We start from the raw sequence: 948,332 nt of genomic DNA, 5'->3' as shown, positions 1-948,332 counted from the left end.
TGGAAGGAAGGACATTGATGAAGCAGCTGAAGATGGTTGGGCCTAGGACACTACCCTGAGGAACTCCTACAGTGATGTCCTGGAACTGAGATGATTGATCGCAAACAACCACAACCATCTTCCTTTGTGCTAGGTATCACTCCAACTAGTGGAGAGTTTCCCCTGATTCCCATTGACTCCAGTTTTGCTGGGGCTCCCCGATGCCACACTTGGTCAAATGCAACCATGATCTCAAGGGCAGTCACTCTCACCTCACCCCTGGAGTTCAGCTCTTTTGTCCATGATTGGACCAAGGCTATAATGAAATCAGGAGCTGAGCGACCCTGACGGAACCCAAACTGAGCACCAGATAGCAGGGCCCATACTTTGTATACTCTGCCATCTCTGAATGGATACCAATTCACCAAAATACCTAAAAAAAACAAGCCACAATACTCTCACAAACTTTGTGAGAGCAGAAGCAAGTAAAATGCACCTCACTGGCAAGCTGGATGCCTGTCCCTTTAAATATTGCTCGAGGGGGGTCAGTTGTGTAGCTGAAGGCATGTTCAGCTGAGAATAATTAGTAAACGTGTGCACTCGACCTGCGTGACCCAAGTTTCCCCAATGTGCATCAAATCAGTTGGAACGGCTGTTTAACATCACGATCCATCCACTCCTGGTGCTTCTGGTTCATGCACAGCACACCAGCGCTGGAACCTTCTGTAGCTTGGGACACCATGCAGGCTGTGCTGGGAAGAGAAGCACGGCTCACGCCATTTATAGACTTTGGTGCTTCTGTAGCGCTGGTACAACTGGTGCTATGGAACCCAATCTCACAACCACCTGTGGCTTTTCCACATTTGAATCCTTACTGGTCAACTGAGGTAAGATTATACAAATTTGAACAGCTTATAAAATCAAAATTTATAACTTAGAAAACAAATTTCTCAATCTTGTCCACTTCTTTCTGACTCATGCTTGGACATAAACCCATGAGTTCTACCTATTTTCCAGTGTCTTACATAAGTGGCCATCTTTCATGTGTAAATTTAGACATTGGACATTAAAATATTATTGGATTGTGATCATCGTCAGAGAGAAGCATAATTCCATCAATACCCAACACTGATTTTACTATTGCTATATGTGGATTATTGGATTGCTGTTCTATGTTATAGGATATATTTTCTACACCTCCTTTGGCTGAATGTACCTCTGCTCCACAGGGAGCCTTTGAATAAAGGTTGACAATAAAAGACTCATTCAATTTTTTTCATGTGTTCCTTGTGTATTTTTTTTACATTTTGAGGCCTTTTCTTAAAGTCCACATTTAAGTACATGCTACTGGATTAGTAATCCAGAGGTTACCGTAGCAATTTGAGAATTTGAATTCAGGTTAAGAAAGCTAGAAATGCAAAAAAGTCATGACAAAGCATTAAACATAAAAGAGCACCACACACTAAAACAGTGTAACAATTTTTTTCCATTTCCCACACCAGTCATCCTGTTCCCCCCCTCCATTTTACAATACATTTTCATTCTCCTGCAGATACCTTGAACTGCAGATGAAGGGGATTTCCTTTGCTGTTTGATTTCCTGTTTCTGTTTATCCAGCAAGAACTTTGAAACAGATTTAGAATTGTGCATTGGTTTCCATACAGTGCACTTTGTCAATATTTGGGCACATTCCCAAATGGAAGCAGGAAAAGGATAAGGACAAGTAATGTGAGTTTAAGAATTCTATCGCCTTGGCCCTTCAGATGCTGTTGTTCACTTTATGATTTCCACGAGTATCTGAAACCAAATCATTTTGTGTCTTGGAATCACCTTACACAAACTATTAACGGAGAAAGGCACTGTTTAGGAACTTTGTCACCTGAAAGTGTTTTAAGATTATGGAAGAGGTGACTGCTACTGAGCAGATTCTACCTCAAATTATAGGACTGAATTTTGCACTAGGGCAGAGTACCCACCCCGTGGTGCAAAAGTCAGGGGCGGGCTTGGCTGTCTCACCCAGCAGCCATTTTACAGCTGTTGGGCCATTAATTGGATTGAGATGTGACTTCCACCCCATCAGGGAAGAAGTCCCTCCTCTGAGACCTACCAGCCAATCAAATGGCTGGCAGGTCTCTGGTCCCAGCAGTTCCACCAGGAGTGGTGACCTGTGCTGGACTGCAGCAATCCCTGAGAGAAACCTGATGCAATGGAGCCAGGATTCAAGGTAAGTCCAAGGTCTCACCGGGCACAGGCTGACAGACTCCAGTGAGAGGCAGGGATAGGCAGGGCAGAGTGGGTGGGGGGGTGGGAGAGGAGAAATATAGCGGGGAATACCTTGGGGGTATCTCTGATTGGCACAGGTGGTTGGGGGGGACAGGCTACAGCCCACCACATTTCACTGGGAGGGATGGATAGTTGGCACTGGTCTCCCCACCATCTACCAATCTGCCCCCAGAGGGGGCCGAAAATTCAGCTCATGGTTTTATTCAACCTAGGATAAAATCTTTGAATAGGCTGGCATTTTCTCAAATCATCAAAAATGCCTAGGCTCTTTGTTTCTCTCTCTTTGCTATGTGTTCATATCTGCTGGTTGGGTGAACATTGACTTAATGATTTTGCACATTTTCCTTCTCTTCCTCTTTACTGCTTTTTGTCTTTCTTTGCCATCCACTTTGTGCTTGCATCTTCTTTTACTGCTTTCAATGCTATTACTCTTTTTTCAAATAAATCCATTCCTGCCTTATTAAATTCTACTATCCCTGTGATAACTACATTCTCTACTAAAATTCTGGTGAATTCATTATTTTATTGGATACAATTTTTCTTTCTATCGCCTGTTTGTAAGATGATTTATTCTGAGAAATTTACTTCATGTTTTGTATTCGGAAATTGACATATCATTACAAAATTAAAAACTGCACAAAAATTTGAACCAGTGTTTGACATAAAACAAATGTTTCAAACATATGAATTAGGAGCAGGAGTAGGCCATTCAACCCCTTGTGCCTGCTCTGCCAATTGATATGACCATGGTTGACTGTGGCTTTTACTTTCCTATCTACCCCCCCATACCCTTTGACTCGCTTGTCAGTCAAGAATCTATCTAATTCAGCCTTAAAAATATTCCATGACCCAGCCTCCACTGCTCTCTGGGGAACAGGATGCCACAGACTAATGACCCATGGATAGAAACAATTTCTCCTCATCTATGTCTTAAATGGGAGACCCCTTATTTTTACACAGTATCCCCTAGCTCTAGTCTCTCCCACAAAAGAACCAAAGACTGAATATAATAATGTATGATTCAAAGGAAATTTATTTTTCACCCACAGAAACAATAAAAGAATAAAAAAATAATGGCCTTAATTTTCAGCTCGGTGGGTGGGCGCAATAGCAGGCCTGGGATTGGCCAGGAAACGGACCACCGACGGCGAACGGCTCACGACCGTTATTTCATGCTGGCTGGCCAATTAATGGCCAGCCAGCATGAAATGCGTGCTGAAAAGCTCAGCGCTACCAGTGTTGGGGCGGGAAGAGGGCAGGTGATGACCTCAGCACGGGCGCAGGCCAGCACTGACAGAAAGCTCCCTGAAGGCAAAGAGCCGCCTCAGGGTGATGAAGACCTGAAAAAGCAAAAATAAAGGTTTCAAAATCTGAAAAAAAGTGTCCATGCATCATAATCAGTCACCTGAAAATTTAGCTAATGAAGATGCTGTCCACAGAAATTTGTTTATATTTCATTTCATCACGGAAATCTCATCCCACCGGTGGATCAGGTTTGATGAAAAATGCAAAGGCCACCTGGCCAATTCGCCTGTCCACCAATCGTAAGGTTGGACGGGCTACATAAAATGACAGACAATTGCGCCGTTAATGGGCTTAATTGCCCTCTTAATTGTTGGTAGGCTTCCGACTTTTGTGCGTGCCCACCGACTGAAATATCGCACGAGCATGGGATAATGTTGGGACGCTCGCTCGATGTCACCTCATGTGATTTCACGCCCGATCGGGTCAGGCGTGCGCCCGCCTTATCAGCGTAAAATTCAGCCCAATGTGAAGGTCAGATTTACTACCTGCACTAACTTTTCAGCAAGCTGCCATATTATAAGCATATGTAAATGAGCAAAATCCCTCCTGTCCTTTATTGATGCTATGTAAAAGAATAGTATCTTTTCACATCTGTATAAATGACCCTTCATGAATGATTATATAGATTTACTGGATTTAAATAAGTGCTCCTCCTGGCCCTACAAAAGAATGGAAACATGGCCTCTATCTTCAGGCATGTTGCTATGAACTTGGTTAAAACTGTTTAAGGATCCTCCTTGGGGTCCAATTTGCTCCTAAACTTAGATGGGTGCTTCACCTGCCTGAAACACCTGGCAAATTAAAACAAAAATAGTTAGGATCTGAGCAGGTATAACCTGTTCATTTTAAACAGACCACCCACCTGCTTTCCCCTTTTTCTGTTCAGGTAGTTTGATTCTTAAGCAAAATTTACACAAGTCAAGAATATATTTTTTATGCAATAATATTTTCACCATGTTAAATTTAAGCTACAAAACACAATGCAGCATATCAAAGACGTTCTTAAAGCTTTGTTTACAACATTGTTGGTGCATGACACAAAATAATGTTTCCACATTATCCCAAGTTTCCAACGTTTTCAAATAAGATGAAAAGAAAAATGGGCAATGTAGAAGCCCTGCAAAAGTAAATTTACAAATTTTAACAAGTAGAGAAAAATTATTTTCCCATATCAACCCATCATTGAAACCTTTTTTAAAAAAAAATCTAACTTGCCTATCATAAAAAGTGCAAAATTAAACAGTCTTTACAAAAAAAACTATGTACATCACACATCAGTTAAATACATCCATTCAATTTTCAGGGTTAACATTTCTTTCGCTAAAATGCATATTACAGTCCTAACATTTTGTACGCTCAGAGTACCACTACACATTCTCTTCTGCTAGTTGCAAATAATCACTGTTTGCAAGTGGTCATCAAGCAAGAATACTATATTCCTGAGTTGATGTCACACAGTACAAGCTTTTTAATACTGACCAAAATGTTATATGGATAATTACAGGCAAAGCAAGTGTCAGGGAATGACTTCAATTTCTTTCCCCCTCATTAAAAAAAACTAATCACAAGCATAGTTTCAGCGTTACTGTGCCAAATTTTTGTTCTAAAATTTACCGTAAACATCAACAACTACATTTCCGGTCCTTAGGTATTACATCACAGCTATTTAAATGATTTTTTTTACATCCTTAAAAACTGTAAAAATAGGAAACTCAAAACATCATGTCAGAAACTCCTACTGTTTTAATATTTACTAAACAGCTTCAAAGATGTTGTAAAGAATGCACATTCTGTAACTTCTTTTCTTCAAAGTACAATTGTACAATATTCCGGAAGCTAAAAAATTTCATCTGTGCATGATGTTACCATTTCCAGCCAAAGCATTATATTGTTTCAGTGTAATTCCTGTGGACCAGTATGCATCAAAATCAAGCAAGGTAGAAATAACTCGTAAGAAATTCAATCTGCATTGCCTGTTTACCATACATCTTACGATGTGAATGAAAAAATCAGTCCACTTGGGAAAACCATGTAAAAGCTACTTGTGTGACAGACTGTGCTTCAATGTGTCATATAGTGAGCCTGCTCACTCCCTTTCAAATTTTCAAAGCATTTTGATGGTGGCCATGCATCAGCTTAAACAAAGTTTAGTCTGCTCCAAGACAGGTATTTACGTAGGCCAAAAATAATCATAAAAGATTTTACACAATGTTAAAATATATTTACCTGGCATTCATATTTTCTGAGAGATGTGAAGAATGATGTACAAAATGATGTTTTAACATTTTGAAGTTATGAAATGATATAGTTTGCATAGATTTCTGTAATGACTCAATATCCATGTTGCCCTCAATAAAGCATAATTAACCAATTAGTTGAATAACTGGAAAATGTATGGCTGCTATTGTGAAATGAAATGCTTGTAGTATTTTGGAACTTTTGATCTTTGTAATTGGTGAAATGTTGTACATGTGTGTTATGGTTAAAATGGAATGACTGCTGTCATAATGTAGCAGATTCACAATCTTGGGACTCTGCAGGTATTGCCAAACAAATTTCTGTGCCTAAATTTTCTGTTGCAACTGTGACATGTTCTTGTTGCATATTTGTATCAGTAGGAGGGGAATATACAATAGGATGAGTTGGTATTTTTATTAGGCTTACAGTTTTATCTAAGATCACATTTGTAACTGGAATATTAACTTCAGGTGAGTCAGTCTCTCTTATTGTACAGATCCCTTTTTCATCACAGGTTGCAACCAACTGTGAGTTATCCTGTATAGGCAATGCCATGTGCTTGAAGTTCAGAAGATTTTGTTCAGCTCCATGTGCCACATGAACTGAAGTCATGGACCTGACTATTTTACAGGGGCTATTTGAACACTGCCTGACAGGCGAGGTCTGCGTGATTGCAACCAGATGCTCAGGGCCCTGGAAATTTACATTTCTTATAGGGTCCTGTTTGCGCGCAGTTGGTGAACATTTGGAAGGCATGGCATGGTTTTCAGGGCTGTAAATGTCCCAGGCCTGTTGATACAAAGTTGAATCCTGTTCAGCTGGTTGTGGTTTATTTGATAATTCTAATGCCAAAAATGATTTAGGTGCACTGGCAGCAGGTTCTACTGGTTCTGCACACACAAGCTCTTTCTGAACAAGTGTATCGTTTTCATCATTTGGAATCTCAGTCATTGGTTCTGAAATAATCTGATCATACCTATACTCAGTATCTGATAAATTGTCATACTGAGAAACATTTGAAACCCGTCTTTCACTTTGGAACTCATCCACACCTTTTAGTTCTGTGCTGTTCAAATCAATTGAAGTTTCTTGCACGAAATCACCGAAGGATGAGTTCTCCTTTTCTGGGTATGAGAGCTTCACTGGGAGCATAGATAGTAGTTGAGGAACAGGAGAATGTGCTTCCAACTGTTGAGGGACACTGGGGCCAGAATATATATGCAATGTTTCCTCTGGATCTGGCATCAAAAAATGCATTTCCTCAGAGAACGCCATTGCAGGTGGAGGCTCTGGAAAAGGTAATGGTGTATTCTCACCGTTTTCCATATCTATCAGTTCATCACTTCTCCATGGAGGAGGTTTATCACTGTTATATTCTTCATCTAGCGACTGTTCATCCACTGATTCCGAAGCAAGTGCCTGGTATTTCTGTGGAGACTTTGTAGCCGTATTTTTAAGTACCGAAACTTGATTATTTTCTGAATAGCATAAGGATTGTTCTTGTGGAGTTTGAGTTTCAGCTATTTCAGTTCTTTCTGTATACTCAAATTTTCTCTTGTCTTGACAATTGATCATGCTTTCTTCTGGAGAGTTGGTGCTTTCTTTTTCTGGAACTACATAGTTAACTTCTTTTAAATTTGGCATTGTGTCATTTTCTGCAATACAATTCTCACTATATTGAGCAGGCGGGATATCTTCCTTCTTAAGAGGCTGCTTTGAATCTTTTTTTGGGCTAGGAGGTGGGCTCATTTCGGAAAGCACTGCTTCATCTTCTTTTGGTAACTGGGATTGGTCTTTTACAGGAGACCTGGAGTTTTCATCGATTGGGGCTTGAGCTTCACAAATTTCCACCAAATGAGTGCAGTTTTCCTGTGGGCATGGTATCTTATCCTTTTCTGGAGAAGAAGCCTCACTCTTTCCCACAGGCTCAGGGACAGAAGGCTGGATATAGCCTTTTTCTGCTGTTTTTCTGTCTATCTCATTATCAGGTTCAAAGTCATTTGAAAGAGAATTAACCTTTTCATTCTTGCCATTGGCCATGACGTTATTCTTCTCTGGTATTAAGGTGACAGAAATTTCCTGGCCTAATGGTTTGTTGGGAAATTCATCAGGTTTTGCTAAAATGGATCAAAAAGAAAAAAATGCCATTTAATCTGAAGATTGCAATATATAAAGTAAAAGCAGCAGTTACTGTGTCTACAAATTCTGCATACAATCTAGAATTATGTTCCTGCAGAAGATAAAACATCAGTTCTATAGCGTATAGGTTCAGTTCATTTAATTATTTTCTGTATTTGATTTGGATTTCTTTACATATATTTGTGCCTATTTATAAGACTCAGACTCTGGAAAAAACAATAAACAACACATCTACTATGAGCAGAATGAAGAATAAGAGGAAAGGACAAAGTGGCTTCTCTAACCCTGCAACAAGTACTCCTCCTGGTGGCCAATGAGTTCCATTAGCAATTTCCATGGTGGAATTTGCACGTGAAGGAGCAATAGTGAAGGTGGCAACTTTACGCTGAAAAATAATCTAGAAAAGTCAGAAAATTACAAACTGCTGCATTGTCAGGACAGTCATTGTCACTGTAGAATGGCAGGAGATAGGGTTATTCCTCAGGGCACCTGGTGTAATCTAAGTCTCTACTGGGGGTGGGGTGATGATGGCGAGCTCAAAGCAATGGAGGCTGCCTTCCCAGATGGCTAAGCAGAAATTGTGGAGCAACTTTGGTCCATCCATCGCCTGTCAGCTGGTTTCAGAGTGACACCATCAGTGGCTTGGCCACAGGATGTTTGAGTGCAACTTTCAAACAGAAAATTGTACTTGGAGTAGGATAACCTAAAAGAGGGGGGAGAGGAGAACTATTCATCTCAACAGCAGCTAGCATTTTATTCTGGCTGAGTTGTTCAAATATTGACTTTACTATAAACTTTTCAAAAGGGAAAATACTATATCTAAAGAACTTAAATCCTAATGTAAGTTATGAACACATCTTGAAATGGAGCATGTATTTGTTACTGTTTTCTCAACAGATGTTGAACTATATGGGTTTTTTGTCAGGTACAATGGGCTATCAGACTACTCAAAACATTTAAAAACATGGGTACATAAAATCTACTGACATTCTTTTAACATGCCAGTGAATAATACATAAATACAATTATAGAGCTCATATTTAATCACTTAATCATCACACTTTAGTTGCCAATGAAAGATGTCCTTTAAAAAAGACATATCAAATCAAGACTCTGTGCAGTAAAAGCTATGCAACAAGACCAAAACATTACTTGTCACACTGAAATGAATCCGGGTTGGATCCTGCTTAATTTTAAGTATGCGACAGTGTAATGTCACTAGCCAGATCACCAAAGGTATATTCTGAGCTTGTCTCAGGCAGCAGGAATCATTAAAGCACATGCACCAGAAGCACACTATAAACTCATTAATGTTATTATTTGCTAGACAACATCCTACAAAATGCAAAAGGAAAACAGACATTTAAACATAAGTTAATTTGCAATAGTTAACTAAAACACATAGAAACAAACAAATTTGGTGCAAGTACAATAATAAAGCCCACCATACTTCAATGTAGAGATGTGCATGTGAACACAGGCAGACACTATGAAACTGAAAAAAAGAACAAGGTGGATGATAAGAACAAAAATGAAAAAATGCAAAAGTGAAGAAGAGGCCTTAAAAACGGTCAGCATGATCGGCTATGTCAAGTGAAATGAATCTAAAAACCACAATTTAAGTAAATGAAACCACATCTATCTGTTGGTAAATTGGCATGTATGAAGAACATCCAATTTGAAATGAATTTTAAAGTGAAGGAATAACTAATTAAAGCACTTCAGCAATAGATCAATTATTACTAATTTTGAATAACTGGGCAGAGTTCTTTGAACATACATCAATATTGCAAGTAGAATTAATTTGCACTCTGCAAAAATCAAGCCAGAGACCACCCTGTAAGATTTTTCCTCTTCTCTGTGTAACAAGGTAAGCTAAAATGAGATATAATTTCTGACAAAACTGATTGAACAGAGTTCAGTATAATACTCTGAATGCTTAAGCTCTGAATATGCAGCAGACACACATGTTTTGAAAACATCTATCTCAAGAGAGTGCTGAGTTCAGACGTGAAAGGATTGGGTAATCAATTATATAAATCAAGGATGGGCTGGGTGACTCATTAGTTCTGAAAATTTATGAGATTAACTACTAAATAGGATCAAAAATCAAAGTACAATTTAGCAAATAAAGGAGAATTAATAAGATCTGACACTGCTGAGGCAGTTAAAATTAAAACATGGCTAGACGCCTACAAGCTTTTCACCAACTATCTGGTACAACTGATAGAAGTACTACCTGAAAATCCATTACCAGGCTTTTTCCTGCCTTTGGCCATTGGGATTAACATAGCTAATTATTTATGCAACTTTTTATCCAGCTGCAATACAGGGCAGAATTTTCTGCCTACCGGGTGGGTGGGCCCGATCCAATCTCTGGCGGGCAGGGTGCCGATCTCCGCCGGAGAAGCGGGCCCCGCCGCCATTATATGTGGGCGGGCCAATTAAGGCCTGCCTAGCGTGATGTCTGTCGGAAAGCGCTATGCGCTTCCTGTGCAGGCGGGGGGGGGATTCCAAATGCGAGAGTGCGCTCTTTCGCACATGCGCACGAAAGAGCAACATCTCCCTGAGGCTAAGTGCTGCCTCAGGGAGATCGTTGACAGCTGTATAAACTTTAAAAATAGAAAAATAATAAAATCCTTAACATGTCCCCCTCATGTGACAATGTCATGAGATGGGACATGTTCATAAATTTCACTTAAACTTTATTAAACTTTTTAAAACCCTGCATGAAACCTCATCCTGCCGGTGGATGAGGTTTTATGTTTTTTCTATTCCCTGCCGGGGCTCCTGGCTGACCTGCCAGCCTTAAGGTTGGACGGACAGGTCCTTTAATTGTTTTAATGATCCTGTCAATGGCCTCAATTGGCCATTGGCAGGTCGGCAGGCCCACAGCTGATTTTGCTGTACCCCTGCCTTCCTGAAGATTTAAATGGGGCGGGATGAGGTCGGGGGTTACCCCCGATGTTATTCCGTGTCATTTTACGCGTCGGTGAGCGGGCCCCGCCCCCTGCTCGCCGACGGCAAAATTCAGCCCATAGTTTTCCCCTTTACCAATGAAGGACAATATAAATTACTAAGTAAACTAACTACTGCTGACATATTAATTATGTAAATACTAAGAGATTCTAGAAAATGGGTCCGGTAGTCATCTTTTCATGGTGCTAATATTGACAATAACCTTTGGGAAAAATAAACACACTGCTTGGCCTAGCTTCTCTGGCTAGGTGTAAACATCCTACCATCTCTTTGAAATTCAAACTGCCCTGATTTATCCAAAAATGCAAATTCTCCTCACCTTACATTCTAAGACTTCAACCATGTTTACGTATTTAGCATTTCAAACCGAGCTTCTTTTGATGAATCAAAGCCTCCAGACCAGCTGTCTCCAATTCAATTAAATACCGCATACACACACACACAAAATCTATCCAAACCCCACTATTAACCTACTTTTACAATAAATCACAATAATATTAGGAGAATTATTATACTTTCATGACATCACATAGATCTTTTCATTGTGGCTGTGCCTTCATGGGAGGAAATATTAAAAGTTCAGGCCTAGTCTGGCTGCCTTCGCACAATGTCAACCATCTGGCACAAAGAAGCAGTTTTAGGATTTGGAGTAGGCTGTCAGTCTGGTCTATCAGTTGGAGAATAGTATGTTGCCAGGAAAGAGGAGGTTACAAATGAAAGTGGGAGTGAGTATGTGTAAGTCAAATTCATCATTGTCAGGGCAAGATGTAATTTTCATTTCCCCTTGTGCTCTTGTTTATAAATGAGAAGATGCATGATAATGTACTGCAGAATAATGCACCATTATGTTTGTTCATAGGTTTCTACCATTTCTTAACAAAGTCCTTGTTACTTTGACTGTCCCTGCCTGCAGCCTTTGACAGCTGTTGACTGCATCATCCTCCTCCATCACCTCCCCACTGTCATCTAGCTGGGAGGTACTGCAGCACCTGGTTCCATTTTCTTATGTATATAATTGCAGCCAGAGAAACCCTTGCACTGGCTTCTCTTCCTGCTCCTGTGCCATGACCTCTGGTGACCCCCAACGATCTATTCTTGGCCCTTTCCTATTTCGCATCTACATGCTGCCCCTCAATGACATAATCCGAAAGTAAGGAGTTAGTTTTCGCATGTGCACTGATTAGACCCAGCTCTACCAAACCACCACCTTTCTTGATTCCTTCACTGTTGCTAAATTATCAGATTGTTTAACCGATATTCAGTACTGGATGAGCAGAAATTTCCTCCAATTAAATATTGGTAAGACTGAAGCCATTGTTTTCGGCTCCTGCTTCAAACTTCATTCTCTAGTTACTGATTCCACTAAGATAAAAGCAAAATACTGTGGATGCTGGAAATCTGAAAGAAAAAAAGGGAATACTGGAAAAACTCAGCAGGTCTAACAGCATCTGTGGAGAGAAAACAGAGTTAACATTTCGAGTCCATATCATTCTTCTTCAGAAGTCACACGGATTTGAAACGTTAAGTTTGTTTCTCTCTCCACAGATGCTGTTAGACCTACTGAGTTTTTCCAGCATTTTCTGTTTCTGTTACTGATTCAACTGCTCTCCCTGGCAATAATCTGAGATTAAACCAGTCAGTTCAGAACCTTAGTGCCACATTAGACCCTGAGGTGAACTTCCAACCTCATATCCACTAAGGCCGCCTGTTTCTACCTTTGTAACATTGCCTGGCTTCACACCTGTCTTAGCTCATCTGCTGCTGAAACCCTCATTCATGGCTTTGTTAACTCTATACTTGACTATTCCAATGCAGTCCTCACAGGATCTTATGAAATAGGAGCAGGTGTTAGCCATTTGGCCTCTCGAGCCTGCTCCGCCATTCAATAAGATCATGGCTGACCTGATTGAGGCTGCCTGCACCCCATAACCCTTGACTCTCTTGTATATCAAAAATTTGTCTAAGTCAGTTTTGAATATACTCAATGACCCTGCGGGAAGGGAATTCCAAAGATTAATGACCCACTGAGAGAAGAAATCTCTCCTCATCCCTGTCTTAAATGGGAGACCCCTTATTTTTAAACTGTGCCCCCTAGTTCCAGGTTGCCCTATGAGGAAAAAAATCCTCTCTACTGTCAAGCCACCTCAGAATTTTATATGTTTCAATAAGATCACCTCTCATTCTTTTAAACTTCAATGAATACAGGCCCAACCTGCTCAACCTTTCCTCATAAGACAACTCCTTCGCCCCAAATATCAGTCTGGTGAACTTCTTCTGAACAGCTTCCAATGCGAGTATATCATTCTTAAGTAAGGAGACCTGCACTGTATACAGTACTCTAGATGCAGCCTCATCAACGCCTTGTACAGTTGCAGCAAGACTTTCCAACTTTTATACTCTATCTCCCTTGCAATAAAAGCCAACATTCAATTTGTCTTCCAATTATTTATTGTACCTGCATGCGATTTTTGTGATTCATGTACAAAGACACCCGGATCCCTCTGTACCACCGCATTCTGCAGTCTCTCTCCATTTAAATAGTATTCTGCTTTTCTAATCTTCCTACCAAAGTGAACAACCTCACATTTTGCCACGTTATACTGCATCTACCAAATTTTTGCTTACTCACTTATCTATGGGCAGAATTTTCTGCCTGTTGGGCGGGCGGAGCGGGAGTGGGGAGCAGGCGGGTGTGGACCTGATTGGCGCCCCCGATCGGGTCTGCACCGCCATTTTATGTGGGCGGGCCAATTAAGGCCCGACCAGCATGACTCGCACCAGGAAGCGCTGTGCGCTCCCTGTGCGAGTGGGGTGGGGGTTGCCTGAGTTCGGAGTGTGCTCTTTCGTGCATGCACGCGAAAGAGCGCAGAGATTAGTTTTAAGTCCAAAAAGTTTAATAAAGTGGCGAGAAAATTTTTATAACATGTCCCCTCATGTGAAACTGTCATATGAGCTGGGACATGTGCATTAATTTCAATAAAAACTTTTGTCAAAATTTAAAATCATTCATGTAACCTCATTCCGCCTGTGGATGAGGCTCCATGAAAAATGCGAAGGCTGCCTGGGCTCTTGGCCTGCCCACCAACCTTAAGGTTGGACGGGTAGCTCCGTTAATTATTTTAATTGAGAGTTAAATGGCCTTAATAGGCCTTTGACAGTTTGGTGGGCACGCAGCCAACTTGGGTGTGCACCCGCTGAACTAAAAGCCTGAATGACGCGCCATGACGTTGGGGATCACGCCTGATGTCACCACACGTTATTGTACGCCTCTGCTCGCCGAGCCGAAGATTCAGCCCTATATCCCTTTGCAGACTCTTAGTGTTCCCTTCACAAATTGCTTGTATCATCAGCAAATTTGGCTATAATACATTCGCTCCCCTCATCCACGTCATTAATATATATTGTAAATAGTTGAGGCCCAGCACTGATTCTTGTGGCACCTCATTAGTTCCATTTTGTCAACCTCAAAATGACCTATTTATCCTGACTCTGTTTCCTGTTAGTTAGCCATCTTCTATTCATGCTAATATATTACTCCCAATATCATGAGCTCTTATCCTGTACATCAACCTTTATATGACACCTTACTGAATGCCTTTTGGAAATTCAAATACACCACATATACTCATCCACCTTATCCACCCGGTTTGTTACATCTTCAAAGAATAGTAGTAAATTTGTCGAACGCAATTTCCCTTTCACAAAGCCATGTTGACTCTGCCTGATTCTTTTCTGATTTTCTAAGTGTCATGCGACTAACTTCCTTAGTCAGCTGTGGACAGTCCATCTCGTAGAGTCTTTTTTTCTCAATGAAAAATATCTTTGTTCAGAGTTTTGAAATATCTCCTTAAATGTCTGCCACTGCTTCTCTGCTGTCTTACCTTTTAACTTATTTTCCCAGTCTACTTTAGCGAATTGTGTCTTCATACCCTTTATATAAATTTAAGACTCTAGTTTCAGACCCAAATTTCTCACCCTCAAATTGAATGTGAAATTCTATCATGTTATGGTCACTCTTGCCTAGAGGATCCTTTAAAATGGGGTCTACAAATAGTTGCTTGGTAGTACAGGACTTGAGTATTGCTGAAAAAAGAGACATGATGTTGAAGCTTTATGGCTGAAATTTTCCGTTGGCGTCGGGTACGTTTGGTGGCACGAGCAGGCAATATGACGAGAAGGCCAAAGATCAGTTTCACGAGGTCGTGAAACCAGCTTGCGATCGTCCACTCTGCCCACTGCGTTCCTCAACATCAGATGTCGGGAACCTCATTGTAATACATCAGCATATCATTATCAGGCCAGCCCGCCAGACTCATCCCCCCCGCCGCTGGCAGGAGAACACGCCAACGTGTTTCACAATGGCATAAAAAAGGTGTGCACTTGGCAGACTGCGCTTTGCTCGTGACTTCAAGTTTTGTTTGCCTATCTTGCTTCGGTCAGCACTCACAGTCATCAGTGCCAGGCTTCACAGGCAGCACCACATCACTTTTAGCAGGGGCTCAAGGGTATGTCTTTACCTACCAGATCAGCTGCACATAGGTAGTTTTTCAACAGCTGCAGGGCAAGGTCTTGCTTGGGGAAGGGGGAGAAGTGTCCTCAGGCAGGGGAAGAACTGCAGGACAAGTGCTGTACTGGGGAAGGAGGGTATCCCAGAGTGTGTGTGGGAGCACATGTTGATCTGTGCAAGTGGGCTGGTAAGGGCTGAAGAGGCAGTCTCCAGAGGAGACAAGGTCAGATGGATATATGAGGGTGTGTGTGTGAGAATGAGTGGTGATGTCCCTTGAGCTGGCAGTGATTGAGATACCAGTGAATGTGTGATGGGCTTGAGTGTGTGAGTTTAGAGTGATGAGATGGTTGCCATGTCCTGGCTGCACAGATGAGATCATTTATCCTCTATCTGCATTGGATAGCCAACCTCTTCTGTGTAACATTGGCACTGATCACCACTGCCATCGCTTACTAAGACGGAGTGGTAATGTAGCTGCCCCACCTGCGGCCAGAGTGGGGGTAGAGGACATCACAGCGAGCCTCCATGGTGTCCAAAAGGTGCTCGAGGGCTGCAGTCTTCTTGCCTTTCGGAACCATGTCTTCTTTGCTGCAGTCCTGGGCTGGAAGCAGAGTGCGGCTGTACTTTAAGTGTGGTGCCTGGCATGATGAAACGGCGAGGTGATGACGTGCCGGGGAATGAGAACCCGCCATGGAAACAGTGTGTTTCCCAGGAATGCATAAGTAATGCGGTGGGTTTGGGACAATATGGTGTGAAAACCCGCCATCGTTTTACCTGCCCGCTATTGCACTTAATGCAAATCTGGGATGATTCTGCCCTATGTCTTGCATGCATCAGGCCAGGTGCGAGAATGCCAAATTCCAAAGGGAGCAACAATTTATACTGCATGAAAAAAGGGTGCTGATTGGTTGGCAAGTTGGCTCCAATTGGTCACCTCTCACCCCTGAGCTCCCTAATGTACAATGGCTCCCAGCCAAGCAATGTCTTGATTTTAAAGTTCTTATCCTTGTTTCCAAATCTCTTCATGGCCTTGACCCTCCCTATCTCTGTAATTTCCCCAGTGCTATCTTCGCTCCTCTAATTCTGGCCTCTTGAGCATCCCTAATTTTAATTGCTCCACTATTGGTGGCCGTGCCTTAGTTGTTTTGGCCCTAAGCACTGGAATACCCTCTATCTTTGCCTCTCTACCTCACTTTCCTCCTTTAAGACACTCTTTAAAACTTACCTCTTTGACCAAGCCTTTGGTCATCTGACCTCATATCTCCTTTTGTGGCTTATAATGCTCCTGTGAAGGGTCCTGGGATGTTCTATAACATTAAAGATGCTATATAAATATAAGTTGTTGTTGCTGAAGTTGTTGTTGCAAGTTGATTCTAATGATTTATGCAAGAACTCCACAAAATTTAGTATTCACTTTTGATAATCAGTATAGATTTAAAATTAAACTCCTTCAGACACCATAACTTATCTATTCCTCTGCCAGATAATCAGAAGAATTTCATTTTCATTTCAGAGGAATTTGTTGAACATTCCAAATATTACAAAGAAATGAAATTCCACAATGACACATACATTCTGTATTGAATGACACTAATAAATGACACTGCAGCAATAGAATTATGCCAACAAATAGGTCAGGTCAATTTAAATGAAACTGCAAAAATCACTTTTTTTGAGTTACGATCTTATGTTGAAAGTAATTCATACAGTATGTTGTGAGCTGGCTCACAACATTAGTGTCTTGTTTTCTACATAAAGGACATGTTAGGTTACTAGATTTATGGAAAAATAAACTATTGATTGACACCAAATAATGAGAATGACCATATTTCTTGCCCTATGCATAAAGTACTTCCATAAGTCACTATTTAGTTCAGGTGAGATATTTGAAATATTTTCTCTTCCCATTACATGCACCCGCTAGCCCAATGTAGATAGTATTGGGTTAGCAGTGATTTGCTCCTAGTCTTCTGTAATGAAGCTCTGAAATTGGCTGCTAGTAGGTCTCTGATGTACTTGAAATCTCTCCTTCATAATGTCCTTCCTTCCCATGAAGAAAAAATCCTGACTTCTCCTCATGATCTCCAAACAGTGACATGATTGAAATCCACTACTGTCCTAGTGATGTCTTAAATTTGTTGGCTTCATTTTTCTCTTCACAATTTGCGAAGTTGGAATGCTTAACACGATTAGTACTGAAGCTGCAACTGTGCATCCTACTTCTTATGGTGGGTAGGTGAGATGAAGTGCAATTATACCGGATAATGGTGAGAAAGGGATGGACTCAGGAAAGATAAACAGAAGATAGTGAGGGAGACATAGAGTCAAGGAAAAAGCTGATTCTTCGAAGATGAAGAGCCACTGGGAAGAAAATAACAGTCACCAAGCAAATGAGAAAGAGAGAGGAAAGAAAGGCTTACATTTATATAGTGCCTTTCATGACCTCTGGATATCCCAAAGCACTTTATAGCCAATTAAGTACTTTTGTAATGCAGTCATTGTAGTAATATAGGAAGGCAACAAGTGGCATGTGCAATAATGTTGCAAATAGTCACATCAAGTCAAAGCCATAAAAGAGCCACAAGTTGATTGTAAAACTCGCTGCAGCCCCTTGATGGTTAAGTGTTTAAAATCTACAGACTGGTATGGTACAGGGCTAGACAGTCCAGATAGGCTTTGGGTTCAATTTCACATCTGTGCAGTCAGCTATCTCTAAAAGAGCAGCAGTGGGGGCTATAATTAACCTCAATATGCTTAGGCTACAGGGCTTCCAATCCTAATCTATATTCAGTGAACCCTGTTGAAAAGTGCATGCATGGAGGCCCTGACCATGATGCCTCAAAGCCAAAAGGCCTGTCAACACTTGTTAAATGGGCACACATATACAGAATGATTAGTGTTGTGAACTAGCAGAGCGCTGTCAGTGCCTGAAGTGCAACTCAGCATGAATTATCTGTTCCAGGTGATAGGAGGAAAACACTGGGGGTAAGCGAAAGAGAAAAATCCTGGCTGTATATGTATTTTCAGCAAATATCTAATGGGACTTTTGGAATGAATTTACAAAAAAATGATTCAGACTGCAAGCTGTGTGAAAACAATTGATTTTTGTTCCATGATTATATTATCGTTATTGTCAAGGACACTTAGCATTTGATATTGAAACATACGGAGAAGAGAAAAACAGTCAGGAACAACAATAGAAATGCTACTCCTCACAGAGTGACAGGAATAGAAAATTCTTCACATCTCATTTTTCTTGTGTTCGGCACAATGCCCTTGTATTTCCTCAGATTAAAAAAAAAATACTCAAGTACTTAGGATCAAAATCTCATAACTGTATATTATTTTCATACTTGCTCTGTTATGTCCACAGTTGGTGCCAAGTATACAATCAACTAGAAAGAAAAATGCAAGACTGGGTGGAGGCAGCAATCACAGGCTGCAGTAGAAAGTCCAACTATGATCGAGGATCACTGCTAATCGTCGGGCAAGACCAAAACTGGTTGCAACTTCTTCCTTTAATGTCGGAGTGGGTGAATGTTGGTCTGAATGTTGTAATGAATTTAAAGATTATGAATGTTTTGTTTGGCCTTTGTCCCCACCAACTAGGCTGACCTTGGCTTTGGTACCAGTAAGAACATTCAATGGGAGTAATTCTGACTTTGTGAATAGTGTAGAATGGGTGATAATAAATTGTTTCACAGCCTTCCTGATTTTGATTTCCACAATGGAAATAAACATCGGGAAAGATATAAAACTGGCTTCTGATTCACTATCACCCATTTTACACTATCACACAAAGTCAAAATTATCACAAGGGTATCTAGGCCAGGAAGGATGAAAAATAAAATCAGCCAGGCTTTCTGCTCCTGATTGCTATTTAGCGACCTTAGATGGAAAGGCCATGTGTGTATGGCAGGTCAGGAACCAGTTCCACTGTGATGTTCTCCAGTCCATTGCCAAATAACGTGCCAGCACTCACAAGGCTCCAATATTAAGCATGCCACTTGGCTGAGGTATGTAAGGGTTAATGACACTCATGAAAACCTAAGAATGAGTCAGCACCTTCATGTGGAGGAGGGAGAAAATTAGTTGTATAACAGGAGGCATCTAGTTCTGAAAAGCAAAATGTGTATACACAGGACTCTATCAAGTGTTCTGAAGTGCAACTTTTTGCTTCTAGAAAAAAGACAAAAATGTCAAAGTGCAGTACATATCATTACTGCACATTTAAAGCAAGCATTCCATAACAGGTCAAATTCTTTCTCCTGGGCACCAATGTGTCAGTGTGTTTTCAGAGCTGTTTTTATGGGTCTGTTTCCCTTCTCGTTCCCATTTCTATCCTTGTTCTTTGCTATTCAATTTACACTGTAGGAGGTCTAAACGCAGGAACTGAAGCTAGGTGTTTCATTTATTATTCATATTCTAATTTTAAGTATAAAACCTATATAAATAATAGAATAATCAGTGTAGTTAAATAGATCTAAGAATATAAAATAAACTATGTAGAGGATACAATATTAAAAGGATCCGAATTGCATTAAATATCAGGTGTACACAAGTAGTAAATAACTAAATAAGAAATGTGCTGTTGAATGGTGAGCCATAATTGTGGGTTTCCTCCATCCACAAATACTCTTGTGATGTGGTTGATATCAGCTGCAGCTTGGAATTACTTCAATTTATTCAAAGAATGGGGGAGTGGAGTCACAGCTTTAGATATGCCTGTGAGTCAATTCAAAGCTTTGCATCATTGAGTGTGTAATGGGCAGTAAATTTGAACAGAAAATATTTTCCCTAGGCTTTCCTTCCCTTTTATGGTCAGTTTTCTCCAGGTACAATTCATTATTATGTCATTTACTACTGTTAAGATGACCTGTAGAAGGCCAAATTGCACTGAAGATGCCATTTTTGGTTTTAATCTAGGGTATTATTTAAAATAATTTTCCTTCCCTCCTAATTCCAGAGGCGATTGTTAATGGCTGCGCAGTCTGAGATTCTATTTATGGGCACTTTTATCCCATTTTACTATTGTTTGATGATTTTGGCTCCTGTTATAAATATGGCCCAGTGTAACATTAATGAAACTATTAATTGGAAAATATCTGTGGTGTGCATATCTCATTCTGTTGACAGTATTAAGGTATTTAACCATTATTTTCCTTCACTAACTGAAAGTAGCCTTAAAAGGGCTACAATGGAACAAATGTGATTAACTTAGATAAGAATAAAAAGGGAATAACAGTTTGGAATAGTTTATTTCTCTTAGGTTCCTTATTTAATTGTCTAGCAAGCAACTTAATTAAGGGCAGTTCGGGATGGTCAGCAAAGCTCACATTCCACGAATGAGTAAAACAAAATATTGGTTTCAAACAATCTTGACACTTTGCCATCTGCTTGTACTTCATGGATTATTGCATCATCTATTTTCTTTCTACTATTTTAGGAACAGTCAATATAACTTTTATTGATGAATGGGTAAAAAGGGACAAAACAAATTTGGTGGAAGGAGCAAATCAGAACTCTGGTTATCAGTACGGGATACAGCTGAACAGTTTTATACACCAAGGATAACTCAATAGCAATGAATAACTTTCCTTTCTGCATAATGCAGTCCTCAATCACTGAGTGTCTCCTTATTTTTCCTCAAGGTAATTAAGATAAATTAGTGTTTCAAATGGAAGTAATCCTTTTACTTCAGACTTTCATACATTTCAAAATCTATGTAACATAATGAATTCCCTCTAATTTACTGTTAAAAATAGCTTGATAATACTGTAATTTGTGTCAGGTGATTTATCCTCAGATTCCACAACTTAAAAAGTCAGTTAATTCCTTTGTGACATTGTTGTCCTCTTGAAAGAGAAACTTTACATCAATCAGCCTCAACAGTAAAAAAAAACATCTGCCAAAGCAAATTGCAATCTTCCTGTAAAATATATTTCTTGTTGAATTTAAAGGTCTAATCCAATCCAGTGTTTCAGATTGGATAATAGCACCATTTATTAGGAATTCTCTCATCAGAAAAAGGGAAAATAATCAGTGATGTGAGTAGGAGTCAGATGGCACTCTCTTTTACACAAACTAGAGCTCAGATCAAAGTCTAATTGTTTTCTCAGATTTATGACAAAGCATTAGACTGAAAATATACAGCAGGGGCATCCCAGCCATAGAATAGGATGCCCCTGCCTGTGACCTCCACCACTGACCTCCCACTAGTTTGCGGAGTCAAGAGGATGATTCTTAATTAAGATGTGAATGGCAGGTGTCAGCAGGACTAGGGGTGTATGTAAGGCACCTGCATTAGCCTAAAGGGAGCATAAACACTGGCATGGACCATTTGGACCAAATGGCTTTTTCCATCCTGTACGTTCAATGTAATATTTTTAAGCAGCACAAGTTTACTGTTGCAGTGGTGGGTTCCCCTTCTCCCACATGGGCCCATTCCCAAATGAATCAAATTCAGAACTGGGGAGCTTTTATTCAGATTATTTCCTTAAGAGATTAATTTGGAGGGGCAGTCTCCATTTTAAGGTAGATTGTGCATAACTTTAGGACAGACTGGACCTGGTGCTGCCAAAGGTATTGGCACCTATATTTGTGGATTGGGAATGGTGACATGTGTTTGTTGGTGGAGGGAATTCCCAGAAACCCAGGGAACATGTAGGTCCTGTTGAGTTTGATGGTAAGGGCATATTATCACTTTTTTCGAAGCTAGTAGTAGAAGACCCATCCGGGGATGGTCCCCAGCAACGGAAAGATTGAGGATGGGTGACAGGGTATCAAACAGGTGACAGAGCAATTGAAGTTAGGCAGGTTTCCAGGTACATGGGGCATGGGAATTACTGGGGGATTTCACAAAGCCTTGTAAGAGGCAGAGCTTCCCTTCAAGGTCAACAGCACAGAGAGAGACAAGACTGTGGACAGAGGCTCCCAAGCTCTGAGTTCCAGTGTCGTCGCCTTCATTGGGATCGGTTTTGTCATCAGCAGAAGTACTCCCAGAGAGTCAAGATTGGCAGTTGTGGAGCCCATGTGGGAGGAGAGGAACCCACCACTGCAACAGTAAACTTGTGCTGCTTAAAAAAATTACATAGAACAAACAGGGTGTAAAAAGTCCATTTGGTCCAACTGATCCATGTTTGTGTTTTTACTCCCATCCTTTAGGCCAAGGCAGGTGCCTTAAATACACCCCTAGTCCTGCTGACACCTTCCATTTACATATTAATTAAGATTCGTCCCTCTGACTCCATAAACTATTCGGAGGTCAGTGGTGGAGGTCACAGGCAGGGGCATCGTATCCTATAGCTGGGAAGCCCCTCCAGCTGTGAATTTTCTGTCCCATACTTTTGTCATAAATCTGAGAAAACAATTTGCGGAATATACTAATAACTGCATTGAAGTCAACGAATTAAGATCAGAATGTGAGTTTATTAAAAATTAAAACATTTCTTGAATTTCATAAATTGATGCTGCTGAATTTGAAACAAAATTGAAATTCAAGAAATGTTTTAACCTTTAATAAATTTTAATACTAAGAAGTCAGCAGCAACATTGGCATTAGCTGGTATTGTGATGGAATCTGTGCTTTCAAAGCTTGTATTTTTTACGTCAGACACTAACTGAAAATAGAAGCTAAAAGGGGAAACAAAAATGGGGAACTGACCCTCTCAGTTTCTAAGGAAATGAAAACTGACTGAGATTTGGAAAGCAAAACTTCTGGGTAATCTGAAACTGTTTAAAGCTATATAAAAGCACATAGATCAAACCAAGTTCAGCAGCAATTGATGAGTCCAGTGGTGTAGTACAGGAAAGCCGAAGAAGACAGGGTCCAGATCCAGAAGCTGAGAATAAGTTGTTGCACCTGTCTCTATTATTTGTAGAGAACATTGGTGGATCTACCCCACCCAGAGTTGAGGAGGTTCTGCAGATGCATGCCAGTTTTGATGAAGACTATGCCCGTGGAACTTGGGTTGGTTGTGCCCTGCTCTCGGCTGTGGATCAGGATAGCTGCTAGGAGGAGCTGAAATTCTTCATGAGGAAGACAGAGGTTTCAAGGATTTTGTGACTGAGTTTGATGACTTATATGCTGTGTAGACTGGTGAGCCAATTCATAAGATCTGTCTTAGTTGTATCTGCCATTTAATGTGTAACTTATACTTTATAATCAACTGCAAGTTACCTGCGAAATCATATTAAGTTATGTTTATTCTGGATGTTACAGTATAGGAGGTTATCTAAAATAATATTTAGTGTTTGCTTTGTTACTCTTGTATAGTAAATTTCTTCTGTTTCAAATTGTGGAATCTTGTGGCTTCATTCTTTAAGTAAATAAGTGGGATTTTGGATTTCTGCTTTTTGAAAAAAAGTTACTGGTCTCTATTGAGATCGTAAGAGTTTTGACAGCAGAATGGGGTTGGCTGCTGCAGGTCCCTTGATACCCAGATGGCAGACTAACAACCAACATAACAAACATTCCATTAACATCAGGAGTAATACTACTATATCAATGATAAAAGAGAATTGGAAAATTATATGGAAGCACAGAATCACTTGACTACTAGTACTCTTGGCATAGGCTAAAACAATGCAATGTCACTGTGTTTTCAATTCTGTGTAGAAATTCTATTCTCAAGGGGTTAACCACCTGTGCTCATTATTCCCATAAAAATAGTGCCACTATTCCTGATGTTATTGGAATGTTTGTCATGTTGTTATGTCAGTCTGGCGTCTGGATATCATGGGACCTGCAGCAGTCAATCCCATTTTACTGTCAATACCTGCTAAAGACAATGTTGCTGCTGACTTTTTAGTATTAAAATTTATTTAAAGTTTCATTTTATGAAATTCACACTTGAGTCTAATTCGTTGACTTCAATGCAATTTTCAGGCAGTCCAATATGAGCTACTGCATGTGATCAACAGGTGGTAGCCTACTTTAATCAGAAAATACAATATAATCATATTGTATACCATTGTACGTTTCAAAAACTGCTGCACAAAAGTTTGGATGATTGTGGACCTTCAATAGCTGTTTGGGCAGAAGGCGTAACAATAAAAATTCTTAATGTCAACCTAGAGCAATCCTGTTGATGCATACAAGAAGATGGCTATTGTAAAGAAACTTTCACTGTTGTGAGGCTTTCTTTCTTCCAAAGGAGTAGGTGTTAGGAAATAAGAGACAGTTTAAGTCAGTTATATTTGTATTTGTGGATATTAGAAATGAGTTTTAGCTTTAAAGTTTAAGTTTGATTTGTTAAGAAAAGGTCAAGTTGAGTTTTAGCTTCACTTTAAAAGGTACCTGCATTTCTAATGAGTTTTAGAACTCTAAGAGAAGTTAAGCAAACACAAGAGTAGAAAAAACTGCTGTTGCCTAGCAACATGGGTCCAGTGAGGCAGGCCCCACCCACACACACAAAAAACAGCAGGTTAAGTTCAGTTTGAAAACAGCTGCAGGAGAGACTGAACACTGGGAGGGGGAACTATAGAGAGAGTAGATTTCCCAAAAGAAGCAAAAGGTTCCATGGCCAAAGAAGTGAGACAGAAACAGGAGAAAGTCACTAACAGACTTTCTAGTCAAAGGAAGGACAGGGACCTGGAAAAAGGTCCTGTTAAGTGAAATTAAGAGTGAGGAGCAGAGATAAAGGCTCCAAATTTCAAGTTTAAAGAGATAAAAGCTGCAGGAAGCAGAGTCAAAGTGATTAAGGCTTGTGAGAAGCCAGAAGGTCCAAAGGGATGGCTGAAGGTCTGTAACTCTTTGCTATGGGCATGTGAAGCAGTGGTGTACTGTTGAAGGCTGAGTCTGTGTGAGAGAGAGCATAGAAGAAGGCTTAAATGCATATGGTGACCCAGGGAAGAGGAACATTGGAAGGAGAGTTCGAAACCCTGGAGGTGAACCCTTGTGAAAGGCATCTGAGAGAAAGCGTTGGTTTGGGAGAAGATTCCAAAGTGAGTTCTTGGAGAGTGGAGATTGGAAACCCTCATGTGAAAGACGGAGTTCAGTGAGGCTGGTTGGTTCATGGCGTGACAAACGTCTGGAGGGAGTGGGGAGAGATCCATAGCATCTGTTTGGGGTGGCATCTGTCACTTGGTTTCAGAGTGTGGTGTGCCCGACCACAGGTCACCTATTGGTTTACATGGACTGTACTTACCGTGAACATTAGAGTATAAGATAGCTTTTGTAACTTATGTTATCCTTACAAATGTGTATATATCTGTAAAGGTATAGTTGTGGGTGAAGGAGTATTGTAATATAGTTCATCTTTTCTTGTTGAATAAATGTTTTATTCTTTTGTTAACAGTTCATCAGCTGACTCCTGTGACTCTATTCAAAGGCTACTCTCCACGTATCTAAACAAACAAACAAAAATTAGGATCTGGGTTCCACCCTAGGATCAGGCTTGTCTAGTAGTAACATCAGCTGGAATCATAACATGGCAAAAACAGGATCTTTCGGAAATGGGGACTTCCATATCTGGGTCCCACATGCCATTTTAATCTGGCCCTAGGTTACTTATAAACAAGTGAAAAGTAATAGACCCAAAACTGACACTTGATGAAGACCACAGAAAACCACCTCCCAGTCTGAGAAAAAATTCACTTCCCACAAGACTCTGTGCAGAATCGTCCATACCCGCTAGCGTTGGGCATGTTCGGAGGCGTGAGCATACAATATGGCGAGAAGGCCAAAATCGATTTCACGATGTCGTGAAACCAGTTTGTGATCATCTGTTCCGCCCGTAGATGCCAGGCTGTGTTTCCCGCCGTCGGATGTCAGGAGCCTCATTGTAACATATCTGCATATCATTATAAGCCCAGCCTGCTGGAATCGTCCTCCCCGCTGGATCGTCTGCTCACGCTCAATCACGCCGATGTGTTTCACAACAGCATTATAAAAGGCATGCACTTGGCGGGTTGCACTTTGAGGGGAACTCAGAGGTGAGTACACAGTAATGTTGTGGAGCGCTTGCCCAGGATGCATCGGAGGGGTTGCAAGTGCTGCCCTGCGGTTGAGGGGTGTTGGGGGGCAAGTGCTGCTCTGCGTTTTAGGCATGTTGGGGGAGGGGGTGGTGACATGACTGCTCTGTGGTTGAAGATAGCGCACAACCATGTGGAGGTTCGGTGGGGGGTGGGCTAGGGAAGGGGCCACGCATTAGGGAAACCATGTATGAAGTGATCATTCCTCTGCAGCTTAGCCAGTTCTGGCGCAGCCACATTGATATGATTGGAGTCGGGCCTCTTGCTTCTGTGCCCACTCAAGCAGCACAGAGACACTAAAGTGCCACCAAATGCTCCAGAGCTTTTCACCCCTTGGGCACAGACTGCAAAATAATAAGCATTTTCGTAGACTGCAGAACAGTTGGACGACTGGGCACATTGTACCATCTCCTTGCTGAAGCTGGCTGTGGAGCAGTCACTGGTGGAGGCTCTCACAGCCCCTTGCAATGTCATCATCCCAATTTGGGGATCTGGCTCTAGGTTATTTATAAATTCCCCCATGGTTCAAGCTAACAGTGCAGCCTTGCAGTGCGGGTTAGGAGAATGCCTGCGCCTGAGCTCAGAGCAGAGCATGCAGTCCAATGGGAAAAGCTTCTGCCAATCGGTTAGGTGGAGTAGGGTGGAGGTGGTTGGGGTTTCGGGCAGCCATGCAGCACACTAAACTCTGGCCATCCAAATGGTGGCCAGCACTCTCCGGGATGCGTTAAGGGGCCTTCAGACTTAACCAAGAGAGGTTTTTAGAACACCCAAGCTAATCAACACGTCTCTCTCTTTCATCCTGCAGGAGGAATACATCAGGATCATGGAGCCTGGTGACCTAGTTGTATGCCTCATGGTTTACAGAGAGTGAAGACGGCGGAGAAGAGAGCGACTGAGGCACCTGGCTGCACAGAGAGAGGAGCACCTCTGGAAGAAAGGACAGCTGAGGCTCCTGCACATGCCGCTGAAGAGCCACAGTGAGCCGTTGCTGGTCAGCGTCTAGCTAGACTTAGGGACTATAGACCCACATTTCATTCCTGCAGATGACCGAGAACCAGTGTCGTTGAAGACTGGTCGGTCACATCTGCCAACTGCTGCAGGATTTGGCGCCATGGGGACATGGAGGGCAACCACAGTCATGAAAGTAACCGTGGTGCTCAATTTTTACGCCAGTGGCTCCTTTCAGGGCTCCACAGGTGACCTCTGTGGGATATCACAAGCCTCCGCCCTCAAATGCATCCATGAGGTCACAGATACTACCTTTGCGAGGGCACACAACTTTGTGCATTTCACCCGGGGCCAGGAGAGCCAGGATGTAAGAGCGATTGGATTTGCCCAGATCTCGGGTTTCCCACAGGTACAGGTTGCCATCGACTGCACTCACATGGCGCTCAGATCTCCGTCACAACACACTGTTAACTACGTGAACCACAATGCATTCCATTCGCTGAATGTGCAGCTGGTGTGCGACCACCACAAATACATCCTGCAGGTCTGCGCATGGTTTCAAGGGACTGTGCACGACTCCTACATTCTCAGTAGGTCACAGATCCCTGAAGTCTTCCAAGGTCCACAGAAGCTGTAGCGATGGCTCCTCAGGGACAAGGGCTACCCGCAGAGGATGTGGCTGATGACACCCGTGCGGCGGCCTCAGACTGCAGCAGAGCGAAGGTATAACGAGGCTCATGCTGCAACTCGCAACTTGGTGGAGCAGACCACCAGGATGGTGAAAATGAGGTTCCAGTGCCTGGACTGGTCTGGTGGAGCCTTGCAATATAGTCCACAGGGGGTGTCATGCATCGTCGACATCTGCTGCATCCTTTACAACCTGGTGCTGCAACGGGAGAGGAGCTGGCTGAGGAGGAGATGGAGGAGCTGGAGGTCTCCTCCAATGAGGAGGACGCTGATGGGAATGAGGGTGAGGAGGTCCTCGAAGGCTTGGTGCTCCCTGGCCATCCACAGCGGAGGTGGATGCTCCTTCTACTGCTACATTTGTCTGTGATGGCCTTGGCAAGCGTCCTCTGGAGGGCCAAGACCTGGAGGGCCCCAGCCTGCTTTCGGGGTCCTGCTGCTTGGCAGTGGCTCCCTTCTCAGCCGGTGGAGCTGGAGTTCACAGGAAGAGGGGGTCTGGATGGGCCGGACATTCCCAGAGTCACCTGGATGGATGGCCCTGGGGAGTACACCTGCTGATCCTCCTCCCTGTGGGTGCCCTAGGGCCCCTGGCTGACTCCTTGAGGGGAAGGGGTAGCTGGAGTGAGATCGAGCTGCCCTGCACCGTCTAGCTGTTGGAGGCCAACTGTGGTATCAGTGATGAAGTTGAGCCCATGCAGCAGTGCAGGAGCGATGTCCTGGCCCAAGGTCTCCATGGCGGCCACCATTCTACCAGTGTTTACCTCGGTGTGTTGGCATACTGGCGCTATCACCTCAGCCTGAAGGAGGACACACTCCTCTATTGTGCTTTGCAATCTGAGAAGTGCAGTGGACATTCCTTCCTGAAGTTCCTGAGCTTTCCTTTGCAGCTCCAGCAACTGTGACATGACCGAGTCCAGAGGCTCCAGCAGTCGAGTGCTGGACACCTGGGAAGTCCCTGCCTTTGCCTGCTGCGGATCAGACAGTACGATGAGCTCACCAGATTGTGATCCCGAGGCTACTGTAAAGCTAGGTCCCACCGAGGTGTGTGTCTCTGCGATGGTGGAGGGTGTGGGTGAGCGCTGTGAAAGGTCTTCAGGGAGAGTGCTTTCAGGTGCCTCTTCAGAGGTTCTTTCAGGGCTTGACTGGAGGCCCTGGGTTGTGGAGCCCATCGGCTGTTTCCCAGGTGTGCCTGCGAAAGCAAGGGGAGATAATTAGTGATGGCAGTGGCCTGTGAAACTGGACATGTCACTCACAGCATGATTGTCTGATGGATGTTGCACTGCTGGACCACTTGATAGTGCTGACCTCACTATCAGCACAGGACTGGTCCAGATCACCGCTGGCCAGCTGGATGGCTCTATTTTCGAAGTCTGTGAGGACCTTGATTTCAGGCATTCCTCCACCAGTCTGCAATCTCTCCCTCTTGTTGTTTGCCAGCTTGTCCTGCATGAATAGAGATGGAGAGAGTGTAAGCAGGATGCCTGCCAGACCAGATGATAAGTACAAAAAGCTGCCGAAGGGTCATGAGGACTCGAAACGTCAACTGTTTTCTTCTCCACCGATGCTGCCAGGCCTGCTGAGTTTTTCCAGGTAATTCTGTTTTTGTGTTGCAGATGATAAGTACGCCTGGCATGTGTGGGTGGCGAGTGGTCCCATGGACTGGATGAAGACAATGAAGGTGTGTGTGAGAGAATGAATGATGATGTCCTTTGAACTGGCAGTGAGTGAGGGCCCTGTGGATGTGCGATGGGTTTGTTCTAGTCATGTTCTAGTCATGTGAATAATTTCAATATTTGTTTTAATAATGGAGAAATAGGTTTGATGGGCTAAACTATTAAATATAGTGAGGAGAAGAGTGACTTACCCTGTCAGAACGGAGATCATCATTCATCCTCTTGCTGCACTGGGTGGCTGTCTTCTTTTGAAAGGCGTTGGCGCTGACCACCGCTGCTACTACCTCCCGAGCCGGATTATTGAGGTTGCTGCTCATCCTGGGGCCAGAGCGAGGGTAGAGGACATCACCCTGGGCCCCCACTGCGTCCAAAAGGCGCTCAAGGGACGTGTCATTGAACCTGGGGGCTGCAGTCTTTTTGCCTTTCAGGGCTGTGTCTTCTTTGCAGCAGCCGTGGGCTGGAAGCACTGAGGGTGTGCACATGGCTGGAGTTTAAATATGGCGTCCGGCGTGCTGAAGCAGCGAGGTGATGGCCTGGTGGATAAATGAGAGCCTGCCCACCATGGAAACGGTGGGTTTCCCGGGAATGCATAGTTAATGCAGCGGGTTTGGGATGATACAGTGTGAAAAGCCGCCATTGCGGCCGGCAAGTAAAATGTCGCACTTGGTGCAAACCTGGGACGATTCCACCCTCTGTGTGGATTTTGTCAAACTTCCAAATTGACTTGATCAATGTTTTTTGTTACCTCATCAAATAATTGAATCATTAATCAAACTCTATTTGCCTTTAAAAAAAATCCGAGCTGGCTCTTCGTGATTAACCCATGTTTTTCCTAATGAAAGTTTATTTTGTCCTTGATAATGGTTTCCACTAACTACCCCACCAACTGACTGGTCTGTAGTTTCCTGGTTTATCTTTCTCTCCCTTTTTTAATAGTGGTACAGTAAGTCCTCACTTAAAGTTATGGTTGCGTTCCTAAAAGTCATGACTTTAAGTGAAACAACTTTACATGAATTATAACTTCCCATAGGAATCAATATTAAAACCAGAGTTAGGTTCCTTCAGACATTTCTGTACTTGCCTGGATGAGTGTAACTCCCAACAACACTCAAGAAGCTCAATCATAAAGGGCAAAGCAGCTGCTTGGTTGGCACCCCATACACCGCCTTAAACCTTCACTCTCGCCATCACGGTGGCAGCAGTGTGTACCATCTACAAGATGCACTGCAGCAACATGCCAAGGCTCTTTTGACAGCACCTTCCAATCACATGACCTCTACCATCTAGAAGAACAAGGGCAACATTTGGAACACCATCACATGCATGTTCCCCTCCAAGTCACATCATGCTGACTTGGGAACTATATCACCGTTCTTTCAATGCAGCTGGGTCAAAGTCTTAGAACTCCCTCCCTAACAGCAGTGTGGGTGTACCTGCACCAGGTTGACTGCAGCGGTTCAAGAAGGCGACTCACCACCATCTTCTCAAGGACAATTAGGGATGCCGATAAATGTTGGCCCAGCCGCAGTCCGTGAAAGGAATATTTTAAAAAAAGCTCTTGCCCGGAAATACCAATGTACAAGTTGAAATACTATACCATACATGCGTAGCACTGTGCATTCCTAGCTGAAATAACTTGCAAAACAAAATACATCACTAAATATGAAAGAAACACAAAGTACAATGCAATTAAATTCTTTAAAAAAATGATAGTACTCACCTCAGTGCAATATTTTTAGTTTGACCAGGTTCCATCTAGTGGCAGAGGTTTGTCAGTGCAGGTAGTCCTCAGACCAGCTGTACCTGCACTGACCAACCTCTGTCACTAGATGGAGCCCAAGACTGGAGCGCAAGTTTAGAAGTGAAGCCAGCAGGGTAGCCAGAAGTCAGGGGTTACTGAAGAACAGACCCCGAGGACTAAGAAAAGATCAGAGGCCTGGAGGCAAGGACAGGAGTAGGCAAGGGTGGGAGAGGCAAGAGCATGAGAGGGCGGGAGAGGTAAGGGTGGGAGCGGGAGGAAGAGGCAGAGGGCGAGGGTGGAAATACTGCGGGAAAAGTCATGTGAGCAGACAGGCCACTGAAGAGGACGTCTGTGGCAAAAACGTTAAAATGAAAATGGCAATGTTAAATGTTAACACTACTTTATTAGCAATGTTAAAGTGAAATAATGTTAGGTGAGTTGATGTTAAGCAGAGATTTACTAACATTAGCAACCCTACAGTCCTTCCACACTACTTCAGTCCAATAAAGACTGAAAGATCGTGACCATCGTCTCTGCTATTTCTAACTTTGCTTCTTTCAGCAACTTATGATGCATTTCATTTAGACCAGGTGACTTAACAACTTTCGGAAATGTTAATCCTTTCAGTATATCTCAATCTATTACTTCCTGTCCATAGCTTCCTATCCTCTTTTAGTTTAACCTGCACATTGTCTGCTTCCTTTGTGAAGACAGATACAAAGTATTCATTTAATACTTATAGCCATATCCTCTGAAGATTCCACTTTTGATCCTTAATAGGCCCAACATTTTTCTTGGTTAACCTTTTGTACTTTATGGGGATCATTTACACCAAATACTTCAGGCACTAAAAAGCCTCTAACAATCAAGGATATTCTGGAAATTCTCTGAGGACTTCACCTAAAAAGAGGAAGTGGTGTACTGCTCCTGCTGATTGGACACCAGAAAGGAATAACGATGAGAAATTGAGTGCTTGGTAATGGGTAATGTTCCTTTTAAAATTTGATAATTGTGCATGGTCCATTTTTTTAGTATATGGTCCCTTTATTTTTTTATATGGCTGTGCACATGCATTATTTATCATAGAACAAGGCTGCAGTACAGTTGCACACCACGCAGCTTAGCAGGAACATTGGTCATGGGTGTCTTGCTAGGGGTCTCTCTTGAGGACATAAGGTTCCAGTGGATTGGAAAAATGCTAATTTAACGCCCTTATTCAAAAAGGGGGGGAGGCAGAAGGTAGGAAACTATAGACCAGTTAGTTTAACGTCTGTCGTTGGGAAATTGTTGGAATCCATTATTAAGGAAGTAGTAATGGGACACTTGGAAAGTCAAAATGCAATCCATCAGAGTCAGCATGGTTTTATGAAGAGTAAATTGTGTTTGACTAATTTGCTAGAGTTCTTTGAAGATGTGACAAGCAAAGTGGATAATGGGGATCCTGTAGATGTAGTATATCTGGACTTCCAGAAGGCCTTTGATAAGGTGCTGCACAAAAGATTAATACACAAGATAAGATCACACGGAGTTAGGGGTAATATATTAGCTTGGATAGAGGATTGGCTAATCAACAGAAAGCAGAGAGTCGGAATAAATGGGTCTTTTTCTGGATGGCAAGCTGCAACTATTGGGGTGCCACAGGGTTCGGTCCTTGGGCCCCAACTATTTACAATCTATATTAATGACTTGGATTCAGGGGTAAAAGGTAGTATAGCTAAATTTGCAGATGACACCAAAATAGGTGGGAAAGTATGTAGCAAGGAAGAAATAAGAAATTTACAAATGGATATGGACAGGCTAGGTGAATGGGCCAAAATTTGGCAGATGGAGTTTAACGTGGATAAGTGTGAGGTTATCCATTTTGGTCGGAAGAATAAAAAAGCGACTTATTATTTAAATGGAGAGAAACTTCAGAATGCTTCAGTGCAGAGGGATCTGGGTGTCCTCGTGCAAGAATCGCTGAAAGCTAGTATGCAGTTACAGCAGGTAATAAGGAAGGCAAATGGAATTTTGGCATTTATTGCTAAAGGAATAGAGTATAAAAATAGGGAAGTATTGTTGCAACTGTACAAGGCATTGGTGAGACCGCATATGGAGTACTGTGCACAGTTTTGGTCCCCTTACTTGAGGAAGGTTGTAGTTGAACTGGAGGCGGTTCAGAGGAGGTTCACTAGATTGATTCCAGAGATGCAAAGATGTCTTATGAGGAGAGATTGAGCAGTTTAGGCCTATGCTCGTTAGAGTTTAGAAGGATGAGAGGAGATCTAATTGAGGTATATAAGATGCTAAAGGGGATAGACAAAGTAGACGTGGAGCGGATATTTCCCCTTGTGGGCAATTCTAGAATGAGAGGCCATAGTTTTAGGCTAAGGGGTGGTAGATTTAAATCAGAGATGAGGAGGAATTACTTTTCTCAAAGGGTCGTGGAATTCACTACCTCAGAGTGCAGTGGATGCCAGGACGCTGAATAAATTTGGGGAGATAGACAGGTTTTTAATTAGTAATGGGTTGAAAGGTTATGGGGAGAGGGCGGGAAATTGGAGTTGAGGCCAAAATAAGATCAGCCATGATTGTAATGGCGGGGCAGGCTCGAGGGGCTGAATTGCCTACTCCTGCTCCTAGTTCTTAAGTTATGTAGAGCAGCATCAGCTGCTGCAGGATAGGAAGGCGAGATGGAGGTATACTCCAAACACCTCAACCCCCCCCCACACAGGTACAGGATTTTCCTGTCTATATTAGGGTAATTTAAATCTCCTTTATCACTCTCTTTTTGTTACATACCTTTGTAATTTTCCAACGAATTTGCTCTTCTATTTTTCTCACTGTTTGGAGCTCTAAAGGAAACTCCAAATGAAGTAACAGCTCTTTCTAAGTTCTTTAACTAGAGCCAAACAGATTCAGTTCTAGTGTATCAATTCCATTTAGAACTGTGGCATCATCCTTAAACCCCCTCCTCTTTTCCTTTCTCTATCATTCCTGAATACTTAGTAACCAGGAAAATTAAGAACCCGTTGCTGGCCTTGTTTGAATCATGTTTATGTCAAAGCAACTACGTCGTACTCCATCATAACCCCTGATTTGTGCCTCCAGTTCATCAACCTTATTACTTGCGCTATAAGACATTGATGTATATACAATTTAGTAACTCCTCAGTTTGGTCCCTACAATTTTTGGGATATTTCTAATTTTACTGCTGTTTACACCTCTCTGTCCTTTAATCTCATTGCTCCTCCTTTCTGGAATCCTTCCCCTTTTTAAACATTCCCCAACATTTCAAGACATCTCTCAGTGAGAACATTGGTCCCAGCTCTGTTCAGGCACAACACACCTATCTTGTATAGGTGCCCCTTACCCCAGAGCAGGCCCCAATGCCTAGGAATCTGAAACTCTCCCTCCTGTACCACTTCTCCAATCATACATTTACCTACACTACCTTCTTGTTTCTATATTAATGTGGCACTGGAAGTAATCTTGAGACTACCTTTGAGGTCCTGTTTTTAAACATTTTACAAGCTCCTGAAACTTTGTCTGAATGACCTCAACACTTTTTCTACCCATGTCATTTTCAAAAAAGATATTTGCTCATGGGATGTGAACATTGCTTGTAAGGCCAATATTTATTGCTCATCCCTAATTGCGCTTGAGAAGGTGGTGGTGAGTTGCCTTCTTGAACCACTGCAGTCCACGTAGTGTAGGTACACCCATGGTGCTGTTATGAAGGGAGTTCCAGGATTCTGATTCAGAGACAATGAAGGAACAGTGATATATTTCAAAGTCAGGATGGTGTGTGACTTGCAGGGGAACTTGAAGGTGGTGGTGTTCCAATACATCTGCTGCCCTTGTGCTTCTAGGTAGTAGAGGTGGAGGATTTGGAAGGTGCTATTGAAGGTGAGTTGCTGCATTGCATCGTGTAGATGCTGCCACTGTGCGACAGTGGTGGAGGAAGTGAAGGTTTAAGGTGGTGGATGGGGCGCCGATCAAGTGGGCTGCTTTGTCCTGGATGGTGTTGAGTTTCATAAGTGTTCGAGCTGCACACATCCAGGCAAGTGGGGAGTACTCCAACATACTCCTGATTTGTGACATGGCTGCAATTAGTTCACAAATTATTGTTGTTAAACTACTTAACAGATGCCAAAGGACAGCTGTGATGATTAGTTTCTTTGGGTGGAATTTAATGAGTGTGGCAAGGGGCCTGATGCCTGCAACCAAAACTGATGGTACCTCTGTTGACCCCACCTCCAGGAGCCCTGAGGGAGTTAAGTCCCTAACTGGCAGCGAAAGCCCTGTTGCTGGTGCCCTGGGAGTATGGAGGACATTTAGTTGCTGCACTTTCCCCATTGAGGTGGAAGCCCTTTCCCCAAGAGCTGCCAGCCCATCACAGGCCAGCAGTTCTCCATTACCAGCAGCGCCATCAGGGGCATTGCCTGCTGCTGGTAATGCACTTGCGCCTTCATCAGGATTCATCATTAGATGCCTGGTGAAAGGCAAGTGACAGCGGATGGAGTTGTGGGGAGGAGATCGTTGGTGAGGAGGTAAGTGGGGTCAGAGGAAAGGGCAAGGTAGGAGCTCTCAGTGGGACCCCTCTTTCCCAATGCTGGGTTCCTTGATCAGGCACAGAGTGCCTGTGAAGGAGGGATCCCCCTGAAAGGTTGCAAACAATTTGTCACTCTCCCTTCATGGTTAGACCCCCCCCCAACTGCCGCCACCTGCTGGACTTAATTGGGGACTGGCGATGGGGTCCCCACCCTACAACCTCCTGTCTGATTAAACGGCAACTTCCTTTGGAATTCACCTCAGGGGAGGGCATTAAATTCCATCCTTTATTTCTGCTAATATAAATGGTTTGGGGAGTCAATACATAGCTCGGTGAAGTGCTTGGGCTGCATCAGTCTTGTTGGCTGGTGCCAATTACATTACTGAGATGTTGGCCCTAAAGGTTTTTCCATATTTCTAAAGGTTCTTTGTTCTTACATAAAAGGTATGCAGTTGCCAATTCTCCAGTGTTGCCCTGGAGTCTTCTGGAATGGGATATCAGTGTCCTGGGCACTGCTGCTAGCAGCCCAGGAGAACTTCATCCTTTCAACTTCACTTTGAACCAGCAGCCCAATCCAGCTCTGTGATATCACTGGCTACAGCCGCAGAGAATCCTCAGGCACCAGGATGTCAACCCTTACTGCCACAGAGAACTGGCTCTTGCTTTGGAGTGACTAGAAATGGGACAAACTAGCTGTTGGGAGACTGGGAGGATGGAGAAGGACAGATAAACAGATGGGGAGAGGTACAGAGTGAACAAGAGCTAGGAGTCAGGAGATTGGAATCAAGAGACATGGGCAAGACTGGGTGACTCGTGGAGTTTGGGGAAAGGGATACAGGAGATTGGGAATAAGGGTGGGGGAAGCAGGGGTCAGGAAGACTAGAGAATGGAGATGGGGAGATTGGGGTCCAGACTAGGGGCAAGAAAGAGAATGAATAGGATATCAGGGTTGGAATTTTGTGGGGAGGATTTTCCCTCTGGGTGTAGGAAACGGGTTGCAATTGTTTCCAGGTGCCAAGTCCTCCCCCAAGGGGAAACAGTCACATATAGTGACTTTCATGCTCCCTTAATTGGCCTGAAGACTGGCTCAATGTCCAATTAAGGACAGTGGGCGGGCTCTCGAAGCTGGCGGGCTAATCAGAGGCCCTCAGCTTGAAAGGAGCAGCAGGCTGCAATGGAAGGTAAAGGAGAGGGTGCTTCCAGATGGAGGCACCCTCTCTCCAACTTTTTAAAATCTTAAATTAAAAAATGGATCTTGCAGCCAGGTCACCAGTTTTTGGGGTTACCCCTCTGCAGGGCAGCCTGTGACTGCTCCTGCAGCCAGGCAGGCAAGGAAAACCTCTAGGCCTGCCACTGGGAGGCCACCTCCATGCACCTCCGCCAGCGGGAACCTGGAGGAAGACTGAAAAATCCCAGTCGGCCTCCTTTAATTGGTCTTGATGGGCTCTTAGTGAGCAGTGTTGGCCACCTGCCATATGCAGGTGAGTAGTCCTGCTGCTCCCCATCTTGCTTCAGCAAAAATGGCCTGGAGGAGGGGTGGAGCTGGGAACTGGTACGCTGGCCAGCAAGGCTATTTTAGCTCCAGCCTGCCTCTGCTCTCGGTCCCAGCAAGACCTCAAAATCCTGCCCTGGGGCTTGGGCTGGGGGAAAGAAGGAGACAGGGTGGTTGGGCAGATTGGGGCTTGGAGAGAAGGATGAATGGGGTGAGTGTGTGGCTAAGCATTTCCTGAAGACCCATGAGCAGCAGTAGTAGCAGTAATGTGGTGAGTGGGGACTACATTGAGAGGAGCATCCCGTAAAAGGATAAGTGAGCCTGGAATCTTTACTCTGGGTAAACAGTAAAAGATATTATGTTCTAACTGTTCATGGGATGTGAACGTCACTTGCAAGACCGGAACTTGTTTCCCATCCCTAATTGCCCTTGAAAAGTGGGGCCTTTTTCTTGAACTGCTGCATTTCAAGTGCTGTAGGTACATCCACAATGCTGTTGCGGAGGGTGTTCCAGAACTTTGGCCCAGTGACAGTGAAGGAACAGCGATATACAATTTCAAGTCACGATGGTGTGAAGCTTGGAGGGGAACTTGCAGGTGGTGGTATTGCCATTCTTTTGCTGCCTTTGTCCTTCTAGGTGGTAGAGATCGTGATTGTAGAAGACGCCATTGAAGGAGCCTTGGCAAGTTGCTACATCTTGTTGATGGGACATAATCCTGCCAGTGTGCGCAGGTGGTGGAGGGAGTGAATGTTTAAGGTGATGGATGGGCTGCTTTGTACTGGATGGTATTGAGCTTCTTCAAATGTTATTGGAGCTGCATTCATCCAGGCAAGTGGAGAGCATTCCATCACACTCCTGACTTGTGCCTTGTAGATGGTGGATTGGCTTTGGGGAGTCAGGAGGTGAATCACTCTCTGCAGAATTCCCAGGATCTGGCCTGCTCTTGTAGCCACAGTATTTATATGGCTGGTCCAGTTAAGTTTCTGATCAATGGTAACCTTGGCCAGGCCGTGCATGTGTAGTAGTAAATGCAACAGCGGCAGTGCAGCTGATATTTGTCTGCTTTTAAGGCCGTTTATGCACATTTGGTAGTGTGTTACTAGTGCTGGAGATGAACAGAAACCCTTGAAGGAGTAGGTAAGACAAGTGAAGCAGGCCTCAGCAAGGCTTCAGTGAAATGGTTCAGCGCGATGCTTAAGTTTGGGATGGGAAGATTCTGGATCCTTCATACACAGTATCTGGTTCTTTGATCCACAGGCAACTGGACCACGATGTGAGTGGTTTGAAAAAATTCAGGGCAATGGTAGGTGTTAGATTTATCATCAAACAGTGAGATAGATTGCAGCCCTTCACAATACACAAAGTGGTGTTTAATCATCAGTGGTATGAGTGACTCACTCTAAGTGCATGAGTTTCACAGGGGTCTCAGTTTCACTTTATAACCTTATCCCCCTTCTACAATGTAAATATTTTGTGATTTCCACCTGTAAAGTGCACATGTCCCACTCCAGTGATGGAATTTAATGCTCTCCCATGTGCCGAGTTTGGTGGAAGGGGAGACATTTAATCAGATGGGTGGGGACCTGGCTGCTTTTCTACCTCCACCCTGATTAAGTCTGTGGCGTGAAGGCCCATGGATGGCCTTTATTATTAATAAGTGGCCAATTTAATAAGGGCCATGTCCCATCGTTGTTGGTATTAACCCAGCAGCTGGCAGGGAGATCGCCATGCAGGAACCATGACAAGGAAACCCATGTGGAGTTTCTTGTGGGCTCCCAGTGGGGTCCCTCATTAAAATGCACTTAGTGCCTGATTGAGGGACTCGGTATTGCGAAGAGAGGGGATCCACCGAGAGCCACCCCCTGCCCTTGACGCTGACCCCACCTCCCACCATCACACACCTGTGGCTGGGATCCAGCAACGATAAGCCTTGGGTGGGTGTTGTACTGGCAGCAGTCATCGCCTCCCCAATGGTGCTTCCGTTTAATAGAGCTGCCAGCCTGTTTGGTGGCTGAATGGCACTTAATACGGCGGGCCTTCCCTAAAAGCGGTGACACAGGGCTCTCATCAGCTCTCCAACCAGCGAGCAAAACCCCAGTCGCCTCCATTAAATACCGCCCCAGGACTTGAGCACAAAAATCAAGGTTGACACTCCAACAGTACTGCACTGTTGGAATTGCCAGCCTTTGGATGAGGTATTCGGCCATGTCTTGCCCTCTCAGGGTGAATGTGAAAGATCCTATGACACTAGTTTGAAGTAGAAACTAAGTTTGAAAGCAGGAGTGTTATCCTGGTGTCCTGGCCAATATTTATCTCTCAATCAAAATCAGAAAGACAGATTATCAGGTTATTATCATATTGATGTTTGTGAAAGCTTGCTGTCTGCAAATTAGCTGCCATGTTTCCTATATTGCAATAGTGGCCACATTTTAAAAGTACTTCATTGGCTGCAAAGCACTTTGGGACGTTCAGTAGTCATGAAAGGTCCTATATAAATGCAAGTCTATCTTTAACCTTTCTTTGGGAGGGATTATAGTGCTTTCAAGATCCAACACAAAGTCAGATACATACAAGTAAGCAAAATAAAATTAAAAACATAGGATGTCAGAAACACTCGGCAGATGGAGAAAAGAACAGTTATTTGTTTTAGGTTGATGACCATTTCTAATTAAAGGTCAATATGGAACATTAACCCCATACGCATGTGTTGTGTTACAAGCGGTCTGTGAAATTTTTATAACACAGGTGGTGGGGGGGGGGGGGGGGTGAGTCAGAAGAAGAAAAGTTGAGAGCTTCTGATATGAGCTATGTGACTTGATTGGTAACATTTCAGATACAATATCTGAAACTGACCACAAGGTGGTAGAAGAAAGCTAAAAGTCTGCAAACATCCAAACATAGGAATAAGAGCAATAAGCTAAAAGCTACTGCGGATGCTGGAAATCCAAAACAAAATAAAAACAGAATTACCTGGAAAAACTCAGCAAGTCTGGCAGCATCGGCGGAGAAGAAATCAGTCAACGTTTCGAGCCCTCATGGCCCTTCAGCAGAACTGAAGCATAGTTTCAACAAGGGAGAAATATAAATTGGTTTAAGGTGGGTGGGGGGGAAGAGACACATTGAGGGTGTGGTGTGAGCAGATAATCAAAAGATGTCAGAGACAAAAGGGTCAAAGAGGTGTTGAAGGTGGTGGTCTTCCTGTCTTGCATTCTTAATTAGCACTTTTCTCAGACAAAGACCACCACCTTCAACACCTCTTTGACCCTTTTGTCTCTGACATCTTTTGATTATCTGCTCACACCACACCCTCAATGTGTCTCTTCCCCCCCACCCACCTTAAACCAATTTATATTTCTCCCTTGTTGAAACTATGCTTCAGTTCTGCTGAAGGGCCATGAGGGCTCGAAACGTTGACTGATTTCTTCTCCGCCGATGCTGCCAGACTTGCTGAGTTTTTCCGGGTAATTCTGTTTTTATTTTGTTTTGGAATAAGAGCAATGTTCCCTCTGAGCTGTGCTCAGCAGCTGAAAGTCCCTGTGCAGGCTAAGCACAAGTTGGCCTCTTAGATTACTGTGCATGCACAGCCGCACAAAAAAATTTAAAGGGGCCACATACTTAAATAAACCATGCAATCCAAAAAATTAGAGAGAATGGTGAACAGGAATAGGTAATTTCACCTCTCAAGCCTGTTCTGTCATTCAATGAGATCATGGCTGGTCTGTGACCTAACTTTACACACTCGCCTGTTCCCCGTTTCCCTTAATATCTTTGGTCAACAGGAATCTATCAATATCAGATTTAAAATTAAGATTTCATCCAGCATCAACTGCTGTTTGTGGGAGAGTGTTTCAAACTTCTACCCTTCCTTGGGTGAAATTTAATCCAGCCCATTGCAGTGGGAAGCATGGCAGCCAGGCCCCTAAAATACCCGGAGACTGCGCGTCAGTCTGCAGGCAGTTGGAAAACTTCTCACGATTAAGTTGGAGGCGGGAAGGGGCCGATGCACGCAACTCACATGTCCGCAGTGGGATGTCAATTAGGCTCAATAATGAGCCATTTGACACCAATTATTCCTGAGCCATTGGAATTTAGTGGTGGTTCAGGAATTAAAAGGAAGTCGCATGGCTCTCCTGTATTTCTTGAAGGCCGCCCAGCAAACCCTGTCGGCTTTGTCTATGTCTTGTGCGGTGGTGGCAGGGGCTCTCTCATTTACAGGCACTCAGTGCCCGACCGAGGGACGCAACATCAGGAAAGCCATGTCCCCACCCTCGTTTCTGACCCTCCTCTCAATTAAATCCCTCCTCGTGACCCCCATTCCACCTAACTCACTCACCTACGGTCCCTGGTTAAGTCCTTACAGCATTACCAGCAGGAGTCATTTCTCCTGATGACACTGTTGGCAATGGAGAGCTGCTGCCTCTGATTGGCATGCAGCTCTCAGGGATGAGCTTTCCACCCTCAGGTTCCTAAATCCCAAGGCAGGCCTGATGATGGCCAGTTAAGTGCCTCATTTCGTCAGGTCAACCCTCCCCCCCCCACCCCCTATGGAAAAGACACAGGGTTCCCACCAGTTTTCCAACCCGTGCATGTGACCCCTGTTGCCCACATTATATCCTGGCTTTTGTGTGTAGAAATATTTCATAGTTTCACTCAGAATCACACAGTGCAGAAAAGGCCCTTCAGCCCATCGAGTCTGCACCGACACGTGAGAAACATCTGACCTACCTACCTAATACCATTTACCAGCATTTGGCCTATATCCTTGAATGTTATGACATGCCAAGTGCTCATCCAGGTACTTTTTAAAGGATGTGAGGCAACCCACCTCCACCACCCTCCCAGGCCGTGCATTCCAGACCGTCACCACCCTCTGGGTAAAAAAGTTTTTCCTCACATCCCCCCTAAACCTCCTGCCCCTCACCTTTAACTTGTGTCCCCTCGTGACTGACCCTTCAACTAAGGGGAACAGCTGCTCCCTATCCACCCTGTCCATGCCCCTCATAATCTTGTACACCTCGATCAGGTCGCCCCTCCGTCTTCTCTGCTCCAACAAAAACAACCCAAGTCTATCCAACCTCTCTTCATAACTTAAATGTTTCATCCCAGGCAACATCCTGGTGAACCACCTCTGCACCCCCTCCAGTGCAATCACATCTTTCCTATAATGTGGTGACCAGAACTGCACACAGTACTCCAGCTGTGGCCTCACCAATGTTCTATACAACTCCAATATGACCTCCCTACTTTTGAAATCAGTGCCTCGATTGATAAAGGCAAGTGTCCCAAATGCCTTTTTCACCACTCCACTAACATGCCCCTCTGCCTTCAGAGATCTATGGACACACATGCCTAATCAGCCCTACTCCTCCTATTACCACCCTCTTAGTATTTCTGTGCCTATAGAAGACTTTGGAATTCCCTTTTCTGTTAGCTGCCAGTCTCTTTTCATACTCCCTCTTTGATTCTCTCATTTGCTTCTTCACATCTCCTCTGAACCTTCTATATTCAGCTTGGTTCTCAATTGTATTTTCTACCTGATATCTATCATAAGCACACTTTTTCTTCTTTATCTTAATTTCTACCTCCTTTTTCATCCAGGGAGCTCTGGATTTGTTTGCCCTATCTTTCCCTTTCAAGGCAATATACCTTGAGCATGCCTGAACCATTTTTTCTTTGAAGGTAGACCATTGTTCAGGTTTCCAGGTTTTCCCGCCATGCTTTGGTTCCAGTCTATCCGGCCCAGCTCCATTCTTGTCCCATTGAAGTCGGCTCTCCCCCAGTTATTCATTCTGGGTTGCACATTGCCCTTTTCTACCGTCATCCTGAATCTTATGATACAATGATCACTCTCCCCTAAATGTTCTCCTACTGACGCTTGGTCTACTTGGCCCACCTCATTCCCAAGAACCAGGTCTAGCAGCGACTCCTTTCTCATTGGGCTAGACGCATACTGCTGTCGAAAATTCCCCTGAACACCCTCTGGGAATGCTTTCCCCCTCCCTGCCTTTTACACTACTACTGCCCCAGTCAATACTCGGATAATTAAAGTCCCCCAGTATAAGTACTCTATTAACTTTGCACCTCTCTGTAATTTTGAAACTTTGTTCTTCTACACCCTTCCCATTAGTTGGCGGTCTATAGACCACACCAAGCAATGTAATTGCACCCTTTTTGTTCCTGAGCTCTAGCTAAATAGATTCTGCCCTTGATTCCTGTGGGATGTCCTCTTTCTCCAGCACTGCAATGCTCTCCTTTTTCAATACCGCCACCCCTCCTCCTTTTCTTCTTTTCCTTTCTTTCCTGAACACTTGTATCCAGGAATATTTAACACCCAGTTCTGCCCTTCTTTGAGTCAGGTCTCTTATAGTCACAACATCATATTTCCACAAGGCAATGTGCGCCTGTAACTCACCAATCTTATTTACCACACTCCGGGCATTAACATAGATGAACAGTAGCCCTGATTTAGACTTAATCACTTTCTCCCTTATTCTGACACCACCTAATAACATAATATTCCTTATTCTGGAACTGCCTTTATTTATTTAAAAATGGACACTGATTAACTGTCAAGATGGCTACCAAGGGGACAGGTGACTTTTTCAACTTCAACCCTGGCTATCAAGCTTCAGCAAGTTCCAAACTGAATCATACTGGGTGGGGATGTCCCCCTTCAATGGACATGACTGACAGCACTCCTTTGTGGAATTCATGTTTGCTATTGTTCAAAGCTCACTCCAAACACAGAGTCAATGGACTTCTAGACTCTATGTCTCCAGGTTTGCAAGTAACAAACAAACGCTGATGCGACCAGTTTCCCACAAGTTAAGTGTGAAAGATGGCAAAATGCCTTCTATGGTATCTCAATGGCCATTGACCATGTGACTGAAACTGGTTCTCTGATACTGAAATCTTTTTGTCCCAAATCTCACAAGAGACCTGGGGCAGTTTTCAGAATAACACCAACAAGACAACACCTGCAGAGAAAGGCTCTGCCACCTTTGCCTTTTTAAAAGACTCCCATCTTGATTCCAAAGCTCAGAGTTCACCTGTAAAGAAGCTGGACCTCCTGATACCACAGCCATGAGTGCTTGACTCAGGACCTGCTGAACACTCTTCATATTGAAGGAATCCTACAGTAATCCTGATATCCAACCCCTGACTCTCACAACTTATCACAACAACTCAAGAGTGGGAAAAAGCTTTCTTCTTCACTGGACTCACAAAGACAATTAAACTGTTAATTATTCTTTCAGTTTATATTTGTAATAGGGGGCCATCTTCTTTAATTGCATCTTTCTTAAGTGTGTGGTGTCTGACTGATGTAGCGTTTAGACTTTCAGGGTGAGTGTTTGAATAAATGATTCTCTGTGTTTAAACTCACAAAAGTCTGCTGCTGGTAATTTTAAATTGACTGCACATTAATGAAGTTTTAGAAAGGCACACATCTACTTTTTCCAAAGTAAGACAACACTGATTACAGGCAGAAGGGAAGGGAATTTAGGGGTTTCAGTTTGCCTCTCCTCCCATGTCCAGAATAGCTTTCTTCACCTTACTTTGCTACAGGGGAAGGAGCTAGTTGTTTGGGGAGTATCTGCTAAGTGGTTAAGGTCTATTCCATTCCTAAGATTTAAAATAGTATACAAACTGGTGGTAAGGTTAGTAAAATAGACAAAAAAGGGAAATAATTAATTGAATAAAATAATTAATCGTTAAAACTCATTTAGGATGGCAGGACAGGTGATGTATCATGGCTGTAGCATGTGGGAGCTCCTGGATGCCATTGTGATCCAGGGCAAACATACCTGCATTAAGTGTTTGCAGCTCAAGGAGTTTCAGCTCAGAGTCATTGAGCTGGAGGCTGAGCTGCAGGCAATGTGACACATCAGGGAGGGGGAAAGTTATCTGGATGCTTTGTACCAGGAGGAGGTCACACCCCTTAGGGTAAGGTCATCTGATTTGGTCAGTGGTCAGGGATAGGAGAGTGTGACTGCCAGTGAGGCAGGTAAGGGGACCCAGAGGACAGGAGTGCAGGAGCCTCAGCTTTTGCAATTGTCCAACAGGTTTGAGGCTCTTCCAGCTTGTTTGGATGAGAGTGGGAGCTGCAGGGTGGATGAGCTGACTGATCATGGTACACAAAGCCATTCAAGTGGAGGGAGCAAAAAGGAATGTAGTGGTAGGAGTGGACAGTACAGTCAGAGGGATTGACTCTGTTCTCTGCAGCAAAGGGCAAGAGTCTGAATGGCTGTATTACCTGTCCAGTGCCAGGTTTCAGGACATCTGCTCAGGGCTGGAGAGGAACTTGCAGTGGGAGGGGGAGGATCCAGTTGTCAAGGTCCATGTAAGTACCAGTGACATAGGCAAGATGAGAAAGGAGGCTCTGCATAGCCAGTATGATGAGCTAGGCACCAGATTAAGAAACAGAACCTGAAAGGTAATGATTTCTGGATTATTACCTGAGCCACGTGCAAATCGGTAAAGGACAAATAAGATTAGAGAAATGAATGCGTGGCTCAAAGACTGGTGTGGATGAAGTGGGTTCCGGTTCATGGGCATTGGCACCAGAACAGGGGAGAGTGGGCACTCTACTGTTGAGATGGTACTGGGACCAGAGAGCTGCATAACCAGGGAAGTAGAGAAGATTTAAAACTAAATAGTGGGGGAAGGGGATCAAATTTTGGAAGACATGGTAAATCAAAGAGTAGAGACAAAGCAAGAAAGAAAGGTACTAATACGGGACCATGACAGGAAGTGATAGAGAGCACAAATCAAAGAGTAAATCAACAGATAAGGCTAGAGGTTACAAAAATAATAAAAAGACAAAATTAAAGGCTCTGTATCTATACACGTGTAGCATTCAAAACAAAACAGATGAACTTATAGCTCTAACAGAAATAAATAAGTATGATCTGATAGCTATTACAGAGACATGACTGCAGAATGCCTGAATGTTGACAGGTACATGACATTAAGGAAGGACAGGAAGCTAGGAAAAGGTGGAGGGGTGGCTTTGTTAATTAATGATGGTATTAGCACATTAGCGAGGGATGACCTAAGTTCAGGAAACCAGGATGTAGGAGCAATTTGGGTAGAGAAGAGAAATGATAAAGGCAAGAAGTCACTTGTGGGAATGGTGTACAGCCCCCCTAATTGTAACTATGAGGTAGGATGGGTTAAAAAGGAAGAGATAATGGGAGCTTGTCAGAAAGGTATGGTGATAATTATGGGAGGATTTCAATCTACATATAGACTGGAAAAATCAATTGGGCAAAGATAGCCTAGATGAGTTCATAGAGTGTTTTAGAGATAGTTTCTTAGAACCGCATGTTTTGGAGCCAACTAGAGAGCAGGCTATACTAGACCTGGTATTGTGCAACGAGATAGGATTAATTAATAACCTCATAGTGAAGGTATCCCGAAGTAGCAGCGATCATAGTACAATCAAATTTTACATTCAGTTTGAGGGAGAGAAGAATGTGTCCAAGGCTAGTATTTTAAACTTAAATAAGGGCAATTATGAGGCCATGAAAGCAGAGCTAGCTAAAGTCAAGTGGTAAAGGAGATTAAGGGATATGTCAATAGAAATTCAGGGGCAGACATTTAAAGAGGTATTTAAGAATACAAAGAATAGATACATTCCAACGAGAAAGAAAAACCAAGGGGAGGACCCACCTTCCATGGTTAAAAAAGTTAAAGATAGCATCAAACTTAAAGAAAAAGCATGTAATTGCACAAGGTTGGGTGGCAGAAGCATAGAAACATAGAGCTGAATTTTCTGGCTGACGTGCGGGTGGCGGAGCCCGCAATTCAGCGTTTAAAATGTCGCACGCTGACGTCACGCGAGTGTCCCGACGTCAGCGCGTGGCATCGCGATGTTTAGGTCGGCGGGCGCGCTATGCAGCGCGATGCACACTCGCCATTAATTAAAGGCCTTGTTAAGGCCATTAAGTCACCAACTGACGAGGATTTTGAGGAGCCCGTGTGAACTTCGGCTTGGCGCACGAGCCCAACGGGCAGGCTCCTGATAGGTCTGACTCTAATTTTTAGCCTCTATCTTCTTTCTCATCCTAGATTCCCCAAAAGTTTGTGTAATCTCTCCTAGAAATTTAACCTTTGGAGTCCAAGTAACAGACTGATAAATCTTCGCTGCACTCCCTCCAAGGCCAATATATCCTTCCTAAGACATGGGGTCTTGAAGTAAACATAATACTCCAGGTGTGGTTTAATCAGGGCTTTGTGTAAGACTTCGTATTCTAGTCCTCTAGATATAAAGGCCATCATTCCATTCACCTTTTTGACTTTTGTTTGCACCTATCCTTGACATTTAATGATCTATGTACCAGGATCCTCAAGCCTCTTTGGAACTCCACTACTTTTGCTTTACACCATTTGGAAAGTAATATCTATTCTTTTTGGGTCCAAACTTGTCTACATTGAAATCCATTTACCATAGTTTGATCAATCACTTATCAATTTGTCTTTTTAATTTTATATTTCCATCTATACTGCCCTGCAATGCCAATCTTGGTACCTTTGACAAACTTGCATATGTGGTTCTCTATTCCATCATCTATGTTGTTAATAAATACATTGAATAGCTCATTCATGATTCTGTTGAATGGTGAAACAGGCTCGAGCGGCTAAATGGCTAGACCTGTTCCTATGCTCACATGTTGAGGCCTCAACGTAGATCGCTGTGGGATGCCACTAATCATATTCTGCCAATTAGGAAATGCAAGTTTAAAATGTCACACTACCTGGATATCTCAACTCACCAGTACTGTCTTGAATTTCCAGGAATTAAAAATTATTGCCTGGTGAGCAACCCAGGAGTAAAATCCTGGGGACATTCGAAAAAGTGCGATTTTTCCATTTTTGTTGAGCACTAAATTATCACTGAGAAAAAGAGACATTTTGTCAAAGTTTCTCATCTCGCACTCATCAGGACAATTCACAAGAATACCAAATGTAAAGGGAACCACAACTTATACTGTATGAAAAGAGATTGGTTGGCAAGTGGACTCTGATTGGTAGAGGCATTGCAATGGAGAATGCACCAGTTTATGGTGACTGACAGTTAACTGCCAAGCATTGTTTGAAATTTAAACCAGGCAGCTTGACTCTGATTGGTCAAGACATTACCCTGAGGGATGAACCAGTGAATGGCTGTCACTTATTTTGTTTAGCTGAAACAAGCGCAAGGTGTGTACTTGTTCTTTCCATCTGCAAAGTACAGGGCCCTGTGTATTAATATACGTAGCTTCCAGTAAACGCAAATGCATTACATTGAGGAGCCTGACTGACAATCTTAAATGGTTGTCAGTGTAGTTCTTAGCACACTGATGATTATTTAGCAAATGTTATCCAATCACGGAATCACTTCTAATGTTGGACACTGTTTTGAATTTTGCAAGCACGGGCTGATTGGATATGGTCTGTACCTTGCCCATTGCAAACAGCTGAAGGGACATGCTGTTTGACATGATCCACCAGTCTTTGGGACATATAGCCTACAAACCTAGCATCACACTTGCACTTAAGTTCATATACCACATTACTCATTTGTATGATAGGCTGAATGTATTTTTGGCTTGATGGTAGTATCCTGTTAGTGGCGAATACCACTCTGCTACTGCATAGTAGCAGCGTGAAACAGCTAGCTACACCTGTTGCTCAAATTTTTGAGATACCTTGCCCTTCCAGGGTACTCTGAGGTAGACTGGGCACTTTTCAGGGCTGAAAGTGACGGCCATAGGCCGGTTCATGAGTTTGCGTGATATACATCGTGAAATGATATCAGGGTAGCCATTATCCTGCAGTATGCCTTTGATGCATCCTATTTCGGCATCAAGCTTGCATGGTGAGCAAATGGCTCGGGGTCTTTTTACGAGGTTGCCGATCAGGCCATAAGACACAGGAGCAGAAATTAGGCCATTCGGCCCATCGAGTCTGCTCTGCCATTTAATCATGGCTGATAAGTTTCTCAACCCCATTCTTCCGCCTTCTCCCCGTAACCTTTGATCCCCTTACCAATCAAGAACCTATCTATCTCGGTCTTAAATACACTCAATGACCTGGCCTCCACAGCCTTCTGTGGCAATGAATTCCATAGATTCACCACTCTCTGGCTAAAGAAGTTTCTCCTCATCTCTGTTCTAAAAGGTCTTCCCTTTACTCTGAGGCTGTGCCCTCGAGTCCTAGTCTCGCCTACTAATGGAAACATCTTCCCCACGTCCATTCTATCCAGGCCTTTCAGTATTCTGTAAGTTTCAATCAGATCCCCCCTCATCCTTCTAAACTCCATCGAGTATAGACCCAGAGTCCTCAAATGTTCCTCATATGTTAAGCCTTTTATTCCTGGGATCGTTCTCATGAACCTCCTCTGGACCCTCTCCAGGGCCAGCACATCCTTCCTGAGATGTGGGGCCCAATTTTATAGTGTGTGGAACTGTAAGAATCCCAATGCGTATATTGACCAGTGAAGGTAGGCTTGTGGTTGACCAATGGTAATGAACCTCCTGGCAGATTTCTCAGCTAGTGTGTCAAGCAAAAGGCATTCATTTGACTGCTCCATTTCAAAGGTTGAATTTGAGTGCAGGATGGAGCTCTTTACGATATATAAGGAAATTATTACATGCAGCTGCAGATTTAAATATAACAAATGTATCATCCTAGATATTGGAAATATGCGAGGGGTAGGAGGTTAGGTGTCATTCCATCGAAGACACTTTTTTCATGGAACCCAACAAAGATGTATGTGAGAGCTGGGCCTACAGGGGATCCCATGGCAACAATATCTATTTGGGCACACATAATGTCATTAAAACAGAACTCAACTGTGCGAGTTGCCGAGTTCATAAATTCGATGAATACTGATTCTTGGTGGCGGGTGTAGATCGTCATGGTGTAGTGCTGCAGCACAAATATCTGTGGCTTCTTTAAGTGGAACATTGGTGATTAGGCTAGCAATGTCAAATCAGCACATGGATACAGCATTGCTATCGATATGCAAGCCCTGTATGGTCTTCGCAAATGTGAAGGAATCCTTCACCGTGTATCTGGAAAACTTGCCCAAAACTGGTTGTAACAATTCACCCAACTATTTAGCCAATTCATGTTGTGTAGAACTAGTCATAGTTAAGATAGCATGTAAATGGACATCATTTTTGCGTGTCTTGGACAGCCCATACATATGCAGACACAGTGAGCTGTGAGGACGAACCCTGTCACATATATCACATTAGATGTGATTCCATGATTGGACAACATTTGCTAAATAATCCTCAGTGTGCTAAAAATTACGCTGACAACCAATTTAAGATCGTCAGTCGGGTTCGCAGTTGGTGCATTTGCGTGTATGGAAGCTACATATATTAATACACAGGGCCCTGTTCTTTGCAGACAGAAAGACCATGTACAGACCTTGTGCCTGTTTCAGCTAAACAAAATAAGCGGCAGCCATTTGCTGATTCATTCCTCAAGGGAATGCCTTGACCAATCAGAGTCCAGCTGCCTGGTTTAAGTTTCAAACAATGCTTGGCAGTTAAACTGGTGCATTCTCCATGGCAATGCCTCTGCCAATCAGAGTCCACTGGCAAACCAATCAGCATTCTCTTCTCATCCAGTATTAAATTGCTGTTCCCTTTACATTTGGTATTCTTGCAAATTGTCCTGATGAGTGGAAGATGAAAAGCTTCTACAAAAAAGTCTCTTTTTTCAGCAATACTAAAGTTCTATACTACCAAACAACTAAATTATTAATTAAAAACTGTTGGAAATGAGGAAAAAAAATGTTTGACCGCGCAGGGCAGTTAGGCAGGGAGGTCGTGCAATTAAATTTCAAGAGATCTTCCAGTAGCAGGCACCATTTTAAAATAAACTATAAAATTTACATTAAAGGCGACATATTGGTAGTTATCATAGAAAAATGTACTAATGCATGATCCCCAAAACACCAGTCAAAATTTCAGAGAATCTTTTGTAACATAATCAGAATACAACTTACAGTTATCATGAATTGGAGACTCTAACTATAAACTGACAGCTTTTAGAAAGTGATAAACTCAAAAATTCTGAGATCCTGGGAAGAAAGTTATTTCACAGTTGCCTGTTGTGTATCTGAAAACCAGAGGCCAGCAGGGTGAAAACTGAAAGTGGGGCGAAGGGGAGGGAACATCAGCTGCAGATTTAACAGGTGTAAAGCTGCTTAAATAAGCAGATTTGGTGCAGTATTTATTAATATTAGCAAATTCAGGTACAAATGGGCAGAATATGCCCCATTGATGTAATTCACAATGAAGTGCAGATTTACTGCAGTTATTATTCTGTATATCTGTACATGGATTCCCCACATTGCTGGTACTGGTTTTGGCAGCCATTTTTGCAATAGTTTACTGATAATTTTGCAATCAAGTTCTCACTTTCACATATTGTCTAAATCCATATTAAACTTGAAAGGGGAAGATCCATCAACTGCACATTTTAGTATATCTATTCACAGTGAGATTCTGACCCTATGTCACCTGCCTAGCTCAATTTCCATTATAACAGTCTTGACTTGCCTCAAAGTAGAAACAGAAAATAAACTTCTTTTGAAAACCATTGTAAAATAGGGGAGGTGGGGAGGTGGGGAGATGGGGGGGTGGGGGGTGGGAACATGTCAATGCCCCAGTTGCTAATATTGCAATCTCCATCTTGGTTACTTTCTGGGGAGATGTAAGATGGAGGCAATCCTTTAAATCAGAGCTGGGGAAGGAACACTGCCCGAAATTCATCACCCAGCCAGAAGCGTGGAATTCAGAACGTTAACTTTGCTCTTCAGTTAGGGAGTGATGTATGGCATAATGGGGCAGAAAGGAAGATAAGGGAAAAAAAAGCTCTTCAGTAGAAGAGTGGAGAAGAGTGGAGTAATTTAAAATAATTAAAACAAAGTATACAATTTATTTTTTAAAAATTGATTCTTCTGCATTTGACAGATGTTGCTTGAAACTTAAAATGGAAATGAATGTTAAAAGTTAAATAAGCTGGCCTGCTGTAGAATTGCTACATACCTGGTGGAGGAAGTTCAAGCTTCAATTTTCTGAGCTCGACCATGGACTTTTCCAGCTGTTCAATAACAACATCATCATCATAATGAAAGTTTTTAGACATAATTTCCTGAAGGAATTCTCGGAGATCTTCTAATGACATTTTCACCAGGCGCTCTGATTAAAGAAAATATTGCTGTTTTAGTTCTAACTTAACAAATATGAATGTCTAAATCAGATTGTGCAAAGGGAATTAAACGCCTAAATTAAACTTGTTTTGTATTGATAGCAGTAATTAATAATACCAGGCACATTATCAACATTCTAATAAAAGCAATTATGTGCATTTTTATTACTTCAAGGCCCATTCACAAAGTTAAGTGATCATTTGAATGACAGGCAAGCATCATGTGGGGATTTGGAATCATATTGTAACAGAAATGGATTTTATTGTCTCTCTCCTCCTACCCACCCCCACGAGTCCTGTTCTTTATGAGCATATACTTTCAAATATGCCACGGCAGAGTATAAGTGGGCATAGGTTCAGGATTATGCAAGCCAAGCTTAGGATAAAAATCAGGAAGTATTGCTTTATGCAGGGAGTTATGCTGAAATAGCTGAATGGTATAATGGAGAGACGGTATGGTAGGTTCTCTAGAATGCTAAAATCAAATGAACTGTAGGTTATTGCTTGCTTGAATCCATCTTCTGATCCTGTGAACAAGTGCAGAATACTTACATCAAGAATATTATCATCTAATTTTACTCAAACTGGATAACATAGCCACAAACCAATTCTGATCTCTTGTCAAATTAATCTCAAAGTACAGAGATTTTAGATGAGATTCTCTGTTTTTGCAGTTCTGGTGCATACCTTTCGAGAAATTACACACTCCCAAGCCTGTAATTTTCCATCATTAATTTTAACGGTAGGAAAATCAATAGGGCTGTTGGTGTGAAAGTTTTTGCTATAAATTTCTGCCAAGAATGATCAATTGGAAGAGTCTATTTTCTTACAACATTATTCTTACACTCTCTGAAATGTCCCATTAGGTGTCAGACTAATTTAGGTCTCCCAATGCTCTAAATACATCAGTAGTTAAAGAACCCAATCTGGTCATCACTCATTGGTTGCAGAGGGGAGCATGTGGGATGCAACACAATGTAAGTGCTAGTACTAGAGAGTAAAAGAACAAAGACCAATCATCTCTAGTGATTCCTTCTAAACTAAGTTTAGGATTCAAAAAGTTTCTAAAAATTGAACCAAACAAGACAATGTTTTTTCTTTCTCTAAATATTTTTGTAACTTTTTACAAAGTACTATACTCGATTTCACATAGCTTTTGGGACAAACAATTTTTATTATAGCTTTGGCAATTATAGAGTTCACTCCTGCAATTTATAATTTTTCTAAATGAATAAGCGTTAGCGAAGTTAAAAATAACTGCTTCAACAATCCTTGCCAACCTATTGTTTTATTCTTGATGGCCTTCGCTATAGTCAGGTATTATAAATAAAGTTGAGTGGGTTAGATGTTGGTCTTTCAGTTCTAAGATGTGGGCTTCAGTTCAGCTCAGGACTGATATGTTCAATGTTTCAACTGGCTGTTGGCTGTAAGAGTTCTGTACACGAGTTTTTGCTGTTTCAATCCAGTTTGTAGAGGACTTGAGCGCATAACAACATTTTCTTTAATTCAGTAATAAACTGCCAATCATTCATTAAATCCATATGACAACTGAGAGAGAGGATATAGAGAAACATCACATTGGATGTGGTGGGAGAGTTACTCTTCTGAGGCACACAAAAATATATTCAAAGGAATTGTTCTAGTTCCATCTTAATTTCCTTAACTGGATGACTTAAATGAATAGCATTTAATTTTGATCAATAATTTTGAAAACTCACAAGTCTTAAATATAGTTGGATGTATAGGGGAGCCAAGTGTTGGGGAAGGATTAGAGTAGGATACAGAGCAGCATCAGGGACTCTAAAAGAGCTATGCTACATAAAATTATACAAATTTATGGCACAGAAGGCTATTCAGCCCATCATGTCTGTGCTAGCCAAAAAAGGAGTGCACTTTATTTATTTCTCTAGGTTTTCAATAACAACAACTTTTATATAGCATCTTTAATGTAGTAGAATATCCCAGGTGCTTCACAGGAGTATTATAAAACAAAGTATGACACTGAGCCACAAAAGGAGATATTAGGATAGATGGCCAAAAGCTTGGTCAAAGGCTTAGGTTTTAAGAAGTGTCTTAAAGGAGCAAAGTGACGGGGGGGTGGGCGGAGAGATGTAGGGAGGGAATTTCAAAGCTTGGGACCGAGATAACTGAAGGCACAGCACCAGCAGTGGAGCAATTATGATTGGCAATACACAAGAGGCCAGAGTTAGAGGAGCACAGGTGTCCCCACAGGGGGGTTGTGGGGCTGGAAGACATGACAAAGATAAGGAGGGACAAGACCATTTCTGCAGTATTGCACTTTAGGTATTTGAATTAAGCTTCCCTTTTATTTTCCTAGCCTGTAAGCTCCTTGACATTCAAAGGGCTCTAGATTTGATAATCTTACTCATTTTCTTTGTGGGAACATATCTGTTTTGCGCTTTCACCCTCTCCTCTTTGACTGCCTCCTAATGTTCTGCTACTGATTTACCTTCAAATAGCTGTTTCCAGTCCATTTTTGCTAAATGACATCTCAACTTACTAAAATTGGCATTTCCCCAACAGAAAACTTTTACTTCTGGTCTAATTTTGTTCTTTTCTGTGACTACATTATATGTTCTCCCACTGATATCTCTTCTGCCTGCTGAAATTCAATTCCTAATTATAAGCCCAGAACTGTCCTTTCTCTTGTTGGGCTTGTACTAGCTAAAAAAGAAGGTTCTCCTGCATGCATTTTAAGAATTCTGCACACGCTACGCTGATTTTATGCCAGTTAATATTAGGGTAGTTGAAATCTCCAACTATTACTGCAATTCTTTTGCAGTTCTCAACAATTTGCCTAGATATTTGCTCTTCTATCTCCCTCTGATTGGGGCCTAAAGTATACCCACAACAATGTGATTGCATCTTTTTTGTTCCTTCTTGTTTGATGATCCTTCTAGCATATCACTCCTCCCACAGCTGTAATTGTTTATTTAACAAATATTGCAGCCACCCTCCTTTTTATGCCATTCTCTATCTTGTCTGAAAACTCTGTAACCAGGAATATTGAGTTCCCATTCTTCATTAAGTCACGATAGCTATGGTATCATACTCCTAAATGTCTACCAGTGTCCTCAGCTCAACTGCTTTGTTCACCAGACTCCTAGGGCAGGATCTTCCCCTTGTTGGACGGGCGGGCTCGGGAGTGGCCGCGAAACTGGCCGATGCCCGCGATTGGGCCCTGACCGCGATTTCACGCTGCCAGGCCAATTAAGGCCACCCAGCGTGAAACGCAGCTTCGCACTGGCTGGGAAGGGCCGAGCGGGGGTGGGAGCCTGTTGGCTGCCGAGTCCAATGGCGACCTGGCGGATGGTTTAAAAACAGCCCAGGCAGTCCCAGAAAGGCTGCCAGAGAAGGACTTCTGTCTGCCCTTCTAATGATGGATCCGAGCGCAGCTGCAAAAGCCAGGCGGGAGGGCAGGTCAGATGGGCACTCAGCCCCCGGCTTTTCTGATGAGTGCCTCGCTGTCCTCCTGGAGGAGGTGGCTGCCAGGAGGGGCACCCTTGTCCCCAGAGATGGGAAGAGGAGGCCACCGCACCTCACCAAGAAGGCATGGGAGGAAGTGGCAGCCCAGGTGAGCAGCCATGACGTGGTGTGGCGCACCCGGGTCCAGTGCCGGAAGCGCCTCAATGACCTGCTGCGTTCAGGAAGGGTGAATACCATGTTGGCATGGGTTAGTGTGCAGAAGTGTTAAGGTCTGACCATCCCCCTATGGACTTCATGGGTGCTAGAGTCTGAGTGCCACTGTCAATCGTGCTGGAGCTGGCCAAGGGGGCTCGAGGGCCACGACTCGGATGTGCCCTGCAAGGTGCTCCACAGCTGGAGTTGGCCAGGCTGCAATAGCGCTGCAGGTCGACAGTGGACTAATCAATGCTCCTCAGTCCTTTCAGGAGAAGACAAGCCATAATCAAGCCAAAAGGGCAAGTTCAGGCGGAGGCTCACCCAACCTGCTGCTGCTCCCCGGCTTTGAGTAGGGCGCCTCCGAGCTTGAGAGTCGGCACGCTCCCCGTGCTGTCTGTTGTCTCTGCAGGCTCCTCTTAAGCGCCCCAGATGACGGCAGCAGCAACTCCACCCTTCTGCCAGTGATCCTAGCATCTGATGAGGCTGCAGCAACTGGGGAGTTGCCAGCCATGGCACTGGCCGCTCCCTCCCAGGCGGGGCCAACACGGACTCCACTGGCCAGAGGACAACTGCCGAGGTCATCAAGGCCAACCAGACAGCACAGTCAGCAGGCTGTCTCCAATGCTGGTGCCATTGAGGGGGGAGCACCTAGACGTACCACTTGCAAATGTAAGTTAAAGCCACCATGAGCACAAGAGGGACAGGTCACAGGTGATTTTATGTTCATTTCTGTTTACTTTATCTATACTGGTCTGGGACTGAAGACCAGAAACGTTTATGTAAATAGTTTTGAAATGTCACAAGGAGATAAATTTTGTTTTTATCATCATGTCCTGTGTATGCTACACCTTTTTATTTTATTGGTGCAGGGTACGCCAGTATGTAATGCTGGCAAGTGGCTCTGAACTTTATTGCACAGGCACTGAGAGCTCTTTGTGTTCAAAAGAAAGGGTCCTTTCAGACATCCAAGATGGAGGAGACACCCCGGGCATGTGTTTGAAGCTGATTTTTGTTAGCCTAGCTGAAGGAGCTTTGGATCAAGACGTCACTGGTGTCCCTGCCTCCCTGGAAGTTACCGAAGTTTGGATCCATTCCCTCAGCGTTCTCCTCACTGTGCTCATCTTCAGACTCACTACTGGACTCATCATCTGTGGCCTGTGCACCTGTGTCAACAGCCCCTTCCTCCAATGGGTCCATCCTTGCCAGTGCCAGATTGTGAAGAGCGCAGCATGCAACCATGATCAATGGCACCCGCTCTGGGGGGGTATTGCAGTGCTCCCTCTGAACGGTCCAAGCAAATGGTCCACTATCTGCACGTTCATGGATTGGAATCCCTTCCTGTTGACGAAGGCAACTGGGTGACCCACTGGCGCCTTGATGGTCACATGTGTGCAGTCGATGGCATCCTGGACACGGGACAGCCCAGCAATCGCTGCAAAGCCTCTGGTTCACTCAGCCTGGCTGGCCTCATCCATATGGTAAAGAATAAAGGTCAGTACCTGCATGAAAAGAGCTTCTGTCACCAGCTTGACGCAACTGTGGACAGCTGATTGGGAGACCCCACAAAGATCCCCCACTGAGCTCTAGAAAGAGCCAAAGGCATAGAGGTTGAGGGCCACTGTGACTTTCAGAGCCACTGGTATGGGGTGTCCACCGACACAGTCGGAGCAAATCTAAGGCCCAATCATCTGACAAATAGATGTCATGTCTCCCTTGAGAGGTGGAGCCTCCTTTGACATTGCACCTCGGACAAATTGAGGTAGCTGCATTGCCGCCTGTAAACCCTGGTGTCTTCTGCAGCCTCTTCTGCCTTGGACTTCCTGCTGGCCCTGCACCCCGTATACCTGCGCCTCTCCTCGCACAGCTCCCTCCCCTGGAAGCTGCATTGGGACACATGGCCTCCTCCCCCGTCTGTCCCTCTCTTCCTCCTCAGAGGAGGTGCCTCCAGCAGAGACCACAATCCCCATACCAGGATAAGGGAAGGCTGTCTGATGCCTGGAAGGGTCCACACGGTCTGAATCCTCCGGGGGCCTGGCTGACAGCAATGAATCCTGAAATGAAGCCTGGAGATGCTAAGAATGAAGCCCTAAACAGAGATGAAGCTGCCAAGTACCAATAAGCAACCAGCTGCAAACTATCTCCAAAACTGCTCACGACTCACACTGGCAATGCTGCTGACACTTTTTATCCTGCCCTTGGATGATGTTTATGAAAATGTCGGCTGGCCATCTGCCCGTTTTGCCTGTGCGACGAGCAGAAAATCGCATGGGCAAGGTAAAATCACAGTCTATTGGACTGTTAAAGGTGTGATGATGTCGGGACGCTTGACATCGGGACGCTTGACGTCATCGTGCACTATTTTACTCCCGACTGGGTCGGGTGCGCACCCACCCGCGGGATGAAAAATTCTGTCCCTAGAGTGAATGTATACACCATTAAGCACTGTCAAGCTCCTTTGTTTTCTGAACTGCTGTTTGGCACCGAAAGAGGCCAATTTCCCCATCAGGTCAATGCTGGCTCTTGGTGAGAGCAATCCAAAACTAATCCTACTGCTTCGCTTCCTGCTCATAGACCTGTGTGTCCCCTACGTTAAATATTTATCAGATTTTCCCTTGATAGGTGCAATGTTCTCTCTCTCATTACTCCCTTTGGCTAAAAAGTCCATGCTGCAACAACGTCCGTGTAAATATTTTTTAAAATGTTCGTTCATGGGAGGTGGGCATTGCTGGCTAGGCCAGCCTTTATTACCCATTCCTCTGCCTTCTTGAACCACTGCAGTCCATGTGGTATAGGTACACCCACAGTGCTGTTGGGAAGGGAGTTCCAGGGTTTTGACCCAGCGACAGTGAAGGAATGGCGATATATTTCCAACTCAGGATGTTGAGTGGCTTGGAGGGGAACTTCCAGGTGGTGGTGTTTCCATGTGTCTGCTGCGCTGTCCTTCTAGATGGTAATGGTCCTGGGTTTGGAAGATGCTGTCTTCATACATTGAGTGTATTTAAGACCGAGATAGATAGGTTCTTGATTGATAAGGGGATCAAAGGTTACGGGGAGAAGGCGGGAGAATGGGGTTGAGAAACTTATCAGCCATGATTGAATGGTGGAGCAGACTCGATGGGCCGAATGGCCTAATTTCTGCTCCTATGTCTTATGGTCTAAGGAGGCTTGGTGAGTTCCTGGAGTGAATGTTTGTGGAAGGGGTGCCAATCAAGTGGGCTGCTTTGTCCTGGATGGTGTCTAGCTTCTTGAGTTTTGTTGGAGCTGCACTCAACCAGGCAAGTGGAGAGTATTCCATCACACTCCTGACTTGTGCCTTGTAGATGGTGGATAGGCTTTGGGGAGTCAGGAGGAGAGTTACTCACTGCAGGATTCCTAGCCTCTGACCTGCTCTTGTAGCCACAGTATTTATATGACTAGTCCAGTTGAGTTTCTGGTCAATGGTAACCCCCAGGATGTTGACAGTGGGGGATTCAGCGATGGTAATGCCAAGGAAAGTCAAGGGGCGATGGTTAGATTCTTTCTTGTTGGAAATGGTCATTGCCTGGCACTTGTGCGGTGCGAATGTTTCTTGCTACTTGTCAGCCCAAGCCTGGATGTTGTCCAGGTCTTGCAGCAGTTGGACGGCTTCAGTATCTGAGGAGTTGCGAATGGTGCTAAACATTGTGCAATCATCAGCAAACATCCCCACTGCTGACCTTATGATGGAAGGAAGGTCATTGGTGAAGCAGCTGAAGATGGTTTGGCCTAGGACACTACCCTGAGCAACTCTTGCAGTGATGTCCTGGAACTGAGGTAATTGACCTCCAACAGCCACAACCATCTTCCTTTGTCTTAGGTATGACTCCACTCAGCGGAGAGTTTTCCCCAAATTCCCACTGACCCCAGTTTTGATAGGGCTCCTTGATGGCACACTCAGTTAAATACTGCCTTGATGTCAAGGGCAGTAACTCTCATCTCACCTCTGGAGTACAACTGTTTAGTCCATGTTTGAACCAAGGTTGTAATGAGGTCAGGAGCTGAGTGGCCCTGGCAGAACCCAAACTGAACGTTGGGTTAGTTACTAAGAAAGTGCCACTTGATAGCACTGTGATGACCCTTCCTTCACTTTACTGGTGATCGAGACTAGACTGATGGGGCAGTAATAGCCAGGTTGAATTTGTCCTGCTTTGTGTGTAGAAGGCATACCTCGGCAATATGCCACAATGCTGGGTAGCTGCCAGTATTGTAGCTATACTGGAACAGCTTGGCTAGGGGGCACAGCCAGTTCTGGAGCACAAGTCTTCCGTACCATTGCTGGAATATTGTCAGGCCCCATAGCCTTTGCAGTATCCAGTGCCTTCAGCCATTTCTTGATATCACGTAGGGTTAATCGAATTGGATAAAGTCTGGCACCTGTGATGCTGGGGACCTCCAGATGAGGCTGAGGTGGATCATCCACTTGGCACTTCTGGCTGAAGACTGTTGCAGATACTTCAGCCTTATCTTTTGCACTGATGTGCGGGGCTCCCCCATCATTGAAGCTGGGGATATTTGTGGAGCCTCCCCCTCCAGTGAACTGTTTAATTATCCACCACTATTCACGACTGGATGTAGCAGGACTGCAGAGCTTAGATCTGATCCATTGGTTGTGGAATCACTTAGCTCTGTCCATTGTTTGCTGCTCATGCTGTTTGGCATGCAAGTAGTCCTGTGTTGCAGCTTCACCAGGTTGACACCTCATTTTTAAGTATGCCTGGTGCTGCTCCTGGCATGTTCTCCTGCACTTTTCATTGAACCAGGGTTGATCCCCTGGCTGGTGGTAATGGTAGAGTGGGGGATATGCCGGGCCATGAGGTTACAGATTGTGGTCGAGTACAATTCTGCTGCTGCTGATGGCCCACAGTGCCTCATGGGTGTCTAGTCTTGAATTGTTGGATGTTCGTAATCTATCCCATTTAGCACGCTGGTAGTGCCACACAACACGATGGGGTGTATCTTCAATGTGAAGATGGGACTTTGACTCCACAAGGACTGTGAGATGGTCACTCCTAATGATACTATCATGGACAGATGCATCTGTGACAGGTACATTGATGAGGATGAGGTCAAGTATGTTTTTCCCTTTGTTGGTTCTCTCACCACCTGCCGCAGTCGAGCAGCTATGTCTTTTGGGACTTGACCAGCTCGGTCTGCAGTCATGCTACTGTGCCACTCTTGGCGATAGACATTGAAGTCCCCAACCAAGAGTACATTCTGCGCCCTTGCCACCCTCAGCGCTTCCTCCAAGTGGTGTTCAACATGGAGGAGCACTGATTTGTCAGCTGAGTGGGGTGTTGAGGGCGGGGGTGGTGGGGTATGTGGTAATCAGCAGGAAGTTCCCTTGCTTATGTTTGACATGATGCCATGAGACTTCATGTGGTCTGGAGTCGATGTTGAGGACTCCCAGGGCAACCCTCTCCTGACTGTATACCGTTGTACCACCACCTCTGCTGGGTCTGTCCTGCCGGTGGCATAGGACATACCCAGGGATGGTGATGGCGGTGTCTGGGACATTATTTGTAAGGTATGATTCTGTGAGTATGACTATGTTAGTCTGTTGCTTGACTCGTCTGTGAGACAGATCTCCCAATTTTGGCACTTGGCCCCCAATGTTAGGAAGGAAGACTTTGCAGAGTCGACCGTCCTGAGTTGTTGTTGTTTCCGGTGCCTAGTCAATGCCAGGTGGTCCATCCAGTTTCATTCCTTTTAGACTTTTTAGTAGTTTGATACAACTGAATGGCTTGCTAGGCCATTTCAGGAGCCTTTTAAGAGTCAATCACATTGCTGTTGGTCTGGAGTCACTTGTGGGCCAGGCCAGATAAGGGCGGCAGATTTCCTTCCCTAAAAGGACACTAGTGAACCAGATGGGCTTTTCCAACAATCGATGCTGGTTTTTATGGTCATCATTTATTGAATTCAAATTCCACCATCTGTTGTAATGGGATTTGAACCTGGGTCCCCCAGAGCATTACGTTAGGTCTGTGGATTAGCAGTCCAGTGACAATACCACTATGCCACCGCCTTCCGACCAATGCCTTCACTTCTTCAAATTCTTGAATGCTTGTCACCAATTCCTTGACTAAAGGCAATTGCCATTCTCTATTCACCCTATAAAAATCCTTCATAATTAAGAAAAAAAACCGCTCCTCTTAGTCTTCCCTACCGTAATGCAAATAGTGTCAGCATTTTAAATGATTCCTCATAACCATAGCTTCTCATCTCTGGCACCACCTACATTATATTCTTATAGCTTTCAATAATGCAACACTCAAAATTGCAGATAACACTGTGGTATAACTAATGTTTAGTATAAATATATTACTACATCACAACAGTGACTACACTCAAAAGTAGTTCACTGGCTTTAAATCACTTTGAGATGTCCTGAGATTTTGAAATGTGGCATATGCTGTGGTATACTCTGCCAGTTGGAGTCATACCTAGCATGATGGAAGATGCTAATGGTTGTTGGAGATTAATCATCTCAGTCTCAGGATATTACTGCAGCAATTCCTCAGGGTAGTGTCCTAGGCCCAACCATCTTCAGCAGCTTCATCAATGACCTTCCCTCTTTCACAAGGTCAAAAGTGGGGATATTCATTTATTATATAGTAATATTGGTTATAGTAAACTGAACCAGGGCTACAATAACCAGATTCAACCAGTTAGCTAATTAACTACTCAGCTCCTACAGCTGAGAGTGAGTTTACCCTATCTAAACTGCATGAAAGAAAGAGCACAGCCTGCTTACACAGTACTTTCCAGTTACTGCTAATTACAGATTAGACTTGATTTTAAGAGCAAAATTTCAGAACAAAATTAACGCTTAAAACTCCCCCTCTCACCAAACTCCAAGTCTTCACACAGTTAGCTCAGCGGCACTCCATTTGCCTTGGTGGACTAAAGAACCCTGAATTTAAGGATGGGCAACAAATACTGGCCTAGCCAGCAATGACCACATCCTGTGAAAGAATGAAAAAAATGTAAATGCAAGATCATATAAATTTTAGCCTGCCCATTTTTGGGTGTGCAGAAAACATCCCCTCTAATTTTTTCCATTGTTCATTTCACTGTGTGATACCTATAAATTGTTTTGTATGGTATCTTCAAGGGGACAGCTTGTGAGCATCCTGTGTGGTACATTTTGGTTGCTGCTTGGCTGAGTCTTCATAGCTTACATGGAACATTCGGTGTAGGATGTGTACTCTGTACCTGAATGAGGAGGCCTGATGTACCTGTTACATTGGGCCTTGGTCCTAATTATAATGGAGTCTAAGATAAGATGTGCCCACATCAAAGAAGAATACAAGATCAGGCTACTGCTAGTGTTTTCTGATGGCCAGTGCAGGGGTGTAGGAGCCTTGAGCTGTTCAATGGTGCCTCATTACAGCCTTCATTTGGGGTTATGCTGAGGGTGTATCCTTGCTTCCATGGAAATTCCCATGCAATGCACATTCATTGCAAGGTCAGTGAAACTCACCTTTAAAAATTGGAGAGAGCAGTATTCCTGCAGCTACAAATAGCCACTTAGCATACTGTCCTAGTGGACTTGTTGCAGTGAATTAGCAGAGTTTGTTTGGATTTTTTTTTGCTTTCTTTATATCACACTTTGTGTTGGCTAATAGTGTTTTAGAAGTGAACCTTTACATAGTTGTCTTTGTTTTTGAATTTGGCATCCTGTTGCAAGCTTGGTTATTTCTTTGGAAATTTTCCATTCCTTCAGAAGGATGGAGGTTGATATCATGAAGATATTAATGTATATAATGTTATTGGAAATTATTTTAAATTGGAGGGTTTGTGTCTGTAAGTGTGAGTGTGAGTATGTGTGTCTTAATTGGATTAAAGCCAGCTAGTCTGGGTGCTTTGATGTATAGTAGTTTTGAGATCTTAAACAGTAAGGTAAAGAGTACATTTGCATTTTGTTGAATAAACCATTCAAAGACTGGGGGTAAAATCTTGCACCTAGTTAGCAGACACCAAGCAATATGTTTTATGACTAATTACTATTACTGATAAAATTGGTACTATGAAAGGAGTTTTATTGTTTGAAGAGGTGGTGCCTGGTGATACAATGAGAATTTACATTCAAAGGGAAGGCTAGGTATATACAAAAAAGTGTATTATGTGTGAATCAGAGGCATGCCGCCTGTAAGCCTACAAGTGCAAAGGAACCAAATTGAAAGAAACCTCATTTTGAGTTCGTAAGATAAAATGTGCTTTGCCTGGTATCTATTTAAAGTCTATGTGCTGTTGTTGCCTTGGTGAAGATATTTACCTGGGAGTGATTAATTTGGGGATTTATTTAATAGTTATTATGGTAGTAATTTGTAGACATAAGTATGTGCTTAAATTTGTTGTTAAATTAATAAATGTTTAATTTAATTTATATAAAAAACCTCTCGAGGCCTGGTGGTTTTTATTCCTGAATTTAGAGCTGCATCTCAAACATACCAATTGAAAATATAGGTTATGACAGTTGTTTAAAGTTTCCCTCTGGGATTTTAAATAACTCAGCCTTTACCAACTGCTGTGTCATAATAGTTGAAAAGAAATTTTACAACCAAGAGCAGAGGCAGGTGCACTATCTGCACACCCCTCTCCAATGGGAATCATAAAATGGCAGTCATTATTTTCAAGGTTAGCTTTTATGTTTCAGCTCTGGCTCAGTGGTAGCACTCTCATCCCGGAGTCACAAAGTTCTGGGTTCATGTCGAGGGCTTGAGCAGAAAAATCAGGGATGACACTCTGGTAGTGAGGGAGTGCTGCATTTTTGAAGGTGATTTCTTTTGGATGAAACGTTAAATCAAGGCCCCATCTGCCTACTCAAGCAGATGTAAAAGATGCCACAGCACTATTTCGAAGAAGAGGAGAGTTATCCCTGGTGGCCTGGCCAATATTTATCCCACAATCAACATCACAAAAACTGATTATCTAGTCATTATCATATTGCTGTTTGTGGGAGTTTTGCTGTGTGTAAATTGGCTACATTACAACAGTGACTACACTTCAAAAGTCCTTCATTGGCTGTAAAGCACTTCGAGATGTCTAGTGGTTGTATTTCAAAGGCTTTGTGTATTCACTCCAGTTTGTAAACATTTTGTGAGGTTAATTTATCGGCAATTGCAAAGATCAATGAAATGCTGATTGTTCCTGAAGTCTGCTATAGATACACAACTGGCCAGTGTATTTTTCAAAACAATTGTTCAAGAATGTGTGGCATCCAAAAGAGTATTGAGTTGGTCTTTAATGGTCTTAGCTACTAGCAATGAAAGGTTCCATCCAGATCTCCTTCGCCTAATCTTTATATATTAATCCTGCAACCGTACTTCAACAAGGTTTTCAATTCCTTCAAAAAGGGAAGGGAAAAACTAGATGAGGCAGATAAAAAGTCAAGCTTTGTTTGCACTGATTAAATAATTCAAAAGACAGCTTGTAAATCCAGTTTCTTTTAATTGTTTTTCTGTTTTTTTCTCACAATCAATTCCTTTGATCATTTTGATAAAGTCTACATTTGACAGAATCTTTTAATCAGGTTTTGTTTTGAGTACTGAGTTAACAATACTGCATTTAATTTATAAATTTCAAATGACATTAAAAGGGAAATGCAATTAAATGCATTCTCAGTGTTTGGGAGTCAGATTAAATTAGGACAGTAACAGACTGTAGACATTGTTATTGCAGCTTGAAACTCCTGACTTTATTGCTTTCTAACAGGGGTTTCCTGCTATTCAAATATCACAATTTAACTGTCAGATTTAGTTTCCCGCAGAAAGATTTTCACTATTCAGGTCAACTGAGGTACTGTGCCTAGTTTTGTCTAAACATGCACTAAACAAGACCTTAAATTACATAGTCACAAACTCACCAAGAAATATTAGAATGCAATCAAAAAAGATGGAAAATCTGAATGCTGAGTTAACTCAGTTATTTTGTGTTCATCAAGATGAAAGTAGTAGGATATGAAATATTGGGCAGGGTTTTCACACCCCATATGGGGTGGGGGGGGTGGTGGTGGTTGTGGTGCAAGTATGGAGGTGAGTGGTGGAGAATTATCACGCCGCTAGCCAGTACCATCCTGCCCCTGGGCCATTTTCCTGAAGGTGGGATCTGCAGCAGGCGAACTACTCAGCTGCCTTAAGTCACTTGCAAGCAAGTGTCCATTAAAGTCCAATTAACAGAAGCTAACTGTGTGGGGCCCTCTGAGGCATCTGGGATAGGCATCTGAATGGAAGCAGTCTTCTTGCAGCAGACCGGGGGTCAGCGCTCCAGGCAGGCTTTGAGGTACTCCCCACCTCACTGGTCATAACTGCGGTCACAGGCTGCCTTGTGGAAGGATTCCCCTGAATGATGGTCACCTGGCTGCTATGGCCATTTTCATTTTAAAACGTATAAAAATTGTAGAGTGGATGCCTGCAGATGGAGGCCCCCTCTCTTTCAATGAACTGCAGGCTGCTACTCCTTCTGAGCTGGATGGCCTCCTACTGGCCCTTCAGCTTCAGGAGTCTGCTGGCACCCTTAATTGGATAGGTGGTCTGCCCTCTGGCCACTAATTGGCCAATTCGGGAAAAATCTCTGCTGTTTCCCACACAGCGTGGGGTTGTGACTTCCATTTGAACCTGATATCGGAGTCTCGGCCTAAAAGATAAAATCCTGCCCACTATTTTTATTTTTGTCATCACTGACAATAACAATATACATTTATACCGAAGATATCTCAAGACATTCGCAGAGGAGAAATGGACAAAAATGAAAGGCACGAGTTTAACTCGTCCTATCACTCAAAAGTCTACTGATATATTAAGTTAGAGAATATTAATATGCGTAAAACTGCCTTAGTTTTTGGGACCAAGTACACACTGCAATCGTATTGTGTGGTAAGCTTGTAACCATATGCTTTAATTAGTTTTACTTATTCCTTTTTCTTCTGTTGAAGTAAGTCATAACAAGTCATAACTTCAAATCAATTCAATCCCATAACTGTTTATTCTATTAAAAAGGATAAAATGGCCTCAAAGCCACATTTCTAAACCTTTGAACCAGCTCATAAAATTCAGGACTCTAGCTTCCGACTACATTCCTAAGTTAACTTAAGCTCCGATTTAAACATCACTGTGCAGCATGGTGAACCTACCCTTTAAACCTAAAGCTCCTGCAATCTCATTCACATATTATTCAAATTATGATCTTCTGTCACAATACTTAAATTTTAAAAATAAGGTCAATGCATGTTGTTGGGAGGTTGTTGGTTACAGATTGGTATGTCTTAAAGAAGTCTCCATAGTCTTCAGTAGATTAACTGTAAGTCTTTATTAACTACTAAAACTACTTACACAGGTAGGGTAAAGGGTACAAGTTAGGAGCTTCTTAGGTCTATACACATCTCTGCTCAAATGAAAACAAGAAAGTAGCTAAGTGGAATTATTGTTTGTGGATTCAAGTCACACTGTGAATTCACAACATCAGAAGGATTAGAGGGAGTTTTCAAAGGATGATTTCCTAGAATCGAAGCACCAAAGGAAACAATGTCCCTGAGAGGGAAAGTGATCCTAGGCCAGCCCCACACACCTTCAATGGTTTGTCAGAAAGGAGGTTGGGTGAGAGAATGTGTAAGTCAATGAGAGGCTGAAAAGGACTGGTGGAGAGGAGAGGGGTGAACGTCTAATACCCATTCCTTTACCTCACCACGCACACACATTCTTGGTAATCCTCTCTTCAGCATCACCCAATGGAAGTAGAAATTATCAATGGGAAAAGAGCAGGAAAGCACAAGCCTCACTACTCGACTTATGGATGACTAGTTTTTGAATAAAATACACATGTTTATGAGAGCTACAAGGCTTTGACTTCATTACAACAATTCATCTGATATTGTTAGAAGCTACAACATGTGTCCCATGGCCACTTCCAATGGACCTTGAAGACCCTCTTGAAGAGAGATGTGCCGATGCAGGATTTTAGGTTGTTGTGGCGTCCTGCCAATTGGGGTTGATGAATGAAACAAAGCATTTCATTATTGCATGTGCCAATAGGCCTCCAAATGTTTCAGTGAAAATCCTCATAACTCTGCATCTCCCTGGCACCCACTCTCTGCTGCCCCTTGTTAGACCATCTCACTGACACATTTGTGTAATTAATTTGGCTTAAGTTATCAAATTGTACTGTACATAAGCTTAGTGATGAAATGTCTTAATTTGTATGCATTATGGAATGTTGTTAATAAGTATTTAAGGTGGTATCACTAAATGTCAAAATACTGTAATGTAGCTTTCAGAAAGAACATGTAGAGTTATAGCTAGGGCACATTTGGGCTCCAGAAAGTCTATAATTAGCAGTAAACAGGAGCCAAATTTGGGATGTTGATTGGCTGGAAGAATGGCCTGAGAGCTGGAATTGTCAGTAAAAGGTACAAGTTAAGGTTAGTTTCTTGAAGGGAAGCCAGAAGCATTCTTCCCATTGGTGAAGAATTGCAAATATTCGCGTAGAAATTATTAGTTGTGTTGACACACTTGCACAACTTGGGTTGAATGTTGCAAAAGCTACCTACGATGAGGGTATTAAAAATAGGGGAGCATCACTACGGTCTCTGCACTTGTCAGGGGATAGCAAGTGTCCTGAGACAAATGCTAAGAGGGCTCTTGCTAGGAGAGAAAACTAGGAGTTAATAGTAGGGCACCTGCTAAGAAGTTAGCATTTGCATAGGACATTTCCAGTCGATGGGTAATTGTTTTAGGCTGGAGATTGCTGTAAGAATCCAGGAGTAACTAAATTGTCATAGGCTAGAGGTGACTAATGTAATTGTCATAGGTTGGGGATTGTCATAAGAATCTGGATCAGTATTAGAATCCTGTATTAGGGCTAAAGTAATTGCCTTAAGAAAAAGTGAATAGTCTTTGTCATAAAGCTACTTTCAGCTTGAGTGAGAGAGAGAAAAGCACTCAGCAAATAGCTGTGAAATATGGAGCAACAGCAGTTAAGATAGACTGGGAAATTAGAGTTGAATTCTTAAAGCTGCAAAGCTGTATGTTAGGATTAGGTTGACTTAAGTTAAAACCTCAAAGAACATTGTGCGTCAAGAGACCAGGTTCAGGAACCAAGAAGAAGAGAAGATGCCAGAGGTCCTGAGATCCGAGAAAGGCAGTGTATTCTGCCATACCTTGACTAGTAGAATGTTAAGTATTAATCTTTGTTGTCCAACAAACTTGTTAGTTTGCATTCTAAATTACTGATTGCCCTTTTTACCATTAAGGTTATTCCCTACAAGAATTTTCTTACTCTGGGGTTTAGTATAGAGTCCAAATCCCAACACTCTGATGTGGCATGGCATCCTGGTCTGCATTGTTCGATTGCTCATCTGAGGCGGCTTAACAATAAAAGATGTCCCTATCTGCCAGTTCCCTCTGCAGAGCCAAATTGTGCAGTGCACTGCAAATGACAACAATGAGGGAGAAATGAGTTGCGCATAAGGAGCCAGCAGGTCCAGGCAATGGAATCTCATTTTCAGAAGATCAATGTTGCTTCTAATAGTCACCCTGGTGGAAGCATGGCTCGCATTGTATCGTTCCTCTGCATCAGTACATAGATGACTGACTGGCATCATGAGCCAACTCTTTAATGGACAGCCCTTGTTTCCAAGTAGCCAGTAATCCAGTTGCACAGGTGGTGCAAAGATCTGTGGCACCTGGAAGTGCCTAAGGATATAGACATCATGGTTACTCCCATGGTACTGCCCACACACACCTGCAGGATCCTCAGGTGGTGATCAGATACCAGCTGCACAGTAAGACAGTGAAATTCCTTTAGTTGACAAACACCTCCGGTTGTCCCGTGGGTGCCTTGATGGACACATGCATGCAATCGATCGTTCTTTGCTCTTTAGGAATCCCACAATGGCCTCAAAGTCTCTTGATCTCTCAGCTTGGCTGTCCTCATCAGTGGTGAACTTGATAACGTTGTCTAGCCTCCAGAACAATGCCTCAGTTACATGCCTGATGCGATGATGGGCAGCTGATTGTGATACTGCAGAGATCTTAGGCTGTTCCTTGAAAAGATCCCGAGGCATGGAAGTTCAACGTAATTGTCACCTTCAGTGTCACAAGCATTGGTTGACAACCCACACAATTGGAGCTTATTTCCCCTACAAGCATATCACAAATAGATGTGACTACCTCCCGAGAGAGATGCAGCCACCTCAGACACAGATATTCAGACATGTGGAGGTAATCTGAGTGCTGCCTGTACACCCTTCCTTCAGGGTAAGCTCTTCTCCTTGGGCAGAGCTGGCCATGACCCTCTCTGTGTCCTTCTGGCCCTTCAGCATCACCATGCCACTCAATTGGTTGGCCAGCAGGTTGCTGCTGTCCCTGGGCAGGAGCCCTTCTCTCCTTCCTTCTCCCTCTTTCATCCTCACTTGAGCAGCCTCCACTTGTGTGAACTATCCCCATGGGCCCTACTCCCTGTGACTCCTTTCTGTCAGCCTTCCCTGTAAGGGTGCCTCCATGGCTGCAGCTCCTTTTCTAAATCATCCCCTTCAAGATGAGTCCTTCGGTGGCTCCCCTTAAGAATTTTGCACAAAGTGAACTCAGACCAGCTCCTTCATCTCTCATGCAGTTTCAACTGCAGTCTCCAATTCTACACTGTCTTCTTCGCTTCAGCCCTTATATCCCACCTTTTGCTGCTGAGTTGATCCTGCCGCGATTCCCTTATGGAGCCTGTGCAATCAGCGTTAAATCACTTGGGTAACGAAAAATTGCAGGCCACTAGATTGTTAATTGCCTCAAATACTATTTTACTGGCCTTAATCGAAAGCTGGGTGGTCTTCTGGCTTTATGCCCTGCTTGCATTCTGTATTATTCCGATTGGACACTAGGATGTTTGTAACCGAACACAATGTCATGATGCCTAATTTTACGCTGCAGTGGGAAGGACAGCTGTCCAAATGGCAAGCATAAAATTCTGCCCATAGTTACAATGCTGCCCAGGCTGCTGTAGATATTTTTAGTCTTGCGAAAACATTGCACATATGTGGTAACCATATGCTTGATTGCTTCCACTACAGGCTTTCACCCATATCACTTTAGCTCCGTAAACCATATAGTTCTATGTTTAGAGTCTTTATATTTACATGCTTATTATGACTTTAATATACAACAATCTCAAACAAGCTTTCCGATTTTGTAAACCCACACTGCACATGGAATTACAAGCAAATGTGAATCTGTACATTAGTAGCCACTTCGCTTAACAACAAAGTATCGGGCTGTTCTGGTCAAACCTCAGAATGTGTACTGCTATGCTTAAACAGGATATGGTCATAATCAGTAAACACACAAACTTAATACAGGATATGTGATAAAAATGTTAGGTGAATTCTAACAGCTCAAATAAAACTGGTGCAAAATGAAATTAACAACACTCTATGCCAGATGTAATTTAGCTTCCCAGTATTGTGCAGCTTCCCTCTTGACATGGGAATTCTCATATAATTTAATCAGTACTCAACAGTGCAAAGTATTCCCAATGTGGATTATACCTTCACAGATACAAATACTAGAACATCTTTCATCACCCATGTCAGCTGAACAGAAAAAAATGCATCTTGGCTCTTCCATGTTTGTTGGATGAGCTTTTACCTCTGCCAGGAGGGATGCCAGACATGTTTCTTCTTTGAATTCCGATCAGGGAGGAATAGGTGCATAAGGAAAACATTACTTGGAGTTCTTGACTTATTTCAAAAGAAACAATCATTCACCTTTGGAATTTGAATCATCACCTCTACAATCTGACCCCAAATTGCAAGCCTGAGAATTGCTTCATTAATGGAGGTTTGAGCTCTTGGACCATTGCACTGCAAAAATTTACTGAAGATCCAATCTTCACAAGCATCAAAACAAAAGCAAAATACTGCAGATGCCAGAAATCTGAAAAAACATAAAATAATGGAAATGCTCAGCAGATCAGACAACACCTGTAGAGAGAGAAACAGAGTTAATGTATCGTCAACCTGAAACATTGGGCGGAATTCTGTTGCAGCGGTGACTGTCCTGATAGCTGGATGGAAGTGCATGGGGCTTCCACTTGGAGGGGAGATAGCTGGCTACAAACAATCAAGTTGTGGCCAGCCAATCAGATTTGCAGAGTCAAGAGGCCTGGCACCTGAGAATGTATGAATTTTGAGAGCTTCCTGTAACGTGAGCACATACCTGTAGGATTTGTTTTCAGTGGTCACAAACCAGCAGTACAATGATGGAATGAAACACCTTTTGGTTTATGAATGCTACTGGCTGGCGCCACATGTGTGCAATCAATTGCCCCTTGTACTTGGGAAAAACTAGTCATGGAGCTGAATCCAACAGATCTGACCACCTAGCTCTCGTGGTCTGTGGTGAATCGCATAAAATCATCGGCCCTTTTGAACTTGGTATCGATGAACTCCCTTATGCATGTGTGTGTAGCTGACTGGGAAATGCCACACGTGTACACCATGGAGCCCTAGAACGATCCAACGGCTTTGAAATTCAAGGCAGCTACTGGCATACATTGGCTCCCATCTACAGGACCATAGGTCTTCCTGTGGGAGCTGACATAGGTCAGTGACCGATTGCTGTGACATGGTCTGCCATCTTTGACATTGCCTTTCTGACATTTGTAGGTAGTTACTCTGTGTGTGGTATATTTGGTTATGTGTCATTGTTCGCTGTCGCACTGGCCCCTGGTGGTTAGCATTTTGAACTGCCTGACCCTCTGCTGCTGCCCCTTATTGTCCTTCTGGCCATTGTTGTGTCTGGCCCTGGGCCATCCTCTGCTGGTTCCTCTCCTTCTTTACCACAGCATCAAAAAGCACCAGGTGCAGGAGGCTCATCCTGTCTGCCTGAAGTGAACTGAGGATTGAAGGCCTGGCAAAGAACTGATCAACACTGTCTATTTGGCCCTCCTTCCTGACTTGATAACTGTGGATCTGTGGGAGCCCACTGCTATGCATCGACCACACCCTGGTCTCCACCCACTCCACCATGGACAGCTCCCTCCTCAACCTGATCTCCAGCCGCCTCTTCTAGCTGTCGCAGCTATATCCCTGAACACTCCACTCTGACGCAAAGACTGCAAGTCATCACTCTGCACCCTCATGGAAAATAAGTCATCTGGGTCATTTACCTCACTGCTGTTTGTGGGAGCTTGCTGTGCGTAAATTGGCTGCCATGTTTCCTACATCGCCACAGTGACTACATTTCGAAAGTACTTCATTGGCTGTTGATTGCTTTGGGATGTCCTGAGGTCATGAAGGGCACTATGCAATGTCATTTTTTCACCTTTGATCTTCCATCCATCATACTTGCCCTGCCTTCTGCACGTTTTGAGCCGCCCATCATCACCCTTGATCAATTGACTGTCAACCTAGAGCTGCCCCCCGCACCTCCCACCACACCCATCACCAACAAGCTGGCCCCTGGCACCCTGGACCTGATTCCCAAGACCCTTGACCTGCCAACTGTTATCCTTTGACTCTTCCTCTATGACCCTTGATCTGCTGCAGTTACCCTCAACTCTCCCAACCTCTTGATTGATCTGTCTTCAATCACCCTTGATTTCCTCTATATCATGCTTGATCTGCCTTTGACAGAGATTGATTTTCCTGGTATTGTTCAGCTCCCTCCCTCTGTTCCCCATGACTCAACCTCCCTCCCTTGGGCTGCCATGCACCACCCTGTTTAAGGCTGCCACACCCCAACCTCCAACCCCAACCTGCCTGCACAGCTGCCACCCTCCCTTCCAAGGTCAGCCATACTCCAACCTCGCTGGACAGCCACCACCCTCCCTTCCAAAGTCAGCCATATCCCGACCTGGCTGGACAGCTGCCACCCTCCCTTCCAAGGTCAGCCATACTCCAACCTCGTTGGACAGCCACCACCCTCCCTTCCAAGGCCAGCCATGCCCTGACCTGCCTGGACAGCTGCTGCCTGAGCTCAATACAACAGTTCAGCCTGCTCTCTTGCTCCAAATTCACCAGGACTACCACCTCCCCTGCTGCATGCCACCTTTAACCAGACATGAATCTGAAGGCACATGTTTCTCAATTGCTGCCAACTTAATCGCAAATATATAATTTAATCTGATGGCCATGTGTTTTAATGAGTTTGCATGACATGCTAATGCATTAAAAATAGATTCCTGCCATCAAGAACCACGATCTGTCCTTAACTTCACAACTTTCTTCCTGCATTTGGGAAGATGACATTTTGCTTTGCGCACAATTAAGTGCCCTAAATCACCTCGTTTCCTGCTTTCAGGAGCAGCATTAGATTCCGCCCATTAACTCTGCTTCTCTCGTCACAGATTCTGCCTGACTGGTTGAGTATTGTCAGCATTTTGTTATTTTCCCCACAGACATCAGACTCTAACTGTTTTAAGGGAATGTTGAAATTTATGTTCAGAATCTGATTTCAGCATCTTCCTCCTCCAATTTTCGCATCCCTCCACAAAACAAAGCTTTTTAGTCTTCTGTTGATCTACTCTATCCTGTGTTCTCACAGGACCTGAGCTCCTGGGGCACACAGATGGAGAGAAAGAACTGTGCCATTTTGGAGAAATGGCAGCAGATTGCACTGATTTTTGTAATAACTCCATTTTGCATTGCATTTACTAAGGAATATAGTGGGGTGAAACTGGACATGGGTGCGGACACAAACCAGGCAGAATTGCATTTGCTGACCTGATATTCAATTCTATTAAAGTCTATGGAACTGAACTGACTTTCACTCAGTTCAGACTATCAATGCAATACCAACTGTTCTACACCATGCCCAAGTCAAATTTATCCTCAGTGGCTTTTACCACCCTGAGAGTGCATTTGGATTTTTAACTCCTGGAACATTCAGGGCGGGCATGACATGCACCAGGTCCAGGGCATTTCCAGTCCTGGAACTCGCTGAAATTGTTCACAACAGTTTTCTGCCTGTAGATGGCAGGTGTTACATCAAGGCCAGCAGTGGGAGTGGGAATTTATACAGGTGTCAAATACCACCGTAGACCCAGAGGAGTGGTCCCTAGCATTAATCTTAAACTGTGTAGAACACAGATGCGGGTTCTGAGAGGGAAATTAAAGGTCAGGGCTGGGAAACCTAAAGATTCTGGATTCTGAGAAACCTGGAGCAGCACTCTTGTTCCTCCCAGCTGAGAAGGTGGCCTCACATTCACTGTAAAAAAAAATTACATTGATCTCTTCTGGCCATTCTGTTGCCTCCCACCGGCATTTTCCTCTGTTGATTGGGCTTCCCAATTTGTCTCGTTAAAATTGCATTGACGATGTCATTGTCTGTGAAGTAGGTTCCCACTAGCCTGGGAGGGGCTGGTCGCCTGAACAATGTTTTGCTGAGTTAAAATAGCACTGGGTGGGACATGTCTAGAAAGCAGCAGGAGCACCCAATAGGCATTTCAAATACCCACCACATTATTTGCGCTGTGCAGGCTGTACTAAAATCTTACTTACAGAAGCAGCACAAATGCAACAGGTGTTAATGACAACAGAAAATTTGCTATGTTTAGCTCATTGAAAGGGGAAATCATGTGTCTGTTGTGGTTCAATTTGTAGCACTCTTGACTCTGAATGAGAAGGTTCTGTGTTCAAGTCCAACTTCAGAGACTTGAGCACAAAAATTAGGCTGATAATCCAGGACTGCATTGAAGGAGTGCTGCACATTCAGTGGTACCATCTTTGAGGTTAGACCTCGTTTGCTCTCAGGCGGATGTAAAATAACCATGGCACTATTTCAAAGAAAAGTAGTGGAGTTAACCCTGGTGTCCTGGGTAATATTTATCCCTCAATCAAAAAAAAGATTATTTGATCATTATCACATTGCTGTCTGTGGGAATTTGCTGTGCATAAATTGGCAGCCACATTTCCCACATTACAGCAGTAACTACACCTCAAAAGTATTTCATTGGCTGTAAAGTGCTTTGGAATGTCCTGAGATTGTGAAAGGCGCTAAATAAATGCAATTCTATCTTTATTTTGGATCTGCTCCAAAAGAAAACTTGAAAGGACAGCTGCATTCTTGCCATTTCCTCTGCTGATATGAAACCAAATTGAATATTGTGCATATATAATAAATAGAGACTTTTCAAATGTCATTTCTGATAAGACTCTCCTAGCCTTTTTAATGAACTGCAGAACCTAAAGAAACATATGCATTTTGACAGCATTTCAGTTTTTTGCCCTGTTCATTGATAATGCTGGATTGTTTTTCTCACAACTGTCTTCAGCTGTCTGTTCCTGTAAATACTATAGATGCCACTTTGTTTATGTGATGCAAACAGTTCAGAAATGGATTCAAAGATATCAATAAAAGTATAATTTCATTTGTTGTTTTCCACAGTACTGCAGATGGTAATAGTACTCCACCTGGAGTTCCTTAATAGAATTTCCTTCCAGTACTAGAATTTTGATCATAAGAACATAAGATAAAAAATCGGAACAGGAGTAGGCCATATGGCCCCTTGAGCCTGCTCCAACATTAAGTAAGATCATGGCTGAGTTTTGATCTCAAATCCACCTTCCAGCTCAATTCCCATATCCTTTGGCTCCCTTAGAGTGAAAAAACCTATCAATTTCAGCCTTGAACATATTCAATGACTGAGCATCCATAACCCTCTGGGGTAGAAAATTCAAAAGGTTTACAATAGAAAAATTGATCTACCATCTATCAATGGTATCATAATGTATTAAGTATATATACTGTACACTTAACACAAAAGAGTTTGTTTACATGTAAAAATAAATATTTAACCTATGTTGAAGATGATTGCAGGCACTCCTCCTTCAGCATAATTAGCATCTCAAATAACTACTGTAGCTTCTCTAATACAATTCTTAATAATCAAGTGAAAAATCTGAAACTAAATTAAAAGCATTTTATGAACTATAAAATCCAAAACAGCCATTATTATGGAGCAAGAAAAGTGATGGATAAAGGTTATATCTTGTTTGTTTTTCCATCTGAAGACAGAATGTGTCTCCAAGCTATCGGAAGCAATAACAACTTATATTCATACAACGCCCTTAACGTAATAAAACATCCAGAGGTACTTCAGAGGAAATTATGACAAATATGACACCAAGACACACAAGGAGACATTAGATCAGACGGCCAAAAGCTTAATCGAAGAGCTAGGTTTTAAGGAGCGGCTTAAAGGAGAAAAAAGAGGTAGAAAGGCTGAGAGCTGTAGGGAGGGCATTCCAGAGCTTAGGGCCTAGGTAACAGAAGGCGCTGCAACTAATGATGGAGCGATTAAAAGTGGGGATGCTCAAGGGGCCAGAATTAGATGAGTGCAGGCATCTTGGAGGGCTGTGGAGTGGAGGAGATTGCAGAGATAGGGAAGTTCAAGGATGAGAATTTTAAAGTCAATATGCTGCTTGACCTGAAGCCAGTGCTGGTCAGCAAGCACAGGGGTGCAAGGGGAATGGGACTTGATGTGAATTAGGGGCAGAGTGTTGGATGACTTTAAAAAGACAGTTTGCAATAGCGAAAGGAAGCCAGGGTTAGCTTTGCATTCCAGGATGATCCTGGGATAGTGATCAGTTTTAGCTGATGACAGCAGGACCTGATAGTGCTTTATCTGGTTCAGCCAGATCTGGTGGTGGATAGCCAAATCAGTTGTTTACCATATCCTTTCAGGGTTGTGTCTCTCGGACTTAAGGAAGCAGAAATGAAGGTTGTACCAGGGGATCAACCAGTGTTACAGAGAGTAATGGTTTCATTCAGGAATAAGGCATCAAAAGCGGAGCTGAGGGTACAATTGAGCAAATCCATACCTGCAGAAATGTTGTGGCAAATGGAGGGCCAAGGCTAGACAGTTGGGATTTTGAAAGTGCAGTTCTAAGTGAATTGAGAGATAATATTTCTCCAGGGGCAGATGCGGAAGGAGGTAGGGTTGGGGCGTGGTAGGGAGATGTGGGTGGAGAGTGATACAAATAAGTTTTCAGAGATGGCCATATCTGTGATTGATACAATGAGACTAGCAAGGCCAGGCAAGATGGCAAGGTCAATGGTCGAGAACGTGGTTTGGGGAATTTTACATTAGAGGGAGAGATTTAGGGAGGTCAGTGAACTCAGAGGAGAGCGAGTATGAGGAGTTGAGATGGCGGTTGAAATCACCAAGGATGAGAAGTCATTCAGTGCAGAGGCTGAAAAGCAGTGAAGATATCTTGGTGAGAAAATTTTTATTGTACTTGGGAGGGAGGCAGAGAACAAAGATTTTGAGGGAGGGGTGGAACTTTTAACTTTTTGAGTTAATTTTAAAGCGTAGACATGGCAATTGGGGGCTGATATCTCTGGGTTTCCCATGGACTATGTGCAGTGTGTGTGTGTCAGTGGCTTTTAAATGCCGTCACTTCTTTAATATTTGATTTCTGGATTCCGCAACCAATTAGCGTCAGTAGGTGTCAAGACAACCCACATAAGATGATCTCAACTCCAGCAGTTAAAGGGCCACTCCAAACATACAAATTGAAACAGCTGAAGTTGCTGAAGGGAGAGCAAGAAATGTTGGAATGAAGTTGTGACGGGCAAAGGCTGTGTCCCGTTTCACCAATATCTCCTTGGATGCCTGTTAGGACTGGGCCCAGAGGGCAATGTTATTTACTAGCAATGTGAGGAAAAAGCCTGCTGCTGAGACAAAGAAGGTGTGGTTGCAGGCTGCCAAGAAAGTCAGCAGAAGGAGCTTGGTGCCACAATACAGGAAGTGCTTCGATGAGCCAAGCAGGGCAGGAAAACTGAGAGCAACGGCACATTGCCCTAAATCACGATACGCATATCAACCAAACTTACTCACTCTGCCTTCTCAAGCCTACACCAGCACATCACTCCTCACACCAACTTGACTTGCAAGTGCACCCATTTCTTTCATCTATTCACTTTCACATGTCCACACTTATTCATCCACTACTAATACTCACATTCATTCTTTTGTTATGAAAGTATAATCATTTTCATAATATTTTTCTGGTTTGTTGTAAAGTCGGTTTATGGGTGTGAGTGAGGATGGTTCTGTCTGTGTGATTTAATGACATTTGGAGTCAGGTAGATTGCAAGCTTGAAATTATCAAAAGAAGCTAGGTGTAGGAATGTACTTGAAATGCTAATGAGTAAACATGGATGCTGTTTCAGCGTGTAAGATGTGAAGGGAATTTGCATTTTTAGATGAGTGAAGGGGTTGTCTGGATTTCAAAGGGATGTTAGTCTGTTTACACCTAGCCAGATAAGCAAGGCTAAGCAATGTGTTTATTTTTCCCAAAGGTTACTGATAATAATGGCAACATGGAAGTTTTTAAATTATGGGAAAGACATATGGATCAATGAAATTTACATATTAAAGAGAGAGAAACATATGTAAAGGAGAATGAAAGGCTATGTGGGGGGGCGGGGGGGGGGGGGGGGGTGCGCATGTAAGATCTAACAGGAATGTGTGAAACAGCCTTGAAGAAGCCTCAGCCATTTGTGCTTAAGTCTATTGTGTCCAGTAACTAAAGTTGCAGAAAGCCATTTGGAATTCCAATGTCAAATGGGTACTGTGTTAACTTGCTAATTTTTAAAATAATCTAAAATCTATTTTGGACTGTTGGGGGTGTGTAACTGGGAGTCAGGTTAATTAGGAATTTTAGGATTTGTTATAGTATTAAGTGTAGTATTTTGTATGTGCTTGAAATCTTTTATTTTGTTAATAAATATTTTAATTTTTTAAAAAATCTGTAAAGGTCTTAGTGGACTCATCACTTCTGAATTCAGTGCACATTTCTCTTAATAAATACAAACTGCAAAACCGTTGTGGTACCGTGGCCAAGTTTTCCTTGAGGATTTGGTCTACCTGGCAAACATGATCTGCCACGCCATAACAAAATTGGGGGCTCTTTGCAAGAAATTTGAAATTCCTTGATTGGTTTGGAGTTGGTGAATTTTAAGGTTATGAGTACAAGAAGCACATTAAACTCAGGAGTTGGGGCGAGGGATTTTAAAGCGGTGAGACTGCAAAAATGGCTTTATCCATGGCTAAAACCTTTTGGAAGTAGAAGCTATAATTCTGATTAGGTTACAAAAAGTATCTAAGGGTAAGTTAACAGAATTAGTGGATAATTTGCAGTTGAGGTTACTTAAAGGGTTAAAGAAACCAGACATAGTTGAAGTGATAGCACAGCATTTGAAGTTGGGAGGGATACCCGAAACAGATTCACAGCTGGAGGTAGTGAGGCTTCAGTTACAAATGAAGCTTGAACTTGAACAAGCAACAGAAATGAAAAAAATTTAATTAGAGGCAGAGGAAAAGGAAAGAGAAAGGGCATTTCAAAGAGAGCAAGCAGAAAGGAAGGAGGGAGAAAGAAAACAGGGAAGAGAATTGGAACTGGAGAAATTAGCAAGGGAGGAAAGAGAAAAGAAGAGAGAGAATATCAGCTTAAAAAGCTGGAAGTTAAAAAAGAGATCTAACGCTGAGGGAGGGTGTAAATGACCACTTCCAATCTAAAGCCCAGTGGGGAGATGCTTAAATTTGTACAAGTTCTTCTGAAGTTTGAAGAAAGGGATGTAGAGGTGTTCTTTATCTCATTTAAGAAGACAGCTAAGCAGATGACATGGCCACAAGAAATCTGGACATTGCTTTTACAGTCTAGGTTAGTAGGTACAGCTCTTGAGGTTTATGTTTCACTGTCAGAAGAAGTATCAGTGGATTATGATGCAGTAAAAAAGGTTATTTTGAGTGCATATGAGTTGGTTCCTGAGCAATATAGGCAGATATTTAGGAATGTAAGCAAACAGCCATGGCAAACATATATTGAGTTTGAGAGAATAAAACAAAGTAATGTTGAATTGTGGATATGGGCATTAAAGGTAGAGACAACATATGCAGCTCTTAGAGAAGTAATTCTTTTGGAAGAATTTAAAGATTCATTTCCTTCGGTACTGAGAACTCATGTGGAGGAACAGAAGGTTAAAGCAGCAAGACAAGCAGTAGATATAGCTGATGATTATGAATTAGTTCATAGGTCTAAACCTTTTTCTTGTCACCCTTTTAAATCAGAGAAGGATAGAAAGTGGGAAGGTGAAAGGAAGGTATGTAGTCAGGGAAGAGAAGAGGTAGTTGGAAATTCTCAGGAAGTTTTTTTCTCAGACCAAAAAGGAAGGTGGTGAGGGTAGAAGTGACACTCGAAAATTGAGGTGTTTTCACTGTAATAAGGCTGGGCATACAAAGTCAATGTGTTGGAGGTTACAAGGAAAATCTGTTGTAGTAATTGGAACACAGAAAAGTTCTCGAAGTAAGAGTACTGTGGGTTCTGAGGTCCAGGCACAGGAAAAACCAGTGGTTTGTGTACAGGTAAAGCAGGAAGAATCAGTGATAGAATCAGTAAAGAAGTCGGAATGTGTTCACAATTTACCCAAGGGATTTCTGAAGGGCAGGTTGCAGAAATGCTTAAAGATTTTGTATGTGAAGGGGAAGTCTTTCCATGTGTACAGGGTGGAGCAGGTAAAGATATTAAGTTTTTAAGAGACACAGGGGCTAGTCAATCCTTAATGTTATGGGATAGTGATATTTGTTGTTCAGAAGGAGTATTGCAGGAAAAGGTGATAATAAGTTGGGTTCATGGATGTGCTAAACCTAATCCATTGTGGAAGGTAAATTTAAAGAGTAAGTGGAAAACAGGTGAGGTGATTGTTTGAGTAGTGGCAAAAATTCCCATTGCCGGGGTTCAATTTATTTTAGGTAACGATACAGCTGGGTCACAGATGTGGGTGATGCCTACAGTAGTCGAGCAGCCTATGGAGGTGCATTCAATAGCAGTGCTGCAGAAGGAGCATCCTCGATTGTTTCCAAATTTTGTAGTAAGAAGATCACAAACTCAGATTGAAACAGGAAGAGGAAGAAGTTAAAAGGCAGGGAAAAGGTGTTGAAGTTCAATTAGCTGATACTGCCTTTGATAGGATTGTTCAGGGAGAGAGAATGGAGGAGAATAAAGCTGAAGTGTTTTGCTCAAGGAAGTTGGTGGAGTTACAACAAAAGGATTCACAAACAAAGCAGTTATATCAGACAGCTTACTCAGAAACAGAGGCAGAATGTATTCCAGGATGTTATTACCTTAAAAGTAATGTGTTAATGAGGAAGTGGAGGCCGTATCATGTTTCAGTAGATGAAAAATGGATGGATGTGCATCAGATTGTTATACCATCTGGATACAGAAATGAGATAGAGAGTAGCTCATGAAATTCCAATAGGAGGACATTTATGAATTAGGAAGACTCAGGCGAAAATACAAAAACATTTCTATTGGCCTGGATTACACAAAGATATAGTCAAATTCTGTAGAATATATCACACATGTCAGGTGACAGGGAAACCACAAGCAGCGATTAAACAGGCACCTTTAATTCCAATTCAAGCATTTGAGGAACCTTTAATCAGGGTCCTGATTGAGTGTGTAGGACCCCTCCCAACGACTAAAAGTAGAAATCAGTACTTACTGACAATAATGGATGCGTCTACGAGGTTTCTGGAAGCGATACCTTTACAAAATATTACAGTAAAGAGAACTGTGGAAGAGTTGACTACATTTTTTTTTACAAAGATATGACTTGCCAAAAGAAATACAATCAGATCAGGGTTCAAATTCCATGTCATTGCTGTTTAAGGAAGTAATGAACAGCTTGGGGATAGAACAGTTTAAGTCAACAACTTATCATCCTGAATCACAAGGTGCTTTGGAAAGATGGCATCAAACTTTAAAAACCATGATGAGGGCTTATAGTCATGACTATCGACAAGATTGGGTTGGGGGAATTCCATTCTTGTTATTTGCTATTAGGGATGCTCCTAATACATCAACAGTATTTAGTCCTTTTGAATTAGACTATGATCATGAGGTAAGGGGACCATTGAAATTGTTTTGGGAGAAATTGGTGGGTCAAAATTCAGAAACTACTCTCCTGGATTATGTGACAAACTTCAGAGAAAGATTGAACAGAGCATGTGAGTTAGCTAGGGAACATTTAAAGACATCACAGTAGGTGATGAAAGCGAAGGCTCGTAGTTTTGTTGCTGGGGAAAAAGCATTATTTTTATTACCAGTACTGGGTGAATTATTAAAGGCAAGGTTTAGTGGGCCTTCCAAGATTGAAAAGAAACTGAGTGAAGCAAATTATTTAATAAATACTCCTGACAGAAGAAAGAAACGGAGGGTGTATCATGTGAGTCTGGGAAGAGTGTCCTGCAGTCAGCATTGCGGTGAAGCAGTCTGGGAAGAGTTTCCTGCAGTCAGTTCTTGTTGAAAATAACAAGAGTGACATCACAAGACAGTGCGAGCGAGCGGAGGAGAGATCAGAACCAGCGTGAGTGCGGGAAAGCTTCAAAAAAGGATGTCAGTACAAAGGTGAAAGCTGATTGGTGAGTAGTGGATAAGTGCTTTTCTCCAGTTTTTTCTCCAATTTAAAATAGATTAAGCTAAGGAAGGGTAAAATACATAAATAATTTAACTTTTTTTTTACTGTATTTAACTTAAAGTAAGGGTTTTTTTCAGCTAGAGGCATGGCAGGGCAGCTCAGTTCTGTGCCACCTGCAATATGTGGGAAGTCCTAGACGCTCCTTGCGCTCTGACCAACCACATGTGCAAGAAGTGCCACCAGCTGCAGCTACTTGAGCTCTTGAGTTTCGGAGCTTGAGTGGCAGCTGGAGGCACTGAGGTGCACCCACGAGGCTGAGAGTTTCATGGATAGCACGTTTTTAGACGTGGTCACCTCTCAGCTTACAGAAGTGCAGATAGAGAGGGAATGGGTGACCATCAGTCAGAAGAAAGGTGTCAGGCAGGTAGTCTGGAAATTCCCAGGGTGCATCTTGCTCCAGAGCCGTTTTTCTGTGTTGGAAAACGGTGAGAGTGACGGTTCCTCTGAGGAGTGCAGCCACACTCATGGCACTGTGAGTAGCTCAGCTGCACGGGGCAGGGGAGGAGGAGGAAAAAGGGAAGAGCAATAGTGGTAGGAGACTCGACAGTAAGGAGAACAGACAGGCGTATCTGCGGCTGTAGACGTGACTCCAGGGTAGTATGTTACCTCCCTGGTGCCAGGGTCAAGGATGTCACTGAACAGCTCCAGGGCATTCTAAAGGGGGAGGGCAAACAGACAGAGATCATGGTAAATATTTGTACCAATGACATAGGTAGAAAGAGGGATGAGGTCCTGCAAGCAGAATTTAGGGAGCTAGGAAGCAGATTAAAAAACAGGACTTCAAAAGGTAGTAATCTCTGGATTACTTCCGGTGCCAAGTGCTGTTGAGTATAGAAATAGGAGGTTAGTCCAGATGAATGCGTGGCTGTATAGATGGTGCAGGAGGGAGGATTTTAGATTTCTGGGGCATTGGGACCATTTCTGGGAGCGGTGGGACCAGTACAAGGCAGGCGGGTTGCACCTGAACCGGAATGGGACCAACATCCTTGCAGGGAGCTTTGCTAGTGCTGTTGGGGAGGGTTTAAACTAACTTGGCAGGGGGATGGGATCCTGAGAGGAGGTTCAGCAGGGGGAGATGCACAGCCAAAAGTAGAAGAGAGAGCAAGTGGGTCTGGAAGGCATTGATATTATAGGCCAGTTAAGGCACAAGGGAGTTTGGCAAGGTTGGATGGTATTTATTGTAATGCAAGGAGTCTGACGAATAAGGCAGATGAGTTGAGGGCACAAATTAACACATGGATGTATGATGTCATTGCTGTCACAGAGAAATGGTTGAGAGAGAGGCAGGATTGGCAGCTCAATATTCCAGGATATAGGGTCTTCAGGCGAGACATGAAAGGAGGTAAAAGAGGGGGCATCGCAATATTGATCAAGGAATCTATTACAGCAGTAAGGAAGGATGGCATCTTAGAAAGGCTCCTCAAATGAAGCCATATGGGTAGAGCTTAAAAACAAAAAAGGAGCAATCACATTGCTGGGAGTGTACTATAGACCCCCAAACAGTCAAAAAGAAATAGAAGAGCAGATATGCAGGCAAATTTCAGAAAGGTGTAAAAATAATAGGGTAGTAATAGCGGGGGATTTCAACTTCCCCAACATTAACTGGGTTAGTCATAGTGTGATAGGTTTAGAGGAAGTGGAATTCTTAAAATGCATCCAGGAGAGCCTTTTAAGCCAGTACTTAGAAGGTCCTACAAGAGAGGGGGCGGTCCTGGACTTAATTTTAGGGAATGAAGCTGGGCAAATGGTAGAGGTATCAGTGGAAGAGCATTTTGCATATAGTGATCATAACTATGTTAGATTCAAGGTTGATATGGAAAAGGACAAGGATGGGCCAGAAATCAGAGTTCTTATTAAAATCGGCCTTCCCCCAATTTAGATCAGATATGATTTCGCCAGAGTGGACTGGGAGCAGCTACTTTTAGGTAAAGCTGTGTCAGAGCAGTGGGGCTTGTTCAAGAAGGAAATAGAAAATGTACAGGGTCAACGTATTCCAGCAAAGATAAAGAGTGGGACCAACAAATCCAGGGAAATACAGGATTGGATAAAGAGAAAAAGGGAGGCTTATGGTAGATACCGAGGGCTCAAAACAGTGGAAGCCCTAGAGGAGTATAGAATGTGTAGGGGGGAACTTAAAAAAGGAAATTAGGAGAGCAAAAAGAGGGCATGAAAAAACATTGGCAGGTAAAATAAAAAAAAATCCAAAGTTATTTTACAACTACATTAAGAGTAAGAGGATAACTAGGGAAAGGGTAGGGCCCATTAAGGACCATAGTGGTAATTTGTGTATGGAGCTGAAAGACGTAGGTAGGCTTTAAATGAATGCTTTGTGTCGGTGTTCACAAATGAGAGGGACGACGTGGGTATGGAAATCAGGCAGAAGGACTGTGATATAATTAAAGAAATTAGCATAGAAAGAGAGGAGGTTCTAAGTGGTCTGGCAGGCTTTAAAGTAGATAAATCTCCAGGCCCAGATGAAATGTATCCCAGGCTGTTTGAGGCAAGGGAAGAGATAGCAGGGGCGCTGGCAATAATTTTCAATACCTCTCTGGCCACAGGAGAGGTACCAGAGGACTGGAGGACAGCCAATGTGGTACCGTTATTCAAGAAGGGAGGAAGGGATAAACCAGGGAACTACAGGCCAGTCAGTCTAACCTCAGTGGTGGGGAAACTATTGGAAGCAATTCCGAGGGACATAATTAATCTACACTTGGAGATGCAGGGATTAATGAAGGACAGTCAGCATGGTTTTGTTAAGGGGAGGTCATGTCTGACCAATTTGATCAAATTTTTCAAAGACCTGACCAGGTGTGTAGATGAGGGCAATGCATTTGACGTAGTCTACTTGGACTTCAGCAAGGTTTTTGATAAGGTCCCGCATGGGAGACTGATAATGAAGGTAAGAGCCCATAGGATCCAAGGCAATTTGGCAAATTGGATCCAGAATTGGCTGAGTGGCAGGAAGCAGAGGGTGATGGTCGAGGGGTGTTTTTGTGACTGGATGCCTGTGTTCAGTGGGGTCCCACTGGGATCGGTGTTGGGTCCCTTGCTGTTTGTGCTATATATAAATGATTTAGACTTGAATGTAGGAGGGTTGATCAGTAAGTTTGCGGATAACACAAAAATTTGTGGGGTGGTAAATAGTGAGGAGGATAGCCTTAGATTACAGGAGGATATAGACGGGCTGGTCAGATGGGCTGATCAGTGGCAAATGGAATTTAATCTGGATAAGTGTGAGGTGATGCACTTGGGCAGGATAAACAAGGCACGGGAATACATGATGAATGGTAGGACCCTGGGAAGTACCAAGGATCAGAGGGACCTTGGTGTGTATGTCCACGGGTCCTTTAAGGTAGCAGGACAGGTAGATAAGGTGGTTCAGAAGGCATATGGGATACTTGCCTTTATTAGCCGAGGCATAGAATATAAGAGCAGGAGGTTATGCTGGAACTGCATAAAACACTGGTTTGTCCACAGATAGAGTATTGTGTGCAGTTCTGGAATCCGCATTATAAGGAGGATGTGATTGCACTAGAGAGAGTGCAGAGGAGATTTACCACAATGTTGCTTGGACTGGAGAGCTTTAGTTATGAGGAGAGATTCGATAGACTGGGGTTATTTTCCCTGGAACAGAGGAGATTGAGGGGGAACATGATTGAAGTGTATAAAATTGAGGGGCATAGGTAGGGTAGACAGGAAGGAACTTTTCCCCTTGGTGGAGGGATCAATAACCAGGGGGCATAGATTTAAGGCAAGGGGCAGGAGGTTTAGAGGAGATGTGAGGAGGAATTTTTTCACCCAGAGGGTGGTGAGAATCTGGAACTCACTGCCTGAAAAAGGGTGGTAGAGGCAGAAACCCTCATGACATTTAAGAAGTATTTGGATGTGCACTTGCGATGCCATCGCATTCAAGGCTATGGGCCTAGTGCTGGAAAACGGGATTAGAATAGTTAGGTACTTGTTTGACCGGCGCAGACTCGATGGGCCGAAGAGCCTTTTTCTGTGCTGTGGACCTCTATGGCTCTATGCTTAAAAAAATACTTTGACAGAGAAGATGACGAAAAGGAGGTATTAGTGGTGGTAGATAAGGAGAAAGAGGTAAAAATGAAGGATTCTGAAATTGATTTTCCTCTAATCAAATTGGACAATGAGGGGCTATTTAAAAAATTTAAATGTGATATTAAGTTGCCTTCCAGGCAAGTGTAAATGTGATTTGGAGAAGCTATTGCAGTCACACAAAGGTTTTGTGGGAATAAGCTGGGCAGTACAAATTTAGCTACACACAATGTAAGTGTAGAGGATTCAGTTTCAATAAGGCAACATCCTTATAGATTTAGCCCAGCAAAATTATCACAAGTACAGGAAGAAATTGAATTCATGCTTCAAAACGACATCAAGTCTAGTTGCAGTAACTGGAGTTCGGCAATTGTGGTGGTACTGAAACCAGATGGAATAGAAAGACTGTGCGTGGGTTATCAGAAAGTGAATACAGTGACAAAAGCAGATTCGTATCCTATACCATGGTTGGAAGATGGCATTGAGAAAATGGGATAATCACATTTTATCACAAAGATTGACTTGCTGAGAGGATATTGGCAAGTACCGTTATCAGAGAGAACAAAGGAGATATCTGCTTTTGCAACGCCAGATGGACTATATCAGTTTAAAGTTATGCCATTTGGTATGAAAAATGCACCAGCAACATTTCAAACACTGACAAACAAAGTAATTGCAGGGCAGAGCAATTGTGCTGTTTATATTGACGACTTGTTCGTTTTCAGTTAAACGTGGGAGCAGCATTTACAACATCTGGAAGAATTATTTAATCAACTGCAAGAAGCTAATTTGGTGGTGAACTTGGCTAAGAGTGAGTGTGCAAAAGCACCAGTTACATATCTAGGCCATACCATTCGACATGGTATGATGGCTCTGAGAGATGTGAAAGTCAAAGCCATCATGAATCTCCTTGTGCTTACAACAAAATGAGAAGTTTTGAGATTTCTGGGCATGAATGGGTTTTACCGGAAGTTGGTGCCAAATTTTAGCAGTGTGGTGTTCCATTGACTGAACTATTAAAAAGGAACAAGAAGTTTCAATGGACACACGAGTGTCAGAAGACATTTGACATTTTAAAAATTATATATACTACGACACAGTTTTGGCAGTACCTAATTATGCCAAGCAGTTTAAGTTGGTCATTGACGCAAGTGGTGTAGGCATTGGTGCTGTACTGCTGCAAGAAGATGAAACTGGAATTGGGAAACCGATAGGGTATTTTTCACCAAAGCTGAATGTACAACAGAGAAAATATTCAATGATCGAAAAGGAGACTTTGGGTTTGGTATTAGCATCGCAGCATTTCGAGGCTTATGTTGCAAGCAATTCCTCAGAAATGATTGTTGATACAGACCACAATCCTTTAAAATTCTGGACAAATTTTGAGACCAAAGTGCAAGGCTGTTCAGATGGAGTTTATTACTGCAATCATTTAATTTACAGATTATACATGTGGCTGGACGAGAAAATCTAATTGCAGACGCACTGTCGAGAGTTTAAAGCTCAAAGGGAAATTAGACATTTAAAAGCTGGACACTGGACTGAAATGACCTCTGTTGATACCAAGGATCTGTAGTTATGTGAATGCATGTATCTGGTAATGTACCAGTGTGGGCATATAGATAAGTATAGTAGGTAGTGTAAGATGTGTTAAGAAAATAAAGCCTTCTTCTTAAATTATGATGGTTCATTTTCTCATAAGGAGGGAGATGTCATGAGTGTATAATAATTTTCATAATACTTTTCTGGTTTATTGTAAAGTAGGTTTATGGGGATAAGTAGTTGGGACTGTCTGTGTGAGATTTAATTACATTTGGGCCAGAATTTTACAGTTGGCATGCAGGCTCGGCGGGAGCGGATGGGGGCGGTCGCCGCCCGCGATCGACTCCACACCACCATTTTACGTGGGCTGGCTAATTAAGGCCCACCAGCGTAAGACATGACAGCGGCAACAGGGAAAAGGGGTGGGTGGGGGCTCGATTCAAAAGCAGCTGCGGCAGCCATGGGGAGGCTGCCAGTGAAGCATACGCACCTTGTCATGGAGCTAAGTGCTGAACACGGTAGGTGAGAGGGCAGGTCGGCGGGGCAGTCGGCCCTGTGTTTCTCTGATGAATGTATCACTGCCCTCCTGGAGGAGGTGGCAGCACGCAGAGAGATCCTTGTCCGGGGGAGGAAGCCCCTCCACCTCACCAAACATGCCTGGGAGGAGGTGGCATCAGGGTGAGCTCCCATGAAGTGGTGAGGCGCACATAGGTGCAGTGCCGTAAGCAGTTCAATGATCTCCTGCGATCGGGAAGGGTGAGTACCGTGTTGGCATAGGTCACTTAGTACAGCATTTAGGAGTGCCCCCCCCCCCCCCCCCCCCCCCAGACCTCAGAGTTCTTAAGAGTGTGAGTGGCAAATGTCAATGAGGCAGCATCTACGCAAGCAGGTGAGCCCTGGCTGCTTGGAATGAGTGTCTTGCAGCTCCAGGGTCACGAATTGGCTGAGCCCTGCAAGGTATTCCTCAGGTGGGGTTGGCCAGGCTACAACGGCAATGCAGGTACAGGGTGGACTATTCAACGCTCCTCTGTCCTTTCAGGAGAAGACATCCCAAAACAATGCAGAAAGGTTGCGGACTGGCAGAGGACCGCCCCACCTTCTAATCCAAAGTAGATATGAGCAGGAGGCCCTGGTGCTGGAGAGGCGCCATGCACCTAGGTCAGCTGGGCGTGGTGAGGTTGGGGTGCCACAGGGAGGTAAGAGTACAGTGCCCTGAGATCAGAATGTTGCTAAGAGCAACCATAGCACTGTTGTCTCAATATTGATGTGAGCCTCGAGCATGGAATCCCCATTGATAATGGAAAGATGAGGGCATCCTGATCCGGGTGCCAGGCATGCTCAGCAATAGTGTAATGATTTCAACTAATGACATGTCCTTGTTCTTCCTTTCAGACTCACTAGTGGCCCATTGGGTTGAGGAGCCTGAAGGCCCACCGCTGACCCCAGAGGACAGCAACCATGGAAACGCACCTGTGTTACACCCTATCAGCCAAGCAGGCACCAGCGGTGGGCATTAGATCAGCGGATAGTATCTCGGTGCACAGCGAAGAGGGCACTTCACATTTGCTTGAGGTGCAGGTGGAGGCAGAGAGTGCCCAGGGTGCCGCCAGTCGGAGGACTGCTGGGGACCAGGAACATGCTCAGTCGGTAGCTGATGATGTGTCACTGGAGTCGTCCCTGAGGCAGCACATGCTGGAAGTCCAGCAGGGTGTGTGGGAGGATCTGGCAGAGATACATGAGGGAATGCATGTCATGGTCTCCGTTGTAGAGGAGCCCTTGCGGAGCTTGACCAATGCAATGACCCTCATGGCTGAGCGCAATGCCTCTTCCATGGAGAGAGTAGCAACTCTCATGGAGGTTCCTCCAGGAGCTGAATCAGGGGTTCCTCGGGGACCTGCAAGCCCTCACATCAGCAATGACCTCAGGTGGTCACTGTCAGTGTGGGAGATGGATTGGGCACCCAGTGTCCCAGCTAGGTGCCCATCCATCAATGGTGAGCAGGAAGGTCCAAAGCAACCTGACGTTAGCTCACGAGCTGCTTGTCATCTCTGCGGGCTCCTCTCAGGGCTCTCCGGATGACGCCAGCAGCTCCCCCACCTCTCTGCTAGTGACCGTGGCATCCGAAGAGGCTGTGGCAACTGGGAGATTCCAGCTGTGGCACTGGCCACTCCCTCCCAGGCAGGGCCAGCACAGGCTCCATGGGCCAGAGGATGCCTGCCAAGGTCATCAAGGCCAACAGGCTGTCTCCAATGCCGGTGCCAGGGAGGTGGGAGCACCTAGATGAAGCACCCGCAAGCGAAAACTTAAAGCACCTTAAGCACAACGTGGGCTTATCACTGGTGATATTTTTTCCCCCCAGTTTAATGGTAAATATTATTTGGTGTGATGGATTACACCTTTCGATTTAATTTTTGTTATGTATGCCAGACACCACAGCATTAAATGTATTCAACAATTCTCTGGGTGCTTCATTTGTTCTGCAGGTGCAGGGTAACCCATGATGTTATGAGTGACTTGTCTGTCATTGAACTTTATTGAAATGGCACATAGTGCATGTTGTTCACTAAGCAAATGTTCTTGTCAGGTATCAAGTATGGGGCCTGCAGCTCTGGTATGTGGTGGTGGTTCTTATTTGGTAGGCTAGCTGAAGGAGCGTTGGATCAAAGCCTCCCTACCTCCCTGGGTTGCCCAGGTCAGTGTTCTCCTGAGCGTGCTCGTCCTTGGACTCACTACTGGATTCACCATCTGTTGCCAGAGCAGCTGCGTCTACATCTTCTTCCTCCACTGCAGCCCCACTTTCCAGCACCAGATTGTGGAGAGCGCAGCATGCAACCACTAACAGTGACACAGGATCTGTGGGGTAATGCAGACCTGAATGGTCCAGGCATCAGAAGCATATCTTGAGAAGACCTACGGCTCTCTCTACCACCACTCTTGTGGAGTCATGGCTCCTATTGTACCGCTGCTCGGCCTCTGTTCTTGGATGGTGGAAGGGCGTCGTGAGCCACCTTTTGAGGGGATAGCCCTTGTCACCCAGCAGCCATCCAACCAGCTGGGCTGGAGCACTGAAGAGCCTCGGCACCTGGGAGTATCTCAGGTTGTAAGTGTCATGGGAGCTGCCTGGGTACCTTGCAGACTTGCAGAATCTGCATCCTGTGGTCACACACTATTTGCACGTTCATGAAGTGGAATCACTTTCTGTTGTCTAAGGCATCTGGCTCATCTGCTGGCGCTTGATGGCCAAAAGTGTGTTGTCAATTGCACCCTGGATGTGGGGGAACCCAGCAATCACTGCAAAGCCTCTGGCTCGTTCTGCCTGGCTGGCCTCGTCCATGCCATAGTGAATGAAAGTCAATGCATGCCTGAACAGAGCGTCTGTCACCAGCTTGACACAACTGTGGACAGCTGATTGGGAGACTCCACAAAGATCACCCACCAACCTCTGGAAAGAGCCAGAGGCATAGAAGTTGAGGGCCACTGTGAACGTCAGCGCCACTGGCATGGGGTGTCCACCCACACAGTCGGAGCTGATCTCAGGGCTGATCATCTGACAAATGGAGGTCACTGTCTCCCTTGAGAGATGGAGCCTCCTTCGGCATTGCACCTCAGGCATATTGAGGTAGTTGCATCGCAGCCTGACAGCAGCATAGTGGCGTCTTCTGCGGCCCCTTCCATCTTGGACTTCCTGTTGGCCCTGCGCCCCTTATGCCTGCGCCTGTCCTCCCAAAGGTCGCTCCCCTGGAGGCTGAAAAGGAACACATTGCCTCCTCCCCCTTCTGGCCCTCTCTTCCTCCTCAGAGGAGGTGCCTCCAGCAGAGACCACAATCCGCATTCCCAGGGTGAGGGAAGACTGTCTGATACCTGGAAGGCCCCAAGTAGTATGACTCCTCCGGAGTCCTGAACTGAAGCCTCTTATTTCTGTCAAAGCAGCCCTGAAGCGAATTGAAGTTGTCCTGCTCACACTAGCTTATAAGTTGCTGCTGCTTGCTTAAGTACAAACAACTCGCATTAGCAAGCCCACTCACCCCTCTTATCCCGCCCGTGGATGAGGTTTTTGAAAATGTGGCCTACCCTCCTGCCCCATGTGTTGCACCCATGCGACACCCTGAAAATTGCACGGGCTGCATAAACTCCCAGAAAATTGGTGCCTCAAGGGCCTTAACTGACCAGTTAATCAATGGTGGGCACGCCTTCGTTTTCATCGTGCGCCTGCCTAGTGAAATGTCGCAGTGACGTCGGGACACATGCCCGACGTCATTGCACTTCATTTTACATTCTGGTGTTCAAGTGGACTGCAAGCTTTAACTCACCAAAAGAAGCTAGGTGTTTGGCATGCTAATGCGTAAACATGGATGCTAGCTTAGCATATAAGGTGTGAAGGAAATTTGCATTTTTAGATAGCTGAAGGGAGATTTGGATTTCAAAAGGATCACAGTCTGCTTTACAACTAGCCAGATAAGCAAGGCTAAGGAATGTGTTTATTTTTCCCAAGGGTTACTGACAATATATAGTGACAACATGAAAGTTTTTGTTATGAGGAAGATACAGTTTCAAAGACATGAAACAATAGAATTTAAATATTAAGAGAGAAACATATATAAAGGAGAATGAGGCTATGTGTCAGGAAAGGAATTGAGAGATCTAACAGAAGTGTTTGAAGTAGCCTTAATGAAGCCTCCAGTATTTGTGCATAAGTCTGCTGTCTACCGAAACTAAAGCTGGAGAAAAGCCATTGTCCAGGGTATTAATTTGCTGGATCTGTTTAAAATCTACAATCTATTTGTGGATCATTGCCTTAAAGAGGGTGTAACTAGGAGTCAGGTTAATTTGGAATTTTAGGAGTTATTGTAATAGTAAGTAATTTGTAATCTTATGTATGTGCTGGGAATCTTTTATTTTGGCTAATACATATTCTCATTTAATTTTTAAAAATCTCTAGAAGTCTTGGTGGACTTACTACTTCTGAATTCAGTGCACGAATCTCATAAATACAAATTGCAAAACCGTTGTGATAGCACAAACAAGTTTCCCGCGTGGATTTGGCAGACTTCATCTGCCAATGTCATAACACCCGCGGAGCAGGGAAGTTGCCCATTGGAAGGTCAAACTTCCCAGGTAATTTCCACAGAGCCACTAGGTAAAGGCCTCAAAGGAGTCCCAAAGCGCAAGTTGTGTCAAATACCAAAAAAAAGCCTTGAGCAAATCTATGCTAGCATTGTAAGCCTAAATACCACATTTCAGTTCTGAATAATTTTTCTATTTATCCAGAGAACTCTACTAAGGTACTGGCAAAACACTAAGGGCTTTAATGGCCTTCTGTGTCAAAGCAGACTATGATGCTTCGTGGTATCTTTTTTTGCACTCATCCAAACTTAAAACTTAAATCCTAAATTCTGAAGGTTTTTCACTGCTGATCTGCCAACCTATCTACTAAATTTTCTGCCAGTTATTTTGGGCTAGATCCTTCCTATCTCTGAACTTTGCCTTTCTCCAGTCCAACATCCTTATCTTTGGCTGTTCATTGAATTTTTATATTCCTCTGTTGAATTTAACTATGTAGTAGCTGTCATTTCCCAAAAGATTTTCTCTCTCCTACCCTGTTCAGTAGATTATTTCAAATATTTATCATTGTTTGAATGAAGATTTTCCTCCTGACAGATCTATTTTAAATTTACTTTCCACTAATTTAAATTGATTTGTTTCTTCCAGTGCTAACTCCTACACAATGTATCTTCCTTTGCATTTAAGGAGACTCTGAACTGAACTGCGAAGTTATACTCTGCTACTGCCTAATGTTTCTTTAGAATCACTGAACATGAGCTGTACTTTGTGAGATGGGAGTGATGTTGATAGCTTTCCTTCTCTTGGAGAAGGAGACATGGGGTGGTATGGGGTGGTATTTTATGCTCTTCCCCCATGGTGAGTCTGGAGGCAGGACAGCATTTAATCGGTTGGGGTGGTGGCTGGTGGGGACCCTGACATCTCCCTGTCTCCACCCTAATTTAGTCCGTGGCGGGAAGGCCCATGGACAGTCTTTTTCTTTATGCCTAATTTTTACCTTCATTTTATTTCAAAGGACATATAACCACTTCAATAAAAGGTTCATACATTAGTTAATTTATTGTAGCACAGATTACTGCTTTTAAGTGACTATGCTTGTAGCCAAATAAATGTATTAGTTCCTCCGCAGAGCCAGACTCTGGTTCTATTCAGCTTTTTATTGGAGTGGAGCTTCCTTTCACTGTTTTCTTCAGGTGATGATAATTAGGCAACGTCTTCAACAGAAACAAAAACAAAAACAGAATTACCTGGAAAAACTCAGCAGGTCTGGCAGCATCGGAGGAGAAGAAAACAGTTGACGTTTCGAGTCCAATGACCTGCTTTTGTTTTTGTTTTGGATTTCCAGCATCCGCAGTAGTTTTTTGTTTTTATCTCTGTCTTCAATAGAAAGTCTAGCTGCAGAGCTGTGGACGTTCTCCCTGTACTCATTGCATACAGTCTATCCTGTAGATAACTGTGTTCCCAGGAATAACTTCACAGGAGTTTACTTGACAACATGCTACAATAATGTAGCCACTGGTTAGGAGCACATTTCTATCTATAAATGCTTTAGATGTAATTACATTGTTATCTCCAATCTTCAAAATGACATCCAACTTCAAATACATTGTTTGTTCCAGTAGTCATAACTTTAGGTTCAATATCTTCCTTTTGAGACATGAGATTTTCTGAATAGCTGTTTGTAATCAGGGCTTGTTCTTCAATCAAGTTTCCTTCATCAATGATGATTGGTCCTGCTTCTGCAATAAAGCGAGCCTTGGGGTGTACTACTGTTCTTGGGCCAATTTTTACATCGTCCTTGATTTCACTTTCAACACAGACAACAGCTTCAGCTGCAATTTTAACACTTTTCTGGGTTGGTTTTCCTGTCACAATCTCCATCTTGTCAGTGTCAGTCTTCCTGCCTGTCAATTGAGGCCCTTAAGTGGGAAATTAATGCCAATTAAGGGCCTCAGCCTGCCATTACTGGTATTAAATCAGCAGCAGGTGGGCTTGTTACCACGTGGGGAGCATGACAAGCAAACCTGTGCGGGTTGCTGGTGGTCTCCCGGGCAGGGGGGGGGGGGGGGCGTTCCCTGGCTCAAAAGCACTTAGTGCCTGATTGAGGGACTCGACATTGGTAAGGGGGAGTGCTGGGAGCCATAACCCTGCCCTTGTTGACAATTCCCTTAAACCTCTCCCCCACAATCCCTTCATTCCGCAAAACCCCATCTACCATCACTCACTTGAGTCCAGGGATCCAAAAAAGATCCAGGCCCCGGTTGGGTGTCTTTCCTGCAGTAGCCATTGCCTCCCCACTTGCGCAGCTGAGCAAAAGAACTTGCCTCTAATTGGGCTCTTGGCGAGCTGGACTTCCTGCCCTGGGGTCCTGATCCTACGGAAGCCCTGCTGGTGACTTCTCAATTGCCTGGTTGGCATGTAATATCATTGGGCCTTCCCGGGGGAGGCAACAAGGGTCTCTTGCCGGTGGCTGAGACCCCCATTGCCTTCATAAAATTCCCCCCATCAAGTGCTGTACCATCCTCTTTTGCTTCCACTAGTGGTTATTAACAGATACATAGAGGTGTTTATTATTTTATTAAATATATTAAATATTGAACGTTTTCTTGTACTTATATGAACTCTACATTTAATCAATTATTTCCAATGACATAAGTCTTGTAATATCAGATCAATAGAATTATCCCTTTTTCCTGAAAGAACCATGAAAAGTACTTTCTTAAAAAAGGATTTGCAGCCAGGATTTGGGCATCAAATAAATGGTGCTCTTAATTTCTGGTATTCAGCAACTTTACTAATATTCAAAATAACTGCTTTACAGAAATTCAATATGTAGCAGAGATCATCTTACTTTTGTGCAGTTTCATGATGGTATATGCCATAGCAGCAAGGACTCTTTCTCCCTCCAGAATGTAGATATCCCATAACCGCAGTGTGAGTGTAAATGGTGTCTGTTTAAAAATTTTTAAAAATCAATATTTCCAGGAATATAACTGTCCCTTTACAAAAGGCATAATACAGAAAATACATGATACATAAAAAGTCAATGTAAATAGCTCTCAACCAGCAATCTCTGACATGCTACTCAGTTGAACACCACCATTACAATGACCAGGAAGGGAGGGAATGATATCACTATTTATAAAGCAGGTATGCATATGTAAGAAGAGAGCAAGTATTTTGTGCAATTTGATACGTTGTTACATCTAAACTTAAAATTCAATCCTTACACTTGAATTGGTTGGTTGTGACCTATTCTAACACAGTAGAGCAAATCTGCAAAATGAGCTTCTCCGAAGTTTTCCATTTGTTAAATTTTGTTGGATACACTGTTCCCAAAGAACAATTTACAGAGCAATTTACAGTTCTCAAAAAGAAATTTATGTAAATGATATCTTGCTATGCGTACTTTGATAAGGAATAATCTGAGTATATTTCAATATATAAAGTTAGGGAGTTCTGGAGGTCATTAAATTGTACCAAAATAAAACTTCAGTACACATGGAGCCCTATCAATTATTCATAAGCACAGGATATCCAAAAAGCACACAGCATCAACAGTAGCTAGATCTCTGACATGACCTTAACATAGATTATTTTAGGTGCCAATAAAATTTCCTGTCATTCCCACAAGGGATGGTTACATTTCTAAATTTCTTTTTCATCATGGATAGAAATGACGTTGAGTGGCTCAAAAAAAGTCATTGATGTTTACGTCTGATGACTGCATTAGAAAACTATGGTTCAGCTTTGCTAGAAATCATTCTCTGTCAGCTCATGTAAAAAGTCTCTGCAACAGTGACTGTAGAGATAAAATTCACCTGTGTTGAGGGCACAAAATGGACAACTGTATGCATCTTGTACACCCTGCCTGATTTTTCTTTCATTTGAAGTCAATAGAATGGAAAATCGGGCAGGGTGCATAATGGGTTACTGATCTACTACTGCTCATTTTGTGCCTCCACTGAAAGTGAATTTTGTCCCCTTTCTGTCTCTGCTTCATTTCAGTGAAAGGTATTGGGTATTAGTCATTCACCCATCCATGTCATAGAGTACATCTCTTGCTGCCATCAGGGCAACAGCCCAGCAACAACGGGTCACCTACAGCTGCTATTCTCTTGATGATAGTGAAACAGCAATTGGAGACCAATTGCAAGTCCAACTAAAGAATGCACAGGGCTGGAAAAGTGGAATAGTTAAATGTAAATGAAAACTATATCTATCTTCTTCCTCTCCTCCAGATTGGTCTCTACTTGATCACTGCCATGCAGTATGGTTTTGATTAGGACATCAGAAGTGTGTGCCGGATCAAATATGCATCCAGCTGCTCTATGGTACCAGGCATTGGTGCTCCAACACATAGTGGCACTATGCTGCTCCTCGATTAAAATGTTATTGACCTGAATCAGCTGCTTATGTTTTGCACTAATATGATCAGATCTCCTTTACAAAATAGTGGAGTAACACTTTAACGGAGGATAATAATCCTGAAAAAATATCAGTTCACATCTATATTTTCAACTATAACAGTCAAAATAATTTGCTGAAGATACAGGGTTGAATTATGCAGGGGTGTGAGGGAGCATACTGTTCGAGCACTTGGAAGGAAAGTCAGTTCCAAATTGACCAACTTTAAAAAAGGCTGTCCCGTAGCGATAACACTCTTGGCGGCATAAACAAACGGAGGGTTGGATTTCTGCCCTTCAGTCAAAGGAAGTCCTGCTCTTGAGAGCTGCTGACCAATCTGATTGGCTGGCAGCTCTAGCAGTCCTAGCAGTGTCAGAACTCAGTAGCGGTTGCTGCTGTGACTATAAGGTGGCCACGGGATGAAGAGGACATGGCCACCGGAGAGAGGCAAGTCTGGGGAGGGATTGGGGAGCCCAAGGAGGCGGAGGACAGGTTTTGGAGGCCAGGTGGGAAGAAGCAAAGTGGGGGGAAGTGATATCTTAGGGGCTGTCCCCATAGTGCACAGGGTATTCCCTGAATGATGTGACCCCCTTCCTTCCTGCCTTCTCAATAAAGTTAATTTAAAACGGTCTTCTCCGGTGAGAGGCTTAAAGAAATGCGAGAGGATAGCGAGGACAAGAGACCCAACAAGAAGCTTAAAAGAGCATGGGGAGCTCTGACTGTGGACTGTCCACGTTTGGCGAGAAATCAAAGTGTGGTGTCACAGGGAAACAGGTAAGTGATTGTTTGGTGAGTATCTTTCTCCTTCATCTTACAACTGATTAGTAATTATAAGGTTCTATTAGGAGTAGTAAGGTTTACTAGCAGTGGTAAAGCTTATTGGGAGTATTAGGGTTTATTAATTAAGGAAAATAATAAATGAATTAACACATAATAAAGATGGCAGGGCGGGCGATGTGCGCAACTGCAGAATGCGTGATCCAGGGCAAACATGTCTGCAGTAAGTGCCAGTGGCTTGAGAAACATTGGCTCAGAGTCACTGAGCTGCAGACACTGCGATGCATCAAGAAGGGGGAAAGTTACCTGGACACTTTGTTCCAGGAGGCGGTCACACTCCCTAGGTTAGGCAGAACTTTAGAGTTCGTCAAGGGTCGGGGACAGAAAGACTGTGTATCAGGCAGGTATGGGGAACCAGCATGTAATGATGGAGGAGCCTCAGCCCCTGACTCTGGCCAACAGGTATGAGATGCTTGCTACCTGTGTGGATGAAGAAAAGGATTTCAGGGTGGATGAGCAGATTGACCTGGCACCATGGTGAAGCATGCCATTCAAATGGGGGGAGCAAAGAGGAATGTGGCTGTGAAAGAAGACAGCATAGTTAGGGGGATGGATACTGTTCTCTGCAGCCATGACTGGGAGCTCCGAAGGTTGTGTGGCTTGCCCGGTGCCAGAGTTAAGGACATCTCCTCCCAAGTGAGAATTTGGAATGGGAGGGGGAGGATCCAGTTACCATAGTCCACATGGGAACCAATGGCATAGGTAAATCAGGAATAAGGTTCTGCTAAGAGAATGTGAGGAATCAGGGTCCAAATTAAAACACAGAACATCAAAGGTAATCATCTCTGGATTGCCAATTGACATAGGGTAAAATACATTAGGGAATTAAACGTGTGGCTCAAAGAGTGGTGCGGGAAGAAGGGCTTTTGATTCATGGGCCACTGGCATCAGTGCGCGGGGAAAAGTGAACAATTCTGTTGGGATGGGCTCCACTTGAATTGGACTGGGATCAGTTTCCTTGCTAAACATATAACTAGAGCCATGGACAGGGCTTCAAACTAATAGGGCGGGGCAGGGGGTGGGTGTTCAGGTGAAGGCAGATTTACAAGTCCAAAGACAAAGGCGAACATCAGAACAGTATAGCAATGTGTGGGCCTACAGCTGCAATCACTAATTTTTGTCATTTTATTTATGCTTCACTTATGATTTTTAAATCAACCTGTAATGAATCTTTGTAGACATTGATCTAAACCTAGATGGGATTGTGCTTTGATTAATTAATCAATAATAATCAGTAGTGATGTGTTTTCCCAAGACTTTGTTTTCCATATTGGCTATCCATAGCTGTTGTGTGGTCTACATCTCTGTTTTCCTGCTAGACTACTAAAACACAAGTTGCTTTTTTATTTATCAGAAATCTTTTCCTACTGCATCCGATGACTCTTGACTACAGGCCAAGACAATGAGCAGCCTTACATGGGGTGGTCATCAGGAGATGGAGTTTGATTGATGGACTATAACCTGACTAATGGCAGATGGGAAGACACCATTAAAAGATATGCAAACAACTTGGATTATGAAGTCTGCAACGCCTTGCAGTGCCTGTAAGGAAAATTGATAAGGATTTGTGTTTTTCCAGTCGTTGTTCTGAGAAAATTTGAACTAAACCTCAAGGCTGGAATGGAGCCAGAAATTTAGCTTAAACGGACCCTGCTTCCAGGATTCGCTGCTACAGCTGGAATGGAGCCAGAAATTTAGCTTAAACGGACCCTATTCGCTGCTGCAGCTGGAGTGGAAAAGTCAACCACTGAAGACTACGGAGGAAGGGATATTGGAGTGACTGCCCGAAGAGTCCAACCCCGTAAGGTTACTCAGAAACTTGGTAATGTATGCACCAAGGGGAATTTTTACCAATTTAGTGTCCTGTCGTGGAACAGGCTAAGTTGGGTTTATCCGTTTTGGGGAGCTAACATAGAACAGACCAATTTGGGGTTATTGTTCCTGTCTAAAAAAAATGTCTTTCTTCTTTTCCTCTGATATATATGAAGTGCTTTTTCCTTTCAATAAAGTTATATTTCTTTCTTTTAACTCCTTTCTCTTTTTATATTATCAATTATAATTGTCATATCATCATTATTATAATTATCATTATTCAATAAGATTATTGTTTTAACACATTACTTGGCATTGTCCCTCATTCCTGTTAGATCCAGAGTATGGCTCCGAACCTAAGTGAGACTCCAAGGGACTCTCATTCCACCTTACAAATGTGGGTAAGGGGAAGTAGAGTGGGATGGGAAAGGACAGAGTGTTTAACAAAAATTGTACATCAGTGAATAAGGTCTTTGCAGGGAATAGAAGAAGTGAAAGAATGAAATTAAAGGATCTTTGTCTGAATGCACAAAGTATCGGCAATAAGATAGGTGAACTAGTGGTACAAATAGAGGTAAATGATTTAGATCTAATTGCCATTGCAGAGACATGGGGCAGAATTTTACTCTTGGCAGGGGTGCTTGGCAGGGACGGTCGGGAAGCTGGCCGCTGCCTGCGATTGGCAGCGCACCGCGATTTTATGCCGGAGGACCAATTAAGGCCCGGCCAGCATGAGACGCGGCCTTTGAATGAGCCCAAAGGGGTGGGCGGGGGCTTGATGTCCGCCGGGTCCAATGGCAACCTGGCGGCTGATTCAAATGCGGCCTCGGCAGCCCCTGGAAGGCTGCCACCGAAGGATACGGAAGTGTGCATGGATGCCACAATGGGTGAATATGGCAGGCAGAAAGGCAGGTTGGCGGGGCAGCCGGCGTTTTTCGGACGAGTGCCTCGTTGTCCTCCTGGAGAAGGTGGCAGCCAGGAGAGAAACACTTGTCCCCAGCGTTGGGAGGAGGAGGCCCCCCCACCTCACTAAAAAGACCTGGGAGGAGATGGCATCCAGAGTCAGCAGCCGTGATGATGTGAGGTGCACATAGATCTAGTGCCGGCAGCACTTTAACAATCTCTGGGAAGGGTGAGTATCGTGTTGGCATGGGTCACTTTGCAGTACAGGCAAGAGCTGCCCATCCCCTCATGGACCTCAGAGGTGTTACAGTGTGAGTGACAAATGTCAATGAGGCAGGGTCTGGCCAAGGGGGTGAGCCCTGATTGCTTGGACTGAGTGCCTTGCAGCTCCAGGATCATGAATGTGCTGAGCCCTGCGAGTTGTTCCTCAGGTGGGATTGGCCAGGCTGCAATGGTGCTGCAGGATGAGGGTACACTAATCAATGCTCCTCTATCCTCCCAGGAGAAAACACCCCATAACAATGCACAGAGTCCTCAGTAGATACGAGCAGGAGGCCCTGAAGCTGAAGAGCCGCCATGCACCTCGGTCAAGCGGCTGCGGTATGGTTGGGGTGCCGGGGGAGGTAAGAGTGCAGTGCACTGAGGTGAGAATATGGCTTTTTGCAACTATTCCAGCGTAGTCTGTATATTGATGTGAACCTCGAACATGGAATGCCCATTGACAATGGAAAGGCTAGGGCACCACGATGCAGATCTCTGTCTCATCAGGGTGCCAGGCATGCACGTTGACAGTCTAATGACTTCAACTAATGACATGTCCTTCTTCTCCCTTTTAGGATCACCAGCAGCCCCTCATTGTGAGGAGACTGAAGGCCCAACCCTGACCCCTGAGGACCAGCATGCTGAGCACGCACCGTCACATCCTCTCTGTCAGGCAGGCACCAGTGCAGATACAAGCACCTTTGTGGGCATAAAATCGGCATCTAGTATCTTGTTGCACATTGATGAATGCAGCTCACACTCGCTTGAGGTGCAGGCAGAGGCAGAGAGCGCCCAGGGCACCAGCAGTCGGAGGACTGCTGGGGACCAGGACAATGCTCAGTCGATGGCTGATGATGGGCCTGTGGAGTCATCCCTGAGGCAGCAGCTGCTGGATGTCCAGCAGGGTGTCCGGGAAGATCTGGTAAAGATACATGAGGGAATCCGTGCCATGGTCTCCGTTGTGGAAGGGTTCTTGCAGAGCATAAGCACTGCGTTGACCCTCATGGCTGAGCGCAATGCCTCCTCCATGGAGAGAGTGGCAACTCTCATGGAAAGGCTCCTCCAGGGACTCAATCAAGGGTTCCTGGGGATGTGCTCAGACCTGCAAGCCCTCACACTGGCAATGACCTCAGCTGGTCAGTGTCAGTGTGGGAGATGGACTGGGCACCCAGTATCCCAGTTAGGTGCGCATCCATCAATGATGTGCAGGGAGGTCCAGGGTGACCTGACGTTGGCTCACGAGCTGCTTTTGTCTTTGGGGGCTCCTCTCAGGGTGCTCTGGATGACGGCAGCAGCTCCTCCACCCCTCTGTCAGTGACCGTGGCATCTGATGAGGCTGCGGCGACTGGGGAGCTGTCAGCTGTGGCACTGGTTGCTCCCTCCCAGGCGGGGCCAGCACAGGCTCCAGGGCCAGAGGACGCCTGCCAAGGTCATCAAGGCCAACAAGACAGCAAAGTGAGTCCGCTGTCTCCAATGCTGGCGCCAGCAAAGTGGGAGCACCTAGACGGAGCACTCGCAAGCGAAAACTTAAAGCACCTTAAACACACAGCCTGATCATGGGTGATATTTATTTCCCCCATTTTTCTGTTATTTTTTTAATGGTGTGATGTAAAACACTGGTTAATGTTAATTTCTGTTACATTTTTCACTCAGAAGTAAATGAGATTTTTTTTGCAACTGGCCTCTCGATGCTTTATTTGCTCTGTAGGTGCGGGGTAAGTCATGATGTTATGATGGACGTGTGACTCCTTAAACTTTATTGCACTGGCACATAGTGTATGTTGTCCTGTCAGGGATTGAATATGGAGCCTGCAGCCTTGGCATATGGTGGTGGTTCTTATTTGATAGGCGAGCTGAAGGAGCATTGAATCATAGCTTCCCAGGTGTCCCTGCCTCCCTGGAGGTTACCCAGGTCTGCATCTATACCCTCAGTGTTCACCTGAGCGTGCTCGTCCTCGGACTCATGACTGGACTCATCGCCTGTTGCCTATGCAGCTTCGTCAAGATCTTCTTCCACCACTGCATCCCCCCTTTCCAGTGCCAGATTGTGTAGAGTGCAGCATGCAACCACTATCAGTGACACACAATCTGGGGGCCATTGCAGTGCACCCCCTGAACAGTCCAGGAATCGGAAGCGCATCTGCAGAAGGCCTATGGTTTTCCCTACCACCACCCTTGTGGAGGGATGGCTCCTGTTGTACCGCTGCTCAGCCTCTGTTCTTGGATGGCGGAGAGGCGTCATGCGCCACCTTTTGAGCAGATAGCCCTTGTCACCCAGTAGCCAACCATCCAGTCGGGCTGGAGCACTGAAGAGCCTCGGCACCTGTGAGTATCTCAGGATGTAAGCGCATGAGAGCTGCCAGGGTACCTTGCACAGACTTGCAGAATCTGCATCCTGTGGTCACACACTATCTTCACGTTCATGGAATGGAATCCCTTCCTGTTGACAAAGGCACTGGGCTCAGCTGCTGGCGCCTCGATGGCCACGTGTGCAGTCGATTGCACCCTGGATACAGGGGAACTCAGCAATCGTTGCAAAGCTGCTGGCTTGCTCTGCCTGGCTGGCCTTGTCCGTACAGTAATGAATGAAAGTCAATGCACGCCTGAACAGAGCTTCTGCCACCAGTTTGACGCAACTATGGACAGCTGATTGGGAGGCTCCACACAGATCCCCCACTAAGCCCTAGAAAGAGCCAGAGGCATAGAAGTTTAGGGCCACCGTGATCTTCAGAGCCACTGGCATGGGGTGTCCACCCACACAGTCAGAGCTGATCTCGGGGCCGATCCTCTGACAGATGGAGGTCACTGTCTCCCTTGACAGACGGAGCCTCCTTCGGCATTGCACCACAGCCATATTGAGGTAGCTGCATCGCTGCCTGTACACCCTGGCAGCAGAATAGTGATGTCTTCTGTGCGCCTTCTGCCTTGGCCTTCCTGTTGGTCCTGTGCCTCTCCTCCCACAGGTCACTCCCCTGGAATCTGGATAGGGACACCTGGCCTCCTTCTCCATCTCCTTCTGGCCCTCTCTTCCTCCTCAGAGGAGGTGCCTCCAGCAGAGACCACAATCCCCATTACCAGGGTAGGCTGTCTGATACCTGGAAGGGTCCACATGGTCTGAACCCTCCAGGGGCCTGGAAGACAACACTAAGTCCTGAATGGAAGCTTCTAAATGCTCTGAATGCAGCGCTGAAGCAAAATGAAGCTGTCCTGTTCACAGAAGCAAGCAGTAGCAAGTGATATCCAAAACTACTCACTATTCGTTTTGTGAAGCCCACTGACTCCTCTTATCCTGCCCGTGGATGAGGTTTTGCAAATTGTGGCCTGCCTGTTTTGCCCGTGCGATGGCCTGAAAAATCGCAAGGGCTACATAAACTCGGAGTCAATTGGTCTCTTGCGGGCCTTAACTGGCCACTTAATTAATGGCGGGCACGCCTCCATCTTCATCGCGTGCCTGCCTAGTGAAATATTGCAAAATTGTGTGTTGATGTCAGGATGCTTGTTTCGCACTTTATTTCACACACAGGCGTGTTGGGTGCGCGCCCGCACACCAAGAGTAAAATTCTGCCCATGCTCACAAGGTGATCAAGGATGGGAAATAATTATTCCAGGGTACACAATATTTTGGAAAGACAGACAGAATGGCAAATGAGGAAGGGCAGCCCTGATAATAAAGGATGCCAAAAGGGCATTAGTGAGAAAGATCTGGTCTCAGAAGTTCATGAATTAGAATCAGCATGGGCGGAAATTAGGAATAGCATGGGTGGAAATTAGGAATAGCAAGAGTCAGAAAACACTGGTGGGAGTAGTTTATAGGTCCCAAACAGTAGTAATACCACTGGGCAGCGCATTAAACAAGAAATTATTGGAGCTTGTAACAAAGTAAATCTAATAATCATGATGGACTTTAATCTTCATATAAACTGGGACAATAAAATTGGTAAGAGTGGTCTAGAAGATGGATTTGTAGAATGTTTTCTTGGAGCAATACGTTGTGGAACGAACTAGGTTTAAAACCATCTTAGATCTAGTATTATTATTGAAACATTTAAAGAAGCAATTAAAAATATTCAAGAAAAATACATCATACAGAAAAACAAATGCTCAACTAGAAAGACCCATCCGTGGCTTACTCAGGAAGTTAAGGATAGTATTAGATTAAAAGAAGAGGCTTACAAATCTGAGGGGGTTTAAGAGTGTTTTAAAAACCAGCAAAGAGCCTCCAAAAAGTTGATAAAAAGGGAAAAAAAATAGAACATGAGACCAAATTAGCCTGAAATATAAAAACAAGTTGTAAGAGCTTTTATATGTATATAAAAAAGGAAGAGAGTAGCTAAAGTAGATGTGCATCTGTTAGAAGCAGAAACAGTGAAATTATCATAGGGAATGAGGAAATGGCAGAGATATCGAACAAACATTTTGTGTCTGTCTTCACAGTAGAAGACACAATACTCCAGAAATAGACAGTAACCAAAAGGCTACAAAGAGTGAGGAAATAAAGAAAATTAATTTCAACAAAAAGATATTGGAGAAACTTAAGGCACCAGCATCCAACAAATCCCCAGGACCTAAAAGGGATAGCTGCAGAGTTAGTGGATGCGCCAGCTATGATTTTCCAAAATTCCTTAGATTCAGGAACAATTATTAGATTGGAAGTTGGCAAATATTACACCGCTTTTCAAGAAAGGAGGAAGAGAGAAAACAGTGAACTACAGGCCAGTTAGCCTAAAATCAGTTGTTGGGAAAATACTGGAACCTATCATTAAGGAAGTCTTAACAATGCACTTAGCAAAGCATAGTATAATTACAAGTCAACTTGGTTTTACTAAGGGAAATCCTGTTTGACAAATTTATTAGACTTTTTTGAAGATATAATGAGTAGGGTAGATAAAGGGGAACCAGTAAATGTAATTTACCTGGATTTCCAAAAGGCAGTGAGTAGTGGAGTGCTACAAGGATCAGCGCTGGAGCCTCAGCTATTTACAATCTATATTAATGACTTGGATGAACAGACAGAGAGTAATGTAACTAAGTTTGCTGATGATACCAAGCCAGGTGGAAAGTAAGCTGTGGGGAGGACATAGAAAGGCCCCAAAAAGATATAGACGGGTTAAGTGAGTGGACAAGAGGATGGCAGAGTGTAATGTAGGGAGGTGCAAAGTTATTCACTTTGTTCATAAGAACAGAAAAGCAGAATATTTAAATTTGTGAAACTTCTAAGTGTTCATGTTCAAAGGTGCTTGGGTGCGCTCATAGAAGAAACAGAAAGTTAGCATGCAGGTGCAGCAAGCAATTAGGAAGGCAGATGGCATGTTGCAAGGGGACTGGAGTACAATAATAAAGAAACTCGTACCAAATGTACAGGTTTCTGGTGAGACCATATCTGGAACAGTGTGCGCAGTTTTGGTCTCCACATTTAAGAAAGGATATACCTGCATTGGAGGTGGTACAACCAAAGTTCAATAACTTAGTCCCTGGGATGAGGGGTTGTCGTAAGGTGAGAAACTGAGTAAATTGGGCTTTGAAGATTAGAATTTAGTTTTGGAGTTTAGAAGAATGAGAGGTGATTTCATTGAAGCCTACAAAATTCTGAAGGGGCTTGATAGGTAGACACAGAGATTGCTTCTGCTGGTCAGGAATCTAAAACATGGGGGCATAGTCTCAAGATAAGAGGCTATACAGTGAAGCATTAATTAGTTAGTCCCTGTGATGAGAGGGTTCTCCTATGATGAGAGGTTGAGTAAATTGGGTCCATATTCTTGGAGTTTAGAAGAATGAGAGGTGAACTCACTTTGCCCCCTATTCCCAATTCCTTTAATTAACAAAAAAAGGTTTAAAATTAATAATTCATCTCGAATTAATTGCCATTTGTAGAAAAGTGTTCCAAACTTTTAGCACCCTTTGTATGTAGAAATGTTTCCTAATTTTGCTCCTGAAAAGTCTGGCTCTAATTTTTAATTATGTCCCCCGGTCCTAGACTGCCTAACCAGCAGAAAAAGTTTCTCTCCATCTATTGATACCAAGAACTTCGATCAAATCACCCCTTAACCTTCTATAACTCCACTGCAAAACAATTTTAATCTGTTGCTACTCTATGCACCACCACACTTTATGGTCTACCTTCTAACTACACATCAATTCATCTTGCTACCTTACTACCTTATCTCATAGGCATGCACTTGGGTATTATGCAGGACAGTCTCAAATGCTTTTGGGAAATCCATGGAAATAATTTCTATTGCTATACCCTATCCACCATATTTGTAACCTCCTCAAATAATGCAATAAATTGGTCAAATAACATCTGAATTTATTAATCATGCTAAATTTCCCTGATTGACCCTTGTCCTTCCAGGTCACTCGTTATGTGTTATAGAAGCATAGAATGGTTACAGTACAGCAGGGAGGCCATTCAGCCTCTCCTGCCCATGTCAGCTCTCTACAAGAGCAACCTAGCTAGTCCCACTCCACTGCCTTTCCCCTGTAGCTCTACAAATGTTTTCCGTTCTGGTTTTTATCTAATTCTCTTTTGAGATCCTGGAACTCCCTCCCTAACAGCACTATGGGTGTACCCATGCCACAGGGACTGCAGCAGTTCAAGGAGGCAGCTCACCACCACCTTCTCAAGGGCAACTAGGGATGGGCAATAAATGATGGCCCAGCCAGCGAAGCCCACATCCTATGAATGAAAAAGAAAGCAATGATTGAATTGAATTTTCCTCCTCCACACACTCAGGCAGTCATTCCAGATCATAACTAACAAAAAAAAACTTTTCTTCATGTCATCTTTGGCTATTTTTCCATTCACCTTAAATTTGTGCCCTCTGGTTCTCGACTCTACTGTCAATGGGAACCGTTTCTTCCCATCTAATCTGTTCAGGCCTTTAATGATTTTGAACACCTCTATCAAATATCCTCTCAACCTGCTCTTCTCTAAGGAGAACAGCCTCAGCTTCTCTAACCTATCCTTTATCCTCGGAACTATTCTTGTAATTCTTCTCTGCATCCTCTCTCATGCCTTCACATCCTTCCTAAAGTGTCTTACCTACAACTGGACACAATACTCCAATTGAGACTGAACTAGTGTTTTATAAAGGTTCACCATAACGTCCTTGCTTTTACACTCTATGCCTCTATTTATAAAGCCCAGGATCCTGTATACATTTTGTTGTGACTGCGTGAGGAGGAATGAGCTGGCTCCTTTTCTTCGACCCACTCGGTTGGTCGCAACAAAGGCTTGTTTAAAATTCTCCCCCCATAGATAGCTTTTCCAGGCGGAATGTATTTACTTTTTAACAAGGACCCAATCAAACCAGGTTTGCATGAGTCAAAAAGAAAGAGTAAGTTTATCAGTTACTAAAACCTGAGGAAAATAATAAAAGACACTACACGCACAAAGGGCAAAATTGTCCCAGATTTGCACAAAGTGCAGTAACAGGCAGGAAAAAAAGTCGTTTCGCGCCGTATCGTCCCATTCCTGGCTCATTAATTATGCAGCCACAGGAAACATGCCTTCTCGCTGGCTGGCAGCCTCCGATTTTCCCACCACGCCGTTACCTCGCCGCTTCCTCACGCAGGGTGTCATGTTTAAACTGCAGCCATGCCCACAGTTCTCAATGCTTGCAGCCGAGGAGGGCACCAGTGAAGTCATGGCTCCAAAAGGCAAGAAGAGTGCAGCCCCCCGATTCAGTGACGCATCCCTGGGATGCTTTTTGAATATCATGGAAACCCACCGTGATGTTCACTACCCCTGCTCTGGCCACAGGAGGTCCATCAGTCTCACCACTTCGGCTTGGGTGGTGGTCAGTACCAATACTACACACAAGAGGCCGGCCATCCAATGCAGAAAACGTATGAATGATATCATTCATGCCGCCAGGGTAAAGCAACCATCTTAGTGTTACTCACAATAAGAGGTTGTGGTGGAAGAATTAATCCAGGCTGGTCTCTTGGTTAAAGCTGGTTTATTTCCAAGACAACTCTTCAGTGCTACTAACTCCCTAGTAGCTTCCACACAAAGTGTTCCAGCTGTACCTTCTTATTCTATTTATATTGGATAATTAATGCCCATCACCTGTTTGACTAGCAATTGGTTTTAACAAGATGATTGCCATATTAACACTTATCACTTTAAACTCACACACTCAAGGCCATCACATATTCACTGGCATCTCACTCACTGCCAGCTCAAGGGACATCACCACTCACTCTCTCACATAGACCCTCACATTTCCATCTGGCCTCATTTCCTCTGGAGACTGCCTCCTCAGCCCTCACCGTCTTGAGGCCACTTGTACAGATCAACTTGTGCCCGCACATACACCCTGGGATACCCCCCTTCCCCAGTATAGCCCTCGCCCTGCAGCCCCTTCCCTTCCCTGAGGCCACTTCTCCCCCTTCCCCAAGCAAGCCCTAGCCCTGCAGCCATTGAAAAGCTACCCTTGCCTTATAGATAGTCTGATAGCTGGAGACCTGCACGTGAGCCCCCCTAAAAGTGATGTGGTGCTGTCTGCGAAGCCTGGCACTGTTGACTGCGAGTGCTGCCCGAAGCTAGGTAGGCTAACAAACCTCGAAGTCCCAAGCAAAGTGCAGTTTGCCAGGTGCATGTCGCTTATGTACACTTGTGAAACACGTTGGCTCGGATGATCTGGCGTGGGAGGAATATTCCGGCGAGAAGGGCTTATAATTAGATGTAGATGTATTAAAATTACTTGACCGACGTGCGGCTGTGGGAAAGACAGCCCGTCACTGATGGGCGGTGTGGACGATCGCAAATTGGTTTCACGACGTCGTGACCCCGATTTTTGGCCTTCTAGCTATATTGTCCGCTCATGCCCACCTGACGTCCAATGCCAATAGGGATGGAAAATTCCGCCCACAGATCAGAACTAAGAAAGGTAAGAGTCCAAATAAAAGTTAAAAGAATAAATGAGTTAGTCCTTGGCTTGTCTGTGAGGTGTAGCTTGTGGCAGTTAAGTGAGGTGATTTGGTAGAACTCTGGAATTGGCTTTGTTCAGTTTTGCACATTATTGAAGACACCCTTTGATTGTTTCCAGAGAGAGAGATGACCTGCTTGTCTCTGCAGGAGTGACTGTCCTTTTCTTCCTGTTGTTTGTTTCTCCCTGTTAAAACACTTGTCTCCAGTGAGAGGGAGAGAGAGAAAGAGAGAGGGAGAAAGAGAAGAGAAACAAACAGACAGAGAGAGATGTCCTTCTTGTTTTTGTTCTTCTGCTCTGCCCAACATTGGTTTTCAGAGCCAGCTTTAAACTAATTTCTCTGTGTATTCCCAGAAGGGAAATAGGCATGTCTTGCATCCAAAGTCCATTTTGCTTTCATCTCAGAATTTTTTTTTTTAAAACACAATCTGAGATATAAATCAACAGAAGATGGTTTTTGGATGTCTGATGGGATATAGCTGGCTGGAGGGGGGTGGGTGGGGGTAGTTTCCATTGTTTTCACAGAAACACAGTGATTTAAAAGTCTAGCCTTTTGTATTTTATATGTCTCCCTTTCAAGTGTCTCTGTTTCAAGTGGGCCTTGACACCTCTTCAGGTGCAAAATTCCATGTCCTCTCAGGACAGGTTGGTTAGTATAATCCACATAGGAATTTTCCAGAAGGGTAGCTTCACAGTATCAGCCATCTTTTGAGCAGTGTTTTTTCTTGTGCTTTTTTTTAAAACAAGTCTTCTTTAAACAGATCAATATGTCTGTAGTTAGTTGCAGATTGTGGGTTGCTCTCACTCTGACATCATGATAGTTTCGTGACAGTTATTAACCACTTTTGCAATTTGCCCTGCCACTTCCAACAATTTCTGTACATATACCCTAGGTCCGTTTGCTCCTACGCTCCCTTTAGAATTGTATCCTTCATTTAATATTACTTCAAACGTCTTGGCATTAAATTTCATCAGTCACATATCTGTCCACTCCACCAACCTGTTTATGTTCTCTTGAAGTCTACCACTATCCTCATCACAGTTCACAATGCTTCCAAGTTTTGTGTAATCCACAAATTTTGAAATTGTGCCCTGCACATCCAAGTCAAAGTCGTTAATATAGATCAAGAAAAGCAGTGGTCCAAATGTTGATCCCTTTATAATTTCCTCTAGTCCGATAAACAACCGTTCACCATTTCTCTCTCTTTCTTGTCACTCAATCAACTTTCCTCAACAACTTCTCTAAATTTCCCCACAGTTGAGGTAAGTCACACAGATCTTTAGTTTAAGGGTTCATCATTTGCTCTTGCAGGCTTCAAATTTGCTCTGTTACACTGTTCACTCAATTGATACGTTGATACCTCTTCCATAATATCAAAGTTTTACTTACTCTTTCTATGAAACACTGCAAGAACCATTTTGTGGTGTATATTCCTGTAGACATTTGCTCTTTGTCCTGTAATGCAAAATCACAAATATAATTTCAAAAACTAGTAGATCTCATGATGTTACTCATTGTTGGGGCAATCAGAAAATACAAACAGTTTCTAATTCTACCAACAATGAAACCTTTTTATTCTTGAGTTAAGAGGAAAATATAAATAACCTTAACATTTGAAAAGGCCTTTTCTAATTTTTAAAAGGAAAACATCACTCTGAAGAATGGCCTACATAGACCCATAATAGTAAAATGCCACCCATTGATAAATGTACCATATGTCATAAATCGTTTTAACAGGTGTCTATTGTTATAAAACCGTGTTTTATATCAAAAATGACTTTAATTACTGTGGGCTGAATCCACAGGGTAAGATTTAAAAAGACTGACAAAAGCATTTTAAGTAAGCTAAACAGTAGTTCTTATGATGACAGAACATTTACATAACTTCACCTTGCAAATTACAAAGCTATTAGAAAGGAGTCATACTGTCTGAAAGTAGCTCACCAGGACAATCAGCTTAAATGAGTGTGAGTGGTCCATTCCCCGAACTATTCACTGACATCCACACATAATCTGTTTGTTCAGGTGGGTGCAGACCGAGCCATTAAACTCAATCGCTTTGGACAATGGTTGAGAAGAGGGCTCCATCTAATCACTTTAAACAATGCACCTGGAATGAGGGTTCCCAACCTGCTGTAACTGGCTAGTTTGTGATTGGAGATCATGTGATAGCGAGCTAACCTTTTGTGTTAAAAAATAAACTGCTTTCCCAGGGTCAGAGTCAAACAGACTATGAGAGGGTAACAGTGGACATACGAACATATGAATTAGGTGCAGGAATATGCCATATGGCCCCGCCATTCAATAGAATCATGGCTGATCTGACTGTGGCCTCATTCCGCCTATCTCCGGTAACCTTTGACTCCCTTGTTAGTCAATAATTTATCTACCTCAGCCTTAAAAATATTCAATGACCCTGCCTCTACTGCTATCCGAGGAAGAGCTTCTAAGACTCACGACCCTTAGAAAAAAATTTCTTCTCATCTCTGTCTTAAATAGGAGACCCCTTTTGTTAAACCACGTCCCTTAGTTCTAGTCTCTCCCACAAGAGGAAACATCCTTTCAGCAACCACAATGTCAAGTCCCCTCAGGATCTTATATGTTTTAGTAAGATCGCCTCTCATTCTAAACTCCAATGGATACCATAAGAGCATAAGACATAGGAGCAGAAATTAGGCCATTCGGCCCATTGAATCTGCTCCGCCATTCAATCATGGCTGATAAGTTTCTCAACCCCATTCTCCCGCCTTCTCCCCATAACATTTGATCCCCTTACCAATCAAGAACCTATCTATCTCGGTCTTAAATACTCTCAATGATCTGGCCTCCACCGCCTTCTGTGGCAATGAATTCCATAGATTCACCACTCTCTGGCTAAAGAAGTTTCTCCTCATCTCTGCTCTAAAAGTTGGGACCACAACTTTTCACTTTATACATTACTCTGAGGCGGTGCCCTCGGGTCCTAGTTTCTCCTACTAATGGAAACATCTTCCCCACGTCCACTCTATCCAGGCCTTTCAGTATTCTGTAAGTTTCAATCAGATCACCCCTTATCCTTCTAAACTCCATCAAGTATAGACCCAGAGTCCTCAAACGTACCTCAAAGGTTAAGCCTTTCTTTCCTGGGATCATTCTCGTGAACCTCCTCTGGACCCTCTCAAAGGGCCAGCACATCCATCCTGAGTTACGGGGCCCAAAATTGCTCACAATATTCTAAATGTGGTCTGACCAGAGCCTTATGAAGCCTCAGCAGCACATCCCTGCTTTTATATTCTAGTCCTCTCAAAATAAATGCCAACATTGCATTTGCCTTGCTAACTACCGACTCAACCTGCAAGTTAACCTTAAGAGAATCCTGGACTAGGACTCCCAAGTCCCTTTGCACTCCAGATTTCTGAATTCTCTCCCCATTTAGAAAATAGCCTATGCCTCTATTCTTCCTACCAAAGTGCATAACCTCACACTTCCCCGTGTTGTATTCCATCTGTCACTTCTTTACCCATTCTCCTAAACTGTCCAAATCCTTCTACAGACTCCCCGCCACCTCAATACTACCTGTCCCTCCACCTAACTTTGTATCATCTGCAAACTTAGCCAGGATGCCCTCAGTTCCTTCATCTAGATCATTAATGTATAAAGTGAAAAGTTGTGGTTCCAACACTGACCCCTGTGGAACTCCACTAGTCACCGGCCGCCATCCTGAGAAGGACCCCCTTATCCCCACTCTCTGCCTCCTGCCAGACAGCCAATCTTCTATCCATGCTAGTACCTTGCCTCTAACACCATGGGCTCTTATCTTACTGAGCAGCCTCCTGTGCGGCACCTCGTCAAAGGCATTCTGGAAGTCCAAGTTGATAACATCCATTGGCTCTCCTTTGTCTAACCCACTCGTTACCTCCTCAAAGAATTCTAACAGATTTGTCAGGCATGACCTCCCCTTGATGAAACCATGCTGACTTTGCCCTATTTTACCATGCACTTCCAAGTATTCTGAAATCTCATCCTTAATAATGGACTCTAAAATCTTACCAACGACCGAGGTCAGGCTAATTGGCCTGTAATTTCCCATCTTTTGCTTCACTCCCTTCTTAAACAGGGGGGTTATATTAGTGATTTTCCAGTCCTCTGGGACCCTCCCTGACTCCAGTGATTCCTGAAGGATCACCACTAACGCCTCCATTATCTCTTTAGCTATCTCCTTCAGAACTCTGGGGTGCAATCCATCTGGTCCAGGTGATTTATCCACCTTCAGAGCTTTCAGTATTCCTAGCACCTTCTCCTTGGTAATGGCCACCATACTCACCTCTGCCCCCCGATTCTCTTGCATTTTGGGGATGTTACTCGTATCTTCCAACATGAAGACTGACGCAAAGTACCTATTCAGTTCCTCCACCATTTCTTTGTTCCCCACTACTACCTCTCCAGCGTCATTTTCCAGCGGCCCAATGTCCACTTTTGCCTCTCTCTTACACTTTATATATCTAAAAAAACTCTTGAAATCTTCTTTTATATTACTGGCTAGTTTACCCTCATATTTAATCTTCTCCCTCCTTATTTCTTTTTCAGTTGTCCTCTGTTGGTCTTTGTAGGCTTCCCAATCCCCTGGTTTCCCACTGCTCTTCACCGCATTGTATGCTTTCTCTTTAGCTTTATACTGTCCCTGACTTCCCTTGTCAGCCATGGTTGCCTCGACCTCCCTTTAGTATGCTTCTTCTTCCTAGGGATGAATTTTTGCTGTGTCTCCAAAATTACTCCCAGAAACTCCTGCCATTGCCGTTCCACTGTCTTTCCTGCTAGGCTCATCTCCAGTCAATTCTGGCCAGCTCCTCCCTCTTGCCTCTGTAGTTGCCTTTATTCAACTATAATACTGTTACACCTGATTCTAGCTTTTTCCTTTCAAATTGCAGGGTAAATTCTATCATATTATGGTCACTTCCTCCTAAGGGTTCCTTCACCTTAAGCTCCCTTATCAAATCTGCCTCATTACACATCACTAAATCTAGAATTGCCTGTTTCCTAGTGGGCTCTACCACAAGCTGCTCCAAAACGCCATCTCGTAGACATTCCACAAATTCTTTTTCTTGGGATTCACTACCAACCTGATTTTCCCAGTCTACCTGCATATTGAAATCCCCCATGATCACTGAAACCTTGCCTTTCTTACATGCCTTTTCTATCTCCTGGTGTATCTTGTGCCCCACATCCTGACTACTGTTCGGAGGCCTGTACATAACTCCCATTATGGCTTTTTTACCATTTCGGTTCCTCAACTCTACCCACACAGTTTCTACATCATCTGACCCTACGTCGTTTCTTGCTATCGACTTAATTTCATTTCTTACCAACAAAGCAACCCCACCCCCTCTGCCAACCTGCTGATCTTTTCGATAGGATGTATATCCTTGGATATTTAGCTCCCAGTCCTGATCACCTTGCAGCCATGTCTCCGTGATGCCCACCACATCATACCTGCCAATTTCAATCAGTGACAAAAGCTCATTTACCTTATTTCGTATACTGCGTGCATTCAGATACAACACCTTCAGTCCTGTATTTCCCGTCCCCCTTCTCATTGTTGGCCCTTTATCTGGTGTGCTTGAAGTTAGATTCCTAGCCCTTTCCAAACACTCTGTCCTATTTTGTGTTCTGGAGACTTTAATAGCCTCTCCTGGGCTCTCCTTTCTTTTCAGTTTTTTCATAATTTTCCATGAAGTTGAATCCACCCCCCCGCACACGCTAATCTACTGCTTTGTTTCCCATTAGTCACATTTCTTGGAGTTTTACCCTTCCCTTCCCCCCCACTTTCTAGTTTAAAGTCCTGTTGACCATCCTACTTACCCTTTTCGCTAGAACATTGGTCCCAGATCGGTCAGGTGGAGACTGTCCCAACGGTACAGATCCCTCCTGTTCCAATACTGATGCCAGTGCCCCACGAAGTGGAACCCCTCTTTCCTGCACCATTCCTTTAGCCACCTGTTTACTTCCCTAATTCTCGTGTCCCTATGCCAATTTGCACGTGGCTCGAGTAGTAATCCGGAGAGTATAACCCTTGAGGACCTGTTCTTTAATTTCGTCCCTAGTTCCTGAAAATCCTCAAACAGGTCCTCTTTCCTAGTCTTACCTATGTTATTTGTCCCGACATGGACCACAACAACTGGAACCTCCCCCTCCCTCTCCAATGTCCTTTCAAGCCAGTCAGAGATGTCCCTCACCCTGGCACCAGGCAGGCAACATACCATGCTGGACTCTTGATCCTGTTTACAAAGGATGCTATCAATTCCCCTAATTATAGAATCCCCTACAACTACCACATGTCTTTTTGCTCCCCCCTCTTGAATGGCCTCCTGTGCTACGGTGCCGTGGTCAGCTGGCTCATCCTCCCTACAGCCCTGTTCCTCATCCACACAGGGAGCAAGTACCTCGTATCTGTTGGACAAGGTCATGAGCTGAGGCTCCTCTGTTCCTGAACACAGAATCCTTCTACCTGCTTCACTTGCAGTCACACCCTGCTGACCCTAACCACTGACCGAATTTGAGGTACTTAATCTACCGGGTGTGACCGCCTCCTGCAACAAATCGTCCAGGTAACTCTCCTCTTCCCAGATGTGCTGCAGCGTTCAGAACTCGGACTCCAACTCATCAATTCTGAGCCGGAGTTCCTCCAGCAACCAACACTTGCTGCAGATGTGGTCACTGCGGCTCGCAATGGGATCTGCCAGCTCTCACATCATACAGCTACAGCACATCACCTGCCCAGCCATCGCTACTTAGTTAATTAATTTGTTAATTAGCTTTGCAGTGTTTTTTTTTTCAAATTTGGTGAACATTTCCTACCAACCAATCAGGTCACAGCTTTCCTGTGATGTCATTTTTTCCAGTTTTGGCTTCAGATACAGGCCCTGCCTGTCCTGCCTATAGAAATAATGGATGCGTTGGTTATCATCTACCAAAATTCTGTAGATTCTGGAACAACCCCAGCAGATTTGAGGGTGGCAAATGTAACCCCACCATTTAAAAAAGGAGGGAGGGAGAAAACAATGAATTACAGACCGGCTAGCCTAACATCAGTAGAAGGGAAAATGCTAGAGTCTATTATAAAGCATGTGATAACAGGACACTTAGAAAATATCAATGGGATTACACAAAGTCAACATGGATACATGAAAGGGAAATCATGTTTGACAAGCCTAACTGGAGTTTTTTGAGGACGTATCTAGCAGAATAGATAAGGGAGAACCAGCGGATGTGGTGTATTTGGATTTTCAGAAAGCTTTGGATAAAGTCCCACATAAGAGATTAGTGTGTAAAATTAAAGCACATGGGATTGGGGGTAATATATCGGCATGGATTGAGAATTGGTTAGCAGACAGAAAACAGAGTAGTAGGGTCTTTTTTGGCGTGGCAGGCGGTGACTAGTGGGGTACTGCAGGGATCAGTGCTTGGGCCACAGCTATTCACAATATATATCAATAATTTGGATGACAGAACCAAATGTAATATTTCCAAGTTTGCTGACGACATGAAACTTGATGGGAATGTGAGCAGTGTGGAGGGTGTTAAGAGGTTTCAAGGTGATTTAGACAAGTTGAGTGAGTGGGCAAATACATGGCAGATACAGTATAACGTGGATAAGTGTGAAATTATCCGCTTCGGTAGGAAAAACAGGATGGCAGAGTATTATTTAAATGGTGATAGATTGCGAAATGTTGATGTACAAAGGGACCTGGATGTCCTTGTACACCAATCACTGAAAGCAAATATGTAGGTCCAGCAAGCAGTTGAGAAGGCAAATGTATTGTTGACCTTCATTGTAAGAGCTTTTGAGTACAGGAGCAAGGGTGTCTTACTGCAGCTGTACAGAGCCTTGGTGAGACCGCACCTGGAGTAGTGTGTGCAGTTTTGGTCTCCTCGCCTAAGAAATTATATACTTGCCATAAAGGGATTGCAGCGAAGGTTCACCAGACTGATTCCTGGGATGGTAGGATTGTTGTATGAGGAGAGATTGGACTGACTAGGCCTATATTCACTGGAGTTTAGAAGAATGAGAGGGGATCTCATTGAAACCTAAAAAATGCTGTCAGGGATGGACAAACTGGATGTAGGGGTGATATTTCCTCTGGCTGGGGGTCTAGAACAAGGGAGCACAGACTCAGGATACAGGGTAGAGCAGTTAGGACTGAGATGAGGAAAACTCTCTTCGCTCAGCAGGTGGTGAACCTGTGAAATTCTCTACCACAGAGGGCTGTGGAGGCCAAGCCACTGAATATACTTAAGAAGGAAATAGAAAGATTTCTGGGCTCTAAAACGTCAAGGGGTATGGGGAGAGAATGGGAGTATGGCATTGAGATAGGGGATCAGCCATGATCATATTGAATGGCAGAGCAGGCTCAAAGGCTGAATGACCTACTCCTGCTGCTATTTTCTACGTTTCTAAGATAACGCCCCCCAATCCCAGGAATCAGTTGAGTGAACCTTCTCTGAACTGCTTCTAAGACATTTATATTCTTTCTTAAATAATGAGACCAAAATTGGACACAGTACTCCAGATGTGGTCTCACCAATTGTAGCAAAACATTCCTACTTTGATATTCCATTCTCCTTGCAAAAACATTCCATTTGCCTTCCTAAACACTTGCTGCACACTAACTTTTTGTGATACATATACCAGGGCACCCAGATACCGCTGTACCAGAAGATAACTTGTGGCCTATCTTTCTCTCTCTATAGTCATTCTGCAAATGTGCCCTGCCTGTATCTGATCAGCCAATCACCATAGGCAGTGTCTTCAATGTAAACCAAACAGCTACTGACTTCAGAGGAAAAGATAGAAATTGTCCGTCAAGATTTTAAATCGTTCCTGCGCAGGAGCTGGAAAAATCACTGAACACAGCCTGAAACTATTCAACATATCAACCTTCAGGATCCATATATGAGTGTCTTTCTTATGGACTGTGTGTTTGTGTGTGTGTGTGTGTGTGTGTGTGTGTGTGCGTGTGATGATGTTGTGTGTGTGTGTGGTGTTGTTGTGTGTGTGGTGTTGTTGTGTGTGTGTGTGTGGTGTTGTTGTGTGTGTGTGTGTGTGGTGTTGTGTGTGTGTGTGTGGTGTTGTGTGTGTGTGGTGTTGTGTGTGTGTGTGGTGTTGTGTGTGTGTGTGTGGTGTGTGTGGTGTGTGTGTGTGTGATGCTGTTGTGTGTGTGTGGTGTGTGTGTGTGTGTGTGGTGCTGCTGTGTGTGTGTGTGGTGCTGCTGTGTGTGTGGGGTGATGTTGTGTGTGTGTGGTGTTGTGTGTGTGTGTGTGTGGTGTGTGTGTGTGGTGTTGTGTGTGTTTGTGTGTGATGCTGTTGTGTGTGTGTGTGTGGTGTGTGTGTGTGTGTGTGGTGCTGCTGTGTGTGTGTGTAGTGATGTGTGTGGTGTTGTGTGGGTGTGTGTGGGTGTGTGTGGGTGTGTGTGTGGTGTTTGTGCATGTGTGTGTGGTGTTCTTGTGTGTGTGTGTGTTGTGGTGTGTGTGGTGTTGTTGCGTGTGTGTGGTGGTGTGTGTGTGTGTGGTGTGTGTTGTTGTTATTGTGTGTGTGTGGTGTTGTGTGTGGTGTTGTGTGTGTGTGGTGTTGTGTGTGTGTGGTGTTGTGTGTGTGTGTCAGCAGGACTTTAAACTAGAAAGTGGGGGGGAAGGGAAGGGTAAAACTCCAAAAAGTATGACTGATGGGAAACAAAGCAGCAGGTTAGCATGTGGGGGGGTGGATTCAACTTCATGGAAAATTATGAAAAAATTGAAAAGGAGAGCCCAGGAGAGGCTATTAAAGTCTCCAGAACACAAAATAGGAAACGGTGTTTGGAAAGGGCTGGGAATCTAACTTCAAGCACATCAGATAAAGGGACGACAATGAGAAGGGGGGGACGGGAACTACAGGACTGAAGGTGTTGTATCTGAATGCACGCAGTATACGAAATAAGGTAAATGAGCTTGTGGCGCAGATTGAAATTGGCAGGTATGATGTGGTGGGCATCACGGAGACATGGCTGCAAGGGGATCAGGACTGGGAGCTAAATATCCAAGGATATACATCCTATCGAAAAGATCGGCAGGTTGGCAGAGGGGGTGGGGTTGCTTTGTTAGTAAGAAATGAAATTAAATCGATAGCAAGAAACGACGTAGGGTCAGATGAAGTTAGAATCTGTGTGGGTAGAATTGAGGAACCGCCAAGGTAAAAAAATCATAATGGAAGTTATAAACAGGCCTCCGAACAGTAGTCAGGATATGGGGCACAAGATACACCAGGAGATAGAAAAGGCATGCAAGAAAGGCAAGGTTTCAGTGATCATGGGGGATTTCAATATGCAGTAGACTGGGAAAATCAGGTAGTGGATCCCAAGAAAAGGAATTTGTGGAATGTCTACGAGATGGCGTTTTGGAGCAGCTTGTGGTGGAGCCCACTAGGAAACAGGCAATTCTAGATTTAGTGATGTGTAATAAGGCAGATTTGACAAGGGAGCTTAAGGTGAAGGAATCCTTAGGAGGAAGGGACCATAATATGATAGAATTTACCCTGCAATTTGAGAGGAAAAAGCTGGAATCAGATGCAACGGTATTACAGTTGAATAAAGGCAACTACAGAGGCATGATGGAGGAGCTGGCCAGAATTGACTGGGAGATGAGCCTAGCAGGAAAGACAGTGGAACAGCAATGGCAGGAGTTTCTGGGAGTAATTTGGGAGACACAGCAAAAATTCATCCCTAGGAAGAAAAAGCATACTAAAGGGAAGACGAGGCAACCATGGCTGACAAGGGAAGTCAGGGACAGCATAAAAGCTCAAGAGAAAGCATACAATGTGGCGAAGAGCAGTGGGAAACCAGGGGATTGGGAAGCCTACAAAGACCATCAGAGAACAACTAAAAAAGAAATAAGGAGGGAGAAGATTAAATATGAGGGTAAACTAGCCAGTAATATAAAAGAAGATTGCAAGAGTTTTTTTTAGATATATAAAGGGTAAAAGAGAGTCAAAAGTGGACATTGGGCCGCTGGATAACTAGTAGTGGGGAACAAAGAAATGGCGGAGGAACTGAATAGGTACTTTACATCAGTCTTCACGGTGGAAGACACGAGTAACATTCCCAAAGTTCAAGAGAGCCGGGGGTGAGAGGCGATTATGGTGGCCGTTACCAAGGAGAAGGTGCTAGGAAAACTGAAAGCTCTGAAGGTGGATAAATCACCTGGACCAGATGGATAACACCCCAGAGTTCTGAAGGAGATAGCTGAAGAGATAGTGGAGGCGTTAGCGGTGATCTTTCAGGAATCACTGGAGTCAGGGAGGGTCCCAGAGGACTGGAAAATCGCTAATGTAACCCCCCTGTTTAAGAAGGGAGTGAGGCAAAAGACGGAAAATTACAGGCCAATTAGCCTGACCTCGGTCGTTGGTAAGATTTTAGAGTCCATTATTAAGGATGAGATTTCAGAATACTTGGAAGTGCATGGTAAAATAGGGCAAAGTCAGCATGGTTTCATCAAGGGGAGGTCATGCCTGACAAATCTGTTAGAATTCTTTGAGGAGGTAACGAGTAGGGTAGACAAAGAAGAGCCAATGGATGTTATCTACCTGGACTTCCAGAAGGCCTTTGACAAGGTGCCGTACAGGAGGCTGCTCAGTAAGATAAGAGCCCATGGTGTTAGAGGCAAGGTACTAGCATGGATAGAAGATTGGCTGTCTGGCAGGAGGCAGAGAGTGGGGATAAGGGGGTCCTTCTCAGGATGGCGGCCGGTGACTAGTGGAGTTCCGCAGGGGTCAGTGTTGGGACCACAACTTTTCACTTTATACACTAATGATCTAGATGAAGGAACTGAGGGCATTCTGGCTAAGTTTGCAGATGATACAAAGAGAGGTGGAGGGACAGGTAATATTGAGGAGACGGGGAGTCTGCAGAAGGATTTAGACAGGTTAGGAGAATGGGTAAAGAAGTGGCAAATGGAACACAACATGGGGAAGTGTGAGGTTATGCACTTTGGTAGGAAGAAGAGGCTTAGACTATTTTCTAAATGGGGAGAGAATTCAGAAATCTGGAGTGCAAAGGGACTTGGGAATCCTAGTCCAGGATTCTCTTAAGGTTAACTTCAGGTTGAGTCGGTAGTTAGCAAGGCAAATGCAATGTTGGCATTTATTTTGAGAGGACTAGAATATAAAAGCAGGGATGTGCTACTGAGGCTTTATAAGGCTCTGGTCAGACCACATTTAGAATATTGTGAGCAATTTTGGGCCCCGTATCTCAGGAAGGATGTGCTGGACCTGGAGAGGGTCCAGAGGAGGTTCATGAGAATGATCCCAGGAAAGAAAGGCTTAACATATGAGGAACGTTTGAGGACTCTGGGTCTATACTCGATGGAGTTTAGTAGGATGAGGGAGGATCTGATTGAAACTTACAGAATACTGAAAAGCCTGGATAGAGTGAACGTGGGGAAGATGTTTCCATTAGTAGGAGAGACTAGGACCCAAGGGCACAGCCTCAGAGTAAAGGGAAGACCTTTTCGAACAGAGATGAGGAGAAACTTCTTTAGCCAGAGAGTGGTGAATCTATGGAATTCATTGCCACGGAAGGCAGTGGAGGCCAGGTCATTGAGTGTATTTAAGACCGAGATAGATAGGTTCATGATTGGTAAGAGGATCAAAGGTTACGAGGAGAAGGCGGGAGAATGGGGTTGAGAAACTTATCAGCCATGATTGAATGGCGGAGCAGACTCAATGGGCCGAATGGCCTAACTTCTGCTCCTATGTCTTATGGTCTAATGTATGTGTGTGTGTGTGTGTGGTGTTGTTGTGTGTGTCTGTGGTGTTGTTGTGTGTGTGTGTTGTTTTTGTGTGTATGTGGTGTTGTGTGTGTGTGTGTGGCGTTGCGTGTTTGTGTGTGTGGTGTTGTGCGTGTTGTTGTGTGTGTCTGTGTGTGTATGTGTGTTGTGTGTGCGTGTGTGATGTAGTTGTGTGTGTAGTGTTGTTCTGTGTGTAGTGTTGTTCTGTGTGTGGTGTTGTGTGTGTGTGGTGTTGTTGTGTGTGTGTGGTGTTGCTGTGTGTGTGTGGTGTTGCTGTGTGTGTGTGGTGTTGCTGTGTGTGTGTTATCGTGTATGTGTGGGGTTGTGTGTGTGTGTGTGTGTGTGTGTGTGTGTGTGTGTGGTATTGTGTGTGTTGTCCTGTGTGTGTGGTGTTGTTGTGTGTGTGTGTGCGTGTGTGTAGTGTTGTTGTGTTGTGTGTGAGGTGTTGAGTGTGTGTTGGTGTGAGTGTGTTGGTGGGTGTGTGTTGGTGAGTGTGTGGTGTTGAGGTGTGTGTGTGGTATTGGTGTGTGTGTATGGTGTTGTGTGTGTGTCTGTGGTGCGTGTGGTGTGTGTGTGTGGTGTTGTGTGTGTGTGTGTGTGTGTGTGTGTGGTATTGTGTGTGTTGTCCTGTGTGTGTGGTGTTGTTGTGTGTGTGTGTGCGTGTGTGTAGTGTTGTTGTGTTGTGTGTGAGGTGTTGAGTGTGTGTTGGTGTGAGTGTGTTGGTGGGTGTGTGTTGATGAGTGTGTGGTGTTGAGGTGTGTGTGTGGTATTGGTGTGTGTGTATGGTGTTGTGTGTGTGTCTGTGGTGCGTGTGGTGTGTGTGTGTGGTGTTGTGTGTGTGAGTGGGGGTGTGTGTGTGTGTGGGGTGTTGCGTGTGTGTAGTGTTGTGTGTGTGCGTGTGTGTGTGTTGTTGCGTGTGTGTGTGTGGATGTGGGTGTGTGTGTGTGGATGTGTGTGTGTGGTGTTGTGTGTGTGTGTGGTGTGTGTGTGGTGTTGTGTGAGTGTGTGTGCATGGTGTTGTGTGTGCGTGGTGTTGTGTGTGTTGTGTGTGTGTGGTGTTGTGTATGTGTGTTTGTGTGTTGTGTTTGTGTGGTGTTGTGTGTGTTGTTGAGTGTGTAGTAGTGTGTGTGTTGTGTGTGTGTGTGTGTTGTGTGTGTGTGTGGTGTGTGTGTGGTGTTGTGTGTGGTGTTGTGTGTATGTGTGTGTGGTGTTGCTGTTGTGTGCGTGTGTGTGTGGTGTGTGTGTGTGTGGGGTTGTTGTGTGAGTGTGTGTGTGGTGTGTGTATGGTACTGTGTGTGTGTGTTGGTGAGTGTGCGTTGGTGAGTGTGTGTGGTGTTGGTGAGTGTGTGTGGTGTTGAAGTGCTTGTCTGGTGGTTGTGTGTGTGTATGTGTGTGTGTGTGTGAGTGTGGTGTTGTATGTGGTGTTGTTGCTGTGTGTGTGTGCGGTGTTGGGTATTTGTGTGTGTGTGGTGTGTGTGTGTGATGTTGTTGTGTGTGTGTCTGTGTGTGGTGTTCAGTGTGTGTGTGTGGTGTTACATGTGTGTGGTGTTGTGTGTGTTGTGTGTGTGGTGTTGTGTGTGTGTGTTGGTGTGTGTGTGTTGGTGAGTGTGGTGTTGAGGTGTTTGTGTGGTGTAAGTATTTGTGTGTGTGGCGTTGGTTGTGTGTGTTGTGTGTGTGTTGTTGTTTTGTGTGTGTGTGTTGTGTGTGTGTGTTGTGTGTGTGTGTTGTTGTGTCTGTTGTGGTGTGTGTGTGTTATGTGTGTGTGATTGTGTGTGTGTTATTGTGTGAGTGGTGTTGTGTGTGTGTGGTGTTGTGTGTATGCTTTGTTGTGTGTTTGTGTGTGTATGGTGTGTGTGTGTGGTGTTTTGTGTGTGTTGTGTGTGTGGTGTTGTGTGTATGTGGTGTTGTGTGTGTGGTGTTGTTGTATGTGTGGTTGTGTGTGTGTCTGTGTGTGCGGTGTGTGTGTGTGGTGTTGTGTGTGTATGTCTGTGTTGTGTTGTTGTGTGTGTGTGTGTGTGTGTGTGGTGTTGTTGTGTGTGTGTTCTTGTATTTGTAGTTGTGTGTGTGGTGTTGCGTATGTAGTTGTGTGTGTGTGTGGTTTTGTGTGTATGGTGTTGTTGTTTGTGTGTGTGTGGTGTTGTTGTTTGTGTGTGTGGTGTTGTGTGTGTGTGGTGTTGTTGTATGTGTGTGGTGTTGTTGTTTGTGTGTGTGTGTGGTGTTGTTGTTTGTGTGTGTGTGTTGTTGTGTTTGTGTGGTGTTGTATGTGTGTTGTTGAGTGTGTAGTAGTATGTGTATGGTGCTGTGTGTGTGTTGTGCATGTAGTTGTGTGTGTGTGTAGTTGTGTGTGTGTGTGTGTGTGGTGTGTGTGATGTTGTGTGTATGTGTGGTGTTGCTGTTGTGTCCGTGTGTGTGGTGTTGTGTGTATGTGTGGTGTTGTGTGAGTGTGTGTGGTGTTGTTGTGTGTGTGGTATTGTGTGTGTGTGTGTTGGTGAATGTGCGTTGATGAGTGTGCATTGGTGAGTGTGTGTGGTGTTGGTGAGTGTGTGTGGTGTTGAAGTGCTTGTGTGGTGTTGTTGCCGTGTGTGTGGTGTTGGGTGTTTGTGTGTGTGTGTGGTGTTGTGTGTGTGTGATGTTGTTGTGTGTGTGTCTGTGTGTGGTGTTCAGTGAGTGTGTGTGGTCTTGTTACATGTGTGTGGTTGTGTGTGTAGTGTGTGTGTTGGTGTGTGTGTTGGTGTGAGTGTGTTGGTGTGAGTGTGTTGGTGAGTGTGTGTTGGTGCGTGTGTGTGGTGTTGGTGAGTGTCTGTGGTGTTGAGGTGCTTGTGTGGTGTTGGTGCTTGTGTGTGTGGCGTTGGGTGTGTGAGTGTGCGTGGTTGTGTGTATGTGTGTGTGTTGAGTGTGTGTGTGATGTTGTTGTGTGTGTGTGTTGTTGTGTGTGTGTGTTGTTGTGTGTGTGTGTTGTTGTGTGTGTGTCTGTTGTCGTGTGTGTGTTGTAGTTGTGTGTGTTGTAGTTGTGAGTGTGGTGTTGTGTGTGTGTGGTGTTGTGTGTGTGTGGTGTTGTGTGTGTGTTTTGTTGTGTGTGTATGGTGTTGTGTGTGTTGTGTGTGTGGGGTGTTGCTGTTGTGTGCGTGTGTGTGGTGTTGTGTGTATGTGTGGTGTTGTGTGAGTGTGTGTGGTGTTGTTGTGTGTGTGGTATTGTGTGTGTGTGTGTGTTGGTGAATGTGCGTTGATGAGTGTGCATTGGTGAGTGTGTGTGGTGTTGGTGAGTGTGTATGGTGTTGAAGTGCTTGTGTGGTGTTGTTGTCGTGTGTGTGTGGTGTTGGGTGTTTGTGTGTGTGTGTGGTGTTGTGTGTGTGTGATGTTGTTGTGTGTGTGTCTGTGTGTGGTGTTCAGTGAGTGTGTGTGGTCTTGTTAAATGTGTGTGGTGTTGTTGTGTGTGTTGTTGTGTGTGTTGGTGTGAGTGTGTTGGTGAGTGTGTGTTGGTGCGTGTGTGTGGTGTTGGTGAGTGTCTGTGGTGTTGAGGTGCTTGTGTGGTGTTGGTGCTTGTGTGTGTGGCGTTGGGTGTGTGAGTGTGCGTGGTTGTGTGTATGTGTGTGTGTTGAGTGTGTGTGTGATGTTGTTGTGTGTGTGTGTGTCTGTTGTCGTGTGTGTGTTGTTATGTGTGTGTTGTAGTGTGTGTGGTGTTGTGTGTGTGTGGTGTTGTGTGTGTGTTTTGTTGTGTGTGTATGGTGTTGTGTGTTGTGTGTGTGTTGTGTGTGTGTGTGTGTTGTGTGTGTGGTGTTGTTTGTATGGTGTTTTCTGTGTGTTGTGTTGTTGTGTGTGTGTGTTGTTGTGTGTGTGTCTGTTGTCGTGTGTGTGTTGTAGTTGTGTGTGTGATTGTGTGTGTGTGATTGTGTGTGTGGTGTTGTATGTGTATGGTGTTGTGTGTGTGTGGTGTGTGTGTGTTTTGTTGTGTGTGTATGGTGTTGTGTGTGTTGTGTGTGTGTGTTGTGTGTGTGGTGTTGTTTGTATGGTGTTTTCTGTGTGTTGTGTTGTGTGTGTGTGTTGTGTGTGTGGTGTTGTGTGTGCAGTGTTGTGTGTGTGTGTGTGTGGTGTTGTGTGTGTGTGGTGTTGTGTGTGGTGTTGTTGTGTCTGGTTTTGTGTGTGTGTGGTGTGTGTGTGTGGTGTGTGTGTTGTGTTGTGTGTGTTGTGTTGTGTGTGGTGTTGTGTGTGTGTGTGGTGTTGTGTGTGTGGTGTTGTGTGTGTGGTGTTGTGTGTGTGTGTGGTGTTGTGTGTGTGTGGTGTGTGTGTGTGGTGTTGTGTGTGTGGTGTTGTGTATGTGGTGTTGTTGTGTGTCTGCGTGTATGGTTGTGTGTGTGTGTGTTTGTGTGTGGTGTTGTGTGTGGTGTGTGTGTGTTGTGTGTGTGTGGCTGTGTGTGTGTGTGGTATGTGTGTGTTGGTGAGTGTGTATTGGTGAGTGTGTGTGTGGTGTTGGGGTGTGTGTGGTATTGTGTGTGTGTGTGTGTTGGTGAGTGCGTGTTGGTGAGTGTATATGGTGTTGGTGTGTGTGTGGTGTTGTGTATGGTGCTGTTGCCATGTGTGTGTGTGCGGTGTTGGGTGTTTGTGTGTGTGTGGTGTGTGTGTGTAATGTTGTGTGTGTGTGTCTGTGTGTGTGTGGTGTTCAGTTTGTGTGTAGTGTTGTTATATGTGTGTGGTGTTGTGTGTGTGTGGTGTTGTGTGTTTGTGGTGTGTGTGTGGTGTTGTGTGTGGTGTCGTTGTGTGTGTGGAGTTGTGTGTGTGAGTGTTGGTGGAGTGTGTGTTGGTGAATGTGTGTGGTGTTGGTGAGTGTGTGTGCATGGTGTTGTGTGTGCGTGGTGTTGTGTGTGTTGTTGTGTGTGTGTGGTGTTGTTGTGTATGTGTGTTTGTGTGTGTTGTGTTTGTGTGGTGTTGTGTGTGTTGTTGAGTGTGTAGTAGTGTGTGTGTTGTGTGTGTGTGTTGTGTGTGTGTGGTGTGTGTGTGGTGTTGTGTGTGGTGTTGTTGTGTATATGTGTGTGTGGTGTTGCTGTTGTGTGCGTGTGTGTGTGGTGTGTGTGTGTGTGGGGTTGTTGTGTGAGTGTGTGTGTGGTGTTGTGTGTATGGTACTGTGTGTGTGTGTTGGTGAGTGTGCGTTGGTGAGTGTGTGTGGTGTTGGTGAGTGTGTGTGGTGTTGAAGTGCTTGTCTGGTGGTTGTGTGTGTGTATGTGTGTTTGTGTGTGAGTGTGGTGTTGTATGTGGTGTTGTTGCTGTGTGTGTGTGCGGTGTTGGGTATTTGTGTGTGTGTGGTGTGTGTGTGTGGTGTTGTGTGTGTGGTGTTGTGTGTGTGTGTTGGTGTGAGTGTGTTGGTGAATGTGGTGTTGAGGTGTTTGTGTGGTGTAAGTTTTTGTGTGTGTGGCGTTGGTTGTGTGTGTTGTGTGTGTGTTGTTGTTTTGTGTGTGTGTGTTGTGTGTGTGTGCTGTGTGTGTGTGTGTTGTTGTGTCTGTTGTGGTGTGTGTGTGTGTGTTATGTGTGTGTTGTAGTTGTGTGTGTGATTGTGTGTGTGTTATTGTGTGCGTGGTGTTGTGTGTGTGTGGTGTTGTGTGTATGCTTTGTTGTGTGTTTGTGTGTGTATGGTGTGTGTGTGTGGTGTTTTGTGTGTGTTGTGTGTGTGGTGTTGTGTGTGTGTGGTGTTGTTGTGTGTGTGGTGTTGTGTGTGTGTGGTGTTGTTGTGTGTGTGGTGTTGTTGTATGTGTGGTTGTGTGTGTGTCTGTGTGTGTGGTGTGTGTGTGTGGTGTTGTGTGTGTATGTCTGTGTTGTGTTGTTGTGTGTGTGTGTGGTGTTGTTGTGTGTGTGTTCTTGTATTTGTAGTTGTGTGTGTGGTGTTGTGTGTGTGGTGTTGCGTATGTAGTTGTGTGTGTGTGTGGTTTTGTGTGTATGGTGTTGTTTATTTGTGTGTGTGTGGGGTTGTTGTTTGTGTGTGTGGTGTTGTGTGTGTGTGGTGTTGTTGTATGTGTGTGTGTGTTGTTGTTTGTGTGTGTGTGTGGTGTTGTTGTTTGTGTGTGTGTGTTGTGTTTGTGTGGTGTTGTGTGTGTGTTGTTGAGTGTGTAGTAGTATGTGTATGGTGCTGTGTGTGTGTTGTGCATGTAGTTGTGTGTGTGTGTAGTTGTGTGTGTGTGTGTGTGTGTGTGTGCTGTGTGTGGTGTTGCTGTTGTGTGCGTGTGTGTGGTGTTGTGTGTATGTGTGGTGTTGTTGTGTGAGTGTGTGTGGTGTTGTTGTGTGTGTGGTATTGTGTGTGTGTGTGTGTTGGTGAATGTGCGTTGATGAGTGTGCATTGGTGAGTGTGTGTGGTGTTGGTGAGTGTGTGTGGTGTTGAAGTGCTTGTGTGGTGTTGTTGCCGTGTGTGTGGTGTTGGGTGTTTGTGTGTGTGTGTGGTGTTGTGTGTGTGTGATGTTGTTGTGTGTGTGTCTGTGTGTGGTGTTCAGTGAGTGTGTGTGGTCTTGTTACATGTGTGTGGTTGTGTGTGTAGTGTTGTGTGTGTTGGTGTGTGTGTTGGTGTGAGTGTGTTGGTGTGAGTGTGTTGGTGTGAGTGTGTTGGTGTGAGTGTGTTGGTGAGTGTGTGTTGGTGCGTGTGTGTGGTGTTGGTGAGTGTCTGTGGTGTTGAGGTGCTTGTGTGGTGTTGGTGCTTGTGTGTGTGGCGTTGGGTGTGTGAGTGTGCGTGGTTGTGTGTATGTGTGTGTGTTGAGTGTGTGTGTGATGTTGTGTGTGTGATGTTGTTGTGTGTGTGTGTGTTGTTGTGTGTGTGTGTTGTTGTGTGTGTGTCTGTTGTCGTGTGTGTGTTGTTTTGTGTGTGTTGTAGTTGTGTGTGTGATTGTGTGTGTGGTGTTGTGTGTGTGTTTTGTTGTGTGTGTATGGTGTTGTGTGTGTGGGGTGTTGCTGTTGTGTGCGTGTGTGTGGTGTTGTTGTGTGTGTGGTATTGTGTGTGTGTGTGTGTTGGTGAATGTGCGTTGATGAGTGTGCATTGGTGAGTATGTGTGGTGTTGGTGAGTGTGTATGGTGTTGAAGTGCTTGTGTGGTGTTGTTGCCGTGTGTGTGTGGTGTTGGGTGTTTGTGTGTGTGTGTGGTGTTGTGTGTGTGTGATGTTGTGTGTGTGTCTGTGTGTGGTGTTCAGTGAGTGTGTGTGGTCTTGTTATATGTGTGTGGTGTTGTTGTGTGTGTTGTGTGTGTTGGTGTGAGTGTGTTGGTGAGTGTGTGTTGGTGCGTGTGTGTGGTGTTGGTGAGTGTCTGTGGTGTTGAGGTGCTTGTGTGGTGTTGGTGCTTGTGTGTGTGGCGTTGGGTGTGTGAGTGTGCGTGGTTGTGTGTATGTGTGTGTGTTGAGTGTGTGTGTGATGTTGTTGTGTGTGTGTGTGTCTGTTGTCGTGTGTGTGTTGTTATGTGTGTGTTGTAGTGTGTGTGGTGTTGTGTGTGTGTGGTGTTGTGTGTGTGGTGTTGTGTGTGTGTTTTGTTGTGTGTGTATGGTGTTGTGTGTTGTTGTGTGTGTGTGTTGTGTGTGTGGTGTTGTTTGTATGGTGTTTTCTGTGTGTTGTGTTGTTGTGTGTGTGTTGTTGTGTGTGTGTCTGTTGTCGTGTGTGTGTTGTTATGTGTGTGTTGTAGTTGTGTGTGTGATTGTGTGTGTGGTGTTGTATGTGTGTGGTGTTGTGTGTGTGTGGTGTTGTGTGTGTGTTTTGTTGTGTGTGTATGGTGTTGTGTGTGTGTTGTGTGTGTGTGTTGTGTGTGTGGTGTTGTTTGTATGGTGTTTTCTGTGTGTTGTGTTGTTGTGTGTGTGTGTTATGTGTGTGGTGTTGTGTGTGTGCAGTGTTGTGTGTGTGTGTGTGGTGTTGTGTATGTGTGGTGTTGTGTGTGTGTGGTGTTGTTGTGTGTGGTGTTGTGTGTGGTGTTGTTGTGTCTGGTTTTGTGTGTGTGTGGTGTGTGTGTGGTGTGTGTGTGTGTGGTGTGTGTGTGTGGTGTGTGTGTGTTGTGTTGTGTGTGTGGTGTTGTGTGTGTGTGTGGTGTTGTGTGTGTGGTGTTGTGTGTGTGTGTGGTGTTGTGTGTGTGTGTGGTGTTGTGTGTGTGTGGTGTGTGTGTGTGGTGTTGTGTGTGTGGTGTTGTGTATGTGGTGTTGTTGTGTGTCTGCGTGTATGGTTGTGTGTGTGTGTGTTTGTGTGTGGTGTTGTGTGTGGTGTGTGTGTGTTGTGTGTGTGTGTGTGGCTGTGTGTGTGTGTGTGTGTGGTATGTGTGTGTTGGTGAGTGTGTATTGGTGAGTGTGTGTGTGGTGTTGGGTTGTGTGTGGTATTGTGTGTGTGTGTGTGTTGGTGAGTGCGTGTTGGTGAGTGTATATGGTGTTGGTGTGTGTGTGGTGTTGTGTATGGTGTTGTTGCCATGTGTGTGTGTGCGGTGTTGGGTGTTTGTGTGTGTGTGGTGTGTGTGTGTAACGTTGTGTGTGTGTGTGTGTGTGTGTGTGGTGTTCAGTTTGTGTGTAGTGTTGTTATATGTGTGTGGTGTTGTGTGTGTGTGTGTGTGGTGTTGTGTGTTTGTGGTGTGTGTGTGGTGATGTTGTGTGTGGTGTTGTTGTGTGTGTGGAGTTGTGTGTGTGAGTGTTGGTGGAGTGTGTGTTGGTGAGTGTGTGTGGTGTTGGTGAGTGTGTGTGGTGTTGTGTGTGGTGTTGAGTGTATGTGGTGTGTGTGTGTGCGGTGTTGGGTTTTTGTGTGTGTGTCTTGTTGTGTGTGGTGTTGTTGAGTGTATGTGTGTGGTGTTGTGTGTGTGGTGTTATGTGTGTGTGTGGTGTTGTGTGTGTGTGTTGTTGTGTGTGTGTGTGGTGTTGTGTGTGTGTGTCGTGTGGTGTGTGTGTGATGCTGTTGTGCGACTGTGTGTGTGGTGTTGTGTGTGTCTCTGTGTTGTGTTGCGTGTGTGTGTGGTATTGTTGTGTGTGGTGTTGTGTGTATGTGTGGTGGTGTTGTCGTGTGTGCATGCGGTGTTGGGTTTTTGTGTGTGTCTTGTGTGTGTGGTGTTGTTGTATGTGTGTGGTGTTAAGTGTGTGTGTGTGTTGTGTGTGGTTTTGTGTGTGTGTTGTGTTGTGTGTATGTTTGTGTGTGGTGTTGTTGTGTGTGTGGTGTTGTGTGGTGCTGTGTCTATGGTGTGTGTGTGTGTGGTGTTGTGTGTGTGTGTTCTGTGTGTGGTGTTGTGTGTGTGTGGTGTTGTGTGTGGTGTTGTGTGTGTGGCGTTGTGTGTGTGTGGTGTTGTGTATCTGTGTGTGTGTTTGTGGTGTTGTGTGTGTGTTGTTGTGTATGTAGTTGAGTGCGTGTGGTGTTGTTGTGTGTGGTGTTGTTGTGTATGGTGTTGTGTGTATGTGTGTGTGTGTGTGGTGGTGCTGTCGTGTGTGCGTGCGGTGTTGGGTTTTTGTGTGTGTGTCTTGTGTGTGTGGTGTTGTTGTATGTGTGTGGTGTTAAGTGTGTGTGTGGTGTTGTGTGTGTGGTGTTGTTGTGTGTGTGGTGTGTGTACGTTGTGTTGTTGTGTGTTTGTGGTGGTGTTGTGTGTGTGGGGTTTTGTGTGTGTGTATGTTTGTGTGTGGTGTTGTGTGTATGGTGTGTGGTGTTGTGTCTGTGGTGTGTGTGTGTATGTGGTGTTGTGTGTGGTGTTGTGTGTGTGTGTGGTGTTGTGTATGTGTGGTGTTGGGTGTGTGTTGTTCTGTGTGTGGTGTTGTGTGTGTGTGGTGTTGTGTTGTGTGTGTGTATGCATGTGTGTGTGGTATTGTTGTGTGTGTGTGTATATGTGGTGCTGTTGTGTGTGTGTGGTGTTGTGTGTGGGTGTGGTGTGTGTGCCATGTTGTTGCATGTGTGGTGTTGTTGATGTGTGTGTTTGTGTATGTGTGTGTGTGTGCGGTGTGTGTGTGATGTTGTGTGTGTGTCTGTGTGTGTGTGTGATGTTCAGTTTGTGTGCGGTGTTGTTATATGTGTGTGGTGTGTGTGTGTGTGGGGTGTTGTGTGTGTGATGTGCTGTGTGTTTGTGGTGTGTGTGTGGTATTGTTGTGTGTGTGGTGTTGTTGTATGTGTGTGGTGTTGTTGTTTGTGTGTGTGTGTGGTGTTGTTGTTTGTGTGTGTGTGTTGTTGTGTTTGTGTGGTGTTGTGTGTGTGTTGTTGAGTGTGTAGTAGTATGTGTATGGTGCTGTGTGTGTGTTGTGCATGTAGTTGTGTGTGTGTGTGTAGTTGTGTGTGTGTGTAGTTGTGTGTGTGTGTGTGTGTGTGTGCTGTGTGTGGTGTTGCTGTTGTGTGCGTGTGTGTGGTGTTGTGTGTATGTGTGGTGTTGTTGTGTGAGTGTGTGTGGTGTTGTTGTGTGTGTGTGTGTTGGTGAATGTGCGTTGATGAGTGTGCATTGGTGAGTGTGTGTGGTGTTGGTGAGTGTGTGTGGTGTTGAAGTGCTTGTGTGGTGTTGTTGCCGTGTGTGTGGTGTTGGGTGTTTGTGTGTGTGTGTGGTGTTGTGTGTGTGTGATGTTGTTGTGTGTGTGTGTTGTTGTGTGTGTGTGTTGTTGTGTGTGTGTCTGTTGTCGTGTGTGTGTTGTTATGTGTGTGTTGTAGTTGTGTGTGTGATTGTGTGTGTGGTGTTGTGTGTGTGTGGTGTTGTGTGTGTGTTTTGTTGTGTGTGTATGGTGTTGTGTGTGTGGGGTGTTGCTGTTGTGTGCGTGTGTGTGGTGTTGTGTGTATGTGTGGTGTTGTGTGAGTGTGTGTGGTGTTGTTGTGTGTGTGGTATTGTGTGTGTGTGTGTGTTGGTGAATGTGCGTTGATGAGTGTGCATTGGTGAGTGTGTGTGGTGTTGGTGAGTGTGTATGGTGTTGAAGTGCTTGTGTGGTGTTGTTGCCGTGTGTGTGTGGTGTTGGGTGTTTGTGTGTGTGTGTGGTGTTGTGTGTGTGTGATGTTGTTGTGTGTGTGTCTGTGTTTGTGTGTGGTGTTCAGTGAGTGTGTGTGGTCTTGTTACATGTGTGTGGTGTTGTTGTGTGTGTTGTTGTGCGTGTAGTGTTGTGTGTGTTGGTGTGAGTGTGTTGGTGTGAGTGTGTTGGTGAGTGTGTGTTGGTGCGTGTGTGTGGTGTTGGTGAGTGTCTGTGGTGTTGAGGTGCTTGTGTGGTGTTGGTGCTTGTGTGTGTGGCGTTGGGTGTGTGAGTGTGCGTGGTTGTGTGTGTGTGTGTGTGATGTTGTTGTGTGTGTGTCTGTTGTCGTGTGTGTGTTGTTATGTGTGTGTTGTAGTGTGTGTGGTGTTGTGTGTGTGTGTTGTGTGTGTGTGGTGTTGTGTGTGTGGTGTTGTGTGTGTGTTTTGTTGTGTGTGTATGGTGTTGTGTGTTGTTGTGTGTGTGTTGTGTGTGTGTGTTGTGTGTGTGGTGTTGTTTGTATGGTGTTTTCTGTGTGTTGTGTTGTTGTGTGTGTGTGTTGTTGTGTGTGTGTGTTGTTGTGTGTGTGTCTGTTGTCGTGTGTGTGTTGTTATGTGTGTGTTGTAGTTGTGTGTGTGATTGTGTGTGTGGTGTTGTATGTGTGTGGTGTTGTGTGTGTGGTGTTGTGTGTGTGTGGTGTTGTGTGTGTGTTTTGTTGTGTGTGTATGGTGTTGTGTGTGTGTTGTGTGTGTGTGTTGTGTGTGTGGTGTTGTTTGTATGGTGTTTTCTGTGTGTTGTGTTGTTGTGTGTGTGTGTTGTGTGTGTGGTGTTGTGTGTGTGCAGTGTTTGTGTGTGTGTGTGGTGTTGTGTGTGTGTGGTGTTGTGTGTGTGTGGTGTTGTGTGTGTGTGGTGTTGTTGTGTGTGGTGTTGTGTGTGTGTGTGGTGTTGTGTGTGTGTGGTGTGTGTGTGTGGTGTTGTGTGTGTGGTGTTGTGTATGTGGTGTTGTTGTGTGTCTGCGTGTATGGTTGTGTGTGTGTGTGTTTGTGTGTGGTGTTGTGTGTGGTGTGTGTGTGTTGTGTGTGTGTGTGGCTGTGTGTGTGTGTGGTATGTGTGTGTTGGTGAGTGTGTATTGGTGAGTGTGTGTGTGGTGTTGGGTTGTGTGTGGTATTGTGTGTGTGTGTGTGTTGGTGAGTGCGTGTTGGTGAGTGTATATGGTGTTGGTGTGTGTGTGGTGTTGTGTATGGTGTTGTTGCCATGTGTGTGTGTGCGGTGTTGGGTGTTTGTGTGTGTGTGGTGTGTGTGTGTAACGTTGTGTGTGTGTGTGTGTGTGTGGTGTTCAGTTTGTGTGTAGTGTTGTTATATGTGTGTGGTGTTGTGTGTGTGTGTGTGGTGTTGTGTGTTTGTGGTGTGTGTGTGGTGATGTTGTGTGTGGTGTTGTTGTGTGTGTGGAGTTGTGTGTGTGAGTGTTGGTGGAGTGTGTGTTGGTGAGTGTGTGTGGTGTTGGTGAGTGTGTGTGGTGTTGTTGTGTGTGGTGTTGAGTGTATGTGGTGTGTGTGTGTGCGGTGTTGGGTTTTTGTGTGTGTGTCTTGTTGTGTGTGGTGTTGTTGAGTGTATGTGTGTGGTGTTGTGTGTGTGGTGTTGTGTGCGTGTGTGGTGTTGTGTGTGTGTGTGTTGTTGTGTGTGTGTGTGGTGTTGTGTGTGTGTGTCGTGTGGTGTGTGTGTGATGCTGTTGTGCGACTGTGTGTGTGTGGTGTTCTGTTTGTGTGTGTGTGGTATGTTGTGTGTGTGTGTGGTGTTGTGTGTGTCTCTGTGTTGTGTTGCGTGTGTGTGTGGTGTTGTGTGTGTTGTTGTGTATGTAGTTGAGTGCGTGTGGTATTGTTGTGTGTGGTGTTGTGTGTATGTGTGGTGGTGTTGTCGTGTGTGCATGCGGTGTTGGGTTTTTGTGTGTGTCTTGTGTGTGTGGTGTTGTTGTATGTGTGTGGTGTTAAGTGTGTGTGTGTGTTGTGTGTGGTTTTGTGTGTGTGTTGTGTTGTGTGTATGTTTGTGTGTGGTGTTGTGTGTATGTGTGTGTGGTGTTGTGTGGTGCTGTGTCTATGGTGTGTGTGTGTGTGGTGTTGTGTGTGTGTGTTCTGTGTGTGGTGTTGTGTGTGTGTGGTGTTGTGTGTGGTGTGTTTGTGTGTTGTGTTGTGTGTGTGTATGCATGTGTGTGAGATATTGTGTGTGTGTATGTGTGATGCGGTTGTGTGGGTGTGGTGTGTGTGTGTGTAAGGTGTGTGTGGTGTTGTTTGTATGTGGTGTTATTGTTTGTGTGTGTGGTGTGTGTGTGTGTGGGGTGTTGTGTGTGTGATGTGCTGTGTGTTTGTGGTGTGTGTGTGGTATTGTTGTGTGTGTGGTGTTGTGTGTGTGGTGTTGTGTGTGTGAGTGTGTTGGTGAGTGTGTGTGGTGTTGTGTGTGTGTTGTTGTGTATGTAGTTGTGTGTGTGTGTGGTGTTGTGTGTATGTGGTGTTGTGTGTGTGTGCGGTGTTGGGTTTTTGTGTGCGTGCCTTGTTGTTTGTGGTGTTGTGTGTGTGGTGTTGTTGTGTGTGTGGTGTTTTGTGTGTGTGTGGTGTGTGTGTGTGATGCTGTTGTGCGACTGTGTGTGTGTGGTGTTCTGTTTGTGTGTGGTGTGTGTGGTATGTTATGTGTGTGTGGTGTTGTGTGTGTCTGTGTGTTGTGTTGTGTGTATGTGATGTGTGTGTGGCGTTGTTGTGTGTGTGGTGTTGTTGTGTGTGTGTGGTGTTGTGTATCTGTGTGTGTATGTGTGGTGTGTGTGTGTTGTTGTGTAGGTAGTTGAGTGCGTGTGGTGTTGTGTGTGGTGTTGTTGTGTATGGTGTTGTGTGTATGTGTGTGTGTGTGGTGGTGCTGTCGTGTGTGCGTGCGGTGTTGGGTTTTTGTGTGTGTTGTGTGTGTGTGGTGTTGTGTGTGTGGTGTTGTGTGTATGTTGTGTTGTTGTGTGTTTGTGGTGTTGTTGTGTGTGTGTGGTTTTGTGTGTGTGTATGTTTGTGTGTGGTGTTGTGTGTATGTGTGTATGTGTGGTGCTGTTGTGTGTGTGTGGGTGTGGTGTTGTGTGTGTGCCGTGTTGTTGTGTGTGTTTGTGTGTGTGTGTGTGTGTGTGTGTGGTGTGGTGTGGTGTGGTGGGTGTGGTGCTGTTGTGTGACTGTGTGTGTGTGGTGTTCTGTGTGTGTGTGGTGTTGTTGTGTATGTTGTTTAGTGTGTGTGGTGTTGTGTGTGGTGTGTGTATGTGTGTTGTGTTGTTGTGTGTGTGTGTGATGTTGTGTATGGTGTTGTTGTGTGTATGTGTGATGTGCTGCGTGTTTGTGGTGTGAGCGTGTGTTGGTGAGTGTGTGTGGTGTTGGTGAGTGTGTGTGGTGTTGGTGAGTGTGTGTGGTGTTGAGGTGCTTGTCTGGTGTGGGTGTGTGTGTGTGGTGTTGTGTGTATGTGTGTGGTGTTAAGTGTGTGTGTGTGGTGTTGTTGTGTGTGTGGTGTGTGTATGTTGTGTTGTTGTGTGTTTGTGGTGTTGTATGTATGTTTGTGTGTGTGTCTTGTGTGTGTGTGGTGTTGTGTGTGTGTGGTGTTGTTGTGTCTGTGGTGTGTGTGTGTGTGTGTGTGGTGTTGTGTGTGTGGCGTTGTGTGTGGTGTTGTGTGTGTGTGGTGTTGGGTGTGTGTGTGTGTGTGTTGTTGTGTGTATGGTGTTGTGTGTGGTGTATTTATGTATTGTGTGTGTATGCGTGTGTGTGTGGTATTGTGTGTGTGTATGTGTGGTGCTGTTGTATGTGTGTGGTGTTGTGTGTGTGGGTGTGGTGTTGTTGTGTGTGTGTGTGGTTTTGTGTGTGAGTGTGTGGTGTTGTGTGTGTGTGTGTGGTGTTGTGTGTGTGTGTGTGGTGTTGTGTGTGTGTGTGGTGGTGTTGTGTGTGTGTGTGGTGTGTATGTGTGGTGTTGGGTGTGTGTTGTTCTGTGTGTGGTGTTGTGTGTGTGTGGTGTTGTGTGTGGTGTGTTGTGTTGTGTGTGTGTATGCATGTGTGTGTGGTATTGTTGTGTGTGTGTGTATATGTGGTGCTGTTGTGTGTGTGTGGTGTTGTGTGTGGGTGTGGTGTTGTGTGTGTGCCATGTTGTTGCGTGTGTGGTGTTGTTGATGTGTGTGTTTGTGTATGTGTGTGTGTGTGTGGTGTGGTGTGTGTGTGATGTTGTGTGTGTGTCTGTGTGTGTGTGTGATGTTCAGTTTGTGTGTGGTGTTGTTATATGTGTGTGGTGTGTGTGTGTGTGGGGTGTTGTGTGTGTGATGTGCTGTGTGTTTGTGGTGTGTGTGTGGTATTGTTGTGTGTGTGGTATTGTGTGTGTGGTATTGTTGTGTGTGTGGTGTTGTGTGTGTGGTGTTGTGTGTGTGAGTGTGTTGGTGAGTGTGTGTGGTGTGTGTGTGTTGTTGTGTATGTAGTTGTGTGTGTGTGTGTGGTGTTGTGTGTATGTGGTGTTGTGTGTGTGTGCGGTGTTGGGTTTTTGTGCGTGTGCCTTGTTGTTTGTGGTGTTGTGTGTGTGGTGTTGTTGTGTGTGTGGTGTTTTGTGTGTGTGTGGTGTGTGTGTGTGATGCTGTTGTGCGACTGTGTGTGTGTGGTGTTCTGTTTGTGTGTGGTATGTGTGGTATGTTATGTGTGTGTGTGGTGTGTGTGTGTCTGTGTGTTGTGTTGTGTGTATGTGATGTTGTGTGTGTGGCGTTGTTGTGTGTGTGGTGTTGTTGTGTGTGTGTGTGGTGTTGTGTATCTGTGTGTGTATGTGTGGTGTGTGTGTGTTGTGTAGGTAGTTGAGTGCGTGTGGTGTTGTGTGTGGTGTTGTTGTGTATGGTGTTGTGTGTATGTGTGTGTGTGTGGTGGTGCTGTCGTGTGTGCGTGCGGTGTTGGGTTTTTGTGTGTGTTGTGTGTGTGTGGTGTGTGTGTGGTGTTGTGTGTATGTTGTGTTGTTGTGTGTTTGTGGTGTTGTGTGTGTTGTGTGTGTGTGGTTTTGTGTGTGTGTATGTTTGTGTGTGGTGTGTGTATGTGTGTGTGGTGTTGTGTGTGTGGTGTGTGTGGCGTTGTGTGTGGTGTTGTGTGTGTGTATGCATGTGTGTGTGGTATTGTTGTGTGTGTGTGTATGTGTGGTGCTGTTGTGTGTGTGTGGGTGTGGTGTTGTGTGTGTGCCGTGTTGTTGTGTGTGTTTGTGTGTGTGTGTGTGTGTGTGTGGTGTGGTGTGGTGGGTGTGGTGCTGCTGTGTGACTGTGTGTGTGTGGTGTTCTGTGTGTGTGTGGTGTTGTTGTGTATGTTGTTTAGTGTGTGTGGTGTTGTGTGTGGTGTGTGTGTGTGTGTTGTGTTGTTGTGTGTGTGTGTGATGTTGTGTATGGTGTTGTTGTGTGTGTGTGTGATGTGCTGCGTGTTTGTGGTGTGAGCGTGTGTTGGTGAGTGTGTGTGGTGTTGGTGAGTGTGTGTGGTGTTGGTGAGTGTGTGTGGTGTTGAGGTGCTTGTCTGGTGTGGGTGTGTGTGTGTGGTGTTGTGTGTGTTGTTCTGTGTGTGGTGTTGTATGGGTGTGGTGTTGTGTGTGTGTGGTGTGTGTGTGGTGTTGTGTGTATGTGTGTGGTGTTAAGTGTGTGTGTGTGGTGTTGTTGTGTGTGTGGTGTGTGTATGTTGTGTGTTTGTGGTGTTGTGTGTATGTTTGTGTGTGTGTCTTGTGTGTGTGTGGTGTTGTGTATGTGTGGTGTGTGTGTGGTGTTGTGTCTGTGGTGTGTGTGTGGTGTTGTTGTGTGTGTGGTGTTGTTGTGTGTGTGGTGTTGGGTGTGTGTGTGTGTGTGGTGTTGTGTGTGTGTTATTGTGTGTGTGGTGTTGTGTGTGTGTGGTGTTGTGTGTGGTGTATTTATGTGTTGTGTGTGTATGCGTGTGTGTGTGGTATTGTGTGTGTATGTGTGGTGCTGTTGTATGTGTGTGGTGTTGTGTGTGTGGGTGTGGTGTTGTTGTGTGTGTGTGTGGTTTTGTGTGTGAGTGTGTGGTGTGTGTGTGTGGTGTTGTGTGTGTGTGTGTGTGGTGTGTGTGTGTGTGTGTGGTGGTGTTGTGTGTGTGTGGTGTTGTTGTGTGTGTGTGGTTTTGTTGTGTGTGTGTGTGTGGTTTTGTGTGTGTGTGTGTTGTCATGTGTGTGGTGCTGTTATTGTGTGTGTGGTGTTGTGTGTGTGGTGTTGTGTGTGTGTGTGTTGTTGAGTTTGTGTGGGTGTGTGGTGTGGTGTGCGTGTGGTGTGTGTGATGCTGTTGTGTTACTGTGTGTGTGTGGTGTTCTGTTTGTGTGTGTGTGTGTGTTGTGTGTGTGGCATTGTCATGTGTGTGGTGCTGTTGTGTGTGTGGTGTTGTGTATGTAGTTGTGTGTGTGTGGCGTTGTGCGTGTGTTGTTGTGTATGTAGTTGTGTGTGTGGTGTTGTGCGTGTAGTGTTGTTGTGTGCGGTGTTATGTGTATGTGTGGTGGTGTTGTCATGTGTGTGTGCGGTGTTGTGTGTATGTTTGTGGTGTTAAGTGTGTGTGTGTGGTGTGTGTGTGTGTGTGTGTGTGTGGTGTTCAGTTTGTGTGTGTGGTGTTGTTATATGTGTCTGGTGTTGTGTGTGTGGTGTTCAGTTTGTGTGTGTGGTGTTGTTATATGTGTGTGGTGTGTGTGTGTGTGGGGTGTTGTGTGTGGTGTTGTGTGTCTACGTGTGGTTGTGTGTGTGTTTGTGTGTGGTGTTGTTGTTGTGTGTGTGTGGCTGTGTGTGTGTGTGGTGTTGCTGTGTGTGTGGTGTGTGTGTGTTGGTGAGTGTGTATTGGTGAGTGTGTGTTGGTGTGCATGTGTGGTGTTGAAGTGCTTGTGTGGTGGTGTGCCTGTGTGTGGTGTTGTTGCCGTGTGTGTGTGCGGTGTTGTTGCCGTGTGTGTGTGTGTGTGTGTGATGTGGTGTGTGTGCGGTGTTGTGTGTGCGGTGTTGTGTGTGTGGTGTTGTGTGTGTGTGTGGTGTTGTATTTGTGGTTTTGTGTGTGTGGGTGTGTGTTTTGTGTGTGTGTGTGTGTGTGGCGTTGTTGTGTGTGTATGGTGTTGTGTGTGTGGTGTTGTGTGTGTGGTGTTGTGTGTGTGTGTGGTGTTGTGTGTGTGTGTTGGTGAGTGTGTGTGTGGTGTTGGGGTGTGTGACTGGTGTTGGGGTGTGTGTGTGTGATGTGTGTGTCGGATGCATGCATTTTAAATTGATTTTTATCTATCAGGTGTTAAGGACGAGAAACACTATTTCCTTTTTTTTAAAGTTTACAAGAAAATCTGTGTGTCTGTGAGAGAGTTTGGTGTGTGTTTGGTGCGTGTGTGTGTGGTGTGTGTGTAGGATGCATGCATTTTAAATTAATTTTTATCTATCAGGTATTAAGGACAATAAACACTATTTCCTTTTCTTTTAAAGTTTACAAGAAAATCTGTGTGTGTGTGTGTCTTTTACAGTCACAGCACTTAATGCTCACTACATTGACAAACAAATTATTTAAAAACACCTGTTGCATTTAACTGAGAGGCAGAAAGGTGGGAGCCATTTTACCATTTCTCACCTGATCAATACCATTGCCATGAAAGGTGTTGTTTCAATTACTGAACTTGACTTATCTATCTAAAGACATTACCTTTGAAAAACTTGAATTCATGTGTGCTTTTCTTTCAAAAAGGTAGATTTTGAATTGGAATGAAGTATGAGCTATAATGCACAGATATGAAACAATTCAACTTGCAACAAACCATCAAAACTTTAAGGCTAGTGATTACGGCACTCAACTAGTAACTGCAAGATTGTTGGGGTGTGGGGAAAGAAATTCGCTCACTAAGTGTGACACTAGGCAGCTGCATCTCAAGTATTCATGAGCAGCGCCACAGGCTGCCACATGCATGATTTATGCAGCATTCTTCAATGATATCATACTGCTGGAAACAAAGCTATGCAAACATATTTCTTACCCTGTAAGTTCAATACTGCCATGCAAATTGCAAAATTGAATTCAATAAAATTAGATTAGTTGTGGGCTAAAAATAACCATGAAAGCTGTCAGATTGTTGTAAAAACCAAACTGGTTCATTAATGCACTTCAGGGAAGGGAACTTGTCACTTCTACTCGAACTAGACTACATGTGACTCCAGTCCCACACTATTAGGTTGACTCAAAACCCTCACTATTCCCTTTTCAGTGTTGTCCACATTTCAGGAATTTAAAAAAATATATGATTTAACATTATAATAACATCTACTCTTGTCTGGAGAGGTCAAGAAGTCACACAGCTCTTCTGATCCTATGAGACAAATATAAATGCCTGAATGTCATTGAGTTGGCAATACCTACAGAATCAAGCCAACGGTCTATTTTTACTCTGGCCCTTCCAGCTGACCTATGATTTCTCCTGTGTTATCAAGTTTCAGATTAGCAACCAATACTTTCATATATATGTTTACAACCTATCCTTTACAAACTAGCACTCTACAGTTTAGTGAAGTACAGTTGGCAGCCTTCTACTTATCTAATATTCCAAATATAAAAATAATAAAATATAAATTGCATACAAAACACTGCAGGAGTTCCTCAGGCTAGTATTCTAGGCCCAGCCATTTTCAGTTGCTTTATCAATGGCCTTCCCTCCACCATAAGATCAGAAGTAGGATGTTCACTGATAAATGCACAATGTTCAGCACCATTCGTGACTCCTCAGGTACGGAAGCAGGCAAGTGGCAGGCAATGACCATCTCCAACAAGAGATAATCTAACCCTTTCTCCTTGACATTCAATGGCACTACCATTGCTAAATCTCCCACTTGATTAACAAGGGAGTGAAAGGTTATCAGGAGATAGGCAGGAATGTGAGGTTGAGGTTACATTCAGATTAGCCATGATCTTATTGAGTGGCGGAGCAGGCTCGAGGGGCCAAGTGGCCCACTCCTGCTCCTAATTCGTATATTCGTACTATCAACATCCAAGGGGTTACCATTGACGAGAAACTGAACTCGATCAGCCATAAAAATACTGTGGCTACAAGAGCAGGGCAGAGGCTGGGAATTCTGCAGTGAGTAACTCACCTCCTGACTCTCCAGAGCTTGTCCACCATCTATAAGATACAAGTCAGGAATGTGATGCAATGCTCTTCCGGATACTACTAGCCTGGATGAATGCAGCTCCAACAACACTTAAGAAAGCTTGACACCATCCAAGACAAAGTAGCCTGCATTGGGAACACAATTGGCACCCCTTTCATAAACATTCACACCCTCCACCACTGACATATAGTGGCAGCATTGTGTACCATCTACAAGAACACTGCAGCAATTCTGCAAAGCTCCTTTGACAGCATCTTCCAAACCTGTGGCCTCCACCACCTAGAAGGACAAGAGCAGCAGATGCATGGGAACACCACTATCTGCAAGTTCCACTCAAAGCCACACACTATTCTGATTTGGAACTATAATGCCATTCCTTTACTTTTGCTGGGTCAAAATCCTGGAACTCCCTCCTTAACAGCACTGTGGGTGTACCTACACAACATGGGCTGCAATGGTTCAAGAAGGTGACTCACCACTACCTTCTCAAGGGCAATTAGGGATAGGCAACAAATGCTGGCCTGGCCAGTGATGCCCATGCTCCATGAAAGGATAAATAAAATAAACAACCAGTTATTACTGTCAATAGCTTTTAATGCTAGCCTTTTAAACTCAGATCCATTGGAGCATCAGTTTGGAACTCAGCAAATCTGGTTTATCAGAAATAATATAAAATCTTCAAAATACTCTCTGCTTCAGCAATCTCATGCCAGTCTGCATTATTATTTTCAAGCTGTGTTTTAAAGTTAAAGTTAAAAGGATCATATTATTTCACAAGAAAAAGAAACAAAAATTAATTTAATGCAAAGGGGCATAAATGATTACTTTTGGCCTTACATGGCAGTCTTACGTTTGGCCACTAAATGGAAGCAAAGATGCAGGGGAGGATTTTGAGACCTCCTGTCCAGAAAAAAATAAAGTGATAACACCAAAGATTGGTGGGCATTGACTTTGTAGTCCTTTTCTGCTGATGGTGTGGTCATCCTTATCTTTCCCAAGTTCACTTCTGGGTGGCTAGAGAACCTGCCTGAGTCAGGTCGTAGCCTTTTGACATACAGATGACACTGACAGGCATTTTAAGTTGGTACTGAGTGTGCGCAGTCCATGCTCTGCCCAGCGTCAGCTGGCATCCCAGCTGAACAGAAGCCCAGATGGTAAGTTTTAATTTATTTTGTAAGGTTAGAAGGAGCATGAGCCCCTCTCCATCTCGTACCTACCTAATTCTGGGCCCGGAGAGAGGTCAGGTTGCCCACCATTGCAGCAGCTCAAAGCCACCAAGCTGCCCCAAGGCATTCATTTTCTGCCTGGCACCTGCTGGCTGTCTGTTAACCAGGCCTAGCCATCATAATGGACATCATGTTGCCTTGAAACTATCAGGTGGCCAACAGGCATACTTCACCAGTCGGCTTCCCAAACACATCGCCACCAGGGAAACTGCTCTCAGCTAATTCTCACCGAATACTTTGCTTTTATTTTGAACTTTGCCTTCAATGTTTTGACTATTCTTCAAAGTTATATCTTGTATCTCATTTAGTTTATAGCTACTCATGAAAAACACAGGATAGCACACTAAATGAACTAGGTTTCAAAGGATGTTTGACTACTTAGCCACAATAAATATACAAAGAAAACTAAAAGCCAATTTAAAATATAAATGTACATTACATAAACTACATATTATGCAAAGGTTGGTTGGTCTATTAATTTTCCCCTAACCTTCCTCCTACATTCCTAAAGGATGCTTGCCTCATGTTAAATGCGACCTCTCACCCACTTGTTAGGCCTGGATATTGCGCGCATGCACCTGGAGGAGGAGGTTGCGAAATTTGAAAGAAGGGGTTCCCAAATGTCCTGCAAAATTTAACTGTAGGGCAGCTGAATTTTTTCCTGTGGGGTTCCTGCTCACAGGCAGGCTGATTGACAGGCTGGAGGTCTCTCATATGGGAAGCCTGCTTCACAAGGTCAAAGCCTATAAGAGCAGGTAAATGTATGGGAAACAGGGGGAAGTGAAAGAGATTGGAGCTAGGAGGGTCTCCAATCGTGGTGAGTGGAGAAGGTATGGTTTTGGAACACGGGGTGGGGGGGGAGTGGTTCCCAGACGCAGGAGGGGGAGGGTGAGTTAGGAATCCAATGGTGGTCTCTTGGGGGAGGGGGGGATGGGTGGAGGGGTTTAACGGCCAATGCTGGTCTCGGGGAGAGGGGCACATGGTGGTTGGTGGGCTGTTGGGGATTCAGCTCTTTTCACCTTCTTTCAGCAGCTGAGTTTTCCAAGGCTTGGGAAACATGGTCCCTGTGGTTTAAATTAGAATGATTGTTAAAATGAAGGCAGGCAGCCTGATTATAATATTTAAATGATCAAACTGCTTCCCCTGGATTGGTCAGTCATTCTTCATCTTGCTTAGGTTAAAATCAGATGTGAGCAGGTTTGGTTCCTGTCCCAGATTTCTTGGCCTAGATTTTCGCGGAGTCGTGGAGATTCCGCAGCGTATCCAAAATGGTGCTGGGGACGTGGATCCGGAAGTCCTGCCTCTATTTCCGACAGATTCTACACTTGCCAGTAGGGGAATGGAGGCAGGACATGACTTACACATGGCGGAAACCTGAACTCAGCAGGGCCATTTGAACTCATTACCGAGTTCAAACAGACTCCATATTCGGTGGAGCGAGGGCCTTATCCCGCAGTGTGTGAGTTCTGACTTTTTAAAGTAGACATAAACGCTCATAAAGGGCTGATAAGATATGTTGCACTGTCTAGTTGTCAAGCTATTTAAATAGTTTGCCCTATGTAAAAAAAGAAAAAAAAGTTTGCTTGTGTCTGACAGTTGGAAACAAAATCAGTGCTTGCAGGTTCAATGGCTGTTTATTGACATAACCCTAAGTGCTATCATTATAGCATTATTGTTGCTTGATTGCTTCCGCAACCTATCATTATCACAGTGGTGGGGTGGGGAGGTGTGGTGGTGCTGCAAGTTCACAGTTTGATTGAGAGCTCCAAGAGGTTATTAAAGAATTAGCTTCTTTGATGTGGGGTTATAAATAGAAATGTTTGTTTTTATAAGGGATTAAGTACTTGACGGGTTATAATATATTAAATGGGCTTCAATGAATGAGAGTTTTTCATATAGTGAAGTCTGTAATAGATTTTTAGAACTTTATGTCATCCCTGCATGGCTCCTGAAGCTTGCCTATGGGTGGGTACTGGCTGAGTTGGCATAGAGGGTGTAAGGGGAAAAGGTGAAGGGTGAGGTGTACAGCTGACATGAATTGGCACTAAATTGGCATGGGCTATATGGGCCTTGGGGGTGGGTCCATAAATTAGCATGAGTTAGCATAGGGACTATAAGGGGCCATGGGGGTGTGTGGGGTTTATGAGTTGGCATGTATGGGCATGGAAAGTGGGTGGGGGAATTAGGGTTGAGGCCTAGAGGGCCTAATATTTGAAAGAACAAGTGCAATGAAGTTCCAGAGAACCAAGGCGACCTTTTAACCAGCCTGTCTCAGCACTTGGCAGCCCTATGGCCGCCTCCGATCTGCGTATGGGGGTGGCAGGCCCAATTCCATCCCATGCCCGCACACCTGCCCCCACCCAGAACTAAGATTTGGGGTACATTTCCTTGAGGCAGGTGTGGTGAGCCAGGAGATTTCCTGACTGCACACCCACCTTGGGAGTGAAATTCCAGGACCTTGTATTTTAATCTCTGATATGATCTCAACCCACCTTTTGGGAGTTGAGATTTAGCCCTTAGTTTCCAAAATTGAGGTTATCCATGTTGTTGTCTCTGTGCCTTCTCCTCAACCCTGGCTTCACCAATGCTACCCTTCATTGTTTCTTCATCTCCCACCAGCTGTCATTAAACTTATCTTCACAATGTCCTGTCTGATCCTTCAACCTTTTTCTGACACAGATACTAGCATCCATTTTCTCTCCTTTACCCTGCTCATGTTAACATAATTAATTTACCCGGAGAGAGGTAGAGAGCAAACCTGGTTAGAGAACGCACAGGAGACAGCGAGGATATAAAAAGAGAGTGGGGTTCAGGGCCTACATTTACCTGGGAGAGAGGCAGAGGGCGAACCTGGTTGCAGAACGTACAGGAGACAGCTGCTTCAGCTTCAGCTCTAGTACACCGGGTTTGAAGAAAGAAAACGAAGAGTGACATCCCAGGAAAATCGTAAGTTCATGGTTGGTGAGAAACTGCTGTTGGGGAGTGTCTTTAAATAGCTGTACATTAGAAAAGCATATTATCCTTAAAGAAGTAGCCACTTGGATTTAAGTAAGAACCACTTGGAATAGGGGAGTAAATTTAAGTCAGGGCCAGAAAAATAAAGTTAGATAAGTAAATCAAAGTACATTAAGGTTAACGTAAGCGAAATAAAGTTAAGACATGGCAGGGCAGATTGGTCATGTGGAATGCATGTCCTGTAATATGTGGGAAGTTGCTGGTGTCCTCGACGAAGACATGTGCAAGAAGTGCTGCCAGCTGCAGAAACTTGAACTCTGGTTTTCGGAGCTCGAGTGGCAGCTGGAGTCATTGTGGCGCATTCGTGAGGCTGAGAGCTACGTAGATAGCACATTCAGAGAAGAAGTCACACCGCAGGCTAGGAGCATGCAGGGAGAAAGGGAACGGGTGACTGCCAGGCAGTCCAAGAGAACCAGGCAGGTAGTGCAGGAGTCCCCTGGGATCCCGCCCGCAAATTGGTGTTCCATTTGAGATACTGTTGAGGGTGTTGGTTCCTCAGAGGAGTGCAATCAGAGCAAAATTTGTGGCACCATGAGCAGCTCTGCTGTACAGGATTGGAGGGGGCGGGGGGGGGGGAGGTGGAGAAGAGTGGAAGAGCAATAGTGATAGGGGATTTATTAATTAGAGGAATAGACAGGTGTTTCTGCAGCCATAGATGTGACTCCAGGATGGTATGTTCCCTCCCTGGTGCCAAGGTCAAGGATGTCATCGAGCGGCTACAGGACATTCTTCTGAGGGAGAGTGATCAGCCAGAGGTCATGGTCCACATTGGTACCAATGACTTAGGTAGGAAGGGGGATATGGTCCTGCAATCAGGATTTAGGGAGTTAGGACGAAAATTAGCAAGCAGGACCTCAAATGTAGTAATCTCTGGATTACTCCCAGTGCCACATGCAAGTGAGTACAGAAATAGGAGGATAAGGCAGGTGAATGTGTGGCTGTAAAGATGATGCAGGAGGGAGGGCTTTAGATTCTAGAGACACTGGGACTGGCTCTGGGGAAGATGGCACCTGTGCAAGCTGGGTGGTTGCACCTGAACAGAACTGGGGCTGAGTTCCTTGCAGGGCATTTTGCTAGTGCTGTTGCAGGGGCTTTAAACTAACGCGGCAGGGGTGTGGGAACCAAGAGAAAATATTAGAGAGGAATACCAGGGTGCACAAAATACTGGGGGGGACAGATAACACCAGTAAAGAGAATAGTAAGTTAATAGGTGGAGGTGGAGTAAGGGAGAAAGTCATGAAGACTAAATCAGGGTTACTGTGCATGTATATGAATGCATGGAGTATAGTAAATAAGATTGGAGAGTTACAGGCGCAGATTGCCATGAGGGAATATGATGTTGTGGCGATAGCAGAGACCTGGCTCAAGGAAGGGCAGGGTGTTAAATACTTCTGGGTACAAGGTGTTCAGGAAAGATAGGGAAGGAAGAAAAGGAGGGGTGGCAGTATTGGTTAAGGATAGCATTGCAGTTCTGGAGAAAGAGGATGTCCCAGAGGGTTTAAGGACAGAATCAATTTGGCTAGAGCTAAGGAACAAAAAGGGTGCAATTACATTGCTCGGTGTAGTCTATAGACCGCCAACTTGCGGGAAGTCTGTAGAGGAACAAATCTGCAGGGAAATTACAGAGAGATGCAAACATTTTAGAGTAGCTATAATGGGGGACTTTAATTACCTGAATGTAAACTGGGACCATAGTAGCGTAAAAGGTGGAGAGGGGCAAGAGTTCCTAGATTGTGTTCAGGAGAATTTTCTACAGCAGTATGTGTCTGGTCCAACAAGAAAGAATGCACTGTTGGACCTGGTTCTTGGAAATGAGGTGGGCCAAGTAGATCAAGTGTCAATGGGGGGAACATTTAGGAGACAGTGATCATTGTATCGTAAAATTTAGTATGATGGTAGAAAAGGACAATGTGCAATCCAGGGTAAGAATAATTAACGGGGGGAGAGCCGACTTCAATGGGGCAAGAAGGAGCTAGGCCATATAGACTAGAACCAAAGATCGGCAGGAAAAACTGTAGCTGAACAATGGGCTACCTTCAAAGAAGAAATGGTTTGGGCAGTCAAGGTATATTCCCTCAAAAGGGAAAGGCGGGGCAAACAAATCCAGGGCTCACTGGATGAAAAAGGAGATACAAATTAACATAAAGAAGAAAAAGTGTGCTTATGACAGGTGTCAGGTAGAAAATACAACTGGGAACCAAGCAGAATACAGAAGGTTCAGAGGAGAGGTGAAAAAGCAAATAAGAGATGCAAAGAGGGATCATGAGAAAAGACTGGCAACCAACATAAAGAGGAATGCTAAAGTCTTCTATCGGCACATAAATAGTAAGAGGGTGGTAATAGGAGGGGCAGGGCCAATTAGGGACCAAAAAGGGTATTTACACATGGAGGCAGTGGGCTGAGGTGTTAAATGATTTACCATGGTGACAGAGGAGGAAACTCTGTCACTAAGAGGGTTCAAAATTGATAAGTAGGAAGTATTGGATAAACTGTCATTACTTAAGGTTGACAAGGCACTGGGACCAGATGAGATGCATCCAAGGACATTGAAGGAAGTAAGAGTGGAAATTGCAGGGGCATTGGCCATAATCTTTTAGTCTTCCCTAGACTCAGGGGAGGTGCCAGAGGACTGCAGAATTGCAAACATTACGCCCATGTTCAAAAAAGATTGTAAGGATAAGCTCAGCAATTATAGGCCAGGCAATTTAACTTCAGTGGTGTGGAAGCTTACAGAGAAAATTATTCGGGATAGAATTAGTAGTCACATGGAAAAATGTGGGTTGATTAGAAAGAGCCAGCATGGATTTATAAAGGGGAAATCATGTTTAACTAACTTGGAGTTTCTTGATGAGGTAACAGAGAGGGTTGATGAGGGTAATGCTGTTGATACGGTGCACATAGACTTTCAAAAGTCATTCGATACACTGCCACACAACAGACTTGTGAAAAAAGTTATAGCTCATGGAATAAAAGGGACAGTAATAATTGGCTGAGTAATAGGAAACAGAGGATAATGGTCAATGGATATTTTTTGGGCTGGAGAAAGGTTTGTAGTGGAGTTCCCCAGGGGTTGGTATTGGGACCCTTGCTTTTCCTGATATATATTAATGATCTAGATATTGGTGTGCAGGGGGCAATTTCAAAGTTTGCGGATGATACAAAACTTGGAAGTATTGCAAACTGTGAGGAGGACAGTATAGACCTTCAAAAGGACATAGACAAGTTGGTGGAGTGGGCAGATAGGTGGCAGATGAAGTTCAATGTGGAGAAATGTGAGGTGATTCATTTTGGGTAGGAAGAACATGGAGAGACAATATAAAATAAGGGGTACAATTCTTACGGGTGTGTAGGAGCAGAGAGACCTGGGTGTATATGTGCACAGATCATTGAAGGTGTCAAGACAGGTGGAGAGAGCAGTTAATAAAGCATACAGTGACCCAGGCTTTATTAGTAGGGGCATAGAGTACAAAAGCAGGGAGGTTATGCTGAGCTTATACAAGACACTAGTTAGACCTCAGCTGGAGTAGTGTGTACAGTTCTGGGTGCCACACTACAGGAAGGCTGCGATCGCATTGGAGAGAGTGCAGAAGAGGTTTACAAGAATGGTTCCAGGGATGAGAAACTTGTGTTATGAAAATAGATGGGAGAGGTTGGGACTTTTCTCCTTGGAGCAGAGAAGGCTAAGAGGAGATTTGATAAAGGTGTTTAAAATTATGAGGGGGCTGGATAGAGGAAGAACATAGGAATAGGAGAGGCCATTCTGCCTATCGAGCCTGCTCTGCCATTCAATACGATCATGGCTGATTGAACACTTCAATGCCTTTCACCCACAATATCCCCATGTACCTTTACATTATTGTTAATCAGAAATCTATCAATCTCTATCTCAAACATACTCAATGACTGAGCTTCCACGGCCCTCTGGGGTAGAGTATTCCAAAGATTCACAACCCTCTGAGTAAAGAAATTTCCCCTCATCTCAGTCCTAAGTGGCTTCCCCCTTATTTTGAAATTGTGTCCCCTGGTTCTAGACTCCCCAACCAGGGGAAACATCTTACCTGCATCTACCCTGTTTACTCTTTTAATATTTTGTAGGTTTCAATGAGATCACCTCTCATTCTTTGAAACTCTAGAGGATACAGGCCCAGTTTCCCCAATCCCTCTTCATAAGACAGTCCCGCCATCCCCGGAACAAGGCTGGTGAACCTTCGTTGCACTCCCTCTATGGCAATAATGTCCTTTCTGAGGTAAGGGGACCAAAACTGCATACAGTATTCCAGATGTGGTCTAAACAAGCTTCAATACAATTGAAGCAAGACTTCACTACTCTTGTACTCAAATCCTCTTGCGATAAAGGCTAACATTCCATTAGCCTTCCTAATTGCCTGCTGCATCAGCATGTTAGCTTTCAGTGACTTATGGACAAGGACACCCAGGTCCCTTTGTACATTTACACTTTCTAATCTCTTACCATCTTGGAAATACTCTGCACATCTGTTCCTTCTATCAAAGTGGATAACCTCATATTTTTCCACATTATATTCCATCTGCCATGTTCTTGCCCACTCACTAAGTCTGTCCAAATCCTCCTGTAGCCGCTTCCCATCTTCCTCACAACACACATTCCCGCTTAGCTTTGTATCATCCGCGAACTTGGAAATGCTACATTTGGTCCACACATCCAAATCATTGATATTATATTGTGAACAGCTGGAACACAAGTATTGATCCTTGCGGTACCCCACTAGTCACAGCCTGCCAACGTGAGAATGACCCGTTTATTCCTACTCTCTGTTTTCTGCCTGTTAGCCAATCTTTAATCCATGCCAGTACATTGCCTCCTATCCCATGTGCTTTTATTTTGCTAATCAACCTCCTGTATCAAAAGCCTTCTGAAAATCCAGGTACACTAGATCTATTGACTCTCCTTTATCAATTTTGTTAATAACATCCTCAAAAAACTCAATCAAGTTCATCAAACATGATTTCCCATTCGCAAATCCATGCTGACTATGCCCAATCAGATCATGATATCCAAGTATCTGTTTATCACATACTTTATAATAGATTCTTGCGTTTTCCGTACTAATGATGTAAGGCTAAAAGGTCTGTAATTCCCCGTTTTCTCTCTCCCTCCCTTCTTAGATAGTGGGGTGACATTTGCTACCTTCCAGTCTTCAGGAACCATTCAAGAATCTGCAGAATTTTGGAAAATGATCACCAATGCATCCACTAGTAGAAAGGGAGAAACTGTTCCTGCTTGTCAAGAGAAGGAGAATGAGAGATTTAAAGTGGTTTGCAAAAGAAGCAAATGCGATGTGAGAAAAAACTTTTTCACACAGCGAGTGGTTCAAGTCTGGAATGCACTACCTAGAAATGTGGTGGAAGCAGGTTTAACCGAGGCATTCAAGAGAGCAATAAATGCTTATTCAAATAGAAACAATGTGCAAGGGTATGGGGAAAAAACAGGAAAATGGCACTAAGTCATGATGCTCATCTGGAAAGCTGGTGCAGACACGATGGTCTGAATGGCCTGCTTCTGCGCTGTAACAATTCTGTGATTCTGAACTTCATCTCATCCTCCAACATTCTCCCCATCCCCTTTCAAATCTACCATCATCTCACTTTTAGTATGTCCACCCTTTATTCTTGTACCCTCTCAAGGTACTACCTCACTATTTCTCTCCAAAATGCCACCTTAAGACTCAAGCTACTCTCTCTCTAAGGACTTCCTGCACTTTGGTTTCCAATCCATCCACACACATATAAACCAACCAGGTTAAAGCCATGGGGCTGAATTTCCCCCCCACCGCCGTTGGGGGAGTTGTGCAGAGGCGGGCGGGAGCAAGCACGAACCCGATCGGCACCCCCGATCGGGTACGCGCCACCATTTTGCGTGGGCGGGCCAATTAAGGCCTGCTCAGCGTGATGCTCGCTCGGAAGCGCTGAGCACTTTCTGTGTGGGCGGTGGCGGGGGGCATTCCCTGAATCGGGACCTGCGCATGTGCACGAAAGAGTGCAGAAATCTCCCTGAGGCACGGAGGTTTCATGCAAAATGAGGTTTCATGAAAAATGCGAAGGCGGTCTGGCCTCTTAGTAGGCCTTTGACAGTTCGGTAGGTGTGCAGCCGAGTTGGCTGTGTGCCTGCTGAACTGAAAATCCAAATGACGCACTGTGACACCGGCGGACAGTTTAAAAACGGCCCAGGCCCAGAAAGGCTTCCAGGGAAGGACTTCTGTCTGCCCTTCTGATGATGGATCCGAATGCGGCTGCAAATGCTAAGGATGCCTGCCAGATGTCACCGCGCGTCATTTTATGAGTCGGCGAGTGGGCCCTGCTGGTAACTGGCCGCGGTTCACTGTCCTTACTTGTTTTATATTCCATCTTTGATATTGTTGACTCTTCTGTTTTCCAACACTAATTCCTACCTGGAATCTGTCTCTATGACACTGTATTCCATTCATGCCTGTACCAATACAGTAGCTAACCTCCTCAAACATTTGTGCTCCATTGCCTGTGTGGTAACCTCTACTATGCCCAAAAGTAAATCATTGGTTCAATACTATTCATAATTCGCATACTATATGGCGATTTCATCCTTAAGCAAGTGGCAGACTTCTTTATGTACATCAACAACAAAGAACTCTACGGGGCAAGCTTTCAATTTTGATGAAGTTAGAACACTGATGGTACTGGACGGGTCAGCTTATCTGCACAGTGCTCCATTTTCGAATGAAAAGGAAACTTAGTGTGGTGTATAATAGCTCACTTTTGCAAAAATCAAAGCGATCATCTTTGGCTCTCGTCAGCACTTATACCAGCTCTGATGAGAAATTAGTACCCTGAAACATTGCTGGGAATTTTAATGTGGATAAGTGTGTGGGTTTGGGTGTGGGTGGGGTGTTAACACCTGCAAAAGGGCACCAATTCCCCAACTTCCACATTTAAGTCCAGCTCTTTAGACTGCATATGTACAATAGAGGCAGATTGTCAATTTCAATTTGTTAATTGCTCAATGATACTTTTACCTGAGCCTGACAGATTCCAAGGACTTCCTTGATGCTGGTGGCTTAGTATGGGGTGGGTGAAAATTCTGCCCAAACAAGGCTCCAGGGAAATTGGTAGAGGAGGCTGGACCCCAATGTACCCAGCGACGGTGAAGGAACAGCGATATTTTTCCAATTCAGAATAGTGAGTGGCTTGGAGGGGGACTTCCAGATGGCGATATTCCCATGTGTCTGCTGCCCTTGTCCTCCTAGATGGTAGCAGTCGTGGGTTTGGAAGTTGCTGTCAAAGGAGCCTTGGTGAGTTCCTGCAGTGTAGTGCCATTGTGCATCGGTGATGGAAGGAGTGAATGTTTGTGGATGGGGTGCCAATCAAATGGGTTCATTTGTCCTGGATGGTGTCAAGCTCCTTGAGTGTTGTTGGAGCTGCACTCATCCAGGCAATTGGATAGTAGTCCATCACACTCCTGACTTGTGCCTTGTAGATGGTGGACAGGCTTTGGGGAGTCAGGAGGTGAGTTACTCATCGCAGGATTCCTAGCCTCTGACCCGCTCTTGTAGCCACAGTATTTACATGGCTAGTCCAGTTCAGTTTCTGGTTTCAGTTTCCAGTCCAGTCTAAAGAAAATAGAATTCCTTACCATATGTTTCTTGAGCTTTGGCATGAGTTTACTTAAAATCTGATCATGGTGCGCCTGGAACCGTTGGAGCTTTGGAAATCCAGGAATAAAAAATCCTGAAAAGAAAATAATGAAATTATGCAATGAATATATGTGAAAGCATTACTTCAGCAAGATTGGAAGTACAGTAAAACAAGTTAACGCCTTGCTGCAGGTGATGGTGTAAAAATTGGACCTCACTGCATCCGTTTTACAGACTCCACTGCCCTCTGGCCAGTCTTGACCACAATCCCCACCTCAATTGTCTTACTGTCCCCTTATTGCTAACTTGAGGGCCAATGCAAGTGGCCTGAAATGGATGAACTACCTGTAGAGGTGCAACAGGTGCTGGCAGCTTATCCACATTACTTAGATGAGTCCCTCAGGCCATATTTTAGGCTGACCTTGGGCCTCCTGGTTTGGGCACATAGTCTGAGCGAAATAAATTTTTACCTCAATATGTTCTATTCTTATACACATATTCATGCTGTAAAAATGGTCAACCAACGCCTCAAAACTGAACTTAGTACCAGGAAAATTTCTAGCAATTGGCATATAACATAGAAATCCTTAGTTAATTTCTATTAGGGCAGGAGGAGCAAATAATTTGATGCAACAAGTTCAACCTCCATTGGTCACCCATAGGCTGCATTACGCTGATATAGAATACTTGAACAACGTGAAAAGTGTCAGGGCTTATGAAATGAACATAAACTTGACTACTTCTGAAAACAATCAGTAATAAATATTCCTCTGGGCAGTCACCCTTCTACAAGATATTCAACAGGAAACTACAAATTTACAATATTTTCAAGTGAAAAGTACAAGTTATGCAGATAAACGTGGTCAAGCATGTATACAATGTATTTCAAAAGTAATTATTTAGCTTTGAGAGAAGCCACACCTCATATGGAAAATTGGGAGGGGGAAGGAGACATGTATGTTTATATCTGTGAATCATTAAATGATCAACAGTAGTCTTTTCTAAAGATGGGAGGTGGGGAAGGAAGGGGAACTGATTTTTATTTTGTGCAGAAATAGTCAAATTTGAATGTGTAGAAAGGAAATGTATAGCATAATGGACCAGTATGTCTGGATAATGGCAGTCTTGTTATGAGTTTTAGTTTCTATACAGTCATTGTAATAACTGGTTGCAGGTGCCTTTATGGTCAAACAATAATGCATTGTAAGCTCACTCTTAAAAATATTTGTATTTTGTATGTATTTTGACAATAAAATTTCAAAATCACAAATTCATTTACAATTATTCAGAAGATGAGATTGTCCTAAAATATTAGTTTTTGAGACATTGAAGAAATTAATTAAACATTTAGATTAAATAGTTTAAAAAAAAACAGGTCTAGGAAAAACTGATACTCATTATGCAAAGAATGTCGTGTTTGTGCCTGGGTACAAGTTGAGATGGATGATAGAATTCTTGTTGCCAAAGATTGCATCTGGCATTTGGGGCAAAGATGAGTTGTTTAATGGTTTCAGTACCACTCCTGTTGACTGATGAATTATGATGATTCTGCTGAACTTCTATTAAACACTAAGTTTGGCTTCATCTGAAATATAGTGCCAATTCTTGGCACTGCTCTTTGAGGCGGCTTAGAGAAGGTGCAGAAATGATTTACAAGAATTTCAGGGCCGAGGGACTTCAGTTACACGGATACATTGGAGAAGCTGGGCTTGTTCTCCTTGCTAAGAAGAAAATCTGATAGTGTTCAAATCGTGAGAGGTCTAGTCCGGGTAGATAGAAAGTGTTCCCACTGGTGTAAGGGTTGAGAACCAGCGGATACAGATTTAAAGCGAATGGCAAAAGAATGAAAAAGGACATCAGAAAAAAATTCTACGCAGTGAGTGGTCACAATCTGCAAGGCATTGAGAATGTGGTGATAGCAGATTCAATCACGGCTTTCAAAATGGAATTGGATAAGCACCTGAAGGGAAAAAAAAACTGAAGGGCTATGGGGAAAGGACAGGGGAGTGGGGCCAGATAAAGGGCTCTTGCAAAGAGCTGGCACGGGTTCACTGGGCCAAATGGCCTCCTAGTGTGCTGTAACTATTCTATGATTCCATGACTGGATTAAGAAAAACTTACATTCACCTAGCGCCTTTCACAATCTTACAGCAGTTACTGCCACCTAACCACAAGAAACTTTTACAGTATCGATTTTATCGTTCAAGTTATCAATTAGAAATGTAAATGCTCAGACATTAAGTAGTGCAGAACAAAGTATTTTTCAGTTGATAAGGGTCCACCGTAAAATTAGCTTAGGATGTCTCAATGTAGTTCACCGATGGGCACAATTCAACAGGGGGGAATAAACACACTCTAAAATTATAAAAATTAACACAAAGTGACAAAGATGCAAAATATGGTGTTTGAGCAGGCTTTGAATCAGGGGGATGACCAGGTAGGCACCCCATTAAAATATTTTAATTGGAGTCATTTAAGACCCTGATGTAATTTTGTTCTATTGGGCAGAGTGCATGCCCTGCTCAGTGGAACTATGTCTAACCAGTGGTCTTCCCCACAAGGATTACCTGCCCCTTGTAGTAGAAGGATCCGGTACATTAAGGGTTAAGCTGGAACTGAGTACAATATCGCCCAGCAGTGATGTATGAAGGCACCTGACCTAGAGCTTAGGTCAGCAGTGTGGAGCTAGGTAGCAACATGTAAGAACATGCCATAGTCCTCTCCATGCTTGTACCCTCTACTGTAAGCACATAGTTCAGTAATATTAATGAGACTTCTTGGTAACTTCCACAAGACTGCTTAATGGTGCCTAAGAAGTACACAACACAGGTAGCGACAACCCAACAAAACATGGTGGCAGCTGGAGATCAAAATCCACATCCTATGTAAAAAGACTGAAAAAAATCAAGAAAAGGACACCAGCAACAAATTTCTGCTCTGAAAAAACCTCACTGAAGAAGCAAGAAGTTGAAAAAACTTTCCTGAAAAGCTCCAGAGACAAAAAATCCTGGCAGCAGAAAAAAAGGCAGAAGTTAAGCTCAAGCTAAAGTCTCCACTGGTTCCCTGTGGAAGTAGCTTCAAAAAAGCAGTGCCAGCAGCCAGCAGCGTGGGATACAACCTTTTTAAAGTTCCAGGGAAGCCAGCCCCATGAACTATTTGAAAAAAAAATCAGTCAGATAGAAAACTTAGTTGCATGTTCGTCGCTAGCCCGATCTCCAACTCAGCACCCCCTCCGTGTAGCCCCCAGTCCAGAGTGCAACAAAAGGAAAAAAGCACAAAACACCATTGAGCAAAGACTCCTGTTTAAACAAAAGCCTGAGTGCCTCACAAGAAAAGCCAGTCAACCGTGGCTAACAAAGGAAGTTAAGGATTGTACAAGGTTAAAAGAAAAAGCCTATGAAGTTGCCAGAAATAGTAGTAAACCTGAGCATTGAGAGCATTTTAGAACACAGCAAAGGAGGACCAAGAAACTGATAAAGAAAAGGAGAATAGAATATGAATGTAAACTAGCAAAACAACATAAAAACAGACTGTAAAAGCTTCTATAGTTATGTAAAAAGGAAACATTTGGCTTAGATAACTATGGGTCCATTACAGGCAGTCAGGAGAATTTATATGGCAGAGAAGCTAAATGAATTACTTTGTGTCTTCACTGAGGAAGATACAAGAAATCTCCCAGAACTAGAGATCCAAGGAACTAGGGAGAATGAAGAATTGAAGGAAATTTGTATTGGTAAGCAGGTTGTAATGGAGAAATTAATGGGACTGAAGGTTGGTAAGGCTCTGGGGCCTGATGATCTACATCCTATAGTGTTGAAAGAGGCAGCCATGGAGATAGTGGATGCACTGGTGATCACCTTCTAAAATTCTATAGATTCTGGAATGGTTCTTGCAGATTGGAAGGTAGCAAATATCACTCCACTATTTAAGAATGGAGGGAGAGTGAAAACAGGGAACTATAGGCTGTTAGCCTTACATCAGTAGTAGGGAAAGTGCTAGAACCTATTATAAAGGATGTGATAAATGGATACTTGGATAATAATGATCTGATTCGGCCTAATCAGCACGGATTTATGAATGGGAAATCATGTTTGACGAACACGTTTGAGTTTTTTGAGGATGTTAATAACAGAATTAATAAAGGGGATTCAGTGGACGTAGTATACTTGGATTTTCAGAAGGCTTTTGATAAAGTCCCCCACAGGAGGTTGGTTAGCAAAATTAAAGCACGTGGGATAGGAGGTAATATACTAGCATGGATTAAGGATTGGTTAACAGACAGAAAACAGAGAGTAGGAATAAATGGGTCATTCTCGTGTTGGCAGGCTGTGACTAGCGGGGTACCACAGGTATCAGTACTCGGGCCCCAGCTGTTCACAATAAATATCAATGATTTGGATGTGGGAACTAAATGTAATATTTCCAAGTTTGTGGATGACACAAAGCTAGGTGGGAATGTGTGTTGTGAGGAAGATGCAAAGCGGCTTCTTGAGGATTTGGACAGACTTAGTGAGTGGGCAAGAACATGGCAGATGGAATATGATATGGAAAAATGTGAGGTTATCCACTTTAGTAGGAGGAATGGATGCACAGAGTATTTCTTAAATGGTAAGAGATTAGAAAGTGTAGATGCACAAAAGGACCTAAACGACATTGTCAACAAGTCACGGAAAGCTAACATGCTGGTGCAGCAGGCAGTTAGGAAGGCTAACGTTATGTTGACCTTTATCTTAAGACTTGTTCCCGGGATGGCTGGACTATTCTATGAAGAGATGTTGTGGAAACTGGGCTTGTATTCTCTAGAATTTAGAAGAATGAGAGGTGATCTCATTGAAACCTACAAAATAAAGTGATAAAAGCCAAAATACTGCGGATGCTGGAAATCTGAAACAAAGACAAAAATATCTGGAAAAACTCAGGTCTGACAGCATCTGTGGAGAGGAAGACAGGGTTAACGTTTCGAGTCTGTATGACTCTTCATCATAAAGTGATAGAGTAGATGCAGGTAAGATGCTTACCTTGGTTGGGGAATCTAGAACCAGGGGACACAGTTTCAAAATAAAGGGGGAGCCATTTAGGACTGAGATGAGAAGATTTATTTTTTACTCAAAGGGTTTTGAATCTTTGTAATTCTCTACCCCTGGGATTTGCTGTGGAAGCTCAGTCATTGAGTCTGTTTAAAATAGAGATTGGCATTTATCAATCTGTCATTTTCTAAAAGATTCATTCATGGGATGTGGGGGTTGCTGGCTAAGCAAGCATTTATTGCTCATCCCTAATTGTCCTTGAGAAGGTGGCAGTGAGCTACCTTCTTGAACTGCTGCAATCCATGTGGTGTAGGTACACCCAGTGCTGTTTGGGAGGGAGTTCCAGGATTTTGACACAGAGACAGTGAAGGAACGGTGATATAGTTCCAAGTCAGGATGGTGAGTGGGTTGGTGGGGAACTTCCAGGTGCTGGTGTTCCCACGTGTCTGCTGCCCCTGTCCTTCAAGATGATAGTGGTCATGAGTATGGAAGGTGCTGCCTAAGGGGCCTTGGTGACTTTCTGCAGTACACTTTGCAGATGGTACACACCGCTGCCATTGTTTGTCAGTGGTGGAGAGATTGAATGTTTGTGGAAGGGGTGCCAATCAAGCGGGCTGCTTTGTCCTGGATGGTGTCAAGCTTCTTGAGTGTTGTTGGAAATGCAATCATCCAGCAAGAGGAGAGTATTCCATCACACTCCTGACCTGTGCCTTGTAGATGGTAGACAGGCTTTGGAGAGTCAGGAGGTAAATTACTTGCTGCAGGATTCCTAGCCTCTGACCTTCTCTTGTAGCCATAGTAATTACATGGCTAGTCCAGTTCAGTTTCTGGTCAATGGTAATCCCCAGGATGTTGATAGTGGGGGATTCAGCGATGTAATGCCATTGAACGTCAAGGGGCGATGGTTAGATTCTCTCTTGTTGCAGATGTCATTGCCTGGTACTTGTGTGACATGAATGTTACTTGCCACTTGTCAGTCCAATCCTGGATATTGTCCAGGTCTTGCTGCATTTGGACATAGACTGTTTCAGTATCTGAGGAGTCGCGAATGGTGTTAAACATTGTGCAATCATCAGCAAACATCCCCACTCCTGACGTTATAATGGAAGGAAGGTCATTGATGAAGCAGCTGAAGATGGTTGGACCTAGGGCACCACCCTGAGGAATTGCTGCAGTGGTGTCCTGGAATTGAAATGATTGACCTCCAACAAACACAACCATCTTTTTTTGTGCTAGGTATGACATAATGGATATGGGAATAGGGTGGAGAAAAAAATCATTGAAGTGGATGATCAGCCATGATCATACTGAATGGTGGAGCAGTTTCGATTGGCTCCTGCTCCTATGTTCCTATTTAAAGGGAGGAGCTGCAGGATTCTCTTCCCACCACCCCACAACAGTTAGCAAGCTGCCTGTAGGTGTTTGTTTAGCACTGGCAGTTTGCTAATCTTATATTAATGAGGCCTGACCAGTAACATGGATTGGGTTTCAAGATCAGGTGGATTTGAGATCTCTTTGTGAAACATGGGTGAATAATTGTTATGGCCGTTATAAAAACTGCAATACAACTGAAATTGGGAGTGGTTGCTGAAAGATTTTGTACCCTTATGATTGATTAAATGATGCTAGTTGAATCTAACCAAGCAGAAAAAAGATAGGCATGTACACCTTTCACCAAAGAGGGAGAAAAAAAGTGATATATGTTTACGACAGACACTACATTACGGTCTAAGAAATGTTCAGGTAAAAACAGACTACTCTATATACAAGCAAAAACAGAAATGGCATTAAAAAGCATCCTGCTCCGACCTTCTACAAAGCTGGAAGCAAAGAAATGCTGTCATTGACAGGAAATCACTCTGGGGGTTCATTAATAAGATTGATATTATACCAGGAAACCACTTTAGTATTTAGATGAGATCTTTTTCCACTCCTTCAAATACATTCTCAGTACTTAGGGATAACAGATGTTGGAGAATCTAAACCATACATTAAGATGTATCAGATTTGCCAAGTTCCTGGTAATATTAGCTAGGAATATTTTGGCAATGATCTCCACCTAATATGCTTGGATAAATTTAACTGTCACATTTTTAATACAAATCCACATGATATCATGTTGTTATTTAATATTGAGTTTCTAATACAGACTCGATCGTCTTTCAGCCAAGATTGTCACTCATTACAACTTGGATTTTAATTTTTTTTCACGAATACACAACGATGAACATTTTATAGCACTCCAAAGCAGTGGCATACCATAGACACGTCCAAAGTGGTTTATGTCTTTTTAAGACAAAACTATTAGCTTTTCAATATTTCCCAAATATAGATCTTTTCTGTGGATTCTCAATATCTACTATTTCAGGGGGTTAAATGATTATGTACTGTGGGTGATGCAAATAGTGGAAATTTTATTGGAGAACAGCCACTTCTGAACAGTAGTGTCAGTGTGATTAGTGGTCTTGTTTCCTACTTTAGCTTTTGCTAAAACAGCAAATACTTAGTGAAGAATGGAAAAAGAACAGGTTAACACCAGTGTTTGGAAATAGAAACACTTCAAAATAACCCGCTCGGCTTACGTCACCTCAATGTATTCGCCCAACTGTTTAATTCCCAGAAACATAGCAGCCTAATACAAAGTGGACCTTGCTCACAATGAACCAGAGGATCTCTTTTATATCAGCAGCAATATTATCAACAAAGTGTGAAGAGGAAATAGGAAGTAAGTGTGACAGAAAGCATGCATATAATGCAAGCATTTTATATTATGAGCATCTCAAGTAAGAAAAACATTATCTATTTCACCTGTCTGTGCTGTCTCATTATTCTCAGAATTTTTGTGTTATTTTTTGTTTTGTTTTCAAATGTTAGCTTCGTACCCATGAAGGAGGATGCTTCTCCTCAAGAGCTGCCACCAATCAAATGGCCAGCAACTCTCTTATCACATCAGTGCCACTGGGAGCATGGCCACTGCTGGGACTGCAGTCAGACCCCAACCAGGAGTGTTGCTAGAGGCTGGAGTTCAAGGTAAGTGGGATGGCCTCGCCAGGGCAAGTCAGGCAGACCCTTGCGTGGGGCTCAGGGAGCCAGAAAAAGGAGGAACCTTCCCCACCGAGCACCCAGCTGGGCCACTGGCGCGTGCATCCCTTACCATTGGTAAAGTAATAATGGAGGTGGGAGGAGGCCCTTAACTGGCCATTAATTGGTCACTTATGGGCCTCAATTGGCCCAAGGGCAGGTGAACGACCCAACATCTACCCTGCTGTTGGTAAATTACCAATGGAGGCAGGCAGATGATGGACATGACACATCCTGCCATCCAATCCAATTTTATACTCTCTGCCCTGCCTGATAGTCCACTTCTGGGTGGGGAGGGAAGTGCAACGTAAAATTCCGGTCCATGTCTGTCTTTCTTTCTGCTTCTATTTCTGCTATGTTGTTTACTCTCCATCATTTCCTTTACTGTGTTTTGTCTGTCTCATACCCTGCTGTACCTGTTTAGCACTGCTGTCTGCTGTTCTCTATTATATCTTAAATTCAACAGTCATTTTTTTTCAAATTCCTTGATTTCTTTGCCTTGGCCGTATTGTTGTCATGTCCTGCTTCACTCTTCCTTTGCCCTCCCGCTTCTCCAATCCTGGTCTCCCTTTCTGATAATTTTTCCCGATGCTTGCTGATGGCCCTCACCATTTCCTACATTGACATTCCCGCAGTGTTGCCTGTCCTGCCTCACTGCAACTTCATATGTTCCTCATTAACCTCTTATGTTTCTTTGCCCCTCTGCATTTTTCGGTCTGCTGTTCTGAAGTTATTGCTCTTCTGTAGTTCTGCTGTTTTGCAACGTCACCATTTCCCAACCATCTGTTCCTTCAACTTTCCTGCACCATGTGTCTCAATATTTTCCTTCCACTTATTGTTTTCCCTTTTCAGCTCTCAATTCCATTGTCTCTGTGCCAATCTCTCAAAAATTGCACCTTCTTTCTGTTCCTGTAACCCTTCATTTACGATTCCATGCCCCCTATCCTTCATGCTTTTCTTAGTTATCTTCGTTTGGCATGGTCTGTGAATGGAAATTATTTGGGAACTGGGGCCAACCACCAGCATTTAAAATTTGAGTAGGGCGCAGTCACCAAATGTATGTCCAAAGTTGAGCTGGAGGTGAAGGCTGACTAAAGACCTATTGTGGCTGAGAAGAATAAACAGTGGGCAAAATAAACTGTGGAGAGTGAGAGAAGTAAGAGTGGGCTGGAGAATGAGAATGGAGGTTGAGTGGATTTTAAAAGCATCGAGAATTGGTCTCAAACAGATTGCAATAGGGTGGAGGCTGAAGCAGCAGAAAGGAAAGCATGGCATGGGAGATCAAAGTGAGACTGGGTGCTTATGTTGCCAGCAGAGGGACAGAAATTGTGTTTCCATTCTTTCTGCCCTATTTATGCCCCTCATAATCTTATACACCTCTATCAGGTCCCCTCTCAGCCTTTGCTGCTCCAAGGAAAACAACCCCAACCTATTCAATCTTTCCTCATAGCTCAGACCCTCCAGCCCAGGCAGCATCCTGGTAAATCTCCTCTACACCCTCTCCAGTGCAATCACACCCTTCCTATAATGTGGTGACCAGAACTGCACGCAGTACTCCAGTTTTGGCCTAACCAGCGTTTTATAAAGTTCCAGCATAACCTCCCTGCTCTTGTATTCTATGCCTCGGCTAATAAAGGCAAGTATCCCATATTCCTTCTTAACCACCTTATCTACCTGCCCTGCAGGGATCTGCGTAAATGCACACCAAAGTCCCTCTGATCTTCAGTACTTTCCAGAGTCTTACCATTCACAATGTAATCGTTTGCCTTGTTAGCCCTCCCCAAGTGCATTACTTCACACTTTTTCGGGTTGAATTCCATTTGCCACTCCTCTGCCCGCCTGACCAATCCACTGACATCCTCCTGCAGTTTATGGATATTCTCCTCACTATTTACCAGTCTACTAATTTTTGTGTCATCTGCAAACTTCTTGATCATACCCCCTACATTTAAGTCCAAATCACTTATGTACACCACAAACAGCAAGTACTCCAGCACCGAGCCCTACGGAACCACTGGAGCAGACTTCCAGTCACAGAAACATCCCTCTACAATCACCCTCTGCTTCTTGCCTCTCAGCCAATTTTGGATCCTTAGATCCCATGGACTCTTACTTTTTTGACCAGTCTGCCATGAGGGACTTTTTCAAAAGCCTTACTAAAGTCCATGTAGACCACATCAAATGCATTACCCTCATCAACACTCCTGATTACCTCCTCAAAAAATTCGATCAAATTTGTCAAACACAATCTTCCCTTAACAAATCCATGCTGACTATCCCTGATTAATCCATGTCTCTCCAAGTGCAGATAAATTCTGCCCTCAGAATTCTTTCTAGTAACTTCCCCACCAATGAGGTTAGACTGACTGGCCTGTAATTTCCTGGTTTATCCCTTCATCCCTTTTTTAACAATGGGATAACGTTAGCAGTCCTCCAGCCCTCTTGGCACCTCACCTGTGGCCAGAGAGGATTTGAAAATTACTGCCAGGGCCCCTGATATCTTTTCTCTTGCCTCCCTCAACAGCCTGGGATACATCTCATCTGGGCCTGCGGATATATCCACTTTTAAGGCTGCTAAACCCGCTAGTACCTCCTCTCTTTCTCTCTATGTTAATTTCCTCTAATATTTCACAGTCCTCCTCCCTAATGCATTAACTGCGTCGTTCTTTTCCATTGCGAAGACTGACGCAAAATATTAACTGAGGACTGTGCCCACGTCTTCCAGGTCCACACACAGATTACCTCTATGGTCCCTAATTGTCCCTACTCTTTTCCCTAGTTATTCTCTTTCTCTTTATATATTTAAAAAACCTCTTTGGGTTCTCCTTTATTCTACCCACCAACGCTTTCTCATGCACTCTCTTAGCTTTCCTAATTTCCTTTTTAAGATCCCCCCTTGCGTTTTTATACTCCTCTAGGGACTCTGCCATATTGAGCCCTCGGTATCCGCCATAAGCTTCTCTTTTTTTCTTAATCCTAACCTTTATGTCCCTTGACATTCAGGGTTCTCCGGACTTGGTCCCCACCTTTGTCTTTATGGGAACATATTTGCCCTGTAATCTCGCTATTCCCTCCTTGAATGCGAAAATCCAGCACTTAAACAGATTTTACCAAGGTTCAAAGAGCCGACTGAAAACGCTTAAAGACCCAACTATGCCTGAACTCAGCAGAGATTTTTAAATAAGTAAGTACTGGGTAAACAAATATTGAAATGACACACACACATACACACACACACTTTCCTCATCTAACTCTTTCAGCATAACCCTCTATTTCTTTCTCCCTTATATACCTACCTTTAAATGTATCTATTTGCTTCAACCACTTCTGTGGTAGCCAGTTCCATATTTTCAATCACTCTCTACTATTCATTGCCCACATTTATTTTCACCTTTGAAGGCCAGAAAACAAAAAAGGAACACTTACTAGCATTCCATGCTGAAGGCTTCTAAAAAATTGCAATAATGTGAGAGGCAAATGTGAGCTTCCAAAATATTACATGTGGTCAGGAAGTTAAAAGTGCTGATAACATTCATCATCCTAGCAGACTGCAAGAGGTGCTTACCATGCATTGCATGTTTCTGATCAGTCAGTAACTGAGAAAGCGCCCAGAACGCATCCTCTTCATTCAAATACATTAGTAGAATGGCTGCGATCTGGCTCATTCCTTGACAGTAGCTCACCTCCTGTGAAGAGAAGCATGATTAATTTCTTTCTCACATATTCTTATTATGCTGTATCTGATGTTGCCCTAAGAAGCAAACAATGAACTATAAACTGGATGAGATAGAAAATTAAAAAAAGAATTCTATTGCTTACAGGAAAAAGGAATGTAAGTCTTAAACCTTATCAAAATAAATGATGGAGGAGATACAAATAGCATTTAATAAACTCTATATTGTGAAATCCTGGAAAAAAATGAACAACAGCTTTAACTTTTTATCATATATGTAACATGGAAAAGTGTCTGTCTCTCCAATCAAGTTTCTATCCTAATTTTAATCATTTCACTGATGGCAATTGACATTCAGCTGCCTTAGCCTCGAGTTCTAGAATTCCCTACCTAAACCGCTTCTCCATTTACCTCTCTTTGTCCTCCTTTAGATGTTCATTAAATCTACCTTTCTGACCAAGCTTTTGGTCTCTAATCCTAATTTCTCATGTGGCTTAGTGTCAAATTTTTATTGATAATGCTCTTGTGACGCACCTTGGGATGTATTGCTACTTTGGTTCACTCTTCTTCCTCATTTACATGCAGCCCTTGGCAGTATAATCCACAATAATGGAGTCAGCTTCCACATGTAAACTGACAGAACTCAGGTGCATCTCTCCATTGTCTCTCTTGACCTCTTTGCTGACTACTGCTTGTCTGATATCCAGTCTTGGATGAGCTGAATTTTCCTTACACTAAACATTGGGAGGGCTAAAGCCATCATCTTCAGCCCTAGCACAAGCTCTGTATCCTCACCACTGATTCTATTCTGTTTCCTGGTATTGTCTCAAGCTGAACCAGACCACACAGAAACTTGGTGTACTACTAGACTTTAAACTGAGATTCTAACCCTATTTTTTCTCAAAGACCGTTTATTTTCACCTTGTCCACTTTTGCTCCTGCCTCAGCCCATCTGCCACTGAATCCCTGATCCATGCCTTTGCCATCACCTCAATGACTATTTAAATGTTCCCTTTGCTGATCTCTCACCCTAGCCTCTCGTCCAAAATGCTGTTGCCCGTATCCTAATTTGCACCATATCCCACTTGCCTTTCATCCCAATTCTTGCTAAATTATACTGATTGTTAATGCTCCAATTTAAAATTATCCTCCTTTTAGGCTATTTACCCAATCAACCTTAGCCAGAACTCCCCTCTTACCTATGTAATTGACTTTGTGAAAGTTTAAGATCCTTGTTTGTGAAGCGAGTATGTCGCTTTCAAAATTAATATGGAATTCATACATTTAGTTGCAAGATAAATCCCACATCTTTAAGATTCAAATCTGCAAATTTGCAACATGAATGGCTTGAAACTGCAAGTTAATCCTTGTGTATTGGATTTTCTATAATATTTACTACATATACTATAACACCTCAGGATATAAAAACAATTCAATTTTCTTACCGTGTTATATACAGAATAGGCAGCGAGTACATGAAACAAAGCTTGCTGTCTGTTTAAAAGAAAATTTAACTATAATTAGGGATAATGCAATTCAAAACAGCACAGATAAAGAACATTTCCTACTTGTTATTTGCATATTCTACATTAGGAGACTGCTGGACAAGTATTTGTATCTGAGCACCATCCCATTAAACCCAGTTGCAATTATAAGTTCAATTAAGAACAAATAAAAATAAGGATGAGGAGACAATATGGTGGCAGTGGGTTAAGCCACTAGCTTTACACCTTTTACAAATGGGTTCAAGTCCAACGTAGATTGATGGAGTGAATGTTGACTGTGGGTTCGACATGTGTGAATTATTCCAGTTCTGGGTAGGCAGCAGGCCAAAGCAGAATCCTGCTTCTAATTTGGCATAAATAGCCAATATCACTGAGAAAGGGCGGTTGGTATGGGAAATAGAAAAAATGTAAACACTGGTACAGTATGAGTGTTGTTCTGAAGTGCTGAGGCATGCTGTTTGAGCATATTAAATATCAATTTCATGATCCAAATCTTGAAAACTGCAATAAACTTATATTTATGGCATGGGATTCCTGTAACATGGGCTGGGGTTTTAGAAACAAGGGTCAGTGCAGAACAATGTCCAGCTATTCTTGAGTTCTGTTCCAGTGTTCTACTCCTTATAAAATGCAACTAAAATTCATTCAGCACCAACTAGCACAACTCAACACCTTTGATAAATCCTCATACTATTGTGCTCTCTGTAGAGTACACATAAGTGTTTAAACCTACAGAACATTTCAAAAATCTCTAAGTCACAACACCCATGAAGCAAAAGACATCCTGTTCTGCTGAAATTCCCATCTGAAAACAAAGCATGATCTCAGTTATTGGTGGAATTTTAAAATAGATCTGTAATAGATCTGTTAATTCAGATTGTTTGCTAATACATGCAATCTTGGCTTGGTGGAAGTCTAACATATATACCTATCAAACATTTGTGTAAACAAACTAACTTCTTTACATGTCTGCAGAGTGAAATGTAGTAATATGTTGACCACTGTAGGTTCATACAAATTAAAAATAATGAGCTAAACATTTATAATGTTTGTTGAATGGTCTGCATCAAAGACTTGGATTGCTTTTACCCATTTAGGGATTGGTATTGAAAGCTTTAAGCAAGGCTTAATTTAGATACCTATAAGATTTCAAAAGAAAGGAAGTAGCAATCTGAACATTTCTTTTTAAATGCAGAGTATGTGCTGTCTTGCCAGAAAATTTGAAACCCATGACCTGAGTGGCCTGGAGAACTGTGACAATTGAACCACAGGGTTCCCCATACTGATCTTTGCCTTAGAAGCAAAGCTCAAGTTTCAGTCATTGCTGGAAATGAACACAATTTTGTAGATCCAGATTTCCAGATATTTCAGAGGAGAATCTATAACCAGGCAGCAAATGAACATCTCAAGGCACTAGTTTGTCTGGTCTGTTTTCAAAATGGCTGCTGAGATACTCCAAGAAACTCGAGAGCCACGGCCAGTCCTCATGTTTGGAATTAAGCCAGTGATGACATGTTACTGGTGTGAAGTATGTGGAGGCAGCAAGACAGTGACCAAGGCCAGCCAGAAAGAGATAGAGAGAGAGAGAGAACAAACTATCAGAGGAATAAAGATAAAAAATAGATAGAAAAAAATTAGCATAGGTGGCATAGACTGTGAGAGAGAAAAGCAAGAGTGCAAATGCAGAATGAGACAGAGACAAATATGAGACAAATTGTGAGAGAGAAGAAAAAGAGAGCATGATTGAGAAAAAACACACACAATGACAGAGATGTAAAATGAAAAAGAGGCATGCATAGGAATAGAAAAACCAAAGAGGAAAAATCAGAAATAAAAGCAATGCGATAGTTTAGAAAATCTAAGACAGGAGGGAGAAAGCAAAACAAGTTGAAACAACAATAACAACTTATATTTATATAGCACTTTTAAAGTAATAAACATTCCAAGACATTTCACATGAACATTATAAAATGGAATGGGCTGAATTTTCACTGATTTGGGATTACTCGGGAGCCCTTTAAAAATGGCAGGTGGATCCTGCTTCTGGGATTCCCTATCCCATTCCCAACTGTCCGATTTTTGGGAGTGCCTTTAAAGGATGTGGGCTGGTTCCTGTTAAAACCTTGCACTCGACACTCCCATCCTGACCAGCTCTGGTGCGAGGATAGGCATGTCCTACTCCTCTGCAATTTTCATGGACATGGGCCAGATTTCTAAAGAGTTAATGGCTCTCAGAAGAGTCGTGAACCCTAGTCTGCATGAGGGGACCTTTTAAGGGGCAAGTTCAAAAAGTCCTCCTCATGCCACCCATGCCAAGCTATGCCCCTCCACCCACCCCCATGGCCCCTCATAACCCCAATGCCAAGCTATGGCACCTCCATGCCATTGACACATTGCACACTGTATAGAACCATTGAACCTTATAGTAACAGTAGAAAGTGTAAAAAAAAAGCTTTAATAAAAGTAATTCATTCATAACTTTCTACTATGTTAAAAATGTCATTGCACTAGAAGGCAATAAAAGTTTCAATCATGCAGGCCCTTTAAAGCATCAATAACAAAATCCACAAGCCATTGAAACCACTTAACTTTGTGTAAATAAACATTGTGAAATTGACTGCAGAGATCAGGCAGCCTAAGCTGTCAATCAAGCAATGTTTTCTCTGGGGCATAGTTGTTTCAAGAAGAGTATTGTCTCAATGGGCATGAATGTGCCATAGCTTGACATAGGGGGTATGAGGGCCATTGAGTGGGTGGGGGGGAAAGAGGTGGCATTGAAGTGGTATGTAGTGTGGGGGATGAAGGGGTGTGAGGGGTGAGGGCTGGCGGGCCTGTGTGTTTTTATTTTAACTGGGATGAAGTCCCACAGCACCGAGGCGGGCCTTTTTAACAGCCCACCTTGGCATGTGGCAGCTCGTGAGGCTGCCGCTGAACTTTTTCCTGGTTCGGCTGGCCTGACTCCAGCTGGCATCTGCCCTCAGCGATGAAGAGTCTGGGCTGAATTTTATGTGCCCCTGCGGGCATGTTTCCCTTGGTGGGGAGGCACGTAAAATAGGGTGGGTGCCTAACCCACCACTTTCCTGCCCACTCCCGAGCTCTCCCCCAATATTAAAGGGTTTGGGGGGGGGTAGGAGGGCTGCTGAAATCAACAGCCCACCTGTCATATTTACATGACTAATTAAGAGTCAATTAGGCTTGTTTTCAAGCCAATTGACCCTGATAATACGCTGCCCATGCCATAAAACGTTTGGCGTGGGCAGTAAGAGTGGAAGCAGGAAGCTTGTTTTTTAAATTTAAATGTTTAAAGGATGGGAAGGAAGGGGGTGGTTGCTCTTTGGGGGGCTGCCCTTGGCCAATCGTGCAGTCGCCACCCCCCTTAGGTTGAACCCCCCCTTCCTTCCTACTTGCTCCCTCCCTTAAATGTCCCCCTCTAACTAATTTACCAAAATCCTCCCTGCTCCTGGGATCCATGGGCCTTGATCTTCTTTTTCTTCTGCAGCCCCAGAAGTGGCCACTGACACATTTCTAGTGCTGCTGGCCAATCGGATTGGCCCACAGCTCCAGAGGACAGGATTTCCATCCCAATGAGGGGTGGAAGTCCCACTAGGCCCTTGTTAGTCTGTCCCACAGCGTTTTATGGCTATGAGGCGGGTCGGCGTGGAGCATGTCAGCTCCACACCAACGTGGTTGCTGAGGGTGTGTCTGTCTGCCCACCTGTATTATTCTGCCCCCTGTATTTGTGGGCACTTTCTCCTGAGGTTGGCAGGCCGAGTTGGGAATTTTCCCAGCTCCCACTAACTGCCTTGAGGATGAAAATTCCAGCCATTCAGTTGAGGAGACATCAGGTTAGGTGACCAAAAAAAGCTTGGTTGAAGAGATAGATTTTAAGGACAAGTGTCTTAAAGGAGAAAAGTGAGATGGAGAGGTGAATGGAGGGAATTCCAAAGCATAGGGCCTGGGCAACTGAAGGTGCAGCTACCATGGTGGAACTATTAAAATCGGGGCTGCTCAAGAGGCCAGGATTAGATGAGCACAGATGTCTCGGAGGGTTGTGGGGCTGGAGGTTATAGAGATAGGGATGCAAGGCCATGACGTGATTTGAAATTAAGGATGAGAATTTTAAAATCTAGACATTGCTAACTGGGTGCTAATGTAGGTCAGCGAGCACAGGGGAGATGGGCGATTGGAGCTCGGTGAGAATAAGACATGGGCAGCAGAGTTTTGGACGACCTCAAGTTTATGGAGGGTGGAATGTGCAAAACCAGCCAGGGGTGCGTTGGAATAGTCAAGTGTAGTTGTAACAAAGGTATGATTGAGGGTTTCAACAGCAGATGAGTTGAGACAAAAGCAAAGTTGGGTGCTGTTACACAGGAGGAAATAGCTGGTTTTAGTGATAGTGCAAATATGTGGTTGGAAATTCATCTCGGGTTCAAATTTGACACCAAGGTCGTGAACAGGCTGGTTTAATCTCAGGCTGTTGCCAGGGAGCGGGATGAAGTTGGCCATTAGGGAGAGAAGCTTGGATTGGGAACTGAAAATAATAGGCTCAGACTTCCCAATATTTCATTGAAGGAAGTTTCTGCTTAACCACTTGTTGGATAAGGAGTCCGATAGTTTAGCAAGCTAAGGAGTTGAGAGGGGTGGCATTAAGATAGAGCTGGGTGTCATCAGCTATATTGAAAATTAATGCTGTGCTTTCAAATGTTGCCGCCAAAGGGTTGCAAGTAGATGAGAAATAGGATGGGACACTAGATGTAATGGTGTGGTAGCAGGAAACCATTGCAAGTGATACTCTGGATATGATTAGATAGATAAGGATGGAACCAGGGAAGAGCAGCCCCATCCAGCTGGACAACAGTGGAGAGGTGTTGGAGGAGGATAGTATGATCAACCGTGTCAAAGGCTGCAGACAGTTCGAGAAGGACGATTAGGGAAAATTTATATTTGTCACAATCACATAGGATACCATTCAAAACAATTGGATATGTCCACCTTCTTTTATAGTGTTGGAGTGAAACGGGTACAGGGAAGTTGGAAACCTGGGCAGAGATTCCTACCCATTCATCAGATTCCTACCCATTCTGAGGTCTAGCTTTAAGGTTCACCTCCAAAATCCTCATTGTAAACAGGTTGTTTAATTTTAATATTGAAATCTATTTTAATCTCATGGATGTTAACATGTATAAACTCATAAGGTTCTAACAGGAAATAGCGTTGCGGGCTAAGGTTGCCTCTAGAAAAAGGGCAATGGAGTCAGGAACATTAAACTGACAGAAAAAATTAACAGAGAACAGTATGCTGTTTTTTGAGAATAAATAGCTGAAAGTAAAATTTATCTTTAGCTTTTGCTAAATGTTACATTCACTGCCAATATTAAGTGAAATTCTGAGGTTTTGCCTAAGTGTTTCTGGCTGCCAGATTATTGTTGCGAAAATTTGAATTTTGAAAATATGTATTCCAAAGAACATTCTTGTCTTTTTGTATTAATTGATGGATACAGGGCGTTAAAGGCAATGTCAGAATGCACAAGATGCAGACTTTCCTAACCAACAAAGATGCTGTCTCCTAGAATTAGGGCTCCAGTCAGTTTCTAGTGTCGGAAGGCATTGCCAGTGGCTGTCAAGGCCACCAAATTCCGTAACCTTTATGCATCTGCCTCATTCTAAGCTATCATAGGTATGGATGTTCATAGCAACAGTGAAATTGCATTTCATTTATGTATCGGATAGTTGCTGAATTACAAACATACAAATTAGGGGCAGGAGTTGGCCATTTGGCCCATCAAGCTTGCTTCAACATTTAATAAGATTATGGCTGATCTGATTGCAGCCTCAACTCTACTTTCCTTTTCCCCCCATACTCTTTGACTCCCTTGTCAATCAAGAATCTAATTGCTCATTACATTCTCAATGAGCAACCTGTGGCATAATGAGAGGGTTGTACAGATTTCAAGATGGTGGCCTCCCCTAAGCCAAGGCACTTGTGTGCAATTAAGTGGGTTCATGAACCACAGCAGCATTTAGTCCAACAATATGTACTAATAAATAAACTCTTCAATATGGAAAAATAAATGCAATTAATCTGTGACCATAAAAACAAGAATTAGTAAAATGTCTTCATTAGCTGAGGTGTAGAATACAAGAGCAGGGAGGTATGCTGGAACTGTATAAAACACTGGTTAAGCCACAAATGGAGTACTACGTGCAGTTCTGGTCACCACAATATTGGAAAGATGTGATTGTACTGGAGAAGGTGCAGATGAGATTTACCAGGATGCTGCCTGGGCTGGAGGATCTGAGCTATGAGGAAAGATTGGATAGGCTGGGGTTGTTTTCCTTGGAACAGCAAAGGTTGAGAGGGGACTTGATAGAGGTGTATAAGATTATGAGGGGCATAGATAGGGTGGGTAGGAAGGTACCTTTTCCATTAGTAGAGGGATCAATAACCAGGGGGGCATAGATTTAAGGTATGAGGTAGAAGACTAAGAGGGGAGTTGAGGATAATTTTTTTCACCCAGAGGGTGGTGGGAGTCTGGAACTCACTGCCTGAAAAGGTGGTTGAGTCAGAAACTCTCGTCACATTTAAGAAGTATTTAGATATTCATTTGTGTTGCCATAGCCTCCAGGGCTATGGGCCAAGCGCTGGAAAATGGGATTAGTGTAGTCAGATCTTTGTTGATCAGCACAGACATGGTGAGCCGAATGGCCTCTTTCTGCGCTGTAAATGTCTATGAGTATCTGCTTCCCAGTCAACAATAACGATATCTTCATTTTATTGCTGAAAAAAGAGACATGTCAAAGCTTTTCATCTTGCACGCACTGGGAAGTGGTATTAGTGGTATTGTCACTGGACTGGTAATCCAGAGACCCAGGGTAATGCTCTGGGGACCCATGTTCGAATCGCACCACGGCAGATGGTGGAATTTGAATTCAATAAAAATCTGGAATTAAAAGTCTAATGATGAGCATGAAACCATCCACAGTAATGTGGTTGACTCTTTAATGCCTTTTGAAATGGCCTAGCAAGCCACTCAGTTGTATCAAACCGGTACAAAGTCAATAAAATGGAATGAAACCGGACGGACCACCCGGCATCCCCGGCATCGACCTAGGAACCAGAAAGAACAACAGCAAACCCAGCCCTGTCGATCCTGCAAATTCCTCCTTACTAACATCTATGGGGTTGTGCCAAAATTGGAAGAGCTTTCTCACAGACCAGTCAACCAACAACCTGACGTAGTCATACTCAAAAAGAATCATACCTTACAGATCATGTCCCAGACACCAGCATCATTCATCCCTGGGTATGTCCCACCAGCAGGACAGATCCAGCAGAGGTGGCAGCACAGTGGTATAGTGTCAGGAATGAGTTGTCCTGGGAGTCCTCAACATCAACTCCAAACCCCATGAAGTCTCATGGCATCAGGTCAAACAAGGAAACCTCCTGCTGATTAACATGTACTGCTCCCCCAGCTCTCAGCTGGTGAATCAGTACTCCTCCATGTTGAACACCACTTGGAGGAAGCACTGAGGGTGGCAGAAGTGCCGAATGTACTCTGGACGGGGGACTTCAATGTCCAAAATCAAGGGTGGCTCGGTAGCACCACTAAAGACCGAACTGGCCGAGTCCAAAAGGACATAGCTGCTAGACTGGGTCGGCGGCAGGTGGTGAGGGAATCAACAAGAAGGAAAAACATATTGACCTCATCCTCGCCATGGCAGTATTGGTAGGAGTGACCACTGCCCACTCTGTGGGGAGACAAAGTCCCGTCTTCATATTGAGAATACCCTCCATTGTGTGGTGTGGCACTACTACTGTGCTAAATGCGATAGTTTTTGAACAGATCTAGCAACTCAAGATGGGGCAACCATCAGGCACTACGGGCCAACAGCAGCAAAACTGTACTCAACTACAATCCGTAACCTCATGGCCCAGCACATGCCCCACTCTACCATTACCACCAAGCCAAGGATCAACCTTGATTCAACGAAGAATGCAGGAGGGCATGCCAGGAGCAGCACCAGGCATACCTAAAAATGTGTCAACCTGGTGAAGGTACAACACAGGACTACTTGCGTGCCAAACAGCATATGCAGCAAGACAATGACAGAGACAGAGCTAAGCGATTCCACAAGCAATAAGCTTTGCAGTCCTATCACATCCAGTCATGAGTGGTGGTGGGCAATTAAACAACTCACTGGTGGAGGAGGAGGCTCCACAAATATCCTCAGTGATGTAGGAGCCCAGCACATTAGTGCAAAAGATAAGGCTGAAACATTTGCAACAATCTTCAGCCAGAAGTGCCAAGTGGATGATCCATCTCGGCCTCCTCCAGAGGTCCCCAGCATCACAGATGCCAGTCTTCAGCCAATTCGATTCACTCCACGTGATATCAAGAAAAGGCTGAAGGCACTGGATGCTGAAAAGGCTTTGGGCCCTGACAATATTCCGGCAATAGAACTGTAGGCTTGTGCTCCAGAGCTTGCCGCACCCCTAGCCAAGCTGTTCCAGCACAGATACAACACAAACATTCAACCTGGCAATGTGGAAAAGTGCCCAAGTATGTCCTGTACATAAAAAGCAGGACAAATCCAACCCGGCCAATTGCCGTCCCATCAGTCTACTCGCCACGATCAGTAAAGTGATGGCAGGAGTCATCAACAGTGCTAGCAAGCGGCACATGCTTAGCAATAAACTACTCACTGATACTCAGTTTGGGTTTTGCCAGGGTCACTCAGCTTCTGACCTCATTACAGCCTTGGTTCAAACATGGACAAAAGAGCTGAACTCCAGAGGTGAGGTGAGAGCGACTGCCCTTGACATCAAGGCAGCATTTGACAGAGTGTGGCATCAAGGAGCCCTAGCAAAACTGGAGTCAATGGGAATCGGGGGGCGGACTCTCTGCTGGCTGGAGACATACCTAGCACATATGAAGTTGTTTGTGGTTGTTGGAGGTCAATCATCTGAGTTCCAGGATATCACTGCAAGAGTTCCTCAGGGTAGTATCCTAGGCCCAAACATCTTCAGCTGCTTCATCAGTGACCTTCCTTCCATCATAAGGTCAGAAATGGGGACGTTCATCGATGATCGCACAATTTTCAGCACCATTCACGATTCCTTGGATACTGAAGCAGTCCATGTCCAAATGCAGCAAAAACTGGACAAAAACCAGGCTTGGGCTGACAAGTGGCAAGTAACATTCATAACACACGAGTGCCAGGCAATGACCATCTCCAACAAAAGAGAATCTAACCATCGCCCCTTGACATTCAACGGCATTACTATCACTAAGTCCCCCACTATCAACACCCTGGGGGGGTTACCATTGACTAGAAACTGAGCTGCTCTAGGCATATAAATACCATGGCTACAAGAGCAGGTCAGAGGCTAAGAATCCTGCAGCAAATAACTCACCTCCTGACTCCCCAAAGCCTGTCCACCATCTGCGAGGCACAATTCAGGACTGTGATGCAATACCCTCCACTTGCCTGGATGAGTGCAGATCCAACAACACTCAAGAAGTTTAACACCATCCAGGGTAAAGCAGCCCATTTGATTGGCACCCCTTCCACAAACATTCACTCCCTCCACCACCTAAGAACAGTGGCAACAATGTGTACCATCTACAAGATTCACTGCAGAAACTCACCAAGGCTCATTAGGCAGCACCTTTCAAACCTATGACCATTACCATCTAGAAGGACAAGGACAGCAGATACATGGGAACACCATTAATTGGAAGTTCCCCTCCAAGCCACTCCTTCGCTGTCACTAGGTCAAAATCCTGGAACTCCCTCCCTAACAGCACCACAGGGACTGCAGTAGTTCAAGAAGGCAGCTCACCACACCTTCCCAAGGGTAACTTGGAATGGACACTAAATGCTGGCCTAGCCAGCGATGCCCACATCCTGTAAATGAATAAAAAAAGCACTTCACAAGAATACCAATATAAGGGGAAAACAACAACTTATACTGTATGAGAATGCTGATTCGTTGCCAAACCAATCTTCATTTTAGGTGTGCCAGGGTAATTTCATTGGAGAAAAGAGATAGGATGAGATAGCTGTAAGGATGAGATTGCTATAAACAACAGCAAAGCACAGATACAACAACTATAAGTGAATACACTATAGCATCAGGAGGCATCTTACAATCTAGGCCTATCAGGATTTCCAAGATCATTGCCGCTGTTCTATGTTATATAACTTTGCCATTCAAAGAAGCATAGAAACATGGAGGAGAGGGAATTAAGCAAAATTAAGTAGGGAGTCAAAAATTGTTCCTGTATAACTATGATTGCAAACAGCATGAACGAGATCCACATCCAATTACCCTATTCGCTCATTGTATGAGCAGCCTTCCAAATGTTCACAATCCAGTGGCCAAATGCCCCGTCATCAAAACTCAACAGCCATGAATCTTATTTATTTTACCTAATACTATTTTATTCTACACTATCCCAATAAAAGTCTTATCATAGTTAAGATCAAGTAGAACCAAATTTAATTCCCAATAATCAATTTGTCCACGTGTCTTCTGTTTCTTGCTTTGATGCTGACAGGTGTTTCATGTGCTGTACAACATTATCTTGTGTTCCTTTTAGGTGCTCCTCCATGACAGAACTAAGTGAGTGACTGGCAGGATGTCAATGTTACCCTCTTGGGCTGAGGTAGCCTCCTGCCTCTTTGTGCTGAGTCATAGCTGCTTGTGCTATATTGATGATGTGGTGGCTGCCCATTCCTGCACATCTTCTGATATATAAAGAAAAGAGGTGTGGGTATGCATGGGGTGTTACGAAGAGAGATAGCAGCCTTTACATATCTACTACATTAATGGCACTCCCCACCCCCCTGCTGCTGGGCACTCTCTCAGATGATCTGTGTGGGACCAAACCCTGCATTCTGACTCTTTTCATCTTATTATTGCCATACAGGAACTGGGGAAGGAAGCCTTTTCATGATTGGAACACTTCACAACATTTTGCTTTCCACTGACTTCAATGATATTAAACAGGTAGTCTCTCCAATCCAGTCAGTTTCCACCAGTTGGGTTGTTAAAATTATTCCCAAAGTCTCTGTAGCAGTCATCTCAAAATTTGTAAGAAGTATACAGACTTGAGCCTTCTGTAATAGAAACTCCACGATAGATGTGTTTGTTGTTGTCACACACCGAATGCTGGATTGCAGCTCTATATTAAATAGTTATGCACAACTCCAGAGATGAGGATGGGGGATTTCTCCAATTCTTTTCTGCTTCCTCCAGTTAGGCACCACTTTACGTACAAACATACAAATTAGGAGCAGGAGTAGGACATTCAGCTCCTTGAGCCTGCTCCGCCACTCAATAAGATCATGGCTGGTCTGATTGTGGCCTCAACTCCACATTCTACCTACCCGTGATAACGTTTGCCTCACTTGTTAGTCAAGAATCTATCTACCTCTGCCTTAAAAATATACAATAAACCTGCCTCACCGCTCACCAGGGAAGAGAGTTCCGAAGACTCACGACCATCAGAGAAAACATTTATTTTCATCTCTGTCTTAAGTGGGACACCCCTTATTTTTAAACTGTGTTCCCTAGTTCTAGTCTCTTCCACGAGGGGAAACATCCTTTCAGCATCTACCCTGTCAAGTCTGCTCAGGATCTTCTGTGTTTCAAAAGATCGCCTGTCATTCTTCTAAAGTCCAATGGATACAAGCCCAGCCTGTCCAACCTTTCCTTATATGATAACACCCCCACCCCTCCAACCCCCACCATTCCTGGTATCAGTCGAATGAGCCTTCCCTGAACTGTCCGAATGCATTTATATCTCTTCTTAAATAAGGAGACCAAAACTGTACACAGTACTCTTGACGTGGTCTCATCAATACCTGTATGACTGTAGCAAAACATCCCTACTTTTTATATTCCATTCCCCTTGCAATAAATGACAACATTCCAGTTGCCTTCCTAATCATTTGCTGTACCTGCATACTAACTTTTTGTGATTCATGTTCTGGATTCCTCTGTACCTCAGAGTTCTGCAATGTCTCCCATTTTAAATAATGTTTTTCTATTCTTCCTGCCAATGTGGACAAGTTCACATTTTCCCATCTCATACTCCACCTGCTAAATTTTTGCCCGCTTACTTAACCTATCTATGTACCTTTGCAGACTCCTTATGTCCTCTTCATAACTTACTTTCCTACCCACCTTTGTGTTATCAGCAAATTTACTAACCATATATTCGGTCCCTTTATCTAAGTCATTGATATAAATTGTAAATAGTTGAGGCTCCAAGCAATGATTCCTGTGGCACTCCACATGTCACATCTTCCCAGTCCAAAAATGATCCATTTATGCCTACTCTCTGTTTCCTGTTTGCTAACCTATCCTCTATCCATGTTAATGTGTTACCCCTACACCATGAACTCTTATTTTGCATAGTAGCCTTTGATGTGCCACCTTGTCGAATGCCTTCTGGAAATCTAAGTACTGCACATGCGCAGGTTCCCCTTTATCCATGTTGCTTGCTACTTCCTCAAAGAACTCCAACAAATTAGTCAAACATGGTTTCCCTTTCACAAAACCATGTTGACTCTGCCTGATTGCATTGAGATTTTCTAAGTGCCTTGCTATAACCTCCTTAATAATAGATTCCAGCAATAATATTGCAATATTATTGCAATAGCAAAAGCTAACTGGTCTGTAGTTTCCTGCTTTGTCTCCAACCTTCTTGAATAGAGGAGTCACATTTGCTAATTTCTAATCTGATGGGGCCTTTCCAGAATCTAGGAAATTTTGGAAAATTAAAACCACTTCAACTACTATCTCAGTAGCAGCTGCTTAGGATGAAGACCATCGGGATCTGGGCACTTGTCAGCTTTTAGTTTTAATAATTTTCTTAGTACCCTTTCCCTGGCATTGTCGTTGTTTTAAGTTTCTCCTTTCCTTTCACCTCCTGATTCATAATTATTTCTGGGCTGTTATTTGCATCTACTAAAGTGAAGACAGATGCAAAATATCTGTTCAATTCACTTTGTCTAGGAGGTATTGAACTTTTGGAAGTTTGAAGGGCACATAAATAAGTGACAGTCAAGTGGTTATCTTTGTATCTTTGTTACGTGTGAGTAAGCAAATATACAAAAAGAGAGTTAGTTGCATGCAAAACCTACATTGTGGAATCGCCTTTCCGAGTGATCATGTGGAAGCAGTTCCAATTTAAACTCTTTCGAGTTATCAACAGTCACAGATTGCAACTCTTTTGAGTACAATCATAGTTCTTGGTTTCCAGGAATGGGACATGAACCCACAACCCTCTGATTCAAAGGCGAGGGTGCTATGAACTGAGCCACAGCTGACACCTCCCAGTTCCAATTTAAAATGGCATAATAAAGCACAGCCTGTTAATATGGCAATCACCTTGTTAAAACCAATTGCTAGTTAAACAGGTGATGGGCATTGATGATCTCATCTAAATAGAATAAAAAGATACAGCTGGAACACTGCGTGGAAGCCAGCATCTTTGAGGAGTTGTCTTGAAAATAAATCAGCTTGAACCAAAAGACCAGCCTGGATTAATTCTTTCATCACAATCTCTTACTGTGAGTAACACGGTGGCATTGGATGAACTTTAAGCTTTGCTGATTGATTGCTGTATATGAATATTTCTGTCTCAATCCCCTGAAAGAAAAGAAGTGTACTGTTGCTGACAATTTAAGTTATGGAATGGTGGAAGGATGGTGCAAAATTGCAAGCTTTGACTATCCTCCAATTTTTTTCTGACTCTGAACCTTATCAGCAATGGAAGGCTGAAGTTGAAATATGGACCTGGGTTACTTCCATACCCTGGAAGAAACAAGGTCTGGCTTTGGTGTTATCATTACCAGCCAAAAGAAAGATAAGGAGTAAGGTATTTTCAGAGTGGAAAGTGGATGATTTGGATCATGAAGGATTGAACCTTCTGTTACAATTTTTGGATAAGTTTTACAAAAAGGATGAGTTGGAAATGTGTGAAGCTTGGATGATCTTTGATAGGTTTAGGAAAACAGATGATCAGTCCATGGAAGAATATGTCATGGATTTTAATAAATGGTATAGGAGATTAGAGATTTGAACTTGAAATTCTGGAATCGGCATTGACATTTAAATTACTGGACTCTGCTCATATTGATAGTCTTTTAGTACTAACAGGGTTTCAATTCTGGGGGAAAAGAACCTCTTCTAGATCAAATGGATGCTGCCCTGAAAAAATTTCTCGGAACAGTTGTTCCCTGCCACTTTCTTAGCAAATCCAAACAAATATGCTGTGAAACAAAGGATAGAGGATTCTATGGTGGCTGAATTTTGAGGTTGACCAAAATTAGATTAAGATTCCAATACAGAGATGGGATTAATGACAAGAAGTCTGAAAATTGTTGTAACCCTAGCCAATTTGAGAGTCGGGTCAAAGTGTTTGGGACGGTGATTGTAGGCATTTAAACCCAAAAACTGCATGGGGAATGGTTAATCGGTGTTTTTGGTGTGATTCCCAATATAATTGTGATGAGCTGCCCACAGTGAAGGAATTGTGTTTTTGAAGTGATCCATGAGATGGATTCATATAAAACTGAAAATGATGGTGACTGCCATGATGGAATTGTATTGATCACTCATCTGGTGATGAGTATCTTGATGGTAGAGTCCTTCAACTGTGCAGTTCTGGATAGTGGTTGCCCTTCTACGGTGTGTGGCATGGACTTGCTTGACTGCTATCTGGAATCTCTGAGGCAGACTGGTGGAAGGTCAAAGGCTATGAAAGCTCCACCTGCTTCAGGGTCGGAGATGACAATACATTAACATCCTCTGAATGGGTGGTCCTCCCTTGTAAGATAGCTGGGATCAATCTGTTTATCAGTTCTGATGTGGTTTCTAGCGAGATACTGCTATTGAGTCAATCTGTGACGAAGAAGGCTCAGATGACGCTAGATATGAAGAATTAGCAGTTGTGGGGGGAAAAAATGTGGATCTACGTTTTACTCAGTCAGGCCATTACTGCTTGCCACTAAGGAAGCCACAGATTTCTCATCAAAAAGTTCATGAAGTTTTGTTAGCTGCTGAAAATAAGAATTTGGTGGACAAAAATGATCATTTGGAAATTACATAGACAGTTTGCACATCCGGCGCCACAGAAATTGAAGAGACTACTTTTGAGATGTGGGAGTGGTTGATAAAAGATATGATGACCTTATTGAATAAATCACTGCTCAGTGTGAAATTTGTCTTAAATATTGCAAGACACCACCACGTCCTGTTGTGAGCTTGCCACTAGCCAGGGAATTTAATGATGCAGTGGCAATGGACTTGAAAGTTTGGGACAAGGATAGGGGTATGTTTTTGCTACACTTCATAGATATGGCAACAGGATTTGGCCTATCCACTGATGCATAGTAAAGACAAAAGGACCATTGTTGATAAAGTCATGGAGAAATGGGTAAGAACAAGATTAGGAATACCAATGAAGTTCCTCAACAGATAATGGTGGGGAATTCGCCAATGAGGAATTTCGATGTGCGACAATTTAAACATCATAGTTAAGCACACTGTAGCTGAGAGCCCGTTTAGTAATGGTCTTTGTGAAAGAAACCATGCAGTAATAGATGATATGTTACATAAAATAGCTGATCAACCAGTTTGTAAATCGCAAACAGCGCTAGCATAGGTGGTGCATGCAAAGAACTCTCTACAAATGGTTTGGGGGTAGTCCCTACCAGTTGGTGTACGGAAGAAATCCAAAATTACCTTTGGTGTTGTCAGATGGTCCCCCTGCTCTAGAAGGGACTAGCATTAGCTCCACCTTTTTCTGCTCATCTGAATGCTTTACATGTGGGCAGAAAGGCTTTCATTAAAGCTGAGGTTTTGGAGAAAATTAGTCAGGCCCTACAGCACTGCATAAGACCATCAGGAATACAGTTTAAACAAGGAGACATGGTATATTACAAAATGGAAAGCCAGAGAGTGGAAAGGACTTGGCAAGGTTATAGGGAGTGATGGGAAAGTAGTAATTGTGCAACAAGGCAATCAAACTGTTGGGGTACATTCTTCACGATTAATTGGTGGTTCTTCATGGTTAATTGGTACTGTGTACCTTTACAGGTTCTGAACAGGACATAGAACACGAGGAGGCACTATGTGTATGTGTGAGGGGCAGACAATGGCAGGGTTGACTGACTATGAACAAAGTAGTACTGAGGTACAGGACAATGCTATTTGTCCAAAAGGGCAACTATCCAAAGTAGAAACAAAGGTAACATACATGGCAGAAGGGGCCAGTGTGTGGAGGGGTGCCAATATCATAAGGAGAGCAGGAAAGGCCACTGGTAAATAGAACATTGGTTAAATGTGCAGGATGAAGGACGAGATGAGACCTATCTATTGGCAAACTGAGGTAAAGATGTGTGAACCCAGAAAGTGCAGTATGAGTTCTGACAGTGAACCAGAAAGTGGTTGTGACCCTAGAAAAAAAATCAGTTCTGTTCGCATGGGAGAACGATGATATAGTAGCAGTTCAGAAAGGGAATAGAAGCTGTAGCTTATGGAGGACTAGAGAGCAAGCTAGCAATCTCACTAGCAGTAGAGGTCCTTTATGACTAAGATTCTAGTAGCTGCTACTAAATTGGCTTCCTTTATCAGCTTACTTTCCAAACAGTTTAAAAAGTTGGAAGGGATTTGGGGTATATTCTGAAATACCTGACCAAGGACAGCCAGCTTTATATCACAGATGGATCTATACAGAGAAGGTACTCCAGATGGCAGGTATAAGGCCAAAGTGTGATTAGTAACCTGAGGCTTTGAAGAGAGACTGAGATCAGGATGTCAGAGTGGACTCGCCTATTGCAGGGAAAGTGAGTTTGAAGATTTTTTAGCTATTTTGGCATCCTATTCCTGGGAGTGCAAATCGACTGATATTAAGGCTGTGTGCGTTTTTTTTTAACAAGAGGGAGAGGTTTCAAAGGGAAGTTTTTTTTTTTAAACCACCCTAAGAAGCCAGGGATGTAGAAGGAAAGCTATGGAAATTGAACAAGTGTGTTTATGGGTTGAATGATGCATCACAAGTATGGTATTTTTCTGTGAGGCCTGTCCTGTTAAACAGGTTGCATTCAGTTAAAGGCAGATCCTGCAATGTTCTACTGGTACCATGAGGAGAAACTAGCTGGCATCTTTATCATGCATGTTGATGATTTCCTATGGGGAGGTTCTGTAGAATTTGAACAATGGGTAATGAAGATAAAGGAGTTGCAGGTCGGAAGTCAGACATTAAGACGAGCAAGTTAGGAGTGACACTGAATCAACAATCTTGTGTAGAAAATGTTCATATCCCAATAATTCGTGGTAGATCCTCAGAGGATCCTGCTACCAAGGAAGAAATTGAACAGTTGGATTGGGCAGTTGAACTGGTTGTGCACTCGGGCTAGGCCTGATGCTAGGATGCTAGTTGATGTGTTGGAGCTGAGTACCATGATGAACTGTGCTATTGTTGAGCATGTTCTGAGAGCAAATAAACACTTTAAAATTAAATTCTGAGATGTGTGTTCTGGTTTCCAGCCTTGGGTGATCCAGAAGATACGAGGTTGGCCATTTTTAGCAATGCTTCACATGCCAATCTTCCAGATGGATACTCTAGCACAGCAGGGTTTATCATATTCTTGGTGGGAAAGAAAGATAAATGTTGCCCACTGGCTTGGGAGGCCAAGAAAATAAAAAGGGTAGTGAAAAGCACTGTGGCTGTTGAAATGCTAGCCTTGGTAGATGCATTAGATATGGGGGTTTACTTATCCAATATACTGACAGAAATATTATATAATAAGGGGCAATGTGGGGAAACATTTTCTCATAGAATGTCATGTTGATAACTGGTCTCTTTGGGACAACGTTCATTCTACAAAGTGTCACGGAAGAAAGGCTAAGAATAGACCTAGCCAGCAGAGGGGAGAGCTCTAAGATAAAATGGGTTGACACAAGTCACCAACTATCAGATTGTTTTACGAAAAGAAGTGCCTGCTCTAAGAAATTAAATGTTGGAAGAGGGGTGTCTTATAATGATGCAATGAAAAAAAATGTTTTTTCTTTTATAACTGTTTATATTTGTGGTAAAAGAAATTCAGGAATTATAGATGTGGAAATTCATGACATTTCCTTCTGTTTTTAAAACCTCTTTTTAAGAAGAGGGGAATCTTTAATATGTCAATCACCTTGCTAAAACCAATGCCAGGTGATGGGCATTGATTATCCCATCTAAATAGAATAAAAAGATACAACTGGAACACTGTGGAAGCTACTTGGAAGTCAGTAGCAATGAGGAATTGTCTTGAAAATAAACCAACTTGAACCAAAATACCAGCCTGGATTAATTCTTCCACCATAACCTTTATTGAGAGTAACATAGCCTGCTGTAGTATCTGTATGTGAGGCCTGTTAAAGAACTGGTTTCTGAGCACTTAGCATGCAGTAATGATAACATGGTGAAAGGAAGTGGTTGTAGGCCTGCATACTTTGCCCATTGATTTGTTGTCATGGAATGATGGCTGGCATTACCTTGGCAGATTTCCTGAGGTTATTGACCTTTTCTTCATATTGATGTTTGAGACCGTGTTGACTCATGTAACCACTTCCTGCTGAGCAGCCTGACTGTTTTTGCTGTGTGAAAAATGCCCCAGGATGGCAAAACCATTTATTTTTCATTTCCTGTTGATAGAACATTTCTGCAGGCAAGTGTATTCCAGGCCAGGAGCTCACCATGAATAGGTAAAGATGCCAAACTCAAAAGTCCCACTATCTAAATAGGAAAAAAAGCCTACATTTTTCTGCTGTTTTTTCTTTAATATCCTCTCAACAGCTTTACTGATTCAGTGCACATGCTGGTGTACTTTCAGTTGCATTGAAGTACAGTACTAGAAAATTACTGAAAGAGAAAAAATAATTGATCTAGGAGGTACAATAGAGGGATTGGCATGATGCTGAAGGATAATGTTGGCACTGTTTCATCACTCCTTTTTTCCTACAGAGCAACTATTCCCAAACCATCAAAGTATCTTAAGTTTTACCATTAGCAACTGTAACATCTAAAGGTATTCTATTAATCTCAACTTTCATCTTCACATATAACTTGCACAGAAATTTAGAATAATTTTTGTTTGATGTAATTCATTCAATGGGTCATTATTTTCCCACATGCTGTGCAAATAATTATAACAATGTTCACCAGTTTTGTATTTAGTTTGCAATAATACATGTTTGACTGTCAATCTTTAACCAACACAGAATAACGGATGTTGTGGTGGGAGTTCAAAAGCTGTAACTCAATCAAGGGATACCAATGATATAGAAGTGCATACCAAATGGTTTATGAGCTCAGGGTTTAAGTGTGTTTGCATTCAGCCATTAACTATCTCCATACACTTGACAGTTATGATCACAGCTGTATAAAAATTATAGCTGCAAATCTAGTCTAGTCAGTCATTAAAAATTCTAGATTTTATCCAAAAAGTGAAAGGTTAAGAAAACAGATCTAAATACTGGATACTGTCATTTCAACGTTTAAATTAAAATATGAACAAGGAAGAGTAGGCCATTCAGCCCCCTGTGCCTGATCTGCCATTTAAGATCACAGCTGATCTGATAGTAACATGAAATCTGCATCCCACCTACCCCCAATAACCTATCACCCCCTTTCTTACCAAGAATCTATCCACCTTTTCCTTAAAAATATTCGAAGACTCTGCCACCACCACCTTTTTTTTTAGGGAGAGTTCCAAAGGCTCTTGACCCTCCTTGAGTGAAAAAACTTTGCCTCATCTGTTTTAAAAGGCGACCCCCTAGTTCTAGGTTTTTCCACAAGAGGAAACATCCTCTCCATATCCACCCTGTCAAGAGCCCTTAGGATCTTATGTTTCAATCAAGTCACTTCTTCTTACTCTTCTAAAGTCCAGTGGATACAAGCAATACATAAGGAAATTAACCAGTGACTTGTAATATTGTAAGAACGTGTCCATCTTCCATTAACTTGAGTTCATCCAGAACACTTGAACTCACACCAAGTCCTGTTCACCCCTGTGCTTGTTGACCTACTTCGGCTCTGTCTGGCAACATCTTGATTTTAAAATTCATCCTGTTTTCAAATCATTCCATGGTCTTGCACCCTTCCCACCTCACTAACTTCCTCCAGCCCTATGACCCTCCAAGTTAAATATGCTCCTTGAAATCTGGCCTCTTGCTAATCCTTTATTTTATTGCTCTACCACTAATAGTTGTTTCTTTAGCTTCTTGATCCCTAGAATTCGCTCCCTAGTTCTCTTTCCTATAAAATGCACCTTTAAAAATTACCTCTGACCAGGCTTTTGGACACGTCAGCAGACAAAATCAGCAACTCGCTCTGACCTGGCTCTCTGAACAGCCATCGAAAGCAGCTGGAAAATTAGTAGTAGCTGCCGGTTTGTTTTCATTTGAATTCTGAGATTGTGCTGGACTCAGCCGAATAGATCAAGAATTTAACAGAACAGCTTTGCCAATATCCTTGAATTTTTTTGATTTAAAGTGCTGCATCCTTCTCCCTGCAGCCTTGACAGCACTACCCTAGAGGTGGCCTCTGCTAAGGCTGCAGGGAGAAGGAAAGACTGCCTCCACGCTGAGGAGTCCATGGGCTGGTGGGAAATCTGTGCTGCGGTCAGGCAGGCTGGAGTGATTCCAGTCTTTGAGCTACAGGAGCAGCCATCGCCCTGGGGACGAACCCTTCATGGGAAATGGAGACTCTGGAAAGGATGGTCACCCCACTGGGAGGCTGCCTCCATATACATGGTGGTCGCTCCATGTGATTTGGAGGAGGGAGGGTTGTCATGTAGTCACTAGTAAAATTCCGGTTGGGGCATAAAATTGCCATTAATAGACTGGTTGGATTAATTGTTCCCCCCGCCTCAGGCTACTGCTCTCACCTTTTGAAATGTACTACAGTGGCAGGAAGATTTTGGGCTTCTTTTCTGACATCTTCTGCCAAACCTGCTGCCACCCAGATGGTTGGTAGAATCTCAGCTGATGTTTCTACAGGATGGGTAGGCCTAAAATCCACACCATGCTGGAACTTTCCTCTGATGACTGCATGCCTTGGCCTCTAGTTCCCAAAGCAAAAATTCCTAATCAGTTCAGAAATGCTAAACAAGACTGGGAGGGGCAGGCTTCAACTCCTATACGGCATGAAAAGTTAAGAGGCAAAGGCCACAAGGATCAAATGTGATACATGGACACCAAAAAATGGATAATGAGTAGGAAGAAGGTGAAGAGAATTTTCTCCAGGTCTCCACCGGAATCATGAATGTGTGGAACCCTAATAGCCAGACCCAATTGTACTCTATTACAACAATCTCAAACAAATAAAGTTCTTAGCACTTTGTTTGAGACTCAGACCCCCAAACACTTACATTCAAAGTCATGCTCATTTTTACTTTTTGCTGCACTTGTTCTACCCCATCTCAAAAATTTTCTTTTCATTTTTGCTTACTGTGTATGCTTTATAGCTTGAATGGCTTTAGCATAGCTACTGCCATTTTGATCCAAGCTTGTACAGCAGTCACAGTAGCAATGTGAAACCTCACTGCTCTGCAGTAATAAAAGCTCATAAGAATAACACCCCACACAGCATATTTTTAATAGCTTTTTTTGTTTATACCTACTTTCTTTTGCATGACCAGTGATGCAGAGCCTGGTGTGACATGTCATGGCACCACAAGAAGGCAGCTTTACTTATATAAAAAAAGTACATTTGAGAGCTTTCTTCTGGTGCACAATTGGCTGTTGAAAGGGCTGAAGATATGTTGTCATCACTATACAAACCACAAAGATTTTATTTATGCTTTAGCTCAGTCTCAGTGACACTGTTTAACATACCACATATCCAAGCCAGTGGAACCAAGTGGTCAGATCAAAAATAGAAAAATTCATTTCCTCTAAGCGTTACTGTTGCTTGTATTTGCTACAACAGCATGAAGAGTTCTCCACCTTTCATGCACGATCATGAATTAGTCAAGTTTGTTGATTGCTGAAACTCCAATGCTTTTTTGTTTCCCATTATGGAAACATTGGCAAGATCTTTGAGTTAATTACCATAGTTAAGAAATTCATACTCCAGGATAGCTCAACAACAGGAAAACCATGTAATGCCAAGTTAAAGCATTGGCGTATGCAAAGTTAGTTCATCACAATTAGTGCAAAGTCACACAACCGCCCATGGCCAGATCCAATATGATGAATCTTATGCCAGCAGCATATCCATTCCCTAAACCTTGGGAAACTTCTCTTGTGGAATGTTTCTCACGACAATGGAAGATCATCCATGCTACAGGTTTGCATCCAATAGTGGTCAATTTTAATCTTAGTGGCTAGTCAGACTACTTATCTAACATTTGAATTTAGATGAGCTACAATTCCCTCCAGCTGAAAATATGGGAAGATTAAAGCCATTGTCTCTGGTTCCACCACAAGGTCTGTAACCCTTACCACTGATTCCATCTCCCTCTTCAGACATCATCACAAACAGAACCAGACTGTTTGTAATCTGTGTCCTAATCAACTCGCAGCTGAACTTCCAGTTCTATATCCTTCCATCACAAAGACAGTCTACTTCTATCTCCATAACACCACCTTCCTCTACTGCTACCCATTTTATTGCTGAAAACCCCAGAGTTGATTATTCTAATGCTTCAGGTTGATGACCTTTCATCAGTGCCCAGAGTTCTGATGAAAGGTCAATGACCTGAAACTTAATTCTGTTTCCCTCCCCACAGATTCTGCTAGACCTGCTGAGCATTTCCAACATATTCTGTTTTTTTCAGATTTCCAGCAACTACCGTATTTTGCTTTTGCATTCCAATGCTTGCCTGACTGACTCTAATTTCCACCCTCAGCTCATCCAAAACACTGCTCACTGTATCCTCTCCCGCACCAAGTCCTACTTACCAATTACTCTACTGATTTACAGTAGATCCTGGTCCCCCTGCATCTCAAGTTGTAAGTTTTCACTCATGTTTAATTCCTCCGTGAAGCTGATGTTTTTCCTATTGTACATTAAAAGGTACAACATAGGCCCAACCATCTTCAGCTGCTTCACCAATAACCTTCCTTCCATCATAAAGTCAGAGTAGGGGTGTTTGCTGATGCTTGTACACTGTTCAGCATCATTCGTGATTCCTCGGATACCGAGGTAGTCCATGTCCAAATGCAGCAAGAACTGGACAATATCCAGGCTTGGACAGACAAGTGGCAAGTAACATTCATAAGTAACAGTCATGCCACACAAGTGCCAGGCAATGACCATTCCCAACAAGAGAATCTAACCATCACCCCATGACATTCAATGGCATTTATTGCTGAATTCCCCCACTATCAACATCCTGGTAGGGGCAGGGGGTTACCATTGACCAGAAACTGAACTGGACCAGCCATGTAAATACAGTGGCTACAAGAGCAGATCAGAGGCTAGGAATCCTATGGCGGGTAACTCACCAACTGACTTCCCAAAGCCTGTCCACAATCCACAAGGCACAAGTCAGGAGTGTTGATGGAATGCTCTCCACTTGCCTGGATGAGTGCAGCTCCAACAACACCAGAAGCTTGACACCATCCAGGACAAAGCAGCCCACTTGATTGGAATCCGTTCCACAACTCCCTCCACCACTGACAGTGGTAGCATTGTGTACCATCTACAAGATGCACTGAAGAAACTTCACCAAGGCTCTTTACGCAACACTTTCTAACCCCACAACCGCTACCATCTAGAAGGACAGGAGCAGCAGACACATGAGAACATCACCTGGAATTCCCATCCAAGTCACTCACCATCCTGACTCGGAAATATCTCGCCGTTCCTGTGAAGGGCCTTGGAATGTTCAATTGCACTGTAGGCACTATATAAATTGCTGTTAATGCGATCCTAAACACCTTTAGTTGTTCATGATCCTAATCAGTTAACAGCCTTTCATTCTATGGCTGTAACTAACAGCTTTGGATTTCCATCTTTCTCACTTCCTCTTGATAGGGCAAACCACCTGCTTGTCCAGCTGAAAACAGGCTGGCCTTGATTTTAACTGGGAAAATGTTCGGGATGGCCAGGTACCATTGGGATCTCTGCAAGGCTCAGGCCTTTTTAGCTCCAAAGTCTCATTTAAATAATTTGTGTCAATCTCCCTCTGGAAACCAGCAAGACTGATTGTCGGGGCCAGTGGGCAAGAATGGAAACGGGGCAGGAAGTGTTAGGATGCTGGAGATGCAAAGTAACAGCTTAGTGGTTGGTACGGGTTTAAGCAGCTGATACTCTTGCCAACTGCAAGAGACAAGGAGATCTCCAAGACTACTTATGAGATCTAAGGAGAATGCTCCTTAGATGTTTTCTGGACATGAGGACTTGTAATTTTGTTTTAAACTTACATGGCCTCCTCTGGCCAGGACTGGTGGGTGGCCTTCCCCAAGTCAGCGTGAAATGTCATTGCAGTGCCAATGGCATCATGTATTATATGTGAAGATGTTACCAGGTGTGAACTATATTTATTTCCATATAGATTATGCTCCTAGAATTATATCTGGCATACCAACATATGAATGCTTACCTTGTTGATGATAGGAAATTTATTGGAGGTGTCAACAATACCACTAAAATAGCAGAACACATCCATGTGTTTTTTGCACTAAATTCCCAGAAAATAATTCCAAAACTTATGCCATGAATTAGGCCTGGGTTCAAACCCTGTCATTTAATGACATTGTAAATACGCTTGCTCTTTTCTGAGCTGTCAAGTGCATGTCTGTAGCTCTTAGCAGTGGAACTGAAGTGGTAGTGACACAGCCATGGACATGGCCCTATATGCTAAATGCTGCTGAAAGTAGGAGGCAACACTGCAGCAGTTTCCATAATCTTTGTCACTCCACTAAAAATTAAACCACTTACTTCACTCCATATCGATCCCGGAACATGATATGGTTTCTAAAAGTGCGATTTACATCAAGGTCTATTTGTTTAATATCTTCCGAAACACACTGTGCTTGTATTTTCATTTTCTGTACATATAAAAAAAAAGACAATTTTAAAAGTCTCTTCCAGTTGAATAGTACACAATTTTGTCACGAGTACTTACAGTGCAGAAACAAAATTTGGCCCAACAGGTTCATGTTTGTGCTCCATGAGCCCTGTCCTACCCTTCACCTAACCTCGTTAGAGCCTTTGTTTAAATATGGCCAAAAAAGCTGAATTCCAGAGGTAAGATGAGAGTGACCACCTTTGACATCAAGGTAGCATTTGAGCAAGTATGGCATCAAGGAGCAAAAGTAAAATTCAATGGGAATCGGGGACAAACTCTCCACTGGTTGGAGCCATACCTAGCACAAAGGAAGATAGTTGTGGTTCTTGGAAGCCAATCATTTCAGCCCCACGACATCACTGCATAAGTTCTTTAGAGTAATATCCTTGCCCAATCATCTTCAGCTGCTTCATCAATAACCTTCTCTCTGTCATAAGGGGAGATGCTTGCTGATGATGGCAGACTGCTCAGACCCAATCTCAACTCCTCCGATACTGAAGCAGTTCATACCTGCATACAGCAAGACCTGGATAACACTCCGGCTTGGGTGGCAAGTAACATTCATGCCTTACAAGTGCTAGGTAAAGGTCATTTCCAACAAAGAATCTAACCATCTCCCCTTGAGTTCAACAGCACAATTATCACTCTATGCCCTATTAGCAATACCCCGCACATGGGTCACCATTGACCAGAAACTTAACTGAACCAGCCATATAAATACAGTGGCTACAAGAGTAAGTCAGAGCTAGGAATTCTGTGGTGGGTAACTCTGACTTCCCAAAGCCTGTCCACACAGTCTGCAAAGGGATATAGCTAGGTTAAGTGATTTGGCAGATGGAATATAATGTGGGAAAATGTGAAGTTGTCTACTTTAGTAGGAAGAAAGAAAAAACAATGTTATTTAAATGGAGAAAGGCTGCAGAATACTGTGGAACAGAAGAATTTGGGTGTCCTCGTACATGAATCACAAACTAGCATGCAGGTACCACAAGTAACTAGGAAGGTAAATGTAATGTTGGCTTTCATTGCAAAGGGATAGAACATACAAGTAGGGAAGTCTTGCTACAACTGTACAGGGTGTTGGTCAGACCACCCCTGGAATACTGTGTACAGTTTTGGTCTCCCTTTTTTTTAAAGGAGGGATATAGTTGCAGTGGAGGCAGTTCAGAGAAGATTCACTAGGTTGATTCCTGGGATGAAGGTGATGTCTTATGAGGAAAGGTTGAGCAGGTTGGGCCTATACTCATTGGAGTTCTTATTGAAACTTATGGTTGAGGGGCTTTGAGATGGTAGACGCTGAGGGGATGTTTACCCTTTTCAGACCATCTAGAACCAGGGGCACAGTTTCAGAATAAGGGGTCTCCCATTTAGGGTGGCAATGAAGAGGAATTTTCTGAGGGTCATTAATTTTTGGAACCCTATATTATTCAGAAAGCAGTGGAGGCTGGGTCATTCAAACTCTCCACTGGTTGGAATCATTCCTAGAACAAAGGAAGATGGTTGTTATTGCTGCAGGTCAATCATCTCAGTCCCAGGGCATCACTGCAGGAGTGCCTCAGGATAGGGTCCTAGGGCCAACTATCATCAGCTGCTTCATCAATTACCTCAAGGTCAGAAGTGCAGATTATGCAAACATGTTCAGCACCACTCGTGACAACTCAGATACTGAAGCAGTCCATGCGCAACTATACCTGGACAACATTCAGACTTGGGCTGATAGGTGGCATGTAAAGTTTGCGCCACAAGTACCAGGCAATAACCATCTCCAAACAAGGGAGAATCTAACCATTTCCCCCTTGACATTCAATGGCATTACCATCACTGAATCCCCCACTATCGACATCCTGGGGAGTTACCATTGACCAGAAACCTAACTGGACCAGCCATAAATACTGTGGTTACAAGAGCAGGTCTGAGGCTGGGAATTCTGCAGTGAGTAACTCTCCTCCTGACTCCCTCGAAGCCTGCCCACCATCTACAAGGTACAAGTCAGGTGTGTGATGGGATACTCTCCACTTACCTATGTGAGTGCAAATCTAACAACACTCAAGAAGCTTGACACTATCCAGGACAAATCAGAACTCCATCCTCCACCTTAAGCATTCATTTCCTCCACCACTTGCAACTATATTGCTGTTCCAGCACTCTTGCTGGGTTAAAATCCCAGAACTCCCTTCCTAATGTGGGTGTACCTCCACCACAAAGACTACAGTGATTCAAGAAGGTGGCTCACCAGCACAAGAGCAATTAAGGATGAGCAATAAATGTTGGCCTAGCCAGTGACACCCACATCCCATGAAAAGATAAATTTTAGAAAATTCAAGGTTGATTTCGGATATATTTGTGATCTACAAGGATTATGGAGGACACTAGGGAAAGTGTGGTTGAGGCCACGATCAGATCAGTCATGACCTTATTAAATGGCACAGCAGCCTCGAGGGGCCAAAAGACCTAGTCATACCTCTTATGTTCTTATGTCCACCATCTGCAAGGCACAAGTCAGGAGTGTGACAGAATGCTCCACACTTGCCTGGATAAATGCAGCTCCAACACACAAGAAGCTTGACACCAACCTGGACAAAGCAGCCCACTTTATCGGCATCCCATTCATCACCTTAAACATTCATTCGCTCCTTCCACCATTGTTGCACATTGGCAGCAGCATATGCCATCTACAAGGTGCATTGCAGCAACTCGGCAAGACTCCTTTAACAGCACCTTTTCAAACCCAGGACCTCTACCACCAGGAAACTATAGGCCAGTTATCTTTAACATCTGTCATAGGGAAGATGTTAGAAGCTATTATTAAAGGCGGTATAACAGGGCACTTAGATAAATTCAAGGTAATCAGGCAGGGTCAACAAAGGCTCTGTGAAAGGGAAATCGTGTTTAACCAATTTACTGGAGTTCTTTGAAGAAGTAACAGGTGCTGTGGATAAAGGGGATTTTTTGTACTTAGATTTTCAGAAGACATTTGATAAAGTGCCTCAAAGGTTATTGTGGAAAATAAAAGCTCATTGTGTAGGGGTAACATATTGGCATGGATAGAAGATTGGCTATTAACAGGAAACAGCAGGTAGACATAAATGCCTCATTTTCTGGTTGTCATGATGTGACGAATGGTGTACCACAGGGATCAGTGCTGGGGCCCCAACTCTTTACAATCTATATCAATTACTTGGATGAAGGGACCAATGGTATGGTTGCTAAATTTGCTGATGAGACAAAGGTGGGAAAGTAAGTTGTGAAGAGGATGTAAGGAAGCTACAAAAGGATATAGGCAGGTCAGGTGAGTGGGCAAAATTCTAGCAAATGAAGTATAATGTAGGAAAATGAGGTTGTCAATTTTGGCAGGATGAATAGAAAAAGGCATATTATCTAAACAGTGAGACTGCAGAGCTCAGATACTGAGGGATCTGGATGTCCTAGTGCATGAATTGCAAAAAGTTAGTATGCAGATGCAGCAAATAATTAGCAAAGCTAATAATGTTATCGTTTACTGCAAGGGGAATTGAATACAAGAGTAGAGGGGTTATGCTTCAGTTATACAGTGCATTGGTGAGACCACATCTGGAGTACTCTGTACAGTATTGGTCTCCTTATTTAAGGAAGGATGTAAATGCATTAGAAATAGTTCAGCGTTTACTAGACTAATACCTGGAATGGGTGGGTTGTCTTATGAGGAAAGGTTGGACAGGCTCGGCTTCTGGAGTTTAGAAGAGTAAGAGGCGACTTGATTGAAACGTAATATCCTGAGTGGACTTGAAGGTGAATGTGGAAAGGATATTTCCTTTTGTCGGAGAATCTAGAACTGTGGGTCACTGTCTAAAATGGGTGACCTCTTATTTTGAAACAAAGGTGAGGAAAAATGTTTGCTCTCAGGAAGTTGAGACTTTGGAATTTTCTTCCTCAAAAGATGGTTGAGGCAGAGTCCTTGAATATCTTTTAAGGCAGAGGTAAATAGATTCTTGATAAGCAAAGGTTATCAAGGGTAGGCAGAAATGAGGTTAAAATCAGATCAGCCATTATCTTATTGAATGGCAGAGCAGGCTTGAGGGGCTGAGTGGCCTACTCCTGCTCCTAATTCGTATGTTCATCTGAAGGACAAGGGCAGTAGACACATGGAACACCACTGCCTGAAAATTCCTCCAAGTCGCACACCATCCTGACTTGGAACTTTGGATGGAATTTTCCATTCAGGTGACTAAGTCTGGTGGCAGTGGGGGGATAGACAGCGTGATTCCCACTGGGCAGCAGGGTGGGTGAACATGCACGATCTTCCTTTCTTGAGCTCATCATTAATTATGCATCCATGAGGAGCTCGGTGAATTTCGTGTGGGGCAGGCAGGAAGTCGCCCACCCCGCAGTTACCTCCAGGGGCTGAAGGTCCTGGCACCATACTTAAATGGCATCCAGACAGATATACACTTACTGCAGGCCAGGAGTTGCGCAGAACTCCTCCTTGTGGCCGCAGCTCATACTGGAGAAGTTGGCGGATGTGAGCAACCACATCCCGGGACATACAAAGCTGACTCCGGTATTGCCTTTCGCTCATCTCTAGATAAGAGCACTGGTGGTGATACATCTGTGGTTCAGCCAATGCTCACTGTTGCAGTGATCCATGTTCGCCAGCCTCTTGACCTTTTTATAAAGGCCCTGCAGCTGCTTGCTGTTCAGGCCCTTGCTCCTCCTGGCTCCCTGCACCAACTGATGACAGACCCTCATTCTCATCTGAATGGCAGCCATTACCAAGGCAGGGTTGCCTGCAGCCTACATCATCGATGCCTCTGAGTGAATGAATTGAAGTGATACGTTAAGTGAGCATGTGTTTCACAGCTTTCCCATGACTTCAAAGCCAACAGGCCAGTGCTAAGCCCATTACCCTGGCCTCTGTCTAGAAATGGCATCCCCTCCCCACCCCTTCCAGGTAAAGGCTATCCTGGATGTCCAGAGTTGAGTATTCCTCCTGTTCATACACGCATATGGATACATTGTTCTCTGACCAGGGTGATGAGAGACATGTGCAAAAAGCTTCACTTGGACACTTTTTTTCCACTTGCCTCTACTACCCTCAACTTTAATGAGACACCATTGCCTTGGCAGCATAAAGTCTAACTGCATGATCCCTTGTCTGCCATGTCCATTCACCCAGGAGGATGCAGGTTTGGAGTCATGAGTTGGCTGCCCTCCACCAGCCCCTTGGAGGCATTCCACTTCCCTCCCTGCCTCTGACAGCTACCAATGACAAATGGCACAGGATGAATGGCAGCTCTACACCTTGCTAGGGTCTTGATGTTATGAGGCGCATGAGTCAGGAACAAACTTGCTACAATGCAGACTTCAATGAGAGGAGAACACAACTAAGCATCTTTGACATCCAGGTGCCTTAATTATTAAGATATCCCTTAATTCAATTCAAAATAATGGGTAGTAATAGTGGAGGATTTCAACTTCCCCACTAGTCAGTGTGATAGGTTTACAGGGAGTGGAATTTTTAAACTGCATCCAGGAGAGCTTTTTAAGCCAGTATGTAGAAGGTACTACAAGACAGGGGGTGGTCCTGGACTTAATTTTAGGGAATGAAGCCAGGCAGGTGGTAGAGGTATCAGTGGAGGAGCATTTTGCAGATAGTGATCATAATTCCATTAGTTTCAAGGTTGTTATGGAAAAGGACAAGGATGGGCCAGAAATCAGTTCTAAATTGGGGGAAGGCCGATTTTAATAAGATCAGATGTGATTTGGCCAGAGTGGACTGGGAGCAGCTACTTTTAAGTAAATCTGTGTCAGAGCAATGGAACTCATTCAAGAAGGAAATAAGGAGAGTACAGGGCTAACGTATTCCACCAAAGACGAAAGGTGGGACCAACCAATCCAAGGATGTCAAGGGATATACAGGATTGGATAAAGAGAAAAGGGGAGGCTTATGGCAGATACTGAGGGCTCAAAATAGCGGAAGCCCTAGAGGAGAATAGAATGTGTAGGGAGGAGCTTAAAAGGAAATTATGAGAGCAAAAAGGGGGCATGAGAAAACATTGGCAGGTAAAATAAAGGAAAATCCAAAGTTATTTTACAAGTACATTGAGTAAGAGGATAACTATGGAAAGAGTAAGGCCCATTAAGGACCATAGTGGTAATTTGTGTGTGGAGCCAGAAGACATAGGTAGGGTTCTAAATGAATACTTTGTGTTGGTGTTCACAAGTGAGGGATGATGTGGGTGTGGAAATCAGGCAGAAGGACTGTGATATAATTAAAGAAGTTAGCATAAAAAGAGAGGAGGTTCTATGTGGTCTGGCAGGCTTAAAAGTAGATAAATCTCCAGGCCCAGATGAAATGTATCCCAGGCTGTTGAGTGAAGCAAGGGAGGAGATAGCAGCGGCACTGGCAATAATTTTCAATACCCCTCTGGCCACAAGAGAGGTACTGGAGGACAGACAATGTGATGCCGTTATTCAAGAAGGGAGGAAGGGATAAACCACTAAGTCTAACCTCCGTGGTGGGGAAACTATTGGAAGCAACTGAGGGGCAGAATTAATCTACACTTGGAGAGGCAGGGATTAATCAAGGACAGTCAGCATGGTTTTGTTAAGAGGGGGTCATGTCTGACCAATTTGACTGAATTTTTCGAAGAGGTGACCTGGTGTGTAGATGAGGACAATGCATTTGACCTAGTCTACTTGGACTTCAGCAAGGCTTTTGATAAGGTCCCGCGTGGGAGACTGATAATGAAGGTAAGAGCCCATGGGATCCAAGGCAAATTGGCAAATTGGATCCAGAATTGGCTGAGTGGCAGGAAGCAGAGGGTGATGGCCGAGGGGTGTTTTTGTGTCTGGTTGCCTGTGTCCAGTGGGGTTCCACAGGGATCGGTGTTGGGTCCCTTGCTGTTTGTGCTTTTTATAAACGATTTAGACTTGAATGCAGGAGGGGTGATCAGTAAGTTCACGGATGACACAAAAATTGGTGGGGTGGTAAATAGTGAGGAGGATAGCCTTAGGTTACAGGGGGATATATACAGGCTGATCAGTGGCAAATGGAATTTAATCCAGATAAGTGTGAGGTGATGCACTTGGGCAGGACAGACAAGGCACGGGAATACATTATGAATGGTAGGACCCTGGGAAGTACTGCGGATCAGAGGAACCTTGGTGTGCATGTCCACCGGTCCTTTAAGGTAGCAGGACAAATAAATCAGGTGGTTAAGAAGGCATATGGGATACTTGCCTTTATTAGCTGAGGCACAAAATATAAAAGCAGGGAGGTTATGCTGGAACTGTATAAAACACTGGTTAGGCCACAGCTAGAGTATTGCGTGCAGTTCTGGGATCTGCATTATAGGAATGTGATTGCACTAGGGAGAGTGCAGAGGAGATTTACCAGGATGTTGCCTGGGCTGGAGAGTTTTAGTTATGAGGAGAGATTGGATAGACTGGGGTTATTTTCCCTGGAGCAGAGGAGATTGAGGGGGGACATGATTGAGGTGTATAAAATTATGAGGGGCATAGATAAGGTAGACAGGAAGGAACTTTTCCCCTTGGTGGAGGGATCAATAACCAGGGGGCATAGATTTAAGGTAAGGGGCAGGAGGTTTAGAGGAGGTGTGAGGAAGAATTTTTTTCACCCAGAGGATGGTGGGAATCTGGAACTCACTGCCTGAAAGGGTGGTAGAGGCAGAAACCCACATAACATTTAAGTATTTGGATGTGCACTTGCAATGCCATGGCATACAAGGTTAAGGGCCTAGTGCTGGAAAATGGGATTAGAATAGTTAGGTACTTGTTTGACCGGCGCAGACACGATGGGCTGAAGAGCCTTTTTTCTGTGCTGTAGACCTCTGACTGACTCTGACTTTACGAATTCAGCCACTTGCAGACCTTGAACGCACCCCCCCCCCTCCTCCCCCTACCCCCCTCTCCCCTCCGACACTCCTCTCCCTCCCAGGCACACCTTTTTTCCTCTTCTCTAATCCAGATACTCCCCCTCCACCCCAGACACAATTTCTCCCACCCCAGGTGCTCTTTCCCTCCCCTCCCGCCCACATACTTCCCCACTGCCCCCCAGGTACTCCCCACCTCCCCAGACACTTTATTTTTTTTCCCTCCCACATAGGCACTCCCCTCTCCCTAGACTTTTTTTGCTGCCTTCCTCCCTCCCCCACAGACGCTCCCCTCCTTCCCCGACACTTTTTTTACCTATCCCCTGCCCCATATTCTCCTGCTCACCCCTCCTCCCCCTTTCCCCACATGTTTCCCTCCCTTCCCAGGACACACTCCCCACCCTTCCCCAGTAAGCCTGCCTCCCTTGTCTGTGGGGCAGCAGGTATCGGAGGGGATGCATCCCGTCAACTCTTTGGGTGGCAGGGTGGGAAACCCCGCCATCTGAAAAATCCTGCCCATGGAAGATTCAACAATATAACCCATAATATGACAGGTTATGGGTGCTATTTAATGAAAGTGACTGGGGCCACAGGTGAGAGCCCCATGTCGTCTCTTCCAATCAGGCACTTAACTATGCAGCGGCAAGCCTTCCTTGAGGTCAAGGACTCCGGTGGTGAGGAGGTGTGGCTGCTGCCGGTACTATAATCATTCGCGGCTTATGATCGCTATGGACCCAAACATAGGTGAGTGTTGGTTGGGGGGTGGTGGGGAGGTGTTCAGCAGCAAAAGCTCTCAGCAGCTCCCCGCTCCTTCGCAATGCCAGATCTCTGGATCAGGCACTTTGTGCCTTTGAACAAGAGGCCTGCTCTGGAAGCCCACAAACAAATACACCAGGCAGGCAGGTGCATTTAATTTGACGAAAGGCAAAAAATCTGTTTCCCAATGGCGGATAAACTGTGAATTTTGTTCTCTTGATGTTAAAGGCAGGTCGAGATTCCTGATGAACAATGTCAAGAGCCCCATGTGCATTCATTAGCATCTCATGCATGCTAATTAAAAGGCCACCTCCCCAGAATTGAGCTCATCCTCCAAATTAAGCTTCCCACCAGCAAGAATTTGGAACATTCAGTGAATACCAGCAGTGACAGGATGAAGCCCCTAAATGGGCATTAAATGCCCATTTTAGGGCCTCCATTGGCAGCGGGATGGGAAGGCCATTCATGAGTCTTCCAGTCATGGACTTAATCAGGGCAGAGGTGGCAAGGCAGCAGGGTACTCACCTGTCACCCTCCCATCAGGTTAAGTGCCCACCTCACCAAACGTATTACCAAGATTATTTCCCTTGTGATAAAGGTTACGAAAGGACAGTTTAAAGCTGTGATTGATGGAATTACATGGATAGACATTCAACTGAATTGTACTTTCCTACATGTTTGCACTATTGTTTGAACCAATATTTTGGATTTAACATGTCAACACTATATAATGAAATTCGAAAAATCTAGTATGTTGGTCACCGAAGAAGATTGAAGGCAATAAAAAAATCACCTTGAGATGTTTAACCAAGTACTTAACACAAACAATTTCCTAAATAATTTACCTCATATTTCCCTTCATTCTCCGACTTCAATTTTTCCAAATCTAATAGCAGTGACCAAATCTGACCCCGAAGCTGTAGTGGGATTCCTTTGTAAATTCTACGGATCATCTGAAATAAAAATACAGGCCAGTGTTGCACTTGTCACATGATAATCATTTATGCTTAATTCTATGCTCGCATGGATAAATAAGTTTATAATGTTTAATTATCCATACATTTGTGATTGGAAACTTGTCTGTCAATGTAAAGTATATTTTACTCTATTTAACTAACTCATTATAAGTCTCTCTAATACAACAAAACAATTCTTCCTTAATCATAAATCAATGCAAAATATTTGTATATCAGCAAAGGCAAATCTAATCTTTGAGGGAAATGTATATTTTAATGTATGTTTACTGAGGATTACTTATTGCAATATAAAAGGTTTATTCATGAAGGTCAAGTTGATATTTATGTTTTTTTAAAATGAATTACATACTTTGTGAAATTTCACCTTTTGCAACAATTTTCCTTTTTCTTTATACTTTCATGGGATATGGGTGTTGCTGACAAGGCCACCATTTGTTCCCTAATTTCCCTTGAACCAAGCGGCTTGCCACACCATTTCAGAGGGCAGTAAGAGTCATTGCTGTGGGTCTGGAGTCACATGTAGGCCAGACCAAGTTTAGTACAGGTTTCCTTCTCTAAAGGGCATTAAGTGAATGACAATGGTTTTATGACTGAGACTAGCTTTTTAATTTCAGATTATTAATGGAATTTAAATTCCACCAGCTGCCATAGTACCACTATGTTACCATCTTCCCCCATGTTGTAATCTAGAGTTATGGATAGTGGTGGTAGAGGTGCCAACTTGCTGACCAGGAATCTCTCCTGTTCTTGCCACCTGACATTGGCATGTGTTGCAAGGATTTGCAGGTTGATACTCAACCTGTTTGGCCACGTTACAAACTCACTTTCCGTGGCCATCAAGTCCTGAGATGGGACTCGAACCCAGAACTTTTGGCTCAGAAGCAGGGATGCTCCTAACTGTGCCACAAGACCTCCTTTCCTCCTGAAGGAGTTAGCTTCATATTCATCATTCAAGTAATTGCCAGTGGACTCCAAGCACTGATAAACAGATCACTGTTTTCAAGGGTGGTGGGGGTAAGGTGGAATGGTGCAGCAAATCCACTGGGCCACCCACATAACTGCAGCAGAGGAAGGGCTAGGCCAATCAATGGTAGGAGTGGGGCTAAAGCTGTGACAGGGAGCATTATTGAAGGGGCAGAGCATTAGCAATGAGGCACAGAGTAATTATGCTCACCCTGCTGTCCAACAAATGCCAAATGATTCTGCCCAAGCACATTCCATGGTCAATTAAAACCAAATTGTTTCTCTGTAGATTAGTAACAGGTTGCAAATCTTCTGATCCCCAAATGATAGATAAGCCAACAGGAAATGATTGACTTCTTTCTTCAAAGCAGTCAATTTGCTTCATAGGAAAATGTGACATGTTGAAATGCCAAGTAAAAGCATATACATGTGTGTAGAAATCTCTCAATGTTCTTTTGCCTGAGAAGGCATGCCTGGGCAAGCAGGAGGCACTTAGTTGATATTCTAATTTGTATTTAGGAGGTGCAAATCTTGTAAAGGCTCAGCTAACTTATCTTCCAACTATGTCAAGGTGCTAAATGAACCTATAAGTAGAGGTGTAAAGAGACCTATCAATGGGCTTTGGCACTTTAGCTCTTTTTAGTTTTTCAACAATTAAGGTTTAGATCCTGCCCATTTAATTGAGAATAAACTTCCTATTATCTAAACTACACTAGATCAAGTAAATTATTCAAAATAAATTCATAATCCACACATCTGAAAAGTAATTACATGGTCAGGGATAATAACTCCTGCATGTTTCGTGCATTCAAGAGATATTAGGAGAAAAGATTACTGGTTCAATCATTTGGGGGCTAATCTCAGATCTCCGGTGTTTCCTGATAGCCACAGACATATCAACAGTCATTCAAATTGATTCCATTATTAGATCCCCGGGACGTCATCCTGTAAGGTATACCAGAACAGCACAAATCCCACAGGTGCAGAATTTCATCCACAGTTGGCTCTGTGTGCCCTATGCTTGTACATTTTATGCACCAACACAATCAACCAGACTAATTTATCAACTTAAATTAATAAAGTACTTTTTTCTACCATATCTCAAGTGTTATGGAAAGAACAGAAAAATAAACTCTGCATTTCAAGCATTGTTTGTTCTTATTCATTATAAGTTCACTAAGGTACTGCACATAAGGCTATTTAATAAGATAAGAGCCCATGGTGTTGGGATAGAATGGGTTAGCATGATAGAGGATTGGCTAACCATAAGAAAACAGTTGGGATAAGGGCGGCATTTTCAGGATGGCAACCTGTAATTAGTGGAGTGCCACAGGGATCAGTGCTGGGGCCTCTATTTGCAATATATATTAATGACTTAGATGAGGGAAGTGAATGTACTATCACCAAGTTTGTGGATGATCCAAAATTAGATGGGAAGGCAAATGGTACAGATGACATATGGAGTCGACAGTGGAATATAGACAGGTTAAGTGAGTGGACAAAAATTTGGCAGATGGAATATAATGTGGGAAAATGTGAGGTTACGCACTTTGGCAGGAATAATAGGAGCTGAATATTATTTAAATGGAGAAAGACTGCAGAAGGCTGTAGCACAGATGGATTCTAGAGTCTTTGTGCATAAATCCCAAAAAGCTAACATACAATTCAACAAGTAATAGGGAAGGCAAATGGAATGTTGGCCTTTATTTCACAGGGAATGGAGTATAAAAATAGGGAAGTCTTGCTAAAACTATACAAGGCACTAGTTAGACCACACCTAGAATACTGTGAACAGTTTTGGTCCCCTTATCTAAGGAAAGATATACTGGCATTGGAGGCAGTCCAGAGAAGGTTCACTAAATTGATCCCGGGTATGGAGGGATTTTCTTAGGAGCGGTTGTGTAGGTTGGGCCTGTACTCATTGGAATTTAGAAGAATGAGAGGCAACCTTATTGAAACACAAGATTCTTAGGGGGCTTGACAGGGTAGATGTTGAGAGGTTGTTTCCCCTTGGGAGAGTCTAGGACCAGAGGGCATAATCTGAATAAGGGTTCGCCCATTAAGACAGATGAGAAGGAATTTCTCCCCTCAGAGGGTAGTCAATCTGTGGAATTCTTTACTGCAGAGAGCTGGACAGGCTGAGTCATTAAGTATATTCAAGGCTGAGAAACAGGTTTTTAACCAGTAAGGGAATCGGGGTTATGGGGGGAAAAAGGCAGGAAAGTGGAGATGAGGATTATCAGATCAGTCATGGTCTCATTGAATGGCAGAGCAGAATTGTTGGGCCGAGTGGCCTACTTCTGCTCCTATGTCTTATCGTCTTATTATTCAGTTTATCTTACTATCTCATGAAATTATTTAAGCCTTTCATGAATGCATAATTTACTCTGAGCCATTTGAATGATTAAAATTACATTATTATACCTCCGCATACACACACAAAATAATGAATTTTCCTGAGTGGTCATCACTGAATGTGAGCTTTACATAAGTTTTAATAATTCTATATGTAGGATATAGCATCAATTTATTTCTGGCTGCTATTCAGAAATATGGAAAGAAGCCAAAAGCCGAAGGATCAGTGGTCTTTGTTTCTATTAATGTGATTTAGGCTGGCAAAAAAGAAAAATTTGTCTGGAAAATGAGGTCAGATATAGACATTTGGATATAACTATCCAGCTCTTTCAGATCAAACCATTTTATGTAAAGTTTCCTTATCAGAATTTACATTCCCTGAGTTTTTTTTCATGAAAAGCATCAGTTATTGATATCTCTAATCTCTCAAGCTTCCAATTATGCAAACATCTGTATCAAGCTAACATTAAAACAAACCAACTAGTATCAGTTTGTATTCATGCCAAAGACTCTGCTTAATAAATTTACAGAACATAACCAATTTTAGGAAGAAGATCTGGAGGACTTCATTCAAAGACTCAATTAGCAAATGCACTACCCAGAGTAGAACTGGATCATACAAACCAGAAGGCTCTTAAGTTTGATCCCTGTGAGTGCTAAGGTAGCCGATTTCAACCAGATCAGGGAGCTACACTTAATTCATTGCATCTGCATGCATACGAAGAGTTTTCAATAATGAAAATAACAGATTCCAAAAAAGATAATTCATAGATATATGCAATACTGAGAAGACCACATAGAAACTAGTAATGGAGAAAGATTCAATGCGACTGATGTCATTGGTTAAAGGGGTTTAAACATGAGAACCACCACAGATGCATATTAATTAATATCGACCAGCATATGAGTCCATGCAGTTAATACAGTCCACTCAGATACTGGGCAGAATCATCCCAGATTTGCGCTAAGTGCAGTAGTGGGCGTGAAAAAAGTAGTTTTACCCACTGGCACAATGGCAAGTTTTCACGCTGCATCATCCCATTCCCGGCGTGAATACCACCTCATTAATGCTTTCATGGGAAACACTCCAGACCGCTGGCAGGCAGGCTTGGATTTGCCCGCCACACCATGACCTCAGCACTTCCTCACTACAGGCACCATATTTAAAGTGTACCAGAGTGCAAGTCTACTTCATGTCTACAGACAAAGACTGCTCCAGGTGACAGATGGCCCCAAAAGCAAAGAAGTAGGCAGCCCCCAAATTTAGGGATGCCTCTCTGGGGCACCTGCTGGATGCAGTGGAAGGCCGCCGTGATGTTTCCTACCCCTGCTCTGGCCGCAGGAGTCACCAATCCAGCCTGGGAGGCACTGGCAGCGGCAGTCATGCCACCAGAGTACAGAGGAAGTCAGCCATCCAGTGCAGGAAGAGGATGAATGCTGTCATTCGTTCTGCCAGGGTAAGTCAAGCACCTCATCACTCAACACACACTCCCAATCCCATCACACATCCACATGGATCTTACACCTCAAGGGACAATACCACTAACTCTCTCTCTCTCTCTCTCTCTCATCCTCACATCTCCATCAGGCTCGTGTCCTCTCGAGCTCAAGTCCTCATCCCGTCCATGGCTCCACTCACCAAACACCCCATGCAGTGCCATGCATCCTGCTCACTCTGCATCTGTTTTCATGCAGGAGAAGCTGGCTCATAACAGCAGGGAGAGGTCCTCGATCCAGGGTGGAATGGCCCACATTAGACCTCTTGTTCAGAGGTGCGTGCCATTACGTTGATTGGTGAGGACGTGGACCATGCCTGCAGCAACAGTGAGGCTGGCAGTGAACACTTACGTGAGGGTCCTGCACCACATCAGCCCTCTCTCAATGCCACAGTGCTTTCTCTCCTGCTTTTGACTCTGCTGCGATGCACTAATTACCTCTACTTTACTTTGGTTCACAGGGAGCTCTGCCAAGTGACCAACACCCTCAGCCAGCCATTCCCTCAGCTCCATCCAGGTGACCTCTTTGCTGGAGGTGAGGACCTCCTCCATTGAAGAGCTGGAAATAAGCAGCCTGGAAGACTTGTCACAGTGCCAACCCACACCCACCACCAGAGCAGAGAGATACCTCGGTGGGACCTAGGCCCAGAGCAGGCTTGGGTTCACAATCGGGTGGTCACCGCACAGACATGTCCACAGCAGGAGGAGGCAGGTTCAGCTGAGGACTGCTGGGGAAGAGGCATCTGTGAGGTCCAAGTCAGATGATGAGCCTCTGGATTCGGCCTTCCAACTCATCATGGAGAGTTAGCAGAAGGCGGGGGAACATCACACAAAGCTCTCCAAGTTCTGAGAGACACGGGAGTTGGAGGAATGCATCCACCTGCTCTCTGATGTGTTGCCCACAAGTGGGCATATAGCGGTCTCCATGGGAAGGATGGTGGATGCAACGGGGACCCTGGTCCAGCAGAGATGTGCGCAGACCTGCACTCCATCGTGGTAGCCATGGGTGAGCTCCTGCAGTGGCAATGCAAGAGGGAAACGAGGCACCTCATTGTCCATCGAGGTGCTTCTTCCCATCAAAGTCAGGCTGTGGCCCCCAGGCATCTGAAGGGAGGAGTGGCGGCAGTTGGACACCCCTGGGTCATCCACTCAGGAAACTAAGAGATTGTCCGCTCCTTTTGAGTCCCCTTTGCTTGTGATCCCCCTCAACATCGCCCTCTGTCACCGCAGAGGGAGCAGCTGGCTCACAGGAGGACAACCAAAGCAAGCTGGGCCCTCAAGGCCTCGGCTGTCCAGAGGACACACGCCAAAGTCATCGGGGGCAACAGGGCCAACCATTTCACAGGCTACCTCCATCTCTGCTGTGATGTCAGGACAGCACCTCCAAAGTGGTAGGCCTAGGAAAGTTAAGAAATTCTGATCACAAGTGGTTGCACGGGTGAACACATTTTACCACTTTATAACCTGAAAATATTCATTTTCACTGAATAATGTGTAATGTTGTCTTTCAGCCTCATTGACAGACTTCGAGTCCTCCCAGTGCATACCGCCCTCCACTAGCAGTTCAGCTGCATGCACTGAAGCATGAGTGATGCTGGGGGGAGAAGTATGTGCGTGTCAGGGCCTTTCGGAGCCTCGTGCAAGCACTCTCCCATGCACATGGAGCCTTCGTCCATCACACTCATACTGTCCCCAACATTTTCAATGCTGCCTGTTGTTCAGTTGCCCATCAGAGCTGGCCTGCATCTTTGCCCACCTGCTAATTGCACTCCCATGCAACACCTGTGCCCATCTGACAAGACATTTCACTCACTTTGGATTTCAACAACAATGGTCATAGTCAAGTTTTTGATCAACTCCCCAATCTTTTCCCCTCCCTAACAATCCCCCTGGCATCACCTTCCACCTCCCCACCATCACCTACCAACCCAAACTCTTGTCTTTCCAGAATGTACAGGTGAACATGCACATTCCCTACCTTCCTGACAATCCTATCCCCTCCACATTGGCCTACTCCTTCCCAGCCCCATGGTCCGTGTCTGCCTCTGAGTCCCCACCAATCATCCTCGCTGTCCCTTCTACCGCTACTGACACTCTCACCCTCACAGTTCCCTCTGTCCCCTCTCATACTCACCATTCTCTCCTACCACACCGACCCTCAGTTCCATCCTCAGAGGCAGTCATTTGACACCACAGGCCCCTCCCTTGCACGTTCACCTGGACATCCCCCACCCTTACTCCCACCTCCACCATGACACCTTCTCCTCACAACTCCCTCCTCCCCACTGAACTCCTTCCTCCTTGCCCCCATCCATCCCAGACACCTTCCCACCTCTGAACTCCCTCCCTTACACCTACCTCCCCATCACCACATTCTCCCCCTTTAAACAATCCTCCCCACCCCACCCCCACTGACACCCTCCTCCTTCCTTTGCGCCCCCCACCCCCCGTACACCTTCCTCCTCCACTCATCTAGACCTTCCTCTCCCACCCCCTGCTCCCATACACCTTCTTCTTCTCCCTCTCACAGCTGGACATTCCTATCCTATCTCTCTCTCCTCTCTTTTCCCCCTCCACCCCACTCCTTGCCAATCATCCATAGCAGCTTATGGCCAAGACCGTGATGTTCTGAAGCAGACTGAAGACATCAATGGAGACTTCCTACTTCCATGAGCTGCTTTGCAGTGAAGCCATGTCCATGAGTCCACCAAACATGCGATGTCCGTGTTCCTTCAGGGTCCGGTAGCTGTAGAGTTCCAGCAGCTATGCTCCTCGGATGTCCACGATATGAACAAGGCCCTAGCGGTAAGTTCCAACATCTGCACATCATGCTTGTCCAGACATGTTTCTGGGCCAGAGCATTTCTCCACCAGCATAATGGTACATCTGGCATGGGGGGAAATTCTGGTCAGGCCTTACTTTTCATCCCATTACCAGGATGCAAACCGGGTTCAAGCTGGCCTCCAGCGGGATTGGCGTGCTGCCATAGCGAACGCCCTTGGATGATCCCATTGTGCTTTCACGTTGGCATGAAACCGATTCTTGGCTTTCTTGCCATATTGCTCCCCTGCACCCCACCCCGCCCATGACACCCAACGCCACTGGGGCCGGAAAATTCCGGCCTGTGAACTTGGGAGGTAGAAATGTTTGCATTGAGGCTGCTGGGAAACAGACAGGTTGCCCATGATACGAACGCCCCAAAGTAAGAAAATGGTAGAATGCTTCCTATACAAGCTAAACAAAGTGCCCTGAATGATTGAGTGCTAACACAGGTGAGGCATACATGAACTGGAAGCTGAGAGGGTTGTGATGTTAAACAGCCTCTAATGCCAATTTGGCACACAAACTGCCATTCTGGACTGTGCAGGTCCAGTTAACATCCCCTCAAACACTCCAAGACATGCGTGTGTTTAGCTGCATGAGGAACCCTCGCACCGCCACACCCCCACCCGACTAGCTTGATTTAAAGGGCTTCCAGACAAGGTGCCTTTTACTTACTTTTGCTAGTGCAGAATTTGTTCTTGCTTTTTGAGGAATTTTGCTAACTTTTTGGACTTAAGGAACTCAGGCTGGATCTTGACAAGGAGGTTAGAGGAAACATAGAAAATAGGAGTAGGTCATTCAGCCCTTTGAGCCTGCTCCGCCATTCAATATGATCATGACTGATCCTCTCTCGCAACACTGTATTCCCACGCTCTCTCCATGGCCCCTTGACGCCTTTAGAGCCCAGAAATCTATTTTCTTCATAAATATATTCAGTGACTTGGCCTCTGCAGCCTTCTGTGGTAGATAATTCCATAGGTTCACCACCCTCCGAGTGAAGAAGTTTCTCATCTCAATCCTAAATGGTCTACCCCATATCCTGAGACTGCGACCCCTTGTTTAAGAGCCCCCCAGCCAGAGGAAATATCATCCCTGCATCCAGCCCTGTCAGAATTTTATATGTTTCAATGAGATCCCCTCTCATTCTTGTAAACTCCAATGAATACAGGCATAGTCGACCCAATCTCTCCTCATACAACAAACCTACCATCCCAGGAATCAGTCTGGTGAACCTTCGCTGCATTCCTTCTATAGCAAGTATATCTTTACTTGGGTCAGGAGACCAAAACCACACAATACTCCAGGTGTGGTCTCACCAAGGCCCTGTACAGCTGCAGTAAGACATCCTTGCCCCTGTACTCAAGGCCGACATACCATTTGCCTTAACTGTTAGCCTGTCAGGAGAAAGTCTTCTTCAGTAATTGAGGCTATTCCTAAATGGAGGCTATAGTTCCAGTCATTCTTGGCATGCAGAATGATTTGGAAATTGAGTCATTCAGCAGAAAGGGGAAGCAGTAGAGAGGAGAAGGGCTCTCAAATGAAGGCACTACCCACCAAGAGTTTGGAGGGAGCACTTCTCCTACCTCCAACTCAGTCAAAAGCAGTGCCTTCCGTTTCATTAAGCAGGTGATCACTGAGATGTGCCACCTCCTACAACCCAACCTGCAGCCTCATAGTAGGGAGGAGATGGCACTGCCAATAGCCATCAAGGTTACCTGTGACCCAAATTTCTATGCCAGTGAATCCTTCCAGTGGGAGCAACATCTGCAGTTTATTGTTCAATGTATCAGGGAGGTGAGAGCTCCTATATTGAATGAGAGGGGATGTTATTGTCTTCTTTCTCCAGAGAGAAGCTGAGGAGAAGACGCATGGATTTTCCAGGTTGGCAGTATTCCCAAAGGTGCAGGGTGCAATCTAATGCACCCAGGTAGCTGTGTTCCCAACATGTTAACAGGAAAATGCTTCATAGCTGCAAGGGATTGCTTTTCAAAGGTTACGGGGAGAAGGCGGGAGAATGGGGTTGAGAAACTTATCAGCCATGATTGAATGGCGGGGCAGACTTGATGGGCCAAATGGCCTAATTTCTGCTCCTATGTCTTATGGTCTTCCTTAATGTCCAGTTGGTGTGCAATTATTCCCAGATGATCATCTCAGTGGATGCCTGGAAACAACCAGTAGGCATTCATCCTGTGCTAGTCAGCCATAGCCGCTACCTTTGGCCCACCATGAAGAACCAGAGGTTGGCTGCCAGAGGACAACAGTTGCTCTACACCTGGCTCATAACTCCCTGCTGTCACCAAACCATGCTTTGACAGATGTCAATGAGAGCCATGCAACCACCACAAAAGTCATGGAGCAGACTACTGGCATGCTGAAGCAATTCCTTTCATGGAGTTGCCCACCATTTATAATCTGGAAAGGATGGGCTCCAAACTCTGCATGAAACTCTATGCCAAGTTGGAGTCAGACTCTCTTGCTGCTTGACAGTAACAACAGGTTTTTGGCAGGCCTGCCAAAATACCAACATCTTGTTTTGCATGCAAATCAGCATTCTCCTGTACGATGCCCAAAGTACGATGCCTAAATGAGTCCCCTGCAGCAGAACTCTTAAGTATCTGAAAGAAATGCAGAAGTGGCAGGTTGCAGCGATAGAAGTAGGGTGAGGTGGAAAACAAGCAGTCTATGGTCACACATCTGCAGCCTGCACTCACGGCAGGATGAGGGCGAGGTGGGATTTGAGATGGCGATGCAGGCTCTGTTGCCAAGAAGATGTGTGGAAGTTTAAGACACGTCCACACCGAGCAGACCATGCCATGGTGACTGACAAATAGAAATGGGTCCTCTTGCACCAACCCTGGTGGTTCACATATATGCATTGTTATTGGACAAGTAATCCAGGGGCTCTGGAGACATGGGTTCAAATCCCACTGTTCAAACTTAAATTAATCTGGAATTGAAAGTTAGTGTCAATAATGGTGACCATGAAACCATCATCAATTATTGAAAAAAAAAATCTGGTTTACTAATGTCCTTTTTTAGCGAAGGAAATCTGTCATCCTTACCTGATCTGGCATACATGTGATTCCAGACCACAGCAATCTGGTTGACTCAAATGCCCTCTGAAATAGCCTAGCGAGCCACTGAGTTCAAGGGCAATTAGGATGGGCAACAAATACTAGCCTTGCCAGCATCACCAACATTTCATGAAAGAATAAAGAACATTTTATACTCGGCATATAAGTCAACCCCCATTCTTGAATAGATTTTTTTTGCAGCTTCAACGGTCAACTTATACGCCAAACCCTGATCCACAGTATTCAAACCAAGATGTTTTCCACAGGATTTTAAGAATAGATGTTTGAAGTCTGACAGTTCTTTTTGGCAGAAAGTGTAAAAAAAAAAAAATCAATTCTCCCACAGGTGATTTAGCTATACTTAAGTTAGTCTCTGTCAATTTGACAAATAAATCAGCTTTATATTCTCCAAACTGAAGAAACTTTTACACCACAGTACAACATACAGTATCAATCTGTCCATTTTTCAGAGCATATTCTATTTTCTGCCAGATCTCTCTGACTATGAGGACTGATTTTCCCCAGTCCACTGGAGGTGGGCTGGGACGCAGGATGGTTGTCAAATGGTGGGAGAAGGCTTCTGGAGGGGTTCCTGACATCTTCCTTCTGCTGGCAAGAACCTTAGTGGAGCCACTTAATGGGCCAATTTCTGCCTCCAAGGGCATTTGAGGGCCTGCTGCTGCATGGGGAGACCGCCAGGTAAACCCCTGGTGGCCTCCCTGAAGGTTCCTGTGGTATTATTTCCTGCCTTCGTTGTATTTTTAACTCCTCTCCCAGGAATAAACATTCACAAACTAAGATTCCTTTGTCATGCATTTATACATAGCACATTATGAAAGCACAGCCATCCTTTCATCCCACTGTCATTGCATATACAACTAACCACCTATTTTCAACATACTATGTGTATTACGCCATCCACAAAACAATTGCAGAACTTGTTACAATTTCATGCACCAAAACAGACTGCTTTAAGTTGCATGAGAATACCTGATCCAAGTGCTGAATGAAATGATTTCTGCTCTCAAACCTTTATACACCAAGGATGACAGAGGTCATATGACTATGGCAAGCCTATGGCCAGATTGCACAAAAGCACTTCTCCAAACATCCCCCTTTTCATTAAAAAAAACACCCAGCATACAATATCATTTGCAGTTGCAAGTCAGACACATACATATTCTACAATGAAAGTCATTGTGCAGGGTTACAGGGAAAAGGCAGGAGATTGGCACTAAGTTTAAAATGCTCAAAGCTGGTGCAGACACGATGGGCTGAATGGCCTCCTTCCACACTGTAACGATTCTGTAATCACACATGTACAGAAAACTGGTCATTCTAGTCTGACCCACTTTCGCCTGTCCTTATGCAAGCATTGCGCGCACATTCCTTAAAGTGTTCAGGTTTTCTAATGGTTGCGGTTTGCTATTGGCTATTCGTTTGGTGTCTACTTGTTCCTGGGGTGATGTTGCCTCTCCAAGGAATTTTGCTGCCATGGTGAGTGTTGCTGCTGTGGTAATTGTTGCTGCTGATCAGCCCCCTTTGTTGGGGAATGGTTGACCTCTGGGACTGATAACCGTTCAGCTCCTTGTGCGGTTGGTGAACTCGCATATTCCCCATCAGCTGTCTGCTGTGAAGGAGCAGCTTCTCCAGTTCTATGTATGTGCCTCCAGTTATAATATATTTGCTTATTAATTTTCACCATGTATGATCAAGGTGACAATTTCAGTGCACAGGCCCAAGCTGCCAATGGGCTAACTTCTGTTGAGAGCATTGAACGTTTGCAATCTGACTGACTCTCCAATTCTCAGCTCTGGCAATGATTTAGCAGTTGTATCAAAGTGAAATTTGGCTTTGTCGTTTCCCTTTGATTTTGCCACTCATATCTGTTACCATTTCCGGCTTCAGCAGTGTTTTAGCTATTGGAAGAGTAGTTTGGGTGCGGCGTGACATTAGTTGCTGAGTTGGACTACTTTCCATGCTCTCAGTAAGTGTTTCTCCATTCTAGGATTGTCTTGTACACGTATGCTAGATCTACTCGGTTTTTTTGATGATCCCTTTGGTAATTTTCATTTGCCTGGAGAGAGTGCAGCTTTCCCAATCATTTACGAAGCATCTCAATTCTTCATTCATGAACTAAGGGCCATTGTCGCTCATCACAATGTCAGGAATGCCATAATGACTTGGTGTGCTTTCAGGCATTCTATGATCTCACAGGTAGTTGTTAACATTAGCTTGTCTAATTCTCAGTAGTCTGAATAGTAGTCAATGGTGACGCGACAGTTCCAAAGAGAGTGAAGTGGCCTACTCCAAGCTTCATCCTGCCTAGGATATCATGAGTCATGAATGGCTCTTTAGTTTGTTTAGCTTGATGTTCATTACAAGCACTGCACTGACTGATGTGGTCCTTGATCTCATTGCTCATGTGCTGGTGGAGCACTTCTCTTGCTTTCCTCAGACTAGACTCAATTCCTTGATGACTTGCATGGATGTGCTTCAGCATCTCTCCCCTCCATCTCCTCCTTAGGGATGATGACTCTAGTTTCATTGTACAAGATGCCATCTTGGGCAATCACTTCATCCCTGCATGCCTAATACTCTTTTATAACAATAGGTGTGTCCTTGATAGTTTCTGGCTATCTTTTCATCACTACTTCCAGAAACACTTGGATAGTTGCATTGCGTAGTTTGCTTGATCTGACCAAGATGCTTAGCTGTCAGATTCAATGTTTCTGCCGGGTTGATGACTTCTAGAATACATTGTCTGTTGCTTCTTATCGAATCTGGAAGATTTAACACTGTGTACTAGCATCAGCAACTTTCTTCAAATGGAGTGCAGCTCTTGATAGCATGCCAGTGATATACACCCATTTCCCCTGCTTGTACTTTACTTCCAAATGTTATCTTTGCAAACAAAGTAACCATTTGCAGACACTTTGGAACAGATAGAGGTTTGAGAAAGATACTTTGAAGTGGTTTATGGTCAGGCCCTTATGTCTCTTTCTCAATCTGTGCAGTGTTGTTCAGTTTGTGTTAACGCTCTGAATGCAAAGGCAACTGGTTGTACTTGCTGCATAAGCGTTGCCCCAAATCCTGTCTTGATGGCATCACACTGCAGTGTGACCACATCGTTGACAATGCCAGTGCTGAGGTACTACAATGTTATCACTATCTGTTTGATGCAAGTGAAAGCTGCTGCTTGTTCTGTGCCCCAATATCACTGAACATCCTGGGCAGTGAGCTTGCATTGAGGTTCACCCTCCAATGCAAATTGGGCAACAACTTTGCTAGGTAGTTCACAAATCCAACAAATCATTGAACTGCCTTCACACTTGTTGGTTGCTGCATCTCTGCCACAGCTCTCACCTTATCAAGGTCAGGGCAAACACCTTTCACTGTCAGTACATGGCCTATGTACTTGACTTTAGTCATCTTCAGTTGCAGTTTCTCCTTACTTAGCTTCTGATTTCATCCGGCAAGCTTTCTCTAGCAATCTCATTAGATTCTGATCATGGTCTGCGATATTTTCTTCCATGGTATCACACATCCATAGACTAGCAGATTATCCACAATCACTTTCACTCCTGGAAGATCATTGACTATCTCGTGCTATCAGTGTTTATACTCTTCCTGAACAGTAATGCTAAATGGGATGCACAACCATCTGTACCTCCCAAGTGACATCCAGAATGTAGTCAGGAAACTGCTGCTTTCATCCAACTTCACTTGCCAGTATCCATCCTTTGCGTTTAAGGTAGTAAAGATGTTTTCCTTGGAAAGTTGTGGCAAAATTTCTTCAATGGTTGGCATAGGGTAATGAGATCTCTTCAAAGCTTTACTGAGGTCCTTTGGATCAATGCACAGTCTCAGTTTTCCAGGTGTTTTCATTGTTACCATGCTGCTAATGCAGTCTGTAGGAGCTGTCACTTTCTTGATTACTCCATCTTTTCAAGTTCCTCTATCTTGTCTTTCAGGCTAGACTTGAGAACAGCTGGAACTCTCCTTGGAAGATCTGAGTTGGTTGCACACTCTCATCTACTTCACCAGGAAGGCATCCAATACCTGTGAAAACATCTTTGTAATTTTTTTAGGATTTGTTCACTAGTCAATGGCTTTGTGTTGTGCGAAACACTGCAAACCTCTTCTGGTAGATGGAGGGTTACCAGTCCAAGCTTTTGACTTGTTTCAGCTGAGATGAGTAGAGTTTGCTTAGCGTTTTATTATTTGGAACAGCAAATCTTTTTCCTACCCATTGCATTGGGCTTTCAGCTTAGTTTGCCCTCTTTGGGTGAGCATTGTTCCACCATATAACCTCAACTTTACCTTTTTGATGGTTTCATTTTTGGGCTACTATCATGAGCAGGTTTGCAGAGCTTATAAAGTAGCCCATAACACCACTGTCTCCCTGACACTTCATATTTTCTTAATGCTCTCCTTCTGCCTGAGCTGCCTCTCAGCAGAGTGCAAAGCCTTGGTAGCTCTCCCATCAATACTCTTCAGCTGATGATTGACCACTTCAGAACTTCTGCACATATCAACAGCTTGCTTGAAGTAAGTTTCTCTTTGCTCAGCAGATGTGATCTCACAGCAGGATCTCTTGCTCCTAAAACAATCCCATCTCTGATCAGATTATCCTTCAACTGCTCAAACTCTCAAATTACAGCTAGGCATCTCAATGCAGTCACATACAGATCAATGTTCTCTTTCCCCCCCACCCCCCTCCTCCTTCTTCCTGTGCTCTGGTGTTGAACATGTAGTGTTCATATATAATAGGAGTAAAGGGCTCAAAGTGGGTCCTTAAGACCTCCCAAATTTCACAAGTTTGGCTGTTCTGCTCCTCTGTGCTCCCCCTATTGCACCCTCCACGGTGCAATAAAGTTTGTAGCACTCCTTCCACAACATTTGATAACAGAGTTGCTACTCTTATTTGTTCAGGTTTCTTGTCTAACTTTGTGCAAATTTCATAGTTTTGTCATTGAGGCTGGAAGAACCGCAAATTTATTTTCAAATCTGCCTGCATCTCCATAGGAGCAGGTACTGGAATATGCAAAGCCATACTGACTTACCCAGTGACCAATGTCCTGTACAAAGTTGCAGACTAGAGTTTTAATGATTCTTTGCTGTTTCTTACAGATGCTGGCACAGCTATCAAAATCCACTTAATTTCAGCTGTGCACTCCTGACACCACGTTTCAAGTAGTGGTGCTCTCGAGCCTTTATACACTAATGATGACATCAAAGGTCACATGACTATGGCAAGCCTATGGCCACATTGCATAAAAGCACTTCTCCAAACAATACCAGCTTCAACATGGAGCAAGATTATTTCTGTGTTGTTTGTACCAAATGCATAAACACTTATTATGAAGACATTTCTGAGTCAGCTTGAAATGTACATCTATATTTTTAACATTGGTAACGTAGCCTTACTATTTGTAATTAATCTGACATGGTTTACATTTTTATACCGCAAATATGGTTACAATCTGTAGCTAGCAACCAAAATGGTGTTGACTCTAATGTAGCTAAACAAAATCTGAATTTGTAATTTGGGCTGGTTATCCTGGCTCCACTTCAAAGAAGTATAAACCTTTAGGGCACTCATGCAGTTAACTTTGTTACTGTACCATATTAGAATGTGGAGAATGAACATATTGACAGATGCAAATGCATACATTGTTCAATTATCTGTTAATCATACTACCTCCTAGGAAAGGCAGTAAAAACCCAGAAAAAAAACTGACCAATTCAAGAATAAGTCAGGCAAATTCCTCTCCAGTTCCTTAAAACACTGAAGTTGCAGTAATTGTGAAAGCCATGTATGATCTAATCAAAATTATCTAAAAACTTACCCCTGTAAATAATGTTGCCAGCTCTAGTTGTATGTATCCCACGGGATTGTAATACTTCCTGCAGCTGGCAGGAATTAGAGAATCCGGGAGAAAATCACTAGGAAAAGCCACTGGGAAAATCTGCAATGGGGAACCTGGGGCATTAAGAACTTGATCCCGCGAGTCAACAAGCTGCAGGATTCATTCAGCTTCATCAGGCAGAGCTGCAAACTCAACCTGTAGAAGATCATGGCAGTGGGCAGAGCACTGATGAGGTCTTGGCTGATAAACTTTGTTAGCAGTGGCTTCCACTTCCATGGTCAGGGTCTTTAGGAGGCACCTGCTTATTCTGCAACTTATCACTGCAAAAATGGAACGTCAATTTTAAAAAATTCTTTCATGGGATGTCAGCATCATTGACTAGGCCAGCGTTTATTGCTCATCCCTAATTACCCTTGAAAGCAATCTCAAGAGCCATTGGTGAGCCACCTTCTTGTACTGCTGCAGTGCATGTGGTGTAGGTACACCACAGTGCTGTTAGGGAGGGAGTTCCAGGATTTTGACCAAGTGACAGTGAAGGAACGGCAACATATTTCCAAATCAGGATGGTGTGTGTCTTGGAGAGGAACTTGCAGGTGGTGGCGTTTCCATGCATTTGATGCCCTTGTCCTTTTATGTGGTAGAGGTCAGGGGTTTGGGAGGTGCAGTTGAAGGATCCTTCGAGAGTTTCTGCAGTGCATCTTGTAAATGGTATGCACAGCCACCACTGTGCATTAATGATAGAGAGAGTGAATGCTTAAGGTGGTGTATGGGGTGCCAATCAAGCGAGCTGCTTTGGTCTGGATGGTGTCGAGTTTCTTGCATGTTGTTGGAGCTGCACTCATCCAGGCAAATGGAAAGTACTCCATCTTACTCCTGACTTGTGCCTTGTAGCTGGTGGACAGGATTTGGGGAGTCAGGAGGTGAGTTACTCGCCACAGAATTTCCAGTCTCTGACCAGCTCATGTAGCCACAGTTTTTGTATGGCTCGTCCAGTTCAGTTTCTGGTCAATGGTAACCCGCAGGATGTTGATAACTAGATTGAGCGATGTTAATGCCATTGAATGTCATGGGGAGATAGTTAGTTAGATTCTCTCGTTGCCTTGCACTTGTGTGGCACAAATGTTACTTGCCATTTATCAGTCACGCTCGAATGTTGTCCAGGACTCGACACATATGGACATGGACTGCTTCAGAATCTGAGTCATCGCGAATAGTGCTGAACATTGTGCAATGATCAGCAAACATCCCCACTTCTGACCTATGAAGGAGAGAAAGTCATTGATGAAGCAGCTGAGGATAGTTGGGCCTAGAGCACTACCCTGAGGAGCTCCTGCAGCAATGTTCTAGGGCTGAGATGATTGACTTTCAACAATCACCTTATTTTGTGTAAAGTATGACTCCAACCAGTGCAGAGTTTTCCTACTGACTCCAGTTTTTCTAGGGCTCCTTGACGCCACACTCAGCCAAGCACTGCTTTAATGTCACTCTCATCTCACCACTAGAGTTTAGCTCCTTAGACCATGTTTAGACAGTCTGTAATGAGGTCAGGAGCTGAGTGGCCCTGGCAGAACCAAAACTGAGCATCAGTGAGCAGGTTTTTGCTGAATAAATGCCAGTTAATAGCACTGTTGACGACGCTTTCAAACACTCTGCTGATGATCGAGAGTAGACTGATGGGGCAGTAATTGTCCAGTTTGGATTTTTCCTGCTTTTTGTGGACAGAAAATACCTGGGCAATTTTCCATAATTGATACCAATGTTGTAGCTGTATTGGGACAGCTTGGCTAGGGGTGTGGTTAATTCTGGAGCCCAAGTCTTCAGTGCTATTGCCGGAATATCGTCAGGGCCCATAGCCTATGCAGTATCCAGTGCCTTCAGCCATTTCTTTATTAGGTGGAATGAATTGAATTGGCTGAATTCTGGCATCTGTGATATTGGGAATCTCGGGAGGAAGCTGAGATGAATCATCTATTTGGCACTTCTGGCTGAAGATGGCTATAAATGCTTCAGCCTTGTCTTTTTTCACTAATCTGTTGGGCTCCACCATCATTGAGGATGGGGATATTTGTGGAGCCTCCACCTCCAGTCAGTTGTTCAATTGTCCATCAGACTACAGAGCTTTGATCTGATCCATTAGTTGTGGGATCGCTTAGCTCTGTCTATCACAAGTTCTTTATGCTGTTTGGCATGCAAGTAGTCTTGTATTGTAGTTTCACTAAGTTGACACTTCATTTTCAGGCTTGCCTGGTGCTGCTCCTGGCATGCTCTCCTGCACTCTTCATTGAACCAAGGTTGATTCCCCCGGCTTGAGTAACGCTCCTTGTCTACGAGGGGAAATCCTCTAGGTTATGTTACATTCCCTTTTAAAGGGCTTAATCACTACATATTTTGGTGCTTTATCCCAGAGGCTGTAAAAATAAATACCTCCTTGTATTTAACCTAATTCTTTGCTCATATACTTTAGTGTAATTTCCAGCATTGCCCTCCCTATCCAATTCAAAAACATACCTAATCAGACTGCATCAATTCATTCATCACTTTAAAATTATTAATCATATCCCATCAAAGCCTGCATTTCTTACAAATAGATAACAGCAATTCTTTGAGTCTATTTTCACAACAATGTACTCTGAAATTTGGTATCATCCTGGTCATTATACTCTGCACCACTAAATCATGACATGGGGACCAAAAGCAAATACAACACCCCAAATACAGATGTACCAAAGCCTTATCTGGATCAAGTATAATCTTCATTTGGTACTTTCCTCTAATAGCAATACGACCCATATGATAGTTACTTCTCTGCTTGCGAACCTTTAAGTGATCAGCTTTTATCCCTGGTCTCTTTCTTGATCTTTTTGTTTTAAAAGATATCCCTTGCACGATACAAACATGTCCTGCATTTTCCAACTCCTTGTAATAATAAAATAAATGAAATAATTTGAAACACTTTTGAGGTGAACTTTGAAGCACATAATCTGGAATCCAAAATAGTTATACTGTTTACCCAGTTGTACTGGAGCTGCTCTGTGGCCAAATTATATTTGGCTGAATTAGTTTGCTTCGGTATAAACAGTTCTAGAATGAACCAAGAAGATAATTCTTGGAACTGAATTTTTGGTTCCAAAAATGGAGAATAACTCAAACATAAACATATAAATTCAGATTTATTGAGGTGACTTTTAAGTAATAAATGTTACCTTGTCACTGTTTCTGTACTTGTCCCATTTTTTAACCATTTTGACCCATTTGGGTATTCTTTCAATCTCCAAATGTTTAAGCTGCAAAATAAAAATAAAAGTGTCATATATAAAAAGCATATGCGTATTTTAGTAATGACTCAATTTTTAGTGCAGTGGCTATGTTTTTGCAGTTTTGGGCGCTTTTAATATGCAACCATGTCAAATACCAATGGCTTCAATTTTCTGGACAAGATAATTACTAATGAGGAAAGGAATTCATGCCACCTTACTTCATTCATTCAGGATGACACTTGAGTCCCTCTCATTACAGCTTCAAATGTTCATTAAATGATTCCAGAGCTTACACTTTCATTCACAAACAAGAACAAAAACAAAAAATGCTGGAAAAACTCAGCAGGTCTGACAGCACCTGTGGAGAGAAAGACAGAGTTAACGTTTCGAGTCTGTGTGACTAAAGTGTGTGAGCTAAAGGGAAGGAGAAATGTGGTGAAATATATATTGCTTAACGGGGTCGAACAGATGAAGCTGGATAGAAGGCCAGTGATAGGTGGAGGCAAAGGAGAGATTGCGAAGGATGTCATAAACAAAAGGTTGTTAATAGTGGTAGTACTGGCTAAAGGAGGTGCTAATGGTGACATTAAGAGTTGAAAGTAGAATGTGATAATGGCAGGACCAGGGTAAGCACTCTGGAAAGTGACAGATGGCCCTAGTGGGGGGTGGAGTGGGGGGAGGGAAAGGTGGTGGGGAATAAAGATTGAAAAGGCTAAAAGCTGGGGATAAAACAATGAATAAAAATGGAAATTTTTTAAAATAATGAAAATAAGTGGGGAAAAAGATAAATAAATATGAATATAGAAAAAAGTGGGGCGATCAAAGAGTCATACAGGTTCAAAATGTTAACTGTCTTTCTCCACAGATGCTGTCAGGCCTGCTGAGCTTTTCCAGCATTTTTTTGTTTCAGATTTCCAGCATCTGCAGTATTTTGCCTTTATCTGACACTTTCATTACTTGACCTGGAAGTCTATGCCACATCTTTATCAGTTTTTGCACAATTTTATCTTTTACTCTTCTAAGCACCTATCCACATTAGTCTTGCAAGTTGCATTCTAGATTAACCTTTTAGATTTACCTTTTCTACTTCCTTAACTATCTTATGTACCTCTAAGATTTCCTCTCCTATGTTTCCTTTACAGGTTGGAGATTCCCCCCAGGTGGGAGGTGGGGGGGAACTTCATTGTCAGGGAGGTGATGGCATAGTGACATTGTCACTGGGCTAGTAATCCAGAGACCGGATTCGAATCCCACCACAGCAGATGGTGGAATTTGAATTCAATCAATAAAAATCTGGAATTAGAAGTCTAATGACCATTAAACCATTGTTGATTGTCATAAAAACCCATCTGGCTTACTAATGCCATTTAAGGAAGGAAAGCTGCCTTAAATGGTCTGGCCTACATGTGACTCCAGACCCACAGCAATGTGGTTGACTCTTAAATGCCCTCTGAAATGGCCTAGCAAGCCAGTGAATTGTATCAAAACCGCTAGAAAGTCAATAAGGATACCTAGACCACATGGACTGCAGTGGTTCAAGAAGGCAGCTCACCACCATCTTCTCAAGGGCAAATATGGATGGGCAGTAAATGCTGGCCTAGCCAGTGACACCCATATCCCATAAAAGTAGCTTTACTGGAATAGTAAAAAAAAGTAGCGCCACTGGAGAGGCGGTGGCTGCTGCTGGTAGCAGACCCACCCAAAGCCCAAAATCGTCAATGGACCCAGGCACAGGTGAGTAATGGCAGGATGAGGGTCATGGGAAGGAGGGGGTGGGGGGGGGGGGGGTTTGGCAGCTAGAGAGGGTTGGCTCTCAGCAGGGCTCCCTCTTCCCAATGCCAGGGCCCTCGATTAGGCATTCCCTTTGAATAAGGCACCTCCCCAACCCTGTAAAAACCTGCAAGCAACCCCAACAGGGTTTACTTTTCAGGCTTCCTGCATAGCGAGACCGCCACCCACTGCTGGGTTAAAACCAGAGGTGCTGTGATGAGGCCCTTAAGAGGGCAATTGGAAGTGGGTGGGAAAGCCTTCCTGCCACAGTCTTAATCGAGCAGAGGTGGGAAGGTGCTGGGGTCCAAAACCGCCACCCTCCCGCCCGATTTTAAATGCTCAATCTTTCCCCATAAGATAACCCCTTCATTCCAGGAATCAACCCAGTGAGCCTTCTCTGAAATGGTTCCAATGCAAGTATATCCCTCCTTAAGCAAGGAGACCAAAACTGCACACACTACTCCAGGTGCAGTCTCACCATTGCCCTATACAGTTGTAGCAAGACTTTGCTACATTTATACTCAATTCCCCTTGCAATAAAGGCCAATATTCCATTTGCCTTCCCTGCATGTCAATTTTTATGATTCATGTACAGGGACACCTAGGTCCGTCTGCACTGCAGCACTCTGCAGTCTCTCCTTCAAAGAATATTCTGCTCTTCTATTCTTGCTGCCAAGGTGGACAAGTTCACACTTTCCCACATTATACTCCACATTGCCCACTCACTCAACCTATGTATATCACTTTACAATTCTTTATATCCTCCTCACTACTTGTTTTCCTACCTATCTTTCTATCATCAAAAAATGCTGGAAAAACTCAGCAGGTCTGACAGCTTCTGTGGAGAGAAAAATAGAGTTAACGTTTCGAGTCTGTATGACTCTTCAGGGCTCTGAAGAAGAGTCATACGGATTTGAAACGGTAACTGTCTTTCTCTCCATAGATGCTGTCAGACCTGAGTTTTTCTAGCATTTTTTTGTTTTTTGTTTCAGATTTCCAGCAAATGCAGTATTTTGCCCTTTTCTATCATCAGCAATGGCTACAATACACTTGGTCCCTTCATCCAAGTCATTACCGTATATTGTAAATAGTTGAGGCCCCAGCACTAGTCCCTGTGGCACTCCACTAGTTACAGTTTGCCATCCTGAAAATGACCCATTTATCCCACCTGTCTACTTCCTGTTAGTGAGCAAATCTCCTCTCCAAGTTACCACATCACCCCAACACTGAACTCTTATCTTGTGCAGTAACCTTTTATATGGCACCTTATCTGCTGCCTTCCGGAAATCCAAATACACTACATCTACTGGTACCCCTTTATCTACCCTGCTTGTTACAGCCTCAAAGACAGATGTTAGACTAACTGGCCTACAGTTTGCTGCCTTCTGTCTCCCTCCTTTCTTGAACAGTGGTATTACATTTGCAGTTTTCCAATCAACAGGGACCTTTCCAGAATCTAGGGAATTCTGGAAAGATTACAACTAATGCACCTACTATTTCTGCAGCTGCTTCCTTTAAGACCCTAGGATGCAGGCCATCAGGTCCAGGGGACTTGTCAGCCTTTAGACCCATTAGTTTGCCTAGTACTTTTCCTATAGTAATCATTAAGTTCCTTCCTCCATTTAAATTCCTTCCTCCATTTTGTCCCCTGCTTTTCTACTATTCTTGGGATGCTTTTTGTATCTTCTACTGTGAAGACAGATACAAAATGTGCTCAATCTCTGCCACTTCCTTGTTTCCCATTATTAATTCCCCAGTCTCTCCCTCTAAGAGACCAATGTTCACTTTAGCCATCTTTTTTCCTTTTTCTATAGTTATAGAAGTTTTTATTGTCTGCTTTTGTATTTCTTGCTAATTTTCTCTCATACTCCAATTTCTTCCTCTTATTTTTAGTCTTCCTTTGCTTGTTTCCAACCTTCCAGCCTAGCACTAATCTTTGCAGCATTTTGCATCGTTTCTTCCAATTCAAGATGATCCTTAACTTCTGTAATTAGCCACGGATGGTGCATCCTTCTCGAAGAGTCTTTCTTTCTCAATGGAATGTATCTTTGTTGACAGTTATGAAATATCTCCTTAAATATATGCCACTGCTTCTCTACCATCTTACCTTTTAACTCATATTTTCCCAGTCCACTTTAGCGAACTCTGTCTTCATAAACTTAGATAAAGAAAATTATAAGGATAAGGCACTAATTTCAGACCCAAATTCCTCACCCTCAAACTGAATGGGAAAAGTGTTATGATCACTCTTATCTGGAGGATCCTTTCCTATAAGGTCATTAATTAATCCTGTCTCATTACTTATTACTAGGTCTAAAATAGCCTGTTCCCTGGCTGGTTCCAAAATGTATTGTTCTAAGGAACTGTCCCAAATATGTTCTATGAACTCATCCTCCAGGTTACCTTTTTGCCAATTTGATTTGTCCAATCTATACAAAGATTAAAATCTCCCACGATTAGTGTAGTACTTTTCTTACAACCCCCTATTATTTCTTGATTTATACTCTATCCTTCAGTGTAGCTATTGTCAGGGGACCAAAAACCACTTCCACCAGTGACTTTTCTCCTTTGCTATTTCTTATCTCTGCCCAAACTGATTCTACATTTTGATCCTTTAAACCAGGTCATTTCTCATTATTCTACTGATCTATCCTTTATTAACAGAGCTATCCCACCTCCTTTTCCTTTCTTCTTGTCTTTCTGAAATGTCAAATACCCAAGAATATTCAAGTGGTCACTTTTCAATCATATCTCAGCAATGGCTATCATATGCTCATTTATTTCCATTTGTACCATCACTTCATCCATCTTGTTATGAATGCTGCATTCAAATAAAGAGCCTTTAATTCTGCCTTTTTACTATTATTCCCTATTCTGACCTTATTTGCTGGTGTATACATATGTTTTACGCTCTGTCTCTTCCTGTCACTCTAGTTATCATTACCCATACCATTACCCTGCACTATCACCTCGTTCCTTCTCTTTTTAACATCCCCTCATGTAAACCCTCCCCTCCACTATTTAGTATAAAACTTCTTTACAGCCCTAGTTATGTGATTTGACATACACTGGTCCCAGCGTGGTTCAGGTGAAAGCCATACCAACAGTATAGCTTCCTCTTTCCCCAGTCCTCGTGCCAGTGTCCCATGAATCGAAACTCGTTTTTTCCCACACTAATCTTTGAGCCACGCTTCAACTTTACCCTATGCCAATTTGCTTGTAGCTCAGGTAAACCAGTGATTATTACCTTTGTGGTTCTGCTTTTTAATTTAGCCCCAAGCTGCTCATACATCCTCAGCAGAACCACTTTCTCAGTCTTACCTATGTCCTTGGTACCCACGTGGACCTGATACCTGGATTCTTCCACTCCCACTCTAAGTTCTTCTCCAGCCCTGAGGTGATGTTCTTAACCCTGGCACCAGGCAGGCAACACAGCCTTCAAGACACACTCTCGGCTGCAGAGAACAGTGTCTATCTCCCTAACTCTACAGTGGCCTACAACAACTATATTCCTTTTTGCTCCCTCAACTTGAATGACCCCTTGCACCAAAGCACTGTAGTCAGTTTGCTCATCCATCCTGCGGACAACTCTCGCCCACACAAGCTGCAAGAACATCAAACCTGTTGGACAATTACAAGGGCTAAGTCTCTTCCATTGCTACCTTCTGGATTCCCATACTTGCCTCTCTTACAGTCACACCTTCCTGTCCCTGACCATGAAAAACATGGAGTCTTAAGCAAGTTTATTCATTTCTCTAATTGTAACTGGGATCGTGAAAGAACAGCAACATAGGGTATAATTTTGCCTTCCCCCACTGGTGGGTTTGCAACCGGGCTTTGGAGGGGTGGGAGGGGTCCATAAAATTCCTCGGATGGCCTTCCTAGCAGGCTCCCATCTGCCCCAACCCCCCCTCCAATTTTACGGTGGGACAGGTGAAGCCTAGGCCGGCCTGCCCACCCTTGTCTCGATTGAGGGCCTAGAGTGGCCAATTAATGACCATTTAAGGGCCGTTTCCCACCCAGCCTCAATTTTCAGACTGGCGGAAGTTGGTCAGGGGCCCAGGGAAAGCCCGGAAAGTGACCCTACTCAGGCCTTGGGCGGAAAGGGTTGCCTCCATAAACAGTCCCCTTTCAACGTTGGGTGCACCCCCTACAAGGCCTGCCCCCCCGTGGATGTTCCCTTCCCCCTGGCCTCCCCACCAATATCCCCTCTGCCCACCCGCCCGTGCTTCATCTCCATTCCCTGCCCTGAGAACCCTAGTTATCTGGTCCTGGCATTGGGGACTTAGACTCTGGGGGATTTTTGTAGTTCAGACCTGTCCGGTTCTCGTGCTACTAGGACTAGAGAACTGCTGGCCAAAAAGATTGCCTAGCAGCTCTCTGAGGTAGGACTTTCTCTTGACTAAGGTGCAGAAGTCTGATCTCCAGCCAATGAATGCTCCTTGGAGCGTTAAATGAGTATGGGGCAGCTAGTATTGTTGTCAGTATGTTCTCCACCAATTCTTTGGGTGGCAGGGTGGGAAACCCTGCCATCCTAAAAGTCCTGGCCATAGTGTAATGGAAACACTTCAGTATCTAATCTTTGGATTGCACAAAAGTATAGTGTAACAGAACTGGTTCAGATGTTGTTCAAGGCATACTAGAATTGTTTAATCTTTCCCTGTCTCGATATGGTCAAAGGCAGATGTCATTTAAATTCTGGGATTCTGTCAGTGTATTACAATTGGAATAGTATTTGGAGAATTATCTTCATTTGATCTTAGCAGTGTTTGTAAAATGCACTTTTACTTTCAATTTATATTGTATACACACTTTATATACTAAATAAAATCTTCATGCTTCATTATTCTACACTATCTTCCTATACATTAGCTGGTGCAACATTTTGTCTGTCCCATAGAAACTTTATAGACTTATACGTACTTGATGTTGAGCTTCTGACTTAACGTGTGCAGCAAACCTATTCCGGGCCTTTGCAAGTCCCGTTCTGGAGCCAGTTGTGAGATGGGTGTTTGGGAGTGGTTCAAGTTCACTCAACCTCTAATTTTCCCTTCCTTGCCTGGGGCAAGTTGCTTTATTCTTGTACAGGAAGTTTTGCAGTTGCCCAGCAGAGTGTGGAAATCCAGTGTATGGGAAAATTGAAGCACCAACGTTCATACTACTATTCCAATGTGTTGCAGCACTAGACTGACTGATCTAAACCTACTTTTAAATACAGTATTTTAGTTTTCATTTACTAAAAGCTGTGAGCTTGTTTTATATTAACACTGAGAGCAGCTTTGTCCATCCATTGTCATTTACAGACCAATGCAGAATTGTTCAACAATAAACGAGTATTTGTTATAATACACTTCTTACCCTTTCCTCCAATACAGTTGGCGTAGGCAGCTCATGTTCACTGAAAGTACATAATATTATTATTAATTTAGTAACACTGAGGGAAGGACATAGATTAATAACAAATAGAATATTAAACATGCCTGACAATTTCTAAAAAAAAAGTGCAAAATAGTCATCAAAATGTTCAGTATTTATTGAACTTACTGCAGAAAGCCAAATCTGTCCACAACTTTGTATAAATTGAAATCTTCCCATGGATCAACTGATGCCCCATCTTGCCTGCCCTGTTTAAAAAAAAAAAAGAAATTTCTTTATACATACCTCTATTTTTAAAGAATTCATTACACACTAGTTCAAATCCAGACCGTTGACAGAACGATATTCTCCTTCACCTGGTAGTATGAAGCTCCCAATTGAAACAATTTCACTCAATCAAGTACCTAGTCGGCATGCACCAAAACTCTCCTTAATCTAGCACCAAATTGGCGATTTCACTCTCAAACTAAAAGACCTGTACCGTAGCAAACACAAAACTGTCGTACTGCTGTAGTAGAGAGCTAATGTGTATTGCTGAGGTCCAAGGGTTCAGATTATAAAGTAAGAAAAGTTGTGCAAGTTCATTAATGCTCTGAACTTCTATAGAGTACAACAGCATAATATCACAAGTTATACGTTTTTATATTAACTTTGCAGTTGAGCAGTTTGCATTCAAGTTTCATGAAGCATTATATTTGAATTCATAAAATCACAGAATTATAATGGCGTAGGAGGCGGCCATTTGGCCCATCATGTCTGCACTGGCTCTCCAAATGAGCAACTCACCTAACGTCATTCCCCCGCCTTCTCCCCAAAACCCTGCACATTCTTCCTTTTCAGATAACAGTGTAATCCCCTTTTGAATGCTTCAATTAAACCTGCCTCCACCACACTTTCAGGCAGTGTATTCCAAACCCTAACCACTCACTGCGTAAAGAAGTTTCTCCTCATATCACTTTAGCTTCTTTTACTAATTACTTTAAAATCTGTGCCCTCTCGTTCTCGATCCTTTCATGAGTGGAAGTTTCTCCCTATCTACTCTGTCTAGATCCCTCATGATTTTGAATACCTCTATCAAATCTCCTCTCAACCTTCTTTTCTCTAAGGAAAAACATATATATGCTGCACCCTACAAAGAAAATACAAAAAATGATAGAGGAGACTGATTGTTAAATAAGTAGCTAAAGAAATATTGGATAGGGAGGTATAACTAAAATTGAGGGATAAGATCATGGCTAAATACCGGGACTGGCCAGAAGGAGGTAATGGTCTTTTCTGGCCCTATAGATTCCTATGTTAGGTTAAATCAGTGCATTATTAAATCACAATTACTTGATAAATCAGTGTAACAGAAGTGCAGAGAATCTACAAAAGGGAGAAAAGTCAGACATATCAACTCTCAGATTTTATGTCTCAAAGATTTGATGCCCATATCACAGTCTCACTTAAATGTGCTCTAAACTCTTGCAAAACAAACTACTTCAGTAATTTAGTGTTTCACCTGTTTTTAGGCTATAGTTTTTACTCGGGTATGACAACAGTGTTGATTACCCAGACTCACCCACCATGGTGCAGCAATTGCTGCATCTCCTGTATAGAAATACAATTGCTACGAAGTGAGGGCCTGGGTTGAGGGCAAATATCTCATATTGCAGTTAATGAATCACAGTGCTTGTCTCAAAAAGTTTGACTTGTAGTGAAATCAACACACAACTGGGGAGCCAACCAATCACGGGTCCTCTTTCATGAGTTTTCTGTTACCAAGCATGGCATCAAAAGATTACATTCACATTGACAGCTCTAATTCTAAGGAGAATCTAAATTCAACTTCAGCAAATGTTGGTACAATTGGATGATAACCTCTCATTTTGAATAAGGTGTGTGTATACTTGAAAGCCCCTGGCTGATGCTGCGCCATTTTGAGGAAAGATTTAAGTCAGAGTCACAGTCAATTATTTTACCTAAATTTTCAATTCCTAGATCTAGAAATTGCTCTACACCATTATCTTGGAAGAAAAGCCATTCTTTGGTCCCCAGAAATGCTTCAAATTCAAGGGCTGCCAACAGATTTTCTCTCTTGGTCCCCCTGCTGGAGATTTGCCACTGGCACTGGGTGGCCCAACCCCCATAAGTTTTAGAGAGGCTACATCACAGACTTCAACCCTTAACAGGTTAACAACTCTTATAAAATGGCAAAAACTTCTAAGTGCACACCTTCATTAAATGTTAAATGTTGTGTACTTTTAAGGTGCCTAACAAACAAATACATAAAACAGGGGTCAGGGAGTGCGTGCTCAAAACTATTCCACCCCAGCATTACAGACAGAAATTAACACATCATTGAAGCACACACAGATCACAGTTTCTATAGCTGATTTTTCATGTACAAAATTGAGCAATTCATAATGTCACTTTAAAAAAAACTCTACCATGATAATGCTGTATGAATATGGTTTTCGATTATTTCTGCAAAAACTAACCTTATAACTAGTCAGAATAGACAGACAGGATTTCTCTACTGCATTCATCAGTACATTATAATTAAGCGACATGGCGTTAATGCTTTTTGCCTATTATTTTGTTATTTGTGATTTGCAGCTGACCCTCTTACCTAGAACAGTTGGGTTTTACAGAAAACAGATGATTAGACCTGTCCAAAATTGGTCTTTCTTAGCACATACCTGAATACTGATATGCTGAAACAATAGCCCTCTGAATACACTTTCTAATAGCTTTTCAACTGCAGCGGTGCAATTATTTACTGAAACTGGCTTTAAGTTTAAAAAAAATACATTTTACTTTCACAATAAAGCCTGTCTAGAATTAAAAAATGACTAGGTTAAAGATGGAGGCCTCGAAATACAGCTCCATAATGCCTGGTTTTTTGACACTAGCAGTGCTATTTTGCCTCCAAAAAGGCATCTGCAGCACATGTAAACTCTTCTGTGGCGGATGCCATTTTGGTGCGCGTGCAGGTAGCATCCACTGGAAGTATGCAGACCACGATGCCAAATTTGGTTCCAATGCTCCCACTAACGCCCTCTCTTAACATAACACAGATGAACATGCATTCAGCAACAGGAAGGACCGCACCTTCCCACTAGTGCTATTTAAAGGGAGCATTTTAGGTTAGTTGCTGATTGATTTCTACTGGCTCTTGCTGCAATTGTAGCAGTGTTTTGTAGTTTCTGGAGTTGTTTAAAGTTGCTGAAGTCTACAGGGAGTGGTATGGCTCGTGCTGTACGACTTTGTCTAGCTTCAAGGATTCTGCACAAACCACTTGCTCCCAGACATGGGTGCAGTAGTCTATATCCCCCTTGAACTACAGCATGACAGAGAAAGTAAGTAGAGGCTACACAGAGCAGGACAAGCTGCTAGAAGAGGGAAGAGAAGAGGGAGAAGGGCTCTCAGTTGGTGGATATATTTGCCTTGAGCGCTCAGGGAGAAATTCTTATACTTCAGTGAGGAATAGTGGGTCTGACATCTCTTCTTCACCGTCTAACTGAAATCTGCCACCTTCTGCAGCCTCACTTCAGAGCAAGGATGGCAATGCTAGTGGTTGTGAAGGTGACCGTGGCCATGAACTTTTATGAGCCTGGCTCCTTCCAGGCTGCAGCAGGTGATATTTGCAGCATCTGCTAGTCCGCCATCCACTGTTGTATGAGAGAAGTTTATAAAGCTCTGTATCCCAAGGCAGCTGAATACATTTCATTTTCTTTTGCCAGAGAGAAACAGCTGGAGTGAACATGTGGCTTCAGGAGGATTGCAACATTCTCCATGGTTCAGGATGCCATAGACTACATGCACGTTGCTTTGTGAGTGCCACATGGCAACTCTGAGATGTACTACAACCTGAAGGGATCTACTCCCTCACTGTCCAACTGGGATGTAACCATACACAGCACATCCTGCAGGTCCATACCTAGTATCTTGGCAGAAGTCAGGATGCCTTCATTCTGTGGCAATCCACTGTACAACCTGCATTTGAGCAACCACAACAAACCAGAGAGTGGCACTGGGCTATCCGCTGACCACATAATTCATGACATTGGTGTGCAACCGATGCACATCTGGGCAGCATGCATATAATGAAAACCATGCTGCCACACAAAATATGATGAAGCAGACCATTGGGGTACTTAAACAACTGTACTGCTGCCTGGACCTCTCTGGAGGAGCCCCGCAATACTCTGAAGAGCATATGCCAAGATTTATGGTGGTTGGTGCATGCTGCACAACCTCACTATTAGGAGGACACAGTTAGAGGGCAACCACATGAGGAGGAGGAGGAGGAGAAGGGTAGGAAGAGGAGGTAGAGGGGAGGCAAGCAACACAGTCCATTTTGGCTTGCCAACCCGTGATCGCCTCATCTGACTGCGGTATCAGTGAACACAACCCCAATTCCCTGTTCCCCAACAGTCCCATGCCTAACCTTCCTTCTGTCACTGACTATCACAGAGTCCTCTTGGCCACAATACTGAAGTAAAAACCACCTCAAAACAACATTCCAAGTCAAATTTGTAAATCCAATAATGCCGCATTGCATACAAAAGTCAATTAATTACCATTGTCTATTCTCTTCGTGCCTGTCTTGTGTGTGCTTTCCTTTGCCCATCCTGGTACACCTACACAGTGCTAACCCAGTGTCGGTACTATGTTTGTTGAAATGCTGCTGATTTTCAATGGAGATGGCAGGTGTCTTTGCAGAATAGCCTTTAACAGCTCTGGGCTAAGAGGGGCCATCCTGAGAAAGGAAAACAGACTTGTGCCCTATGGTGCCAAAGCTACTCCCTAGGGTGGTATCTTAGCAATGTGTTGGAGGACAGTTTGCTGCACTACTGTGACACACACTGCTATCTACAGCTATGATGACAGCAGTCTTAGCAGGCACAATTCAGTCTGAGCTTCCATTGCACCTCCCAGACATCGTGTGGCTTCTGCTTGTGCTGCAATGGAAGCTGAGACATCGACCATTAGACGGTGCATCATGGATGGATATGTACATGTTCTCATGGAGTTGACCTCTACTTCCATGCTGGAGATGATGGACTCCAAGCTCTGTGCAAAGACCTGTGTCAAGTTGACACCAGACTCCTCCATACTCCTTGATACTGACTGCAGCCTTTCTGGCAGGCCTGTCAATGCACCAAGCATTTTGAGTGTGCATTCCAATCAATTTTCTTCTATAGGCCACTCAGCAAAGTCCTCATCTGAGTTCTCTGTCTCAGAACCTGCATACGATCTAGCTCTCTGCTGAACTGGTGCCTGTGCTACTCTTGTCCCTTGCATTGGCTGCAGTCCGCTCATACCCAGAGTCTCACCATATGCAGATCCTGCATCTATCTTCTAAAGGGCTATCTTCTAAAGTATGCAATGTCAGTATCTAAGCTCGGGGCTGTGATTGTGAGAGCAAGCGACTGTGTTTTGTCTTCATCACTAGCTTCCTGCTCCTCCTTACTGTGTAGTCAGGTTGCAGTTCTTGGGTATCTGAGTAAGGGGGGGCTGCTGGGGAGGAGGAAGAGGTGGAGAGGAAGCAAGAGGAGCATGCTACACCATGTGTAGCTTGTAAATCAGAAGAGACTATGGGATGAGAAGAAAATGGGATGTGAGAAAGAGGATTAGGTACCAGCATATGATTACTTTGATGGTTTCAGCCCTGACACCGGCCAAGGCTCAGTCATGGCCACTCCAATGATGGCGAGTGCTGTCCCCTCCAGGGAAGTGAGGCAGTGCTTCTTCCCCAACAGTTAGGACTTACTCTTTGCCCCCAGTTATGCATCATCATGTATTGTTAGTGAATATGGTACAATGCGTTTGAGAGATATAGCTATCATGGTTGAATAGCTGGCTGTGTGTAAGCTATGAGATTTGGGTGTGAGGCTTGCAGCAATGCTAAGAGCGTGAAGATGAAATTAAACAATCAATGTTAAGTATGAGAATGACCGATGGAGATTGTTGGCAGGTAAATGATGGAAATATGATGCATTGAGCAATGTGCATGTGTCATGGTGCAGTTTTCTGACGTTTACCCAATTTTGCAGCAGAAAATACCACTGGTATCCCTTTCCGAGTATTAAACAGTTAAAAAGAATAAATATTTTCCCCTCTGTAAATTTCTCGAGGTTACAAAACACTATGGACTGATGGACATCAGCTGGGATTTTCCCTACCTGCTGGTGCCAGGCGTATTCAGTAGCCTGAACGGACAATACGGCAAGGAGGCTAAAGTTCGGTTTCATGACATCGTGAAACCAGTTTACAATTGTCCGCTCTGCTCCGCCCGCCAATGGCGGGCTCCGTTCCCCACCATCGGATGTTGGGAACTTTATTGTAACACATCAGCATATCATTATAAGGCCAGCCCCCACTGGACTCAGCACCCCCGCTGCTGGATCATCCATCCACGTCGGCGGGAAAGCACACCGGTTAAATGTGATGTGCTAAAGTCAGGACTTACCACCAGGGCCTTGCTCACATCACAGACATCCGAGGAGCAGAAGATGCTGGAGCCTGACAGCAACAGAATCCTGGAGGAACATCCATGGCATTTTGGGTGGTTTCTCATGGACATGGCTCTGCTGCAAAGCAGCTCACCGTTGATGCTCACAACGGATGATGGCTGAGGGGGTAGGAGAGGAAGGTCAAGAATCAACTGGGAAAGGAAGAGGTGTCAGGGGAGTGAGGTTGGGAGGGGGGAATGAAGATGTCGGGGGGTTGAGGTTGGGAGTGGGGGAATGAAGGTGTCGGCAGTGTGAGGTGGGGGGGGCAAATGAAGGGGTGAGGTTGGGGGAGAGGGGGTAATGGGGGAGGTAGGTGTACAGGGGGTGGAAGGTGTAAGGGAAGGAGCTTGAAGGGGGGAAGGAGTGCGGAGAGTGAAAGGAGTCCAGGGAGAGGAAGGAGTTCGGAGGGAGTAAGGAGTTGGGAAAGGGGAAGGAGTAAAGCTGGTGGAAGAAGTGAGGGTGTCTGAGGGAGTCAGGAAGGTGGAAGGAGTAAAGCTGGAGGAAGAAGTGATACTGGAGGAAAAGGTAAGGTTGGAGGAAGGAGTCGGGAGAGGGGAAGGACTAAGGGTGGTGGAAGAAGTGAGGGTGTTAGGAAGGTGGATGGACTAAGTGGAGTCCGGAGGGGATGCCGGTAGGAGGACTAAGGATTGGGGAGGGGGTGGGGGGAGCAGGGCAGAGAGGGTGATGTCCAGGTGAATGTGTAAGGGAGGGGTCTGATGGGTCCATGACTGCCTCCTGGGGAGCGAATTGAGGGTGGGCATGGTATGAGAGAATGGTGAGAATGACCAAGGGCAGAGTGAGGCGGTAGGGTAAGAGTTCGACGGTAGTGATAGAAGGGATGGCAAGGGTGGTTGGTGGGGGCTCGGAGGCAGACATGGACCCTGGGAGTTGGAAGGAGGAGGTCGGGGAGGTGAATGTGGATGGGGGTGGGATTTTCGGAAAGGAATGGAACGTGCATGTTCACCTGGAGATCCCCAAAGGAAAAGGGTTGTGGCTGGTAGGTCATGGAGGGGAAGTGGAAGGGAGGGATGCCAGGGAGGTCAACTGTGATGGGGAAAAGGAAATAGGTGACTGGGGGAGAGGAAAACATGGAAGAATGCACAAAAAACTGAATCCAGACCATACTGTCCAAATCAAAAGTGAAACGAGAGTTGTGGTGGGCAATATCGGGTGCTGCATGGGAGTGTGATCATTGGGTGGGCGGAGATGCAGGTCAGCACAGATGGACAATTGAAAGCAAACACCAGCAGGCAGCAATCAAAATGCTCAGTACATTAAGGCAAGTATGATATGTGAAGGATCCGCATGCATGGGAGACTCTGAAAGGCACTGACACACACACACCTCCCTCCAGAATCACTCGTTGGCCGGTTGCTCCCTCTGCGGTGACAGAGGACGAGGTTGAGGAGCTCATAAGCAAAGGGGGCTCGGAGGGAGAGGATAGCCTCTGAGATTACTGAGCGGATGACCCAGGTGTTTCCATCTGCTGCTGCTCCTCCCTTCGGGTGCCCCAGCTTGACTCTTTGAGGGGAAAAAGCACCAGGAGGAACATCAAGGTGCCCTGTTTCCCTTTCAGGTTGCCACTGCAGGAACTCACCCATGGCTCCCGCAATGGAGTGCAGGTCCGCACACATCTCCGTGTTCTGCTGGACCAGGGTCTCCATGGCATCCGTCACCCTCCCTATGGAGACCTCCATATACGCACATGTGGACACCACTTCATCAGAGAGCAGACCGATGCACTCCTCCGACTCACATGCCACTCTGTTGAGGGCTTCCAACAGCTCCGCGTGATGTTCCCACGCCTTCTGCTGACTCTCCAGGATGAGTTGGAAGGCCAAACCTAGAGGCTCATCATCTGACTTGGACCTCACAGAAGCTTGATCCCCAGAAGTTCTCCCAGTGGCAGGGAACTCGCACGAACCTGTCTCCTGCTGCAACGGACATGTGTCCATGCTGTGACCACCAGATTGTGAATCCGAGCCTGCTTTAGATTTAGGTTCCACCGAGGTGCGTGTGTCTCTGCGCTGGTGCAGGGTGTGGGTAAGCGCTGTGACGGGTCTTCCAGGCTGCTTCTTTCCAGCTCTTCAATGGAGGAGGTGTCCTATTGGCTCAAGGTGAGGACGTGGATGGAGCTGAGGGAATGGCTGGCTGAGGGTGTCGGTCATTTGGTAGAGTTCCTTGTGAACCAAAGTAGAGATAATTAGTGCATGGCAGCAGAGTCAAAAGCAGGAGAGAGAGCACTCACATTTGCATCGAGGGAGGGATGATGTGGTGCAGGATCCTTACAAGGGTGTTCGCCGCCAACCTCACTGTCACCACAGGCACAGCCTACGTCCTCACCAGTTGGTGTGATGGCACACTCCTCAAAGTGAGTGAGGGGCCTAATGTGGGCCACTCCACCCCCGGTCTGGGACCTCTTCCTGCTGATGTGAGCAGGCTTCTCCTGCATGAAAACAGATGGAGAGAGTGTGAGCAGGACACATGGGACTGCGTGGAATGTTTGTACGGTGAGCGGAGCCATGGACAGGTTGAGGGCGCGAGCTCAAGAGGGTATGAGCCTGGTGGAGATGTGAGGGTGTGTGTGAGAGAGCTAGTGGTGTTGTCCCTTGAGGTGCGAGATCCCTGTGGATGTGTGATGGGTTTGAGAGTGTGTGAGTTGAGAATGATGAGAAGAGTGAATTACCTTGGTGGAACAGATGAGACCATTCATCCTTTTTTGGCACTGGGTGGCTGTCCTCTTTTGCCGGGCACTGGCACTGACCACCGCCTCCCAAGCCGGATTAGTAAAGTTACTGCCCATCCTGCAGCCAGAGCCGGGGTAGAGGACATCACGGCGAGCCTCCACTACATCCAAAAGGCACTGGGAAAGACACGTCATTGAACTTGGAGGTCGCAGTCTTTTTGCCTTTTGGGACCATCCTGTCTTCTTTGCAGCAGTCGTGGGTTGGAAGCACTGAGTGGTGCATGCACAGCTGCAATTTAAATATGGCGCCCTGTGTGATGAAGTGGCGAAGTGATGGCATGGCGGGTGAATGAGAGCCTGCCCGCCTTGGAAATGACATGTTTCCTAGGAATGCATAATTAATGCGGCCGGTTTGGGACGATATGGCATGAAAAGCCACCATTGCGGCCAGCGGGTAAAACGTCGTCTTACCCGCCCGCTACTGCGCTTAGTGCAAATCTGGGACGATTCCGCCCATCAAGTGAGTTGCTGAATAACATGAGGAAACTAAATTAGCACAACGCAGTTAAATTGGCAAGATCACAGCAACACCCTAAGTTAAATAACAACACAAGCAATACTGTCAAGTTCAATACTCCTCCAAGACCATGTTTGCCAATGTTTATCTTTTTTAAGTGAGTTGAGAAAATGTATTAAGCATAAGAAAGAGTATTCAGGAAATCTGAAATAAAAATTTTAAACATCACTGGAAAGATGCTGTTTCTGATACTATGGGCTGAATTTCAGGGCCCCCTGGAGCTGGGGACACAGGTGGTGGTGGGGGGGAGAAACGAAAAGACTGATGTTGGATGGCATTTCAGTTTCAGAATGTCATTTTCGATGCTGGAAGAATCACCAAGGAGGGAGTAAGAAGGTACAAGAATCCAGCTCTCCAACTGACTAAGGTCAATTAAAGCTGTTCAAATGTCCAAAGTTTGAAGTTTACATTTTAAAGAAACGCATGGGTTACCTGTGTTTTCAGAAACATATCAGCTGAAGCTGAAGGGAGATAGGTAAAGAGTGGGGACCTGTCATGGCTGACCCAGGGCATCACCCCAGCCCCATAAGGGTACTTGGCATTTAGTAAGGGGATGGCCTTGGCACTGCACAGGGAGAGTGGACACTCAGTGTTTGGGCTTTGAATGGGATAAAATAACCCCCTCGGCATTGTGGGGGCAGAAGGGCAGGGGGAAAGGACAATTTGGCAGCCACCTGCCCTGAAGAAAGACTCCAGCTGGCAATGGGGGCACAACTGTCAAACTTTGAGTACAGTGATGATGAAGGGCAACAACCTCTTCATGAAGGGCAGAACCCTGGGTATCCAAAGGTCACAGGAGAGAAGAGGGGCAGGAAGGCAATGGAGACCAAACCCTCAAATACCACTGAAGATGGAGCTACCTGGAGAAATCTAAAAACCAGTGCTGCAGGAAACTGCAACTCTCCAGGTAGATGGTCACAGACATCTATGCCCTCGTCACCGAAGACCTTGCCGCTTACAACACTGTTTGCCATGTCCTGCCAGTGGCCATCAAAGTCACGCTTGAAATGCTTTTCTTCTGGTTCCTTCCAAAGATCAGCTGTGGACCTTTAGTGGCATCTCAAAAGTGGCTACAAACCACTGCATCTCGCTGGTCACCGATGCCCTCTTTGCCAGAGCTGGACAGAACATTCATTTAATGACAGACACGGCCTCACAGGGACAGAGGGCACTGGGTTTTGCCTCCGCCACTGGATTCCCCCAGATGCAGGGTATCATTGATTTCATACATGAGGCCATCAAGGCACCCAGCAGCCAGCCAGTGAGATCCATTAACGACCAACTGGTGTGTGAACACAACAAAAGCTTCCTCCTTGTTTTTGTTCTCTTTTCTGGAAGCTGCGATGATTCCTTCATCTTCCACCAGTTCAGGGCCCTCAGATCTTCACTCCAACCCCTAAAGCATGTGGATGGAACCTAGGGGACAAGGGGTATCCCTTGAAGACATGGCTACTGATTCCTCTATAGGAGCTCTAAATAGAGGCACAGAGGCAATACAACCAATGTCACCTGCTCAGTAGGACAAACACTGAACAGGTCATCAGACCTCTGAAGATATAATTCTGATGCCTGGACCAGTCAGGTGCTGCCCTTCAATACCCTCCTGTAAGGACCTTGGTCAATGTGGTGTCCTATTGCACTCTCTATTACATGGCCCTCCAGAGAGGTGTACACCTTGAGGTCAATGAGGCCCTGGAAGGAGATAGCTCATTCAGGAAGGACCAGCAGGAAGTGAGAAACAAAGAGGAAGAGGAGGTGGAGGGAGATGACACTGAACAGAGATGATTCCTCCTATCATCCTCCGGGAAAAGGACCTCCCTCCTCTCTCTCTCATCCTCCAGCAGTAGATCCAGGTTGGCATCAATGAAGCGAAGTGCTGCCCTGCCCCTGTTGCCAGGTTTTTGGCTCCCCGTGACATCTCACTGCCCACTGATGCAGCGGAAAGCTTTGGAACAAACTGTAGATCTTTCTCTTGGGACAAATCAACAGGCTCAGTGATGGCTGATGTGGGAGTCTAAATGAGTCCCACACTTTATCTGACCCAGCTTCCTTTCTGCCCCCACTGGTGCTAATTGGACAGGAAACCTGTTTCCATACCAATTGGGGCTACTCCATGCAAGAATCTGAACTTTAATCAGTTTCACACCCGAAGTGACAGAGTTCAAATACATGGGGGCAGCATGTGGAATCACCCACAAAAACTTCCAAAAAGCCCTGGAAAACGCAAACACGGGGCAACCATTTAAAGAAAAGTTGCTTTGTGGGAGAGACAGAATCTGTGAGGAGCTGCTCCTCCAGAGACAGAATCTGTGATTGGAGGAGCAGTAAGAGCAGGAGATCTGGGGTAATTTTTTTCCCCAAAAAGTTGTCCCATTGAGCAACCATTTGGGGAAAAAAATTGCCTCCTGCCATTCCTGCTGATAAAACGTTCAAAACATTCTCTACATGGCAGTTAATGACTCCTGCCAAGTAAGTGAAAACTATTGCTAAGAAGCTGTTTTATCATCTAGATAAAATGATAAAATAAATGAGTGCTATTCACTAGGCACCAGAGGATATTGTGAGTACTGAATATAAATTGACAGGAGGTCTGGAATTGTCTATTAAAATTACATCATCTAAGCATGTATAGTTCTTTTAACGTGTCACTAGGAGTATATGAAGATTTGTTGCTGCAAACATGGCCTCATATATAACAAGGCTGTGAAAGTACCGCCAGAACAAATCTGATAGGTAAGCACTGTGAATTGCCAATGCTTTCAATCCCATAGTGCCTTTTATGTGACTATAAATGCTTTAGACATCAAGGAGGGTTTATGTATGTCTTGATGCTTCTTTGAACTTTTTGATGGTGACTTGTGAGTCTAGATTTTCTGCTATAAGTGTAGTTAAATCCACATGGATAATGGTGGGTCTTAAACAGACTCAAATAGACATTTCTGATGTAAGGTCGTTGACCTGAAACAGTCACTCCTTCTTTCCCACATTGCTGCCTGACCTGCCAAGTGTATCCAGCAGTTTGTTTTTATTTCAAATAGTCACCCAATTTTCTGATGTTGGATTTTTAAAAAAACATAGTTTCAGGCATAGATTTGGCTAGGAAGCACACTGGTGGAACAGGGTGAGGGATAGGGGTGGGGGTAGATCTAGACTTTCTTGGAAGAATGGAAAACAGGTGAGAATAATTCAGGAGAGGTGCAAAACAGGTTGCTGACTCAGCATCATCCATGTTACAATATCAGACAAGGTCGAGATCTACCCCAAATGGTGGGAGCTAAAAATTGCTTAAAAGTATCAGAGGGAAGCAGAGCGTATTCAAGACAGATAACTGAAAAGATAAGTGAATAGATCAGAAACAGGTCAGTCTGCCTTTACAATAACTCCAACTCTGCCTTCCACTGACAGGAACCAACCCTTTCACAGTTCTTGTGGGTGTCTCTAAATAGAGCCTTTGGATTTACATTTCACTCATTCTGTGCTGGACTAATGGTGCTCACAGTAAGAGAGGAGGCTTTATCTCTTTCAAGGTCTGAACTGGAACCCCTGCTATCACTTTGGCTGCCAATCTATCCCCTCTCCCTCTAGGAGTAAAACAAGGTGGGATTTCCCAAGATCTGCAACAATCCTCCACATCTATCCAAACTCGCCTCTCAGTACTGACTTCTGAGTCCTGAATGAGGGGATTGACAGTGGAAGCGATTACAACAGCTTTGCAAAGGGGCCCAGGCACTACAAGCGTCTACAGCAACTTTACACCCCAGAAGAACTCACACTTTCATCATCAGTATTAATAATGGTTGGAGCCAAAGTGAGCTACTTATAAAATAAATCCCCATTCTTTGACTGGTGCACTTCCAATAGGAAAAAAAATACTGCACAGGAACAAAACATTACACCACACAGGAAGCTGATTATTTTGTTCTTATTTATTATATTCAAAATAAGCAAGAGGCCACTGCCCTTTTGATACCTCAGGTCAAGCTTTGTAATGGTAGACCTGGCTAACCTAACTAAAAGGTAAAGTGGTAGAAGGTAAAAAGGGCTACCTCACAATGTGGGCTGAAGTGGCCCAAAAATTTATGCCAGAGCCTCCTGACCTACAAAAACAAACTGGACTGAGTTTTAGTACTAGCAAACTGTGTTTGAAGAAGGGGTAGCAGTAGGAGTCAGAAAACTCAAAGCAATAGATGGGAAACAAAGTGACATTTATGCCTGAGTAAATGAAGTCCAATACAGTAACTTAAATTTGTGTACAGCTACTGTGTCTCAAAACTGGCAATCTTGGGACTGAGACCGTGCTGGATTTCGGATTTTGCCAGATTTCAGCTCAGGCGGCTTGAGCCAAGCCGGATTGGGTGGGATCAAGGGTTGCTTGGAGCATGGGAATAGACTGGCGCGCACGCAACGAAGCAGATAACTAGCTTGGTACCACACTGCGCCAATGCAGCACCTAGCTGAATTGTCCAGGTAAATTAGTTTTTTTCTTACTTTACTCAATTAAATTTGATGCATGGCATATTCTAAAAAAGTCCAGCTTTCGGACAACTCCGGTTTTTGGACAGCCGGATTTTAGACATTGTACTTGTTGCATCTTTAACATAGTAGAGCATTATAAAACAGTTTGACACCAAGCCACATAAGGAGTTAAGGAGGCTAAAAGCTTGGTGAAAGAGGTAAGTTTTAATGAGCGTCTTAAAGGAGGAAAATAAGGTAGAGAAGTGGAGAGGTGTAGGGAGGATATTCTAGAATTTAGGGTCTAGACAACTGAAGGTGCCCACCAATGATGAAGCAATTAAAATTGGGGATGCACAGGAGGCCAGAATTAGATATCTTAGAGGGTTGCAGAGCTGGAGGAGATTGCAGAGAGGAGGAAGGGTGAGGCCTTGGAGGGATTTGAAAAACTGGATGAGAATTTTAAAATCAAGACATTGCTTGATTGGGAGCCAACATGATCAGTGGACACAGAGGTGATGGGGGAATGTAACTTGCTGCAAGTTAAGATCAGACAGCAGAGTTTTGGTTGACCACAAGATTCAGGAAGACCAACATATGCTATATGGACTACCTTATCTGTCTAAAGGAGGAAACCCTAAAAAAAAACACAAATACAGAAGGTAATGGTACTATGTGACTGCATTACTTAATAAAGGAGTTATGAAAAAGGGGCCCCGTAAAACCAAAATGAACCACCCGAAAATTAAAAACTAGCCCTGGAGAAACTCTCAAGAGCAGCCCTCCTGCAAGGTGGGTTTCTGACCTGATACGAACCGGATTCCTGCCCGTTGGCAAAAATTCAGCCCTATTTATTCCAACATTTTCTCCTTTGTAATCGCTCAAATGATTTTCAAAAAATATCAACAGCAAGCCTCTTCCATTACAACACTTCATCTTACATTATTCCTCAAACTGACAACCAAATATAATTTTATTTACACCTATTCTTGGTGATAATGAGTAAAATGCGTGTAGCTCCTGAAACCATCATGTCCATTTTTTAAGAATTCTGTTTCCATAGCATTTCTAAATACTTATCTTAATTCTTTATTTTACTTCTCAACAGTACTTTTGCTACAGTTTTAATTTTCTTTCTTTACCTCCAGTTTTATCTTTTTCTCTTTAAATCCTATTTTTAATGCTCACTTAATATAGTATGATCATATTTGTTAAAACATTTGCATTCCAATTGAGAATGAGGAAACACAAATAAAAACATGCTCCCAAGCATCCAACCTTTTCTGTTCTGTTTATACACTCCACACATAAGATGTTATAGAGCAGTAAGATGATCTCTAAGTTAATGGCCAAAGAATAAAATGTTACTTTGATCTACAAGCAAATCAACAGTGTCCTAGGAACAACTTCTGTGGCAGGGATCAAAGGCAATCTCTTTTTAAATTCATTCATGGGATGTGGGCTTTGTTGGCTGGGCCAGCATTTATTGCCCATCCCTAGTTACCCTTGAGAAGGTGGTGGTGAGCTGCCTTCTTGAACCGCTGCAGTCCATGTGGTGTAGGTACACCCACAGTGTTGTTAGGAAGGGAGTTCCAAGATTTTAGGATCTTCCTAATATTTAGTTGGGAGAAATTTCTGCTCATGTGCTAATACTGAACATAATAACAAAAGAAATGGGAACAGGGTAGACCATTCGGCCTCTTGAGCCTGCTCCGCCATTCAATAGGATCATGGCTGATCTTCTTGTGTTTCGATTTCTACATTGCCATCTAACCTTGATAACCTTTGATTCCCTTGCCTAACAAGAAGCCATCTACCTCTGCATTAAAAATATTCAATTGCCCCGCCTACACCACCATCTGAGGCAGAGTTCCAAAGTCCCTAATTTTAAAACAGTATCCCCTAATTCAGGACTCACCCACAAGAGGAAAATTTTCGATGTCCACCTTGTCAAAGACATTCAGGGTCTTGTATACTTCAATCAAATCCCCTCACTCTTCTCAACTCCAGTGGAAACAAGCCCAGTCTATCCAACCTTTCCAAATAGACAGCCCACTCATTCCAGGTATCAATCGAGTAAACCCCTTCTGAACAGCCTCCAATGCATTTACACACTTCCTTAAATAAGGAAACCAAAACTGCACATGGTATTCAAAGTGTGGTCTCACCAATGCCCTGTATAACTGAAGCATAACATCCTTACTTTTATGTGCAATCCCTCTCGTAATAAAGGATAGCATTCCATTAACCTTCTTAATTACTTGCTGTACCTGCATACTAACTTTTTGTGGCTTAGGTACTAGAACACCTAGATCCCTTTGCACCTCAAAATTATGCAGCCATTCTCCATTTAAGTAATACTCTGCTTTTTTGTCCTTCCTGCCAAAGTGAACAACTTCACATGTTCCCACATTAACTCCATTTGCCAGATCTTTGCCCACTCATTCAACCTATCTATATCCATCTGCAACCTCGTGTCCTCTTCACAACATACTTTCCTGCCTATCTTTGTGCCATCTGCAAATTTAGCTACCATGTCTTCACTCCCCTCATCTAAGTCATTGATGTAAATCGTAAAAAGTTGAGGCCCCAGCACAGACCCCTGTGGGACTCCACTCGTCACACCCTGCCAATCCGAAAAAGACCCATTTGTACATACTCTCTGCTTCCTGCCAGCCAGCCAATCTTCTATCCATGCTAATATGTTACCTCCTACGCCATGCGCTTTTATTTTCTGCAAAAACCTTTGATGTGGCACCTTATTAAATGCCTTTTGGAAATCCAAGTACATTACGTCTACAGGCTTCCCTTTATCCACTGCGCATGTTACTCCTTCAAAAGACTCCAATAAATTGGTTAAACATGATTTTCCTTTCACAAAACCATGCTGACTCTTTCCAATCACCTTGACCTCTTCTAAATGCTCAACTATAACCTCCTTAATGATCGATTCTAACAACTTCCCTATGACAGATGTCAAGCTAACTAGCCTATAGTTTCTTGCTTCTCTCCCCTCTTGAATAGAGGGGTTATATTTGCTACTTTCCTGTCTGATGGAACTTTTCCAGAATCTAGCGAATGTTAGTCCACGTAGACTACATCAACTGCACTATTCTCATCTACACACCTAGTCACCTCCTCGAAAAATTCAATCAAATTTGTTAGACGTGATCTCCCCCTGACAAAGCCATGCTGACTATCCTTGATTAGTCCTTGCCTCTCCAAGTGGAGATTAATTCTGTCCCTCAAGATTTTTTCTAAAAGTTTCCCTACCACTGATAGACTCACTGGCCTGTAGTTCCCTGGTTTATCCCTACAACTCTTCTTAAATAATGTCTGCCTATTACTCCTATCTCCATTTTGTTAAATCGTTGGATCAAAATGAGTTCCTTATTTCCTATCACCTCATGAGCAGCTTGCAAACCCATATACTCTCCGTCACAAAGACTGTTTATTTCCATGTGCTTCTGCTCCAACCTCAGCCCATATGACACTGGGGCCTAGATTTTCTCAGAGTTGTGGAGACTTCACAGCTTATCCAAAATGGCACTGGGAACCCAGATCTGGAAGTCCCACCCCCATTTCCAACAGATCCTATTTTCATTGCTGAGTTCAAACAGATCCCAGTTTCACTGAAGTGAGGGCCTCTTCCTGCAGTGTGTGAATTAGGATTTTTTTTTTAAAGAGTAGATGTAAATGCTCATAAAGGGCAGATAAGGTCCATGGAACTGTCAAGCTGTCAAGTTATTTAAATGGCTAGCCCTTTGAATTTTGAGAAAAAAAATCATCCTGTCTGTGTTTCAGTGTTGAAAAAAATCTGTGTTTGCAGTCTCAATAGATGTTTGTTGACATAAACCCAATTGCTATCATTCCAACATTATTGCTGCTTGGCTGCTTCCACAACCTGTCAGTATCACAGGGGGGCTGTAAATTCACAATTTGATTGATAACTCCAAGAGGTTATTAAGGGATTAGCTATCTTTGATGTGGGCTATGAATACAAATATGTTTTTATAAGGGATTAAATACTTGAGGGGATTTAAATGTATTGAATGGGCTTTTATGAATGAGTTTTTTTTTATATACAGTGAAGCCTGTAATAGATACTTGGAACTTTATTTTATTTCATCTCAGCATGGCTCCTGAGTGGTGGATAGGAGCATGGGTTGGCATAGGAACTATAAGGAGCCATGGGGATGAGTAGAGGTGTATGGGTTGGCACGGAAGGTATGGGGGGCCCTTGGGGATGCATGGGTTGACAAGAGTTCACATGGATGGGACATGGGGAGCGATTGTGGGTTGGTGAGGGGTTATAAGGGGTGAGAGCTAGAGGACCTAATATTTATAACATAGCTGGGATGAAGTTCCAGAGAACTGAGGTTGGCCTTTTAACCAGGCCGCCTCAGCACCCACCATGGACGCCTCCGGCCAGCGTTCTTGGCTGGTGGGCCCAACTCCAGTATGCATCCACCCACCCATGCCGCTCACAGACCCCCAACCACCACCACCCCCACCCCCCCACCCCACCCAGGAGCAGCTGTTCACAATTCAGCACTCACACCTTCTCCAGAAACATCTTTTGTCCCATTATCATTCCCTTTTTCCTTTGCACCATCATCCTTTTTGTCATTTAATTTCTCCTACCTTCCACCCTATCACTGACCTTTTCTTTTGTCCTTCTGCATCTATCCTGCCCTCTCCACTGCCTCTGTACTTGTTTAAAACCCATTACATTTCTATCTTTGCCCAGTTCTGACAAAAGGTCACCGACCTGAAACATTAATCCCATTCCTCTCTCCACAGATGCTACCAGAACTGATAAGTATTTCCAGTATTTCTGTTTTTATTTGTATTTTTGTTTTTTGCTTGATATTAATTTTCTATTTTATTGGAATATGCTGTGAGTAGACTGGAAACTAGGGTCTTGATTTTTTCCAAATGTTTCGGTAAGTACTGACAGTGTGCGCAGGGCTTGGAATCATTCATTAAGATTAACTGTCTTTCAAACCTTACATTCAAATGTAAAATTAGCGCAACATTTTTTTTTTTCTTATACAGACTGCAGGCATTGAAACAATCTATTGAGAGTGTCTTTTTGTCTGAACATATTTTGGGCAATATCCTCTCTTTGGTGGACAATGTGTAATTGCTGCGTATGCCAGCACACAACACATTTTATAATTTCCTCGTGTGTTTGTGCTAACAGTACTTAAATACATTTTTTTTTTATTTGTTAATGGTATGTGGGCATTGCTGGCTAGGCCAGCATTTATTGTCCATCCCATATTGCCCTTGAGAAGGTGGTGGTGAGCTGCCTTCTTGAACCGCTGAAGTTCACAGTGCTGTTAGGGAGGGAGTTCCAGGATTTTGACCCAGTGACAGTGAAATAACGGCAATATATTTCCAAGTCAGGATGCTTGGAGGGGAACTTCCAGATGGTGGTGTTCCCATCTGCCTGCTGCCCTTGTCCTTTTAGATGGTAGTGGTCGTGGGTTTGGAAGGTACTATCTAAAGAGTCTTGGTGAGTTCCTGCAGTGCATCTTGTAGATGGCACACAATGCTGCCACTGTGCATCAGTGGTGGAGGAAGTGAATGTTTATGGATGGGGTGCCAATCAAACAGCCTGTTTCGTCCTGAATGGTGTCAAGATTCTTGAGCGTTGTTGGAGCTGCATTCATCCAGGCCAGTGCAGAGTATTCTATCACATTCCTGACTTGTGCCTTGTAGATGGTGAACAGGATCTGGGAGTCAGGAGGCGAGTTACTTGCCACAGGAATCCTAGCCTCTGACCTACTCTTGTAGCGACAGTACTGGTATTCAGTTTCTGGTCTATGGCAATCCCCAGGATGTTGATAGTGGAGGATTCAGCGATGGTAAGAGGTGATGATTAGATTCTCTCTTGTTGGAGATGGTCATTGCCTGGCACTTGCATGGTACGAATGCTCCTTGCCACTTGTCAGCCCAAGCCTGAATATTGTCCAGGTCTTGTTGCATTTGGACATGGACTGCTTCAGTATCTGAGCAGTCACAAATGATGCTGAACTTTGTGCAGTCATCAGCAAACATCCCCACTTCTGACCTTATCATGGAAGGTCATTGATGAAGCAGCTGAAGATGTTTGGGCCTAGGACACTACCGTGAGGAACTTTTCCAGTGATGTCCTGGAACTGAGGTGATATTTAACCATGTGAACTCGTCCAAGCATAAACTCATTGATTGAGGAATTGATTTTGCATCAGAAATAGCTGTGAAGTGAGAGGCATGGTTGGAACAGACATCCGAAGACAACAGCCCAAAGATTGCTTCAAATTAGTATATGGGCTTCACTTCCACAAAATCAGAGCTGCGGGCAACAATTAAGCATCTAGTGCAGCTTGCCAGTCAGGCTTTCTCAAAATCAGCCACTTGGGCACTGAGTCCAACCACCCACAGGATGGTCCTTTTGGGGGAAGGGATGAATGGGAATGGAAGACCAGTTTGACTGCCATCTGGAGTATTCATGGAACTCCTGGTCCTCTTGCCTCCACATTAAGATAACCAAGAAAGAATTATTTATCTTTTTGTTCGTGGTGTCCAATGGTACCTCTAAGGACCACTAGTCAGCCTGCAGGATATTTGGAAAAACTGAGGGGAGTATAAACTGAGGTTATGCCGAATTTGGGATTGAGGTCCTAAAACAGGCAGTGGCCCTCTGATTAGCATATTCAAAGTTTCCAACACCTTTTTCAGGTAGAATTTTTAGACTTCTTTCACAAGATGTGGGCATCGTTGGCTCGGCCAGCATTTTTATTGCCCATCCATAACTGCCCTTGAGAAAGTGGTGGTGAGCTGCCTTCTTGAACCACTGCAGTTCATGTGGTGTAGGTACACCCACAGCACTCTTAGGGAGGGAGTTCCAGGATTTTGATCCAACGACAGTGAAGGAACGGCGATATAGTTCCAAGTCAGGATGGTATGTGGCTTGGAGGAGAACTTCCAGGTGGTGGTGTTCCCATGCATCTGCAGCTCTTGTCCTTTAAGGTGGTACAGGTTGTGGGTTTGGAAGGTGCTGGTGAAGGAGCCTTAGTGAGTTGTTGCAGTGTATCTTGTAGATTTTCACACTGCTGCCACTGTTTGTCGGTGGTGGAGGGAACGGATGTTGAAGGTGGTGAATGGGATGCCAATCAAGCAGCCTGCTTAGTCTTGGATGGTGAGTTACTCGCCACAGGGCTTCTTGAGTGTTGTTGGAGGTGCACTGATCTATCACACTTCTGACTTGTGCCTTGTAAATGGCGGATAGGCTTTGGGGAGTGAGGAGGTGAGTTACTCACCTCCCTGGGCTCTCAGAAATTGCTGGGTTCCAATTTGACAGCACTTCTGGGATTCCAATGTCCAAAATACATTTCTTGAATACTCATTTTGCAACCAGAAATAAAGTGAGAAGCAGGCCAATGTCTTCCCCATTGTACTTAACGTCTTAATTGATCAACGGATGTATTAATATTGGTATTGAGTTTTGTGCAATGCACAATAAATTTTTTACTGAAATTCTGAATTTTAATGTGTCCTAACTGAATATTAACTTTAACTTAAAAGCAAAATACTGCGGATGCTGGAAATCTGAAACAAAAACAGCTGGAAAAACTCAGCAGGTCTGACAGCATCTGTGGAGAAGAAGACAGAGTTAACGTTTTGAGTATGTATGACTCATCATCAGAACTCAATAATGAAGAGTCATACGGACTCAACGTTAACTCTGTCTTCCTCTCCACAGATGCTGTCAGGCCTGCTGAGTTTTTCCAGCTATTTTTGTTTTTGTATTAACTTAACTTTATGGGGTGCAATACATAAATAGAGAGTATCAATGAACAGAACAGGAAACTGCAGAGTTTTTTTTATTTTTCCAAATGATGGTGGGACAGGAAAGGCAAATGCATCAGAGGAGAAGACTAGCACAAATCACAGAACATTATTCTCTTTTCAAGAGAATAGCAACATTCTGCATAATTCTTTACTCATGTGTAGGTTGAGTTTCACACATTTGTTGTGCACTGCAAATGAGGTAGAAATCAAGTATTAAAAAATTTCAGCAAAAAAGTCTGCAGTTGGAAAAAAATGCATTTTCCTGCTTTCTGTTCAGAACAGCTTTCTATTTAGCTATGGTTATCAATGGCAAGAATTAGGTTACCTATCTTGCTAATAAACCCAAATATACATACAGGAACCAATTTACAGCACACCTATTGCAATTTGGAATGTATATTCAGCTACTTTTATACAACTGTTTACTCTAATATTTTAAAAGAGAAGCACTCTTGTAAATCATATCATCCCACTCCCACACCCTACATTACTCAGTACTTTAGATGCATCCACTGCTGTCCACATCAAGGTTCACAGTTCCCTATCCATCCTCTCCCCACATCCTGACTCACTGCAGCTACCCTATTCCATAGAGGGGCTCACTATTCTCATCTTCTACATTATAACTCTCTGTTTCTATCCTTTTCCTCTCTCCACATCTAGCAACCCAGGGTAATGCTCCAGGGGCCCGGGTTCGAATTCTGCCACAGCAGATGGTGGAATTTGAATTCAATAAAAATCTGGAATTCAAGGTCTAATGATGACCATGAAACCATTGTCGATTGTTGTAAAAACCCATCTGGTTCACTAACGACCTTTAGGGAAGGAAATCTGTCGTCCTTATCTGGTCTGTCCTACACATGACTCAGACCCACAGACCCACTTAAAATGCCCTCTGAAATGGCCTAGCAAGCCACTCAGTTTTAACAAACCGCTACAAAGTCACAAAAAAGGAATGAAACTGGACAGACCACCTGGCATCGACCTAGGCACCGGAAACGACAATGGCAATCTCAGCCCTGTTGACCCTACAAACATCCTCACTAACATCTGAGGATTAGTGCCAAAATTGGGAGAGCTGTCTCACAGACTAGTCAAGCAACAGCCTGACATAGTCATCTTCACGGAATCATGTCTTACAGATAATGTCCTAGCCACCGCCACCATCCCTGGTTATGTCCTGTCCCACCGGCAGGACAGGCCCAGCAGAGGTGGCAGCACAGTGGTATACAGTCAGAAGGAAGTTGCCCTGGGAGTCTTCAACGTCGACTCTGGACCCCATGAAGTCTCATGGCATCAGGTCAAACATGGGCAAGGAAACCTCCTGCTGATTACCACGTACCGCCCTCTCTCAGCTGATGAATCAGTGCTCCTCCATGTTGAACTCCACTTGGAGGAAGCACTGAGGGTGGCAAGGTGGCAGAATATACTCTGGGTGGGGGACTGCAATGGCCATCACCAAGGGTGGCTCAGTAGTGCCACTACTGACCGAGCTGGCCGAGTCCTAAATGACATAGCTGCTAGACTGGGTCTGCAGCTGATGGTGAAGAAACCAAGAGGGAAAAACATACTTGACCTCATCCTCACCAACCTGCCTGCCGCAGATGCATCTGTCCATGGCAGTATCGGTAGGAGTGACAACCACACAGTCATTATGGAGACAAAGTCCCGCCTTCACATTGAGGATACCCTCCATCATGTTGTGTGGCACTACCACCATGCTAAATGGGATAGATTTCGAACAGGTCTAGTAACTAGAGACTGGGCATCCATGAGGCGCTGTGGGCCATCACTCGAACACAATCTGTAACCTCATGGCCCGGCGTATACCCCACTCTGTCATTACCATCAAGCCAGGGGATCAACCCTAGTTCAATGTAGAGTGCAGGGGGGCATGCCAGGAGCAGCACCAGGCATACCTAAAAATAAGGTGTCAACCTGGTGAAGCTATAACACAGGACTACTTGCGTGCCAAACAGCATAAGCAGCAAGTGATAGACAGAGCCCACAACCAACAGATCAGATCTAAGCTCTGCAGTCCTGCCACATCCAGTCGTGAATGGTGGTGGACAATTAAACAATTCACTGGAGAAGGAGGCTCCACAAATATCCCCATCCTCAATGATGGAGGAGCTCAGCACATTAGTGCAAAAGATAAGGTTGAAGCATTTGCTACAATGTTCAGCCAGAAGTGCCAATTGGATGATCCATCTCGGCCTCCTCCGGAGGTTCACAACATCACAGATGCCAGTCTTCAGCCAATTCGATTCACTCCACGTGATATCAAGAAATGGCTGAAGGCACGGGGTACTGCAAAGGCTGTGGGCCCTGACAATATTCTGGCAACAGTACTGAAGACTTGTGCTCCAGAACTAGCCAAGCTGTTCCAGTACAGCTTCAACATTGGCATCTACCCGGCTATGTGGAAAATCACCCAGGTATGTCCTGTATACAAAAAACTGGACAAATCCAACCCGGCCAATTACTGCCCCATCAGTCTATGCTCCATCATCATAGACTCCATCATCAGCCTTGTTTCAAACATGGACAAAAGAGCTGAACTCCCGAAATGAGGTGAGAGTGACTACCCTTGACATCAAGGCCATATTTGACAGAGTGTGGCATCAAGGAGCCCTAGCAAAACTGGAGTCAATGGAAATCAGAGAAAACTCTCCGCTGGTTGGAGTCATACCTACCACTGAGGAAGATGGTTGTGGTTGTTGGAGGTCAGTCATCTCAGCTCCAGGACATCACTGCAGGAGTTCCTCAGGGTAGTATCCTAGGCGCAGCCATCTTCAGCTGCTTCATTAATGATCTTCCTTCCATCATAATGTCAGAAATGGGGGTGTTCGCTGATGATTGCACGATGTTAAGCACCATTCGCGATTCCTCGGATACTGAAGCAGTCCATGTCCAAATGCAGCAGGACCTGGACAATATCCAGGCTTGGGCTGACAAGCGGCAAGTAACATTTGCGCCACACAAGTGTCAGGCAATGACCATCTCCAACAAGAGGGAATCTAGCCATCTCCCCATGACAGTCAATGGCATTACCATTGCTGAGACAGTCAATGGCATTACCATTGCTGAGACAGTCAATGGCATTACCATTGCTGAGACAGTCAATGGCATTACCATTGCTGAGACAGTCAATGGCATTACCATTGCTGAGACAGTCAATGGCATTACCATTGCTGAGACAGTCAATGGCATTACCATTGCTGAGACAGTCAATGGCATTACCATTGCTGAATCCCCCACTATCAACATCCTGGGTGTTACCATTGACCATAAACTGAATTGGACCAGCTATATAAGTAACGTGGCTACAAGGGAAGGGAGTGAGTTACTGTCCACCATCTACAAGGCATAAGTCACAATTGTGATGGAATACTCTCCACCTGCCTGGATCAATCCAGCTCCAACAACACTCAAGAAGCTTGACACTCTCCAGGACAAAACAGCCTGCCTGATTGGCACTCCATCCACCACAATAAACATTCACTTCCTCCACCACTAGCACACAGTGGCAGCAGTGTGTACCACCTACAAGGCACAACAACTCACCAAGGTTCCTTCGGCAGCATCTTCCAAACCCGCAACCTCTACCATCTAGAAGAACAAGGGAGCAGATGCATGAGAATGCCACCACTTGCAAGTTCCCCTCCAAGTCACATACCATCCTGACTTGGGACTATATCCATGTTCCTTCACTGTCGCTGATCAAAATCCTGAGATTCCCTTCTTAACAGTACTGTGGGTGTTCCACAACACATGGACTGCAGCTGTACAAGAAGGCAGCACGCTACCACCTTCTCAAGGGCAATTAGGGATGGGCAATACATGCAATTAGGGATGGCCTACCAGCGACACCCACATGTCATGAACGAATATAAAAAAGAGTACATACATGTGGCATTAAGGACTAATGCACCAAGCATGCATTCACTTCATTAAGACGCAAGAAAACAAAAAAAAAGACAGTCAAATAATGCAGTCTCTGTACCTGAATAGCACCTACATAAAATTATTTTAAAAGATAATTGCTCCTTACACAACCACATCCCACATCAAACCTTTTCATACAACAGAAATAGTCTCAACCAATGATAGAAGATGACCTTGGTCACTAAATGGATCAGTTACATGCAAGTATCTCATGTTCACTGCATGCTTTGTACTTCTTCCTTTTTGGGTTTTCTTCATGAGCTATGGGAAAAACACATTGACATGGCAGTAACAGACTCCTCTGCTATAGCATGGACATGCCTGTGCTTTTGGAAAATTGGAGAACTGTTGCCAGAGCGCACACCTTCAGTGGTACTCCACCAACCTAACAGTGGTGTTAAGTTTGGTAGGCAAGGAAGGCATATTACTGTGGCAACTTTTTGCAAATCAGCATATTTTTCTCCAATTTAGTCATATGTCAGATAGCATTCCCTAATCTTTCTAGTACTTCCAAGGGACCTGCACTTGTGCTTTTCTTCACGCCACACAAGTGCCAGGCAATGACCATCTCCAACAAGAGAAAATCTAAACATTTCCCCTTGATATTCAATGGCATTACCATCACTGAATCCCCCACCATCAATTTCCTGCGGGGGGGGGGTTATCATTGACCAGAAACTTATCTGGAATAGCCACTTAATGCAGTGGCTACAACAGCAGGTCAGAGGGTGGGAATTCTACAACAAATAACTCATCTCCTGACTCCCCAAAGTCTGTTCACCATCTACAAGGCACAGGTCAGGAGTGTGATGGAATACTCTCCACGTGCCTGGATCAGTGCAGCTCTAAAACATTCCAGCTCGACACAATTCAGGACAAAGCAGCTCATTTGATTGGTGGCCCATCCACCACCTTAAACAGGCACTTCCTCTGCTACCAATGGGTAGTTGCAGCAAATGTACCATATACAACTGCAGCAACTCACCAAGGCTCCTTCAACAGCACTTTCCAAACCAGTGAGCTCCACCATCTAGGACAAGGTCAGCAGATACATGGGAACACCACTATCTGGAAGCTACACACCATCCTGACTTGGAACTATAATTGCTGTTCCTTCACTGTCACAGGGTCAAAATCCTGGAACTCCCTCCATAACAGTACTGTAGGTGTACCTACACCAGGTGGACTGTGGCAACTCAAGGAGGTGACATACCGCCACCTTCTCAATGGCAACTGGGGATGAGCAACCCCATGCTGGCTTTGCCAGTGACAGACATCCCATGAAAGAGTTTTAAAAATTCTTCTGAAGGGAATGCCTCTCCCTTAAAAAAGGACACTGCCCTGAAACTACACCCTGTAAGCTGCTGTTCATCTTGTTAAGAGTTATTTCTACCCCTCTTTATCAGGATGCCATATACTCCAAATACCAAATGTTTATTTAAATGAGCTGACCTTGCATTATGGTGTGAGATCAGCTCAAAGCTTTAATATGCTGTATAGAAATTGGCTGCTATGTTTACCTACTGAAACCATAGTGACTACAATACAGATCTGGAGGGCGTGAAAGGTGCTATGCAAATGAAAGTTTTTCTTTATTTACACACACATGCACGCACACACACGCACCTCAAAGAACATGACTGGCTTTCCCACTTCAGGATTCATTTATCTCTGCCTTATAAATTTTCCACATCAGGATCCAGTGCTCTCATTTGTCCCTATAACCATGCATCAGTATTCAGCTCCAATCTGTTTTCACTCCCTCACACCAAGACACAATGAGGGTAACTTTGACTTTGTGCAATGATGTAAAATGGGTGATAGTGAATCAGCAGCCCTTCCCTATTTTTATGAACTAAAATTGCAGAAGACCAGTCTGAAATAATGAAGATTTTTGTGATATAAAACAGGCTGCCAGTTTGGTATCACTTAGATTACATTATCCATATTTCCAGCCCAATCATTGCTGACCCTACTTGTCTCAGCACAGGTATGCTGAGCTTCATTGTTTCCCATGCTGTGATTTCTATGATTCCACTCTAATATTTCTTCTTATTCTTTTTAACTTGGTGTAGTAATTGTAAGTTGAACCATTTCTTACTGTTATGGGGGATCATGTGACTGTGCAGACAAATCAGCCCTAAGTGCGGAGAATCTTAGAGGTGGAGCTTTTTAGCCTTGGCCTTGGAACAAGCATGTAGCCTCACCAGGAGTCTGTAAATAAAGTTTACTGTTTCTTACAAGAAACCAGCCCAGCATTCCAAGCTTATTACACTTGGTATCTTTAATGACCTCTGGGCATTTTAAAATATTCATTCATGGATATGTGCATCCTTGGCAAGGCCAGCATTTATTGCCCATCCCTAACTGTCCTTGAGAAGGTGGTGGTGAGCTGTCTTCTCGAACCGCTACGGTCCATATGGTTCACCCACAATGCTGTTTGGGAGTGATTTCCAGAATTTTGACTCTGCAACAATGAAGAAATGGCGATATAGTTCCAAGTCACGATGGTATGTGGCTTGGAGGGGACCTTGCAGATAGTGGTGTTCCCATATGTCTTCTGTACTTGTTCTAAGTGGTACAGGTCGCGGGTTTGGAAGATGCTGTTAAGCAGCCTTGGCAAGATTCTGCAATACACCTTGTAGATTGTGCACGCTGCTATTACTGTGCCATAGTGGTGGAGGCAGTGAATGTTTAAAGTAGTGGATAGGATACCTGTCAAGCGGGCTGCTTTGCCTTGGCTCTTCACCCAAATGTTTTACTTTTAAATGAAACGATGGCAGCAGACTAATTTTGGATAATTAAAAGGGAATTATTTTAAAAGCAATAATGCTGGTTACACAAACAGATTCAGAAGCATGTTGTATGAAATGCACATAGACAGGAATATTTACATGCATCTCTCACCATTCTCAGCTTGTTGGAAAATTGTCACTGAGTTCATACAGTATCATGGAAACCAACTAAATCTTACGTCTTCCCTATTCCCAAAAAAGGGGAGCAGAAATACCGTCCAAGGTGAAACTGAAAGAAGCAGCTGAGAAACAATAATGCCAAATCAGTAAATATTTTTATATAGAGAGAACTATGTGTCATTAACACAGAACCTATTTAGACTGCATGAGGCCATTTTCAAGCTTCCGTTGCACAGATTGCATTTAAAAAACAGGGGCCAAAATAGCACACAAAATGAAAGCACTGACTTACTGCTGAGTTTTCATCTGGTCCACTAGTAAAGTGACACACAATCTAGGCGAACAAAATTCCCACCAAAAACTGAGGAAGCTTCATAAATTTAGCCGCATCAAGATTAAATGAAGTAGCTGCAACACCCAAAGCCATTTCAATCTCGTGCCTGCATTGATACTACTAATTCCTGCTCCCAATCACCAAACATAAACAATACAACTTGGGACAAGGCTATTTTTAGCTAACATTAGTGGCATACTCAATTGTAGTCAGTTAAAGCTGCGTGCAGATTTGGCACACATTTTTATTGTAGTCACTTATAGGTTTTGAGTCTTAAAGGCAATTGTTGGTTCTGTGAAAAATGTTGGTTACTGCTCTAAAGGTTACATCTTTTCACTCCTGACACATCCACCCCTCCGGTTCATGGTGCTGCTGCAGGCTCTTCTAAATCATCCAACGCTGCCAAATTTTGCCCTTACAGATCAGCAAGGTGCCAATTACATTTTCCACATTATGACAAGGGCTGCAAACCAAAATGGTTCAGATTCCCACACATTACCTGCCTGATTTACAATCCACACGATAATCATTCCCATATGTTTTAAAAGCACTGCAACAGGAAGGATTAATGTATAGTGCAAATATTAGGGTGAAAAATAAAAATATCCCTTCAGTTCTTAGTCACAATTTTCATACGGCACTGTAGTTAGTTCCTTTGTTCAATTTTGTAAATTACACAGTACCTTGTTATAATTGGAAATTATTTCAGCCCGTTCTTCTGCAATTAATGCCTCTAAATCTTTCTTCATGTCAAAGGCTGAAAAACAAATGAAAATTGTTTGTGAATAATTCATATGCATATCAAAATACAGCATGCACTTTTTTGTATACTACCTGGATTTCCAAAAGGCATTCAATAAGCTGTCACACAAAAGGTTGACAGGCAAGAAAAGAACTCATGGAGTTGGGGGTAATATCTTAACATGAGTAGAGGATTGATTAACTGACAGGAAGCAAAGAACAATACTCACCAAAATGATGGTTTTGGCAGGGTGACACACAAACTACAACTTTCTGGATTGGAACCCCTTGTGGTTCCTATGCTTTTTCCCATCGATATAGGGGAGCCTGAAGGGGCATGCAGTTAATGTATCTTTGGGGACTCCTACCATCCTGACAAATCCACGGGTCTGGTCATGAACTGTCCTCTGGAGCCAATGGCTTCTGAGATCTCCCAGGTGCTGCAATGGATGACATACTAGGAAATGTTACCGATGTCACCTGGAAAGGCCCTAAGGCATAGCTATTGAGGCGATGACTTTCTGGCCACTAGCAAGGAAATCCTCACTCCAAGTCAGGTTGAAGGAGGTAATACAGTTCAGTGACCATTTCCTTTTTGAATGTGTGTTGCCTCAGGCACTGTATGTTTCAAAAGCGGTCTCAAAAAGCCCTTGTGGGCAGGGCCTCTACGTACAGCCCTTCTCTCCCTCCCTCTTTGCAGAGCTCCCCCTCTCTGCATCAGTAGCTCCATTTCTTGGTCATGCTGCAGACCAAGCTGCATTACATACCTGAGTAAGGTATTCCTCTGTTCTCCCCGACTGTAAGCACCAGTATTCAAAAAGCAACCCAAAAAACCATAGCCCAGTAATTCCACAAATTCAGCCTAAGCAGAAGTTAAAAACAACCGTGCTGCAACTTATTGACTAGCCCTTTAAATAGCACTGGTGCAAAGCCCATCCTACAGCTGAACGTTAGGTTTTAGTTGAGTGACAAACGAACTCATTCATACATGGCCCAAACTTGGCAGTTGTGTGTCACATCAGCCAGTATTATGAGACATGGGCCTGAATTTTTCAGGCGGTGGGCGGGCGGGCTCGGCGGGAGGGGGCAGTCGCAGAACCGATCGCCGCCCGTGATCCACTCCGAGCCACCATTTTACACAGACGGGTTAATTAAGGCCCGCCCAGTGTAAGACGTGAACCATAGTGCTCAGTGCTACCTGTGTGGACAGGGGGTGGAGGAGGGAGAGTCGGGGCCAGCGCTCTTTCGCGCATGTGCACGAAAGAGCACTTCAATCTCCCTGAAGCACAGAGCTGCAGCAGGTAGATTGAAGGGCTTTTGAAATTATTCAATAAATGGGTTTAAAATTTAATTAAACATGTTCCCTCATGTGACTGTGTCACATCAGATGGGACATGTTTTTATATTCAGAAAAGTTTTAAAATTTATTTAATAAAAGCTTAAGGAAACCTCATCCCACTCGTGGATGAGGTTTCCTAAAAAACGCGAAGGTCACTTGGCTTATTCGCCTGCCCGCCAATCTTAAGGTTGGACGGGCACCTTTAATAATTACATTAATCACTTCCTTAATGGCCTTAATAGGCTGTTTAAATGTTGGCTGGCACGCAGCCGACTCTGGCGTGCTGAATAAACATCTGGTTCAGAACAGGTTTGGGAGTCAGAAGGATAAGTAAAAATGGAGCTCATTAAAGAGAGAAAAGTTTGGATATAAAATTTGTGTTAATCAACACACAATTAGCTGTAAGTCTTTTGTTCTCATGGATGACTTAATGGATGAAAGCACAAACCCCTTCCCATGCCTCAGGCTCGTCAATTTCATTTGTGTCCTGTTACGATATTGGTTTTTCTTAGAATCCGAAAACCAGATATTTGTTAAAAGCATGAAACCACAAGGTTCATGGTCTAAAACAGAAGAATTTTACAAAGCAAAATCAAAGAATATAAATGTTAATAACTACACACTATCTTAAAATGTCAGTTACGTTAAAGATATTAAAAGTACAATGAACACAGTTGCTTATACTTCAAACCAAACTCTTTAACTCAACTTTCCTTCTACACTCATTTGACTTACACCTCCAAAAAACTCAAGTCAGCTACTTATCAGAAATTGGAAGATTAACCATGGGCAGAATTTTCCTGTTGGCGTGCGGGGACGGGCCCCACACGCCGACGTGTAAAATGACGTGCAGTGACATCGGGCGAGTGTCCCGACGTCACCACATGCCATCGCGATATTTTAGTGGGCGGGTGAGCGATGATCTCCGATGCGCGCCCGCCATTAATTAACGGGCCACTTAAGGCACCAATTGACTGATTTTTCAGGGCCCGTGTGATTTTTAGGTCGTCACACAGGCGCAATGGACAGGCGGGTAGGACACATTTGTATAAACCTCATCCAAGGGCGGGATAAGAGGGGTCAGTGGGGTCTCGAATGTGCTCAGTCAGGTATTTAATTTGGAAAGTTACTGATACTTGCCTGTGTGAGCAGAAATACTTCAAAATTCATACCAGCTGCTTGGACAGGACTCACAACCTTCAGGTCAGCACTCTACAGTGAAGATCCTTTTTGGGAGGTTGCAGGAAGCCTTCCCTTAGCCTGGGGATGGGAGTTGTGCTCTCCACTGGCGGAGGAGGAGGAGGAGAAAGGGAGGGCCAGAAGTGGGAGGAGGCCAGGAGTCCGTATTCAGCCTCCAGGGGAGCCACCTTTGGGAGGAGAGGCACAGGCACAAGGGGCACAGGGCCAACTGGAAGTCCAAGGCAGAAGGTGCCACAGAAGACGCCACTATGCTGCTGCCAGGGTATATAGGCAGTGAAGCAGCTATCTCAATATTGAGGTGCAGTGCCAAAGGAGGCTCCGTCTCTCAAGGGAGACAGTCAACTCTATCTGTCAGATGATAGGCCTGGGCCATTCAGGGGGCACACTCCAGTACCCCCCAGATCATGTGTCACTGATAGTGGTTGCATGCTGTGCTCTCCACAATCTTGGACTTGGCTGGAAAGGGGCGATGCTGTGGATGAAGAAGATGTAGACGCAGTTGCTGCGGCTGCACATGATGAGTACAGCAGTGAGTCCAAGGATGAGCACACACCAGGAAATGCTGACCCAGGCATACTCCAGGGAAGCAGAGACACCCAGGAGGCTTTAATCCAATGAACCTTCAGCTAGAACACCATAGATGGACCTCCAACAAAAGCCTACGCTGCAGGCTCCATATCGATACCTGAGTGTTAAAGCTGCCTGGATAGGAACATTAATTAAGTGCCTTGTCAATAAAGCTCAATGTGACACAACTCACTCATAACATCGTGGGTAACCGTCCACCTGCAGAGGAAAAGAGGCACCCTCAGCCATGGTCACTTCTAAATTTAATGATACAACAAAATGAACATAAGGAAACAAAATGACGAAGGTGTTAAACACCACTACAACTAATCGTGACCTTATTGAGGCGCAACACAAAAGCACCAGTGAGAAACCCATGGTATGCCTAAGGTGCCTTAAATTTCCGCTTTTGGGTGCTACATCTAGGTGCTGTCCCCTCGCTGGCACTGGCATCTGAGACAGCCTGCTCACTCTGCTGTCCTGTTGGCCTCGATGACCTTGGCGGCTGTCCTTTGGCCCATGGAGCCTGTGCTGGCCCCGCCTGAGAGGGAGCAGCCAGATCCACAGCTGGCATCTCCCCAGCCGTCGCAGCCTCATCGGATGCAACGGTCACTGGCGGAGGGGTGGAGGAGCTGCTGCCCTCATCCAGAGCACCCTGAGAGGAGCCCACAGAGAGGACAGGCACCTGCTGCGCCAACTGTAGATGGATGGGCACCGAGCTGGGAAACTTGGTGCCCAGACCATCTCCCACACTGGCACTGACTAGCTAAGGTAAATGCTGATGTGAGGGCTTGCTGGTCTGAGCGCACCTCCAGGAAGCCCTGATTGGTCTCCTGGAGGAGCCTCTCCACAAGAGTCACCAATCTCTACATGGAGGAAGCATGGCGCTCAGCCATAGGGCTCATTGCATTGGTGATGGTCCGCATGGACTCCTCCATGTCTGCCTGCACCCATCCCGCACGGCCTGCCCAAAAGGCAGAAAATTCTGCCCCACGTTGTGAATATGATTTCAAATAGGTGTATTAAGGCTGAGGTTACTTGGGCCTTCCACTTGCTTCCAGTAAGGTTGTCCCTTCAAATCTCCTTCAATCATCCCACAGTTGTAGGCTTCCCATCTTAATCGTACCCACCTTGGGTTAGAATTCTCCTGGTTCTAATATTCTTTAACACTGGAGTCTTGCATCTAAAACTCATTCCTAGAGAAACCTAGCTGGTGAGTTGCCAGCGGGGGGTTGGAGGGAGGTGGTGGATTGTATGGAGCCTGTAAAAGCGGGAAGCGTGGTGTGCGATGTGACTTAATTAGGTGGGTTGCAAGATCTCAATTTCCCAGGTTGAGATGCAGAGATAAAGTCAGCGGCGTGTTGTGGCAAATTGACCCTCATGCTGGCCTGTGGCGGGTTAACACTTGTAACACATTTGCAATCCATGAATACTCATGAATATCAAATTTTTTGAAATGACATCCTATTTTCAAGATAAAAGTCATCTACGCACTAGAATCTCGTGGCACCCAGTTCACATTTTTCTAAAGGTGGTGTGCACCAATCGGTTTTGTGCAGTTGTGTGTAAGGTCAGCGGTGGCAGCAGAAGAATGGCAGCTTGCATGGTGACTCTGGACTGGCAAGGGTGAGTCAGTGGTGAGGGTGGGGTAGGGTTGGTGGCATGGAGGAGGAATCCAAGAGGGGACAGAGGGTGGGGTTGGGGCATGGAGAAGTGAAGTGGGAAGGCTCTACTGTCTGAGTCTTGTGGGAGGGTGGTGATTGTAACAGTCAGTCAAGGTAAGAAAATGAGGGGCCTAAAGGGCGGTGTCAGTACTGTCCAAGTGTGTGTACTTCTCAGGGTGTTGGCTGGCAAGTCCTTAAAGGGCTTTGAGTTACATTGCAATTAACCCCGCTAAGAGTGATCTCAGACAGTGTCCTTTACAAGTGCAGCCATAACCCACAGAGTGGCGAGTACAGCACTGGACACTAAAATGAACATTCAATAGTAAACAAAAAAACGACATTGCTTCTTCCACAATAAAGGAAATGTCCCCAACTCCCCATAATCATCAATAATGCCAATCATGAGGCATGCCAGTATATTTAGCTCTCTGACTAAGCTGATCTCAAGAAATAACGATGATGCACAGATGAATAAAGTGAAATCAATGTAATGTGAAATATTTACAAGTGAAATTTAAATTTGAAAAACACCTGTGCCACCTTTGTGCTTATGGTAATGGAGTTGGGCAGGAAAGTTTGGTCGTGATGCCAAGCCTCCCTGTTTGACCAGGAGGTTCTTTTATGGCCCACCCGTACCTGTAACATTATCTGCTGATAGTGGGTTTAACAATTGAAAAGCTTCTCCTACCACGTGACCACATGTGTCTCCCAGGCACACTGCCAGTGCTTTAAATTTTAATTGTAATCTCGTGGAAAATGGGAAAAAGCAAGACAGCAGAGTGATGCACACTTCCAGTTACGCTGTCGGGAACGGCATGCTGTTAACAAAATTCTCCCCACCCATTCCCAGTTCTTAAAGGACCAATCAACCCAACATAAAATATAAGTTTTTCACCAAAAGCACATGAGCCATCACAGTGTTTTAGTTCTACACACAGTGATCAAGTTAAATGACCTGCCTGTATCTATGGACAGAATTTAATGCCCAGCCTGTTTTGGTGGCAGGGCATTTAATCAGGCAGGAGGGTGGCAGGTAGGAACCCTGCCGCCTTCCTGCCTCCACCCCGATTAAGTGGATGGCCTTCCCACCCCGTCACCAACTGACGCTTTAAGTGGGAAATTGGGCCTCAAACTATTAACCCAGCAGCAGGCAGGATGCTCAACATGCGAGGAGCATGACGAGCAAACCTCTGCGGGATTGTTTGCAGACTTCTGGGCAATGGAGTGGGGGGGGCGGGGATCTCTCATTCAAAGGCACTCAGTGTCTCATCAAGGGACCTGGCATCGGGAAAGGGGGTGCCATGGACAGGCACTCCTCCCTTCCCTTGCTGCCAACCACCCTCCCCCAGAAGCCCCCTCCCAGCAACCCTCTTCTACTATTCCTCACCTGTGGCCTGGGATCCAGTGACGCTGCTATACCTCGGGTAGGTGTTGTACCGGCAGCAGCCACCACTACCTCCCTGCTGGTGTTGTCATTCAACAGAGCTGCCAGCTTCTGATTGGCCAGCATTTGACACAAGGATAAGATTTTTAAATTTTAAATAAGCGACAAAAACATAGGCGTGAATTTTCAGCTTGGTGGGCGTGTGTGAACAGTGGGCCCGGGTCGGCTGGGAAACAGACCGCCGACCACGATTTCACACTGGCTGACCAATTAACGGCCAGCCAGCATGAAACGAATACTGAAAAGCTCAGCGCTGCCGGGGTGGGGGCGGGAAGAGGACGTTTAATAACATCAATGTGGGCGCAGGCCAGCACTGACAAAGTTCCCTGAAGGCAGAGAGCTGCCTCCGGGAGTTGGAGACCTGAAACAGCAAAAATGAAGGTTTCAAAAGCTGAAAAAAGTGTCCATACATCATAATCAGTCACCTGAAAATTTAACTAATGAAAATGCTGTCCACAGAAATTTATTTATATTTTATTTCATCATGGAAATCTGATCCCGCCCGTGGATGAGGTTTGATGAAAAATGCAGCGGCCTCCTGGCCAATTCGACGGTCCACCAACCGTAAGATTGGACAGGCTACGTAAAATGACAGACAATTGCGCTGTTAATGGGCTTAAATGCCCCCTTAATTGTCGCTTCCGACTTTTGCAGTGCCCGCTGACCGAAATATCATGCGAGCGCAGGATGACATCGGGACGTTCGCCTGACATCATCTTCAGCGTTTTCACACCCAATCGAGTCAGGTCCGCACCTGCCCGATCAGCGTGAAATTCAGCCCATGGAATTCTCACCCTTAACTTACAGAGGTGGACATGAGAGTTGAGGAAACAAAAGTTAAAAGGAAAGAGAAAGGAAAAGTATTAAGATTCAGAAGGTTCCATAAAATTGTCAGAAAAATTTCAAGGAAATAGACAAAGCTAAATCGAATTCCTAAAGGGCTTTGAAGCAGTTTTGCAAAAAAGCAGAGAGATTGGCCAGGGCAAAATTGGAAAATTAACAAGTGTTAAAGAGTTTTACTGAGCAGAAGTAAAACTTCTGAAGTTTATCGCAATTATTATTTAATAGTTTAAGTCTCAAGGGCCAACTGAGGCCCTTGAATGGCCAATTAATGAAAAGTCAAGGGCCTCATCCTGCTGCCGCGAGTAGTTTACCTGTGGCGGGGGTAGGCCCACGCCTTGCAGGAAGCCGACAGCTTTAGCTGCACGAACCAGTGTGGCCAAGGGGGGGGGGGCAGGGAGGCCTCCTTTGCCTCTTGGAGGCAATACCAAGATCATCCCCACCTTTAACCCTCTCCTCTGGTCTCCTAAATCTGGTGGCCCGACCCACCCCCTTCACCGGGGACTGCCAGCTTGGCCCTGGTGATACCCTAACTTACCTTGGAGTCCAGGCTCCTCTTCATCGGGACTGGCTGCAGTCTCAGCAGTGGCCACCACTCCCAGCCATCCGATTGGCCTTAGGCCAATTATTGCAGCTCACAGCTTTAAAAAGCTGTGGGGCAGCTGCTGGACTCGGGGGCAAACTCCTCCAAGACATTTTAGCCTGCGGAGTGACAACCATGGCGCCCTGAAAACAGCACACTGAATTCCTTCAAGTGAGAGCTAGACCTGTTTCTGGCTGGGGCAGAAATCACCTCTTACTACAGAATTATCAGGGCCCAGGTGACCTCCTGGACTAGTTTCGGGGATCAGGCAGCAATTTTGTAGATCTTTTCAACCCGTAAATTGGCCTGAGTTTTCATCCTTCTTGCCTCTCCCAGAAGATGGTGTGGTTTTGGATGGGTTGGAAAGTGCACATATTGTGATGTGTGAGGTCTCACAGTTACATAGAACAAGCTGAATGGACTATTTTTCCTATCATTTTTTAAATGCACACTGAGTGTCCCAAGAAGGGCATTAAACCAAGTCCTGGAAGTAAATAGCTGGATTAGGATAAATAGCATCAAACAGACAACTCAGCTTTGAGGCACATGGGGCAGAATATTGCTGTCGGTGTGCGGGGACAGGCCTGACACGGCGACGCATAAAATGACACGCAATGACGTCGGGCGTGCGTCCCGACATCATCATGCGACATTTTGCTATTTCATTCGGCAGGCACGCAGCCGCCTCCGAACTGTCAATGGCCTATTGAGGCCATTAAAAAAAAATTGAAGTTGTTAACAATGTTGCCCGTCCAACCTTAAGGCTGGTGGGCAGGCAAAGTGCCCAAGTGGCCTTCGCGTTTTTCAGGAAACCTCATCCAGGGGCTGAGGTTTCCTGAAGCCTTTATTAAATAATTAAATAATTTTTGCGAAATGTACAAACATGTCCCAGCTCATAAGACACTGTCACATGAGGGGGCATGTTTAAATAATTTTTTACTTCATTTATTGCAAAGTTTTATCATCAACTTAATCTACCATGCCTCAGGGAGATTGCTGCGCTTCTGCACTGGTAGAGCTGAGCGCTACCGGCCGTGCGTTACGCTGGGCAGGCCTTAATTGGCCCACCCGCTTTATCTGGCGACGATCAGCTCCGCACCCACACCCGCCCGGCCTGCCCGCCATAGGAAAGCTTCTATCCACGGAGTTTCTGTGACAGTCTGTCCAATTTTCTGGCTTCATCAGGCAGGCGGCAGAGAAAATGTATATCTACACGCATCTTTGGGTTGCTGCATCCAAATGAGGCAGTAATGATATAACATCATTTATCCCATTTCCCAACTTTTCGCCTCATCTGTAGTAATCTGTAATAACACTAGTATAAAACTGGTTGCTAAACATTAGCATTTTTATAAAAGCATTCTTTTGTTTCTGTGCCTCAGAATACTCTCGTGCGTTAGCCTCCACTTCATTATGGGGGGATTTTCCAGTCTCGCCCACCCCCTTTTGACTGAGCCACTGAATCTCCCGTGGCAGGTCCCGCCATGATGGGACCAGAAAATCCCAGCCACATGAACCAGAAAATTCTTTCACTTGCCCAGATATTTAGGTGACTTTATCATGCAACCAGGGTCTGAACAGGAAACCCTTTTCATTTTGTTTTGACTAAACAGTTTCAATAGGTTCCCTCGTGTGTGCTTTGACGCCTTCTAAAAGTAAGAGCATAACATTAGGCTGGACTGCAACTTAGGCTTTAGCTGCCGAACAAATACATAAAACATTAAAAGAATGTGAATAGTAGCAGAGACAAAGCAAAGGTTTTAAAGTAACTCTTAGGCTTAGCTATATCCTTGACTTAAAGATATTTTAGCAAATAGTTTTAATCAGCACGATTCAAATTTGAATAACTGCCCATTAAAATCCAAAGAGACGCCAATCAGTTGCCAATCAAATAAACTCTTGAATCATCCCAGGTTTGTATTTGCATGGCTTGTCCCCTCCCTTGTGCACCTGGCTTAGAAAAATAACTGATTCTGCAACAACTATATCTAAGTAAGCCTCCTGCAGTACAAGAAGGAATTCAAGCACCTTCAAGTATTATATTGCACAGTGCAAGTTGCAGACAAGTGTTAGTCACACTGAGTGATGCATATTCTTAGAAGGTATGGCTAGTTCATCTTTCCTGGATGAACTGGTATGATTTCTACTGACTACTTCCTTATGCTGCCTCTGGGCAGCTCTCCCCAGGAACCTTCGTCAGCAATATGGTCGAGCAGCACTTTTATTGCTACATCAGAAAATTTTCAAACTTTCTACTCTCTTCCAGAACTCTCAGATATTTTCCAGAACTCTCATATATTTGTAACAAAGATTCCTTTTTTCAACTCATTTTGATGCATGATTTCCCCCTTTAAGTTCTGACAGTCCTTTAAATTCTGTAGCAGCACACTAGTTCCAGCCCACCTGCCAAGCTCCCAATGAATGGCATTCTAAAACCTGGAGCTCACTGAGAATATCCAAATTAGACTGACAATGGCAGGGTCAATTTGCTTTAGGTCAATTAGCACTCCATCCTATTTTTGCATGGTATTATTTCTAAATGAAAAATCTAGACTCTTAATCATTCATTGTGACACATGGTCATACCATATTTTGTTAGGTTTGGCTCCACAGAGCAATATTATCCTGAGTAAAGAGATAGGTATATAAAATAGCTGAAAACTAGAAAGCAACATTTTAAAATATTTCACTGAATGGCAAATAAAATGGGAATACGAAAGAAAAAGGGTTAGAAAGGGAAAGAAAAATCAACATTGAAAATGATATTGGAGACATTGCAACATTTTATGAAAGGCATTGAAAGTGACTGCATGCAAGGTTATACCTGGAAAAAAACATTCTAGACTGCAGTGAAAGCCAAAAATCGTAGTCTAAGGCAAACATGGTGAAAGCACAAAGAAATAAATTGCTTCTTCACAGAGCCAGCACAGACACAACAGGCCAAATGGCCGCCTTCCATGCTGTAACAATTCTATGATTCTATGAATCTTGCTGCTTAAGAACAAATAGTAAAATCTGGAACTCATTGCAGAAAACTCTTAATAAGATCATAAGAAATAGGAGCGGGAGTAGACCACTCAGCCCATTGAGCATGCTCCGCTATTCAATAAGGTCATGGCTGATCTGATTATGGCCTTAATGCCACTTTCTTGCCTGTCCCCCATAACCCTTGACTTTCTTGTCAATCAAAAATCTGCCTAACTCAGCCTTGAATATATTCAATGATCCAACCTCCACTGCTATCTGTGGAAGAGAATTCCAAAGACTAACAACTCATTGAGAGAAAAAAACTCCTCCTCATCTCCGTCTTAAATGAGAAACCACTTGTCTTTAAACTGTGCCCTCTAGTTCTAGATTCCTCCAGAAGAGGAAACATCCTTTCAGCACCTATCCTATCAAGCCCCCCTCTCAGAATCTTATATGCTTCAATAAGATCACCTTTCATTCTTCTAAACTCCAATAAACATAGGCTCAACTTGCTCAAGTTTTCCTAATAAGACAACCCTTTAATCCCAGGAATCAGCCAAGTGAACCTCAGCAGAATTGCGTCCAAAGCAAGTATATCCTTCCTTAAATATGGAGACCAAAACTGTACACAGTACTCCAGGTGTGGTCTCACCAATGCCCTGTACCATTGTAGCAAGACTTCCCTACTTTTATACTCCATCCCCTTTGCAATAAATGCCAACATTTCATCTGCCTTCCTAATTACTTGCTGTACCTGCATGCTAATTTTTTGTTATTCATGTACAAGGACACCCAAATCCCTCTGCATTCTGCAGATCTCTCCGTTTAAATAATATTCTGCTTTTTATTCTCCAGCAATTTAGACTTTGCAGAAGAAATTGTAAATGTATAAACAACTGAGGAATCCTCACCTGCATCACTTCAACAAAGCCTTAGTGGTTTCTTATTAAATAAGTGGGACAACAAAATTCAAAACAACTCCAGGATAATTCAGATTACAGCTCTTCCCATTTTATTTGAAGTTAATAGATTTAAACTTCTGATGAAAATGTTGAGAGAATTCAATTAGTTAAACTGTTTGAAGCTAGCAAATTAAAACATTCTTCTGAATGGTTGATGAGTTACAATAAAAGCTAACTATAAATGAAAATCTTTACCCAATATTTTCTTACACTTCATAAAGTGTATACCAACCAGCATGTTAGTAATAAACCAACTACCACATAACTACATCATGGAATAAAAGGGACAGTAGCAATGTGGATACAAAGTTGGCTGAAAAATAGGAAGCAGGGAGCAATAGTCAATGCATATTTTTTGGGCTGGAGGAAGGTTTGTAGTGGAGTTCCCCAGGGGTCAGTATTGGGTCAAAAAACAAAAACAGAATTATCTGCAAAAACTCAGCAGGTCTGGCAGCATCGGTGGAGAAGAAAAGAGCTGACGTTTCGAGTCCTCATGACCCTTCAACAGAACTGAAGTATAGTTAGGAGAGAGGTGAAATATTTCTAACTATACTTCAGTTCTGTTGAAGGGTCATGAGGACTTAAAACATCAGCTCTTTTCTTCTCCACCGATGCTGCCAGACCTGCTGAGTTTTTCCAGGTAATTCTGTTTTTGTTTTGGATTTCCAGCATCCGCAGTAGCTTTTAGCTTTTTGTCAGTATTGGGTCCTTTGCTTTTCCTGATATATATATTAATGATCTAGATCTTGGTGTGCAGGGGACAATTTCAAAGTTTGTGGATGATACGATGCTTGGGAGTGTTGTGAACTGCAAGGAGGACGATGTGGAACTTTAAGGGGACATAGATAAGTTGGCGGAGTGGGTAGACAGGTGGCACATGAAGTTCAATGCAGTGAACCGTGAGGTGATGCATTTTGGTAGGAAGAACATGGACAGACGATATAAAATAAGGGGTGAAATTTTGACGGAATTTCAGGAGCAGAAAGACTATGCATGGACCATTGAAGGTAGCAGAACAGGCGGAGAAAGCAGTTAATAAAGCATATAGTATCCTGGGCTTTATTAATAGGGGCATACAGCACAAAAGAAGGGAGGTTATGTGAATTAATATAAGACACTCAATAGACCTCAGCTGGAATATTGTGTACAGTTCTGGGTGCCACATTATAGGAAGGATGTGAACACATTGGAGAGAGTGCAAAAGTGGTTTACAAGAATGGTTCCAGGGATGAGAAACTTCAGCTATGAGGATAGATTGGAGAGGTTGGGACTGTTCTCCTTGGAGAGAAGGCAGCTAAGAGGAGATTTGATAGAGATGCTCAAAATCATGTGGGGGCTGGACAGAGTAGATAGGGAGATGCTGTTCCCGCTCGTAAAAGGATCAAGAATGAGAGGGCACAGATTTAAAGTGATTTGCAAATGAAGCAAATGTAACGTGAGAAAAAACTTTTTCACACAACAGATGGTTTGGATCTGGAATGCAATGCCTGGAAACGTGGTGGAGGCAGGTTCAATTGAGGCTTTCAAGACAGCATTAGATGATTATTTGAATAAAAACAATGTGCAAGGGTAGGGGGGAAAAGGCAGCGCAATGGCACTAGGTCATAGTGCTCATTTGGAGAGCTGGTGCAGAGCCAATGGGCTGAATGGCCTCCTTTTGTGCCATTAAAATACTGTAATTCATGTGGGAGAATTTTGTCCCCGTCGAGGGGGTTGTGCGGGGTCAGGCGCGCATCTGATCAGTGTCCCCAATCAGCTGGGCGCCGCCATTTTACGTGGGTGGGCCAACTTAAGACCCACCCAGAGTGACGCGCGCCCGGAAGAGCTGAGCGCTCCCTGTGCGGGCGGGTGAGGGATTGCCTGAGTCGGGGAGTGCGCTCTTTCGCGCATATGCACGAAACAGAGCAGAAATCTCCGAGGCACAGAGGTGTCTCAGGGAGATTACTTTCACTTATAAAACATTGAATAAAGGTTAAAAAAATTAAGGAAATGTCCCCTCATGTGAAACTGTCACATGAGCTGGGACATGTCCATTAATTTTATTAAAAATTTTTCAAACACTTAAAACGTTCATGAAACCTTATCCCGCCTGTGGATGAGGTTCCATGAAAAATGCAAAGGCTGCCTGGGCCCTTCGCCTGCCTGCCAACCTTAAGGTTGGATGGACAACTCAGCTAATTGCTTTATTGGCTTTTTAAATGGCCTTAATAGGCCTTTGACAGTTCGGCAGGTGCGCAGCCGAGTCAGCTGAACGCCCACCGAACTGAAAATCCAAATGATGCGCGGTGACGCACACCCGACATCACTGCGCATCACTTTACGCCTCGGCGAGCAAGCTCTGCCCCCGCTCATTGAGCCGAAGATTCTACACATGGCGTTTCAATGGTATCATCAAGCACGAAATAGCCGTCTGCTGCATTTAATTCAAATAACACAATTATGTTCTGTTACACTTTAAAGAACAAAATATTTTTTGAGTATTGCTGAAAAAAGAGATACGCTGTCGAAGCTTTTTGTCTTCCACTCTTCAGGACAGAAACACAAGAATACCAAATCTCAAAGGGAACAATTTATACTGATTGAGAAGAGGGTGCTTGACTGGTTGGCCAGTGGACTCTGATTGATTGAGGTGTCATCACGGAGAATGCACCAGGGAACACTTAACTGCCAAGCTTTTGTTTAATTTCAAACCAGGCAAGTCAACTCTGATTGGTCAAGGCATTGCCATGGGGAATGAACCAGGGAATGGCTGTCCCCCAAGCTTTTGTTTAGCTGTAAAAGGCACAACTCGTGGCCATGTTCTTTCTGTTTACAAAGATTGGGCCCTGTATTTGAATATATGTAGCTTCTAGCATGCATAAGTGAGCCACACAGAGCCCAAATGATAATCTTAAATCGGTTGTTGGTGTAATTCTTAGCATAATTGGGGTTCTTCAGTAAGTTGTCCAATCGTGAAGTCATATCTAATGTTGGACACTATGATCTGGACTTTCTCTGAGTCAGAATGATTCTGGAGTACCCTTAAAATGGCAGGCAGGTTCTGATACCAGCTCTCCTGACCCCATTCCTGGGCTGACTGATTTTCGAGAGTGCCTGCAAGGGCTGCAGGCTGGCTCCTTTCAAAAGCCTACATATGGCATTCCTGACCTGGCCAGCTCCATTGCGGAAATAGGCATGTTCTACTCCTCTGCAATTTTCTGGCGTCGGGCCAGCTTTTTAAGGAGTTGTGGCCCTTCAGAGGAGTCATGGATCCTAGTCTACATGAGGGGGTCTTTTAGAAGGTGAGTACAAAAAGTTGTCCTTATGCTCTCTTTGCCAAGGTATGCCCCTCAACCCATCCACTATGGCCCCTCATATCCCCTATGCCAAGCTCTGCCCTTCCACATGCCCCCATGCCAGGCTTTGCTTCTCCAATTATCCCCTAGGGCCCTCATGTGCCCTATCCCAAGCTCTGCTCTCCACCCACCTCTCCATGGCCCCTAATACCCCCAATGCCAAACTTTGCCCTTCCACCCATCCCATATAGCCCCTCATACTCCCAGTGCCATGTTCTGACCTTCCACCCACCCAACATGGCTCCTCATACATCCTATGCCAAGCTATGCACTTCCATGTGCATTGACCCAATATGCATCACATAGAATTAATTAACCCTACAATGACAGTAGGAAGTGTAAAAAAAGCTTTTTAAAATAGTGATTAATTCATAGATTTCCACTGTGTTAAAAAAAAATTTCACTACAAGCTAATAAAAGTATCATCCAGACCCTTTAAAGTATCAATAACAAAAACCACAAGCCCTTGAAACCACTTAACCTTGTGTAAATAAACATTGTGAAATTGATCACTGAGATCAGAGAGCTGAGCTGTCAATCAAGCAATATTTTCTCTGGGGTGCAACTGCTTCAACAAGAGTATATATATATATATATAATATATATATATATTATGTATACACATACATACACATATAACAGCTTTCACAATAATAAAAAGGCACATTCATGAAAAAACATTCAAAACTTCTTTAAAAACCCAAGAACATAATCCATTATTGAAACAAACAATTCATAACCCCACATCAAAGACATCTAATCCTTTAATAACCTCTTTGAGCTGTCAATCAAACTGTGGACTTACAACCTCCTGCTGGGATAATTGCAGGCTGTGGAATGCAAGCAAGCATGGATAATGATATAACAATAGCCCTCAGGGTAATGTCAACAAACAGCTGTTGTAACTGCTAGAACAGATTTTTTTTTCAACTTTTGCTGACATAGGCAGGCTAGTTCTTACCAAAATTTTAAGAGGTTGAGGATTTAATAATTTCATAGTTTGAATTTTTCAACTCTCACTGACACAGGAAAGCTAGTTAAAAGGGTTGGGTATTTAAATAACTTCACAGCTTGACAGTTCTACATACCGTATCGGCCCTTCATGAGCATTTACATTTTTTCCACAAATTTGTGACCCCCACACTGTGGGATAAGACCCTTGCTACAGTGAAATGGGGTCTGTTTGAACTCAACACTGAGTTTAAATGGCCCTGCTGAATTCGGGTTTCCCCCATGTGATTCACACCAAACGCCCTTTCTCCTACTGGCCAAAATGGGATCTGTTGGAAATGAGAACAGGATTTCCAGATCCGGGTCCTGTTCCCCATTTTTAAAAGTCCACAGACTAAAAGTCTGAGCTTTTGTCTCCAGGTCTCACAGGAAGGGGAGACCAGGTTAAGAATATAAGATTTTATAAGCAGTTATACTTTACACTGTCTATTTAATTCCAAGTTAGAATGGAGTTTGGTAATCTAGAGGATAGCTTATTAGCATTTTGTACCTGAAAACAAGGGCAATGTGACTTACATTGCCGATGGGCTTTAGGAGGGAAAAGTCAGTAGAAAGCCATTATGATATTGGTTGCAGGTTTCTAAAGATATCCCTGAACCTCACAGGCAGATTAGTCTGCAAGAATGAAAGGTGGTGGTTGGGTGGGGGAGGAGAGAGAGAGAGAGAGAAAGGGAGGAGAGAGACAGCCAGTTCTGCACCTAAAGTAGAGAAAATGTTGACTCCATGGGTGGAATCTTCTGCTCTTGCTGGTAGAAAGCTTGGAGACAGGAAGGGCATTTACTTAGGTGGGCGGTGTCGTTCCTGAGCCCCACTGCCTTTCTGCCTCCACCAGAATTAAGTTCTGGGCTGGAAAGCCCACGGTTGACCTTCCTGCCCTGCCGCCAATTGAGGCTCTTAAGTAACCCTCATAGTGAAAGTTAGTCCTGGGACTAGAAGTTACCCAGTTGGGAAAGGAAAAGGGAGCAAGCCCTTGGGAGTGGAACATAGTTTTGGACTGGTTCCAGGGGAATAAAGTGGCCACTTAAGGGGCAGAGTAATGTATAATGGTGGTATGGGGTTTTTAATCATTTTAAAAGTTAAACGGGAGAAACTTTCTGCAGTTTTCACCACCTTTCATTCTTGCAGACTGATCTGCCTGTGAGGTTCAGGGATATCTTTAGAAACCTGCAACCAATATCACAATGGCTTTCTACTGACTTTTCCCTCCTAAAGCCCATCCCCATGGCAATGTAAATCACATGGGCCTTGTTTTCAGGTATAACTTGTCTACGGAAGAGTGTTTAGATATTGTTGTTTTTAAGGTGTGTAAAAGTCTTGCAACTTGTCATGTAATCCTTCTAGTCAGACACTGGAAATTCAAATATAATTTTACAACTTATAGGTGTCTACCAGGATCGTAACGGAGGGAAAGAGTCTCCTGATCAGAAGAACTTTGCTTAAGAAGATCCGGTTAAACTGAGCAGAGCTATTTACAGTAGGGATCCTTAAGAGTATATCTGTCATTGAAGAAGTGCTGAAAGAGAGCAAAGAGTGGTCTTTGAGTAAGGAGGGCCAAATATTAAGATTAGGCATCACAAGGCTGACGTCAAGATGAAGGATAGTGCACAGCCTAAATTTTGCTAGGCTAGGGCAGTGCCTTATGCACAATTAGAAGCAGTAGCAAGAGCTATTTTCAGTGTCCAAAGGCAGACAGAGATATCAAGAGTTGGTGAAAAGTTGTGAAATGTGTCTCAGAATGAGAAATGATCCACACAAGGTTCTTTTCATTCCATGGTCAAACACAAGAAAACCATAGGAACAAGTAACATGTCAATTTTTTTGGAGGTGGCAGGGAAAGAACTTCTTGTTTTGGTTGGTAACTATAGCTACTAGATAAAACATACGTGCCAAAGCTATTGAGGTTTTGAGAAGTTGGGTTGCAATTTATGGGTTGTCAGAAGTGTTAGTGTTAGACAATGGCCTACAGTTTATGTCAGCTGAGTTTGAAATATTTCTGAGTAAGAATGGAGTCAAACACACTCTGGTACTACCATATCACCCAGAATTGAATGGTGCTGCAGAAAGTAGTGTACAGGTTGTCACTAGAACTTTGTAGAACTATTTGCTAGGTAACAAGCTGGGCGGTAATTCCCATTTTTCTCTTTGACACAGGCTAGACAATTTTCAGTTCTCTTACAGAATAACCCCACAGTCTACAAGAAGTTGCTCAATTTATGAGTTAATTTTTAAACATCTCCTAGGACAAGATTAAGTTTGCTAAAGACTGATATCGATAGAAAGCTAAGAGAAAAGCAAGACAAGGTGAAGATGACTCATGATATACCAAATATGAAACATACAGAGTTCAGTGCTGGTCAGAATGTTGTGCTGAAACACTACTGAGGTGATAAGGAGAAGTATGTAATTAGAGTCGTTGTAAAGAGATTAGGTGCATTTACATACAGAATCCAGTGAAAACTGGAAAGAGACTCTGTCAGTTCATGTATCATTTGCTTCAAAGAGGAAATCTGACAATAGGAGAGCATGATAACCTTCCTATAGCCCAAATTCCTCCAACAGTCCAAAGTGAAAGTCAGAAAGAAAGTGGCAGTCGCAAAGAAACTGAAAGCTTGCCAGCACCACAGAGTCCATTGGTAAAGCAAAATTTGCCAGAGTTTTTCATTAAGTCTAATCAAGCAATAGCATAGTACCAACCATTAAGTGGAATTGGTAGTCAAAGTCAAAGTTCAGGGTTGACACAGTCAGAGATGTTGAGAGAGCAGAGTCAAGCTAACGGAAATGGCAATGGACGAAGTTACCCAGACAGAAAGAGAAAGAAACCAGGTTAATTGGAAGTATGTAAGAAGGAAAAAGAAAGAAGTTGTTCTTCATTATTTCTTGTCCAATAAGGATATTTTTGTTAAAGCCATACTGGTGTTCAGGAAAAACATTTTTTTATTTACGTGTGTAAAATACTTTGGTAATTTCGATCATACATATGCTTTACTTGTGATTGCAATAAAAACAAAATCGCAAACCAAACTCTTAAATTTCAGGTATTGTTGATGTTGGCTTAGTCATCTTGTATTCTGGGAAATTATGTACATGTACCTTTTAACAGTTTAATGTATAAGTTGATTTTTTTTTTAAATGGGCAGGATATGTAGTATATTACAGCTGCCCCTCTGTCACCCTCTCTGTTGAGGAGATGTAAATATAGCTAGTTCAATAATGGTTGCTTACAGTGAATCCACAGGGTGAGTCTTTTCTTCACAACAGCACACTTATTTGATGCTTACTTAGTCAGTCAGCTGAAGATTAAAGGTATTGTGTTGCCATGTTCTAGGATATGTAATGAATTGAAGGATGGATCAGAAAGAAGGCAGGCTTTGGTATTAAAGACAAACTATGGACGGAGTCATTCCAGATTTGCACTAAGTGTGATAGCGGATGGGAAAAGAATGTTTTACCCACTGATCGCAATGGGGCTTTTCACACGGTATCGCCCCAATCCTGCCACATTAATCATGCATTCCTGAGAAACACAATGGTTCGATGGCAGGGGGGCCTCTGATTCGCCTGCCACGCCGTCACCTCACTGCTTCCTCACACCAGGCGCCAGAGTTAAAGTGCAGCCGCACACTCTCAGCGCTTCCAGCCCAGGGCTGCTGCACAGAAGACATGGCCCCAAAATGCAAGACGACTGCAGCCCTCCGATTCAGTGACCCATCCCTGGAATGCCTTTTGGACACCATGGAGGCCAGCCGTGATGTCCTCTACTCCCACACTGGCAGCTGGAGGACCGGCAATCTCACCACTCCAGCTTGGTAGGCATGGCAGGGGTGATCAGTGCCAATGCTGCACAGAAGAGGTTGGCCATCCAATGCAGAAAGAGGATGAATGATCTCATCCATGCCACCAGGGTAAGGCATCCATCTCATCACATTAAACCCACACACTCCAGCCCATGACACATTCACTGGCATCTCACCCACTGCCAGCTCAAGGAACATCACCACTCACTCTCTCACATAAACCCTCACATCGCCATCTGCCCTCATCTCCTCTGGAGACTGCCTCCTCAACCCTCACCATCTTGAGGCCACTTGTACAGATCAACTTGTGCCCCCACATACACCCTGGGATACCCCCCTTCCCCAGTATAGCCCTCACCCTGCAGCCCCTTCCCTTACCTGAGGCCACTTCTCCCCCTTCCCCAAGCAAGCCCTGGCCCTGCAGCCATTGAAAAGCTACCCCCGCCTTATAGATGGTCTGATAGCTGGAGACCTGCACATGAGCCCCCCTAAAAGTGATGTGGTGCTGTCTGTGAAGCCTGGCACTGATGACTGCGAGTGCTGCCCGAAGCAAGGTAGGCAAATGAACCTCGAAGTCCCAAACGAAGTGCAGCTCGCCAGGTGCACATCGCTTATGTACAGTTGTGAAACGTGTTGATATGATTCGTACTCAGATGATCCAGCATGGGGGGATGATTCCGGCAAGCTGGGCTTATAATGATATGCAGATGTGTTACAATGAAGTTCCCAACGTCCAGCAGTGGGAAATGCAGCCCGCCTTTGACTGGCAGAGTGGACGATTGCAAACTGGTTTCATGGCATTGTGAAACTGATTTTTGGCCTTTTCGCCATATTGTCCGCTCATGCCATCAAACACACCCGCCACCAATGGGCACAGAAAATTCCAACCTATGTAAAAGAAGATTCCAATGATGCGCAGCAATCACTGAAAATTGTCTTGTGATGGTTAACATAAGAAGCTATGGCCATATTGCCAGCAATGTCCAAGTCTACAGTAAGCCCAGGTGAAAGTTTGCAAGGCATGATAAACTACAAGAATTGGCCCAAATCCTGTTTCAGGCAGATGCCCTAACCAATACAACATGGAACGCACTTCTAATGAGGACTGAGCGCACACATATTTCAAACCACATTGGACCCTGCAGTGCTTGTTTCTCGCTAAAATCATGTCTGCTGTGCAATCATATTTTTGAGCCTCTATTTACAAAATATGTCTGATGCAAATCATGAAACTTAATGAGCTTATAGAATACATATCAAGTCTCAGAGGGCTTCACATATAATAAATTAAAGTGCAGTAACTTGTGTTGTGTGTCAAAAAGTGTTTGATGCAGAAATACTAAAGACCAGCTAATCTGTTTTTGGAGGTGTTGGTTGAGGGAAGCAGGCCAGTCAGATCACCAGCAGAACTCTCAGCTATTTTTTGGTTATTGTGCCTTGGGATTCTCAACCCTGGTCCAATGAACTGCCTCAGTTTAACATCTTATTGAAAGGCCAATGGGAGTCCACACATGCGCAGCTAAACAAAAGTCCAGAAGTTGCTGTCAGCGATTCTATGCTTCTCCAGAGGTTGTGCTGTTAAGGTCCCCCAGAATGCAATCAATTGGAAATCACTGAACTGATGGGAACTTACAGTCTGACACTCATGGTCTCACTGTAAAAACCCTTGAAAAAAATGACACTTTCTTGAATGAGATGGGTTTTTAGGTTTTTAGCTGCATGGTTTTTAGCTGCATACTAAGCACATAATTACTGCTAACAGTCTCACTGACTCTGAGTGTAATTTTATACTGCATTTGTTGAATGTAGGATTGATTGAGATAGATTTCAGGGGGATATGTTCAGGGTTGTTAGGATTTGTAGGAAGATTTTAAACATATTGCTGTGGAAAACAGAACAGAATACAGGCAGCAGGGCTTTGGAATCAATGGATGATGGATGGAGACTGGGAAGCCTATCAGAAGGTGGGTGACCAAGGGTTTCACTGATAATGGGACTGCAGTAGGAGCCATAGTAGTAAAAAGACAAGGTGGAAGAAAAAGCATGCACTGTGCAGAAATGAAAATACCCGCTCCTGGTGACAGATAGGATTGCGATCTGAATACCAAAAACAGGTCAATCTGCTTATGCAAACATGTTTTTATTACAAGCTGTAGTAATATACTGATTTGCTGTTTAATGCTCCTGGGGTTGAAATAATGGTAGATCATCACCGTAAATAACTAAATATTATTGATATCTGTCAACTGAATCAGCTTAAGATACAATATACTAAATTAATTAGTGAAATGCACAATGTCTATGTAGAATTGCTATTTGTATCTACTTGTTTACACCCTTTAAATAGTAGATCCTAAGCTTTCTTACAGTTACCTAAATGATGCTATAATTAATTAATTGATTTATACAAATAAATTACATGCTGCAGATTTAGGACATTGTAGACATACGAACAGTTTGCGACTACTGTATTTTTAAGGGGAAATAGTCTCATTTCTGAGTCAGAAGGTCATGGGTTCAAGCCTCATAGCAGAATGTGAACATATAATCTAGGCTGATGCTTCAGGGCAAAATGAAATGGTATTGCGTTGTCAGTGCATTGTCACCCTACTACACAAAACCTGAACTAATATGGTCACTTTTTATACTTATATTATTATTTATATTCCAAGATACATACAATGTATACACACACGTATATCAATAATATAGTTTAAGGCATTTTATATATGGATCTGTTTACAGAAGCTCAGTAAATATAAGTAAAATAAGTTGGGAGATAAACTTAAAGATAAATAAATATCACACTTAATGGGTATTAAGGGCTGGATTTTAATGCTTGAGGAGGGTAGTGGGAGTAGGAAAAATACCCAGCTCGGCCTGTCCACCTCAGGAGAAAGTGCCAGGATAGGCGGAATTTGCAATGTCGGGGGGCAGGTACAGGCTGCATTCGGGCAAGCTGACCCGGGAACGAGTTCAGGGGCAGCCACACTGGCAGCCGGGTGCTGAGGCAGGCTGTTTAAAAGGCCCTCCTGTGTGCTGTGGGACTTAGTCCCAGTTACATTGAAAAAGGTAAGATCCCATAGCTCTCGCCCCTCACTCCCTCTCAACCCCGACACACTCCATGCCCCACCCATGCCACCTCATTCCCCCCACACACCCCAATGACCTCTCATGAGTCCCATGCCAAGGTGTGCCCCCCCACCCAACCCATATGGCTCCTCATGCCCCCATGCCAAGGTATGCCCCCCATACACCCCCTATGGCCTCTCATGCCCTCCCATGCCAAGGTGTGGCACCTCCCATGCCCATTCACTCACAAAACACTGTTGTTATGATCCCAGCTGATGTTAATACTGGACAAGTCAGATCGCAAAGTGAAACCTGACTTGGTAGATCCTAACTTGTATTTTTTTTTAGAAACCATGGAAGTCAGTTACTGACCTGTATACTTTTAACACAATGAATAAGACTTTTATTAAACAAGAAAAATTAACTATATTACACTAGACAAAAAGGTTGGAAAGATTCCAATACAGATACCAAAAAATGATTCAAGCTCACACTATTCCTTTTATCCCAGCAACCCTCACACACACAAAACCCTAGTGAAGACTTACCACTGTACCAACACCGTCGCATCTGTTCCGATGATGCCGCTTTCCAAAACAGTGCTTCTAGACATGTCTTCCGTCTTCCTTAACCAAGGTTTCCTGCCCACGATGGTTGCCAGGGCCCTCAACCATGTCCAGCCCATCTCCCACGCCTCTGCCCTCACTCCTTCCTCTCTCTCCCAGAACCATGATAGGGTCCTCCTTGTCCTCACTTTTCACGCCACCAGCCTCCGCATTCAAAGGATCATCCTCCGCCATTTCTGCCAACTCCAGCAAAATGCCACCACCAAACACATCTTCCCTTCATCCCCCGTCGGCATTCTGTAGGGACCGTTCCCCCCGGGACACCCTGGTCCACTCCTCCATCACCCCCTACACCTCAACCCCCTCCCATGGCACCTTCCCATTCAATTGCAGAAGGTGCAACACCTGCCCCTTTACTTCCCCCCTCCTCACCGTCCAAGGACCCAAACACTCCTTTCAAGTGAAGCAGCACTTCACTTGCACTTCCCTCAATTTGGTCTACTGCATTCGCTGCTCTCAATGTGGTCTCCTCTACATTGGTGGTACAAATGTAGACTGGGTGACCGCTTTGCAAAACACCTTTGGTCTGTCCACAAGCCTGACCCAGACCTTCCTGTCGCTTGCCATTTCAACACATCACCCTGCTCTCAAGCCCACATGTCCATCCTTGGCTTGCTGCAATGTTCCAGTGAAGCTCAACGCAAACTGGAGGAACAGCACCTCATCTTCCGATTAGGCACTTTATAGCCTTTCAGACTTAACGTTGAGTTCAACAACTTCAGATCATGAACTCTCTCCTCCCTCCTCACCCCTTTTTGATCCCCTTTTTTCAAATATTTATTTTTTTATTTTTATATATATTTTCCCACCTATTTCTATTATTATTTAAAAAATTTATTTCCATTCATTTTTTTATCCACGCCTTTTAGCCTATTTCGATTTTTTCTCCCACACCATCCCCTCCCCCCACCCCACCCACACTAGGGCCATCTGTCACTTGCTCATCCTGCTTTCTACTCTTAATGTCACCATTAGCACTTCCTTTACCCAATATCACCACCATCAACACCCCACCCCTTCAACCTTTTGTTTATGACATCTTTTGCAATCTCTCCTTTGCCTCCACCTATCACTGGCCTTCTATCCAACTTCACCTGTCCCCCTTAAACAGTATATATTTCACCACATTTCTACTTCTCTTTAGTTCTGAAGAGTCATATGGACTCGAAATGTTAGCATCTGAGGCCCAGGGAGATTATTGTTTGATTGACAGCTCTGGCTATCTGATCTCTGCTGTCAATTGCATAATGTTTATTTACACAAGATAAAGAGGTTTGAAGTGCTTGAAGTCTCAGCTATTGATACTTTAAAGGGACTGGATGATTGATATTTTTATTGGTCTGTAGTAAAAAGGAGTTCTTTTTAAGGAACTGGGAAGTTATCAGTGAATGACTTTTTTTAAAGCTTGTTTTTAAACATATAATTGCCACCATAGGTTCATTGGTTTTATTCAGATATAGTGGGTGAGTGGGCATGGAAGTGCCATACCTCCAAATGGGGGCATAAGGTGCCATAGGGGGTTGGTGGGGGCACACCTTGGCAACAGGGCATGAGGGGCTATATGGGTGGGTGGGGGCATAACCTGGCATGGGAGGGCATGAGAGGGCATGGGGGTGAGTGAGGGGGTATACTTTGTCATGGGGGCCATGACGACGACCATTTGAACTTATCCTTCAAACAATTCTATCATGCAGACTATGGTTCACAACACTTCTGAGGCACCGTGAACCACGACTCTTTGAAAAGCTGGCCCGACTCCATGAAAATTGCAGAAGACTAGGGCATGTCAGTCCTGCAATGGAGCCGGCTAGGTCGGGAGTACATGGTGCAGTACTGCGATCCAAACCATCCCACATCCTTAAAAAGGCACTCCTGAAAACTGGAAACCCCACTCTGAAGAAGAGTCATACGGACTCGAAACATTGGCCAGGATTTTCCCATCGGCGATTTGGGGGCGGGCCCCACTCGCCGACGGGAAAATGACGTGGGATGACGTCGGGAGGAACCCCCAACATCATCCCGGTCCCTTTAAATTTTCAGGTAGGCGGGCAGACAGTGAAATCAGCTGTCCGCCTACCGACCTATCAATGGCCAATTAAGGCCATTGACAGGCTAATTAAGATTGTTAAAGACCTACCCGTCCAACCTTAAGGCTAGCGGGCAGGCCAGGAGCCCCAGCGGGCTCCTGATTATACATGAAACCTCATCCACTGGCGGGATGAGGTTTCATGTCCGTTTTTAAAAAGTTTCATAAAGTTAATGTGTTTCTTATTAACATATCCCATCTCGTGTGACATTGTCACATGAGGGGGACATGTTAATAATTTTAATATTTTTCTATTTTTGGTGTTTTTTTTACCTGTCAGTAATCTCCCTGAGACAGCACTTGGTCTCAGGGAGATGTGCCCTCTTTTGCGCGCATGCGCAAAAGAGCGCACTTTGACAGATGGGGAATCCCTCCCCACCGGAAACACATTGCACTTCATGTCGGGCAGGCCGCTGGGCAGGCTTTAATTGGCCCGCCCACTCAAAATGGTGGCAGGGGTCGGCTGTCCACTCGCCGCCGAGCCGGTGGGGCCCGCAAGCCCACCAAGGGCAAAATTCTGCCCATTAATTCTGTCTTTCTCTCCACAGATGCTGAGTTTTTCAAGCAATTTTTGTTTTTGTTTCAGATTTCCAACATCCGCAGTATTTTGCCTTTACCCCAGGGCGGGGTTGGGAATCCTGCATTCATGAATTTATTATAAATGTATTGGGTTCTGACCACTATTTTTACCCCTCCACGCAGTCTACCTGAGTCCATGAAAATCTATCCTTAAGTCTCTTAGGTTGTAGACACTCATGAATGTTTGCTGATAATTTTACAGAAGAAATTTCCTCTGAACTATCTCTAACAATAGCAATTTTAAGAATGAACAGTACAAAAATAGAGTAATGTATGTGCAATCTAGAAACAAAAATGTGAATTGTACAATAAATGTACAAGTCTGGGATCAACTTATTTCTTCTAGCTGTTCAGATATCTATTTATGACCTTTTTTAGCAATTCACAAGTTTGTCCACTCTGAAACCTTCAACAGCACTTGTGACTGCTGATACCAAATTGAAAGTTACAAGAGCAACATCCTTTGGAATACAGAATCATTTAGTAATTTGGACATCTAATCATAACAAGTTAGTGATTCAATTTCTGCTTTTTAAGCTACACAGAGCTTTCTTCATGTGTCTCTTTTTCTTTTTACAATTCTGAAACAGCTCTTTAGCACTTGGGATACATCTACACATGTAGCAGCTAAGTAATCATTGCACATTCACATGCCTTTTCGTATTTACACTATAATTATGGCATTGGAGTGGAATGGCTTTGCTTTACACTGCTGCCACAGTCACTGTGTAAATGCTGCTTAAATACAATTACAGCCTGACCTGATACCTCAGCAAAGCAGAGTGAAACACTGGCTTCTGCTTGGTGTCAATGTTGAACATGTGCACATGCATAATAATACTTATCAAAGCTAAATCCCATGATCAGGATATTAAAGGAAGTAGGTGAGAAAATTGCAGATGCATTAGTTACAATTTTCCAAAGATCTCTACATCCAAAAATTGTGCTTTTGGATTATAAAATTAAAAATGGCACTCTATTATTTAAGAATGGGGAAGGAGAAGCCAGTCAACTCAAAGCCTGTTAGTTTGATATCAGTTGAAGGGAAAATAACTGGAATCTATTATCAGGGAGGGTGTGACTGAGCACTTGGACAATTATCAGCTGATCAGTCAGCTTGGATTTGAGAAGGATAGGTTATGTCCGACTAAACTAGTTGAATTTTTTTGAGTAGGTCACTCACATAAGGTATTTCTATGGATGCTGTTTATATGGACTTCCTGAAAGCGTTTGATAAAGCTCTGTACAAGAGATTATTCACAAAAATGAGAGTGAACAGAATTAGAGGCAACCTTGTGACATGAGTCAGTAAGTGGTTGGGAGTTGGGAGACAGAAAGGCGGCATAAATGGTTCAATCTCTGAATGGCCGGATGTGACAAGTGGGACCGCAGCTTTTCACTATTTTATTAATAAGTAGGATGAAGGAATAGAGAGTTGTGTACTCAGGTTAGCTGGTGACGTTAATTGAGAAGGCATAATAAGTTATGTATATGGGAGCAGGAAGATACAGGTGGCCTAAGTGAATGGGAAAAAACTTGGCAGATGGAGTTCAATGTGTAGAAGTGTGAACTAAATCTACTTTGAATTTGGGAAAGACAAATTGGCATATTTGTTTAATGGCAGGAACTGTGAAGTAGCAAAATGATTTAGGTGTCCATGTACACAAATCACTAATAGCCAGTACACAGAAAGTTGGTCTTTATTGCAAGGGGGTTGGAATATAAAAATGAGGACATGATGTGTCACTTGTACAGGACCTTGGTGAAACTCCAATTAGAGTACTGTGTTCAGTTTTGAGCATGGAATGTCAGGAAAGATATATTGGTCTTGAAAGGAGCGCAGTGAAGATTAAGCAGAATGACAGAGCTGAAAGGGTTAAATTATGGCAACAGGTTGCATAAACTCACCTTGTATTTCCATGAACTTATAAAATTAAGAGGTAATCTCATAGAAGTGTTTAAAATAGTAAAGAGGTTAGCTAAGGTTGATATAGGGGAACTCTTTCACTGTTGGGAAATCCAGGGCAAGAAGACATAGGCCTGATCTTGCAGTCCCAATAGCAGCAATGCTGAGAAGTTTGCCACTCTTGAGGGCTGCAACAACACAGCAACGTCCAGCGATCTTGTTTACGTTGAAATCCAGAAGTTGCAGTGCACCTGAATGGGCTCCAGACTAGCCCACACTACTGGCTCCGCTGGTTTATAAAGGCACAGAGATCTGTCAATCGGAATCTTGGACTGACTATCCAGAAGTTACATTAGATTTTATGTAGTTTTTTTTAGGGCTTATGCTAGCAGGAGCAGATCCTGCTCAGGAGCGCATCCTTTTAAACCAACAAGAGTGCTAAAACACTCCTGCTCCTCTGGTTCCTCACCCCACAACCTCACTGCTCTGCCCCCTGATCCCTACCCCCCCACCACTGACCAGCTCCTCCAGCCTCCTGGATGGGGAAGCTGGGGGTGCCAGAGGGAAGCCGGGAGTTTGCTGGGAGAGATCTATGGGTCCTGAAGGGGAGTCAAAAGGAAGCCATGGGTGCTGTAATTAATACTTAAACACAGCTTCATTGTTGCCTAAAAATTACAAACTGTTCAGATATTCTGATTAATTTTCCTGACTTGTACCATATATTTATCTCCAGATATTACTTTTTTGTCAGATAAAAATATTTTTCAGAAGGAATAATTGTAAAATAATTACCTGTCATTAAGCTGAACACAGACCTCAAGGGGGCTTTCAGCTAATGACATTAAAAGGGGGCACGGCTTTGCCTGCAAAATGCCTTGCTACTCAGCCTCTGAATTGACTTCATTGTTGGACCCATGCTGAAGCCAAGAGAGCAAGTTCCTGATGCAGCTTACGGCTAAAGTAGAGCCATATTTCACACAGCCAGCAGCGAGTGTCTCCATGTAGACACTGACCACAAGATCCAGGCCATAATCTTAAAATTAGAGATTGGTAATTTAGGAATGAAATCAAGAAGCACTTTTTCGCACAAAAAGATATTGGAAATCTGGCACTCGCTCCCCAAAAAAGCTGTGGATTCAGGATTCATTGAAATTTTCAGAGTGAGATCGATAGATTTTTGCTGTTAGGTCTATGAAAGGAATTGGAGCAAAGCAGAATAAATGAAGCTGAGGTACAGATCAGCCATGATGATTTATTAACTGGTGGAACAAGTTTGATGGCCTCATCCTGTTTCTATGTTCTACAGGTTACATCGCAGATGACAGAACGGGGTAATTTTGCATATAGAACCACAACATGGGAGGCATGAAGTATATTAATCTGTCATTTGCCTTTCATTGAAAAAAATACTCTTTAGGCAGGAAGAAAAAGGATGTGCAAATGGTGCATCAAAATGGGGCTATAACACAAATTTGTCCCCCACGCTGTCATTTACCTCACCTACTTCCTAAATTGCTACAATTTATACTGATATTAGGCAGTCCTGAAAAGACACCAGATGGTATTCCTACTACAGCTCTGCAGTGCTCATTTACAGTTGTCACAAGCATTACCAAAATGGCAGAGTGCAACAAATAAATTAGTAAATTGAAAGATTTATATTTAAGGCTTTAATTAGAACCTGTTAACAATAACCTGTATTTGGACATAAAATAGAGCACACCAATTTTGATTGCCCAAATAAATTAAATTGTTAAGCACCTGACCATAAAATTTTGCATTGTCTTTCAGGAGTGGATAAAGATTGGCTTTTATTCATTTTAAAATCTGGTTTAAATATAATGAGTTTATAGGAGAAGGAACGCTCATCCTTTCAGGTTTCAGTATATGTTATTACCTACACTTAAATCTGAACAGAAAAATCACACCCTTTATAAAACATAAAATTCTGCCCAGTTTTAAATGTAACTGCCAAGGGAAGACACATCTGGGTGTGTGCAGGGTGTTAAATCCCCTAAAAGAGACTACAGGTTGGGGTCCTGACATTACCTTCAGGTTTCCCTTGGATAGGAGAGCAGCCCTTGGAGTTGTTGAGTAGGTAATTGTAATATGCAAATAGATAATTAAATGCTGTTTTTTCCAACAATTTTGGCTTTAAAAGCCAGCACACCCATTTCCAAGCTGTCAGCAACTCAGCAGAGCCAACCAGGCCAGTGGACAGTAAGAAGCACTTCTTCAGTAAAACTGACAGACTGGGAAGCCTTTCAAAGGCAAAACTGCTTCAGCCATGCCCAGGTGAGAGATCAAAATCCTGGAATTCCAGCTGGACTACAGCAGTTCAAGGAGGCAGCTCACTATCACCTTCTCAAAGGAAATTAGGGATGGATAACAAATGCTGGTCTTGCCAGCAACGCCCACCTTCCATAAAAGATTTTTTTTTAAATAGGCTGGTACTCACAGCACTTCTTCTGAGAGTGTACTTTCGCTACTCATCAGATGATTGCCAACTTCTAATAAGCTCTCCATGGCCTCACCCATCCTCATCTCTGCAATCTCCTCCAGCCCCATAATCCTCTGAGATATCTGTGCTTATCTAATTTTGGACTCCTGAGGATTACCAATTTTAATTCCTCCACCATTGGTGGCCATGCCTTCAACTGCCTAGGCCCGAAGCTCTGGAATACAAGAGCAGCTTAGAGGCTAGGAATCCTGCGGCGAGTAACTCACCTCCTGACTCCCCAAAGCCTGTCCACCATCTACAAGGCACAAGTCAGGGCTGTGATGGAATACTCTCTGCTTGCCTGGATGAGTGCAGCTCCAACAACACTCAAGAAGCTTGACACCATCCAGGACAAAGCAGCCCTTTTGATTGGCACCCCTTCCACAAACATTCACTGCCTCCACCACTGATGCACAGTGGCAGCATTGTGTACCATCTACAAGATGCAGTGCAGAAATTCATCAAGCCTCCTTAGGCAGCACCTTCAAAACCAACGACCACTACCATCTAGAAGGACAAGGGCAGCAGACACATAGGAACACCACCACCTGGTAGTTCCCCTCCAAGCCACTCACCATTCTGACTTGGAAATACATCGCCATTCTTTCATTGTCACTGGGTTAAAATCCTGGAACCTCCTAACAGCACTGTGGGTGTACCTACACCACAGGAACTAGAGCGGTTCAAGGTAGCTCACCGCCACCTTCTCAAGGGCAATTAGGGGTGGGCAATAAATGCTGGCCTAGCCAGCAATGCTGTCATGAGGCTATTAATGTATATAATATTTTGGAAAATATTTTTCTTTTAAAATAGAGGTTTAGTCTGTGGGTGTGTCTTAACTGGATTAAAGCCAGCTAGTCTGGGTGCTTTGATATGTACTAGTTTTGATATGTAAGAGAGAAAACGTGCATTTGCATTTTTTGAATAGAGCATTCAAGAAGTAGGGTGAAAACTGATGCCCATCTAGCAGCTACCAAGCAAAATGTTTATATTAATAATAAAATTGGTACTATGAAAGGGGTTTCATTGCTAAAAGGTGAAGTTCAAAGAGGCTGGTGAGACAATGAGAATTTGAATTCAATCAGTGGTGGTAGGTATAACTTCAGCAGTTTTTGGGTATGCAGAGCAGAGGCAATGTGAGATCAAAAGGCAGCTGCAAGCCTCCAACTGGCTCCACAGGAACCAAGTGAAAAGAACCTAATTTTGGATTCATAATGTGAAAGTGTTTTGCTTGGTGTTTGGTTTAGTGTATGGGTTGCTGTTGCCTTAATGGAGATTAGTTTGGGGATTTGTTAGATGTTATAATAGTAGTAATTTGTAGCCATGTGTATATATATTTTAACCTGTGTAAATTAATAAAATGTTTCCTTTAGTTAAATGTAAAACCTCAAGAACTGGTGGTCTGATTCTTGAATTTAGAGTCACATCTCAAACATAACACTTAAAATTATAGGTTATGACAGTTGTTTAAGTTTCCCTCTGGGAATTTTAAATAGCTCCTCTTTACCAACTGCATCAGTCATAACAATTGGGGGCTGTGCCAGGATAAATTATATTTCTAATTCTTTGATTGGTTAGGAATTGGTGAATCTTAAGCTTATGAGTACGAGAGGCACTTTGAATTCAGGAGTTGGTGAGGTATTTTAGTTGTGGTGAGACTGCAAGACGGCTTTGGCAATTGCTAAGACTTGTCTGGGAGTAGAAGAGATTACTCCTGATTGGGATGGAGACAATAACCTAAAGTAAGTTAACAGAGTTAAAGGCAGACAAGTTAAAATTGTGGTTACCTGCAGGGGCTAGGAAATCAGATAAAGTTAAAAGTATAGCACAGCATCTACAGTTGGAAGTGAAACCTGACACTAATTAGTCATAGTTGGAGGCAGTGAGACTTCAGTTGCAAATGAAGAAGCTTGAATTTGAACAAGCAAAGGAACTGAAAAAGCTTGAATTTGAACAAACTAGGGAATTAGAAATTGTGAAGGTGGAGAAGGAGGAAAGAGAAAGAGAGAGAGAGAAAGAGTAAGAGAATTCCAACTGAAAATGTTGGCAGTTAGAATAGAGATGTCAGTAGGTAAGGAAGGATTTAGCGCTAGAGTAGAACCCAGTGGGGATATGTTTAAATTTGTACAAGCTCTTCCAAAGTTGAAGGAAAAAAATATTGAAGCATTCTTTATTTCATTTGAGAAGCTAGCTAAACAGATGAATGGCAACAGGAAAACTGGACATTATTATTACTGTCTAAGTTGTCAGGTAGGGCACCTGAGGTAAGTGCTTCACTTTCAGAAGAAATGTCGGTGAATTATGATGTGGTAAAAAAAGCTATTTTGAGTGCATATGAGTTGGCTCCTGAAGCATACTGGCAGAAATTTAGGAATATGCGAAAACAGCCTGGGAAAACTTATATTGAGTTTGAAAGAGTAAAACAAAGTAATGTTGACTGGTGAATATGGGCGTTAAAAATAGAGACAACATATGCATCTCTTAGGGAAGTCATTCTTTTGGAAGAATTTAAAGATTCAATCTCTTCAGTAGTGAGAACTCACGTGGAGGAACAGAGGGTTGATTCTGTAAGAAACGCAGCTGAGATAGCTGATGATTATGAATTAGTTCATAGAACTAAACCTTTTTTCCGTCACCCTTTCAAATTGGAGAAGGATAAAAAGTGGGATGGTGAAAAGAAGGCAGGTAGTCAGGGAAGCGAAGGAGTAGCTGGAAGTTCCCAGGAAGTTTTTTCTCAGAACAAAAAGGAAGGTGCTGAAGGTAGAAGTGACATTCGAAAATTTCATTGTAATAAAATGGGGCACACAAAGTCAGTGTGTTGGTGGTTGCAGAAAAAACCCGTAGGAATTATTGGAGTACAGGAAAGCTCTGGATGTAAATCTGGATGTGGGTTCTGAGGTTCAGGCATAGGAAAAACCAGCGGTTTGTGTACAGATGAAACAGGGACAAATCAGTGAAAGGTAAAGAAGTGGGATTGTGTTCACAGTTTACTCAAGAGAATTCTGAGGAGCAGGTTGCAGAAATGTTTAAAGACTTTGAATGTGAATGGAAAGTATTTCCATGTGTACTGGGTGGAGTAGGTAAAGATGTTAAAATTTTAAGAGACACAGGGGCTAGTCAATCCTTAATGTTGTGGGATAGTGACATTTGTTGTTCAGAGGGAGGGTTACAGGAGAAGGTGCTAATAAGTGGGGTTCAAGGAGATGCTAAGTCTATTCTGTTGTGGAAGGTAAATTTAAAGAGCAGATGGAAGGAGGGTGAAGTTATAGTTGGGGTGGTGGAAAACCTGCCTATTGCAGGGGTCCAATTTATTATTGGTGATGATATAGCTGGATCACAAATGTGGGTGATGCCTGTGGTAGTTGAGCAGCCTGTAGAAGTGTTTTCAACAGAAGTACTACAGAAGGAACATCCTAGATTGTTTCCTGACTGTGTAATAATGAGCTCAAATGGCCATAGGGAAGAACAAAATAAACAAGATAAGCAGGCAGTTCAAAGGCAAGGAGGTGTCGAAATCCAATTGGCTGGCACTGTATTTGATAACATTGTTCAGGAGGAAGGAATGCAGGACAGTTCAGTTGAAGTGTTAACTCAAAGAAGTTAATGGAGTTACAGAAAAATGATTTGTAAATAAAACGGTTATATCAGAAAGCTTGTTCAGAAGCCAAAGCAAAATGTATTCCAGTGTGTTATCTTCAGGAAGGTATTTTAATGAGAAATTGGCAGTCGGATCATGCCTCAGCAAATGAAAGCTGGAGGGAGGTGCATCAGATTGTTATCCAATTAGGGTATAGAAATGAGATTCTGAGGATTGCTCATGAAATTCCAATGGGGGGACATTTAGGAGTTAGAAAAACACAGGAAAAGATACAGAGGTATTTATTTTGGCCAGGATTGCATAGGGGTGTAGTCAAATTCTGTAGAACCTGTCATATATGTCAAGTAACAGGAAAACCACAAGCAGTGATTAAGCCAGCGCCTTTAATCCCAATATCAGCATTTGAAGAACCTTTTACCAGGGTCATGATTGATTGTGTAGGACCCCTCCCTGAGACTAAAAGTGGAAATCAGTATTTATTGACAATAATGGGTGTGTCTACCAGGTTTCCTGAAGCAATACCTTTAAGAAATATTACAACTAAGAAGATTGTGGAGGAGTTAATAAAATTTTTTTACAAGATATGGTTTACCTAAGGAAATACAATCAGATCAGAGGTCAAATTTCACGTCACAGCTGTTTAAGGAAGTAATGAACAGTTTGGGAATAAAACACTTTAAGTCAACAGCTTATCATCCAGAGTCACAAAGAGCTTTGGAAAGATGGCATCAAAACTATGATAAGAGCATTCTGTCAGAATTATGCACAGGACTAGGATATAGGAATTCCATTTTTGTTATTTGCTATTAGAGACACTCCTAATGCATCGACTTGTTTTAGCCCTTTTTTAACTAATTTATGCTCCCTTATGCCTTAACTTGACTGTGTATGCTCTACCTTCCAGGCTGACTTGGTTTTTATTCTATATTGTCTGTACATCACCCCCTACTATACCTGCATGCCATATCCCATCCCCCTGCCAAATTAGTTTAAACCCCTACCAACAGCACGAACAAACCTCCCCGCAAGGATGTTGGTCCCGTTCCAGTTCAAGTGCAACCCGTCGGACTTGTACAGGTCCCACCTTCCCCAGGAACGGACTCAGTGATCCAGGAATCTATAGCAGCAACACCAATATCAAAAGCACCAGAAGCAACATCAGCAGCAACAACATCTGTCCTCTGTTCAGCCGCATCCCCCTCCAGGCCAAAGGGGATGGACTCAAGAAATGCAGTTTGAAGGAGGCATGCCCCAAACACAGGGTCTACAGGTTGAAGATCAGATCTCTCAGCATGTGTGAGCACCAGTGCCTCAGGAGGTTTAGCCTTTCATGAACAGGTTGTTGCTGACATCTACAGCCTCCTAGAACAAGAAATGTAAGAAATAGAGTGTGTGGAGGAGAGAGACCAATAACATTTGTGGAGGGTGACTGTAAGACATAAGTGTGAGAGAGTAATCGGATGAGGATGAGTGTGTGTTGGCTGTTGAGATGGAGATAGGAGGTGCTTGCAGAGAGAGAGAAGAATGAGTGAACCTGAAAGTGTTTGTTCTGAGGAATGCTGTGCAGGAGAATGCTGGGAAAGGCAGAGTATATGGGGCTTGTCACTTGAAAGTGTTGTGCCACTTGCCTTTCCCACCCTCATCAGGTCCTGGATCCTCTTGGTGGACTGTCTCCAGGTTGGAGACACCACAATTTTGCTGTTGACATCATTGGTCACTTTCACGCTTGCCTGGTTGGATTTAGAGACTGGCCTCTTCCTTCCATCCTTCCCAAACATCACCTCACTGCAGACTCTCACATCTCACACCAAAACTTCCAGCAAAAAGTGAGACCCCCATCCTTTCCAGTCATGTAGTTGCTGCAGCATCAGGAATCCAATTCAGTCATTCTGAACCATGCCAGGGTCCCTTTAATTAGAAATCCTTCCTTTGATAGATTTGACATAATACCCCACTTTCCCTCTCTGATCAAGAAACCTGGAAGTTTGATGCTAATACCGTAGCTCAGTTAAAAGAGCTATGACAAAGCTCACTGCAGATATTAATGGGTTTCTGACCCCCCTACTGGTCCCACCATTTTGGTTGGGATTATCATTTCAAAATTCTGTCTGATATGTTTGTACTTGTTCCAATCTAAGCAATGGCACAGAAGTTAAACATTATTCTGAATATAACTGTGACTGTGCATTCTGCAGATCATTGCAGTGGTCATCCATGGAAGTAAACCAGCCATTTCATCACACTGTTAGGCAGTGAGCTCCAAAGCAAAACTAATCAATGGATGTGTTTTATTTTTACATTTAAAATCCTGAAATGCATGATCTGCTTTGATTAAATGATTTGGCTACTGTGTAATATTTTATGTACAAACTGCAAGTAACAATCCAAAAATACGAAAAACAGAACAGCAAAACACAGAGCATTACATGTGTGAAAAATGCGAGAAAGTAGAGCAACCCTACAAACACTGAAGTTACCTAAACAAAAGTCACCTGCCACACAGAATTATGAAAGATTCCAGTAGTCAGATAATAAATAATAAAGTTGATGAAGGTAGTGCAATATATATTGTTTACATGAATTTTCAAAAGGCATTTGATAAAGTACCTCATAACCCATTCAGAAAATAGAAGCAAAGTGACAGTAGTAACTTCGGTACATATTTATCCTATTACACAGCTGTAGGAGGCATTGAATATTGGTGAATGGAAGTTTTTCTAACTGGACATAAGTATCTAATAGGTCGATATTGGAACCATTGCTTTTCTCGTTATATATAAATGATTAAGATTTGGGTAAAGGAAGTAGAAATTTGAAGTGTCTGTACATTAAAAGACTTGGTAACGTAATGTTTAGTAAACCTCATAGTAGCGGACTTCAGGAGGACATAGACAAACTGGTAAAATGGGAAGTCAAGTGACGATGCAATTTAATGTGATAAATTTGAAGTGATATACTTTGGGAGAAATAACATGGAGAGACAGTATAATCTAAATGGTACTATTTTGTGGAAGTATGAGAGAGTTAAGGAACCTGGAGGTGCACATTCACAAATGTTTAAAGTGGCAAGGCAAGTTGGAGAGGCGATTAAGAATGTGTATGGGATACTTAGAACTTTGTATGGAAGGGTACTGAATACATAAATAATGAAGGTATGCTAAAACTTTAAAAGTTCTGATTAGACCTCAATTGGAATACTGTGTATAATCCTTTAGGAAGGATGTCAAAGTCCTGGAGAGAGTACTGAAGAATCTTACCAGGATGATACCAGGGATGAGGGAGCTCAGTTATTTGGAGAGATTGGAGAAACAGATTGTTCTCCTTGGAGCAGCACAGGTTAAGGAGAGATCTAATCGAGCTATCCAAAATTATGAGGAGTTTTGATAAGTAGGAGGAAACTATTTCTCTTGGCAAATGAGTTGGTAACCAGAGGTCGTAAAAAATAATTGTTTAATTAAAATAATTTTTTAATTAAAATAATTGGCAAAATTAGTGGGAAAGTAAGGGGGAAGTCCTTTTCACAGAGGGCTGTTAAGATCTGGGATGTACTACCTGAAAGGGTGGTGGAATCAGATTTCACAAGAATTTTTAAAAGGCATGTACTTGAAGAGGTGTAATCTACCAGATTATAGGGAAAATGTGGGACTAGATTGGGCAGGGTTTTCAAAGAGCTGACATAGGTCTGACAGGCTGAAAGGCCTCCTTGTGTGCAATAAGAATCTACCTTTATTTCTTTCCTATGCCTAGTGACACATGAGGCAGACAAAGCACGTGCTATGTCTGTTCCATGACTAATTTTTCCTTGCCTGTTGCCAGAGATTAATAACTTGAGGGGCATCAGTCCGTGTCAAGCATGGCTGATCAGCAGGCTATAAGAGTCTATTATTTTATAATACTTCTAATTTTGATGAACCAATGAATTGTGGCAACTACATGTATCTGCTGCTGATCCAGAAAATGGTCAGCCCAGTCCTTGAGATTTCAGCAGAAGCCTGTTCCCAAAACATATTTTTAAAGAAACAATTTTAACATTAACGTGAAATTGGAATTGGCTACATGCCGCTCTAGTAATACGTGATTGACACAGGGCAACTAACTAATAAAATAGATTGTCTTGAGGAACTTTGTGATACACAAATTATCTGCCACTTCTCCCTACATGACAAAAGTGACTATACTTCAAAAATACTTCATTGGCTGCGAAACATTTTGGGATGTCCTGAGAGTGCAATATATGCTACATAAATGCAAATTTTCCTTCTTAATACCCTCTGAAGTGACTTAGTCAGCTGTAATAACAATTGCTGGGGCAACCAGACTGGGCAATAAATGCAACCTTGCCCGCAATTCTCACATCAGAAGACAAATACTTTTAAATGCTTCTTTAAAAAGCACATTCCAAATTTTAAGCATAATGTAGGTAACATAAAACAGATGCAAGGTATCATTAGCGTTCCTGTTCTATAAATATAAATGATTCAAGCTGGTATTTTAGATGTGGTGGAAAATGTTACACAGGAATAGAAGGGTACCAAGTTTCTCATAAATAAAAACCATACTGGATTGGATAGATTGTTATTAAGTTTTAACAAGATCAGGCATAAATCACACTAACGTTCTACATGTTTTCTTTTCCATGGTTGCACAAAAAATTACTGGGATAGAAATTTGGAACTGCCTATTTCTGGGACTGGAGATACGGTGATAGCATTGCAGTGGCCCTCAGTAAGCGAGGAAGGGTAGGTGGGGCAGGTGGGGTGTGGAGAGAGCAATCGGTGGCATCTGGCTGTGGTAGCATAGGCTGGGGGGAGAGAAAGCTCAACAATTAATACAGATGTAGATTATAGATACTGCACAAGGATTTAAAGATTTGCTTTTGAAGGTATTTCACAATGAAAACTGTAATCAAATTGCTGAAGAGAGACATTGGCAAAACTTTTCGTTTCGCACTTATCAGGACAAACAAAGAACGCCAAATTTCAAACAATCACAATAATTTATACTACAGGGGAAAGGGGTGCTGATTGGTTGGCAAGTCGACTCTGATTGGCTGAGGCATTGCCACTGCCAATGGAATTATAGGCTCCCCAAGCTCCCAGGTAACTCAAAAAAGGTGCAAGGCTTGAACATATTCCTTTTGTTTGCAGAAAAGGGGTCTCTGTGTATGAATGTACGTTGCTTATAGCATACGTCAATGAGTCACGTTACAAGATTGATTGATTATTAGACTATCTATTAGTGTATTCAAGATTGTTGAACAAGTGTAGCCCAATCGCAAAATCACATTTAACAGTAGACTTTTTGTTTTAGATTTTTCAAGTGCAGGCTGGTTGAGTATGGTCTGTATTCTGCCTATTACGAACAACCGAAGGAACAACCAAAGGCCATGCCCCAGCCAATCAGAGTCAACTTGCCAACCAATCTGCACCCTTTTCTCCTGTAGCATAAATTGCTGTGATCATTTGAAATTTGGCATTTTTGCATTTGCCTTGATGAGAGCAAGACGAAAAACTTCGGCAATATATTTCTCCTTTCATCAATGTTCAAGTTATGTATCACTTGTTTGTAATCAAATTCTACATCTAGTCATATTCGCTCAAGAGTTACAAATAGACATCAATAAAACAAAGGTTATGAAAAACTCAACGAATTAAATATCTATAATTCATCTAGACAAGGTCTTGCATAATGTAGAATCTTCAAGGAAATTACAATGTTGGCTGGTGTACATAAATTTCACTGCCAAATTATCTAATTGAATTGAAAACTAGCTCAACTGGAAGCAGATGATGGTCATAATAGGGAAAAGCTCTGTTGCTGCAGGGTATGATTTATGATTTTACAGAGGGTATGTACTACATATAGCTTATGCAAAATTTGGAAATGAGATACAAACAATGCTCAAAGTATTAAAGACCTATGCAATGGGGATTTTAAAGTAGAAAAATTTATGGAACAACAGAAACCAAACATGTGTATATTGAATGCACAATTAGTAGCAAATGTTGAGAAAGAAAAATACTTGTATTATTATTGATCATTCATTGATGGTTTCAAATAAATACAAAGCTTTGTAGATCAGCAAATACTGAGCAAATCAAACAATATGTTTCAGGGTAGTGTGTCTGTAAGTGAACACGTTATTCTAAATTTAACTTGACACCATTTTTAAAATTCATTCATGGGATGCAGGCATCATTAGCTAGGCCAGCATTTATTTCCCACCCCTAATTGCCCTTGAGAAGGTGTTGGTTAACTGTTCCAAGCAGTTTGGTACAACCAATTCAGAAGGCAGTTAAGAATCAACCAAATTGCTGTGGGTCCAAAGTCACATGCAGCCCAGATCAGGTGAGGAAACCAATTTCCTTCCCTAAAAGACAGTAATGAACCAGATGGGTTTTTATGACAATCTGATATTTTCATGGTCACCATTGCTGATATTAGTGTTTATTTTAAAATTCCAGATTTATTTAATTGACCAAACTGAAATTCCTGAGCTGCCCTGGTAGGATTTGAACACACGTCTTTATATCAGTAGGCCAGGCCTCTGGATTACAAGGCCAGTAACATAACCACTGTATTCGGTGCTGTAATTGGGATACTCTTTGCAATTTTGGGCGTTTTATTTTGAAAAAGATTTTGATGCATCAGCAACCTGGATGAACTCAGCACACAGAGCTCTAGATCATGAGGAGAGATTTACAGAGGTGAACTTGGAGAAAAAAAATTCTGAGGTAGAACATAATCAAGCTCTTCAAAATCTGGAATAAAAAATGTTCTTGTTGTAAATATGCTATCAGACTTGGACTTCAGCACAGAACTAGAAGAGAACCAAGGGCGGAATTTTGCCCTTGGAGTGCGGGCTCGTTGGGGGCGGTTGGGAAGCGCACCGGCACCCACGATCAGGCCCAGAAGGCAATTTCACACTAGTGGGCCAGCAATTAAGAGCTGCCTCAGGGAGATGAATTGATTTCGGAAAAAATATTAAAGATTTTATAAATGTCTGTTTTTATAAAACAGATTTTATAAATCTGATTTTATAAAACTCTGTCACATGAGCAGGGACATGTTATTTATGAAAAATTAAAGTTTTTATTTGCTTTTGGAAACCTCATCCCTCCTGTGGATGAATCTCCCAAAAAAGTGCAATGGCTTCTTCACCTTTTCGCCTACCCGCCAACCATTAGGCTATGTTTATTACCTTTTCAATGGCCTTAATAGGTCTTTTAATTGTCGGCGAGCACCCTAGTGCGCGCCCGCCAACCGAAATATCATGTGGGATGCACACCCTATGTCATCGCGCATCATTTTACACTCGGTCGGGTCGGGCGCACGCCTGCCGGCCGAGCTAAAAATTTTACCCGGAAGAGAACATGGGTTTAAATTTACACAAACCTCCTGAGAGGTTAGAAATTCGAAGAATTCTGCCCCCATCACTGATAGGAGTGAACAGACTTCCCAAGATACTGAATGAAGGCTGTGGTTCAAGAACATAACTGAAGGTGACAATACAGTGCAGAACTGAGGGAGGGTAGCACGATCAGAGATGCTAGGTGATAAATGGGGTTCATTAGTGGACAGTGTGCTTAGAATTCCAAATGGCCTCCATGCCACACGCACACACTTGTGCTGTAAATTGTGTCGGATGCCATATTGGTTAGGGCATCAGCAATTGTGCAGTGAAGAGTCACCGAAAGTATGCAGAGAGGCAAAGCATGCTGTCAATCAACTTGTGACACTAATTTGATGCCAGCAATGCCAATTTGGAGTTTAACTCACCAGCCAACACTTCCTCTCTTAACCTCGTACAGTCAAATTCATTCCGCAGCAGGAAGAATCCCATTCCCACCACCTCACACCGCCACCACTCAGCCATCAATGCAATTGAAAGGGATCATCAACTGCTTGGAGGTTAGTTACTGGTTGATTTCTTCTGGTTTGATGCTTTCATAAGTTGTTTCAAGTTGCAAAACTCTACAGGGACAGGTGTTGAAGGACCTTTTGCTAACTTCAAGGCTTCTGCACAAATCAGTTGCTCCCAGACATGGGAGGCAATCCCCTTGGATACAGCATGATTTAAGAGAATGAACATACACCATGCAGAACAGGTCAAGCTGCTGCAAAATGGAAAGAGGAGTTAAGAAAGGATCTCGGCACGAAAGGATTCAATAAGGATGTTTGGACGGAAATTTCCCACCTGCAGTAAGCACAACTGCAGCTTCAGAGCTGGACAAGAATCACATTCTTGTGGCTGTGAAAGTGACTGGTGATGAACCTTTACTCACCTGGCCCCTTCCAGATTGGAGCTGGAGATTTTGCAACATTTTCCAGTTTGCCATCCATTGATGTGTATAGAGAGGTGACTGAGGCCCTCTATGCAAAGAGAGCTGAATACGTTTCCTTCTCTCTTGCCAAAGATAAGCAGGTGGAGGAATTATGTGGCTTCAATAGGATTGCAGGCTTCCACATGGTACAGGGTGCAACGGACTGTGCACACATCACTTTGTGGCCAAATCACATCAAATCAACCCTATACCAGAACCAAATGGAATATCACTCCCTCAATGTCCAGATGGTGTTTGACCATGGGCAGCAAATCATGCAGGTTAATTCCCTGTTATCTTGGCAGAAGACATGATGCCTTCATTTTGCAGCAGTCTGCTGTGCCAGCTGTATTTCAGCCACCCACAGCAAACCAAAGATGGCTATGACATAAAGGCTATCTGCTGATGACGTGATTGATGACACTGGTGTCCGACCCATGCACAAAATGCATAAAATAAAAACCATACTGTCCACAAAATCTAATAGAGCAGACCATTAGCATACTGTAACTTTTCTGCTGATATCTTATCTTCTTTCTGCAGTCTTCGATTTTAACTTGTTCGTCCAACAGAGTCCTTCTTTAGGGATGTAAAATGAGCTTTGATGATGTTATTGAGCTGCAACTACTATGTTAACCATGAGCTTGAGCAAGCAAATTGTTGCAGCATTCCTATCAGATCAACCTAGCAGCAAGTGATCCAGAAGGTCAGAAGAGGACAAAAAAGGAAAAAAAAGTAATTTTTTAAGCTTTTCTTCAGGGGGCATGAGAGGCAGTAGTGCTTCTCTGGACTTCAGAAGGAAAATTTAGGTCCACCCTATCCCAGGCTCCACCTCGTTCTAATCACTACACCATCCTAAGCTCCTCACCTGGACTCATCCAAGTGCTAGGGACCATTCTTTCAATCCCCAGTGGTATCCTCCTGCCACCCAACATAGTATCCCTGCCTGACAGCCAGCTGGTGCTTCCTGCCAGCTTTGGATAGACAGGTGATCAAGGGCATGCAGATAAGGCTCATAGGTTAAAAATCACCAAGATTTCTAGCTGTTGCGGTGGAGATGGCTAATTCGGCTCCCATCCACCTGTTTCAGTTTAAAAATCTGGGCATATATGTGTGTCGACGACACTGAGCTAAATAAGTAGATATTAAGCAAGGAGGCCAAATACTTGCTCTAAAAGATGAGCTTTTAGCGAGGGAATTCCAGAGCATTGATCATGACTGCTGAAGGCATAGCTGCAAACAATGGGGTAACTGAAATGAAGGAAAAGGAGTTTGTACAAGAGGCTAGAGTCATTAGGAGAGAGAGTTTGGAGAGTAGTATAGAGATGGAGGAGATTATAGAGATACGGAGAAGTAAAGCAAAGAAAGGATCTGAACACAAAGGTGAAATGTTAAGCTTGAGATGTTGGGTATTGGGAGGTCAGCAAGGAAAGAGACAATGAGAGTGAGAGGGATTTAGAGTACAATAGGATTAGACAGCATATTTTGGAGGAGTTAGAATATAAGGGGGCATTGGAATAATCATGTCCAGAGCTGAAGAAAACATGGATGATGGTTTCAGTTGCAGACAGGTTGAGATGGGGTGGAGGTGAAAATAGACAGTTTGTAAAACCTCTAAAAGTGATTCATGGCAGATGCATACTTTCTGAGCTATCAACACCTAGGCTTAGTCATGCTACTTGCTTCTAACGACAATAATTTTGACATCATGCAAGTGTTTACATCACAAACTTTCATACTTCTGGGCTCTGATGAAAGGTAATCGATCTGATACATTAATTCTTGTCATGAAGATGTGCTTTAAACTAAATAATGATTTTTAACCCATTGGCTGGAAGTCTGAATTGAACTTTAAAAACAGATATTTAAAAAATATAGAGACTAAAGTGATTTGAACTCACAGCCCAAGATAGCTAACCCCAATTTGCATTACTAAATGTTCCACATTCTAATCCATTGGAGTGGAGTCAGTCTGCCTGCAAAACTCATCAAAGACAATGACATCAGGAGAGTGTGAGGGGCTCATATCTCCTACCTCACTAGCAAGACATCTATGGCAATCACCTGAGGTATTCAACTGTTGGAGATGGGCCATTAAGACTTGGACAATGGGACCCTGGCTAAGTTAGCTTCTAGACATGAGCTAATCAAATCAAGTTTGGAATACATAGATAATGTATTTTTTTGAATCCCCCTAGCAGTTGGAGAAGGAAGGCCACAAGACAAGTCAACCATCTGAATGCTTTAAGCACATGTTTTCTTAGCAAAACTGAAGGAATGCAGCTTAGGGAGAAGACCGAAGTAGGATCCCTCCTGCCTCCTTTTTGCTCCAACCACCTGGTAAGTGTCGAGCCCTGTTTGCTGACTATCAACTAGGGACACCCTCCTGCAGTCGGAGATTTCTTAAAAGAATCCAATCCAACCTAGCACTACTGTCTCCCAAAGAACAAGTAACTCAGTCAATTACATCTTTATATCGGAAACTTCAAGACCATTGAACTCAGCCTGAAGCCAGCCGAGTCACCAAACTACAGACTGTATACTCTTAGACCTTTTTTTCAAAAAATGGACTCTAATTTTGGCCAACTTCTCCTTCCCCACTCTGTAATTTGTATTTTTGTGTGTGTATGAACTTAAGAGTGTGCGCGTGTGTGCAAAAGTAAGGACAAATTTTATTATTTTACTTAGATCAGTTTAAGCATAATAAAGCTAACCTCTTTCTTTGTTAAACACAATAAAAAACTTGTCCTACTTATTTTATGATCACAGCATATAAACAATTAAGTACTCACTGAGTTGGAGAGCATATCCTTTTCATATGAAAGAAAACCTGTTGCGATCAAATGGGGGGACGGCAAGGAGGGGAGCCATTCAACTCTTCCTCACCTGGTCGCAACACTGGCCAGGATTTTCCATGCCTGCCGGCGTCGGGCGTGTTCAGTGATGTGAACAGACAATACGGCAACAAGCCAAAAATCGGTTTGGTGATGTCCTGAAACCAGTTTGTGATCATCCACTCCACCCACCAATAGTGGGCCACGTTTCACGCCATCGTACAGCAGGAACCTCATTGCAATACATCAGCATATCATTATAAGGCCAGAGTCACCCCCCCACCCCCCAATCGTCGGCAGGAAAACATGCTAACCTGTTTCACAACAGCCTAAAAAAGGCACGTATTTGGCGGGCTGCACTTCGCTTGGGACTTCATGGTTTGTTTGCCTACCTTGCTTCGGTCAGCACTCGTGGTCATCAGAGCCAGGCTTCACAGACAGCACCACATCACTTTCAGGGATCTCATGGTAGGTCTCTACCTACCAGGTCAGCCATCTGTAGGTGGCTTTTCAACGGCTGCAGGGTAAGGTCTTGCTTGGGGAAGGGGGAGAAGTGGCCTCAGGCAAGGGAAGAGGCTGCAGGACGAGAGCTGTACTGGGAAAGGAGGGTATCCCGGGGTGTGTTTGGGGGCACATGTTGATCTGTGCAAGTGGCCTCAAGATGGTGAGGACTGAGGAGGCAGTCTCCAGAGCAGATGAGGCCAGATGGACATGTGAGGGTATGTGTGAGAGAATGGGTAGTGATGTCCCTTGAGCTGGCAGTGAGTGAGATGACAGTGAGTGTGTGATGGGCTTGTATGTGTGAGTTTAGAGTGATGAGTTGGTTGCCATACCCTGGCTGCACAGATGAGATCATTCATCCTATATCTGCATTGGATGACCAACCTCTTCTGTGTAACATTGGCACTGATCACCACTGCCATCACCTACCAAGCCAAAGTAGTAATGTAGTTGCCCCTCCTGCAGCCAGAGCTGAGGTAGAAGACATCATGGCAGGCCTCCATGGCATCCAAAAGGTGCTCGAGGGCTGCAGTCTTCTTGCCTTTTGGGGCCATGGCTTCTTTGCTGCAGTCCTGGGCTGGAAGCACTGAGCACGGCTGTACTTTAAATGTGGTGCCTGGCGTGATGAAGCGGTGAGGAAATGGAGTGGCGGGTGAATGACAGCCCACCTGCCATGGAAACAGCATATTTCCCGGGAATGCTAGCTTGGGACGATGCAGCATGAAACTTGCCATTGTGGCCGGCCGGGAGTATGCCATTTTACCCGCCCGCTACCACACAGTGCAAATCTGGGATGATTCCGCCCACTGTTTCTCTCCACAGTTGCTGTCTGACCTGCTGAGTATTCCAAGCATTTTTTGTTTTTATTTAAAAACTTCTTCCTTCAAAATCAGTTTAAAAGAATTTTAATTTTCTTGATGTTAACAGCTTTCTTCCCCTTCAGGCAATTTTTACTAAATGCTACACACAGTTTCACTCTCCCTTTGTATTAAAAAATTTGGAGGCAGCTAAAAATAATACAGTTGGAAGAAAGTAAGATTTTTTTCTTAAGTTTAATAAAGCCTTTTATATAAATGATCCACTTCAAGAATCCCAGAGCAAAAAGACATTTTAGTTCAGCTTTACTAATGCCTTTGTGTCAATGTGTAGCACTGGCACAAAAGGAGAACCATGATTTAAGAGTCAGGTTGGCAGTTTAAATGCAGGCTGCCCTATCAGAAGAGTGAGAATACCCCAGAAAATAGCCTTGCAACATTCAGGCTTCATACTAATTGCAGTACAACAAGTGCCAATGCAAAATGAATTTTAACAAGTTCCTATGTGATCCATCCATGAATTGCCTGGCAACTTTTTAAACTTAATGTTAAATATTCTAAATTATAACAGAAAACTGACATCCTTGTCAACTCTCTCCACCATTGAAAATGTAAGTAGCATTCAAAAATTAAAGAATGAATCATACATGTGCAGAACTCTTGTCACTGGACAAAAGCGATAGAGGACCCAACAGCATAATTCAGATTAATGGTCCTGCATTGCACTCTACAAGTGCTGGTCAAAAACTGGTACCCGAGTTAAATGGGAATTCATGCACTGTTTATCTGTTGTGATTAGTATTGCTCTTTGCATAAATGTTGCACTATATTGTGGTTCAAATGGTATGCTCTACATATGCAGCTGAATTTAAAACGTAGCTGAAACACAAGTTTTCAATATATTCCACATTACAAACTTTTATTTGTAAACTTTGTTATAGATGCAATACATTGCTTACCCTATTTTCATTCATGTGAGCAGCCAGATTTTCTGAAATGGGTTTGTGCCTCTTGTCTGAATTCAACTAGTTGTGGCTTCAAATCTTAGTAGTTATCAGAACTGGCTTCCTGTATCTATGGAGTAATTCAGAATTACACTGCATTAATATTTATAGATTTCAAGGAACCATTTTTATGCATTTGCAATCAAGGCTATTTCATGTCTTGTCTCTTCTCATATGGTCACTAAAATATTATCCCATAATATTTGTGGTTATCAAAACAGGGAAAATATTTAAACAGTTGCATCTACTTCAGAGTTGGATGAGCAAATAGGCAAAAATTTTCACCTTTTTAAAACTTATTCGAAGGAAGAATCACCAACAATTTATCCGAGATGTAAAACTTTCAATGAAGTTGGAAAATTAACATTAAAATCAGCTCAACTTTATTGTACTTCATCTGTGTCAATGCAAACAAGGTAAAAAGTGCAAAATCTGATATCCTATGTAGCACAACAAATGAACTAAACTATTTAACTAAACTAATGAACAGAAGCCTAGCAGGATTAATATTTCATGTGAACTCTGGATCACAGTTTAGGAAGGGTGTGTAAGCTTTCGAGAGGGTGCAGAAAAGATTTAAGAGAATGGTTCCAGGGATGAAGGTCTTCAGTTACATGGATATATTTGAGAAGCTCGGGTTGTTTTCCTTAAAGAAGGTTGAGAGGATATTTGATAGAGCTGTTCAAAATCATGAAGGGTTTAGACATAGAAGATGGAGGGAATCTGGTCCCACTGGCAGAAGGGTTGAGAACAAAGGACACTGATTGAAGGTGAATGGCAAAAGAACCAATGGCAATATGGGGAAATACATTTTTAAACAGCAAGTGGTTAGGATCTGAAATTTACTCCAAGAGTATGGTGGAGGCCATACGTGGATCCAATTGTGGCTTTAAAAAGGGAATTGGACAAGCACCTGCAGGGAAAAAAATTGCAGGGCTATGAAGAAAGGGCAGGGGGAGGGGACTAGCTGAGTTGCTCTTGCAGAGAACAAGCATGGACATGATGGGCCAAAAAGCCTTCGTTTATGCTATTGCCATTCTATGATCTTATTAAACATATTAAATATTTCTTTTGCACAATGAAAGCTGCTGCTATGGCATATATAATGAATGTCCAAGCAACAATTCAACACAATGAAGTAAAATTGTAAAATTACTGCAGATATTATATTCTGGCAAGTATGAAAGGCAGATGCAAAGTATAGGTTACAGCAATGGGATTTAATGTGGTTTAATTACTGCCCTAAGGAAGGCAGAAACAGTGGGCCAGACTTACAGCATGTTATTTAAACTCTATGCTTGACAGTGTATTTGTAAGCCTGGTGCTGGAATAAATGGGTGGGGAAGGTTGCTTAACAACCAGCTGCTAGGAAGCTGTCACTTTCCAAGTAGCAGAAACAAAAGGAAAGCTAATGTTTTAATGCTCAATATTTGAGTCATATGATTGCATTTATTAAATTCTTCAAAAAATAAAGAAAGTCACATCCTGGGCATTTCATAGTTCATACTACATAAAAATTAAATGGCCTGTAAGTACTTTCCTCTTATTGGTGATTTAGTCTTTTCCAGACTCTTTCATTTCTTCACTTAATACAGTTACATCTTGAAATATATTGTCTTCATTACTTTCACTAGCTTTGTTACGATAAAAGCACTATAGAAACACATGTTGTTGTTACATGTTATGTATAAGGTGCCAGTATCTTTCTAACACTTATGCAATTTCCTTTACAATTTACCTTGTCTGTTAGGGAAATAATGTTGCTTTTCCACATACTCAAAAGGTCTGTGTTCTTACTTTGCCTGAATGCTAACTGATGCCAGGAATACAGATAAGCTCTGAATTTGGATATGCCTCAAGAGACACATCATCACACAATCCATGTGAGCTTTATATTGATGAAATTGTTAACAAATGAATGTTTATTTATTTCATCTTCCTGGAAACTGTCAGTAAACTCTTTTGACTCAACAATATCAGTTAAATTGGTACTTGCAACCTTCTTTTATTTAACATATAACTGGCATACAGAAATCCATTAAAATTGTAATGCCTCAATTTCTACATCAATTTTTCCAACACATAAGCAACAGCTAAAAGATATCTAGGGCCTTTCATTTTGAAGGAAGTTATGTTTATGCAATGCCAGTTAATTTCGGGAAGAATACCATTTGTGTTTCCATATCACTCTTTGGGTTGTGATTGTTAAGTACCCACTGACAAAAAACAGAGGTCTGCAATAAGAATGTACAAGTCACATATTCTTGAACTGTGACAATTCCCTTCCTAAATCTCTCCACCTCTCTACCTCTTCACCTCCTTAAAGATTTTCGTTAAAACCAACATCTTTGACCAAGCTTTTGGTCATCTAGTCTAATATTTCATTTTATAACATCCCTGTAAAACATCTTGTGAAATTTTACTATATTAACACTGCTATATAAATGCAAGTTGGCTGTTGTTATATTATATTATAACCACATGAATGCTATTCCATCCAGCTGGAGAATGGGTGAGAGGTGTTGGAGGAGGATAGTGTGATCAACCATGTCAAAGATTGCAGACAGGTTGAGAAGGATGAGGAAGGATAGTTTATCATGGTCACAGTAACTTAAGATATCATTTGTGATTTTGATAAGGGTGATTTCAATGCTGTAGTGGGGCAGACACGTGATTGGAGAGGTTCTAACAATGAATACTGCGAAAGATGGATACGAATTTAGGAGGCAATAACATGTGCAAAGACTTCAGAGAGAAAAGGGAGATTGGAAATGGGGCAGTAATATGCAAGGACAGAGGGATCAAGGGTGTTTTTCTGAGGAGGAGGAGGTGATGATAACAGGGTTGAAGGAGAAGGGGTATAATACCTGGGTAGAGGGAATCACTAACAATATCAGCTAACATGGGGGTCAGGAAGGGAAGCTGGTTACTTAATTGTTTCTTCAGTACAAAATTAAAACCTATTTCACCATCAAACCATTCCTACTGTACACGTGCACTAATAATCTCCACTTTCTGTCCTAGGCACATCTGATACGTCGCCTTCAGGCAACCTTGACCCTGACCCCAACGCCAAGAACACCTCAATTGAGGGCCCTGGGGGCAGCACTGAAGACGACCTATCATGGCGCTCACCCATACCTTCCACCAGCGCAGTGACACACACCTCAGTAGGACCTAGATGTAGGGTAGCCACGGGATCACAATCTGGTGAGCACAGCACACAATCTGTTCCACAGCAGCCAGAGGCAGGGGCATCCTTGGCTGCTGGCACTCAGAAAACTGCTGGGGGCAAGGAATCTGCTGAGTCTGAGTCAGATGAGGAGCCTCTGGACTCAATCCTCAATCATCAATCAGTTGGTGGAGCTGCAAAGACAATCACAGGAACATCAGGAAGGGATGTCTGGTGCACTCCTCAAATTGCAAGGCACGACAGAGAAGTCCCTCTACCTTCAGTCCAAGGTGATAGCACTGGTATGCCGATGCACCAAGGTCAACACTGGCAGGTTGGCGGCCACCAAGGAGACCTTGATCCAGGATATCGGCCCTGCACTGCTGCATGGGCTGAACTCCATCGCTGACGCCATTGTTGGCCTCCAACAGTGTCAACGCGAGAGGGGTGCGGGGCAGCTCAATCTCACTCCAGCTTTTCCTTCTCCTCAGGGAGTCAGCCAGGGGCCCTCGGGCACCCATAGAGAGGAGGACCAGCAGCTCAAGACCCCGGGGCCATCCACCCAGGTAACTCTGGGAATGTCCAGCCGATCCAAATCCCCTCTACCTGTGACCCCCACAACTCCAGCTCCACAGGCCGAGGAGGGTGCAGCTGGCCCACAGCAGGACACCCAAAGCAGGCCGGGGCCCTCCAGGTCTCGACCTTCCAGATGACACACGTCAAAGATATCACAGTCATCAACAGGCTGCCTCCACCTCCGCTATGTCGGGGGAGCACCAAAACAGGGCTGGGAAGGCTAAGAAGATGCAGTTGCACAGTGTGGGCACGGTTGTTAATCACTTGTACATAATGTTCACAATTGTAAATAAACTCTCAAGAATGTGCCCTTGCCTATAGCTCCTTGTTATGATGGGCTTTTTGGGTCACTAAACCTTGGTTCCCAGACAAGATAAAGGCAGGTGTCTGAGTCCAGGGCCTCTTCCCTGTGCAGTGGGTAACCTTCAGAGCAAAGTGACGGTCCAGGTTCATACTCACTGAGGCTGCATACCATTGAGGTCCAGGCATCACATTAGTGATGCCTGGGCCTCAATGGTGCTTGTCATTGCTACCAGAATGTCATGAGCAGGCGTCAGAGAGTTCCATCATTCTCTCTGTGTGCTCTCAGCACCTTTGAGGTGGGGCTGGTCCTCCATCTCTTCAGCATCTGTGTCCAGTGACGATGTGCTCCTGAAGAGAACAGGTGCTGAAGGCTGAAAAGGGTCAGGTGCATTTAAAGTTTCACGGCTGCACCTCCATGGGGACTGTGTTGCAGTGCTCCGCTGGACTGGTTGAGGCACTGGAACCGCATTTTCAAAATGCCCATCATTTGCTCCACCAAAGTCTGGGTCGTGGCATGAGCCTCGTTTTATCATTGCTCTGCTGCAGACCGAGCCCACCGCTCGGGCGTCATCAGCCACGCCCTCTGTGGGTAGCCCTGGTCCCCAAGGAGCCAACCCTGTAGCTTCTGTGGACGCTGGAAGATGTCAGGTATCTGAGATCTGCTAAGGATGTGGGAGTCGTAGGCGTCCCATGGGAATCATGCACGACCTGTAGGATGCATTTGTGGTGCCACAGACCAGCTGAACATTCAGCGAGTGGAAGCTCTTGCGGCTGACATGGTTGACTACTTAATGCAATGGAGATCTAAGTGCCACATGAGTGCAGTGGATGGCACCCTGCATCTGTGGAAAACCAGAGATCTATGCAAATCCCAGCGCTCATGCTTCCTGGCTTTTCTGATTCTGGGCAAAATGCACAAAGTTCTGTGCCTTTGTGAAGATGGCATCTGTGATCTCTTGTATACACTTGTGCATTGCGCCTTGCGAGATCCCGCACAGGTCACCATTGGAGCCCTGGAAGGAGTCACTGGTATAAAAATTGAGCCCCGCGGTCACTTTCATGGCCACTGGAAGTGGATGTTCTCCATGTCCCAGTGGCACCAAATCCTGCAGCAGGTGGTATGTGTGACAGACCAGTTCCCTAGACATGTGCAGTCTTCGGTGACAGTGGTTCTCAGTCATCTGCAGGAATGGCAAAAGCCATCTATAGCCCCTGGGTCTAGCGAAGCGCCTATAAGAGACGGCTCTCTATGGATCTTCAGCTGTGTGCACAGCAGGCCCTGGCACCCCTTCATCTGAGGGAGGTGCTCCTCCCTTTGCCGAGCCAGGTGCCTCCGCTGATCTCTTCTTCTTCTTCTCTGCTTCCTGTAAGCCATGAAGCACACCGCTCAATCACCAGGCTTCATGATCCTGATGTTTCCCTCCTGCAGGATCAAAGAGAGACACGTGGGTTTGCATATGTGTCCTCTCGATTAGCTATGAAGGCCCCCTCACGCATGATGGAGAGTGTTGGCCACCACATCGATGGGCAGTGTGTAGTGCATTTCATGGCTGTCCGAAACCACCCCCCATGTCCACCCCAATCCACTTGACCGATTTGTGGCAGCTTCGCCCACTTGACTACATGCTGTGCTTTCAGCTCAGGTATTCTCCTAACTCACACTGCAAGGCTGCACTGTTAGCTTGAACCATGAGGGATGCTGGCCCAAACTTTAATAAAGCCATTGCAAGGGGCTGTGAATGCCTCCACCAGTGACTGTGCTATGGCTACCTTTTACAAGGGGATTCTACAAATTGCCCAGTCGGCCAGCTGTTCTGCTGCTCCCTACAACGCATTAATTTGCAGTCTATGCCCGAGGGGTGAAAAGTTCTGGAGCATTTGGTGGCACATTCATGCTTTGTGTTGCTTGAGTGGGCAGAAAAGTTTCAGAGGCCCGGCACCAGGCATGTCAATGGAGCTGCTGCGGAACGGTCTTAGCTGTGGAAGAATGCTCACTTTTAACAAATATTTCCAATCGCGTGGCCACTTTCCTCACCCCACCCCTTCCTCCCCCACTCCAGCATGTGCTTACGTACTTCCTTCAGTTTGTGCTGCCTTGCAACCCCCCCACCACCCCCCTACCCCTGCACCCCCCACCCAACCCACACATCCCCCCCAAACCCCAGCCTCACCCGCACTGGAGCCCTTGCCTTGGCACTGCACTGAATGCCAGCCGGGAAAAACTGACTTGCTTGTGCCCCCCTGAATATGCGGCGCCTCTTCCTTCATGTCCTACAGGCGATGCTCACGAGCGCTGCACAAAGCTGAGTGCACTCACCTCTTGAGTTCCCCTCAAAGCTCAGCTTGTCAGGTGCATGCCTTTTAAAGGCATTCATGAGCACTCCATTCTGAAGTTATGCCAACATGGGCAGTAAATTTGACATGGGGAGATGATTCTGAAGTGAGTGCACAATAATGAGATACAAACATATTAAAAATAAGTTTCCAACGTTGGACGGTGGGAAACGTGGTCCGCATTGACAGGTGGAGCAGACAATCGCAAACTGGTTTCACAATGGCGTGAAACCAATTTTTGGCCTTCCCACCATATGGTCCGCTCACGTCCACTATGACACCTGCCACCAACAGGACAGGACAATTCCGCCCACAGAACTTAATTTTATAGAATATTGTATCTCATTTCTGGATGGGTCCTGAGGTGTGCCCATGGTGGATACTAGATGAGTTGGAATGGTAGGTGTAAGGACAAAGGTGAAGGGGCATGTGCTGGCATGAGTTGGCACTAAGTTGGTGTAGGGGCTATAAAGGGGATGGGTATAGGGGCACAGGTTGTCATGGAGGGTATGAAGGGTCATGGGAGGTGGGTACAGGAGCATAGGTTGGCATGGAAGGTATGTGGGGTCATGCAGGGTATATACAGGGGCATAGGTTGGCATATGGGTTATAAAGGGCTATGGGGGGTAGGTACAAGGCATGAGGTGGCATGGATGGGGCATGGGGGGGGGGGGGGGGGGGGGGGTGTGGCTGGGTGGGGAGGGCGGGTGAGGTTTCGGGGATGTTTTAATCTTTAATTTTGGGCACAGTGCTGAAGCCCCGAGGCAGTCCTTCCGCCCAGTCTGCCTCTGCATCCAGCAGCCTCCTCACTTCATCCTAGTCACCCGTCCCAACTCCTTTTCTAGCCTGCCCCCAAGACAAAAAACCTGACATCCAGGCAGCCCTTTTTAAAGGTCAGGTTCACTGAGCCTGGAATTCTCCCATCTCTGTGCACCCAACCCAGGAGCAAAATTTGGGTCAATATCTTTTCTTAACCAATGAGATCAATGATCGAAAAATAAAAAGGAAAAGAACAGAGATGCTGGGTGAAATCAGCATAAAATAAAAGGTACTGGAAGAGATGAATAGAATGATTAAGACAGAGATAAAAAAAAACAGAAAGGATGTTTTTACTTTGACATTTTTAAATTTTTCAACAAAAGTCTACAACCTGAAAGAAAGAGACTCTTGACTCTTAATTGTTCACTTTCTGGACAAGAGAGGTTGATTGTCAGCCATTAACAATTATCACCATTCACTTTCTGGACAAGAGGTTGATTGGCAGTCATTAACAATTATCACCATGTTAAAAGGATACTTACAATGTTAATTACTAGTTTAATTTTTCATGGCTAATTTAATGGGCTGCTAAAGTACAAATATAACAATTTCACGAATCTCAAGAGGAGGTTAAGTGCAGGATGCCGTTTTCACAAAGCAGAGCAGCACAAATTGGTCAGTAGCTTGGGGCAATTTGCACTTCACAGGCTAACGCCTTCAGCAGCCGAAACCCTAAACTTTGGAATTCCCTCACTAAATCTCTCCCTGCTTCTATCTCTTTTTCCCCCTTTAAGATGCTCCTTAAAACCTACCTCTTTGACCAAGCTTTTGGTCATCTCCCTGAATATCTCCAGAAGGTATTCGACAAGGTGCCACATCAAAGGTTACTTTTCAAAATAAGAGCTCATGACGTAGGGGGTAACATGTTAACATGGATAAGCAGAAAGTAGGAATTATTGGGTCATTTTCAGGTTAGCAAGCTGCAACTAGTGGAGAGCCAAAGGGATCTGTGCTGGGGCCTCAATTATTTACAATCTCTATCAATGAGTTGGATGAAGGGGCTGAAGGTATGGTAGCTAAATTTGCTGATGACACAAAGATAGGTAGTAGAGTAAGTTGTCAAGAGGACATAATGAATCTACAGAGGAATTTAGATAGGTAAAGTGAGGGCAAAAATTTAGTAGACAGAGTGTATTGTGGGAAAATGTGAACTCGTTCACTTTGGCAGGAAGAATAGAAAAGCATTATATTTAAATGGTGAGAGACTGCAGAACTCTACGGAACAGAGAGATCTGGGTGTCCTGGTACATGATTCACACAAAGTTAGTATGCGGGTACAGCAAGTGATTAGGAAAGCAAATGGAATGTTGGTGTTTATTCAAGGGGAATCGAGTATGAAAGTAGGGAAGTTATGCTGCAGTTGTACAGGGCCTTGGTGGGACCACACCTGAAAAACTGTGGACAGTTTTGGTCTTCTTACTTATGAAGCAATTCAGAGCAGGTTCACTTGACTGATACCTGGGATGAAGGGGTTATCTTATGAGGAAAGATTGGACAGGTTGGGCCTGTATCCATTGGAGTTTAGAATTAGAGATGATCTTATTGATGCTGAGGGGACTTGACAGGGTGGATGCTGAGAGGACGTTTCCCCGTTGTGGGGGGAGTTTACAGCCAGGGAACACAGTTAAAAAATTAAGCTTTTCCCACTTGAGACAAAGATGAGACTTTTTGTTCTCTCAGAGGGTCATTAGTCTGTGGAATTCTCTTCCCCACAAAGCTGTGGAAGCTGGGTCATTGTATATGTTCAAGGCTGAGTTAGATAGCTTTTTGATCAGCAAGCAAGTCAAGGGTTATGGGGACAGACAGGAAAGTGTTGTTGAGGCCACAATCAGATCAACTATGATCTTATTGAATGGTGGAGAAGGCTCGAGAGAATGAATGGCCTACTCCTGCACCTAATTTGTGTGTTATGTGTTCTTGATCAAATTTTGTTTGGTAAGGCTCCTGTGAAGAGCCATGGGGCATTTACTATGTTAAAAGCGCTTTATAATTGCAAGTTGTTGCTGATTAAATTCCACACAAAAGTCTATTAATTAACCTCAAAATTGTAGTTTTATAGGGTAACCCATGGAAATGGACAAGAAACTGGCAGGTAGGAAACTATTTAGAGATTTAAGTCCCAGTAGAAGGAAATACCAACTGGGGTGCTCAGGGCTCCATCCTGGAACGACTACTGTTTTTAATTTACATAAGTTACCTAAATTCAGAAACTCAATGCAAAGTAGTCAAATTTGCAGATGATACTAAACTAGCAGGGCAAGCAGAATTAAAAGAAGCAGCTCAGAAATTATAGGATCAGTTGAGCGAAATATGGAGGGCAATACAATGGTGGATGAAATGTAATGCAGTCAAATGTAAAATGCTACACATAAAAGTGCACAAAGCTATTTCAGGTTACACGTGTTTGTTGGAAGGAGTTCTGCAGTCTCTAGCACCTCCAAGGATCCCATGCCCCAAGACCATCTTTCTTTGATAAGGATAGTGGTGGCAAGCCGTGAATACCTTGCAATTGCTCCCAAGTAACTATTATTCTGTACAAGTCCTTACCAGGGTGGCCATTCATTCAACTTTGTACTGGACAGTCCGGCTTTCTGGCTCAGTTCAGGTACCAGACGCCCTTAGGTCCAGTATTTTGAAGTTTGAAATGTTGTAGCACAGCTTGAGGGAAAGGTCCATCATTCTCAGGTCGCCAACCAATGGTGATGTTTTAAGTGATTAATATCAAAATCCACATATTGAAGATTAATGGCTGAGCAGTTCCAAACAGACACCCTACTTAGCCTCATTGATTAATGGCAATTTCAGTCATATGAAATCATTTCCAGATCAGCAAGTACCCACAATAAAAGACCCTTTGCATTGTCCTCATCCACACCATTCACCAATTCAAAATGTCCAAGAGAAGGACATTGTTGAATCCGGAATGGTCAAAAAATATGATTTCATAGCAAAAAGCAGAAAGGAAGAGGATCATGTATCCGCACTTTGCACCGATGTGATATTGATGTTAGCCACCGAGGAAAAGGAGTTGTGCGTCAGCATGTTTTGTCAGAAAAGTTCAAATTTAACACTCAAAGTGCAGGAACATTATTGCGCATGTACATCAGCAGTGAGCTCGTTTTTAAATCACCTGTGTTGCCTCAAAACAATAAAGTGATGCTGATGAACTGTAAAGTCTATCACCAGTCTTATAGGACTACAGCTAAAGGTTGATTTAAAAAATCTACAGTGATTCCTTTGTGGCGTGCGAGCTGATGTGTGGGAAAACAAAGGTGAAAACACTGAGCGAGAATGTTCTTGTGTCATATTCTGTACAGAGCACTTGGAATACATTAAAGGAAATAATCTTTCATTTTCATTCGCAACTGATTCCTCAAACAAGGGTGAAACTGTGTTTCCTCCTTGTTTGGAGATATTTCAATTTTGAAAAAGGGATCTTGTATTTACTTTTTGATTTCCATAATTAAACTATAGTATAAGGGTGTTCGGACAGAACAACAGTTAATGCAGGACTGCAGAACAGCACCATCCATGGTATGATGGTAGACTGTGCATGGTAAAGTCTTGAAGAAGCCTGCATGGAGGCAGTACCCATGCAGGGCTGTACCTTGGAGATGTATATAGTTATGAGTTACCAACAAACAGCTTATATTCAACCACATAAGCCTCCAGATGTCTTAGTGAGACACCAAACAGCCTTACAACATGGTGACAGCGAAGCCCAAAAGCATGAAAGCGTAAAGAAACTGACACTTGAACTTAGTGAAGTGCGCCTAAATTAAATATACAGTTGAGGATCGCCTAAAATGAAGCTCCATTGCAGATGTGGAGGTTCACTGCCAGAGCTGATCGAATGCAGAGTCAGGGGACCTAGCTAGATCACAAAAGGCTGAGCAAATTTCAAAAAGAAAAAGGAAAAAAAGGCTGAAAGGCAGAAGGATCCACAGTGTAGGTGAAATGCATTGTGATTGTCGTAAAAACCCATCTGATTCACTAGTGTCCTTTAGGGGAGGAAATCTGCCGTACTTACGTGGTCTGGCCTATATGTGACTCCAGACCCACAGCAATGTGGTTGACTCTTAAATGCCCTCTGAACAAGGGCAATTAGGGATGTGCAATAAATGCTGGACAGTGATGCAAACATCCCATGAACGAATTAAAAGAAAGAAAAGCCAGACCTGATCGAATGCAGAGGCAGAAACATAGGACCTAGCTAGATCACAAAAGGCTGAGAAAAATTCAAAGGAAAAAAGGCTGAAAGTGTGAAGAATAATCCACTGTACAGATAAAAAGAAGAAGAACTTGAGTGGACTCAGAGTCCAGAGATCTAGCCAGATCACAAGAAGGGTGAGAAAAATAAAATACAAAGGTAGAAATCGCCTTTTAAAATAGGCAGCAATCAGGATCACCACTAGCATTCCAGAGTGCAGCTGGAAGAAAGCTATTGCAAGGGGTCCACAGCCGGCACCATAACACATAGCGAGCTTGACTGAATGAAAACAATAGTTTTCAAAACAGCAGAGCTGAAAATCATCTTCCATTTGATTCTTAGGCTTAAAAAAGCAAGTAGCTGGCCTAAAAGTCCTTATTTTAAAGGTTTCCTGGAGGGGAAGTTTAAAAAAACAGCCCCATCAGCACAACAAGAGCCTGTCGAAACCAAGAAAATGCAGGAAGAACAAAGAGAAAATAAATGGCAACTGCAAAGCCATCTTGAAGAGAAAAAGATATTTAAAGAGGCACTCATCTGTAATGAAAAATGGCCATGGAGAGTAATTAAAACTACCAGACCAACTTAGGCTAAGGCAAGAGCCAAATGCTGACACTTTACTCAAACTACAACAGCAGGTGGCAGTAAGGAGCTAGCAGATGGCTGTGAATGAAGGAAAGTTATCTGAGGTAACCCAAAAAAAACAAAACTTGCAAAACGAAAATGAAGCAATTCCACAGGAAAATGCTCGTATCAAAACTGAATTGAAAAAATTCAACCAGAAGTACAGCCAGGCACAGCATCAGGCAGGAAGGTACTCAAAGCAGTCCATGCCCTGAAAGACTCTTTGAACAATCAACACATTGCCCTGGAAAAAACATGAGGAGCTAAAAAAGATGTTGAATACTATTTAGCAAAAGCTACATTGGAACTATCAGTAGCAAAAAAGTAATGCACTAAAGCACAGCGTGAGTTGGTAACAGGTCAACAAGGAAATAAACAATTGAAAGAACAGCTGATTGTCCTTCAAGATCAAATACAAAAGGAATACATAACCCTTCAGCAGCAAGAAATGAAGCAGAATGGAAGAACAGCAGAACAAAGTCGAGGAGACTCTGTTTAATTACAAGAAAACTCAAGACAAAGCAATTGAGCTTCGCAAAGAAAAGGAAAACTTGTTGAATTACCTTCACACACTACAGTGCTCCCTCAGGTCAAAGTTTGTTCATCTGGAAAATTACGAAGAGAAGCAAAATGAATTTAATGTTACTCTGAGCGAACTGATGAACCAATTAGCAGAGAAGACTCAGCAATGTTCAATATTCCAGGAGGAAGCCAAGAGGTACAAAAAAAGAGACTGAAGAACTGAAGAAGCAGCTGATGGAAAAGAGGCATTGAAAGGAAAAGCTGTAGAACTTTCCAAGCTGCCAGCAGATAATGAAGCCATTGATAGCACAAATATAGAACTGAAACAAGTTAAGACTTCGCCAGAGAGAGACATGGCCAACCAACAGTGAAGCCAAGATGAAGGACAAGGACAAAGCTCTGCTGCAGGCGGAGAAAGAAAAGAAAGAAGATCGGAAAATGTAAATCTGATGCTGAAGCTCAAGGAACTAGAAGAAAAAGCACTGGATACCTCAAACTTACTGAGAACCGTTGAGTTGTTGAAAAATGAAATGGTTGAAATGAAAATCAAGAGCCTAGGATGTGAAGAAAAAGTTGAACAGTTGCAAAAGAAAGTAGAAGTTCTCACAAAGAAGCATGAAGAGTCTCAGAAACAACAAGCAGAAGTAAAATTAAGGAATGTGAGCTTGAAAAATAACACAAAGGAATTAGGCTCTGCTAAGGAAAAACCGTTCAGTGTACAGCACCAACTTTCACAAACAGAAGATGAGTTTGATGAAATGTTGGAACTTCATCATAAAAAGCGCAATGAAATTCTTGAACTTCGATTCAATCTGAAAAACACGAAAGATGAGATGTGCAGGAGGGAAGAGCAAATCTAGACTTTGAATGCAGAAAAGGAAAAATTCTAATAAACAGATTTAGGATCTAACGAGTGAATTGAACAAGTCTAAGGAGCAGTCAGTGACCATGGAAGAAAGATTCCGAAAGGAACTGAATGCCTAAGTGAAGCTGTTAAGCTTGTATAATGATTTTGCAGACAACTCTGAAACAAAGACAACTGTTATTGCTGAGCTGAATGAGAAGATTCATAAGCTTGAAAAGGGATTGAAAAATAAGAGAGTAAACAAATATTTGGCTAAAATTGTGAAACAAGTAGAAACAAAGGTTCCGTCTTTGAAATGTCAACTTCCAGGAAGAACATGGCAGACCCCATGAAAAAAGAAAATCCGAGTCCACTTTAGGAACGAACGGAGTGAATGTTCCCTACAGAAGTAACAGGATAAACCCACGGTGTCTGAAGAAAGCAGGTGGGCTGTCAATGAGGAGAAGCACAACTTGAAGGAGCATAAAAAGCGAATCAAGTGGAGACATCCAAGTATTGGAATCATCAAGTACTACAATTTCAACGCCAAACCAACAAAGTCAACCCAAAACAACTGAGACTACCATTCCTCAAAACGTGACAAGAACTGAGATTTTGACGAATTATCAAGTCTCCAGACGATCTGAACATATAATGAGAGAGATGGGGTAGCAAGTAAAGAAGGTTTTATTGTAAATATACTTGATAATGACTTAGGGCTGGTGTAGTATAAGCGCAAATGAAAAATACTGCGAATGCTAGAAATCTGAAATAAAAACAGAAAATGCTGGGGGGGGGGGGGGGGGGGGGGGGGGTGGTTTGTGGGAAAAATAAATAAATAAATGAATAAATAAATAAAAATAAAAATAAATAAAAAATACATATAAATAAAAATTAAAAATTAGATTTAAAAAGGGGTAAAGATGGAGGAGAGAGTTCATGGTCTGAAATTGTTGAACTCAACGTTAAGTCCAGAAGGCTGTAAAGTGCCTAATCGGAAGCTGAGGTGCAGTTCCTCCAGTTTACATTGGGCTTCAGTGGAACATTGTAGCAGGCTAAGGATAGATATGCGAGCATGAGTGTGTGTTGAAATGGCAAACAATAAGAACGTCTGTGTCATGCTTGTGGACTGAGTGAAGGTGTCCTGCAAAGTGGTCACCCAGTCTGCGTTAGTCTCCCCAATGTAGAGGAAACCACATTGGGAGCAGTGAATATCGTAAAGTATTTTATATTTTTATTTATCCTTTTTCCCCCAAACCCTGCCCTCCCACCACCCCTCCACCCACCCAGGGCCATCTGTCACTTGTACTTGTTTCTAAGTTGTGCCTTCACAGAGCGCTGACCCTTGTTCTGCTATTGACACATCCTGCTATCTTACCTTTATGCCACTATCAGCACCTTCTTTAGTCTTTAACACTACCATTAACGCTCCCTCTGTCTTGTGTCCACGTCCTTTTAGTTGATCTCTCCTGAACTCCCACCTATCCCTGGCCTTCTATTTTGCTCCACCTGCTCCACCCCCTCTTAAACAGTACAAAATCCAACACATTTCTATTCTCTTTAGCTCTGAAGAAGAGTCATACGGACTTGAAATGTTAATTCTGTTTCTCTCTCCAAAGATGTAGTATAAGGGTGTTCGGACAGAGCAAGTGGAACTGGAAAACAATGCTGCCCATTGTATGATGTAGAGAGTCACATGATCGTAGATTGTGTGTAGTAGAGTCGAAAGAAGCTGGCATGGAGATAGCACCCATACAGGGCTGTACATTGGAGAAGTATATGGTTATGAGTTACCAATAAACAGTTTATGTTCAACCATAATCTGTGGAATTCTTTACCGCAGAGAGCTGTAGAGGCTGTGTCGTTAAGTATATTCAAGATTGAGATAGACAGGTTTTTAATCAGTAAGGGAATTAAGGGCTATGGGGAAAAGGCAAGGAAGTGGAGTTGAGGATTATCAGATCAGCCGTGATTTCACTGAATGGCGGAGCAGACTTGATGGGCCGAATGGCCTACTTCTGCTCCTACATCTTATAGTCATACAAGACTCTAGATCTCTTAGTGAGACACCAAACAACTTCACAACAGAGACCTCAGAAGCAATCACAACAGAAAGATTATCAAAGCTCAACGTCATCAATCTCAGCCTAGGGAGACTTTCCTTATATTCAGCTGAAAATGCAAGTGTTAATTATGAAAAGCACAGCATTTAGCAAAAACTGAAAGGTGCTGAAAAGGATAATGTTGCAGCCAATTGTTTGGCTCATACTTTTCACAACGCAACAAGGTATATCAGAAACATTGATGTTGATGCAGAAAACCTTATTTTCAGGGTATATGCTCATTTAATATTTCTGCAAACAGAACACGGCAACTGAGGGAGTTCTGAGACTTTGCTGAAGTGGAGGAGTGCAATCTATTGTGGCATGTTGTGACCTGGTGGCTTTCTCTATTGCCAGCTATTGACAGATTGCAGAAATGCAGGAAACCTGTTACAAGCTACTTTATGAGTTTAGATGAGGAAGAGTGCCCCCACAATACTATGGAGAAGCTTTGGGGATGGGGAGTTGCCAATCAAGTGGCTAAGTTTTACTTTCTCTTTCTCAGCAATGCTCTGAAACTATTCGCAGTCTATATTGAAGCTTTAGAGGTTAAGTCGTTCAGCATCCTCTTGGTGTATCAACTGATGAGTAACATGAATAGGAACCTGGAGAGAAGGATTCAGGACAAGTTTTTTTGGGTTACCAGTGAATAGCAGACTGGAGCAATAAACACCAGTGTGGAAGGAAATTTTTTTTAATCTTTCTTACAAAAGAGTCAACAAGTACTTGAGTGACTTGTCTGAAAACAGCATTCACAACAAAACATCCTTGTAAATGCTGCCTCCTTTAAAGAATTTTGTGACGGTGTTCAAGTGTGCAATCTTAAAGTGTTAAGTGTTTGACATGGATGCACTGCACAATCCTCCCCCGAGATGAAGCATTGCCAGACCATGAGGAGAGCTACCTGAAACCTTTTGGCAAATCCCAGGGGGAAAAATGCACAAACATGTAGAAAATCACCTCCTATACATTCTCTAGATCATGCAACAATACTCATACAGAACATGTTTTCTCCATGTTGATAACTGTTTGGAGAAACAAGAGGAACAAGCTGGAAGTGGACAGCGTGAAAGCAGAGTTCCAGACCTACATTAATTTCTCATAAGAATGCAAAGATATGTAACTCTGAGTTCCCCTGAGAACAAAAACATGAGCGGTTCCCATGGTAGGTTCATTGGCTTTAAATTGATGATATTGTTATTAGTTATTATGCTATATACATTAGTTATATTAGTACATACATAGTGATGACTACAATTATTAGTGATTATTACTTAAACTTAATAAAGTGATTCAGTACGCAAATGCAATTGCGGTGCTTGTTTTAATTTATTACATTGGCAGGATTTAAGCTCATGTGTGTGCACGCACAAGGGTTGGCTGTCCAGAGTGGGGAGGGGTCTGTGTCCTGTATTCCTAGTGACCAGTGGCAATCTTACTCCTTATGTAGGTAAAATAAGGGTCAATTGATCAAAAAGCAAAATACTGTGGATGCTAGAAATTTGAAATAAAAACAGAAAATGTTGGAAATACTCAGCAGGCTAAGGCAGCAGCTGTGGAGAGCTACAGAGCAACATTTCAGGTCTGTGACCTTTCATCAGAACTGGGAAATGTTAGCGATGTAATAGGTTTTGAGCAAGGTGTGGGTGGGACAAGGACAAATGGAATGTCTGTGATAGGGTGAAAGTCAGGAGAGATTGAATAACAGAATATTTAGTCTTTCAGGGCCAAAGAGGATGGTGATGGGGCAAGAAAGAAACAAAGGAACTTTCTACCTCCATTGGCATTGGACGTCATGGCAGTGTAAGTGGGCAATATGGCGGGAAGGCCAAAAGTCAGTTTCATGCCGTCGTGAAACTAGTTTGCGATCATCCACTCCGCCCATCAATGGCAGGCTGTGTTTCCCGCCACCAGACATTGGGAACGTCACCTGCATATCATTATAAGCCCTGCTCACCGGAATTATACCCCCATGCTGGATCATCTGGGCATGTTACACACCGACATGTTTCAAAATAGCATTTAAAAGGCTTGCATCAGGCGAACTAAACCTCAAGGCGAACTTCGAGGTGAATGCACACGAAGGTTGCGCAGCGAGGGTTGCCCATTGGACTTCAAGGTTGAGGCTGTGCACATTTAGGCAAGGGCACAGGCAAGTCGCTTTTTCCCAGTTGGCTCACAGTGTGGTGCCAGGGGCACAGGCTGAGCTGCAGTTGGTGGTGGGGGGGGGTGGTGTACAAGGGCTGCATTGCGTCTGAGGTGAGTTTTGGAGAGGTGGGGAGAGAGTGGCAAGGCAGTCCAGTCTGATGGTACTGCACAGCCACATGTGGGGTGGGAAGAGGAGGGAAGCAGCCACACATTAGGGAACCCTTGTAAAAAGTGATCATTCCTCCACAGCTGAGACAGTTCAGGCACAGCCAAACTGACATGCTTATCTGCCCACTCAAGCAACACAGAGGCAGGGAAGTGCCACCAAATGCCCCAGAGCTTTTCACCCCTCAGGCACAGATTGCAAACTAATGAGCCTTTTAGTGGGCTGCAGAACAGTTGGATGACTGGGCACGTTGTACAATCTCCTGGCCATGGAGCAGTCACTGGTGGAGCTACTCACAGACCCTTGCAATGTCATCATTCAGCTTTGGACCAGTCTCCCCCATGGTTCAAGCTAACAGTGCAGCCTTGCAGTGCGGGTTAGGAGAATGCCTGCACCTGAGCTGAGAGCACAGCATGCATTCCAATGGGAAAAGCTGTCACCAATCAGTCAGGTGGAGTGGGGCAGAGGTGAGTGGAGTTTCGGGCAGCCATGCAGTGCACTAAACTCTGGCCATCCAAGTAGTGGCCAGCACTCTCCGGGATGTGTTAAGAGGCCTTCAGACTTAACCAAGGGAAGTTCTTAGTACACCCAAGCTAACCCACACATCTCTCTTACATCCTGCAGGAGTACAACATCAGGAACATGGAGCCTGGTGAACTAGCTGTATGCCTCATGGCTTACAGGGAGCGGAGATGAAGGAGAAGAGAGCGACGGAGGCGCCTGGCTGGACAGAGGGAGGAACAGCAGCCTCCAGAAGAAGGGGCAGCTGGGGCTCCTGGACATGCCGAAGAGCCACAGCGCGCCGTCACTGGTCGGCACCTAGCTAGACCCAGGATCTATAGACGGTGCTTGTCATTTCTGCAGATGACTGAGAACCAGTGTCACTGAAGACTGCACATATTTAGGGAATTGGTCAGTCACATCTGCCACCTGTTGCAGGAATTGGCACCACAGGGACATGTGGGGGGGGCATCCACTACCTGTGGCCGTGAAAGTGACAGTGGCCCTCAATTTTTACACCAGTGGCTCCTTCCAGGGCACTACAGATGACCTCTGTAGGATACTGCAAGCCTAAATGCATCCAGGAGGTTATGGAGTCATATTAGCGAAGACACGCAACTTTGTGCATTTCGCCCGGGATCAAGAAAACCAGGAAAGAAGAGCACTGGGATTTGCTCAGGTCACAAATTTCACCAAGAGGTGTAGGGTGCCATCAACTGCACTCAGATCTCCCTGACAACAAGTGGTCTACTATCTCAACCGCAAGTGCTTCCACTCGCTGAATGTTCAGCTGGTATGCGACCACCACAAATGGTCCTACAGGTCTGAGCACGGTTCCTAGAGTGTGTCCACGACTACTACATTCTCAGTTGGTCACAGATCCCTGATGTCTTCCAGGGTCCAGAGAGGCTGCAGGGTTGGCTCCTCAGGGACAAGGGCTAGCCGCAGAAGACATGGCTCACGACGCCCATGCGGCAGCCTCAGAGTGCAGCAGAGAGAAGGGACAATGAAGCTCATGCTGCAGCTTGCATTTTGATGGAGCAAATCATCGGAATGTTGAAAATGAGCTTCCAGTGCCTGGAGCAGTCTGGTGGAGCCCCGCAATACAGTCCACAGATGGTGTCACATATCGTCATCGCCTGCTGCACCCTTCACAACCTGGCGCTGCAATAGGGGGAGGAGCTGGCTGAGGAGGAGATGGAGGAGCTGCATGTCTCCTCCGATGAACAGGGCGTCGACGGGGATGAGGGTGAGGAGGTCCTCGAAGACTAGGATGATGAGATCGCACTGGCCAGATGAGGCAGGTGCGCTCAGAAGGCCCTCAGAGCTGCTAGATTCGTGGAGGATGATGATGACGACATGCAGTGAGGAGAGATCATTGATCCTCGCATTGCATCGGTGAACATTTGACTCCTGTCTGGCTGATGGCAGCACACATACCCCCTGTGATAAGGCTCCTGTCATGGAGACACAATGCCAGGAGGATGATGATGGCATGCAGTGGGGACAATCCATAGATCCTCATACATCTTATGTGAATGTCTGACTCCTGTCTGGCTGTTGGAAGATCACTTGCATTCTGTGAACAGGGTCATATCTTGGAGATGCAGTGTGGAAACTTTAACTTCTCCTGATCCTTTGGCATCCTTCATGAGCTGAACTCTTCAGGACCACACTGTCACTGGACACAGATGCTGATGAGATAGGGGGCCAGCTACACCTCAAAAGGTGCTGACAGCGCACAAAGAGAATGACGGAACTCTGTGCCGCTGGCCCAGGACATTCTGGCAGCAATGTTATGCTCTATCAAGGTGCAAGCGTGACTGATGTGTCCAGTGACTGTGAAGGTGTAATATCAATATGCTGGGAGGGTTGCACAAAGCACAGGGAAAGACTGAGACACCTATCTTTATCTCGTGCAGGAGCCAAGACCTCAAATCTGTATGACACAAACACTGCTCATCAGAACACGGAGCCATAGGCAAGGAGACATTCTTGGGAGTTAATTTACCATAGTGAACATTATTGAAAGTGATTAACACCCGTGCCCAGGCAGTGCAACTAGATCTTCTTAACCTTCCTAATCCTGCCACTATGTCTTGGTGCTCCCCCGACATCCACAGTGGAAGTGGAGGCAGCCTGTTGACTGCGATGCCCTCGCTGTGATGACCCTGTTGGGTGTCCTCTGGAGGGCCAAGACCAGGAGGACCCTGACCTGCTTTCAGGGTCCTGCTGTGTGGCAGTGGCACCCTCCTCGGCCTGTGGAGCTGAAGCTGCTGGGTTCGCAGGAAGAGGGGATTTGGATGGGCCGGACACTCCCAAAGTCACCTGGGTGAATGGCCCCGGGGTGTGCATCTGCTGATCGTTCTCCCTGTGGGTGCCCGAGGGCTCATGTCTGACTCCTTGGGGAGAAGGGGTAGCCAGAGTGAGAGCGAGCTGCCCCACACCTCTCTCGCATTGACACTGTTGGAGGCCAACTATGGCATCAGCAATGGAGTTCAGCCTGCACAGCAATGCAGGACCGATGTCCTGGACCAAGGTCTCCTTGGCAGCCGCCATCCTACCAGTGTTGACCTCGGTGCGTTGGCATGCCGGCGCTATCACCTCAGACTGAAAGCAGATGGACTCTTCCACCGTGCCTTGCAATCTGAGAAGTGCAGCAAATATCCCTTCCTGATGTCCCTGAGCTTGCCTTTGCAGCTCTAGCAACTCAGGAATGGCCGACTCCAGAAGCTCGTCATCTGACTCGGACTCAGCAGATTTCTGGCCTCCAGCAGTACTCTGAGTGCTGGATACCTGGGAAGTCCCTGCCACCGCCTGCTGTGGATCAGACAGTATGATGTGCTCACCAGATTGTGACCCAGAGGCTACTGTAGAGCTAGGTCCCACTGACGCGTGTGTCCCTGCACTGGTGGAGGGTGTGGGTGAGCGCTGTGAGTGGCCTTCAATAAAGGTGTCATCAGATTCTTCTTCTGAAGTTTCTTTGGGGCTTGAGGCGAGGTCATGGACCCTCTCAGCTGTTTCTCAGATGTGTCTGCGAAAGCAAGGAGGGATAATTAGTGCATGGCAGGGGACTGCGGAACAGGGGAACTCACTCACAGCATGGTAGTCTGATTGGTGTTGCACTGCTGGACCCTCACTTGGGTGAGCACCACCGACCTCACCGTCATGCCAGAAATGGAACAGATTGAGAAACAGAGTCATCCAGCTGGCCAGTGACATAGTCCGTGAAGACCTTGATTTCAGGTATTCCTCCACCAGTTTGCAACCTCTCCCTTTTGTTGTGTGCCAGCTTGTCCTGCATGAAGACAGATGGAAAGAGCGTATGGAGGACGCCTGCCAGGGCAGATGAGAAGGATACCTGGCATGTGTGTGGGTGATGAGTGATGCTATGGACGAGATGAGGACACGATCCGCAGGGCTGATGAAGATGTGAGAGAGAGAGTGAATGGTGATGTCCCTTGAACTGGCAGTGAGATCCCTGCGGATGTGTGATAGCTTTGAGAGTGTGTGAGTTGAGAGTGATGAGAAGAGTGACATATCATGGTAGAACAGAGGAGATCATTCATCCTCTTTCAGCATTGGATAGCTGTCCTCTTGGCGCTGACCACCACTGCCACCGCCTCCTGTGCAGAATTGTCAGCTTGCTTGTTGCCTTCACCCAGAGCAGTGGTAGAGGGCATCACAGTGGACCTCCACTGCACCCAGGCGCCCAAGGGAGTCGTAGCTAAATCTGGGGGCGGCATGTTTCCTCCCTTTGACAGCTATCAGTTCCCAGCAGTTTCCTATCCCTTGAAGGCTGGTAGCTCCATGCAAGAGCAGCCTTTTAATATGGCGCCTGATTTACTGAAGGCCGGAGGTGGCGGTGGGGTGGGCAAATCAAAGGACGCCCCACCAGCAACCCAGCGTGTTTCCTGGGAATGCATAATGAATGAGGTGGGAATGCAACGATACACCGCGAAAACCTGCCACTGTGGCCGGTTAGTAAAACATCCTTTTTCCCGCCCACTACCGCACTTAGTACAAATCTGGGACGATTCTAGCCAAAAGAACAGTAGATGTGCCTAAAGCAGGTGTGCTGCTGAATGAAAGGAGAAAAAACTGTAACAAGCAAAGAAAAAGAAAACAAAATGGAGCAGAGATTATGGTCTGAAATTTTTGAACTCAATGTTGAGTACGGAAGGCTGTAAAGTGCCTAATCGAAAGATACGGTACTATTCCTCAAGTCTACTTTATGCTTCACTGGAACAATGCACTAGGCTGAGGACAATGTTGCTCATTTCTGTTTTTTTCTTTCAGTCAGCAGCGTACCTGCTCAAGGCACATCTTTTGTTTCTTTGTTTCTTTTCTTGCCCCATCTCCATTTACTTTGGCCCTGGAAGACTAATCCTTCAGTTATTCAATCTTTCCTGTCTTCCATCCTATCACAGGCATTCCTTTTGACCTTGTCCCACCCACCCTTTGCTCAAAACCTATTACATCCATCATCCCCAGCGAAGGCATGTCCTATTTATAACGTTAAATGTTGAGTGCACTCAGTTTATAATTTTCTGGAACTGTCTTTTATTTGAAAATGGACACTAACAAGGCTGTTAAGATGGCTGCCAAGGGTCAGGTTTCTTCTGCAATTTCTGCACAAAGGATTAACTCATGTCTGAAAATTCCTCTGGCAAGTTCTCAAACGCAAATGGGTTTCTCAGGTACAAAGGGACCATCCTTACCAGCTCAATGGAAGGGATCTAAAAAACAATGACTGCCAGACGTGTCAGAGCCATGAGGATGGACTATCAAATAAAGTACACAACAAAAACAGAATTACCTCAAATAAAGTATTCCAGTGAGCAAATCATAGCTGCTATGTTAATGGGTGACCAATCATCCCCACATTGTGTATCAATCACCCTGGCTCCAACCCATTATGTGGACAATGGAAGGCACTGAAACTTGCCAGCACATGACTGAAACCATCTGGAGTTAACACATCTATTATCCCATAAACCAGAGAAAACTCAAACCGTCTACATAACACCAGCTGCAAGACATCAGCAGCTGAAAAGGCAGTAGACAAGTGCCCTTTTAAACCTGGAGTCTGTTACATCTAAAAAGTTTCCCTGATTCCTATTCCAAGTCCATCTGTGAAGAAACTTGACCTCCTGGTAAGAAGAAAGTATAAGTGACTAACTGTGTTACCTGCTGAACATCCATCTTTTCAAGGGAATCATATAATAGTCCTTGATATAGGACTACAATTATCGAAACCACCTAAACTACCCTTTTGGAGTGAAAACGCCGCCATTGCTGAGACCGCAATGACCATTTTTGCTATGACGAGCCAAACATGTGAAACTGAGTTATTCTTTTGTTTACAACCTGTAAAAGTGCTACATTCTCTTGAACTGTAACTTTTTTGTACACGTGAGTGATGTAGCATTTATACTGAGTGTGAGGTGACTACCTGCCCTTGACATCAAGGCTGCATTTGACCAAGTATGGCATCAAGGAGCCCTAGGAAAACTGGAGTCAATGGGAATTAGGGGGAAAATTCTCCGCTGGTTGGAGTCATACCTAGCACAAAGGAAGATGATTGTGGTTTTGGAGGTCAGCCATCTCAGCTCCAGGACATCGCTGCAGGAGTTCCTCAGGGTAGTGTCTTAGGCCCATCTTCAGCTGCTTCATCAATGACCTTCCTTCCGCCATAAGGTCAGAAGTCAGGATATTCGCTGACGATTGCACAATGTTCAGCACCATTCACGACTCCTCAGATACTGAAGCAGTCCATGTCCAAATGCAGCAAGACCTGGACAATATCCAGGCTTAGGCTGACAAGTGGCAAGTAACATTCACGCCACACAATTGTCAGGCAATGACCATCTCCAACAAGAGAGAATCGAACCATCGCCCCATGATATTCAATGGCATTACCATCATTGAATCCCCCACTATCAACATCCTGGAGGTTGCCATTGACCAGAAACTGAACTGGACTAGCCATATAAATACTGTGGCTACAAGGGCAGGTCAGCGGCTAGGAATAGTGTGACAAATAACTCACCTCCTGACTCCCCAAAGACTGTCCACCATCTACAAGGCATAAATCAGGAGTGTGATGGAATACTCCCCACTTGCCTGGATGAGTGCAGCTTCCTCAACACTCAAGAGGCTTGACACCATCCAGGATAAAGCAGCCTGCTTGATTGGCACCACATCCACAAACATTCACTCCCTCCACCACTGATGCAAAGCAGCAGCAGCGTGTGCCATCTACAAGATGAAATGCAGGAATTCACCAAGACTCCTTCAACAGCACCTTCCAACCCCACAACCACTACCATTTAGAGGGACAAGGGCAGCAGGTAGATGGGAACGCCACCACCTGGAAGTTCCCCTCCAATCCACTCATCATCCTGACTTGGAAATATATCACCGTTCCTTCACTGTTGCTTGGTCAAAATCCTGGAACTCCTTTCCTAACACATGGACTGCAGCGGTTCAAGGTGGTAGCTCACCACCACCCTTTCAAGGGCAACTAGGGATGTGCAATAAATGTCGGCACAGCCAGCGAAGCCCACATCCCGTGAGTGAATAAAAAACCTTTGGGATGAATGTGTGAATAAATAATCCTCTTTATTTAAACCGTCAAAAGTTTGCTGCTGTTATTTAAATTGACCACACAGTCCAGGCTAAGAAACACACACATCTTCCTCTTCAAAACCACACTGATTATGGACAGCAAAGAAAACGGTTTTAGTTCCCTGCCAATCCTGTGTGTAACACATATCTAATCTTTCCCAGTTCTGATGAAAAGTCACACACCTGAAATAGTAACTCTGTTTCTCTAGTCATCCATTACATTTGTTAAACACTGCACCCATGTAAAACGTTGTTTGATTGACAGCTCAGACTCTCTGATCTCTGCTGTCAATTTCACAATGTTTGTTACACAACGTTGTGGTTTCAAGGGTTTGTGTTTTTTGATACTGATGCTTTAAAGGGTCTGGATGAGTCACACTTCTATTGCCTTCTAAGTGAAATGATTTTTTTCACATAGAAAAAAAGTTATGAATGAATTACTTTTTTAAAAGCTTTTTTTTTTACATATTCTATTGTCACTATAGGGTTCATTGGTTCTATAGTGTATAGTGAATCAATGGGCATGGAAGTGTCAGAGTTTGGCATAATTAGGGCATGAGGGCCATGAGGGATGGGTGAGGGGCATGGGGCATAGGGAGTTGTTGGAGGCTGAGGGTGAAGGCTGGATGGCCTGTTTTTATTATAACTGGGTCAAAATACCACTGCAATGAGGTGGGCCTTTTAAACAGCCTGCCTCCACACCTGGCAGCCCATGGTTGCCTCCAAACTTTTTCTCAGGACAGCTGCCCAAATCCAGCCCGCACCCATCCCCCAGCAATGAAGGTCCCATTTTTGCAGGCACTTACTCCCAAGGCTGGCAGGCCAAGCCGGGAATTTTCTCGACTCTCGCTACCTGCCCCAAGGATGAAAACCCAGGCCTCAATATTCAAATATAAAAACTGGAGGTCAAAATGAAAACTACTGTCTATGAAGCTCCACTTCCACTCCTGCAACTGCCGATGAGTAGTACTAATCTATAGGAGTTAAAGCAATATGACATTAGTGCCAGTTGCAGTCTCCCCTGTTCTTTGCATATTTACGTACTCAAAAAGCTTCAAAGCCAAATTCAATTTCTTAACAAACATGGGCAGCAGCACCACATGATAAATAGCTGTTATCTCACATACAAGTGAAATGGAATTCATTCTATGCATGTGGGATAGCAAAACCAAGGCACTAGCAATTGAAAAAGATAAAAAAATAAAGATATCCAAATAGCAATTCACTCACAGTCAGTAGTAAGAAACACCCGCTAAGACCAAAACAATTTATGGCTACCAATTATAACTTTCTGTATTCACTCCATATAGCTGAGAGTAACAAATGATCAAGCATTGGTTCTCAATGTCCCAAATCTTCAAACAGTTGCACCAATGTCCCTTTATTCTTCGCTGCGTCATGAAAAAAAGAAATTTTACTGCCAAAAATTTATTTTAATATTTTAATACAAAAACATGAATCTTGAATGCTTGTGCAAATAGAATACTGCATCAGAAGTTGTTAATCATTCATGGATGTGAAAAATATGAAGCACCTTTGTTCTATTTATAGAAATTATGACACTGGTTTCTTTTATTGCCACAAAACACATAGGATGAAAACATGTCTCAGTTTATTTTAATACATATGTTGCAGATTTTAGTTGCTTTGTCTCAGCCAAGTATCTGTTAGCAAATCCAAGCCATTCAATTCAAATTAAAACAACTTGTGGGATGTTTTTCGATACGTGCTTGATTTGTTTGGTCCAGTTAGATTCTGCAAAATATTTTTCAGTCTGGCTGCTTCAAATTGGGAAAACCTTTGGAGAGTGAGTCAGGCCAGCTAGTTTCCAAGTATGAACACACAATTTAATGCAGCTGTCATGACTATTTGTTATTTTCAATTTACTTAGGGAAATTGTTAAGTTATTCTAAAATCCTAAATTCTAAAATGCTTTTATCATTGATGCAGAGTTAGAGAGTCATTTACAACAGAGAAAGAGTCCATGCCAGCTCTCCACAGAGCAATCTATTCAGTCCCACTCTCCAGCTCAATCCCTGTAGCCCTGCAGGTTTATTTGCTTCAAGTGCCCATCCAATTTCTTTTTGAAATCAATGACTGTTTCCACTCCCGCCACCCTCGTGGGCAGCGAGTTCCATGTCATTACCACTCGCTGCATAAAAAAGTTTCCCCTCACATTCCCCCTGCATCTCATACCAAAACCTTATATTTTTGCCCTCTAGTCCCTGTACAATCAGTTAATAGGAACAGTTTTTCCTTGTCTACTTTATCCAAACTGGTCATAACCATAAGGAGAAGAACCCCAGCGTTTCAATTTTTGCTTGTAACTAAAATCCCCCATTCCTGGAACCACTCTTCTGCACTCTCTCAAGGGCCCTCACATCCTTCCTGAAGTGTGGTGACCAGAACTGGATGCAATATTCTAGTTGGGGCCTAACCAGTGCTTGATAAAGATTCAGGATACCCTCTCTGCTTTTGTACTCAATGTCTCTATTTATGAAGCACAAGATCCCATATGTTTTGCTAACCATCTTTCAAAATGTCCCGTCACCTTCAATGATTGATGCACATGTACCCCCAGGTCCCTATGTTCCTGCACATTCTTTAGAACTGTGCCATTAGTGCCACTATATTGCCTCTTCCCATCTCTTCTGCCAACATGCATCACCTCACACTTCTCTTTATTAAATTCCACTTGTCACTTATCTTCCCATTCTGTATTGTTTAATAAAATCTTTTTGCAGTTAAAACCCAAGCCAAGATAACATCTTCCAAAGTCAAAGTCAAGGAAGATAATGTTACAAGCCAAAATGAAGTAAAGAAGGCGAAGATCATTCGATCCCTGTGCATGTTACAAGTTAATTTAGAAATCTGAAATTCTCTCAAACTTAAGGCTTACAGAGGTGGTTGATATCACTGAACCAAGCACCTAAGAGTAAAATACCCAAAACTATTAATGGTTAATCCTGAGTGAAGGGATCTGTTCAACTCACTTTTGGTTCATGTAGCATCCCTTGCCCATAAAAGAGAATTTTCTGAGTGCACATTGGTGGCAGGCAACTTTGCTCATCACCAGCACATATAGGAAAATCATGGGAGTGCACACATACTGGAAAAATGATCTCAACAGAATAAACCTGATATTCAATATCTCTAAGCAGCATCATCCATACAACCCAAGAATACAACATCTTGTATGTGATCTTCAGATGTTTTGATATAGGGTAAAGTACAACTACTACCAAAAAAACTATATTGTATACAATCAAATAAGGAAAGGGTAGATTCAAAATGAAAGGAAGAAATTGTTTTTTTAAACATAAAAACTGGCATGTACCTGCAAAGCATTTGAGGCAAAATTAATATATTTAAATCAATTCCACCATCATGCAACCCTCTCATGCTATCCTTCCCATACCATCCTCTCAATTTCATACCATCCCCACCCTAAGCAATTCCACCTTCCCCATGCCACACCCTCCCTCCTACTCTTCCTATGTCATCTGCATCCCATTTCTTCCTATGCCACCCCCTCTGTTACCATCCTCTCACTTGCACTCTTCCCATATCATCCTCATCTCATGCCATTTCATCCTTTCCACATCACCCCACTGACGCCATCCCTTTTCTTGCACTAATTTGACATCTTGTTTATTTATTACAATTAAAGTTGAAGAAATACAAGATAAAAATTACATAATTGTTTATACTACAAGTTAACCTTACAGCACTATGTATGCAATATGTTAATACAATTTCACATACTAAATTTTACATTCTCAATTCTATCCCCTCTATTTCCATCCAGAAAATGCTCATCAGTGAAGCTAATGAGTTATCATTCAGATTTCCCCAGAGATTAGAATTTGTGCTGCCTCAGTCTTTTTGTACAGAAATGTGGTATTTAGGCAGCAAACTACACTCCATGTGGTAAACGTAGAAATTTGAGAGATGTTGCTGTTGGAGGTTATGCTATGCCAAATCATTTATCCTTGTTATCATTACAGGATCTCCTGGAACTGTTATAATAGAACAATCTGGGCAGTAAGCATGACTGACCACTCTCCATGAAGTTCTGTGAATGGCAGACTGGAAGGACACAGAAGAGTGCCAAACCTGGTGTTCACTGCTAACAACATATGCCTTCTTGTATTACATTTAGAAAGCTGAATTCCTTCTTTTTCTCCCCCACCCCAAAAAAAAACATCTACTAAGCTAAATTGCTCACTGTTTAAAAGCGAGGGGTGTTATATAACTCAGGACCTCAAAAGCTCAGGAACAGGGGCACCACACTGTAAAATTGTCTTGTAACAACTGACTAATTACATCAACATAACCAAAGCATATTTCACATTCTCAGAATGTTCCAAAGTGTTTGATAGCCAATGAATTATTTGAAGTATAGAACTATAGTTTTAAAGGCAAGTTGGCAGCTTATCTGGACACAGCAGTGAGATAAATTACCAGTTAATCTGTCTTTGGTCGAACAAAAGCAAAAATAGCTGGAAAAACCCAGCAGGTTTGACAGCATCTGTGGAGAGGAACCCAGTTGACGTTTCGAGTCCGTATGACTCTTCATCAGAACTAAAGAAATAGAGAAATGAGGTGAAATATAAGCTGGTAGAGGGGGTGGGACAGGTAGAGCTGGATAGAGGGCCAGTCCACCTCTTGGCCCTCTAGAGGACACCCAGCAAAGTAATCAAAGGCAACAGGGCATACCAGTCAGCAGACTGCCTCCACTTCTGCTGCAGATGTCGGGGATGCATCTAGACATAGAGGTAGGGTTAGAAAAATTAAGAAGGTTTGAAATCACTTCTGTGTCACAGGTGTTCAAACACTGTCAATATCATGCACCTTTATGAATACATTTTATGTTCATGAGAATGGTCTCGTCATTTGAAAGCTTTGTGCATATGCATCTATGTATTTTCTTATTGCAAGGGTGAGCCACGCTCTGACTCAGTGTTCACCTCGCTTTGTGAGCCTCGCATTTATGTGAAGTGTGGCTGAATCGTGATAGTTACTCGACCCTTGTGTTATGTCAGGGGGATGTGTCAAACTCTTTACTAAAGTGTCTGCATAATACATTAGCAACCATACTCCTTACAACACAGCATGGAGTTAGGTATCCTCAGTAGACTTGGAGTGGTAGCTGTAATTGTCTCTCCAATGGAGAAGACTACCTTCATTGGTAGTGCCAAAGCACAAGAACTGCAGCCATGATGCTCTCTCCAACCATGTGCGCATCTGTGTCCACAAGAAGCTTCTCATAAAAGGTGGACTCTACTGCATCAAGGGCAGAATTTTACGTCCCATGGGCGGGCATGCACCTGACCCGATCAGCCGTAAAATCACGCGAGAAGACGTCAGGCAAGCGTCCCTACATCAACCCGTGCTCACGCGATATTTCACTTGGCAGGCTCAGGCAAAAGTCAGAAGCACGTCTGCCGACAACTAAGAGGGCAATTAAGCCCATTAATGGCACAACTGTCTCCGAGCTTTCATGGCCTGTCCAACCTTACGGCTGGCGGACAGGCGAATCAGCCAGGTGAATTTTGCATTTTTCATCAAACCTCATCCAAGGGCGGGATGAGGTTTCCGTTATTAAATAAAATTAAAATTAAAATCTGTGGACAGCCTTTTTATTATCTATATGTTCAGGTGCCTAATTGTGATGCTTGGACATTTATTTTCTGACTTTCAAAACTTTATTCATGACTTTCAGGTCTGCTCTCTGCCCTCAGTGAGCTTCCTTTCAGCTCTAACCCCTAACCTCTAGCGCCCACATTAACGTCATCACCTGCCCGCCTCCTGCCACCACCCTGGCAGCGCTGGGTTTTTCAGCATGCCCTTCACGCTGACTAGCCGTTAATTGGACAGCCAGCGTGAAATCGTGGTCAGGGGCCGATCGTGGTCAGCAGTTTGTTTCCTGGCCAATCCTGGGCCCACCAATCCAGCCCACCCACAGAGCTGAAAATTCAGGCCCAAGTCTTTTGACGTAGCATCTGCGCTGTTGTGGTGAATATCACTTCCCAGAGTGCTCCGTTGGAGGGTTCGCCGCTTACCTTTCCAATAATTAGGGCCGAGTGACTTATGAGGATAGAAAATGCAAGTCTGAATGCTGAACTTCCTTTCGCCACTAGTTGTAAAGACTTTTCAGTCCAATGGCATGGCACTAAGGGACAGAAGGAATGTGGCTGTGTCCCGTTGCCTGTATCTTAATCATCCTGGAATCGTGTGGTTATCAGTGCAGCACAGGCACGTCTTCCACGTAGTGCTTCTTCAATGGCATCCTCATGCGGAAACAGACCCTCATCTCCCAATTCCTGCCCTTCCTGCTCTTTATTGTTCAAGGAGCTCTCAGCCTCCTCCAAGTCTCAGGGCCACTGGCAGGGGATATCCTTCCAGCCCAGGAGGCGTTAGATCCTCCCGCAGAATGTGGCAGATATCATTCACCGCCTCTCTTGACAAGCGCGAACATGCACAGCATGGTCTGTCATCCATCTCCAGATAGGAAAGTCTTCTTCGATAGACCCTTGGTCACATGAGTCACCTCGGTGGGATGGGTCTAACCTCCTCATCGTTTCGGCATTGCTGGGGCTCCCCTGGACCATGGGCCTGAGACCAGGCCTCCTCTTGAAGCTGCTCCTCCTCCTCCATAATCAGATCACTGCCATCAAAAAGACAGCAATGAGCACAGACTCCATTACTCAATCCTCCTCCTCCCCCCTCGGGACTGATAGATGCAAGAGTTTAATGAACACTGGGCAAATATAACAGACCTCCCACTCGCATGCACAAAAACAATATCATGTGCTACATCTGCATCTGTGCTACTAGCTATTCGCTGATACAGCTTTGCATCTGAGGCTCACACATATCTAGGTGACCACAATGCCAACCCTGATACTTAACATCTCAATCCCACAGAGCTTGGGAAGGGTTTGGGCACTCCTGCAATCTATGACCGCATATGATCAAGCTCAAACTCTTTCGAGTTATCAACAGTCACAGATTGCAACTCTTTCGAGTACAATCACAGTTCTTGGTTTTCCGGGAGTGGGACATGAACCCACAACCCTCTGATTCAAAGGCGAGGGTGCTATGAACTGAGCCACAGCTGACACCTCCCTTTGCACTTCAGCAATGAATGGATGCCCTTTGGCTCGTCATCTATGCCAATTGAAGAAAGCACATTATAGGCTTTCATTAATGATCTGGCAGATATGCAGCAGCTGTGCTTCCTTCATGGTTGCTTGCATTTTCTATTTTCACATACCTTTCTGTTAAATCTCAAATGGAGCAACTGTATTGTGAAGTAATGACCCCTGCAGTCTCTCGTTAAAGCGCAAAAGGCAATTGCTCCAATTGCACCTTCTCAAAGAAGTCTTCCTCTTTTATCAGCTCTGACTCCATTTCAACGTTTAGAGTCCGAGCAGTTTGAGGATGCCGCATGAAAGAGCCCCTGAGTGCAGCCCTTGCCTCCTACCCACAAATACTCTGACCCTCCTGTACAGGTTCTAGTCCAGTTTCGATTTCAAACTGTGCAACAACTTCAGGTTTGCAAGATAGTGGTGATGGGCTTTTATTTTGAGACCGGCTTTAACCCTCCCCCTGTCAGTGTTCAGGTCCTTCCAATCTTCCTGGAACCCCATCGTGTGCAGGTGGAGCTCCCTCCCGTTATTCTCCAGCCTCCCCCAGTAATCCTGGATCCCATTACAATTGTGGTCAACATTCCAACCCTCCCACCTGAACCCATCACTGTTGATGTTCCTATGCCCACTGTGGACCTCAACCCTCCCCATATCGAGGTTGTGCGCAGGGTCACGTATAGAGGAGACCACCCACCCCTCCGCCCCAGGAGAGTTTCAAATACAGCCCTCTGTATTCTGTCTTCCCTCTTGACAGGCTGCAGATGCCTCTCCTAACCCTGACCATCCCATCTGCAGCCCAGTACCAAGCCAGACAAGACAATGACCACGTCCTGCACACCAAACTATGCCTTTATCAAAATTGAGCAGATGCCTTGTCCCTCCCTGAAGCTAGACTACAGCATGCATTGCCCCGTGACATGGCTACTAAGCCCCAGGACTGCCTTTAATCTCTTACCCTATGAGGTCCACTAAGCCCCAGGACTGCCTTTAATCCCTCACCCTGACTACGAGGTCCACTAAGCCCCAGGACTGCCTTTAATCCCTCACCCTGACTATGAGGTCCACGAAGCCCCAGGACTGCCTTTAATCCCTCACCCTGACTATGAGGTCCACTAAGCCCCAGGACTGCCTTTAATCTCTCACCCTGACTATGAGGTCCACTAAACCCCAGGACTGCCTTTAATCTCTTATCCCGACCTTGGACTATGACTGTCTTTCAATGCACTCTCCCGTTCCTTCTTTACTATTGACAACATAGTCTCCCTCTTCCACAAGTCTCTGTGCAATCCCCCTTGTGCCACAACAACACAACCTCCACCCTCCACATATTCTGGGGTATGTATGCAACCCTTCCATTCATACAGTTCAAGTCTCATCCACCCACTTATGAATCTGCATTCCAGTCTTCCATGTCGGGCTCCAGCTTCCCCACCCTCCCTCTCCCCTCTGCCTGCCATCAACTCCCCCCTGCCTGCCATCATCTCCCCCCTGCCTGCCATCATCTCCCCCCTCTCCATTGCCCCGCGTGTCTCCTTCCCCCTCCCCCACCTCCCCCACACTAATGCCCATTGGCCTCAGTCTGCTTCCTCCTTCCATTCCCCTCCACCCAACCCCAACATTGTCCATTGTCACCCGTGTCTCAGTCTTCCTTGCCCACTCCCCATGCCCCACAACCCCAGTCGCAATGCTCATCTCCATCTCACGTGCAGCCCCATCTGAGCCCCACTGGAGACACCCACCCGGACAACAGAGGGTGAGCAGACCAACGCTACACCCCCACCAGTGTAGCATCTCACTGGCATTGATGAGAACCCAGAGCAGCACTGTTGCAGGTAGGCTTTGAATGTTGCACTCACCTCGAAGTCACGAGCAAAGTGAGGGCTGACAGCTGCACGCCTTCTCACCGATATGACGCTAATTGGGAGGGGCTATGTGATTCCAGGAGTAGTATTTTTAAGGAGCATTCATGACATGGTAATACATGTAAATGGCATTGCTGCTATGGATCAGCAGGAAACCCGACCCGCCATCAGCCTGCCATTAAAGTGGTGAGGGGAAAATTCCACACTGATTTCACATAGGCAGGAATCCGATTTATGGCGTTTCTCCAAATTTTCCGGTCCCACCCACCACGAAACTCACTGCAAGAGGGGAAAATTCCATCCTCAGTTTCTACATTTACCTTACAACTACAATGACAATCATAATTAGTGCTGAGTTCCAATTAGCATTGAGTTTCACCCATGTTACAAAGCTGTGTTTTGAGAACCTTTACTTGAATACCATGTTTACTATGCATTTACTTATCCTTCCCTTTCATTCCCAGTTTCTGTTCAATGAAGCAGATATAAAGGGTTCTCTTTCAGGGTTGCAAAGATAGATTTCTCCTTTCAAAAGCATTGCCAATGGATAGAATCGTCCCAGGTTTACACTAAGTGCGGCAGTGGACAGGTAAAACAACGTTTTACCCGCTGGCCGCAGTGGCAGCTTTTCATGCCATATCGTCCTAAACCTGCCGCATTAATTATGCCTACACGGGATACACGCCGTTTCCACGGTGGGTGAGCTCTGATGCCAATGCCATGCCGTCACCTCACTGCTTCATCACGCCAGGCACCACATTTAAAGTACAGCCGCGCTCAGGGCTTCCAGCCCAGGACTGCAGCAAAGAAGACACGGCCCTGAAAGGCACAAAGATTGCAGCCCTCGAGCGCCTTTTGGATGTCATGGAGGCCTACTGTGATGTCATCTACCCCCACTCTGGCTGCAGGAAGGGCAGCTATATTACAACTCCGGCTTGGTAGGCGATGGCAGTGGTGATCAGTGCCAATGCTGCACAGAAGAGTTGGCCATCCAATACGGATAGAGGATGAATGATCTCATCTGTGCAGCATTCGTGAAACCGGATAGACCACCGAGCATCGACCTAGGCACCAGAAAAGACAACGGATGTGGTGCCAATCAAGGGGGTATAGGGAGTGCTGGAGTCCAGAGCCACTGGAGACTGTATGATTTGACAGCACAGAGTGACTGAGGTTTGTCAATAAAGGAGTTAGGAAGTACTTAATTTCAAAGGGCCCAAACTGGAACAGTGCTGGAGCATCAGCAGAACATGGCCATGGCCTAGCAGGGCTCAAAATATGGCCAAGATCACAGAGGAGGCACAAAGTATTTGCAGAAAGCACTCAGAATATGGTCAAAGCAAGGGCAGCATGAGATAGCAACTGCAGCTGTAGCAAGGACTTAAAGTGGCTGTAACAATATGACCAAGAGGTCAAAAAGCAATCACAACCTTGCCAGGAGTGAAAAAAATAGTGGCTGCATAATTTATTTGGTACAAAATATTGCTAATATAGCTAATGGAGGATTGAAAAAAATTAATTGCTCAATTTTCTGCTGTTTTTTTGTGTCTGTCATTGGAATTTACCAACCAAACTGAACTGCTTTGGATTTGATTAGGTATTTATTTCATTTATTCCAATTTAGCTAATCACAATTTTTGTCAGTTGGCATGTGATGTTTTATGGTGTGATATCTGAATTGTGATACTTTCGAAGTTTAATGTCTCTTGGACAACACTTTCATTTTGTCACAATATGACAGAATCACGCTAGATGTAAGATTTAATTGTACGGATATTAAGAGTTTGATCGCAATAACTAAAATCATGGTCTCAGAAAAATAATGCTACAAGCATTTTCTTCATTCAAGGCCAGAGGATCAATAACCGCCCATCTAGCTCCAAAGTGAAAACATCATAAATTTAGTCGAGAGAGAACGCAGCTTTTGCTATGTTCTGAAAGCGACAAAGGAAATGCAACATATCAGAGGTTAGACCGAAGAGCTGAAGTGGTGTCAGGCATTTTTAACCACTATTAATGATCTGCCATTCACCCAGCAGCATGTTATGTATTGCAGCACCAGGCAGCATTTAAGTTTCATAATGGAGCTTCCATTTCCCGCAAGTAAAACATACTGAGTGGTGCAAAAATATGCTTCTACTTCATAGTTACGATACTTTAATAACAGAATGAAACATGTTCATTGCTATCACTTTTGAGACCGAATTCAGTGCATGCAATTTCCTTCATGATGGATGATAGCTGATTTACCATCCGTCTTGCTGGCAACAAATCTTTAAGAGCAATAAACAAATAAGTCCATCCAATAAACTTTGGACATTACAATGCACTAGCTAATCCCTCAGTGATAAATGGCAACTTTCGTTACTATTCATCAGCTATTCACTGATATTTTCTCAAGCAGGTTCCTTCTCAGCTCATTACAACATGAAGCTGGAGTATCCACTTCCATAGCTTTGACAATCAACCTGCAGTCAGTGATTCCAACAATGGGTCATTCACATACTGTATGGAAGTTTATCCCTTGTTGGCTGACATAAATAATAGGAACAAACTGTTTTTTTAAATCAAGTTACTGGTAGAAGGGGAGAAGGAGCAGTTTTCAAATGCAACTTCAATCCAAGTTATTCCACTACTAATTTGACAGGTTAACCAATATCTTCATTGAGGATATTTTTTTTGCCATTAATAGCTCCAAAAGTCCTGCCCTCACAAATGAAACCATTTTGGCATTAGCTCCATACCTTGAGCTAGAGACAGCAAAACAATCAGAAATCCTATTGTATATTGATTGCTGTTGCTGTTATTATGCAGAAGCTGTTTTATCAGGAAATTAAACCCAATTAATTCTCTCAAAATAGAAAAAAGTTAAAGTTATGGAAAATGCATATGCAAAAAAATGGGGATCCAACAGCAACTAGAATGGATTGGAAGATTAACATTGACCCCGCGCCGGTCAAACAAGTACCGAACTATTCTAATCCCATTTTCCAGCACTAGGCCCATAGCCTTGTATGCCATGGCATCGCAAGTGCACATCCAAATACTTCTTAAATGTTGTGAGGGTTTCTGCCTCTACCACCCTTTCAGGCAGTGAGTTCCAGATTCCCACCACCCTCTGGGTGAAAAAATTCTTCCTCACATCCCCTCTAAACCTCATGCCCCTTACCTTAAATCTATGCCCCCTGGTTATTGATCCCTCCACCAAGCGGAAATGTTCCTTCCTGTCTACCCTATCTATGCCCCTCATAATTTTATACACCTCAATCATGTCCCCCCTCAATCTCCTCTGCTCCAGGGAAAATAACCCCAGTCTATCCAATCTCTCCTCATAACTAAAACTCTCCAGCCCAGGCAACATTCTGGTAAATCTCCTCTGCACTCTCTCTAGTGCAATCACATCCTTCCTATTAAGCGGATTCCAGAACTGCACGCAATACTCTAGCTGTGGCCTAACCAGCGTTTTATACAGTTCCAGCATAACCTCCCTGCTCCTATATTCTATGCCTCGGCTAATAAAGGCAAGTATCCCATATGCCTTCTTAACCACCTTATCTATCTGTCCAGCTACCTTAAGGGACCGGTGGACATGCTAAGGTCCCTCTGATCCTCGGTACTTCCCAGGGTCCTACCATTCATCGTGTATTGCTGTGCCTTGTTTGTCCTGCCCAAGTGCATCACCTCACACTTATCCGGATTAAATTCCATTTGCCACTGATCAACCCATCTGGCCAGCCCGTCTATATCCTCCTGTAATCTAAGGCTATCCTCCTCACTATTTACCACCCCACCAATTTTCGTGTCATCTGCGAACTTACTGATCAACCCTCCTACATTCAAGTCTAAATCGTTTATATATACCACAAACAGCAAGGGACCCAACACCGATCCCTGTGGAACCCCACTGGGCACAGGCATCCAGTCATAAAAACACCCCTCGACCATCTCCCTCTGCTTCCTGCCACTCAGCCAATTCTGGATCCAATTTGCCAAATTGCCTTGGATCCCATGGGCTCTTACCTTCGTTATCAGTCTCCCACGCGGGACCTTATCAAAAGCCTTGCTGAAGTCCAAGTAGACTACGTCAAAAGCATTGCCCTCGTCTACACACCTGGTCACCTCTTCGAAAAATTCAATCAAATTGGTCAGACTTGACCTCCCCTTAACAAAACTATGCTGACTGTCCTTGCTTTATATCATACAGCATCTCATTATAAGGGCAGCCCGCCAGATTCATCCAACTGGGGACATAAGTGTATGCGGGGATGGGGTGGAAAGTGTAAGGGAAGGAGCTTTGTTTCATTAGAAAGATTTGCATTTATGTGTTATCACATCTCAAAACATTTTACAAACTGTGAATTACTTGAGCTGCATTGACTGTGCTGGACACAAACATACAACCATTTTGCATATACTATGATCACAAACAGTAATGAATGACTTCCATTTTTATAATGCTTTTTAAGACATGAGGACATCCCAAAGTGCTTTACAATCAATGAAATACTTTGGAAGTGTAGTCATTGTTGCAATGAAGGGAATGTAAAGATGCTAGATCAATTGTTAAATTTAAATATGAGATGCAGTAAAAAGAGTCGCGACCACCTGGTTAAAATCTTCCAGCTTTGTGCATATGTGATGAAAATACATGCCGGGATTTTCCATGCCCGCTGGCGTCAGGCATGTTCAGCGGCATGAGCAGGTAATATGGCAAAGCCAAAAATCAGTTACATGACGTTGTGAAACCAGTTTGCGACCGTCCACGCCATCTGCCGATGACGGGGAATGCGGGCCACCATCGGACATCGGGAACCTCATTGTAATATATCAGCAGATCATTATAAGGGCAGCCGCCAGATTCATCCATCTGGGGACATAAGTATATGCGGGGAGTGGGCGGAATGCATAAGGGAAGGAGTGCCGAGAGGAGGAAGGAGTCCAGGGAGGCCGAAGGAGTGCCGAGAGGAGGGGGGGTGGGTGGTGCAGAAGGAGTGCCGAGAGGAGGATGGGGGCGGAAGGAGTGCTGAGAGGGGAAGGAGTCCAGGGGGAGGAAGGAGTGAGGAGAGGGGAGGGTGTGAAGGTGGATGAAGAAAGGAGTCGGGAAGGAGGAGGGAGTAAGGCTGAAGGAAGAAGTTGGACTGGAGGAAAAGGTAAGGCTGGAGGAAGGAGTCAGGAGGAGAGAAGGACGAATGGTGGCTGTAGAAGTAAGGGCGTCTAAGAGAGTCAGGAAGGAGAGACTAATAGGGGGTGTGAATGTCCAGGTGAATATGCGAGGGAGGGATCTGATGGGTCCATGACTGCTTCCTGGGGAGTGAACTTGAGGGTGGGTGCAGTATGAGGGAATGGTGAGAGTGACCGAGGGCAGAGTGAAGCAGGGTGGGATGGTGAGGGTTCAACGGTGGCAGTAGAAGGGAGGGTGAGGGTGGTTGGTGGGGACTCGGAGGCAGTCATGGACCCTGGGGGGTGGGAAGGAGGATGCCGGGGAGGTGAATATGGATGGGGGTGGGATTTTTGGGAAGGAAAGGAACGTGCAGATTCATCTGGAGATCCCCAAAGGAAAAAAAAGAGTTGTAACTGGTAGGTCATGGAGGGGAGGTGGAAGGTGATGCCAGTGGGGAGGGTCAACTGTGATGGGGGGGAAAGGAAACGGTGGAGGAGCGTATGAAAAACTGAATCCAGACCATGCTGTCCAAATTGAAAGTGAAACAGTCATGGTGGGCAAGATCAGGTGCTGCATGGGAGTATGATCAGTGGGTGGGCAGAGATGCAGATCAGCTCAGGTGGACAACTGAAAGCAAACCCTAACGGGCAGCGTTGAAAATGCTTGGTACAATGGAGATGAGTATGATATGTGAAGGATCCGCGTGTGTGGGAGAGTGCTTGCACGAAGCTCCAGAATCACTCGTTGGCCAGTTGCTCCCTCTACGGTGACAGAAAACGAGGTTGAGGGGCTCACAGGCAAAAGGGACTCGAAGGGAGAGGACAGCCTCTGAGATTCCTGAGTAGATGACCCAGGGGTGTCGAGTTGCCGCTCCCCCTCCCTTCAGCTGGCGGCCACGGCCTGACTCCTTGAGGGGAAGGGGCACCTGGAGGGATGTCAAGTTGCCCAGTTACCCCCTCATGTTGCCACTGCAGGAATTCACCTATGGCTCCCATGATGGACTGCAGGTCTGCACACATCTCCACATTCTGCTGGACCAGGGTCTCCATAGAGTCTGCCATCCTCCCCACGGAGACCTCCATACACGCACACATGGGCACTACTTCATCAGAGAGCAGGCCGACACACTCCTCTGACTCACGTGCCACTCTGCTGAGGGACTCCAACAGCTCTGCGTGATGTTCCCATGCCTTCTGCTGACTCTCCAGGATAAATCTAGAGGCTTGTCATCTGACTCAGACCTTGCAAATGCCTGACCCCCAGCAGTCCTCCAAGTGCCAGGGAGCTTGCACAGACCTGCATCCTGCTGCTGCAGACATGTACCTGTGTGGTGAACAACAGATTGTGAAACCAAGCCTGCTCTAGATCTAGATTCCACTGAGGTGTGTCTCTCTGTGCTGGTGCAGGGTGTGTGTAAGCGCTGTGATGATGCTTCCAGGCTGCTTATTTCCAGCTCTGGAGGAGGGATCCTCTTGGCTGGAGGTGAGGATGTGGACGGAGCTGAGGGAATGGCTGGCTGATGGTGTCGGTCGCTTGGCAGAACTCCTTGTGAACCAAAGTAGAGCTAAGTAGTGCATGGCAGCAGAGTCAAAAGCAGGAGAGAGAGCACTCACATTTGCATTGAGGGGGATGATGTGGTGCAGGATCCTTAGAAGGGTGTTTGCTGACGACCTCACCATTGCCGGACCACGTCTTCACCTGTCAGTGCGATGGCACACTCCTCAGAGTGAATGAAGGGCCTAATGTGGGCCATTCCACTCCTGGTCTAGCACCTCTTCCTGCTGATGTGAGCAGGCTTCTTTTTTTTCATTCACGGGATATGGGCCAGCATTTATTGCCCATCCCTAGTTGCCCTTGAGAAGGCAGTGGTGAGCTGCCTTCTTGAACCGCTGCAGTCCATGTGGTGTAGGTACACCCACAGTGCTGTTAAGGAAGGGAGTTCCAGGGTTTTAACCCAGCGACAGTGAAGGAACAGCGATATATTTCCAAGTCAGGATGGTGAGTGACTTGTAGGGGAACTTCCAGGTGGTATTCCCATCTACCTGCTGCCCTTGTCTTTCTAGGTGGTAGTGGTCATGGGTTTGGAAGGTGCTGTCTAAGGAGCCTTGGTGAATTCCTGCAGTGCATCTTGTAGATGGTACACACTGCTGCCACTATGCCTCGGTGGTGGAGGGAGTGAATGTTTGTGGATGTGGTGCCAATCAAGCAGACTGCTTTGTCCTGGATGGTGTCCAGCTCCTTCAGTGTTGTAGCAGCTGCACTCATCCAGGCAAGTGGGGAGTATTCCATCACACTCCTGACTTGCGCCTTGTAGATGGCGGACAAGCTTAGGGGAGTCAGGAGGTGAGTTACACGTCGCACAATTCCTAGCCTCTGACCTGCTCTTGTAGCCACAGTATTTATATGGCTAGTCCAGTTCAGTTTCTGGTCAATGGTAATCCCCAGGATGTTGATAGTGGGGGATGCAGTGATGTTAATGCCATTGAACATCAAGGGGCGATGGACTGATTCTCTCTTGTTGGAGATGGTCATTGCCTGACACTTGTGTGGCATGAATGTTACTTGCCACTTGTCAGCCAAAGCCTGGACATTGTCCAGATCTTGCTGTATTTGGACATGGACTGCTTCAGTATCTGAGGAGTCGCAGTTGTTGCTGAATATTATGCAGTCATCAGCGAGCATCCCCATCTGATCTTATGATGGAAGGAAGGTCATTGATGAAGCAGCTGAAGATGATTAGGCCTAGGACACTACTCTGAGGAACTCCTGCAGTGATGTCCTGGAGCTGAGATGACTGATCGCCAAAAACCACGACCATCTTCCTTTGTGCTAGGTATGACTCCAACCAGCAGATTGTTTTCCCCCTGATAACCATTGACTTCAGTTTTGCTAGGGCTCCTTGATGCCACACCTGGTCAAATGCTGCCTTGATGTCAAGGGCAGTCACACTCACTTCACCTCAGGAGTTTCACTCTTTTGTCCATGTTTGAACCAAGGCTGAAATGAGGTCAGGGGCTGAGTGGCCCTGGCGGAACCCAAACTGTGCATCAGTGAGCAGGTTATTGCTAAGCAAGTGCTGCTTGATAGCACTGTTGATGACCCCTTCCATTACTTTACTGATGACAGAGCGTAGACTGATGGGGCGGTAATTGGCTGGGTTGGATTTGTCCTGGTTTGTGTGTGCAGGACATACCTGGGCAATTTTCCACATAGCCAGGTAGATGCCAGTGTTGTAGCTGTACTGGAACAGCTTGGCTAGGGGTGCGGCAAGTTCTGGGGCACAAGTCTTCAGCACTATTGCCAGAATGTTGTCAGGGCCCACAGCCTTTGCAGTATCCTGTGCCTTCAGCTGTTTCTTGATATCACGTGGAGTGAATCCAATTGGCTGAAGATTGGCATCTGTGATACTGGGGACCTCCAGAGGAGGCCGAGATGGATCATCCATTCGGCACTTCTGGCTGAAGATTGTTGCGAATGCTGTGCTGGGCTCCTCCATCATTGAGGATGGGGATATTTGTGGAGCCACCTCCTCCAGTCAGTTGTTTAATTGTCCACCACCATTCACGACTGGATGTGGCAGGACTGCAGAGCTTAGATCTGATCTGCTGGTTGTAGGATCGCTTGGCTTTGTCTATCACTTGCTGCTTATGCTGTTTGGCACGCAAGTAGTCCTGTTTTCATAGCTTCACCAGATTGACACCTTATTTTTAGGTATGCATGAAAACAGATGGAGTGTGAGAGAGCAGGACACATGGTTGCGTGGAACGTTTGTGTGGTGAGCTGAGTAATGGACAGGATGAGGACACAATGAGGGTGTGTGTGAGAATTAGTGGTGTTGTCTCTTGAAGGGAGAGATCCGGTGGATGTGTGATGGGTTTATGAGTGTCTGAGTTGAGAGTGACGAGAAGAGTGAATTACCTTGGTGGAATGGATGAGAACATTCATCCTTTTTCAGCACTGGGTGGCTATCCTCTTTTGCAGGGCATTGGTGCTGACCACCACTGCAATGTCTCCCAAGCCAGACTAGTGAGGTTGCTGCCCATCCTGCGGCCAGAGCAGGGCTACAGGAGATCACGGCTAGCCTCCACTGCATCCAAGAGCAAAATTGAAAGAGACTGAGTAATGTTTGATTTGTTGTTCAACATGTGCGGAGCAACAATAAATAAAGCAAAAAGGATGGATCATTGAATTTGAATGCCAAGAAATAATTCCAAAACCACAGAAAACTCCGGTTAGGCAACAGCATTGATGACATAAGGCTCAAGAAGTGCTGCAGGATAGAGTAATGAGGCTGATTTGTGGCATTTACCATGAAAAGTAGACAACATCTTCAAACTTGAACCAAAACACTTAATGAAATCAAAGAAGTGAACCTGAAACAATATATATAGATCACAGGAAAGCAGGACAAAGGGGCACACTTCAAGCTAGTGATGGGCAAGTTTAGGCTGAATGCCTGGAAGCATTTATCAAAAGCTGGATATAATTGCTAAGAATAGTGGTTCAAACCAAGGAACCAAGATCGTTGTAATGGGTATACAGTAGAGTTATCCAACATAGATAAATGAGCCCATCCGTATTACACTTACCACAAGACAAGCAGCTTACAAGTAAATAAATAAACTTTAATTAACCTTCTAAGATTTTTTAAAAATCTGAATAAACTAGATGAAATCAACTGGACTAAAAGGGACTTCTTAATCTAAACAAAACATCTACTAAGAAATTTCTTCTAAAACATTCCAATAAAAATGAATTGGAATTATTTATCCACCATCTAAGTATGCAACAGAGATGGGCTTGCTTATCCATGTTGCTTTTTTTGTTCCAGGAACAGGAAACTTGACGTAAGACAAAACCTGAACAGAACAGAAAATGCATTTCAGACTGAAATTTTAAAACAGAATAGGATAGAAAAATAGTTGAGAAGTGTGTGTGTCTAACTTCTGGTTAACATTAAAAATTGTCTAGCTAGACCAAGTGGATTATTCTTGTTACTAACTTCTTTACCTCTTATTCAACACTGAAGACAGTGATAAACTACTTGCTGATTAACAAAATGTTACAGAAATGTTTTTCACTCTTTCCAGCTTTTGCTTCAAGGAAGCCACCCATTTTATGATCTATTGACCTTGACAACACTATGTTTATATAGCTTCACAGGAGACTTCCCAATGAAATTATGCCCTGTAGTCAATATTGAAAATATTACTTCAGTAGCATTTAATTTACATCCGTCAGATGAGACCCAAGCACAGCATTTTTGGCTCATTACATTTAGTCAATTCAGGATGTACAAATTTTCCAGGCCAGGTGGTCATTCTTGCAACTCATCTGCATTGGTGTTTCGCAAAGGTAAGGCAATTACTGTATCCTGTATGGACTGCAATATCACCTCAACTAACAACTTGAAAAGAAATTATGTACAGGATGTGGCTTGAATGTAATGATTCTACTAAAAAAAACTCCTTGCAATTTAGCTAGTTTTACATGTTGAAAATGATTACTGCAGTACCAAATGTGGTTTACAAGTGTGACTTCCTAAACTGAACAGTTTTAACTGACTTTATGTCCACTGTATAGTTATCTTTTGACCTTCTGAGCATCAACTATGCTTTGCCATTTTCAAAATATGCATTTTACATAAAATATCAAAAAAAATTACTACACAAGTTTTTCAATAATTGTTAGTAATTGCATACAATAGAAAGAATCAGAGAACCTTAAAGGCAGGAGTAGGCTATTCACTCCCTCAAGCCTGTTCTACCATTCAATTAAATCATGGCTGATCTGTACTTCAATTCTATTTACCCACCTTTGTTCCACATCCTTACCAAACAAAAATCTATCGATTGCAATCTTGAAAACTCCCTGCATCCACAGGTTTGAAGGAGCAAGTTCCAGATTTCCACAACCCTTTTGTGTGGAAACAGTATATTTCTTGAGGTTCAGCAGCTAAAATTATTACTAATTCAATTATTATACTATTATCCAAATGGAATCGGAACAATGGAAGTATAACTTCCTCATTTTGAACTCCAATTCCCTTGAGATAAGGACCAACATTCCATTAGCCTTATTAATTACTTTTTGTACACGTGCACGGGCTTTTCATGATCGTGTACTCAGATATCTCAGGCCGGATTTTGCGATCCCATTTCAGGATTGCACGGTATTGGTAATTAGAATAAAATGGCCATTGGGCAACAAAGGTAGGTAAAAGTGAGGGGAGGGCTTGACACTGATCTAAAGAACTGAGCTGCTGTTTCTGTGAGCTGAGGCGAGCCTTTCAACCTAATCGTTTCGGCATTGCCCGCCCTCATCTTGGACCTGCTGCCAGAGGCAACAGGCCTGATTCCAGGCTGTCTCGCCCTCCAAGAGATGGAAATCCCTCCTCCTGGCACTGCCAGGAAGGAGGTCTGTTTGCAAAATCTGGAAAATTCCTTCCTCCTGATTCCTGTCTCCATGATGAAAATGCAGCTCCTAACCTTTGCTCCTCCACAGCTCTTAGTCTCTCAACCTTAAGAAAATATTCCAATTTGTATTTCTCGGATCCGAAGAAGATGACCTCACAATTCCTAACTTTGCACGCCATCTGCCATAGATTTTCCCACTCAATTAGTATGTCTGCATATCTTCTTCCTCCCATCCACAAAACTTACTGTAATCTTCAAACTTTGAGGTGACAGGAAGGAAGGAAAGAATTTCCATTTAGGAAGTACCTGCATGCGAGAAACACCTCAATACACCTAGAGAAATCTAGGCACAAACAAACACAAATGTGTGGCCAAATATATACATAATTGGATATTTACCAAAATAGATTAGGTTCAAATTAAGCTAGCAAACTGACTAAAAAGAATTATTTGCTTTTACAAAAATCCTCTCCTTTATCAACACTTATCTTTGTGTTTTGTTTCTTGGTACTACAGTGAAACTTCCTTCCACTCACAGACTCTGAGCTACACAACTTCAAAAATATAAAAATATAACAAACCAAGCCAAATTTTAGCATGTTTCTCCTTGACTTAATTTATTTTTTTCTGTCAACACTGGTCTGAATATTGAAATACCAAAATACCATGCAAAAATGTTCAGCTAACCGTCGCTATTTTAGAGCAAAGGAGCCCTTCATTGCAGCGTCATCACTCAGAAATGTTGGTGTACTCAGTTCAATTAACTAATTGTATCAACAAAACAAAACAATACAATAGTTTTCTGTGAAGATGCTAGTTCTTTAAAAGGAACAAATGTCTGTGACAAAACAGATTTTGTTTTACAAGCTCAGCATTCACTTCAAATTCAGATTCAGGATAAATAGGCCTCTCTACACCAGAGTAAAACTAATTAAACCATTTTGTTCATGATGGATCTAATGGTAAAGCAATCCAAGGCTGGCTCTTTACAGGGAATGTATGGAAAAAGTTATACTGTTATATGTCATCTCTAAGGGAGGCAAATGGCGAGTACATTCAAATGCATTTGTCTTACACAAATGAGAGACAAACCTCTGGCTTTGAATAACCTACAATAGGATATTAAATATCACAAAGGTAATGCCTCTGGAGTTAAAAGTACTAGGGCAGCACCTAAATTTTCATTGCACTTTGTGGGCTAACTAGGGATGAGTAATACAAAGAGTTTTGAGAATGACAGCCATATAATTTCCACTTAACCACTATTTCATTCAAACTTAATTTGAAGTGCAACGTTTCAATGGAAAAATGTTTTGGAGCTGAGTTGTAAGACAAACCAAGACAGTTTAAGTTTGGATACTGTTTGTTTCCATTGTTATAAGATGGTATAGAACAACAAGCACATATGCACAATAACCAGGGTTCAAATTGTTGGCTAGGTAATTAGTAAGATGCAAGCTAATTTTCAGTTTTGCTAATCAATGTTCCAATTACTGCACTTAGAAAACTGTGCCAGCAAGTTGCACAGCCTTTGCATTCTTGAACATCCACTTTGCAATTATTCCATAGTCATAGAGTCATAGAGGTCTACAGCACAGGAAAAGGCCCTTCGGCCCATCAAGTCTGCGCCAGTCAAACAAGTACCTAACTATTCTAATCCCATTTTCCAGCACTAGGCCCTTGGCCTTGTGTGGCATGGCATCGCAAGTGCATATCCAAATACTTCTTAAATGTTATGAGGGTTTCTGCCTCTACCACCCTTTCAGGCAGTGAGTTCCAGATTCCCACCACCCTTTGGGTGAAAAAATTCTGCCTCACTTCCCCTCTAAACCTCCTTAAATCTATGCCCCCTGGTTCTTGATCCCTCCACCAAGGGGAAAAGTTCCTTCCTATCTACCCTATCTATGCCCCTCATAATTTTATACACCTCAATCATGTCCCCCCTCAATCTCCTCTGCTCCAGGGAAAATAACCCCAGTCTATCCAATCTCTCCTCAAAACTAAAACTCTCCAGCCCAGGCAACATCCTGGTAAATCTCCTCTGCACTCTCTCTCTAGTGCAATCACATCCTTCCTATAATGTGGATTCCAGAACTGCACACAATACTCTAGCTGTGGCCTAACCAGCGTTTTATACAGTTCCAGCATAACCTCCCTGCACTTATATTCTATGCCTCGGCTAATAAAAGCAAGTATCCCATATGCCTTCTTAACCACCTTATCTACTGTCCCACTGCCTTAAGGGACCGGTGGACATGCACACCAAGGTTCCTCTGATCCTCAGTACTTCCCAGGGTCCTACCATTCATCATGTATTCCCGTGCCTTGTTTGTCCTGCCCAAGCGCATCACCTCACACTTATCCGGATTGAATTCCATTTGCCACTGATCAGCCCATCTGACCAGCCCATCCATATCCTCCTGTGATCTAAGGCTATCCTCATTATTTACCGCCACACCAATTTTTGTGTCATCCGTGAACTTACTGATCAACCCTCCTACATTCAGATCTAAATCGTTTATATATATACACCACAAACAGCAAAGGACCCAACACCGATCCCTGTGGAACCCCACTGGACACAGGCATCCAGTTACAAAAACACCCTTCGACCATCACCCTCTGCTTCCTGCCACTCAGCCAATTCTGGATCCAATTTGCCAAATTGCCTTGGGTCGCATGGGCTCTTAACTTCGTTATCATGCGGGACCTTATCAAAAGCCAAATAGACTACGTCAAATGCATTGCCCTCATCTACACACCTGGTCACCTCTTCGAAAAATTCAATCAAATTGATCAGACATGACCTCCCCTTAACAAAACCATGCCGACTGTCCTTGATTAATCCCTGCCTCTCCAAGTGTAGATTAATTCTGTCCCTCAGAATTGCTTCCAATAGTTTCCCCACCACTGAGGTTGGATTGACTGGCCTGTAGTTCCCTGGTTTATTCCTTCCTCCCTTCTTGAATAACGGTGCCACATTGGCTGTCCTCTAATCATCTGGCACCTCTCCTCTGGCCAGAGAGGTATTGAAAATTGCCAGCGCCTCGGCTATCTCCTCCCTTGCCTCACTCAACAGCCTGGGATACATTTCATCCGTTCACACATTCCAATCAGTTTGGCCAGCACAAAAGTGACTAGGTGAAGTGTGAGCAGTTGTTAAAGTAATCTATGTTTGGAATTACTTAAATCTAACTGTATAAAGTAATTTTTTTTTAAAAAAAGGAAGCAAAACAAATCATCCACTCAATGGGATAAGCACTTATGCACTGCAGAGAGGAAGGATGCTGGTGCTCATCTACAATTTTGCACACTGCGTATTTGACCACTGTCAAATTAAAAGGATGAAAATACACTGAGGAAGTAAGGGAGGAAATAGAATAGCAAAGAGTGAACCCGACCTGTGCTCACAAACATACTAGTGGGCAGCTAAGTACAGGCGAGCCTTGAAGCAAGCTCTAGGCTGCGGCTAACTTGGAGAAGAAGAATAATTCTAAAGAAGCATCAGTAAAGAATGTGGAGCCGTTAATCAGGTCACTTGTCTAGATAATGGCATTCAACAAATGACATTATCAGGGATAACCCTACAATTAGAGATGATACACTACGAAGATCCCATAAACACCTTCTGTTTGTTTGGGTTCAACTGGTCGCATTGCTTATATTCTGTCATAAAATTTGCAACTGTGGTGCTGCTGTATTGGTCATAATTTTGCCAAAGCCTGTTGGCATTTCATAACACTCCAATGTTACATCAACTGGTGTAGGCCTACCCTCACCACAGTGGGGGGAGGTGCATCATTATGCAGAACATTTCTTGCTTCTAGGATGACAGTGATGAGGTAATAGTCTTTCAGCCTTAATTTTGAACTACTGCTGTTGGAACTAACCTGTATGTCTCATTAGGGTTGGAATAAATTTTCTGGTGTCCTTTTAAAAATACTTAATTTGGAGTGCATACTTGGTTTGTGTCATACTTGGTAATTAAACTAAATATCAGTAAGCAAGAATGGGAAATAACTACAAACAATTTCAAAAATACCTGGAAAAACTCAGCAGGTCTGACAGCATCTGCGGAGAGGAATACAGTTAACGTTTCGAGTCCGTATGACTCTTCACCAGAACTAAGGATACGGACATACGGACTCGAAAGATTAACTGTATTCCTCTCCGCAGATGCTGTCAGACCTGCTGAGTTTTTCCAGGTATTTTTGTTTTTGTTTCGGATTTCCAGCATCCGCAGTTTTTTGCTTTTAACTATAAATAATTTCATGGTTTGCTTCCTTAACAACTACATCTCAATTCCTTTCCCTGCACTTATATTTTAATGGTCAAAACAAATGGCTTTATAAAGTGGCATTAGAGCTATATAATGGTGTTCAGTACCCAGGTTAGCTCAATAAATTTCAATTAATTTTCACAGTTAATTTCACATCTAGATTTCACTAGTTGCTAGCAAATGCTGCATTGGCAAATGCAAACAAGTCTCTTAACATGAAAGATATTCCAGAAGTAAAGGTGATAGTATCAATGGTTTAGTGCAACATTTAAAATAAACTCTGCTTTTTCATAGCAGCAATTTCCTTCCAGGATTAAAAAGCAACAGTTGATCTGAAAATATTCTCAAACACATGTTCACCACTTTTTAAGATTTAATTTTACATGATTTTAAATCACATTAAATACATGCAACATAATCTGAAAACAAAGAGTCAGGTTCCACTTGTACACTTACAACACTCTGCTCCAGTTCACCATTACCTCTCTCGACCCCTCTACAGCCTCTAATTTGTCATGCCACTTGTAAAAATTCAGTGTTGGCTGAGCAGAAATTTCCTCGAATTAAGTGTTGGGAAGAAGAAGGCCTTTGTCTTTGGGCCCCACCACAAACTCTGCTCCCTAGCTACCAATACCATTCCTTCGCTTGGCCATTGTCTGGGGCTTAACCAGACTGTTCACAATGTTCATCCCATATTCTCTCAGAGTTGAGTGTTGTACCTTGAAATCCGCAGTGTATTATTCTATGAAAGTAGAATTGTGTGTCTTTCATGCCACATTGTCTGTTATCAAAAGGTAGATAATGTTATATTATTATACTATTTGTAAAGAGCTAGGAACTATTTGTCGTGTGAATATATATATCCCAGGGTGCCACATTCATTGTTAAACTGCAATCATGTGTCAAGTAATAATGTATTAGTCTACCAGCCACATGGAGAGATGCAAGAAATAAAATGCTGGAACTCCATTGAGTGCCAGTCTAAAATGTGATTATTTCTATGGAAACCAGAACACACAAAACAGACAATGCAGGATTGTGCCACAAAATAGAACATTTGTTCTTCTTGATGGTCCTCCACTTACTGAACTTAGTCCTGTTGCTTTGGATGAACATTAAGCAGACCAAAGCATCATAAGGGGCAGAATTTTCCATGCCCATTAGTGGCGGGTGTTTGGCGGCATTAACAGACAATATGGTGAGAAGGCCAAAAATCGGTTTCATGATGTTGTGAAACCATTTTGCAATCATCCGCTCAGCTCGTCAATGGCGGGACGCGTTTCCCACCATCAGACATTGTAAACTTCATTGTAATACATCTGCACATCATTATAAGCCCAGCTTGCCGGTATCATCCCCCACGCTGGTTCATCCAAGTATGCTCGTGTTTCACAACTGTACATAAGCGACGTATACCTGGCGAGCTGCACTCGGCTCAGGACTTGAGGTTTGTTTGCCTGCCTTGCTTCAGACAGCACTCACAGTCATCAGTGCCAGGCTTTGCAGACAGCACCACATGACTTTCAGTGGGGGCTCATGGGCAGGTCTCTACCTACCAGACCAGCCATAAGGTAGAGGTGGCTTTTCAACAGCTGCAGGGCTAGGGCTTGTTTGTGTGAGGGGGAGATGCGGCCTCAGGCAAGGGATGAGGCTGCAGGACGAGGGCTGTACTGGGCAAGGGCTGTACTGGGCAAGGGGGGGTATCCCAGGTGTGTGTGGGAGCACAAGTTGATCTGTGCAAGTGGCCTCAAGATGGTGAGGGCCGAGAAGGCAGTCTCCAGAGATGAGGCCAGATGGCGATGTGAGGGTGTGTATGAGAGAGTGAGTGGTGATGTCCCTTGAGCTGGCAGTGAGTGAGATGCCAGTGAATGTGTGATGGGCTTGAGTGTGAGAGTTTAGAGTGATGAGATAGTTGCCTTACCCTGGCTGCACGGATGAGATCATTCATCCGCTTTCTGCATTGGATGGCCAACCTCTTCTGTGCAGAATTGGCACTGATCAATGTAAAGCCGGGACTTCATCTCCACAAAGACTTTGCGGTGGTCACTCCTACCGATACTGTCATGGACAGATGCACCTGCAGCAGGGTTGGTGAGTATGTTTTTCCCTCTTGTTGGTTCCCTCACTATCTGCCGCAGACCCAGTCTAGCAGCTATGTCCTTTAGGACTCGGCCAACTTGGTCAGTAGTGGTGCGGCCAAGCCAATCTTGGTAGTGGACATTGAAGACAAGAGCAAATTCTGCGCCCTTGCCACCCTCAGTGCTTCCTCCAAGTGGTGTTCAACATGGAGGAGCACTGATTCATCAGCTGAGAGAAGGCGGTACCTGGTAATCAGCAGGTTTCCTTGCCCATGTTTGGCCTGATGCCATGAGACTTCATTGGATCTGGAATTGATGTTGAGGATTCCCAGGGCAACTCCCTCCCAATTGTATACAACTGTGCTGCCACCTCTGCTGGTGAGGGTGGTGTCTGGGACATTATCTGTAAGATGTGATTCTGTGAGAATGACTATGTCATGACTGTTGCCTGACTTGTCTGTGAGACAGTTCTCCCCCGTTAGCCCCCCAGATGTTAGTAAGGAGGACTTTACAGGGTCAACAGAGCTGAGATTGCCATTGCCATTGTTGTTTCCAGTGCCTAGGTCAATACCAGGTGGTCCATCCGGTTTCATTCCTTTGTGATTTTGTAGCAGTTTACAACTGAGTGGCTTGCTAGGGCATTTAAGAGTTAACCACATTGCTGTGGGAGTCACGTATAGGCTCACGACAGATTTTCTTCTTCTCTAAAGGGCATTAGTGAACCAGATGGGTTTTTAACAACAATCGACAATGGTTTCACAGTCATCATAAGACTTTTAATTCCAGATTTTTATTGAATTCAAATTCCACCATCTGCCGTGGCAGGATTCAAACCTGGGTCCCCGGAGCATTACCCTGGGTCTTTGGATCACTAGTCCAGTGACAATACCACTACACCATCGCCTCTCCCTCCCCCTCAGATTACGGCGTGAAAAGCCGCCACTGCAGCTAGCGGGTAAATTTCTTTTTCCTGCCCACTACCGCACTTAGTGCAAATCTGGGACGATTCTGCCCAAGGAGTGCTGAGTAAAAAATCAAAGTCATGCCCAAAAGTGCCCTTCTATTCATTGCCAAAATTGGCTTGACCGTGACATTGATCGGGGTCTAAGCCCTCACTGAAATAAAAACTAGGTATTTTTGTTTAGTTTTGGTTTGATAGCTGCTCTTTTAAATCTAATCATAGTACACAATTAAAAAATGTTTTTTCTTGTACAGAGCTTAATCTAATAGTGTTGCAGTTTTGGCTGTTACAGGCTTAAGAGGAGTAATTGAGACTGAATAAAGTGTGAGATTGGTTTAACGTGTACATACATCACAATTCACCTCGAGTGGTCAATTATTCAAAATCTGGGAAGTCCCAGTAACTATTTTCTAGGCTACACAATGTGATATTCTCCTTGTATCGCAGAGTGAATTTGAAAACTTTAGAAAGAACTGGCTGCATTGAAATTTCCAACATATAGTTTAGAATGAATTCCCACAGTGACATTCAATTTAAGAAAAATAATGAGTGTTAGTACTTATTTAGAAAGAATCAGTTAAGTACTTAGTGTTGTGATCCACCCCCCACCACCACAAGTTAGGTAGTAAGATTTTTATTGGTGTTACCATCTTAGACCAGATCCCCAGGTTTTTGGTAGGATCCAGTTAACAGCCTATAACATTTTGTTTAAAGTAGACAAAGTTTGAGATTCAAGACATTTGCTAAGACGATAAAGCCATAATATTCCATGGGTTTTGAACAAACAAAATTAAACTTTAGTATAAAAGCTCAAAAACATAAAACAATTGACAATATCTTTCTAATACTCGAACAATCAGGGTTAATATGAGGTACATGTGAATTAACAGGCATACTGTGGTCAAATGTACCACACTGCACAATAAATAGCAAATGCGACCAAGACTGACCACACGAGGTTTCTCAGCAACCCATCCAGATGTCAGTAAACACTGAGTCAATCAATCTCACTGAAACTCTGTCTCCCTCACAAGGGACTCCAAACTTTTCACTTTTGAAGATCAAGCCTCTGAATTCCCTCAAAGCCGCTCCAACTCAGACTATCTCAACGCACACCTCCCAGGGTTTCAGTCTCATCTCCTGAGATTCCGTTCCCTTAGATTTCAGAGTCTGCACTTCAGCCTCTGCTTACTCACGCAATTTCAGCTCTTTAATAGCCGACCAGTTTCTCTGGGCTGGCACTGTCCCTGGATTTCACCAAACTCCAATCTCCCCAGCTACATCAAGCTATAAATGGCTCCCAGGGCTTCTTCTGAACCCTAACCCTTTCCAGCACAGAGCCAGTGACCTTCTGCCACCTTCTCAACTCCCAGGACTTCTCTTGAGCCCCAACTGCACAAAACTATCAAACAGCTCCTGGGATTTCTCCCGAGTCCCAACTACACAGAGCCAGCCAACAGCAACACTTTTGCTGCCTGGAGTCTGCCAAGTGTATCAACTTTTCTCTTGCTGCAGAACACTCATTTCCCCAGCAAACACACAGATAAATTGAAATCCTCAAACGTTCTTAAGCTCCACCCATGACCACATAGCCCTCCAAGGCTCACTGAATGTTTTTAAATTAATAGTAGTTTTAGCTCCCAAAATAAAACAACTCTCTGGACTGCATTTCTTTGCCAGCACTGCAGACCCCCCATCTCCAATTCTCCAGCTAAGTAAGCCCACCGGCTGTTTATAATCTTACCTTTCTAGCTGTTAACCCCTTAAGTCAACACAGCCCCAACGTTTTAAGTGTACTAGTCTTCAAGCTGCTTTAGGTGCATTTATCTTGAATTTTCTACAGTTAACTTTAACCTTCCTAGAACTAAAAATTACATCTAAAATATTACTACAATGAACAATGAGCTAGCTATTTATAACATTGCAAACATGCATCTATATAGCCGATGCTGCCAGACCTGCTGAATTTTTCCAGGTAATTCTGTTTTTGTTTTGCATCTATATTATATAGCTTACTTATTTGCTTTCTCATATCAGGTTAGACAAATTTGTTTAATCATTTTAAACCTAACCACTATGTCGCTATTGCTTCTTTTGCCAATTACCTTAAATCTGTACCCTCTGGTTCCCAATCCTTCCACCAATGGGAACAGTTTTCCCCTAACTACTCTGTCTGTACCCCTTCATGATTTTGAATACCTCTATCAGATCTCCGCTCAGCCTTCTCCAAGGAAAATAGTCCCAACTTCTCCAATCTATCTACATAACTGAAGTTACTTGTCCCTGGTACCATTCTGTTTTTTGCACCCTCTCTAATGCCTTCATGTCCTTCCTAAAGTGCAGTGCTCAGAACTGGACATAGTACTCCTGTTGAGGTCAAACCAGTGTTTTATACAGATTAAACATCAACTTCCTGGCTTTTGTACTCCATGCCCCAATTGATAAATCCCAGGATGCCATATGTTTTATTGTCACCTCTCAACCTGTCCTGCTGCTTTCAATGATTTTTGCACATATACACCTAGGTCCCTCTGCTCCTGCACCTCCTCTAGAATTGTATGTTTTATTTTGTACTACCTCTACATGTTCTTCTGACCAAAATGAATCACTTCACAATTCACTGTATTAAATTTCCTCTGCCACTCGCTCCCTCATTCCACCAACCTGCCTATGTCCTTTTGAAGTTCTACATACGAACATACGAACTAGGAGCAGGAGTAGGCCACTCAGGCCCTTGAGCCTGTTCTGCCATTCAATAAGATCATGGTTGATCCTATTGTAACCTCAGCCCCACTTTCCTGCCTATCCCCGATAACCTTTTACTCCCTTGTTAATCAAGAATCTATCTAGCTCTGCCTAAAAATATTTGAAGACTCTGCTTCCACCGCCTTTTGTGGAAGAGAGTACATTATCCTTCTCACAGTTCACAATACTTCCAAGTTTTGTATCATCCCCAAAATGACTTAATTAATTTTGAGAAAGAAGGATAGAAAAGATCCCAAAACGTAATACAGGCTATTCATCGATACATATTTCTCTGTACTAAGTGCCATTCAACAGAGGATATTTGTTTTTAAATTGCCAGAGGAGGAAGCCTTATTCTTGATAATTAAAACAGAAACAAGAAAATTAGGAACATTTTATAATTGCTCCAGATAAGTGCAACAATTACATATGTTCTATTGTTACAGTGGCATACACCCAAACCATTTTTAAAATCCTACTTGTAAGCAAGATAAAACCACAAACTTCAGGGGACTCATTCTTTACTGTGAAGTTTCTTCAAGATTGTCCATATGATGTCACGGGAACAAACACTGAATTTTCCCCATGCGGGCGGGGGGGATTCCCTGAGTCGGGGCCTGAGCTGTTTTGCGCATGCGTGCGAAAGAGTGCAGAAATCTCCCTGAGGCATGGAGGTGCTTCAGGGAGATCAGTTTAAGGTTTTAAAATTTAAATAAAAGGGAAAAAAAACTTTTAAAACATGTCCCCTCATGTGAGAGTGTCACATGAACTGGGCCAGGTCAATTAATTTTTAAAATAATTTTAATTGAATTTTAAAACACTTCATGAAACCTCATCGTGGATGAGGTTTCATGAAAAATGCGAATGCCGCCTGGGCTCTTCACCTGCCCGCCAACCTTAAGGTTGGACGGGCAGCTCATTTAACTGTTTTAATTAGTTTTTAAACAGGCCTTAATAGGCCTTTGACAGTTCAGCGGGCGCGCAGCCGACTCGGCTGCGTGCCCGCCAAACTGAAAATCTAAATGACGCGCAGTGACATCGGGACACCTGCCCGACATCACCACGCGTTGGCGAGCAGGCCCCGCCCCCACTTGCCAACCAGAAAATTCTTCCCTTGACTATATATATATATTTATATATATATATAGAAGGGACCTATGATCCTTGAAAATGTTAATACTGTATAAGTAAATAATTGAAGTGTCCTTTGCAAACTTCTGACCTACAAAAAAACAATCCAATTTCTAGGTACATGTGTTTAAATCCAATCACAGCACTTTAAAAAAATAATAATAATAATTTGTGGACTACCATGAAAGTTGCTGGATTGTAGGTGGTGTAATGTGTGTGAGTAGGATTAGAGTGAGGTGAAGTGAAGTGTTGTGTAATGATTGTAGGAAAGCAGAGGAGGAGAGGGTTGTGAGTAGTGGGGGTGCAGGTATGAGCAGAGTAATTGCGGTGGGAGAGAGAAAAGGCTTTAGAGAGGGTGCACAGAAGTGATGAAAGACTTCAGGTAGGCTGCTAGATTGGAGAGCTAGGGGTTCTTCTCCTTAGAGAACAAAAAGTTGGGGGGAAATTTAATAGAGGTATTCAAAATCATCAGGGGTTTTGACAGGGTAGATAGAGAAATTGTTCCCAGTGGCAGGAGAGTCAACAACTAGAGGACACAATATAAGGTAATTGGCATAAGAACCAAAGGTGCCATGAGAAAAAACTTCTTTACGCAGTGAGTAGTTAGAATTTGGAATGCACTGTCTAAAAAGGTGATGGGTCTTGTCTAAATGTCACTCCATGTCCTACAGAAAGTAGTTGACCTCTTGCTGTCCTCAAGGCACTTGCTGGACAATAAACACAACATTGCCAGTGTCATCCATTTACAAAAATCTTTTGAAAAATTATTTTTTTGATATAAACCCAGACTTATAACCAAAAATGAAAGGAATAATGATAATACTGATGACTGCTACAAAATAATAAAAAAAACTTTAGACCACATATTTTCAATGTTACTATTGAATTTTAATAAAAGTTTGTTTGGATTGATCTCCAGCACTTCTGCAGCTCCAGTGATTCCTGCAGATTTTCGGATAACTTCTTTATAGGTTTTTGAGCCAAAAGCGGGTCTACCAAAGGAGAACTGTCTGATCCACACTTACCATGTGCTCCCAATGTCACAGCTTACCGATGTAACAAAGATTATGGATTGTATTTCTAGTTTACTCCCTTCTCTTCCAAAATAATAAAGGTAAAGCAGATAGGTTCCCTTTTACATTTTCAAGTACAAAAATGACACTCTGTGAAAAAGCAGAATATACCACCAAGGTCATCTTTTTCAGAGATATAATTTAGGAATAATAAATGTTTGCTGAAAAGGTTCAAACAAACAGCTGTTTTATGGTCAGTAACTATGAAAATCGCCATTTGGCAACAAATCCCTCTGAAACTTATGGTCCTAGAAAAATAGCAGATGGGATTATAGCTGCAGCTAGACAGAGTGGATGTGAGCTAGGCTGAAGAAGCTATATTTTAACATCACTATGTAGTTAAAATATTTAATTTCTGCTACTTAACATATCATGTTAATATTCCTTCTTGTATTGCACTACAAGGTAAAAAAAATAATAATCAGCCAACATTAAAACATCAATAGAAGTTTATTATATATAATATAAAGAGGTATAATATATATTAGAGCTCTGAAGAAGAGTCATACAGACTTGAGACGTTAACTCTGTTTCTCTTTCCACAGGTGCTGCCAGACCTGCTGAGTTTTCCAGCATTTTCTGTTTTTATTTATTATAATAGAAGTTTAGTACCATAAATCTTTTTGCCAATGATTAGTTGCATACTTTCAAATAAATTAAATTTAAATTCAAACACCTCCTGCCCTTCAGCTGGACAAATATCAATAAACAGATTATTAGCATAACCTTCAATAACTGCTTGGAATATGTTTACAGATCAGAGGCAATCTAAGTTTATTTTTAAAAATTGATGACGGTGACTAGTATAGGATGAGATAACAACCAACATTACCATCTGGCTGTTCAATATGGAATACCAACTTAAATGAATATTAGCTCAATTAATGGCAAGTGCCTTAGCCAATCTGACAGTATTTTGATTAATTCATGAGCTAGTTTATAATATTCAGTACTAAGAAATTATGGATGCAGATGACACACTGCAAATGAAACAGAATTCTATGAAGTTACAGAATTTAATTTAGAACTGAAAAAAGCTGTGATTGAGATTTAGTCTTCAACTCAATTGGTGGTATTAATACTAGTTTTACAACAGCAACTTGCATTTATATGCACCTATATATGGTTTAGCTGTGGATTGTTTTTTTAATCCATAAAAAAAAGCAACTCACTAAACTATGCAATCTGCTGGCGATCTCACTTTTAAAAAGTGTGACTATCATCTTGAACATCACCTGAACTACAACAACTGGCATTTATAAAACATTTATAAAACAAAATTTGACACTAAGCCACATAAGGATGCATTAAGACAGATGACCAAAAGTTTGGTTAAAGAGATAGGCTTGATGAAGCATATTAAAGGAGGAGGGGGAGAAGACAGAGAGACTTAGTGGGGAAATTCTAAAATGCAAGTCCAAGGCAGCAGAAGGCATGGCTGACAATGGTGGAATGATTAAAAGAGAGGATGGTCAAGAGTCCAGAATTGACCAGGACAGCAATGAAATAAATCAAATCCAGAGCTAACAAATATGCAGATGAACTGCAGCGGTTCTAAAAGGTGGCTTAACACCACCTTCTCAAAGACAATTAGGGATGGGCAACAAATGCTGGCCTTGCCAGTAATGCACACATCCCATGAAAGAATAGAAAAGGCATGGATAAGGGTTTCAGCAGGAAATGAGCTGAGGCAGAGACAAAAATGAGCAATGTGTCAGAGGTCTAAGTAGGAGGTTTTGGTGATGGAGCACAGATGTGGACAAAAGCACATCTCAGGGTGAAACAGGATGCAAAGATTACAAGCAGTCTTGTTCAGCCTCACACAGAGGCCAGGGAGAGGGATGGAGTCAACAGCTAGGGAACAGAGTTTGAGACAGTGACTTAATGCAATGGCTTCAGTCTTCCCAATATTTCTGCTTATCCTGTTGGACAAGCAGTATGAGAAATCCGAGGCAATGGAAGGGTCGAGAGAGATGGTGGTGCAGCTGGGTGTTGTCAACATATCTAGGGAACCTGATGTCTTTTTTCAGATAATAGCAGAGAGGCAACAGGTAGAAATGGGAAGGATAGGTTCTTGGGAGGCACCAAAGTGATGGTCCAGGAGCAGGAAGAGAAGTCATTGCAGGTGAATCCCTGACTGGATAGATAGGAATGGAACCAGGAGGGGGCAGTTTCATCCAGCTGAATGACAACAGAGGGGCACTAGAAAAGGATGGTGTGTTCCACCATGTCAAAGGCTACAGACTGGTCAAGAAGGAATAGTTTATCATGATTACAATCACATAGTATGTCATATGTGACTTTGAAAAGGGCTATTTCAGTGCTGTTGTGGGGCAGAAACCTGACTGGAGGGGTACAAACATGGAGATGCGGGAAAGATGGGCATGGGTTTGAGAGGCAACAGAGACAAGAAATTTGGAGAGGAAAGCGAGATTGCAGATTGGGTGGTAGTTTCAAAGCTAAATGAGTCAAGAGTGGGGTTTTTTGAGGAAGGGGTTGATGATGGCAAACTTGAAGAGAAGGGAAGCAGTACCCGAGGAGAGAGAACCATTAACAATATCATGGGGACCAGGAAGGGACATTGGGTGGAAAGAGGGTTAAGGGAGGAGGTAGGTCTCATGGACAAGATAAGCTCAGAGAGGGCCAGAACAAAGGAAGGAGAGAAATCAGAGATAAATGAGAGTCCAGGGTGAGGGCAGGACATAACCTTATGGGATGTTTGGTTTGCTGGGCTAGGAGAAGCATTGAAACAGCTGAAAAGATGGTCTCAATCTTAGTGACAAAGAAATCCATGAACTTCACACATTTGTTGTTGGATGTAGGGGAGAGGGGTTTAAGTAGACAGTTTGCAGTGAAGAGAAGTTTTTATTCCAGAATGATCCTGGAATAGTGCGCAGTTTTGTGAAGGGAAAGCAGGATCTTTAGTGCTTTATGTGGTCCAACTAGATCTGTCAATGAATGGCTAAACCAGGTGCCCACAATAAACGTTCAAAACTGCATCCCTTGGATTTAAGGGAATGGAGATAAGGCCATACCAAGGGGAACAATCAGGGTGAGGGGGAGTAATGGTTTTAGTGAGGACAAGGGCATCAAAGATTGAGGTGAGGGTGTGACTGATTAGATTGGTAGCTGCAGGAATATGGTGAATGGAGGACCAAAGGCCAGACAATTGTGAATTTGAAATATAAACAGAAAATGCTAGAAATGCTCAGCAATTCAGGCAGTATCTGTGGAGAAAGAAACAGTTAACGTTTCAGGTCCCTGACCTTTAATTAGAAATGGAAACTGGTACAGATGTAACAAGTTTTAAGCAAGCACAGAGATAATGCATGAGGTGGAGTGGCATGGAGGAAAGAGAAAAAGGGCAAATCTCTGAGAGTGAAATCTTTGAAACTTTCCATATTAGGATGCAATATTGGGGATGGTGCAAGGTACAAAGGGGTGATATAGGACAAGTAAAGAAATAAGTGATAGGTCCAGTGAAGCTGTGAACAACAACACCGGAATCATCAACACCATCTTCTGTCTGAAAATTGGAAGCTGTTAGAAAGCGCCACTGTAAGCAATTTTTTCTGGGGCAGTTCCAGAAGGAAGTGGGGTTGGTAAACAAAAGGGGATGTAACTGATGAAGGAAAGTAGTGATCCACATGAGGTGGCAAAGTCGAGGGAATGACTGTGAATGCACGCAGTGGAGTCTATCTGGAGGGAGATAGTGAGGGAAGATAGGAAGGCAATGAACTCTGAGGAGAGAGTTGGGTTGAGACGGAGCTTGAAGTAACAAGGATGAGATGTTGCTGATGGAAGTAAAAACAACGAGAATATCTCAGTGAGAAACTTGGCATTAGAAAATGAAGATTTGAGGAATGGAGAGAGGGTTGGAACAGAGTGAGATGCTCAAAGGAGGGGAAGATGCCAGAGGAGTAGGGGAACACAGACCAAGGTGTGATTGTGGGTAATGTCCACACAACCTGTGTGGACATCACTGCAACATTCTGGGTGGGGCAAATGGTGGAACACAAAGGCATCTCGAAACTAAATAGCAAACAGTTGAGTTAAAGCTAGGAATAAATGTTAGATATAGATCCAACATAAAGATAGTCCACATAATATTTCTTTAAAACGATTCAGTCACATTTTAAGTACGAAAGCATTTTAATTTCAGACAGTTTGCAACTCTATATCAAATGACAAAGTTTAAACTTGATTCTTACTTTGTGACTAACTGATCTATCAAGTTCTACACCAGAGGTTAATTTGATTCTTCATTCCAGATAAGGGTATATTATGACAGTGGCAAAAAGGAATTTGGTATGGGGAAAGGGATATGATCAAGTTGATTGTACCACAGACCAAAGAAGAATACAGACAATGCATGCATTTTAACAGGAGATATTTTGTGTTCAGTTAAATGAACAAACTCATTATCATTTGCCATCTTTACTTTTGCTTATGCATTTGTAAAACAATTCCCCAAACAATCGGTGAACTATAAAACAAATACTGTAATGTTAAGCATGGTACCAATGTTTTCACTTTGTGCAGAACAAGACAGAATGCTCCATTGTATGGTGGGGTTAACTTCTACACAAATCTATGGAGGGAAACTAATAGCTGTAACAATGACAACATCAAAATCTATTGTTTTGAGGGAGTTACTAGTAACACAACACTTAATGCTAAGTTTAGATAAGGAAACGCTGGCATGCACTATCACAATTTATCAGGTTTATTTCACACTTCAATTGGACTAAATTAATCAGATACAAAAGCAATTGGATACACACTCAAACTGGAACAAAAGCAAACTGAATCACTACACAGGCAATGAAAGACCACAAAGAGCATTAGAGTTGAAAAAAGCTCATTCACAACATAAGATCAGAAAAGTATCAGCACGTTCTGCATTGAGATAATATTACTCAGTAGCAGTTCAAAGCAATGCTGAAGAATGAAATGCTCCATCTTTAAACCTAACCCTCCATAAATATACAAACTCGTTAGTTGGATACACATTATAATATTCTGAAGTAGCCACATTCTGAACCTCAGGCTCCTCTCAGAAATTCCTAATAAGGAAGTAATTCTGCATCCTAATATGGAAAGCTTCAAAGATAGTTATTTTGCAGTTCTGGGGTTTCAAACATTTGGGAAAAGAAAAGTACTCAATGGAATATAATACCAGTACAAAGAGAATTAATGGCATGATAAATTTTATAAGTACTAAGAAAAGGTAATATATACAGATTTCCAGTAACCTTAACATAGCCCTGCTAATCACGACTCTCAGGTCTTATAGGGTCACGTCAGCCACCCCTCGGGGCTCCACATTCTCAGAGGGCATAGCACTGAAGGTGAGAGTATGGGCTTGATGATGTACCAGCACTGAGAGGATGCAACCATCAGGGAAGATTCTAAAGAAAAGACGAGGGGGACACCTGATAGAGGTCTTTAAAATTATGAAGGGGATCGATGGAGTGGATATGGAGAAATTGTTTCCACTTACATGTTTCCATCTACATGGAAAAGATGGAGCAGATAGCACTGATACATTTAGGGGATGTTTGAACCATACATGAGGGAGAAGGGAATGAAGGGATATGGGGGCAGAGTTATCAGAGTGATAGGAGGTTCAGGTGGTGGAGAATAAACATAGGCATGGGCCAGTTAGCCTGTTTCTGAGCTGTATATTCCATGCAAGGTACTTATATTTTAAGATACTGGGAAGTGAAGGAGCAGGGAGGAGGAGCGGAGGAAGTATGGCGAGTGGAGAGATAATGAGTGTAAATGGTGGGAGGTGTCTTTTTTTAGGCCCTCTTGTGGTGCTCGTGTTTCTTTTAATTTTACTCCTGCTTTACATTTTAACCCGCACCCCTACCTGCTACCCATATACTCCAAAACTCCAAGAGTTTCTTACAAATATTTGTTTGCCTCATCAGTCTTCACCGTATCTATTATATTATTATAACCTGCATTTTCTCACTTAGATCTCAATCCATTTATCTCTTCCATGTTCATAAATAACCATTACCAAATTCTCTGGGGCCCCTAGTTTTACTTTTCCTTTGTTTCTTCACAAGACTTTCGCTAGACCCTGCCACTCGGCATTCTCATTCACTACTCAATTTTTCTGTAGCCCCAAAGTTTCCTCCTATAACATTTCGTACTTCCCAACCAATCAACCCAAAATTGCCTACAAACCTCCATTCACCATCACATATCCCAAATTGACTAGGACCAAAGGAAGAAATGCATGAGGTGAGAGTGGAAGTCCGAGGGGTCCAAATTTGCAGATGACATTAAAAATAGGAGGCATGTATAAATCCGAACACATAACTCAATGAAACAGAGGCACCAAATCAACCTCTGTAGCCAATTTTCCATGTAACTTTCAAAATTATGTACCTATTTTTAATCATACAACAGCTGGTATATTTGTAAGAACATAAGTCGTCGAGCTGGAGTAGAACATTAAGCTTACTCCACTGTTCATGATGATCATAGCTGATCTTGTGCCTCATCTCCACTCATTCCCCATATCCCTTGATTCCCCGAGAGACCAAAAAATCTCTATCTCAGCCATATGGCCATGATAAACCATTCACAAGCCTTTGGGGTAGACAATTCCAAAGATTCACAACCCTCTGGGTGAAGAAATTTCACCTCATCACAGTCCTAAATGATCCACCCCTTAGCCTGAGACCTCACCTCCATGTTCTAGCTTCCCCAGTGAGGGGAAACAACCTCAGTGTCTATCCTGTCAAGCCCCTTCTGAATCTTGTATGTTCTAATGAGATCACCTCTCATCCTTCTAAACTCCAGAGAGTACAGGCCCAATTTACTCTGTTACTCAACATAGGACAAGCCTCTCATCCAAGGAGCCAATTTAGTGAACTTTCACTATACCACTTCCAATACAAGTACAACCTTCCTTAGATATGAAGACCAAGATGACACATTGATCTAGATGTGGTCTCATCAAAGCCCTGAACAATTAGAGCAAGACTTCCTTATTCTTGTACTCCAATCCCTTTGCAATAAAGGGCAACATGCCATTTGACTTCCTAATTGCTTGCTGTACCTGCACACTAACTTTGTGTTCCTTGTACAAGAACACCAAAATCTCTCTGAACATCAACATTTAGAAGTTGCACGTCGTTTTAAAAATATCCTGCTTTTCTATTCTTACTACCAAAATGAATAACCTCGTACTTCCCCTTGTTGCCCACTTATTTAACCTGTCTACATCTTTTTGCAGCCTCTTGGTGTCCGCCTTAAGGTCTTTTAAGATGCAATAATTGTGTACACTCCATCGCTGTAATATTGCTACTGTATTCCTCAAAGCTTTATTATCATAACCAAGAAATGTCACAATACACACACACGATGTATTATTAGATTGGGTGCTCTCCTTCGGAACAAGAGATATTGAAATATTTAGTCTGCAAATTAAAACGTGTTTGACAGCATTCACCATAGAGAAGGGCAGCGCTGTAAAATATATTTCTGCTGTAAATTATTTATAAATTGGCGTGAAATAAAATATGGTTTCAAGAGACGTAATATCTGATTTCCATTTCATTAGTACAGCAGTTCCCCCGGGGGGTACTGTTGGTGATACAAGTTCTCAGATATTGTGAGAGTTTAGTTTTAAGCAGTGTTGGACGCATGGTTCTTGCTGTAGCACTAACACTGTCAACTCGTTTCGCGCTGTGCGTCCTCCTCTTACTCCGAACAGCTTTGAAATGTGTACCACCAACAGTTTATAGATATCATGGCAGGGCGGTCCGACCTCGCAACCGAACCCATTTCATTATTACTGACATCCCCCGCCCCATAAATCCAGTGTCCAACAATATCCAGAATGGAGAGATGCAACATTATAAATCCACACAATCGAGGATTCCTCCCTTGATGGAATAAATGACAGCGGCAGAGCGTCGGAGCCCTGTCAGAACAAAAACAACCACCGCCAATGGCTGGAAGCGGGGCCACGAACGGACACACACGGTTACCAATTCCTTCAACATTACCAACCCCGGCTCGATGAATAGGCAGCTACCCCCGCTAGCCGGTTAGACAGATGGACAGACAGACAGGCAGGCAGAGGGAACGAGGGTGGGACAAGCCCGGCCGGCGCCTTACCTTCCCCTAAGAGTTGTGCTGCTCGCTGCTGTCACTGAGCCGCGGCGGCTCTGTCTTCATTCTTCCTGCCTGACACCGAGATGCTGCGCTGCCTCTGCTCGCGCGTCCCCGCGCACCCGGCGCCGCCCCCCCCCCCCATCCCCCTTTGCTCACGCCCTGGCTCTCTGCGCCTCGCGCCCTCTGCCGCCCCCTGGCTCTCTGCGCCTCGCGCCCTGTCACTCAGTGGGCGGGCGGGCGCGCGCGCGCAGGCTGTTCAGCAGCAGCAGTACCATCTGCTCTGGATCTTTCATGTGTAGTGGGAGGGAGGAAGTGCTCTTGCTCTATATTTACTATGCATTTTGATTTAAGAGCCTCAGAGGCACTCGTTGTCCAATGTCGTTCCTTTATTGTCTTTCTGCATTCAGCGAAAAGACGTGTGAATTCAGGCAGCCAGAGAAAAGCACCTTGCAGTGATCTTTATCTTGGATGCCGTGTATATAAAAAAAATCACTCCACCCAGTTCATTGCATTGTCTTTGGCTATTGGAAGTACTTTGACCACATTGCTGGGAGGTTTGATTCGGCAATATTTTAAAGACTGCAAAAAGTAATGAGTGGAAACCTCGACTTTTAATTCCTCTTACCATTGCAATGATGATAAAGCAGTAAAAGGCAAATACTTGCAAAGAACATAGTTTTTTTTACCAACAACAAATGAATGCAATCATCTATAAAAAAATTCCAAAATATACAGGAAATAAAGTGGAGAACTCTATGTAACACATGATTCTTCGTAGGGGGAATTAGCTCAAATGGTAGAGCGCTCGCTTAGCATGTGAGAGGTAGCGGGATCGATGCCCGCATTCTCCAATATGTTTTCTTCCATTTCTTGCTGCCATGAATATTTCAACTATTTATATTTTCGAAAGCTATAAATAATATTAAAAATAATTGCTGGATTTCAAACCCATATGTATATGTGTCTTTGTTTCCAACAAACTAACAAAAATAAAATCCTTAGATATTTATATTTCATGGGCAGTGTATACTAACCAGGGGGGCATTGCTTAAGCAATTGACAGAAGGATTACAGAGCATTAAAATAAACACCATCCAACCTTGCCAAACTCCTAAACTAGAGGAACAGCACCTCATCTTCCGACTAGGCACTTTACAGCCTTCCGGACTGAATATTGAATTCAACAACTTTAGATCTTGAACACCCCCCCTCCTCCATCCCCACCCCCTTTCCGTTTCTTCCCCCTCCCTTTTGTGTTTTCCAATAATTTATATAGATTTTTCTTTTCCCACCTATTTCCATTATTTTTAAATTTATACCTTTTATGCCCTGTTAGTCTTATTTCACCCCAGCCCCCACTAGAGCTGTACCTTGTGTGTCCTGCCATCCATTCTTAATTAGCACATTCTCTTAGATAATATCACCATCTTCAACACCTCTTTGTTCTTTTGTCTGTGACATCTTTTGATTATCTGCTCCTATCACTACTGCTTGTCCCTACAAACCGCCCCCCACACCCACTTCTCTCCCCCCACCCCACCCCCACCTTAAACCAGCTTATATTTCACCCCTCTCCTAATTTTACTCAGTTCTGTTGAAGGGTCATGAGGACTCGAAACGTCAACTTTATTCTTCTCCGCCGATGCTGCCAGACCTGCTGAGTTTTTCCAGGTAATTCTGTTTTTGTTTTGGATTTCCAGCATCCGCAGTTTTTTGTTTTTATCCCTTGTGCCTTAACTGGCCTATAATTAGCCATAGGTCTTCCAGACTCATTTGCTCTCTCTATTAATTTTGGCTGTGCATCTCCCCCTGCTGAACCTCCTCTCAGGATCCCATCCCCCACCAAGTTAGTTTAAACCCTCCCCAACAGCACTAGCAAACCTTCCCACAAGGATGTTGATCCCATTCCGGTTCAGGTGCAACCCGTCTGCCTTGTACAGGTCCCACCGCCCCAGAAACGGTCCCAATGTCCCAGAAGTCTAAAGCCTTCCCTCCTGCACCATCTCTCCAGCCACGCATTCATCTGGACTAACCTCCTATTTCTATACTCACTAGCGTGTGGCACCATAAGTAATCCAGAGATTACTGCCTTTGAGGTCCTGTTTTTTAATCTGCTTCCTAGCTCCCTAAATTCTGCTTGCAGGACCTCATCCATCTTTCTACCTAAGTTGTTGGTACCAATATGTACCTTGATTTCTGCCTGTTTGCCCTGCAGCCATTCAGTGACATCCTTGACCCTGGCACCAGGGAGGCAACATACCATCCTGGAGTCACGTCTATGGCCGCAGAAACGCCTGTCTGTTCTGCTTACTATCGAGTCTACTACCACAATTGCTCTTCCCCTCTTTTTCCTCCCCCACTGTGCAGCTGAGCCACTCACAGTGCCATGAGCGTGGCTGCATTCCCCAGAGGAACCATCACTCCCAGCATTTTCCAACTCAGAAAAATGGCTTTGGAGTGAGATGCACCCTGGGGATTTCCTGACTACCTATTGGACACCCTTTCTTCTGACTGATGGTCACCCATTCCCTCTCTGTCTGCACTTCCGTAAGCTGTGGGGCGACCGCATCTAAAAACATGCTATCCATGAAACTCTCAGCCTCGCGGATGCACCTCAGTGCCTCCAGCTGCTGCTCAAGCTCCGAAACTTCCTGCACACATGGTCGATCAGAGCTCAAGAAGCGTCTAGGACTTCCCACATGTTGCAGGCGGTACTTAACACGGGACTGAGCTGCCCTGCCACGACTCTAGTTAAAAAAAAAGCTCTTTAAGTTAAATACAGTAAAAAAAATTAAATTATTTATGTGCTTTAAATAAATACTAGAACTCTTACCTTTCCTTAGCTTAATCTATTTTAAACTGGAGAAAAGCTGGAGAAAAAACTGGAGAAAAACATTTACTCACTAATCACCGATCAGCTCTCACCAAAAACTATTTTATACTCTAATGTTCACAGTAAGTACACAGTCATGTAAACCAATAGGCAACTTGTGGTCAGACACACCACACCCTGAAACCAAGGGAAGAATTTTCGGGTCGGCGAGCAGGGTTGGGGCCCACTCGCTGATGCATAAAATGATGCGCAGTGACGTTGGGCAGGCATTCTGACATCACCGCGCGTTATTTAGAACTGTCAAAGGCCTATTAAGGCCATTTAAACAGTAATTAGGACAATTAACAGGGCTGTCTGTCCAACCTTAAGGTTGGCGGGCAGGCAAAGAGCCCAGGGGCCTTCGCATTTTTTGTGGAACCTCGTCCACGGGCGGGGTGAGGTTTCATGAAGGTTTCATTAATTAAATAAAATTTTTTATCAAAATTCATGAACCTGTCCCAGCTCACGTGACACTGTCACATGAAGGGACATGTCTTAAAATATTTCCTTTTCTTTATTTAAATTTTTAAACCTTAAACTAATCTTCCTGAGGCACTTCTGTGCCTCAGGGAGATTTCTGTGCCCTTTTGTGCACATCCGTGAAAGAGTGCAGGCCCCGACTCAAGGAATCCCCCCATCCCCCACCCGCACACAGAGCACTCAGCATTTCCGGGCGCGCGTCACACTGGGTTGTTTCACATGCCCATAGCAAAGAGTTACAGACCTTCAGCTGTCTCTTTGGACCTTCTGGGCTCTCACAAGCCTTTATCTCTTTAAGTTTGAAGCTTGGAACCTTTCTCTGCCCCTCTCTCTTAACTTCACTTAACAGGACGTTTTCCAAGTTCCTGTCCTTCCTTCCTAGAAGGTCTGCTTGGGACTTTCTCCTGTTTCAGTCCCACTCCTTTGGCCTTGGGACCTTTTGGCTCTTTTGGGCAAGCTACTATCTCTGTAGTTCCCTCTCCCAGTGCCCAGTCTCTCCTGGCAGCTGTCTTCAAACCAACTTTGGCTTGGGAATGACTATCTGTACCTTCTAGGCTGCTTCTGACTGGGAGCTGTCTTCAAAACTGAATTCAAACCACTTTTTCTTTAGTTTTTCCGTGTGTGTGTGTGTGTGTGTGGCCTGCGTCTCTGGACCTCTGTTGTTAGGCGACAGGACAGTTTTCTCGATTCTTGTGTTTGCTTAAATTCTCTTTCGGAGTCGTAAAACTCAATAGAAATGCAGGCACCATTTTAAGTGAAACTACAACTCAATTTGACCTTTTCTTAACACGAAAATATAGAAATACAAATCAAACTTAAACTTTAAAACTAAAACTCATTCCTAACACGAACAAATACAAATATAACTTACTTAAGCTGTCTCTATTTCCTAACACCACAGACACAGCCCTTCTCCCTCCACAGACACAGTAATCAGCCCTTCTCCCCCTCACAGACAGAGTAATCAGCCCTTCTCTCCCCACAGACACAGTAATCAGCCCTTCTCCCCCCACAGACACAGTAATCAGCCCTTCTGCCCCCACAGACACACTATTCAGCCCTTCTCCCTCCACAGACACAGTAATCAGCCCTTCTCCCCCCACAGATACAGTAATCAGCCCTTCTCCCCCCCACAGACACAGTATTCAGCCCTTCTCCCCCCACAGACACACTATTCAGCCCGTCTCCCTCCACAGACACAGTAATCAGCCCTTCTCCCCCTCACAGACAGAGTAATCAGCCCTTCTCTCCCCACAGACACAGTAATCAGCCCTTCTCCCCCCACAGACACACTATTCAGCCCTTCTCCCCCCCAACAGACACAGTAATCAGCCCTTCTCCCCCCACAGACACAGTAATCAGCCCTTCTCCCCCACAGACACACTATTCAGCCCTTCTCCCTCCACAGACACAGTAATCAGCCCTTCTCCCCCCCACAGACACAGTATTCAGCCCTTCTCCCCCCCACAGACACAGTAATCAGCCCTTCTCCCCCCACAGACACACTATTCAGCCCGTCTCCCTCCACAGACACAGTAATCAGCCCTTCTCCCCCTCACAGACAGAGTAATCAGCCCTTCTCTCCCCACAGACACAGTAATCAGCCCTTCTCCCCCCACAGACACAGTAATCAGCCCTTCTACCCCCACAGACACACTATTCAGCCCTTCTCCCTCCACAGACACAGTATTCAGCCCTTCTCCCTCCACAGACACAGTATTCAGCCCTTCTCCCCCCAACAGACACAGTATTCAGCCCTTCTCCCTCCACAGACACAGTAATCAGCCCTTCTCCCCCCCAACAGACACAGTAATCAGCCCTTCTCCCCCCACAGACACAGTAATCAGCCCTTCTCCCCCCACATACACAGTATTCAGCCCTTATCCCTCCACAGACACAGTAATCAGCCCTTCTCCCCCGACAAACACAGTAATCAGCCCTTCTCCCCCGACAAACACAGTAATCAGCCCTTCTTCCTCCACAGACATAGTAATCAGCCCTTCTCCCCCCACAGACACAGTATTCACCCCTTCTCCCTCCCCCAGACACAGTAATCAGCCCTTCTCCACCCCCCCGACACAATAATCAGCCCTTCTCCCTCCACAGACACAGTAATAAGCCCTTCTCCCCTGACACCCAGTAATTATCCCTTCTCCTCTCCCCTCTTTTCACACCCCCAGCCAACCCCCCCCACCCCCACACTAATCAGCCCCTCATCCATCACCACCCAATCACCTCTTTTGGTATAGTTGCCAGTGACTGCAAAGCTGAGTCCCCAGCCCAGGGTAAGGAACATGTACAATGGGTTTGAAGTTCCCACTCACCTTCCCGGCTCAGCCGCAAGACCTCTCTGTTTCTCAATCAGTCACTGAGTTACACTTGCCTATTCTGCCTGTACCAAGTCGGTGCACAAATCGCTCGGAGCTCACTGCTCAAGGTATTTTCTGAGGTTAAAGAGTGCTTTGGGCTCACAGTCCACCACATGTTGTTTGGCGGCAGACAGCGTGTCAAGGGCTGTCCTGCCAGAGTCACCATTGATGTCCTGGAGGAGGAGGAGCCCGCGACCCAAAACGCTATCTCTGTGACTCCAATGGGAGCTGCGACCCGAGTTTGGGAACCCACGCATGAAGAAGTCAGGAAATATTCAATGCAAATTCATCTTTGTAGAAATGTTGCAAATAAGCATTATATCTCTGGTATACTTTCTGGGGATTTTATTTTGGTCTGAACCTTAATGGTGAACACTTTAAAATAGAATGACAGAAATATACATGACATATCTCATGAAATCTAAAAAAAAATTATTTATTTTGGCTGCAGATATATTGCTTCTTTCTTGAAAGGATTAAAGTAGCGGGGATTTTAATTTAGGTACTTGCAGGAAGTGACAGGATAGCAGTGTATTTTGGTACTCCAATATGCTGTAAGGGAGAATACCTATGAGGGATGAACTTTCTTGAAGCAAGCTTGAGTTTCAGTGCAATGTGCCACTACTGGTGGAAGAAGTGTTTACTTTCCTGTTTTCAAAATCCCTTTTTAGTGCAGCACTGTTTCCATGAAGAAATGTTTGGCAAACACTTGTTCATTTGTTTAAAGATGCATGAAGCAGTAATATTAATCATATCAGCACACATTATTGTATCAGTTGCAAGTGACAAAAAGAATACATAGCTTGCCTCTCCTCCCAAACAGAAGCACTGCGATACATTTTCCCACGAACAATTTTCCTTTATAAATGCAATGCTTTAAAAACATATGACTCCTAAAAAATATATAATCCTGACAAAATGAGAGACGTATGCATCCAAATTCAGTGTGCCCATGTCAGCAGCACAAGGGGGTTGGCATAGTTATAAAAACAAAAAACTACTGCAGATGCTGGAAATCCAAAACAAAAACAGAATTACCTGGAAAAACTCAGCAGGTCTGGCAGCATCGGTGGAGAAGAAAAGAGTCGACGTTTCGAGTCCACATGACCCTTCAACAGAACTGAGTATAGTTAGGAGAGGGGTGAAATAAGGTTGGCATAGTCACTATTCTAAATTAGGCTCCTTGTCTTAATTTGAATAGGCCCTCAGAATATATTTTTCATGCAGAGGTAATCAGGATTGGAAGATGCACGTTGGAAAAATGTGCTAGTCAACTGCTCTGAAAGAGCTACTACTAACTCTTAATGGATTGAAAGTACTACAACTTGTGAAGGCACAGCAACAGGCTCTTTTAAGATGTGTTTAATTTTAATCATAGTCAAGGAGGAGCCCCTTTCAGTAATATGCCTTAGAGGTATTTTTGCTGAGGGTTGTGGAGAAGGTGCACAGTTATCTTTCGAGCAGAAGGCCACTTACTTCTCAAAGCAGGGTACCAAGTCATCTGTGGGACAAATGAGCACAATCTCCCAGATCTGCTGTGTCTGGGAACAAATGAGGAAGAAGTTCAGTGGCATCAAAATAAAGTCAAGTAACTGTGGCATACATGAATGCAAGGAGTAACCCCGTTACCAGCAATCCTGGGGAGATCACCTGCCAAGCTAGAATGGAGCATTATTCCCATTAGGTTTAACACTTTGAGAAGTTGCTTTATACATTCTTAATGAGGACCAATGCACAACCACAGCAGTAGGAGGTGTCCATCATTAGAGGTACTTGTCGATAAGTACGTTTTGCTAGATTCTGAGTTCTGCATTCCAACTGCTATGCGTCTCTCTCCTGTTCCTGTGGGACTGCAGATCCCTGATCCCTACTGAAAGGCCTGCATGTCATTCTGATGGATATGCACACAGAGATGACCATGCTCACCTCAGCTACATTGTACAGCAGTGCCATGCCTGAGCAACATAAATATTACTGGAGCAGATTACTTGTCAAATAAATTAAAAATAGAAAAAACCTCCACACTCTAATTAGCAATACTACGAGTAAGGGTTCAAAAAATTAAACAAAGTTGCAGTTTAAGCCGTATTGTTCCAGGATAGCTTCTGAAAAGAAAGCAAATCTGAAAATAATAGAAAATACTGGGATATATTTCTATTTGTACATTTGAACATATACATTTAAGAATACCATGTAAGTGTGGCTGATTAACAGGGTCATTTCTTTTTGCATCTAGGTGTTAGCACATATAGAAGATCACCATTAGGCACCGTGCTAAATGGGTTAGACTTTGAACTCAAGAGTGGGCATCCATGAGGTGCTGTGGTCCATCAGCAGCAGCAGAATTGTACTCATCCACAATTTGTAAAATCATAGTCCACCGTATTCCCCACTCTACCATCACCGCCAAACCAAACCCTGGTTCAATGAAGAGTGCAGGAGGGCATGCCAGGAACAAGCCCCAGGCATACCTAAAAATGAGTTGTCAATCTGGTGAAGCTACAACACAGGACTACTTGCACGCCAAGCAGCATAGGCAGCAAGTGATAGACAGAGCTAAGCAATTCCACAACCAACAGATCAGATCTAAGCTCTGCAGTCCTGCCACATACAGTTGTGAATTGTTGTGGACAATTAAGCAACTCACTGGAAGGGATGAACCACAAATATCCCCAACCTCAATGATGGAGTGGCCCAGCAGAGCAGTGCAAAAGATAAGGTTGAAGCATTTGCAACAATCTTCAGCCAGAAGTGCCAAGTGGATGATCCATCTTGGCTTCCTCCGGAGGTCCCCAGCACCACAGATGCCATGTGATGCCACTCCACGTGATAGCAAGAAATGGCTGATAGCACTGGATACTGGAAAGGCTATGGACCCTGACAATATTTCGACAATATTACTGAAGACGTGTGCTCCAGAACTTGCCGCATCTCTAGCCCAAGCTGTTCCAGTACGGCTACAACACTGACATCTACCCAGCAATGTGGAAAATTGCCCAGATATGTCCTGTACACAAAAAGCAGGACAAATGCAACCCGACCAATTACCGCCTCACCAGTCAATTCTCAATCATCAGTAAAGTGATGGAAGGGGTCATCAACAGTGCTATGAAATGGCACTTGCTTAGCAATAACCTGCTCACTGACACTCAGTTTGGGTTCCCCTAGGGTCACTCAGCTCCTGACCTCGTTACAGCATTGGTTCAAACATAGACAAAACAGCTTAACTTCAGAGGTGAGGTGAGAGTGATTGCCCTTGACATCAAGGTCGCATTTGACTCAGTGAGGCAACAAGGAGCCCTAGCAAAACTGGAGTCAATGGGGATCAGTGGGAAAGCTCTCCACTGTTTGGAGGCAAATCAATCCCAGAGAAAGGTGGTTGTGGTTGTTGAAGGTCAATCATCTCAGCTCCAGGACACCATTGCAGGAGTGCCTGAGGGTAGTGTCCTAGCCCCAACCATCTTCAGCTGCTTCATCAATGACCTTCCTTCCATTATAAGGTCAGAAGTGGGGATGTTCGCTGATGATTGCACAATGTTCAGCACCATTCACGACTCCTCAGACACTGAAGCAGTCCATGTCCAAATGCAGCAAGACCTGGGCAATATCCAGGCTTGGGCTGACAAGTAGCAAGTAACATTTGCGCCACACAAGTGCCAGACAATGTCCATCTCCAACAAGCGAGAATTTAACTATCGCCCCTTGAGATTCAATGGCATTACCATCACTGAATCCCCCACTATCAATGTCCTGGGGTTTACCATTGACCAGAAACTGAACTGGGCTAGCCCTTTCAATACTGTGGTTACAAGAGCATGTCAGAAGCTAGGAATAGTGTGATGAGTAACTCACCCCCTGACTCCCCAAAGTCTGCCTACCATCTACAAGTCACAAGTCAGGAGTGTGATGGAATAATCTGCACTTGCGTGGATGAGAGTAGCTCCAACAACACTGAAGAAGCTTGACAGGCATCATATCCAGAGCAAAGTAGCCCACTTGATTGACACCCCTTCCACAAATATTTTCTCCCTCCACTACCAATGAACAACGGCAGCAGTGTGTACCATCTAGAAGATTTACTGCAGAAACTCACCAAAGCTCCTTCGACAGCGCCTTCCAAACTCATGGCTGCTACTATCTTGAAGGACAAGTGCAGTAGACACATGGGAACACCACCACATGGAAATCCCCCTCCAAAGCACCCACCATCCTGACTTGGAAATATATCACTGTTCCTTCACTGTCGCTAGGCCAAAATCCTGGAACTCCCTCCCTAACAGCACTGTAGGTGTACCTACACCACATGGACTGCAGCAGTTCAAGAAGGCAGCTCACCGCCACCTTCTCAAGGGCAATTGGGGGTGGGCAATAAATGCTGGCCGAGCCAGCAAAGCCCACACCCCGTAAATGAATAAGAAAAAAGAATTTTTGTACAAGAGATAAACAAACTGACAAGTTAAAAAGTGACAGGGTTGCTTATATATTAAAACATTGACTCATGAGTAGAATAAACTGAAAACTGGATTATTTTGTTTCAGTAATGTTTCTGGTCAGGTGAAACAAACTGTTTTGCAGTGCAAGACAGAACTGTCAATCATGGAAATGTTAGTTATGAGGAAGAAGTGTGACTCAAGTTGCAAACTGAAAGTGAAAAACATTACAATTCAAAGAAAGAAAAAAACAACATAAGCTAAAATTAATACAGAAAATCCTGGAAATGCACAGCAGGTCTGCCAGTATCTGTAAGGGGGGAAAAATAATTTTTCAGGAATGGAAATTTCTCAGAAATTCAAATAGATGGAAAGAAATTCTTTACTGCAAGATATTTACAGAAGAATCAGAGCTGTTGGCAGATTTGGAGGGGTGAGGTTGAGAAAAATCCTTTAAAAATGAGGGTATAAAAGGGAATATATTGCACTTTGTAAAAGTGTATTTTCCTAGGTTCATATTTCATGGTGTTTGGCTGTCCTTTCTTTACCCCCTCCCCCAACCACAGCATCCTTTACAGCCATGCAACTTGCACACCCCAAGACTGTCTCTGTGGATGGCTTAATTATAAGTGGTCCCATAAAATAATATAGTCACCAGCATCAGAGGCCAATATCATGTTTTATACAGACCCAGCATAGTCATTTCACTATGGTAATGTATTGAAGCTGCATCTTCATGTTTAAACCTTTTATTTTAGTTATTATTCTAACGGCTTGTGGGAGGCCAACATTTATAACAGAATTTGTTAGCGAGCAAAGAGGAAGCATTTTAACCTTGTAACAAATTAATGTGACAGTAAATTGGATAGCTTGACATTTTAATTTTCATTATTCGGTTTACATTAGTCATGCTGTGTCTTTTGGGATGACCAACTGATATGGATAGTTGTGGGGGAAGGGACACAAAATCTGCAACTTGCAGAGGGCTTTGTGCGAAAGAAAATGGTAGATTTACTGACTTGTTGAATCAGTTTGGGAAAGGGCACACTCTAAATACGTTCTGTACAACCGTAAGAAAAAAACATGATAGCAACAGTTCTATTTTTTATTTTTATTATCAACCTATATTACCTACTTTTTGAAATTTATCAAAACAGCCAATAATTGACTATTGGTTACCTGACCCTATTTTCTGATGAACTCATTCAGGAACCAATGCAGAAGGCTTATTAATATATCCACCATCATTAATATTGATTCCCAGACCTAGATGACACTGGATTATCAGTCTTGCTTTCCTTTAATAGTTTCAAATGGATAACCTCTGGGGACAATTGAACTACTATCTTAAAGCTAGATTAATTAGTAAGTTGCATTTGCTAGAACTCCACCATTTATTTCTCTCATGACTGTTTTTATTCATTTATTCATTTTATTCATATATACACTGAAATAAAACAAGAACAAAACCATTTGGCCAATTTTTTCACAGGTTGTCAGGTATCCTGGAAAATGCATATGCACCATAATTTTTTCCAAAAGGAATTCCTTCCTTCTTTTCTGATTAAATAATATTAATTTATTATCAAAAACAAAGTTGGTAGAAAAGTTGGAAATTTTGGATTTTTAAGCTGACTCTCCACTTCCTGTCCTATGTACAGCAGAGAATACAGTGACTAAATTATTCTTCATTGATGTTTTAACAGGAAGAGTGCTATTTTTATTTAAAGGCCAGGGAAGATTGTAATAATGAAGATATTCGTCCACAAGCATATCATGTTTTAAACTAATAAAAATAATTTCCAATAAAAGTTAGCTTTTTCAATGCTTAATAAGCATATGTTAACTCCTATTTGTGGTTTTAAAGGAGAATGCTTCCTTTATAAGAGAAGGGAAAAAACACACTGGGCTAGATTTTGAAATTGCGCAATAGAGTAGAACAACGAAATAAAAATCAGGAGAGAGGTAAAACGGGCTGTTGACTCACTATCATCCATTCCATACAATCGCACAAAGACAACATTATCCCACTGCATGCCCAATGTAGTTTTGACAACAACACTATACAGATAGCATAGAATCATAAAATAGTTACAGCATTGAAAGACCATTCAGCCTATTTTGTCTGTGCCAGCTCTCTGGAGCAACTCACTTAGTGCCACTCCCCTGACTTTTCCTGATAGCCCTTCAGATAATGATCCAATTCTCTTTTGAAAGCCATGATTACGTCTGCCTCCATCACACTTTCAGGCAGTGCATTCCAGATCTCAACCAGTCGCTGCGCAAACAAGTCTTTCCTCATAGGGCCTTGCTTCTTTTTCCAGTCATCTTAAATTATTGTCCTCTAGTTCTTGATCCTTCCACAAATGGAAACAGTTTCTCCCTATAGAATCTGTACAGGACTCTCATGATCTTGAACACCTCTTTCAAATCTCCCTCTCAGCCTTCTCTTCTCCAAGGAGAACAGCCATACCTTCTCCAAACTGTCTACATAACTGAAGTTCCTCATCGCTGGAACCATTCTTGTGAATCTTTCCTGCACCTTCTCTAATGCCTTCACATCTTTCCTAAAGTATGGTGCCTAGAAAAGGACACAATACTCCAGCTGAGGCTGAACCAATGTTTTATACAGGTTTATGATAACTTCCTTGCTTTTGTACTCTATATCCCTATTTATAAAATCCAGGATCTCATATGCTTAGTTAACCATGCTCTCAATCTGCTCTGCAGCCTTTGGTGATCAGCTGTGGCTCAGTTCATAGCACCCTTACCTTTGAATCAGAAGGTTATGGGTTCATATCCCACTCCCGGAAACCAAGAACTGTGAATGTACTCGAAAGAGTTACAATCTGTGACTGTTGATAACTCGAAAGAGTTACACCCCCAGGTCCTTCTGCCCCTGCACCCACCCTTCTGCAAAATGCCCTGGAAAATTCAATCATGGAGGCAGCCAATCAGAGAAAAGTCACCCCCTACATGGAACTGACAGAATGTGAGGAGCTACTCCTCCAATCTCAGGCTTGTTCTCTCCCATATTTGCTGCTGATAGGCTCGCTAGTGAAACAGCCTGTGATTGGAGGAGCAATGAGCAGTGGAAAGGTGAGTGGTGGTGTGAGTAAGGCTGCCGAGGCATGAGGGGGGTGAGGTGGGGTGGATGTGAGGTGGGGTGGGGGGGAAACTAGTTTGCTGAAGCCAGGGGGGAAGTGAGTCTGCCAAGGCCATGGAGTAGAGGCTGGGTGGGGCGGTGGGGGGAGTGAGGCTGCCAAAACCGTGGGGCAGTGAGGCTGCAAAGAGGGGGAGAGGCTACAAACAGGAGAAGGAAGCTGCAAAGAGGGAGAAAGACTGTGAGGGAGGGGGAACAGTTTCAACCTGTCAACAAAGGAATAATCAGCTATCTGGAACCAGGAAAACTTGAAGTCACTGAGGTAATGAATTCCTTGCAAATGAATATGGAGTTTCTCGCTTAAGGTTGCATATGTGCAGAAGCTACTATATGGGGAAAAAATGTAGTGGATGCTGTTGTAATGAACACGGTGTTAATTGAATAATTTAATACTGAACAGTTTTATTTCATAAGAGAGATTTGCATTTACGTATTATCACATTTCAAAGCATTTCACATAGTGCAAATTACTTGACCTGCAATGACTGTGTTAGAGACAAGCATGCAACCATTTTGCATATACTAAGATCACAAATTGTAATAAACGATTTGCATTTTTATAGTGCTTTACAGTCAATGAAATATTTTGGAAGTGTAGTCTCTGTTGTAATGAAGGGAATGTAATGAGGTAAATGATCAATTAATTTAGGGTAGTCTAGACCAGGAAGCATAATCTAAAAATTAGAACCAGATCTTTCAGGAGTGAAATTAGGAAACACGAAGCATGGTAGAAGTTTGGAACTCTTTCCACAAACAGCAATTGATGCTAGATCAATACCAATGCTAGATCAATTGTTAAATTATATCTGAAATGGAAATCTGAAATGCAGTAAAAAGGGTAGTAACTGCATGGTTAAAATCTTCCAGCTTTGTACATATGTGATGAAAGCACATTAACTGTGACCTCAGCAGTCTGCAGAAGGCATGTTTAGGTGATGACTTTTTGTGTGTAAAAGTGCGTGTCGGTTATTTTGAAAAAAAATTGTTGCTAACTTGTGCCTGTTGTCTTGTGCCACTTTAAATACTGTGTTCTCTAGGGAATTAATGCTTTCCTTCTGTGTTCCTTCTTTAAGTTAATGGAGGAGCGATGATTATTGAGGATATTGATGAATTCTTCTACTTCTACTTCTTGTTGTGTCCAGTTACCCCATATGTTACTACGTGGAGCCCTTGAAAACTAAAAAGTAGCCCTCAAAAATAAAAAAAGTAGCTTTCAAGAAAAACTCAAGAAAAGCCCTCGAAAAAAAATTATTTTGACCCCTGAGGGGAAGATAGCCCATAGCAAACTTGAGGGATCAAAAACATGCAGCCAATCTCATACTTGCTAACCCTGGTTGATGAAGACCTTTAAGAGACAGTATAGAGGGTGGTGGAGATGGGAAGTAGGACAGCCTCAGCTTAAAGTTCAGAACCAACTTTGACTGCTCTTTCTTCCTAAGTGGTCAGTGAAGCTTATATTGGTATCATAAGGCTGTTGGACCCCACCTTTTTTTAATTCAGAGCAGAGATAAGGCAGATTTCCAGTGGAAAACATGACTTTTGCATTCTGGCCGTGGGAGTACAAAAAAGGTAAAACACATCTATTTCCATAAAGCCTCTTCAATATGTGACAATGGCCTGGATTTTTGTCCGCGAGTCGGCTGCAAAGTCAGGATAAGTCCTGTCCCTGTGAACCAGACTTTTAAAGATGGATGCTCGTATGTCAGATTTTTGGTCTTTGGGCGAGGTTGGGGGGTGGGAGGGGGATGGGGGGAGGGGGGGGTGGGGGGTGGGGGGTGGGGGCGAGGTGGCAGGCTATATTAGAAGTTGGAGCAGGCGACCCCGAAAGTAGTGAGGAGGTTGCCAGGTGCAGAGGCGGGCTGGGCAGGAGGCCTACCTCAGGGCCCTAGCACTGTGTACAAATTTTTAAAAAAGGAATAAAACATGAAAATCCATCCATCCATCACTCCTCCACCTCCCCCATACACTTCCATGTCCTGTACCCACCCCCATGGTCCTTTATAGCCCCCATGCCAACTTAAAGCCAATTCATGCCAACCCATGCCCCCTACCCACCGCCCTTTGCCCTTTCACCTACTATGCCAACTCACACAGTATCTACCATGGACAGAACTCAGGACCCGTGCAGAGATAACATAAAATAAAGTTCTATAAAATTAAGTTTGAAGTTTGTATTGCAGACTTGCTATATTGAAAGAACACTCTCATTCATAAAAACCCATTTACTACATTTACATTCCTTCAACTACATAATACCTTATAACAACAAGCATTGGAATTCATGGTCCCATTTCAAAGAGTCCATAACCACTTGTAGCTGCCAATCAAACAGTGAAATGGCAAGCACCCTACTGTGATTATGGATGGTTGTAAAACTAGTCATGCAGCACTAATCCAATAATGGAAACCCTCAGGCTTATGTCAACAGACAGAGTGAAATAACAAGCAATGGTTTATTTTAACAATGAAGACACTTTTTTCAAAGATTTAAAGGGCAGGCTTTTAAATGCCTTGACAGCTTGACAGCTCGCTTTGACAATTGCTTTTTCCAGGTTCTCTTGGCACTTTTGACAGGTTGTCTTTACATTTGCTTTTGGTACTTCTGACAGTTGATTTTGACAGGTCTGTTGACAGTTTCAATGAGCTTGACAGTAAAGGGCTGAATTTTCCCCCCATCGGGGGCGAAGTTGAAGGGCGCGCGCGCGCAGGCACGCTTCCGATCGGCACCCCCAACTGGGGGCGCGGCGCCATTTTACGTGGGCGGACAAATTAAGGCCCGCCCAGCGTGATGTCCGCAGGGAAGCGCTATGCACTTCCTGTGCGGGCAGGGGGATTCCCAAAATCGAGAGTGCGCTCTTTCGCGCATGCACATGAAAAAGCACACTCATCTCCCTGAGGCTCAGTGCAGCCTTAGGGAAATTGGCTCTTAATGTAAAAAACCTAAAAATAGAAAAGTAAAATTTCCATAACACGTCCTCTCATGTGACAATGTCACATGAGTTGGGACATGTCCATAATTTTCCCGCTTTATTAAAATTTTTAAAAACCTACATGAAACCTCATCCCGCCTGTGGATGAGGTTTCATGCTTTTTCTAATTCGCACTGGGGCTCCTGGCCTGCCCGCCAACCTCAAGGTTGGACGGGCAGGTCCTTTAATTGCTTAGTTGACTCTATCAATGGCCCCAGTTGGCCATTGACAGGTCGGCGGGTGCGCAGCTGATTTCGCTGTGCCCCCACCTACCTGAAAATTTAAATGGGGCGTGGTGGCGTCGGGAGTTCCCCCTGGCGTTGCCGCGCGTCATTTTACGTGTTAGTGAGCGGGTCCCGCCCCCGCTCGCCGATGTGTAAAATCCTGCCCAATGAGTTTATGCACTTTTTAAGCACATTCATGCTAATTTTAACAATTCCAAACAGCACTTCACCTCTCCCAAAGGGCACCTGACTTCCCCCAAAGGTGTCATTGGATCATATCCAAAGTGGCACCTTACCTCTCCAAAGGATTACCCTGGCTATCCAAAGAAATACACAAAGTTCAAGTCTGTCCTGCACACTTTGGGCTTCACATTCCTAGTCTGCCAAAATTTGACTTTAGTGGAGCTGCTGATTTAAATGGCTAGCTGCCTCTGTGAAATGTGCTTGTGCGAACTGCTTCCATTCCTGCCCTGGCAAAAATGGGAAGTGCCGTGCTGAGGGCCAGAACTTCCGGTTTTCGGACACTTTTGCCATTTTCGTCATGACGGAGAGGCTCACTGTCATGGCGAAAATCCAGGCCAATGTGTTCTCTTTAGGCTGATTTTCAGAGGAAGCTCAACACTTGAATACCAAGTTCAATAAGACATGTAAATGAAATCGTTGGGAAATTAACTGGGTTCGTGGACAGTTAAAATTGCACCAGTCACTCACCTACCCAACAGCTTACCTGCTGCTGTTTTAACTTGCTCTACTGAGCACTTGGCAAGGCAGAGTCCCAATTATGTCACTGAGACCTAGCTGCAACTCAGCAGCCTGAACAGTAAGCAGCAGCGATTTTCATGCCAGGCCGATGCAGTAAGCAAACAGATTGGGGCTTGATACTCACCTCATTGTGCCCAGTCCAAAGTTATCCAGAAAAGTTTGCATAAATTTGGGGCCATTATTTTTGTCTCTTTCACTCATTCTCTCTTGTCTTGATGTGCTTTCTGCAGCTTATGGAAGGTCTGTAATTATCCATTGTTGAATTGGCAAGTCTGCAAATAAAATTTTATGAGTAGCCAAGACACAGACACATGGTAAAAATGGCACCTGTATGCAAGTGGTTTTCAAAAAGATTTAACTGCAGGCTTTGTCAAAATAAGAATCTTAAAATGTAAATTAATTTTAGAAAAGGTATATTGTAATAATGAAAACAAATGGCCATCTCTTGATGTAGTGATTATTTTCACATTATGTGCAAACTTTTAGTCAGTGTGTGTATATAGTTTGGGTTCTGGATTTCTGTAAAAGATTTTTTAAATCTTAAATTTATTTTGGGATTATCTAATTTTATAAAATAAGCTTCAATTATTAATTGGTTTCAAAAATCATAGTCAATGATTTAATCCAAGCTCTTAACAAATATATCCTACACTCTTCATGCCATTAAAATGTAATATCTAGGAACTGCATTTTCCTGTAAGCGAATCTTTGGAATTCTCTACCCCAGAGGGCTGTGGAAGCTCAGTCATTGGGTGCGTTTAAAGTAGAGATTGATAGATTTCTGAATACCCAATGACATAAAGGAATATGGGGATAGTGTGGGGAAAAGGCATTGAAGCAGATGATCAGCCGTGACTGTATTGAATGGTGGAGCAGGCTCGACAGGCTGAATGGCCGCCTCCTGTTCACATGGACAGAATTTTTCGTCCTGCGGGTGGTCGTGCACCCAGCCTGATCGGGAGTAAAATGATGCGTGATGAGGTCGGGTGAGCATCCTGACTTCATTGTGCACTCACGCAATATTTCGCTCGCCGGGTGCGCGTGGGTGCCAGAGCAGCACCCGCCATTAATTAAGCAGCTACTTAAGGCCCTTCGCAGTCCAACTGACTGTGACTTTTCGTTGCCTGTGCGATTTTCTGCTCATCACAAGGGCAGGCAGCCAGCTGACATTTTCACAAACCTCATCCAAGGATGGGATAAATAGAGTCAGCAGCATCGCCAGTGTGAGTAGTCAGGGGTTTTGGAGAAAGTTTGCAGCTGGTCGCTTATTGGTACTTGGCAGCTTCATCCCTGTTCGAGGCTTCATTCTTAGCATTTCCAGGCTTCATTTCAGGAATCATTGCTGTCTGCCAGGCCCCCGGATGATTCAGACCATGTGGACCCTTCCAGGCAGCCTTCCCTTACCCTGGTAATCGGGATCGTGGTCTCCGCTGGAGGCACCTCCTCTGAGGAGGAAGAGAGGGGCAGAAGGGAGAGGGGGCAACATGTCTCATTGCAGCTTCCATGGGAGTGACCTGTGGGAGGAGAGGCGCAGGCACAAGGGGCGCAGGGCCAGCAGGAAGTCCAAGGCGGAAGGGCCCGCAGAAGACGCCACTATCCTGCTGCCAGGGTTTACAGGCGGCGATGCAGCTACCTCAATATGCCTGAGGTGCATTGCCGAAGGAGGCTCCGCCTCTCAAGGGAGAGCGTGACCTCCATTTGTCAGATGATTGGGCCTGAGATCAGCTCCGACTATATGGGTGGACACTCCATGCCAGTGGCTCTGAAGGTCACAGTGGCCCTCAACTTCTACGCCTCCGGCTCTTTCCAGGGCTCAGTGGGGGATCTGTGTGGAGTCTCCCAATCAGCTGTCCATAGTTGCATCAAGGTGGTGACAAAAGCTCTGTTCAGGCAGATACTGACCTTTATTCTTTACTATACAGAATAGGCCAGCCAGGCTGAGCGAGCCAGAGGCTTTGCAGTGATTGCTGGGTTCCCCCGTGTCCAGGGTGCAATAGACTGCACACATGTGGCCATCAAGGCGCCAGTGGGCGAGCCTGGTGCCTTCATCCACAGGAAGGGATTCCACTCCATGAATGTGCAGATCGTGTGTGACCACAGGATGCAGGTTCTGCAAGTTTGTGCAAGTTACCCTGGTAGTTTCCATGACACATACATCCTCAGACACTCCCAGGTGCTGAGGCTCTTCATTGCTCCAGCCCAACAGGATGGTCGGCCGCTGGGTGACAAGGGCTATCCGTTGAAGAGGTGGTTCATGATGCTTCTCCACTACCCAAGAACAGAGGCAGAGAAGTGTTATAATATGAGCCATGCCTCCACAAGGACTGTGATAGAGAGGACCATAGTTCTTCTCAATATGCGCTTCCGATGACTGGACCATTCAGGGGGAGCACGACAATACCCCCAGAGTGATCACTGATAGTGGTTGCATGTTGCGCTCTCCACAATCTGGCACTGGCAAGAGGGGACTCACTGGAGGAAGAGGATCTTGACACAGCTGCACAGGCCACAGAGAATGAATCCAGTAGTGAGTCAGAAGATGAGCACAGTGAGGAGAATGCTGAGGGCGTGGAGCCAGACCTCAGTAGCCTCCAGGGAGACGGAGACATTAGGGATGCCTTGATCTAATGCTGCTTCAGCTAGGCTAAAGATCAAGTTCAAACGCATGCCAGGGCTGCTTCCTCCATCCCAGATGTCTGAAAGAACCGTTTTATTTGAACACGAAAAACACTAATTGCCTGTGCAATAAAGTTCAGAGCCACCCACATCCAGCATTACATACTGGTGTACCCTGCACCAATAAAATAAAAAGGTGAAGCATACTCAGGCCATGACGACAAAAACAAAATTTATCTCATTTTGTTAATTTCAAACTATTAACATAAACTTCTTTTGTCTTCATTCCCAGGCCAGTATAGATAAAGTAAACGTAAATGAACATAAAATCACCCGTGACCTGTCCCTCTTGTGCTCAAGGTGCCTTTAACTTAGGTTTACGAGTGCTTCGTCTAGGTGCTCCCCCCTTGCTGGAACCTGCATTGGAACAGCCTGCTGACTCTGGAGAGACCAAACGCAGACTGGGTGACCGCTTTGCGGAACACCTTCAGTCTGTCCGCAAGCATGACCCAGACCTCCCTGTCGCTTGCCATTTCAACACACCACCCTGCTCTCATGCCCACATGTCCGTCCTTGGCCTGCTGCAATGTTCCAGTGAAGCTCAACGCAAATTGGAGGAACAGCACCTCATCTTCCGATTAGGCACTTTACAGCCTTCCAGACTTAACATTGAGTTCAACAACTTCAGATCATGAACTCTCCCCTCCATCCATCTTTTGATCCCCTTTTTTCTAATAATTATTACAGATTTTTAAATTTAATTTTTAAAAATATATATTTTTTCTTTTCCCACCTATTTCTATTATTATTTTTAAATGTATTTCCATCTATTGTTTTATCCCCACCTTTTAGCCTATTTTGATCCCCTCCCCCCACCCCACCCCCACTAGGGCTATCTGTCACTTGCTCATCCTGCTTTCTACTCTTAATGTCACCATTAGCTCCTCCTTTAGCCAGTATCACCACCATCAACACCCCTTCGACCTTTTCTTTATAACATCTTTTACAATTTCTCCTTTGCCTCCACCTATCACTGGCCTTCTATCCAGCTTCACCTGTCCAACCCCTCTTAAGCTGCTTATATTTCACCGCATTTCTATTTCTCTTTAGTTCATACGGACTCGAAACATTAACTCTGTCTATCTCTCCACAGATGCTGTCAGACCTGCTGAGTTGTTCCAGCAATTTTTGTTTTTGACCTTGTTGTTGGCCTTGATGACCTTGGCGACCATCCTCTGGCCAGTGAAGCCTGTGCTGGCCCCGCCTGGGAGGGAGCGCCCAGTGCCAGGGCTGGCATCTCCTCAGTCATCTCAGCCTCATCAGATGCCGCGGTCACTGGCGGAGGACTGGAGGAGCTGCTGCCGCCATCCAGAGCACCCTGAGAGGAGCCCGCAGAGACAACAGGCAGCTCGTGGGCCAACAGGAGGTCACTCTGGACCTCACTGCTCACCATGGATGGACAGGCATCTAGCTGGGATACTGGGTGCCTCATCCATCTCCCGCACAGGCACTGACCACCTGAGGTCATTGCCTGTGTGAGGGCTTCCAGGTCCGAGCACAATCACAGGAACCCCTGATTCTGTCCCTGGAGCTGCCTCTCCATGACAGCCACCACTCTCTCAATGGAGGAGGCCCTGCGCTCGGCCATGACGGTCAATGCAATGCTCATGCTCTGCATGGACTCCTCCATCACGGAAACCATGGCATGCAGACCCTCAGGGATCTCCGCCAAATCCTCCCACACATCCCGCTGGACATCCAGCATCTGCCGCCTAATGGATGACTCCAGAGGCTCATCATCAGCCTTCGACTGAGCATCATCCTGGTCTCCAGCAGTCCTCTGACTGCCAGCGCCCTGGGCACTCTTTCCCTCTGCTTGCACCTCAAGCGATTGTGAAGTGCCCTCACCAATGTGCACCGAGATACTAGCCGCTCCAATGCCCAGCGAGGTGCTGGTATCTGCTCTGGTGCCTGCTTCAGGGAGCAGGTGTGGCACAGGTGTAAATGATGCCTGGTGGTCCTTTGGTGTCAGGGGTGGCCCTTCAGGGTCTGGAGATCAGACGCCTTCTGGTGAATCTAAAAGGGAGAAGAAGGACATGTCATTGAAGTCATCACACTGTCACTGTGCATGCCAGGCACCCTGGTGAGACAACGGAGATCTGCATAATGGTGCCCTCGTCTTCCAATGATCAATGGGGACTCCATGTTCGAGGCTCACATCAATGAAGAGACTATGCTAGAATGGTTGCACAAGCCGCAACTCTTACCCCTTTGCACTGCGCTTATACCTTCATCTTGCACCCCTGCCTCTCCATGCCCAGTTGCACATGGGGTGTGCTGCCTCTCAAACTCCAGGGCGTCTTGCTTGTACCTCGAAAGGATTAGGAGGCTAGCGGGGCCTCCGCTGGTCCACGACCTTTCAATATTGTTGTGGGCCATCTTCTCCTGAAACAACAGAGAAGCATTAATTAGCCTACACTGTACCTGCAGCGCATTGCAGCCTGGCCAACCCCAGCTGAGGAACACCTCACAGGGCACTTCCGAGTCGTGGCACTCGAACCGCAAGGCACTCAGTCCAAACAGCCAGGGCTCATCCCCTTGGCCAGCTCTGGCGTGATTGACAGTTGGCACTCAGACTCTAGCACCCCTGTGGGGCGGCCAGACCTTAATACATCTGCACACTGACCCATGCCAACACGGTACTCGCCCTTCCTGAGCACAGCAGGTCATTGAAGCGCTCCTGGCACTGCACCCAGGAGCACCGCACCTCGTCGTGGCTGCTGACCAGTGCTGCCACCTCCTCCCATGCCTTCTTGGTGAGGTGCAGTGGCCTCCTCCTCCCATCCCTGGGGACAAGGGTGTTTTTCCTGGCAGACACCTCCTCCAGGAGGACATCGAGGCACTCATCAGAGGAGCAGGGGGACTGAGTGCCCACCCGACCTGCCCTCCCGCCCGGCGTGTCCAGCTTCACTCGGGTCAGGGAACATCCTCTGTGGGGGCCTTCCAGGGGCTGCCTGGGCCGCTTTTAAACCGGCCGCCGGGTCACCATTGGACGCAGCGGCCAACAGGCCCCCAGCCCCACTTGGCCCTTCTGGCCAGTGTGGAGCCACGTTTCACGCTGGGCGGGCCTGCCAGTGTGAAATCGCAGTCAGGGCCTGGTCACAGGCGGCGGTCAGTTTCGTGGCCGCTCCCGGGCCCACCTGCCCACCCTGTCCGCCCAACAAGGGGAAAATCCTGCCCTATGTTCCTATGTAAGGACTGCAGCATAGAGCAATTCTTCAATGTGTAAGGTGATTGGAAGGTATAGCACAATTGCAACCAATTAAACTGTTGCCTTCCATTAGCTTTAAGACAACTTAGTAAATTGGTTAGTTTTTCACACATAGAAACATTTTTAAAACTTAAGTTAGATGAATAAATTGACTGAATTGTGAACTAACCAAATACACTTTTCCCTCCAGCTTCTCCATCTTTTACTATACTCTCAACTCCTCTGATATTCTTTCTGATTTGCAATGTTCTATCGATTTCTGTCTTATCTTTGCAGTTGTTTATGGTCCTTTAGGGACGACTTACTTGCTTAGCCCACGTCAGAATGAGGGGAATGTTGGAGAAAGTTCACAAGGGTTTATACTACCACCTACTGGTGAAAGCAAGGATAGCACATTTTAGCCTTCAGCAGTGAACTAGGAATTTTGGGACAAAACCATTGAAAATCAATAAATATTACCAATCATGATTGTCATTGAAATCTAGTCACTTTCAATTCCAAAATGCAATACAATCCCTTGTGATATAAAAACAGAAGATGCTGGGGGGGAAAAAAAGCAGCAAATCCAGTAGCTCCTGTGAAGGGAGAAACAGAATTAATGGGCTGAGTTTTTAAATCCCGACAGGATAGCGATTAGAGTTAGATGGGCCCAGAATTTCGCTCCATCAGCTGTTGTGTTGTTTCAACGTCATGATCCCAAACTCAAGCCCTTGTTAAAATGGCTGGGTTGTGTTTGAAACAGCGAGCCACCGCTTGAATTGATGCCTAATAGGTCCCTTTCCTGTGCCAGATGAGGTGTGGGTCGTGCACAGCAGTTGAGACGTGGCTAGCGTGACGAGGTAGCCTCCTGAAAGTGGGGTAGGCTACACTTAATCTCGTGAGGAGCCCTCCTCTTGCCCCGTCATGATCACCAGGCCGCAGCCATGGCCGCTGACTGTCCTGTGGAGGGCTTTGCTCCTCCACAGATGGTCATGCAGCTGTGGCCTTTATAATTTTTTAAAGAACTTCCTTGTCTTCACAAAGTGCCTCCATATTGAGGTGCCCCTTCTATTTTTTTCACCTGCAGCTCCCCTCTCGGCCGGTGAGGCTGCCATGTGTCACTGCTGGAAGGCCTCTTGGTCTTCCAGCCTAGGGAGCCTGCCTGCCAACCTTAATTGGGCAGCGAGCCCATTCCCTGGCCACTAATTGGCCTGATGGCTTGAAAATAGCTGTGGGTTGTCAGGCCTACACAATGCGATCTTGGGACCTCAGTGTTTTCCTGATGTCAGGATCCTGGTCTCAGAATAAAAACCTGGCCCAATGTTTCAGGTCTGTGACCTTTCAACAGAACTCATCACAATCTCTTGTGAATAAGGCTCTCACCAATCATGACCATGCTAGTTGAGCTAATTAGCATAATGGGCCAAACCAAAACTAGGTTGGCTGATAGTGAATCCTTTCCACTCACCAAAACTACCCTTGACTTGTTACATACCACCACCACTAGCCCCTGCCCCATCCCCAAGCAAACTATCATGGTGGCAGCCTAGCTTTCATCTCCAGGTCCCATCTGGACCTATCCCATTAGTGTTACATAGAAAATTTACATCACAGAAAGAGACCATTCAGCCAATCATGTTGCTGATCAATAAAGAGCCTTTGGTCAGTAGCTTTGTAGGTTACAAGTGCATATCCAAGTGTTTCAGGCAGTGAGATCTGGGTGTAAAAATTCTCCTTAACTCCCCTGTAATTCTTCTGAGCCAGGACTGGTTTGATGCCAATGATGCCCCGATCCGCAATCTCCTCGAGTGGAAGTGAGCAGCCTTCATTGCCTGGCAAATCTCTCACGTACCTGGCGAATGAAGGCAGTGTACCACCAACTGAAGACTGAGGTCCAGCGATGCATTTGAGACATGAAGAACAACTGGTGGGTGGAGAAGGTGCACGAGATTCAGGCCTAAACCGACCAGCATGACATGCGCAACTTCTTCCAGGCTACCAAGATGATCTATGGACCCCGTTTAATGGAACAAAACTCTCTCCGATCACAGGACGGCCCCCAGCTCCTCAAGGATAATGATGCCATCATCAGGTTTTGAGGGAGCACTTCGAACTGCTCCTCAATCAGGACTCCACCATGTCGGAGGAGACCCTCCAAGCTGTCCCACAAGACCCTGTAGAGGATTCCCTTGGTGATCCACCAACCATCGATGAGCTCAAGCGGGCCGGCCAACAGATGAAAACCAACAAAGCTTGTGGGCCAGACGGTATACCTGCAGAGGTCTACCATGCTGGCAGCTGTCAGCTCACATCACTACTCCACCAGTTCATCCTCTGCCTCTGGGACAAAGAAGACATCCCCCCGGAATCTCAAGGACACGACAATTATTCCTATCCACAAGAAGGGGACAAATCTGGTTGTGAAAACTACAGAGGGATTTTCCTCCTGTCCATTGCAGGTACGTTCTTGGCCCGCATCCTCCTGAACTGCCGTTGTCCAGTCGCTGAGGTGATCATTCTGGAAACCCAGTGTGGCTTCCAACCATCCCGGGGTACCGAGGACATGGTCTTTGTGGCTAGGCAGATCCAGGAGAAATGTTGGGAGCAAAATCAAGAATTGTTTCCCACCTTCATCGGCCTGACCAAGGAGTTTGATTCTTTAAACCGAGAAGCTCTGTGGATTGTCCTCCAATGCTTTGGTTTCCCATTGAAGTTTGTCACCATCCTGAGACTCCTGCATGACAACAGGACCATCACCGACCTGAGTGGAGGTTCTGAAACTGACACCTTTCACTTCCAAACCCGAGTCAACGAGTCAAACAAGGTACAGGACATGCAAAGGACGCTTGACCCCTTCAACATCTTGTATAAGAGGCTTGGCCTGTCCTTAACTTTGCCAAGACGAAGGTCCTTCACCAACCCTCCCCAGGCTGGTTGAACATTCCCCGCACCATCCATGTAGATGGGGTGGCTCTGGAGTATGTGCAGCACTTCCCTTATCTTGCAGACACCTCTGTCAAGGGACTACCGTCGATGAGGGAGTCCAACACCGCGTCAACTGTGCCAGTGCCACCTTCTTCAAGCTGTTGCAACGTGTCTTTGACAACAGGTACCTTTGCAAATCAACAAAGGTTCTGGTTTATAAGGCCATTGTATTGACCACCCTCCTCTACTGCAGTGAGACATGGTCTGTCTACCGACGCCACATCAAGATCCTTGAGAGCTTCCATCAGTGGTGCTTTTGTCGAATCCTGGGGATCAAATGGGAGGACCACCAGACTAATACCTGCCATGAAGTTGTGTCTACCAGCACTGAAACCCTGCTCCTGCGGAACCAACACCGATGGATGGGCTATTGCGTCCAGATGCTCTCAAACAGCCTCCCTCGGCAGGTTCTCTCCTCACAGCTCTCTGTTGGCCAACAATCAAAGGGTGGCCAAAGGAAAAGATATAAGGATACGCTCAAGGTCGCCCTAAAGCACAGAGACATTAACAGCACCGACTGGGAGGAGAATGCTGCCGATCGCTCGGCATGGCACCACCTGGTGTATCAAGGCACAAGCCATTTCGAGGCTCAGCAACTCGACAGCGAAGCGGAACGGTGGCAGCAGCAGAGAAAGGAGAAGGAAGCCAACCCGGGGCTGCGACTTCCACTCTCCTTCACAACAACATGCCCCCACTGCGGAAGAACATGTGGACCCAGAATTGGGCTCCTCAGTTATCTGAAATCTCACCAAGCCTGACAGACGTCATCTTCTGTTCCGAGGAATTGCTGCCCCCGCCAATTTTAAATCTATGCACCTTGTTACTGACCTCTCTACTAAAAGAAAAATGTCCTCCCTAACCACATAATCTAGGCCTCACAATTTTATACACTCCATTCAACTCCAGCCTAACCAATATTTCCTCAGAGCCAAAATTCTCCATTTTTGCCAACATCCTCATAAGTCTTCTCTGTGCCCTCTCTATAATAATCACATCCTTCCTGAAATGCAGTGATCAGAACTATATGCAGTGCTCTAGCTGTGACCTAACTAGTGTTTTATGCAGTTCTAGCATAAGCTTCCTACTCTTGTATTCTATGGCTCGGCTCAAAAAGAAAAGTATCCCATTTGCCTTTTTAACCACCTTATCCACCTATCCTGCCATCTTCACCGATCTGTGCAAATGCACTTCAAGGTCCCTAAGTTTCTCTATACTTCTCAGTATCCTACCATTTATTGTGCATGCCCTTGCTATATTTGCCTTCCCCAAATGCATTACCTCACATTTCTCTGAATTCAATTTCATTTGCCACATTTCTGTTCACCTGGCTGGTCCATTTATACTTTAAAGCAGTCTACAGCTTTCTTCCACACTATCGCCCAAACAACCAATTCTTGTATCATCTCCAAACTTCTTAATTGTGCCTCCTACATTTAAAACTAAATAATTGATATATATTACTAACAGCAGGACTAAGCCCTGCTAGACCTCACTGAAAACAACCTTCCTGTCACAAAAATGCCAATACCCTTTATTCTTTGCTTCCTGCTACTGAGCCAAAATTGGATCCAACTTGGCACTTACCCTTGGACCCAATGGGTACTTACTTTCCTGACCAGTTTGTCATTTGGGATCTGCTACCCTCATTGACCCTCCTTCTTGCCTCTTAAAAAAAAATTAATCAATCTGCCTTCTGGTACTTAATCTTCCTTTCAGCACTTCATATTCTACCACTCCATTTACCTTTCCTTCAAAATCCTTATGGTTATCCATCCTGTTTAGTTTCCAAGTATTTTCCTCACTGTAATCTCCTCTGTGATGTCCTCATTTAGCCTCATCGCCAAGCTACCCCTACTCAGAATGTAGAGGGTTTCTGACCTAAACCTAAGTTGAACCTTGCCTAGATATTCTCTCAAAAACTTATCTCCCTCCATAAGTGATCCAAGTTTCTTACATTTAGAGGTATTTCTGTACTGCCAAATGTCCCAATCATACAATATCACAACCCAAGTTTGTAAAAATAGGACCCCCTTTTGATCTGAACTGCATGTACTGTTCCAATTTTTTTGAGGGCGGACTGAGAAAACACTTAAGTTGCCTCACTTCACAGGCAGCAAGTGAATATAAGAGAAAAATTATGATCAAACTCACTTAATTCAATCAGTATAACTTGTTTTGAGGTAATAATACATAAAAATGAAAATGCTACACTTTGCTTGACATGCAAAATAATTCCTAACTGTTCTCATACAAATTTGCAAAAGACTAAACCCAAGGGAAACAAAAACCGAAACAGAAATACCTGGAAAAACTCAGCAGGTCTGGCAGCATCGGCGGAGGAGAGCATAGTTGACGTTTCGAGTCCTCATGACCCTTCAACAGAACTGAAGGGTCATGAGGACTCGAAACGTCAACTGTGCTCTCCTCCGCCGATGCTGCCAGACCTGCTGAATTTTTCCAGGGACTTCTGTTTCGGTTTTTGTTTTGGATTTCCAGCATTCGCAGTTTTTTGCTTTTATAACTAAACCCAAGGGATTCTCTTTGCCAGAGTTGGATTCAAAATTCTTGGATCCATGGGTCAGAAGTCCAGGAGTTCAGAATGCTGACAGACACTACAGCCACAACGAAATTGTTTAAGTAGTCGAAAAGCCACAATGTAATAGAAATAAAATATTTCCCAAAACTTTCCAGAATTTTACTGAGAGTAGCTGAGAATCCCTTTAAATTCCACTACAAATGACCACCTCCTGATCGACCGGGGTTTTTGAGCAGCTGAGGAACTGGTGATGGCATCACAGGTAGAAAACAAAATAGTTACAGGGTGCTGACAATGTCATTTGGCCCTGATTTACACACATTTATTAAGCCCTCGCCTATTTTGGGTGGGGTTGCTGGCTGCCTAAATCAAAGTTTATCCAAAAATCAGACATGCTGATCTTCAGCTGCATGTTGGCAATATTTTGTTTGGAATTTTTAACCTGCCCCATTTTAAGTGGAGTGGCAGCAAGATGAATGTCAGCCCCATCCAATGTTCCCATATTTTATAATGACTTTTGAATTTACATTGTGATCAGCCTTTTCTTATATTTTGTATAGTTTTAGAGTGTAAAGTTCTTATATTTTGTATAGTTTTAGAGTGTAAAGTTCTTATATTTTGTATAGTTTTAGAGTGTAAAGTTCTTATATTTTGTATAGTTTTAGAGTGTAAAGTTCTTTTTCAAAACAGGCACAGCTTGTAACATATTGGAAATGGAGAAGAATGGAATTTCACCCCAGACGCCCTATTGATTTCTTTTATCTTTAAGTGCTCAAAAGAATTTACCATTTCTTTTTGAGATCCTATGGTGTATCATTGTATTTAGTATTAAAATATTATCAACGTACCTTTACCGTGCACTGCTGCTTGCTACATTTGCATTTGTCATGTTGCACAATCACTGGGATAGAGAGGAACAATGATTTATGGGTAAATATCAGGGGGTGAAAGTTCATGGGCTATTAAAACATGTTTGTGAAAGTAATAAGCTAAATGCAATGGAATTCACTTTTGAAGGCATGACAGAACAAAAGATACGTTAAAGATATATGGAGACTGAATCTGTAACTTTGCTTTATAATCTAATTATTTTTATGTATGTGTTGTGCATAATTTTAATATTTTAATTAGATTGTCAACCCATATTACACAAACAACTAAAAGGAAGACTTTCTTATTTCAGACACAAGATTGTAAATTATTAGCATTAAACAGTATGTATTTTTCAGGAAGTTTTTATTGATTGTCCAGCAAAAATCAAGGGGGAGAAATTAATTCGCATAGAGCCACTTCTCCATTGATATCATCGAAGAAACTTGTCCCCAGGGAATCGACGTAGTCTGGTAACGACTCTACGTGAACTAATTTCTCCTCCTTGCAAGTTTCTTATTGGCGTCTAAATTATTGAGTAGAGTTTCATTCACTGCTGGGTCTCTCTGATCAGGTCTGGCCATGGGAAATCTTTCAATAGGTTGGGAAACCTGTACACTCAGCTTTTAGTGTGGTTTCTGTGGTTGTCTTGGTGTTTTCAAAACCAGCTAATGATGCTGGTCCTTCATACTGGAAGAAAAGGACAATTGTTGAAAGAGAATCAGTCTTGACAACTCAGGCCAAAATGAGAGGTACAAGCACTCCTACATATTTCACAGCACATCTGATAGTGGACTAGGGTTCCGCTGTTCACATTTCTTCTCTTGTCACTGACTAGCATCATACCAACTGACACTTATTGACTCATGCATCCTGTTGCAAGGTTTACCACCACCAATTACTTAGCTTCAGTTTGTCCATGAGATTGTTCTCAACCTATTACTGATCAGCACAGCTGTGTTCTTATTCGGGCACTCACAATGGTAGTCCAACAGCAGCCTCCTCTCCCAAGTCAACATGCCCAGCATCGAGGTGCTAATCACTCAAAATCAGCTCCATTGGATGGGACGTGTCATTTGTATTCCTGACACCAGACTCCTGAAACAACTTAAAAAAAAATCTTCATGGGATATGGGCATTTGTTGCCTGTCCCTAATTGAGAAGATGGTGGTGAGCTGCCTTCGTGAACCGTTGCAGTCCATGTGTTGTAGGTACAGCCACAGTGCTATTAGGAAGGGAGTTCCAGGATTTTGATCCAACGACAGTGAAGAAATGGCGATATAGTTCCAAGTCAGGATGGTGAGCGACTTGGAGAACTTGCAGGCGGTGGTGTTCCATGTGTCTGCTGACCTTGTTTTTCTAGGTGGTAGAGGTTGCAGGTTGGAAGGTGCTGTCAAAGGAACCGTGGTGAGTTGCTGCACTGCACCTTATAGCACACACTGCTGCCACTGGGCAGGAAATGAATGTCTAGGCTGGTGGATGAAATGCCAGTCAAGCACTTGTGCCTTGTGGATGGTAGACAGGCTTTGGGGAGTCAGGAGGTGAGTTACCAGCTGCAGAATTCCCAGCCTCTGACCAGCTCTTGTAGTCACAGCATTTAAACGGTTGGCGAAGTTCAGTTTCTGGTCGATGGTAACCCCAGGATGTTGATAGTGGGGGATTTAATGATGGTAATGCCATTGAAAGTCAAGGGGATATTGTTAAATTCTCTCTTGTTGGGGATGGTCATTTCCTGGTGCAAATGCCACTTGCTGCTTATTAGCTCAAGCCTAAATGTTATCCAGGGCTTGTTGCATATGGACACAGTCTTCTTCAGTATCTGAGGATTTGCAAATGGTGCTGAACATTGTGCAATCTCCACTTCTGACCTTATAATGGAGGCAAGGTCAATGATTAAGCAGCTGAAGATCGTTGAACCTAGAACACTACCCTGAGGAACTAATGCAGCAATGGCCTGGGAGACAGAGGATGATAGCTCTCCTACAACCACAAACATCTTCCTTTTTGCTAAGTATGATTCCAACCAGTGGAGAATTTCCCCCCCTGATTCTCATTGACTTCAATTTTACTTTAATGTCAAGGGCAGTTGCTCTCATCTTGTCTCTGGAATTCAGTTCTTTTGTCCTTATTTGGACCAAGGCTGTAATGAGGTCAGGAGTCGAATGGTTCTGGTGGATCACAAACTGAGCATCAGTGAGCAGATTATGGCTGTGTAAGTGTCGCTTGATAGCACTGTTGATGACACCTTTGCTGATGATCGAGAGGAGGCTGAGAGGGTGGTAATTAGTTGGATTGGATTTGTCCTGCTTTTTATAGTCAGGACTGCCTGGGCAATTTTCCACATGGTCAGGTAGATGTCAGCTGCACTGGAACAGCTTGGCTAGGGGCACGGCTAGTTCTGGAGGACAAGACTTCAGTGCTATTGCCACAATGTTGTCAGGGCCCATTGCCTTTGCAGTTTCCACTGCCTTCAGCCATTTCTTGAAATCGCATGAAGTGAATTGAATTGGCTGAAGGCTGGCATCTGTGATGCTGCAGACTGCATGAGGAGGCCTAGGTGGATCATCCACTCAACAATTCTGGTTGAAGATGGTTGCAACTGCTTTAGCCTTGTCTTATGCATTGAGTGCTGAGCTCCCCCATCATTGAGGATAACTGTTCTACTTGGAACTCAGTCACGACACTTCCAGGAGGATAACAGAAATGCTTCAGCGATGTCCACAAAGCCCTGAAGAGGTCAAACATCCTCACTGACTCATGGCGTCCCTTGCTTGTGACCAACCAAAATGTGGTTTATGTGGGAAGGCATAAAACACAATGAGAGACTTCGTCACGAGCATGCAGGGGAGAGAGTTGGAGAGAGTCCAAAAACCTCCAAATACCTCATCTGCCTGACTCTTCCAAGCATCACCAGTCCTGAATTTGGCAGAATCTGCAGATTGCCCATTGGACTTATCAACCATTTCAGAACCTATTGAACTGGAATGGAAACAAGTGATCCTTGATCCCGAGAGATTGCCTAAGAAGAGAGACTCATATTGAACAGAAGTTTTTACAGAGCAGGTTATCTGACTGTATGAGAAGCATTGGCCATATTAGGCCATTAAGAAGCACCTTTGTGAGTTATTTTCCCAGCTACCAAAAGAAACAAAATTCCAAAATTGTTGCTACCAACACTTTGTCCTTCCTTCTGCTATAGATACTAATTATTGTTCTATCCATAAATAAGGTCTTGTGGGATAGTGCAATTACTCCAGCTGATTTTGCATTGTAACAACTTGAATGATATGGTACGTGTGCACTCTAAACATTAATGAAAGAGTTATTAGAATTTCCCTACAGAACAACAACAACAACAACAACATTTGATTTGAAAATTACTCAATTGGTTAATTTGGTTTGGGTCATTTGGCAGCCCAAAAAGAGAAAAATACGAAATCCTAACCCTGGACATATTGTGGTGCAATCATAAAATCCCATTTAAAATCAAAAATAATGAAGAAAAAAATTAAGACTTCTGTGAAATTATTAGCAACATAAATTTTTAAAAATGTTTCCGCCCGGTTTCGAACCGGGGACCTTTCGCGTGTTAGGCGAACGTGATAACCACTACACTACGGAAACGCTCATGACGACAGAGGCAAACCAGAACTCCCCAATGTAGAGCCCACACATCGAAACCAGCGGCTGGAGCCTGGAATTGAGCAACATTCCCGCCTGTGATTAAAGTGCAGCTACCCGGCCCTTATCACCCACTGAAACTCAACCCCGGCCTCCGAACCCGGCCCTCACACCGACACCTCAGCATCAGCCCCAGCCCACCGCCCTGGTCAGACTCTCGGCCTCCGGGCCGCGCTTCTTGTCCCCGCCCCCCGGCGCTGGACTAACGCGCGTTAGAGACTCTAGTCTCGGCTGCGCCGGTTTCCTCTACCGGTTAAATCCTCATTAAACAATATAAAATGCAGAAGGTGGGGCCCGGTCTGGGTGGTCTTGGGGAGGGTGCTGACCGCGCTATTGTCCGCTTGAAGAGGGTGACAAACTGCCGAGCAAACCTTTAAAAGTATTGGAGAATGCGGGCATCGATCCCGCTACCTCTCACATGCTAAGCGAGCGCTCTACCATTTGAGCTAATTCCCCTTCCTGAAGGTTGCTTGTTTAATATGTTATCTGAGCAAGAATAGCAAACGTTTAATTCAGTAGAATCTTTCCTTCTAATCATTTTGATACACACCTTTTAACTGCTTGGGTATCATTTTCAATATTAATTTCCAACCTCTTGAGGGTCAATAACTCAAAGCCCTTGAAACCAGCTGCCTTAAAGTTATTGAAGTCACAGTCACTGCTGACACTGTGACTCTACAAACACAAAAACAGAAATACCTGGAAAAACCCAGCAGGTCTGGCAGCATCGGGGGAGAAGAGCATAGTTGATGTTTCCAGTCCTCATGACCCTTCAACAGAACTGTGCTCTTCTCCCCCGATGCTGCCAGACCTGCTGAGTTTTTCCAGGTATTTCTGCTTTTGTTTTGGATTTCCAGCATCCGCAGTTCTTTGCTTTTATCTCTGTATGACATTGTGACTATATGGTAAACTATCTGAACTCACTCTTCTCAATCCAGCTACAACCTTTGACACAGATGACCCCACCATCCTCCACCCAACACCGCTCCTTCTTGCCTGTATCCACCCACAACTATACAGTCATGGTCAAAGAATATCCTGCAACTTCCCACCCATATGCTCTCTGAAGTCCCCCACCGAATCCTTGCCCCACCTCTTATTTCTTATTTACAGGCTTCTCCTCATCAACGGTATCTGAAAACACATAGTTAGGTCCCACATGGCCATTCATCTGGTTTTATACCAAATAGTCCAATTTTTAGCCAGTCTGGCCACTGTCCTTTACCAGATGCCTTTATGGCATTTTTTAACCTACACCTGCTGCAGCGAAGCACCGGCAGGGGTCTTTGTTCATTCTTTTCCCCATCAGCAGCAGCCCCAAATCAAACACTTCTTTCTGCATGCGACTCTCACGTTCATTCAGTCAAGGGTTGTTTGAGTGCTGAGGGTGGGCAGCAAGTTGTCCCTCAACCCCCGCCAAAACCCAATCCCAGGCTGGATCATCACTGTTTAGTTGCAGACAGTAGGAGCTTTTGGTGAATCAGGTAACCATCTTTAAATCCGAGATGGCAGCACATCATCTTCCCTCCACAACAATAAAAGATAAGAAGAGATTTTTTAAAAGCCTTATTTCTCTTGCGAAGCACATTTTCATGCTTATTTTTCCTCACATATTGACATCTTTCAACATAAAGAACTGACGGACACAGAAAACTTGGTTTTCATATTTTTTGTCCCCCCCACCTCTCCACGAACCCCCATCATCTCTCACTTACTTGTAATTCCCATCATGCCTTTTCCATCTCAAATCATACGAGAGACAGTGATGACATAAACGCTATACGTGGTGTTATCCTTCCCCCATGCCATGGCCTTGCTGGTCTGGTATCCAGTATTCTTGACCTCTGGCAGTGGCAACAGTACACGTAATCTAATGACACACTTCTCCACCTCCTCACCACCTCTTGCACCTTCACTGTCTCCAAGTTGTCACACTGCTGGTTCAAGCAGAAATTTCCTCTCACTAAATTTTTGGAAGACTGAAACTATTGTTGTTGGTCCCTGCCACAAACTCTGTTCTCTAACCAAAGACATCATCCCTATCCCTGGCAACTCTCTGACGCTGAACCAGCCAGTTTGCAAACTAGTCAATTATCACTGATCAGTCTACTCAGTCTACTCTCAATCATCAGCAAAGTGATGGAAGATGCTGTTGATAGTGCTATGAAGCAGCACTTACTTAGCAATAACCTTCTCAGCAAAGCTCTGTTTGGGTTCTGCCAGGGGCATTTGGGTTCAGGCCTTATACAGGCCTTGTTACAAATATGGACAAAAGAGCTGAATTTCAGAGTTGAGGTGAGAGTGACTACCCTTGACATCAAGGCAGCATTTGACTGACTATGCCATCAAGAAATCCTAGCAATATTGAAGTCAATGAAAATCAGGGAAGAAACCCTCCACTCATTGGAGTCATATCTAGCACAGAGGAAAATTGTTGTGGTTGTTGGATGCCAATCATCTCAGCCCCAAGACATTGCTACAGGAGTTCCTCAGTAAAGTTTCCTAGGCCCAACTACCTTCAGCTGCTTCATCAATTATCTTACCTCCTTCATAAGGTCAGAAGTTGGGATGTTTTTTGATGATTGAGCAGTGTTCAGCACCATTTACGATTCCTCTGGTACTGAAACAGTACCAGCATGCAGCAAGACCTAAATAGCTTTTAAATTTGGGCTGACAAGTGGCAAGTAAAATTCATGCCACATAAGTGCCAGACAATGATCATCTGCAACGAGAGAATTTGACCATCTCCCCTTAACATTTAATGGCATTACCATAATTGAATTCCCCACCATCAATATCCTAGGGTATACTATTGACTAGAAACTTTACTATACCAGCTATGTAAATACTGTGACTACAAGAGCAGGTCAGATGCTGGGAATTCTGTGATGAGTAACACACCTTCTGACTCCCCAAAGCCTGTCCATCATCTGCAAGGCGCAAGTCAGAAATATGACAGAATACTCCCCACTTGCCTGGATGAGTGCAGTTCCAACAACATTCACGGAGCTCAACACCATCCAGGACAAAGCAGTAACTTGATCGGCAGTCTGTTAAATATTCACACCCTGCACCACTGATGCACAGTGCCCGAAGTGTCTACCATTTACAAAATGCACTGCAACAACTCACGGAATCACAGAATCACACAGTGCAGAAGAGGCCCTTCAGCCCATTGAGTCTGCACCGACACATGAGAAACCAAGCCTCTTTTGACAACACCTGGGAAACTCGCCTACCACCTAGAAGGACAAGGGCAGCTTATGCATGGGGAACACTACCACCAGTAAGTTCCCTTCCAAGTCACATCTCACTCAGACTTGGAACAATGTTGTAGTCCTTCACTGTCACTGCGTCAAAATCCTGGAACTCCCTTCCTAAAATCACTGTGGATGTACCTACACCGTAAGGACTGCAGCGGTTAAAGAAGGTGCCTCATCACTGCCTTCTCAAGGGCAATTAGGGATGGGCATCAAATGCCTTAGTGTCATATTTGGCTCTAGATGAATTTTCGACCACATCCCCATTCTATTTTTAGACCACCTACTTCCACCTAGAAACATAGAAATATTTACTGTACAGAAGGAAGTCTTTCAGCCCAATGTGTTCATGCTGGCTGAAAAATGCTATTCAGCCTAATCCCACCTCTGCAACATTGTCCATCTCTACCCTTGCTTTGGTCCATCTGCTGCTGAAAGCCTCAACCATGCCTTTGTTACACTCTACACTTGACCATTGATTCCAAGCCCATCTATACCTCAATTTTAAAATCTCATTGTTGTTTTCAAATCCTCCCTTGACCCCCATCTCACTAACCTTTTTGGTTTTTTCCCAAAGGAATTTCATAAAATTTCTAAATGTACATTAAATAACAGTTCAAATTTGACACAGCATAAAGTGCAATGCAGTTTAACTTCCTTTATTATGGTATGTGGCATTCTGAGGTGCCTCACTGCAATACAATTACAGGTTAAAATTACAATACAATTCATATCAAACAAACAGCCTGCGAGGTTTTACACAAGTTCCACCCCTTCGGTGTACTATGGCGGGAGGGTCTTAGACAGTGGCCTTTCCCCTTTAAGCTTGATTCTAATCTTTCCTGCCTTATAACCAATGCTGTCTGTAAGCTGCACAAGTGTGCAGCAACCTGGTAGGTGCCACATGATTTGCTCACAAGCTGTCCTCTTTAAGGTACTGTAGATGCATGGCCATACAAAAAATTTAAGGTACCACCCACTGAAATGAACAGGCCATGTAAAATGAGAAGAGTTTAGAGGGGACGTTGGCTCCAACCCTCTGAAATCTGGACGCTCCTCCAAATCTGGCCACTTGTGCATCCTGGATTTTAATCACTCCACGGTTCGCAGCCATGTCTTCAGCTGCAAGAGCCTAAGCTCTGGAATCCGATCCCTAAATTTCTCTGCCTCTCTCTTCCTGTAAGATGCTCCTTACTAAGCTCTTGACTAAGCTTATCTGTCCTAACATTTCATGTGGCTTGGTGTCAAATATTGTTTCATAACACTCATATGAAGTGCCTTGTGATGTTTTACTGCTATAAATGGTCTATGTAACTACAAGTTGTTATTACTCTTGGCCGGGATTTTCTGTGCCTGCCAACGTCGGGCATGTTCGGTGACATGAGTGGACAATATTGTGCGATTGGCTTCACAGTGGAGTGAAACTAGTTCGCAATCGTCCGCTCTGCCCGCCAGTGGCTCACCGCCATCGGACATCGGGAATCTCATTGTAATACATCAGCATATCATTATTAGGCCAGCCTGCCGGAATCGTCCCCCACTGCTGGATCGTCCGCCCATGTAGACGGGAAAACACGCTGACATGTTTCACAACAGCACATAAGCGACGTGCACTTGGTGAGCTGCACTTCGCTTGGGACTTCAAGATTTGTTTGCCTACCTTGCTATGGTCAGCACTCGCAGTTATCAGCAACAGGCTTCACAGACAGCACCACTTTTAGGGGGGCTCACGGGTAGGTCTCTATCTACCAGACCAGCCATATGTTGGTGGCTTTTAAATGGCTGCAGGGCTAGAGCTTGCTTGGGGAAGGGGGAGAAGTGGCCTCAGGCAAGGGAAGGGGCCGTAGGACAAGGGCTATACTGGGGAAGGAGGGTATCCCAAGGTGTGTGTGGGGGGGCACATGTTGGTCTGTGCAAGTGGCCTCAAGATAGTGAGGGCTGAGGAGGCAGTCTCCAGAGGAGATGAAGCCAGATGGATACGTGGGGGTGTGTGTGAGAGAATGAGTGGTGATGTCCCTTGAGCTGGCAGTGAGTGAGATGCCAGTGAATGTGTGATGGGCTTGAGTGTGTGAGTTTAGAGTGATGAGATGGTTGCCACACCCTGGCTGCACTGATGAGATCATTCATCCCCTATCTGCATTGAATGGCCAACCTCTTCTGTGCAGCATTGGCACTGATCACCAGCTGCCATCACCTACCAAGCCAGAGTGGTAATTTTGCTGGCCCTGCTGCAACCAGAGCGCAGGTAGAGGACATCACAGCGAGCCTCCAGGGTGTCCAAAAGGTGCTCGAGGGCTGCAGTCTTCTTGCCCTTCGGGGCCATGTCTTCTTTGCTGCAGTCCTAGACTGGAAGCACTGAGCACGGCTGTACTTTAAATGTGGTGCCTGGCGTGATGAAGTGGTGAGGTGACAGTGTGGCAGGCGAATTGGAGCCCGCCTGGCATGGATACGGCGTGTTTTCCAGGAATGCATAAATAATGTGGCGGGTTTGGGATGAAACAGTGTGAAAACCCACCATTGTGGCTGGCGGGTAAAAGTGGAGACGGGGTGGGAAGTTCAACCATGGGCCTACCCACCCAGAACTTACTTCTGGTGGAAGTGGGAAGGTGTCAGGTATCGGTACTGACACCAAACCACCACCAACCACCAACTTCTGTTGAAGGGTCATGAGGACTCAAAACGTCAAATTTGCTCTTCTCCGCCGATGCTGCCAGACCTGCTGAGTTTTTCCAGGTATTTCTGTTTTTGTTTTGGATTTCCAGCAACCGCAGTTTTTTGTTTTTATTACCAGCTTTTCAGGCCTGCTCACTTCCTTCCTGACTTCCTGTGGGGGCAGAATATTCTGGCCATTGCCTAATTTCTATCAGTTGAGAGCCCTGCTCATGTGTACTTACAGAAACCTGCTTCCCCATGAGGAGATTTTGTATGTTTTGACCAAGTCACCCTTCCTAAGATCTCCTTCAATATCCACTTTTATCCGATCACAAATCTGTCAAGCATCTTGTGATATTTTTCTATATTAAAGTGCTATATAAACACAAATTATTGTTTTCTGGGACTTCCACGTAATATAGGAGAGGTTCTCAAATCTTATTTATTACCTATCCCCTTCCAGATCTACCAACTACACCAGCAGCAAACAGTTTTAGTATTTTAAGCCCTTGAATGCCAAAGCATTGTACAAAAATTATAACACACTTACGGCTTAAACAATAGTTCAATAGTACTACTTGCTGTTAATGTGATGGATGAAGTTGTTTGTTTAAGCATAGGTGCATAATGTTTGGAGTTCATCACTCCTCTCTGCTTTCAGTCCTTTAGCCAATTTCAGAACCACTGTCACTTTAATCCCATGGGTTTTCATTTTGCTTACAAGATTATTTTGTGATGCTTTATTAAACATCTTTTGAAATTCCATATATAGAAGTCAACTGCACTACCATCAACAACCCTTTTTATTATGTTACCAAAAATTCAATTAAGTTAAAATCAAACATGATATAGCTTTTAACCAATTTGTGCTGACTTTCATTTATTAGCCCATAATTTTCCAAGACATATGGCTCTTATTTTACTTTCCTTCAAGTAGTTATTCTGAGTATTTACTACTATCAGCTTCATCTTCAGTTTCGTGCGCTGGGGGGGGTGGAAGCGGGGAAGAGGGGTGTTGATTCTTCCCTGTGTCCTGGCCAACGTATATCACTGAACCAACATCGCTACAACTGATTATCTCGTTATTATCATATTGTTTATAGAACATGGCTGGGTGCAAATTGGTTGTGATGTTTAACAACAGTGACATCACTTCAAAAAGTCCTCTGTTGGCTGGAAAACACTTTTTGATATCCTCAGATTGTGAAATTGCTGCTTCACCTGAAGGAATATTTAGGACCTTGGATGGTGAGGAGGAAGAAAGTAAACGAGCAAATGTTACACTGAGATATGCAATGATTTACTTGCACTTCTTTCAGTTTAGTCTACTGCATTCACTGCTTACAATGCAGTCTCCTCTACACTGGGGAGACAAAATGTAGACTGGGTGACCACTTTGCGGAACACCTTCGCTCAGTCTGCAAGCATGACCCTTACCTTCTGGTTGCTTGCCATCTCAATTTACCATCTTGCTCTCATGCTCACATTTCCATCCTTGACATGCTACAATGTTCCAGTGAAGCCCAACAAAAGCTGGAGGAACAGCACCTCACATTCCAATTAGGCACTTTACTGCTTTCTGGACTCAACATTGAGTTCAACAACTTCAGACCATGAGCTCTGTCCTCCATTTTGAATTCCCCTCATGCTTTTGCTTTCAGACAGCGCTGACCCTTTCTCTGCTATTAACACATTCTGCTATTTTGTTTTCAGACAATGTTACCCTTTATTCTACTATTAACACCTACTCTGGACCAAAGCTTTAGACTTTAGTACTGTCATTACCAGTCCCTTTGCCTTGTGTTCCATGAAATTTTTGTCACTTAATCTCTCCTGCCCTCTAACCTATCCCTGACTTTCTATTTTGCTCCACCTGTCCCACCCTTTCCTTTTTTGACAGCATAAAACATATCACATTTCTACTTCTCTCTAGTTCCGAAGAAGTCATTTTGGGCTTGAAACGTTAATTCTGTTTCTCTCTCCACAGATGCTGCCAGACCTCCTGAGTTTTTCCAGCATTTTCTGATTTTAGTTCAGATTTCCAGCATCCATGCATTTTGCTTCTATTTTCCTTCATTTTAGTGTTGACATCTCTTTAGTGTTCTGTCTTTTCAGCAGTGTATTCAAAATGAAGAAAAAAATTCAAGTGACCAAAAAGTGCAGCTTTTAAAATAAAAAAATTTATTATAAAAATCAACAGCATCTTTATTACAAATGTAGTGATTTGATGTTGTCTTTACAAATATTTATACAAAGAAATACAAGCAAAAGGTTTCAACATGTGATCACCAGGAGCTGAGGGCGAGAACAGACCAAATGTTGGCCATAAATTTAAACATTAGAGACAAACATCATTCAACAAAAAAAACCATGGTAACTACGAAAGTAAAGGCAACCTTATGTCCACTGTGAGTAAAAAGTTAAAAGGCTGACAAGGTCACTCACTATTATAGTCAGTCCATTATTTTTGTGTTGAATTACACAACGTTTCTTGCTGCAGATATTCCATACAGCTTTTAAGATATCAAGCCAGTCACTGTGCCTTCTTGTTTCTTGCTGCAACCATTGTAGTAGTTATTAAAGCAATTTGTTTACAAACTTCAGTTTGTTTGGTGAGCCCCAGTGTGAGACATGCTTGTAACACCAAATTTAAATACATTAATATCTTGTAAAAGGCAGCACAACATTGATGTGTGGTTTGGGAGTGTGGGCAGAGAAGCTGTAGTTTCCAATTACAAACAAAATTGCAAGTGAAAGTTTAATAAACTTAATTTCAGAATTAAGTTTCAGAATTTAAAGTTGGTTCACCTTTAATGGAACATTTTGCTCATCTAGATCTAAAATTTAAAACCATTACTAAAGGAAAGATAATCACAGCTTACAATTAGTGACTGTTTGGGGGGATAGTGGTGGTGCTGGTTTGGAGGGGAGGGGGGTAATACCTTTAGGAAAAATGCAAGTTACATGTTAAAATTGCATTTCTATTCAAGCCAATAAGTAAATAAATTGCTGTCAGATAGTACCATTGCCTCCTATCAAATAGAAACATCAGATTTTACAAAGGAGTCAATTGTTGCCCCATGCTGTCTCTTTGCAATAGCAATCCAAAACTAATCACGCTATTCTACTATCTCCTCACAGCCTTGCACCTCCCTCTTGTACCTTTCAAAATTGATCAATTTTTCCTTAAAAGAGACAATGGTCTCTGTCTCAACTACTGTGGACAAGCATTCCACGCTTTAACACATTTCTCCCATCTCTTTCCTCACTCTCAGTGACTGATTTAAATTAATAGTCCTTTGTCACTGAGTTCCCAACTACAGGAAGTACTTTTTCCCAATTCAGAATCAAAACACTCAGAATTTTGAAAACCTATATTACAACTCATCAGCCTCCTCTGCTAGCAATGGAAACCTTTCCATCCTTGACATCATCTTGGTGAAACTGTATTGTTTGCTTTCTATGACTTTAATGTCTTTTCTGTAATAGGAAACCCAAAATTGCATACATTAATTTCACTATGGTCTTTACATAGAATCTACAGCACAATTTGGCCCAATGAGTCTAGGTTGATGTTTATACTGTAAATGAGCTGCCTCCATTCTACTTACCTCTTCTCACTTTGTCTATATTCCTATCTTCCTCACTTACTCATCAAGCCTCCCTGTAAATGTGTCAACGCTACATGCTTTAACCATCCATGTGGCAGCACGTTTTACATTCTCCTAAATCCTTTATTTCATCTGTAAGTGGCTACTTGGTATTTATGTGCCTTGTCTAAGCTCACCCACAAGTGGAAACTGTTTCCTCACATCCAACCTATTGAAACCCTTCATAGCTTTGAGGAGGTCAATCAGTTCTCCTCTTTTCCAGGGAAAAGAGCCCCAGCCTGCTCAACCTTTCCGGCTAGTTGCATCCCAACAACTCTCGAAACATCTCTGTAAATTTCTCCGGTGCTTCAATATCCATTTTTGTAGTATGGAGATCAGAAGTACTCACAGAACCCTGTGGTCTAACCATGGTTCTATATAAATTTAACTGTACCTTCCTGTTTTTCTATTCTATTCATTTGAAATTGCACTCTATATGGCTTTATCAACATGTGTTGCTACTTTTTAGTGATTAATGTACCTGCATTCCCAGATCACTATACTCTTATTTGATATAACCAATATTTTGCATAAATTAATCTCTACTTCTTGTTCTCGTAGTGACTAGCTCCTTGTACTAGCGCTTTCAGGGAACGATGTATGAATAGTGTATTCATTACAAATTGTTTTGTAAAAGATTACTTTAAATCAAAATGAAAGGGAATTTGACAGACATTAGTATTTTTCAAGAAGGGCCAGCTAATTAAGTCTAATGGTCCAGGTGATCAGAAGTTAATATATTAAAGGTTTCATTTAGGAGAAGACCTTTGGTCCAGTGTGCTTACCTATCCCATTACCTACTGTAATGGTACTGTGTATCGGTGTTCAAACATACCGTACCACACATAGTTAGGATGCATATCTATATTCATGACTCCCCACATAGTAAGTCCTTGATCTTAGCCTCCTCAAAAAAACTGAGGATGAGAAAGAATGTTGAACAGATAGGTAATTGAGGAGTTTTGCTGCAGTGTTCTTTTGCACCACCTGGTGGCTGAATGAAAAGCAGCATTGTTAAGGCTCTTAGAGCAGGTTCTTGCTATCCCTCTTGCTTGAGATTAATCTAATGTACTGAGAGCTTAAAATGGTAAACAATCAAATTTAAAGAGAATAATGTTCATAAATCATGTCTCTGGAGGAGAATTTTTGAATTGCTTTAGAAAAATATTAATCTTTTGCAGAGGTGGAATAACTTAATTGTTTAACTACTGAAATGACTAGGTGTATTAAACCTTTAATAAAAACAGAAAACACTGGAAAACTTAGCAGGTCATACAGCATCTGTGGAGAGAAACAGAGTTAGTGTTTCAGGTCAATGAGGCTTCAGGGCATTACCCTAAAATGTTAACTCTGTTTCTCTCCACAGATGCTGCCTGACCTGCTAAGTATTTCCAGCATTTTCTATTTTTATTTCAGATTTTCAATATCTGCAGTATTTTGCCATTGGGTTAAACTTTTGTCTCCTTCCATTCCTCTAATACTTGGCTAAGAACAGGAACTTGAAAATTCACTACAATTCGCAAATAGCTGCAAAATAAATTTAAATGATCATATCAGTGGCAACTATGCAGCAGTGTACGAAGGCGTTTGTTCTGTATTTAGTGAGCACACCAAGTTATGATGTGGCACAGACATTAATATATTGAGATATTAAATTTGGAATACAAATGCAAAGAAAAATCATTAGATTTTGAGCACTTAAGAGTAACACGGCAGTCAAACAGGCAATGCTTCAATAAGGGTAGACAAAATTAAGTTGTACGTGTATGGTGGAAAAAACCTGCAGGTTTATCTATATAAGGTTGTAAATGAATTATGTGTAGTACTGGAAAAAGCTAAGAGGAGCAATATTGAATGATCATAACTCCAGGGTAACGCTGTAGACTGATGGGGGTTTCATTATAGGAAGAATATACCTGATTGGAGTGACAGGTGGAAACTAAAATAACTTGGAATATAAAGTACTGTTTTTAGTAGAATCCATGTGCAACTCTATTCTAACAGAAAGCTAATGCAATAAAACCTAATTAATCTACAGAACGCACAAAGAAATCTTAACAACCGCACCACCCTTTACTCCTGTAGCATAAATTGTTGTGATCATTTGAAATTTGGCATTCTTGCATTTGTCCTGATGAGTGCAAGCCAAAAAGCTTTAGCAAAATGTCTCTTTTTTTCAGCAACATTAAAAGATTCTAGTCTTGGGACTTAAGGAACAGTATTAGAAGTTGTTGATAACACCATATGGCGTGCATGGTAAGTAGTGACAATAATTGTCAAAGTCTGCAGGATGACATTGATAGCCTACTGGGATGGTCAGATGGGAGCAAGATACAGTTCAATGTAGAAATGTGTGACATAAAGTAATTTGGAAATTATTATAAGGAAAGGGAATACACCCTAAAGGGTAATATTTTAATTGAGTGGGGCAACAGAGAGATATTGATGTGCAAACATACCAGTCATTAAAAAGCATTAACACATATAGACAAGGCTATAAAAAAATCATACAGAATAGAAAAACAAAGAAGTAATTTTGAACTTGTTCAAGAGCTTTGGAATGCAACTTGAATACTCTGTATAATTTTGGGCACCCTATTATAGAAGGGCATAAAATCAATGGAAAATATACAGTATAGATTCAGTAGGATGTTGTCAGGTATAAAGTTATAGGACAGAATTTTTCCCTTGGTGGGTGGGCAGGCTCGGTTGGGAAGCTGACCGCTGCCTGCGAGCAGGTCCGGAAGGCGATTTCACGCTGGCAGGCCAACTAACGCCTGCCCAGCGTGAAAGGCGGCTGGAGAACCTCCGAGAAGGGGTGGGACATGATGACCACTGGGTCCAACGGCCACCCGGCGACCGATTCAAAAGCGGCCCAGGTAGCCCCTGGAAGGCTGCCATGGAAGGACATCTCCTGTACTCTCGCTATGGATTCCAGTGCGGTTGGACACCGCAGACGGGAAGGCATGTCGGTGGGGCAGTCGGCCCTGCATTTCTCTGACAAGTGCCTCGCAGCCCTCCTGGAGAAGGTGGCTGCCAGAAGGGACACCTTTGTCCCCAGAGATGGGAGGAGGATGCCACTGCACCTAACCAAGAGGGCATGGGAGGTGGTGGCATCCCGGTTCAGTAGCCACGATGTGGCGAGGCGCACATGGGTGCAGTGCCTGAAGCGCTACAATGACCTGCTGCGATAGGGAAGGGTGACTACCCTGTTGGCATGGGTCAGTGTGGAGAGCAGTTAAAGGCTGGCCATCCCCCCCCATGGACCTCAGAGGTGTTAAGAGTGAGAGTGGCAATTGTCAATTACGCCGGAGTTGGCCAAGGGAGTGAGCCCTGGCTGCTTGGACTGAGTGCCTTGCGGCTCGAGGGCCACAACTTGGATGTGCCTGTGAGGTGTTCCTCAGGTGAGGTTGGCCAGGCTGCAATGGTGCTGCAGATAGTGGACTAATCAATGCTCCACTATCCTTTCAGGAGAAGACATCCCATAAGAATATTGAGAGGTTGTGGACTGGCGGGGGACTCCCCACACTGCCTCATCCTCAGCTGCTATGAGGAGGCCCTGGAGCTTGAGAGGCGGCATTCACCTCGATCAACCGGCCGCGGTGAGGCTGGGGTGTCAGACGAAAGTAAGAATGCAGTGCACAGAGGTGAGAATGTCAGTTATTGCAACTATTCTAGTGTAGCCTCCATATTGATGTGAGCCTCCAACCTGGAGTCCCCATTGATAATCGAAAGACGAGGGCACCATGATGCAGGTCTCTGTTGTCTCACCAGGGTGCCTGGCATGCACAGTGTCAGTGTGATGACTTTAACGAATGACATGTCCTTCTTCTCCCTCTTACGTTCACCAGCAGGCGGTTGCAATGAGGACCCTGAAGGGCCACCCCTGATCCCGGAGGACCACGATCCTCAGCACACACCTGCGTCACACCCACTCTGTCAAGCAGGTACCAGCGCAGAAACCAGCACCTCGGTGGGCATAAGATCACTGTCTAGTATCTCGGTGCACATTGATGAGGGCAATTCCCACTAGCTTAAGGTGCAGGCGGAGGCAGAGAGTCCCCAGGGCACTGGCAGTCAGAGGACTGTTGGAGACCAGGACAATGCTCAGTCGATGGCTGATGATGAGCCTCTGGAGTCATCCATTAGGCAGCAGATGCTGGAAGTCCAGTGGGGTGTGCGGGAGGATCTGGCAGAGATACATGAGGGATTTGTGCCATGGTCTCCTTTGGGAGGAGTCCCTACGGAGCATGAGCAATGCAATGACCCTCTTGGCCGAGCGCAATGCCTCCTCCATGGAGAGAGTGGCGATTCTCATGGAGAGGCTGCTCCAGGGACTCAATCAAGGGCCTCTGGGGATGCACTCGGACCTGCAAACCCACACACCAGCAATAACTTCAGCTGGTCAGTGTCCACGTGGGAGACGGATTGGGCACCCAGTATCTCAGCTAGGTGCCCGTCCATCAATAGTGAGCAGGGAGGTCCAAAGTGATCTCATGTTGGCGTATGAGCTGCCTGTTGTCTCTGTGGGCTCCTCTCAGGGTGCTCCGGATGCTGGTAGCAGCTCCTCTCCCCTCTGCCAGTGACCATGGCATCTGATGAGGCTGCGGCGACTGGGGAGATGGCAGCCATTGCACTGGCCGCTCCCTCCCAGGCAGGGCCTTCACAGGCTCCACGGGCCAGGGGACGACCACCAAGGTCATCAAGACAGCACAGTCAGCAGGCTGTATCCAATGCCAGTGCCAGCGAGGGGGAACACCTAGAAATAGCATCTGCAAACGTAAATGTAAAGCACCTTAAGCACAAGACGGGCTTATCACGGGTGATATTTTGTTCCCCCATTTTGCTTTAACTTTTTTACTGGTATGATAAACAACACCGGTTTATGTTCATTTCAGCTATGTTTCACATGCAACATTAAATTAGCTATTATTTTGTGCTATTTGCCTCTGTATGCTTCATTTGTTCTGCAGGTGCAGGGTAGGTAGGCCATTATGTAATGATGGACGTGTGTCTCCTGAAACTTTATTGTAATGGCACATAGTGTATGTTGGTGGCCAAGGAAATGCTCCTCTCTGGGATCGAGTATGGAGCCTGCAGTCCTGGCATGTGGTGGTAGTTCTTATTTGGTAGGCTAGCTGAAGGAGTGTTAGATCAAGCGTCCCAGGTGTCCCTGCCTCCCTGGAGGTTACCCAGGTCAGCGTCCATGCCCTCGGCATTTTCCTCACCATGCTCATCCTCGGACTCACTAATGGACTCATCATCTGTTGCCTGTGCAGCTGCTTCAAGATCCTCTTCCTCCAGTGGGTCCCCCCTTGCCAGTGCCAGATTGTGGAGAGCGCAGCATGCAACCACTGTCAGTGACACCCGCTCTGGGGGGGTATTGCAATGTTGTACTGCTGCTCGGCCTCTATTCTTGGGTGGCGGAGAGGCATCATGAGCCACCTTTTGAGGGGATAGCCCTTGTCACCCACCAGCCATCCATCCAGTCGGGCTGGAGTACTGAAGAGCCTTGGCACCTGGGAGTGTCTCAGGATGTAAGCGTCATGGGAACTGCCAGGGTATCTTGCACAGACTTGCTAAATCTGCATCTTATGATGACACACTATCTGCACGTTAATGGATGGGAATCCCCTCCTGTTGATGAAGGCAGCTGGCTCACCCACTGGCACCCTAGACATGCGGGAACCCAGCAATCGCTACAAAGCCTCTGGTTTGCTCAGCCTGGCTGGCCTCATCTGTGCGGAAATGAAAGAAAGTCAATGCATGCCTGAACAGTGCTTCTGTCACCAGTTTGATGCAATTGTGGCCAGCTGATTGGGAGAATCCCCCACTGAGCCCTGGAAAGAGACGGAGGCATAGAAGTTGAGGGCCACTGTGACCTTCAGAGCCACTGGCACGGGGTATCCACTCACACAGTCGGAGCTGATCTCAGGCCTGATTCTCAGACAAATGGAGGTCACTGTCTCCCTTGAGAGATGGAGCCTCCTTCGGCATTGCACCTCGAACATATTGAGGTAGCTGCATCACCGCCTGTAAACCCTAGCAGCGGGATAGTGCTGTCTTCTTGGCCAATTCCGCCTTGGACTGCCAGCTGGCCCTGCTCCCCTTGTGCCTGCGCCTCTCCTGCCCACAGGTCGCTCCCCAGGAAGCTGCATTGGGACACCTGGCCTCCTCTTCCTTCTACTCCTCTCTTCCTCCTCAGAAGAGGTGCCTCCAGCAGAGACCACAATCCCCATTACCAGGGTTATGGAAGGCTGTCTGATATCTGGAAGGGCCCACACGGTCAGAATCCTCCGGGGGCCTGGAAGACAACAATGAGTCCTGAAATGAAGCCTAGAAATGCTCAGAATGCAGCTCTGAAGCGAGATGAAGCTGTCCAGTTCACATAAGCAACCAGCAACACACATCTCCAAAACTCCTCACTACTCGTATTGAGAATGCTGCTAACCCTTCTAATCTCACCCGTGGATGAGCTTTTGCAAATTGTGACCTGTCCGTTTCTCACGGGCTACGTAAATTCAGAGACGATTGGTGTGTCAAGGGCCTTAACTGGCCTCTTCATTAATGGCGGCCGCGTCTCCGTCTCCCTCACGCACTCGCTGAGTGAAATATCACGAGTGCGCACGTTGACGTGGGGACACTTGGCCGATATCAACACGGGTTATTTCACGCTTGAGCGGGTCCGGCATGCGCCTGCCCACCGAGCAAAAAAATTCTGCCCACAGTTACAAAGAGAGGCTTGGGAAGGTAAGGCCTTTTCACTGCAGCTAAGAAGGTTAATGGTAGAGAATGCTGACAATGTGCAATGGACTTGGAGGAGGAGGGAAGAGATAGACTGACACCTGAACAAAGAACAAAGAAAAGTACAGCACAGGAATAGGCCCTTCGGCCCTCCAAGCCTGCGCCGATCATATTGCCCGTCAACTAAAACATTTTGCACATCCGGGATCCGTATCCCTCTATTCCCATCCTATTCATGTATTTGTCAAGCTGCCTCTTAAACACCACTATCGTACCTGCTTCCACCACCTCCTCTGGCAGCGAATTCCAGACACTCACTACCCTCTGCGTAAAAACTTGCCCCGCACATCTCCTCTATAGTTTTCTCCTCTCACCTTAAATCTATGTCCCTCCACCCCGGGAAAAAGCTTCTGACTATCTACTCTGTCCATGCCACTCATAATTTTGTAAACTTCTATCAAATCGCCCCTCAATCTCCGTCGCTCTAGTGAGAACAATCCGAGTTTCTCCAACCTCTCCTCATAGCTAATAACCTCCAGACCAGACAGCATCCTGGTAAACCTCCTCTGCACCCTCTCCAATGCCTCCATATCTTTCTGGTAATGTGGCGACCAGAATTGCACGCAATATTCCAAGTGTGGCCTAACCAAGGTTCTATACAGCTGCAGCATGACTTCCCAGCTTTTGAAGTGGAGGCCTTTTGTCAGAACAGTACTGATAGAGGATTCTGCACCCTGGATACTGGCCTGCTTTTCTTCTTTGGATCAGTGATCCCACCCAATTTTGCAAGCTTTTCCCATTCCAATTTCAGACCTAATTTATCTCCCACTGTCTTAGTTATTCACATTTTTTTCTCTTATGTCTTGAATAAATTTTGTTAATCCCGAAGAGCACCTTAGCCATAATTTTTTCAATGCTTGTTCATTTTTCAGTTCTGTCGAAGAATTACATTAACTTGTTTATTATGTCCACAGATGCTGACTGATCTGCTGTGTTTTAAGCAATTTCTGCTTTAAGAGGTGACGTAATAGAGGTCTTCAAGATTATGAAGGGTTGTGTTGAGTTTAATGGCAATTGATTTCCAACCAGTAGAAACAAATAGCAACAAAGTGAGACACATTTAATGAGAAAAAGAATTGAAGAGAAAGTTCAGAACAAGTTTCTTATTGGTTAGAATTTGGAATTTATCACCAAAAGCTGTTGAAGCAGAAATCATTGATTCTTTAAAAGTCAAGTTGTATAGTTGCTTGAAAATGAGAAATATTAAATGGTATAAAATGGGTAATTGCATGGGATCAGCTGGCTCACATGCAAGAAACTGGACCCCAGGCTTATTGAGCTGAAAGGTAATATAACATAGAAACAAAGCAATGATTCTGTAAGTGGTGCAACGTTAACAAAAACTGTGAATGGTATGTTTTTATCACAGACACACCAATAATCCAATTATTGATTACTTACAAGAATTTTATTAGAACATTCCAAAAATGTGTAGCTGACCATATTAAATTTTCCCAGATCAGCAATACTGAGAGGGGCTTTCTGTTTTTAAACAAGAGATGCTGCGCAGGCAAGCACTGAAGGAACGTACTGGGATCACTATTCTTCCGTAGTAAATATAACCTTCCCCTGCCCTCCTAAATGGCTTTCACATAATCTCACCGATTATAGTGATTCCAAACTCGACACCCTAACCATTTAATATCATTTTTACTGTGCATCTCTTAAATCCAGTTTTATTTGCCTTTCTTCATAAACTATTCAACTTCAATTGTTAATGAAGAAAAGATGACAATATTTGAAATTTGGTAGAGGACTTGAGGCAGATACATAAAATAAATCTAAAGAATGCAGGAATTAAGTATGAAGTCTTTCATATGCTTGATTTATACTATTTCTGCCTCAGCTTTTTAAGACTTTAAGACGCAGGAGAAGTAGGCCATTCGGCCCATTGAGTCTGCTCTGCCATTCAATGAGATCATGGCTGATCTGATAATCCTCAACTCCACTTTCCTGCCTTTTCCCCATAGCCCTCGACTCCCTTATTGATTAAAAATCTGTCTATCTCAGCCTTGAATATACTTAACGACCCAGCCTCTACAGCCCTCTGCGGTAAAGAATTCCACAGATTCACTACTATTAATTCACTAAAATTAAAGGGTTTGACTTGCATTTGTGATCGATTTAAATACGGTGTACACCAAAATCAATTAAAAACAAAAATGTACTGATGAAACAGCACTTCTGCCTTAATCGCATATAATTACATCAACAAGGTTTCATATTTCCTTAAAGTATGATCTTTAAATTATGTACTGTAGTACAAAAAGTTAAAACTGGAAAGGAGAACAATCTGAAGTTTGTTTCTCTGCTTTAACATACAATGTTTCAGAGATAGGTCGGTCAGCTGTATGCTCATATTTCACCCAAACAGCCAAGCACATTTTCAAATGCAAGGACATAAAGTGCCCTCACTGTAATGATTAGATAATTCAATCACAGAAAGAAACTGAACACTTCGTACGAATGCAGCAATCCGGGTTGTACACATTTTATGGGACTACCTAAAACATGACCATGGTTAATATAATTGACATTAGAAGAAATGCTTGGATATAAAGTTTTGTATCAGTTTTGTTTATCTTTTTAGCTAAAGTTAATGTCATTGCAACAGAAACAGTAGATAAGAGTGATGCTGCTGAAAATTATACATATAATCTGTGAATTATAGCATTTTATAAATAACGCAATTAAATCAGATAAAATACACTTTTAACTTCTATAGTGCTAAGAGGTAAATTTAAGAATGGAAAGCCTTGTAAAACTGTTTAAAAAGTAAATGGTTTTTATGACATCTTTTCATAAAGGGTTCTTTTTTGGAATTAAAGATTCTGCGTACCACAATGATCTTAGAAGTCAGTCGGTCAACAGTCCCTCATCTTAAGTTTAATGCTGCCACAGCAAGTTAGTGGTACAAGCATGCACATTCATGTTAATGATAAATAAGGCAGCTTGGCGATCCAACAAAATCTTAGCTATTTATTATTAGTGTGCAGGTCCTTGAATTGATTTACAATGGGCACTCCTCAGAAAATTTCAGTAGTGATAGCTACAACTTTTGTGCATACAAGCAAAGGAAAAAAAAGCCAAACATTAAATTAATTTCTAATGAAAAAAATTGGTTTTATTATCCATGATAAATAATTTAATGTTAAAATACATATCACACAACAAACAACTAGAAATTTGCCCTATAATCTTTTGTTGGAGAACCTTGTGCTCAACAAAGTGAGGAATATCTGTGTTAAGATGGAATATTTTTTAAAAAACTTTGACAGCTAGAAGGATTATCAAGCACCCCCAGGTCAGATATACAGTAAAATCCTTCTATTTGGCTCAATATATTTTCATCCCAACCTCAGAGGTGCACTCCTTAAAAGGTACCAGCGTGATGCTATTATTTCCCACACCAGGAATCCTGAGTGCCAGTATAAATTTACAATGGGGTTATGGATTATTATTGTGTCTTGAACCTGGACCCTCTAGGAGCTGGACTGATACTGCTTAAATTCATTTCTTCGTATCATTAGAAACAGCAAAGATAACAGACTTCAACGTCATCAATCTAGGCTGAATCCAAACACAGGTCCTTGACATGAAAGGATAGTATGCTAACCCACTGTGACACTAAACTTACAAAAATTCTGGCTAGTGGTTTATTTTCAAGTTCATGTAATTGACACTGAGGATTGTGTGTACTGAGTCCATAATACAATAATGTGTGCTTTCAGAACAGAACACGACATTCTGATTGGAAATATTAATAATGAAGTGCTTAAAGTCCACAGAACAGCAGGTATAATGTTGATAAACAGGTAGAAAAGTATAAAATAAACAATTGTTCACTAGTATCCATGAATATGGCATTCTGTAATTTCATTTCTAATATGGTTTCTCCTAACTAAAATTATAGGGCACAGAATGAAGCCATTTGGCCCATTGTGCCTGTGCCATCATTTGTGACCTTTTTATACTTTTGCTTCCCCATTTGTTCTGTATAATGAGCATATGGCACAAAGGTGCAAGTGGTGTATTTACTTAAGAAAAAAAGACAGTTATATATATTTTTCTTTCCAACTGTACAAAACTCCATTGACCCTATCGACCAGCTTATATTCTCTGTACACTGTCTTTTGGATAATCCCACCCATCTGTTATTTTTAATTCATAAAATATACTTTCTCTCTGTTTGTATTTAAAGCTATGTACAGAATTATAAAAATGTTTCTTTTCATAGGGTCATGAGGAATCTGTACAGGGAGATGGAGGGGGAGGACAGAGATGAAAGTAGCTTCGTTCTGTGGAAGGTGATGGTGGACAACTTTCACAGTTCTCTTCTGCTGACATGTATGGACTTCGAGGGGTAGGGGGTGGTGGGTAAGGATCTGAATCAGAGTTCAGATCCACATAGTATTTGGGACTCTTCCACCGGCTTGTGGTATAGTCACTATCGCATACATCGGTACTGCATGGAGTTGTTGGTGGTGCCACACTTTGCATAATGTAATGTCTGTAAAATTGAAAAATAGTTGTTGAGTTTCTCTTCAATTCATTTCAACAGTCAAAAACTATTTGCCAAAGCTACGATTTAAGGTGTGCATTTTGCCTTAAGATTTCTAGAATTGTAAATTGAATGCATTCATACTGCTTATTAACGCACTAATTCAAGTCCTGCTGTCCTGCCACTAGCTTAGCTAGTGACAGACGTGACAGTAGACCAATGACTGCTACTGTATCATGCATTATTTGGAGGCGGAGAGGATTGTGTAAATACAATCATATTAGCCACTTCACAGGCTTGGTAGCATTACTCTGATTGCAATTAAAATCAGAGAACACTTTATTTATATTTAGCCCGTTGTTCTGATCTAAATTAAAAATTCAACAAATTCTACCAATGAGGTTAAATTGAGGGCATTTATTCCCCCTTCCTACTACCTCCTCACAACAACTAATTTCCTTGGCTGAAATCTCACGCAGTAGCCAGACCTTCATGAATACTACCCCCTGGTTGGTTCTCTGATTTTTATTTCCTTCTTGTGAGGAAATAGCTGCCCTTTGCAGGTTATCTCCTTGTGGGGACATATTGAAGAATTACAATCTAGCTTGAGAGAATCCTAATTTCAAACCTATATTTTCTTACTTGATTTTATTGCTGCCCGTGCCTCTATCAGCCCTGAGCTTGCTGACCTGCTCTGGCACCCAGTCAAGCTATGTCTTGATTTTAAAATTCTCATCTCTATTTTCAAATCCCTCCATGGCTTTGCCACTCCCTTTCTCTGTAATATCCTCCGGCCCCACAACCCTTCATGATATCTGAGAGATATCTGTGCACCCCTGATTTTAATTGGTCCAGCATTGGTTGCCGTGCCTTCAGTTACATGGGCCCCAACTCTGGAAGATCCTCCTTACACCGTTCCGCTTGTCTACCTCGCTATCCTCCTTTCCGACATTCCTAAAAACCTACCTCTTTGACCAAGCTTTTAGTCATTTGACCTGAATCTCCTTATGTGGCTCAGTGTCATTCTTTATTTTATAGTGATCCCATGACGTGCCTTGGGATACTTCATTACATTAAAAGGCGCTATATAAGCTGTTGTTGTTGACTGCACAATTTTAGTATATAGCTCCTTTTAAAAATCATCGCTGATGCACTAGATTTCCACCATTAAAATACAATGACGTTATACTAATTCCCCCAATAATCTGTAACATTAACTTTATTATTTAATTGTCAAATAAATGACATTACATCATTCAAACTACTGAACTCAGTTATGGCCTCAATTTCTATCCCCGCAGCTACATTTATGATGGCATCTGTCATACTTTATTTTTATAAATTTTTATAAGATGCATTACTAAAATAAAGCAGACAGATAGGCTGATTCTGAAGTTGATTTTTTTCCCCCCTCCACAAGATATTCTCACAGTACAAAGAAGAATAGCTTCCTGTGTGGTCACACTTTTCAATCATTAAACTGTCCTTATCAAATAGTTCCATATCTAATCTGGGCTGTTTCTGCATTGCCAAAAGATAGAGGGTGAAAAATCAATGACAGTTTGGACTTCAAGGGACCTGGCTGTGGAACATTTATTTGTCTAAAGTGGTAGTTTCTAGACACTTGGAAATACTGACAGAAAGGCTTTGCAAGTGCAGAAGTTAAAAAAAAAGGTCTAATGAAGTGCTCATCCAAAAGCTGAGAATGTGAACTTTTCATTGGCTTTAACTAGCACACTCTAAACTGTATGCTGTGTTCAGCATTGAGAACTTCAGCATCTCAGCCATTACACTACATGCCTGCATCTCTACCCTTTGAATGTTTCTGCAACAATTGCTAACAAATAGATTTTAAACAGCCAGAGACATGTGCCTTATACACACCTGTAAGACCTTGTAGTGGAAGGACTGTTGGAGGAGTAGCACACTTCAGTATTATAGAGAGAACGATCAGTGGCTGGAGATGGAGGTGGGTTTAAAATCTATTAAAAAAACATAAATGATTCAGAATGTTTGGAATTGTTTCTAAACATTTAATATGTTTGTTGCTTTTGTGCAGGGCAAGTGGTAAGAATCAACTAACTAAATTAACACCAAGATAAACCCTTGAACATAGATTTTCCTTCCCAAACTTCAAATGGAAGTTTCCATTGTATAACCAGTGCTTCTCTCATTGACCAAAATGAAGAAAACAATCTCATGTTGCCTGCTACTTCAGTAATGTATTGTCCATTGACTACCTTTGAAAAGTGTACCTTCCCTGGCAACTCAGCTCTCATCGATGTCATTACGTAAGCAGAGCAGGTATTCATCGCCCATCTACGACGTGCCCAATCTGCACCAGTGTATCACTATAAACCCCTTCCAGCCTTAACCTGAACTCTCCGATCCTTTGAAACAGGCCTCTTATTCAACTTCCCACCGCCCCACCCCCGCCCCAGCAACCCCCTCGCCACTGGTGGCTGTGCTTTCAGCCACACAGGTTCCAATTTCTGGAATTCTCTCTCGCTTTTAGCTCTCTCTCTACTCCTTTAAGATCCTCTTTTAATCTCACCTCTGAACAAACTTTTGGTTATTCCACTTAATCTCTCCTTCTGAGGCTTTGCTCCTGCTTTTTCCCTCCCCTCATGCTTCCTTCTACAGTGCAAAAGAACATTTTCTAGATTGCAGGTTCTATAAAAATGCAAGTTCTTGCTGTTATTAAATTTAAGGCTCAGTGATGAGCCTGCAACTAAAATTATTCTGAGGATCACCTAAGTCTGTCTATGAAGTGCAAAAGTCCTTGATAAAATCAAACATCATTAGTAATATTTTGGTAATGAAATATTACAACAGAGTATCAAGTATCAGTTTCAATTCAGCCTAGTTGTTTAGCAGCTCCACATCTGATTTAAAAAAAAATCTATCTAACCTCTCCTCCACTGCAAGTAAGTGAACTTTGCCAAGTCATAATGGAACACTAACATTGGCCAATAGGAAGAGAAAAACCAAACTATGATGCTGCGTCTTCAAATTTTCTTTTTTGCTTTTTGTGGATTGTGGAATTTTAAAAATTCTAATTTTAACTTTAATGTCTTGAAAAACTACATACCATCGGCAGGTAGTGTACAGAGTGGAATAGGTTTATACCATGCATGAAGATGAGAAACATTTGAAGGTGAGATGCCCTAGACGGAATCTTACACCCCTCCTAGTAATTGAGATAAGGAGGCACTACAATAGAAAGGCAATGTGGATAGATATCCCACACAATCCTTTCCTCTACAAAGGTTTGCAATACAACATTTCTGCTTAAAGGAAAAGGCAATTTAGCTCTCAGTTGTCCAAACATACAACTTTCTTATTAAAGATCAGACAAAAAACATGTAGTGAAAACTTACACCACATTAGGGGGAATAGAAAAAAAGATCAGGGGGAGAATTTTTCCTATGGTGGACAGGCTGGGCTGGTGCGGAGCCAATCGCTGCCTGCGATCAGCTGTGCGCTGCCATTTTCGCAGGCAGCCCAATTAAGGCTCGCCCAGCGTAAGACACGGCCAGTAGCACTCATGTGCGCGAAAGATCAGCCTAGTGAAACTCCTTCTAATGTAATCCCTTCTTAAGTAAGGAGACCAAAACTGTACAGTACTCTAGATGTGGTCTCACCAATGTCTTGTACAATTGTAGAGAGACTTCCCTGCTTTAATACTCCATCCTCTGTGCAACAAAGGCCAACATTCCAATTGTCTGCCTAATCATTTGCTCTACCTGCATGCTAACTTTTTATGATTCATGTACAAGGACACCCATATCCCTCTGTACCAGAGCATTCTGCAGTCTCTCTCTCCACTTAAATAATATTCTACTTTTCTATTCTTCCCACCAAAGTGTGCAACCTCACATTTTTCTCACATTACACTCCATCTGCCAAATTTTTGCCCACTCACTGTATTCTGTTGTAGGCTTTCTGTATCCTCCTCACTATGTACATTGTACACTGACAAAGAAGTAACTTCAGAAACAGATCTGCATTAAATGCACTAAAGCACATAGAGCAGGATTTTTAAATAAAATGAACGTTGTTTCAATCAACAGGGAATCTTTGTTTATGAATTCACTCCATTTCTGTACATCAATGTATGAGCCGAATCGGTAGCTTGGGGAGGAGGTGTATTCTTATAATTGACATGGATATTGAACGCATAGAAATGCACACCTGTGGATAGAAGGTTCCTTTTGTACTTGATGAACTGCTGGAGGAGGCTCCGGTCACATGATTTCTATCATACAGTGGGGCCCCATTGCTCCCTCCCATTAGACTCATGGAGCTGATCATGGACTTGCCACATGACATGCCTATACAGGACAAAATAAAGTTACAATGTCTGCACAAAAGACTCCTAAAATACAATCAGAATTGTGTACTAGCATTTTCATTCCAAACTTCAGTGATAGTTTTATACACATTTAAATGAAAATTATTACATAACCTTTGCATTTTACTTTGTCATATGAAAAAATTACCTAATTCAAAAATGAAATCTCAACATAAATATACATATGAACATATGAACTAGGAACAGGAGTAGGCCACTTGGGCCCTCGAGCCTGCTCTGTCATTGAATAAGATCATACTGATCTGATTGTCACCTTAACTCCACATTCCCACCTACTCCCGATAACCTTTCAACTCCTTGCTTATCAAGAATTTATCTAGCGTTCCAAAGACTCTCAACCCTCAGAGAAAAGAATGCTCCTCATCTCTGTCTTAAATGGGTGACCCTTATTTTTAAACAGTGACCCTCTAGTTCTAGATCTCCCGTAAGAGGAAACATCCTTTCCACATCCACCCTGTCAAGGCCTCTCAGGATCTTACATGTTTCAATCAAGTTACCTCTTACTCTTCTAAACTCCAGCGGATACAAGCCTAGCCTGTCCAACCTTTCCTCATAAGGTAACCCGCCCAGTCCAGGTATTAATCTAGTAAACCTTCTCTGAACTGCTTCCAATGCATTTACATCCTTCCTTAAATGAAGGGGCCAGAATTCTAGATGTGGTCTCACCAATGCCCTATATAACTGAAGCTTTCATTCTAATGCAACATCAAATCTGACTACAGTAACAATATCCTTCCCCTTCTTTAAGTGCCGAATTACACTGGGGTACAGTTCCATGTGTTTCATAAGTCCTTTGGTACATTGCTCAATTGGTCATTCTCTTTAGCTGAGTCCAGGCACTGTGTGCTCTAACCATGTGAGAGAGCATCACAGTGACGTCTGGGTCCTGTCCTCACCTGACTTTCACACACACATACACATTTTTCCCACACGGGTCATAGAAGGGTTGGCTGATCCCCCCCCGGATGGCGAGTGACTTGGAGGGGAACTTCCAGGTGGTGGTGTTCGCATCTATCTGCTGCCCTTATCCTTCTAGATGACAGTGGTCTTGGCTTTGGAAGGTGCTGTCTAAGGTGCCTTTGACTTCCTGCAATGCATCTTGTAGATGGTACACACTGCTGCTACTGTGCATCGGTGGTGGAGGGAATGAATGTTTGTGGATGTGGTGCCAATCAAGCGGGCTGCTTTGTCCTGGACAGTGTCAAGCTTCTTGAGTGTTGTGGGAGCTGCACTCATCCAGGCAAGTGGGGAGTATTCCATCACACTCCTGACTTGTGCCTTGCAGATGGTAGACAGGCTTTGGGGAGTCAGGAGGTGGATTACTTGTCACACGATTCCTAACGTCTGACCCGCTGTTGTAGCCACAGTACTGAAATGGCTAGTCCAGCTCAGGTCAATGGTATCCTCCAGGATGTTGATAGTGGGGGATTCAGTGATGGTAATGCCATTGAACATCATATGAGGCAAGCATGCTTATTGATAGTTGCTGGCATTATGCATTATTTTGGCAATTTAACGTCATTTTCTATAAATTATATGGCAATATTACAGGAAACCATAAGATGTTATTTGTTCATTTGCACATAAATATGCACTATTGTTTAGAAACATGCTAATTGCACCTCATTTGGAATCATGCAAAGCAAATATCAAATAAATCATTAACATCATGGACAATCTGTAGGACTCCTTACCAGTGAAAGTGCCATGCTGTGAACTGCTGGGAGCAATAAAATTAAGGGGAACATGTGGGGCTCCACTGATATATTCATGTGGAAAAGGTCCATTGGGTCCCTTGTAACGGCGACAGACGACTCGCTGACAGACGAAGTACATACCACCCATTACAAAGAGTGAAAGGATTATACCAATGACAGGTCCAATTGCACTGCTATGAGACTGAAACTCATTCACTGAAGCTTTAGTCAATTCTGATGGGAAGTAAGCAGATTTGGTTGAGAAGTTATTCCAAAATCAACTCAATGACTAATTTTACTATTTACATAGCAAATATAATCAGAACATCTTAATATTTGAAGGTCTAATATTTGAAGGTTCAATATTTGTTATTTGAAGGTCTCCAAGTGTTGCAACTACTGTAGAGCATTATGAAGAACACCGAGAAAAAATAAAGTGTCAATTTTAAACTGGTAAGTGTCAGCTTGGCTCAGTTGGTACCACTCTAGAGTTTGAATTAGTTCATGAGTTCAACACAAACAAAATTGACACTTTAGTGCAGTGCTGAGAGTGTGTTATATTTTTGGAAACCAGATGTTAAATCAAGATCCAGTCTGCCTGTTTTAGTGGATGTACAATATCCCATGACACCATTCAAAAAAGAAATGGTGCTAAGGCCAACATTGTTTCCTCAACCAGTAACAGTTTAACTTTATCCACCTCATTTAATGTTGGTGGGACCTTGCTGCAAACAATTTGTTTGCCTAACTAAGAACAGTAACTGCACTTCAATAGGATGTGAGGCATTACTGGGAGGTTCTGCGGATGTGATAGGGTGCTATTTAAATACAGCTTTGTTGTTACTTTCTTAATATCATATACTTGCATTAATAAAATGAGTAACTATGCTTTTTCAAAATTGAATTTTTATCTGCACAGAGTACCAATGGGGCAAGTATGATATTTGGTACATATATTTACACAGATACATTAATTTCATATTTATAAAATGGGCCTCAAGTGAAATCCACTTCCTGCAAAGTTTACAGCTGTTTCAATTTAGTAGCATTCCAACTCGAGCCATAACAAGAGCTATTGTGGGAAATGGAAATATATTGATGCATTAACATCTGTATGCTATATCTAGCCAGGGTGTGTGTGAAGCAGAAACTGGGTGTGGAAAAATTGGAACTTTCCATTCATCATCTTAATGATCACAAGAGTAGCAAAAGAAAAATGACTTTTAAAAAAAAATTGCTGGACCATCTTTCAAAAGAATGCTTTACATAAGAGCTAGAACATGTGCTTTCCAGTGCATCCTGAGGGCCGTAGAAGTCTAAAACTCACTCGGTGGAGGATACTAACCACAAAGAAGTTCATCTGAACTATCATGGCAATCAGGGAATGAGTTGCAATGCTGCTTCTTCAAAATGCACTGACCACTGTTGCAGCGGAATTGGTTGGGACGACAGATCACTGGAATTAAGGAAAAGCGCAGTTATTTACCAGCCAGTTTTGAGAATAAATTAAACATTTTGAAATCCTGAAAACAAACGAGGTAAAACTGGCCAGCCTGACATTCTCTGTAGCTCAAATGGAGCAGTGCAGGGATTTTACTAAAAATATATTACAGCAAGATTGCATGAATAGCTATTAATTAAAAGAAACGTATAGGTGCATGTACTTTTGGTATGAAGTGCTGCTAAAGTAAAATCCTGTTGGTTAGGAGAAAGGTAATTTGCTTTTATTTTCCTTTTTGTTTTGAAACCTCCCATTTTGGATTTAGATACTCATTTGTGAGTCATTCATCAAGCCTCATCTATGAGAGAAAGAGTATCACTTCGCTGGAGTAGTGTTACATACACTGCTTTTTGTGAACAGGACATACCTGGGCAATTTTCCACATTGCTGGGTAGATGCCAATGTTGTAGCTGTACTGGAACAGCTTGGCTAGGGGTACAGATAGTTCATTCACATGCCAGTGAGAGAGAAAAAAATTACTACAGGAAAGAATTTCCATGTGCCAAATAACCAAAGAGTAAATTCACCAATTTTGTGACTTGTCCCAGGGAGAAAAGGTTGCAGGCTACACATAGGACTACAGTCCAATTGCACCAGTTCTTCAACAGCAGCTTCCTATTGCGAGCACAGGGACATTTACTATTTAACTTAATTCATATGGCTGTCATACTTAAAGACAAAATTGGGCCAAAATGAGAGAACATGGTGCACATAGGATAGAGAGAACCTGAGACCTTAACAAATTCAGTTAGGTTTAAAACTATAGAATGTTGCACAAATACTTCAATACAGGCCATACCAAGCAATTAACATGTGACTTGGCTTTTATCCTCACTTGTTGTTGCCCCTTTTAACTCCTTTAGAGATGTTAAGCAGGGCCAAATTCTGTATTGGCATTTTCTTCCAACATTCTGTTGCCCTTTATTCAATTCTACTTCTTTGCAAAGACTAGCAATCACAAAAATGCCAGGCCACTTGTCTTGCAGTTACAATATTTTCAAAATGCATGAGGATCTGAAGGAATTATTTGGCGTCAAATAGATTGGATCACTCTAACCATATTAAATGTTTTAGCACATTTTTGTTTCACCTTTTTGCTTTGACATAACACTGCCTCTGCGATGTCACATTTAGCTGTTTTCCACTGGAAAGTAACCAACCTGTTCAGTGTTATCCAAGACTCGCAACGATTGGACAGAAAATGCCAAACGATGTCTTTAGTGACAAACAAGATAAAACCGACATTTATTTTTTGACGAAGGACTGAATTTCAACATCAATTTCAACATGCGATTAAAAATTAGTTTAAACCACACTATCCAAACAAACATACGCTTGAATACTAACTGGTTAATAAGATTAAAAAGAAAGTTACCAGCACAGTTTTCCTCATCCGATTTATCCTGACAATCTACTTCACCGTTACATCGTAAACGTCCATCAATGCATTGGCCCTTTTCACACTGAAAATGGTTGGCAGAACAGATTGGGCAGTTTTCCTCATCACTATCATCATCACATTCTGGAAAGCCATCACAACGCCATGCCATTGGGATACAATCAATCTCTCCAGTAGCACATGTAAATTGTTCTGGTGAACAGGTCGGTGGTTCTGAAAGAAGATGCTCATTATTCAGAATAAGCTTTTCATTGTTAATGTTTTAAATTTTGTTTTATCTACTGAATGTGCATTTCAACTGGAATATCAGAAAGCTATAGGATTCATATCTGAATCTGTGCACTTTATCTTCTTTAGCACTTCTCAAGCACTCATTTTCTGCCCTCCCTTTTCATCTTTTTTGAAGGTGCAATACATGCTTGAACATGTTTATATTTTTTATCCTTCTTGGGATACCAGTGTCACAGGCAAAACCAGCATTCATTGTCCATCCCTAGTTGCCCTTGAGAAGCTGGTAGCGAGTTATCTTTTCAAACCACTGCAGAATGTGTGGCAAAAGTATTTCCATGACACTGTTAGATAAAGAGTTTCACGGTGTTGACCCAGCGATGATGACAGCATGACAATCTATGTCCACGTCAAGATGGCGTATGATTTAGATGGGAACTTGGAATTAATGGGGTTCCCGTGTGTTTGCTGCCCATGTGCTTCTAGGTGACAGACGACATGGGTCTGGTAGATGCTGTTGAAGAAGGCTTGGCATCATGTGATGCCAGCACTATTGTCCCCATTTGCCATTCTTCAAGCGTGAACCAAGAGACTAAGTTTCAACAGGTCAAGGAGTCAATTAGGTGGAGTCCTAGCAGTGCCACTGATACCAACACCAACATTACCCAGGTGCTCTGTGTGAGAATGAGTTGAGTTCACCTTCTCCGATAACGCAAATATTTTTCAAAGCACCCTTGCACATTGTTAACATGACCGAATTTCAGACATGAGCAGTCAGCCAAAAGTGGACTGTTCGTAGAGTAGTGCTGGCAGGATCTTTGGCATTGGGTACGTGATGGGTGGAGATGATGCAGTTATAGAAAGCACAGGGAAGGGGTCATTTGTGAGGATGGCAAAGGGGTGGGGGCGCAGATATGATACCAGGGAAGGGGGTTTTAACATTAAAAAAAAAATTAAGGCTTTCCCTTCCCAAAACAAATGCTGTATCGCTGGGGGTGTGTGTGTGGGGGGGCAGGGGGCAGAGGGCTGCTCAGTTGCTCCGATTACATAATGGGAGGTTCAATAATTTAAGAATTTCTGGGGGAATCTCAACCTGCGTTGTTTGTGTGAAGGCAGATTGTGCCCTTCCTGCTGGCCAACCACATTGGTTGGGGTGCGCTGTAAGCCTCAGGCTACCATTTCTGATAATATCGGAGCCACCTGCCTTTGAATGATCAGCCTCTTACGTCATGGAGCAGATTACAGTCAATCCTCATTCTGCCCTTGCACACAACTTTTTAGTAGGTGTCATAGGATAGCCATTAGGATGGGAAATGTCTCCTGTTTAAACTTTCTTTTTCTCCCTGGTAGGGAGTGCAACCCTCCATTATGCACACCCTCGAGGGTAATATTAAGACGGATAACTTAATACAAGTCCAAATAGAGGTCAGAATCTTTATTTATAGATCCGGAGAGGGCAGAATTCAAAATTCTAACAGCAACATTAAAGAGAAGGGATTTTTCAAAGATATATTTGCTTGTAAAGAATGCCAATGTTTATTCCAGAGTAATTTAGTTTTTCAATTGATCAGGACTAAGTCGCACTTTGTGACTTCAATTGAAGAGCAGATTTTAATGTGGACTGATATGTCACTGACTTCCAGATAGTGTACAGTAGTATAATATACCAAAGGGATTTAAAATCATAAAACTGTAGTATATGGATACAATACCTCCACATGTCAGTAGGTTCTGTAACAACACCAAGTGTACTGGACATGAGCATCGTGGTGTCCCATCACCTTTTGCAATGCAGATATGTGAGCAGCCACCATTATCACGGGAACAAGGATGTGAACCTGTGAAGAAATAACTCAGGACTTCAATGCCAGTAATAAACGCTTCAGATCCTTATCCTACTCTAGTGCACCAGAGAGTTAGGTTTACAAAGTAACTACTCCAGATCATAACTGAAAGTGTTGGAAAACAAGCTGCAGGGTAAAGGCAGCTCCAGTGTTAATTAATTATGTTTAATATGTACAGATTGTTTCAAAAGATCATGCTGAAAATGTGATATCTAAATACATTTGATTCCTTGTCATTTAATGGCTATGTTCACCACCTAATTACTTCTGTTAATTTCATGCATAAATTGTAAAATTTGCAGGTAGTTATAATTTGTATTTCATTCACTGTAAATAGCAGCAAACCACGATAAACTGGTTTGTGTGAATTGCACAGGTTTTAACAACACAAAATGTTGTGTCCCAATACATTTTTGGTTGTTTTCACTGCTCTGCTAGTTTGACTTTATTTTTTTTTCTTTAAAAAAAGTGCCTGAAGGGAGCAGTTTAAAATGTTAATATTTGATTACATCTGTCAGCAACTGTTGGACTACATTCATTTACAATATTACCATAGCCATGTTTTGTGATATCATAAAATAATATCTTGTGCATTTGTGTTATAAAATTTCAATAGTGTTAAACAAAGCAAACTTACTAAATTCTTCTACATTCAGTTCTTCTACTGCGTGGATACCAGTAAGGTGAACTATTCTGCCCTGAATTCTTGTGCGGTGGTCTCCATTAATCTTTTCTATGCACTCAATCATCTGCTGTTGACGGTCAATCCAATAAATGTAGTCACCAAGTATAGCAAGTCCCATTGGTTGAAGGATGCTGGAATCCTGCAATGTCAGTCTATTGGCACCTAAGTAAATTAACCAAATTCTTCTTTTTAAGATGTCATCATGTGTGTACAAAATACCACATGAAAATATGCCTGAATTATTTACAAAATAGCACCAAAACCAACAGATAATGCATTCCAAGAGTAGATGCGGATTTGCACCTGAGATGTTTCATAAACAAGTTTCTTTCAGGAAGGGGCAAGATTGGAAAAAGAAAAATCTGAGGAAAGTCAACTGGCGTTTCTTTCATATTCCTCCTAGCAACCAATAAAAAAAGCAGGATTGAGAAGTGTTAGAGGTCTTCTACTTGTTGCCCAACATTAGAATATGAGAAACCTTCAAGAGGGAAAGGGATGAAGTATAAATATTCGCAACAAACATGAGTATTTTCTTTACGCTTTAGTGTGTAACCCCATTGCCAACTGTGATACAAAGCCAGTCATACCAGGGAAGTCGGAGGTTCTATTCCAGGTTAGAACTGGATTAGCTAATTTCAGCCAGAGTAGAAATGGAGACTTGTAATTGGCCTCAATAGTTCTGAAATTGGTGACATGGAAAGAAAGTATCAGTCACGGTTCTGGATTGTGAGCACTGCCTGGTGACCCTTGCTGGAAAGTGCACCTACATGGTTATTAGATATGAAGTCAGTAATGGTTCTTCTGGGATACCTCCAGAGTTGAATAGCTTGCTGGCTAGCACTCAATCAAGGTTAATATTGGACACATTTGGGTGATTGGACACTATGCGCAGACTCTTCTGTTCTAGAGACTAAGGGTGGAATTTTCCGCGCCCACTGGCAGCAGGCATGGTAGGTGGCATGCGTGGACAATATGGTGCAATCGGTTTCATGACTGCGGGAAGGCAGGTTGCGATCGTCCGCTCAGTCCGCCACAGTGGGCCGTATTTCCTGCCAACGGTCGTCGGGGAGCTCATTGTAATACATCAGCATATCATTAAAAGACCATCCCACCAGGCTCTTGGACCCTTGCCGGATCGTCCGTCCACGTCGGTGGGAAAGCACGTCAACATGTTTCACAACACTACCCAGGAGCGACAGCGAACCATGGCTGGTCGGTGCCCAGTGACACCCAGGGTCGATAGACGTCACCTGTCATTCCTGCAGATGACTGAGAACCAGTGTCGCTCACGACTGCGCATGTCTAGGGACCTGGTCGCTCACATCTGCTACTTATCGCAGGACTTGGCACCAAGGAGACATGGAGAATATCCACTGCCAGTGGCTGTGAAAGTGACCGCGGTGCTCAATTTCTATGCCAGTGGCTCCTTTCAGGGCTCCACAGGTGACCTCTGTGGATATCACAAGCCACTACCCACAAATGCATCCATGAGGTCACGGATGTCACCTTCTCGAGGGCGCACAACTTTGTGCATTTCACCCGAGGCTGTGACAGCCAGGATGCAAGGGCCATTGGATTCTCCCGGATCTCGGGATTCCCACAGGTGCAGGGTGTGATTGACTGCACCCATGTGGCACTCAGGTCTCCATCGCTACACACGGTGGACTACATCAGCTGCAAGGGATTCCACTCACTGAATGTGCAACTCGCATACAACCGCCAGAAACGCATCCTGCAGGTGTGTGCACAGTTTCCAGGGAGTGAGCACGACATCCTCAATCGGCCATAGATTCCTGGAGTCTTCCAGGGTCCACAGAGGCTGTAGGGAAGGCTCCTCGGGGTCAAGGGCTACCCACAGAGGCCGTGGCTGATGACACCTGTGCGGCAGCCTCAGATTGTAGCAGAGCAATGGTATAATGAGGCGCATGCTGCAGCTCGCAACTTGGTGGAGCAGACCATCAGGATGCTGAAGATGAGGTTCCAGTGCCTGGACCGGTCTGGTGGAGCCCTGAAATACAGTCCACAGAGAGTGTCATACATCATCATTGTCTGCTGCGCCCTTTACAGCCTGGCACTGCAATGGGGAGACAAACTGGCTGAGGAGGAAACGGAGGGCCTGCAGAAAGCCGACAGGGATGAGGCTGAGGAGGTCCTCGGAGGCGAAGACGATGGAGACGAGGCCCTCACACTGGCTAGACATGGCAGGTGCACTCAGGAGGCACTCATAGCTGCTAGATTTGTGGAGGATGATGACGACATGCAGTGAGGTAACCCCAAAGATCCTCACATTGCATCTGTGAACGTTTGACTCCAGTCTGGCTTATGGCAGTGCAAATACCCTCTGTGAGAATGCTCCTGTCATGGAGATGTAGTGGACGCCCTAACAGTTGCTCGATTGCAGGAGGATGATGACAACATGCAGTGAGGACACTCCATAAATCTTCACATAGTCTCCGAGAATGCCTGACCCCTGTCTGGCTGAGGGCAGCTTGCTTGCGCTCCGTGATCAGTCATATCATAGAGACGCAGCCATGAAACATTAGAAGTTCTGATGTTCTGTCCGCCTTCAGTGCCTGAGCCCTTCAGTAACTGGAGCACAGCATCAGTGGTCACAGGTGCTGAAGAGATGGGGGACAACCCCTTCTTAAAGGTGCTGAGAGCACATCGAGAGAATGAGAGAATACTGGCTTCTGCCCGCTACATTCTGGCAGCAATGACAAGCACCACTGAGTTAATGTAATGTCTCCAGGGAGTGAGAGGCCGGATCATCACTTTAGGCTGAAGGCTGCACAAAGCACAGGGAAGAGGCCCTGGACTGAGACAGCTGCATTTTATCTTGTGCATAAAGTTTTCACATCTGAGTGACAAAAAAACTGCTCATCAGAACAAGGAGCCATAGGCAGGGAGACATTCTTGGGAGTTTACTGACAATAGTGAACAGTATGTACAAGTGATTAACACCCATGCTCAGTATCATGAAGAGGTATTAATGTATATAATGATATTGGAAATTAAGTTTTTTTTTAAATAGAGGTTTAGTCTGTATGTGTGTTAATTGGATCAAAGCCAGCTAGTCTGGGTGATTTGATGTGTGGTAGTTTTGAGATGTAAACAGTAAGGTAAAGGGTGCATTTGCATTTCGTTGAATAAACCATTCAAAGACGGGGTGAAATCTTGCACCTCGTTAGGAGACACGATGCAATGTTTATATTACTAATAAAATTGGTACTATGAAGGGGGTTCAAAGGGCCTAGTGATACAATGAAATTTTACATTCAAAGGGGAAGGCTGGGAATAACAGAAAGGAGTTTTGTATGTGCAGGTTAGAGGCATGTAAGATCTAAGCCTGTAAGCCTACCACTGTGTCTGCAAAGGAACAAATTGAAAGGAACCTCATTTTGAATTCGTAAGGTAAAAAATGCTTTGCCTGGTGTCTATTTAAGTCGATTGGTTATTGTTGCCTTAGTGGAGATTAATTTGGGAATTTGTTAAATGTTATAATAGTAGTAATCAGTAGCCATGTGTATGTGTTTAATTTGTTGCAAATTAAAAATGTCTCATTTAGTTTGATATAAAAATCTCTCGAGAACTGGTGCTCTTATTCCTGAATTTAGAGTTGCAACTCAAAACATACCAATTGAAAATATAGGTTATGACAGTTGTTTAAAGTTTCCCTCTGGGATTTTAAATAACTCAGTCTTTAACAACTGCTGTGTTATAACATATAACATGAACGGGATGAGGACAATGACGGTGTGTGTGAGAGAGCGAATGGTGATGTCCCTTGAACTGGTAGTGAGTGAGGGCCCTGTGGGTGTGTGATGGGTTTGTGAGTGTGTGAGTTGAGAGCGATGAGAAGAGTGATCTACCCTGGTGTAATGGAGGAGATCATTCATCCCCTTGTGGGACTGGGTGGCTGTCCTCTTCTGAAGGGCGTTGGTGCTGACCACCACTGCCACCCCTCCCTGCGGGTTGGTGACTTTGCTGCCCATCCTGTGGCCAGTGTGGGAGTAGAGGACATCCCGGCGGGCCTCCATGGCATCCAGCAGTTGCTCGAGGGACCCGTCGTTGAAGCGGGGGGCTGCGGTCTTTTTTCCTTAGCTGGCCATGTCTTCCGTGCAGCAGTGGTGAGCTGGAAGCAATGAGCACTGTGCTTGTGGCTGGACTGTAATAAACATGGTGCCTGGTTTGATGCGGTAGCGAGGTGATGGCCAGCGGCGAACCAGAGCCCGCCCGCCATGGAAACGGTGCATTTCCTGGGAGTACATAAATAATGAGGCGGGTTTGGGACGATATGGTGTGAAAACCTGCCACCATGGCCAGCGGGTAAAATGTTGTTTTACCTGCCTGGTACCGCACTTAGTGCAAATGTGGGACGATTCCGCCCTAAATCTGGTGGTGGGAACGGAAGTTGGAATGACTGCTGCTGGAGAGCAGGGCAGTTGAACACACGAGATCTTGCGCTGTTCAGCTCATTAATTATGCATTTGTGAGGAGTACGTTGAACCTTGTGGCAGGGTGGGCAGGAAGTGGTCTGCCCATCCATTACCTCATAGGCTCCAACGTCCGGGCACCATGTTTAAGTGGCACCTGGACAATCATTCTGACTTCCACTCTGCTCCTCGACTTCCCGCCACCAACACCCCACCCGTCCTGCCTTGGTCGCATCCCTCCCCTGTGCCTGGGCTTGGTGCAGCGTGTGCTACAGGCAGCTGATATCTCTCAGTGATGGTGTGAAAGGAAGGCGAGATCATAGTCTACTGACCTCAAAGTGCAGGACGAAGTCTACCCCGCCAGGTACAGCCACTTATGTTCAGTGGTGAAAGTGAACAATCAAAATTCCAGCCAGTGAGGCGCAATATTTGGAAGGAGAACAAGATTCCAGTGTGTTGACCTTGTAATGAGCATTCATGAGATGCAAATGGTGCTTCTGATGTAGCTCCGTGGAACACTTGACCCACCTTTAAGCCGCTATGAAAGTCGGGAGAACAAAATTCCAACTAATTTCTCGCTGTCAGGAAACTGACAGAAGATTCCGCTCTATAAGGCTGACAATGCCTACGGGCCTTACACTCTAGTGAAGAGTATTTTAGTGAATAGTACTTACGGGAAATAAAGGTAGACAAGGATGAATAAAGAGAAGAAAACAGTCAGAAAGGTCTTCACGTTTGAAAAAACTTGCTTTGAACCTTAGCTTACAGCGTCCCAATGACTCGCTTTAATATTCATTTTCATTACAACTAACAGTAACACTTTGGCTCGGATTTTTGAGGAGTGGTGGAGACTTATCCAAAATGGCACTGGGACCCCAGATCCAGAAGTCATGTCTCCATTTCCAACAGATTCTATTTGTGCCAGTAGGGAAAAGGAAGTGGGATTTGATTCACACAATCCAAACCCAGCAGGGCCGTTTGAACTCAGCACTGAGTGAAATTTAAAAGATGTTCAATAATGACGATCAAAAATTAAACATCAAATATTGCTGAACATGCTAACATTCATGGTTTAGGCTCATACGTGAATAAGGGCTACTTGGATAAAGTACTGGACATCAATTGTTGATACTAAATAAATCAATGAAAATGTAAACTGTACGTAATAGCAAGAATTCCTCATTATAAATTGTAGCACCATAAAGCACTTAAAAAAAATGTTTATGGAGATTGTATTCTACCAAGACTATGCTTTTTTGAGCAGCCCAGCATCAACAAAAATAAGGCAAGTTTTCCCAGGTGTCAACCATGAGTCAGAAGATTGAGAGTTCAAATCCCACTCTAGACACTTGAGCACAAATATCCAGGCTGACGCTAGAGTGCAGTCTTTTGGATGACAATTAAACCGAGGCTCCCGACTGCTTTTCCAGGGGGATGTAAAAGATCCCATGGCACTATTTTGAAGAAAAAGCAGGGATGTATCCCCTGTTTCCTGGCCAATATTTGCCCCTTAATCAATTTCACTAAATCAGACTACCTGGTGGCCATTATCACATTGCTGTTTGTGTGAGCTTCCTGTGTGCAAATTGACTGCCTTTTTTTTTTCATTACAATATTGACTACAATTAAAACTTGGCTCTAAAGTGCTTTAGGACATTCTGAGGTTGAGAAAGGTGCCATATAAATGCAAGGCTTTTCTTTTACCTAAAGGGTAGGTAAAAAAGTGTGGATTTGAATGTCTGCCAAGTTCCAAGTTCAATGGGCTTAGTTATACAAATAATAAAAGCAGATTTAATTTCATAAACTTCATGCAGGTGAAAAACGTCAAATGATATTCTACCTAATCCTGTTATCACATAGGTACAGTGCAGAGCAACTAAGGATTTAAGATATGCTCCTGCTGCTATGAAAAACAAGTCTTCATACTGGCTAGAGCTAACAATGTAATAGGTTTCTACATCTGCCCTATTAGAAGCAAGATTAAAATATAAAAAGGAAGCAAAAGTTTATTTAGCAATAATGTTTGTCACCAAAACTATGGCTTAGGAGCCATTATTACTAATTTAATCAATATTAACGTGTGGTCAGCTGAAGTGGCTTTGTATCTCTCTACAAAGTTATACGTTAAATACAGCACACACTGATACAGAATACAATAAAGTGCTGGTAGCCAACCAGGTACACAAAAAAAAAACAAAAGTCTGCTATTGTTTTTTTCACCACCAACATCCGTTTTAAGAATTTTTCCACACTTTCCATTTTGGGTGTCTTGTGTCAACATCAAACAATTATATGTCAGGTACAGAACTGTTGGAAGCAACATAAAACATAAAAGAAACCATCTTCAGTACCAAGAATCTGCCTCAGCTCGAATCTCAGGTGAGGACCTCCTACTAACGTGTTTTCAACCATTGTGATTCCTCTCAGAGTAAAATTACTGCCAGATTAGTGCCGATTGGTCTTAAATTAAATGCAGTTTAGTGCTGCAGGCCCATACAAACAAGAAATTGAGCCAAGATTACCAAACTCATTGTGAATATGATCCCTACAGCCAACAGGCTTTCATCCCATCACATTTCATTACATAACTGATGATGTATTACGTTACTAACTTACTGATAGTCAATTCTAACAGTACCATACTAATTCCAATGTGCCCTGGTTAGATAGCTTTTTACTGTTATATTGTGGATAACAGCCTCAAAGTTACTCTGAGTGATGTTACTACACAAATGTTTCACGCAATCATATCAAATTCCACTCTCTGTATTGTAACAGAGGCATTAATCCTTTTTAAAAAGGCTAAAGCTACCTTTAAATTGCAAAAAGAGGAATATGATCCAAACATGTTAAATATCATTACTTACTGAACTTTTGGGACAATAAAACTTATAAAGTTAAGTATTGTTTGCATATTACCTTGCTGTTTGAGCCATTAATAATTTGGCTACATGATCAATTTAAAAATCCTCTCTGTTTTTTTTCAATCCAAGAAAATCCAATATTTCAAAGTTAAGATCTCCTGAATCACTGACAAGCATAATTACAACGAAATGATACGAGATTTTTCTAGCTTGAAAACACTCACTAGTCCTGCCAAACTATACAAGAAAGATCAAAGATAGACAGAAACACTATTAAAGATGGATTTCAAAGTTTCACTAAATACAGCTGTGGAAACTCAAAGCTGGAAACCAGTTTTCACTTCACATTTTCAGTGAAGTGGAATATTGGAACTGTCATTTTATAGAACACAGAGTGAGTACATTTGAGAAGCATTGTGGAGATCTCAAAACTTACCAGATAAATCACTGCTTTCAATGCGTTTCAGATCTGCATCAACCCAGAAGAGCTTCCCCAGTTTGTTATCAATTGCCAAATCAACAGGTCGGATCAATCCAGTTGAAAATAATACTTCTCTTTCAGTACCATCAAGTGCTGCACGCTCAATCTTTGGAGACCTGTCCTGCATGTTTGTGAAGTACATATACCTGCACATTTTTAATACACAACAAAGGAGGATTAAAACAAATATTTTGCTGATCAGAGACATCGTCTTGCATGTAAAACTTATTACACTTGTTAAAAATATTTTTTTAAAAAGGGACAAATCAAAGCTGCAACAATTCTTAAGTTTCACTAGAATGGTTAGGGGTTATCTAGGAGAGAATTGGGGCAATTGAATCTGGAGGTGACAAAAAGAATGAATGGGGATTTCAGTGGACATGAACTGAAGAAGAGTAGATGTAAATGACGTTATGAGGGTTGAAATAAATGGACTTTGTGAATGAGGTTATAGAAATTCAGTTCAGGGTCAAACAAGGGACAAAGGTTATGAAGAGCCTGGTTCAGTAGCAGGTTGAGGCTAAGCAAGGGGATGGAGTCAGTGTTGAGGGTATGGAGTTTGTGCTTCTCAATATTTACCTAGAGAAACATCTGGCTCATTCAAAATGGAATGCTGGACAGACAGTCTGATAGCAGTTGAAAGAGTTGGTAGAGGGATGGATGAATTAATTTTAGTTAATTAATTAATGTTTTGCAAGTTCCACTTCAATAATAAATATAGAGAAGAATATGAGTTACCCTCTTTCTGCATTCACAACAATAGCTCTTGGTCGGTCATGTTCTCCACGGAGAACTATTCCAATAGGCTTTCCATTAAGCCTATTAACATTGATGGTGTTGGATGTTTCACAAGTCCAGTAGACAGTTCGACTGTAGATATCAAGGCTTAAGTCATGAGGCTGTATATCTGGGTTTTGGCTTTGGTTTGGTCCAGAAACTACCACAAATGCCTAGATAAATAAACGACAAACTTAGGTGGATAAATAAACAATTACTGGTTAACCTTTTAGTATACATAATGCTAGGAAGGTGCCATGACATTCTTACAGCAACAACTTACATGCATTATCTGCGCTAGTTTTGAAATGAAATTATTTTCCATTGAATTGAAAGATAAACATAATGATACAAGAAAGATCTCTGTACATAAAAGGCATTTCTGTTGTCCTTTCTTTAAGCATATTATGGCTTAAAATTGTAGGATACAGAGAGTTAGACAATAATATTTTTGTGCAGAATTTCTTCACCCAATATCAAGATGCTCAATGGCATAATTCCTGTCATGAATGCAACAGAATTTCAGATCACTGACAGGTGCTTCCAAACCTTAGTTTCAGGCCAACTGAACCAAAATTATTAAGTATAAGACATGGAAACAAAGTCCAGAGTTGTTCCTACTCCCAAACCCTTCACCCCAACTTATCCGCTCAGCAGTCAGCTTGCTCTACTGTCTCAGAATCAAGTTGTGCTGCAAAGGCTGGGAGGATTCACCTGTTAAGGAAGCTCCCAACCACAACTTAACTTTTACCAAATGGCATAATCAAAAAGAATTGACTTATTGGGAAACTGGGCGAGCTGCTCATAGCCTACCAACATATTGTATGGTGCAGTGATAAGACATTGGGGTAGATTTTCATAGAGATGGGGAGACTCCATGGAGTGGTGAAAATGGCAAGGGTGACAAGATTCTGGATTCCCAAGCCCATTCCCAGAAAATCGTTTTGTGATTTTCACCAGGGCCTTTGGTGTCGCGAGCCTGCACCCTGCACTCCCGACCCTACAACCTGTACTTCTGACCTGGTCGGCTCTTTTGCGGGGAGAGGCATGTCCTAGTCCTCCACAATTTTCAAGGAGTTGGGCCAGCTTTTCAAAGAGTCGTGGTTCATGGCGCCTCAGAGGTGTTGTGAATGATAGTCTGCATGAGGGAACTTTTTGAAAAGTAAGTTCAAAAGGTCCTCCTCATGCACCCCCCTTGCCAAGCTATGATGCCCCACCCACCCCTTATGGCCCCTCGTGTCCCCCAATCCGAGGCATTCCTCCCCACCTACCCCTATTGGCCCTCATGACCCCCATCCCAAGCTATGGCACTTCTAGGTCCATTCACCCACTATACGCTGTATAAAATCAAGGAACCCTATAGTGATGAAAAGCAGTCATTCCTTAATAACTCCCATTTTTTTAAGACAAAAACTCCTTTTTATTACAGCCCAATACAAGTTTCAATCATCTAATGATTTCTGGGCTTTCAGCCAAAAATGCATAGTGAGGATTAGCAGAGAGCCCTGAAATTTGTTGAAACAGCTGAACCCCAGGAAAACCATTGCTGGATTGACAGGCTCTGGCTCTCTGATCTCTTCTGTTAATTGCATCATGTTTATTTACACAAGATAATGGGGTTTCAAGTGCTTGCAGTTTCTGCTATTGATACTTTAAAGGGTCTGGATGATTGACACATGTATCGGCCTGTAGGAAAAAACAAGTTTTTAAGAAAGTGGAAAGTTATCAATTACTGACTTTTAAAAAAAATACTTTTTTTTTTACACAATCTATTGTCACTATAGGGTTCATTGGTTCTACTCAATGTATAGTGGGTGAATTGGCATGGAAGTGCCATAAATTGGCATGGGGGCATGACAGGCATACCTTGGCATGGAGGAGTATGAGGTGGCACGGGAAGAGTGTGGGGGATAAGGGGGTGTGAAGGCTGGAGGGCCTTATTTTGTCCATTTTAACTCAGCACCAAGGCAGGCCTTTAAAACAGCCCATCCTGGCATCTGGCCGCCCCTGGCTGCCTCCGACCTTTATCCTGGGTTGACCTGCCCGATTGCGGCCTGCACCTGTACACTGTACACCACCCGCCACCCCCCCTCACCCCCAAACCACCAGAATGAAAATCCCGTCTTTCCTGCCACTCTCTCCTGAGGTGGGCAGGCCAAGCTCGGAATTTTTTCAACTCCTGCTGCCTGCCTCGATGATGAAAATCCAGTTCATTGTGTGTCTAAAGCGTATTTGAAAAGTTAACTATCTGTACCATCTCCAGGATAAATACATTATGATGCTTCGAAAAGCAGCAAGGGGTGTCCAGAGCTCAGGCAAGTTCACAAAATGTCAAATGCAAAGATGATCAAAGAGATATCTTACAGAGAAAGAAAGAAAGAAAGAGAACGAAAGGGAAAGAGTTGCATCTATATGTGCTTTTCATGCTCATCGAACATCTCAAAGTGCTTTACAGCCAATGAAGTACTTTTTAAAAATGTAGTCACTGTTGTAATGTAGGAAATACCGCAGCCAACTTGCATAGAGCAAGCTCCCACAAAAAACAATGTGTTAATGACCAGATAAGTTATTTTTGTGATGTTATTTGAGGAATAAATGTTGGCCAAGAAACTACAGATAACTCCCCTGCTCTTCTTCAGATAGTACCATGGGATCTTTTGTGTCCACCTGAGGGGGCAAATGGGTTCTTTGGTTTAACATCTCATCCAAAAGATGACAGTCCAACATTCCTACAGTACTGCACAGGAGTGTAACCTTGACTTTTGTGCAGTGGGACTTTGAACCCAGAATATATGGGACTGTATTTATAGATAAATACCTAAGGGTAATAAATTTTAGGTTTATCATTCTGGTGTAGTTAATTGTTAATTAATTCAGTACAATACGGGCTGTAAAATAATTTGAAAAGCAGAACACTCAAAAGCAATACTTTTGCACATATAGAAACATGCATGTATTAAAAATATAGATGCTCAGGACTTTCCTGATGTCTATGGATAAATGCAAGGGATGATATGATACGAAGCAACACAAACCAGAGAGGTCCCAGGTTTTACCTCTGTTCTGTGCAGAGATTACTGGTATCAGCTGGATAGAGCAAGAGGTCCAACTGGGCAGAGAAATAAAATTAGCCATGTCTCTTGTTTTTGATTGTTATTTTGTAACCCTGATGGAAAGTGGGCAAATGCAAAAGTCAACCAAAGACAGGATAGAACTCATTAGGCCAGCTGACACTCATGCAAAGATGCAACATGGATGAGTTACCACTCTGAGTTACTCTACTCCTGTAGCATCATCCCCATGTGTCAATGTGAGTGAAGAAAATGAGAGAAAACTAAGAGGAGGAGGGCTAAAACCCATTTAATCGAAGCTAAACTCTAATTCCATTGTGGTAGCACTGTTTCTGAAAGATTCCTTCAGTCACTTGCCTGAGAGCCATCATCTCTAGCTCTTTTGATGACATTTTGGCGTCCATCTACCCAGTAAATCAACTTGTCAACAGCATCATACTCCACTGACTTCACATTACGCAAACCATGTACAGGCAATATTATATCTGGGCTTTGGTGTTCATCCAACACCATACGACTAATTGCAGTCTTCTGACTGAACAGCAAGAAGTTGATGGGTGCTAAAAGAGCAAAGACAAATTAAATATATTAAAAACCTATTTTTACCAAATATTTCTACAATGATCCAATTGCTATCGGATAAACTTACAGGGCCATAACTGCTAAAGGAAATCTCATTGCAAGTCAGTGAAAATGTTGGCCTGGATTTTGGATTAAAAACAGAAAGTTGCTGTCTGAGTTATCCTGCTCCTCCACAAGCTTTGCTATATCAGTATCTCACCAAGAGACCTGGCATTCCAATAAATGGATGGGCAGATCCACTTAATCCTATCTTTTTTGCTTTGTGCCTGATTAGGCTTTGAATTAAATATTTCAACTACATTTCCTGGTTCAGACTCTGCACAACTAAGCAAAGATTCTTCAACCTAATTGATTAAGGAAAAACACAGCTGTTTTGGATTTCTAATTCCAAGTTCCAGCACAAAAACCCACAGAAGGTCTGTGGGATGTATCCTTCATTTGCCACGAACTGTAAAATCCAGCCCATTAAGCTTTATAAGTAAATGGGAGCAGCTAACAAGATATATGATTACTGCAATTATCCAAACAGAATTAAAATATGACCTTTTGAAGCAACTTTTTAAATATATTAAGTTATCAAATTCTTTGACATTTGAGTGGTATAGAATGCTCAGAGTGAATAAGGTTATATTTCAGCTGCAAGAGGGTAACATAACAGTAATGTCCAAAACATGGGATACCTGTTTTAAAAATATAACCATTTAGCTTTATGTATGCTGGTAACATTTCTTTGAAATATTTTCATAAACCTGCAGGTGGCCTGAATGTATAGTATTTAATATTTAGTAACTTATACTAAATTATGAAAAAAAAACAGGAAGTGCTGGGAAAACTTATCAGGTCTGGCAGCATCTCTGGAGAGAGGAACAGATTTAATGTTTTGAGTCCAATGGGACTCTTCTTTGGGGCTTTCTTATTTCAGATTTCCAGTATCCACAGAATTTTGCTTTTATCTTACTAATTATGCCTTGATTGTGTTTCAGCAGTACCTACTGCAGTTTACAAAGTGGGAACTGCTAAAGTTAAAGCCCCTGCATTATAAGAGATAACTGACTGCAATAGCTTAAAAATGAATTTTAGTAGCTCTGAAACTCCATATAAAATGAACATAGGGTGGAATTTTACAGCAGCAGGATTTTACATTCCCACCAAAGTCAATTGAGTTTAGAATGGCTCGCCACATTTTATGCCCCCATTCCCGCCACGACAGGGCCGTGAAATTCTGGTCATAATGTTGGAGTAATAGAAATAAAAACTTACAACTGCAAGTCCTGTTATTATCATCAAGAATGTAATGTGAAGCACACCCACACCTATACCCAGTTGGCACAGCAAGGCAAAGGTGAGAACAGTGACCATTGGTTTGCACACATTCGTTCCAGCCATCTTGCCGTGAAGAATGAAAAACTAGTATGTCCATCACATAGTCCAAATGTCCCTGAATAAGAGTACGGTTTTGTCCATTCATCTTGTCAGCACGCTCAATACTGCGAAGATTCCAGTCAGTCCAGTAGATGTAATCTCGGTACTGCGTTAGTCCAAAAGGGTGAGGCAGATCATCAGCTATGATTTCGCGTTGTTTTCCTTAATTGGTGAATAACAAAAGATTATATTTTGCAACCAATTTAGCTGAATGCATAAAAAGTACAATTAGTAATGTTGCCTTCCTACATGTACTTTTAAAACTGAAGCCAAGAGGGCAACAATAGCATTGCCATTTTGCCCGGTATTGGCACTATTTGGATAAACTCAAGATGTGGTCCTGCTTGGTTTTGCACAAGCTTCAGTTGGCTCAAAAGCTATGCTTTAAGTTTATTTGCGATTTAAAGAAACACAATTTTGGTACAATGCGCTGACTGTTCCATCACCTCTCAATCCAAAGAAATTGACCTCAGATGGAGGGTGGAAAGCAAAATTTTGAGTTCTGCTATTTCCTGAATAACACTGATGTGAGCAGTCATAGAACCAAAGTTTCCTTCTCACATTATTGCTAACAGTAATGCACTAGAGGCACTGAAGGCAGCACATAATACATCATTAGAATCCTAGAGATTTTGAGATTTTCATCTCTTCAAGATTGTTAACCATGCAAACAATAACATAGTTACCCTAAAAGAAAACAGTCAGCCGAAGAAAGTCACAGAAACATGCTGAAAAAATTGCAAACAAATTGTGTATTTGGAACAAAATATAGTACGTTTTTTTAAAAATTGAAAATATTTGCCGAGGAATTATCCAAGAAACACTAGATGAAGTACTTTCTGAGTCACAATCATACTCACAGAAGAACTGCAACAGCAGCTTGTGGCCCAAGTTCAAAAGCACTTTTTTGTGAGGTGGTATAGACTCCCACATATATTATTAGAATATCAAATTTAAAATGACAATACTGTGAATAGTTGGCCCCAATATTCAATATGGTATGAAATGCAATGAATTAAAAACGTACAACTGTTTTTCTCAATACTAAATTTCAGAAACAAAAAAAGGCGTATTAAAAAAAAGTTTATCATCAGTCAAATTCCACACACAAATCTTTTGTAAGACCATACGTTCCACATTTAAACAATAAATAATTGTGACAGATAAAAGCTCTTATTCACAAGTTACCTCTAGACCAAGTTTGGAATTTCCTCCTACCTAGCATATTTGAAGATTCAATCATTGACGTATCCAGGTCAGTCCAGTACAGTCTTTTCTCCACATAGTCAATAGTAAGTCCATTGGCACGTCCCACTCTGTCCACCAATGCAGCACTATTCGTACCATCCATGTGGGCACGGACAATTCTTGGTTTACCACCCCATTCAGTCCAGTACATGTATCTGGTGTAGGAAACAGTTATCAAAACTGTTGGACTTGACAGAGGGAAACAAATCACTGAACAAAACATCCTGATATTATGAATAAAATCAATAACTTGGAGACTAAACATTTTCATAGTTCAAAAATTCATCAGGTTTCATGTTCATACAACAAAAGAACTTCAAGAAACCATGTTATTTCATAAATCGCATGTAAGTCTTTTTAATGGCATTCATGTATAAAAACATCAATTTTATATATTTCAAACATAGAAAATTAATAAAATAATTTTTTTCTTTCTTTTGTTCAGAAGTGGAAGGAGTAATTCTTTTGTGTTTAAAATAATAGGTGTTAGTGTTGTGAATAATTGATGGTAGCAATGGATTGCCAGTTTAAGCATCAAGTTACCAACATGCTGCTTCAAATCCATTCTCAGAAGGGCACATTCTGTTGAAGCAATGTAAATATTTCCACTTCCTTTTGACATTGCTAAAGAAGATAAAAAGAACTTGTACAGTACCTTACACAAATTCAGGCTATCCCAACATGTTTCACTATTATAATGCAGTGAAACATGTCAGCCATTTGTGCACATAAAAGTCCTAAAACTATGAAGAGATAAATGACCAGACCTGTATATTAAGTTTTGGTTGAGGCATAAATGTTTGCCAGCACATTGGGAGAAATCCCTTCTTCAAAAAGTACACTGGAAACTTCAACTTTTACACAATAGAAGGGACAGCGCCTTGCCTTAACAGCTCACCTGAAAGGTGGCATGAGACAATGAAGTACTCTCTCATATTGAGGTACAAGTCTAAGTTATATACTTAAGTCTCTGCCATGAGGCTTGAATCTATGACCTTATTTTTGATTTGGTCAGGAGTGGTATCACTGAGTCAAATCTAGCAACTTGAGAGAATAGCAATTTACTGACAGATTGCCACAAGTTTTGTACATCTTGCATCCTGTAAGTGAAATACCCAAATCATTTCACAGAACATTTCCAAAAGCAGGAATTAAAAACTGTTTAAGTGCATCCTTCAAGGGCCTAACTTTTGAACAGATTCTTATTTCCAGAACATACAAACACTTTGGGCCAAAAGGTCTTTGTTGATACCAAATTGGTTGTCCTCTTGACCAGACTGTGTCTTAGGAAGGTGATTAGAAAGTACAATTGGCTACACTTCCATCAGACATGGATATAATAAACAGCCATTTAGAACAGATAAAACCTTGAATTCCAAACCAAGACCATTGAGGTCAATGGTAAATTTATTGTTTACCACATTCACTCATACAGATTTATCTAAACAATTAACTTCTACTGTAAGTAACTGACTTTGGATTCAAAATCACCTTTAGTGTGCTGCGGGTTCAACTAAGCAGGAGCTGTGTCAGCTAATACTACAGATGAGTCTGAATCATGATACAGTACAGCTCGAAATTCAGCTAGCTTCCCTAGCACACTACAGCTAATTCCAAACCTGCTCACAATATGGCTGTAATGTGCTGCTATGCTACAACTAACAGCTGATACAAACAGCAGGTGCTAACTGAACTAAATATTCGAGTTTTATGTTAACATGCTTTGAGACATAAATCAGGTAGCCATTTATAATTGTCCCGGAGCTAAGGTCTTACTTCATATTTTTAGAAAAAAAAATATCATCCTGGCTAATTTATAATTATTTTTTAAAAAACTGGTCAAAGGTTTTAAAATTATTGAAGCCATGGCTGACTATGACTTACACAAAAGTCTGGCCTTCAGAAAAGCAGTAACCTCACTATTTCTAAAGTGGTACCACTGACCCCCTGTGACTGCAGTGATCAAATCCCAAGGCCATTTACATTTACAAAGGCCATTTACATTTCAAGGCCAGGCCCTGGCCAATGGAGATGATCAATCTGTGAAGACAAAAGAACCCTGAAACCTCTGTTGAACTTATTAATGGTTGAAACATTAACCATCTGAAGAATCCAGACAAGGAATATACATCCTTTGTCCAAACCAAGGTGGAAAAGTGGGAGTCATGTCACATGAAAACCGCCCCCCCCAACCAAAGCTGTTATAACCAGTTATACTGCCTTGTGGAGCTGCAACGGCAGACTGCCAGTTTACCATCTAGCAACAGAACCAGAGCTCTGTTCCAGGTTTGAATGCCTTAGTCCCATCTACGCTGTTTGCACTGGAATTTCTGAATTTCTATACCAGCGCCTACAAGACTAAATCATCTCTACATGTCTATCCCATCGTGGAAGTCCTCTCTACTGGAAAAGTAGATTATCCGACATCCATCTTCAGCCTGCCGACTCTGTGAAAGAATAGAACCATAGAACCATAGAAATGTTATGGCACAGAAAGAGACCATTCAGCCCATCAATACATCATTGAACTCTGATTCTGGACTCACGTGAAACAATAATTCATATTTTGTCTGTGGTCTTTGCCCTATAGCTTTTTCTATTCTCTATCCCACCTTTATTATATGTATGAAAAGGAGGTCACGTTTTGACCTTCCCCTCATGTTTGTGTGCAAATCAATTAGCCCTTTTAGTTCATCCTCTCTTGAGTTTACTGTGGGGTTATTAATAGAGAATTGGATCACACCTGAACTGAGGGGTTGGGAAAATATACCACCACATAAAAAAGGTGAAATCAAAAATACAAAACACCTTTCTGTGGATGGGTGGTGAGGGGAGAAATCAGGACTGTTTAAATTAACCCCCTCCTCCTGTCTGTAACATAATGGGACAAAACACCCATACATAAACAGCTTAGTTGTAGACAAAAATTTTTTGACATACATGTTCATAACAAAACCCCTTACTGATGTTTTACTTTCCACATTTTCAACATTGCAATCTTCACTGGGACTTGATAACATTTATTGTACATGATTAAGAATTGACCAGTTACTTTAACAGGCACTAATACAAAAACACAACATGTTAACTGCAGATTGATGAATTATGACCCAAGAGATCAGAAATTTGAATGCTATAACTCCTGCAATGTCACTTCAGTACTCCCAAGGGATATGGTTTATCTTCAAGCTTACACCCATGTTTGTGATGAAACTTTTTCAACCTTTAGAACATGTGATACCTTACTATACTCGCTCTTTCCTTACCCATCAGAAGGATCAAGAGCCAAAGCACGTGGATTGTCCAACTCTTTCCAAACCAAAACCTGTCGATATTGCCCATCCAGCCGTGCCACTTCAATTCGATTGGTGCCTGTGTCTGCCCAGTAGAGGTTTTTTGACAACCAGTCTACTGCCATTCCTTCAGGGTAATCAAGACCAAACTCAATCACATGCTCAACGGAGCTTCCATTCATGAAAGCACGACTGATGGTCTACGGGAAAAGAAATTGTCAAAAAGCAGAGTTCATTTCAATTTAATCTGAATACATAATCCACAAGTAGCTAATTATTAAGATAAATCACATCAAAAAAATTCAAATCTTTCCCTATATTTGATAGAAAGCGAAATAATATCAATCTAATGTTTCTTCTGAACAGAAAAGTCTCATGAATGAAGCCACTTCAAGGCTGCTTTACTTTCCCTCCAAAAATCTGCATTTTAATTGGAATTTTCACTCCACAGATTTCAATAATTTATATAAATCGTGAAACTGCATAACGAACTAAATGTGTATTTATCTTCTTCAATGTTGATTCAATCTTCTTCAATGTTTTGTAATATCAGAAATTCTCAATTAGAAAGGTTCTATAAATCTTGGAAAACTTAGATTTATTTTTCAATTTGATTTTTCAGGTAGTCATCAAAAGAACTGTTTGAAATAGCTAGAAAGTTACTGTTACATGGTTTCTACATTATAAAAATTCTCTGCATATTTGCAAAGCTGTTTCAGGTATCCCTAAGCCTAAGTACTGTATATATCAGTGTAAAAGTCAATCTCAAGTAAAAGTTCACCCATAATTTTTGGCTTAAAAAATAACTTTATGTGAAATTGACCTTAGTTTTTCAGGGATCAAAGCCCAAAAATTTCAAAACCAAAGTAGAACCTCTACATTCACAACTTCCTGAGCAACCAATAAACAAATTAACTCCACCACCCTCAGGCTTCCTGAGGAGGGGAGGGGAGGAGAGACTAGGGTCTTGCCATTCTGGCCCTTGCATGTACTGTCTCAGTGAAATCCCACTGCACCAAAACAGAGGACAAGGGGTGAGGGCCATCAGTGTGACATTTACTAACAGTGTGACCCTACCCTTCCCTTCCACCAGCCTCCGAGCAGCAATGAAACTACAGGCCCAGCCAATGCCACCACTCCCTCACCCGTGGATTCGGGTCCGTGGGGGGGCGGGGGAGAACTGTTCAGCACAGACAAGGCAAGCTGCTCCCCCCTTTCTGCTCTAAAATGTGTCATTAATCCAAAGAAAAACCATCTCCTCAGGCTGGGGCCGGGATTAGGATCGGACAAGCTGGGGCCTCCCCAGCCTCAAAGCAAATGGCAGCTGAGCCGGGCGGCGAGGGAAAGGAAATAATCCAGTGACTAATCCATCGGGTCTGGGGAAATGGAAGCTGGGAGGGAGGCTCCTGAATAAAAAGAGAGTCACAGAGAGAGAGAGAGAGAGAGAGAGAGGCACACACACACACACACACAGAGACACAGACAGAGACAGACAAAGAGAGAGAGAGACAGAGACACAGAGAGAGACAGAGAGGGAGAGACACACATACAGACAGAGAGAGAGAGAGAGAGAGAGAGAGAGAGACACATACACACACAGGGAGAGAGAGAGAGAGGGACAGAGAGACAGATAGAGAAAGAGAGGTAGAGGGAGATACACAGAGAGAGAGACACACAGAGAGGGAGAGAGATACAGAGAGAGGGAGAGAAAGAGGGAGACAGAGAGAGAGAGAGAGAGGGGGGGACAGAGAGAGAGAGAGAGAGAGAGAGGGGGACAGAGAGAGATACACAGGGAGAGGGAGAGGAAGATACACAGAGAGAGAGAGGGAGGGAGAGATACACAGAGTGGGGGGGGGGGGGGGAGAGAGAGAGACAGAGAGAGAGAGAGAGAGAGAGAGAGAGAGAGAGAGAGGGAGAGAGAGAAAAAGTCAATAAGCAGCTGACGTGGGTGTTGCTTCCCCCATTACCTGTGGGTTCTTTGAGAGCCATGTTTGGTGTAATGTTTGGGTGGGTATGTTGAAAGTAAGCCTACGACTTCATACTTTTCAGTTGATGAAGTGACGGTCATTTTAGGATTTTACTTAAGCTTTTGTTTTGGTCCTTGTTTCATGCTGTGTGGATCCAAATCAAGCACACGTCAACCCCTCGAAGATATTATTCATGTAATAGTCAACCCTTAAATTTGTGTGTAAAAAAACTGGTCTCAAAAATTTGACTTTTACACAGGTATAGACAGTATATCTTTCCACTTAGAAAGATACCCAGTCCTAAAATTGCAAATCTGAATTAAATACATTATTTTAATTAAACATTACAGGTAAGTTTAATTTATACATATATTACACACACATGCACAGGCAATGGGCCGTAACCTCTGAGCTCCCCAGCGTCGGATTTGGGGGGGGTACCCCAAAAATGCGCTGGGGAATCCCTCTGGGAAGTTCCCAGGTAAGAGTTTACAAGGCAATTGGCCAGAAGTGCACACTTCCTCTGGACAATTGTGCTACGCTGGGAACCATCCGAAAATGTGATTTGAATTGCAAACTTCAGATGCTACCACCAGGGTTACACCAATAGTTACCCAGAAAACGGTAGACGAATTAAAGCCTCTTCTAACTTCTGAGTAACTACTGTAAAGACCCAGACCGATGTCCCCCCATGGGACACCCACCACAGCTTTGACTGCACCCCCCCCGCCATCCCTGACTAACCACCCCCTACCCTCAACACAGTATTCCCCACCTGCCAACCCCCTTCATGGGATTCCCCCCATCTGCACAGGACTCCTCATCCAACAGCTCCCACCCCACCTCCCCCAGCGGGTGCAACCCTCCTGATGTCCGGCTCCCAGCCCTCCCAATTCCGACTCCCTGCCCCCATCGCCACCCCACCTCGGAACACCCCCACCCCTCAAGTTCTTTTAACTTACTTTAGGCACTTACCTTCTCCCTGGCCTGTCAATTTCAATGTGGCCTTTAAACTGACTTGCTTTACAGTAGCTAGTGCTGTAAAAAAGGGGAGCATGTCGACCTCCTTCAATTTGACGGTGCTGGACTTCGAAGACAGCTGCGCTGCCTGGATCTCACCTGGCCTGAGTTGGAAGGTCGGGAGAGATAGGCACGGAAGAAATTTGGCATAGGTAAGTGGGCACCGAGTGGCAATCCGATGCTGATTGCCACTCTGAGGAAGTTACGGCCCTATATATTTAATAAAGGGTGATCTCAAATGAAAAAAGATTTGCAAAACCCACATTTCTACTCATGTTTCTCATAAAATCACTGAATGCTATAACACAGAAACAGGCCATTCAGCCAGGAAGCCTGTGTAGTGTTTTTCTCTGCATAAACCACCTTGTCTAATTCCACTCAGATTTCAAAGAGAAGCCATTTCTTAAACACATAAATGTCTATTTACCACCCATTTTTGGAACTGATTACTATTCAGTACCTTTAAACTGATGTCTGTCCAATAAATTCTGTTGTCAGAAACGTCAAAATCGAGAGCAGAAGCTTCCTTCACCCCTGTTAATGGAATTGCCACATCATTGTTGTTGGTCTCCAAGGAAATTCTACGGATGTCTGCCCTACTGGAGAACAGCAGGAAGGCTTCAGGTACAATGCAGGTTTTCATGTCCCTGATTAACTCCAGGCCCATTGGACAGGCACAACGTGGACCCTGAGGCACATACAAACATAGGTGACTGCAGCCACCATTATTCTTCGAACAAGGGTTTGATCCTGTAATAACAATATGCAGAAGTACCATTATTTAAGGAACTGATTATATGGTAAAAAATATATGAAGGACATGTAGCAGCACAAGACTAAATATTGCAGCCCTGTTGCATTGGGGATAGTGCATGTCTGTGAGCAGTCCTCTCATGAGAAGCAGACCTCTCTATAGATGTGAAGTCCACTCATTAACATATTGGTGTTGCACTCAGATTGGACACTGCACAGGAAACAATTTAGGCAAAAGTGAGCTATTTGACTCTCATCTCCTCAGTGATGTATATTGTAGTACAAGTGATTTTTCATGAGTGAATCCAGACATTTAGGATAAGTAACTTTCAAGACATCACAGTATAATCTGATCTTGTCCTCACTAATGTATACACTAGAGAGATGGTGATGTAGTGGCAATGTCACTGGTAATCCAAAGGCTCAGGCTAATGCTCTGGGAATATGGGTTCAAATCGCACCAGAACAGCTGGTGGAATTTAACTTCAATTAATAAAATCTGGAATTGAAAACTAGTCTCAGTGATGGTGACTATGAAACTACCATCAATTGTCATAAAAACCTATCTGGTCCACTAACATCCTTTAGGAAAGGAAATCCATCATCTTTACCTGGTCTGACCTACATGTGACTCCAGACCCACAGTAATGTGGCTGACTCTTAAATGCCCTGTGAAATGGTGTGTCAAGCCACTCAGTTCAAGGGCAATTAGGAATGGGCAACAAATGTTGGCCTTGTCAGTGATGCCCATATTCCCTGAAAGAATAATTAAAAATGCATACGTGCCATTCAGAAAACGGGTCTACAATTATGGAGGGGAACCCTGACCAATAGTTCTTTTTACAAGCTCAAGTAATGATTAGGTTGTATGCACATCCTCCAAGATAACATACCAAATGCTTTTGTTACTCTTGTTGCTTTCAGTCCCATAAGATCAGGTAGCTGATCAATGATGATTTCTCTCTCTGCATGGTGCTTATGAACACGTTCAATGCTTCGTCTCTGCCAGTCTGTCCAGTAGATGTAATCACCCAATAAAGTGAATCCGAATATGTGAGGAAGTTTATCTTCTACAAGTGTCCTACGACCAGTTCCATCCACATTAATCACCTGTTTAATAGAGAAGTAAAAATGTCCAGTTCAGAGAAGATATGAATACTGATGGGGGAGGACCTGTCTTATCTACCAAGCAGGCATTTCCTCAGTACCAAACTAATTTTTGATGACATTCCTAGCAGGAGTTTGTATGTTGTCCTCTCAGATCTGACTTGTATCTTCAGACAAGGGCAAGTTCTTTTATATGGTAATTTTCAGTTTTGGAGAAAAGGAATAAAGAAAATCTAGAAATAGATGTGACATTTTCTACAGCATCCTAAAGCTGAGCTGTGGGATAGCAGCTGAGAAAGAGATATTTATAATGTGAAATACATAGTACAACCAAGGAGAATAAGATGAATTCTAACCAGGACATGCCCAACCATGATCTACAATCCCATGCTACAGTTACCTGATTAATACATTGCACCTAATTAAAAATGCTGACCTTTAAAGTATTTTTATTCTTTGGCGGCTCAGCCTGCTTCACCAGCTGACCTGGCAGGACTCACTACTGACCAACTGATGCTGGTATACCTCATCAAATTGATGTTCAATCCAATGTCAAGTCCCAATTGAGTTGGGGAAGCAGTTTGCTCAGAAGCCAATTATTTTTTGCATATCATTACAAAATCTTTGTGAAGCAAAGAAGAATTCTTAAATTCATATACAAGATGACGTAAGTTCCACTGTTAAACCTCAATTGCACAAGGGACTGAAATTTGTTTCATTCATAGTTCAGTTACAGCACACGTTTTCATATTCTTCCATGTTGAGGACATGTGAACTTTGTTCATCTGAAACAGAACAAACTTCAACATGCATCAACTTCAATTATGGACGCATACCAAAATGCAGAATTTAGAAGAGTAAAGCAGCAATTAAAAGAAGTAAAAAAAAGTGTAAGGTTAAATGAGGAGCACCAGCTTCAGGTAGACTTGCCTTACCAGGTATATACAGCTGACAGAAGTAATTTTAATTCATCAAATACTCATCTAGCAAGTATATTAGAAAGGCACAAGGGCTGATTACTATTAAATGAATTCCCTGAGATTACCGTACTATTGGGATGTAATGAACTCTTCAAGCTTTGCTTGCCTGCATCGACAAATGCTCTATTTCACCTCCTGCTTCTCAAAAATATGCAAAAATTAAAACTTTGTCAGCAGTACCATTATCCCCTTATCAGGATGGCTGCCTTAGGTGAGTAGTAGCATTTTTGTTTTGGAGTCACAAGGTTGTGTTCAATCCCCAGGCCAGAGACTTGAGCATATAACCTCATTTGCAAATTTACTGCAGTATGGGGACCTGTGCCTAGGAGCTCCTGGCCAATTACAGGCCAGCAACTGTCCACTGCAGGCAGTGCCAGCAAGCGTGGTGGCAGCTGCTGGTAATGCACCCACTAGCGGATCAGCAAAGGTGAGTGAGGGTCACGAGGCGGGGCGGTGGCAAGGTCACGAGATGGCTTTCAGTGACCCCCACTTCCCTTGTTGGCTTCCTCAATCAAACATTGAGTGCCTGATGAGGCTCTCACTTCACATGAAGGCAGTCATGTAACCTGTTCTGAAGTCTGCCTGGCAGCAAGCCTTGATGGTTTGATTGTTGGAGATTAAGAGGGCCCAGATTGTTTTACTGGGAAAAAGATGCAAGGAGTTTATACTTGCAGACAATGACAACAGCCTCTGTGCTAACCGTGGATAGATTGTGAGTCTCCAAAGTCCCAGGGAAGTGTTGAGAAGCGTTGGGTTGTAAACAGGGTGAAACAGTGTTGGGCTCTCAAGAATAGCTAATCTGCATCTCTAACCGGGTACAATGACCAAGTGATTCATATTTCCATTGTGATGGGCTTCGAGATGGGAGGGGTACAGATGAAACCATTGTGATATCAGGTTACAGGCTTTCCTAAACTATCATTGAATGTCACAGACAGGTTAGTCTGCCAGGGTCCGGGAGAGAGAGTAGCTAGAGGTCAAAAGTCTCTATGGTTTGCCATGCTGGAATGCAGATGGAAGCTTGCATTCAGATTGGAAAGACCAAATTCATGGTGAGTTAGAATGAGAATGGAAGATTTGCCTAGCTTTTTAAAATTTATTTGTTCATGGGATGTGGGCATAACTGGCTAGATCAGCATTTATTGCCCATCCGAACTGCCCCAAACTGCAGAGGGCATTTAAGAATTAACCACATTGCTGTGGGTCTGGAGTCATACGTAGGCCAGACCAGGTAAGGAGATTTCCTTCCCTAAAGGACATTAGTGAACCAGATGGGTTTTTACGACAATCGGCATTGGTTTTGTGGTCATCATCAGACTTTTTAATTCCAGATTTTTATTGAATTCAAATTTCACCATCTGCTGTGGTGGGATTTGAACCTGGGTCTCTAGAGCATTACAACTATGCCACCACCTCCCCCCAGTTAGAGGGAAAAGTTTCCAGAAAAACTCTCACTGTGAAAGACAGTTCTGGAGTTAAATGTTTCCAGGATGGGAAAGGAAGTAAACCCTTGGGAGCGAAGAATCATTCTGGGAGAATTGAATTACTACTTAAAGGACAGTGTAATGTATGCCCAATAATGTGTTTTTTTTTCATGGTTGTGTTAGAAGTTCTGTTCTGTAAGTTAAAGTATACATTGTCTATAAAAATAATGTTTTTAGTCTGTTTGTTACAGTAAATATCTTAAAATGTGAAATCTTGTTTTTGTTATCTATTCAGCTATTAACTGAAAGTCTGAGTTTGAATTTATTTCTTGAAATGTTTTTGGTCTATACAGGGATCGCAACAATCTATATTCCTCCAATTCTGGTCTCTTGTGCATCTCCAGTTTTAATTGCTCCATGTATGGTGGTTGTATCTTTAGCAGTTTGGCCCTTAAGCTCGGGAATTAGCTCCCTAACCATCTCTTCATCGTTATGGGTGGAATTTAAAGTCTTCTCCCAGGTGGGTTTGAAGGTGAAGAGGGTCATTTAATCAGGTAGGAGGGTGGCAGGTGGCAACCTAGCTGTCTTCCCATCTCTGCCCTGAATACGTCCAGGAGTGGAAGGCGATTAGTTCCCTCTTAAGGACCTCAAATTGCTGCTGCCAGTAACCAACCAGCAGCGGCAGGGGAGTCACCACATGGTAAGCCAGAAAAATGAACTATGGGGTGTTTGTTTGTGGGCTTCCAGGGGGTCCCATGTTCAAAGGTACTGGGGTGGGGGGGAAGCGCAACTGAGAGCCCCCCCCCCTGGCCTTGCTACTGATCCCCTCCTCACTAACTCCCATCAGGCCCTCATTCACCTGTGGCCTGGGGTGTCTCACTAATCCTAAGCCTCTGGTGGATGCATTACCAGCAGCTACCATTACTCCCCCAGTGGTGTTGCCTGCAATGAAAAGCTGCCAGCCTCTTATTGGCCAGCAGCTCTCGTTGGGTGAGATTTCGGCCCCCGAATCCTTGATCCTGGGGGAAGCCCACCATTGATCACTTAAGTGCCTGATTGGCATTTAATATGGTGGGCCTTCCTGAAAGCAAGCACAGTGGAGCTTTTGCTGACTCTACAGACAGGTAAGACCCCACTGCCTGTGTTAAATACTGCCCTACCTCTCCTTACTCCTTTAAAATGCTCCTTAAAATCTACCTCTGATGAAGTTTTTGATCATCTGTCCTTATATCACCTTGTGTGGCTCAGTGTCAAAAGTTTGTTTGATAACGCTCATGTGAAGTGCCTTGGGATGTTTTATTACATTAAAAGGCACAATATAACTGCAAGCAATTGTCCTTGTTGTTAGGAGTTTAGCCAAGGTTCAGCACTGACTGCCAATGCAATTATTCTTGCCGTTAATACTAGATCAATTTATATTGCAAAACCTCTTTCTGTAACATAGTAATGTTGCTCCAGTCTCTGTACTTTGAAACCATCCTGTTTATATTGTACAGTGAACAATAGACTCTAGGACAAAAGCATGAATAATTTTGTGCATGCAAATGCTTCAATATCATTGTAGGTTTTGTTTTCTGCTTCACTTGAAATTCACAAGAATTCACAAGATCAACAAGAAGCATGTTGTAACTTTTACAAAAACTGGGAAAGGCTGTTACAGCAGAGAAACAAAGAGGGCACCCTTGGACTGTTAGCAACCGGGAATGATGGTAATCTTTATCTCTGGTGGTAATGTTTATTTCACTGCAAATGGACAGACCCGTCTAACTGGGCCTTGGCAGATTGAGGCAGATGTGCCGACATTTTTACCTTAAAGCTGCCACCAAAGTTGGGCCTACAATTGGAATCAGTGTTCTGAAGTAAATGACACCCTCACACATGGGAGTTGAAAAATGGTAGAACCATATCAACAAACAAAAACATACATTTACAGTACTGTTATTCTAGACATTTGACAGGTTGTTGTTTGACCTTAAACCTAGTCAGGCATTTCTTTAAAAGCATCCTTCCCACAGCTATCATGATGGCCGAATGTTCAAGCGCCTACCAAACATGCTCAGGTACCAACTGTGAAATCCAAGTAAACCTCATCAGAATACCAAAACAGCAATTTGCATTTATATAGCACCCTGAACCTAGTAAAACACCCAAGGCACTTCACAGGAACACTGAAATGTGCGGAACAGCCTACTCTTCCATCAGATGTGGTCCAAGGCCCTCACTTTGAAGAAATAAGATCAAAAGATATTCTCCATTGAACACTATTGTTATCACAAACATAGGAACAGACAAGCTTCTGATAAACAAGTATCAAAGGAATTAAAAATACATAGCACATCTGTGGCTGTACTTTGTACGCATCACAATTAAATTGCAAAGGCATGTGATACTTACACCAGATTGGCTCAAATCACATTCATAAATGATATTAATAATACCAGTAACAAATCAGTTGAAAGCAAGTAAATATATTTTCGATGAAACAACACAAAAAATGAAAACAACCAATAAGCCACAATTAAAATCCCTATCCTAGTTTCTCATTGCAGTGAAGAACTTACTATCGCAAGTTGTTTCTTAACAAAATATAGACATGATTTTCTTGTAAACCTGTAATTTCTTAATTAAGTTACTGATATAGGAGTATTTTGTGTATTTGAGATGAATCAAACAACATTTTACAGTGAACATCTGTGCTCCTCCGAGAAGCCTGAGGCTCTAGTTCATGCTTCTTTCCAGAACCGCTGTCTTAACTCATCCTGTTTCCCTATCACCCCTGTGCTCACTGAACTACATTGGCTGCCAGTCAAGTAATGCCTTGACTATAAAATGCTCATCCCTGTTTTCAACTCATTCCATTGCCTCACCCTTCCCTACCTGTGTAATCACATCCAACCCTCAATTCTTTAAGATATATGTGGTCCTCTAATTCTGCATTTTTTGCATCCCCCATTTTAATTGCTCCACCTTTGGTGGCTCTGCCTTAAGTTTTAAATTCTAAGCCCTGGAATTCCCTCCCCAAACCTTTCCACCTCTCTACCTCACTTTCCGCCTTTAGGACACCCCTTAGCTTTTTAAACAAGGTTTTGGTCATCTTCTCATGCTGCTCAGTGTCATTCTTTAATGCTTTTGTGAAGCACCTTGGGACATTTCATTGCACAACATTAACAAAAACAACTTTAGTGGAATAATGCAAAGGGGCTAAATAAACGAAAGCTGTTGTTGTTACACAATGGAAGAAAAACCCAGCTAAGGGACATAGGGAATGAGAGCCAGACAGTAAAGCTGGTGGTGTGGGTGGTTGTGGGTTGGGGGGAGAAAAGCGGGGGGTCGGCAGGAAGCAGTGTACAGTGGGAATGGGCTGCTGGGAAGTATACAGTGGGCTAGGGAATAGCGTAGAGAATATTGCAAAGGATGGTGGCCAGAGAAGAGAACGCAGCAATGGTACAGGAGACACAGCACATAATTCCCTTTATTCAACACCCAGTACAGCCAAAACATATCATAAACACTTAGGTAACATATCCTTGTAAGAACTCATCCACAATATTCCTGACATCTGAACCTATCTGAAGAATTTCCAAGATTCCTGTTCCAAGGCAGAAACCATAAATTTGAGGAGTGACAAGAATGTTAAGTTTCTACATATCTTTTTTCTCTCCCCTGTAAGTCGCTGCTATAATAAAAGACTATGACCCAAGTATTCTTTGCATGTTCATTAATTCAATAAACAAAGGTATTAATGTCGAATTTTGGGTCCCTATTTAACATGCCATCCAAAAGTCTCATCTGCCCTTTCAGGTGAACATAAAAGATCCTATTCAACAAGCAGTAGAGGCCTGGTATCCTGGCCAACTTGTATCCCTCAACAAGCATCACAAAAACTGATTAAGTCATTGCTTTTGTGGGACCTTACTGTGTGCAAATTGGCTGCCGTGTTTCTCTACATTACAACAGTGACTACACTTCCAAAGTATTTAACTGGCTTTTTGATATCTTGAGATCAAAAAATGACGTAAGCCCAAGTTCTTTCTTCAACAACACAGAAACAAACCAGGCACCACTCTCAATTTTCTCCTTAGGAATGTGCAGTACACTCTGTTTGCCCATATAAAATGAGCAATGAATGTCAGGTATGTTCTGGACTGATATCAAATCATGCTCTAAGAGACACCAGCTGTATTTTTATGTGGAGCATATGAAAATGACTTTAACCTTGGGTTTGAGTTTGTTAAATTTTTCAGGTCTATCTGGCATTTTTCTTTTTGGCAGTAAGATTTTTCTTGGGAAATGATCTCCATTATTCAGGTACAAACAAAGGAATGGCAAATAGATATTAGTGTGTGGCATGGTAGTCTGTGTGTGAGTAAGTGAGTAGAGAAAAACGCGAACTGGAATAAGATGACAAGTCCTACAAGCAATCTACATACACAGTGATGTGAATTTCTCTGCAGAGAACAAAGACAATGGTCTGGATATTTACAGGTTATGTGGGGTAGGGGTTGTCAGGGGTAGGGGGGGACACAGAGTTTCAGACAGGGATCCCAGAAGTTCAGATTTCCCTGCATGCTGCGGAGTTATAACTAGTTCCCTGCCTGCACGTCCATCTACCCGACAGGTTTGACTTTCAATGGGAAGCGCTCTTAGCAGGCCTCAGAACCAGGTAGAAAATGACCCCTGACTCTTGGGCCTGGTCCCCAATCTCAGGGACTTTTTCATGCAGTGGTGGGGGAGCACAGAAATGGAGGGAGTCCCCAAAGGAAGTGCTCCTGCTCTTTCTGGCCCACAAGCAGTGCTGTGAAAGAACTCGCCTTCTACCAGAGGCTGTTCTCACCTTACTTTAGCTGCTGTGTAGCCTGGGGCTTGGGTATCAGGCTGCTCACTGTAAAAACTCCAGAAGCAGGATAAATTAAAGACCGACAGCCTCTTTAAAATATTTAAATTGACAACCCACCTTCTGGGAGTGGGTTGGTTGCCTGTTCCTTGCCCTGTCTTCACAGGAGTTGAGTTTCAGATTTTTAAAATTTTAACAACTGACCTGACCCAACTCATTCATTTTTGTGTGCTAAAATGTAGCCCAATCTCCCCCAGAATATAATCACAGAAGATCTGGTTACTATAATGGAGAGCTAACAATTCCTACAAAGAATATATTGTGATACAATGGGACATTAGCTCCATATTATTTCTAGTGCAGATTGTTTTACTAATTTCTGCTTTCACCATGTAACTATATCTAAATTCACACACAAAACAGTCTTATTAGACAGCTCCTTGAGTAAGAGGAAGAATAATTAAACCTGTTGATTATAGACACCTGTGTTCACCGAGAAGCACCAACTAAGGGAATTCATTGCACACAATGTTTTCCTAGCCTGGAGGAACAACATGAAAAATGCTTTGACTGAAACAGTTGCAAGTTTTAGTTTGCTTAAGGCCTGGCAAATTTTGAAGAATATAAATTCACATCCCACCACTTAAATTGTATGTACCTGTTTGGACAGGTTTATTGTACCATCCTGAGACTCGAAGGGACAGGACTAAAATCTTTGTGTTAAGGCCAGCACAGGAGGAGTGGAAAATAGGCATTTCGTCAGGCATATTTTCTTCACTTGCAATGACTGGTATTATGCTCTTGGATTTTGGCAAATTTTATTTGATAGCACTTTCTTGTTAAGTATTTTGGGATATTTTACTACATTGAAGACACAATATAAATGCAAGTTTGTTGCTGGATTAGGTATGCATAGAATATCAGTCCAAATTCTTTCATATTAGAAATCATGATATTAAACCATGGATGTTAAATATGATGAACTAATGTAGAACCTTGGTTAAATCATGTTTGGAATAGTGTTAAGAGTTCTGGTCTCCATATTACAAAAAGAATGTAGAAGCCCATCAGAAAGTGTAAAAAGTAAGTTTTACAAGGATGATACCAGAACTTAGAGGGTGCAGTGAACAAAAAGGACTGAACAGGATGGGGTTCTTTCCTACAGAAAAGAGTTGAAAGATGATCTCTTGGAGGTTTTAAAATCATGAAGGCTTTTGATAGGGTGAATGTAGGTGGGGAATCCAAACTAGATAACAAATATTAGTCGCTAGGAAATGGAATAAGGAATTCAGGAGAAACCCCTTCACTCAGAATGGTGAGAATGTGGAACATGCTACCGTATGCAGTGGTTGAAGCAAATACGACAGATGCATTTAAGGAGAAGCTAGTTAAGTACACGAGGAAGAAGGGTATGTTGTTAGGGTAAGTTAAGGTGGGAGGAGGCTTGTTCTGAGGGTGTATACTGGCACAGACCTGCTGGCTAAATGACCCGTTTCTCTGCTGTAAATTCTGTGTGATTGAGAGCTGCTTGTCTTTAACAGAATTCATTTGTGTTGAACACAATTCACTTGTGTTGCTCATTGTATCCATGTTGTTTACAGCCAGTTAGAATTTAAAACTACTTTTTAAAAGAAAACTTGAATCTAGTCAAATAACTATTCTAAAGAAAATGACTTATTTTTTGGATTCATAAGTAAACAATTAGAAAATACATGAAAAATATCCTTAAGAGTATTGTAGATATGTACATATAAAACACTGCTTTCGAATCTTTACTGCTTCTCTGAGAAATCTTCGGATTACTTCCAAGGCCACGTAGTGGTGAGTATGGAAATAGGAGAATACACCAGATAAATGCATGGCTGGAGAGATGGTTCAGGAGGCAGGGCTTCGGATTTCTGGGGCATTGGAACCAGTTCTAGGGAAGGTGGGATCTGGTACAAGCTGGACAGTCTACACCTGAACAGGACCAGGATGAATGTCCTTTCAGAGAGATATGCTAATGTTGTTGGGAAGGGTTTAAATTAGATTGGCAGGTAGATGGGAACCCGAGAGCAGATTCAGATAGGACAAATTCAGAGAAGAGAGCGGGAGACAAAAAATTGGCGAGTGGCTCTGAAAGACAGAAGCAAAGGTGAAAAGGTTTACAGCACAGGAATCTGGCAATGTTAAAAAAGTATTTATTTAAATGCAAAGAGTATAGCAAACAAAGCCAGTGAGCTGAGGGCACAGATAGACACATGGCAGCATGTCATTGCTATAACAGAAACTTGGCTTAAGGAGGGGTAAAAATGGCAGCTCAACATCCCTAGATATAGGGTTTTCAGGCAAGATAGAAAGGGGACTAAAAAAGATGGGGGAAGTAGCATTATTGATTAAAGAATCAATTCAGCAGTGAGGAGGATTACATAGTAAATGAATCATCAAATGAGACTATATGGGTTGAGCTCAGAAATAAGAAGGGGCAGCCACACTATCAGGAATGTACTATAGACCCCCAAATAGTGAGAGGGAGCTAGAAGAACAAATATGGAGGCAACTTTCCGAGGGTAAAAACAATCGGGCAATAATAGTTGGGGACTTCAACCACCATAATATCAGTTGGGATACAAACAATGCAATTGGCACAGAGGGCACAAAATTCTTCAAGTGCATCCAAGAGAACATTTTTAACCAGCATACAGCATGCCCAACAAGAAGGAGTGCAATTCTAGATTTAGTCTTAGGAAATGAAGCTGGGCAAGTGGATGAAGTAGCAGTGAGTGACCATTTTGGAGATAGTGACCATAATACAGTTAGCATAATTATGGAAAAGGATAAAGATAGAACAGGAGTAAAAGTTCTAAATTGAGGAAATACTAATTTTACGAAGCTGAGAGGTGATCTGGTGAAAGTGGGCTGGTTACAGCTGCGTGAAGGGAAATCAGTGACAGACCAGTAGGAGGCATTCAAAAGTGAGATTCTACGGGCACAGTGTATACATGTCCCCACAAAGAGAAGAAGGGCGGTACTGCCAAATCTAGAGCCCCCTGGTTACCTAGAAGCATACAAGGTAAAACAAAGCAGAAAAAGAAAGCTTATGACAGTCACAAAAAAACTTAATACTTTAGAAAGCCTAGAAGAGTATAGAAAGTACGGGGATGAAGTAAAAAATGTAAATAGGGAACCAAAGAGAGGATATGGAAAAATATTGGCAGATATAATCAATGGAAATCCAAAGATATTTTACCAATACATTAAGAGCAAGAATAACTAAGGAAAAGGTAGGACCTACCAGAGATGTGCATGGTAACTTGTGTGCTGGTGCTGAAGATGTGGGCAGGGTTCTCAATGAGTACTTTGTGTCTGTCTCCACTAAGGAGACAGATGATGCAGACATTGTAGTTAAAGCGGAGGAGTGTGAAATATTAGATACAATAAGCATAGTGAGAGAGGATGTACTGGAGGGACTGACATCCTTGAAGGTGGATAAATCACCAGGGCCGGATGGATTGTATCCCAGGTTGTTAAAGGAAGCCAGGGAGGAAATAACAGATCCGCTGAGGGTCATTTTCCAATCCTCACTAGATGCAGGTGTGCTGCCAGAGGATTAGAGGTCTGCAAACGTTGTACCATTAGTTAAAAAGGGAGTGAGGGATAGGCGAAATAACTATACACCAGTCAGTCTGACTTTGGTGGTGGCCAAATTATTAGAACCAATTCTGAGAAACAGGATAAACTGTCACTTAGAAAGGAACAGATTAATCAGGGATAGTTAGCATGGTTTTGTTCGGGGAAGATTACGTCTTACTAATTTAATAAAATTCTTTGAGGAAGTAACAAGGAGGATTGATGAGGGTAGTGTAGTGGATGTTGTTTACATGGATTTCAGGAAAACATTTGACAAGGTCCCACATGGCAGACTGGTCAGAAAAGTAAAAGCCCATTGGATACAGGGGAATGTGGCGAGTTGGATCCAAAATTGGCTCAGCGACAGGAAACAAAGCGTAATGGTTGATGGATGTTTTTGCAAATGGAAAACGGTTTCCAGTGGTGTTCCACAGGGCTCAGTGTTGAGGCTCTTGCTGTTTGTTGTATATATTAATGATTTGGACTTAAATGTGGGTAATATTGGGATATTTGCAGATGACACAAAAATTGACTGTGGAGGTGACAGTGAAAAGTATAGGTGTTGTCTCCAAAATGATATCAATAGTTTGGTTGAATGGGCAGAAAAGTGGCAGGTGGAATTCAACCCAGAGAAGTGTGAGATAATGCATTTGGGGATGGCAAACAAAGCAAGGGAATACTCAGTAAATGTGAGGGTATTGGGAGGGATAGAGGAAGTGAGAGACCTTGAAGTGTACGTCTACAGGTCCGTGAAGGTAGCAGGACAGGTGGATAAGGTGGTAAAGAAAGCATATGGAACGCTTTCCTTTATTGGAAGAGGTATAGAGTACAAAAGCAGAGACGTAATGATGGAATTGTATAAAACACTGGTTAGGCCACAACTGGAATTGTGTGTACAGTACTGATCGCCACATAATTGTGCTGGAGAGAGTACAGAGGAGATTTACAAGAATGTTGTCAGGGATTGAAAACTGCAGCTATGAAGGAGGATTGGATAGGCTAGGGTTGTTTCCTTACAACAGAGGCAGCTGAGGGATGACCTGACTGAGGTGTACAAGGTAATGAGGGACCTAGATAGAGTAGACGGGGATGCCCTGTTTCCCCTAGCGGTGAAGTCAATACCAGGGGGCACAGATTTAAGGTGATTTTTAGAAGGGTTAGAGGGGGCATGAGAACAAATTTCTTCACCCAGAGGGTGGTGGGTGTCTGGAATTCGCTGCCTGGTTTGGTGGTGGAGGCAGAAACCTTCAACTCATTTAAAAGGTACCTGGATCTGCACCTGAGCGCTGTAAAGCCTGCGAGGCTAGGTGCTGGAGGGTGGGGTTAGAATGGGCAGCTGGATTTTTATTGTTTCTTTTTCGGCCGGCACAGATACGATGGGCTGAATGTCCTTTTATTGTGCTGTAACTTTTCTATTGTTTACGGTTCTAAAAGCTGTGGTTGCGACTTGTAACAGAGACAAAAATACTCCAGTTTGATTACTTGACATAAAAATCTCTCTAATGACTCAGCAGATAAATGCACAGTGCTATTTTGCACAGTCCAAAATACAATTTCTAGTTTTTGCTGTCAGCTCATCTGAGCCACACCAGGACCTCTGACCCTATAGCCTAGTTCAGCTCCCTTTTTCCCATCACTCGGCTTTTCGAGGCTGCTGCTGAGAAGTGCAAAGACATAAGCTTTGGGCAAGAACAGGATTCAGCTTGGCTGTGATGCTACCGTAACTGGGTCAGTACTAGCACACAGGAGAGAGTTACCAAAAGCATTGGGTCCGCTGGAGATTAAGCATCAGCCTCAAACTAAAATCAGAAATTTAAACAGGTTCCTCAGCTTTGCTCATCATCACTCGAATTGGCTGAGCAGAAACAGTTTAGGGGCATTTTAAATAAACATATCACTTTTAAAAACCTCAATGCAGTACTTGCTTGGTTTTATATTTCATTCTCCACCCGAGATAATCAAGAATCTTAGATTTGACGTTTTAGCCTTCCTGCAATGATTTATTAAAGTGAAACGGGTAATTAATTGAAATATAACTTTCAAAACAAACTACACAAGCAGTAAAGGGCACATAATATTTAAAATCTTAATTTGATTTGGAAACTCTAGGTCAATTACACACATAACAACAAATACTCTGGTTCCAATGCCACTGGATTATAAATTAGTCATTTATGATTCTGAAATAGCTGCGCCAATGTATAATTGCTTCCTAAATTTCCTCAGTTTCTATACTCTGGAGTGGGACCAACATTCTTTGCCTAGAGATTTTTATGTCAAGTAGTCTTTACCCGACTTGTCAAGAAAGCATAAGAGTGATTAAATGAGCATTATTGCAAGTGAATTTGAAATTGGCAAGCATCTGCCATTATCGCTTAAAAAAAAAATCCAACAGACACTTGAAAAATTAGTATTTTTAAATGAATATTGCTGAAAAAGATACTTTTTTGAAGCTTTTTGTTTTGCACACATCAGGACAATTTGCAATACCAAATATAAAGGAAACAACAATTTATACTGTATAAGAAGAGAGTGCTGATTGGTTGGCAACTAGACTCTGATTGGTAGAGGCATTGCCACGGAGAATGCACCAGTTGATGGTGACTGAAGTTAACTGGCAAGCATTGTTTGAAATTTAAATCAGGCAGCTTGATTCTGATTGGTTAAGACATTGCCATGAGGAATGAGCCAGTGAATGGCTGTCATTTATTTTGTCCAGGAGAAATAGGCACAAGGTGTGTACACGTACTGTCAGCAAAGAGCAGGGCACTGTATAGTAATACATGTAGCTTCCAGGACATGCAAATGTGCCACACTGCAAGCCCTGGCTGACAATGTTAAATTGGTTGTCAGCATAATTCTTAGCATGCTGAGGATTATTTAGCAAATGTTGTCTAATCACAGAATTGCATCTAGTGTTGGACACTGTGTTTTGAGTTTTGCAAGCACGAGCTGGTTGGGTATGGTCTTTACCTTGCCTGCCGCGAACATGTTGTTTGATATGATCGCCAGTCCTCGGGACATACGGCCTACATGCCTGGCACTGAAATTCATATATCACATTACTCATAGGGCAGATCATCATTTTGGCTTGATGGCAGCATCCTGTTAGTGGCGAATACCACCCATGTTGCTACTACATTGTAGCAGCTTGAAACAGCTAGCATCATCTGTTGCTCAAATTTTTGAGATACTTTGCCCTTCCAGGGTAATCTGGGCACTTTTCAGGGCCAAAAGTGACAACCTTAGGCCTGTTCACGAGTTTGCACGATATACAGTGCGAAATGATCTGATCAGGGTAGCCACTATCCCACAGGATGCCTTTGATGCACCCTATTTCAGCATCAAGCTTGTATGGTGAGCAAATAGCTCAGGCCTTATTTATGAGGTTGCTGATAAGGCCAATCTTATAACGTGTGGAACTGTAAGAATCCCAATGCGTATATTGACCAGTGAAGGTAGGATTGCAGTAGACCATGGTAAGGAATCCCCTGGCAGATTTCTCAACTAGTATGTCAAGGAAAGGGAGTTCATTTGACTGCTCCATTTCAAAAGTGAATTTGAGTGCAGGATGGAGCCCATTAAGATATGTAAGGAAATGATTACATACAGCTACAGATTTAAATATAGCAAACATATCATCCACAAATCGGAAATATGCGAGGGGTAGGAGGTTGGGTGTCATTCCATTGAAGACACATTTCTCATGGAACCCAGCAAAGATGTTTCGGGAGCTGGGCCTAGAGGGGATCCCATGGCAACACCATCTATTTGGGCGGACAAGGTGTCATTAAAACTGAACTCAACTGTGCAAGTTACCATGTTCATAAGTTCGATGAATACTGATTCACACAATTGTTGCAGGTCTAGATTGCCATGATGTAGTGCTGCAGCACATATATCAATGGCTACCTTAAATGAGACACCGGGGAATAGGCTAGCAATGTCAAATGAGCAAATAGACACAGCATCGCTATCGATATAAAATACTGCGGATGCTGGAAATCTGAAACAAAAACAGAAAATGCTGGAAAAACTCAGCAGGTCTAGCAGCGAGCTGTGAGGATGAACCCTGTCGAATATATCACCCGGCAGCTCATTGCTCTTACACAGGTCCAATAAGCTCGAAAGTAAGCTTAAAAAACACAAGGCAGTCCAGTCATCTTGACCGGCAGGTCCAATGGATACAAATTTGGGCCTGTCATTGGACCCGTCATATTTTTAAATGCTACTATTAAAGTAAACAAAAAAGCAAGATTAACTCCGTTTTAAGAAGTGAAAAACATCCCCTCAGAAGGTTTCAAATTCAGACAGTTTATAGAACTGCTGCAGCTCCTGAGACAAAATATAGGAATAGGAAAGTTGTAATTTTTCATGAAGAGAAACAAAACCAAAAAGGGAAATACAAATATACCAGAAATGAACAAAAAAAATTAGAACTATCGTCCTAAATTCTGTACATATCACAATCTATTCTATGCCTGCTATGCCTATGTGAATTCCTGTGGAGGTGGTTGGCTAAATCTTATTTCCCAAGGCACCAATTGCAGCCTCAAGTTTCCATATATCACCACTGGGTGGCTCTGCAACAATCGTCATACACTCCAAGCAGAAACAATGAATACAATTCAATCTTTAATACCATCTGAGAGATACTGGTTTTCTTATTATCTTGCAATAACTCCCCCTTTTCCTTAGGATCAAAATATGACATCCCCCCTCCCCCCCAAAGGGAGAAAGGAAAATTCCTCCCCTGCTCCACCACCGTTTCCCAGGAACAAACTTTGGTAGCATTCCACCACCATTCCACACCTACTGAGATAATATTCTAGCCCCTCCATACTAAAGACTTTACAAGCATGATCTCTGCATCTGTCTTTGGTCTCCTCGTGTCCTCCGCCCCACTGATACTCTTTTTCAGTTCTTCCCCTCTGCCTAACCTTCCCCTCCCTCCCTCTTCTACATCCCCAACTTCATACCCTCTCACTAATCCCTCAACTCCACTCCACTCCGTTCCACCATATCCCATCTTCTCTTATTTCTGATTTCCTGGTAATTGCAAAAATACCCAATGAAAAAGATGAAAAAAAGTCAAATTAGCTTACAGCACAATCCAATATCTAATTACTCAACCAGAAATTTCCAAACCACCATTTGCACAAAGGATTTAAACAGTCAGATGGTTGACTAGAAAACGTGAAAATAAAGCCAACTCAGTGAAAACCTAGTGAACCCATCTTCAATTTCTCCAGTTAAAAATGAAGAATTAATCTGGGTAAGGACTAGATATTGACAGCATGGATGTTGTAAAGCAAAATACTGATGCTGGAAATCTGAAATCAAAACACAAAATGCTGGAAACACTCAGCAGGTCAGGCAGCATCTTGTGGAGAGAAGCAGAGTTAACATTTCAAATCGAAGAACCCTTATCAGAAGGAAATTGTAACAGTCTGATGCTAGAAAGGTGGTCCAATCATGACTAATTACATCTGGACCCCATCATGCAAGTCAAGGACATGGGAGGCTGAAATTTGACCTTCATTAAAGGGGTAGTAAGCCAAGACTGAAGGAACTGGAGGGTAAAATTATAAAATAAAATGTTTATCGGCAAGGCCAAGTCAGCTAAAGTTAGAGAGTAAAACAACAAATAATAGTATCCCAATGGGATTCAACCCACCTCCAAAACGTCAGACTTGCATTTTGCCTGAGAATGTGAAGAATGCCAAGCTTCAATATGCAAAGCACCTACTTCAAATCTTTCAAGTTATGGGGAACTGATCAGAATCACTCAACACCAAGTATTTTCTGTGAATTGTTAGCGCATATAATTTTTGTGACTTCCCTTTTATTTTCCAAACTTTTTATTTTTGTTATATTAATAAACATTTCACAATTTTCTAGAAATCCGTCCCAAATTTGTGACACTTCTTATAATTCAGGATTAAATTTCTTCCTTTTGTTGCAGACAACTTCTCAAGGACTGAAGTTGATTTCGATATGTGCATCTCTTTGAGGATTCAGATCTGATGAGATCTTATGTACTTCAATCTTATATTGTAACTGAATGGTTCAACAAGAATTCATTCTTTTTTGAATTTTATTCTAAACAAATGTAGCTGCTGAAATTGAGTAGAATTCCAATAGAACACTGTATTTCTCTTAGCTTCTGGTGCTTGCTTCTGCACAATTAAATGATCTTCCATGTCATAATTTATAGCAAATTGGAGTTTTCATAAGGACAGTAGAATCAGGGACAATGACCTATCAAAACTCAAGAGTTGTCTTAGGATGTGGGAATGAGATCTAATGATTGTAGGAGGAATTAGAGAATCTGGGAACTTTGCAGCAGGTATTGGGATCCGGGAGCCTTGAGAACAACAACAGTGTCTGGAACCACTGAGGCTAGTTCAGAGATCGGAAAGTACTAAAAATGCAGTATTTGTGAATACCAAGAGGAGTCTTGGGACCTGGAATTGGAATTCTGGAATTCTAGGGTCCAGCAGGACTGGTGAGGGAGTTTTAGAAATAGGATCTGGCAGTATTGCTAAACCACCAGACTCAGCCATCAGTGACTGAGCTGTGTTATCTGACTCTATTGCAGCTCCATTTGCATCCTCATGTACTCCCTACTGCTTCCCATGTTATTCGTCATTCTTTGTGTCTTCTGCCTCCAGAGCATTTGAGGGCAAATTTGCTCTTAAAATAAATGGGCAGGAAATCAGTATGCATTTCCCATTTAAAAAAGTTAAATATCTTAAATTTGAATCTACTTTGTGCCAGTTGATTTTTCTGTTCACGTTTTTGGCACAATTTTGGCGTCAATATCTCCTGTTATTATTTCCTATTTACACATTTATAATGTGTTTTGCCTACATAAACTTGTCACACTGACTGCACAATTGTGCGTGATAGTGGAACAGCTTTCTGTACCAGCTTGGTTTGCATTTTGATTCGTCACAAAAGCTTCTAGAACTAATAGTACTCATTCCTTATTGAGGAGAGGGGAGAGTGGAATAGGAGTGTTGTGGAAGGTGGGGATGGAATATTAAAATGATCTTGCCCCTGGCTACTTTGCCTACTCATACTACCCATTCAACTTCTGCATTTCCCTTCACTCTTCCCATCTCTATTCTCCCTCCTTTGCATTCCCCTTTCCTCCCATTGCCAATGTCACTTGCAGATTGTGTAATTACAAGACAACAAGTTTACATAGTTTCCATTATACTTATGGACATAGCAATTTAGAAAGGAAATTTAAAAAGGACAGAATGTACCACTTTAAAATGGTGAATGATTATTGTTGGTGCAACCTAGTCCAGTTAGCCCATTAACCTCTTGCCTGCTTTAAAAAAATTTGAACACAACCAATCTCTCGCTCAGAAATATTATTCTTGACCTTGTACACTTTCCTGTCCCGATTAGTGCAGGATTCACACCAGCTGGAGGAAACACACCAATATCAACTGGATCACATCACGAATGTGAGGAAGTTTGTTTAAATTCCATTTCCTGGAGTATAAAAAAGTTTTAAAATTATTTATATGGTGGAAAATGGTAATATGAATATAATTTTACAGCCTTGAGTAAAGGAAACTGAATAACATGCATTGTGTACATTCTGAATGAAAAAAAATTAATTATACAAAATATTCAAAAAATGATCTAAGGTAACTTTTGTTAAAGTACTCTGATTCTGCAAGACTTGCACTGACTGTCTGAGTTACTTAAAATTAGATTAACTGCTTTTTGTTTGATTTAAAATTGAGCATTCACTTGTGAATGATGGTTGTGGATTGCGGAACAGCCAAGAACTACTAGTCCAGTACAGCTAAGTCTGGGAATATTATTAGTTTTACACTGGATTTCTAGTTGGAAATGGAAACAGGGCATTTTGAGGAGGGTGAAGTAGATGAAGGAAATATGCAAAGCCTAACTTGAAATATGTCTCATTCCAGCCAATCATGGAAGGGAGGTAGTGAATGCATTGGTTGTAATTTTCCAAAATTCCCTAGATTCTGGAATGGTCCCAATGGATTAGGAAACGACAAATGTAACAGCATTATTCAAGAAAGGAGGGGGACAGAAAGCAGGAAACCAAAGGCCAGTTAGTCTGACATCTATCATTGGGGAAATGCTAGAATCTATTAATAAGGAGGTATTGGTAGAACATTTAGAAAATTATAATACAATCAGGCAGAGTCAACATGGCTTTGTGAAAGGGAAATCATGTTTGACAAATTTATTAAGAGTTATCTGAGGATGTAACAAGCAAGGTGGATAAAGGGGGACCAGTAGATGTAGTGTGTTTGGCTTTCCAAAAGGCATTTGATAAGGTACCACATAAAAGGTTACTACACAAGAGCTCATAGTGTTGGGGGTGATATATTAGCATGGATAAAGGATTGGCTGATGAACAGGAAATAGTGTCGGGATAAATGGGTCATTTTCTGGTTGGTAAACTAACTAATGGAGTACCAGAGGGATCAATCTTAGAGCCTCATCTATTTACGATCTATATTTTTGACTATATTGTAGCCAAATTTGCTGATGATACAAAGATAGGTAGGAAAGCAAGTTGTGAAGATACAAACTGTACAGGGCTCTGGTGAGATCGTACCTAGCAGTATTGTGCACACTTTTGGTCTCCTTTTTTAAGAAGGGATATCATTGCATTGGAAGCAGTTCAGAGAAGGTTCACTGGGCTGATTTCTAGGATAAAAAGGTGGTCTTATGAGCCCAGGTTGGGCCTGTATCCATTGGAGTTTAGAAGAGTGAGGTGTGATCTTTTGAAACATAAGATTCTGAGGGCGCTTGATAGGGTAGATATTGAGAGGATGCTTCCCCTCGTGGGGGATCTAGAATCAGGGGGCACAGTTTAAAAATAAGGGGACTTCCATCTAAGACAGAGATGAGGAGGAATTGCTTCTCTCAGAGGGTCATTAGGCTTTGGAATTCTCTTTAACTGAGAAGAATGGAGGCTGGGTCATTGAATATATTCAAGGTTGAGTTAGACAAATTTTTGATCTGCAAGGGAGTCAAGGGTTAAGGGGAGCAGGCAGGAAAGTGGAGTGAATGCCACAGTCAGATCAGCCATGATCTTATTGAATGCAGGGCGGACTCAATGGGCCAAATGGCTTAGTCCTAACTCCTATTTCTTATCATCTTATGGATCAGCAGAAGAATAATAATTGGAGGCAAGCTGTCCACAGAAGTGAATGGAAATGCATACCATAATTGATTAATATGATGTACTGAAAAATGTGGAACAACCTTGAGGGCTCTGATATATCTTGAATTATGTGCCAAGTAATACAGTCGTATTGCAACTTCACTATTATTTCACTGTCATAAAAGTTTTCCTTCTAAGTACAAACTTGTGCAATTCATGTTTGCCATATTCTTCAGAACCCTATTGCATAAACAAAATGCTAACGTCTGACTATATGTCCACAGCCATTGTAGCACTTGTGACTGTCAATCACATCACCAGCTGTGATCATGCAGCAACGCACCAACACCTGTCATCAAACCTCGATTTCTTGCAGCAGATTACTACTGTACAAGATGAAAAAATAATTCAATACACAAGGCTTGTGCAGAACTTGTAAAGACAGCATAAAGCACATCTTGTTGCAAAAATGAAGAGCCATACATGCTGCTGTGTGCTTATATTTGGAGAAAAAAGGATCAATGCTAAAACAACAACAAAAAATTCCCCCAGTCCTGAGAAAAGCTCTGGTATGATATAGCCCTAAAACATACTATTTGAAACTAAAAGTTTGATCCAATGACTACTCATCATTGTGCCAAGAACCCTTCTGGTGAAATCACTTTTAAACAGGTTCAGCCAAAATTTCACTGCATTGCTAATTTAACTTGTCAGCACAAAATCCCACTGTCAGTTGTTTAATTTCCTTAAGAACATGCCACATTCTGTATAATATACAGGAATTTGTATTTAAAAGTCATTTTAGTGCACTCAGAGTTTATTAAATCTCATTATTGTAATACAATATATTAGCTGCTGGTCAGGGCTTTTGAATGCAGTGAAGATGTGAGTTTAGGGCTGAGCACAGCAAAGCTTCTTTTGCAATCTGCCCAAGACCCAAAAACATTTCCCATACTTTTCGGAACACATTTGGTTTCTGTTTTTGCACATATTATTTTTGTATGAAATTAAATTTGTTTGTGCCAACAAAAAAAGCTAATCTGAGATACAATTCATAGGCTCTACAATTGGTAACTTCATAAAATCTGAACCTGACTTTTGTGAACCAGCACGTCCTAATTCTTAGCATCTCTCTTGCCCTTTCCAACTTTCAAACATAAAAATGTTGGCTGAGCTTAGTTGTGATCCTCTCCCTTTGAGTACATAATCTAGGTTGGTACTTCCATGTGGTGCACAGCGCTGAGTTTTTAGAGGTTCCATCTTTCAGACGTGATCTCACCTGATCTTATGACACTACTTGTAGTAGAGCAAGGAGTTCTTCTGGTGTCCTGGCCTATATTTATCTTGCAGTCAATACCAATTAGACCTATTAGCTGGAAAATTATCTCATTACTCTTTGAGAGACTTTGCTGGGCACAAATTAGCTGCTCTGTTTGGCTACACAACAGAAGTAATTAATTGGCTGTAATAATTTTGCCTGGTGATATGAAGGACGTTATCTAAATGAAAGTTCTTTGTGTTGCACACTGAATTTTCACTGTTCACCAACATTTGTTTTGCATTTGGTCTCAATCCACAACTTTTCCTCCTTCCTATAATATTGTGCTGTTCATTATTCTACACCTTTAGTAATTACTAGGAATGGTTTGTTCATGGGGTGTTCATTCTGGCCAATAAAACTTCCATTCATTTCAGGGGAATATATTAAAATAAGCTGTTATGAATTATATTTTAGTGGAAAGAAGGACAGCAGGTAATAATGGTGTGAAATTTGAATTGCCCACATCTACCTAAATTCCACTTAACTCACCAATCATTGTTTTAATCTTCAGTTTAATAAGGCCAAACATAAAGCACCCACGTCAAATATTTTCCAAGTACGATATTGACATCAGTGATGGAAGTAAACACCAGCCTAGACTGGGCTGATAAAAACAGCATCAAATTAATGAAAAACCATTTTTAACCTTGTATCTGAAATAGGTATTCACAAAAAATGAATTCAACCTACAATGAAGATTACCATTGTAATATTCTGCCACTTTAAGTAACAATCCAGACAGACAGTCTGAAACAGTTCTTCACATCAATAATTGCAGAAACATGCATGATGGACCAATGTTGCATATGTTACATGCAGTTTAGTCATTTAGATTTCCCAAGCAGCGACCTTCTCAAAAAGGCAGTAATGGAACACAATAACAGAGATGAAGGAGACTTGCCACCTCCAGTTTGGAAATGCTGAAACTTGACAGTTATTTTTCCAGTACTTCATCTATCCCAAGGGCAGTTATTTTTACAATGATCTCACAAGGAATATGCATAGTCTTCAAGCAAAGTGCACATATATATCAAGGAATCATGTTTGACAAACCTGTTGAAGTTTTTTGAGGATATTCCTAACAGAATTGATAAAGGGGAGACAGTGGACATAATATACTTGGATTTTAAGAAGGCTTTTGATAAAGTCCCCCACAGGAGGTTGGTTGGCAAAATTAAAGCACATGGGATAGGAGGTAACATACTGACATGGATTAAGGATTGGCTAATAGGCAGAAAACAGAGTAGGGCTAAACGGGTCATTCTTGTGTTGGCAGGCAGTAACTAGTGGGTACTGTAAGGATCATTACTTGGGCCCCAGCTGCTCACAATATATCTCAACGATTTGGATCTGGGGACCAAATGTTATATTTCCAAGTTTGCGGATGACACAAAGATAGGCGGGAAAATGTCTTGTGAGGAAGATGCAAAGCGGTTTCAAGAGGATTTGGACAGAATTAGTGAGTAGGCAAGAACGTGGCGGATGGAATATAACATGGAAAAATGTGAGGTTATCCACTTTGGTAAGAGGAACGGATGTGCAGAATATTTTTTAAATGGTAAGAGATTAGAAAGTGTAGATATACAAAGGGACCTGGGTGTCCTTGTCAATAAGTCACTGAAAGCTAACATGCAGGTGCAGCAGGCAATTAGGAAGGCTAATGGTATGTTAGCCTCTATCGCCAGAGGGTTTGAGTGCAGGAGTAGTGAAGTCTTGCTTCAATTGCATAGAACCTTGGTTAGAATGTGCCTAGAATACCGTGCGCAGTTTTGGTCACCTTACCTTAGGAAGGATATTATTGCCATAGAGGGAGTGCAACGAAGGTTCACCAGATTTATTCCGGGGATGGCGGGACTGTCCTATAAAGAGAGATTGGGGAAACTGGGCTTGTATTCTTCGAAGAATGAGAGGTGACCTCATTGAAACCTACAAAATATTAAAGGAATAGACAGGGTAGATGCAGGTAGTTTCTTCCCCTGGTTGGGGAGTCTAGAACCAGGGGACACAATTTCAAAATAAGGGGGAAGTCATTTAGGACCGAGAAGAGATTTTTTTTTTAAACTCAGGTGGTTGTGAATCTTTGGAATTCTCTAGCCCAGAGGCTGTGGAAGCTCAGTCATTGAGAATGTTTAAAGCAGAGACTGACAGATTTCTAAATATCAATGACATAAAGAGATATGGGGATAGTGTAGGAAAAAGGCACTGAAGTGGATGATCAGCCATGATCGTATTGAATGGTGGAGCAGACTCGACGGGCTGAATGGCCTACTCCTGTTCCTAACTAACTACAGGAAAGTACACAGTTGCTTATATAACTTACTACAGCATTTTGAAATTATTATACTTTCCAGATGCAAACTACAAACCTCTTACGATAAATTTAATAATCTAAACTATAAAGTTTACTTGTTATACAGGCAAAACATGTCTTGCCAAAACTCAAGTTCATTTGCCAATACTAAATTGCATTTGAATGTAGACACAAAGTTCACACGCAAATCCTTACCTCCTGCTGTTAGATTTCGTCTGCTATAAATGGACTTTAAGAGGGGGAAAAAGTGGAATTATGTTTCAAAGCCCATTATTTAAATGGCTTGTACCCTGTAAATTCCAACACAATGTGGTCTCTGCACATATGGAATCTATTGTGAGCAGACCGTCCACCAGCTGCAGTGGCGACTGTGGACCACAAACAAGGAGAGCTGATGCCAGTTTCACAAAAATGGTGTTAAAAAGCCACAAAACAAAACCAAACCCTAAAGATCACCACTGTGTGTAGCTCTTCTGTCACACACAGAAATGACAGATGCATCATCATAAGGCAAGGAATTACAAAACACTGCAAAAATACTACTGGGTTGTAGGGTAACTTTTAAATCTAAGTTTGATTGTGCGTGCATTTGTCTGTGTATGTGGATGTATCTAGCTTCTCCCATAGCTCAAGTAAATAGACCATCCAGAACTGCTCCACACAGATGAAGAACATTCTAACCTTGATCAATGGTTGGAATTAAGCCAACTAATCTCAGCCAGGACAGTGCTCAAATCATACCAAACAGCTTCAGGCCCGTGGCCTATGAAGTGGAGTAAATTTAGTCACTGATCTCAGTTCTACTGAAAAAGTGTGCTCAGTTGGACACTATTGGGCCAAGTTATAATGTCCCCTATGATTACAAATGGCTCACTATTAAGGCTTACAGGTGAAGACTGGTTCTTAAGCAAGCCTTAAGGTGGCAGTTGGTGCTTTTGGAATCACAGTTATGCAAGAGACAGTGCTTTCCGGAGAGCAGAGAGAAAATCAGCATGCGAGAAAAGAAAAAGCATATGGGCCCTTGGCCTTTCTGCTTCTGAAGAACGCTCTCCCATGTTATAAAAATTCCATGGAGCCCCCACCCTCATCCCAAAACAATGTATTTTTATCGGCATAAAAATTAGCTATACAATGTAATACATATTATACATTTTACTTAACTGATGTGAAACGAAATGGGGCCACCACTTTCCAGTGTTTAAAAATACAGCATTAGCCTACACAACCAACTAAAATAATCCTGCTGGATCAGACAGCACATTGGAAAACAGGTGCTTTTACATGCAAGGCTGGCAGAAAAGCACCAAATATTTTTCAGGCAATATTTGCATTGTCTGAAATCACTACCTTGCCTTTGTGACAGAACATGAACAGATTGTGGGAGCTCCAGTGTGGCCAACATTTAACATATCACAGACATCTGTGTGACTACAGCACCTCTCAGGTGCTCGCTCGACTGCTCCTAGCATGCCTCTGTGACACATCACAAAACAATCTGCCTCCTGATTTGACAATGTTACTGTTTATCAAAGGAAGGTGGAATCTTTCAGCCCCTCCATCTTTTCTACTTCAGCTTAGAATTTTTTTTTTCCCCCCACACAAGGCCTGTTTCTATTCAAAACTGGTTCAGTGTAACTTTAATTTCAAAAAGTTTAATTTCAAAGTCCGTTCTTGGTCTGTTATTTTTTTAAATTCTCTCCTTCGTCAGGCACAGTAGGAGGGTGCTGTTAATGGTGGTTGGCGATGTCCTGGTAGCCTGGTTTCCCCTCCCAACACCTAACACAAAAGATAAAAGCAAAATACTGCGGATGCTGGAAATCTGGAACAAAAACAGAAAATGCTGGAAAAACTCAGCAGGTCTAACAGCATCTGTGAAGAGAAAAACAGAGTTAACATTTTGAGTCTTTATGACTTCTTCAGAGCAAAAGAGGAGTAAAAATGTGATGAAATTTATACTGTTTAAGAGGGATGGAGCAGGTGAAGCTGGATAGAAGGCCAGCGATAGATGGGGGCAAAGGAGAGATTGACAAAAATGTCATGAACAAAAGGACAAAGGGGGTGTTAATGATGGTGGTAAGGGCTAAAGGAGGTGCTGATAGTGGCATTAAGGTAAGAAAGCAGAATGTATTAATAGCAGGACAAGGGTAAGCATTCTGAAGAGAGCAACATGAACAAAATGACAGATGGCCCTTGTGGGGGTGGGGTGATGGGAGGGGACAGTGGTGGGGAGAAAAGATCGAAAATAGGATAAAAGGTGGGGAAAAACAATGAATAAATGAATAAAAATGAAAATAAATAAAAATAAGTGGATAAAAAATAAAAATGAATATTGAAAAAGGGGGGTGAAAAAAGGGTTGAGGATAGAGGAGTGAGTACATGGTCTGAAGTTGTTGAACTCAATGTTAAGTCCTGTCGAACACAACAGGCAGGGTGGGCATGGGCACCCAATACTGAGGGAGGGAGGGAGGAACAGGGCAGGCCGGCCCCCGCCGTAAGGTTCAGCGTCAGTGACACATTGTGGATAGGAACCCAGGCTAAAATGGCACCGCTGTCGTTGGTGTGGAGGCAGCCTGAATTCAGCAAGTGGAGTATTTCCAAATGGTGTAAGGACAGTGACAGTAGATCTCTTTCTCTCTCTTCCTTCTTCTCCCCACTCATTCTTACTGCAGACCCTTTGAGTCCTCTATGTGGATTCGTGGTTGAGAGCCCCTGTTCCAGCAGATCTAGAATGCTGCTCATAGAAAGTCAGATGATAAGCTATTTTATAGGGAATGCTAAGCCATGACAGTATTCAATGTATTATTTTGGTTCAGTGGAAGTGTATCTCTTACAACCATAAACTGTTGTTTGGTCAGTGAATTTTCACAAGTTGCATTAGCTTCAGGTTACATCTCTTAAGTAAACAGCATTTTAAGTTTGAATTGCACCTGAAACAAATATGCACCGAGTAGAGTTAGACTTGGTTGTAATCGCCATGGTTGAAACCATGTTTATAATGTGGAGCTTCCACTGTGTTACTTATAATTAATCCAATGACTTGATGTTGTATAATAACAAGAGTATTATAAAATGTACTACACATGCATTATTCTAAGATAAAGTTTTATTTAAGATAGTTTGTCCTTTCAAGTCACAAAGTCAAACTTCGATCAGTTTGAGCTTACTCAGAATTCAGTTATTTGCTGAGTATACCTTGCACATCAGCCAATGCTTATCAGTTTTAGGTTGTTGTGCAAATTGTTTTCTATCAATAAAGTATGGCATTCTGGCTTATAACATCTGTGTGCGTTAGACATACTGACCCTAAATTCCATAGGGTTATTGCTACTCACCTGTCCCCTTGTTCTGGATGCTCTGATCAGGAGAAATAGTTTCTCAGTATCTACCCTATCAATTCCCTTTATCCCATTTTTAAAAGACTTTGATCAGATCACCTGTCAACCATGTAAACTCAAGAGGATACAAACCAATTTATGCAACCTGTCCTTATATTTCAATCCTTTAAGCCCTAGTATAATTCTCATGAATCTGTGCTGTACCCTTTCCAAGGCCAAGTGAGCAAGAATCCAATTCTCTTTGCCAGACTCAGATGAGCAGGAATTCAAACATTATTTTTATTTTGACATTTTTTTGGAACAGGAAAGTGTAATTCACCATAGCATCAAAATTAAGTCTGCATTACAAATAGAATTCTATCATTGGTCACCTAGCTCTGCAGTGGCAACATCAACAATATACACTAAGCCAGTGCTCTTACACTACCTGTTGTAAAAATACCCTTCCGTGGCAAATGAGAAAGGAGGAGGAGTGAGGAAAAGCAAAGAACTTAAAAAAACAACTAGCTAATACTCCCAAGATCTGAAGCCTTTTTGAATAACACAGATGACAAGACAAGAAAGGAACAGGTGAGACAAAAAGAAAAAAAATTCAAGGTGTGAAAAATTTGTCATATATTTAAAAAACACATGTTTAAAATATAGTATTTCCAGCATCTTGTGCTTATTTTTGTTCAACCTACCAAGTGTCTGAACCACATTTAAAGAAACAATCGTTAAGATAGGAATCAATAGTACATCACCTGATTAAGCTCCGTATGAGACCTACGCTACACAAATTCCCAATTAAAAGTGGTGGGTTGAGACCACTTCACTGACGTCCAATATTTCACACCTCTAATTGGCAATGCTACGCTTCCACTGATCACCTCTCCATGATATTATGTTCCACATTTATAAGGTGGCTGCAGGCAAAAACACTAATAATTAACATAACTCAGTTAAATGTTTTGCTAATTAAACATTGCTACAAAAGAAAATCTCATGAAAGTCAGCCTAATGGAAGACAGTGTATTGTACCAACTTATTGATTCTGCCAATATTGTATAAATGTTGAAGTGTGTTAAGCTGTAAAATGTTTTTAAAAAGAGATCCCCAGAGTTGGTCTTATTATTAATTTTCAAGCAACTAAACTGTTTTCATTACTGCAGGTAGATAAAGAATTTCCCCCTCACATGTTACACTCGCCTAATAAATTTCTTCTAAATGCATTGTTGAGGAGGGGGTAGCTCTTCACCTTTATAGTCCATCTGTGTAGGACTATACAAGGCCTTTTTTTAAACAAAAGGCCAAATTGTATATAAAATGTAACAAAACAATATAGTAAATTGCTTTCTTTCCCTCTTTACAAAACATTACTGCTACAAAATTTTGTGTTACTAAGAAGTTCTGTTCAAATAAGCATGTTTATATTCAGCACATTTATTTACAACCTTCTTTCAAATCTGAATATATTCCGGTATACAGTTTACATGAATATTTTTATTTTCTTTATTTTTAAAGAATTTTGTAACAAACAAAAATAAGAGGGCTGTAGCTGAAATTTTCAAAATGTAACAAAATGTAAGGGTTGTTCCTCACTCTGACTTTCTTCGCAGATATACCTGTTTTCATCTCCCTTCCTTATTAATTGTAGCTGTTGGTATACAGTATTCATAAATAATTAACTGTGAAGCAAAAATTAAGAGGGGAAGCGAGGGAGGGCAGTCCCACTGAGCTGGACAAAGGCATTGGAACAGGATGGTGTGGGTCCTCTGTGTCAAAGTCTGCAGAGTGGTTGAGAATGGCAAGCAGAGATAATGTACATTGGTCAGTCAAAGAGGATCATTTGTGATCTGTCAGATGTTTGCTTAACAGAAAGTTAAAATTAAATAGGTCAAAAGCAAATATTTTTGAATATATCCCAGTATTTGACAATTTCTTAAACAATTTAATTAATGCTTCAGATACTTACCATTCCACAAGCTGAACTGTTGATCTCAGCCGTTCAGTTGTGGTGGTTTGTTAAGCAAAAAAACAGATGTTTCCCTATTGGAAAGAGGTGTGGTGGAACAGACCAAAACATCATTTACCATGTGTAGTTTTGAGAGTTTCCGATGTTATGAATTAGGTGGCTTTTAGTTTTAAGCCTGAAGCTTATATTTAAACTTCTGTCTATACAGTTAAAAATACAATGCTAAATGCATAGCCAGGTTTGAATTTGCAATTATAAGAAAAGATATACAGGGCAATATTTAATGGCTGGGGTGGGGAGAGAAGAGTCCCACCCACAGAGCTGCCAACCAATAGAGAGAGGTCAGCAGCTCTGATAAACGGCAGCACCATCATTGGGTAGACAGTGGCTGCTGCCGGTGCCATACCTGCCCGAGGGCTTGTGTTGTCGTTGAATTGCAGGCCACAGGTGAATGATGGCGGGAGGGGAGTTTCAGGATGGGGGCCGCAGGGGAGGGCAAGGCGAGGGAGACGGAGGGGGGGAAGGCAGGGGAGAGAAGGCGGGGTAGTTGGCGGGGGGGGTGGAGGGAAGGCAGGGGAGATTGGGTGGGGAGGGAAGGCAGGGGAGATTTGGGGGGTGGGGGGGAAGGGAGATGGTGGGGCGATAGAGGGAGGCAAGGAAATGGGGGAGGAGAGGGGAGATAGGAGAGGAGGGGGATGGCTCTCAGTGAGTTCCCTCTTCCCTATGCAGGGCTCTTCGATCAGGCAGTGTGCATTCAAACAGGGGACTCCACACCCCACCTCCTGAAACTCACAAGCAAATGGCAAAGGTTTGCTCGTTGTGCTCCCAGCATGGCTAGCCCCCAAACTTGGCATGAGGTGGGTACTAAATTCCACTCATAGGGTGGAATGTTCAATGCCTGCTGGTGTTGGGCGTCAGGAACCTCATTGTAATACATCTTCATAGCATTATAAGGCCAGCCCGCTGGTATCATCCACACCGCTGGACCGTCTACCACTGAATCACGTCAGAGTGATTGCACGCTGGTGCAGAGCACATCTTGACAAATGTGACATACGGAAATTGGGACTTACGACCAGGGCCTTCCTCACATTGCAGACATCCAAGGAACAGGAGATGCTGGAACCCGACAGCAACAGCACACTGGAGGAACGCCCATGGCATGCTGGGTGGATTCTCATGGACATGGCTCCACCGCAAAGCAGCTCAAGGAAGTTGGAAAGTCACCGTTGAGGGTCTGCTCGCAATGGATGATGGTCGAGGGAGTGGAGAGGAAGGTCTAGCTGTGTTTGGGAGAGGAAGATGTATCAGGGAGTGTGACAGGAAGGTCTAGGATCGACTGGAAGAGGAAGAGCTATCAGGATGGGGTGAGGTTGCGGGGTGAGAGCGAAGATGTCAGGGGTTGAGGTTGGGGGTGGGGAAGAAGTAATGGGGGCGAAGATGGCAACTGGGGAGGTAGGTGTAAGAGGAGTGCAGAGAGGGGAGGAGTGAAGGATGAAGGAATAAGTGTGTCTGAAGGGGGACGGGCAAGGACTAAGGGTGGTGGAGGAAGTAAGGGTGTCTGAAAGAGTCAGGAAGGGGGAAGAACTAAGCTGGGGCAAGGAGGACTAAGGGAGAGAGCGCGAAGGGGTTCCAAGATGGGGTAAGGGATCTAGGACGATGTCCAGGTGAATGTTCAAAGGAGGGCTCTTCTGAGTCCATATCTGCCCCCTGGGGAGCAAACAGAGGGTGGGCGTGGTACGAGGGAATAGTGCGAATGACAGAGGGCAGAGTGAGGCGGTAGGGTGGGAGGGTGAGGGTTCGATAGTAGCGGTAGAAGGGACAGCGAGGGTGGTTGGTGGGGACTCAGAGCTAGACATGGACCATTGGGGTGGGAAGGTGGTGGTCAGGGAGGCGAATGTGGATGGGGGTGGGATTTTCGGGAAGGAAGGGAATGTACACGTTCACTTGTTCATCACCAAAGGAAAAAAGTTGTCGCTGGTGGGTCACGGAGGGAGGTGGAAGGTGATGCCAGGGGAGTCAACAGTGTTGGGGGAAAAGACATGGGTGACTGGGGGGAGGGGAAAGTACGGGGGAGTGAATGTAGGACTGAATCACCACCATGCTGTCTAAATCGAAAGTGAAACGAGAGTTGTGGTGGGCAAGATCAGGTGCTGCATGGGGGTGTGATCAGTGGGTGGGTGGAGATACAGGTCAACTCAGACGGACAACTGAAAGTGAATCCCAGCAGGTAGCATTGAAAATGCTCAGGACATTGAGGGGAGTGTGATATGGGAAGGATCTGTGTGTGTGGGAGAGTGTTTGCACGAGGCTCCGAAAGGCCCTGCCCCACACACACAATTCTCCCCCCAGAATCACTCATTGGCCAGTTGCTCCCTCTGTGGTGACAGAGGATGAGGTTGAGGGGCTCACAGGCAACGGGGACTTGGAGGGAGAGGACAGCCTCTGGGATTACTGAGTGGGTGATCCAGGGGTGTCCAGCTGCCATTTCTCCTCCCTTTGGGTGCCCCAGCCTGACTCCTTGAGGGGAAGGAGCATCTGGAGGGACATTGAGGTTCCCAGTTTCCCTCTCGCGTTGCCACTGCAGGAACTCATCTATGGTTCCTGCGATGAAGTGCAGGTTTGTACACATCTCCGTGTTCTGCTGGGTCAGCGTCTCCATGGCGTCTGCCATCTTCCCCATGGAAACCTCCATACACGCATACGTGGGCACCACTGCATCAGAGAGCAGGCAGACGCACCACTCTGTTGCAGGCTTACAGCAGCTCTGCATGATGTTCCTGCACCTTCTGCTGACTCTCCAGGATGAGTTGGAAGTCCAAACCCAGCGGTTTGTCACCTGACTCGGGCCTCACAGATGCCTCTTCTCCAACAGTCTTCCGAGTGCCGGGGAGTATATGAGTTGAGAGTGATGAGAAGAGTGACTTACCTTGGCGGAACAGGTGAGACCATTCATCCTGTAGCGGCACTGAGTGGCTGTCCTCTTTTGCAAGGCATTGGCGCTGAGCACCAGTGCCACTGCCTCCCGTATTGGACTGGTGATGCAGTTGCCCCTCCTGCAGCCAGAACGGGAATAGAGGGCATCATGGCAAGCCTCCACAGCATACAATAGGTGTTTGAGGGATGTGTCACTAAACCTTGGTGGGGGCGGGTGCCGTCTTTTTGCCATTCGGGCCATCCTGTCTTCTGTCCTGGGCTGGGTGTACAGAGGTGTGCTCGCGACTGGGCTTTAAACATGGCACCTGGCGTGACAAAGTGATGCCGTGGCTGGCGACTGAGAGCCTGCCCGCCATCAAAATGGCGTGTTTCCCAGGAATGCATAATTAATGCAATGGGTTTGGGACGATATGGCCTGAGAAGCTGCCATTGCGCCCGGTGGGTAGAACGTTGTTTTCCTTGGCTGCTACCGCACTTAGTCCAAATCTGGGACCATTCCGCCCGTAATCTCCTGGTAAGGGACCAAATTGCTACAGATTATATTTCTCCTGATAAAAACAATTTTGTCTAATCCAAGTCTCTGCACAGAAAAGAATGTTACTGCACTTAAATATGCATTCCAATCCATGTCCACACCATGAAAACAGATTCCGAGATATCTGTTTTCAGTCAGCACAGGCAGTCAGTTACAAACTGTGGCACTTCATTAAAATAAGGGCCTGTGTGCCTGTCTGAGGACCCATTTCACAAGCTGAACTGTGGGATTGCCAGGTTAGCTGACTCTAAACCCACCTTGCCTTAAACAGTTGAGAAGCAAGCAGCTACACCCAGGTTTTCTGGTTAGTCTTTCTAGGTTGCTAATGAGCTTGTAGGCCTTTTTAGGCAGTATTGCTACAGCAATGTGCAAGATCTTTGGAAGCTGACATTTTAGAGGTGCAGGATAGTAGTACATAATCTCTAAAATGAAGCGTGTGCTGCTTTGTTTGGCATTAGGGCTAGAGCACAAGGAGGATGAAGGAGGAAGAGCAGAAAGGAAGAGAGCAGCGACCTGAAGCTTCTTGAAAGAGGGGTGGGGGCTCAAAGGAGGCCTTACACCACGCAGGTCACCCGGAATCAAACATCCTACCTTGACTTAAGTGAAGAGCAGTGTGTCAGGCAGCTCAGCATCACCGAGGAGGCTGAGTCATCTATTTCAGCACCAACAGCAGCCCAGCACAGGGCAGCACACCACTGTCTATGGTTAGAAATGTGAATGTGGCCCTGGATTTCTAAACCTCAGCATCATTCCAGGCCGAAACAGGTGACATCAGCAAGACTAGATAACTTGCCATTCATTGCTGCCTCAGGCAGGTCACAGATGTCCTCCTCGTTAATCAGAGCAAAATCAGCCATCATTTAACTGAATGCTGGAAAGGCTTGAGGAGCTGAATGGCTTACCCTGCTCCTATGTACCTATTACAAATTCATACATTCTCAATGGAACACAACAAGAGTTGCCTTGCCAGTCACAACACTCCTTACCCTCACACCACCCCTCCCCACCTGCTCATAATTACCATGGGCTGTCCTGCTAATGGGGGGGATAAGACATGGTGCTTGCAGTTCCCTATCCGTTCTCTGCCCATGCCTGTTCCCTATTGCTGTGTGATAGTTTGTTCTGAAAGAAGGAGTGTGTTAGTCTGTGATCTGATGAAAAGGTTGATTATGAAGATGTGCCCATCAGGGTAGAAGAGTGCTGCTTGCGTGTGAAAAAAAGTTATAGGTCTGAGGAAGTGAAGGAAGTAATTGTGAGTACAATCACAGCAGTGGTGGCCGCAGCAGCAGATTTAGTGAAATACGTTGCTGTGATTGGGGGAACGTGATAGGAACCATGGAGATATGACCAATGAATGCTGGGGCTACAGATGGTGGTGTTGGTGTTTTTTTTCTTGTGTCAATTTGAAGGATGAATCAGATGTTGTCATTTTTAAAAATCTTAGGTACAAATGCAAATATGATACCTAGAAACTATGCAAAAGATTCTCTGCGTCACACAAAGTAGTCACTGTAAACATGTACACATGTTGGTAGTTGTTCCAGTTCCAGTATTATTTTCATTATTTGCCATTATAGGCCTGGCATAAATAGTTCTAAGTCTTTCATAAAATAGAAATTGTGGCTCTTGGTAAACTGTTAAAGTAATTTATATTGCACAAATAACCTGTAGTGAGTGGTCCTTTTTAAATAGAAATAACCACCTCTTCTTATTTGATTCATACATGAACAAGCCCAATAAAGGCACAACTGTAAATCCAAATATCATTAAAAAAATTAAAGATGTCTGGTCATTTTCTTATAATCAACCTTTGTAACATAGTTGCCTATTATATGGTGTTCTCTCACTTTATTTGGATTAAATCACAGTGCTCATCACAGTGACAATAACAAACTTCTGCTTGTATCTTTTACCATTAGTGGCGATGTCAAAAGTGTATTTATAAAAACTGTTGAATCCATAACAGCAAAAACTAGTGAAATCTTGCCAGGAAAGAAGTTTGGTAACCAACAAGCTAATTCTCATCAGCTTTCAGCTTTTTCTTTTTTTAAAACCAACCATAATGGTTTTTAGCATCATCTTTTTTAACATATGAGAAATTTATAATAAAGTAAGCTTAACTTCTATTGCATAAAATAACAGTTTGTTCATATGAAATCTGGAAGCTGTAACATGATTTCTGGGTTGTGGTGATTTAAGAAATTAAGGATCGTATTAGATCCAAAGAGGGGTTGCATAAAAGTTGCTAGAAAAAGTAGCAAGCCTGAGGATTGGGGGCAGTTTAGAATTCAGCAAAGGAGGACCAAGAGATTGATTAAGAGGGGAAAAATAGAGTATGAGAGTAAATTTGCAAGGAACATAAAAGTGGACTGTAAAAACCTATTTAAGTATGTAAAAAGAAAAAGATTAGTGAAGACAAATATAAAGTCCGAAATAGAAGAATTTATAATAGAGAACAAAGAAATTGCAGAGCAATCAAAAAACTGCTTTAGTTCTGTCTTCACGGAGGAAGACACAAATAACTTCCCAGAAATGCTAGGGAACCAAGGGTCTAGTGAGGAGGAGGAATTGAAGGAAATTAGCATTACTAAAAAATAGTGCTGGACAAATTACTAGGTCTGAAAGCCGATAAATCCCCAGGGCCTGATAATCTACATCCCAGAGTATTAAAGGGGGTGGCCACAGAAATAGTGAATGTGTTGGTTGTCATCTTTCAAAATTCTGTACATTCTGGAACATTCCTGGCAGATTGGAAGGTGGCAAATGTAACCCCACTATTTAAGAAAAGGAGGGAGGGAGAAAACAGGGAATTACAGACCAGTTAGCTTAATGTCAGTAGTAGGAAAAATTCTGGAGCCTATTATAAAGGATGTGATAACAGGACATTGAGAAAAGATCAGCGGGATTAGACAAAATCAACATGGATTTATGAAAGGAAAATCATGTTTGACAAACCTACTGGAGTTTTTCAGGATGTAATTAGCAGGATAGATAAGGGAGAACCAGTGGATGTGGTGTATTTGGACTTTCAGAAAGCTTTTGATGAAGTCCCAAGTCAAAGGTTTGTGTGCAAAATTGAAGCACATGGGATTGGGGGTGATATATTGGCATAGATTGAGAATTGGTTAACAGACAAGAAACAGTGAGTAGATCTTTTTTGGAGTGGCAAACTGTAACTGGTGGTGTACCGCAGGGATCAGTGCTTGGGCCCCAGCTATTTACAATATATATCAATGACTCGGATGAGGGAACCAAATGTAACATTTCCAAGTTTGCTGACGGCATGAAACTTGGTGGGAATGTGAGTGGTAAGGAGGAGGTTAAGAGGCTTCAAGGTGATTTAGACAGTTTGGGTGAGTGGGCAAATACATGGCAGATGCAGTATAACATGGAGGGCAATGGTGTAGTGGTATTGTCGCTGGTCTAGTAATCAGAGACCCAGGGTAATGCTCCATGGACCTGGGTTTGAATTCCACCACAGCAGATGGTGGAATTTGAGTTCAATAAAAATCTGGAATTGAAAGTCAAATGACCATGAAACCATTGTTGTAAAAACCCATCTGGTTCACTAATGTCCTTTAGGGAAGGAAATCTGCTGTCCTTACCTGGTCTGGCCTACATGTGACTCCAGACCCACAGCAATGTGGTTGACTCTTAAATGCCCTCTGAACAAGGGCAATTCGGGATAGGCAATAAATGCTAGCCAGCGACACCCACATCCCATGAATGAATAAAAGAAACATGGATAATGTTATCATGGATGATGTAACAGTCTTAGGATACAGGGTAGGCCATTTAGGACTGAGGAGAAACTTCTTCACTCATGAGGGTGATGAACCCTGTGAAATTCTCTACCGCAGAAGGCTGTGGAGGCCAAGTCACTGAATATATTTAAGTTATCCACTTTGGTTGGAAAAATAGAATGGCAGAGTATTATTTAAGTGATGATAGATTGGAAAATGTTGATGTACAAAGGGACCTGGGTGTCCTGGTACACCAATTACTGAAAGCAAGCATGCAGGTACAGCAATCAGTTAAGAAGGCAAATGACATGTTGGCCTTCATTGCGAGAGGGCTTGAGTGCAGGAGCAAGGATGTCTTACTGCAGCTGTACAGGGCCTTGGTGAGACCACACCTGGAGTATTGTGTGCAGTTTTGGTCTCCTTGCCTAAGAAAGGATATACTTTCCATAGATGGAGTGCAGCGAAGGTTCACCAGACTGATTCCTGGGATGGCAGGATTATTGTATGAAGAGAGATTGGGTCGACTAGGCCTGTATTCACTGGAGTTTAGATGAATAAGAGGGGATCTCATTAAAATGTATAAAATTCTGACAGGGCTGGACAGACTGGATGTTTTCTTTGGCTGGGGGGGTGGTCTAGAACAAGGTGTAACAGTCTTAGGATACAGGGTAGGCCATTTAGGACTGAGGAAAAACTTCTTCGCTCATGACGGTGGTGAACCCTGTTGAACTATCTACTGCAGAAGGTTGTGGAGGCCAAGTCACTGAATATATTTAAGGAGGAAATAGATAAGATTTCTACACTCTAAAGGCATCAAGGGGTACGGGGTGAGTGCAGGAGCATGGCGTTTAAATAGAGGAGTGTCATGATCATATCGAATAGTGGAGCAGGCTTGAAGGGCCGAATGACTTATTTCTGCTCCTATTTTCTATGTTTTTATAAACCTTGGAAATCATTCAAACTTCATTCTAAAGTTTGTCATTAGATCCCGAAGACTAACACAATCTCTATGCCAACTGCTATCCTAAATTATCCTAAATTTTCTTTGGCTTGTTTCTCCATCACCATTCCTTGGCCAGAAGCAAGCTAGCATTGTGGAGAAAGAGGGAGAAAGCATTCATGCTGGAGGTGTGAAATAGTGATAGAAAATGCTGGAAGTACATGATTATGCAACATCTATAAGATAAATAATTTGAATGGAACACTTAATCTGAAACCAGTCTTTCTCTTTCAAATAGATTGATCCGATTTATCTTCTCAGCACTTTCCAATTTTATTTGAGTACGCTGGTATAGATTGAGCAAGACAGCATAAATGAAAAAATTCCACTACCAATAAATGCATTTAGAAGAATAAAATGTTCAATTTAACTTCTGAATTCTTCAAGCTTATACTAGTTTATAAAATTATTTCAGTAATTATACTTTGCCAACAGGCATGACAATCAATTTTCTCAATACAGGATATTATCAGCAAATTATTATTACATTACATGATAGACTGACAACAAGAATTTGTTTCTGATCAGTATCAATGAAACATGCCAGCTCAGGATCTTACTTGGTTTATGATCTTGTATTACATGGCAAAGTATGACATTAAATATTGAAGAACATTAATTACCTCAGAGCTTCTATCCAGTTTAAATTAGGCAAATACATGAAAATTACAAATGTGTTACTGTTTCAACATAATAAAGAACTCTGAAATTACTTATTTGAAATAAATAAAAAAACATTGCAATGTGTAAAAAAACAAACAAAAAGAACTAACTGGCTGAGTTCTGACAAAAGTTTGTCAACCTGAAACATTAACTCTGCCTTTCTATCTCCACAGATGCTGCCTGACCTGCTGTGTATTTCCAGCATTTTCTGTTTTTATTTCAGGTTTCCAGCATCTGCAGTGCTACACTCTTGCATTTATGCAATACAAATGTTGCTCCTCCATGTAGCTTTTTTGGTAACTATCCTTATTTCAACTAGTGATAGCATTCTTGTGTTTTACCTGCAAAGCATATTTTGCTGTTCCCACCTCGCACCCCCTCCCACCAAATCTCCTCAGGAGCTTATTTTAATATTTGTCCAGTGACAAAAGCAAGTTAAAATGGGGAAGTGGGATGAGCATGCAGTAACTAAAACAACAAATGGTTCAAATCAGAAATATCGACTTGTGTATTTCATGCAAGATCAGAACACTTAGAAAAACGCAAAAATGGAATTCCTCCACCACCTATGTGCATGTATCACACATACTTTGTCCATGAACTGGTTGCTCCCGCTCAATATAAGCAATTGATTTTACATTTACAAAACCAGTTCAAATGACAATAGAGGGCAAATTAAATAAAGGTTACTAGAGCTCTTCCTCAATACAATTTTAACCCAAACTGAACAAAGCACAAATTGACCCTAACTAAGTGAACTCCGCACAAGAGTGTCCCAATCCTGAATATCCCAAGTGCACTTTCAACAGCATGCTGTGGTCATAAGACAAGGAAATATCAACTTATCAATACTTGAGGCAAAAACTATGGAAATGTTTGGGCACAGAGAGCAAATTCCTCAATCTACACATCATGCAATATGCTGAAAACATGAAGAAACAAGGGACACGATGATACATTTTCTATCAAATGAAAGAGGATTAAAACAAAAGCAAACAAAGTCAAGTATTGAGAGGGCATTACAATTTCCTAAACCAAGAAATAAAAGAGAGATCATGAAGGCTTTAATATGGAAAGAATACAAAAACAAGAAGTCTAACCGATTTATCAATCAGGAAACTTTTGCTTCTAAGCCAAAGCAATTAAATTGAAGGTTGTGTGTTAACAGATCAAAAGGGAAAAATGGTAGTGAACTACAAAGAATTATACAAATGTGCTGTTTCCCACCTGTACAAGTTTGAGATAGGAAGCTGCTTAGTCCCAATATTTATGGGGAGGCAATGAGAGAGTGGTGGGACATGTCAGCGGCCAGGAGACATAGTAATTCCAGGAATGCAGAGGTCCTGCTGAAATTGCCTGCCCAGCAGTCAGCCCAACTGAAGGCTGGTTGGCTGACAGGCAGGATAGCCTGTGGCAGAAAGCTGCAGGCCGTGGACTATTCAGGACAGTCCCCAGCAACTGGAAAAGCTTGGGGTTGGTTGGGGCGGGGGTTCAGGGTGCAGGAAAGCAATCTTGCAGGGTGGGATGAAGAGACAGTGTGTGAGAGAGAGAGAGAGAAATATTACATGGAGGAAGAATGGGGAAGATCACAACAGGTTTGCTTGAGGGGCCAGGGTGGAGCACTCCTGCAGTATCTGCAGCTTGTGCCTCCCTTCAGCTGCCAGGTTTCCCAGCTGTTACCCTCAAATAGCTTCTGAAACTGGAGGAATTGAGCCTCGCTTAATTATTATAATCATTGGCCTGTACTGACCTCAAACTCACTGTGGTTAAACCATAAATAGGCACATTGTCAGTGGCTTGGGGTCACGTTTCATATTTTTACAAATTTAATCCTGCTCCTGACCCTCTCCATTCTGTCGGGTGGTGGGGATGGAAGGGATTGGCGAGTTCAAATTAACCTCATTGTGTGGGGAATTGTGGAAATAAACAGTCACCCAGCCGTACACTACATTGGTGTTCCACTTTATTGCATTATTTCTTGGTGGCATGTTCGAATTTGTTTCTCATCACTAGCAAAGCTCCATACTATAAGCTGACAATAAATTACATTGTACAAATGAGAAGTTATGCAAACACGATTTACACAGTAGGCTATGCCAAACCAATCCTATAGTGCTAAGAGATGGATTTAAAAAAAATACATAAATTATTTTAGGGACTTTCATTGCTTTCAGCTAAGAATGCAAGCCTGATTTTGCCACGGCAAGAGACTCTCATTCATCTGATAAGTCAACCTAATGCTTGAGCTTGTTCATTTCATGGATAAAAGTTAGGTTACTCCAGCAGTCAGTCTCTTTCACAGCTCTAGGCTGGCAACATTGATTTTACATATTTACTCAAAGCTTGATTTTGCTATACAAGAAATAGTCTTTCTGCACTACACTCACTGCATGATTCGGCATATAAATGGTTCTTAAAAAGATTAACCCCACTTCATCACTGCCAAAGCAAATTTGGTTCAATCAAATAACTACTAAAGTCTCACACAAAAAAATGTGTCGATTAAGTACTGAAACAAACACTCTAATGTATTTTATGTCAAGAATAAAAGATAGTTGACAGGGAATTGTTACAACAGAACTGATACAATTACATAAAAATCTGAGTGAAGCTCATCTGATGTATCTGAGATACCTAAACATTGATTATGTTTGAGGATTTTCACTGCGTTTATTGCTAGATTATATAAGTGCACTCAAAAATATATCCTGAGTTACAAAACCACACTTGAGCAGTTAGGTGGTGCAACTTGGGCTCAGTTCTTTAGACAACAGACTCAATTTTGGCAGCAAATATATTTTAGAAATTACGATAAAGTATTACCAGAACCACCACATTTACAGACAGAACATTCCTCCTCTACCTTTTAGCCTATTTCGATCCCTTCCCCCCACCCCACCCCCACTAGGGCTATCTTGTCACTTGCTTGTCCTGCTTTCTACCCTTAATGTCACCATTAGCACATTCCTTAGCTAATATCACCACCGTTAACACCCCTTTGTCCTTTTGTCTATGACATCTTTGGCAATCTCTTCTTTGCCTCCACCTATCACTGGTCCTATATCCAACCCTACCTGTCCCATCCCCCTCAACCGGCTTATATTTCACCTCATGTCTATATTTCCTTAGTTCTGTTGAAGAGTCATATGGACTCAAAACGTTAACTGTATTCCTCTCCGCAGATGCTGTCAGAACTGCTGAGTTTTTCCAGCTATTTTTGTTTCAGATTTCCAGCATCTGCGGTATTTTGCGTTTATTCCTCCTTCCTTTCCAGGTCACTATTTAAAATATGCATAATAAATCACACCAGCTTCATTAATGGGGTTTCTATATGCAGCGTTCCTTAGAAGTGAACAGTAGTGAGAATTACTATATATGATTTTATCTTTCAGTGAGGTTCAACTGTAATGAACAGATAGGAACTTCCTTCATATTGTATGGGGGTGGGGCGGGAATTTACTTAAGGGAGTACCTAGCAAACTTATATCTTCCCCTTTAAGTTCTGTTAAAATTGCAACAATATATTAATCCAGGATATCATTCTATTGTAGCATTAAAGGAGAATATTGATCTCAATACATTTTCATGTAAATATTTTTTTAAAAATTGCTGTAACAGTTGTCAGACAAGAAGGGAGTTTTTTTTGAAACGAGTCAACAAAAAGCAACACATACACATGATTATTTTCTGAAACTTCTCAAGAATCAAGTGCCAACAATTTGATCTGATTTCCAAAGCATGGTAGAAAAGATAAAAGGTACTATCTCTGGAAGCAGGCCAGAAACAAGATTCCAATGAAAAGCATGGAGAATTCTGCTGAAGCTGCTCTGTATATATCTTTTTGTACATTAAATTACGCAGAAACGCAACTCTGGTTATTTCCTCACATGTGTCTATTGGCACAGGAATTATTCTACAAACTCAGAAACAAGGAGGTGCACAGCTTGAAAAGAAACTTAAGACCACAGTCCTTTCTCAAGATTGAAAGAAAAAAAAATTGTTCCAGGGATAATTTAGTTTGCCAGGAGGAACAAAGTTCTTTTCAGAAATCAGCTTTCAGAGGCACAGGGATATCTACACAGGGAGCCTGGGAGGAGAGCTACATGACTCAAAGTCTTCCATTTATACTCATTCGGGCAGTGAATAGGCACATTCCAAATGCCACAAGGCATATTCAGGTCCCTTCAATCACCAGACCTGATGTTTATTTTATCTCTGACATTGAACAATATAAAGGCATATAGCAAAAATACATATGCACGTAATTTCTTAATTACATTCTACATCATTATCAATCACAATGTTTATCCTGGTAGTTTATTGGAAAACTTGAGCAGAAAAACATTCACTTTAATAGTCTTTAATTGTCCAAGATTAATATGGAAACTTGTTAAAAAAATTATCCGAGTAGATTTTGAATAAAACCAATACAAGTTAACAGCTCTGCAGAGCATTAATGAAAAGGAATGGTGAAAGAACGATTGTCAAATGAAAGTTCGAGTGTGAGACACTTCTGCTAAAAGGAGTGTGTTGCAGACTGTGGGGGTTCTCATACGTCCCAATCAGGCCCCCATTATGTCTTCATTGTTAGAGTAGAAGGTGAGGGTCACCTCCCGTCAAGAAAAGGACAGCTTCCTTTCCCACAGAACCATGCCGGTCAATCAAAAACTCTGAAAGACGAGCCTCATTCTGCAACCATGATTGAGTACTAATGTCATTTGGATTCAACAAAGCCCAAAAAAGAAAAAAAGGAATGTGCATTACTATCATCACTCTAAGAAAGACAGTTAGACAGAAAGTGCTACTTTGTGAAGCAAAGGTGGGGGTTGGGAAACAATAAATGTAGATTTATCACCACTTTAACATTTTTAAAATAAATTTCCCTTAAGTTGCAACAATTCTAAATTTAGCATGGTACTTTCTGTGTTTTAATTATGAATGTTTGGAAAAGTGTGTCTCAGTTTACCATTGGTTTTCTTCAGTACAAACAGCCGTTCAGGAGTATTGTTTTAAAGCTCTCAAATATGGGGTGTTAAAAGTCAGATGTCTGTACAAATCCAGAAGCACACAAATGCTAAAATCGAAGTATTTTCCTTTTGATTAAAGTCATTCAGCTACTAAAATCCCTGGAGTGCTGCATTTCCTTAGCAATTGAAAAAGCTTCAAAATGTTTGCTATTGCCTTTTGCACCACAAAGTCAATATGTGGGTTCCTGTCCATGGCTCGTAACTAAGGAGAAGTTTGCAGAAAGCAGAAACACACTTAAAGAAATAAAATATCTTCCATAAAAGAAAACCAACAATGGAGAAATTAATACCGTAGAACATTTCTGTTACTCCATTTATAATGTTATCCCCAAAATGCCCTTCTATCTAGAATTGCAAGATAATAGGAAAACAACTCAGCAGCAATTGAAGGACAAGGTTCCAAAAGCATCTCCACACCCCCATGAACAGTAAGAGAGGTGCTAGTGTGACAATAAAATATGCTGACATTCCAACTTCATTACAAATTGAAAATGTAAATTACTGCAAAATACACTGGCTAGAGCAGGTAACTTTACATAGGTGTCATCCCTCATACAAAAGGAGTTCTATCCTGGCTTATAGTTATTTTTGCGATACCTATTATCTTCATTTACAAGGTGATCAGGGTGAACAGGATAAATCCTTCAGCACAGCCTTTTCACAGAACAGGATCCCTCATCATTCTTGGAGAGTTCATCGTGCAGGGTGTTTATGTTTTCTTTTTGTGCATCTAAATACAAAGTTCTTGACAAATGGAAACTGGGGAAAAGAAGGAAGACTCTGCCACAAAAACTCTCATGAAGACTGACAAAATATTCTTATAGAGGATTCGATGGTTGTTGAACCCCTGATTGATGTCACCCCGATATTCATTGAACATATGAAACCAACTTCCTTCTCACGGATCCTGACTAAGAAAAAGGCCAGTACCAGGATTGTGATAGAAAGACCTAAAAGACTAACAATGACAGACTGCTTCACAAACTTCCAGGAGAGAATAATGCTGGTATTTGGAGAGACCAAAGGTAGACTGGCTAAGTTAAATAACGAACTGATCTAACTCTTTGAAATCAATTTTTATACGAGTAGAAAACCACAGCAGTTTGGTTATTTTTCCATTTAAAGCTGAAACATTACTCCTTAATACTTATATGTTTTGCCCGATGTCGTTTTTCTGTCATTCCACCGCATTATTTCTTTAGGTCTTTATATATCATAACTCTGATCAAAAGCAAACAACTTTCTTCTCAGGTGCAGTCAATGCTGCATTGTAACAGAATGCTAGGTAATGAGCATGGCTAAGAACAGAAATCCATTGTATGGGCAAACCATGTCCATCACAATGTGACACTGACAAACAAACAATGGTGCCCTGGTACTCATCAGCTAACAATAACTTGAATGTGGCTTATTTCAATTTGGCTTTAATGTTGCTCTCTGGTGCTGAAGACTACCTGGCTGGGAAGTGGAGAGGAGGGAGGGAGGGATTAGAAGGGGGCAATCAAAGAGTAAAGCAGTTTCCAAGTTTCCAAACAGTGCTGCTCCTCCTGGCTCACAAGCAACGCTGGATAGGCATGGACCTACTGGATCCAGCAGTTCTCGTCTCGCTTTAGTTGCCAGGTTTCCCAAAGTAAGGAGAACCTCGCTGACCAACATAAAATTTAAAATGGATGGCAAAATCTGAGATACTCAGCCTCATTAAAATATTTAACTAAGCCATCCACCTCTTGAGAGCAATTTAGTCATCCCCTCCTGTTGTTAGAAATATAGAAAGTTTACAGCACAGAAAGAGGCCATCTGGCCCATTGTGTCTGCCCAGTGATCCTGGGCAAGCTTTATTCAGGATTCGGGGTTGATATCAAAACTCCTGTTAAAACTGCAAATTGGCAGGTTTGAGCCGGGTGGGGGATCTGATTTGAGATTTTGAACATTTTAACATCCCATCTGACACAAACTCAACAGTTTTTGGGGTTTACAGATACCCCTATTAACTGCCAAAGAATGAGAAGAGGAGATTCGAAAATGCCATTCATTCATGACACTTAATAATGTTAACCATCAATAAACACATCACAGGATCATGCTGAAAACATGGTAATATAGAAGAGGAGTCATATTGGACTCAAAATGTTAACCATTTCTATCTTCACAGATGCTGCCAGACCTGCTGAGTTTTTCCAGCATTTTCTGTTTTATTGCAGATTTCCAGCATCCTCAGTATTTTGCTTTTATTCTTATGGTAATATAGAACTCAACCAGCAAATTATCAAAGGACAGCTTGATATGTATTTTATTTTCCCTTTCTTTTATTTGTTCACAGGGTGTGAGCATCGCTGACAAGGTCAGCATTTGTTGCCCTTACTTAATTGCCCTTGTGTGATGGTGGTGGTGAGCCACCTTCTTAAGCCACTGAAGTCCATCTGGTGTGGGTACACTCATAGCACAAAGAGGAAGGGAGTTCCAGGATTTTTGACCCAGTGACAATGAAGGAATGGCGATAATATTTTCAAGTCACGATGGTGTATGGCTTAGAGGGGAACTTGCAGGTTCTGGTGTTCCCAGGCATCTTTCTAGGTGCTAGAGTTTGGAAGATGCTGTCGAAGGAGGCCTGATAAGTTGCTGCAGTGCATCTTGTAGATTATAAGAGAGCATAAGAAACGGGAGGAGTAGGCCATTCAGCCCTTCAAGCATGCTCTGCCATTCAACAAGATCATAGCTGATCTTCTTCCTCAACTTCACCTTCCTGCACTATCCCCATATCCCTTAATAAGAACATAAAATTTTTAAAAATGTAATGAGGTTACATGTTTCATATTTAACCACCTTTTAAACTTGACCCTGATACACTTGCAATGGAGGGAGCAAATATTTAAGGTGGTGGATGAGGTGCGGATCAAGGGGCCTGCTTTACCCTGGATGGTGTTGAGTTTCTTGAGTATTGTTGGAGCCGCAATCATCCAGACAAGTGAGAGTATTCCATCATCCTGTGACATGTGCTTTGTAGATGGTAAATTTCTCGGTCAGTTTTCTCACATATCTTCCACGTGTCTTGAAGGCACTGACTCCAACACGGACCTCATAAGGTCTCTCTGGTTTCCTGTCTAAATGACCACCTTCAAATGGAGACCCACACAAATGGGTTTTGTTGCACTGCTCTTTATAGAGGCACACCTCCAAGTTCAATCCTGCCTTTATTTGAAGTTTACATACAAACGCTCAACAGTGCTCACTGGATAATCTTTAGCAGTGGAACTTTGGTTGATTATCCACACCCTTATTAATCTTGCTCCTACCTCCTTGGCTAAGCTTGGCACAGGCAACAAAGCTAACTAGAGACCCAACCGGTCGTCAAAACTCAGCTACTTATTTCCATTGGAGGAAGTCTTGATGTGGGTTTTCAGGTGGAAATAGAATTTCAGAGAACGACGAGAACACTCATCTTCACTGGCTAATTCCTGAGTAAATTCATTTGCACTGGCTAAATCCTGCTATTGTTTTCTACAAATCACTCTCCGCTTTGTTACTTTTGACCTGGTTACAATGAAATGTTCTGGGTGAACTGACTTGAAATGAGGTAGTCTGCACAGGAACCATTCTAGCAATGGCTAATAGCTGTGCTTTTTACAACACAAGATAACACATTAGGTACTTCCAGAGAGCTGAAGTTTTTGTTTCCTTTTCTGAAGGGATGATGCAGGTACAACAGGAATATGAACGAGCCCATTGTAAAATGGAGATATTACATGGTGTTTTACACTCTGTCTACTCAATGCATTACTGTTAACTGCAATGAGTTAGAAGTAAAAAAAAGTTTTGCTAGTAATTAGCTATGTAGAGTTAGTAAGGGTATAAGAAAACTTTTCCTTTATCCCTGCTGCTGTATGTTAATCCATGTAAAACAAATCCAAATCTACTATAAAAGTATCTATTTTGCACACAAATTCCATTTTAATTTTTTGTCTCAACTTGTAATTTGTTCAATATACACAAACCATGCAAAACGTTAATATACTCCCATTTATAACATTTTTTCAGTCTCTGCCAATTCAAAGGTTTTTTTCAGTTGCAAACAATGTTACCACAGGGTGCCAAAGCTTTAGGGAAAGCCCTATATAGTCTGGTGTCATGAAAGGTTTGACAAGCTGTGCCAAATGGCTTCTTCAGAATACAAGATTTTAATGAAGTGACTGGGTTCTTTGTGCTGCAACTAAACAGTACAGATGCAAAGGTTTCTGCTAGGAGAAATAACTGCTGGTTTTGCTGCATGAAATTTCATGCATACTCATGCCTGCTACATAGCCATGCACTTAATCTGTAATTCATATCACAATTCTTCCAACTATTAGCTTTAATATATTAAAATATACATTAAAACAATTTGCCAAGTAACATTTGAAGAAAGTGCCACTGCTGCAGTCACAAAGACTGAAAACTTATACATGTCACTACAGCTGTCAACATTCCTCCCCCTCCTAAATTAAATTACATGGATGAAATGCAAGTAGAATTTTAAGAAGTTAAGCATGCCACATGATTCAGTTATAGAGGGCAGAAGTACTACAAGGCCATAAAAATATTTTTTAATTGTGCGGTGCACAATTATGCCAGCTGTGCAACATGCTGGTAAGCGGGGGGAGAGATCACCAAGTGCTTCTACTCTTTATAATGTTTGCACAGGCCGCCATTCAAGACACTTTCAAGATGAGGCGTGAAACGTAAGATAAAGATTTACCTGCATTTCACAAATGATTTCGCAGCCACATTTTTAAAATTTCCACCCTATAAATATACTAAAGAGCACTCTGATTGTGCTTTTCTATTTCATGTTGAGGTTATGCAGTACAAAGTTTATTTTCATCTCAATGGCCCTGTACAAGGCCAAAGGCAGAAGCAGAAGAATGAAACAAATGCTCTGAGACTCCAGAAGCTGTGAATAGGAAATATTTTTTCTAGCTACAATGTTTGGACCAATATGGAAAACCATACACTTTTCAATAATAAATTCCATTTAAAATTCACCTCAGATCTTAAAATAACAAAAGGACATATAACCGTGAATCTGGAAAGATAGTTTTAATTAAACTAGAATGGTAAAATCTGAGAGTACGACCTTAAGCTCCAGTAACCACGAGATTAACTTTAATAGTTCCTTCATGCTTGGAATTGTCCACATAAGAAATGTATATAATAAACATCAGCCCTGTCTTAGGTAATGTGGCCAATAAGTGAAAGACATAGTGTGGATATTTGTAAAATAATATCTGAATATGGAACTATAGGCTGGAGCATGTGTTAAGTAGAACAGTTGAATAATACATTGATTGGGAGAGGAGGTCTTCAAGTTAAAGTAAAGAAATCTCTAAAACCGACAGCAAAGGTCGGCTAAGCAAAAAAAAAACAAATGGGGTGCTTAAAAGTGATGGGAAGACATGAATAATTAAGAAGTTAGGAATCAGAGGATAATTCAAACAGAACTGTTCCACTATGCAGTAACTTACCAAGGAAGTCACTAGACAGACAGCATAAATGGTTTCAAGTGACAATTCTGAAGAAAGGAAGGCTGAATGAACATAAGACGTAAGAAATAGGAACAGGAGTACAGCATTCAGCCTCTCGAGCCTGCTCTGCCATTCAATAAGATTATGGCTGAATTTCTTGTGTTTTGAAGTCCACATTCCAATCTACCCTCAATAACCTTTGGTTCCCTTGCTTAACAAGAATCTATCTACCTCTGCCTTCAAGATATTCAATGGCCCCGCCTCCACCACCATCTGAGACAGAGTTCCAAAGTCACACAACCCTCAGAGAAAAAAAATTCTCCTCATCTCTGTCCTAAAAGGGCGACCTCTAATTTTGAAACAGTGCCCCCTCATTCTGGAATCACCCACAAGAGGAAACATCCTTTCGACGTCCACCTTGTCAAGGCTTTTCAGGGTCTTGTATACTTCAATCAAATCACTGCTCACTCTTCTAAACTCCAGTGGAAACAAACCCAGTCTGTCCAGCCTTTCCCAATAAGGCAGCCCACTCATTCCAGGTATAAATCTAACAAACCTCTTCTGAACAGCCTCCAATGCATTTACACACTTCCTTAAATAAGGAAACTAAAACTGCACACAGTGAGGTGCAGTCTCACCAATGCCCTGTATAATTGAAGCATAACATCCTTACTTTTATGTTCAATCCCTCTCGCAATAAAGGACAGCATTCCAGTAGCCTTCTTAACTACTTGCTGTACCTGCATACTAACATTCTGTGACTCATATACTAGAACACCTAGATCCCTCTGCGCCTCAGAATTATGCAGCCGTTCTCCATTTAAGTAATACTCTGCTTTTTGTCCTTCCTGACAAAGTGAACAGCTGCATATTTTCCCACATTAAACTCCATTTGCCAGATCTTTGCCCACTCACCCAACCTATCTATATCCATCTGCAACCTCATGTCTTCTTCACAACATACTTTCCTACCTACCTTTGTGCCATCTGCAAATTTAGCTACCATGTCTTCACTCCCCTCATCTAAGTCATTGATGTTAAATCGTAAAAAGTTGAGGCCCCAGTACAGACCCCTGTGGGACTCCACTCATCACATCCTGCCAATCCAAAAAAGAGCCATTTATGCATACTCTCTGCTTTCTGCCAGCCAGCCAATCTTCTATCTATGCTAATACGTTACCTCTCACACCATGCGCTTTTATTTTCCGTAATAACCTTTGATGTTGCACCTTATCTAATGCCTTCTGGAAACCCAAGTACAGCACGTCTACAGGCTCCCCTTTATCCACTGCACATGTTACTCCTTCAAAAAACTCCAATAAATTGGTTAAACATGATTTTCCTTTCACAAAACCACACAAACTCTTCCCGATTGCCTTGAGCTCTTCTGTGTGCCCAGCTATAACCTCCTTAACGATCGATTCTAACAACTTCCCCATGACAGACATCAAGCTAACTGGCCTATAGTTTCTTGTTTTCTGCCTCCCTCCCTTCTTGAATAGAGGGGTTATATTTGCTACTTTCCAGTCTGATCGAGCCTTTCCAGAATCTAGCAAATTTTGGAAAATTAACACCAGCGCATCGACTACCTCATTAGGCACCTCTTTTTAAGACCCTAGGATGTAGTCGGTCGGGACCCGGAGACTTGCCAGCCTGCAGCTCCATTAATTTGCTCAGTACCGTTTCCCTGGTGATTTCAATTTCACCCAGTTCCTTTCTCCTGTTCACCTCCTGATTTGCAGCTATTACTGGAATGTTTTTTGCATCCTCTATGGTGAACACAGAAGCAAAATATTTGTTAATTTCTTCTGCCATTTCCTTATTATCTACTAATCTATTATTAACTCCCCACTGTCACTCTCTGGAGGACCAACACTCACTTACTTACTTTTTTCCTTTTTAAGTACATGTAGAAACTCTTGCTATCCGTTTTTACATTTCTAGCTAGCTTCCTCTCATATTCTAACTTCTTTCTCCTGGTTAACCTTTTAGTCATTCTCTGCCGTTCTTTATATTCCGACCAATCATCTGTCCTGCCACTCATCTTTGCGGAGTTGTATGCTTTTTCCTTAAGTTTGACGTTTTCCTTAACTTCTTTAGTTTTCCACAGATGATGTGATAAAAAGGTATCATGAGGCCAATCTATGCAAAAAAAAACGGGTTTGATGGTCCCAATGACATCTTTGTGTTTCTACAAATATTGCTACCTTACACATGAAGTTTTGCAACCACCTTCAGTCAGAAGTGCCAAGTGGATGATCCATCTCAGCTTCCTCTTCAGGTCCCCAGCATCACAGATGCCAGTCTTCAGCCAATTTAATTCAAGAAACAGCTGAAGACACTGGAAACCATAAAGATTACAGGGTTCTGACAACATCCTGACTATAGCAGTGAAGACTTGTATTCCAGAACTAGCCGTGCCCCTTGCCAAGTGGTTCCAGTACAGATACAACACTGGCACTTACCTAACAATGTGGAAAATTGCAAAGGCGTGCCCTGTCCACAAAAAGCAAGTCAAATCTAATTCGGGCCATTCTGCTCTCAATCATCAGCAAAGTGACCGAAGGTGTCATTGACAGTGCAATCAAGCAGCGCTTACTCAGGAATAACCTGCTCACCAATGCTCAGTTTGGGTTCCACCAGTGCCACTCAGCTCCTGACCTCATTATAGCCTTGGTCCAAATATGAATAGATGAGCTGAACTCCAGAGAGGAGGTGAGAGTAATTACCCTTGACATCAAGTCAGAATTTCAGCAAGTGTGGCATCAAGAAACCCTAGTAAAACTGGAGTCGATGGGAATCAAGGGGAAATTACTCTCCACTGGTTGGAGTCATACTTGGCATAAAGGAAGATGGTTGTGGTTGTTGGAGGTCAATCATCTCAATCACAAGACATCACTACAAGAGTTCCTCAGGGTAGTATTCTAAGCCCAACCACCTTCAGTTGCTTCATCAATGACGTTTCCCCATAATAAGGTCAGAAAGGGGATATTTGCCGATGATTGCACAGTGTCCAGTACCATTTGCAACTCCTCAGATGCTGAAACAGTCCATGTCCATATGCAGCAAGACCCAGACAACATTCAGGCTTGGGCTGATAAGTGGCAAGTAAAATTCATGCCACACAATTGCCAAGCAATATATATCTGCAACGAAAGACAATTTAACCATCTCCCCTTGATGTTCAATGGCATTAACATTGACAAATCCCCTACTATCAACATTCTGGGGTCACCTATGACCAGAAGCTTAACTGGACCAGCCATATAAATACTGTGGTTACAAGAGTAGGTCAGAGGCTGGGAATTCTGTGGTGAATAACACACACCCTTACTCCCAAAGCCTGTCCACCATCTAAAAGGCACGTTAGGAGGGACTTGCCTGGATGAGTGCAGCTCCAATAACACTTAAGAAGCTCAGCACTATCCAAGACAAAGCATCCTGCTTCATCGGCACTCCATCCACCATCTTAATCTCTCTCCACTGTGGGTGCACAGTGGCAGCAGAGAATACCACTACAGCTCACCAAGGCTCCTGCAGCAGCACCTTCCAAACCCATGACCTTTACCACCTGGAAGAACAAGGACAGCAGTGGGAACATCATCACCTGCATGTTCCCCTCCAAGTCTCACACCATCCTGACTTGGAAATATATCACCGCTCCTTCACTTTTGCTGCGTCAAAATCCTGGAACTCCCTTCCTAACAGCACTGTGTGTGTACCTATACCACATGGACTGCAGTAGTTCAAGAAGGCAGCTCACCACTACCTTCTCAAGGGCATTTAGGGTTGAGCAATAAATGCTGCCCTTGCCAGCAACGCTCAAATACCATGGATGAATAAAAAAACTGCATATGCAGTTGAAGTATTCATGAAGGAATTAGATCAATCACTTCATTCAATAAAGAATACAATGATAAGAATGTGGAGTAGAAAACAATCAAGAATAGCATGATTAGATTCTGAAACTGGTGTAGATGAGTAAAGTGAATCAGCTGAATGATTATTCTTTATTCCTATAGTGTTTCTTCATTCCTGTAATGTTATTTTGCTAGGTTTTACAGTCTCGTGAACTGTCAATACCTTTTTGCATTAAAATATTGAGCCATCCAATAATTAAAAAACTTTGAATGAGGATACCTGAAAGTGACAACATTGCAATTGACATTCTGCCAAAAACTGAAATATAACATAAATATTACAATCACTTTCTATTTCAAATTTGAATTGTGTAGGTGGTATAATCCACAGAAACAGAATACAAGGACAAGATGGGCTAATTGTCCTCAACTAAATGTTTTATATAATAATGAACTTAGTTTAAATTACATTCAGAGTGTCTATGTTATTAATGTGACATCATCACTTCCTGCATTGGTACCATTCTCAACTGTGAAGCTTGTGCCCCACCTGTACAGCTCATTTTGAAAGCTAATATTAATCTAGGATGTCTTCTCTGTCTGCTGGATGAAAGGTATTTAATGACATTGAACACAATACAGTATACCACTGCTTCACTCAGGGCTCCAAATATATTCTAATCTCCCGGTTTAGGTTTCTGCTAACAGTGCCATATCACCAGCTCAAGTTTCCTTTCAGAACTTACTTCAATTTTGTCTGTTTTGGCATCACCCCAATAAAGTTTGTTTTCAGCATAGTCCAATGCCAAGCCATTGGGCCAACCCAGAGAGGTGTTTACCAGAATTATTCGGTCAGAGCCATCCAGGTTTGCACGTTCTATCTTCGGGTTTTCACCCCAATCTGTCCAGTACATATAGCTGTAAAAACATTGATAAAGTTAATTATTGTCCTTGATTTTTGTTTAAATAAACTCAAAGCAACAATACAAATCACTGCTTTCTTCGCAATAATGTTCCAGGAATTTTGATGACGACTTTTTTGTCAATAGATCAATTTCTCAATAGTTGGTACTTAAAAACAGCAAACAACTTTACCACCTGTATACTTTAAAACATAGCATGCAAAAGACATTTATACCATTATATTTTTTATCCTGAATTAATATTTAAATAGTGTTCACACCAAAAACCCTTGTGCACATACCCAGTCACTGGATTAAGGACAATTGCTCGAGGTTCATCAAGACCTTCTGCTATCAGTATTTTTCTAGATGTCCCATTAAGCCGGGTCACTTCAATGCGGTCAGCTCCTGTATCAGTCCAATAAAGATTTCGTGCTATCCAATCAACAGCTATTCCATCAGGATGGTTAATTTCTGTGGTCACCAATGTCTGGGCTCCTGAGCCATCCAGAAATGCACGACGAATAGCTCTAACTTCATCATCAGTCCAGTAAATATATCCCTCCACTGGATCATAGTCTACTGCTATTGCATGTCGAATATCATCGAGCTGAAGAATAACATCTGTGAAATCTGGCATGTCCAAGGAGATACGTCGTAGGTCTGTTCTTCTTGCAAGCAGCAAGACCTCTTCAGCACCTATTGTAGGATAGAATAAATGTTTGTTCTAAGGTTGCCTCTAAACATAACAATTGGCAGGCAAAATATATTCAGCTGTGAATCTTGACCATTTATACAGTGAAAACCAAAGAAGATTAACTATGTTTTGTCCTCCACTCCAAACAAAACAGGAAAATAACTACAGACACATTCATCCCTAGGTTGAATGGCAATGAATATAAACAGGGGAAAGCATTTTATAATGACATACCTTATAACAGAGATTTCATGTATCATTTAAAATTTTTTTTTAAAAAATGACCATCAACCTTTATTTTGTTTCTCTTGGTTCAGCATATATCCTTGTTTAAAAGTGAGTAGCTATCACCTAATTAGATTGATTAAAAGGACCTGCTAGATCTGGATTAGTATAAAAAACTGAAATTACAAATTCATGGAACCACACACACACACCATCAATTTTGGTTAAAAAGTACTTAGCCTTCCAGACTCCATACTTGAGGTCAACAATTTCAGATTATAACCTCTGCCCCCAGCGTTTCAGACAGCAGCTGCAGGTGATGATTCTGCTATTCCTATTTACCCCTTCTGTAGATGGATCTTTTATTTCTTTACTTGCCCCATTACTGCTTTTTGTCTTACAGTATCATCACGTTTGTCATTTAATTACTGCTTCCTTCTATCATATCCCAGACCTCTTTGGATAGACCTCTATCCAGACCATATCCCCAGATCTCTTTTGTTCTTCCCCCTACCCTCTAACTTTTCCCTGTCTCTGTAGCTAGTTAAAAATGGTTACATCGCTAACATTTTCCAGTTCTGATGAAATGTCATCAACTCAACTGTTTCTCTAATCACAGATATTGCCTAGCCTGTTGAGTATTTCCAGCATTTTCTGTTTTTTTTTAAAAAAAGTTTTAGTCTGTTTGTCCAGATAAGTCAATCATCATTTATTGCTTAATATAAATATTTGCAGACAAATAAGCAGAACCAAAATCCTCATTTTCAATCATTTAGTTTCTAAAAAGGGTACAGAGGTTGAGATTTCGTCATTAAGACATTTAAGATTATAGTTTTTATGCCAAAGTTTATTCAACAGATTGTAATTTTGTTATCCTAGCATCAGTTATCTGCCTTTTATATATTGAATCCCCTTTCACAAATGAAGTTCAAGTGATACAAAGTTTTATTTGAATTCATCATTCCAAAAATAACATTTGATCAAAAGTTGTGAAGAATAAATCACCTACATTGTGAAACTGTAATGCTCTATGCCTAAGCATGTCACACATCAGCATGAACATTCACACCTAGTGCTCTTTCATCATGACAATTACTTAGTTCACTGGAAAAAGATTAAAGTGATTTTCTTAAGCAATAATTATTCAGTTGAATGTTCTACCAGCCTGCTGGAGGCATTAAGGTGATTTTGAAGAATTGCAAAACTCAAAAACATACACACAGCATGATAGTAATGCAGAATACTTGCTATGCTGTGAAACAGTGATAATCCACTCCTGTTTATTACCATTATTTGGTTTTAAGGCAGCAATTTCTTAACACCTGTACAAGCAAGTATGCTTTCTTGGTAAGAATGAACAAATGTGCATTTATACAGCATCTTTCAAGATCTTTGGATGTCCCAAAGTGTTTCACAGCCAATGAAGCACTTAGCTAAATAGTAATCATTGTTGCAATGTAGGAAGATACAACAGCCATTTCATGCTCAAAAGCCCCACAAACAGCAATGAGATAAATGACCAGATAATTTGTTTTGTGAGAGTGCAACCACTGAGACATGCTTGCCAATTAATCTAGCGTTTTCCCAACTGAACTACTGTCTTTGCTCATTAAAAATGTGCAACACAGTGGCATATGTTTAAAAAATGTATATAGTTATAAGCATGAAAGACTATTTGCTTAGACAACAATCAGAAAGAGCATTAATCACTTTAGGATCGTCTTAAAAAATTCAACTTTCCAAGAAAGGGCAGTGATACGCAGTTTAATAGATGGTCACAAAGATAAAGCTGCAACTCAATCATGGAGTTCCAATTTGGTCATACCAGGAAAAATCTTATGTTTATATCAGAACCCAGAAATGATGTCACAGCTTTTGTACATTCTATTTTTGTATATATTTCTATATATGGAATTTGACATGAAAACATTTATTTCAAGGTGCAGTTAAGGATACATAGATGAGTTTTACATAATCTCATGTGAAGCTATTACTGCCAGTTTGAATGGAAAATAACTGGCTGTGCATAATCAGAAAATTTCAGGCACAGCACAACTGTTACACTTTAATCAGACAAGCAAAAGTAAAAGGCTACCAGCCTTAATCTATGGTCGCAGGAAGCATTTATACTGCAACTTCCAATCGAAGACTAGTAACTGAAGCTCACTTTTTCATCTGTCAAAATTGTGTTTATATTGCTTGGCTCCTGACTGGCTGGAAATCTAATTGTCCTGCTTAGGAGAGGTATCAGTGCCGGCACTGATACAAAATTGCACAGACCTCTTTCCTGACAGAAATTTAAATGGAGCGGAAGAACAAAGCTCTGCTCTGCACTCTAAATATTTAAATTGAGGTCACATAGGTTTAAAAGGTACCAGACTATTTGACTACAGACATTGCAAAGAATTCAAAAACCTTTTAATTTATAATACACCAAGCATAGTTTTTTTTTAGACGAAACATTCTAACACTCTCACTATTAATTCAAAAAGCAAGTCAAAACTCAAAACTGTTTATTGGGTTTTCCCTTCAATGTTAAATTCTTGATGTTTATACAGACATACTTTCAATTCCATTGTAAATATAATATCTTTACTTGATAGGTGACAGTAAGAACATATTGATGCATTTGTATGAAAACTCAACAATATTATTTTAACAAGGTGTTACCTATTCATATTAAAAGGGCTAATGCCTTTCAGGGAACACTTTCATACGAACATGTACTTCAGTAATGATGCACAGCATGAATTCAAGCCACAATCTTCTATTGATATTCATTTGCTCTAGGTAAGAAGAAGGCTTGGCAAATTGCTTCCAAGCCCCTAACAAAGGCTCTCCTTAGGTGGGTAGAGGAAAATATGCAAGAACAGCCTGTGAAATTAGGTCGCCAAATTCCCCCCTTCCCTTCTCAGCAAGTGCTTAGTCTCCGTTCAGCATCATCCAGCGATAGTGCAGTTCAATCAGGAGTTTAACATGTGGGGAAATCATAGGTGTGAATCGATAATGTCAGTGAGTTGGAGCTTTAATGTGCTATGCCATCAAACTTTCCCCTATTTAAAGTGTTATTAATTAGTGATGCAATTGTTGATTTATAATGACACAATTATTCCTATCATGCTGTCAATCTATCCAAATAAACTTTAGCTACAAAATTATCAGGGAGCATGGATTCCTATCCAGGTGTCCTTATTTATACTCTGCTCAACTGGTACCCAGATACAGGAGTATTTTCAATGCCTCAGCTGGTGTATGGCGGTGTATACTGAAAAGGGGAACTAGTCAGGGTGGGGTAGAGAGGAGTGGCAGATGTAAGGACAGAGGATAAACAACTGTTTTTTCCCCGAGATTAAATTCCTTTTATTCAATCTTGGAATTACGGTAATGGATGATACAAACTAGGCTGTTCTGCTCTCTACCTAAAGAAAGGGAGTATTGTGAGCTGAACATCTACAAGAGGCCAAATTTATGGGTATTCATAGAAATGTTACACAAATTTAAAATAAAATCTTTGTAAAGGAGCAGAAATTCAAATTCCCAAAACGAATAGTTTGAGCAGGCCCATGATCCACCACCACTACAAATGATAAATTCTTGCATGCTACTTAAGAGTTCAGTCACAACCAACATGCTTTATACTTTGGAAAGCTAACCAAATATTGACAAGTGTATTTTAATACAGACTTAAAGGAAAACTCAAAATTTTTCAAGAGCCCTCCTGAAGCAACTGACAGCTTTAAAAAAAAGAAATTTAATTCTCTAATAGGCCCTAAGAAGTAAGGTGAATGCAGCTATCAATGCATTCCTATGCAATGGCATGGAGGTGCTGGATACAAAGTCTAAAAGTTCAGATTTCAGTCCTGCATCAATTTCAGATTGAATTCAATTGCAAGGTTATACCACCTACGCAGGTCAACAACAACTTACATTTATATAGTGCCTATAGAAAAATGACCAGGGTGTTTCAGAGAGACCTTTAAATGGACTAACCATGAATGTAATCAAACAACAATCCTTTATTTTTTAAATTATACTCAGATAATTTTACAGATTCATAATCTAGGACTCCTTACATAATTACAAAAATTTATCCGCGTTTAAAATTGACAGAAGAAATAATCACTTGTACAGCAGAGAAGTATTATTTCAAATGCTGTGAAAGATAATATTCAAGGAAATAAGAAGCCTGTTTAGAATTCCTAATATTTTGAAAATGACACTGTGCTAATTTTTTTTGCTATTTTATTTGATTGCTTTTAGGAGTGAATTTTACATGAGAGACTGGAGTGTACAAAATAAATCAGTGCAAGCTGCCAATTTTACTTTAATTAGTTTTGAAATGCAGCTTGTAAACATCATTTAAATGGTTATTGATTGGAGTTGCATTATTAATAGTCATGCTTCAGTGCTGAAATGCCAGTTAAATTACATTTGTAAAATTTCAGTCCGGAGTGACAAGAAAAATGGGAGAACATCCCACAAGTTGACAAAGATGCTTTTTCATCCTCCTCTGCACCACTTCACATTTGACAGGTGACAAGACCGTTTATAACATAGTAACAAATGTGCCAATTTATCAAACTAATGCAAACAAATGTAAAGCGCAGCCTCAGTTCCCCCAAGCCCTGCCAGAGCTCCTTGCTATTCCTGTCCCGTTTGTCTTTCTGCTAATCAGATTAGTACAATGTGTCATTGTTTCATCCAAATTCTCAGTCAACGCCGCTGGGAACTCTTGTCCTTTCCACTCACTAACTGTGTAATGAAACAGGCCGTGAACAACATGGTTCCAAAGCTATTCTTCCTGTCTTTTAAATGCAGGAAAGAACGTCAACATTGTAATACTTATTGCCTGAATGGCACTAATTTCCAGCTTTCATACGTGCTATGCTTGGACCTGATGTGATGCGTGCGTTGAGAAGGGGTTGTTTATTTTACAATCTGTGCCTTAGTTTTAATTTACAACTAATGTGCCAGGAAGCTGTTAAGGTTACAGAGTGAATGCACAATGTTGGCACTTTTCATTAGGCAGGCTAAGTGTTTCAAGACTGTGGATGCACCAATAAGTTTGAGTCTCAACAACCACCATTCATTATAATGAATGCTTGTTTTCAAACAATGTTGATCTTTTATTAGGATATTTAACTCACAAATAGAAAGAACATGCAACATTTTGAACTTAAAGCACCACAAAGACAAAAGAACTATTGTTATCACAAGATTTTTAAATATAGAAAGGAAGGTGAGAACAACATTTCTTTTTTCAACCTTTCTCCAAGTATACTTTTCCCTTGTTTTTGTGTAACTCAAGCACTCTGCCTAGAACACTGGCAGTCGAACTGTTTTCAGATTTTCACCAAAGCTGGTTTAGAACTAATTGCATAAATATGGGAGTGACTTAGGGTGATTCTTCAATATTCTTTGAGGGAAGGTGCTAAAATCTAAAATGGTGTAAAATTATCTGAGTATAATTTAAAAAGTAAAGGTTGTTGTTTGATTACATTCATGTTTAGTCCATTTGAAGATTTAAGTCTCTGTGAAGCACCTTGGTCATTTTTCTATAGGCACTATATAAATGCAAGTTGTTGTTGACTTGCATAGGTGGTGTAACCTTGCAATTGAATTCAATCTGAAATTGATGCAGGACTGAAATCTGAACTTTTAGACTTTGTATCCAGTACACCTATGCCATTGCATGGGAATGCATTGATAGCTGCATTCACCTTGCTACTTAGGGCCTATTGGAGAATTAAATATTTTTTTAAAAAGCTGTCAGTTGCTTCAGGAGGGCTCACAGACATGGTTTGAGTTTTCCTTTAAGTCTGTATTAAAATACACTTGTAAATATTTGATTAACTTTCCAAAAGTATAAAGCATGTTGGTTGTGACTGAACTCTTAAGTAGCATGCAAGAATTCATCATTTGTGTTGGTGGTTCATGGGCCTGCTCAAACTATTCATTTCGGAAATTTGAATTTCTAGCTCCTTTACAAAGATTTTATTTTAAATTTGTGTAACATTTTTATGAATACCCATAAATTTGGCCTCTTGGTAGTCCCATGACTAAAAAAAACTCAATGGATCCAAATTAAGCCCGTTACGTGGCAATTGCCCTCATAGTTGAGCCTATTAGGCTGGGATTTTCCTGCTCCGTCATGGCAAGACTCACCGCGGAAGATTTGGCAGCCCAGACAAAAGTCCATTGACTTTCGGCAGGAAGGGAGGATCCGGGTGGCGGGTGAGGCTGGAAAATCCAGCCCATAGAGTCAGAGAGCCAGGTTTTCATTAGAGACGGGCAGCTCGAGTTGGGAAATTTCCCGACTTGGCAAACCCGCCTTGGTAGCAAGTGTGCCATCAGACCCAATTTTCACTCCGGGAGAGCAGGTGCAGGGTGCAGTCAGGTCCACCACCTCCAGAAACAGATCAGAGGTGACCACAGAGGTAGCCAAGGCAAGCTACTTAAAAGAGTAAGACTATGTCCCAGTTGTTTGCTTATATTTTAAGCTCTTTAGACCTCACCCCTCACACTCACACACCATCCCATGCCAACTTATGCCCCCACCTACCCCCAATGGCCCCTCATACCCTCCATGCCAATTCATGTCCCCACCTACGCCGAATGGCCCTCATACCCTCCGTGCAACTCATGCCATTTCCATGCCCATTTACCTGGTATATATTCTGTACAGAACCAATGAACCCTATAGTAACAATGGCATGAGTGAAACTACTTCAAAAACACCCATTCATTTAAAAAACTACTGTTACAATCCTACACAAATTTGTCAATCAACCAGACCTTTAAAGTGTCACTAACAAAAGCTTTAAGAACTTGACACCTTGTCATTTTGTACAAATAAACATTGGACCATTTATAAAAGAGATCAGAGAAAAAATAGCAGGAACTCACCAAGATTCCTTAGAGAGCACCTTTCAAACCCACGACCGCTACCATCTAGAAGGACAAGGGCAGCAGACACATGGGAACACCATCACCGCAAGATCCCATCCAAGCCACTCACCAACCTGACTTGGAAATATATCGCCGTTCCTTCACTGTCGCTGGGTCAAAATCCTGGAATTCCCTACCTAACAGCACAGTGGATGTACCTACACCACATGGGACTGCAACGGTTCAATAAGGCAGCTCACCACCACTTTCCCAAAGGCAATTAGGGATGGGCAATAAACGCTGGCCCAGCCAGCGATGCCCACATCCCGTGAATTAATTTTAAAAAGTTATAGTATCATGAAGCTGTCAATCTTTTCTGCACCTGTGTCAACAAACTCACTCACAGGGCAAAATTTTACGGCAGTGGGGTTTTACGTTCCCGCCGAAGCCAAAGAAGTTTAGAATGTCTCACCGCATTTTACGGCTCCGTCCCCACCGAAATGGGGCCGTAAAATTCTGCCCACAGGCTGTGAGCCCAGGTTCTCAAAAAAGGATTATGTGAGCGAGTTTGTTGACACTGGTGTAGAGAAGCTATAGTTTCTGTGATCTCCATTGTCAAAGGCTCAATGGTTATATTCACAAGATAAAGAGGTGTCGACTCATCACTTACTCCTTCCACTACACTACTTGCGACTAATCATTCAGCCATTATGGTCCTACCAGCATCAAACCTATATGCAGTTTCTTCCACTTTCCACCCTACCTCCAAAATTCTCTTCTCTTTGTCAGTTGCTCATTGAAGCACCTCCCCCTTTTCCCATACTTGACATTCACGCTATCCTTATTGTAAGGTACTCAGATGGATAAATACAAATAGGATGTAGATGAGCAAGACGATTCATCCTTCTTTTAACTTCAAAACAGAAACATGATATTTCTTGCCTTGTATGAAAATATGGAGTCTTTGTCTTCACACTTGAAAATTGTTGTTAAAGGTACAACCTTTGTCCATTTCTAAGCTCCAATATAGAAAACAAAAATAAAACCGCTATTCTGGAAAACCTTGCCATAAACTTCCTTTCTTATTATTATTAATGCAAACTTTTGCGAAGGGATTTGATATTACAACCGTTTAATTAAATCTCATACTGTAACACAGGAAAGGGCAACTTCAAAAAAAACTACAGCAATCGCTACATGCAGGCCAGCTTGGCAATACTATTCAAGTATTCCACATGTAAACTGGAGTGTATTTTTAGTCAAAATGTATAGCGCTAAAGGTGTAAATTTAAAATAATAATCCTAAAATAATAAGGATGTCAATGAAATATGCAATATCAATTTTAAGCCTGTTAAAGGTATCAATTTGAATATGTTTGTAGAAATGATCAAAACATGAAAAATTGAAATTCAATAATCAGAATAAAGTTAGATTACACCTGAAAATAAAACTGTAGAACGCCCACAATAGATGCTTGATGAATTTGTTAAACCATTTCTGCTAATTTATACATTAATGTTTTGAAGTTACAGTTTTATATTGCAAATATATCAAAGAAGAAGGGAGTGGAAAAATAAATTATAAAACTAGAGGGAGAATACTGAGTTGAATGCTGGAAGAAGGTAATAGTGCAAACATGAGGACTAAAGTACAGGTATGAAAAATCTCACTGCAAGCAATCTATTTGAGATTGGAGAAATTATTTTACAGAAGTTGTTTTATTTTTAGAACCTTCACTAAAAAAAAAAGCTTGAAATTAGTAGTTTTACTAAAATGATGTACTTAATAGCTACTAATGAAAAACTTCACTTTTCCCCTTTTAGAAATTAGGTCCTATGCTTAACCGTTTGGTGAGAAAGGTATCAGGTTAAAAATAATAAAACCAAAAACAAGTCTTAGACGATGGCCACAAAATTTCCAAAGACTTGTTCCATCCAAGCACAATTCAAATCAGTGAAAGCATGCTCACCACTTTTCTCCTAAAACTACAAAAATTAAGTTGGCCTTATCAATAGGATTTCTTACCTTTTTTACAAATCTTTCCATCTTTTTCTAGCTGGACACCAGTTGGGCAGGCACATCTGAAGAATGGTTCTTTTGGGGAAAGCAGGCATAAGTGAGAACATCCTCCATTACTTTCATCACATGGGATGTGAACTGCATAGGATAGGTGAAAAGGGTAAAAGTGAATATCCTTCTCAGTAACAAAATGATGTTCAACAAACTGTCTTAACACCCAGGTTAATATAATTCAAATATACATCTCCTGCCCAAAATTGTGACTATTTTTCCCTTTTCCACCAATTTCCCACTTCCTCTCCTTTATCGAAGACACTGACTCTTTGCAGATGTATGATAGTGACAAGGACACTGTACTTGGCTTGGGAGCCCTGGGTTAGAGAAGACAAAAAAACAAATCCGTCAAGCTTTTAACTCCTGGTCTGTGTTCAGTGACTGCCTCCTTTATCATAAACAAGTGGCTGTTCACAGAATCTCAGAATTCTAATAGCACAGGAGGCCATTTGGCTCATCATATCTGCAGCAGCTCTCCAAACGAGCATTATGACCTAGTGCCATTGCCCTGCCTTTTCCCTGTACCCCTGCACATTGTTTCCATTCAAATAATCATCTAATGCTCTCTTGAATGCCTCGATTGAACCTGCCTCCGCCACACTTCCAGGCAGTGCATTCCAGACCCAAACCACTCGTTGTGTGAAAAAGTTTTTTCTCACGTCACATTTGCTTCTTTTGCAAATTGCTTTAAATCTGTCCCCTCTCATTCCTGGTCTTTTTATGAGTGGATAAGTTAATTGCGAAAAAGTGTAAACAGACTATTAAAAACTGTGCTGCATAATACCTAAACCCCATCCTAGCCATACACAGTCCTGGTGTGGTGGTGGACAGTTAAAAAACTCACTGGAGGAGGCGGCTCCACAAACCACCCCAATCCTCAATGATGGAGGAGCCCAGCAAATCAGTGCAAAAGGCTGAAGCATTTGCTACAACCTTTAACCAGGAGTGCCGAGTGGATGATCGATCTTGGCCTCTTCTGGAGGTCCCCAGCATCAGATGCCAGTTTTTAGCCAATTGGATTCACTCCACGTGATATCAAGAAATGGCTGAAGGCACAGGATACTGCAAAGGTTATGGGCCCTGACAATATTCCAACAATAGTACTGAAGACTTGTGCTCCAGAACTTGCCGCGCTCCTAGCTAAGCTGTTCCAGTACAGCTACAACGCTGGCATCTACCCAGCTAGATGGAAAATTGCCCAGGTATGTCCTGTACACAAAAAGCAGGACAAATCCAACCCAGCCAATTACTGCCCCATCAGTCTACTCTCGATCATCAGTAATGGAAGGGGTCATCAACAGTGCTATCAAGCAGCACTTGCTTAGCAATAACCTGCTCACTGATACCCAGTTGGGTTCCGCCAGGGCCACTCAGCTCCTAACCTTGTTACAGCCTTGGTTCAAACATGGACAAAAGAGCTGAACACCCAAGATGAAGTGAGAGTGACTGCCCTTGACATCAAGGCAGCATTTGACAGAGTGTGGCATGAAGAAGCCCTAGCAAAACTGGAGTCAATGAGAACCAGGGGGAAAACCCTCCACTGATTGGAGTCAGACCTAGCACAAAGGAAGATGGTTGTGGTTGTTGGAGGTCAGTCACCTCACCTCCAGGACATCACTGCAGGAGCTCCTCAGGGTAGTCCTCGGCACAACCATCTTCATCAATGACCTTCCTTCCAACATAAGATCAGAAGTGGGTACGTTCACTGATGATTGCACAATGTTTAGCACCATTCGCAACTCAACAGACACTGAAGCAGTCTATGTCCAAATGCAGCAAGACTTGGGCAATATCCAGGGTTGGGCTGACAAGTGGCAAGTAACAGTCGCACCATACAAGTGTCAGGCAATGACCATCTTCAACAAGAGAGAATCCAACCAACGCCCCTTGATGTTCAATGGCATGGCTATCACGGAATCCCCCACTATCAACATCCTGGGAGTCACCATTGACCAGAAACTGAACTACCCGTATAAATACTGTGGCTACAAGAGAAGGTCAGGGGCTAGGAATAGCGTGACAAGTAACCCACCTCCTGACTCCCCAAAGCCTGTCCACCATCTACAAGGCACAAGTCAGGAGTGTGATGGAACACTGCCCACTTGACTGGATGAGTGCAGCTCCCACAACACTCAAGAAGCTTGACACCTTCCAGGACAAAGCAGACCATTTGATTGGCACCACATCCACAAACATTCACTCCCTCCACCACCGACACACTGTAGCAGCAGTGCGTACCATCTACAAGATGCACTGCAGGAATTCACCAAGGCTCTTCGACAGCACCTTCCAAATCCACGACCACTGCCATCTAGAAGAACAAGGGCAGCAGGGAGATGGGAACACCACCTGCTAGAAATTCCCCTCCAAGTCACTCACCATCCTGACTCGGAAATATATTGCCGTTCCTTCACTGTCACCTGGTCAAAATCCTGGAACTCCCTTCCTACAGCACTGTGGGTGTACCCACACCACATGGACTGCAGCGGTTCAAGAAAGCAGCTCACCACCACCTTCTCAAGGGCAACTAGGGATGGGCAATAAATGCTGGCCCAGCCAGCGAAGTCCACATCCCATGAAGGAATTAAAAAAAAAAACAGACACGTTCCAAGTTTGTTAGTGATCAGTAATGGAAATCTTGGCTAACTTCTCACTTTCCCTCATCCGGAGTGTTGAGGCCAGCCTTATCACTGTCTAAGATAAAAGCAAAATTCTGCGGATGCTGGAAATCTGAAACAAAAACAAAAATAGCTGGAAAAACTCAGCAGGTCTGACAGCATCTATGGAGAGGAAGACAGAGTTAATGTTTCGAGTCCGTATGACTCTTCATCAGAACTAAAGAGAAATAGAAATATGGTGAAATATAAGCTGTTTAAGGTGGGTGGGACAGGTGGAGCTGGATAGAGAGCCAGTGATAGATGGAAGCAAAGGAGAGATTGGCAAAGATGTCATAAACAAAAGGTCAAAGGGGTGTTGACGGCGGTGATATTAGCTAAAGGATGTGCTAATGTTGACATTAAGGGTAGAAAGCAGGATGAGCAAGTGACAGATGGCCCTAGTGGGGGTGGGGTGGGGGGAAGGGATCGAAATAGGCTATAAGGTGGAGATAAAACAATAGATGGAAATAAATTTTAAAAATAACAATAGAAATTTGCACTTCCCTCAATTTAGTCTACTGCATTCGTTGCTCCCAATGTGGTCTCCTCTACATTGGAGAGACCAAACGCAGCCTGGGTGACCGCTTTGCGGAACACCTTCGGTCTGTCCGCAAGCATAACCCAGGCCTTCCTGTCGCTTGCCATTTCAACAGATCACCCTGCTCTCATGCCTACATGTCTGTCCTTGGCTTGCTGCAATGTTCCAGTGAAGCTCAAAGCAAACTGGAGGAACAGCACCTCATCTTCTGATTAGGCACTTTACAGCCTTCCGGACTTAACATTGAGTTCAACAACTTCAGATCATGAACTCTCTCCTCCATCCTCACCCACTTTTTGATCCTCTTTTCTCTAATAATTATTATATATTTTTTATATATATAGTTTTCTTTTCCCACCTATTTCTATTGTTATTTTTAAAATTTATTTCCATCTATTGTTTTATCTCCACCTTATAGCCTATTTCGATCTCTTCCCCCCACCCCATCCTCACTAGGGCCATCTGTCACTTGCTCATTCTGCTTTCTACCCTTAATGTCAACATTAGCACATCCTTTAGCTAATATCACCACTGTCAGCACCCCTTTGACCTTTTGTTTATGACATCTTTGTCAATCTCTCCTTTGCCTCCATCTATCACTGGCCCTCCATCCAGCTCCACCTGTCCCACCCCACTTAAACAGCTTATATTTCACCACATTTCTATTTCTCTTTAGTTCTGATGAAGAGTCATACGGACTCGAAACGCTAACTCTGTCTTCCTCTCCATAGATGCCGTTAGACCTGCTGAGTTTTTCCAGCTATTTTTGTTTTTGTTTCTTATCACTGTCTAACTCGGTACAGATTCCCCATAACAAATTTGTAACATTTCTTGCTGAGTATGGCTCAGCAAATGGCTAACTTAACTGGTCCCAATTTTTGATATGGGCCTCTCCTTTCCTCTACTCTGCCTGTTCAGATAATTAGTAATGGTATTTTAACAATGATATTTTATTCAAGAAACACATTCCTAGCCCAAAGGCTGAATTGCAGTATAACTTACATTTAAAAAAATCATAAAATTCACACACAAACTGAATAATCAAGTTAGAAACATGGAAACATCTGACAATCATGCAATAACAAAAACAGACAAGTGAAGAGGGCATCCAGTAGAGTGCACACCTCAGTCATGCTGTGCTAAATCAACGTTATTACAATTACACAGTTCTTTCTTGAGGTATTGTAACTACAAAGTGAATCTTAATAGAGGAAACTACAAAGGTATGAGGCGTGAGTTGGCTATGATGGATTGGGAAACGTTACTTAAAGGGATGACGGTGGATAGGCAATGCCAAACGCTCAAAGAGTGCATGGGTGAACTGCAACAGTTGTTTATTCCTGTCTGGTGCAAAAGTAAAACAGGAAAGGTGGCCAAACCATGGCTTACAAGGGAAATTAGAGATAGTATTAGATCCAAGGAAGAGGCATACAAATTGGCCAGAAAAGAACAACAGACCTGAGCATTGGGAGCAGTTTAGAATTCAGCAAAGCAGGACCAAGGGATTTGATTAAGAAGGGGAAAATGGAGTACGAGAGTAAGCATGCAGGGAACATAAAAACTGACTGTCAAAGTTTCTATAGGTATGTGAAGAGAAAAAGATTGGTGAAGACAAATATCCTTTGATATCTGACAAGGTCCCTTACAGTCAGAAACAGGGGAATTTATAATGGGGAACAAAGAAATGGCTGGCCAACTAAATACGTACTTTGGTTCTGTCTTCACAAAGGAGGACACAAATAACATACCAGAAATGTTGGGGAACACAGGGTTTAATGAGAGGGAGGAACTGAAAGAAATCAGTATAAGTAGGGAAATGGCGTTGTGGAAATTGATGAGATTGAAGGCCGATAAATCCCCAGGGACTGATAATCTACATCCCAGAGTACTTAAGGAAGTGGCCCTAGAAATAGTGCATGCATTGGTGGTCATCTTCCGAGATTCTATAGACTCTGGAACAGTTCCTACAGATTGGAGGGTAGCTAATGTAACCCCACTATTTAAAAACGAAGGTAGAGGGAAAACGGAATTATAGACCAGTCAGCCTGACGTTGGTAGTGGGGAAAATTCTAGAGCTGAGCACTTGTAAAACAGTGGCAGAATCGGACAGAGTCAGCATGGATTTACAAAAGGGAAATCATGCTTGACAAATCTACTGGAAATTTTCAAGGATGTAACTAGTAGCGTTGATGAGGGGAAGCCAGTGGATGTGGTTTATTTGGACTTTCAGAAGGCTTTCGATGAAGTCCCACATAAGAGATTAGCGTGTAAAATTAAAGCGCATGGGATTGGCGGTAGTGTATTGAGATGGATAGAAAACTGGCTGGCAGACAGGAAACAAAGAGTAGGAATAAATGGGTCTTTTTCCGAATGGCAGGCAGTGACTAGTGGGATACCGCAGGGATCGGTGCTGGGATCCCAGCTATTCACAATATATATTAATGATTTAGATGAGGGAACTAAATGTAATATCTCCAAATTTGTAGATGACATAAAGCTGGGTGGGTGGGTGAGCTGTGAGGAGGATGCAGAGATGCTTCTGTGTGATTTGGACAAGCTGAATGAGTGGACAAATGCATGGCAGATGCAGTACAATGTGGATAAATGTGAGGTTGTCCACTTTGGTAGCAAAAACAGGAAGGCAGATTATCTGAATGACTATAAATTGAGAGAGGGGAATGTGCAACAAGACCAGGGTGTCCTCATACACCAGTCGCTGAAGGTAAGCATGCAGGTGCAACAGGTGGTAAAGAAGGCAAATGGTATGTTGGCCTTCATAGCGAGAGGATTCAAGTACAGGAGCAGGGGTGTCTTGTTGCAATTATACAGGGCCTTGGTGAGACCACACCTGGGATATTGTGTGCAGTTTTGGTCTCCTTATCTGAGGAGGGATGTTCTTGTTATAGAGGGAGTGCAGCGAAGGTTTACCCGACTGATTCCTGGGATGGCGGGACTGACATAGGAGGAGGGGTTAAGTCGGTTAGGATTATATTCGTTGGAGTTCAGAAGAATGGCAAGGTGGGGGGGAGGATCTCATCGAAACCTATAAAATTCTAACAGGAGTGGATGCAGAAAGGAAGTTCCCGATGGTGGGGGAGTCCAGAACCAGGGATAACAGTCTGAGAAAACGGGGTGGACCATGTAGGGCTGAGATGAGGAGAAATTTCTTCACCCAGAGAGTGGTGAGCCTGTGGAATTCACTGCCACAGAAAGTAGTTGAGGCCAAAATATTGTATGTTTTCAAGAAGGAGTTAGATATAGCTCTTGGGGTGAAAGGGATCAAAGAATATGGGGAGAAAGCGGGAGCAGGCTATTGAGTTGGATGATCAGCCATGGCAGAGCAGGCTCGAAGGGCCGAATGGCCTACTCCTGCTCCTATTTTCTATGTTTCTATGAAAAAAGAAATTGTTTTATTAAGAGCTCCATCTCACTGAGGAGACTTCAGGCCAATTCATATTCAACAACCTGCTCTGAAAACTTTGCTCACATTTTGACAGCTGAGACAAATTCCACCTCAGCAGCTGAGACAATCCACAACTTATAAAAATGTCAATTCGCTCTCTCTCTCTCAATGTTAACAGATCCTTTCAAAAAATTCCAGGGTCCGAAACCACATCTTCACCAAAAATCTAATTAGTTCTTCCATGGGACATACTCTATGGGCAGAATTTTGCCCTCGGATGGTGTGCGGGCCCCACTGGCTCGGCGGCGGGCGGACAGCCGACCCCTGCCACCGAAATGGGGCCCGCCGCCATTTTCAGTGGGTGGGTCAATTAAGGCCCGCCCAGTGGCCTGCCCAACAGTATTCGCTTCCTGTGTGGGGGGAGAGGGAATCACCATCTGTCAAAGTGCGCTCTTTCGTGCACGAAAGAGCGCACTGCTCCCTGAAGCAAAGTCCTGTCTCAGGGAGATTCGTGACAGGTAAGTAAAGTCTAAAAATAGATAAATATTTAAACTATTAACATATCCCCCTCATGTGACAATGTCACACGAGATGGGACATGTTAATAATAAACACATAAAATTTATTAAATGTTTAAAAAACGGACATGAAACCTCATCCCGCCAGTGGATGAAGTTTCATGAATAATCTGGAGCCCACTGGGGCTCCTGGCCTGCCTGCCAGCCTTAAGCTTGGACAGGCAGGTCTTTAATTATCTTAATGAGCCTGTCAATGGCCTCAATTGGCCATTGACAGGTCGGCGGGCGGACAGCTGATTTCACTGTCTGCCCGCCTTCCTAAAAATTTAAAAGGGACCGGGGTGACGTCAGGGATTCCTCCCAACGTCAACCTGCGTCACTTTCCACCCAGCGAGTGGGCCCTGCCCCCAAATCGCCGAAGGGAAAATCCTGTCCTATCTGTACCATGTTTCATTGAAATCCGTCCTCTAGTTTTTGAGATATATTGTTTACAGACAGACAGATTAATAGACTAACAAACTGGGCAAAAACATTACCTTCTCCCATCTTCAGTGTCAAAAGTTCTAAACAAATATTATATTCATATATTGATCTTCTAGAACACAAATAAAATGGGATTATATAGATACAATTTTTTTCTTTGCTATGAAAGACATCTTTGCCTGCACTCAAATTGCAGTCTTTGATTTTCTACTGTATTATTCCTAACTTTCCTAATTAAGATTCAAATATCCTTGGAACAGGAAGGCTGGAAGTGACTCATAAAACTGAAAATTTGCAAGGCTGGCGTGATGAAAGAGATTAACTTTATATGCCGTGACAAAGAGCAATTTTATTTAATTGCACAGCTACAAAATTAAATATGTTCAAATAAAGTAGTGGAATTTTTTTTGGACAGGCTTTCTTAATTGCGGATTTGGATTGTGTTGATATTGATTTACTCATTCTGGCGTGAATTTTTTTATAAAACTGAGTCTACCCAATGTATGCAACAGCTTAAGGGAGATGAAAATTTCGCATCACAACAAAGCCAACTTTGAGAGGAACTGAAATTAATCCTCAAAGAAACATGCCCATATGATCCATCTAACACAAGAGGAGATGCTTGTTTTCCTCCTTAATTAACAGTACATTAGTGAATCATGAACATGTATGATCCCTGAGAATTAGTTTTCATCGACAGGTTATTAATTATCGAAAGCATTCTCTGGTTATTTCATTAAAAGGGGAGTTTGAATTTCACCACCAAAGTGTAGTGCTACACAATATAAGGGGATTTTTTTGGGATGATCTACCTAGGCTTTCTCTGAAAGCAAGAGTCTTGGCATGGTTCTTGGTTTTTAATTAGTTCTCTGCACTGGCTATCGTACAGACATTTTGATACTGGAATGGAAATGGTTGGGGGAAGATGGACATGGAAACATGAAGCAAAGAAAACTTTTAACGGCTTACTGAGTGCAGTACTCTGCCCATAGCTATTTTTAATGATGAATCTGAAAACTTAAACCAGCATTCTTCTAAAAAAAATCGCAATTTTTGCTCTTTTTTCAGTTTAATAGAAGATCAATCAATCTTGATTACGTCAAATAATTAAATTGGCTGGCTAGAGGAAACTAAAAATATACTGGATAATTCAGTTTCTGAACAATTCCAAACTAGTTTACATATCCTAACTTAGCAACGTTGCTCTACTGATGTCCTGTTGTGGTGACTGAAATAGGACAGGAGAAAGGGAAGAGGTTTTCAAGCTTAGTTGCTTACAATTTAGATAATTTTGTTTCATTTCCATCCCCGCTGTAGAAGAAAATAGAGATTATTTTAGCAGCTAAGAATTTAAATTTAAAATGAGGTAGAAATTCGATGCAAGGTCACTCGCTGTTCTGGTGTAAAACTAACGTTAGACCTCCAACTTTTTGCATTTGCTAAGTTTGAACTGCCATGGAAGTGCAGAGAATGCCACATTGGCTTGGCCTGAACAAGGCAAATCAGGGTCCTACAGTGCAGTCAAGCACCTTGGTCTTCAGACTTACGTCAGCTGCAATGCTGGTATAAATGGCAAAATTTCTGGGATGCACCTTTCCATCCATTATCATGGAATCTGCGTACATGGAAAACTTTGTGGTGGATGCTTTCTCAGTCATGAGCTGATTCAACCAGAATTTTGTGTATTTTAGAATGGGCACAATTCAGGTCTAATACAAAAACAAAATACTGTGGATGCAGCAAATCTGAAATAAATAGAAAATACTGCAGGTCAGGCAGTATCAATGGAAAGACAAAAGAGTTAACTTTTCAAGTTTTTTTTATTTGTTGACGGGATGTGGGCTTCGCTGGCTGGGCCAGCATTTATTGCCCATCCCTAGTTGCCCTTGAGAAGGTGGTGGTGAGCTGCCTTCTTGAACCGCTGCAATTCATGTGGTGTAGGTGCAACCACAGTGCTGTTACGAAGGGAGTTCCAGGATTTTATCTGTACCTTGCTTGTCCTGCTTTCTACCCTTAATTAGCACATTCCTTAGATAATATCACCACCTTCAACACCTCTTTGTCCTTTTGTCTGTGACATCTTTTGGTTATCTCCACCTATCACTGGCTCTACTTGTCCCACCCCCCCCCTTAAACCAGCTTATATTTCACCTCTCTTCTATTTTTACTTAGTGCTGTTGAAGGGACATTCGGACTCGAAACGTTAACTATGTTCCTCTCCGCAGATGCTGCCAGACTTGCTGAGTTTTTCCAGGTATTTTTGTTTTTGTTTTGGATTTCCAGCATCCCCAGTTTTTTGCTTTTTTTCACATAGCTGGGTAGATGCCGGTGTTGTAGCTGTACTGGAACAGCTTGGCTAGGGGTGTGGCAAGTTCTGGAGCACAAGCCTTCGGTACTATTGCCAGAATATTGTCAGGGCCCATAGCCTTTGCAGTATCCAGTACTTTCAGCCATTTCTTGATATCACGTGGAGTGAATCAAATTGGCTGAAGACTGGTCTCTGTGATGCTGGGGACCTCCGGAAGAGGCCGAGATGGATCATCTACTAGGCACTTCTGGCTGAAGATTGTAACAAATGCTTCAGCCTTATCTTTTGCACGATGTGCTGGGCTCCTCCATCATTGAGGATAGGGATATTTGTGGAGCCTCCTCCTCCAGCAAATTGTTTAATTGTCCACCACCATTCATGACTGGATGTGGCAAGACTGCAGAGCTTAGATTTGCTCCGTGGTTGTGGGATCGCTTAGCTCTATTACTTGCTGCTAATGACTTTTGGCATGTCCTGTGTTATAGCTTCACCAGGTTGATACCTCATTTTTAGTTATGCCTGGTGCTGCTCCTGGCATGCCCTCCTGCATGCTTCATTGACGAGTTGATGACTTTTCAAGACAACTGGAAAAAGAAACAGTGGATTTTAAACAAATGAAAGCGGGGAGGATGAAAAAGAACAAAAGGGAAGGTCTCTGATGGGATGTGTGGGCAGGAGAGATTAAATGGCAAATAGTTGGTGGCACAGAGCTAAATGGGGTGAGTAAAAAGATAAGTAAATAAACAAAAAATGTGTCCAGACCTATGTTTTCTCTAAGCTGTACACCTGTGCGGCCGCGTAACAGTCCAAGTGCGGCACACTCAATTTTTACAGCCACACACATCCTGATGGTTAAATGAGGTTTACTACTAGTCTGCCCCACAAACAAAGAACTGGTAGACTCTCCCACTATAGAAAATTAATGGACAAGAGCCAAGACTGACATGATTAATCAGGTGGAATTAACAACTGAAATTCACTCATGTCAGTTCCTGGAGCCCGAAGCTATGTCAGCACTTGTCTTTCTTGCAGCCTGCTGCCAACCTCCCGCTCACCGCTTCCCTCCATGGGCCCTCCCACTTGCCACTTCTCTCCCACGACCATCCCGCTTGCCCTTCCCCCCTAACAACCCACCAGCTCGCAACTTCCCTCCCAGATCCAAATAATAATGCAAAGGTTCTTCTGAGGTTATCTCATGGAATATACTAAACCCTGCATGCTTCCAAATACTACCTCTCCCCAATTCACTTTTGTATATATTGTGAGAGGCAGTTTACCTTAAAAATGGTGAACTGGTTTACTGTTCATAGATTTTTAATCTAAAAAAACTGTAGGTGGGATAAATACCATTATTCCCCCAAAACTACCTCAACAGTCATTCTCCCTCCTGTGATTTCCATTCTCTCTTCCTCAGTTCCCAGATGTAGTTTCCACCCTTCAATATTCACTTAATTTACAGGGACACGGTATCTCTTGACCTTCGCCCTCCAGCTTAAAAGAGTCAACCTCTATCCAAATTCAGAGACAGGGCTTTACTCAGCCTGATTATGTTTGTTGATGTGAAGAAATGACTGAGCTATTTTCCTCACTATTCATAGCAGTGTTAAGTAAAGAAAACACTTAACAAGCTGAAAAAAATAAAAGTTGCTTCTTCCACATTTTCTATCAATTCAAAAGGTGAGCCTCCTTAGCTCTTTCTATTTTGGGCTTGTCAAATTAAAACAAAAAGTCCCAGTCTTGTCTTCAGCCATCACTACCAATTCAACTTTTCTTCTGTCAAATGACTAAAATACAACCTACAATATAAAAACTAACAAATGCCTCTCTCATGTATGGTAATGTAGTGGTTATGATACTGAACTTAAAACCTAGCGGTTGAGTTCACATGCCATGATAAATTTAAAGTGGAATTAAAGAAACCTGGTAATTTATGGACTAGCAAGTCACCATATTCTCTCTTCTTCTTCCATACCTATGGTAACTTTTAAAACATGTATTTCAGATATAGGTTGTTTGTTTCTACTGATGGCGCACATCCAAACATTACCTTGATATTGGTGCACATAACAAAATTCATTCTGCACATGCATGGAAAAAATTAGCGGGAATATCAGTCTCCAGGAGGTGTGAGCGACAGAATGATGAACACCTGCTGCCTGAAAGCAAAAACCAGGGAAAAGCAAGGCAAAGCTGAAACATGCAAAGCAAAAACAAACAAAATGAGAGCAGAGATTATTATCTGAAATTGTTGAACTCCATGCTGAGTGCTTAGTCAAAAGATCAGCTGCTGTTCCTCAAGCTTATGTTGAGCTTCATTGGAACACTGAAAGAGGTCGAGGACAGGAGAGGTCAGTGTGAAAGCAAGATGGAGAATTGGAATGACAAGCCATTGAAAGCTTGGGTTCACGATTGCAGACTGAACAGTGGTGTTCTGCAAAGTGGTCACCCAGTCTGTGTCACGCAGCCAGTATTGGCCAGACCACATTGCGAGCAGCGAATACAGTATACTAAAGCGAAAGAAGTATCTGTAAATCACTGTTTCATCAGAAGAAATGCTTGGACACTGAGGAGACAGGAGCTAAAAGGGCAGGTGTTGCATCTCCTGCGTTTGTATAGACAGGTGTCTTGGGAAGGGGACGGGGTGTTGGGGTGATTGAGGAATGGACCAAGATGTTGCAGAAAGAAATGTCCCTTTGGAATGCTGAAAGGGGAGGGGAAGATAAGTTTGGTGGTGGCATCACACTGGAGGCAGCAGAAATGGCAGAGGATTACCCATTAAATACGGATGCAGACGCGGTGGAAGGGGAGGACAAAGGGAATCCTAGCATGGTTCTGATTGGGAGGGGAAGAGGTAAGAGCAGAAATGTGGAAAATGATGAACACGGTCGAGGTCCCTGTCCACCACAGTGAGGGGGCACGGAAAATCCTCAGTTAAGGAAAAAGGAAGAGATTTCAGAAACACTGGAATGGAAGGCTGCATCATCAGACAGGATGCGACGGAGATAGGGAAGATGAAGAAATGGAATGAAGTCCTTACAGGAAGCAGTGTGAGAGGAAATGTAGCTAAGGTGGCTATGGAAGTCAGTAGGCTTATAATGAATATTGGTTGATAGCCTATCCCCAAAAATGGAGACAGAAAAGTTGAGGAAGGGAAGAATCAGGGATAAACCGTATGAAGATGAGAGAAGGGTAGAACTTGGAAACAAAGAAAGCTCACCAAAAGAGGTATCAATGTACTGGAAAAAGAGATAAGGGAGTAGAACTCAGAACAAGGAATGGTCCACATATCTCACAAAAAAGCAGGCATAGCTATGCCATGTTGGTACCCACAGCCATTTGGAGGAAGTGAATGGAGTTAAAGGATAAGTTGTTCAACGTGGCAACAAGTTCAGCCAGGTGGAAGACAGTAGTAGTGATGGAGGCTGGTTGGACCTCCATTCAAGGAAGAAGCAGAGAGCCCTCAAACCTTCTGGTGGGGGGTGGAGGTGCAGAGAGATTGAACATCCATAGAGGAGGCAATGGTTAGGGTCAGGATATTGGAAATTGTCTAAGTGATGGAGGGAAATGGAAGAGTCACATATGGTGGTGGGAAAAGACTGGACAAAGGAAGGCAAAAAAGAGTCGAGATAGGAAGAAATCAGTTCAGTGGGGCAGGTAGAGGTGAAGCAATAGTTCTACCAGGGCAGTCCTGCTTGTGGATCTTGGAAAAGAAGTGGAAGTGAGCAGCTCATGGTTGGGAGAGTATAAGGTTGGAGGCCATGGAGGGAAGATTTCCAGAGCAGATTTCCTTCCCTAAAGGGCATTAGGGGAGGAAATCTGTCATCCTTACCTGGTCTGGCCTACAGGTGACTCCAGACCCCAGCAATGTGGTTGGCTCTTAAAATGCTCTTTGAACAAGGGCAGCTAGAGATGGGCAATAAATGTTGGTCTACTTAGCGACACCCACATCCCATGGACAAATTTTTAAAAAAAATTAATTCCCCGGACTCACTCAAGAGAACCAACGTGAGTCTGGGGAATTACTAACGGAAAATAAGGAAATGGCAGATAAATTGAACAGATGTTTTGCATCCGTCTTCATAGAAACCATAGAACCATAGAAAAGTTACAGCACAGAAGGAGGCCATTCGGCCCATCTTGTCCACGCCAGCCCGAGGACACCCAGGTGCCCTTTCTAATCCCACCTTCCTGCACCCGGCCCATAGCCCTGCAGCTTACAGCACTTAAGGTGCAGATCCAGGTACTTTTTAAAAGAGTTTAGAGTTTCTGCCTCTACCACCAACTTGGGCAGTGAATTCCAGGCACCCACTACCCTCTGCGTAAAAAAGTTCTTCCTCATGTCCCCCCTACACCTTCTGTCACTTATCTTGAATCTATGTCCCCTGGTTCTAGAATTCTCCATCAAGGGAAACAATTTTATCCTGTCCACTCTATCTATTCCCCTCATAATTTTGTACACCTCAATCAACTCACCTCTCAGCCTTCTTTGTTCGAAGGAAAATAACCCCAACCTATCCAATCTCTCCTTGTAGCTACACTTTTCTAACCCTGGCAACATTCTTGTAAACCTCCTCTGCACTCTCTCCAGAGCTATTACGTCCTTCCTGTAATGTGGTGACCAGAACTGCACACAATACTCCAGTTGTGGCCTCACCAGTGTTTTATAAAATTCCAACATTATATCCTTACTTTTATATTCTATACCTCTACCAATGAAGGAGAGCATTCCATATGCCTTCTTTGAAGTGGAGGAGCCTCAGCTCTTGCAATTTTCCAACAGGTTTGAGGTGTTTACAGCTTGTATGGTTGAGAGCAGGGCCTGCAGGTCATTGAGAAAACTCACAATGGCACCATGGTACAGGAAGCCATTCAAGTAGGGGAGGTAAATAGGAATTGTTGCACTTGGATAAACAGCGGTAGTTGGGGACAGAATTGGGGAGGTGGTGGCATAATGGTACCATCACTGGACTAGTAATCCAAAGAGCCAGGGCAATGCTCTGGGGACCAGGGCTCGAATCCCACCACGGCAGATGGCGAAACCCGAATTCAATAAAATAAAAATCTGGAATTAAAAGTCTAACGGTGACCATGAAACCATTGCTGATTGTTGTAAAAACACATCTGGTTCACTAATGCCCTTTAGGGAAGGAAAGCTGTCATCCTTACCTGGTCTGGCCTATATGTGACTCCAGACCCACAGCAATGTGATTGACTCTGAAATGGCCGAGCAAGCCACTCAACTCTCAAGGGCAATTAGGGATGGGCAATAAATGCTGGCCAGCGATTCCCACATCTCATGAACGAATAAAAAAAAAAATAGTCAGTAGACCAAAAATAGTTATTAGACACAGTTCCCTGCAGCCACAAGCAGGAGTCCTGACGGCTGTGTTGCCTGCCTGGTTTGCTCTGCTCTGGGCTGGAGATGAACTTGCAATGGGAGGGGGAGAATCCACTGGTTGTGGTCCACATAGGTACCAATGACATAGCTGGGACTAGGAAAGAGGTTCTGCTGTGAGGGTATGAGTGTTCTGGTGAATCATGTAACTAGGATGGTAGAGAGGGCTTTAAACTAAATAGCGGGGAACTAATGATCTGAGCATGACAGAATGTACAGAACGCACCAGCAGATAAAGCTAGAGGTTACAAAAATAGTGAAAAGACAGAATTAAAGGCTCTGTATCTGAATGCATGTAGCATTCATAACAAATCGGATGAATTGACAGCAGAAAGAGAAATAAATATGCATAATCTGATAACAGAGACATGGCTGCAGGATGACAAAGACTGGGACCTGAATATTGAAGGGTATATGACATTTAGGAAGGCCAGGAAGTTAGGAAAAGATGGTGGGGTAGCCCTGTTAATTAAGGGTGGCATTGGTACAATAGAGAGAGATGACCTTAGTTCTGGAGATTAAGTTGTAGAATCAGTTTGTGTAGAGATGATAAAAGTAAGAAGCCACTTGTGGGAGTGGTTTAAAGGCCCCCAGACAGTAACCACGCTGTAGGATGGGGTATACAGGAAGAAATAATGGGGTTTGTGCAAAGGTGTGGTGATAATCATGGGTGATTTTAATCTATATATAGATTGGCAAAAGTAGCCTGGGAGGTGAGTTCATAGAGTGCCTTCAGGACTGTTTTTGAGAGCATTACACTCTAGAGCCAACCAGAGAATGGGCTATTCTAGGCCTGATAATGTGCAACAAGGCAGAATTAATTAATGACTTTGTAGCAAAGGGGCACCTAGGTAGTAATTATCATAATATGATTGAATTTTGCATACAAATTGAAGGAGAGAAGAGTGGATCTAAGACTAGTGTATTAAACTTATATAAAGGCAATTATGAGGCTATAAAGATAGAGCTGGATAACGTGAATTGGGAAATTAGGTTAAGGAGTAGGTCAGTAGAGATAAACTGCAGAGAATACAACATCCCAGAAATAAGTGTGCATCAAGAGGTGAAAGGGAGGGAGAAACTTAAAACAATTACAATCACCAGGGAAAGGGTACTGAGAAAATTATTAGAACTAAAAGCTGACAAGTCCCCAGGTCCTGATGGACTTCATCCTAGGGTCTTAAAAAGTAGCTGCTGAGATAATAAATGCATTGATTTTAATTTTCCAAAATTCCCTAGATTCTGGAAAGGTCCCATCTGATTGGAAAATAGTGAATGTAACTCCTCTGTTGAAGATAGGAGTGAGACAGAAAGCAGGAAACTACAGGCCAGTTAATTTAACATCTGCCGTAGGGAAAATGCTGGAATCTATTATTAAGGAGGTTATAGTGGGGCACTTAGAATATCTCCACGCAATCAGGTAGTGTAAACATGGTTTTGTGAAAAGGAAATTGTGCTTAACTGATTAGAGCTTCTTGAGGAATTAACAAGCAATTTGGGTAAAGGGAAACCTGTGAATGTGCTGTACACAGATTTCCAGAAGGCATTTGACAAGGTGCCACATCAAAGGTTACTACACAAAATAAGAGCTCTTGATGTAGGAGGTATCATATTAGCATGGATAGAGGATTGGTTAGCTAACCGGAAACAGAGAGTGGGCATGTATGGGTCATTTTTGAGTTGATGAGATGTAACGAGTGGAGTGTCACAGAGATCAGTGTTGTGGCCTCAACTATTTACAATCTATATTATTGACTTGGATGACAGGATTGAACGTATGGTTGCTAAACTTGCTGATGACACAAAGGTAGGAGGGAAAGTTAAGTTGTGAAGAGGGCGTTCGGAGTCTACAAAGAGACATCGGTTAAGTGAGTGGGCAAAAATTTGGCTGATGGAGTATAACGTGGGAAAACGTGAACTTGTCCATTTTAACAGGAAGAATACAAAAGCAGCATATTATTTAAATGGGGAAGAGATTGCAGAACTCAGAGGTACAGAGGGATCTGGGTGCCCTGGTACATGAATCACAAAAAGTTAGTATGCAGGTACAGTAAGTGATTAGGAAGGCAAATAGAATGTAATTGTTTGTTGTAAGGGGAGTGGAATATAAAAGTCGGGATGTTTTGCTACAGTTGTATAGGGTATTGGTGAGACCTGGAGTACTGTGGGCAGTTTTGGTCTTCTTATTTAAGGAACAACATAATTTTATTAGAAGCAGTTCAGAGCAGGTTCACTCGACTGATTCCTGGAATTAGGGGGTTATCCTATGAGGAAAGGTTGTACAGGTTGGGCTTGTATTCATTGGAGTTTAGAAGAATGAGAGGCGATCTTATTGAACCATTTAAAATCCCAAGGAGACATGACAGGGTGGATGCTGAAAGGACGTTTCCCTTTGTGGGTGGGACTAGAAATAGGGTACATAGTTTAAAAATAAGAGGTCTCCCATTTAAAATGGAGCTGAGGAGAATTTTTTTCTCAGAGGGTTGTGTGACTTTGGAACTCTCTTCTCCAGAGTACCATGGAGGCAGAGTCATTGAATATTTTTAAAGCTGAATTAGATAGATTCTTGATTGACAAGGGAGTCACAGGGTATATGGGGTAGGAAGGAAAGTGGAGTTGCGGCCACAATCAGATCAGCCATGATCTTATTGAAGGGCGTAGGCTCGAGGGGCCAAATGGCCTACTCCTGCTCCTAATTTGTATGTTCGTTTGTAATTGACGTTTGGTCTCTGCAAGATAGAGGTCGGTTCATCAGACAACAATGATACCACTCCTGTCAGCAGGTTTGATGAAAATGTCAGGATTACATCTCAGAGAATTGAGTGCAGCAAGTTAGAGTGAGTGAAGGGAGCAAAGAACTACTGCCATTCACACCTCCTCTAGGCACATCCTTTGTTTCTTCACTTGTCCCATTACCATTTCTTTTGGCCCTACACCACTAACTCTTATTTCATTTAATCCCTCCTGTTTGCCACCCTATCACAGCCCTTCCCTTTTTTTCTTTCCACCCTCCCCCCTTTCATTTGCTCAAAACCTATTATATCTTTACTTTTTCTTGTTCTGATGAAAGGTTATTGGCCTGAAATTTTAACTCTGTTCGTCTCTCCATAGATGCTGCCTGACCTGCTCAGTACTTCAAGCATTTTCTGCTTTTATTCATAATTCTGGTCTATTTGGCTTCCATCTCAAATCCTGGTCCACTATGCCAGAATAAACACCACTTTTCCACTCCCAAAAAAATGGAATTTTGAATCTATTTCAGCTGTTATGACTATTGAAGGTCAGACTAATGTGCTCCAAAACAACATCAGTGAAATAAAATGACAGATGCTCAGTCTCCATTCAAATTGAACAATTTATCGTCACTGCAAGATTGTCGGTGCTACATTTTGTAGAATCATAGAATAGTTACAGCACAGAGGGAGACCTTTTGAGACCTTTGTGTCCATGTTCGCTCTCTAAAAGAGCAACCCACTCCATCATGTTTTCCCTGTAACCTTGCAAATATTTCCTTTTCAGACAATGATCCAATTCTCTTTTGAAAGCCTCAACTGGCACTGCCTCCATCACAACCTCAGACAGTGTATTCCAGGTCCTAACCACTTGCTGCCTAAAAAATGTCCTCATGTCGCTGTTGCTTCTTTTGCCAATCACCTTAAATCAGTGCCATCTAGTTCTCAATACTTCTGCCAACTGAACAGTTTCTTGATATCTATTATGTCCGGACCCCTAATGATTTTGAGCAGGTTAACTCCTCCTGTCAACCTTCTCTTTTCCAAGGAGGACAGCCCCAGCTTCTCCAATTTATCCATGCACTTTCTCATTCCTAGAACCATTCTCGTGAATCTTTTTTGCACCCTCTCTGACATCTTTTCTAAAGTGTGAATGGGAACAATAGTCCCCCAGTTGAGGCCAAACCAGTGTTTTATACAGGTGTACAATAACTTCCTTGCTTTTGTACTCTATACCCCTATTTATAAAGCCCAGGGTCCTGTATTCTCAACCTGCCCTGCCGCCTTTAATGATATGTGCAAATATATTTATATAAAAATCATCCCCTTTTCAAATCAGGAAGAAACTAAACAGATATGAATCTCCTAACATTTACATTTGTCTTACCACAATTCAGTTTGTGCACCAGCCAATGTTGAAGTTATTAGGCAAACATGAGTGCTGAGCATTTGCTTGCTGTAAAACCGCAGGAGGAGACTTGCACAAGGCATTTATACTGACCACATGATTTTTAGCTTTGCTGAAAACCACAAGTGAAGGTAGGGAACATTTTCTTCATGCTATAATCACAGTTAGTAACTCTTCAGTGTTTATATACTGGGACCTGTACTGTGAAGTAGCCTTAAATTTAGTGATCTACTATACACATGGCTTAAAATAATAGACAAATTATAATTGTACTGCTCAATCAGAAAAGATAATCTAATATTCCAGCATTGGAGTCATTATGAATACATACTCTCATGGGAATCATAGACTATGGAGAGCAATATTAAAAATGAAAGCACCACATAACTAGAGCATGGTAGCATAGTGAATATGTTATTGGACTAGCAAACCAGTTGGTCGAAACACCTGCCTGTTTCGGATGCCCAAATTGGGATGTCATGACATAAATTTAAGATCAAATTGGTTGCAGTGTGCACAGTGTATATTCCAGCCAATTACACTGACGATATAGAATAGAAACTATTTTTTAAACTTGCCACAATATAATTGCACTTCCCACCAGTGGTGGTACAACACCTCAGTCTTGCAACTTCCAGCTGCACAGCCTTCACTAGAGAAATCCCTATCTCCCAACCAAATCTACTTCTCTGCTTCCCAAGTAGCCCCAAGTTTAGTTATAATAATATAAAACCAAGTATAATATTAAAATAAAAGACAGGAAGCAGGAATTGATACATGGTTTAATTATCTCCCACCATTTAACCTCGCTTCCGCTGAGTCTACATTTGGTCTCAATCATAACCTCCCATGCAATACCACAGGAGAGCGAGATAAGTGCATAACATACACGTTCTGTAATAGTTACTTCCTTTCTGTACTACTTGCCCCATCACAATTTTCTGTAATGCTATTTCCATTATAAAGAACACAAGAAGTAGGAACAGGAATAGGCCATTTGGCCCCTTAAGCCTGCTCTATCATTCAGTAAAATCCTAGTTGATCTCCAACTTCACCTACATCTTGCCCACTGGCTTCCATATCCCTCAGTTCTTTTAGTATCCAAAAATCTATTAATCACTGACTTGAATATATTCAATGGCTGAGTAATCACTGGGTTAGAAAAGTTCACAACACTTGAGTTAAGGAATTTCCCACCTCAGTTCTAAATCTTTTTCCATTTAACTTGATATTTACTAATTACTGAAAAACGCTAAGGGCAGAATTTTTGGCTTGGTGTGCGGACGCGTGCCTGACCCACTCAAGCGTGAGATTGCACATGATGATGTCGGGCGAGCATCCCGACGCACTTCACGCGATACTTCGGTCGGCAGGCGCGCGCAGAGTCGGAAGCACGGCCGACAATTAAGAGGCCTATTAAGGCCATTAAAGTAGTAATTAACTGAGATTTTTCATTGCCCATCCAACGTTATGGTCGGTGGGCAGACAAATCTGCCAGGTGGCCTTTGCATTTTTCAGGAAACCTCATCTACAGGGGGTGGGGGAGGGAAAATGAGGTTTCCGTTATTAAATTTAAAAAAATAAAAACGCAAGGACAGAATTTTCATCTGGTGTATGTTCCGGTGACTGGTTCTGATACATGGGCATTTTTTTCCCGGTTTTTAAAACCTTTATTTTTGGCTAAATTCTTCAGCTCCCTGAGGCAGCTCTCTGCCTTCAGGGAGCTTTCATTGCGCGCTCCACCGTGCCTGCGCAGACTTCAGTGCTCGCCCTCCTCCCGCCCCCACCCCGGCAGCGTTGAGCCTTCGAGCACGCCTTGCACGTTCACTGCCTGTTAATTGGCCAGCCAGCGTGAAATCATGGTCTGGGGCTGATCGCAGTCAGGGTCCTTTCCCCGGCCGCTCCCTCCGCACCCGCCGAACTAAAAATCCTGCTCAAAGAGTTAGTCATCTGGTGTGTGCTTCCAAACTAATTTGCAGCGTGGCATAACTCTATTCCTTATACTTAGCTGTGACTGGGTCATTCTGTTGATGTGACCTATTCTCAGACTGGTCTTTGCTGGTCCTCACCAACATAGAATCTGACTTTTATGATCAGGATTTTAGTGCACATATTGTGGATGACTTCTTTTTTGGAAGTCAATATTGCCTCTTTTTTTAAGTTAATTCACAACCCCACACACCATTCCATCTCAGAATGGTTTTTGTTCCTGTACCACAAAGCATCAAGAGAGCCACATGTTACAAGGTCACTACTGGTGCTAAATTGACACAGGCACTATGAGGTGCCGAAGAACTCCTTCAGGTAGGAACAGCATCCTCTCAGAGCAATAGATTAGACACACTGACTTGAGGGAAGCACAAGTGTGAAGTCATGTTCTTCCGGTTAACCAGTGTTAAATTGTACCTAGCCCTTGCAAGCAACTATAATGCCATATAGAAACAAATGACAAAATAAAACACAAGTTTCTAAGCAGCACCATTCCAATTGGACAATAAACAATGCTTCTTTTTTCTGTCAGAAATCCAAATTAGGTATTAGTTCTGGCTTAGTAGTAACTTAACTCTGCATCAATAGCTTGTGGGTTGAAGTCCCACTCCACTGCAAAAGTGCAAAATTTAGGCTGACATTCAGTACTGAGGGAATGCTGCACTGTCAGAGGTGCAGACTTTTGGATGAGACATCTGTCTTCTCAGGTAGATGTAAAAGATCCCTTGGCACTACTTTGAAGAAGAGCAGGGGGTTTCTCCCTGGTGCCCTGCCAATAGCTATTCCTCAACAATGTCACAAACAGATTAAATGCAGAAGATGCTGGAAATACTCCGCAGGGAGTATGGGGAGTTGGTGGCGGAGTGGTAAAGTAATCCATAGGCCCACTGGATAAACCCAGGGTAATGCTCTGGGGGCACAGGTTCAAATCCCACTACGGCAGCTGGTGGAATTTAAATTCAATTAATTTCATATATCTGGATTGTCATTAAAACCCAACTGGTTTACTAATGCCCTTTAGGGAAGGAAATCTGCCATCCTTACCTGGTCTGGCCTACATGTGACTCCAGATCCACAGCAACATGCTTGACTCTTAAATAGCCTAGCAAGCCACTCAGTTATACCAAACTGCTTTGAAGTCCAAAAGGTATGAAACCGGACGGACAACTTGGCATTGACTTAGGCACTGGAAACGACTTAGGCACTGGAAACAACAATGGCACACCCAGCCCTGTCGACCCGGCAAAGTCCTCCTTTCTAACATTGTGGGGGGTGGGGGAGTCGCTTTTTCCAAAATTGTGGGAGCTGTAAAAAAACTAGTCAAGCAACAGCCTGACACTACCTATAAGGTATGATTCTGTGTGTATGACTATGTCCCAGATACCACCAGCACCAACCCTGGGTATGTTCTGTCCTATCGACAGGGCAGACCCACCAGAGGTGGCAGCACAATGGTTTACAGTTGGGAGGGAGTTGCTATGGGAGTCCTGAACATCGACTCTGGCCCCTTGAAGTCTCATGGCATCAGGTCAAACACGGGCAAAGAAACCTCCTGATAGATATCAACTACCGTTCTCCCTCAGCTGATGAATCAATACTCCATGTTGAACACCACTTGAAGAAAGCATTAAGGGTGGCAAGGGCACATGTACCAGAGCACAAATGTACTCTGGGTAGGGGACTTCAATGTCCATCACCAAGAGTGGCTCGGTAGCACGACTAATGACCGAGTTGGCCAAGTCCTAAAGGGCATAGCTGCTAGACTGGGTCTTTGGCAGGTGGTGAGGGAACCAACAAGAGGGGAAAGCCTACGTGACCTCATCCTCACCAATCTACCTGTTACATGCACATCTGTCCATGACAGTATTGGTAGGAGTAACCAGTGCACAATCCCTGTGAAGACGAAGTCCCGTCTTCACATTAAGGATACCCTCCATCGCGTTGTGTGGCACAACCACTGTGCTAAATGAGATAGATTTCGAATAGGTCTAGCAACTCAAAACTGGGCATCCATGAGGTGTTGTGGGTCTTCAGCAGGAGCAGAATTGTTCTCAACCACAAATGTAACCTCATGGCCCAGCATCTCTACCATTACCATCAAGCCGGGGGAATCAGCCTGAGTTCAATGAAGAGTGCAAGGAGGCATACCAGGAACTGCACCAGGCATACCTAAACCTGGTGAAGCTACAACACAGGACTACTTGCATGCCAAACAGCAAGTGATAGATAGAAATAAGTGATCCCACAACCAACAGATCAAATCTATACTCTGCAGTCCTGCCACATCCAGTCGTGAATTGTGGCAATGGTGACAATTAAACAACTAACTGGAGGAGGTTCCACAAATATCCTCATCCTCAATGATGGGGGAGCCCAGGATATCAGTGCAAAAGACAAGGCTGAAGCATTTGGCACTTCTGGCTGAAGATGGCTACGAGTGGATGATCCATTTCGGCTTCCTCGTGAGATTCCCATTATCACACATGCCAATCTTCTGCCAATTCAATTAACTCCATGTGATATCAAGAAACAGTTGAAGGCACTGGATCGTGCAAAGGCTAGGGACCCTGACAATATTCCAGCAATAGTACTGAAGACATGTGCTCCAGAACTAGAGTATGCCTCTATCCAAGCTGTTCCAGTATAGCTACAACAGCGGCATCTACCTGGCTATGTGGAAAATTGCTCAGATATGTCCTGTACACACACAGCAGGACAAATCCAACCCAGCTCATTACCGCCCCATTAGTCTACTCTCGATAATCAGCAAAGTGATGGAAAGGGTCGTCAACAGTGCAGTCAAGTGGCACTTACTCAGCAATAACTTATTCACTGATGCAGGGAAACCTGCTGGGCTGGTCGCTTAGCATGGACCTCTCCTGCCACCCATTAAATCCTGGCGGCCGCAGAATGAGGCTCGTGGTGGGTGGGCTGTACAATGCCAGCACAGCCACTCGTAAAATTCTGGTAAGGGCAGGGATGGGTGGGTAGACAGTGAGCGGTCCAAGAGCGGGATTTTATGCGCCCACCCCCTCTTCCCCAGCCTTTAAACAGGTGGTGGGGAGTGTAAAATCCAGCTCTTTTGCCATCAATCTGAAACTTTGGCCCAAATCTTGCACCCTGTGGCAAGTTTGGTGGTAGGGGTGGGGACGACGACATTTAATCAGGTGGGAGGGTGGCAGGTAGGTTCCCCATCATCTTCATGTCTCCAACCCGATTAAGCCCATAGTGGGAAGACCTGGGGCAGGTCTTCCTGCCCTGCCTCCAATTTAGGCCTTAAGTGGGCAATTGTACGCTGAAAAGAATGCTGGGAATGTAATCAACACAAAGTAGGCTCTTGAAATGCAGGACTACTGATAACTGACAGTCCATTCTGACTCTTTGCATCTGTTTGCCTCTCCATTGGTCACATGGTTCTCCTCGTCTTCTCTTCAGAGGTTTTCAGGTTTACAGACCTGACCTCTGAGGGATATACCAGCACACTCAAGGCAACTGATTATTTACTTTTAGCCACAGCATTTTGAGTTCTGAGTCATTCTTAAATCAACAAGCTAGCTTTCAGGAACCATAAGGCCTTGATGAATGAGGCCTGTAGCAATTCTGCCAATCTGATAATTATACTTGTCAATTCTGTCATTTATGTTCTGCCAGGAAGCTGATACCCGTTCTTCAACATATCAAAAAAGCCAAATTATTGGTTAGCAATATTAAAAGAAAACAAGCAATTTTTTTTTTCCAGGAATCTTTTTTCTGAAATCATATTCAAATATTTCTGCACTTTGGATTACTGACAAAGAAAGCCTTAAAGAAAACAATTTATACCCTCGAGCACTTCTCTTTGAAAATACGACAAACAACTGCAGTACTTGCAAATTTGTGCCACAACTCACGTTACCTTTTCTTCAATGTTGTACCTATGAATGCACTTTACTAACCTTGCTGAAGAAACAGGGCTGTTTTCCACAAGACGCTAAAAATTCTAAAAGCTACTGCTTCAAAATAAACAGCAATATGACGTCCGGATTCAGCTACTGTTTATCTCCACCACAGAAAAATGTGCCCTGTCATTACACTTACACATTTAATCTTGATTTTTTTTTAAATGCTACATACAATTTCCTTTGAGATTGCAAAAGCCAGAAAGGAATGAATGAAGTGCCAACTTACTGCCCCAGAATCAACATAAATGTTCAGCATTTGACCTTTCTCTCAACTAAACTTGACTTTCTTTGGTTCAACTCTTCAATGCAGATTTTTTTGGAGGTGGAGGAAAGCAGGAGTTGGGGAACATTATTCTTTAACAGTTATAGTTTTTTTTAATCTTTGCATATTGCTGTAAAATAAGCATATTTTAATGTCTGATATGCTCTCAATGTATTATGCTCAGCATGTTTTATGGTCCTTAAATCTCATTCTTTTCAAACTTACTCAAATGCAGTTTTGCTGAAAAGTCTACAGATTCTAACGTTTCCCTGAAATCTGTTTCCCTGGCCCTCTCCGATAGCAAAGAAAAAAATACACATCAAGTGGAGACAGAAAGATTACAAAATTACCAATGCTACCAAGATCCCGCAGCCATGATGCCAAAACTCAAAAGCGTTGCACACAATGCATTTAACTCAGAAAATAAGTACTGTGAGTAAGCAGAGACACAGCAAATGTAGCAGATGTTCTGCACAGTGCTGGTATAAGAAGCCCCACTGGGCCTGTATACTTCTGAGTCATGACATGCTGACATTTAACCCCATTAGCATCAGGCTTTATGGTACCTAATGGAACCTGACATTTTGTAGTCAGTGCTTCACTGAGCACCAGGAAGACATCTTACAAAGAAAGCAATGTTGCAACACCATTAGTATTCTCAAAACTGAGACCATTATTGAGCCTAAGGAATAATGCTGCCAAAAATTGTCTCCCTTTGAGACTCTATCAACCATAACAGAAATGTTCTTCTATACAATGTCTATATTGTGGATTTGCAATGTGTTAAGGCCATTCATTTGTGAAACAGGATTCAGGCTGCAAGAAGCAACACAAAAACAACTATGCCAGCAACACTGTTTCTAAGTCACATCTAGGATCAAGGGGCAGGATTTCGAGTTTTGAATTTGGATCCTGCGTTATGGTCAAATGATGGTTCCAACCCTGCACTCTATCGGGAGCAGTCACCCAGTGGCTATTTTTTCTGAATTGGCCAATCAGTGGCTGGGAGCACACTCGCTGTCCAATTAAGGACGGAGGTGGACTCTTGAAGCTGGAGGGCCAACAGGAGGACCTCCAGTACAGAAGGAGCTGCTGCCTGCCATTGCAGGTAAGGAAGTGAGAGGGCGCCTCCATCTTGAGGAGCCCTCTCAGCAACTTTTAAAATTTTGAAATTAAAAGATGGCCACAGCAGCAGGTCTCAAAGCCTGCTTGCAGCTTTGGCCCTCTCCAGGTCTGCTGCAGGAAGGCTGCCTGCAGGCAACTGGACCTGTTCCCAATGCTGGGGGACTCTCAGGCTAAATCTCTGATAATTGGCCTTAGCTAGTCCTTCATTTACCTTAATTGACTGCTTGTGTGTGGGTAGCCCTTCTGCCCCCAGTCCCGTGCCTCTGGGGAAATGGCTTTGGGGCGGGTTGGTGCTGTCAAACTGATAAGCCACCGGTGCCATAAAATTATGTGTCTGCCCACCCACCTCCGTTCTTGCCTCCATATCAGGGTGAAAATTTTGCCCATATTTACACTTGCTGCCAGCAGGGTTTTGAATTCAGTGCTGCAGGGGAAAACTACCTCTCTTGGTGGGTCTCCAAGTCACCACAGGGACTAGCACTGTCAATTTGATATGGCGGTTCTCATGTTCGAGTTGAGGCTAACTCCAGTGGTGGCATTATGTATAGTCTTGCCATCACTATGGGACACCAACTCACCACCAAGATCTCATTAGAATTTAGGAGTGTTAAACATTTAGATAAACTAAACACAACTTTAGTATAATGTTTCATTTCGATCACAAACTCTGGAAATTAGAATTGGTGTTACAACAGTAGACAACAAATGCTGCGGTGCTCAGTTTCAAGACAATAGCAGAAATAAAGTTTTTCTAATGAATAGAACTTACAATAGAAATGGAATTTTAAAAGTTCAAAACTTGTTTTGAATTTTTTTGTATTTTTATGCAAATTTAGAAATAAATACCAACTGCTATCAATTTCCTTCTTTCTGTTTTTCAGATTAATAGGTCTACAAGGTAACTTTTGGAATCAGATAGCAGCAGTGTTGTAATGAAGACATATTCTAAGCATGAAATTGCTGCCTATTAATTCAAAATATAATCATTTATTGTGATGTTTTATGCTAAAGAATGGAATGCATTAAGGCCTTGCTTTAAGATCCCCCGTTTTAAGTTGTTTCAATTTAACATCATGTTTTTAATGGGGCCGGTATTCATGTTTAGTGTTGTGAGTTTGCATTAATATTGTTTCGCATTGGTGAGACGTAGAGTCGTGTGACCCAATCAGCACCATTTTGGAGCAGCCTCTCCCACGCCTGACCCTCCTGATCATCAACCCTCCAGCTTGCAGCTTACACCTACAACCCTGCAACTCGAAGTTGCTTTCACTCCGTAGGTTGCTTCCTACCTCTCGCCACTCATCTCCCGAGCCCGGGCTCAGATCGAGGGTTCGGAAGAGGATAGTGGTGAGCAGGAGGGTTGGCGACCTGGAGAGGAGGGCAGCAGGAGGGTTGTGGAGCAGGAGAGTCGGGGAGCACAATTGGCAGTGAGCCAAAGGGTCAGGGAGTAGGAGAAGCAGTGAGATGGAGAGATGGCAAGCAGGAAGCAAGTAGAAAGAATTAGCATATTTCTTTTATATTTTCAATTTTATTTTAAAAGCTGTTTCATTTACAAATATAGTAATTCAGCAATGTACAGTATTTAAATTTACAGGGTATAATGTTTTAATTTTTTTTCTCTGATGGAAAAGGTCCTATACAACCTAACCAAAGCTTTTACATGGGTTGTAATAGGAAAATCTGATTCACTTAGCATTGTTTCATTTAAAGTTGTGTTTTTCAGGAATGCAACTACAACGTTAAACGAGGAATTACTGTATTCCAACGATAGGTATATAAGTTGCATATAAAGAGCTTTGCATATAACAGTAATATCATTATGTGACGAACAAAATTACAATCTAATAACCATCTGGAAGCCAAATTAAGATATTTTGACAGATTTGTTTGGACCGGGGTTGCATAAATATACATGTGACCTTACAGGGTATGACTCCAGGTTTGGTTTATGTAAAGAAAATTGTTAGGGTAACTGCAGTGTGTAAGAATTGAATAGATTTAGTAATAAACTGTTTTGCTCATTAAACTGTAAATACTGACATTGATCAAAACATTTCATGAAAGGAAATATTTTAGATATTAATGTTTTCCCCTTGATGACCACCCCCAAACTTACTGTGCGGCTGCCTCTCCTGACTGAAGACCTGGATATCCATGGGAGAGTAAATACTGACAAGTATCTCCCGTTTGTTTGCACCAGTCCTCTTGTTACAAGCATGGATTGAGCGGGTTTGCCAATCTGTCCAGTACAAAGTTTCGCCAAACAATGTCAGGGCGAATGGGTGAGTCAGAGTACCTTGCACAACTTTTTGCCTGTTAAAGAGCAAAAGAAAACAAAGCAATTAAAGCAAAGAGGCAACAAGGGCTAATACACAGCCCTTCCTGTTCAAGCACAGAAATAAGTTGCATTTTTATATTACCCGTCACATAGAAGGACACTTCAGAGCACTTAACTGAGGAAGGAAGAGAACCAAGCAAGGGGGTGAAAAAATTCAGGAAGACAGGAGTGAAGAGATAAATTTTGATAAGAGATAGCAAAGTTTAGTAATTTTAGGAGTGTTCCGAAGGACAATCTCAGGTGAAACTGAAGGCTTGAACAATAAATTGAAATCTGGTGTAGAAGTCACAGAGATATAGGAGTTGGAACAGATGGCTGGAGAAAATTGCTTAAAGTAAGACCACGAAATGATTTGAAATCTAGGATGAGGATCTTTGATCCCATATGCCAGAAAAACTGAGTGTATGTGGAAGTTGAAAACAGGAACGATTTGATTTTGTGTGAGAGGAAGCATGGACTACAGAGTTCCATGATAATTGCAGAATGTGGAGGAAAGAGGCTGGGAAGCCAGTAAGGGAATTAATTGTAGATATTCAACGTTTAAGGTAATAATGCGTTAATTTAAATTCTGATGTTTGGGGTTGGTTGGGGGGGGGGGGGGGGGGGTTGCGAGATAAAGATGCAAAAGAACAATTTTGTGAAGGCATAGAATTCCAGTCTTGACAATTGAATGGAGAAGTGCAGCACTGTGAAATTATCATCTTTTAAAAAAATAACCATTTTCTTAGTTTAATATAAATACCGCACAAAAGAAATTAACACTTGCACTACAGATCACTTTAGAGTTAATGAAAATCTATGTATATTATTACCTGGGACAATTTTTCTGGAGACACATAACTTTATATTTTGCAACTTGGTCATTTTAACAAAGAAATTAAAACTTGTACATCAAAAAGAAATAGCATTTTTCAACTAACAGCTAAAAGAACAAATGAAGTTTCATTTATATAGCACCTTTCTGGTCGTTCATTTCAGGACATCCCAAAGTACTTCAGAGCCAATGACATACCAAAGAAATGCAGATATTATTGTATTAGGCAAATCCACCAGCCAATTTGTGTTCAGCAAGTTCCCTCAAGTGCCAATGAGATAAAAGACCTAACAGTCGGTTTCACTGGTGATGGTTTAGGGATAAATATTGACAAGGACAGAGGGGAAACTCCCCTGTTCATCTTCAAATAGTGGTACTACGTCCACCCAACCCCATGGGTATTTTATCAGTGGCAGAGCAGGTGTCATGTGGCCCGCTCACCTGTGGTTCAGTTGAGACTCTTAAGTGGCCAATTAACGATCACTTAAGAGCCTCCTTCTGCCACTGCTTGGATTTTACCCACAATGGGGGTCACCAGCACCAAGTGTCCAGGCCACCCAGTCAAAACCTGACAAGCCTTTCAGCTATTTGATGTGCCTATTTGACTGGCTAGCAGCTCTCAGAGGTGAGACATCCTCTCTGGCAGAGGCAGAAAACCCCCTTCAAGTCAAATAAAAGCCCAGCAGCTGTTAAATTACTGTAGGGCGAGCCAGCCAAGCACAGGCAGGCTTGCAACTGTGAGAACGTGTATCCAGGGTAAAATTCAATCCAAGTCCCATCCAAAAGACAACACTTCATGCAGTCTTTTTATCCTAGTGTTCTCTTTTTAAAATCTGGTACTGTATTGCCTTTTCTTTTCCACACCCTTTGCAGCTCTCATCTATACACAAGCTTGGTGAAATCATTTGTATTTTACTTGTTATGAAGCTGAACTGTACAAGACGTTTTGTTTTAAAATGTCTCCTTTAATTTAAGGTAAGATTGAGAATTCCGGAAGTACCTCAGCTTGGAAACGTACCCAGCTTGGAGACATGCCTATGTGATCTGGTTGCCATGGGGAGAAACTCAAACAGAAACCTATTGAAATATCAAGTGACGGTTTTCATACCTTTACTCAGTATCTCACAGAACTTCTTTTTGAGGCAGAAAGAGAGAGAGAGAGAGAGAGATAAAGCATCGACTGCTGTGGAGAAGCAGAAGGACTGTTTTGTGTTAATATCCAAACAGGATGCTTGAGAGAGTTTGTTTTCTGTTCAAAAGAAAGGGGACAGAACAGACAGAACTTTTGCAGATTTAAGGAGCAAGGAGTCTCTTAGGTGGGCCTTGCTGGTGAAAATTGGATCTGGACGACTAACAGCACTGTGGGTGCACCTCTACTACATGCACTGCATTGGTTCAAGAAGACAGCTCACTACCGCCTTCTCAAGGCAATTAGGGATGGGCAATAAAAAAATGCTGGCCTAGCCAGTGACACCCACATCCTGTGAAAGAATAAAGCAAAAACTCGAGTTGAGTGGAATGAGTTTAAAGGACACTGGAAGTTATGACCTAGTGTGACAGGGAGAAGTGAGCCTGCTGGACAGCTTGGAGCTATAGAGGGGGAGCTATAGAGGGTCTCTTCCTGTAATGTTACAAATCTGCCATAAGTGTGCTACATAGTAAAAGGGGTTCTAAGATGTATTTCAATTGTGTTAGTTAGTTGATGCAAAAGTATCTTTTTTAAGTTTGGTGTATTAGTTGCCTGTTAAGGAATATTTGGTCATTGTTGATTTTAGTTTGTTTGTTACAGTAAAAGTCTTAAAATGTGAAATCTTATCCTTCAGTTCTTTCCATTGGTTGCTGGGAAATTCATCTCTTTTAAAAAGTTATTGGTCTCTATTGGAATGAAGATATACTGAAGAATGGAGCTTTACACAGTGAATTTTACCTCTGCCTCATATTTTCCTACAAAGCTCAGTCCTGAATTTCTACATCTTTTTTATGCAACAGGTGCATATTAATTGAGCACATAATTCAATGGAAGTAAATTTTTAAGTGGCTTAAATCTATTTATGATTACTGAATTAACCATAATAATCTGCCCATAATTTGAGAAATATCTCAAGTGCTCTCAAGAGTTGCAAATGCAGTCTTTTAAACAAGCAAAGTCCACACTATGATGTTTAATGAGTCATGTGTTTATGCATTAAAATAAAATTGAAGAAGTGGATGTTTAAAAATAAAAGGCATCATAATATTTGTTTGCACTCAAGGGAAGAACACCTTCCATACCAAATATCTAGGGGTACGTTTTACAAGTTAACACCACCAACACAGTGATTCTCATATTGCAATGCTTACCGGCCATTTGGGTATGGAGGTCAGTACACCCTGCTCACTTAACTTCTCTGGAATAGATCTGAACAATGTACCTCAACCTGAGAAAAGCATCCACTCCTATATTCCTGAGACATTTCCATTTCCCATCTGAGCGTTCTCAGTGATGCTCTTTACTAGCATTGTCAATCCAGTCACAGCTTTGCACTTCAGCACCCACAATTCATACACAGCAGCTGGCAAAAAAATGGGAGGGGGGAAAAGAGAGCGAGAGTGAGAGCGAGCGAGAGCAAGAAAGATAAAGGAAGCAAGAGCACGAGAGAGCATGAGAACGAAAGCGAGAGAGGGAGAGAAAAAGAAAGCGAGAGAGAGAGAGAAAAAGAAAGCGAGAGAGAGGAAGCAAGAGTGTGAGAGCGAGAGAGAACATGAGAACGAAAGCGAGAGGGAGAGAAAAAGAAAGCGAGAGGGAGAGAAAAAGAAAGCGAGAAAGAGAGCGAGAGAGAGAGCGAGAAAAAGAAAGCGAGAGAGCGAGAAAAAGAAAGCGAGAGAGAGAGAGAGAGAAAGAAAGCGAGAGAGAGAGAGAAGAACTTGTATTTAAATAATGTCTTTCATTACCACCAGAAATCCCAAAGGGCTTTACAGCCAATGAAGTACTTTTGAGGTGTTGTCACTGTTGTAATGTAGGAAATGTGGCAGCCACTTTGTGTACAGCAAGCTCCCATGAACAGAAATGTGATAATAACCAGATAATCTGCCTTTGCAATGTTGATTGAGGGATAAACATTGGCCACGACACTGGAGATAAATCTTCTGCTCTTCTTCAAAATAGTGCCGTGGAATCTTTTACGTCCACTTGAGAATGCAGATGGGGCCTCGGTTTAACATCTCATCCAAAAAACTGTACCTCTAATAGGTCAATCTTGATTTTTGTGCTCAAGTCCTGGGGTGAAACTTGAACTCAGAACATCGTGACTCAGAGGCGAGCCATGGCTGACATAGCCAGAAAGAAAGAGCGAACCAACTTGGATTATCAGAAACCGGGAACATGTCACCTGCCTTTTTCCCCACACTGATATAAGGGGTCATAGCATACAGTTTGTGAGAAGAAAAGATGGAATAAGAGAAATTAATTTTGAAAAACAGAACAAATTTTGAAAAATTCAGAATCAAACAGCTTTGCATCTCATTCTTCTAATTATGAATGAGTTAAAGAGTTTGCTACACCCATTGAATTGTAAAGACTTGTATAAAAGGATTGATGTTCAATTTAATGGAATGCAACATTGTTTGAACCACTCAAAGTGCTTTAACTCTTTCCTCCCATGTTACCTTGTAAGTTCTAAGATTCCAGATTGTTTTTCTGATGGATATTATTTGCACCTTGGTGGAAGCTGAAAACTTGTGTAATGGAAGGTGTTCCTCTCTCTCTCTCGGGCAAACAAATGTATTGGTGCCTTCTTTTACTTTTAAACATCCACTTCTTAAAATTTCTACTACACGGCAGTTACTCCTGCCATCAGCAATTGCCATGTAGCAAGGCTATCTTCCTGGAGTGCAGCATTAAGACTTGGCAGTCAGTCTGAGAACAAACAAATATTTGGTACAGAGAAAAGATTCCTGCTTACACTTCTATTGAAATTCTGAAGTCAAACTATTTAACGGTAGACCTCTTATGGAATAAAACATATGCACTTAATGGTTAATTATCACCTCAACCGAAGATTAAAAATAAATTCAGAACTGATCGAGTACTCCATTCATCAGGATAATTCATTTAACAGAACAAAAAATGTTTATATAGCACCTTCCGGGTGCTTCCATGGCCTCAGAACATTCCCAAAACATTTCTCAGCCAATGAATTATTTTTGAACTGTAGCTACTGGTCTTGTAGGGAAATGCAGCAGCCAATTTGTGCACAGTAAGCTCTCAAACAACAATGATATAAATTCCTGGATAACTCGTTTCGATGTTGGTTGAGAGATAAATGTTGGTCAGGCACTGGAAGAGCTCTCTGGCTCTTCTGTGATAGTATATAGAGTATTTTGCTTTCAGTGGGTGGGCAGAGCATCTGGAAACCTGCACCTCTCGGTACCATATTGAAACGTCAAACCATGATGACATGCTCAAGTCCTGGAGAGGTGGGTTGAACTGTGAACTTCCAAGTCAAAGGTGAGGTGCCACCACTGAGACAAAGCATAACATACATTTTTTCAAACACCTGCTAGGAGAAGTAAAATCAGCAATTGTTGCAATATTCTGGAAAAAATCAGAAATACATGATCTGCAACTTATTGGGCAGAATCATCCTAGATTTGCACTAAGTGCAGTACTGGGTGTGAAAAAAGACGTTTTACCTGCTGGCCGCAATGGCGGGTTTTCACGCCGGATCGTTAGCAGCTGGCCTCCAATTGGCCCGCTATGCCGTTACCTCGCCGTTTCCACATGCTGGGAGCCATATTTAAAATGCAGTAGTGCACAAATTTCTCAATGCTTGCAGCCCAGGAATGCTCCAGTGAAGACATGGTCTCAAAAGCCAAGAAGAGTGCAGTCCCTGATTCAGTGACGCATCTCTGGGATGCCTTCTGGACCCCATGGAGGCCCGTCGCGATGTCCTCTACCCCCGCTCTGGCTGGAGGAAGTCCATCAGTCTCACCGCTCCAGCTTGGGTGGTGGTGGCAAAGGTGGTCAGTGCCAACACATACAAGAGGTTGGCAACCCAGTGCAAAAAATGGATGTGCCACCAGGGTAAGTCAACTATCTCAACTCACCCACTCAAGCCCATCTCACATTCACTGGCATCTCACTCACTGCCAGCTGAAGAGACATCACCACTCACTCTCTCTCTCTCTCACACACACCCTTACATCTCCATCTGGCCTCAACTCTGGGGATAGCCTCCTCATCCAGTCCATGGCTACACTCAGCACACACATGCCTCATATCCTTCTCATTAGGCCTGGCATGTGCCTTGCTTACACTCTCTCCACCTGTCTTTATGCAGGACAAGATCGCGCACAATCGATGGGAGAGGTCCAAGGCTGGGGGTGGAGTACTGGACATCAAGGTCCTCAATCCATTCGAGAGTGGCGCATTGGAGCTGACCAGACAGGATGTGGACCGTTCCTGTGGTGACGGAGAGGATGGCGGTGAATACCCACACGAGTATCCCTCTCTCAGCACTACTCTGAGTCCACTCTTCCCTATTCAACATGGCTGCCAAGCACTAATAATTTCCCCTTTCTGTCCTAGGCACATCTGACACGTCAACTTCAGGCAATCTTGAGACCCCAGCACCGAGAGCACCTTGGATGAGAACCCTGAAGGCAGCACCGCTGAAGACCGGTCACAGTGCTCATCCACTGCCTCCACCAGCGCAGTGACACACACCTCAGTGGGGCCTAGATGTAGAGTAGCATTGGGATCACATCTGTTCTATAGTAGGCGGAGACAGGGACATCCTTAGTCGCTGACACTAGGAGGACGACTGGAGGCAAAGAACCTGCTGAGTCCAAGTCAGACGATGAGCCTCTGGACTCAGTCCTCAATTAGTCGGTGGAGCTGCAAAGAGGCTCATAGGAACATCAGGAAGGGACGTCTGGTGCACTCCTCAAATTGCAAGGGATTATGGAGGAGTCTGTCCTCCTTCAGTCTGAGGTGATAGTGCTGACATGCCAATGCACCAAGATCAACACTGGCAGGATGGCAGCCGCTATGGAGACCTTGGTCCAGGACATTGGTCCTGCACTGCTGCGTAGGCTGAACTCCATCGCTAACACCATAGTTGTCAATGTGAGAGGGGTGCAGGGCAGCTCGATCTCACTCCAGCTTCCCCTTGTCCTCAAGGAGTCAGCAAGGGTCCATCAGGCACCCATAGTGAGGAGGATCAGCAGCCCAACACCGAGGCCATCCACTCAGGTGATTCCGGGAATGTCCAGCCGATCCAAATCCTCTCTTCCTGTGACCCCCACAGCTCCAACTCCACAGGCTGAGGATGTTGTAGCTGGCCCACAGCAGGACATCCAAAGCAGGCCAGGGCCTGCCAAATTCATCACAGACAGGATGTCACAGTCAGTAGGCTGCCTCCACCTCCACTGTGGATGTCAGGGGAGCGCCAAGATGTAGTGGCAGGGTTAGGAAGGTTAAGAAGATTGTAGCTGCACAGCATGGGCACGGGTGTTAATCACTTGTACATAATGTTCACTATTGTAAATAAGCTCCCAAGAATGTCTCCTTGCCTGTGACTCCTTGTTATATTGAGCAGTGTTCGCATCACTCAGATGTGAAACCTTGGTTTCTGCACAAGATAAAAGGTAGGTGTCTTGGTGCAGGGCCTCTTCCCTGTGCATTGTATAACATTCAGGACGAAGTGATGATCTGGCCTTACACTCACTGAACAAATTACTGATGCCTGCATCTCAATGGCGCTTGTCATTGCTGCCAGAATGTCATGGGAAGGCATCACTGAGTTCCGTCATTCTCTCTGTGTGCTCTCAGCACCCTTAAGGTGGGGCTGGTCCCCCATCTCTTCAGTGACCAGTGATGCTGTGCTCCTGAAGGGATCAGGTACTGAAGGGTGACAAAGGATCAGGTGCATTTGAAGTTTCAGGGCTGCGTCCCCATGATATGACCCTGATCACAGAGTGCAAGCAAGCTGCCCACGGCCAGACAGGGGTCAGGCATTCACAGGCAATGTGTAGATCTATGGAGTGTCCTCACTGCGTGTCATCATTAACCTTCTGCAATCTTGCGACTATTAGGATCTCCGCTGCATCTCCATGACATGAGCCTGAGCACTGAGGGTATGTGTGCTGCCAGCCACACAGGAGTCAAATGTTCACAGATGCAAGGTGATGATATCAGGACTGTCCTCACTGAGTCTCGTCATCATCCTCCACGAATCTTGTGGCTATGAGGGCCTCCTGAGCACACCTGCCTTGTCTGGCCAGTGAGATAGCCTCATCACCGGCATTCCCTTTACGTCCTCCCAATCAGAGGAGATGTGTAGCTTTTCCATCTCCTCAGCCAGGTCCTCCCCCATCGCAGCGCCAGGTTGTGGAGCGAGCAGCAAGCGACGATGATGCGCAACAACCTCTGGGGACTGTGTTGCAGTGCTCCACCGCACCTGTCAAGGGACTGGAACCTCATTGTCAAGATGCCTATTGTTTGCACCATCAAAGTCCCGGTTGTGGCATGAGTCTCATTACAACATCTCTCTGCTGCAGTGTGAGACTGCCGCTCGGGCGTCATCAACCACGTCCTCTGTGGGTAGCCCATGTCCCCAAGGAACCAATCCTACAGCCTCTCTGAACCCTGGAAGATGCCAGGGATCTGAGACCAGCTAAGGATATAGGAGTCGTGGATGCTCCCTGGGAATCGTGTGCAGAACTGCAGGATGCAGTTGTTGTGACCAGCTGAACATTCAGCAAATGGAAGCCCTTGTGCTTGACGTAGTTGACTGCTTGCTGCTACCTAGATCGGAGCGCCATGTGAGTGCAGTTGATGGCACCCTGCACCTGTGGAAAACCAGAAGATCTGCTCAAATCCCAGCAGTCACGCTTCCTGGTTTTCCTGATCCCGGGCAAAATGCACAAAGTTCTGTGCCTTCATGAATATGACGTCCATGAACTCCTGAATACATTTGTACATGGAGGCTTGCGAGATCCCACTTAGGTCACCTGTGAGCCCTGGAATGAGCCGCTAGCATAAAAATTGAGCACCGCGGTCACTTTCATGGCCACTGGCAGTGGATTTCCTTCATGTCCCCGTGGCGCCAAATCCTGCAGCAGGAGCCATGTGTGACCGACCAGTTCCCTAGACATGTGCAGTCTTTGGCAACACTGGTTCTCAGTCATCTGCAGGACTGATAAACACCGTCTATAGACCTTGGGTCTAATGAAGTGCCTACGAGTGACAGCTCTCTGTGGATCTTCAGCCGCATATGCAGCAGGCCCTGCCACCCCTTCATCTTGAGGGAAGTGCTCCTCCCCTTGCCAAGCCAGGTGCCTCCGCCACTCTCTTCTTCTCTGCTCCCTGTAAGCCATGAGGCACACCGCTAAAACACCAGGCTCCATGATCCTGATGTTGTCCTCCTGCAGGATCAAAGAGAGATGTGTGGATTAGCATATGTGTCCTAAGAACCTCTCTTGGTCAAGTCTGAAGGCTCCTTCACGCATACCGGAAAGTGGTCACCACTTGGATGGCCAGCATGTAGTACGCTTTATAGCTGCCCAAAACCTCATCCATGCATGCCCCACTCCACTTGACCAATTGGCAACAGCTTTGGCCACTGGACTACATGCTGTGATCTCAGCTCAGGCATCGGCATTCTCCTAACCCGCACAGCAAGGCTGCGCTGTTAGCTTGAACCATAATGGATACTGGTCCAAACCTTAAAAAAGTCATTGCAAGGGGCCATGAGCACCTCCACCAGTGACTGCGCTATGGCCACCTTTCGCAAGGGGATTCTACAAATTGCCCACTTCTGCTAAAATGCCCCCTAAAATGCACATTAATTTGCAGTCTGCACCAAGGGGTGAAAAGTTCTGGAGCATTTGGTGGCACTTTCATTCTTTTGTGTTGCTTGAGTGGGCAGAAAAGCTTCAGAGGCCTGGCTCCAAGCATGTGAATGGAGCTGCTGCTGAATGGTCTCAGCTGTAGAAGAATCTTCACTTTTATCAAGCTTTTCCAAATGCATGGCCGCTCCCTCCTGCCCTCCCACCCCCGGCATGTGCTTGTGTACTTCCTCCAGTCCGTGCTGCCTTGCCCCCCCCATCCCCCCCGGCATGTGTTTGTGTACCTCCTTGTCACCTTGCCCCCAACCCATCCCCACCCCATGTCGCCTCGCCCGCACTGCAGCCCTTGCCCCGACACTGCACTGAAAGCCAGCCAGGAAAAGGCGACTTGCCTGTGCCCCCCACAAATGCACAGCACCTCTTCCTTGATGTCCTACGGGTGACGCTCGCAAGCACTGCCCAAGGTTGTCTGCACTCACCTCCGAGTTCCCCACGAAGATCATGTTGCCAGGTGCACGCACTGTTCTGAAATCATGCCGACGTGGGCAGTAAATTTGACGTGCGGGGATGACTCCGGTGAGCAGGGCTTATAATGAGATGCTAAAGTATTGAAATTAGGTTCCCGACGTGTGGTGGTGGGAAACACAGCCCGCCATTGCCGGGTAGAGCGAACAATCGCTAACTTGTTTTATGACAGTGTGAAACCGATTTTTGGCCTTCTCGCCATATTGTCCACTCACGCCCACTATGATGCCTGCTGCCAACGGGACTGGACAATTCTGCCCATTGTTTTGATGGCACTTTCTCAAATATTGTGGATTAGAGGTGCATTCAGGAAGGTTCCATGGAATCTCTTTTGAAGGCTTTGAAAGTGGTTTATGCAGGCCAACAAAAAGTTCACTGCAGCTGCAAAAATTAAATAATTGCTGCTGAAATGATCTACTCTACAAGTAGAAGGCTGGAATTATAATCTACAGTACGGAGGCACTAACTTTGTGCCAGAAATTGTAGAGCAAACCAAGTGTATATAAAATATATATATACATACACATACAATAAAAACCACAGAACATGCTGTGCCATTAAATAAAACCTCAACCTCTCTGCCCAGTAAGATAGGGGCTGTAGTTATGTACTAAACAAAATTAAGTCATCCACGTTACATTCAAATTTCTGCCAATTTTTCTTTGAATAATGAAAGGTTCCACATTCTTCCTCCTCCATAATGATCTACTCAAAAGAACACACAATTCTTTTAAAAAATATTGCAAAAAGGCTAACATAAATAACATTTCAAATTCACAAAGCCATTTATTCCCTCCCATCAGCAGCTCCTTAAAAATGCCTATTGATTTCTAATATTGAGAAAGGAACATTATTGCCCATTTCTTCCTGTCATCAATCCCACCCCAAGACACTTTGAAGTTGCTGGTATGTTGCCAAAGTGCCTATTCCATAAGTGTGAGCCAAATAGTGAAAGTCAATTGGCATATGGACATCACCCAGTCAAATCCTGTTCACGCATGACATCTAACCATGCGGCCAGTTACAGGAATCTTCCACATCACAGAGATGGTGAAGTTAATATTAGCACTCCTACAGCCTCCTCTACTGAACGTTTCTGGGTTTAAAAAATTGAAGTCTCAGAGTTCGGCAGTGTACTGAACCTAGCAAGGTTTTGATGATAATATACACAAAAAAATTACTCAAAACGATTACTGTGGAGCAACTTAGTGATTTAGAGATTCTGTGAAATTTCTTTTGAAATATACTTCAACTTAGGCCGTCGCCTAGAAACCAGAACATCCTTATTTACTGCCTTCCTTCTCGATGGATAGACACGGGCAGAATAGGTTGACAATGGCAGCTAAGGTCATGAAGCATTTAAATCTATTTTACACACAGTCTTTAGTATTTAGACTTTTCTGGCTATTTATCTCACTTAAAGGCAAGGATGAAAACATGTTTGGCCCATTGTTAAAGGCAGGCATGATGTACCACAGGTCACAGCTCCATTTTCCTCTTCCAGCCATGCTAAAATCGAGTAGTAAGATGGAGAAAAATATAGCCTTTAACTAAATTACCCTGTAACATATTGTCTGATGGGTAAAACATGAAACATGCTGAATTTTGCTTACTCCCCACTAGCTTTGTGGGTTTATATATTTCAGCAAGAAGGGTTGCCCAACCAACACACAAGATTTGACACAACTCATTTCAGAGTACAGGCAATGGGGCCAAGAGTGGTAGAATCTCACTGAAACTGTGAATGTGTTTGGACAATTTCATGTGCTGACCACAACCTCATACAGATATAATGCATGGTCTACAGATATAATGCATGGTCTACTCAACTATAGTTAGCTTAAACCTATTTTCAAAATTATGCTTACTGTACCTAAAATTATTTTTAAAAGCCTATCAATGTTCTTTAATTAAAAACATAAATGCTGGAAATACATAGAAAATCCACCAGGACATGTAAATAGGATGGGTGTGCATCCAATACTCATGCATGACTGGACAACAGCTCTCAAAAGGCTATTGGACTGCTGAAACATCACAGCTGAACCCAGTTCAATCCTCACCCAACATCCACACGTGAGTGGGCTTTTGGGAAGGAACTGGTACCTGGACACTTCTCCTTTCTATCCTGCAATGTCAATGCCAGTTAGAATATATTCTACCCACATGCTTCCCCAAGTGAGATCAGCTAACTCAAGAACAGGCATTCCAATTTATATGGCTCAGTGTTAAGAGGTCACATCATCCATTGGCTCTTAAATCTACATGTGAAAATTAGGGGCTTTAGATAGGCTGTGACAGAATGTGTAATTTGCAAGTGCAAACCCAATTTCAAAAATTTGAAAATATTGCTGATGGTAAAAGTTGCTAGTATTGAATTGTACCATAAACAAAGGTTTTCTTGTAAATTAATTCAACGTTTAATGATAATCCCTGCATTTTACCATAGAATGCATTTTGATGCAGCTGGGATTAGCAGATTGTAGCATTGCTTTACCAAATGGCTACATCCTTTGAAGTTGGGGACGTGCCCCCAACATCCTAGGGGTCACCAGTGGTTGTATACCCTTTCTATTTACAATTAATGGTAGATCTGCTATATATTTCCATCATCTATGTTTTCATTAAAGGAAAGTTCTAGGCTTTTAAAAAGTAATGTTAGTTAGGTACAGTAAAAGGGCTTTTAAAAATGGTTCATGCTAACTACAATTAAATAGGCTGGCTAGCTGTCTGACAAGGCTCCCTGGTACACAATAGTGAGCTGAATTTCATTCCACTTGATCTGACTCAGTGTCATCAGTTGTATTATGACTGCACTACACAAATTACTAATAAAAAGTTATTTCCCCCCCCTCAGTTGAGATAGGGTATACTATAACACCCAATTTGCCCTTTTCAGTTAAAATCACACTGCTCCTATGTTTCCAAAGCAAGCCTGTGTGAAATGTAGTATTTTGTTTAGTGCAACCTACTCCATCACGCTGAAATGCAAAATTTACAATTTAGTCAGGCTTCTACAGAAATTATACAAGCAGTCGCCTGTAACGTTAATTATTGAAGCTTCCCTATCCTTGGATTTTGAGTGCTATTTTATGCTGTTTGGTTACATGACTGACATTGTGTATAGCAGCTGGAAAACAATTCAGATATATTTTCCAACTAGGCCTCAATTAGTTGATGGTGCATTATTAAAATTTATCTGATGTTAACTTGCTGAATCCAGGCTTTTGTGGATAGGATCTCAGTTTGTATCAATCTGATGTTGGCAGCTTCCTGGGGACAGGGTGGAGGTTGGGAAATTGTATCTAAGGAGGGAATGATGGGTATTTTAAAAAAATCATTCATGGGATATGGACATCCCTGGAAAGATCAGCATTTATTGCCCATGAGCAGGTGGTGGTGAGCCACCTTCTTGGACCGCTGAAGTCTATGTGGTTAAGATACTTCCATAATGCCATTTTTGAGTTCCAGAGCTTGACACAACAATGCTAAAAGAACAGCGATACATTTCCAAGCCATGACATTGAATGGCTTTGAGGGGAATATGGAGATGTGTGTTACCATGCATCTGCAGCCTTTGTCCTCCTAGGTGGAAGAAGTTGTGGGATTGGTAGGTGTTGTCAAAGGAGCCTTGGCAAGTTGCTGCAGTGCATCTTGTAGATGGTACACACTGCAGCCACTCTGCATCAGTTGTGGAGGGAGTGAATGTTTAAGATGATGTATGGGGTACCAAACAAGCAGGCTGCTTTATCCTGGATGGCGTTGAGCATCTTGAGTGTTGTTGGAGCTGCACCCATCCAGGCAAGTGGAGAGTATTCCATCACACTTCTGACTTGTACCTTGTAAATGGTGGAAAGGAATTGGGGACTCAGAAGGTGAGTTACTTGGTGCAGAATTCCCAGCTTCTGACCTGCTCTTGTGGTCACAGTATTTATATGTGGGTCCAGTTAAGTTTCTGGTCGATAGTGACCCACAGAATGTTGGAAATGTAGCCAAAATTAAAAGGGATGTGACCCTAACTTAAATGGATATATCCATTTTGAAGGTATCTTCCTGCCTATGGGGACAAAAAATGTTGGTAGCTTTACAAAGCTTACAAGTGTTTTTAATGGGATACACATCAATCTTCACGTAGACTGGATAACAAAAGTAATCAAGAAGCTAGTATAATAGATGCTGGGTCAGGAAACATTGGCTAAAAGGTAAAGCAAAACAACATTCAAACCCCTCCTGCATGAGGGATGTTGAAGTGAAAGTAATTAGATGGTAAGGAAGAGGTTAATGGACTAGGATGAACTGTCCAACTAATAGTATTTTAGAATACCAGCAAGGAGGCAAAGAAAGAGACCGCAAGGACATAAGTAACCGATACTGCCACAGGCTGTCCCACTTAATGGCACTTGTTAGTTGAAAGTGTCCATGCAGATGATACATCAGTTGACCTGAAAAGTTGTATTGAGTTTGCATGGTTAAATATCGACAGGAGGGTACAAGGAGGTTGGCTCAACTCCTTTGCCGCGTTGTCCAAAAAATACAAGTGAAGCAGGATTTCCATTGGTCAATCCACTGTCCCCATAAGGTGGGCACCTCAAAACAAATGACAGTACAAGAACTGATGTTCCCTGCGAACTCTCTAATCATGCAGCAACCTGAAAATCCTCACACAGGCTGTGCACAAGTCAGCTGCGCAAAAAAAAAAATTTAGAGGCCTTGTACTTAAATAAATCACCCATGCACACCAAAAAAGAATTTGAGGGAATGTTGGCAAGAACACTTGGCACAATGCCAACTAAGTCAAACCAGGAAGGAAATAAAAATACAATGCATCAGGTTAGCCTCAAAATCCTGCTACAAATCTTACTACAAACACTCTTTAAATACACTCCCATAAACAGAACACCTTAGCAGCCATTTTACATGTGAAAGCAGGTGACTGAGCACGATATCAACTACAGCAAATTCCATGGACAGGGCTTCAGCTTAATAAACTGCAAACTGGCAGGCCCCTCTGGAACCAGTATCCACCAGTCAATTCTCTATGGGAGATTTGTAATCAGGCATCTGAGCCAGGGAGGTCTGCAGTGCTTCAGGGCACGGCTGATAACTGGCCAGTCACTTTCGCTTATTAATGAAATCTGGAGAGGTATGAAAGCAGGCAGGATGGGGTGAGGTTGGTTGAGATTCTTTCTATTGGCTGCAGAGAACCCTATAAGACAATTTTGTTAAGGGTAGGGCAATCCTAGCTGTGAAAAGCTTAACAGTGCTTTGCACTGGTATGCGCATGGCTTTAGAAAATTTAATTTCAGCAATACTCCTGAATACACTTGGGGTCTCTCGAGCCTGCCAACTTATGCCTAAAATCTCTGCATTTAGAGAAGGGTGTTACCCTATGTGGAGGGAGCATGCATTCAACATCACTCATTCTACAGGAGTAAATCTCTCAGTAGCTTAACTCAGGGACTCAAACATGTGACGGGTTATATGTGCGTGTCAGATACTTGACTGACTAAAAAAAAATCTTGTGTGTTTCTGATATGATCTGTAAAGTTCAAATTCAAAACAATTTTACTAATGCTTTTTGTCTCGATAAATCCCTGTAGTTCTTTTAACATATGGCAGCAATTTGTGTAAGTGTACCAATATGTTGTTACAACTAATAGTTTTAATTGCAAGGTTTTCATGCTGTTTGCAGTCTGCTGCCTTACATACTTGCTTGAAGAAAACTCTCTTATATAGCTTTAGCACAGTAGACATCCAATTTGAGGGGTCACATGAAAACAGAAACTGCCTCATTATCAATTTTACTAAATTTTATCTTTTTATTTTAAGCAGAAATTACAGATCAAGGCTGATTTGGGGACACTATCTTTTAAATACAGCAGCATTCTATAACTTCAAGTCAGGATAACCCGCTTGTTTATTCTTCATCGAGTCACCTTTTCATTTTAATTTGAAATAAAAAAAGCAAATATTTACACAGAACTTGGGGAAAAAAAACAACAATCCATTTTACAGTCTTTATTTCAAAGCCACTAGAATGCAACAAAATATAGCCTTTGAAGAGGCTTTCAAAGGCACTGGTTGTATAGCAGAGATGATCAAACCTTGCAAACTTCCCCGCCACCACCCCAGCCACCCTTGTTTGTTTGATCCCAGTGGCAGCAATAAAGCACGTTGATTAGAAGATTCGTGTACGTCAGCATTTACAACAGGCCTGCCAGTTTGGGGGGAAAAGAAACAACTTGAATTCTCTACCGCAAACCAATCCCTTGCATAGGGCAAAGCAGACACTGTCCCCCTGCTCACTTCAGACTCCAGTCAGAGTAAGCCAGATGAATGCTGCATGAAGCAACTCAACTAATGTCTGGGACAATTAAGACAAATATTACTTGCCTCAAATGTAAACACTACCATTAATACTTAGCGTTTATGAAGTATAAATAGTACAATACAACAGCCAAATTCTTTTAAAGAACTTGGTGCATGTTTACAACAAATAACAGATTCTGGAACCGTTACCACAGGATACTTAAAAGAAAAATCAAAAGCCATCAGGACATTGTGGTCGATGTAAGGTAATTAATTTATTATGTAATTAGAAACAAAGTATAACCTGAATCATTGCCACCAGTTTTTTTTTTGGGGGGGCGGGCATGCGGAGGAAGTAAGTATCCATACCTCAACCTCACCAAAAAGTCTAGCGCGCATTGTTCTGTAGCGTGCGTTTCCTTGACTACAGAAATATCAACTATCCCAAATAAGTAATTTAAGAATCTTTCATTCAAGAACCATTAACCTTGCTATGATTTTGGAATTAATCTTAGATATCGATGGTATTTACATTTCATCATCAAACCGTACCTTCGGTAAGAATTAACTCCTATGCACCGTACGTTTTTTTTAAATTATGAAAAATATTTCATTTTCACCACGTCACAAGGCATCATTAGACAAGTCAGTAGGTGGACGGAGCAGGAACGTAAGTGCCAGATTCAGGTCTTAACCAATACTTATTAAAAATTAGGATCTGACATTCCAGGATACTAAGGAAGTCTGCACTTTTCCTTCCTGTGTTAAAACACCTGGTCTTTTGCTTGAAGCCTTGGCATGGTCTAGTCGAGAGTTGTGGCTGGAAACACAGGTGCACACTCACATCCTATCATCCAGCTAAATCATCAATCCCTGTATCTCAGAATCCTGAAATTAATTTACTGCCTGCAGCTATCCAAGATTAATGGTCTCTGCATGACAGAATTGATAGGTGTGACCACACCACACAGTCCTTGTGGAGTTGAAGTCCCATCTTCACAATGAGGGCACTCATCATAATGTTGTGTGGAAACATTATACATGGGATGGATTCAGACCAGAAATAAAAACAGAAAATTCTGGAAAAAACTCAGCAAGTCTGGCAGCATCTGTGGAGAGAGAAACAGAGTTCATGTTTCGAGTCCAATACGACTTCTTCAGCTCCGAAGAAGTCATATTGGACTCAAAACATTAACTCTGTTTCTCTCTCCACAGATGCTGCTAGACCTGCTGAGTTTTTCCCCCCCCAGCATTTTCTGCTTTTATTTCAGGTTTCCAGCATTCCTGTATTTTGCTTTTACTTTAGATTCAGAACAGGTCTATCACCTCAAAACTGGGCACCACGAGGTGCAGCAGGCCATCAGCAGCAGAATGTATTCATATTGCTCACTCTTCTGTAAGTGGATTTGGGGTAGTTAAATTTTAGTTCAAGTTGACTATTTTTATATAAAATTCACTCTAGTAACCAACAAGGTCAAGGAAACCATTTTAATACTAATATATGACTTAAGAATCTGTTTTGTATCCCGTATTAACAACTTGTAATAATCAAAATACAGTATTGAGTAGTGACCAGTCATGAAACAGATGATTGTAAAAGTAATGAACCTTGATAGAGCTATAATCAATGAATCAATGTAATTGATAATCAGAAAGACGGGGTTTTCATTTAATTATTAATGTATCATTCTATAAGTTTTAAATCTCTCTCTCTCTCATGAAAAAGTAATGTTTCAGCTGAAACTGCACAAGCAAGGAAATCTTTTGAGGCCCTGATAAGATCCATGAGGCAGTACCTTGCAAGAGTCTAGCTTAATGAATGAAAAGCTGTTCAAAATCAGATTAAGAAGCAGTCATATTTAACCCCATTGTATTCCTATTAGAGATACAGAGGCCAGATGGTCTCAGGGTGGAAGATTCAAGTGGAAGCCAACCAAATTTACCTGGGAACAGCTACAGCCATTCATTAAACCAACAATAGCCTGACTAACATGGTATGATGGTCATACAGAGATTAAATACAGGGGTTCTTCAACGTTTCGCCACTAGCCAGATTTTGAAAACTCCGGAGTACAAACCACGTGTCAACTTCCACAAAAGGGTTCAAGATAGAGACCAGAGAGCTGAGGCGGTGAACATGACCTACACTTAAATGGACTGCACAACCAGCTGAAGCTGTAAAAGTCATTCTCCTAAGTTTAAGTATATCTTTTCTTCAATAAACTTCCTAAAATTTACTATCCAAGGAGTCCTGTTTTGCCTTAATTGGTTAAGTCTTGTCCGAATAAAAATAGGTTTATTACGTCATTTACAATCGCTGGCAATCGGAGTGGCTGCAATTAAATTAATATCAGTGCTTACAATTAAACGAGTTGTCTAAAATATCAACAATTGGCGACTACGGCAGGACCAGGCTAAAAGTTGGACAACTGGTTAGTAAAACGTTGAGTGGCATGTTTTGGAAGGGTGCATGCACAAATTCACGGTGACTTAGACAGAGGTCAAAATGTATCCATCTCCTCTCAGTACAAAGAGAAATTGGACAAAATGTCTGACCCTGGCACACAGTGCATATTTTTGTGCCTTAGGAGTAAAGATAAAGAGAAGGGATAACAAGCTTTTATTCAAAAGCAAGCTGCAGAAAAGTTTAAGGCCAGAACAGATCTAACAGCTCAAACTGGGCACCGTGAGGTGTTGCAGGTGATAAGTAGCAGAATTGTATGCAACCACAATCTGTAACCTCGTGGCCTGGCGTGTCATTACCATTACCACTACCATTACCATCAATCCAGCGGATCAACCCTGTTTCAATAAGGAGTATAAAAGAGTATGCCAAGAGCAGCACCTCATTTTTAGGTATGCCTGGTGTTAATTGAGTGAAGTTACATCACAGGACTACATGCATGCTAAACAGCAGATGCAGCACGCTATAGACAAAGCTAAGCAATCCTACAACCAACGGATCAGATCAATGCTCTGCATTCATACCATATCCAATCATGAATTAAACAACTAATGAGGGAGAAGTTGGGTACTTGAGTGCAGTCAGTGAAGAGATTTCCTATTATTTCCATTGGTTTCAATTTTACTAGGATGCCTTGACGCTACACTCGGTCAAATGCTGCCTTGGTGTCAAGAGTAGTCACTCTCACCTTACCTCTGGAATTCAGCTTTTTCATCCATATTTGGACCAAGGCTGTCATGAGGTCCGGAGCCAGATTGTCTTGGCAGAATGCAAGCTGAGCATCCTCAATGATGGTGGATCTCAGCAAGTCAGTGCAAAAAACAAGGCTGAAGCTTGCACAACCATTTTCAGCCAGAAGTAGAGTGGACAGCCCATCCCAGTATCCTCCTGAAGTCACCACCATGACAGTCTTCAGTCAATTTAATTCACTCCATGTGATATCAAGAAAAGGCTTAGTGCACTTGATAAGCAAAGGCCTTGACAATATCCCAGCTCTAGTGATGAAAACTTGAGCTCCAGAGCTAGCTGTACCAATTGCCAAGTTGTTCCAGTGCAGATACAGCACTGCACCTAGCCGACAAAGTGGAAAATTGCCCAGGTACGTCCTGGTCAAAGAAAAAAAGGACAAATCTAAACTAAGGCCAATTACAGTCCCATCAGTCTACCCTTGATCAGCAGCAAAGTAATGCAAGGAGTTATTGACAAAGCGGCACTTACTCACTACACTGGATTCTGACAAAGGGTCACTGGCTGAAAACATCAACTCGGTTTCTCTCTCCACAGATTGAGATTTTCAAAATTTGGTTTTATTTCAGATTTTCAGCATCTGGAGTACTTTCCTCTTATACTCATTATTAGCCTGCTGACTGCTGCTCAGTTTGGGTTCTGCCAGGCATGACAGCTTTGATCCAAAAATGGAAGGAACAGCTGAATTCCAGAGGTGAAGTGTTAGTGATTGCTTTTGACTGAGTGTGGCATCAAGGACGCCTAGTAAAACTGAAGTCAATGGGAGTCGGGGTGGGGGGGGGTGGGAAGCTCCACTGGTTGGAGCCACACCTAGCACAATGGAAGGTGGTGGTAATTGTTGGAGGCCAATCATCTCAGCCCCAGGACATCCCTGCAGAAGTTCCTCAGGGTATTGATCTAGCCTAAACTATCTTCAACACCTTAATCAATGACTTTCCCACCGTCATAAGGTCAGAAGGGGAAAATCATTGCTGAAGATTGCACAGTGTTAAGTACCATTCAAACTCCTCAGATACTGAAACAGTTTGTGCCTGCATGCAGCAAGACCTGGCCAACATTCAGGCTTAGGCTGATAACCGTCATGTAATGCTGAAACACAAACATGCCAGGCAATTACCATCTCCATTAGGAGAGAGTCTATCCTCCCCTTGGCAATCAATGGCATTACAATTGTCTAATCCTCCAGCATCAACATCCTGGGATTCATTACTGACTAAAACTTAACTAGAACAGTGTTAAGAATGCCGTATCTAATTCTATGATTTATATATTTTAGGACTATAACTTTTAGTTTGGGGATTGAAATTTTTAAATATAGGATGAATGAAAACACGGTTTGAGAAACTAGTAAACAGACCTACAGTAATTGTAAATCAAAGGGATAGCCAATGGGCGGAACTGTCTCAGATTTGCACAAAGTGCGGTAGTGGGCAGGAAAATAGTCAATTTACCCGCCGGCCACAATGGTGAGTTTTCACACAGCATTGTCCCCTTCCTGCCTCATTAATTATTCATTCATGGGGAGCATGCCCTTTCACTGGCGGACAGCCTCCAATTCGTCTGCCATGCCATCACCTCGCCACTTCCTCAAGCTGGGCGCCATATTTAAACTGCAGCTGTGCACAAACCTCTCAGTGCTTCCGTCCTAGGATTGCTGCACAAAAGACATGGCACCAAAAGGCAAGAAGACTGCAGCCCCTTGATTCAGTGACACGTCCCTGGGACACCTTTTGGATGCTGTGGAGGCATGCCATGATGTCCTGTACCCCCACTCTGGCCGTAGAAGGGGCAGTAATATTACCAATCGAGCTTGAGAGGCGGTGGTAGTGGTGGTCAGTGTCAACGCTGCCCGCTAGAGGTCAGCCATCCAGTGCAGAAAGAGGATGCATGATCTCATCCATACCGCCAGGGTAAGGTGACCATCTCATCACTCCAAGCTCACACACTCAAGCTCATCACACATTCACTGGCATCTCACTCACTGCCAGCTCAAGGGACACCACCACGCTCTCTCTCACAGACCCTCACATCTCCATCTGGCCTGATCTCTTCTGAAGATCACCGCCTCATCCTGTCCATGGCTCCACTCATCACACACACATGAACATCTGGCATCTTCTCATTTGGCTGGGCATGCACCTTGATCACACTTTCTCCATCTGTCTTTATGCAGGACAAGATCGTGCACAATAAAAGGGAGAGGTCCCAGGCTGGGGTTGGAGTGTCGGACATCAAAGTCCTCAGTCCCTTTGGAGACCGCGCGTTAGAGCTGGTCAGAGAGGATGTGGACCATTCCTGCGGCAATGGCAAGGTTAGCGGCAAGCATCCAAGTGAGGATCAATGCATTAGATCATCCCTTTAGCAACTCAACTGTGAGCCCACTGTTCTGTGTACCATTGAAGCCATGCATTAATAATCTCCACTTTCTCTCATAGGCACATCTGCCACATCGCCCTCAGGCAACCTTGACCCTGACTCCAGCACCTGGGATGATGACCGTAAGGACAACATCCTCGAAGACCCGTCACAATGTTCACCCACACCCTCCACCAGCGCAGCGACACACACCTCGGTAGGATCTACATGTACAGTAGGCTCGGGTTCACTATCTGGTGAGCACAGCACACAATCTGCTCTACAGCAGGCGGGGACAGGGACACCTGAGGTCACTGACACTTGGAAGACCGCTGGAGGCAAGGGGTCAGCTGAGTCTGAGTCAGATGATGAGCCGCTGGGCTCAGTCCTCAATCAGTGTTGGAGCTGCAGCACAATCACCGGAACAGCTGCATTTCTCAGATTGCATAACACGATGGAGGAGTCGGTTGCCTTCACTCCAAGGTGATCACGCAGTCATGCAAACGCACCAAAGTCAACATTGGCAGGATGGCGGCCATCATGAAGACCTTGGTCCAGGGCATCGGCCCTGCACTGCTGCGCGGGCTGAACTCCATCACTGATGACATAGTTGGCCTCCAACAGTGACAGCACAAGAGGGGTACAGGGCAGCTCGATCTCACTCCAGCACCCTCTTCTCCTCAAGCCAGGGGCCTTCGGGCACCCATAGGGAGGACGACCAGCAGCTCAACACCCCAGGGCCATCCACCCAGGTGATTCCGACTCCGGGAATGTTGGGGGTGGGGGGGAGGAGGAGGAGATACCAAGACATAGCAGCAGGGTTAGGAAGGTGAAGAAAATGCAGCTTCACTGCATGGGCACGGGCATCAATCACTTGTACATAATGTTGACTATTGCAAATAAACTCCCAATAGTGTCACCTTGTCTATAGCTCCTTGTTATGATGAGCACTGTTCGTGTCAGTCTGAAGTGAAAGCTTGGTTCCTGCACAAGATAAAGGCAGGTGTCTCAGTCCAGGGCCTCCTCTCTGTGCTTTATGCAACATTCCCAGCACACTAGTGTGCCTTCATAGTCACTGGACACATCGGTCATGCCTGCACTTGGATGGGGCTGATCATTGCTACCAGAATGTCTTTGGCTGGCGGCATAGATTCCGTCATTTTCTGTGTGCTCTCAGCACCTTTAAAGGTGTGCCCCGCCCCCGCAAAATTCTCATCAGCATCTGTGTCCGGTGAGAGTGTGGCCCTGAAGGGTTCAGCTCATGAAGGAAGCCATAGGATCAGGAGCGGTTAAAGTTTCCTTGCTGCATCTCCATGATTTGACCCTGTTCAGAATGCAAGTGAACTGTCATCAGGCAGACAGGAGTCAGACATTCACACAAGCTCTGTGAGGATCTATGGGGTGTCCCCACTGCATGTCATCATCCTCCTGGAATATAGGAGCTATGTGCATCTGCTGCATCTCCATGACAGGAGCCTTATCACAGTGGATATGTGCGCTGCCATCAGCCAGGCTGGAGTGAAATGTTCACAGATGCAATGTGAGGATCTATGGTGTTACCTCACTGCATGTCATCATCATCCTCCACAAATCTAGCAGCTAAGGCCTCCCAAGCGTGCCTGCCTTGTCTGGACAATGCGATGGCCTCATTGCCATAATCCTCGTCAATGAGGGCCTCATCACACTCATCCCCATCGACATCGCCCTCATCGGAGGAAACGCGCCGCTTCTCCATCTCCTCCTCAGCAAGCCCCTTCTCCCATTGCAGTGCCAGGTTGTGTAGTGTGCAGCAGGCAACGACGATGCGTGACACCCTCTGTGGACTATATTGCAGGCTCCAACAGAGTGGTCCAGGTACTGGAACCACATTTTCAACATCCCAATGGTTTGCTTCACCAAAGCGCGAGTCATAGTATGAGCCTCATTGTGCCTTCTCTCTTCTGCATTCTGAGGCTGCTACACAGGCATCATCAGCCACATCCTCTGCGGGTAGCCCTTGTCCCCAAGGAGCCAACCCTGCAGCCTCTGTGGATGCTGGAGGATGACAGGATCTGTGACCTACTGAAGCTGTAGCGGTCATGGGCACTTCCTGGGAATCATGCGCAGGCCTGCAGGGTACATTTGCTGTGGTCGCAGACCAGCTGAACATTCAGCAAGTGGAAGCCCTTGCTTATCGCCATGGAGATCTAAGTGCCATGTCAGTGCAGTCAATGGTGTTCTGCACCTGTGGAAAACCAGAGATCTGTGCAAATTCCAGCGCTCTTGCTTCCTGGCTTGCCTGATTCCAGTTGAAATGCACAAAGTTGCATGCCTTCGCGAATATGGCGTCCGTAACCTCCTGGATACACTTGAGTGGGGGGCTTGCTAGATCTGCAGGAGGTCACCTGTGGAGTACTGGAAGGAGCCATTGGTGTAAAAATTGAGCACCGCAGTCACTTTCACAGGCACTGGCTGTGGATGCTCTCCAAGTTTCCATGGCGTCAAATCCTGCAGCAAGTGGCAGACGTGACCAACTCGCTCCCTGGACATACGCAGTCTTTAGCGACACTGGTTCTCGGTAATCTGTAGGAATGACGAGCGCCATCCCTGGGTCTACCTAGGTGCTGACCCACACAGCTCACAGTGGTTCTTCAGCAGCATGCGTAGGAGCCCCTGCTACCCCTTATTCTTGAGGGTGTTACTCCTCCCTTTGCCCAGCCAGGTACCTCCGTCACTCTCTTCTCCTTCGTCTCCACTCCCTGTAAGCCATGAGGCATACGGCTAGGTCACCAGGCTCCATGCTCCTGATGCTTGGCTGCCTGAAACCCCACCCACCTCCGCCCCACTCCACCCGACTGATTGGCGGCAGCTTCAGCCAATGGACTGCATGCTGTGCTCTCAGTTCAGGCATCCACGGCCAATGGCTGTGAAAGTGACTGCGGACAGGCATTCCCCTAACCTGCACTGCAAGGCCGCACTTTTAGCTTGAACCATGGGGAAAACTGGTGCAAACCTGAATGAAGAAATTGCAAGGGGCTGTGAGCACCTCCACCAGTGACTGCTCCATGCCAACTTTTGCAAGGAGATTGTACAACTTACCCGGTCATTCAATTGTTCTGCAATCCACTAAAATGCTCATTAGGTTGCAGTATGCGCCAGAGGGGTGAAATGTTCATGAGCATTTGGTGGCATTTTCATGCCTGTGTTGCTTGAGTGGGCAGATAAGCTAGAGGCCCGACTCCGAGCATGTCAATGTAGCTGCACCTGAACTGTCTCAGCTGCGGAAGAAAGCTCAGTTTATACAAGATTTCCTTAATGCATGGCAGCTTCCCTCCACCCCCGCCTCATGTGCTTGTGCTCTACCATCAGACTGTGCTGCCTTTCCCCCAGTACGGCACCCACCCCCCCACCAACCAGAGGGCAGCCCTTACCCCGGTACTGCACTGTCAGCTAGCCGGAAAAAAGCAATTTGACTGTGCCCTTGCCTGAATGCGTGGCATCTCCTCCTTGAATTTGAACACTCGCGAGTGCTGCGCAAAGTTAGTGTGCACTCACCTCCGAGTTCCCCTCGAAGTTCAGCTTGCCAGGTGCATGCCTTTTAAATGCTGTTGTGCATCACATCATTCTGAAGTCACGCCAACGTGGGAGGTAAATTCGACGTGGGGGCGATGATTCTGGAGAGCAGGCATGATGATGAGGTGCAGGTGCATTGAAATTACGTTCCCAATGTTGAATGGCGGGAAAGGCAGCCCGCCACTGACGGGCAGAGCGGACAATGGCTAACTGCTTTCATGGTGATGTGAACCTGATTTTTGGCCTTCCCACCATATTGCTCCCCCCCCCGCCCGCCATGATGCCCGCGCCAACGGGGATGGACGATTCAGCCCTATGCTTATTTTAGAAGAGTCATAGTGGGCTATATTAGAAACAAAACAATGGGCGGCCTTTCTGAACTTCTTGGTGGAGTTGGGATGTTTACAGCTATCTCAATAAGGGACTTAAGTTATTCATATTGTTTCTCAGAAGAAAGGGAATGTTTGGGAAATGGGGATCATTAGTTTAAATCACTATCTGGAATATCCCAGGCATGCCACATTACGTGGGGATAGATTGCAGGGCTTTTGGGTTTGATCTGTGATTTCTCACAGAAAGAGTTAGTTGATGTCTCAGTGCAGAACAGTTTAGAGCAGACAGCGAAAGGATCTGGCAAGGGGCTATAAAGCACCTGGAACCAGTAGCAGAGGACTATCAGAAACCAGGGGTGTTTCTGATTTGAAGTCACTAAGCAAGAATGCAGTGAGTCCATGCTTGAGTTAGGGAGTCCACAATTGTGAGGTGTTGAAGCAGAGTTGGAGGATTGCCTGGCTGGATGCTAGTGGAAGAACCCCAAGAAATCTCACACCTTGGAGGATAGTGAGATCACTAAGGAGAATCAAAGTGAATTCCTGAGAGTTGTGGCATACCTTGATTTGTTCTGAGGAGAAGTGAAGTGAAGGAACTCTCAAGATCTTGTAAAGTACAGGGGAACTCTTGGGTGGAAATAAAAGTAGAGCAAGGAGTGTTTGTTGCAATTTTCAGGTTTAAAGTATGTGTTTACAAAATGTAGTGTTTAGTTAGTAGTACTTGTTTTTTTCACTCTTGTTCAGTAGAAGTTTTTGTTTAAAACATGAAATCATGTGATGTAATTCTTTCAGTTTATAACTTAGAATTTGAATTCCTTTTTAAAATTACTGGTCTCAGTCAAGATCGTAACACCAGACACAAATACTGTGGCTACAAAAGCAGGTCAGAGGCTAGGTGTTCTAGGATTGGTAACTCATCTCCTGACTCCTCAGAGTCTTTCCACCACCTACAAGGGACAAGTAAGGAATCTGATGGAATACTCTCCACATGCCTGGATGGGGGCAGCTCTTAAGGTTACACACAAGAAGCCTAACACCATCGAGGGCAGAGCAGCCCACTTGACTGGCACCCCATCTAACACCTTTAGACATTCACTCCCTCTACCACCACTGCATTGTGGCTGCAGCATGTACCATCTACAAAATGCACTACAGCTACTCACCATGGCTCCTTTAACAACACCTTCCAAATCTGTGACTTCTGCCTGCTAGAAGAACAAGGGAAACAGGTGCAGTGGGAATGCCATCAGCTGCATTTCCCCTCTAAATCACACACCTTCCTCACTTTGAAGTATATTGCCAATTCTTCATCATCACTGGGTCAAACATCTGGAACTTACGTAACTACATTGTGGTGTATCCATATCACATGGGCTGCAGGTGGTGGCTCACCAACACCTTCTAAAGGGCAATTGGGAATGGGAAATATATGTTTGCCTTGCCAGTAATGCCCGAATCCTGTTAAAGAATAATAAAAAAAACTGGCAGAGATTGTTCTTGAACCATTTGAAACGTGGTTCCTGGAATGTGGGAGCTGCAAGTTATACAAGTTGATGTGTTTTTTGTGCAAAGAGACAGGTCAGTCAGTTGTCTAAGAAACACATCTTATGAGGAGCATTTTGTACTGGTAATAATCACCTGAACCTCAGAGAATTCCTATGCTCTTCCACAAATAGTTAAATGCAAAAACAAACAATGTGTGACACCAAGTAAACTTTCCAGATATAATGATGCAGCTTTTGGGAAAACCTTCAAGGAGATTGGCCAACTTAAACCTTTTTCTGAGCAGAAATGTTACCTTATATGGCCTTTGGAGTTTAGTGCAGTGTTCACATGTTACATTGGAAGAAGGATTTATTTGCAGGAAAGAAAACCATGGAGTTGGTTGGCAAACTAGATAATTGGCATCAATACACACAGGTGCTATTCTGTATTTATTATATATTAAAAAGTGCTACTACTCCCCATGTCCCGCATTCTAAAAATATCCTGTAAAATTTTAACCATATTTGTGCGAATAATAATGGAGGTCAAACATGCAAAGAATGAAAAACGTAAAAATGTTACCACGTTACTGGTTCCAATAAACAGTAGAGTATAATTCTGTTATTCAGAGTAAAGCAATAACCGCCAATGGTTATCACAGTAAATTAATTGCCCTTATATTCTCTGTGAAACAACTGCTCTATACAATCTTAAATGATGAAAGAAAATCAAATATTTGAATGAAGTTACCTGAAAGAGCCATCCAAGTTGGATCTATGAATAAAACTCAGCTTTGCATCTGCCCAGTAAAGTTTCTGTTCCTCTATGTCAATTGTCAGTCCATTTGGCCAGTAAATATCAGAGTCCACAATAACAGAACGACTGCTGCCATCCATACCAGCTCGCTCAATTCTTGGTATTTCACCCCAGTCTGTCCAATACATGTACCTTAAAAATATACAGAACAACAGAAATAAGAACATGCTAACAGTCATGAACTTTGTTTTCCCATTTTAAATATTCTCAATTTATGTGCAGTGCAGTAGGTGCAAAAAGCATGACAAAGAAATTGTAATATTTTAAAGGAATTGTAGAATCGCAGTCATCAAAAATAATTCTTATTCATCAATTAACCTTCTTTGTCCAAGCTTCATTTAACAAGATATCTCACAAAAATGTTGAAAGGCTATCCTGCTTACATACCAGACAAAGTAATACATGTTCCACCGTCTGCATGGTTAGTTTTTCTGAACAGGTGTGTTTAGTCCTGTGAATGCAGACAAGTGTTTAAACTTCACTGTCAAAACAATAATGGGTTTGGAATGAAATTTATAATGGAGCAACCAATGTTTCTTTTTCAGAAATAGTTCACAAAAAAGGAGATTGCCAGCTGGGGATGTGAGATGTCGTTCACATCTGGAAACACCATATGTGGCCACCGTCTTTTCAGAAATGAAACTGAAGTCAAAATTCTCTTCTTGGATAAACTGTACTCTTTTCTCCATACTGTTCATTGAGGAAGCCCAAGGTATGGTGTAGTACTAAGCCCTAAAGGAAGGTTGCAAGCTTGGTTGCTGTGCAATGTTGTATCAGCTGGGACAGCTCTGCAGCAACTTAAACTCATTCTATAACCATAACATTGCAAACATTCCAAGGTGATTCACAAGAAATAGATGCCAAACAGATGACCAGATACGGGAAAGTGGGCTGTGGGTCTAATTTTGGGTTAGTCTAGAAGTGACCAAATGGACAAATTCTGGGGAGGTTTACAGATGTGGAGACAGATATAACATGGCAGAGGATTTTAGAAAAAAAATTCCAGAGAGGAGAGTGAATATAACTGAAGGTGTTACCCAAAGTTGAAAATACCCTGCACAGCATCAGAGGACCAGAGGGCATGGGCTTCTGTCAAAAATTATCCATAACTTCCCCCCTACGCTCCCCGCCATTGGCTGCTCACTCAGTTGAACCTTGACTGTGTGCAACCTCTCTGTGCATTTTGGCCTTGAGCTGACTTCAAATTCCATATCTCATCACTAAACTAGGCCACTTATTCCTGCCGCTCCAATTACACTTGCTTTCAATATTCCTTCATGGCCCACTGCTGCTGAAACTCCGCATCACACTTTTGTGACATCCAGGCTTAATGTCACCAGCTAACTCCTTGCTATCCTCCAAAGTTGTACCATACATGAACTCCAACTCATCCAAAACGCATTTAGTCCCATTTGCACATCATTCCATCTTGCAAACTTTCACTAGCTCCCAAATCACCAAATCATTAAATTAAAGATACTTAGCCAAATTAAAATTTTAATTCCATCATTGTACCTCACTTTACCCTTTAACTTTTTTTTGGCAAAGCTCAACAGGTTGTTTTCAGTCTTGCCATTATGGGGTTGGAGAAATTTCACCCATGACTTGATAACTGACCAGCAATCTTGATGGTCCACTGATGGTCAGGAGTTCAGGATGCTGGCACAGAGGTAGAGATCAGTATTATCAGCTGAAATGTAAAAGCTAACCAAAGACTATGGTCAATGGTGGCATTGGCAAACGTATAGATGAGGAATAGAGGGGTTAAGGATTCATACTTTCCAGTACTCTAGAGACAGCTGCGTGGAGATAGTGCTGGTAAGGCTGACGTCACACTGAAGAGATAGTGGAAATAAACAGAATAAACAACTATCCAACACAAGCAAAGCTTAGGAGAACGTGAAAGGATGAAGCACACAGGGTCCAATAAAATAAAAAAAGGGAAATAACAACCGTTGTTCCTATTCTTAATTGTCATCCAATGGGTCCTTTTGGAAAAAGAGATAGCCAGGGAAGGGGCATGCCACAAGTGGAGCTCTCAATTTAGTTTCTACCCACCTCCGATTCCACTCCGAGCAAAAGCCTAAAAATCAAACACACAGAGGGAAAGCGGGAGGACGCGCGAGAGAGCGACAGGGCGCGAGGACGCGCGAGAGAGCGACAGAGCGCGAGGACGCACGAGAGAGCGACAGAGCGCGAGGACGCGCGAGAGAGCGACAGAGCGCGAGGACGCGCGAGAGAGCGACAGAGCGCGAGGACGCACGAGAGAGCGACAGAGCGCGAGGACGCGCGAGAGAGCGACAGAGCGCGCGAGAGAGCGACAGAGCGCGAGGACGCGCGAGAGAGCGACAGAGCGCGAGGACGCGCGAGAGAGCGACAGAGCGCGAGGACGCGCGAGAGAGCGACAGAGCGCGAGGACGCGCGAGAGAGCGACAGAGCGCGAGGACGCGCGAGAGAGCGACAGAGCGCGAGGACGCGCGAGAGAGCGACAGAGCGCGAGGACGCGCGAGAGAGCGACAGAGCGCGAGGACGCGCGAGAGAGCGACAGAGCGCGAGGACGCGCGAGAGAGCGACAGAGCGCGAGGACGCGCGAGAGAGCGACAGAGCACGAGGACGCGCGAGAGAGCGACAGAGCACGAGGACGCGCAAGAGAGCGACAGAGCACGAGGACGCGCAAGAGAGCGACAGAGCGAGGAAGCGCGAGAGAGAGTGCGCGAGGAAGCGCGAGAGAGAGAGCGAGCACGAGGAGGCGCGAGAGAGAGCGAGCGCGCGAGGAAGCAAGAGAGAGAGAGAGCGAGCGTGCGAGGAAGCGAGAGAGAGAGCGCGCGAGGAAGCGTGAGAGAGAGCGCGCGAGGAAGCGTGAGAGAGAGCGCGCGAGGAAGCGTGAGAGAGAGAGCGCGAGGAAGCGCAAGAGAGAGCGCGAGGAAGCGCGAGAGAGAGGGAGCGCGAGGAAGCGTGAGAGAGAGAGCGCGAGAGAGAGAGCGCGAGGAAGCGCACGAGAGAGAGAGCGCGAGGAAGCGCGCGAGAGAGAGAGCGCGAGGAAGCGCGCGAGAGAGAGAGCGCGAGGAAGCGCGCGAGAGAGAGAGAGCGCGAGGAAGCGCGAGAGAGAGAGCGCGAGGAAGCACGAGAGAGAGAGCGCGAGGAAGCGCGAGAGAGAGAGCGCGAGGAAGCGCGAGAGAGAGAGCGCGAGGAAGCGCGCGAGAGAGAGCGCGAGGAAGCGCGAGAGAGAGCGCGAGGAAGCGCGAGAGAGAGAGAGAGCGAGGAAGCGAGAGAGACAGAGCGCGAGAGAGAGAGAGCGCGAGAGAGAGCACGAGGAAGCGCGAAAGAGAGAGAGCGCGAGGAAGCGCGAGAGAGAGCGAGGAAGCGCGAGAGAGAGAGCGCGAGAGAGCGCGCGAGGAAGCGCGAGAGAGCGCGCGAGGAAGCGCGAGAAAGAGAGCGCGAGGAAGCGAGAGAGAGAGCGCGAGGAAGCACGAGAGAGAGAGCGCGAGGAAGCGCGCGAGAGAGAGCGCGAGGAAGCGCGAGAGAGAGAGCGCGAGAGAGAGAGAGAGCGAGCGCGAGGAAGCGCGAGAGAGAAAGAGATAAAGAGAGAGATGATGCGAGAGAAAAAAAAGAGACAGACAGAGAGAGAGACACACACAAAAAGAGAGATAGAGACAGACTGGCACACATACATAGAACAAGAATAAACATGCAACACTTTGCCGTTGATGCCTGCATGGCTGAATTGTTTGATACTGCGTATGTTGGTCAAGCTTCCCGAGAACTGCTAGTGCTTGTGGAATTGTACTGGGTCTATTTTCAAGAGATTAGATATAAAAAATTGAAAGTAAACCAAATGAATACAAGTTTTGCTGGTTGTTCAAAATTCTTAAATGCTGTCATTCTATATTAACAGTCACTGGCTGAACGAGTAAGCAGGGGTTTCTCAAGCCACCTCTATACAATTTTGATAACCGAGCAATTGGGGCTACATGACAAAAGTTTGGGTTACTTGTTTTCTAACTTTCTGCCTCTCCCACTGGGAAAATACCTTTCTTCAAATTGGTGCCTGCACACCCGTCTCCTCAATAGTAGCTTGCCCAAGGTCAGAGCTTATGGGAAAATTTCCAATAAATCATGTTCCAATACACCATGTCATGGCATGCTGAAAATCTGACTGCTCTTTTTGATTTACTATACGGACAATCTTGTTTTTTTAGTAAAACTATATGAGTATTGTCACTATCAAACAGTTGAGCATTGTAGCACAGTAACATTATAGTTGACGAATAATGAACATGGGAATGCTTCAAGATTTGACTATTAGTGCCGCACACAATCCACCCAAAAGTATGAGCCCTTCTTTATACTTCTTAATCTATTCATTCATTCTGCTCTGCCTAAAGGTAGGTCCTTAGCTCACTGTCTGCTGATCCTTCATCTAGAGCCATTTTCTTGGCAGTTTCTGTCAATGGTGCTTTGCCATTGCCTTCTACTCACAGGGATAGGATGAGGAGGCAGGTCCCAAGTCTACCTCAGCCAGAACAGGAATCAAACCCATGCTTTTGGTATTATTCTGAACCACATGCTAGCCAACTGAGCTAACCAGCCCCATTTTTAAAATCTATTTCACATGGAAAAATAGTAATTCTATCTCGATCTTTGTACAAGTGAGCAATGAAGCCAGCCTTGGCATTCATTAGGATGGAAAAGTGTAAGATAAAAAATAGTATACCAAAATCTGAAGGGAACAGTCACATATACACGTGACAAAATTTCCAAGCCATTGCTCATTTTTCGAAAATAGATGTGCAAGGCTGCAAAATGGATGGGAATGTGCCAAAGATATTCATGGTTGTCATTAACTACAGATAAAGGTCTCTATCAATCCCATCAAAACATCCAGAGGGACGATAGCATAGTGGTAGTGTTCTGGACTAATAACCCAGAGTGGACAAATGCTCTAGAGATCTGAGCTCAAATCCCACAATGGGAAAACATAAATTCAATTAATTAATAAATCTGGAATGAAATGTTAGTCAGATTAATAATGATCATGAAACTACTGGATTGTCTTGGCAGCTGTAAGGGCAATTAGGGGTATAGCCAGCAAAACTCACATCTCAAGAATGATGAATTAAAAAACGGTGAATGTGTATTCAGCCATTGCTGCACACCTCTTAATAGCCAGATCAAAATTAGATTGAAATCTGTGCTCTTAGCATGGTGAAAGAATTAGTTATGAAGACTACTGCAACATTATCTCAGGTTAAACCGAGGTTCTGTCTGTCCTCTCAGGTAGATGAAAAGATCCCATAGCACTATTTAACAATCTTCTTTCAACCAACACAACCCAAACTCAACATCATTGAAACAGATTATCTGATGATTTATGAGACCTTGCTGTCCACAAATTGACTGTCATATTTCCCTACATTACAAAAGTGAGTTTACTTCAAAAAGTACTTCATGGGCTGTGACAGACTTTGGGAAGTACTGCGGTCATGAAAAATGTTATATAAAAGCAAATTCTTTCTTACGTCAACTTGTGCCTTTAATATAAAAAAAGTCCCAAAAAAAAATTACTAATTTTTACCATTTACTTTCCACTCCATCTTTAAACACCTATAACATTCCCGAAGGGTCCACTGATACCAGTTTGTAGCAAATAACTGGCTTCCTGACGCCCCAGTCTCTCCATTATCTACAAGGCACTAGTCAGGAGTATGATGGAATATTACGCACTTGCCTGGATGAGTACAGCATCCACAACACTCAAGACGCTCAACACAATCCAGAACATAGCAGCCTGCTTGTTTGGCACTGAATTCCCCACCTTAAATCTTCACTCCTGCCAGCAAAAGTGCACAATAGTTGCAGTGTGTACCATCTATACTCGCCATGAATTCAACAGCAGATGCCAAACTCATGACCCCTACCACCCAGAAGAACAAGGGCGGCAGGCTCATGGGAATACCACCGCATACAAGATCCCTTCAAGTTGCACATCGCCCGAGTTGGAAATGTATCGCTGTTCCTTCACTTCACTGAATCAAAATCTTGGAACACCCTTCCTAACAGCACTGTGGGTGCATCTACATTACACGGACTGCAGCTGTTCAAGAAGATGTACCATCATCGCCCTCTCAAGGGCAATTATGGATGGGAAATAAATATGGCCTTTCCAGCGGCACTCACGCCTCATGAGCAAATTAAACAAAAAAAACACAATTCTGCAAACATGCTCCAAGAAGATTTTCCCTCTAACTTCCACTGGGATCAGTGCTGGGGCCTCAATTATTTACTATATTAATGATGACTTAGACGAGGGAAGTGAATGTACTATCACCAAATTTGCAGATGATATAAAAATAGGTGGGAAGGTAAGTGGTGAAGATGACACAAGGAATCTAGAGGGATATAGACAGGTTAAGCGAGTGGGCAAAAAAGTGGCATGTGGAATATAACATGGGAAAATGTGAGGTTATGCACTTTGGCAGGGATAATAGAGGAGCTGAATGTTATTTAAATGGAGAAAGACTGCAGAAGGCTGCAGCACAGAGGGATTTGCGAGTCCTTGTGCATGAATCCCAAAAAGCTAACATACAAGTTCAACAGGTAATAAGGAAGGCAAATGGAATGTTGGCCTTTATTTCAAAGGGAATGGAGTATAAAAATAGGGAAGTCTTGCTAAAACTATACAAGGAACTAGTTAGACCACACCTAGAATACTGTGAACAGTTTTGGTTCCCTTATCTAAGGATAGATAAACAGGCATTAGAGACAGTCCAGAGAAGGTTCACTTGGTTGATTCCAGGTATGGAGGGATTTTCTTATGAGGAGAGGTTGAGTAGGTTGGGCCTGTACTCATTGGAGTTTAGAAGAATATGGGGCGACCTTATTGAAACATATAAGATTCTTAGGGGACTTGACAGGGTAGATGCTGAGAGGTTGTTTCCCCTTGTGGGAGAGTCTAGGACCAGAGGACATAATCTCAGAGTAAGGGGTCACCCATTTAAAAAAAAGATGAGGGGGAATTTCTTCACTCAGGGGGTAGTGAATCTGTGGAATTCTTTACCATAGAGGGTTATAGAGGCTGGATCGTTAAGCATATTCAAGGCTGAGATAGACAGATTTTTAATCAAGTAAGGGAATCAAATGTTATGGGGAAAAGGCAGGAAAGTGGAGTTGAGGATTATCAGATCAGCCATGATCTCATTAAATGGAGGAGCAGACTTGATGGGCCAAATGGCCTACTTCTGCTCCTACATCTTACGGTCTTATTTTGTGCTAAGGAAAGGCCTCACTTCTGTTCTGTGCCTCTTTCTGATAAGCAGAATAAAAAATTGTGGGGAATTTTAGGAAAAAATACTGGCTGCAATAGCTTGGGAAGAAAGGTGGACAAGTAAGGGAGGCTCCATTCTTTTAAAAGTCCATTTTCCCTTGCCCAACTTGGTAACAATTTCTGCCAACTGCCTTCCTTTGACTTAATGAACACTTTTTCTATTACAGCCAGCACGTAGATGCCTTTTAATTATTGATGCACTGCATTATATTGACAGGATTAACGACATAAGAAGAAAACTGACAGAGAGAACGCTTATGATTTTTCCTCAGTGTTCGAAATTAAACTCAATCACTGAGCACACCTGGACATCATTATTCAGCCACTGATTTGGTTTTTTATTCACAGTTTGAGATACAAAACCCAGACTAAGAAATGATGCCACTGGAAACTACTTTAAAAATGTTCAACATATTCATCTGAAATGTTTTGCTGTTTTAATGGGGACATTAACCCATTTTAGATAAATAGGTTAGTGCTAAACTGGTAACACATTCAAATGCTAGTATCCCACAGGGTAATTTCCAGCTCCCACTACCTGAAAACTATCTCTGAAGTATAACTGTATAAGATTGTTTTGTGGTTGGGCCAGTAGAGACTAGACAAGAACAAACGGTTAACAAAAACAAAGCTAAAACAGAAGGAAATGGAAAATCAGAGAATAAAGGGAGAGAATGAAGAGAATGAAAAAAAGAAAAAGAGAAGGAAAATAAAGTGAGAAAAAGCAAGAGCACAAAAAGCAGTGAGGAACAGCAAAAAATAGATGAAAAGGGTAAACAGGCAGCAAATAGCAAGGAAAATAACTGCAGGTGTAACAGTGGAAACAAAAGCATTGAGAAGGCAACTAAATGGAAATGAAGTCTAACAATAGCTGTTACAATACAACCATTTTCCAAATTCTCTTGCAGCATGCCAGAGACAAATTTAACTTTCTTTGCTGTAATGTACACTTGCGTGTGATGCAGGAAGCCTGATCAAAATGTCAGACATTCAAACAGACAGTTAATAAAATGACCACATTTTCTCTAAAAATCTAAACACGGTGATAGTGATGAACAGTGGTGCCAAATTGCTCCTAGCCACTCTCACATCTTTCCATCCATAACTATTATTAAACTGAAAATATAATATGGGGGGAGCAAAAGATACAGAGATGTTGCTGCTATTTCAGTCATGATAACATACCTATTGTAATTTAACTTAGTTTAAAGCAGATTTAAAATGTACCAAATTAAGTATGAGATAGGGTTTTAATGACCAACTTCCGCTTGAAACCGAATTCAATTTCTCTACAAAGGCAAATGCAGCAGCACTAGTTATTCATCGAATCCTTTTGAACTAGATTTCTTGTACAAACATGCACTGGATACATTTCATTTTGAAGTTTAAACCAGTCCTTTCTATCATATTAACATGAATTAGCTTCTATCTCAGATGTGTGCAGCATGGGTAGGTAGCAGACCACTTTATATTAATGAACCTCTTCGAGCCCTAAATACTTCCACTGCTACGAATCACAGTCCAGAACATTACTTCAGGTTTTTCTTTATTGTACTGTACTTGGAAGTCAGCTGTTTTCAGAAAAAATTGGAAAATGTTCTTGTTTCCTGTTAAGCTAAACATGGACATTATTTTGAAAGGATACAAAGTCATTTGCCCATCTAAAGTTCCCATTTTGCAGAATAAATAGCTAAAACAGTCTAATATTAATTAATTTGCTTAGGCCCACAAAGGGTCACAACACGGACATAGAGGAGAGAGGAAGAAAGAGACAGGATAAAAATTTGAATGATAGTTTCCAAGAGATGTTACTTATAATATGTCTCGTTACTTGTAACACAGTTTGTCAATCATGTTGCAAAGCCAGCTGGAATCTATTTTTATCATGAATCATTGGGTATTGCATCTAAACTCAATCATATTTTATAAGCTTTTGGTAACTTTAATATCTAAAAATGTTTTAAAACAAAGAACATGAGAAAGCTACGCATTATTCCTTGAAACATAATTCCAGAGATCTGCAACCTAGATTTCCTCTCCATTTTCTTTATGGTGAGGAAATCTAGGTTGCAGATCTCTGGAATTATGTTTCAAGGAATAATGTGTAAGAGATTTTGTCACATCTCTTACAGCAAAACTAAAACACTGACTTGTGATCATGGCTTACACAAAAGGTCTTCGTCGAGAAGGTCATGCAATGTGGAGCTTAGTGCAACAAAGAGACCGTCTTCACATTAATATACGTGAATCATTTTCGAATTCATCATCACATAGCACTGCTAAAGGAAAATCCAGAAATGACTGGAAGAGAGGAATATTAAATGGTATAGAGTGTGAGCAGGAAAGAGAGATTAGATTTTCTGGCTCATGTAAAAAAACCAGTGCATACCTGCTGAATAAATGTTCTGTAATATTCTATAATCCCATGAAAAAAAGCTTTCTAAAATTGTTTTAAATAGGATATCTGCAACAACTTCACTGAATGCAACTCCAGAAATGCTACTTCTAAAAATACTTTTTTTATTTAAATAATACAATAATTGATTTAATTTAATGTTTTCCACCTTTAATTTATAAAACAGGCAAATCTAAAAGTGAACAAGAAATTAATTTGTATCCTTTGCCAGGCTGAGTATGTTGCACACTGAACTTAAAAGTGATAATCTTACTCTTGCAGGCTCCATTCAGGGGGCGCAAAAGGAAGACTAAGGTTTAAAAGTGGAGCTTTTAAAATCTTTTCTAAGGCCGTGATTATGACATAACTCTAGTGATTTTAGCAGATCTGATTTCTACCCTGTATCGCCTCCGAGACAGACTGCCTTAAGGTTTGGGTAGTTGTTTTGCATTTGGGACTTTCCAATATTTAGCCACATGTATAGTGCCTTAGCCAACTCATAATTATAATTATGACTATCCTTCAACCTTCGTGACAAAAAGCATACACTGGAGAAATTTTTAAGGAAGGAGAAAAAAGAACTCACATTTGCATAGCGTCTTGCATGACTGCAAGAAGTCTCAAAACACTTCACAGCCAATAAAGTACTTTTGAAGTGTAGCCAGTATTGCAATGTAGGAAAATGCAGCTGCCAATTTGTGTACAACGAGGTTCCTTATGGAACCCTATGGATCTTTGCCATACATAGTATCATACTGTTGCTTTTCTAAAGAAGTAGGTTGAATTTTTTTGGTTAAGGTAAGGGAAATCAGTGCTGAGGGTGGAACATTTTTCTACTTTTTACACCCAGAGGCAATTTCAACTATTATTAAATCAGATGTAGAGATAGTTCACCCTTCTACTCCTATCCTCCTCCTCCTTAGGTAGTCCCTTGGATTTGAGGATGACTTGCTTCCTCACCAGTTCAATGGGTTCACAGAATCACAGAATTACAGTGCAGAAGCGACCCATCGAGTCTGCACCGACACGTGAGAAGCACCTGACCTACCTACCTAATCCCATTTACCAGCATTTGGCCCATAGCCTTGAATGTTACGACGTGTCAAGTGCTCATCCAAGTACTTTTTAAAGGATGTGAGGCAACCCGCCTCCACCACCCTCCCAGGCAGTGCATTCCAGACCGTCACCACCCTCTGGGTAAAAAAGTTTTTCCTCACATCCCCCTTAAACCTCCTGCCCCTCACCTTGAACTTATGTCCCCTTGTGACTGACCCTTCAACTAAGGGGAACAGCTGCTCCCTATCCACCTTGTCCATGCCCCTCAATCTTGTACACCTCGATCAGGTCGCCCCTCAAATCTTCTCTGCTCCAACGAAAACAACCAAAGTCTATCCAACCTCTCTTCATAACTTAAATGTTTCATCTCAGGCAACATCCTGGTGAATCTCCTCTGCACCCCCTCCAGTTTAATCACATCCTTCCTATAATGTGGCGACCAGAGATGGCTGATGTCCAATGCTCGATCTGCAGAGACTAGGACAGGTGGTGCTTGAAGGGTCGAGTAGATGAGCTGTCTGGAGGTTTGTGCTCACTCTGACGCCTCAACTCCATCACTGCGTGTTCTTGACGAAATTTCTTGATGTGTTTAGTGTGTTCCTTAATGAACCTTCTCCATTTTGGTTGGTTACAGGCCAGGGACTCCCATGAGTCACCGGAGATGTATGACCTCTTCAGGGATGCTTTGAGGATTTTGCTAAAGCGTTTCTGCTGTCCTCATGGGAATCTCCTACCATGACTAAATTCCAAGTAGAGCAGTTGCTGCAGGAGTCTTGTATCAGGCATATGAATGACATGTCCTGACCAATGGAGCTAGTTATGTGTGACTATCACCAAGATGCTGGGCGTGTTGGTTTGGCAGAGGACACTGCTGTTGAACAACCTTTCTTGCAATTGGATTTAGGGTATCTTGTGAAAGCATTGCTGCTGGCACTTCTCCAGGGCTTTGAGATACTTGTTGTAGGTTGTGCAAGTTTCTGAAGGCATATAGTAGTGCAGGAATCACTGCTGTCCGGTAAACAGGCTCAGGTTTGAGATCTTAGCCCTCAAATACTTTATTCCTCAGTTGGCTGAAAGCTGAACTGACACATTTTAGGCAATGATGAATTTTGTTGTCTATGCCTGCCTTCGCTGAGAGGAGGTTCGCAATATATGAAAAATGGTCCATATTTCCAGGATCTTGTCGTTGATCTTAATCAATGGGAGCTGGTTGGAAGAGGACTTTAGGTTTTCTGGATGTTTAGTGAAAGGTCCATTTTCTCATGTGCTTTGGAAAAGGAGTCAACAATGACCTAGAGCTCAGTTTCTGAGTGAGTGCGCACACAAGCACCATCTGTACACTGGAGCTCAATGACTGAAGATGGCGCAATTTTGGTTTTGGATTGATTACCAACTATTATTAAAGCAGATATAGAAATAGTCCACCCTTTTACTCCTATCCTAATAGCCTGCTGTCAGCTGGATTTATTGTGCAATTGTAATACTGGTAACCATTCTACTTGGTGCTGAAACCTACGGAATTGTTTTTTAAATCAGGACAGGCCCTAACCCTAGACTTCAGCATTGCTGCAAAGCAGCCTTAATGCAGAATCAGTTCTTATGGTAGCAATTGCCTCAAACTCAATCCTATAATCTCCAACATCAGCCATTCTTGGATCTCCAAATAGGATTGACAATCTGTCTCAGACAATCAATGACTTTTGTTCCATAAAGCTTTGCTCCTTCAGAGCTAGATTGTGGATAGCCAATGCAATTTGAGGCTTACAGACCCAAGAGCAGATTTATATCACATCAATCCAGCCTAGATTTGAACATAGGTCCATGCATAAAGGGATTTTATTAAAATAAAATCATGCAGAGATTTTATCTTTTCATACCGTGAGCTGTTTACTGTGCCTTCCCATGCCTTCAGGAGCATTCAGAAAAATTAATAAGCTGCCACAATTGCTCTCAAAAGAGTCCGATTTCATCAGTATTACAGAACAGATATTGAACGTATACATTTTTTCCAGTTTGTTGATAGAACTCGTCTACATATAGGGTTCGAAGGCACAAATCATTAAACATCAATATTATTTAAAAGGAGTGCTTATTTTATAGGAGTTTTTTTTTAAATTACAGTATGCACACTTGTGATCTATAAACAGTTATGGCTAAATATGACCTACAGAGTTATTGCCATTAATAATTTATTTGAACTAAATTCTAGCAAAGCTAGAATTAACAAGCCAATTTGAGTCTCAAGAAAATGACCAACTGGCCCTTGTTTTACAAATGCTAGCAATACTGCCCACGGCTGAAACAAGTACTTCCTTGTAGCACAATGGAAATTTTAAAAAAACTTTCACAATGAAGCAGAATGTTAAAAAGAAAAGCATAACTGTAAACCAGAAAGTACACCAACAAAATCCTTAGGGCTAAATGAAATAGAAATGCACAAATCTAGCAATAAGACAAATGAAAATCCAGGAGGGTACCCTCGTTACACTGGGGTGCTGTAACACTTTTACAAACCTTAATTCACAGCCAAAACTCCAAATTCAAGCGAGGGCTGATTTCAACCAACTGGAGGCACCCAAAAGAGTAACTTTCATATTATTAGGGACTGACGATAAGAAAATATAGTATCTTAGTACAACTATTGATAATTGAGGTGGGGGAGTGGAGTAGAATGGCAGCCATTATGCTTTAACATTGTACCAATATACTTGTTTTATAAAATCATAAGAGCCATGACCTATAGTTTACATATCCATACAAGAGTATTGGTTACACTTCAAAACTATGTGACCAGAATGCGAAAATTGGGTATGATCTAGTTCCCACATGTACTAAAGTCAAATAATGTCTTTAGTGGTAGGTCTTAGTGCTTTAGATTTGCACTAGGTCATGAGTAACTCCAGTTTGGTGTGAGGCCATGTTTCAAAAGGTTTCCACACAATCTTCTGACCCTTCTAGAAACTTTTCAAGTTCAGTACAGTGAAATTGCGATGCGGCAAACTCAGAAGACATGAAATTCTGTTACGTCGAAGTCATCAACCATTCCTGCCGGCAGTATAGCAAACCCCACAGAACTGTGATAAGCCAAAATTCCACATGGGTAATTCCATGTTAGCTGAACTTGTCTAAGCTTGTCGTAAGATTGCATTAACCAATCAGAGTGGAGTTAAACTACACACAAAAGTGCAAAATCATGGAGCCCTGAGCAAACCATTTGACATCGAGATCTCCCTGTAAAAAGACGTGCAAAGCCTGTGAGTACAAGTAAACCTGTGAGAGAGTTAAAAGTGCTGTTGATCGGAGATCACCCGCCTGTTTCCTTAGCCAATGCCACAAAGGCCATAGAGACGCTCCGGGATTTCGCACTGCAGCACAAAAACGCCAAAATGTTTGACTATATTGATGGGTGTATCAGCATGTCCAAAGACAGCATGTTAAGCAGAGAAAGATTATGGAGTTTCTCCAGATCTAACTCCCAAAATTTTTCAATGCAAAGCTGCAGCTCTTTACAAGGTCAGGCCATTGTAAGGTGCAAACAAACTGATTCCTGGGAAGAACAGGTTATCTCATGAGGAAAATTTGGACAAATTAGTCCTGTATCCATAGGAATTTAGAAGAATGAGAGGTGATCTTACTGAAACATATAAGATCCTGAGGGGACTTGATAGGGTGGATACCAGGAAGATGTTTCCTTTGGTGACGGAGACCACAACCAGGAGACACAGTTGAAGAATAAGAGGTCTCCTTTTTAAGATGAAGATGAGGAGGATTTTTTCTCTCCGAGAGTCTATGGAATTCTCTTCCCCAGAAAGCAGTGGAGGCTGGGTCATTGAATTTATTCAAGGCTGAGTTATATAGATTTTTGATCGACAAAAGAGTTAAGAGTTATGGGAAGCAGACAGGAAAGTGAAGTTGAGACTAGATCAGAACAGATCAGCCATGATCTCATCAAATGATGCAGTAGGCTTGAAGGACTGAATGGCCTATTCCTGCACCTAAATCCTATGTTCCTATGCCAGTGTTTATATTCCACATGAGCTTCCTCCCACTCCAATGACCTCACACCAACCTATCCCCATATCCATTTATTCCCTTCTTCCTCATGTACGCATCAAGTCTTCCATTAAATGTGTCAAGGCTGTCTGATTCCATATGGCAGCAAATTCCACAATGGCACCACTCTACGAATAAATTCCTTCAAATCTTCTTTTTTGATCTTTCCATAGTAATTTTTATGCTTCTTTTTTCTGGACTCACCAACAAATGAAAATAGCTTCTGCACATTTACCTATCATAATTTTAAGTACCTCCAGCAAGTCTCCTTTTCGTGTTCTTTTCTATTTTCTTCATTTATAACTGTCATGTAAAAACTTGATTTTTTTCAACACTTTCCAGCTCCACTCCTCAAACTTCAATTTATAGAATGCTTGCAGCACAGAAGGAGGCAATTCATCATGCTGCATCCATGCCAGTTCTCTGCAAGAGCAACTCCATCAGCTCCCCAAATTTTCTCATAGTCCAACTAAGTGTTTCTTTTCAGGTGCTTATCCAACTCCCTTTTGAAAGCCACAGTTGAATCTGTCTCCACCATGCTCTCAGGCAGTGCATTATACAAGTTGCACTGCCAGCATGTTTGAAAATTAGTGGGAACAGTGCCCTTTCCAGATATTTGAAGGTGTTAATATGGAACAAAATGGCAAAATGTTATATACAGGCAGGAATGAAGGAAATTGTTAGGGTTTAGTTCAATACAGCAGCTAACCCTTAGCTGAAAGGCTTAAAGAATTTGAACTGATCGCAGAGAAAAGCAGCTGCTGTCAACATTTTGGAAATCAAAGCAAAGAGCTGCGTCAAGTTCATCCCCTCTAAAAGGTTTTCTCCGTAACATAGTAGTGTGTTCAACTTTCTTATTCTCCTTGTCATCTAAAGTTGCAGATTAGCCAGTTGTAGTGTTACTTTTAGTGTTAAGGGTTAGTGCTCAAGCTCTACTTTTTTTTAAAGATACAAAAAAAATCAAATTACCTTAACAGCTTTTTTAAAAATGGATTGCATGAATGTTTTAATATGTATTATTTTTTACTCAATACACAGGGGTGCAGGATGCAATTTAAAACATGAGTGCTAACATGGCCTGTGAAAGGTCAGCCTTGCTGCCAATTAGAAAAGCCAAATTCTTCAAGTTGTTGGAACTGCAGCCTCCAGACTGATGAATCTCTTTAGGTGAGATTGATAGCTCAGTAATCCCCATGAACTTCAGATTGAGGCTACTCAAATAGGAACAAAACTCTTCACAGAAAGCTTGTTACAGGTTTTCAGAACATATGGAATGCTATTGTACAATTAAATCCCTACATTATAATAGCGACTATACTTCAAAAGTACTTCATTGGCTGTAAAGCACATTGGCACATGCTGAGATTGTGAACAGCAATTTATAAATTCAAATTGTTAGTTTTACATTTTTGTTTTGTCACACAAAAAAAAACTTAGTTCCTGTCGTACAGCATCAGCTTAACAGGAAATGCAAAAGAGCAGTTGAATAGATTTTCCAAAAAATGTTTGTCAATTTGAATGGTAGCTGTTGCTAACTGCCCATTTTCATTTGTAGTTTTTTTGAACATCATAATTCTCAGTTTTCATTCCTGTTTTATTGTATTTTTATGAATACGAACTTTCGAGTCAGTCAGACACCATTGCAGTATATACTCTTCAAGTGAGACACACCCAAATTGTGATGGACAAACAAGGGCTAGGAACAATGTTTCTATATATTATTCTTAAAAATTGTCTCGTAGCATTGCTCAACATGTACCAATGAAGGCTCTGAAGTTTGACATCTTAAAAAGGGCAACATTTACAGAAAGTGTGCACCAGAAAGCGGGCAATGTAAATATTCCAAGATCTCTTGCGCTGCTGTAAGAAAACCAATACACTAACATAACAATTTATCTCAAGCAACAAAACTTCACCTCAGAATTGAAGATATCTTGGCTGGACAGTAGCCTAGGTTACCAGATACCATCAAGTCGATTTAAATCATCAGACTGATTTACAACATTTGCGGTCAAAAATTCATTTAAAATAATCCAGAAGATAATCACAACACTAGGCAGATAAAATAATCTAGTACAGCCATGGTAAGAGACTGCCTTAATATCGGTAGGGCTATCTCCCGTTACAACAGCCTTCATGTTATCTTGATGCAGATGCTATTCTCTAAAAGCTACCTGAGGAGATTTAAAATTCAATTGGATAACATTCAAAGAATCTGAAGGATCTGGAGGTCAGCTCTTGCTCTCCTTTAGGGTCAACAGATACAAAGGCTCCTGTTATAATGCAGAGTTCAGTCTTCGTTAAAGAGGCTCAAAGTCTGTTTAGATTGCTTTGCCATCAACTCTTAGATTGTGCTTTAGCAGTGACATCTCATTATGAATTAGCACATTTGAAAAAAAATTGCATGAAACGCCAAGAGTCCATTCCATGTTATCATCAGCAGCTTTAATAAACCAAGCATGTTCCCAAGTAGCATAGGAATGGGCCAAACACTATCCACTTGGTCTAGCATATCACCCATGAGAAGCAAACTAGAATCAAATCTTCATACCCAAAATGCACCTAAATTGGTGACATTTAAATTGCTTGTTAAAAGCCTATTAAGATCTATTGTTGCAGGCTGCCTAGAATTTTCAAGTAGACTCCAACTGCCCAGAGGCATCGGGGAACAGTATAGCTGCCTGGAGGCAGTCTCCTGCTGGCAGACGAGGGGAGGTGGAAACAACACTCCAGACTTAGAGACCCTCCCGGAATGCCTGTCTTCAGATGCAGTTGCAGGTTGCCCTGTGGAGGAGCTCCCCGTCAATGCCACTAAGGCCATTTTTAAATTCACATTTAATTCAAAATGGCAACACCCTCTCTCTTAATTACCTGGAAGGTGTAGCTTCCAACGCTTTTAAGTTGCAGGGTCTTCTATTGGCCCTCAGCTTCTAAAGTCTGCCTAAAGTCAGCAAGACCACCCTTTGACCATTAATTGGTCAATTCAAGGAAAATCACATCTGTTCCCCTGTGTGGGCTTCTGACCTCCATTTGACCATGATGGTGGGGTTCCAAAACTCGCAGGGAAAATCATGCCAAAAGCGTGAATGACTGAGGCAAGTTGGTACTTGAGTCAAACATTATTTCATCTGCAATGTTATGCATATTTTTTATCAATATTGAGACATATTAAGCTGAACCATTTATTTAGTATTTGCATTTGAATTCTTCCAGTCAGATACATGCTCAAATACTTACTTTTCTACTTAAAATGAGAGATGTAGGGTGGATTTTTCTCTCCCAATGGGGGTAAGAACGGAGGCAGGCAGGAGCTAAAAATAGCAACACTGACCAGTGTGCCAGTTTCCTTTCACAGTTCCTGCCAGTGGCAATTTTCCTCAGGATGGGGGAAGGCGGGTCTTTGAAACCCACCCTATTTGGGAATGAGGCCAAATAATGTTGTGCATGAGCTCATTGTCATTCATTGAGGGTCAGTTTCAGATTTTAGTGGGGGCATGCTGGATCAGGGCACAGCAGGTACATGGAGGTGGCAAGACATCAGGACACCAGTCATGGCCGCACCATGCTACTGTATTAGGTGGGCCCATTAAAGAAAGCACAGCTGAGGGCACACTCACTCATTGGCACACAGGTGCCTTTGGTTGTGTAGAGGTTGCGAGGAGAGTGGTCTGTATGTCTTCGGGCAGTGCAGGGGGTCCTGACCGTCCTGGCATTGAAGGGTCATAACAGGAAGGGGTTAGGGTGTCCAGCTGTGTGCAAAGAAGGCAGCATTTGGCTTGAGCTGATATATCATGGCAAATAACAACCGTGCACGTATGCGCGGGGGCGGCGGCATTGTACCAGTAACCAGAAACTGAACTGAACCAGCCAACTCAATACTATGGCTATAACAGCAGGTCAGAGGCTGGGAAGTCTGAAGCAAGTAACTCACCCCTTGACTCCCAAAGCCTGTCCACCATCTACAAGGCTCAAGTCAGGAGTGTGATGGAATAATCTCCACTCACCTGGATAAGTGCAATACACAAGAAGCTCGACACCATCCAGGACAAAGCAGCCCACTTGACTGGCACCCCATCCACTATCTTATACATTCACTCCCTCCAACACTGGTGCACAGCGGCAGCAGTGTGTGCCACCTACAAAATGCACTGCAGCAACTCACCAAGGTTCCTTCGACAGCACCTTCAAAACCCTCAACCTCTGCTAACTGAAAGGACAAAGGTAGCAGATGCATGGGAACACCACCATCTGCAAGTTCCCCTCCAAGCCACACACCATCCTGGCTTGGAACCATATCGCTGTTCCTTCACAATCACTAGTTCTAAGTCCTGGAATTCTCTTCCTAACAGCACTGTGGGTGTACTTGCACAAGGTGGATTGCAGCAGTTCAAGAAGGCGACTCATCACTACCTTCTCAACAGCAATTAAGGATGGGCAACAAATGCTGGCCCAGCCAACAACGCCCACATTGCATGAAAGAATTAAAAAATTGGGAGTACAATTTTCAGGTCTTGGGTCCAATGGCAATGAGGGTCAACATTCTCAGAAGCATGAGGATGACAGAGGGTTGAATGGCAATAAGGGAACGGAGGCCCCATCTTCAGCATAGGATCTACCACTAAAGACGGAGGAGCTTCTTGGATATGTTGGAGAACCAGTACTGCAGGAGACTATGCCTAGCCAGGCAGATGGTCACAGAGATTTTTAACCTTGTTGAGGAAGACCTCACACCTCGCAGCACTGCTTGGCCAGTATCCATCAAAGTCACTGTGGCCTTGAACTTCTTCCCTGGCTCCTTCCAAGGATCAGCAGCTGACCTTGCTGGTGTCTTGCAAGTGGCAGCAATCCGCAGCATCTCACAAGTCACTGATGTCCTATTTGCAAAAGCTGTGCAGCACATCCAATTTCAGATAGATAGGGTCTCACAGGCACAAAGGGCGGTGAGGTTTACCTCCATCACTAGAATCCTGCAGGTGAAGGTCATCATTGATTGCACCCATGTAGCCTTCAAGGCAAGTGACCAGTCAGTCAAATTCATCAACAGGAAGGGCTTCCACTCCTTCCAAAGTTCAGCTGATCTATGACCACAAGAGCTTCCTGCATGTGCGCACTAACTTTCCTAGCAGCTGCCATGACTGCTTCATCCTCCAGTAGCCCAGAATGTCACAGCTCTTCATTTCACCTCCCAAACTTTACGGATGGATTCTAGGGGACAAGGGCTATCCCTTGAAGAGATTAACAGAGGAACGAGGAGGAGATTTTTTAAAAATTCTTTCACAGGATGTGGCTGTTGCTGGCTGGGCCAGCATTTATTGCCCAAATCTAATTGCCCTTGAGACGGTGGTGGTGAGCTGCCTTCTTGAACTGCTGCAGTCCATGTGGTGTAGGAATACCCACAGTGCTGTCAGGAAGGGAGTTTCAGGATTTTGATCCAGCGACAGTGAAGGAATTACGACCGACTGCCAATAAAAATTCCCTTATACATGAAGGCACCAGCCCTAACTTTTCTGTCATGTTTAGTGGATAATTAGTGAGTAAATACCACAACTTCAGAATTGAAATCTATCCTCGACTTTTGTTAGAGCACAACCTGTAGAGCAGCACAATAACTCAGGCCGCAAATTCCACATTTAGTTGTGTGTGCGTATTCTGGAAATTGCTGAGCCATTTACTCCATGATAACAGTGTTATCCTTAATGCGAAGTCTATTATAATTCTAACAGTATATATTCCTATGCCTTTTTCCATTGAGCAATGACATTTCTCCTTCCCTGTCCCGTGCCTAGCTAATTGAAGTTTGAACTTTAGATATTTAGTTATATTACAAGATTGCTACATTTTCCATCAAATCTCCACCTCAAATCAAGCTCTCTGGCACCTGGTCAACTCCTCTACAGTTCCTTCAACCTCCCTCAATTAGACAGGCTTGTACAAAGCAATCAAAAGAAAGTAAAAATATTAATGCTTCAGTTGAGCCCATATTCACTATCTTAAGTAGTCCATTCTAAAAGTTAATGGTAAAAATGAGAAGCAATTTTCCTTAATTTCAGGCTTCCCTTCAAAATTCTGAAAGTTTGAATAAACTAAGGGATAAGACTATTGGTGTGATGACTGACAGTCAATATGCTTTTCTGCATTATTATTGCATTAAATAATGCAATTCAGCCACAAAACCTTGCAGAATTTTCAAGAAATTTGTGGGGTTAAAGTACTTCCTAGTCCTGAATTCCAGGGTTACATTTTAGATTTAAATAGATCTTTATGAAGGGTTATGTCACATGAAATTTGTCTCTCTACTTCATCCACTTAAAATATTTTTAAATTACTCTGTTTTTTGCACAAACTAACAAGTTTGTATACTAACTACAGATGTTAAAATCTCTTGACCTTTAATTAATCAAATACAACCCAAAGCACAAACTGCAGAAATTGCTGGAATACATGACCTATAATGGCAGATTAATTTTCTTAATATATGGTTACTACATTTTTTCAAAAATTGGGAATTATTGTGGTTCTGTAACAAATGCCAGATGAGACAGTTAAGAAGGTTCAAATCCAAAATGGAAGGTCTGGCACACGCACCGACACATATATCGGGTATGGTTAATCAGGTTCAACTGCGATCTCCCTTCCAATCCTCAAGATCAAATAGACTTCTCAATACTCTGGAAAATAGGTCGATCAGAGTTCATGTGGAAAACCTGAATGGCGATGCGACTCACAGTCTCATCATCATATTTAAAGTTCCAACTTGCCCCTGGCCTCAGTTAAAGCTGGAAAAGGGTGGGTTGGACAGGGTGGGGGGGGTGGGTGCTTTGGGTTGGGAAATAGACCTTTCAGACTTTAACTTCCTCACCCAACCCAAATCTGCCTGTTCGTTAGGCTAAAATTCAGCCCAATATCCTGGACTTCCTAGGCCTAGCATCAAACCTTTCCTTAAATTAGTTTCATTGTGGTACCAGTACTGGGAAGTCCAGCATTTTGTCATATTTCCCAGTACTGGTACTTGGAAATTTTTATTTGCATCACTACTACAGCCATCCTAACCCTAGGTTTATGTACATGCAGCACAAACAGGCCATTCAGCCAGCCCATGCTAGCATTTATGCTTCAAATGAGCTCTGCTATCTTTCCTCATCTATATCTATCAGAGTAACGAGATACACTACAGCAGTGTGCCAAGCCTCCTTCAACAGCACCTTCTTAGCCTGTGACTTCTACCCCGAGAAGGACAAGGGCAGCAGGCCTAGTCTCCTCCAACCGCACACCATCCTAACTTAGAACTATATCACCATTCCTTTACTGTTACTAGGTCAAAAAACCTCAAAGCCCCTTCCTAACAGCACTGTGGGTGTATCCACACAACATGGTCTTTAGCGGCTCAAGATGGTGGTCTACCACTACCTCCCCAAGGACAATTAAGGATGGGCAACAAAGGCAGGCCTTGCCAGTGACCCCTTGAACAAAAAAAAAACCCTTCATTCCTTTCTTCTTCATATGCTTCTCTAGTGTCCCCTAGAATGCTTCTCTAGTGTCCCCTAGAATGCTTCTCTAGTGTCCCCTAGAATGCTTCTCTAGTGTCCCCTAGAATGCTTCTCTAGTGTCCCCTAGAATGCTTCTCTAGTGTCCCCTAGAATGCATCTATACTATTCACTTCAAATGCTCCTGTGGTAGTGAATTCCACATTCTCTCAACTCTTTGGGTAAAGCAATTTCTTCTGAATTCTCTATTAGGTTTCAAAATGACTATCTTATATTGATGATCCCATTATGCTCTTCCCCACAAGTAGAAATATTCTCTCTGCTTCCACTCTATCAAAATATTTCGTAACTTTAAAGACCATTTATTAGGTCACCCCTCAGCCTTCTGTTTTCAAGTGTAAAAAGATCCAGCCTGTCCACCCTTTCCTGATATGAATTACTGGTATCATTGTGAACCTTTGTTGTACCCTCATCAATGCCTCTATATTCTTTTTCTAATATGGCGACCAGAACTACACACACAGTCGTCTAATTAAGGTTCAATACAAACGTAACATTTCCTTGCTTTTCAATTCTATCCCTCTAGAAATAAATGCTAGTGCTTGGGTTGCTTTTTCCTAGCCTTGCTAACCTGTGGCGCAGCACTTAATGATTGGTGTATTTCCATTCCAAGGTCCCTTTCTCTCCTTACCCTATCTAGACTTGCACCTTCAAATAATAAGTGACCTCCCTATTCTTCCTACCAAAATGTGTTACCTCACATTCGTCTCTGTTGAACTTCATTTGCCAATTATTTGTCCATTCTGCAAGTTTATTAATGTCCTCCTGTAACCTGTTGCAGTCCTCAGAATTGACTACCGCCTGTAATTTGGTGTCATCTGCAAAATTTAGCAATTATGTTTTTGATTTCAAAGTCCAAATTGTTAATGTAAATTGTGAACAAAAGTGGTCCCAGCTCTGATCCTTGTGGAACACCACTTTCCATCTTCTCGTCACTCTTATTAACTACCCTGTACTACCATTCGGGTTTCTGTCTTGAGGCCAGCTAGCAATCCATTCTGCAACTTGTCCTCCGACTCTGCATTCTCTGACCTGGTCCATTAGTCTATAATGAGACCTTATTGAAGCCCTTTTTAAAGTCCTGATAAATTACATCTAGTGCATTACCACTGTCTACTCGTTCTGTTGCCTCCATTCAAAAAAGGGTTGATCCAGCAAGATTTTCCCTTTTGAAATCTATGCTGACTATTCATTATGTTTTTTTGTTTCTAGATATTCTTCTATTCTCTCCTTTAGTAGGGATTCCATTATCAGACATTTCATGTCTTAGACTTCTCTTCACACAATAGGAAAATCATGCCTAACTAATTTCCTGGAGTTTTTTGAAGAGATGTCAGAGATGATTGATGAAAGCAAGGCCATTGATGTGATGTATATGGACTTCCAAAATGCATTCGAATCAGTGCCACACAATAGGCTTGTGAGGAAAGTTATAGATCATGGAATAAAAGGGGCAGTAGCAAAATTGGTTGAGGGATAGGAAACAGAGAGTAATGGTTAATGCGTATTTCTCTGGCGGGGAGAAGATTTGTAGTTGAGTTCCCCAGGTGTCAGTATTGGGACCCTTGCTTGTCCTGATATATATAAATGATCTAGATCTTGTGGTGTGCAGGGGATAATTTCAAAGTTTGCGAATGTCACGAAACTTGGGAGAATTGTAAACTGTGAGGAGGATAGCGTAGAACTTCAAAAGGACATTGACACATTGGTGGAGTGGGCAGATAGGTGGCAGATGAAGTTCAATGCAGAGAAGTGTAAGGTGATACACTTTGGGACAAAGAATATGGAGAGACAGTATAAAATAAAGGGTACTATTCTAAGGGGTGTGCAGGAGCAGAGAGACCTGGGTGTATATGTACATAAGTCATTAAAGGTGACAGGACAGGTAGAGAGCTGTCTCTAAAGCATACAGTACTCTAAGCTTCATTAACAGGGGCATAGAGCACAAGAGCAGGGAGGTTATGATGAACTTATATAAGACACTGGTTAGACCTCAGCTGGAGTATTGTGTACACTTCTGGGTGCCATACTATAGTAAGGATGTAAATGCATTGGAGAGAGTGCAGAAGAGGTTTACGAGAATGGTTCCAGGGATGAGACACTTCAGTTATGAGGAAAGATTGGAAAAGTTGGGACTGTTTTCTTTGGGGAGGGGAAGGCTAAGAGGAGAATTGATAGAAGTTTTCAAAATAGTGAGGGGCCTGGACAGAGTAGACAGGGAGAAACTGTTCCTGCTCGTAAATGAATGGAGAACCAGAGGGTTCAGTTTTAAAGTGTTTTGCAAAAGAAGCAAATGTGAGGTGAGAAAAAATGTTTTCACACAGCAAGTAGTTAGGGTTTGGAATGCACTGTCTGGAAGTGTGGAGGAGGCAGGTTTAATTGAGGCATTCAAGAGGACATTGGATGATTATCTAAATAGAAATAATGTGCATATTTACAGGGAAAAGGTAGGAGATTGGCACCAAGTTAAAATGCTCAGAGAGCCGGTGCAGACACGATGGGCTGAATGGCCTCCTTCTACACGGTAACAATTCTGTGAATAAAGAAAAGGCAAGGGCTGGGAAAAGCAATAATTTTTAAAACAAAAAATCTTTTCCCAATATTTTCCCTTTGTATTTTGAAAATATTCCTTCATGATGACTTATGGTCCAATGGGAACACATGCCTTCCCAAACTCTACCATGTTAACAGACTAACAACCAAATGCATCCTACATCCACAATTCACAAGTTGCAAAGAGAGGCTGTGACAGGTCAGCTTACAATATTGCCAGAGCACAGCTCATTTATTTTTTACATCAGAAAAAATATACATGATCCTTAGAAACCATCAAACCTCCAAATTTGCGACATTCCAAATTAATTAATTATTGACTTTTTAAATCAACTTCTCTTCTCACAAAATGTGCCTTGTAGAAAAATAAATTGAAATTAAATTCCAGATAGCTGCAGTGCAATCACGCTGAAAATTAAGACATTCCTGATCTATTCCAGTGGTATATGGAGATCAGTGAAAGAGAAACAGACTTCTAAAAAAGGCGGGGTGGGGGGGTGAATAACAATATTGTCCTTTATTTCCACGTTCAATTTAGCTTTTGTTGGAGGTTGGATTGTCCATGAGTGCATACCATAGCATTTTTGGTTAAGTGTAAACATCTGTTCAGTTGCAGAAAAGAGACATAATACCTTTGAAAAGGTTGTGGCACCAGGGAAATATGTATCAAATTTCAATTCTCATGCCAAATTCAAAAATCACAAAGTGTTTAACTCTCAAAATTAAAAAGCAAGGCAAAAATGAAACACTTACCCATGCTGTGGATCAAGTGCAATAGCTCTTGGTTGATCAAGATCCTGCCAGAAAAGGACCTTTCGAGACATTCCATTGAGATTGGCAACCTCTATCCGATTAGTTTCAGAGTCTGTCCAATAGAGCTTCTTGCCTAACCAGTCACAAGCTAATCCATCTGGTGAAACGAGACCAGAGATGATCACTTTCTGCACATTCCCAGTTAGGTTCACGTATGTTTGTTTAATGGCTTCTTCACTCACGTCAGTCCAATAAATCGCACCTTCAGAATACAAAAAGTCAACTGCAGCTGCATCCTCCAAACCACTAACTACTACAGTAGATTCAGGTCTCACTGTTTCTGCATCTACCAATCTGACGTCCCGCCTATTAGCGAAAAGCAGCAGAGGTGATGCTATGGAGAAACAAGAAAATACAGTTAGTTACCAGGCAATTAAAAAAAAAATTATCACCACATCTTGACAGTCGTCCCCCCCCCCGCTCTATCCTTTTAAGACCAAACATAAGATTGCAGTCATTTTCCGTCCAGGAGCAAGGGAAAACAACGTACAGTAATCCAGCCGCCAATTTTCTTTCCTTGCAGGTGATGCAACTTATCTGCATTCAGTACACACTCCCCCTGTCCCCCCAACATAATCTTAAAGCGACATCAAAACATGCTCGCATCGTACAGCATAAGAAGTTGCTGCACCTTTACACATCCCAAATCTACCAAGAAACACAGGAAGCTGGAGCAGGAGTTGACCATATGGCCCCTCAAGCCAGCTCAAAAGATCAAAAAGAAACTTAATTTATGGTGAATGTAATTCGCATTTTAATTTTTCAATCTTTGATGGCGGTTTGGCCGATTTTGGGAAAATTACACTGAGAAAAAGAAACACTGCAAGCTAGCAGAAACCCCAGGGCAAGGTCAATCATCTGTATATGTAACAATGAAAAAGAATGATGAGCACTAGCAGATTCAGGGGCCATAAGGGTATGTTCCCCTTTGAAATTCAGCTAATTTCTTCAAAAATGTCAAAATTAAATGTCAACATCTTAGTAAACAAAGGGATAATGCTTTATAACAGTTCCTTTCCTGCATCTCAAATAGACTGTAGCAACAGTATGGTAATCAGAAATTAGCTTTATCTATCTGTAACAAGTAACAGATTCCATGACTTGGATTCAAGAGCTAAGTGAAAACCTGTCAAATTTGCAAGGGATTCCAAACTATTAGAGCCCTTTTAATTTGAGAAGGCAGTTGTAGAATGAAAGAACATTTTAACTGGTGATGAATTTGTAGGAACAAATATTGCATTATTAAATCTAATAATGAGTAATGAGCCAGATTTAGTAAACAGCCGAATGGTACGTAACCATTTATCTAATAATGACCATAATATGATTGAATTCAATGTTGTGTTTGAAAGGAAGAAATGTGAAACAGCTATGATTCTAGATTTAGATAAGGCTGATTTCAACAGGACAGAACAGAGACTGTCCACAGTAAACTGGGTAAACCTGGGCAAATGGTTAAAAGACATAGGGAGGTGTTAAAAAAAATAATTCACCATGGTTTATAAACTTGTCCTGCATCAAAGGGCAAGAGCTCTTTACAAAAAACATATCCCCTACCTCTTCAGTCATTAATGGGTAACATAAAACTAAAAGAAAATGCATACAAAAATGCAAAAAAAAAAGCATAGATCCTGGTGAAAAGGAAAGACACAGGGAATGGCAAGTTGACAAAGCAGATGGCAAGAGCTACAAAAGGGAGTATGAAAAGAAACTTAGCAGGGATTTCAAAACCAACACAAAACCTTTTATAATTGTACCAGGAAAAAAAAGAGAATGGTCAAGATCAATGTGGGCTCCTTAAAAATTGACAATTGAGGTTATCATAAAAAAAGGAAATGGGCATGTTGGAATAATGACTGTGCATCAGCATTTGCAGTGGAGGAAGAGGACAGCATGCCAGACACCCTAAGGAAACTAATTTTGAATCAAATTCAGGAACTCACCATAATTAATGTAAGAAAATTAACAGTAATGAAGAAAACAATGGCACTTAAGAGTGTCAAATCCCCAGGGCCAGGTGGTTTCCAATCTAGGGTTTTAAAGCAAATAGGTTCTTAAAGTTCTCTCAATTTCGGAACCATTCCTTTAGATTGGAAAATTGCATTCTACTATTTAAGAAGATAGGGGAAAACCAGGGAATGACAGACCAATTAGACCAGCATCTAATCCCGACAACAGACATTCAAGTTTATAATTAAGGACAGAGTGACCAAGCACCTTGAAAACTTTCAGCTGATTAGAGAGAGCAGCATAGATTTGTAAGGCTGTGCCTAAAGAGCCTGATTGTAATAGTGCACAGGGGATTGTCCATAGATGTGATTTATATGGACTTCCAGAAGGCATTTGGTTAAGTCCCTCATAAGAGACTGTTGGTTAAAGTTGGAGCTCATGGAACTAAAGGCAAATTAGTGACATAGTCAAGAAATTGGCCAAGTGGTAGGAGACAGAGTAGGGATAATGGGCAGGTACACTAACTGGCTGGATGTGATTAGTGATGTGATGCATGAATCTGTGTTGGGGCCTCAAGTATTTATCAATTACTAAAATGTCAGGGTAAGAGAGCCAATTGTCAAGTTTGCCAATGACACCAAGACAGACGACATTGTAGTAGTATAGATGGAAGCAATAAATGACAGAGATATTAGGCAAAACTGTGGCAAATAGACTTCAATATTGGCAAATTTGAAGTTATTCACTTTGGATCTAAGAAGGATAGATCAGACTACTTTTAAATGACGAAAAGCAAAAGCAGTGACGGTCAAAGAGACTGTGGTGTCCACGTACATAGATCATTAACGTTTCATGGACAGATACAAACATAAATCAAAAAGGCTAAAGGAATGCTTACCTTATTTTTCTAGGGGGTTAGAGTATGAAATATTACATGTCATGCTACAGCTATATAAAGCCCTAATTAGATCACAGCTGGAGTACTGTGAGCAGTTCTGGGCAAAATGCTTTAGGAAAATTATATTGGCTTTGGAGGGATTACAGCGTAGGTTTACCAAAATGATACCTGGACACCAGGAGTTAAATTATGAGGAGAGGTGACACAAACTTTTGTATATTTTCTGGAATTTAGAAGGATAAGGGATTTGACAGAAGTTTTCAAGATTTTAAAGAGGGTCAGGTTGGGTAGATAGAGAGGGAATAGTTTTTAAAAATTAGCACCGTGCCTTTCAGGAGTGAAGTTAGGGAATATTTCTACATGTAAAGGATGACAGCAGTTTTGAACTCTCTTGCGCAAACAGCAGTCGATGCTGGGCCAATTGTTCATTTTAAATCTGAGATCAATAGATTTCTGGTCACCAAAATTTGAAAGGATAAGGAGCAAAGGCAGGTATATGGAGTTAGGTCACAGATTCGCCATGATCTCACTAAATGGCAGAACAGGGTACGAGGGGCTAAATGGGCTACTCTAGTTCCTAAGCACCTAAATAGTCATGGATGAAGTTGAAAAAGATCCAAACCAGGTACGTAAAATTGTCAAAAGAGGTCATGTTGAAACCGCATTATGCTCTGATTAGACCACAATTGCTGTACAGCATCTAGCTCTAGTCGCCAACACAGATGGAAACATTCAAGCCACAGAAGCATTCAAAAAAGAGCACCAAGATTGATCGCTAGTAATTATAAGAAAAGACTCGAGAGACCTGGGCTTTTTAGTCTTGAATGGAGATGAAGAGGTGTTAAACAACGCTGAAAAAGTAAATTCATATCACTACTTAAAATGAAACCAAGGCACAGGTGCTAGCTAATAAAAGGCAAATGTAGAGTTGATGTCAGGATGTTTATTTATCCTGTACAACAATTTATCTACAATAGGAAGCAAAATCTGAAATCCTTTAAGAAATAATCTGGCAAATGGAGTATAATGTGGGAAAATGTGTACTTGTCCACTTTGACAGGAAGAATAGAAAAGCAGTATATTATTTAAAAGGGAAAGAGACTGCAGAATTCTATGGTACAGAGGGTGAATGTCCTGGTACATGAATCACAAGAAGTTAGTATGCAGGTACAGCAGGTATTAGGAAGGCAAATGGAATGTTGGTGTTTATTACAAGGGGAATACAGCATAAAAGTCGGGAGGTGTTACTACAGTTGTACAGGGCCCCAGCGAGACTGCATCTAGAGTATTGTGTAGAGTTTTGGTCTCCTTACTTAAGAAAGGATATAATTGCATTAGAAGCAGTTCAGAGAAGATTCACTTGATTGATTTCTGGGATGAAGGGGTTGTCTTTTGAGGAAAAAGTGGACAGATCCGGCCTGTATCCATTGGAGTCAGAAGAATGAGAGATGATCTTATGGAAACATATAAGATCCTAAGCGGAACTAACAGGGTGGATGTTAAGAGCATGTTTCCCTTTGTGGGAGAGACAAGAACTAGGGGACAGAGTTTGAAAATAAGGGGTCTCCAATTTAAAACAGAGGTGAGGAGAATTTTTTTCTCTCACAGGGTCGTTAGTCTGTGGACTTCTCTTTCCCAGGGAGCAGTGGAGGCAGAGTCACTGAGTATTTTTAAGGCCGAATTAGATAGATTCTTGATTGACAAGGGAGCTGAAGGTTATCGGAGGTATACAGGAAAATAGAGTTGAGGCCACAATCAGTTCAGCCATGATCTTATCAAACAGCAGAGCAGGCTCAAGGGGCCAAATGGCCTACTCCCGCTTCTATTTTTTGTGTTCTTGTGTAATTAAATGTGTGATAAGCGGTGTGGACCAGGAGACTGTAAAATCTTTCTGGATGGATGAGCAAAAATAGGCTAAATGATTTCTTCATGTTGTATGTAACTTGTGATGAAAGACAGCTTGTAACTAAACGGGCAATTCTGACTTAATCCATCCATGGGGAAAGGGATGAAATTGTATGTAAGGCTGGTTTTACACTCCACCCCATTTTACTTTCCATTGAAGACATATTGGGCAGGGTGTAAAACGGTCAGTCCATTCAATCCCAAGGATTTCCCATCTGCCAAGTTAGGTTAAAAGAGGCAAAAAAGTGTCAGCAGCTACTTCAGTCCATTTTAAAATCTGGGATCCACCATTTTTAAAAACTAACATGATTAAAAGCTATGCCTAACAGGATGAGAATTACAGCATAGGAGCAACATATATCCTACTAAAACTGCGTAGGTGCCCAACAGTAGTAGCAAGGCCGAACATAAAACCAAACAGAGCATAAATGGGTGCATTTTGATTAAAAACAGTTCATGTTTATCAAGACTCAGAATCCCCAGCAATCACTATTCTGACATAAAATGGGTATTACACTACAAGTGGTAAAAATCCACCTGTGAACAAGTTGACTATGAGGGCCTTCTACCAGAAGGAAGTAAACTCCTGACCAAGATATCAAATCTGTGTTTACAGAATAATACACGTTTTTATAAATTGGACGGTTGGTTAAAGATGACAATTAATCTGTAGGTAATGTGCTTTTTAAAATTTTTTACAGCTGAAACCATTTGCTGAAGATTGCCGAGCGATCCATTTTTGCAGTCCAAGCACCTTCTGAGCCAGTGAAAGACTAAGACATAACCTGCCAAGAATGGGCGCGAAGTGTTGTGACAGTTAGGTTCTAACAGTATTTAAAGAGTTGTAGAGCTATTTAGTTTTGTAACTGGATATTTCATTAATTATATGATTCAATCAACTCTTCAGGTACAACCTATAACTTAATATGGCACAACAAAAACAGAATTACCTGGAAAAACTCAGCAGGTCTGGCAGCATCGGCGGAGAAGAAATCAGTTAACGTTTCGAGCCTTCATGGCCCTTCGGCAGAATATATAACCTAAAAATGTTATGAGGCCCACTGCACACAACCAATAGATCTATTTTTGGTCAAAGCTCGATAATAACTCACTGCTGGCTAAAACAGAATTTTCATGGCCTGTTCATGACTCTACAGTTTGCGAGATAGTGCTGTCAGTTGAATTACAGATTGAATAGAGATACCATAAAGCTACTTATGAAATAAAAATTTCAGAGTTTCATACTATGAGGCTTTTTGCACGCAATAAACTTCTGATGCAACCAAGAAATCGAACTAACTAAGGACTGACTGCTTTACAACCAGGGCTGCTTCAGGGGAAGGTTGGTTTCTCTACAATGTGTAGCAGCTTATGGACATCCTAGCTTTTTTTTAAATAAAAAGAGCCTTATTGTTAAATGTCTTTTATTTAAGCAACAATTAGGATCTTAAACATTGCAGATCATCAGTAACAGTTAATAGAGGAAATGCAATATTGAATACACTACAGTGCAAAAAACGTGCATTTTAAAGTCAGATTCATAAAAAGAGTCTTATTAACTAACTTAGAGGGAAAATAAAATGACTTATTTTTCTCCATTTTGAGTTCAGGTCTAAGTAACATAAACATTTCTATCCTTTTAGCTCAGCATTTGCCAGATAATATCAAGTTTGAGAATTAAATGCTAGAGTGTTTTTGTTATGCACTCTCTTGTTTAGTGGGAACTAAACAAACTGTCAGAACTTATAATTTTGAGCATAGTTTTCAGACAGAAGAAATCTTACACTAATGAACTGTCCGAGCTGAATGTGAATCAAGGTCTCTAAACTCATAAATTTATCTTACCGAATCCTCGCTACAAAAAAAAGGTGGAAAATGGGGATATTCCAACAAGTAGTTTCACAAAATTTCCACAGCCATCCAGACCACCAAGAAAAACTGAGATTTTAGACAAAAAACTCAGCACCCCAGTGACTCGCTGACATGCTCAACTGCAGATTATTTTCCAATATATTTGCACTAATGATATCACAGACCTTGTATACGTTTAATCATGCCTTAAGGACATGAAGCACATTAACAACTGGCATCATTACTGGAGGCCACTGCACGACCAAGACTCCAATGAAAAGTTGGAACAATACATATTTTTTAAAAACAGGTATAAAGAGTACTTCAAAGGCCATAAACTAATCTGGACTGCACTACTTCTAAACATTTCACATTAAGGAAGTTACCAGAACAATGTAATTGAGTACCAGTTGTGGAAATATCAGGTACTCCCACACATCTATTCAAATTAATTTTAAAATTAAGAGTTTTATTGTTAATAAGAGAAAACCTAGTAATAGATTTCAACATTTAAGAGGTCCAAGGCAAAGTAAAGCTGAATAGCTTATGGTTCGAAATTCCTGGGAACAAGATAGATCTGTGTATAAACTAAAGGTAAAGATGTAGAAAACCTTCAATGCAGTAGGTTGAAAATCAATCGTTAAATCAAGCTTCATCTCCGCACATTTTGTATACTCTGCTCTCTATAGAGATTGCTGTTGCAGATATTAGCAGAGCAACATTCCACAATGTACAATATCCTCTGCTATTTTGGCAGAAGTGTTACCATTTAAAGTAAATTATAACCCCTGTAATATAGTGGACAAATGCATTAATCAGTCATGATCCAACAATGAATATAGATTTATATTCAGCAATGTTCATGTTGCATGATAAATCTGGGCTTTGTAGCCTTTTAGTCTACTCAATGTAAAACTTTCCAATATTACTGCTATTGCAAATCTCTTCATATTCAGTGCCTATCCTTACAACACCAGCAATTTAAAGTCCTGTGCTGTGCCTTGGATGTTAAGTTCAAGAACCTTTTACTTGCAGAAAATCTGACAGAACATCAACAACAACTATTTGTAGGCAAGTCTACACAAAAGGAAGCACAAATCAACAGTGACAGTTTGAGATCTTCCATAGTACCACTTCTGCTCATCTAACACAACAACTTTAAAGGTTACCACGCCCTTGCCAGTGATTAGGTTAGAATTTATTACAATAATGATTACATTAATAGCAAAAACTGTTTTTTTAGATGCAAGTGGTTCTGCAACTTTGGGCAAGGGGCAGATGCACTATTATATCCAAAGGCTGCTCTCCGAACTGTGCCATTCCACCATTAGCGAAAAGATAATTCACTGTCTGGCTCACCATTGAAAAACTGTGAAACTCGCCACAAAACCTTAAATTATGTCCATTCCAGTCTAAGTAGCCTTTTAATCATAAGTGTTAATTGCTGCCAAGAAACCTCTCAAAAAAATGTTGACATCAGCAAGCATGCAAATTAACAGAGTAAATCAATTGTGATTATGGTCACATTAATAAAATTAGGCAAGAAAAAAAAACATGATTATAGGAATTAGGAGCAGGAGTAGGTCATTCAGCCCTTCAAGCCTGTTCTGCCATTCAAGATCATGGCTGATCTGATTGTGATCTCAACTCCACTTTGCCATCTGCCCCCATAACCTTTGACTCTCTTGTCTATCAAAAATCTATCTCACTCAACCTTGAATAAATTCAATGACTCAGCCTTCCTGTTTTCTGGGGAAGAGAATTCCACAGGCTAACGACTGCCTGAGACAAAAAAATTTCTCCTCATCTCCATCTTAAAAGGGAGACCTCTTATGCTTCAACTATGTTCCCTAGTTCTAGTCTCCCCCACAAGGGGACACATCCAACCCTATCATGTCCCCTCATGATCTAATGTTTCAACAAGATCACCTCTCATTCTTCGAATTCCAATGGATACAGACCTAACCTGTCCAACCATTCTTCATAATAAAGCCCTTCATCTCAAGAATGAGTCGAGTGAACCTTCTCTGAACTGCTTCTAACGCAATTATATGCTTTTTCAAATAAGGAGACCAAAGCTGTACACAGTGCTCCAGGTGTGGTCTCACCAGGGCCCTGTGCAACTGCAGTAAAACCTCCCTACTTTTACATTCCATTCTTCTTGCAAGAACTGCCAACATTCTACATGCCTTCCTAAACACTTGCTGTATCTGCATACTAACTTTTTGTAATTCATGTACCAGGACACCCAGATCTCTCTCAATTTAAATAGTATACAGCTTTTCTATTTTTCCTACCCAAGTGGACAAGTTCACATTTTCCCACATTATACTCCATTTACGGAACTTTTGCCCACTCACTTAACTTATGTCTCTTTATGTAAAATAAAAGCCAAATACTGCAAATGCTCAAGATTTGAAATAAACACAGAAGTGCTGGAAAAACTCAGCCGGTCTGGCAGCATCTGTGGAGAGAGAAACAGAGTGAACGTCTCGTGTCCAATATGACTCTTCTACAGAACTTACTTTCCTACCTATCTTGGTGTTGTACACACAGCATATAGTATGTAACGGCGTGTTTGAACCAAATCATGTTCTGTCTAACAGTGTGTTTCAAATAAGAGCTGATAACTAACAGACTAACCTTACGATTAGGGGCCAACATCAGGGTTATGGGTAAAGTTCAGAAGATTGCTATGATAGAGAAAATGTAATTATAACTTGTGCAAACCATCTTGTGATGGTTGTCTGGGGCTGAAAACTGGGAACAGAGATTTAAAGAGGAAGGAGTGGTAGAACTTTGGAAAAGAAATGGATAGAAAATACGGGCACCAGACATATATGGTAATGTGGAGCAGGTTTCTCTCTGAGTAAGGCAGCCAATAATAATCGGTAAAAGGTGAAGTGGGCGACCAAGTCCAACGAAGCCAACCAGTTGTGGTGGAAACTCTACCCATGCACCTTCCCCCATCCCAGGCCAGATACCAGTCAGGGAGGACCCTGACTGCATAAGCGAGACTCAAGTCACGTACACACATAACCAGAAGTCAAAGCAGACATGATTAAAAAATCTGCAGCGTGCACGAGGGGCAAGCTGGCTAGCTCAGAAATGGTCTGACCCACCACTTGGAGATGGAGGCAATGCAATGATCATCCCTCTTGCTCTGTTCTCAGATAAGGCTCCCGACAACCAGAACTAGTAACGACTGTCAGTATAAAAATTTGCCAGTGAGCCAATAAAGATCAAGGTTATTCAAACTTGTCTGTTGTGGTTGAGCGGGATTTGACTTTGGGCCACTGATATCAGGAGTAAACCTATGAACCTGGGAAGGTACTGTCAGAAGAAAAGACGGCCTACAGGATTGGTAAGCCAGCCAGGAGGTTGAAGGTAGAGACATGGCTAAGTCAGGGGAACTGTCAATGACGGACCGGATAGGAAAGCATCTAAGGAAAAAAATGGAAAAAATATTAAGGACCCCGTTTTAGCAGCAGGAGAGTGGACTCGGACTCCACACAGCGGGGTAAGGTTGAGAAAGCCATCTGGCTGATGACCTATCACCAGAAAGAGGAACTGCTGTGGGAAGGCGTAGAGACATTGGAGAAAAGGGTGGAGGAGAAGGGCGCGGTAATAAAGAGACTATTACAGGAATTAGAACTAGAACAGAAAGGAAGACAGAAGGATTTGGAAAAGTACAAGGCAGACAAAGTTAAATGGTGCAGCCAACTGCAGTATGTGGAAAGTCAATATGTGAATAACCATCGTCAGTGTGACATCTGGGCAAACGAAGCACACGACCAGCGTTGTAGAACAGAAATGACAGAGGGTCAGTGTGCCAATCTGAAGGTAGCATACCAGTGTTTGGTGGGAGAAATGCAGAAGGGTGAGTATCACAGGGGAGATCATAGGACAAACTCCGCAGGCTAAAGAAGACCTTGGCAAAACAAAGGGAATAGTGTGTGCCATGGGAGGAAGGGTAGACAATAGCGGAGGGGAGTTGGAGGAGGGCGACAGCAGACAGGACACAGGACAACCGGAAGGCTGATCCCCGCCCCACGTTCCTTCAGAGCATCCTCCATTGGCCCCCATGGTGCAGAGGCGTCATGCCCCTCCGGGAGCAGACGGGCATCCCGGAGCAGTGGAGCGAGAGTCTGTAGTGCCATTTAACTGGTCGGGGGTAAGGGGGATAGCAGAAAACATCCCTAAGCTGGACTTTGGGAAGGATCCATATGGGCATTTCCAGGAAATAGACCAAACAGCAGTTCTCCATGGGTTAGATGGCAGATAGAAGAGGGTACATTTGTTTACATTCAGAAGTAGCTTCTTCGCCGCACTCCCCACGAGGTCCAAATAGGGAGAGAGATTATACCCCGAACTCCAAACGGAAGTGCTGACAGCCCTGGGAAACACGCAAGGGGACCCAACAGGGCATTCAGGGAAGGTTCAGCAGGGACCGACAGAGTCCCTGAACTCATACGCCGACAGACTGTGGGCAGCATACCGGGTTCCAGCCCCTGGGGATCGGGGGAACCGGATTGACCTGGATGGGCAGGCCCTGATCCATTGCCCATTCACTCCCATATTTACAGGCGGCATTCCAGGACTTCGATCCTGAAGTGGCCACCAACACTGAGGCCGGAAAATTACCCTGCGCTTCGAAAGGAGGCAATGTAATAGAAAAAAAATGGGAGTGGAACAGAAGCTAAAAAGGAAAGTGCGTGAAGCGGGGCGGGGGGGGGGGGCGCGCAAAACCTTGGAGACAAGGAGGGACCGGGAGTGGATTTACAGGGACCCAAGGAGAATATTATAATTGTGGGGAAAAGGGGCACTTTAAGAGGGATTGCAAAGCCCCAAACGAGCCCCAAACAGGTACAAGAAGTGACCAAACATAAATTTACTCAGAATTTGTGGTATCAGTTACAATTGCTGCATGAACAAGTGGCTACCAATATCGGGAGTGGACGCCAGCAAAATAAATTATTGCTGATGCAGATTAGAGCTCAGGAATGGGACATCGGGGATCAGGTAAGGAATTATACAAGGGTGGGAGCTTTCGAGCCCTTGTATGAAAGGGACAATACAACATTGTGGACAAGGCTAGCCCCGTGGTCTGTGCTATCCGATTACCCGAACGAGTTAAATGGTTCTATATTAACCAAATGAAACGAGTACCCATGGTCAGCCCTGAGAGAGAGGAAAGGTAGACAATAGTACAAATAAAGAGAAACCCAACCCCTCGATAAGCCCCCTAGTCTGGGAAGAGGTGGACAGTCAATCGAGGGAAGAAATGAAGGAAAAGGAGGATGACAAGAGACAGGAAAGACTACCCCAGACTCTGAGAAGGGGTGGGCAAAGACGTCGACATGTCCAACGCCAAGCTAAAAGAGACGCCTCTCCTTCTCCACCTATTAGGAGGCGTCATTAAAGGAAACGACAACCAGGAAAGACTAGGGAACTGTGGGCAACTTTGATACATGCAACGATGAGGGAAGGGTCCTGGTCCTTTATGAAACCTCCAGAAAAGGGGACATGGAAGAGGTGGTATCAAGGGAAGAATGGGCGCATGAAGTGCAGCATGATGGAGATGGGACTGGGAATAATTAACTCCGGAACATCAATGATAAATAGTGTGGACACTGAAGGAATGGAGGAACAACTAGAAGGGTTGGATGAACAGATGAAAAGGAAAAAGGAAGAAAACGCAGTTGTAGGAAAGGGAGTGCATGAGAATGGGATAGTAATGTTGCGCTTACTGGAAATGTTAGGCAACCTAGAGGAGCATGCAAGGACCATCAATAACCTGATGAAGGAAAACCAAAACACTTCAAAAGGAGGCGGCCCAGAATGATGCACGTTTCCTGTATGGGTCCTGGTTAATAGAGCAAATGAGGGAAAATATGGGACAGATCCACAGGGGAGAGGTAACAGGAATTTAGAAATCTTACAAAAATACCGAAACGATCTCACCACTTGCCAGGTGCGGAGGTTAGCACGAGTGTGGCCAACACAGGTGACATGCGAGGGAGAGAAAAGGGGAATGATGATAGGGTTGGTTCTGAGTTTACCAGTGATTCCACACGGTGAGAACCCTTTGCCAGTATACCAAGTAGAGAATATAGGAAAAATAGAAGGTTCTATACACGTTCGCTATCGTTCACTGCCCTCGTTTGTAGCGGTTGCCTGGGAAGACAGGACAGTGGGAACCGCGTTGCAGGGTGTGATGAGGGTAGGGGTGTGATAATAATCGGTCCCGATCATCTGAAGGTTAGGGGAAATAATAGGAGTGAATGTGGGTTCAATCAAACTGATATGAGGTGCATGCTGGTTGCCCAGTGAGCAGACCATCAAGAAACAATGGCATCCTATGTAGGCAAAGGGGAATATGGTGTAACTACTATCAAACTGATGTATGAAATTGGTAATCTCTCGTGCTCCATAAATGTATCCACTTTCTGTTTGATTCTGTCCACTGACGTGACTGTTGGAGAGCGAACATTGTTGGCGATCAAGCATCATAACCAAACCCAGCTGGACATTCAAAATAGAACAGTGGGTGATCTCCGCCAGTACATTGAACGTTTTGTTTATGATATCCCACCCGGACCAGAACACCTCCATAAACTGTGGGATGGAGTGTAAGCATCCAAGGAAGTGTTCTATCAACTAGAACAGTAAGCCATGAAAATAAACAAAGGCACTGAGAGCCTGGGAAGCCAACATGGTATAACAGACTGAGAGATAGGGGACTGAATGTACACAAATGCACCCATAGATCAGAATTATTTCACGTGTATTAGTGGTTGTACAATTGGTAATTGTGATATATGTAACCGTGCTGATAATTTGTACTAAGCGCGGGATGCGTCGGGAAGAACAACAAAAGTGGTGGAGGCAGCAACAGCTGGAGAAGAGGCAGTTGGTGGTTTAAGTCTTATTCCACGAAGTGTAAAAAGTTTTAAAAGGGTGGAATGCTGTAAGTACAGCATACAATATGTAACGGAGTGTTTAAACCTAATCATGTTCTGTCTAACGGTGTGTTTTAAATAGAGATGATGACTAACAGAGTAACCTTACAATTAGAGGTCAACATCGGGGTTAAGGGTAAAGTTCAGAAGATTGCTGTAACAGAGGAAATTTAATTATAACTTGTGCAAACCATCTTGTGATGGTTGTCAGGGGCTGAAAACTGGGAACAGAGATTTAAAATAGGAAGGAGTGGTTGAGCTTCGGAAAAGAAACGGATCGAAGATACAGGCACCAGACATATGTGGTAATGTGGAGCAGGTTTCTCTCTGAGCAAGGCTGCGGCCAATAGTAACAGTAAAAGGGGAAGTGGGCGACCAAGCCCAGTGGAGCCAACCAGTTGCAGTGGAGATGCTACCCACACACCTTCTCCCCACCTCCAGGCCAGATGCCAGTCAGGGAGGACCGGCCGTGTAAGCGAGACTCATACACAAGTAGCCAGAAGTCGAAGCAGACATGATAAAAAATCTGCAGCGCACGAGGGACAAGCTGGCTAGCTCAGAAGTGGTCTGATCCACCACTTGGAGGCACAGGCAAAGGGCTGATCATCCCTCTTGCTCTGTTCTCGGATAAGGCTCTCAACAACCAGAGCTAGTAACGGTTGTAAGTATAAGAATTTGCCAATGAGCCAAAAAAGATCAAGATTTTATTCAAACTTGCCAAGTGTGGTTGAGTGGGATTTTAATCTGGGCCACTGATATCAAGAGTAAACCTACGAACCTGGGAGCATACTGTCATGAGGGAAGGGCGGCCTACAGAATCATCAGCAAAATTAGCTACCATACATTTGCGATCTCTTAATCCAAGTCATTAAGGTGGATTGTAATAGATGTCGCACATGGCTATTTATTATTCCAAATTGCAGAATATTTACAAAGATATACAATGGTATTTAGGGGAGCCTATTAACAGGTTATGCACACACTAGGATCAGTGAGTTATTACGGGGTGGGGGGTAGGAAAGCAGTCTAATTTGGTGGTTACCCCCAAGAATTGGCTAATTTAGCATACTAATTATCCCATAAATAATGCCTGGTCACGTGGGCTCAACCAGGTATGGGCTCCAGAATACCTCACATTTCCACCATTCCAAGTAGAGCCCATACACATCCTCACTAATATTTGTTTCATGTTTTTCACCCATATGCTTGCAGTCTCTGCCACAGCAAAGGAATGCATTATCTTGCAGTTAGAAGTGTCAGCTGTGCTAGCCTGCATGTCATGGAGGTTAGGTGTTGGGAGCAGGAGTGGGGGATGGGGAGTAAGGGGTTGGCAGGATTGGTGAGTCTGCTCCACAGTGGATAGGCCTGGCAGGCAAAGGCTCAGATCAGCAATGTGTAAGAGCTGTTAATCAATCAAACTGCTGCATAGAAATATTAAGTAGTAAGAACAGAACATGTACAGTATTGTACCCTCTGGTTTTAACTCCTCCAGCATTCATCTCTCCCAGCAGTGTGGAATTTGTGGACTAGGCATGAATACAGTTATATACAATGTGTTACCTTAAGCCAGCCCTCTCACAATTTGCTGCAAGTGGTGGTTGCGCGCTCTTCTCCTGTTGTACTGTGTTACAGTCCCCAAGAGGACAGCTTACATTGCAGGGGGTTTTTTTTGAGTGCATTTGGAGAAGATATTTCATTCAGAGGCAGTGAAACAGATCATGCTGGATGAAATAGAAATTCAATCAATCAATCAGTTACTGGACAGCACAATATGCTCTTTGTTGAGAAGCTGACCTAGGCTGGCAACAAGCTTGTCATACAAAGTGTGGAAGCCCCTACCCAGAGACAAATATATCTGCAAATTCCCCAACTGTAGCAAATTGGGCAGAGGGCTAATGGGCTCTAAAGCATTTTTTCTGAACCTAGACCAATAGAAGAGCAAAAGTCAACCTCCATCCCGTGCCACCACCCCCACCCCCACCTAACCAACCAACCAACCAACTAACCAACCAACCAAGGTTCAATCACAAAACTACCAAGTCTCAGTTAAAGAAGAAATGTGAAGCCTCAAATCTGGGAAAGCCTTTAGCACACCACAACCTGGAAGTTCCCCTCCAAACCACTCACCATCCTGACTTGGAAATATATTGCCATTCCTTCATTGTCGCTGGGTCAAAATCCTGGAACTCCCTTCCTAACAGCATTGTGGGCACACCTACACCACATGAATTGCAGCGGTTCAAGAAGACAGCTCATCACCACCTTCTCAAAGGCAATTAGGGATGGGCAATAAATGTTGGCCGAGCCAGTGACACACACATCCCATGAATGAATTAAAAAAAACAATGTTTATCCACCTATATCCTACAAGGTCCAACTCCCTAAACTGATACTTTAGAAATAAAAGTTCTTTCGCTGGTTGAAGGATCATCACAATGATGAGATGAACTCCACAAGGCTGCCTCAGTCAAATTAGCACATAAAAAAAGCAAAGATTCCACTCTATATTTTTCTAAAGATCCGTATCCCCACTCAGCAAGATTACAAAACACTGACCAAGATTTTGGCTATGAAACTGGATGCCGTTGTCCTTTGTCTAATCTATTGCTGACCAAACCTTATATGGGGCTGTCATTCAGCGGACACCATAAGACATCTGTTCAATGATTACTAACAGCACAATTCTGGGAGTAATACCCTGAAACCTAGCCTGTGTCTATAACTCTTGGTTAGACATGGAATTCAGAGTTTCACAGTCAATCCCCCTAAGCAGCGTACTCTTCATCGACTCCTAGAAGGCCAATAGGAACTCAGGAATACCTAATAATGAAGGAGACATTAACTATTTGGAGACTGTTATTTTTGTTACATAATAAACTCCTTCAAGAACACTTTCTTTTGGTTCCACAATAACATCTGCGATAATGCACTGATCCCATTGTGTGCATAATCTATTAGCAGGCTCCTCTAAGTATCAACGTATATCTCTGTAAATATTCTGCAACTTGGAACAACAAATAACCATGTGCAAAATTTTATTCAGAAACACACTACGAAAGTACATGATTTTTATGCCAAATGGCTCAGGGACAAAACAAAATCACAAAAGGCTTAAATGACTGTTCATTATACAGGAATATACATTTTCTGATAGAGATGACCTTCCTCCTCTTCCTAACAATCAGCACAATGTGCCAAGGATGCAGCAAATTGACTCAGCATACGAGCTTGTGATGTGGGGTAAAGAGAGAGAAGACAGGGGAAAAATAGAAAATAGTCCATGACCTTTGCTTCTTCATATCACAGCTGAATTCAGGAGGTATTAAGACAGATGACCGAAAACATGGTCAAAGAGGTAGGTTTTAAGGAGTTTCGTAAAGGAGGAAAGAGAGGTAGAGAGGTGTGCAGGCTTAAGGAGGGAATTCCAGGGCATAGAGCCTTGGCAACTGAAAGCAAAGCCACTAATGGTGGGGTATTTAAAATAGGGGATGCACAAGAGGCCAGAATCAGAAAAGCACAGAAATCTCAGAGGATTGCAGAGTTGGAGGAAGTATAGAAATATGGAAGAGTGAGGCCATGGAGGGATTTGAAAACAGGAATGAAAATAATAAGATTCAGGCATTGCCACACTGGGAGCCAGTGTACGCCGATAAGCACGGGAGTCATGCATGAACCCGACTTGGTGTGAGTTAAGGTTCAGGCCGCAGGAGTTTAAACAAGTTCCAAGTTTATGGAAGATGGGAGGTCAGCCATGACAGCTTTAGAATTGGTAAATCCAGTTACCAATTGGTGATGGTGCAGAAACGTGATCAGAAGCTCACCTTGGGGTTAAATATGACAAAGGCTGTGAACGGTCAGTTAGGGCTTCAGACAGTTGTCAGTGGGATGGAGTCGGTGGCAAGGATGTGGAGTTTGTGGTGGGGATTAAAGACAATGGTTTGGGTCTTCCCAATACTCAGTTGAAGGAAGTTTCTGCACACCAACACTGGATGTCAGACAAGCAATCCGACAATTTAGAGATCATCCCATTTAACTTTACAAAAGAAGGTGTTACATAAACAAATGTGGCACCAGTGGTTGTATAGCAACAGATTTCTTAATTCTGGGTAGAAATGTACTCAAAAAGATTCAGTGTTGTTTTTTAACTCATAGAAATTTTGAGGATCTCAATCAAATAGGAATGAAAAGAATAGTATAAGCTTAAAAGGTTAGATGTTTGAGTATTGTTTGCAATCAGGACAGGAAAATATATCACTTTACTAGAAGGGACACTGGTACAACCTGGGAAATGTATGTACATCTGCCACTGGTTCCACTGGGTCAAATAGTTCAAAAAGGGAAGGAGCAACAAAAAGGGAGAAAATCTAACAAAAAAAACCTTTCAAACAAAAGTAACATACCTATGATGAAATTTGTTTTATTTTGATGAGCCTCTGTACCAGTCATAAATGGGGTTGATAGCAGAAACAGAAGGGAATTTTCAAATAGGACCTCAAAAGGTAGTAATCTCTGGATTACTTCCAGTGCCACGCGCTAGTGAGTATAGAAATAGGAGGTTAGTCCAGATGAATACGTGGCTGGAGAGATGGTGTAGGAGGGAGGGTTTTAGATTTCTGGGAGCGGTGGGACCTGTACAAGGCGGACAGGTGGCACCTGAACTGGAACGGGACCAACATCCTTGCGGAGAGGTTTGCTAGTGCTGTTGGGGAGGGTTTAAACTAACTTGGCAGGGGGATGGGATCCTGAGACGAGGTTCAGCAGGGGGAGATGCACAACCAAAATTGGAAGAGAGAGAGCAAGTGAGTCTGGAAAGCATAGAAATTATAGGCCAGTTAAGGCACAAGAGAGTTTGGCAAGGTTGGATGATATTTATTTTAATGTAAGGAGTCTGACAAATAAGGCAGTTCAGTTGAGAGCACAAATTAACACATGGAAGTATGATGTCATTGCCATCACAGAGACATGGCTGAGAGAGGGGCAGGATTGGCAGCTCAATATTCCAGGATATAGGGTCTTCAGGCGAGACAGGGAAGGAGGTAAAAGACAACGGGGTATCGCAATATTGATCAAGGAATAAATTACAGCAGTAAGGAGGGATGACATCTTAGAAGGCTCCTCAAAAGAAGCCATATGGGTAGAACTGAAAAACAAAAAAAAAGGAGCAATTACATTGCTGGGAGTGTACTATAGGTCCCCAAACAGTCAGAGAGAAATAGAAGAACAGCTATGTAGGCAAATTTCAGAGAAGTGTAAAAATAATAGGGTAATAAAAGTGGGGGATTTCAACTTCCCCAACATTAACTGGGTTAGTCATAGTGTGATAGGTTTAGAGGAAGCGGAATTCTTAAATCCTGGATGCATTTAAAGCCAGTACGTAGAAGGTCCTACAAGAGAGGGGTCGGTCCTGGACTTAATTTTAGGGAATGAAGCCGGGCAAGTGGTAGAGGTATCAGTGGAGGAGCCTTTTGCAGATAGCGATCATAGCTCCATTAGATTCAAGGTTGTTATGGAAAAGGACAAGAATGGGCCAGAAATCAGAGTTCTAAAAATTGGGGGAAGGCCGATTTTAATAAGATCAGATATGATTTGACCAGAGTGGACTGGGAGCAGCTACTTTTAGGTAAATCTGCGTCAGAGCAGTGGAACTCATTCAAGAAGGAAACAGGGATAGTACAGGGCAAACATATTCCAGTAAAGACAAAAGCGTGTGACCAACAAATCCAGGGAACCCTGGATGTCGAGGGATATACAGGATTGGATAAAGAGAAAAAAAAAGAGGCTTATGACAAAAACCAAGGGCTCAAAACAACGGAAGCTCGAGAGGAGTATAGAATGTGTGTGTGTGTGTGTGTGTGTGTGTGTGGGGGGGGGGGGGGGGAATGACTTAAAAAGGAAATTAGGAGAGCAAAAAGACAGCATGAGAAAACATTGGCAGGTAAAATAAAGGAGAATCCAAAGTTAATTTACAACTAAATTAAGAGTAAGAGGATAACTAGGGAAAGGGTAGGGCCCATTAAGGACCATAGTGGTAATTTGTGTGTGGAGCTGGAAGGCGTAGGTAGGGTTCTAAATGATTACTTTGTGTCGGTGTTCACAAGTGAGGGGGACGACATGGGTATGGAAATCAGGCAGAAGGACTGTGATATATTTAAAGAAATTAGCATAGAAAGGGAGGAGGTTCTAAGTGGTCTGGCAGGCTTAAAAGTAGATAAATCTCCAGGCCCAGATGAAATGTATCCCAGGCTGTTGAGTGAGGCAAGGGAGGAGGTAGCAAGGGCACTGGCAATAATTTTCAAAACTTCTCTGGCCACAGGAGAGGTGCCAGAGGACTGGAGGACAGCCAATGTGGTACCGTTATTCAAGAGGAGTGGAAGGGATAAACCAGGGAACTACAGGTCAGTCAGTTAAACCGGAGTGGTGGAGAAACTATTGGAAGCAATTCTGAGGGACAGGATTAATCTACACTTGGAGATGCAGGGATTAATCAAGGACAGTCAGCATGGTTTTGTTAAGGGGAGGTCATGTCTGACCAATTTGATTGAATTTTGTGAAGAGGTGACCAGGTGTGTAGATGAGGGAAATGCATTTGACGTAGTCTACTTGGATTTCAGCAAGGCTTTTGATAAGGTCCCACATGGGAGACTGATAACGAAGGTAAGAGCCCGTGGGATCCAAGGCCATTTGGCAAATTGGATCCAGAATTGGCTGAGTGGCAGGAAGCAGAGGGTGATGGCCGAGGGGTGTTTTTGTGTCTGGTTGCCTGTGTCCAGTGGGGTTCCACAGGGATCGGTGTTGGGTCCCTTGCTGTTTGTGCTATATATAAACGATTTAGACTTGAATGTAGGATGGCTGATCAGTAAGTTCGCGGATGATATGAAAATTGGTGGAGTGGTAAATAGTGAGGAAGATAGCCTTAGATTATAGGAGGATATAGACAGGTTGGTCAGATGGGCTGATCAGTGGCAAATGGAATTTAACCTGGATAAGTGTGAGGTGATGCACTTGGGCAGGACAAACAAGGCACAGGAATACATGCTAAATGGTAGGGCCCTGGGAAGTGCCAAGGATCAGAGGGACCTTGGTGTGCATGTCCACCGATCCCTTAAGGTAGCGGGACAGGTAGATAAGGTGGTTAAAAAGGCATATGGGATACTTGCCTTTATTAGCCAAGGCATAGAATATAAGAGCAGGGAGGTTATGCTGGAACTGTATAAAATGCTGGTTAGGCCACAGCTAGAGTATTGTGTGCAGTTCTGGAATTCGCATTATAGGAAGGATGTGATTGCACCAGAGAGAGTGCAGAGGAGATTTACCAGGATGTTGCCTGGGCTGGAGAGCTTTAGTTATGAGGAGAGATTGGATAGACTGGGGTTATTTTCCCTGGAGCAGAGGAGATTGAGGAGGGACATGATTGAGGCGTATAAAATTATGAGGGGCATAGATAAGGTAGGCAGGAAGGAACTTTTCCCCTTGGTGGAGGGATCAATAACCAGGGGGCATAGATTTAAGGTAAGGGGCAGGAGGTTTAGAGAGGATGTGAGGAAGAATTTTTTCACCGAGGGTGGTGGGAATCTGGGACTCACTGCCTGAAAGGGTGGTAGAGGCAGAAATCCTCATAACATTTAAGAAATATTTGGATGTGCACTTGCGATGCCATGGCATACAAGGCTATGGGCCTAGTGCTAGAAAATGGGATTAGAATAATTAGGTATTTGTTTGACCAGCGCAGACTTGATGGGCCAAAGGGCCTTTTTCTGTGCAGTAGACCTCTATGACTCTAAATAAAAATTTTTTTTGAAGTATTATAACCAACCAATATGCAGTTCTCGGACTGTGGGAGCATCATTGCTAATAATCAGAGTAATGATGCTGCCCAAGATAACAGAACTGCCTTTCAAATGTTTTCGGAACATCTTATTTTGTCCAGGCAAGCCATGTGAACGTTTACAATCTTTTTTCCCAGGGATTCAGGTAGTTTCTTCACAAAAATCATCCTTATATTTCCTACTGAAAAATCAGGAACATAATTTGCAAAGTGAATGCCAAACTGTCCAGAGCAAGATAGACCTTTCTTGCCCATCAACAGGAGTGCATGTATGCTTTGTATTGCAACTATTAATGTCAGTTTCCTAAAGCCATAACCCATCATACAAACATCAAGCATTTTTTTTTTGTGGGAGGTTTTCCCTTTTGGCACCAATCAGAGTCTCTTAAACTGCTTACTGCCTCCTTAAAACTAACTTGCATTGTGTCTGGACTGGTTCCAATATGATTTTCTCTATTAATTGTGTCTGCCCTTAACCTTGGACCTGCACTTAATTTGTAGCCTTATACGTGCCAGCTCTCTCTACTGCAACTTTCTCAGAAGGCATCTCACATTAATGTTCCTCCACGTGCCATGCACTATCCCTGGTTAGTTACATAATTCAATGGTTACCAATCTCTAAGAAAATGCTATATAATTATCCTGTTCTTTTTCAAGTACCCTGGCTTGCTCTCCCCAGATGTATTTGTTGGCATCCTCACAGGTTACTTTTTCCCCTCAGACAACTACCCAGACGGAAGACAGACCAATTTTAAAAACAAGGACCATTATAGACTTCACAACACTGATTCAAGAAGAAAACTTCAAAAATATTCAGAAAAACAATTTGAGCATGTGTTGCCGTATAAATGGCTACATCACATTTGGTGTTTCTGAAAACATTTTCAGATAAGCTTACAAGAAGTACTTTCAAATCACGCTGCTAAGAATTTTTAATCTACCTAAATAGCTGAAAAGAATTAATTGGAGCAGAATAATTCTAAAGTATATATGGCTGCTTTAGCTAATATTCCCAAGGAAACTGGCCTCCAATGTGGCACCAGTTAGAAGTACAAAATTAACATCAAAATATTTGCGGCCTGTTTAATTAGAATTGAATTGTTAAACTGCTCAAGGTCAGCAAATATGTTCCAATCCATCAAAACTGCATGTTTTGTGAGCCTTTAAGGTGAGGAGGAGGTTGAGAAAACTTGCCAAAGCAGCTGCCATAAAATAAAATAATAACTTGGCATTTGACGTTCAGACTTTTCAGACAATATGATTAACTTTGACTTTGCCATAAAAATCAAACTTCTGTCGATCGTTCAGTGTGTTCTGGTCATGGGACAAGGCTTAAAGCAAACTTCCAGCAAATAAATATCTTAAAAAGGCAATTCACTGAAACTGGCAGAAATATAAAATAATAAAAGAAAGAATCTGTTTGCATTTGCAGAAATAACACATTGATTCTAATTTAGACCAAAGCCGTAGTTTGAGAAGCATGGGTTGCTTTTCCCATTGATGATACTTTAATTGACCTTGCACAGACCCCCAAAATATCAACAGTTCAAACTAATGCTACAAATACTTCACTCAAATTCATCTCAACTGAATAAACCAAACCAGAAGATGCCTGTAGCAAAATAAACCATATAGCGCACTTCATAATCTACTCACACTTAAAACTCAGACCCCTGTGTCATGGTGGCCTCTCAGCCCTGAACTGTTGCTCTCAATCCTTTATTCTCCATTTATCTGAATACAGAAGCATAGAAAAAAAGTTTCTTCAACCATGCACCTCAAGCTAAAGAGTCTCAACTGTCTTTTCACCTGGATAATATATCTGCAGGAAAAGGGATACTTTTCCTCATGATTGTGAATCAAAGGGCAATAATGACAGCATTCTGTTAATGACCTGGACACAAATACCAAAGCCTTAACAGTTATCGATATTTCTTTCATTAGCCAGTCACTTTTTAGGTATTAAAACCAATTAAAAATACATTTATTTGTGGTAATAATTTTTTTCAGTGCCTTGTTGTCATGTAGGCAAAAAAACTGCCAATAAAGATTATTTGTTGGTTGTGTAATTTGTTGAATACGGTGTCACAATGTCAAGGAAAGCCAATGTTTACTTAATCTTCCATGAAAAGCTTAACTTCTATCTATCCTCCCATTTAAAAATAAAAGATTTTCTCAGTTGAGTCAATAGAAAAGTCTGAACATCAAATACCAAGTTATTTTTTTATTTTATAGCAGCTGCTTTGGCAAGTTTTCTCAACCTCCTTCTTCTCACCTTAAGGGCTCACAAAACATGCAGTTTTCCCATAGCTGCACCCATTTCCCCAGCTGCACAAATAACACAGCTTCATACCTCTAAAAGCACCTCTCAACACACCCAGCTGGCATTGTTCTAGGAAGCTGCCAGGAGCACAAAACCATCACACAAAGAATCTGCATTTAAATAGGCCCTCATCACATCCACAGGATATCCTAAAGCGCTTTATAACTAGTGGATTATTTTTAACATGCAATCACTGTTGTTCTGTAGACAAATATTTATCAATGAATGTATTTAACCTATAGCAGGTTTAAAAGAACACAAACTCTTCACCCATTACTCACTTTGCTGCTGAATCAGACTTTTTTTTATCATTTCTAGTGTTCAAGTCAACTCTAGAAAAGGAAGAGCATGCATTTATATAGCATCTTTCACAGCTCCTTCCATGACCTCACGATGTCCCAAAGCACATTACAGCCAATTCAATACTTTAAAGCGAGTCACTGTTGCAATGTAGGATACATGGCAGCCAACTGACAGACACCAAGGCCCTACAAACAGCAATGACGACGAGATAATCTCGTTTTTTTTAAATTAGGGATAACTATAGGCCAGGCCACCAAGGAGAAACCCCCTGCTCTTCTTCAAATAGTGTCATGGGATCATTTACACCGACCACTGAATTCACATATAGCATAAATACACACAACAGTAACTGAATTCACTTGTAGTATAAATGCACACAACAGTAAAGATGAACATATGTAGAAGTAATTTAACCAGGGGTGTAGTGCTGCCAGAGCAGCTCCTATTTAAAGGCTTTAATATTCTCCGCTGAATGGTGAATTCTCCTTTGCTGATTGACCATCCATTATATGTATGCCCTACTTGATTTTCCTTTCTACTGATCTCAGTAGAATCCACTCCATTAATTGTCTGACTGGATTTTCAATCTGTAAGACTGGTGTTGATTTTAATCCTCACTGCCTCCAATATTGAAGCTACTTATTTCCCGGAGTAACACATGCAGGGGGATTGGGCTCATTGATGGCAACAATCAGAACTGGAGGGAAATCATCTAGCAACCACCTGGGGCTGCATGATGTGTGACACAGAGCCAGCCCATGCGAGGATCATGTTGAGTGAATGCTACCTGCAGTATTCTGTGGGGCACAAGGTCAAGTTCAGGCCAGATGGTAAGATTTGACTGGAAGTCCAAAGCTCATGGTGTGGCTGTTAGTCCACAGCCTGGGGAAGTTAAGAGGTGGTGAACGGGAGGCCTGGCCCAGGGTCCCAGGCTTCACACTGCTGCTGCTGAATGTCCCTGAGTCACTGTGCAGCAACAGCAATAACCTTCCTGTACAGCTCCCTGACTGTAAAAAAATATACAGACCTTACAACTCCCTCCACAGAGCTTTCTCAAACAGGCATTTCAGGGTCGTTGAAGCTCAGGCTTCCAGGCAGCATCAATATCCCCAAACACCCAATTGCATTTGCCTACTGAACATTAATTTCTTGGCTGTGATGGTCTGAAGCACAGCATAGTGTTTGTATGTCTTATGGCAACTTTACATGGAAGTTACAGCACAGAAACAAACAAACAGTCTCTGGTACTTTTGTTAATCACCTTAGGGTTCTCGACCTTCTGCCAATGGGAACAGTGTCACCCCATTTACTCTGTCCAGGCCCTTCACGATTTTGAACACGTCTAACAAATCTCCTCTCAGCGTTCGCATCTCCAAGGAGAATAGCCCCAGCTTTGCCCATCTATATAACTGAAGTGTCACATCCTCAGGCCATTCTTTTAAATCTTTTCTGCACCCTTTCTAAAACCTTCACATCCTTCCTGTTGAGGCTGAACTAGGGATTTTATGAAAGTTCATAACTTTCTTGCTTTTATACCTATGCTCCTATTTATAAAACACAGGACTCAGTATAATTTATTAAATGCTTTCCCAACCTGCTCTGCCACCTTCAATGATTTATGCACATATACACCCAGGACCCTCTGCTCCTGCATTTTCTTTAGAATTGTACCCTTTATGTCACCTCTCCTTGTTCTTCTGACCAAAATGTATCACTTCACACTTCTTCACATTAAATTTCATCTGCCACATGTCTGCCCATTCTACCAGCCTGTCTATATCTTCTTGAAGTCTATCACTATCCTCCTCACAGTTCACAATACTCCCAAGTTTTGCATCATCTTCAAATTTTGAAATTATGCTCTGTACACCCAGGTCTAGGCTATTATTATAAATCAGGAAAAACAGTGGTCCCTCTATAGACCATCCCCCAGCAGAAGTAAGTAAAGTTTTCTGTAATTCATGGTTTTAATAGGCTTTAATTAAATAATTAAACTGTTGCATAATAAAATTCGAGCTATGCTAAAGATTGATTCAAAATATCACATGGTTTGAAATAAAATGCCTGCCAGCACTAATATTTTTCACTTAAAAAGAATAGTTTTACTGCTGTTGGGGACTCAAACGATAAATACATAGGAAAACAATGCAATAGTAAATTTAGAAATGATGTGGCCAACACATTTTCTTAGAGCTCCAGCACCTCAAAATTTGACACAACACCCCTGCATGTAACACAAATGTTTATCCATAAGAGAGAGACCAGTCTTGCCTTGGTACCAGTTATTGCTATAATGCTTCACATAGTAAGGGAAGAGTAACATTTACTGCAATGTCCATTTACTCAATAAATTGTGTTAAATAGAAGGGGAATGAAACTTGTTAGAAATAGTGCAAAATATAACAGATTATGTCATGTTTCTCAAAGTTTAAATCAGTGAGTATTTGACCAACATACATCAAGAAGGTCTCACTTTCAATCTCCAGGCCGTATTTATGTCAGCCAAGATAATGGTCACATCTCTGGGTTTGGGAGGAGAAATCTACTAGGCATTCCACTCATGATCATTATCCGAGACACCTGCTGGAAATTCAGCATCAAGTTTTCAGGTGTAATGTTTCCTTAGTTGGCCGGCCTGATGACATTTGCAGATGAATAATTGACAATTGGGAAAGTTGTCAGTGACCAGCAATCACTTCAGCAAGGTGTCGACCATTTAGCCCACCAAGTCTGCCCAGCTTGGCACGGCCACTCTATCTTTTTAATTACAAAAACCCTCTTCTTACTCCATATCCTTCACCATCCAGGACAAAGCAGCCCACTTGATTTGCGCCCCCTCCACAAACATCCACTCCCTCCACCACCGGCGCACAGTAGCAGCAGTGTGTACCATCTACAAGATGCACTGCAGGAACTCACCAAGGCTCCTTAGACAGTGCCTTCCAAACCCATGATCACTACCATCTAGAAGGATAAGGGCAGCAGACAGACAGGAATGCCACCACCTGGAAGTTCCCCTCTAAGCCACTCACCATCCTGATTTGGAAATATATCACCGTTCCTTCACTGTTGCTGGGTCAAAATCCTGGATCTCCCTCCCTAACAGCACTGTGGGTGTACCTACAACACATGGACTACAGCTGGTTCAAGAAGGCAGCTCACCAGCAACACCCACATCTCGTGAACGAATAAAAAAATACTCTTCATAAGTGAACGTCAATCTATTTAAAAACATATTAATTACTTTGCATGTTTAATCTTCTAGGCAGCTCATTCCATAACATTATGAATTTGCCTTCAACTACCTCAGTCTGAATTTTAAGATTAATGTACCTTGGATTGGATTCCCCTCTAAAGAGAAGACATTCTCTAGATAATGTATTAATTTCTTCATTATTTTAATTATTTCAATCAGATCATCTCTTTACCATCTCATTTCCAGGATACAAAACCTAAGTTTACCCAACTTCTCACCTTGGTTAAGCCCCCTCACCTATTAAGTTATTGCTGAACTTCTGAGTTCAGAGTATTGTCCCTAAAGTGGGGGAGTGAAAATTTTCCAAATTGAGGTCTGAACAATGCTCTGAGCAACTAAGGGAGTTCTGCAATGTCGGAGATGCCATCTTTCAAATCAGATGTTATACCAAAGCCTCATCTACCCCTTCAGATGAATATAAAAACCCCACAGGCTGGATTTATGCCCTGTGCCAGTCATGTTTACAGCAGGGTGGCACGTAAAATATGGCAGATGGCGACTCCACCACCTTGCCACCAAACCATGACACCATGACTGTCTTCATCCCAGGGCCTACCTGCAGTCCCGAGAGCATCCACTACTCAATTTTGATGCAGGCAGGGCTGCTAAGGCTGCCGGCTAATCAAGTTGGCTGGCAGGTCTTGAGGGCAGGACTTCCCCCCACAATGAGTGGTGCAAGTCCCACTCTCTGCTCATTTAGCCTGCCAGCAACACGTTATTGCAGCAGGGCGGACTTCTATTGAATCAGTCAGCTGGCATCCAACGTTTGCAACTGGGGGGGGGAGCAGTAAGCTCCGCTACTCCTTCTCCGCCCCCACCAACGACCACCACCAGCCTCCCTGAAAATCAGCCCCAGGACACTATTTCTAAAGGAAGTTTAGGAGTTTTCCTTAATCTTCTGGCCAATATGTGCCCCTCAACCAAGATCACCAAAACAGGCCATCTGGTCATTAGCACATTGCTGTCTGTGCAAACCGGCTGCTGCATTTCTTACATTACAACAGTGACTAAGCTTCAAAAGTACTCCATTGACTGTAAAGTGCTTTGGGATGTCAGGATGTCATGAAAAGTGCTTTAAATTCTTCACTTCATGATGAAGATCAACATCCCCATTTTAATCTTTTTGACCAAATGTGAACCTGCAAGGTTGCTTGGAGTTGAGTTTCATTTCAAAACCAAAAATCATATCATTAATGGTCCTTATGACATTAAATACCAGACCTGATCATCTGCAGAGAAGATTGTTCATATTCAGAGTGCAGATTCAGCAATTTCTTGACATGCATGGAGAGGCGCAACTCATCCAGTAACTTGCGATGGATTTGCAATTTACAGTACATCCCTTTCTTGATACAAAATGCAATGATTTTTACATACTGTTAACTCACCATTATTCACCAGCAATTTCTGGGTCAAAAGAACATGGATAAGACTGAAGCATTGCCAGGCCCAGGTGGCTTCCACCTGAGGATTTTAATAGAAATTTAACCTGTAACCTTTTCTGCTTCCACCAGTCTCTATGTCCCCCCTATTCTGTTAATATCCCACAGTGAGGTAAAAGGGGATTGCAGTAAAGAGAAGAATATTTTTAAGACAGAAGTAGATAGATTCTTGACTAAGGGGTAGGTGGAATGTGGAGTTGAGGCCACAATCAGATCAGCCATGATCTTACTGAATCAAAGGTTCAAAGGGCCTACTCCCGCTCCTAATTCGTATGGTTGTACTTTCATATTATTTTGTACAAAACACAGGCTAAATATATAATTTTTTTCCAAATGTGGAAACGTTTTCAAACAACAAAATTTTAATAACAGTAAATTTAACAAATTGATATATAGGGTTCCCTGCCAACCATACCACACATCTCCATATTTTAGCTTTTATCAAAATATCATCATTGACAGACAGTATATTGATGTGGGCTTGTTGGAGGCACAAAAGCATATTTCACAGAAACATCAGCTGAATCGCTCACTATATTTACAGATCCATATATTGTACTCGTACAAACATTTATAATTAATGGTTTCAATTTTAATTGCCTAACTAGCATATGTTATAAACTGTATGCAAGATAAGGAGCTTCAGGATTTACCCTGCATCATTCAGCCTATGATATCCAAGAAATACAACAAAATATTGGGTTTCCAAAATTGAGTGAAAAAAGGACATGTTCAAAAAGAGTCCTCTTTCCAACCAAATTATTTTTTGAGTGGGGGTCAACAACCATTAAATAAACAAACATTCTCCAAGCAACAAATGAATAGGAACCTAAATTAATTAATGAAAAACTGGTTAGTATCTCTAATCCAGAAATGCCCACATTTTAAAAAATATTTTTAACCAGGACTTTACACAAACTTCATGCTAATGTCACCAGATTCCAGCGGCAAGTCTAATATAAAATTCTGATGAAAGATTATTGACCTGAGATGTTAACTCAGTTTATTTCTCCACAGATGCTGCTAGGCCTGAGTACGTCCAGTGGTTTCTGTTTTTTTATAAAATTATCTGACTCACTAAGATCAGCTGGCAGGAAGATCCATTTTAGCAGGTCTTCTGGGCCACTGTTTTAGCCATATTGTGGGCCACTTCAATACTTCCTCAGCCACATATAAAGCTTCAATGTTACCATGAGTTCGCATACATCTGAAGCAGCTGACATTAACAAATCTGGATGTTCTGATTCAGGATTTAACTACCAATTCAGCCCACAAGATTAAAAAATGATAGACCGGCAAGAATAATAAGCACTAAATGGAACCTAGTTGCACGAGACCCCACCTCCATGGTTTGGGAGCCACACATACCAACAACACCCACCCCCCCCACCCCAAAATCAGAGTCATAGTTTGAACATTCCTGCTCAAACCAGAATGCAAACAGAAGCAGCACTTTTTAACCCAACTGTCTTACATTATTTATACTTTATCTAACAAGGCTACCCATTGAAAGATCATATCCAAAGACTCTCATCTAACCTCCATTTAATCTGCTTTTAATGGTGATATAACCACAACTTTTCTTCCTTTAATCCTCATCAAAACATATCATGTCTTGCCAGCATCTACATGCATACAGTACAATTACTTGGGCTTCATTCACATTGTTCAATAAATTTTAACCAAGGCATACAGTTTGAGGTTTCAACTAGTTTTTTTTCCTTCACCAATATTCATCCTCTCCTTCCTAGTGGTATGGCTCCAAAAGCCAGACTTGCTCTGGTATTTCACCCAATTGGCTGTTACTCAAGTGTAAACTGATTTCATCCAAATCTTTCATCATCCGAATTAAAGCTCTAGATTCACTTTCAATCTGAAATCCTGGTTAAAAATCAACCATGTCTGCTCTTTGTAAATCACAAATACACAGATTCCTAAAATTAGTCATACAGGTTAATACAGCCATATAAATGCAAACAAAGCACTCAGGTTCATTTCTAGAGGGATGGAATACAAATATAGAGAATTTACCGTAGATCATGGTGCATAAATTGACATTTGAACCCTCAAACAAATATTTTTAAAAATGAGAGTTGACTTATATGCCAAGTATTAAATGTGAACTACTAGCGTTGGTGCAGGTGGTTGGCCATTTTGGAATGTGAAAAAAACACCAGTATTTCAAACTAAATCAATGTTTTATTGAGTGAATTAATTCTACAAGGATACCTTTAACCACAATCAAAGCTTTTAAAAAATTGTCAAATTCACTGTCTTTGGCACCTGATGTAAAGAGTTCATCAACTTCATTCTGAGTCACTTTGTGTATGGCACCATCGTAAGGATCCCACTCTGGATCCGATTTGGTGCTTCTGGTTTCAGATTCATCCCTCCACAACAAATCACATCTTACTCTCCATCCATTGAATTGATGTTCTGCGTTTTTTGAATGATCAAACATCCCACCATTTGATAATGAAACCATACAAAACATCAAACGGAGTAGCGTGCATATTTCCACAGGCCAGGATTTTCCCCTCGGTGATTTGGGGGCGGGGCCCAATCACCGAGGGGAAAATGACGCGGGATGACGTCAGGAGGAACCCCCAACGTCATCCCGGTCCATTTAAATTTTTAGGAAGGCGTGCGGACAGTGAAATCAGCTGTCCGCCCGCCGATCTGTTAATGGCCAATTGAGGCCATTGACAGGCTAATTAAAGTAATTAAAGACCTGACCGGCCAACCTAAAGGCTGGCGGGCAGGCCAGAAGCCCCAGCGGGCTCCAAATTATTCATGAAACTTCAACCACTGGCGGGATGAAGTTTCATGTCCGTTTTGTAAAAAATTAATAAAGTTTGTGTGTTCTTTATGAACATGTCCCATCTCTTGTGACATTGTCACATGAGGGGGACATGTTAATCATTTTTTAATGTTTCTATTTTTAAAGTTTTCTCCACTGTCAGTATTCTCCCTGAGACAGGACTTTGCCTCAGGGAGAAGTGTGCTCTTTCCCGCACATGTGCGAAAGAGTGCACTTTGACAGATGGGGATTCCCTCCTCCTCCCTCCCCCCGGAACAGGAAGCGCATAGTGCTTCCCGTCAGGAATGCCGCTGGGCGGGCCTTTATTGGCCCACCCACTTAAAAGGGCCCCGTTTCAGTGGCAGGGGTCGGCTGGCCGCCTGCCGCCAAGCTCGCACACCATCCGAGGGCAAAATTCTGCCCACTCTTTGTGAAAGATTTTTCTCCATCAACCATTCATCTATTCCATTTGGCATGAACATGATCCTTGAATGGCTTGTTGGAGCACACATCCAAAGGCTAAACTATGGACATTAGACCAATGGTATAACTGCAATTTGGGTGTTATTTCTTCGCAGGGACCTCTTGATCTCATCAGTTACACGGGATTTGAACATATGTCCTGCACTAATTTGCACAGGTCATCACTATTCCACACAATATTGACCCACAACTTCACTCCATCCTCATCCATTCAACGATTGCCATGGACGTGCAGAAAAATGCCTTCAGGGAACTTCATTTTCAGCATAGTTTTATGTTTGAAAATTGCCACAGGCTGTAATTTTGTTTCATTGGCCATGCAGGCTAGTGCCACCTTGAATCTTGACTTCTCATGTCCTGTGGTTTTCAGCAGAACTGTTTTCAAACCTTTCCACTCCACAGTTCGGTTGCTGGGAAAATTTAAATTCATCAGTGCTTCATCCATGTTGCAGATGTGACATAATGGGTACTTGTGTTTTTACTGCTGCCTGATGAAGAATTGCTGGAAACTGATAATATTGGCAGAGGTATTCTGGTAGTCATTGAGCAATCTTGGTCTTCTGCCACAACACTAGATTGTTGGCTACACAAACAAGCTGTTGCTCTGAAACCTTTGCTGGACTCAGTTTGATTTGGTCCACTTAATTGTGTATGTACCCACTGCATTTCTGGTGATGATATAATCACACTGACAATTTTCAAGGACCTATTCCGGCACATGTTTCTCAAGGTTCTAATTCCCTCTTCTCATGGCACATTTGGTCTTGGGCATCTTCTTCAAGGCAGATTTCTTCTTCTTCCATTCTCACACCAATTTTTCACTAACACCAAATTCCCACACTGCAGCATAGTTACTTGCTGAGTTAGCAAATGTTAACACTTTTAGCTTGAAAGAAGCATCATCCTTCATTCTTTTTGCCGGAGGACCCATTTCTGTTTGTCATTTGCAATGTACAGTCTGCTCTGCATAGTCATTGCTTGAACTCTTCTTGGCAACTCAGCCCATATTGTCTGCTTTATCCCATGCGCCGATTTATAAAGGTGAGTAAAACATGCATTTCTGAAGTGAAAACTTGAGGCCAACAACTAATGCGAATATAGCATTTAACAGAAAAGTTGGGGGGTGGAGGGGGGGTTGACTTACACGCCCAGTGTGAACTTGAATTTGGCTTTGATAAAAAAAAGGGGTCATCTTATATGTCAGGTCAATTTATACGCCGTGAGCTACGATCTGTTTAATATGCACAGAAACCTTGGTCAGACCACACTTGGAATATCGTGTACAGTTCTGGTTGCAATATTAACAGGATACAGAGACTGTGGAGAAGGTGCAAAGATATTTACCAGAATTATATCAGAACTGAAAGGGTATACCTACCAGAAAAGGTTAAACAAGCTGGAACTCTTTGTAAGGGAAAACAAGACAGAGGGGTGATCTGTTAGAGGTCTTTAAGATCATGAAAGGTTTGATATGGTAGAAAGAGAGACAGTGGCATAGTGCTAATGTCACTGGACTAATAATCCAGAGGCTCAGGCTAATGTTTTGTGAGCACAGGTTCAAATCCCACCACGGCAACTGCTGACATATAAGTTCAACTAATAATTCTGGAATTGAAAGCTAGTCTCAGTAATGGTGACCATGAAACTATCAACAATTGTCATAAGAACCCATCTGGTTCATTAATCTGCCATCCCTACCCAGTCTGGCCTACATATGACTCCAGATGTACAGCAATGTGGTTGACTCTTAATTACCCTCTGAAATGGCCTAGCAAGCCACTCAGTTCAAGGACAATTAAGGATGGGGAACAAACATGTGATGCTCACATTCCATGAAATAAAATACTTGCAGGGCAAACCAGAACTAAATATGAGATTGTCACAAATAAATCCAGGATTCATGATAAACTTCCTTACATGGAGAGTGGTTAGAATGCGAAACTCACTACCACAGGGAGCAGTTGAAGCAAATAGCATAAATGAATTCAAGGGGGAAGTGCGATAAGCACGAGGGAGAAAGGAATAGAAGCACATGTTGATGGGATTAAATGGAGAGGGGCAGGTGGTGGTTCGTAAGGAACATAAACACAGGAAAGGCGTGTTGGGCCAATTGGCCTGTTTCTGTACTGTTAATAATTTGTAACTTTGTAAAATTCTTAACAGGGGTCATACAATCTGGTGCAGGGTCAATTTTGTTTCAGGGATTGATTACATTCTTCACCTTTTGCTTACTTGTCTTTGGAATAGATTTGGCTTATGCTCAAAGTACTACTGCCCAATTTTTTTAAACAAATAAAAAAAATAAATTTGAGAATCAAGTGTTCTTTTTCTGATCGCTAAACTTTAAACTCCATGTAGTAATGGTCCACAAAGCTGACCAAAGAAAGTTGGTTCGTCTGGAATTTGCTGTATTTCCCCACTAAACTCACCACAGAAAGTTAACACCTGCCATCACAGGTGTCCTTTTAATAATGTGAACTTTTAATGACTGCCAGTCAACCTCTTTGGCACTGCTAACTATCTATTCCAAATGTGGAAAGCCATTGCTTCAGGTTATGAAATTTTCCAGAATATGTTAAAAATGTCAAACCGTTTTATTTTTCTTATTTTTCTTTTCTATCTCATTTTTCTCTCTCCTATCCCAATCATTCTATTTCTCTATTACTCTTTCTGTACCTGATTTGATTCCTTCTTGGTCCTTCCTCTATTTACTTCCCAAACCTTTCACCTTATTCATCTTCTTGTTCAGACAAATCTCAGATGCCCTGTCCCTCTCGCTCTGCCTTTATAAACTCACACTTTCAGCAGCTTTGTGAGCAAATATATTTTGAGCTGAAGGTTGCAGGAATAAGGCTAACTATTGCCAGATGCTGTTAGACGCCCTGCTGCAGCGATATCTGGCTTATGATATCAACACCTGCTCATCAGACAAAGCAGGAAAGCTTCTTAGCAAGAAACGCTCTTAAGAGTCGCTGCACTGGATTCGAAACATTAACTCTGTTTCTCTCTCCACAGGTACTATTAGACCTGTTGAGTTTTTCCAGCAATTTCTGTTTTTAATTTCAGCTTCCTACATTATATATTGATAGACAACTTTGTCATTCTGACCGCAATTAACCAACATGAATTTTGTCCTTTCAAACATGGCTTGTGTCTTACAGTGATGGGAGCAATTTAAAGTATAATACATGGAAGCATATTGGATTTGGTGCAAATTTCCCTATAACATATTGAGAAAGGTGCATTAAACATGCACAGTGATAACACTGTTACATAATGATAATGAACAGTTACATTTTATAACAAAAGTACAAAGTTAATTATCGTAGTTTTAATAGGTCAGCTACTAAAGTATTAGCCTATTATCAATTTCATTAAGAAACATCTGTCAGTAATAGACGCTGTAAGCATCAGTTACAGCAAATCTTGCGTTGACAATATTTAACTGCAAGCCATAAATAATACCAGACTTCTGTGTTGTCAACTTTACATGAAGTATTCTGCACATGGTTCGATGTTTCTACCTCCTTGTAAATAAAACAAACCTATGAATAAAGTGCAGCTGCGTAAGTTATTGTCACAATCTGTCAATAAGTGATTCTGGTATCAGGTATACTTGCAAGGGAAATGAGAACAACTGATCTGTCTGGCATGATCACAGGAACAAGTAACCAAAGCTACTGATAATAAAAAAATTAACATCTGGGGTGGTCACAAAAAAATGAAAGAAAACAGCATTCCTTTTTTGCTTTGAGTTTCTTAATTTATATTTCAGAAGCACCATAAATCAATCATGCACCTTTTGAAGAGATTCCAACAGATGCAGAATGTTCAAAGCAGCTGCTATGGAAAATAATTTGAAGTGCAAGGGGCCTATAATTTTCCAGGTATCATAACTGAAAAGAAAACATCCCCATCCATAGACATTTTTAGTGCTGCAAAAATCAGAGGAAGTATCACGGTCTTAAAACGGAGATAAATGGAATAAATGCCTTCCTGAATCACCTTCTGCTGCTTCTTCCTGTCATAAGCATTATGCTCCCATGTGTCAGTTGAGATGCACTGGGTGTTTAGGCAATTTTTTGAACTCAACAAGAATATTTATAATTTTATAATACAAATGCAAAGAACAACAGAGAAATACTTTCTCTGCGTGGTACATGTGGCAAAATTGGAATCCTGTTTCTAAACAATGTGCTTATTATTTAACTAAAGTGCAGGAAAATCTTCCAGTGCTCTTAACAATTCACTTTTCTCCTCTGTTTGAGATTAACTGTGCTGCTTCAACTCTGGCCTTTTGCACATCCTCTAGTTTAAAAGCTCCACCACTGGCAGCTATGCTTTCAGCTGCATAGTCCCTAAACACTGTATTTGCTCCAGAAACATCTAAGCCTTTCTACCTTTCTCCTTCTTCAAAACACTCCTTAAAACCTACGCCTTCAACCAAGCTTTCAGTCATCAATCCTAATATCTCCTTATGTGGCTCAGTGACAAATTTTACGAATTTTGTTGGATAACCTTCCTTTGAAGTGCCTTGGGATGCTTTACTATGTTAAAGGCACTATGTAAATGAAAGTTGTTGTTATGTAACTTTATAAACTCACTTAAATCTTTGAGGTGTTAAGAAATCTTTTAAAAGGTAAACAAGATAGAAATGGTAAAGTCTGATCTCGTGTATCCTTTGAAAAAAAAAATCCTCATAATACATTCTGTGATAACAAGTCAATTGTGACTAGGGGTAGAGCAGAAAGGGCCTTTACTTCCTGTGAAAACCTAAGTAACACTTCACCCACCATTCATAGCAGGAAAGAGGCATTACGTCGTAGCACACCTCAATAGATTATTTTTATGTTCAAAGGTGGAGCTCATGGTCTTCCCTGTCTTGAAAAGTGAGATCATCAGTTCAGGTGCTTCTGATAAATCCCTTCCTCCCTCCCTCTTCCTCACCAAGCCAAAAACTTGCATCTTTCTGCAGATTCTCTCCTCATGCCTTCTCTGAGCACATCTTATCCATGAGACCCAACACCCCCTCTCTTGATCCTATTCCCACTAACTTCAGGCCATATAGCTTCCCTTCCTGGCCTCCACACTACCTGACATTGTATTTGGTTCCCAGGCAGGAGACAGGTACTGGTCCCTCCCTTTCAAAACTGCTCTCATCACAAAACCCAACCATGAAATTTCTGTCCTTTGAAACGACCACCTCAGTTCCAGCCTTCTTTCCTCTGCAAAGTCTTTGAATTTATTAAAAACAAAAATAAAAATACCTGGAAAAACTCAGCAGGTCTGACAGCATCTGCAGAGAGGAATACAGTTAACATTTCGAGTCTGTATGACTCTTCTGTTGACAGAAGAGTCATACGGACTCGAAACGTTAACTGTGATCCTCTTCGCAGATGCTATCAGACCTGCTGAGTTTTTCCAGGTATTTTTATTTTTCTGTTTTGGATTTCCAGCATCCGCAGTTTTTTGCTTTTATCTTTGAATTTATTGTTGCCTCATAAACCTGTATTCATCTTTCCCACTGTTCCATGTTTAAACATCTTCAATCAGGTTTCCATCCCTGTCACAGCACTGAAATGGTCCTAATCAAAATCACAACTGACATACTATGTGATTGCAAACATGGCACACCATCCCTCCTTACCCTTCACAAATTGTCAAACTGTTAATAACACCATTCTCCTCCAATGCCTCTCCTCTATTATCCAGGCAAGTAGGACTATCCTCTTTTGGTTCCACTCATCATCTACTGCAATGACTTCTTTTCATGCCCTTGTACTGTTATAACTGGAATTCCCCAAGGATCTATCCTTGGCCTGACACTAATTCTCATCTACATTCTGCCCCTTAGCAACAGCATCTTAAAATATATGTTGCACACATATACCTGATGACACCCAGCTCTATCACACCACTACCTCTCTCAGCTCTCCCCCCACCCCAGTTTTCTCAAACGGTTTGTCATCCAGTTCTGGATAAGCCAAAGCCTCCTCTAATTAAACACTGGGAAAACTGAAGCCATTGTCTTTGCCTCCCCACACCCCAACCTACCACAAACTCCATTTGCTAGCTACTTTTTCCTATCCTCCTCCCTAGCCACTCTCTCAGGCTGAACCAGATTGCCCACAGCCTCAGCAATATATCTGTCTACTTCTACCTTTGTAATATTACTCGTCTCTCCTGATTTTCTGCTGAAACCCTCATCCAGATTTTTGTTACCTCCAGACTGGACAACTCCAATGCTCTCCAGGCCAGCCTCCATCTTTCATTCTCCAAGATCTTAAGCTTCCAAGCTCACACCAATTCCCATTCACCCTTCACTCTCATGCTTGCTGGCCTACACTGGCTCCTACTACACCTTGATTTTAAAATTCCCATCCAAGTTCTCAAATCCATCCATGGGTTTGCCACTGCCTATCTCTAACCTCCTCCAGCCCAATGGCCTTCTGAGAATTCTCCACTCCTACAATGCTTGGTCTTTTACCCATCCCCAGTTTCCTGTGCCCCATTACTGGTGGCTCTGTCCTCAACTGCCTAGGTTCTAAATTTTGGAATTCCTTTCCTAAACCTCTCCACCTCTCTTTCTTCCTTTAAGACAATCCTAAAATCCTGCCTCTTTGACTAAGCTACTGATCAGCTGTCCTAATGTCACCTTCTTTGGCTTGGTTTCAATTTTTATCCAATTATATGTCCATTAGCTGTTTTACTGGACTAAAAATACCTAACAATGCCAAGTTTTTGTGATAGAGAGAAGTGAATAATGTAACTGAAGTCCTGATTTTCCCACTTGAACTGAATCGTTTTTCAGCAAGAGTCCCTCAATTTGTTATAACTGTTCTATTCTATTTAGTGGGTCACTCTGGGCTAAGCAGTAGCACTCTGCCCTAAGCTCAGAAGATCATAGGTTCAAGCCCTTCTCTTTCACAGTGCTGGCCTGCACTGGCTCCTACTACTATTTCATGTGAAATGCTGAAGATTTTTTTAATATATAAATAATCTAAACTTGGATGAAGGGATGCACAGGATGGTTGTCAAATTTGCTGATGACACAAAGATAGGTAGGAAAGAAAGTTGTGAAGAGGACATAAGGAGGCTACAAAAAGATATAGACAGGTTAAGTGAGTGGGCAAAGATCTGGCAAATGGAGTATAATATGGGCAAATGTGAAATTGTCCATTTTGGCAGGAAAAACAAAAGAGAAGCATATTATCTAAATGGTGAGAGATTGCAGAGCTCTGAGAGACAGAGAGATCTGGGTGTCTTAGTGCATGAATCGCAAAAGGCTAGTGTGCAGGTACAGCAACTAATTAGGAAAGCTAATAGAATGTTATCATTTATTGCGAGGGGAATTGAACATAAAAGTAGGGAGGTTATGCTTCAGTTATACAGAGCACTAGTGAGGCCACATCTGGAGTACTATGTACAATATTGGTCACCTTATTTAAGGAAGGATATAAATGCATTGAAAGCAGTTCAGCGAAGTTTTATCAGACTAACACCATTGTGATCTTGAGTCAATTTCTTTACTATGAATTTCCCTGACATTTCTTTCCTTTTCCAATTTTCTCTCCTCCTCCTGAACCTTTGATGTATTACAATTCCACAATCTACCAATCAATTTGAACACTACCAGCAATCAATCATGTATTGAAGTTTGCCCGTGTGTGTCAATAGGGACCAGATTCAATATGTCCTCACCCTACATCCACATACCTGCATTTCCAGCTGAGGTTACTGGATAGTGAGCAGTGGTGGAAATTCTGGCTGATTTTTCCCTTCACTAACCTAGCCAAGTACCACTGCCTGGCTGAGATTAGCTAGTTCAGCACAGAATGGAAAAACAAACCTGGAGCCTTCTTGGATTTTATAGCTTAGCTGAATAAATGCACTGAGCCATCAAAACAAGAACATAAGAAATAGGAGCAGGAGTAGGCATTCAGTCCCTTGAGCCTACTCCACCATTTAATAAGATCAGAGCTGATCTGCTAGTAATCTCAAATCTGCATCCTGCCCATCCCCGCTAACCTATCACCCCCTTGCTTACCAAAAATCTATCCATCTCTGCCTTAAAGATATTCAAATATTCTGCTTTGACTGCCTTTTCAGGCAGAGAGTTCCAAAGACTCGCGACTCCAAGTGAAAATATTTCACCTCATCTCCATTTTAAATGGGTGGCGCCTAGTTCTAGATTCTCCCATAAGAGGAAACATCCTCTCCACATCCACCCTATCAAGTCCCCTCAGGATCTTAAATGTTTCAATCAAGTCACCTCTTACTCTTCTAAATTCCAGCAGATCCAAGCCCAGCCTGTCTAACCTTTCCTCATAAGACAAACCGCACATTCTCTGAACTGCTTTCAATGCATCTACATCCTTCCTTAAATAAGGTGGTGAATACTGTACACAGTTCTCCAGATGTGGTTTCACTAGTGCTCTGTATAACTGAAGCATAACCTCCCTACTTTTATATTCAACTCCGCTCGCAATAAATTCTAACATTCTATTAGCTTTCCTAATAACCCGCTGTACCTGCACACTAACCTTTTGCGATTCATACACTAAGGCACCCAGATCTCTCTATATCTCAGAGCTATGCAATCTTGCACCATTTATATAATATGCTTCTATTTTGTTCTTCCTGGCAAGTGGAGCATAATGTGGGAAAATGTGAAATTGTCCATTTTGGCAGATCTTTGCCCACTCGCTTAACCTATCTATATCTTTTTGTAGCCTCCTTACACCTCTTCACAACTTCCTTTCCTACCTATCTTTGTGTCATCAGCAAATTTGACAACCATCCCATCCATCCCTTCATCCAAGTCATTTACATAAATTGAGAACATTTGAGGCCCCAGCACTGATCCCTGTGGCACACCACTCGTCACACCCTGCCAACCAGTAAAAGACCCAATTATACCTACTCTGCTTCTTGTTAACTAGGCAATCTTCTATCCATACCAATATGTTATCCCCTATACCATGAGATTTTATTTTCTACAATAACCTCTGATGTGGCACTTTATCAAATGCCTTCTGGAAATCTAAGCAAAGTACATCAACTGGTCCCCCTTTATCCACAGCACATGTTATTTCCTCAAAGAACTCCGATAAGTTGGTTAAACATGAATTCCCATTCACAAAACCATTTTGACTCTGTCTGATTACCTTGAACTTATCCAAGTGCCTGGCTATAGCTTCTTTAATAATAGCTTCTAACATTTTCACTATGACAGATGTTAAGATAACTGGTCTGTAATTTCCTGCTTTCTGCCTCCTTCCTTTTTTCAATAATGGTTAGTTGGCATTATACCTAGCACAAAGGAAGATGGTTGTGGTTGTTCGAGTTCAGCCATCTCAGCTCCAGGATATCATTGCAGGAGTTCCTCAGGGTAGTGTCCTAGGCCCAACCATCTTCAGCTGCTTCATTAATGACCTTCCTTCCATAATAAGGTCAGTGGTGGCGATGTTTGCTGATGATTGCACAATGTTCAGCACCATTTGCGACTCCTCAGACACTGAAGCAGTCCATGTCCAAATGCAGCAAGACCTGGACAATGTCCAGGCTTGGGCTGACAAGTGGCAAGTAACATTCACACCACACAAGTATCAGGCAATGACCATCTCCAACAAGAGAGAATCTAACCATCACCCCTTGATGTTCAATGGCATTACCATGACGGAATCTCCCACCATCAACATCCTGGAGGTTACCACTGACCAGAAACTGAACTGGTCTAGCCATATAAATACTGTGGCTACAAGAGAAGGTCAAAGGCTAGGAATCCTGTGCCGAGTAACTCACCTTTTGACTTCCCAAAGGCTGTCTACCATCTACAAGGCTCAAGTAAGGAGTATGATGGAATACTCCCCACTTGCCTGGAGGAGTGCAGCTCCCACAACACTCAAAAAGCTTGACACCATCTAGGACAAAGCAGCTCACTTGATTGGCACCACATCCACAAACATTCACTCCCTCCACCACCAACGCACAGTAACAGCAGTGTGTACCATCTACAAGATACACTGCAAGAATTCACCAAGGATCCTTTGATAGCGCCTTCCAAACCCATGACCACCACCATCTAGGAAGACAAAGGCAGCAGATAGATGTGAACACCACCACCTGCAAATTCCCCTCCAAGCCACTTACCATCCTGACTTGGAAATATATCGCCGTTCCTTCACTATCACTGGGTCAAAATCCTGGAATTCCCATCCTAACAGCACTGTGGGTGTACCTACACCACATGGACTGCAGCGGTTCAAGAAGGCTGCTCACCACCACCTTCTCAAGGGCAACTGGGGATGGGCAATAAATACTGGCCCAGCCAGTGAAGCCCACATCCCAAGAATGAGTAAAAAAACATATTTGCTATCTTACAACCTAGTGGGATCTTTCCCGAACCTAGGTAGTTTCGAAAAATTAAAACCAATGCATCAACTATCTCAGTAGCCACTTCTTTTAAGAAGGGTGAAGTCCCCCATTACCCTCCAATCCCTTGTAGATGAAAAACCTGTCTAACTCAACCTTGATTTTATTCAATGATCCAGCCTCCACTGCACTCTGGGGCAGGGAATTTCACAGATAAATAACTCTCCAAGGGAAGAAATTCCACCTCAACTCCACTAAGGAGACACCCCTTATTCAGAAACTGTGCCCCCAGCTCTTTAAAACTATTTAATGCCTCTAACATGTACTTGTACAATGAGGGAACTCTTATTATGAGACTGCACTGTTTTCAGGTCAAAATGATTGAACTAAAATATATAATCGGACAGCTGAAGTCTTGCTCATTATATGAACACTCAAAAAAATTCTTGATGTACAATAAAGTTAAAAATTAACCAATCACATATGCACACCATTAAAGTGTGGAAAGTGACTTAATAGAAAAATTAAGCATTGCATCAAGTGAACTTATCACATACCCTCAGTAGCCACTATTTCATTATTGAAAAGAGGTAACATGCTCATTTGGTTTAAAATTCTCTCTCCAACTCTGGTCACATAGTTTGATCATTTTTTAAAGTTATGAAGCTGGGATAATTGTAATAAAACAAGTTTCTTATAAAATTCACTATAAACAATCCAACTATCTTAGCATAAACAATAAAAATTTAGTACACAGAAAGTAAGTTTTCCCAAAGCAAGCTACATCATAAATGTCTACATCTGAATGTCAGGATCACAAACATGTGCTGAGCCCATGATCAAGTGCTTTTAAAACTGAAGAAACTTATATTTTCCTAATACAAATAGTTCAATAACATTATTAAAAAAGGAAGATTTAATTTTACTTTCCACACTTGACACAGGTTGGGATATTATTTCTTGCCTTTGTATTATTTTATAATGGTAGATGTTAAACTAATGTACATTAAATTTCCAACAGTGAATAAAATTCAGAAGTCCGATAAGTGGGCAGATCCACAGAACACTTATCCAATTTAGAGTCCTGGAAGTTGCAGTACACTGAAATATAATTCAAAAATACAGCTTTATATGAAACATGTTTCAAGAAAATCAATTACATCTTATTAAGTTAAACAAGCCATTTTGAGGTACAAAGAATACGCTAATTTAGAAAGCTTAGGTCATGTTAGACCTAGTTATATATATATTTTTTAAAAACCCTTTCAATAAAATAACACTGCTTCAAATAATAAAGCCTAGGTTAGAGAGCTCACCTCAATGAATTAATAAACCATTTTATTTCCTGCCAACATGATATTTTAGCAAAATAAAATTATGCCCCCTTGGAATGTGCACTTTACAAAATCTCGGTTTTTATTTTCAACGTATTCATTGCCTCACCAGATTTTGTGCTCCAGTTTCTGTGCGCAAGATATATAGTATTCAACTCGATCAGTTCAGTTCGAAACTTGCAACTTCTTGAAGCTGTGCGTCACTTTCTCGAATAGAAATCTCTCACACATACATGCACACACTTAAACAGCAAACAAACAATCTTAATAATTTGTTAGCAGTCAGGAACAAGTACATTTGAGCGAACGCTTGCTGCTTACTTGTATTGCATTTATTGAGTTTATGCAGGTCGCGTCTTAGATTTTGACGAACTTTTCAGAACACTGGGAAGTGACACCCGACACCACGTCTTAAATTCTTGTCTTTGTGACCTTAGTGTAATTTTTTCCAAATAAACTTTTCATACACGATCAACCCATTTCAATTTACCAAAGGCATAATTTTACATTTGACGGTCCAAGATCCAGAAACATGTCGAAGAACTAGCGTCTCGATCGAAAAGATCTTTTTATCTAGACGACTCTGCGCCTTTTTAAAAAAACCCGCTTTGCACTGATAGCAGTCTGAAGACATTTGCTAATCTGCCACAAAACAGATACCACAATGGATTTTCTTTAATTTTTAATTTACTACAAGTAACAACAGAACGAGCTAACAACGCGGAGCCCACGGGCTGATCATAGATAACAAGCATCCAGTGTCCCAGCACCACACACAACCCACACCTACCTACCTGTTGCAACCAAGTAGTGACTAAAAGCGATCAACGTTAGTAGTAAAGTCTCCATTTGTAGTTGGAAGAACATGTTTCACTCAGGCCCCATGGTTACAATGTATCGCCACACACTCCAGCACCTTCAGCTTCGCTGCTCTGTCGCCAGCACTTTCCCGACTGGCTACTTTTTCCCTCCCTCCCCCAGCCACAACCGAACTCGCCAGCGGAAGCCCAGAGACTCCTTCTGATTGACAGTGAACGTCGGCCAATCTGCAGAGCGGCTCTGCACGTTTAATCTTTCATGTTGCCAAATCATTGGCTCCGTCCCGACCAATAAGAAGCGAGAGGAGGCGGGATTTTTCCCTCCTTTCCTCTCCCCACCGCCCCGCCCCCCGTCTCCTCACACACAAATGGAAGTTGGGCTGAGTTGAAAATTTTTTGCATTTGGATCGATGCCATAGAACCTTCAAAAGGGTGTCGCTTAAGTACAGCAGTGATTCTATTGATGTTAAGCTTCCTGTACGTAGTTTTGTAATTGTTTTCCGAAGTTCACTCTTGCAGACGCGCGTTGAAAATCGAACATGACCTGGGAGTGAAAAGTATAATGTTGCAACAAGTGTTTAATTTTCTCTCTCAGTAAGCAGGTTTCTCAGATACTGAAGCATGATCAAAACCCGCTGCTGTGAGTGTTGTCGCTACTTCCCTACGAGCAACAAAGCTGGGGAAAGGTACCAGATCGAATGGCTGACTATATGGAAAGTTGCATGTTTTCAAAACTTAGCCAGGTTATTCGCGAATTCGCCTCAAAATGCAAAAAATACTGCCACCATTTGGTATCGAATAAAACAGCAAACAATCTTTGTTCTGATGTGATCTGCGCCTCACAACTTAGTTCACGTACCACTTTTCTTATAATTCCCATTCACTATTGCAAATATGGTTATTTTTGTTGACTACTGGCAAACTAAAAGCAACATTAATTTTGTGCCAGATGTGATCCTCCCAAACTCTGCCAATCCAGGCTTTCAAATGCCGGCAGCTCAATTGGCACTTAAAATTTTCATTATGTTTGAATTTTGCCGACTTGGAGGTTTGAAAAGGGTAGTTGAATGTGGGAAAAGCAGATTGTGTGTGAACCCTAAATTCGAGCAGCAAGAATTATTGACGTACCGTGGAAACGCGTTTAAATTTTATGTGTAGCCATGAGCCTATGCAGTCCACAAAGATAAATATCTGCCTAGAAACCCCTGTTTTAGCTGATCTGCCAAAGTGAAATACCGATCAATTTTTCACTTTGACTACTCAAACCTTTCTTTAGATAGGGTTTTTGTTAACTTTTAATAATACGATGTCTGAATGCCAATTACACCAGTTGTGATGCTACTGAGATTGAGCAATGTGAGGTCAGGTATTCTCTCACACAGGAAATGTAGAAGCTCTTTAACAGTGGCATAAGCTGCCTTGCTTACTTGCCCCAGGCCTCGAGCTGTAGTGTTCTTGATCTGAAAGTTAGTAGACACCATCCAATTTTCTCACCAGAGAAAGCATCTGAACTCTAGTTAGTGTCTTCCCAGCTGAGATTAAGAACCCCACTGTGTGTAGGAGCACAGGATGGGTTAGGGTGGGGAGCGGGGATGTAAATCCATTCTTGGCACTGTATGATCATCAATATTGTCACGGCTACTTTTATGTAGCTGTGACAAAAGTTGGTGAGCTAGATTTTCTCTGCAGTTTTAGATATGTCCTATTGCTTTTATCTAAATAGCAATCCACCACTAAAGTTAAATTAGAAGTAGTTAAAATATTATCAGCCTATGTTTGGCATAGAAGATATATTTGAAAAAGCCTAATTTCTCTTGGTAAATTTAGAATTAATGCAACAGTTAACACAATTCGAGTGCTTCATTCCTCATTACTGTAAAGTGAATCCAGATAATTCTGTCAGGCATGGACTGTGACTTAAATTGATGAATATGATAAGCTAAAATCTTACATTTGGTCATCCATCTCAAATTTCTGACACCACTATGGAGCCACATTCGTTTTAGTCTCCGTAGCCCACAAATAAAGCTGTATGAAGAAAGTTCACATAATAGGGGAAACTTTTCATTGTGTTGTAACATTCTGTAGCACACCTGTATCTCTTATCCTGCTTTTAACATATTTTGTACCCAATATGCTCACTCTTGACCAATAAATCAGTGACGAGCCTAAGAAGTCTATAATCTTTGGGGAGGGAAAGAAACATCTCCCACTTGTCCTATCATCTGGCACTTTGCAACTAGCTCCAACATATTTGGCGGAAGATTCTGCAGCACAGCCAGTCATATTGCAGTGCTTAATCCTAACTTTGAACTTGATGCATTTCAGCCAGTAGACTCTGCCAAAATGCTTTAATGCAGTACGATTTCTTCAGTGTTGCAGACTTATTTCTTGGCTGATGGTGGACTAGTGATAAAAATCAGTAAGCTTTATTCCAGCTTTCAGAATCCTAAAGCAGCTGAACAGATCTGACAGTTAAGTAAGTGCATCTGTCTAGAATTTAAGACAACTGTTCAGCTTCAAAATATATCGCTAATAGTGGATTCTTCCATACCAAAGCTTTAGCATTGACTATCCACTCAAATTTCTGGTTAGCATTAGATGGCATTCGTAGAATTTAAAACTGATTTAGTTTAAAACCAATAAGAAATATTAGGAAAAGTAGGTCATATGGCCCCTCAAGCCTGCTCCACCATCTAATAAGATTGTGGCTGTTCCACGACCTCAACAAGGAACATTGGAACAGGAGTACACCATTTAGCCCCTCTAGCCCGTTCTGCCATTCAGTGAAAATCATGGCATACTTTCGACCTAACTCCTAACCTTTTACCCATTATTACCTTTGGCTAACAGAAATCTCTCAATCTCTGTTTTAAATAGGAACTTATCTGATTTCTGTGCGGAGGTTAGGAACTCAAGTCCCAACGTGCTCTGGGCGTTTCCACACACAAATTGGGAGCAGGCTGGCCCTGCGCAGCTCAGCATTAAGAGATGTTTGGGCCAGGGAGAAGTCCCAGTGCACCTGTGTGGGGAAAAATGAGGCATGGAAACCGATCACAGGACCCAGGAGTGGGGTACCATAATGAGAGGAAAGGGGCTAGGGAGAGGCCCCAAAGAGAGAGCCAGGGAAGGAACCATCAGCAGCAGGAAGAAGATAATTGCTCTGGAGAGAGTGCAGAGGAGATTTGCAAGAATGTTGCCAGGGCTTGAAAATTGCAGCTATGAGGAGAGATTGGATAGGCTAGGGTTGTTTTCCTTAGAACAGAGGAGGCTAAGGGGTGACCTAATTGAGGTGTACAAAATTGAGGGGCCCTAGATAGGGTAGGCGGGAAAGACCTGTTTCCCCTAGCTGAGGGGTCAATTACCAGGGGGCATAGATTTAAGGTGATTGGTAGAAGGATTAGAGAGGACATGAGGAAAAATCTGTTTACCCAGAGAGTGGTGGGGATCTGGAATTCACTGCCTACGTTGGTGGTTGAGGCTGAAACGCTCAACTCATTTAAAAGATACCTGAATCAGCATCTGAAGTGCTGTAACCTGCAAGGCTATGGACCAGGCGCTGGAAAGTGGGATTAAAATGAGTGGCTAGATTCTTTTTTCTCTTTTTGGCCGGCGCATACTTGATGGGCTGAATGGCCTCTTTCTGGACCATAACTTTTCTATGGTTTTATTAACCCTGAACGTTAGAGCATAAGATAGATATTGTAAATTGTTTTATTTTTCTGACCTTGTATATTAAAGTTTATTTTGTTTGTTCAGAAACTATGGAATATTGTGACTTTGTTCTCCTAGTTTATTCTCAAAAGTTGTCTACTTTAAACAAAAAGATATTGGTCCCTAACCAGATTGTACCAAAAACTGTTGGTGAGGTTGGGGTGGGGGGGGGTGGGGGGGCTCTAGTCCAAGTTCATAACAAAATGAATAATTGATCTAGCATCAGTTGCCATTTGAGGAAATATTCTAAACATCTATTTTGAAATAAAAAGTGTTTTCTGATTTCACTCCTTTACATTTTAGTATGCCTCCTAATCCTGGACTTCCCAACTAGAGGAAATTTTTTTTCTCCCAATTTCTGTTCCCCATTATTATGTTGAAAACCTCAATTACATCACCCCTTAACCTTTCACATTCCAGGGAATACAACTGTAGATTGTTAACTCCTCGTAGCTTAATCCTTGGAGACCAGGTATCATTCTAATAGATATGCACTCCCTCTAAGACCAATGTATCCTTCCTAAGGTGTGCTGCCTAGAACTGCTTGCAGTGCTTTGTATAGCTGAAATATAAATTCTACCCCCTTGTATTCTATTCATCTAGATGTAAAGGCCAATATTTCATTAGCCTTTTAAATTATCTTCTGTATCTGTTCATGTCATTTTAATGACCACTGTATGCAGAGCCTCAAGTCTCATTGGACCTCCACGGTTTCCAACTTTTCACCATTTAGAGTTTTATCAACTCTTCATGCCCAATTTTCATATGCCTTGATTCACTTAGCCAGCATCTACCCTGTCAGGCCCACTCAGAATTGTATATGTTCAATGAGACCACCTCTCATGCAGGACTTGAATACAAAAATCAAGGTTGACCTGTCAGTGCAATACTGAGGGAGTGCTGCTTTGTCAGAAGTGCCAACTTTCAGATGAATGGTTAAACTTGTGCCCTATCTGCCCTCTCAAGTGGATGTAAAAGAGCCCATGCGCTGTTTTGATGAGGAGGGGAGTTATCCTGGTGTCCTGGCCAATATTTATCTCTTAATTAACATGATTGAAACAGATTATCTTGACATTATCAGGGCTGTACAAAAGGAATAAAAAAAAGATACCCACCACAATCATTTTGGTCATATTCTTCTTAAGCGACTTGATCTTTTACTCTGGAAAGAAAAAGAGAGGGTAACAAGCCTGGATAGAAGATTGACTGGCTGGCAGGAAACAGAGAGTATGCATAAATGGGTCTTTGTCTGATTGGCAGCATGTGACAAGTGGAGTCCCGCAGGGGTGTGTGCTGGGGCCTTAACATTTTACAATTTATATTGATGACTTAGATGAGGGGAGCGAAGGCATTGTAGCTAAATTTGCAGACGACACAAGGACAGGTAGGAAAGTTTGTTATGAAGAAGGTATAAGAGGTTTGCAGATGGACATAGATAAGTTCAGTGAGTGGGCAAAAATTTGGCAGATGGAGTAAAATGTGGCAAAATGTGAAGTTGTTCACTTTGGCAGGAAAAATAAAGAAGCAGAGTATTACTTAAACGGAGAACAACTGCGGAATTCTGAGGTGCCAATGGATCTAGATGTTCTCGTGCATGAGTCACAAAATGTTAGCATGCAGGTACAGCATATAATCAAGAAGGCTAATGGAATGCTATTCTTTATTACGAGATGAATTAAACATAAAAGTAAGGATGTTATGCTTCAGGTATACAGGGCATTGTTGAGATCACATCTCGAATACTGTGTGCAGTTTTGGTCTCCTTATTTAAGGAAGGATGTAAATGTGTTGGAGGTGGTTCAGAGGAGGTTTACTAGATTAATACGTGGAATGACCAGCTGGTCTTATGAGGAAAGGTTACACAGACTGGGCTTGTTTCCATTGAGGGTTGACTTGATTGAATTTTATAAGATCCTGAATGGTCTTGACAAGGTGGACGTGGAAAGGATGTTTCCTATTGTGGGTGAATCCAGAACTAGGGGGCACTGTTTTAAAATTAGGTGTTGCCCTTTTAGGACAGAGATGAGGAGAATTTTTTTCTGAGGGTTGTGCAGCTTTAGAACTCTCTGCCTCAGAAGGTGGTGGAGGTGTAGAGCCACTGAACATTTTTAAGGCAGAGGTAGATAGATTCTTATTAGCCAAGGAAATCAAAGGTTATCGGGGGTAGATCGGTACGTGAAACTGGAAGCACAAACAGATCAACTATGATCTTATTGGATGGCAGAGATGGCTCAAGGGGCTGAATGGCCGACTTCTCCTATTTCGTATGTTTCATGTGTTTGTTGTTTTACCATGTGTTGGAGGCAATTAGGTGTGTGTTATTGAATCAGATTTTCTGGTAGTAATGACAGTTCAACTGTCAGCATTTACCATTGAAGCTGACAGCAACTTCTGGAGTCAGCACATGTGCAGTTAAATGAGGAAATCCAGACATTGTCATCAGTGACCTTACGCTTCCCCACAAGGTGTGTTGTTGCAGTTCCTCTAGACTGCTATCGGGTAGAAATCACTGAATTGTCAAGAATTTGCTCTTTTACACTTTTAGTCTTGATGTAAAAACCCTTTAAAAATGTTTATCTTGTTGAATGAGGTGTAATTAGCTTTTTGCTGGCAGACTAAGTTCATAATTACAGTTCAAAAACTCTCTGGCCCTGGCAAACTACTTTATATTTAAGGAATGTCAAATTACTTCATTACAATAAAATTCATTATTTAAAAAAGTTTATGGTATTTCAGCTTCTACATTAAACCCATGTCTATCATTTATTTCTCTTTGTAAAATTTTAATTAAATGTGAAGGATGTCAGTGCATTGTATTTACTGGTTTGCTGTCTATGAGAATACTTCAATGTAATTGGCTGCTTTCCTGAGTCAGTAATGAATGCCATTGTTTCACCACTGATCCTGAAATTCAGGTCATTATTTTTTCCACTTTGCAACAAAGGCAGAACTTCAAGATCAGAGATGGTTAGTACTGAATTTGATCAATTTTGTGATGTGGATTATATCATATAACTTAATTAAGATAATTCACTTGGAATCCTTCAAGTGAACTAACCTTTATCTCATCAAAATCAGCTGGATTTGAACAGGTCATCAAGATAAAAGGAAATTACAACCCACTACACACCTGTCGCTTCCAAAATGTTACATTTTCTCCTCATTCTTATTTTCCTCCTGTGCTCCTGTTCCACCCTAGAGCTTTTTAACTTGCTGCATAATTAAATCCCTTTGTGTAGCGATATTGTGGAAGATTGTAAACCCAGTGTTACATTATTCCAATATGATTTGGGAATTGTATGTTTGTGTGTGTGTGTATATATATATATATATATATACACACACACACAAGGAGCCAGGGTGCCAGATCACTCACTACTGCTCTACAGCCAAGGTAGCAAGCAACAATGTATCAGTCCAGAGGGCATGGTTTGATCTGAGAAATATATTCAATGAAATTATAGCATTTGAGTTTAAGAGAGTATTTTGAATGTTCGGTGGTAGCAGGTGTCTGTGAGTAAAACACAAGTGTTATAAACAAAATAAATGCTGGATTAGGTTGAGAAAAATCAACCTGAATTAGTGCCGGAGAGAACGAAAAACTGAAAGAATCGTGCAAAAACAAAATGGCTGCCACCACAGCAATGAACACACGGTTCCAGCTCTGGATGAACTGGGAGGCTGGTGATGTCGTAGAGGCATTTGAGAAGTTTAAACTTAGTAGTTTTCCAAAAAGGCACAAGCAAAGAGGAAAATAACAGCTACATCTTTTTGTGGGTAGGGGAGAAATAGCTAATTATTTAATAGCTGGAGGATCGGTGAGAACAACAGCAAAAATCCAGACAAAGTTTTGAGAAATTCAGCACACATCTGTAACCAAAGTTAAGCCATCGGATCCACTGATATGAATTTCAAATGAAATTGAGGAATGTAGCCAAGTGTAAATTCAGGGGAAATGATGAAATGCTGGCAGTTCAGCTCATTTGGGGCTTTGCGCACCCTGATGTGCAAAAAGCTTTGATTGGAAAAGACAAGCTCACAATATCAGAATATCAAAACTGCCAGAGCACTTGAAGCCACAAGTAGACAGATGAAGACACTGACTACCCAAATAGCCATCTTCAGTTAAGCCAAGGGAGAGGCAACAGGGTTGATGAAGTGCAACAGCAACAAAAAAATGCACACCAGGTGGAAAGATGTGAAAGCGCTGTGGGTGACCACTTGAGTTCACAGATAGAAGGAAATGTCCTGCATATGGTTCAAACTACAGAGTTTGTGGAAAGCCCAATCACTTGGAAAAGATGTGCGGAACAAAAAAGATGATAAAGGAGTTATCAGAGGCAGAGTAACATGGTGAATGAGAAAGAAAAGAAACCAAGACATCCATACTTTGGAAGATGGAGATGTGTCTTCAAACTTAATTGACATAGGAACCTGTGGTAATTATGGTTTTATTTAGTGTGTAATGTACATTCAAAATAATACTTGTTAAGGAAGATCACATGATCTGTAGTAACCAATAGGAGAGTAGCGTGGACTACCTCAGCAGCCAGTGTAGAGTTGGAGTTGAAAACACACGTGTAGTTGCTGCTGAGCATATTGTAAATAAACTTAATGTTTCCACCCAAGAAGTGTCTGCAGATCAACTCTATCATTAATAGTACAACTCAGCCACCCTACAACAGAACCATACAGCTGCATGAAATGGCTGGATGCAACTATTTATAAAATGCAAAAAGACAAGCAGAGCTTGAAAAACTGGTGGGAAGAAGGCACATAGAGTGGTTGGAAGAGAGAAATGAGCGACTAAATCTTGCCACAGAGCTTGAGAAGTACTGCTAGGTTAAAGACCGACTGCAGCATGCTGCTTTAGCTCTGAGGAAGAGGCACAACATTTTACCACCGAAGCAATACTGTGAATAATGTTTTGAGAAAAGAAAGCAAGCTATAAAGACTCTTGTGGTATTCAATTTAATTATAAATATTAGTTGTTAATATTTAGTTTGGACAATATAAAGTTAATGATTGATATGTAGAGGCATTTTTTTTTAAAGAAAGAGGGATGTTAAATCATATTATTCCAAATGATTTAGGAACTATATGTATACAGAAGTAGAGTGTCACATGACTCCCTCCTGCAATACTGCCAGGATGCCCAGCAACAATGTATCAGTCTATAGTACATGGTTGACCTGGGAAATACATTTGATGAAGTTGCAGCGTTTGAGTTTAAAAGTGTTGATTAATTTGAACTAGGAACCACACAACATAACACCCAGAATCCAACCCACGTTGGACTACAAAGGGTTCCTTTCACCACCTGCACAATCTCGCAATTGTGATGCTAAATGACTACTGCAATTCATTGGCTGTGTTGAAGATTTTAAAATTATTTTGTGAAATTGTTTAAAATTAAAAATTGTGCTATTGTGATCATGTGGGGATCTACCTAAAAGTTTTTTTTCTCAAAAAATCAAATAAAATTCTAGAATAGGCCCTAACAACAATTTTCTACTTTTTATAAAAGCTCAGATTTCCCCTGACTGACTGACTGATCAGTTCCATCCATTAGATAATTAATTGTTATTGGTTTGTCCCTCAAAATTTTTCCTTCATCAGACACATTTAAGATTCGAGGTCAGCATTCTAATCCTGAAACATGAATGACTGATATCAACTATGTTGTAATTGCTGTGAAAGTCATTAAAACTGAATGCTACAGTTAAAAGTACTAGGCGTTACATGAAATAGTAGCCATTGTACTGCTAGGAACTGGTCTTTTGATTCTGAATGCTTTCAGATCAAATGTCACAATATAGATCATTAATTTATGAAACAATTCCTAAAAGGTGAACAATGGCAATGTTTGGAGCTCCATGTGTGCTTTAACACTGACAGTGATAGAATATAGATTTTCACCTGTGATTCCCCACAGAGATGGAGAGCAGCATGAAGAGAACTGAGAGTATTGTATGTCTCCAATCCATTCTTCTAGATACAGAATGTACCTGGTATGGAGAGACATCACAGAGGGAAAATAAAAGATACTCTTTAAAAGTATATAATATACAAAACATGTGGGAGTGCCTTTAATTTTGGAATGTGCCCATACTTCATACTTGTGGTTTCTGACACATCAAATAACCCCCAATTCCATTACAGCCTTGAAAATTACTCTCAAAGGTTTATTATTTTAAAAGAATGCTGCTGGATAACAACACTTTTAGATTTGGAATCCCAGTGCAATATTTTAAGAGGTTTAAATCAGATAATAGTTTGCATCTTGCAGAGCTTTCATTACAAACCAAGAATCATTGGGGATTATATCCACTAAGTCTCTAAAGACATTGAACCTGTGTCCCTAGAATGGAGCCATTTCTCAAAGTGATTGCAGAGAATGATGTCTGCACAAATGGTCTTTTGTCACTCCCTCAACTGATACCTGCGATGGTGCCTTGGGATACTTGATTAAATGCACTATATAAATGTAAATTGCTCTTCTTGTTGCATCAGACTGCTTCTAACGATAGCAATAAGGCCCTCACAGGCTTGTCCACCTGGAGGTTGCAGGCCACAAACATCTCGAGGGGCCTTCTCCAGCTTTGCAGAGGCCACAAGAAGAATGTTTCGCAGAAGTAGCGGCGTTCATACACCTTTTTTAAAAAGGCATTTTGGGTTGATGTTTGGGTAAAAAAATATCCAAAGCAATTATTGTGTGTTCCATTAAATTTTTCACCTTTTAGCACATTTGGCCCTTTGATCTGCAGTGTGCCTGATAAAAGCTTTTGAGTTTGCATTGCCAACATGTCATTGAAATAGAAGCTGGCTGAATTGTTTCAATATTAATGAAGATTAAGGAAGTGGTGAAGAATGTAATGAAGGCAGTTAATGCAGGGCAGGGGACTAAGCAGGACACTGGAATCCCTGTGCAATTAACTCACCCCTTGCTCTCTGGCTTAAGGTGTTGAGGTAGCCTGTTTTACTCCTTCCTGGCCTGCACTTTGGTCTTCTTGTGGACAGGTACTGCTAGTCTGCATCCTCCAAGTAAAGGCCTTTCTGGATGGACAGGTCATGCATAACGCTGCATACTACTATAATGTGGGAGATTCTTTGTGGGTTATATTGTTGTGAGTACCCAGAACTGTTAAGGGTCCCAGTGGTATTCTCAAATTTAATTCTCATGGTCCAATTATTCTGAATATGTTGTTCAGGCGTGGCGAGATTGCGGAGAGCTGTCATGAACCATGTAAGCAGGGTGGGGAGACCTTTACCCTCAGCAACCACTTTGTCACACCAAATATTCGATCTTTCCAGGATAATGGAGTATTGCAGGATTGTGACAGCTGCCTGGGAATCCTGCATAAATGTGCATTATCCTATTTCTGTGATTGAAGATGGAGTGCATGTTAGTTGAGTGATGACCTTTCTGAATTACTAAGGCCGGTGGCTGATTTTCTGGTGCCATGAGGAACATGTCTTCAGCCTATCACACCCTGGACCTGAGGAAAGCCAGCCACTGCTGTAATAGCCGAGTACCCCTGTTGTCTGGTAAATACAATGGGAAATGTAATGCACTGGTTAATCCTGCTAATCAGTGCATTGTTGAGCTGCTTGATGCAGTTGTGTACTACAGACTAGGATGCGTGACTGATGCTCCTTTCACTCTGCTACAGGGAACCAGCAGCAAAGCATAGGCCCCCAACCCCACAGGCAGTAGGCCCTGTTACAGGCGATTATAGAGATCTACAGCAGCCTATCATGTACCGCCACCTGATACACTGCCCCTCAGATCCAAGAAACTAACTCAGCCTTTAGACCCTGTATGCTGGGTATGATCTCATTGGTTGTAAGAGACATTAAGATGTCCTAGCATTATGAAAGATGCTAAGTAAACATATAATATTTGGCAGCAGCTCCCCATACCTATTGTCCTCCAGTAGGCCTAGCCACTAGTGCTGCTTCTGGTCTTGCCTGCACCATTTGTTCCATCCAAACAAACTGAAAATGCATGCATATCCTTACATAAGATATGTGGCACAGAAACAAGCCATGCCAGTGTTTATGCTGTTTATAATTTGAACCTCTGGCAAACAGGCAAGAGGCACCTTGATAAGAAACTAGAGCTTTGAGTGTAGGCTGGCAGAAGAAATTTGGAAACTGGAAACTGTTGACAACCCAGTAGCATAGTGACACACCAAGTCCATGAATTACTTGCAGCTGAGTATTCCTTTAGTGCTACTAATACTATTAGGTTTTGCTAGCAGTTTAAGCACTGCATGGGACTTGTGCAGTTTCACATTAAAATCGTTGGGATGCTAATGATGTCATAGAATCCTGATTTTCATGCATTCATGAAAGTCTCGCCTATGCCTGGGCACCTCAGCTGACTAAATAAAAGTTGCTGTTAAAATGGTGGTTGAATGCCTTTTAAACAAATTTACAGCAAAAAGCTTGGCCATGTTATCCATCGCACTTCGCAGTAACATGAACTGGATTGAGAGAACATCTCTTGTGCTGTCTTTCTTAAATAAATGCACTGTGCTTGCTAAACTGAGAAATAAAAGCAAATGCTATTGAGAAAAGCAATAGTAATACAGACAACAACATACAACATTCTTTTTTGGAAAACTAACCATAAGGGGCTTAACATAATGGAAGATTATTAGGGAAAGAAAGCTTTATGGGTGGATTCAAATCATGCTTGAAACAAAAGTGCAGAATATAAACGTGTATTGTGCTTTTAAATGAAGCTTTAGAGTACAGTATGACTTGCAATATAGTAGATTACCCCCATCCCCTGAAAAAGGGTCTAAAAGATTGAACACATTAGAGACCTTAACTGCCGGCAAGGAAAGGGGACCCCAATGGGATTGTCAGAAGGAGATCTCAAAGAGAGAATCTAGCTGATCTTTTTTTAATTCTTTCACAGGATGTGGGCATCACTGACCAGGCCAGCATTTGTTGCCCATCCCTGATTGCCCTTGAGAAGGTGATAGTGAGCCACTTTCTTAAACTGCTACAGTACATCGGTGTAGGTACACCCACTGTGCTGTTAGGGAGGGAACTCTGGGAATTTGACCTGGTGAAAATTAAAGAACAGTAATTGATATAGTTCCAAGTCAGGATGGAGTGTGGCTTGGAGGGAACTTGCAGATGATGGTGTGATGATATTCCCATCTGCTGCCCTTGTCCTTCTAGCTGGTAGAGGTTGTGGATTTGGAAGGAGCTGTTGAAGGATCCTCAGTGAGTTGCTGCAATGCATCTTGTAGATGGTACAGGGTCCCAGTGTACAACTTGGATTGTATGTCTGGCCTCCCAACGATTTGGAGACTGGAAGATCTGGGCCCAAATCAATTGGACGGTACTCCTTCTATCTAATGAGCAGTATTGTCACTGGCCTAGTAATTCACAGACCCAGGTAATGCTCTGAGAACCCAGGTTTGAATCCCACCATGGCAGATGGTGGAATTTGAATTCAATAAAAATCTGGAATTAAAAGTCTGATGATGACCATGAAACCATTGTCAATTGTCATAAAAACCCATCTGGTTCACGAATGTCATTTAGTGAAGAAAATCCGCTGTCCTGACTCAGTTGGCATACATATAACTCCAGATCCGCAGTAATGTGATTGACTCTTAAATGCCCTCTGAAATGGCATAGTAAGCCACTCAGTTGTATCAAACCACTACAGAAGATTGTATAAGGAATGAAATGGACGGACCACCTGTCCTCGACCTAGGCACCAGCAATGACAAAAGCAAACTCAGTCCTGTCAACCCTGCAAAGTCCTCCTCACTAACATCTGGGGGCTAGTGCCAAAATTTGGAGAGTTGTCTCAGACTAGTCAAGCAACAGCTTGACTTAGCGATACTCGTGGAGTGCTGTGGGTAAAGGGTAACCAGTGGATGTACTGTACTTAGATTTCTTAAAGGTATTTGGTAAAGTGCCACATCAAACATCATTGTGGAAACTAAAAGCCCATGGTATAGGGGGTAACATATTGGCATGGATAGAAGATTGGCTGGCTAACAAGAAGCAGTGAGGAGGCATAAATGGGTCTTTTTCAGGTTGACAAGATGTAATAAGTGGTGTGCCACAGGAATCAGTGCTGGGACCTCAACTGTTTACAACTTATATAAGAACTAGGAGCAGGAGTAGGCAATTCAGCCCCTTGAGCCTGCCCCCGCCCCATTCAATGCGATCAGGGCTGATCTCATTTTGGCCTCAATTCCAATTTCCCACCCTCTCCCCATAACCTTTCAACCCATTACTAATTAAAAATCTGTCTATCACCTCCATAAAGTTATTCAACGTCCCGGCATCCGCTGCACTCTGAGGTAGTGAATTCCACAGTTTCACGACCCTTTGAGAAAAGTAATTCCTCCTCATCCCTGATTTAAACCTACCACCCCTTAGCATAAAACTATGGCCTCTCCTTCCAGAATGCCCCAGAAGGGGAAACATCCGCTCCACGTCTACTTTGTCTATCCCCTTTAGCATCTCATATACCTCAATTAGATCTCCTCTCATCCTTCTAAACTCTAGCGAGTATAGGCCTAAACTGCTCAATCTCTCCTCATAAGACAAGCCCCGCATCTCTGGAATCAATCTAGTGAACCTCCTCTGAACCGCCTCGAGGGCAACTACATCCTTCCTCAAGTAAGGGGACCAAAACTGTGCACAGTGCTCCAGGTGTGGTCTCACCAATGCCTTGTACAGTTGCAACAACACATCCCTATTTTTATACTCTATTCCTTTAGCAATAAATGCCAAAATTCCATTTGCCTTCCTTATTACCTGCTGTACCTGCATACTAGCTTTTAGCGATTCATGAACGAGAACACCCAGATCCCTCTGCATTGAAGCATTCTGAAGTTTCTCTCCATTTAAATAATAAATCGCCTTTTTATTCTTCCGACCAAAATGGATAACCTCACACTTATCCACGTTAAACTCCATCTGCCAGATCTTGGCCCATTCACCTAGCCTGTCCTTACTCATTTGTAAATTTCTTATTTCTTTATGGCAACTTACTTTCCCACCTATTTTGGTGTCATCTGTAAATTTAGCTATAGTACCTTCTATCCCTCTATCCCATATAAATTACTTGGATCAGGGGATGGATGGGATGGTTGCCAAATTTGCTGATGACACAAAGATAGGTAGGAAAGTAAATTGTGAAGACTTACTTTCCCACCTATTTTGGTGTCATCTGCAAATTTAGCTATAGTACCTTCTATCTCTCTATCCCATATAAATTACTTGGATCAGGGGATGGATGGGATGGTTGCCAAATTTGCTGATGACACAAAGATAGGTAGGAAAGTAAATTGTGAAGAGGACATAAGGAGGCTACAAAAAGATATCGATTGGTTAAGTGAGTGGGCAAAGATCTGGCAAATGAAGTATAATGTGGGAGAATGTGAAATTGTCCATTTTGGCAGGAAGAATAAAGGAAAGGTATATTATCTAAATGGTGAGATATTGCAGAGCTTTGTGATGCAGAGGGATCTGGATGTCCTAGTGCATGAATCGCAAAAGGCTAGAATGCAGGTACAGCAAGTAATTAGGAAAGCTAATAGAATGTTATAATTTATTGCGAGGGGAATTGAATACAAAAGTAGGGAGGTTATGCATCAATTATACAGAGCACTAGTGAGACCACACCTGGAGTATTGTTTACAGTATTGGTCACCTTACTTAAGGAAGGGTGTAAATGCGTTGGAAGCAGTTCAGAGAAGGTTTACCAGACTAATACCTGGAATGGGCGGATTGTCTTATGAGGAAAGGTTAGACAGACGAGGCTTGTATCCACTGGAGTTTAGAAGAGTAAGAGGTGACTTGATTGAAACATATAAGGTCCTGAGGGGTCTTGACAGGGTGGATCTGGAGAGGATGTTTCCCCTTGTGGGAGAATCTAGAACTAGGGATCATTATTTAAAAATAAGGGGTCGCCTATTTAAAACATAGATGAGGCAACATTTTTTCCCTCAGAGGGTCGTGAGTCTTTGGAACTCTCTTCCTGAAAAGGCAATGGAAGCAGAGCCTTGGAATATTTTTAAGGCAGAGGTGGATAGATTCTTGGTAAGCAAAGGGGTGATAGGTCACCGGGGTTGGGCAGGATGCAGATTTGAGGTTACTATCAGATCAGCCATGATCTTATTAAATGGTGGAGCAGGCTTGATGGGCTGAATGGCCTACTCCTGCTCCTTGTTTGTATGTTCATACCTTGCAGATAATGTCCCAGGCACCATCATCACTTTCCATGGATATCCCTGGGTATGTCCTCTTCCACTGGCAGGACAGATCCAGCAGCGGGGGGCAGCACAGTGGTTTACAGTTGCGAGGGAGTTGATCTGGGAGTCTTCAACATTGACTCCAGACCCCATGAAGTGTCATGGTATCTGGTGAAAGATAGGCAAGGAAACCTCCTGCTAATTACTACATCCGTGCCCCTACCCCCTATCCCTCAGCTGATGAATCAGTACTCCTCCATGTTGAACACCACTTGGGGGAAGCACTGAGGGTGGCAAGGGGGCAGACCGTACTCTGGGTGCACGACTTCAATGTCCATCAACAAGAGTGGTTCAGTAGTGCCACCACAGACTGAGCTGGCCGAGTCCTAAAGGACATAGCTGCTAGACTGGGCCCGCAGCAGGTAGTGAGGGAACCAACAAGAGGGAAAAACATACTTGACCTCATCCTCACCAACCTGCATGCTGTAGATGCATCTATCCATGACAATATTGATAGGAGTGACCACCGCACAGTCCTTGTGGAGATGAAGTCCCATCTTCACATTGAGAATACCCTCCATCATGTTGTGTGGCACTACCACAGTGCTAAACGGGATAAATTTCAAACACATCTAGCAACTCAAACCTGAGCAATCATGAGGCGCTGTGGGCCATCAGCAGCAGCAGAACTGTACTCAACCACAATCTATAACCTCATGGCCTGGCATATCCACCACTCTACCATTACCACCAAGACAGGGGATCAACCCTGGTTCAATGAAGAGTGCAGAGGGCATGCCAGGAGCAGCACCAGGCATACCTAAAAATGAGATGTCAACCTAGTGAAGCTACAACACAGGAGTAATTGTGTGTCAAACAGCTTAAGCAGCAAGCAATAGACAGAGTTAAGCATAAGATCTAAGCTCCTCAGTCCTGCCACATCCAGTCGGGAATGGTGGTGGACAACTAAACAACTCACTGGAGGAAGAGGGTCCACGAATATCCCCATCCTCAATGATGGGGGAGCTCGGCACCTCAGTGCAAAAGATAAGGCTGAAGCATTTGCAACAATCTTCGGCCAGAAGTGCCGAGTGGATGACTCATCTCGGCCTCCTCCAGAGGACCCCAGCATCACAGATGCCAGTCTTCAGCCAATTCAATTCACTCCACGTGATATCAACAAATGGCTGAAAGCACTGGATACTGCAAAGGCTATGGGCCCTGACAATATTCTGGCAATAGTACTGAAGACTTGTGCTCCAGAACTTGCCACGCCCCTAGCCAAGCTGATCCAGTACAGCTACAACACTGGCATCTACCCGGCAATGTGGAAAATTGTCAGGTATGTCTTGTACACAAAGAGCAGGACAAATCCAACCCCGCCAATTACAGCCCCTCAGTCTACTCTAGATCATCAGTAAAGTGATGGAAGGGCTCAACAACAATGCTATCAAGCGGTACTTGCTTAGCAATAACCTGCTCACTGACACTCAGTTTGGGTTCCACCAGGGCCACTCAGCTCCTGACCTCATTACAGACTTGGTTCAAACATGGACAAAGGAACTGAACTCCAGAGGTGAGGTGAAAGTGACAGCCCTTGACATGAAGGCAGCATTTGACTGAGTGTGGCATCGTGGAGCCCTAGCAAAACTGGAGTTTTTTTCTTCATTCCAGGGATAAAGAACTGTAGCTATGAGGACAGATTGGCGTGGTTGGGACTGTTTTCTTTGGAGAAAAGAAGGCTGAGCAGAGACTTGATAGAGGTATTCAAGATCCTGAGGGGTATGAACAGGATAAAGAGTGAGAAACTGTTGCCACTCAAGAGAGTGGCAAAAAGTAAAGGGCACAGATTCAAAATAATTGGCAAAAGGAGCAAAAGTGAGCTGAGCAAAAACATTTTCACCCAGAGGGTGGTTGGAATCTGGAACGAACTTCTTGAGAGGGTGGTGGAGGCAGGCTTGATTGAGGTATTCAAAAAGGAATTGGATTGCTATCTGAAAAGAAAGAATGTGCAAGGTTACGGGGATAAGCCAGGGAATGGGACTAGGTAGAATGCTCTTTCAGAGAGTCAGTGTAGACACAATGGGCTGAATGGCCTCCTTCAGCAGTGTAAAGTTTCTGTGATTCTGATTCTGGAGTCAATTCGAATCAGGGGGAAAACTCTCCGCTGGTTGGAGTCATACATAGCACAAAGGAAGAAGTCTATGGTTGTTGGAGGTCAATATCTCAATTCCAGGACATCGCTGCAGGAGTTACTCAGGGTAGTGTCCTAGGCCCAACTGTCTTCAGCTGCTTCATCAATGACCTTCCTTCCATCATAAGGTCAAAAGTAGTAACGTTTGCTGATGATTGCACAATATTCAGCACCATTCGTGACTCCTCAGATACAGAAGCAGTCTATATCCAAATACAGCAAGACCTGGACAATATCCAGGCTTGGGTTGATAAGTAGCAAGTAACATTCACCACACAAGTGCCAGGCAATGACCATCTCCAACAACAGAGAATCTAACCATTGCCCCTTGATATTCAATGACATTACCATCACTGAATCCCCCACTATCAACATCATGGGGGTTACCATTGACTAGAAACTGAACTGGACTAGCCATATAAATATTGTGGTTACAACAGCGGGTCAGAGGCTCAGAATCCTGCAGTGAGTAGCTCACCTCCTGACTCCCCAAAGCCTATCCACCACCTACGAGGCACAAGTCAGGAGTGCAATGGAATACTCTCTATTTGCCTGGACGAGTGCAGCTCCAACAACACTCAAGAAGCTTGACACCATCCAGGACAAAGTAGCCTGCTTGATTGGCATCCCATCCACAAACATTCACTCTGTCCACCACTGACGCATAGTGGCAGCAGTGTGTACCATCTACAAGATGCAACTCAGGAATTCACCAAGGTTCCTTAGACAGCATCTTCCAAACCCACGACCGCTACCATTTAGAAGGATAAGGGCAGCAGACACATAGGAAGACCACCATCTGGAAGTTCCCCTCTAAGCCACTCACCATCCTGACTTGGAAATATATCGCCATTCCTTCACTGTTGCTGGGTCAAAATCCTGGAACTCCCTCCCAAACAGCACTATGGGTGTACCTACACCACATGGACTGCAGCAGTTCAAGAAGGCATCTCATCACCACCTTCTTGAGGGCAATTAGGGATGGGCAATAAATGTTTGCCTAGACAGCGACGCCCACATCCCATGAATGAATTTTTAAAATTCTACCCAATTTTGACCCAATGAATAATGTCCTTATTTTGATAGTGTGTGTACAGTCAAAATAGAGGTAAGCAACCTTTGGAAATGAATCAATTACCTGAGGCTTGGTGGCTTGCTACTGGGCTGCAGATATTATGATCACAGTTGGGAGAAATCTGCAGCCTGTAGATGGGGAACAGGTAATGGTGGGGAGGTGGCATTCGTTGGCCTGATCGTGGGGGGGTGACTTGGTAAGTCACAGTGCGATGGGCCTCAAGATGGGGAGGGGGCAGGTCTACATGGGACATCAAGACATCAACATCAAACAGTTCAGGGGGGAGGACAGGGACATCAACAGCTATAACAATGGGATCAAGGATTAGAGGGGGAGAAAGGAGAGTGATTGGACAGAGGGAAACGTGCACACGATGATCCTCCAGCCCGATGGGAGGGATTTCGACGGTCACGGGGGCATGTGGGGTGGAGGTGCTTGAAGTTGGTCTGGTCGTAAAACCTCAGCACCACCATTTTTCAAGCTGACACAATGGTGCAGTTGAAAAGCAGGAAAAAAGCTATGAAAACGATTGCCAGCGATCGATTCTCAGGGCTTGTGAGAGGAATCGACTACTGCACTAGTGAACCAATTGAAGGGTTACCCTACTAATGTCCATATTTCCAAAATGGAGAGGAAGGCACAGCTGAGACATGTTTGGAACAGTCAAATGCCAATTTAGGGAATGTGGCACCTTAACTCACGTTGCGCATTCTTGCGAAAGTATAAACCCGATTGGGGCCATTGCAGGATTGGCTTCCAAAGACCCTTTGTCCCTCTCATGGGAAATCCCGAGTGTCAGAAGGAACCAACTGAAAGGGGGCCATGGATCAAAATGCATATCCCTAATGGCCCTAAGACCTCCAGACATTGCAGCTGGCAGTGTAAGATTTAAAAGTCCCCCTCCCTCACAATACTCTCATCACCTGAGGGCTGTTGTATAATCCAAAGGATACAGCTGGACAGTGTCCTGACTGAGGCTTCTCATGCCTGGAAGATCTCAGTCAGATCCAAGCCCCTGTGTCAAAGCTCTGTCATGCCCGTGTCATTTGGAGGTGGAGCGGTGGTGGGCGGGTCATTTCCCTACTGGTGCTCCAGAAGGCTGTAATAGTGCTCCAAGGGACTAAGTGGGGGTGTAATAGCTGGGATGAAAGTGATCCATGGGCCCCACAATGATTCCCTAGCTAATGACTGGAAGGTGATAATTGCAGGCTTATATTCATTCCTGTTTCTGTTCAATGACACTGCACTCACGAGCATGAGAACCTCATGGACATGGATGGATCAGGCAATGTTGCATTCATCCTGGTAATCAGGCAGCAAAGAATGAGGAGAAGAAGGGCCCACTGCCGCCAGGCTGGCCTAAGGGAAGAGCCTCAGCCTGATGAACAAGGGCCTGAAGGGCCCCCTCAAGACCCAGGAACTAAGGCTGACAGAGCCATTGAGCAGAGGCATCTGGCAAGACAAAAGGTGTACAGAAGCCATTTCTCATTCCTCCAGATGTGTGACAGACAGTGCTGTAGATGCCTTCGCATGTCTAGGGATGTATTGGCTCACTCTGCCACATTCTCTGGGACTGGGAGGCCCCCCATTGCCAATGGCTGTAAAAGAGACCGCCGCTCTGAACTTCTTTGCAAGTGGCTCGTTCCAGGGGTCCACTGGGGACCTATGCAGGATTTCTCAAGCATTTGCTCACAAATGAATTCGAGAGGTTACGAACGCCCTATTTAGCACGGTGCACAATTATGTTCAGTTCTCCATAGCTGAATCCTGCCAGGCTGCCAGAGCAGTGGGATTTGCTGCTATCTCTGGATTCCCACAGGTGCAGAGTGCCAACAATTCACACATGTGGTGTTAAGAGCTCCCTGGCAGCAGCCACTACAATTCATCAATAGGAAAGGATTCTACTCTCTCAATGTGCAGCTGGTCTGCAATCATCACAAACAGATTGTGCAGGTATGTACGAAATACTCTGGAAGCCCCCACAACCCAATATCTTGAGCCACTTGCAGGTGCCACAGATCTTTGAGGACCCTCAGCGCATCCAAGGTTGGCTCCTCAGTGACAAAGGCAACTGAAAAGATGTGGTTGATGACGCCATTCAGCAGCCACAAATTGCCTCAGAGGAGAGGTATAATGCTACTCATTTTGCAACACACTCATTAATTGAGCAGACCATTGGCATCTTGAAGATACATTTTCGATGTCCAGACAGGTCAGGCAGCGCTCTCCAGTACTCTCCCAGAGGGTCTCATGCAACATCATGGCTTACTGTGCTATACACAACCTAGTGCTCCAAAGGGGGAATGACTTGCCAGAACGAGAGATGGAAGAGCTGCTCATCTCCTCCGATGATGATGATGTCAATGGGGCTGAGCTTGATAAGGTTGAGGAAGCTGAGTCTCCAGAGGAAGAGGCCATAGCACGAGCCAGACAAGGCAGGCATCCATGTGAGATGCTTATAACCACCAGGTTCCAGGAGGATGATGACGAATAGCTCGTGTGAGCCTCTTTCATCAGTGCCCTCCCTGCTGGGCCTAGCTTAACAATTTTGTTGCAATCGTCATCATCTTAATGAAGCACATTAACCTCTGAATGAGTAGTTACACTCTTCCATCATGATATCCTCATCCTCAGAAGTTATGCAACCTCTGGATGATGTGGCCTTTCTGTTATGGGATGATTACTGCAACAGCGAGTTTTGTGAGCAGAGCTGAGATGCTGCAGCCTCTTCAAGCATCTCGCCAACATCGCATTGCCTATAGAAGCTTTCAAGAGGCAGGAACAGCATTGTAGTCCTCAGTGCACTTGTGGTAGTATGCCTGAAGTGTAGCAAGGCCCCTCAAGGAGGAAAATCCTCACTCAGTGGTTTTTGCCTTGATGCCTGATGTCTAATCTGAATCCACACTATAATATTTCCGCACAGGCAATAATTCTTGCAAGACAAGTATTCAGGCCTCATCATCATACTGAGCCCCCAGCATGAGATTTATCTTCAGGACACTGTCACCTGTAACTCTCTGTAATGAATGAAAGCCTGCATTTCAGCCCACCTTTCAGTGGACCATGAAAACTTCAGCTGCAGCAGCATGGTCTGCTCTCTGTCAGCACTCATAACAATGGCCTTGTTTGGAATCTCCCAAGTTCCTGGACAGCCTAGCCTTGGCATCTGGATCCCAAGAATGCTGACACTCCATCTAGGCATTAAATATTCCAATCTTTGATAATAAAGAGCACACATCTGATGTATTGGAGCTTTGCTCTGATCCCAATTGAGGCCTCCACATTTTAATTCCACCAGTCTGACATGTCTTCAAGGGAACCAGTCACACCAATGCATTTGTAACTAGCACATAACCATGTCAACTGACCATCTGAGACCTGGCACAGGATTAATGTCATGAGACACTAGCCCAGACCTTCTGGCCCAGCGCAGCATCCTCCCATCTCAAAGTCCGGCATCTGAGGCCTTTACACACACCTCCTACCTCGCATTGTTTTACCCAGCTAGTATGATTGGCAAGGCATAACATGTGTCAGCGAAGTCCATAGCTCTGCATCATGGAGGTGGGAAGCTGGGGACTACTTTTGGGGTGATCTTTATGTGTACAGGTGGACATGAAATAACACTACAGGTCGCCAGTAGCGCACAAGAGCCCTGACTTTTGGTTCATAAGTAAAGCATGCTTGAGGCTGATGGCTATTACATGGAGGCCAATGAAAGATGCTCCTACTGAGATTGACTGCAATATGTGTCAACATTCAGTCCTCTAAGATCCAAATTGAGCAATATTCAATGCAGAAGCATCAGGAAACTAAAGCAGCCTCCAGCTTCTAAACTCATGAAGCAACATTACAGGAACCTCTGAAGCATGTCTCAGAGATGCCCAACCACCAAGTTCTTAGAGCCTGAGGCTTCACTCATGTTGACACAGTGCCTGACATTGTCTGCACAATAATGAGATGGTGCGAGACGCTATAGACCTGAGGCAGGTGGTGCGACATCTGTATGGTATGGGTGGGGCATCTGTTGCACTTGATTGACCACGGGGCATATCATAAAATAGATGAGGTATACACTAGGTGAGCAGTAGACTGAAACAAATTGTATTTACATTTGTGCCATTTACATACTGATTGTGAACACCTGTGCTACCTTTGTGCTTAGCATTCCTTAATTTTTCTAACCTTACTGCTATGTCTTGGTGAGTTCCCGACATCCACAGCAGAGGTGGAGGCAGCCTGCTGACTGCTATGCCCTGTTGTCTGTGATAACCTTGGCAGGCATCCTCTGGAGGACCGAGACCTGGAGTGCCCCGGCCTGCTTTGGGTCTCCTGCTGCGAGGCAGGTGCACCCTCCTCGGCCCATGGAGCTGCAGTTGATGAGGTCACAGGCAGAGGGGATTGGGAGTGGCTAAACTTTTGGAGTCACCTGGGTGGATGGCCCAGGGGTATTCAGCTGATGTTCCTCCTCCCTGTAGGTGCCCGAGGGCCCTTGCCTGACTCCTTGAGGAGAAGTGGACCTGGACTGAGGTTCAGGTACCATGTCCACTCTCACTTCACCACTAATGGACCCCACCTATGCCTACAGTGATGGAGTGAAAATCCTGGTGCACATCAGGCCCTACGTCCTGGACCAAGGTCTCCATGGTGGTTGCCACCCTACCAGTGTTGACCTCGGCATGTCAGCATGACAATATTAGACTGAACACGGACAGATTCCTCCATCGTCCATTGCAATCTGATGACATCATCTGACAACCCTGCCTGATGTTCCTGTGTCTGTCTTTCCAGCTGCAACATCTGTGTTAGGGCTGAGTCCACAGGCTCGTCATCGGACTCGGGCTCAGCAGGAGCCTGGCCTCCAGCAGTCCTCTGATTGCCAGCGACCTTGGATTTCCCTGTCTCTGCCTGCATTGGACCCAAATCTGTGATGTGTTCACCAGATTATGATCCTGAGCCTGCTCTAGAACTAGGTGCCACCTAGATATGTGTCTTTGTGCTGTTAGGAGGTGCAGGTGAATGCTGTTGTGTAGTGGGTCCTCAGGATCCTCATCCGAAGTGCTGTGGGGGCAGGACTAATGGCCTGACAGCCGGTGGGCCTCTTCTTTTTGTTGCTTGTGCCTGTCAAAGAGAGAGGAGATAATGAGTGATTGGCTGCATACTGACAAACTTTACAAAGCACTCACAGTTTTTGATAAGCTGGTTATGGGTCCTCACTGGTTTGAGAGAGGCTGATTTCACCCTCGGTACAGGCACAATCCTGGTCTTTGCTGGCCACCTCTGCCACCCACTCTTCATACTGAGTGAGGGGCCTGAGCTCAGGCAACTGCCCTCCAGTCTGGGATCTCTTCCTGTTGTTGTGTGCGATCTTTACCTGCATAAAGATAGATGGACAAGACCATGAGCAGGATGGATTACAAAGTTGATGATAAGCGTGCCTGCCTTCTGTGTGTGCTGAGTGGACCATTGTAAGGGGGGAGGATGCAACTTGTACAGGATGTGAGAAGAGATGAAGATGTCAAAGTGTGTGTGTGAGAGAGTCAGTGGTGATGTCCCTTGTGGTGGTAGTGTGTGAAATCCCTGTGGAGTGAATGGCTGATGGGCTTGTAAGAGTGTGAGTTGAATGAGGAGAAGGTTGAGTTACCCTGGCGGAGTCGATAAGACCATTCATCCTCTTTCTGCACTGGATGGCAGCTCTCCTCTAGGGCTAACCACCCCAACAACCTACTCCCAAGCCGGCGTGGTGCGGTTGGTGGACCTCCGCCTCCGATCATGGGGGAAAGGTATGTCCTACTGGACCTTCACGGCTAGTGCAGTCTTGCTAAACTTTGGTGCTGTGGGCTTCTTACCTTTGGGTGTCATACCGATGCTTGCCATGAGAAGTCCTGGACTGCAGAGAATGAATGTGTGCATGGGTGGGGTTTAAATATGGCGCCTGGAAAGGTGAGCTGATGAGGTAAAGGTGGGCAGATGAATCCCAGTCTGCCTCGCCATGAGATACGACGTGCTTCACGTTCATGCACATATAATGAAGTTAAAAGCAGACAATCTGGGACATAAACCCTCCATGACGGCTGGCGGGAAATGTACTGCTCTTCCTGCCTGCCACCGCACTTAGACTCCAGAGTGGAAAGTTCCACGCTAAATTTTGTATTTGTCTATACTTTATATCCAAAATCCTCAGCCGAGCGTAATATCTTATACTTTAAACCCGGTTTACTTTCACTTCCACCAAGAGCACATTTTACAAAATAAGAACATATGAATTAGGAGCAGGAGTAGCCACTCGCCCCCTCGAGCCTGCTCTGCCATTCAATAAGATCATGGCTGATCTGAATGTAACCTCAACCCTGCATTCCTTCCTACCTATCTACCTACCCTCGATAACCTTTCACCCCCTTGTAAATCAAGAATCTACCTAGCTCTGTCTTAAAAATATGCAAAGGCTCTGCTTCCACCGCCTTTTGAGGAGGAGAGTTCCAAAGACTCACAACCCTCTTGAGACAAAAATTTTCTCCTCATCCGTCTTAAATAAGCGCCCCTTATTTTTAAACAGTGACCCTGAGTTCTAGATTCCCCTATAAGAGCAAACATCCTCTCCATATCCACCCCCTCAAGACCCCTCAGGATCTTAAAGGTTTTAGTTAAGTTGCCTGTTACTCTTCTAAATTTCAGTGGATACAAGCCTAACCTTTTCATCCAGAAAAAGACCCATTTATGCCAACTCTGTTTCCTGTTTGCTAGTCAATCTTGCATCCATGCCAATATGTTACCCCCTACACAATGAGTTTTTATTTTCTGCAATAACCTTTGATGTGGCACTTTATCAAATGCCTTCTGTAAATCTAAGTACAGTACATCCAACGGTTCCCCTTTATCCACAGCACATGTGATTTCTTCAAAGAAGTCTAATAAATTGGTTAAACATGATTTCCCTTTTATTAAACCATGTTGACTCTGCCTGCTTACCTTGAATTTTACTAAGTGCCCTGCTATAACTTCTTTGGTAATACCTTCTAACATTTTCCCTATGACAGAAGCTAGGCTAACTGGCCTATAGTTTCCTGCTTTCTGTCTCCCTCCCTTTTTGAATAAAGGAGTTATATTTGCTATTTTCCAATCTAATGGAACCTTCCCCGTCTACGGAATTTTCGAAAATTAAAACCAGTGCATCAACTACCTCACTAGCCATTTCTTTCAAGATTTTCGGGTTAAGCCCACCCAGACCTGGGGATTTGCCAGCCCACAGCCCCAACAATTTGTTCAATACCACTTCCACGGTGATTGTAATTTTCCCGAGTTCCTCCATCCCTTCCATTTCCTGATTTACAGCTATTTCTGGGATGTTACTTGTGTTCTCTATAGTGAAGACCCGAAGCAAAATACCTGTATAATTTATCCATCATCTCCCTACTTTCCATTGTCAATTTCCCAGATGCACTCTCTATAGGACCAACGCTCACTTTGTTAACTCTTATTATTTAAGTACCGATAGAAACTCTTACCATCCATCTTTATGTTACTAGCTGGCTTTCTCTCATACTCTAATTTTTCCTTCCTTATTAACCTTTTTGTCATTCTTTGCTGTTCTTTATATCCGTTCCAATCTTCTGACCCGTCACCCGTCTTTGCATAATTATATGCTTTTTCTTTAAGTTTGATGCTGCCTTTAACTTTTCTAGTTAACTATGGATGGTGGGCCCTCCCCTTGGAATTTTTCTCTCTCATTGGAACATATATATTCTGTGTATTCTGGAGGATTCCTTCATTTCTCCTGGGATTAATCCAAAGCATGCCACAGCTCTCAGGAATTTGATTTGATTCCATTCAATATTATCACTATTCTCCAAGCTATGAGGTTTCTTGGGTCCTTCCACTAGCATCCTACTAGGTGAATGCTCCAACTCTCTTTCTCATGATTGTGGACTCCCCAGCTCGAGCTTGGGTCTCATCGCATTCTTGCTTAGTGAACCCAAATAAGAAACACCCCTGGTTCCTGATCCTCTGCTCCTTGTTCACAGCTCCAGGCAGATTCTCTCTCTGCTGTTACAAAGCTCCTCCCAAGCTTACCAACAGTTTCTGTCAGAAATCACACAGATTAAAAACCCCAAAACCAAACAATCTATCCCCGCGGCAATGTGGCATGTCTGAGATGTCCAAGATAAAGATTTAAATAATTATCTCCAATTCCCAAACCTCCCCTTTGTTCTAGGAACCCATATGAATATATTTTTTTATCTCTAATTGTGGCAACTGAAATCTTACATGACTCATTGGCTCCATTATGAAGCTATGAGAGGACTACCTTTTGTTTATTGTTTTCACACCTCTAATTCTAACCCCTTTAAGTAAACACAGACCAGTCTTCGAATTGTAATTATCTTTGGGGTGTTTACCTGTTGGTCAGACTTTGCCATTTATCTTACATTTAAAAATTCAATCTTCAACCTATAAGTTATAGTCCTAAAACATATGAACCATAAACTTCGATATTTGTAACCGGGGATAAGACATGACAGTGAAGGAATGGTGAGCCCACATGATCCATCAAAGCAAGACATTATTGCCTAAAAAAAAACTATAAATGTCAAGAGGCCAAAAATCCATGACCCTTATGGCGCTCTTTTACTGTTACCCCAGCAGGATACAGCAGAATAGCAGAAAGTTATGTCAGAACTTGGATAAAGTGTGCCCTGACCTACCTCTGGAGTTCCCGATTGGGGTCAGAACATCTGTTCATGCCAAGCAAGACAATCGATGCAGGATGGGATCAGGCTCGAGGTTCCCAACACTAGACTCCTGATGCCCCTGGCTTCTTAAAACTTGGAGCATCAACAGTAAATATGCCTGCTGAGACCAGGCATAGCATGCTGTCAAATGTGGGTAGTGAGCCCTGGTCCTGAAGGTTGGAATCGTGGCCTGGATTCACCCAAAAATTAAAGTCTCAACCTCTTTTGTATTTTTAAGTGGACCTCTTACAGAGAGGGTTCAGAACCCAGCGCTCTCCCTGACACATCAAGAACCAATGATTTTTGCTGCGATTTGCCATAAACAAGTGTCTGACATGTGCTCCTGATGATGAGTGCCCGCTGACTACATTCAAGGTACATTCATTGAGTTATGTCGCAAGCTGCACTCAACCTCCATTTTGGTGAGTAAATTAAACTTTTAAACTAATGATGTGACCTCCGGAATGGTGGGGCTAGATAAACTGTGCACTCCTCCCATCCCGGTTGTAACACCTGCGGATTGTTTATTTTCAAATAATCATCTAATTCCCTCTTGAATGCCTCGATTGAACTTCCTCCACCACACTCTCAGGCAGTGCATTCCAGATCCTAACCACTTGCTGTGTGAAAAAGTTTTTTTCTCATATCACTTTTGCTTCTTTTACCAATTACCTTAAATTTGTTGCCTCTAGTTCTTGATCCTTCTGCCAATGGGAACAGTTTCCCCCTATCTACTCTATCCACACCTCTCATGATTTTGAATACTTCTGTCAAATCTCCTCTCAGCCATTTTTTCTCCAAGGAAATAAGTCTCAACTTTTCCAATCGATCTTTATAACTGAAGTTTTTCATCCTGGAATCAGTCTCGTAAACATCTTTTGCACTCTCTCCAATGCCTTCACACATTTCCTAAAATGCGGCATAATATGGTTGACAGGTGATACAGGGTACAATTGGAAGAGAAGAGAAGCAGAATGTTATCACCCATCTGCAGCTAACAAATGTCTCAAAACTCAGTGTCCTCCTTCTCCATGATGTAGAATAATTGCTTCTTTTAGGAGGGGAGCGATCAGAGTTTGGGGGTACCACTTGCTGCTGATCTCTCCAGTCTTTATAGGTTGTCTTGTGCTTGTAAAAGAAAGCAAAAAACTTCAAATGATCTTTGTTTACAATGCTGTGCAGTAATGCACAATTCTTAGTATACCTTCTCTTAATTTAAATGGTAAGGGGACATTAGGATGCTCCAGTGTCTTCAAATAAAAAAAATGTCCCCTTCTAAAAAAATGTCATCTGCAGAGAAAGAACACAAAATTGGACTCCTTAACATCCATGTTTTGGCCACTGAGTGCCCTCGGAGTTCCAAAGTTAGCACAACTAATAGAAAATTAAATCATAAAATGAAGGAAGCTTGGTGTCCATATCCACCAAACATTACAGTAAATGAGGAAGAATGCATTAACAGGCAGTTATATGCCGTGCAAGCCTTTGATCGGTGAAAGCATACAAGGATGTAAGTGAAGGGACACTTGCATTTAAGGCTACGGGTGTGAATAGCATCAATAGTAAGCAATTCAAGTATTTCAACAAAGTATGAGTGGTGGCCATTTTACAGTCTATCCTTGAAAAGCATGCTGGTCTCAGGCTTTATTTGACTTGGTAAGGTCAGCAAAGTTTTTACAGCACTGGAAACTAATTAGAGCTGCAACCTAACACCTGGAACCTTTAGTTTGGTGTAATAATAAGACAAACATGCTGCAAAGTCATATTACCATTTTTCACCATATGCCTACCTAAACCACATAGCATTAATGTAACTATTACTCAAGGATACCTGCAGAGAAAGAACACAAAATTGGACTCCTCAACACCCATTTTTTTGGCTGCCATGAGTGCCCTTGGAGCACAAAATGTTAGCACACACACAGACCTGGGACGAATTGTGCCAGAAACCATAATAGTGAGGACAATAGCCTGCACGCAGTGAACGTTTGCAAGAGTATGTAGAACAGGCAGTTTGTGACTTTAATCAGCATGGAAGGCTGATATGATGCCAGTGGTCCCATTTTTGAGCTAAACTTTCCAGCAATGCCGTCTTTCAACCTTGTACAGCTGAATACTTTGTTCAGCAGCAGGAAGGAACGCTCGTCCCCACTTCTACATTTAATTCTATCCTGCCAGAGACAAGCAAGCAGAGTGAGAATGTGACGTTGCTAGGATTGCAGGCTTCCCTATGGTGCAGGGTGCCATTGACTGCACATACATTGCTCTGCAGCCACTGCATGTCAACTCTGCCCTATACGAAAACCGCGAATCAAAAGGGGTGACAAGGGGTATTTGTTGATGTACATGACTGATGATTCCAGTGCACAATCCATATACCCGTGCACATTATGCATACAATGAAAGCCATGCTGCCACATGAAATATGATAGAGCAGACCACTGAGCATGCTGAAATAATATTTTTTGCTGCTTTGACTGTCCTGGAAGAGACCTGCAGTACTCAGCAGAGCAGGTATAAAAGATTTGTGGGGTTTGCTATATGCTGCACTACCTCCCCATCATGGTCCTTACACCAGCTATATGATGAGCAACTGAGGAGCAAGAGCGAGAGGAAGACAAGGAAAAGGAAGGGAGGCAGCAATATATACAGGCCATTCCTGGCCATGCCGTCTATGACTGAAACCCTAGAGTGGGTTAAATCCACCTGAGGCCTGAGGTTGCTGCAGGAAGGCAGGGAGGGCCTTTAGGCCTGCTTAGAACACTGGCCCCATGAACTCTCCCTGGGAGGCTGCTTCCAGACAGTTAACCTGCCCCCCCTGCTTGTGGGAATCCCAGTCGGCCTCCCTTAAATGACCCTTAATGATCTGTGAAGGCTACCTACCGTGGGGGCAGAATGGGGCCAGTGAACAAACACACCAGCCATCGAAGCTATTTTTAGCTCCCACCTGCCTCCGATTCTGGCCTTAGGGCCTTAAAGTACAGCCCTTAGTCGCTGCTGCTTGGATGCTTGGACATCGGCTAACAGACTTTACATCATAGTTAGGTCTTTGATTATACGAATGGAGTTGACCACCACTTCCACTTTGGAAAGGATGGACTCCAAGCTCTTCATAAAGTCCTGTGCCATGTTGATGTTGGGTCTTCCATATTCCTTGACATTGACCCTGACTCTCCAAGGCACCAGGCGTTTCATTGTGTGTTCCCATCAGTGTTCTCCTGTAAGCTGCCCTGTTGAAGTGCTCATTTGAATCCTCTGCACCAGTGTGCAACGTCACCCTCTGAAGTGCCGGCAACCCACTTGTGCCCAGTTTCTCAACTCCATGCATACCCTGCCCCTAAGCTATCCTCAAGCACTGTCAGTAACCAAGCTGATGACTAGCAGTGTAAAATTAAGTGGCAGAGCTGTTTCTTCATCATCACTCTCTTCTTGATATTCTTCCACTGCCTGACTCGGTCACACCTTTTGGGTATGTAAAAACAAAAAGTCACAAGGATAAGGTTTATATTCTGGGAAAGTAGGAGGTGCATGCTTACACCATCTGTAGCTTGTAAATCAGAAGAGAGTGTGGGGTGAGTCAGAAGCGGCATGTTAAAAGAAGGATTATTAGGATTCTGTCAGCTCCTATGGTTTGAACCCCGCCACTGGCCAGGGCCTCAGCAATAGCTATCCCAATTGTGTCTAGCACCATCTCCATCACTGGGGTTAAGACATGCAGGATTGCCTGTCCCCCTTTGGTTAGCTTCTGCTGCCTCTGGTTGTGCACTACCTTGTCCTCCAAGAAAGAAGGAAGTTTGTCAGTGAGTGTTGAGCAATCTGGCTGGATGTGGCTGTCATGTTTGAATAGCTGGCAGTGTATGCAAGTTGTGAGATTTGGGTGTGAGACATGCAGCAGTGTTAAGTGAAGCATATGAATGTTGGTTATGAATCCTGATTGATTGCCTTATTAGTAGATGATTGATAGAGTGCGGTGATTAGAGCAGTGTCTGTGGCTAGTGGTGCATTTGATAGGATATGGCAGCATTTGAAGATAGATTCACTGACCTTGATCACTCCTTTGAGGTTACTGAACTTCATTCAGGTCTTTGGGTTTGACTCTTGCCATTGACAGCCACAGATATCTGCTCCCATTGCCTTTTGAACATGTGCCTCCAGAGCTTCCTGCAGGAACAGGACATATCTGTTACTTCTCACCTTCTCCACCAAGACCTCCAGTGCAGCACCTGAAAATTTTGGTTCCCGCATTCTCCTATGTTGCGCCATTCTTTATTGTTTCCAGGTCAGTTTCGCTTCCCACATGACTCCCAGAACCTGCTCCCGCCATGATACACCTGCCCTTTAAGAGTGCAGGTTAACTTTAAGCAGCGTGGGCCAACTTTAACCAGTTCTAACAAGTTATGATTTTGAGCCCCCTGATGATGCATGCAGCCAATGAACAGGACAGTTAGCCTTAGCTGCATGCTGCAATCATTCAAATGAGCAGGCAGCACCAAGTTGGGGTACTTCCTCCTTTACATTGAACAGGAGAAGGGTAAATCTACATCATGATCCACCACACCCGTTCTCTGAGGCTATTCAATTTAGACCCCACCCCCTCCAACATTCTCCCTGAGAGTCCAGGAGAAGGTTAACTTTGGAAATGAAACAGGGAGAAAATGAGAAATTCACAGAGAAATACAGATTTTTAAAGAGATTGGAACAAACCTGACAGGAATATTTTCATTTCCAGAAATAAAATTCCATTAAAATCATTATATCCTACTCTTGTTATTTTGCTTTGCCTGCACAATACATTTGGTTGTGATTTATGGATATTCTGATATAAATTGCATTGTTATAATGATATAAAGGCACCATAGTCACTCATAAGGGATTCGGTAAACACGCTATGGGGTCATTTATTAAGTCTAGGCACATAGGAACAGATATACATGGATAGAAAGCTTGAAGACATTGGAGCTGTGCTGTGTTCTGCTCACGAGCAAAAGTGAAATTAAAATTGGATCGCATAACACACATCCCTTTGAGTGAAGTCATGCTGCTATCCCTTAAAGGCATATTACAACCATATAATTAATAATAATCCTTCAACAGCATGTTGCAATTCCAGATACTTTTTCTATAGGACAACATGCGGGCAGAGAACATGCTTAGAAGCACCAGAATTTGATCTGAAGATTCTTTAACAACAAATGTGAAACATTGTGATTGATTCGTTTTCCGGCACATGTTTGACTAAGTAGTAACAGCAGTGCATCAAAGAGTAATACAATGTTGCTGTGCCAAATTCTCTTTAATTTTTCGCAGAATGCTTCAGTTGACAAAGCCTGTTTCTATAGCCTAGTTATCTATCACTGCATTACAGATATTCTTTCAGAGCTGAAGAATTTTCTTGTAATTTTCTCAATATTCCTTTTTTGGCCTTCATGGCATCTTCGTTCAGTTAGTAAAGCAAGGTACTGTAGACCAAAGGTCAGATTGCTCATACACACTGCTGTGTTACAGCTTTTTCCAACTGAGCTCCAAATAACATTCTTTCCCCTTGGATAGGCATCTGTCTGGGGAGGTGAGAGATTAGACACCCAATTGCAGGCCCCAAGGAAAAACACTGAAAAACACTGACAGAAAAAAACTTGTTGCACTACAAATTATGTATATCTTGTTTTGGGAGAATACTTTAGAGACTTGTTATTAATGTTAGACATGGAACTACTTTGTAATAGAGAAGTTTGAGTATGTCAACAAATTGGGGGGTTAGGATAGATGGACATGGAGACAGGACCTCTGTTGTAGTGGGGCTGATATGGTAATTATGGGGAGGTGTATCAGATGACCTTGAATCTTACAGCCAGCAAAGGTTTGTCATTTGCATTCCTCTATTAGGAATTCTGGCAGCCTCCAGGAACATGAGCATTACCTGCAGGGTTTGGCCCTACTGATCTGTAATGAGCTGGACATTGAAAGATTTGCAGCCTTTCCTATTGATATAGTTAGTGGAATTATGAAAGGGGCAGATATGGCGATGTGGCACTGTCTATAATTCCCTGGATTTTGAGGGATTGGGCCAAGTGGTAAAATTGCAATGCCTCTGTCGAGCTGATGTTACGTGTGCTTCAGGAAGTTGGTGTACTAGACAACTCTGGCAGATAATGCTTCTGTGACTCACTTGATGTATTTATGCATAGTTGATTGGGAAATATTGCTAATGTCTGCAGAGATAGCTTAAAATTACCCTGTAGCATAACAGTACATAGTAATGTACACCTTCACGGTGGCTATGTGGAAGTGCTGCCATGTAGGATGATTGATTTTTTGTAAAATTTATTATTTCATGGGATGTGGGTGTTGTTGGTTAGGCCAGCATTTATTGCCCATCCCCAATTGTCCTTGAGAGGTGGTGGTGAGCCACCTTCTTGAGTTCCTGCAGTCCATGTGGTATAGATATACCTACAATGTTGTTCAGGGGGGAGTTCCAGGATTTTGGCCCAGCGACAGGAAAAGAACAGTGAAGTAGTTCCAAGATGGGATGGTGTGTGGCTTTGAGGGGTACTTGCAGGTGGTGGTGTTCCCATGCACCTTCCTACCCTTGTCCTTCTATGTGGTAGAGGTCCTGGGTTTGGAGTGTGCTGTCAAAGGAGCCTTGGTGAGTTGCTGCAGTGCATTTTGTAGATGGTAAACACTGCTACCACTGTGCGTCAGTGGTGGATGGAGTGAATGTTTAAGGTTGTGGATGGGGTGCCAATCATATGGGCTGCTTTGTCCTGGATAATGTTGAGCTTTTTGAGTGTTGTGGAAGCTGCACTCATTGGGACAAGTGGACAGTATTCCATCACACTCCTGACTTGTGCATTGTAGATGGTGGACAAGCTTTGGGGAGTCAGGAGGTGAGTTACTCTCCACAGATTCCTAGCCTCTGAACTGCTCTTATAGCCAAGGTATTTAAATGCCTGATCCAGTTCAGTTTCTGGTCAATGGTAACATCCAGGACAGATTTGGTGATTGTAATGCCATTGAATGTCAAGGGGAGATGGTTGGATCCTCTCCTGTTGGTGATGGTCATTGCCTGGCACTTCTACTGCTACTGTAATGGACGGATGCATCTGTGGTAGGCAGGTTGATGAGGATGAGGCCAAGTATGTTTTTCCCTCATCACCTGCTGCAGACCCAGTCTTGCAGCCATGTCCTTTAGGGCTCGACCAGCTTGGTCAGTAGTAGGGCTTCCGAGCCACTTGTGATGATGGACATTGAAGTCCCCCAGCCAGAGTACATTCTGCACCTTTGCCACCTTCAGTGCTTCTTCCAATTGGTGTTCAGCTTGGAGGAGTACTGATTCATCAGCTGAGGAGGGGAGTTGGGGGTGGGGCGATGCGTGGTAATCAGCAAGAGGTTTCCTTGCCCACGTTTGACCTGATGCTATGAGACATCATGAGGCCTAGAGTCAATGCTGATTTCCTTCCCTGAAGGGCATTAGTGAAGCAGATGGGTTTTTACAACAATCGACAATGGCTTTATGGTCACTATACCTGAGAGTCGCTTTTAATTCCAGATTTATTATTTAATTTAAACTTCGCCAGCTGTCATGGTGGAATTTGAACGTGTGTCCCAGAGCATTAACCTGGGCTCTGGATTACTGATCCAGTATTATTAACACTACTCTACTATCTCCCCATATTAATGATTTATTGCTTTCTGAATGAAGCATAATCTCCACAAGCACTGTTCAGGTGTAGACAGGAGCACCTTGATGGGTATTTGCAGGTGCAAATATACCATCAATTGGGGGGCAACCACATCCTGTACAGCCTCATCAAGAACCCTTGCATTCTTCCCCTTCACCTTTCCCTTCTTCTTTCAAGAAACAGAGATGGGAATAACCCCAAAAGAAATCCCATTTCTTCCCCTATAGAACATATGAGTCGATTAAAGTTGAAGCCACAGAGTGCTAGACAGAATATGAAGAATCATTGGATAATAAACAAAATTCTATGATTGTGAACATCAGAGAAGCCACAAAGTTAGGACTCTTCAAAATCTAATTTTAGCAGCCCTTTAACTTGAGACCCACCTGTCGAGCGACACCTAATAATACTCAGCACCCCTTCATATGTAGGTGTTCTGAGCATTGAGTAGGACAAATGCCAGGAAGTCTGACTTTAGCTGTCATTAAATCATTTACATTGAGTTTTATATGCTCTTCTATATTTGACTGAGCAGTTTCTAATACCATCATTTTTGTTTGCAAAGAATCTCATCATTGGCCCTATTTGTGTGCGAGGGGAGGCAGGGAGGGAGGGGATGTGGCTATACAAATTTTACAGATTATACATTTTGTTCTCCCACTCTGAAGCCACCTAAAAACAAATGGTTAAAGCCATATTTTATTTGTTCTTCCATGGGATGTGGGTGCCATTGGCAAGGCCAACATTTGTTGCCCATCCCTAATTGCCCTTGAGAAAGTCGAGCTGAAGGCCAGAATTTTCCGGCCCCATTGGTGTTGGGCATCATGGTGGTTGGTCAGGGGGCAATATGGCGAGAAGGCAAAAAATCAGTTTCACGCTGTCATAAAACAAGTTTGCGATCATCCACTCCACCCGTCAATGGTGGGCTGCGTTTTCGGCCGCCACCCGTTAGGAACCTAATTTCAATATTTTGGCATCCCATTATAAGCCCCGCTTGCCAGAATCATGTCCCCACGCTGGATTGTCTGGGCACATCTGCGTGATTGCATGATGACTTGTTTCACAGCTGTACATAAGCGACGTGTACATGGTGAGCTGCACTTTACTTGCGGCTTTGAGGTTTGTTTGCCTACCTTCTGCTTGTCGGGCGGGTGCAGCCTGACCCAAATGAGCATAAAATTACACGCGATGACATCAGGCGAGCGTCCCGACGTCATCGCGCACTCACGCAATATTTCAGTCGGCGGGCATTCGCGGGAGTTGGCAGAGTGCCCGCTGACATTTAAAAGGCCTATTAAAGCCATTAACAATCTAACTGAATTCAATTTCTCGCTGCCCATCCAACCTTATGGTTGGCGGGAAGGCGAAAAGGCCAAGTGGCCTTTGCATTTTTTGCGAAACCTCATCCATGGGTTTCGATCCATCATTAAAAAAAAAAATTTCATACCAATTTTTAACTTGTCCCTGCTCATGTGACAGAGTCACGTGAGGAGACATGTTTTTAACACCTTAAAATTCTTCATTTTTATTTTTTTATATCTTCATCTCCCTGAGGCAGCTCAGGGAGCTTTTCCTGCGTGCACCTGCGCACATGCGCGAAGTTCCTCACTCGCCCTCCTTAATTGGCCCGCCAGCATGAAATCGTGGTTGTGGCCTGATCGCGGGCTTCCTGAATGCTCCCGCTCACCCCCGTTGAACCCGCCCGACCAGGGAAAAGTCCTGGCCATTGTCTTTAAACCGTGCAGGTCTGTCAATAGTGCGTGTGCACGTTGACGTTGGCTGTTCATCTGGGTGCTGTTCCCTGTCCACAGAGTGTTGTTCCCGTGGCCCTTGTTGTCTTGGTGACTGTTATTGTTCCCCACTTCTGTCACCATGTTTCAAGTTTAAGGACAGCAGTGCTTCATCAGTGTCTTCTCGGTGAGAGGCCTTTATTGAACTGAAATTCAGATATTTGCTTCCAGAGAGACTGCCTCCTATGGCATATTCACATGACTACAGAAAGCCAGATGTGACATCAGACTGATTACATTTCAAAACCCAAACATCCCTCCTTTCATATTGAACAAAAGATACAAAGAAGCACTAGCACATATAGGCCAATTGTTCACAGAAACTTTAACTTAGTGCTTTAGAAAATATTACTAACTAGATGCATAACTCTTTCTTTAATTTACCATTTACAAATGTTCTCTTCAAATGCTATTTTTCAGCTTAATGACACAGGCCTTAAACTAGGCACGAAATACACGCTGTTATCCAATTATTTTTTGAGACAGACATTTTCCAGAGAAACATGCTGGTAAGAAAATTGTTGCCAGTCACACAAAGAGCAGGCGATACATGTATCCAAGAATCCATGCGTCTTTCACCAATGCTACAAGGTTATTTAGATCAGGAATTCTAATTCTTAAATCTGTGTGCCAAACTGCTCTGATGCAGGGGCTTCAAAGATGTATTTTCTTATTTCACATGCTGATAGATCTATTATGTATTTCTAGCATTTTCTGTAACACTTATGAATAACAAGACGCGTACACTGTGGAACTATTCATGCTGTTAGAGTAAATAATGGGAAGGATTCTAGCAGACTTCAGGAGGGCATGGACATACTGATTACAAAAAGAAGAAGCATGGCAGATGAAATTTAATGCCGGGAAGTGTGCAGTGATATGTTGGTAGGCAACATGAGGAGGCAATATGAACTAAATAGTACAATTTCAAAGTGGGTGTAGGACCACAGTGACCTGTGGGTATTATGTACACAAATCTCTGAAGATGGCAAGTTGTGAAGGCTTCAAGTTTACACTGAGTAGGATAGCCTGCCATAAACCTTATGATTGCCCTTTAACTATGGTATAGTGATACCGACACCACATGGGATGTTCACCACATTCTCCTGTTTATCCTAAAAACCATACCACTAAACTGTTACATTTAGGCAAAAACTAATAGATTTGTTTGCAGTAAGATATTATAAAATAACAGTAAGACAAAGCAAGATACTGATGGTACAAATAATGAGAAAATAAATAAAGATATAATCATTTCACAGGAGATGAAATGCCCTTTTTTATTGTATATTTAATATATATGTTGATTACATAATAAAGCATTTGAGCAACTGGGCTCTGCTCTCCATTTTGAAGTTGAATAAAGAAAGACAGTTTACTTCTTAATCCCATTTCTAAACCACATTTACCATGTCTACCTATAGACATATGAACATATAGTTTAGGAATCTAAATAATTATAATGTACCTAAACTTATTTTGATTATCCTCAACTGACTTTAGTGTGACTCCTGTCCTCATTAATCTGTTTTCTTGTATTTTATTTTCTTAATATTTCGATTGTTGTTGATCGTATATTTCTTCTTTTTCTCATAGTGTCACGATCCCAGCTAATGTTACTGCTGGACAAGTCAGATCCCAGAGTGAAACCTGGCTAGATAGATCCTAACTTTTTTTTAGAAACCGTGGAGGAAAGTAACTGAACATATTCACAGGAGTCTGCTGATGAACTTTTAACACAAAGAATAAAACATTTATTAAATAAGAAAAATGAACAATATTACACCAGACAAAAAGGTTGGAAAGATCTCAATACAAACACCAGAAAATGATTCAAATATTCACTATTCCTTGACCCCAGCTATATCTTCACAGGCACATACAAATTTGGAAGGATAAAACAATTTACCATATCTATCTTATACTCTAATATTCAGGGAAAGTATGCAGTACAAGTGAATTAACAGGCAAACTGCGGTCAGACACATCACACTCCAAAGTAAATGACAGAGGGCCATCAAAGCAGATTCCACGGATTCCTCTACCAGCTACCCAGATGTTCGTCACAGTGTGAGCCAAGCAATCCCACTGAAACTTTGTTTCTTTTACGAGGGATTCCAATCTCCACAGTTGAAAATCCCGCCTTTAAATTACGTTTGTTAGTGCTATGTCTAGGTGCTCCACCTTCTGGCATTGGAGACAGCCTGCTGACTGTGCTGTCTTGTTGGCCTTGATGACCTTGGTGGTCATCCTCTGGCCAGTGAAGCCTGTGCTGGCCCCGACAGGGAGGGAGCGGCCAGTGCCAGGGCTGGCATCTCCCCACTCATCGCAGCCTCATCAGATGCCATGGTCACTGGCAGAGGGGCGGAGGAGCTATTGCCATCATCCAGAGCACCCTGAGAGGAACCCGCAGACGACAGGCAGCTCATGCGCCAACATGAGGTCACTTTGGACCTTCCTGCTCACCATTGATGGACGGGCACCTAGCTGGGATACTGGGTGCCTCATCCATCTCCCTCATGGACACTGACCACCTGAGGTCAGTGCCTGTATGAGGGCTTGCAGATCTGAGCACAACCACAAGAACCCCTGATTCTGTCCCTGGAGCTGTCTCTCCATGAGAGTTGCCACTCTCTCAATGAGGGACGCCTTGCGCTCGGCCATGACGGTCAACACAGTGCTCACACTCCGCATGGACTCCTCCATAACGAAGACCATACTCTCAAGTATCTCCGCCAGATCCTCCTGCACATCCCACTGGACATCCAGCATCTGCCGCCTAATGGATGACTCCAGAGGCTCATCATCAGCCATTGACTGAGCATCGTCCTGGTTCCTAGCAGTCCTTTGACTGCTGGCACCCTGGGCACTCTCTGCCTCTGTCTGCACTTCATGCGAGTGTGAAGTGCCCTCACCAAAGTGCACTGAGATACTAACTGCCACTCTAATATTCACTGAGGTGCTGGTATTTGCGCTGGTGCCTGCTTCGGAGAGCGGGTGCAACAGAAGCTCAGTGGTCCTCCGGTGTCAGGGGTGGCCTTTCAGGGTCTGCAGAGCGCATGCCTGCTGGTGAACCTAAAGAGAACAAGGACATGTCATTAGTTAAAGCCAACACACTGTCACTGTGCATGCTAGGTACCCTGGTGAGATCATGGAGATCTGCATCATGGTGCCCCCTTCTTCCAATGATCAATGGGGACTCCAGGTTTGAGGTTCACATCAATGAAGAGACTATACTAGAACGGTGCACAATCCGAAGCTCTCACTTCTGTGCACTGCCCTCTTACCCTTGTCTGGCACCCCAGCCCGGTCGCATGGGGCACGTGCCACCTCTCAAGATCCAGGGCATCTTGCTCGTATTGGGATGGGATTAGGAGGCTTGTGGGGCCTCCGCCGGTCCGTGACGTTTCAATATTGTTGTGGGCCATCTTCTCCTGAAACAACAGAGAAGCATTAATTAGTCCACTCTGTACCTGCAGCGCATTGCAGCCTGGCCAACCCCAGCTGAGGAGCTCATGGTAGGGCACATCCCGAGTCGTGGCTCTCAAGCCTCAAGGCACTCAGTCCAAGCAGCCAGAGCTCCCCCGCTTGGCCAGCTCCGGTGTCATTGACAGTTGGCTCTCAGATTTTAGTAACCCTGAGGTCCATGGGGGTACAGCCACACTTTAACACCTCTGCACACTGACCAATGCCAACATAGTACTCACCCTTCCTGAGCGCAGCAGGTCATTGAAGTGCTTCTGGCATTAGACCCAGGTGCGCCGCACCACATCATGGTTGCTCACCATTGTTGCAACCTCCTCCCATGCCCTCTTGGGGAGGTGTGGTGGCTTCCCCCTCCCATCCTTGGGGACAAGGGTGTCCCTCCTTGCCGCCACCTCTACGGCGAGGCACTCATCAGAAAAGCTGGGGGTGGAGGGGAGGGGGGCGTGGGGGGGTGCTGAGTGACCACCCAACCTGCTTTCCCGCCTGCCGGGTCCAACTCGAATCCATAGTGAGAGTACAAGAGACATCCTTCCGTGGCTGCCTTCCAGGTGCTGCCTGGGCCGCTTTTAAACCGGCCGCCGGGTCACCATTGGTTCTGGCAGCCGGCAGGCCCCGGCCCCCGCTCAGCCCTTTCCAGCCAGTGCGGAGCCTTAATTGGCCTGCCAGGGTGAAATTGCGGTCAGGGCCCGATCACGCATGGCGGACCATTTCCCGGCCGCTCCCGGGCCCGCCCGCCGTGCCCGTCCAACGACCTCAAAATTATGGCCTTGGACAAGCGTTTTTCTTTCTTTTCGAAAGTGACAAGGGCATAGTACCACTAACTGTGATATTTGAATGTGATAGAATCATGAGTTTGGCTCAATGCATTGAGAATTTGTAAACAAGCTGAAAAAAGTGTTTGCCAAATAGTTTGTTTAAAATAAATGCCATTGCCAGTAGTTTTTTCCTGCTATTTTTATAGTTTTAGTGGCTAACAGGATCTTGATGTTCGGATGTCCATCTCTTGAGGATGATATACAAACTTTGTTTAACATATAAAATACCAAACATTCTTTGCTGATTCCTCATGTCTGGTAGACATCAATAAAAGTTTGTAGGGCTACTGATGTATTGCCACCCACTGTGAAAACAAAACTGTTCATATTATTAAAATAATAATTGATACACTAAACATTGTGAGTTTTAAAAAGTCATTTGGTAGTACAGAACTTGAGTATTACTGAAAAAAGAGACATGTCAAAGCTTTTCGTCTTGTACTCACCAGGACACTTGGCAAGAATACCGATATAAAGGGAAAACAACAATTTATACTGTATGAGAAGCGAGTGTTGATTGGTTGGCAAGTGAACTCTGATTGGTAGAGGCATTGCCATGGAGAGTGCACTAATTTATGGTGATTGACAGTTAACTTCCAAGCATTGTTTCAAATTTAAACCAGGCAGCTTGACCCTGATTGGTCAAGGCATTGACCTGAGGAATGAGTCAGCGAATGTGTGTCACTTATTTTGTGAGTTTTCTTAAACTGTGCATTTTCTATAGTCTTTCATACACAATTAACAATGCACCTCTTCTTTAATGGCACTCAAAATCTTTGCATTTACTATGAGTATCATTTACATTTCATTATAGGTTATATAGACTTGGTCATCAGTTGGGTTACATTCTCCCGTCTACTTTCAGGAATGAAAGTGTGTGAGGGGATTGTGTTTATTCTGATTTTTCTATGAGGGGGTACCTGCCATCTTCTTGCCACCTGCCCAAGTTGGCATGGCTGAGAGTGACATATATGGGAAAGTCACAGGCATAAACCAATGCCTCATTAAATGGTGGTACAGGGCTTTGGGTGTCTAATGTGCTACATCTTTGTACCTCCCTAGGCTCTATCAATTATTTCAGAAGATGTGTCAATTTTATCTTGTTAAAATTATTGTTAATTGAATTGTTTAAATTTAAAAGTTTTCTTACAATGTATTTTTCAAGTCACTATGCACCATTCCCCAGCTGGAAAGGATCAGTAATGGTCACCAGGAAGCCCAGATACACATTTGCAGTTTATCTTTCCACAGAGAAAGTCCTGTACTCTAACTTGGTTGATGTTAGAGACACTTTAGTATTGAGCTCCACACTTCTCCTCTATTGCCCATTCCCAAAAGGGGAGGTGGTGAGTTGTCATATACTCTAAAAAATTTTCTCTAAAAAGTAACTTTTTGCTATTGGCCACTTACAACATTAGTGGACATTAAATAGGTGTGATGATTACAGATATATTGGGCTATTGTTTTTTCCCTTTGCTTTAAATAGTAAATGTGTGGAATTACCTCAACTCAGCCAGCTTTAAATTGAGGACAAGGTCAAAAGATTTGTTCAAACCTTTTGATCTCATTCTTTCAGACTACCTTCTTTCCATTACAGCATCTAGCTGTTTCTTGAATGAGTCTGGTTTTCTGAACATAGTCTTTCCGGAGTGTTCTAACCTCGATCATCTTCTGTGTAGAGAAGTATACTTGACAACTATCTCTTTTTTATAGGATGTGGAATGAACTGAATTGGCTGGACAATGACATCTGTGATGGTGGGGACATTGGGAAAGGCCAAATAGGATCATCCACCTGGCATTTCTGGCTGAAGATATTGGCCTTGTGTTTTATACTCACATGCTGGGCTCTATCATAGTTAAAGGTGGAATTGTTGATGGAACCTTTTCCTCCTAAATAGCTCCACTTGTTTTCTGCGTCATTCTAAGGTTTGCTTGATATCACCCATATGCAAGGAACAAAAACATTGGTTGGGCTGAATACCACCGCATCAAAATGTTTCACCATCATTCACCATCCAGGAACACTTGAAAAATAAGCACTTGAGCAAGAGGCTGAAAGGCTTCTGCTGCCTGGTAAAGAATTCCTCAACAAGAGTCAGCAATTTCAGAAGAAGAGGGCTGAGAAAAGAATATCAATAATCTGAACGATGGCCTTTCTAGCTCACTGGGAGCAGTTTAGAAGTGTGAGAAAAATTACAGAAAGATATAAAGAAAAACCAAGAAAGCTTAAAGCTAATCATCTATTTAAACCCCGTTTTTTGCATTTTATTGCAATTGGCGTTCTATGTTTTATATATTGCAACATTAAATTTAAAAGCAAGTGAGTGAAGTTGAATTTGTATAAGGTATTGTGTTAGGACACCATTTGAATAACGAATGTAGTCTTGAGTATTTGATTATGGGAAGGATATTATAACCATGGAAAGGGAAGAGAGAAAGTTGTACTAGAATGGTATCAGGCATGAAGGGTTTACAAAGAAAGAAAGGATTGAAAAAATGGGGCTTAGCTCAATGGAACAGAGAAGTTTTAGGGAGGATTTGATAAAAGTTTTCAAAATTCTTAAAGATTCCTAAAAGCTGACAGTGAAATACTGTTTCCACCAGTTGGTAAGGATATTCACTGGAAGAATTAAGGGGGAAATTTTAAGGTCTTTTTTTTCACAAAGAGCATCAGTAGACTATGCACTGTTTTACCACGAGAGAATACCAAGGCAGTGACCATAACATGAATAGAATTGGGTAGGTATTTGAAAAGGAGTCTCATAAAAGGCAATGGCGAAAGACCAGCGAAACAGAAAACAGTGTCATTTGAGGAGCTAACATGAGTATAGGCTTCATCTTTGTATTTTCTCACACAAGGGAGCATTTTTAGTGAAATTCTCTATCACCTTAATATCCTTCCTAAAGTGTTCAGACCAAACCTTTATATAGTACTCCGACTGAGTCTTACTGAGGCTTTACATAGATTAACAATTACATCTGAACATTCTTTTTAGGTGGTATTGGTTGAGGGCAGATTGTTGGATTAAATAATTAGATTATGTTCAAAAATTATGATAAATATAGTTTGTGCACCGATGCAAAGAGGGATAATTAGTCTGCATTTTATTTATTCATAATTAAGTGCAAGGGTATGCAAGATGACCTTGGAAGGATGCTTCTCAAGAATTTAATTTAAGGGTGCAAACATTCCACTATTAAAAGCCACAAATGTTCTGGTATTGGAAAGCTGTGTTGTGTCTTAGAGCATCTACAATTTCCAGAGGGTTTGCTTCCAACCTTAGCCATATCAGCCATATCATTGAAGGCTGTGAAGAATTAAGGGCCAGATCTATTCCTCATTTTCTGGTTGATGGATTATGAGTTATGCAAAGAACTCAGGAGATAACAGTGTTTAAAAAGCATACCTCACAATGTTCCATCCATTCATTTTAAAAGCAAAATACTGTGGATGCTGGAAATCTGAAATAGAAACAGAAAATTCTGGAAATACCCAGTATGTCAGGCAGCATCTATGGAGAGAGTAAAAGAGTAAATGTTTCAGGTCGAAACCCGTCATCAGAGCTGGGAGAAGTTATAAATTTAATAGGTTTTAAGAGGATAAAATGGTGGAGGCTGGTGAGAAATGTAATAGGTTTTAAGTAGGGAAAATGGGGAAAGATGGAAAAAGAACAAAGGGAAGGGTAGAAGGCAGGAGAGATTAGATGACAAAAGATCTGTTGTAAGGCCAAAGGCCAAAGTGTGTGTGTGGGGTGTGGGAGATGATAATAGAACCAGCAAAGAAACAAAAGATGTGTCTAGAGGAGATGCAAAAGGCAGATTCATAATCTGAATAATGAACAGCTGCCACCTGAAAGCAAAATCAAGACAGAAAAAAAGAGTAAGGTTGAAATATGTATTTTTTTTTAATTGAAAGTGATAAGCAGAACTGGCTGGGAAATTTTACTTTTACTTTTACTAAATTTTACTTTTCCCTGCCTGTTAATGGGAATCCCCTTTACTTTATTGAGTAACTCCCCAATTACTCAGCTACTATCGGGGACTCAAAATGATCGGAAAATAATTATTTCTTGTCACTCACAGTGCCTATTAAGTATTAACATTATGATGCTCCATGACATCTAGGCCAGTATTCAAAGATTAAACTTTTTGTTGCCATAAACATGAACAATGATTTGAACAAAGTGCTTTCAGAGTCATATTCACCTCTATTTATAATTATATAGTTGCTTTTCTTTCATAGCTTAAGAGCACCCAACGAGTGAATAACATGCAACAGCTGTTGCTGCCATTTTATTATTTAACATGGCAGATAATAATATGCAAGAGGACGATGGCAACAGCACAAAGAGTTGTTCAGTTATACACAAGAGCTAAAGGTTACTGTCATGGAGTACTTGAGGAGGAATGTTGACAAGCCCTGCCTTCAAAATCTGTATCAGCTGGAGAAAAACCCGTCCTGTAATCAGTGGCCATAACTCAGCCTCTGGTGCCTTGACATAGATTATAACTATGCATCCAGCAAGCTTTGCCAACATTTCCAACATAATTTCCAAAAGAAAGAAGATCCAACACCTTTTAAGAGTTTATCAGTTCCAAAATGGCTTAAGCAGTGGCTCCTTTCGTCTAAAGAGGTCTACAGATTTTGAAAGCTGAGGCTAGGCTTCAGCCCAAGTTCACTCCCATGAGAAAAAACAGCCATGAGCAACAGATGGTTTCTAAACACCAGAATACTAAATAAAGCACTTGGTGGCACAGAACTTGAGTATTGATGAAAAAAGACACATGTCGAAGCTTTTCATCTTGCACTCACCAGGACACTCGCAATATTACCAATACAGGGAGGGAAATAACAATTTATACTGTATGTGAAAAGAGTGCTGATTGGTTGGCAAGTGGTGTTGCCATGGAGAATGCACCAGTGATGGTGACTGACAGTCAAGGCACCAGAATAATTCCTTTGCCCTTTTTGAAATAGTGTCATGGCATATTCCATATGACCCATTTCTGGTGCATAAATGACAGAGTCCTTCCGGCATATGCATAAACAGGGAGACATTAAGCTCTTCAGAATTTGGGTTTCAGGCCTCATTGTAATAACAGGCCGCTTGTCACATCTCCAGAGACAGATTGCTGAATGGCAGGTACTGAATTTGACCTGCTGCTTCGCCAACACCAGCCATCAGGCAAGTTCCATCAGGGAAGGGCGGGTGAACGTGAGCTAGCAATGGTCTGCAATAGTGCAGTGAAATTGGGAAAGGTAAGAGCACTTCATGGGCTCCAGAGGAGCAGAAGTAAAAAAATGCTTCCCTACCTTTTCTTCAGTGATTCCTTCAGAATATTGAATATTTTACCACTGAGGGATTGATTATAACACAATTCAAAATAGCATTGGATAGATATTTAAAGAGTAAGAATATAGAAGGATGTAGGGGGAAGGACAGGGAGATCAGGTTAAAGTCCCTAACTCCATATAATATTTCAACCTTACTGGGCAATATTCTATCTAGCCACCTGAGTGATGATTAAAATTTGATAAATAAAGCCAGATTACATTGCAATTTATATTCATCCATGTGAGGTCATCCATTTTGGACCAAAAATAAAATCATAGCTTTCCGCAATTTAAATAATACTATAACCAGTAGAGGCCCAAAGAGATTTTGGGACCATGTATACAAATCATTAAAATGTTGTAATCAAGTGCAAAAACACTCATAAAAGCTAACTTTCCATTACCTTTTAATCTAGATGGCTAGAATATAAAGGAGAGAAAGCTTTTCCAGAGCTACGCAAAGCCCTGGTTAGACCATGGGCTGGATTTTATGGCCACAAATTGGGCAGCCGTTTCCACACTCTTACGTAAAATACACGTGATGACATCAGGTCAGCAATTCAACATCATCCACCAGGTTCCGATAATATGAAAGCCAAGCAGCGGGTCCTGAAATCGGAAGCCTGCCAGCGATTCTGAAAAAAATAATTAGCTGGCTATTGAGCTTGTTAAGGAGGTAGTTGACTGCAATTTTACATTGACTAATCCATTTCTTGGTAGTCGCATGGGAAAAGCATTGGGAATGAGACATGAAGTGGCGGCAAAAGGGCAGATGAAAGGGCCTGCAAATGAGACCAGAGTCTGCTATTGAAGGTGGGCAGCGTTTGGCTGTTAGTAGACTTTATTTCTTCAGTTTTTATAGGCTAACATTACAAATAAGGAGAGAGTGAGGGAAGAGGGCCAGGAGCCAGGGCTATCCTAGAAACTCCTCCAAGGAGGAGGAAATTAGGAGAAGGAGACATAGGAGGTCAGCTATCCAGGGACAGGTAGGCCTGTGGTCCAGGCAGGTGAAGGACCTGCTGCAGCACAAGGGCCAGAACAAGACAGACAGCAACAGCAGCCAGTCTGTGGAAGGAGAAGACACTATCCTGTGCAGAGGGCCTACAGGAAAGGATGAATTACCTTCAGCTCTTCACAGACTGTGTCTTTCCAGTGAGACAATGGCCTCCCTTTGTAAATTGCTGGCTGGGGAGATCAGTTCAAATTGCATTGGGGGCCACCCTATGTCTGTCACTCTCAAGATGGCCTTGAACTTTTATGCACTGGGGGTCATTCAGGAACCAGCTGGAGACCTTTGCAGCATATCTCAAACCTCAGCTCACCATTGCATAAAGGTAATCATGGATGCAATGTTTAGGCAAGCAAATTATTTCATCTCCTTCACCAATGACATTAGTCAGGCCAAGAGAACCAGAGGCTTCACATGTATTGCTGGATTCCCCATGGTTCAAAGTCTGATGGATTGCACGCACGTGGCCATCAAAATTCCTTCGGGCCAGCCATGGGCATTTGTCAATCATAAAGGTTTTCATTCCATCAAATGTCCAACTTGTGTGACCATCATCAAAGGATCATACAGGTGTATGCCCACTATCCTGGGGGTAGTCACAACTCTTACGCCCTTAGGCACTCCTGGGTGCCATGATTTTCTATCCACCAGAGCCTTTTGGGGGTTGGCTTCTTGGAGGCAAAGAGTATCCGCTGAAGAGGTGGCTCATGTACCCCTTGAAAAATCCGCAGACAGAGGCTGAGATGTGTTACAATGAGAGACATGCATATATTGGGGCATCAGAGTGTGATTTGGATGTTTGGACTGTGCTGGAGGCTCCCTGCAATGTTCACCGGCTTGTGGTCTGCTATACCTTACACAATCTGACACTCCACACAGAGGCACCCCTGAAAGAGATGATCCAATAGATTGAGCCGCATCCTCTCATGACGAGACTCAGGACGAGTCTGAGGACAAACGGGAAGTCATCATCGCACTATAGGGATAGAACTGGTGAGGAATCGAAACAGAAAGTGCTAGAAATAGTCAGGTGGTCTTTCAGCCTCTGTGGAGAGATAAACAGAGTTAAAGGGTAGAATATGGCTCTTTTTCTGAGCACCTCTTATTCAAAGGGGGAATGGGACAGGAATGCTCAGATGTTATTTCCTCTCTGACTGAGACACTGTTGTCACAATAGTCCGCAGAATGGAAGAACATCCTCTCACCCACTACGGTTCCACTGTTTCAGTGTCTACTATTCATGCTGCCCTCTGTGAAGAGTGCATGTGAACATACGGATTAGGAGAAGGAGTAGGCCACTTGATCCCTCGCGTCTGCTCTGCCATTCAATAAAATCACAGTTGATCTACATTCCTGCCTACCCCTGCTAACCTTTCACCCCCTTGTTAATCAAGAATATATCTATCTATCTGAGACCACAACCAGATCAGCCATGATCTTATTGAATGGTGGATTAGACTCTAAGGGCCAAGTGGCCTACTCCTGCTCCTGGTCCTATGTTCCTATAAACTGCCACCAATCTGATGCCAGTGTGGCTTTAAATGAGTGGCTGTGACCAACTTCCAGTTCAAAGCCTAACCCCACTCCTGCTGAACATCCTGCTCTACATGCTTGATTGGGCATGGAGCCCCCACTTTCCAGTGCTAATCGACCGGTCCTCCCACAGGTTGGTTGATTTGCCCTGCTTGATTTGCCCTGCTGAAAGGGCAGGGACAGGAGTGAGCGGACCTTGCACTTCCTGTTCTGCCTCTCTCACTCTACCAGAAATCGTAAAATACCGGCCCAAAGCTGGAGCACTGTGTACAGATCTGGTCACTGCACCCTATCTCAATGAATGGTGGAACAGACCCAAGGGCTGAATGCCCTACTCCTGACTCTGTGTTTTTCTGTTCACTTGGTTGTAAATTCACCTACTTTCCATTAACTGATCCATCTACCTGACCATATTTTTGAGATGGTTTATTTTCATTCTGGAATGTATGATAAAAATTGCGTGCCTATTGAGGTGAAATTTATATCAGTAATTCAAGCTGAACGTTTGCAATAAACATTGGCATATGGTGTAGAGACATGGGGCAGAATTTTTGGTGCCCCCTGAAAGTGGGATTGGAGGTGGGGGACTCACAAAATACCAACACCGGGGGCTTACCAATTTCAAGGCACCAATGCTGGCACCAGCAATAAACACCAGGGTGGGGGGAAAGTGGAACAAGGAATCCTGCTTTCCTCCTAACTGAGGCTAATTAAATCAGTTATGAGCTTGCAAAGGGTGACTTTTACATTTTTAAATGGGTGGACAGATTACCCATGCCTTCTGAAAACTGACCAGCTGAAGGTAGGTGACGAAAGAGTGGGGAGCCAGTCATGACTGCTCCAGGGAATCACCCCGACCCTGTAAGAGGATCAATGGGACAAAGATCTGCGCCTGGACACCTGACACCCAGGTTTTGAAGGTGGTCAACACTCTCCCCCCTCACATCGTGGGGGCAGAAGAACCAGGGAAAAACTGCCAAGAGCAATTGGGTGGCCAGCTGTCTGGATGGAAGGCCCCACCTGGCAATGGGAGTCCGGCTATCAGATTTTGGGCTCAATGAGGGGCAACAACTTCTGCAGGATGGGTTGAACCCTGGGCATCATGAACATATGGGAGAAGGAAGAGGGCAGGAAGGCAATGGAGGCTGAAATCTGAACACAGGATTGACCGGCGAAAACAGAGCTGCCTGGAGATGACCAAGATCCAGTGCCATAGGCACAGTGACTCTCCAGGCAGATGGTCACAGACATCTGTACCAATGTTGCTGAAGACCTCACACCTCTCAGCACTGCTCTTTGTACCCTGCCAGTGGCCATTGGTACTGTGGTCTTGAACTTTTGGCTCCTTCCAAGGATCAACTTAGTGGCATCTTAATGCCACTAATTTGATCCTTGATGCCACCTTAATGATCTTAGTGGCATCTCAGAAACACCAGCATTAAGCTGGTCACTCATGCCTTCTTTGCTAGAGCTGGACAGCACATTCAATTGAAGATAGACAAGTCCTCACAGGATTCCTCCAGGGTACATGACCTTATCGATTGCATCCATGTGTGTAGTTTTGGTCACCATATTTAAGGAAGAATATGCTTGCATTGAAGGTGGTACAGTGAAAGTTCATTAAGTTGGTACCTGGGATGAGAGGGTTGTCCTGTGATGTAAATTGGGTAAATTGGGTCCATACTCCCTGGAGTTTAAAAGTATGAGAGTTGACCTCATTGAAACAGACAAAATTTTGAAAGGATTCATAGGGTAGACACTGAAAGGCTGTTTTCCCTGGCTGGGGAATCTAAAACACAAGGGCACAGTCTCAGGATAAGGGCCGATCATTTAGGGCTGAGATGAGGAAACATTTTTTCACTAAAAGGGTTGTGTATCTTTGGAATTCTCCACCTGAGAGGATTGTGGGTGCGCCATTGTTAAATATATTTAGCGTGGAGATGGATAGAGTTTTGGTCTCTCAGGGAATCAAGGGATATGGAGAGAGGGCAGGAAAGTGGAATTAAGTCTGATAATCAGCCATGATCATATTGAATGATAAAGCAGGCTTGAGGGGCGGTATGAATGATCATATTGATTAAGATCACATTGAATGGCGAAGCAGGCTTGAGAGGCAGTATGGTCTTCTCCTGCTCCTACTTCATAAGTTCTTACGTGGCCATTAAGGCACACAGTGACAGCCAGTGAGATCCATCATCTAAACCCAACTGGTCATTGACCACAACACAAGCTTCCTGCATGTATGCGCTTGCTTTTTTGGGAGATGCCATGACGCCTTCATCTTCTGCAAGTCCAGGCAGCCTCAGATCTTCACTCCGATCACCAAAGTGCATGGATGGATGCCAGGAAATGAGGAAAATCCCTTGAAGTGTTGGATATTTACTTTCACAGAGAGGTGATACAACCAATGTCACCTGCTCAGTAGGACAACCATTGAACAGGCCATTGGGCTTCTGGAGATGCTTGGACCTGTGTTTTAAGTGTTTGGACCTGTGGTTTTGCCTTCCAATACCCTACTGCAAGGGTCTCAGTCATTGTGGTGGTCTGCTCTGCTGCACTCTTCATAAGGTGGCCCTCCAGAGAGGTGTGGATTTTGAGGGTGCTGAGGCCCTGGGAGGAGGCAGCTTATTGGGGAAAGAACAGGAGCAGGAGGTGATAGAGGTGGAGGTGGAGGGAAATGACACTGAAAAGTGAGGTGTCCCTGCTTTATGTTGAGGTGGCCTCCTCCTGTCACTGCCTGGGAAGAGGACCTCTCGGGTATAGCCTCCAGTTTTAGATCCAGGTTGGCATTGATGAAGCGACGGTCTGGCTTGCCCCTATAAATTTTTGCTTTCCCCTCTAGTGAATTGGAAGGCTTTGGCACAAACTGAGGATCTGTCCCTCAGGACAAGCAGCAGTCTCAGTGATGGCTGCCTAAATGAGTGTCCAAATAAGTCCCACGCTTTATCTGCTCGCTTCCCTTCCTGCTCCTACTGGTTCTAAATGGGTAGTAAACTTGTCTTCATATCAACTTTAATCAGATTCCCAACAGAGGCAGGTTTCTGACCCAGAAATAGACTCGGCTCCTTTTTCCTACCCCTGAGGCAAAAATTTAGTCTTTACATTTTCTTCATAAATTGTTGAATTTTTTTCAAAAGGTTCATTGTCTTTCTGAAGAATATAAAAGTATAATGCAGACGTGTAGCATTGTACAACACCGTGGCCTGAATTTTACATCCCGAGGCAGGGCGCGCACCCAAACTGAATGCATGTGAAATTGCGCAAAATGTTCATCACACACGCGTGCAATATCGAGGTTGGCGGGCTGATGCAGGAGTCGGAGACGCACCCACCGACAATTAAAGGGCCAATTAAGGCCATTAAAAAGCCTCTTGTCTACGATCTTACATTGCCCGTGCGATTTTGCACGTCGCATGGGCAAAACATGCAGGCGGGCAGCATGTTTTTAACAAATTGTCATCCAAGGGCAGAATAAAAAGAGTTTGGAGCATTGTTATTGTGAGTAGTGAGGAGTTTAGGAGATAGCTTGCTGCTGGTTGCTTAGTGAAACTTGACAGCTTTATCTCTGTTTTAAGCTTCCGTCTTTGCATTGCTAGTCTTCATTTCAGGACTCATTGGTGTCTCCAAGGCCTCTGGAGGATTTATATCGTGTGGACCCTTCCAGTCACCAGACAGCCTTCTGTTTCTCTGGTAATGGGGATTGGCTATTCCACCGGTGGCGCCTTCTCCCCTGAGGAAGGGAGGGGCAGAAGGGAGAGGAGGCCAGGTGTCCATAGGGAGCGACCTGTGGTAGGACAAGTGCAGGCACAGGGGATGCAGGGCCAGCAGAGAGGCCAAGGTGGAAGTGGCTGCAGAAGACGCCATTATCCTGCTGCCAGGGTTTACAGGCAGTGATGCAGCTACCTCAAAATTTCCAAGGTGCAATGCTGAAGGAGGCGCCACCACTCTAGGGAGACCGTGACCTCAATATGTCAGATGATTAGAATGGAGATCATCTCCAACTGTGTGGGTGGACACCCCATGCCAGCGGCTCTGAAGGTCACAGCGGCCCTCAACTTCTATGCTTCCGGCTCTTTCCAGGGCTCAGTGGGGGATCTGTGTGGAGTCTCCCAATCAGCTGTCCACAGTTGCATCAAGCTGGTGACAGAAGCTCTGGTTAGTCGGGTAATGACATTTATACATTTCATGATGGATGATGCCAGCCAGGCTGAGTGAGTACCTGGGATTCGGGAGTACCTGAGTACCAGTGATTTCTGGGTTCTCCTACATCCACTGTTCCATTGACTGCACACATGTGGCCATCAAGGCGTCAGCGGGTGAGCCAGGTGCCTTCGTCAACAGGAAGGGCTTCTACTCCTTGAATGTCCAGATAATTTGTGGCCACGCAACGCAGATACTGCACGTCTGTGCAAGGTACTCTGGCAGATCCCATGATGCACACATCATCCGACACTTACAGGTTCCAAGTCTGTCCATGGCTCCAGCTCGACTGGATGGGTGGCTGCTGGGTGACAAGGGCTATCCATTGAAAAGGTGGCTTATGAGGTCTCTCTGGCATCCAAGGACAGAAGCAGAGCAGAGGTATAATAGCACTCATGCCTCCACAACGGCAGTGATAGAGAGGACCATTGGTCTGCTGAAGATGAGAGTCAGATGCCTGGGACCATTGAGGGGGAGCACTGCAATATCCTCCATAGCATATGTCACTGATAGTTGTTGCATGCTGCGCTCTCCACAATCTGGCTCTAGCAAGGGGGGACCCACTGGAGGAAGAGGATCTTGAGGCAGCTCCACAGGCCTCAGAGGATGAATCCAGTGGTGGATCAGAAGAGGAGCCCGGGGAAGAACATGGTGAGGATGTGGAGGCAGACCTCTGGAACCTTCAGAGAGGCAGGGACACCAGGGAGGCCTTGATTCAGTGCTCCTTCAGCTAGGCTGCCAAGGCACTGCCAGGGGAGCCGTCTCTTTACTGGATGTTTGAAATGACCCATTTCAGTGCCTGTGCAATAAAGTTTAAAGCCACTCATGTCCAGCATGAGATACTGGCATGTCCTGCACCTATAAAACAAGTGAAGCATACTCAGGCCATTAACACAAAAGCAAAATTTATATAATGTTGGCATTCACAGAAAATTAGCACGACAATATAAGATGTTAATGGTCACAGCAGTAAACAAATTACCACAAATTGGCAGAACAGAAGGTCACCTGTGGAAAGTCCCCCTTGTGCTCATGGTGCCTTAAAATTACCCTTGCAAGTGCTGCATCTTGGTGCCTGCAACCCCCAACCTTATGGCAGCAGCATTGGAGTCAACCTGCTGGCTGCTGTCCTGTTGGCCTTGATGATTTTGGCGGTCGTCCTTTCGCCAGTGGAGCCGGTGCAGTCTCAGCCTGGGAGGGAGCTTCCAGCCCACAGCTGGGCACTCCTCAGTCATCGCGGCCTCATTAGATGCCACGGTCACTGGCAGAGGGGCGGAGGAGCTGCTGCCATCATCCAGAGTGTCCCAAGAGGAGCCTCAGAGACGACAAGCAGCACGTCCTCCAATGTGAGGTCTGTCTGGATCTCCTGTTCGCCATTGATGGACGGGCACCTAGCAGAGATACTAGGTGCCTCATCCATCTCTCACTCTGGCAGTGAGCTCCTGAGGTCATTGCCAGTGTGAGGGCTTCCAGGTCCAAGTGCAACCCCAGGAAGCCCTGATTCTGTTCCTGGAGCTGCCTCTCTATGAGAGTTGCCACTCTCTCAATGGAGGATGCAGTGCACTTAGTGCCAAGGGTCAATGCAGTACTCATGCTCTGCATGGACTCCTCCATGACAGAGACCATGGCACGCAAACCCTCAGGAAGTTCTGCCGGATCCTCCCGCGCATCCCGCTGGACATCCAGCATCTGCCGCCTAATAGTCGACTCCAGAGGCTCATCATCTGCCTTCGACTCTGCATGGTCTTGGTCTTCAGCCGTCCTCCAACTGCTGGTGCCCTGGGCACTCTCTGCCTTCACCTGTTCCTCATGCGAGTGTGCCGTGCCCTCACCGCTGTGCACCGACATTGTAGTCGATGATCTAGTGCCCACTGAGGTGCTGGTGTCTGCACTGGTGCCTGGTGCAGAGAGGGGGTGTGATACAGGTGCATCTGACAGGCACTGGTCCTCCGGCGTCAATGGTGGGTCATCGGGATCCTGCACTCGCTTGCTGGATGGCAATTCCAGGGGAGAAAAATGACATTATTAGTATTAGTCATCACACTGTCACTGTCAGGCGGGCTGGTGAGACAATGGAGATCTGCATCGTGGTGCCATCGTCTTTCAATGAACAATGGGGAGGGAGGGGGGTGGGCACCAAGGCGCAGCACTCTTACCTTCGTCAGAGACCCCTGCCTCTCCATGACCGGTGGACCGAGCTGGGCACTGGCACTCCATCTTTAGGGCATCCATCTCGTATCTCGTCAGTCTCAGCAGGTTTGGTGCCTCTGCCTGTCCTTGACCTCTTGATGGTGCTATGGCTTCTCTTCTCCTGAAAGGACAGAGGAGCATTGATTAGTCCACTCTCTACCTGCAGCGCCTTTGCAGCCTGGCCAACCGTACCTGAGGAACGCTTTGCAGGGCACATCCGAGTTGTGACCCTCAACCCTCAAAGCAATCAGGCCAAGCAGCCAGAGCTCACCGTCTTTGCTGGTGCCGATGTCATTGACAGTTGGCACTCAGGCTCTTACACCTCTGAGCACCCAAGGGGGTCAGCCAGACATTAACACTACTCCACACAGATCCATGCCAACTCGGTACTCACCCTTGCTGAGTGCAGCAGATCGTTGAACCCTTTTGCAGCATTGCACTTATGTGCGCCGAACAACATCATGGCCGCTGACCTGGGCTGCCACCTCTGCCCATGCTATCTTGGTCAGGTGCAGTGGCCTCCTCTTGCCATCCTTTGGGATGAAGATGTCCCATCTGTGGCACTGACCTCCTCTATGAGGATTCCTAGGCACTCATTCGAGAACCGGGGAGGGGCCGAGTGCCAACAGGCTTGCCCTCCTGCCTGGCGTGCCCAGCAGGTGCAGATGCCATTGCTGCTCAAAAAAAATGTTTCCTCAAACAACTCCAAAACTACAACGTGCTTTCAGGGAGCTGCCTCTGCTGCTTTTAAATCCCACACTGGGTCGCCATTGGACCCAGCGCCTGATGGAGTCCCACCCTTGCCTGGCCCTTTAGAGCAGTATAAAGACACCTTTCACACTGGCGAGCCTTAACTGGCCCCCAGCATGAACTTGCGTTGAGAACACGACCTTGCCCAGGAGCAGATTCTACATCTGCTTCCAGGCCCACTGACTTGGTGCGCACGCCAAGTGTGAAATTCAGGCCCATTACTTTTCCATATTAATTTTAAGCTGTTCAAGTCTATTAAATTTCATTTAATGTTTATGTTTTTTTGCCATTTGCCATCTAGTGTCTCTGGTTAGAGCAATCTCACAGATGCATGAGTAAATGCATCTAATTATTCAGTTAATTAGTGGATTTTCTGTGCTGTGTCTTCACTGCTGGTGTGCTCTCTATGAAGTGTCATGGAGAGCTGTGGAGATGCCTCTTAGAAACATGTTCTTCTCCTTCAGTTTAATGGAGGCCACATTTCATAGTATAAGGAAAAGTGGAGACACCACAACTATTGTGTAATATCTATAATCATGGATGTCCTTTAATATGTTATGAACAAAATGCCTTCTTTTTTGTGATTGTGCAACAGAGACAAATTTAATCACTGCACAGCTGCCTGTTCATCTCATCAGTCTTTGCATCAAATGGCAAGACCTGTAGCAGACAGACAATTATTTCCTGGTACAAACCTAAGATCAAACCAAAGAGCCATTTTGATGCATATACCACATCTTTAGTTTGATTACCATAAATCTACTTAATTTATTGACTTTTAGTCTGGACTTTAGCCTTTAGCAGTACTTAGCTTTGGTACCTGAGTTTCATGTATCAAATATTAACCCTTTGCTGAACCAGAAATACAACAACCATTAAGAGGAAACATGCTTTGTGGAATGGAGTATAAAAAATCTTTTGAGCTCAGATATTCGCTGGTGTCTTACATTTGGCATTATATTGGGCTTCTCATTTCAGAGAAATTATTTCAAAGAAATCTACTAACTCACTGCTCTTAAGAAAATGCTGTTGGGAAATAGGTTGGCTTACTATAAGTAATTTTGTGTGTATAGACAAAAATTAAGACACTTTCAAACATTACATTTATTTATGAAATGAAGTTAGTTGGTTCTTTACGATATTTAGTATGACCTATTTTTCTTTTGTGTCATGCAGTCCATGCCGTCAAACAGGTTTAACAGGTAAACAGAGATTATACCTCATTTGACGTCATTCTTCATCCGCAGTAATTGGTAAATGATAGTGAAGCAACTGTTGTGGGGTGGGGCTGGGTTTGGGGGAGGGAAGGGGAAAAGGAAACTAAATTAAAGCATTTATAACAATAAATCACTTAATTGTAGCTGAAACGGAAATGAGCCCAAAATCTGGTCACAGAAACCTCAGTTCCATAGCCCACTGCGCTGACGTGGGCAGGAATAGAATGAATCCACCCTTTATTTGTGGCATCAAGCAATTCACAATAGAATCACTGTGATCTTCACAGGTTTAGAGTAAGTGTTGACTCGGAGAGTTCTTTGTTTCTCCTTTGCTGGGTTATGAATATGCTATCAGATCTTAAAGTATTGATTTCTTCCCATTTAACCCAAATAGCAGATTTTACTTCTCTTGAGAATTTAAAATTGATACCTAATTAAAATATCTTTATTATCATGCTTGGTTTAGAAAGCTAGGTTTTTAACTCTATAAAAGTGTAGTCTTTGGAAAGGTTTTATCTGTAAAAGATATTTAAATATTCAAAGGAATAGATTTGATCTATGTGGATAGGTTATTCAAGTTAGATTGGTAAGGGAGGACTTGGAACATATTTAAGTTACATAAACATAAAACCAGGTGAGATATCTGAGACTTTTTTGCCAGAGGGTCATCAACATTTGGAACTAGTTATTGGCGTACGCAATTATCATTGATTCGATGCAAACCTTCAAAAGGGAGCTGAGCAACTGGGCAGAAGATATGTGGGGTGCTGGAGCACATGGTCTCCTGAAACTCCCAGTGTTTTTGGGAAATAGAGGAATTTACCAAATTTCTCTCACCCGTCCCAAATTGGCATAGTGTTTTTCTCTTTCTGTCCTGTGTTTCTCAGTAGACTAATTGGGAAATAGGTTTGGGAGTGGGAGTGGGGATGAAGTTATGGTATGCTAAATTTCAGGCATTAGACTGTAGGAATGAATGATCTGGTTTTTTTCCCTATTCATTATTGTTATGTATTCATATGTGTGAAATCCAGGATGCACAATGGCGAATAGTTCCTTCTGCTTGTGTAATTAGACATGCTTTTGGATCAAAATTTTATGGAAAGGTTGTTGTTGGTGGCTTTCATTGCAGGTTCTTTATCAAGGAGACACTGTGATGGGGTATCCCATATGGATGGTAAGGTGGAGAATAGTGGAGCCATTGTGGTGAAGGGATGGTGCCGTCTCATGCATACACCGGAACCGTAGGAGAGGTCAAGTCATGGTGTCAATCAGTCATTCCAGCTGATTTGACTTATGTCTTTGTAACCTTAATTGCGCAGGTCCAACAAATGCCTGTGCTAATCACTCACAGCACGAATCCCTGCACCAGCGTTATTTAAAGGGACAATCCAATTTGCAGGTGAGGTGCCTTAGACTTCTGTTGTACAGTTTGTGGAACTATGGTGACTTATTTTTGGAGATCAGTTAAGTTAGTGCATCCATTCAGGGAGGACAGAGGATTTGGTCACCCACACACACCAAGTCTGCAACAGGCTCTAGTTGCTGTGCCTCTGGGTCTTAAACATGATCAACAAAATGAGCAGAGGCAGGAGAGATGGGAAGCTCTGCATAGAGGGAGGGGGAAGAGGACTCTCCACAGAAGGCCCTTGCCACCACAGGTTTTCAGAGACCACTTCTTACCCACGTCACCCAGGAGCAATGCCTGAGGTAACTCAGATTCAACAGCAGGTGGTCACAGAGCTGTGCCTCCTTCAAGTGGACCTGCAGCATCACACCAGGTGAGGACAGGGGTAAGGAGGTCATGTTGAATTTGTATAAGACACTAATTGGGTCTCTTCTGGAGTAAAGCATCCAGTTCTGGGCACCATACTTGAGGAAGGTTGTGAAGGCACTGGAGAGAGTACAGAGGAGATTCACAAGAATGCTTCCAGGGATAAACAACTGTAGCTGTGAGGATAGATTGGAGAGGTTGGGTCTGGTTTTCTTGGAGAAAAGAAGGCTGAGAGGAGACTTGATAGAGATATTCATGACCCTGAGGGTTATGGACAGGGTAAATAGTGAGAAACTGTTCCCACTCAAGAGAACATCAAGAACTAGAGGGCACAGATTCAAAATAATTGGCAAAAGGAGTAACAGTGATGTAAGGAACTTTTTTTTTTCAACCAGAGGTTGGTTAGAGTTTGGAACGAACTTCCTGAGAGGGTGTTTGAGGCAGGTTCAATCAAGGTATTCAAAAGAGAATTGAATTGCTACCTGAAAAGAAAGAATGTGCAAGGTTACGGAGATAAGGCAGAGGAGTGGGACTCAGTAGAATGCTCTTTCAGAGAGCCAGTACAGAATTGATGGGCTGAATGGCCTGTTTCTTCACTGTATAGGTTCTGTGATTCTATGATATTCACCTTTGTGCATTCCCCACCTTTACCTGTATATTGCTCCTGTGCAGTGCTATACCAGTGGTTGTAGCATGGCTGGTAGAAAGCTGCTGACCTTCACTGGTGGAGACTGCAGATGACTGTGCAGTTCACCAGACCTTCGAGCAGTTCTGAGCCTTGAGGGCCTGACCTAGCACTGCACCATCTTGACATGGGTGGCAGCAGTCTGTTTGGCTGCCTGACAGACTGCTGCCGTGGTGGAAGCACAAATACAATCATTCTGAGAGACTTCAGCAGGTTTGTGCTCCATATAGCCACTACCACTCTCCCAGGATTGCACCCCAGCAATCTGAGAGTAATCTTTTGGAGGACAGATTGCTGGACTGCCAAAAGAGCCTGCAAGTCTTTTTAAACACAGATCTGCAGCTATGGTGGCAGCAGTCTGAGACTGTGTGGCAGCAAGTGTAGAGCTCATGATTCCCATCTGAGTTTCCATTGCAACACTGCAATGTTGAATGACTTCTGTCTGTGCTGCAATGGAACCTGAGACAACAGCCACTAAACACTGTATCATAGCTGGGTCCGGTAGTACTGTCATGTAGCTGGCTACCGCTATCATGCTGCATAGGCTGGGCTTCAAGCTCTGCACAGTGCCCTGTGCCACAATGGAGCCAGATTACTCCTTGCTCCTCGGCAGTGATAGGAGGCTGTCTGGCAAACCTGCCAATGTACCAAGCATCTCAGTGTGCATCCTCATCAGCATCCTCATGTAGGCTGCTTCATGGAAGCCCTCATTTGAGTCCCCTATAGCAGAGTTTGTCTGCAACCTCTCCCTCTAGTGAACTGGAAATTGAGATATCCTTTCTCTCTGGCCTGGCTGCAGTCCACTCATGCTCAGTGACTCAACACATGCTGATCCCGACTCTTTTCGGGCCACTGAAGCTCATGTAATGCCAATATTTGAGCTGGTGGCTGTGATTGTCATTTCAAGTGATGTTGCTTCTTCATCAGCGATGTGGTGTTTATCTCTCTCTTCCTCCTGAGGCTGCTGTGGCTGGGCAGGCAGCAGTTCTTGGGTATCTGAAGTAGAAAATCAGAAGGGAGGGTTTGGGAAGAGGGTAGGAAAGCTGGAGTGGAAAACAAGAGGTCCATTGTCACACCATCTGCAGCTTGTACCATCTCAGATCGCAGGATGAGGGTACTGTGGGATTTGAGGAAGGGCACAAGGCAGTAACATGCTGTCATCTTCAAAGCTCTTGGTAATGTTGGATGCAGTGGGTTCTGTCGCAGCCAGCTCCATGAAACAGAGCACCATCTTCTCTGTGGGGTTCAGGGAACGCAGGCAGTTCTGTCTCGTTTTTTCTATTGTCCTTTCTATTGTCGGTGGCCTTGTCCTGCAAGAGAGAGGGAGAATGCCAGTGATTGTTTTGCACTCTGTTTGGGTGGTGCGCCTGCCATGGGTGAATAGTTGGAGGTAAGTGGAGGAAGCAAGAAGTAGGGGTGAGACAGCAATTATTGGTCAGTGTGTGAGGGTGAGGTGGAGTATCTAATGTTAGGCCTGAGTCCTGAGTGGTGGGGATTGCCTTTGGGTGAGTGATGCAGGTGTGATGCATTGAGAAGCTTGAGAGACTGGTGATTCAGTGGGTGGATGTCTTGTCAAGATGGATTCACTGACCTTCACCATCTGCATGCATTCTTTTAACATTTCCAGCACCGCTGCCAGGTCCTCAGGGCCAGACTGCAGGAATTCACCTTTATGGCCACCAGCACCCAGTCCCTTCTGAGAGTGTTCCTTGTGTGTCTTCTGGCCTCCCTCTCCTCCTCTCAACCTCCAGCGCCACATACATGAACAGGAGAGCCCTCTCTTTGCCCTCTCCATTTCCGTCGTTTCCAATTGCAGCACTGGCAGTCAGTAGCAGCTTCATTATGTATGCAACTACCCTGTAAGAGGTGCAGACTGCTTAAAAGAGCTGGATACTGGTTGGAACACATGCTAACCCCGCGTGCTCTCAGCGTCCTGTTGAGCTCTCAGGCAGCCAGCGCTGAATGCCACAATCACTCAAATGAAGAGACACATGAAGTTTTCATGCTGCCTGCATCAATGGCACGCAAATCAATTGCCATGCCTAAAAATGGGAGGAAATACATTTTTAGTACAAAGCTTTATTTTGTTTCTGCAATCGCACAAATCATTCAAAACACCCGTAGGTGGCAGGATGTGAAAGTTCGTTTCAATAATGTGCAGTTTGATTATTTCTGAATAAATCACAAAACTAAATCATAACTTCTTTATGACAACTTCTATGCACAATTGCTAGTGCAATCATCTGGGAAGCTGATGGAATATATGTCAGTGCAAGCCGCCAAGGCCGAGCTAGTAGCAGTCCCACAGGCATTTTAATGGCAAGTTATTTTAAGTTCAAAAGTTAACTATGGCTGTGTGGGCGTTTACTTTAAATAAATCCCATTCTATTTAAACCACTTCACATCTATCGTTGTATCATTGATGCAGTCAATTAGGCTATATAAACTATAGCTATTTCAAACATTAATATTTCTCATCAAGTTAATTTTAAAACCTGAAAATGCAATGAGTATGCATTTCTTAGCTAAACAATAATAGCTATTTGTATAATTGTATTAAAATCCTTGAGTTGGTAATGCTGTCACACACCAGTCCATTGAAATTAATGTGTACAACTGTGACAAGAACGGTAACACTTGTAATTCTTAATTGTTCCAGATGTGGCACTGCAATCTGGTTACAACAAAGATACCTAAATTACCCCCTGCTGCAGATTTTCCTCTTTAGCACTTATGTTGGACACAAAAGATTAAATCTGATGGGGATAATTGCATTCTGTAACAGAACTTTCTCAATTTTCTATCCATTTAAACTAAGTGAATAGATAGAAAATTAGACTGACTCTGATTTTGGGTGTAGTACATTGCCTGCCCTGCCTTCATTTTCTCTATGAGCTGTGAATGTCCATGCAGTCAATAGAATATCAATATCGATGGGATGAATGGCCTCCTTCTTTGTGGTAAATTTCTGATTCTATGAATGGGCAGATCAAGGAATGTCTTATAATACAGTGCATGATCTGCAACATTATTGTCATCTGTTCTATGCTCTTTATCTTTGCTGTCCATATGGGATGGAGGAGGTGGAGAGCCACCCTCGGCCAAAGACAAATCAAGACATTGACAATTAGCCAAAAGATGTCACTGCCAAAATACATTTTCCAGCAAAAAGTACTATTTGACAGGGCTGTAGAGAAGATGTTTGACTAAGTGCCAGATCCACCAATGCATTAACTGTCCTTACACATGTGCACGATGCACTGGACCAAACTATCTTCAGCAACATTCTGCATAACTCAGCTATGTTATGCTACATCTTTAGAAGAAAACTTTCTGGCCACCATTGAAGTAAAGTGCAGCCAACCTGAATTCCTTAAAAGTTCTTGCTGTACTTATTGCTGAAAATATGTACATATTACCAAAGCTTTTCATCTTGCACTCATCAGGACACATGCAAGAGTGTCAAATTTCAAATGATCACAACTATAGGTTCCCCAAGCTTCCGCCTCATCCAAAAAAAGTTGCAAGGCTGGCACATATCCTTTTGCTTGCAGAGAATGGGTTCCTGTTTATGAATATATGTCGCTTCTAGCAAGCATAAACGAGCCATGTTACAAGCTCAACTGATTCTCTTGAATTGGTTGTTAGTGTAGCTATTAGCACGCTCAGGATTGTTCAGCAAGTGTAGCCCAATTGCAGAATCACATCTAACAGTAAAGGTTTTATTTTGGATCCATCATTGAATATATGAGCTTGGCAACTTGCACAATCGAGTTCAGTTTTAATGACACAATGAGCCTGAACTTCCACCGAGTGGTAATGAGAGTCAGGTTGCCACTCTGCTCCTAGTTACTTACCTGGAAATCCAGCTGCTCCTTTCTTGCTTGACCTTCCGACTCAGGCCAGGTGAGAACTGTGTGGGGCAGCGTGCTCCTGAGGCCTTTAGTTGAGGGCTGGAGAGTTGGAGGTAAGGAAGCCACGCCCCTTTTTTACAGTGGGGTCAGGTGGTTGGGGGGTGGGAGTCAAGAGGTCAGTGGGGAGGGGAGTTGGTAACTGGCCTCTGGGAGGGGCTGTTCCCCAGCCCATCTATGGGATACCTCCAAGTTATGGCTCCATGAAACTTGGAAGTTATGGGCCCATGTATGCCCAGAAATATAGTGTAGTCATAGGTCCAGCACTCACTAACATTTTCATTGGCTTCCAAGTGAAACGCGCTTTTGGTGGAATGAACCCTAACTTCTTACCCCATGTTCCTTTCTGATACGTAGATATATTTGCAATCTTGAAATCTATAGCCACGTGTAAGGATTTCTTTTCACACCTTAATATGCTCCAGATCTTATTTAAATTCACTTCTGAGATGGAGCAGTCTAACATGCTCCCTTTTCTTGAAGTGCTCAGTGCAAAGCCTACTAACAGGTTCTCCACTACTGTCTACCGTAAGCCAACCTTCACTGGTCAAATATATGTTGGGGTTTGTATAGATCCACTGACGAAAAGATTGGCCTTATCATCAATCTTGTAAATAGGGTCAGAGACTTATGCTCATCTTGCAAGCTTGACATAGAAACAGAGCCTATCAAAGCTACCCTGTGGGACAATGGCCATCCTGATCAGGTCATTATTCGCTGTGTAACGTGCAAACCCGCAAATGGGCCAAAGGCCACCTTTTTTGAACCTGAAAAGTGCCTCGTCTACCTCAAATTACCCTGGCAAAGCAAAGTATTTCAAAAAATTTGAACAACAAGGTTAAGCAAGCCGTTTCACGCTACTACTATGCAGTGGTTACGTGAGTGGTATTTTCCATTACTAAACTAAAAATCCTGCCCATAGGAACCAGACAACTGTATGGGCAGGATTTTTAGTTCAGCAGGCGCCAGTGATCGGCGGGCCTGGGAGCACCCGGGGGACGGGCCCCCAACTGTGATTGGCCCCCGACCACGGTTTCACGTTGGCTGGCTAATTAATGGCCAGCCAGTGTGAAAGGCACGCTGCAATTCTCAGGACTGCCAGGTGGGGGCGGTAGGAGGGCGAGGGCTGAAGTCAACGGGGGCCCATGGGAGCACGGAATGGTAGCTCCCTGAAGGCAGAGAGCTGAATAATTTAAGTGCAAAAAAAAATAAAGATTTTAAAACCGGGATAAAATGCCCACGCATCAGAAGTCACCGGAACACATGGATGATGAAAATTCTGCCCAAATATTTTTTTTTAAAAAATTAACATTGGAAGCTTCATCCCGCCCGTGGATGAGGTTTCCTGAAAAACTCAAAGGCCGTCTGGCCGATTCGTCTGCTTGCCAACCGTAACCTTGGACAGGCAATGAAAAATCTCAGTTAATTACTACTTTAATAGCCTTAATAGGCCTCTTAATTGTCAGCAGGCGCACTTGAGAGTCGGAAACATTTCTCTCTCTTCAGCTCTGAAGAAGAATCATATGGACTCGAAACGTTAACTCTATTTCTCTCTCCACAGATGCTGCTAGACCTGCTGAGTTTTTCCAGTATTTTCTATTTTTATTTCAGATTTCCAGCATCCACAATATTTTGTTTTTATCCCTTGATTTAACACTGGCAACTACAGACACTGCCTGTAATTTAGTCGATGGCCTAAAGGTGGGATCTGCACATGGTGAGACACTAGGGATGAAAGACCTGCAGCCAGGGCAGGGGGAAAGGATTGTGTGACTGTCAGTTGACCAGAGGGCAAGGCCACACATGAGTTCTGCTGCAAAGGGATCAGGTAAACATGTCAATAGGACAGGCTACAGAAGATGGCTGATATGGGTATGGACAATGAAATTCTTGCTGCATTGGCAGGCCTGCCAGAAAACCTGCAGCCAGTGCTAAGGAACATGGAGAAGTGTGTTTGCCAACTTTGCACAGAGCTTTGCACAGAGCTTGGATCCCAACCTTTCCAGCGTGGAAGTAGTGGCCAACTCCATTAGCACACTTGTGGACCCAACCATAGTGCAGTGTCGGATGGACAACGTCTCAGCTTCTGTCACATCACAAGCAGCTTCCACCAAAGGTTTGGGTGCTGCACGGGAAGCTCAGGCTTTCGTCATGCAAGGTCAGCTGGCTGCCATGCAAATGCAGACTGCTGCCATCAAGGTGCTGAATTCCAGTGTTTAAAGGGACTTGCTCGGTGTCACAGAAATCCAGCAATCTGTGTTCCAACAGCTTACTAGAATTGTTGAGGCCCTGCCCCAAGGGGTGGCAGTGTCTCCATGGAACATGGTATTGAATAAGGATAATTTGTTCATTAGAGCCCGGTCAGAAACCGCTGTCTAGGCTTCCACCCCCTTCCCTCCTCCTCTTCCTGCCCCTCCTCCTGGTTCTTCAGCTGCTCACTCTATGACTGATGGCAGAGCTGTGCCCACATGATGATGAAGTTGTGGAGCATGCAGCAGGCCACCACCCGCCTTGCTGAGTACTGCAGGGCTGCTCCAGAGCAATCAAGACAGAAACCAATCACACCAGTTGTCTGCTGTTCCACATTTCATTTGGCAGCGTGGCTCTCATTGTCTGCATTCCCACGTGACAGTGGGATGCGCACCAAAATCATGAGCCATCTCGTCAGCCGATAGCCCTTGTCACCAAGCAAGGTGACATTCTTTGGTTTACCATGGTGGATCAAATGCAGTGGACTGCCATAGAATGAAAATGCCATGACTGATGCTAGGATAGTGAGCATTAAGCTGCCTGATTCTCTGCTTATGGTTGAGGGAGTGGACTCCCTCTTGGTTGCAGTACACTGAAATATGCAGCACCTGCAACATGATGTGTGTGCATTGATTGGCATCCTGTGCCATCAGGAAGCCTGCAATTTTAATGAAGTTGTGTGCTTTTCCTGCCTGCTGCTCTCTGGCAAGAGAAAATTAAATGTATTTAGTTCTCTATGACTAGAAAATGCCAGTGAACTTCCTAATGCAACAGTGGACATTGAACTGTGAGATGATGAAAATATTTCCAGCTGGAAGGAGATAGATGTATAAAAGTTGATTAACACAGTCGCTGTCTCAGCCACTGGCATTATGGTCCTCACCCTGCTCTGAGGTTACAGTTATGGCTGCAGCAGGTGGCAGATTTCAATAAGAATATCTTTACTGAAGCTCAGATATCTCACACACTGTTCCTCACTGAAGTTCAGGGAAGAGAATCCTTCGCTGAACACCCTGGTAGATATGGCCTCCTATTGACAGCCTGTCTCACCATCCTCCTTCTTCTAGCAGCTTGTCCTGCTCTGTATACCCTTTGCTCATTCTCCCTGTCATGCTGCATTCCAAGTAGAATGCCTACTACTGAACTCAAGTGCAAGTGGTTTGTGCAGAAACCTCAAAGTTAGGACAAAGTCCTTCAGCATCTATCACAACATTCCCTGTAGACTTTAGCAACTTTAAATGAAACTCTAGAAACCAGTAAACCCTTCCACAATTGCAGGAAGAAGCAATAGAAATCAGTCAGTAACTAATCCCTTTATGTAACAGTGGTGCGGGGGTTCCTCCCTACAGCTGTTGATTTCTGCGTGATTAAGAGAAGACAGTGTTGAACTCCATCATGGCAGTACTGGCATCAAGTCTGCATTAAGTGCTGCTTAATGTCATAATTTTCCTATTCCACATACTTCCAGAGGATGTTCACTGTGCTAGTGTCCTCACCAATATTGCATTTAGCTCGACTCACACCAGAAGTGGCATTGCAGATGCCACTTTGGACCTCTAAGGGCACTCATAGTGCCCAAAAAATGGGTACTACGGAACCAGATGTTACGCCATATATCATGAGTCATCTAGGTAGCTTTAGCTTTTAATTGCCTTCCTTTCCCCTCATGGGATTGTTGTCTGTACTGCACTTGAACCATCTCCTCCATGAAGGCCTCCTATTGTCCAGTTACTGTTTTGCCTACTAATTTGGATTTTAATCATTTTCATTTTTTGTTATATGCTCCCTCATCAAACATGCTCCATTTGCCCTACTTCAAACCCTAGAAGTAGATCAAGCACTGCTGAAATACACTGATCCAGAAAGTTCTCCAATACACATTTCAAGAATTCCTCCTCTCAAAAAAGAGCAGTCGTGCTTAGTCCTGCATTCCTGCTTTTTTCCCATAGCCCTGTAAATTCGTCATCCTCAAGTACCTATCCAACACACTTTTAGAATTATTTATGGAATCAGCTTCCTGCTCCTTATCATTTAGAGTATTCCAGATCCTGACAATTCTGAATGAAAACATTCCTCTTCACCTCCCCTCTAGATCTTTTGCTAACGATTTTAAATCTATGATCCACTCGCTAGAGGGAATAGTGTTTCTTTATCTTCTCTATCAATGCTGCTCATCATCTTGAAAATCTCTATTAGGTCACTTTTTAACCTTCTCTGTTTCAAGGAAAATAATCCGAACTTTTCCAACCTCTCCTCATAACTGAAGTCACTCATGCCTGGTATCCTCCTGGTGAACGTCCTCTGTACACTTAGTTCATGAAACTTTAGGATCACTAGAGGTCTAAAATAGATTATAATTAGTAAATACATTTGGCTTGATTTTTAAACAGTTAGTAATTAGTTTTTATAGCTGGGATCTTCCAAGTCAATGGTTGTTTTGTTGGGCCGCCAAATTTTCCATCCTCCCTGCAATGGGGCCGTACCACAGATGGGACTGGAAAACCCAGGCCTATATTTATTTATTTGTTTATTTGCCCCTTTTTTTTAGATGGTTATTTCTCCATCAATGGTAATCAACTACAATTGAGATAGAGAGTAAACATTAGCTTCCTTGGGCTCCTCCATTATGTCAACTGTGGCATCACTTTTGTACATTTTCTCAGAGTTTGTTCCTCCTGCTCTGTTTCTCTTCTGCACAGGCTGCTCTTGTATTGCTCCATGTTCTCTCAATGTGTTGCTGCTCCTGTGCTGTGCTGTTGTTTAAATACTTGAGGTCACTCCTGTGTTGTCCTGCACCCTGCTGACAAATGCATTTGAAACACCATCAGAAAATGGAGGTACTCTTCACCCTCAACCAGCTATTCCCAGACTTGTGAAAGATTCTGTTATCTGCTGTTTCCCTCTTGTTGTTGATAGCAAGTCTCCTGTGGGCATGGTGAACCAGGCTGGGAGCTGGCTGTGTACATGCAATGAGGCTGACCTTGTGAAAATTGGTTAAGTATGTGGCAGACAGAGTGTGACTTTGGTAAGTGCAATTCCATCACTTTAGCACTGGGAATAGAAAAGCAGGCCATACAGATTAACCCATTTAACTCCAATTCCAATAATTTGAGTAATAAATCTACAGCAAGATTAGCCAGATAAATCTCAGTCTAGAGATGGAAAAGAGCCAGCAGCATAAAACTGAGGGTTGCTGTCAACTTCACAGTTACACGCTGGGCTGTATGAACTACAATTATGAATCTTTATGCAAGTTAGCACAGAGATCAACTAACATTTATTTGCTTCATCTCCATCTGTGTCTGACTTATCTTTTATTAAGAGCCAAAAAACTCCAGCTGAGCAGATGAGCGTCCTTTGAAGGATGTGATCTCCTTAGTTCTTTACTTGTTCAAGCAACTTCCACACATGTCACAACGTTAGGATATACATGCTTGCTGAAAGAAAGACCTTGTACTAGTAGAACTAAGCAGGTGAAAGGAAAATCCCTCTATAGTGATATATCCTCACATAACTTCATTTAATATTTCAGATTCAATAATGCTAGGTTGAACTGGTTGATATTGGCCCAGATTTCGCTGCCAAACTAATTTAATGGTGCTTGCCATTATTGTTGTTTAAATTGTCCAGAAACTTGTGGCAAGGAAGAGATACATTGTGAATTACAAATTGCCACAAATTGCTGGGCAATATGCATAACTTGGGTTCAAAAGGCTGGCGGAAGGTTTAAGTGGGGGTGGGTGAACTCTGGGAGGGATGCCTCCAAAGGTCCCAGTGGGCCTGCAAAGGAGATTTGCTGGTAAAATACCTGTAACGCTGGATTTAAGCACACAGAATACACAAAAGTTCCAGCACAGTGATCTTTTATTCCACTGGCATCAAACCTATAAATACATAGATGTAAAAGCTTATCTTAAAGAAATGAACAATTTTACAATGGATGACCATTGCTCAAAACTCCAAAACACAGACAAACTGTTGAAACAGTCCCAAGCCAGCCCGCTGTCTGCCTTTTGCCAATCAGGGATTTGTGAATGTGTGGAAAGACACCATCACCTGCAATAGCAGCTTTGTTTAAATAATCCAACTCTTCAGGGCTACGGGCTAAGTGCTGGAAAATGGGATTAGAATAGATAGGTTGCTTGATGGCCAACACGGACATGATGGGCTGAAAGGCCTGTTTTTGTGTTGTATAACTCTATGACTCTAAGTTGCAAGTGGCGAGGGGGTAATCTGCTTTACCTTCCTTGGCTGGAAACCTCATGGCTTAACTTGTCCCTCTCAAACACACCGATGGGACCATTTGCTGCCCACAGCAGCAAACTTCTTCCCTGTGGCCACAACGGCTCTGCTGCTTCTGGCCACGCTGCAGCCTGCTCCGTGTGGTCCTGCTGCTTCTCTTCACTCTCTTCTAGATCCAGCTCCCTCTTTCGCCCATGCTTTGGGCTCCTGGCTCTGCCTCCCGTTTCAGCCCACATTCAGGGCTTCTCGCTCAGCTGCCAGAAGATGCCACACTCTCCACCGATGAGCCCACAAGGTCAAATGGTTCCTCTCCCCAGTGCTCTCTCCCCCACCATCGCCACCTGCTGGCGGGGACCTTGTTGACTGCCACGGCGGCAACCATGGAGCTCAGTGAGAGTTAGGAAGACAATGTGAGGGTTGGGGAAATGGGGAAGCCTCTTGTTGCATAACAGTGGCGGTGGGTTGAGGCCTTAGTAGGCCCAAAGTCTCCCCCCCCCACCCCCGTAAACTTTCAGACAGGTTGGGGTAGGTGAGTAGGTGGCTGGAAGGCCATTAGATAGATTTTACAAGCCCCCCTGCCTTTAAACCCCCTGGTGGGGGAGCATAAGATCCAACTCATGGTGTTGACCCATCCAAGTCCTTGCAAGGGCAACAAGCATCTTCCAGTGCTGTGCAGATGTACTACCAAGAGGCCTCTTTAGTTGAACAACGAACTCTATTTACAGAACTGTTGGATTAGCTGCCTGTCTCTAGCAAGGTTACAATACACTCCCCCAGGTCAGAAAAACTCCAATCCCTTATGAGATTCCCCACGCTTGGTGTTGATTGGCTATTCTGACCACGTGCTCCTTACTCAGTAAGGCTGGCTTTAAAGCAACAATCACCACATCCCTTGCCCTTTAATTCCTTGTTTTACATTCCTTATTTTATACAGGCAAATAGAAAACAATATCAAAAATCTTAGAAATATTCACACTTGCCATGAATTCATTTAATACACTTATAAACACAGGCCCAGCAATTGCAAATCAAGTCACTGAGGGGATTTTCTGTTTCGAGTAGAGCGGCGTAACTATATACTGAGGCTCAAAACTAACAGGAACTGTGACAGTGGGTACCTCTTTTGGCACAGGCAGTTCAACACTATTTGATTCAATGAAGACAGTCAATAAGTTGGGCAAAAATTGTCCATAGTAGTTTACCATCCCTAAAAATGATTTGAGTTTGGTGATATTTGTGGGGGAAGGCGCCTCCTTTATCGCCTTAACCTTTTCTACCTCTGAGTGTAATCCTTGTGCGTTTACATGGTGCCCCATATAGGCAACCTCGGTGGCTTGGAAAGTCCATTTCTCCTTTTTTTAGGCAAGCTCCCTCTTCCAGAAATCTCTTTATTACCTCCTCTAAATTTGCTAAATGCTCGGCCTCTGTCGATCCAGCTATGAGGACATCATCAAGGTATACTACAACCCATGGTAGTCCCTGTAGCAGACTCTCATCGTCCTTTGAAATATTGCACATGCCGAAGACTAGCCAAAAGGGAGGCATGTATACTGGAATAGGCCTTTGTGTGTGTTTATGTGTGTACACATACCCTTGAGATGTATTATCTATCACGAGTTGCTGGTAGGCATGGCTCATATCCAACTTAGTGTAGGATTGACCTGCTGCCAGCTTTGCGTACAAGTCTTCAAATCTTTGGAATTGGATATTTGTCCAACTTGGCAGCCAACTTGATTAACTGTTAGCTTATAATCGCCGCAAATGCAGACGGTCTTATCTGGTTTCAGTATGGGGATGATAGGTGCTGCCCATTCTGAAAATTGAACCGGCTGTATGATGCCTAGTTCTTCCAACCTGTTTAATTCAGCATCCACTTTTTCTCTTAAGGAATATGGTACCAGTCTTGTCTTAAAAAATTGGCGAGTTGCCTCTGGATCAACATAAAGCTTGGCTTGCAAGCCTTTAATTTTTCCTAATTCATTGCAAAAGACACTGTCGTATTTTTTAAACAAATCTAGCAGTCCTCCTGACCGCACTTGAAAAATCTTGGACCAATTTAACTTGATTTCTTTTAGCCAATCATGGATCAGAAGGCTTGGTCCTTCCCCAGTCACTATTATTAATGGGGGCTGGGCTGACTGCTGCCCATAGCTCACAGGTACCAAGGTGGTGCCTTTTACTTTAATAGCTTCTCCCGTGTAAGTTTTCCACTCAAGGGTTGGATACTTTCTCTCAGGTATTGAAATGTGTGCTCACCCATCACTGTGGCTGATGCTCCTGTATCTACCTCCATAACTAGAGGCTTCCCGTTCACATGGAGTGTGACAGTAATAGGGTTTGCCTTGGCTGCTTTAAGATTAAAAAGAGAGTGAATGTCAGTTACCTCAGGCTCTTTCATGTTACGTACATCTAACATCTTTGCTGGCTGGTTACTTGGCAGCCTGGACTTAGCTCTGCACTGCTTTGTCAAATGTCCTCTTTTGCGATAGTAATAGCACTCGGCCTCCTTAAATATACATGTTTCAAGAGAGTGGTTAGCCCCACATTGATAACGTTTCAACTTCAGAATTGCTGTCTGATTGCCTCCAGTATACTCTTTTGATTTCTGCGTGATTGCAGAATCAATCCCAGGAAGTTCCTCCGTAAGCTCCTCCGCCTCTTCAGCTCCTTTAAATTCCACCAAATTGACATCGTTTCTAGTTACACCTCATAATAGCTCCACTTTGACTCACTGAACATTCTTTTTACTTATGTCTCTGTGGTATATTATGGACATTATTTAAATGCAAGTTGCTTTTGTTGTGGAGCATTTAACCATGTTATTACAAAATTAGTTTTTAAAAATTTTTATTTTCTTCAAATTCTTATTTTGGACATTTGACATTTTGGAAGTGTGTTTTCATAAATATATATATTCCTTTTAAATGAACAAATTTCACAATATTATGTTTTCATTCAATAGTGGTTATTTTAAGAAAATGTATTTAGTTTAAGAATGAATAATCCATAGTTTTATCGCACTAAAATAAGCAGTGAAACTTGCGTATTAAAGAACTCATCACAGTACTTGCTCTACGTTCTTTAAGGCAGCTGTCTTAAACCTTATTACAGTAATCCTTTATTAAAGACAATCCATACAACTAAGTACCTTAACCTATATGCTTTGATGTACAAATTTTCTAAATTACAAAAGAAAACGAGACCACAAAATGGTGGAGTCAGCCCTCATGTTTTCCTCAAGTCTTTATTGTATAGGAAATAACCCTACCATCAAAAGAACTCAACACTTGGTTGAAATTCATTAAAAAAAAGGCTTTTCACAGGTTCTTAATATGAGGCAAAACTGTTTAAAATGAGCTCCAGGCGGATAGTATTGCCATAATAATATAAATTTCATGTGGCTATGTGGCGAGGGAATGAGTAAAAATATGCAGCAGCCTTTTCTTGTAATGTTTGCAGCCATTTTACTTCCAGGATAAAGAACCAAACACCTCATACTGTACCTCTTTCAGAGTAAATTCCCTGTTACAAATATCCTCCTGATATGATACTTTCTTTGCCAAGCTAAATTGCACTTGCATGAAGCTTTAGCATTTGCATGCAAACATTTTGTTCTTCCTATACATTTGGTGTTATATTAATGGAAGTCTAAAGGTAAATTTGAGCAACATTCCAAAACGCATTGTTTAATCATTCTGTACCCTGTAAATCTCTGTACAAAATGGTCTCTGCACATATGGAATAGATTTTTAGCAGACTATCTCCCAGCTGCACTGTTGAGTCTGGACCGCAAGCAAGTAGATATGATGCCAACTTGAGAAAAAGTATGTTAATAAGCCACAAACAAAACCAAAACAAAAATGGTCATATTGTATTTATTATTATACAGCTAAAAAAAGGCTGACTTTAATGAAGCTAGACATTGTAAAGCCACTAGTGCTTATGTCTTTGAATTAACTACTCACATTTTCAATTTTTTTGGGCAACATTTCAATTGGCTGCATTCTGACATTCAAATCTGGGTGCAACAGATCCTTTCAATAACACTGCTTTGGAAGCTGTATATAAAGTAAGTTTATCAGGGGCTGTGCTAAAAACAAGGGGCTTGAAATTACATTTGGGAATATTTGCATATGAATGTGTAACCAGTTCACATGAAATTCCTTCCTTCACTATTTTCCTAGAAACATTCCTCCCTTCAAAATAAATAAACGGGAGTGCCTTGGAACATATGTTGGGATTGATTTTCCTCTGTTCAAGTATGTATTGGTTTCCGGGCTGTCAAGCGAAGGAAAAGGGGGTGAAATAGAGGGCTGAATTTTACCATGAGCTACTGGTTCGGTGGTTTTACTGGGGGTGGCCCCCTCATTGGCCACCTCTGGACCTATCACCTAATTAAGGATGGCAGGCAGGCCTCTGATGTTGCCAGCCTAATCAATGGGCTAGCAGCTCTGACGCTAGAGTGGCCCCACTGGGTGAGGTGGGCACTGACGAGGGAGCTATAGGAAATTAGTGCCTCAAAATGGATGTGCCCTGGAAAGGGTCCTGCCAATCAGAGGGGAAAGCTCTCTGGGGGTATTGGAGCCATAGCGGTGCCTTCGCTGCCCATGGTCCCCTATAGTGAGGCATGGAACTTCTGATTCCAATGGCACCCTTGGCTGCCACAGGGAGGCTGCATCCATTAAGCTGGTTGCCCCACCGCCCCACCCACCCAGCATCGCCCCCCCCACCCCCCCACCCACCACCCACTACCATACCCGCGCCCCCTCTCCTCACCCCCACCAGCAAAATACCAGCAGTCGTGGAAGAAACTGCCACCTAATTGGGGCCCTAATTATGCAAACCATCTGTCCATCCCCGCAGAGTGGGCAGTCAATCTGCAATCCTGCCCGCAGCTGATAAACTTCCCCAGCATTGGCGTTGCGCCAGGAAGCCACCCCGATGCACAGCCAATGTTTTACCAGCCCTATGCCTTCATTTCCACTACCACAGGGACAGTAAAGTTCTGCCCAATGCGTAGAAGTCATGTAAAAAACTTAAATAAGCCTGAGTGTAGAAGCGGTCTGCGGGTTTAAGCTGAGGGGGAACTGGTTCAAAAGCTACTTTGCCACCAAATCAGTGTGATTCTTGCCAGATCAAAACAGTTAAGCCTATGCATCTATGTGTCAATATTTTGTATTAAACATCACCATCTGCATGGGTTAACATATAATGAACAATACTTTCCAGTTCTTTTACAAGCTCTATATTCCTTTACTGTACAACATGAGTTGTAAATTGTAGTAACATCACCAGGGGACAACAGCAAACTTAACATCCACCAAGCCCAACATATAATTGTTTCATTCTTAGTCATGAAATCAATGGTTAAAAGTTAATTGCAACAAGGATAACTTTAATTTTTGGAAACATCATAGAGGCAATGCTATACAGGATCTTAGCTTACTTAAAGCCTTTTACCCTGACTTGTATATGCATGTAAAGCATATCATACAAGTTTAACACATGTGCTACAGCTTCTTGTTCCTGGATTTCACTTTGGCTATGTATGAATACTTACACATGAACACATTTGTTTGTAAAACCCAAAACAAAATGAATAGTGTGGGTGGAGTAGAGCTAAAGAAAAAGCCTGCATGTTTGGCAAATATGAAGCAGGGACTAAAATGAAATATGTTTGCAAAATGAATTCTTGAGGCACTAATATTCCTGGATGGAGGAAGGGCATAATGAAAGAACTTTAATTTATATAATGCTTTTCACAATATCCTAAAGTGCTTTACAGCCAATGGAGTACTATTGAAGAGTGGTCACACTGTTTTGGTATAGGGTAAAGCACCAGCAAATTTATACACAGCATGGCCCCACAAACAGCAATGAGACAAATGACAAGATCATGGGAGAAAAATTCGATACCCCTGAAAATGGTCAAGGGAATCACAACGTGTGTTAACCCATGCCCACTGCTTCCAATGCAGGCACCATGCCAAATTTATGCTGTCTGTTAATTTGCATGAGTGCTGTGAACAACCAGTGTTAAATGCACTGTTGAGTGGCTACAGCCCTCAGCAAAGGGCCCCAAGTTTGTGTGAGGCTCTCAACACTTAAAGTTAGCCTGCACATTTAAAAAGGTGTTGGAGGAGGATCCAGAACTGTTTGTGGAAGAATTATTGTGCAGTAGGGGAGAGACCGTGCTCCAAAGTTCTCTGATGCTGCTCATGTTGCTTTGATGGAGGACGTAAAGAAGGGGAGAGATGTGATCCATCCACTGGGGGCCTGGAGGCCCTTTAGACAAACTATGATGGCAGTGAGACCATTGGCTGGATTTAACACTGAGTGGCGAGGTCACAATGGCAGAGGTTAAAGCGCATGGCCCGCACGTTCCTGCCCATCGCATTGTTTCCGGCACGATTAAGTACCAGCCGACTAATTAACAGCCAACCGGTGGGACTACTAGCCCATTACTGAGTACTCAACGGTGATCTCAGCAAATTTCACTGCACCGGTAGCCCTTTACAAACTGTGTGGCTGTCTCTCAACTGCAAAACTGGATCTCATGCTTGTCTGTTTCAGCTGGGATTAGAGCCTTCTGCCAAGTCCAAAATCAGGCTCGAGCCAGGATAATGACAGGGCACAGGGGCAGGGTTATAAGTGCTAAATTTCATTAAAAACATTACAATTTGCTTAGAGACACTTTTTAATATTTAAAACCAAACTTCTGCATGTAGTTTACACCTTAGAAATATATGGACTGCTCATTCAAAAACTAGATACAGTAATTTGGTCGAAATTGCTTGTTTGACGGTATGAGTCCAGTATTTGAAGTGAATGAGTTTGCCAGCGCAAGGTTCCTTCGACAAGCTCAGCGCAAACCACAGGATGGAGTGACCAGACAGTTAAATCATCCTGGACATCATCTGCCCTGCTCCCTTCTAGGAGTTTGAGGCTCCATAATTGGAATCTTAATTTAAATGTAGCTCAAAACAAGTAATCTTATTTTTAGTAAGCCATACGCTCCCAATTTATGTCCTTTTTATTTTAGCATAATAATTTTTTTATAATTTAAGTTCTTCAAAACAATTTTTGCATTGCCTTACATGAAAGGATGTGCATGTAGATATGATTTTTTTGAATAAACCAGGTGAATAATTCCACAGTAAGATATAAGTGGCTGTGTGATCTCTCAGGGTTGTTTCCCAACAGTAAGTAATTTATATGAAAAACTTTTTATTAAAATAAATATTTCTTGCCTGTGTTGAAGAGCCTATTTTTTTTTATTAGTGTTAGGACTAGTATTTGTGTAATACTGGACTTCTCCAACAAAACATTCTTCAAGACTCACTAAAGTACTTTTCCAGCGGTTTTGTGCTGTCAGATTTAATTTACCAAAGGGCTTCCCCAAGGTATTCTGGGATAGCAATTTTTGACAAAGCTTCATTGCTACGAAAACAGGAAATAAAATCTCTGTTGACTTGTCGTCCCTGAACCGACCATTAGAAACGGAACTATAACAAGCAGTTTAGCATTTAAAATATTTTATGCTCCCCAGCTGGATAGCCTGCTGACACTTAACTGTCCAGGGTCACACATGAAGAATGGTCACTTGGGCAGTGTATCAGAGAATAGCCACCACTGGTGGGACCATATCCAAGCAAGGATAAAACCTATACTTGGGAGAAAAGAAGTAAGAACAGAAATGCTGTCTATCTTATTATTTTGCAAGAATCAGAATTGAAGGGACAATTTGAGAAGCTCAGAGACAATTTCACAGCATTTGCAGTAACAAAGCATCTAATAACATCTACCATTATTTACACATGCCCCTGTACTTTTAGGTTGTAAAATTTTTTTGAGTGGCAAGTTCTGAATGATTGAGCTGATAACGTCTCAGTGAGAGAAACTAAGTATCTGGGCCCTGAGTGAATGGAGCAAGCAACTGCTATTAACAATGGAAGGCTGAAAAGGAAATGAAAATTAGAGTGAGTGAATCAATGTCAAACCAGGCAAAGAAAGAGAAAGAAAGAGAGGGAAAGATGGATTATATTAAGAGAGTTAGAAAAATAGAGACCTAAAGGAAAAGTAAAAAATATATAAATTTTAAATCTCAGGTTCTTAAAATTTCCAACAATTAAAATCTGAAGTAATGAGCTACCACAGTCGAAACAATTCATTTCAGTGTTATGCATGGAAGCTTGGAGCATACCTATGATGACCATGCAATAGTGGAAGGAGAAACCATTGCAGGAAAATGCGCTGGATTTGCTGTGACAGTTGCGTGGAAACAAGCTAAGTCAGTTCTAAGGAGCTTCTGTAGAGGAGAGACAGTGAAGGAGATTGGAGTAGCCAATGGTGTTGAATGCTGCAGAGAGTTGGAAGAGAATGTGAGGTGGCACACCATGGCTACAACCACAAAGGATGTTGTTAGTGAGTGACTGACCCCAGGGTAGACTCAGTGCTGTGACCAGGATGGAATTGGAGTGAAGTGATTTGATGGGACAGTTGAGCATTGTGTGACAATGACATATTTGGAGACTTTAGGAAAAGGTGGGTTGGAGATGGAGCAGCAGATGGAGGAGACAGAAGGGTTTAGGATGGACTTTTTGAAGAAAGGATGATGACAACAGTCTTCAAGGGAAGCCACAGCTGTAGGAAGCAAGGGAACTGTTGAACAGCTTTAACAGTAGTAGTGTTATAGCAGATGTTAAACCACAGAAGGGGAATTTGGGCATTTGAAGCAGCATGGGAGAAGGCACTGAGACAGAGCATTTTTTTCACCAAAAACAGAGGACATTAGAGGAAGGTAGGGCGGTGTAACCATTGGGGAACATAAATGAGTCATCATAGATGAGCTTGTCAGTACTAGAAACCTTGGAGTTAACAAAGACTCGTGAGATGACAAGGTCAAGGCCATAGGTGCGGTTGGCATTCATGGTGAATTTGATTGAGGACTGGAGGGCAGAGAAATTGGAAGGGGAAGGGCTTGTGTAATTTTACTGATAGTTGAAGTCACTGAATACAAGGGGTTGTTCAGTGAGGGAGGCTGAGTGAGGGAGGGAAGAAATTTCAGCCAGGAAGATGCCTGACAACTTGGATGGGTGGAATATGATAAAGAACCATCAAGAAAGTTGGAATGTATGGTTGTGAAATCAAAAGGACTGAGTGGGTAGGTCCAGATGGGAGCTGATAATAAAACCAACTGGGACCAAAACAGTTTGTGCAGGGTATTTGATGGAATACATTTACCCAGGCAGAGTGGGCGAGATCAGCAGGAAAGAATGATGTATATTTTGGCGGGATCCAATGTAAATAAAGTCATCCAGGATGTTGTAATGGTGATATAATTGATCAGGAGTGGTGAACACAGACCAGGGTTTAATAACAGGTAAAGGAATACAGCATCTGGTGATGGTCAAGGAAAGAAAAATGTCCTGGGTTCTCTAGCACTCAAGGAAGAAAAAAAATCTGAAGTGATGGACAAAATGCAGGCCTTGGCTGGTTGGTGTTTGAGGCCCAGCCAGCTGTGATCTAGGACCTGATTGGTTCGCCGGCAATAGAGGCACAGGGCAAGGCCTTCTATTTTATCAGATTCAAATTTCACCATTTGCTGTGGTGGGATTCAAACCAAGGTCCCATAGCATTCCCCTGGGTCTCTGGACTATTAATCCAGTGACAATAACCACTATGCCACCACTATGCTGTGGCAAAAAAGGCCCAAGGTTGAATATATTTCTTTTGTTTGGAGAGGGCAGGTCGCTGTGTCTTTTTTTTTCTTGTTCATGGGATGTTGGTGCCGCTGGCTAGGCCAGCATTTATTGCCCATCCCTAATTGCCCTTGTTCAGAGGGCATTTAGGAGTCAACCACATTGATGTGGGTCTGGAGTCACATGTAGGTAAGGATGTCAGATTTCCTTCCCTAAAGGACATTAGTGAACCAGATGGGTTTCTACAACAATTGACAATGGTTTCATAGTCATCATCAGGCTTTTAATTCCAGGTTTTTATTGAATTCAAATTTTCACCATCTGCCTTCTAGCTGGAGGGTGTATATGACCTGAGTCGCTAACCGGTGTTCAGGGCCCAGATCTCTGCTTCTTGAACAATATTGAACTTTAATCTATCTATGGTTATCTCTCAAAAGGGAGTTGGAGACACAGTTTCTAGAGCTTGCAGCATAGAGCTCCCATCACCACTGTTGCTGGGCTCCGTATTTAAGGCAGTGTGGGAACCTACCATTGCATGTGGCCCAGAATTTCCTGGAAATCGGAACCATAGTAGTGGCGCATCTACAGTGTATTCTGTAGATCTAGACTAGAAGTCTCTGGCATGCGAGTTATGCTACAATTCGCACACTACCATAAGTTGCAGGGATTTCTGTCAATACCTGTCAAGCAGTTGATGAATGTAACTGCATTTCCTCACTAATTCTGCTAATAGCGATTGTGAATTTCCTTGATTCACATTCTCACCAAGGCCACTGAGGCTTTTAAATACTGGATCCGATTATTTTCAGCTCAGTTTCATGGAAGAAAAATACAACCAGTCCACACTGCAGTTATCATTAATTATCTGCAATTATTAAAAAGTCCACGGTTGGGATGTTCAAATCAAATTAATTGCAAAGATGGGTGTTGCAATGTTAATCTTTAGATCGGTGCACGAAGACTAGGGTAAAGGCTGGAAGGTTTAAGATTGCTGAACTCCAATATTTATTTTCCTCGGTATAAACTTTCTCAACTCTCCCTCATTCGATTCGTTAAAAAGTATCAGCCATTACGGTCACCATAAGCTACATATTTAAAGAATAGATAAATAAATTTTCAATGTTAATTAAGTTCTAGTTTTCTCAAAAAAGATTGATTTTTAACAGTAATATGTTGAAGGCTTGCCTATTTTAATTTCATTTCATTCATTCATTCAATTCATTCAATGAATTTTAATTCATTATTTGGGTATCTACATATTTTGCACAAAATGCCACATCAATAATATATCATTATTTAGTTAACATTACTTAAAACTAGTCCGTTTTTCATGATTAATGTTACTTAAAAATAACATCAGGTGGAAAAACGATTGCATCCACCTTTATTGGGGGTTCAGAGAGACTTTTGGGTCCCAGTGGTTCAGTTCTGTACTCTCGAGATTGTGGTTCTTCTCCACACAGTCATCACTTACAAGGAAAATTAAGTTAAATACACTTGCAGTCTGCTGAGCTCTAGCTTAACCCAACTTAATTTCAGAACAGGGCTGAGCTCCCAAAGCACTTGTAACAACATCAGTGCATGTGTCAGCATCCTGTCTATCCTTAATGTTCTTCCTCAGTTTTTAGGACACAATTAACAATTACGAAGTTATTCCCTGCAAATACGTTTCAAGGGGCACCCCTGCAAGTGAAAATGTCCAACTTACAAAAACGCATGCACAGGAGTGGGGCTAATGGATGATTCTTTCAAAGAGCCAGCACAGGCACAATGGGTTGATTGGCCTCATTTTGTGTTGTCTCATTCCATGATAAATAAATAAACGCAATAATTATATTTGGTGGTGCATTGAAGACTGATATAACTTGCAAGTGCTGAAGGCTGATAAACATTGACCATTGGCTGCACTGCTTCTGATTTGCTGCTATTCCGCAGCATGTGGCAATCAGTCCGGACTCAAATTTTGGTATAAATTTGACATTGGAGGATTAGTGCGCACAATATTTTATTTATGGCTTTTGTTGCCAATCTTACCATTGCAGGAAAATTGGGGCCAATGTCAATCTGTTATTTTAACCAGGAGCAGATTCAACAAAAAAGACGTTTTAATATGTTAGGAGATAAAATGATCTATTCCTTGAGAATCCACTATTAAGAATCTCGTTCTGATGAAAGGTCATAGGCCTGAAACGTTGGGCGGGATTTTCAGTGCCCGTTGGTGTTGGGTGTGCTCGGCGGGACCTAGCTTTAGAGTAGCCTTGGGATCACAATCTGGTGAGCACATCGCACTTTCTGATCCACAGCAGGCGGAGGCAGGGACTTCCCAGGTCGCGGGCACTCAGAGGATTGCTGAAGGCCAGAATGTTGCTGACTCTGAGTCAGGTGACGAGCCTTTGCACTCGGTCCTGTCACAGTTGCTGGAGCTGCAAAGGCAAGCTAGGGAACAACAGGAAGGGATGTCCACTACACTCCTCAGATTGCAAGGCACAATGGAGGAGTCCGACCGTCCATAGGGATAGAAGGTACTATAGCTAAATTTGCAGATGACACCAAAATAGGTGGGAAAGTAAGTTGCAAGGAAGAAATAAGAAATTTACAAATGGATATGGACAGGTTAGGTGAATGGGCCAAAATTTGGCAGATGGAGTTTAAGGTGGATAAGTATGAGGTTATCCATTTTGGTTGGAAGAATAAAAAGGTGCCTTATTATTTAAAGGGAGAGAAACTTCAGAATGCTTCATTGCAGAGGGATCTCATGCATGAATCACTGAAAGCTAGTATGCAGGTACAGCAGGTAATAAGGAAGGCAAATGGAATTTTGGCATTTATTGCTAAAGGAATAGAGTATAAAAATAGGGAAGTGTTGTTGCAACTGTACAAGGCATTGGTGAGACCACACCTGGAGTACTGTGCACAGTTTTGGTCCCTTTACTTGAGGAAGGATGTAGTTGCACTGGAGGCGGTTCAGAGGAGGTTCACTAGATTGATTCCAGAGATTCGGGGCTTGTCTTATGAGGAGAGATTGAGCAGTTTAGGCCTATACTCGTGAGAGTTTAGAAGGATGAGAGGAGATCTAATTGAGGTATACAAGGTGCTAAAGGGGGTAGACAAGGTAGACGTGGAGCGGATGTTTCCCCTTCTGGGGCATTCTAGAACGAGAGGCCATAGTTTTAGGCTAAGGGGTGGTAGATTTAAATTAGAAATGAGGAGGAATTATTTTTCTCAAAGGGTCATGAATCTGTGGAATTGACTACCTCAGAGTGCAGTGGATGCTGGGACACTGAATAAATTTAAGGAGGAGATAGACAGATTTTTAACTAGTAACGGGTTGAAAGATTATGGGGAGAGGGTGGGAAATTGGAGCTGAGGCCAACACGAGATCAGCCATGATCGTATTGAATGGCGGGGCAGGCTCGAGGAGCTGAATTGCCTATTCCTGCTTCGAGTTCTTATGTTCTTATGTTCTTATGTTCAGGCTGAAGTGATAGCACCAGCATTGCAACGCACCGAGGCCAACATTGCCGGGATGGCAGCCATCATGGAGACATTGGTCCAGGACGTCACTCCTGCATTGCTGCACGGGCCTAACTCCATCACTGATGCTATAGTCGGCCTCCAACAGTGTGTACGTGAGAGGAGCGCTGGGCAGCTCCGTCTCACTCCAGCTCATGGAGTCAGCGAGGGGCCCTCAGGCACCCATTGGGAGGAGGATCAGCCAGTGCACGCTGCAGGGTCATCCACCCAGGTGACTTTGGGAGTGACCGGTTCATCCGAATCCCCTCTTCTTGTGACCTCTGCAGCTCGAGCTTCAAAGGTCGAGGAGGGTGACACTGCCACACAGCAGGACTCCAAAACCAGGCCGGGGCCCTCCAAGTCTCGGCCCTCCAGAGGATGCCCGCCAAAGTCATCACAGACAGGGCTTCGCAGTCAGCAGGCTGCCTCCACCTCTGCTGTGGAGGTCTGGGGAGCACCAAGACATAGCGGCAGGATTAGGAAAGTTAGGTAAAAGTAGTTGCACAGCTTGGGCATGGGTGTTGATCACTTGTACATACTGTTCACTATTGTCAATAAACTCCTAAGAATGACTCCCTGCCTGTGGCTCTTGTTCTGATGAGCAGTGTTCTTGTCACTCAGATGTGAAACCTTTCTGCATAAGATAAAAGGCAGGTATCTCAGTCCAGAGCCTCTTCCCTTTGCTCTGTGCAGCCTTCAGATCACAGTGATGGTCCAGCCTCACACTCCCTGGAAACATTACTGATGCCTGCACCTCGGCGGTGCTGGTCATTCCTGCCAGAATGCAGTGGGCAGGCGCCACAGATTTCTCTCATTCTCTCTGTGTGCTCTCAGCACCTTTATGGTGGGGCTGGCCCCATCACACCAGCATCTGTGGCCAGTGATGCTGTGCACCAGCTCCTGAAGGGCTGAGGTGCTTAAGGCAGGCAAAGCAACAGATGCATCTAGAGTTTCATGGCTGTGTTTCTGAGATGGCCCTGATCATGGAGCATAAATGAGCTGCCCTCGGCCTGACAGGAGTCAGACATTCACAGAGGCTATGTGCAGATTCATGGAGTGCCCTCATTGCATGCTGTCATCATCCTCCCGAAATCGAGCGACTATTAGGGCCTCCACTCCGTCTCCATGACAGGAGCGTTCTCTCAGAGGGTATTGGCGCTGCCATAAGCCAGACTGGAGTCAAACGTTCACTACTGCAATGTAAGGATCTCTGGGGACACCTCACTGCATGTCGTCATCATTTTCAATAAATCTGGCAGCTACGAAGGCCTCCTGAGTGCGCCTGCCTTATCCCCGTCACTGTCACCATGAAAGAGAGAGAGATGTGGTTATCATGGCTGTACTTAGCACCTTTCCTGGCCCTGTGTGACTGCCCCTTAACAGTTCCCGGAGAGTGCTGGTCACCCCTCGGAGGCCAGAGATGAGTGCACTGCATGGCTGCCCTCTCAACCTGCGACATGGGGGACATTGGTCCAAACCAGGATGCTGAGATTGCAAGAAGCTGAGAGTGTCTCCAGCAGTGACTGCTACATGGCCAGCATTGGTGAGGAGACTGTACAACGTGTGCAGTCCAACTGCTCCGCAGTCAAATAAAGTGGTGGCGGGCTCGAAGTCTGTGCCGGGGGAGGAGGGCGGGGGTGCGGGTAAGGTATCGAGCGCTTGGTGGCCCTTTGGTGCCTCTGCATTGCTTGCATGGGCGGGCAGGCTAGGAGCCTGGCCCCAATCATATCACTGTGGCTGTGCCTGATCTGCCTTAGTTGCGCAGGCATGGTCAGTTTATATAGATGTCCCTAATGTGCGACCACTCCCCTCCCTTACCCTGACCCCCACCTTGATTGACGGTGTGTGGGATGCAGCACCAAGGCAGCACTTGACACCCCCCCCCTCTCAGCAGTCGCCTCCGAGGCTCGCCAGCACTTTCCCCTGGACACTCTCCCTCAGCAGTTGCCTCTAAAGCTGACCAACACTTGCCCCCAGACACACCCTCCCTCAGCAGTCATCTCTGAGGCTGGCCAGCACTTTCCCCTGGACATCATCTCCCCACCTCCCCCTCAGCAGTTGCCTCCAGGACCAGGCATCAGTTGCCCCCATGCCCCGGCACCCCTGAGGCCTGTTAAAAACGGGCGAACTGTGGAGAACGCTGCTGCTCACTCACCTCAGTTCCCCAAAAATGAAGTCTGCCAAGTGTACATCACCTTCGTGCTGTTATGAAGCACATCAGCGTGCTTTCCCGCCAACATGGACGGACGACACGGCAGGGTTCCAAGAGCCTGGCAGAATGGCCTTTTAATTATATGCTAATGAATTACAATTAACTCCCCACCGAGTGATGGTGGGAAACGCGGCCTGCCATTGGTGGGCTAAGTGGACGATCGCAACCTGCCTTCATGCCGTTGTGAAGCAGGTTGCGCCATATTTTCCGTGCACGCCACCTAACATGCTCAGAAAATTCTGCCCTCTGTTTCTCTCTCCACAGATGCTGCCATCTTGCTAAGTGTCTTCAACATTTTCTGTTTTTAATTAAGATTCTGGGGATGATCTTGCTTGCCTACCACCCGCCTCCATAAACCCCATGCTCCTTCCATACCCATTCACCCAGTATCCACTATAGACAGAACACATGGGGCTGAATCTTTGGCTTGGCGAGTGGGGGTGCGGCCCACTCGCCGAGGCGTAAAATGACGCGCGTGTCCCGACATCACGACGCGTCATTTAGACTTTCAGTTTGGCGGGCGCGCAGCCAAGTTGGCTGCGCACCTGCCGAACTGTCAAAGGCCTGTTAATGAACTAATTAAGCCTATTGAGAAAGCTGCCTGTCCAACCTTAATGTTGGTGGGCAGGCGAAGAGCCCAGGTGGCCTTTGCATTTTTCATGGAACCTCATCCATGGGCGGGATGAGGTTTCATGAAGGGTTTATAAATTAAATCAATTTTTTCATGAAAGTTCATTGACATGTCCCAGCCCATGTGACACTGTCACATGAGGGGACATGTCTTAAAATTTTTTATTTGCTTTATTAAAATTTTTGGAACTTAAGCTAATCTCCCTGAGGCAGCTCTGTGCGTCAGGGAGATTTCTGTGCTCTTTCGGACACATGCATGAAAGAGCGCAGGCCGCAACTCAGGGAACACCTGCCCCCGCCCGCACAGGGAGCGCTCAGCGCTTCCGGTAGTGCGTCACGCTGGGCGGGCCTTAATTGGTCCGCCCACGTAAAATGGCGGCATGGACCCGATTGGGGGTGCTGATCGGATCCGCGGCTGCCCGCACCTGCCCCCGCACAACTGCCCCGACGGGTGAAAAATTCTACCCATGAGCCCTATGACACTGGTCAGTCGTTGAGATGCACACTAAATGAAGATACACAATAATTCATTCAAACTGCATTGAATAAAATTGTTCCTCTTAGAAGCTCATACAACTGCCAATCAAACACACAGCCATTCAAATTCCTCTTGAAAAAAAATCTCTCCTCCCAAGTGCTCATAACTCGATCAAAATAAACAAACAGCCATTCAAAAAGATTTTGAAAACACTGTAACCCTATTATCTGCTCAAAAAACTGTCAAACAAATCTGACAATTCCTTTCACAGCTGAGTAAACAACCCCTGCTGAGTTAAATCCATTAGTGGGGTTGGAAATAAATCATGCATTCATAATGAGATTCCATTACACAACTGCATAGAAAAACCCTCCAGAGATCAATAAATAGCTCTTAGAAGTTGCTTGACTAGATAGCCAGATATCTGTTAATTTCTTTGAAAGGATCAACAGATGAACTGTCAATCAAAGAAGTCTGGTATTTGTTCAGTGTTTTCAAAAGTTCAACAGATGCCTGGACTTTCAACCAATGTAAAAATCAAAGCATAGTGTCCAGATGACATATTGAAATCAAATTCTCAGTTCTGTTGGGTGCAGAAGAGCACTTTATCCACCTGATAAAATACTCCAATGCATGTGAACATTTAAACAATCCTGGTCAATTTAATGGTTGCTTATCCTTTAAGGACAGAGCCTTATGTTCAATCACTGTATTAAAGACATACTTAAATTATCATATACCATTACATGACAACATTTAAAGTAGACAAGAGCTTCTAAACCTACTTGTCAAAAGATTCCTGATTCCATGACAGGCTTCACCCAATGTTCACAAACTTACTGACCTGATGTGCTTCACACAGGCTTTAAGAACCTACCCACCTTGCTAAAGATCTCAATGTCTGGGAAATTCACAATTGAACAGGCATTTAAAAGGCTGACCCGATGTCATTTTGAATGAGTTTGGGTTGTCGCCTGCCACAATTCCTGCACCAATCAAAATCGTCGGCGGGATGCGTTTTCCCAGCTTGGGATGGCAAAGTCCCGCCTTTAGTGTCCAAGTTCATACTTAAAGAATGATTATTTGTGTGGGATAGCTGAGTACCTGTATAATTGCATTACAGCATGAGGTAGCACCAAAAGGGAGACAGGTGTGTGTGTTGGTGGTTGGGGGTATCTTCTTGTGTTCACATCAATTTCTGTTTCCCCATGCAATTTAGCAGCATTGTGACACCTTGATATGGTAACAAAAAGCTATGAACAAGTTTTTGCCTGTTACTTTGTTTTTGCTGCTTAGCAAAGAGCTGTACCTTTGTCATTGCATTACAAAGCCAAAGTATTCCTGATCATGCAAATATTTTTGACCACTATGTGGTGCCAGAGAAGTACAGAAAAGTGCACTCCTTTAATACAAAGGAGGTAACAAAAGATAAGAAAAACAGTTCAGTGCAAAAAATCATGATTTAGGTCATGAAGTGACTTCAATTTCTTAATAGGTAGTTAGATTTGGCTAGTAATGGATTTTTTTCTACAAAAGATGCCACGACTTTCATAGAAAGCTTCTGGCCAGGCCAGGCAAAATTTAAACAATACACTAATCAAAGTGTGACTGAACAAGATAACAATCAAACTATCTTAGTAAGAAAATTGAGGCAAAAATGTATTTTGACAATATATGTTTACTTTTTTGTTGTGCTTAACTGTTATAATGTAGGTCTCAAATTTGCAACGAAGCTTATAGCCCTGCAACCTAAGTGTGGTATGACTGTCAAAAATCAGCCTGGAAGAGATCTTCCTAAAACACAACTGGCAAGCTTGGTTCAATGATCCTTCACACCCATATGCAAGGCCGATTTTCCTATTCCAGGAGCAGACCCAACAGTACTTTCTCTGACCTGCTCACCTTCACATTTGGTGACAAAAAACAAATATCATTAGTAAAAAGTGAAACAGGTATTAAGCAGCAATCCTTTAAATAATTGAACAGTGACTGCAACATCTGGTTTTGAGAGTACATTTGGTAAGTTTTCTCAGCTTGACTGCAGGAAAGACACAGGGTGATGACATTCATAATGTGTTATAAATAGTTTGTTTTGGAAGGGTTGTGCCAGAGTTGGCAGCTTGTCCCACTGTTTCTGAATCTGCCCACAAAAAGAACTTGCACTGATACAGTGGGTGTCAGGATGATATAATAATTCTCATAATTTATTGTAAAATAGAGTAATAGTGGGATGTGTCCATGTGTGTGTGTGTGTGTGTGAGAGAGAGAGAGACCTAATTGGATTAAAGGCAGCTGGTCTGAAAGCTTTGATGTAAACATGGTAAACATGGGGGAAATATTGAATTATAGAATGTAAGGTATAAAAGGACATTTGCATTTTTAAATAAACCAGACTAGATTGTTTTCAAAGGAGGGGTGAAATGTGTCACCTGGTCAGGTGAAGTTTAGAAACAGTGGGCAGAATTTTCTGGCTGACGTACAGGTGGCGGAGCCCGCACGTCAGTGCTTAAAATGTCGCGCGCTGACGTAGTGCGAGTGTCCCGACGTCAGCGCTTGGCATCGCGATATTTAGGTTGGCGGGCGCTCTATGCAGCGGGACGCGCACCCGCCATTAATTAAAGGCCTCGTTAAGGCCCTTAACTTGCCAATTTCGATTTTGAGGGGCCCGTGTGAAATTCAGCTCGGTGCACGGGCCCAACAGGCAGGTGGGAAGGTGATTTATTTATAAACCTCATCCAGTGGCGGGACAAGGTTTGATATCGGTTTTAAAAACATTTAATAAAGTTTTCGTTTATTTCATTAACATGTCCCATCTCGTGTGACATTTTCACATGAGGGGGACATGTTAATGAATTTTTTATTGCTCTGTTTTTTATATTTGCCAGCCTTTCAGCGATCTCCCTGAGACAGCACTTTGCCTCAGGGAGATGTGCGCTTTTTCACGCGCATGCGCGAAAGAGCGCACTCTTGCAGTTGGGGAATTCCCCCCGCCTGCACAGGAAGCGCATGGTGGCAGGGCCCGTTTCGGCGGCGGCGATCGGCTGCCCGCCCGCCGCCGAGTCGGTCGGGCCCGCCCACCCATCAAGGGCAAAATTCTGCCCAGTGTGTTAAATTTTCCCAAAGATTACTGGTAAAACTTAGTGCTATGAGAGATTTTTATTATCAGGAAGGTAAAGTCCAAAGGCATAGTGAAACAATGGGTATTTGCATTCAAAGGGGAAAATATGTATAAAGGAGCGAAGGCTGTGTATGAGGGAAGGCAGTCTAAGATTCAACAAGTGTGAAACGTCTTCAGCCTGTATGTACCAAACTGCTGCCTTCAGGGACTGAAGTTAAGAGAACTCACTTTGAATTTGACTGTTCAGGGTATTGTTTACTTTGCCTGGGTCTTTTAAAAATTTGTGTCTTACTGCTGCCTTAACGAAAGTGTAACTGGGAATTGGATTAAGTAGGAGATTTAGAAGTTATAGTAGTAATTTGTAGATCTACGTATGTATTTAAAGTCATTTCTTCTTTTAATAAATGTTTAATCCAATTTTGTAAAAACTCATAAGACTTGGTGGTCTTATTACTATTAAATTCAAGGCATGCATCTCTAAATTTATACAAATTGCAAAACAAGCTCTGGCAGTTGTTTCAAGTTTCCTTTTGGGCTTTGAACAACTCAGCATTTACCATTGGCTGTGCCATAACAGCAGGTTAGATTTTCATCCCTACTGCCTGGGCAATAATCTATCAGAGTGGAAATCAATGGAATGAAAATCAAGTGGGTTGTACAAAGGACAAGTGTTTGGCTCTGCCAGATTAGTTAACCGCCTTAGAATATTCCAAAGTGCTTCACCACAAATGAATTCTTTTTATAGTGTAGTCACCATACTTATATAGGTAACACCAAAAAGTCCTATAAATAGCAAATGAAATGAATGATCGAAATCCTGTTTTTTAATTTGAAGCAGAAATGCTTGCAAGGGTTCCAGGAGAACTTGCTGCTCTCCTCTGAATAGAGCCAAATGATCATTTCTGTCCAACTGCATGGGCAGAAAGGGAACTCAGTTTAATGTCTGATCTGAATGACAGCATTCCACAATGCAACACCTGCTCTGTACATTTCCACTAGATTAAATGCAGCACAATAAGGAGTTGAATAATGCTTCATGTACTCGGTCTTAACCACGCACTTTGACCTTAATAGAATAGCATCTTTTATTCCATCAGGTCAATTTGTCCATGATGCATGGAGGAGCTTTCTCCATTGCTGTGGGGAGGAGTACCTATTTTGCTGAGCTGTTTTGAACCAATATTTCACTTCATGACCCCGCCAAGCTCATCTCCAAGAGACCCACCTCCTGCTCCTCTGACCCCTTTTCCACCAAACTGCCGTGCACCCAGCTTCCCTTCCAGGACCCCACATGTTGTTAATGGTTCACTCACCTCCCCTTCAAATCTGCTGTTATCACCCCTCTCAATAAAACCCACCCTTAATCCCTCCCTCCTTGCAAATCTCCGTCCCATTTCCAATCACCCTTTTCTCTCCAAAGTTCTGGAATGTATTGTCGTCTCCCAAATCCGCAACTTTTTGATGTCCTCCAATAAGTTTTTGCCTCTACCACAGCGCTAAAATGGCCCTTATGAGCAGCACTAGTGAATGTGACCATAATAAACTACCCGTCCTCATTCTTCTCAATCTTCCTGCAGCCTTTGGCACAGCTGAACAAACCATTCTCAAACGGCTCTCCTCCATCAGCCATCTGGGTGGAACCTGGGTTCCATACTTAGCCAACTAATCATAGCCACAGAATCACCAGAAATGACTTCTCTTCCCACTCTTGCATCATTACTGCTGGAGCCCCCAAAGATCTATTTTTGGCCCCCTCCTATTTTTCATCTGCATGCTGCAGCTCAGCAACATCATCAAACAACACTCCAGGTTCCAGATGTATGCGAACAACACCACCACTTCTCTTGACTCCTTGTCTTTGAGTTGTCACACAGCTTGTCTGACCTCCAGTCCTGGTGGGCATAAATTTCTTTCAAATATTCAGAAGATTGTGACCAGAGAGTTCAGGCCCTTCTACAAACTCCATCCATAGCCATCAGCTTCATCCCTCTCCTTGGCATCTTATTTGACTCAGAGATATGCTGCTGATCGCATATTCATTCCATCAGCATTATCACCTACTTCCACCTCCACAATATTGGGCATTTACCCCTACCTCAGCTCATCATCTGGCTGAAACCCTCATCTATGCCTTTGTTAACTTGAGACATGACATTCCAATGATCTTCTGGCTGTCCTCCCATTTTTCACTCTCCTTAAAGGTGAACTCATCTAGAACTATGCTATCCATATCCTAATTCAGGCCAAGTGCCATTCATCCATTACCCCAGTACTTATTACCCAAATACAGCAACCCATTGGCTCCCAGTTCAGAATGCTTCGATTTTGTAATTCTCATCTTTATTTTCAAAACACTCTATGGCCTCACCCCTCCCTATCTCTATAACCTTCTTCAGCCCTATAACATTCTGAGATTTCTGCGCTCCTCCAATTTGGGCTTCTTGCGCATTCACAATTTTAATTATTTCACCATTTTCAGCAGTGCCTTCAGCTACCTGGGTTTTAAGTTCTGGAATCCCCTCCCTAAATTTTTCCTCCTCTCTACCTCTCTCTCCTGCTTTAAGGTGCTCCTTTTCATTAGGCTTTTGGCCATCTGCCCTGCTAACAACTTATGTGACTCTGTGCCAAATTGTGTTTGATAATACTCATGTGATGCACCATGGGATGTTTTATGACATTAAAGATACTATATTATTATAGGATTTGGAAACCAAAGTACAGCACCAATCTGTGGCAATTATGCCAACTAGATCAATATCCTACAATCTGTTTAACACTGAGCAAGAGGATTACTGGCCTATGTTCTCATTACACTGGGGATTGAATTTCAAACATACATTTAGTATCTGACTGAAATATTTCCATTTGCTATTTTTCAGTCAATTTAACACATTTTTCTGCTTTAATTTTGCTTTAATTTTCAATTTTCTCTGATTTTAATTGAATTTAAACAATAAACTAAAAACTTATTCCAAGGGACATGAAAACACTAGTGAAGGAAAAAGTAAAAAGTACCAAAAAAAGAAGGCAGACAGAAAAGGCAATACTTGGAAGCAGTAAAATAAAAGTTCAGTGCAATGACAGAAACAAAATGCTAAACCACTTAACAATACTAAGAATATTGCAATCTCAATTACAAAACTGTAAACAGACTTATTACAGCAAAGAGCCAAGAGTGAGGATTTAACTACCACGAGCAGCCTTCAGCTAGCAATTTGGACACAAATACACCTTATTTTTGTGTTGCCCCTGTCAGAGAACATTGTGAATGTTTACATTCAGCCAGGTTACAATATATATTTCAAAATGCTCACTTTTGATGCTTTTTTCTTCTAGTTGTTATGGCGCAGCCATTGGTAAATGCTGAGCTGTTCAAATCCCAAAGGGAAACTTGAAAAAACTGCCACAACTGTTTTTGCAATTTGTATAAATTTTGAGATGCATGCCTTGAATTCAGTAGTAATAAGATCAATGAGTCTTATAGGCTTCTTACAAAACTAAATGAAACATTTATTAATAGAAGAAATGATTTTAAGTACACACATAGATCTACAAATTACTACTATGGTAACTTCTAAATCCCCTAGTTAATCTAACTCCCATTTTCACTTTCGTTAAGTAAATAGCAAGACACATAGATTTTAAAAGACCTTGTAAAGAAACACGATACCCCAAACAATCCAATTCAAAGTGAGTTTTCTTAACTTCAGTTCTTTGTAGACAGCAGCTTGAGGCGTAGACACTGGAGACTTTTTACACTTATTAGTTCTTACAATTCCTGCCCTTACGCACAACCTTCAATCCTTTTTACATGTTTTCCTCTTTGAATGCAAATTCCCATTGTTTCACTTTACCTTTCTAATATTAAAAATCTTTCATATTATCAATTTTACCAGTAACCTTTGGGAAAAATAAACATACTGTTTCTTAACTCCTCCTGGCTCGGTGTAATATTTCACTCCCTCTTTTGAAATCAATCTAGTCTGGTTTGTTTAAAAAATGCAAATGCAAAATTTACACCTATGTTAACCTACTTAACATTTCAAATCTAGCTTATCTTCTATCACACCAAAGTCTTTAGACCAGCTGCCTTTAATTCAAAGAAGTGACACACACACACGCACACAGACACACAAGACATAGACCCATAGACACAGACCCTACTCTATAATAAATTTCAATAACATTATGAAAATTATTATATCTTCCTGACATAGTGCAAAAATATAAACTGGTATGTTGTCAGCAGCACAATTTGGTCTCACTACATCTAAGTATATCAACAAGCTATAAGGTGGAACCTTCTCATTGTCAAACATCTAGCTTATAGAAAATAGTTCCAACAGCATGGAGGTGGCCAAAATGTGAAATAGGGAATGGAATTATAGAGATGAAAAATAATTTATAAAACTGAGTTTTGACATAAGATTACTAATAAGATTAGCAGTTTTATAAAAATTGTTTCCATTCATTTGTTTGATTTCTTAGATGAGTGTACTTAACTGGGCAAAAAAATTAGTGAAATGGTACACAGCAAAATTACAGATCGAACAGTCACTGATAGACAGAATGCAATGCACAATTGAAAAGCAATAATATTTCTCAATACCTCCACCCAGCCAGATGCACCTTGTCCCATAACAGAAAATTGCATATTTCAAAAAAAATGTCTTGGGAGTTCGGTTATAAATCAACTCTTAAGACCGATCATATTTTAAACATACTTGAGCTTTGCTTTAATTTTGTGGTCTCTTTGTGTTTTGTATAGATGTCTGTTCAATTGTCAGGTCCATTTACACATTAAATACTAAAGTAGAATGAACTGGATATTAGTCTACAACCATGCCAAAAAAATTGCATTAATACAAAAGGACAGCTACAAAACAATTATAGTTAGTTCCGCTCCAGATCCAAATCACTAATAATTAATGTTTACACTACAGGTATATTGGCAGATTGGTTTTGATACAAAGCTGTTATGGATGTGAATTAATGCAAAACTAACAATAAACCTCAGCTACCATATCATGACCTGATCCGTGAGTGCACTAAAGCTAAGCACACTAACAACCTGCTCCAGAAGACATTTTTAAAATATATTCACTCTCAGGATGCGAGCATCGCTGTTAGGCCAGCATTATTGTCTATCCCCTAATACCCTTGAGATAGTGATGTTGAGCACCCTGCTGAACCACTGCAGTCCATTGTAGTGAATTTGCTGACTGAGTCATTTGTTGGGCAACTTCAGAGAGCAGTTAAGAGTTACACGCATTGGTGTGTGGGTATGGACTCACATATAGACCAGGCTAGGAAAGGACAGCAGGTTTCCTTCCCAAAGAATGCTGGTGAACTAGTTAGTTTTTCTTGGACAATCCAGTAGTTTTGTGCTCACCATTACTAATAAATCTGGAATAAAAAGCTATTATTTAATTAACCAAATTTAAATTCCCTAGCTGCCGTTGTGGGATTTGAACTCATATTTACAGACCGTTAGTCCAGGCCTCTGGATTACTAAATTACTACAAATCCACTGTTCTGGGGTAATGTTCCGGGGACCCAGGTTCAAATTCCACAGTGGGAGATGGTGAAATTCGAATCCAATAAAAACCTGAAATTAAAAGTCTGATGATGATCATGAAACCATTGCCAATTGCCATAAAAATTCATCTGGTTCACTAATGTCCTTTAGGGAAGGAAATCTGCCGCCTTACCTGGTCTGGCCTACATGTGACTCCAGACCCACAGCAATGTGGTTGATTCTAAAAACGCCCTCTGAAATGGCCTAGCAAGCCACTCTGTTGTATCAAATTGTTAAAAAGTCTCAAAGGAATGAAACCGGATGGACCACCCGGCATCGACCTAGGCACCAGAAATGACAACAGCAAATTCAGACCTGTCGACCCTGCAAAGTCCTCCTTACTAATATCTGGGGGCTTGTGCCAAAATTGGGAGAGCTGTATCCCAGACAGTCAAGCAACAGCCTGACATAGTCATCCTCATGGAATCATATCTTACAGGTAATGTCCTAGACAGCACCATCACCATCCGGTCCCACTGGCAGGACAGAGCCAGCAGAGGTGGTAGTACAGTGGGATACAGTTGGGAGGGAGTTGTCCCAGGAGTCCTCAACATTGACTCCAGACCCCATGAAGTCTCATAGCATCAGGTCAAACATGGGCAAGGAAACTTCCTGCTGATTACCACATACCGCACCCCAGATGCCCCACAGCTGATGAATCAGTGCTCCTCAATGTTGAACATTGCTTGGAGGAAGCACTGAAGATGGAAAGGGTGCAGGATGTACTCCGGGTGGGGGACTTCAATGTCCATCACCAAGAGTGGCTCGGTAGCACCACTACTGACCGAGCTGACTGAGTCCTAAAGAAGAAAGCTGCTAGATTGGATCTGCCACAGGTGGCGAGGGAACTAATAAGAGGGAAAGACATATTTAACCTTATCCTCAGATGCAGCTGTCCATGACAATATCAGTAGGAGTAACCACTGCACAGTTGTTGTGGAGACGAAATCCTGCCTTCACATTGAGGATACCCTCCATCGTGTTGTGTGGCACTACCACTGTGCTAAATTCGAACAGATCTATCAACTCAAGCCTGAGCAACCACGAGGTGCTATGGGCCATTAGAAGCAGTAGAATTGTACTCAACCACAATCTGTAACCTCATGGCCCAGCATATCCCCCACTCTACCATTACCATCTAGCCAGGGGATCAACCCTGGTTCAAGGAAGAGTGTAGGAGGACATGCCAGGAGCAGCACCAGGCATACCTAAAAATGAGGTGTCAACCTGGTGAAGCTATAACACAGGACTACTTGCGTGCCAAACAGCATGAGCAGCAAGTGATAGATGGAGCTAAGCGATTCCACATGCAACAGATCAGATCTAAGCTCTGCAGTCCTGCCACATCCAGCTGTGAACGGTGGTGGACAATTAAACAAGTCGCTGAAGAAGGAGGCTCCACAAATATTCCTATCTCAATAATGGGGAAGCCCAGCACGTCAATGCAAAAGATAAGGCTGAAGCATTTGCTACAGTCCTCAGCTGGAGGTCCCAGCATCACAGATGCCAGTCTTCAGCCAATTTGATTCACTCCACATGATATCAAGCAATGGTTGAAAGGATTGGATACTGCAAAGGCTTTGGGCCCTGACAATATTCCGGCAAAATTACTGAAGATTTCTGCTCCAGAACTTGCCGCGCCCCTAGCCAAGCTGTTCCAGTACAGCTACAACACTGACATCTACCCAGCAATGTGGAAAATTGCCCAGTTATGTCCTGTGCACAAAAAACAGGACAAATCCAACCCAGCCAATTATCACCCCAACAGTCTGGAAGGTGTCATCAACAGTGTTATCAAGTGGGACTTGCTTAGCTATAACCTGCTCACAGGGACACTCAGCTCCTGACCTCATTACAGCCTTGGTCCAAGCATGGACAAAAGAGCTGAACTCCAGAGGGGAGGTGAGAAATGACTGCCCTTGACATCAAGGCCACATTTGACCGAGTGTGGCATCAAGGAGCCATAGCAAAACTGGAGTCAATGAGCATCAAGGGGAAAACTCTCTGCTTGTTGGAGTCATACCTAGCACAAACGAAGATGGTTGTGGCTGTTGGAGGTCAGTCATCACAGCTCCAGGAACATCACTGCAGGAGTTCCTCAGGGCAGTGTCCTAGGCCCAACCATCTTCAGCTGCTTCCTCAATGACCTTCCTTCTATCATAAGGTCAGAAGTGGGGATGTTCACTGATGATTGCACAATGTTCACCATTCACAACTCCTCAGTTACTGAAGCAGTCCATGTCTAAATGCAACCAGGCATGGGCTGACAACTGGCAAGTAACATTCACACCACACAAGTGTGAGGCAATGACCATCTCCAACAAAAGATAATCTACCCATTGCCCCTTGACATTCAATGGCATTACCATTGCTGAATCCCCCATTATCAACATCCTGGGGCTTACCAGTGACCAGAAGCTGAACTGGACTAGCCACATAAATACTGTGGATACAAGAGCAGATCAGAGGCTAGGAATCCTGTGGCGAGTAACTCACCTCCTGGCTCTCCAAAGCCTGTCCACAATCTGCAAGGCACAAGTCAGGAGTGTGATGGAATACTCTGCCCTTGCCTGGATGAGTGCAGCTTCAACAACACTCAAGGAGCTTGACACCATCTAGGACAAAGTAGCCTGCTTGATTGGCACCCCTTCCACAAACATTCACTCCCTCCACCTCCGACGCACAGTAGCAGCAGTGTGTACCATCTACAAGATGCACTGGAGGAACTCACCAAGGCTCCTTAGACAGCATCTTCCAAACCCACGACCACTACCATCTAGACAGACAAAGGCAGCAAATACATGGGAACACCACCATCTGGAAGTTCCCCTCCAAGTCACTCACCATCCTGACTTGGAAATATATCATCATTCCTTCATTGTCCCTGGGTCAAAATCCTGGATCTCCCTCACTAACAGCACTGTGGATGTACCTACACCATGTGGACTGCAGTGGTTCAAGAAGGCAGCTCACCACCACCTTCTCAAGGGCAATTAGAGATGGGTAATAAATGGTGGCCGAGCCAGTGAGGCCCACATTCCTTGAATGAATTAAAAAAAGCTAGTCCAGTAGCCACTATAGCACTACACCCATTGTCACCACTGTAGAATTTTATAGCACTGCAGAAGCCCTTCAGCCCATCGTGCCTATATTGCTCAATGAAAGAATTATCCAATTGAATCCCACAGCCCAGCTTTTTCTCCGTAATACGGTAAATTATTCCTCTTCAAGTACACGTCCAATGCCTTTTGAAATTCCTATGGAATCTGAATCCATCAAACATTCAGGTAGTGTTACAGATTTTAACAATGCTCTGTGTGAAGAAATCTCTCCTTATTTTCCAGTTTTTTGCCAATTATTTTAAATCTATGATTTCTGATTACTGCTGCATTTGCCAGATGAAAGTTTCTCCCTACTTGCTTTAACAAAACCCTCATAATTTTGAATACCTCAGTTAGGTTTCCCATTAAGCTTCTCTGCTATAAGAATAATCTGAGTTTTACCAATCTTGCCACATAAGTAAAGACCGTCATCTCTGGTATCATGGTGGTAAACCTCCTCTGTAACCTCTCCAAAGCTGTATCTTCATCCAAAAGTGTGGCACCCAGAATTGTACACAATACTCGAGCAGTAGGTTAACACAAGGGGCGGAATTTTCTGAGTCCGCTGGTGGCGGGTGTGTTAGGTGGTGTGCGCAGAAAATATGGCACGACCTGCTTCACGATGGCGTGAAGGCAAGGGGCAATTGTCCGCTCAGTCTGCCATTGGCGGACCGTGTTTCCCACCATCGGTTGGCGGGGAACTAATTTTAATACATTAGCATATAATTAAAAGACTGTCCTGCAAGGCTCTTGGAACTTTGCCATATCGTCCGTCCACGTTGGCGGGAAAGCACACCGACATGTTTGCAACACCATGCAGGCAATGTGCACTTGGCGGCCTTCACTTTGGGGGAACTGAGGTGAATGAGCATCAGCATTCATCAGCATTTAGAGGCCTCAGGGACGCCGGGGGGCAGGGGCAAGTGCTGGCCAGCCTCAGGGGTGACAGCTGAGGGTGGCGGGGGGGAGGGGGGGTTGTCCAGGGCAAGTACTGGCTGGCCTCGGAGGCAACCGTTGTCAGTCCGGGTGGGGCGGGGTCAAATGCTGCCCTGGTGCTGCATCCCGCGCATAGGCAATCGAGGTGGGGGGCAGGGCAAGCGAGGGAAGCAGCCACACATTAGGGACACTTACCATGCCTCTGCAGCTGAGACAGATCAGGCGCAGCCACCGTGATACGATTAGGGTTGGGCTCCTAGCCTGCCCGCCCATGCAAGGAATGTGGAGGCACCAAAGGGCCACCAAGCACTCCATACCTTACCCCCACCCCCACACCCCCCCATCCCCCACACCACCCCCCCAACACCTTTGACACAGACTTCAAGTCCAGCACCACTTTACTGGACCACAGAGCAGTTGGGCTGTACACGTTGTACAATATCCTCGCCAATGCTGGTCATGTAGCAGTCACTGCTGGAGGTGCTCACAGCCCCTTGCAATCTCAGCATCCCGGTCAGGAGCTGTCTGCCCCATGTCGCAGGTTGACAGGGTAGCCATGCAGCGCACTCATCTCTGGCCATCTGAGGCATGTCCAGCTCTCTCCGGGAAGCGTTAAGGGGTGGTCGCACGGGGTCAGGAAAGGTGCTAAGTGCAGCCATGATAACCACATCTCTCCCTCTTTCATGCTGCAGCAGGACCACGTCAGGTTCATGGACCCTGGTAACCTAGCTGTATGCCTGATGCCCTACAGAGGCCATAGGAGGCTGAGGAGAGAGTGACTGAAGCTCCTGGCTGCGCAAAGGCAGGAGCAGTAATCTCATGAGGAAGGGGCAGCAGGGGCTCCCGCATACGTTGCCCAGGAGTGACAGCGAGCCGTGGCTGGTCGGCGCCTAGCAACACCCAGGGTCTATAGACACCACCTGCTAATCCTGCAGATGACTGGGAACCAGTGTCACCGATGACTGCACAAGTCTAGGGACTTTGTGGCTCACATCTGCCACTTACTGCAGTACTTGGCCCCAAGGGGACATAGAGAGCATCCAGTGACAGTGGCTGTGAAAGTAACTGCGGCGCTCAATTTCTATGCCAGTCGCTCCTTTCAGGACTCCACAGGTGACCTCTGTGGGATTTCACAATGCACCACCCACAATTGCACCCATGAGGTCACGGATGTCATCTTCTCCATGGCACACAACTTTGTGCATTTCACCCAGGACCGGGACAGCCAGGATGCAAGGGCCATTGATGTGGGCAACAGGTGCAGGGTGTGATTGACTGCACTCATGTGGCACTCAGGTCTCCGTCGCTACACTCAGTGGACTTCATCAACCGCAAGGGCTTCCACTCACTGAATGTGCAGCTGGTCTGCGGCCACCAGAAACGCATCCTGCAGGCGTGCGCGCGGTTTCCAGAGAGTGTGCATGACGCCTACATCTTGAGTCACTCGCAGATCTCTGCAGCCTTCCAGGGTCCACAGAGGCTGCAGAGTTGGTTTCTCGGGGATAAGGGCTACCCGCAGAGGTTGTTGTTGATGACACCAGTGTGGCGGCCTCAGACTGCAGCAGAGCGACGCTATAATGAGGCTCAGGCAGCAGCTCTCAACTTGGTGGAACAGACCATCGGGATGGTGAAAATGCAGTTCTGGTGCCTGGACCTGTCTGGTAGAGCCCTGAAATATAGTCCACAGATGGTGTCACGCATCGTCGTCATCTGCTGTGGTCTTTACAACCTGGCACTGCAACGGGGAGAGGAGATGGCTGAGGAGGAGATGGAGCAGCTGCACGTCACCTCTGATGAGGAGGACGCCAATGTGGATGAGGCCCTCGCACTGGCCAGACGAGGCAGGCGCACTCAGTAGGCCCTCATAGCTGCCAGATTTGTGGAGGATGATGACGACATGCGGTGAGGTGTCCCCATAGATCCTCACATCGCAGTTGTGAACATTTGATTCCAGTCTGGTTGATGGCAGCGCGAATACTCTCTGAGAGAACGCTCCTGTCATGGAGATGCAGTGGAGGCCCTAATCGTTGCTCAATTGCAGGAGGATGATGACAGATTGCAGTGAGGACACTCCATGAATTTTCACATAGCCTCTGAGAATGTACGACCCCTGTCCGGCCGAGGGCAGCTCGCTTGTGCTCTGTGATCAGGGCCATCTCAGGGACAAAGTCATGAAACTTTAGACGCATCTGATGCTGTGTCTGCCTTCAGCACTTCAGCCCTTCAGGAGCTGGTGCACAGCACCAATGGTCTCAGATGCTGGTGTGATGGGGGCCAGCCCCTCCTTAAAGGTGCTGAGAGCACACAGAGAGAATGAGAGAACTCTGTGACACCTGCCCACTACATTCTGGCACCAATGACCAGCACCGCTGAGGTGCAGGCATCACTAATGTTTCCAGGGAGTGTGAGGCTGGACCATCACTGTGGTCCAAAGGCTGCACAGAGCATAGGGAAGAGACCCTGGACTGAGACACCTGCCTTTTATCTTGTGTAAAAAGGTTTCACATCTGAGTGACAAGAACACAGCTCAGCAGATCAAGGAGCCACAGGCAGGGTGAAATTCTTAGGAGTTTATTGACAATAGTGAACAGTATGTGGAAGTGATCTATAACCGTGCCCAGGCTGTGCAACTACTTTTACCTAACTTTCCTAACCCTGCCGCTATGTCTTGGTGCTCCCCGGACACTAACAGCAGAGGTGGAGGCAGCCTGCTGACTGCGAAGCCCTGTCTGTGATGACTTTGGCGGGCGTCCTCTGGAGGGCTGAGACCTGGAGGGCCCCGGCCTGCTTTCTAGGTCCCGCTGTGTGGCAGTGGCAGCCTCCTCGGCCTATGAAGCTGGAGCTGCAGAGGTCACAGGAAGAGGGGATTCGGATGGGCTGGTCAGTCCCAGAGTCGCGTGGGTGGATGGCCCTGGAGTGTGCACCTGCTGATGCTCCTTTCTATGGGTGCCCAAGTGCCTCTGGCTGACTCCATGAGTGGAAGGGATAGCTGGTTTGAGACCGAGCTACCCTGCACCTCTATCATGTATACACTGTTGGAGGCATCAGTGATGCCCTGGACCAAGGTCTCCATGGCGGCCGCCATTCTGCCAGTGTTGTCGTCAGTGCGTTGCAATGCCGGCACTATCACCTCAGCCTGAAGACGGACAGACTCCTCCATTGTGCCTTGCAATCTGAGGAGTGCAGCGGACATCCCTTCCTGTTGTTCCTGAGCTTGCCTTTGCAGCTCCAGCAACTGTGGCATGACCGAGTCCAGAGGCTCATCATCTGACTCAGACTCAGCAACATTCTGGCCTCCAGCAGTCCTCAGAGTGCCAGGGACCTGGGAAGTCCCTGCTTCTGCCTGCTATGGATCGGAAAGTGCGACGTGCGATTGTGATCCTGTGGTTACTCCAAAGCTAGGTCCCACCAAGGTGTGTGTCTCTGCACTGGTGGAGGGTGTGGGTGAGCACTGTGACAGGTCTTCAGGGAGGGTGCCTTCAGATTCCCTTTCAGAGGTTTCTTCAGGGCTTGATTGGAGGCCCTGGGCCAGGGACTATGTCGGCTGTTTGGCAGATGTGCCTGCGACAGCAAAGAGAGATAATTAGTGCATGGCAGTGGCCTGTGAAAGAAGACAAATCACTCACGGCATGATTGCCTGATGGATGTTGCACTGCTGGTTCCTCACTTGGTAGAGCCAAAGTCCCAGAGCCAGCTGGATGGCTCTTTTATCGAATTTTGTCAGAACTTTGATCACTGGCGTCCCTCTGCCTGTCTGCGACCTTTCCCTCCTGTTGTGAGCCAGTTTGTCCTGCATGGATAGAGAAGGGGAGAGTGTATCAGGACTCCTGCCGGCCAGATGATGAGTATGCCTGGCCTTTGCGGGTGGTGAGTGGTCCCATGGATGGGATGAGGACAATGGCCGTGTATTTGGAAGAGTGAATAGTGATGTCCCTTGTACTGGCAGTGATTGAGGGCCCTGTGGATGTGTGATAGGTTTGTGAGTGTGTGAGTTGGGAGTGATGAAAACTGTGACTTACCCTGGCGGAATGGAGGAGATCATTCAACCTTTTGTGGCACTGGGTGGCTGTCCTACTCTGCAGGGTGTTTGCGCTGACCACCGCTGCCACTGCCTCCCATGCTGGGTTGGTGACTTTGCTGCCCATCCTGTGGCCAGAGCAGAGGTAGAGTACACCCCGGAGGGCCTCCACGGCATCCAGCAGTCGCTTGAGGGACCCGTCATTGAAGCGGGGGGCTGCAGTCTTTTTCCTTTGCTGGCCACGTTTCCCAGGCAGCAGTGGTGAGCTGGTGGCGATGAATGCTTTGCTGGCGGCTGCCTTTTAAAGATGGCAGCTGGCGTGATGCAACAGTGGGGTGACGGCGGGTGGGCAAATGAGAGCCCGCTCACCGTGGAAACGGCGTGTTTCACAGGAGTGAATATATAATGAGGCGAGCTCGGGACAATATGGCGTGAAAACCTGCCATTTTCGTCAGCGGGTAGGACTCCATTTTACCCACCCGCTGCCGCACTTAGTGCAAATCTGGGAAAATTCCACCCAAGGTTTGTAAATGTTTAGAATAACTTCCTTGTTTTTGTACTCAATGCTCCTATTTACAAAGTCAAGTATCTCATATGCTTTCTTAACCACCTTAGCAATGTGCCCTGCCAGCTTCAAAAATTTGTGAAATGTACCCCAGATCTCTCTGCTCTTGTACCCTCTTCATAATAGTACCATTTGGATCATACTGTAGGGTTCCACAAACTGTGGGTTGTGACCCGCAGTGGGGTTGCGAGACGTCATTTTGGGTCGCCAGCTCCGAGGCAGCAATGGCTGCCATGGAGCTCAGACTGATTTTCAACAGTTGTGAGGCCCCTTTAAATCCTCGTGTTTTTTTTTAATGGTGGGCACGGCCTAATGGACTGGCCTCTGAGGCCTGATTGCTGCTGCCAAAAAAGCCTGTGAAAAGGTAGATGTTCATATTTTTAAATAGAAAACCTGCCATTTTCATGACCTTTCCAACTCATTAGTCAATGCTAAACTAACCCAAACCCATATCCTGGGTATTAAGATAGATGCAACAAGCTTGCTATCTCTTCTGTTATTGCAGCAGTCAAAGCTTTTGCAAATCAGTCTCAATTTGAGAATTTTACATACATAGTTTTAAAAAGTATATATTCATGCTTGCTAAAATTTTATGAGCCATAATATTTTTGTAGAGGAGGAAAAATCTTTGAATGTATATCACACAGATATTTTGTGTTGTATACAACTAAAACCCTATTGTAGTGACTATCATAAAATCTGCATGTAATTTGCAGTCACATATATCAAATGTCCTGTACATGCAGAAATGGAACTTCAAGATTTTATGTAGCTAAGAATTATAGAGAGTTATATAGAGAATTGTAAAGAGTTAATTATATGAGTCAAATTTACAATATAGATTTAATGATATATCACATTTTAGTTGAGGTTATTGCAAGTATTTAGCTGCTTCAAGTGCTCTGCAATGATTGCACAAGTGGAGATAATAAATAGGATAAAAATAGATAAAAAGAAAATGCTATATAGATTGGCATCACTCAAAATTAAAAAGTCACCTGGTCCAGATGGGATGCATCCAAGGTTGCTGAGGGAAGTTATGGTTGAGATAACAGAAGCTCTAAACACAATCTTTCAGTTCTCTTTGAATACGAATGGTGGCAGAGGACTGGAGGATTGTAAATATTCCCCCCTTATTCAGAAAAAAGGAGAAGGATATATCTAGTAACTACAGACTGATTAGTCTGTCAGCCTGAAGCCTCAACAGCTCTCATACCTTCCAAATTTTCACTCTGGCATCACATGATGTCTGAGGCATTAAAATGAGGTCATGCTGGGAAAGTGGGAAGCACTGCTATCCGGTCTCTACATAATGGGCTGAATTTTGCCGTCAGTGAGCAGGGGGCGAGGCCTGCTCGCCGATGCGTAAAATGACGCGGGATGACGTTGGGCGGAACCCCTGACACAATCCCGCCCCATTTAAATTTTCAGGAAGGCGGGGGCGCAGCAAAATCAGCTGCGGGCCTGCCGATCTGTCAATGGCCAATTGAGGCCATTGACAGAATCATTTAAACAATTAAAGGACCTGCCCATCCAACCTTAAGGTTGGCAGGCAGGCCAGGAGCCCCGGCGGGGAATAGAAAAACATGAAACTTCATCAACTGGCGGGATGAGGTTTCATGCAGGGTTTTAAAAAGTTTAATAAAGTTATAGTGTAAATTATGAACATGTCCCATCTCATGTGACATTGTCACTTGAGGGGGACATGTTAGGGAATTTTTTTTTCTATTTTTAATATTTTTCAAAGTCTAGGCCATTTCCCTGAGGCTGCACTTAGCGCATGCGTGAAAGAGCACACTCTCGCTTTTGGGGAATCCCCCCACCCGCACAGGAAGCGCATAGCGCTTCCTGCCGGATGTCAAGCTGGGCGGGCCTTGATTGGCCCGCCCACGTAAAATGGCAGTGCGGCCCACTCCGCTGGCCCCACCCACCGGAGATTGGGTCAGGCCCACCCACCTCACAGGCAGAAAATTCTGCCCAATGTTTCTCCAAAATTTAATCTCTTCACACTTATTTGCATTAAATTGCATCTGTCATACGTCTGCCCATTTTACCAGTCTATGTCCTCTTGTAGTCTGCTGCTATTCTGCTCACTACATGCTTTGTCATCAAGTTTTATGTCATCCTAAAACTTTGGAATTAATCTCTGTATCACCAAGTCCATTTCTTTTATATAGACAAACGAAGCAATAGGCTGAATACTGACCTGAGTGACTCCATTGCATATGTCTCCCCTGTCAGAAAACATACATTCATCACTACTCCCTACTTTCTATTCCTTAGCCAATTACATATCCAAGCTACTATCATTCCTTTAATACGTTATGCTTCTATTTTATGAATAAGTCTGTTACATAGTATTTTAACAAATGTCTTTTGAATGTCCATCTGTACAGTATCTACTGCATTGCCTTCATAAACCCTCTCTGTTACTTCATCAGAGAACTCATTCAGGTTAGTCAGACATGATTTTCGTGACAAATCCATGCTGACTCCCCTTCATTAATACTTGCTTCTTAAAATGAGAATCAATTTTCTTCTTCTTCTTCTGCTTTGGTTGTGTCAGTATCACAGACTAGCATTCATATTCCACCTATTGTAAGCATATATATATATATATATATATATGATTAGCACTAGATAAATCAGACATGACCAGATAATGAAAACTTATAAATGGAAATAATTTAGAAAATTCAGGTGATGAGGCTGTGACTATTTCCTTTGGCAGCTTACTCCACTGTGCGATTATCCTTGGGAAGAAAGATTGTTGATACACTGTCTTGGAAACAAATGATCTTTGTAGTTTGTGTGAATGGCAACCTTATGTTTTGTTATTGCCAGAGGGCACCAAGTATTTGTTGCTGTTAATTCCTGCCAGTCCATTCCATATTTTAGAGAACATGGTCAATCCTTGACAATTATGTAGCTTTTCCAACACTGACATTGGACTAATTAGTCTGTAGTTAGTGATGCCAACCTATATAGCACTTCCTTTTATATGTTTTTACCCTTTTTATTATCCCCACTTCAACATTAGCATCCTCTTCATTTGTAAAGATGGATGCAAAGTACTCATTCAATACTATGCTCTTTGCCATAACAAGATATCATTTTTTTAGTAATGTGATAGTACAGAACGTGATTATTGCTGAAAAAAGAGACTATTTTGTCAAGACTTTTCATCTTGCACTCATCAGGACAATTCACAAGAATACCAAATGTAAAGGGAACAACAATTTATAATGTATGAAAAGACAGTGTTGATTGGTTGGCAAGTGGACTCTGATTGATGGAGGTGTTGCCATGGAGAATGCACTGGCTGACAGTTAACTGCCAAGCATTGTTTGAAATTTAAACCATGCAGCTTGACTCTGATTGGTCAAGGTATTGCCCTGAGGAATGAACCAGCGAATAGCTATCACTTATTTTGTTTAGCTGAAACAGACACAATGCGTGTGCACATTCTTTCTGTCTGCACAGAACTGGGCCTTGTGTATTAACATTAATATAACTTCCAGTACACACAAATGCACTGCACTGTGAGCCCGACTGACAATCTTAAATTGGTTTTCAGCACAATTCTTAGCACACTGGATTAGTTGCAAATGTTGTCCAATTGTGGAATCACATCTAATGTTGGACACTGTGTTTTGAGTTTTGCAAACACGGTCTGGCTGGGTGTGGTCTGTACCTTGCCCATTGTGAAGAGCTGAAGGGACATGCTGTTTGATATGATCTACCAGTCTTTGGGATGTACAGCTTACATACCTCGCATCACACTGGCACTGAAATTCATATACCACATTATTCATTTTTGTGATAGGCAGAACATCTTTTTGGCTTGATGGCAGCATCCTGTTAGTGGTGAATACCACTCGTGTTGCTCCAGTATAGTAGCAACATGAAACAGCTAGCTTCACCTGTTGTTCAAATTTTGAGATACCTTGCCCTTCCAGGGTAAGCTGAGGTAGACTGGACACTTTTCAGGACCAAAAGTGACGGCCTTAGGCCCGTTCATGAATCAACGCAATATACAGCGTGAAATGATCTGATCATGGTAGTCATTATCCTGCAGGACGCCTATGATGTGCCTTGTTTCAGCATTAAGCTTGCATGGTGGGCAAATGGCTTGGATCCTATTTACGGGGTTGCCGATAAGGCCAATTTTATAGCGCGTGGAATTGTAAGAATCCCAACATGTATATTTACCAGATAGGCTTGCGGTGGACCGTGGTAGAGAACCTCCTGGCAGATTTCTCTTCATGCTAATTGTCATGATGAGTGCAAGTCAAAAATCTTCAACAAAAAATGTTTATTTTTTCAGCAATATCATTTTTTAATTCATAATCTGTCTCACCATTCCTTTAATTATCCTTTTACTTTTTAGAATCAATCATGGAATCTTACAGCAAAGACTGCCATTCGACCCGTCTTTCTTTGAAGCAGCAATTCACCCTGGAGGCACTCCCCCACCTTAGTCCTGCACAGTGTTCATTTTCGGATAATAATCCAATTCTCTCTTGAATGTCTCCATTAAATCAGCCTCCATCACACGCTCAGGCAGTGAGAAAAAAATTTTCCTCATGTTGCCATTGCTTCTTTTGGCAACTACCTTAAACTTGTGCCCTCTTGTTCTTGATCATTTCACAATGGGAGCAGTTTTTCCATAATGACTCTGTCCATATCCCTCATGATTTTGAATACCTTTATCAATCTCCTCTCAATCTTCTCTTCTCCAAGGACAACAGTCCCAACTTCTCCAATCTACCCTTGTAACTTAAGTTCCTCATCCCTGGAACAATTCTCTTGAATCTTTTCTGCACCCTAGTTTTATACAAGTTTAACTTAGCTTCCTTGCTTTTATACTCTATGTCCCTATTGATAAAGCCGCTCTCTCAACCTGTCCAGCCAACTTCATTGATTTATGTGTGTATATATCAGCTGCTTTTGCATCCCCTTTAGAATTGTACTCTAAATTTTCTATTGTCTCTCTGCGTTCTTCCTGCCAGAATGAATCACTTCACCCTTCTCTGCTTTAAATTCCATCTGCCACCTGCCCATCCATTTTAACAACCCATCTATGCCTTTTTGAAGTTCTACACTATCCTCCTCACCGTTCACAAGACCTCCAAGTTTTATATCATCCGCAAGTTTTGAAACTGTGCCCTCTACACCAAGGTCTAGGTCATTAATATATATCAGGAAGAGCAAGGATCCTAACACTAACCCCATGTGGAGTTCCACTACAAACCTTCCTCCAGCCTGAAAAACGTCCATTAACCACTGCTCTCTGATTTCTGTCATTCAGTCAATTTCATATCCATGTTGCTACTGTCCCTTTCATTCCATGAACTATAACTTTGTTCACAAGTCTGTTGTATGACAAGATGATACCAAGGAAGAAGATGCTGCACAGGTTATGGTGAAAGAGAAGGTAGTACAGACCAATTTTAAACCCTTCAAGTGTAAGGCGGAGGTATTGAATATGTTCCTGTACTTAAAGGTGATAAGGAACTAGGACTGGATGAGATAAACCTAAGGATACGGAGGGAAGTGAATGGAAATTGGGGAGGTACTGGTCATAATTTGTATCAAATGCCTTTTGGAAGTTCATGTACACCATATCAACAACAATTCCCTCATCAACCTTTATCTGTTACCTCAACAAAAAAACTCAAGCAAGTTAGTTAAACGCAATTTCATCTTAACAAATCTATGCTGGCTTTCCTTAATTAATTCCCATTAACCGCCTAAGTGACTATTAATTTTGTCCAGAATTAACATTTCCAGAAGCTTCCCCACCACTGAGGTTAAACTGATTGGCCTGTAGTTGCTGGGCTTATCTTTTTGAACAAGGGTATAACATTTTTTAATTCTCCAGTCCTCTGACACTGCTGCTGAGTCTAAGGGAGATTAAAAAATTATGACCAGTGCATCCCCAATTTCCACTCACTTCCCTCAGTATCCTTGGATGTATCTCATCCACTCCTAGTTCCTCATCAAATTTAAGTACAGGAGCCTATGCAATCCCTCCTCCTTACACTTTAAGGGCAGAATTTTCTCCGATCGGCGCCCTCTGCGCTCCCTGTGCGGGTGGGGCGGGATTCCCTGAGCCGAGAGCACACTCATCTCCCTGAGACTAAGTGCTGCCTCAGGGAGATCGGCTCCTGTCTGAAAAAATTTTAAAAGCAAAGAAATAAATTTCCCTGACATGTCCCCTCATGTGATACTGTCACATGAGTTGGGACATGTCCATCACTTTCATTGACAATTTTATTAAAAATTTTAAAACCTACGTGAAACCTCACCCCGCCCATGGATGAGTTTTCATGCTTTTTCTTAAGTCCGCCAGGGCTCCCAGCCTGCCTGCCAACCTTAAGGTTGGACGGGCAGGTCCATTAATTACTTTAATTACTTTATCAATGGCCTCAATTGGCCATTGACAGGTCGGCGGGCACACAGCTGATTCTGCTGAGCCCCCGCCGACCTGAAAATTGAAATGAGGCGAGGTGAGGTTGGAAGTTCCGCCCGACGTCATTTTACGCGTCGGCGAGCGAGCCCCCCGGGAAATCCTGGCCTAAGGGTGTAAAATTGGTCTCTATTACCCCTTCTTTCATCATGACCTGTGCAGCATTTTCTTCCTTGGTAAAGACTGGTGCAAAGTATTCACTTAATACATCAGCTATGCTTCCTACCTCCATTCCTAAATCCCCTTTGTAGTCCCCAATTCACCTCCATCCTTCTTTTACCACACTTAAGCATTTATATGCCTATATACTATTTATATGCCTATAGAAGACTTTTGGATTCATTTTATGTTAGCTGCCAGTCTCTTCTCATACTCTCTCTTTGCTTCTCTTATTTGCTTTTTCAATTCCCCTCTGAACCTTCTACATTCAGCCTGGTTCTCAGTTTTATTAGCCACCTGACAGCTGTCTTGAGCACACTTTTTCTTCTTCATCTTAATGCCTATCTCTTTTGTCATCTAGGGAGTGTTATATTTATTTGCCCTACCTTTCCCTTTGTTGGGATATAACTTGAGTATGCCCAAACAATCATATCAGGGTGCATAGGATACTGGGAGGGGCAGATAGCACTAATATAGAGAATAGTGAGTTAATAGGTAAAGTGGGGGCAAGGGAGAAAGTAACAAAATCTAAACCAGGGTTACTATGCATGTATGTGAATGCATGGAGTATAGTAAATAAGATTGGGGAGTTACAGGTGCAGATTGCCATTTGGAAATATGATGTTGTGGCAATAACAGAGACCTGGCTCAAGGAAGGGCAGAATTGGGTGTTAAATATTCTTTGGTACAAGGTGTTCAGAAGAGATAGGAAAAGGGGGGGGGGTGGTGGTATTGGTTAAGGAGAGCATTGCAGTGCTGGAGAAAGAGGATGTCCGAGTGGGTTCAAGGACAGAATCAATTTGGCCAGAGCTAAGGAACAAAAAGGGTGAAATTACATTGCCCGGTGTAGTCTATAGACCGCCAAATAGGCGTAGATGTACAAACTTGCAGGGAAATTACAGAGGGATCCAAGCATTATAGATTAGTTATAATGGGGGACTTTAATTATCCGAATGTAGCATTGGACGGTAGTAGCGTAAAGGGTGGAGAGGGGTATAAGTTCCCAGATAGCGTTCAGGAGAATTTTCTACAGCAGTATGTGTCCAATCCAACAAGAAAAGGCCTGGTTCTTGGAAATGAGGTGGGCCAGGTAGGACAAGTGTCAGTGGGGGAACATTTAGGAGACAGTGATTATTGCATTGTATGCTTTAGGATGATTATAGAAAAGGACAATAGGCGATCCAGAGTAAAAATAATTAACTGGACAACAGCTGACTTCGATGGGGCAAGAACGGAGCTTGGCCAGAAAGAATGGAATGAAAGATTGGCAGGAAAAGCTGTAGCTGAACAATGGGCTACATTCAAAAAATAATTGGTTCGGGCACAGTCAAGGTATATTCCATTGAAAGGGAAAGGTAGGACAAATAAATCCAGAGCTCCCTGAATGAAATAAGGGATTGAAATTAAGATAAAGAAGAAAAAGTGTGCTTATGACAGGTGTCAGGTAGAAAATACAATTTAGAACCAAGAGGAATACAGAAGGCTCAAAGGGGAGTGAAAAAGCATGTTAGAAAAGCGAAGAAGGATTGTGAGAAAAGGCTGGCAGCCAACAAAAAGGGGAATCGCAAAGTCTTCTACAGACATATCAATAGTAAAAGGGTGGTAAAAGGAGGAATAGGGCCGATTAGGGACCTAAAAGGGAACTTACACATGGATGAAGGGGCCATGGCTGAGGTTTTTTAAAATTCATTCACGGGATGTGGGCTTCATTGGCTGGGCCAGCATTTATTCCCCATCCCTAGTTGCCCTTGAGAAGGTGGTGGTGAGCTGCCTTCTTGAACCACTGCAGTCCATGTGGTGTAGGTACACCCACAGTGCTGTTAGGAAGGGAGTTCCAGGATTTTGACCCAGCGACACTGAAGTAACAGCGGTATATTTCCAAGTCAGGATGGTGAGTGACTTGAAGGGGAACTTCAAGGTGGTGGTGTTCCCATCTATCTGCTGCCCTTGTCCTTCTAGATGGTAGTGGTTGTGGGTTTCGAAGGTGCTGTTGAAGGAGCCTTGGTGAATTCCTGCAGCGCATCTTGTAGATGGTACACACTGCTGCTACTGTGCATCGGTGGTGGAGGGAATGAATGTTTGTGGATGTGGTGCTAATTAAGCGGGCTGCTTTGTCCTGGATGGTGTCAAACTTCTTGAGTGTTGTGGGAGCTGCACTCATCCAGGCAAGTGGGGAATATTCCATCACACTCCTGACTTGTGCCTTGTAGATGGACAGGCTTTGGGGAGTCAGGAGGTGAGTTACTTGTCGTATGATTTCTAGCCTCTGACCTGCTCTTGTAGCCACAGTATTTATATGGCTAGTCCATTTCAGTTTCTGGTCAATGGTTATCCCCAGGATGCTGATAGTGAGGAGTTCAGTGATGGTAATGCCATTGAACCTCATGGGGCGACGGTTGGATTCTCTTTTGTTGGAGATGGTCATTGCCTAGCACCTGTGTGGCATGAATGTTACTTGCCACTTGTCAGCCCAAGCCTGGATATTGTCCAAGTCCTGCTACATTTGGAGATGTACAGCTTCAGTAACTGAGTCGTCGTGAATGGTACTGAACATTGTGCAATCATCAGCGAACATCCCCACTTCTGACCTTATGATGGAAGGAAGTTCATTGATGAAACAGTTGAAGATGGTTGGGCTGAGGACACTACCCTGAGGAACTCCTGCAGTGATGTCCTAGAGCTGAGATGACTGACCTCCAACAACCACAACCATCTTCGTTTGTACTAGGTATGATTCCAACCAGCGGAGAGTTTTCCCCTTGATTCCCATTGACTCCATTTTTGCTAGGGTTCCTTGTTGCCACACCCAGTCAAATGCAGCCTTGATGTCAAGGGCAGTCACTCTTACCTCGCCTCGGGATTTCAACTCTTTTTTCCATGTTGCATCTGATTTTACCAAGGAGGTAGATGCTACCCAGACCATGGTGACAGATGAGGAAACTCTGTCAATAGAAGGGTTCAAAATTGACAAGGAGGAAGTGTTACATAGACTGTCGGTACTTAACGTTGACAAGGCACCGGGACCAGATGAGATGCATCCAAGGATATTGAAGGAAGTGAGAGTAGAAATTGCAGGGGCACTGGCAATAATTTTTCACTTTTCCCTAGACTCAGGGGTAGTGCCAGAGGACTGCGGAATTGCAAACAGTACGTCCTTGTTCAAAAAAGGTTGTGAAGCTAAGCCCGGCAATTACAGACCAGTCAGTTTAATTTCAGTGGTGGGCAAGATTCCAGAAACAATTATTCGGAATAGAATTAGTAGTCACATGGAAAAATATGGGTTGATAAGGATGAGCCAGCATGTATTTCTACAGAAGGAATTCTGTTTAAGTAACTTGCTGGAGTTTTTTTTTTGAAGAGGTAACAGAAAAGGTTGATGAGGGTAATGCTGTTGATGTGGTGTACATGGACTTTCAAAAGGCATTTGACACAGTGCCACATAACAGGCCTGTCAGAAAAGTTATTGCTAATGGAATAAAAGGGACAGTAGCAACATGGATACAAAGTTGGCTGAAAAATAGGAAGCAGAGAGTAATGGTCAATGGATATTTTTCAGGCTGGAGGAAGGTTTGTATTGGAGTTCCCCAGGGACCCTTGCTTTTCCTGATATATATATTAATGATCTAGATCTTGGTGTGCAGGGCACAATTTCAAAGTTTGCGGATGATACAAAGCATGGGACTGTTGTGAACTGTGAGGAAGATGGTGTGGAACTTCAAGAGGACATAGACAAGTTGGTGGAGGGGGCAGATAGGTGGCAGATGAAGTTCAATGTGGAGAAGTGTGAGGTGATCCAATTTGGTAGGAAGAACATGGACAGACAATGTAAAATAAGGGGTGAAATTTTGAAGTGGGTGCAGGAACAGAAAGACTTGGCCGTTGTCATGACTCCCTGGGAATAGTGTGCTGCAATATCAAGCCCCACTGCTCCCTGAGCTGTGACAAATATGAAAAAGTTTGATCAATCCACCCAATTGTTTAATTAATGTTAACTGAATATGAGCACCAGGTTTGTAAACTTAATAAGTAAATAACTATTTATTGAACAAATTGTCTTTAACCAGTGGCAAAAGAAAGAAATATGAACTGCTAACTTCTAACTCTATAACATAAACTCTACCTCTTCTTAAGCCCCTATACACACACGTAGAAGATACATAAGACACACAAAAACATGGATTTTAAGGGTGGGATAAAACAGTTCAATAGCACCAATTCTGGAGTACAGGATTCGATGGGTTGATTTTGATCGATGTCTTCCAAATTCCTTCCAGTTCTTTGTTGATAACATGAGGTGGTCTTCCAGCACTTTCAGTTTTTAGTTCACTGGTTGAACATTTGCCTTTCAATGTCTCTAACAGTGATTTTCCACTTTGCCTCTTAATAGGGGTTTTCAGAGAGAGCAGGTATAGAGATATGAGGAGAAAAAGCCAGCTAGCTATTATTGTAGAATTACTGGAATCTGACACACATGAGAGACAGGTTTTAGGTCTTTTTCCTTTCATCCATGAGCTATTCTGCTGCACTGCTCTCACATAGGCCCTGGTCACCTGGTCAGGAGCCAACTGGAACATTGTTGCCAGGCAGTTCCCCATTATACTTGACTCTTCCTCGGCACCATTCTGTCTTTAATGGCACGCTCGGTTCCAGGACTATAACATTGTATATATCCCTCACACTGATCCAGTAGACATGTCCTTCAAACTCCAGCTATTGTAATTTGATTCACAGTCCAACAGAAATAAAAAGATATGTTCTTTATAACAGTCTAACAGAAATAAAAAAGTAAGTTATTTACAATGTATATGTGCATAGATCATTGAAGGTGGCAGGACAGATGGAGAGAGCAGTTCATAAAGCATATAGTATCCTGGGCTTTTTTAACAGGGGCACTGAGGACAAGAGCAGGGAGGTTATGCTGAATTTATATAAGACACTTATAGACCTCAGCTGGAATATTGTGTACAGTTCTGGGCGCCCCATTATAGGAAGGATGTGAACACATTGGAGAGAGTGTAGAAGAGGTTTACAAAAATGGTCCCGGGGTGAAAAACTTCAACTATGAGGATAGATTGGAGAGTTTGGGAGTGTTCTCCTTGGAGAGAAGAAGGCTAAGAGGAAATCTGATAGAGATGTTCAAAATCATGAGGGGTCTGGACAGAGTAGATAGGGAGAATCTGTTCCTGCTCATAAAAGAATCAAGAACGAGAGGGCACAGATTTAAAATGATTTGCAAAAGAAGCAAATGTGACATGAGAAAAAACTTTTGCATTCAACGAGTGGTTGGGGTCTGGAATGCAATGCCTGGAAGTGTGGTGGAGGCAGGTTCAATTGAGGCTTTCAAGAGGGCATTAGAGGATTATTTGAATAAAAACAATGTGCATGGGTAGGGGGAAAAGGTAGGACAATGGCACTAGGTCATAATGCTCATTTGGAGAAAGAGTGCAGGCACAATGCGACAAATAGCCTCCTTCTGTGCCGTTAAAATTCCTGTGATTCTACTAAACCTTAGGAATACTGATAAACCCTGCTAATACTTAATACAGCTTATTGTAGCAATAAGAATTACTGTTTAACAAAAGAAGTATAAGACTCCCCAGTTTATTGCCTCGTTTATATAAGATAAACAGGAAAAGCTCACCAACAAATCACTTACCTGATTCCCTGTGATGTCACATGGTAATATTGCTTTCCGAATGTGGGCTCTGACTGTCTCCTGGTGGCGCTGGCAGAGAGTCCATCTAGTCCTCCCACACTCACACATTGTTAATGGCCCTGCTGCTGCTCTCACACTCTCTCATGCTTAATGTCCCCGTTGCTCTCTCACACTATCTCATGCTTAATGTCCCCGCTGTTCCTTTTGCACTCTCTCACTGTTAATGTCTGCACTGCTCCTCTCAGACTCTCTCACTGTTAATGTCCTCGCTGCTCTACTCACCCTCTCTCACTGTTAATGTCTTCACTGCTCTACTCACCCTCTCTCACTGTTAATGTCTTCACTGCTCTACTCACCCTCTCTCACTGTTAATATTCCAGCTGCTGCTCCCACACTCTCTCTGTGTTAATGACCCCACTGCTCCCCTCACACTCTCTCACTGTTAATGACCCCACTGCTTCCCTCACACTCTCTCACTGTTAATGTTCCTGCTGCTCCTCTCATAATCTCTCGCTGTTAATGACCCCACTGCTTCCCTCACACTCTCTCACTGTTAATGACCCCACTGCTTCCCTCACACTCTCTCACTGTCAATGTTCCTGCTGCTCCTCTCATAATCTCTCACTGTTAATGACCCCACTGCTTCCCTCACACTCTCTCACTGTTAATGACCCCACTGCTTCCCTCACACTCTCTCACTGTTAATGACCCTGCTGTTGCTCTCACACACTCTCACTGTTAATGTCCCTGCTGCTGCTCTCATATTCTGTCACTGTTAATGTCATAGAGTTATACAGCACAGAAACATGTCCTACGGCCCATTGTGTCTGCGCTGGCCATCAAGAACCTATCTATTCTAAACCCATTTTCCAGCACTTGGCCCATACCCCTGTATGCTATGGTGTTTCAAGTGCTCATCTAAAGACTTCTTAAATGTTGTGAGGTCCCCACTGCTCTTCTCAGACTCTCTCAATGTTAATGTCCCCAATGCTCCTCTCACACACTCTCACTGTTATTGCCCCCACTGCTCCTCTCACACACTCTCACTGTTATTGCCCCCACTGCTCCTCTCACACACTCTCACTGTTATTGCCCCCACTGCTTCCCTCACACTCTCTCATTGTTAATCACCCTGCTGTTGCTCTCACATTCTCTGTTAATGTCCCCACTACTCTTTTCATGCTCTCTCATTGTTAATATTCCTGCTGCTGCTCCCACACTCTCTCACTGTTAATGACTGCACTGCTTCTCTCACACTCTCTCACTGTTAATGACTGTACTGCTTCCCTCACACTCTCTCACTGTCAATGACCCCACTGCTTCCCTCACACTCTCTCACTGTTAATGACCCCACTGCTTCCTTCATACTCTCTCACTGTTAATGACCCCACTGCTTCCTTCATACTCTCTCACTGTTAATGACCCCACTGCTTCCCTCACACTCTCTCACTGTTAGTGACCCTGCTGTTGCTCTCACACTCTCGCACTGTTAATGACCCCACTGCTTCCCTCACACTCTCTCACTGTTAATCACCCTGCTGTTGCTCTCACACTCTCTCTGTTAATGTCCCCACTACTCTTTTCATGCTCTCTCATTGTTAATATTCCTGCTGCTGCTCCCACACTCTCTCACTGCTAATGACTGCACTGCTTCCCTCACACTCTCTCACTGTTAATGACCCCACTGCTTCCTTCATACTCTCTCACTGCTAATGACTGCACTGCCTCCCTCACACTCTCTCACTGTCAATGACCCCACTGCTTCCCTCACACTCTCTCACTGTTAGTGACCCTGCTGTTGCTCTCACACTCTCGTACTGTTAATGGCCCCACTGCCCCTCTCACATACTCTCACTGTTAATGGCCCCTTTGTGCTCCCACGCTCTCTCACCGTTGAAGTCCCCACTGCTGCTCTCATATTCTCCCACTGTTAATGTCATAGAGTCATAGAGTTATACAGCACAGAAACATGCCCTTCTGCCCATTGTGTCTGTGCCGGCCATCAAGAACCTATCTTTTCTAAACCCATTTTCCAGCATTTGGCCCATACCCCTGTATGCTATGGTGTTTCAAGTGCTCATCGAAAGACTTCTTAAATGTTGTGAGGTCCCCACTGCTCTTCTCAGACTCTCTCACTGTTAGTTTCCCCAATGCTCCTCTTATGCTCTCACAAGGTTAATGTCCCCCCACTGCTCCTCTCACACTCTCTCACTGTGAATTTTGCAGCTGCTCCTCTCACACACTTTCACTGTTAATGTCCCCACTGCTTTTCTCATGCTCTCTCATTGTTAATATTCCTGCTGCTGCTCCTCTCACACACTCTCACTGTTAATGTCCTCACTGCCCTTCTCATACGGCGGGAACATTAATGGTGTAAGAGTGGAGAAGAGCAGCGGGGACAGTAAAAGTGAGAGAATCTGATAGGAGCAGCAGGGAAATTAACCACGAGAGAGCGTGAAGGCAGCAGTAGGGACATTAACAGTTAGAGTGTGAGAGGAGCAGAGGGGTCATTATCAGTGACAGAGTCTGAGTACAGTGGCGGGAACATTAATGGTGAAAGAGTGGAGAAGAGCAGCGGGGACAGTAAAAGTGAGAGAGTTTGAGGGCAGCAGTGGGGACATTAACCGTGAGAGTGTGTGAGTGCAGCCGTGGGGATATTAACAGTTTGAGAGTGTGGGAGCAACAGTGGGGATATTTAGGGGAGGCAATGGCATAGTGGTATTGTCACTAGACTGGTAATCTAGCAGACTCAGGGCAATGCTTTGGGGACCTGTGTTCAAATCTCACTGTGGCAGATGGTGGAATTTGAATGCAATATAAAAACAAAATCTGGAATTAAAAGTCTAATGATGACCATGAAACCATTGCCATAAAAAGCCATCTGGTTCACTAATGCCCTTTAGGGAAGGAAATCTGCTGTCCTTACCTGGTCTGGCCTACAGACCCACAGCAATATGGTTGATTGACTCTTAAAATGCCCCCTGAATAGGGATGGGTAATAAATGCTGGCCTAGCTGGTGACACCCACATCCCAAGGTGGATCTCCTCTAGAATGGTGGTGACCAATTCCTGATTGGGTGACTGCTTTGTTGAGCACCTACAAGCATGCCCACAGCTTCCAGCTGTTTGCCACTTTAATTCTCCAACCCACTTCTGGGTCCTTGTCCAATACTGTTCCATTAAAGTTCAGGGACACTCAAAGAACAGCACTTCATCCTGCAGTTAGCCTTCCAGAGTCAACAATTTCAGATTGTAAACATTGCTCTCTTTTATTCCTTCCCTTTTGTTCTTTCTTCCCCTCCCCTGCTTTTCCTTACCTTTGTGGTTGCTTAAAACCTGTTACATCCAGTTTTAACATTTTCCATTCTGGCCTGAAATGTTAACTCTCTCCATGGCAACTTGGCCTGCTGAGTATTTCCAGCATTTTGTGTTTATATTTCAGATATCCAGCGTCTGCAGTATTTTGCCTTTTTGAATTTCTGTGCAACACTCAACTTGATAAGTGATGGGTGCAAGATTGTTATACTATAACTTGCATTTACATAGCCCCTTTTAATGTATGAAGTAAAACATCCCAAAGCACTTTATTGACAGTCATAGAAAGTTGTGCATGCTGATTCAGGAAGGAAGGTATTGGGAGTTGCTGAAGACTAGATTAAAGGGGTGAGTTTTGTGAAAGCTTTTAAAGTGGTTTCTCAAAGTAGGATCAACAGAGCTAAAGCCTTTGGGAGAGGGGAATGTACAGAAGACCTGTGAAAGGTGATTGGCAGGGTCTGGGGGAGATTGTAGAAATAGGGAGGATGGTGGTTTAGACAAAGACATTTTTGAATTGATTATATTCAAGAGTGTGGAGTCAGTGTAGATGAGGAGGAGACTAGCAAGTGGGGTGGCACAAGACAGGATACATGTGACTGAATTTTGGTCCAGATGGATCAGCTAGAGGACATTTTGATTCATCCAAGACTTGGGGTGGAATTTTCCCAGTCCAGTGGAGTGGGTTCAGGGATGGGATGAAAGAATTGCAGAGCACAATGTCAGATTGCTATCCCATCCCCTACCAACTTTCCCATAGAAGAAGTGGGAGTGTAGTGAGGAAGTGCCCATGGCTGAGGAGGGAAGCCAATTGAAGGACTTAAGGCAATTGGGAAACATTTTTCACCTGGATTCCCTCCTTCCCAACATAGCAGGATAGTTCCAGCTGTGTCTGCAAGCCAGCAGGTTGCAGAAGGCGAGTGCAATTGAATATAAAAAATCCCCAGTGAAACTGATGCTGTCAGAGTGCTACCAGCGATTGCCAACAGTTGGAGGGCACTTCACCTGTTCAGCATTTCACCCACCCTCAGCTGCACTTCCCGGCTGCCAACTTTCAAAGCAACATGGATGCAGGGTATATAGCTGCACCTCTGCCAACCGCTCCAGCAGCATGAGGAACCACCTTCTCCTCCGCCACATACCCCTCCACAGTGCAGAGGGGATGACCGCTGAGATTCAGTTAGGAGATGAAATCCCAAACACAGGGTCTACAGGCAGAGAATCAGCTTTCACAACATGTCTGAAAAGCACCAGTGTCCTTCCCAGGCTGACCTTGTCCCTGTCATTGGAGACCCATCACCACCCTGCCTCTCCCAACTCCACACTTCTGCCTCTGGTCAACTTGTGTGCTCTCTTCTCCTACAAGAACAGAAAGCAAGGAGGTGCTGGTAATGACTTGTGGGCGAGGAGGGAAAGACAGTTTGTGGAGGGTCACTGCGAGGCATAGATGCAAGAGGGAAACAGGCTGAGGGTTAGAGTGAGTGTTGGCTGTTTGAATGGGTTGTAAGGTGCCTTCAGAGAGGGATGAGTGGATTTGCAAGGCATGTTAACCTGAAAAGTGCAATGCATGAGAAGTTGGGCAAGTGGGATTGGTATGGGAAATGCTATGTGGCTCACCTGTCATGTCCTCTTGGCATCCTGAATCCTTTTGATGCACTGTCTCCAAGTTGAAGGGACTACACTTCTGCCATTGACTTCCTTGGCTACTTCCATCCATCCTTGCTTGGTTGGAGAGGTTGTCCTCTTCCACCTATCCTTTGGAGAGCTCACCTTACTATAGGTCCTCAGCTGGACCTTTCAGTAAGAGTGGAAGACCTGGCAGAGTGGGGTGGTGGGGAGGTCAACCTTCCCAGGTCAGCTCTCCATTCCTCTCAGTGCTGCAGCTTGAAAAATCCAAGTGCTACTGAGCTTTTCTGAAACATGTCATGTTTCCTTTAAATAGAAATCCTTCCTCTGGCAAAATGGCCGCATCATCCCACCCGTGCCACCTAAGTAGTTGGGGAGCCCGGAGGAAGGCTCTTAATTGGTTTGCCCTGGCAAAGAGCAATCCGAAAGGCCCACTAATTGGGAGGTTGGGTTTGTTACCCATAAATAGTCCTGCTCTTGTACCAGAGTCTAAAGTGACAAGATTTCACCCCTGATGCCAGACAAGGGCCCAATTTTTCACTGCCAAGTCAGGAAAATTCTGACTCAGGAGAAAGTGCCCTGAATCTTCCGACTGTTGTTCTGGACGGGCAGGTGCTAACGATCCCGGCAAGAGTTCAGGGGCAGCCACAGGGGGCTGCTGGGTGCCAGTATGGGTTGTTTAAAAGGCCCACCTTGGTGCTTGGGACTTTGTCCCAGTACAATAAAAAAACAAAAAGCAGCGGTCTAACCCTCACCCCAACTCATCATAACACATTCCCCATGCCCCACCCATGCAAACTCATGCCACCTCATGTGCACCCCCTATGGCCCCACATACCCTCCATGGTCCACGTGCCCTCCACGCCAACCTACGTCCCTCTACCCACCCCCCATGACCTCTCATACCCTCCATGTCAACCTATGCCCCTCTACCCACTCCCCATGGATCTTCATACCCTCATGTCAACCTATGCCCCTTTACCCACTTCCCATGACCTCTCATACCCATACCCTCCATATCAACCCATGCTCCTCTTATCACCTTCCATAGCTCTTCATACACTCCATGCCAACCCATGCCCCCACTCATACCCACGGCCCTTTACCGTCCCTATTCCAACTTGGTGCTAACTCATGCAAGCCCATGGCCCCCACCCACTACCCTTTGCCCTAACACCGTCCATGTCCACTCACCCAGTATGCACCATGGGCAGACCTCAAAAGCCAAGGTGAGATGAAATAAGTTCTAACTGTCTCTTGGAGGCATCACTATTTAAAAAGAACACTCTCACTGATAACATTTAAATCACTCCAAGTACTTAATCCCTTATAAAAAAAACAAACATTTCATTCAAATACTTAATCCTTTAGGAAGACATATATTTGTATTCATAACCCCACATCAAAGACAGCTAATCTCTTCATAATCACTTGGAGCTGTCACTCAAACTGTAATTTACAGGCCCACCGCTGTGATAATTATAGGTTGTGGAAGCAGTCAAGCAGCACTAATCCCTTCATCAACAAACAGTGAAAAAGCAAGCACCAATTCTTTTCAACTGCAGGAGGCAGGATGTTTTATTTCAAAAATTTAAAGTGCCTGTGGATTTAAATTATTTGACAGTTTGATAGTTCCACAGAGCTTACCCACTTTTTACACACATTTATGTCAATCCTTAACAATTCCAAAGAGATACCTGATCTCTCCAAATGAGCACCTGGCCACACCAAATAACTCCAGCAGTTTTAGACCTTTTCCTCAAATGTCTAAAACCCATGAGTCTTGTTCTGGAAACCCCAGTAACGAAAGTTGATTCTGTTTGAAGGTAGCTCACTTTACACGTGCAGGTGCCTCTGTGAACCATGGATGTGCAAAGTTCAACCCGCCTCTATTTCCTCCCCCACCCTGGCAAAAATGGTAGGTGTCAGATTTGGGGGCAGGGCTTCCAGAATCAGGGCTCCAGCACCATTTGGGCTAAGGCGCAAAGCCCTTCCCTCTCTGCAAAAATTCAAACTAAACAGTCTGGTTGCATTCAGTCAATCAAGAGAAGTGGTGGAGAATTAGAACTGGGTATCATCAGCATACATGTAAAATCTGACCCAGTGCCTCCAGATGATGTCATCGAGGGGCAGCATGTACAAAGAGATGGGAGCTGATGATAGCTCATTGGGAGAATACTGGAGAGAAGGAAAGAAAACATTGTTGGAATAAACTAATAGAACACAAAGGAAGCCAGCACACCAAAACAGATTATCTGGTCAATTATCCAATTGCTGTTTGCACTGTCTTTCTGGACATGCCTACATTACAATCACTACATTTCAAAAAATACTTAATTGGCTGTGAAGTGCTTTAGTTCTGAGGCTGTGGAAGGCACTTTCTAAATGTGAGTTTTTTAATTCCCAGCCGGATGGGGGAGGCATTGGGGAAGGATATAACTTTAACCAAAGTTTAATGATCTCACTTGAATGGTCAAGGTCAGTGAATGCACCTTTAAATAACACATCCTACCAGTGCACCACTAATTTCAGCCACTGCTCAATTCTCCACAACCCAGTCGCTCACCTACTAATAATCTCTAACAATCAGTATTCATCCCTAACATTCATGTACTTCATCTCACCCTCACAGACCTGGCTATTTAGCACTGTTGCAAGCCTCATACCCACATTTCACAACTTGCACACACCATAAGCCGTTCCTATGATAGCTATGTCACCTAAACAAATTGCATACTTCCCTCTCTCTCAGAAGGTAGCACACAACTGGAAGCAGCAGTAACTAACAAGTGGGGGAGAGGCATGCCTGCATGATCAAACCCCCTTGGAGAAGATGGTGCTAACCATCACAAGAAAGGTCATTGCTGACACTGTGGCCATCGGTAGGGCTGAAACCATTGAGGATGGCAGTATCTTCATACCTAATCCTCCCTCTCCCATCCCATTTCTCTCTCATCCCGCAGTCTGTTCTGACTGAGAAACTGTTGATGTAACATGCACTTCTTACTCTCCCCTCTTCCCTCACCACAAACCAAACCTATCCCTCTTTCCTTTCGGATATCCAAGAACAGCAACCTATCTAGGCAGTGGAGAAAATAGTGAAAATGAAGACACATCATCAGATGATTTCAGTCACGAGCCCTGATATCGACACTTTGTGTAGTTTGAGAGGATAGGATAGAGACAGGATCTGCACGTGGGTGAAACATCAGGCACAAGTGCAGGGCAGGAGGGGAGGGATAGCATAGGTATTAGCTCACCAGAGGTCATGCACTCCAGGAGGACTCAGATGATGTCTTTGAATGGGCAGGCTAGCACAGAGAGTTGATGGCTGTGCACACCCAAATGTTGGTGCACTGGAAAGTCTGACAGAAAGCCTGCGTTCAATGTCGAGGAGGATAGAGGAGTCTAACATCAAGTTGGTACAAGGCTTTGTGCAGACCTTGGAAGCAATTCTTTCCAACATGGAACAGGTTGCCACTTCCATCAACATACCTATGGACCCAATCATGATGCAGCTACTGGTGGCTGATATCTCAGCCTCAAGTGCAGCCCAAGCAACACCCACCTAATGCCTGGTGCTGCCATGGGAACTCAGACAGCTGCCATCATGAGTTTGAATACCAGTGTGTAAAGGGGCTTCACAGCACTCAAGCACTTGTTCTCCAACAGATTTGCTTCCTAAACACCTTCTGCAGTTATGCCCTCCTGCTGAAAGCTCTTCTTCACCTCCTCCTCCCTCTTCTGGCAGTTGTCCTGCTCTATGTGGCTTCCGCTCATTCTCCCAGTTATCATGCTCATTCCAAGAGGAAGCTCTATTTGGCCACCATGTCTGTTAGCATGTTTTGTGAACAAACCATTAAGTCAGCAAAAAAGTAGTCCAGCATCAGCCAGATCACACCATATAGATTACTGAAAATTTTAACAAGTATGGGAAAAGTGCCTTTACTGCAGAAACTATTTTAGAAATGTAAAGGGTCTCATAGCACTCAAAAAATGGGTGCTGCTGAGCCCAATCTCACCATTTATTCTTGCTTATGGAATGCATCCATTTTTCTCAAAGTCTCTTTAACATAGCCTCCTGCTTCATATGCTACACACATTCCATGTCTTGAGAATTTGTGTCAGTGCTGGGAAGAGCAAGAGACATCCATCATGTGGCAATTTTGACCTGGTAGCTGCTGGGTTTTGCTGTGATGTGACTAAGTTGCTGTTAAGACACATGTTGTGAAAGACATATGCCAAAGTAGTACAAGTGAAATTGTGTGAGCTTTGCACTTTTATGTACATCAGATTCGGTCTTCCATTAAGGTAATACTGTAGTTCAGAAAAGCAGGGCATTTGCAGCAGTGGGATACAATAGTATCTCAGTAATTAATATACAGGAGCTATTTTAATAGTTATTTGATGAACTAATGCATAGGAATTGAAAAATTATACGCAAGCACCTCCGAGAAAAGAGATGTACATTTCAGAAATGTAGGATTAAAAAAATTAAATTTTAAGGCAAGAAAACTTAGTGATACATTACAATTGTACATTCTGGCTCAGTGTTAAGTAGCACTGTTTTTTGCACTGTATTGCTGGGAAGGTCATTTTAGGTTAATGCATTTTTCTCATTAAAAACTTATTTTATTGCAAAATTCCTTTTTGATCAAAAATACACCAAGGACATTTTAAAAAATGAAACAGTGGCTGAAGCAGTATTTTTTTGTTGCAATCTAGCCAGAAGGAGGGCAGTCCCCAAAATATTTAATCAATATTAACAAACAGGAGTGCAATCAATTTTAAGATAGCCCAAATTAGAATCACAGTACCTGTTTTCAACATAGTAATATGCAGAAATTCATGAAGAATACTCAGGCAACTGATCCTCTGAAAGCCCCACAGAAGGTTCCAGAATGAGACAGTACTGTTTGACTTGTGGCACAAGTTGCTATTGATCCACACCATATTTTCTACTGATGTGCTTAGTTTGATGAAACGCTCCCATTACTGTAAAGAAGTGTTATGTTTCCTATATTTCTCACTTTCCTTTTTCTTACATATCTGACTCTGCATACATTCCATTTATTAAATAGTCCACTTGCATATAGTCTTTCCTTTTATAGCTTTCAAATGCTTTTTGAGCAAACAATAGAATACTCACTAAGAGAAACAGCAGCCCAAATATTAGTACAGTTATTAATGAAGTGGTATCAGCTAAATACTTGATTAGGGATCCAGCAGGCACCGAAGGAAAGATGTAATTCTTCCCATCATTAAAAGCAAGTGTAGTTCTGGATATTATTTCTGGTGGCTTTGATGCTCCTCCAGCCACTGTGGATGTGGGCATGGTTCCAGGGGTTGAACTACTCACTTTGGTTGTATCTCTTTGTTTCTGCTGCGTTATAGCTTCCTGTGTCGTCGACCCATTTGTTGGAATCATGGTCATCATAAGGGTTTTGGTGTTTGATTTGGAGGTTGATGATGGGGTTGATGGTTTCAAGGAATGCATTTGCTTTGTAGTAGTTTCAGGGAAAGTTTCAGAGGCAATTGAAGTACTATTGAGTTTTGTAGTTGATGCATTTGCCATTGTGGTTTGATTAACAGTTGTTGACGTAGTCTGCTGTCCAGTTGACATTGGTAGATTGTTTTTTGCTGAGCTAGTGGGGAGATGCATGGTATATTCAGTTGATGATGTGAATATCATTGGAGTTGGTTCAGTGGCATTTACTGATGAATTATTTGTAGTGAGGGCTGTTGTAATCACTGCATTTGTAGATAGAGAACCTGAAGTATTTGAAGCTGTCAATGTGACATTAACAGTTGTGGTTGTACTTGTGACTTCTTGTAACATTGTAGTTGTGGCTGTGGCTGTTTGGGTGACAGTTGGTGATACTGTAGCTGTGGTTGTACTGGTGACAGTTGGTGTTATTGTAGTTGTCGTTGTGGCTGTACTGGTGACAGCTGGTGTTACTGTAGTTGTCATTGTGGCTGTGGTTGTACTGGTGACAGCTGGTGTGGCTGTGATTGTACTGATGACAGCTGGTGTTATTGTAGTTGTCATTGTGGCTGCGGTTGTACTGGTGACAGCTGGTGTGGCTGTGATTGTACTGGTGACAGCTGGTGTTACTGTAGTTGCGATTGTGGCTGTGGTTGTACTGGTGACAGCTGGTGTGGCTGTGATTGTACTGTTGACAGCTGGTGTTACTGTAGTTGCGATTGTGGCTGTGGTTGTACTGGTGTCAGCTGGTGTTACTGTAGTCACGATTGTGGCTGTGGCTGTACTGGTGACAGCTGGTGCAGTGGTGATCGTTGATGACGCTGAAATTGTTACCTCTGATTTAGTTTTACTTTTTGGAGCGTCTCTTGGAAGCCTTTTATTAATTATTCTAGTCCTTTGTACACGATTTAAAAACATCTTGATTGGTAAACCTTGCCCTAGAAAACACAAAATAAACCTCAGTTAAAAATTTTTAGTAATACCATACACCTTCTCACTATTCCTGAATGGTTACTCAGAATGTTCACATACGACAGGTCTGCTTGGATGTTCAAGATCCTTCTACCCAACCCACATAAACAGCAAGTCAAACCAATGTAATTTTCAATACTGTGTATCATTGAAAAGAGCAATTGGAGGTTAACCATTTCCACACAGGACTGAACTACTTTGATTAACTTCTGCTGATTGTTATTGGCAGAGGTTTGCTTGTCCTTACAGTCAGGGAATAACATCATGCCCTCAAAGGCCAGAACAATAAAGCATAAAAATATACTTAATTTTAGAAAACGGACAAAAAGTGCAAATTACTTGGGAGGATCTATCATCCACGTAATCTGCATACAGTCAAAGGAAAAGAAAAACAAACTTATGAAAAGATTTCTGGACTTAAAATCAGAAACATTTTACATAGTTATCAGGGAATTGCCTATAGTCATTAACACGTGACAATTTTATACTTTTAAAAAGTAAATTGATTCTGTTCATACCTATTTGCAAAGCTTTAACATCTTCCACAGACACTCCTTTACAGGTCTGAATATCAAGACAGTGTAAATAAAAACAGAGGTTTTGTTTTTCTTCAATCACCACCCAGTTACACTTCAAGCCATCTGCAACAAAAGTTAGAAGAAAAACTTACACATCACGCACTGCTTTTAATTTACTAACGAATTCACACACAGATACTGTATCTACAATAAATTAAGGGCTAAAAATGGGTTTGAGATATTTTTTGGGTGCGATGGTTGTGGACAGAAGGATATATGCCATGGTTCCACCAGGGGGCCTGGAGGTTCTGATACCACCCTCGAAAGGGATTAATAGCAGGTAGCCACTGAGGACAATTTCTGGAGTCTAGGCCCGAGGAGCTGGCAGCTGTGCTATTAGAAGTCTATTGGTCTCATGTGGGTGGTCAAGATCAGTGAATGCATCTTCAGATGAAGGATTTGAAACTTGGATTGTTAACAACAGCTGATTTCCCTCAGGGGGCTGTTATGCTGTACCACCAGCCACTTTGAGCTTAGTCTGTGGATTGAGTCATGTTGAGAAAAGTGGGCACCAATAGGGTTAATGTGACAGCACAATAAGAACAGCTCAGTTGCTTTTTTGCTTTCATGGGATGTGATAGTCACTGGCAAGACCAACAATTGATAAGCAACAAATATTGGCTTTGACAGTGACGTTCACATCCCATGAAAGGATTAAAAAAAAGCAACATCACAAATCTTATTGATGTCACATAGCTCTACCGACTGATGTGACTGGACCATTCAAGGTCCATTCAACAAATTTGAAAGTCACTCACTGAAGATCAAGTGTTCAGCTGCAAGAAGGGCCCAGGACTAGCATTATTTAAAGGGCCAAGCACCCAACTTGCAGGTAAGGTGATGTTGAAGGACCTCTGTTATTGCAAAATGTCAGAAAGTACTCTAAGGTATTTTAGGTGTTGTTGTGGTGCGTTCCTGGATTTGTGGTATAGATTGTTGCTGCATCCTCACAGGGAGGGCAGAGGAGTGGGTGATCTGTCCACACAAAGGTATCGGGGCTGCAGTTACGGTATTAACTTTACTTAATACTCAAGCCTCCAAGCTTGATCTTCAAGGGGCGTGGCACTTTTCTTCACTTACCTTCCATACATTTCCAAGATTAGAGGTTGCTGGGTTCACAGGGGTCCTGTCTTGGAGGAGCTAAGAATCAAGCCTGAGGCCTGCTGCTTGGCAACGTTGTCCCTTCAACCCCTTATAGCAGTTGCTGCCCCACCAAAGACCAGAACTTATTGCCTGATACGCCCTCCTGCAATCTGGTTCTCTGCTATGACCAGACCTAAGTTCCAACCTTTAATCTATCATCGGGCCTGGTTGTGATGGGGAGGAGTGGTGAAGGGGTACAAGTGAGATTGGTTACTTAAAAAAAACATAGCCATATCAATTTTAAATAAATCAGGTTTCTCCAAGTCAGTGCCATAGAAATGTTTTAGGAAATACCATCTCCCCACCTTGACAGAATCCATCCCTGCCACTAGTGTCCCTCCCACCCACGACCAAACCCTATCCTCAGCACCTTTACCATACCCTGTTCCCATTCATCAACCTGCTGCACTTTGCTTTTGCCTCCATTGCCTCATCTGCACCCTACCTCCAATTGTCAACTTGTTCTAAAGATCAGTGACTCTCTCACCCAGTAAATGTATTAATATTTATTTCTGTTCACGCATTCTTTTTCATTGAGTGTACATTCTGATACTTCGTTAAAGTATAATTTAGGAAAAGAGGATTTGACTTTAAAGGGAAATGCATGTAAAATATCTATCATGAAAATGTCACGATAAAATTGGATTACTGTATAATAAAGTTTCATTTTCTGTATAAGAATTGTACATAGGTACATCTTTGGGATTATAAAAGGTCAAAATAATACAGAGCTGCTTTATTATGATGTGATATATATGTTCAGGTATTCAATTAGGTACCTCATAAGAGGTTTGTTACAACTAATTAAGTGTATAGTACAAGAGACAAAATGTAGTAGTACATTTTAAAAGACCGGAAAGGAAGAGTTTGGGTTAATGCATGCTCCTCGGATTGGTGTACACTAGGGGCACATTTTTATTCCTGATTTGGAGTTGAATTATCAATATCAAAATTTCATAATGACACAAATGTAGGGAGCTTAGCAAATGCTGAGGAGGAATGCAAATGACTTCAGGAGGTGATACACAGGTTAGCAGAATGGCAGCAGTCAATAAAACAACCTGTGAGTATTCTCTTGCTCCCATATTTATCTACACTGACATACTTTACCTTGGTCTGCTACATTGTCACAAGTTAGGTTACATTCTTCTGCACCACTGACACGAAGGGACTTCAGCACTTTGATTCCATTATTTTGTAAATTATACATTGAGCTCGCAGGCAAAGAGGAAATGGATATGTAAAGAATCAGACCAAGAGTCGTCCACATTTTTGGGGATAATCCAAACAAAATCCTGGTTTGGCCAGAATTGCAGTGTAAAGGAGTCATTGGTACACTGATCCAATTCTGTTTGCTTTTTTCCAAATCTGAAAGAAAAATATATAAAAAAATATGGTTATAGAATTTTTTTTAAAATAATTTATCATCAGGGGGCCTGACAATCTGTATGTGAATCTCAGGCTGTGGAACAAGTTCAAATCTCAGCATTGATGAATATTTGATTGCGGTTAGTCCCAATGGGGGATCTTTTCTAGTTCTCAGCTTGGTTGCTTGCAAACAAGGTGGCTCACAGAACCAACTTACCCTTGTCTCTAACAGGAAGACAAAGAATCAATTTCACCCAGAAAATCACACCCGATGTCAAATGATTAGGAATGACACTAATAGCTGCCAAGGAAAGACTTGTGTACCTGATCATGGCTCCTTACTCCCATGGGGTTCTAATGCACCATGTCACCGCACTTGCTTTAAAACTACTTTTCTACAAAATATGCTGTTTTCTTTTGTTATTAAAAGAAGTATAACACGCAGATTGATAATGCATTTGTGTATTACAGCTACCGACACAACAGATAATATTTTAGGGGTAGCATTTCCTGGGGCGTTGGCGGTGGGGGTGTCTCCTAATCATCCACTGTAACTTTAGAAGAAGATCTGCAGAAACCCTTTAATCTTTACACTTTAAGCTAACCCAGCCTGGTTGGCAATGCTCCTTTTCACTATCAAAGCTTTTATATTAATTTCAGGTAAGTTTAAAAAGTGTCCAGGAGGCCCTTTCAATCCCCTTGAGCACTTCTTAAAACCTAGTTTGATACTGTATCGGTGTCAACCTCACCTCAGTCTTACAAGCTTCCTCCTCTTGGACCTTGACTCTGTATTTATTATGGAACATGTGTTGTTACTGTGCAGTGTTGATCTTGTAGTATAAGTGAGTGCAATTAAGTCTGGAAAATTGAAGTAAATTATAGTACAAAAAATAACTTTCTATGGAGCAGCTGGTCTCTTGGTTGAACCCACCATCTTCACAATAATAAAAGAAGATAAAGAAAAAACAAAAAAACTGAAACCACTGGAAAAACTGAAATAAACATAAAACTAGGGGAAATACTCAGCTGGTCAGTCAATATTTGTGGAGCAAAGGACAGCTGGGTAGTTGAATATCATGGTCATGGGATCTAATGAGGACCAGTGTGGCTCCATTAGCAAACAGAGTCTGTCCAAAAATATTCAAGGTCATGGCCAGAATATGTACAACAGTGTGTAGATATAAATGCTTGTACACTAAAAGCAATCTTAGTTGAATCAGTTATGGCTGCATAAGATGCTTCAACCTAGGCAATAAACAAGTTCATCTACGGTATAAATCATGCGGAAAAGAACTTGAAATAACTGAATTCAAAATAAGAGGTATCAGGAGCAGGCTTATTTCAAACAGCTCCTCTGGAGTCTAGAGATATGGGAATAGAACAGGAAAGTAGAATTGAGGAAGATCAGCCATAATTTTATTGAATGGTGGAACAGGTTTGAGGGGCCGAATGGCCTATTCCTATTTATTATGTTTTTGTGTTCTTTATATTTATAAAAACGCTAAGGTACATTCACAGCAAGCTATATTTTCATTGCTGCTGTACCCTTACTGATAGCTAGAAATTTTGACTATTTTTAATTTTGTGTCAAAATGCTGAGGGTGAAGAGCGTTAGCTGAGGATGAGTCAGGAGTTACACGAACTCAACTCGCCCAGTATTTAGACATTTTCGAAGTTAAAAGGATTTTGAAATTAAACTCTCTATGGACCATGCTGGGTCCTTTATACAATAATGTAACTGGCTGCTTCATACAATGTTTGGGCTGCATTTTTGTAAGACGCATATTTGGCGAAAGATGACTCAAAGCTCTAAGATCTAAATTAAACTGTCCTGAATTTGGCTTTTCAGGAATATATTTTCACAAATTTAAATTGAATTTCTTTGTACGTTAAAAGAACGTATGAAGACCAAAACCCTATTGTGCATTGGATTGTGCCACAGTGTACACCCATAATCTCACACAAGTTTTACCAATCTTGGAAATGTTGTGGAACCAGGACATAAGGTTTAATACTTCCTTATTAAAAAATGAAGTAAATAAAATTTAGTCAACAGGTGAGCCACCCCAAGCCTTTTGGCACACCTTCCAGCAGCTGGTCAAAAGGACAGAATATGCAGGAACCTGTCTATTCTAGCAGGGGAATAGTGCTCAGCATAGAGGAAGGGGTTAGGGAACAAGAACATTGCTTGAAGCTGTAATCGAGTTTCTGATCAGATTTGTCTGGAGTTTGATACTGTTTTGAGCACAAATTAATAGTTATGACTTTGTTTTTAAAGAAAAGGTACAGCAACTGTGTGAGTACAATTAACATACTTTAATTCAGCACTGCAGAGTTATCTTAAACACTTCAACTGTGTATGACTCAAGAGTGCCCCCAGCAGGAAAGCATAAATTCCCATCACAATCTTTACTAAAGTCAGCTTCCTGCTTTTGTGCCGCATCAAATGATCTCACCATTTCTCACTTAAGCCATTTGTCCACACAGGAAAATAATTCTTTATTCTCCTTCATCACGATGGAGAGTATTCTTCCAAAGCAAGATGATGTAAAATTCTGTGTAGGGTATGAGTGATATGTCACATTGCTTGGCCATCATCCAATAATGGACCAGCAGAAATTTCCTCTAATTAATTATCAGGAAGACTGACACCACTGTCTTCAGTCCCCGTCACAAACTCTGTTCCCTAACCAGTAATTCTAATGGTCCCTCTGACCAGTGCCTGAGGTTGCACTGGACCATTTTCAACCTCGGTATTCCACTTGACCCTGAGCTAAGTTTCTGACCCGACACCCTTTCTATCACCAAGATGCCTACTTTCACTTCTGTGACTATGGCTGTCTCCACCCATTCCCTCAGCTCCTCTGCTCCTGAAATATTCATCCATGCCATTTTTACTTCTAAGGCTTGAATATTACAATGCTCTTGTGCAGTCTTCAGTAAACTTTAGCTCATACAAAACACTGCTTCTCATATGCTAACTCACATTAAGTCCTATTCATCCATCATGTATGTGTTTATTGACCTAAGCTCTGGAATTCCCTCCCAAAACATCTGACTCTCTCTCCTCCTTTAAGAGGCTCCTTAAAAACTATCTCTTTTAACTATACCTTTGTTCACCTGTCCAAATATCTCCTTATGTGGCTCAGTGTTTGATAATGTTTGCTTGAAGCATCTTGGGATGTCTTATTAGGTTAAAGGTGCTACATAAATGCAAGTTGTTGTTGATGATGAAAGGAAAATGCTGAACAAACTAATGTGATAAAAGCTGTTCCACTTCATTCTGTTATTATGATCTGTCATCAGTATGGCCCTCCATTGCTATTAAACTGGAAAGTAGCTGCTAGAAATGGCACAGAACATGTCAAGGGAGTTTGGTTTACTTAAGATGCCATTAGTAGCTCAACACAGATAAAATGCTGCTGTCATTTCATGTCTTATATACATGAGGTGATTCAAACTTTAGTTTCCAATTGTAATATTAAAAAAAATTCATCATCACTTCACCAACACTCCCCCGACATCCTCAACATGCCTGCTGGCTCCATACACGTAGCTTTAGCTGGCGAGCTACAAGTCCAATTTGTAATCTTTACCCAAACAGCCACCATGCTATGAAATAAAATCACGGTCAACCAAATTAGCGTTGCCAATCCTGCAAGAGGGAAACAGCCATTTCTTTGAAGTTACCTCCTGAGGCAGACTGGTTGAAGATTGACTCAACCTGTTAAAAGAGGCAGTAAACTGGTTTGAGTTTCAAGCAACCTCAAAACTCAAGATCACTATAGATCAAACATGGTAAAATTCATTTATGAAATTTATTGGATCAGATTGGTGGTTAGAGAGACTTCTGGGCACACAAGACAGTAGTACTGTAGTTCAAGCTGGAAATGTTAATCTGCAGACATTATCTCATTGCTCTGGAGGCAATATCTTTAGTCTGGATACAGTATTGTGGCAGTTATGTTACTGACCTAGTAATACAGAAAACATGAATTCAAATCCCACCACTGCTGTTAAAGAATTTTAATTCTTTTTTAAAAATCTGGAAATAAAACATTTATTTCAGTAAAAGTCACCATGAAGCTGTCAGACTGTCATTCAGTAATTTCCTTTGGAGGAAGAAAGACTTGCATTTATACAGCTGTAACAAGGCTCTGCCCTTTATTTTTGAAAATATGATTTTTCACTTTCAACTGACTGGAACTTTTGCAATTTGAAATGAGACAGCAAACTGCTTAAAAATGCAAGGCCACATTCCAAGGTGAAGGTGAGAAACTAACAAATCACCCTCAGGGGAGTGTGAAGAAAGAGACATTTCCTATAATACAGACATGCATCAAAACTCATAACTGTCTCAAGAAGAGACATTAAAAATGCGAAGCACTGGATATTGAAACAATGGCTGCCACAGACAGACACACCCAAAACCTACTGGAATTACACAATGGTTTAAGTATTTCATGGCAAGGCTGCCAGCCACTAAAGAGAGATTGCAAGAGGAGGCAATGACGTACTGGTATTGTCGCTGGACTAGTAATCCAGAGACCCAGGATAATGCTCTGGGGACCCAGGTTTGAATCCCACCACAGCAGATGGTGGCATTTGAATTTGAAAAAAACGTCTGCAAAATCTGCATGAAACAATTGTCGATTGTTGTAATAAACCCCCATTTGGTTCACTGATGTCCCTACATGTGCGGCAGCAATGTGGTTGGCTCTTAAATGGCCTAGCAAACTGCTCAGTTGTTTAAAAACTCTACAAAGCCTCAAAAGGAATAAAACTGGACAAACCACCTTTTGACCCAGCAAAGCCCTCCTTAATAACATCTGGGGATTAGTGCCAAAATTAGGAGAGCTGTCTCACAGACTAGTCAAGCAACAGCCTGACACAGTCATCCTCAGGCAATCATGTCTTAATGTCCCAAACACCACCATCACCATCCCAGCAGAGGTAGCGGCACAGTGGTAAACAGTCAGGAGGGAGTTGCCCTGAGAGTCCTCAACATCAACTCTGGGCCCCATGAAGTCTCATGGCATCAAGTCAAACATGGCAAGGAAACCTCCTGCTGATTACCACGTACTGCCCTCCCTCAGCTGATGAATCAGTTGTTGAACACTACTTGGAAGAAGAACTGAGGGTGGCAAGGGTGCAAAATGTTCTCTGGGTGGGGGACTTCAATGTCCATCACCAAGAGTGCAGCAGCACCATTACTGACCGAGCCCTAAAGGACATAGCTGCTAGACTGGGTCTGTGGCAGATGATGAGGGAACCAGCAAGAGGTAAAAACCTACTTGACCTCATCCTTACCAACCTGCCTGTCACAGATGCATCTGTTCAAGACAGTATCGGTAGGCGTGACCACCGCACAGTCATTGTGGAGACAAAGTCCCGCCTTAACATTGAGGATACCCTTCATCCTGTTGTGTGGCACTACCACCGTGCTAAATGGGATAGATTTCAAACAGATCTAGCAACTCAAGACTGGGCATCCATGAGGCATTGTGGGTCATCAGCAGCAGCAGAACTGTACTCGAACACAATATATGACCTCATGGCCCAGCATGTCCCCCACTCTACCATTACCATCAAGCCAGGGGATCAACCCTGGTTCAATGAAGAGTGGAGGAGGGCATGCCAGGAGCAGCAGCAGGCTAAAAATGAGGTGTCAACCTGGTGAAGCTATAACACAGGACTACTTGCATGCCAAACAGCATAAGCAGCAAATGATAGACAGAGCTAAGCAATCCCACAACCAATTGATCAGATCTAAGTCCTGCCATATCCAGCTGTGAATGGTGGTGGACAATTAAACAACTCACTGGAGGAGGAGGAGGCTCCACAAATATCCCCATCCTCAATGATGGGGGAGCCCAGCATACCAGTTCAAAAGATAAAGCTGCAAAAGATAAAACTTGCTACAATCTTCAGCCAGAAGTGCCGAGTGTATGATTCATCTTGGCCTCCTCCGGAGGTCCCCAGCATCACAGATGCCAGTATTCAACCAATTCAATTCACTGATATGACATCAAGAAATGGCTGAAGGCACTGGATAGTGCAAAGGCTATGGGCACTGACAATATTTCGGCAATAGTACTGAAGACTTGCGCTCCAGAACTTGCCATGCCACTAGCCAAGTTGTTCCAGGACAGCTACAATACTGGCATCTACCTGGCTATGTGGAAAATTACCAAAGTATGCCCTGTACACAAAAAGCAGGACAAATCCAACCCGGCCAATTTCCGCTCCATCAGTCTACTCCCGATCATCAGTAAATTAGTGGAAGGGGTCAACAGTGCTATCAAGCGGCACTTGCTTAGCAATAACCTACTCACCGACGCCCAGCTTGGGTTCCGCCGCTCAGGTCCTGACCTCATTACAGCCTTGGTTCAAACATGGACAAAAGAGCTGAACTCCTGAGGTGAGGTGAGAGTGACTGCCCTTGACATCAAGGTTGCATTTGACTGAGTGTGGCATTAAGGAGCCCTAGCAAAACTGGAGTCAATGGGAATCAGGGGAATACTCTCCACTGGTTGAAGTCATAGCTAGCACAAAGGACGATGGTTGTGATTGTTGGAGGTCAGTTATCTCAGCTCCAGGGCATCACTGTAGGAGTTCCTCAGGTTAGTGTCCTCGGCCCAACCATCCTCAGCTGCTCCATCAATGACCTTCCTTCCATCATAAGGTCAGAAGTGGGGATGCTCGCTGATGGTTGCACATTGTTCAGCACCATTCGCAACTCCTCAGACTCCATGTCCAAATGCAGCAAGACCTGGACAATATCCAGGCTTGGGCTGACAAGTGGCAAGTAACATTCATGCCACACAGGTGCCAGGCAATGACCATCTCCAACAACAAAGAATCTAATCATCGCCCCTTGATGTTCAATGGCATTACCATCACTGAATACCCCACTATCAACATCCTGGGGTGTTACTATTGACCAGAAACTGAACTGGACTAGCCATATAAATACTGTGGCTACAAGAGCAGATCAGAGGCTAGGAGTCCTGTGACAAGTAACTCACCTCCTGACTCCCCAAAGCCTGTCCACCATCTACAAGGCACAAGTCAGGAGTGTGATGGAAGACTCCCCAATTGCCTGGATGAGTGCAGCTCCCACAACTCTCAAGAAGCTTGACACTATCTAGGACAAAGCCCACTTGATTGTTTGTGGATGTGGTGCCATTCACTCCCTCCACCACTGACACAGTAGCAGCAGTGTGTACCATCTACAAGTTGCATTGCAGGAACTCACTAAGGCTCCTTAGACAGCACCTTCTAAACCCACGACCACTGCCATCTAGAAGGACAAGGACAGCAGATAGATGGAAACACCACCACCTGCAAGTTCCCCTCCAACTCACTCACCATCCTGACTTGGAAACATATTTCTGTTCCTTCACAATCGCTGGGTCAAAATCTTGGAACTCCCTCCCTAATATTACTATGGGCGTGCCTACACCACATGGACTATTGCAGTTCAAGAAAGCAGCTCACCACCACCTTCTCAAGGGCAACTAGGGATGGGCAATAAATGCTGGCCCACATCCCATGAATGAATATAAAAAAAAGATGCTGGAATTTTGAAATATGAACAGAAAATGCTAGAAATACTCAGCAGGTCAGGCAGTATCTGTGGAGAGAAAAACAGAGTTAATGTTTCAGGTCAATGACCTTTTATCAAACCTAGAATGTTTTCTTTTGCTGGTTTGGATTTCAATACCTACCTTAATTTTTCTCTGATTCACCTCAGCTCATATCTCTATTGAACAGCACATACAGCAGGTCAACAATCAGTTCTCCAGAGTGGAGAACGGGTTAAGTTACTTTCCTGTCATGAAAATCTCCAAGGAAATGAAAGCTAAACTGTAGAAAACAGTTCAAGTTCAAACAGTGAATTTAAAAATGACATGGCTGCCAAACACAGAATACTCTTCCATTGTAAGTTTTGGCAATCTATTGATATAATTCTTTTTTTAATATAAAAGGCTTTGTGATTTGTATAGTAACAGCGCATGAAGGAGCAATAACCTTGTAATCTATCCACATAACTGACAACCCTGAGCCCTGGAACCATTCTTTGTAAATCTTTTACTTTTTGAATTCATACATGGGATGTGGGCGTCGTTTTTTAGGCCATCATTTATTGCCCATCCCTAATTGCCCATTACTTTCTTCACAGCCTTCCTAAAGCCTGGTGCCCAGAATTGGACACAATACTCCAGTTGAGGCTGAGGCAGTGTTTTATAAAGGTTCACCATAAATTCTATGAACTCTATGCCCTTATTTATAAAGCCCAGGATCCCATATACCTTATTAACCACTTTCTCAACCTGCCCTGTCACCTTCAGTGATTTGTACACAAATACCACTGGGTCCCTCTGTTCCTGCACAGACTTTAGATTTATACCCTTTACTTTATATTGCTTTCCACATTCTTCCTACCGAAGTGTAACACTTCACACTTCTCTGCATTAAATTTAATTTGTCTCGTGTCCTCCCATTCCACCAGTCTGCCCATCCTCTTGAAGCCTTTCACTCTCCTCATCACAGTTCACAATACTTTCAAGTTTTGTGTCATTTGCTAATTTTGAAATTGTGCCCTGCACATCCAAATCTAGGTCATTAACATAGATCAAGAAAAACAGTCCTAATACTGCCCCCAAAGAACCCAATGTAAACCTTCCTCCAGCCTGAAAAAAACATTAATTATACACTCTGTTCACTGTCACTCAGCTAACTTTGTATCCATGCTGCCCCTGTTCTTTTTATGTACTTTAACTATGGTGACAAGCCTGCTAAATGGCACTTTATCAAATGCCTTTTGGAAGTCCACTTGCACCACATCATCCACATTACCCTCATCAATCCTCTCTGTTACCTCATCAAAAAACTGAAGCAAGTTAGTTTAACAAAATTTGCCTTCAACAAAACTATGCTGGCTTTCCTTAATTAATTCATATTTCTCCAAGTGACTGTTAATTATGTGCTGGATTAACATTTCTAAAAGTTTTCCCACCACCAAGGTTAAAATGACTGGTATGTAGTTGTTGGGCTTATCCTTACACCAACAAAGGTGCAATATTTGCAATTCTTTCCAAATGGCTTGTTTAAGTCCAATTTCCTCCAAATAGCTAAATTTTCATTAATGAAATTTCCAAGTTGCCATTCATTACCATCAAGTTCTTATCAATGATATAGTTTGCTACATGGTCAACATTCTTACCTAAATTATATTGACTTCCTATTTACCAATTTTTATAGTTTTGCCATTTTCTTATTTTAATTTATAAATGGAGCAGAATGACAGATAGTCATCTAAATGCCAATCCACAATATCAACCCTTAGCTCTAACTGGGACATGGAGAAACCAGCACTACAAAAGTTTGAATACAAAATCTGACCAGTCTCCTGCAAACCAGCTTCCACATCACATGTAGGTTCACTAAGCAGGTATTTTGCACATTAGCTGGTGACTGGCGTGGGAGCAAAGAAAGAGAGGGGCTTAGTTAGAGTATCAGTGGGTGTCACCAATCTTCGACTAGCCTACATTTTCAATGAATGAATAATGTCAACCCTGCATTTGAACTTACATACAGAAAGAACAGAATTCGCGGAGGGGCATATTAGTGGGATGGTGAAAAAGGCATATGGGGCATTTGCCTTTATCAATTGAGGCATAGATTACAAAAGTAGGGAGGTTATGTTAGAGTTGTATAGAACCTTGGTGAGGCTACAGCTGGAGTACTGTGTGCAGTCCTGGTCGCCACATTATAGGAAGGATGTGATTGCACTGGAGGGGGTGCAGAGGAGATTCACCAGGATGTTGCCTGGGATGAAACATTTAAGTTATGAAGAGAGGTTGGATAGACTTGGGTTGTTTTTGCTGGAGCAGAGAAGACTGAGGGGCGACCTGATCGAAGTGTACAAGATTAGGAGGGGCATGGACAGGGTGGATAGGGAGCAGCTGTTCCCCTTAGTTGAAGGGTCAGTCATGAGGGGACACAAGTTCAAGGTGAGGGGCAGGAGGTTTAGGGGGGATGTGAGGAAAAACTTTTTTTACCCAGAGGGTGGTGATGGTCTGGAATGTGCTGCCTGGGAGGATGGTGGAGGCGGGTTGCCTCACATCCTTTAGAAAGTACCTGGATGAGCACTTGACACATCATAACATTCAAGGCTATGGGCCAAGTGCTGGTAAATGGGATTAAGTAGGTAGGTCAGGTGTTTCTCACGTGTCGGTGCAGACTAAATGGGCTGAAGGGCCTCTTCTGCACTGTGTGATTCTGTGACTCTGTGAATTCCAGTCAACAGTACTATTGGAGAGAGCCCAGGCAACATAATCAATATTTGAAGATGCAGCACCTGTAGTCTGTGCGGAATTTTCAAATCTGTATGGAATAGTAATATGGACTACAGGTTACCAAGATAAAGACAGAACTATGACAAGCAGTGAACAATTATTTTGGTGCCATTCTAGGTCTTAACTATTGAGAGACTGACAGCTGATCTCTAGGATTCTGAAATGGAGTAGGCCATCCTCACATTCTGTTCATCTATACAGCTTTGTACTGAATCCAGGAATAAAAAATGGGTTTGTGTCTTCCTGGAAGCCTACCAAAAAGATAAAGTGGAGCACCACTAGTCCTACCTAGTCCTTTACAAATAGTAATTAATTCATTACAGGACAAGTTTGTTTTAAGCATTTTATAATATACTCACAGGTTTACTTCGGTTTAGATGACTGTAGGAATCTTTCATCCGCCTTATTCTTTAACAACAAGAGAAAAAAAGTCAGTTGTTTTCACAAACAGAAGAATTCATAAATACTGCGTTGCTCATCAATCCTGGTGACATTGGAGGGGTCATAGAACTGCAGGTTGGTGATGCAGCTACTAAAGAGGCTGCTTACCATCCAGAGATAGTATATTGCCTAATCAGGTTCCTAGAATATGGTAAAGTTGTTCTTATTTTCTGTTGAGCCCAAGTCTAATTAAATTTTAAAAGCCTACATATCTAATACTTAAAGCTTATAAATGAAATTCCAATGTGACAACAAATCTTATTTGTAACTGAGTATGAAGAGGCATTAGAGTCTTTAAAGATCATTTTGTTAATGGGATGTGAGCATTACTGGCAAGGGCAGTATTTTTTGCTTATCCCTAATTGCCCTTGAGAAGGTGGTGGTGAGCTGCCTTCTTGAACCGCTGCAGTCCATGGAGTGTAAATACACCCACAGTGCTCTTAGGCAGAGAGTTCCAGGATTTTGACCTGGTGACAGTGAAGGAATGCAATATAGTTCCAATTCAGGATGGGGTGTAGTTTGGAAGGGAACTTGCAGGTGGCGGTGCTTGCTGCCCTTGTCCTTTGAGGTGGTGGAGGTTGCGGGTTTGGAAGGTGCTGTTGAAGAAGACGGGCAGAATCATCCCAGATTTGCACTAAGTGCAGTAACGGGTGGGTAAAACGATGTGTTACCCGCCGGCCGCAATGGCGGGTTTTCATGCCATATTGTCCCAAACCCGTCTTTTTTTTATTTTTGCATTCTTGAGAAACACGCTGTTTCAATGGCGGGCGGGTTCTCATTCGCCCGCCACTGTCACCTCACCACTTCATTAAACCAGGCACCATATTTAAAGTCCAGCCACGCGCACACATCTCAGTGCTTCCAGCCCAGGACTACTGCAGGGAAGATGTCCATGAAAGGCAAAAAGACTGCAGCGCCCAGGTTTAGTGACACATCACTGGAATGCCTTTTGGACATTGTGGAGGCCCGCCGCGATGTCCTCTTCCCCCGCTCTGGCCGCAGGATGGGCAGCAGCATGACCAAACAGGCTTGGGAGGCAGTGGCAACGGTGATCAGTGCCAATGCTGCACAGAAGAGGTTGGCCACCCAATGCAGATAGAGGAGAATGATCTCATCAGTGCAGCCAGGGTATGGCAACCATCTCATCACTCTAAACTCTCATACTCAAACTCTCATACACATTCACTGGCATCTCACTCACCGCCAGCTCAAGGGACATCACCACCCATTCTCACACACACAAACCCTCACATGTTCATCTGGCTTCATCTCCTCTGGAGACTGGCTCCTCAGCCCTCGCCATCTTGAGGCCACTTGCACAGATCAACATGTGCCCCAACCCACACACCCTGGCTTACACTCCTTCCCCAGTACAGCCCTCGTCCTCTTCCCTTGCCTGAGGCCACTTCTCCCCCTTCGCCAAGCAAGCCCTAGCCCTGCAGCCATTGAAAAGCCACCCACAAATGGCTGGTCTGGTAGGTAGAGACCTGCCATGAGCCTCCCTAAAAGTGATGTGGTGGTGTGTGTGAAGCCTGGTGCTGAAGACCACAAGTGCTGACTGAAGCAAGGTAGGCAAACAAACCTTGAAGTCCCAAACAAAGTGCAGCCTGCCAGGTGCACGTTGCTTATGTGCCGTTGTGAAACACATCGGCGTGTTTTCCCACCTACATGGGCGGCCGAACCAGCAAGGGGGACAATTCCAGTGGGCAGGCCTAATAATGATATGCTGATGTATTACAATGAGGCTCCCAACATCCGATGACGGGGAACACGGCCATTGGTGAGCTGAGCAGACGATGGCAAACTGGTTTCACGCCGTCGTGAATCCGATCGTGCCATATTGTCCGCTCACACAACCGGACATGTCTGGTGCCAGCAGGCATGGAAAATCCCGGCTGATTGTTGAGTTGTGCATCTTGTATATGGTGCACACTGCTGTCATTGTGCGCTGGTGGTGGAGGGAGTGAATGTTCAAGGTGGTGAATGCTTTGTCCTGGATGGTGTCGAGTGTTGAGTATTGTTGGAGCTGCGCTCATCCAGACAAGTGGAGAGTCCCCAATCACACTCCTGACTTGAACCAGGTAGATGGTGGAGTCTCGGGAGTCAGGAGGTGAGTTACTCGCTGTAGAATTCCCAGCCTCTGACTGCTCTTGTACCCACAGTATTTAAATGTCTGATCCAGTTCAGTTTCTGGTCAAAGGTAACCTCTAGGATGTTGATAACAGGGAATTCAGCAGTGGTAATGCTGTTGAACATCAAAGGGAGATGGTTAGATTCTCTTTTGTTGGAGATTGTCATTGCCTTGCATTTGTATCACACTTGCCACATATCAGTCCAAGCCCAAATGTTGCCAAGGTCTTGCTGCGTGCAGACAAGGACTGCTTCAGTATCTGAGGAGTTGCGATTGTACCGAACATTGTGCAATCATCAGCGAACATTCTCACTTCTGACCTAAGATAAAAGCAAAATACTGCGGATGCTGGAAATCTGAAACAAAAACAAAAATAGCTGGAAAAACTCAGCAGGTCTGACAGCATCTGCGGAGAGGAATACAGTTAACCTTTCGAGTCCGTATGACTCTTCATCAGGACCGTTAACTATATTCCTATCCACAGATGCTGTCAGACCTGCTGAGTTTTTCCAGCTATTTTTGTTTTTGTCCCACTTCTGACCTGTTGCTAAACTTCTGGTCCATGCCAGTTATCGCTCATAGCTTCTGAGTGAAAATGTCAATTTTGTGCCGAAATGAAGCTAATTTTGTTTAGTTGAATCCAACCCACCAGCAACTGGCTCAAAGCCCTACTACTTCAAATATGAACCCCACAAGCCACCAATAATTACCCCTTCAATGCCACTTTCATTCTGGTTGTCTGGTCTGGATTTCAATTTGGGTCTTTGACATGAAAAGGCATTGTCCAATCCATTTCTGGGAAAAATTGATTTTTTTCATTGTGGTATCCTCCCTCAGACTATTTGATAGTGTTGAATCTGCTCCAGTTCAGTTCCACTGGATCAGTAGCCTTTGAGCAACTCCATCAAAGCGTGAGCATCGGAATGACTTCGCAGCTGAGCTTGATCCTAACCTCATCAGACATCCACACACAGCAGGGATCACTTAATAACTACTGGAAGCAGAAGCCCTTGTCCACCCCTGGAACACTGAAGATGTCTAATGCTGCTGCCTCAGGTGAAACGGCCGAGATCACCATAGTCCAGGCATCAAGTCTCACAACCTTCTGTAAGTATTAACGTTTGATTTTTAAAAATCTGCTAGTAAGTTTAACAGCAGTAAAAGCCCTTTAGATAAATTTATGTTTTTGAGTTAAAGCTTACATTTCTTTATGAATGGAATCAATTGACTGCTTCTGATCTCTATTCAGTGATCCTTGCTTTAGGTGAGTATTTGGGAGTGTTGGGTGAGGGCATGATCTGGTTTGGGTCCGATTCTTCCATGCATAACTAAGCCTCCTGAATTGACTGTCAAAGCTCACACATAGGGTAGAATCTTAACCATGTCAGGCAGGCTGGGTGGGAGCGGGCGGGGGCGGAGCCAATTGCCGCCCGCGATCGGCTGCACGCTGCCATTTTACGCGGGTGGGCCAATTAAGGCCCACCCAGCGTACGCACGGCCGTTAGCGCTCAGCGTACTGTGTGGGCAGGGGGAGGAGGGAGAGCCAGGGCCTGTGCTCTTTCATGCATGCACGCGAAAGAGTGCAGCAATCTCCCTGAGGCACGGAGCTGCCTCAGGGAGATTAAGTACATAATAAAAGTTTATAAATAATAAAGTTAAAAATTATTTAAACATGTCCCCTCAAGTGACAGTGTCACATGAGCTGGGACATGTTTGTGAAGTTTACCAGACTTATTTATTAATTTTATAAAACCTTCAGGAAATGTCATCCCGCCCGTGGATGAGTTTGTCTGGAAAACGCGAAGACGGCTTGGGCTCTTCGCCTGCCCGCCAACCTTAAGGTTGGACAGGCAGCGGTGTTAATCAGGTAAATTACTTTTTTAATGGCCCACCGAACAAAATGTCGAAATGACGCGCGATGATGTTGGGACACACGCCCGACGTCATCTCGTGTCATTTTATGCATCGGTGTGTCGGGCCCGCCCCCGAATGCCGACGGCATTATTCTGCCCATAATCTTAAATATTTTTACAATGTACCAAAGGATGCTTGGCACCCATCCAACAACACCCCAGCAAGGAATAGACACTTTCAAGGAGGGGAGGGGGGTAGGATGAATAGGTGCAAAAAGAGGGAAAATAATCCTCATGTTGTGGCGCACTACAGCTTTCGTGGAATCATACACCAAAGAAAGAGGCCATTTGGCCCATCATTCACATGCTGGTACTTATGTAGCTTTAATTCTATATTTAATTGCTTAATGCCACTAGCACATTACAATATTGATATTGTAAGGAACATATCTTTTTATTTCTGTTGGACTGTTGTAAAGAACATATCTTTTTATTTTCTGTTGGACTGTGGATTAAAATTACAATGGCTGCAGTTTGAAAGACATGCCCACTGGAACAGGATGAGAGATATATACAATGTTGCAGTCCTGGAACAGAGTATGCCATGAAATACAGGATGGTGCCAGAAATGAGTCCTGGACCAAGGGAGCTGCCTGGCAACAATGTTTTAATTGGCTCCTGACCAGGTGATCAGGTTTTCTGTGACAGCAGTGCAGCAGAATAGCTCCTAGCCTGAAAGGAACAAGACCTAAAACCTCTTTCTCCTGTGTGTGGAAGATTCCAGTAATTCCATAATATTAGCTAGCTGACTTTTTCTCCTCATATCTTTATAACCTGCTCTCTCTCTGACAACCCCTGTCAAGAGACAAAGGGGAAAAATCGCTGTTCGAGACATTAAAAGGCAAGTGCTCAACCAGTGAACTAAATACTGAAAGTCCTGGAAGACCACCTCGTGCCATCACCAAGAACTGAAAGGAATTTGGAAGACATCAATCAAAATCAACCCATCAAATCTTGTACTCTGGAATTGGTGCTATTGAACTGTTTTATCCCACCCTTAATATCCATGTTTTTGTGTGTCTTATGTGTCTTGTATGTGTGTGTATAGGGATTTAAGAAGGGGTAGAATTTAGGTTATAGAGTTAGAAATTAGCAGTTCATATTTCTTTCTTTTGCCACTGGTAAACAACAGTTTGTTCAAAAAACAGTTATTTACTTATTAAGTTTACAAACCCGGTGCTCGTATTCTGTTAACCTAAATTAAACAATTTGGTAGAATGGGGGCAATCTGGTGGTTTGATCAAACTTTTTCACACATGTCGCGGCTCGGGGAACAGTGGGGCTTGATAGTACCGTGCACTATCCCCAGTGAGTTGTGACAATATTCCTTAAATATATTACAAAAATACCAATCTTTCTTTAAATAAACTGTTGAAACCTAATTTTGGGAACATAAAATGTAAAACAACACAATACTTGCTAGATCTAAGCACAACAAAAGTGAATTAAAGTACAAAGTGCCCCATTGTTCCCATAGCTTGCAATCAAAAGCCTGGGTGTTGTTCCACTATAGAACCATAGGAAAGTTACGGCACAGAAAGAGGCCATTCAGCTCAGCTTGTCTGTGCCGGCCGAAAAATAAAAAATAAAAAAACCAGTCACCCATTCTAATCCCGCCTTCCAGCACCTGGTCCATAGCCTCACAGGTTATCGCAGTTTAGGTGCAGATCCAGGTACCTTTTAAATGAGTTGAGGGTTTCTGCCTTCACCACCAAACCAGCGAATTCCAGGCACACACCACCCTCTGGGTGAAGGAGTTTTCCCTCATTTCCCCTCTAATCATTCTACCAATCACTTTAAATCTGTGTCCCCCTGGTAGTTGACCTCTCCACTAGGTCCTTCCTGTCTACTCTATCTAAGCTAAATTGAAGATGGGATGACTATATACCTGGAGGAAGGGAAAATAATTAGAAGCAGCCAACATAGAGTTTGGAAAGGAAGGTCATGCTTGACAAAGCAGAACTGGAATCCCCCAAGGGTCTACATAGGCCCATTCCTATTTCTCATCTACGTGATGGCCCTTAGCAACATCATATGAAAACAGGCATTAGATTCCACATGTACGTTGACAATACACAGCTCTACCTCAGCACCACCTCTCTCGTCCCCTCCAATGCCTATGTTTTTTCACACTGCTTGTCTAAAATCCTGCATTGAATAAACAGAAATTTCCCCCAATTAAACATTCAGAAGATCAATGGCATAATTTTCAGCTGGCAGTACAATCTGCTCCTCACCCACTGATTCCATCCATCTTCCTGACCGTTGTCTGAGGCTGAACCAGGCTGTTCACAACCTTGGCGCCCTATTGGACCCCAGTTGAACTTCAAAACATAAATCCACTCCATTACCAAGACTGTCTACTTCCCCCCAGAATAATCGCCCATCTTTGCCCCTTTCTCAGCCCATTTGCTGCTGAAACTGTCATCCATGCTTGTTAGATCCAGGCTCGACTATTCCAATGATCTCTTCACTAGCTGCCTATCTTTCACCCTCCATAAACTTGAGCTCTTCCATGCTCCACTGCTGCCCATATCCTAACTTATAGCAAGTCCTCTTCTCTCATCATTCCTCTGGTCGCTGACTTACACTGAGGCATTTTGCGGACTGGGAGCCACATTCAAAATTCTCACCCTTGTGTTCAAATTTCTCTCTGGCCTCGCCCATCTCTATCTCTTCAACCTATTCCAGTCTTTGAAAATTCTGCATTCCTTGAATTCATGCCTTTTGTGCAACCCAATTTCCTCCTCTCCACCACTGGCAGCTACGCTTTCAGGTGTCTAGATCCCAAGCTTTGGAATTCCCTCTCTAAACATTTCCACCTCTCCACCTCTCTCTCCCTAACTTTGAGACGCTCCCTAAAACCTGCATTTCACAAAACATTTTTGATCACCTGTCCCAATATCTCCTTATGTAAGTTGGTGTCAAATTGTGTCTGATGAGGCTATGTTAAAGGCACTATCCAAATGCAACTTGTTGTTAATGCTATTGCCAGGCAGCATCATACCTTAAAATACAATTCTTTGCCAGCACACTTGAGGTTAATCCTTGTCTGGAAAGTTGTGACTAACTACATTGTCAACCTGGTGCAAGTAGGCAGAGTATTCTGTAGGCAGAGTATTCTTCCCTTGAGGCTGTAATAACAGCCAGCAGCCACCAGTATCAATTGTTTACAATGATGCACACATATATACCTGGATGCATCCTGATGGGCAGGATGTTGCTCTGCACTTAAAATCCTCAACACTGTTGAGTTCTTGATATCAACTATATTGCTGTATTGAAAAGTGATCCAGAACCTAGGGACATTGCCTTCCCTCCAAAAAGCATAACCATAAGGAACAGTTAATATGGATTACTTTCACATAACCTATAGTTAAAGCTGGGATTGGAATACTCTAGAAGCATATCTCCTAGTTACCCTCTCAGCTGTAAATTGTACACACCCAGGGAATGGTGAAAAAAATAGACTCAATTAAGATAAAAGCCAAATGCTTTTAGAATCGTGTAGAATGATAACATACATACAGTTCAAAAATTTGACTTGTTAAGAACAACATACATTAATATTTTGTCCTGGCCACTATTTCAAAAATATATCAGAAAGAAAAATACATCACACACACAAAATTATGAGATTTATGCTGACTGCACAAAGTGTGTACAGTATTTTTAAAAAGAATATTGCGCTGTTTTATGGGCCTGTGCTTATATTCAATGAGTCACTGAACATTTGCAGATACCACAAAGCAGCAAAAGGCATTCCACACTTGGGGATACACTTGTTTTAACCCATGTATGAAGTGATAAATTTTCATTAAAAGCTGTCCCGAAAAGCAAAACTGTTTTAAGTTCCATGGCTTGGTTTGTCCTGACAATATTTGTTTGAACACTGGGAACAAAAAGAATCAAGTCAATTTAGGTAAAAGTCGGTCAAAGCCAACTGAGATTCCTCATAGGCATAGGAATGGCCACACGCTGCTCACGGGCAATGAATACTGTTCTATTCTTTCTGTAGCCTCCACTATATATTGTGACCACAGAAAGGGAACCAAATATTGCATTCAGATGCGTAATTGTGTCAAAAAACCTGAATGAGTACATTAACCCATTTTAGCTATTTGAGACAGAATAGAAGAGAATAAAGGCACACATTAAAGCCAGTTTTAAATGCAATGCAGCTTATCTTTTACAAGGAAATTACACATTTTTAAACCCAGCTTTGTGTTTCAGACTGAATTCTGTGCAAATACATAATTTATATGGAAGGATAATTGCAGAAATTTCAAGATGAGAACCAACATCTGGTTTTACTAACCAGTAGGCACGGTCCCTATTTTATGCTTCAGTTACTTACACTGTGGGAATGATGTTTTTTTGAAAAAAAAAATTTAAATAATTTCCTCCAAACCAGCAAAGTAAGTTACAAAAAAAAAAGCACAAAATGTAATGAAACTTCCCGGCTTCATATAAATAATTAGTTACGTTAATTATGTTTTGTGCAAAAAAAAATGGCTTTGTGAGCAACCCATGCAGCAACACAGGTTATTGACTGCCTGCCTCGAGCCAGATGGCTTCAAGCTTCCAAAGCCTGTGTGTCACTTCAAAGCCAATTAGGAGGAGATATTTTCAGCTCTTAGTTGGTACATTTTGGTGAAAATAGAAATCTATTTGGTCAGGTTTATCCAACCCTTTATTAGCTGACAAGAAAGCAGCACGGGCAGTCATTCAAGAGAATTGCACAGCCTACCGAGAGTTTCCCATCTATACAATTCCTGAGGGAAATGGTTGCCAGGATGGTAGGGGTTTGGGAGTGACTGGGGGAGGGAGAAGGGAAAAGGAGGAAGTAGGAAATAGAGAGGAGAGCCGAGGAAAGGATAAATTAGAAGATACAAGCAAGTTATGTACACTCTCCACCCCACCTGGGGCTATGTGCGATCGCCTGGGAGAGGCAATAAAGATAAAAATGCAAGTCAGTTTGTGGGGGAAAAGAATCTAGGAAGTTCCTCCACCTGACAGGCAATTGAAAATAGTCCAGGAAATCATTCTGGCCCTGACAATTCTATGCAATACCGACCTTTTTTAAAGAGGTGATCTCATCCCAACTAGAAACAAATCCAACTCTCGCTTGAAGGAGCTCTGTGACTGCATGAACTGGCAGTCTTTCCCAAAATTTCACTATTCTCAGGGAAAAGAACCACCTCCTGACATCAAACCTATATCTGATCTTAAACAACTTACAATTGTGATCCCTGGTCCTCCCTAACCTATTCATTTGGAACAAATCAGCACAATTTGTAGCAATTTCCTATTTACCCCCTTGTTATTAAGTGGACCTGGCTACCACTTAATTGGAGGTCTCCTTTCATTCAATAATTCTGTTAAATAAATGCGTCTTGTTTTTTTAGCCCGTCGGTGAGAAAGCACATACTTCCCACTGGAGCCTGAGTAAGCCCGGTTAGTTAATTACCAGGCTTCACTCTTCATTGATTCTCAAATTTTTTTTACTTATCTCATACTTCAAAACCTTGTACAAAATAGAGGATTAGATGGATGGTCAATCACATATAGCAATTGGTTATTATAATACACCGAATTAAACAATGTAGTGATACACATAAGTCTGTGACAATAAATAAGTTTTTGCTTGTTGCACTGCTCTATCTGTATTACACTGGAGACTGATTCAGACTGAGGGCCAGCAGGCACTCTTTTCTTCCCCGTTTCCCAGTCTCACGATTCTCTTTTACCTTTCTGTTCCCAGCCCCTCTGCTGATTTGCTCCACCAATTAAGAACAATCACACACCACCTTCAATCTCTTCATCATCTTATAAACTTGATCAGGTCACTCCTACATCTGTGCTTCTCTAAAATATGGAATATCAGTTCTTTCAGCTTATTTTGATAACCAACATTTGTTAAACTTGGAATTAGTATAGTGGCCCTCCTGTGTACCTTTTCCAAAACTTCTAACCCTAACCTATCATGTGTAAAGATCAGAACTGCACACAATATCCCAACTCAGGCCTGACCAACGTCTTTTACAAGGACAAAATGGTATGTTTTGTCTTATAATCAATTGTCCTATAGGTGCACCTCAGCACCTATTTTCTCAATGTCTAAAACTGCTTTCTGACTATGGCCATTCGGCCAATTCTCAGTCCAGCTGAGTATATTACCACTATCCCAGATAGTTCGATCTTGTAAGAAATGCCTCTGCTGTGGTACCTTGTCTAATGTTTTCTGGAAGTCTAAGCAGACAGTGTCTACTGGATTTGACGTGGGGGAATGCTTTTGGCGAGCAGGGCTTATACTGATATGCAGATGTATGAGAATGAAGTTTTTGATGTGAGGCAGTGGGAAATGTGGCCCACCATTGGCGGGCAGAGTGGACGATTGCAGACTGGTTTCACGGCGTTGGGAAACCGATTTTTTGGCCTTCCCGCCATATTGTCCACTCACGCCCACCATGGCACTCGATGCCAACAGGCACAGAAAATTCTACTCATAGGCTGAGAGAAGGACCAACAGCAGGGAAATGGCAAGAGCTGGCATGAATGATAATTCTGCACTGCAAGCATACTTTTGTGGCTGCACAACATTTGGGATATTGTAAGATTGTGAAAGGCACAATATGAATACAAGCATTTCTTTCTCTCCGTAGTGGCACAGCCATCAATCCCAGACTCTCCAACTAACTGATTACAGTTGGCAGACCCTGGTACTCACTTCATCAGTGGCTTATAGGCGATCTCCTGACCCACTCTTTGCAGTGAACAATGAAAGCCAGCAGCCAACACTCTCTCCTTAGTGAATGAAGGCAGACCCCATGCACTATGATTAAGGGAAAACTACAAAAGTAGGGAGGTCATGTTGGAGTTGTATAGAACCTTGATGAGGCCACAGCTGGAGTACTGAGTGCAGTCCTGGTGGCCACATTATAGGAAGGATGTGATTGCACTGGAAGAGGTGGACAGGAGATTCACCCAGATGTTGCCTGGGATGAAACATTTAAGTTATGAAGAGAGGTTGGATAGACTTGGGTTGTTTTCTTTGGAGCAGAGAAGGCTGAGGGGTGACCTGATCGAGGTGTACAAGATTATGAGAGGCATGGACAGGGTGGATAGGGAGCAGCTGTTCCCCTTAGTTGAAGGGTCAGTCACGAGGGGACATAAGTTCAAGGTGAGGGGCAGGAGGTTTAGGGGGGATGTGAGGAAAAACTTTATTACCTAGAGGGTGGTGACGGTCTAGAATGTGCTGCCTGGGGGGGTGGAGGAGGCGGGTTGCCTCACAGCCTTTAAAAAGTACTTGGATGAGCACTTGACATGTCATAACATTCAAGGCTATGGGCCAAGTGCTGGTAAATGGGATTAGGTAGGTAGGTCAGATGTTTCTCACATGTCGGTGCAGACTCGATGGTTCGAAGGGCCTCTTCTGCACTGTGTGATTCTGTGATTTCCCTCATCCACCACCTTGGTGACTTCTTTAAGTGTATAATTAAATTTGTAAGACAAGACCTCTTTTGAAGCCATGTTGGGTGTTCTCAATATGCTAAATATAGATTCAATATATACATGAGCTTACTATGTACACCTTTAAAGTTTGAGGTGAAGAAGTTCAAAATCCTGGGACTCCCTCCCTAACAGCACCTTCACCACATGGACTGCAGCAGTTTCAGAAGGCAGCTCACCACCACCTTCTCAAGGGTAATTAGGAAAGAGCAATAAATGCTGGCCTAGCCAGCGACACTCACATCCCATGAATGGATAAAAATATGACACGCGTAGCTGGATTTTAATTATTTTGAAAGGAACTGGGAAATCTAGTATCTGGAATGCTCAGTGTAGATCAGATTTAACACTAGTCCCAAATGAAAGTGTATTTATCAATTAAGATTATTAATCGAGTATTACTTGATCTTTGTCCTAAATTTTACAACAAAAATCAGTTTCCATAAATTTATGATCTAATAATAAACATGAAATAGCATCACATATTCTAACAATGCCCCTTTCATGATGATGTGACAAATCAACATATTTGTGAGCTTCCAATTATTCTCCTTATTGCTGCGAAAGGGCAAAATATGCCATATTGTCCCACCATGTTTTCAGGCTAAAATAGATAGTTGAATTTATTCACAAAGCAAACTAATTACACAGAAGCAGAAACACACAGCGAAAGAAAGTAACAATCTTTGGAATCCATTCGAGCAAGGCTTGAACTGAGTATATAAAGAAATGTTACATGGACATTCAACAGCATGGAGCCCCTTGCATGTTAATGTGGAATCAGGCAGCTGAAACATGGAACCTTCTGTCATATGGTTTTCTGGAGTTTCAATGGTCAATTTCCTCTGAAGATCAAATGAAATGAAAGTCGCTGTAGTCCCAGAGGACCATAGGCTTCTCTATCATTGGAGAGAGATGACCGGTGGTGAGTTTAATCTGAGGGTCATCACACCTCAGGTGAGGGTGAGGTTGAGAAGGCGGGGCCTTCACGGATATCCTCAGCCGGTATGGGAATTGAACACTGTAGGCATCACTCTGCATCACAAACCAGCTGCCAGCCAACTGAGCTAACCGATCCCCACAAGATCAAATGGATTCCTTAAAACAGTCAGGAATTACAGATTGTTACAGGTGTTAAACTTGAAACAACCAGCTCCTTTGAAATATGCCCCGGTGCAAACTTGAAAACATTAATACTTCAAAGGCTAGAGGTAATTTTTGTGATTAACACAAGTAATTGTGTCACTGCAGTAAACTTGCCATGCTTGATGGCCAGCCCCATCCCTGGAAATTAGATACTACTAGCTGGTTTTGCATATTGTTTTGCTGCCCAGAAGCAACTCAAAACATCTCCAGCCTGATGTTTGAAAGGAGGGAACATCACTGACCTTTATAAATGTAGAAATCTGTAAACATGGCTAATGTGGAGGTCTGGCTGAATTTGAATTTATTTCTTCTGTTTCTTGTCCAGCAGCTGGCCAGATTGGCTGGCGGTCGGGCGGAATGGCCTATGGTTGAAACCTACTGTAGGCAGGGACTGGACAGGAGGGGAGGAAGAGATTGTGGTGGGAGATTTAAATCAGGTCGCAGAAGGGCATCATTATTAAACTACACGATGGGGGTTCATTGCCAGACCACAGGGAGTGCTGGTGGATCCACATCAAATCATGAAAGGGGGTTGGGTGGGGATTGCAGCATATGGCAGAGAAGTAGACTGCAGTAGTTTAACTTTGGGGGTTTGGGGTTGGGGAAGCACTCCTCTGCCTCTGGCCCAAAGACAGTGCTGGAAAACCACTTGCTGACTGGATCTGACAGGCTTTGCAAGCTCTGATAATCCCTACCAGCAGCTATTAAATCAAAATTGTGGTTGAAATCTGAGACACATAGCATCATTAACATATTAAAATTACTGATACACCATTTGAGAGCAGTTTACTTGCCCTCCAATCCCACCCATACAGCCCCAGTTAAACTGAAAGTTGGTGCACTCAATGGGTCGGGGTCGGGTTTCCCATTCTCAAGAATAAGGTTTTGAGATGTACCAGTTTTATGGTGACAGTATATATAAATTAAGTAATAAAAGCACATACGAACAAGGAGTAGGAGTAGCCCATTCGACTTCTCGAGCCTGCTCCGCCATTTAGTAAGATCATGGTTGACCGGATAGTAACCTCAAATCTGCATCCCACCTACCCCCGGTAACCTATCATCCGCTTGCTGACCAAGAATCTATCCACCTCTGCCTTAAAAATATTCAAAGACTCTTCTTCCATCACCTTTTCAGGAAGAGAGTTTCAAAGACTCATGATTCTCCGAGAGAAAAAATTTCACCTCATCCCCGTTTTAAATGGGCGGCCCCTTATTTTTAAACGGTGAACCCTAGTTCTAGATTCTCCCACAAAAGGAAACATCGTCTACACACCCACCCGGTCAAAACCCCTCAGGATCTTATATGTTTCAATCAAGTTGTCTCTTACTCTTATAAACTCCAGCGGATACAAGCCTAGCCTGTCCAACCTTTCCTCATAAGACAACTTGCCCATTCCAGGTAACAGTCTGGTAAACCTTCTCTGAGCTGCTTCCAACGCATTTACATTCTTTCTTAAATAAAGTGATCGATACTGTACACAGTACTCCAGATGTGGTCTTACTAATACTCTGTACAACTGAAGCATAACCTCCTTACTTATGTATTCATTTCCCCTCGCAATAAATTATAACATTCTATTAGCTTTCCTAATTACTTGCTGTATCTGCTTTCTAGCCTTTTGTGATTCATGCACTAAGACACCCAGGTTCCTCTGCATCTCAGAGCTCTGCAATCTCTCACCATTTAGATAATATGCTTCTCTTTTAATCTTCCTGCCAAAATGGACAATTTCACATTTTCTCACATTATGCTCCATTTGCCAGGTCTTTGCCCACTCACTTAACCTATCTATATATTTTTGTAGCCTCCTTATGTCCTCTTCACAACTTACTTTCCTACCTATCTTTGTGTCATCAGCAAATTTGGCAACCATCCCATCCATCCCTTCATCCGAGTCATTTATATAATTTGTGAACAGTTGAGGTCCCAGTACTGATCCCTGTGGCATAAAACTCGCTACATCTTGCCAACCTCAAAAAGACCTATTTATGCCTCCTCTCTGCTTCCTGTTAGCCCGTCAATCTTCTATCCATGCCAATATGTTACCCCTGTACCATGAGATTTTATTTTCTGCAATAACCTTTGATGTCCCACTTTATCAAATGCCTTCTGGAAATCTATGTACAGTAGATCCAACGGTTCCTCTTTATCCACAGCACATGTTACTTCCTCAAAGAGCTCCAATAAATTCGTTAAACATGATTTCCCTTTCACAAAACCATGTTGACTCTGCTGCTTACCTTGAACTTATCCAAGTGCCCTGCTATTGCTTCTTTAATAATAGCTTCCAACATTTTCCCTATGACAGATGTTAAGTCAACTGGCTCGTGGTTTCCTGCGTTCTGTCTTTCTCCCTTTTTGAATAATGGAGTTACATTTGCTGTCTTTCAATCTAATGGGACCTTGCCCAAATCTAGGGAGCTAGGGAAAATTAAAACTAATGCATGAGCTATCTCACTAGCCGCTTCTTTTAAGATCCTAGGATGAAGTCCATCAGGACCTGGGCACTTGTTAGCTCGCAGCTCCAACAATTTACTCAGTACCACTTCTCTGGTCATTGTAATTTTCCTGAGTTCCTCCCTACCTTCCATTTGCTAATTTATAGCTGTTTCTGGGATGTTACTTGTATTCTCTATAGTGAAGACTGATGCAAATTACCTGTTCAATTCATCTGCCATTTCCTTGTTTTCAATTATCAATTTTTCAGACTCACTTTCTATAAGACCAATGCTCACTTTGTTAACTTGTTTCTTTTTAAAATATTTAAAGAAACTCTTACTCGGTTCTTATATTTCTGGCTAGCTTTCTCCCATACTCTAATTTTTCCCTCATTAATCTTTTAGTCATCCTTTGCTGTTCCTTATATTCTGTCCAATCTTCTGGCCTTCTACCTGTCTTTGCACAATTATATACTTTTTAAAAAGTTTGCTACTATCTTTAACCTTTCTAGTTAACCACGGATGGTGTGTCGCCCCTTGGATTTTTCCTTGTTCAAATGTATCTATTCTGTGTATTCTGAAATATCCCCTTAAGTATTAGCCACTGCATCTCTATTGATCTATCCCTTAACCTAATTGGTAATTCACTTTAGCCAGCTCTGCTTTCATGCCATTATAATTGCCCTTATTTAAGTTGAAAAACATAGTCCCAGACCCATTCCTCTTTCCCTCATACTGAATGTAAAAGTCAATCATATTATGATCGCTGCTACCTAGGGGTGCCTTCACTATGAGGTCATTAATTAATCCCATCTCCTTGCACAATATCAGATCGAGTATAGCTGCTCTCTGGTTGGCTCCAGAACATGCAGTTCTAAGAAACTATACCGGAAACATTCTATGAACTCCTCACCTAGGCAAACTTTGCCCATCCAACTTTTACTGTCTATATGTAGATTAAAATCTCCCATGATTAACGTCGTGCCTTTCTGACAAGCTCTCATTATTTCTTCCTTTATGCTCCATCCTAAAATGTGGTTACTACATATAAGATTCTTAGGTGGCTTGACAGAGTAGATGCTGAGAGGTTGCTTACTCTTGTGGGAGAGTCTAGGACCAGAGGGCATAATCTCAGAGTAAGGGGTCGCCCAGTTAAAACAGAGTTGAGAAGGAATTTCTTCTCTCAGAGGGTAGTTAATCTCTGGAATTCTTTACCGCAGAGGACTGTAGAAGCTGATTGTTAAGCATATTCAAGGCTGAGATAGACAAAATTTTTAACCAGCAAGGGAATCAAGGGTTATGGGGAAAAGGCAGGAAAGCGGAGATGAGGATTATCAGATCAGCCATGGTCTCATCGAATGGTGTAGCAAACTCGATGAGCTGAATGGCCTACTTCTGCGCCTACGTCTTATGGTCTTATAGGGGGGCTGTAAACGACTTCCATAAGTGACTTCTTGCCTTTACCATTTCTCATCTCAACCCAAACTGTTTCCACATCCTGGTTTCCTGAACTTAGGTCATCCCTCTTTATTGTTCATCATTAACTAACAGAGCCACCTCTCCACCTTTCCCTCACTTCCTGTCCTTCCCAAGTGTCCTATACTCTTTAATATTCAGGTCCCAATCCATGTCCTTCTGCAGCCATGTCGCTGTAATGGTTATCAAATCATAATTATTTATTTCTTTGTGCGCTCTCAGTTCATCTGTTTTGTTTCAAATGCTTCATGCATTCAGATACAGAAGCTTTAGTTTTATCCTTTTATTCTTTTTAAAACCTCTAGTCTCACCTGTTAATTTATTGCTAGATTTGTACTCTCTACCCCCCCGTCAGGGTCTGTCTTTCATTTCCTGTAATATCTTTCTCTTTTGCCTTGTCTCTACTCTTTGATTTGCCACATCTTCCCTTGCCCCCGCTACTTAGTTTAAAACCTTGTCTGCTTCCCTAGTTATGCGGCTTGCAAGAACACCGGTCCCAGTGCGGTTCTGGTGTAGACCATCTCAACGGTACAGATCCCACTTTCCCCAATATTGGTGCCAGTGCCCCATGAACTAGAACCCAATTCTCCCATACCAGCCTTTGACCCATGCATTCATCTTCCTAATCTGATTCGTCCTATGCCGATTTGCACGTGGGTCAGGTAATAATCCAGTGATTATGACCTTTGAGGTTCTGCTTCCTAATTTGGTACCAAGCACCTCATACTGACTATGCAGAACTTCTTATTTGTCCTGCCCATGTCGTTGGTACCAACATGGACCATGACGACTGAGTCCTCCCCCTCCCAATGCAAGTTCCTCTCCAGCCCTGAGCAAATGTCCCAAACCATGGCACCGCTCTTTGCTGCAGAGAACGGTGTCAATCCCTCCGACTATCCTGTCCCCCACTACCACTACATTCCTTGTAACTCCCCTTGCTTCAATGGCTTCCTGTACCATGGTGCCATGGTCAGTTTTCTCATCTACCCTGCAGCCCCCACTCTCATCCTAACAAGCTGAAAAAACCTCAAACCTTTTGGACAATTGCAAGAGCCGAGGCTTCTGCACTCCTGCCCTCTGGGTCCCCTTACCTACCTCACTTGCAGTCACACCCGCTGTCCCTGACCACTGACAAAACCAGAAGACTCTATCCTAAGGGGTCTGACTGCCTCCTGGAATAAAGTGTCCAGGTAACTTCCCCCTCCTTGATAATGCCAAAGTGCCTGCAGCTCAGCCTCCAGCTCAATAACTCAGAGGCGACATTCCTGCAGCCGCAAACACTTACTGCAGATATGTTTACCCTGGATCACACCAGTATCCAGAAGCTCCCACATCCTGCAACTGCAGCACATCACCTGCCCTGCCATCTCCAATATTTGTTAGTTAATTAATAATTGCTAATCAGTTAATTATAATTGATAAAGCCGACACCTCCCAATAGGTTTCGACACTGCCAGTAAACTTTACAATACTAATCAAACAATATTGTATAAAACAGTACAGTACTTACAATACTGATAAAACTAATGGTACCACTTACTGATTTATCTGTTCCTTCTGCTGCACCAAAGTGAAAATCAAATACTGGAGGCTGAATAGGAGTAGAAGAAAAAAACAAGCACCTCCTCCTCGCCCGTCACCGAACTCCCTACTCACCAGAATTTACTTCTTGCAGTAAACCTTACATAAAGCACCTCTTTCCCCCTATGCACCGAATTCTCACTTTGAACCAAATTCCCAAATATACTCAGTCTGTCTCACTCAGGCTGAAGTCTCCTCTCACTGACTGTGCACTTCTTACACATGAACAAAGGTGGCCCTTTGAGTTTGCTCCATCATTCATTCAAGAAAGTTATGCCTGATTTTCTACTTCAACTCCACCTTGCTGCACCATCCCCATATCCCTTGATTGCTTTAGTATCCAAAAATCCATCGACATTTGTCTTTAACACAGTCGCTGACTGAGCATCCCTGTGATACAGAATTCCAAAGATTCATAACCCTTCGAACAAAGAAATTTCTTCTCATCTCAGTTCTAAATAGCCGACCCCTTATTTTGAGACTCTGACTCCTTGTTCTAGACACCCTAGGCACAAACCATCACTGATCATATGTCCTTAGTTTTCCTTAGCCATACTCCTTGTCCTGCCAAGCATCTTAAGAATTGTATTTGTTTCAGTGATATCATCTCTTTCTCATAAACTCTAGGGAATATAGGGCTTGGCTACTTAAAACGCTTCTCATGGGACATTCCCCTCATCCCAGGAACCAGCTTAGTGATCCTTTGTTGTACGCCTTCTAAGGTAAGTATATCCTTCCTTAGGTAAGGAGACTAAAACTGTATGTATACTGTACTCCAGGTGAGGTCTCACCTAGACCCTATTTAAGAGCAATAAAACTTCTTTATTCTTACGCGTTAAGCCCTTTCTAATAATGTTTAATACACCATTTGCTTTCCTAATTGCTTGCTGCATGTGCATGTCAACCTTCTGTGATTAGTGTACGTGGGCACCCAGGTCCCTCTGAATATCAATATTTCCCAGTCATTCACCATTTAAAAAAACATTATTTTCTATTTTTCCCACAAAATTGGATAACTCCACAATCCTTCATATTAAGGCCAGGATTTTACAGCCCCGCCGCGGTGTCTCCCCACCCCACCCCGGCAGATGAGGCGAGCCATTTAAATCTCCATTCAGAATGGTGGGACCATAATATCCAGCTGGGCGGGAGGGGCCATAAATTCCTGGCCTATATTTCATCTGTCATATTCTTACTCAATCACCTAACCTGTATAAATTCTTTTGCAGCCTCCATGCATCCTCCTCAAAGCTTACTTTTCCACCTATTGTATAGTCGGCAAACTTGGACACATTGCAATCAAGCCCTCAGCTAAGTCACCAATATAGATTGTAAATAGTTGAAGCTCAAGTACTGATTCTTGCTGTACTTCACTAGTTACAGCTTGTCAACCTGAAACTATCAAGTGTCAAGTGACACACAGCAATAGCCTGCTCTCTGTCACTCAGTTTGGCTTAGGCCAGGGCCACTCACCTCCTGACCTCATTATAGTCTTGGTCCAAACATGGACAAAAGAGTTGAACTCCCGAGGTGAGGTGTGAATGACTGGCCTTGACATCAAGGCAGCATTTTGCCAAATGTGGCATCAAGGAGATCTAGCAAAACTGGAGTCAGTGGGAATCATGGGGGAAACTCTTGAAAGCTGTTAATTGGATTGCCCCAACAATACCGCTATGTTGCTCCCTGACTTCCATCCCCTGTCTATATGACCATGCCACCCACTTTAGATCCCGAAGTCAGGGCTTCATTGCTGCCAGTAAAATCCCAGCCATTGTGTCATTGCACCACTTCTTGTGTTCGTTTCATTACAAAGAGCTGTCTTGATCAGCACACTTACCTGATCAACAACAACTGATCATCACAATTCACTGTAATACCATTGTAAAGAACTCTGATCCAAGCAAAGCTTTTTCAGACGATTTGACAGTAACAAAGGCAGAGTCTGGACTCCAGCCTCCAATATTAACTACGGAATGCGATGGGGAGAATGAGGGAGTACAAACAATCAATTCCAGCATACACCTGTCGCCACTCAATGGTGAATCCTTCAAGTTATTAAAGGATCATCTATAATATTTATGAGAGGTGAAAAGAAACTGTGCAGGAAAAGTTTTTTTTTAGAAAAACATCAATTTTCTCATTCTCAACCAAAGCTAAGGAAATCTGATGTGTGTGATAATTTGTGTGAATGATTTGTTCTTTTGTTTCTCATGTAGGGAATTATACACCTTTTGTGGTGAAATTACTGTGTACTAGCAAAGAATTTAAAAGAGGGTTTTAAGAATATATTTGTGAGTTTGTAGAATTCCATGTGGAAGTGTTGTGCAGACTTATAAATCAAGTACACCATGACAGGATGATAAATATTTCTGCTCATGATACAAGCCAGAATTTGCTCACAAGACCCCAGTCTTAAATTATTGGTTTAGCAGTACTTGGAGATATTGATCTTAGTTCACTGTTAGCCAGAACACACAGTGTGTGTGTAATTAGTGTTGTAACAATGCTCTCAGTATCATAGCCATGCAAAATTCTGATAATCCGGAGTGTGTATGAAATTTGTGCTTTCAGTTTGTGCTCACAATAAAAATTGAGCCTTTCTGTAAACTGTTCATTCTAGAAGATGCTGCATGAAATTATAGCCATTGTGTGTAGAAAGTGCCAGTCAGATAAAATACAGCATGACAAATAGCAGATGACTGCTTCCTCGGACTTTCACAGCCTAGCACCAAGCAAAGTATTGATTAAAGAAGCATGAACAGTATCAGCGGATGAACAAAACAACTACTATTTGCATTACTCATGTTGTTTGCGATGTCATTAAGTTGATTAAACTACTGATAGTTGGTGTCCTCTGGAACGTTCAAAATACATATCTGATAAGAATGTCTTCAGCAATTGCTTTCTGAAAAATCTGATTAGTGAATATTGAAAGACTCAAGAATTTGTGATGCACCATATTGAAGCTCCGAAACACTGCGTCACATAAAGCCCTCGTAACAATGTTGCTATAAGAGACACTGAATGTCGAACAGACAATTACCCCGAGTGAGATAGAGTAGATCAGACCACTAACCATCCAGCATTGGGCTTGTGCTGCTCATGCAGCGATACTGCTGGCAGCATGATAGCATTTCTCCAACATAGCCTCGCAGTCAAAGAAGGTGTGTGGGCACAAAGATGAAAGAAGTGAGAAAATACCTGGGCAGCATAAAGTGGCCAGAGTCAGGTCAGTGCTGGCTATTCACCAGATGAAAAGTCCCCACTCTTTGTTGGTAATTGGGATAATGGAAAAAAGGGCAGTCTAGCTGAGCCACTCTCAAATATAACATATTGCTGAGGGTCTCTGCAGGGGAAAGGTGGCGGTGGCAGTTGATGGGGTGCAGGGGGAATCATCAAAAAAAATCTTCTTTTGTTTTGTGACAGAACATTTCTATTTTACTGTATTCTTTGAATAAGGTTCAATTTATTAATATTAACCTTTGGTCCAAATACATTGCAGTCTTTAAAATGGATTTGAGTTCGTTTTACAGAGCTGAGGGAACTTAATTATTCTGGACTCAATGGATGTTAAAAATAACTATGGAAATAAAAATTATTTCAAAGGATGTACAGATTTCATTCGAACTAAACAAGAGGCAAAAGATCAATCCACACAAAACAAGAATGGAACCTTAAATTTTCTGCTTCTTTCTCATTTTGGTTATAGTTAATGTGAACTTTCTACACATTTTCACAAAGAAATCTCATCTTCCCCAGTTTCTTCCTCTTCTGGAGGTCTTACTTCAAATTTTCTGCTCTGGCAGTTTGCAAATGAAGTTTCATATTGGCCAAATATGATTTTTATCAGCTCCCATGTCCATCTCTTAATCTATTCAGCACAGAAGAACAAAATAAAGGATATTGCAGAAAACATTTAGACTGACAATTGAGGCTCTAGGTGGTGATTATCACAGCATAACATAAATGTTACATGTCACTGGGTGTGATCATGTCCTGCAAGCGTACCAAGTTTTTCTGCATAAAAATTGTACCCTGCATGCTGAACTGTCAAATAATTGCAGAAAATTTAAAAATGAATTAACAGTTTCTTGGTTCACCAAGCACAAAGCAAAAATATAAGCTCAAAACCTCAGAGTGCCGAATGTAAAATTAAATTTTCAGCTTTGAGAAGGACTTTTAAACTCATGGTTATGGCAATTATATTAGAAGAACTTTCATCAAGCTACACCTTGCATCATCTATATAAACTCTTGTTAATATGGGATTGTTTCATTGACAAGTCCTGGAATTTGCTGCCCACAAGGGTGGTGGAAGTGGAAGCTATCAATGATTCCAAAAGGAAATTGGACGGACACTTGAACCAAATAAATTTGCAGGGCTACAGGAACCGAGTGGGGAAATGGGACCAGCTAGATTGCTCTGTGGCAGCCGGCATGGACTCGATGGGCCATATGGCTTCCTTCTGTGCCATAAATGACTCTATGACCCTAAGTTAAAAAAAACTAAATTAAAAGAATTATTCCTTCCTTCCCCTGCCCTGATGCCTGTACCATCTTTTAACACAGAGATTCTTGTTGTAAAAGTATTATTCAAGGTCTTTCTTTCTTCTCTTCCCAAACTTTCTTCACATTTTCACATAGAAATCTCATCTTCCCCAGTTTCTTCCTCTCCTAAAGGTCTTACTTTTGTTGAAATATATAACCATGGTATTGTAGTTCTCCAGTAACTTCTCCAAGTGGCTACTCTTCACGAGTGAGCTTGGAGATATAATCAGCATCACACCTGAGCTTCAACCTATTCTCAACTGGTATCTACATATTTGCGCATTGTCCAACAGTTGTTGTATGCCAATCATGGGTGGGATCCTTGCCAGGGCACTGGTGCCAATTCTCATATTCCAACTGCCAGCTCCGGTTTGGTGAGCTGACTCACCACAGGCCAGGGATCTAACTAATGGCTTTTTGGATTGTATAGTACATCAGCAGTTGTTTTCTTTTGTTCAAAAGGGAATCCTTATTTTTGGAGAGAATTAGTTCAATTAATTACTATGCCAAGTTTAAACGCCACATCCTGTGTATTGTAGGTGTCAGTAGAATGCAACTCTTTAAATTGATTCTAAATAGAATGACTATGACCAATGTGCAACAACAGACTCTGTTGTGGCTGCATGTAACCAGCTGGTAGTGTGAAAATGGCCAAGCACCATAACCATGCGATTTTACCTCACTAAACTCAATATGTTTAAAATTCATTTGCTTTTTTTCTCTGAAAGAAATTAAATGATTAGGGCTTATCTGCAAATTCTCTTAATTGCTGCTGGATTATGAAGGATTTGCCTCAACAGCTCCATATGGCTTATGTACCCAACATGAAACTCCCCAGCTGACAGCTCAAGATGACATACTGCTACTAAGAATAAGAATAGAAAGCAGCAGAGAGATAAAAACTTTCTACCAAATTTTGACACCCTAGTCTTTAATAATTTTATTATATTGTAATATGGAGAATTTACATAAAAGCCTAGAAATTAGCACTATTAGGCGTTGATAGCAGACAAGCATGTTTCTTTTTGATTTCTCTTTGAACACAGGAATCAATCAGTATTAAATAGGTTACCACCTTTGGTAAAATAGTAGACGGAGAAATTTCACATGAACACATTAGATAGTAATCACTAATTTCACCATCGGTAATTTTGAGGCTGCAGTTTTCAATATAGTTGCAGAGTTTGAAGATTATTTTGTCCCTAGATAAGAATTTCTCTTTCAATTTACCTTGCAAGAAGTTGCATTTAAAACCTATTCTCCATTAAATATTATATTAAACACTTAAATAGTTCAACTGTACACAGACATTCACAAAGGGATTTTTAAAAATGATATTCACAGAAGGCTTTTAATTTTTAATGGTAGCACTGGATAGCTTTTTGCCAGCGATCCAGTTCAGTGGCTTCCAATTTCAAACAACTTGAGCTACAATACAAACATATTCATCTGGCTGCTGTCCAACCATGTGAAAGTGAGTGTATCGTGGCAAACCCAGTCATATGTGGGTTAAACAGCTTTCTGTCAGTGTGGTTTCTTCAGTTATTTACCTGCAGGATATGAAAACGTGTATATGGGTAATAACATAGGACTGAATCTTCCGAGGACTGGCAACCACCGTTGGATTGCCACTCCGCTCCAATTTACTTACCCTGCACTGGAGCTCCAGGTTTCATGCACGGGCTTCCGAACTGGGCCTCCTGCGAAATGAGGAACATACCTGCTCCTGGAGGCCTTCCCTCGTAGTGTAGGCGTTTTGGGGAAGCTGGGTGATGCCCCCTTTTTACAGCATGAGCTGCCATTCTCCGGTAAGTTTAAATGTCCCAAGGCCATTTTGACAAGCTGACAGAGATGGTAAGTGTGTAAGGTAAATGGGTGAGAGGGTCAAGGGGCAACCTCAGGTGTTAATGGGGGTAGTCAGGGTAGTTGGGGGGGATAGTTGGGTGGTCAGGGTGGGTAGTCGGGGAGGAGTCCGGGAGGGCAGTTGGATTGTCAGGAGGTCAGGGAGTATTCAGGTGGGGTAGTCGGGGGGTGAGGGTTAGTCAGGGGTCAAGGGGGTAGTTGGTGGGTGGGGGGTAGTCAGAGAGTCCAGTGGGGGTTCGGGAGCTAGTCGGGAGATCAGTACTATAATTACCCAGGAGTTAGAACTGGAAATGAATCCTTATAACTTTTCCTGGGTAGCTATTCTGCTAAATGAGCCAGAACCATCTGAAGTCCCCAATTTTAACTCAGAGCTTCGGAGAGTTCCAGAGGCAGGGTAATTGCCCAACAGAAGTTTAAACTTCCCAGCAATTCCCGCAGGGTCCTTGGCCAGAATTTGTACCTCGTCGGGCGGGCGTGTGCCTGACCCAAACAAGTGTAAAATGATGTGTGATATTTCGGTCAGCAGGTGCGCGTGGGGGTCGGCAGCACACCTGCTGAAAAATAACAGGCCTATTAAGGCCATTAAAGTCCCAATTAAATGTAATTTTTCGCTACCCGTCCAACCTTATGATTGGCAAGCAGGTGAAATGGCCAAGCGACCTTTGGATTTTTTAGGAAACCTCATCCACGGGCGGGATGAGGTTTCCAACAGCAATTAAAAATAAAATAAAAATGTTAACTTTTCATTAATCACATGTCCCTGCTCAGAGTTGCATTAGGGAAAGTGTCTTGTAACATTTTTAAAATCTTTACTTTTACTTCTTAAAATCCTCATCCCTCTGAGGCAGCTCTGTGCAAAGTTCCCCTCTCGCCCTCCTTGCCCCCCCCACCACACAAGCAGCGCTTTCATGCTGGGTGAGCCTTAATTGGTTCGCCAACGTAAAATCATGGTCCGGCCCCGATCGTGGGCGGCAGTCGGCTTCCCAACCACTCCCGCCCACCCCCGCCTAGCCTGCTTGGTGAGGGCAAATCCTGGTCCTTGCGTTGGGACTTCCCAGCACATCTTCCAGGGTACCTCCTGAGGGTACCTTCTGATCCGGAGATCAGAAGATCTGGGCCTTTGTTTTACAAAGCAAAATTGACAGTTTGAGGTTCTTGTGTGGGTGAGATCAGGGACCGCAGGGAGGATGAGCAAACTGACTGCAGCACCATAATACTGGTCCGGGGGTAGGGGGGCGGGGGGCGTGGGGCATTCAAGTAGGAGGAGTAAAAAGGAATGTAGTAGCAGTAGTGGATAGTATAGCAGCATTAATGGATAGAATTATTCAGGGAATAGATACTGTTTGCAGCAGCTGAGTGCTTAAGTCCCCAAGGCTGTGTTGCCTGCGAGGAACTTGGAGTGGTCCACGACATAGGTAGCACTAAAAAAGAGGTTCTGCTAAGGGAGTATGAGTAGCTCGGAACTAAATTATAAAGCAGAACCACAAAGGTAACAATCTCTGGATTGCTACCTGAACCACAAGCAAATTGGCATAGGGTAAATAAGATCAGAGAGTCGAAGGCATGACTCAAAGATTAGCCTGGGAGAAATTAGTTTTGATTCATGGGGCACAGGCACCGGTACTAGAGAAAGAAGAAGTTGTACCATTGGAACAGGCTTCACGTGAACCAGGCTAGGACCAATATCCTGGCGACTTGTATAACTGGGGCTGTAGAGAGAACTTTAAACTAAATTCCGGTGTGGGGGGCGGGTAGGGGGTATGCTTGGTGGGAGGCGGGGGTGGGAAGGAGGTTTATGTGAGAGGAGATTTAGAAAGTTAATGCAAAAAGGACAAGACAAGAGTGCAGGGTAGCGATATGGCTAATGACCACCAAAGTGTGTCAAGAAGGGACAGAGTACACCAGCAAATAGGGTCAGAGTAGGAAAAAATGGTAAAAAGGCAGAATTAAAGTTCTTTATCTGAATGCACATAACATTTGTAACAAAGTGGATGAATTGATGGCACAAATAGAAATAAATGGGTATGATTTAATAGCCATTACAGAAGCATGGTTGCAAAGTGACAAAGGCTGGGAACCTAATGTTCTAGTGTAGTTGACATTTTGGAAAGATAGGGATAAAGGAAAAGTAGGTGGTGTAGCTCTGAAATAAAGGATGAGATCAGAACGGTAGTGAGAAATGATCTTGGTTTGGAAGATCAAGATGTAGAATCAGTTTGAATGGAGATAAGAAACAGCAAAGGAAAGAAGTAACTAATGGGAGTAGCTTATAGGGCCACTAACTGTAGCTACGCTATAAGATAAAGTATAAATCAAGAAAATAGGGGCTTGTAAGAAGGATACTGCAATGGTCGTGGGCAATTTTAACATTCATATAGATTGGACAAATAAAATTGGCAAAGAAGGCCTTGAGGATGATTTCATAACAATGCATTTGTGACTGTTTCTTAGAACAATACCTTGTGGAACTAACCAGAGAATAGCTTATTTTAGACAGGGTAATGAAAATGAGACAGTATTAACTAATGATCTCATAATAAAGGATACTCTAGACAAGAGCGATCATAACATGCAAGAATTTCACATTTAGTTTGAGAAACATGGATCAGAACCTAGCGCCTCAAACTTAATGAAGGTGATTACAAAGGCATGCAGATAGAGTTGGACTGGGAAAATAGATTAAAAGGTAAGAGGGCAGGTAAGCAGTGGCAGACATTTTAGGATATAACTCTTAACAAAGATATATTTCATCGATAAAGAAAGACTCCAAGAGAAGGATGCACCATCCGTGGATAACCAAGGAAGTTGAAGATGGTATCAAATTGAAAGACAAGATGCACAATGCTGCGAAGATTAGTGGTAGGCCAGAAGAATGGGAGAATTTTAGAAACCAGCAAACAATGACTAAAAAATGGGAAGAAATTAGAATATGAGAATAAACTGGAAAGAAATCAGACAATAAGAGTTTCCACAAGAATATAAAAGGGAAGAGAGTAGCTAAAGTAAACACTGGACCCTTAGAGGATGAGACTAGGGAATTAATAATGTGAAACAAGGAATCGGCAGAGGCTTTGAATAAGTGTTTTGTATCTGTCTTCATGATAGAAGACACTAAAATCAAGGGACAAAAGAGAGGGAGGAACTTAAAACAATCATTATGACTAGAGGAAAAGTTCTAGATAAACTAATGGAATTAAGGCTGATAAGTCCCGTGGACCTTTTTTAAAATTAATTTATGGGATGTGGGTGTTGCTTGCTACGCCAGCATTCATAGCCCATCCTTAATTGTCCTTGAGAAGGTGGTGGTGAGCTGCCTTTTTGAACTGCTGCAGTCAATGTAATGTAGGTACATGCACAGTGCTGTTAGGGAGAGAGTTCCAGGACTTTGACCCAGAGACAGTGAAGGAATGGCGATATATTTCCAAGTCAAGATGGTGAGTGGCTTGGAGGGGAACTTTACATTTTTTAGGATACCTCGTCCACGAGCGGGATGAAGTTTCCTAAAGCTAATACTAATTAAATAAAACCTTTATTTTAACATTAAAAACATGTCCCATCTCATCTGACACAGTCACATGAGGGGACATGTTTCATTCAATTTTTACTGTATTTATTAATTTTTTAAAAAAGAGCTTCAATCTCCCTGAGGCAGCTCCGTGCCCCAGGGAGATTGAAGCGCTCTTTCGCATGCACGAACTGTGCGCGAGGCCTGGCTCTCCCTCCTCCCCCCGCCTGCACAGGCAGCGCTCAGTATTGCTGCTCGCGATCCATGCAGGGCAGGGCCTTAATTGGCTCCCTGACCGCCCCCGCCCGACAAGGGCAAAATTCAGGCTGTGGCTTTGGAAGGTGCTGTCTAAGTAGCCTTGGTGAGTTCCTGCAGTGCATCTTTGCAGATGGTACACACTGCTGCCATTGTGTGTGTCGTGACAGAGATGCAGGACCAGATTTCCACATCCTAGGGTCTTAAAATAAGTGGTTGCAGAGATAGCGGATTCATTGGTTATAATTTTCCAAAATTCCCTTGATTCTGGAAAAGTCCCAGTGCGTTGGGAAACTCCAAATGTAACATAACTATTCAAGAAAGGAAGGAGACAGAAAACAGGAAACTTTGGATTAGTTAGCTTAATATGTCATTTGGAAAATGCTGGAATGCATTATTAAGGAAATAGTAACAAGACATTGAAATAGTAACAGGGCATTTAGAAAATCGTATTACAATCAATCAGTCAGCATGGTTTTGTGAAAGATGTGTGATATGTGTATATTTTTATATTTCTGTGTTTATGTATATATTCTGTGTAGGTAAGGGTAAAGCTGTTTCTGTGTGTGTCCAGGGTTAATCAAAGGAGAGGCTGTTGGAGTCAAATTGTCTGTGAAATCTAAGGGGTGAAAGACTAAAGGCGTTATCTTCTTGCATTTTGTAATGAGGCCTTATGGTGGGTTTTAACTTACAAGTAAACAGGGTAGATCTCAAATTTGCACTGGGAGGTAAGTGTTGAAATTGATGTGTAACTGTTACATTTCAAAGAAGTCTCAAAGGTATAAAAGAACAGTTACATTTTACAGGAGATTTGTGAGCAAACAGGGCAGGCGTTTTAAATTTTACTGACACAAAATAGACGGAAAATATCAACGTGAAAGGTTTTAATATTTGGGAACCTGAGTTTTTAAAGGGATATTTGAAGACAATGGAGAACTAAGATGAAAGGGGTGAAAAGGATATTTATGAAAACTAGTTTTCAGCTATGGTGAGTTGCTGTGGGGAGCAGTCCTGCTGAAAGCCAACTCCTGCGTGTTTGGAGTGTGCTGAAAAAGCTGTGAAAGTCTTGTGATTGGAAAAAGCAGCTCAGTTTTAGGCCAGGAGACTGTCCTGCAAAACAGCTTTTTAAAAAAATCTCCCTTTGGAAAATCCACATCAGCATGGAGTTGTTCTGGGAAGTCGTGGATTGCACTTCTGTTTAAAAATTAAAACAATTTCTTGGTTTGGGTAATATTTCCTGGATTTTATGGTTAAGAGTCTATGAGGGCTGTTGCCAAAAAGATAGTTTTATTGTGTACCTTTGATAAAGCATTTTGGGGGCTATTTTTGTAAGATTTTTCTAACTGTGTATCTTTTACCTTATGTGTGTTTGTTTTATCTTATCTTTCTTTTAATAAACATATTAATTCTTCAAATTTTAAAATTATCGCTGGAATCCGGTGTGTTCAATAGCTTTCCCTCCTCGTTTCTACAATACAAAATAAAATTATGAGCAGACGAGGCAGATTTCATTCTGAGATCTGGCTTGTTCAGCATTAACATCAGCTATGGTCATAGCAAAGCGAAATAGTGTTTGACAAATTTATGGAGCTTTTTTTGAGGATGTAACAAGCAGATTAGATAAAAGAGAACCAGTAGATATAGCTTACTTGGATTTCCAAAAGGGATTCAATAAGGTGTCGCACAAAAAGCTAGTACACAAGATAAGGGCTCATGGAGTTGTTGGGGGGGGCGGGGGGGCGGTGTATATTATCATGGATAGAGGGTTGGTTAATGGACAGGAAGCAAAAAGAAGGGATAAATGGGGCATTTTCAAGTTGGCAGGCTGTGACTAGTGGAGTGTCGCAAGGCTGGCTCATTGAATATAATCTAGGCTGAGTTAGACAGATTTTTGATCTAAATGGGAGAAAAGGGTTATGGGGAGCAGGCAGGAAAATGGAGTTAAGGCCACATTCAGATCAACCATGATATAATTGAATGGCTGATCAGGCTCGAGGGACCAAATGGCCTCCTCCTGCTCCTATTTCTTATGCTCATATGTAGTAGCTTTGGTATTAGTATCCCAAAATACTCTGCCACTTGGTATCATTTATTAAAAATTAAGTTATGTTTTAGGGTAGCGCATCTTTTACCTGACTTATTCAATCAGTAGCTATTTCTCCAGGCAGAGAGTTAATTATACATGTTCCTATGCAGTGTTCTACTCGGGAAAAAGGGCTGTCGGACAAGTGGCATTGCACAACCTAAGCTCCCTGCACTAGGTAAGCTGTAATATAGTAAATTGGACATGAGTACAAATAACCATCTATTGATTTTAACATTTATTCGATGTCAACAATACATATTATAGCTTTTTTTTAAATTGGAGCAGATCTGATCCTAACACATAACTCATTTAACCAAGCTTAATCATGCTAAAATTTCTTTCTAGTCAAATGCATTAAAACTCATATTTCATTATAAAAGGAAACTATAGAAGACATAGCAAGACAGATTTGAAATCCACAACGAAGCAGTTTTGATAACAAAAATAAACAAATCATGCTGCTTATTCTTATACCTGAAACATTCCTGCCATGTGCTGGTGGCGTAATTCATAAACAGGCAGCAACTCAAAACTCCCGTCATCTTAGTAAAACATCGCAAGTGCATTGTAAATGCAGCTCCAAGACAAAAAGTTCCCTTGGTTTCTGATTTCCGTGCAAAATAATTTATGGTCAACACAACACAACATCAAATATCTGAAAACCTAAGAAATATTTTTATTTAGATATGCCTGGCATAATTATCGGCAATGGAATTTTTGTGCCATACTTATATTTAAGAAAGCATTTAAAAAGAAATGTCAGTTATTTCTTAGTGGTCTCATCAAATCTTTCCCAGCAACAAAAATGACTAACTGACTGCAAGATATGCCTATTTATAACAATATGATCTTGTGACAGGTTACTAAGAGCTCCAGAATAATACATGGTACATTATATAACATAGTGCCCAATTAGTGAGCTAACACCCAGGAGATCCATTTGTGCCTTTGCATGAATAACAATGGAATTGTCAAGGCCAAAAGACTTATGCTTAAAACCAAAGGCTGCTGTTACCAAACACACAAATACACAGACTCAAATGGAATTATATTGTCTGGAATGAAATCAGGAAATCTTCACATTTTTTGAGGCTGGCCCCTAAAAACATTATACTTTTCTGTGTTGAAAATGAGTGTTTCCAGTGTTTTATCTTCTACATTTTCCAGCATATACATTTTTGCTTTTCATTTAGCTTCTGCAGAATTCACGTGACCAAGATAGGTTGAATCTTCCAATTTTCCCCTTCTTTTGAAAGATGATTCAAGCTTGGGTACTATTCATCAGGTGGCAACAACCTTGTGGCAACTTAACATTCTATGTGAGCTGTTGATCTTGGGAAAGCTGAGCCAGATTTTGTCCTCACCCATTACCCATGATCTTCCAACAGAAGACAAAGATTAGAAGTGGGAACTCTGATTTTTTAATGTATTCAATCCCATAATTAAACTAATTATAACACATTTACTGCTGTTACAACTGAAATTGCTTACTTAGCACTGGCCAAGACCAGATTTGGGACGTTCCTGGCTATGTTCCATACAATGAGGGATATTTATTCAACGAGTCATTGGAAGTTAAACATCTTGCTGTCTGGACTTCATAACTCACACATAGAAGCTATGTAAAGAAAGAATTTCCAGTCGCTTCAATATAATCCTTGGGCTATACTAAGTTTTAGGTTATTAAACAGTCTAAAGGTTAATTGTCTATAATATATGAGAGAATGGTACAGAAAATTAATGGACAATATAATCTGTTATCCCTGATAGAAGGTACTCAGTGAAATTCTACTAGTAAATGGAATTAAATGACCAGAGAGAAAATGGAGACAACACCAAGCTAAATTTTAAATAGTGAGGATTTGGATAAATCAATTTACTCACATTTAAAATTCAAGGCATCTGGCATTATTTAAATGGCACATCCAAGGGAGCTTTTGTATTGTGGATGTAGGTCAAAATGGGTAGTTAGATGTGCATTTCTACATTGCCTTATAATTCCATAATTGTAACTGTAATGATTCTCCAGCGACCTGACAGAGGAGCAGCAATTAATATCACCAGTTGTTCAACTAGCAGGGAGGGGCACAGGTAATTTTCAGTCAATCAATTACCTTGTTCCAGAGGGTGCAGTTTACAAAAGCACCACAGACTTAGAGGGATGGAATAAGGACAGTTCTTCTGAGAACGCTCCAAAATGGGGAGGGTGAAGAAAAAGAGCACATGGAAATCACCCAAGCACCAGCCATTAGTACCATTAAAGCCAACTAGAAAATTATTTGGTCAGACTGGACTGTACTACCTTTCAGTGGACTACTTCACACCTATATAAAAACAAAAAGCTAAAAGCTACTGCGGATGCTGGAAATCCAAAACAAAAACAGAATTACCTGGAAAAACTCAGCAGGTCTGGCAGCATCGGTGGAGAAGAAAACAATTGACGTTTCGAGTCCTCATGACCCTTCGGCAGAACAGTTCTGCCGAAGGGTCATGAGGACTCGAAACGTCAATTGTTTTCTTCTCCACCGATGCTGCCAGACCTGCTGAGTTTTTCCAGGTAATTCTGTTTTTGTTTTACTTCACACCTATTCCTGACACATCAACAGCTCTTTCTTCCAAGCTACAACTATATCTTCCAATGCTACTGATACCTACACGTAAAATGTAATCAGAAATTCCTCCGGAGGAACATTTTGAGATCATGTGATAATTTTTTAATCATTATTTACACATTCTTAGAGTACAAACTTATCACAGAAAATGCAGTCCTGTGCAAATAATAACTTGCTTTACCAGTGTATATGCCAAGTGCAACTGTGCTGTGCAACAGAAGATAAAGATGAAGGCTGCTGTTAGCTGTACATACGAAAAGATCTGCCATGCAGAAAGCAAATCATCTTCTCCAGAAAGCTCATAATGACATTACTTGAGTCAGAGATTCCAGTTTTGTGAAGAAACATTAACCCTTTCACTAGCAAATGCTTATACTTCTTTTTGAAAATCTTGGTCTTGGATTTTTGGAAAATCTAGGTTGAATATTTCTATCAGTAACATGCAGGGGTGGCGATCCAGCACACATGGGATCTCTCCCATTTTACATATTTTCACTGGGGGAATTTATGGATGCAAGTAGCTTCAATCTGAAAAAGCCAGAAACTTGATTTGAATATATTTAGTCCAGCTCTAATAACATCACTTAGATATTTGCATACACCTACCACTGAACTATCTACTCACTCAATCAGTGTCCAAGGCTGTTAGGGCCTGGTTGTATCTGGAATTTATAAGTTCAGTAAGTGTGATTACCCTGTTTTTCAGCCAATCTCTCAACTTTTTTTTATCGCTTTTCTCCCCACAACGTTATGTACTGTATAGCAACAATTGTGCCAGAATATTTTCTCTTGCTCACTGTAAACACAGGGCTCAGAGACAACCATCAATGACAGTCCACTCCAATACCTGACCCAAGATGACAAACCCTGACTAATCAAGGCTATCCTCCATAGGCATGGTGCCTGACATCTTCATGATATTCCATTCCAAAATATCAGTTCAATAATGAGCTGTAAACAGCCACCAGAGTATTCATCAACAGGCATACTGTTTAAATGCCTGGCTGGATCTGTTGGGTCCTACAAAACAGCCTGTTTAAAATTTCAGGGAATGCTCCATTAGCCGGCATTCTGCACAACTCATCCTACAAGGAGGATGTATCATGAAGGATGAAGGCCAACTGACACCGGCATCTTCATTGAAAGCCAGAAGTAGGAAGGCCCCCATTGCACAGGAACAGGAAAAGCCTGAAGATGCTGCAGAGCACAACAAAATCTGGGTTCTTGGAGCTATTTGACAAACTTTTATATAGGTCTTCTCTTCCTTTTAAAAACTGCCACTGTATTAATAATCCTGTATGCAGCTGCCTATGCCCACTACAAATCGTACCTTAAATCTTACAGCTAACTCACAAATATTTCATGATGATGAAACAAACTCACAAACCTTTGCAACAACACTCTGCACAAACATTTCAATGCAATCGGATCTTAATATCGAAGCATGCATGAGTGCCTAATGTTTGTTTCCATGGTACTTCTTTGTTGTCAGCATTTAATGACTATGTCTTAAACCTAGGCTTTAATTTTCACTCCCAAGGCAGGTAGCGTGAGTCAGGAAATTTTCTGGCTCACGGCACCTGCCTTGGGGGAACTCCTTGTTTCGGGCAGGGGCAGGTGCTGGATGGAGTTGGGCCTGCCACCCCTGTATATTAAGGGGAGGCAATGGTGTAGTGGTATTGTTGCTGGTGGTAGTGTTGTTGGACTAGTAATCCAGAGACCCAGAGTAATGCTCTGGAGACCTGGGTTTGAATCCCGCCATGGCAGATGGCGGATTTTGAATTCGATACAAATCTGGAATTAAAAGTCTAATGACCATGAAATGATTGTTGTAAAAGTCCCATTTGTTTCACTAATGCTCTTTAGGGAAGGAAATCTGTCATCCTTACCTGGTCTGGCCTACGTGAGACTCCAGACCCACAGTGTGGTTGACTCTTAAATGCCCTCTGAAATGGCCCAACGGGGTGGGGTTAGTGCCAAAATTTGGGAGAGCTGTCTCACAGACTAGTCAAGCAACAGCCTGACATAGTCATCCTCACAGAATCATAACTTACAGATACTGTCCCAGACACCGCCATTACCATTCCTGGGTATGTCCTGTCCCTCTGGCAGGACAGACCCAGCAGAGGTGGCGGAAAAAAATGGTATGCAGTGGGGAGGGAGTTTTGCCCTGTGAGTCCTCAACATTGACTACGGACCTCATGAAGTCTCGTGGCATCAGGTTAAACATGGGCAAGAAAACCTCCTGCTGATTACCATGCACCTCCCTCCCTCAGCTGATGAATCAGTGCTCTTCCATGTTGAACATCACTTGGAGGAAGCACTGAGGGTGGCAAGGGTGCAGAATGTACTCTGGGTGGGGGACATCAATGTCCATCACCAAGAGTGCTTGGTAGCACCACTACTGTCCGAGCTGGCCAAGTCCTAAATGTCATAGCTGCTAGACTGGGTCTGCAGCAGGTGGTGAGGGAACCAACAAGAGGGAAAAACATACTTGACCTCATCCTCACCAACCTGCTGCCACAGATGCATCTGTCCATGACAGTATCGGTAGGAGTGACCACTGCACAGTCATTGTGGAGACTAAGTCCAGCCTTCGCATTGAGGATACCCTCCATCGTGTTGTGTAGCACTACCACTGTGTTAAATGGGATAGATTTCGAACAGATCTAGCAACTCAAGACTGGGCATCCATGAGGCATTGTGGGCCATTAGCAGCAGCAGAATTGTACTCAAACACAATTTGTAACCTCATGGCCCGGCATATCCCCCACTCTACCATTACCATCAAGTCAGGGGATCAACCCTAGTTCAATGAAGAGTGCAGGAGGGCATGCCAGGAGCAGAACCAGGCATACCTAAAAATGAGGTGTCAACCTGTTGAAGCTATAACATAGGACTACTTGTGTGCCAAACAGCATAAACAGCAAGTGATAGACAGAGATAAGCAATTCCACAACCAATGGACCAGACCTAAGCTCTGCAGTCCTGCCGCATCCAGTCATGAATGGTGGTGGACAATTAAACAACTCACTAGAGGGAGAGGCTCCACAAATATTCCCATCCTCAATGATGGAGAAGCCCAGCACAGCAGTGCAAAAGATAAGGCTGAACATTCGCTACAATCTTCAGCCAGAAGTGCCAAGTGGATGATCCAACTCAGCCTCCTCCGGAGGTCCCCAGCATCACAGATGCCAGTCTTCAGCCAATTCGTTTCGCTCCACGTAATATCAAGAAACAGCTGAAGGCACCGGATAGTGCAAAGGCTTTGGGCCCTGACAATATTCTGGCAATAGTACTGAAGACTTGTGCTCCAGGACATGACGCGCTCCTAGCCAAGCTGTTCCAGTACAGCTCCAACACTGGCATCTACCCGGCTATGTGGAAAATTGCCCAGGTATGTCCTGTACACAAAAAGCAGGACAAATCCAACCCAGCTAATTACCGCCCCATCAGACTCTCGATCATGAGTAAAGTAATGGAAGGGGTCATCAACAGTGTTATCAAGTGGCACTTGCTTAGCAATAACCTGCTCAATGATGCCCAGTTTGGGTTCCGCCAGGGCCACTCAGCTCCTGACCTCATTATAGCTTTGGTTCAAACATGGACAAAAGAGCTGAACTCCCGAGGTGAGGTGAGAGTGATTGCCCTTGACATCAAGGCAGCATTTGACGAAGTGTGGCATCAAGGAGTCCTAGCAAAACTGGAGTCAATGGGAATCAGGGGGAAAACTCTTCGCTGGTTGGAGTCATACCTAGCACAAAGGAAGGTGGTTGTGGCTGTTGGAGGTCTGTCATTTCAGCTCCAGGACATCACTACAGGGGGAGAATTTTCCCCCCATCAGCGGGGTTGTGCGGGGGCGGGCAAGGACCCGATCGTCGCCCCCGATTGAGCCTGCACCGCCATTATACGTGAGCAGGCCAATTAAGGCCCGCCCAGCGTGGCGTGCACCCAGAAGCGCTGTGTGCTCCCTGTGCGGGCGGTGGGGGGTAGTTGATTCTGTGAGTTGGGGCCTCAGGGAGATTAGTTTAAGTTTTAAAAATTTAAATAAAGAAAAGAAAAATTTTAAGACATGTCCCCTCACATGACAGTGTCACATGAGCTGGGACATGTCAATGAATTTTTATAAAAAATTTTATTCAATTTATAAACACTTCATGAAACCTCATCCCGCCCGTGGATGAGGTTCCATGAAAAATGCGAAGGCCGCCTGGGCTCTTCGCCTGCCCGCCAACCTTAAGGTTGGAAGGGAGCTCAGTTTATTAGTTTAATTAGTTTTTAAATGGCCTTAATAGGCCTTTGACAGTTCAGTAGCACCCGCCGAACTGAAAATCCAGTTCAGTAGCGCCCGATGTCACCACACGTCATTTTACGTGTCGGCGAGCAGGCCCTGCCCCCGCTTGCCGACCCAAAAATTCTGACCCAGGAGTTCCTCAGGGTAGTGTCCTAGACCCAACCATCTTCAGCTGCTTCATTAATCTCCTTTCTTCCATCATAAGGTCAGAAGTGGGGATGTTCGCTGATAATTGCACAATGTTCAGCACCATTCGCGACTCCTCAGATACTGAGGAAGTTCATGTCCAAAAGCAGCAAGACCTGAACAATATCCAGGCATGGGCTGACAAGTGGCAAGTAACATTTGTGCCACACAAGTGTCAGCGAAAGACCATCTCCAACAAGAGGGAATCCAACCATCGCCCCTTGATGTTCAATGGCATTACCATCACTGAATCCCCCACTATCAACATCCTACGGGTTATCATTGGCCTGAAACTGAACTGGACTAGCCATATAAATACTGTGACTACAAGAGCAGGTCAGAGGCTAGGAATTGTGCGATGAGTAACTCACCTCCTGACTCCCCAAAGCCTGTCCACCATCTACAAGGCACATCAGGAGTGTGATGGAATACTCTCCACTTGCCTGGATGAGTGCAGCCCCCACAATACTGAAGAAGCTGGACACCATCCAGGACAAAGCAAGCCTGCTTGATTGGCACCACATCCACAAACATTCACTCCCACCACTGATGCAGAGTAGCAGCAGTGTGTACCATCTAAGGTGGCTAAGGAACAGTGCTTGTATCAAGGACAAAAGATAATGGCTTCAGTCTTCTCAACGTTTAGATGGTGCAAATTTCTGTCCATCCAGTACTAGATGTCAGACAAGCAGTCTGATAATTTAGCATCAATGGAGGAATCGAGAGAGGTGGTGGTGAGGTAGAGCAGGGTAGATTAGTGAGGTAGAGTTCAATCAGGTACTTACACATGGCTAGCTGCAACTGGTCTCCAGGCCTGTCAAAGCTGGAGGTGATAGTGTGCATGTCTGCAGTGAAAGGAACTATTTACAGAAATTGTAATATTAATATAATCACACATACACAAATATTACACCTAACATACCATGGGCAGAATTTTGCCCTTGATGGGCGGGTGGGCTCCACCGACTTGGTGGCGGGCAGCTGATCGCCGCTGCCGAAATGGGCCCCGCTGCCATTTTAAGTGGGCGGGCCGCCCGATGGGAAGCGCTATGCACTTCCTGTGTGGGCGGGGAGCGATTCTCCAACTGCCAGAGTGTGCTCTTTTGCGCATGCGCACGATAGAACGCACATCTCCCTGAGGCAAAGTGCTGCCTCAGGGAGATCGCTGAAGGCACTGAAACATTAAAAATAGAAAATTTAAAAAATCATTAACATGTCCCCCTCATGTGAAAATGTCACACGAGATGGGACATGTTAATGAAATACACAAAAACTTTATTACAATTTCATAATTCCGATATCAAACCTCATCCCGCCTGCCCGTTGGGCCCATGCGCCGAGCCGAAGTTCGCACAGGCCCCTCAAAATCCTGGTCGATTGAAGAGTTAATGGCCTTAACAAGGCCTTTAATTAATGGTGGGCACGCGTCACGCTGCATAGAGCGCCTGCCGACCGAAACATCGTGATGCTGCGCGCTGACGTCGGGACGCTCGCACGACATTTTCAGCGCTGGTGTGCGGACTCTGCCACTCACACACCAGCCAGACGATTCAGCCCCACATATTCTCAAGTAATGGTTGATCTCATATAAAAGTCAACCCCTGACTTTTGGCCAAAAATCCAAACTCTTTGTACTTACCACCTGCTCGCCGCTGAATTCAAATTTGCCCTTTGGCAAACTCATTCACTGATAGAATCCTAGAATAGCTTACCATTGAAGGCAGTTGTTCAGCTCCTCATGTCTGCACGTGTCAACACATGCTGTCAATGCTAGCACCTCAGTGATGCGTGCTGCATTCCCGCCAATCCCACCATCTAATATAGCAACATGGTATCAAGAAGGAACCGCAGATTCACAGTCCAGTTCAAACTTCAAGTCAATGAGATTGCAGAGCAGACAAATAATTGTGCAGTAGCGAGAGAATTCAAGATATCGGAGAAGAATGTTCGAGATTGGAGGAAGCCCTTTACACAGTTTAAGTAGATGCCCAAGAATAAATGTGCAAATAGAGGAAAGCGTAGCAATGTGGCTGGAATTGGAAAATGAAGTTGCAAAATATGTCAATGAAAATCACTAGAATGCATTCTCAGTTCCTCACAGATCTATCTGAATCTTTGCCCTGAAACAAGCAAGAAAATTAGGTATTGCAGATTTCAAAGCCAGTCCTGGATGGTGAACCAGGCTTATGAAGAGAAACAATTTTGCACTGCAACAGAAGACCAAGATTCCACAGCATCTCCCAGCAGAACTTGATAACAGGCTTATCTCATTTCAGCGGTTTATAATCAAACATTGACAACATAATGGATACAAATTGGCCTGTATTAGGAATCTGGATGAGATTCCCATGAATTTTGACATGCCAGCCAGTCAATGGTGAGCAAAGTTGGAGAGAAAACGGTGGTAGTGAAGACAACTGGCTATGAAAAAAAAAACGAATTAAATTATATAAATTTGTATATATGGCTTTAGCTTTTGATGAATTTGATAAATTTGATGAATTTACTATGCACAAATTAAATCCTGTCTCCATGGAAGCTATCTATTTATAAATAAAAATTCAATAATTAAAATACTTTTTGGCTCCTTTTATGCTACTTTTGGGGGTGGGATTGGCAGGAACAGTCTCCCACCTGGTAACTCTGCAATAGTGAAATGATGGGAGAGGGTGGATTTCAACCCCTTGAAACTATTACTCGTGTAAAAGTCAACCCGCTACTTTTTGGGTAAAAATTTAGACTTAGAATTTGACTTTTACATGAGTATATAAGGTAGTGTTCTGTCTATGTAACACTTCAGCATCATGAGTTTATACATGCAATTTTTTGTAGCTGAATACTTATCATTCTCAAAACAGCAGTGAAGCACACCTGAAGAGGTAGGGATGTCAATATAAGGAACAGGATCAATATAATTTCCAATAAGGATTCACTAATCAAGCGTAAATGGTCAAGAAAATATATGAATAAATTAAGAGGTGGGGAGCCAATCAAAATTACTCAAAATAACATTTGCAAATCCTTTCAGTCAGCAGCTGTCTAGTAAGCTGAGCACTTACAAACCTTTTTCCCCAGTAATGATAAAATACTGTAAAAATAAACATTTAGGAGAAAGTTATTAAACCATAAGAGTTATGTCAGTGTTTAAAACTATGCCAATGTTTTTAGTCAGAAGCCTTAACCTGCACTGGCAGCCTCGGCCTGGAATTCTTGGGTGTCCTAGACTAATTCATCACAGGTGAAGAGGCTCACCAGATGTTCAGTTGTGGCATGTATTTGTGTGCATGGCTTGATTTAAAAGAAAATGGCTTGATGGCCATTCACAGAGTTACCAAGAATTGCCTTTAAAAACCTGGCCCATTGTTCTGATGGAAAATTATTAAAATGCAAAATTTCAGGAAGGCACCATTAGCAGCTAAGGTGATTTGATTTTTATACAACATTAAAAAAACAATGGAAAGCATAAAGTTCCCAATTTCTTCTGTGGTAGCTTTGAAAGAAAAAAATGGCGTATACAATAATTAATTGATCTCCTGTAACTACAGTCTGCAACATAAAATATAGTTATGGAGAAAACCAATAAATACTGCAAACTGTCTTCTTAAACCCGTCTCCCCTGTCTCCTCCACCCTCACCTCCAACAAGTGGACTGCTTTGTCACTAAGACCAAGACAATCCGATCAGCTGTCTCTGTAGTGCCCCTCCCTTTCCCTAGTTCACCTGGCTAATTTCCTTTAACACTATCCCCAGAACTCGTTTCTTTCTCTGGTTTCTCTCCTATCTCCCCTCATGGCTTCTCTGAGCTTATCTTGTCCTTGAGACGCACCTCCTGCTCCTTTAATTCTATTCCAACAAAACTGTTGATCACTCAACTTCTCCTCCAGGGCCCCATGTTATCCTACATTCAGTCTCTTTGGGTATCATCCCTCTCTTCTTTAAATCCGCCGTCATCACCCTCACCTCAAAGGACCAAAGCTTGATTGCTCTGTCCTTGCAAGCTGCCATCCAATCTCCAATCTCTCATTTCTCTCCAAAGTCCTTGAACATGTTGTTGCCTCCCAAATTTGTTCCCATCTTTCCCGGAACTCTATGTTTGAATCCCTCTGGTCGGGTTTCCACCCTGTCACAGTACCGACACAGCTCTTATCAAAGTCACAAATGACATCCTATGTGACTGTGATAAGGGTAAACATTCTCCCCTTGTCTTTCTTGACCTGCCTGCAGCCTTTGACACAGTTGACCACATCATCCTCTTCCAACACCTCCACACTGTCATCCAGCTGGGTGGGACTGTTCTCACCTAGTTCCATTCTTATTGATCTAATTGTAACCAGAGAATCACTTGCATTGGTTTCTCTTCCTGCTCCTTCACCGTTACCTCTGGTGACCCCCGAGGATCTATTGTTGGCCCCTTCCTACCTCTCATCTGGAGGCAGGTCCTTGGTGACATCATCTGAAGGTACAGCATTAATTTTCACATGTACACTGACAACACCCAGCTCTACTTCACCAACTCTCTCTTGACTCCTCCACTGTTGCTAAATTATCAGACTGCTTATCTGACATCCAGTACTGGATGAGCAGAAATTTCCTCCAATTAAATATTGGGAAGACTGAGGCCATTGTTTTTGGGCCCTGCTCCAAACCCCATTCCCTAGCTCCAACTTCATTCCTTTCCCTGGCAACAGTCTGAGATTAAGCCAGTCTGTTTGCAACTTGAGTATCATTCAACTCAGAGGTGGGCTTTCCACTGCATAGTCGTACCTTCACTAAAACTGCCTATTTCCACCTCCTCACTTTGCTCCTGTCTCTGCTCATCTGCTGCTAAAACCCTCCTTCATTCCTTTCTTAACTCAAAATTCCAACACACTTCTGGCTAGTCTCCCACATTCCACTGCCTGTAACTGTGAAGTCATCCAAATCTCTGTTGCTCATGTCCTGATCCCTTATCACTCCTGTGCTCGCTGACCTACTTTGACTCCCAGTCAAGCAAGGTCTTGATTTCGAACTTCTCATCCTTTTTTCCAAATCCCTCTATAGCCTTGCTCACTCTTATCTCTGTGATCATCTCCAACCCCACAATCCTCTAATTCTGGCCACTTGTGCATCCCCAATTTTAATTGCTCCACCATTGGCATCTGTGCCTTCAGTTGCGTAGGCCCTAAGCTCTGGAAAACCCTCCCTACACCTCTCTGCCTCTCTACCTCATTTTCCTCCTTTAAGACACTCTTTAAAACCTGGAACTCAGTGTCATACTTAGTTTATAATGGTCCTGTGAAGTGCCTTGGGACATTTCATTACCTTAAAGGCGTGAGATAAGGTGTTGTTGTAAATAGGAAAAGACTGGAAGGAGAATTAATTGGAACAGTATTTATTGTTTGTAATGTATGTGTTCGATTTATGCTTCTATTCAGAACTCAAAGTTGCCTACCACCCTTGGAGGGAGATTGTGAATAAATCATTAAAACATGTATATTTAACAAAATCTCTTGATAACATTAAGTTCTTCTGCACAGTCATTTGATAAAGGAGGAAAGATGCAAAGTAGCTTGCTTTTCTTAATTTTTCAATTCTTTCATAGGATGTGGGCAGACATCAATGTTCTAAATTCTGCAGATGACAGTCAATCACTTGTACAATTGTACTCGCTGCTTTCTGTATTGAGAGTTATGAGATTTCAAAATAGCTACAAAATTAAATTTGATGACGCTCAATAACAAAGTAGTGAGTACATCTGGCCTTGTGTTGGAAGACTTCTTCACCACTTTAGAAACAGAAGATTCCAACTGATTAACAGACGTAGTTTAACCATAGAGAAAAATAAATGACAGAAATATATTTTGGGGCAATTACACATCACAAATGTAAGCTTGCGTTATCAATTCATCTTTAGGTTAGGTTGTTTCAGGCCTTAAGATGATGCATGCCATAGCCCTTTAAGCTGTTGTGAGAACTTTGAAACAAAGAACTCTGGCATAAATTACTCCAACATATGAAAAGAATTTGACAAGCACAGATACAGCAGGAGGTAATGTTATTAAATGCAAACAATAATTTTAAAAAGTCTTGGAAAGACTATTGATGTTATTTAAAACAGAGACGATGACTGTGGTGCTACAGGATTGACTTTAAACAAACAGAAAATGTTGTTTTGCTTCCAATAGATATGCTAAACAAGATTCATTAGCAGAAAGCTCTTAGGAGCCAAAAGAATTATCTCTTAGAAACTTGTCCAGGTACTGCAAAAGAGGAGGTGATGTGCCTACTCTGAGATTACAGAATATAATACCTTGAACTTTCTACCTCACATAATACAGTTGAACCTTGTACACAGGGAGTCTCAACAAAGTTTAAATGTCTGCATTTATTACACAGAATTACTTCTGCATTCCTTGATGCCGAGATAAGCGTTCACAAATTAAATGAGTGAAGTGAGAACAGATTACACAGATTTTACTGCTATTGAGAAATAGAGGTGTATTTGGTTGTACAGTTCAACCTTTATTTATGGGCACTTCCTTGTGCTTTTAAAAAATTTATTAATGGATGTGGGTGCCACTGGCAAGGCCAGCATTCATCATCCTTAATTGTCCTTGAGAAGGTAGCACTGCATACCCACAGTGCTGTTAGGCCAGGGGTTCCAAAATATTTACCCAGCAATGCTGAAGGTACAGCTATATATTTGCAAGCCAGAACATGGAGGGTATCTTGCAGGTCATGGTGGTCCCATGTACCTCCTGCCTTTGCTCTTCTCAGCAGTAGAGGCCATGGGTTTGACAAGTACTGTTGAAGAAGCTTGGCTTGTTGCTGCAGTGCATCTGGTGCATGGTGCACACAGCAGCCATGGCATGCTGGTGCTGGAGGAAGTGATTGTTTAAGGTGGTGGATCGGGTGCCAATCACGTGGTCCATTTGCCCTGGATGGTGTCGGGCTTCTGAATGTTGTTGGAGCTGCACTCATCCAGGCAGCATTCCATCACAATCCTGACTTGTATCTTGTAGAAGAGGGGAAAATCTTTGAGGAGTCTGGATATGAGTATCAGCCCAGAATAGGGGACAGCACCTAACCTGCTTTTGTAGCCACAGTGTTTATCAGGTGATCCAGTTAAATTTTGAATCAAGGATGTCCCCTCAGGATGTTGATGATGGGGGATTTAGCAATGTAATGCCATTGAATGTCAAGGGGAGGTGGCTATACTCTTGTTGGACGTGGTCCTGCTTGACACTTGTGTGGCACAATGTTACTTGCCACTTTTCAGCTCAAGCTTGAACATTGTTAAGGTTTTGTTGCAAGCGGACATGGACTGTTTCATTATGAGGAATTGCAATGAAACTGAACACTGTACAATTATCAACGAACACTCTCACTGCTGACATTATGGTGGAGGGAATGTCATTGATGAAGCGGATGAGGAAGGTTAGTTATAGGATAAAAACAAAAAGCTAAAAGCCACTGCGGATGCTGGAAATCCAAAACAAAAACAGAATTACCTGGAAAAACTCAGCAGGTCTGGCAGCATCGGTGGAGAAGAAATCAGTTAACGTTTCGAATCTTCATGACCCTTCGGCAGAACTGAAGCATAGTTAGGAGAAAGGTGAAATATAAGCTGGTTTAAGGTGGGGGGGCGGGGGGAGAGAGAAGTTGAGGGTGTGGTGATTGTGGAGATAAGCAAGCAGTGATAGGAGCAGATAATCAAAAGATGTCACAGACAAAAGGATCAAGGAGGTGTTGAAGGTGGTGATATTGTCTAAGAAAAGTGCTAATTAAGAATGGAAGACAGGACACTCAAGGTACAGCTCTAGTGGGGGTGGGGTGGAAAGACTAACAAAGTTTTAATTTTAGATTTAAAAATAATGGAAATAGGTGGGAAAAGAAGAATCTATATAAATTATTGAAAAAAAAAAGGAGGGGGGAGAAACGGGGTGGGGATGGGGGGAGGGGGAGTTTAAGATCTAAAGTTGTTGAATTCAATATTCAGCCTGGAAGGCTGTAAAGTGCCTAGTCGGAAGATGAGGTGCTGTTCCTCCAGTTTGCGTTGGGCTTCACTGGAACAATGCAGCAAGCCAAGGACAGACATGTGGGCAAGAGAACAGGGTGGAGTGTTAAAATGGCAAGCGACAGGGAGGTTTGGGTCTTTCTTGCGGACAGACCACAGGTGTTCTGCAAAGCGGTCGCCCAGTTTGCATTTGGTCTCTCCAATGTAGAGGAGACTGCATTGGGAGCAACGAATGCAGTAGACTAAGTTAGGGGAAATGCAAGTGAAATGCTGCTTCACTTGAAAGGAGTGTTTGGGCCCTTGGACGGTGAGGAGAGAGGAAGTGAAGGGGCAGGTGTTGCATCTTCTGCGTGGGCATGGGGAGGTGCCTTAGGTGGGGGTTGAGGAGTAGGGGGTGATGGAGGAGTGGACCAGGGTGTCCCGGAGGGAAGGATCCCTACGGAATGCCGTCAGGGGGGGTGAAGGGAAGATGTGTTTGGTGGTGGCATCATGCTGGAGTTGGCGGAAATGGCGGAGGATGATCCTTTGAATGCGGAGGCTGGTGGGGTGATAAGTGAGGACAAGGGGGACCCTATCATGTTTCTGGGAAGGAGGAGAAGGCGTGAGGGAGGATGCGCGGGATATGGGCCGGACACGGTTGAGGGCCCTGTCAACGACCGTGGGTGGAAAACCTCGGTTAAGGAAGAAGGAGGACATGTCAGAGGAGCTGTTTTTGAAGGTAGCGTCATCAGAACAGATGCGATGGAGGCGAAGAAACTGAGAGAATGGGATGGAGTCCTTACAGGAAGCGGGGTGTGAGGAGCTGTAGTCGAGGTAGCTGTGGGAGTCGGTAGGCTTGTAATGGATATTGGTGGACAGACTATCATCAGAAATTGAGACAGAGAGGTCAAGGAAGGGAAGAGAAGTGTCAGAGATGGACCATGTGAAAATGATGGAGGGGTGGAGATTGGAAGCAAAATTAATAAATTTTTCCAGGTCCTGACGAGAGCATGAAGCAGCACCGAAGTAATCATCGATGTACCGGAGAAAGAGTTGTGGGAGGGGGCCGGAGTAGGACTGGAACAAGGAATGTTCCACATACCCCATAAAGAGACAGGCATAGCTGGGGCCCATGCGGGTACCCATAGCCACACCTTTTATTTGGAGGAAGTGAGAGGAGTTAAAGGAGAAATTGTTCAGTGTGAGAACAAGTTCAGCCAGACGGAGGAGAGTAGTGGTGGATGGGGATTGTTCGGGCCTCTGTTCAAGGAAGAAGCTAAGGGCCCTCAGACCATCCTGGTGGGGGATGGAGGTGTAGAGGGATTGGACATCCATGGTGAAGAGGAAGCGGTTGGGGCCAGGGAACTGGAAATTGTTGATGTGACGTAAGGTGTCAGAGGAATCAGGGATGTAGGTGGGAAGGGACTGGACAAGGGGAGAGAGAAGGGAGTCAAGATAACGAGAAATGAGTTCCGTGGGGCAGGAACAGGCTGACACGATCGGTCTGCCAGGACAGTTCTGTTTGTGGATTTTGGGTAGGAGGTAGAAGCGGGCCGTCCGAGGTTGGGTGACTATCAAGTTGGAAGCTGTGGGAGGAAGATCTCCAGAGGAGATGAGGTCAGTGACAGTCCTGGAAACAATGGCTTCATGTCCTGTGGGGGAGTCATGGTCCAGGGAGAGGTAGGAGGAAGTGTCTGCGAGTTGACGCTCAGCCTCCGCGAGGTAGAGGTCAATGCGCCAGACAACAACAGTACCACTCTTGTCAGCGGGTTTGATGACAATGTTGGGGTTGGACCTGAGAGAACGGAGTGCAGTGAGTTCAGAGAGAGACAGATTAGAATGGGTGAGAGGAGCAGAGAAATTGAGACGGCTAATGTCACGCCGACAGTTCTCAATGAAAAGATCAAGAGAAGGTAAGAATCCAGAGAGAGGGGTCCAGGTGGAGTTACAGGACACTGCCCTGAGGAATTCCAGCAGCAATGTCCTGGGGCTGAGATGATACATCTCGCAGCCATCTTTCTTTGTACAAGGTATGACTCCAACCAGTGGAGAGTTTTCCCCAATTTCTATTGATTTTAATTTCGCTAGGGCTCCTTCATGTAACACTCAGTAAAATGCTGCTTTGATGTCAAGGGCAGTCACTCTCACCTCGTCTCTGAGATTCAGCTCTTTTGTCTATATTTGGACCAAGTCTGTAATTCAGTCTAGAGCCAAGAGTTCCTGGAGGAGCCCAAATTGCACATCAGTGAGCAACTTATTGGTTAAGTAACTGCTGCTTGCTAGCACTGTTGATGACATCTTCATCACATTTTACTAATGATTCAGAATGTACTGATGAGATGGTATTTGGCCGAATTGAGGTTGTCCTGTTTTCTGTGGACAGGACATACCTGGACAATTTTCCACATTGTCGGATAGATGCCTGTGTTGCAGTTGTACTGGAACAACTGGAGGGATGGCAAGTTCTGGAGCACAAGTCTGCATCAATGTAGCCAGGGTGTTATTAAGCTGCACTCAGTCATTTCTTGATATCACATGAAGTGAATTTAATTGGCTGAAAACTGATAACTCTGTTGATGGGGGTCTCAGGAAGGGCCTTAGTTTAGCCTCTCAACTGAAAGATGACATATTCTGCACTACATCAGTTCTGCACTACAGTGTCAGTCTAGATTTTTGTGCTCAAATCTGTGAGTGGGACTTGAAGCCACAACCTTCTAATCCAGAGTCAAATGTCCTGAGCTGCAACTGGCACACTTCTGTCACGATGAAACAATGGAATACAATTTTGACACAATGGAACATAATTTCACTCCTACTGATGACCCCAGTCTCATGCTGCCCAGTTCTGAGCTTCTGGATCTATTTTGAATCTATCCCATTTATCACAATGGTAGTGCCAAATGTAATGGAGGGTGTTCTCAGTGTGAAGATGGGATTTCGTCTTCACAAGGGCTGTGTGGTGGTCACTCCTACCAATACTGTCATGGATAGATATATATGGTAGTTTGGTAAGGGTGATGTCAAGTCAGTTTTGTGGGGTTTAGTAGTTCTTTATGATCTTCTTATGATGTTAATTATCTTTTTATGTCAAGGCTAAGTAACAGAGCATGACTGTTGCTCAAAAGATGTCAATTCAAGTTGTTTATTCTGCCCCTGTTGGGGGAGATGGTGGCATAGTGGTAATGTCACTGGACTTGTAATCTAGAGACCCAGGCTAATGCTCTGGAGGTACAGGATCAATACCACCAGGGTAACTTGTGGAATTTAAATTCAATTAATACATCTGGAATATAAAGCTGGTATCAGTAGTGGTGCAATGAAATTATTAAAAATCCATTTGGTTCACTAACATCCTTTAGAAAAGGGAAATCTGCTGTCCTTCCTGGTCTGGTCTACATGTGATAATGTGGTAGACTCTTAACTGCCCACTGAAATGGCTTAGAAAGCCAGCCAATCAAGGGCAATTAGGGATGGGCCACAAATGCTGGCTTTGCCAGCAATGCCCACATCCCATGATAGAATAAAGGAAAAATAATGCCATTAAGGGATAGGAGCATGCCATCACTAGAGGGGAAGTGTCCCATGTGATCCAGCCTCAATTTCACTTCAACCTGTCAGCAGAGCCCAGCCTGCTGCTGTCTTCAAGCTTTCTATCAATGTGTATGTGTTCTCATGTGCCTAGTCTTAATAAATGAGCCCACAATATGTTTACACAATCCTCAAGTAGCAAAAGACGTCAATTCAAGTTGTTCTGCTTCGTGTATACTTATAGAGAGGAAGGATATTTAAACTGCTAGGCTGCATAAGCAGACACTTGTTAAATTAAATTGATGTGGGGAGAAATCTCCTAGTTTAGACAAGCTGTGCTTCCTTCACTGTAGTAACACGCTGCTTTAATATTAGAAATGTAACCACAAAGCATAATGAAGAAGACTTGCTGAATATAATAATAGGTAAATATGATAAATAAATATGATTTTGATGTACTTGTACGGGTGCTTGTGCTAGAGAAAATCTTGACCTTGGTCTGATTAAATATTGTAAAACCATATTTTCCAGCACTAAGAACAATGGCAGAGATAAGGGAGGTCAACAGAAACAAGTGCGAGTCCACAAAGTTGCTCATTCCATTTCAATCATGTTACCTTACTGAGCCATCGTATGGTCACAGAGGAACAATGATGTAACCCAAATCTAATCATGTTAGTGCAACAAGGCACCAGCATCCTGGAAAGGATAAAGACACTTTGAGACAACGGTGCACACTGACAGGAGAAGAATCAAAGATCATCAGTCAACAGGGTACTTGAAGAGACGGTGCCACAGCCACAGGTGCCACAGGAGATAAGGACCAGAGTTGTAGATGGCTCAACTGTATACTGCTACCTAATGTTAACTACCGCATAGTTTAACTTCTGATATTTAATAAACCTATTGTGTAGAAAAAGAGACATGTCGAAGCTTTTCTTCTTGCATTCACCAGGACACTTCGCAATACCACCAAAATAAGGTGAAAACAATCTAAACTGTATGAGAAGAGAGTGCTGATTGGTTGGCACTCTCTTCTCATAAACTGTTGTTTCCCTTTATATTAATATTCTTGTGAAGTGTCCTGATGAGTGCAAGACAAAAAGCTTCTACATGTCTCTTTTTTCAATACTCAAGTTCAGTACTACCAAACGACTATTGTCACTCATAATCACAGTCTGTACCTGTGTGGTCCTTAATCAGTCACAAATGAGTCTCAAGTCAACAGCTGAACAGTTTTTCCCTTTAATTGCTTAACGCAGGCCCAGTCTGGTAGATATTTCCTTCAGGACTTGGTCAGTAGTGATGCTACCAATCCACCGTTGGTGATAAATGCTGAAGTTCTCCAACCAGAATACGTTATGCCCTTGCTACCCTCAGTGCTTCTTCGAAGTTCAGTTCATCATGAAGGAGTTCTTATCCATCAGCTGAAGGAGGACAATAGGTGATAAGCAGCAGGAGGTTTCCTTACCTATATCTAACCTGAAGCTATGAGATTTCAATGTTGAGGACTCCTAGTGCCATTCCCTCCTGACTGTATACCACTATGGTGCCATGTCTGGAGGGTCTGGCCATATCCAGGGATGGTGATCTTACAAGTCTGGGAGGTTGGCTGAAACACTGTGCTAATTCATCACAAAGTGATGTTCAGATATGAGATTGGACAGTTTGTCAGAATTCCAGATTTGTGTTCATGCTGAAACCTAAACTGCAGAGGCACATAGGCCTTCTTGTGCATGGATCAAACAAATATAAATTAATATATTGTGTTGAAGTGTTGCTAAATGTTTTGATGTACATTTGTATCTATTCCAAAGACAAAAGTCAGAAACACAACTTAACTAACTGTAACAGATGACTTCTTCAACCAGAAGGCATGTATATATAAAAACTGTCAAAATTATCCGGTGCAGCACCAGAACCAGACTTCCAATGATTCTGCAGAAGGACACATCACAAGCAGAAATCACTTTAAAAATAACACCTGTATTTCTTTTAATTATAATTTTGATGAACATTGATCACATTAATATGCAAAAGATACATGTTTAGTTAACCCCTGTGGAAATGAGATAGCCCAAATTCTGCAAGGGAGTAGATTTGCATCAGTGCCAATCTTCACACCAGTTACGAAGTGCTAATATGCATTAAGCAGCAAGTTATGGAAGTCACACCTTACCATTTGAGAGTCTGAAATGTTTCAATTATTGACATAACCTGGCTGTCAAGACATGACTGCAGCAGCAACATTATTTCACAAAAGAAAGTGGAATCCAATATGACAGGTTTAACCAGATACACAATTATTTTTGCACAGTGGTTTGTGAAGTTACTGGACCTTTAAAAGCAGAACATGCCTGTAAACATCAAGAAGTCAATACTGCATGCCATTGAAAAACAGAACCTGAAGATTTTAATGTAAATGTACAGCACGTTGTGGTCATGAGTCATAGAGACCATGAAGGACCCAAGTACAAAGTGAAGCTATTAGCCTATTTACTGTAAGAGTGTTTCAGTTGGCCTCAGCTACTAGTTAAGGAGAGAAAAAGAAACCAAGGGTCTCCCTATTATTATCCAGTGAGCAATGCTGGAAGCACACTTGTATGGAAATCAAGATAGAACAGGATTTAGATCAGTATAAACCAGGATATGACACCTTCCATGGTTCAAAAGGTTAACACTCAGCTTAGAGTTCACATGTGAATAATATATTTTTGGATAATGTACTAGAGGGAAACCACCATGATAAAGACATGCTCCAACATAAATCAGCATATTCTGGAATATTGGGAATGCTGAAAAAATACACAATCTAGGAAAGGTTTTGTCATTCGCAATTAATCTCAAAATCAATATATTGTATAAATAATTATGAACATTGCATAATGAAATTTAAGAATACTGATCCTTACTTTATAAATAGGGAAGCAGTACAGTTAACTATGGAATCGGAGTACTGATCCAAATTAATTACTGACTATATCACAGCACCAGTAAATGAATACTTTATTCCCACATACAGAAAACTTTTCACATAAGCTATTATTTTGTCATGTGGCAACATTTTTATCCAATGGGAAGTTCTGATATTTGTCACTGATGACCCTGCTGCCCAGCAGTTCTGTAACCCGAATTAGTAGGAAAGCATAATCACAAAAATCATAGTAAAATGTGAAGCAGGGGAAACTCTCCACTGGCTGCAGTCATACCTAGCACAAAGAAAGATGGCTGTGGCTGTTGGAGGCCAATCATCTTAGGCCCAAAACATTGCTGCAGGAGTTTCTAGATCCAATCATCTTCAGCTGCTTCATCAATCTCCTTCTCTCCATCCTAAGGTCAGGAGTGGGGTGTTCACTTATTGCACAGAAAATGAAGCAGTCCAGGCCCTCATGTAGCAATACCTGGAGAACATTCAGGCTTGTGCTAATTAAGTAGCAAGTAGCATTCATGCCACACATGTGCCAGGCAATGACCATCTCCAACAAGAGAGAATCTAACCATCTCCCCTTGACATTCAATGGCATTACCATCGCTGAATCCACCACCATCAACATCCTCGTGGTTACCATTGACCAGAAACTTCACGAGGCAAACCACATAAATACTGTGGCTACAAGAGCAGGTCAGAGGCTGGGTATTCTGCACCGAGTAACTCACCTCCTGACTTCCCAAAGACTGTCCACCACCAAGGAGGCACAAGTCAGGATTGTGGTAAAACTCCCCACTTGCCTGGATGGGTGCAGCTTCAACAACATTCAAGAAGCTTGGCACCATCCAGGACAAAACAGTCTGCTTGACTGGCATCCCACCCACTACCTTAAAGATTTATTCCCTTCACCACTGAAACACAGTGGTAGCAGTGTGTACCATCTACAAGATCACTGCAGCAACTCACTAAGGCTCCTTCAACAGGACCTTCCGAACAGACACTGCCATCTAGTTGGGCAAAGGCAGTAGACACATGGGAACACAATTGTCTGCAAGTCCACTTCTTAGTCAGGCAGCAATGCCTACATCCCATGAATGAATTAAAAACTCATGAGACACCATGGATTTCTAGGACCAAAAGAGCCCAGTAGCATGTCACAGCAATTTGATGAGTAGCCAATTACTAGGAAGCAGTGTTATAGCCATGCATCAGTAACAAGTATTTTAACTAAAAGAAATAAACAACTGCACTTATTGTATAATATGGGGAAGAACAGATATGGATTAGCTGAAATATTCAACTGATCAACATGATCTTTGTTTGCTCATGAGTGTGTTGGTCAAATCACTGTGTATAAGTGGCATTCGACTTCAACATACCACAAACTCCCAAATCTATACCAGGATTTATACAGAACATACTTGTATATTTACTTTGGAATGAGGGACGAAGGGATATGCTACGAGACTGCAAGTCGTGGAAAATAAAAACGTCTATGAACTGCCATCAGATCACACACACACAAAAGTGACTACTAAATCAGGTAAGCTTTGAAAGACTAAGGCATTTCATACAACTAAAGGCATCATTTATGTGAAGAGATCTACCAAGATTCTGTAAATTAAGTTCTTGAACTAGGCCAGGCAAAACTTTCAAGTCTTAACTTTTTTTTCTTCTGTAACTTACCATTGCTGGCTGTGAATCAAAGTCCCCAACTTGAGCAAAGTCTCGCTGCAGTCAGCGGCAGCAAGACTATTTTACCCCTCCAGTGCTGAGGTAAAAGAGCGGAGCCGCAGCTGATCCGCTTGCTGGTGGCGAACCCGGATTCGGCGCCTGAAGGAAGCTTTGGTTCCTGCACTCTGGCTTCAGAAAGCCTGCAACGTCATCGCATGCCTGCACTCGGATTGTCAGAGGGGAAAAAAAAAGCGACAGCAGCCCGCGCGCGAGTGTCAGCGCAACTGAGGTAACCACACGGAACAAAGCAGTCAAAACATGCGAGGCTTGGTGCAATTTAACTGATGCAGGGAAATAATGCAGGGGACGAGGAGTCTTCAGCTGGTCCCAAGCTCCTTTCTGATTTCCAAACGATTGTATTTTCAACGCATGACAATTACGTCTATGAATAATAATTGCAGCGCGTCTGAACCGGACGCACACGTCTGCCTCTTTCCCAGTGATAGATTCCTGTTCCCGGCCTGTCTTTTCAGCTGGGCCGCGCAAAACTGCTGCCAGCATGATTCAAGGCAGGAACCTGTGTCTGGTTAGTAGGAGGAATGATCTGGAGCAGCCTAGTAAAGTAGCTACTAAAATCTTTATCATAGGTATGTTATAAATACGTATATATATATATATATTCCATTGAGGAAGATAAACCAGCAGACACCGCACCCATGCATTTTAACATTTTTAACATTTTAAAATTTAATGTGAAATACACAAAGGCCAATTTTCAGATGGTCTGTTTGAAGGATGCCCATTTGTAAACAGCTATACTACTCTTTTCCTGAATCGTACTCTCAAGACTTGTGAAAGGTATTGACCTTAAATGTGGAGCTGGATTTTCGCGGAGTTGTGGACACTTTGCGGGCCTTTAAAAATGGCGAGCAGAACCCAATGCCCCCTGCAATCCCGACCTAGCTGGCTGCATTGCGGGGGAAGGCACCTCCGAGCTTCCTCTGCAATTTTCGTGGAATCGGGCCAGCTTCTCCAGGACTTGTGCATTCACGGCACTTGGAATCGTGAAACGTGGTTTGAATGTGGGAGCCTTTTGAAATTTACTCCGAAAGGTCTTATCCGTCCACGCCCGCCCCCCCCCCCCCCCCCGCCGTCGCCAATGCATGCCTCCTCACACAGCCCCTATGGCCCCTCATGCCCTCCATGCCAACTCCTAGCACTTCCATGTCCGTTCACCCATTATACACTCAGTATAGAACCAATGAATCCTATAGCAATAATATCATGTGCGGAAATACTTAAAAAAAGAGCCAAGCATAGAGAGCCCACCAGATTTCCATTAATTATTTTGTTGAAACAGTTGCACAGGAGGGAAATATTGCATAATTGATAGCTTTACAAGCTTTTTTTCTGTGATTGATTTTGTCACTGGCTTAATGTTTATTTACACAAGATAAAGAGTTGTCAAGTGCTTATACTTTCTTTTATTGAAACTTTAAAGACATGGTTGATTGACCCTTTATAGGTTTGTTGTGCCAGTTTCTTTTAAAGAAAGTTATAAATGGCTGATTTTTAAGCATTTCCACACCTGCTGTTGTTACTATAAGGTTCATTGGTTCTGTACAGAGTGTATAGTGGGTGAATGGGCATGGAAGTGCTTTGCTTTGAGTTGGATGAAGGGCATGAGGGGCTATTAAGGGTGTGTGGCAGTATTGGTTGGCAAGAGGTGGCATGGATGGGCCATGGGGAGTGGGTGGGGGTTGATGGGCTGTGAGGGATGAGTGCTAGAGGCTCTAATATTTAACAAAACAATTGGGACAAAGTTCCAGAGAACAAAGGCGGGCCTTTTAACCAGACAGCCTCGCTACTCAGCAGACTCTGTGGCTGCCCCTGCCTCTGATCTGCATCCAGAGGCAACGGGTGCAATTCCATACCACACCTGTCACTCGGGAGTGAAAATTGTGCCATTCAGGGAACTTTTTCCCCAAGGCAGGTGTGCTAAGCTGGGAAATTTCCCTTCTCCAGCTACCCGCTTTGATGGTGAGAATCTGGCTTGTAAATGGGCTGGATTTTATTAGTCCTTTGGGGGTTGCTGGGAGAGGGGTGAACCTGTAAAATGCACGAGAAGACGCCAAGTGGAGTCCCCATCGACTTCCTGGCAATGTGCCACTTGCCAGTGGCAGTGATGATGGTGGATGGCCCTCCTGCTCATGCCCTATGAGCCACTTAAGTGGCCAATTAGGGCCTCTTCCCACCTCTGCTAGCATTTAGCCAGTGGATGGGGGGCCCTCCATAGTATGTCTGGTATAAAGAAAACTCTGAACTTGATTTGGTCATGGTAAGAATGGCCAGAATACAGAAAATAGATACTGCAGCACCACTTGGCAACCACAACATAATCAAGCCTGACATGATTTAAGATTGAACATTATTGCGAACCAACAGCCAAAATTTATATAGCATCATTTACATACAAAACAGTTCAAGGCACTTCTAAAATAGGGATAAGAGAAATGGGAGACACAATTTGGAATTTTTGCTACACAGTTCTAATGAAGAGATGTCTGACATTTAAAGAGAAGGAGTCTCACTGCCTTGATGAGATTCAATAGAAATCTTGTTGGAACAAGTACAAATTAGGGTGAAATGTCCTTTTGCAAATTGGACATCAGGTAGATAAGATGGTCCAATGGCAGACTTTGTAAATCTGCAGCACTCATCCTGGCATTTTGTTGCTTCAGAAACTCCCAGGCTGTTACAGTCTCTAGGGGTCCAGCATTTCATGAGAAACTTCCTGCAATATATTGTAAATGTGGCTAGTGGACTCCTCCTAGTTCTCCATTATCTCATTTACATGGAAACTGTCTTCACCAGCTGCGTATAAGACCTTGGGCTCTGAATTATTTTTTTAAAAACTGGGCCTCTGAAATCTGGATCTCCAGTTTCTTCAGTTGAGGAAGGTAATTTCTGCAACCGTTGTGGAGGAATACACTCACTCAATCTTCCACTCTCAATTTAACATGATCAGTCAGACTCAATGACTCACTAACCACTTTCTCTCAAGGGGTGTATCCAGGCTAGCGCTAAGGCAATACAGAGTTGGTGAACTTATCTGAACATCTGGCCTCTTCCTTCCTAGGATTTCAAGAATGCTGAATCTTTTTTCATGCAAACAGTTACATGATTCCTTGGCTAGGTGCACCACCAGTGATATATTTTGACAATCCACATAAAGCTGAAAGGACCTCTGGTTCTCCTTGCTCTGCCTCTAACAACCTGATCTGAGCACTCTGCCTTCTATTTCTCTACCTTGAAGAGTTTTTGCCCTGTTTGTCTTCCAATGACTTAGAATAATTCCTTCTCACTTGGATTTAATGTTTTCAAGTTTGATGTTCCTCCTCCAATAGAATTTGTTAACATTGATTATGTGTGATCTATTCCTTTTCAATGTGAAAAGGTAGAGTTAACATAATGTGACTGGCAAGGACACCATATTCCTGCATGGATACCATTGCTATCCAATTAGAGATGGAGACTTCCTTTAAATACCTTAGTTTTGAGACAAGCACAACCTATAGATGCACACAATGTAAGTTCTCACAGTGGTTTAGGATTTAACATGATGCACTATTGTATCTAGATACTCCCTGTGAATTGTTCGGTTTTCTTGTTGTCTGGTTGATGATAACTAAGGAAGTTTGTCAAACCCCTACTGGATGTGAGTGCAGAACAGCCCCTTCAATCACCTTCACCAACTTTGAAGTCAGTAAACCCCTTCCTGCATGGTTTGCAATTCATGGGGTGGTTGAATTTTCTGCCATTGCCTTTGCCGCCTTTCTCCATAAAGTATAGACCTTCTAATGTGTTTTCTGTCCTCAGTTCCCAATAAACTTTCACTTCCGGACCTTATTTTGGTGAGAAGGACATCAACCGAGGCATTAATAAGTCAGGAACCCCTTCCTGCTTTTGATTCCAACAGTGTTGCTCCTTCCTCACTTTCGGCTGCACTAATCTGCTGCTCACTGCCAAAAACAGTGTGCCCTTTAAATCAGCAGCAATGCTTTAAATGCTGTAGCACCACTGACTTTCTCCCTCATAGCAGCGGGGAAACAATGAGCAGTGGTTTTACTGCTTTCATTCCACAAAAATAATGAGACCAGTCCAGGAAACTTGAGCAGGAAGGTGATATGGTCTTTGAGGTGGGTGGAGTCCCATCACGTCATTAATCCACCAATGGGAAAATGATTGAGTCCTTTTTCTTATAAGGATCTGAATCTAAAAGAATCCACACCCATCTGCCTGGAGTGAAGTTTGATTTCTAAAGAGAATGCCCTGTGTTTGTTTATGACTTTGTAAATACTCCTTCATTGTGCTGCTAGCCAAAGCCTTTATTCAAATTAGGGCTTGTTACGGCCTATCCATGACCCATAGATAAATCTGTGCTATTGCTGAGCAGAACATTCTTCTTGCCTTCCTTGCAGAACATTGCATGAATTTCCTAAGGGGTTATACTGGATGCCTACCATACTTGTGTTGGGGAATAGCAAAACACATCAGAAAATGGCAGGGATCTGATTGTATCAGGTCTCTGCTGTTTCGGGAATCTTTCAACCTGTCTTGTAAGGCGCAGAACATCTGCATCCCCATTACTCCATGCACGGGGGGCAGATGGGTGCAGGAGATGTGCCCCAATGGCATGGGCAGCCAACAGCCTCCTATAAAAACTCTGGCAGGGTCAATGCATCCAAAAATGAATCCCAACATAACCATAGAGATTGCAGTCTGCAGATATATACAGTTGTTCATTTGTTGCAGATTATGCTCTGCAATATATGTGGATGATTTAGCACTGGTGGGAGCTGGCATAATTCTGGATGGTTTCCAGTGCAAAAAGGCCACTGAATGAAGTAGTGGCTGTTCATTACAAGTTACCTGCTTAGTCAAGTATCACTTCACTTTTACAATTATTTTTAACTGAAAAGTTAGAATTCAGAGAAGAATGATTGATTCCAGTCTAATTATTTTTTAAAGGATTTAAATAATATTGTGCAAGAACAACAGTGATATTAATGCAAATTCCAGACATTTTCAGCTGAGAAGGCCAAAACATGCAGAAATGTTGGACCTTATAAAGCACATCAGGAGTCAGTTAGCAAACCTTGTTCAGTACTGTTAATAACCAGGAAATAGTCCCACATCTTAATCAGTAATTCATAGATATTGCAGCAGTAAGAATTTTGTGTTTAAATATTGGAGGAGTTTAGGCAGTAGGAATATTAATACAAATTCACTAATCATGCAGAATAACAAACTGATTAAGTTCTTTATTTTGAATAAACATGAAAGCCAACTGTAAATCACTTTTTGAAAAGCAGTCACAGCTTACTAGGGCCATGTGCCAGTGTCGCTGAGTGCTACCTCTCTCTGCTTCAGGATAATGGAACAGTACTGCAAAAAGTTTAATTAAGGCAGCCAAGGTAAGGTGGACTAGTGATTATGATACTGGACGTGCAACACAAGGTGATAGGGTAGAAATTGCATAGTTCCTGAATTTGGAGGCCTGATATAAATATTCAGGGTGAGCTGCCAGCACCACAGTCAACTTACCTGATGGAAATGTACAATTTCAGATCAACTGTCTCTGACAGCAGCCATCACGTAATTCCTGGTAAGGGCAAGGGGTGGCGGAGGGTGGGTGGAAGAACAGCAGGAGTGGAGACCAAATGTGGCTAGCAGTTGAAATTACTCTTCATGCACGCCGCAGTTTACAAATCCACCTCCTATAGAGAGTTCTTCCAAAATTTGTCCCTCCAGTTACATAAAGGGGAGGTGATGGCGTAGTGGTATTGTCACTGGACTAGTAATCCAGAGACCCAGGGTAATCCTCTGGGGATGGTGGAATTTGAATTCAATAAAAATCTGGAATTACAAGTCCAATGATGACATTGTCCATTGTTGTAAATACCCACCTGGTTCACTAATGCCCTTTAGGGAAGGAAATCTGTCGTCTTTACCTGGTCGGGCCTAAATGTGACTCCAGACCCCCCCCACAGCAATGTGGTTGACACTCTTGAGTGTCAGATAGCAAGCCACTCAGTTGTAACAAACCGCTACAAAGACACAAAAAAGGAATGAAACCGGATGGATCACCCGGCATTCACCTAAGCACCGGAAATGACAACGGCAACCGCAGCCCTGTCGACCCTGCAAAATCCTCCTTACTAACACCTGGGGGCTAGTGCCAAAATTGGGAGAGCTGTCTCAAAGACTAGTTAAACAACAGTCTGACATAGTCATCCGCACAGTACAGATAATGTCCCAGACTCCACCATCACCATCCAGCAGAGGTGGCAGCACAGTGGTACACAGTTGCCCTGGGAGTCCTCAACATCGACTCCGGACCCCGTGAAGTCTCTTGGCATCAGGTCAAACAAAGGAAAGCTCCTGCTGATTACCACGTACCCTCAGCTGATGAATCAGTGCTCCTCTATGTTGAACAGCACTTGGAGGAAGCACTGAGAGTGGCAAGGGCACAGAATGTACTCTGGGCGGAGGACTTCAATGTCCATCACTAAGAGTGGCTCAGTAGAACCACTACAGACTGAACTGGCTGAGTCCTAAATGACATAGTTGCTAGACTGGGTCTGCGGCAGGTAGTGAGGGGAACAACAAAAGGGAAAAACTCATCCTCACCAACCTGCCTGCCTCGGGTGCATCTGTTCATGACAGCATCCGCACAGTCATTGTGGAGGCGAAATCCCACCTTCACATTGAGGGTACCCTCCATCGTGTTGGGTGGCACTACCACCGTGCTAAATGGGATAGATTTCGAACAGATCTAGCAACTCAAGACTGGGCATCCACGAGGCGCTGTGGGCCATCAACAGCAACAGAATTGTACTCGAACACAATCTGTAACCTCATGGCCCAGCATATCCCCCACTCTACCATTACCATCAAGCCAGGGGATCAACCCTGGTTCAGTGAAGAGTGCAGGGCATGCCAGGAGCAATACCAGGCATACCAAAAAATGATGTGTCAATCTGATGAAGCTATAACGCAGGACTACTTGCATGCCAAACAGCATAAGCAGCAAGTGATAGACAGAGGTAAGCGATCCCACAACCAACAGATCAGATCTAAGTTCTGCAGTCCTGCCACATCCAGTCATGAATGGTGGTGGACAGTTAAACTACTCACTGGAGGAGGAGGCTTCACAAATATCCCCATCCTCAATGATGGAAGAGCCCAGCACAGCAGTGCAAAAGATAAGACTGAAGTATTCGCAACAATCTTCAGCCAGAAATGCCAAGTGGATGATCCATCTCGGCCTCCTCTGGAGGTCCCCAGCGTCACAGATGCCAGTCTCCAGCTAATTCGATTCACTCCACGTGATATCAAGAAATGGCTGAAGGTACCGGATAGTGCAAAGGCTATGGGCCCTGACAACATTCCGGCAATAGTACTGAAGACTTGTGCTCTAGAACATGCCATGCCCCTAGCCAAGCTGTTCCAGTACAGCTACAACACTGGCATTTACCTGGCTATGTGGAAAATTGCCCAGGTATGTCCTGTACACAAAAAGCAGGACAAATCCAACCCGGCCAATTACTACCCTGTCAGTCTACTCTCGATCATGAGTAAAGTAATGGAAGGGGTCATCAACAGTGCTATCAAGCAGCACTTGCTTCGCAATAACGTGCTCACTGATGCCCAGTTTGGGTTCCGCCAGAGCCACTCAGCTCCTGACCTCATTACAGCCTTGGTTCAAACATGAACAAAAGAGCTCAACTCCCAAGGTGAGGGAGAGTGACTGCCCTTGACAGCATTTGACTGAGTGTGGCATCAAGGAGCCCTAGCAAAACTGGAGTCAATGGGAATCAGGGGGAAAACTCTCTGCTGGTTGCAGTCATGCCTAGCACAAGGTTGTGGTTGTTGGAGGTCAGTCATCTCAGCTCCAGGACATCACTGCAGGAGTTTCTCAGGGTAGTGTCCTAGGCGCAACCACCTTCAGCTGCTTCATTAATGACCTTCCTTCGATCATAAGGTCAGAAGTGGGGATGTTTGCTGATGATTGCACAATGTTCAGCACCATTCGCGACTCCTCAGATACTGAAGCAGTCCATGTCCAAATGCAGCAAGACCTGGACCACATCAGGCTTGGGCTGACAAGTGGCAAGTAACAGTCGCACCACACAAGTGTCAGGCAAAGACCATCTCCAGCAACAAAGAATCCAACCATCATGTTGTTCATGGCATTACCATCACTGAATCCCCCACTATCAACATCCTGTGGGTTACCATTGACCAGAAACTGAACTGGACTAGCCATATAAATTTTATGGCTACAAGAGCAGGTCAGAGGCTAGGAATCGTGCGACAAGTAACTCACCTCCTGACTCCCCAAAGCCTGTCCACCGTCTACAAGGCACAAGTCAGGAACGTGATGGAATACTCCCCACTTGCCAGGGTGAGTGCAGCTCCTACTATACTGATGAAGCTGGACACCATCCAGGACAAAGCAGTCCACTTGATTGGCACCAACTCAAACATTCACTCTCTCCACCACCGACGCACAGTAACAGCAGTGTGTACCATTTACGAGATGCATTGCAGGAATTCACCATGGCTTCTTAGACAGCACGTTCCGAACCCCCGACCAGTGCCACCTAGAAGGACAAGGGCAGCAGATAAATGGGAACACCACCACCTGGAAGTTCCCCTCCAAGTCACTCACCATCCTGACTTGGAAATATATCGCCGTTCCTTCACTGTTGCTGGGTCAAAATCCTGGAACACCCTAACAGCACTGTGGGTGTACCTACACCACATGGACTGCAGCGGTTCAAGAAGGCAGCTCACCATCACCTTCCCAAGGGCAACTAGGGATGGGCAATAAATGCTGGCCCAGCCAACGAAGCCCACATCCCATGAATGAATAAAAAAAAAAAATCCCCTGTCTGTTACTACCTGGGGTATTCCCTTCTGATGCTTATCTTCAGCCACTCCTGTTAATAGTAGAAGTTAGAACACAATGCCTAGGTGAGGCAGGCCACTAGTAGTGGACCTCGGAGGGGAATTAATATATTTCAAGGAGTAGACTATTATGATCCAGGGAAGGGAAGCAATTTTGGCCATCACTGATGACCAGTGTCAGCTTTGGTTGACTTGTGGGGAGCCTTGATTTATATTGTAGATTTCTTCCCGACAGTTTAGAGAGTGCCTGTGACAAAGTTGAGAGCTGTGTAGATTTTGACCATCATGAAGAGAACAGTTTTGATACTTGATTGGGGCAGCAGTTTACAATGCAGAAGGCAACATAACTCATATAATGCTTCCTCAAGGGCAACTAGGGATGGGCAATAAATGCTGGCCCAGCCAGTGAAGCCCACATCCCGTGAATGAATTAAAAAAAAAGCAAATTTGCTGAAGGCAGGGCAGCGGGGGAGGAGAGAGGGGGGCTGGGGTGGTGGTGGCAGTGAGGGTGAAGATTAAAAGCAGGCTGATTGCGTCCTTCTTAGCTGCCTCACTGTTCATTGCTCTTTCTGTTTCCCCCTCCTCCTCAATCAAGAGAGCAATGAAAGGAAAGCCATGCTGCTCCAGGACACCAACACTGTAGTTTGAGAATGAAGATGATAGTGACCATCTCACTCTGGCAGATTAAAGCGCAGTATTGCAGCTCACTGAAGCAACAAAACAGATTTACAAGATATGCAGGTAGCCCTGAGAAATGGGCAAAAGTTTCTGGATTACATGAGATGGATTTGTCTTACTTCTATTCATGGAAATTACACTGACAATAATGATGTCTAATAGGGATAATTAGTGGAATTTTCAAATATTCCACCATGGAGGACATTTACAGGTGCATATCGCATTGGGCTCGAGGTGTGGATGTGAGGGAATGAAAGTGAGGCATTTTCTGGGGACGTCTGGGATCAGAGAGAGGATGATGAGAGGGAATAATGGAAACATGGCAAAATGTGAGATTTTTCCACCACCTAATGACTTAGTTCCATTTCCTGCTCTCATGCTGAACTGGGAAATGTAATCAGCTTTACTTCCAATTTTCAACCTTCACCCTTCTCCACATCTCAGACTCTTTCCTTCCCTTCCTTGACTTTCTATTTCCATTTGACCAATATTCATGGTTCTTTTCCCAATATTTTGTCAATATTCCACAGCCACCAGGACTACAGTTCCTCAAACCTTCCTTAGGGCTCTGTTCCATTCTCCTAATTTCCCCTCTCTGTCGCATCTCTTCTGGTGATGCCACCTTCCATACCTTTGATACATCTTCCTTTTTCTTCAGCTAAGGTTTCCTTTCCACCCTGGTTGACAGGATCTTCAACCATATACATTCCATTTCCCACACCCCTTCCCTTCCAGAACCAAGATAGGGTTCCATGTCTTTACCTTTAAACCTATCAGCCTCCACATTCAACAAATCACCCTCTGCCAGTTCTGCCACCTCCAGGGTGCTGACATGACCAAACATATCTTCCCCTCCCCTTTCAGCATTCCAAATTGAGCCTGGTCCACTCCTTAATCTTAAATAAACCCCAATATCCCCTTCCCTTCCCATGCAAGCACAGAGGAAACAATATCATCCCTGAAAAAGAGTCATATGGACTTGAAATGTTAACTCTGTCTTTCTCTCCACAGATGCTGTCAGACCTGCTGAGTTTTTCCAGCATTTTTGTTTTTGTTTCAAATTTCCAGCATCCGCAGTATTTTGCCTTTATCATCCCTTTTACCTCCTCTCTCCCCACCATCCAGGGCCCCAAACATTCATACGAGCATCCAAAATAGGAGGAGAAGATGGCCAGTCAGCCCCTCAAGCCTGCTCTGCCATTCAATAAAATCATGGCTGATTTGTTTGTGTTTCGAATTCCACATTCCCATCTAACCCCGATAGCTTTTGATTCCCTTGGCTAACAAGAATCTATCTACCTCTGCCTTGCAAATATTCAGTGATCATGCCTCCACCACCTTCTGAGGCAGAGAGCTCCAAACTTGCACAACCCTCCCTGAGAGAAAAAAATTCTCATCATCTCTGTCCTAAAAGGGCGACCCCTAATTTTAAAACAGTGCCCCCTCGTTCCGGACTCACCCACAAGAGGAAACATCCTTTCCACGTCCACCTCGTCGAGACCAATCAGGATCTTATATACTTCAATCAGGTCACCTCTCGCTCTTCTAAACTTCAGTTGAAACAAACCCAGTCTGTACAACCTTTCCTCATGAGACAACCCGCTCATTCCAGGTATCAATCTAGTAAACCTACTCTGAACCACCTCCAATGCATTTACACCCTTAAATAAGAAGACCAAAACTGCACACAGCATTCGAGATGTGATCTTAGCAATACCCTGTGTAACTGCAGCATAACATCCTTACTTTTATGTTCAATTCCTCTCCTAATAAAGGATAGTATTCTATTAGCCTTCTTAATTACTTGCAGTACCTACATACTAACTTCTTGTGACTCATGAACTAGAACACATTGATCTCTCTGTCCCTTGGAATTCTGCCACTGTTCTCTGTTTAAGTAATACTCTGCTTTTTTATTCTTTTTGCCAAACAACTTCACATTTTCCCACATTATACTCCATCTGCCAGACTTTTGCCCACTCACTCAACTTATCTATATCCTTCTGCAACCTCCTAATGTTCTCTTCACAACATACTTTCCTACCTATCTTTGTGTCATCTGCAAATTTATCTTCCATGCCTTCACTCCCCTCATCTAATTAATTGATATAAATTGTAAAAAGTTGAAGCCCAGCACAGACCCCTGCAGGGCACCACTTGTCACATTCTGCCAATCGGAAAAAGACCCATTTATGCATACTCTCTGCTTTCTGCCAACCAGCCAATCTTCTATCCATGCTAATATATTACCCCCTACACCATGAGCTTTTATTTTCCGCAATAACCTTTGATGTGGCACCTTCTCAAATGTATTCTGGAAATCTAAGTACAGTATATCCAACGGTTCCCCTTTATCCACAGCACATGTTACTCCTTCAAAGAACTCCAATAAATTGGAGTTAATTTCCCTTTCACAGAACCATGCTGACTGTTCCCCATTACCTTGAGTTTTTCAAAGTGTCCAGCTATAACCTCCTTAATGATTGATTCTAATACTTTCCCCATGACAAATGCCAAGCTAAATGGCCTATGGTTTCCTGTTTTCTGCCCCCTTCCCTTCTTGAATAGAGGGATTATATTTACTACCTCCCAGTCTGATGGAATCTTTCCAGAATCTAGCGAATTTTGGAAAATTAGCACCAGCACATTGACTACCTCATTAGCATCTCTTTTAAAACACTGGATGAAGTCCATCAGGACCTGGAGACTTGTCTGGCTGCAGCTCTATCAGTTTGCTCAGCACTACTTCCCTAGTGCTTATAATTTCACCAAGTTCCTCTCTCCCTTCCACCTCCTGATTTACAGCTTTTACTGGAATGTTTTTTGTATCTTCTATAGTGAAGACAGAAGCAAGATATTTGTTCATTTCATCTGCATTTCCTTATTATCTATTAAGTCCCCATTGTCACCGTCTAGTGGACCAACACTCACTTTACTTCCACTTTTCCTGTTTAAATACCTGTTGAAATTCTTGCTATCCATTCTTACATTTCTAGCTAGTTTTCTCTCATAGTCTAAATTCTTTCCCCGATTAGCTTTTTAGTCATTCTCTGCTGTTCTTTATATCCTGACCAATCATCTAACCTGCCACTCATCTTTGTGCAGTTATATGCTTTTTCCTTAAGTTTGATGCTTTCCCTACCTTATTTAGTTAACCATGGATGGTGGATCCTCCCCTTAGTTTTTCTTTATAGTAGGAATATACTTTGAGTATTCTGAAATTTGTTTTTATTATTCATTCATGGGATGTAGACTTCCCTGCTGGGTCAGCATTTATTGCCCATCCCTAGTTGCCCTTGAGAAGGTGGTGGTGAGCTGCCTTCTTGAACCGCTGCAGTCCATGTGGTGTAGGTACACCCACAGTGCTCTTAGGAAGGGAGTTCCAGGATTTTGATCCAGCGACAGTGAAGGAACAGAAATATATATTTCCAAGTCAGATTAGTGAGTGACTTGGAGGGGAACTCCCAGGTGGTGGTGTTCCCACCTGTCTGCTGCCCTTGTCCTTATAGATGGTAGTGATTGTGAGTTTGGAAAGTGCTGTCGAAGGAGTCTTGGTGAATTCCTGCATTAAATATCCCCTTTAATGTCTGTCACTGCTTCTCTATTGATCTATAGCCTAGCATCTCAGTTCATTTCAGCTAGCTGAGCTCTCATGCCCACATAGTTGCCCTTATTTAAGTTTAAAATACTAGTCTTACACCCACTCTTCTCCCTTTCAAACTGGATGTAAAATTCAATTATATAGTCGTCACTGCTACCCAGGGGTGCTTTCACTCTGAAGTCTTTAATTAATTCTGTCACATCACACGATACCAAGTCTAATATAACCTGCTCTCTGGTTGGTTCCAGAACATGCTGCTCTAAGAAAGTATCCAGGCTACCACTACCAATCTGATTTTTCCAATTTATATATAGATTAAAATTACCCATGATTATTGCCGTCCCTTTATCATAAGCACACAATATTTCTTCTTGTATACTTTGTCCTGAATTCTGGTTACTGTTGGAGGGCCTGTAGATCACTCCCACTAGTGACTTCTTTCACCTACTATTTCTCATTTCCACCCAAACCAATTCTACATCCTGATCTCCTTTCAGGTGAAACAGTGATTTACTTGTAGTTCTTTCAATTTTTTATATTGTATTTACTTATCACAATGCGGCCTCCTCTGGAATGGCGTGACAAAACACAGATTGAGTGACTGCTTTGCAGAACATCTCCATTTAGTCTGTATGCATGACCCCAAGCAGCCAGTCACCTGTCATTTTAATTCTCCACCCCACTCTCAGTCAGACTTCTCTGTCCTTGGTCTCTTACATTGTTCCAATGTAGCTCAATGTAAGCTCAAGGAACAGCACCTCATCTTTCAGTTAGGCCCCATATACCCTTTTGGACTTAATACTGAGCTCAGCAATTTCAGATCATATTTTCTGCCCCCATTTACTTGGACGCCTGCTGATAGCAATAATTCTGCTATTCCTATTTATGTTTATTCCGAACCTATCTTCTGTTTCTTTGCTTATCCCATTACCATCTCCTTTTACCTTGCACAATCACCCCTGTTATCACTTAATCTCTCCTGCCTTCCACCCTATCACAAACCTTCCCTTTTGCTCTTCATCCCCCAACCCCCACTACCCACCATGCCTCTTTCCCTGTCTCTGTACTTGCTTAATACATGTTACATCTTTTCATTTTTTCCAGTTCTGATGGAAGGTCACTGACCTAAAATGTTAACTGTCTCTCCACAGATGTTGCCTGACCTGCTAAATATTTTCTGTATTTATTTCAGATTTCCAGCGTCCGCAGCATTTTTGCTTTTGGTTCAGGAGTTTAACTATTGCAGCTGCGGGGTTGGTTATTGCCGCAATTAGCATCCTTAGGAGATGTTAATGGGGTCTTTGCAAATTGGTTTTGACTTTTCTCCCAGGGGTCAGGAAACTGACCAGGGAAAATGGAGGATATCTAAACTTGTCATTGTCCCATCTGAATAAAAGTTAATTTATTGCAGCTGCTGCCTCGGTTCCCTCAGCCAAGCATTTGGCAGGGAATGCTTTTGTGGATTCAGTTTTTTTCAACCTTGGTTGATTTCACGTTGAGAAGTTCTGGATGGAATGTACATTGGATCCATTTAACAACACATCAGGAGAGGAAGACCATCATCATCCATGGCAGCAACGTGTACCGTGGTAGAATCAGCACATGCACAGGAGAGAGATGCAGAGGATCATAGAATTATGGAATGCTATATCACAGAGAGAGGCCATTCAACCCATTGTGCCTGTGCCAGCACTTTGGTAGATTAATCCAATTAGTTCCATTCATCTGTTCTTTCCCCATAGCCCTGCATTTTTTTCCTTCAAGTATTTAGCCAATGCTTTCTTCAATGTTACTATTGAAACTTCTTGCAGCACCCTTTAAGCTAATGCTTTCCAAGTCACAATTCAGTGTGTAAAAAAAAAATTTCCCCATGGATCTTTTGCCAATCACCTTGTCCTCTGGTTACTGATGCTTCTGTCACTGGAAACTGTTGCTCCCTATTTATCGAAACCATTCATAATTCTGAACATCTTTATCAAATCCTCTTTTAACCTTTCTTGCTGTAAAAAGAACAAACCCAGCATTTCCTGTCTCTCTATGTAACTAAAATCCCTCATCCCTGGTAACATTCCAGTAAATCTCTTCTGAAAGGCCTTGACATCCTTTTTAAAGTGTGATGCCCAGAATTGAGCACAATACTCCAGCTGAGGCCTAACCAATGTTTCATAAAGGTTTAGCATAATTCCCTTACTTCTATGTCAACAACCACAACATATTTATATTTTACCTTTAATCTTCACAGAAGCATTATAAAACAAAATATGACACCAAGCCTAGAAGATACTATGGGCTGAATTATCCCAAATTTGCACAAAGTGTCATAACAGGGGAAAAAAGTCGTTCTACCCGCCAGCCACAATGGCGGGTTTTCACACCATATTGTCCCATTCCCGCCTCATTAATTATGCAGCCACAGGAAACACGCTGTCAGCTGGCGGGGGGCGTCTCAGTCACTGCCAGCTCAAGGGACATCACCACTCACTCTCTCACACCCTCACATCTCCATCTCCTCTGGAGACTGGCTCCTCAGCCCTCCCCATCTTGAGGCACTTGCACAGATCAACATGTGCCTCCAAACATACCCTGGGATACCCCCTTCCCCAGTAAAGCCTCCGCCCTGCAGCCTCTTCCCTTGCCTGAGGCCACTTCTCCCCCTTCCTCAAGCAAGCCCTAGCCCTGCAGCCATTAAAAAACTGCCCCTGCCTTATGCAGTGAGAGATCTTCCCGTGCGCCCCTGAATCTGACTGTGAGTGCTGCTTGAAGCAAGGTAGACAAACAAACCTTGAAGTCCCGAGCAAAGTGCAGCCCGCCATTAATGGGTGGAGTGGTCAATCGCAAACTGGTTTCACAATGGCGCAAAAGCGATTTTTGGCCTTCTCGCCATATCGTCCCACCCCATCTGTTATGACATCCAACGCCAACGGGGCAGAAAATTCTGGCCTATATCAGATGGCCTAAAGCTTGGCCAAACAGGTAGGTTTTAAGGAGTGTATTTTCCCTATGGGAGAACTGTAAACCAAAATGCCCATACTTATTGAATGACCCCCAAATGATTTCATTTTTTTGTAGCTTTTACTTTAACATGAATCAGTACCAATGTAAATTAGAATGAATTAACAAACAAATGATACTTCAAATAAAAAGGTCGTTTTCACTTTCAATGGTCGATACAACAGAGATATATCTTACACGACCACAAGCATTCACCTTCAACATGTATAACGTTATGTAGCAATATAGTTCCACAATATATTAATCTTGATTCATGCAGGGTAGATCAGAAATCCAATCCAACAACAGCTTTCACCTCCGCGTTTCATGGGTATGATTATCATAAGCAAGGCACACTTCTACAAACCCTTTCTTCCTCGGGTCACAATAATCTTGATGGTTTAGCTTTCCAGAGTTCGTTTTCAATCGATTAACCAATAACAACGACTGTTTGGGAACTTCAGGGAAAACACTCAGCTCTTTAGTGACTCCAAGCTATTCATACAGCTTTCTAGGTATTAGACTTTTTAAGCTAGCTTGCACAGTACCTCCCGGAGCTCCTGCCCCCTTTTCTGCCAAACAATCTCTTGCTGAGAGTGATTTGCTTCTTCTCCTCACAGGAACTCTCTGTGTTCCTTTTTCTGCCTCTGTCTGCCTTCTCTTTGTCTGCATCTGTGTGCTGATCACCTTCCCCCTCCAACTCCTCTGCTTTTAACTCTTCTTTCCATCTGCCAGCCACATGTCTTCTTTCTTAATTTCATTCCTGTTGGTACTGCTTCCAAATCAGGGCTGCCAGATCATATAGACCAGTATTTCTTATTTTCCAAGAAAATCATAATTAGTCCTTTTACAATTGATTTAAACTCTCAAATATCCTTTTCAAAGTCCTTTTAAAGAAATTACAAAATTTCCTTACTGTACTGCTTCCAGGCTAAAGGTCAGCACATCTGCCAAAGACTGTTTCTGTACTTGTACAGAGTAAACTTGGCCAAAGGCAGACAGGGCAGCATGTCGTATACAGGTTGAAGGGAGAGGTCAACAGGCGAGAAGTGAGAGCATTTTGAATGGAGTTCCCACTTCTGTTCCCTTTTCACCATCATCCCTCTCCTGGGCTGGCACCGCATCACCTCTACCCCTCTGCTGCACACCAGTTCGGTGGAGATCACTAATGTATTGTAAGGCCTTGGTTAACATATCAGTTGTGCTGTTTAAGACAGCAAACAAGTCTTTGAGAGGATGGCCAAATTGCTGATGCATGACTACCTTTCTCCTTCTCAGTAACCACCATATCTAGTCTTCCCATTGTTCAGTCATTGATGAAATAAGGTCAGTATATATGCATCAGAATTATTTGTAGTTTTGTCACCAGCTATCTATGAACTCCCTGGTGGTGGATGGGTGCTAAGAGAACAGAATGTGGCTGAATCAGCAAAAGCACTTATCCTGACCTAGTTAGGTCATTAAATAGATTCCTACATTGAAAACCTGGGGTGAATTTTATGCCCCCACCCCCAATGTTACCATATTTGAAGGCGGAGGCTCATAAAACAAAGTGGGTGGCCAACTCGCGCCTTCCCACCCATGCCACATTATGGTGTTGGGGGGAGGCAGGGTAAGGCATCAGGCACATCCTTAGGCCTATTGAGGACCTTAAGTGGACAATTAATTCCCACTTAAAGGTGTCATTCCACTTCCACCACAATTTTCAGTCTGCAGGGGAAGGCGGAAGGAAGGCGGCCAGTCCGGCAGCTTTCACTGCATGGGCTGCTGACAAGTAGGAAGGTGGAGGGTCCCTCATTTGGGGTACCCCCCCGCCCAAAATGGTATCCTCCCTTTGTCCCTTCCTCCGCAGCCTCTCTAATCCAACTTCCACCCCTCCCCTCCTCATTGGGGTCTCCCAGCCATGCCCGCCCAAAACCCTCCAGATTTACCTAAATCCGGTATTCACCTCCTCTTCTCTGGGCATTGATTGTAGTCTCAACAGTGACCACCACTCTCTTGTGGCATGGCTCGGACTACAGAGTTGCCAGACAATCGGATTGGTCGTCAGCCCCTAGGGCGGGACTTGCTAACTCTGAGGGGCAGAAGTCCCACTCACCCTATTAAGGCCGCCCCCAATGCATTATCGCTGTGGGGCAGCTGGATTTCTAGTTGGTGCATTGTCGACTGGCTTTTATCTTGGGGCAGAGGTGGGTCATCTGTTGCCTCCATAAAATCCACTCGCTGAACACCACATTCCTCTATCTTCCTCCTCAGCTACCTCCAGCTATGCTTTCTTAATAAGAGCCACAGGTTTCTTCCTCTTGTTGCTGGAGAAAAGTATATACCTCCTGCTCCTGACTCTACCCAACTATACCCAACAGTAATTCCATTGAGTCATCATTAGATCTGAATGCTCTTCTTGCTCTCTGTCCACTATGCATCCTTAATGTCCTGAGGGTACAGTTGCATGGTGGTTATGTTAGTGGACTAGTAATTCAGAGGCCTGAACTAATGATCTGGAGACATGAGTTCAAATCCCACCATGGCAGCTGGGATATTGAAATTTAATCAATTAAATAAATCTCTGGAACACAAAGCAAGTTTCAGTAATAGTGACCATGTGAACCATTGGTTCACTAATGGCCTTTCAGGAAGGAAATCTGCTGTCTTTACCCGGTCTGGCCTGTATGTGACTCCAGACTCTTAATTGCAGTCTGAAATGGCCACTCAGTTGCATTCAAGAAGGTAGCTCACCACTACTTTCTCAAGGTCAATTAGGGATGGACAGTGACGCCCACATTCTGTGAATGACTTAAAAACACTGTCCATTTGTGTATAGTCCCTTTAATACAGTTGAGATTGCATCATGCAGGTGTGCATCATGCCCAGCATAGCTTGAAGTTGTGAAAACTGGAAGTCAAAATTAATTGATACAATTGAGTTGAGATTCCAGATTTTGACCTGCTCAGTGGAATTCTGCCTTCACTCATGCAATTCTTGGATCGCCCCTGTGCTTCACAAATTTCACTCCTCTATCACAACAAGGCAGCAGCCTATGGGAAGGCCCCCATCACCTGTTAATGGGCTCGATCCAATTTCTAGGCTTCAAGAGTTCAGTGGGGTGAGGGATTATTGGATTTATCTAGGATGATAACCAGAAAACAAGTAAACTTTTAAATTTCCAATGCAATATCATTACTCTCAGTCCCCTATTACAATTTTATTGCCTTCACAAGAACATGCACCAGAAATTGCTGTAATTTAAGTTTATGTCTGTGTTAACACTGATATAAACAATGTGAATCAAAGCTATTCCTATGTGTGTGCACCTTTAAAGTTTGTGTGTTTGGTTTGAATGCTTAAGTGTTACTGCTAGAAGAGACAGGTGAGCTGTTGTTTGACAGATTGTGAGTGGCTTTCTGCAGTGTCAGCTGTCTTTATCCACTAGAAACGTTAGAGTTTGACATCAGTTAAATATATTTTATTAAAATTTGACCAATGGTTGCATTGTTATTCCTCATTCTATTTCTAGTAACTATGAAGCAAGACAGTTAAATATCCAGGTTTTGCTGCTTTTCTGATAAGGTCTGTGCTGTATTTATCTGTCAGCTGTAGATTAACAAATAATCACATATGAATTACAAGGTTTTGCAATAATCATAATTACATTTGTTACTAACATCACTCAATGGGATGTTAAACCAACTGTATGAATCTTTTGATATTCAAAATGCAATGTATCTTGCACAATCTTGACATCATAGGGGAGCTGTCTTTGCCAGCAGCTACCAATGAGAAGCTGGGGAGCAGGACCACGAGGAGGAGGAAGACAAGGAGGAAGCAGAAAAGAAGAAAAAGGAAGGGAGCTTGCAACCTAGTCAGACCATTTCTACCTGGGTTGTATGTAAAGAACTAGTTCAAGTGTGATGCCATTAACTCCAACCCCAATTTCCAATCCACTAACACTCCCACAAGCTTTACATTCCCTCTGTCACTGACCATCACATCGTCCTCTTAGCTGCATTTCAAAAATTAAAGCCAATACAAGCTAGACATTTCAAACCAAATTTATAAATTAAACTAGGCCATTTTACGTATAAAATAAAACCAATTGCCTTGTGCATTCCCTAGTCTTGTGTCTGGAGGGCCTCCTGCTCCACTGTGGATACAGAACATCTCTCCCTCTTTCCGTCTCCTCCACCAAGGCCTCTAGTGCAGTGCCGGAAAACCTAGGTGCCCCGTGCTCTCCCATGTTCATCTCTCTTTCCCAGATTTGATTCAGCTCACAAAATTGTCCTCCAAGCCAACGCCATCCAGACTTGGAACTATATCACCATTCCTTCACTGTCGGTGGGTCAAAATCCTGGAACTCCCTCCCTAACAGCACTGTGGGTGTAACTACTCCACATGGACTGCAGCGGTTCAAGAAGGCAGCTCACTGCCACCTTCTCATAGGCAATTAGGAGGGTGGGCAATAAACTTAGCCTGCTTACTGTCCTCTGTCATTTTTTGCAATTGATTAAGTTTAACAAGACCAGAAAAAAAATCTTGATTCACAAAACTTCGTTTTGCTGATGGTGAGATGCCCCCCCCACCACTTGGGGAGGTTTCCAGCTTCATGAAGGTGGCTTCCCACTGACAACCCAGGGGGACATCAGAGCCAGAGGTGGCATGGCCCAAAGTGGAGGCCTTGGACATCAAAGGCAGCTCCTGCAGCCCCAGCAATCCCACGGAGGGATTTCCCTTCAGTCTTGTGGGTCCTACTACTCTCTGGCTCCTAAATTTTAATTTTTACTTAAGATGCTGGCCGAGTTAGGAACCTACCTACCATCCTTAATTGGATGGTCGGCCCACAGGCAGCCAATTAGGAGGCTTGCAAGCAGTTTTTGCTGCTGGCAAGTGTGGGGTTGGAATCTGCCTTTCGGCTTAACTCAGGGTAATGAAAGTCGCTGTAAAATTCAGCCCACAGGGTTGAGGGTCCAGACCTTGATAGGGTTCTTGTAGATTATACAGGGATGGGTGAGAAGAATTATATTGATAGTCAGAGCTAAAATGATGCTGTTTGACTGCCTTCTCATGAGCAGGAAGATGGTCAGTGTCAGCTGATACTTGGATGGGACATTTTGGTGCCAGCTTTATCAAGCTAAACTTAACAGCTTTTACATACAAGTCGACCTGCGGTTGTTCCTGTTTGTTGTAGCTGTACAGCCCAGGCAATGACATAAGCTTCTCTAGCAAACTTTGATGCCAGACAGGGAAAGAGCGAACAGTTTTGGCAACCACTTATAGTGGTTGGAACTCTTGTATCGAGGATGAAGATTTTCAATAGAAATTTTAAAGATCATTACTATTATTCTATATTGCTGCAGCTTAGGTTACATTCCTCATAATCTAGGTTTCTGATTAATTATAATTTTGTATCAGCCTCAAAAAAATATTTTTATAAGTGGAGTGTATTAGCCTCTAATATGATGCCATCCATTAGTAATGTGATCCGCTGTATTTAATTTCCAGTTATATGATTCTGCACAGCATAAAACATCCATTTTTACTGTGTGTCAAAAGGAAGAAGGAAAGAAACAAAGAAGTCTCATATATACAGTGCGGTCATTCAATATAAAAGTGTATTTGCAGAAAATTCCATGGCAACCATAGATAATGTTGAAACTGAGGTTTTAACCTGTTTGTGAATGTAATTGCAGGTTGTTTATTAAATCAAGATTATGAGAATGTGGTTTCTTTATCTGACAACAGTAAAAGGATGAGATTTCAGAGGCAAGATATTTTTTATGGTACGGAAATTACGAAGCAACTGAAAATGGGTCAGAGATCTAGCAATGTGTTTATGTCAGGGGAAGGGCTTAGTGTACTGGGGGTGCAGCGTGCAGTAGGTCAAATGTTAAGATTTTTTGTAGAATATTTGCCTTCAGTTTCTAACAATGGGTGTGAAACATAAGTGGTCGGTCATTCGCTTTCTTCAATGTATTGAGAGCACAGCTCCAATCGCATTTCTCAATGCATCTGTTGTGACATACTTTTCCACATGTGGGTTGAAATGCGTGAGGAGTGGTGGAAATGCTATCTTCACCTTTAATGTGTCCACGCTGTTTGCTATGCAATTGCCCATTCCCATTGCGCATCTTTATGCAGTAGCTTTTGAAGAGGCTCCATGATCTCTGTGTACTTAGGAATGCAGTTGTGATAAAAGTTGGTAATACTGAGGAATAATGTCAGTTCTTTCACTTTATATGGGGCTGGAAGGGCATAAATGGCTTTGGTATTGTTATGTGTAGGCTTTACTCCAGCTGTTGTCACTCTTTGGCCTAGAAAATAATTCTCAGATGCCACAAATGTGCATTTATCCTTGTTGAGCGTAAAATTGTGCAAGTCAAATTAGCGCTGCTGAAAATCATTGATTGTACCTTCCTCTGCTTTGTACTTCCATGGACAATGATGTTGTTGAGTAGATTGAACGTCCCCTCAACATTTGGCAAGACTGAAGAAGTGACCTTCTGGAATGCGCTAGGTGCTGAACTTAGTTCATAGGGCATTCTGTGGTACTGAAACACACCTTTGTGAGTAACAAAAACTGTAAGATATCGGCTTTGCTTTGCTAGTGCTATGTTGTACGTTGAGTTTCATGAATACTGTGGTGCTATGAAATGATGCTGATAGTTCTTGGATTGCAAGAAGTATATACTCGTCTGGAACGATTGCCTTGTTGACCACCTTTAGGTTGATGTATTGTTTAAGTTTGTAATTTTTACATCGCACAATGACTAGGTTCGATAGCCATGTCGATGAGTTGATTCGCTCAATGATACCATCTGCTTCTCATCGCTCCAGCCCCTGTGACACTTCTGCACCAATTGCAAATGGCAACCATCTCAAATTTTGCGAAACTGGCGGAATTGATGTGTCAATGCAAGGAATGTGATAGTACCCCTTAATCTCAATAAGGAAGGGTACCGTTGGGTATAGTCTGTGTCATCGACCCTGTTAATGTGTGCCCTGCTGGGGTGTGCAAGTTTGAAGCCAAGCTTACCAAAAAATGCTTACTCCCTTTGTCCTTTGGCTATGTAGAATATGAACCTTCTAGGATGACATTTTTGTAGTGCACTGGACTGTAATCATTCCCAAAACTAGAATAACTGAGTCACCATAAGCTCAAAGATTGTTTGCCGCAGGAGTGAGAGAAAGTTGAGAAAAATAACAATGGTAGACCTTGTCGCTCAATATGGATATTTTCACACCAACATTGATGAGAAGCGACACTGAGGTGTCGGCAATCTTGACTGAGTATTCCTTAAAATTACTTGGTGCTTTAACATCCATGGTGGTGTACGCATGTCGTACTTCACTCTCAGGTGGAGACTTCTTCATTTGTCGAACTAATGAAGTCTTCTTCTTCAACCAGCATACCTTTGCTAAGTGATTCCACTTTAAGCATGAGGTACCACTTTTTCCCTTGAGCTGGACATGGTTTTGGGACCTCTACAATTTGGGCAGATCTTTGAGGATATCTGACTGTGATGGGCTCTCTGCCACTTCTGTTGAAATGTATATTGTTTGATCATCACAGCTTCTTTGGTCCAAAGTATTTTTCAGGAGCACTAACTGTTGTATCAAATTTAGATGTATCTCCTGTTAGTTGCTTGAATATTCGCTGGCCTTCTGCTCTGAGTCAATATATGAGTACCACCTTCTTGCGGGTTGCTGTTACGTCTTGTGGTGCGAGCAAGTACATCTTGAACCCAAAATCCATTGCTTCCACAACATGGGTGTATGTTCCAGTGAAGAAACGAATGATGCTGGAGCCAGTAAATTTAAACTTTTTTTCCCTCACCTTCAACACCAGCCGTTATGTTTTATGCCTTGAAGATATGCAGAGATGACACACTAGATTCTATGTATGAGCAGGAGTTTTATTCAATGCTTTAAAATGTCCGCTCCCATGCTTACAGCTGCTTATTTCAGTTTAGTTTCAGGTTCTCTGTACACTCAGGCTTGTCTAATAGCAAAAAGAACAAAGAACATTGAACAATTGAATACAATGTTTAGGCACCATGATATCAGAAGGGCACTCCATGTGACTTTCTCCTGCTTTCACACATTTATATAAGGAAAGATCAGCTTGTGCACCTCCAGATTGTAGCCTGATGGAATTATTCCACATGCTCTTATTTGATGCCTGTGCCTGGAAGATTCACAAAGGTTCTTTGTAGAACCCCTGGAGAAATGGCTTGAAATGACTTAAAATTAATATTTATTCCTATTTCTCCACACCTTTTGCTAATCCTCCACCAAGATAAAATCATTTGATGGGATAGATACACCAAATATCTATTTCCTTCAGTAGTGGAAATCAAAACTGGAGAGCAGAATCTTAAAGTTAGAGGTATGCCGCTTAGGAGTGAAATCAGAATGTACATTTTCACACAAAGGGCAGTAAAAATTTGGAACCCTTTCCCAAAAGGCTGCGGTTGCAGGGTCAATTGAAATTTTCAAAAATGAGATTGATAGATTTTTTATTGGGTAAGGATATTAAAGGAGATGGAATCAAAGCAAGTAAGTGGAGTTGATGTACAGACTAGCCAAGATCTAATTGAGTGACTGTTATGACCCAGCAGTTTGGTAAAGCCGAGTTATTTAAAAATCCCAGAGGGAAACTTTAAACAACTGAGAGGGTGACGAAAGAAAGGTTTAGCTCTATGAACTAACTCATAGTCATCAGCTGTCTCTGCTGCTTGTCTTACAGAATCAACCCTCTGTTCCTCCATGTGAGTTCTCACTACTGAAGGGATTGGATCTTTAAATTCTAAGAGCTGCATAGGTTGTTTCTATTTTTAACACCCATATCCATCAGTAAAAATTACTTTGTTTTACTCTTTTCAACTCATTATAAGTTTGCCCAGGCTGTTTTCTCATATTCCTAAATTTCTGCTTGTATGCTTCAGGAATCAACTCAAATGCACTCAAAATAGCCTTTTTTACCACATCATAATTCACCAACATTTCTTCTATTAATGAAGCATATACCTCAAGCGCACTACCGAACAACTTAGACTGTATTAAAAACGTCCAGTTTTCCTGTGGCCATTTCATCTGTTTAGCTAGCTTCTCAAGTGAAATAAAGAGTGCTTCAATATCTTCTTCCTCAAACTTTGGAAGAGCTTGTACAAATTTAAACTTATCCCCTTTCGGTTCTACTCCAGAGACAAATCCTTCCTCACCTACTGGCATCTCTTTTTCAACTGCCAACATTTTCAGTTGGAATCCTCTCTCTTTTTCTCTTTCTGCCTTCTCTATCTTTACAATTTCTAATTCCCTTTTCGAAGCCATTCCTCTGTCCTTTGCTTCTAATTCAAGCTTTTTCATTTGCAACTGAAGTCTCACTGCCTCCAGCTGTAACTCACTAGTGTCAGGTTTCACTTCCAACTGTAGATGCTGTGCTATACTTTTAATTATATCTGATTTCCTAGCACCCTCAGGTAACCCCAATTTTAACTTATTTGCTAACTCTGTTAACTTACTTTTGGTTATTTTCTCCAACCCAATCAGAGTTATCTCTTCTACTCCCAGACAAGTCTTAGCAACTGCCAAAGCCACCTTGCAGTCTCACCACAACTAAAATACCTCACCAACTCTTGAATTCAAAGTGCTTCTCATACTCGTAACCTTAAGATTTACCAATTCCAAACCAATCAAGGAATTAGAAATATTATTGTCCCAGACGAGCCCCCAATTGTTATGACCCAGCAGTTTGGTAAAGCCGAGTTATTTAAAAATCCCAGTGGGAAACTTTAAACAACTGTCATAGCCTATATTTTTAAGTGATATGTTTGAGATGCAACTCGAAATTCAGGGATCAGACCACCAGTTCTCGAGAAGTTTTATATCAAAATACGAGAGACATTTATTAATTTACACAAGTTAAATATATATACATGGTTACAAAATACTACTATCATAGCTTTTAACAAATTCCTAAACTAATCTCCATTAAGGCAACAGCAATCCATAGACTTAAGCAGACACCAGGCAAAGCATTTTCACCATACAAATTCAAAATGAGGTTCCTTTCACATTAGTTCCTGTGGACATAGTTATAGGCTTACAGATGCTTTGATCTTACATGTTTGCTCCGCACACATGAAAACTGAAGTTATACCTAGCACAGCTCATTGAATGTAAATTCTCATTGTATCACTAGCCTCTTTGAGCTCCACCTCTTCTAACAGTAAAACCCCTTTCATAGTACCAATTTTATTAGTAATATAAACATATTGTTTGGTCCCTGCTAGCTAGGTGCCAGATTTCACCCCACTTCTTGAATGCTCTATTCAAAAAAATGCAAATGCACTCTACCTCTCTTATATCTTAAAACTAGTACACATCAAAGCACCCAGACTATCTAGCTTTAATCCAATTAAGTCACACCCACAGACTAAACCTCTATTTTAAAAGAAAAATATTTTCCAGTAATATTATATACATTAATAGCTTCATGACAGTGACAAAAAGAGCTTGTAGGGCTGAAGGATTTACCCTTGATTCTCTGAGATAGGGAGAATGTCTCAGAAATCCTCCCCCCTCCCCACCGCCTTCCCTCCATGTTAAAAGAAAATACTACAGAACTTTATTGTTTTTCTCAGTTTAGTAATGATGCAGTTTATTGTTTTTTTTATACAAGAAGCAGGATGTGAGGTAGTGTAGTCAAGGTAGCTGTGGGAGTCAGTAGGCTTGTAATGAATATTGGTAGACTGTCCATCCCCAGAAATGGAAAACAGAGAAGTCAAGAAAGGAAAGGAAAGTGTTGGAGATTGACCATGTGAAGGTGAGAGAGGGGTGGAAATTGAAGCAAAACCGATGAATCTTTCCAGTTCCAGACAAGAGCACACAGCAGCACCGATACAGTCATCAATGTACAGGAAAAAGAATTGTAGGTGGGGGCCTGAATAAGACTGAAACAAGGAATGTTTCACATGCCCCACAAAAACACAGGCATAACTAGGGTCCCTGCAAGTACCCATAGCCACGCATTTTAGTTGGAGGAAGTGAGACAAGTTAAAGGAGAAATTATTCAATGAAATAACAAGTTCAGCTAGGTGGAGGAGGGTTCTGGTGGATGGGGATTGTTCAGGCCTCTGTTCAAGGAAGAAGCGGAGAGGCCTCAGACCATCCTGCTGAGGGATTAGACGTCCAGAGTAAAGAGGAGGTGGGATTAGAGCCAGGAAACCGGAAATTATTGAAATGGTGTAGTACACCAGAAGAATCATGAATGTAGGTGGGAAGAGTCTGGAAAGGGGAGAGAAAAATAGAGTCAGGATAGGAAGAAAAAAATTCAGTGGGGCAGGAACAGGCTGAAACGATGGGTCTACCAGGACAGTCCTCTTTGTGGATTTTGGGAAGGAGATAGAAGCAGTTATTTCTGAAGAAGATATTGGACTCAAAACATTAACTCTGTTTCTCTCTCCACAGATGCTGCCAGACCAGCTGGGTTTTCCAGAAACTTTCTGTTTCTATCTCAGATCTTCAGCAGCCGCAGTATCTTGCTTTTATATTATTGCTTTCTTTTTCCTTTCCTTAAAATTTAAGAGGAAATTTGCACCTAGTTCTGCTTTTCTACCATAACTTTGATGGAAGTGTGACAAGAAATGCTTTTACATACGAAAATGGAGTTTCTGTTACACTTCCAGCAACACTATGGCTGCAGAGCAGTTTCATTTCCAAGGAAATTTCTGATCTTAGCTAATTTTTTCTGCTGCAACCAGTCGAGCCAGGCAGTGAAGAGGAAGAGGTCCCTCTTCTTCCAAGTAGAATATAATTGCTGCTATTATTTTTGTGCCAAAATGCATCACCTCATGCTTACTGGCATTGAGTTGCATGGGCAGGTTTTAGCGTAATACTGTACTGGGCTTCACAGCCCCAGTGGCAAAAAGTCAATGGTGAACCCGCCCCATTCTGGCAAGCTGCCCCACAGCCATTTAATCCTCAGAGGGATGGCTCAGGGCAAGATTTCCACCCCATCTGGGCAGGAATTCCTGCCTCCAAGAGCTGCCAGCCAATCAAATGCTGGCAACTCTCTGGTCCTAGCAGTGTCACCAGGAGCAGTGGCTAGTGCTGGGACTGCATCCAATCCCCAAAGAATATCATCGCTGGAGTCGGATGCAGAGGTAAGATGGTTTTTTTTTTCAGCAGAGCCAGGAAAGGAAGCCCACCCCAATACCATATATTGTATGCGGTGATAGACTCAAGTGCTGGTTTCCATTAATATTGTCAAGTCAACAACACATTTTAAAGAAATGGAGCTCCAGTTGTTAATGACCAAATTAGCTGAGTGGTCATATGGGTGTGAGGCAACTTACAACAGTAGTTCAGAACCTCATACATATAATAAACAGTATCACAGTACCTTTACAATGCAGAAGGAAGCCATTCAGCCCACTGAGTCTGCACTGGCTCTTTGAAAGAGCATTCCACCTCGTCCCAATCCCCTGCCTTATCCCCGTAACCTTGCACATTCTCTCTTTTCAGGTAGCAGTCCAATTTCCTTTTGAATACCTTGATCAAACCTGCCTCCACCACCCTTTCAGGAAGTTTGTTCCAAACTCTAACCAGCCTCTGGGTGAAAAACATTTTCCTCACATCACATTTTCTCCCTTGCCAATTATTTTGAATCTGTGCCCTCTAGCTCTTGATGCTCTCTTGAGTGGGAACAGTTTCTTACTATTTACCCTGTCCATACCCCTCAGGATCTTGAATATCTCTATCAAGTCTCCTCCCAGCCTTCTTTTCTCCAAGGAAAACAGTCCCAACCTCTCCAGTCTATCCTCATAGCTACAATTCTTTATCCCAGGAATCATTCTTGTGAACCATGTCTGTATTCTGTCCAATGCCTTCACATCCTTCCTCAAGTATGGCACCCAGAACTGGATGCAATACTCCAGATGAGGCCAAACTAGTGTCTTACACAAGCTTAATGTGACCTCCTTACTCTTGTACTCAATGCCCCTATTAATACAGCCTAAGATACTATATGCTGCTCTCTCAACTTGCCCTGCCATCTTCAATGACCAATGTATGTATACACTGAGGTCCCTCTGTTCCTGCACCTCCTTTAGAGGCTCTCCCTTTATTTTATACTGCCTCACCATATCTTTCCTGCTAAAAAGAATCACAAAAACATCAGGGGCATAATTTTGCTGTTGGCGAGCAGGGGGCGGGGCCTGCTCGCTGACGCTTAAAATGATGCGGGATGACGTCGGACGGAACCCCCGACGTCAACCCGCCCCATTTAAATTTTCAGGAAGGCGGGCTCGCAGCAAAATCAGCTGCACGCCCGCCGACTTGTCAATAGCCAATTGAGGCCATTGACAGGACCATTTAAACAATTAAAGGACCTGCCCGTCCAACCTTAAGATTAGCAGGCAGGCCAGGAGCCCTGGCGACAGATAGAGAAAACATGAAACCTTATCCAGCGGTGGGATGTGGTTTCATGCAGGGTTTTAAAATTTTTAATAAAGTTATTATGTTAATTATGAACATGTCCCATCTCATAGGGGGACATGTTAGGGAATTTTTTTTCTCTATTTTTCATCTTTTTAAAAGTGTCAGCGATCTCCCTGAGGCAGCACTTAGCCTCAGGGAGATGTGCGCTCTTTCGTGCGCATGCGCGAAAGAGCGCACTCTCGCTTTTGGGGAATCCCCCCCCGCCCGCGCAGGGAGCGCATAATTGGCCCGCCCATATAAAATGGCAGCGCGGCCCGCTTCTCTGGTGGGGATCGGCTCGCTGCCCGCCGGAGATTGGGTCGGGTCCGCCCCCCCGACAGGCAGAAAATTCTGCCCCAGAAATATATTCGGGTAAAAATGGCCTGACATGGCTAACCAGGGCAAAACTGTACCTGCATGTGTGCAGGCATGTGTGTTATGGAAAATAACAGAAAGTGATCACTGAACTACAATGCGAGTGAATATTAGTAAAACAGCTACCAAAATTAGAAGATATGAACTAGGTAAGAAAATAATTCAGCCATAGGACAAAATTAATTACCCTTGCTCAAATCCTATTACATCTCTAACTTTTCCCAGTTCTGATGGAAGGTCATTGACCTGATATGGTAACTCTGTTTCTCTCTCCACAGATGCTGCCTGATCTGCTAAGTATTTTCAGCATTTTCTACTTTTATTTTAGACCTTCAGCATCTGCAGTATTCTGCTTTTCAATTACCTTGCATTAGTACAGTATTGCATTCGGCACAAAAGCACATAATTCAACGCAAAATAATGTGACATTGGGCTGAATCTTCGGCTCGGCGAGTGGGGGTGGGGCCCGCTCGCCGAGGTGTAAAATGATGCGGGGTGATGTCGGGCGTGTGTCCTGACGTCACCGCGCGTCATTTAGATTTTCAGTTTGGCGGGTGCGAAGCCGAGTCACCTGCGCACCCGCTGAACTGTCAAAGGCCTATTAAGGCCATTAATGAACTAATTAAGCCTATTGAGAAAGCTGCCTTAAGGTTGGCGGGCAGGCGAAGAGCCCAGGCGGCCTTCGCATTTTTCATAGAATGGGCAGGATGAGGTTCCATGAAAGGTTTATAAATTAAATAAATTTTTTCATTAAAGTTCACTGACATGTCCCAGCCCATGTGACACTGTCACATGAGGGGACATGTCTTAAATTATTTTTTCTTTATTAAAATTTTTAAAACGGCTCAGGGAGATTTCTGCGCTGTTTCATGCACATGCGGGAAAGAGTGCACTTCCAACTTAGGGAACCCCCCCCACCCGCACAGGGAGAGCATAGCGCTTTTGGGTGCGTGTCACACTGGGCCTGCCTTAATTGGCCCGCCCACGTAAAATGGCGGCGCAGACCCGATTGGGGGGTCCCCGCACAACCCCCCCGATCGGCGGAAAATCCTACCCATTGTGTTGATACTGTTTTTAACAATGATAAGCTCAATACTGTAATATTGTAATGTGGGGTTAAAAACATGGAAATACTCAGCAAGCCTGGCAGCATCTCTGGAGGTAGAAATAGAGTTAACATTAGATTTTCAGGCGGGCGTCAGGACCCTGGAGTCACTTCCATGCTCACAGCCCTATTGAGGTCAACAGGCAGGCTGCCGAGGGTACTGGCCCAATCTGAAGGCGTGCAACAATGTCAGGCTAGCAGCCCCACTGGGAGAGGTGGGCGCTGCTGAGGCAGGCATGCAAGCCTGAGAGCTTCAACTTGGAGGCGCCTTTGGTTGCCTGCAAAGAATTCATGAAAGAAGGAGACCCTGCCGGTAGGAACATTGGGGTGGAAGGAAAATCCTTCTGCAGGACTGGTCACGGACAGGGCTGCGACCTTTCATCCCCATGGCCTCTTTATTGGGCCATATAGGTTCTGGTCCTGGTATTCGCACCCCCTGGCCCCCACCACCTGCTGCCAGCCTGACATGGCAGTCTGCCTCAATTGAGTTGGTGATGTCTGCACACAACAGGGGTGGGTGAGGTGGGGAGTGGGGAGTGTGCTCCAATGTCAGTAAAATGCTGGTGTAAAACGGTCCCTAAGTGGGATCTTAATTGGGCTAATTTGTTGCCTGCCTTTGTGGGATGTACAGTCAACCCTGTTCCCAGCCCGTCCTAGGAAATCTTCCCGCAGGCGGGAAAGTATCGGGGAGCTTCGCAACACGGCTCTCCCTATTTTCCCAAAATTTCATGTTGATGACCTTTTATCAGAACTCTGATGTTGGAGCTTATTTATTACCCAAAGAATTGTGTGCAACTGCACATTTTCAATTGTTGTTGCTGTTGCTGTTTTCTCATTGAGACATTGTGGTTTCAGATATTTTATGATTGATGTAGTCACCAGCTGTTAACTGTCATCTGAGCAGTCTCCTTGGCTCTCTGCTTCCTCTTGTCACCCTCCCAAGCCTGCATCTTTCACTTGCAATTAATTCCTCTGACCTGAGTCCCAGGAGTCCTGAGCGCCAATAGATTTTGTGAAATAGCTATCTTGACAAATTTATAACCAGGAGGAGTGAAAAACTTTAAATTGGTACAGAAAATGCAGTGATTGCAGGTGAAAATTATAGAAACCTGTAGAACTGTCCAATTTATTCCATTGACTGGATATGCACAGGATTTGCATTTGTTCTGCAGCACTGAGCTGGAAATTCTGTTCCTTCTCTATCATTATTATGTAATTAAGTTCTACAAATGCTAAAGTCTTATCAGAAATTAGAGTAAACTGTCAGCTAAAAAGAGCAAGTAATTTTAATAACTATCCACCAATTAATAATGGATAGTTGAGCCTCAGGCATGAAGTCTGTTCAGTCCTAACATACATCTCATTTATAATTTCTTTATATAATTATTTCTCAATTGAGTCATCTCAATTCTCAATACTGTGATGCACTGAATAAAAATGAAATGCAAAAGATGTTTCAAAAAGAATGCTGAAATTTAAATTGCTTGTGTCATTATAAAATAAACAGTTTATTTTAGCTATCAAAATCTATCCAACCTCTAAAAATTGAAGAATTAGATTCTTTTTGTAAAAATCAATCTATGATGATGTTAAGAAAGTGTCATATAGAATAATAAGTTATTCATAAAAAAAGAAATTCAAGCTCTGCTGATTATATGTACCAAAATAACTCTACTTTCAACATTGACTATCATGGTAACTTAGCTCCACAGAATCAATTTTCTTACATTCAAATATTAAATTCAACATTTTGTAATATGGCAGTTAAGGTAGTTGCTTTGCATCATTTGGATCACAGTCCAGGATGCTCATAATGCCACCCAGAATTCTCTGTCAGATGAATTATTTTGATAAAGTCCCACCTAAGAAGTTAGTGTGTAAAATTAAAGCACATATGGGATTGGGGGTAATATATTGGCATGGACTGAGAATTGGTTAGCAGGCAGAAAGCAGAGAGTAAGAATAAAAAGGTCTTTTTCGGAGTGGTAGGCGGTGGCTAGTCGGGTACCGCAGGGATCAGTGCTTGGGCCCCAGCTATTCACAATATATATCAATGATTTGGATGAGGGAACCAAATGTAATATTTCTAAGTTTGCTGATGACACGAAACTTGCTGGGAATGTGAGAGGTGAGGAGGATGTTAAGAGGCTTCAAGACGATTTAGACAGGTTGAGTGAGTGGACAAATACATGGCAGATGCAGTATAATGTGGATAAGTGTGAAGTTATCCACTTCGGTAGAACCATAGAACCATAGAACACCACAGCACAGAAAAACAGGCCATTCGGCCCTTCTAGTCTGTGCCGAAATATTATTCCGCTAATCCCATTGACCTGCACCCAGTCCATAACCCTCCAGACCTCTCCCATCCATGTATCTATCCAATTTATTCTTGAAACTTAAGAGTGAGCCCGCATTTACCACGTCAGATGGCAGCTCCTTCCACACTCTCACCACTCTCTGAGTGAAGAAGTTCCCCCTAAACCTTTCCCCTTTCACCCTAAAGCCATGTCCTCTCGTGTTTATCTCTCTTAATCTAAGTGGAAAGAGCCTACTTGCATTTACTCTGTCTATACCCCTATATATGTCTATATAGGAAAAACAGAATGACAGAGTGTTATTTAAATGGTGATAGATTGGGAAATGTTGATGTTCAAAGGGACCTGGGTGTCCTCGTACACCAATCACTGAAAGCAAGCATGCAGGTGCAGCAAGCAGGTAAGAAGGCAAATGGTATATTGGCCTTCACTGCAAGAGGACTTGAATACAGGAGCAAGGATGTCTTACTGCAGCTCCATAGGGCCTTGGTGAGACCACACCTGGAGTATTGTGTGCAGTTTTGGTCTTCTTACCTAAGAAAGGATATACTTGCCATAGAGGGAGTGCAGCGAAGGTTCACCAGACTGATTCCTGGGATGGCAGGATTGTAATATGAGGGGAGATTGGGCCGATTAGGCATGCATTCACTAAAGTTTAGAAGAATGAGAGGGGATCTCATTGAAACATATAAATTTCGGACAGGGCTGGAAGACTGGATGCAAGGATGATGTTTCCTCTGGCTGGGGGGTTCTATAACAAGAGATCCCAGTCTCAGGATACGGGGTAGAGCAGTTAGGACTGAGATGAGGAGAAATCTCTTCACTCAGAGGGTGGTGAACCTGTGGAATTCTCTACCACAGAAGGCTGTGGAGGCCAAGTCACTGAATAGATAGATTTCTAGACTCTAAAGGCGTCAAGGATATGGGGAGAGAGCGGGAGTATGGCATTGAGATAGAGGATCAGCCATGATCATATTGAATGGAGGAGCAGGCTCAAAGGGCCGAATGACCTACGCCTGCTTCTATTTCTTATTTTTCTATGTTTCTTGTAATATTTCTGGGAGTTGTGGGGCAGGTAAGGCCCATCTGAGCTTGAGGACAGCACCAATATAGCCATCTTGCCCCATTAGGACAACCCTTTTTAAAAAAATGCTAATCTGTCATGATATTATTCATGGGAAGTCCAAGTGTAGTCCTTTGGCGAAGAGGAGTTCGAGGCCAGTGGATATTTAGATTGTGGCGTGCAGATATATTTCAGATCCTGTTTTAAATTTTTGTAATCTGTCTGTATTTATTTTGGTATAAATTACAGATCTTGAAAACCTTTTATGGCCTGCTGAGATACACTTTCTAGCAAACTCTGTTGCTGACCCTCATAGACTTAAGAGTCAGGGAGAGGTTATTGTCAGTATGCATCTGCATTACTAGGAGCACACCTTGGACGCCAGCTTAGAAAATATGCTGGAAAGTCTGACTGGTTCAGGAAGATTTGTTGGTGACGCCCAGAAATATATTTTTGTTTAAAATTTGATGCTGGAGCCTACTGAGGGCTGTAGATATGAGGGCTGCCACACGGGGAATCCATGCCCCCCACCCGTCTTACCGCGTCTAACACAAATAAGCTTGAAAGATTCCACATCCAAAAAGGATGATCCTGTCACATTCGGGTCCTGACCCTTCCAGCAGACTCCTTCTGAAGTTATAGCGATAGTATGCTGGAAGGGCCAAGGACATATGGGGGCCACTAAGTCTATATTGCGTTGCAAGTTTTATATGTAAACTTGCCATGGAGTAATTACACCCTTCTGATAATGTACACCAACATCCTTATAAAGACCCAAAGATTTAAAATGTTTGAAAGCTCCTGAGCTCCAGAATGGATCATTTACCTACGTATGGTCATGGTTTGAGGCCTCGGTGTAAATCACAAAACTACTTCGCTGAGAACTTTACCTGTATACTGGGCAGAAATCCCAGGACAGTGAGACACTCCATATATGCTATTTTGAGAGATTATGGGTGGAAAATCAGCTCACTCCCTCTTACTGGAAAATGCTAGAACTAAAAAAAGGGAATAACTGAGTGTTCCATCTCAAATTCTGGATGTGCCCCATCTGCTCACTGTCCCTGGGCTACTATCTTATTTTTTTTCTTTTGGAGGAGGGTGAGTACTATGGTGAAGCAAAGCAGATAAAAGAGCTACACCTGCAGGCTGCACTTGGAGTAGTGGTTGTAGGGAAATTGTGGCCCTCAGCAACTCTTTTCCCATCTTCTCCCTAAATCTCCTGTTTCACCTATACCTTCATTCCCAGCAAGTCCCCTATCGTTTAATCTCCTTAAGCCCCATTCCTGTTCCTACCACCAAACTCCTATCACCATCCATGTCTCTTCGCATTGTTACAATCCCATAGGGACCGTTAACTTTTAAAAAGAAATTCAAACTTCTAGTTAAAAGCTGAAAGAATGACATGACAAGATTTCATGTTTTAAGATGTTTACTGTAACAAACAGGCTAAAAGTACTAATTACTAAACACTATTTTTGTAAGCAACTTATACTTTAAAACTACAGAACAGAACTTTTAACACAACCAAAAAAAAACCCATCATATGCATGTTACAGTGTCTTTTAGGTAGACATTCAGTTCTCCCAGAATCAGTCCAAAATGATTCTTAGCTCCCAAGGGTTTACTTCTGATCTTTTACCTTTCCAACCTGGAAACTTTTAATCCCAGAACTGTCTTTCATAGTGCAAGTTTTCCTGAATCCTTCTCCTTTCAGCTAAAGCTAGGCAAACTTTCCAGCCTCATCTTAACTCTCTATGAATTTGGTCTTTCAAATCTAAACATGAGCTTTCACCTGCATTCTGGGGTGGCGAACCATAAAGACTTTTGGCTTCTAGCTGCTGTATCTCAGACCCTGGCAGTTTAACTGGCAGTGATATTCAGTGGTGTTTTAGGAGAGTCCAAAACCCAATATCATAATGGCTTCCTCTGTACCCTTCTCATCTCTAGGCCCATTACCATGGCAATGTGAATCGCATGGGCCTTGTAGCAAGATACAGATGCTGATTAGCTATCCTTGAGAGCCCAATGTTTTTTCATCTTTGAACTTAAATGGACAGCTTAAAACACTAATGTTTACAACCTGACATTCTCAACACTTTTCTGGGACTTTAGAGACTCACATCCTAGCCACATTGTCTCCAAGCCTAAACACCTTGCATTTTCCTCCCAGTAAAACAATCTGGGCCCCCTTTAACCTCTAGCAATCAAACCACCCAGACTTGCTGTTAGGCAGACTCTAGAATAGGTCAAATGGCCCCTTTCATTTTACCTTAAATTAAAGATGGTCCCAAAACATAACAATCTTCCAAACCTCATAATTGTAACACCACTGAACTACCTGCTCAACCTCTGTATACTCCCCTCCCTATTGCTGTGCTGCATATTGCAATTGGGAATTCCTGCTTTTGAGTGAATGCCTATCTATTGTATACAGAATGACTTGCAACAGGAGCAGCATCAAGGTAGGATGGACTGAATCTTTGTTGATTGATGTCACCAGACACTGACATGCCCTCTTGAAATCCTGACTGCCAGCATGCAACACTGATAATTGGCACGTGTGTACTGTCAATAACCTAATGCATAGCTCAGCAGATCTGGTTTTAAAGAAGTGTGCAACCCGTATCTCTAAGAGTACTAATGATAAGCATGAATGAAAAGGAGAACAGGTGGGATCAATTAATAAAAATTCTACTTTTTTTCTAAATAATAACTAATGTTTTGTACAGTTGTTGGAGTCAGTGCACTTTTATACCTCTGTTGTAATTTGGGTAATCTTGTATGTGACCCGGAGATGAGCTTCTGACCACATAACTTCTCCACCACCAAAATCATGAGGGTCACCTATTTCTGCCTCTGTGCCATCGCTTGACTATGTACCTGCCTCAGCTCATCTGCTTTTAAAACCCTCATCCATACCTTTGTTACCTCTAGATTTAACAATTTCAATATTCTCCTGGCCAGCACCCCCCATCTTTGACCTTCCATAAATTTCAGCTCAGCCAAAACTCTGCTGTCCATTCTTAACTCACACCAAAGAGGGTGTTACAACCAGGTGAGGAAGGATTGGACGGCTCCCCTCTTTGTTCTCTCCTCATTTGACCACAACAGGTTTTTTTTGTTTGAAAGGGATACACTTGCCAATTCAGTGAGTGCTTAACTGTTTACATGCTTTGAGCAGAAAAGGACCAAAAGGTCAGATTTTCTTGAGTTTAACAAAGAAAGAGGTTAGCTTTATTATACTTCAGCCGATCTAAATAAAATGCATACCAACTTTATCTCTCTCACACACACACATGAATAGGTTGGCCAAATTAGAGTCCATAAAAGTTAAAAGGAATTCACAGTCTGCAGCATGGTGACTTGGCTGGCTTCAGGGTGAATCCTGGTCTTGCTGCTTTCACTCCGTTGACTTCTGCTTTCAGTGTCGAGGTAGTTTAAAACTGCAGATTGACGATCTATCTGTTCTTCTGGAGACACCATTGTGGAGTTGAGTTCCTTCTTTAAAATCTCTGCCTGCTGCACAGAGTCAAACAATAGCAGACAAGTCCCAATAGCTTGCAAGCTAGTTGGAGAGAGAGAGAGAGAGAAAGAAATAGAGGAAGGATCTCTTTCACCTTCTCAGCTGCTTGTCCTCACTTCTGCTGAGAAAACATGCGTTTAAAACATACAAAGGGTTTGCTTTTCATGTGACTGCCCCCTCCAGCTGACCAGTAATTCAGGCATGATCATGTATTCCAATTGTAACTTGATTCAATCAGGTCTGGAAATTTCCCCTTTTAGTCAGGATCCCATTGTTCAAATGAATGGATTTGATGGTTTGTCTCCACCTAGTTGAGTATCTGGACATTGTGCTAATGGATTAGGAAACATGGTCCATTCACATTACTCTGAGGTCATTTTCCTTGATGGGTATTTTGCAGACATGCCGTCTCCAGGGTGAAAGTTTGGGGTACCTCCTTTTGGGGGGCAGCGGGGTACCCTGTGGCCATTGGGGACACCCACCCTAGATATTAGCCCCCCTTTGTCACTCTCTCCCCCTGGCCTCCAAAACCCAATCCCCCATGCCCCTACCCTCTCTTCCTAGGATCCTCAATCCCTCCCCAACCAAGAACCCCTTGGTTTACCTCTAAGTCCAGTTGCCATGGATCATCTTCTTGTAACTGCTTCTGGTTGCAGCAGCAGCCACTACTGTGTTCTGGCACTGTAGGGGCTACTCAGCTGCCAGCCAATCAGGTTGGCCAGCAGCTCTTGAGGGTGGGTCTTCCTTTCCCTGCACAGCAGAAGTTCCCAAATTATCTTGTGAAGGCCGCCATCAGTGTATTATCGCTGCAGAGCAACCTTTGTTAAAGTCGGTCAGCTCCCAACCAACTTTTCTACTTCATAGGAGCATTATCAACAATATTTGACACAAAGCCTCATAAAGAAAATGTCAGATCAGATGACGAAAAGCTTGATAAGTGAACAATACCCTCCCCCATAAAATTCAGCCCCAAGTCCTGGTCACCCATCAACCCTGTGCTCACTGACCTACATTGGTTCCCGATCCAGCGACACCTCAATTTTAAAATTCTCATCCTTGTTTTCAAACCATTTTCTATCTCTGTATCGTAACCCAGCCCTGCAATCCTTCATTTCTCTAATAATCAAAACAAAAACAGAAATACCTGGAAAAACTCAGCAGGTCTGGCAGCATCGGCGGAGAAGAACAAAGTTGACGTTTCGAGTCCTCATGACCCTTCAACAGAACTAATTTCTCTAATTATTTTTGATTATTTTATTTTAATTCATTTCTCTAATTCTGGCCTCTTGCACATCACCAATTTTAATCGCTTCACAACTGGCACTGTGCCTTCAGCTACCTGGGCCCTAAGCTCCAATTTTCTCTCTCTACCTCTATTTTCTCCTTTAAGGTGTTTGCTTAAAACTTATCACTTTACCAAGCTTTTGGTCATCTGATCTAACATTTTCTTTATGAGGCTTTGTGTCAAATATTGTTAATAATGCTCCTATGAAGTGCCATGGTATGTTTTACTGTGCTAAAAATGTATACTAACGTTGTCGTTGTTAATGTAGTAGCTTCAGTACCAGAGAATTGTGGTCCTAACTTTTAATTTATTCAGTTTATAAATAGGCCATTACACAAATTCATATAAATCCAGAACAATTTCTTTTCACTAAAATTTCTAAATGAATCTCATAATTGGTCTGATTTTACCATTGCATGAGAACTGAATAAGCAAAAAAAACCATGGATTTTGCTTTAGAGTCTTCAACAGCCAAAAATATGGAAGTGCACTGAAGGTCAGTCAGCATCTGTAAAAGGAATACGCGTCATCGGAGTCTTAATTTGTCATTATCTGCCTTTTCATGTTATAGATGCAATGACCTGTTGTGCATTTCAACTATTGTTTTTTTTAAAATTGTAGATTTACAACATTTTCAATCTTTCCTTTGTATTTTACTGTGTCCTTGCATAGGAGTTTCACCACAGCTTGTCTTGCTGCCCAATCAGAGATTTTAGCATCTGATTATGTATTTTATGAGGGCAAGATGAGTAAGTAAGAATTATTCTAATTATCCCACTTCAGGAATATGTTCCTACATTCCAAAAATGATGAAAAAAAGCAAATAAAATTCATCTAGAACATATTGATGAAGTTTGTGTGCCTATGCAGACTCAGTCCTGCGGAGGGCAGAAGAGCTCAGTACAAAATCATACGAATGCTCAAGAATTGACACAGCATTAAGACTGGTGTAAAAACAAAAAGCTAAAAGCTACTGCGGATGCTGGAAATCCAAAACAAAAACAGAATTACCTGGAAAAACTCAGCAGGTCTGGCAACATCGGCGGAGAAGAAATCAGTTAACGTTTCGAGCCTTCATGGCCCTTCGGCAGAACTGAAGCATAGTTAGAAGGGAGAAATATAAACTGGTTTAAGGTTTGGGGGGGGGGGGGGGGGGGTGGGGGGGGTGGCGGGGGGGAAGAGAGACATTGAGGGTGTGGTGATTGTGTGGTGATTATTTTTTTCAATAATTTATATAGATTCTTCTTTCCCCACCTATTTCCATTATTTTTAAATCTAAAACTAAAACCTTGTTAGTCTGGCCACCCCACCCCCACTAGAGCTGTACTTTGAATATCCTGTCTTCCATTCTTAATTAGCACTTTTCTTAGACAAATATCACCACCTTCAACACCTCTTTGACCCTTTTGTCTGTGACATCTTTTGATTATCTGCTCCTATCACTGCTTATCTCCACAATCACCACACCCTCAACGTCTCTCTTCCCCCCCGCGCCCCCCCCCCCACCACCTTAAACCAGTTTATATTTCTCCCTTCTAACTATGCTTCAGTTCTGCCGAAGGGGCATGAAGGCTCGAAACGTTAACTGATTTCTTCTCCGCCGATGCTGCCAGACCTGCTGAGTTTTTCCAGGTAATTCTGTTTTTGATTAAGACTGGTGTGGTGGGTATGAAACAAAATGCAAACACAATCTGAGTCAAAATAACCAGTTTGCATGTCAGTAATAATGGCATCATTAGTTACATTACAGGATCATGTGAACGATTTTCACTATTACCACCTAGGCATAGTGTCTTGCCTGGGCAAAATGCTAAGAGGAATATCACAAGATGAGGATCTCGTATCTGTAATAGATGCCAACCAATGGACAAAAATCTACCCTGTAGAATCATTAAATTTATAGCAAAATGGAAACCATTTGACTCATGTGTTGCAGCTAGCTCTTTATCTGGAGCTGTTAAACTCTAATTGCATTGTCCTGCCAATTCTCCTCATTCTTAATGGCCTTACTTTTCAAATATTTATCCAGTTCTCTTTCAAATGAAGTTATAGTTTCTGCCTTACTTGTGGTAAAACAAAAAATGTTCTCCAACACTTCCATGTAATGCAAGCAGTATTCTAACTCTCCCTTCATTATTCTATCAATAATCTGTGACCTGTGACCTTTTGTCACCAATTCACCAGTGGAAACAATCTTCCATTATTTATTCTCTCAAAATCCTTCATGATTTCAAAAATCTGTTTTAGAAAGCACACTAACCTCTATTTCAGTGGAAAAAAGCTCAAACTTCTAAAGCTTTTCCTCAAGATTATAACATTTCATTCCAATTTTATTTTTGGGAATTTTCTTCCGATTGCAATATCCCAATTATGTCTTAACTTGGGTGTCAACTGTGTAAAGAATTGCTTAGTTGTTAATCTATAGAGTTATGCTGTCCATGGGAGTTATGAATACGGCTTTGACTACAGTCAGATGATACATCTGTTATACACCTCCTACACTGATTTCAAAGAAAAGGAAAGTTAGGGAGTTGTGTGTAACAATGTACCTTCTAGCTATTTTTGGGTGTGTGGGTGATACATTTAAGTGCGCAACTGGTTTAAATGTTCTTAAATGCTGCCACACACACACAGTAACTTGAAGGAGCTGACTTGTGCATGACCAGCGAGGGAACTTTCAGGTTGCTGCATAGCTGCATGGCCCCTCTGATTACAAGGAACGTTGGTGTGTAACACAACTGCCCTTTATGGCCTCCTGCCGAAATTGAATTTCACCTCAACCTTTTCTGAGAACCTGTTACCATTCTGTTAAAACTGGGGGGGGTAAGAAAAGCAAAAACAAAAATCAATCGTGTCAACAATAGTCACTAAACCACCAAGGACTACACCCACACACACATACACACATATATACAGAAATGTATATTTCTGCATATCTATGTCCGTACATTTTTTTTGTAATTCTCACAAATTATTTTTTAGTTTTAAGATATTTCCAATGTTCTTTAATGCCACACATCATTGCATCAAAATTGACCCTGGTACACAGTTTGCTGCTTGACTTGTTTCTCGCAATCGGCCCAAAATGGCATGGCAGAGGCATTCTGGGGGCAGAATAGTAAACCTATCAATTCTACCTCACGCCTAAGGTCAGAAAACCACTACTTGAGACTGTCACAATCACATTGATCACTACACATTGGTCAATTAATTCTGGGCCTGCACTAATATTTCATTATGTGCAAAACATGGTCTAGTTATTGCAACATTAGCTTTACAAATTTTAAATCAAGTGTTTGGTGTGCCATTAATAATGTCCTGAATTAATGGAGTTGATAGTAACCACATCCCCACAAACCCATGATGGCTGGGGGATGGGGCGGTGGTGTTAAAAATTTAAAATCATGTAACAAGGTCCCAGCCCTCTGCCATATGTGCCTACCACCGTGCCTACAGTGGTGGGTGCAGGTTGTCTGTGACTAGCCCTCGAAAGGCAAGATGGTTAATTATGATATTTAAATTAGGTTCCCATAGATGCATTTGGGAGCCAGATTTAAATTTAACAATGGACAGCCAGGGAAATAGCTAAATGGAGACGAGAGCAATTGGATCAAGTAATTGATGTGAGATCACTTTAAGAGACTAAGTGAATAGTCACTGAAGGCAGTGATGACATGTTTCACATGACCCAGGTGTTGTGGGTGTAGACCGACAGAGTAACAGGTTTATAGCTGTGCTCCTGTACTTGTTTGTTTTTATTACACCATATAACAGTTCTAGTTACATTGAATAACCCATGTTTTCATTATATATTGTTTGTATTCCTGTGACTCCTACATCAGTCACACAGTAAAGGAGCAAATAATATAACTAGTTAGTGCTTTTTCTAGCACCATTTATGAACTAGGAGGATCAGGAGAACTCCCCTCCCTCCACATAAGCAAACTTTCTACTGATTCTGATCTTTCCCTGCTTTGACCTACAATCTTTGCCTCCCTCTAGATTACCATTCTTCAAGGCTGCCCCAATGTGCCCGATCCTTTTGATTGTCAGGGACCATCCGAGGATACCCTGGCTGTGCCATTTTTCCAGCTGCTGGGTGGGAAACAGAATAAAAAAAAGATAGAGGCCCAATGTTAAATTTGTCAGAACCTGTGCTTTCGTGGAAATCTCTGGGCATCAACTCCCGCAACTGTGCTCCATGCCACCAGATAAACGCTAGGTCCATTGTACTTCTAGCCTTCACTTTATTGAGCACATACACAAATTAACAGTCAAAATTATTAGGTAAAGGTTTCAGCCAAAAACATTTTTGAAAGAACCTGCAAAGCTCTGCTTCCAAACAAATCTGACTGTGAGGCCCAATGCTAATTGCCTGAATGTAGGCCTGGGCTTTCAAGAGCTGCAGGTTTTGGTCTTTAGGTCTCTGAACCATAGACGTTCTTTAGCTATCCCATAATCTAAATTCCGCAACAGTTAATTTGCTAGAGGCCAGTATGTATCCACAAAATTAATTATGCGTACTTTTAATTTCACATCGTTTGCCTTTGGAACAAGATGATAAAATAATGCTATGGATTTCTTAGGGCTAAATTGTGCTTGTATCTGTGCATTGACACATACAGCAATAGTCTTTAAAACATTAAAATTATATTGTTTCACGGAATGCTGTGGCAGTTGGGTCAGTTTTAAAGGGAAGAAGATTAACTGAACCATACCTGGATCCAGTATTAAGTCAATTCTACCCTGTACAGCGGAATGAGCTGTTGGCCCAGAGTCAGAACTTGCAAGATTTGAGCCCCTCTCCAGACAGTCCAAGCATCTGATCACCCATATTCTGAATTTTATGTTGGCATCTAGTGGGATACTCACGTCGAGTGGGTTTGGGGCCCCCATCCCACTTTGTATGGGTTGTGACAGTCCATAAAACTCTGTGGGCAGGTAGTTAGATGGTTACAGTCATGGAAAAAGCATTCATGTCACAGACCGTGAAACTGTTAATCAGCCTGCAAATCCTCCCAAGACTTCACACTTTTCTCTAAAGCAAGGGTTTAAGGGTATGTGAGAAATGACCATCCTGCACTTCGTATAAATCAATTAAAACTTCTAGAATTGCAGAAAAATGCATTTATGTCATGAAATGAGATGAAAGCATTCTTTGTAATGTGAACCTAGTGTAAAATAAATGTCATTTGTTGGTTGATGTTGACAGCAATTAAGAATGTAACAGGAATGTGATCCAAAAATAACAAATAGTATTGTTACTGGCATGCTAAATAATGTCGGCATATCAAGCAGCGAACTCAAATTAATGACAGTACAATTGCTAAATAACAAATCCAAATGTAACAGCAATTATCCCACTATGCATATCTCACTTTACAAATGTGAATTTGAAATTCAAGGACAAAATATTTTTTGTATTCCTGGTTGCTTTATCCTGATTCTAAATACAAAACGTAAAATGACATTTTAATCCAATTCTTAAAATTGGAACTTCCAAATAAGGTGACTTTTTTCATTTAACACAGCTTTGAACTGGGACTTAATATTAGTAGTTAAGACTTTATGCATAGAAAAGGCTAAATTCTATCATTTTCTTTAATTTTAATCAATGTGCATGTGTTTAGCTGTTATTTAGGCTACAATATATTTGCATCTACATTATTATACAGGTTTAATATCCTAATCCACGGGCAGGATTTTTCAGATGATGGGGTTTCCTGCCCCTCCACCCGATGAGTTGGTGGGGAACACATCCCGCTGATCGCAGCAGTCGTGCAGCCATTTAACACTGTAAGGAGTGTTAATTGGCTGGAGATGGGATTTCTGTCCTTCACTCGAGCCAAAGCCCTGTCTCAGAGAGCTGAGTAGCTGGCAGCTCTGTCCCAGCAGCGCTTCTTATCGCTTCTCAGCCTTTTAGCTAAGATCAAGTGAAGTGATGGCTATAACCAGTCGAGCCCCATACCATGGGGTACGTAACACCGTTCGGGTGACGGTGAAGGACAGCGAAGGAGGGGCACCCATGGATCGGGCCTTCTTCAGCAAGCGGATCCTGTTGAAGGCGTGTGGATTTGAAGCGGAGGAGATCGACTGCCTGCAAGACTTCCACAGCGCTGGATTTTTCGACGTGACTTTCAGGGGTGTGGCAGCTTGCGTCAAGTTCCTGAAGGTGTTCGAGGAGAAGAGAGACCAGCCGGAGATGAAGATCCTGATGGTGGAGCCGCTGTTTGCTCTGCCGTCGCAACGGGACCGTGTGGTGACGGTGCATCTCTACAACCCCCACATCCCTGTCGCTGATGTGCTCACCTTCCTCGCCAGGTACGTCGACAAGGTTGGGAGCTGCACCGAGGTTAGAGACGCCTTGGGGATTTGGACATGCAAATGCCAGATCAAGGTCACGCTCAAGACCGATGGTAAGGGAGCCATCTTCCACCCTCCTTCCAGCTTCGCTATCGGGGGAAGCCGTGGCTACCTTGTCTACGCTGGGCAGCCAAAACTTTGTTGCTCCTGCAGCAAGTCTGGTCATGTGGTGGCCAATTGCAGCACCGCCCTCTACAAGAACTGCAAACAGGAAGGGCACCAGACAAAGGACTGCAAACAGACTAAGTGCTGCAACCTGTGTGGCGAGGCAGGTCACCTCTACAGGACCTGCCCCAAACACTGCCTCACTTATGCACAGGCAGTGAAAGCCAACGAGGAGGAAGCAGATGAAATGCTTCGTGTCACTACTACTAAGGACTCTTGCAACCCTCCAACCACCAAGGCCCCCAGTGAGAACAATGGGACAAAAGAGGGCACAGAGAGAGACAAGGTGGAGGAAAAGATTGAGGCAGCAGACAGCCAATCAACTGCACTGCCCCCTGAACCTCCCACTCCTTAGGAGAGTGAATCAATGGAGGAGGAGGATGCAGTGGAAAATCAGCAGGGGGAGTGGCAAATGGTGAAAAGAGCCAAAAGGAAGAATGGGCTAAGGAGGGACCAAGCCACTTCCCAGACAAGTGGCAAGAGGCGTCTCCCATCCGACACGGATGACAAGGGCAGCTGCTCTTCGGACGAAGAAGTGCAAGGGTGGCACTTACAGAAGAAGCGGCAAAGCTCTAGGGAGCTGGAGGACGAGACACCCGAGCTCCAGAACATTGGAGACAATGAAGAGACCAACGCACCCCAACTTTGCCCACAACCCGAAGAGGCCAGTGCATCCCAGCCCCAGGAATCTGAGAGCAGTGAAGCACTCAGCGCACCCCAGCTCCGGAAAGCCGGGAGCAGCAATGCCCCAGAGGGGGAGAGGATTGGATAGACTTCTCCAACAGAGGACATTTCAAATCCTGTTCTTTGCACGAACCCCCAGATGCCACCTGAGCGGAACATCTCCAATGGGGTGGTTCAGGACAGTTTCCTCAGCCCATCCAAAGTGAGGCAATTTGTGAATACTATGGGTATGCAGGAGCAGACCAAAGGTCTGGGACTCTCAGAGGCAACAGGTTTGGTAAGAGACTAAATGCTTTAAAATGGATGTAAAGATTGTATCCATAAATGTGCGTAGCATTAAATCTACTACGCGATGTGTTGCGACCTTGGACTACCTTGCCAAGGTCAAAGTTGACCTGTTGTTTCTGCAGGAGTGTGCGATACCGCACCTCAGCTCCTACAGGCAATGGTCACGATGGTGGCCCTATGGGCCATCAATCTGATCGGGAGGAAACGACTCTCGTTCCTCCGGCCTGGGTATTCTGCTGCGGGGAGGCAACTTCACCATCTCCAAGGTTAAGGAGGTGGTGGGCGGGCGCCTCCTCGTAGCAAACGTAATGTACAAGAATGCTCCACTCTGGGTAATTAACGTGTACGCCCTGGCACAAAAGGGCGAGTGGCTGGCAGTCTTTCAGCAGCTCCCACTGCTGCTGGCGACCTCCAGGCCGGTCATCCTGGGCGGTGACTTCAACTGCATCATTGATGCGGATGGACGATCCGGCAGGACCGACAGCAGATTGGACGCCACGTCCAGATCCCTGATGGAAACAGTTAAGGATGCCAAGCTGCACGACATCTTCAGCAACCCTGCAGACGGAGCACAGCATAGATACACCTGGTTGTGGCCAGACGGGTCCATCCGTTCCAGGATAGACTTCCTGTTTGTGTCCCGTTCATTCGCAGTCAGATCCACTGCCTCCTACTGGCTGAATGTCACTTAGAGGAAGACCAAAGGGTGGGCAGAGGGGCATGGAAGCTAAACATGCAACTACTGACCCCAGAGACTATTGAGGAGCTCAAGAGGGATTACAAAGGTTGGAGAACCGTGAAACCCCTCTTTGAGTCCCTGACACACTGGTGGGAAGCAATCAAGGGAAACATCAAGAGGTTTTTCATTCTCAAAGGCGCCCAGAAAGCTAGAAAGGAACAGAGGGAAATGTCCCGACTCCAGAAAAACATGCAGAACCTGCTCCGGCTGCAGTCGATGGGGGTCGATGTCAAGGAGGAACTCCAAGAGGTGAAGAGCCAGCAAGCCTCACTCTTTGCCTCAGAGGCCTCCAAGGTCATCTTCCGGTCCAGAGTCCGCTCCGTGGAGCAGGATGAGACGTGCTCATGTTTCTTCTTCCAAAAGGTACATAGAGAGAGCTCTGGGATCAGCAGCCTGAAGGAAGAAGACGGCTCAGTAAAGTCATCGCAGTCCAACATTTTGAGGATCAGCAAATCCTTTTATACCGGATTGTATGACATGAAGCCCACAGACAGCACGGCCTCCCAGTCCTTCCTGTCCTCTATCACGGAGGTCTTAGACGACAGTACACGGGAGAGCCTGGACAAACCGCTAACTCCTGACGAACTGACTAAGGCCCTTGAGTCCTTTGAGAAGAGTAAAACTCCCGGAAGCGACGGCTTGCTGGCGGAGTTGTATTCGGCTCTGTGGGACTGGATCGGCCCAGACCCGCTAGAAGTGTACGAGAGTATGCTTCTGTCTGACAGCATGTCAGAATCCATGAGGAAAGGCATCATCACCCTCATCTACAAGCACAAGGGGGAAAGGGAGGAAATTAGAAATTGGCGACCCATTTCACTGTTGAATATGGACTATAAGATTCTGTCCAAGGTCATCGCCAATCGGGTCAAGTCCGCCATGGAATTGGTGATCCACCCTGACCAGACCTGCACTGTGCTGGGCAGGAAGATCTCCGACAGCCTCGCGCTGCTCAGGGATACGATTGCCTATGTGCAGGACAGGGGTGTGGACATCTGCCTCATCAGCCTGGATCCGGAGAAGGCCTTTGACAGAATATTGCACACCTACATGGTGGATGTGCCCTCCAAAATGGGGGTTGGGGAGCGAATTCGCAATTGGATCCAACTGCTCTACACTAACATCAGTAGCGCAGTCTCAATCAATGGGTGGGAATCAGATAGCTTTCCTATTAAATCTGGAGTTAAGCAGGGCTGCCCTCTCTCCCCTGTCCTGTTTGTGTGTTGCATAGAACCCTTTGCTGAGTCCATCAGGAAGGATCCGGGCATAAGAGGAGTGACGATCCCAGGCAGTGGAGACACTCAGGTCAAAGCCTCCCTGTACATGGACGATGTTGCCAGCTTCTGCTCGGATCCGCTGTCGGTGAGCAGACTGATCCACATCTGCAACCAGTTCGAACTGGCCTCAGGAGCCAAGGTAAATCATGGGAAGAATGAGGCCATGTTCTTTGGGAACTGGGCTGACCGATCCTTTGTCCCCTTCACTGTCAGGGCTGACGGCCTGAAGGTGCTGGGGATATGGTACGGAGGGACCGGGGCATGTGTTAGAAACTGGAAGGACCGAGTGTCTATGGTGCAAAGAAAACTGGGCATGTGGGAGCGACGCTCCCTCTCCTTTGTGGGTAAGAACCTGGTCATCAGGTGTGAGGCACTCTCGCTGTTGCTGTACGTGGCGCAGATCTGGCCCATTCCAGACTCCTGCGCGATGGCGATCACCCGAGCCATCTTTCGCTTTATCTGGAGGTCGAAAATAGATCGTGTCCGCAGGGATGCGATGTACAAGCCTCTAGATAGGGGGGGAAAAAACGTGCCCAACATCACCCTCATACCGATGACCACCTTTGTGTGCGGCTGCATCAAGCTGTGCGTAGAACTCAGTACGCAAACACCAAGTGTCACTACGTGCTGAGGTTCTACCTGTCCCCGGTGTTGCGAAGGATGGGTCTGGCCATGCTGCAGCGGAACGCTCCAAGTAGTTGGACCGTGCCGTGCCACCTGTCCCTCGTGGAAAAATTTATGCAGAGAAACGCCTTTGACCACAAGTGCATCAGGCAGTGGTCGGCACGTAACGTCTTAGAGGCCCTGCGGGAAAAGGAGAGGGTGGATCCTGTGGGATGGTTCCCCGAGCAGACTGTCAAAGTCATTTGGCAGAATGCCTCATCGCCAGAACTTTCCAACAAGCACCAAGACGTAGCTTGGCTGGTGGTGAGAAAGGCCCTTCCCGTCAGATCCTTCCAACACGCCAGGAGTCTCACCCCTTCTGCACATTGCCCTCGAGGTGGCTGTGGTGGGGACGAGACCGTTGTTCACCTCCTTGTAGATTGTGCCTTTGCAAAGGAGGTCTGGAGCGAGATGCAGTGGTTTCTGTCGAGGTTCATCCCGAGCAGTTCTGTGACATAGGACTCTGGGCTCTACGGGCTGTTCCCAGGGACACACACCAAGACAAACATCAACTGCACCTGGAGGATCATCAACTCGGTGAAAGATGGTCTTTGGTCTGCCCAAAACTTGTTGGTCTTCCGGCGCAAAGAGTTGTCCCCGACTGAGTGTTGCAGACTGGCACATTCCAAGGTCCAGGACTACGTGCTGAGGGACACACTAAAGCTTGGGGCAGCCGTCGCAAAGGCGCAGTGGAGAAGGGTCGCTGTCTAAGACCTTTCTGCCACAGTGCACCGAGGGGCTGGGAATTGTTGAGAGCCCCTTGGACTGTACAGCTCAAAATGAATGTATGTAATGAATACTAATTGTATTATAAATGTATTGAAGCACCTCAGAGTGCAACATGATGTATGTTGATAACTCCAATACCATTGTCTGATTGTCTGCATTGACCATATTGAAATGATTGTAATATTTGTTGATTGTATTGATGCACCTTGTGATCCATGTGTAAAAGTTGAATCTGATTGTACTTTTGTGATGGTGATTTTGAAATGTTTTGGAATGTTCTTCCAGATATTTTATGAATATAGTATATTTTTCAAAAAAAAAGCTCTGTCCCAGCAGTGCCAGTGGCAGCAGTGGCCAGGATGGGAACTACATGCAGTCCCCAGATTCAGAGTCCTGGGGCGAATTTTGCCCTCGTCGGGCAGGCGCGGCAGGCAGGCAGGCCCAGGAGTGATCGGGAAGCTGACTGCTGCCCGCGATCGGGCCCCAACCGTGATTTCAAGCCGGCTGGCCAATTAACGACCAGCCAGCGTGAAACGCATGCTGCAGCGCTCAGCGTTGCCGGGGTAGGGGTGAGGGTGGGAGGAGCGTGAGCACTGAAGTTTGCAGGTGCACACAGTAAAATCTACCCGGGGCACAGAGCTGCCTCAGGGGGCTGAAGATTCTTAGCACTCAAAATAAAGAAATGAAAAATAATGAAAATATGTGCCCTCATGTGACTCTGTTACATGAGTCCTCATGTGACTCTGTTACATGAGCAGGGACATGTTAAATAGGAGTGCATAAAGTTTTTATTTTTTTAATCACTGGCCAAAACCTCATCCTGCCCATGGATGAGGTTTCGCCAAAAATGCAAAGGCAGCTTGGCCTTTTCACTTCCTGCCAACTGAACGGTTAGACGGGCAGCAAAAAATTGTACTCAATTAATTGATTAAGGGCCTTAATAGGCCGCTTAATTGTTGGCGGGTGCACTGCCGACTCCCGTGGGCGCCTGCCAACCAAAATATCGTGCAAGTGCGCGATGATGTTGGGACACTCACCCGACGTTATCGGGTGTCATTTTACGCTCGAGTGTGTCGGGCACACGCCCACATGCCGAGTGAAAAATTCTGGCTCTGGAGTCCAGGCAAGTCCGGTGGGTCTCATGGAGGCAGGGGAGGTGAGGCCAGTAGGGGGGGTCAGTTGGGGGATGGGGGGGCGCTGTGGAGGGGCTGGGGGTTCTTGCATGAGTGGCCATAGGGGAGGGAGCACCTGCACGGGGGCAGTTCCTGGGTGGGGAGAGGCAGCACCCCTTGATGGACACTCTTCCTGTCTCCCCTGCTTTTTTATGACAGCTTTTCCTTTTTATATTTAACGTACTCTACTGAGTCAGCTGCTTTTGAGATAGGGTTCTCCCTGCCACCTTGAACCACAGCTTGATTCTGTTTCCTGACCTCAGCTTGACTGATCATTTGAATTGCCTTCACCAAGGTCAGATCATCTCTTGACTGCAAGTGGTCAGACAAAGCTTCGTCCAGCACTCCCATGACGATTCTGTCTCTGTACAGTTCATCTTTCATACTGCCGTACTTATAGTCCTCTGCAAGTCTATACAAGTCAATTATGAATGCATTTACACTTTCCCTTTGACATAGGGCACATTTGTTAAATTTAACCCACTCAACAATGGTATTCTTTCTCAGATGGAAGTATGTATCAAATGCTTTGATTGCTTCATTGTACATAGCTTTCTCCTCATTAACACCCTGCGTGACGAGGATATCATCCAATGCCACCCATTGCATATAACAGTGTACTGACCTGCTCACTGCTCACATTCACAGTAAGGCCAACATGATCAGTTAGCTGGCAAATCTCCGATACCATTTTGGCCATGCTTCTACTTGGTTGAGGCCTGTGACCTTCTCAAAGCTTTCAAACAATGGTAGAGGCTTCTGCATCACTATTTTTAACAGGCTGCCACCATACAATATTTTTGGCGTTGTTAGACTAATACAAAATACTTAATGAGTCTGTATAGGTAAATGAAATAAGAGCTTTATTGGTACACATCTTACCGCTCTGGCTTGTATCTTCCACGAGGCTGCACAAGAGACCAAATTATATGATGTTGTCTCACTTCCTGTGATGATGTACACTGTACATGGTCAGCATATTAAACAATTAGAATTAGCCCAATAACAACCCAATATCCATTATAACACATTACACTACAACAACAAAGTATTGGAAGACCTTAATAAACTTGCAGAATGGGCATGTAATGAGCAAATGAACTTCAACATAGATAAGGGTGAGGTAGTACATTTTGGTAGGAACAATAAAGAGGCCACATACTCGTCGGAAAATAAGGCCAGAATTTTACACCACCCTCTCCCGCCCGTCCCTCCTGGGATCAGGCTGGTAGGCAGAGGAGAGGTGTATAAAATCGGGTGGGATGGTGGGGGGGCATTGCCATGCATGTTGCCTATGCAACTCCATTAGTATTTTACCAGCAGTGGGGCAGATGGCAGGTCATCCTTAGTTAGCTGAGGCCCTTAGTGGCCAATTAATGGCCACTTAAGGGTGTCTTCACACTGCCCTTGTAAAATACCAGGGGTGGGCGAACCCAAACCAGCCAGGTATACCTTGGTGTCCCGACTACAGGCTTGGGGGCAGGGGTTTCTCCTGTATACACACTCTATGCTCATGAAGGGTGCCCCTATTTGCGAGGGTCACCCCCAAACAAAGAACCCCCCTCTGACCTCTATATTGCTCTATATTGGTTCAGGCCCCAATGAGCCTGCCCCACTTACCTTTACTTCTGGCTTCCAGTACTACTGGTCTGGGGCCTACTGCAGTCCCAGTAGTGACCACCACTCCTGCTGACACTGCAAGTCGTGCAGTTGCGAGTTTTATTATTTTTCTGCAGCCTTGATGAGGTACTGTCTGTATGTAAGGGTCCTGTCAAGATTGATACCTGGATAAACAGGGTAGGGGTTGTGCTTCACTCTCTGGCCATCCAGGGTGATGTTCAGTTCCCAATTAGTGCTGGCATTTACCACATTGAGTGTGTTATACAAATGTAAGCTGTTGTTGTTGAGGGAATTTCAGAGCTCAGGGCCTAGGCAACTGAAGATGTGGTTGCCAATGGTGGCTCGATAAAACTTAGGGCCAGAATTGGCAGGATGAATAGTGGGGGGGATGGTTCACGTGAGGGGAGAGTTGGAATGTTAATGAGAAAGGACAAGGCAATAGTGCAGGATAGCGATATGATTAGTGATAATATGTGACAGGAAGGGACAGAGCGTACAAACATAAGAATGCACCAGCAAATGGGCTGGATGTTAAACTCTCCCACTGGCAGGTTTGAGAGCAGGGGAGCTTATAAAATCCAACATGTGGCCTGCCCAACCCCTTCCTGCTGCCTCGCCCAACCTGTCTCCCATTTTATGGGGGCCGGGGGCAGTGAAGGCGTTGTGTGGCCCACTCGCTGTTTGGTCTTTTGAGGGCCTTTAGTGGCCAATTAATGCCCACTTAAGTGCCTCTTCCCACTCCCACCACTATTTTGCTCTCAGCAGGGGGATGCCCTTGCCAAGCAGGTAGCCTGACAGTTTTCACTGGGTGGACTGGTGTCAGGCAAGGAGAGGGACCACCTTTGGGGGTCTGCTTGCCCATCAGAGGCACCTCTCCCAAGGTCATAGCTCCCTTTTAATCTTCTACCCCCTGGCCTCATAAATGAGGCCCCCCTCTCCACCTTTCACTGAGGTCCACCAGCCAGGCCCTCCCAATACCCTGAACTTACCTTCAGTCTGGCCTCCATAACCTCCTTCTTTAAGCACTACTGGTAGTCCCAGCATTGGCCACTGCTCGAACCTGGTGCTGCTGGGACTACACACCTGCCGTCCAATTGGATTGGTCCCAAACCCGAACCTGAGTAAATGTAATATGTCTGGGGAGTAGCCAGCTTTTTTGTGGGTGGGCTCCCAACTGACGTTTTAGTCAGGGATGGCAGGGGGTGGGCAGGGAACATCGCAACCCATAAAATTCAGACTGGGAACTGAATACTCAAGCATATTTGACATTTTAGAAAGATAGGAAAAAAGGAAAAGGAGGTGAGGTAACTCTGTTAAAGGATTAAATCAGTATAATAGTGAGGAATTAATATCTTGGCTTGAAAGATCAAGACATAGAATCAGTTTGGGTGGAAATACAAAACTGCAAGGAAAAGAACTCACTGGTGGGAGCTCGGGGACCCAGTTTAAAAATAAGGGGTCTCCCATGTAAAACAGAGATGAGGAGACTTTTTTTCTCTGAGAGTGTCATTAATCTGTGGAATTCTCTTCCCCAAAGAGCAGTGGAGGCTGGGTCATTGAGTATTTTAAAGGCTGAGTGAGATAGATTTTTGACTGACGAGAGAGTCAAAGGGTATAGGGGATAGACAGGAAAATAGAGGACACAACCAGATAAGCCGTAGTCTAATCAAAAGGCGGAGCAGGCTTGAGGGGCTGAATGGTCCACTCTTGCTCCTAATTCATATGTTTATAGGTACCCAAGAGTGGCTACACTCCAGGTCAGCGTATAAATCAAGAAATAATGGGGGCTCATAAGAAAGTTACTACAATAATTGTGGGCAATTTTACTGTTCATTTAAATTGGGCAAATCAAATTGACAAAGGTAATCTGGACATGAGTTCATAGAGTGTATTCGAGACAGTTTATTAGAGCATACTCTAATATAGTGATGCCTTAACCTTCTCTGTTTCAAGGAGAACAGATCTAAACTTTTCTAACCGTTCTTGTAATTGAAGTCCCTAATCCCAGGTAATATCCTTGTGGCCCTCCTCTGTACCCTTTCCAAGGACTTCACATTTTTCCTGAAGCATGTTGCCTAGAATTTCCATGATGATCCAGCTGAGGCCTAACCAGTGTTCCATAACATTCTAGCACGATTACTTGCTTTTGTATTCTATGCTTTTATTAAAATACCAAAATAATACATCGGCATTTTTAACCATCTTATCAATTTGCTGTTCCACCTTTAAGGATTTGTGTATATAGGCACCAAGGTTTCTTGTTATGATCCCTGCAGAGACAGATAACATTTAAAAATAGATATTAATTTCCCAGCGACCAACAGAAAGAATCTCAGGATAAGATATCCCATTTTAAGGCTTTTATTGTAACAAACAAACAAACCAAAATCAACACAGACTAAACATTATTTAACAGACAATAATATACCAAACTAAAGAAACCGTATTTCTCCATTAACTAACTAACAAAACCAAAATACTTTATGACCAGTTTGTACTTCATGCTATGCACCCAGCAGTCATGTACCTTGAAGATTAAGTTTGAGCTCTTCCACACATTTCAACAGGCTCCCTTTTCCTTGCCACGCCAGCGAAAGTCTTTCGGTGTCCTTTGAATGTCGTTCCACTCAACCTTCTGAGTATCCCCAAACGGGTTTCTAACATCAAGGGAGAAATTTGCCCTTGGCCGATAGGCTCGGTGGGGGCAGTCAGCACAGCACCGCGATTTTACGCTGGCAGGCCAATTGAAGCCCGCCCAGCGTGAAAGGCGGCTGGGGAAGCTCCAAGAAGGGGTGGGGTCATGATGCCTGCCGGGTCCAATGGTAACCCATCGGCTGATTCAAAAGCAGCCCAGGCAGCTCCTGAAAGGCTGCCACGGAAGGCCTCTTGATGGATTCCAGTGCAGTTGGACACGGCAGGCAGGAGGGCAGGTCGGTGGGGCAGTCGGCCCCACATTTCTCCAATGAGTGCCTCACTGCCGTCTGGAGGAGGTGGCAGTCAGGAGGGAAACCCTTGTCCCCAGAGAGAGGAGGAGGAGACCCCTGCACCTCACCAAAAAGGCCTGGGAGGAGGTGTATCCAGGGTGAGCAGCCACGATGTGGTGAGGTGCACATGGGTGCAGTGGTTGAAGGGCTTTAATGATCTGCTGAGATCGGGAAGGGTGAGTACCATGTTGGCATGGGTCAGTGTGCAGAACAGTCAAGGGCTCGCCATCCCTCTGTGGACCTGAGGGGTTTTAGAGTGTGAGTGGCAACTGTCAGTGACGCTGGAGCTGGCTAAGAGGGTGAGCACTGGCTGCTTGGACTGAGCGCTTAAGGGCCATGAATCGGCTGAACCCTGTCAGATGTTCCTCAGCTGAGATTGGCCAGGCTGCAATGGTGATGTAGTTACAAAGTGGACTAATCAATGCTCCTCTATCCTTTCAGGAGAAGACATCCCATAACAATACTGAGAGCTCGCGAACTGGCAGAGGGCCCCACACCTCCTAATCCTGACACGTTATGAACAGGAGGCACTGGAGCTCGAGAAGTGGCATGCACTTAGGTCAACCAGCCACAATGACGTTGGGGTGTCAGACGAAGGTAAGAGCACAGTGCACTGAGGTGTGAATGTCAGCTATTGCGACCATTGTAGTGTAGTCTCTATATTGATGTGAGCCTGAAACTGGAGTCCCCATTGATAGTGGAAAGACGAGGGCACCATGATGCAGATCTCTGTTATCTCAACAGGGTGCCTGGCATGCACAGTGACTGTGTCATGACTTAAACTAATGACATGTCCTTCTTCTCCCTTTTAGGTTCACCAGCAGGCGCTTGCAATGAGGACCCTGAAGGCCCACTCCTGACCCCGGAGGACCACCATGCTCAGCCCACACCTGCGTCACACCTGCTCTGTCAAGCAGACACCAGCACAGGTACCAGCACTTCGGTGGGCATAAGATCGCTTTCTAGTATCTTGGTGCACATTGGGGAGGGCAATTTGCACTCGCTTGAGGCACAGGTGGGGGCAGGGAGTCCCCAGGACATCGGCAGTTGGAGGACTGCTGGAGACCAGGACAATGCTCAGTCGATGGCTGATGATGAGCTTCTGGAGTCGTCCATTAGGCAGCAGATGCTGGATGTCCAGTGGGGTGTGCGGGAGGATCTGGTGGAGATACATGAGGGATGCGTGTCATGGTCTCCTTTGGGAAGAATCCCTGCGGAGCATGACCACTGTGGCCGAGCGCAATGCCTCCTCCATGTAGAGAGTGGTGACCCTCATGGAAAGGCTACTCCAGGCACACAATCAAGGGTCCCTGGGGATGCACTTGGACCTGCAAGCCCACACATCGGCAATGGCCTCAGGTGGTCAGTGTCAGTGTGGAAGATGGATTAGGCACCCAGTATCCCTGCTAGGTGCCCGTCCATCAATGGTGAGCAGGGAGGTCCAAAGCATCCTCATGTTGGCGCACAAGCTGCCTGTTGTCTCTGTGGGCTCCTCTCAGGGTGCTCTGGATGATGGCAGCAGCTTCTCCGCCCCTCTGCTAGTGACCATGGCATCTGATGCAGCTGTGGCGACTGGGGAGGTTCCAGCCATTGCACTGGCTGCTCCCTCCCAGGTGGGGCCTTCAAAGGCTCCACGGGCCAGAGGACAACCACCAAGGTCATCAAGGCCAACCAGACAGCACAGTCAGCAGGCTGTCTCTAATGCCAGTGCCAGCAAGCACCTAGACGTAGCACCCGCAAACATAAATGTAAAGCATCTTGAGCATGAAATGGCCTTATCACAGGTGATATTTTGTTCCCCCATTTTGCTTTCACTTTTAAAATTTTTAATGTGATTAACAACACTGGTTTATGTTCATTTCAGCTATGTTTCACATGCACAATTAAATGAAATTTTATTTTGTGCTATTGGCCTCTGTATGCTTCATTTGTTCTGCAGGTATGGGGTAAGCCATTATGTCTCCTGAAACTTTATTTCACAGGTACAGAGTGTATGTTGGTGGCCAAGGAAATGGTCCATTCTGGGTTTGAGTACGGAGCCTGCAGCCCTGGCATGTGGTGGTGGTGGTTCTTATTTGGCAGGCTAGCTGAAGGAGTGTTGGATCAAAGTGTACCGGGTGTCCCTGACTCCCTGGAGGTTACCCAGGTCAGCGTCCATGCCCTCAGCATTTTCCTCACCGTGCTCGTCCTCGGACTCACTAATGGACTCATCATCTGTTGCCTGTGCAGCTGTATCAATATCCTCTTGCCAGTGCCAGATGGTGCAGAGCGCAACATGCAAGCACTGTCAGTGACACACGTTCTGTGGGGTATTGGAGTGCGCCCTCTGAACGGTCCAGGAATCGGAAGTGCATCTTGAAAAGACCAATGGTTCTCTCTACCACAGCCCTTGTGGAGGCGTGGCTCCTGTTATACCACAGCTCCGCCTCTGTTCTTGGGGTGGCGTCATGAGCTGCCTTTACAGGGGATGTCGCTTGTCACCCAGCAGCCATCCATCCTGTCGGGCTGGAGCACTGAAGAGCCTTGGAACCCGGGAGTATATCAGGATGTAAGCGTCATGGGAGCTGTCAGGGTACCTTGCACAGACTTGCTGAATCTACATTTTGTGATCACACACTATCTGCACGTTCATAAGTGGAACCCTTTCCTGCTGACAAAGGCACCCGGCTCACCCGCTGGCGCCTTGATGGCCACAAGTGTGCAGTCGATTGCACCCTGGATACGGGGATCCCAGCAATCACTGCAAAGCTTCTGGTTCGCTCTGTCTGGCTGACCTCGTCCATGCGGTAATGAATGAAAATCAATGCACACCTGGACAGAGCATCTGTCACCAGTTTGATGCACCTGTGAACAGCTGATTGGGAGACTCCACAAAGATCCCCCAATGAGCCCTGGAAAGAGCTGGAGGCATAGAAGTTGAGGGCCACTGTGACCTTTGGAGCCACTGGCTTGGGGTGTCCACCCACACAGTTGGAGCTGTTCTCAGGCCCGATCCTCTGACAAATGGAGGCCACTGTCTCGCTTGAGAGATGGAGCCTCCTTTGGCATTGCATCTCGGACAAATTGAGGCAGCTGCATTGCTGCCTGTAAACTCTGGCAGCAGGATAGTGCTGTCTTCTGTGGCTCCTTCCGCCTTGGATTGCCAGCTGGTCCTGCACCCCCCTTGTGCCTTCACCTCTCCTCCCACAGGTTGCTCCCCTGGAAACTGTGTTGGGACACCTGGTTGCCTCTCCCTTCTGCCCCTCTCTTCCTCCTCAGAGGGAGTGCCACGTGCAGAGACCTCAATCCCCATTACCAGGGTTATGGAAGGCTGTCTGATATCTGGAAGGGCCCACACGGTCTGAATCCTCCAGAGGCCTGCAAGACACCAATGAGTCCTGAAATGAAGCCTAGAAATGCTCAGAATGCAGCCCTGAACCAAGATGAAATTGTCCAGTTCACAAAATCAAGCAGCAGCACATGATCTCCAAACTCCTCACTACTCATATTGACAATGCTGCCGACCCTTCTTATCCCATCCACAGATGAACTTTTGCAAATTGTGGCCTGCCCGCCTTCCCCTTTTGCCCATGCGATGGCCAAAAATTTGTACCTGCCGAGCAAAATATCGCGAGAGTGCATGTTGATGTTGGCATGCTCGGCTAACATCAATGCGTATCATTTCATGCTTGAGCAGGTCAAGGGTGCACTTGCCCGCCGAGCAAAAAAATTCTGTCCCAAGGCACCCCCCATTGACTCCTTGGTCCTTAAAACTCCACAAGTCCCATCTCTTTGAACAGAGAATCAGTTATCATTGGCATCCTGTTTGGTAACACAAAACAGTCTTTTCTTCTACTTTTCAGAGCAGCAGCTGGCTCTGTTTCCCTCTGTGGGCCCCTGTGTCTGTGTGTGTGTCTGTCCAGAAAAACAAGCTGCCTGTCTTTTGTGTCAGGGTGTGAAAACTGCTACTTGATTTTCAATAGGTTTTAGCCTGGGCCCTTTCCCCATAAAAACCAGATCACATGGGCCTGACTCAAGGCAGAGTTTATTATGACCTCACCAACCCTCTATACTGGACATTCTATTTCACTTTAAATTAAAAGAAACATCTTAAAACATAACAATCTTATAAAGTCTTGCATTTGTAATATGCTGGGCCAGAGGATTAGCCTGGGTCTCTTGATTATTGTTCCAGTGACATTACCACTATGTCACCATCTCCCCTATAAATACAAATCCAAGCTGCCTCTCCTTGATTAACTCATACCTTTCCAAATGAATATTTATTTTGTCCCTGATGATAACTTCCAAAAACTTCCCCACTACTGATGTTCAGTTAACTGGTCTGTAGTTTCTTGATTTATCCCTCTTCCCTTTCTTGAAAGTTGCATAGCAACCCTCAATTTCTCCAGCACTACTCCTGTGTCCAATATGGATTGAAATATTGTTCCCCATGCCTCTGTTAATTTGCTTTTGTCTGTTATTTCTTCCTTTGCTTCATTCAACAACCTGGGATGCATGACAGGCTGAATGGCTTCCTTCTGTTTTGTGTGTTTCTACGATTCTATGAAACAGGCTGACAATCAGAAACAGTGGAAGAGTCAAGAGAGGTAGAGGTGGGAATTGTCATCATACACATGAAACTGATGTTTTTTGGATGTTATCGCTGAACAGCAGCACGGAGGTGAGAACTAGGAAAGGGTCAAGGAAGCTTGTGTTGAATTTTTTTTACTTATATTCCAGTACTGCTAGAATCTATATGTAAGTTGTTAAAACACTTCATGTGATATTTCTCAAAGGTCAACTGCAGTCAAATTAGGAGCTGTGTTCTTCATTAGTGCAAATTGATAAACTAAGAACAATGGTACTCCAACTGTTAATTGGCTGCTCTTACTCGATTCAGTGATAAGGATCTTAGTCCATTTTCGGAGATTGCCCATATTCAATATTAACCAATAGCTATTTGGTTTAATTAAATTGTGCGAGGTGTATTATCTGCTGCCTTTGTGCGAGGATCTGCTAGATATTTTCACAAGTCCCCAATAATCGATTAAAAGGCACTCCTGACCTAGGCCAGTGAGTTTAATTGAAAGCTGTTTTTGGAATCATTGAATGGATTGATTGGAGGCTTCTGTAATTGGTAGTTGGTGAGATGAAAAACAACAAAGCTTACGGCTTCAATAGTATTCTAAGTGAGGCCATCAAAGCTGGGTGAGCCTTTGCTCACATCAAGATTCTATGCACTCATCCTGTGAATTTTGAAGGAAAGGGTGTTTCCCCCCCCACCCCTGTCCTCTGACTTCAGGAATGCAACAATTGTAACTACCTTCAAGAAAGGAGATAAATCATGCTGTGGAAATTATCAAGGTATTTTCCTCTTGTCCATCACAGGGAAAATCCTGACATGCATTTTCCTGAATCACCTACTTCCTGTGGCTGAGAAAATTCACCTAGAGACACAGTGTGGCTTTAGCCCTTCCAGAGGAACCTCTGACATAGCCTTTGTTGCTTGACAAATCCAAGAAAAATGTTGGGAACAACACTAGGAACTCTTCATTACATTCATTGACCTGACCAATGCATTTGACTCTAGCTAATAGTGCCCATAATATAATAGAATTTGATATGAATTTTGAGATGCAGAAGACTGAGTCACAAACCAAAGTTTTATATTTAGGAATGCTGACTTTGGAGGGATGACCACAATAGATTGACCACAATAGACTTGGCAGAACTGTGAATGGATAAAACCGAGGAGCGGGAGTGAACAGTGGGAGGTGTTCAAAAAACCCGTGTTTGTACATAACCCTAAAGGGTAGGGGCTACAAATGTGTAATTAAACAACTTTTGTGAACAAGAAAAGTTAGAGATGGTATAAAACTAAAGGAAAGGCCTATGGGAAGGTAAAGAAGAGTGAAGATCCTGTTGACTGGGAGAAATATGAAGAACAACAAAGAGAGGCAAAGGAAAGTGTTTAAGGCAGCAACAATAAAATTTGCAAATAAGCTTGTGAGGGATATCAAGGACAATACGAAAGGCTTTTATAAAATTAAGAATAAGAAATTGTTTAAGATAAAATGGGTTCCTTAATGAAAATGTAGGTGATATTGTATTTGGAAATCTGGAAATGGAAGACTGACTAAGTAACTAAATTGTAATGGCCCACAGAGTAGAGGATGAGGAAAAGGTACCAGAGGCAGAAGGAAAACTAAAAATAAATTATGGGGAGGATATAACTAGATTCAATGCAAGAATTTTTCTTACATGGTGATGGATACATCAAAGATTAAAGATGGATAAGTCTCTGATCAGATGATTTCCACCCAAGCTGTTAAAAACAGCAGGTGAGGAAATTGTTGATGTGTTAGTCATGATCCTTCAAAACTCTTGATTTAGAAATTGTCCCCTAGGATTGGAAAGCTGCCAATGTTACTCCATTATTTAACAAGAATAGGCCTGGGACTTTCCACTTCTGTTCTCGGCGGGCTTCATGATGGGCAGGAGCAGAAAATATCGCGAGAAGGCCAAAAATCTGTTTTCTTGCGTCGTGAAACCAGGCCGCGATTGTGCGCTCCAGCTGTCGATGGCAGGCCATGTTTCCCACCGTGGCTCATCGGGGACGTCATTTCAATATTTTTGTATGTCATTAGAAGGTGTCCTCGCAGGAATAATCCCCCAACGCTGGGCCATCCGGGCACATCAGTGTGCAATCAGAACAACTTGTTTCACAACAGTATATAAGCGATGTGCACCTGGTGACCTGCACTTTGTTCTCACCTCGAGGTTAGTTCACCTATCTTGCCTCACGTAGCGTTCGCGGGAATCAACGCCAGGCTTCACAGGCAGAACCTCGTCACTTTCAGGGGGTTGTCACAGGCAAGTCCCTACCTACCAGCCCGGTGGTAAGGTGGGGGTGGCATTTCATGGGCTGCAGGGCTGCAGGGCTGGGCCTGCACTGGGGAAGGGGGCAAGTAGCCTCAGGCAGGAGAAGGGGCTGCAGGGCTCAGCCTATACCAGAGGTTACGAGTGAGGAAGGTTGCAATCAGACTCAAGACTGGGGGGAGAATGCGGGGTGGTGTGTTATATGTTGAACATTGTAAGTGGCATCAAGATGGGGGTGGGTGAGGTTCACACGGGCCATAGGCACATCCACTTCAAAATGTTCAGGGGTGAACAAAGGAACACACCAGGGTTGGTTGGGGGGTGGGGGGGTGCAGTGGTGGAGAGGTCTGTGAGGGAAGGAAACCTGAACATAAAGCTCCTCCAGGATGATGGGAGGGGTTTCCATACTCACACAGGGAGGGTCCAAGCTGGTCTGGCAGTGGGAGTTCTGCACCACTACCTTTTAACCTGCAGTGATGGTGCAGTACAAATTTAAAATGAGGAGAAGCTCTGCTGCCAAGGGCCCTGTGGGCAGAGTAGAGGGCAGCTACATGCACTGGCGTGGGGGGAGGAGGTGGTGTGGGGGTGGGAATGCTGATTAAAGTGGCCCCCAACTGAACTATGCATTCCCAAATGAGGAGAAAAGCACAGCTGAGACATGTTAGGATCCTTTCAGTCACAGTGCAGGGAATCAGGAACTTGCCCCTCCCCATTTCCCCCCCTTTCCCCAGTGCAACCTTTGCCCTGCGGCTCCTTCTCCTGCCTGAGGCCACTAGCCCCCCCACTTCCCCAGGCCCATTCATGCGAGACTAATCCTGCAGAGCGGCACTAATCAATCTCCTTGTTTTAGCTCCTTGATCACAGCATGGAAATTCCCCAGAGTCATAATGAACTCCAGAGCAACTGGGTGAATGGACAAGCTCCAGAAGACTGTTAGAAACTTGGTGTTGGACAGATCACTGAAGAGAAACCTCAGGCCCCCCTCATATAATCTCATTTCCTGAATAAACATTTGCCCTCATGCTTATTCTCAAGAGTGTAGTATTGGAATGCAGTGAATGAAGCTCCCAGCACCTGGACTGAAAGCAGCACATCCAAGCACCTGGCCAAAGCAATTTCATAGCAGTGGGCTGGGGAGGGGGCCCTGACACACACTCCACACTGACCATTATTTGAAGGGTGAGCACTCTCCCACACGGGAACAAAGCCCTTGAACCCACTTTCACTGATGAGTCATTAAGAGAAAGAAGACCTTTGGAGACTAATGCTGACACTTGTATGTTTCTCATTGATATTGTAGAGAGGAGACCATCAGGAAGATGGAGGCTGGATTTATTGCTGCCTGCATTATTGCTTACAGACAGGAGAGAAGAAGAAGATTGTGATGGAGGCGTCTGGATCAGCAAAGGGAGGAGCAATACGCTCAAGACCAAGGGCCAGCAGGGCCTTTTCTAGACTCAGAGGATGAGGCTCACAGAGGCGTCGTGTGTAGGCGGCTTGCAAGACCCAGGGTCTACAGAACTCGCATGTTTTATCTGCAGATGAGCAAGAACCAATGTCGCCGACAGCTCCACATGTCCAGGGATCTGGTGCCTCACATTTGTCACATTCTCTGGGAATTGTTGCCATGGGGACTGGGAGAGCACCCATTGCCGGTGGCTGTGAAAGTAACAGCCACTCTGAACTTCTACACGAGTGGCTACTCCCAGGTCTCCATTGGGGACCTCTGCGGGACTTCTCAAGCATCCACGCACAAATGTATTCAAGAGGTTACAGGCACCCTTTCTGCCAAGGCCCACAGTTATGCCAACTTCGACAGAGATCAAACAAGGCAGGATGCCAGAGCACTGGGCTTTTCTGAGATTTCTGGATTCTCCCAAGTGCAGGGTGCCAACGACTGCACCCATGTGGCTATATAAGCTCCCCGGCAACAGGCAGTCCAGTATGTAAATGGAAAGGCTACCACTTGCTCAATGTTCAGCTGGTCTACGACCATAAGAAACTGATCATGCAGGTTTACGCCAGATGCCCAGAAAGTGTCCGTGACTCATACATCTTGAGTAGATCGCAGATCCTAGATATCTTTGAGGTACCACACAGGATCCAGGGCAGGCTCCTCAATGACAAAGGGTACCCACAAAGTGGCTGATGACACCTGTGCGGCAGCTTCAGAGTCCTGCAGAAAGAAGATACGAGTCTCATGCCACTAGCCAAGCATTGGTGGAGCATGCCATCGGCATTCAAAAAATGCGATTCTGTTGCCTGGACAGACCTGGCGGAGCACTCCAGTACAGTCCCTAGGACATCTCACGGATCATTATGGCTTTCTGTGTGCTGCACAGCCTGGCCCTGCAAAGGCGGGAGGACTTGCCAGAAGATGAAATGGTGGAGCTGCACTTCTCCTCCAAAGAAGAGGGCCTCAAAGGGGATGAGGGTGATGAGTTCAAGGAAGCCAAGACTGCAGGGAAAGAGGCCATAGCATGGGCCAGATGAGGTAGGTGTGCATGTGAGGCCATGATAGCCACCAGGTTCCACCAGGAGGATGACGAGTTGTAGTGAGTACCCTCTTGGACAAGTGCCCTCCATCATGGGCCAGCAACAGCACCAGTGTTGCCATTCCTCTCATTTCACCCATGCACTTCAATATGAGAGTGAGTAGTCAGACATCAGGCTCACATTGTCCAGATCCTTGAACGATGATGAACCCTTGGCAGCATGTGTCCTTGTTGAGATGAGGTGCTAGCTGGAGGAGGGCCTCCTGGCATCAGTCGTCAGAAGGTGCTGCCTCTTCAAGTGTCTCTCCAGCATACCAATCGCAACTGCATCCTACAAGAGCCAGGAGGTGTCTGTTGATCCTCATTGGTCTCGTAGCTGTATGCCTTCAACATGACAGGGCTCCTCAAGGAGATCCATCTCAAGCAAGGGAAATACGCACTCTGTGTAACATTGATGGTGAATCAGGTAAGCCACACTTTGGACAAGGCAGCCGATGACATTCCGCTGCTGTGAATCCATTTATAGATGACTCAGTCGTCTGTGGTGCATTCTTCCAAATCACACTGACATCCGGCGCTTTCAGTTAAGGATCCTGGGCTGCATTTATCCTCAGCTTAATATGGGTGCAGACCACCTGAGCATGACAACCTCAAACACTTGCCTGCCAGGCATTAAAATGCCTCCTCTTTAATACAGACATTGTGCCCTCATGGCCAGCCCTGGCCCTCGCCAAGTCCAAAATGCACATGCACCATGAAGCCCTCCAAGGGCACGCGCCATTGCAAATAAAGAGCACACTTCAGCTTCAGTACATGCTCGCTCCTATCTATTGCTCCCCTCCACATGTCTAAAGCAACCATGTCCCATTCCGGAGCATGCTCAAACCCTCTGCTGTCCACCAGAAATCACCATTTTAAATTAGCATCAGTGACCTTGGCGAGTGTTCAGGTGAGGGGACACACAGCGCTGTATCCCTAGTTAGTGACAAGAGCCTTGTCCCCACAAGACACACAACTGCAGGGTGAGAGATGCTCAAATTTGGACATTTAAGCACAGTAACGTGGTTGATAGGGGTTGAGCTTCGTCACCTTGAGGTGGCAAGGTGTTCCCACTTATTGCTGAGCTTAGCAGATGTACACTCTGAAAGTGGAAACATGCTTGGCTGACAGCAGCACCCACGAACTCTGAGTATGGGCTCATTGCCTGAAAACCCTGCCGAGAGACAAAAAGCACATGGAGTAGCAGGATATATGAGCCTTCTCCATGCGTGGACACATCTCTCTTTGGACACTACACTGTCATCTTTCAAGAATGCAGATGAGATAGGAGAACACCTCTGCCTCAATCTTACACAGCCAAGAATAAACATGACATGACCTTGCCAAGCAAGTGAACGAGGTTCATTGCACAAGCACACTTAACATTACGATGGAAGGATTAGTGATATGGAGAATGATCTGGAAAAGGGACACATACTGTGGTGATATGGAAGCACACTGCGCAGACAAGAGACCCATGAAAGCGACATTGGTGATAGGTGGGGGAAGGGACTAAGGTATCATACGTGATTGACAGTAACACAGCTCATCATAAGAAGGAGGCATACACAAGAGGAGGAGATGTGAAATGAATGCGATTCCATTTACATTTATGTACATTTTATACATGTTGTGAATACCCATGCCACCGTACTGCTCCTAAATCTATTAAACTTTCCTAACCCTACCACTATATCTTGGTGCTTCCATAACAGCAGAGGTGGAGGCAGCCTGCTGACCACGAAGCCCTGTTGTCTGTGATGACCTTGATGAGCGTCCTCTGGTGGGCCAAGACCTGGAGAGACCTGGCTCCTTTCAGTGTCCTGCTGTGGGGCACATGCACTCTCCTCATCCTGTGGAGCTGCAGGTGATGGGGTCACAGGAAGAGGGGATTTGGATTGGCTGGAGAGTCACCTGGCTGGATGGCCCCGGGGTGTCCAGCAGCTGGTCCTCCTCCCCATGGGTGCCTGAGGGCCCCTGGCTGACTCCTGGAGGAGAAGAGACAGCTGGAGTGAGATTTAGGTACCCTACGCCACTCTCGCGTAGCCACTGATGGATGCCACCAAGGGCTACAGTGATGGAGTGCTGTTCCTGCAGCATTGCTGGACTGATGTACTGGACCAAGATCTCCACAACAGCCTCCAACCTGCCAGTGTTGACCTCAGTGCATTTGCATGCCAGCACTATCACCTCAGACTGAAGGCAGATAGACTCTTCCATTCTCCGTTGCAATCTGAGGAATAAAGCTGATAACCCTTTCTGATGTTCCTATGATCGTTAAATGCAGCTCCAGCAACTGATTTAGGACCAAGTCCTGAGGCTAGCCATCTGACTCAGACTCAGCAGAATCATAGTTTCCAGCAGTCCTCCAAGTGCCCTGTGACATCGAATGCCCCTGCCTCCACCTGCTGTTGACCAGATTGTGCGCTGTGCTCACCAGATCATGACCCTGAGGCTGCTCTAGAACTAGGTTCCACCGAGGTGTGTGTCTCTGCGCTGGTGAAGGGTGTGGGTGAGCGCTGTGACGGGTCTTCTGCTGTGCTGTCTTCTGGTTCCTCATCTGAGGTGTCGTCAGGGCTGGAGCTGAGGGCCTGGCTTGAGGATGCCCTCGGGAACTTTCCAGAGGTGCCTATGAAAGAAAGGAGAGATCATTAGTGAATGACAGACAATTCTAAAACAGGACAAAGCACTCACAGTATGGCAGTCTGATGGATGAGCTGGCACAGAATCCTCACGGGATCCTGCCACCCACCTCACAGGCATGGTTGACATCCTCTCTGGCCAGCTGTGGCACAGTTTTCGAACTTCACGAAGACCTGGTATTGGGCACTCCGCCCCTGGCCTGGGACCTCTCCCTTTTATGGTGTGCGGGCTTGTCCTGCATGAAGACAGATGGAGAGAGTGTGAGCAAGATGCACGCCAGGGCCGATGATAAGGATGCCTGGCATGTCTGGGTGGTGATTGGAGCAATAGATGAGATGAGGCCAGATGGAGATGTGAGAGTGAGTGATGATGTCCTTTGAGCTGGCAGTAAGTGAGATGCCAGTGAATGTGTGATGGGCTTGTGAGTTCAGAACGATGAGATGGTTGACTTAGCCTGGCAGAATGAATGAGATCATTCATCCTCTTCCTGCACTTGTGGCTGACCTCTTCTGCACAGCGTTGGACTGACCACTGCTGCCACCACCTCCCAAGCCAGAGTGGTGACCTCGCTAGATCTCCTGTGGTCAGAGCGGGGGTAGAGGACATTGTGGCAGGCTTCCACTGCGTCCAACAGGTGCTCCAGTGAGGCATCACTAAATTTCAGAGCAGCATGCTTCTTCCCTTTGGGAGCCACATCTTCCATGGAGCAGTCCAGGCTGAAGACATTGAGAAAGCTGTGCAGGGGTGCTATTTAAATGTGGGACCTGGAGTGAGGAAATTGTGAACTGACGGCGGAGTAGGCGAATCAGAGGCCGCCTGCCAGTGGTCTGGCATGTTTTACATGCGTGCAAAAGTAATGAGGTGGGGAGTGGACAAATGGCGCAAAAACCAGCCATTGTGGCCGGTGGGTAAAACGCTGTTTTTCACACCTGCTCCTGCACTTAGTGCAGAATCCCGCCCGAGGAAACTGTAGGTTGATTAATCTAATGTCAGTTGTAGGGAAGACACTGAAATCAAAAACAGCCAACATGGATTTGTGATGGATAATTCATGTCTAACTATTCTTTGCATAGAATTACGCAGAATATATTCACAGAAACAGGTAATTCGATCCAACCAGTCCATGCTGGTGTTAATGCTGGAGTAGCACCACACTCCAGCGTTTTTCCCATAATCTTGCAAATTAACTCTCTTGAGTTACATGTCTGACTGTCTTTGGAAGTTCCTATAAAATTTGTTTCCACCACCCTTTCATGTGGTACATTCCAGAGCCTAGCAACTGCAGTGTGTGGGGAAAAGATTCTCCTCATTTCCCCCCTATTCTTTTACCAATCATTTTAAACCTATGACCTCTATTTATGTGAACTTTCAGAAGATGTTTCACATAAGAGATTGTTAACAAAAATGAGAGTGCAGGGAATTAGGAGCAACCTTTTGGCTTGGGTTGGAGGTAGGAAGCAGAGAGTAAGGATAGTGGCAATGTATTCCAATTGGCAGGATGTGACCAGTGGCTTCTCCAGGGATCTGAACTGGGATCTCAGTGTTTTACTACATTTATAAATGACTTGAAGGAATAGAGAGTTGTATATCTAAGTTTACTAATGATATTAAGGCCCAGATTTTCATCCCTGGGTTGGGCTTGCTGAGTCAGGAGATTTAATAATAAAACAAAAACATCCTTCAAGCCCTCGCCCCTATTTGCCACATCCATGCCAACCTATACCCAAACTCCATGGCCCCTATACCCCTAAGCCAACGTAATGCCAATGATATGTCCAGCTAGCAAAGAAATGTTAAGGAGCTGTCCAACTGTCAAAGAGCTGTCCAGGAAGCGTCCAGCTGTCAAATAAATGTCCAGCTATCAAGGAGCTGTTCAGGAACTGTCTAGCTATCAATGAAATGTTAAGGAGTTGCCCAGCTGCTAAGGCTGTCAAAGCTATCCAGGAAGTGTCAAACCTGTCAAAGCTGTCAAAGTTATCCAGGAGAGATAAACTAGGGCCGGGGTTTTCCACTCTCAATTGACAGCTGGACAGTTCCTGGACAGCTGGACAGCTCTTTACAGCTTGACATTTCCAATGAGTTTGTGCATACAAAGTGCATAATCATGTTCACTTTTAATAGTCCAAATGGGTGGCTTATCTCTCCAAAAAAGTGTCCCAGACCCTATCCAAAATGGTACCTTATCACTCCACAGAGGTACCCTGGCTATCCAAACACATCCACCAAGTTCAGACCTCCACTAACCTGTTCTGATGTCACATTTCGGATTCTATACTCCTGTTCTTCCAAAATCCATTTTCAGTGGAGGCAGCTGGCAATTTAAATGGCCAACTGCCTCCGCGAATCGCGCATGTGCAAACCCCAGTCCCGCCTCTGCGAAATCGGGAAATGCCGAGTTCAGGGCGTGGGACTGGGGGTAGGATTTTGGCAACGATGAAGAAGCTCTTCGTCATGGCAAAAATCTGGGCCTAGGTTAGGTGGCACCGTAAATAGTCTGAATGGAACAGAAAATTGCAAAGGGACATTGATGGATTGGGTGAATGAGCAGACATGTGGCTAATGAACTTTAATGTGCGCAAGTGTGCAGTCATTCATTTTGGACCTAAGAAAGATAAATCAGAGTATTTTCTAAATGACAAGAAGAAAGGAACTGTGAATGAGCAGAGAGATTTGAGGGTCTAAGTACATAAATCACTAAAGGCTAATGGACAGGTACAAAAAATAATTTAAAAGGCTAATGGAATGTTGGCCTTTATCTCAACAGGGCTGGAATACAAAAGGGTGGAAGTTATGTTGCAGCTGTATAGTGCCCTGGTTAGCCCCCTCTGGTGTACTGTGTTCAGTTATGAGCTCTGCATCACAGAAATTGTGTATTAGTCTTGGAGGAGGTGCAGTGTAAATTCACCATAATGTTACTGATTCCATGAGGCTTAGGTTATAGGATAGCTTGCATTTATTTGAATATAGTAGATGTAGGGGTGATCTAAATGAGGTGACTGAAGAGTTGCTGGAGTAGCAAAAAAGAAACTACTTCTCTGGTAGGGGATTCCAGAATAAGATGACATAACCTTAATATTAGAATTAGGCTATTCAGAGGTGAAGTCAGTCAACACTTCTGCATACACAGTGTAGTAAAAATCCAGAACACTCTTCACCCAAAAAGTTGTTGAGGCTAGATCAATTAAAGGTATCAAAATTAAGATTAATAGATTTTTGGTAGGCAAGAATATTAAGGATTATGGAACCAAGACTGATAGACGAAGTTAAGATATAGGGAGAATAGTCCCTGAGAAGCTGAACAGTCTATGCCTAATTCCATATTCCTACGAGTATATAAACTTAATAGTCTATCTAGACGGAGGTAATACAGCAAATTGTCATCTGTTTAAAGGCCCATAATTTACAGAGGGAAAGTTGCATATTTGTTTTATAGGTTAACATGTACATGGAATGGTATTTCACTTGTGATGTGAACTGTTTGGTCTTGTATCTTGTGTAAATAAAACCATTAAATCTCTGCCTCAAATTGTTAAAAGTGTTTATCCAAACCACTGTTCTGAGTAAGAGGAGAATTCATATGGTATATTCCAGGAGCTGGTGCTTAAAGTCAGGGTTTTCTGTTAAAATAGCAGGCACTTGTTTCTCATTTACCCAAACATTGGGCAGAAAAAGATGCACTCTGGATTGTAGAAGATGTGAGGTCTATTTATGGGAGTAACTGCTGATGCTGAACCTGACAGAATGTCTTGTGTAATAACTCAAAGCAGGAAAGACTTACATAAACAACTTCATTTTCCGGAATATGGCAAACATTTTGGCAGTCTTGCACTTTCTATTGGAATCACACACTGTTTTTCATTACTTGTTGCAGCAATTCATGAATACATCCCCAAATGGAAACTATCAATACCTTGAACAAGCATTTAAAATGAGGCACATTCTGCATTATTAGTATGTTCTGACTAGTAAAAGAATTAATACTGTAAATATGCAACACGCATCTCTTCCATGATTTTCATGCAAAATACTAAAAGCTTCTTGTTAATTAAAGAAAACATAATCTATTTAAAGTGCAAATGGCATGAGCTATTGTGGTGGGTATTCCCTTTCCCATCAGTAGTTTGTCTCTAAAGAGCTTACAGTCTTGTTGCCTGGTAGGAAGAAACATGGGATGAAATTTCACAGCCCCATTGTGGCGGGGGTGGAGCCATAAAATGCAGCGAGCCCTTCAAAAGACCACTGACTTCGCTGGGACCAAAAAAAATCCCACCAGCGTAAAATTCCACCCATATATTCACTGTTGTCTTCAGATACTTCCCCATATCTTTGTTGAATTACGAGGATCATTCTGGACTGTGAAAGACCTGTCTGTGATGAAGGAAGTGAATTCAATTCACTGTTTGCTGGTTGAATTTGAACAACATAAAATGGAGCAGAAGTACCATTATGCCTCTGATGGCATAATTGCGCCCTTTTCTCAAACTCCTTCCATAGGTGTCAGCCATGGCTCAGTGATAGCACTCTTGACTTCTGAGCCACCAGGTCATGGATTCAAGTCTAATGTCAAAGACTTCAGCACATAATCTAGGCTCCAGTGCAGGAATTGCCATGAACTTGGTGGGAGATGATGCAAACTTGCATGACCTAGAACTTGCCTGCCCAGACCAGGTAAATAGGATCGGCTACCAGGTCTTCAGGCCTAAGATTTCCTTTCTGCAGGAAGTAAGTTATAATAAAAAAAAGTTAAACTTCCCATCTCTGGTCTTAATCCACTTCCTCCCTAGCTTGACCTGGTGATAAACTAACTGCCTCTTTCCACTCAGGCCTCTGTGTAAAGTTGTAGCCAGGTCCCAATTACACCTTGCCGGCCAGGTAGGACAGAAATTGTCCCACTACCTTATCCTATCAATAGTCTCAACTCATTTATAACAATCCTCTTCTTACTCATGTTTTTGTATAGTACTTAGTGTTAATATTTCTTGAGATTGTCTCCTCATACCCTTGACTTCCTTACCTTGTTTTCTTGTATTCTCACTTTAAAATGGTTTTTACCAATAGGCTCCATAGTTCCTTTTCTTCAATTTTGGTTTGTTTCTTTCCTTTTATTTATCCAAATTATCCCAAAATTTAAAGTATGCTGCTTTTTATGGTACATATTTATTCTGCACCTTTGCTATCTCCTTTCTTAAAAATCTGTTTTAATCTATGATCCTGTGTGAAAATTCTTCTTTCTACCTCACTCCAGACGTCTCATCTTTCTAGAGTCTGTTGAGAGTCCTTCTTGTCATTACAACTTCCACAATGTTCACCCTCACATTTAACTCTTCTATCTGAACTACCTTATTGTTCATCACTGAATCTAGCAACATCTCTCCCCTTGTAGACATATGAATATATTGCTTGAGTAAGGAGCCCTGCACACATTGTAGGAATTCCATGCTCTGTTTACTCCCTGTATATCCCCACCAATGAGTGGATAATTAAAATTTCCTAGAAAAATATTGTTATTCCTCCAACATCTATAGATTTTTTCTTCTATTTCCATCTTACAATTAGGCATTTGTAGTATAGCCCTAATGAATGGAACATTTTGTTAAGACTGGTCCTTGGGCGAGGTTTCCCCCAGTTTGTTATGATCCCGGGTGAGGTACCCCAAATTGTTATACCCCCGGGTGAAGAAGAATGAACTGGCTCCTCTTCTTTATTCAACCCCCCCTTTTGGTCGCAACAAGGTTAATTTAAAAAGGAGCCAATTTAACCAGGCTTTCTTGAGTCAAAGAAAGAGTGAGCTTATTATTTACTAAAATAATAAAAACACAACACACATACACTCAGATTAGAAATGAGAAGTGAATACAGAAATAGAAATTAAAAAATATATACAAATCAGTCTTTGGTTTGTCTGTGAGGAATAGATGGTGAAACATTGTGGCCGTTTAGTTGGATGATTCCGGTAGAGCTGACTTTGAGCAGTTGAGCAGTTGGTTTGGAGATTCTTGGTTCTGCAGGTTAACTGAAAGGAGTTGTCCTGTTTCCTTTTTGATTGCGGCTTTGCTGACTTATGACTTGCTTCCAGCAATCAGAGAGGGAGACTTTTTTACCTGCATGCACAGGAATGCCTAGTTGATGTTCTTTGCTGTGACCTTCACAGCACACGCTATCCCAGCAGAACTAGAACACCAAAGTAACACACAGAGACCAGGGTTGCAGTTAGCTTTTAACCCCTTTTCTTGTGTACTCCTGAAAGGGAAAAACAAACATGTCTTTCACCCAGGAACTACTTTCTTTCAACTCAAATCATGTCCACATTCTGGGATATAACTCAACAGGAGATGGTTTCTGCTGATATGGTAATCAGTCTTTTTTTTGCATTGCATCTCTCCTTTTGAAGTTTCTCTGTCTGAAAGAGGCCTTGACACCTTTTTAGGTGCGACATTCCATGTTCTCTGGACTGTTGGTCACATGTAATACACATAGGGATTCTCCAGCAAGTGGTTACTTTACAGTCTCAGCCAGCTTTTGCTTGTAGGTCCTTTTTTGAAAAAAAAAGTCTTACTTAAAAGTTCAATATGTCTGTAAGTAATTCGGGACAATGATCTGTGGTCATGACAATTTCTAATTTTATCTTTGCTCTCCTAACAAAATGACTCTTTTTGTATACACGCTCCATGCACTTTGTATACCCTCTTTCATCAATATTGCGACTGTTCTTCCCTTCTTACTTATTCTTTCAAGCATGAAAATATCATAGCCTGATTTGTAAATTTTCTGCCCTATCCAGCTGGTCACCAAGTTTTTGTTAGCAATTTTTCATATGTATCTTCTTGTGGCATAATATTCTTGTTTCCAATATCCCACACTTAATTTTCCACACTTTGAGCATTGCAATTATCTTTTTTGTTCATGCTTAATGCTACTCCTTTTCCTATTTTTTGATCAAGCTTCATTCCTTTTACCTTAGTCTTCTCCCTACCTATAATTGGGCAACATGATTTTCCTCTTCTTCTTTTATTTCTTGTGCATGCCATCCCTTTTGCTTTCTTTTCATTTATTAACCTTGCCTTTTTATATCTTCTCTATATATCTTTTATAGCTTCTCATATTTTATGGGGAGGCGATGGCATTGTGGTATTGTCACTGGACTAGTAATCCAGAGACCCACAGTGATGCTCTGGGGACCAGGGTTTGAATCCTGCCACGGCAGATGGTGGAATTTGAATTCAATAAAAATCTGGAATTAAAAGTCTAATGATGACCATGAAACCATTGTCGATTGTTGTAAAAATCCATCAGGTTCACTAATATCCTTTAGAGAAGGAAATCTGCTGTCCTATATGCTGAAATGCAAGTACAATTAGATTAGGATATAGGTCAGCCTATATGTGATTCAACATAACCACAACAATGTGGTTGACTCTTAAAATGCCCTCTGAACAGGGGCAATTAGGGATGGGCAATAAATACTGGCCTAGCCAGCGACGCCCACATCCCATGAAAGAATTTTTAAAAAAATTTTCCCCACCTCTCCTTCCTTCCTATTGAAATGCCTCTTCACTTCCCCAATTATCTTTACCAATTCATTAACTCTCTTTCTGCCCAGAAGAACCACATCCACTGCAGAATAGCTCTCATCTTCCCCAGAATGCCTATAAAATGGAAACACTCTTGATACCACCTTTAACCAATCTTACTATCCTTCCCCATTGTAACATGTGAAATCTTCCTAAAATCTTTTTGCAAAACTTCTAGTCTTTCCTCTCCCATATTGTTTCTAGCAAGTGGGCCACAGCTGTCCCTTCCATTTCACAATCTTTTGCAGTTTTCTGAAATGCAAGTACAATTAGATTGAGATATAGGTCAGTATCACCTGGAAGAGTAGGACAATCTAAGGTTCCTCTTCTCCATGTCTAGCTGCATCCTTGCAATTTTTCATAATCCCCTCCAATACTGGGACAGAATGTGTAACACAGCTATCAACTAGGGCCACTATTTCCCTGTTTCCATCGGTTAAAATCAAATGTTGTCTCTCTCTCCTAATGGCTTTATTTTCTACCAGAGTTTCTGGTTTCTCTAAACATCTTCTCATCTTAAGTACTTACATTGCAACATCTGTTAATACAGTTAATTTATGTGGTAGTTCTGACATAATTTAACTTGTCAATGAGACTTGATGCAATCTCTTGGTTTCCTCACATTTTTGTAAAGCTTTTCTAATTGCTGACTAGGTAACATGCCGTGTCTAGTTTTACAGGGAATGCTGCATGATAAATAATTGGTTTACAGAACTGTGCAGTATTCCTGATCCTTAATATTAAGTCTCTGTTTGAAATTAATTTTCACCCCTACAGTTACAGACACCAGGATTTCCTAGCTACTGATTCCATCCCTTTCATTGGCAACTGACTGAGGCTGAACCAGACTGTTCACAACCTTGGTGTCATATTTGACCCCAAGATGAACTTTTGATTACATATCCAGCCACTACTAATACAGCCTATTTCCACCAATAACATTCACGGCACACAAGTGCCAGGTAATGACCACCTCCAACAAGAGAAAACCTAACCATCTCCCCTTGACATTCAATGGCATTACCATCACCAAATCCCTCCACCATCCACATCCTGGCAGTTACCATTGACCAGAAACTTAATTGGAACAGCCATATAAATACTGTAGCTACAAGAGCAGGTTAGAGGCTGAGAATTCTGCAGCGAGTAACTCACCTTTTAATTCCCCAAAGCATGTCCACCATCAACAAGACACAAGTCAGGAGTGTGATGGAATACTCTCCACTTGCCTTGATGAGTGTGGCTCTAACAACACTCTAGAAGCTTAACACCATTCAGGACAAAGCAGCCTGTTTGATTGGCACCCTATCCACCACCTTAAATATTAATTCCCTCTACCACTGACACACATTGGCAGCAGTGTGTACCAATATATACAAGTTGCACCGCAGCAACTCACCAGGGCTCCTTCGGCCCCACCTTCCAAACTCGCAACCTCTACCACCCAGAAGGACAAAGGCAGCAGATGCACAGTACACCACCATCTGCCAGTTCCCCTCAAAACCACACAACTTCCTGACTTGAAACAATATCACTCTTCCTTCAGTGTTGCTGAATCAATATCTTAGACCTCCCTTCTAACAGCACTGTGGATTTACTTACGCAAGATAGGCTGCTGCAGTTTAAGAAGGCACCTCACCACTACCTTTTCAAGGGCAATTAGCAATGACGAATAGAACAAGTGCTGACCTTGCCAGTGACACTCACATCCCATGAAAGAATTTTTTAAAATGCAGCACAGAAACAATAGCACAAATAGGTGGTGCAGGGTGTGTGTTGTACTTACGTTGGTCAAGCCATGAAATTTTTTGTCTGCCTCTGAGTTGCTGATTTTGGGATTGTGGAGATGACATTTACCTTTTTTTTGCAAAACTATACTTTATTCATAAAATATCTGAAAGAACATTACAAAACATTTCAGAATAGCCATCACAAAAAGTGCAATCATATTCAGGTTTTCCATATAGATCATGTCACACCCTGAGGTGCTTCAATACAATCAAGGAACATTGCAGACATTTCATAATGGTCATAACAGACAGTGCAATGGTATTTAAGTTATCTGCATAGATCATGTTTCACTCTTGAGGTGCTTCAATACAATTGTGATACATGCAATATTAACTGCATCAGCCACCTTCTTCAATTGTGTCCTTACTGTGACATAAAATGATCTCTTCCCCCAAGTGCCAGAATCCTACACACCTTACTTTCCATTTCAGCAGCAATGAAGTTTGATGTTTTTCAATCCTGTAGATCTTTTGGTGGTCATAACTTTTAACCTCCTCTGCTAGGCTGTTGTTTAAAGTTGCTGAAGGACTTTATATCCTGTATAAGCACCTCAGTTTCTGTCTCCACATGCAAATACACACAATCACTGGCAGGATTTCAGCAGAAGCCTGCCAATAGTTATTTAAATAATTTATTCTGGGAAATTTGCCAAAAGCAGCAGGCTCAATGGGCAAACAAAATTACACATTCCTTGCACCTCTACCATCTTCACATTGCATCAGGAAATCCATGGTCTGTATTCATCAGCCATCTTAGTATACTGCAAATCACAAAAGATTTCTAGGTCAAAGAGAACTTCCTGTATTTAACTACATGGATATAAATATACACCAATATTAACACAGTACATGCACAAGGCTAACTAAAGGGATTTTTAAAAATTAGCTATCCTTGCTGTATTGTTATCCGCAAGCCTGAGTAGATTTCAATAGGCTTGTGCAACTGGAGATCTCCTTGGATTTTTGGTACAATTGGAGAATTTTTAATGCTGGCGGGGGAAAATATTGAGGCGAGACATATTTAAGCTAGATTATCGATCTAATTTGGATGTGCCTGTGTTTCTTGGGATAGTATTACGTCAGGCTCTTTTGCTGATATGAAGAAAGGAAATGGTACTGGCAACAAACATACAGTATTGACAGGTGGCAGAAATTAGACCCGTCAAATTTAGAAATGTTGGGCGAAATTTTACAGCAGCGGGATTTTACATTCCTGCCGAAGCCAATGAGGTTTAGAATGTCTCACCACATTTTATGGCCCCGTCCCCGCTGAAACGGAGCCGTAAAATTCTGTCCGTTGTTTTTTTCCCTACAGCAGGAATCAAATGCCAGAAAGAAGGCGTGCTTCTTCGAAAAGGGCCAATTCTTGTCAGTACAGAAGTTTATCAGCTAGACCTCAACACACCTGTTAGCAGTTGGTTACTACTGTGATTTCCTTCCTCCCTAATTAGCAGGAACCCCAGCAGCACCAGTTCTTGCATGACCACAAACCTATTTGATTCAAATATCCTGATCCCTAGAAGTCTAACAATGTCATGACCACCTTGGATCAGCAGGCAGAAGACCTTCCTTGCTGTGGCTTCAGTGGTGGAGTGCATTATAGATTTTTACAGCCACATTTTCTGCACTTTTTTCGACTTGGACAAGGGAATTTAGAGGAATTCTTTGAAACTTTTTTTACCAGTAGTTAAAGATGTACTCTATCACTCACCTATGACTGTAAAGCAGAAGCTGGCTTATTTGTGTGCATCTGTGGTATTCCACAAGCTTGGGATGAGAAGGGGAGGAGGATTAGAGGACATATGGCACAAGGGTGTGTTTGCACTTTACACAATCCATTATATCTGTTGTAAGGTTGTATGTTGTCTCATGAAGAGGTCTAGAGGCTTGTATGATTGAACAATAACTGTTTGTTAATAACACATGACTATATACATATATACAGGATGCAATCCTGACTAAGTGCTATCTCCATGCTGACTTCCACCAGACTCACTCGTACACTCTACTACTCCCATGTGACTCTCTATATCATAATGCGGGTGGTCCCCAGTCCCACATTAACCCTTACAACCTCAAATACCCTAATGCTACACCTCCCCCAAGTCTTTACCCAAATGTATTTACAATAATATTTAAATGCTACGCCTTCTCCCCCCCCAAGTCTCTGACTTTACAAGTTCAGACTGTCCGGAAGCTTTACAACTCTTCCAGATTCATTCATACAGTGGACTTGGGTTTTCTTTTTCACTGGTCTGCCATGTTCTTCCTGGAAGTTTCAAGTATACCTTCCTTATATTTTTATGCGCCTCATCCTTGAGCTCAATCTGCAGTTTAACTTCTAATGCTGCACTCTGTTTCTTCATGTGCACTTGTGCTCCCTGAGCTTTGTCTTGGTGAGTTCATAGTCACTTCTCTCCTGCTCCTGGGTCGACTTCATGTTGTCGGTGTGAGCTTGAAGCTCCAGCTTTGTTGCTGTAGTTTTTCCTGGTTCTGTGACAGCAACCATTTAACACTGAAGTTCAGGCTCAATCTCCTGCTGCTGCTCCTCCTACTCTATATCTCTTGTTTTAAGTATGTAGGTGATCCTCTGAAGGTTTGGCTGGTCTGACCGAAGAGGAATATTTTCTGTTGTCTGCGAAGGAGCTGGAATAGCTGCCTCTGCAAAGAATGAGGACATTTCCGAACTGAAGTCCCAACTGGGATCATCAATACTGGAGCCTCCAATTTAGTGTAGTTGACTAGAGTAGTTGTTTTGACATCTTCTGCCATTTTGAAGAGGTTGAGGGCAATGCAGGTATCTCTGCTCAGGAGAGAAAAGGGTTGATTGTGGATGGCGTACAGAGTTTCGATTATTTGCTTGTTGTCATACTGGAATCTTGAATCATGCCTATGACTGGTAATTGGATTCCTCTGAGACCATACAGTGGTGTGTCTGTCGTCCATAGCCAAAGGTCCTTTACCACGGTTCCTGATCCAACAGGACTGTCACACTGGCTCCTGTGTCTAACTTGAAATTCATGAGGTGACCATTTACAGATTCTGGGATCCTAATTTCTCCCAAGAAATATTGTTGGACTTCTTCTTGGTGTGGCTCATCTATCTCATGGACTCATTTGGAATCCTCCACATGTCTCGAGGTTTTGGACTTGCACATCTTTCCAAAATGTTCCAGGTGGTTGCAGTGAAAGCACTGCACAGTGACTGCTGGACACTGCTTGCGCCTCTGAGGTCTTTTGGCACCACAGCGCTGATGTGGTCTGCCACTGTTTTGTGTTTTGCTTGGGTATTGTTTTCCTTGCCCTGGAGTCTCCTTGCCCTTTTGCTGCTTTATGAGCTGGACTGTCGTGTTTGCTCCATATGACGATTTAACTTCGCTGCACAAAATGGATCGGTTTTGTTGGTGGACTTCTGATTATCTGGCGATTTGGGTGACTTTTTCCTATGTCAGATCTTCTATAGGTTGGAGTACATCTGAAAGAGTATCATCAGCCATCCCTATTTCTATTCGGTCTTTTATAAAGTCTTTTCCAACTTTAGGTCACCATAGTCTCAGTCTTCAGCCAATCTGTGTAACTCATCTATGAAAGAGTCTATGGGCTCCTGGGCTTTTGGACTTTCTTGTTAAATTTTGTTCACTCTAAAATTTTATTGCTTCTTAGGTTAAAGTAAGTGTCAAAGGAATTCATGACCTCTTCAAAGTTATCGGAAGATACATTTGTTTCTTGTCTGGCAATTATGTCATCAGCTATTGGATCTACTGAATATAATAGTGTATTTATTTGATCAGCCTATTTCTTATTCAAGCCTGATGGTATCATATATCTTAAAAATCTTCTTCCCCATCATGCCTATTGTGCACCTGGTCTAGCCCTTCCAATTGTCTTAATTTGGTATTGCAGTGTTGAGTTACTATTCATTTTTTCAGCACAAGGGAATATAGCTTTAATTTTTTCATGGTGCTGCACTAATCATTTTTTTTTTCTTCCCATGCTTGTCAGGATTTGGTGGGCTCCCGTCACAGTTACAGAGCCATTTTAAACTTCAGCGAATTTGCAGAAAATCTTTTGAACAAATTATTTTAGCCAACTAGTTGCTTTCCTAAGCTTGGAGAACCAAATTGAAGGGGACTTTTTGCCCTGACTTTCCTTTAAAATTTTTTTTCCTGTTCACGCGTAGTGTTATGGCTTTGACTTTGGATTCAGGCTGCAGAGCTCTTCAAGCTCCACTCATTAAAACAATCGATCTGCCAGTGCTGCCTGATTATTGCACCTAATTTAAAAGCTTATTCCAGCCTTTTTACTTGAAATTTGCTCACCCTTTTGCAATCTGGCTAGGTCCTTTCACTCTGCTTTTGATCGGTCTGGCAATGGACATACATGTGCTCTGGTGGAGTCCTCTTACACTGCACAATGGATCTTTCTTCTGCTGTTCAGCCTCCACACCTGTAATGGAGTTTCCTAGTTGATCTCTAGCTGTATATTCGAGGTCTTCAAGTTAGACACACATCTCTCAAGTCAGACTGCAGTTTTTTTACTTCTTCATTCTCAGGGATTTTGGGGTACTTCACCTACTGCCATCATGTTGTAAGGTTATGTGTTGTCTCAGGAACAGGCCTGGAAGCTTGTATGGTTGAACAATAATTGTTTATTAATAACACCTAACTATATACAGGATACAGTCCCAACTAGGTGCTATCTTCATACCGACTTCTACCAGATTCACCACTACAATCCACTACTCCTGTATGATTCTCTACATCATAATGTGGGTGGTACTGTTTCCTCAGTCCCATATTAACCCTTACAGTCCTGAACACCCTAAAACTACAATATCCTTTTTCCAACACTTCTGTGTGCAGTGCTAACCTCTAGCATCCTAACCTTTCCTAGGACACCTAACAAAGAATGCCATAACAGAACAATGTATTATTTTACAGCCAGAGCTGGAAAGCAGTTCCAGTACAGAGACAGCTCTGAATCATGTCAAGGTTACAGCTGCATTCAACATTTGTGCAGCAGACTCCTTCTAAACAAATGGAGGAAATTTCTGTCATGTCTCCCAACTGTCAGAATGCATTTTTATCAGGCAGGTCACTGGGGCATTGTTTGTCATGGCCAGTGATTTTGTTAATTTTCCTCTGGAAAACAACCAGCAACAGAGAGACCCTCCACTTCCACCATGTAATAAGATTCCAAAATGTGAAAGGCAGACCTGACTGCAGTTATGTGGCCCTACATGTCACAAATCCCAATGTAACTGCATTTGTGAGTTGAAGGAGCTACCGCTCCACAACTTGCAGGTGGCCTGTGACCATAAGAGCAGAATTGTGCACACTAATGTTCTTTACTTTGGCAGCTCCCTTGATTTCTCCATCCTACAACAGTCAGCAGTGCCATCAAGGTTTGCTTTTGGGGGTCCAAGGATATGAAATTGCTGAATGATCCACACAACACTTGAGGATAGATACTGTCAGGGACAGAATGTATTTGCTTTCTTACTGCTCGTAATCAGTATGTTTTGTATGGATAGAGGTGTGTGTTTTCTTACCCTTGGAGTGTGCATTCCAATTAAACAACTCAGCAGCAAGCGTTCTTGAGTTTAAAATGAAGCAAGTTATTTATTTTCACATACTTGCCCTGAATTAACATAACATCACACACTCTGTCACATGCATGCTACACACTCTCAAAGGTTGGATAAAGGTAAATAAAGTGCATTTTAAAATATTACAGTTAATTCAATCTCTGATTTACAATTTATGGTCTCCCACATGGCAGGCCTATGATTTATTGAATGGTTTCAATGATTTAAAGTTGAAGTGAGTGTCTTGCAAAGCTAACGATTCACAGCAGGTTATGAGGACCTTGTAGTCAAATACCTAGGAGGTTGGCTTTCAGGTGAATTTTGAAACTGGAACAGGTTAAGTACTTTGGCTACTTGATGACTTTCAACTAGTTTCAGAGTATGGTCCTCAGACTGGCTAATGACTGGTGGTTCTTAAAAGGCAAAGATGGTACAGCCTTTTCCTGCAGCTGCTGTCTTGCCAATGTTCTTCTGCAGTCTGCCCAGCTCCCTCCTGGGTCTTTGGATAATAATGGATTCCAGTATCAGAAGCCAGCTTCAGTCATATGGTCAAAGTCCATTGTCCACCCAGAATGGCTTAAAACTAAAAGGCCATTGATATACAAAAGGAGATAGATGATGGTCTTTCACACTTAACTGGTGGATAGCTGGTCATGTCAGCTTTCCTTTGTTGAACTGCAAACCTGGAGATAGAGTCTATGAGTCCATTGACTCTGTGTTTTGTGTAAGCTTTGAACAATGGCAGGTGTAAATTCTACAGATAACATTTGTCTTGGTATGTCCCTTCCAATGGTTGGCCCACAACCATGGTTATTCAATTTGGAACTTTCCAGAAACTTGATAGTCTGTGTTGAATAAACAAAGAGCACCTGACCGCTTGGCAGCCATCTTAACAGTTCATCAATATCCATTTTAAACAAGTAAAAGATAGCTCCAGAATCTTCCATACAGTCTATGTGTAAAGTTTTGAATATGACATGCCTTTACTGGGCATGTACAACAGTATAATAGCCCACAGTTCCACCAGGGTATCAGTGGAACACCTTTACACACTCTCAAGCAGTGATTCCATTGTTTGGACATCCAATTCTGGTGGCATCTTCAATAGTGGCAATTTACCGCAATTGATAAATTTATATAAGAACATTTGTACAATGAATCTTCAAATATTTTGTTATCAGCTTTTCTTTCCGTTTACTAAGTATTACAATGTATTTATAGCACAGAAACGGGCCATTTGGCCCAACAGGTTCATGCTGGTGTTTATGCTTCATGTGAGCCTCCTCCCACTGTTCTTCATATAACGCCATCAACATATCCTTCTATTTCTTTCTTCCTTACATCCCAAGGTGCTTCACAGGAGCATTATCAATTTGACATGGAACCACAAAAGGAGATATTAATGTAGATGACCCAAAGCTTAGTCAAAGTGGTATGTTTTAAGGAGGGTCTTAAAGGAATAAAGAGAAGTTTACGAAAGGAATTCCAGATCTTGGGGCATTGGCAACTGAATGCACAGCTGCCAATAATAGAACAAGTAAGATCGGTGATGCACAAGAGGCCAGAAGTGGAGGAGTGCAGATATGTCAGAAGGTTAAAGGGCTGAAAGGGTGAAAGCTTAAAGGGTTACAGAGATAGGGAGCAGTGAGGCCATGGAAGGATTTGAAAACAAGGTTGTAAATTTTAAAATTGAGTCTTTATTTAACAGGGTGCCAATATGGACCAACTGCCTTCCTATCTGTCTTGTTAGCTAATGTTGTTAATGGTTTTCTTTCCTCAGGTACTGCCCTTCACATCTTCAAATCTGCTGTCATTGCCACTCTTCTCTTCCTGCACCCATAGCATTACCTCTGGTGTCCCCAAAAATCTATCCTTGGCCTCATCCTATTTCTCTTCTCCATGCTGCCCCTTGGCAACATCATTTGAAAATACATCATCAGTTTCCACATGTGCGCTGGTGATACTCAGTTCTATGTCATCACCACCTCTTTCAGCTCCTCAACTGTCTCTAAATTATCACACTACTTGACCTACATCCAGTACTGAATGAGTAGAAATTTCGTCCAACTAAATATTGGGAAGACCCAAGCCATTGTCTTCACATCCCACTTCAAACTCCATCCCTTAGCCACTGACACCATCCCTCACTCTGGCAAGTCTCTGAGACTAAACCAGACTGTTTGCAACCTTGGCATTATACCAAGATGAGTATCTGACCGTGTGTCCACACCACCTATTTCTACCTCTGTAACATCATCCATTCTGAAATGTTCACCCATGCCTTTGTAACCATTAGGCTTGGCTATTCCAATGTCTCATTGGCCAGCCTCCTACACTCCATCTTCTGTAAACTTGAGGTCATCCAGAACTCTATTGCCCATGTCCTAACTTGAACCAAGTTCCAATCACCCATCACCCACCATTTGCTAATTGGAGTAATTACCTTTTAACTCCTACTGTCTCTTTCCTAGTTTATAGCCAGCTTGCTATCCATTCTGCTGCTTGCCCCCTGACTGCGTGTGATATTATCTTCATTATGAATCTACCATGCTATATCTTAACAAAGGATTTTTGGAAATCCAAATATTTTACATTTATTACACTACACTTCTCCACCCTTTCTGTTACTTCTTCAAAGAATTTGTCACTTCTTCAAAGCTTTACAACTACTACTCACTTTCCAATGAAAATTTGGCAGGACATAGCAGATCCAAGGGGGCATAAGCTTAAAATTAATGCTAGGCCATTTAGGAGTGAAGTAAGGAAGTGCTGTTTCACACTGGTTTAGTGGAAATCTGGTACCCTTGCTTCCCCAAAAAGTTTTAGATGCTTGGTCAATTAAAATTTTCAAGACTGAGATTGATAAATTTTTCTAAGGTTAGGGTGTCTGTGATATGGAACAAAAGTGAATAAATAGAGTTGACATACAGATCAATTGTGATCAAATTGAATGGTGGAACAGATGCCGCCAGACCTGCTGAGTGCTTCCTGCACTTTCTGTTTTTATTAAGGAGATTGTACAGTTGTCTCCACTCCTCACTGAGGTTCCAGATGCCCTGTTGCCATGTGCTAGAAGCTGGAATTATTTGCAGCAAGTTAAAGCACAAAAAATGTAGAGGCTGAAAGGTGCAGAAAGAAGTCTAACTAACAGCATGCACCATGAGAAGTCCTGCTCCTGCAAGCTCCAGCCTAATACTTTAGATCAACCTGCAGGATTAGGACTAAGGGATGCAGGTTTAACCTAGTAAAAGACAATCTGTGGACTGATATTAGGAAATATTTATTCAAGCATGGGGGTGAATTTTACGTTGTTCAGAGTTGCATGTGATTCTGACCCAGAAGTGGGTCGATCACTGACTCCCATTCCCACCTTTGAAAGACGCTGAATAATGCGTTTTTCATCCAATTAATGGCCATCTAGGGAGCCAGCCAACAGCACAGAGGAAGGGTTGTCAGCCTGCCCAATTGGGCATGGACGTCTGGGGAAAGAATGGTCAAGCCGTGAACCGGAAGTTGATCATGGCCACCCATTTAAAGGCACCCCTGACACGGGACTGTGGCAGCTGCACCAGAAATCATACTACAGAGACTGAAGCTTTTTCCCAAGAAGACTTATGTATATGACTTTTTATGCTAGCAGTGAATCATTTAGGTGCCTTGCCAGGGAGGAAAGGACAGTTGTATACACCTGACCCACTCCCCTTATGAATAGCAGGTGTTTGTTCAAGCAAGACTTGAATTCAGCCCTATAACTCTCTTTGTCTCTCCACAGAAAGAGGAGAGAATGAACCCACCAGCTGCTCAGGACGGCTCCACAGTTTGATGATGATTCCCTGCGAGTCTTCCTCCAGGCTGTATGTGGCAGGTGGGAGGTCCTCATGCTGGAAGATGAGTAGAGAAGATCTCCCAGCCAGACAAAACCAGCCTCGATGGAGGTCGCAGTGGAGGTCAGCAGCCATGGGGTCATCCAGAGAACCTGGCTGCAGTGCCAGAAAAGACTCAATGGACTCTTGAGATCTGCCAGGGTGAGTGTCTAACCATTTCAGAGATGGATCTAGATGGAAGGGTGTGGGGTGGCTCAAATGTGAGGTTGCCCATTGTATTGCCCAAGTGTACAAGGCGGCATGCTACCCTGCATGGCAACTGGGGGTTTGGGGTGCGAGGGTGGATTCTGAAGTGCAACACCTTATAGCTGACAAGGAGCATTATGTGATTTGGTCCCCAACAAAGTACATGTTGGCCATACATTTGAAGGCATTATTGCAGCACAGCATAGTCATGGCAATGTCCTTTTTCATTTCCAGGAGAAGAGGGTGCACAATGACAGGGAAAGGACCACCTGCATCCCGAGGTGGTCAGCCCAACCTGGTAGGGCTGACCACCTCACCCTGCTAGAATAGGAGATCCAGAAACTGGAGGCCCATTGCTGGAACCAATCCATTGGCTGAGGCAAAGTTGGAGAAAGGCCCTGACATGGTGAGATTCCAGTGATGCATTGCTCTCTCCTGTAACCTGTGCTTAATTGGGGGGCTGGGGAAGGTGAGGGCAACTGTCTTAGTAATTGGGAAGGCTGTTGGGAAGATGGAAGTGATGGCTTTTGACTGTGGAGACCTACACAATTCAGGAAGATGGTCTGTCTGAATGTGGAAGGGTCTAGGGTCTAAACACTGCCTACCATCTCCTAATGGTGCCAGTGTTTGTTCTGAGATAGCAAGTCTCTCTGAGATCACCTCAAATGATGATGATGCCCCTCAATCTCCTTGTTTTCATTTTCCCCGCAGGACAAACATCAGCAGCCACAGTTACAAACCTTGAGGGATCCTCACTAACCTCTGAGGAGGAGGACAGAGCCGCAGAGGGTGCAGCATCACATTTTTGCTCTGCATCCAGCACTTGCACAGATACACGCACCTCAGTGGGTATGTATGAGTCAGCCCTAAGGGATTCACAGTGGTGAGAACACATCACAGTCACAAGACCAGCTGTCAGAGGCTGAAATGGAGCAGGCCTTTGGAACTCAGAGGATTGTTGGAGGCGACCTAAATGCTGGGCCTGAGTCTGATGATGAGCCTCTGGAGTTGTCCATCAAACAGCAGATGCTGGATGTATAACACAAGGTATGTGGCAATGCGGCAGAGATTCCAGAGGGGTTGCATGCACTGGCATGGACATGGAGGAATTCATCCAGGCCATGAGTGGTGTGATGGCACATTCTACAGAATGCATGGTTTCCTCTATTGAAAGACTGGCGACAGCCGTGGAGGGCCAAACCCAGCAGCTCACTGATGGGATACTGTGTATGGGTGTTGACCTGCACTCCATCACCTTGTGTCTGTCATGAAGCTATTAATGTATATAATATTTTGGAAAACATTTTTCTTTTAAAATAGAGATTTAGTCTGTGGGTGTGTCTTACTTGGATTAAAGCAGATAGTCTGGGTGCTTTGATGTGTACTAATTTCGATATGTAAGAGAAAAAGCGTGCATTTGCATTTTTTTGAATAGAGCATTCAAGAAGTGGGGTGAAAAATGATACCGATCCAGCAGATACCAAACCATATGTTTATATTACTAATAAAAATGGTACTATGAAAAGGGTTTTATTGTTAGAGAGGTTTAGTTCAGGGGTTGTTGATACAATGAGAATTAACATTCAATGGTCAGTGGTAGGCATAATTTTAGCAGTTTTTGGATGTGCTAAGCAGAGGCAATGTAAGATCAAAAGGCAATTGCTTGCCTCCAACAGTCTCCACAGGAACCAAAGTGAAAAGAACTTCATTTTGAATTTTGAATTCGTAAGGTGAAAATGCTTTGCCTGGTATTTGGTTAAGTCTACGGGCTGCTGTTGAATTAATGGAGATTATTTTGGGAATTTGTTAAAAGTTATGATAATAGTAATTTGGAGCCATGTGTATATATATTTTAACCTGTATAAATTGATAAAACATTTCATTTAGTTTAATGTAAAGCCTCAAGAACTGGTGGTCTGATTCCTGAATTTAGAGTCTCAAACATAACGCTTTAAATTATAGGTTATGACAGTTGTTTAAAGTTTCCCTCTGGGAATCTTAAATAATTCCGCTTTACCAACTGCATCGGTCATAAAAGTGTCTGAGCTCCAGTGTCCAGCGGCAGGTCAAGAGTGGGGGCGAGGAGCCTGGGTGACATCCAGGTTCTGGTTCCTCTCAGAAAAGCAGGGAGGGCCAAATGGACGGAGAGCCAAGATGGCAGCAGGTGAGCAGCTGCTGCTGCCATCGGGGCCGCCTTTCAGGGTGCATTTGATGGGAACAGATTTTCCTCCGCCCCTCTGCCATTGTAACAAATGCCTCTGAGTGCTAAGGCAACAGATGATCCTCCTGCCACTGTGCAGGAGACGTCCACCATGCAGGGACCTCGTGGTCTCAAGCAAAGGGGCATAAGGGTAGCCTGTTTCCAGCATAGCTGGCAGCGTGGGGCGGGGGGGAGGCGGGGTGCACCATGCGTAGCACCTGGAAAGATGTCAAGAAATCACATTAGATACACATGGGTTTACATTAGTGATTTTAATATCTGATTTCTGATTGCTGCTAATCAATTATGTTATTAAATGAGTGGTCTTTGAACATCAAGTTCCGGCTGCATTGTCTGTGTGTGATGTGATGGTTTTGATTTGGATGGACTAAATGTGGTTTTAAGGGAGTTTTTGCTCATGTGGGTCCCTCTGCATGACATTATTTGTTGACTCTAGATAGCCCTTAGCAGATGCCTGGTGTTCATGAGAGGGTGATAACACATGAAGGTGGCAAGAGCCAATAAGGTGGTTGTGTTGAAGACACATTGCTAATGGAATCTTCTTATTATAAGTGAATTTCCCTGGCATCCTGACTCTCCCATGGGCCGGCGTGCACACCTGGTTGTCAAGGCTCACCTTTCTCTTTATCAGAGATATCATTAGAGGACAGGGCTGTCTTCATTAAATCATCTTCTGCCGGAGCTTCCCCTCTCTGCAAGGCCAGGTTGTGCAACACACAGCATACCATGACACTAAGTAACATTCTTGCAGGTGAATATTGCAGACATGATCTGTCAAGATATCGGAATGGCATTTTGAGGAGACCAGCGGTCTGCTCAGTGAGGGCCCTGATGGATGAGTGGCTTTCATTGCACCTCTTCTCAGGCTCTGTCTATGGGTTCTGTAGCAGTGTCATCAGCCATCTCCTTAGAGGTTATCCTCTGTTTCCCAGAAACCTACTATCCAAAGGTGTGGTCCACTGAACATCCCTGACACCTGGGAGTGCCTCAGTATATGGGCATCATGGCTGCTGTCCAATAGTGTGTGAAGCCCTACATGATACGTTGCCTTTGGTCGCATACCAGCTACATGGTAAGGGAATGATATCCCTTCCTGTTACGAATGCCCCTGAATGTCCAGAAAACACTTTAATGTTCTGAAGGCACTTTAATTTAATGTGTGCAGTCTGCTGTGCCCTGCACCTTTGGAAAACTGGCAATATTGCCAAAGCCTCTGGTTCTTTCAGCCTGACTGGTGTTGTCATCAATAAATGAAATAAATTCATGGGCACGCCTGAACAGCACCACCTTGATGCACTGAGGCACAGCCGACTGGGGGATCCCACACAGATCTCCAAATGATGCTTGGAAGGACCCTATGGTAGAAAAATTCAGGGCTACAAGGGCTCAGGCATCGGGTGCCCACCTTCACAATTAGATGCAGCGTTGGCAGCCCAGCATGTCACAGATTGCTATAAGTATCTCTCTGGACAGCTGGAGTCTTATCATTTGCAAGTATGTGAGCCTTTGCTGGTAGAATCTATTGGCCAGATAGCGTCTTCTCCTCTGACTGCTTGGTAGCTGCTGTTGCCTCCCCTCCGCGTGCTCAGCCTTAGGTAAGCAAGTTTGCTGGACTAAAGGATGCACCTGTTCTTGCCAAGCTGCCCACTGCTTTCTCCTTCTCCTCCTCACTGGAGGAAGAGCCTCCCACAGAATGGACTATTCCCATTGCGTACAACGATGTTCACCACAAATGCTGCAATGCACAATTTTGCCTGCAACACTCCCTGGATGTTCCTCTCCCCTCAGGAAATGACCTAATGGAATATAAAACTGAAAGAAAACATAACTCCCACTGGCAATGTTTCCAGTGCATTATGGCATGGACAACGTATTATTCAGATCTAAAAACAAAAAGCTAAAAGCAGACCTGCTGAGTTTTTCCAGGTAATTCTGTTTTTATTATTCAGATCAGCTGGCTTGTTGCCCTTTATTGAGATTTTTAAAAAATGGCGGGCAGGTTGCTGATTTCAGCATCTGCCCGACTTCAACGTCATGGGAAACAAGCCTGTTGATGTAGGGTGAGCAATCCAATGTCATCACGGCAGATTTTATGCATATGCAGCAGTCCCAATTTTCACACGTAAAATCCAGCCTACGGGGAACTCAAAATGTGTAATAGACTTCCAGGTAGTGGAGTGGAGGAAAAATCCCTAGAATTATTTAAGAAACAATGGGATTCTGCAATATGGTGAATGCAAGCTTATCCTGGATGGACAAATTAAGAGGGGTCAGATGCTCTTCCTCATTTGTGATTATCTTGTGATTGAAGTTACCTTTAATTGTGTCTGTTAAGATCCCAAGTGAAATGAATTTAGACAATTTTAACTGAATTCCCAGTGAATGTGAGTTCACAAACAAAACTACCAATAATTAAGCATAAATGAGAAGATATTGGCATTCTCATTTGCAAAGGCTACTTGGCAGTTGTGACAAATGGAAATGTTACTCTGATGGAAGAAATGCTCCTCAGTAGGAATGAAAGCACACAAGAAAACATGAAAAAATCAACTTCATTTATACAACACCTTATAATTTACATCTTAGTCCATTACAATGAGTTACTTTTGAAATGCAAGTACTGTTTTATAGGCAAAAATCAAATTTATGCACAACAATGTTATATGGACAGTAAATGGGATGAAGGAGGGCTTGTGGCACAGTGGATGTGCCCCTAACTCTGAGTCAGAAGCTCTGGGTTTGAGTCCTACCCCAGAATTTGATGGCCACAGAAGTTACATTCAGAACGTGGCCAAACAGGTTGATTATCAACCTATGACTCCTTCCATTACCTATGGCAGGCAATAAGAGCAGGAGAGTTTTCTAGTCAGCTGGAACTGTGTGGTAGCTACAGCACAACAGCTTCCCCATGTTAAAAGACTCCGCGTGCAAGCTTTTGTCACGGTACTCCATGACAAGTGTCCTGCTTGCTTTGAGGGACTGTTAGAGCAAAAAATGGGATGAATGACCGATTGATCTGAGGTTGGTTGAGAAAGGAATGTTAGGCAAGATGTAGGAGAACTTCTTGTTCCTGGGATCTTTTATATCCATCTGAGCAGGCAGGTGAGGCATCAATTTAATATCTCATCGAAAAGATGGTTTAAAGTACATTGAGCTTTAATGAAAAAAGAGCTTCCATTTATTTCTTTGAAGTGTTGTCACTTTACTATTGTTCAAAAAAGAAATTTTTTGTCAAAGCTTTTCTTCTTGCAGTCATCAGGACATTTTGCAAGAATACCAAATGTAACAATCTTCTACTTGCCAACCAATCAGCACCCTCTTCTCATATAGTATAAATTGTTGTTCCCTTTACATTTGGTATTCTTGCAAATTGTCCTGATGAGTGCAAGATGAAAAGCTTTGACTAAAAGGTCTCTTTTTCCAGCAATACTCAAGTTCTGTACCACCAAATGACTAAGTGTTGTCACTGTTGATTTTACTTAAGCAAACATGGCAGCTAATCGATACTCAGGAAGGCTTCATAAACATCCATGAGATGAATGTCCATTTAATGAATTTTACTTGTACTAACATTTTTTTACAGGGAGGTACCAATAAGTGGGAGATAAAGTCAATCTCTTCATTTTAGTCTCCACATTGTGCAACGTTTCTCAGTCAAACAGGAATGCCATGCTTCCAGATCTATTCCAAATCCTGTTAGAAGCTAAGGCTGAAATTTTATGCCCCCACCCTGGGAACGGGTTGGCAGTTGAGTAGGGGAGTAAAATTGGAGATGCCCAGGGTGTCCCGCCAGCCCTTGAGCCGATTGAGGCCCTTAAGTGGCCAATATTGCCATGTGGCAAGGCCACCAGGTAAACCCAGTCCTCCACCCATGCCAATGTATTACCCCCAACTCCATGATTCCTTATCTTGCTTAATAGCCTTTTATGTGGCACCTTATTGAATGGGTTTTGGAAATCCACGTATACTACATCACTCTTTTTGCTTTATCTACCATACAAGTTACATCCTCAAAAATCTCGTCAAAACAAACAAAATTTGCTGATGATACCAATCTTGGGGATGTGGCAAACAGTGAGGATAATATCAATTGACTGCAACAGGACACAATTAGGCTAGCAGAATGGACAGACAAGTGGCAAATGAAATTTAATACAGAGAAATATGAGGTGATGCATTTTGGCAAAAGGAATTGGGAGAGGCAATATAGACTAAATGGCACAGCTCTAAAGAGTGTACAGGGACAGAAGGACCTGGGGGTTCATGTGCATAAAGAGTATTTAGCAAAGCACATGGCATCTTGGGCTTCATAAAAAGAAGTATTGAGTACAAAAACTGGGAAGTTATGCTTAACTTTAATAAAGCCCTGGGTAGGTCACAACCAGGGTATTGCATCCAGTTCACCACATTATAGGAAGGATGTGATGGTCCTTGAGAGGGTGCAGAGGAGGTTTACCAGGTTGGTTCCAGGGATGAGGAATTTTAGGTACAAGGTTAGGTTGGAGAAGCTGGGGTTGTTCTTCTTGGGGCAAAGGAGATTGAGGGGAGATTTGATAGCATTGTACAAAATCATGACAGATTTAGATAAGGTAGACAAAGAAAAGCTGTTCCCATTAGTTGATGGTACAAGGACTAGGGAACACAGATTTAAGGTTTGGGCAAGAGATGCAAGGGGATGTGAGGATAAACTTTTTTATGCAGCAAATGGCCTGGAACTCACAGCCTATGAGGGTGGCGGAAGTGGAGAAGGTGAATAGTTGCAAAAGGAAATTGGATGGGCACTTAAGGGAAATTAACTTACAGGTCTATGGGTATAGAGCAGTGTAATGGGACTGATTAGATTGCTCTACAGAAAGCTCTGTCCGTGCAGTAATAACTCTATGACTTTATAACATGATTTTCCTTTTGTATGACCATGTTGACTATGTATGATCATACTATGATTCTCTAAGTGTATCATTAGGAAATAGAGACAGTTTAAGATATATTTTATTTCTTGAGTGTTAGGAATGAGTTTTAGCTTTAATGTTTAAGTTTGATTTGTATTTCTTTATCTGTGCAATAAGAAAAGGTCAAATTGAGTTTTAGGTGCCTGCATTTCTAATGAGGGTTTTTACGACTGTAAGCTAAGGTAAACAAACCAGGGTGGAAGAATTGGACTGTTGCCTTACAACAGGGGGGCCAGAGAGACAGGTCCCTTCTGCAGACACACACACAGAAAAACCAAAGAAACAGCAGTTTTAAGTTTCAGTTTTGATTTGGAAGCTGTGGAATTCAGTTGGTTTTTGAAAGTTGCTGCCAGGAGAGGCTGGAGCAAAGGGTGCAATAGCCAGTCCCAAGCTAAAGAAAAACCCAGGGGAGTGAAAGAGGGGAAAATCCAAAGACCTTCTAGCCAAAGGAAGGATAGGAACCTGAAAAAGGTACTGTTAATGAAGTTAAGAGTGAGGGGCATAGAGAAAGGGTCCAAGCATCAGATTTAAAAGAGGCAAAAGCTGCAGAGAACAGATTTAAAGTGAGAACAGCTTGCAAGAGGCAAGAAGGTCCAGTGAGACAACTGAAGGTTTGTAACTCCTTGCTATGGGCAATGATGTGTCTGACCACAGGGTGCCTATTGGTTTACATGGGCTGTGTATTCACTGTGAACCTTAAAGTATATGATAGCTTTTGGAACTTGTGTTATCCCTACAAATCTATACATATCTGTAAAGATATAGGTGTGGGTGAAGGAGTATTGTAATATAGTTAATCTTCTCTTGTTGAATAAATGTTTTATTCTTTAGTTAAAAGTCCATCATCTGACCCCTGTGACTCAGTTCAGTAGCTACTCTCCACGTATCTAAACAAACAAATAAAAGTCAGGATCTATCAAGCTGGGATCAAGCTTGTCCAGGTGGGATCTCAGCTGGGATCATAACAGTATTGTTAAGATTTTCTTTATAATAGATTCCAGCATTTTCTCAACAATTGATGTCAGCCTAACTGGCCTGTAGGTTCCCATTTTCTCTTTCCCTCCTTTCTTGAATAACGGTGTTACATTTTCTAACTTTAAATCTGCTGGGACCATTCTAGAATCTAGAGAATTTTGAAAGTCATACCGGTGTACTCAATTTTGTGTGCAGCTGTCTCTTTCAGAACCCAAGGTGTAGGCCTTCGGATCCTGGGGATTTGTCGTCTTTTGGTCCCTTCTGTTTCTCTAATGCTTTTTCTTGAGTATTGCTGAAAAAACAGACATGTCTAAGCTTTTCATCTTGCGCTCATCAGGATACTCACAAGAATACCAATATAAGGGGAAAACAACAATTTATACTGTATGTGAAGAGAGTGGTGATTGGTTAGCAAGTGGCGTTGCCATGGAGAATGCACCATTGATGGTGACTGACAGTTAACCGCCATGCATTGTTTGAAACTTAAACCAGCAGCTTGACCCTCATTAGTTCAGGCATTGCTTTGAGGAATGAGTCAGAGAATGGCTGTCACTTATTGTGTTTAGCTGAAACAGGTGCAATGTATGTACGTGTTCTTGCTGTCTGCAAAGAACAGGGCCCTGTGTATTAATATATGTAGCTTCCTGTACACACAAATGTGTCATACTGCGAGCCCAAATGACAATCTTAAATTGGTTATCAGCATAATTCTTAGCACATTGAGGATTATTTAGCAAATGTTGGCCAATCGCGGAACCACATCTAATATTGGACATTGTGTTTTGAGTTTTGCAAACACAGGCTGGTTGGGTACGGTCTGTACCTTACCCGTTGTGAACAGCAGCTGAAACATGCTGTTTGATACGATCCACCAGTCATTGAGACATATAGCCTACACACCTAGCATCACACTGGCACTGAAAGTCATATACAACATTACACATTTGTGTGATAGGCAGAATGTCTTTTTGGCTTGACGACAGCATCCTGTTAGTGGTGAACACCACTTGTGTTGCTGCTGCATAGTAGCAGTGTGAAACAGCTAGCTTCACCTGTTGCTCAATTTTTTTAGATACCTTGACCTTCCAGGGTAATCTGAGATAGGCAGGGCACTTTTAAGGGCTGTAAGTGACGGCCTTAGGCCTGTTCATGTGTTTGTATGATATACAGTGTGAAATGATCTGATCAGTGTAGCTGCTATCCTGCAGGAGTTCTTTGATGTGCCCTACCATGGTCTACAGCAAGGTCTTCACTGGTCAGTATACACTTTCCACACGCTACAAGATTAGTCTTAAAAGCAACCTTGTAAATAGGGCCCAAGCCATTTGCTCACCATGCAAGCTTGATGCTGAAATAGAGCGCATCAAAGTCATCCTGCAGGATTATGGCTACCCTGATCAGATCATTTCACGCTGTATATCATGCAAACTCATGAACATGGGTTAAGGCCATCACTTATGGCCCTGAAAAATGCCCAGTCTACCTCAGATTACCCTGGAAGGGAAAGGTATCTAAAAAATTTGAGCATCAGGTGAACCTAGCTGTTTCACGCTGTTACTATGCAGTGGCAACACCAGTGCTATCTGCCACTAACAGGTGCCATCAAGCCAAAAAGACACTCCGCCTATCACACAAATGAATAATGTGGTAAATGAATTTCAGTGCCAGTGTGATGCTAGGTATGTAGGTCATACATCCCAAAGACCATTTGGATCGTTATCAAACAGCATGTCTCAGTTTCTGGTCGCAAGATACAGACCATACCCAACCAGCCTGTGCTTACAAAATTCAAAGCACAGTGTCCAACATTAGATGTGATTCCGTGATTGAACAACATTTGCTAAATAATCCTCAGTGTGCTAAGAATTATGCTGACAACTAATTTAAGATTGTCAGTCAGGCTTGCAGTGTGATGTATTTGCGTGTACTGGAAGCTACATATATTAATACACAGGGCCCTGTTCTTTGCAGACAGAAAGAACATGTACATACATTGTGCCTGTTTCAGCTAAACAAAATAAGTGGCAGCCATTCGCTGATTCATTTCTCAGAGAAATGCCTTGACCAATCAGGGTCAAGCTGCCTGGTTTAAATTTCAAATAATGCATCAGTCACCATCAGTGGTGCACTCTCCATGGCAACGCCACTTTCCAGCCAATCGGCATTCTTCTCGCATATGGTATAAATTGTTTTCGCCTTATATTGGTATTCTTGTGAGTGTCCTGATGAGTGCAAGACGAAAAGCTTAGGCATGTCTCTTTTTTCAGTAATATCTACTAAATGACTATTTGAATACTTTTTCTCTGCTGATATTAATTACTTGAAGTACCTCACTATTGTTAGTCCCTTGGTTATTCTTTACTTCTTGTATGTAATTTGTGTCTTCTACTGTGACAACAGACACAAAATATTTGTTCAACATCTCTGCCATTTCTTCATTCCTCATGATAAAAATGATAATTTTTCCTGTTTCTAAGGTTTCTACTGTTTCTACTTTTTATATCCTTTTAAAAGCTCTTACATTTTTATATTCACAGAATCACAGAATTATTACAGTGTACAAGGAGACCATTCAGCCCATCATGTCTGCACCGGCTCTCTGAGCATTTTAACATATTGCCAATCTCCTGCCTTTTCCCCATAACCCTGCACATTGTTTCTATTTACATAATCATCCAATGGCCTCTTGAATGCCTCAATTGAACCTGCCACCATCACACTTCCAGGCAGAGCATTCCAAATCCTAACTACTCGCTGTGTGAATTTTTTCTCGCCTCGCATTTGCTTCATTTGCAAAACACTTTAAAACTATGCCGTCTGGTTCACGATTCGTTTACAAGTGGGAACAGTTTCTCCCTATCTACTCTGTCCAGACCCCTGCATGATTTTGAAAACTTCTATCAAGACTCCTCTTAGCCTTCTCCTCTTCAAGGAAAACAGTCCCAACTTCTCCAATCTTTCCTCATAACTGAAGTGTCTCCTCCCTGGAACCATTCTCATAAACCTCTT

General features: G+C 43.2%; 3 protein-coding genes, 1 long non-coding RNA gene, 1 other non-coding gene and 1 pseudogene across 13 annotated transcripts; 1 reads left to right on the top strand and 5 right to left on the bottom strand.

Moving 5' to 3' along the window:
- Positions 1 to 4,485: 4,485 nt before the first annotated feature.
- On the bottom strand, positions 4,486 to 404,327 carry LOC144684860 (uncharacterized). Of its 3 annotated transcripts, XM_078549191.1 has the most exons (16): positions 404,268 to 404,327; positions 392,157 to 392,304; positions 308,772 to 308,886; positions 261,208 to 261,281; positions 231,439 to 231,518; positions 231,253 to 231,292; positions 224,071 to 224,151; positions 204,152 to 204,259; positions 194,550 to 194,659; positions 169,544 to 169,592; positions 167,991 to 168,111; positions 156,317 to 156,411; positions 113,022 to 113,087; positions 97,330 to 97,429; positions 52,527 to 52,679; positions 4,486 to 7,922 (listed from the first exon to the last, which is right to left on the bottom strand). In XM_078549191.1, the coding sequence occupies exons 4-16, from the start codon at positions 261,271 to 261,273 to the stop codon at positions 6,070 to 6,072; spliced, it is 2,922 nt and encodes a 973-aa protein (XP_078405317.1). In that variant the 5' UTR covers positions 261,274 to 261,281; positions 308,772 to 308,886; positions 392,157 to 392,304; positions 404,268 to 404,327; the 3' UTR covers positions 4,486 to 6,069. The 3 variants fall into 3 exon arrangements, with proteins under 3 accessions (XP_078405317.1, XP_078405316.1, XP_078405318.1); XM_078549190.1 differs by lacking the exons at positions 392,157 to 392,304; positions 404,268 to 404,327 and adding an exon at positions 374,767 to 375,045; XM_078549192.1 differs by lacking the exons at positions 392,157 to 392,304; positions 404,268 to 404,327 and adding an exon at positions 348,924 to 349,043.
- LOC144684232 (dynactin subunit 6 pseudogene) lies at positions 95,867 to 96,367 on the bottom strand (annotated as a pseudogene).
- A 3,513-nt stretch (positions 404,328 to 407,840) lies between the features above and the next one.
- Positions 407,841 to 407,913, bottom strand: trnav-aac (transfer RNA valine (anticodon AAC)). Its single transcript has one exon. It is a non-coding gene; the product is annotated as a tRNA-Val (tRNA).
- Positions 407,914 to 427,434: 19,521 nt separating this feature from the next.
- Positions 427,435 to 654,337, bottom strand: LOC144684851 (low-density lipoprotein receptor-related protein 5-like). Its single transcript, XM_078549165.1, has 23 exons — positions 654,131 to 654,337; positions 609,571 to 609,964; positions 583,827 to 584,024; positions 555,446 to 555,642; positions 526,523 to 526,654; positions 516,989 to 517,385; positions 516,531 to 516,702; positions 463,371 to 463,587; positions 462,185 to 462,474; positions 458,711 to 458,937; positions 455,415 to 455,599; positions 454,035 to 454,358; positions 452,550 to 452,752; positions 449,083 to 449,294; positions 448,300 to 448,490; positions 440,519 to 440,728; positions 439,750 to 439,875; positions 437,786 to 438,022; positions 436,255 to 436,365; positions 434,907 to 435,143; positions 433,032 to 433,171; positions 430,722 to 430,819; positions 427,435 to 428,846 (listed from the first exon to the last, which is right to left on the bottom strand). Exons 1-23 carry the CDS (start codon positions 654,201 to 654,203, stop codon positions 428,576 to 428,578), a joined length of 4,842 nt encoding a protein of 1,613 aa, XP_078405291.1. The 5' UTR covers positions 654,204 to 654,337; the 3' UTR covers positions 427,435 to 428,575.
- A 125,969-nt stretch (positions 654,338 to 780,306) lies between these two features.
- Positions 780,307 to 828,801, bottom strand: LOC144684849 (uncharacterized). 7 transcript variants are annotated; one of them, XM_078549161.1, is made up of 8 exons: positions 828,738 to 828,801; positions 796,315 to 796,363; positions 795,000 to 795,071; positions 793,322 to 793,460; positions 786,341 to 786,449; positions 785,334 to 785,591; positions 783,021 to 783,143; positions 780,307 to 782,468 (listed from the first exon to the last, which is right to left on the bottom strand). In XM_078549161.1, the coding sequence occupies exons 6-8, from the start codon at positions 785,551 to 785,553 to the stop codon at positions 781,087 to 781,089; spliced, it is 1,725 nt and encodes a 574-aa protein (XP_078405287.1). In that variant the 5' UTR covers positions 785,554 to 785,591; positions 786,341 to 786,449; positions 793,322 to 793,460; positions 795,000 to 795,071; positions 796,315 to 796,363; positions 828,738 to 828,801; the 3' UTR covers positions 780,307 to 781,086. The 7 variants fall into 7 exon arrangements, with proteins under 7 accessions (XP_078405287.1, XP_078405288.1, XP_078405286.1 ...); XM_078549162.1 differs by lacking the exon at positions 786,341 to 786,449; XM_078549160.1 differs by lacking the exon at positions 793,322 to 793,460.
- A 21,362-nt stretch (positions 828,802 to 850,163) lies between these two features.
- Positions 850,164 to 870,145, top strand: LOC144684848 (uncharacterized). The gene is made up of 3 exons (XR_013577574.1): positions 850,164 to 850,340; positions 864,718 to 864,895; positions 870,044 to 870,145. It is a non-coding gene; the product is annotated as an uncharacterized LOC144684848 (long non-coding RNA).
- Positions 870,146 to 948,332: the final 78,187 nt, after the last annotated feature.

This window comes from Cetorhinus maximus, chromosome 9 (genome assembly GCF_964194155.1).
Source record: "Cetorhinus maximus chromosome 9, sCetMax3.hap1.1, whole genome shotgun sequence".
NCBI classification, from domain to species: Eukaryota; Metazoa; Chordata; class Chondrichthyes; order Lamniformes; family Cetorhinidae; genus Cetorhinus; species Cetorhinus maximus.
This window is presented reverse-complemented; position numbering and strand designations above follow the sequence as displayed.

Coding starts and splice junctions, on each gene's coding strand:
- LOC144684860 (XM_078549191.1), bottom strand. CDS start 261,273: ATGAAGAAAGATTTAGAGGCATTAATTGCAGAAGAACGGGCTGAAATA. Junction 168,112..169,543: donor CCTATTCTGTATATAACACG/GTAAGAAAATTG, acceptor TTCTCTTCACAG/GAGGTGAGCTACTGTCAAGG. Junction 52,680..97,329: donor CATCATGAAACTGCACAAAA/GTAAGATGATCT, acceptor TTCTTTAATCAG/AGCGCCTGGTGAAAATGTCA.
- LOC144684851 (XM_078549165.1), bottom strand. CDS start 654,203: ATGTTCTTCCAACTACAAATGGAGACTTTACTACTAACGTTGATCGCT. Junction 458,938..462,184: donor GGACAGACATCAGTTTAAAG/GTACTGAATAGT, acceptor CTTTTCCCGTAG/ACCATCAGTCGTGCTTTCAT. Junction 428,847..430,721: donor TCCACTACAAGGTCTTACAG/GTGTGTATAAGG, acceptor TCAATTTTACAG/ACATTACATTATGCAAAGTG.
- LOC144684849 (XM_078549161.1), bottom strand. CDS start 785,553: ATGACTCCTTTACACTGCAATTCTGGCCAAACCAGGATTTTGTTTGGA. Junction 783,144..785,333: donor TGACAATGTAGCAGACCAAG/GTAAAGTATGTC, acceptor CTTTTGTTGCAG/ATGGCTTGAAGTGTAACTGG. Junction 782,469..783,020: donor TGTTAAAGCTTTGCAAATAG/GTATGAACAGAA, acceptor TGTGTTTTCTAG/GGCAAGGTTTACCAATCAAG.